The sequence below is a fragment of the Hypanus sabinus genome, chromosome 9 (genome assembly GCF_030144855.1).
Source record: "Hypanus sabinus isolate sHypSab1 chromosome 9, sHypSab1.hap1, whole genome shotgun sequence".
In the NCBI taxonomy this organism is placed as follows: Eukaryota; Metazoa; Chordata; class Chondrichthyes; order Myliobatiformes; family Dasyatidae; genus Hypanus; species Hypanus sabinus.
In genome coordinates this window covers 99,578,382-100,731,814 of record NC_082714.1, presented here as the reverse complement: position 1 = coordinate 100,731,814, position 1,153,433 = coordinate 99,578,382, and the positions used below count along the sequence as shown (strand labels likewise).

The window sequence follows — 1,153,433 nt, the reverse complement described above, 5'->3', positions numbered from 1 at the left end:
GAAAATTTTAAACACCAACTGAAGGCAACTAAAAAGCCATAAGAGGGGAAAAGGTGAAATATGAATGAAAATAGCCAACAATATCAAAGAGAATACCAAATGTGTTTTTTTTCTGGATATATAAAGGGTAAAAGAGAGGTGAGAGTAGAATTGGACCACTGGAAAATGGCGCTGGAGAAGTAGTCACGAAATGGCAGACGAAACAAATAAATATTTTGCATCAGTCTTCATTGTGGAAAACTTTAGCAGTATGCTGGAAGTTCAAGAGTGTTAGTAAACAGTAGTGAGTGCAGTTGCTATTTCTAGGAAGAAATTAAGAAATTGAGCAGTCTGAAGGTAGTTAAGTCACCTGGACCAGTTGGAATGCATACTAGGTTTCCGACAGCGGTAGCTGAAGAGATTGTGGAGGCATTAATAATGATCTTTCAAGAATCTCCGGACTCTAGAATGGTTCCAGAGGACAGTAAAATTAGAAATGCCACTCCACTCTTCAAGAATGGAGTAAGGCGGAAGAAGGGAAATTCTATGCTAGTTTAGCCTGACCTCAGTGTTGGAGTCAATTGCTAAGGATGTGGTTTCAGTGTACTTGGAAGCACTGACTAAAATAGGCCAACGTCTGCATGGTTTCCTCAAGAAAAAAGTCTTGTCTGAATAATCTGTTAAAATTCTTTGAGGACATTACATCAGAAAAAACACAGGAAAATCAGTTGATGTTGTTTACTTGGATTTCCAGAAGGCCTTTGACAAGGTGCCACACATGAGGCTGCTTAACAAGCTACAAGCCCATGGTATTACAGAAAAAATTCTAGTACGGATAGAACATTGGCTGGTTGGCAAGAGGCATAGACTGGGAATAAAGGGAACCTTTTCTGATTGGGTACTGATGACCAGTGGTGTTCCACAGAGGTCTATGTTGAGACCGATTCTTTTTACATTGTACGTCAATGGTGAGGATGACAGAATTGATGGCTTGGTGGCCAAGTTTTTGGACAATACAAAAGTAGGTGGAGATGCAGTTAGCGTTGAGGAGCAGGAGGCTGAAGAAGGACTTAGACAGATTAGGATAATGGGCAAAGAAGTGACACATGGAATACTGTGTCGGGAAGTGTATTGGTATGCACTTTGGTGGGAGGTCTATTCTGTAATGTCGGAATCCCGGGTGCCGCCATTCAGCTGATTATTTATGTGACAGTTTTCCCCCCAAGCCATCGGACTACCAACCTACTGACCTCTGCTGTGCCTATTGACTTGTTTATTGTTTATTATAACACCTGCACTGTTCTGTATGCTTTATGCAGTCCTGGGTAGGTCTGTAGTCTAGTGTAGTTTTTGTGTTGGTTTACGTAGTTCAGTGTAGTTTTTGTATTGCTCAAGTAGCACCATGGTCCAGAAAGATGTTGTCTCAGTTTGACTGTGTACTAGCAGGTATGGTCAAAATGACTATAAAAGCAACTTGACTTGATTTGTAATGGGGACGAAATTAGAAATTCTGATGTGCAAAGGGACTTGGGAGTCTTTGTGAAGAATACCCTGAAGGTTAATTTGCAGTTTGAGTCAGTGGTGAGGAAGGCAAATGCAATGTTAGCATTCACTTTCAGAGAACTAGAATATAAAGTCAAGGATGTAATGCTGAGGCTTTACAGGGTTCTGGGAAGGCCTCACTGAGTACTGTGCGCAATTTTGTGTTCCTTACTTAAGAAAGGATGAGCTGACTTTGGACGGGTTTCGAAGGAGGTTCATAAGAATGAATTTCAGAATGAAAGTCTCATCATATGAGGAGCAATTCAAGCCTCTTGTCCTTTACTCACCGGAATTTAGAGGAATGAGGGGATATTTCATTGAAACCTATTGAATGTTGAAGGACATAGGTAGAGTGGATATGGAGAGGATGTTTCCTATGGTGGGTGAGTCTAGGACCAGAGGGCACAGCCTCAGAATAGGGTGATGTCCATTTATCATGGAGATGAGGAGGAATTTCTTTAGTGAGAAGGTGGTGAATCTGTGGAATTCCTTGTCACAGGAAGCAGGGGAGGCTTGGTCTTTGGGTGTACTTAAGGTGGAAGCTGATAGATTTTTGATCAGTCAGAGCATGAAAGGCAGGGGAATCGAGTTGAAAGGGAAATATATCAGCCCTGATGAAACGGCGGAGCAGACTTGATGGGCTGAATGGCCTAATTCTGGTCCTATGTCTTATGACCTTAAGATTTTTTGGGATGCTACACAAGGACTCCCAAGTCCCTTTGTACATTTGTGCTTTGAATTTTTACCCCATTTAGAAAGTGTTCTACATCTTTATTCTTTCTGCCAAATGCATGACTGTCTACTTCCCTGTACTAGATTCTGTCTGCCACTTCATTTCCCATTCTTATAATCATTTGCAGGATCCTGCTTCCTCAACACTACCTAGCCACTTCCTGTCTTCCTACTGTCTGCAAATCTGGCCACAGAGCCATCAATTTCATCATGCAAATCATTGACAAGCATGTCCACTAGGAGTAGACATTTCAATCCTCAGAAAATGATACCAGCTGTTTACTTTATCTACTGTGTGCCTCTCATGACCTTATAAACTTTCCTCAACCTTCATTGTCCCAGAGGAAACCACTCAAGTTTGTTCAACCTCTCCTTAAAGCACATGAACGCTAATACAGGTAACATCCTGGTATACCCCTTCTACACTTTCCCCAAAGTTTCCATATCCTTCCTCTAATGGGACAATCAATACTGAATGCAATATTCCTGAAACAGACTAATCAGACTTTTATAAAGCTGCACCATAACCTCCTGACTTTTGAGCTCAGAGCTCAACTAATAAAGAATGCTTTCTTTACTGCTTTACCAACCAGTGCTTTTGACATGGACCCATGATCCCTCTGTTCATCAATGTGGTTAAAAGTCCTACCATCCAACCTTGATATTTTATCTTCCAAAATGCAACATCTCACACTTGGCAAGATTAAATGCTACTGTCATATTTTCAGCCCATATCTGGTTGCATCCTTCAATAATCTTTTACACTTTATCTTCTATCCGGCATTCAGACATTAATAATTTGTGGGTGAACCACTGTGGAGGGATGGGGGTGATTACACTAAAATCAGGCTTCCACAATGCAATTAGCACCCTACTATTGTTTAACAATCCTTAATCTGGTAGTCAAATTTTTGGACTTTGAGATAATATTATTCAGGGTCTTCAGAAGTCAAGAATGAGCTACAAGTCTCATTTATAACATAGAAACAGAAAACCTACAGCACAATACAGGCCCTTCAGCCCACAAAGTTGTGCTGAACATGTCCCTCCCTTAGAAATTACTAGGCTTACCCATAACCCCCTATTTTTCTAAGTTCCATGTACCTATCCAAAAAGTTTCTTAAAAGTCCCTATCGTATCCGCCTCCACTACCATTGCCAGCAGCCCACTCCACACACTCACCACTCTGCTAAAAAAGCTTACCCCTGACGTCTCCTCTGTACCTACTTCCCAGCACCTAAAACCTGTGTCCTCTTTCGGCAACCATTTCAGCCCTGGGAAAAAGCCTCTGACTATCCGCACGGTCAATGCCTCTCATCACCTTATACACCTCTATCAGGTCACCTCTCATCCTCCATCGCTCCAAGGGGAAAAGGCTGAGTTCACTCAATTTATGAGATTTATGAAGTGCTCATGACAACAAAAAAACAATAACCAACTTACGCAACTCTGTGTTAGAACCGAAGGAAAAAGACAAAGAAAAGTCAAAAAAGACAAAGAACAAAAAAATTAGATTGTCATACACTGAAAACTAGCTCAAACTAGACAAAGAAAGGAATTCTTTGTTAAGAGCAGTCCATGTGACAATTCGATTTATGGTGTGACGCGGGCTGTAAACTAAAAAACTACAAAAATAGAGAACCAGCTGTACTACAAATAACTGAAAATACACTGAATATTTATAAACAGTTGACTATACAAACATGTAAGCAAGCATAAAGAAAGTTCAACTACAAGAAAATTGACTGTTTATATCCTAATCCGACAGGGGCCTAGACATCACATCTTGACAAGAAGTTTCTGTACAGGTGGGAAGTGCCTCTGTGCACATATTTGTCATCAATGTGAGCAGCAATCTTCCTCTTGGCCCTGAGGAAGCACCATGATTTTGCCTGTTGGTAGTCATGGCCTGTCACTATAACCTGCTATATTTGCAACCACAACCACACACATCACCACCTTAAAGTGCAACTTTCCTCATCTACCTACATCCCCTGACACCAGCCACCCACAAGCCCTTTCTCGTCAGGGAACCCCGTTTGTCTTATGCCATGGATCACCTGGCTCCACAGGCTCAGATGTTGATGGGTTGCCCAGTGAAATACGGAAAAAGTACCAAAATTGCAGAATTTTTGATGGCTTCTCCATACCGCTGTTCATTACACAACCAACCCTAATCACCCTCCATACCCCACAATCAATTGTCATCAACCCTGTATGTCCCACAGTGAAACCTCATTACCCCACCATGCCATGCAACCAAATCTCATAGCCCTCCGCATCATGCAACCAAACTTCATAGCCCTATTATCACATAAATCTAAATCACCTGTCCATACTTCACAATCAAACCATGTACCCCTCCACATCCTTGAACTAAAGCTCATACACCTCCATATCTTACAATCAAATGTTATAACCCTCTGTACTTTGTAACCAAACCTCATGCCCCCGCATAACCCTCAACCAAGCAGGACACCATTCCATACTCCACAAACAAACTTCATCATGCTTCAACACCCTGCACCCAAACCTCATCACCCATCCACAATAACAACCAAACACTCCAATAAATACTGCTTCCAAACCTCAACCCTTTCCCACACCACACTCTGCTGGCTGGGGAGTTGATCAGCCTGCTGGTCACATGCTGGTGAGTATAATCAACAAGTTCTTTCCAATCTTTTTGACTCTAAAGGGCAAATAAGGCTCCAACCCAGGGATTACTGGGGCAAGCTAAACACGTACAGACCATTTCATGCTTTTGATGGTTGAACAGTTCTGGAGGTGTGTAACGTGGTGGACTTGTACACAGCCACACACTAGAGCGTGTTTATATGCCACATGAGTCTCTATTGCAAAGCAATGGCTCTCTGCTCCAACCTGCTACAGGTTGACATTTTGTCTTTCTAACAAGAAATGATTTTTAGTCTTGGTTTGGAGCTGATAATGGCCAGAATTAAAGTTCTGAGATACAGAGACAATGGCCTGGTCAGTTGGAAAACAGAATCAGTAGGTCACCCACCACCCTTAGTAGGAGCAGCATTAAGACAAAGATATGGAAATGAAAGGTCAAGAGGACACTGTTGTCAGGTCTCCAGTGTGATGCAATGTCCAAGCTAAGAATAAAAGGGAGAAACCAGGAGAATTGGGTTGAATAAAAACATCAACCAGTAGGAAATTATTTTCAATGCAATGGACAGCAGTACTGGTGTAGCAACTTGCGGTTCACATGCTGGCTTGTGAGGAGTTTACACACTTTCTGTGCATCTGTATGGGTTTCCTGGGGTGCTTCAGTTTCCTCTCATATCCAAAGCCATGTGGGTAAGTAGATTAGTTGGCAGCTGTAAATTGCCTCGTGTATATAAACACGGAAGGAGAACTGGTTGGAGTGGGGTGAAGGGAGAAAGTAAATGGAGATGTGAGAGGAAGGAAACATTGGAATAGTGCAGCTGCAAACTTGGTGGTCAGTTCAGAGGCCGTAGGCCAAATGGCCTGTTTCTATTCTGAATTACTCAGACTGTGGCAACCAGCAGTTTGCTGGAGGATCTCAGAGGGTAGAGGAGCATCTGTGGAAGAAAGCAATGAGCGACTCTTCAGGCTGAGTCCCTGCATCAGGACTGAGGAAGTCTGCAATATCCTGAGATACGGAAGCAGAAAATGAGTGAGAGCTCTCTCAACCACTAACAGACCAGTGCAAGTACATGAGGGAGACTGAGCTCACAGAGGTCTCTGTGTGATGGTATTGGGTTTGTCAACCACAAAGCTCTAAACTCAAATGAAGACCTTGAGCCCTATCTGATATAAATAGCTTCAAGTACTCTCACTAAAGGGAGATTATACTCTAACTACCCAATCTTCAATGACGTGTTTACTTCAGCAACACACACAAAATTCTGCAGGATCTCAGCAGGTCAGGTAGCAACAAAGGTAAAGAGTAAACAGTTGATGTTTCAGGCCAAGACCCTTCTTCAGGACAGTTTATATCTCTGTTTATTCTCCATGGTGAGTTTAGCTGCCAATATCCTATTTTCGAGTAGTGGGTCCCCTATCCCTAACAAAGAGAAGATGCTTCCAGCTAACAAACTACTTTGAAACACGGTTCATTTATTTTCAGTGATACACACAATGCCTAAAGTACATATAAAACTCAAAGAGGACTTGTATCTTAAATATTTCCCAATTCTCACAGAGGACTTATAAAACACAAACCATTTCCAAAGCACAAAGCATTTCTTAGATTCAAAGTATAAAGCATAAAGCATTTCTTAATAATAAACGCTGATGGATTTCCAAAATACGAGTACAATTCTTATGAACTAAAAAGAATGATGGAAAAAAATGAATGACATTGCAGAAACCAAAGAATACTCATTCAGCCTGTGTTTTTTTTTAAATGTTTCTTCTTGATATTCCTTATCCCATTCCTAACAAGTTCAAAGCTTATTATCAGAGTACATACATGTCACCACTTACAACCCTGAGATTCTTTATCTGTGGGCATACTTAGAAAATCTATAGAACAGTAACTGTTAACTATAAACTAACACTGCAAATGCAGATAATAACTAAAGAGCACTAAATAATGAGCATGAAATAACACAATTAAAAAGTCCTTAAATGGGAGTAGTTATCCCCTATTTTTTCAAGAGCCTGATGGTTGAGGGGTAGAAACTGTACTTGAACCTGGTGGTGCAAGTCCTGAGGCACCTGAACCTTCTACCTGATGGCAGCAGCGAGAAAAGAGCACGGCCTGGGTGGTGAGGATCTTTGATGAGGGATGTTGCTTTTCTATGGCAACTTTTCATGTAGATGTGTTTAGTAGTTGGGAGAGTTTTACTTGTGATATACTGGGCTGAATCCAATACTTATTGTAGGATTTTCCACCCAAGAGCATTGGTGTTCTCTTGCCAGGCTGTATTGCAGCCAACTGGCACACTTTTCACCACACATCTATGAAAGTTTGCCGAAGTTTTTGATGGCATGTCAAATCTCCGCAGACTGCTGAGGAAGTAGATGCACTGTTGTGCTTTCTTCGCTATCATTATTTTATGATTTGATCAGGACAGATCCTCTGAGATAGTGACAGCCAGGAATTTAAAGTTACTGTACCTCTCTCCACCTCATCCTCCAATGATTACTGACTCATGGACCTCTAGTTTTCCTCTCCTGAAGTCTACGCACAGTTCATTGGTTTTATAAGTTGAATTGCTCTCTACATTTGTACCCTCATTCTCCCACTTGGGTGACGTCAAGTCAAGTCAAGTCAAGTTTATTGTCATTTCGACCATAAACTGCTGGTACAGTACACAGTAAAAACGAAACAATGTTCCTCCAGGACCCTGGTGCTACATGAAACACAAAAGAGAGACCCCGATGATCTTCTCAGCTGACCTCACTATCCACTGCAGGGTCTTACAATCTGAGACGGTGCAATTCCCAAACCAGGCAGTGGTGCAGCTGCTCAGGATGCTCTTGATACATCCTCTGTAGAATGCGGTGAGGATGGGGGTGGGAGATGGATTTTTCTCAGCCTTCGCAGAAAGAAGAGACATCTGATTTCAAATACGTGTGATATTTCTTCAGATATTCTTTTAACACAATCAATCTAAAAACTATTTTCTGGAGACATAGACCTCAACTCAAGTCAAGTCACTTTTATTGTTATTTCGACCATAACTGCTGGTACAGTGCACAGTAAAAAAACGAGACAACGTTTTTCAGGACCATGGTGCTACATGAACAATACAAAAACTACACTGAACATCCAACTTAGTGTTCACAGTTTACAATTAATTTTGTAAAGCTAGCATGTAACTCACAACCATAAACACATCAGGTTATTGATATATTAAATTATATTATCCATCTGTTCTGCAAGCTTCCTTGAACTAAGCTTACTTGTTTGAAACAATCCAGATAAAACAAGATACTGTATAATACTCTACCTTGAGCAGTAATAAAGCAGGTGCAGTGACAAGCATCTGCTGCTACTCACAGACAGAATGTCTGTAAAATACAGAGCTTGTTTGCTCTGTTCTATTGAGAATGTTTCTTTTATAAATTTCAAACTGATTACGGCTTTTGATTTACATTTTCAGAACTGAAGACTGACTCCCACTTACAACCAGTAGTTAAACAAACTGTTAGTTTGAAGTTTACTTGCGTCTGTTTCTGATCCTCAGAATCAGAATCAAGTTTATTGTCACGGGGACGTAACATGAAATTTGTTACCTTAGCAGCAGCAGTTCAATGCAATACATAATCTAGCAGAGAGAAAAAATAATATAACAAATAAACTAAAACATAATAATAAATACACAATTATGTATATTGAATAAATTTTAAAAATGTGCCAAAATAGAAATACTGTATATTAAAGAAAAGTGAGGATGCAGGGACAGAAGCAGGAAGGCTATAAGTAGGGTAACAAGGGGCTGCATAAGCTGGAGTCTGATAAATAAGGAAACTGATAAGTAGAACCAGATGTGGGGGATGAAGGATAGATGGAACTAAATGGAAGAGTGGATAGGAGGCAGTGGGTTAAGTGTGTGAAAGATGTGCTGATATATCTGATGGTGGAAGGGTAAGGGACTGGGTACCCACCAGGGTGGGGGGGGTGGGAGTAGTGTTGGGGATTTGGTTTGGACAGAAGAGGTGCTGACCGATCCCATGTGTATCAGAGGGGGAGAGAAATGAACACATAAGGAGCAGGTTACCTAAAACTAGGCAAATCAATGCTTATACATACAGCTGAGCAGAAGACAACCTGGGCCGAATATGAGGTGCTGTTCTTCTGGTTTGAACTTGGCCTCACTCTGACAGTGGAGAAGGCCAAGGGAAATGTTGAAATGAGAAGGGAAAATGCCATGAAGCAAGAATCTCAAGATGGTTGTTGAGCGTAAAAATTCTTTCTAGATATTAATGAATTATTGTGTCCTACTGCAGACACAATTCCTCTGACCCAGTATGAGTACTATCAAGTTCCCATCTATACTAATCCTGTAAATCCTCACCAATTTTTATCAATGCACCATGCATCGGTACATCCTATTTGGATGTATTTATGGCCATGATGGCTGAGAGTTTTGGACACAGCAGAGCGCATCACAAGATCTTTGACGAGTGGCCAATCTGGTCATCTGAAGTTTGGAGAGGAGGGAGTTTCAATCAGTTCCACCGACCAAGGATAATGTCAGGAGCAGTTTGCCGCAGCATAACAGAGCTTCAGCCAGTGTTTGATTGCTGTCTGGAATTAACTAGTAAGAGCAAATTAAAGGAAGACAGGGACAAGTGCAGCAGCTATCATTGCAATGGCCATCACGCGAGTGGACACTTTCAGAGTGGTGGTTTTAGGCTTAATCTCTTGTAGGTTTCTGCAAAGAGAGGCTTCACCCAAAGAAAGCGAAGCTCAGTTCTTCTTTCCTCTCAATTTTATGTCTGTTCAGCAAGATAGAAATGACAGGCTCCTCTTGTGGGATGTGGGAAGGCAGGGAGACCTCCAGTATCCCTGACCACTACAACTGCAATAAATAGATCCAGCCGCAGCTTCTAGCAAACTGTGTTAAGGAGTTGGAGCTGGATTTGGGTGAACTCCAGATCATAGGGGAGGTTGGAGGGGTGATAAATAGGACTTATAGAGAGGTAGTTACACCCAAGGGGCAGGATACAGGAGACTGGGTGACGGTCAGGAAGGGAAAAGGGGTTAAGAATCCCAGTACCCCTGTGGCCATCTCCCTCAACAATGTGTATGTCACATTGGATACTGTCAGGGGGAATGACCTAACAGAGGAAAGTCACAGTGGTCGAGTCTCTAGGACTGAGTCTGTTTCTCTGACAGACAGTATAATGGGAAGGAGGCACACTGTGGTGATAGGGGATAGGGGTTGGGGAAATGAACAGGATTTCCTGTGGATGAGAACGAGATTTCTGGATGGTCAGTTACCTCCCGGGCGCCAGTGTTTGGGATATCTCTGTTTGAGTCCTTAGCGTTCTTAAGTGGGAGGTGAACAGTCAGAAATCATGGTCCAAGTAGGTACCGATGCCATGGGTAGGATAAGTGATGAGGTTCTCCATAGGAAGTTCAAGGAGTTAGGTGCTACGTTAAAGGGCAGGCCCTCCAGGGTTGTGATCTTAGGATTACTACCCATGCCACATGCAAGTGAGGCCAGAACTAGGAAGATATTACAGTTTAATACAGTTATGGACTTGGGATACAAGGGAGGGTATAAGATTTTTGGATTATTGATCTCTCTTCCAGTGAAGGTGGGACCTCTACAGAAGAGACAGTTTGCTCCTGAACTGGAGGGGGACTAATATCCTAGCAGAAAAGTTTGTGAATTCTGCATGGTGGGGTTTAAACTAGAGTTGCAGGGGAATGGAGACCAGAGTGCCAGAGCAGTTAGTGGAGAGGTTGTGAAGGCAGATGTTGCTAAGACCTCAGACTGGATGATGGGGTGGTGAATTGGATTAGTAAGTATGCAGATGATACTAAGATAGGTGGTGTTGTGGATAATGAAGTAGGTTTTCAAAGCTTGCAGAGAGATTTAGGCCAGTTAGAAGAGGGGGCTGAAAGATGGCAGGTGGAGTTTAATGCTAATAAGTGTGAGGTGCTACATTTTGGCAGGACTAATCAAAATAGGACATACATGGTAAATGGTAGGTAATTGAGGAATGCAGTAGAACAGAGTGATCTGAGAATAATGGTGCATAGTTCACTGAAGGTAGAATCTCATGTGGATAGGGTGGTGAAGAAAGCTTTTGTATGCTGGCCTTTATAAATCGGAGCATTGAGTATAGGAGTTGGGATTTAATGTTAAAATTGTACAAGGCATTGGTGAGGCCAAATTTGGAGTATTTTGTACACTTTAAGTCATGAATTATAGGAAAGATGTCAACAAAATAGAGAGAGTACAGAGGAGATTTACTAGACTGTTACCTGGATTTCAGCACCTAAGTTTCAGAGAAAGTTAGAACAAGGTAGGTCTTTATTCTTTGGAGCATAGAAGGTTGAGGGGGGACTTGATAGAGGTATTTAAAATTATGAGGGGGATAGATAGAGTTGACGCGGATAGGCTTTTTCCATTGAGAGTAGGGAAGATTTAAACAAGAGGACATGAGTTGAGAGTTCGGGGGCAAAAGTTTAGGGGTAACACGAGGGGGAACTTCTTTTCTCAGAGAGTGGTAGCTGTGTGGAATGAGCTTCCAGTAGAAGTGGTAGAGGCAGGTTCAGTATTGTCATTTTAAAAAAATTGGATAGGTATATGGACAGGAAGGGAATAGAGGGCTATGAGCTGAGTGCAGGTACGTGGGACTAGGTGAGAGTAAACATTCGGCACGGACTAGAAGGGCTGAGATGGCCTTTTTCCATGCTGTAATTGTTATATGGTTACATGGTTAAAATTAGGAATCAAAAGGATTAGCATAGTGCGACAAAATCAGAAAGGGTGAATACAGACTGAAGGTGTATCTGAATGCTCGCAGCATATGGAATAAAGTAGTTGAACTTGCAGCACAGTTGCAGGTTGGCAGGTATGATGGTGTACACATCACTGAATCACAGTTGAAAGATTATAGCTGGGAGCTTAATGTCACTGGATACACATTGTATCAAAAGGATAGGCAGGAAGACAGAGGGGACAGCCTTGCTCTGTTGGTAAAGAATTAAATCAAATCATTTGAAAAAGATGACATATAAGGTCAGAAACTGTTGAATCATTGTGGATTGAGCTAAGGAACTGCAAGTGTAAAAAGGCCCTGATGGAAGTTGTATACAGATCCCCCAAACAGTAGTAAGGGTGTTGCCTATAATGAGACATACAAAATGCATGCCATAAAGGTAATAGTAAAATAGCCATAGAGATTCAATATGCCAGTAGATCGGGAAAATCTGGCATATTAGTTGTTGCTGAATTAGAAGAGTGTGAATTTCTAGTGGGCATACAAGATGAGTTTTAGGATACAGGAGCAGGGATGTGAGGTTGAGGTTTTATAAGGCACTGGTGAGGCCTCACCTTGAGTAATGTGAACAGTTTTGGGCTCCTCATCTAAGAAAAGATGTGCTGCCATTGGAGAGGGTTCAGAGGAGATTCACAAGGATGATTCTGTGAATAAAAGGGTCTTCATACAAGGAATGTTTGATAGCTCTGGGTCTGTACTTGCTGGAATTTAGAAGGATGAGGAGAATCTCATTGAAACTTCTCACATGCTGAAAGGCCTAGACAGAGTAGATGTGGAAAAGATGTTTCCCATGGTGGGGAGTCTAGGAAAAGAAAATTATGCTGGAGAAGTAGCTATGGAGGACAATGAAATAGCAGATGAAGTGAATAAGTAATTTGCATTAGTCTTTACTGCGGAAGACAGTAGCAGTATGGTGGAAGTGCCAGGGGTCAGGGGTCATGAAGTGTATGACGTTGCCTTAACTAGCAAGAAGGTTCTTGGGAAACTGACAGATCTTAAGGTAGATAAGTCATCTGGACCAGATGGTGTACCCCAGAGTTCTGAAAGAGGTGACTGAAGAGATCATGGAGGCATTAGTAATGATCTTTCAAGAATTCCTAGATTCCAGAAGACTGGAAAATTGTAAATGTCACTCCACTCTTCAAGAAAAGAGAGAGACAGAAGAAAGGAAACTGTAGGCCAGAGAGTATGACCTCAGTGGTTTGGAAGATGTTGGAGTCAATTATGAGGATACTTGGAGGCACATGATAAAATAGGCCTAGTCAGTATAGTTTCCTCAAGGGAAAACTTGCCTGACAAATCTGTTGGAATTCTTTGAAGAAGTAACAAACAGGATAGACAAAGGATAATTAATTGATGCTGCGTACTTGGATTTTCAGAAGGCCCTTGACAAGGTGCTTCAGATGAGGCTGCTTAAAAAGCTACAAGCCCATGGTATTATTGGAAAGATTCTACCATGGATAAAGCAGTGGCTGATTGGCAGGAGGCAAAGAGTTGGAATAAAGGTAGTCTTTTCTAACTGGCAGCTGGTGTCTAGTGGTGTTCCACAGGAGTCTGTGTTGAGATGGATTCTTTTTACGTTATATGTCAATGGTTTTGATGCTGGAATGAATGGCTTTGTTGCAAAGTCTGCAGGCAATATAATGATAGGTGGAGAGGCAGGTACCTTTAAGGAAGTACAAATGTTACAGAAGGATTTTCACAGATTAGTAGAATGGGCAAAGAAATAGCAGATAGAATATAATGTCAGGAAGTATATGGTTACGCACTTTGATAGAAAATATGAAAGTGTTGACTATTTTCTCAATGGAGAAAAATACAAAAAAATGAGACACAACAGGACTTTGGAGTCCTTATGCAGGATTCCCTAGAAATTAATTTGTAGTTTGAGTCTGTGGTGAGGAAGGCAAATGCAATGCTAGCATTCAGTTCAAGAAGACTAGAATATAAATACAAGGATGTAATGTTGAAACTTTATAAAGTATTGGTGAGGCCTCACTTGGAGTATTGCGAGCATGTTTGGGCACCTTATCTAAGAAAGGATATGCTGAAAATGGAGAAGGTTCAAAGTAGTTTCACAATAATTATTCTAGGATTGAATGGCTTGTCATTTGAAAAGGATCTGATAGCTGTGGGCTTGTATTCACTCAGATTCAGAAATCTATTGAATGGTTAAAAGCCTTGATAGATTAGATGTAGAGAGGATGTTTCCTGTGGTGGGACAGTCTAAGACCAGAGGACACAGCCTCAGAATAGAGGGGCGTCCTTTTGGAATGGAGATGAGGAGCAAATTCACAAGCCAGAGAGTGGTGAATCTTTGGAACTCTTTGCCACAGGCAACTGTGGAGGTCAAGTACTTTTTATCACAGACATTGATAGATTCAGGGCATGAGGGATATGGGGAGAAGGCATTCCATTGTATTTTCAATTTTATTTAGAGATACCACACAGTAACTGGCCATTGCAGTCCAATGAGTTGCTAAGTCTCAGGGCCTAATGGCATATACCCCAGGTTATTAAAACCCCAGGGCCTGATGGCATATACTCCAGGTTATTGAGAGACGTAAGAGAAGAGATTGATGGGGCCTTTACCAATATCTCTGTGACTTCTGTAGCCACATGCAAGGGCCCAAAGGACTGGTGAGTACCTATATTGTTCCATTATTCAAGAAGGGAAGCAGGGATAATCCTGGAATCTACAAACCAGTGGTAGGGAAGTTACTGGAGAGAATTTTCATAGATAAGATTTATGAGCATTTGGAAAATGGGGAGAGCTAGCATGGCTTTGTGCAGGATAAGCCATGTCTTACTGACTTGATTAAATGTTTTGATGAGGAGACAAGGGTGATTCATGAAGGTAAAGCCATGGATGTTGTCTACATGTGTTTTAATAGGGCATTTGACAAGGTTCCTCATGGAAGAAGATTAAGATGAATGGGATCCATGGTGAATTGGCCTTTTGGATTCAGAACTGCCTTGCCCATAGGAGGCAGAGGGTAGTGGTGGAAGGGAATTACTATAGCTGGAGGTCTGTCATTAGTTGTGTTCCACAAGGATCTGTAATGGGATCTCTGCCATCTGTCATGTAAATAAATAACCTGGATGAAAATGTAGATGGGTGAGCTAGGATGTTTGCGGATCATACAAAGTTTGGTGGTGTTGTTGATAGGGAGATAACCGGCCAAGAATACAGTAGGATATAGATCAGTTGCAGATATAGGCGGAGTGATCGCAAATGGAGTGTAACCTGGTCAAATCTGAAGTGTTGCATGTGGTAGGTCAAATTTAAAGAGACAGTATACAGCTCAGGACAAGATCCTTAAGTGTTGCTGAGCAGAGGAATCTTAAGGTCCAGGTTCATAGCTCCTTGAAAGTGGCTACACAGGTTGATAGGATGGTTAAGGAGGCATATTGCATGCTTGCCTTTATTAGTCGAGGCATTGAGGTCAAAATTCAGTAAGTTATATTGCAGCTTTATAAAACACCAGTTAGGCTGCATCTAGGGTATTGCATAAAGTTCTGCTCGCCCCATTATAAGAAGGATGTTGAGGCTTTGAAGAGGTTGCAGAGAAAGTTTAACAGGATGTTGCTTGGATTAGAGGGCATATGCTATAATGAGAGAGGGTGGACAAACTTGTCAGGTTTTCTCTGGAGTCTGAGGAGAGATCTGATAGAGGTTTATGAGATTATGAGAAGCATTGCTAGAGCAGACAGGTAACATCTTTTGCCACGCTTTGAAATATTGAATAACAGAAGTCATGCATTTAAATTGAGAGAGGGTAATTTCAAAAGAGGTGGGAGGGGCAAGTATTTTACACAGAGAGTAGTGGATGCCTGGAATGTGCTGCCTGGAGTGGTGGTAGAGGAAGATAGATTAGAGACTTGAAAGGGATATTTATATAGGCACATGAAGGTGAGGAAATGGAAGAATATCGGCATTGTGTAAGCAGAAGAGATTTGTTTACTTAGCCATTTAATTTCTTTGCCACAACATTCCTGTACCGTACTGCTTTATGTTCTATGTTCTAATGAGCCTGCTCTGCCCAATTACACCCATGTGACCAATTAACCTACTAACACATATGTCTTTGAAATGGGGGAGGCAACTGACGCACCCAGAGGAAACCCAGCTCAATACCTTTTCACTTCTATTCATGCAAAGACAGTTGTTTGCCATGTTTTCTTTTGCTTGTTTGGCTTGTGAACTTTAGTTTTAATTCACATAATTTATACCGAAGTATTTTTCAACTGAAACTGTGGCATATACTTCTTCCAAATAAGAATTTCATATGCAGCATTGAAAATGCCATGTTTTTATCTGTAATTTGCATCAATTCTCAACTGCATTGCTCATCGAATAAAAATGCTGACTCAGACAAGATGACATTTTCATTGAAACGACAATTCTATTGTTTTTTTTGTAGATGCTTATGCTTTCAAGATTAGGATATAAATAACTGTTTTTGTATTTTGAACTATTGATTTTTCATGAGCTGTGAGTTATTCCTGTACAGTTAAGCATTTACTGCTCAGAATTAGAATCCCAGGAGTGGAGAGATTGAAAAAAAAGCAGGAAGAAAGTTTAATCTTGATATTACACTATGAAAGTATTTGATGCATTGTAGATCACAAATTCTCTCTGTATCTTTATCACTGGAAGGCACACCACTGCATTTACATTTTTTTAGAAGGTTAAGGAGTTTGGGCTTGGGGTTTGATTGAATATACATCTTGTTTGACATGGACTAGTATAGGCTGACAGGCATTTTTCTGTGCTGTGCAACTCTATGAATAGATGTCTCCATGCCACTGAACACTCCAACAATCTGATCTTGTTGTACTGTTAAAAGTATCCTCACTGATTTCATTGCTGTCTGGTATGGCACTTCAAAAGCACAGGAATGTAAGAAGTTGCAGAGGCTAGCCATCTCAGCCCTATAGAACACAGGCACATCCCTCTCCATCGTCAGTATTGTATATGTATGTGAGACACTGTCTCAAGAAGGCAAAAACGATCATCAAAGATCCCCAGCATCTGGGCCAGACCATTTTCTCACAGTTGCCGTCACAAGTACAAAAGCCTGGTCTCCACTACCAGGTTCAAAAACAGCTACTCTCTTCAACTATTTGGCTCTTAAACCAAAATGTCCAACCCTAATCATGATCAACTTTGTTCACTTTGCATTACAATGGATTTTGTTTTGTTTGATACAGATAGACAGAGCAACATAGCTCAGACACAAGCCCTTCTGCCCAACCATGGTGTCCACCCAGCTGATCCCAATTTTCTGTGTTCAGCCCAATTAACTTCAAGCCTCACCTTTCCATGTACCTATCCACAGGATACTATTGCACCTGCCTCAACTTCCTCTGGCAGCTCATTTCATATACTCTCCATCCTCTGGTCCCTTTTAAAATCATTCTCCTCTCACCCCTTGTTTTTGAATCTCTTACCCAGCAGAAAGGTCTTTTATTATCAACCTTATCAATGCCTCTCATAATTTTAAACCTTTCTCTAAGTTCATCCTGTATTCTCCAACATTCCAAGGAGTGAAGGCATAGTCTGATCAATCTCTCCCCATAACTTAGGCCCTTTAGTCCTGGTAACATACTGATAAATTGTTTCTGCACTCTTCCCAGTTTACTCACGTCTTTCTCAAAAGAGTGATCACAACTATACACATTTTTAAACTCCTTTAAATGAACTTGTACACCTGAGTTTCACTACACTCCCCTGTGCCCTGTTATTTGTATTATGTTCTATGTTGGTTTGACTTACCAAAATCATCACCTCACACTTACCTGTAGTGAAATCCACTTAGCACTCCTCAGCTCATTCCCCTAACTTATCAAGAATCTCCTATGGATTTATGGATTTTTCTCCACAGATGCTGCCTGGCCTGCTGAGTTCCTTCAGCATTTTGTGTGTGTTATGTGGATTTCCAGCATCTGCAGATTCTGTCTTGTTTTTCAAAATTCTCCTGCAATCTATGCTTACACACTTCACTAACAACAATACCTCTTACTTTTGTGTTATCTGTAAACGTCCTGATCAAGCCTTCTGCATCTGCATACCAAACATTTATATGAATAATGAATAACAAAGGTTCCAGCATCAACCCCTGCAACATACCACTCGTCACCAGCCTTCATTCCGAGAAGCAATTTTCAGTCACCACCTCTGTTTCCTCACTTCAAGCCAACTTTGAACCCTCTTAACGACATTTTGATTCAAAGGGACATATCCTTCCAGACAAGTCTGCTATTAGGGACCTTCTCAAAGCTGTTTGTTTGTTTCTATATTCTACCAATATGGCATCGATGATCATTTTCCAAGAATGTCTTCTCTAAGCACTGCTGTTATGTTCTCCCTTATCAAAAAGGCCACACCTGCTCTTCACTTATTTGTACTTCTGCCATGCCTGTGTCATCAGTATACAGGAAAACTGAGCTGCCAGTTCTGTTCTTCTCTCAGCCATGTTTCTGTTATGGCTACAACATTCCATTCCTCAAAGCCAATCCACATTTAGATTTCTTCTGCTTTACTTGTTCTAATTTTGTTTATTCTTGCAAAAACGTTGTAGAGTTTGTGTTTAATTTATGCTTCTTGTGAATGCTGTTTATCTGATGATATGTGCCCATGATGCTGCTGTAAGTGAGATTCTCTTTACAGCGTTGCATGTATTTGTGCATATGATAAGCTCAACTTTGATTTCAATTTTATTTGCATTAGGAATTTTATTTTTTCTTTCCTGCACTCGTTCCCCCATTGAAGGTACTTAAATTAAGTAGACTGCAGATTCCCATCCAACGACACCTTGGATAAATCAAAGAACTGTCCGGATCTAGTAACTGGGTGCCATCTGTAAACACATGAACAATTATGAGGGGAAGTATTGGAGATGGAAGAGCTCATTGGGAGATCACAGCATCACCATTGAGGCCACCAGGATGAGTAGGAGAGCAATCAGAAGATAAGATTTGCCTGCCTTCTAATTCAAGAAGCTTCTAGGTGCACAGGGAACAGAAAGAGCCAGTGTCCATGCCTCCCTTCACAATGTGCACTAGCCCTTTTCCTAGCCAACATGGATTGGTTCAATAAATGGTTCAAATGGTGTTTCAGCAGCATTGCATATTACACTGTTGCTTCTGTAATTATTTCAAACTGAAATAACAAAAAGGCAAATGAAGCAAAGGTCTTAAGAATTAGAGCATGAGCAGGCCATTCAGCCCATCAAGCCATGATCTTGTTTGATCTACCTCAATCCCACTTTCTCATATCATCCTCACATTCATTGATTCCTGTAATATTCTGTGATCCATTTGTCTTCGTTGTGAATAAAATCTAGAAATAGGATATCACAGCCTGCCACAGTAAGGAACTCCAAAAGTTCACCACAATCTCATTGAAGAAATGTCTTCTTGCCTCATCTGAAATTACTTCCCCTTGTTCTGAGACCGTGTCCCCGGTTTTAGATTTCTCATCCAGGAGAAAAACCTTCTCTGCATCCAGATCACTTAGTTTTGAGGTACCTTTGGTAAGTTTTAATGAGATCTCCTGTCATTATTTTAAATACAGACATAGTCCACCAAACTAACCATTTCTACTGACTGGATTATTAAGAAAAATCTAAATTAAAAGGTTGCAAGATCAAGCTCTCCCCACACTTTGGCATAAGCATGTAATTCAGGCTGCTGTTCTGTTGCAGTACTAGTTGAATGCTGAGCAGTCCTAACACTTCAGCAGAACTTTTGACAGTAGAGATGTCAAGGTCAAAATGTGATTTATTGTCATATGCACAGGTACATGAACATACAGATGCAATGAAACACATCTGCAGCGGAATCAGAGGCAGATAAGCAAGCATCACAAGAAAATATAAACTAAACTTAAATTATACTCAATTTTTACAAGAACACAATGAGAGCAAAAAGAAGAAGTTCTTTGTGGTATAAAGTAGTCAAAGTGGTCACTGCGCTGCTATAGTGATGTCATGATTAGACTTGGCAGGTTGGTTCAGGAAACCAGATGGTTCAAGGGAAATAGTTGATGTCCTCTAACTTGAAAAAGATATTATTTGCTGTTTGATGAAAGGCTGATACAATTATGCCTTTCTCACCTACTTTTAATTCAAGATCAATGTCATTTGTCATGTCGCATGAAATAGGTTATTATGGTCTGATGACCTTGATTGTTCTTGGCAAATTTTTCTACAGAAGTGGTTTGCCATTGTCTTCTTCTGGGCAGTGTCTTTACAAGACGGGTGACCCCAGCTATTTTCAATACTCTTCAGAGTTTGTCTGCCTTGTGTCAGAGGTCACATAACCAGGATGAGTGATATGCATCAGCTGCTCATATGACCATCCACCACCTGCTCCCATGGCTTCACATGTCCCTGATTGGGGGTGGGAGTTTGGGGTGCTAAGCAGGTGCTACACCTCCCTCAAGGGCGACCTGCAGGCTAACAAAGGGAAGGAGTGCGATACGCCTCCTTTGGTAGAGATGTATCTCCACCACTGCACCTGTTTTGTTTACTCACCATTACTAGATAAAGTTTTCACTCTAGTTGTGGTGGGGGTTAAGATAACCTGATGTACGGTTCTGACCTGTTTTTATCAGACAGTATTGTCCAACTCCAACACTTCAGTGCAGATCAACCAAGGAGAGGCAAGGGGGTTTGATGGGAATGTACCTAACATGGGGTGTCCCATTCCACATTTGATGCTTCCATTCAGCAGGAAACACAATAAAACACTGTCAATCAGTGGAAACTAATATGTACAGAAGACAGGGTATTATAGTTATGTTGTTTTAAGAGGAGTTTGTCTCTTCTGTTTACTAATCAATCAAAGAGCTGAAACTTGTTATTCACTGAATAAATCTAACTGCCATTCTGTCATTAAGAGGAGCAAATACATGGCATTTTACTTCTCCAATAAATCACAGTAGAGGCATTTAAATCTCATTTACATAAATTTTTAATAAAATAAATTACTGGGCCACAAAAACTGATGATGCAGTGCCAGGAAAACTTGTATTTATTTTAATTTGAAATGGATAATTAATCTAAAATTTATCCACTTGAAAACACGTTTGAACAGTGTAGGTTTTATGAAATCTGAGCAGCCTTATTGGGACGTCCTTGATCTTGATGAATATTTTTCAAGCGTTTTTGTGAAATTAGAATGCATATTGTTATTGACAATTTTGATGTCAGAAGGAGGAAATGAGTAACCAACATCGCTCTGTCCTGGTGGCCACCTTTGTGTGTGGCTGTATCAGGCTGTGCGTGGAAACACTGTGTGCAAACACCAAGTGTCACACCAGGCTGAGGTTCTAACCTCCCAATTTCAACTTCAAGTTTATTTCCATTCAACTACCCACATGTATACTGCCAAGTGAAATTATCAAACCCCAGACCAAGGTGTGTAACGCAGTACCTATAACTCATATACAATACATTAAGTTATATAACTATAAATAAATTGCCAATTAATAAGGGGCATTTACAACATATTAAAAAGTCAGCAGTATAACACTACTGGGGCTTCATACGAGATGAGACCTGGGTGGTGGCAGGGAGTAATCTCGCAGCCTAGGGGAAGAAGTGGTTTTCCCATCTGAACAGTCCTTGTCCTAATTCTATGGCACCTCCTGTTTGATGGTAGGGAAGTCAGAGAGATTGTTGGATGGATGGAAATGATGACTGACAATATTAAGGGCCAAGGTTATACAGGGCTCCTGATAAATATCTCTGATGGGTGGAAGAGAGACCCAATGATCTTTTCAGCAGTCCTCATAATCTTTTGTAGGGACTTGTGGTCATATGCCTTGCAATTCCCTAAGCAGCTGGTCAGGACACTCTCAATGATGCTCCTATAAACATTGGTTAGAATGGGGTGAAGAGGGGATGGGGGGAATCCTTGCTCTTTTCAATCTACTCCAGAAGTGAGGAAGGTTTTCAAAGCTTGCAGAAGGATTTGGACCAGCTGGAAAAATGGCAGATGGAGTTTAATGCAGACAAGTGTGAGGTATTGCACTTTGGAAGGACATACCAAGGTGGAACATGCAAGGTAAATGATAGGACAGTGAGGAGTGCAGTAGAACAGAGGAATCTGGTAATACAGATACAAAATTCCCTAAAAGTGGTGTCACAGGGTCGTAAAGAGAGCTTTTGGCACATTGGCCTTTATAAATCAAAGTACTGAGTATGAGTTGGAATGTTATGGTGAGATTGTATAAGACATTGGTGAGGCCAAATTTGGAGTATTATGTGCAGTTTTGGTCACCTAATTACAGAAAGGATATTAATAAGGTTGAAAGATTGCAGAGAAGGTTTACAAGGATGTTGCTGGGACTTGAGAAACTGACTTACAGAGAAAGGCTGAATAGGTTAGGACTTTATTCCCTGGAGCGCAGAAGAATGAGGGGAGATTTCATAGAGGTGTATAAAATTATGATGGGTATACACAGAGTGAATGCAAGCAGGCTTTTTCCACTGAGGCTAGGGGAGAAAAAAAAACAGAGGACATGGGTTAAGTGTGAAGAGGGAAAAGTTTAAAGGGAACATTAGGGGAGGCTTTTTCACACAGAGAGTGGTGGAATGAGCTGCCAGATGAAGTGGTAAATTCAGGCTCACTTTTAACACTTAAGAAAAACTTGGACAGGTACATGGATGAGAGGGATATGGACCGATGTGGTTCAGGTGCAGATCAGTGGGACTAGGCAGAAAAATGTTTCAGCACAGCCAAGAAGGGCCAAAAGATCTGTTTCTGTGCTGTAATGTTCTATGATTCTATGGTTCTAAGTGCAGACTCTCCTGTGCTTCCTTAACAATAGAGGTAGTGTTGAAGGATCAAGTGATATCCTCCATCATTTGTGCTCCCAGACACTTGGTGCTCCTAGCTTTCTCCACAGAAGGGACATTTATGTGCAGTGAGAAGTGGTCAGCCTGCACCTTCCTAAAGTCCACAATAACTCTTTGGTCTTGACTGCAATGAGGCTCAAGTTGTTGAACTCACACTATTCTACCAGCCGCCCTACCTCCTTTCTATACACTATCCTGTCATTGTTGATGATGCCAGTCGCTGTTATGTCATTGGTGAATGTGATGACTCAGACTGAAATGGAACTAGCAGTGCAGCCATGTGTCAGCAGTATGAACAGCAATGGGCTAAGCACGGAGTCCTGAGGGGACTGATGCTCGGCGTGATGGAGCTAGAGATGTGTTGCAAGTATGGACTGACTGTGGTCTCTTTGTCAACATCCAGGATCCATTTACAGAAATAGGTGTTCAGGGCCAATAAGGACAGCTTACCCCCCAGCTTCTGCTAGATAATCATTTTAAGTACCAGGTATGCTGAAGGATGGACTGAACTTGTTGCAATGCAACGTCTCTGTCCTTTGTGAAAATGTTATTTCAAGCAAACACATTTGATCACGAGTCCATCAGGCATCAGTCAGCCCGAGATGTTCCACAGGCAATGAATCAATGCGTGCTCTGAGTGTGTTTCTCTGGCAGACTGCCTTAAACAAGCAAAAGAACAACTGCAGATGCTGAAAATCCAAGCAACACACACAAAACGCTGGAGGAACTCAGAAGGTCAGGCAGCATCTATAGAAAAGAGTACAGTCGACCTTTCAGGCCAAGACCCCTCATCAGGGCTGGAGGAAAAAACCTGATGAGTCAGAATTAAGTGAGGGGAGGGGAGGAAGAAACACAAGCTGATCGGTGAAACGGGGAGGGAGAGGGGTTAAGTAAAGAGCTGGAAATTTGATTGGTGAAAGAGATGCAGGGATACAGGGCTGGAGAAGGGGGAATCTGATAGGAGAGGACAGAAGGCCATGGAAGAAAGGAAAGAGAGCGGAGCACCAATCAACTTCCCAGCTCTTTACTTCACCCCTGCCCCCTCCTGGTTTCACCTCTCACCTTGCGTTTCTTCTTCCCCTTCTCTCATCTTCTAATCTGACTCCTCATCTTTTTTTCTCTAGTCCTGATGAAGGGTCTTGACCCGAAATGTCAACAGTACTCTTTAATATAGATGCTGCCTGGCCTGTTGAGTTCCTCTAGCACTTGTGTGTGTTGCTTGGCATAATAGCATCAAGATGTCACTCTGGTTTCTTTGAGGAGGCTCCTTCTAGTCAGGTATGAAGTCTCCCTCCCAGTGCAGGCTGCCTTTGGGACGGCTGTGATGAGGAGCAGATAGGGCAGTATCTTTGTTAGTTATCAATTTGCAAAGACAATAGGAAGCAAGGGTCCTTGTTGTTAATAATTGAAAGCAAAAAGACAGGAGTCCAGGAAAACTTGTCGTAGTTTTGATTTTACTTTTGGTGAGTCTCATGCATATGATCGAAAGCAGGAGATAATCTGCAGATGTTGGAAATCCAAGTGACACACCTAAAATGATGGAGGAACTCAACGTCTGACATGCCAGTCCATGGCCTCCTTTATTGCTGTGATGAGACACACTCAGTTTGGAGGAGCAACACCTTACATTCCATGTGGGTAGCCTCCAACCCAATCAAGTTGATTTCTCGAACTTCCGGTAATTATTGTTCCTCCTGTCTTTTTCATTCCCCATTCCCATTTCCCTCTCTCACCATATTTTCTTACCAGCCTATCACATCCCTCTGGTGCTCCTCCCCCTTCCCTTTCTTCCATGTTATTTTGTCTTCTCCTGCTAGATACCCCCTTCTCCAGCCCTTTATCTTGTTCACCAGTCGAATTCCCAGCTCTTTACTTCACCCCTCCCCTTTTCTTGGTTTCACCTATCACCTGCCCCATTGTACGTTTTCCTCCCTCCCCTGCATTCTTATTCTGACTCCTCATCTTTTTTTTTCCTGTTCAAATGAAGGGTTTTGGCCCAAAATATCGACTGTACTCCTTTCTGTAAACGATGCCTGGCTTGCTGAGTTATTCCAGCATTTTGTGTGTGTTGCTCATACGTAAGATGTTGTGGCAAGATGAAGAACGCCATGCACATACATTTATATAAAACTTATAAAAAATTATTTAAACAACAAGGAATGCTAAATCAAACAATATGTTTACAATGTTACTCAAATATTACTGAATTATTAAATGCACAACACCTGTGCTTCATTCTGAGCAGATACAGAACACAGTATTCTTTGCTATTTGGGCTGTTCCTGGGGATGCATGCACAAGAATAGACATCACTTGCTGTTGGAAGATCATGGACTCAGATAAAGATGCACTTCGGTCTGCCTGAAACTTGCAAGTCTTCCAGTTTGAAGAGACCTCTGTAGGGAACGCTGCAAATGGGCATTTTCTAGGCTGCAGTACAATGTGCTGAAGGATGAACCAAAGCTTGTGCAGCGATTGTCAAGACGTTGTGGAGAACAACTGCAGTCTAAGGTGTGGGCTCCAGTGAAAGGCTGGGCCTGTGTTACAGCATCAGAAACACCTGAATGATCGATTGCCCAAGGAGACAAAAATGCCTAATCTGAGGGGGAATAATTTTAAAGCAATTGCAGGAAAGTATAGAGGGAAATCTATAAATATATCTATATTTTTTGTCATAGAGAGTATTGAGTGCATGGAACACCCTGACAGAGGTGTTGGTAAAGACAGATTAATCAGGGGCATTTCAGAAACTTAGATAGGAACATCAATAATAGAAAAAAGGAGGGCTATGTAGAAGGGAAGGGTTAAATTGTTCTTAGAGGAGATTAAATGGTTAGCACAACATCACTGGCTGAAGGGCCTGTACTATGCTGTAATGTTCTATGTGGCAACTGGAGTGACATTGGTGATCTGCAGAAAGAATGTCTTAATTTGAGGATACTACTAGTGTATTGACTTGACAATGTTGAATGTTTACACTGGATGGCATTATGAATGTTAAAAAAAAAGCCAAGTGCTGTTTTTTGCATATTTTTCTATGAATAAAGTTTAATTGTGAAATTTAAAAGAAGCCAACAATTTACCTTTCACATGCTGAAATGATTGGGGTTCATCATAGTAGTGCAATCTGGCAGAAGGTCCTAAAAATGAGTCAGTGACAGGATTGGTTGAGAAAGAAACATGGTTTTGCAGAGAGATGGGGCTTATGATTGTGGATGCTCAAAATTACAAAAATTTACAAAAGCAAAATTGTATAGGGCATTAGTGTGATCTCCATTGAAATACTGTGAGCTGTTTTGCTACGTGTTTGCCCACAGAAGGATATAGGTGCCCCAGAGTCAGGGCAGCTTGTTTCTGGATATAGGGCTACTATCCTCAAAGGGTGTTTGGATAAGATTACTTTCCTTCTCTGAAATTTAGAGGAATAAATACTAATCTCCACAAGCATATATATTTTGAGAGTAGTAGGCAGAGCAGATGCTCCAGGGTTAAGAGCTAAGCCTGAAAAAGGGTCAAATATATCCATCTGGGAGGAGGGGAAATACAGTTGTAAATCTTTGCAGTTCTATCGTGGGTTGCTCTATCGTTGTGTATGTACAAGGCTGGAATAATTTTGGGATTAAGGGAATCTAACATGATGAGTTTAGGTGGAAAGCTTCTCTGAATGCTTAATAACTGGGGAGTAGGCTCAAGCAAGGCAGAGGCACATACGGCCGACTCCTGTTTTAATGCATGTTCTTAAGACACAGTGCCATTAGGGGAAATAAAGGTCACAGTGGAGAGGAAGAGTGAAAGGCATGGTGCTTGTAAGTCCAGGATCAGAGAAGCAGACAACTTGCAGTAATGGTAGAAGAACAAGATTAAATTCAAATCCGAATGTCACATTGCAATTGATTAAAAGCTCAGAGTATTTTTCCTTGTTTTTGTGCTCATTGTCTTGGAGTGGGACTGAAAGGCACAAGTCTCCCAGTTCCCACAGATTCACAGTACGGATGTCAGCTTTTTAGCTGCTTAGAATGACCAGAAAAAGAAAAAAAAAAACACAAATTGAATTTGGCACAGCTTACATTAGGGGAAATTAAAAGAATTAGGAATGAAATAATAAATTAGGCTATGCAAGAAATCAGGAAAAACTTAATGTTTCTGAAACAGAGACATTATGAAAGTGGATCGAAATCTATGAAAATACTGACATGGAAACTGAAAAAAAAAGATAGCAGAAAATACAATTCATAGAATTAGGGACCCAAGACCAAAAATGATAAAAAATAAGCTAAGCAAAATTCAAGAAGCTTTTGAAGTGTTTTACAAAACATTATATTCCAAAGTTCCAGGGGGAAGCATAAACCAAATGACACCTTCTTGAATTCTCTAGAGTTATTCACACTAAGCAAAGAACAAAATAGAACGACGACTGCTGACATAACTGAAGTTGAATTAAAAGCTGCAATTAGTAGGCTTAAGTTAAGCAAGTCACCAGGGTCAGATGGGTATATGGCAGAGTGGTACAAAGAATTTAAAAATGAGTTAATTCCTGTTTTACTCCCCACACTGAACTGGGCTCTAAAAAAGACACAAATGCCACCCAATTGGAAGGAAGCGATAATCTCAGCGATACCGAAAGAAGGCAAGGATAAAATGGAATGCGGGTCATTTAGACCAATACCCATTCTTAATGTAGATTACAGGTTATTTACCTCCATCATGGCCAAACGATTAGAGGAGTTTCTACCCATACTGATACGTAACAATCAGACAGGTTTTATACAACAATGCCAGACACAAGACAATATACGAAGGACACTTCACATTATGGATCATATACAAAAAAATAAAATCGAAGCAATAGTGAGAAGCGTTGGTGCTGAAAAAGCATTTGATTCAGTTAATAGGAATTTTCTTTACAGAGTTTTACATAGATTTGGTTTCCAAGACACAATTATTAAAACTATACAGACTCTACATGACAATCTTACTGCTAGGATTAAAATCAATGGGTATTTGTCAAATAGTCTTACCCTAGAAAGGGGCACAAGACAGGGTTGTGCATGGTCACCACTATTCTTCACATTGCATCTGGAACCATTAGCTCAATACATCAGACAAAATGAAGATATCAGGGGAATTACTATTCAAGGGACAGAGCTTAAATTGGCTTGTTATGCCGATGACATTTTGATCTATCCAGGGCAACCAACATACTCTTTGCCTAAATTGATGCAATTCTTTGAACAATATGGTCAATTATCAGCATACAAGATCAACATAGATAAAACCCAATTATTTTCATATTACGATAGCCCACCAAGAGAAATTGAAAGTGGATACCCCTGGGCATGGCACACAGAGTCTTTCAAATATTTGGGCATCATTATGTCAAAAGATTTGGCAAAATTATCAGAACGTAATTATCAGCCTTTATATAAAAAAAATTAAGGAAGATGTGGCAAGATGGAACCTGATTCCTTTTTTCGGTCTCAGCTCAAGGATTGAGTCTATTAAAATGAATATACTGCCCAGACTGTTATATCTCTTTCAGACCCTACCAATAGAGATTAATCAAACTCAATTCAATGAATGGAACAAGATGTTCTCAAGGTATATTTGGCAGGGTAAAGGTTCTAGAGTTCATCTCAAAACTTTGCAATTAGCAAAGGAAAAGCGAGGATGGGGCCTACCTTCTCTTAGAGATTATTATTTTGCAGCACAGTTGAGAGCTGTGATATGTTGGTGTAACCCATCATATGACGCTCAATGGAAAAACATTGAGGAGCGGATACTTCCCATCCCCATACAAGCAATTTTGGCTGATAACAACCTGCAAAGGTACATAAATACTATTGATAACCCATGGGTGAAATTGACTCTTAAAATATGGAAAACTACTATAAAAGAATATAATCTAGAGGGAGATATTGCAATTCTTAAATGGTGTGCATATGTCTCAGATTTTACACCAAATGGATACTAGATTTAAGGACTGGACAGCTAAAGGAATAACAGTTCTTTGCGACATAATGAAAGAAGGAACACTGTTCAGTTTTGAAATGCTTAAAGAGAAACACTTATTAGAAAAACAAGATTTTTTTCGGTATTTACAGATGTAACAATATGTTAATAAGGCACTTAAAAACGTAACCAAGGCAAATAAACGCTTGATAGAGCTCTTTAGAAAAGCATATAATTCAGATAATGGTAGTAGAATCATTTCAAGCATGTATATGGGGTTGCCAAATCTTAAAACATATTTGACTTCATACATTAAAACAAAATGGGAGAAGGAAGGAGGGATAATTATATCTGAGGAAGAATGGACAACAATATGGAGATTTCAATGGAAGTGTACCAGTTCACAGAAACAGAGGGAGTTTGGATGGAAAAACTTGATAAGATATTTTATTACACCCTCTCAGAAATCCCATTATGATAGTAACCTCCCTGTTTGCTGGAGAAATTGTGGAAATCAAAATGCAAATCATTATCATATTTTTTGGGACTGCCCTGTTATCAAAAACTATTAGGGGGGATACACAATGCCCAACAAGACATCTTTAAATGTAAAATACCCTTAGAGAGTAAGACCATATATTTTGGATATATAACTCAAGAATGGTTGAAAAGAGATAAATATTTAATGAATATACTGCTGGTGGCTGGTAAAAAGACTCTTACTAGGAAATGGTTATCACAGGAGAGCCCAACTTTAAATATATGGATGGAAATTACAATGGACATTTACAAAATGGAGAATGTAACAGCATCTGTTAACCATAAGCTGGAACAATTTGATTCATACTGGGAAAAATGGTTTAACTACATAATGCCTCATAGGCCTGATTTTATTCTCACAAATCAATGAATCTGTTGTAAAAAAAAAAGATTACTCCCTACTTGTACATCATTCTTTCCTTTTGCTTGTTTTTTTTTCCACTCTTTTCTATAAGTGTATACCTCAGATAAATACTTTGTGGAGATTTGTAATATATATGATTATATGACATATATGTACAATGTCTGAAATACATCTTATGGAAATGTTTGTTTGATGATGAACTTCAATAAAAAAAATAAATTACAAAAAAAATGACCAGAAAATCTCTTGCTGAGCTCATAAATAAACAGACAGAAGAACAGACAGACAGACATACTTTATTGATCCCGAGGGAATTTGGGTTTCGTTACAGTCGCACCAACCAAGAACAGTGTAGAAATATAGTGATATAAAACCATAAATAATTAAATAATAATAAGTAAATTATGCCAAGTGGAAATAAGTTCAGGACCAGCCTATTGGCTCAGGGTGTCTGACACTCCGAGGGAGGAGTTGTAAAGTTTGATGGCCACAGACAGGAATGACTTCCTATGACGCTCAGTGTTGCATCTCAGTGGAATGAGTCTCTGGCTGAACGTAATCCTGTGCCTAACCAGTACATTATGGAGTGGATGGGAGACATTGTCCAAGATGGCATGCAACTTGGACAGCATCCTCTTTCCAGACACCACTGTCAGAGAGTCCAGTTCCACCCCCACAACATCATTGGCCTTAAGAATGAGTTTGTTGATTCTGTTGGTGTCTGTTACCCTCAGCCTGTTGCCCCAGCAGACAACAGCAAACATGTTGGCACTGGCCACCACAGACTCGTAGAACATCCTCAGCATCGTCCGGCAGATGTTAAAGGACCCTAGTCTCCTCAGGAAGTAGAGACGGCTCTGACCCTTCTTGTAGACAGCCTCAGTGTTCTTTGACCAGTCCAGTTTATTGTCAATTTGTATCCCCAGGTATTTGTAATCCTCCACCATGTCCACACTGACCCCCTTGGATGGAAACAGGTGTCACCAGTGCCTTAGCCCTCTTCAGGTCCACCACCAGCTCCTTAATCTTTTTCACGTTAATCTGCAGATGATTCTGCTCACACCATGTGACAAAGTTTCCCACCGTGGCCCTGTACTCCACCTCATCTCCCTTGCTGATGTATCCAACTATGGCAGAGTCATCAGAAAACTTCTGAAGATGGCAAGACTCTGTGCAGTAGTTGAACAATGAACAAAGTAGTTGAACAAACCGTACAATGCTGTTGAAAATTGACTTAAACTGGATGAGGCAGTAAAAGTCAATTGAGTTTATTGCCATATCCACAAATCGATGTCTGCACAGGTGCAATGAAAAACTCACTCGCATCAACATCACAAACACACAGCATAATATATGTAGCATTCAGAATATAAACAAATGTAAATTATGCACAATTTTTGCAAGACAGAATTCAATTAGATATCAAATTATGTCCATTTCAGGCAAAGTGATCAAAGCAGTCATAGTGTTACTGTGCTGTTGTGATTGGGGTTGTGCTGGTTGGTCCAAGAATCGACTAACTGAAGGAGAATAGCTGTTCTTGAACCTGGTGTGTGGGACTTCAGGTTCCTGTGCCTCCAGTCCAATAGTAGCTGCAAGAAGATTGCACAGCCTGGATGGTGGGTGTCTTGATGATAGATGTTGCTGTATTGAGGACGTGCCTCACATAATTACTACCAATTGTCGGGAGGAATACACCTGTGAAGTATTGACCTGAGTCTACTACTCTCTGTGGCTTGTTACACTCCTGAAATCTGAGCTGCTGCACCTGACCATGCTGCAACTGGGCAGGATGCTTTCAACAGTACACCAGTAGAAGATTGATAGGATCCTGGCCAAGATAGCCCCGCTAAATGTGTGAGATTGAGGCACGAGCCCACCCCAAACCCTTGGTTGTGTGAATGCTGAGTAATTCGTTATTCTGTAACAAGTGAGTGCTACGAAATAACAGACTCTACACTGCATACAACTAAAAGATTTAGCTTTATAATTCTGAATTTGACTAAAAGGTTAGTAAAGAAAAGAACAAAAAGAGAAAAGGGCCCAGTTTAATGCAACAGTCTAATGTGCACAAGTTGGAACATACGGATTCCCCAATTCACCGATCTTCAATCAATCTCACCCGGGCTTCACCAAATCATAGTTCTGCTACGGGTCAAATCCTACGATGTCATCACTTCAGCGTCTTCTCTCTTCATCTCCCTTGCATCACACAAAAAAACATCCCAATCCCAACCTTACTATCCCTCACCAGAGAAAACTCCCCATCAATTCGACCATTCTAATTGAACGGCAGACATGTCTCCTCATCTCTTATCTTCAACAATAACCCAAACATAAGTGGAAAACAAGCAGCCCACCCAGAACAGCACAAAATGAATTACGGACAGCCTCACAGTAAAGAAAATGGGCATTACCAAGTCTTTACACATATATACTACCATCTACAACCCTGAGACTCATCAAGATTTTGGCTCAGACTTAGATGGTTTTTAAGTTTGTAGTGATGGTTTTCAGAGCTAGGGGTTTAGGGAAAGCGAAGTAGGGGAGTTAAAGGTTAGTCCTCCACTCTGTGCTCTGCGTTCACCAGTCAGAGATGTGGTCAAGTGATGAATTACATCCAGAGTCGAGGCCTGTGCTCCACCCTCAAAGGCCAGCAATGTGAACATGGGATGCAGGACATTTTACTACATGCTCAAAGGCTAACAACGTGGACAGGAGATGAAGGACATCCATGGATGTCGGACTCTCCCATGTCAGGGTATTTCAGGATTGAATATGAGCAAGAGGCACCAGGGCCAGTCAGTCGGTAAGTCCAGAGTTTGAGCCAGGAGTTAGAGGTGCTGTCATCAGCTCACAGGGGCTCAGTACTGAAGGTTGATTAGAAGTTTGAAATTCGGAGCCCAATGGCTGAAGCATGGACACTGGACACTGGAGGCCTGTCCTGGGGTTGGAGGACTGTCCATGTGTGTGGGTGGGAGGGCGAGAGGAAAGGGGCTCATTTCACTGTTATTTAGTGGCTTGTTACATTCTGTGTTGTTCTGCCAAGCATTGTGAGCATGCTTTCCAGGCATCAGAATGCATGGAAACACTTCAGGACTACCCTAGCTGTCTTGGTTGTTAACACAAATAACTCCTTTCACTGTTTGTTACGATGTACATGTGATAAATAAATCGGAACCTGAGTGTTCAGTGACATGCCTTCTGGTGCCACTTTGGGATAGTGCTGGACCCAGGACATGTTATCTGATATGTTAACACCCAGGAGTTTATATCTGCTCTGACTCACTCTACTGCCAGTCACCAAATGTGGAACAAGACATGTTCACCCTTCTTCACCCTCCTGAACTCAACAATCAATCCTTCAGCTTTACTGGCACAGAGTGAGAGGTTGTTGTTGTGGTACCACTCAACTACATCGCTCCTGTACACTGATTCATCACTATTTGTGATTCGTCCAACAATAGTAATGTCATTGGCAAATTTATATATGTGCACATTTCTAATTTTGCATTTCCCACAGAAAATCTGACTCCTGACCCTTTAGTGGAATTTTCATTGGCACCAACCAGTCTGTTTCCATTATTAATAATATGATACTTAAATGTTTCTCTGCAACTAGATCATCAACTTCAGTTCTAGAAAGAGACACTTATTATTTACCAACAAAACAATTGGTTTTTACACGTCAAGGATTTTAGGTGAAAAGGGAGATGTTTGGGGCAAACTTTGTTTGAACGAGAGCAGTAGGTTCCTGGAATGAGCTGTATAGAAATCGACAGTATAGAACATAGAAATCCACAACACATTACAGGCCCTTCGGGCCACAATATTGTGCCAACCATGTAACCTACTCTACTACCTAGAATTATACAGCCTAGAATTTCCCTACTGCATAACCCTCTGTTTTTCTAAGCTCCATGTAACTATATAAGAAACTCTTAAAAGACCCTATTGTATCCACCTCTACCACTGAGACTGGCAGTACATTCCATCTATCTAACAATGCTTTTCAAAAGCTCCACCACATCCTTTCTTAATGTCTATATGTTGAGGCATTTCAGTCTGCTGTAAGTCATCCCCACAATTGCCAAGGTCCTTTTCCCTGGTGAATATTGAAGTAAAGTATTCATTAAGTATCTCCGCTACCCCCTCCGGCTCCATGCAAATGTTTCCACTCTCATGCCTGATTGGTCCTATTCTCACATGTCCTCTTGCTCTTCACATACTTGTAAAATACCTTGTGGCCTTCCTTAATTCTGCTCACCAAGGACTTCTCATGGCCCCTTCTAGGTCTCTTAATTTCATTCTTAAACTCCTTCCTGCAACCTTGTAATTTTCTAGAGCTCTAATAGTACTTAGCTTTTTGAACCTTTTGTAAGCTTTCCTTTTCTTCCTAACTAAATTTTTTACATACTTTGTACACTATGATTCTTTTACCCTACCATCATTTCTTTGCCTCAATGGAATAATCCTATGCAGAGCTACGTGCAAACATTCCCCGAACATTTGCCACATTTCTGCCATGCATTTCCTTGAGCACATCTGCTCCCAAATTATGCTCCCAAGTTTCTGCCCATTAGCATCATATTTCCCCCTACCCCAGTTAATGTCTTCCCAAATTGTCTGCTTCTATCCACCTCCAGCTCTGTGGTAAAGAGATAGAGTTGTGATAATTACTTCAAAAATGCTCTCCCATCAAGAGATTTGATGCCTGACCAGGTTCATTTCCAAATTCCAGGTTCCAGATCAAGTACAGCCTCTCCTATAGTTGGCTTATCTACATATTGCATCAGGAAACCTTCCTGAACACACCTAACAAATTCCACCCCATTTAAACCTTGATGAGATGAAATCCTTGATGAAATCTCTAATGAGATGCCAATCAACATTAGAAAAGTTAAAATCACCCATCACAACAACCCTATTGTTAGTTCAACCATTCTAGGATCTGCCTCCCTATCTCTTCCTCGGTATCCCAGTTACTATTGGGGGATCTATAAAAAAATACCCAGAAGAGTTATGGCCCCCTTTCTGTTTCTGACTTTCATCCACTATGACTCAGTGGACAATCTCTCCATGACTTCCTCCTTTCATGCAGCTGTGATACTATCCCTGATTAGCTATGCCACTCCCTCACTTCTTTTGCCTCCCTAATTGTCCTTTTTGAAACATCTAAAGCCTGGCACATTCAACAGCCTTTCCTGCCCCTGAGACATCCAAGTCTCTATAATGGCCACAATGTCATAGTTCCATGTATTGAGCCATGCTCTAAGTTCATCTGCCCTGTTTATGATACTCCTTGCATTAAAATAGACACATCTCAAACCATCTAGCTGAGTGCATCTTTGCTTTATCATCTGCCTGCCCTTCCTTATAAACTCCCTACAAGCTGTCTCTACTTGTACGTCAACCATCTCATCTTCTGCTTTTTCATTTTGGTTCCTACACCCCTGAAAATCTAACTTAAACACTCCCCAGTAGCACTAACAAACCTCCCTCCCAGAATATTGGTTCCATTCCAGTTCAGGTGCAACCTGTCCCACTTGTACAGGTCACCCCTTCCCCAGAAATGTTCCAATGATCTATAAACTTGAAACCCTTCCCACTGCACCATCTCCTCAGTCACATATTCATCTGTACTATCTTCCTGTTCTGACCTTCCCTAACTCATTGCACCAGGAGTAATCCAGAGATTACCACCTTTGAGGTCCTGCTCTTTAGCCTCCTTCCTAACTCCCTAAACTTACTACGCAGGACCTCGATCTCTCTTCTGCCTATATTACTGGTAACAATGTGTACCATGACTTCTGGATGCCTAGATTTGTTGGAAAGATACAATACTGGTGGTTAAGAGACTTTTAAGTAGACACATGAATTTGCAGGGAATGGAGGGAATGGATTGTGTGCAGGCAGAAGTGCTCTAGCTTGATTTGTTGCTGTGTTTGGCAGATGACGAACAGTAGACAGAAGTGCTTGTTAGTGTGATGTACTGTTCTGTGTGAACTGTTTATTACCACTCCCCCTTCCCCTGAAACTGTATGGTTGAAGGGGGTCAACACACAAGCTGCATTATCACTCATCAGCACAACCTCCTGCAATCTCAGATTCTTAGAATTAGAGTCCTCAACAGCACTCAGAGAGAATTCAGATGACTCTTTTCAACCCTTGACAGGTTCCCAATTACCATTAGCTAACAAATTGAAACATGTTCATCATGAAACCTAATTGAAATTAATATGCTAACCCTGTTTATTTCATAAAAGATGCTCCTGAACATGTTAAAAATCTGTAGCACTTTGTTGTCATTTCATGCTTTCAATATACTGAGTATTTTGCTTTCAATGGAAAGAAATGAGTTACTTTTCCTGATTACTTCTGTTAATGCTACAGACATTTTTCATTCACATCAGCAATAATTATGCAGGAACAATTGCACTGACAATAATTTTAATGCAATTTTTAAATCAGAAGCCTCAGGGAAGGATAAAAGATCAAAGTGCAAGACATCACCAGATGAATGAGATGGAGTGAAACTGAGATGCTGTTGGAATGAAAGGAAATTTGTAGAGATTTCATGGCTTGTTGGGCAAACAGATAAAAAGTACCATATATAACATAAACCATATAATAATTACAGTACGGAAACAGGCTATCTCGGTCCTTCTAGTCCGTGCTGACGCTTTCACCTAGTCCAAGTGGCCCGCACTCAGCCCATAACCCTTCATTCCTTTCCTGTCCATATACCTATCCAATTTTACTTTAAATGAAAATACCGAACCTGCCTCTACCATTTCTACTGGAAGCTCATTCCACACAGCTACCACTCTCTGAGTAATGAACTTCCCCTTCATGTTACCCTTAAACTTTTGCCCCCTAACTCTCAAATCATGTCCTGTTGATTGAATCTGCCCTACTCTCAATGAAAAAAGCCTATCCATGTCAACTCGATCTGTACCCCTCATTATTTTAAATATCTCTATCAAGTCCCCCCTCAACCTTCTACATTCTAAAGAATAAAGACCTAACTCGTTCAACCTTTCCCTGTAACTTAGGTGCTGAAACCCAGGTACCATTCTAGTAAATCTTCTCTGTACTCTTTCTATTTTGTTGATATCTTTCCTATAATTCGATGACCAGAACTGTACACAATACTCCAAATTCAACCTTACCAATGCCTTGTACAATTTCAACATTACATCCCAACTCCTATACTCAATGCACTGATTTATAAAGGCCAGCGTACCAAAAGCTTTCTTCACCAAGCTATCCACATGAGATTCCACCTTCAGGGAACTATGCACCATTATTCCTAGATCACTCTGTTCTACTGCATTCTTCAATGCCCTACCATTTACCATGTATGTCCTATTTTGATTAGTCCTACCAAAATGTAGCACCTCATACTTATCTGCATTAAAATCCATCTGCCATCATTCAGCCCACTCTTCTAACTGGCCGAATTCTCTCTCCAAGCTTTGAAAACCTACTTCATTATCCACAACACCGCCTACCTTAGTATCATCTGCATGCTTACTAATCCAGTGTACCACCCCATCATCCAGGTCATTAATGTATATGACAAACAACATTGGACCCAATACAGATCCTTGAGACATGCCACTAGTCACCGGGCTACCACTACTCTCTGGCATCTCCCATCTAGCCACTGTTGAATCCATTTTACTACTTCAATATTAATACCTAACGATTGAACGTTCCTAACTAACTTTCCATGTGGAACCTTGTCAAAGACCTTACTGAAGTCCATATAGACAATGTCGACTGCTTTACCCTTGTCAATTTTCCTCATAACCTCTTCAAAAAATTCAATAAGATTTGTCAAACATGACCTTCCACGTACAAATCCATGTTGACTGTTCCTAATCAGACCCTGTCTATCCCAATAATTATATATACCATCTCTAAGAATACTTTCCATTAATTAACCCACCACTGATGTCAAACTGACAGGCCTATAATGAGTAGGTTTACTCTTAGAACTCTTTTTAAACAATGGAACCACATGAGCAATACGCCAATCCTCCAGCACCATCTCCGTTTCAAATGACATTTGAAATATTTCTGTCAGAATCTCTGCTATTTCTACACCAACTTCCCTCAAGGTCCTAGGGAAATCCTGTCAGGATCCGGAGATTTATCCACTTTTATATTCCTTAAAAGTGCCCGTATTTCCTTCTCTTTAATTGTCATAGTTTCCATAACTTCCCTATTTGTTTCCCTTACCTGACACAATTCAATATCCTTCTCTTCAGTGAATACCAAAGAAAAGAAATGGTTCAAAATCTCCCCATCTCTTTTGGCTCCACACATAGCTGTCCATGCTGATTCTCTAAAGGACCAATTTTATCCCTCACTATCCTTTTTCTATTAATATTTCTGTAGAAACCCTTCGGATTTATTTTCACCTTACTTGCCAAAGCCACCTTGTATCTTTTTACCTTTTCTAATTTCTTTCTTAAGATTCTTTTTACATTCTTTATATTCCTCGAGCACCTCATTTACTCCATGCTGCCTATATTTATTGTAAATCTCCCTCTTTTTCTGAACTAAGTTCCCAATATCCCCTGAAAACCATGGCACTCTCAAACTTTTAACCTTTCCTTTCAACCTAACAGGAACATAAAGACTCTGTACCCTCAAGATTTCACCTTTAAATGACCTCCATTTCTCTATTACCTCCTTCCCATAAAACAAATTGTCCCAATCCACTCCTTCTAAGTCCTTTTGCATCTCCTCAAAGTTAACCTTTCTCCAATCAAAAATCTCAACCCTGGGTCCAGACCTATCCTTCTCCATAATTATATTGAAACTAATGGTATTGTGATCACTGGACCTGAAGTGCTCACCAACACATATGTCTGTCACCCGACCTATCTCTTTCTCTAACAGGAGACCCAACACTGCCCCTTCTCTAGTTGGTACCTCTATGTATTGCTGCAAAAAAAAACGATCCTGCACACAATTTACAGACTCCAAACCATCCAGCCCTTTTACAGAATGGGCTTCCCAGTCTATGTGTGGAAAATTATAATCTCTCACAATCACAACCTTGTGCTTACTACAAATATCTGCTATCTCCTTACAAATTTGCTCCTCCAATTCTTGCGCCCCACTAGGTGGTCTATAATACACCCCTATAAGTGTTACTACACTTTTCTTGTTCCTCAGTTCCACCCAAATAGTCTCCCTAGATCAGCCCTCTAATCTATCCTGCCAAAGCACCACTGTAACATTTTCTCGGACAAGCAATGCAACTCCTCCTCCTCTTGCCTCTCCAATTCTATCACACCTGAAGCAACAAAATCCAGGAATATTTAGTTGTCAATCACTCCCCTCCTGCAACCATGTTTCACTAATAGCTACAACATCATATTTCCAGGCATCAATCCATGCTCTAAGCTCATCCACCTTTCTTACAATGCTCCTAGCATTAAAATAGATGCATTTAAGAAACTTTCCACCTCTTCCTTTCTGTTTATCCCTAACAATGTGATCAACTCTATTATCTTTTTCTTCCTTCTCCCCTACATCTTCGGTCTGAGTGCTCCCCTTCTCTATCACCTGCCTATCCTCCCTCACACACTGTCTACTAGCTTTCTCTATTTGTGAACTAACCTCCCCTCCACTAGTCTCTTCAAATTGATTCCTACCCCCCAACCATTCTAGTTTAAAGTCTCCCCAGTAGCCTTAGCAAATCTCCCCGCCAGGATATTGGACCCTTAGGATTCAAGTGTAACCCGTCCTTTTTGTACAGGTCACACCTGCGCCAAAAGAGGTCCCAATGATCCGGAAACTTGAATCCCTGTCCTCTGCGCCAATCCCTCAGCCACGCATTTATCCTCCACCTCATTCCATTCCTACTCTCACTATCACGTGGCACAGGCAGTAATCCCAAGATTATTACCTTCGGGGTCCTACATCTCAACTGCCTTCCTAACTCCCTATATTCTCCTTTCAGGTGCTCTTCCCTTTTCCTACCTATGTCATTGGTACCTGTATGTACCACGATCTCTGACTCCTCACCCTCCCACTTCAGGATATCTTGGACTCGATCAGAAACATCCCGAACCCTGGCACCAGGGAGGCAACTTACCATCTGGGTCTCCAGATCGCGTCCACAGAATCACTTATCTGACCCCCTAACTATCGAGTCCCCTATTACTACTGCCTTCCTCTTCCTTTCTCTACCCTTCTGAGCTACAGGGCCGGACTCTGTGCCCGAGGCATGGCCACTGTTGCTTCCCCCAGGTAGGCTCTTTCCCCCCCACCCCAGTCTCAAACAGGAGAACTTATTGTCAAGAGGTACAGCCACTGGGGTACTCTCTAGTACCTGACTCCTCCCCTTCCCCTTCCTAACCGTGACCTACCTGTCTGCCTCCCATGGTCCCGGTGTGACCACCTGCCTGTAACTCCTCTCTATCAACTCCTCACTCTCCCTGACCAGACGAAGATCATTGAGCTGCAACACCAGTTCCCTAACACGGTCCCTTCCCTTAGGAGCTGCAGCTCGGCACACTGGTGCAAATGTGGGCTTCTGGGAGGCTCGGAGACTCCAGGACCTCCCACATCCGACACTGAGAACAACAAGCTGCCCTCACATTCATACTTCCACTTTCCTCAAATAACAGGAAAAACTGAAACCTAAACCTACCTTGCCTTGCCCGCTTCTGCCTAAGCCCACTGAGCCCAAGCCCTTTAAGCATTCACTATGCTCCAGATACTCAAAAATACTGGATGGCACAGAGGCACAATGGTGGAGCTGCTTCCTCAGTTCCAGTGATGTTAGTTCGATTCTGACCCCTGGTGCTGTCTGTGTGGAGTCTGTATGTTTCCTCTGTGCTATATGCTTCCTTCCAATCACTGATAGACACAGCTATTTCAATTCACGTTCTCCTTTCAATCAGAGAGTGTTGAAATCTTGGATCTGGACTCCATTTCTCCCGTTCTACCAATGTTCCTAACCCCATGAAGACAAACTGCTGCAGGAACTCATGTAATTCATATAACTCACTGCAGAACAAGAATCTAATTTGAAGATTTAAGAAGCGGCTGTAACTTACGACTTGTAATGTGACATGGAGCATAAATCCAATGGCTGCAGTTGTGTGACAAAGGCAAATAAATGGATGCAAAAAGAAATCAATTAACTTCAGCAGATGACGAAGCTGAGAAGCATTTTAAATCCCAATGGCCATTAAACCATTCAGATTATACAACCCATCACTTCCTAGAATGGTGAGGGTGTAATGAAAGCAAGCACTTGGAAATGGCAGTCTGCCTGGCGTAATGGATGGACGCAAATACTAATGTTCATCATTTCTTCACTAGCAGAATAGTATGTGAGTCACTTCAGAATCTCAGACCAAACCGTGGAGGAATTGTTTCACAGTTTTGGTTTCTTTTTTAGTTCTGAATTTTGAAATACCCATACTTTGATTTTTTGAATGGTGCGGATGAAGGGAATTGGAGCCCTGCTATGACAGCCTCCAGCCCATGAATAATCCAGTAGAAGTCATACGACTCCAGTTCCAAGGTTAAAATTATTTGCCATAATATTGAATTAAATAATTCAGTGATAAACAGAAAGTGCACAATTGGAATTGGAATGGGAATTGGGATTGGTTTATTACTATGGTGTGGACCAAGATACAGTGAAAAGCTTATTTTGTATATTGTCCATATTCCTCAAATCATTATAAAGTGCGTGGTGCTGGTACAAAGTAAAACAATAACAGAATGCAGAATGAAATGTAACAGCTACAGAGAAAGTGCAGTGCAGGCAGACAATAAAGTGGAAGATCTTCCTAAATCACATGCCAGTCCCAATCTTGGTCCTGGATATTCAATTCACAAGAGATAGGTCAGAATTGATGAATGGTACGTTGAACTGTGAATACACAGGGTGGGATATGGACTGATGATGCACTAGTTGGAGCCAGTCATTTTCCATGAGACTGAATGTTTTCAGTGAGAAGCAGTGGTCGTCTATTAGGGAAATACAAAGTTGTAGAGCCTTAGCACCTTTGAACAGAATCGGTGCCAAAGGGAGGTTTGTACATATAAGGAAAATCTTCATCTAACACAGTAAATATTTTAAAAAGTACTGGAGGGACTCAGCAGACCAGGCAGCATTTATGGTAAAAAGCATTGCTGAGATTTCCAGCATCTGCAGATTTTCTCTTGTTTGTATATTTTAGAGTGTTATCTTGGAAATAAATCCATTCCTAATTCCATTGGATATGCCATTGCATCTTCCTTTCCTCAATGGAAAAATCCCAAAGTGACTCAGAAACAGTGAAGTACTTGAGTGGTCTCTGCATGTTACACCATAGCCTCTAATTGAAGCATCATCATTCTCAGGGCTTTATGATTTGAGGCAGTCTGAGGGGTGATAGCAGGTAAATGCAGTGAAGTTATTACATCAGGACATGGTCCAGCCTATATTCTATTGTCTGCTTTGTTGATCTACAGTCAGATGAAAATGTTTGATGTAAAACTACCTTTCATGACATCTCATGATTTCTCAATGCCTTGAGAAAGCAGCCAATACAATCAGAGACCTCTCCCAACCCACACATTCTCTCTTCTTCCCTCTGCCTTCAGGCAGAAGATACAAAAACTTAAGAGCATAATCCACCAGGCTCAAAGGCGAAGGAGATGTATTCCTTTTTTAAACAAAGGGGCTTCCCTTCATCCACCATCAACTCTGCTCTCAAACACATCTCTCCCATTTCCCGCACATCTGTCCTCACCCCATCCACCCGCCATCCCACTTGGGATAGGGTTCCCCTTGTCCTTAACTACCACCCCACCAGCCTCCAGGTCCAACATATAATTCTCCATAACTTCCGCCACCTCCAACGGGATCCCACTATCAAACATATTTTTCCCTCGCCCCCTCTTTCTGCTTTTTGCAGGGATCGCTCCCTATGTGACTCCCTTGTCCATTTGCCCCCCCCCCCCATCCCTTCCCACTGATCTCCCTCCTGGCACTTATCCTTGTAAACTGAACAAGTGCTACACCTGCCCTTACACTTCCTCCCTCACCACCATTTTGGGCCCCAGACAGTCCTTCCAGGTGAGGCGACATTTCATCTGTGAGTTGGCTGATGTGGTATACTGTGTCCGGTGCTCCCGATGTGGCCTTTTATATATTGGTGAGACCCAACACAGACTGGGAGACTGTTTCGCTGAATACCTACGCTCGGTCTGCCAAAAAAAAGCAGGATCTCCCAGTGGCCACACATTTTAACTCCACGTCCCATTCTCATTTTGATAGTTCTATCCATGGCCTCCTCTATAGTCAAAATGAATCAAAGCTCAGGTTGACGGAACAACACCTTATATACTGGTTGGGTAGCCTCCAACCTGATGGCATGAACATTGACTTCTCTAACTTCCGTTAATGCCCCTCCTCCCCTTCTTACCCCATCCCTGACATATTTAGTTGTTTGCCTGTTCTCCATCTCCCTCTGGTGCTTCCCCCCCACCACCTCCTTTCTTTCTCCTGAGGCCTCCCGTCCCATGATCCTTTTCCTTCTCCAGCTCTGTATCACTTTCGCCAATCACCTTTCCAGCTCCTAGCTTCATCCCACCCCCTCCGATCTTCTCCTATCATTTCGCATTTCCCCCTCCCCCCCCACTACTTTCAAATCTCTTTCAAATCTCTTACTATCTTTTGGTTAGTCCTGACGAAGGGTCTTGGCCTGAAACGTCGACAGCGTTTCTCCCTATAGATGCTGCCTGACCTGCTGTGTTCCACCAGCATTTTGTGTGTGTTGTTTGAATTTCCAGCATCTGCAGATTTCCTCGTGTTCTGTCCCACTGTGATCAGATTCCTGAATGAATTTTGTGCACATTAAAAGATGAACACCTGATTTCCCAATCTACCTGTCATCGCTCTTGTACTTTATTTGTCTACCTGCACTGCATTTTTTCTGGAACTATATTCGCAATTCTGTTTTTCCATTTTACTGATGCACTTACACAAGGATGGCATGCAAGTGGGAAGCATTTCACTCTGTTGAAACATGTGACATACTATACCAGTTCTACACTTCCTTAAATAGTGATAAGACCTTTTCCATTCAGCCGGATGTAAAGGTACAACATGATTTCTATCTGAAAGACTGCAGGTTTTCACAGTACCTCATTATGTGTGTCAACTTGTGATCTGAACACGCTCTGAAGTGGGTCTCAAACTACAGCTCTCTAGAATCAAGGTGACTATAACCACAAGTCAATGAACATACAACATTACTGTACACAAACTGGTCCTTTGGCCCACGATAATCTTCTGAACTCATTAAATGAATTACTGAAGTCTAACTTAACTAATTCCTTTTGCCTCACACATCCATATCTCTCCATTCTTTACATATTCATGTGCCCTTCTAAAAAATTCTTAAATGCCTCCATCATATTTGCCTCCACAACCACCCCTGTAGTGCATTGCAGGCACTCAGAGCTCTGTAACAATCTTGCCTTGCACATCTCCTTTGAACTTACTGCCCTCACCTTAAATGCTTGCCTTCTAGTATTAGACATTTCAACTTTGGAAAACCACTCTATTGTCTGTCCTATCAATGTCTTTCTAATCCTATAACTTCCGTTAAGTCTCCCCTCACCCTTCATGACTCCAGAGAAAACAACCCAAGACTGACTATCTTCTCCTAGTATCTTATATCCTCTAAACCAGAAAACATATTGGTAGAACTTTTCTGCAATTTCTCCAAAGCTTTTAATCCCTACCTATAATGGAGTGACCAGCAATTAATGCAATACCCAAATGTAGATTATAGTCTTGTTTCATAAAGGCAAACATGCATATGCCTCCTTTCTTGTCCTTATAATCTTTGCAGCAACTTTCAGGGAGCTGTGGACTTGGACCCAAGATCCCTCTGTAAATCAATAGACAATAGACAACAGACAGTAGGTGCAGGAGTAGGCTATTCGGCCCTTCTAGCCAGCACCACCATTCACTGTGATCATGGCTGATCATACACAATCAGTACCCCATTCCTGTCCTCTCCCCATATCCCTTGACCCCGCTATCTATAAGAGATCAATTTAACTCTCTCTTGAATGCATCCAGAGACTTGGCCTCCACTGCCTTCTGGGGCAGAGCATTCCACATATCCACCACTCTCTGGGTGAAAAAATTTTAATGCATCTCTGTTCTAAATGGCCTACCCCTTATCTTTAAACTGTGGCCTCTAGTTCTGGACTCACCCATCAGCGGGAACATGCTTCCAGCCTCCAGCATGTCCAATCCCTTAATAATCTTATATGTTTCAATCAGATCCCCTCTCATCCTTCTAAATTCCAGTGTATACAAGCCCAGTCGCTCCAATCTTTCAACATATGACAGTCCCGCCATTCCGGGAATTAACCTTGTGAACCTACACTGCACTCCCTCAATAGCAAGAATGTCCTTCCTCAAATTTGGAGACCAAAACTGCACACAATACTCCAGGTGGGGTCTCACCGGGGCCTTGTACAGCTACAGAAGGGCCTCTTTACTCCTATACTCAATTCCTCTTGTTATAAAGGCCAGCATGCCATTAACTTTCTTCACTGCCTGCTGTACCTGCATGCTTGCTTTCATTGACTGATGTACAAGAAAACTTAGATCTCGTTGTTCTTCCCCTTTTCCTAACTTGACTCCATTTAGATAGTAATCTGCCTTCCTGTTCTTGCCACCAAAGTGGATAACCTCATATTTATCCACATTAAACTGCATCTGCCATACATTTGCCCACTCACCCAAACTTTCCAAGTCACTCTGCATTTTCATAACATCCTCCTGACATTTCACACTGCCACCCAACTTTGTGTCATCAACAAATTTGCTAATGTTACTTTTAATCCCTTCATCTAAATCATTAATGTATATTGTAAACAGCTGCGGTCCCAGCACCGAACCTTGCGGTACCCCACTGGTCACAGCCTGCCTTTCCGAAAGGGACCCATTAATCGCTACTCTTTGTTTCCTGTCAGCCAGCCAATTCTCAATCCATGTCAGTACTCTGCCCCCAATAACATGTGCCCTAATTTTGCCCACTAATCTCCTATGTGGGATTTTATCAAAAGCTTTCTGGAAGTCCAGGTACACTACATCCGTTGGTTCTCCCTTGTCCATTTTCATAGTTACATCTTCAAAAAACTCCAGAAGATTAGTCAAGCATGATTTTCCCTTCATAAATCCATGCTGACTCGGACTGATCCTTCTACTGCTATCCAAATGTGTCATAATTTCCTCTTTTATAATTGACTCCAGCATCTTTCCCACCACTGACATCAGGCTAACCAGTCTCTAATTCCCTGTTTTCGCTCTCACTCCTTTCTTGAAAAGTGGGACAACATTAGCCACCCCCTATAGTTCTATAGATCCCTGAATCTATAGAACATTGGAAAATGATTACCAATGCGTCCATGATTTCTAGAGCCACCTCTTTAAGTACCCTGGGATGCAGACCATCAGGTCCTGGGGACTTATCAGCCTTCAGACTCAACAGTCTATCCAACACCGTTTCTTGCCTAATATAAATTTCCTTCAGTTCATCCTTTACCCACTATTACATCTGGGAGATTGTTTGTGGCTTCCCTAGTGAAGACAGATTCAAATTACCTGTTCAACTCGTCAGTCATTTCCTTGTTCCCCATAATAAATTCACCTGTTTCTGTCTTCAATGGCCCAATTTTGATCTTAACTAATGTTTGCTATTCACATACCTAAAGAAGCTTTCACTATCCTCCATTATATTCTTGGCTAGCTTAACTTTGTACCTAATTTTCTTGGCGTATTGCCTTTTTTTGTTATCTTCTGTTGATCTTTAAAAGCTTCCCATTCCTCCGGTTTCCGGCTCATCTTTGCTATGTTATACTTCTCTTTTATTTTTATACTGCACTTTACTTCCCTCATCAGCCACGGCCTCCCCTTACTCCCCTTAGGATCTTTCTTCCTCTTTGGAATGAACCGATCCTGCACCTTCTGCATTATTCCCAGAAATACCTGCCATTTTTGTTCCACTGTCTTCCTTGCTAGGGTATTGGTCCATTGAACTTTGGCCAGCTCCTCCCTCACAGCTCCATTGTTCCCTTTGTTGAACTGTAATACTGACAAATCCAAATTTCCCTTCTCCTTCTCAAATTGTAGGTTAAAACATATCATATTATGGTCACTACCTCCTAATGGTTCCTTTACCTCGAGGTCCCTGATCAAATCCGGTTCATTGCACAACACTAAATCTAGAATTGCCTTCTCCCTGGTAGGTTCCAGTACAAGCTGTTCTAAGAATCCATCTCGGAGGCACTCCACAAACTCCCTTTCTTGGGGTCCAGTACCATTCTGATTCTCCCAGTCTACCTTCATGTTGAAATCCCCCATGACAACTGTATCATTACTTCTGCGACATGCCAATTTTAACTCTTCATTCAACTTACACCCTACATCCAGACTGCTGTTTTGGGGCCTGTAGATAACTCCCATTAGGGTCTTTCTACCCTTAGAATTTCTCAGTTCTATCCATACTGACTCTACATCCCCAGATTCTATGTTCCCCCTCGCAAGGGACTGAATATCATTCCTCACCAACAGAGCCACCCCACCCCCTCAGCCAGTCAGTCTGTCCTTTCGATAAGATGTATATCCTTGAATATTCATTTCCCAGGCCCTGTCTGCTTGAAGCCATGTCTCTGTAATTCCCACAACATCGTACTTGCCAATTTCCAAATGAGCCTCAAGCTCATCTAATATATTCCTTATACTTCATGCATTCATATATAATACTTTTAATTCGTTACTCCCCTCTCCTTTCATATCAATTCCTATTTCACCTGGCCATACTGTATGATCTCTTCTTGAGCTTTCTACTCCATTGATTCTGTTGTCCTTTTTAACTTTTCTTATTTTCACTTTCCCTTTAACTCCATCCTTGTATTTCCAGTTCATTCCCTTCCCCCCACTACTTAGTTTAAACACATCCGTGTTGCAGTGGCAAACCTGTCTGCCAGAATGCTGGTCCCCCACCTATTAAGGTGCAACCCGTCCCTTTTGTACAATTCATCCCTACCCCAAAACAGATCCCAGTGGTCCAAGAATGTAAATCCTTGCTTCCTGCACGTTCCTCAGCCATGCATTCAGATCCATTATCTCCCTGTTCCTGCTCTCTCCAGCATGAGGAACTGGAAGCAAACCAGAGATAACCACCCTGGAGGTCCTGCTTTTCAGTCATCTTCCGAGTTCTCTGAAGTCCCGCTGCAGAATGTCCTTCCTCTTCTTCCCGATGTCATTTGTGCCGACATGCACTACCACTTCCGGCTGTTCACCTTCACCCTTGAGGATTCCCTGCAATCGGTCCGTGATGTCCTGGATCCTAGCACCAGGGAGGCAACACACCATCCTTAAATCTCGCCTGTTGCTGCAGAAACCCCTTTCCGTGCCTCTTACTATGGAGTCTCCTATTACCACGGCTCTTCCTGATGTCTGACTCCTCGGCTCTGCTTCTGCACCAATTTTTAACTTGCAGACCTGTCCGCCTCTCAGACTGGCAGTATCTTCTGTCCTGACAGCTTTCAAGAGGGTGAACCTGTTTACGAGAGGTACATCCCCTGGGGTCTCCTGTACTTCAAGCATCCTTTCCTTGCTCATCGTCGCCCCCTTTCTCTCTTCCGGTATCCTCGGTGTAACGACCTCACTGTAGGTCCTGTCCAGAAAACCCTCGTTTTCGCTGATAAGCCTGAGGTCATCCAATTCTTTCTTCAGTGCTGCAACATGCTCCTTCAGAAGCTGAATCTGGACACACTTTCCACACTTTCAATGCTCTTGAGGGTCCTGCTATTAACTGTGCACTCTCATTTTACATTTCATCTCTGAAAGTACTGTATCTCACATGCACAGATTAAATACCATACGGCATTTCTTTATCTATCTGTATCTAATCTACTGAATATCGATTGTTGACACTTTAACAAAACTTATAGGATTGGCTAGAGTGAACAGTATGAGTTTTGAAAATCAAAAACACTGACAATTTTGGAAATTTGAAATAAAAACAGAACAGGCTGGAAACACTTGACAGGTCGGGCAGCATCCATGGAAGGCGAAACAATAAATGTTTCAGGTACATGATTCACCATCAGACAATATGGTCTTTGTTTAAAATCTCACAACAAAATATGGGCTTAGTTTCTCTTTTATGTGGTGCATTTTTGAGAAAGGATCAATCAATAATTGTAGATTGTTGCAATATTGTGTAAGGAAAGAGGTGAGATGGAGCAAGGAGGCAATATCATTGCATTTCACACACTTCTATAGAGGCACAGTGGAGTGTATTCGGACTGGTTGCACCACAGCGTGATATGGAAACACCAATTCCTAGGAATGGAAAAATCTACAGAAAGTGGTCGATACAGATCAGTTCATCACAGGCAAAGCTCTCTCCACAATTAAATACATTTAATGACGTACACATCCATCCTCAAAGATCCCCATCATCCAAGCCATGCCCCTTCTTATTACTACCAGTGGGCAGGAAGGATGGAAGCTTAGATTCCATACCACCAAGTTCAGGGACAGCTATTACCCTACAACAATCAGGCCCCTGAATCAACGTGGATAACTTGAATCACAACTACTCCAAACTGAACTTATTTTAAAGGAACCTTTACAACTCTTACTTTCAGTAGCATATTTTTATTTGCAGAGTTTGTCTTCTTTTGTATATTGGTGGTTGGTTAGTTTTTGTTTATATATTTTTTTAATGAAATTTTGAATTTAAAATTTAGAATTTATTGAAATCTTACATCCACCCTACAACATGAGGGAGGAAAAGTCATTGGGTTATGACTTCAATGCAATGTAAGACATGTGAATTTAAAAGACTAATGGCTTGTCTCATAGCCTGTTGGTCCTGCCTTTAATGCTGCGGTACTGTTAATGCTGATTGATAGATGGAAGCAGCTGAAACAGTTTATGGTTGGGGTGACTGGTGTTCCCAATGATCTTCTAGGCCTTCTTTCTGCACCTGCTGCTGTAAATGTCCTCACTAGAGGGAAGTTCACATCCACAGATGTGCTGGGCTGTCTGTACCACTCTTGGTAGCACCCAACGATCAAGGTTGGTGCAGGCAGTGATACACCCAGTCAGTATGCTCTCATTGGTGCCCCTGTAGAAAGTCTTGATTATTTGGGGGCCCATGCCAAACTTCTTCAACAGTCCGAGGTGAAGGAGATGGTGTTGTGCTTTTTTCACCACAAAGCCAGTAGTTACAGACCACATGAGATCCTCAGTGCTGTTTATGCTGTAGAACTTAAAGCTGTTCACCCTCTCAACCCCAGATCCATTGATGTCAATGGCCTGTCTCCGTTCCTCCTGTAGTTCACAACCAGTTCCTTTGTTTGTGTGGCATTGAGGGAGAGCTTGTTCTTTTGACACTGCTGTGTCAGGGTGATGAGTTCCTCTCCATAGGCTACCTTGTTATTTTTTGAGATAAGATCAATCAACATAGTATCGTCAGCAAATTTAATTTGCCCAGTGTACCAAGGAACTTGAAACTACTCACCCTCTCAACTGTAGACACATTGATGTTGATCGAGCCTGACTCTATTCCTCCTGTAATCCACAATTAGTTATTTGGTTTTTTTGGACATTGAGAGAGAGGCTGTTATTCTGGCACCACTGTTTCAGGGTGTCAGGTTCTCCTCTGTAGGCTGTCTCATTACCACTAGAAATATGACCAATCAAAGTCAACATACCTGATGTGACTTTCAGCTTCTTGTAAGTAAGAGAAGTGCAGAAAGAAGTAGAGAAATAAGCAGAAAATTACAATGCCAAGTCAGATTAAACAACACAGCTGCCGTACATGGTGCCATCTTGTACTATATTTCTTTTTCCCCGGTAAATGCCTTATAGAAAATGAATCTCAAGTTATTATATGGTAGCACACAGTATACATATGTATTTTGATAATAAATTTACTTTGAACTTTGCTACTTCTCAGAGAGGAGTGGCAGTCATTTTTGCACTGTTGGTGCACAGAGCTCATCTGGGAATCGCTGAAAGATTTTTTTTGTTGAATTGGTGCTGCTCACTTTTCTGCCCAAGTGTCACCAAGATTTATAACGCTTAGCTGTTGAGATAACCAAACTGTAGCTCTGTGTCTGATCATCCTGCGATTTGATCTGCAGTCACTGTGCTTGAGGCAGGAACACTTCAAAGTTCAAAGTATGTATACCATATACTGTACATATAAATGTCACCCCTGTCCCAGAAGTGGTTCCAATGATACAAGTACCTGAAACCCTGCCCCCTGCACCAGTTTTTCAAGCTTTCATTCTTCAGTGCATTGGGTGTATTTAAGACAGAGCGTGATAGGTTATTGATTGGACACGGCATCAAAGGTTACAGGGAGAAGGCCTGGGTATGGGGCTGAGGAGGGGAAGAAAGGATCAGCAATGACTGAATGGTCTAATTCTGCTCCTATGTCTTATTGTCTTATGGTCTTATATACAACCTTGAAATTCATCTTCTTGCTGGCATCCACAAAAGAAAGTAACACAATAGAATTCACAAAAAAGTTCATCCAACAAAGACTGTCAAATATCCAATCTGTGAACAAAGAACAACTGGTATTGCAAAGCTAGGAGTATTAAGAGTAAAGGCAATGAACTTAGAGCATGAATCAATACATGGAAATGTGATGTGGCCATCACAGAGACTTGATTGATTAACGGACAGGAATAGGTGCTTAATATCCCAGGGTTTTGATGTTTCTGATGAAATCCCTTTTTACCAGTCCTCTCCAGACATGCAACTCATTAGCTGTCGCAACAGCCACTGGACTCAGCAGTGAGTAAACCACCTTTCTCAGACTCCATACGCCTGGTGTCGGTATGACTTGGGTCCAACCAAAACCAGGAACCTGGGATGTGTCAGTCACCCGGACTGTGATCTATGCGAATATTGTGTAAATATTGTCCCCATGCAATTAGCCATCGTCAAGAAATAACAGATTGTATACTGCATACAATTTTAGAGAAAATAGAGAAAATTATATTTACAAGTCTCAACCTTATCGAATAGCTCATAGGAAAAAGAAAAGAAAAAAAATACAAAAAGAGGCCATTACAGTTATCCCAGACCAAATATGCACTTAAGTTGGACCTCATCTTGAAGTTGTCTTTAACTGATGCACTAGTGCCGCCGTCTTTGTGAATGCACACCACCTTTCAATTGTTGCTCGAAATCCACCTCGAACAAATTGTCTTCCCCACAGGAGTATTGGTTCTTCCTCTTTGAAGCCATTCATCTGCACAAAGCACTTTGTGCAACAGGATGGCAACCTCAGACATCTTCCCTCATGTTTCTCCCAACTCCCCCAAAGATACCTGGACCAACACTAGTGTCTGTCACAAAAATCTCTCCACCAAGCATTCTCTAGAACCTTCTCCCAATTCCACTATCTTGATTGGCTGACAGTACATTCCTACGCTCAACAACGTAGCCCCTTTTCTTTAGCTCAAACCCGAACTTGCTAAAAGCGGAGCAAACCGCTCTTACAGAACTGACAAAATGAAATACCTACAGCATAGCAATAAAAATCATAACCACGGTGTTACATAGAAAAGACATTGAAGGAAGTAAAGGAGCTGGGGGAGTTGCACTACTAATCAGGGAGAATATTACAGCTGCGCTCAGAGAGGATAAAATTGATGATTTGTTCATGGAGTCTCTATGGGTAGACCTCTAAAACAGGAAGGGTGCAAGCACCCTGATGGGTTTGTACTACAGGAACCCCTTCCATCCCCACCCCAATAGCCATCAGAACATTGAGCAACAGATATACAAACAGATTAGGAAAGTTGGAAAAACAATAGGGTTGTTGTCGCGGGGAAATTCAATCTCCCTATTTTAAATATATCTCTTCCAAGTACAAGAGGCTTAGATGGGGCAGAATGCATCCAGGAGTGTTTCCTTAATCAGTATGTAGATTCTCCAGCAAGAGGAGTGGCTGTATTGGACCTGGTGTTGGGTAATGAGCTTGGCCAGGTGACCAATGTTTTAGCGCAAGAACAGTTAGGGAACTCTGACCACAACTCCTTAATTTTTAAGACAGTTATTGAAAAAGTTAAGTATGGACCTTGTGGCAGAGTATTAAATTGGGGTAGGGTAAATTATGATAGGTTTTTAAAAAATTTTTTTTAGCGTGTCGTGGCACATGGTGTCAGGACTGGTCTCCTTTCAGATTAACCGGTTCACGATCTGAACGTTCCTGACTTGACCCGTTTTTTTTTATGAGGCCAAGTGGCTAGCTCGACACTCAACCCAGCACGGACGGAAAGCCTGCTCTGGGGTGGCCCGACTTGGATTCGAACTCGGGAGCCTTCGCTCCAGAGTCTGACGCTGATGCCACTGTGCCACCAGTTGGCCAGTTATGAAAGTTATAGGCAGGAACTAGGGAGACTTAAATGGGAATAGCTATTTTTGTTTAAATTCACATCTGAAACGTGTTGTGTTTTAAAAGACCAACTGCACAAAGAACAGGACGTTTATGTTCCAGTAAGAAGGAAAGACAAGGAAGGTAGGGTAAGAAAACCTTGGATGCTGGAAAACGTGATGAATTTAGTTAACGAGGAAAATGAAAGTATGTAAAACTTAGGAAGCTAGAATAAAGCAGAGCCCTCAAGGATTATAAAGAAGCCTGAAAAGAACTCAAGAAGGGAATTAGCAAAGTCAGGCGACACCATTAAAAGTCATACATTGCAGACATACAGCACATCAAGACCAAAAGTATAATTATGGAGAAGGTAGGACCACTCAAGGACAAAGGGGAGAACATATGCTTGGATGTGCAGGATTTGGATGAGGTCCTTAATGAGTACTTTACATCAGTATTTACCAAGGAGAAGGACGTGAAGGACATAGAGACCAGTGCTGAGTACATTGCTATGATAAAGCATCTTGAGGTTGACAGTTTAGATTTTAGACAAGTTAGATTGATATTTCCATTGCTGTTTTTTTGCTTTTAATTAATTTTATGTTTTTGAATAGGTTCAATCTGTTTCAACAGGTACATTTAATATCCGAGAAATGTATACAATCTACATCTTGAAATTCTTTTTCTTTGTAACTATCCACGAAAACAGAAGAATGCCCCAAAGCCCCCCCCAACTCCCCTCACCTACACACAAGCAGCAACAAGGCAATGCCCTCCCCCCTCCACCACCAGCAAAAAAAGCATCTGTGCTCCCTATCATCACTCAAGCGTCAATAAAGACACAGACTTGCAGTACCCCAAAGACTAGTCGTTCACCCAGTATTTGACATACCACAGACTTTCTCTCTCTCCCTAATAAGGAAAAAAGAGATGTCCCCATTTCACAGTTGGATGGAAGACATACCAAAACAACTTGCTGATTTATGGTGTTAAAGTTTGTTGCGCCATTTTTTTCCGAGCTCCGTGTCTCTGGGCACACTGCGAGTAGCAAGCCCACTGCTTCTGATCTTCCGTGTTCTCCCGTGATGCTTCAGTCAGGGGCATCAGCCTTGAATCTACCCACCTTCAAAGCTATGAAAATCCGGTACCCTGAAAGCATGCTAGTCTTCTAGGCGCTGTCCTTAGCATATCGCATTCCCGCGAAGAACTCCAGGTCCTGTGACTCCAGGTCAGAGACTTCAAAAGAACCTCGAATTGGGAAAAAAAGAGATGTCAAAGATAGAAATAAAACTGTTTCTGAAGATGCAAGCAAAGGAGTCGCTGTTTAACACTATCATCACTCATAACACCGTTACTTCCAAAAAAAATGTATCATCGGCAGCAAACGTATATTTGGTCCTCTTTGATAACCAAGCATAAATAGAACATATAACAATAGAACACAGAAACAAGCCCTGTGGCCCACCGTGCCTATACCCAACACACTGATGAATTAAAATAAATCTCTTCTGCCTACATGTCACCCATGGATCTCCATTCCTGTGTATTTATATGTCTACTTAAAAACATTTTAATGATATTGTCATATCTTCTTTTACCACGACACTTGGCAGCCAATTCCAGACCTCCACCACTCTATGTCTGAAAAGATGATGCTGTCCAAGTTGCATGCCACCTTGGTACTGGTTAGGCACGGGAGTACATTCAGCCAGAAACTCATTCCACCAAGATGCAACACTTGGTGTCATAGGAAGTCATTCCTATCTGTGGCCGTCAAACTTTACAACTCCTCCCTCAGAGTGTCAGACACCCTGAGCCAATAGGCTGGTCCTGGACTAATTTCCACTTGGCATAATGCACTTATTATTATTTAATTATTTATGGTTTTATATTGCTATATTTCTACACTATTCTTGGTGCGACCGTAACAAAACCCAATTTCCCTCGGGATCAATAAAGTACGTCTGTCTGTCTGTTTTAAAAAAATTCATGCCCTGCACATCTGCTTTAACCTTGCCTCTGTCTCACCCTAAATGCCCGTTTGCTAGTGTTGACATAAACAACCTTTATGATTAGAGAAATGTGAACTGTGGAAGAATTCACAACTTTAAAACTGAAGTTTAATATTTCTGGTCAAAATGTTTTTGATGTTGCATTCTATCTGTGCACATATGTAGTTGCGCATATAAACTCTACATTGCTGATTTTGTCATGATTTTGCTGCACACACATTTGCTACTGCTCTTCTACAACAGTGATTACACTTTTATAAGAACTTCCTTAGGCCATATGACCCTAAGACTCATTTGGCCCTTAGAGTTTGCTCTGTCATTCAAGCATGGTTGATTTATTATCGCTCTCAACTAAGAAGTCTACTGAACTGTCATGGGATCCTGACTGTAAACATTAGAGTAAGTATTCCTTAGGTGTTCTGGTGCATCAGGGGAGATTTCCATGAGTGCTCATCCATATTTATCACATTTAGTCAATCTCATTTCCCTGAGCAAGCATCAGTGTTCCCATCTGAGTTTCCACACTGAATGGTAGCAAGTAATCTATCAATTAAACTATCTCTTTTGGGCATATTAGACTAGGAGCAGCTACCAGGGACTGAATTAATGAATACTGTTCTATATAAGTTATCTTAAACAATAACAAAATTATTTTTAATCAATCTCCGATTACAGAAGAAAATTTAAATAAAAAAATTAATAATCCTCACTGTTCATCCATCATTCTCAAAGATTCAACATTTTTCTTAATTACTTCTGAAGGAAGACTATTACGTATACTCATTACACTGAAGTGGAGAAAAATGTTTTATTCATATATTACTGGAATTTCTAATCCATGGAAAGTTACCTCACCAATTACTTCTTTTTTTTTTGTGAGGACCTTAAGTCTGATGCACGTTTGTGTGATTTGTTAGTGTAAACACCAAGTATCACTATATGCATCAGATACTTCTGGAGAGAGAACCTGCCAATAGTTTTACTTCTGTAGAACAGATAAAAAAATAACAGGGCTCTGTTAGCAGTTGAGTTACTGGAGGAATACAATGGGTCAAGTAGCATCTACACAAGGAAATGGACAGTAGAGTTTTCAGGTCCAGATGAAAGGTCCCAACTGGAAACATTGACTACCCATTGCCTCTACAGGTGCTGCCTACTCTGCTGAGTTCCTCCAGTAGCTTGTGCATTGCTCCAGAATACAACATCTGCACCTACATTTTGCTACTCTGCTGAGAATTCTTTTCAAAGTATGTGACCTCTGAAGAGCTCTGCAAAGGACTTCCTATTGTTTTAAAATTCTAACTCTTATCTATTTACATACTTTTTGCTTGTCTCTGGGTCTCAAAGTTATCTTTTGCTGCCTTGTTATTATTGGCCACTGAAAGAGAAAAACAACTCACATTGACACACCAATCTTCAGTACAGCAGCACTTCCCAAAGTGCATTCCATCACCCGACTTTGCTGCTTTATCGAAGGAAAAAGGACAGCAGAATACTGCACAAACAGCAATCCAATGCGAGATCCATTAAAATTTAGACCAATAAATCAGAATGCATAGGAGAAGACTTAGGCTATTCCGCCCATCGAGTCTGTTCCATCATTCCAATGGCTATTTTATTATCCCTCTCAACCCCAATCTCCTGCCTTGACCAATCAAGAACTCAACAACCTCCACTTTAAATATACTCAGTGATATTGGCCAGAAAGAATGACAATCTTCAAATCAGAGAATTCAAATGAAGAAAGGACAGTGGAAGCGGTCTTTGTTCTTGCCGTGTGCTTGGGGGATGGAGACTGCCATTTTGTGAAGACACCCTATTCTCCATTTTGTGAGCTTGACATGCTGGACTTGATTAGTGTTTTAAAGAAGGCACAAAGACTCTTCAGGTAATCTGTTGGACTGGACATCATTTCCAAATAAGGAGTTATTAATGAGGTGTTCTTTGGTTGGCTATAACATGCAGGATTGTGAATGCCTGAGGCGATTCAAGCTCATTGCTGATTGAGAACAAAGAGCCATGAGTCAGCAACTGTCCCTTGATGGGAAGAGGACAATAGATGGATGCTGCTTTGGACCAGAGCCAATGACCAGGTGTTAAAGGCCAGACACATGACCTGCGGCCAATGACATGGGAATGCGATATTTGAATTAATAAGAAATGGATATAAAAGTGGATGCTTTGTGGGTGCTGGTGGCGGTAACTTTGAAGAATAACCATCGCAGATACAAGCGAGAAGAACCCTGCATGAAGGAGGTGGAGAGTGAATTGGGACCACGAGGAACAAGGAATGCCTGGCCAGCGTAAATTCCTCCGCCCGGGTAATATCTTTGTTATTCTTTGACTATCCAGGAGAGTCAGGGATACTTAGCAGGTGTGTGCACAGGGTATTTAGTGTATGAATTCACGTACTTGTTAGTTTGAACAATAAAGGTAATTGTCAGTAAATACAGATCTCTCTCTGCCTCTCTCAGAATCGTTGGAAGAGTTAGAAGCGGTAGCTCTCTCTCTCCTCTTTTTCCAACAGTGACTTGGCCTCCACAGCCATCTATCGCAAAGAATTCCTCAGATTCACCAACCTCTGACTAAAAAAAATCCTCTTATCTCTGTTCTAAATAGACACCCCTCAATTCTGGGCCTGTGTCCTCTGGTTCTAGGCTCCCCTACTTTAGGACACATCCTCTTCACATCCATTCTATCTAGGTTATCCAAGGTGTCAATAAGATACCCACCTCCAATTCTTCTAAATTCCAGCGAGTACAGATCCAGAGCCATCAAAAGCTCCTCAACTCTTTCTTCCCTGGAATCATTCTCATGAACCTCCTCTGGATCCTCTCCAATGTCAGTCCATCTTATTTTAAATAAGCAGCCCAAAACCGCTCACAATACTCCAAGTGCCTTATAAGAGCTCAGTAGTACACCCTTCCTATATATTCTAGTCTCTCAAAATGAATGCTAACATTCCATTTGCCTCCCTTACCACTGACTTGATCTGCAAGTTAATCTTAGGGAACCCTGCAAGAGAACTCCAAGTTTAATTCCATATTTGAATTTTCTCTCCATTTAGAAAATTGTCTATGCTTTTATTCATTTTTCTGAAGTGCATGATTATACACTTCCCAAAACCATTTTCTATTTGCCACTTCTTTCCCCTTTCTCCCACTCTGTCTAAGTTCCTCTGCAGACACCCTGCTTCCTCAACACTATATGCCCCACCACCTAATATTCGTATCATTTGCACTCTTAGCAATAAAGCCATCAGCTCCGCAACCAAAATCATTGACATATAACATGAAAAGAAACAGTCCCAACACCGACACCTGCAGAACTGCGGAACTCCATTAGTCATCAGCGGTCAAGCAGAAAAGGTATTCTTTGCTCCCATTCTTCGCTTCCTGCCAGCAAGCCAATCTTTTCTCCATGCTAATGGCTCCATAGTAATAACATGGCATTGTGGCAACCCACTTCCCAGCGCACACGAACTGGCTCACAAAGTGGCGCACGCTGGCATTGAAGCCGGTCCCAAAGAGGGTGCCAAGCCTGCTTCACCCGCAAGGAGAATAGCCCGCGCGCGGGACGGGACTGTGAATACATGCCCCCTACAGCATTCCCACCCAGGGAGGACGGGATCAGGAAGGCTTTAAAGCGAGGCCGCGAAGTTTGAATAAACCTCTTTTGTAACTGCAGCTCACCGACTCCGTGTCGTTATTGCAGCGCTGCATGTAGCACACCGCTACAATTGGTGACCCCGACGGCCCAAACGATATTTGGATCGGAGGTGGACAACGCCATGTCTGTTCATGCAGTTTTGTTAAAACTGCCAAGCTTCTGGACGCTGCGACCTTGCCAATGGTTCCAGCAAGCAGAAGCCCAATTCCACATTCGGCAGATAACTTCGGATGCCACATGTTACTACTATGTGGTGAGCTCGCTCGAACAGGAGACAGCCGTCCAGGTTGAGGAGTTCATAGAATCGCCCCCAGCGGACGGCAAACACACAGAATTCAAAGCCTTGCTCATAAGGACTTTCGGACTCTCACGGCGCGAGCGAGCTGCCCGCTTACTGCACCTGGATGGTTTGGGAGACAGGCCACTGTCGGCTTTGATGAACGAGATGCTTTCCCTGGCTGGAGGTCACAAGCCCTGCCTCATGTTTGAGTAGGCATTACTGGAGCAGCTGCCCGAGAACATACACCTGCTGCTGTCCGACGCGGATTTCAGCGGCCCCTGGAAGGCGGCGGCCCGGGCGGACTTGCTGTGGAATGCCAAGAAGGAGAGTGGGGCATCCATTGCACAGATCACCAGGCCATGCTCCCAGCAGCAAACCAGAACAGGCCCGGCCGCAGAGCCCGCTAACTCCAGAGGCAGGGGCGAGGAGACCAATGAAGAATGGTGTTTCTACCACCAGTGGTGGGGCACAGAAGCCCGCCGCTGTAGCCCGCCCTGCAAGTTCCCGGGAAATGCCGGGGCCAGCCGCCGCTGATGGCTACGGCGGCTGGCCATCGGGATAGCCTCCTGTATGTCTGAGACAAGCAGTCGGGACACCGCTTTTTGGTCGACACAGGAACCGAGATCAGCGTCTTACCTCTGACGATTTACAACACCCACAACAGAGAACCGGGTCCAACCCTGAGGGCCTCAAACAGCAGCACAGTAAGGACCTACGGGACCCGTACAGTGCGGCTACAGTTCGGCTCCAGCTGGTTCACGTGGGACTTCACATAGCCTAACAGCTCCTGGAAGCGGATTTTTTGCGAGCTCACAGCCTACTGGTCAACTTGCCCAGGAAGAGACTGGTCCACACCGAGACCTTTCAAACATTCTCCCTGGGTGAAGACCAGTTGCCGGCCCCACACCTAGACTCCATCACGCTGTCCGACAACGACTTCACCAGAGTCCTGGCAGATTTCCCATCTGTTCTGACACCGCAGTTCATGGCAGCCATGCCCAGACATGGCGTACAGCTCCACATCCCGACCCAGGGACCACCCCTCCACGCCTGTGCTCGAAGGCTTCCCCCAGACAAGCTCCGGCTGGCGAAGGATGAGTTGAAGACGATGGAGGAATTGGGGATCATCTGGCGGTCCGACAGCCTGCAGGCCTCCACCCTGCACATGGTGCCCAAAGCATCAGGGGGCTGGAGACCATGCAGTGACTACCGCAGGCTGAACGAGGCTACAACACCGGACTGCTACCCTGTGCTGCACATTCAGGACTTTGCAGCAAACCTGCATGGTGCACGGATCTTCTCCAAGGTAGACCTCGTCCGGGGATACCATCAAATCCCGATGCATCCTGACGACGTCCCCAAAACGGCACTCATCACCCCCTTTGGCCTTTTCGAGTTCCTCCGCATGCCGTTCGGCCTGAAGAATGCCGCACAAACGTTTCAGCGGTTAATGGACGCGGTGGGTCGCAACCTGGACTTCGCTTTCATCTATTTGGACGACATCCCCATAGCCAGCAGCAGTCGTCAGGAGCATCTGTCCCACCTCCATCAACTCTACGCCTGACTGAGTGAATATGGCCTGACAGTCAACCTGGCCAAATGCCAGTTCGGGCTCGACACCATCGACTTCCTGGGCCACAGGATTACTAAAGACGGGGCAACCCCTCTGCCCGCTAAGGTAGACGCGGTCCGCCATTTCCCCCGACCCAACACAATCAAAGGCCTTCAGGAATTTGTGGGTATGGTAAATTTCTACCACCACTTCCTCCCTTCAGCTGCCCGAATCATGCGCCCCCTGTTCACCCTGATGTCAGGTAAGGGCAAGGACATTACCTAGGACGAGGAGTCTGCCACTGCTTTCATTAAAACGAAAGAAGCCTTGGCAAACACCACGATGCTAGTGCTCTCCAGAACGGACGTCCCTACTGCCCTCACAGTGGACGCATCCAACACAGCAGTCGGTGGGGTACTGGAGCAACTCATCGAGGGTTGCTGGCAACCCCTGACATTTTTCAGCAAACACCTACAACCACCCGAGCTCAAATACAGTGCTTTCAACTGGGAACTGTTGGTGCTATACCTGGCAATCTGGCATTTCAGGTACTTCTTAGAAGGTAGGCCCTTCACCACGCATTCAAGGACCACAAACCGCTTACCTTTGCGTTCACGAAAGCATCCGACCCCTGGTCGTCCCACCAGCAGCAACATCTGTCCTACATCTCCGAATACACAACGGATGTCCGGCATGTCTCGAGAAAGGACAATGTCGTGGTGGACACCCTCTCCCTCCCTAACATCCAAGCCCTGTCCCGGGGGTAGACTATGAAGCACTGGCGGTGGCGCAGCAGGCAGATGAGGAGATCCCTAGTTACAGGACTGAAGTCTCCAGTTTGCAGCTCCAGGACCTCCCCGTAGGCCCAGGTGAGAGGACCGTACTCTGTGACGTCACCACCGGCCAACCCCGCTCCGTCGTTCCCGCAGCCTGGCGGCAGTGCGTTTACAACTCCATGCACAACGTAGCGCACCCCTCCATCAGGACAACGGTCCGGATGGTAGCCAACAGGATCGTTTGGCACCAACTCTGAAAGCAGGACAGTGAATGGTCCAGAACGTGCATGCACTGCCAAACAGCCAAGGTGCAGCAGCACACCGAAGCTATGCTGCAGCAGTTCCACCCCACCGGCCGGCGTTTCAACCACATTCATGTGGATATCGTGGGCCCCCTGCCAGAGTTGCGAGGAGCGCGGCACCTCCTGACTATCGTAGACCGGTTCACCAGATGGCCAGAGGCAGTCCTGCTCACCGACACCACCTCCGAATCTTGCGCCTGGGCACTGATTGCCACCTGGGTATCTCACTTTGGTGTACCGGCCCACATTACCTCCGACAGAGGCGTCCATTTCACCTCCAGTCTGTGGTCAGCTATGGCCAGCCTTTTGGGGACACAGCTGCACCACACAACTGCCTACCACCCACAGTCGAACGGACTAGTGGAGTGTTTCCACCGTCACCTGAAGTCGGCTCTCGTGGCCAGCCTCAAAGGGCCTAACTGGGTGGACGAGCTTCCCTGGGTCCTGCTTGGAATCTGCACGGTGCCCAAAGAGTATCTGCACACCTCGTCGGCCAAGTTGGTGTACGATGCACCGCTGGTCGTCCCAGGAGAGTTCATATCGGCCCCAAGGGAGGAAGAAGAAGAACCCGCAGCAGTCCTGGGCAGACTACGGGAGAGGCTCGGTAACCTGGCCCCCATACCCACTTTGCAGTATGGGCAGAACTTGACCTGCGTACCCAAAGACCTGCAAAACAGTAAGTTCATTTTTGTACGGTGGGGCGGACATCTGGCATCGCTACAGCGGCCCTACGAGGGACCGTTTACGGTGATCAGAAACAACGGGTCCACATTCATGCTGGACATTGGGGGGAAAGAGGAGGTTTTCATGGTGGACCGACTCAAACCGGCCCATGTGGACAGCGCAGCCGGTCGAGATTCAGGCACCGCGGTGCAGAGACAGACCTCCCAAACAGAGTCTGACCCAGACTGCAGACATTGGGGGGTGTATCGCCGGTTCTGGGGCGGTTATGTGGCGACCCACTTCCCAGCGCCCTCGAACCGGCTCACAAAGTGGCGCGCGCTGGCATTGAGGCCGGTCCCAAAAAGGGCGCCAAGCCTGCTTCACCAGCAAGGGGAAAAGCCCGCACGCGGGACGGAACTGTGAATACGTGCCACCTACAGCATTCCCGCCCGGGGAGGGCAGGATCAGGAAGGCTTTAAAGCGAGGCTGCGGTTTGAATAAACCTCTTTTGTAACTGCAGCTCACCGACTCTGTGTCGTTATTGCAGCGCTGCGTGTAGCACACCGCTACAGCGTCTTATTTTGTTAAGAAGCCTCATGTTTGGCTCCTTGCAAAGGCCTTCTGAAAATCCAAATAAACAACATCTACTGATTCTTCTTTGCCTATCCTGCCTGTTATTTCCTCAAAGAATTCCAACAGATTTGTCAGTAAAATTTCCCCTTAAGGAAAACCATGCTGACTTGGGCCTATTTTATCATGTGCCTCCAAGCATACTTAAGAAAGGATTCCAATATCTTCTCAACTATTGAAGGCAAGCTAACTAGTCTATAATTTCCTTTCTTCTGCCTCTCTCCCTTCTTAAGGAATGGAGTGATGTTTGCAATTCTCCAGTCCTACGAACCTTTATAGAATCTAGTGATTCTTGAAAGATCATTGCTAATACCTCCAAAATCTCTTCACCTACCTCTTTTAGAACCAAAGGGCATAGATCATCTGGTCCAGGTGACTTATCTATCTTCAGATTTTTCAGTATACCTAGCATCTTCTCCTTTGTAATAGCAACTACACTCACTCCTGCCCCCAGCACTCTCAAATGTCTGGCATACTGCCAGTGTCTTCCATAGTGAAGACTGACACAAAACACTTATTTAGTTCCTTCAGTATTCCTTGTTCTCTATTATTATCCTTTCAATATTATTTTCCAACTGTCTATATATATTTTGTATCCTCTTTTATATTATTCGCTAGTTGACCTTTTAAAAGCTTACCAATCCTCTAACTTCCCGTTAATTTTTGCTATACTTTATGTTCTTTCTTTTGCTTTTATGTTGTCTTTGACTTCCCTTGTTAACTACAGTTGCGGTATCTCCCCTTTGGAATTCTTCTTCAGCACGGGGATGTTTCTATCCTGTGCTTTCCAAATTCTACTTAGAAACACCAGCCATTGCTGTTCTTTTGCCATTCCTGTTAGTGTCCCTTTCCAATCAACTTTGGCTGGCTCCTCTCTCATGTTTATGTAATTCCCTTATGTTTCCTAATCAAATCTGGTTTATTCCATAACATCAAATCCAGAATTGCCTTTTCGCTATTGGGCTCAACCACAAGCAACTCTAAAAAGTATTCCCTTGGGCATTCTACAAATTCTATTCCTTGGGATCCAGCACCAACCTGATTTTTCCAATCTACCTGCCTATTGAAATCCCCAACTATCATAACATTGCTCTTTTTATATTTCTTTCCTATGTCCCAATGTAATTTGTACCCCTACATCTTGGATACTCTTCGCAGGCTCTTCACATCAGGATATTTTAACCCTTGCATTTTTTTTTAACTCTTCCCACAAGGATTCTACATATTCCGATCCTGTGTCACCTCTGTCTAAGCTAGGGATTTGATTTCAGTTTTTACCAACAGAGCCCCAACCCCCCCCCCCTCAACCTTCATCAAATGTTTATACTTTTGATACAATATGTAACCTGGATGTTAAGCTCCCAATTATGATCTTCATTCAGCCATGACTCAATGATACCCACAAAATTGTACCTGCCAATCTCTACATGCACTGCAAGTTCATCTACCTTATTCTATATACTACAAGCATTTATATAACACCTTCAGTCCTACATTCATCACCCTTTTCAATTTTGCTTGCATGTTACATTTCAGCTCATTCTATTGACTGTAATTTTGCCCTATCATCTGCCTATCCTTTCCCACAGTCTCACCACACTGCATCTACTTGTGTACAAACTACCCATCCTCAACTTTATCACTACGGTTCCCATCCCCGCCATGTTAATTTAAACCCTCCCCAACAACTCTATTAATCCTGCCCACAACGTCATCCTCGAGTTCAGGTGGAAGCGATCCTTTTTGCACAGGCCTTACCTACCCCAGATCCCAATGATTGAGAAATCTGAAACCCTGCCCCCACGCCAATTCATCAGCCATGAATTGATCTGCCACATCATCCTATTGTTATGTTCCCTGGCACATGACACAGACAGAAATCCAAAGATTACTTACCTGGAGCTCCAGCTTTTCAACTTTCTACCAAACTCCATCTATTCTCTCTTCAGGAACTTTTCCTTTTTCTTCCTTATGTTATTGGTATCAGTATGTACCATGACTTCCAGCTGCTCATTCCCCACAGAATGCTGTGCACCTGATTGAAGACATTCCTGAACCTGGCACTTGAGAGGCAGCATACCATCAGGATGTCCTTTCAGGTCCACAGAATCTCCTGTTTGTTTATCTATCTGATCAGAGGTGAAGAGTGTCAACAACTTCCTTAGTGTTATCACATCAGAGGACCTGTCCTGGGCCTGGCACGTGTGCAATTATGAAGAAAGCATGGCAGCGCCTCCATTCCTTAGAAGTTTGTGAAGATTTGGAACAGCATCCGAAATGATAACAAACTTCCATACTTGTGTGGCAGAGAATATGTTGACAGGCTGCATCAAACCCATGCCCTTGAATATAACATCCTACAAAATATAGTGGATATGGCCCAGCCCATCATGGATAAAGCCTTCCCTACCTTTGAAGACATCTACACCATCCAGGTTATGCTTTCTTCCCACTCCTGCCATCAGGAGGAAGATACAGGAACCTCAGGACTTACACCACCAGTTTCAGGAACAGTTATTACCTCTCAAGCAACAGGCCAGAGGGGATAACTTCACTCAACTTCACTCCCCCCATCACTGAATTGTTCCCACAAACCTATGGACTCCTCATCTTATGTTCTCAATATTTGTTGTTTATTTATTATTATCATTGTTATTTTTTTCCATTTTGTTTTCTTTCTTTTTGTATTTGCACTGGTTTTACACTCTGTAGATACAGTTTTTCATTAATTCTTTTAATTATTGGATTTTGTTGAGTATGCCTGCGAAAATTAATCTCATGATTGTATATGGTGACATAAATGTACTTCGATAATAAACGTTGATATGTGAACTTTGTACTATAAGTTCCTCTATCATGACAGCTCTTCTCTCCTTCCTCCTCCACTTCTGAGCCACAAAGCCAGACTCAGTGCCAGAGATTTGATTGCTGTGGCCTTTCTCCACTAGGTCACCACCCTAAACAGTATCCAAATTGTTGTTGAGGGTATGGGCACAGGGGTATTCCATACCAGCTGCCTATCCCCTTTCCTCTCCTGACAGTCACCCTGTTACTGATGTGCTGCACCTCTGTTATAATACTTCCCTGTACAATATGTCCTGTCGATCAACCTCTCAGCCTTCCCAGTGATCTGGAATCCATCCAGTTCCAATTCCAATTCCTGAAAGCAGTCTAAAAGAAGCTGCAACTGGATGCAATTCTCACAGGTGTGGTCAAAAGTGACACTGGAGAAATCCCTGCCTTCCCACATCTCACTAGCAGAGCATTCCACTATCCTGCCCAATATCCCCACTGCTCTATCTGTGCAATAAGAAAGAAAGAAAGAAAGAAAGAAAGAAAGAAAGAAAGAAAGAAAGAAAGAAAGAAAGAAAGAAAGAAAGAAAGAAAGAAAGAAAGAAAGAAAGAAAGAAAGAAAGAAAGAAAGAAGCATTAAATGAAAAAATCTACCTACAGCTTTTGCCTCTCCTTGTCGAACCCTCAATGAACCATAGACTGAACTCCCCACTCTGATACCACCCACTCATACAACGGCCATTCCTCTTAAAACTGACTTATTTTCTCTTTTTGATGTTTAATTTCAAGTTCAAATTTAAATGTCTTTCAACCATACATGAAGATCCATGAGTACAGACAAATGAAAAAGTATTACTCCATGGCCAAGGTGTGAAACACAGAACCAGTAGTCACACACAGCACAAGGAACATATAGCTGTAAAATACAGTCAAAAAATATATACTTTAAAACCCTGAGCCTATGAATGTTGCAGCAGTCTGCAGTCGAAAATAACATGATTTGTCTTCTGGCGAGCAGACACGGGAGCTCACCGACACCAGCATGCCCCTCACACCTCTCTTCTGGGTGGATATGAACAGACCACAGCTTGAGGCCTAGTCCTCACTACAAGAGAGGCTAGGTAGCTGCCCTGCATCCTCCAATAAATGAGTGGATCAGACAAGCAGCATTCCACATGAACAGTGCCCAATAGGGTCTTGCGATCCCAAGAAAAGCGACTAAGATATCTCTCTCTGTCAGACTGCAAACCACCTTCACACACTCACTCCTCCTCTGCCTCTCTATCGCAGGCTGCAGCATGATCCATACCGCTGACAGAGTAATAAACTTTAGCTAGAATGAGGCAAAGCTTACCCACTGATCAAATGCATCTGCATCCACTTTGACTTACAAAATCTCATTTCAGAAAGAATGCAGCTGAAGTTTCACTGGCACCTTGACCTAGAGTGGACACTGACGCTTGAACTCACAAACCTCTGAGACTCAGGGTGAACATTCAAATCCATAACTAGAGTTTGCATTTCTATTTGAACACTAATTCACATTGTAGAACAGGTCACCTCAGTCAAAAGATGGCTCTTTCTGCTGGTAACTGGCCATTTTCCCAGTGTGGATTTATGGACTCTCCCAACAGCAGTATTGGAGAAGCAGCATAAAGAGAAATGATCCTCAAAGGCTGTGCTGACCCATGCCAGCATGAGCTGCTGCTTCACCAGCTTTATTGGCTTCGGATAAAAGACTTCCCTCACAGCTCCTGCTGGGTGTCCAGGTTGCTCTCAAAATTATTTGGAAAAAAAACACTGAAGGCTGTTGTTTGTTACAATATAGATACACACTATAAATGAAATAGAATTGCCCAGGAAATGTAAAATCTAATATTGGAAACAGCTGTTGATTCTACCCACACATTTCTTTAAAGAAAACACTGCCGGGAGAAGTTTCAATGTCATGTTTACTATTGCAAGTACATGTCTGAACTGGTCTAATGGAAAATTTACTTGCAGCAGCATTGCAAGCACATAGAATCAGATAAGCAGCTTCCATAAGAGAAACGTAGCATAGACATAAATTATACACAAGTTTGGAAGAAATTAAAATTTGATCAGAAAAGTCCATTTCAGTACAAAGTGGTCAATGTGTTCATAGTGTACATTTCATCAATGAAGTCTCCTGCTTAAAGCTGGCATATGGCATTGTATATCAGAGTTCTGATGATAAAGGTATTTACCAACCTGCTCACAGCTCTACTTGGCTTAGATTCATGTGGCTGTTGTGCAGCGACAGGCATTGGTCAGTAGGGGTAGTGAGGTGGACAACTTACGTCTTCCAAATACGATCCTCCCACAGGCCTTGCCAATAGTGTAAAATCTTGCTTCTTTCTTCTCTGAGCAGTTAGACAAAGAATGAATGTTTCATTGGTTAATTGACAGAAAGTGAGGTGAGCTGTAACAAGATGAATGTGACAGCTTCAGCTGCTTTCTTTATGTCTGCCTCATGGGCCGATGGCCACCTCGCTCTTCATTTATCATCGGGAAAGAGACTGATCCCGTCTCCTGCAGACTATATCCCTTACAAAGTTTATTTACATATTTTACATCTTGTATTCTTGCAGATTAAGTTTCCTCTCTATGACCTTCTAGGTGTTAGCCTTATGATGCACAGATGGCTGTGTTGGTCTAAGATCATCTGCCAGAATTTACCCCTCTGGGTCAATCCAAGCACATAAACCCTAGCTCATAATCTCAGCTGATATGCAGTGTAGAATCAAAATGAGAATTTGATTTATTATCATTGACTTAAAATGACATGAATTTGTTGTTTGGCAGTGACAAAGCAATACAAAGTTATGAAAATATTTTAATTAGAAAAAATAAATAAACTGTGGGAAATGGAGCAATAATGTCATGTTCATGGATTCATGAGCTATTCAGAAATCTGGTGGCTGAGAGGAAGAAGCTGTTCCAGGATCATTGAGTGTGGGTCGTCAGTCTCCTGTAATTTTTCTCTGATGGCAGCAATGAGAATGCTGAGGGCCCTTAGTGATGGATGCTGCTTTTCTGAGTCACTGCCTCTTGAAGATGATGGGGACCGCTGTGCCAGTGATGGAACTGGCTGAGTTTTTCAAGCCTCCGCAGCCTGTCATGATCGTGTGCCTCAGAACCTCGACACCAGGCTATGAGGCCATCAGCTGGAATGCTCTTCGCTGCAGGTACGTATGACTTCGTAAGAGTCTTTATGACCTGCCAAATCTCCTCAAGCTCTCAACAAAGAATAGCTGTTTGTGTGCCTTCTTTGGGATTGTGTTGGACTCAAGATAGAACTTTCGAGATGTTTCTGCCTAGGAACATGCCACTGCTCTCCTTTTCCATCACTGAAACTTCAATGATCACCATAGTGTGCTCACCTGACTTCCCTTTCCTGAAGGGACATTCATTGCTCTTGCTGATCACGAGTGCAAGCTTGTTGTTATGACACTCCTCCACCCCCATTTGATCTACTTCACTTGTGTACTTAAGAAGTGCTGCATTCTCCAAACTTCTTATTTTTTCAAACTCATTATCTTTTCAGCATCCAGTCATCACTGGTGAGGTCAGCATCCATAACTTAACCCTAACGCTATTGTAAAGATTGTGGTGATGTTGAGAAGGAGGTTCCAAGGTATAGACACAGTTATCGCTATGTATTTCCCAGTCTGAGTGGTGTGCAGCTGGGAGGGTAACAAGTAGGCCATGGTGACTCCAAGCAACTAAAGTCCTTGCATTTCCTGACAAGGAAGTGCTGCTAGAATAGTAACTGCTGTATAGATTTTAGATTGTGGATACCACAGGTGCTCTGTGCTAGTGATGGATGGAGTGTATGTTTAGAGTGAAAAGTGGAGTACCAGTCAAGTGGGTTGCTAGCCCTTCACAACTGGTAGAGTTGCACACTTTCAGGCTAGTAGAAAATATCCTTGTACTCCTGATTATGCCTTGTAGATTGTTAAGTTTTGGAGTGTCCAAAGGTCATTTACTCATGGCAGAATACTTAGTCTCTGGTTTGCACCTGTATGTCTTTAAGTCATTTATTTATTTGAATCTGAATACAAGTCTGGCAGAGGAATCAGCTCTAGCTATTCTGTACAATATTAATGGAACATCCCTCATTTTAGATGGTGATTGCCTGTTGTTCCTATTGTACTAATCGTAGTGTCATTGGAAAATATTGCACAGAAATAGGTCCTTCGGCCCAGCTGGTCCATGCTGAACATACCGTCTTCCCCTCTAGTCACAGTTTCCCACATTCAGCCCATAACCCTCCAAGCTCTTTCCCTCCTTGTACCTACTTAAAGGCCTCATAAATGTCCCTGCCTTGACTGCTTCCTCCGGCAGCTCATTCCATGTGCTCGCCACCTTCTGAATAAAGAAGTTACTTTTCAAGTTTCTTTTATGTGGGTTAATGCAGTGCTATTACAGCTTGGGGCTTTGGAGTTTGAAGTTTAACTCCAGTGTGCTTTGTAAGAAAGTTTATATGTTCTTGTCATGTGCATGTGGGTTTCTTTAGGTGCTCTGGTTTCCTCCCACACTCCAAGGATGTACCATTTAGTAGAGTAATTGGTCATTGTAAATTGTCCCGTGATTAGGCTGGAGCTAAATCAGTGGGTTGCTGGGCCGCACGACTCGCAAGGTCAGGAGGGCCTATTCCAGGCTGTATCTGTAAAAGAAAAACCAATAAATCTCTCCCCATATCATGTTTCTGTGCCCTCATGATCTGCATACTGACTATTTATCAGCCCATTTCCAAATGTATTCTAGGTCTTGCTGCATACAAGCACTGGTTTCTTCACTTGCTGAGGAGCTGTGAATGGAACTCAACATGCCTGCTTCTGACCTTCTGATATAAATGAAGCCACTGATGAGGCAGTGGAATGAGGAACTCCTGCAGCAAGGGCAATTGATCTCCAGCGGCCACAACCACCTTCCTTTGTGTGTGCGAGATACAAATCAAATCACTGGATTGTCTTCCCCCGGATGGTCATTAACTTCGGGTGTATGAGAGCCACACTTAGTCAAAAGTTGTCTGGATGTCAAGGGCCATTACTCTCACCTCATCGCTGAAATTCATTTCTTTGGTTCATGCTAGGATCAAGACTGCGAAGAGCCCTGTTCTCACACATTGAGCCCCAAAGGCTGCAGCACAAGGCCACTGACTCTCAGTGGAATAGGAAATAGGCAGACTTTAAGGATATCTGTATTTTAAACTGCACCTCCTCACCTTGATGCAGTTGAATAACCAGGATGACAGGATGAGAATCTGAATTTAACCATCCTCAGAGAAGACAAGAGCTGTCTGTTCAGCAGAGTCACCACCATTCACTGTGAAGTTCAAAGTAAATTTATTATCAATGTACATATATGACACTGCATACAGCCCCAAGATTCATTTTCTTGTGGGCATACTCAAAAAATCTATAGAATAATAATCATGACAGAATCAATGAAAGACTGCCCAACATGGGTGTTCAACCAGAGTGAAGAAAACAACAAACGGTGTAAATACAAAAAAATAAAAAAGATAATAATAAAAACAGATAAGCAATAAATATCAATGACATGAGATGAAGTGTCCTTGAAAGTGAGTCCTTTGCTTGTGAGAACATTTCAATCATTGGGCAAGTGAAGTTATCCACTTTGTTTCAAGAGCCTGATGGTTGAGGGGTATTAACTGTTCCTGAACCTGGTGCTGTGAGTCCTGAGTCTCCTGTACCTTCTTCCTTGAAGGGAGGAATGGGAAGAGAGCATACCCTGGGTGGTGGAGTTCTCTGATAATGGATGCTGCTTTCCTGTGACAGTGTTTCATTGCAGGTTGAGGAGAGATATCCTAGAGCTGGGGCCGCGACTGGTATAGGGACACCAGCTAACTTTTCATGGCGGAAAGTGTGGTGCGTAGAATGCAGCTGGAGAAGTAGAGGGAGAAGCAGTCCATTGAAGGTGAGCACCTGGGGTCCACAGAGGGAACTTGAAAACGGATCTGGAAGCTATGTGGTACAAGATGGTGGTGAAGACAAGTTCCCAGGAAGGATATGTGGTTGTCATAGCAGGTCAGCATGAGCAGATGATCGAAGGGTCAGAGGACAACAGAGATCACAGAGGGGGAGCAGTGCAATTGTGTATCGCTGAACTCCTGTCGACGGAAAGATTTAAACCTTTTCAGAGTAAGCAGCCCTCAAAGAGACTTTGCAATGGCAGTAGTATCACAAACAAGAGAAAAGCTGCAGATGCTGTAAATCCAAACAACACACACAAAATGCTGGTGGAGCTCAGCAGGCCAGGCAACATCTATGGAAAAGGGTAAACTGTTGATGATTCATGCCAAAACACTTCATCAGTACTGGAAAAGGAGAGGAGAAGTCAGAGTAAGAAGGTGGGGGGAGGGAAGGGGGAGGTGGAGAAGAGGAGGAAGATGTGCAAGGCGGAGGGTGATAGGTGAAATCAGGAGAGAGGGAGGGGTGAAGCTGGGAATTAGTTTAGTGAAAGAGATAAAAGGCTGGAGATGGGAGGAATCTGATAGGAGAAGCCAGAAGACCATGGAAGAATGGGAAGAGGGAGGTAATGGGCAGGTAAAGAGCTATGGTGAGAGGGGGTGTAATATAAACATTGATTTCTTGAACTGTCATTAATTGCCCACTCTCAATCCATTGCCATGCCCCATTCCTGTTTCCCCCTCTCACCTTAACTCTTTACCTGTGAAAATGTCAACTGTTTACTCTTTTCCATAAATGCTGCCTGGCTTGCTGAGTTCCTCCAGCATTTTGTGTGTGCATTGCTTTGGATTTCCAGCATCTGCAAGTTTTTCCTTAGCATCGCATTGATGGGTCAGGACAGATTTGGTGCAGAGCAGGATGAGGCTCAGCAAAAAGACTGTGACCAATTGAGATAAATTAGCATTTAAAAGGCATGTTAACAATCTTCTGGGAGCGGTGGCTGAGGTCATGAATTTGTTCAAGATTTAGATGCTAGCTTCTTCATGGCTGCCAGGTATTGGTTGGGTTGTTCGGAGAGGGAGTCAGTAATTGGTGGGGCAATCAAGTTGGAGAATCAATGGTCAGATACTTAAATGATAGCAAGTGTTAAAGAGAGATGATTGTTGGTAGCTTGAGGGATTTGGGAGAAGGAGAAGACAATCTAATAGGAGTAGTAATTCTGTTACTTTATTATTGATTGGAATTTTCATGCCTGTTTTGGCTTCAACTCAAGATTATGTACACCAAGATAAAGAAGTAAAATGATTCTGTTTGGTGTATCAGTTATAGTTTCAAACCAAACAAGAGTCTGTTCTATGCCAGCAAATCCTTGAGATTAGTTAACAAATGCAAATGCTTTACAAAGGCAGTGGAAGAATTTTCAGTTCAAAGCTTAAAATTCAGGTAACCATATAAATATTGTATTGAAAGGCATATAAGTGACTGTACATATCCATTGGTTGGTCCACATGTTCCATTTTTGCATTATTTGCCTATTCTATACCACTTCTAGCTTGGCAGCCTACAGCTTCATGTAAAGTGACTTCTGCTGGTTTCTCAACATTACCATAGAATATGAATTTCCAACATGTGGAGACCTGAATTCTCAGGCTGCCTGGTTAGGTGCAGTGGGGAGTCAGGGTGGTATGGTTCACAGCAAGGTTTCTGGGCAGTAGACTGCTGATCATTTGAGTGAATGGATTGGTAGCCAATGCTGGGAGATGGAGAGGATAAGGGAAATTGGATGGGTAGATGAATTGGTAGCCAAGGATGTAGAACAGTGTGTGATGGCTGTATGGCAGTGTGGTGGGTGGACACTGAGGCAGAATAGGGCAGGTTTGGGATGGTGCTCATGCAGGTGTGCTTTGGAATTGCAATTGGGTGGGGTAGGTAGTTGGTTGTGGGGGCAAGAGTTGTTCTAGTAGCTTTGACCAATGCAAGTTTGGGGAGGGCAGAGTTCAGTAATGGAGATTAAAGTTGCACATAAGTACATCACTCTAAAGGTGACTTTGCAGAGGTGGATTGGAACCTTCTCAGACTGATCCTGTTTGAAACACAGTGTAGCAGCTTGTGGTACCCAAGGTCCAGCTTCCACAACAATGCAAGCCAGGCATGAAAAATATGGGGAAGGGGATTTAATTGTTAAATTAGCCCTTGTATGAGCAGCTGGTGGGAGAACCAGTTGCTGTTAATGAACTTGTGTGAAAGAACAGGTTACAGGGAAATATGTGGGCACTAGATGGATGAGAGTTCTCTGTGAGCTGAAGAGGCTTGATGGCCCAAGTAGCCTTCTTCTAATTCACAATGAAATGTTTTTTGGATTGAAAACTTCCAAACTAATCTATCTTTTCAATTTATTTTAGAAATGAACCATATGTTTCAGGTGAAGTCAAATTACTCAATCCCTGAGGGCAGACAGTTTCCATTGGAAGAGGATTTACCTGCAAAAGGAAAATGAGGTTTTATGTGAATAGTGAATCCTCATTTCACAAAGAACAGACATGCTCACTGTGAGTATAGAATTCAAAAAGAGACTGGAGTAATTTTGCAGTAAAGTCTAGTTCGCATTAGCACTCCTAATTAACCTTACAATGATAGCAAAGTCAATTGGATTAGTTGAGTGCATGTTTCCAGTTGGTTATCAATACTTGTTCACTACATACAACAGGCCATGAAGATTTTTGGAACAACCTTTTAGTTACTTTATTCTTAAATGTTTCTGTAATATTTTGGTACTGGAATTCCTCTGAAGTGTTTAAAGAAACATGTTTGTTCTGGGGGGAGGGATTGGAGTGTTTGTTCATGGTGAAACTCTGCCAAGGATATAATTTGACTCCATGGTCGGGGATAATAACAGATAAGAAATGGAAGCTTAAACAACAACAGAAAATTCTGAGAATACACGGTAGGCTCCATCTGTGGGAAGAGGAACAGATTTAACATCTTACATAGATAAAACTTTATCAATCTACAGGTTTTCTTCAGTTTGTTTTATATTTCCAGCATTTGTAGTTTTAATTTTGATTTTCACATAAAGGGAACCTCTCTGTTTGATCCTAAGCTTCAGTCACAAACTCACAAGAGACGCACATTGATTAGATCCTTAGCTTTATTTATCACATACATGTTGAAACGTACAGTGAAATGCATCATTTGCATCCAATAGAATCAGCAAGGATTATGCTGAACAGCCCAGAAATCTTTGACATGCCTTCTAAAGTGTAGAATTCAGAATTAACCAATTCTTCAGGGAAGTGTCACATGCCTGTTTAGTACAAGATAACTAATAATTGTTGCTGTGGTTTAGAAATGAAAATGCATTACACCAACAATTAAAACTACAATAAAAGGCAGGTTGTAGGCTAATCTGAAAGTCTTTATCAAGTGGTGATGTGTATAATCTTAACAATTATCAAATATGTTCTTTCATTTGAGGAGCTCTTTGTAACATTCCTGGTTTGAGGAAGGCAGAACTGAATTATATGAACTGTGTATCAAGGAAGTTTGTTTGTGAACAAATTTAAATTGATATGTTGGAAAGCAAGTATCATTTATGACATTTTCTCGAAGTTTTTCAATGCTGACCATTGTCGGTTTCTTTGGTGACTACATTGCCAAATTGTTCACAAAATTCACATCTGTATCATCTTTTCATATTTAAACAGACCTGCCCATTTCACTGCCACAATGAGTATGCTGTATTGAGGTAAAATATACTGCCTGTTCCAAAACGTTAGCAACCTACACACACAAATCACCACATCATCTCAATGCCATGTTCCTCAATTTCTAGCTGTATCTGATACATTGTGCAAAATTGGTAGAATGTAGTCAATCTCCATATCGACTTCATAATCAATCAGCTTTGACTATATTCCAGTTTACCTTTTGGCTAGTTTTACCAGCCAGCCACAGGTAATGTTTCTAGCCATTGTCAGCAATACATCACAATGAATGTTCATTCTCCCTCATATTCCCTGTGCACTGTATTAAGTAAATGTGTTTGGCTACATGAATCAATCCAAAGTTAATCTATTTGTCATAGAAACATAGAAAACCTATAGCTCAATACAGGCCCTTTAGCACACAAAGTTGTGCCAAACATGTCCCTACCTTACAAATTACTAGGCTTACCCATAGCCCTTTATTTTTCTAAGCTCTAAAAGTCTCTTAAAAGACCTTATTGTATCCTCCTCCACCACTGTTGCTGGCAGCCCATTCCATGCACTCACCACTCTCTACATAAAAAAAACTTACCCCTGACATATCCTCTGTACCTGCTCCCCAGCACCTTAAACCTGTGTCCTCTTGTGGCAACCATTTTAGCCCTGGAAAAAAGCCTCTGACTATCCACACGATTATTGCTTCTCATCATCTTATGTACCTCTATCAGGTCACCTCTTATCCTACGGCGCTCCAAAGAGAAAAGGCCAAGTTCACTGAATCTGTTTTCATAAGGCATGCTCCCCAATCCAGGCAGCATCCTTGTAAGTTTCCCCTGCACCCTTTCTATGGCTTCCACATCCTTCTTGTAGAGAGCCAACCAGAACTGAGCACAGTACTCCAAGTGGGGCCTGACCAGGGTACAATACAGCTGCAACATTACCATTAATTGAACAAATTCAATTCCACGATTAATGAAGGCCAATACACTGTATGCCTTCTTAACTGCAGAGTCAACCTGCACAGTTGCTTTGAGTGTCCTATGGACTCACACCCCAAGATCCCTCTCATCCTCCACAATGCCAAGAGTCTTACCATTAATACTATATTCTGCCATCACATTTGATGTACCAAAATGAAACACTTCACACTTATCTGCATTGAACTCCACTTCTCTATCACTTCTCAGCCCAGTTGTGTATTCTATCAATGTCCCACTGTAACCTCTGACAGCTCTCCATGCTGTCCACAACACCTCCAACCTCTGTGTCATCAGCAAACATATTAACCCATCCCTCCACTACCTCATCCAGGTCATTTATAAAAATCACGAAGAATAAGGTTCCCAGAACTAATCCTTGAGGCACACCACTGGTCACCGACTTCCATGCAGAATATGACCCATCTACAACCACTCTTTGCCTTCTGTGGGCAAGCCAGTTCTGGATCCACAAAGCAATGTCCCCTTGGATCCCATACCTCCTTACTTCCTCAATAAGCCTTACAGAAACTCACAGGTTTAATTTTCCATTTCAAACAATTTTGTTCAAATAACTCAGAATTATTTTGTGAAAATAAATTAGTATTATTTTTATGGCGCAACATGATACTGTGGGGGTTAGCCCAACAGTTTAACGTGCCTGCTGTAAGAATAGGATTTGATTTCTGCCTCTGTAAGAAGTTTGTACATTCTCTCTGGGTTTCTCCTGGGTGCTCTGATTTTCTTCCACATCCCAAAGATGTACAGATAGGATTAATGAATTGTGGGTATGTTATATTGGTGCTGGAAGTACCAACATAGAATGCTACTCAAACCAAGAATGTCATGAAATTTTCTTAAAATGAAAGATCAATGTGATAAGCATTGTAATTTTGTTTTCTAGATCAAAACAACAATTACAGTTATCTTGTACAAAACTTGCATGTGACACTGTCCTGGAGAATTGTTTAATTCTGAGTTCCACACTTCGAAAAGCATATTAAAAATTTGGATGGACTAAAGACAAGATTGATTGGGCTGGTGCCAGAGATGCAAGACTTCATTTATACTGAGATGCTAGGCAAACTGGTGTTGTTCTTTGAGAAGCAGAAACAATCAGAGAGGGTTTTAATAAATATTTTCAAAGAAATTCCTTACCACAATGGTGCACGTTTTCTTCTTCAACAAGAAAGAGACTGGAGAACTGGTAGAAGCTTTGAAGAGGGATTAAACAGCCTACAGCAATGCAAGATAAGGATCTGAAAAAAAATCATTGATAAAAAAATTCTTGGATGAAGCAAATTGTCAAGTAATTTCCTGGAGGTTCCAATGCTCAGGATCCCAAATGAAAACTGCTGAAGGTTCCCGACTCAGCCAACTCCAATATGAGCACAATTCTCCCCACTATTGGAATATTTTTATCAGAGCCTCAAGAAGGTGGCTTTGTCAGTGCCTCCAGCTAAACTCTGACTTTTTGTGTGTTTCCCCCTAGCTGTCAGTCTGTGGTTTTGTATTGCCATGTGCTCCTGCTCTACTCCGGCCCCTGTATCACTCCATCTCTCATCTGTTTCTCATTATTACCTGTATTGCTGCCACCTGTGTCTCATTGTGCTCCACCTATTATCTACCTCTCTGTTTATTGCTCAGTGTATTTCAGTCCTGTGTTTTCACCTATATGTTGCCAGCTTGTGCCAGTGAATTTTCCTGAGCCTTTCCAGCATTTGTATCTGTACTCTGTCTGTCTGAATATTGACTCTGCCTGTTTCCTGATTCTGGTTTTTGGATTTCTCTGGATGTTTTGATCTCTGTCTGAACTTTGACGCTGACTTTGCACCTCAGAATTTGTTACTCAATTAATATCACTGTGTGCACAGTACTGGGTCTGTGATTGCATCCCTGCTCCAATGCCTTGACAGGCTTCATCATTAAGGATCCTTATCATCCAGGATATGCCCTCTTCTCATTACTACCTTCATAGGTGAGGGACAGGAATGTGAAGATGCACACTCAACATTTTAGGAGAAGTCTCTCCCACCGCACCCCAGCCCCCACCATCAATTTTCTCAACAGTCCTTGAGCTATTTTACTCTCTTTTTACACTGCCTATCTATCTATGCATTTATATAACTATCTATTGTTTATTCACTTATTGTAACCACAAAATAACTAATTTATTTTTATATGTCATCAGTAGCTTCAGGCCAACAAAACTCTGGTGCCTCTAATGCCCCATGTGGAAACTCAAGGTGGCAAATGAAGCAAGTTTCAGAAGGAAAGATATTTTCTTCCACCTCTTATGGGTATGCCGCAGGAAAATGAGTAAAGGTTTGCTGATAAAATTGCATTTATTTACTTGCTCTGTGCGTACTCCCTTGAGAAGACCACCACATCAACAAGGTCAATAGCAGTTCTTGGTTCACTTATCTGGGGCCGGTTATCCATGAAGCTTCCACCTGAGGTTTTTATAAAAGAGGCTCATTGGAAAAACGCCCATCCTTAAAAGAACATTTTTGAGATGAATGGAATCTCACATATCAGGATGAAAATATCTCATATGGTTTCACTCTTATTCTGTCATAAAATGTGAATTCTAATCTTATTAATTCATGATCAGAATGTATCTGTTGATCAAAAGATCAAGTGGGTTGTTTCTAGTATGGGATTACCTTTGGGAGAGAAGTGTCTTGTTCATTTGTTCCAATTGTATATACATGCAGCCAAGCAGAGCAGTCTCATTACTGAGCTTTGCATTGTTTTTCATTGTGTCACTTCCTCTGGTGTCAGTTCTTCGCATCTGAAGCTTTTCACACAATAGCTGCCAAATGATATTGAAATAACCTTAACAATGTTCAGTCTGAAACTCAATGGAACAGAAGTTGCTGGCAAAATTAAGTGTGAATTCCATGCTCAGCCAGTAATTAGAGTATAATAAAACTATTTTTCCTCATGCAGCAAGGAAGCACAGTGATGTGAATTGTGAATCAGCACAATTTATGTACGGGAAAAATATCTCCACACAGCCTTTCAGGTGCTGAAGTTTATAGTCAGTATTGAAATGTGTGCTAAAAATTTTTGGCATTTGTGTATCAATGATCAGTTAGACTAGAGCCGCAAACTTTACGATTAAGGTATAATTTTCTTAAAAATGAGAGTTATTAGTTAAACTCAGTACAAAACAAAGGTCCTGTGTTTCATGATGTAAGGGCTTTTGGTAGTAAGCTTTCTGCTTTCATAATATCTTTGGCATGGAAAGACAGTAATTAACATTATGGGATTTAATTTTTACCAATAATAAATGATAAAATTTTAAAATTTTATAGATTTTTCTCTCTTCCCCTAAATTCACTTTTATTGAACTTAATGGGATGTTGTCACGTTCTCCAGGCAGGTTGGGAGGAGTTCACATCCCAGACTGCGACATGGTAATGATAATAGAAATACTTCCTCAGGGAAATCAATGTTGAAGGATCCCACACTGAAAACCACTGGCCAGAGGATGCCCAACCATTAGAGCTGCAGGGAGTCCACGATGCCTGGTCTGTCCTGATAGACCCCACAATTAGAACCTTTGAAGAGACTTCTGGCTTCAGTGCCAGAAATCACAGACCCTGGTTTGATGGGAATGAGATCCAGAAGCTTAATTAGAAATCCAAGGTGTTACTGGACTGTAAATACTGTCATATGTCAAGGGGAAGCAAGTGCAGATGTACATCTGGGAGATAGTCCAGCAAAAACATGTGACCTCATGAGCAGATGGCCAGAGGAAGGAATACAGGAGCTAGCTACACACAAGCCTGCATCAAGAGTACAGTCATCAACACTGGCATAGACATCTTTTCCCAAGCACTCTAGGGGCCATATGAAGGCACATCATCAATGATTGGCATTTGTTATTCATTCTCAGCTAAAACCGTGACATCTATTATATAGTGTTTCGATATGTTCAGAGGTGGCTAATTAGACAAATAGGAACTCAAAAATTCCTTTCACACAAATAACAAAGGAGTAGCAATGCTGTAACATTAGTAATTCTTGATTTTTGAGATTCACTTTGCCTCTGCTTCCTCCATTCTTGCTTTCCCTTTAGTGTGGCAACCATCATATTCACTTCACATGCGACTACAAGGGTTATCATATGAGGAACATTTGATGGCTTTGGGTCTGTACTCACTGGAGTTCAGAAGGATGAGATGTGGCGGGGTTGGGGGGATCTCATTGAAACCTTTTGAATGTTGAAAGGCCTAGACGGAGTAGATGAGGGAAGGATGTTTCCCATGGTGGGAGAGTCTAGGACAAGAGGGCACAGCCTCATGATAGAGGGGTGTCCTTTCACAACAAAGATGTGGAGAAGTTTCTATAGCCAGAAGTTGCTGAATTTTTGGAATTTGTTGCCACTTACAGCTAAGGAGGACATGTCATTGAGTGTATTTAAGGCAGAGATTGATAGATTCTTGATTGGACATGGCATCAAAGGTTACGGGGAGAAAGCCGGGAATTGGGGCTAAGGAGGAGGGAAAAAAGGATCAGCCATGATTGAATGGTGGAGCTGATTCAATGGGCCAGATGTCCTACTTCTGCTCCTATATCTTATGGTCTAGTTCCTGGTTCAATCCTGGGGCAGGCACACCCACCTCAGGTAGGGATAACCAGAAAACCACCCTAAATATCTTCTCAACTAAATTTTCTTTTTCTGTGAGTGTTCTTGATTTCATTTCACAACACATTATATGTGCAAATCTCAATGTTATTGCAGCCTCATAAGAGCATACAGCTCGGGTATAGGCTGTTTTGAATCCATGCTGACCATGGTGCCAGCCCAATTAGTTTCAATACCAGTGGTCAGTCAATATCCAAGTTCCTCTTAAATGATACTATTGTACCTGTCTTAACTATTTCCTCTAGCAGCTCATTCCATATACTTAAAATCTTCTGAGTGAAATAGTTGCCCCTCCGATTGCTTTTAAGTTTTTCCCCTCTCATCCTAAACTTATGACTGACCTTTAGCTTACATCTCCTCTCCCTGGGGGAAAGGACTGCTAAAATCCATCTTATTTTTCCTCAATATTTTCAACATTTCTATAAGGCCACCATTCATTCTCCTACATTCCAGGGGAAAAAAACCTAGCTGGGCCAACAGTTTCCTATACTTCGGCTCTCTGGTCCTGACAACCTCCTCATAAGTCTCTTTTGCACTTTGTCTAGTTTAACCAAGTCTTTCTTACAGCAGGGTCTCCAAAACTGTACACTGCACTCCAGGTGTACCCTCACCAATAGCTCATGCAATTGAAATTATATTGTTCCAATCTCTATTCATAGTGCCCTGACTTAAGAAGGCCAGTGTGTATTATTTTGTCATAACCCCATCTACCTGTGATGCTACTTTCAATGAACTACAGTATGCTTTTGTATTCCTTAGTGTCTCTGATTCATTACACTCCCAAGTGCCCTACCATTCATACTACATGTTCCATACTGGTTTGACTTCCCAAAATGCACTGAAGTACATTTGCCATTCCTCAGCCCACGTTCCTAACCAATTACAAACCATCTCTGTCATAATCTATGATAACTTACTTCATTATTAAAAGCACCTTCTAATTTCATGTCATCTGCAAATTTATTGATCAAGCCTTGTGAACATAGAACGTAGAAAGCTACAGCACATTACAGGCCCTTCAGTCCATAATATTGTGCCGATCATGTAACCTACTCTAGAGATTGCCTAGAAATATCCTACTGCATAGCCCTCTACTTTTCTAAGCTCCGTGTACCTATCTAACAGTCTCTTTAAAAGCCCTATTGTATCCAACCCTACCACTGTCACTGGCAGTGCATTCTGCGCCCGCACCACTCTCTGTGTGAAAAACTTTCTTCTGACATACCCCTTGTATCTACTTCCAAGCTCCTTAAAACTGTGCCTCATCATGTTAATCAGCCCTGGGAAAAAACCTCTGGCTATTCACTCGATCAATGCCTCTCATCATTTTATACACCTCTATCAGGTCATCTCTCATCCTCCATTACTCCAAGGATAAAAGGACAGGTTCACTCAACCTATTCTCATAAGGCATGCTCTCTAAGCCAGGAAATATCCTTGTAAATCTCCTTTGCACTCTCTCCATAGAATCCACATCCTTCTTGTGGTGAGGCGACCAGAAATGAACACAGTATTCCAAGGGGGGTCTAACTAAGGTCTTATATAGCTTTAACATTATCTCATGGCTTTTGAACTCAATTCACAAAATATTTATTCTGAGGATGTGGACATGACTATCAATTCTAGTATTCATTGCATGAAAATGTCAATGGCATTCTTAGCAAAATTACAGAAGACTCCAACAGTAATGGCACAGTAGACAGTAAAGAAGTTTATCTAAGATTACAGTAGGATCCAGAGCATCTGGGAAAGTGGGCAAAGGAAAGGCACATGGAATGTAAAGCAAATAAGTGCAAAATGGACAGGATTTACATGGTAAATCACAAGGCCCTGGAGAATGTTGTGGAACAGGGAGAACCGGAGATAGAGATACATAGATCATTGAAAGAGGTGACACAGGTAGACCGGGTGGTAGGTTCTTGTCTTCACCAGTCAAGATGTACAGTACAAGAGCAACAAAATAAATCTATATGATTCAGTTAACGTGTTTGCAGAACAAACAATCTACATGAAGAACACAGCGGGTCAAGCAGCATTTGTAGGAGGATAGGAATTGTCGCCATTTCAGGTTAAATCCTCTGCATCACTTCTCAGTATCAACATCTGCAATCCCTTCTCTTTCCATCGAGAACAGAAGCTGGGATGTCATATTGCAACTGCACACAGCCTTGTTGAAACCACACTTGGAGTACTGTTTGCAGTCCTGGTCACCTAACAGTAGGAAGGATAATATTAAACTGAAAAGATGTACACAGTTGTTATCAGGACCGGAGGGCTTGGGTTTATAAAAAGATACTGGATAAGCTGGGGCTAATTTCCCTGAAATGAAGGAGGCTGAGGGGTAACATCATAGGAAAATCATGAGGGGCTTAAATAAGGTGAATCGTCCAAGTCTTTCCCAGCGTATGCGGATCTTATGAGAACAATGGCGCCTAATGGCGACTCCTTTGCTTGCATCTTCAGAAACAGCTCTATTTCTATCTTTAATATCTCTATTTTTCCCTTTCAGGCTTCTTTTGAAGACCCTGATCTGGAGTTACACGCTGACTTTGGCTCTTTGAGGAAATGGGACCTGTTTGCAAGGTCTCACCACTGGCTGCTATTAGATATGCCAAGGACACGGCCTAGAAGACTAACGTGCTTTCAGGGTTCCAGGATTTTGCGGCTTTAGAGGCGGGCAGACTTGAGGTCAGGGACGCTGCACGAAATTGGTGTGTCGTGGGAGACGGAAGATCGAAAGCAGCGAGCTGACTGCTGGCTGTGTGCCCAGAGACCTGAGTTCTTTGGGTACAGAGCTCAGAAGAAGTGATGCAACAGACGTCTCACACCAAAAATCAGCAAGTGTTTTGTTATATCTCCCCTCTCATTGTGAAATGGGGTGGTATGTCAAATACTGGGTGAACGAGTAGTCTTTGGAGTGCTGCAAGTCTGTGTCTTTATTGATGCATTAATGCACGCTTGAGTGCACGGTGGGGGAGGTTGCTGCTTTGCTCATGCTTATGGGTGGGAAGGGGAGCTGTGGGGGTTCTAACATTTGACTGTCATTCATTCTTTGGGGCACTCCTCCATTTCATGGATGCTTGCAAAGAAAAGAATTTCAGGATGTGTATTGTATACATTTCTCTGACATTAAGTGTACCTATTGAAACTAGTGGGCATTGATGTTTTGGGTGAGAGAAACAAGAGTAAAAGGGGACATAACAGGGATCTTCTTTGCTCAGATAGTGTTAGATGTGTGAAGCAGGCTGCTAGAGGAAGTGTTAAAGTGAGTACAATTAGAGCATTTAAAAGACATTTAGACAGGTTCATGGATCGGAAGGGTTTAGAGGGGTATGGGCCAAATGCCATAAATGTGGGCATAATTGAGTAGGGTCAAAGTTCCGGTCTCCATGCTCAATACCCCTATGACTGTATGGCCCGTGGTTGTCCCTCCACAAAGGAGACAGATGAGAACTGGCGATATTGGTGGACCGAGAGAAATTTACTGGCTAAACTGGAGCTCTCTCCCTAAAAGATATTAATGAACCAGATGGGATTCTATGACAGTATAGTAGTTGCATTTTTAATATTACTGAGCAGTTTATTTTTCAAATTGTATATTTATTTGATTACTTGAACTTCAACTCCTCAGCTGTCATTTCAAACTCTTGCCTAAGGATATGTTGTCCAGAGTTCTAGTTACTGGCCCAGTAACTTAACCACAATCCTACCATTCTAGTTAATTACATTATGACAACCACTAAACAATTGCCATTGTTATTGTCCCACTAAGCATTCCGCTGCCTGGAAAATCATCCTCAGAGAGCTGTGCTAAACAGATTATATGATTATGTGTTGGCATGACCGTCTGCTACCAAGCAGGGATGAATTTTGGGCAAGTACTTCCAGCTTTCTAGTGACTAGCAAACCCACAGAAATTGCCAAGCAATGGTTACAGTGACATTATCCTTTCTTTCTTATTTAGAACAATTGGAAAAGAAACAGGCAGGTGTTGGAAGTAATTCAGGGAAACTAATTTCTCATCTGATTTGAGTTGTGAGGTCTGCTTTTCAAAGATCGTGATTTTGAAAAGGGCAAACTCCAAATGAGATTAGGTCAAATCACTAGGTGAAGATCAAGTTTGTAGTTTGTCACAATTCAGCTTGTTTAACTTCACTCCCAGCTTCAATCCTAATCGTGGGTGCCGTTTGTGTGGAATTTGCATCTTTTCTTTGTGGTTACATGCTCAAGCTTCCATCTAATCATACAAGGGAACCATTTAATAGTCTTATAACAGTGGGGTAGAAGCTGTTCTTGAGTCTGGTGGTATATGCTTTCAGGCTTTTGAATCTTTGGCCACACAGAAGAGGGGGTAAAGAGAATGTCCAGGGAGGATAGGATCTTTAATTTTGCTGATGCTTTACTGAGGCAGCAAGAAATATAGACCAAGTCCATGGAAGGAAGGTTAGTTTCTATGATGTGCTGACCTGTCACCATAATGTCTGTAGTTTCTCCAACATCCTAGAGGCAAACAGTTTTATGAGCTAACTGGCCACTGGAAGTTATTCCTGGTGTAGGTGGGTAGCAGGTGAAACAGGGTGAAGTTGCTGGTGAGGTGTGAAGAACAGGTTATAAGGAAAATAAATGGGACAGTGATAACTCTTGCACATTTCTGATTATCTAGCTACTAGATGTCTCTATCGTCATAAATTAGCAGATGTAGGATAAGGCTACGTGATGTTATCAGGAATCTTGATCAATTGTTGTCATTATTTGCATATCCTCATACCAAAGGTAGTAACAAGTGACCTGATCATTCTGAAGGTGTCTTTGAAACAATTTTGATTGGATTTTATCTTCCTGAAGAAGATGCCATTGCAGATATTGTTTTGGAGGGTTCTGTCTGGTAGCTGTTGACCAAACCTTGCACTGACTGCTCCAAATAACACTTGAGGGTTGTGAATTGACTACTTGAAATTCCCTCCATTTATAAGTGTGATAACCCAATTCAAAAGGTTTCTTCCGGCAGCTTGTGCATCCTGTCATGCACAGAAGTGTAATTTGTATTCTATACTCCCGCTGGCAAGGTCAGTGATTCGGGTCGCTGACTGCGATTCAACATGGCAGTCACAACAAGAAATCAAATGCTGTACTCCACAAGAAAAGTCAATGACCCTTGACTTCCCTGGAAACTTTTCATCCCTCTTTCACCTTGTTCCATCAAAGCAAACACTCTAACAAGGGTATTTAGCACTGTACTGTGAGTGGCAGCTAACACTGATGGACTGGAATATTTCACTGTTGACACTATTATATGCTGTGAGTTGGTACTGTCACTGTACAGCACATCCAGTTTCCCCAGGCTTCCTCAAGACACTAACCAGCTGATAGCGAAGAGCAACCAGGGTGATTCTAGGACTTCTTAAAGAAGGGGCCTTTCAGTACCAGAACAACAATTGCCTCTTTGAATAATTCCTAACAAAAGGGTACAGTTTGCTTTCCCTGGGGTTGCCATCAGTTATAAGGAAGTGTCAGACATGAGCAAGACCCAGAATCCACTGTAATTTGCCTATCACCCCAACAGGTCTACAGCAGACACAGTCCCACTGGCCCTCCACTCTGCTTTGGAGCTCTGAGACAACCACAAAACATCTGCACCAATCACACTCAGCACTCAACACTTATTCCAAGCAAGCTCTCTGTACATCCCTCTGCAACTCAGTCTTACTGGGAGACCACAATCAATGCAGATTGCTAATAGCATCTTCTTGCTGGCAATCAACACAGGCACACATCAGGAAAGCTTGCTTAGTCCACTGTTCTATTCCTTGTATATTTATGACTGTGTAGCTAAAGTCAGCTCAAACCCCACCTATAAATTTGCCAATGAGAGCACTGATGTTAATATCTCAGATAGAGAGGACAAAACTATGGCAGAGAGATATATTGTCTAAATGAAGGGTGTCACAACAATGTCCTTACACTAATATCGGCAAGAACAAGGAATTTTTTGTGGACCTCAGGAAGGGGAAATCTGGAGAACACACACCAGTCCTCATCGAGTGGTCCACAGTGGAAAGGGTGAGCAGCTTCAAGTTCCCGCTGTCAATCTTGCACAGGGTTGTTCTCCGATCAGTTTCATGTTCACAGGATTCACGCTGGAAAGGAACTCTCCAAAGATACAAAGTCCATGTTAAATGCTGGACATTTTGTTATCCATACCATTGGCTAAAACAAAATAAAGCATTATGTAGACAATTATGACATGTCCACAATTACCTCTGATCAAAGATGAAAAAGTTAAAAGCTGCTAGCTGCAATTCTTTTATTGTCATTAAGCGAGAATCTAAAGAAAACAGTGCACAACAGAGCGATTAGACAAATGATTGCATTTGCATTGTGTGCTGCTATTTCACATGCTGACTCTGGAAAAGCTAATTGATAGTGTGAAAATGCAACCTTTGTGTCAACAAAGCAGGTTTGAGGTATTGAGATGATTTCGTTTACATTTTGTAGCAATTCACAACCTTTAGTGATTTCATCAGCTTCAGACTTTGAACAAGTGTATTCGTCAAATCAGCTGAAATGGACAGAACAAACAAAAAGCATCCTAGTCCATTACAGGTGGAATAAGCAGACCATTTGTGGAAGCAAATGTCAGTCTGTGAAACATGATGTGTGTAATTACATGGGCTGAAAGAAAACCAAGAGAGTAAATGGGGATTTATGATGTGCAAGGAAAGCTTTTTCTGAAAGCCACCAGAATGACAATCAATGATTGCTGATTGATAGTTTTTCTCATTGTCAAAGAAATATTTTCTGGATAATTTTATACATGAAGGCTACTGTGTTTTTTTCTTTCAATGTAGTCCCTATTTACATTCAGTGGCCACTTTAATAGGTACACCTGTACACCCTGCTCGTAAATGCAAATATCTAACCAGCTCATCAATCATAAAAGCATACAGACATGTTTAAGAAGTTCAGCAGTTGTTCAGGTCAAATGAGAGAATGGGGAAGAAAGGTGATCTAAGTGTACTTAACCATGGAATGATTGTTGGTGCCAGATGGGGTGGTTTGAGTATCTCAGAAGCTGCTGATTCTCTGGGATTTTCACACACAGCTTTCTCTTGAGATTTCAAAGAATGGTGTGAAACACACAAAAAAATCCAGTGAAAGGCATTTCTGTGGGTGAAAACAATGTGTTAATTAGAAAGGTCAGAGGTGAATAGCCAGACTGGTTCAAATTGACAGGAAGGTGACAGTAACTCCAATAACCATTCATGACAACAAGGTGTACAGACAGCATTTCCAAACACACAACACATCAGATCATTAATTGCGGAGCTACAACTGCAGAAGACCATGAACATACACTCAGCGGCCACTTTATTGGGTACTTCATGAAGTGGTCATGGAGTGCATTATAACACAGCAAAAGAACATTCAGATCCATGTCAGCTCCAAATAGAGCAATCCCACCACCCCCATTTCCACTTCTTCTTTCACTGTAGCTCTTCAACTTAATTGCTCTCATGCCAGTCATTTCTACAATGAATAGTTGGCCAGTTACCTAGGCTTTGATAACTTGCAACAGCCCATCAGTCCACCACCACACCTCAGGGATGTGGGAGGAAACCAGAGTATACCCAGAGGAAATCCATGCAGTGACAGCCAGGATGTGTGAACTCGGCACACAAGCACCTAGGGTCAGGATTAAATCCAGATCCCTGGAGTTGTGTAGAAACAGCATTCACTGTTGTTCCAGATTGTCCAATTGAATACCTGCACATGACTCGCTAGGCCACTGACTGTCCCATTGACAAGCCTGACAGAGTCAGCAGATAAATTCCATAGTGCGCTCTGTGTTCACTGCCACGTTGGTGATCACATGGCCAACCCTTGGTTCACATGATTTCTAAACACAATAGTTTGGCTGGAAACTTTGATGTGGACTCTCAACTGTGTTCTTTGCTGGGCTAGCAAGTTGCCACATATCCATCCTCCACCCTAAAAAAGAACAAGGTAGTGGGACATCACTAAAGCTTCCATGTCAGTAACTTGGGCGGAATCGTGAATTTGAAAAATTCTGTATTAAATAAAATATAGGTGACATCTCCGTTTACTTGTTTGCAGCTTTGCGGATTGATATTTTGGACACACAACATACAGGCAATGAAAATCAAAAAAAAATCTGTAGTTCCTAGAAATCTAAAATGGAAATGGAAAAATGGTGTAAATGATCTGTGAGACTAATATCTGTGGTGAAGCAGAGTCCAAGACAGTTTGTAAATGGAAAGACAATGACTGATTAGAGGCAGTCAGTTTAGACTTATACGTAGGTAACCATGCTTTTTGAAGATGTGACCAAGAAGATTGATGAGGCTAGGGCTGTTAATGTTGTCTACAGGGACGTCATCAAGACTTTTGACTAGGTCCTGCATGGTCGACTGGTCCAGAAGTTGAAATAAAATTGGATCCAGTGTGAGCTAGTCAACTGGATACTGATTTGCTTCATTGGAAGGAGACAAAGGTATTAATAGAGGGCTGTTTTTCAGACTGATGTACCATGGGGACCAGTGTTGGGTTCCTTGTTGTTTATCAAAATGAAGAAAGATGCCTAAGGTCAGAGCAGTAACTAGATCAACTAGGAAAGAGGGCAAAGGAGTGGCAGATGGAATTTAACTCATTCAGCTGTGAAGTGATGCATTTTAAAGAGGTTAAAACAGGGAAGGACATACATAGTGAATTGTAGAGCCCTGGTGAGTGCTGTAAAAACAGAGAAAACTTGGGGTTCAAATCCATAGAGCAGTTCCTGAGAATGACAAAAAAGGTAGATGAGATGGTGATGATGGCAAAATGGCCTACCTAACATGTCAGATGGGGCATTGAATATAAGAGTTGGAACATCAATCTACAGCTCTACAAGACATTGGTGAGACTGAAGCTAGAATATTGTGTGCAGCTCTTGTCAGCTTAGTAAAATAGAGGGCTATGGACAACCCTACATAATTTCTAAGGTAAAAACATTTTTGGCAAAGCTTTGTAGGCCAAAGTGCCTGTATTGTGTGTAGGTTTCTATTATATTAAGGATGTGGTTAAGCTACTTCGGGTACAGAAAATATTCACACGGTATTGCTAGGATTGAAAGATATGTGTTAAGAAGAGGGACTTAGTCTACTGGAATTGATTTTCCCTGGAGTGAAGGAAGCTGTGGGGTGACCTGATAGAGGCTTATAAAATCATGAGGAACAGAGGAGTTGAATGGTCTTACTTTTTACCCAGGGTATGAGAGTCGAAAACCAGAGGGTGTAAGTCTAAAGTGGGTGTATATACGTAAAGGGAACCTGAGGGGTAATTTTTTTAAATGGACTGTGCTGGATATAAGGAACAAGCTGCAGCTGCCAGAGGAAGTGGTTGGGGCAGACACAATTATAATAGTTATCAAATATTTGGACAGTTTAATGAACACAAATTGTTTAAAGGGGCATGGGAAAGATGCAGGCAAATGGCTAGGGTCAGGAAGTTATTTTAGATCGTATGGATGAGTTGGATTGAAGGGCTTGTTTCTGTACTCCTCCATACCTCCATGGCCATTCAACAACTCAGCAGACCAGTCAGCATCTGGGAAGAGGAAAACAGTTAATGTTTCAGATTGATGTTCCTTCATCACAACCAAGTGGGCTGGAAACCAAAGCAGTTTTAAATTGCAGAGAGGATAGCGAAGGGAAGACCTGAGTTTATCTGGCAGAGAAAGTGGGAAGGGTAATGGATGAAACAGAGAGAATGGGAGTAGTAGGCTGAAAAGATGTAACTATTGAATGAATGAAGCTTGTTTGTAGTGTAACGGAATCTGAGTCATGGAATGAGATGAGAAGGCCAGAACATACAAATATAAGGGGAAAAGAAACCAGAGGAACATCTTGTGGAAATATCTACCTTTTAGCTCCTTGAGTCTCTTATATGTTATTGTTGGTGATTGGGATTTTTACACTCTTCCCTCCCTGTTGTTTGAAATTACCCCATTTGTTACCTTAGGGGTATTTACAGTGTCCTCCCTGGTGAAAACTGATGCAACAGATTAATCATACATATCTGCCATTGTAAATGTAATTCTATATTCTGCATTCTGTTTTTCTTTTGACTACAGCAGTGAATAATCTGTGTGGATGACATACAAACAAAAGCTTTTCACTGTGTCACTATTCATGTGACAGAAATGGCGTAATTCCAATTTGTCTGTTTTACTTCACTGTTCCATATTTCACCAGTGTGTTGTCTAAAGGTCCCACAACCACTGTTGCCATTTTCTTCCTACTTAAACCCTCAGTGGTCACTTTATAGAAACACCTGTACATCTTCTCATTAATACAAATATCTAACCAGACAATGCATAAGAGCATGCAGACATGGTCAAGATATAAGTAACTTTGACAGTGAAATGATTGGTGGTAACATACAGGGTGGTTTGAGTACCTCAGAAACTCCCCGGATTTTCAACTCAACAGCCTCTAGAGCTTATAGAGAAAGGTGCAAAATACAAAAGAAAATACCCAGTGAGTGGCAGTGCTGTAGCCGAAAATGCCTTCTTAATGAGAGAGGTCAGAGGAGGATGACGAGACCGGTTCAAGCTGACAAGAAAGCAACAGTAACAACATGTTACGTCAGTAGTATGCAGAGAGCATCCCTGAACATACAACACAAATATACACGCAGTGGCCACTTTATCAGGTGCAGGATGTACCCAATGAAGTGACCACAGAGTGGAGATTGTTAAAAACTCTCACTGTTTGTTTGATAGTGCACATGTTAATACACAAACAAGTTCACCACAGACACAGCTGGTAGATATGAAGTAGTCTTTTATTTGACAAAATGAGACACAGCAGGCATCATATTGAACAATACCCACAAAATACTGGAGGAGCTCAGCAGGCTGGGCAGCATCTATGCAAAAAAGCACAGTCAAAGATTCCGGTGGAAAACCTTCAGCAGGACTGGAGAAACATTGACTGTAGTCTTTTCCATAGATGCTGCCTGGCCTGCTGAGTTCCTCCAGCACTTTTTGTGTGTTGCTCAGATTTCCAACATCTGCAGATTTTCTCTTGTTTGAGGCAGCATATTGAGTTCCTTTCAGAGGAAGAGGCTTACTCGACCCAACATTACACAACATTTTATATGCTAAAGATCAAAGGTTACTTCTATATTTACAATGTATCTACAATATTTCCTTTGAATTATGTATAACTTCCACACATCTTTCTTCACACCCACAATATAGACTTCCAAATAACTCATGGAGCCATTGTTCAGAGTTACATTTTAAATTGAATTGACAATCCATATGCAGATCTAAAATCTAGTGGCACAAGTGAGTGTTCTGCTACACATCCTAAATCCAGAGTATGCACTAGCACACACAAGATTTTACTCAAAATCAATTTCACCTTTCTTTCTCCAGTGGATCCTTGCCTTACAATTGCCTCTGGAGAAACTATACTTGAAGTATTGCATGTACAGTAGTTTTGGTTTCCTACTCTGAATATGGATTTGAGTGTTATGAAGGGAGTGCACCAAAGACTGGTAGAGGGACTAATGGATAAACTTCTGCTGTTTTCTGGCCTAGCACTAGATCTTCTTTTCAATTAACATTATGCTTTATCTCCTTTGTTAAAAACAAATAGTGTTTTTTTTTCCCCTTATGGAATCCCTCTTTTTAAGTGGAATACTTTGCTCTTAAGCATTATTCAAACCAGCTGCTTGAATATTTTCTCTCCTCTCTTAAACTCGTCATCCTGAATTGGACATTGGCTGCTGACAGCAGTTCGCCAAAAACCTTTGTCCTGGGCCAGTCTTTCAAGATGTCCCTGGGTGTAGCCCATCTTATTTCTTTCAGGTGAAGATCCTTCCTCTCTTGGGAATGAGGTCTTCGGAGCTTCAGTTTGCAGAGCTGTGGCTCTGGGATTTTATAGGATGGGGTTGTTCGCCCTGTATCTAACACTCTTTTTTCAGCTGGGTTTGGGACTGTCCATGCTGGAGTTGTTTTGAATAATCTGCCATTATTCATCAACTGACCTATCTCTTAGCTTAATTTTGCAATCCATGTTGGACAATTCCACCTTCTGTCGTGGTCGGGTCTGTTGACTACTCATTTCAGTTAATTTCCTTTCCCTATGTTCCATCAGGCTCCTTGATTAGTGTACCTGATTTTTATCTGAACCGGCAGGATAAAAACTCTGGCATACAGCTACTTGGTGCTGGTTCATCACTGTAGCCAATGCAATTATGCTCGTCCTGGGGCAGCCGGGAATCGTGGACTCTAAGCTGCTTCAGTACCAGTGGCTGCTTAGAGAGTTCAGTCATTTTCATGTCCAGCTGAGATGCCACTATTTTGCCGCTACTCTTATGATGCAAATTCTGTCATTTTCATGCTCGGCTGAGATTTGATGGCCAATTGTCTCCCCTCTGAGCCACAAAGAATAAGGGACCGTCTTCTGAGCCACCAAGAGTAAGGGACTGTCTTCATGAGCTTCTCCGTGTCTAGATACAAATGGACTGTCATTGTTTGGTTTCTGCTGTGTCGTTTCCAGCTGAGTAGGTCTGGCCATTTGCCGCTACTCCGAGTTGGGAATTCCATCTCTTCATGTCTTGCTGGCCAGTTGCCACTCTGCCAAGCCAAGATATGAATCGTCTGTCTTTGTTTGGTGCAGTCGTCTCCGTTTTCCAGGTCCAGGCTACGAGTCCAAGTTCAGTTCAGGTCAAGGCTCCGAGTCCCAGTCTAAGCTTCATGACCGGTCCAGGCTTCATGACCAGTCCAGGCTTTGTGTCCAGGTCCAGGCTCCCGGTTCAAAATTATGTCCAAGTCCTAGTTCCGAGTTCCCAGTCAAGTCCAAGTCCTGGTTTCGAGTTCCAAGTTGTCCAATTCCTGGCTCCGAGTCCAAGACTAGTCCAAGCCCATCTCCATGCCTGTGTCCTGCACTTGGGTCTGCTCCCTACACTCCATTGCAAAACCTTCACACCATTATCATTGCACTTATTTAAGTGAAAGACTCTAGAAATAAACCAGGAAACCAGGTTGGTGAGTCTGATATCAGTATTGGGAAACCAGGAAACCAGGTTGGTGAGTCTGATATCAGTATTGGGAAACTAGGAAACCAGGTTGGTGAGTCTGATATCAGTATTGGGAAAGTTATTAGAAGGTACGACTGGACTGGACTGTATTCGGGGATTCATCTTTGAATATGAATATGTCACGGCTGTCACTGACTTCTTTAAAACCTGTTTGAAAGTGGGTGCCTATAAGAACTTACTGTACTTACCCAAATCAAAAGTCATGGATGAATCAATATGTTCGTAGTCTGCTGAGGGCTAGATCTGTGGCATTCAAGTCTGGTGACCCAGGTTTGTACAAGAAAACCAGATACATCTTATGCAGGACTATTTCAAGAGCTAAGGAACAATTCTGAGTAAGGTTGAAGGTGACATCGGATGCAGATCAACTCTGTCTGGGATTGTAGGCCATTACTTCCTACAAAGCAAAACCAATTACCATGATTAGCAGTGATACTACACTATCAGAGGAGCTCAAAGCTTTTTATGCTCATTTGAAAGGGGAAATAAAACTACAGCTACAAGAATCCTTGCTGCACCCGGTGACCCTGTGATCTCTGTCTCAGAGGTTGACATTCAAGAGGGTGAGCCCTCACAAGGTGACAGGTCCCAATGGTGTACCTGGTAAGGTTCTGAAAACCTATGCCAACCAACTTGCAGGAATGTTCAAAGACATTTTCAATCTTTCATGGCTATAGTCCATTATACCCACCTGATTCAAAAGGGCAACCTTTATACCAGTGCCCAAGAAGAACAAAGTGAGCTGCCTTAACGACTATCATCCATTAGCACTCATATCTACTGTGATGAACTGCTTTGAGAGGTTGGTTATGGCAAGAATCAACTCCTACTTTAGCAAGGAAATGGGCCCACTGCAATTTGACACAATAGGTCTATGGCAGATGTGATCTCATTAGTTCTCCATTCAGCCTTGGATCATGAACAATACAAATACCTATGTTAGGATGCTATTAGTTCACTACAACTCAGCATTTAGCACTATCATTCCTGCAGTTCTGATTGAAAAGTTCCAGAACCTGGGCCTCTGTACCTCCCTCTGCAACTGAATCCTTGACTTGCTAACCAGAAGACAACAATTTGTGTGGATTGGAAATAACATCTCCACCTCGCTGACAATCAACACTGGCGTTCCTCAGGAATGTGTGCCTAGCACAATGCTCTACTCTCTGTACACTCATGGCATTGCTCAAATGCCATCTATAGATTTGCTGACAATATAACCATTGCTGGCAGAATTTCAGATGGTGATGAGAGGAGTGAGATATAGCAGCTAGTTGAGTTGTGTCACAGCAACAACCCTGCACTCAACATCAGTAGTACCAAAGAACTGATTGTGGACTTCAAAAGTGTAAGATGAGGAAACAGACACCAGTCCTCATAGAGGGATCAGAAGTGGAAAGATGTCAATTTCTCTGAATCCCTAACCTGGATCTAATACATCGACACAGCTACAGTATAAAGAAGGCAAGACAGTGGCTCTATTTCATTAGGAGTTTGAGGAGATTTGGTTTGTCACCTAAAACACTCGCAAATTTTGACAGATGAAAATGGCTGCATCACCGTCTGGTATGGAGGATTTACTGTACAGGATCAAATTAAGCTGCGGAGTATTGCAAACCTAGTCAGCTCCATCATGGTCACTAGCCTCCATAGCATCCAGTTCACCTTCAAGGAGTGGTACTTCAGAAAGGTGGCGTCCATTATTAAGGACCACCATTACCTGGGGCATGCCCTCTTCTCATTGCTACCATCAGGAAGGAGGTACAGAAGCCTGAAGACACACACTCAGTGATTCAGGAACAGCTTCTTCCCGTCTGCCATCTGATTTTTGAATGGCCATAGAAACCATGAACAGTACGTCACTATATTTTTCTATTTTTTCACTACTTTTATAATTTAATGATTTTATATATATATTCATAGTGTAATTCACAGTTTTTCTCTATTATTATGTATTACTTTGCACTGCTGCTGCAGACTTAACAAATTGCATGACATGCCAGTGATATTAAATCAGATTCTGATTCTGATTGTGATCCACTATGATGAAGTGCTTTGAGAGGTGAGTGTTGAAACTTAATAACTCCTGCCTGGGAAGCAACTCCACTACAATTTGCCTGCAGCAGGACCACTGCAGATGCCATTTCCTTGGCTCTTCACTCAACCCTGTAACATGTGGACAACAAAGATGCACACATCGGGATGATGTTTATTATTTATAACTCAACAGTCAATATTATCATCCATTGAAAAATAATCAATAATTTTCAAGATTTTGACCTCAGTACCTCCTTGTGTAATTTGATCAATGATTTCCTCACTTTCAAACCTCAATTTCCTCACTTGGTATTATCATCTCCTCCACAATCTCCATCAACATAGTTGCACCACCAAGCTGTGTGCTTGGTCCCCTGCTCTACTTGCTTTACACTTACACTTATGACTGTGAAGCTGGAGCTGCAATGCCATATTTAAGTTTGCTGATGAGACCGCTGTCAATAGCCAAGTTAAAGATGAAGACAAAGCAATATCTAAGGGGGAGATCTGGCTGAGTGGTGCCATGAAAACAACCTCTCACTCCAGTTCAACAAGACCGAGGATCTGATTGTTGACTTCAGGGGGAGTAAACCAGAGCGACATGAACCTGTCCTCATCAGAGAATCAGAGATGGAGAAGGTCAGCAGCTGGAACCTGCTCAGTGTTATCCTGGGCCCAGCACGTAAGAGCAATTATGAAGAAAGCACAGCAGCATCTCTACTTCCTTAGAAGTTTGTGAAGATTCAAGTTTGTGGCAAAGTTAAGATGGACCTAAAGAGCAACTCCTTTGCTTGCATCTTCGGAAACAGCTCTATTTCCATCTTTAATATTTCTATTTTTCCCTTTCAGTGTTCTTTTGAAGATTCTGACCTGGAGGTACACGCTGACTCTGGTTCTTTGCTGGAATGGGACCCACTTTAGGGATTCCATAACTGGCCGTTGTTCAGCTTGCCAAGGGTTCGGCCTGAGATTCCAGCTTGAATTTGGTACCCTAAGATCTTGGTGCTCTAGAGACGGGCAGATCGAGGGTCGGTGTCACGGTAGGAGATGCATGTGTCATCGGGGGAGTCAGGATATCTGTTATCGGCCCGAAGACCCGAGATCTTTGCAACCCTTGGGCCCAGTGCTCGGAAAAAACGACATGACAGACTTGTTTGGTATGTCTCCCCGCTTGCTTGTGAAAAATGAAGACACCTTTTTCTCCTTTATTAGGGAGAGAGAGAGAGCCTGTGGTATGTCATATGCCAGATGAAAGGCAAAGTCTTTGGGGTAACTGCAAGTCTGTGTCTTTGCTATTGCTTTGCTCATACTGAGTGCTCGGTGGTGGTACCAATGCTTGCTTTTTTTGCCGGTGGGGGGAGGGGAGATTGTTGCTCGCTGCCACTTATGCATGGCAGGGAGGGAAGCGCGGGGGGTGGACTTTGGGGCTCTTATGTTTATTTGTCATTCATTCTTTGGGGCACTTCTCTGTTTTTGTGGATGTTTGCAAAGGAAAAGCATTTCAGGATATATATTGTATACATTTCTCAGACATTAAATTTGACTTGAAGATTTGGCATAACATTTAAAAGTTTGACAAACTTCTATTGATGTGTGGTGGAGAGAACATTGATTGGTTGCGTCAGAGCCTCATATGGAAACACCACTGCCCATGAATGGAAGATCCTTCAAAAGCAGTGGATACAATCCAGTGCATCATGAGTAAAATTCACCCCACCAGTGAGCACATCCACACAGAGTGCTGATGCAGGAAACCAGCATCCATCATCATGGACCCCCACCACCCATGACATTCCCTCTTCATGCTGCTGCCATCAGGAAGAAGCTACACCAGCAGGTTCAGAAACAGTTACTCCCCTCAAACATCAGGCTCTTGAACCAGTGGGGATAACTTCACTTGCCCCATCACTGAGCTGTTTCCATTATGGACTCACACTCAAGAACCCTTCACCTCATGTTCTTAATCAATTTTGCTTATTTATTATTATTGGGTTTTTTTTCAGTTTGTTGTCTTTTGTACGTTGTTTCTTGGACTGTCCTGTAGGGTGTGGTCTTTTGTTGATTCTATTGTATTTCTTGAATTTACTGAGTATACCTGCAAGAAAATAAATCTCAGGGTTGTATATGGTAACATATATGTACTTTGTTAATAATTTACTTTGAACCTCGGACTGTATCTGTCCAGCTTAAATCAGTTTTTGTTATAAAGCAAGACCATGTGTGAGTTAGAGTTAGTTACCTCCTGCTGTGCTTTACTTTTTTTTAATATAGACATATAATAAAACAGTTATAAGCACAAGGCTAGTGACTCTGAAGAAGCTTCTGGACAATATCTTCTCCAGATCCAACACCTTCTTTCCGTTTGGTGTGTTCTTTTGTAACATCACATAATCTGGAAGACTAAACACCTCATTATGATTATAAGACCATAGGCACAGGAGCAGAATTATGCCTTCAGCCTATAGAAACTGCTCTGCTTTTCCATCATGGCTGAATTTTTTTATCTCTTTAAACCCCATTCTCCTGTCTCCTCTTCGTAAACCTTGATGTCCTTACTTCCCTTACTAATCAAGGACATATCATTTCCCCCCCCCCCCTTAAATACTGTATACCCAATGACTTGGCCTGCACAGCCATCTATAGCAATAAATTCTTCAGACTCATTACCCTCCGGCTGAAGAAGTTTCTCCTCATCTCTGTACTGAATGGATGTCCTTCTATTCTCATACTGTGTCCTCTGGTCCAGGACTCCCTCATTACAGGAAACATCCCCTCCATGACTGCTCTATCTAGGTCTTTCAATATGCAATGGGTTTGTATGAGATCCCTCCCTTCATTCCTCTAAACTCCAGGCCCAGAGTCATCCAACACTCTTTATAGATTAATACTTTCATTCCAGGGATCATTCTTGTGAACCTCATTTAGAACCTCTCCTATTCCATCACATCTTTTTTTAGATAAGTGGCACAAAACTCTTCACAATTCTCCAAGTACAGACTGATCAATACCTTCTAAAGCCTCAGCATTACATCTTTAATCACCATGCAACCAAATGTCCATAATAGTTATTGGAACAGAATCACGTGTTATTATCTGTGCTGGCAGCTCATTTATCTTACTGGAAATGCTACATGTGTTCAAATGAAGATTAAACTTTTCTTTTATGCAGTTTACAAACTCTGGATTTTCTGCGCGCTTCTGTTTACATTTTCTACCCTGCCCTTACTAGAGTTATACAGGTCCCTGGTGGAACTATATCTGGTATAAGATGTATAATTTTTGTTTCCTTGTCTAAAACTACATCTATTTGTTCTGGAGGGCATGAAACAAAGACTGGCAGAGGATGGGTGGATAAGCTCCCTCTTCAGAATTTCCAGGAATCATTCAACGTTGCTCATTCTTAAAACACTTAGACGAATAGGCAGGGTGTATATGTGCAGGATGATTCCCATGGCCAAGGAGACCAGAACTAGGTGCTACAGACACAAAATTAGGAATAGCCATTTAAGTGTGAAATGAGGAGACAGTTACTTACAGAGGGTGGTGAACTTTTACAATGTTTTTCTCCAGGGAGGTGTGGCAGCTCAGACATTGATTGTATTCAAACAGAGTTTGATAGATTTCTGGATGTCCAAGAAATCAAGGGACATAAAAGTAATGCAAGAAAATAACCCAGAGGAGAACCAGACATAATCTTTTCCATCGGAGAGCAAGCTGCTCCTATTTTATACTTGCTGTTATTATGTAAATGATTGTTGCAGAAGATATAACTAGACACTGAAGTAATGAGATGTATGATAGTGAATCTATTCCTGAGGTAGATTCAATCAACGACCGAACGTTTGAGTTTGTAGTAACTCAAGTTAAGAGGATGCATGTTCCTCAGAACCGGGGAAGAAGACTGATGTCAGAGACAAGAGCATAGTTGACAATGTCAAACACTCTAATGAGGCAAGTTAGCAGAATGAGCATATTACAACTCTCTACATGTGTAAAATGTGTAATTGCAATGTAATGTATTCAATGGCTCAAGCAACTGAAAGTACTGGAATCTAGACCAAAAATGCACTGCTACTGCAGGGCTCGGCATCTTTGCAAGGAAATGGACAACTGAACTTTCAGTCTGCAGTCCAGGTAATGGGTCTCAGCCCAAGATGCTAACTGGACATTTTCCTCCGCTGTTGCAGCCTAATCTGCTGATTCTTCTTGCAGTTTGTTCTTGCTATATTTGTTTTCAGACCTGTAAATCAGTTGTGGTCAGATGATGTGGCGTATTTATAGGATGTTAACAGGATGTCTGGTGAATTCCTCGCTGTTTAGAGTTAGCATAAGCTTCCTTGCTTTAGGGATTGATGTCACAACAGTTATTGTAAGTTAAACTTACAAGGAGCTTGCAATGTCCAGGCTCTGTATTTGGATGCAGTGCAGATGTTGGTGGAGAGCATGGAGAGGAAGGGTAGTCAGTGAAATGAATGTCTCGGGGGTGGTGTGGGCAGAAGGTGAGGTATACTTCATTTGTATCCCACTTACTTGCCAGTCATTTCTGTTTGTTAGTCCAATAATGATGTGTGTACATGGTAACATGGATATTCCATTTGCCTTACTGTACAGATCACATCAGGGGGAAAAGTATGTTTCACGTCTAATTTCTAGAGTGAAACAATATGTTCCTAAATAGTCATGATCATGGTCTATACTGCAAAATCTCAAAAATTTCAATTGCACAATACAAAGCTAATGTAATCATATTCAGAAGCAAATGTCTTTGAAATTCAGTAGGTGAGCCATTTGTGCAACAGAATTTGCATCTTAAATTCTATTTTATGCTTTATAATTAAACAGAGTTAACTCTGCAAAAGCCACTAGTGATCTTTAATTGGAGCTATTGCATAATGAAATTGCTTTGTATCTCATGAACAAAGTTATTATTTGCTAAGAGACGGCTTCTAGGGAATTTTGGAATACAATTACCGATTTGGATTCACTGCAAAGCATTTGCAATGCTGAGGCATTATGGAAAATGGTTTTAGAAAATACAGCCATGGTAAAAAAAATAATGCCAATGACTGAGAATGTTTAAGGGGCAAGTCTAAAGACATTGTTCTTTAAAGTGCAAAATTTTAAAAATAGAATGGAGGAATTAACTGCGCAAATGGATGAAAATTGATATGGTACAGTGGTGATAACAAATATAAGGTGGCATGGGATGAGAACTGAACATCCAGGAGATAGGAGCAGCAGTATTGTTGTCAGTAAATGAACAAAAACTAAAAAAAGATCTCAGCCAAATTTAATCAACACATCACCTGCAGCACTGGAGGACCCAGCATACTCAGCCACTATTACAAAGTTTATACATTAACAACAAGGATGCCTATTATTCCAACTCATGTTTTAGGAAATCTGATCTTCTGGCTGTACTTCTCTGACCTGCATACAGGCTGGAGCTAAAGAGAAGGAACCAGAGGTAAGGACAACAAAGAGGTTGCCCAATGGCTGGCAGAAAAGTGACTACGGAACTGCTTTTAGTGTATGGGACTGGGCCATGTTCAAGGACTAATCAGAGGATCTGAAAGAATACTCCACAGTTGTTATACACTTCACAATGACTCTCATGGATGACTGCATCTGAATAAAATCACTCATTGTCTTTCCCAACTAGAAGCCCTGGATGAAAGTCCCAATAGCAGCTGCGACATTGAGGAACAGATCAGGAGGCTAATTTTCGAAAGGTGCAAAAATAAAAGGTTTGTTATCATTTCAAGGAATTTCAACTCCCCTAATATCGAATGCCACTGCCTTATTGCAAAAGGTTTGGATGGGGTAAAATTTGTTAGGTGTGTTCTGGAAGGATTTCTGGCGCATTATGTAGACAGACCAACTCAAGGAGTGGCCATATTGGATTTGGTGTGTGGCAATAAACCAAGCCAAGAAGCAGACCTCTCAATGTGAGAGCAATGTCAGTGTCCACAACTCCCAGACTTTACTATAGCCTGAGAGAGGGGTAAGAGCAAACATTACGTGAATATACGTAATTGAGGGTGGAGGAGTTATAACACTATTAAGCAGGATCTGGAAAACATAACTTGGGAACAGATGTACTCAGAGAAATGGGGAGGTTGTTTAGGGAGAATATGCTGGGGGTTCTGGATAGATTTGTCCCATTGACATAGGGAAAGGATGGTAGGGTGATGGAACCATAGCTGACAAAAGGACATCTACTCAAGGAGAAGAAAGAAGCTTACTTCGGTTTAGGAAGCAAGGATCAGACAGGGCTCTAGAGAGTTACAAGGCAGCCTGGAGGGACTTAGGACTAATCTTAGGATAGCTGGAAGGAGACATGAGAAGGCCTTGGTGAGTAGGATTAAAGAAAAACACAAGGCATTCTACATGTGCATTATATGAAGAACAGGAGCATGGCTGGAGTGTAAGACTGAGCAGGAATAGTGGAGGAAACATGTATCTTGAGTCAGAAGAGATAGGGGATGTTCGTTGCTTCTGTGCTCACTACTGAAAGGGTCATTGAGGATTGTAAAGCTGATAGCTTGAGAGGGAGTGCTAGAATTTTAGAAAAACATTAGGATACATAAGTTCCTGGGTCCTGATGAGATACCTCTAGATTATCATGGAAACTGAGAGAAGAGATTGCTGTGTCCTTGGTGATGACTTTTGCATCCTTACCCACCACAGTGTTCGTACCAGATTATTGGAGGGTGGTAAATGTTATTCTTTTGTTCAAGAAAGGGAGTAGAAACTATAGACTGTTGTGTTATTTCAGTCAGTAATGATGGTGATGGTTCTTAGAGACAGGATTTACAAGTATTTTGAAAAGTTTAGTCTGATTAAGGATAGTCAGCATGGCTTTGTGAAGGGCAGGTCATTCCTCACGAGCATGAATGAATTTTTTGAGGATATGGATATAGTCTATATGGATTTTAGTAAGGTATTTGATAAGGTCCTCATGATAGGCTCATTCCGAAAGTCAGGAAGCATGGGATCCAAGGAGTCATGTCTGTGTGAATACAGAATTGGTTTGCAAGTAGAAGGCAGAGAGGGTGATAATGGCCAGTGCTGTTTTGCGGGGATCAGTTCACAAAGAGAAATCTGCTGTTTGTGATTCTTATAAACGACTCAGATAAGGAAGTGGCTTGGTAAATTTGCAGATGACATGAAGATTGGTGGAGTGGAGGGTAGTGTGGAGGGTTGTTGTAGGTGGCAATGGAGAATTGATAGGATGTAGAACTGGGCAAGGAAGTGGCAGATGGAGTTCAAACAGGTAAAGTGTGAAGTGTTCATTTTGAAAAGTTGAATCTAAAGGCAGAATATGGGGTTAATGTTAGGATTCTTAGCAGTGTGGAGGAACAGAGATTTCTCAAAGTTGATGTGCATGTTGATAGGTTTGATAAAGAATGTAGTCTGTGCTATATGTATCTTTGATCCTGGACTTTCAGAAAGCCTTTGATAAAGTCCCACATAGGAGATTAGTGAGAAAATTAGAGCACATGGTATTGGGGGTAGGGTACTGACATGGACAGAAAATTGGTTGGCAAACAGGAAACAAAGAGTAGGGATTAACGGTCCTTTTCAGAATGGCAGGCAGTGACCAGTGGGGTACCGCAAGGCTCGGTGCTGGGACCACAGCTATTTACAATATACATTAATGATTTAGATGAAAGGATTAAAAGTAATGTTAGCAAATTTGCAGATGACACAAAGCCAGGTGGTAGTGTGAAATATGAGGAGGATGTTAGGAGAATGCAGGGTGACTTGGACAGGTTGGGTGCATGGCAGATGCAGTTTAATGTGGATAAACGTGAGGTTATCCACTTTGCTGGCACGAATAGGAAGGCAGATTACTATCTGAATGGTGTCAAGTTAGGAAAAGGGGAAGTACAATGAGATCTAAGTGTCCTTGTTCATCAGTCACCGAAAGTAAACATGTAGGTACAGCCAGCAGTGAAGAAAGCTAATGGCATGTTGGCCTTCATAACAAGGGGAGTTGAGTATAGGAGCAAAACGGTCCTTCTGTAGTTGTACAGGGCCCTGGTGTTCAATTTTGGTCTCCAAATTTGAGGAAGGACATTCTTGCTATTGAGGGAGTGCAGTGTAGGTTCATGAGGTTAATTCCTGGGATGGCGGGACTGTCCTATGCTGAAAGATTGGAGTGACTGTGCTTGGATACTCTAGAATTTAGAAGGATGAGAGGGGATCTAATTGAAACATATATGATTATTAAGGGATTGGACATGCTAGATGCAGGAAACTTGTTCCAGATGTTGGGGGAGTCCAGAACCAGAGGCTACAGTTTAAGAATAAGGTGTAGGCCATTTAGAACAGAGCTGCGGAGTTGAGGAAAAGGTTTTTCACCCAGAGAGTTGTGGATCTGTGGAATGCTCTGCCTCAGAAGGCAGTGGAGGCCAATTCTCTGGATGCTTTTGAGAAAGAATTAGATAGACCTCTTAAAGATAGCAGAGTTAAGGGATATGGGGAGAACACGAGGAAATTTGTAGATGCTGGAAATTCAAACAACACACACAAAATGCTGGTGGAACACAGAAGGCCAGGCAGCATCTATAGGGAGAAGCGCTGTCGACTTTTCGGGCCGAGACCCTTCGTCTGGACAGGGTCTCGGCCCGAAAAGTCGACAGCGCTTCTCCCTGTAGATGCTGCCTGGCCTGCTGTGTTCCACCAGCATTTTGTGTGTGTTATACGGGGAGAAGGCAGGAATGCGGTACTGATTGTGGATGATCAGCCATGATCACAGTGAATGATGGTGCTGACTTGAAGGGTCAAACGGCCTACTCCTGCACCTATTGTCTATTGATCCTGTGACTGATTGTGTAGAGTCCCTTGCAGAAGAATGACTATAACATGGTAAAAAGCTGGACACCGAGGGAGTTAATTTTAAGGCTGAGTTGCTCTGGCTCAGTAAGGGAAACCATAAAAGTTTAATGTTCAATATTTAGTTGCAATATCAGAATCAAAATCAGAATTAGATTTATTATCACTGAAATGTGTCATGAAGTTTGTTGCTTTGTGACAGCAGTACACTGCAAGATAAAGACATAAGTTCAATAGTTACAAGAATATTTTTAAAGGTTTATCAGCAGATGCCAATAGCATATGTTTAAAGACCACTAGGATGAATTACAACAACCTGTTCATTCCTTTCTGGCATCTTTTTCAAGCAGGAAAAGTGATTCTTCATGGATTCCAAACAAAGTAGATTGAAGGTGGTGAAATACTGTATAACATTGTAGAAAAATTCCAAAGCTCAGGATTTAGAGCAGTTAAGAATTAGGTAAATGGAGAATAAAGGAGTAATGCACAATGTACCAAAGGAACTCAGCAATTCAAGCAGCACCTATAGACAGAAATGGACTACCAATCTTTCGGGTTGAGATGAAGTGTTTCATACTTTGCTTTTGTTTCCACAAGGAAATAACCTCTCAGGAATGAAATTAAATCAGTAGTAGTAGGGAAATCATGTCAGAGAAATACAAAGTGATAAACGTGCCCAGGGCACAATGGTTTCCATTCCAGATGGCTTAAGGAAATAACCCTAGAAGCAGTGAATACCCATTAGTGGTCATTATCCAATATTCTTCAGAATCAGAAACCACTCCATTCGATTGGAGGGAAACTAATGTAACCTCAATATTAAAAAAAAGTTGCATGGAAAAAAAGAATTACAGATTATTTAGTCTCACAATGATGGTGAGGAAATGCTAAAAGATTATAGAGCAGAGCAGAGAGACAGGATCAGATAAAGTCAACATGGATTCACAAAAAAACAGTTACTTTTCATTCTTTTGAGGACATACTAGTTAAAGGTGAGCCAATGGATACGTTCTACTTGGATTATCAGAAAGCTTTCAACAAGTTCCCAGAATAAGAGATAATCACATAACATTTATTACCTACTAATTCTATCTATTAAAAGCCTTTTGTTTCCACACTACTCTTGGAAAATGATTGTATTGGTCCTCCCATAAGTCCTAAATTGGTGGGAAGGCTACTTCCACTTACAGACAGCGAGTGTGATGTCTTGAGGAGAAGCAGCGTTTCCAGGTTGAGGGAGTTGACAGATACACAGTAGATGCTAGGTGATGTAGGTAAATGGAGTTGATCCCTTTAGTGGTAATAACAGAAGCATAGATTAATATCTGAGTGGTGACACGCTGGGGAAAGAGGAGGTGCAAGTAGATCTGGGGGCACTTGTGTACTATGATGGTAAGCATGCAGGTGCAGTAAATGGATAAGAAAGCCCAGAGAGGGCCCTACTCTGGACCATCAGAAAACTGTCTTTAAGATCGTCACTGAACTCCTCAACTCTGGAAAACTCCCACCACTGCCACCAGACTTATAGTTTCCTTACCCAACACTGCTTGCTTCTATCTCCTATGCAAGATCCAAAAAGCTGACTGGGTAAGCCCATTGTCTCTGCCTGCTCCTGTCCCACTGAACTCATGTCCTCATAACTCAACTCCAACTCCATTTTATCACCCTTGATTCAGTCCCTTCCTACCTCATCTGCAACACTTCTCATGTTCTTCACCTCCTCACTAACTTTCAATTGCCGAGCCCTGACCATCTCATTTTCTCCTTGGATGACCGGTCCCCCATCAAGAAGGCCTTAAAAGTCTCTGCTTCTTTCTCAATATAAGACCCAACCCGTTCCCCTCCTCTACCACCCTTCCTTGTCTGGAAGAACTGGTCCTCCCCCTCAACAATTTATCTTTTGGTTTCTCCCACTTTCTTCAAACTTGAAGGGTAGCCATGAGCACCTGCATGAGCCCGGCTATGCCTGCCTTTTCATTGGCTACATAAAGCAGTCGATGTTTCAAGCCTTCCTTGGTAATGGTTCCCAGCTCTTCCTTCGCTACATTGACAACTATATTGCTGGGGCTTCATGCACCCATGCTGAGCCTGTCAGTTTCATCAACTTTGCCTCTAACTTCTACCCTGCTCTTAAATTCACCTAGACAACCTTCCTCCTCTTTATTGATCTCTCTGTCTCTATCTCAGGAGAGAACCTATTGACTGACATCTTTTGCAAGCCTAACAATTCCTTGGCTATGTTGAATATACCTCTTCCTGCCCTGTCTCCTATAAAAATACTACTCCCTTTTCTCAGTTCCTTTGTCTCTGCCACATCCATTTCCAGGATCAGGCTTTCATTTCTAGGACATCAGAGATTTCCCAGACATCCATCTGGCTTAACAGTGATAGAGCTTCTCTTGTCTTTACCTACCATGCCATGAGCCTCTGCATCTGGCACATCATTGTCCACAACCTACACCATCTCCAAAGGGATCCTACCACCAAACATATCTTTACCTCCCTCCTTCCCCCTACCCGACTTCATTTTCCACAGGGATTGCTCCATCTGTGATACTGTTGTCTATTTGCCCCTCCCCACTTATCTCTCTCCTGACACTTATCCCTGCAAGTGGCCAAAGTGCTACACCTGCCCAGTCAGCTCCTCCTTACCTCCCTTCAGGGCCCTAAAAAATCCTTCATGCTGCTCAAGATGGAGCCAACTAAATTTATGACCCTCAGAATGCTCTCCATAGTACATCTATAGAAGTTTTTTAGTGCTTTTGTTGACATACCCAATCCCTTCAAACTCCTAATGAAGTATAGTCTTCCTTATAGCTGAGTCAATATGTTGGGACCAGGTTAGGTTCTCAGAAGTCTTGACATTCAGGAACTTGAAACTGCTCACTCTCTCCATTTCTGATCACTCTAGGCGAATTGCCATGTGTTCCTTCGTCTTACCCTTCCTGAAATCCACAATCGCCTCCTTCATCTTACTGACACTGAGTGCAAAATTGTTGCTGCAACATCACTCCACTAATTGGCATCTCTCGCTTTGTATGCCTACTCCTCCCCAGCTGAGATTCTACCAACAATGGCTGTATCATCAGCAAATCTATAGATGGTATTTTATGCCTAACCACACAGTCATGGGTATAGAAGGAGTAGAGCAGTGGGCCAAACACATACCCTTGAGGATCGTCAGTGAGGAGGAGATGTTATCATCAATCCACACAGACTGTGGTCTTCTGGTTAGGAAGTCAAGGATCCAATTGCAGAGGGAGGTGCAGAGGCCCAGGGTCTGTAATTTCTCAATCAGGATTGTAAGAATAATGGTGTTAAATCTTGACCTAGGTGTTTGCACGGTCCAGGTGGTCTACAACTGTGTGAAGATTCATTCAGATTGTGTCTGCCTTTGACCTATTGTGGTAAACACAAAGCACACTGCAGATGCTGGTGTCAAATCAACACCTACAAACATGCTGGAGGAACTCAGCAGGTCGGGCAGCATCCGTGGAAATGAGCAGTCAACATTTTGGGCCGAGACCCTTCGTCAGGACTGAAGAAGGAGGGTCAGGGACCCTATAAAGAAGGTAGTGGGAGGGTGGGAAGGAGAAGGCTGGTGGATGCCTGGTGAAAAACCAATCAGAGGAAAGATCAAGGGGTGGGGGAGGGGAAGCAGGGAGGGGATAGGCAGGAAAACTGAAGGAGGAATGTAAGGGGAAAGCACTATGGGTAGTAGAAGAAGACAGAATTATGAGAGAGGTGATAGGCAGCTGGAAGAGGAAGCAGAGTGGAAGTGGGATGGTGGAAGGGAGAGGGAGGGAATTATCGGAAGCTGGAGAATTCGATGTTCACACCAAAGTGCTGGATATTACCCAGACAGTATATGAGGTGTTGCTCCTCCAACCTGAGTTTGGCCTCATCATACAGTAGAAGAGGCCAAACTCAGATTGGAGGAGCAACACCTCATATTCCATCTGGGTAGTCTCCAGCCCCTCGGTATGAACATCGAATTCTCCAGTTTCCTATAATTCCCCATCCTACTTTCATTCTGCCTCCTCTTCCAGCTGCCTATCACCACTCTCATGGTTCCGCCTTCTTCTACTACCCATAGTGCTTTCCCCTTACATTCCTTATTCACCTTTCCTGCCTATCCCCTCCCTGCTTCTCCTCCCCCACCCCTTGATCTTTCCTCTGATTGTTTTTTCACCAGGCATCCACCAGTCTTCTCCTTCCCACCCTCCCACCACCTTCTTTATAGGGTCCCTGCCCCCTCCTTCTTCAGTCCTGACGAAGGGTCTCGGCCCGAAACATTGACTGCTCATTTCCACAGATGCTGCTTGACCTGCTGAGTTCCTCCAGCTTGTTTGTACTTGTTGACCTATTATGGTGATAGGCAAATTGCAGTGGGTCCAGGTCCTTGCTAAGGCAGGAGCTCAGTCTAGTCATGACCAACAATTCAAAGCATTTCGTCTCTGCAGATGCAGTGCTACTAGGTGATAGTCATTAAGGCAGTTCACATTTTTCTTCTTAGGGACTGGTACAATTGTTGCCTTTTTGAAGCAAGTGGGAATTTCTGTCTTTAGCAATGAGATGTTGAAAATGTCCTTGAATACTCTTGCCAGTTGTTTGCCACAGGTTTTCAGACCTATATACACCCTATATGTCACCATATACTACCCTGAGATTCATTTTCTTGAGGGCATACTCAGCAAATCCAAGAACCATAATTGAACCAATGGAAGACCGTATCCAACAACCAATGTGCAAAATTCAACAAACTGCAAATACAAAGGAGAAAAATAACAGTAAATAAACAAATAAACAATAAATATTGAGAACATGAGATGAAGAGTCCTTGGAGGTGAGTACAATATATGGGTTGTGGGAATAGTTCAATGATGGAGCAAGTGAAGCTGAATGAAGTTAACCCCACTGGCTCAATAGCCTGATGCTTGAAGGGCAATCACTGTTCATGAACCTGGTCATATGAACCCTGAGGCTCCTGTACTACTTCTTAATGGCACTAGTGAGAAGAAAGCATTACCTGGATGCTGAGGGTTCCTGATGTTGGATGCTGCTTACCTGCGACAGTGCACCATGTGGATAAGCTGAATGGAGTGGTGATGGACTGGGTCATATCCACTACTTGTTGTAGCATTTTTCTGTAGGACTAACAGTGCAAACAATATTGTTGAAAAATCACTGTTGTTGTCGCGCTGCTGTCAGTCCCCTTTGCTGCCCAGTGTTCCTCAGTAAAACGGTAGTGGAAATAGAGCATTAGCAATCAAGCAAAGCTGTCCCTTTACACACATAATGCTCCATTCTTCAAGAAACAGGAAACAAAATACATCTTGTATTTGATTTTGTGTCCTTTTCTGTGAAATGGTGAGAGTTGATCCTGTTCAAAAGAGAACCAGAAATAGCTGCTAAGAGTTGAACAAAAGGCAAAGGCATTCAGAGGAAAGGAAATTTGGTGTGATTCTGCTGAATGTACTAACTGGGACCAAATAGATCATTCTATCATTTCTTTTTAAGGTGTTATTTCCATTTATGAATGTGGCATAAATATCATTTTTAAATGGCAGAAGTCAGTCATAAGAAAATAAAGCAACTAACATCTTGGGTGACTAATGAGCCACATAATTGGAATAAAAATCTGCATAATCCAATTAGAGTGAATGTAATTTATCTGTAAAATGATAGGGTGGCAAGTTTGAAAAGGCTATTTCTCTGCATTCAATTGCCTGCCCCACAAGATAATTCAATAAAGAAGACCTGGTTGTGGTAAGATCTATTACTTATTCCATATAATATTTATAAAGTCATTGATTATGTTGAACAATTTGTTTGTAATAGAGTGGTTTGTTCAATGTTGGTGTCATTACTGAGCTGAATTGGTAACATTTGTTGTTGATGAAGAGAATAATTTGATATCTTCTCCCCAAGTGCCTTGTTGAGATTGGACAGGAACACCTGATGCTTTTTCTAGTCCAGTTCATGCATGAGCAACTGAGTGTGAGGGACTGGTATCTCCCTGTTACATTGGAAAAATTCCAGCTGCAAAAAGGCATGGCTGAGAGCTGAACCACATGACGATATTCTGAATATGCTTCACCCAACTTCTGTCTGAGCATTAGTGATACTGCATTAATGGAACAGTTCATTATAATAAAAAAGAGAGCAAGTTATTGATGCACTATAGACAACATCCTCTTTTGTTGATTTGGGATCTCCATATTCTGGTGCAGTGTGACTAAGAATAAGAGGTAACTGTGTTTAGTGGTTGGGTCTTTAGATTGTTCAGATTCTGCATTCACAGCTGCGCCTTATTTTCTGCAGCACAGGTGCAACTTCATCTTGTTCAGATTTCCTCCATTTGTATCTATTGAGAACAATGTCTTTCCAGTTCTTAGTCACAAAGTTGAAACTCTTCAGGCAGACTTTGTGTCTTTTGCCTACCACGGGCTTGCTTACCTTCATTCTACTGGGAGTAAAGGATCTGTCTGGGGAGAAATGAGTGTGGCATCTGAATAACATTATCTATTCCTTGGAATTGGTGTTGCTTTATCATGGTGGAGATTCTGTTCACGTTAGCCTCCTCCAGTACATCGGTGTTAGTGCGCCTGTCCTTCCAATTAATGCTCAAAATCTTTCAGAGAGTAATTCTCCTTTAACCCAATCTTTGATGGGAACTCAGACTACACCAGCTGCTCTGTAGCCATCTGGTCCAAGTGATGTTGATAACTCAGACCAAACAATGGGCTGAATAGAGCTGAACCATGCCTGAAATCCCAAAGGGAAACAGGAGTATACATCCCACACAGACAATCCCCATGCTCACACCAACCCACAGTGGGCCAAAAATCAGATGATGCCACCTCAGTCAGTCCACATGCAAGCAAGCCTCTCCAACTGCTGTAATGATGGAGAAGCTTTTCATTTCTGTGGGAATTTTAGACCTGAAAAATTAGCAGGGTAAGAGTTTATTAAATTGTTCTCATTCAATTACTTTCTATGTTTTGTTACTGTTTTAATTAACTTTATTCTTAATCAATAGTTCAAATAACGTCAGAGACATTAAATATTCTAAAATTAAATCTCCTCTCTTGCAGACTATACTAACTTAGACCTCATTTTTGAGATTTCAGCCTCTTCCCATCCCGGCTCTCGAGTGCTGGCAAGGTGCACTGTGGGTTACGAGACTGATCCCAAGAATGAAAGGGTTGATGTATAAGAAACATTTGATAGCCCTGGGCCTGTACTGAAGTCGTCACTTTTTATTGTCATTTCAATCACAATTGCTGGTACAGTACACAGTAAAAACGAGACAATGTTTTTCAGGACCATGGTGCTACATGACACAATATAAAAACTACACTGAACTATGTAAAACAACACAGAAAAAAAACTACACTAGACTACAGACATACCCAGGACCGCATAAAGTGCACAAAACAGTACAGGCATTACAATAAATAATAAACAAAACAATAGGCACAGCAGAAGACAGTAAATTGGTGTCAGTTCAGACTCTGGGTATTGTGGAATCTGATGGCTTGGGGGAAGAAACTGTTACATAGTCTGGTTGTGAGAGCCCGAATGCTTCAGTGTCTTTTCCCAGATGGCAGGAGGGAGAAGAGATTGTATGAGGGGTGCATGGGGTCCTTCATAATGCTGTTTGCTTTGCGGATGCAGAGTGTAGTGTAAATATCTGTAATGGCGGGAAGAGAGACCCCGATGATCTTCTCAGCTGACCTCACTATCCTGCTGCAGGCTGTTGCGATCCGAGATGGTGCAATTCCCAAACCAGGCAGTAATGCATCTGCTCAGGATGCTCTCAATACAACCTCTGTAGATACCACTGGAATTTAGAAGAATGGGGGGCGGGGGGGAAGAGGAATTTAATTGAATCCTACCAAATATTAAATGGCCTGGATAGAACAGACTTCCAACATAGAACTGATGCTTCCAACAGTGGGTAAATCTGTATAGAAGGACCTTCCTTTAGAACAAAAATGAAGAGGCATTTCTTTAGCCAGGTGAATCTGTGGAATTCATTGCCACAGATAGCTGCAGAGGTCATATCATTGGGTATATTTAAAGTGGAGGTTGATATGTACTTAATTAGTAAGGGTGTCAAAGGTTATGGGGCAAAGGCAGGAGATTGGGGCTAAGAGGGAAAATAAATCAGTCATGATCAGATGTCAGAGCAGCCTCGATGGGCTGAATAGCCTAATTCTACTCCTAATGTCTTTTGTTCTTGTAGTCTTATAGTTCGTACAGACCAGAACATCCAACCTGGATGGTGACTGTGGGCACTGGGTACCGGTGATGTGCTCAGGTTGGTGGCATCTGTCTACTGGGCAGGCTGTGCACAATGAACTGGTTTCAGGTCACCCAAGCTTGTAACCTGCTAATGGCTGCAACACAGCAAAGACATCTCTTACATCACTGTTGTTTTGAGGATAATAGGGTTCTGATTACATAAATTTCCGCTACTAGAAGTCAAATATCTTTATCTTTCTTATTTATGATACTGAGTGAAAGTGCTTTTCTTTTGTTGTATTGAACAAAAGCAAAAGGATCATATGAACGATAATCCTCTGCAGCTTATAAAACTGCTATCGTAGCAGAGATTTACTGCTGGTAGAGCAAAATGTGGGAGGGAAGATTCTGCTTTGTAATACAAACCTGTGTTTCTATTGAGCTTGCAGGTAAAATGCAAGATTGTAAAAATACTGCTTAGATTGTCAATGGATTAACCATAAAATATTGTCAGAAAAATTCTGATACACTTTGAAAACTACTTCTCATTAACAACAACACAGAAATTGTGCCACCTCTTGTGTTTCAAATATGTTGTTTATTTCATGAATTTTACTGATGTACATAAGACAGCTTGTCTGGTTTTAGCTCATTAAGCTGAAAATAAATCATGGTCCAATGTTACATATTTATCTTTCACGTTCAACAATACTGTGCAGCATTTTTCAGAACTGCAATGTAATCCAAGGCTGATAGAATGACACTGTTTGAAATCTGGAATAAATGGTCCAGAAGTTGCTGACAACAGGCTTTACATACACTTAATACCGACGCATGTTGTACTTACCTCTTGTGAATCACCGAATAGCTCTAATCTGAAAAGCTAAAGGCCACTGCAGGTAAATTATGTTACATGAGCAGATCACAACAGTCACTGTGTATTAAACAGCTGAAAGAAACATTGAAAACTGGCAAAATCATTACTTCAGATCTGCCAACTGTTATAGCTGACAGACTTCAAATCTTCCTAATGTTCCTGACATTCAAAAGCTGAACTGTAATTAAAAATCAATAAATACAGAAATAGTGGATTTCAGTTAATTGGAACACCAGGACTAATATACTTTGGCCCAATTAAGCGGATGCCCTAATTAGCCAAGTTTCATGGAAATAATTAAAAAAATATATAAAAAAAGACAAACTGCCATTTAACCAAGCAACAAATTACATGTTTGGAAAGTGGGACTTGAAAAGGGTGAATACAGGACTGAGGTGTTGGATTTGAATTTGTGCAGTATACAGAATAAGGTAGATGAACTTGAAGCACAGTTATAGATTGACAGGTATGATGCTGTCGGCATCACTGAATCATAGCAGAAAGGAGATTACAGCTGGGAGCTTAATGTCCAAGGATACATATTGTATCAAAAGGACGGACAGTAAGACAATGGGGGTGGTGTTGCTCTGTTCGTTAAAAAATTAAATTCAAATCATTAAGGAAGAGGTGACATAGGGTCAGAAGGTGGATGCAAGGAACTACAGGGGTAAACTGCAGGAACTGAAGAGCCGAATGGTCTACTTCTGCACCTATTGTCTATTATCTATTACCTAAAATGACCCTGATGGAAGTTGTAGGTAGACCCCCAAGCAGTTGGAAAGGTGTGGCCAACAAATTGCTATGGGAGTTAGAAAATGCATGCCAAAATGACAATGCTATAATAGTCATGGGGCATTTTGATATGCAGATGGGTGGATTACAGGAGGGGAAATTTCTAGAGAGCCAATGAGGCTAGCTTGTGGTTGAGCCCACCAGAGAATCAACTATTCTGGTTTGGGTGTTGAGCAATGAGCCAGCTTAAGGTAAAAGAACCCTTAGGGAAAATTGATCATAATATGTTCTAATTCACCCTGAAATTTGAGAAGGAGAAGCTAAAGTTAGATGAACTGGTAATACAGTGAAGTAAATGGAATTACAGAGGCATGAGAGAGGATTTGGCCAAAATTGATTGGGGGAAAAAACAGTGACAAGGATGAAAAGGATGACAGCAGAGTAGCAATGGCTGGAAATTCTGGAAGCATTTCTGAAGGCACAGGAAATATACATCCCAAAGAGGAAGAAGTATTCAAACAGAAGTCAAAGCTACAAAAGGAGGGCAAATAATACAGCAAAAATTAGTCTGAAGTTAAGGGATTGGGAGGCTGTTAAAAACCAACAGAAGGCAACTAAAAAAATCATTAAGAAGCTAATGATGGAATATGAAAGTAAGCTAGCCAATAAGATTAAAGAGAGTAACAAAAGTTTCTTCAGATACATGAAGTATAAAAGAGAGGTGAAAGTGGGTATCAGACCATTGGAAACAATGCTGGAGAGATAGTAATAAGGGACAAGGAAATGGCAGATGAACTGAATGTGCATTTTATATCAGTCTTCACTGTGGAAGATAGACAATAGACAATAGGTGCAGAAGTAGACCATTTACCCCAACAAGCCTGCACCGCCATTTTGAGATCATGGCTGATCATCTACTATCAATACCTGGTTCCTGCCTTGTCCCCATATCCCTTGATTCCCCTATCCATAAGATACCTATCTAGCTCCTTCTTGAAAGCATCCAGAGAATTGGCCTCCACTACCTTCCGAGGCAGTGCATTCCAGACTCCCACAACTCTCTGGGAGAAGTTTTTCCTGAACTCTGTCCTAAATGACCTACCCCTTATTCTCAAACCATGCCCTCTGGTACTGGACTCTCCCAGCATCTGGAACATATTTCCTGCCTCTAACTTGTCCAATCCCTTAATAATCTTATATGTTTCAATCAGATCCCCTCTCAATCTCCTTAATTCCAGCATGTACAAGCCCAGTCTCTCTAACCTCTCTGCATAAGACAGCCCAGATAGCCCAGGAATTAACCTCGTGAATCTACGCTGCACTTCCTCTACAGCCAGGATGTCCTTCCTTAACCCTGGAGACCAGAACTGTACACAATACTCCAGGTGTGGTCTCACCAGGGCTCTGTACAAATGCAAGAGGATTTCCTTGCTCTGGTACTCAATTCCCTTTGTAATAAAGGCCAACATTCCATTAGCCTTCTTCACTGCCTGCTGCACTTGCTCATACACCTTCAGTGACTGATGAACAAGGACTCCTAGATCTCTTTGTATTTCTCCCTTACCTAACGCTACACAGTTCAGATAATAATCTGCCTTCCTGTTCTTACTCCCAAAGTGGATAACCTCACACTTATTCACATTAAACGTCATCTGCCAAGTATCTGCCCACTCACCCAGCCTATCCAAGTTACCCTGAATTCTCCTAACATCCTCATCACATGTCACACTACCACCCAGCTTAGTATCATCAGCAAATTTGCTGATGTTATTCTCAATGCCTTCATCTAAGTTGTTGACATAAATTGTAAACAGCTGTGGTCCCAATACCGAACCCTGTGGCACCCGACTGGTCACCACCTGCCATTCCGAGAAACACCCATACACCACTACACTTTGCTTTCTATCTGCCAACCAGTTTTCTATCCATGTCAATGTCTTCCCCCCAATGCCCTGAGATACTAGCTGTGTGGTGTGTTTTCCAGGTGTCAGGGGTCATGATGTGTGTGAAGTTTCCATGAATAGAGAGAAGGTTCATGGGAAGCTGAATGATCTGAAGGTAGATAAGTCACCTGGTCCAGATGATGTACACCACAGTGTTCTAAAAGAGGTGGCTGAAGAGATTGTGGAGGCATCATTAATGATCTTTGAAGAATAACTAGATTCTAGATTGGTTCCAGAGAATGGAAAATTGCAAATGTCGTTCCACTCTTTAAGAATGGAGATAGGCAGAAGAAAGGAAACTATAGGTCAGTTAGTCTACCTTCAGCGGTTGGAAAGATGGAATCAGTTGTTCAGGATAAGGTCTCGGGATACTTGAAGGCACATGATAAAACAGGCCATAGTCTGTATTCCTGAAGGGAAAATCTTGCCTAACAAATCTGTTGAGCCTATAAAGAAATAGCAAGCTGAATAGACCAAGGAGAATTGGTGGATGTTGTGTACCTGGATTTTCAGAAGGCATTTGACAAGGTGCCACACATGAAGCTGCTTAGCAAGCTATGATCCCATAGAATTACAGGAAAGATTCTACCATGGATAAAATGGCAGCTGATTGGTAGGAGGCAAAAAGTGGGAATAAAGGCAGCCTTTTCTGGTTAGCTGCTGGTGACAAGTGATGTTCCACAGGGGTTTGTGTCAGGATCGATTCTTTTTATTTTATATGTCAATGATTTGGATGATGGAATTGATGGCTTTGTTTCAAAGTTTGCAAATGATATGAAGATAGGTGGAGGGGCAGGTAATTTTGAGAAAGTACAGATGGAAATGAGTGGGATTAGAGGGGCATCCTTTTAAAATGGAAATGAGGGGGAACTTCTTTAGCCAAAGAGTGGTGGATCTGTGCAATTCTTTGCTGTGGAATCCAATTCTTTATGTATATTAAATGCAGGGATTGATAGATTCTTGATTGTTTTGAGGCACATGGGGAGAAGCAGGAGATTGTGGCTGAGAGGAAAATTGGATCAGCCATGATAAACATACACTTCCGTTTGAAGATGGCACGATGTTTGAAAGCAAAGGAATTCATTTAAAATCATTATTAATAACACTTTTTTTTGAAGTAATATTGCAGACTGTCTCCGCAAGCAATGAAGAAGCGAGCAAAAGCAAAGCAAGTTCATGGGATGTGCCCTGCTGGTGAGCTGCAAAGTCGATGCACTTGGAGTTGGAGCCGTTTTGGTTGGTGTGAACAATTCGGTGGGGAGGAGACAGGACGAGGTGTTCCAATGCCCATCCAACTAATTCAGGTATGAGGGTGGATCGCTGTAAGCAATGAGCTGAATTGGAGAGGTTGAGAACAGCTTCTTCATCAGTGAAATCCAGGCCCGAAGCAAGTCGATTGCTGATGTGTTTAAGGCCCAGAGCGACTCGTCATAGAAAAGGCTCAGGTCCTAATGTGAGGTACAATCCCCTGTTTGGACAATCTAAATGCAGGGTGTTGAGAGTCAGATGAGGTTGGATCGCTCAGTGCACTGAACCAATTTGGAGAGGTTGAGAATGGTTCCTTCGACAGCGAAATCTGGGTCTGGAGCGATTTGTTGCTTTCATGGCCTGAGTCATGGCGCTATGTTCAGACGATTTAAATGCTGTCCCAGATAGCCTGGGGCTTCACTCTGCGGGACCCTGAGGCTGTGAGACTGCTCCAGGCTGCTGTGCTTCATGTTTGCAAACTTTGCAGTGGTTTGCCCCACTAATATAATGAACTGAGTACTGTGGCTTTGGGCTACTCTGAGGATTTGGATATAAGGACTCAATTTGCTTCAGAATGCTATTGTTATTGCTGCTTCTATTGTTTATATGATTTGTTTTGCGCTTTTTTTTCTCTGTGGGCACTTGGAGTTGGTCTTATTTTCTTAATTGGTTTCTTTGGGGCCATGCTTTGTGGCTGCCTGTAAGTAAACAAATCTCAAGGTTGTATAACTTACTCATTCTTTGAAAATAAATGCACTTAGAAACTTGAAAAGGTGGAGCAAACTTGATGGACAAAATGGCCTTAATCTGCTCCTGTATCTTATGGTTTTATGGTATTGAAGTGAAATACAGAACAAATTAGAACACTAACATTACTACTATAGTATTGTAAAAATGTTGTTCCTGATAGTTATTGATGGAAGAATTCATTCAGTGTATGCTGCCATGTTCTTTTGATTGACTGTAATCAGCGTAGACACCTAGTGTAGATAATATACTGACTTCATACAACACTTTCAATGATTGCATCTTCCAAATCTTCATTTCAACTGTAACATCCAAGATGATTGTTGATACCTTCAAATTCTTTGTAGTTCCTAACTTGTTGAAATAGTGAAATTATTTCTTTTTCATGCCCTGCTGTTTCTGGCATCACTAATCATGAATGTTTGCAAAACAGTTCTGGATTGTCTTATGACGTATTTATCTTAAACTATCACACTCCAAGCACAGTGCTGCCTTTAATGGCATACACATGACTCTGGATAGACACCCTAGACAGACTCCTATCCCAGCCAAGAAACATAGTGTCTCAAATAATCAATGGGAATCCTGGCACATTTCTCAATTTGTTTTTGTTCAAATAGCAGCTGCCCTGATTAAACAATGCCCAATTAACCAGAATACACTGTATTTTAATAATTAAAACTATTGTGAGCAATTCCAAGTCTTATATCTCAAGAAAGGTGTGCCGGCACTGGAGAGGATCCAGAGAAGATTCATAAGAATGAGAAAACACGAGGAAATCTGCAGATGCTGGAAATTCAAACAACACACACAAAATGCTGGTGGAACACAGCAGGCCAGGCAGCATCTATAAGGAGAAGCACTGTCGACGTTTCGGGCTGAGACCCTTCAGCAGGAATAACTGAAAGGAAAGATAGTAAGAGATTTGAAAGCAGTGGCGGGAGGAGGAAATGCGAATTGATAGGAGAAGACCGGAGGGGGTGGGATGAAGCTAAGAGCTGGAAAGGTGATTGGCGAAAGTGATACAGAGCTGGAGAAGGGAAAGGATCATGGGATGGGAGGCCTCGGGAGGAAAAAAGGGGGGGGGGGGAAAGCACCAGAGGGAGATGGAGAACAGGCAGAGTGATGGGCAGAGAGAGAAAAAAACAGAAAAAAAACAAGCAACTAAATATTGTCAGGGATGGGGTAAGAAGGGGAGGTGGGGCACTTACGGAAGTTAGAGAAGTCAATGTTCATGCCATCAGGTTGGAGGCTACCCAGCTGGTATATAAGGTGTTGTTCCTCCAACCTGAGTGTGGCTTCATCTTGACAGTAGAGGAGGTCATGGATAGACATATCAGAATGGGAATGGGACATGGATTTAAAATGTGTGGCCACTGGGAGATCCTGCTTTCTCTGAGCGTAGGTGTTCAGTGAAACGGACTCCCAGTCTGCGTCGGGTCTCACCAATATACAAAAGGCCACACCGGGAGCACCGGACGCAGTATACCACACCAGCCGACTCACCTGGAAGGACTGTCTGGTGAAGTGTCGCCTCACCTGGAAGGACTGTCTGGGGCCCTGAATGGTGGTGAGGGAGGAAGTGTAAGGGCAGGTGCAGCACTTGATGTCTCTAGGTTGGTACTTGTTGGACTTCAGAAAGATGAGAGGGATCTCACTGAAACTTACTGGTACTAAAATACCTGTACAGGATGGATGTGGAAAGGATGTCTCCATTATTAGAAAAGGCCAAGGTTCCAGGATAGCGTGAAAAAAAAATAAAGAACCTACTTATAGAATTGAATTGAATTGACTTTATTTCTCACATCACTCACATACACCAGGAATAAAAATCTTCACATTAGACCTCCTGCTGAATGTGCAATGTGAAAATTAGAGTGATTTGTAATAAATAGTATGTACTACAGGACAGTCAATATAGGATAGAAATACAATTATGTCAGTGTGAATTAATCAGTCTGATGGCCTGGTGGATGAAGCTGTCCCAGAGCCTGTTGCTCCTGGTTTTACTGCTGCAGTATCATTTTCCAGATGGTAACAGCTGAAACAGTTTGTGGTTGGAGTGACTCAGGACCCCAGGCATCCTTCCAACCCTTTTTATGCACCTGAGGTTGTAAGTATCCTGAATTGTGCAAAGTTCTCATCTACAGATGTGCTGGACAAGTCCACACCACTCTCTGCAGAGTCCTGTGATTGAGGGCAGTACAGTACCCATACCAGGCAGTGATGCAGCCAGTCAGGATGCTCTCAATTGTACCCCTGTAGAAAGTCCTAAGGTTTTGAGGACTTATGCTCAACTTTTTCAACTATCTGAGGTGAAAGGGGCACTGTTATGCTTTTTTCACCACACAACAGGTCTGTACAGACCAAGTTAGTGATGTATATACCGAGGAACTTGAAGCTGTTCTCCCTCTCAACCCCAGATCCATTGATGTCAATCAGGGTTAGCCTGTCTCCATTCCTACTGTAGTCCACGACCAGCTATTTTGCTTTTGCGACATTGAGAGAGAGGTTATTTTCTTGACACCACTGTGTCAGGGTGATGACTTCTTCTCTGTAGGCGGCTGTGGGTGGCAACATAGTCATGTTGAGAATAAAGAAAGGTGGTTAGAACACAGAAGGGTGTCATGTTGAGAATAAAGAAGGGTGCTTAGGACACAGCTCTGGGGGTACCTGTACTGAGGGGCAGAGGGGCAGAGGAAAGGAAGCCCTGCCGGTGATCTGAAAGAAAGTCCAGGATCCAGCTACACAAAGCATGGTGAAAGTTGAGGTCTCCTAGCTTCTTGTCAAGCCTAAAGGGAATTATGGTATTTAATGCTGAACTGTAGTCCAAGAACAGCATTCTCACATAAGCAGCCCTTCTTTCCAGGTGTGTAAGGACGGTGTGTAGAGCTGTAGCTATTACACCATCTTTTTATCTGTTGTGTTGGTAGGCGAATTGTAGGGCGTCCAGTGTTGGTGGTAGCAGACTGCAGATATAGTCCTTGATCAGCCTCTCCAGGCAGATGCTTATTATTGAGGTAAGTGCGAGAGGATGCCAGTCATGTTACCTTGGTCTTTTTTGGTACAGGGACAATGGTGGATGTTTTGAAGTGGGAGAGCACTCTACACTGGGAGAGGGAGAGAGTAAAAATATCTGTTAACACACCTGCCAGTGGTGAAGCGCACACTCCGAATACCCACTCTCAGATGCTGTCCGGTACCTCAGCCTTTTGACTGTTCACTCATTGGAAACAGCTGCATACTTCAGCCTCAGAGATGACCAAAGTGCAGGTCACATCAGTGGCTCTCCTTGGAGGCTCAGTCTTGGTGACGTTGAACCGAGCATAAAAAAGACTTAGCTCATCTGGGAGAGAGGCAGTGATGTTGGCAGCACCACTGCGTTTAGCTTTGAAGTCTGTGGTGGTGTGCAGACCCTGCCATAAACTGTGTGTGTTGTTAGTGGAGAGTTGTGTCTGGATCTTGTCCCTGTATTGTTGTTGACTTTGTGTAGATTGTAGCTGCATTTCTTGTGTTCCTGGTGGTTACCAGTGATGAGAGCTTTGTTTTGAATGGTGAGTGCAGTGTGCACAGATCTATTGATCCAGGGTTTCTGGTTTGGATAGACCCTGACCAATTTCTGGGGGACAATATCCTTGATGCATTTCTGGATAAAGCTTGTGACCTCTTCTGTGAACTCGGAGATATCCTCATCACGGAAGACATTCCAGTTGACCTCATTAAAGCAGTCCTGTAGCATGGAGACTAATTGGTCAGATCAACAGTGGATGGTTTTAACTATGACCGCCTATTGTGTCAGTTTCTGCCTGGACACAGACAGAAACAGGAGAGGAGTGATCAAGCAGTGGATGAAGGAGTGCTTTGAGGAAGGGAAAGTAGCAGTGGTTGAATATGCTATCTCCCCATGTGCTCACCTGGATGTGTTGACAAAACTTCACAGAGACTTTAGGCAGCGATGCTCTAATAAAGTCTCTGGCGACAATGAAAGCAGCCTCCGGGTGTACAGCCTCCAGGGTCCTGATAGTTTTGTACTGTTCCTTGAGAGCCAGGTCAGCATCAGCCTGCAGTGGAATATATACGACTGTGATAATAACAGCCATGAACTCACTAGGCAGCCAGAAAGGTCTACACAGCAGCACAAGGTACTCCAGATCTGGGGAGCAAAAGAATCTGAGGGCATGCACATTCCAGGGGTCACACCAAGTATTATTGACCATGAAGCATACCCCACCTCCTTTTCTCTTCTCAAAAAGTTTCCTGACCTGTGTGCCTGGAACAGGGAGAACCCAGAGGAATTGATGATGTGATCCGGTATCTACTCCATCAAGTAGGTCTCTATGAAGCACATCACATTACATTTCTTTGTTTCCTGCTGATGGGAGATTCTGGCTCTCAGTTCACACAGGTTATTGTCCAGGGACTAAAGACTATCCAGGAGTATACTAGGGATTGGCAGCCGATTAACACTCTGTCTCAACCTCACCAGGACTCTGGCCCTTCTCCCTCACCTCTGGCGCCACTTCTGAGGTAGCAACGGTGTAATAAATGAGCCTCCACTGGATTGTGTAAGCAGCGGTTCCAAGTGAAGAAAAGGTGGCATGTTGTGGGTAAATGTCGTCTTCCTGATGTTCAGAAGAGTTAGTTGATTATATCTGATGTGACTATCAGCTTCTTGAAAAAGAAATGCCAAGAAAATTGCAGAAATTGGCAGTACACTGTAAAAATGGTGGGGACTTTGCAACATGGCTGCCATATCCACCTTGGCATTGGATTTGACAAGAGATTCTTTAGCCAGATGCTGGTGGATGTGTGGAATTTGTTGCCAGAGGGTGCATTGGAGGCCATTTCATTGGGTGTAGTTATAGTGGAGATTGGCCAGTTCTTGATTGGTAATTGGGTAAATGGTTATGGGGAAGAGGTGTTAGAATGGAATTTAAAGAAAAATCAACCATGATTGGCAGAGTTAACTCAATGGCCAAATATCCTAGTTCTTCTACATACTATTGTCTTTTCTACTCTGGTTGATGCTTCCACAAACAGTAAAACAAACATAATTTTCAAAAGATATCAATTACTGTTAGAGCTTTTTATCTCTATTTCTCTCTTCCTCTCTCTCTTTCTGTATTTGGTCTCTGTCTCTGTCTTTCTCACACTCTCCTCTCTCTTTCTCGCTCCCTCTATATCTCTTTACCCTCCTCTCTTTCTCACTGTCTCTCTCTTTCCCTTCTCTCTTTTTCTCTCTCATTCTTTCTCCCTCTACTTTTTCTCTCACTTTTTTCTCTCTCTCTTTCTCCTTCACTGTCTCTCACTCCTTCTTTCTCTTTCTGTCTTTCTCTTACTTTCTCACTTTTTCTCTCTCTTTCACTCTCTTTCTCTCTCTCTCTCTTTCTCTCCCTCTTTTTCTCTCACTCTCTGTCTATGTCACCCACCTACTCACTCAATACTTATCTATATTTAGATAAATGCAGTTGTTCTTCACTCTGGGGAAAACATTTCCAGCCTGTCCAGTCCCTCCTTATAACCAGTCTCCGTAACACTCCTACGAATCCTTTCTGCACACTCTCCAGCTTCATCACCTCCTTCCAAGAGCATGATGCACAGAATTGTACGCAATCTTCCAAGTGCAGCTTAACCAAAGATCTATGCAGCTTTAGCTATCTTATGGGAAACAAGTATAGGATATTTTGACATAGGCATGCAGATGACATTATTGCATCCATCACTATGATTGACCAAAAAGTTTTTTCTAATCTAATCTCCTACCGTTGGCATTCTGTGTGAAAAAGTTCGCAATTATACAAATCAACCCACCTCTTCTCCAAGAGTTTTGATGATTTTTTTTCAATATTCCACAAGGTATTATCACCAATTAAAATATTTTAATGTTTTGGGACAGCAGAAGCTGTGGCAAGAGCCATTCTCCTATGTGAAATGATGGGCAATATCTTGAGTATCCCTGCAGATGGACAGCCAAAAAGTTTGATGGTTCAGTTTACATCGAGACACCAGCAATGGGATATGACAGTTCCCCTTATCAGTGGTAAATAGCATTTGAAGGCAAATATTTATGGAAAGGGATAAGAGATTTAGAAGGGATGTGCAGGGGACTATCATTACCGAAAGAGTAGTGAGTACTTGGAATATCACTCTCCAAGAGAATGAGGGAAGCAGAGTAACTGGCAGCATGCAAGAAGTGTCTAGACAAGCACTTGAATCACCCTGGGTTAGAAGGCCATGGGACAAGCACTGGGAGATGGTATTCAAATGGATGAGTGCCCACTGCTCAGCATAGATGTAGGGAGCTGAATGCAGTACCACTCAATGACTCAATGTCTCAATGACACAATGCACTCCAGGATTACCTTCAGCTCTTGTTTGACTAAGGTGTAGGAAGGCAGCTGAGGACCATCTTCTCAACTGTGGTTAGGGATAGATGAGGGCAATTGAAGTCAGCAGCATCCCATATCTTAGGAGCGGCTAAATAGAAACTCATTTAGAATTCCGTGCTAAAATGTTAAAATGTATCCTACTATCTGCTGACAGCCAGATCAGAAGCATTCAAGTCTAGTGACCAAGAAGGTTACAAGAGGTCCACATACAATCTCTAGAAAGCCATCCTATGTGCAAAGTGGCAATTCCAGACTAAACTTGAATCATCAAGGATGCTTGACAGTTGTTGCAAAGCTTCAATACTATCACCTCTTAGAAAGTTAAATCAAGTGACATAGGCGACAACAAGGCTTCATTTCCAGATGAGCTCAATGCCTTCTATGCTTCCTTGCACTGTCAAACCATAAAGGGTCCATAAAGGTCCCTGATGATCCTGTGATTTCAGTCTCAGAGGCCGATGTACAAGCAGTCTTCAGGAGGGTGAAACCATGAAAAGCATCCGGCCTAGACGAGATACCTATCAAGTACTAAAGCCCTGAGCTGATCAACTGGTTGTACTGTTCACTGAGACCATTAACCTCTCACTTCAGCAGCCTGAGGAACCCATCAGCTTCCAGAAGGCTTCAATTATACCATTGCCAAAGAAGAACGTGGTGACCTGCCTTAATGACTATTGTCCGGGAGCACTTACATCCACAATGATGAAATGTTTTGAGAGGTTGGTGATGAAACATATCAACTCTTGCCTAAGAAGTGACTTAGATCCATTTTAATTTGACTATCGGAGCAACAGGTCCACAGCAGATGCCATCTCATTGCCTCTTCAGTCAACCATGGAACATCTGGACAACAAAGGTGAACACATCAGGATACCCTTTATCAATTACAGCTCAGCAGTCAATACCATCATCACCTAAAAACTAATCAATAACATCCCACCCCTTGGCCTTAATACCTCCTTGTAAATTTGGATCCTCAATTTATCACTATACAGGCCTCAGTCAGCTCATATTGGCAACAATGTCTCCATTGCAATCTCCACCTGCACAGGTGCACCACAAGGCTGGGTGCTTAGCCGCCTGTTCTACTTGCTTTCCACTTATAGCTGCGTGGCTAAGCATAGTTCTGATGCCATATTCAAGTTTGCAATTGACACCACTGTCAGAGGCTGAATCAAAGGTGGTGATGAATCAGCGTATAGGAGGGAGATTGACAACCTGGCTGAGTGGTGTCATAAAAACAACCGCTTACTCAATGTCAGGAAGACCAAGGGGTTGATTATTGAATTAAGGAGAAGGAAAACAGAGGTTCAACAGAGGAATAAAGGTGGCGAGGATCAACAACTTTAAATTCTGTGGTGTTATTATTTCAGAGAACCTGTCCTGGGCCCAGCACATAAATGTAATCAAGAAGAAGTCCCGGTAGGAGCTCTATTTCTTTCGGAGCTAGTGGAGCTCCATCGGGTTGAGTTTAGAAAGTGGTGCATTGGAGAGAACTGAAAGTCAGGTTTAAAGTATTGGAGATCATGATCAAACATCATTGTTTATTCTAGTCCATTCAGAAAATGAATTTCCTGGTCATGTATGCTGTAGAAGTGGTTTGATAATTATTTTTAAATGCCTGAATTTGTGACTAGACACTTAATATTTTCATTTACAATTGTATGTTATCTTTGAGTGATGCCCTGGGTTTCTGTAGCAGAGTATAGGTCAATATTATGCACTGAATCTTGTTCAGGATAATGGTAATTGGTTTATTGTCACATGTACTGAAGTACAAAGAAAAAAATAGTTCTGCATGCTATCCATGCAGAAGTCCATTCATAAGTACATCAAGACATTACAAAGGTAAAAGAATGGCAGACAAATATTGTGCCTGACACACAAACACACATTGTTCTACAGATGCTGGAAATCTTGAGTAACATATACAAAGTACTGTAACAACTTAGCAGGGCAGGCAGATTCCATGGAGAGAAATAAATAGGCAATCTTTCTGTCCAAGACTTATCATCAACCCAAAATGTTGACTGTTTACTTCTCTCCATAGATGGTGCCTGATGAGTTGAGTTCCTGTGCACTTAGTGTGTGTTATTGATGAAAATAGTGTTACTCTTACAGTTCCAGAGAAAATACAGTGTAGGTAGACAAAAAAGTTCTCAGGTCATGATAAAGTACTTTGAGATATAAAAGGTTCATCTTTATTGTAGAAGAGATCCATTCAAAAGTCTTATTACAACAGTGTTGAAGCTGTCCTTTTTGATGAAAGGAGAGAAAAGGAGAAGAAAAGGAGGGAAAAAAAATATAAGGCATAAAACATAGGAGCAGAATCAGGCTATTCAGTATGAAGATGCCTAATTTCGTGAAGCAATGCAAAGTTTAGACAAAGTCCATGGAGTGGAGTTTCGTTTTTATAATGGACTGGGCAGTGTCCACATTTCTCTGCAATATCTTGTGGTGTTGGGCAGAATAGTTGCCAAACCAAGCTGTGATGCATCTGAATGTGTAGTAGGCTTCCATTAGTCTCAATAGATCATGAAAGTTTCCAGGGCGCAAGCCTGGGCAAGGATTTTTTTTATGGAAGACTGGCAGTTGCCAAAGCTGCAAGTCTCCCCTCTCCACACCACTGTTGTTGTCCAGGGGAAGGGTATTAGGACCCATACAGCTTGGCACTGGTGTCATCACAGAGCAATGTGTGGTTAAGTGCCTTGCTCAAGGACACGCACGCAGTGTCAACCAAGGCTTGAAATAACGACCTTCAGATCACTAGATAAACACCTTAACCACTTGGCCACGTGCCAACACATCTATGCATCCTTAACAACTAGTGAAGGTCAACTCAACAGAGAGATAATCAATTTTCTTATACTTCTGAGGAATTAGAGGCACTGGCATGTTGTCTTGGTTGTCATATTTTTGTGACTGCGCCAAGACAAATTGCTGATTATATTTACACTTAAGAACTTGAAGATTTCAACCATCACCACTTCAGCACCATTGATAGAGACAGGGTTGGGTGCTCCACCCCGCTTCCTGAAATTGACTTTCAGATTTGCTGATGTTGAGGGAGCAGGTGTGGTCATTTTGCCATGCCACTGACCTCTCTATCTACTTACCATACTTCCTCTTGCCATTGTTTAAGATCTGACCCGGTACAACAGCATCATCTGCAAACTTCTAGATTGAGTTAGCGCAGTCTAGAGGATTGGGAGGCAAGGAGGTGGCCTGTCCTGAGGTTGGAGTCCTGTCTGTGTGTGCGAGTGGGAGAGAGTGCGGGAAAGGGGTGTCTTTTTGCTCTCTTAGTCTTGTTTTGCCAAACATTTTAGGCATGCTGTGTTACCGTCAGAATATGTGGTGACACTTGCAGGCTGCACAAAGCTTATCCTCAAGTGTATAGATTTTAAATGCAAATTACATATTTCACTGTATGCTTCAAATAAATAAATCTGAACACGAGATTCTGCAGATGCTGGAAATCCAAAGCAACACACGCAAAATGCTGGAGGAACTCAGTAGGTCAGGCAGCATCTATGGAAATTAATAAACAGTGTACATTTCAGGCCAAGACCTTTCTTCAGGAGTGGAAAGGATAGGGAACATACCGGAATAAAATGGTGGGAGGAGAAGAAGGGAGATAGCTAGAAGGTGAGAAATGAAGCTACGTGGGCAGGAATGTTAAAGGGCTGAAGATGAAGGAATCTGATAAGAGTGGAGTAAAGTAAATGTGACTCTGAATCAGAACCTGGCCACACATTTGTGAGTGCACAGAGAGTAAGGGCAGGTGAATTGATGGTAGCAGGTATAAGATCCAAAGTAAATTTATGATCAAAGTATATACAAAGTGTATGTGTATGTGTCTCTGTGTGTGTGTGTGTGTGTATGTGTCTGTGTGTGTGTGTGTGTGTGTGTGTGTGTGTGTGTGTGTATATCACCATATACAACCCTGATTTTGGATTCCTGTGGGCATACTTAGTACATACAACAAACATAATAGAATCAATGAAAGACCACACCCAACAGGATGGATAAACAACCAATCTGCAAAAGACGACAAGCTGCAAATACAAAATAAATAAATAAATAAACAACAATAAGTACATAGAACATTAGATGAAGAGTCCATGAAATTATGTCCACGAAGTTGCAACCACAAGATTATTCTCTGCAAGCTCAGCAATCTCTGAAGGGATGCTACCAACAAACACATCTTTACCTGCCCTCAAGTCTCCTCTTTCTGCAGGGATCGCTCCCTCTATGAATCTCTTATCAATTTGTTCCTTCATACTAACCTCCCTCCTGGCACTTATACTTGCAAGCACCCAAAGTGCTATGCCTGCCCATTCACTTCCTCCCTGACTTCCATTCATGGCCCCAAACATTCCTTCCAGATGAGGCAACACTGAACCTGTTGAAATTATTTATTCTATCCAATGACCCGTCATACACACTTTATATTCCATCAGTGTAGCCTCCAACCTGAGGGCATGAACATTGATCTCTTCTTCCAATAAAAAAAAATTCCCTTCCCCTTCTTTCTTCTTTTATTCACCCTCTGGCCTCTTACCTCTTCTTATCTGCCTATTACCTCCCCCTGTTGCACCAACCTTAGTCCCTGTCTCCCATGGTCCACTCTCCTCTCCTATCAGATTTAACCTCTCCAGCCATTTATCTTTACAACCCACCTTGCTTCACATATCACCTTCCAGCTATCCTCATTCTCCTTTCACCACCTTTTAATTTGGACATCTTCCCCCTTCCTTTCCAGTCTTCGAAAGGGGTTTTGATCCAAAACATTGGAATGTTTATTCATTTCATGATGATCTCTCCAGCACTGAGCATGTCCATGAGGAGCACTGTTGCAGGAAAGCAGAATCTATCATTAAGGACCCTGTCCATCCAGGCCATGCTTTCTTCTCTCTCTGCTACCATCAAGAAAGAGGTACAGGAACCTCAGGTCACACACCTTCTTGTTTAGGAAGAGCTACTTCCCTTCTATCAGCAGGCTTTTGAACCAGAGGGGATAACTTCACTCACCCAACACTGAACCGATTCCACAACCTATGGACTCACTTTCAAGAACTCTGTAACTCATGTTATTGTTATTTATTCCTTATTTACAGCATTTATTATTTTTACTTTATTTTTTCCCTTTTCTATTCGCACAGTTTGTTAACTTTTGCACATTGGTTATTTGTCTGTCTTTGTTGTGTGCAGCTTTTCATTGATTCTATGTGCATCCACAATAGAATTCTTAAAAGAAAATGAATCTCAGGATAGTATATGGTGACATATATGCACTTTGATAATAAATTTACTTTGAACTCTGAATCAGGGCTGAGAGTGGGGAGGGGATTTGCTCACTATCAAAAAGTGGGAGGGAGTTGGTAGGATCCGAGGTGAGCTGGAGATAAATAAATGGTTGAGTTCTTTTCTGGTCTTAGGGATTAAAATGGTGCAGTACTAGAAGGTAATAAAAGCTATAAAAAAAAGAGAGATAACTAATCACAAAACAATTAAGTAGTTAATTGATGCACATCAGGAATGTCAGGACTGATCTGTCATGACTACAGCCTGTAGGAGATCCTGACTGTCTCTGAGACCCAGGGCAAGCACACCTTCTTTCCCAGGAGCTGCAGCTCAGTGTCATTGAGATGGAGGGTACACGCAGCAACATGTGAGTGAGGGGGAGAGGAGCTGGATGCTTTGTAACAGGAGGCGATTGCACCACATCGGATGGGATCTGCCTCTGGTCCGTAGTCTGCAATCTGTGACTATACAGTAAGTGAGGCAAGTAAAGGGGCCCAGTGCATAACAATGCAGAAACCTCAGCTTCTACCCCTGTGCAAAGGATCCTTCAGAATGTTTGGATGAGTGTGGGCGCTGCATGTGAATGAAATAACTGTGGTACAGGAAACCATTCAATTGAGGAGAACACATACAACTGTAGTAGTTGCAGGGAGCAACACAGAGAGACGGATTGATATTTTTCTCTGAAGTGAAAAACAAGAGTCCAGGTTCTGTCTTGCCTACTCTGTTCCAGAATTCAGGATATCTGCTCTGTGCTGGAGAGAAACATAAAACAATAATTTACAGAACAAAACCAGTACCAGGCAAGAAAAAGAATAAATGCTTTGACCCACAGTGTCTGTGCCATTTATGATGCCAAACCAATCTAATTCCATCTCATTGAACATGGTCTAAGCATTTCCAATAAAGTTGAACTCTTGAGCTTTCAGTCCACCTTGTCACGGCCCTCTCAGTTTATTTGTCTAAATACACTGCACTTTCTCTGTCACTGGAACTCGGTACTTTGCTGTGTTTTTACCTTTTGTACTACCTCAGTGTAGAGATATATATATAAAGATCTGACTGGATAACCTGCAAACAAAAGCTTATCATGGTATCTTAGTATATGTGATACAAATAAATCTATTACCAATTCCCTGCCTGTATATATGGCTATTTAAATGCCTCTGAAATGCTGCTATCGTATCCAATTCCACTGCTTTCCCGTGAGCACATTCCCACTACATACCAATCTTTGCATAAAATAAAGACTTGTAAATTTTCTTTCAACTTTCCTCTTCTCCTGGTCTATTAACTGGGCCATGTCCAGCACTAGATAAATAAAGTTAGAGAAGTTAGACCATAAAACTATAAGAATTAAAAGCAGAATTAGGCCATTCAGTCCATCAAGTCTGTTCTACTATTCTCTCATGGCTGATCCCAGATCCCACTCAAACCCATACACCTGCTTTCTCACCATGTCCTTTGATGCCCTGATCGATCAGAAAACAATCAATTTCTGCCTTAAATATACCCATGAACTTGGTAGAGCATGGTCTCTGGTAGAGCATTCCACAAATTCACCACATTCTGGCTAAAGAAAATCCTCCTTGCCTCTATTCAAAAAGTTTCCCCTTCAATTTTGAGGCTGTTCCCTTTTGCTCTGGATGCCCCCACCATGGGAAACATCCTCTCCACATCCATTCTATCTAATCCTTTCAACAAGTTGTGAGTTTCAATGAGATCAACACACATTCTTCTAGATTCCAGTGAGTACAGGCCCAAAGCTGCCAAACACTCCTCAAATGTTAACCCCTTCATTCCCAGAGTCATCCTCGTGAACTTCCTCTGGACTCTCTCTAATGACAGCATATCCTGTCTGAGATATGATGCACAAAACTGATGACGGTACTCCAAGCAACACACAGAATTTGCTGGTGGAACTCAGCAGGCCAGGCAGCATCTATGAAAAAAAATACAGTCAATGTTTCAGGCCGAAACCCTTCAGCAGGACTGGAGAAAAAAAAAACCCTGCAGATTTTTGCTTGTTTGTGACAGTATTCCAAGTGCAGCCTGACTAGTGTCTTATGAAGGCTCAGCATTACCTTCTTGCTTTTATATTCTATTCCCCTTGAAATAAATGGCAACATTGCAATTGGCTTCTTTACCACAGACAGAACCTGTCAAGTAACCTTCTCGGAGTCTTGTACGAGACACTTTTATGCCTATTCTTCCAATTTGTCTAAATCCTGCTATAATCCCATTGTTTCCTCAGCACTACCTATCCCTCCACCTATCTTCGTATCATCTACAGATTTTGCTACAAAGCCATCAATTCCATTATCCAAATCATTGAAAATCAATGTGAAAAGTTGCGGTGCCAATACTGACCCCTGAGGAGCATCACGACATACTGACAGCTAAACAGAAAAGGCCCCTTTTCTTCCCACTCGCTACCTCCTGCCTGTCAGCCATTCCTCTATCCATGCCAGTATCTTTCCTGTAATGTCATAGGATTTTATCTTGTTAAAAGTCTTCAAATGTGGCACCTTGTCAAATATCAAAGGCCTACTGAAAATCCAAGTAAATGATATCCACTGCCTCTCCTTTGTCCCCCCTGCTTGTTACTTGCTTGAAGAACTCTGACAGATTTGGGAGGCAGGGTTTGAAGGTCGGCACAAGATTGTGGGCCGAAGGGCCTGTAATGTGCTGTACTGCTCTATTCTATTCAATAAGATTTGTCAGGCAAGATTTTCCTTGACAGAAACAATGCTGACTTTGAATTATTTTATCAGTACTCTCCAAGTACCCCCAAACCTAATTTTTAATACTAGACACCAACATTTTTGCAACCGTTTGGTTTAGGCTAACTGGCTAATAATTTATTTTCTTTTGACTTAATCCCTTCTTAAAGAATAGAGTGATATTTGCAATCTTCCAGTCTTCTAGGACCATGCCAGAATCAAGTGATTCTTGAAAGATCATGATCAAACTATCTGGTATCTTTTCAGCAACCCCTCAGCACTCTGGGATGTAGTCTACCTGGTTCACGTGACTTAAGATCTTTGGGTTTTCCTCAGATCTTTTTCCTTGTAATAGCAATGGCACTCACTCCTGCTCCCTGACACTCCCTGTTTGACATGTTGCTAGTGTCTTCCACACAGAAGAGGGATGCAAAGTACTCATTAAGTTCATGTGCTATTTCTTTGACCACATTGCTACCTCACCAGCATTATTTTCCAGCAGTTCAATGACAACTCTCACCTCCCTTTTACTCTTTCTATAATTGAAAAAACTTTTGGTATCCTGCCTTATACTACTGGTTAGTTTGTCCTCATATTTTCAGTTGGTTTTTGTTGGATTTTAAAAGCTTCCCAATCATCCAACTTCCCGCTCACTTTTGCTACCTTATATGCTCTTTCCTTGGTTTTTATGCAGTCCTTAACAACTCTTGTCAACGATGGTTGCCTACACCTCCCATCTGAGAACAACTTCTTTTGAACATACCTATCCTACATCTTGTCAACTATTCACAGAAACTTCAGCCACCACTGCTCTGCTGTAAACCCTTTTCCAATCCATCTAGGCAAGCTCCTCTCTCATGCCTCTGTAATTCCCTTTATTCCATTGTGATACTGATACATCTGACTTCTGCTTCTCCCTCTCAAAATGCAGTATGAATGATCACTGCCTCCTGAGGGTTCTTTTACATTAAGCTCCTGAATAAGATCTGGGTTATTACATAGCACCCATTAAGATAAAGTATCTCTGAGTAGACTCAAGCACAAGCTGTTCTGAAAAGCCATCTCAAAAGCATTCAACAAATCCCTCTTTTGCGATTCGACACCAACCTGACTTTCCCAATCCCCTTGCATATTGAAGTCCCCTATTACAGTTGTGACATTATTCTTATTACAAGCTTTTTCCAGCTTCCTTTGCAATCTCAACCTCACATCTTGGCTACTATTTGGAGGCCTATATATGATTCCCATAATTTTTTTTTTACCCTTGTAGTTTCTTAACTCCACCTACAAAGATTCAACATTCTCCGACCCTAAGTTACCTCTTTCTAAAGATGTAATTCCATATCTTACCAACAGAACCACACAACCACTTATACCTTCCTGTCTGCCCTTCCAATGAAAAGTATATCCTTTGATGTTAATCTCCCAACAATAGCCCTATTTCAGCCACGACTCAGTGATGCTCACAACGTCCTATCATCCAATCTCTACTTGCTCCATGAGACCATCCACATTATTCCAAATGTTATGTGCATTTAAATATAATACCTTTAGTCCTGCATTCTTTGCTCTTTTAAATTTTCCCTCTGTAGTACAATTTAACTCTTTGCTTTGTCTACATTTGTACCCAATCATTGGCTTGTCCTTTCTTACGTTCATGTTACATCCATCATCTACTTGCAAGCCTGCTGGCTCCTCCTCAGCCGTCTCATACTGGTTCCCATCATCCTGCTATACTAGTTTAAATCACCCCCAACAGTTCTAGTAAATCTGCCCACAAAAATATTGGTCCCCCTTGGATATGTGCAACCTGTTCCTTTTGTACATCCCAGTTGTCCAGAATTATCCAGAAATCTGAATCCTTGCCCTCTGCTCCTATTCTTCAGCCTCACATTTATCTGCCACCTCATTCTTTTCCAACCCTCACTGTCACATGGCACAAGCAGCAACCTTCAAGGTCCTGCTTCTCAGTTTCCTTCCTAACTCCCTCTTTTTTCAGGACCTCCTCCCTTTATCTACCTGTCGTCACTACCAATATGTACCGTGACTTCTAGCTGCTCACCCTCCTTTTTCATGATATTGTGGATGTGTTCAGAAACATCACAGACCCCGGCACAAACTACCACCACCTGTGTTTGCTTTTCACGTTGACAGCATCACGATCCCATGACTATAGAGTTCCCTATTACTGTTGCTATCCTCTTCAATTCCCTTTTCTTCTGACCTACAGGGTCTGATTCAATACCAGAAGTATGGCCACTGTTGCCCCCCTCAGGTAGGTCATCACCCCCAGCAATACTCATAATGGAATACTTAATTTTGAGGAGTGACCACAGGAGCTCTCCAATATCTGATATTCTCCCTTCTTTCTTCTGATAGTCACCCATTTATCTGTCTCCTGTAGTCTTGGGGTGACGACCTTCCTCTAGCTTCTATCTATCACTGCTTCACTTTCCCTAATAAGGCAAAAATCATCGAGCTGTGGCTCTGGTTCCTTAACATGGTCCCTAAGGTCCTGCACCTCAATGTACCTGGTGCTGATGTAGCCTGTGGGGAGGCTGGAAGTCTCCCAGAAATCCCACATCAGACACCCAGAACAGAACACTGGGTCTGTAGACATAATCCCTATTCTCTCTAGTGTTAATTCAGAATAAGAAATAAGGAATGAATTTACCTACTTACCTTGCCTCCACCTGTTCTCGCCGAAGCCCTGTTGAGCCAAAGCCTTACTACTCTGACTCAGGTTATTCCGACAACTGCTCGCATGGTGACTACACAGCTAGGCAGTACCTCTCTTTTATAGAGATTGGCTTTTTAAAGCTCTTCACTGGACCTGCACAGGAATGCAGAACTCCAATCTATGACTCCCGTCAAAAAACTTCTGTTTTTAAATCTCTACATGAGACCTTTGTGGGAAAGCTTCTGTTGCATCTGGATCACAGGTTATTGTTGGATCACAGACTAATGTGGTAGAAGAAATGGAGACCTGTCCATGGAAGACTTGCACCAGAACTGGCAAAATGGGAGCTGTACTATTATGATGGTGTATACCTGAGTAGTGCGTGGACTGGTGTGCTGCAGTGAGCACTGTAACTAGGAAAGCAGCCAGGATATTAACCAAGTGAGGCCCAGGGATCAAAGGTGGGAAAACAGACTGTTACAGCAAGGGATACAGAATGCAAACCTAAGAACAAATTAATAGGTAAGTAATGGCTGCAGAAACAATAAAAGAACAATGCCAAAGGATCTATATCTGAATATTCGTAGCATTTAAAATAAAACAGATGAACTGAGTTTCATGGTCCTGACTAAACAGCAGCATGTATCCAAGTTTCAGCACTCCAGTTCCCAAAGTATAATGAGCTGCCACTGTCTTGTTAAGACTCAAACTGTCAATTATTGCCTACCACATTCCTTCATGGAAACCTGTACTAAAGGCCTTATGCTGAGCACTCAGTGCTCAATCGTAGAAGTTTAATTTCTAGTACTATGGTTGGTGATTTCATCTGTGGATTTAGTTTATGACCACTTGTTTATTTTGAATCTGAATCTGATTAAATTCTAGGCATCACTCTGCACTTGGGATCGCCACATCCGTAGCCTCTCGTTACACCATGACTGAGCTATCATGAACCCAGCAGAGTATGAATGTCTGCAAAACACATTGGCCTACCAAGCAGCAACTGCAGACAGACATGACAACATACTTCAGGAGATCCTCATCACTCTCCAGAAACTGTCCGACTTTGAGATTTTCCACAGTGACTGCCAATTCCTGGCATGTTCAGGCTGGAGACTGTCAATTCTTGTGAGGGATCGCTGTACCAACTGGCTCTATATATGTTCTGAATATGTTCGCAGGGAAATGAATCGCAGGGTTGTACATGGTGATATATATGCACTTTGACAATAATATTTACTTTGAACTTTGAACCTCCTGATCAGTGTAATGGGAACCTAGAAGTATATTGGATATTCCTGGTACATTGCCCCAAGTTACAGCTATCCAACTTTCCATCGGAATGCACTAAGGTAGCCTCTATCATCTTGCTGCTTACTGGAAAAGCCTTTGCCTAGTCCGCCACTCTCTGAGAAAAGGATTCACCTGTCTTTTCAAAGATTTTGAGGAGGGTGTTTTATCAGGCTGCTGAAGGACATGGATCTATGGTAAAGCTCCTCAACTTGCACTGGGGGATGTCATGGTCCAGTCCGCTGACTCCTTGTTTCTGTTGCTTTCCTTTTCCTCGTATTTTGCCTGGCTCCTGAGCAGTGCAGCTATGCTGGTTCTAAGCCACCAAGAATAAGGGATCGTCTTCCGAGCTGCTGAGAATGAGTTGAGTTGAGAGCCTGCCATCCGCTGTTCCTGGGTTGAGTCAAGATCCTGTCATCCACAACTCCTGGGTCAAGTCAAGAGCCTGTTGTCCACAGTTCCTGGGTCGAGTCAAGAGCCTGTCATCTGCAACTCCTGGGTCAAGTCAAGAGCCTGTTGTCCACAGTTCCTGGGTCGAGTCAAGAGCCTGTCATCTGCAACTCCTGGGTCAAGTCAAGAGCCTGTTGTCCACTGTTCCGGGGTCGAGTTGAGAGTCTACATGTCCAGCTAAGTGATTGCCAGCCATTTGCTGCTTCATGAGCTACTCCGCGTCAAGCTTTGTTTTGTCTGTTGTTGGTTGGTTTAGTCGTCTCATTCCCAGCTGAGTAGGTCCAGCCATTTGCCACTACTCTGAGTTGGGAATTCTGTCTCTTTGTGTCTAGCTGAGGATTGCTGGCCATTTGTCTGTCTTTGGCTACGTCCACACTAGATCGGATAAATTCATAACCAAAGCTTTCTCTCCTCACTTTGACCCTCCATGCACATTGAAACGGTGTTTCCCTCCCCTGCAAATGGAGATTTTCTAAAATGCCCTTCAGAGTGTATAAATTTGGAAACGCCACTTGGGCAGGAGTACTGTGGACGGGGTAACTGGAGATTTTTAAAAACGCTGTCATAACATGCCAGAATAGATGGCAGCATTTCATTGTTTTCTCGAATGCATCCCCACACACAACCTAACAATTTCAGAACAGACAGCAACGAGACTGAAGCCATAAGAGTTAGAAATGTACTCACCAAATACTTTGACCCATAACTTACTGAATAAATAAGTATACTCACTTTGCCCTGTGTTCTGTCATTGATTGTATGAAGGTGGTTTACATATTTATGTAAGTACTTCTCTGACAATAGATGTGTAACAGCCTAATGTAACATTGTATGGAAATACAAGATAACACTGATGCAGACATGTTTTATATATTTAACAAGGTGCTTTATTAATGCAACAGAGTTAGTCAGTTTTTCAATGTTTGTCGTTTGCTGGGTCATACTGTCCATGAGCTCCCTGTCGGTTGCCTCCATACACTCTAGTATTTGTTTTTTTTTAGTTTTAATTCCTCCTGCACGAGTGCAAGCAGCTGTCCGTCAATTGGGAATTTCATTTTAAGTTTTTCTAGTCTGTAACTGCACAAACGCACACTTTCACGGTGAGATTTGACACCAAACATCTCGCATGTGTTCTGTAGATGTGTCCTGCACATGCCCAGTAGGAGGAGATTCACCCAAATACCTGTTTTAATGTGAACGGAGGTATGTTCAAAAACGTTCGGTGTGGACACCAACTGTTTTTATGTGAATCCGGCATTTTCAAAATTATCTGGTCTAGTGTGGACATAGTATTTGGTGTTCCTGTCTCCATGTTCCAGTTCCAGGCTCCAGGAGATACTACATCACTTTGTCATTGTCCACCTGGATGATATACTCACTTTCTCCAGATCCACTTAAGAACACATCCTTGGTCTGGCAGCTTCTACAATGGCATTTTGAGAATCAACTATTTATCAAGCTTGAGAAGAGTGAATTCCATGTATACACAGTCTCTATCCTTGCGTTTGTTATATCTAATAGCAACCAATAAGACCCAGGCCCTGCAGAACTGGGTGCAATCCTCCTTTGTGAAACAACTGCAGTCATTTCTAGACTGCCAATTTTTACAGGCCGGTCATCCACAGTTTGAGATCAGGTCACTAACTAACCTCTCCAAATATCCAATGGGCCCCTCTGCTGGAGCCTGGAGGCTGAGGCAGCTTTTGTGTAGTTAAAAGAAAGGTTCACATCTGCACCTATCCTAGACCTGGATTTAGCTTTTATCATGGAGGCTGACATATCAAACATGGATCAGACATAGGAGTAGAGGCTATTTTGTCCCAACAACCTGCCTTGGTCCACAAACTGCATTCTACTCAAGATTAGGTGCCTTCTACTCAAGATGTCTTCCTCCCGCAGAGGCAACCTATGACATCAGGAATCAGGAATTGTTACTGTTAAGCTTTCATTGGTTGGGGGGGTCCAAGTATCCACTTATGGTATGGACCATCCACAACAACCTAGCCTGCATCCAGGGTGTGAAGAGGTTGAATTCCAGGGGTCTCTCTTCTTTAATAGGTTCAACTTAATAGGTAATTATTACTTACCTGCCCAGGATCAAAAAAACAAAAACCGGACACCCTCTCTCGACAGTTCAAAGCACATAACGGGAAGAGAACCATTCAACTGTTATTCCCAGCTCTAGAGTGGAGGCACCCATCTGCTGGAACATTGATCTTGATAGTGCATTGTGCCCAACAGCAACATGGGGCAGACCCGGGTAGTGGTCCTCCAGGATGTATCTTTGTTCCAGAACCTGTTCGTTCAGAGATGCTTAACTGGGAACATGCTTCAAACCTGGCCTAGCATCTGGGGAGGGCTTTTGCCCTAGAGTTTGTCAAGAGACACTAAAGATGTCTCAGAATATGTCTTAGTTTATGATGTCTGCATGCAAAATACAGAACCTTAAGCACAGCTTTAAGGTTTGCTTCAGCCTCCCCCCATTCCTACTTGCCCTTGGTCCCACATTTCCATAGACTTTGACATTCATCCTCTGGCATCTCAGGGTAATGCAGTAATCATGGAGGTTGTAGACTGATTATTGAAGGCTTGCCCCTTCGTACTCCTGCCCAAGCTACCATCTGCTTCAGCAACTGCCAAGCTCATTATACTGCATGTCTTCAGGATTCAAGGTTTCTCACCAGGATGTCTCTGATCAAGGCCCCAGTTTGTTTCTCAGGTTTTGGCAGGCCTTTGGTGAGGTCATTGGAGCCTCTGTCAGCCTGTCATCAGGGTTCCATTACAGATCAATGGGCAAACAGAAAGTGTCAACCAGGACCAACAAAGAACACCCAGATGTCTAGCCTCAGGGAACCATACCATTTGGAGTCACAACCTGATCTGGGTGGTGCTTGCCAATTTGGTTAATGTCCTCCGCTGTTCCTGCAGCAAGAAGAAGAGGTGGAGGTTCCATCAGCAGACAAACTGGTCCAGAGATGTCAACAGAAATGGGTTAATGCAAGAGAGATGTTGTTGGCCCATTGGTGGCAATTACAAGACCAGACCAACCGCTAGAGAAGACAAGAACCATCACTTCTTCCCAGTCAGTGGATCTGGCTCTCAACTAGAGATCTCCCCATGCAGGTTGAATCCAGAAAATTGGCCCCTTGTCAGTCCATTCAAAATCCTGTGGCATGTCAACCTAGTTATCTATCATATCCAACTCCCGAGCATTATGTGGATTCACCCAATATTCCATGTATACTGCCTCAAGCCCTTGTGTGTTAGCCCCTTGGCTGCAGTTCCCAAGACTCGTTTTCCTCCTAGAATTGTTGAGGGACAACCCACTGACATAGTTCAGTGACTTTTGGACACTCATATTGTTCAAGGTAAAAGGCAGTATCTCATGGATGGAAGGGATTTGGCCTAGAAGGAAGAAGTTCAATTCATCCACGGGATATCCTGGACATTTCCTTGAAGAGAAATTTTCCTTTAGAGAAAGTAGGTACAGGATTCTGAGTTGGATGATCAGCCATGATCATACTGAATGGTGGTGCAGGCTCAAAGGGATGAATGGCTGACTCCTGCCCCTATTTTCTATGTTTCTAGGACTTTCACCAGCAGCATTGTGATTGCCCTGGGCCGTCAAGAGCCAGGTGTAGGGGTCAGGGGCGGGGGGTGGGGGTGATTGGTTGCGTCATGGTCTTGACTGAACAGTGACACACATCCAAGATTCAGTGTTCCAATACCTCTCAATCTGGTTACTTGGCACTGTCCACATAAGACTCAGGCTGACAATTATTGCCTACCACATTCTTTCATGGAAAGTCTCTACTTAAAGGTCTTGTGGCTGAGCACTCAGTGCTCAATCATAGGAGTTTAATTTCTAGTACTACTGTTTGTGATTTTGCCATTGGATTTTGTTTGTGTTGTCTCGTTGATTTTGAATCTGAGTTGATTCCAGACTTTACTCTGCACTTGGGGTCACAACAATCCATAGCTCTCTCATTACACTGAAAGCATAAATAGAAACGAGTAAGCCTAATAAGCAATTCTTCCTGATTTATTCAATCTCTGCATTAATTCCTGCATTACAATCTCTTCATCATTCTGCTGCTTTTGTGCTTGTCATTGGATTTATTGTTCCATTTGTTGTATTGTTTACTGTTTATTTTGTGAGCTTAATATGAATGAGGAATTTCATTGCCCCTCATATATATGACAACAATCTATATATGAATATATGAATACAGATCCATAATACTTTAAAGTGCCATCACAGGTAGATGGAATTGTGAAGACAGATTTTGGCACATTGGCCATCACAAATCAAAGTATTAAGTACAGGTGTTGGGATGTTATGTTGAAGAAGACATTGGTGCGGCCTAATTTTGAGTATTATGTGCAGATCTTGTCACCTGCCTAAAGGAAATATATCAATCAGATTGAAAGAGTACAGGGAAAATTTACAAATATGTTGCTGGGACTTAAGGACCTGAGTATAGTGTACTATAGAGTTAAAGTTAACTAGGTTAGGCTTTTTTTTCCCTGGAATGTAGGAGAATAAGAGGAGGTTTGATAGAGGTATACAAAATTGAGGAATATAGATAGGGCAAATGTAAGCCAGATTCTTCCCTTGATGTTTGCTGAGACTAGAAGTGGAGATCATACTTTAAGGGTGAAAGGTGAAATATTTCAGAGGAATCAGAAAATAATGAGAGTATGGAACAAACTGCCAGCAACATTGGTTAACATGTGTTCAATTTCAACATTTTAAGAAGTTTGAATAGGTAAATAGATAGGAGGGGTACAGAGAGTTATGGTCCAGGTACAAGCTGATGGGACAAAGCAAAATAATTGTTTGGCGTGGACCAGGTGAACCGAGTGGTGTGTTTTAGTGTTGTCATGTGCTATGATTCTATGATCCTAAGACTGGAAATTTAATGATCTGATAGACATTAATAATGGTGATAGAGATTGGGATATGGATTTTGAAAGTGTCATGACATTTATAATGAGCAGGAGATGGAGAAGGTGAGGAGTCACTCTATCAAGTTCAATGAAGGGATAACCAAAGATCAAGAAACTGGGATGTAGAAACAATTTGTGTGGACATCTCTAGCATCTGTGCCCCCAAATTACTCCCAGTCACCTAGGGTGAACTGCCATCAACCCTGTCAACAGTGCAATCGCTTTGGTGAGCATACAGTGTGATGCACCTGAATACAAGCTCGCAACACAAAATATCAGACAATACACCAAAGGTGAGTAAATAATTACATCTTTATAATGATTTCTTAGTGATGGGTTAGTAGAAACAGATAACCTAAAGGCACCAAATCAGTAAGTTTATCAGATTTGTGCACATAATATTTTAATATGTTGGAGCTCACACCTCCGGTTCCATCCACAACGATCTTCCGAGCCTTCAGCCACCGTCCAAACTGCCGACTTCCAGTAACTGCCACCTTGGAACCGCTGTCCTCTCTCCACATGTCCATCCCCTTCACTCACCTCCCAAAAAAGACTGCAAGCTCCAGCTCAGCTCACATGTACAAGATAGCATAACAACTCTCCATTGGTTAGCTGCCCCCTTATCTGCAGTTAGAACCCAAACATTCCAACTACAGAAACTCATTACAGCATTAAATAACATTAGAGAAAAAGCCATTTCATTATAACAATACAGAGAAGCCATTTTGTTAGCCTTAACAGTTAACATCACCGTTAATAGTATCGAGAACCCTACACGTCAATAAATGAGGTTAAAAAGGCACTCTTTGGGATTTTTGCTCTGTTCCCACACAGTTGGACAGAGTACAAAAGAAGAACTGGGAGTTTCCTGAGAAGGTACAGTGCTAATTGTTGTGAATTTAAATTTGCATGGAAAAATCAGAAAGGTCGAGAAGACTGGGTGATAAGTGGGGTGGCATGGTAGCATAGTGGTTAGCACAACACTTTACAGTACCAGTGACCCATGTACAGTACACAGCTGTCTTCATTTGTATGTTCTCCCTGTGACCGTGTGGGTTTCCTTTGGGTGCTCTGGTTCCCTCCCACAGTCCAAAGATGTACGGGTTGGCAGGTTAATTGATCATTGTAAATTGTCCCACAGGCAAGGATTAAATTGGGTAGTTGCTGAGTAGCGTGGCTCCGTGCTTTGTGGAGTTTTTTGGAATGTTAAATTGTTCCTTAGAACAATTTGTTCTGGTATCTACCAGAGAGTGGGCTGTGTGAATCCTGGAACTGTACAATGAGATGGCCTCATTGTGAGTGCACCTCCTAGGAAGCCGTGATCATAATATGATTGAATTTTACATTGTTTTTCAGAAGATAAAAGAATGGGTTCTATAGGATAATATCATACTTAAACAAGGTTAAAGACATGGAAGCATGAGAAATCAAATGGGATATTAAAGTAGATCGAGATGCAGCTACAAACATTTATAGGAGTCTTTCAGAATCTACAGAAAAGATTTACTCGAATACAAGGGAAGAAGACAGATTCATAGTGAGCTAAAAAGGTTAAAAAATAGTGTCAAGATTTAAGATAAACTATATAATTACAAAATGGGGGATGGGTCAGGAGAATGCACAGAAGATAAAGAACTGCAAAGAATAACTAAAAGATAAAAAGGAATAGAAAATTACAGTGTGAGATAAAGCTACCTAGAAATCTAAAACCAGATCATGTGCATTTCTATAGAGATCTTAAACAGAGTTATAAAGTGACAGTTGGATCTTCGGAAAATATCTTCTCATCACCCACACACTACTCTCGCTGTTTCCCCTCACTATACACTCTTTATCCTTATCACCACTCTCCTCTCACTTTTACCCTTACCACTACTCTCCTCTGCCCTCCCCACCTCCCTTTCTTGATTCAATGCTTCACCTTCCTCTCCTATCTGATTCTATCATCTTCAGCCTTTTGCATCTTTCACCTATCACCTACCAGCTATTCCTCCATCTTTCTATCATCTCTATCCTTCACCTGGATCCATTTACACCTGCCAAGTCTGTCTCTACCCCTTCCTTCCATTATTTTATACCTTCTAACTCGCCTCTAGCTTTCAGTCCAGATACAAGGTCTCAATCCAAAACTTCAAATGTACATTTCCCTCCATAGAAACTTAAAGGATTTCCTGCTGAGTTCCTCCAGTATTTTATCTGTTGCTCCAGATTCCAGCATCTACACTTTCTTGTGTCTCCTATAGAAACCAAGTCTTTGATTAATAATGGAAAAGATTTGTGTCAAATGCTATAAGCAATGAAACAAGGGAGATTTGAGGAAATACAGTGACAGATCTAGTGTATCTTCTGACTAATAACTCCAACTTCCCAGGCTTAGTCCTGACCTGTAGTGTTGTCTGTCTGTCCTCTGCATGTTCTCCCAGTGATTGTGTGGGTTTCCCACAAGTACTCCGGTTTCTCCCACCTCCAACAGCCATACTGGTCAGTTGGGCTGATTGGCTGCTGAAAAGTTGCCCCTAATGTGTAGGTCAGGTTTAGAACTGGGGAGGAAGCGGGAGGTTAATAGAAAGGTGAGGAGAACAAATAGGGATTTCTGCAGTATCGCGGAAAATGGGTGCATGGCCGTCAGTCCAGACACTATGGGTTAGTCAGCTTGTTTCAGTGTTGTAGAACTCAGTGACAGCATCCTAGAAATAACTGTAAAGCAGGAAATGGAAGAAAGCAAGGAAATCTGGAAAATGTCAATTACCAGGGCAGAGGTACGGAGAAAATTGATAGAGCTGCCTTAGGTCTTGATAGACCTCCAGTAGGTGTCTTAAGTGACTGGTGAGAAGGTTGATGGTTCATTTCTAAGTTCTAAAATTCCCATGATGTGGTTCCATGAAAATTGAAAATATCAAATGGATCTCCATTAATCAAAATAAGGAAATAAGGAGCAAGAAACAAGAGAGAAAATGTTAGAAATGAATATTAAAAACATCATAATGGAACACTTACAAAATTCAAGGTAAATCAGCCAAATTCAATTTTGTATAATAGGGAGGAAATCATGTTTGGCCAACTTATTGGAGCCCTTTTAAAGACTTAATATGTGCTGTTCATAAAGAGGAACTGTGGATGTCTCATATCAGGATTTTCATAAGATATTTGGTAAGATTCTGCATCAAAGGCTGTTGCAGAAAATAAAATTTTATGGTGTGGGAGGTGTTGAGATTATAAATTGCCACATAGAGATTAGACGAATAGGTGTAAAAAGAGGAAAATGTAAAGAAAAAGAAAAAATTGTAAAAAACGATTCAGCAAAATGAGCAGACACAGAAAGAAGACATCCCAGCGGAAACACTCTCTGTGTAAATCTCTGGAGAGTCATCCACATTCAAAGTACATCAAAGTTTTATAATATTAAGAACAAAGGTAACAGCAGGTGATTAAATCAATAGTTGCAGTTACATAATTACCTTCAACATTTGAGAGCAGGCAAGTGCCTCTGTTGAGTTACACATTTGTATTGGGAGTGCATCATAAATAACAAGATTGCTTCTCATCTGCATATTCAGACAGGTTTGTTAGGAACCAAACAACCAAATGAACCCTCTTTAACCACAACACTGAGAGATGGTTCTCACTGTAGGCATTGTGAGTATTCATGTAGCTATCCATGGCCCCTATTAGAGACATGTTTTTGCTTAAATTATTGGCTGCCATTCATGTTAGTTCTAAATAAATTCAAGGTCAAAGATGAATTATTGTTGTATGCAGAATTGTGCAAGCGCAACAGCATCACGGCCACAGGATCAAGTAAGCAACGTTCACTGCAAAAATAAACAATTTATAGACACTTTGTATGAGAAACATCAGAATTACAAGAGAAAAAACATTTTAGTGCAGTTATTGAATTGGTCAGTGTTGTGATTGGGTTTGATTCAAGAATCAAATGGGTGAAGGGAAGGAGCTGTTCTTGAACCTAGTGGTGTAGGACTTCAGGTTTCTGGACCATCCACTCGATGGTAGCTGTGAGAAAAGGCCTGGACCTTGAGTAGAGATTCTAAATTGGAGAAAGGCCAATTTTGATGGCATCAGAAAGGATCTAGTGGGTGCAGATTGCGATAGGTTTTATTCTGCAAAGGGATGTTTGATAAGAGGGAGGCATTCAGAAGTGAAATATTGGGAGTACAGAATTTTTATGGTCCTAGCAGAATTAAAGGCAGGGCTGACATGTTTAGGGAACCTTGGTTTCCAAGTGACATTGAGGCCCTGATTAAGAAGAAGAAGATTCAAAGCGGGATCTGCATACATAGCAAGGAACAAATGAGGAGATTGAGGAGTACAAAAATGCAAGTGAACACTTCTGAGAAAAATCAGGAGGGCTGAAAGAAGGCACATGTTTGCTCTGGCAGAAAAAGTTAAGGAACATCCTCAGGGCCTATGCAGATCTATTAAAAACAAAAGGATGGCAAGAGACAAAATTAGTCCAATTGAAGATCAATGTGGACGTCTATATATGGAGCCAAAAGAAATGACAGAGACCTTAAATGTACTTTTGCATCTGCATTTACTCAAGAGACGAACACAGTGTGTGCAGAACAAAGGCAAAACAGCAGCGAGGTCAAGGATACAAAACCGAAGTCATTGCTGTACTTCTTTCCATAGATGCTGCCTGGCCTGCTGAGTTCCTCCAGCATTTGTGTGTGTTGCTAGGATGTGCAGCATCTGCAGGTTTTCTCTTGCTTGCGATTGCTGCCTTGAGGCATATTAGGGTGGAAAAGTTCCCAGCGCCTGACAATGTGACAACCTCATGGAATGCTGGTGCATAAATTCCAGAGGTCCTGGAAGAGGTATTTAAAATATCCTTAGCTATGGGTGTGGTGCCAATGGACTAGAGGATAGATATTGGTGTACTGTTGTTTAAGAAAGGTTCAATGAATAAGATTAGAGTATATAGGCCAGCGAGCCTGACATGAGTGGTGGGAAAGTGATTGGGAGTTATGTTAAAGGAGAGTATATGTAAGTACTTTGATACAGACAGACTGATTAGAAATAGTCAATATGGCTTTGTGCATGGTAGATCATGACTAATCAGTATTAAAGAGTATTTCAAGGAGTTTACCAGAAAATCGATGAAGGAAAGGCAATGAACATAGTCTACATGGGATGGGAGGGAGACTTGTCCGGAATGTTCAGTCACTTGGCATTCAGCATGATGTAGTAAATTGGCTTCAACAATGGCTTAGCAGGGGAAGCCAGACTATGGTAGTAGATGTTTGCCTCTCTGACTGGAGACCTGTGATTAGTGGAGTACAGCAAGGATCATTGCTGTTCCTATTGTTGTCTGTAATTTATATTAATGATTTTGATCTAATGTTAATTTTATTTATTCAGCAATACAGCATAGTATAAGCCCATCTGACCCTTCAAGCCATGCCATCCTGCAACCCTCGGCAATGCAATATAACATTAACCCAGTCACAAGACTATTTATATAAAATGACCAATTAACCTACATGGTAATACTTTGGACAATGGGAGGAAACTGGAGCACTCAGGGGAAATCCCACATATTCCAAGGGGAGGAAGATGCCAATATTGAACTCCACACTGCAAATTCCTGAGCTGTAATGGCGTTGTGCTAAACTGGATCAGTGAATTTGCAGATGACTCCAAGATTTGGGGTTTAATGGACAGTGAGGAAGGCTATAAAAGGTTTCAGTGTGATCCAGATCAGCTGGAAGAATGGACCAAAATGGTAGATGGAGCCTAATGCAGACAAGTGTGCGATGTTCACTTTGGAAAGACAAACCAGGGTAGAACCTACACAGTGAATGGTAGGGCACTGAGGAGTGTGCTAAATCAAAGGGATCTGGGAATATAGATCCATAATTCTTTGAAAGTGGTATCACAGCTGGATAGGTCATAAAGAGAGCTATTGAGTACTGCAGTTGGGATGATATGCCGAAGTTGTATAAGACATTAGTGAGGCCAAATTTGGAAAATTGCGTGCAGTTCTTGTCACCTACGTACAGGAAATGTATCAATAATACTGAAGTATTATAGTGTGAATTTACAAGGATGTTGATGGGACTTGAGGATCTGAGTTACAGGGAAAGGTTAAATAAGTGAGGACTTAATTCCTGGAGAAAAGGAGAATGAGGGGAGATATGACAGAGGTATACAACATTAATACGGGTTTTAACAGACATTTTTCCGCTGAGATTGAGTGAGAATAGAACTAGAGGTCATAGTTTAAGCATGACGTGTGCAATATGTAAGGGGAATCTGAGGGCAAATTCCTGTACTCAGAGGTTTATGCAAGTCAAGTCAAGTTTATTGTAATTTCGACCATAAACCGCTGGTACAGTACACAGTATAAATGAAACAATGTTCCTCCATGACCCTGGTGCTACATGAAACAACTCAAAAAACTACACTAGACGATATGAGACAGCACAAGCCTTCACTTGTCACAAAGTGCAGATCAAGGGTGGACCCAAATGCAGGACACAAACACGTTTTGTACGGTTCACTAAATAAAGTTTAGTAATAATTACAAGGAAAGCCATAATGCAAGGATAGAACAGAGAGAAATCAAGGACAGAGCAAAGCAGAAGAGGGAATAAGCATAAAGAACTAGGAACAGGACTAGGTGTGTCAAGAAAGCATGGAAGAGGGGAAGAAATGATGCTGGACAAGACACAACTCCTTGGATGAGACAAGGATAGAGGGCCTGGGCTAGGACCAGACTAGAAAAGAGGGACCTGGATGAGGAACTAGGAACTTGGAACCTGGACGAGGACTGAGCCACAGACCGGACAGGGACCTGGAACTCGGGTCTTGGCTCAGCCTCGGACTCCGGATCTAGATGACGACAAGACGTGGCAAGACAACAGAACTGGATGAGGAACTCCTGCAGAGGATGAGAACACAAAGCATAGACTTGGACTTGGAACTCGGGACCCAGTCATGGACTGGATACTAGAACCTCGGAGCCTGGACTGGATACTTGAAGCTCGGAGCCTGGACAGGATACTTGAAGCTCGGAGCCTGGACTGGATACTTCAAACTCGGAGCCTGGACAGGATACTTGAAGCTCGGAGCCTGGACTGGATACTTCAAACTCGGAGCCTGGACTGGATACTTGAAGCTCGGAGCCTGGAATGGATACCTGAAGCTCGGAGCCTGGACTGGATACTTGAAGCTCGGAGCCTGGAATGGATACTTGAACCTCGGAGCCTGGACTGGATACTGGAACCTCGGAGCCTGGACTGGATACTGGAACCTCGGAGCCTGGACTGGATACTTGAAGTTCGGAGCCTGGACTGGATACTGGAACCTCGGAGCCTGGACTGGATACTTGAAGTTCGGAGCCTGGACTGGATACTGGAACCTCGGAGCCTGGACTGGATACTGGAAACTCGGAGCCTGGACTGGATACTTGAAGCTCGGAGCCTGGACAGGATACTTGAACCTCGGAGCCTGGACTGGATACTTGAAGCTCGGAGCCTGGACTGGATACTTCATGCTCGGAGACTGGACTGGATACTTGAAGCTCGGAGCCTGGACTGTATACTAGATGCTCGGAGCCTGGACTGGATACTTGAAACTTGGAGCCTGGACTGGATACTTGAAGCTCAGAGACTGGATTGGATAGTTGATGCTCGGAGACTGGACTGGATACTTGAGGCTCGGAGCCAGGACTGGATACTTGGAGCCTGGACTGGATACTTGATGCTCGGAGCCTGGACTGGATACTTGAAACTTGGAGCCTGGACTGGATACTTGAAGCTCAGAGACTGGACTGAATACTTGATGCTCGGAGACTGGACTGGATACTTGAAGCTCGGAGACTGGACTGGATACTTGATGCTCAGAGCCTGGACTGGATATTGGAACATAGCCTGGACTGGATACATGAAACTTGGAGCCTGGACTGGATACTGGAACCTCGGAGCCTGGACTGGATACTGGAAACTCGGAGCCTGGACTTGATACTGGAACCTCAGAGCCTGGACTGGATACTGGAACCTCGGAGCCTGGACTGGATACTTGAAACTTGGAGCCTGGACTGGATACTTGATGCTCGGAGCCTGGACTGGATACTGGAAGCTCGGAGCCTGGACTGGATAATTGACGCTCGGAGCCTGGACTGGAAACCGGATCCTCGGAGCCTGGACTGGATACTGGAACCTCGGAGCCTGGACTGGATAGTTGACGCTCAGAGCCTGGACTGGATACTTGAAGCTCGGAGCCTGGACTGGATACTTGAAACTCGGAGCCCGGACTGGATCTTTGAACCTCAGAGCCTGGACTGGATATTGGAACATAGCCTAGACTGGATACTTGTAGCTCGTAGCCTGGACTAGATACTTGAAGCTCGGAGCCTGGACTGGATACTGGAACCTCGGAGCCTGGACTGGATACTTCATGCTCTGAGACTGGACTGGATACTGGAACCTCGGAGCCTGGTCTGGATACGTGATGCTCGGAGATTGGACTGGATACTTGAAGCTCGGAGCCTGGACTGGATACTTCATGCTCAGAGACTGGACTGGATACTTGAAGCTCGGAGACTGGACTGGATACTTGAAGCTCGGAGCCTGGACTGGATACTTGAAACTTGGAGCCTGGACTGGATACTTGAAGCTCAGAGACTGGACTGAATACTTGATGCTCGGAGACTGGACTGGATACTTGAAACTTGGAGACTGGACTGGATACTTGAAGCTCAGAGCCTGGACTGGATATTGGAACATAGCCTGGACTGGATACTTGTAGCTCGTAGTCTGGACTGGATACATGAAACTTGGAGCCTGGACAGGATACTTGAAGCTCAGAGACTGGACTGGATACTTGAAGCTCGATGCCTGGACTAGATACTTGAAGCTCGGAGCCTGGACTGGATACTGGAACCTCGGATCCTGGACTGGATACTGGAACCTCGGAGCCTGAACTGGATACTGGAACCTCGGAGCCTGGACTGGATACATTAAGCTCGGAGCCTGTACTGGATACTGGAACCTCGGAGCCTGGACTGGATACTTGAAGCTCGGAGCCTGGACTGGATACTTGAAGCTCGGAGCCTGGACTGGATACTTGAACCTCGGAGCCTGGACTGGATACTGGAACCTCGGAGCCTGGACTGGATACTTGAACCTCGGAGCCTGGACTGGATACTGGAACCTCAGAGCCTGGACTGGATATTGGAACATAGCCTGGACTGGATACTTGTAGCTCGTAGCCTGGACTGGATACATGAAACTTGGAGCCTGGACTGGATACTGGAACCTCAGAGCCTGGAATGGATACTTGAAACTTGGAGCCTGGACTGGATACTTGAATGTCGGAGCCTGGACTGGATACTGGAATCTGGGAGCATGGAATGGATACTTGATGCTCGGAGCCTGGACTGGATACTTGAACCTCAGAGCCTGGACTGGATACTTGATGCTCGGAGCCTGGACTGGATACTGGAAACTCGGAGCCTGGACTGGATACTGGAACCTCGGAGCCTGGACTGGATACTTGAACCTCGGCGCCTGGACTGGATACCGGAACCTCGGAGCCTGGACTGGATACTGGAAACTCGGAGCCTGGACTGGATACTTGAAGCTCGGAGCCTGGACTGGATACTGGAACCTCGGAGCCTGGACTGGATACTGGAACCTTGGAGCCTGGACTGGATACTGGAACCTCAGAGCCTGGACTGGATACTTGAAGCTCGGAGCCTGGACTGGATACTGGAACCTCGGAGCCTGGACTGGATACTGGAACCTCGGAGCCTGGACTGGATACTGGAACCTCAGAGCCTGGACTGGATACTTGAAGCTCGGAGCCTGGACTGGATACTTGAACCTCGGAGCCTGGACTGGATACTGGAACCTCGGAGCCTGGACTGGATACTTGAACCTCGGAGCCTGGACTGGATATTGGAACCTCAGAGCCTGGACTGGATACTTGAAGCTCAGAGCCTGGATTGGATACTTGAACCTTGGAGCCTTGACTGGATACTTGAAGCTCGGAGCCTGGACTGGATACTTGAACCTCGGAGCCTGGACTGGATACTGGAACCTCGGAGCCTGGACTGGATACTTGAACCTCGGAGCCTGGACTGGATACTGGAACCTCGGAGCCTGGACTGGATACTTGAACCTCGGAGCCTGGACTGGATACTGGAACCTCGGAGCCTGGACTGGATACTTGAACCTCGGAGCCTGGACTGGATACTGGAACCTCGGAGCCTGGACTGGATACTTGAACCTCGGAGCCTGGACTGGATACTGGAACCTCGGAGCCTGGACTGAATACTTGAACCTCGGAGCCTGGACTGGATACTTGAACCTCGGAGCATGGACTGGATACTGGAACCTCGGAGCCTGGACTGGATACTTGAACCTCGGAGCATGGACTGGATACTGGAACCTCGGAGCCTGGACTGGATACTTGAACCTCGGAGCTTGGACCTGAACCACGAAACCTGGACTTATACTTGGATATGAAGAGACAGTTCTCAACTCAGTGTAGCGGCAGATAGCCGGACCTACCCTGTGTAGGAGAGGACAAGAAACACTGAGCCAGGGTTCCTCCTTGGACACAAGATGGAGTCAGGACTCTTTTTGACACAGGGTCAGGACCTTCTAAGGCACAGAGCCGGGACCCCTTTTTGACTCAGGACATGGAGGCGGAGTCCACACAATGATAGACAGTTCTTTATCTAGACTCAAACTTGCTCCAAGCAGCGGTGAGCTCTTGACTCACCCCGGCAGGTTCACTTTGACGGACCCACTCTGGCAAGGAAGGCGGCTTGCTGGCACTTGCTTTGGCACGAAACATAGTTGGTTCTGGCAAAATGACTTTGGCTCGCACTAGCTTCGGTGACTTAGTTAGCTTTCGCACTGAATGGCTGAAAGCCAGAGACATAAGCTGCCAGAGTAAATTGCCTTTAATCACAAAGCCCAAGGGACATGGGAAAATGGAATTAAAGGGAAACAAGGAGTCAATGGTCCCTATCATAAAACAAACAAAGGAAGTTAAAAGGGAACCCAATCCAGACCATTACTTCACTAGACTATGTAAAACAACATAAAGACTGCATTAGACTACAGATCTGCACAGAACTAAATAAAGTGCACAAAACAGTGCAGGGCAGTACAATAATTAACAAACAAAAGAATAGACACAGGAGAGGTCAAATTCCAATATAATAATAAATGATGTAGTTCTCAGTCTAGACTCTGAGTATTGAGGAGTCTGATGACTTGGAGAAAGAAACTGTTGCACAGTCTGGTTGTGAGAGCCCAAATGTTTTGGTACCTTTTGCCAGATGGCAGGAGGGAGCAGAGTTTGTATGATGGGTGTGTGGGGTCCTTCACAATACTGTTAGCTTTGTGGGTGCAGTGTGTGGTGTAAATGTCTGTAATAGCAGGAAGAGAGACCCCAATGATCTTCTCAGCTGATCTCATTATCCGCTGCAGGATCTTGCAATCTGAGACGGTGCAATTCCTGAATCAGGCAGTGATGCAGCTGCTCAGGATGCTCTCGATACATCCTCTCTAAAATGTGGTGAGGATGGGGGGTGGGAGATGGATTTTTCTCAGGCTTCACAGAAAGTAGAGACGCTGCTGGGCTTTCTTAGCTATGGAGCTGGTGTTGAGGGACCAGTTGAGATTCTCTGCCATGTGAACACCAAGAAATTTGGTGCAGTTTATGATCTCTGTCAATGTTCAGCGGAGAGTGGTTGCTCCATGCTCCCCTGAAGTCAACAACCATCTCTTTTGTTTCGCACACATTCAGAGACAGTTTGTTGGCTCTGCACCAGTCTGTTAGCCGGTGGACCTCCTGTCTGTATACTGACTCTTCGTTCTTGTTAATGAGACCCACTAAGGTTGTGTCATTGGCAAACTTGATGACGTGGTTTGAGCTGTGTGGCCCAGCCGTCGACTGAGCACACAGCCCTGGGGGGGCTCCCGTGCTCATTGTGATGGTGTTGGAGATGCTGCTCCCGATCTGGACTGACTGAGGTCTCCTAGTCAAGAATTCTAGGATCCAGTTGCAGAGGGAGGTGTTCAGGTCCAGTAGGCTCAGCTTTCCAGTCTGGTGCTCAGGAATGACTGTTTTGAATGCTGAACTGAAGTCTATGAACAGCAATCGAACATATGCGTCTTTTTTTTTGTCCAGGTGAGGTGAGGGCCAGGTGGTGGTGATGGTGTCATCTGTTGAACATAGAACATAGAACAATACAGCACAGTACAGGCCATTCAGCCCACAGTGTTGTGCCGACCCTTAAACCCTGCCTCCCTTATAACCCTCCACCTGAAATTCCTCCATATACCTGTCTAGTAGTCCCTTAAGTGATTGGGATGATACGCAAACTGCAGGGCATCCAGTGAGGAGGTAACAGGGTCTTGATGTTGCCTCATGTTGCGCCTCTTGAAACACTTCATGATGATAAATGTGAGAGCAACTGGACAGTAGTTGTTGAGGCAGGACACTGAAGGCTTCTTCAGCCCGGAGACGATGGTGGCAGCCTTGAAGCAGTTTGGAATGACGTGTGGATTGAGCTACCAGCGGAAATTGCATGGTTGATTACTGCAATTAAGAGAAATTTAGGTAAGTGCCTGAACTGAAGTGGTATGAAGGGCTTGGTGCTGGTCGATGGGTCACAGCACATTACGCCACAGATTAAGTGGCCTGAAAAGCCTGGTTCTGTGCTGAAGTGCTCCATGACTCTATGACTCTAGAAATGCAAGGAAACCTGAAGGCATTCAAATAGGTAGAAAAGTTGTTTAGTGTGTTATACAGTATATCTGCCTTCATTAGCTGTGGCATCATATATAAGAACTGTGAGATTATACTGTAGCTTCGTATATCATTGGTTAAGTCATAATTGGATTATGTGCAGTTTTGGTCATTACACTATAGCAAGGATAAAACTATGCTGGAAACAGTTAGCAGCGGACTGAGGGTCCTCTTTCTTTGACCCGCAACACCATGATACTGCAGTATGGAAGACGTTGCCTGGGATGCAGTGATTAATCTTTGCTGAGAGACTGTTTGGAGTCCTTGGTGCAGAGAAAGATGAGAGATGATCCGCGAAAGATTAGGAATTTAGTGCGGATTTGGGGAATAATACTTCCATCCAGAGAAGGTTTTAAATCTGTATGTACTGCCTGAGGGATTGGTGGAAACTTGTTATCCTATAATATTCAAGAGGTATTTAGATGCGTATATGAAATGCCATGGCTTAGAAGCTTACAGCCATGTGCAGGTAAATGGGATTAGTATAAATTGGTACTTGATGGCAGACCTCAATGCCTGCTTTTTATGCTCTCTGATTCCATGGAGCTTTGGGTAAGAAGCAATTTAATCTGTAGCAACATCCTGTGGAGGATATTGATAATAAAATGCCAATTCAATAATTTTACCTGGATTTTGGTAATGTAAGAGTGCAGGAGTCAATTGAATCTGTCCTTTCTTGAATATTTTAAACCTCTGGACAGGTCTAGATTGCAACCTGAAGTTGTAGAGGCCTCTGTGTGTTTTTTTTATGAGCTGTCAATGAGAAATCTTTAGCTCTTTTGTACATAGACTGCGATACAAATGTTTCATTTACAATGACCCTCTGTCAAGAAATAGTTCGACAAAGGACAATAAATGCTGATGTTATGTAGTATAAATCTTCAAAAGGGCACAATACCTTGTGAACCCTCTATTTTTCAATTTAAACTCTAAGAATGCCTTGCAATCAATTTATCAAAAACCTTCAGAGTTTTCGGTATTGACAAAATGTAATAACAGGTGGTTATGTATTTATGGTAACCTAGCAACGAGTTCCATGCAATGCTGCATTTTCCTATTTGTAAATGCAATTATGAATGCCTTCTTTTAAATCTACCACTCTTTCTGTATTGGGGAACATTTTGTAATTATATTCACACGTGAATTTTGAGAAAATTACCGCAGTCCATCTGGAATTAATTTCCAGTTATCTCAAAAGGCAATGGGTTAAATTCCAATCTGTTCACAGTTGTGAAGTGAGCAAAGATCTTAATGGAAAAGCAGAGTCAGAAAAATATCTTTAAAAACAAGGTCAGTCTTATGAGTGCTATCACTGTTAAATTTAGTCTGCATTATTCTACAAAGAGAAGAGGAGGAGTTTGGTTGGATTTGGTTAAATTTATTGTGGAACTCATCCTGGTATGGAAAAGTAGCAATGATAACTTAGGAAGATCAACACCAGATTCTAGAATTACCTAACAAGGCGCTGGAGACCAGAAAGCATAGCATAGAGCAGGTGAGATGTTTCCTATCTATTGAAGCTCTTAATTTAGTCATGATCTCTGAAGATAGCTAAAGAAGACAGTGCTAAAGATAGGATGCAAGATCTGGATGCAGAATGGGGAAAAGAGTTTGAGAATCTTGCACAGAAAACCATGATTAGTGAATGAACTTCCAACCTTCTGATCTCACTTGGTATTCCTTTACCCTTACAAGAGCTCAGAACATCACTTCCACATCATTAACTGTTTAATAGTCAGGGCTCTTCCCTTTGGGATTTAAATTACATCACTCCTGGATATTACTCCCTTTCCACACACCTGGCTATTTAATCATAAAAGGAGGAAGATATATCCATGTCCTTGTTATTCATGTCATCTTCTCACAGCTACTATTGGACAGGAGGTACAGAAACATGAAGTCCCAGACCACAAGGTTCAAGAACAATGACTTCAATTGTTCCATTCTTAAACTAACAGGCGCAAACGTAATTCTGGCAATTTGGCGATCCCATGCTGATTTTGTTGAGTTAGCACTAAAATGATTTGGTTTTTTTTGTACTAATTGTGTCCTTCCTTTTAAAAAATTTGTACTGGACCTTATACCTGATGGCAGCAGCAAGAAAAGAGCATGGTCTGGGTGGTAAATATATTTGGTGATTGGCGCTGCATTTCTACGGCAACATTTGATGTAGATGTGCTCAATGGTTGGGAGGGTTTTGCCCATGATGTACTGAGCTGAACACACTTCCATTTGTGGGAGTTTCTGCTCAGAAGCATTGATGTTCCCATACCAGGCCGTAATGTAGCCAGTCAGTACACTTTCCACCGCACCTTTATAGAAGTTTGCCAAGGGTTTCAACAACATTCTAAACCTCCACAGTCTCCTGAGGAAGTAGAGGCACTGTCATGCTTTCTTCACAATATTTATATGATGGATCCAGAATAGGTTCTCTGAGGTAGTGACACCCAGGAATTTAAAGTTACTGACCTTCTCCACTTCTCATCCTCTGGTGATTGCTAGCTCATGGACCTCTGGTTTCCCTCTCCTGAAGTCTACAATCAGTTCTTTGGACCTATGGACATTGAGTGAGAGGTTGTTGTTATTATACCACTCAGCCACGCCTAGAATCCTTTCTTCAGCTGTTTCAACAATTATGTTCCTTCCATAAAAAGATGAGACATTTCACCATAAGACTATAAGACCCTAAGACTTAGGAGCAGAATGAGGCCATTCGATCATCGCTGGTCTATTTTCCATCTCAACCCCATCTCCTGACTTCTCCCAATAACCTTTGATGCCCTTAGTAATCAACAACCTATCAAACTCTGCTTTAAATATACCCAATAACTTGGCCTCCATAGCCATCGGTGGCAATGAATTCTACAGATTCACCACAATCAGGCTAAAAGAATTCCTCTTTATCTCTGTTATAAAGGGACGTCCTTCTATTCTGAGGTTATGCCTTCTGAACCTAGATTCCCCTGCCATTTGAAACCTCCTTCCACATCAACTCTGTCTAAGTCTTTCAATATTGGAAAGGTTTCAATGGTTTGTGTGGGGCATGTGTAGACCCAGAGGCAGAAACCATGGTTTCCTTAGGTGCAGCTCCTGAAGCACCACAGACCTGTGCTCACTGGAAGTCCCAGATGAGAGATTTGTCCAGGATGTCATCTGCCATGATCCAAGACTGTTCCTCAGGACCATACCCTTCCCAATCCATGAGGTACCGAACCTTGCCCCATACCTGGTGAGTTACCAGGGGAAGAGTGGAAGGTGGAGTGCCTGGAGCCAGGAGGGAGGTAGTAACTGGTTTGCGGTGGCAAACATGGAACAATGGGTGGGTATTTATTGATGATGATAGGAGCAAACTATACGAGACCTTGGTTTTAGCCTTTTCCGCTACAAATGATCTTGCATAGTTTGGGACCAGCTTGTGGATATCAAGTTTCAGGGGAAGATCTTTTCATTCCATTCAAACATTCTCTGCTTGCTTGAGAGGCCTCACCATTTGGCGGAGCCAACCAGCCTACTAGGTGTGTTGTTTCTGAGTGTGCAGTGTGGCTCGTCTCCGTGTGTGTTGCTAACACTGCATCAGCTGCTCAGCAGCACAAACTCCCAAATGAAACTCCTGTTCAGGGTAGAGTGGAAGCTGGAATCCCTTCTGGCATTCATAGGGGGACATGTCAGTGGAGGAAGACTGGAGGCTATTGTGTGTAATCTCTGCCCAGACCAATTGGGAGTACCAGAGCATGGGGTTTGAAGAAACAAGGCAGTGCAGAGTTGTCTCCAGCTCCTGATTCATTCTCTCAGTCTAGCCATTAGCTTGTGGGTGGAAACCAAATGAGAGGCTGGCTCCTGCAAGAGAACGGAAAGCCTTCCAAAAATGGAATGTGATTCTCGATCAGACACTTCCTGAGCAAAGTCATGCAGCCTGAACACATGTTGAACTATGAGGGTGATATTCTCATGAGCTGACAGGAGCTTAGGGATAGCAATGAAATAGACAGCCTTGGGGAAGCGATCCATTACAACCATAGTAGTGTTGTTTCTATTAGACGGCGGCAGCCCAGTGACAAAATCCACCGTGAGGTGGGACAAGAGCCAGTGGGACACAAGAAGCAGACATAGCCGATCTGTTGGGCACAGGCATGACTTTTGTTCTGAGCATAAGAGGGTCAGGCAGAGACAAAGCCATGAACATCCTAGGTCATAGATGGCCACCAAAATAATCTCTTGATAAACTCCAGATGCATTGAATTCCTGGATGGCCAATCAGACAGGAGGACTGACCCCATTCTAACAATTTGCAATGCATTGTAGCTTGGACAAAGAGACAGTTGGGAGTTCCCCACCTGGGCCTGGCCTTCACCTCTGCCTCTATTCCCCCTATCACTGGAGCAGCAGTGCACAAGCAGGGAAGGGTGAGTTCTGGATTGGCATTGTCTGCCCCCTTCAGCCAATGTTGCCATTCCTTCAGGACCTCCTTGACAGCCTTTAGTTCTCAGTTCCTAACATCATAGTTACTCTCAGCTGGAGTCAAGTGATGGGAAAAAAAATCTCAAGGATGCAGCCAGCTGTCCGTAGAAGGAGTGCGGAGAGAGTACATCTCCAATGCCAAAATCTGATGCATCCACCTCAACGATGAATGGTTGAGATGGGCCTCGGAGTTGTAACACTGGGGCAGTAGTGAATCATTGCTTTAGCTCCAAGAATGCTTGGCCTGCTTCACTTGTCCAATGGAAGCCTGCAGAGGTCTACCTGGTAAATGCATTCATGGGCGCCATGATAGCACTGACATTTCAGATGAGTGCGTAAACCCCATGAAGCGCCCGGCCTGTTTGACTGTAGGTGGCCTGGGCCACTCAGTGACCACCTGAATTTTACTCCGGTCCATTTGAACACTGGAAAGGGTTAGTATATAGCTCAAAAATGACACCTGGTCTCGCACTTTTTTGGCTTGGCATACAGGTTATTCTTGATGAGCCATCTGAGAACCTCATAGCAGTTCATTTTTAGGGGCCGATAATCAATGCCAGGATGGAGCTTGCCATCCTTCTTGCTCACTTGAATAGAAGCCCATTCCTGCTAGTGAGGTTGACAGATGGATAAACGCCAAGGCCAATTCCTCCTTCGTGAACCCTGCCATGGCTATAGTTTCTGGATGAGTGAGAGAGAGAGAGACAGTGAGCGAAAGAGAGTGAGAGAGAGAAAAAGAAAGAAACAATAATAGAGCCAGCCCTGGGAAGTACTAGGACCTGGTAAGAATTCAATATTAGTTACAGGAGGAGGAAACTGGAGGTCCATGAGCCAGTCCTCATCAGGGGATCAGAGGTGGAAAATGTCAACTGTAAATTCCTTGGCACTATCATTTCACAGCTCCTGTCCTGGGTCTAGCATGTAACTGCCATTACAAAGAAGGCAGAGTAGCACCTCTACTTTCTGAGAAGTTTGTGAAGATTCAACATGTCATCTAACTTCGTCAAATCTCTGTAGGTGGATCGTGGTCAGTATACTGACTGGTTGCATCATGACCTTGAATGGAAACACCAATGCTCTTGAATGGAATCACCTGTGAAAAGGCATAGATACAGCCCAATCCATCACAGGTAAAGCCACCCCCACCACTGCACACATCTACGCAGAGCACTATCACGAGATGACATCATTCATCAATGACCTCCACCATCCATGCTATGCACTCTTCTCGCTGCTGCCATGAGGAAGGAGGTACAGAAGCCTTAGGTTCCACTGCAGCAGGCTCAAAAACAATTATTTCCTCTCAAGCATTAGGCTCTTGAAACAGAGGGGTAACTTCACTCATGTTCATTCACCCCAGCACTGAACGGATTTCACAACTCAATTACAAGGATGTTACAACTCATGTTTGTTGATACATGTTGCTGATTTTTTATTAATATTTAGTCTGTTTTTGTATTTGCTGTTGTCTTTTACACATTAGTTGTTTGGCTATCTTTGTTGTGTGTGTTTTTCATTGACTCTATTGTGTTTCTTTTTATTTACTGTGAATGCCCACAAGAAAATAGATCAGGGTAGTATATGGTGACATATACTGTATATACTTTTATAACAAATTTACCTAGAACTTTCCCCGGGTTCGAGAAGCAACTACAGAGCCACCATCTTATGGTCATGCTACAAAGTCAGTGTGATGTGGTCAGGAGTCAGGAGCTTCATTGATTGTAATCTCAATGCTAACGTAGCAGGTTCAAGTCCTACACCAGGCTGATATCTGAACACAGTGCTGACCTTTTGGATGAAGTCTAACCAAAGATTATCTAACACTGAAGATCACCCAAGGAGCCAAGAACTTCACTAGGTATGCTGGCCAACTCTGGGAATATAATCAGCATTCCCATTCTAACACGTCAGTCCATGGCCTCCTCTGCTTCCTCGATGAGGTGACACTCAGGGTGGAGAAGCAACACCTTATATTCTGTCTGGGTTGCCTCCAACCTGATAACGTGAACATCAAATCCTCGAACTTTTGGTAATTGCCTCCTCCCCATCCCCCTAACTTCACCATTCCACATTCCATTTCCCTCTCTCACCTTAACTCCTTACTGGCTCATCACCACCCTTTGGTGCTCCTCCTCCTTCCCTTTCTTCCATGGTCTTCTGTACTCTCCTATCAGATTCCCCTTTCTATTTCACAAATCACCCTCCCAGCTCTTTACCTCACCCCCTCCACTTCTCCGACTATCACCCCTCACCTAGTACTTCTTCCACACCTCTCCCCACCACCTTCTTATACAGACTCCTCATCTTTTTTTTCTCAGTCTTGTTGAAGGCTCTCAGCATGAAACAGCAACTGTTTACTCTTTTCCTTAGATGCTGCCTGGCCTGCTGAGTTCCTCCAGCATTTTGTGTGTTGCTTTGGATTTCCAGCATCTTCAGCTTTTCGCATGTTTATAATCCAACAAATGGATTACACTGGACAACAAATATTTTAAGGAGCTGTTGCATCCTCAGAAGTTGTTTTTCTTTATGATAGACCACTAGAAGCTGAACACACAGATTTTGTTTCAGGAATACTTGTATCACATCCCTCAGAAACTGATTGGAAAGCTGAGCCTACTGAGCCTGAACACCTCCCTCTGCAACTGGATCCTAGACTTCCTGACTGGGAGACCTCAGTCAGTCCGGATCGGGAACAGCAGCTCCAACACCATCACACTGAACACGGGGGCTCCCCAGGGTTGTGTGCTCAGTCCACTGCTATTCGCTCTGCTGACCCACGACTGTGCTGCAACACACAGCTCGAACCACATCATTAAGTTCGCCAATGTCACGACCGTGGTGGGTCTCAGCCGCAAGAACGCCGAGTCAGCTTACAGAGAGGAGGTGCAGCGGCTAACGGACTGGTGCAGAACCAACAACCTGTCTCTTAATGTGAACAAAACAAAAGAGATGGTTGATGACTTCAGGAGGGCACAGAGCGACCACTCTCCACTGAACATCGACAGCTCCTCAGTAGAGATCGTAAACAGCACCAAATTTCTTGGTGTTCACCTGACAGAGAATCTCATCTGGTCCCTCAACACCAACTCCATAGCAAAGAAAGCCCAGCAGCGTCTCTACTTTTTGCAAAGGCTGAGGAAAGTCTATCTCCCACCCCCCATCCTCATCACATTCTACAGGGGTTGTATTGAGAGCATCCTGAGCAACTGCATCACTGTCTGGTTCGAAAATTGCACAATCTCGGATCGCAAGACCCTGCAACGGATAGTGAGGTCAGCTGAGAAGATCATCGGGGTCTCTCTTCCCCCATCATGGACACTTACACTACACACTGCATCCGCAAAGGAAACAGCATCATGAATGACCCTATGCACCCCTCATACAATCTCTTCTCCCTCCGGCCGTCTGGGAAAAGGCTCCGAAGCATTCGGGCTCTCACAACCAGACTGTGTAACAGTTTCTTCCCCCAAGCTATCAGACTCCTCAATACCTGAAGCCTGGACTGACACCTTGCCCTACTGTCCTGTTTATTATTTATTGTAATGCCTGCACTGTTTTTTGTGCACTTTATGCAGTCCTGTGTAGGTCTGTAGTCTAGTGTAGCTTTCTCTGTGTTGTTTTTTATTACGTAGTTCAGTCTAGTTGTTTTGTACTGTGTCATGTAATACCATGGTCCTGAAAAACATTGTCTCATTTTTACTATGCACTGTACCAGCAGTCATGGTCGAAATGACAATAAAAGTTGACTTGACTTGACTTGACATAGGAGTTTGGAGAAACAAGAACTTAACTTTTATTGAATATAATACATTTAATTCCATAATGGTGCTGATGATTTGCAATAGTTCAACTAACCTAAAAGTATTTTGTTGACAAGATTCACTTGTATTCAGTGCCTGAGGCTACTTGCTTAAGTGTCCAACAATAAGCAGCTAACATTGATGGACTTCAGTCGCTGATACCACTTCTCAGGGAATAAGTCTAAATGGGAATGCAGAAAGTGATTCTTTAGTGACAAGTTGAACTTCATGGTTTTGAATGCTAGAAGCAGGTTGTCATCCAGCTGCATGTAGTTTGCTGCACTGTGGTTGCCAAGAAAATTTTCAACAGCATCCTTGAATGTCTCCCATACAGTTTTTTCTGGTCCTATTGGAAACTCCTCAATTGCCTGTCATTGATTACCTATTTGATTTGTGGACCAGCAAAAATGAATTCCTTAATCTTGGAATTAGTTATTCTGAGAATCATCCATCTCAAATATCAAAATCCCTCGGGGATTTTTTTTGTGCCTGGTGACAGCAGATTCTGTCAGTGCAGTCTCGAACCCAGCAATTCTGCTTCTGCATTTGACAAGCACATATCTCTGACCAGGTCACTTAACTCAGAATGAGTGATCAGATGAGTCTCATTCAACATAAAGGGTTCAAAATCCGTGTCAGTATTGGGGTAATTTTCCATTCCTGGTTTGGGCATCGTTGCACCTTTGTCTGCCTCCTCTAGACACCATGTTTCGATACTGGAAGACTATCATCATGTCTCATGGCTGAAAGGATATTCGAGTATTCAATGGATTTCTTGTTTCTTTTCCACAGAAAACAGACGCACTGGTCAGACAAAAGTCTGTCACATGATCCTTCTCTCGCCATATCACCGAGACAGCGAATGACAAAAAATTTCTGAGGAAACGACACTTTTGAAAAAGTTTGCTGTCCAGTGAAATACATCTTATCATTCAAGAAGTCTATTCAATGGACATAAGTGAGATAAAATCTGTCCTTAAGCCTTGTGGTAAGTGCTTTCAGGCTTTTATATCTTCTGCCCTCAGGAAGGTGACAGAAAAGAGAATATCTAGGTTGGCAGTAGTCTTTGATTATATTGGCTGCTTTATTGAGATAACAAGAAGTCTAGACAGAGTCTATGGAGGGGACAACATATTTTGTGATGTGTTGAACTGTGTCTACAACTCTCTGCAGTATCTTGAAGTCTCCAAAAGAGCAGATATCATACCAAGCCATGTTGCACCTATGGAAGTTGATGATCATCAATGTGGATATGTCCAATTTCTTTAATCTCCTTTACATTCCTTCATTTTTCACACACTCTGACTGCTCTCATCAACTTTGATTATATGCCTATACCCACTATTCATTCTCCATGACAAGCCCAGCCTTGTTTTATTGGAGGCATTTCATCCTCTCCGTCTCAGTGACCTGAGCTGTGCATTCTTCAATGTAAGAACTACTGTTGGAAAGGCTGATGATAGTGCTGAAGATGAGGTAACCGGTTTACAGTGTGTGTATAGTCAGGAGAGGTTGCTGATGGGGAAAAACTGTAGTCGACAGGATGAGTTACAATGTAAAAGGCAGACAACATCAAAAAGAGTGAATACAGGACTGAAGGTGTTACATTTGAAGGCATGAAGTAAACGGAATAAGGTAGATGAACTTGTAGCACAGTTACAGAGTGGTATGTATGATGTTGTAGGCATTGCCGACTCATGGCTGAAAGAAGATCATAGCTGGGAGCTTAGTGCCCAAGGATACACATTGTATTGAAAGGACAGGGAGGTAGGCAGAGGGGGTGAGGTGGTTCTGTTGGTAAAAAATGAAATCAAATCATTAAAAGAGGTGACATAGGGTTGGAAGCTGTTGAATCATTATGGATAGAGTTAAGGAACTGCAAGGGTAGAAAGACTTTTATAAAAGTTGTATACAGACCCCAAACAGAAATAAGGATATGGTCTACATATTACAACAGGAGTTGGAAAATTCATGCCAAAAGGTAAATGTTACAATAGTCATGGGGCATTTCAAGATACAGGTAGGTTTGGAAAATGAGGTTGGTGCTGGATTCCAAGAGGGGGAGTTTCTATACTGTCTAAGAGATGGCTTTTTAGAGCAGCTAGTAGTTGAGCCCAATATGAGATCAGCTATTTTTGATTGGGTGTTGTGCAATTATTTGGAATTGGTTAGAGAGCTTAAGGTAGAAGAATCCTCAGAGGAAAGTGATTAAATGATGGAATTCACCCTGAAGTTTGAGAAGGAGAAGATAAAGTCAGATGTATCAGTATTACAGAGGCAGGAGAGAGGAGTTGGCCAGAATTTATCAGAAAAGTAGAAAGCCTACATTACAATACAGGCACTTAGGCCCACAATGCTGTACTGAACATGTACTTACTTTAGAAATTACCTCAGGTTACCCATAGCCCTCTATTTTTCTAAGCTCCATGTACCCATCTAGGAGTCTCTTAAAAGACCCTATTGTATCTTCCTCCACTACTGTCAACGGCAGCACATTCCACACAATCACTACTCTCTGTGTAAAGAAACTTACCCCTGACATTTCTTCTCCCTTGGAAAAGTACACTGGCAGGATAACAGTGGATCAGCAATGACTGGAATTTCAGGAAGAAATTTGGAAGACAGAGAATAAATACATCCCAAAGAAGAAGTAGTATTCTAAAGGCAAGATGACATGACCCTGGCTAACAAGAGAAGTCAAAGCCAACATTAAAGGTAAAAAGGGGGCATATAATAGAGCCAAGATTAATGGGAAGTTAGAGGATTGGGAAGCTTTTTAAAACCAACAGAAGGCAACAAATAAAGCCATTGAGGATGTAAAGATGGAATACAAAAGTAAACTAGCCAATAATATGAAAGGTGATGCCAAAAGTTTCATTAAATACTTAAAGTGTAAAAGAGAGGCGAGAGTAGATATTGGATCACTGGAAAATGATGCTGAAGAGGTAGGAATAGTGGACAAGGAAATGGTGGACAAATTGAGTAAGTACTTTGCATCAGTCTTCACTGTGGAAGATACCAGCAGGATGGAGAAAGTTCTGTGTGTCATATGTGTATGAAGTTAGCATGAGTCAAGAGAAGCTACTTTTGCAACTAAAAGTTTTGATCTTGTTGTTATGTGTCATCCAAAGAATTACCTGTTGCTTTTACCATTATACCAAAATTGAACCTTTTTCTCTAGATACTCCCTCCAGCAGCCCCATGCCTCATTTAAACCAGGCAGAAGTCAAAATTAGATTATTTTTATTCATTTGAACTTGTTTAGTTTTGGATCGGAGTAGGAAGGAGCGTAGCTAGCAAGGCTAGTATTTATTCCCTATCCCTTAGGTGATGATAAGCCATTACTTTGAAATACTATAGTCCTTTTGGTGAAATAATTTCAAACAGGTCAGGTGAAGCTCTAGGATTCACACCCATGATATGAATGGGCTATGCAGTTCCCAGTCAGGATGTTGTTTGACTTGGAGGGAGAACTATAAGTATGGTATTCCCATGTGCCTACAACCCTGAGCTTTCTTGATGATAGAAATTAGATGTAAGAGATGAGCTGTTGGATTAGCCTTAGTCGAGTAACTCCAATGCATTTTGTAGATGGAACTGAATTCATCCAGGTAAATGGAGCTGGTGTATGTTTTGTAAGTGGTGCAAAGCAAAATTGTAGTGCTTGGACATATAGTAGTCTCCGGAGAATGCCCAATCTTTGACTTGTACTTGTAAATGAGGGGTTTAGAAGAGTGGAATTGATCAATATTTATGTAGTACACCAGAAGGTCCCTACATATAGATAATACTGGAATGCGGAAGATTAGCTTATTTGTCACATGTAGATCAAAATATATAGTACAGCAAAATATGTCATTTGTGTTAGTGACCAACAGAGTCCAAGAATGTGCTGAGGCATCCTGCATGTGTCACGATGCTTCTATAATTTTTTTTTAAATAAACAAAGAAAAAAAAACAACTAGAAGTTCTGAAGGTAGTTAAATCACCTGGACCATATGTTGTACACTCCAAGTCTGTAAAAGAGGTAGCTGAAGAGACTGTGGGGGCATCATTAACGATCTTTCAAGAAATCTAGATTCTAGAATGGTTCCAGTAGACTGGAAAATTGCAAATGTCACTCCAAGAAGACAGTCCTGATGAAGGGTCTCAGCCCGAAACGTTGACTGCTCATTCCCACGCATGCTGCCCGACCTGCTGAGTTCATCCAGCGTGTTATGTGGGGAGCCTTTTCTGGTTGGCTGCCTGTGAATAGTGGTGTTCTACAAGGGGCTATGTTGGGACTGATTCTTTTTATGTTATATATCAATGATTTGGATGATGGAATTGTTGGCTTTGTTACAATGTTTGCAGGCAATATGGTGGAGGGGCAGGTAGTTTTGCGGAAGTAGAGAGGCTACAGAAGGACAGATAGATTAGGAGACTGGGTAATGAAGTGGCAGATGGAATACCGTGTCAGGAAGTGTATGTTCATGCACTTCAGTAGAAAAAAATGGAAGGGTTAACTATTTTCTAAATGGTGAGAAAATATAAATTACTGAGATGCAAAAGGACTTGGGAGTCATTATGCAGGATTCCTTAAAGGTTAATTTGTAGATTGAGTCTGTGGTGAGGAAGACAAATGTAAAGTTAGCATTCATTTCAAGAGAACTAGCAAGGATGTACTGTTGAAACTTTATAAAGCACTGGTGAAGCCTCACTTGGAGTATTGTGAGCAGTTTTGTGCCCCTTATCTTAGAAAGGATGTGCTGAAACTGGAGAGGATTCAATGGAGGTTCACAGAATTGATTCTAGGTTTCAATGTCTTGTCATATGAAGAACATTTGATGGCTTTGGGCTTGTACTCTCTAAAATTCAGAAGAATGAGGGGTGTCCACATTGAAACCTATCGAATGGTGAAAGGCCTTGATCGAGTGGATGTAGAGAGGATGCTACCTATTGTGGGAGAGCCTAAGACCAGAGGACAGAGCCTCAGAATAGCGGAGCATCCTTTGAGAATGGAGATGAGTAGGAATTACTTTGGCAAAGGAGTGGTGAATCTGTGTAATTTTTGCCACCAGCAGCTGTGGCGGTCAAGTCTTTATATATATTTAAAGCAGAGGTTGATAAATTCTTGACTGGTCAGGACATGAAGGGTTATGGGGAGAAGGCGGGAGATTAGAGTTCAGAGGAAATTTGAATCAACCATGATGAAATTGGGGAGCAGACTCGATGGGCCAAATGACCTAACTCTGCTTGTATATCTTATGTTCTTATGGCCTTATCCAATATCTCTGCAACTTAAGATTAAATTTGTTTTCTCTCTCTCCCAGTTCTGTCAAAAGGTCTTCAATATGAACCTTATTCCAGAGATGGTGTATTGCTTGCCTCAGTACTGTTTGTGTGCTTTTATTTCAGTGTTCCAGCACCTATCCTTTTTTGACCGTCAGTCCCATCTACTGCCACTCACATTGCGATGGTTTGAAAACAGGCATTTTGGTCTTCTCTTGCTTGAGCAAGAAGTGGAAGTTGGAGTTCCGTCTGCTAAGAAGTTTGCCGACACTGTAGACAAACAAATTTTCCAGTGATGGAAAATTCAAGGTGATTTTGGAACTTGCTTTGGGACTGGTAGCATCTCTATGCCAACAGAAGGAGACACCTGTGTCCTTCTTTTTGTGTGGGTCAGCTGGTTTGCTCTCTCCCCAAGACATCCTCCTCAAAGGAGGACCCTGGAAGCTATCTCCTCACTTCATTGATCCCTTTAGGATTGTTAAGACCTGTAATTTATAGATTACACCTTCCCAGGTCTCTCCAAATTTATCTCACCTTTCACTTCTCTAAGCTTAAACCCTACTCTTGCATCCTTTAGCTCCTACTGCTACCCCTCCTCCTTCTCTGAGAATCATAGAAAGATTACCTGTTTATACTGTCTGCAGACACAAAGCACAAAATACTGTCTGCAGAATGTATGACTCCCAGCATGTTAAGGGGCAGTTCCAGTATTTAGTCAATTGGGATGTAAATGCACCAAAGGAAAAGGAGTTGAGTGCCAGTCGTGATATTTTGGATTCTAACCTGATTACTGATGTTCATCCCAATCACCCTCAGTCACCAAGGAATCAGCTTTAGGATGGGACGGGGGTGGGGTGGATTGTATCACAACCAGGGGTCGTTTTTAAAAGAAAAAAAGATTAATTTTTCAGTTAGTATGTGGATTGCATTTTCTCAGTGTCACCTCATGGGTTTGCAGTGTTCTTGGATTGTTTATTTATGTCTAATAGTTTGTCTTTGGACTAGCTCTGTTTTTTTCATTTTGTTAAAATCTCTTGGCATTTAGCACTTTTATTCATTTTGTTTTATTATGGTGTTTTCAATGTCCTCCATTAGAGTTGTTGTCTTTGGAGATTATCCTTGTCTGAACACCTATGTTGTCTGATTGATCCTGAATTCCTTTGTGCCCAGGGGTGTATTTCAGGGGGGCATGCCAACCCCGCTTTGCTCGGTCATTGCTGATCCTTGTCTGGTGAAACTCTGACCAAGTTCTGTGTATCGTGAGTGAGTTCAGTTCTTCAAGGTTCTGAACATTTTGTCTGATTTCTCATTGGTTTTGCTGGTTAATTCATGGAATAAATCGCTTGTTTTGTTTGACTTGCTGAAGTATCTGTGATTTCTGCACCTGAGTCTGCTGGAGACCCTTGCAACCGTCTCCGCTACTTCTTCCACTGAAAACCAGTGGCCTTTCTTAAGGAGCATTGTGTGAAAGCAGCGGAGCTGGCACCAGCACAAAGACATTTGTACACAGGTGTATAGCTGATGCTCTCTTGTTGAGCATAGACTTATAGTTGTAAGAGTTGATGCCTATCACTGTGGCCACCATTGGTCATGGTCGACCATGGGTACTGCGCCTCTGGTAGTCTCTGGGAGTTGCTTCTCCAGGACACAAGCCAGGGCAGAGTTGATATGGAGATCCATCTGTTGCCCATGGCCCAGTTTGATATCAGCAGCATCGCTGGAGTTGCCGTGCCAGTGCTGGGTACAGCAGTCAACTGCCTTTGGTACTCCAATTCTGGATTTTTCCTTGGGGTTTACTCCCAAAGCCTTTCCCATGAGCGGGTATAGCCGCAAGGCAGCGGAGGTTTGAAATCGGAGCTTTCTCTCTCCTAGATGAGCTACCATCCGTGGTTAACGAGCCCCATTTGCCTGGAGCAAATGGTTTTAAGGCACCAACAGTCTGCCTTTGCCCCTTCAGTGAGAACAGCTCCGCCGGGCATAAGAACTGTGCCACATGTGAAGGCCAGGTTTTGGACTCGGTTGTCAGAGGCTGTTTGAGACACACACCATGAAGAGCATTCATTTAGCAGTGGGAGCTCGTCTCCACCACCACCCTTCAGCTATGACTACCTTTGGAGCCTATAGGGCCTACCAGTAATCTGCTGTTGCTGTCTTCTGTCAGCACCATTGTTTTTACAGCATCTCTTCAGGTTATCACATCGTGACTCCACTTTGGTTCTTTATAATGATTCAGATTCAAGTGGAACAGCAGACATATTGCTCTGGCTGAACTTAAGAAAATGGAATTATTCCTTAACTTCAGTGTCTTTTGGAGCGGACATAGACCACTGGTACAGTGACGGGCTCTCTGTTAATGTCATGTTGCATCATGTATAAAATCATGAGGGGCATAGAGAGGACGAGTGCACACAGTCTGTTTCTCAGGGTTGAGAAATCAGGAACAATAGGCCTCGTTGAAGGTGAAAGGAAAGAGATTTCATAGGACACTCAGGGGCAACTTTTTCAGCAAGAGGGTGGTGAGTATGTGACATAAGTTGCAGGATGAAGTGTTTGAGGCAGGTTCATTAGCAACATTTATATGGTACTTAGCCAAGAACATGGAGAGGAGAGAACTCAAGGAATGTGGGCAAATGTGAGTACCTTGGACGGCAGTCTTGGTCAGTATAGACCAGTTGGCCTGAGGGGCCTGTTTCCATACTATTTGACCTGATAACTCTGTGCAAAACAGAGGTCTTGTTCTTTCCCCAGGCAAAAGGAAATGGGGAAGCTTTTTAAAAGGAAGCTGCAGTGAATTTCCTCCCTTTACAAGGATCATGGGGTGAGAGATGGTTCTAAGATATCACCACAATAATTAGTCAGGTAAATACTATTCCCCTTATTCTATCTCCATATCCTCCCAGTTACCCAACCCTCTGACAGCAATCACCTACCTTTGATAGCCAGAACTCCCCTGATCCTCATCTTTATCATTCTGCACTCTAATTCCGAGAGAGGCCCCAGTCTATGGCTTTGGGTCCTACTGAGGTCTGCAAAAGAATGGGATGTGACTGCACTGTCCAGTGGCTGCGCCATGTACAAGTCTTATGACTCACCTTCTGTGGTAGAACATCTGTTTTAGCAACAGTATTTGAGGGATAACAATGGTAGGAACCAAGGAGAATTGGAAGCCCTTCTTGGAAAAAATGCTTGAGGATTTTTCACATTTAGATCAGAGGATCAATATGTCCTGGTGTTGTGCCACCTCTCAAGACGAGCTGTTTCCCCAAAAGTGACTCCTCTGACTGTTTGAGTGCATCACCCGAGACTTTTGTGTCAAGATACTGATTCAGCCACAAGCACCAACCCTCTGGTGTGACCTTGGCTTGAGTATAGTGTCTTGAGATATGGTGACAAGATGCAACTTCCTTGGCTTCGAGCTAGATGTGGAATTAACACCACACTGAGCCAGTGTGCTGCATCAGGATAATTAAATCCTGTCAAACAATATATTTCAATTTTACAACCCACACAGTGAATACTTTTAAAAAAAAATTAGAAATTTAGACATACCAACTCTACGGGTTCCATTGTTAAATAATTAAACAGTTGATGAATAATGCAATTATAAAACAGAATTGCAATCCCTGAAAAAGTCTGCAACTGATTTTTGAAAAATGTTCTATTATCTACTCTGTTATCCCTCATTTTGATATGTCGAGTTATAAAGCCCAAATTGTATGCTAGCTGTTTCAAAAATGTAACAGTATTCCTTGTTTTAGACATTGCTTTGAATTGACAGAAATATTTGTCAAAATCTGATGGAAATATATATTAAAAATCCATGTAAGTTTTTATGTTGTGTCAATGTAATCTGTGAATTTAATTGAGTGGATAAAGAATGGGGACTATAAGACTGGTCTAGCTAGAATCCATATAATAGATTGATCTCAAGTTCATTTCAGAAATAGATGTTTTCATTATTATTACAGATGTGCGGATAGAGTTCTCATTTAGAAAGCACTGCTCTCTTCCCACCCAGAAGAAGTTTTCAGGCTCAGCTCAGCTACCTGAAGAAGAGTGGGCTGCTTGTCCTTGGAAATGGTGTTCAGGTGGGCTAACCAAAGCGCACAGCTTCCACCCCAGATTTACATCATTACACATTCAAAAACTGCTTTCCATCTCACTCTCGATAATCAGGATATGTGAATGGCCAGGAAAGAAGAGGCATTCGCCTTAGACAGCATTTCCACAGGAAAACTCTGAACTGCCACAAGCTTGGTGAAAAATAAGGGATATCAAGCAGAAATGTTTTGCTGAAAAAGGTTTATAAAAAAACTAGGGAATGCAGAATTGCTCTCCTTGGGAATAGCGAATGATGAGTTTTAATCATAACAGTCAAAATTATGATGAGACTAGACCGAAGAAATAAAGGAAAACTTTCCAAATGTGACAGCATGGACAAAATAAGTCATGGCAGAAATATCAGGGGTTTGTTCATGTAAAAAGTTGATACAATTGGATGTTTCTGCCTGTAAAGTTGAGGAAGATACAATGGTATCTTTGAACAGAAAATTGGGTGCATTGGTGCATTCAAAAAAGAAACATGTAAGGACCGAACAATTAATTGGAACTAACCGATAGGTCCTTTATGACTTGGCGTGGGCATAATGGGACCAAATTACTTATTTTTCTTTCTTGAGCAAATCTAAGTGATGGAAAAAGAGTCCATGTAATGCTTGTGGAGATACTCCTGTCCTAAATTTGTCCTAAACAGACCAATGCTGAGCATAGCAAGCAGTTAGCATAATGCTGTTAGAACTTGGCCATTCTGGAGATCAGAGTTAAACTCTGGTGCTGTTCTGTAAGTCATCTCTGTCTGTCCTTCCTGTGAAATGCATGGGTTTTCCCTGGGTGCTCCTGCTTCCTTCCACAGTCCAAAGGCATAGTGGACAGGTTAATTCTTCATTCTAAATTGCCCAGTAATTAGGTTAGGAATAATTGGGATTGAAAGGTTGCTGGGATGGCATGTCTCCAAGGGCTGAAAAGGCTCACTGCGTGCTGTATTGTTACGTAAAAATAAATAAATAAATATGGTTCCAGTTACTTATATGTAGACAATGATACTCACTTGAATTGGAAGGAACATTGAATGATACCAAGGATAATGGCACTGAACTCTCAACATGCAGGAACTAGATACTGCTGCAAGAAACTCAAGAAAAAATTCAGAGGGACATTTTGTCATATTGGAAAAGAGAATTCTGGAATTACTCAGTGCAAAACCTGTGAAGAGAGAAATGGGCCATTTGCCAATCTGATGACCATTTACTTTTGATGAAACCACATGAGGCTGGAGCCAAATGCAAGTTGATCACATCTCCAGGTGTTTGTCCAACCAGTACTCCCTCAATCTCATTCCCATTATCCGTTCTAAATGCTGAATGGCAGCACCCGTTGGGCAATATTGGCACTGTAAAAATACTTTGAAAAGGAGATATTCCTCACAGTCTCTTCCAATAAAATGACATTACTACTGTCAATTCACAAGTCTAGAGATGGGAGACTGGTGAAGCTAGAGGCAATTTCATTTAGAACTATTTTGAAAATAAACTCGAAGCATATATTTTGACCATGTTATCAAAAACATCAGCTGTGCTCGGGTGTGTAGTCTGTCTGTAATTAGCACCATAAGGTGCAGTTTCAACGGTTAACCTATGATAAAATGAGTGGCAAATTGAAGCACAGAGATCAGGAAGATTTCAATTTACTAAGGGGTAACTTTAGAGTCACGAAGCAGAGAACTCCATCAAGTCCATGCACACCATTGTAATTATCTATATTAGACCTACTGTCTTGCATTTTTTTGCTAAGTAAGTAAGTCCATGCCTATATGTTCCAATGAACATTTCTAGATTTTTTTTTGTTGCGTGCAATAAAGGTAAAGCCAACAAACTTTGTAACAAGGCAGCAGAGTGGCATTGTCATCATTAGGACACAGAGCAGTACAGGACAGTTCAGGCCCGTCAGCCCATGAGTTTGTGCTGACATTTCAATCTACCCAAAAGCAAATTTTAAAAATAAAGATTAGCTTTATTTGTTGCATGTACAGTACATTAAACTATCGAAATATATGGCGAATTCCATCACTTGCACCAACGATCAACTCAGTGCAAAGATATGCTGAGGACAGCTCACAAGTGTCACTGCAGGGTAACGTTAATGAGAGAAATGTACATTGAGTTGGGGTTTCATTTTTAGACATTATTACTTAAAGACTTTTAGCAGGCATTTGTGTTTAGGAGTTCAATAAAATGTGTTACAGGTTTCATTAAACATAAAACGCCTCACTTTGGTTCATTTGCAAAAACCTACATTGGTGTCTCCAATGCTCTAGCATGATTCCAGAGTTATTGAGCATGTCAACCAATGCAGTTGCTTTAAAACTGCTGGAGTGTTGGGAGCAAAATGCCATTGCTTGGTTTGTACAAGCTCAGACCCAGTGAGAAATCACTGTTGTCTGTGGCTGAGTTGGTATACCAGGTGATTTCATTTCTGATGCCATGTCTATCTGGTCTACCTCTCAACAGCATTCCACCCTCCTCAGTAAACTCAATTCCTTTGCACCTATTCCTACCTCCCATCATGGTGCACAACACACTTGAGTTCCTGTTAATCTAGGTCAGGGGTCAGCAACCTTTACCACTGAAAGAGCCACTTGGACCCGTTTTCCACAGAAAAGAAAACACTGGGAGCCGCAAAACCCGTTTGACATTTAAAATGAAATAACACTGCATACAACGTTTTTTTTGCCTTTATGCTATGTATAAACAAACTATAATGTGTTGCATTTATGAAATTGATGAACTCCTGCAGAGAAAACGAAATTACATTTCTGCATGCAACAAAAACATTTTGAACTCCGAAAAAAAGACGTTGGGTTGAAAGTTACTTTTAAGTAAAATATTCAATGTCTATTTGAGTCCTTCTTGTATTTATGAAAAACGCCGAACTTAAATTTTCCGCCAGCAGCAAACCAAAAATAACGTCAGCCAGCTGTCATCCTGAAAAATGAAAGGACTATTTCACTGAACAATGAAAAAATATGAATATAAGTAAAATAATAGGCAATTAAAATATTTATCATACTTGGTTAATGGGATTTCTGCTCCTGGACCTCAGCGCACAGCGTCTGCACATCAGGGCTGTATGATGTCACCTTCATCTTTACACAGGATCGCAAGCTGTCATCTGTGAGGTTTTCAATATCACTCCATTTGTGTTTCTGAGCAAGAACGGCCTTCTGACGGGCAACATCTTCAAGGTCTGCTGTCAAGCGTCTAAACTTGGACACCCATATGTCTTTGTCGGCTATGTCGGCCAGTTCCATCTCAAGATCAGGTTGACTCACACCTGCCAATGCAGTCGTATTCAGTAGGGAAGGATCGATGCTTAAGGGAGTGACCGGGAAGGATAATGTGTTTTTTTCCTCTCTGAACTCACAGAAGCGTTTCCCAAACGATGTTTGCATTGCGATGATTGCAGAATGTAAATACTCCGAAATTATCATGTCGTGACCTTGTTTGAACTCTCTCAAATTGGGGAAGTGAGACAAAGTGCCTTTCTGTAAATCTCTGGCAAGCACTGTCAACTTGCGCTCGAATGCCAAAACATCCTCCAACATGTGCAGGGCTGTACGTCCTTTCCCCTGAAGAGCTGTGTTCAGCGTGTTCAGGTGCGCTGTCATGTCTACCATGAAGTGTAGCTTTTCCAGCCACTCTGGCTGTTCCAGCTCAGGAAAGGTGAGCCCTTTGCTGCCCAGGAAAGTTTTCACTTCTTCCAGACACGCGACAAAGCGTTTCAGCACCTTCCGTCTGGACAGCCAGCGATAAAAACACGTTGTAGCGGTGTCAGTAAACTGCAGTCAAAGATAGCTTTATTCGAACTAAACAGCCTTGCTTTTAAGCCTCCCTCAACCCAGCCCCCATGGACGCAGATGCTGCAAAAGACACGTACTCACAAACCCCCGTAGGCTATCTCCCTTAGCCTGAACGCTGGCTAATTGTGAGCCGTTTCGGATGTGTCAGGAAATGTGTCGCTACACTTAGGTTGTACAAGATCACCATAATTACATTTCAAAAGCTAACAAACTAACATAAAATACATTTTAATTAAATACTGACCAATTATTTCCCAAAGCCACAGGGAGCCGCAGCACAGAGGTGAAAGAGCCACAAATGGCTCGGGAGCCGCAGGTTGCCGACCCCCGATCTAGGTTCTGACTCTTGTTTTTGTCTGCCATCCCCTTGCAATGGTCTGTTCCATATTTTGGAATGGGAAGAAAAGAATTTTATCATAGATAAGAGGGGTAGACCTGAACGTATTTCAATAGATCACCTTAAACTGTCCAACAAAGATTTGTAGTATTCCGCTGCCATGCCCCTGGCAACGCAAATGACCATAGGCACCTGCTGTTCCTCCACCCATGGAACACAGGACCCAAGCTGGGCAACTCCTCCAAGCTCCAGATGGGCTTACAATGCCTGTTTGGGGGGGGGGGGTGCAGTGTACCTTGTACAGGGTAACATTATTGGGAGAAATGTATGCAATTCACAGCCACCAACATTGTGTTGGAGTTTCGGCTTAAGAGGCTGGTCTGATGGGATGACGTAATTACGTAAAGATTTTTAGCATGCTTTTGAGTTTAGGTTTTAGAGTTGAATAAAATGTGTTATGGGTTTCATTAAACATAAAGCACCTCACTTTGTTTTTTTTTGGCTAATATCTACATCATCATGCCTCCAGCACCAACATAGTATGTCCACAACTTACTAAACCTAACTCATACATCTTTGGATGTGAGAGGAAGCCAGCACACCAGGAGGAAACACAAAGAGAATATACAAACTCCTTGCAGACAGTGATAGGAATTGAACCCATCAATAACAGCTGGCACTGTAAAGCATTGTGCTAAGTGCTATACAACACTGCCAGCATTCAATCGAAACCTTCCCTCCCACATAGCCCTCCATTTTTCTTTCATCCATCTGCCTGCCTTAGTCACTTAAATATTCCTAATATCTCTGCTTCTTTCACCACACCTGGCAGGGTGTTCCATGTACCTACCACTCTTTCGATAATAACACCTAGCTCTGACATCCTCCCTACAATTTGCCTTAAAATTATTAAAATCATCTTAAAATCATCCCCCCTCATATTCACCATTTCTACCTTGGAAAAAGACTCCGGCTACTCTCCCTGTACACCTCAAACACGTCACATCTCACTCTCCACTACAAAGAGAAAAGCCCCTGCTTGCCATAGTTAGGTATGCTCACTAATCCAGGCAGCATCCTGGTAGATTGCTCTGTGACCTGTTCCACATCCTTCCTACAACGAGGCACTCAGAACTGAACACAACACTCCAAGTGTCGTCTAACCAGGGTTTTCCAGAACTCCAATATTTACTTCACAGCTGATGACTAATCAGGGCCAACACAACATATGCCTTCTTAATCACCCTATCAAATTGCACGGCAATTTTGAGGCTTCCGTGGACCGACCCCAAGATCCTTCTGTTTCTTCATATTGCTAAGAATCCTATGATTAACCTCATACTCTGCCTTCAAGTTCAAACTTCCAAAGTGTATCACCGCACACTCCTCCAAAGTGAACTCCGACTGCCACTTATCAGCCCAGGTCTGCATCCTATCAATGTCTCATTACAACCTAAAGCAACCTTTTACTCTGTCATGTGGCAAAGGAATTGGTCTTGGGAGGGAGGGCAGAAGATTTTTGGATCACTGGGTTCTTTTCCGAGAAGATGGAGCCTGTACAGAAGGGACGACTTGCATGTGAACTGGAGGCGGACTAATAACATAGCAGGAAGATCATAAGACCATAGGATATAGGAGCAGAATTAGGTCATTTGGCCCATCGAGTCTGCTCCACCATTTCCTCATGGCTGATCCAATTTTCCTTTCAACACCAATCTCCTGCCTTCTCCCTGTTTCCCTTCATGCCCTGACCAATCAACAACATATCAACCTCTGCAGTAAGGATACACAAAGTTTTGGCCTCCACTGTTCCCTGTGCCTACAAAGTCCACAGATTCACCACTTCCCAGCTAAAGAAAATCCTCCTCATCTTCATTTAAAAGGACGCCTCTCTATTCTGAGACTGTCTTCTGCTCAGATTAGGCTGTACCAAACCCAGCCATGCTTACAGGTGCTGAGCCAACAGGAGAAGGCAGAAGGGTTTTCCTGAGCATGGAAAGGAACAACGCCAGTCTACAACTCATTGATTGGGTGGATTGTTTGTCCAGCTTTTGCTGATTCATTGTTTCCTTCACTTTGCTGTCCCACTGGTCAGTCTCCATATTAGAGTTCAGTTGGCATGGAAAGAGTGTCATGTGCCAGATTCCTTTGAGAGCGGAGGAATATGACAGACTTCAGACATTATCTTAGAGTTTCCAGCCTAGAGAGTGCACAACCCACATGGGAGCACTTCCAACCATGGTCAGTAGGAAGAAATGGTTCAGCACAGCTGAGCAAAGTCAGCTGAAGAAGAATGAACTGACCAGATTTATGCCTGCAATCCTTGCAAACTGAGCAATATATGATCAATCCCATAAGACCATAAAACATAGGAGCATTGTACTCTAGTCCTCTCAAAATGAATGCTGATGTTACGTTTGTCTTCCTTAACACCAACTCAACCTACAAATTAACCCTTTGTGAATCCTGCATGAGGACACCCATGTCCCCCTCACTACTGATATTTTAATTTTCTCCCCATTTATAAAATAATCCATGCCTTTATTCCTTCTGCAAAATTGTATGGCTCTGCACACCCCCACATTATATTCCATCAGCCACTTCTTTATCCTTTCTCTCAATCTGTCTAAATCCTCATGCAGACTCCCTGCTTCCTTAACAATACCTGCTCTTCCACCTGTCTTTGTATCATTTGAAATCATGGCCACAAAGCCATCAATTCTATCATCCAAATTATTGATATATTACAAGAGAGTGGAGAATATCTGCAATTTTCCAGTCCTCAGGAACCATTGCAGAATCCAGTGATTCTTGAAAGACCATTACTAATGCCTCCACAATCTGTTCAGCTACCTTTTATTTTGAACCCTGGAATTCATCTGATTCAGGTTACTTATCTACCTTCAGACTTTTCAACTTCCCAAGTATGCTCTCCTTATCAATAGCAATGACATCCACTTCTGCCCCAACACTTTCACATTTCTGGCATTCTGTTAAGATTTATGTAAGATTGAAGATTGATGCAAAATTCTTATTCAATTCCTGTGCAATTTCTTTGTCTCCCAACACTACCTCTACTATTTCATTTTCAAATGGTCCAATTTTCATTGTCTTTTACTCTCTAAGTGCATGTATCTGAAAAATCTTTTTGTTATTAGCTAGTTTATCTTCATATTTGATTTTTTCTCTCTTTATTGCTTTTCTTAGCTGCCTTCTGTTGGTGCTTAAAATTTCCCAATCCTTTCTTTTATTACCTACTTTTACTCTATTATTTGTTCCTGTTTTGCTTTTATGCTGTAGTTGACTTATCTTTGTCAGCCACAATTACCTAATCTTCCCTCCAGAATATTCCCCCAAAACACCAGCCATTGCTATTCTGTGTCATCCCTGCTAGTGTTGCATTCCAATCAATTCTTGCCAGCTCCTCTCTCTCTCATGCCTCTGTAATCCCTTTTACTTCACAATATTATTGATACATCCAATATTAGTTTCTCCATGTTAATCTGAAGGGTGAATTCTATTATGATCACTGCCTCTTATGTGTCCCTTTACCTCAAGCTTCCTAATTAAATCTGGATCATTGCAAAACACCCAATCCAGAACTGCTGTTCCCCTAGTGGGCTCAGCCATAAGCTGCTCTAAAAATTCTACAGATTCCCTCTCTTGGAATCCAGCACCAACCTAATTTCCCAATCTACCTGCATATTGAAGTCCCTATGATTATCACAACAGGTCTTTTCTACATGCCTTTTCTATCTCCCATTGTAATTTGTGCCCCACATCCTGGCCATTGTTCAAAGGCCTGTATATTCAGTAACTTCCATCATGGTTGTTTTACCCTTGCAGTTTCTTAATTCTACCCTCAAGAATGCTACATCTTCCTACCACTTCTGTCACCTCTTTCTAAGAATTTGATTTCATCTTTTGCCAATAGAGTCAACCATCCTCTCTGTCTACCTACCTGCCTGTCCTTTTGATACAATGTGTATCCTTGGATGTTAAGCTCCCAATTATGATCTTGCTTCAATCACAACTCAGAGATGCCCATACATCATATCTGCCAATGTTTAGGTGCGCTACAAGGTCATGCGCCTTATTTTGTATACTGCAAGTATTTAAATATAGCTCCTACAGCTGTGTATTCCTCAGCTTTTTGATTTTGGCCCCCTCTTACACATGAACTCATCCCACTGAATGTAGCTTTGCTCTATCAACAGCCTGTCCTTCCTCACTGTCTCATTATACGTTCCATCTACTTGTATACCAACAGCCCCATCCTCAGCCTTATCACTTTGGTTTCCACTCTCCTGCCAAATTAGTTTAAATCCCTCCCCCTCCCCCCCAACAGCTCCAGCAAACCTGCTCACAATGAAATTCGTCCCCCTCGGCTTTGTGTGTAACCCATCCTTTTTGAACAGGTCATTTCTTCCCCAGAAGAGATCTCAGTGATCCAGAAATTAGAAGACTGACCCCTGCACTAATTCTTCTGCCACGCATTCACCTGATGAATCATCCTATTCTTACCCTCACTGACACGTGGCACTGACAACAGTCCAGTGATTACTACACTGGAGGACCTGCTTTTCAGCTTTCTGCCTATCTCCCTATATTTTCTCTTCAGGACCTCCTCCCATTTCCTACCTATGTCTTTGGTACTGATACATACAGTACCATGTGCTAGGCCAGATGGTCTTCAAAACCATTTTAGGTTTCTGGAATATCCCTGTGCTGTCTTTACGACAGTTATTTAGTTTATAATATTTTCGCTTAGTAATTCATTCGATAGTATTTTCTAGTTAGAATTAGAAGTGTTTAAAGTATATTCATTGCATGTAAAATATATCGGCATGCGATGATGCCACATCCGGTTTCGCCGCGTCTTGTGGGAAAATACCGGTTTGAAATTAGCGCGAGGGTGGGGGCTTACCACGAGGCTCACCTGAGCAGAAGTTGTTTTGCAGGCATGAGAAATCACAGTGAGAGCAACGCTGTAAGTTAATAGATAATCGATATATTGAACTAAGATGTTAATGCCGATCCTGTTAGAAGTAACGACGGTAGATAATGTTTATGCTTTCGTTAGTTAAAGAGTCGCGGATAGTTTGCATGAAAGTGTATTTAAAGTAGCCAATGGAGCAGGTAAACTCTCCCTGTATACTGCACCTTAGTGTAATGTAGTTATAGTCACCTTTGCAAGTATTTACACTTGAAATGTGATATTAAGGAAGGAACAAATACTGTATCAATCTTGTATTGTTTTATCAACAGTTTTCACCATATGTTAATGTGAAGAGTGAACAGTAAATGGTTAATCTTACTGTGATCTGGTCTCATTGACTGGTTTATCTCGACGTTGAATTCGGCGTTATCAGTTACACGCGAAGGAGAACGTTACAATCCCTATACCTGCCTCAAAAGTATTTCTGCAGAATATCCCTTGCAAGCCTTGCAGAGTGTCTGGAAAACCAGTATCAACAACTTACCACTGAACACACGGAAACACAAGAGACTGCAGATGTTGAAATCCGGTGCAACACACAAAGTGCTAAAGGAACTCAATGGGTTAGGTAGAGGTCAGGTAATGGACAGTTGACAATTTTGGATGTGGGCTGCTTTCTGAATGGTCTCAACCAGAAGTAGCAACTATTCATTTCCCTCTGTGGATCCTGTCTAATCTGCTAAATTCTTCCAGCACTTTGTGTGTGATCTCCAGTCCTGATGCAGGGTCTTGGCCCAAAACGTCAACTGTTTACTCTTTTCTCATAGATGCTGCCTGGCCTGCTGAGTTCCTCCAGTATTTTATGTGTGTTGCTTGGTTTTCCAGCATCTGCAAATTTGCTCTTGTCTGCCACTAAATACTGTCATGTTTAAGTCCAGTAATATCCTCATCAGGCACCTGCTGTTATAGTCTGCTACAAGTGTGACAACAGTGTGAACCACTATTGGATTTGTACAGCTGCCATGTCAGAATGGATGCCTTGTTTTAAAATCAATTTCTGTGCTGAAACATCTGGCCAGAAACTTCTGAAATGGCACAAGCCAAAAAGTATGGCCAGAACTCATCTTCCAGTCTGTGCACAGTTTTCCTCTCAAGCGTTGAGGGTTTAGAAGATATCCCTAGTAGGTAATCATGGACAGATTCCAGTCTGTGGGTGATAATTATGGTACCACTTAGTAGACAGTTTCAGCTGGAAGTTGAATTGGTTTCATATGAGGTCAAGGAAAGCCTTCACTACTAAGCTTTGTGCAATGTTGTTTATCAGTTTTCTGATACGTTTCATCGAGGGCTCAGGATTCTCTCTTGGTCATAGCATGAAGTGACTCAGTATGATTGGCAGTCCTGTAACTCTTGAGAACCTCAGGAGGTGCTGGAACAAAATGTCCCCATAACTTTTTACCAGGCCTTCACCTGAGACTTGACTTATTTGTCACATGCCACTGCGACAGCCGGTCATACAGTGAAATGTGGCGTTTTACGTCAAATCCAATCTGCAAGGATTATGGGGGCACAGCCAGCAAGTGGCGTTCTGGTGCCAATATATCATGTCCGCAACTTACTAACCCTAACATTACATCTTTAGAACATGGGAGGAAACCAGATCACATGGAGGAAATGCATGTGATCTTGGGAAGAGCATTCAAACTCCTTACAGATAGCAGCGGGAATTGAATCCTGATCAGCGATTGCTGGCACTGTGAAGTTGTTGTCTGAACTGCTACATTACCATGGCACTATACTTGAATTTCATGATACTTCTAGACTCAGGTTTATCTATCCTGGAACCAACTCCAATAATTACTTTATAAATGGTTTGGTACTGTGTCCTTTCTGACAATCTCAACAATATCTATGCCTTCAGTTGTTCAACGCAGAGTAAATAAGTACAAGGGTGGCACTAATCCAGTGACCTCCAGTACTGCCAGCGAGGAGATGACACATTTTCCCTCTCACCACAAAGGTTTCCAGCGGGTGCTCTGATTTCCTCCAACACCCGGAGACATGGGTTGGTAGGTTAATTGTTTGCTGTAAATTGCCTCGAGTTTGCAGGTGAGTGGTAGAATCTGAGAGGAGGAGAGGAGTGAGGATTAAAGCGAATCTCAGTGGGAATGGCTGAGGATAGGATTGGACTAAATCATTGGTTAATCATCAGTGCAGACTAGGAAGATAAAAGGTCTGTTTTCATGCTGTATCTCCTTCTGACTCTGTAACTGTATAACTGTCAAGCTCACTTTCTCACCCACTGCCAGTCATCACTGATGGTCATCCAAGTGCGCCCTGTTCTCAACTAACCTTGAACTAAATCACTGCCCTTCTACTGCTATAAGTAACATTGTACCTTCCACCTCACCAATATGACCCCCTGCTGTTGCTCATTGTAGTTACCAAAAAGTATTCTTCATGGAAATAAGGGCAACAGTAATGTCTGATAAAACATTGTTACAAAAGTCAATCCTCATGATCTCTCAGTTCCACGAGGTATACTTGTATTTGCTTAGAGCGCAGATTAAAAGTTTTCACCTAAATTCTTTGAAACAGTATGTAACCTAAAGGACACACTGGCCTTTAGAACGAACAAAGTGGAGTTACTGGATTCTTTACTGGGATCTGTAAAGCAACCGAGTTGCATTGTCTTGCAGTCGCTGTGTGCTGGAAGAATCTACGGTGTTCTCATTGACAGTTAAAATGCTGGGACTGATTAGGAATGTGGAAATTCTCTGGAAGGAGGGTTCAAAACTAAGAGGTACAGCCTCATAGGAAGGGACAAAGTGGAACTGAGCTAGTGAGAAATCAGTGATTATTTGGAACTACTTCTGGATGTGCTGTATGCTCAGTTATTGGATATTATTGATACTGAAATAAATTATGTACAGAAATAAATTCATAGAAAAGTACAGCACAGAAAAGGCCCATCGTCTCATCTAGTCCATGCTGAACCATTTGAACTTCCTAGTCCCATTGACTTGCACTCAGGCTATAGCTGCATCTATATCCCTGCCATCCATGACCCTATGCAAACTTCTCTTAAGCATTGAAATCAAGCTCACATGTACCACTTCCAATGGTAGTTCATTCCACAGTCTCATGACCCTCTGAGAGAAGAAGTTCCCCTCATATTCCAGTTGTACTCCCATCCAACCTCAGTAGAAAAAGCCTGTTTGCATTTACTCTATCTATACCCCTCATAATTTTGTATAGACAATAGACAATAGGTGCAGAAGTAGACCATTCGGCCCTTCGAGCAAGCACCACCATTTTGAGATCATGGCTGATCATCTACTATCAATACCCGGCTCCTGCCTTGTCCCCATAATCCCTTGATTCCCCTATCCATAAAATACCTATCTAAATCCTTCTTGAAAGCATCCAGAGAATTGGCCTCCGCTACCTTCCGAGGCAGTGCATTCCAGACCCCAGAACTCTCTGGGAGAAGAAGTTTTTCCTTAACTCTGTCCTAAATGACCTATCCCTTATTCTCAAACCATGCCCTCTGGTACTGGACTCTCCCAGCATCTGGAACATATTTCCTGCCTCTATCTTGTCCAATCCCTTAATAATATTATATGTTTCAATCAGATCCCCTCTCAATCTCCTTAATTCCAGCGTGTACAAGCCCAGTCTCTCTAACCTCTCTGCGTAAGACAGTCCAGACATCCCAGGAATTAACCTCGTGAATCTACGCTGCACTTCCTCTACAGCCAGGATGTCCTTCCTTAACCCTGGAGACCAAAACTGTACACAATACTCCAGGTGTGGTCTCTCCAGGGCTCTGTACAAATGCAAGAAGATTTCCTTGCTCTTGTACTCAATTCCCTTTGTAATAAAGGCCAACATTCCATTAGCCTTCTTCACTGCCTGCTGTACTTGCTCATTCACCTTCAGTGACTGATGAACAAGGACTCCGCGATCTCTTTGTATTTCTCCCTTACCTAACTCTACACCATTCAGATAATAATCTGCCTTCCTATTCTTACTCCCAAAGTGGATAACCTCACACTTATTCACATTAAACGTCATCTGCCAAGTACCTGCCCACTCACCCAGCCTATCCAAGTCACCCTGAATTCTCCTAACATCCTCATCAGATGTCACACTGCCACCCAGCTGATTTTGCTGATGTTATTCTCAATGCCTTCAACTAAATTATTGAAGTAAATTGTAAACAGCTGTGGTCCCAATACCGAGCCCTGAGGCACCCCACTAGTCACCACCTGCCATTCCGAGAAACACCCATTCACCGTTACCCTTTGCTTTCTATCTGCCAACCAGTTTTCTATCCATGTCAATGTCTTCCCCCCAATGCGATGAGCTTTGATTTTACCCACCAATCTCCTATGTGGGACCTTATCAAATGCCTTCTGAAAATCGAGGTACACTACATCCACTGGATCTCCCCCTTCTAACTTCCTGGTTACATCCTCGAAAAACTCCAACAGATTAGTCAAGCATGATTTACTCTTTGTAAATCCATGCTGGCTCGGCCCAATCCTATCACTGCTATCTAGATATGCCACCATTTCATCCTTAATAATGGACTCTAACATCTTCCCCACCACCGATGTCAGGCTGACAGGTCGATAGTTCTCTGTTTTCTCCCTCCCTCCTTTCTTAAAAAGTGGGATAACATTAGCCATTCTCCAATTCTCAGGAACTGATCCTGAATCTAAGGAACATTGGAAAATGCATCCGCAATTTCCAAGGCCACCTCCTTTAGTACCCTAGGATGCAGACCATCTGGACCTGGGGATTTGTCAGCCTTCAGTCCCATCAGTCTACTCATCACTGTTTCCTTCCTAATGTCAATCTGTTTCATTTCCTCTGTTACCCTATGTCCTTGGCCCATCCATACATCTGGGAGACTGCTTGTGTCTTCCTTAGTGAAGACAGATCTAAAGTACTCGTTAAATTCTTCTGCTATTTCTATGTTTCCCATAACAATTTCACCCAATTCATTCTTCAGGGGCCCAACATTGTTCTTAACTATCTTCTTTCTCTTCACATACCTAAAAAAGCTTTTGCTATCCTCCTTTATATTCCTGGCTAGCTTGCATTCGTACCTCATTTTTTTCTCCCCGTATTGCCTTTTTAGTTAAGTTCTGTTGTTCCTTAAAAACTTCCCAATCATCTGTCCTCCTACTCACCTTAGCTCTGTCATACTTCCTTTTTTTTAATGCTATGCAATCTCTGACTTCCTTTGTCAACCACTGTGGCCCCTTTCCCCCCTTTGAATCCTTCCTTCTCTGGGGGCTGAACTGATTTTGCACCTCATGCATTATTCCCAAGAATACCTGCCATTGCTGTTCCACTGTCTTTTCTGCTAGGCTATCCATCCAGTCAACTTTGGCCAGCTCCTCCCTCATGGTTCCATAGTTTCCCCTGTTCAGCTGCAACACTGACACCTCCGAGCTGCCCTTATCCTTCTCAAATTGCAGATAAAAACTTATCATATTATGATCACTACCTCCTAATGGCTCCTTTACTGCAAGATCGCTTATCAAATCCTGTTCATTACATAACACTAAATCCAGAATAGTCTTGTCCCTGGTCGGCTCTCTTACAAGCCGTTCCAAGAATGCATCCCGTAGGCACTCTACAAACTCCCTATCCTGGGGTCCAGCACCAACCTGATTCTCCCAGTTCACCTGCATGTTGAAATCCCCCATAACTACTGCAACATTACCTTTGCCACATGCCACTGTTCAACTTGCACCCAATATCCATGCTACTGTTTGGTGGCCTGTAGACAATATCCATTTGGGTCCTTTTGCCCTTTCTGTTCCTCAGTTCTATCCACACAGACTCTACTTCTCCTAATCCTAGGTCCCCCCTTGCAAAGGACTGAATCTCATTCCTCATCAACAGGGCCACCCCACCCCCTCTGCCCACATTTCTGTCCCTACAATAGCACGTGTACCCTTGTACATTCATTTCCCAGGTCTGATCTCCCTGCAGCCATGTCTCTGTTATCCCAACAACATCATAGTTACCCATTCGCAACTGGGCTTCAAGCTCACCTGCCTTATTTCTGACACTGTGCATTCAGATATAGAATTTTTAGCCCATTTCTCCTCTCTCTGTTTGAATCGTTGCCTATTGTGCTTAACCCAGCTCCCTGAACTCCCATCGGGCTATACATCCCGAGAATTTTGTTGTCCTTCCTAAATTTACTCATTCTTTCAACACATTTAACTCCATTTTCCATCAGACCATCCCTCTGTACATGTGTCCTCCTTATCACTTGTTCTGCCCCACCTTTCTCTACTACACACTTAATATTCTGGAACCGTGTAGTCCCCACCTGTCCTTTCTTCTTCCTCTCGCTATCCTCCGTCACATTCTGGATCCCCACCCCTGCAAATTTAGTTTAAACCCCCCCCCCCAAGAAGCACTAGCAAACTTCCCTACAAGTATGTTAGTACTGCTCCAGTTCAGGTGTAAACTGTCCCTTCAGAACACCTTCCCTGGAACAAAACCCGATTATCTACAAACCCAAAGCCCTCCCTCCTGCACCATCCTCTCAGTCACGTATTAACCTGTATAATCTTTCTGTTCCTTGCCTCACTCGCACATGGCACAGGTAGCAATCCTGAGATTGTTACCCTCGAGGTCCTGCTCTTCAGCTTCGCACCTAACTCCCTGAAATCCCTACGCAGGACCCTCTCACTCATCCTACCCATCTATTAAATCTCCCCCTCGATCTTCTACATTCCAAAGAATGAAGTCCTAACTTATTCAATGTTTCCTTATTACTCAGGTCCTCCAGTCCTGGCAACAACCTTGTAAAATTTCCCTGCACTCTCTGAACTTAATTTACATCTTTCCTATAGTTAAGTGACCAAAAACTGGACACAATACTCCAAATCAATCCTCGTCAACATCATATAAAAATTGAACAAAACATCTGAAATCCTGTACTCAATACAAAGTACACTGCAGATGCTGTGGTCAAATCAACAGGTACAAACAAGCTGGATGTACTCAGGCAGGTCAAGCAGCCTCCTGTACTCAATACTTTGATTTATAAAGGCCAATGTGCCAAAAGCTTTCTTTATGACCCCACTACCTGTGATGAGTTTTGATGAGTTATGGACCTGTTTTCCCAGAACCCTTTGCTCTATCGCATGCCTCAGTGCCCTACCGTACAGTGGGTAAGACTTAGCCAAGCAGGTCCTACCAAAGTGCAACATCTCACACTTTTCTGCATTAAATTCCATCCATCATTTTTCAGCCCATTTTTCCAGCTGGTCCAGATCCCACTGCATGAGAGTCCCTAGTCAATATGTATTTTAGGGTAAGTAAACTTGAGGTAGACGTTAACATAGAACATAGAAACCTACAGCACATTACAGGCCCTTCGGCCCACAAAATTGTTGTGTCGACCATGTAACCGACTCTCGAAACTACCTATCATTTCCCTACCGCATAGCCCTTTATTTTTTCTAAGCTCATAATGCTCATAAACCCTGCCGCAGGATCTTCTCCAACAACTTGTCCACCACTAAAGTAAGATTCACTGGTGTATAAACTGCTGGGTTATCTCTACTCCCTTTCTTGAACAAGGGAACAGCATTTCCAATCCTCTAGTACTTCTCCCACCAGAGAATTATGCTTCCAATTTTCTAGAGGTCCAACAGCAGCTAGTTTGTTAACACTTTTGGAAGTTTTTCTTCTTAACTAGATTCTCTACATCCATTGTACACCATGGATCATTCACCCTGCCACCCTTTACCTCCCACAATGGAACATATGTATGCAACACGCCATGCACGTTTCTCATTTGCTACATTTCAGCCATGCATTTTCCTGAGAACATCAGCTCCCAATTTATGCTTCCAAGTTCCTGCTTAATAGCATACGAATGACACAAATTGTAGAAACTGTTGTGCAGAGGGTCTACAATTCACTTCTAACCTACACAATCCACTTTTTGCAACATTTACAACAACAGAAAAGCAGCAGGCCAGCAGCTGAGTCCCACAGTACGTAAAAACTTCTTTAGAATGAAAAATTTCCTCCAATTTTCTAGTACACCGATAGAGTTTGTCTGTTCCCGTAAGTCAGTTGGCAGCATGTAAATTAGGGGAGGTAATTCGGGAGGGAGAGGCTGACATCACATCCCAAGTTGAGTGAGTCCTATCAATACTTGGAAAACACACTTCATGCTCCTCATCAGCCTGCTGTCCTCCCCTCTGTGCAATATAGCACTCCTCATCAGCCTACCATCTTCTCCTCGGGGCAATACAATGCTCACTAATTATCAATGGGCTCCTCTATCTAATGTCAAGAACTGAGAATGGACTCATTCCTACTGCGCATTGCTATACTGGGCTGAGAGATCTTTAATGAGATTGCTGCTGAGTTTGCTCCGAAACTGGCCACCACTGCGAGCACTACCATCGTGCATTGCGTCAAGTTCAAAAAAGCTATGTTTATTTTTTTAAATCATGATCTCTTGCAGTACCCCTAGCAACTTCTTGCAGAAGGCCAGTTGAGATACCCTGCTCTGTACTATTTAACTGTTTACCTTGCCGGGCTAGACAGATAATATCTGTCACTGACCGCTCTGACATTGTTTAAAGGGTAATTACACTCTTAATTCATTTCTGTGGCCAAAATAAAAGACAATAAACAATGCAATAAGGGTGTGTGTGTGTGTGTGTGTGTGTGTGTGTGTGTGTGTGTGTAGGGGTAGAGGGATTGTTTAAAATCTTTGGCCTCTTTGACATTGAGGAAAAGTGTGTTTAATTAATTCATTTGAATAAAATAACCCACAGAGTGGAATGAGAAATCAGATTCCTCTGGCTTAAACCCAGGATACAGATAATTATATCTAGTTTGGGCACTACTCCTGAAAATAATTTCTGTTCCAGAGTAATTACTCAGAAGTAACACAAATATTTACTCTGCATCTAACTTCCCTCTGTAACTTCCACCATCTCCACAGGAATCCTACCACCAAACATATCTTTACCTCCCCCACTTACTCAGCTCTTTGCAGGAATTGCTCCCTCCAGGATTCCCTCTCCATTTATGCCTCCTCACTAATGTTCCTCCGGCACTTGCCCCTGTAACCAGCTAAAGTGCTGCATCTGCCCATTCACCTCCCCCCTGACCTCCAATCAGAGTATCAAGCAGTCCTTCCAGGTGATACAACACTTTACCTTTGAATCTGCTGGGGTCATCTATGGTGTTTGGTACTCCCGATAAGACCTCCTCTACATTACTGAGGCCCATCATAAATTTGGAGACTGCTTCATCAAGCAACCCCACACATCCACCAAAAGCAGAACTTCCCGGTGGAGAAGCTGGTCCACGGCCTTCTCTGGTGCCACGATGAGACTACCCTCAGGGTGGAGAGCCATCTGGGTAGCCGCCAACCTCATGGCATGGTTATCAGTTTCTTCTTCCCAGCCCCTTATCTCTTCTCACCTTCCATTCACCTCCCCTGAGTTCCCTCCTCCTTCCTTTTCTTGTATGGTCCTCACCTATCAGATTCCTTCCTATCCAGCTCTTTATCCTTCCTAGCCACCTGGTTTCACTTATCTCCTTCTAGCTATCCTCCTTCCCCAACTCCTCCTTTTTATTCTGTTGTCTTCCCCCTTCCAGGCCATGTAATATCCTTGTGGTGGGCAGGTGGTAGAAGAGCCTTGAGTCACACACTACCAGTTACAAGGCTGGCTATTTCACTTCAACCATTCAATGCTTGATCCAACCTGCACAACCCTAATTACTACTTCAGTACAGGAGTACTCTGATCACTTTAATGACTTTATTACAATGGACTTTTTGTTGTAATTGTGTTCTTTCTTATGAAATTTGTGTGCAATTTACATTAAACTTGTATTTCTCTTCTCAATATTGCTTAGCTGATGTCATATGTTTGTGATGCTGCTGCAAATAAGTTTTTATTTGCACCTGTGTATGCATTTGCTTGTGCATATGGCAATAAATTCAAATTTAACTTTAATTGCTTTCTCCCTGGCCCAAAAAGTCAGGAATCTCCATTTACCTTCCATCTGCAGGGAATATTTGCTTGGCACCTTTCCTCTTCAGTGAAGCTCAGTGATTTATCACATGGGGAGCAACGGTGGATTTTAGTCACTTCAGGATGGAGATAATGGATTCAGCTGCATGTCTTCTGGTTAAAATAAATTTGGATGAATGTGGAACAAAATGAATTATTGCGAAGTTCATCAGAGAGTTCTCAATCCCTCCTGGGCAATCCATTCTTGACAGCCACTGACTGAGTGGAGCTCTAGTACCGAGGCTGTGTACAAGAAGGGCCAATATCCTCTCTACTTCCTGAGGAGACTGTGGTCCTTAGGAGTATGCAGGCTTCTCCTTTATATGTTCTATCGGTCTGTTGTTGCCAGTACAATCTTCTACATGTGGTGTGATGGGGCAATGGCATCAACACTGGTGATGCCAACAGGCTCAATGAACTGATTAGAAAGACTGGCTCTGTTATAGGAGTCAAACTGGACACACTGGAGGCTGTGATAGGACAAAGGACCCTACGGAAAATCTTGGAAATTCTGGACAATGTTTATCACCCTCTGCATGCCACCCTGACTGAACAGAGGACCACTTCTAGAAATAGACTAAGACAATCGTGCTTCTCCAAAGAGAGCTATATGAGGTCATTCTTATCCTCAGTCATTAGACTCCATAATGAATCAATCTATAGCTGGGGAAGTGATGTCCCCCTCTTGTTAGACTTTGAGGCTATTTTTAACTTACTTTTTATTTTTTTTATTCTATTGTTCTTATTTTTTAACTTATTTTTATTCTTTCTATTTTTCTTCTAATATTTATTTATGTACGCTTGTAATGCTACTGTGACATTAATTTCCTTTGGGATCAATAAAGTGTCTATCTAATTTCTAAATGATAGATGAGGGTGAAAGCATATGGTCTCTAGCAAAATTCAGTTGATTATACTTTAAACAGAAGTAATTATTCCTAATTAACAGAAGTAATTGGATCCAACATTGGCTTGGCAGGAGAAGCCAGGGAGTGGAGGTAGGTGGTTGTTTCTTCAACTGGAGGCCTGTGACTAGTTCAATAGGTTCAATGGGTACATTTAATGTCAAAAAATATATACAATATACATCCTGAAATTCTTTTTCTTCGCAAACATCCATGAAAACAGAGGAGTGCCCCAAAGAATGACTGACATAGAACGTGTTGTGCAAAATCAGGCTTGCAGGTTTAGTGAATGGGGACAAAAGACATTCACTGCCATTAGTAAGTTAATAGTTTATTTATAGGACAAGACCAACACCAAACATTCATGAACAATAGTTTCATGTGAACCTATTTACAAACAGTTATCTGAACTGTGCTCTCGGGCCCTCTCTCACTGCAGCACACTTCCACTGTTCCCACTGCAACAGTCACGACACAGTCCATTAGTGAGTCGATGAAGCAAAAAACCAGGGGCTTCCTCCACGCTAGATTTATACGCTACCAGCGATATGATGTTATCAGCCAGTGTAAGTGCTGCAAAGCTCCTTAAGTGGGCTGGTCTCTAGCCAGCACAGAGGAGCGATTTTCGATGATCAGGTCAGATTGACACTTACGTCAACATGGCAACACTTCAAAGGCGATAACACCATGACATATAATAGCCGGCGGACCTAGACTCCCGGGGTCACCCCACTGTACTACATGCAAAATGCAACACTGCGACACCCAGCATTATCAGCCCACTAGTTGCTACACAGTAATCAACCAACCTGCCAATGTCCCAAAAAGCCCGCAGCTTCTCCTGGGGTATAGTAGGAATGGAGCTGTCCAACATTGCTGATCTTATTTATGGACCGTCGGATGTGATCAGTCAGGTGATTAATGTTCCCAGACTCATTGGAGATGTAGATGCAGCATTCCTGACCAAGCACAGCACAGATGCCACCTTTTCTACATGAGCAGGTAGTCCAAGGCCATCCAGTTTTGCAAGGCTGCCACCCAAATAGTATACATCACAGCTGACACTCTGTTCAATGCATGCTACGTTTGCCTGAGCACTGTGGCCATATCATTGTCTAGCATCTCCATCAGACAATGCATATTGGTTCCCTGGATAGTCTGGCCGCAACATACAGGGGCAAAGCTCTCATCCAGATCCTGTCTGCCTCTGTGATGTCCCTCTTTCTGCACTGACCTTCATGGGCAGGGTGCTCGACCAGGCTATTAAGATGGTATATGTGTGGTACCACGTACTCTGGATAACAGCAGCTGTACCATCCCATGGGGAGCTACAGGTAGTCCTGGGATCCAGATATGCAGTACGTAAAGTTCATTTTGTTTTAAAATCTTTTTTATTAATTATTATTGAAGATCAACAAAAAAAGGTACATTAAGTCAATATGTCGTTATGTACAATAAAGAATTAAATTAGCAAATAACTGATTACCAAAGCTAAGCAATATATCAATAATAATATGAAAAAATAAAGTGTTAAGAATATTTTTTGAAAGAAAAAAGAAGGGAAAAAAAACCCTACTAACTAAAAAAAGACCCCTACTAACTGAAAAAAAAACGGTGGGAGCACAAACCCGGAGCTATACATCATACAAGCTTCCATTTAAAAAAAAATCAGTCCACCAACAGTACATGAAGTTCAGTGTCCAGGAAGTGCCCACCCTTTACAGTGCTGTTCATTGTCAGCACAGTCATCCCAGGATACTGTTCCTGCTCATCCTCGCGGTGCCCCACTGACTGGTTGGATGGGTGCTCATACTACCACCTGCACCAACACTCCTTCCCTTTCCCTGTTGGGAGGGGGATTACTCTCAGGACCTTAGTATTAGAAAAATCTTAAGTAGGGAAGTACCAGCCCTTGAAACACTTACTCCACCAAGGGTTACTGAGACTCAAGTTCTTTAAGGGCATTCCCAAACTATGGGGTGAGGTTGGTTAGATTGGACTACTTTCTTGCCAGATTCCTCCAAAACAGAATGCCAAAGCCAGAGACAAGTTCCTCCAACAGCCCTTTTCTTTGTTAAAGAGGATTGGTATCAGTGGCACACCTTCTGCAGTGTTGGTTGGTGTCCTTGTGAAGATCCAACAGTCCCAAACACTGGTGTGGCACACATACCCATATGTCATTTGTAGGAACATGTTGTAGGATCTCATGATGACCACTGCTATCAACATCCACCAATCTGCCATTCTGTAACATAGGGAGACACAAACTCACTCCCTCCTGATTAGACACTGGTATGAGTCAAATCACACCCATTCTCCTGATTGCGCCACCTAACGCATATTCCGTTGTCCACGCACCACAATATCCCACTATTCTAATGGCCCTTGTTGGTGTTGCACCCTAGATTTCTCCTCAAATTCCACCCCCTCCACCTTTACAGAATCCAACACTGCCAAGTGCCAGGATGTCAAGGATGTCCATTGGCCAGTAGTGCAGGTTGTCCACTGCCTGCTGTAGCACACACAGCCACCCCTGCAATGTGTGATGGGGATCAATAACCTAACTTACTGTTTCAACAGCTCATTCATATGCTCAATCAGCTCTGCTACCTGTGAATAGTATGGGATATGGAACACCCACAGTATGCCCATCTCCACAGCCTGCTATTGGACTTTTGGCTCCTGCAATATGTGAGCCATTGTCCGATTAGATCACCCAGAGGATCCTGTGCATGGGTAACAATCGTAGTGCTGGTCAGCACAGCCGCACGCCACCACCACCAGGACCCTGAAATATGTGTCCACCATTGTGAGGATATATTGTTTCATGTGCCAGCAGAGCCCCACATATTCTTCTTGCCTACCAGGCCATCCTCATGCCCCTTCAGATGAGTCTTTCGTCACCCATTAGCCACCCCTGTGATTAGGCAGGGCAGTGCACTGCCACTGTCCTGGCATCATTAAACAATACCATCCCTGAGCCTCTGCCCATTTGTTGCTCCTTCCCTGCTCTTCAGAGTGCCCATAATGTCAGGCACCCCGTGGTCCTCGTCCTTGGAAAACACTGCGGCCATTCTAATCTGTGCCGCTTGATGGACAGCATAATATTTGGCCTCACAAGTGTCCCGACAGGTGTGGGCATCTGTGATTAGACACCAATGCGCCCCTCCAAGATGTGTTCTGAATAGGAGTGCTCCCAGAGGGGTCACCCATACAACTCAAGGTTCTGCACTTGCCAATGAGGGATCCACAGTGTCAAGTCATCAGCCACTGCCCATGAGTCAGGATAGATAGTCACAGGACCTGTTGCCTCCTGTCGGGACCCTTCTCTTCTCAGTCTGCATTGTACTATTTCCAGTTGACAATGGAAGATCGCTGGGCATGGCTCTCTCAGTGGGTTACTTTGGCCGACTTTACCCACTGCATCATAGGGAAGTGTGGTTGCATCATAAGTGACTCAGAGGTAGTCTGATGTTCTGTACCCAATGGAGCCCACTAATAGGCCAACAGCTACCTCTTGAAGGAGGTGGATTGGATCCACAATCTCAAAGGACTGTGATGCCCTATCATCCCCTGCCCCAGGCTCCACTCAGCCACGCTGGGAGTAGCTGAAACCCATAGCTTGAACAGCACCCTACTCTGCCTAGGGGGTCAAAGGGAGGGCCTGCTCTACCGCCCACTTAGGTGTTTCAAAGGCCACCTGCTGCCCTGGACCTCACTGAAAGGCTGTATTTTTCCAGGAAACCTGGAAAAGGGAGCACAGCATCATCACCAGAGCACGAAGCTTTCTCTTTGGAGGTGGGCACTGTAGCACACAAAACCTACATTTGACCTAATCTGGTATCTCCAGCAGCTGTTGTATGCCCAGGAGTATGACATAATGGCTGGGGCCCTGAATTCTACTTGGAGTATATTTCCCTCAGATTGCACTAATTTGGTTATATTTTTTTTTGCAAGTTATGTATCATTTATGTTAAGTTAGGTTTGTAAGACCATAAGAATTAGGCCATACTCAATGACTTGGTCTCCTCAGTCGTCCATGGCAATAATTTCCATAGATTCACTACCATCTGACTAACGAAATTTCTTCTTATCTCTGTTCTAAATTGGCTTCCCACTGTCCTGAGGCTGTGCCCTCTGCTCTGTGACTCACCGACTATAAGAAACATCCTCCCTATGAACACTTCATCCAGACTTTTCAATATTTGATAAGTTTCAGTGAGATCCCTCCTCATTCTTTTTCTTTTTTTTAATTTTTTAAAAAACATTTTATTAAATATTATACACAATGATTGATTACAAGAGTAAAAATCTCTTACAATAATCAAAAATTCTGGATTTCAACAATGCATTTGAGTGGATTTGCCCATGGCCCAGATGGAATAAGGAGACAAGGCAGGAAAGCAATATATATTGTATGCAACTTCTTTGCTTTGTTGGTCACCATGAAGTTGTGCCTGCAGATTCTTCTTCCAGGGAAAGCACTAATAAGTGACTTGTGGTCATAAAAAAAAAGATGAGGCAATGTCTCTATGCCTGTACATCAACAAGTTCTGCTGGCATTGGTGCTTTAGGATGCTTGTTCTCAAAGTGCTGCTTAAATATTTTGGGATCTGGCATCTGGGTCCTGCAGACAGAACAGGTGTAGACAAGAGCAGCTTTTGCAGCGGTCTTCTGATCATGTCCGGTTCGTTTTTTCTGTTCAGCTTGCTTCTTTGCATTCCGCTGCTGGGATTGAAACTTCTGATGCCCACGGGCCATACCAAACAAGACAGCTGGCTCCAGCGAGCTCACAAACACAAGAGCCCCGCTTGGCGGGGAGGGAAGCAGATATCCCAGGCTGCCGGCCGGAGCGGAGACAATGGCTAGCCACGCCCCCTCCCCCTCCCCTCCTCATTCTTATAAGCTCCAGTCATTACAGGCCATCAAACAGTCTTCATTCATTAATCCTTTCATTCCCAGAATTGATCTTGTAAATCTCCTCTGGATCCTCTCCAATACCAGCACATCTTTCCTTCGATAAAGGGCCCAAAACTGTGTACTGCATGCAGGTGGTGTCTAACCAATGCATTATAAAGCCTCAGCATTACGTCCTTGCTGTTGTATGTTAATGCTGTCAAAATAAGTGCTAACTTGGCATTTGCCTTCCTTACTACTGTCTCAATCTGCAAGTTAATCTTTATAGAATCCTGCACGTCCCTTTGCACCATTGATTTTTGAATTTTCTCCCTGTTTAGAAAATAGCTGCACCTTATTCCTCCTATAAAAATGTGTGTCCATGCACTTCCCAACACTATATTCCATCTGTCACTTCTTTGCCCATTCTCCCAATCCATCTATGTCCTTCTGAAGAATCTTGCTTCTTCAACACCATTTGCCACTCCATCTATCTTTGTATCATCTACAAACTTGGCCACAACATCGTCAATTCGGTCATCAACATCATTCACATAAAACATGAAAAGAAGAGGTCACAACACTAACCATTGTGGAAAACCATTAGTCACCAGCAGCCAATCAGAAAAGACCCCATTTATTCCCACCATTTTGCCTCCTGTCAATCAGCCAATCTTTTATCAATGCTAGCATCTTTCCTGTAATACCCTGGACTCTTATCTTGTCAAGCAGTCTCATGTGCAGTTTCAAAGGCCTTCTGAAAATCCAAATAAATAGCATTAACTGACTCTTCATCGTATATCTTGCCCATTATTTCCTCAAAGAATTCCAACAGATTTATCAGGTTGTTGCAAGGACATGGCAGTGGAACAAACACAAGTGCTGAACACGGGCACGTAGCGAGCGTGGAATGGGTGCCAAGGGAGTCTTTACCCGGAGTCTTGGTTTTAGTAGAGAATACAGGAATGATGCTAGACTTAGAACTGATAGTCCTAAGAACCATGGAATAAGGTTACTCGTACATGAGTCAACCAACGAACTGGCAACTCCTTACTGTGGTTACGGAGTTTTTATACTGCATCTGCTGATGGAAAGCAGGTGTTCGTAGTTGGTGGAACCTGAGAATGATTGGAAACTAAATGAGGTGATTGAGGCCTAATTCCTCAGGTAAATAGCAAGGTGCCAGAAGGGGCAATGACACAGGTAAGATTTGCCCTTAAGGAAACCATGTCAACTTTGACCTGCTTTATCATGTGCTTCCTGGTAGCACAAAACCTTGTCCTTAATAATGGACATCATAAACTTTCCAACCACTGAAGTCAAGGTAATTGGCTTATAATTTGCTGTCTTCTGCCTCCTTCCCTTCTTAAAGAGTAGAGTAACATTTGCAGTTTTCCAGTCACGAACCATTCTAGAATCTAGTGATTCTTGAAAGATCATTACTAATGCCTCCACAATCTCTTCAGCTACCTCTTAGAGAACCATCTGCTGTAGTCCATCTGGTCTTTGTGATTTTTCTACCTTCATATCCTTTATCTTCCCAAGCACCTTCTCCCTAGTAAGAACAACACTCACTTCAGTCCCATGACACTCTTGAATTTCTGGCCTACTGCTAGTGTCTTCCACAGTGAAGGCTGATGCAAAATTCCTGACCCTGGCACCTGAAAGGCAAAATACCATCCAGGTGTCCTTATCACTTCCACAGAATCTCCTGTCTGCTCCCCTAAATATGGAATCCCTTATCACTACTGCACTCCTCTTACCACTTCCCGTTCTGAGCCATAGCATCAAACAGATACCTGCTTTCTGAGCCTTCTCCCTGGTAGGACATCCCCCCCCCCCCTCACCTTCAATGTTATCTAAAGCAGTATATTTATTATTCAGGGGAATAGCCACAGGGTTACTCTGCACTGGCTGCCTACTCCCTTTCTCTCCCCTGACAGTCACCCAGCTGCCTGCCCCTTGCAACATAAGGGTGGCTACCTCCCAGTGGCTCCCAAATGAACTGAGGGTCATCGAGCTGCTGTCCCACTTCCTCTGCATCTAAGGAGCTGCAGCTCGGCGCACTTCGTGCAGATGCTGTTATCAAGAAGACTTCAGGTCTCCTGAAGTTCCCACACCCCAAACAAGGAGCATACCACTAAAGGCTGATTTATACTTGTGCGTAGGGGCTGTGCCGCAGCCTACGCCATACCCTGATTTTCACTTCTGAATTGCTCTATGCTGTAGCGAGAATACATTGGTGTGCACCAAAACGCTAGTTGGTAGTGGGGTTTCTATGTCACTGTGTTGAGTTTCTTCGTGAGAGACATGGATGAGAAAATGCATTTCAAACGTTTTCGCCTGTCAGCATGTAGATTTGACCATTTGGTTCATCTATTTAGCATTGGTGTACGCACAGCCTACAAACATGGCGGAGAAGAAGCAACCGGAAATGCATAGGAGGAAATACGATGCTAACAAGTGGACCAATCACAGTTGTTGTGCTCTGCATCGCCACGAAGCATGACTAACTTTTCTGGAGAGGTACATGCCACCCTATGGCATAGGGTATGTGGCACCTACGGCGTAGATGTGACGCACAAGTATAAATCAGCCTTAACGTTGGACCTATTCCCAGTGCACTGGCTATGTTCTAACAGAAAAAAGAAATTGCGACCTTGCCTCAAACTTCTGCCTGTGCTTGCCCAAGCCTGCTGAACCACTTTAACCACTTTTGACCACTTTAACACTGCCTCCCTCCTGATGAGACTTACAGTTTTCAGATAACTCCCACCCTGCAAGGCGTGGCTCTCTCACTAACTGCGTGAAACAAAGACCTACTCCTGGCTAGACTTGCTGTTACCAAATGGCCCCTGTACTGCAGGATGTCGCTCTCTCACTCACAAGTAGCATATAGGTATTACAAATATTACATCAAAACAAGTTTGTATAATTTATATTTGCCATATGTGTAACATACTAAATTTCATGGTATTTATGCCCATGGAAATAAATTTAAACTTGACATTTGTGGAATGAACTTTATTTGTGAGCTCTTAAAGGATCAAAGAGGCAAAATAGGCCTGTTGTGATAAAATATGGCAAAACTTCTGTGCTTTAGCTTAGTGCAGCTGCTCCGTGTTAGTATAACAATCAGTATTTATTTATTTTTTGAGATACAGTATGGAATAAGCCCTTCTGGCCCCTCTGGCCCTTCGTGTCATGCCACCCAACAATCCCCCAATTTAATCATAATCTAATCACGGAACAATTTGCAATAACGGATTAACCTACCCAACAGTACACCCTTCTGCCATGGGGGTAAAACCAGAGTACCCAGAGTAAACCTATATGGTCAAGGGGAGAACATGCAAACTCCTTACAGGCATGGTGTGACCAATGGCAAGAATTGGACTTCTTGCCCATTGCTGACTCTATGCAGGATGAAGAGCCCAGAGTTTGTTTCTTCATTCCACTGTTGGGCTCCTATGGAGAACAATGCTGAGACCCCAAGATGCCAGCCTCTCCACGTTGAAGATTGAAATTATCTCTCAGATTCTGTCCCAAGACAACCTAGGCAAGCAACAAAGATCCTACTGACTTCAATGCAGATTGGAGTGGAAGGAATTAGATGGCAAGCTCTTTCTTTTACAGTGCCTATAAAACGTATTCACCCACTCCCCTCTTGGAAGTTTGTATGTTTTATTGATCTACACCATTGAGACACAGGGGATTTAATTTGGCTTGTTTGACATTAATCAACAGAAAAGGTTCTTTCATGTCAAAGTATAAACAGATTTCTACAAATTGGTCTAAATTTTGTTACAATTATTTAACATAAAATGATTGAATGCATAATTACTCACCCCCATCAAGTCAGCATTTAGCAGATGCACCTTTGACAGCAACTACAGCCTTGAGTCTGTGTGGCTAGGTCTCTATCAGCTTTGCACATTTGGACACTGCAATTTTTTTCCCCATTCTTCTTTACAAATCTGCCAGATTGCATGGGGATTGTGAGTGAACAGCCCTTTTCAACTCCAGCCACAAATTCTCAATTGGATAGAGGTTGGGCCTCTGACCTAGCCACTCTAGGACATTAACTTTGTTGTTTTTAAGCCATTCCTGTGTAGCTTTGGCTTTATGCTTGGGGCCATTGTCTTGCTGGAAAACAAACCTTCTCCCAAGTCACAGTTCTCTTGCTGACTGCATCAGGTTTTCCTCCAGGATTTCACTGTATTTTAGTGCATTCATTTTACCCCTCTACCTGCACAGGGCCTGTTGCAGTGAAGCATCCCCACAGCACGATGCAGCCACCACCATGCTTCACGGTAGGGATGGTGTTTTTGATGGTGTGCAGTGTTTCGCTTACACCAAACATAGCATTTAGTTTGATGGCCAAAAAGCTCAATTTTGGTTTTATCAGAATATGGAACCTTCTTCTAGCCGACTTCAGAGTCTCCCACATGTCTTCTGTGTATTTTTTTCAACAGTGACTTTCTCTTTGCCATTCTCCCATAAAGCTGTGACTGGGGAAGTATCCAGGCAACAGTTGTAAGCACAGTCTCTCCCATCTCCACCACTGAAGCTTGTAACTCCTCCAGGGTTGTCATAGATCACTTGCTGGGCTCCCTCACTAGTCTCCTTCTTACATTGTCACTCAGTTTTTAAGGACAGCCTGCTCTAGGCATATTGACAACTGTGCAATATTCTTCCCATTTCTTGATTATGGACTTAACTGTATGCCAAGGGATATTCAGTGACTCGGACGTACTTTTGCATGCATCTCCTGACTGATGCTTTTTAATAACCTCTTTGTGGAGTAGCTTGGAGTGTTCTTTTGTCTTCATGGTGCAGTTTTTGCCAGAATACTGACTCACGCAGCAGCTTGACCTTCCAGATACAGGTGTATTTTTACTCCAAACAATTGAACCACCTTGACTGCGCACACATCTCGAAAAACAGATCTCCATTGAATTAATTATGTCACTTCTAAAACCAATTGGCTTCACCCGTGATGATTTGGTGTGTCATATTAAAGGGGGTGAATATGTATGCAATCAATTATTTTGTGTTCTATATTTGTAATTAATTTAGATCACTTTGTAGAGATCTGTTTTCACTTTGACATGAAAGACTATTCCTTTTTTGATCTGTATCAAAAAAGCCAACTTAAATCCACTGTGATTCAATGTCGTAAAATAATAAAACCTGAAAACTCAAGGAGAGTGAATACTTTTCCAAGGTACTGTGAATTATTCCTTTTCGATTACATATTAATTGTTTCTATTTTCCGGTACTTTTTAATTGTTTATTTAAATTTTAATAACTTTCTAAATAATACCATCACATAGGAGCAGAGTTAAGCCATTTGGTCCATCAAGTCATTTGCACCATTCCACCATGGCTAATGTATTCATCTCTCTCAACCTCATTTTCCTCCTTGCTGACCGTAACTGTTGGCATCTTGACTAATCACGAACTTATCAGCTTCCACTTTAACTATACTCATTGACTTGTCCTCCACAGCCATCTGAGATGATGAATTCCACAGATTTATCACCCTTTGGCTAAAGAAATTCCTCCTCATTGCTGTTCTAAATGGACCTCTCTCTCTGTTCTGAGTCTGTGCCTTCTGATCTTAGACACACTTCTATAGGAAATAGTCTTTGCACATCACTCTCTCTAGGCCAGGGGTCAGCAACCTTTACCACTGAAAGAGCCATTTGGACCCGTTTCCCACAGAAAAGAAAACACTGGGAGCCGCAAAACCCGTTTGACATTTAAAATGAAATAACACTGCATACAACGTTTTGTTTTGCCTTTATGCTATGTATAAACAAACTATAATGTGTTGCATTTATGAAATTGATGAACTCCTGCAGAGAAAACGAAATTACATTTCTGCATGCAACAAAAACATTTTGAACTCCGAAAAAAAGACGTTGGGTTGAAGGTTACTTTTAAGTAAAACACTCAACGGCTATTTGAGTCCTTCTTTTATTTATGAAAAACGCCAAACTTAAATTTGCCGCCAGCAGCAAACCAAAAATAACGTCAGCCAGCTGTCAACCTGAAAAATAAAAGGACTATTTCACTGAACAATGAAAACATATGAATATACGTAAAATAATAGGCAATTAAAATATTTATCATACTTGTTCAGGTTGACTCACACCTGACAATGCAGTCGTATTCAGTAGGGATGGATCGATGCTTAGGGGAGTGACCGGGAAGGATAATGTGTTTTTTTCCTCTCTGAACTCACAGAAGCGTTTCCCAAACGATGTTTGCATTGCGATGATTGCAGAATGTAAATACCCCAAATTTATCATGTCGTGACCTTGTTTGAACTCTCTCAAATTGGGGAAGTGAGACAATGTGCCTTTCTGTAAATCTCTGGCAAGCAAAGTCAACTTGCGCTCGAATGCCAAAACATCCTCCAACATGTGCAGGGCTGTACGTCCTTACCCCGTTGAAGAGCTGTGTTCAGCGTGTTCAGGTGCGCTGTCATGTCTACCATGAAGTGTAGCTTTTCCAGCCACTCTGGCTGTTCCAGCTCAGGAAAGGTAAGCCCTTTGCTGCCCAGGAAAGTTTTCACTTCTTCCAGACACGCGACAAAGCGTTTCAGCACCTCCCATCTGGACAGCCAGCGATAAAAACACGTTGTAGCGGTGTGCTACACGCAGTCAGTAAACTGCAGTCAAAGATAGCTTTATTCGAACTAAACAGCCTTGCTTTTAAGCCTCCCTCAACCCGCCCCCCATGGGCGCGGATGCTGCAAAAGACACGTACTCACAAACCCCCGTAGGCTATCTCCCTTAGCCTGAACGCTGGCTAATTGTGAGCCGGTTCGGATGTGTCAGGAAATGGGTCGCCACGACGTCTTATTTAGATTGTACAAGATCACCATAATCTTCAAATTTAGATTTACATTTCAAAAACTAACAAACTAACATAAAATACATTTTAATTAAATACTGACCATGTAGCGGTGTGCTACACGCAGCGCTAAAATTACGACACGGAGTCGGTAACTGCAGTCGAAGGAGAAAACTTTATTCGAAATCTTCAGCCTCACTTTTAAGCCTCCCTCAACCTGCCCCACCCCCCCCCCCCATGGCGCAGAGGCTCCAAAGCTCTGTGCTTGCAAAACCCCGTAGGCTATCTAATTGTGAGTCGGTTCGGATGTGCCAGGAAAAGGGTCGCCACAACCAATTATTTCCCAAAGCAACAGGGAGCCGTAGCACAGACGTAAAAGAGCCACATGAGGCTCCGACCCCCGCTCTAGGCCTTTCAATATTCGATAGGTTTTGATGAGAAGCTCCCTCATTCTTCTAAACTTTAGCAAGTACAGGCCCAAAGCCATCAAACACTGTTCATATGTTAATGCTGGAATGTTAATGCTCTTCATATGTTAAACCTGGAATCATTCTTGTGAACCTCCTGGAGACCCTCTCCAATGCCAATAAATCTTTTCATAGATAAAGGCCCCAAAAATGTCTCTAGGTATTTGAGATCTTTATGATCTATTATTGCCTTGCAAGTTTCCACACAGGCTTTGGTGGCATGCACACTAAAGGCTGAGGGAACTGGCTCCTTGCATCTGGACAATAACATTCAGCAGAGACACAGCAAGCCCACTAGACCTGGCCGATCATTTAATCCTTGATGCTCTTTGCAACTTACTCTGTACCAATTAGCAGCCAATATTCCCTGCATTATAAAGGTGAGTCAACTCAGAAGAGTTTCGTCTGTAGGGTGCTCATTGACACCTTAGGTTTAAAAAAGGTGCCAATCAGTGCAATCCTTAGGTTCATCACTTTAGTAGAAACCATTGAATGGCAGTATACATCAGCATACTCTTTGGGAACGCTTGCAATGAAACTGCTGAGATCACCAGATTATCAAGTTGCAAGGACTCATGAATTTTTTTTATGTGGTTTATTCCATCTAAAGAAAACCAGTTGCAAAGTGTAGACACATGCGATTCTGCGGACAATGAAGAGCCTTGGCCCAAAATTCTGTTTTCATCTCCCTCCATAGTTGCTGCCTGACCTACTGAGTTCCTCCAGCATTTTGTGTGCATTGAAAATGCAAGTTTCCAGTTCTTTGCTTAACCAGTGCATTCTTTTGGTTAAGTAATTTTCTGGTCAGATTTCATGAAGCCAACTGAGATATATATCCAGTCTGGTTACAGTTCCAGCCCTCCAGGTGTCTGTTATTTAAGCTAGCAGGTTAATCATCAAAGGCACCCTGGAGCACCATGGATAGATTAAAATTTGGCATTAGCACATGCATCCTGCTAATGAGGTTGAGGTTGTGGCTACATTCACACTACGCCAGATAAATCCATAACCAAAGCTTTTTCTCTTCGTTTTTACTCTCTGTCCACACTAAAACGATGTTCTCATCTCCTGAAACTGGAGAATTTCAGAATCACTGTCCAGAGTGTGTAATTTTGAAAACGCCACTTGGCCGGAGCAGTGTGGATGGGGCATCTGGAGAAATCTAAAAACGCTGTCATGCCTTGCCTGAACAGATGGTGGCAGCAGCCCGGAATTTCATTGTTTTCTTGAATGCGACCTAAAAATTTCAGAACAGACAGCAACAAGACTGAAGCCAGATGAGTTAGAAATATACTCACCAAATACTTTGACCCATAACTTACTGAATAAATAAGTATACTCACTTTGCCCAGTTTTCTGTCCTTGCTTGTATGAAGGTGGTTTACCTATTTATGCAAGTACTTCTCTGACAATAGATGTGTAACAGCCTAATTGTATGGAAATACAAGCTAACACGGATGCAGATATGTTTCACACATTTTACAAAATGTTTTATTAATGCAACAGAGTTTGTCAGTTTTTCAATGTTCGTCTTCAACCGGGTCGTACTGTCCATGGACTCCCTGTCAGCTGCCTCCTTATGCTCCAGTATTTGTGTTTTTTTATTACTTTTAAGTCCTCCTGTGCGAGAGCCAACAGCTGGCTGCCATTTAAGTTTTTTTAGCCTGTAACTGGACAAATGCGCAGTAAATCTTTCACAGTGAGATTTGACACCAAACATGTTGCTTGTCTTCAGTAAATGTGTCCTGCACATGTACAGTGGGCAGAGATTCGCTGACATATCTGTTTTGGTGTGGACAGAGATGTTTTTAAAAACACACAGTGTGGACATCTATCGTTTTTATGTGAAATTGGCGTTTTCAAAATTATCCAGTCTAGTGAGGACATAGCCTGAATTAACCTCCCATTAGCTGGTCATCTTGAGCAATTTGAACCACCCAAAATGCTACATCTGTGAATAATTCCCCCATCATTCTCTTCCTCACCTCATTCCCTCCAGGAAGAACTGCTTAAAAACTGGAAAAAGTCATGCATTGTATTTGTTGACTGCAAAATCTATTATGAAATGCCTGACATTTCTCTATTTTCCAATACCTACATTACTGATGCAGGGCTTATTACCTAACCCTGTTTGATTGATGGCCTCTTTTTGCTAACGGAATGGATACCCAACTGTAATGAGCATATTAAACCCTTTACTAAGCAGAAGGGCACTTAACATGTGATAGACATGGCAGCCAGCTCACTCAACTCAATTTGTGTTGTAATCTTCTGGAAGTTAAGACTACTAATATTTTGCACTGGGCTCTTTTTCCAACCACCTAAAAATGTTGATCATTTACCAGCATTAATTCCATTGACAGCAAGCTGCAGAAATCATGTGGTTTGAAGCTGAAAACAAAGAAATGTTTCATGGGAATGGACTAGTGCCACCATTATATTTACAAAGCTTTGGTCATTTCTGATACAAAGACATTCTCTGAAATGCAATTCCCTCATATCTTCAGAGACTATTTTGTGGTCTAATTAGTAAAATATAACAATATATTTTGTAAAAAATTTCCCACAGTCTGTTTTGTTGGTTCTTCATCTACATTTTAAATGTTAAAGAGACGCTCCATTTCTCAGAATTGTATTTTGTAAATGCATAGACAAGACACAGAGGGCTGCTGTTTCCTCACAACATGAGGCTTCACTGAATACAGGCAGCAGATAATTCAAGTCACGATCCTTAAGCATATTGGACCTGTAACCATTGGTTCACACATGACCGACTTGTAAACTGATTATATATACTCCTAAAATCTAATCTTTGCCACTAAAGAGAACATTATCTAGCAAGGAAGTTAACTGCCTAAAGATCAGTCTAATCATGTAACTTACCAGATTCTCAAGCCTTTGACTTGTCCACGAGAATAAAACCCAATATTTATCTCAATCCTGATGTTGCTTTATATTTTCTCGGATACTGCAATCGATATGACAAAGTATACTTACATAAATCCCCAAAACACTTTAGTATGGCTTCGCTGAGCAAAAGCCTTCGGATTTTTTATGAGGTTGAATTCATGTCTCCAAAGCACAAGCTGGTGAGGTACTGACTCATGAGCAAGAGATGTTGGAAATATAAAGTAAATCAGACAGTATCTCTGGGGAGAAGAACAGAATCAGAGTTTCAGATCGAGCATTTGCAGAGGAAAAGGGCGCTGAGGAGGGAACAGAGAGGGAGAACTGTAATGAGGCAAAATGCTTTAGAGGTTAAATAGTAAAAGGACTGCAATATGGATGACGGACAAGTGCAATTGTGCACCTCAAAATTCCACCAAAAAACACTACATTCTTCAACTTTATTTGAGGTGGCTTTTGTCTTTTCCAACACATTTTGGTTTTCCTTCCATTTTCTGAAATTCCTCATTTCCTGAGTTTCCCTCCTTTCTTTTCTGAAATGCAAGTGTTTTCTCATGTACCTATTCCTTCCATCGATTCCCCAACCTTGCTGGACTTTCTGCACCAAGATTTTCTTTGTATGAGATGCAATTTTCCATTGAGCTGATAACTACAAAAACATTCCAGAATGTCCTGACGAAGGGTCTTGGCCCGAAATGTCGACAGCACTTCTCCCTATAGATGCTGCCTGACCTGCTGTGTTCCACCAGCATTTTGTGTGTGTTGTTGTTTGAATTTCCAGCATCTGCAGATTTCCTTGTGTTTGCCCCAGAATGTCCTTGTTGTTCTAAATGTTTAGTTTCAAGGTTAAGAAACATTGCCAGTCACATAAAGATGAATATAGAAAGCTTTTTTTTTATTTTCTATTACCCCATTTTAAAATATTGAGCATAGCACCAGAAATATTTACCTTTCACCACTTTACTGGGGGAGTGTAAAAAAATTACCAATTCTGTCATAGTTTACAGCAAAAGAAAAGCTGACACTGATATTTGCATTTCAGATACTAGACCTTATGACAGCGACTTTCAACATAAAAAGTCATGCTTCATGAACTCTAACGTGGCCTGGGGCCAAAGCTGTCAGAAGTGCTCAGTTTATTTCTTTCTCTTAACATCAGATATTCATTTTGAAGGATGGTAGTCGTGTCTGCATCACCTCCTAACAGGGGAAGTCTGGCTGTGTTCAACACCGCTATGATTTCTTTTGTCTCAAAGGGACGGATGAAAATTTTATTTAGTTCAATGATCTCACAGAATGCAACATCATGAGCTATTGACAATAAGCTTTGGATATGCCAAGGTCCTGGAAGGAAGGGATTGATTTAGGATAACCGCCTTATCAAGAATTGATGGGATTGGTAGCACTGAAGAACCGGTTGGAATTGAAACCTTTAAGCTGCATTAAGATTGAGAATGAGGGAATCTAAAAATGTAGCAAGGGAAGGGTGGAACTCAGATCCAGCCTGTTGTCACCTCGTCCTTCTGTCCCTCTGTTGGTGTCCTGGAAGTGAAGGTGATTGTGCCAAATATACTATTTCCTTGCATCTATGAGTTTTCATGGTGGAACATAACAACAACAAATATATCTGAGAGTCCAAAATGATGAGGGTGTGTCATGGTAATCAGGAATTCCATCTATCCAAATGCCACAACTGCTAGACCTCACTGTGCGTGGAGCAATGTGAAAGAAACAGGTATCAAACAACCTGTACAAATTCAAAAGTAATTCACTATTTTTGTTTGAGATTTTTACCAAAACACGGGATTGCTGTTATCACAAGGGTACAGTGGTAGAATCACAGAACATGGTGCTCAAATCTCTAGTAACAATCTCCAAACCCCAGGCAATAAAAACATAAGCTGACTCATTCACTTGGCAATAAAAAAGAATGACCTCCACATCTTTTAGATACAGCTGCTGTTATTGCTGTATTTGTGGGAAAATAAACTGCGCAATGGTACAATCCTGGTTTAAAAACAAAATATCAGGAGTCTAAGTTATGGAGAAAATATGTTGTCTTGGATTACCTCTTTCGTAGCATTATGAGTTATATTTCTACTGACAATACCCTTCAGCCAGTATTGAGGATTGTTTACAGTGGGACAATGTATGCTCAATGCAAATTAAGAAAAAATTAATTCTTTCCAAACTCAAATCTCTGTTTCAGTTTGTAAACATCAGGGCAGGTCTTTTAATCTGATAATTGGGCGCCATGATAGCATAGGGGTTAATGCGACGTTATTACAGCTCCGGGCATTCCGGAGTTCAGAGTTCAATTCCAGCGTCATTCTGTAATGAGTCTCTCCATGAGGTGCATGAGTCTTCCCAGATGATCGGGTTTCCTCCCACAGTCCAAAGATGTACTGGATAGGCTAATTTGTCATTATACTTTGTCCCATGTTTAGATTCAGTTTAATTGGGGTTCTGGATTTGCTCAGGTGGCTTGGCCTGAAAGCTCTGAAGGACCTACTCCGTGCTATACACTAAATAATGTAAAATAACCAAGAAAGGTTATACAGTGGAAGTGTTTCCCTCATGGATAATCCTCAGTGTTTAATTTCTCCCACTTCAATGGCAATAAAACGCACAATCTTTTCTTTCTATACTGGTTTTAGTGAATACTTTTCCAGCATATTGCTGTGTAGCTGGAATTGCTTCCACTCTGTGTACTATGGTGCAAACAAGTCCACAAATTCCAAGACTCTGCCACTTTTTGATCACCACTTGTGATCTTCATGGGTGATTGTCATGAATTAGATTTGACACTGCCCATTTATTATGCAATGTTTTCGAGCTATTCAAGTGTCCATTTATGCTTTTCTAAGAGATACAAACCATTGTCATTGTGTAAGAATTTTTCCCAAAATTATTTTTTTCAATCATCCAATAAAAGAAACAAAATTTCCAAAACTGGAGATGCACCTCCCCACCACACACTGTTGATTTCCATGGCAAATCGTAAACAGCAATGTCACTTCTTGCCCAGATGTGTGTTGGTTTGTTACAAAAATTTGTACAATCACATAGTACTAAATTGATAACTTCACTGTGGCTGCTAACCTTGCTAATGTTTCAAAAGAGTGAGATTTGTCATGATACTTCACTGGGAGCACTGCCAGAGTATTGTGGGAGCAATCACTACCTTTTTGGCAATGCTTAACCATAGTAACTGAAAGGGATGGCTAATTCCCAGATATGGAACTTTGTTTTAAACAAGAACTTTTTTTATTTGACTTCCCTAATTGATCAAGTGCCAGCTTTTAAGATTTAAGCTGTGGTATTTTGTTGGGAATGATTGTACTATTTTTCCAGGAGAGCCAAAAGAACTGGGGTTAGGCTGCCAGATGCTAGGATCCATCATCTGCCTCATTTCCTGAGTAAAGTCCAGCAAGCTGTCGAAACCGAGGTCCCCAGTCACTGAGGTAGTTATAGTCCTGATCTGAGTCAGAAGACAGAGAGTTGATGGAGCTGAGAGACTGTGCCGCTGAACACGTGCCTTCATACGCATATGTTTGAAAAGAGTCATATGGAGGGACAGAGAGATCGGCATCAGCTTCTTCAAGCTTTTTACAGACAAAACTCCTGAAAATGGAGAAATCCACATCTGGATTTTGAAACCACTGGGGCAGCAAGTGAAGTTCGGGGGTCATACTTTCTGCTTTGACTTCTGTGAAATCATACAGGCTTCGCAGCGTTGTCATGTCATAAGCCTCAGTGTCTTCCTCCCCTCCTCCTTCATCATTGTACTTAATTACATTGTCCCGCATATCTTCCTCATCCTCAGAGACCATGTGTCCCTTTCGGTGTCTCTTCAGCGTCAAGATGAGGAGGACAAGTACTGAAAGAGACGAGGAGACATAACGTTAATAGCTCCTTTCTGGAACAATAAAGCTCAATCCAGTCAAACAGGGAGCATAAGCACAGTTCCTTGAAAGTGGCATCACAGGTAAAGAGGATGGTGATGGGGGTGCTTGGCATACTAGCTTTCATCAGTCAGAACTTGATACATTATACTGCAGTTCTACACAACATCAGTTAGGTAGTACTTGCATTATTGCTTATGGCATTGGTTACCCTATTATGGGAAAGATGTTATTAAGTTGGAAAGACTGCAAAGATTTGCCAGAATGTTTCCAGGACCAAAGGGAGAGGTTGAATAAGCTAGGACTTAACTCTTTGGAGGGTAGGAGACTAAAGAGTGACATTATAAATGCGTATAGAATTATAAGGCACTTAGGGTAAATGAATTGTCTTTTTCCAAGGGAAAGGGAATCAAAATATAAAGAGCACAGGTTTAAGGTGAGAGGAGAGAGATTTAAAAAGGTCCTGAGGGGTAACTTCTTCATGCAGATGGTGGTGGGTATATGGAATGAGCACCAGATGAAGTGTTAAAGGCAGGTATAGTACAACACTTTAAAGGCATTTGGACAAGTCTATAGATACAAAAGGATTACATGGAAATGAACCAGAACTAGACTAATAGGACAAGCTGAGATGGGTACCTTGGCGAATGTGGGTATGCTGGGCTGGGGAGCCTGTTTCTATACTGTGTTACTCTCTGATTCTATGACACTAATGTTGTTCAATGAGCAGGCAGGGCTGCTTAATTTATAATGTTCTGGGAGGAAATTTGCTTTCAGTTTGAAGGCACAACTTCAACTTGAATATATATTTCTGGTGAATTTCACAGGAAGACAAGACATGAATGAAGTTGTCTGATTCCAATAGACCATCCATCCTGCCCATCTGACGCCTCTTCCCTCAAACTCAGGTAATCCCAGTCCAGCTATCACCATAACAAAATAAAAGCATAACTCAGAAAAAGACAATTATAACAATCAGCTGTCACTTTTAGATCCTGGAATAGAATTTAACTAATCCAACCCTCCACCACTACTTTAACATTTCCTGTCAGAGTCACTTTATTTACAGATACTTCTGTACCTAGCATAGCTTTATATACATGCAATGGTCTATTCAAAAAAGCTGTTTTATGTACAGTCCGCCCTCCTTATCTGTGGATTCAACCAACCGCGGATTGGGAAAGCCGGGAAATTCTCTCTCCAGCACTCGTTGTTTGAGCACGTACAGACTTTTTTCTTGTTATTATTCCCTAAACAATAAAGTATAACAACTATTTACATAGCATTTACATTGTATTAGGTTTAATAAGTAATCTAGAAATGACTTAAAAGTACAAGCAGTCCCCAGGTTATGAATGAGTTCCATTCCTGAGTCTGTCTTTAAGTCGGATTTGAAGTTGGAACAGGTACATCCGGTATTATTTAGCATCAGTTAGTCAAACATTTTTCTTCATATATAGTACATATTTTACCTTTCTATGCATATAAAACACTTAAGAAACATACGTATTTCAATAATTAAACCACTGTGTTGCTTAGTGATAATTGTTGCTTCCAACGGGGCAGGGCCTTTCACATTATCCGTTAAAATTGTTCTGATCGTTGACCGATTATAGCCTTACACTTTTCCAATGACCGACGGTGTTTCACCTCTTTCAGATCGCTTTATTACTTCCACCTTATTTTCTATCGTGATTGTGATTATTTTTGTGAACAGAAACACTGTGGATTCAGCGCTGCACTGCCAGGTCCTAATGTCCACCACACTGAGGCATGTTAAATAAAATCCTGGGTTCCCCTGGGTCCTAAAGACTACCGCACTGAGACAGGATAAATAAGGGACTTGAGTATCCGCGTTTTTTGGTATCCGCAGGGGTCTCGGAACTATTCCCCCGCGGATAAGGAGGGCCGACTGTATTTATACTTATTATGACTTTTTATTAATGTATTCTTTAGCTTATTGCCTTTGTGCTGCATCAGATCTGGAGTAACAATTATTTTGTTCTCTTTTACATTTGTGTACAGGGAATGATATTGAACAATCTTGAATCTTATTTCACCTCTACAGCTTGGCTTTTACCATTGGCTAGCTTCTTTACAGAACTTAGCATTAGTTGTCATTTAATTTAGTTGCCAAACTTCAGGTTTTGGAATGATGATAAGTACGTCAGCAAGTGTGGCAATTTGCTAACCATTTTAGCATAGCTCCATCAAAGGGATTACTTTAAACTGAGACTGAACTGAATCAAGAATTTCATACAGGATGTCCATTGAACTCTGAGAGAAAAAATCGGACAAAATCTTTAATTCCGGGAGCAATCTTAAAATTTGACATCGTGGCATTAAATTTGGGATTGTGGGTAGTTTTATTAGAAAGGAATATTTGAAGGGTGTTTTTGGATCTTTAGAGGAGGTTTAGATATGCATGAGCCACTATTATAAATATATAAATAAAACTTCCATTCAAATGTTTTCACTAGACATTGCAGTCTATCTTTTGAAGTTCTTCTGTTGATGTCCTGGAAGACATTTTAATGTCAATTTCTAGAAAACGCATGCACTTTGTGCTTTGGTTTTGCAATTTTTAAGTGTTTTTATTAATGTAAACAGTATATGGATTGCCAAATCTTTGCATATTATGTATTTCCATAATCTTTGTACAGAGAATGTCGCTTCGATTGTGTCCCAGCAATATTATTTAGTCATGGTTTTTGTACCAACAAATAACGTATCTTCTCTGCTGTCAGACTGAAGCTCATCTATGAGTAATTACAAAGAACTGAAGTCCACCCTCTAAAAACTGAGCTGAGTGGAAAGTCCCTCAGCCTGGACTGGCATTAAGAAAGAACAAATTTTCTCAATCTCTATCAACAGATCAACATTGAAGATAGGATTTTAAAAATTTAACCAGTGCTGGGTTTGCATATCATCCTTAACTCAAGCCTGAAGCTAGTATGACAGTCAAAAGCACAAGTTCTTTGAGGTCATTGAATGGTCTTATCTGCTTACCTATGAGTATAAGGATGCAAACCAGCAGAGCTATAAGTGCCCCAGGACTCAGAACAGTAGACACAACATAAGCAGTAGCACTGCAAGACTGGATGGTCCCATCGCTGTCACACCCACACACCCGAACTGTGAGGGTTCCAGTACTGCTCAGGGCTGGTGGCCCACTGTCAACCACAAGGATTGGGAGAAAATAGATGTCTTGCTCTTGACGGTTAAACCCATTCCTGTGGGTTAGAATACCAGCTGTATTTTCTGAAAAAACAAAGTTGAAAGGTAGTTTTATTTTTTTCTGTTAGAAGCAATACTTCTTAAGCTGCAATTGTTCAACAATGTGGAAAATCTATTTTCTATTTCACTGGGCTATTGTGCTTGTTCCAGCTGGACTGTGATAAGGCTGTCAATATTAGCAAAACAGACCTGATAAATGTCCCACCTAGCCCAGTTACAATTTATGGTGATCCTCAGTCTGAATTTGGCATTGGCAAGCAACAAATAAAACTAATGTTCAATCCCATAAACATATCTCGAGAAGCTGTCAGTGCAGCTGCATTTCAGCCATGAAATATAGACTCATCTGTATGTGTTTGCAGATGATTGTAACTCAGCAAATGAAATGTATCTTTCAGCTCATTGGCAATGATAAATCGACTTAACTTGGCTTCTCACACACTGTGCTTTCAAGTATCATTTGAAATTATTATCATTATCTCTTCACTTCAAGTAAAATGGTGCAAAACATTGATAAATATATATTTAGCCTCCTCTTCAATAATATTGTGCACCCTTTTTTGGCAACGTTTTACTGCTTCTTACAGCAGCTCCATGAATGAGGTTAACATACGGTATATCAAGTGTAGCAAGCAGAATGGGAATATGGTCCCTGCTTGTGTTATAATGAGAATCTGCTTAAGCCAGCCATAAAGAGATTAAATTCATAACCATAAACATGCAGATTTTATCAAAGTTGAATAACGTAGAGGTCTGTGACTTTTTATTTGTTCTCGATATCTTGTGTTCTGTTGAAAGTAAAGCAATGAACACTCAGTAATCCATTGATCATGACAAGGCATGGTCATCATTATTTACAAAACAACTTTACACACGGAAACTCCAACACAGGACAAACTGACAAAATGATGTGAACTCAAGGAAACTTCGCGTTTGCATGAATTGGTTTTGTCTCCCTCCCAGATCTAATCTTAGTGTCATACAGTACATAGCAATGGAAGTTATGTTTGCAAATCGGATTTATCATGTTAGTTAAACAAACTCTCATGGAAGAACATTTAGGTTCTCCACTCCCACCCCACCCTCAAGATGATGAAAGTCTATGTTTAGAGACTGTTGAAACGTTTATAAGTACTGTAACATGAATTGAAGTATAAAGCATGGGTTGGGTAAGGATTCCAAATGCTTCATATTTTGGCTGGATTTCTACAGTTTAAAATATTACGTTGTGCAGTCTCTCATTTGCAGTTTGAGCCAGTGAATCACCAAACATGTAAAACATGGGAGATGAGTTGGTCCATCATAGAATACAATGTTGTGCCAACCTGAATAAACTAATGACTCCATTAATCTATCACCTTTTCCTGGCACATTGACCATAACACTCTCTTCCCTGCACATTTATGTGCCTATCTGAACAGTTATTAGATGCTCCTATGCCACCATCCCTGGCAATGCATTCCAGACACCTTCCAACATCTGTATATAAAAAAATTGTCTTGCACATCTTTGTACTTCTTCCTTCTTACCTGAAATAATGCCCTATACATGCCCCCCTCAGAAGACATCATTAGAGAGCACAAACTTGATTTCTGCAGTTATGTAGATGAAAAACAATTGAATATCTTGGTTGAGCCTGATAATGGTAACAGCCTATCTTCTCTGACTTCTGGTATGGCTGCAATCAACAAATGAAATAGCAATACTTCACTAAAAGTAAAGAAGGCAAAACCGAAATACTTTTGATTGGCCCCAAAAGCGAAAGAGATAAAAATCATTGACAGACTTCAGAATTTGGCTCCCCTTGTAAAATCAGAAGTAACAAGCCAGAGTGTAATCTATGATTCTGATTTGAGTGTTAAATCCGGCATAAAGAAATCGAGCAGAGCAGCACTGCTACACTTAAGCAATATTGCAAAGGTACATCCATTTCTGACATGTAATGATGCTGAAAGCTAATTCACACCTTTATATTGAATAGACTAGATTACTGTAATGTATCTTTTACCTTTTACTGGCCTTCCAAAGCAATCTATTGACAAACTTCAACTCATTCAGAACTGCGCTGCTGGACTTTTAACTAAAACTAGCATAAGGGAGCATATCATCCCCATCCTAACTACCCTGTATTGACTTCCTGTATCTTTTAGAATTGATTTTAATGTTCTCTTTTTTTGTGCTTAAATCTCTCAATGACTTGGGATTGGAGTACATAACAGAATTGCTTTCAATTTGCAATCCTGCAAAAGCTCTCAGGTCTTCTTCCACCTGTCTCTTAAATTTAGACCATCTTCCTCTTTGAATTATGATCCTAAACTGTGGAACTCAATACTTAAAACTATCAGGGATGCAGATTCAGTTGACACTTTTAAATGCCAGCTCAAAACCTTAACCTTTCTTTTGACTAAAGTATTTTTGTCTTTTATTTTTATCTTTGCACTTTATCCCATTGTAAGGCACTTTGAACTCCAATGTTTGTCTGAAAAGAGCTCCGTAGTATTATGATTACTATTATTTAGTACTCTGTATTTCAATGCTGGTTAAAAGGCACTGTTTATCTGCTCTGTCTATGACTCACATAATACGATAAACTTCCATCAAGTCTCCCCTCAGCATCCAATACTTTCAAGAAAACAAATCCAGCTTGCCAAACCTCTCTTACAGCATATGTCCTTCAAAACAGGCATCATCCTGGTAAACCTTCTCTGTGTCACATCCTATAATGAGGTGACCAGAAATTAATGCAATACTGTAGAATGAAGCCCTACCATAGTTTTATAAAGCTGGAACATACGGTAACTTGTCTTGACTTCTTTACCACCCTATCAGCCTGTGCAGCTACTTTTAGGGAGTCATGACCCAGGACCCAATATTCATCTGTTCATCAATGACGCTAAGGATCCTGCCATTAATTGCGTACTTTCCCTTTACATTGGATGTCCCAAAGTGAAGCAGCTCAAATTAGCCACATCTCTACCTATGCTTCAAATGATCTATACCCTGCTGTATCATTGGGAAACTGTCTGTGCATTTTGCAATGCCACCAACCTTTGAGTTGTCTGCAAACTTGCTCACCCACTGTACTGAATTTTCATCCAAATATATATTGTATATATGAAAAATCACAGAAGTACCAGCACAACAATGGTCCCTGAAGTTCCTGACTAATCACAGACCTCTATTCAGAATAAAACCTATCTACTACTGTCCAATGACTTCTATATGCAAGCCAAATTTGGATCCAATCAGCCAAGCAGGCTTTCTCCTACTGAGGCTGGGTGGGACTATAGCCAGAGGTCATGGGTTAAGGGTGAAAGGTGAGAAGTTTAAGGAGAACATGAAGGAAGATTTCTTCACTCAGATGGTTGTGAGAGTGTGGAATGAACTGCACACAAGCTTGATTTCAATGCTTAGGGGAAGTTTGTATAGGTACATAAACAAGAAATGTTTATAGGCTATAGTCCTGGTGCAAGTTGATGGGAGAAGGCAGTTTAAATAGTTTCAGCATGGACTGTATGACTGAGTAACCTGTTTTTATGCTGTATTTCACTATTTCTCTAAGTGAATAAGAACCCCATGCATTCTATCCCTTAATCACCCATTCAGGCAACTTCAAGGATAGGAAAGGTTGAGGTAGATTTGGGCCAGACGCAGGGATCTGGGACTAGACCTTGTAGACAAGAAGATGGCAGCACCTCTACTTTATTAGAAGTTTGTGCAGATTCAGCATGCCAAAGGTTAAAGTTCAAAGTTCAAAGTAAATTTATCATCAAAGTATATATATGCACCATATGCAACTCTGAAATTCATGTGGGCATACTCGGTAAACCTATACAATAATAATGATATCAAAATCAATGAAAGACTACCCAATTTCAACATTCAACCAGTGTGCAGAAGACATCAATTGTGCAAATACAAAAATAAAGAAATAGTACTATAATAAATAAATAAACAATAAATATTGAGAACATGAGATGTAAAGTCCTTGAAAGTGAGTCCTTTGGTTGTAGAAACATTTCAATGATGGGGCAAGTGAAGCTATCACCTTTGATTCAAGAGCCTGATGGTTGATGGGTAATAACTATTCATGAACCTGGTGGTATGAGTCCTGTGGCTCCTGTACCTTCTTCCTATCGACAACACTGAGAAGAGAACATGTCCTAGTTGGTGGGGAACCCCAATGATGGATGCTTCTTTCCTGTGTCAGACTTTCATGTAGATATGCTCAAAGATGTGAAGGAATTGCCAGTGATGAACTGGGCCATATTCACTAGTTTTTGTAGGATTTTCCATTCAAGGGCATTGGTGTTTCCATACCAGGTTGTGATGCAGCCAGTCAATGTTCATCTATAGAAGTTTGTCACAAAGTTTTAGATTTCATGCTGAATATCCACACACTCCTGAGGAAGTAGAGGCTCTGCCACGCATTCTTCATAATTGCACTTTTGCGCTCTCTGGGACAGATGCTCCAAAATAATAACATTGAGGAATTTAAATTTGCTGACCCTCTCCAGTTCTGATCCTCTGATGATGACTGACTCAGGAACCATTGGTATCCTTCTCTTGAAGTCAAAAATCAGCTCCTTGGACTTGCTGACATGCCAGATTTTCAGTCTCCATCCTATATGCTGATTCATCACCACATTTGATTCAGCCTACGACTGTGTCATCAGCAAACTTGGACATGGCATTGGAGCTGTGCTTAGCCACACAGTCATACACATAAAGCAAGTAGAGTGTTAAGCACTCAGCCTTGTGGTGCACCTGTGCTGATGGAGATGTTGTTGCCAATTGAAACTGACTGTGCTCTGCAAGTGAGGAAATCAAGGTCTTGGAGCTTATTAATCTAAAACTTATGGCATCTAAAGCATTGATTAGTGTCTATAGATGCACAGTGTAGACTGTACTGACTGGTTGCATCTGGTATGGAAACACAAATACCCTTGAACAAAAGAGCCTTCAAAACTTACTGGATGCAGCCCAGACCATCACAAGGAAAGCCATCCCCAATACTGAGTACATCGATAAGGAATGCTTCGGAGGAAAGCAGCATCCATCATTAAGGACCACACCAACCAAGCCATGGTCACTTCTCACTACTGCTATCAGGGAAGGAGGTAGAGGAGCCTTAGATCTCACACCATCAGGTTCAGGAACAATTAACCATAGGTTTACAAATCAGCATGGATAACTTCACTCACATCATCACTGAACACAACCTATGGTCTTACTTTCAAGGACTTTACATCTCATGTTCTCAGTATTATTTTTGAACTATGGACATTTTCATATTTACTCTGGTTATCTTCTTTTGCATATTGATTTATTGTCAGCTTTTATTTGTGTGCTATTTATCATTGATTCTATTGTATTTCTTTGTACTACTGTAAATGCCTGGAAGAAAATGAATCTCAGGGTCGTATAAAAAGTTTGATAATAAATTTACTTTGAATTTTGGACTTTGAAATTGGAAAGCAAGTATATTTGTGTTTTGTCTTTTACATATAAGTATGTCATTAACAGACAACAAAAAGAAATTACCATATACCCTGTATAACAGTCTTTGAATCAGAAAATGACCCATCGTCCCTGTCCTATTCTTCTGGACAGTCAGGTCAAATTTGATTTTTATTAGTCTCCTCAGCCTGCTGTGTTGGATCATTTCAGAAGTGTTGTTTAGATCCAAGGAGCACATTAAATACATTGATCTCAGCAACCTTCCATCTTACCCCAGTAGTGTTTACAATATTTCAGTAATATTTGAGTAATATTGTAAATATATTGTTTGATTAAGCATTCTTTGATTAATAATTCATTATGGGTTATATGTAAGAAGTACGAGAATGACGTATGTCATTACGGTACCACATGGTGTATGAGGGCCTCACTAAAAAAGCTAATCAATCAAGATTCTCATGATTTTCTATCGATTAGGTTCTGGAGTTACTAAAGATAACAATGGTGACAAGGAAGTTTGAAAACAAACTTGAGTCAAGTACCTACAGGTACCTGTTTAGTGCAGCACACTTTCTTCAGAAGGGGAGAGAGATACATTCGTTTTTAAAAAACGCAGCATATTTTTCTTCAGCGAGGAGAAATAAGTTTGAGTTTATATAAAGTGCAGTGTGCTTTTCTTTGGAAGGGGAGAGAGCTTTTTGAGTTTTAAAAATGGCAGAAAATCGACAAAATTATGTTTCCTAAGTGGAATCAAAAGGAAGGAGCATCCATTTCAGCTGACGAGTCTAAATCAAAGAAATTGCTCAAGCATTGTGCTAAATGATGATGAGATTGCTTACTCTGTGGAATCTTACAAGAAAGCATTCAAAAAAAGCTCCTAGCTGAAGCACAACACACATTTAAAAGATCAGTAGAAATCTCTATGTCAATAGAAACAGCAGCCACAGACATAATTGACTTGCAGTTAGGAATGAAAGCTAGTCTAAGCAGAAACCTGCCTGGACAAACAAATTGTACTACCATTGTGGCAGGGGCTCACGCAACACAATACCAATGCAGAAACCTGGAGAAAAGGCAACAGAATAGGATACATTCAACCAGCATGTCAAGTAGACAAAAAAAAGAATGGACTGCACAGGGAAGAGAAAAAAAATAAAAAGAACATTAATCTGCATGCTCTTCATGAGAAATCTGATAATGCTACGAATGACACAGGATTGGGTAGCCTAGAGATTTACACGGTGAAAACTAACAAGTGATAAGTAGAAGTGAACAGCAAATTAATTAATATGGAGTCGGGCACAGGCTCAGCTGTTTGAGTCATGCCTCAGAGTGAGTTTGAATGGCATTTTAATGATACTGAACTGAAGCCTGCAGCTATCCAATAAGGAACTTATACTGGAGGAAAGATCACTCCTGTGTGAATGACATTCATAACAGACAAATAAAACAACTGACAAGCTACACTAGCCTGTGGTGAAAACAGAAGGACCAGCATTTTGGGGCAATGATTGGATAAGACTGCTACAACTTGATTAGAGATCCATCCACCATTTGCATGTCACATCCTCTGCAAAAGAGTCAACTAAATGCAAATGAAGAATAGTACTGGATGATGCCACAACAGTATTCCAGGATGGTGTTGGAAAACTCAAACATATCAAGAGCAGAATAATGGTAAATGAAAATGCCATACCTCAGCTTTGCAAAGCCCATCTTGTTCCTTATACCAGCTGTGATAAATTAGGCAACGAGCTAGATCACATGAAGGCTGAAGGAACTCTTTCCAAGTTCGAATTGGCAATGCCAGTGGTCCCAATAGCCCCTCTGATTGACAGAGGGGTATTGAGTCTGATTTCTAGTGTAAAACATTTCAACCAGTACTTGTATGGGACCGAACTTGCTCTCATTACTGACCATCAACCACTAGTGTCCATTTTCAATCCACTAACTGGTGTTCTACTAACAGCAGCAACACAAATGCAGAGATGGGCTCAGTTACTTGAATGACACAATTATAAGATCAAGTTCAAGAGGATGCCTAATCATGCAATTGCTGATGAATTGCCCCGACTACCCTTGGAGAAGCAAGTACCTGAAAAATTTACAACTAAGGACACTCCTCTGGATGTATCCTCCTGAATGCAAATCCAAAGGCTCCATATTATGGCAGAAGTTACCCAAAAGCAAACCAGAAAAAAACCCCACAGTGTCTCAGGTCAACACAAAATGGCTGGAACTTACAACAGAAATTCCATCTCCCCCATTTTTACCAGCACCGAGATGAACTTGCCCTTTATGGGAGTTGCCTTACGTGAGAATTGAGAGTTGATTTACCATCCAAGCCGAGAGCTAAAATGTTGGAGGAGCTATATATTGGTCATCTAGGCATGGTCAAAATGAAAGTTTTGGCTTAAGGCTTCATCTGGCGGCCTGAGATAGATCAGCGGATTGAGTAGTTTGCCATGCACTATTGGGAATGCCATGATGTCCAGAAGATGCCAAGAGCAGCACTTCTCCATCCCTGGGAATGGCTAGCATTGCCTGTGGATATTGTCAGACCATTTATGGATACAAATTTATTTTAATAGTAGATGCAGCAACAAAGTGGCCAGAAGTACTCCCAATAGCCTCCACTACAGCCTCGCACACTGCTGATGTGTTGAGAAGCCTCTTCACAAGGGCTGGTGTTCCAGTGACAATAGATGACAGTTTGTTGCAGAACAGTTTCAGTCATTCCTGAAAATTAATGGAATGAGATATATTCCTTCGGCTCCAAGCCGGCTACAAGTGGCTTGGTGGAAAGCCATGTCCAGACACTGAAAAGCACACTGTAAGCAATGTTAGCAGAACCCAATACACTGAATTTGAAGCTCGCCAACTTCCTCTTTTCATATCACAATGCAGCGTATTTCACAACCAACAACTCACCAGTTTTGCTTTTCTTGGGTTGTCCCTTGAGCTCACACTTGGCTCTCCTCAAACCCAGTTGCAGGAGTATGCAGGGCAAACATTTGAGACAAATTGAGAGCTCCTCAAACAAGGGGGTTCAATGTTTCATTCCTGGACAAGCAGTCTTGGCAAGGGACTACAAAAATGATCAAAAGTGGATACTTGGAAAGATTAAGGACAGAACTGGACCACTCTCCTACACAGTGGAGATGGCGTCTGATGTCATCTGGAGAAGACACATTGATCAGTCGAGGAGAGCAGAGTCGATTGTTGGTGAAGAAAAGTGTCCAGAGCCTTCAGAACCACTTCCTACAGTCCCTGAGTCAACTCCTACAACCACCATGGGGGAGGGCCCAGAACATTAGGTTGTTTCATTGCCACAAGTCTCAGCTGCCAAGCAGAGAGACCCCCCCTCCACTTATCAGGAAAAACATTATCCCACAAGAGTAAGGAACACTGCGCAGTGATTAAATCTTTAAGCCTGAATGGTACAATTTAAAATTTACTATGCTGCAGATGTCTGTATAGTGTTTTTATTATATAGTATACAGAATAAGTTCCTTCTTCACTTGATCTAAGAGCCTGGGATGTATGTCCTCTGGGCCTACAGATTTATCTGCTTTTAACATTGCTAACCACTTTAATACATCCTCTTTATTGTAATTATTTCTTCCAATATTTCACACTTGACATCCATACTACTGGAAAAACATCATCTCCTCTTCTATGAATGAAATCTCACTGAAGGACTTTGTTTAAATCCACTCTCTTGCACTGGTTAAATTTTCTAGTCCCTAATATGCTCCTTTGATTCTTCTTCCCAATACTCTTTCATCTCCTATTTTTCCTTTCCTAAGTTCTCTTCCATTCCAGTCCTTCTCTTCCTGTAGTCTTTGCCCTGAAGATGTGCTAATGCTGAAGATGGTCCAGAGAAGGTACAAAGAATGATCCCATGGATGACAATGTTATAGGAGTGTTTGATGCCTCTGGACCTGTAATAATAAAATGGACTTTAGAAGAATAAAGGAGGAATCTCATTGAAACCTATGGAATATTATAAGGTCTGGATAGAGTGGAGATGATGTTTACATTAGTGGGAGAGTCTAGGATCAGAGGGCATAGCCTCAGTAAAGGGACGTCCATTTAAAACTGAAGCGAGAAGTTTCTTCAGCCCAATGATATTGAATTTACAGATGGCTGTAGAGACCAATACACTGGGTGCATTTACTCTAAAACAGAAACTTACAGGTTTTTTGATAGGTAAGGGAGTTAAAGGTTACAGAGAGAAGTTAGCAGGAGATGTTAAAGAACAGCCATTGGGCAGACTAGATTGGCCAAATAACCTAATTCTGCTTCTACAAACAAGAGAAAATCTGCAGATGCTGTCATTCCAACAAAACACACAAAGCGCTGGAGGAACTCAGCAAGTCAGGCAGCATCCAGGATGCTGCCTAATTCTGCTTCTATATAAGTTTATTTTGAACTACATTGTATGGTCTTATGGTCACTTCCTGCTTCTTCTCATAACCCTGTAATGCTTTTGAGTATTTGCTTCAGGTCAATGATCACAGCTTTTGAAAGCCAATGTTAACAGCTTTGCTGGGTATTGCTGGCATTTCTGCACCTAAACGCCAGGCTTTCTGGGTCCCCAGAGCATGCTGAGGAGGGCTGCTGGTGATTTCCCGGCACGGGTCCCGCTGCTGAGCTCCTGCATAGATCACAACAGTGGATCTGGAACTAACTGCAATTTCTGGGAATTTGGAAATCAGACATTGCTCTTCTTTGACAAGTTGGTCCTGATGTGGGACCTGTGAGCATCTTCCTAACAGTGGAAATTTTACAGTTCAATGATGAACTAGGAAGAACTACATGTTTTTAATTATTGTCCTTGCTGTAGTTTAGAAGAAATGCCAGGACTTTAATAATCAAACAGACAAACAAACAAGAAAATAAATAAATTCAGTTGATTAGATTTTACATGTTTCTGAATATCAATAACATTCTGAATCATTTAAAAAGCTTGACAGATATCAAATCTGGAGGTGTGGTTTTGCTGTCTGTCCAATCTTCAGTGGACGTTTGTGGGCAGGGCTTATAGCCTACATCTATAACCTGATTACATCATGACAGGTCCAAGCTCCATGGTAGACGACAACAATCCTACCTTATTGGGCACAGGCTAAGTAGAATATTGTGATGTTCTGGGAAGTGGGCATGGTTGACAGCCCACCCCTGCATTTCTAGTGACCAGTACTGTTTATTGTTCTTGTGTTAAAATGCTTTTGTGGGATTATGGTGGGAATTTACATTTTAGCTTGGGCTATACAGTTACTTGCTGGTGTATTTGGTCACCCTAACTGTAACCAGGGTGTGTGATGGTCACCTCCCCTGTCTGTATGAGACTGGCTATGGTGCTGGATCTGTTGCGTGTTTACCTCAGTAAAATGGTTGTTGAGTTCAACGAGCTTCCTCATCTGTCATTATGGACCAAAAGCTCGCCACAGTATCTTAAGAGGATGTAACTAGTAAAATATATAATAGTATTGTATTGTACGTATGTCGGACTCTTGAATTTAATATTATAGGAGTTTGTTTATGTGTTTAGGTGTCCATAAACAGAGTGTTATTGAATCAGGGCTAGCCTATAGGTATATTACTCAATCCTAAGGGAGAAGTGGGCAGGGCACTGAAGAGATCACCAACCATGATGGGGTTGAGTGTTGGACCAAACCTGTGGGGCTGATTGGCCTCCAATTGCTCTTATTCTTCTGGTTGCTCTGATATAAAGACACTTCTCAGCAGCAGGTACAAACCCTGAGACAACCAGACTTTCAGGTAGTGCATCCAAATCAATAATGCACTGCTAAAAAAAACCTCCTTATTTCCAACCCCAACCTGCCCTGTCATAGAGCTCAGAAGCAGGTCCTCAAACCATAAACCACCTATTTGCAGTAAGCCTACATTAAACCAGTCTGCTGACAACAACTCACTTAAAACAACCATGCACTAATCCATCTAACCAACTGTCCATTTACACCAACTGCTTACACATCCACTTTATTCTCCCAGTGTTCCTCACATTTTACTCTCCACCTACACACAACTGTCAGCAGTGAATCAACCTACCAACCCACAGCTTTGAAATGCAGAAGGAAACCAGAACACCCAGAGTAACCTATATGGTCACAGAGAGAACGTGCACATTTACATGGACAGCACCTGAGGTCAGAATTGAACCTGGTTTCTTGAAGCTATGCAGCAGCAGCACTAAACATGTCCTCTGATACCTGCCACCCTGCTGCAGAAGCAGTTTCTCCATATTTTCCCTGTGAGAATCTCTCTCAGTTTCAAAACACATCCCTAAGCCTAAGGTGACTGTAGCTTCTCCAACCACTACTCCCCATATCACTGCAGTCTCTGGTCTTTCTCATTTGAACATTTGAGATCCTTGGTCAGCAGGACATAGCAGGCAGTTGTTGCTGCTGTAACAACTGTGCACTCTCTGCTTCAACAGTGTGTTATTCCAATGGCTTCCTGTAACTTTATGGCACAGCAGTACTACTACATTGATTTCCACATTAATCCTCACAAATGTTTAGGTAGTTAATACACATTTTGAATATCAACTTCAGTGTTATGTCAAGTCCCAGGTTTATAAAATGACCACTGAGAATCACGCTCCACATTTCAGATTGTAAACTTCTCCTGCTCTCCTTCATATTCCATTCAGAATGTTTCTTTTTGAGCACACATAATCTTAGGAAAGAAAAATCACAGTAAAATTCCAATTATCCTTTTGCACCCTTCATTTTTTTAATTGAGTGAAAAAATAACAAAACATTTTAATATATCATAAATAAGCAATTTAGCTTTCAAGGTATTCCAATCTACAAGATGCTAAATTATTTTTTATTACATTTTCTGTGTATGAAACTGATTTTGCTTCCTGTTTTTTTAAATACCCTGTTCCATGAAAATAAGATTTACATCCACATAAAATATTCTGAGATTGTCTATATTCCCAGATCATTTCATGATTTTGCTCTGAGTTTAAAGGGTAAATTTCACCAAAACCATTGTTCCAATTGTAATTCTAAATGGGACCAATTATCAGATCAGTTCATGAGCAATTTACACCACAGTTGCATTTACACCATTGAGTCATTAAATGGCTTACTATTGTCACAGGCATGGAGATTCAGTGAAAGTCTTTGTTCCACTTGCCATCCCGAAAAAAATTATTAAACTATCAAGATAGTACAAAAGAAAAAAAATAATAACAGGATGCAGAATATAGTGCTATAGCTACGGTGGAAGTGTACAATAATGTTCAAGGCTATGATGAAGTGGCTCAAGTCTGTGAAATTGTGGATCCATTTTATTGTACAAGAGGTCTATTAAAGAGTTCTACAACAGGAGGATAAAAATTACCATTAAGCCTAATGGGTTTTTTTCTAGCTTTTGTATCTTCTGCCTGGTGGAAGAGGGACGAAGAGGGAATGGATGGCATGGGAGAATTCTTTGATTATATTGGCTGTGTTTTGGAGGCAGCCTGGTGTGTAGACAGAGTTGGACTAAGCTGTGTTTGCTGTTCGCAACTCTCTGCAACTTCTTGCAGATTTGGACAGAGCAATTCTTATATCAAGTCATGATGCTTCAAGGTAGAATGTTTTCTGTGATGCATCATTAAAATATGATGAGAGTCAACGGGGTATGTCAAATTTCCGTAGCTGTCTGAGGTGTGCTTTCTTAGTCAAGGTGCCTACATGGTTGGACAAGCATCTGCCAGAAAAAGTGGCAGAGGCTGGTAAAAAAATGAAAACAACTTCTGCAGACAGTTGGATAGATACATGGATAGGAAAGGTTTAGAATGCTGGGGAATGAGACTAGCTTGGATAGTCATCTTAGTTAGCTGAAGGCTCTTCATGCTGTATGACGCTTGACTCTTTGACTATGATTAGCTATGTGTGATATTTACACCCTGGTGGAATTGCTCTCCTCAATGACCAAGGAGCTCACAAGACCATGCCATTTCTGCACTGATGATGTCAGAATAAAGACACACGCTTCACTCTTCAACAAAAAAAATCTGACCATCTTCTTCAAGCTCATTATCTTCATAATGTCATCCTTGAAGAACAAAAGAAATACTTGTATCACTTGGTTTTAGAGGCATTTAACACAACTAATCAGATATAATGTAAGATTTGCCACTAAAAGCACAATGATTACCTGCATCTCAGAAGCTGAAATGTGGGAACTTGTTTGTTTTGTGTGGTCAGAGTATGTTTGCACAATGCCACCAATCAGCAGAATTTCTGGAGTATCTCACACATCAGCTGAACTGTCAACACGGGGAGTTTGAAAGAAAAATAACTTACAGCACGTGAAACAATTCATAACCCAATATGAGGATGCACAGCTTTTTTATTGTTTCAATGGTGTTCAGAGACACTGGGAGTACTTGATTGACAGGTACAACTTGCGGCTGCGAAGTGAGCTTTACAGAGGACCTGTAATGAGCTGGAACCCATTAGTCCTGCTTACTTCCTATTCACCACAGTTAACCTGCAGTGGACAGCTTTAACATGAACTGGCAGTGAATGGAGAGCTGCGGGTGGGGTGGACACTGTGCTGTTGGGAGGTGGAGGTGATGTGGACACTGTGTTGTTTGGGGTCAAGTAGGTGGGGTGGGCAAAGTGTGTTGAGTTAGAAGATGACACATGTTCCCAAATGGGAGAATCGAGAGCAAGGGGACATAGCTAGAGCCAGTCATTTTAAACTAACATGTGTAGAAATTTCTCCTCACAGAGGCTAATGATTTCTGGAACTCTCTTCCCTGAGAATGGTGGAACCAGATTAGCCAGATTATTAAATATAGTTAATGGAGAGATACATAAAAACTGAAAGATCTAGGAATACAGGGTTAAGGGGAACTAGCAGTGAACAGAGATGTGCGCACTGTTGTGTAGGAATATATATGTGGCGCAGAGGCATAAGAAAGGTGGTAAGGCCAGCATAGATCAGCCATGACCATATTGAATGATAGGATAGGTTTAAGGGTCCAAGTGCCTTACTCTTGTTCTTGTTTTCTTGTGATCCCATCATCTTGTACTCCAGCCACCACCTCCCATCTCACTTTCATTGATGTGAAGTTTCTGTGCTCCCCTGTCCTCCTTTCCATTCCCACAATCTAGGCTTTCCTTTATCTTGGAAAACTCACTGAGTCTGTTAATCAAAGACTTGATACTGGAACCTCTTCACTTAGCGCAGAAGTTGGTTAAGATGGTGCCGGCAAGTATGCAGCTCTGGTGGAAATCATCAAATATTCCCATTTAGGATGACCACAGTCACAGCCATGGGCAATTTAGTAAAGAACATTGCTTTAAAATGTTTTCAAAAAATCTATCGATACTCAAAATCAGCAGACTCAGGTCACAAATGCAGTTTCCCTTTAAGATAAAGGAAGCATGGAAGGTGAGCCAGTCCACAAGTACAACTGAAACTCAGAACGCTGAGACTCGCTCTCTCTACTATCCTGCTGGTGAATGTGTGGTCTCTAGAAAATAAAATTGAAGACCTCAGAGCAAGGTTGCAGTTCCAGAAGAACATCAGGGACTGCTGTGTCCTTTGCTTCATGGAAACATGGTTCACCCCCACCATTTTGGAAGCAGTACTGCAGACGGAGAGGTTCATCATACACTGCAAAGACAGGACAGCCATATCTTTAAAAGGCAGAGAGGTAGAGAATGCCTCATGTTTAAATCATCATGGTGCACAGATGTGGCAGTTCTATCTCAATCCTGCTCACCTGACCTAGAACATCGAATTGTCAAGTGTTGTCAATTTTATCTGCCGAGGGAGTTTTCTGCCATCATCCTGTTCGCGGTGTATATTCCAACCTGGCTAACATCAAGTAGGCACTGGAGAAGCTGAGAACCATGATCAGCAGTCATGAAGCAACACACTTTGATGCCTTCCTGATCATTGAGGGGGATTTAACCAGGCCAGCTTAAAGAAGTCTCTGAAGATATCACCTGTGGAGCCAGAGAAGCTAACACATTTTACCACAGTTACACTACAATCAAGAATACTTATTACGTCATTCCATACCCTCACTTTGGAAAGTCTGAACACCTTGGTGTACTTCATCTCCTGGCATTTAAGCAAAGACTAAATACTGTAGCACCAGTAGTAAAGACTAGGAGGATATTTTATGGTCAAGGGAGGTGAAGGAGCGCTTACTGGACTGTTCAGAGTCAGTGGACTTGACATAATTCAGAGATTCATCTTCGAATCTGAGTAAATATGCCAACAGTTGTCATAGACTTCATCAAGATCTGGTGAATGTGTGCCTTCCAGAACAGATCCAAACCAGAGATTTGTAGTCTGCTGTGCCATTCAAACCAGCAATACAGAATGATACAAGAATCCTGGTACAACATACAGAAGGTTATTTTAAGAACAAAAATACTGGCAGGATTTGCAGGCCATTGCTTCCTTCAAGGTGAAACATAACAACATGAATGGCTGTGATGCTTTACTGCTAGATGAGCTCAACATCCTTTATGCATGCTTTGAAAGGGAGAATAAAACTAAACCTGCGGCATTTGTTGACATTGTGATCTCTGTCTCAGAAACTGATGTCAGGACATCTTTCAAGAGAGTGAACTCTTACAAGTCATCAGGCCCTGATGGTGTACCTGGTTGGACATTGTAAACTTGTGCCAACCACAGCCGAGAGTGTTCAAAGACATCTTCAAAATCTCACTACTGCAGTCAGAGGTTCACACCTGCTTCAAAAGGACATCAATCATGCCGGTGTCCAAGAAGAGCGGGGTGAGTTGCCTCAATGACTATTGCCCTGTTGCACTCACATCTACTGTGATCAAGTACCTTGGGAGTTTGGTCATGGCCAGAATCAACTCCTACCTAGGCAAGGACCTGGGGACCCAATGCAATTTGCCTATCGCCACAGCAGATCTACAGCGGATGCAATCTCTTTGGATTGTGGACTTCATGAAAGGGAAGTCAAGGGAACACTCATCTGTGCTAATTGAGGGATCAGCAGAGGAAAGGGAGTGCAGTTTCATGTTGCTAGGTGGCGATATCTCTGAAGACCTATCCTGGACCAAGCATATTGATGCAATTACAAAGAAGGCGTGACAGCAGTTATGCTTCATTCAGAATTTGATGAAACTTGGCGTGTCTCCAATGACTTTCGCAAATTTCTACAGCTGTACCATGGAGAATATTTCTGCTGGTTGCATCACTGTCTGATGTAGATGGGCCACTGCACAGGATCGTAAAAAAGCTGCAGGAAGTTGCAAACTCATCTCGCTCCATTTTGGGCACTGTCCTTCCTAGCATTGAGGACATTTTAAAAAGTTGATGCCTCAAAAATGCAGCTCCATCATTAAGGATGATTACCTTAATGACTACCCATTACCCAGGACATGCTCTCTTCTCATTGCTACCATCAAGGAGGAGGTACAGGAGCTTAAAGACATGCTCTCAATGTTTTAGGAACAGTTTCTTTCCCTCTGCCATCAGATTTCTGCATGGACAATGAAGTCATATGTACAACCTCATTTCTTTTGGCTCTTTTTCTTCACTGCAGATTTATTTAAAAATATATATATTTCTTTTTGTAATGTATTGATTTTTTCTATTATTATGCATTGCAATGTACTGCTGCTGTAAAACCACAGATTTCCTGACATATGCCAGTGATATTAAACCTGATTCTGATTGAACTGAATTCCTAAAGCCCTTTCAAATCCAAATAGTGTGGACTTGCAACTGAATTTAGTCCAATTTTCTCATAGTTTATTCAAAACAGAAAAATAAAATTAACTGACAGGCTGCGGAAGTTTGCTATGTTTATTCCCAAACAAATTATTTACAGTTTATCATTGCTTTAAACTTAATTTAAATGAAGTTAAATTGATATTAAAATTGCAAATGCATCATCTTATTTATTGTTTAATTTGCAAACTACATCGTTTACTTTCTTGTGAAAGGTAATATTTTAGATTTTGCTGAGATAAACAATTGAAATTAATTATTAAATTTATTTTTTTATTATTTCATATTACCTGTGTGGTCTTGGAACATAGAGGTTTTTCAATACCAGACAACTGTACTGTTAGCAATGCAGTGGAATGGGCTGGTAACAGCTGTGCACCACCTGATCTTCACTCTGATCTTTGGATAATTCTTGTCCCTGTACTTAGCGACCATCTGGGTTTTGGTGCCATAACAGAAAGTGAAGTTAAATACAATGCTTTTCATTTAAAAAACATTCTGGTGATTCATCAGAAAGATTGTGGAAATGTCATCTCATAGAAATTATCATTTTTGATTTGCTTGCTTGCCTATATCTAATAATGAGACCCAAAGCCAGGAGATTGGACAATGCCAGAACTTGAAATACTCCTTTATTCAGTAAACCATGCAACTACAAAATCTCAAAACTCAAATCTCAACTGCACATCCCAAAGAACTTTCAAGATGTTGATTGGAACAATGATCAATTAGTGAAAGTCAGCTTGGGATTGGTTGTCAGCTGACTAATGGGTATTAGTTGTTTCAGCTCCCCATAACACTTCTCAGTGTTTGTCATTGTAGTTACCTTGGGATTGTCAGGTGTTTTCACAGATTTTTAAAACGTTTATACACATTCCAGTGAAGATTGGAAATGCTTATTTGTGTGAATACATGAATTGTGTTGGATTCCTCTGCACTAATGAAAAATGCACATTGAATAATGAATTACAATCATGTTGGTGTCAACAGAGTTTTCAACTTTCCTTCCACAATACACTGAAGATTATTGAAGATCTATAATACAATTTTTATATATTCAGTGTTTTCACTCTCTTTAAAAGATTACAGTTCTTTAACACAAGTCACCTTACAAAGGTTTGCCTGACTTTGCTCCAGGCTCTTTTAGCCTTGCTTAGCAATTCAAGTGCGGTACTTCAAAAGGGATGGGTTCTATATTTGTTTTCTTCATGAACAGCTGAGGATCCTCCTGAGGTAAATGTCAAGAAGTTTTATAAAGAGATATCTTCTTTTAACTGCCAGATAAAAGATATGACTCAGCTCAGCTGGAGCTTCCAAAGATGTCACCATGGAATGGTACATTGGATTTTCAAAGTAGCAATGCCTATTAAAGTGAGTAAAGGGCACTGACTCTTAAATAGATACCATTTATAGACCACAGGAGCAATTGGCTATTTATCAAGTACTATTCCACTGCATGATGTGTTTTTCTTTCAAAGTAAATTTGTTGGCATTCTTGGAAAAGGATATTAGTATTCAAATCCTACAAAAGTGCTTGGTCTACCAACAGATTATGGAGTCCTTGTAGGATAGGTTCTAACATGTCAAATCCTTTAAATTTTTTGATATAGCAGTGTTCAGTCAGGTGAGGAGCTTGAGTTATGGCTAAAGTAGTAGTGCACTTTCACCAGACCTTAATGCATGCAGACACAAAAACACTGCACAATGAATAGTTTGTTTCAATCACAAGAAAATCTCAGCGTTGTTATTTCTTTAACTTTAAGCTAAACTTGCCATTGAACTTAATTACAGTAAATTTATCAAAATTAAGGACATTTGTCATTTGGCCTCTGACCTTCAGAGAATTTAAAAGCATCCTAACTGGAAGCATCGTGGCTTGCTATATCATTTGCTTGTCCCGTGACAGCAAGAAATTGCAGAGTAGTGTGGATACAGTCAGTCGATCACAATAACCAGGCACCCTTCATGGACTCTGTCTAAAATTCCCACAGCCTTAGAAAAGCAGCCAACATAATCAAAGACCTCAGTCACTCCAGACATTCAATCTTCACGCATCACCCATTTCTCAATTCATTGGACAGAAGAAGCAAAAACTTGAAAACATGCATCACAATGTGAAGTGACAGATTCTACCCCACTGTTATAAAACCATTAAATGGGTGATAAAGAGGAAGCCTTAATCTCATGACTTTTCACCTTATTAGCAGGATGCTCTGTGTAATGAGATCCTAAGGTTTATTTATTATGGACTGTGCCTTTAAAAAGAGAGAGAGTGTGTGATTCAGAGAGAGAGCACTGAACAACTTGTAAGTCGCCATGGTGTCAGAAGGGTGGAGCTATATAATGGACAGGTGATGTTCAGCATGTTTGAGTTATATACAACATTAACTGGCTTTAAAGACGGACACAAAGAAGAAATAGACACTGGATGAGCTTTGAGTGCCCATGAAAGGGTGGGTTTTGCTCACGGTGTGGAAAAGGGGTGACCGGTGGAAAGCTATTGGTCTGTTTAACCCTTGCCTCGGTTGATAGCTTTACTGCGTGAAGACAGTATCCTTTTGTGTGGTCACAGTCGATGACTTTAACAGGACTTCAGAGGACAACGTGGGAGCATTGACGGCATCGGCTTACTGGGAAAACAAATCACCTCTCTCCTCAATTCTACTCAACTCAATATCACAAACTGAACTGACTTCATTCCTATACCATCACAAGACTGTATCATTTACCATCTAAGCCTGAAGAAGTTTGGGGTTTTATATTTACACATTTATATATGTATAAACTCTGCTAACCTGTTTGATTTATCTGGTTTTATTACTATATTACATAGATACTAATAAATAGTGTTTTGATTGTTTCAAGACCAGACTCCAGATGTGTTCCATTTCTGCTGGTTCTTTTAACCCGTTACGGGGTACGTAACATCTGTAACTGTAATACTTTGCATTGCCCCGCAAAGTAAAGTTTTTCATTGTATCTCATGACATGTGACAAGAATAATAGACCAAACTGAACTAACACAATAAGCTGGAAAAACTTTTGGATCACCCGCAGGCATTCAGTTCAGTAAAGTAATGTTGATTATTTCCAGCTGAGTCTGATTATGTCACAACAGAGAAGAATCAAGAATAATCCTTAGTAAATGATATGAGAGTGTGACCCTGTCTTGGATCAATATATTGCGGCTTGACCTTACTGGTGTTCCAGCGTGAGGCTGGCTCCTTATGGTTGTCTCGTCCAAGAAAATCACAAGGCATGGAAAGCTGGGAGAGTTGGTTTGGAACGGCTGGACCACCGAAGCAGAGGGTGGTAGTAGATGGAGTATATTCTGTTTAGAGTTTCATGACTAGTGGCTCTATATCATAGGAAAGATACGAGCTGACTAGCAAAAGGCAAAGAATAAAATAAAGGTTTACTGGTTGGCTGCTGGTGACATAGACTATAAGACCATAAGATGCTGGAGCAGAAGTAGGCCATTCAGCCCATCGCCTCTGCTCCACCATTCAACAATGGGCTGATCCAATTCTTCCAGTCATCCCCATTCCCCTGCCTTCTTCCGATATCCTTTGATGCCCCAGCAAATTAAGAACCTATCTATCTCTGCCTTAAGTACACCCAATATCTTGACCTCCACAGCCGCACGTGGCAGCAAATTCCACAGATTTACCACCGTCTGACTAAAATAATTTATCTGCATCACGGTTCTAAAAGGACATCCTTCAATCCTGAAGTTGTGCCCTCATGTCCTAGACTCCCCTACCATGGGAAATAACTTTGCCGTATCTAATCTGTTCAGGCCTTTCAACATTTGGAATGTTTCAATAGATCCCCTCCCCCACACCGCCCATTCTCCTGAAATCCAGGGAATACAGCCCAAGAACTGCCAGACATTCCTCATATGGTAATACTTTTATTCCCGGAATTGTGAATCTTTTTTGAACCCTCTCCAATGTCAGTATATTCTTTCTAAAATAAGGAGCCAAACACTGCACACAATACTCCAAGTGTGGTCTCACGAGTACCTTATAGAGCCTCAACATCACATCCCTGCTCTTATATTCTATACCTCTAGAAATGAATGCCAACATTGCATTTGCCTTCTTCACAATTGACACAACCTGGAGGTTAACCTTTAGGGTATCTTACACAAGGACTCCCAAGTCCCTTTGCATCTCTGCATTTTGAATTCTCTCCCCATCTAAATAATAGTCTGCTCATTTATTTCTTCCACCACAGTGCATGATCATACACTTTCCAACACTGTATTTCATTTGCCACTTCTTTGCCTGTTCTCTTAAACTATCTAAGTATCTCTGCAGGCTCTCTGTTTCCTCAACACTACCCACTCCTCCGCCTATCTTTGTATCATCAGCAAATTTAGACACAAATCCATTAATACCATTTTCAATATTGTTGACATACATCGTAAAAAGCAGTGGTCTGAACACTGACCCCTGTGGAACTCTTCTGGTAACTGGCAGCCAGCCAGAATGGGATCCCTTTATCCCCACACTCTGTTTTCTGCCAATCAGCCAATGCTCCTCCCATGTTATTAACTCCCCTGGAATTCCATGGGTTCTTATCTTGCTAAGCAGCCTCATGTGTGGCACCTTGTCAAAGGCCTTCTGAAAATCCAAGTACACCACATCTACTGCATATCCTTTGTCTGCCCTGCTTGTAACTTCCTTAAAGACTTAGCGGTATTCTGCAAAGGGTGGTGTTGTGTTTGCTACTTTTCAGGCTATATGTTAATTATCTGGATGATAGCACTAATGGCTTTGATGGCAAGTTTGCCAATGATGCAAAGATAGGTGGAGGGATAGTTGCCTTGTGAAAGCAGGGAGCCTGCACAAGAACTTGTACAGATTAGGAGAATGGGCAAAGATGTGGCAGCTAGAACGAAGTGTATCGCCATGCACGTGGGTAGAAGGAATAAATGTACCATCTATTTTCCCAACAGGAAGCAAATTCAGAAATTGGAGGTGCAAAGGAACTTGGGAATCCAAGTGCAGAATTCCCTGATGGTTAACTTGCAGTTTGTGCCGGTAATAAGGAAACAAAAGCAATGTTAACATTAATTACATCATTAGATCCAAGATGGCAGCATGACCCAGCTTGCAGTGGCCACTCCGGAACTGATTATCTGTTATTTGTTATTTGTGAAGTGGGGTGCCGTGCGCAATCATAATCGATTGAAAACGGATGTGGAAGCACAGAGAAACATTGGGAAATTCCAGGAAGACCTTCTTCGTTGCTGATACTGCTGTGAGGTCCGAAACTCTGTTGGGAAGAACAGGCCCCCAGTCCTCAGGGTCGCATTGCCGATGGCCATTGCCGGGGCCATCTTAATACGGTCGGCAGAGGATAGTGCTCAGAGAAACTGTGCCAGAGGGGATGGTCATTGGCTTGGAGGTTTGACAGACTCGGAATCCTTTCAACGGACTCAGGTTGCTTTCAGTGTGTGCTGCATCTGCGAGGCTGGTTTTGACGGAGCTTCCATTGTGTGCTGCATCTGCGAGGCTGAGTCAGGCGGCGCCTTGGAAGTCCATAGCGGGGATATTCCCTTCTGCCGCCGGCGTGGGATGGCGAGACTGTCGGGACCCTGGGGACTTGTGGAAACTGTGGTGATTTCTTTTGAACTTACAGTCCTTTAACATCTTGGACTATTTTTACTGTGCCCATAGTCTGTTTTTTTTTAATCAATTATGCTATTGTTTGCACTGTTGTAACTATATGTTGTAATTATATGGTTTTGTGCAGGTCTTGTAGCTTTAGTTTTTGGTCTTGTTTTTGTCTGGTGGATTTGGAGCTCCTTTCCAGGGAACGCACTGGAAGGTAGTGCGGTGTTAATACTCAGCAGCCTCTCCGGACACCGGATTGGGGATTGCCAAACGTTATGTGGATTTTCCGGTGTAGTCTGTTTTGTCATGTGTTTTTGTGATATCATTCTGGAGGAAAGTTGTCTCATTTTTTAACTGCATTGCATTTGTGGTTTCTAAATGACAATAAACTGAATCTGAATCTGAATTTGTGGAGGATTAAAATATAAAAGCAAGAATGTAATGCTGATGCTTTAAAGGTATTCAATCAGACCATATTTTGAGTATTGTCAGCATTCTGGGCCCCAGATATAAGAAACTGTTGGCATTGGAGTGGGATAAAGAGGAAGTTCAGAAGAATGATGCTGGGAATGAAAGAGTTAATCAATGAGGCACATTAGATAACTTTGCGCCTCATAATCTACCTTGTGCTATATTGTTCACCTGCACTGGACTTTTTACACCTTACTCTGCATTGTTACTGTTTTACCTTGTTCTAGTATGGTGGGGCAGCATGATAGCATAGCGATTATTGTAAAGCTAGTCCAGTGCCAGTGACCTGGGTTCAGTCTATGCCACCATTTGTAAGGGGCTTGTATGTTCTCCCTGTGAGTGCATGGGTTTCCTTCCACATCGCAATGTCATACGGGTTAGCAGATTAATTGGTCACATGAATGTACCAGGGCAACAGGGGCTCGTTGGGCCAGAAGGGCCTATGACTGTTCTGTATATCTAGAAAAATTAAATGAATAGCATTTGATCTGTATAAACGTTGTGCAAGACAAGCTTTTCACTGTATCTCAGTACATGTGACAATAATAAAGCAATACCAATTACAATACTTGCTGGAATTCAGAAGAATGAGGGTGATCTTATTGAAACCTAACAAGTATTGAAAGATCTAGATAGAGTGGACGTGGAGAGGATATTTCAATTAGTGGGAGTCTCTAGGACCAGGTGGCACAACATTAGAATACAAGGACTTTCCAAGAGACCAAAGATGAGGGGGAATATCTTTAGTCAAAGAGTAATGAATCTGTGGAATTCATTGCCATAGATGGCTATGGAGTCCACTGGCTATACTTAAAGCAATTTTTTTCTTGATTAGTAAGGGCAGCAAAGTTACGGGGAGGAGGAAGGAAAATGGTGTTGAGAAAGAAAATAAATCAGCCATGACCAAACCATGGAGCAGGCTTAACTGGCCAAGTGGCTTCATTCTATTCCTATGTCTTATGGTTTTATGGTGTTCTGCAGGGATTTGTTCTGGGACCTCTGCTCTTTAAGATTTTTATAAATGACTTGGATGAGGAAGTGCAAGGGCAGGTTAGAAAGTTTGCAGGAGACACGAATGTTGCTGTTGTAGTGGATAGTGTAGCAGCTGTCATACTTTACAATGGGACATAGGCTGGACACAGAGCTTTGTTGAAGTGAGGCAGGTAGAATTCAGTTTAGAAAAAAATGTAAAATTATACACTTTGGAAGATTGTACTTGACAGCAGAGTACTAAGTATTAACTGCATAATTGTATAAGGGCTAAGAGTGTTGTAAAAACAAGCCTGAAGGCTTTGTGTGTCAATGCGAGGAGCATTCGTAACAAGGTGGATGAATTGAATGTGCAGATAGTTATTAATGAATATGATATAGTTGGGATCACAGAGACATGGCTCCAGGGTGACCAAAGATGGGAGCTCAACATCCAAGCATATTCAATATTCAGGAGGGATAGACAGGAAAGTAAAGGAGGTGGGATAGCATTGCTGGTTAGAGAGGAGAATAACGCAATAGAAAGGAAGGACATTAGCCTGGAGGATGTGGAATTGATATGAGTAGAGCTGCATAACACTAAGGGGCAGAAAATGCTGGTGGGAGTTGTGTACAGGCCACCTAACAGTAGTAGTGAGGTTGGGGATGGCATTAAACAGGAAATTAGAAATGTGTGCAATAAAGGAACAGTAGTTATAATGGGTGACTTCAATCTACATATAGATTGGTCAACCAAATTGGTAAGGGTGCTGAGGAAGAGGATTTCTTGGAATGTATGCGGGATGGTTTTCTGAACCAACATGTCGAGGAACCGACTAGAGAGTAGGCCATTCTAGATTGGGTATTGAGCAATGAGGAAGGGTTAATTAGCAATCCTGTCGTGCGAGGCCCCTTGGGTAAGAGTGACCATAATATAGTGGAATTCTTCATTAAGATGGAGAGTGACACAGTTAATTCAGAAGCAAAGGTTCTGAACTTAAAGAAGGGTAACTTTGAAGGTATGAGATGTGAATTAGCTAAGATAAACTGGCAAATGCTACTTAAAGGGCTGATGGTGAATATGCAATGGCAAGCATTTAAAGATCGCATGGATGAACTACAACAATTGTTCATCCCAGTTGGGCAAAAGAATAAACCAGGGAAGTTAGTGCACCCGTTGCTGACAAGGGAAATTAGGGATACTATCAAGTCCAAAGAAGAAACATATAAATTAGCAACAAAAAAGTGGCACACCTGAGGACTGGGAGAAATTCAGAAATCAGCAGAGGACAAAGGGCTTAATTAGGAAAGGGAAAAAAGATTTTGAGAGAAAGCTGGCAGGGAACATAAAAACTGACTGTAAAAGCTTTTATAGATACTTGAAAAGAAAAAGATTGGTCAAGACAAATGTAGGTCCTTTACAGTCAGAAACAGGTGAATTGATCAACTACTTTGATTCTGTCTTCACTAAGGAGGACATAAACAATCTTCTGGAAATAGTAAGGGACCGATGGTCTAGTGAGATGGAGGAGCTGAGGGAAATACATGTTAGTAGGGAAGTGGTGTTAGGTAAATTGAAGGGATTAAAGGCAGATAAATCTCCAGGGCCAGATGGTCTGCATCCCAAAGTGCTTAAGGAAGTAGCCCAAGAAATAGCGGATGCATTAATGATAATTTTTCAATACTCCTTAGATTCTGGATTAGTTCCTGAGGATTGGAGGGTGGCTAATGTAACCCCACTTTTTAAAAAAGGAGGGAGAGAGAAACCGGGGAATTATAGACCGGTTAGTCTGACATCGGTGGTGGGGAAAATGCTGGAGTTGGTTATCAAAGATGTGATAACAGCACATTTGGAAAGAGGTGAAATCATCGGACAAAGTCAGCATGGATTTGTGAAAGGAAAATCATGTCTGATGAATCTTATCGAATTTTTTGAAGATGTAACTAGTAGAGTGGATAGGGGAGAGCCAGTGGATGTGGTATATTTAGATTTTCAAAAGGCTTTTGACAAGGTCCCACACAGGAGATTAGTGTGCAAACATAAAGCACATGGTATTGGGGGTATGGTATCGATGGGGATAGTGAATTGGTTGGCAGACAGGAAGCAAAGAGTGGGAGTAAACGGGACCTTTTCAGAATGGCAGGCAGTGACTAGTGGGGTACCGCAAGGCTCAGTGCTGGGACCCCAGTTGTTTACAATATATATTAATGATTTAGATGAGGGAATTAAATGCAGCATCTCCAAGTTTGCGGATGACATGAAGCTGGGCGGTGGTGTTAGCTGTGAGGAGGATGCTAAGAGGATGCAGGGTGACTTGGATAGTTTAGGTGAGTGGGCAAATTCATGGCAAATGCAATTTAGTGTGGATAAATGTGAGGTTATCCATTTGGTTGCAAGAACAGGAAAACAGATTATTATCTGAACGGTGGCCGAATAGGTAAAGGGCAGATCCAACGAGACCTGGGTGTCATTGTACACTAGTCATTGAAGGTGGGCATGCAGATACAGCAGGCGGTGAAAAAGGCGAATGGTATGTTGGTATTCATAGCAAGAGGATTTGAGTACAGGAGCAGGGAGGTTCTACTACAGTTGTACAAGGCCTTGGTGAGACCACATCTAGAATATTGTGTGCAGTTTTGGTCCCCTAATCTGAAGAAAGACATTCTTGCCATAGAGGGAGTACAGAGGAGGTTCACCAGATTGATTCCTGGGATGGCAGGACTTTCATATGAAGAAAGACTGGATCAACTAGGCTTATACTCACTGGAATTTAGAAGATTGAGGGGAGATCTTTTTGAAACGTATAAAATTCTAAAGGGATTGGACAGGCTAGATGCAGGAAGATTGTTTCTGATGTTGGGAAAGTCCAGAACGAGGGGTCACAGTTTAAAGATAAAGGGGAAGCCTTTTAGGACCGAGATGAGGAAAAACTTCTTCACACAGAGAGTGGTGAATCTGTGGAATTCTCTGCCACAGGAAACAGTTAAGGCCGGTTCATTGGCTATATTTAAGAGGAAGTTAGATATGACCCTTGTGGCTAAAGGGATCAGGGGGTGTGGAGAGAAAGCAGGTACAGGGTTCTGAGTTGGATGATCAGCCATGATCATACTGAATGGCGGTGCAGGCTCAAAGGGCTGAATGGCCTACTCCTGCACCTATTTTCTATGTTTCTAGAGAAACAGAAAGATCCTGTGGTCCAAACTCATAAATTTCTCAAAGCTGCCAGGCAAGTTGAATAGATGGTTAGGGGCTGACTGCTGTGTTAGCCTTCATTATTCATGGAATTTAATTTAAGTGCCTTGAGGTAATGTTGTAACTCTTTAAGACTCTGGTGGACCACGCTTGGAGTATTGTGTTCAATTCTTGTTGACTCATTACAGGAAGGATGTGAAAGCTTTAGAAAGAGTGCAGAGTGTGATGATATTACATTTCACGTGTAAGAATGTGATTGGACAGAGCTATGAGCATGCGCAGAACTGACAGAGTGATCTAGAACTGTATTTTAAAGACATGCTTGCTGTTTGCTGTTGTAAATAAACATTCTAGTTTTAATTCTTCCAAAATATGGTTTGTTCTTAGTAACCCATGGTACGCGTAAAGAATACAACATAGTGTCAGAAGTCAGTGTGGAAGAATAATTTGTTTCGCTAACATAGGAGGAGCGAAGATAATCGAAAAAAGAGTGCAAGCTTTTTCATTGTTTGCTAATAGCTTTAAGAATGGAAATTTTGCAACCCCCATCAACACTTCAGCTGACTGGAAATATAGCCGAGAACTGGAAAAGATTTAAACAGCGTTTTGAAATTTATTTATTGGCAATCGGAGCAAATAATATGGAGAAAATGGAAGCTGCAAGTCGGCCCCACGTGATTGTGGAAGGCGCAATTGAGATATATAACCATGGTGAGAATTTAAATTTCAAAGCGATAATGGACAAATTTGATGCATTTTGTATATCGAAGCGTAATGTGCCATATGAGCGCTATAGATTTTTCAAATGTTGGTAGAGACCTGGTCACACAATTGATCAATTTGCTATGGAATTGAGAAATCACAGTAAAACATGAGAGCTTACAGAGCTGACAGATTCTCTTGTTAAAGACAGAATTAATTGCAGCATTCTGGATAACGCTCTGAGAGGAAGACTCTTAAGAGAAAAAGACATAAATTTGGAAAAAGCTTTTATGCTCAGCAAAGTTTCAGGGATCGTGATGTCGCAGGCTCAAGAGCATTTTATTGAGAGCTGCGTAGACACTGTGGAAAAGTGTGAACATGTCAGAAAAAAATAATAAAACGGGAACGAAACCGACAGAGAGCAAGACATTATCTGAAAGAAAAAGCTTTGTGATCACAATGGGTGGCAACATCAGCCAAAAAACTGTCCAATGTATGGGAAAATGTGCAACAACTGCAGTAAGAGTAATAATTTTTCACACTGCTGCAGAAGTAGAAACAAAATAAAACAAGTAAATGCAGTGCTTGAAAATGAACGCGAGGAGTTTTATATCGATGTGCTTTGTGAAAATAAACAAAGTAAGAATGACTGGACTACGCCATTGCAAGTGAACCCAAACATAATTCTGTTTAAATTGGATACTGGAGCACAAGCAAATGTTCTTGCAGAATTTAAGTTCAATGCATTAAAGTCAAGACCAAAGTTACATTAGAAAAATATAAAAGTGACTGGGGATTCAGGTGCAGACCTTCCAATTAAAGGAACATGTGTGGCAAAAATACCACACAAAAGTATGGTGCACTTTCATTTGTGGCTGTGCCTAAGAATGTATAGTCAATATTGGGCTTATCTGCCCATGAGAGACTGAATTTGGTGAAAAATGTCTTGGTCCTGGACAGTGACACATAATCAGAATATAGTGACCTGATAAAAGAGTATGAGGACTTGTTCGAAGGACTTGGTTGTCTTCCAGAAGAGCACACGATTAAAATTGACAACACAGTGCCATTTGTAGAACATCCATGTAGAAAAGTACCTTTTGCATTACGTGAACAACTGAAAACGGAGCTTGACAGATGGAATGGTTATGAGTCATACAAAAAATTGATGGACCTTTTGTGTCAGGGCAATCTTTTGATGTTGAAACCAGTCAAAAGCCTTTGATTGCATAGTTTAACAAACCTTTAAGCAACTGTCCTTTGCAAATTCAGCGAATGATGATCAAATTGCAAAGATATGCATTGAATGTATCATACACGCCTAGAAAATTCATGTACATGGCTGACACACTTTCCAGAGCTGTGGATCCAATAACAAAAGACAGTCACAGGAATGTTATTGATGTTCAGGTATTTATTGATATGGTCATAGAAACTGTACCTGTTGCTCCCAAAATGTTGGAACTGCAGCGTCTTGAGGCAGAGAAGGACAAACTTTTCAGTCAGGTAATACAAGTAGTGATAGATGGATGGCCAGATAATAAGCATGACTGTACTTCAGAAGTACAAGAATATTGGAACCACAGATTAGAACTTTCTGTTGTGAATGGGATATTGTACAAAGCTAGCAGAATTGTAATTCCTAAAAAGTCTCATAGAAACATAGAAAACCGACAGCATAATGCAGGCCCTTTGGCCGACAAAGTTGGGCCAAACATGTCCCTACCTTAGAAATTACTAAGCTTACCTATAGCCCTCTATTTTTCTGAGCTCCATGTACATATCCACAAGTCTCTTAAAAGATCCTTTTGTATCCACCTCCACCAACTTTGCCGGCAGCCCATTCCAAGCACTCACCACTCTCTGAGTAAAAAACTTACCCCGTGACATCTCCTCTGTACCTAATCCCCAGCACCTTAAACCTGTGTATTCTTTTGGCAATCATTTCAGCCCTGGGAAAAAGCCTCTGACTATCTACACGAAAAGCGAAAGTTCATGAAGGCCACCTAGGTATTAAAAAGTGTAAGAAAAGGGCACGGGATGTGATGTTTTGGCTCAGGATGAATCAAGAAATTGCAGAATTGGTATCTTCTTGTCGAATATACTTTAAGTACCAATCTAGCAAACCTAGCAACCCTAAGGAGCCACTGCATCCACATCCTAGTCCTCAGAGACCTGATCAGAAGGTAGGTGTTAATCTGTTTGTAGCTGTTATCTATTAATAACAAATTACTACTCCTTGTATCCTTAAGTGTGTGGTTTGGGCAGAACAACAGCAGGGAATGTAATTACATGCATGAAATCAGTTTTTTTTCAGTTATGTTGTATTTGATGAAGTTTTCACAGACAACAGTCCACAATTCAATGGTGACTGTAGGAGACATTTTGCTCAGGATGGGGCTTTGTTCATACAACATCTAGTCCATTTTCCCCTCTGTCCAATGGATTAGTTGAGAAGACAGAAGGAATTATCAAGACGCTGATGCAGAAAGCAAAAGATAGTGGGGGTGATTTTTATAAAGCTTTGTTAGCCTATCATAGTACTTCACTTGAATGTGGATTTTCACCTGCTCAGCTTTTGATGGGATGCCATTTGAAATCCAATCTGCCAATAGATGAGAGCTCCTGAGAACAGAGGGAGGTGAACAAGTGAAAAGATGGAAAGATGAACACAAAGCAAAGCAGAAAACATACTTTGACAGATGCTCTCGCCCATTACCTGAACTGCACCAAGCAGATGAAGTGAGGATACAAGACAAAATTAACACATGGGCACAGAAAGCTACAGTACTTGAAGAAGTACAACCCAGATCTTACATGGTCCAAACAGAAGAAGGAGCAGTGTTAAAAAAAAATCGCAAAGACCTCAAGAAAGAGAGCCAAATTCAGAGTTTCCATTAACTGATGCAGACCAGTCAAAACATGAAAATTACAACGAAACACAAGCACTGTATGAGCCACTTAGAAGGTCTACTTTTGTTCATAAACCCCCAGAAAGACTGATAGAGACATGTTAAATTATACATTTGTTTTGACTAATGTTGCTAATTGTTTTTCTTTTTAAAGAATGGAAGATGTAGTGATATCACATGTCACGTGTAAGAATGTGATTGGAAGGAGCTATGAGCATGCACAGAACTGACAGAATAATCTAGAAACTGTATGTTAAAGATGTGCTTGCTGTTTGCTGTTGTAAGTAAATGTTCTAGTTTTAATTCTTCCAGAATATGGTTTATATTTAGTAACACATGGTATGTGTAAAGAACACAACACAGAGGAGATTTACCAAGATTCTGTGTGGATGTGGGAACATGTCTTAAGAGGAAAGGTTAAGTGAGCTAGGGACTTTCTCTTTGGAACAAAGTAGTATGAGAGATGACTTAATAGAGGTTTGTAAGATTGTGAGAGGCATAAATTGAGTGGACAGCCAGCACCTTCTCCCCATGCCAGCAATGACTAATACCAGAGAAATTCTTTTTGAACTGAGTTAAGGGAAGTTTAGAGGAGATGTCAGAGGTAGGCTTTGTACAGAGAGATGTAAGTATCTGGCAGGGGCATTAGGAGATGCTGATACATTTGGAATATTTTAAGGAGCTCACAGATGGATGCATGAAAAATGGAGGCTTATGGTTGTATAAGATGGGATTTTGTATATTTTTATTGAAATACAATCCGTGTGCCGCACCACCCAGCAATCTTCCAATTTAATCATGGGATAATTTACAATGACCAATTGATCTAATAACTGGTATGTGTTTGGACTGTGGGAGGAAAGCAGAAGAAACCCACAGAGTCATGGGGAGAATGCATAAACACCTTACAGGCAGTGATGGGAATTGAACCCAGGTCACTTGTACTGTAAAGTGTTATGCTAACCTCTACACTACCGTGTCACTCCATGGGGAGGTTGATCATTAAGTAGGTTAAAAGGTTGGCAATTTATTATGGGTCAAAAGATCTGTACAGTGTTGTACTGTTTCCTGTTTTATGTTTTATTTTTAAAATATTATTTCTCCAAAGATGCCAGCAATAAAAACCGTTCATGTTTAACTTACCTGGGATTGCACCAAGGAATGCATTGGAATTTCCATTTGTGAGCGATACAGTGTGGAAAAATTAATTACTTCAGAAACACATGGGAAATATATTTTTATGACTTAGCACATCCCAGGAACAGCAATGAGAGCAAAACAATGTAGATGCTGAAACAAATCTGAAGCAACAACAGAAAATGCTAGAAATACTCAACAGGTCCAGCAGAGATCATTAGGACAGAATGTCTCATTTCAAGAACCTATCATCATAATGGAGAGAATGAGTGAATTAGCATGTATTGAGCTGCAGTGACATTCCTTCGGTTCTCTCCACCATTTTCCTTTGCACTTCTCTAGTTCTGACATTGTCCTTGACTGAAATGTCCACATCCTACTCAGCCTACAGATTCTTCCCAACCCGCTGAGCAATTTGAAAATTTTATGCCCATATACCATCATGATAGTGCTGCACTCCATGTAAAGTCTATATTTAATGTCATAATGCTTGAAATCAGCATTATGCCATCAGGTTTCCAGGCCTACACCTATGATACGTAGCCTGAACACTTGCATAGTGCACAACAGTTGAGGTATGAGGAAGACTACTTAGTGATAAGAGTGTGAAAGTCCCTACGCCTGTTGGGAAATAGGTAGAGGAGCACAGTACTTGAGGATACACACCACACATGACTTGGTAATAAAGACAGTGAAACATCATTCCTAGAAGGCAGCTTCGAAAAGTATCACATCTTGGTGTGATGCTCCTTTCAAGGAAGAACTCATTTTACAAAATAAAATGAATGCACAGGAAATAACAAACAAAATGCTGGATAGGCTTGCAGGTCAGACTGTGATGGCAGAAATTATCTGAACTGTGATTATCTTTTGCCAGCAGGCACATTGCAAGATAGTTGACTTGTGGATCAACCAAACCTCCAGCTCAAACGGACCCTCAGGGTACTTGAAAGAAATTGCTTGCATAGCAATAGTGTAAGAAGGGTCAAACGCAGGAAGTTGAACTGATGTGCTTTCTTTATTCAATCTGCTCCTCTCTTCACAGATAATGCCTGCTTATCTATTGATCTAATCACAAATTTATTTGTCCCCATACATTCATTTAGCAATATCAAAATTTTTTGTCTTGTATTAGACTGCTGCTGCAGATTTCATATTATAAACAATCATGATTCTAACTACATTGGTGCTGCTTCCTGCACCCATGCTGAGCTCGTCAATTTCATCGACTTTGCCTCTAACTTCACCCAGCCTCAAATTCACTTGGTCCATCTCGGACACTTCTCTCCCCTTTCTCAATCCCTCAGTCTCCATCTCTGGAGATAGACTGTCCACTGACATCTTCTATAAACCCACGGACTCCCATAACTACCTTGATTATAGCTCTTCCCACCCTGCCAAATGCAAAAATTCTATTCTCTATTCTCAGTTCCTCCGTCTCCACCACATCTGCTCCAAGGATGAGGCTTTCCATTCCAGGACATTCCAAATGTCCTCTTTCTTTAAGAATCATGGTTTCCCTTCTGCCGTCATCAATTATGCCCTCACCCGCATCTCCTCCATTTCCCGCACATCAGCCCTCACCCCATCCTCCCGTCACCACAACAGGGTCCGTGTCCCGTCACCACAACAGGGACCTCCTTGTCCTCACCTAACACCCCACCAGCCTCCGGATCCAGCATATGATCCTCCGCAACTTCTGCCACCTTCAACAGGACCCCACCACTAAACACATCTTTCCCTCTCTACCCCTCTGCGATTTTTGCAGGGATCATTCCCTCCGCGACTGCCTGGTCCAGACATCCCTCCCCTCAGATCTCCCACCTGGCACTTATCCCTGCAAGCGTAAGTGCTACACCTGTCCCTACATCGCCTCTCTTACCACCATTCAGGGCCCCCAAACAGTTCTTCCAGGTGAGGCAACACTTCACTTGTGAGTCTGTTGGGGTAACCTATTGTATCCGGTGCTCCCTCTGTGGCCTCCTCTACATCAGCGAGACCCGACGCAGATTGCGGGATCACTTCATCAAGCACCTCTGCTCCGTCTGCCACAAGGGACAGGATCTCCCGGTAGCCACTCACTTCAACTCTCCTTCACATTCCCATTCAGATACGTTCATACGTCCATACATGGCCTCCTCTACTGCCATCACGAGGCCAAACTTCAGTTAGAGGAACAACATCTCATCTACCGTCTGGGTAGTCTCCAGCCCCTTGGTATGAACATCAAATTCTCCAACTTCCGGTAATTCCCTCCCTCTCCCTTCCCCCATCACACCTTCACTATGTCTCCTCTTCTAGCTGCCTATCACCTCTCATGACTCTGCCTTGTTCTACTACCCATAGTGCTTTCCCCTTAGATTCCTTCTTCACCTCTTCTGCCTATCCCCTCCCGCTTCCCCTCCCCCACCCCTTGATCTTTCCTCTGATTGGTTTTCCACCCTCCCCCCACCTTCTTTCTAGGGCCCCTGCCCCCTCCTTCTTTAGTCCTGGCTAAGGGTCTTGACCCGAATCTTCGACTTCTCCTTTCAACGGATGCTGCCCGATCTGCTGAGTTCATCCAGCTTTTTAGTACGTCATGATTCTAACCCTGATTCTTACCTGATAAGCATTTTCACCATTCTGCTTTTGCTTTTAATTCCTTTGTTTTGATATACACTATGTAACACTCACCCAACAGGCTGGTATATGTCGAGGGGAAAAGGAGATCCAGCCACACACCAATCCCACCTCCTGTACACGCAGGTGCTGTGAGAATCAAGTTTATGCCTCACGCACGCACACAGTATCAAATTCACACCAGATACCGTTATGAAATACACTTTAAAGAGTTTACTAAAACTAAAAGAGTACTAGATAATACAATATATATGAAAGAAAAGAAAAAGCAAAAGGCGCCAACTTATCAAAGTTCAGTCAGTTTAGTGCACATCGTTGGAGCTCAACCATCGAACCATTCGACCCCTCATCGCTTGCCTCCGCCCTCCACGTCTTCACACCCGGGACCAACACCCGTGGTCAACCAAGCAGTGCAGCGCACATCCACCTGCCTCAACGTCTTCTTCCCAACTCTCCTGAAAACCCACGAAAACCCCTCCAAGCTCCCAGCCTCACAAGACAAGATAACATTCCCCATTAGTTAACAAATGAATACAATCCCCATATCAGCAAGTCTAAAGCTAAACAACTGCGAGAGAAAACACTATCAGACAAAGAAGCATTCCTACTCTTAACAAACCAAAGAAGCCATTTTGAATAACATACACAGGACATTGTACATTCTCCCCCACCAGCAAATGTCATGCCCTCATGGCATTACCAGAGTTCCCCAAAGCTTCTTGGAACACGCAAAACCCAACCCAGGTGCAGAAAGCAGCGACATAACTACCCAGAGTAGTAGAAATCACACTCGGTTCTCCTGGCACCACATATGTCAACCGCTCCGGGAGGCACCTACTCCTCTGAGATCTCCATACCCCTTCTGCTGACCCTTCCACCTCACAGGGCTCCCTCTTCACCTGCGAACCCTCTGCCTCGGACACCCCAGGTCTACCTGTCAGATCCTCACTCCCTCCCTCACGGGGCTCCCTCTTCACCTGAGAACCCACTGCCTCGGACACCCCAAATCTACCTGACAGACCCTCACGGTGATCCCCCCTCACCTGAGAACTCTCCGGTTCACATTCGGGTTCCACCCTCTCTCCCCCCAACACTGGCTGCCTCTCCATCTGACCCTCAACACCTTTCCTCCTCTCACCCAACTCAGTATGGGAAGGGCCAGGAGCCTCCTCTTCTGGTACTGGAGTGCCAGCGAATGGGAGCAGAGGCCACTCATCTGAGTCGTCATCTTCCGAATTGGTATCCATTCCCGGGTTAAGGACACGTCTCGTCTCTTCTGCAGTGGCCTCTTCCCTCGCTCTGCACCCTTGCAGAGTCCTTGTACTAGGTGCAACCTCCCACTCTGGCTCCTTGTCCACCTGCACTGCTTGACCCAGGGGCAGCAGGTAATTCCGATGGAGTGCCTTGATAGGCCCATTCCCACTCGCAGGTTTCACCCGGTAAACTGGTAGATTCGGCATCTGGCTCTCTATTACATAGGGGCTGGCTGCCCATCGATCTGCTAACTTGTGCTTACCAGGGAGTCCCAAATTCCATAAAAGGACCTGGTTGCCCGGCAATAATTGGACAAACTTCACCTTTGTGACAGTGAACCAGTTGTCCAATATGACGACTCCACTTACTTTTCTGCCCAATCCCGTGTCCTGAGCATGTCCAACAGGGTCCTGTTGAACCTCTGTGGCTGAGGATCTCCCTGTGGGTGATAAGGGGTAGTCCTGGATTTCTCAACCCCAAGCATAGTCAGTAATTCATGGATAAGGCGGCTCTCAAAGTCCCGCCCCTGATCACTATGGATTCGCCTGGGAAGGCCATAATGAACAAAATACTTCTCCCATAACACCTTCGCCACTGTCGTTACCTTCTGATCCTTAGTGGGAAATGCCTGAGCATAGCGAGTGTAATGATCGGTGATGACTAAGACATTCGCGGTGTTGTTGGTGTCAGGCCCGATCGACAGGAAATCCATACATACCAGGTCCAGAGGTCCCACACTCTGCAAGTGCGACTGTGGAGCCGCCGACGTGGGCAGGGTCTTCCTCCAGATGCAACGACAGCATTTCCTATAGTATTCTTCGACCTCCCCCCCCCACCCCATCCAGAGCCAGTAGAACCGGTGTTTGAGTAATCCATATGTCTTTTTCACCCCCAAGTGTCCAGAATCATCATGTTAGGCTTGGAGTATAGCCTGCCGATACTTCTCCGGCAGGGCCAGTTGCCAACCTGGCAACTGACCAATCTGGTTGGTCCAGAGGCGCCGTGACCCGGTACAAGATTTGGTTCTTTAACTTTAACCGAGACCACTCCTTCAACAACAGAGGCACGGACGGGTGTTTCGCCTTCTCCGCCAACGCCAACTCCCCCTTCTCTACTGCTCTCCACACAGTGCCAAGACCTGGGTTATACTGCTGAGCAGCTGCCACTTCCCCTGTAATCAGTTCTGGCAACTGTTTAGTCCGCAGTGCGGTCAGGTCACAGTAAGTTAGGGGTATGGCATCGTCAAAAACCCCCAAATGGTCCACGGTTCGCTCCAGCCTTCCTCTTCCCTTGGCCTTCACGGTGATAGCAAACTGACACATTGCCTTCACTTCAGGGGCAGGGACACTCTCCCACTCCTCGTCCTTCTCCTGTTCCCCTGGCTCCCGACATGACAAAGCATCCGCATCAACATTCTTGCTTGTTGGGCGGTACCTCAGGCTGAACTCATATACCGACAAGGCCGCCAGCCACCGATGTCCTGTGGCATCCAGCTTAGCCGAAGTCAAAGTATAAGTGAGAGGATTGTTATCCATTCTCACCTCAAACTTGGCTCTGTACAGGTAATCACTCAGCTTGTCCACCACCGCCCACTTCAGCGCCAGGAACTCCAACTTGTGACTCCAACTAGTTTCTCTCAGAGGGTGACAAGCTTCGGCTGACAAATGCTACCGGTCTCAATGCTTTGCCATGTTCCTGGTACAGAACAGCCCCTAGAACCTCGGGACAGTATATTGATCAGGGACAGTTCGCCGATTCAAAGTCCTGTAGTCAACACACATGCGCACCCTCCCATTCTTCTTCCGTGCCACCACAATAGGGGACACATTAGGACTTAGAGACTCAGCTATGATTCCAGCTTCCTTCAACTTGCACAAGTGCTGCCGCATGTCCTCAACCTCCGCCGGAGCCAGCCGCCGGGATCTATCTCGGAACGGGGTGTCCTCCGTCACCCGGATGGTGTGGTGAGTGCTTTTGGAGCAGCCCACATCAAACTCGCCCCGAGAAAAAAACAGCTTCCATCTTCAGCATCTTCTCCACTAGCCTACATTTCCACTCCAGCGACACTGGGGAATCCTTGAAGTTAAAGGCTTCAGCAGTCAGCTCCCTTTGATGCTCCGACCCCTCCCCATTAGGGGTCCTCACTGGTGCGCTAGACATTACCGTCACCGGGAACAGATGTACCAGCGGCTTTCCCCTCTTAAAGGTGATTTCTTTTGCCGTAGTGTTCCTGCACTTATAACTATACGCCTCGCATGTACCACTCCTGGTCTGTGAATTTAGGGCCTCACCAGCACCCCCGCCGGAAATCGTGTCTCCCCTTCAAGATCGTCTGGGGAGTCTACTAACAGGGCTTCGCCCGTCGGCACTCCTGGGAATCTGGGGGTCCCCATCACGAGTGCTACTTCCCCTGGTGGGATCACCTTGGGCCTCGCCTGCGTACATCACACCGTCCCTCGTTTACACTCCGGGTCCGGCCCTTGGGAGGCAACCCCTTCTTCGAACACTGCTCGAAACACTGGATGCACCGATAGGTACCCATCGTACGGGTAATCACCCTCCCTCACACCCCAAATCTGCAGGGCGTCAAATGGTGTTACGGGCAAATGCTTTAGATATTGGTTGTAGAACGACCGGTACAATAAGGTCACCTGCGATCCTGTATCAAGAACGGCTTTCGCGTAAACTCCCTCTATCCATAGACACACACTGGCACGGGGTCCTACCAGCCCATCAGGAATAGAGGCGTGGGCACCCTGTAGTCCCCTGGCTGATCTCTGGGAACGTGTTCCTCCAGAGGCTCCAGTCCATTCCCTCACTGAGCCTCTCCTAAGTTTCCCAACACTTCTCCCTTCTTAGTCGCAGGGGGGCTTGTCCTCCGCGAGACTCCCTGTCTCTCACAATCCCACCTAAAGTGTCCCTCCTCTCCACAGCTATAGCACACCCTTCACCTTCCATAGTCCCGCCTGAAATGCCCCTCTTTCCCACAGTTAAAGCACACGCTGTCTGCTGCCCTTCCTCTCCCAGGACGGCTCCCGCTCCCAACCCACTGCACTGGTCGCCCCCCGTGAATGGGTACTTCCCCTCTCCTTCCCCTCCAGAGGGGGGTCCCTACTCTCCTGGGGGTTTTCAGTCCTCCACCCAGCCACCACTTCCTGTATCACTGAGGATTGCTCCTGTAGGCCCGAGCACCTTTTCCGCCCCAACACTTTCTCTTCCTCCCGCACCTCTCTATTCAGTTGCCCGAACGATGGAGGAGGGCCTTTCCTATAAGCCTGCCAGATAGTCCATGCCACCTTGCCGTCCTCCAGAGAGCCACTGAATATCTGACTCATCCTCACGCTAGCCACGTCAGGCGCCTTCATTACTCCCCGGCGCCGCAACCCTGTAAGCATCCCCTCCATCCGAAATATGTACTCGGAGAGCTTTTCCTCTCTCCATTGTTCCAGGCATTGAAACTCTGCTAAAAGCAGCCAGGGTTCCCATGACAACCCAATCCTGGATGAGCCCCCACAAATGTAACACTCACCCAACAGGTTGGTATATGTTTCGGGGAAAATGAAATCCAGCCACATACCACCCCCACCTCCCGTACACGCAGGTGCTGTGGGAATCAATTTTATGCCTCACGCACGCACACAGTATCAAATTCACACCAGATACCGTTATGAAATACACTTTAAAGAGTTTACTAAAACTAAAAGAGTACTATGCAATACAATATACATGGAAGAAAAGAAAAAGCAAAAGGTGCCAACTTATCAAAGTTCAGTCAGTTTAGTGCACATCGTTGGAGCTCAGCCATCGAACCATTCGACCCCTCGTCACTTTCCTCCGACCTCTATGTCTTTGCACCTGGGACCACCCCCCGTGGTCGACCGAGCAGTGCAGCACATGTCCACCTTCCTCGGCGTCTTCTTCCTGACTTCCCTGAAAAACAGCAAAAAACCCCCCAAACTCCCAGCCTCACAAGACAAAATAACATTCCCCATTGGTTACCAAATGAATACAATCCCTATATCAGCAAGTCTAAAGCGAAACAACTGCGAGTGAAACACTTATGAGACAAAGAAGCATTCCTACTCTTAACAAACCAAAGAAGCCATTTTGAGTAACATACACAGGACATTGTACAACTATATATATTTTTATTTTTGTCACTGTGTGTGCACATTCTGTTTGTTCATTTAGATAGCCCCAAGAGCCATCTGTTAATAAAGGTTCCATGAATGTCATCTGACCACACAGAACAGTACGTGTACTATAACACTATCTAGACTAAAGCAGTATTAATCTTCTATTGATTGTTCACTCTCACCTACCTAATCCTTCCTCGTGACCAATACCAGCATAATACCTGAGCCAATTTGACTCATTTCCTATACACTCTTCACAGAAATTCAATCTTTCTTTAATGCTTAAATTCCGGAAACAAACAAAAAACCCTGGTTTCTCAGCCCTTCTTGAAACCTGTGCAGCAGCCAACTTCAGTCCTTATCACTGTTACCTGAAAGGTGCTTCACTCAGTCTTGGTTCAATGGCATTATTTACATGGAAGGGTCGTTTGTTCAATTCACACTCTGGAAATTCGAGCATGTTATCTATTCTGAAACCTTATCTGGGCCACAGCTAGAAGCACTGACATTCCAACAGAAATTCCTAACGTTTGCGCCTATGAGGTCAAGCCTATGTGACTTAGGCTACATCCACACTACGCTGGATAAATCCGTAACCAAAGCTTTTTCTCTTTGTTTTTACCCTCCGTCCACACTAAAATGGCATTTTCGTCCCCCGAAACTGGAGCTTTTCAGAAATGCTTTCCAGGGTGGATATTTTTGAAAATGCTGCTCGGGCAGATCAGTGTGGACGGGGTAACTGGAGACTTTTGATAATGCTGTCAGATGGCTGCACGTTATTTCATTGTTTTCTTGAACGCAACCTAACAATTTCAGAACAGACGGCAATGCGTCTGAAGCCAAAAGTGGTAGAAATGTACTCACCAAATACTTTGACCCATAAATTACTGAATAAATAAATATACACACTTTGCCCTGTTTTCTGTCCTTGCTTGTATGAAGGTGGTTTACCTACTTATGCAAGTACTTCTCTGACAATAGATGTGTAACAGCCTTGTAATGCTCTCGCTCAGCGTGTTAAGATAACGCTGAGCTAAACACCGAGTTAAACCTTTGTCAATGATGACAGGATCACAGTAAGATTAACCATTTACTGTTCACTCTTCCACATTAACGTATGGTGAAAACTGTTGATAAAACAATACAAGATTTCTACAGCATTTGTTTCCTTCTTGGTATTACATTTACATCGTAAATACTTGCAAAAGTAAAACTACAACTACTACATTACATTAAAGTGCAGCATACAGTCAAAATCTACCTACGTCATTGACTGCTTTAAATACACTTCAACACAAACTATCCACAACTCTTTAACTAACAAAAACATAAACCTTATCGACCGTCGTTACTTTTAACAGGATCGGCGTTAACATTTTAATTCAACATATCGATTATCTCATAACTCACAGCGTTGTTTTCTGGTGCGTAGAGAGAAAATGTTGCTGCTGCTGCTCGCGCTCGCACATGTCTCGACCCCCACCTTCCCATTTCTCCAAGTTGGTATTTTCCCACAGGACGCGGTGAAACCGGATATGACGTCATCACATGCCGCGATATCTCACAGACAATGAGATACATTAAACAATCCTAACTTTAACTAGAATGCTAACAAGTAAATTACTAAGCGAAAATATTATAAACTAAATAACTGCCATAAAGGCAACACAAGCCTAATGTAGCATTGTAAGGAAATACAAGATAACACTGATGCAGACATGTTTTATACATTTAACAAAGTGTTTTATTAATGCAACAGGGTTCGTCAGTTTTTCAATGTTTGTCGTCAGCCGGGTCAATCTGTCTGTTAACTCCCTGTTGGGTGCCGCCATATGCTCCAGTATTTGTTTTTTTTTACTTTTAAGTTCTCCTGCATGAGAGCCAACAGCTGTCCATTGTTTTAAGTTTTTCTAGTCTGTAACTACACAAACGCGCACTTTTACAGCGAGATTCAACACCAAACATGTCGCTTGTTTTCGGTAGATATGTCCTGCGCATGCGCAAGAGGAGGAGATTCGCCGAAATCTCCATTTCAGTGTGGATAAAGATATTTTCAAAAACGCATAGTGCGGACGCCTATTGTTTTTATGCAAAACTGGCGCTTTCAAAATTATCCAGTCTAGTGTGGATGTAGCCTTAGGGTTTGTATGCCAATGCAGATTAATGCCGCAGTTCCATCACTACATAGATGGTGTAATGGGCAACAGTTAGCCACACTCTTCCATTCCGTACCTCAGAATACTGGAAATAGCCTTACAATGCTGACCACTCAAAACTCTTCAAATCCATTGGGTGTGTTAAAGCGATTTTTGCTCTAACAGATTTACTTTACAACTAGCTTTGGCTGCTAGTCTTCACATCTGAATGTCAGTTGTGGATTTAACTTGGAATGCAGCTCTGAACAATGGGTTCCCAAAAGCTGTGAATCTCAGCCCAGGCAATTCTGATTAAAATTCATTTGGATGTCTGTGAAATGGTTGCGACTCCGGAGGTGTGAAGTTTGTGTGTGGAATCAGAGAAAGCATTGTGGATACATTGTAAATATTGATGTTTAACACATAAAATTTTGAGCCAGCTAGATCTATCAACCCAAAGTGTCTCCATATGATGCCTGCTATATTTTGTGTTTTTCTTGAATAAAGAAACTTCTTCATATCTATCAGTAACTTTCTCCTGTGACTTCATTCACACAACAGGAGAAAATCAAACAAGTGTCATCTTGCACGACTGTATCACCAGCATTGTACCTCTACTTAGCTTCAGCCAGCTCCAATGAACAATTTATGTCATTCTTGATTCCTGAAGTGGGACCTTCATTCCTAGTGCTATCACATCATGTAATTATGACAAATCAGAGAGAGCACTTTAAGGATGATCTTGAATCCTCATTGAAATAATGCAACCTACTCGCAGGGTCTGGAAAATCCGTGGCCCATAACCACTCAAAATGCAAAGGAAGCGAATGGATCTGGGGGACTTTGAGAACACACAAAAGCGTAGTGTTAATCATGAAAGGAGTTCATATCTGCCAAAGCCACCCACTCTACTCATCTCATCAAGCACCTCCTGCCCCATTTGTGGCTGAAGCTCCAGGTCTCACGTTGGCCTTAAAAGCCACTCATAAGCCTATGAAAGAAGAATTATCCTCAATCACAAGGAACTATTTAAGAAGGAAGAAGATTAGGCTGGCAAGGCTAACTAATGTGTGAGAGACTGTGAAGCTCTATAAATGAGCTGCTAATCATACATAGAGTATATGTTTTCTAAAAATGTAAATGTTGAACATTCCCTACTATAAACCATTTAGAAATAGCAGGAGTCTTGCTCCTTCAAGTTTTTTTTCCCCATTCTTCACTCACAGCAGTCTTTGTGCTGCTAATTTCATGTTAATTCTGCTGTCAAAATGTATTCTATCAAATGCAAATTTTCACAGCTTTTCCCAGAAGTGGCTGTGGTCCAACCTACTCTATAACTTTACATAACGTTGCTCTTTAAGTCACATTGCTTCATGCATTCACACAGCTGGTTCCTGTGCTGGCAAACCATCCACAACAGACTGAATCTCATTGAGTTCCAACTGGTATTATTTTGGTTTACCCTCTTGTTCATTTTCTCTTTATCTGACAACTCACAATGATGGGGTTTAGCTCTTAGATTCTTATTTTCATATTTGACAAATATGCACAGGGAACCAGGAAATATGTTTGTCTTATTTCCTTGAAAGAGTACCCTTATTAATCACAATTAACAGCAATATGCTTCAGTTTAGCACTTTAGAGACATTAAAGTGCCCCAAGTGGTTCACAGAAATGCCATCAAGAAAAATGAAGTTCTTAATGTGTGGAAAGAGTGGAAGCTTAAGAAAAATCTTCTGTTCTAAGCACCCTTTTAGTACTGTCTGCCAACCTCTCACACCTCCAGACATTCTTAAATCTTCAGACTTTGCTCTCCTACCCTGGGTATGGATGTATGGAAGCAGGTACAGGGTTCTGAGTTGGATGATCAGCTATGATCATACTGAATGGTGGTGCAGGCTCGAAGGGCCTGTAGCTATTTTCTATATTTCTATGTTCTAATGTGCAGGCTGGAAAGAGTCTGCAGTGGGTTGTAGCCTCAACCAGTTCTAGGGCATAATCCTTCCTGCCACTGAGGATGGTAAGGATCATTCTGTAATTATGGCATCATGGGTTAACTAAAATGCAAAGCAATCTTCAGGAAATAAAACCCGTACACATTTAACTTCCAACTGATACTTGGCTGGCTAAACCAATCATTTGGTGTGTGATAATTCAGAGTTCAAAGTAAACATATTATCAGAGAATATGTATATCACCATATGCAAAAATAATATTTGTTCTTTTTGTGGGCATGCACTGTAAATCCAAGAAGCATAATAGAATCATAAGACCATAAGATACAGGAGCAGAATTAGGCCATTCAGCCCATCAAGTCCGCTCTGCCATTTAATCATGGGGTTATCCAGTTCTTCCACTCATTCCCACTCCCCTGCCTATCCCCATACCCATGATGCCCTAGCAAATCAAGAACCTATTTATCTCTGCCTTAAATGCACCCAATGACTTGGCCTCCATAGCCACTCGTGACAAAAAAAAATCCACAGAATTACCACCCTGTGACTAAAGTAATTTTTCCACATCTCTTTTTAAATGGATGCTCTTCAATCCTGAGGTTGTGCCCTCTTGTCCTAGACTCTCCTACCATGGGAAATAACTTTACAATATCTAATCAGTTCAGATCTTTTAACTTTCAGATGTTTTGATGAGTTGCCCCCTCATTTTCCTGAACTGCAGGGAATAAAGCCCAAGAGCTGCCGGACATTCCTCACACAGTAACTCTTTCATTCCTGGAATCATTCTTGTGAATCTTCTCTGAACCCTCTTAAATGCCAGTATAGTCTTTTTAAAATAAGGAGCCCAAAACTGCACACAATATTCCAAGTGTGGTCTCAAGAGTGCCTTACAGAGCCTCAACATCACATCCCTGCTCTTATGTTCTGTACCTCTAGAAATGAATGCCAACATTGCATTCACCTTCTTCACCACTGACTCAACCTGGAGGTTAACCTTTAGGGTAACTTGCACAAGGACTCCCAAGTTCCTTTGCATCTCTGCATTTTGAATTCTCTCCCCATCTAAATAATAGTCTGCTTGTTTATTTCTTCTACCACAGTGCATGACCATACACTTTCCAACATTGTATTTCACTTGCCCCTTTTTTTGCCCATTCCCCTGACCTATCTAAGTCTCTTTGCAGGCTCTCATTTTTCTTAACACTACCTGCTCCTCCAACTAACTTTGTATCATCAGCAAATTTAGCCACAAATCCATTAATCACATAGTCCAAATCATTGACATACATCATAAAAAGTAGTGGTTCCAACACCAACCCCTGTGGAACTCCAGTGGTAACTGGCAGCCAGCCAGAATAGGATCCTTTTATTCCTACTCTTTGTTTTCTGCCGATCAGCCAATGCTCTACCCATGCCAGTAACTTCCCTGTAATTCCACGGGCTCTTATCTTGCTAAGCAGCCTCATGTACGGCACCTTGTCAAAGGACTGCTGAAAATCCAAGTACACCACATCTACTACATCTCCTTTGTCTACCCTGCTTGTAATTTCCTTAAAAAATTGCAGTAGGTTAGTCACGCAGGATTTTCCTTTCAGGAAGCCATGCTGCCTTTTGCCTATCTTGTCATGTGCCTCTATTTATTCTGTAATCTCATCCCTAACAATCGATTCCAATAACTTTCCAACCGCTGATGTCAGGCTAACAGGTCCATAGTTTATTTTCTGCTGCCTCCCACCCTTCTTAAAAAGCAGAGTAACATATGCAATTTTCTAGTCATCCCGAATAATGTCAAAATCTATCGATTCTGGAAAAATCATTGTTAATTCCTCGCAACCTCTCCAGCTACGTCCTTCAGAACCTAAGGGCTCATTCCATCAGGTCCAGGAGATTTATCCACCCTCAGCCCATTAAGCTTCCTGATCACCTTCTCAGTCGTAATTTTCACTGCACAAACCTTACTTCCATGACACTCCTGAATGTCCGATATACAGCAGATGTCTTCCACCATGAAGACTGATGTAACATACACATTCAGTTCCTCTGCCATCTCTGCATCTATCATTACAGTACCTCCAGCGTGATTTTCTATCGGTCCTATTATCTACCCTCGACACTCTTTTACGCTTTATATCAATGAACGACTGCTTCCAACAGGATAGACAAACAACTAATGTGCCAAAGGCAACAAAAGAATAATAAAAGTAAATAATAAGCAATAAATATTAAGAACATGAGATGAAGAGTCCTTAAATGTGAATTTATAAATTGTGAATCAAATTCTGTCCTATTGAAAGTCCATAGGGGAAGACAGATGTTGGAAAAGATTCGAAGCTCGGGGTGATGATGTTGCTGAGTGGCTCATCTACCTGGTTTGTTAGCTTACAGATGTTTCATGATGCAGCCAGGCAACATCATCAGTGCAAATTCGAATGAAATGTAATGTTGGTGGTCTGGTGTGTGTGTGTGTGTGTGTGTGTGTGTGTGTGTGTGTGTGTGTGTGTGTGTGTGTGTGTGTGTGTGTGTGTGTGTGTGTGTGTGTGTGTGTGTGTGTAAACTGCTAAATTGGTAACTGCTTCTGTAATTGGTGATTGGTTAGATGATAATTGTTGTCCCGGCTGACGTTATGTAGGATTAACGTCGTCCTCATTGATTGACGCTTGTAAACAGGTATGAATTGCTCTTGACTCTGGACTGACGATTTGACGCTGAACTGCGATGTAAATAGGGTTCATTTTGAATTGCTTGTTGATAGAATTCTGTGTGGAGAACAAAGCCTTTAAGAATTCTCAAGCTTGGCCTAGGACAGTGACATTGGTCCAGTCGAATTGATGTGCTTCGCTGTCACAATGTATAGATATAAGGGAAAGTTGATCATACCAGTTGGTGTACATGTACCCTAGTTGATAGCAGTTGGCGTGTGGAACAAACAGGTCGAAATGAACCCAGATTACATCCCACTTCAATGTCAAGCGTCAGTCCAGAGCTGAGCCAATTCACATCTGATTATGTGCAGCAATTAATGAGGACAACATTAATCCTACATCACATACACACACACACACACACACACACACACACACACACACACACACACACACACGCACGCACACACACACACACACACACACAAAACAAACAATGTAGATCACCGACATTTCATTGGAAGTTGCACTAAATGTCTGCAAGCTAACTGGCCAGCTCGATGAGCCACTTAACAACAATGTGAATATTCCTGCTATTAACACATTGTTAATGGCGTATCCTGACACTTGATGCACAGTTCAGGATGGATCTGCTTTGGTGCTTAACCTTCTGGATAATCATGGAGCCAGACTTCAACATTGTAACAAAAATTGTTAACCTAGGGCCTCTTGAAATAGACACCAATGCTGAATATTCAAAAAGGCTCTGCTAGTTCGGATATGACTCAATTGTATATATGCAATTCTGTAAATTTACCAGACTCTATTCAAAATACTAAAGTTAAGTAGGTGATTATGACATTGGAAACTTTAGTTAATTGATTATTATCATCTTTGTGTTGAAGTATAAAATATCATGCAGGAGAGTGAGGCTACATTGACACTACACCAGATAAATCTGTAACTGAAGCTTTTTCTCTTCGTTTTTACCCTCTAAAACGGCGTTTTCGTCCCCCGAAACCAGAGCTTTTCAGAAACACTCTCCAATGTGGGTATTTTTGAAAATGCTGCTCAGGCAGATCAGTGTGGACGGGGTAACCGGAGAAATCTGAAAACGCTGTCAGGCGGCAGTGCGCCATTTCATTGTTTTCCTGAACGCAACTTAACAATTTCAGAACAGACGGCAATGAGACTGAAGCCAGAAGAGTTAGAAATGTACTCACCAAATACTTTGACCCATAACTTACTGAATAAATAAGTATACTAACTTTGCCCTGTTTTCTGTCCTTGCTCATATGAAGGAGGTTTACATATTTATGCAAGTACTTCTCTGACAATAGATGTGTATCAGTCTAATGTAACATTGTATGGAAATACAAGCTAACATTGATGCAGACATGTTATATACATTTAACAAGGTGCTTTATTAATGCAACAGAGTTAGTCAGTTTTTCAATGTTCGTTGTCAGCTGGGTCATACTGTCCGTGGACTCCCTGTCAGTTGCCTCCTTATGCTCCAGGATTTGCAGTATTTTTTTTTACTTTTTTTTACTTTTTTTACTTTTTACTTTTAAGTCCTCCTGTGCGAGAGCCAACAGCTGCCCATCATTTTTTTTCTAGTCTGTAACTGAACAAACGTGCAGCAAATCTTTCATGGTGAGACTCAACACCAAACATGTCATTTGTTTTTGGTAGATGTGTCCCGCGTATGCGCAGTAGGAGGAGATTCACCAAAATCTCCGTTTCATATTTTTAAAAATGGATAGTGTGGACGCTTATCGTTTTTACACGAAACCGCTGTTTTCAAAATTATCCGGTCTAGTGTGGATGTAGCTTGAAATTTTCTTAGACTGTCTCTCCTGAAGGCTTGCACTGTGAATGAGAACTTTTATATTTCCAATTTGCAACATCCACATGGCTTAGTTCTAGCCAGTCACAACAGGGTGCGTCTTCGAAAAGTGGCGTCTCAATGAGATGGCATCCATCGTTAACGGCCACTTCTCATCACAATCATACAGGTGCTGAAAGACCCAGACTCAATTTTTTAGGCACAGCTTCTTCCCTTTCACCACTAGATTACTGAATCCATGAATACTATCTCACTATGAAAGCAACTGTTAACATATATGAACAAGAGAAAATCTGCAGATGCTGGAAATTCAAGCAATTCACACAAAATGTTGGAGGAACTCAGCAGGCCAGACAGCATCTATGGAAAAAAGTAAGCAGTCAACGTTTCAGGCCAAGAACTTTTGTCAGGACTCATATATGCCTGTGATAATAAACATCAATTCAGCTCCATGATTTCAGTATCTCATTGAGCTCCTGCATTAACATTTGAAATCCAAGGGAATAAAAAAAGTTCATGCAACCTATACTTCAGGTTTGATCCATTAATCCCTAATACTATTCCAGTGAATTTAAGCTTTATTTAATGCAAAACTTTCTTTCTGCATCCTCCCTGTTCAATAGCCTTGATGGAGTCCTGCCACAGGGACTTGAGTACGTTCTGGATAGTGATGACCCTGTTATAAATTGAAACTGTAAATAGTGTGATTGTTGTCAAGTCATGTCAAGTCAAGTCAAGTCAAGTCAACTTTTATTGTCAGTTCAACCATAACTGCTGGTACAGTGCATAGTAAAAATGAGACAACGTTTTTCAGGACCATGATGTTACATGACACAGTACAAAAAACTAGACTGAACTACATAATTAAAAAAAAACACACAGAAAGCTACACTAGACTACAGACCTACGCTGGACTGCATAAAGTTCACAAAAACAGTACTGGCATTACAATAAATAATAAACAGGACAGTAGGGCAAGGTGTCAGTCCAGGCTTTGGGTATTGAGGAGTCTGATAGCTTGAGGGAAGAAACTGTTATATAGTCTGGTCATAAAAGCCCATATGCTTCAGAGACATTTCCCAGATGGCAGGAGGGAGAAGAGATTATATGAGGGATGCATGGGGTCCTTCATATTGCTGTTTCCTTTGCGGATGCAGCGTGTAGTGTAAGTGTCCGTGATGGCGGGAAGAGAGACCCCGATGATCTTCTCAGCTGACCTCACTATCCGCTGCAGGGTCTTGCGATCCGAGATGGTACAATTTCCGAACCAGGCAGTGATGCAGTTGCTCAGGATGCTCTCAATACAACCCCTGTAGAATGTGATGAGGATGGGGGGGGGGGGGGGGTGGGATATGGACTTTCCTCAGCCTTCGCACAAAGTAGAGACACTGCTGGGCTTTCTTTGCTATGGAGCTGGTGTTGAGGGATCGGGTGAGATTCTCTGTCAGGTGAACACCAAGAAATTTGGTGCTCTTTATGATCTCTACTGAGGAGCCGTCGATGTTCAGCGAGGAGTGGTCGCTCCATGCCCTCCTGAAGTCAACAACCATCTCTTTTGTTTTGTTCACGTTAAGAGACAGGTTGTTGGCTCTGCACTGGTCCATTAGCCGCTGCACCTCCTCTCTGTAAGCTGACTCATCATTCTTGCTGATGAGACCCACCACAGTTGTATCATTGGAAAACTTGATGATACGGTTCGAGCTGTATGTTGCAGCACAGTCGTGGGTCAGCAGAGTGAACAGCAGTGGACTGAGCACACAACCCTGGGGAGCCCCCGTTTTCAGTGTGATGGTGTTGGAGCTGCTGTTCCCGATCCGGACTGACTGAGGTCTCCCAGTCAGGAAGTCTAGGATCCAGTTGCAGAGGGAGCTGTTCAGGCCCAGTAGGCTCAGCTTTCCAATCAGTTTCTGGGGGATGATTGTGATGAATGCTGAACTGAAGTCTATGAACAGCATCTGAACGTACGTGTCTTTTTTGTCCAGGTTGGTTAGGGCCAGGTGGAGGGTTGTGGCAATGGCATCATCCGTTGAGCAGTTGGGATGGTATGCAAGCTGCAGGGGGTCCAGTGAGGGGGGCAGCAGGGTCTTGATATGCCTCATGACGAGCCTCTCGAAACACTTCATGATGATGGATGTAAGTGCAACAGGACAGTAGTCATTTAGGCAGGATACTGAAGACTTCTTCGGCAAGGGGACGAAGGTGGCGGCCTTGAAGCACGTTGAAACGGTGGCGCTGCTCAGGGAGATGTTGAAGATATCAGTGAGAACATCTGCTAGCTGGTCTGCACATCCTCTGAACGCTCTACCAGGGATGTTGTCTGGTCCAGCAGCCTTCCGTGGGTTGACCCTGCATGGGGTTCTTCTCACGTCAGCCACGGAGAGACACAGCACCTGGTCATTTGTAGGAGGGGTGGACTTCCTCGCCGCCACATCATTTTCCGCCTCAAACTGGGCATTGAAGTTATTCAGCACATCTGGGAGGGAGGTATCACCTGCACAGTCAGGTGATGTTGTCTTGTAATTGGCGATGTCCTGGATGCCCTTCCACATGTGCCGTGTGTTGCCGCTGTCCTGGAAGTGACTGTGGATTAGCTGGGCGTGTGAACGCTTTGCCCCTCTGATGGCCCGGGACAGTTTGGCCCTTGCTGTTGTTAGAGCTGCCTTGTCGCCTGCTCTGAAGGCGGAGTCACGGGACCTCAGCAGCGCGCGTACCTCTGCAGTCATCCATGGTTTCTGGTTGGCACATATAGTGATGGCCTTGGACAGAGTAACATCATCAATGCACTTGCTGATGTAGCTGGTCACTGATGCTGTGTACTCCTCTAAGTTGGTAGAGTCACCATCGGTTGCAGCCTCCCTGAACATGTGCCAGACAGTGTTCTCAAAGCAGTCTTGAAGAGCAGAGATGGCTCCTGCTGGCCAGGTTTTCACCTGCTTCTGAACTGGTCTGGAGCGCCTGACGAGCGGTCTGTATGCTGGGATTAGCACAACAGAGATGTGGTCTGTGTATTCAAGGTGGGGGCGGGGCTCTGCCCGGTACGTGTCGGGAATGTTTGTGTAAACCAGGTCCAATGCATTCTCCCCCCTTGTTGCAAAGTCCACAAACTGATGGAATTTGGGGAGCACTGACTCAAGGTTTGCGTGGTTAAAATCACTGGCAACAATAAACAGCCCATCAGGGTATGTGTTCTGCAGTTCGCTAATAGCCCCGTACAGTTCACAGAGCGCCTCCTTAGCATTAGCACTGGGGGGAATGTAGACACCGAATATAAGGACAGAGGTGAATTCTCGTGGCAAATAAAATGATCTGCATCGAACTGCTACAAACTCCACTAGCGATGAGCAGTGTCTGGAAACCAGCACAGAGTTCTTACACCATTCCGTGTTGATATAAACACAGACACTGCCACCATGAGCCTTACTGGAGACAGCTGCCTCTCTGACCGAGCGAAACAAAGCTAGCCTGTCTAGCTGGATGGCAGCGCCTGAAATCCCATCAGTGAGCCATGTCTCTGTGAAGACAAACGCGGAGCAAACTCTGAACTCCTGCCGAGTATTACATTGGGGACGGATGTAGTCCATTTTATTGTCCAGGGAGCGGACGTTGGAGAGCAGAATGTTGGAATACACAGTGTGATCTTGTAATCACTAAGTAAACAACCTCTAGAAAAAAATATGGTTGAATGCTGATAAAGGACCAGTCTGATCTGATTCATCACCCTGCTCAAGGATACCTTCTATCCTTCTGTTAGAAGTCAATTAAACTCTTTTGAGATAAGATGGACTCTTGATTTCACAATGTACCTTGTCATGGCCTTGCACCTTATTGTCTGCCGGCACTGCACTTTCCTTGCAAATGTAACACAACATTTCCCATTCTGCAATTGTTTTTCCTTTTTATTGCCTCAATGTATTGATATGATAAAATGATTTGTATAGATGCCGTGCAAGACAAAGTTTTTCACTGTAACTTGGTACAAGTAACAATAATAAAGTAATTACCATGTAACTACTCCTTTAACTATAATATAAGCAGAAAATGATGGAAAAACTCAGCAGGCCAGGCATTGTAGGAATAAAGAATAGGTTAAACACTGTTTGCAATTTTTGTTTTTTGGTGAGTTTTCCAACATTAGCATTACTTGATTGTAATTTCTTTAAGCATAAACATCTTCTTGACAAGTCAAAGTTAACACAAGATAGGATACAATGACCAGAAAAATTAAAGCTTGTTGAGCGATGTAAGATTGAGAAAATAATAAAAATCAATTATGGGTGAAACAAATTGGGAAGTAATTAGAAAACGAGAGTAAACTCACAAGAAATATAAAAGTGAACAGGTTGTAGGAACTTTCACATACAGCAAGCAGAAAGTGAGCAATGAATGTATTAGAAATTATGATGGGAATATTGATTATGGTACAAATATTTTGGACCAGTTCTCACAACAGCACGCTTATAAACCAGTTAGAAAACTGAGAGTAACTGAGTATCTGATGAGGATTTGGAACTTATAATTATATTAGTAAAAAAAAAGTTATATTGAGATGAGGGGGACTGAAATCTAACTAATCCTCAGTGCTGATTGCTATGGATGGCTTTTAAAAAAGATTGTCATAGAAGCAGAAAAAGCATAGATTTCATCTTTCTGAATTATCAAGATTCTGGAATGAATCTTATGGATTAAAGGTGCCAAATGTCATTATTCAACTGAAGATGATCAAGAGAAAGACAATTGGCGAACAGCAAACAACTAGCTTGAAATGAACCACAGGGAGCATGCTTAAATCTTTTATTGAACATGTGATGACAGGTCCCTGGATAATATAGTCTGATTAGGCAGAGTCAATCAATTTCACAGGCAGCAATTTATATTTGATAAATATAAGCTGAGGGTAGAACTAAATAAGGCAGATAGGAATTTGAAAAGGAATATCTGATTTAATTTTTTTCCAGGATCTTGGTATCATCTATTACCAATCTTGAATTGGCCTTGAATTTAATGACCTGGTCAGCCATTTCAGTTGGCATTTAAATACAAACCACATGGGATTGGTTTGCATTCGGATTTGGATGAGGTCAGACTGCATATTTCCTCTTCTGGGAGATGTTAATAAGCCATTCCAGTTCTAACAACAGCCTGATAGTTTATATGATCATCATTACTAACAGTAGATGCTATTTTTCATTTTTTAATTATAAATTTAAATTCCACAGCTAATCAGGTGAGATTTGTTTCAGGTCTTGTTGTGGGTATCCAAAGGAAACTTATTGTGATTTGGGAGGAATGTAGTTTTTGTATCCAATCATGAAGTTAATGTGAAGTTAACATTAAAGAAAAATCAAAGCAGGTTATGAAAACTAAATTTTTACAAGAGAATGCCTTTGAAGTGTTGGAGTATAAAGATTTGATTATCAATTTTTAAGGCTTTGTTTGACCAGATTTGTTTGAGCAGATTGCCCAGAAGAGAGCAGTATTGATAGGGGATTCTATAGTCAGTGGGATGGACAGGAGATTTTGTGGGGAAGATCGGGAGTCTCGGATGGTATGTTGCTTCCCTGGTGCCAGGGTCCGAGACATCTCAGATCGGGTGCAAGTTATTCTCGAGAGGGAGGGCAAGAATCCAGATGTTGTGGTCCATGTAGGGACCAATGATGTGGGTAGGATGAGTGAGGGGGTCCTGTGTAGGGAGTTCAGGGAATTAGGTGCAAAGCTGAAGAGCAGGACCTCCAGGGTAACAATCTCAGGATTGCTACCTGTGCCACGTGCGAGTGAGGCAAGGAACAGAAGGATTATAAAGATTAATACGTGGCTGAGAGGATGGTGTAGGAGGGAGGGCTTCAGGTTTGTAGATAATTGGGCTTTGTTCCAGGGAAGGTGGGATCTGTTCCGAAGGGATGGTTTACACCTGAACTGGAGCAGTACTAACATTCTTGCAGGGAAGTTTGCTAGTGCTTCTTGGGGGGGGGGGGGTTAAACTAAATTTGCAGGGGGCGGGGATCCAGAATGTGAGGGAGGATAGCGAGACGAAGAATAAAGGACAGGTGGGGACTACACGGTCCCGGAATATTAAGTGTGTAATAGAGGAAGGTGGGGCGGAACAAGTGATAAGGAGGACTCATGTACAGTGGGGTGGTCTGACGGAACATGGAGTTAAATGTGTTGAAAGAATAAGTAAATTTAGGAAGGACAACAAAATTCTAGGGGTGTATAGCCCGGTGGGAGTTCGGGGAGATGGGTTAAGCACAATAGGCAGCGATTCAAACAGAGAGAGGAGAAATGGGTTCAAAATTCTATATCTGAATGCACGAAGTGTCAGAAATAAGGTGGATGAGCTTGAAGCCCAGGTGCGAATGGGTAACTATGATGTTGTTGGGATAACGGAGACATGGCTGCAGGGAGATCAGACCTGGGAAATGAATGTACAAGGATATACGTGTTATCATAGGGACAGAAATGTGGCCAGAGGGGGTGGGTGGCCCTGTTGGTGAGGAATAAGATTCAGTCCTTTGCAAGGGGGGACATAGGGTCAGGAGAAGTAGAGTCTGTGTGGATAGAACTGAGGAACAGTAAGGGCAAAAGGACCCAAATGGGTGTTGTCTACAGGCCACCAAACAGTAGCATGGATATTGGGTGCAAGTTGAACAGTGGCATGTGGCAAAGGTAATGTTGCAGTAGTTATGGGGGATTTCAACATGCAGGTGAACTGGGAGAATCAGGTTGGTGCTGGACCCCAGGATAGGGAGTTTGTAGAGTGCCTACGGGATGCATTCTTGGAACGGCTTGTAAGAGAGCCGACCAGGGACAAGACTATTCTGGCTTTAGTGTTATGTAATGAACAGGATTTGATAAGCAATCTCGCAGTAAAGGAGCCATTAGTAAGTAGTGATCATAATATGATTAGTTTTTATCTGCAATTTGAGAAGGATAAGGGCAGCTCGGAGGTGTCAGTGTTGCAGATGAACAGGGGAAACTATGGACCCATGAGGGAGGAGCTGGCCAAAGTTGACTGGACGGATAGCCTAGCAGAAAAGACAGTGGAACAGCAATGGCAGGTATTCTTGGGAATAATGCACGAGGTGCAAATTCAGTTCATCCCCCAGAGAAGGAAGGATTGAAAGGGGGGAAAGGGGTCACAGTGGTTGACAAAGGAAGTCAGAGATTGCATGGCATTAAAAAAAAGGAAATATGATAAGAGCTAAGGTGAAGTTTTTAAGGAACAACAGAACTTAACTAAATAGACAATACAGGGAGAAAAAATGAAGTACGAACACAAGCTAGCCAGGAATATAAAGGAAGATAGCAAAAGCTTTTTTAGGTATGTGAAGAGAAAGAAGATAGTTAAGAACAATGTTGGGCCCTTGAAGAATGAATTGGGAGAAATTATTATGGGAAACAGAGAAGTGGCAGAAGAATTTAAAGAGTACTATAGATCTATTTTCACTAAGGAAGACACAAGCAATCTCCCAGATGTATGGATGGGCCAAGGACATAGGGTAACAGAGGAAATGAAAAAATTGACATTCGGAAGGAAACAGTGATGAGAAGACTGATGGGACTGAAGGCTGACAAATCCCCAGGTCTATATGGTCTGCACCCTAGGGTACTAAAGGAGGTGGCCCTGGAAACTGCGGATGCATTGGTAATCATTTTCCAATGTTCCTTAGATTCAGGATCAGTTCCTGAGGATTGGAGAATGGCTAATATTATCCCACTTTTTAAAAAAGGAGGGAGGGAGAAAACAGAGAACTATCGACCTGTCAGCCTGATATCGGTGGTGAGGATGATGCTAGAGTCCATTATTAAGGATGAAATAGTGGCATATTTAGATAGCAGTGATAGGATTGAGCCATGGATTTACCAAGGGTAAATCATGCTTGACTAATCTGTTGGAGTTTTTTGAGGAGGTAACCAGGAAGTTAGACGGGGGAGATCCAGTGGATGTAGTGTACCTCAATTTTCAGAATGCATTTGATAAGGTCCCACATAGGAGATTGGTGGGTAAAATCAAAGCTCAGGGCATTGGGAGGAAGGCATTGACATGGATAGAAAACTGGTTGGCAGATAGAAAGCAAAGGATAGCAGTGAATGGGTGTTTCTCGGACTGGCTGGAGGTGACTAGCGGGGCTCGGTATTGGGACCACAGCTGTTTACCATTTACGTTAACGATTTGGATGAGCGCATAAAAAATAACATCAGCAAATTTGCTGATGATACTAAGCTGGGTGGCAGTGTGACATGTGATCAGGATGTTCGGAGAATTCAGGGTGACTTGGATAGGCTGGGTGAGTGGGCAGATACTTGGCAGATGTCGTTTAATGTGAATAAGTGTGAGGTTATCCACTTTGGGAGTAAGAACAGGAAGGCAGATTATTATCTGAATGGTGTAGAGTTAGGTAATGGAGAAATACAAAGAGATCTAGGAGTCCTTGTTCATCAGTCACTGAAGGTGAATGAGCAAGTGCAGCAGGCAGTGAAGAAGGCGAATGCAATGTTGGCCTTTATTACAAAGGGAATTGAGTACAAGAGCAAGGAAATCCTCTTGCATTTGTACAGAGCCCTGGTGAGACCACACCTGGAGTATTGTTTACAGTTTTGGTCTCCAGGGTTAAGGAAGGACATCCTGGCTGTAAAGGAAGTGCAGCGTAGATTCACGAGGTTAATTCCTGGGATGTCTGGACTGTCTTACGCAGAGAGGTTAGAGAGACTGGGCTTGTACACGCTGGAATTAAGGAGATTGAGAGGGGATCTGATTGAAACATATAAGATTATTAAGGGATTGGAGAAGATAGAGGCAGGAAATATGTTCCAGATGCTGGGAGAGTCCAGTACCAGTGGTCATGGTTTGAGAATAAGGGGTAGGTCATTTAGGACAGAGTTAAGGAAAAACTTCTTCTCCCAGAGAGTTGTGGTGGTCTGGAATGCACTGCCTCAGAAGGTAGTGGAGGCCAATTCTCTGGATGCTTTCAAGAAGGGGCTAGATAGGTATCTTATGGATAGGGGAATCAAGGGATATGGGGACAAGGCAGGAACTGGGTATTGATAGTAGTTGATCAGCCATGATCTCAAAATGGCGGTGCAGGCTCAAAGGGCCGAATGGTCTACTTCTGCACCTATTGTCTATTGTCTATTTGAACTGAAGTGTACATATCTGGTTTTCTTACTCTGAAAAAATATTACTTGTGGACGAGGAAATGCTTAAAATAGTTCAGCAGGTCACTGAACACTCTATCAAATGTCTACCGATGTACTGTTGACTGTGTCTTGACTAGTTGCCTTATAGTGTGATACAACAATTTTCTATCAGTTACCATCAGTCAGGAGGTACAGGAGCCTTCATTTCCACACCAGCAGCTTCAAGAACAGCAACACTCCTTTAGCTGTTCGATTCAGCAACCAGCCAGCATAACCAGAATCACTACCACAGTATAGCAACACTAGATTACACTGATCAATTTGCACCAGTGGAATTTGCTATATTCTTTCATGTTTAATTTACATTTAATTTATAGCTTTACTTGTGGATGTTGTGCTTCTGGTGCCTGTGTTGCTGCTGCAAGTCAGTTTTTCATTGCGCCTGTGTATATGACGATAAACTCAGCTTTAACTTTGAGGAGAAGTTGCTAAAGATTTGTTATTTTCATTACTGGGATTGAAAGGCTTTCCAGCAAGAAGAGTGAAGAATGATCTAATTGAGAAGTAGAACACAACAATGTCCATAGGATGCTGGGTGAAGGTAGGGAAATATTTCTTCACACAAAATTGTGGATGTTTAATAGGTGATCATCTTCAAGACTGAGGATGCTGGATCTAAAGGCTCTAAGAGAGTTGAGGAATGGGGTAGGGCAAGAGGTGTTGATATAGGACCATGAGCAGGTTCACAGGAACCTTCAGACCATTGCCATTTTGCCTTCTGAATTAAGCCAACCTTCCATTAGGCTCTACATTTTTTTTTTTGAAACTAGATTTTTTTTAGTGATTGTGTATCACAGACATATCAAACAGCTTGAACAATTCCACAATCGCGCTCTGCGATCAATCATGCAAATCCACTGGCAAGACTGTATCTCCAACCTGACAGTCCTGGACCGAGCCAATTCCACAAGCATTGAAGCCAAGGTCTTGAAGGCTCATCTCAGATGGACCGGCCATGTGATCTGCATGGATGAGTCCAGAATGCCGCGTCAGTTGTTCTGCGGAGAACTGGAGCAGGGAAACCAAGGTCGCCCAAGGAAGAGGTACAAGAACAACTTCAAGTCAAACCTTAAGTGGGCCTAACTTCAGCCCCACAATCTCAAACACACTGCTGCTGATCGGTCCAAATGGTGCAATCTATGCTCCAAGGCAGCAAATAACTTCCAAGCCAACTGGTGCATGCAGCGCTCAAGGCGAGTCAAGAAAGACACAGGAAGGCGTCCGCTCCTGCCCCAACAGGTGGTGCTCCTTGCCCCATCTGCAACTGTATTTGTGCTTCGGACTTCGGCCTCAGAAATCATATGCGTGCCCACAGACGTTGACTGCGCAACACATTCATCGTCCTCAGACTTCGAGAGACTACTACTATATACGCAATTAAACGACACTGTTCATCTTAAATTACTGGTCTTTGATGAACTGCTAAAGTCAATCCAAAGGCCATGAAAGAATAAGTACTGCAAACAATAATTAGGGATGAGTGACTTGAAGTTCCCCATAACAATAAGTAAGCAATAGGGTATACGAACCAGTGCTTAGGTTCCTCAGGTGCAGAAGCCATTCTGAAAAAGTTGGATCTGTCAAGACAAAACCTTTTGTTCACCTTTGTGATCTTGTTACGCCCCAGTGCACTGCACAGCTGATGGAGTATCTTTGGAAGTGCATTCATCAGTATAGGAATACATCAAATGATATGCCAAATCCTCAAAAAATATTCTGAAATGAACTAGATATTGTTGAACTGTTCATGTCAGCTCTGCACAGTTGGAAATGAAAATTTACCGTGTAGAGCAAGTTATCTCATGGCTGAATGTCATTGAGGACTCCACAATAAAATAGGCCACTAAAACACCGTCCTATATTTGGATCCCACTGCCAAGTTCCAAATTTACCTTCATTTCCACTAACCTCTAGAGCCTTCTGATTTCACGTTGACTGTCCAATGATCCACAGCTGAGGATCAATGTTCTGATCTCCATTTTCCTATTGACCTTAGTTTCTGAAGGACAAAATGCATGCTGCCCTTTATATGACCTTTTATTATAGAACTATTGGCCAAGATGGTCTCTGATATGGTGTTGCCATTTGAACTTTCTAGAAGCTCTAGCCCAGTTTGTTTAGTGCCATTGTTTTTAGACTAAATATTAGCCAAAATTCCAATTATTTTTATGGTGTTACAATGGGATCTTCAATATTGACCAGAAGAAGAAGATAAGGTTTAGTTTGCATCGCACTAAAACCCAGGCAGTAAATGTTTTAATACTCAATAGAAGCTTAGATAGATAAATGGATAGTATAGGTATGGAGGGCTATGGCCCCAGTGAAGGTTGATGGGAGTAGGCTATTTAAAAGGATCAGTATGGACTAGATAGGATGAAGGGCCTGTTTCTGTGCTGTACTTTTCTATGACTCAATGATAGCCTAAAATCTATAAAATCTACCAGAAAAAAAAATATCTCTGTGCAACATGGGACATAGTTGATATCTAACCATTTATCAACATTTGTCTAAGTATTGGAAACTGTAATGAGACTGAATATTCAGAATGATCTGAAATAATATCTTTGAATATGTTGAAAAGATGCTGTGCAAAACAAATGTGTACTGCTTTCAGACTGAACTACATTGCCAGGATTAGAATTAAAATAAGGATTAGGAAGAAGAGATTATAAGAAAACAGCACAAATGATTGTGAATCATTTCAAAATGAAGTTCAGGTGCAAAGTGATGATATAGTTGGATAGCTGATCTTCTCAATTATCCTCGGCAAGAAAGAGGTGAGTGAAAGAATATTCCTTTACTCCACATTGTCCTCAGTTGATTTCTGTCACCCTTAGGTGAATCCTTCTGAAAAATGTTATGCTTGAAATGTATGAACAATTCCTCAAAACGGTAAGTTACCCAGCTTTAAATTAACCTTTCAAATTAATGGCTAAATTAGGTTGTACATGGCAAATTGAACATAATTTGCATTCATCAGGAAGACTGCTGTGTTGCCTCCTAGGGATCGGGGTCAAGGATTTCTCTGAGAAGCAGCAGAAAATTCTTATGAGGAAGAGCAAACAACCATAAGTCATTCTACTTATGGTTGAACAAGTGATGAGGTCCTGCAGAATGAGTATAGGGAAAGAGGTAAGAAATTAAAATAGAGAACCTCAAGGGAAATGGTCTCCAAATTACTCCTTGTGTGAAATGTCAGTGAATTCAGGAACAGAAAGACAGGGCAGATGAATTTATGGCTGAAGAGTTCAGTAGGCGGCAGGGATTCATGTTCATGGATCATTAGTGTCTATTTTAGGGTAGAAGAAATGCTTACAAAAGGGACAGTTTGCACTTAAACTGGAGGGGTATCAATATCCCAGCAGGAAAATTTGTCTTTGGTACCAGGAAGGGTATAAACTAGATTGACAGAGGTATGAGACTCAATAGAGTGAAGTTAGTCAGGAGGCGGGGAAGCATGCATCAAAGGGTATAAGTCAAGCAATCAGGATAGACACATTTACACTAAAAGGACAAGAAGGACCACTGTTTTAAACTGCATCTATTTTAATGCATGCAGCTTAACAGGTAATGTCGATGAACTGAAAATGTGGATTGCCACCAGGGTCTTGGATTTTGTGACCATAACAGAAACGAGTCTGAAAGAAGGGCAGGGTTGGCAGCACTATGTTCTGGGATGACAATGCTTTAGGAATGAGAGAGGAACAATGAAGAGTGGAGGTCATAACAACAATGCTTAGGTGGAGTATCCTTGAAAGATCAGCTGTCAGATCCATTTGGGTATAAGCCAGAAATAAGAAGGAGGTGATAACCTGTTAAGAGAACAAATACTGTGTAAAAGTATTTAGCCCTCAACCCAAGTGTCACAACAAAGGATTTTGACAAATAAAAATTCAGTGTTAAATTGATCAATCACGTGCTCCTATTTTTCACAGTAGAGGCCAAAACATGGTAAATTGTAAGCAAGAAAAACCGAAAATTAAAAAAAGCTGTAATGTCACAGTTCAAAAGTCTTTATCCCCCTTTGCTCAGTACTTAGTCGAATCACCTCTCACACTATTACAGCCAGTAATTTTTTTGGTAAGTCTCCTTTAGCTTTGCACAATGTGATAGAGCAAGAATTGACCATTCCTCCTTGCAAAATTGCTCAAGCTGTGTCATGTTATTTGGGCAGCAGCAGTGGACAGCAATCTTGAGATTTGTCAGAGATGTTTGATCTGGTTCAAAACTCTAATGGGGCCACTCAAAGACATCAGTTTTCTTTATTTGAAGCCACTCTATCGTTGCTCTGGCAGTGTACTTTGTACATTGTCCTGCTAAAAAAGAAACTTCCTCAGCCGTTTATTCTTTCTGGCAGAAGGGATCAGGTTTTTAATCCAGGATCTTTCTGCATTTAGCAGTATTTGTCTTCCCATTCATCCGGATCAGATTCTCAGTTCCTGCTGCTAAAAATCATCGCCATAGCATGATGCTACCTCCACATACTTTACAGTAGAGATGGTGCTACCTGGATGATGAGCAGTATTAGATTTATGCCATAGATACCGTTTAGTGTTGAGGTTAAAGATTTTCATTTTAGTCTCATCCAACCATAAGACCTACTTCTGCATCTTCACAGTATCTTCTAAGTGATGCTTTAGAGACTTTACCAGCAAGGATATGCACTTATTTTATCCAGGGCTTCTTCCTTGCAACTCTTTTATAAATACCCTTTTTATGCACGGCCTTAAGAGATTGTGGAGCCAGGAACTTCATCTCCAGTTGCAGCCACGGACATCTGTAGCTCACTCAGAGTGACTGTTGGCATCATAGTTAACTCTCTTACAAGAGTCATTCTCATCTAGTGAATAAGTTTAGAGGGACAACCAGACCTTTGCAGTATGGGTGTGGTTTCATATTTTTTTCCACTTTTTCATGATGGACTGCCAGAGTTCCAAGTCAAGTCAAGATAAGTCAAGTCACTTTTATTGTCATTTCGACCATAATTGCTGGTACAATACATAGTAAAAATGAGACGGTTTTCAGGACCATGGTGTTACATGACACAGTACAAAAACTAGACTGAACTACATAAAAAAAAAACAGAAAAAGCTACACTAGACTACAGACCTACATAGAACTGCATAAAGTGCACAAAAAACAGTGCAGGCATTACAATAAATAATAAACAGGACAATAGGGCCTGATAGCTTGAGGAGCCTGATAGTTTGGGGGAAGAAACTGTTGCATAGTCTGGCCGTGAGAGCCTGAATGCTTTGGAGCTTTTCCCAGACAGCAGGAGGGAGAAGGGATTGTATGAGGGGTGCATGGGGTCCTTCATAATGCTGTTTCCTTTGTGGATGCAGCATGTAGTGTAAATGTCCATGATGGCAGGAACAGAGACCCCCGATGATGGGGGGGGGGGGTGGAAGATGGACTTTCCTCAGCCTTCGTAGAAAGTAGGGACGCTGCTGGGCTTTCTTTGCTATGGAGCTGGTGTTGAGGGACCAGGTGAGATTCTTCGTCAGGTGAACACCAAGAAATTTGGTGCTCGTTATGATCTCTACCGAGGAGCCGTCGACGTTCACTGGGGAGTAGTCACTCCATGCATCTATGTATATCCGTGCAAGGTATGTTCAGTGCCTTTGAGATGGTCTTGTACCCTTTCCCTGATTTGTGCTTCTCTATTATAATTTCCCTGACTTGCCTTGAATTCTCTTTTAATCTACATTTTGGGGTGATATTGAAAATCTACCATTCTTTTGGACTTTACCGAGAGATGGGGTATTTATTTTTATGGATTGATTGAAAACAGATGATCCTCCAATTTTGCACATCAGCAAATTGGGCAAGTTGGTAAGGTAATAATGTATATTGCACCTGAAGAAAGTTAGTGTGATAATTACAAAGGGGATAAGTATTTTTTCAGCCTCACAATTTTGTGTTTTAAATTTTAGTAAACTGTTGATAGGGTTTGGAATTTTTCTTCTGATTTGACATGATGCACAGTTTTTGCAGATTAACTCAAAAATCCTGCTTCAATATATTTGGCATTAAAAAAAATGACACACTAATATGTGAAAATCATTGTGGGGGATGAAACTTTTTGAATGCACTCTGTTATAGACTTGTTATAGTCAGTGGGTGCTTGAGGAATGGATGTGTCAGGAAATTGCATGTAGTTGTGAGTGGGGTAGAGTAATGTGTATGGGAGATTTCAATTTTCCCAGTATCAGCTGAACCAAAGGGCCTTGATTGGGCAGAATTTGTACAATAAAACCAGGTATGATTTGCAGAGGGCTATTTCAAGAGCAAAGAAACAATTCCGAGCAAGGTTAGGGGTAACATCGGATGTGTATCGACTCTGTTAGGGATTGCAGGACATTACTTCTGACAAAGTGAAATCAAATAACATGTGTGACAGTGATGCTTCACCACCAGATGAGCTTAGCACCTCCAATGCCCTTTGAAAGGGAGAATATAACTGCAGCTGTAAAGATCCCTTGCTGCACCCGGTGACCCTGTGATCTGTCTCAGAGGCTAATGTTAGGCTGTCTTTCAGGAGGGTAAACCCTCACAAGGCAGCAAGCCCTGATGGAGTACCTGGTGAGGTTCTGAAAACTTGTGTAAATCAACTGGTAGGAGTATTCAAGGATATTTTCATACAGTCACTGCTATGGTCGGAAGTTCCCACCTGCTTCAACATTATACCAATCAATTATACCAGTGCCTTAATGCAATTTGCCTATCACCACAATAGGTTTATGACAGATGCACTCTCAATGACACTTCACATGACCTTGGATCACCTAGACACCTATGTCAGAATGATGTTCATTGACTATAGCTTAGCATTTAACACCATCACTCCCACAAATTCTGATTGATAAGCCACAAAACTTGGTCCTCTGTACTTCCCTCTGCAGTTAGATCATCAGCTTCCCAACTGGAAGACCACAATATGTGCAGATTGGTGATAATATTTCTTCCCACTGACGATCTACACTGGTGCACCTCAGGGGTGTGTGGTTAGCCAATGCTGTACTTCCTCTATACCCACGACTGTGTGGCTAAGTATAACTCAAATGCCATATAAAAATTTGTGGATAGTATAACCACTGTTTGTAAAATCTCACATGCAGATGAAAGGGTGTACAAGAATGAGATATGCCAACCAGTTGACAGCCTTGTCACAGTAAGATGAAAGAACTGATTGTCGACTTCAGGAAGGGTAAAATGAGGAAACGTGAACCAATTCTCATAGAGGAATCAGAAGTGGAGAGAGTATGCAATTTCAAGCTCTGGGTGTCAAGATCTCTGAGGATCTAACCTGGTCCCACCACATTGATGCAGATACAGAGAACGCAAGACAGCAGCTATATTTTATTAGGAGTTTGAAGAGATTTGGTTTGTCATTTAATACACTCATACTTCTATAGATGTACCGCAAAGAGCATTCTGACAGACTACATCACTGTCTGGTATGAAGGTAGGGTGGGGAAGGGATGGCTCTATTGCACAGGACTGAAAGAAGCTGCAAAAGGCTGTAAAATTAGTCAGCTCCATCTTGGTTACTAGCCTCCATAGTATCCAAGTCATCATCAAAGAGCAATGCCTCAGAAAGGCAGCTTCCATTATTAAGGACCCCCATCATCCAGGACTTGCCCTCTTCTCATTGTTACCATCTGAAAGGAGGTACAGAAGCCTGAAGGTACATGTTCAGCAATACAGGAACAGCTTCTTCCCCTCTGCCATATGATTCCTAAATGGATATTGAACACATGAATGCTACACCACTTTTTAAAAATATATTATTTCTATTTTCACTATTTTTAATCTATCTATCTATATATATATATCCAGTTTACTATAGAAAACGAAGGAAGAGATTGCTACACCTTTGGCAATGCTCTTTGCCTTGCATTGTCACTGGTCACATGAGGAGTACAAGATATTTGAAGGATGGCAAATGTTATTACTTTGTTTAAGAAAGGTAATAGATATAATCCTGGGAATTATAGACCAGTGGGTCAGTTGTGCACATCATTTAATAGGAACTCTTAGGAACATGATTTATGAGCATTGGGAGAAGCATAGTTTGATTGGAGATAGTCAGCATGACTTTGTGAGGGCCAGGTCTAATTGAATTCCTTGAGGAAGTGACAAAACAAATTGATGAAGATAGAGCAGAGAATATGGTGCATTGTAGCGGTGTGCTACATGCAGTGCTGCAATAAAGTCAGGGAGTCAGTGAGCTGCAGTTACGAAAGAGGTTTATTCAAACTTCACGGCCTCGCTTTAAAGCCTTCCTGATCCCGCCCTCCACGGGCGGGAATGCTGTAGGGGGCGCGTATTCACAGCCCCGTCCTGCGCACGGGCTTTTCCCCTTACTGGTGAAGCAGGCTTGGCACCCTCTTTGGGACCTGCCTCAATGCCAGCACACACTGCTTTGTGAGCCGGTTCGAGAGCGCTGGGAAGTGGGTCGCCACATAATCCCCCCAGAACCAGCGACACCCTCCCCCAATGTCCACAGTCTGGGTCGGACTCTGTTTGGGAGGTCTGTCTCTGCGCTGTGGTGCCTGAATCTCGACCGGCTGCGCCAAGTCCACACAGGCCAGTTTGAGTCGGTCCGCCGTGAAAACCTCCTCTTTCCCCCCAATGTCCAGAACGAATGTGGTCCCGTTGTTTCTGATCACCATAAATGGCCCCTAGTAGGGCCACTGTAGGGGTGCCCGATGTCCGCCCCATCATACAAAAACAATCTTACAGTTTTGCAGGTCTTTGGGTACGCAGGTCGGGTTCTGTCCATGCTGCAAAGTGGGTATGGGGGCTGGGTTGCCAAGCCTCTTGCGTAGTCTGCCCAGGAATGCTGCGGGTTCTTCCTCTTGCTCCCCTGGGGCTGATATAAACTCTCCTAGGATGACCAGGGGTGCGCCGTACACCAACTCAGCCGACGAGGTGTGCAGATACTCTTTGGGCACCGTGCGGATTCCGAGCAGGACCCAGGGAAGCTCGTCCACCCAGTTAGCCCCTTTGAGGCTGGCCACGAGAGCCGACTTCAGGTGACGGTGGAAACGCTCCACTAGCCCGTTCAACTGTGGGTGGTAGGCAGTTGTGTGGTGCAGCTGTGTCCCCAAAAGGCTGGCCATAGCTGACCACAGGCTGGAGGTGAACTGGGCGCCTCTGTTGGAGGGAATGTGGGCCGATACACCAAAGTGAGATACTCAGGTGGCAATCAGTGCCCAGGCGCAAGATTCGGGGGTGGTGTTGGTGAGCGGGATCGCCTCTGGCCATCTGGTGAACCGGTCCACGATAGTCAGGAGGAGCCGTGCTCCTCGCGACACTGGCAGGGGGCCCACGATATCCACATGAATGTGGTCAAAACGCTGGAGGGTGGGGTGTAACTGCTGCGGCAGAGCTTTGGTGTGCCGCTGCACCTTGGCAGTTTGGCAGTGCATGCACGTTCTGGACCATTCACTGTCCTGCTTGTGGAGTCCATGCCAGACGAACCTGTTGGCTACCATCCAGATGGTTGTCCGGATGGAGTGGTGTTGTGAATAGAGTTGAAAACGCGCAGCTGCCAGGCTGCAGGAATGACGGGGGGGCGGGGGGGGCGGGGGGGGGGGGGGGGTTGGACGGTGGCGACGTCACAGAGTAGGGTCCTCTCACCTGGGCCTACGGGGAGGTGTCCTGGAGCGGCAAACCAGAGACTGCGGTCCTGTAACTAGGGATCTCCTCGTCTGCCTGCTGCGCCCCCGCCAGTGCTTCATAGTCTACCCCCCGGGACAGGGCGTGGATATTAGGGCGGGAGAGGGCGTCCGCCACGACATTGTCCTTTCCCGAGACATGCCGGACATCTGTCGTGTATTCGGAGATGTAGGACAGATGTCGCTACTGGCGGGACGACCAGGGGTCGGACGCTTTCGTGAACGCAAAGCTAAGCGGTTTGTGGTCCAGGAACGCGGTGAAGGGCCTACCTTCTAAGAAGTACCTGAAATGCCGGATTGCCAGGTAGAGCGCCAACAGTTCCCGGTCGAAAGCACTGTATTTGAGCTCAGGTGGCTGCAGGTGTTTACTGAAAAACGCCAGGGGTTGCCAGCGACCCTCGATGAGTTGTTCCAGCACTCCACCGACTGCCGTGTTGGATGCATCCACTGTGAGGGCGGTAGTGACGTCCGTTCTGGGGTGCACTAGCATCGTGGCATTTGTCAAGGCTTCTTTGGTTTTAATGAAAGCAGCGGCGGACTCCTCGTCCCAGATAATGTCCTTGCCCTTACCCGACATCAGGGAGAACAGGGGGCGTATGATTCGGGCATCTGAAGGGAGGAAGCAGTGGAAGAAATTCAACATACCCACGAATTCCTGAAGGCCTTTGTGTTGAGTCGGGGGAAATGGCAGACCGCGTCTACCTTAGCGGGCAGAGGGGTTGCCCCGTCTTTAGTAATCCTGTGGCCCAGGAAGTCAATGGTGTTGAGTCTGAACTGGCATTTGGGCAGGTTGTTTGTCAGGCCGTATTCACTCAGTAGGGCGTAGAGTTGACGGAGGTGGGACAGATGCTCCTGACGACTGCTGCTGGCAATGAGGATGTTGTCCAAATAGATGAAAGCGAAGTCCAGGTCGCGTCCCACCGCGTCCATTAACTGCTGAAACGTTTGTGCGGCATTCTTTAGGCCGAATGGCATGCGGAGGAACTTGAAAAGGCCGAAAGGGGTGATGAGTGCCGTTTTGGGGATGTCGTCAGGATGCATCGGGATTTGATGGTATCCCCGGACGAGGTCTACCTTGGAGAAGATCCGTGCGCTGTGCAGGTTTGTTACAAAGTCCTGATTGTGCGGCACAGGGTAGTGGTCTGGTGTTATAGCCTCATCCAGCCTGCGGTAGTCGCCGCATGGTCTCCAGCCCCCTGTTGCTTTGGGCTCCATGTGCAGGGGGGAGGCCCAAGGGGTGTCGGACCGCCGTATGATCCCCAATTCCTCTATCCTCTTGAACTCCTCCTTCGCCAGCCGGAGCTTGTCCAGGGGAAGCCTTCGAGCACGGGCGTGGAGGGATGGCCCTTGTGTCGGGATGTGGTGCTGTACGCCGTGTCTGGGCATGGCTGCCATGAATTGCAGCACCAGAATGTTTGAAAGGTCTCGGCGTGGACCAGTCTCTTCCTGGGCAGGTCGACCAGTAGGCTGTGAGCTCTCAAAAAATCCGCTTCCAGGAGCAGTTGGGCTACGGCGGCCAGTGTGAAGTCCCACGTGAACCGGCTGGAGCCAAACTGTAACTGCACCGTATGGGTGCCGTAGGTCCTTACTGTGCTGCTGTTCGCGGCCCTCAGGGTGGGACCCAGTTCTCTGTTGCTGGTGTCATAACTCGTCGGAGGTAAAATGCTGATCTCTGTTCTGGTGTCGACCAAAAAGCGGTGTCTCGACTGCTTGTCCCAGACATACAGGAGGCTATCCCGATGGCCAGCTGCCATAGCCATCAACGGCGGCTGGCCCTGGCATTTCCCAGGCACTTGCAGGGCGGGCTACAGCAGCGGGCTTCTGCGCCCCACCGCTGGTGGTAGAAGCACCAGTGTTTGTTGGTCTCCTCGCCCCTGCCTCTGGAGTTAGCGGGCTCTGCAGCCGGGCCTGGTCTGGTTTGCTGCTGAGAGCGTGGCCTGATGATCTGTGCGATGGACGCCCCACTCTCCTTCTTGGCTTTCCACAGTATGTCCGCCTGGGCCGCCACCTTCCGGGGGTCGCTGAAATCCGCATCGTACAGCAGCAGGCGTGTGATCTCGGGCAGCTGCTCCAGAAATGCCTACTCAAACATGAGGCAGTGCTTGTGACCTCCGGCCAGGGAAAGCATCTCGTTCATCAAAGCCGACGGTGGCCTTTCCCCCAAACCATCCAGGTGCAGTAAACGGGCAGCTCGCTCACGCTGTGAGAGTCTGAAAGTCCTTATGAGCAAGGCTTTGAATTCTGTGTATTTGCCGTCCGCTGGGGGCGATTCTATGAACTCCTCAACCTGGACGGCTGTCTCCTGGTCGAGCGAGCTCACCACATAGTAGTAACATGTGGCATCCGAAGTTATCTGCCGAATGTGGAATTGGGCTGCTGCTTGCTGGAACCATAGGTGAGGTCGCAGCGTCCAGAAGCTTGGCAGTTTTAACAAAACTGCATGAACAGACGCGGTGTCGTTCATCTCCAGTCCAAATATCGTTTGGGCCATCGGGGTCACCAATTGTAGCGGTGTGCTACATGCAGCGCTGCAATAACTACACGGAGTCAGTGAGCTGCAGTTACAAAAGGGGTTTATTCAAACTTCACGGCCTCACTTTAAAACTTTCCTGATCCCGCCCTCCCCGGGCGGGAATGCTGTAGGGGGCACTTAATCACAGATCTGTCCTGCGTGCGGGCTTTTCCCCTTGCTGGTGAAGCAGTCTTGGCGCCCTCTTTGGGACCGGCCTCAATGCTGGCACGTGCCACTTTGTGAGCCGGTTCAAGTGCACTGGGAAGTGGGTCGCCACAGTATGTCAATAAAGTATGTCTATCTGTCTGTTCTAAATAAACACGAAGACTATTTATAAAAGTCAAAGGCATACTTGTATCTACTGTGATGTTTTCGGTGCAGCAGTTTCTATTATTTTGTTAAGCCATTCAACTTTAAATAAATTTGCAGTTCTTTTGCGCTTTCACGCCCTTTGCTTCTTTTGAATTCAACACAGTGAATCAATATTTTTTTCAATAAAAACTTAGTTAGCTATCTACAGGATTTGAAACAGATCTTTGTAAACTTTACTGTACGAACACTGTCTGCCAAAGATGGCTACTGCCGTGATGCAGCTGTACAAACTGGAACAGGAAAGATGAGGTGATGTAAATTAGTGACATGCATTGTGGTATTTGAAAAACCGACTAACTAGTTAACAGAAACATTTAGCTAAAAGATTATTTTCAATAAGTGCAATTATTAATTACTACGTTACTTTAGGTGACTAAACTTTTGTGTGCACATTAATTTCCTTTGTGCACTGGCTGAAAAACATGTTTGCACACTCACATGCACACAGGTCAGAGGGAACATATATCAGAATGATCTTTATCGATTACAACTCGGCATTTAAAGTCATCACCCCCTCAAAACTAATCAGTAAACTCCAAGACATGGGCCTCAATACCCCCTTGTGCAATTGGATCTTGGATTTCCTCACTTGTAGACTCCAGTGGTAGGATTGGCAAAAACATCTCCAAAATCTCCATCACCACAGGAGGACTTCAGGGGCAGTGACTTAGCCTGTTGCTATACTCGCTTTACATCTATGTCTATGTGATCAAGTACAGCTCTGACACCATATACAAGTTTGCTGATGACACCACTGTTGTGGGCTGGATCAAAAGGGGTGATGAATCAGCATACAGGAGGGAGACTGGAAACTTGACTGAGTGGTGTAATGATAACAACCTCTCACTCAATGTCAGCAAGACCGAGGAACTGAATGCAGACTTCAGGAGGAGGAAACCAGAGGTCCATGAGCCTATAGTCATCGGAGGACCAAAGGCGGAGAAGGTCTGTATCTTTAAATTCTTGGGTCTCACTATCTGAGAGGATCTGTCCTGGATCAGTCACATAAATATTATTGTAAAGAAAGCATAGCAGTGCCTCTACTCCCTCAGGAGTCTACAGAGGTTTAGCGAGTCACTGAAAACCATGATAAACTTTTTTAGATGTGTGGTGGAAAGCGTGCTGACTGGCTGCTTTTGGGTTTGGTATTGGAACAGCAATGCCTTTGAGTGGAAAATCCTACAAAACATAATGGATTCAGTCCAGTACATCACGGGTAACACCCTCCCAACCATTGAGCACATCTACATGAAACATTGCCATTGAAAATCAGCACCCATCATCAAAGATCCTCACCACTTAGGCATGCTCTTCTCTCATTGCTGCCATCAGGTAGAACGTGCAGGTGCCTCAGGACTCACACCGCCAGGTTCAAGAACAGTTAATACCCCTCAACTATCAGGCTCTTGAGCAAACGAGGCTCTTATTTAAGGATTCTGTTATATTGTTATTTCATGCTCATCACTTACTGCACCTCAGAGGCCAAAGATGGTTCAGTTCAGCACTCATGGATAATGAAGAATTTTGTATTGGCATAGTTTGAGTCATGGATGCAAGCATTGCACTTAAAAGTAATCTTTCTGCTTTTGTGCCTCTGAGTTCCTAATACTAATGTCAGACCAGACAAGCTTCAAACCTCTAGATCACTTCACTGCACAGACCCATCTGCCCTCTGGACCTTGCATCAAAGCTCATCGCCCAAGGCAACTGACCTACAATCATTTGCTTTGATCTATCTAGAATTGACTTCAAATGTGCTTTGACGGGGTTTAATATAGTTAGTTGGTTATCACTTGCTATTTTCACTTCTGGTGGAATAAAATGAGAAGCAGGCAAACTGACTTTCCTGAAACAAATTACACCATGAATTAATGTGAATTTAATTGAATTCAGTTATAACATAGTGTTTTACATCAGATTTACATAAATTACCCTCCAGGCTACAGGTTGCTCTCTTGTTCATGTTAAACTGAATAAATAATTATTCTTTCTGATTCGGGGGAAATCGGCTCCAGCATTTAGGAAGTCTGTTCCTTTGGGACACAGCTCCACTAAAAGTCATATCTAGTGTTCTGTGATATTGGGTAACTGAGCCCCATGGAGTAAAATAGATTTTAAATGAAAGTGTGTGGGATATGAGCTGGAAGGAGGGAAGAAAATTACAGGCACAAAAGAAAAGTCAAAGGCATGAAGTAAAGGGAGACATGATCCAAGCCCAGTACAAGAATTAGAATTCATGTGGAAATAAAAGGATGCTAGGTAGGAGCAGTTTATCTATCTAATATTCCCTGGCACTGCTGCAGAAAATGACAATCTTGAAATACAAAGATCTTGCAGTAAGGTTAATGCAGCACACAAAATAATTCAAGATGTTAAAAGTAGTTTGGAGTCAGCATGGAATCATTGGGCTGAAGGGCCTGTACCATTGTTGATTTGGTCTGTGACTCTAAGCAGGATCTGGTAAGGAACAGGATGGGATGGAGAGTTTAAGGACTAAATAGTGGCAAATTATGCAAATATGAAGTTCAAACCATTCAGTTCAATGGAAGATGCTTCTGAGAGATAGGTGAATTAATTGTACAAATAACAACTGGATTTGATTCATGAACTATACAGGAGATTTGCTTGCAAGGTTACCAGCATAGAAATTTAGATATTCCTGGAAATGTAACAAATAGAAAGGGATGGGAGTGCAAAAGGCTATGATTATAAAAGACAATGTATGCACAGAAGAGAGATGTGATCCAGGATCAGTAGAACAGGAATTAGAATTAGTATGGTGCAAACAAAAGGAAGTTAGATGAAAACAAACATGAGGATATCTGCAGATGCTGGAATTTCAAACAACAACACACACAAAATGCTGGTGGAACACAGCAGGCCAGGCACCATCTATAGGGAGAAGCGCTGTCGACATTTCGGGCCGAGACCCTTCGTCAGGACTAACCGAAAGGAAAGATAGTAAGAGATATGAAAGTAGTGCTTCTCCCTATAGATGCTGCCTGGCATGCTGTGTTCCACCAGCATTTTGTGTGTGTTGAAGTTAGATGAGAGCTGTTTATTGATTTAATATTTAATAGCATTGCTACAGAACAAAAAGTGATAATATAGAAATACAAAGAACTGGCAGCAAAGCTAATAAAACACATTAAGTAACTCAAGATGTTGAAAGTAGTTTGGAGGAAAATAATCACAAAATGTACTTGGGCATTTTTCTGGAGTATATATCTAACCACAATTATGGAACAAGAGTTAATCGGGCTAACAGTAAGCAATCTTTTTGGAGGAAGAAATCACAGTTTGATAGAATTTTATATTAGCTCCTGAGTAGTATGATTCAGCCAGAAACTAATGTATTTTTAAATAGGGATAGTTAGGAAATTAGATTGAAAGCTTTTCAGGAGACAAATAATGACAAATCTTATATATATAAATACATTTGACATTATTTCTCATTATTTCTCACTGAGAAGTAATGACTCTACAGGGGAAATGCATCTATCTGATCCAAAAAGATGTGAAAGGTATTACTAGTGAAAGGATAAAGAAAAATTCTTAGGAAGGTTCGAAGTCAGCCTGGAGAGTTTGGAACTGGGGACAGATGGATAAAGTTTGAAAGTAAGCAAAGTTAAAATCATCAACACAAAAAAAAGGAATGCTGTTCAACTTTTGATACCAATGTAAAACACAGATGCAAAGTGAAACTGTAACTGTGAAAATTCTAGAAAAAGAGACAAGAAAAATTATAAGAAGGGAATAAAAAATGGCTCAGGCATTCAGCACATATTTCACACTTGCATTCATGAGGAATTTATGGTCAATATACTTGAAATTGTGGTTACCCAGGAGCTTCTTAAGGCTGAGAAACTACATAATTAATTTCATAAAAGTTAAAGTGGAAAAATAGATTAAAAACCCTACAGAGTTCCTAAACCAGATAACCCATGTCATAGGATTCCTAGGACATGTGGGCGCAAGCACATGTGCTGTTCCTTTTGAAGCATCTTTATCCTTGAGTTTGTTAGAGCAAATTCTGGACTTGAGGTGATGGCAAAACAGGAACTTCAGCAATTAACTTTAGCCCCAACCTTCAGATCTGAATATGGATTGTAGATTAAATTTAAAATGCAGCTCTGGACAATGGGTTCCTAAGAACCATGAACCACATTTAATTGGAACACCAGGCAATGCTGATTTAAAATTCATTGGGGTGTCTGTAGTGTGGGTTCAAAGAAGGTTGAACTTATATGTAATTCTAAGGAAACATTGTAGATACATTGTAAATATAGAATTGACCTTTGATCTTTAGCATATAGAAGGTCATGTATTGTTGGGTCAAGAAGGCTTTGTCCTCCAAAAAGGTCTCAATATAATGCCTGCTGTACCTCATTGTGTTGAATAAAGACCATTCCATACCTACCAACTAGGCATCTCTAGTGACTTTGTTCGCATTTACATTTGGTACCTCATCCAGGGATAACTCCTTATGACCCATTGTGTGGCCAATGAACTCAATGTCCTTACTGGGTGAGTAGTTTTAAAATTAGCACTCACTCTTGGACCTGTTTGGGTCAATGGGTACAAGATTTTTAGGCTTCACAAGCACAGTAGAGAACTGGTAGATATAAAAGTAGCATGTTTGTGTACATGTGTGCTTTTGTAAGGGTCTAAATTTTGTGTATTAATCTGGTGAGACGAGGCCACCAGTTGTGAAGGATGGTCCTTGAAAGTCCAGGAAACCATTGTGTGCTTGTTCTAGGACTAGTATTTCTGAGTGTGTGCATGTTTTAAGAATATGTCTGTAACCTTGTGTAACAGTTAAATGCAAAGGAAATCGATGGGGATTATGAGTTCAGATGCACAGTTTTACCTGTGTACTGTTTAACCTGTGACCATCATTTATATTTTGCATAGTCTGGGAATTAGTGTGGAGATATTTCAGGGAGTCTAATGTAGCTTTTTCTGTTGTTTTTTTTAAGTAGTTCAGTCTAGTTTTTGTACTATGTCATGTAACACCATGGTCCTGAAAAACTTTGTCTCATTTTTACTGTGTACTGTACCAGCAGTTATGGTCGAAATGACAATAAAAGTGACTTGACTTGAGAGGTTTGACCCAGTTATATCCATCAGGATGGCACCTACTGAGGTCAGGCAACATCAGGTCGAGAACCCTGATGACCTGAGCCACCCCTTGAACTTGATTATGACCATTCATAAACCCTTCACTCCGGGGAGAGGCAGAACATTTTGTCAGAGTTGCCCTCACTTAAAGCTGCAAGAGGGAATTCAGAGTGTTGGTGCAAGCTGAAGGAAATGGTTGAAATTCACCAGATGAAGCCGATAGGTATCTATGGTAAAAGTGAAGTGATAGAGGAATACGTGGGACAGTGTAGCTCAGGAAGTGCAGGATGGCACTTGGACAACTACAGGGACACCAGCAATGAAGAGAGGTATCAGTTGCAGTTGAGTGGAGAGGAACTCAGTTAAGTTAGAGGGGAACCTAAATAAACCAATAAGCAGTTTCTTATAAAAGCTGATATCCTGGCAGTGGTTCAGGTATATTGAAAGAACTAAGACACCAGGGTTACAAAGACAGACTGTGTCAACCACTAACTTGCCTATATGGACAGCAAGGAAGCAGATAGATCATATCAGTTAACAATAGACTATTACCCTTAATATACCGCAGCTTTTCGCACCATGTTCTATGCCCCACACTTTCCACCATGAAGAGGTACCTGTCACTCCCACAACTCCAGGATTCTTTCTCTGCCACCTGAAATGGACCTGTCGGCTACTTTGTCCTCTGCTGGATCCAAACTTACAATCACCAGTTCTTTGACTTTCTCATGTCCTGCAAGGATTGGAAGATTGCCCGTCTACAGATCACAGAACCTGATGAATCCATTGCCAGCAGGCCAGACGTCTTGAGACTGTAATCCCTGCTATGAACCTCAATGGCTCGAATAATTCAGAGTAGATTCAAAACCCAGACTCCACCGCCATCAACGTGGGTTCCAATGACCCCAGACTCCTCCAAAGTCCAATTATGCAACCTCAAACTCTGACTCCAGCTTTGACCTCTAGGCTGGGTCTTTACATGCTACCGCTGGAACCACCATCTCCCCTTCCCCTACCACTACTCTGCAATCTTGAGTCTCTCAGGGTCCTACAGCTAGCTCTTGGGTCCTCAGAGACTCTATTTTCCTCTCACCCACCATCAACAAACCTCCTTTCTCCTCAAGCACCACCAACACCCTTCTCCTGCTCCAATCCCAGCTCTCATCCATACCGCGTTTTCACCATTGTCTTTGACCTTCCCCTCTCTGAGGCCAAAAGTTCTGTCTTCAGTAAGGATCTCACCTTTGTCCCCCTGCACCCACACCTCAGTGAGTTCTGTGCTCGTCATGATGCTGAGTTCTTCTTCGGCCACCTCCTTCCTGAGCCTGTTTCTTTGGCAAAGACTCACTATATTCCTATGATCCATGAACTTCTCTTAAACTTTGAGATCAAGCATTCATAAACCATTTGTGCTGGCAGCTCATTCCACCCTCTCATGATCCTCTGAGGGAAGAAGTTTCCCTTCATGTTCTCCTTAAACTTTTCACCTTTCATCTTTTACCCTTGTCCTCTCGTTGTAGTCCCTCCCTACCCCAATGAAGAAAAGCCTGTTTCTATTTACCCTGTCTATACCCCTCATAATTTTGTATACCTCCATCAAATCTCCTCTGTCTTCTACATTCTAAAGAATGCGGTCCTAACCTATGCAATTTCCCTTATAATTAGGTCCTTCAGTCTCAGCAACATCTTTGTAAATTTTCTCTGCCTTCTTTCAATCTTATTTACATCTTTCCTATAGGTAGTTTACCAAAACTGCACACAATACTCCAAATTAGGCCTCACCTATGTCATATATAACTTTTAGATTTTAGATCCTGTATCAGATTATCTGTCAAAAAAAAACTTTTTCTAAACACATTGAATAATGATATCTTAAAAATCATTGACTACAAGGGTAGTGGAGGGATGAACAAATAAAACCATCAAAAGAAATGGAAAGTCTGCAAGATCAGAGAGGTACTGCTGTACAGAGCTGACATGTAGTTGATGGACTGAATGGCCTGTCTCTCCTCCTTAATGGACGCCTATGTCAGGCAGACTGGATCAGACATCATCACAAATAATTTCTCTCTTCACACCAACAAATGGCATCCACAAGTAGCAAAGGAGGGAGAGTCTAATGATGTCCTTGAAACCATGTCCATGCTCAGTCACCATAGTTCAGTAATGACACAGAATGCTGGGCAACCAGACAGAATCACTGGTTTGACTCAACTCCTTGAGTGGTTCTTGTGATGGGTCTAAAGTCATTGTCCTGTCTTTATTACTACAGCTTATGAGAATTAATTTAAAGTGTGTCATAAACTGTAATGCAAGAATAGTTTTATAACTATCATTCAAACTCATTTATTAGATTGCTGTTGCAAACACCCCAGGGCATATTGTTCTCTTTAATAACACCTACTGTATACTTTATGAGGTGATTTTATGCCTTTGTTTTGTGCTGACTCGTGTTCTCAGTGGGCTTCTGCACTAGGAAGTATAGATGTTAGTGAGTCCGTTGTATAGAATGATCCTTGTCAGCACTTTGAGCCTGCTGTTTCTGAGTGCATGCGGCTGACTGGCTTGTCAAGTGGAATCAGAGAGATACGGATGCTGAGGCCCAGTGGAACGGGAAGTGAAGGATTAATATCCATGATGACTCCAGCACTCTCTGCCTGAGAGTTATTGGCTTATGTGGCAGGTATGTGCTGGAGGTTGGTCAACATACACAGCCACATTTCTGCTTTAAGGAAAGAAAACTACAGTTTGCATTCCCAACAGCATTTACAAGCGTCGCATAAGGAATGACAAATGCCATTCTTTCTGGAATGCGGCATTTGGGCTTTGTTTTGTGAGAAACAAGTCTTTCTTAATAAAAATAGATTCCATCTGTGCTGGCATATATCAGTGTCCTGGTTTCCTGGTAGACAAATTGAGAGCCATTCATTATATTTTGAGAACATACATTGCTTGTTTGTCTGGACAAGTAGCGGGACTCCTGCCAAAAGCTCATTCTATGTGACAGATGGATGACAGTAGAGAGAATGAGGGCAGAGATTCCCACTCCTACTTTCTCTGAACCAAACAGTTCTTTCTTTTCTGTACATCTCTGCAGCTGCTATTTGTATTTGAATGAAATTGTCAATGTCTTTGCTCCTTCCTCTACGATAATCATCATAATTCTTCCAAATAGAATATTAAAGGAAATGTCATTTATCCTTGGTTATGAGATATGGTGGAAGTACAACTCCATGTTCTTCGTTGATTTTCCCCTTGTACTTCAGGCACTGGTGATAATGTGCTCAAAATCCTTTCACCACAATTAGAAATAATTCTGTGTTTTACCATATGACTATAAGATATAGGAGCAGAATAAGGTCATTTGGCCCATCGAGTCTGCTCTACCAATTCATCATGCCTGATCCAATTTGCCTCTCAGCTCCAATCTCCTGCCTTCTCCCTGTATCCCATCATGTTCTGACCAACCAAGAATCTATCAACCACTGCTTTAAATTACATGACCCCCATAGCTGTCTGTGGCAAAGAATTCCACAGATTCACCACTCTCTGGGTAAAAAAGTTTGTCCTCATCTCCATTATAAAAGGACGCAGCTTTGTTCTGAGGCTGTATCCCCTGGTCTTAGACTCTCTGCATCCACTCTATTGAGGCTTTTTACCATTTGATAGTTTTCAATGAGGTCACCCCTCATTATTCTGAACTCCAGCAAATACAGGCTCAGAGCCACCAAATGTTCTTCATATGATGTCATTCAATCCTGGAATCATTTTTGAGAACCTCCTTTGAACTTTCTCCAGTTTCAGTACATCCTTGCTAAGATAAGGGGCTCAAAACTGCTCATAGTACTCCAAGTGACAACTCACCAGTGTTTTATAAAGTCTCAGCTTTCTGTCCTTGCTTTTATATTCTAGTCCTCTTGAAATGAATGCTAACATCACATTTGTCTTCCTCACCACACACTCAACCTACAAATTAACCCTTAGGGAATCCTGCATAAAGACTCTTAAGTCCCTGATTTTCTGTCCAGTTAGAAACTAGTCAACCCATTTATTTCTTCTACCAAAGTGCATGACTATATACTTCCCGACACTGTATTCCAGCTGCCATTTCTTTACCCACTCGCCTAATCTGTTCAAGTCCTTCTGTAGCCTCTCTACTTCTTCAACACTACTTGCCCCTCCACCTATCATCATATTGTCTGCAAACTTTGCAACAAAGCTATCAATTCCATGATTCAGATCATTGACATATAACATTAAAAAAATCGTCCCCAATACAGACCCCTGTGGAACACTACTAGTAACCAGCAGCTAGCCAAAAGAGGCTCCTTTTATTCCCACACTTTTCCTCCTGCCAATCAGCCACTGCTTTATCTATGTTTGAATCTTTCCTGTAATGCTATAAGCTCATAGCTTGTTAAGCACCTTTATGTGTGGTACCATGTCAAAGGCTTTCTGAAAATCCAAGTGTAACACGCTGTAAGGTTTCACTGCTAAGACTAATGTAATGGCTTCTATGTAATGTTTCACTGTTAATGTAATGGTTTCTCTGTAGCAGCAATGCAGGAGCTATCCAATGAGAGAAATGTTATTCTTTCTTGTGTGTCTGGGAGCCGGTTTTCATGGTATTTTGTTGGGGAGCGATGGAGAAAGAGGATGCGAATGGAGAGAGTCGGAGGACCACCGGACGGAGTGGACTGAGGAGTGAGGGTCCAAGGGCCGACTACGCTTGGAGATCAATGGGAACAAATGAATGAACAGTGAACTCCAACAATGCACAATAGACTTTTTCCTTAAAATGGGCTTTTTTACTTTTTATTTTCTTCACCAATCCTTTATCCAGATTAAGATTTATAAAGTTCAATAATTTAATGCCATATGGTGTACCGTCGGATATCTTGTGGCATGGATTTGTCACCGGGTAACACACTGCACCATTTCTCAGTTTGGCGGGGCTAGAAGTTGTTTTCCCCTAGACATGCTGTCTGAGTCTAAGGGTTACACAAATACATCACATCAACCAATTCTCCATTTTCTATCCTGCTTGCTACTTCTTTGAAGAATTCCAACAGATTTGTCAGGCAAGATTTTCCCTTGAGGAAACCATGCTGACTATGGCCTATTTTATCATGTGCCTCCAAGTACTCTGTGACCCCATTCTTAATGATTGACTCCAACATCTTCCCAACATCCGAGGTCACAATAGTAGGTCTGTAGTTTCCCTTCTTCTGCCTCTCTCCCTTCTTGATAAGTGGAGTGACATTGGCATTTTTACATTTTTCTGGATCCATTCCAGAATCTAGTGATGCTGAAAGATCATTACTAATGCCTTCACAGTCTCCTCAGCCACCTCTTTCACAATTCTGTAGTGTACTCCATCTGTTCCAGGTGACTTACCTACCTTCTGACCAATCAGTTTCCCCAAGAACCTTCTCTCTATTTATGGCAACTTCAGATGCTTCATGACCACTGTTACGGATTCAGGCAACAATAAATATAATGAGTCAGGCAGGAGTTTTTATAACAAATAAAACGTTTATTAAACACTAAAAACAAACCCCCCCCAAAAGTAAACGAATCACTAACGTAACCGGAAATCAGCTGCTGTGCGGCAGCTTAAACAGTTCTTAAAGCGATGTTGCAAAAACAGTTCTTTAGAGTAGTATTGCCAAAAGTTCAAAATGCTCACAGTCCATTTAAGGGAGAGACTTTTTAAGATGATTTAAATTCTCTTTCATGCCGTGTTGCTTCGGTTCCCAAGATCGAACTTTTTCCCACAAAGAATTTACAAAACGAAACGGCTTAAAGGCACTGACCTTTCCTTTACAGAACTATTCCCAATCCTTTCTGCTATTTCACAGGGATTAACACGAGAACAGTCAACAAATTCCTTCCGAGTAAGGATCAAACAAGCTTGAACCTGTTTCACCGTCAAAATTGATTCTCTTTGATCTTTAACTCCCGAACTCCGATCTTCACTCTCCACTGATTCTCATCTAGCAGTATTGTAAAGAAACTGCTGGCAATGACCTTTTAAACTTTAGGCATTTGATAAAACTTCATCTTTCAACTAAACTGCATCATCACATTAAATCACGCAGTGGCATGAAGTCAAAATGGCAAATCCAGCCACGAACTGCCCCTCCTCACAGGGAGGGGTCCTCCTTTTATACCCTGTAAAAAAAAACCTGTCATATGACCTCTACTGGCGGGAGAATGATGTCACTCCACCATCACAAGACCATTACCTCAAGTCCAGTATAGCTTCAACCCCAGTCACGTGACAAGGGTACCACTGTCATGTGTCACGAGTAGTTAACACCACCGACACCTGGAACTTCCATCATACAGCCATTGTCTTCTATCATGAAGACTGATGATGCAAAATATTTATTCAATGTTTCTGTCTTTTCATTATCCCCCATTACTACCTCTCCAGTATCATTTTCTGGCAGCCTTTCTTTTACACTTTGTGTATCTGAGGAAACTTTTGGTATCCTCTTTAATATTATTGGCTAGCTTAATTTCCTATTCCATCTTTAACTTCTTAATGACTTTTTCAGTTGCCTTCTTTTGGTTTATAAAAGCTTCCCAATCCTCTAACTTCCCATTAATTTTTGCTCTATTGTATGCCCTCTCTTTGGCTTTTTTGTTCACTTTGGCTTCTTACTTAGACATAGTTGTGTCATCTTACCTTTAGAATACATATTCCTCTTTGGGAGGATTATTTCCTATGCATTCCAAACTGCTTCCATAAATTCCAGCCATTGATGCTCTACAGTGATCCCCTCCAGTGTTCTTTTCCAATCAATTCTAGCCAACTCCTCTCGCTTGCCTGTGATTCCTCTTACTGCACTCTAATACCGCTACATCTGACCTTAACTTCTCCTTCTCAAACTTCAGGGTAAATCCAATAATATTATGATCACTTGCCCCTAAGGTTTCTTTTAATTTAAGCTCTCTAATCAATTGGTTCATTGCACAATACTCAATCCAGAGTAGCTGATCCCCTAATATGCTCTACCACGAGCTGATCTAAAAAGCCATTTCATAGGTACTCTAGAAACCCCCCCCCCTCCCCCACTCCTGAAATCCAGCATTAACCTGATTTTCCCAATCTACCTAGAAATTCAAATCCCCATAACTATTGTACCATTGCCCTTTTGGCATGCATTTTCTAACTCCCCTTGTAATTTGTTAGTCACATCCTTACTACTATTTGGGGGTCTATATATAATTCCCATCAGGGTCTTTTTACCTTGCAGTTCCTTAGCACTATCTTCAATGATTCCACACCTTCTGACCCTGTATCACCTCTTCCTAATGATTTGATTTCAATTTTCTTTTCCAATAGAGCAACACCGCCCAGTCTGCCTTCATGCCTGTCCATGCGATACAATGTGTATCCTTGAACATTAAGCTTCCAGCTGCAATCTTCTTTCAGCCATAATTCAGTGATGCCGACAATATCATACCTGCCAATCCATACCTCTTCCAGTCTATGTGGAATGAAGGAAAGGTCCCGCAACAGTTGAAAGATGCCAGCATAGTCCACATCTACAAGATGAAAGGCAACCGCCAGTCTTGTGACAATCACCGAGGCATCTCCCTCCTGTCCATAGCTGGGAAGATCTTTGCTCGCATCCTGCTTAGTAGCCTTCTCCAACACCTTGAGCAAGGACTTCTCCCAGAAAGCCAGTGTGGCTTCCATGCAGAGTGAGGAACTGTCAACGTGAGATTTTCTGCATGCCAACTCCAGGAAAAATGTCTAGAGCAGCACAGCGACCTCTATATGACCTTCGTCGATCTGACCAAGGCATTTGATACGGTCAGCAGAGATGGCTTATGGAAGATAATGGAGAAGTTTGGCTGCCCTAGCAGGTTCATCACGATTGTTCGGCAGTTCCACGATGGTGATGATGGTGATGAGTCAGAAGCCTTCCCAGTGACGAATGATGTGAAACAAGGATGTGTTCTCACCCCTACACTCTTTAGCATGGTCTCCTCTGCTATGCTGAATGATGCCTTCCGCGATTGTCAGGATGGTATACGCATCAGATACAGGACTGGCGGTGGGCTATTCAACCTCCGGCGTCTACAGGCTGTTATGAAGGTAAAGGACACCGTCATCAGAGACCTCTTATTTGCTGATGATTACGCCCTCAATACCAGCACAGAGCAGAAGATGCAGCGAGAAATGGACTGCCTCTCATGAGCCTGTGACAATTTTGGACTTACAATCAGCACCAAAAAGACCGAAGTTATCTACCAGCCCGCACCCGGAAAGCCCTACCAGGAACGACACATCACAGTAAAGGGGCAGAAGCTACTGGCAGTTGACAGCTTTACTTATCTGGGCAGTACTCTATCACGAGCGGTGAACATAGATGCAGAGATCAGCAAAAGAATTGCCAAAGTCAGTGCCGCTTTTGGGAGACTCCGTGCGAATGTATGGGAGCAGCGAAGACTCAGCCTTACCCCCAAGCTGAAGGTCTACCGAGCAGTGGTTCTCACCACCCTCCTCTATGCCAGCGAGACCTGGACTGTCTGCAGCAAACACGCTAAACAGCTCAACCACTTCCACTTGAGCTGCCTCCGCAGACTTCTCCACGTACGACGGCAGGACAAAGTTCCAGACACGGAGGTCCTAAAGCGGGCTAGCACCCACAGTGTCTACACCCTCCTACAGAAAGCCCAAGCCAGGTGAGCTGGCCATGTCGTCAGAATGTCTGACCATCGACTACCAAAACAGCTGCTGTATGGAGAGCTGAGCCAGGACAAGCGCTCAGTTGGAGGGCAGAAGAAACGTTTCAAAGACTGCCTCAAAGTGTCCCTCTAAGACCTCAACATCAATCCCAGTAGCTGGGAATCGCTTGCTCCGGACCGCCCAACCTGGTGGAGCAGGACCACTAAATGAGCGTATGCAGCAGAAATCAGAGGCTCAGAGGAAACGCACCGCGCTCAGGGCTCAAGCTACCTCCACTTCCACTGCAGCACCTACCCTCATGTGTCCCACATGTGGGCCAGCTTTCAGGGCCCGGACTGGCCCCACCAGTCAGCTCCGGACCCAGTCACAAACCCTCCACCTGACAGAAGTCATGGTCGTCTTCGACTACGAAGGAAGAACAACAACAACCTGCCAATCTGCAACAGTGCTGAAAGTTCATTTACCATTTTCCATCTACTGCACAAATTCAAATACAACATCTTCAGTTTTATTTTCACCCTTTTCAAATTTGTCTGCCTTTTATGTTGCAGCTCATCCTGTTGACTGCAATTTTGCCCTAACAACAGTCTCTCCTCTCTGCACATTACCTCTGTTTGTAAGCCAGCTACCTCATCTTCAGCACCATTATCACAATTTTGAAGGGGGGATTATTTTGGAGAGGAATCAAAAAGAGCCAAAGCAATAAAAAGGCCATTAGGCATGCAAACAAGTAGTTATTTATAGCGTATTGCACAACCGAACAACGGACAAAATTGCGTGAGAACCATCTGCACTGTGCAAACGAAGGTAACTGAAAGTGCTCAGAGGTAGCGGAGCTTCATGAATCATGAACAGTACTGTATGCCATAACATAGATCATTTAACTGGTCTTGTCTTAGTTTTGTCTCAGTTGTTAATCTTGTCTTGGTCTTCTTTGCTGCTCTCCGTTTGTGTTCTCAGAGCCGTATTATAGACAGGCAAACATAGATCAAGGATAAAGATTCAATGAGAAAAGCCTCCGCTCAGAATCATTTTCTTGTAATGTCATAACAAGGCTTAAAGCAAACCAGAAGAAATGAGGTTATATTTGTCAACAGGTTTCCTTACAGAGCAAAATAAAAGTTAACGTTAAGGCAGATTTTATATTGGTGTTGCTTGGGTTTAACATGAACAAGTTATTGACCAAAGAAGTCCGTTTAGCATTTCCAGCACTTCCTTCTCGTGTTTAAGATCCACCCTTGACATCAGACATGGTTTGAACTTCCCTAGTTAATTCCACCATCTCATTATTCACAAGTTCAAATTGTCATTAATCGCTGCAGAATAATTCATGCATATTATAATTTTCATTTATTGTTGCCAATTATCACCTATCCAACTGACCAAACATATCTTGTCGATTTTGTGTTTAACAGGTCAATCCTATTCAATAATGTTAATATTAAGATTTAATAATTTGTCTAGTTTATCAATTGATTTCCCAAATCTTTTTTGTATATATAATCACTTCACCTCAATTTTATACCACTTTTCCATTCATTTTGTTATGTGGTGACTTTGCTGTAGACATTGCTCTAAATTATTCAGGTTATATATAACATTATTTTCCTTTTCTTATTGTATCACCAGGTTTTCCCAGGGGAACAAATAGGCTGAGTGTCTGATTAAGGCTCTTTTCAAAGTCTTGCTGTGCTAAAGCTATCCCTTCATTGTTAATACTCATCTGTCTTACCGTGCATTTGTTGGATTTAAATTACATTTTCAGTTTGTATAAGTAACCAAATCTTATTTAAAAAGACACTTAACTGCTTCATCAATTTCCTCCACATTCTGTTTTTATATTCCATGAAACTTAACTAACTATTTTTGTATCCATACTATTTACGCAGAAAATAAAAATAATTGCATGAAACCATGATGAAGCTGCATTTGAAGTATTTTGTTCAGCTTTGATCATCCTGCTATATGAAGCTGGATGAGATATATGAAGATGCTTCTGGGACTCAAGCAACTGAGTTGTAGAGAGAGGTTAATTTGTTTTGTGTAGGAGAATGAGGAATGATTTTATAGAAATGAATTAAATCATGAATGACATAGGTAGATTAAATGCACACACAGTCTTTTATCCACAGTCTGAGTATCAAGAACTAGAGGGTGTAGACTTAAAATGAATGAGGGGAGACAATGTGATCTGTACCTCTCATCCACTTTGAAGACATGCAGCAAGCAACTCAGCTCACTGGAAAGATACTGCCAGCATTGATTCCACAGAATTTCCAAATTCTCTGGTAGTATACAATATGGGAATCAGTGTTAACACAGCAATGAAGCTCTAATTACATTCAACATGGTTCAATAGGCCAGCCCACTTTGTACCCATGCCCAACCTCCCAAAAGCAGTTACTCTTCTCTGAGCACTAACATTGTAAGAGATTCCCTAGAGACATGTAAAGCCCCTTGAGGATGTTTTCAAGGTCTGTGGTGAACTATGTGCCTGTCTGGACATGCCCCCTGCTGACTGCTCCTGTGGCTCCTCCCACAGGCCTCAGTTTCCAGGACATTGTATGATAGACACTCACTCCTGGTTCCTTCTTCCAGTCAATAAAAGCCGATATCTCGCCTTGCGTCTCAGTGTGAGTTATTGATGGTGCATCAATTTTATTGACTGGAAGTTTTAAAACATGGAAACCGTTTTGCGTCCGGACCGGTTGGATTTGGACCCTCAAGACCCTGACGCAGCTCTCGCTTTTGAACACTGGCTTGCATGCTTCCAATCGTACTTGGAGGAGGTTCGTGCAACTGAACCCGCCGTTATGCACAGAATTCTACTCTCGAGGGTCACCCCCAAAGTTTACTCCATTATCCGGGACCTGCCGACCTACGATGGGGCACTGGATGCCCTCAAAAGACAGTACCTGCGGCCGGTGAACACCGTCTACGCAAGACATCGTTTAGCTACCCGGCAACAGCGGCCTGGCGAATCGTGCGCTGAGTTTCTCCGAGCAGTACAGACGCTCGTCCGACCTTGCGACTGCAAGACGCTCACGGCAGAACAGCATGCGGAGCTGCTGGTGCGAGACGCCTTTGTGACGGGACTGAGGTCAGTGTACATGCGCCAGCGGCTGCTGGAAAACTCAGACCTTACCTTAAGCTCGGCGATAGAGACGGCCAATGCCCTAGAAGCTGCTTTGCATAATGCTGACGCTGTCCAGTCGCGCGATTCCCCGCCGGTTCTGTGGACGCCTCAGACCCCGCCACCGCCGGCTCCCGGGAGCGAATTCGCCAACGCCGCCGCCAGTCGCGATTCCACGAGCTCCCCGACCCTGACCACGGCTGTGGCCCGTCAGAAGCTCGTGCTTTGTTATTTCTGCAGCCATAAAAAACATCCTCGACAACGCTGTCCAGCGCGAGAAGCGTCCTGCTCCAGCTGCGGAAAGCAGGGCCACTTCGCCAAGGTCTGTAAGTCTCAACCTCGAGCGGAGTGCAGCGCTGCGGGTGAAACGTGGGGGCCGCCATCTTGCATGCCCGGATGTGGGCGGCCATCTTTGTCGACGTCAGCATGCCCTGCCCCCAGCCCTCCGATGCTGACCGGGTCTCTGGCCACTGTGACCCTCGACCAAAGTGCCCCACACCAGCTTGCAAGGTCCATGATGGACATCCGGGTGGAGGGGCACCGGACTAGATGCCTGTTTGACACGGGCAGCACTGGGAGTTTTATTCACCCGGACACAGTGCAACGCTGCGGACTTGCAACGCGGCCGGTAAGTCAGAGGTTCCATTTGGCTTCTGGGTCGCAGTCCACAGACGTCTGGGCGGGTTGTGTAGCGACTTTGGTGGTGCAAGGCACAGAATATCGGAACTTTGAGCTGCTGGTCATGCCTAATCTGTGCGCACCTGTGCTGTTGGGGCTGGACTTCCAGAGCCATCTCGAAAGTGTGACTATGGTATACGACGGGCCCCTCCCACCACTCACTGTCCGGAATCCTCAGTTTTGTGGGACTTCTTCACATACCCCGCTACTGACCACACACACACACGGGCACACACATCCCATCCAGCACCAGGCCGACAGCTGCGCTACCGACACCACTTGCAGCCTCTCCACCTTCAAGATCCCTCCCCCACCACTGTTCGCCAACCTGACCCCCGACTGTAAACCTGTGGCAACCAAAAGCAGGAGGTACAGCGCGGGGGACAGGGCCTTCATTCAGTCGGAGGTGCAGCGGTTACTCAGGGAGGGGATCATCGAGCCAAGCTCAAGCCCTTGGAGGGCCCAGGTGGTGGTTGTTCGGACTGGGCAGAAAAATAGGATGGTGGTGGACTATAGTCAAACCATCAATAGGTTTACGCAGCTTGACGCGTACCCCCTACCCCGCATCGCGGATATGGTCAACCAGATTGCTCAGTACAAGGTGTACTCGACAATAGATCTGAAATCCGCTTATCACCAGCTCCCCATCTGCCCAGAGGACCGCCCCTACACCGCCTTCGAGGCGGGCGGCAGGCTCTATCACTTCCTGCGCGTCCCTTTCGGTGTCACGAATGGTGTCTCTGTCTTCCAGAGGGAAATGGACCGGATAGTGGACCAGTACCAACTGCAGGCCACATTTCCCTATCTGGATAACATCACCATCTGTAGTCGCGACTGGCCGGATCACAACGCCAACCTCCGACGATTTCTCCAAGTGGCCGCAGCTCTGAACCTTACTTATAACAGGGACAAGTGTGTGTTTGGAACCACATGCCTTGCTATACTTGGGTATGTTGTGGAAAACGGGGTTATTGGCCCTGATCCCGAACGTATGTTAGAACTCCCTCTTCCCACCACTCTCAAGGCCCTCAGACGGTGCCTGGGTTTTTTTTCCTATTACGCCCAATGGGTCCCCCATTATGCAGACAAGGCACGCCCCCTGGTCAAGTCTACCTCGTTTCCCCTCTCTGCTGAGGCCCGCGCGGCCTTCAGCTGCATTAAAGCGGACATCGCCAAAGCTACGATGCATGCGGTGGACGAGACCGCTCCCTTCCAAGTGGAGTGTGATGCCTCCGATTTCACTCTGGCTGCTACCCTCAATCAGGAAGGCAGACCAGTAGCATTCTTTTCTCGCACCCTCCAAGGCTCCAAAATTCGGCACTCTGCGGTGGAGAAAGAAGCCCAGGCCATAGTGGAGGCTGTTAGGCACTGGAGGCACTATCTTGCTGGCAAAAGGTTCACCTTGCTGACCGACCAGCGCTCGGTTGCGTTCCTGTTCAGCAACCAATAGCGGGGCAAAATCAAAAATGATAAGATTTTGCGGTGGAGGATAGAACTCTCCACCTACACCTATGATATCCTGTACCGGCCTGGCAGACTCAATGAGCCCCCTGATGCCCTATCTCGGGGAACATGTGCTAGCACACAGCTCGACCAGCTGTACACCCTTCATGCACAACTTTGCCATTCGGGGGTCACCCGATTTTACCATTTTGTGAAAGCTCGGAACCTGCCATACTCCCTGGAGGACATCAGGACGATGACCAGGGACTGCCAAATTTGCGCTGAGTGCAAACCGCACTTCTACCGTCCTGACACGGCACAACTTGTCAAGGCCACCCGCCCTTTTGAACGACTGAGTGTTGACTTTAAGGGCCCCCTTCCCTCCACTGACCGCAATGTCTATTTTCTCAGTGTTATTGACGAGTACTCACGGTTCCCCTTTGCCATCCCCTGCCCCGACACCACTGCCACGTCCGTCATAAAAGCCCTGCGCCAGCTCTTCACTCTGTTCGGGTATCCCTGCTATATCCACAGTGATAGAGGGTCCTTCTTTATGAGTGAGGAGCTGCGCCAGTACTTGCTAGCTAGGGGCATTGCTACCAGTCGGACCACGAGTTATAATCCCCGGGGTAATGGCCAGGTGGAGCGGGAGAATGCCACAGTGTGGAAGGCCACACTTTTAGCCCTTAAGTCAAAAGGGTTGCCAGTCTCTCGATGGCAGGAGGTCCTCCCTGAGGCACTGCACTCTATCCGCTCTCTGTTATGTACGTCCACCAATGCCACCCCTCACGAACGCCTATTCTCTTTTCCCAGGAAGTCTGTCACTGGGACCACCCTACCAGTTTGGCTGACATCCCCAGGGCCAGTGCTGCTCCGGAAACATGTGAGGAGCAATAAATACTCCCCGCTGGTAGAGAGGGTTCACCTTCTACATGCGAACCCCCAGTATGCTTACGTGGTCTTACCTGATGGACGGGAGGACATGGTCTCCATCCGCGACCTGGCACCCGCAGGTGCAGCAGACCACTACCCTTAAGGCTCTCCGGTAACTATGAACCCTGCACCAGAGGTGACACCGTACTCACCAGGCCCTACACAGACTCCTCACGACACTTGTATACCGGGCGTTTCGTACGCATTTATACCAGGCGCCTCGCACATGCATGAGGGATCACCGGCGCCTAGTGGGCAAGAACAAGCGCAACCTCCGTCCCCTGTACAATCACCAATGTTGCCAGCATCTATGCAATCACAGCCGGTGCTACGTAGATCGCAGCGACAGATTCGACCACCTGATAGACTTGACTTGTAAGAAACTTCGCCACATGGGGACTCTTTCAAACAAAGGGGGGGTGAATGTGGTGAACTACGTGCCTGTCTGGACACCCCCCCTGCTGACTGCTCCTGTGGTTCCTCCCACAGGCCCCTGTATAAAGGCGATCTGAGGCCTGACGCTCGGCCTCAGTCTCCAGGACATTGTATGATAGACACTCACTCCTGGTTCCTTCTTCCAGTCAATAAAAGCCGATATCTCGCCTTACGTCTCAGTGTGAGTTATTGATGGTGCATCAAGGTCTTTGTGAGAAAATATAATATTCTAACCAACTTTTCTGAATCCCCAGATGTTTGACTAAAATAAAGAAGGATCACTGGGAAAGGCACTGCAAATTATGTGCTTCTTCATTGATAGGATGTGCAAATCTACTATGAAAATGGCAGGACAGCTGAACAACTCCATATACCAACCATCCTGATCTGCCTAAGAAAGAAGAATTCTTTCCACCCCAATTACAAAGGAAAGTCAAACTATCTGAAAGGAATTTGTATCATTGGGAAGCTAATTTTGGAGGGTACTAGAGCAGTGAAATGAATGAGAATCAAATTGAGAGCAAGAATAACTTTCTGCTGTCCAGACTGTGTTGTAAAAGCTCATATTTTATTGGGAACATACTGAGACTTAGCAAAGTGATTCGGCTCAGAAGTTTAATCAAGAAATTGTTTGCAAGATTGGAAAACTTAACATTCAGCAGAGGGAGGTACAGATCCAACTGACAAGTTTCCACCAGTGATACAAAATCACTGTCTGGTATGGGAGGGGCAGGCTACAGCACAGAACAGAAAGAAGTTGCAGAGGGTTGTAAATCCAGTCAGCTCCATCTTGGATACTAGCCTACAAGGTACCTAAGACATCAATAGACAATAGACAATAGACAATTGGTGCAGAAGTAGACCATTCGGCCCCGAGAGTCTGCACCGCCATTCTGAGATCATGGCTGATCATTCACTATCAATACCCAGTCCCTGCCTTGTCCCCATATCCCTTGATTCCCCTATCCATCAGATATCTATCCAGCTCCTTCTTGAAAGCATCCAGAGAATTGGCCTCCACTGTCTTCCGAGGCAGTGCATTCCACACCTCCACAACTCTCTGGGAGAAGAAGCTCTTCCTCAACTCTGTTTTAAATAACTGACCTCTTATTCTCAATCCATGCCCTCTGGTACTGGACTCTCCCAACATCTGGAACATATTTCCTGCCTCAATCCTATCAAATCCTTTAATTATCTTAAACGTTTCAATCAGATCCCCTCTCAATCTCCTCAATTCCAGCGTGTACAAGCCCAATCTCTCCAATCTCTCTGCGTAAGACAGCCCTGCCATCCCAGGAATCAACCTAGTGAATCTACGCTGCACTTCCTCAATTGCCAGAATGTCCTTCCTTAAACCTGGAGACCAAAAGTGTACACAATATTCCAGGTGTGGTCTCACCAGGGCCCTGTACAAATGCAAAAGGACATCCATGCTCTTGTACTCAATTCCCCTTGTAATAAAGGCCAACATTCCATTTTCCCTCTTCACTGCCTGTTGCACTTGCTCATTCACCTTCATTGACTGGTGAACTAGGACTCCTAGGTCTCTTTGCATTTCTCCCTTACCTAACTCTACACCATTCAGACAATACTCTGCCCTCTTGTTCCTGCTTCCAAAGTGGATAACTTCACATTTAGTCACATTGAATGACATCTGCCAAGTATCTGCCCACTCACCCAGCCTATCCAAGTCTCCCTGTATTCTCCTAACGTCCTCTTCACATGTCACACTGCCAGGCAGTTTAGTATCGTCAGCAAACTTGCTGATATAGTTTTCAATGCCCTCATCTAAATCGTTGACATAAATCGTAAAGAGCTGTGGTCCAAATACGGAGCCCTGTGGTACCCCACTAGTCACCTCCAGCCAGTTCGAGAAACACCCATTCACTGCTACCCTTTGCTTTCTATCTGCCAACCAGTTTTCTATCCATGTTCAAACCCTGCCCCCAATGCCGTGAGCTCTGATTTTACTCACCAATCTCCTATGTGGCACCTTATCGAATGCCTTCTGAAAACCTAGGTACACAACATCCACTGGCTTACCCTCGTCTAACATCCTTGTTACACCCTCAAAAAACTAAAACAGATTAGTCAAGCATGATTTGCCCTTGGTAAATCCATGCTGGCTCGGCCTAATCCTATTACTGCCGTCAAGATGTGCCACTATTTCGTCTTTAATAATGGACTCAAGCATCTTTTCCACGACTGACGTTAGGCCGTTAGGACGATAGTTCTCCGTTTTCTCCTTCCCTCCCTTCTTGAAAAGTGGGATAACATTAGCCACTCTTCAATCTTCAGGAACTGATCCTGAATCTAAGGAACATTGGAAAATGATTACCAATGCATCCGCAATTTCCTGAGTCACCTCTTTTAGAACCCTCGGATGCAGACCATCTGGACCCGGGGATTTATTAGCCTTCAGTCCTACCAGTCTACTCATCACAGTTTATTTCCTAATGTCAATCTGTCTCAATTCCTCTGATATCTTATGACCCTGGCCCATCCATACATCTGGGAGATTGCTTGTGTCCTCCCTGGTGAAGACAGATCTAAAGTATGCATTAAATTCTGTTGCCATTTCCCTGTTTCCCATAACAATTTCTCCCAATTCATTTTTCAAGGGGCCAACATTGTTCTTAACTATCTTCTTTCTCTTCACATAGCTAAAAATGCTTTTGCTATCCCCTTTTATATTCCTGGCTAGACTGAGCTCATACCTGATTTTTTCTCTCTGTATTGCTTTTTTAGTTAAGATCTGCTGTTCCTTAAAACTTTCCCAATCATCTGTATTCCCACTCATCTTAGCCCTGTCATACTTCTTTTTCTTTAATGCTATACAATCTCTGACTTCCTTTGTCAACCACTGTGGCCCCTTCCCCCTCTTTGAATCCTTCCTTCTCATTGGAATGAACTGCTTTTGCATCTTTTGTATTATCCCCAAGAATATCTGCCACTGCTGATCCACAGTCTTTCCTGGCAGGGCATCCGCCCATTTAACTTTGGCCAGCTCTTCCCTCATGGCTCCGTAGTCTCCTTTATTTAATTGCAACACTGACACCTCTGATCTGCCCTTATCCCTCTCAAATTGTAAATAAAAACTTATCATGTTATGATCACTACTTCCTAATGGCTCCTTTACTTCAAAATCACTTATCAATTCCTGTTCATTACACATCACCAAGTCCAAAATAGCCTCGTTCCTGGTTGGCTCAAGCACAAGCTGTTCCAAAAATACATCCCTTAGACACTCCACAAACTCCCTATCCTGGGCTCCAGCACCTACCTGATTCTCCCAGTTCACCTGCATGTTGAAATCTCCCATAACGACTGCATTACCTTTAGCACATGCCAATGTTAACTCCCTAAACAACTTGTACCCAATATCCACCCTACTGTTTGGGGGCCTGTACACAACACCCATTAGGGTCTTTTTACCCTTACTGTTCCTCAGCTCAATCCACACAGACTCTACTTCCCCTGTTCCCAAGACACCTCTTGCTAAGGACTGAATCTCATTCCCCACCAACAGGGCCACCCCACCCCCTCTTCCCATATTTCTGTCTCTACGATAGCACGTATACCCTGGTACACTCAATTCCCAGGCCTGATCCCCTTGCACTCATGTCTCCGTTATCCCAACGATATCGTAGTTCCCCATTTTCATCTGAGCTTCAAGCTCATCTGTCTTATTTCTGACACTACGCGCATTCAATCATAAAATTCTTAGCCCATTCCTCCTCTCTTTGCTTAAAACACTGTCTATTGTACCCAACCCAGCTCCTTGAACTTCCATCGGGCTAATTGCACCTTGAATTTTGATGACCTTCTCAAGATCACCCAAACCTTCTACACATTTAACCCCATGCTCCTTCTGACCAACCCTCTGGATCTGGATCCCTGCCCCCTGCACATCTAGTTTAAACCCCCCTGAGCAGCACTGGCAAACATTCCTGCAAGAATGTTAGTACCCCTCCGGTTCAGATGTAGACTGTCCCTTCGAAACAGATCCCAATGTCCCTGGAACAAAGACCAATTATCCAAAAACCTGAACCTTTCCTTCCTGCACCATGCTCTCAGCCTCGTATTAATGTGCATAATCATTCTATTCTTCGCCTCAATCGCACGTGGCATAGGTAGCAATCCCGAGATTGTCACCCTGGAGGTCCTGCCTTTCAGCTTCACTCCTAACTCCCTGAACTCTCTAAGCAGGACCCCCTCACTCACCTTACCTACATCGTTGGTCCCTACATGGACCACTACATCTGGGTTCATGCCCTCGTTCTCAAGAATAGCCTGCACCCGATCTGAGATGTCCCAGACCCTGGCACCAGGGAGGCAACATACCATCCGAGACTCCCAATCTGCCCCACAAAATCTCCTATCTGCCCCCCTGACTATAGAATCCCCTAAAACTATCACTCTCTTCTCTTCCCTCCTCCCCTTTCTAGTTGAGGGTTCAACCTCTGTGCCAGAGGCAGGACCACTACAACTCATTCCTGGTAGGTCATCCCCATCAACAGTATCCAGTACGGTATACTTATTGTTAATGGGAATGGCTGCAGGGGTGCTCTGCTCTCTCTGCCTGCTCCCCCTGCCTCTCTGGACCGTCACCCTTCTGCCTACTTCTTGGTTTTTTGGTGTGACTACCTCCTGATAACTCCTATCTATCTTTGCCTCTGCCTCCCGAATGATCCGTAGTTCATCCAGTTCCCGCTCCAACTCCCTAACTCGGGCTGATAGGAGCTGCAGCTGGACGCACCTTTTGCAGGTGTGGTCATCAGGGACAACTGTGTTGACCCTGACTTCACACATACTGCATACGGAGCACACCACTGCTCTGACTGTCTCCCCCATACCTGAACTGGATTAATAGAATAAGTCTAAATAGCACCTAGCAACCTTACCTTCTTCCCCTCAGCGAGCAATCACACAGACTTACCGAAGTCCCCTTACACCAAAGCCCACTTTGCCAAAGCCCAGGACTCTGCTTCCACGGACATCTTCAGGGAGCGGTGTCTCAGAAAGGCCGCATCCATTATTAAGGACCTTCAACAACTAGGGCATGCCCTTTTCTCACTGTTACCATCAAGTAGGAAATACAGAAGCCTGAAGGCACACACTCAATGATTCAGGAACAGCTTCTTCCCCTCTGCCATCAATTCCTAAATGGACATTGAACCCTTGGACACTACCTCATTTTTAAAAATATATAGTATTTCTGTTTTTTGCATAATTTTTAGTCTATTCAATATACGTATACTGTATAAAGTATACTGAATGAGATTTACTTATTTTTAATGATTATTATTATTATTTTCTTCTGGATTATGTATTGCATTGAACTGCTGCTGCTAAGTTAACAAATTTCATGTCACATGCCGGTGATAATAAACCTGATTCTGATTTTGAAATGTGCTGTTGTTACAAGAGGAGAAGGCAGCAAATTCAGAATCCTGTTCAGGTTACAAGTCGCTGGATTCTTTGGTGAACCCAAATGACACAACGAAGAGAAGGGAAAGAACATCATAGTTCTTTCTTGGTGTTTTTAAACTGTATCATAGACTCAATGTTTTCATTCAAACTGCAGTGACGTGGTCACTGTTGGCCAGAGAGTAGCAGAGGTGTGTGTGTGTGTGTGTGCGCGTGTGTGTGATGTCACAGCCAACTTCAGCAATTTCTTTGAATCCTGTATTGGCATAATGAGTCTGAGATGACAGGGATGAGTTACTCCCCTGGACTCTTTTCATTTTCACTTAAACTTCTATCAGATTATTGATATAAATTTTCATCCAAAGTTCAGCAGCTAAGAAGATGCTGCACATCCATAGCTCAGGTAACCCAACTCACACAATGTATTACAAACTGGGATGTAGGGAGATCATCTCACAGAAAGGAAGAACCTAATTTCCACACTGTATTTGAGGAGATGTCTCAAAGTCATTAACAGCAAATTAATTGCTCAAAGCCTAGTTATTATCATATTAGAATGGTGACCAATTTCCACATAAACATTCTACTAAACAACAGCTTAGTAGTAACTATCTGTTTTCAATTTGAATGGGATTGGCTCATGTCTGTGTGAACACCTGCTAAAATCAGAAAGCTATAACATATTGGACCAGGATTAGGTCACTCAGCCCATTGAGTCTGTCCTGCCATTCTTTTCAATTCTATTCTCCCACCTTCTCCTTGTCACCCTTAAGACTTCTATCAATCAAGAACCTATAAAGCTCTGCCTAAATACACTTAATGTCTTGGCCTCTGCAGCAATGTATTCCAATGATTCATCAATCTGCAGCTGAAGAAATCAGAATCAGATCTACTGTCTCTGACCTATACAACATGAAATGTGTTGTTTTGCAATAGAGCATGAGACATAAAAATTATGATAAGTTACAAAAATAAAGAAATCATACAAAAGATGATTAATAACATAGTCTTCATGGGTTCATTGAACATTTATAAATCTGGTGGAGTGAAGATGTTATTCCTAAAATGGTGAATATGATTATTCTATAGTATTAAGAAGAGGACATGTCCTGGATGCTGATGGTCCTCAGTGATGAATGATGCCTTCTTGAGGTATCACTTCTTGAAGATGCTCTTGATAGCATGGAGGGTTGCACCTGTGATAGAGCTGACAGTGTCTATTACCCTCTGCAGCCTTTTGTAAACATATGTACTCGAGCCTCCATACCAGTCTGCGATGGTACAACTACAGAAATGTGCAAAAGTCTTTGGTGACGTGCAGAATCTCTCAAATGCTTAATGATATCGAGCTGTTGGCATGCCTTCTTTGTGATAGCACCAATGTCTTGAGCCCAGAATAGATCTTTTGATATGCTGATACCCAGGCGTTGAAATTGTTCATCTGTTTTCATTGATGACCACTCACAGAGATGTTATTACACATCCACAGTGATTGCAGTCTGCTTATAAGAAAGACAGAAATCCATTTGCTGAGAGTATTACAGAGACCCAAGTTTTGAAGCTTGCTGATTAATACTTACAGAATGATAGTATTGAACACTGAGCTGTAATTGATAAACAGCAGCCCCTTTGAATCAGTTTTACAAGAACAAACTTTATTCTGAAGCTGTGCCCTTGTACCCTGGACTATTCTACTAAAGGAAGCATCAACTCCATGTCCATTCTATCCAGGCCCTTCAGAATCCAGTGAGATCCCCACTCATCTTCCTGAACTCCATCAAGTACAGGTCCAGAGCCATCAAACACTCCTCTTACATTAACCCTCTCATTCCCAAGATCATTGAAACATCCCAGGAGCTCTTTGAAATAAAGTCATGAGATCTTTTGATTCATCTGATGACAGCTCTGAGAGTGCAGCATTCCATTAGCACTGAACCTTAGAACATATCCTCAGATCACTGAATGGAGCTTCAATGATAACTCTAACTCAGTCTCAATGTTCCACAGACCCATCTGGGGCTGACTTCAAGTGCAGGCTTATTTCCCCAGCAAAACATGCAAGAGGGTTGAGAATGCAGACTCTCCTGAGTAAATAAGGAAAATTTGGAAGAAAGTTTGACCTTCATTGAGTGGAGCATAAAATAAGAGTTGGAAAAATGATGGAACTAACCTTATTTGGATACACTTCTGCTATGGATATTATACATGATTTCAAAGTCTTTGATTTTATTGCAAGCAAAATTCTTACTCCATTGCTAAGGTTAATTTTAGCAAGCAGACAAAAACGCACATCTGCCTACAAAAAAGAAGTTTTAATTGCTTAAAGAATATTGAACACTTAATGGAAATACATCTTTAAGAAAACAATAAAACCCCTAACATATATTTATTGCCTAAGTAAATCAACATTTATTTATATGGTTCAACCCTGCTCTGCAAAAATATTCATTTTTTTGATAAATCAGTATTGATTAGTGGACCATACCAGATTATTTATCTTAAAATTGCTAACTACTAAATGAGAAATGTAGCAATTGATGGTGGAAAACAAATAAAGTCTGTAATTGGGTTGGCAGAGTCCCTTGCTGACATTAGCGAGGAGATTAAATTTGAGATTTGATTGGTTGAGACAGCTGGTATTAATGCACCATAAAGCTTGTATCCTAAATTGGTCATTATCCAGTAATGACAACAATTAACATTGTGCCATGTTTTATTTTCGCACTGGGAGTGCTGAGCTGATTGGAGCACTGGGCTATGCCTCATGGATTAACTTAGCTTCAATTCACTATTTCTGCTGAAATCAACTCTGAATCCTCATTGTGTTTAGTTGAAGACCAACCACTGATTCTCACAGGACAGAACACCTTCTAATCCATTTAACTTTGCACACATGAACGGATAAAGCTTGGAACTTGCCACTTCCTGAATGTTTGGGGAGAAAATCACATTGTAAATTAACTATATTTGTCTAAGTGACTGTGTAATCCTAACTTTTAAAAGGAGAAGCTTGTAGTTATATTGACATGTTTAAATTATCCCTGCGTTACTGTGTGCTTTAAAACTGATTGATTGGAAGCTCTAAAGCAGCTGGTTTCAATGAGTCTTCTGGAACAGGATGGTTTTTGTCACTTGGCAATTGGAGCAGAGAGCATTGTAAACAACTCCCTGATCTCACTAGTAAATTCACTGATGTTGAACCCATGAGATTTCCCTGCAGGGGGGGAAATATGTTTAATAATATTCCCTCAAGCTAGCTCTGAATAAAGAATGTCAGTCTGGGTGAGGTGGGGCATTCTCAGTAGCAATCTATTTTTTTTTCAGAGAAATAGTGCAGAATTGGCCCCTCTAGCTCTCTGTGCTGTGGTGACCAGCAGCAACCCTTGATATATCCGATTTAATACTCACCTAATTACAGGAGAACTTACAATGACAAATTAACCTATCCAGTAAGTCTTTGGACTGTGGGAGGAATCTGGAACATTCAGAAAAAGTCCATGCATTCCACGGGGAGGATGTACAGAAGATGCCGGGATGGAACTCTGAACTCTGATAGGCCGAGCTGTAATAGCGTCACACTAATGGCTTCACTCCCATGGCACTGACTGTGTGTCAGGAAGTTATTGATTCAAATCTCACCCAGGAGGTTTGGGACATTAAATCTGATTGATAGTCTGTTGCAGTTCTGTCAGATTCCCATCCCTTTCAGATGTGACGTCAAGTACTGTTAGCTGGGCTTGAACCAACAACTTTGAAGAAAAGATGGGGGCGGGTGTTACCTCCACAGTGCTGAAAGTTCCGTCATGGGCACTAGCCTCACCAACATTAAGGACACCTTCAAGAAAGCAGCATCTGTCACTGAGGACCACTACCATTCAGGACTTGCCCTTTCTCATTGGTAACATTAAGGAGCAGGTACAGATGCAGGAGGATACACACTCACCATTTCAGGAACAGCTTCTTCCCCTGCACCTATGTACACTACCTCAGTACTTCTTTTGCTCTTTGTTGCAATAATTATTTAATTTAATGTATATACAGGTGCCCCCCCCACCCCTTTACAAAGGTAGAGCATTCCTATGAAACCCTTCTTAAGCTGAAATTACGTAAAGCGAAGAACCATTAACTTATATGGGAAAAATTTTTGTAAAAGTGAAAATCCTCTTTGTATTGCGAAAACAGGTTACTAATGTAGGTCCTTTGTAAAAACGAAGTGTCGTAAAGCAAACATTTGTAAAGTGGGGGACACCTGTATATATGTTTCTTATTGTAACTTACAGTTCTGTAAAATTATGTATTGCAACATACTGCTGCTGCAAACCAACAAATTTCATGATTCTGCATGTTTAATGTCAGCATTGTAACATAACAACAAAGACCTTTTCCATCACTGACATTTTAGGTCAGATGATGATTCAAATAAATAAACTTCTTCTTCAAAAATGGCCACTAACCACATGTGATTCACTGCAAATCCAGTAGTGCTTAATGAATCTGATCAGTGAATCAAAAAAAAATCAACAGATACTTCTTTTGATAACTGATCTAAATATCCAAGTGAAAACAAACCATTAAGTACTGAGAAAGAGTAAAATTTTGGGGAATGTGAAGTTTATATACATTCTTTGAGTCCTGCCGAAGGGTTTCGGCCTGGAATGTCAACTGTACTTTTTTCATAGATGCTGCCTGGCCTGCTGATTCCTCCGGCATTATTTTGTATGTTGCTCATATTTCCAGCATCTACAGATTTTCTTTTGTTTATACATTTATTTGTTCATATTTATTCAATATTTGGGATCTGGGAGGTCTGTGAGGTCTTCATTTATTGCCCATTCCAGTCTGGTGGTGGGCTGCCTTCATAAACCAGTAGTGCAGAAACAGTTAACACAGGCACACCTCAAGGATGTGTCTTAGCCCACTGCTCTACTCATTTTGCATTCATGACAGTGAGGCCAGACACAGCTCGATTGTCATCAATGAACTCCATGGTTGTCAGAATCTCAGATAGCGATGAGAAAGCATCTAAGACAAAGATAGACCAAATGGTTGAGTGGTGTCACACCAACAACCTTGCACACAATGGCAGCAAGAACAAGGAAATGACTGTAGTCCTCAGGAAGGGGAAATCAGGAGAACATCAACTAGTCCTTACTGATGACTCAGCGATGGAAGAGATAAGCAGCTTCAAGTTCCTGAAAGTCAACATGTCAGACCATCATTCCTGGGCCCAAAAAATTGATGTAATAATGAAGAAGGCACACCTGTAGCTATACTTCATTAGTAGTTTCAAGAGATTTAGTACTTTAACAAGATTCCAGCAGTTTTCTATAGATGTACAACAGAGAGCATTCTGACTGGTTACATCACAGTCTAGTATGGAGACTCCAATGTGCAAGGTTGAAAGAGGCTGCAGAAGGCTGTATACTCAGCGAGCTCCATCACTGTTGCAATCCTCACTAGCATCAAGGATGCCTTCAAAAGCTGGTGCTTCAAGAAGGTGGCATGCATCATTAGGAACGAGAATGCAATGGACCCAGACCACTTCACCCCTCACATTAAACCTATGCTCTCCAATTTTAATTCTCCTTTCTTGGGAACAAAAACTATTCTAATGGAAAGATCACTTATACTGCCAAAATCAACTAATAATATTACAAAGATGAGAAAATCTGCAGATGCTGGAAACTGAACAACACAAAAAAATGCTCGAGGAACTCAACAGGCCAGGCAAAATCTATGGAAAAGGGTAGACAGTCAACATTTTGGGCCGAGACCCTTCATCAGTACTTACCATATAAATATTATCAAAAAAAATCAAGAACATAAGAAAGTAACTGACTTGAAGACCATAGGACAGAAGCTTTCAGCCCATCAAATCTGCTCTGTCATTCCATCATGGGATATTTATTAACCCTGTCAACCCTATTCTCCGGCTTTCTCCCCATGACCTTTCACACACTTACTAGTTAAGAACCTCTCTACCTCTACTTTAAATACTGCATACCCAAAGACTTGTTTTTCACAACCATCTGTGGCAATGAATTTTACTGATTCACCACCCACAAGCTAATGAAATTCTTCATCTCTGTGTTAAAGAGACATCTTTCTGTTCCAAGGCTGTGTGCTCTGGTCCCAGACTCCCCCACTAGAGGAAACATCCTCATCACACCTACTCTATCTAGGTCTTTCAATATTCGATGATTTTTCAATGAGATCCTCCCACCCCCATTCTTCTAAACACAGGAAAAAGAATGGAAGCAAATATTGATGGGGGTTGAAAGTAAAGAGAAATTTAACATGGATGACAATTGCCAATATGACACAGCTGTCTGGGATGGCCTGTTCCTCTGCTGTAAATACCAGAAGCAAGAAATCATTATGTACAAAGCTCAAGGAGCTGTCCTTTTGAAGTAGTAACTAAATGGCAGCAATAAGTAAAGTACTTTAGAAGCCATTGTCACAGCTGGTAGAAATTGTGCGACCTTCAACAATCACCGTGTACGCTTTTCTAAAAAGGGAAAAATAATCTTGTACTAAAACAAAAAATTTCAAAAGAGATCGAAACATTTTGTAAGTGATTCATTTGCATAACAAAACCACCCTGATCATTGCTAAACTAACCATTCTCAGAGTAAACTGTAGGATTTGATAATTAACTTGGTAAAATATGACATATCCAGCTATTTGTAACAATAGATAATTTGAGCCAAATTATATTGGATTTCTACTAATTATATGCTATTTTTACACCCATTTGCACTGCTGATTCAAGGCAATGTTAAAGGTCGCTGAATGACTTGAGCAAAAAAAAATCAGATGACATCTTTTTAATTAAACAAATGTAACTATTTCATAGTCTTACTAACATGGAAAATATTCACTGCCTTCTCAAAGCATGTAGCTTTTGAATCCTTCTGGAAATTGACCTTGATGGAAAGAACTTCTCACTATGGGCTACTGACACTTCAAGGAAATGCTTTCATGACTTTTGAAATGGTGCAATGACTTTATAACTTTGCACTTGAATGAAACTTCAAAACCTCAGTTGTCTTTCATCAGCGATGACTTTTATCAGGTGGACAACAAAGTTCTTCCTGACACCAAACATCCAATTTCATCACCAAGAAGCACAGTTATTTAAAATCCTGGAGTCGATGGCAGAGAAATTCATCAGGTTGTTTCTGTAAACAGTCGATTTCTACTGCAAGCTATGGTTCATCTTTTTAAAGGGATTTTAAAGGTTTTTTTCAAAAATGCTAGCTATAGTATTTCTCACTAAGTAGAATATAAACTGCGTGAGTCAAACTGGTTACAAATAACAAGTCACGTAGTAAATAATTTTGGACAAGTCTCTTTGTCAGTCCAAGTGAGGGATCTCTACCTGAAATACTCACTACCCATTTCCCTCTACAGATGCTGACTGACCCATTGAGTGCCACCAGCTGTTTGTTTTTTCACTGAGGTTTCCTGCATCTGTAGTCACTTGCATCTTTATTTCTCATTAAGATGATTATCACATTGTGGCAAGTTTGCTAACTTCATGGCATTCCCTGATATCGTAATATAATTCCATAAATACAGCTTGTTTATAATATATATATCTAAAGAATTTAAACTTGGCTGCCTGAAGCTGTTCTGCCACTTAATGAGATCATGGCTCACCCAATTGTAACCTCTTACTTGAGAAGAATCTATAACCCATTGCCTTGGAAATATTCAAACATTCTGCTTATCCACATTTTGAAGAAAAGAACCCTGAAGATTCATGACCCTCCATGAGAGACAAAAAAAAATGTATTTCTGTCTAGTATGAACATCCCCTCTTTTTAAACAGTGACCTCTCATTCCAGACTCTCTAATGTAAGGAATGATCCTCCTCACGTTACCATGACAAGACCTCCAGGATCTTATTTATCTCAGTCAAGTCCCCTTTCAGTATTCTAAACACAAGCTGTTGTAAATAGGACAAAAGAGGAAAATAAACATAATTGCAGACAGGAACAATAGACTTCACTCCAGTGAAATATTAAGCCATTGCATAATAACAAAGTTACCAAATTTCTTATCAGAAGTTTTGAATTTTATCCCTGTTTAGAAAACAGTCTATGCCTTTATTCCTTCTACCAAAATACATGACAATATATTTCACTAAACCATATTCCATTTGCAGATTCTTTGCTCATTCTTCCAATCTGTCCAGTCCTTCTGCAGACTTCCTGCTTCCTCAACACTACCTGCCCATCCATCTGTTTTGGTACTTTTTGCAAACTTGGCCACAAAGCCATCAATTCCTTCATCCAAATCATTCATATATAATATGAAAAGAAGCAGTTCCAACACCAACCTCTGCGGAACACAACTAATCACTGGCAGCCAACTAGAAAAGTTCATCTTTATTCTCACTCTTTGCCTCCTGCCAATTGCCAATCTTTTAGCCATGCTAGTATTTTACCTTGTTAAGCAGCCTCATGTCGAAGGCCTTCTGTAAATCCAAGTAAATAACATCCATTGACTCATCTTCGTATATCCTACCTGCTATTTTGTCAAAGAATTCCAACAGATTTGTCAGGCAAGATTTCCCTTTAAGGAAATCATGCTGACATTAGCATATTTTATCATTTTATCATGTGCCACCAAGTACTGCAAAACCTCATCCTTAATAATGGACTCCAAAATCTTCCCAACCACTGAAGTCATGTTAACTGGCCCATACTTTCCTTTCTTCGGCCTCCCTCCCTTCTTGAAGAGTGGAGTGACATTGGCAATATTCCAGTCCTCTGGGACCATTCCAGAATCTAGTCATTCTTGAAAGATCATTGCCTATGCCTCCATAGACTGATGTGTAGTCCATCTGGACTAAGTGATTTATCTACTTTCAGACATTTCATCATACCAAGCAGCTTGTCCTTAGTATTAACAACAACACTGACTTCTACCCCTGACTGTCTAGAATTTCTGGTATACCACTAATGTCTTCCATAATGAAGACTGACAGAAAATATTCATAAGTTCCTCCACAATTTCTTTGTCTCCATTACCAGCTAAACAATGTCATTCTCCAGTGTTCCGGTATCCACTCTCTGCTCTCTTTTACTCTTTATATATTTGAGGAACTTCAGTTATCCTCTTTTATACTGTTGGCTAGATATAATTTTTTCATTTCTCTCCCTTCTTTCTTCAGTTGCCTTCTATTGGTTTTTAAAAGCTTCCCAATCCTGTAACTTCCCATGATCTTTTCCTATATTATATAACCTATTGTTTGTTTTTATATGAACTTTGACTTATCTTGCCAACCACATTTGCCTCATTGCCCCTTTAAAATACTTCTTCATCTTTGGGATGTATCTATACTGTGCCTTCCAAATTGACCCCAGAAACTTCAGCCATTATTGCTCTGCTTTAGTGTCCCCTTCCAATCAAGTTTGACCAGTTCCTCTCTCATGCCCCTGGAATTCTCTTTACTTCACTGTCATACTGATTCATCTTTATCTTCTCTCTCTCAAACTGCATGGTAAAGTCTATCATATGATCTCTGCTTCATAAAGGTTCCTCTACCTGAAGCTCCCTAATCAAATTTGGTTCATTATACAACACCCAATCCAGAATTGCCTCTCCCCTAGTGCGTTCAACCATAAGCTGCTCTAAAAAGCCATCTGGTAGGCATTCTACAATTTCCCTTTCTTGGGATCCAGTACCAAACTGTTTTTCCTGATTTACCTGCATATTATGTGGTGACTCTGCACATCACTTCACACCCATTCAAATCTACCTCACTCAGCTAGATTACAGAATGTAAAACAAGACACATCAGTCATTCTCCTCTAGTGTACATTCATATTTTCACCAAGTTGAGAACAACATCCTGTGTGCAGAAAATTTCTGACTGCCTGAACTACATTTCCAAAACACAATTAAAAAAAAGTGGGAAGCTTTCTCCATTTAGCAACATCCAATTCATGAACCAAGAACTTGGATTGTTTGTTGCTGGAATTGGAGGTCTTGAGCTAAAAGGACAAATGGTGTCTGTTTTCCAGGCATGAAGGATGCTGAGGGGTGACTCCAAGGAGCTCAGAGTAAGGGAATCAAATACTAGAGGCATCGGCTTAAAGAAAGAGGGAAATATTTTTAAAGGGGGTTTGGATTTGTGGAATGAGCTGCAAGAGGAGGTGACAGTGGTGAGTACAATTACAATGTGAAAACATTTGAAGCACTAATCTCGTAAGAATCAGTTTGATCTAATTAGTCTCTCTGCTGAATATATTCAGGTGAAATAACACTTCCAGTGAAATTCAACCAGACTTGAATCTGTGCATTCTAATCCAATAGTACTTTCACTGACTCTATTTTCACCATTCTTGCGTCATTCATTTTCATTTTTCAGGATTCATAGACAGAAACATAGAAATCTACAGCCTATTACAGGCCCTTCGGCCCACAATGTTGTGTCGACCATGTAACCTGCTCTAGAAACTGCCTAGAGTTCCCTTAATGCATAGCCCTCTATTTTTCTAAGCTCCGTGTACCTTATTGGATTCTTAACAGATATTCAAGGTGTAGGCATTGTAGTGCAATACGCAGCATAACAAAGAGTAAATTGCTCCGGTATTTTGCTTTTCTTTCCAACCAAAAGTAACCTGTATTGACATCCTGATTTGGCAATTTTAGATACCTTTGGAGGTTCACAGAGGGTGCTAAAACTCTTACAGGTGCATTGTTTTTATTTAGCTGCCAGGATACTCACATTAAATTTAATGGAGGTGTTGCTACTCTGGTTGACTCTTTTAAGGTTTACTAGTGAACTTGTTGATGAACAATATACTGTACTTGCAGTCTTGGGCATCCCTAAGGTTGTCACTTGGATCACCTCGACAATGGTAATACCTATGTCACCTACTTATTGATTACAACTCAGCATCCAACATCATCATAGCCTCAGTACTAATCAACATGCTCCAAAACCTGGGCCTCTGTACCTTCCTCAGCAACTGGATCCATGACTTCCTCAATTAAGGGAGACCACAGTCAGTGCAGGTAGGAAACAACATCACCTTCTCATTGATAATCAAGGATAGGTGCTCAAAGCACAACCCTACTCTCTCTACACCCATGGCAGCTCAAATGCCATCTATAAATTTGTCAATGACACAACTACTGTTGGCAGAATTTCAGAAGTTGTTGAGAATGCATACAGAAGTAAGATAGATCAGAAGTTGGTATAGTGTTGAAACATCAACCATGTACTTACCATCAGGAAGGCCAAGGAAATGATAGCGGACTTCAGGAAAGGGAGGTAGAGGAAACACATGCCAGCCCTTATTGAGGGGTCATTATTGGAAAACGGCTATATTTCATTAGACTTGGTATGTGACTCTCGCAAATTTCTACAGATGTACAGGAGAGAGCATTCTACCCGGTTGCATCACTGTCTAGTATGGGGGGTGGGGCACTGCACAGGATTGGAAAAAGCTGCTGAAAGTAGCAAACTCAGCCAGCTGCGTCATGAGCCCTAGCCTCCCAAGCATTGAGGACATCTTCAAAAGACGATGCGTTAAAACTTCCATTACCCAGGACATGCCCTCTTCTCAGTGCAACCAACAAGGAGGAGGTACAAGAGCTTGAAGACAGACTATCAACATTTTCACACTACCATCAAATTTCTAAATGGACTCATATACGCTATCTTACAATTTTGTTTTTTTTTTGCTCTCTTTTTCACTAATTATTTAATTGAATTATATATATATATATGTACAGTATATTCCTTAATGTACTTTTTATTTGTATTATATATGTAACGTACTGCTGCCACAGAACAGCATACAGTATTTCACTACATATGCCAGTGATGTTAAACCTTATTCTGCTTCTGATTCATCATTCATCATATTAAATACTGTGGAAAAGATTCAGGGTGAGCTCTCCTGTCTGGACTGCTATTCCTATAGAGATAAAGGCCACCTCTTCTCATCACGGTGCCTCACAATTTATCACTGCATCGAGCTCAAGTGAGCATTATATTCACCTGCATTGATCGACAGCTGGGTGGCTCCTTAAACAATGGGAATTCCCAGCATTGCTGACTTTCTCCTGACTGCACTCAGGTACCACAAGGATTCCATGAATAATCTGGATCTTTACCTCATCAGCAAAGTTTTACAGTCTTTCAGGGTTCATTTAATTATGGATCATGAGAAGATTTTTGTGATGAAGGATATTTCTGAGAAGCACCTCTGATCACTGATCCCCAGGAGGACCACACAGTGAAACATTTTCAGCCGGCTACACTATTCCATTCGTCAAATCTATGTTGAACTTCTTGCTTTCTAAAACAAGGAGAGCCATATGGCAGGTAGAATGAATGTGGGAGATACTACTGGTCTACACAAAGTGTAATTGTTGTACCTGCAGCACGGTGTGGGAGATTTCACTATGACTTATTGCATGCTATACAATGTATCCATTGCTGAAGGAACAATTACAGCGGGAAGCCAAAGGGACAACAGGAGCAAAAACAAGATAAGGAGGAGCAGGAGAGGACATAAGCCCCTTGCACCTGCTCAATCATTAGGCGGGATTTCGATTAATCTTTGATCACAACTCCAGTTTCATACTTGATTCTAAACGCTCCTTCGGCATCTGGAAATCTAAAAATCTCTGCAATGTTCAAGTTCAAATTTATTGTCATTCAGCCATGTATACAGCTAAACAAAATAAGATTTGCCAGGGACCAAGATGCAAAATAGAGTACATCCATCACATATTGCTCTGCTTTAACGTAATCGATGTCAGAATTCTGGGGTACAGAATTCCAACAACTTACTACCTCTGAGTGGAGACATTCTCTTCATCTCAGACCTATTTGCCCCCTATTTCATGACCCCAGGTTGAACTGAATCCTTCATATTGGGCCATATCTCAAACAAACATGATTCAGACCATAAGGCGGAGATTAAGAGATGAGTGACATGATGTCATGACAACAAAGTTTACTCCAATGTCCACAAACAAAAGCTGGTTATTGACATCTGCAGTGATAGGGTTAGTTAGTGCACATGCTCCTGACTGTATCAATGGTGTTGAGGATGAGATGGTCGAGAGCTTCACATTTCTTGGAGGAAACATCACAAATAGCCTGTTTGGTCTATCTACAAAAATACCACAACCAAGGAAATTCGCCAATGACTCAAGTTCCTCAGAGGGCAAAACCATTACCAAATTTATTGATGCACCATGAAAAGCATTCTCTCTGCATACGTAACAACTTGGAATGGCAACTGCTCTGCACTTGATAGCGAGAAACTGCAGAAAGTTGTGAACACAGCTTGGCACATCACATAATCTAGCCTCCTCTCCATGGACTCTGTCTACACTTTTTCCTGTCTCAGTAAAGCAGCCAATGTAATCAAAGATCCCACCCACCCTGGACATTCTCTCTTCTCCACTCTTCCATTGGGAGGAAGATACAAAGGCCAGAAAGAATAGACCATCAGGGTTGACAACACCCTGTAGCAAAATTATTGAATGATTCTCTAGAGTGAAGATGGACTCTTGACCTTACAATCTACCCCATTATGATCTTACACCTTGTTGTTTACCTGCACTGCAATTCCTCTGTAATGCTTACACTTTGTTTTGCATTCTGTTAATGTTTCATTTTATTTTATGTATCTATTCTTGTACAATGCACCATGTATACAGATCTGATCTGTATGAACATTTTGCAAGACAAGTCTTTCACTGTATTTTGGTACACATGAAATTACTATGTGACAGTTCAAAGTCCAACTCTAATTCATCCATCCTGCATCTGCCCTACTAAGTCCTGTAACAGGCAGCCAAATCAGTGGTGGGAACAGTGCAAAGAGGAGTAAATATAAGTATACAAGGGCAAGTGGAGTGGTCATTGTTGGGAGTGGACCAGGGGTGAGAGTGGCAGCATCAGGCTTTGGCTGAAAGGAGGCATATTTAAGGCAAAGATTGGTAGGTTTTCCTAGGCCACAGCAGCAAAGGTTATGGGGAGAAGTCTGGCATGTGGGGCTGAGGAGAGGAAAAAAGGATCACGATTAAATGGTGGAGTAGATTTGATGGGCCAGATGGCCTAATCCTGCTCCATGTCTTATGGTCTTATGTTAAGAATTCTATGTAGCTCATTGTTTTGAATTTTGAATAGTAGGCACCTAGTCTCCTCTGACGTGAAACCCATTAACCCAGGAACTAGACTGGTGAATTCTTACTGTAATCAATCTATGGTAAGTTTATCTTTTGTCAGGTAAGGACACACAGTGCTGATCAAACGTCTTAAATACATATAAATAGTTTGGGAGTGGGGTCAAATTCTTTCGCAGTTAACATTGAAAACATAGTACTGTAGTAGTTTTATGTATTGCACTGTACTGCTGCAAAAAATCAAATTTCCTGACATATGTGAGTGATGATAAACCTGATTCTGATATGGGTCTCTATTGTGGACTGAGAATGGGAAGGGGCAGGGAGAGGGGAATCATGGTTGGGAAAAGGGGAAGGGACAGAGGGGGAAGCGGGAAGCATCAGAGAGACATTCTGTAATAATCAATAAACCCATTGTGTGGAATCAAGTGATCTTGCCCGGTGAGTCTGCACCTGTGCCTCACGCCGTCTATGGCACTCCATCACTGCCACATATCCCACACCCTCCTATGGCACTCGACTCTCACCATATGTCTCCCGCCACATTTACAAATTCATTCTCTGCTCCACATTGACAAATGCAGTACTGCACAAATGTTTCAGGTCCCCTAGCTTTATGTACATATGTGCCCAAGACTTTTGCACGGTAGATGTGAGCAGTTCTCCAGATGTGGTCTCATGAAGGCTGTATGTAAGTGGCAGTAAGACGTCTTCGTTCTTATACCCATTCCTCATGCTGTAAGAGCAACCATACAACTAACCTTCCTAACTGTGTGCTTGTCCTTGAAGAAGCGCAGCTCCAGGAAACATACCATGCACCATCAATCTTTAGGCCACGCCATTCAGCAACTTGCGCTAATATTATTTTGTGACTGTTTCTGCTATTGTAACGGTATGTGTTGTGTGCTGTGTGTGACTCTATGTACGGAGTTTTGCATCTTGGTCACAGAGGAACACTGTTTTGATCAGCTGCATACATGTACACGCTTGAATCGCAATAAACTGTAACTTGAACTTATTTATATGAATATCGGCATATCCCAGTACCTCACAGTTCACAGACTGCTCAGCATTTCTCTTTCTTTCTCACGAAATATAAAACTTCACAATATCCACATATTGCCACATTCTCTCCCATTCACTCAGCTTGTCTATATCCTTTAGAATACTCCGAGCATCCCTGTCTATACTCACTTCTTCACGTAGCTGCAGAGACATGGGTCTGTTGATGCTGAGATCCGCAACAGCAAACAACCTACTGGAGGAAGTCAGAGGGTCAAGTGTGGGAGAAAAGTATTCATGGTGTTTTGGTCCCAGTGCATGGTCTTAATTGTTTTCCCCATGGCTGTTGCTCAAAAAGCTATGGTTCTCAGCAAGATTGTTTGATGGTCCATCTAGCTTCACATTATCACAATTGGAGATGTTACATTTGATCCACTCAGTCTAATTGTTCTTCTACATTGTGAACAGTTGGGACTCTTGTCCTGATCCACTGCAGTCCCAGACAGTTACCACTTATCAATCTGAGAAGGACCTGCTGATTCCTGTGCTTTGTTTTCCTTTAATCTTCCTCACCAACTCTCAGTTCATATATTAGCCTAATTCCATATGTTGGAACCTCATTGAGCTTCAAAAATCCAAACGCACTGCATTTCCTAGCAACGCACAGAAAATGCTGGAGGAGCTCAGCAGACCAGGCAGCATCTATGCAAAACGATGTTTGGGGCCGAGATCCTTTGGCCCGTCATTGTTGTACGCTTTTCCATAGATGCTGCCAGGCCTGCTGAGTTCTTCCAGCATTTTGAGTCTGTTGCTTGGATTTCCAGCATTTTCAGATTTCCTCATGTTTGTGATAGGAAAAGGGGAGGGTGTATACTTGCAGTCTTTTTCCTAGGGTGAAGGAATCAAAAATAGTCATATATTTAATATGAGAGGGGAAAGATTTAAAGTGTGTCATTCCTTATTCAGAGTGCTACTTCAATCTCTGTGTCTGCCTGTCCTTTGCATTGTTGAATATTTAGTTCCCAGCTGTGATCACCCTGCAGCCACGTTTCTGTTCAAGTAATTCGAATTTTACCATTTACAGCTCTATGTGTCATTAATTCACCCACCTTACGGTAGATGCAATGTGCATTTTGATATAGGATCGAAAAATTTAATCTTTTAAATGTGTGTTCTGACTTGTTTGTTTCTTGTCTTTTTATTTATCTCTCAAATATACTAGTTGTATTTTTATTTCTTATCAACCTGTCTCTCCTCTCATGTTTCTATGTCACTACTAAACTGATCAGTATTTGGAAATTGTTCCCTCGGTCCAGGCACCTCTACAACGGGAGCCATCTTGTCATATCAAACCTGTCAATCTTCATTGGAGTCTCATGCTTCAATGCTCACTTCTCATTTTTCTCTACTCCAAAGCATATAGATCCAGCCTGTTCATCCTGCCTTCATATATCAAGCCCTTCAACACAAAAATTCTGAAGTAAAACTGCTCCAAAATAAGGATGAAAATGCCCCTAGAAAATCTCTCCCCTCTCACCGTAAATCTTTGTCCACTGTTCTTTATTCCCCAACACTTTGGAAGAGACTGCATTCACCCTATCTATACCCCCCATAATGTGATGGAATTCGATAAGATCACCACTCAATCTCCTACACTCCAATTAATAAAGGTCCAAGACACTCAACCTCTCTCCATAATTCAATTCTGGCAACATATTGGTAAGTTTGCTCTGCACATTTTCTAGCTTAATGACATCATCCTTATAGCAGAGTGATCAAAACAGAACACAATTTTACAAATATGGCCTCAAGACCTGCAACTACAATATAATATACAACTTCAATATTTGTTGCCTTGCCTGACGAAGGAAAGCATTCCAAAAGTCTTCTTCGCCACCCTGTGTACCTGTGACACCACTTTCAGGGAATCGTACTTGTATTCCAAGGTTCTTCTGTTTTACAACACACTCATTGTGAAATCCCAACCCGAATTTGTCTTTCCAAAACATGCTGCCATCTTACTGATAATTCATTCATAGTTTCAACGTAGACAATGCAACTTTGTCCCTCATCACCTTCTACCAGCCAACCTGCTACCCCCCCCCCCCTTTAACCTGAACCTATCCATACCTTGTTGTTCCCTACTTACAACTTGGCAACCCACCAATTTTTGTACCTTCAGCAATCTGGTTGCAATACACTCAATCCCTGCATAAAAGACATCAAAACAGATTGTCAACCGTTGAAGCCCCACTATTGATCTCACTAGTCACTAATTGCCAATCTGGAAATCACCAGTTTATAGTGATTCTGTTGTCTGTTGGTTAGCCACTTCCAATCCATGATGCAGTTTTAAATTGAACCCCTGTGCACACTTTGAACATACAACAGAAACAGTACAACAGAGGAACTGTCACTTTGGACTATAATGACATGCCAAACTAATTAAAATAGTAATCAAATGCCTAACCACACTACTCAGAATAAGAATCAGGTTTAGTACCACTGGCATATGTTGTGAAATTTGTTAACATCGTGGCAGCAGTACAATGCAATACATGATAAATATAGGAAAAAAAATATGCCACCACTCAAATGGCTGATGTATTTCACTCTGGCATGCCCTCTTGTCTCCATCTGAGATTCTGTCAACAAAGGTTGTATCCTCAACATATTTACAGAAAGCATTGTGCAGCCACACAGTTATGAGTATAGAGAGAGTAGAACAGTGGGCTAAGCACGCATCCCTGTCTTCATCGTCAGTGAAGAGGAGATGTTATTACCAATCTGCGCCGATTGTAGTTTTCCGGTTAGGAAGCTAAGGATCCCATTGCAGAGGGTGATACAGAGGCCCAGTTTTCTAACTTTTCAATTAGGACTGTAGGAATAATGGTGTTACACACTGAGCTATAGTCAATGATCAGCATCTTGACATTGTTTGTATTGTCCAGGTGATCTGAGGCTGCGTGAATAGCCATTGAGATTGTGTCTGCCATAGACCTATTATGGCATTAGGCAAACTGGAGCAGGTCCTTGCTGAGGCAGGAGTTGATTCTAGCTATGATCAATGTCGTAAAGTATTTCATCACCACTCTTGCCTAAACAATAGCCAGATTCCTCTCTCTCTGCATATTTGAGTGCCTATCTAAGAGACTTTTAAATGTCTTGCCCTTTTCATCTGCTGTGAACTTACCCACTCTCAACTTAAGTGAATGGCCTTTGCTGATAGATGTATCATTACTTTGAAAATGATACTGGCTGTCTCCTTTAACTATGGCTCTCATAATCTTTTAAACCTCCATCAGATCTCCTCTCAGCCTTCATTGAGAGAAAACAACCCAATGTCGTCTCATCTCTTAGAGCACCTGCCCTTTAATCCAGGCAGCATCCTGGTAAGTCTTCTGGACCCTCTCAAAAAGTCACTACATCATTCCTCTAATTGTATGACTGGACATTTATTCTTTTTGGTAACCTTTTGTATGACACCTTATCAAAAGCCTTGTGGAAATCGAAATACAATTCATCTACTGGATCCTTTTGTCCTTCCTGTTTGTTACATCCTTAAAGAAATCCAGTATATTCCCTGTTCATCAATCGACAGTCACTCTGCTTGACTATTTTCTAAATGTCCTTCTATTACCTCCTTAATATTGGGCTCTGCGTTTTCACAATAGCAGATGTGGAGCTAATAGTTCCCTGCCTTTTCTCTCCCTCTCGAACAGGGGCAATACATTTGTATTTATCCACTCCTCAGTGTCCTCCTGCTATGCGTTTTCAGCTACCTGGCTTCCAGGAGAGTTTTTGTTTAAAGAGAAGAAGCCTATCTCTGCTTGGTGCAGAGTAAGTTGTCAGAGTCTGTGTCCAGCTGTGCTCGGAGGTGTCAGTAACCGTAAAGGTGCTGTTGTGAGACACACCACTTTAAACATCTTCTTAAACAATCTTTTTGTGCAATGCTACAAAATATATATTAGTGCTGTATACATTGACAGCTTAGTGCACCAAAAATAAGTTAAATCCATTTTCTAGGCAATCTACTTTACAATTATCTTTAGATGTTAACAGTTTTTTTTAATTCAAACACACCAAGGAATTCTTCATTCCCACTTCCTATCCAGTCTCTGGGACATGCTGTGAACTTCATGAAAGTGCCTGTGATACCATACTTATTCACTCCAGAAACCTTGCATAATTTGTTTGCAAATTCACATTTTCTATGCACAAGTTGCCATCATCAAATCCCTCTGGATATGGAAAGTAAAATTATTTCTGTTTGCAGGAGTTGGGGTTGGAGCTACTGCTTATGAGAAAGAATGAGATGTTTCCTCTGCTGAGGGTAGAGAGCAGGAATAGGGAAACTGTGCAAATGGCAAGAAGTATTGAACTGAACCTGCTTTAGCAAACAGTCCTCAGCGAGAAAACACTATTAATGGGTCATCTCACTGGGTCCTATTATCTGTGGTCTCCCATTGCCCTGACACAGGAATGTTTTCAGGACACAGAGAGCTGGATATTTATTTTTTTAATTATTTAGAGATGCAGCATGGGATAGATCCTTCTGCCCCTTTGAACTGTGCTGCCCAACAAACTGCAATTTAACCCTAGCCTAACCACAGGACAATTGAAAATGATCAATTAACCTGCAATCAGCTGTATCATTGGACTGTGGGAGAAGACCCTTACAGGTTACGTCAGAATTGAAGTCTAAACTCCCACTGCCCTGAGCTGGATTACTGTTGAACTAACTGCTACACTAGCAGAGATAATAGAACAGAGAACATAGAACAGTGCAATACCCTAACCCTACAGCACACGATCTTGTGCTGAACTTCTAACCTTCTCTAAAATCAATCTAACCCTACCCTCCCACATAGCCCCACTTTTCTTTCATCCATATGCCTATCTAAAAGTCTCTTAAATGTCCCTAATGTATCTGCCTCTAACATCACAATCAGCAGTGCATCCCATGTGCCTATCACTTTCTAGGGAAAAAATACTACTTATGATATTATTCCTATTCTTTCCTCCAATTATGCCCTCACATATTAACCATTTCCACCTTAGGAAAATGTCTCTGGCTGTCCACTCAGTCCATGCCTCTTTTCACCTTATTCAGTTCTATAAAGCCATCTCTCATCCTTCTTCACTCTGAAGATAAAAGCATGAGCATGTCCAACATGTCTTTATAAGAAATGCTTCTAATCCAGGCAGCGTCTTGTAAAATCTCATGTGCATCTTCTTGAAGGCTTCAAAATCCTTCCTATAATGAGGTGAGCAGAATTGAATACAATATTACAAGTGTGGTCTAACCAAGGTTTTTTTGAGTTACAACTCTACAGCATGGCTCTTAAACACAGTCCCCTGACTAATGAATGCCAAAACATCATTTGCCTTTTTAACAACCCCATCAACATGAGTCAACTTTGAGGGATCTATGGACGTTGTCTCCGAGACCCCTGTGTTCTTCCACATAGCTAAGAATCCTGATATTAACTCTGTACTCTGTCTTCAAATTCAACCTCCCAAAGTAAAGCACTTCACACTTTTCTGGGTTGAACTCCATCTGCCCTACAACAACCCTCCACACCATTCACAACTCCACCCATCTTCATGTTATCTGCAAACTTACTAACTCACCCCTCCACTTTCTTGTCCAAGTCATTTATAATAATCACAAATAGCATTGTTCCCATAACTGATCCCTGTGGAACAACAGGCAGAATATACTCCATCTATAAATTTATTTTCCAGCAACCAGTGTACTCTAGCTACAAATAAACCACATCACAATAGTTTCCCAAGCAAGCTATGAGAGAGACTGAAATTACAAACACAAGAGAGACTGAAATTACAAACACATTTTCTTTATGTGCAATGCTGAACACATCCCTAACAAAATATTCTGTTTTTCTCTCATTTATGGCTTGTGTTCAGTAAGATGTGTTTACAAATAAGTTTGTAGAAGGTTTAAGGAAGCACTAAATAAGTACAGGGCTTCTGCAATTCATAGTCATGAGCAGGAAGAGTACAGAGAAATGCCACCTGCTCCAGTGAGTTGTGCAAGCTTTAGAAAACCAGTAGTCTCATCAGTCCCATTGCCTAAACCACTGCAAATCATCTTGCTCCAATATTCATCCAGTCCCAGCTGTAAGCATTAATTGATTCTGTTCCCTCATCATCAGTAAGTTCAAAGTCGAAGCTACTCCTTGAGTAACGTGATCTTGTCTCCACATCTTCCTGCTTTTACTCAAAATGGTCAATCTGAGACATCTTATTTCTTAAACCATCCATGAATTGAAACAACTTTCCTCAAACTGCTCAACTCAGAATGGTCATGATGTTGTCCACCTCCATCAACTGTTCCCTCAATCCTCTTCAATCAAAGCTCTGAGGCCTTCAGCTCTTCCTCACCCTACAGAAGCTGCCTGACCTGTAGATTGATACCAGCATTATATATTTATAACCACAACATGTGGATAAAATCCCTTATCTCTTATATCCCTTGTATAACTGTATAATTTTTTTTCTGTATATGCTCCAGGGCTTTTGCATCCATCCTAATGTGTGATAACTACAACTGATGTTGACTCAAGTTATGTCCTACCTAGTGTTTTTGGAAATAAAGAGGGATCTCTCAGGGTGGAGAGTGTCCTCCTATCCACCTGCAGTAGAATCCTGATGTGAGGTTTCAATGATTATTTTGGCTCCATTGATTCTGCTTAACTCATTGTGTTCCACCAGCCAGTTGTTTGTGTCACCTTAACATTATGCCTTTTAGCATTGTCTCTCATCTTGGATATGATTCTGGAACTTTTGGGAGGCTATGTTTTGGTGTTTAGAGATCACTTTGGCACTTCAGTGCTCTGCAGTCTCTGAGATTCCTGGAAGCAGAGGCAGTGTAAGTGAACCTCAAGGCGAGAAGGCTGCACGATGGTGTGCGAGCCGATGTTAGACCCCGTTTTGCCAATTTTTGCTTCCGTTGTTGGCCAATTAAAGCGACAAGGGCAATTGAAACATCAAGGTAAGTATGGAAGTTTGGAGACGTGTGGTTGTTCCAACACTCTGCAGTCACTGAGAGGAATACAAGAGGCGGAGGCAGCATTGTTGCAGGACAGACTGCAGGCTGATGTTTGGCTTCCTTTCACCAATTAAAGCTTTCTTTGTTCACTGACTAAAGTGATGAGACTGATAGAAGCATCAAAGCGAGAGTGGAGGATGAGCACTTGCTATTTGTCTTTTGATTGCTCTACTACACAGCCAGAGAAGCGAGAGCCTGCTGCCCAGGTTTTTTCTGCATTTTGGATGTGGACTTTAACTAGATTTTTTTTCTGTTTTATAGATTTTATATTCTGGTTTTTTTTGCACCATCTTTCCAATTTTTTTTTAAGTGGGAAGGGGGATTTGGGGGTCGACGTGCCGGATCCGTCCTGTTCATTTCCTTAGTGCGGGAGGTTGGATTTAGGGGTTGGTATGCTTGATCTGTTTTGTTCACTTTTTTTGTGTGGGAGGAGGGATCGGGGGGGGGTGGGGGGTTGATGTGCCTGATTCATTTTGCTCGGCTTTTGTGCAAGAGGGGGGATTTGGCAGGTTGATGTGCCTGATGCATTTTTGTTCATTTTTTTAGAGGAGAGGTGGAGTGAGGGTGCTGATGATCTTTAGGATGTCTTTCTTTTCTTTTTTAGTTTCATGGTTGCACGGAGAATTGAAGAATTTCAGAGTTGTATACTTTGATAATAAAACGAACCTTTGAACATTTAAGATTTCCATCCTGGGAAAATGACACTGACTATCCACTCTATCTATATGATTCATGCTTTTATGCACTCCCATCAGTTAAGCTCTCTGCTTTCAACATTCTAGAGAACATAATCCAAGTTTCGTTCTAACCCTCGTATAGCTTATATTCTCAAATCCAGGCAATTTCCTGATGGACCTCTTGGAAAACTTGTTCAAGTCTACTCATCCTTCCTGTAATGAAGTTTCCAGAACAACACGATACTCTAAATGTGGCGAAATCGACATTTTATACAGCTGCATCATGACTTGATAACTTCTTTATTCAATACTCCACCTCATAAAGAGATATATGATTGATTATCACACCATCTCTGTGTGGTAATGATTGAAATTTATCATTTTTAGCTTCATAAGTCTGTTATGAGAGTTTCTAACTCTATCAAAAATATTTAAAGACAATTGATATTCTTTGACAGAGTGGAGCAAGGCAGAGTTTCGGGTTATGTTGCCCACACTCCCAGGCTAGATGCGTGGGCAAATTATTTATGAATTAATAAATGGTCATATTATTAATTGGATTTAAAAATCATGGTCTTAAAGGCCTGTACTGAGCTATAATCTTCTATGTCCTATGTTCCAAAGTAATAAGTACTTCCCAGGTTATTAGGATGTTGTTTGGGAACTTACCCAGATAGTTATGAATCTCCTCGGCATAAAACTTATAATGTTAAGGCACTGAGCTCGGGAGTCACGAAGTATGCTATTCCTCATGGTGGCATATTGGTTAGCATAATGCTTTAGAACGCCAGCTCACCAAGTTCAATTCCCAACACTGCCTGAAAGGAGTTTATATGTTCTCCTTGTAACTATGGGGGTTTCTTCCTGGTCCTCTGATTTCCTCCCATGTTCCAAAGACATGTACTTAGTAAGTTGTGGGCAAGCTATGTTGGTGCCAGAAACATGGTGATAATTGGGAGCTGGTCCCAGCACATTCTCAAAATGTTTTGGTCATTTACACGTACAACATGTTTCACTGTATGATTCAATGCCTTGATGTACATGTAACAAATAAAGATAATGTTTACCTTTAGTTCTGTCGCAGCTTTGTAAAACACTGGCTAAGCTGAACCTGGAGCATTGCATTCTATTCTGGTCATCTCATTGTAGGAAGCTTTGGAGGAGATGCAGAAGTTTACTAGGATACTGCCTGGATTTGAGGGCATGTGTTGTGAGGAGAGGTTGGACAAAATTGGGTTGCTTTCTCTGGAATGTGAAGTCTGAGGGGAGTCTGTGAGAAATCTATAAGATTATGAGAGGCATAGATAGAATAGACAGACAGTATATTTTTTCGTAGGGTCAAAATATCTAATACCATAGGAATGCATTTAAGGTGAAAGGGGGTAAATTCTGAAGAGATGGACAAGGCAAGTTCTTAACATGGAGGTCAATATGTTTGAGGTGATTAAGAGACTCTTAGATAGCCTCATTAATGTGCAGAGGATTGAGGCATATGAATGTTGTGCAGGGCAGAAACTAGTTTAGATAGACATTTAATTATTAGTTTAATTAATTTCGCTTAACATTCTGGGTCAAAGGTCCTGATCCTGTGCTGTAATGATCAATGTTATAAACTACAATCTGGTAAAAAAAAACACACTATTCTACATTTTATATAAAGTCATTTTTACTCTTTTTTTTTTTGCAAGTAGTGCTCTGAACAAAAACTAGATTGTAAATATATTCTAATAGCTTTTTTTTCAAATAACTGGCCTCAACATATCCATAATTTGTTTTATATGATTACAATAAAGCTTCCTTTACCTCAGTAAGCTCTCTGAAATGTTTTCGATTTTCAGTCTGGCATTCACCACAAAACGGCTGTGAGACAATGTGTTATCCAAACAACAGGATGCTTTTAGAATGGACTATTATGTACAGAGTGATTGAGTGTCTAGGGAAACGTGAGTGATTAGAGAGCCAACGTGAATGTATAAAGAATGGGTTATGTTTAAGAATACTAACTAATATTCAGGGAAGGTCTGTGGCAATGGATTATGTGGACAATCAATATGGTTTTGCTCAAAACACTTAACTAAAGCCAAAGTCAGTAGAATTATGGCAACTTGATGACATATTTAACAGTTCAGGTAATAGCGTTAAGATAATTAGCTTGCCTCAAAAGTGAACTGTGGAGTTGCATTGCATCAGACCTTTGCTATAACACAAAGTATGGACGAAGGGATGCTGAGACAATGGGAAGTGTACTTGGAAGACCAGAAGCATGAGGATGTGTTCATCACGAGAGGGTCATAGAATCATAGAGCCATACAGCTTGGAAACAGACCCTTCAGCCCAACTGGCCCATGCTTATCAAGCTAGTTTCATTTGCCCTTGTTTCATCCATATCCCGCAAAACCTTTCATAACCATAGACCTGTCCAAGTATCTTTTATGTTGTTAATGTACCAGCCCCAAGCACTTCTCCTGGCAGCTACTTCCATATACTGACCATCACTTGAAGGAAAAAGTTGTTCTTCAGTTTCCTATTAAATTTCTGTCTTTTCACCTTAAACCTATGTCCACTAATGATTAATTCCCTACCCCTGGGAGAAGACTGTGTGATTCACCTTAGCTAGACCTCTTATGGTTTTATAGATCTCTATAAGATCACCCCACGTTCTCCTACATTCCAATGGAAAAAAAGTTTCAGCCCCACAACTTCTCTCCATAACACAACCCTGTAAGTACAAGAAACATTCTTGTTAATCTCCTTTGCACTTTTTCCAGTTTAATGACATTTTTCTTATAGGGTGGCAGGGCGGCTAAAACTGAACACAATATTGTAAATGTGTTCTCGCCAACAACTTCTACAATTCCAAGATGAAAAAATACAATTTTTCCCCTTTGAGGCTGAGCAAGAGTTGAATAAAATGCAATAGATTTTGAAGTAGCCACAGTACAAGTGCTTCCCCTTGAGGTGAAGTGCGTGATGACATTATTACAAGAGAGCCAATAGGAAAACCAATGGGAACTCAGAAGAAGAAATTCCTTTCCTGAAAGAGCAGTGAGAAGTGGTTGAAGTGTACTCATTTCAGGGAGTGCTGAACATAAAGAACATGAGAAGCAAAAGCAGGAAAGAAGCTCCATGGACTTCTCAAGCCTGCTCTGAGATTCCATAAGATCACGATAGATTGTTAGCTTAACACTACTTCCACACACAAACTCCATATTCCAGATCTTCTTAAAAGCTAAAGATTTATCAGCCTCTGTCTTCAATGTACCAACTACTAAGCCACATGCTCTTGACCAGGAAATTCCAAAGAATCATTACTCTTTGAAGAAGCTTCGCTTTATCTCAACCCTGAATGGGTAACTCTTATTTTGAAACCCTGATATCAGGAGAAGGTATGGAAACACTTTTGTTCCACAAGGGAGATTGAAGATGGAACTTCCACATACTCATCCAAAGAAAAACGTGTGATCAATGCTTTAACGCTAATTTGGCAAGGCAGGTAGATACAGTTAGTGCATTGATCAGTTCTGATCCCTTTTAATGGTGCAATAGACTTGAAGAGCTGATTATTCTCTCCCATCTGCCCATCGGGACACAGCCAATCTCTTGATCCTTGTCTCTCTATTCCAATTGTCTTTCTGGAACTAAAGGCGTTAGGTTTTTGCATCACGTATAATCTGGAACAGAAGGTGATTTGGGCTGTTCACCTTTCAGTTTCATCATTTACTGCATCTATCCTACTTCCCTCAAAATCCCTGCCAAACCAAAACCTCCCAGTCCCCTTGAGCCCAAATCTTGCTGACCACTAAGGGAAAAAGAAGTCCAGATTTATTTTTGAATAAATACTGCTCCCTGACCAATCAAGTTAATGCTTAAATCACATCTGCACCACCAGTAATAGAATTACACTCAGTGGCCACTTTAGTAGGTACACCCAAACACATGCTCCTTAATGAAAATATTAACTTGAACCACTGAACTTTTGAAATATCTAATCAGCCAGTCATGAGGCAGCAACTCAATGAATAAAAGCATGCAGACAAGTCCAATTGTTGTTCAGACAGAGTATCAGAAAGGGGAAGCAATGTGATCTCAGTAACTCTATGCATGGAATGATTGTTGATGCGAGTGTAACACTTACCCAACAGGCTGGTATATGTCTAGGGGAAAAGGAGATCCAGCCACTCTCCAACCCACCTCCCATACACGCAGGTGCTGTGAGAATCAAGTTTATGCCTCGCGTCCGCCCACAGTATCAAACCCACAACAAATACCGTTATGAAATACACTTAGGAGTTTACTAAAATTAAAAGAGTATTAGGCAATACAATATATATGCAAGGTAAACAAACAAAAAGGCACCAACTAATCAAAGTTCAGTCAGTTTAGAGCACATCGTTGGAGCTCAAACATCGAACCATTCGACCCCTCGTCGCTTGCCTCCGACCTCCACGTCTTCGCACCTAGGACCACGCCCGGTCTTCTGAGCAGTGCAGCGCACATCCACCTTCCTCGATGTCTTCCTCCTGCTCTGTACCAAAAGCCCGCGAAAAACCCTTCCCCCAAGTTCCCAGCCTCACAAGACAAAATAACATTCCCCATTGGTTAACAAGTGAATACAATTACCATATCAACAAGTATAAAGCAAAACAACTGCGAGGGAAACACTTACCAAAGAAGCATTCCTACTCTTAACAAACCAAAAAACCCATTTTGAGTAACATACACAGGACATTGTACATTCTCTCCCCACCAGCCAATGTCATGCCCTCATGGCATTACCAGAGTTCCCCAACGCTTCTTGCAACACACAAAACCCAACCCAGGTGCAGAAAACAGTGACATAACTACCCAGAGCAGTAGAAATCACACTCGGTTCTCCTGGCACCACATATGTTAACTGCTCCGGGGGGCGCCTAATCGTCTGAGATCTCCATACCCCATCTGACCCACTGGGCTTCCTCTTCACCTGCGAACCCACTGTCTCGGACTCCCCAGGTCTACCTGACACCTCACCCCCTTCTTCACGGGTGTCTTCCCTCACCTGAGATCTCTCCGGCTCACGCTCGGGTTCCACCCTCTCTCCCACCAATGTAGGCTGCCTCTCCATCTGACCCTCAAGACCTTCCCTCCTCTCACCCAACTCAATATGGGAATGGCCAGGAGCCTCCTCTCCTGGTACTGGAGCACCAGTGAATGGGAACAGGACCCACTCATCTGAGTCGTCCTCTTCTGAATCGGTAGCCATTCCCGGGTGAGGGACCCGTCCCTGCTCCTCAGCAGCGGGCTCTTCCCTTTCTCCGTGCCCTCGCAGAGTCCTTGTACTAGGCGTAACCTCCCACTCAGGCTTCTTATCCACCTGCACCGCTTGACCCAGGGGCAGCAGGTGATTCCGATGGAGTACCTTGATAGGCCCTTTCCCATCCTCAGGTTTCACCCGGTAAACTGGCAGGTTCGGCATCTGGCTCTCTATTACACAGGAGCTGGCCACCCATCAATCGGCCAACTTGTGCTTACCAGGGAGTCCCAAATTCCATAAAAGGACCCAGTTGCTGCGGCAATAATTGGACAAACTTCATCTTTCAATCATACCGCATCTTATTTATCTGGTTTTGTTTGGTAGCCGCCGCCTCGGCCAACTTGTATGCCCGCTGTAACTCCCTGTTCGTGTCGGACGCATACTTTAGATAGGACTTCCCGGGTAATTCACCCACTTCACCCCCAAAACACAAGTCAATTGGCAACCTCGCTTCCCGCCCGAACACCAGATAATAAGGCGAGTACCCTGTAGCATCATTGCGAGTACAATTGTAACAGTGAACCAATTGTCCAATATAATGACCATCTACTTTTCTGCCCAATCCCCAGTGTCCCGAGCATATCCAACAGGGTCCTGTTGAACCTCTCTGGCTGACGATCTCCCTGTGGGTGATAAGGGGTAGTCCAGGATTTCTCAACCCCAAGCATAGTCAGTAATTCATGGATAAGGCGGCTCTCAAAGTCCCACCCCTGATTACTATGGATTCGCCTGGGAAGTCCGTAATGAACAAAATACTTCTCCCATAACACCTTCGCCACTGTCGTCGCCTTCTGATCCTTAGTGGGAAATGCCTGAGCATAGCGAGTGTAATGATCGGTGATGACTAAGACATTCGCGATGTTGCTGGTGTCAGGCTCAATCAACAGGAAATCCATACATACCAGGTCCAGAGGTCCTGCACTCTGCAAGTGCGACAGTGGAGCCGCCGACGCTGGCAGGGTCTTCCTCCGGATGCAACGACTGCATCCCCTACAGTATTCTTTGACTTCCCCCCTCATCCGGGGCCAGTAGAACCAGTCTTTGAGTAATCCATAGGTCTTTTCCATCCCCAAGTGTCCAGAATCATCATGTAAGGCCTGGAGTACAGCCTGTCGATACTCCTCCGGCAGGACCAGTTGCCGACAGTGGGGTTGGTCCGGAGACGCCGTTACCCGGTACAAGATTTGGTTCTTTAACTTTAACCGAGGCCACTCCTTCAATAACAGAGGCACGAATGGGTGTTTCGCCTTCTCAGCCAACGCCCCATCCCCCTTCTCGACCGCTCTCCATACTGTGCCAATGCCCGGGTCATTCTGCTGAGCAGCTGCCACTTCCCCCGGACTCAGTTCCGGCAACTGTATAGTCCGCAGTGCGGTCAGGTCACAGTGAGCTAAGGGTATGGCGTCGTCAAAAACCCCAAGTGGTCCACGACTCTTTCCATCCTTCCTCTTCCCTCGGCCTTCACGGTGATAGCAAACTGACACATCGCCTTCACTCCAGGGGCAGGGACACTCTCACACTCCTCGTCCTTCTCCTGTCCCCCCGGCTCCCGACGTGACAAAGCATCCGCATCGACATTCTTGCTTCCGGGGCGGTACCTCAGGCTGAAATCATACACCGACAAGGCCGCCAGCCACCGATGTCTGGTGGCATCCAGCTTCGCCGAAGTCAAAATATAAGTGAGAGGATTGTTATCCATTCTCACCTCAAACTTGGCTCTGTACAGGTAATCGCCCAACTTGTCCACCACCGCCCACTTCAGCGCCAGGAACTCCAACTTGTGAGTGGGATAGTTTCTCTCCGATGGTGACAAGCTTCGGCTGACAAAGGCTACCGGCCTCAATGCTTTGCCATGCTCCTGGTACAGAACAGCCCCGAGACCCTCTCGGCTGGCATCCGTGTGCAGCACATATGGCTTCTGGGGATCGGCAAAAGCCAACACCGGGGCCTGGGTCAGAGCCCTTTTCAAAGATCGGAATGCTCTTCACATCGATCATCCCATCTCGAGCCAAAAGTTTCCGCCGGGTTCCAGTATCCTCCAGTATCCTGTCTCTGGTCCCCTGTCCTCTTCTTCCCCATCGGGGGATAGCCACACAACAGCTGAGTCAACGGATGACACACTTTGGCGTAACCTTTCACAAACCAGCAGTAATACCCACAGAACCCCAAAAATGAGCACAAAGCGCCCACTTTCTGGGGTCTCGGCCAGGTGGTCACGGCCTCTATCTTGGTTGGATCAGTAGCCACTCCCTCTTGTGAAATGATATGGCCAATGTAGCTAACCGAAGACCTGCAGAACTGGCATTTGTCTAGGGAAAGCTTCAACTTTTCTTCATTAAGCTGGCCCAACACCTTCAACAGCCTCTCCTCATGTTCCTCCAAAGTCGATCCAAACACTATCAAATCGTCCAGGTACACCAGCAACTCTAACAGATTCATATCCCCCACAGTTCTCTCCATGAGCCTCTGGAAGGTGGCTGGGACTCCGGATATGCCTTGGGGCATTTGTTTGAACTGAAAGAACCCCAGCGGGCAGATAAAAGCGGTCTTCTCTTTATCGCCCGCACTCATCGGGATCTGGTAATACCCACTTCTTAAATCCAGCACACTGAACCACTTCGTACCGCTCAGGCAGGCCAACGCATCCTCGACTCTTGGGACAGTATATTGATCAGGGACAGTTTGCCGATTCAACATCCTGTAGTCAACACACATGCGCACCTTCCCTTTCTTCTTCCGTGCCACCACTATTGGGGACATATAAGGACTTCGAGACTCAGCTATGATTCCGGCCTCCTTCAACTTGCACAAGTGCTGCCGCACGTCCTCAACATCTGCCGGAGCCAGCCGCCGGGATCTCACTCTGAACGGGGTGTCTTCCGTCACCCGGATGGTGTGGCGAGTGCTTTTGGAGCAGCCAACATCAAACTCGCCCCGAGATAAAACAGCTTCCATGTTCAGCATCTTCTCCACTAGCCTGTGTTTCCACTCCGGCGACACTGGGGAATTCCCGAAGTTAAAAGCTTCAACGGTCAGCTCCCTTCGATGCTCCGATCCCTCCCCGTTAGGGGTCCTCACTGGTGCGCTAGACATTACCGTCACGGGGAACAGATGTGCCAGCGGCATTCCCCTCTTAAAGGTGATTTCACTTGCCGTAGTGTTCCTGACACTTATAGCTATACACCTCGCATGTACCACCTCTGGTCTCTGCACTTCGAGCCTCACCAGCGCCCCCACCGGAAATTGTGTCTCCCCTTCAAGATCGTCCAGGGCATCGACTAACAGGGCTTCGCCCGTCGGCACTCCTGGGAATCTCCATCACTAGTGCTACCTCCCCGGGTCAGATCACCATGGGCCTCGCCTGCGTACCCCACACCGTCCCTCGTTTACACTCCGGGTCCAGCCCTTGGGAGGCAAACCCTTCTTCGAACACTGCTTGAAACACTGGGTGCACTGAGAGGGTCTCCAGAAAGTCTTCCCCCCCTTTCTCCTTACAAGCTCCCAGGAGCCGTCGCACAACAGGGGAGTTAGTCCCCACCAGGAGGGCAGCACCACCAGTTTCCACCAGGTCAGGACACACCAACACCAACGTCTCAATAGCTTCAGACACTCCCACATCGCCCTCTGAGAACTCCAATCTCACCGATAGGTACCCATCGTACGGATAGTCACCCTCGCTCACACCCCAAATCTGCAGGGCGTCAATGGGGTTACCGGCAAATGGTTTAGATATTGATTGTAGAAAGACCGGTACAATAAGGTCACCTGCGATCCAGTATCAAGAACAGCTTTTGCGTAAACTTCCTCTATCCGTAGACCCACACTGGCATGGGGTCCTACCAGCCCATCTGAAATAGAGGCATGAGCACCCAGTGGTCTTCCGGCTGATCTCTGGGAACGTGTTCCTCCAGAGGCTCCAGTCCGTTCCCTCACTGAGCCTCTCCTAAGTGTCCCACACACCTCTCCCTACTTAGTCGTAGGGGGGCTTGTCCTCCGTGGGACTCCTTGTCTCTCACAATCCCACCTAAAGTGTCCCTCCTCTCCACAGCTATAGTACACCCTCGGCCACCCACAGTCTCGCCTGAAATGCCCCTCTTTCCCACAGTTAAAGCACACACGGCCTGCCGCCCCTTCTCTCCCAGGACGGCTCCCACACCAACCCACTGCACTGGTCGCCACCGGGAATGGGTACCTTCCCTGTCCCTCCATTCCAGAGGGGGTTCCCTACTCCCCGGGGGGTTGTCAATCCTCCACCTAACCACCACTTCCTGTATCGCTGAAGATCGCTCCCATAGGCCTGCGCCCCTTTTTCGCCCCAACGCTCTCTTTTCCTCCCGCACCTCTCTAATCAGTTGCCCAAACGATGGAGGGGGGCCTTTCCTATAAGCCTGCCGGATAGTCCACACCACCTTGTCCTCCTCCAGAGAGCCACTGAATATCTGACTCATCCTCACGCTAGCCACTTCAGGCGCCTTCACTAACCCCGGCGCCGCAACCCCGTAAGCATCCCCTCCATCCGAGATACGTACTCGGAGAGCTTTTCCCCTCTCCGTTGTTCCATGCATTGAAACTCTGCTAAAAGCAGCCAAGGTTCCCCTGACAACCCAAATGCTCCCTCCAAAACTTCTAGGCATTCCTCCACTGAGGCCCCAGGCTTCTCAGCTTTCAACTCCTGAACTATTTTGGCTGCTAAATCCCTCAAACTTCCCACCAATCGCCACCTCCGAGCCTGGCCACTCCTCTAACATCAAAGATGCATGATCGATCCAGGTCTCATAGTCCACCTCTCCATCCGGGGTACGCTTTGCTCCGGAGAACACCCCCAGCTTCAGCCGTGGCCTCTTGGCCACCCCCACCAGGGAATTAAATGCGGCTGCCAGCTCCGAGGCTTCCACCCTACCTGGGGAGCGGGGCTTAGTCACGACTCCCTCCTCCCACCTCCCTTTACTAGTGCCAGGCACCTCTCTGGGGTCCGGGTCCACCTCTATCTCTAGCTCCTCAGCCTCATCCTTGGAGAGGGTGCGGAGCCCCCACAGCCCCGCCTCCCCCGGAACACTGACCGTCGCCGGCAGTTCCAACGTTCTGGCGTCAGCACTCATATGAACCAACACCCAGCTAGACTCTACCTCTTTACCACACTGTCTAGCTACCAATTCTACCTGCCCAATACCCTTCACCGAACTTATGCCCCGCACTATCGCGTCTCCCGAAACTCAAAAATTCAATCCGCTCATTGCGCAGGCATACTGCACCGGTACACCTTCAAATTTGCACCAGCTAACAATCTTATCTGTGTCAATCTCCCCTCTGCTGCCTGCGCGATTCCACAGCCCCTGACAATCCAATCCCGGACGAGCCCCCACAAATGTAACACTTACCAACAGGCTGGTATATGTCTAAGGGAAAAGGAGATCCAGCCACACACCAATCCCACCTCCAGTACACGCAGGTGCTGTGAGAATCGAGTTTATGCCTCGCTCCCGCCCACAGTATCAAACCCACAACGAATATCGTTATGAAATACACTTTAAAGAGTTTACTAAAATTAAAAGAGTATTAGGCAATACAATATATATGCAAGGTAACCAAACAAAAAGGTGCCAACTTATCAAAGTTCAATCAGTTTAGTGCACATCGTAGGAGCTCAAACATCGAACAATTCGAACCCTCGTTGCTTGCCTCCAACCTTCACGTCTTCGCACCTAGGACCACGCCCGGTGGTCTTCTGAGCAGTGCAGCACACATCCACCTTCCTCGACGTCTTCCTCCCGCTCTCTACCAAAAGCCCGCGAAAAACCCCTCCCCCAAGTTCCCAGCCTCACAAGACAAATTAACATTCCCCATTGGTTAACAAGTGAATACAATTACCATATCAACAAGTATAAAGCAAAACAACTGTGAGAGAAACACTTACCAAAGAAGCATTCCTACTCTTAACAAACCAAAAAACCCATTTTGAGTAACATACACAGGACATTGTACATTAGCCAAGGTTGTTTATCTCAGATATTGCTGATCTGTTTGGATTTTTATGCACAACAAGATTCAAGAGAGTTTAATATCATTTCCTATACACACCTTTCATGGAGAATGAAATACTTGCTACTCCAGATCCAATGCAGCATAAAAAAAGCACAATTAAAACAACAAAGAAAGCAGAGCAGAGTGATGATGGCACTAAATGGCGACTCCTTTGCTTGCACCTTCAGAAACAACTCTTTTTCCATCTGTAATATCTTTATTTTTGCCTTTCGGGGTTCTTTTGAAGACCCTGACCTGGAGTTACATGCTGACTTTGGTTCTTTACAGGAATGGGACCCACTCTTGGTTTTCAGGACTGGTCATTGTTCGGCAGGCCAAGGGCTCAGCCTAAGTATTTGGCTCGCCTTCGCAAGCCTAAGATCTCGGGCCTCTGGTTGATCGAGGGTCGGTATCATGACAGAAGAACCATATGTAATTGGGGGAGTTGAAATACCTGTGGCTGTGTGCCCAGAGACGCATAATCTTTGGGCACAGAGCTGGAGAAAAGCAACATGGCAGAATTTTAACATCATAAACCAGCGAGTTGTTTGTTATGTCTCCGCACTTGCTGTGAAAACAGAGACACCTCCCTTTTTAGGGAGAGAGAGAACCTGTGGTATGTCGAATGTAGTCTTTGGGGTAACTGCAAGTCTGTGTCTTTACCAGCGCTTTGCTCACGCTTGAGTGCTCAGTGGCGGGTGCCGATACTTTGTCTTTTTTTGCAGGTGGTGGGATAGGGGATTGTTGCTTGCTGCCACTTATGCACAGGAGGGAGGAGCTTGGAGGGGGGTACTTTGGGGTTCTAACATTTGACTATCACTCATTCTCTGGGGCACTCCTCTGTTTTTGTGGATGGTTGCGAAAAAAAATCTTTTCAAGATGTATATTGTATACATTTCTGACATTGAATTATTCCTTTGAACCATTGAATAAAATAATAAATATAAATACATAAGAAAGATTACATACATTGATTGAATATACATAACGCGATGGTAGGCACAGGAGCATCTGTACATGAGATGACTGGCAGGAAATAATTATGGAGATAGGGCATGTGGTGGGGTGCATTTGTGGGTGGAGGTGTTAATCAGCATTACTGCTTGGAGAAAGTAACTGTTTTTGAATCTGGTGGTCCTGGCACAGACACTATGTACTTTCTCGCTGGTGGGACTGGGACATACAGTCCCTGTGCATGATGAGTGGGATCCTTTATGACATTGTTGACCTTTTTCCAACACCTTTCTGCATATATGGCCTTGATGGCGGGTAGGCTGGTGCTAGTAATGCACTGGGCAGTTTTGACTACCTGCTGTACAGCCTTCCAGTCCACTGCAGTGCGGTTTCTGTAGGTGTTGCAGCATGTTAGGATGCACTCTGTAGAAGGTCATATGTATTGATGTGAATAGTCCAGGTCTCCTCAGCCTCCTCAGAAAGCAGAAGCTTTCGCGATTGTGTAGGTTGTGTTCTGGGACATGAGAGGTTGTGTAAGATAAACACTCTCAGGAACTTGAAACTGCTATATCACTGAAGTAAAAAGGGATGCAAGCAGTATGAGTTCTCCTGAATTTAATAACTGTTTTCTTGGTCATGTTGACATTGAAGAAAGGGTTATTTTACTGGCAGCAGATCTCAAGTTCTTCCACCTCCTCTCTGTAGGCAGTCTCATTGTTGTTGGTAATGAGTCCCACAACTGTTGTGTCATCAGCAAGCTTGACAATGTGATTTCTTGGGTGTTTGGCCATGAAGTCAAGTGTAAGCAGTGTGTGCACAGCAATGGGCTCGGCACTGCCTTGGAGGGCACCCGTGTTGAGGATGATGGGGAGGGAGGAGAAGTTGGGCATCTGGCTGATCTGAGGTCTGTTGTTTAGGAAGTCCAACACAGTTGTAAGGTGGCACACTTAGGTCAAGGATTAAGAATTTGTTCACCAGTGTCTGTGGGACAAAGGCATTGAATGCCGAATTGAAATCCAGAAACATCATGCTGATGCAACTGTACTTTCTTTCTAAGTAAGTCAGAGCCAGGTGCATGACAGATGTTGTGGCATCTGTTGTAGAGTGGCTCTGTCAGTAAGCATATTGGTGAATATCCAGCGTGGCAAGAATGGAGTTTTTGGTGTGTTCCATTATCAGTTGTTCAAAGCACTTCATGATGATTGGCATCAGTGCCACTAGGCACCAGCTGTGGAACTGGTTCAGCAATGATGATGGCAGCTTGAAGCTTATGGGAACTGCAGCATGGATAAGTGAAGTGCTGAAGATGTCCATGAAGACGTCAGACTCTAGAGCTTACAGAGAATGGTGCAAAAAAAAACAAACAAACAAAAAGACATCCCGTGAACCATTCCTGTGGAGGAAAATGCTTTGTTAATTAGAGAGGTCAGAGGACAATGGCCACTGGCTTAAGCTGACAGGAAGGCAACAGTAACTCAAAAAACCATGCTTTACGACAGTAGTATGCAGAGGAGTATCCCTGAATGCTTTACACATCAAACCTTGAAGTGGTTGGGCACACATGCACTCTGACCACATTATTAAGTACAGGAGGTACATAATAAAATGCCACTGAGTATAATTTCCCTCTTTCAATACTATCACCTGCTTTAAATCACACTTTGTCAAAGATTATTAAATAAGTCATCCTTTAATAACCAATAGAAACAGTTGATGTTTCGGTCCCAGACACTTCATCAGACCCTAATGCAGGACCTTGGCTCAAAACGTTGACTCTTTACTCTTTTCCATAGATGCTGCCTGACCTGCTGAGTTTTTCCAGAACTTTTTGTGAGTTGCTTGGATTTCCAGCATCTGCAGTTTTTCTTGTGCTGTAATATCCAATGTTTGCCAGAAAATACAATGTTCTTGCTTCTAGTGTGTACAATACTGACCACCTCTGACCTTCAGCTAACTGTCCTCTAACCTTCACAATGACTAAAATACCTGCAGAGTTCGAAGGGGAAAGCAGACAATGGCACAGAGCTTACAGACCTGTTTTCCTTCCACACAGCATGGTGCTCATCTCAACTGACTGAAACAGAAGCTCAAATCTGCCAACTGCAGTATTGATCAACAACAACTCAGCTCTCACATCATGGTGCTGAATTTGCTTACCCATTAGTATTGTGTAGGCAGCAGGATATCGCTGACCGCTTGCTCAACTTTTAGCAAAATCAATAGTACTAATCTACACTTACCACTGCAAGAACATAAACAAAAAGCAAACTGGTGGTAGAGTATATACACCTCTCTACTGGGAGTTGCAAACAATCTTTAAATGAGGGAGGCAGGTATTAGACAGGTTAGAAATTACCTTCAGAATTTTTGATGTGTAGGCAAGGTGAAATGTCAGCTGCATTACTTTTCTTAAGCATACTATATATTCTGACAGGATTTTAATAGGGGGCTCAATGTCAGGTTCTATTTTGTTTCGAACTGACTGCCAGATAATTAATTGTTAATTCCTTTCTCAGAATGGATGGCACTGACAACACGTGTGCAGAATCATAAGCAAGATTGACATCTGTGGAAGGAAAAGCCCCCCCACACACACCCCTGCAGTAATACGAGATCTCAATTTTCTGGCAATAGTGAGAAAGGAATATTGCGCCTGCTTGGAAGTTCTTTGATCTGAATACTGAATAGATTTTGCAACACAGAACAGGAGTGTTGGGCCTAAGTGCCTGTCATAAGTCAGGTGTTAAATCAGGACCCAACTGCAGGACCCAGACACTGGAGTCCCAGAAACAGGACGAGCCAGAAACCCAAGGACAGGACAGGCTGCAGTCTAGGCAGGGGAAGCAGGACCAGGACGAGGGACTGGGAACAAGGAACCTGGGGTGGACTCTGAGCCCGAGACTGGACAAGGACCCAGAACCCCGGTCTTGCCTCAGGCTCAGACCCCAAACCCAGGCAAGGACATGACAACTCTTGACTAGGGACTTGGTGTTGGGGCTTGGGTCGAGGCTGCAGGCTTAGGTGAAGGCTGCAGGCTTGGAGCTTGGGGAACTCAGATGCTGGAGCTAGGGGCAGACTAGGAATTGTACATCAACATGGAGCCAGGACTTACCCATCGACAAGCAAGGACTCATCTATCACTCCACACCAGGGTGGGGCAGGACCATCCGTCAGGTAACAGCAGAACAGCCTGACCTACCAGACAGAGGCAAGAACAAGGCAAGACAGATCCCCCCCACAGGGCAACAGCAGAACAGCCTGACTTACCCCACAGGGGCAAGGACAGGAAGAGACAAACACCAAGGAACAACAGAGAGATCCACCTCTGCATCAGGGTAGCTCCGAGTAGCCATTAAAGCCAGCAGCCTTGGCTGGCTACAGAAGCAACTGGATCCCTACCTAGCTTGGAGTGGCAGACAGCCACCCAGCTGGCCCAGAAACAGCTGAATGCATACTACAATGACCACTCCGACTACTACCAGCAAGGCTCCCAGAAGCCATGGTTCTCCAACACAGCCCCAAGGAGGGCAAGTGTCCATTCTAGCCTTCCACCAGCCATCTGTGCCATGATCAACTTGACAAGACAACCCTCAACCACACACAATACCAGGCCCACTTATATTCCCAGTTCCAATATGAGCCTCAGATGTTTTTGGTTAAGTCCAACCGCAGTATCGGACCGCCAGAAAACCCAGAGTCCGGAGTACGCGGACCGGACCATGGACTTCAGACTGAATCACCGCAGTGCCCTTTGTGTGCGTGTGTGTTACTGTTCAATTTGTGCCTCCTCCCACGAGACTTTATTCAAGAATTTACACCCGCATGATGTGTGGACAGATTCTTCTTAAGTTTGCAGATGACACCATCAGGTTGAGAGCTTCCAGTTTCTAGGAGTGAAAATCACCAATAGACTGTCCTGGTTCTGTTACATAGATGCCACAGCCAAGGAAGCTCACCAACACTTCAGCATCCTCAGGAGTCTAATGAAATTCAGCATGTCCCCATTGATTCTTACCAGTTTTTAAAGGTGCACCACAGAGGGTATCCCATCCCAGTGTCTCATGGCATAGTATGGCAGCAGGTCAGCTTGACACCACAAGAACATGCATAAAGTTGCAAAAACAGCTCAACACATCGCAGAAGCAAGTTTCTCCAAAGACTTTGTCTACACTTCTCACTGACTCAGTATGCATAATGAAAAGCCCTTCTACCCCAGCCATGCTCTCTTCTTCCCCCCTCCAACTGGGCAGAAAACCAAATGTATTAAAGCATGTACCTTCAGGCAGGCTATAGATAACTCATACTATTCACACCCCTCTTTATATCAGTAGTACAGCAGTAGCAACTGCAAGCACCTCAAGCTTCTGTATAGGAATACCCAATAAAATGGCCATTGAGTGTATATCCTGCATTGTTACTGCTTTTGATGAAATGATATGTATGGATGGTATGCAGAATAAGGTTTTTCATTGTGTGTGTAACAATAATGTCCTAATAATCATTATTTCATGTACAGGGTTCTCAGATTATTAACTGTAATGTTAACTGTTAACTGAATATATAAAATGACTTCTCTGTAGCATTATAATGAAATGCCTTCTTTGTAGGTAACTGATGAGGTAATGCTCTGTTTAGTTGAAGTGCTTGAGTTATAATTATTGATAACAGGGGAACTGAACAATGGAAGCAATGTCATTCCAACTGTGTGCGTGGGAACCTGGAGTGAATATGCGGGATTTTCGAGAGGAGAACTGAAGAGGAAGGACATGCTGGACGCGCTCTGGTTGACCACCAAAGTTGGTCCCGGGTGGCGGGTCGAGGAGGTTGTAGAAGATCGAGTGATGAACTGAGGGCTTTGATAATTGAACTCTAACTGTTGTGCACAAATTGAATGAACTCTGATAAGTTTTGGCACCTTTTTCTTTTCTTTTTATATTGTATCGCTATTAATTACCTAGTTCCAGTAAGATTTATGAAGTGTACTCTGTAAAACGTACATTGTGTGCCGTCTGATATTGTATGTGCGAGTCTGTACCAGCGTGCATTACACAGCCTCTACGCAAACGGGAGACACGGTTTGGCGGGTGGACAGATTTTCCCCTAGACAAACACAAGCCAATAACCCTGGGTGTTACACATGCTATCATGAGATTCCCATCTCCCTTCTTTCCTTTACATGAAGCTTGTGATAATTCACTATAACCACTCCTTTAATCTTTCCCTTTCACCAGTGTGAATTCTATTTGCTCCTACAAAGATAACAGCAGAGGCTAAAGAGGAAGGGAGAAACCAAGGAATTGTTGGCTGCAGGATCACTTCACTCTACAGTGAACGACAAAATATGGGAGGGAAAACTTTAACCTTCCAAAAAAAAAGTTGGTCTCTATTTCTTTAAAAGTGCCAAATTATTCATGAGCATTGACGGAGAAACTCACTGGGCTGAGCAACATCTGTGGAGGGAAATGGAATTCGATTTTCTGGGTCAAGGTCCTTCATCTGGACTCCCCCAGCCAATCTTGCTTGCTACATGACCCATTGAGTTCCTTCAGCTCTTTGGCTTTTCATTCAGATGTCCAGCATCTGCAGTATCTTTTGTCTTAGTTATTCATGATATTTGAGTAACAACTGGTTTTGGTCTGACTAAGTTTTCCACCATAACACTGACACCTCCCTCTTTCCACAGATGCAATTTGACACACTCAGTACTTTCAACAATTGCAGATTTCCAGTATCTGCATGTTTTGAATTTCTTGTTATTTAGCTTCTTTTATCTGGCAGCACCTGTAACCTGGGTTCATTCCTGACCTCAGTTACTGTGGGTGTGGCATTTCCACATGTTCTCTGTGGGGGTTTTCTCTGCTTATTCCAGTTTCCCACATGTCCTAAAAATGCGCTGGTCAGTAAGTTAATTTTCCCCTGTACATTGCCTTAGGTGATAGAATCCGGAAAGAGTCAAAGAGAATAGAACAAGGTTTTAGGAAATGGTTGGTTGAGGAAGGTACAGACTAGATGGACAGAAGGGCCTGTTTCCATGTGAATGACTATGACTACATTGAGACTAGTTTACTCGAATGCAAACTAATAAATAAACTATCAATAACAAACCAATAAAGTACAATGCAAAGTTCTTGATAATTTTCTTGCACAATGCTGTAATGTATTCATATTCTAAATAGGTAGCTGCCTCCGGTCAAATGCTGCAGCAGAAACTTTAAACAAACATGCTAAAGATTTGTGAACATGACTCTTTCCATACATCAGTACATAAAAGTACAGGTGGAGATTTGGGTAGAGACATGGGCTGTTCTGCTCCTGGTGCCTTTTCTGCTGTTCAATCAGAATGGCTGATCTTTTACCTCAGAGCTGTGTTGTTGTTTCAGTCCCTGTGTTTCCTTACTGTTAACAAATCTACTGAGAAGAGTTTAGACTCAGTCTGACGGCTTTTTCCTCATAAGTTATATCCAAAGCTCAATCTAGTCAACATGCCCTGCACACCCTCCACTGTCAGTACATCCTCCTTTGGAGAGGAAGAGCAGGCGGTCACTGTAATACAAAGATATAAGAAACAAAGGTTGGTGTTGGCAATAACCGATGTCTCTATGATGAGGATGGACTAACCTGAATTTACAAACAAGGTTGACAAGTGAGATTATTCTCAAAAGACAGGCTTACTACATCATGGTTATATGCATTCAGATGTTGCAATAACCTTCTCAAGGAGTGAGTGTTGAATCAATCTTCATTTCCTTTCCAATGTTGTGAGACTGTAGATTTAATATTATGCTTTGCTGTGAATTACAATTTCAGGCAAGTTGCTTGTTCTGCAACCGAAACAGCAGAAGCAGTTTTGGCGCATTGTTACGTGTGACCGGAGGATCAAGCTGTACCTTTGATATCCCAGAGGGTGAAGTGGCGACTGTCGGCTGCCTCTGGAGCCAGCGTGAAGTAAAAGTGATGCCCGCCCTGTGGCTCGTCTTTATCCACCACACTGACTGTGTGCACCAGCTGCAAGGGAGAACACAACTGTCAACAGGAGAGCAGCAACTCTTCTGGAGTAACTCTGCATCTGTCTATAGACCATAAACCAAGTGCTGAATGAGAGTGCTGTCTGCATAGACAAGTGCTGGTTTTCCAGTGTATCAGCAACACTAATTATTGTTCTCCATTGGGCATGTGACATTAAACATCTATCAGAGTTGTAAGAAACAATTATCAAAACACCACCAAAGGAAGGGGTGGAGCGAAGTAACGATGGCACTAAACAGCGACTCCTTTGCTTGCATCTTCAGAAACAGCTCTATTTCTATCTTTGATATCTCTTTCTTACCTTTTCCTGATCTGGAGACACACTCTGACTTTGGTTCTTTGCGGGAGTGGGACCTGCTCTTATGGCCTCACGACTGGCCATTTTCTGACACCCCAAGGATACGGCCTGGAAGACTAGTGCACCAAGGTGCTGGATTTTCATGGCTCTGGGGATGTGCTGATTCTAGGCTGGTGGCTCTGATTGAAGTGTCGTGGGAGAACACAGAACTTCAGGAGCAGCGAGTTAGCTGCTGGGGGTTTACGTTGTGAAATGCGGTCTCCTCTTTTTCCCTTATTAGGGAGAGAGAGAGCCTGTGGTATGTCAGATTACCAGGTGAACGAGTAGTCTTTGGGGTACTACAAGTCTGCGTCTTTATTGGTGCTTGCTGCAGCTTGAGTACCCGGTGGAAGGCACTGATGTTTATTTGCTGGTGAGGATCGGGGCTGGGGGGCGATCATTGCCTTGCTGCCACTTATGCATGGGAGGGGGGAGCTGGGGGGCACTTTAGGTTCTAACGTTTAACTGTCATTCCTTCTTTGGGGCATTCCTCTGTTTTCGTGGATGTACGTGAAGAAAAAGAAATTCAAGATATATATTGTATACATTTCCCTTACATTAAATGTACCTACTGAACCTATTGAACCTCAATAAATCTGGCTACTATGGACCGATCTAAAAACTTTTCCTAACCTCATTATCAATAACAGCTTGAGCTTGAGTGTAGAATCTATAAGTTTGTCAGATGTTCCTTCATTGGGCAGCCTTGTGCCAGTTTGACACAAGGTTATAAGAAAGAGAACAGCATCTTGATATTTGGTCCTTCCAACGTGCTCTAGCATCCACCGTAGCTGAACCTCCATCTCAATACCATTCTGCTTTGATGTATTATGTGTCCAGAAATTTACCTCCTTCTTCAGTGATTTGGAATCCGCCCCACCTTCTGAGTAAAGATATTTCTTCTGGCCTCAGTCCTAAAGAGTCATAGGGTCATTGAAAGGTGCAGTTGGGAAACAGGTCCTTCAGCTAGCTGGGTCCACATCATCATTCACCATCCACTTACTCTCATCCTGCCTTCATCCCACCTTTCTAACTGTCTATATTCTCTAGAACCACTCCAGATTCTACCTGTCTCCAACTCAGAAGGGACAATTTACAGTGCCCAGTTAACTTACTAACCAACTTAACTGGGGATTGGAAGTAAGCTGACGCACCTGAAGAAAAGTCACAAGGAGAATGCGACCACCCTCAGACTCACACTCAGACCTGGATCCCTGGATCTGTGAGGCTGCAACACTGCATCACCCATCTTCTTGCCCTGTGAAGCTGAGATGGTAGCCCTTCACTCAACATGCTCACCCTCCGCACTCAGGCATGGGAAACATCCCCCTTCTCCCAGTCTGTCAATCCCTGTGAGACTATGTATAAATTTTACAGGAATCTCCTCTGAAATCTTGAGAAAAATTTACAGTCGACCCAATCTCTTTTCATGCTGCAATCCGGCTTGCCAAGAATCACTGGTAAACCTTCATTACAGCAAGTGTATCCTATAAACTATGAGTTATAGAAGCAGAAATAAGTAATTCAACTCTTCAAGGCTGCTCCACCATTCAATCATGGATAATCAATTTTTCAATCCCATTTCCCCACCTTCTCCCTGTAACCCTTCACTCCCTTCCAATCAAGAACCTATCAATTCATGCCTGGAGTACACCCAATGACACAGCCTCCACAGACCTCTGTGGACACAAGTTCTATCGACTCTCTGATTGAAATTCCTCTGCATCTCACTTTTCATGGGACATCCCTTTATTCTGAGGTTGTGTCTTGGGATCCCAGACTCTCCTAGAAATGGAAACATCCTCTTCATGTTCATTCTATGCAGGCCTCTCTGTAACCAAAGGTTTCAGTCAGATCCCACTTGTTCATCTGAACTCCATTGAGTAGAGGCCCAAAGTTGTCAAACACTCCTCATATGTTAAGCCTTTTATCCTTGAGTTCATTAGATATGAACTCAGGAACAAAACCTCTTCTGGATGTTATCCCAGGCCAGCAATCTTCATTAGATAGCAGGCCCAAAGTTGTTCACAGAATTCCAAATACGATCTGACAAATGCCTTATAAACCTTCATCAGTATATCCTGGCTTTTCTAATCTAGTCCACTTGCCCTTTCTTAAGCAAGGCATCTTAAAATGCACCCAGCACTGCATCTGTGGTCTCAGCAAAGCTTAGCATAATTGTAGCAAGATATCCTTGCAGTTTAATCAGATCCTTTACTTGTGAGCAGAGAACTGATAGTAGTTCATAAAATTGTGAGAGAGATTAAACAGATTGGGCAAGCTGTATCTTTTCCCCAGGGTCAAGTTGTCTAATACCAGAGAGGATGCTTTTAAGGTAAGAGGAGGTAGCTTCAAAGGAGATGTGCAGGGCAAGATTTTGTATGCAGAGGTGGGTTGGTGCCTGGAATGTACTGCCAGGGTTGCAGTGAAGACAAATATGATAGAAGATCTTAGGTTGTCACATGAATGTGCAGGAAAAGGAAGGATATGGACATTATGTAGGCAGAATTGTTAATTGGGTTGGATATTTGGCTGATAATGTAATTAGTTTGACACAAACTGTGGGCTGGAAGGCTTGCTCCTGTACTCTGTGTTCTATGTATGGTCTATGCTCTAATTTGAAAGCTGAAACTAAATCCTCATGAAGGAAGAGAACACAGAGGTGTTAGGAGTTAGGTCTACAGCAAGGTTTAGGCAAGATAAAGAAACAATTGAAACCGTTTCTACTATTTAGAGCAGATGGAATAGATGCCCACTTGCCTAATTATTCATCATAGTGTTTTTTTTCAGTTAGATCCAGTCGTCACTGGGATTGTGAACTTCCCTCATCTGTCAGCAGCTCCAGGAACAGGCAGTTTTCCCAGCACTGGAAGCGAGTCACCAATCAGTTCTGGGGAATGGGTCAAAAGCAAGGGATTGTGGACTGCTCCAACAAATGAGCATAGAGCAAAGCTTAGCATAGAGAGTGGGATTGCTGCCCACTCACAGTTCTCAATCTCCATTAGCAAGATCTTACTTGTAACCAATGATAAATATTTAGCAACCAAAGTGGTTAATTGCGTTAACAGCAACACTCTTCCAATGAGTACCAGATATCCAACCTATTCCATAGAAATGGAAATATGCAAAACATTTAAAGTTGTCCACACCTGTGAAAACACTAAGACCAAAAGCCTTGAGCAGAAATAGGCCATGTGGCCTATCAAGTCTTCACCGCCATTCCATCATGGCTGATTTATTAACCCTCTCAATCCTATTCTCTCCCCATAACCTTTGACACCCTTACAGATTAAGAAACTATCAGCCTCTGCTTTAAATATACCCAATGACTTAGCCTCCACAGCCATCTGTGGCAATGAATTCTACAGACTCACCAGCTCTGGCTGAAGAAATTCCTCCTCATCTCTGTTCTAAAGGGACATCCTTCTATTCTGCGGCTGTGCCCTCTAGTCCTAGACTCCCCCACTGTACAAAACATCCTCCTCAAATCCACTTTATCTAGGCTTTCCAATATTCTCCCCTCATTCTTCTAAGCTCCAGTGAGTACAGGTCCAGAGCCATCAAACGTTCCTCATACGTTAACGCTGTCATTCTCGGGATCATTGTTGGGACCAGCCTCTGGACCTTCTCCGATACCAACATATTCTTTCAGAGATAAGGGATCCAAAACTGTTCAAAATAGTCCAAGTGTGGTCTGACCATTGCCTTATAAAGCTTCAGCATTACATCCTTACTATTAGATTCTATTTCTCTCAAAATGAATGCTAAGATTGCATTTGCCTTTCTTTCCACTGATTCAACCTGTAAGTTATCCTTTAGAAAATCTTGCACTGGGACTCCCAGGTTCATTTGCACTTCCGATTTCAGAATTTTCTCTCCATTTAGATTAGAAAATAGTCCACGTATTTATTCCTTCCATCAAAGTGTTTGGTCCTGTATAGTCGCCCCTCGGTATCCACGGGGGATTGGTTCCAGGACCCCCTGCAGTTACTAAAATCCACAGATGCTCAAGTCCCTTATATAAAATGGTGTAGTATTTGTATATAACCTACGCACATCCTCTTGTATACTTTAAATCATTTCTAGATGACTTATTGTGGTGAACTATGTGCCTGTCGGGACACGCCCCCTGCTGACTGCTCCTGTAGCTCCTCCCACAGGCCCCTGTATAAAGGAGATCTGAGGCCTGACGCTCGGCCTCAGTCTCCAGGACATTGTATGATAGACACTCACTCCTGGTTCCTTCTTCCAGTCAATAAAAGCCGATATCTCGCCTTACGTCTCAGTGTGAGTTATTGATGGTGCATCACTTATAATACCTAATACAATGTAAATGCTATGTTATACTGTATTGTTTAGGGAATAATGACAAGAAAAAAGAGTTTGTGCATGTTTGGTACAGATGCAACCAATGTAGATCTTCTGGGATATGGAAGTATCACTACTAGTGCACCCACAATCTCTTCAGCTTCCTCTTTCAAGACCCTTGGAAGAAGTCCTCCACATTCAGGTGACGAATCAACCTTCAGATCTTTCAGCTTCCAAACAACTTCCCCTTAGAAATACAGCTATGTCACTTCTCCAGCATCATTTTTCAGTGTTCGATATCCACTCCTACCTCTCGTTTACTCTTCTCTTGGGATCCAGTATCAAACCAATCTACCTGCATATTGCTATTGCCATGATTATTGTAACATTGTCCTTTTTACAAGCCTTTGCTATCTCCTATTGTAATTTGTACCCAACGTCCTGTCTACTATTCAGAGGCCTGTATATAATGACCATCTGGGTCTTTTTAACCCTTGCTGTATCTTACCTCGACCCACAAGGATTGTCTGATCCTATGTCAATTTTTTCTAAGGGCTTAATTTCATTTTTTACCAATAGAGTCAACCAACCTCTCAACCTACTTTCCTGTCCTTTTGATATGATGTGTATCCTTAGATGCTAAGCTTCCAGCTGTGACTTAACTCAGCCACCGTATCATACCTACCAATCTCTAACAGTGCAACAATTCATCTTCCTTATTCTGTATATTGTGTGTATCATACTTGTAAGAGATCTCTCTCTTGTTAACAATTGTTACATTTTAAATAAAATGGCATCTCTTTCTCTTTCATACTCGGTCGTTTCACATGCAGTTTCATAGTCAGCTATCTCATAGAGATGTTGACAGAAGGCTTTGAATTTCCATAGTCAGAAATATAAACAGGCCAGCATTTGGTGGATATTTACCGTAGACACCAGGACAAACCATTCATTTTGTTTGAATTATTCTTCTACCTCATCATACACATGTGATAGTCAATCTGGCATTCCAGAAAACTTCAGTCGGCATAGCAACCTTGGAACTCAAAGCAAGTTGCAATATCATGACACAGTAAAAGGGGTATTACCTTTGGGACCTATTGACTTGCTATTTATTGAAATCAATATTGGTATCTTTGCCTAATGAGGGCAAGCTCTGACTTACATCAACAAATTGAATTTGCATGCTCCGGGAACAGATTTAGCAAATTACATTAACACAGAAATCCAATAAATATTGCATCTGTTACCTGACCCGGTTTGGCATCTTCACAGATAGCAGTTTCGAATGGCATAGAAAGTTCTGGAGCATTGTCATTGATGTCCAGGATCCTGACACTGAGGGAGGCCTTGCTCACTTGTGCATGGTTTTCTGCAGTAAACACATGATTTTGGAAACAGTGAATGACTAATTAGATGTTAACAAACAGGAGGAACAATCCAGAGAGAAGACAGCATGCCAAGCCCATACTCACAGCTCCAAGCATTTTATAAAAGATATTATGTTTGGATATGCATGAGAGACTTTTTTAGTGCCAACAGTGTCAGCACTGATTGTGTGCTAGGTTAATCACCTGTGTACAGTTTACTGGAGGTGTTCTCTGGCTGTGGAGGCAATGGTTATTTTACATGGCAAATTCACATTACAATTTACATTTATACCTCCTTGATTTCTTTGTCAATTAAACTGAATCCATTTTTTCTGATTCCCACAGATCATCTTATAATAACTAAATTAACTCAAGTAACATCGTACTGTAAAGATGCATAAAATGAAAAGAACAGAAAGCTCAGGTGCCGAGCTAGACCTCATACATTCCTGGCTATAATTTCATCACTGTATCAACACAGGATGGCACAGTCATATTGTAGTACAGCTAGCAGAGCCACTGCCTCACAGAGACATTGATCCAGGTTCAGTCCTGACCTCGGGTTCTGTCCATGTGGAGTTTGCATGTTCTCCCTCTGAGTGTGTGGGTTTACTCCACGTGCTCCGGATTCCTCCCACATTCCAAAAATGTGTGGGTTGGTGGCTTAATTGGCTGTTGTAAACTGTTGCTATTGTGCGGATGAGTGTTAGAATCTAGGAGGAGATAATGAAGAGGTGGGGAGAATTAATAAAAGGTGATTAGTCTAAATGGATAATCAATGCTTGGCATGGACTCAATGGGATGGAGGGCCTGTTTTTTTTTTTTTTGCTGCACCCCTCTATCCCCACAGATTGCTCCAGGAACAGGGATCTGGATTATAGCCGAAGTGGCTCACATCATGCTTTGGCAGTTGCAGAGGTACAGAGATGGCAGAAGCAATTCTTGTTATCAGGAGCATACGAGGCACTAAGTTGGTAAACATGGCTCCAATATCTGGGGACTATGAGAGAAAATAAGGAGATAGGTTCACCAATCCAGAGGTTGTTAGGGTGAGGCAAAAGAATTTATCTCTACAAGTGATGTTTCACACATAAATGTATAATTTTCTTGCTTTTTTAGCCAAACTGAGAAGGGAAATTTGGATTAGCAAATGTAAAAGGAACTCATTACTTATGCCTTAACACCTTCATTATACAAGGTCCTATAAGAGATCACACACACACACACACACACACACACACACACACACTTGTGGTAGAATTTATAGCTACGAGTTACTAATTTGCAAGGGGGTTGGGACCCGGAGCAATAGAGCAGTGAAAGAATTGCATGGAGTAAAGCCAGATCTAACATACAGAGAGGCATTGAGGAAAGAGAAGCAGAATAAAGGGTGTAAAGGTAGTAAGGCAGAAGGGCTAAAGTGTATGTGCTTCAATGCAAGAAGCATCAGGAACAAAGGTGATGAACTGAGAGCTTGGATACAGACATGGAATTATGATGTAGTGGCAATACAGAGACATGGCTGGAACCAGGGCAGGAATGGATTCTCAATATTCCTGGATTTCAGTGCTTTAAGAGGGATAGAGAGGGGGGGGAAGGGGAGGAGGGGTAGCATTACTGGTCAGGGATACTATTACAGCTACAGAAAGGGTGGGTAATGTAGCAGGATCCTCTTTTGTGTCAGTGTGGGTGGAGGTCAGGAACAGGAAGGGAGTATTGGGAGCAGATTGAGAGACAGATTTTGGAAAGATGCAAAAATAACAGGGTTGTTATCATGGGTGATTTTAACTTCCTTAATATTGATTGATTGAAAACTTGATTAGTTCCAAGAGTTTAGATTGTTAAGTGTGTCCAGGACGGATTCCTGTCACAGTATGTTGACAGGCCGACTAGGGGGAGTGCCATACTAGATCTAGTATTAGGTAACAAACCGGGTCAGGTCACAGATCTCTCAGTGGGTGAACATCTGGGAGACAGTGATCACTGCTGCCTGGCCTTTAGTTTTATCATGGAAAAGGGTAGAATCAGAGAGGATAGGAAAATTTTTAATTAGGGAAGGGCAAATTATGAGTCAAAAGGGCTAGAACTAGTGGGTGTGAATTGGGATGATGTTTTGGCAGGAAAATGTACTATGGACATATGGTCAATGTTTAAGGATCTCCTGCAAGATGTTAGGGATAGATTTGTCCCGGTGAGGAAGATAAAGAACAGTAGGGTGAAGGAACAAAGGGTGACAAGGTAAGTGGAAAATCTAGCCAGGTGGAAGAAGGCAGCATACATGAGGATTAGGAAGCAAGGATCAGATGGGTCTATTTGGGAATATAGGGTAGCAAGAAAGGAAGGGGCTGAGAAGGTGACAAGTGAAGTGAAAAATCTAGACAGGTGGAAGAAGTTAGCATACATGAGGTTTCGGAAGCAAGGATCAGATGGGTCTATTGAGGAATATAGGGTAGCAAGAAAGGACGGGGCTGAAAAGAGCAAGAAGGGGGCATGAGAAGGCCTTGGCAAGTAGGGTAAGGGAAAACCCCAAGGCATTCTTCAATTATGTGAAGAACAAAAGGATGATAGGAGTGAAGGTAGGACTGATTAGAGATAAAGGTGGGAAGATGTGCCTGGAGGCTGTGGAAGTGAGCGAGGTCCTCAATGAATACCTCTCTTCGGTATTCACTAATGAGAGGAAACTTGATGATAGTAAGGACAATATGAGTGAAGTTGATGTTCTGGAGCATGTTGATATTAAGGGAGAGGAGGTGTTGGAGTTGTTAAAATACATTAGGATGGTTAAATCCCCGGGACCTGACAGAATATTCCCCAGACTGCTCCACAAGGTGAGGGAAGAGATTGTTGAGCCTCTGGCTAGGATCTTTATGTCCTTGTTGTCCACGGGAATGGTACTGGAGGATTGGAGGGAAGCGAATGTTGTCCCCTTGTTCAAAAAAGGTTGTAGGGATAGTCCCGGTAATAATAGACCAGTGAGCCTTAGTCTGTGGTAGGAAAGCTGTTGGAAAAGATTCTTAGAGGTAGGATCTATGGGCATTTAGAGAATCATGGTCTGATCAGGGACAGTCAACACAGCTTTGTGAAGGGCAGATCGTGCCTAACAAGCCTGATAGAGTTTTTTGAGGAGGTGACCAGGCATATAGATGAGGGTAGTGCAGTGGATGTGATCTACATGGATATTAGTAAAGCATTTGCCAAGGTTCCAAATGGTAGGCTTATTCAGAAAGTCAGAAGGCATGGGATCCAGGGAAGTTTGGCCAGGTGGATTTAGAATTGGCTTGCCTGCAGAAGGCAGAAGGTCATAGTGGAGGGAATACATTCAGATTGGAGGGTTGTGATGAGTGGTGTCCCACAAGGATCTGTTCTGGGACCTCTACTTTTAGTGATTTTTATTAACAACCTGGATGTGGGGGTAGAAGGGTGGGTTGGCAAGTTTGCAGATGACACAAAGGTTGGTGGTGTTGTAGATAGTGTAGAAGATTGTTGAAGATTGCAGAGAGACATTGATAGGATGTGGAAGTGGGCTGAGAAGTGGCAGATGGAGTTCAACCTGGAGAAGTGTGAGGTGGTACACTTTGGAAGGACAAATTCCAAGGCAGAGTACAAAGTAGATGGCAGGATACTTGGAAATGTGGAGGAGCAGAGGGATCTGGGGGTACATGTCCACAGATCCCTGAAAGTTGCCTCACAGGTAGATAGAGTAGTTAAGAAAGCTTATGGGGTGTTAGCTTTCATAAGTTGAGGGATAGAGTTTAAGAGTCGCGATGTAATGATGCAGCTCTATAAAACTTTGTTTAGGCCACACTTGGAGTACTGTGTCCAGTTCTGGTCACCTCAGTATAGGAAGGATGTGGAAGCATTGGAAAGGGTACAGGGGAGATATATCAGGATGCTGCCTGGTTTAGAGAGTATGGATTATGATCAGAGATTAAGGGAGCTAGGGCTTTACTCTTTGGAGAGAAGGAGGATGAGAGGAGACATGATAGAGGTGTGCAAGATAGAGTGGATAACCAGCACATCTTCCCCAGGGCACCACTGCTCAGTATAAGAGGACATAGCTTTCAGGTAAGGGATGGGAAGTTCAAGAGGGATATTAGAGGAAGGTTTTTCACTCAGAGAGTGGTTGGTGTGTGGAATGCACTGCCTGAGTCAGTGGTGGAGGCAGATGCACTAGTGAAGTTTAAGAGGCTACTAGACAGGTATATGGAGGAATTTAAGGTGGGGGATTATATGGAAGGCAGGGTTTGAGGGTCAGCACAACATTGTGGGCTGAAGGGCCTGTAATGTGGTGTACGATTCTATGTTCTATGTCTCAAGATACAGGTTTGTCTGAGGTAAAACCTTGTTCAGAGGAGCATTCTTACTGGAAATCTTGCACAAACAGAAACTTCTCTGAGGCAGATTACTGACAACCAAGGGAATGAGAGGTTATTCTGTGGGAATGTGTGAAGGATATGATAAAATCAACCATAATCTTCAGGTCCACTGAGCCATGCTGTCCTGCACTTTTCAAAGTCATGCAGCATTTCATGTTGAAGTGGTAGCAGAGGAGGTGTGAGTTGTCCCTATTGATGCTGAGGAAATTGAATATGATGGAGATCAGCGGTTTAATAGTAAGGGTTCCTCTGACTGCTTCTGAGTGGCTGATGAATGAGGCTTAAAGAAGATGGACATTTAAAAAGATACAATGGACATTTGTACAGCTCCTCTTTAAATGATAAAATCCTTGCTGCAAAGCATGTCAATCCCCATCATTTAGTGCTGCTTTCCACTTTTGAAGGAGGCCATCACTTTCTAAATGTCTGGAAGTGTCTCTATGTTGTAAGCTGTTTTGCTGCAGGTGGTGTTGTTGATAGATTCTCATTGCTTCTCGCCACCATCATTGTTCCAATGCTAACAGATCCTCCTCCCTATTAGATTCCAGTCAAACATCCAGTTGCTCTTGCACTGCATCGTCAACCCTAGTCTCATACGCACACCTTTACACAAGCCGTGCAAACTTTATTATTAAGTGAAGGTTTGTTTGTTTTCGGCTGTTGACTGGATATTCATTGTGCACAGTCTGGCCACCATCCTCTCTCTATACCATTTATTTTTGAGTTGCCCAGGTATCATTAATGATAAATGTTCCTCCTTTGATTCCCTTAATAATAAAATTTGCATGGCCATGATGATACCACTGTAGTGGGCTGTATTTCAAAAATGATGAGTTGGAGTAAAGAAAATAGATAGAGAGCCCAGTGATGTGGTATCAGGTCAAAAATCTTTCCTTCAATGTCAACAAAACAAAGAGCTGCTTATGGACTTCAGAAAAGGGGGAGGGGAGTGTGGGTGGTGCAGATGGTCCTAGTTACATCAACAATGTTGAGGTTGAGTGGGTTGAGAGCTTCAAGTTCCCAGGAGTGAACATCACCTCTAGGCTTTCTGGTCCAACTACACTGATATCATGACAAAGAAAGCTCACCAATGCTTCTACTTCCTCAGGAGGCAAAAGAAATTTGGCATATCCCTGTTGACCCTTACCAATTTTCCATAGAAAACATTCTCTCTGGATGCATAAGTGCTTGGCTTGTGACCGTGAGATGCAGCAGAGAGTTGTGGACACAGCACAGGAACCAGCCTCCCCTCCATGCAGCTGGTCTACTTTTCTCGCTGCCTCAGTAAAGCAGCCAGTATAATAAAAGGACCCACTCACCATGAACATTCTCTTATAGTCCCTCTCCCACTGGGCCTGAAATCGCATATCACCAGGTTCAAAGACGGCCCCTATCCCTCCACTTTCAGGCTCTTTAATGTATCCCTTGGATGATAAAATGGACTCTTGGCTTCACAATCCACTGAGTTATGATCTTGCACTTTATCGGTTTCCATCACTGCAATTTTCTGGGAACTTTTACACTTTATCCTGCATCACTCTTGTTTTGCCTTAGTCTATCTCAATATACTGTGTGTAGTGTTTTGATCTGTACAGGCAGTATGTAAGACAAGCTTTTCACTGTAAATTGGTACACATGACACTACTAAACAAATTCCATTACCAATTTGGGCTTGGCAAGTCCCACATTTACAGGTGGGAGGCACAGTGCAATGGCAGAGGGGCTAGTGATAGACTTTAAAGAGATAAAGTTAAAAGAGACTGCAGATGCTGAGGACTAGAACAAAAAAGAGAGAATACTGGAATAGCTCCATAAGTGTTTGTCTCCACATATGATGCTCGATCCTCTGAACTCTTCCAGTGTTCTCTTTCTTTTTCAATGCGATAACAACATTCTGGTGAAATAGGTGGTTCAGTGGCTGGTAGACGTAAGGGCATGGAAAGGAAAAGTGTTAGATTTTGATGAGAAGAAATTAAAGGAGACAGACAGGAAGGTTTGGGGTATCAGAACACAGTTCATTGAGAGTATTAGATCAGTTGGAAACATTAAAAAAAGACAGACATAATTTATGACTTTAGCAAGACAGGCAACAACGAAGGAAATAGAAAATTACAAAGTTGTCATCTTTGGTTTTGTCAATAGAAGCTTAAAGGCATGCAAAATGTTTATAAACACAGATCGGTCTCGACTGGAGTATGCTGCCCAACTCGGAGCACCATACTTGAGGAAAGATGGAAAGGCTTGGGTGATGGTGCAGAACAGAAGTATCTAAATAATTCCATGTATAAGTGGCCTTGGATCTGTCAACTTGAGAAAGTTGAGAAGGAGATTGTGAAGAAATCTAAATGAGAAATTTAAAACTTGTTAAGTCCTAGTCAGAGTGGTCAAAGAAAAGACATTCCCATTCTTACAGTGCGTCAGCATCAGGGGCATAGAGTCATAGAAGCATCGACCACTACAGCACAGAAAATGGCCCTGTGGACCATTTTGTCCATCCTAAACCATTAATTTTTTCCTAGTCCCATTGACCTGCACCCAGACCATAGCCCTTGATATCCTTCCCATCCAAGTACCTATCTAAATGTTCCTTAAGTGTTGAGATTGAACTTGTGTCCACCATTTCTTTTGGCAGCTCATTCCACACAGTCACCCACCCTCTGAGTGTTTCTCTTAAATGTTTCCCCTTTCAAACATAACCAATGACTTCTAATTCTAGTTTCACCAAACCCACTTGTGTTTATCTTATCCATACCCCTCATAATTTCTATAGCTCTGTAAGATCTTCCCTTATTCTTCTATGCTCCAGGGAATAAAGTCCTAAACTATTCAACCTCTCCCTATAACTCAGAGCCTAAAGTCCAACAACATCCTTGTAAATTTTCTCTGCATGCTTTCAATCTTATTTACATCTTTCCTGAAGGTGGGTGACCTTAACTGCACACACAATACTCTAAATTATGACTCAACAATGTCTTATACAATTTCATCACAACATCCCAACTCTTGTACTTGATGTATTGATTTATGAAGGCCAATGTACCAAGAGCTTTCTTTACAACCCTATCTACCTATGACACAACTTTCAAGGGATTATGGATTTCTACGACACTCCTCACATACCCTGGTTGGTCTTCCCAAAGTGCAACAGCTCACACTTGTCTGTATTAAATTCTATCTGATACTTTTCCAACTAGTCCAGATCTCACTGTAAGCTTTGATAGTCCTCTTTGTTGTCCACGACAACCCCCAATTTTGGTGTCATCTGATTTTCCTTATTATCATCCAGATCATTGACATAGATAACAAACTACAATGGATCCAGAACAATCTCTGTGGTACTCCACTATTCACAGGCCTCCAATTGGAGAGGCACCCATGTGCTACCACTCTCAGGCTTTTCCCGCAAATAAATACATAATCCAATTTACTAGCTCATCATGAATGCCAAGTGACTGAACTTTCTTGATGAACCTGCCACATCAAAGGCCTTGCTAAAGTCATGTGGACAAGATCCACTGCCTTGTCTTCATCAACTTTCCCGATAAATTCCTCAAAAAGCTTTGTAAGGTTGGTTGGACATGAATGTAACATGCACAAATCTATGTTGACTATCCTTAATCAGTTCTGGTCTATTCAAATACTTATATATCTGTCCCTTAGAACACCTTCCAATAACTTTCCCACTACTGATAACAGGCTCACCGGCCTATAATTTCCTGGCTTATTCTCAGAGCCTTTTTGGTACAACAGGGCAACATTAGCTATCCTCCAATCCTCTGGCACATCATCTGTAGTTAAGGATGTTTTACAACTCTCTGCTAGGGCCCTTGCAATTTCTGCACTAGCCTCCCACAGAGCCTGAGGCAACACCTTGTTATGTACTGGTGTTTTATCCACCCTAATTTGCCTCAAAACAGCAAACTCAAATTAAAATCAAATCACATTTAATTATCATTCAAAACTATTCATGGATACCATTGAATGACACAGCATTCCTCTAGGGCCAAGGGGCATAACATGCATTCAGAAGAGTGAAAGAGAAATAAAAACACAATTCGTTATGAAAGGAAGCACATGTATAGTCCAAGTCCCTGAGCAAAATGCAGATTGGTGAACATGGACGCCATGCTACACCACCTCCAGAGTCTTCTCACCTGGACTGCAGGAGCAGGCAAGCCCATGACTTGAGGCCTAGTCGTCGCTACAACCGAGGCCATGTTGCTGCCTCATCTCCTGACTCACCACCAAAAAGGGAAACTGGCCTGCAGCAGAGACATTGTGATCACCAGAGAAACGTCCAGTCACTCATGGTTATTTTGTACGCTGCCTTCGTGCAACAACTCTGCTGCCTATGAGCAGGCAGCAGCACAGTCTGCACACAGGTCCGCACCTCCAAACTGGCTCCCGCCTGACCTCCAGCATCTCCTTCTTCAGCCTGTCCACCAGCTTCTCCTTCTCCGACCCAAGCGCTGAGTTCTCCTCTCTGACTCCTCCATCGACTCCTTCAAAATCCCGGCCGCATGCTCCAAACAGCAAATAGATCACTGACATAGTAGATCTGCTGTACCTGTTATCCTTGGGGTTCAGCATAGTTTTACGTTCATAAAAAAACAGATTTTGAAAAGAAAAGTGCACCTTTGGTTGGCCCCAGAGAGGTTGCTCCTCCTCTTCGTCCTCGTCGAAATTTGTGTGGGATCCATAACCTCTCTGCTACTTAACCTCACTTCAGTCCATCTCCCGAGTAAATACACTTGGAAAAAGCCATTTGAGATCTCCCCTATTTTGTTCAGTTCCATCCCTCTGATCTGCCAAGGGACCAGTTTTGTCCCTTGCTATCCTTTTGCTCTTCAATGGAATAAAACTGAATTACTAAGGAACCAAACTTGAGGGCAATATTTTTTTTATGTCGTGAGTGTTCAGAGTCTAAAGGGCATTGCCAGAAATTGTAAGATTGTAATTTCAGACTTCAAAGGAAGTTGGGAATCGAGCTGAAAGGGAAGAACCTGCAGGACTTTGGGGAGAGGTACATCCATAGAGCAAAAACAGGCCTGTTGGACCAAATGATGTAGCCATTCTGTGAATCTTGGCAGAATCTCTTACTCCACAGATCTGCTGAGTATTGCCGCAATTATCTGTTTCCGTTTTATTTTACAGAGCCAAATATATATAATCCATTGTAATTCTTGCAAGGCTGTGTTGTTTCGTGTCAATAAAAACTCGGTTACAAGAAGTAGCACAGATGAATCTACTGCCGAAGGAGTTACTGCACCATAAAAGACCAGAGTCTCCCTAGTTTGCCATCTACAATGATAATGAAGTCTTTTCACTCAAGCTCCAGCAATTAATCCCAACAGACCAGGTATGTGTTAAGGAACGCCCCCAACCATGTAGAATGTTGTGAACAATAAACCACAAATTGCCTTTCTCCTCCCAAGTATGCATGCTTATCACATGCCACTTTCCAAGCTGCTCACAAATTGTATCTCAAAATGGTTCTTATCCTGCACACAATCTAATTTACAATTGAATGAATCAATACTAACTGCTTCCAGCAGCCTCTCCCTGGGAACAGGAAGCTATTTCTTTACATTTAACTCTTATGAACAGAAATCCTGTTGTAGCTGCATTACAGTTGTATTTAAAGTAAAAACAAAAATGTTAGAAAAGCTCACAGCATCAAAAAAAATCTGTGGGAACAGAAACAGTTCGCATTTCCTGTGGAAGGTGCAAAAGTCCTTGACCTGAAATATTAACTGTTTCTTCTCCCACAGTTACTCCCTGAGGTGATAAGTGATTCCAGCATTTTTATTTCAGTTTTCTTTGATTTTCATTTTAGATTTTGTTTTTTACCTTCCTTCAAGCATAAGCTGAGTCCTCTGGGTCTCCTGTTCAGAGAAGGTGAAAGAAACTAACCAAATAACCATACTAGCTCTGAATTCTGAGCATTACAAAATGAAAATAATCCCAATACTAGAAATCCAAAATAATGTAAAGAGAATGCAGTAAAATCAGCAAGTCAGGTAATGGCTATGGAGATAGATGACAATGGATGCTGTCTGAATAGGCTTTAGCAAGGCCTTTGACCAGATCCCTTATGAAAGGCAAGTCTATATATTTAGATTACAAGGGATCCATTCGGAGAGAGCAGATGGGATTCATAATTATCTCCGTGATAGGAAGCAGAGGGTGATGGTTGATGCTGTTTTTTTGACTGAAGGACTGTGTCCAATCGTGTGCCACAGAAATTGGTGCTAGGACCTTTGTTGTTTGCAATTCACATAAGCAAGTTGGATGTGAATATATAAGGAATCGCCGTCAAATTTGTGGATGATACGAAAATAGGTGGTGGTGTAGATAGTGTAGATTAGAAGATTATGAAAAAGTATAAGGCAATCTTGATCAGCTAAGCATATGGAAAATGACTTCCGATCCAGTTAAGTGTGGGGTAATTGCATTTTGGCAGATCATGCTGGAATAGGACCCACATAATAAATGGTAGGTTTCTGTGGACTGTTATGGGACACTACGAGTGCAAGGTCGAGTGGATATTTGACATAGAAACAGAGAAAACCTACAGCACAATACAGGCTCTTCAGCCCACAAGGTTGAACCAAACATGTCCCTACCTTAAAATTTACTAGGCTTACCCATAGCCCTCTATTTTTCTAAGCTCCATGTACCTACCCAAAAGTCTCTTAAAAGACCCGATTGTACCCACCTTCACCACCGTTGCTGGCAGCCCATTCCACATGCTCACAACTCTCTGCATAAAAAACTTACCCCTGATATCTCCTCTGTATCTACTCCCCAGCACCTTGAACTTGTATCCTCTTGTGCCAACCACTTCAGCCCTTGGAAATAGCCTCTGACTATCCACATGATCAATGCCTCTCATAATCTTATGCTGGCTTTCATCAGACAGAGCATTGAGTATTGGAGTTGTGAAGCAAAGTTGCAGTTATGTAAGATATTGGTGAGGCTGTATTTGGAGTATTGTGCACCGGTTTGATAACACTGCTATAGGAAAGATGTTATTAAACTAGAAAGAGTGCAGACAAGATTTACCAGCATGTTGCATGGACTCAGAGGTCAGAGTACGAATAAGAGTTTGCATAGACTAATACTTTATTCCCTAGAATGTAGGAGATTGTGGAGTGACCTGATAAAAGTACAGTATATTAGATGATGAGGGGCATAGGCATATAGTTTTTTTCGTGGAGGGTATACTAAAAACAGGTGGGTGTAGGTTTAAGATCAGAGGTGACAAATTTCAAAGGACATCAGGGAATGCTTCTTCACACAAAGGGTGGTGTATGTTTACAGTAATCTGCAGAAATTGCATTTGAGGTGGGCTCATTAACAACTTTAAAATGGTAGCTTGATAAGTACATAGAATATAGAACACAGAAACCTACAGCACATTTCAGGCCGATTGGCCCACGTTGTTGTGTAGATCATGTAATCTACTCTAGAACCTGTCTTGAATTTTCCTACTGCATAGCCCTCTATTTTTCTAAGCTCCTTGCACCTACCTAAGAGGCTCTTAAAAAACCCTATTGTATCCGCCTCTACCATCATCGGTGGCAGTGCATTTCACGCACCTGTGCAAAAAATATACCTCTGACATTCCCCTTGTACCTACTTCTAAGCACCTTAAAACTCTACCCCCTCATATTAGCTATTTCAGCCCTGGGAAAAAGCCTCTGGCTATCCACATGATCAATGCCTCTCATCATCTTACACACCTCTATTAGGTCACCTCTCATCCTCCATCACTCCAAGGAGGAAAGGCCCAGTTCATGAAACCTGGATTGGAGGCATGCTTTTCAATTTTAGCAACATCCTTGTAAATCTTCTCTGCATTCTCTCTATAAAATCTACATCCTTCCTGTGGTGAGGTGACTAGAACTGAACACTTTACTCTAAGTGGAGTCTAACTAAGGTTTTATATAACTTTAACATCACCTCACAGCTCTCGAACTCAATCCCACAGTTGATGAAGGCAATTACACCATATGCCTTCTTAACAACACTGTCAATCTGCACAGCAGCTTTGAGGGTCCTACGAACATAGACTCCAAGAGGATTGTTAAATACCTCCGCTACATCATCTGACTCCATGCACATGTTCCCACTATCATTCCTGATTGGTCCTAGTCTCACAGGTTCATCCTCTTGCTCTTCACATAATTGTAGAATACTTTGGGCTTTTCCTTAATTTGTTAGAGCTCTAACAATACCTAGTTTCTTAAATCTTTTGTAAGTTTTTCTGTTCTTCTTCCCTAGATTTTCTACATCTTCTGTACACCATGGTCCTTTTACCCTCCCATCCTTTCCCTGCCTCACTGGAACATACCTATGCAGAATGCCATGCAAATATTCCCTGAGCATTTGCCACATTTCTGCCGTGCATTTCCCCGAGAACATCTGCTCCCAATTTATATTCCCAAGTTCTTGCCTAATAGGGTCATATTTCCCCCTACCCCAATTGAATGTTTTCCTAAATTGTCTCCAGTATTATGGTAAAGGAGATAGAGCTATGATCACTACCTCCAAAATGCTCTCCCACCAACAGATCTGACACCTGACCAGATTTATTTCCCAATACCAGATCAACTAAAGTTCAGCTTTATTTGCCTCATGTACATGGTGTGGTGGAAGCTTAAGTTTTAATCAATATGGACTGTGCCTTTAAGAACCATGTCTGTAAGACAGAGGGGGAGAGAGAGAGAGAGAGAGAGAGAGAGAGAGAGAGAGAGAGAGACGCTACATGATTGACAGCCGGTGTTTAGCTCAATGATATTTAAACACGTGTCACTGCTTGTTTCACAGGATACACAGATGCATGAAGGCTGGTGGTAGAAATTACCACCAAACTTTTAAGTACCCAGAAAGGGTGGCGACTGAGGATCAATTAAGAGGAATCGAATTGTGACAACTAGTGTGTGTAAAGGGCGACCCTGTGGAATCTACTGGTGTGTCTAACCCTTGCCTGGGTTGGTAGATTATCACTTGAAGACTGTGCTCTTAAATTGGTCACGTTTGGCTGACTTGGAAGATTTGGAGGACATCGAGGAGGATTGCAGAGGGTGATGGTTGATGCTGTTTTTTTGACTGAAGGACTGTGTCCAATCGTGTTCCACAGAAGTTTTTTTTCAGTATTGCGGTGGAGTAAAGGGAATTACAGAGGCATGAGAGAGGGGCTGGCCAAAGTTGGAAGGAACTACTAGCAGGGATGATGTCAAAACTGTAACTGCTGGAGCTAATGGGGGAAATTCAGAAGGTGCAGGAAAGATACATCCCAAAGATGAAGAAGTATTCTAATGAAAGAATGAGGCAACTGCGGCTGCGAGGAAAGAGACGCATAGAACAGCAAATACTGGTTGGAAGGTAGAAGATTGGGAAGCTTTTAAAAATGAACATAAAGCAACTAAAATAGCAATAAAGAGAGAAAAAGATGTAATATGAAGGTAAGAGAGCTAAAAACATAAAAAAAGGATACAAGAAGTATTTTTTATGAGAGTGGATATAAGACAGCTGGAAAATGACGTTGGAGGTAGTAGTGAGGGACAAAGAAATGGCAGAGGAACTTAATAAGTATTTTGTAACAGTCTTCACTGTGAAAAACCTAAAGCAATATGGTAGAAATGTGAGAGAGTCAGGGGGCAGAAGTGAGTGTCATTGCTATTAATAAGGAGAAGGTGCTTGGGAAACCGAAAGGTCTGAAGGTAGGTAAGTCACCTGGATGAGTTGGACTACACTCCAGGGTTCTGAAAGATATAGCTGAAGTGAAGAAATCTTCCCTGTTAGAATCCTTTCAGGAAATTGTGATGTATAGATCTATTTATATTAAGGCAATGACCCACCCCCCTCCTCAGCACTATGTATTAATCTGTTGTTTGCACATGCGCTGTTGTCTATGCATACGCATTGTTCCCTCTCCCTCTCGCTGCGATGTGAGTACACCAGTTAAAGCTACATCCTGGGTGTGCAACTCAGGTCATACATGAGCTTTGTAAACTACTACCACCATTTTCTCCCAAGCATTGCTACAGTGCTGCATCCATTGAATGCACTGTTGCAAACAGGGACTAAGTGGGAATGATCAGGAAGATGTGAAAGAGCATTCAAGGAAACAAAGAGACTCATAACAACCAATGGACTACTCACCTATTATGAGCCATCCCTGTCCATCAGACCAGCCTGCTTTGCATCCCCAATGGCACTGGAGCCGTTTTGTCACACATTATTAAAGATGGATCAGGACATCCAATTGTGTTTGCTTCAAGCTCACTGACAAGTGCAGAACGCAACTGCTACAGATCAACCGAGAGGCCTTTTGTCTAGTATGGGAAATAAAGAAGTTTCACCACTATCTCTACAGACAAAAGTTTATACTAGTAACAGATTGCCAGCTCCTTGTGTCCATTTTCAATCCCAGGAAGGGAATTCCAGTGATGATTGCTACCCAGTTGGAATGTTGGGCAATTTTCCTAGGACCTCACTGTTATGACATAGAGTTCAAGGGTACCAAACAACACAGCAATGCTGATGATGGTCACATCTTCCAGTATTGGCAACTGAAGAAGAAAAGTCTTCATACTGTGATGCAGCAGAATTGTTCCAAGTCACATTGATGGACCAGTTGCCAGTAACAAATTCTGAAATGCAAAGGGAAACAAGAAATGACCTGACATTTTCTAAAATCTATGAAATCACCTTGCAAGGATGGCCAGCTCGTGGTAACCCTATGTTTCCAGAGTACTCAGCAAGATGGGATCAACTGTCAGTATGTCAAGGAATCCTAATGTGTGGATCTCATGTTGTGGTTCCCTCTAAACTGCGCACCAGAGTGTTAAAAAATCTGCATGATGGACACCTGGGTACAGTCAAGATGAAAATTCTTGCTTGGAGCTATGTATGGTGGCCGGGAATAGATAAACAGATTGAAGACTTGGCCAAAGGCCATTCGGAATGCCAAAAAGGTAAAAGTGCACCCTTACAGGCACCATTAGACTTGCTGGACCATTCATTGACCCCACATTCCTGATTTCTGTGGATGCTCATTTGAAGTGGCCAGAGGTCATACCAATGAAATTAACTGCCTCAACAAAGACTGTCTCCACCATGAGGACTACCTTCACCAGAAACGGCTTACCAGAAAAAATTGTGAGTGACAACATACCACAATACACACCAGAAGAATTCAGACAGGTTACGAAGAAAAATGGCATCAGACATTTGCTGAGAGCAAAGCTGGTGACCAAGAAGGTTACAAGAGGACCACATATGATTTCCAATAAAACATCTCATGAGCAAAGTGGCAATTCTGGACTAATCTTGAATCAATGAAAGATGCTCAACAGTTGTGACAGGGCTTGAATATACTTTACTTGAATATACTTTACTTTTATAAAGTAAAATCAGCAGACGTAAGCAACAACAGGGTTTTGCTTCCAGAGTAGCTCAAAGCTTTCTATGGAGGAACCAACACTAACTCCCACAGCTGCAATAATCCTGTGACTTCAGTCTCTGATGCCAACGTGCAAGCATCCTTCAGGAGGGTGAAGTCATGGAAAGAATCTGGTGCAGACAGGGTACCCATCCAAGTGCTAAAGACCTGTGCTGATTAACTGACTGGTGTATTCACTGAGATCTCGGGCAGTCCGAGATACCCACCAGCTTCAAGAAGGCTTCAATTACACTGGTGTCCAGGAAGTATGTGGTAAGCTGCCTCAATGACTATCATCTAGTAGCACATGTATCCACAACTATGAAGTGGTTTGAGAGGTTGGTGATGAAACATATCAACACCTGCTTGAGAAGTGACTTGGATTCTCTCCAATTTGCAGATCCCACCTCATTGGCTCTTCACCTAACCCTGGAGCACAGGGACAGAAAAGATGCTTTCAGGATGCTCTTTATCAACTGCAGCTCAGTGTTCAATACCATCATCTCAAAACTAACATTTGGGCTTCATGACCTTGGCCTTAGTACCTCCTTGTGCAATTGGATCCTCAATTTCCTCATTTGGACTGACAACAACATTTCCTTCACAATCTCCATCATCACAGGTGCACCACAAGACTACATGCTTATCCTCTGCTCTACTCACATTACACTTATAAATGTAGTTTCAATGCCATATTCAAGTTTGTTGGCAACACCACTGTCATTGGCAATTTACGGTTGTGACAAATTAGCATTTAGGAGGGAGTTCGAAAATCTGACTGAGTGGTGCCACAACGGTAACATTTTACTCAATGTTGGCAAGACCAAATGGCTGATTATTGACTTCAGGAGGAGGAAATAAGAGCCAATCCTCATTGCAGGATCAGAAGTGGAGTCAGCAACTTTAAATTCCTCAGAAATATCATTTCAGAAGACCTTTTCAGGGCACAACTCGTAAATGTATTATGGAGAAAGCATGGCAGCACCTCTACTTCCTTAGGAGTTTGTGCAGATTCAGCATGACAGCTAAAACTTTAACAAACTTCTATAGATGTGTTGTGGAGAGTATATTGAACGGATGCATTGCAACCTCTTAAATGGAAACCACCATGGCCTTTTGTGGAAAACCCTACAAAAAGTAGAAGGTACAGCCTAGTCCTTAACAGGTAAAGACCCACTCACCATTGTGCATGTAGACACAGAGTGTTGTCGTCATGAGGGCAAAAGTCATACATATCATACTATCTGCTCACTGCTGCCATCAGGAAGGATGTACAAAAGCCTCAGGACTCACACCACCAGGTCCAGGAACAGTTACAACTCCTCAAGCATCAAGCTCTTGAACCAAAGGGGATAACTTCACTCAACTACACTTGCCCTATCACAACCTATGCACTCACTTTCAAAGACTCATGTTTTCTATATTTATTGTTTATTTATTTGCTTGTTATTATTTCTTTCTTTTTGTTGTTGCACAGCTTGCTGTACTTTGCTCAATGGTTGAACTCCTAGTTGGTGCAGTCTTACACTTATTCTATTATAGTTATTACACTATTATGGATTTATTGAGTATGCCAGGAAGAAAATGAATCTCGTGGATGTATATGGTGACGTATATGTACTTTGATAATAAATTTACTTTGAACTTTGAACAAAAGGCACATGATGAAGGGAGACAGGAAGCTACTGAAGAAATATGCAAAAAATCAATTATATTTGAGATCCTGAGAGAAGGAGACAGCATTAGGGCTTTAAAAGGGTGATAGAAGGAATTGGCCAATGTAAGCATAACTTTAATTATGTGGGAAAGTGGAGGTGAAAGGATACATTTTCCCTGAACCTCCTGTCATTCAGTGGGATATCACTGGAAAGTTAAGGTACAGTGGAGCTTGAGAAACATTCTTTGTTCCAGTTAATTTTAGGCTCATTTTGCTTTGAATATCTTGATGTGTTTGCTTCATATTCTGATATTATGCACTCCCTTCCTCAAATTCTTGAGGTGTTTTTCTGGAAAAATAAATCACTTCATTGACCTTTGTATTTTTATTTTTTTCTTTATTTTCTCTGTGTTCTTATATTTCTCTTTACCTTTTCCTAACTTTTCTAAACAGATTTTTTGTGCAGAACTTAGATTCATGTTTGTCTTTCTTCTGGGAAAATATAGACTTTTTACTTACAATTTCTCTGCTTTAATTGTCTAACTGGTTTCCTGCCAATATATCTTTCAAATTACTTTGGAACATGTTTCCTATCTCTGGTGCTAAATTTAATCTAATTTCATTTCAGTTAAATAAAATTGGTAGACTGCTGAATTTCATTTATTTAACTATATTTTATCTATGGCTTTTTCCTTGCTTTTGAAATGTTCATATCAAATCTAACAACATTACATAGGTGGTACCCCAACATTGTGTCAGCATCATCTCCGTTTTCATTTCTGAGAGCAAAACTGATTGCAATATTAACTTTTGACTTGTTTGATTAAAAGCATTGATCTCATAAACATCCCAGGTGTACTGCAGAAGCTGTACTGTTCTCTATTCTTAAATGGTATGGATTGTTTACAAAGATGTGAGAAGGAGAAGGTGAAATTATTTCCTCTTGTTGGCTGTCAAAGAGGAAGAGACATCATCACAAACTCAGAGAGAGATTGTTCAAGAGTGGTCATAAACAATTTTTTCAACCAAGTAGAAATCAGGAAATCATTCCCAAAAGGCACTGGTTGCTGAGTCAATTGCAGTGTCGGGTCAGACATCGATAGATTTTCATTAGGTTAAGGTCGCAAGGGATATAGAGTGAATAAAGCTAGATGAGGTTGAGGCAGAGATCAGCCATAATCTCATGATCTAAATCTGAAGCCAGATCCTATTGCTCTTCCTATATATATATTACATTTAACCCATTCAGCAGTACTTTTGAATAATTTAAGCTATGTTATTTTTGTATCTTCTTTAAACTGTCAGCATATTTCATTTCCACAGTTCAGCAGTCCATAATGAACACACTGAACAATTCCATTTCCATCCATATTCCCCAGGTCCGGGTATCCCCTGTAGTAAGCTCTGCAATGGTGGAATCTATGATTAATATGGCCATCTTTTCATCCTCTGACACTTCCCAATAAAATATTCTGTTAGCTGTGAAATCAGTTCCCTATACTAACTAGTTTCAGGCTAATCTTGGTATGTATGATAATCACTTCACACAATAATAGATGCCTCTTAGTTACCAACTGAATTTAAATTGTCACACATTTGTTCTTCTAGCACACCAACTACGTTAATATTTTTCATAAATTTCCCTCCTGATCTGATTTCTTATTTTCCAGCTTTCCTGAGAACAGAAGGACAATGTCTCAGGGTCACTTGAGCATCCTTACCCATGCTGCTGAATCATGCCCCATTTTTCTTCCCTAACTCTCACATTATTTGATTCCTGTGACAAACATATAATCGTCTCAGGGCAATTGAGCATCTTCAGAACTTTAGGCTTGAGAATTCCAACCATTTACAATCCTCATGTTTCTTCAGTTCCTTATAAAATGGAGATGTAATCTCAGAAACTTCTGTCAATCCCATTCCTCCAAATGGGTTACTTTAGTTTTGTTTTTTCCTCAATCTTTACCCTGTCTCACTATCTCCTTTTGATCCAGTTTCACTCCTCCCATTCTGGCTCCTTTCCTTCATACCTCACCAGGCCCCTTCAAATTTGTTCCCCTCCCTTTCCTGGTTCCAGCTACCCACTACACATATACAATTAACCCACAGTATTTCCTCCCCTATTTGGTTCTGGTCCCCGCTGCCATTCACCACTCCTCTCGTGATTCTGATCCTCAGTTCCTTTACTTATCAGAGACCAGGGGTGGTAACTCTTTGTGTTCCTGCATATCTCCCTGCAGCAGCTGTCTCCCATCTTCACATATCTCTCCACTAGCTGTCTGATTTGTTACTCTTTCTCCCATTTTCTCTTTTTTTGTCTGTGTCCATCTATCATTCACCTGCCACAAGCTCCCAACTCCACCCTTGCTCAGTTCCTCTACCTGGCATCACATGCTTGCCATCTTATACCCCTCCTTAATCCACCAATCACCTTGGATTCCTTTCTCACTATTTTCCTTCCTCACTTTATACTGGGCATCTTGCCTCTCCACTGTTAGTCCTGATGCAGGGATTTGGCCTAAAGCATCAACAATTCCTTTTCTCACACCAATGCCTGAACCACTGATTTCCTCCAGCAGACAGTTTATTGCTCCAGATTCCAGCATCTGCCACCTCTAGTGTCTCTACCCATTCCTCTCCCATGACTGTTAGCATACTCTGAAGCACCACTCCCCACAGCAGATAATTAACTGACCAATCTGCATGCCTTTTGGATGTGAGGGAAAAAAAAACATGAAGCAGCCAGAGGAAACCCACGTAGACACAGGGTGAGCATGCAAATTCCACATAGAAAGCAGAGCAGATTGGAATTGAACCTGTGCTACTGGACAGCTGCATCACTGTGCTGACTTCTGTAAAGTAAGTTTTTCCTCGCCTCAGTCCTAAATGGTCAATTGTTTCCTCATAGCTTAGCCTACTGTTTTTAGCTTTTCCAAACGGAGGAACCTACTTTTCAGCCACTCACATTCAGTCCCTCAGAAAGCTGTTTGTCACACTGTGATTGTTTCTAATTTCTCCCTCAACTCAAAACTGATGTACAGCACTATCATCAAACAGAGAGCATTCTTCAATTTATGAAGTGGATGCTTCCAATAGAAATTTTGCACAATATGCTGTTACAGTGTGTTCCACTGCATGGACAGTGGTGTGACATTTGTTATCACAAAGAATAGTTTCCTAAGTTGAATGTTTTTTCCAATGAGTGTTAGGAACTCAGGAAATTACTGTACAGCCTTTAAGCAAAAAATTAAAACTATAGTTTGTATTTCAGTGTCTGGCGCTTCACCAAAACCCTATACATTGTCAATCAAAGTTGCTTACCTCTGCATCCCAATTCTTCACAAGTGAGGCTCACAAACAATTTCCTTTGTTAATTACTTGCTACATAGATTTCATAATTGATTTTACTTTGGAGTAGACAGAGAGATCTGTATGAGAGTGGGAACCATTAAAATGAGCAAGTATCATTGCGAGTGAGTTTCACCTGAGCCAAAATAAAGAAACAAGGTTTAAGTGGAATGGCCATTGTTGGAGTGGGTCAGTGAGAAGTTAGAAAAGGGAATTAAGGCTTTAGCTCAAGAGGTTTTGGTAAGAAACAGAGGCCACTTTGGATCTGCTATTATGTGAGTGGGTCAGTGGAGGAGCCTACTATCTGAGGCTTGGACAAGGAGTCATAGGTGAGTAGCAGATAAAAACAGTAAAGGATTTATTTATTATATTTAGTATTACCATATACAACCAAAAGGATACTGAATTACAACAAACTAAGTAAAACAGAGATGCAGGAACAAATGATTTGTTGGAAGCATGTGGAACCCATTGAGATTCCAAGTGACCACATCTGCAATCACGGTTGTTTGAAGAACTGAAGCTCAAAGTTAATTACCTGGAATTAGAGCTTCAAACACTCTGATGCAGAAGGGAGGGTGAGAGTTACTTAGATATTGTGCTTCAGAAGGCAGACACACCCATTAGATTAACTAATTTGTATTTGGTCTGTGGCCAGGGACATGAGGGTGTGACTGCAAGTGAGGAAGTAGCGAAGCCAAGAGGTAGAGGTGGCGGAACTCAGCAGGCCAGGTGGCATCTATGGAAAAGAGTAAACAGTCGATGTTTTGGGCCGAGAGCCTTCTTTAGAACTGTGACAATTCTCTGTTGCAAGAATCAAGAGCCCAGAGGTTGGATTGTCTTTTTGGTGCCTGGGTTCAGGTCATCTCATCTGATCTGCAGAGGAATTTTGAGTAGGAAAGGAAAGATCCAGTTTTTGTGGTCCATGTGAGTACTGACAATGTAGAGAAAACAATGAAAGAGGCTCTGTTCAGGGAATTTAGCAGTTAGGGACTACATTAAAATGCAGAACCAAAAAGGTAACAATGTCTGAATTGCTACTTGAGCCATGTGCAAATTGGCACAGGGTTAATAAGATTAGAAAACTAATCTCTAAGTTTGGTGTAGGTAAAGAAGGTTGAACGTTGGGACCAGTATTGGGACGTTGTCACCAGTATTGGGGAAGGAGGGAGCTATTCCAATGGGATGGGCTCCACCTGAACTATAATGGGACCAGGATCCTGGTGAATCACATAACTAGGAGTATGGATAGGACTTTAAACTTAATAAATCGATGGGTTACTCCGCCGAAAACAGCAAATGGTCAAACACTTCTGAAGAATCAGAATACCATTCTGCTAAGGTGGGCTGAGCATTTTAACGCCCCGCTTAATCAGGATTCTGATGCAGGCCCCACCAACCCGGACGAACTGCCTGAACTTCCTCCTATCCACGACCTCAGTCTACCACCAACCTTCCAGGAGGTTCTATCAGCTGTCCATTCCCTTAAGAACAATAAGTCCCCTGGCACTGGCAATATCCTTGCTGAGTTACTGAAGAACGGAGGATATATGTGTATGCGCACCCTCTACTAGTACATCACCAAGGCCTGGACTGACGAGAACATCCCACAGCAATGGAGAAATGCAAACTTCATTGTAATTTATAAGAACAAGAGTGACAAGGCCATCTGTGTCAATAGTAGGGGCATATCACTCCTTTCTGTTGCTGGAAAGGTCCTGGCTAAGGCGATTCTTCAGAGGACCATCAGCAACAACACCGGATCAATGCTGCCTGAATCACAGTGCGGATTTAGGAAGAACAGGAGCATGATAGATATGATCTTCACAGCCCGGCAACTTCAGGAAAAGTGCCGGGAGCAACATCAAGACCTGTTTATGGCCTTTGTCGACCACTCCAAAGCATTCGACACTGTGCAAAGAGAGCTATTATGGGATGCCCTCCTCAGATTTGGCTGTACCAATAAATTTGTAAACATCGTCCACCGGTTCCACAATGGGATGTCTGCTCAGGAGGACAAGAGTCCGAGCCCTTCCTTGTACACACAGGGGTGAGGCAGGGGTGTCTGCTAGTGCCAGTGCTCTTTAACATCTTCCTTTTGTGTGTTACTAAGCTTCTCCACAATGAGATTGAGGATAGCAACGGTGCAGCAGCGGTGCGGCAGTGGAGGTCAGATTAAATGGCAACCTCTTTAACATCAGGAGGCTCCACGCAATCACCAAACTCCATAGAGAACGGGTCATGGAGCTGCAGTGTGCAGATGACTGTGCTCTTGTGGCCCATACAGCGGTGGGTCTTCAGACTGTCCTTGCTATGGTGGTGAGAGCATACAGCAGGATGGGGCTGACTGTCAAATAGATTAGATTGTGAGGACACTCAGTCCTTGTTTATTGTCATTTAGTAATGCATGCATTACGAATTGATACAATGTTCCTCCAGTATGATATCACAAAAACACAAGACAGACCAAGACTAACTTACAAAAACCGCATAATTATAACATATAGTTACAACAGCGCAAAGCAATACCATAATTTGATAAGAGCAGTTCATGGGCATGGTTAAAAAAACGTCTCAAAGTCCTCGACAGCCCATCATCTCGTATAGACGGTAGAAAGAGAAAAACTCTTCCTGCCATGAACCTCCAGCACCGCAAAGCTTCCTGATGCAGCCTCTGGAAGCATCCCACCACAGCCAACTCTGAGTCCATCCAAAAAACTTCGAGCCTCCGACCAGCCCTCCAATACCGAGCACCGAGCACCATCTCTGCCAAGCACTTCAACCTCGGTCCCGGCCGCCAGGCAACAGGCAAGACCGAGGATTCGGGGCCTTCCTCTCCGGAGATTTTTTGATCGCACAGTAACAGCGGCAGCGAAACAGGCATGTCAGAAGTTTCACCAGATGTTCCTCCGTGCTTCTCACGTCCGTCCCCAGCAAATCAGGATTGTACACGGCCCCTACTTACAGATAACAGATATTCATTCCTGGAGTGGCTGCCAATACCCCCAAGACAGGAGTGGTTTGCCAATGGAGTACCAATGTCCTACCCACTCTACCTGCCTTCACTGTTTATGATGAAAAGTTGTCAGTAGTGCCACCTTTCAAATATCTGGGGAACATTCTCTCTGAGGATAGCGGCATTGACAACGACATTAAACAGGCATCAGCTGCCTTTGGGAGACTTCGGCACAGACACTTTCAGAACAGGAGCCTTCATCCCTCCACAAAGGTCACTGTATACCAAGCGGTCTGTGTCACCACCCTCCTTTATGGCTGTGAAGCTTGGGTAACCTACAGACGTCACATTGAGTCCTTGGAGCGCTTCCACATAAGCTGCCTTCAGCGCATCCTGGGAATTACCTGGCGTGAGCGGGTGCCTCACTCTGAAATACTTGTAAAGACCAACTGCAGAAGTATTGAGACCATGATCACCCAGCGTCAGTTGCAGTGGCTGAGGCAAGTGATAAGGATGCCCCCATGTCGGCTACCCCGCAGAGTGTTATAAGGCCAGCTACATCATGGTCGATGCTCAGCTGAAGGGCTGAAGAAGCACTAGAAGACTCAGATGAAGAATGCTTTAAGGAAGTGCAAGATCAGACCTGAGGACCTGGAGGATGCTGCTGCTGACCGTAGCATTTGGTGACAGGGGTTTATATTCTGGAGATGGAAAGAACAACCAGAAGACAGCAGAAGTGAACCAGGAGAAATGCAGCCATGGTTGCCATCACGACCACCACCACTACCACATATACATGTCCCACCTACAGTAGAACATGTGGGTGCAGGATAGGACTGTTTCATCATCAAAGATGTCACTGTTAAAGGAGTGGACATTGTCATTGGATTCCAATGGATAACCAAAGAAGAAACTTAATAGTAGGGGGTAGGTTCAACAGCTTGGTAAAGTAAGGTTAAAGGAACCATAAGTCTCCAGAATAAAAAAAGAGAAAATGTTTAGAAAGGGATAAGAATTTAACATCCAGTAACATAGCAACAAAATAGAAAAGAGTGACAAATACAGGACTAATGATGCTATTTTTAAATGCACTTAGTATGTGAAATAAGTAGACAATCTTGTAGTATAGTTAGAAATAGGCTGGTCTGTTATGGACATCACTGAGTCTTGAATGAAAGAAGCTCACAGCAAGAGGCATAACATCTAAGGATACACATCATAATGAAAGAACAGGAAGATGGACAGAGGGGGAAGGGACTGGTGGTGCCTCTGTTGGTTAAAAAATGAAATCAAATGCTTAGAATGACGTGACATCGGATGAGATGATGTAGTATCCTTGTGAGTAGAGTTAAGAACCTGCAAGGGTAAAAAGACGGGATCTATGGCCTCCAAACTGTAGCCAGGACATGAGATGTAAACTTTAATGGGATGTAGAAAGGGCATGTAAAAACAGCTATGTTACAATAGCAATGGGAGATTTCAATATGAAGGTAGAATGGCTAAATCAGGCTAAATCTATGTACCTGTAGTGCTCCTGTGACACTGTAATTTCCTTTGAGATCAATAAAGTAACTGTCTATCTGCCTAGGGATGCATCACCGGCTGGTACAGAAAGTACACTGTGGTGGAGAGGAAAGCTCTCATGGGTAGACAAAACTGCCCAACGCATCACTGGCAACAGCCTACCCACCTTCATAAGGCTATAAGATGTAGGAGTAGAATTAGGCCATTTGGTCCATCAAGTCTGCTCCACCATTTCATCATGCCTAAGCTAATCAGGGACATAGATACAGAAAACTGCTGGAAAAGGTCTAGTAACTTCATGAAGGATCCCACATACCTTGCTCAAGGTCTGTTTGCCCCACTCCAATCAGGGAGGAGGCTACGTAGCATTCACACCAGGACCACCAAACTCAAAAAAAAAGTTACTTTCCTCCAGCAGGGAGGCTGAACAACACTTCCGCCACTAACTCCACCACTACTCCTAGCAGTCACCTTATGTACAATCTAGCGTTACTTTTTGGACATTCAGTCAATCTATACATATAAGTTCTTTCATGTATTTATATTTATGGTGCTTTTTTAATATTGTGTTCTTTATCTTCCAATTTTTTTCGTGTTTTGCATCAGATCCAGCACAACAATTATTTTGCTCCCCTTTACAGTTTGTGCACAGGAAATAACAATGAACAATGTTTAATCTTGAACCCTACAGTGGAGTAGAAGGAACAACAGAGGCATGAGAAAGTAACTAGCCGAAGTGACTAACAGGGGACACTAGCAGGGATGACGGCAGAGCAGTCAGCAATGGCTGGAAAATACTGGAAGTAATTCAGAAGTTGCAAGGGCAGTTTATCCCAAGTAAAAAGAAGCATGCTAAAAGGAGAATGTGGCTGATGAGGGAATGCAAAGAGACTATAAAAGCAAAAGAAAGAGCATACAATATAGCAAAAATTAGTGGGAGTGTTAAGAAATGGGAAGATTTTAAAAACCAAAAGTAGGCAGCTAAACATGAAGTAATGAAAGAGATGATGAAATATGAAGGTGAGCTGGCCAATAATACAAAAGAGGATACCATATGTTTTTTTTTCAGATATACGGAGAGCAGAAAGCAGATGAGTGTGGATACCATACCACTGAAAAATGATGTTGCTGAGGTATTATTGGGAGAGAAAGAAACGTTGAGTAAACTCAATAAATATTTTGCATCAGTTTTCACTGTGGAAGAGACCAGAAGTGTGCCAGGATTTCAGGAGCATCTGAGGACAGAAGTGAGTGTCATCACTATTATAAAGGAGATGGTGCATGTGAAACTGAAAGGTCTAAAGGTTGATAAGACACCTGAACCAGAGGGACTACACCCTGGTGTTCTAAAGGAGGTAGCTGAAAAGATTGTGGAGGCATTAGTAGTGATCTTTCAAGAATCACTAAATTCTAGAATGATTATGGACGACTGGAAAATTGCAAATGTCATTCCAGTCTTTAAGAAGGGAGGGAGGCAAATGACAGGAAATTATAGGCCAATTAGCGTGACCTCAATGGTGGGAAGATATTCAAGTCCATTATTAAGGATGTCATTTCAGCGAACTTAGATGTACATGATAAAATAGGCCAAAATTAGCATGGTTTTCTTGAGGGGAATTCTTGCCTGACAAATCTCTTTGAATTCTTTGAGGAAATAAAAGGCAGAGTAGACAAAAAGAGTCATTAGATGTTGTTTACATAGATTTTCAGAAGGCTTTTGACAGGGTGCCACACACGAAGCTGCTAAAAACGATATGAGCCCATCATATTACAGAAAAAAATATTAGCAAGGATAGAAGGTTGGCTAACTGGCAGGAGGAAAAGAGTGGGAAAATGGGGCCTTTTCCGGTTGGTTGCAATGACTGTTGGTGTTCCACAGGGGTTAGTATTGAGACTACTTCTTTTCACATTGCATGTCATTGATTTATATGACAGAATTGATAGTATTGTGGCCAAGTTTGAGGATGATATGAAGACAGGTGAAGAGGCAGTAAGGGTTGAGGATGCAAGGAGTCTGCAGAAGGACTTGGACAGATTAGGAGAATGGAAGAAGAAGCAGATGGAATACAGTGTAGGAACTGTATGATCATGCACTTTAGCAGAAAGTATAAATGCCGCGGCTACTTTATAAATGTGGAGCAAATTCAAATATCAGAGGTGCAAAGGGACTTGGGTCTTTGAGCAGGATTCTCTAATGGCTAACTTCAGTTTAAGTCAGTAGTAAGGAAGATAAATGCAATTTTAGCATTCATTTCGAGAGGTCTAGAATACTAAAGCGAGGATGGTATCCTGAGTCTTCATAAGGGATTGATCAAACTACACTTGGAGTATTGTGAGCAGTTTTGGGCCCCTTATCAAAGAAAGCTTGTCCTGGCATTAGAGAGGGTCCAGACAAAGTTCATGACAATGATCCCTGGAATGAAATAGTTAACATAAAAGGAGTGTTTGATGAATCTGGTCCCATACTCACTGGATTTTAGAAGAATAGATGGTTGTCTCATTAAAGCTTATCAGATATTGACAGGCCTAGATAGAGCAGATGTGGAGAGAATGTTTGCCTCTAGTGGGGAAATCTGGGACCTGTGGGCACCACTTCAGAATTCAAGGGCATTCCTTTTGAACAGAGATGACAAGGAATTTCTTCAGTCAGAGGACGGTGAATCTGTGGAATTCATTAGCTCAGCCAGCTGTGGAGGCCAAGTCATTGGGTATACTTAAAGTAGATTTTGATAGGTTCTTGATTAGTAAGGGCATCAATATTAGGGGAAGATGGCATCAGAATGCGGTGGGAGAGATAATAAATCAGCCATGATGGAATGACGGGCTAAATAGGCTAATTCTGTGGTCTAATTTAGGACTGAGTTTGTTAGGTTCTTGATTAGAAAGACTATCAATTGCTGTGAGGAGAAGGCAGGAGAATGAGGTTGAGAGAGATAATAAAGAAGCCATAATTGAATGGTGGAGCAGATGGGTTGCATGGCCTAATTGTGCTTCTAAGTCCGGGGGGGATGGAGGATGAACTAACTGAAACCTATCAAATATTAAAAGGCCTCGATAGAGTGGATGTGAACATGATGTTTCTGATGGTGCAGGAGTCTAAGACCAGATCACACAGCCTCAGAACAGAAAGACATCAATTTTGAATGGAGATGAGGTAGAATTTCCTAAGCCAAGAAAGTGGTGGATCTGTGGAATTTATTGCTGCAGGCGGCTCTAGAGGCCAAGTCATTGGGTGTATTTAAAGCAAAGGTTGATAGGTTCGTGATTAGTCAGTGCGTGAAGGATTGCAGGGAGAAGGCAGGAGGCTGGGACTGAGAAGGAAATGGATCAGCCATGATGAAATAGCAGAGCAGACTTGATGAGCCAAGTGGCCTAATTCTATTTCTATATCTTATAGTCTTATGGTTTTATTCAGGGATTTGTGATAATGCGTTGAAAATCTGAGCCCTTTATTCAAAACCGTTAAATTAGCTCTGTTGCCATACACTCCTGTGATGTTAAAAGGAGCAGCCCTGACACACAGCAGCTTTGCATTAACTCTACCCTGTTTTGAGTATTTACCTCATTTCTCGCCTATTGGTTCCTGGGTGAAGCTCAAATTCTGGCCCTTTCATGCAGGTGAGGATTCGGGTTGGTCACCCTGTCCCAGAGTTTGTTGGTGTGTAAGGTTTCACAATTAAAACAAAATGAGGCATTTTATGGTTAATTATGCCCATAACATATTTTACTGAACTCCAAAACCTAAACACAAATGGGTGCTAAGCATCTTTACTTAACAACGTTACAACGTCAGACTAGCCTCTTTAAGCGAAACCCCAACTCAGTATCGGTGGTTGTGAATTATGTACATTTCTCCCAACTACATTACCCTACAGGTGCAAGAAAACCACTTTGCCATTCCTTTCAGAACTTTGAATGCAATGCAATTTGCCCAATATCCTCCCTACACCAGATCATCAATCAATGTGTCTTGTGTAAAGTCTTATATGCAATTAAATTGAGGCTGGGCGTTGAAATGCAAGTATTGCTTTGATGATCAAGACTTAGTTATGTGACAACAGGTGAAGTAAATAGGTAAAAGGGTAAGCGACCAAGGTTGGGTCGAAGCGGTCCTTCAGTGAGCCAATGGAAAGAGGAGTGATGAGGAGGGACGGAATGCATTGGGGAGAGGTTCAATAGCTAGCTTGATTTAGAAAGTCATCGGGATGCACTAGGAATTGTTAATCTTACAATTTGTTCCTTTGACTCTTGGTAGAATTATAAAATTTTGGCCATAACAACAGATTGAGAGTAACCAACAAATCAAGAGTGATTAAACCTGAGGCCTTGCTAATCTGCATGACTCTGTGCAGCACCGCAGATAAAGCTATTACTGAACCATGATGTTTGGGCACCTGCACTATTGTGCAAAATTGCTCCCAGTGGCACTTTATAAATCACCTTGATCAATAGATATTACAGAACACCATCATCTTCAGTATGGACTTAACCAGATCTGGCAGATTCCAATTACAAGTGATGTTGGTGACTGCAAGGCTACCTCTCAATATCAATGCTCTAATCTTTACAATTCATTCTGAAATGCCCTCGCCCTGCAGCATTCACACGGGGATTAATACTAAGGATTGAAGGTAATCTTGTAACTGCTAAAACTGTAGATTAACAGAAAAGTTCTTATAAATTTAAAATAAATCAATTAATTATATTCTACAGCTGTTTCAGATGAAAGCATGAAATGAAATAAAAGTTCACTTTTGATTAAATATTTCATTAGTATTTAATACTATAGGAAATAATCTGTAGCTTGAAACCATTTTCTTTCCAATGCAGATAATGAATTTAATTTGTTTCATTTCCCTAATAGGAAATTCACGCACAGGTTCCTTGTTTATTAGGTTTACTGTATCCATGAAGTGGAAAATAAATTAATCATTGTTGGTTTGGAAGCCTTAGCAGATCTGTTAAAGATTCAAAGATGCAGCATGCTTTCTGACGTGAGTCAGAAAGACACAAGGAATAGTCTCCCTTCAGAGACTTGAAGGTGCAGGAGAGGTTGACACTGATGTGCAGCTCAGTAGTAGGAGTAAGCTGTACTGTCGGAAGATGCTTATCCAGAGCACTGACTCTTATTGGAATTATCTAAATAAAAATCACCTGAAGCAAACCAGGCTGTTGATCATTTCCAAATTAAAACACAAATCTGGGTGAAATGGAAAATCCCACTGGAATAATTTTTTACAAATCCGGAGTAATTGCTGTGGCAGAGACGATGAGGTGGCTGTCAGCTGTCCCCAGGACAGCTTGGATTAGTACTCCAAGGCAACATGGTCCTCATACCAGACCACAAAACAGGCAAATGGAGAACGCAGCTAATACCTTGTCTATCTTACCATATTTAAAATCTTGTTCTCCTAACTGCCTGTTGAGCACTCAACCTCGTAATTTCCTACTGTTGACATTTCCAACTTCGTCATCACGTGATAGCCTCTTCACACCATTATGTCAGCTTTCCCCAAACCCTACTAAGAATACTTCTTATATCTTTGTTTTTAACCTTATCCCCTTCCTCTGCTCCCTCTGCCAATGCCCACCATTTCAAGTGCCATGCTATCCTCTCTCATTCTTAATGACTACCACACGTCTGGAGAAAGGTGATACTTCCCTTTGGGTTTCTGTCACAAATAGATTTTGATGTAGTGGGAGTTCAACTGAAGTGGTTACCACTTCACTGTAGCAATCCAATTCCACACATTCTTCAGAAGCATTGCTATATGCAAGTAATTGTCTCTTCCTGGAAGTGTTAAACTCCTTTGCATGGCTGAGCGATCAAGTAATACCGTAGGATGGTAAACGGGGATTGACCCCACACTCTGGCAGATATTCTGTCGGTGCCTTGACCAAATAATTCAATTAAATAATCTCAAAGTTATTATATTGCAGAGGGTGTTGGCTGAACATTCTTACATCACGGCACTTACAGTTCTTTAAAACATGCTTGATTCGTTGTAAGGTGATTTAGGATATACTGAAATTATGAAAGGACTATTTTTTTCTTTTTTTGTGACCTTGTTTCTGAAGGACAATTAAGTTTGAGTAAAATTTTGAAATATATATATAAGACCATTAGGTATAGGAGCAGAATTAGGTAATTTGGCCCATTGAGTCTGCTCCACCAATTCATCATGGCTGATGTAATTTTCCATTCAGCCCCAATCTCCTGCCTTCTCTCTGTATCATAAGACCATAAGACAATAAGCCATGAGAGCAGAATTAAGCCATTCAGCCCATTGAGTCTGCTCCGCCATTCCACCATGGCCAATCCTGGAACCCACTCAACCCCATACACCTCACTCTATCCTTTGATGTCCTGACCAATTAGGAAATGATCAAATTCTGCCTTAAATATACTCACGGACTTGGCCTCCATTGCAGTCTGTGGCAGAGCATTCCACAGATTCACTTCAGTCTAGGCAAAAAAAAATTCCACTTTACCTCTGTTCTGAAAGGTCACCCCTCATCTCTGAGGCTGTGCTCTCTAGTTCTGCATACCCCAATCACAGGAAGCATCCTCTCCACATCCACCCTGTCTAGACCTTTCAATATTCGGTAGATATCAGTGAGATCCACACGTATTCTTCTGAATTCCAGCAAGTACATGCCTAAAACTGCCAAATGCTCCACATATGTTGACCCTTTCATTCCCAAAATCATCCTTTTGAATCTCCTCTGGACTCTCTCCAATGACAACACATCTTTTTTGAGATATGGGGCCCCAAAATTGTTGACAATAATTCAAGTGCGGCCTGATTAGTGACTTATAAAGGTTCAGCATTATCTCCTTGCTTTTATATTCTATTCCCCTTGAAATAAATGCCATCTTTTGTCTACTTTACCACAGACTCAACCTGTGAATTAACCTTCCGGGAGTCTTGCATGAGGACTCCTAAGTTCCCCTGCACCTTTGATGTTTGAACCTTCTCCCCATTTAGATAATAGTCTGCACTATTGACCCTTTTACCTAAAAGCATTATTAAACATTTCCCAACACTGTATTCCATCTGCCACTTTTTTGACCATTTTTCCAATTTGCCCAAGTCCAGTTGAAATCGCATTGCTTCCTCAGCACTACCTACCCCTCCACTTATCTTTGTATCATCTGCTAACTTTGCCACAAAGCCACCAATTCCCTTATCCAAACCATTGATAAACAATGTGAAAAATAGCAGTTCCAATACTGACCCCTGAGGAACACCACTAGTCACTGGCAGCCAACCAGAAAAGGCCCTATTATTTCTACTTGCTGCCTCCTGCCTGTCAGCCACTTCTCTATTCATGCCAGTATCCTTCCTGTAACACCATAGGATTTTATCTTGTTAAGCAGCGTCATATGTGGCACCTTATCAAATGTCTTCTAAAATTCCAAGTCAATGACATCCACTGCCTCTTCTTTGTCCACCCTGCTTGTTACTTCCTGAAGAACTCTAACAGATTTGTCAGACAAGATTTCTCTTTGCAGTAACCATGCTGACTTTGACTTATTTTATCAATAGTCTCCACGTACCGCAAAATATTATCCTTAATAATAGACTCCAAAATTTTCCCATTCATTGAGGTTAGTCTAATTGACCCATAATTTCCTTTATTTTCCCTTCCACCCTTCTTAAAGAATGGAGTGACATTTCCAGTCCTCTGAGACCATGCCAGAATCAAGTGATTCTTCAAAGATCATGACAAATGCATCTCTTATCTCTTCAGTAACCCCTCTTAGGACTCTGGGACGTAGTCCATCTGGTCCAGGTGACTTATCCACCTCAAGACCTTTGAGTTTTCCTAGCACCTTTTCCTTTGTAATAGTAATGGCACCCACTCCTGCTCAATGACACTCATGAAAGTCTGGCTCACTGCTAGTGTCTTCCACAGTGAAGAAAGAAGCAAAGTATCCATTCAATTCATCAGCCATTCATCTCTCATGCCTTTGCAATTTCTTTTATCTCCTTGTGATACTGATCCATGTGACTTATGCTTCTCCCTCTCAAATGGCAGTATGAATTCAATCATATTATGATCATTGCTGCCTAAGGGTTAATTTGCATTCATCATCTTCATGTGCCATACTCTGACAAAGTCTCGGAGACCACTTTCTTCCACTGTGATCTGTCGGCAGTCAAACCTCTTGCATCTCTGGCGGTGAGGCTGGTTCACTTCTTGATGTTGTCAATCCAGGTTGTCCTCTATCTACCTCGGGAGCGGCTTCCTTCTACTCTGCCTTCAAGCACAGTGCATTCCAGTGTGTCATCAGTTCTTGAGATGTGTCCAAAATAACGAAGTTTCCTTTGGATAATGGTTTCCAGAAGTATTGATTTCGTGCCAATCTTTTCTCAGGTGAAATTGTTGGATCTCCTTTTAATGTATGATACCCTGAGGATCCGTTTCTATGTCCACATCTCAAATGCTGTCAACTTCTTTTCATCAGCTGCTTTTAGGGTCTATGTTTCATATAGGGCTACTGGCCAGACGAGATTCTTGAGGAGGCGCATCTTGGTGTCAGTGCTCACAGGTCTATCTTTCCAGATGTTCCAGAGTTTGGTGGTGCTTGTGCGTGACATTGTTAGCCTTCGCCTTATTTCTTTGCTGCATTTGTTTGTGTCATTTAGTTCCGCACTAAGGTATATAAAGGAGGACACCAGTTCGATCTTGTCGTTTCCAATGTAGATGTCAGCTTGAATTGCAGTTTTGCTTATCACCATACTTTGGTCTTTTTGCCATTTATCAGCAACCCAAATTCAGCAGAGACTCTTGCAACATTATTGAGTAGCGTTTGTAGGTCTTCTTCTGTAGTGGCTAGCAGGGCTGTGTCATCGGCGTATCTCAGGTTACTGATGGTTCTTCCTCCTATTTTAATGCCGGTGTTGTCTGGAATTACCAGTCTCATGATCATCTCAGTGCAGATGTTAAAAAGGTGTGGAGAAAGGATGCAGCCCTGGTTCAGTCTGGTTAAGAATGATTCAGTCTCGCCAGATGTGGTCCAGAGGATTGCATAGCATACAGTGTTTCTAGAAGAGCCACGAGCTGTGGTGCCACACCCAGCTGAACCATTATCGTCCACAGTTTGGTGTATTGGACACAGTCAAATGCCTTTGAGTGGTCTATGATGCAGATACACTGGGGGGTATTGATCTCTCTCATTTTCTCCATTATTAGGTGCATGTTGAAGAGCTGATCCCTGGTGCCTTGGCCACTCCTGAAGCCAGCCCGTTCAAGTGCAATTCCTCCATCTGTGTAGTTCTTCAGTCTCAGAGATGATGATGAATAGAAACTTGCTGGCGTATGATACCAATGCAATTGTTCTGTAATTACTGCACTGCAGGAGGTCCTCTTTCTTGGAAATTGGAATGTAGACAGATTTGCGTCAGTCTGTTGGCCATTTGCCAGTCTTCCAGATGGTTCAGACAATGTGGTGCAAGATATGCATCATTGAGGTGCCTGTTGCTTTCAGTAGTTCTGCTGGTATGTTGACTGGACTAGGTGCTTTATTCTTTTTAATCTTCTCGATTGCTCTTTCTACCCCTGACAGTAGTGGCTCCGGTTTGTGTTCTAGTGATGTCCAGTCAACGGCTTTGTCACGGTTTTCATTCTTGAGATTTTCAGAGTTTCTTGGTGTACTCAAGCCACCTTTCCCTCACATCTGCATCTTGTGTCAGAATTTTTTCTTCATCATTTTTGTTTGCACCAATTCTTGGTGTGAAGGTGCCAGTAAGTTTTTTTACTGCAGCATAAACTATCTTGCTGCTGCCTTTGTTGGCCTCATTTTCCATGTTGGAGCAGATACATTGTAGGAATACCTCTCTGTCAAGCCTGTTATACTTCTGTCTGTCTGTTATACTTCATGCTTCAACTCCTTGTATTCCTTACTTGTTGTTCCTTTCTGACCTTTCACCCATCTCTTCTTTTCTACTGCATACAGCGTTTCATTTGTGATCCATTCTGTGCCGTTGTGCTTGCATCGCTTTGGAATGTGGTTCTCTGCTGCTGTTGTCAATGCATCTCTTGTTGCGTTCCAAAGTTCTTCCGGTTCGACTTCTTCTTGTAAGTTCAGCAGGGCTTCAAAACTGTTGCAAACCTTTATGCTGAAAAAGTTTGGTATGTCTGAGAGATCATATCTGACTGGTGGTTTTACTCGTTTTACGTTCTTATCCCTGAGCTTCATCTTGGCCAACAGCAGTTGATGATCAGTATCACAGTCAGCTCCCGGATATGTCCTGCATTTCAGAATATTTGATTTCCATCTTTTGTTGGTGAGGATATAATCAACTTGGTTCCTAGTTTTACCATCAGGAGCTGTCCATGTGTACTTGCGCCAAGGTGTTGAACAAACATTGTGTTTGTTATACAGAGGTGGTTTTCTTGACCCTTTCATTTGGTATCCCTGAACCGTTGTTTCCCACGACTTCCTTATTCAGAGATGTTTGACCGACTTTTGCATTGAAATCACCTAGAATGAGCACAACATCGGTTTTCGTAGTATCATCCATGAGGCCTTGCAGCTTGTTGTAGTGTCCCTCAAGCTCTTCCTCCTCTGCCTCGTTAGTTGGTGAGTAGTTGACAATGAGGGTGATTGGGAAAGGCTTGCATTGTATGCAGATTGACAAAAGTTGTTTGCTCAATGTGTTGTAGCCTAGTACTGCTTTAGCTATTTCTTGCTTCAAGATGAACGCAACACCTGCTCTTTCTCCTTTCTCAGATCTGGAGTAGTACATTGTATAGCTGTTCTTTGTTGTAAAATGACATCTGTCAGACCATCTGGTCTCTTGTTCCAATGACCTCGCAGCCAATTCTGCCGATTTCATCGATGAGAAGGTGAAGTTTCCCTGTGCTTCTTAGAGTGCGAATATTCCAAGTGCCAATATTGATATAATGTTTGTTAAGTCTGAGGGTCTTTGTTCCACCACTGGTTGTGTCAGATTCTGGGGATCCTGGAAGAGGATTTCCCCCAGAGTCATCATTACGACCAAAGATACTTGAAGTGCTGTCAGCCTCTTCCCCAGTAGCATTGTTACCGTGATACAGCCTGTGGGTCCCACTGCCCACAGAATGGCTTTTGTCATTCATTGGTCCTGTAATAGAGTGAAACTGATTGTCTTGGAGGAAAGAGGATTCTGTGAGTGGTCCCCACGTCCTTCTCACAGCGCAGCGGTCACTCACTGACCAAATTGCCCAGCCATCGATTCCATTATGGCATTTTTCTGCCTGCGCAGTTGACATTATTGCTGTTGACCTGTTGAGTTCCTCCGCCAATGCTGTCATCCAACACCCTGTTGCCAGTGTCTTCATCATAACCCTAGTGAAGGAGGCTGACTGGTGCTAGTCCTTGCCTGGGAGTACCAGCGACGATCAAGAGGAACTCCATCATCCTGGTAGTCCTTGTGAACCTCTTTGCCTGGATGCAGCTTTACGTCTTGCCCAGGACAGTCAGTTGCATTAAGTTCCCTAATAAGTTCTGGGTACTTATACAAAAACCTAATCTTAGAAAACCTTTTCTTAAGTAGACTCAAGCACTAAAAAGCCATCTCATAGGCATTCAACAAATTCTCTCTCTTGCAATCCAACACCAACCCAATTTTCCCAATCCCCTTGCATATTGAAGCCCCCATTAAAATTATGTCATTACCCTAATTTTATACCTTTTCCACTTCCCTTTGCAGTCTTAACCCCACATCTTGGATACTATTTGGAGGCCCGTATATGATCCAAATAATTTTTTTTTACCCTTGCAGTTTCTTAACTCCACCCACAAAGATTCACCATTCTCTGACCATATGTCACCTCTTTCTAAAGATGTAATTCCATCTCTTACCAACAGAGTCACATCACTGCCTATGCCTTCCTGCCTGTCCTTTCAATACAAAGCACATCTTTGGATGTTATGCTCCCAACTATGGCTTTCTTTCAGCCACAACTCAGTGATGCCCACAACAACATACCGACCAACCTCTGATTGTGCCACAAATTCATCCGCCTTATTCCTAATGCTGCATACATTTCAATATGGCACCTTCAGTCCTGAATACTTTGCCCTTTTGAATTTTGCCTCTGTGGTACAATTTAACTCTTTGCTGTGTCAGCATTTGTACCTAATCATTGGCTTGTCATTCCTTGCATTCACATTACACCCATCCTCTATTCGTAAACCTGCTGGCTCATCCTCGCTCTATCTTACTCATTCCCATCACCCCACCATACTAGTTTAAACAACTCCAAAAAGCTCTAGCATACTTGCCCACAAGACTGATTGCCCCACTTGAATTCAAGTGCAACCTATCACTCTTGTACAGGTCAAGCCCACCCCAGAAGATGTCCCAGTTATCTAGAAATCTGTATCCCTGTCCCTACTCCAATTTTTCTGCCATACATTTATCTTTCACCTCATTCTATTCCAATTCACCCCATTGCATGGCACAAGCAGAAATCCAGAGATTATTACCCTTGAAGTCCTGCTTTACAGCTTCCTTCCTAACTCTCTATATTATTTTTTCAGGACCTCTTCCCCTGTTGTACCTATGTTGTTGGTACCAATACGTACCATCACTTCTGGCTGCTTCATGCCCTGACCAATCAAGAATCTATCAATCCATGGCTTAAGTATTCATAAAGACTTGGCTTCCACAGCTGCCTGTGACAAAGAATTCCACAGATTCATCACTCTCTGTCTAAAGAAACTCTTCTTCATCTTTGTTCTAAAAGGACACCCCTCTATTCTGAGGCTGTGTCCTCTGGTTTTCAACTCCTCCACCACAGAAGACATCCTCTCCACATCCACCCTATCCAGACCTTTCACCCTCCGATAGATTTCAAAAAGGTCACTTGTCATCCCTCTGAATTCATCTGAATACTGGCCTAGAGCCATCACATACTCTTCATATCTGACATATTAAGCCATTGAAGCTGCTCTGTAGAGGAATAAACATACATAAATGTTTGCGGAGAATGTTAGTGAGTTTTTGATGGATCTGTGAAGAGTAAAAATCTCAGCTGCAACTATCTGTGCATCTACAATTTAATTTTGTCCAAATCATATTGAATAATTGTTTCCTTTATGTTGTGAAGATGGATGAAATATTTGACTAGCTCATCAGTCATTTAGGCTTTCCATTAACAATAACAGGTGAAATTCACCAAAAGTGGTTTCATTGATCATCCTGCTGGTGACCTTGCAGTCAGTGTAATGTCAGTCTTTTCTCAAAATCTGTGGAATGCAACCAGTTCAGCAATATAATAATCATGAATTTTACACCTAAGGTACCACGTTGTTGAGTTTAGCAAGGACAGGTAGTTTGCAAGAATTCACAAGGAGGTTAATAGAAAGATAAAAGAAGAGTGTGGTATGTGGATGTGATCTTCATCACAATCACTCATTCTCACAGGTGGTAGGAGTTCTGATACAGACAGAAGGCAAGAAGGAAACTAATGGGGGAGAAAACTTGGACGTGAACAAAGCTATTTCACATCTGTACCCCTCACTGTTGATGTACAACACTAGATTTAATTTAAAAACAGAAAATGATGGAAATATCAGCGGATTTACATTTTCAGTTTTTTTTACAAATTTCCAGCATTTTTGTTATTTTCATTTACTGGAAAAAATTTCTAGCCACTTCTACTTTCATAAGATTAGCTGCTAAATAACAAAAGAGGAGCAAATGAGGAACTTGTTAAACAGTAAATCACTCAACTCACTAACCCAGGAGAGTTAAAAAAAACATGAATAGGATATCTTCACAAGAGGTATTTGCAATTTTTTCCAGCTTCAGCTAATTAGAAAACTCAAAATTACTTTCAAGATTGTTTTGAACATTTAATCTGTTTACGCAGTCCCAGTAATGGAATCATAACATTTTTGAATATAAGGGTGAAACTGTTGGCTTGTATCTGTGCACACCAGTTTACTCAATACAGATTCACAAAGAAGCACTGACTACTTTAATTAGATACTGAGCCTGTTGAAGTGATGTTTACCCCACTGGGGCTGCTGCAAGTTCGGAATCAAACTGTGAACTCTTGTAGTTTATATTTGAGTTCTAATTGATGAAAAACTTCCACAGATATCCCTGCCCTGAGTCCAATGTGTTTCTGATGTTGGTTTTGGTCAGTGGGGGTGGTGGGGAAGTGGAGGGAGACATAACAATGGATGCTGATGGTTATCTGTTGAGATTATCAGTTGAATTTTTGTTACGGCTAAAATTGTTACAGACAACACATTTGTTATCAATATTGGAAGGATGCTGCAAGACCTGCTGAGTTCCTCCAGCGTGTTGTGTGTATTGCAATCCACCCTGTTATTTGGAAACATGCCCTCAGGGGACTGTTGAGGAGGACCCTGGGAGTGACTTTCCCTGTGGTAGACATTAGGTTGAACTCTCTTTACTTATTTATAACACAAGACAATCTGCAGATGCTGGAAATCCAAGCAACACTGGAGGAACTCAGCAGGTCAGGCAGTGTCCGTGAAACAGAGCAAACAGTCAATGTTTTGGGCTGAGGCCCTTCATCAGGACAGGAAAATAAGATGAGAAGTCAGAGTAAGAAGGTAGGGGAATGAAAGGAAGAAGTACAAGGTGGTAGGTGATAGGGTAAATGGGAGAGGGGGATGGTGAAGTGAGGAGCTGGGAAGTTGATTGGTGAAAGAGATAAAGGGCTGAAGAAGTGGGGAATCTGATAGGAGATGGCAGAAGACCATGGAAGAAATGGAAGGAGATGGAGTACTGGAGGGAGGTGATAGGCAGGAAAGTAGATAAGGTGAGAGAAAGAAACAGGAATAAGGAATGGTGAAGAAGGGGACAATTACCAGAAGTTAAAGAGTTTGATATCCAAGCCATCATGTTGGAGACAACTCAGGTGGAATACAGGGCAGTTGCTTCTCCATTGCCATGATGAGGCCACATTCAGGTTGGAGGTGCAACCTTATGGCATGAACATCAATTTCTCTAACTTCCAGTAATTGCCCTCTCCATTCTCTCCTTCACTGTTCTCCATTCCTACTTCCCTCTCTCACCTTATCTGCTTACATGCCCTCTGGTGCTCCTCCCCTTTCCCTTTCTTCCATGATCTTCTGTCCTCTACTATCAGACTCCCCAATCTCCAGCCCTTTTTCTCTTTCACCAATCAAATTCCCAGCTCTTTACTTCACTGTCCTCCTCCTCTCCCAGTTCCGCCACTTCCTGTACTTCATCCATCCTTTCCTCCCCCACCTTCTTACTCTGACTTCTTATCTTTTCTTCCAGTCATAACGAAGGGTCTCGGCCTGCAACTTTGTCTGTTTGCTCTTTTATTTTAATGCTACCTGGTCTGCTGACTTCCTCCAACATTTTGTGTTTGTTTACCTACCACAGTTGGTTTTGTCTCCTAATTTGATGATGGTCATGATCACAATTTCTCTGAATTTGCCAACATGCCTTCTTCCTTCCAGGTTGAAAGAAGAGTTTGCAGTTTTGTGACTGACTAAGCTTTGGAACTTTAGTGGGAATGCTGTCTGCTTGTTATTTTTTGTTGGGATATAGCCTTTTTAATCAGCTGCCAAATAGGAATAATGTATGAGTCTACTAATGTAAATAGTTTTGTTGATGGCTGGCATGGACTTGATGGACTGAAGGGCCTAATTCTCTACAATACCTCTCTATGACTTGATCCCAAGGGAGAGACAAGAAAGAAGCTACTCCCAATAACGTCATTCAAGAATGTGTTTGCGATTGACATCCTTTTTCTGTTCTATAAATTATAGTAAAGCAAAAGTCAGGCAAACTAAACAGAAACAAAAATTACTAGAAATAATCAACAGTGTGGGTGGCATCTTCAGAAGAAGGTATTGTTAATATTTCAAACTGATCACATTTTATCACATGAATATATTAATTTTGTTGAACTTCCCAGAGAGATTCTCCAACACAGACTACTTAAAGAAGATAATAGATTTATAACTTCAGCTGTAGTTTGCTTCTAAAATTTATGTTGTTGCACAGAAAACTTGAGGTGTAAATTATCACAGGATGGGCTCCCATGGATTCCTCAAGAAATGTGATGTTGAAATCTGCTTTAGCCGCTCATCTTGGCTGGTATTAAGCACTTAGTTTTTAATCAATGGACTTAGAGCAAGCCACCACAGCTGCAACACAGAGCAGGATAAATACTTAAATTGAATATTGATCGATGCAGTTGTTGAAAATTTTCAAGTTTGTGCCTGAAGAGCTGATAGAATTGCACCTCTATAAAATGTAAGCTCGACTACTGACTTCGCTGGTCCAGTCATTTACAATTAGGAAAAGAAATATTCTTCACCGTCACCCTTGGCTCAATAATAACCCTGTTGTTGAGAGACCAGTGTTTAAGGCAGATGAACATATTAGTTAGGAGCAGGAGAAGGACAAGCCTTATCCACCATTTAAACGGATCATCATGAATCTGATTGTGACTCCTCCTGCACATTCCCATTTACCTCTCAGAACCTTTCAAACATTTGGATGTCAAGAATTTACTGTAGGTCTTCTGGCTTAAATATTCAGAAACTGCTTTTATCACCCTTTGAGGACCAGAGCACCAAGGCTCAACCTGTAACCTCTGCCACCCATCTGAGACTTCCGTGTTCCTTTCTGATCACGCATCTGATCTTTAACATTCACATTCTCAGCTTTTGAAGCTTGCAATGTGAATTTCCCATCTCCACTCTTTCTCCCTTTGCTTCAAACCTTTGGCCAAGCTTTTGTTTATCAGTCCTTATCTCCTCTATGGGTCACAGTCGAGGCTTATCCCATTACACTGCAGGGAAATGGCATAAATCAATTTGCTATTATAAAACCCCAATGCAATTACAAGAGCAAGGCAGGGAGAACAATTGTTTCACAGGAACAAAATTGAGCAAAAGAGCAGTTTTATTTTGTTGTTCTTGTTTGTACTTTATTTATTTAGGCTTAATAGCAAGAATTATCAGAGCTGATTTTGTTGGTTATTGAGTTTCTTGCCTGAGAGATGTTCTAATTAGAAGGTTTCAATTCAAAGAAGGGACAACTCATTACAATATTTATTAAACTGCAGCTACTGAACACCGTTACAAAAATCTAGAGGTATTCACAGCTTAGTAACAGAGGCAATCTGCTGAAGAACACCATCTGCAGAACGATTGGATCACTAGGGATGAAAATGTAAGGATGGGAGACCATCCTTTCCAAACCGATGGAGACTACAGCAGTAGATTTTGGTGGTGAAGCCTCTCTGTATGTTGTCCTGTAGTTATTGAACAGCCAGCAGATTTTGACAATCATTCTGACCAAGTGCAAAGGATTTTTATCTGCACCTGGAGCTCTGTTTTTGTGTAGTTGGCAGATACAGCCCTTCAGAAGATAAGGGTGAGAATCCCTTGAGACCACTTCATCCTTTGTATGTTTCTGGATATGTAAGTTCATATAATCCCTGCAAGTGCATCCAATTGTAAGCTTCTATCATATCTGCTTCTGTCAGCACATTCTGCCAACCCACCACTCCGTCTAAAAGATCTCACTCTGCATATGTAATTTGAATTTACCCTCCCCCCCAACCTTAAATACAATCATTCTAGCATTAGACATTTCCACCCTGGAAAAAACAAGGTAGCAGCTGTCTATCCACACTTCTCATACATTCTATCAGGTCTGTCCTCAGCCTCTGACGCTTCTAAGAAAACTACTCAAGTTTTTCCAGCCTCTAACACAACCCTAGTTCGTCCAATCTCTCCTTATATCACATGCAGTCTAATCTGGGCAGCTTTCAGGTAACCTCCTTTGCAAGCTCTCCAAAGCCTCCAGAGGTTGAGAATTGACTGAGGTCATGTTGGAGGCAGAAATGATAGAAGCTTTCAAGGGCTCTGCTAATAAATGTGCAGAGAATGCAGTGATATTGACATTGCATAAATAGAAGGGACTAATTTAGATACTAATTCATATTAGTATTTATATTTATTTACAATTTTAAGTAATTTGCACAATATTTAAAGATGAAGGGCCTTTTCTCATGCTATATTGCCCTATGTTCCATTTTCAAAAGGGGTCAGATTTGGGACCACTTCTTTTCACATCATATGTCAATGATTTGGATGAAGGAAGTGAAGGCTTTGTGGCCAAGTTTGCAGATGATATGACAATAGGTGGAGAGGAATGTAGTGTTGAGGAAGCAAGGTGTCTGCAGAGGGTCTTAGAGACAGATTGAGAAAGTGAACAAGAAGCAGCATACTGAATATAGTATAAGAAAGTGCATGGTCATTTACTTTGATAGAAAGAATAAAGACATGGACTATTTTCTAAATGGGAAGAAAATTCAAAAATCAGAGTTGCAATGTGTTGTGTCTTTAATATTTCAATAATATTAAAATAATTGTTTGATGAAGCATTCTAGTTCCTCTAAATAATTCAATATAGGTTATACGTAAAAATACCATGAACGACATACGGCATCATGCCAGCACGTCATACTTGACCCCCTTGATTTAAGTAAAAATGAAACTAAGACATGTTCTCCTGGGCTCACATATTTTTCTCATAATTAGTTTTATGTTTTGGAGTTACAAAACATAACAGTGGCAACGAGGTATTTTTAAAATGAACATGACATGATTACCAACCCGTCTCTTTAGAATGGAGAAAGAGAGACGATGATTGAGTTAAAAAAAAGAAAGAAAACAGATAAATTCACAGGTTCATCAACAATGAGTACTAGGTGATAATGATCATAAATTAATTTAAAAAAAAAACAGCAATGTCTGGGTACACCAGAAGGATAGAGATGTTCGATTGCACAAGAGAAAACTGGATATTGTATACTGAGTGAATTAAGCAGTATTTTATTGTTATGATCCAGATTGGGTACCCTTTAAATTTACTTAGTTTGTGTTACGATCTGGACAGTTGACTCCTTGTTTCCCATTAATTCCCTGTTTTCCCGTGTCCCTCGGGCTTGGTGATTACAGGCAATTTACTTTCGACCAAACCGGTAGTTTATAAGTCCCCCGGCTTCAGCCGTTTGGTGCGAGAGCATTATGGAACGTTAACAAAGTCACCAAAATCAGAGCAAGCCCGAGTCATCTAGCACGAGCCAACTAAGCTTCTTGCCGGAGCATCCCAAGTCTTCTCCCGAAGCAAGTACCAGCAAGCCGCCTTCCCTTGCCAGAGCAGGTCCGGGCAAGGTTAACCTGCCAGGATGAGTCAAGAGCTAACGCTGCTTGGAGCAAACTTGGGCCTAGTTGTAGTACCGTCCGTTGTTTTGTCATCTCGTATCCAGCTCAGTAGGCAGGCTGTTTGCCGCTACTCGAATGGACTGTCATTGTGTGGTCTCCGTATCCATGTCCTGTGTCTAAAAGGCCAGCCCTGTACCCTAGAAGGGTCCTGACCCTGTGTCAAAAAGAGTCCAGAGTCCAGACTCCATTCTGTGTTTCAGGAGGATTCCCAGCTCAGTGTTTCATGTCCCATGTCTGAGTCTGTCCCATGAAGAAGAAGAGGCCCAGCTCCATGCCCTGTGTCTAAGGAGGAGACCTGTATCAGTGTTCTATGTTCTGGTGTCCCAAGTATCAAGTCCTGGTCCCCAGACACTGAGTCCCAGCCTAGTTCCAGGCCTGAGTCCTCATCCATTACGCCTATTCCCATTTCCTCTTTGCTCTCCTTGATTTTTCTCTGTTCTATCCTTGCATCACGGCTCTCCTTGTAAATAGTAATAAACTCTATTTAGTTAACCTTATGAAGCGTGTTTGTGTCCTGTCTTTGGGTCCTCCTCCAGCACCCTTGCCCCTCCACATTGTGACATTTATAGCGAATGGAATAGCCAATGAGAAGTGAGTGCCTGTTTGGCTGAGTGCATTGGATGGAGGAGCATACAGTTTGATTAGAAGTTTGACTGCTCCAACCAAACCATCTGAAATGAGTTTTGCTGTTATTGTGAAAGTAACGCAGGAACATTTAGAACCAAAACCATTGTTGATTGCTGAACAATTTAGGCTTCATAAGTGGAATCAAACAGAAGAGAGTCTATTTCAATGTATGTGGCTGAATTCAACAGATTGTCTGAACTTTGTCAGTTCAGTGAAAAATAATTTAGTTTGTGGAACCTTACAAGAAAACATTCAAAAGCAACTGAACTGAAGCACAACTGACATTTAAAAGTACCACAGACATGAGAAAATCTGCAGATGCTGGAAATCCAAAGCAACACACACACACTTAATGAACTCAGAAAGCTAGGCAGAACCTATGAAAAAGAGTAAACAGCTGATATTTCAGGCTGAGACCCTTCATCAGAACTGGAATGGAAGAGGAGAAGGGGGGAGTGAAGGAAGAAATATGAGGTTTTAGGTGATAGTTGAAACTGGGAGATGGGGAGGGGGGTAAAGAAAAGAGCTGGGAATTTGATTGGTGAAAGAGATAGAGGGCTGGAGAAGGGGATATCTGATAGGAGAGGACAGAAGACTATGAAGAAAGGAAAGACGGAGGGGAACCAGAGGTGATGGGGTGGTAAGAAGATAAGGTGAGAGAGGGAAACAAGAATAGGGAATGGAGAAGGAGAGGAAGGTATGGGACAATTCCCAGAAGTTCAAGAAATCTATGTTCATGCCATCAGGTTGAAGGTGATCTTGTGGTGGATAGAGCAAAGGTGTTTTGTGGCAGAAGGTATCCCACCACCAAGCAATTTTTCCCTCCCCAGACATTTCGCTTTCTGTAGGGATCGCTCCCTGCATGACTCCCTTGTGCCCCCTCCCCCACTGATCCCCTGGCATTTATCCTTGCAAGCGGAACTGCCAGGGTCCCAAGCAGTCCTTCAAGGTGAGGCAACACTTTACCTGCGAGTCTGTTGAGGTTATCTCCATCTACTTTATTTATGCTCCCTCTATCACCTCCTGGTGGGTGGGACTGATTGGGAAACCACTTCACTGAACACCCTCTCTCTATCCACCAGAAAAAGGGAGATCTCCCGATGGCCACCCATTTCAATTCAACTTCCCATTCTCATTCCAAGATGTTAGTTCATGACCTCCTCTACTGCCACGTTGAGGCCACACTTAGGTTGGAGGAACAACACTTTATATTCCTTTTGGTTATCCACCTATCTGATGGCATGAATGCCCTCCTTTACTTCACCAGTGAGGAAAGAAAGTGAGCGTGAACAAAATTGCATTGTCTAAACAGAAACCTGCCTGGCTGAACAAATTGTGTTACCATTGTGGCAGTGGATCACATAAAACAGACCAATGCAGGTTTAAAGATGAAACTTGCAGAAAATGCAGCAAAAGTAGGATACATACAAATACAATTTTGGACAGACAAAAATAAGTGGACTGCACAGGGAAGAGAAAATGCTAATAAACTCAGGTTGTAGTTTCAAAAAGAGCAAATATCTGCATGCGATTCATGAAAAATCTATCAGTGATGCGATTGAAACAGCACTAGGTAGCACAAAGATTTACAGTTTGTAAACTAACATGCGACAAGCGATATGGCTATACCAGAAGTGAATGGCAAGTTAATTAAAACGGAATTAGACACTGGTTTAGCTGTTTCAGTCATTTCATTAAATGAGTTTGAACTGTAATTTAAAGATACTAAACTGAAGCTTGCAGATATCCAGCTTAGAACTTATACTGGAGAAAAGATTACTTCTGTGGGAATGACATTCCTAACTGTAAAATATAAAACCAGCAAAGCATACTTGGTTTATATGTGTTAAAAAAAAAGCAGAGAACCAGCATTGTGAGGCTGTGATTGGCTGTGACAACTGCAACTTGATTAGAGATTCATCCACAATTTGGATGCCACATCCCCTGCAATAGAATCAATTGAAAGCAAATTAAGAAAGTTACTGTATGAGCCACAGCAGTGTTCAAGGATGGTTTTGGAATATGCAAACTTATCAAGGGTAAAATAGGATTAAATGAAAATGCCACACCCAAGATTTAAAAAGCCCATCCATCCTTATACCATCTATGACAAAGTAGCCAGTGAGCTAGATCACATGGAAGATGAAGGAGTTCTTTCCAAGGTTGAGTGGAGCTCATGTTCTCCAAGTAGTCAAGAAGACTGAGTCTGTCAGGATCCGTGGTGATTTTAAGGTCATCGTCAACCCACTAGATCAATACCCTCTGCCCAGGATAGAGGATACCTTTGCAAACCTTTCTGGAGGGAAACACTTCAGCAAAGTTACTGAGCTGAGACCCACCTACAGATGGAGATGAAAGAAGAGTCTAAAGTGTTTCTTACCATAAACACTCACAAAGGGCTTTATTACTAAGCTGGATTTATTTTTGGGGTAGCATCTCCACCTGCACTCTGGCAGAAAGCTGTGTGCCAGCTGCTGCAAGGCTGCCCAGGCACTCATTGTTTCTTGGATAACATAATTCTTACCAGTAAGGATGACAAGGACCACCTCCAAAATCTCAAGCAGTGCTAAAAGGATAAGAAGATTATGGGCTCAGCACACAATGCAACAAGTGTGAATCCTTTAGACCAAGCATCACTTTGGAGGTAAGAATGGCAAATTCGATGTTGGCATTCATTTTGAAAAGACTAGAATACAAAAACAACGATGCAATGCTGAAGCATTATAAGTCATTGGTCAGACCGTACTTGGTGTATGCTGAACAGTTTTGGGACCCTTATCTTAGAATTGGCTGATTGGTAGGAGGTAAGGAGTAGGAATAAAAGGATGCTTGTCTAGTTAGCTGCCAGCGACGAGTGGTGTTTTGCAGGTGTCGGTGTTGGGACCGTTTCTTTTTATGCTGTATATCAATGATTTAGATGATGGAATTAATGGCTTTGTTGCCAGATTTGCAGATGATATGAAGATTGGTGTAGTGGCAAGTAGTGTTGAGGAAACACATAGACTACAAAAGGACTTAGACAGATTAGGAGAATGGGCAAGAAATCATAAATGAAATACAATGTTGGAAAATGCATGGCCATGCACTTTGGTAGTAAAATAAATGTGTGGAATATTTTATGAATGGGGAGAAAATCTAGGAATCTGTGATGCAGAGCAACTTGGGAGTCCTTATGCAGAACACTGAAGGCTAACTTGCAGGATGAGTTGGGTGGTGAGGACAGCAAATGCCATGTATTTCAAGAGGTCTAGAATACAAGAGCAAGGATATGAAGTTGAGGCTTTATAAGGCACTGCTGAGGCCTCACCTTGAGTATTGTGAACAGTTTTGGGCCCCTCATCTTAGAAAAGATGTGCTGGCATTGGAGGGGGTTCAGAGGAGGTTCACAAGGATGATTCCAGAAGTGAAAGGGTTATCATACAAAGAACGTTTAATGACTCTGGGTCTGTACTTGCTGGAATTCAGAAGGTTGAGGGGGAGTCTCATTGAATTCTTTCAAATGTTCAAAGGCCTAGACAGAGTAGATGTGGAAAGGATGTTTCCTATGGTGGGAGCGCCTAGGACGGGAGGGCACAACCTCAGGATACAGGGATGCCCCTTCAAAACAGAGATGCAGAGAAATCTCTTTAGCCAAAGGGTGGTGAACTTGGGGAATTTGCTACCACAGGCAGCTGTGGAGGCTAGGTCATTGAGTGTATTTAAAGCAGAGATTTCTAGATTCCTGATTGCACACAGCATCAAATGTTGTGGAGATAGGTTCAGTGAATGGGGTTGAGGAGGAGGAAAAAGGATCAGACCTGATTGAATAGCAGAGCAGTCTCAATGAGCAAATAGCCTAATCTGCTCCTATAGCTTATGGTCTTATGGAAAAGATGTGCTGGCTTTGGAGAGAGTCCAGAGGAGATTCATGAGAATAATCCCAGAATGATCCCAGTAATGGAAATGAGGAAAGTCTGATCAAGCTCTCTCTCTCTCTCTCTCTCTCTCTCTCTCTCTCTCTCTCTCTCTCTCTCTCTCTCTCTCTCTCTCTCTATATATATATATATATATATATATATATAGCTTGATTTAGCATTCTTGTTCATTTAACTAATTATTTATATATACATATAGCACTTGATTTAGCATTGTTGTTCATTTAAATAATTAATTAAGGGTTATATGTAAGAATACTTTAATTGTATATGTCAATCCACTGCCACATGATACATGTGCGCCTCGCTTAAAGTGAAGACAAAGCTAGACATGCTTTCATGGACTCCTGTGTTTGTTTTTGAATCAGTTTGATGTTTTGAAGATAACAAAACATAACATTGGCTATGATGTATTTTTAAAAGAAACCTGACATGGCTACCAACCTGTTACAGTGCTGTGAGGTGTTTCAACTAAAAATAAAATAGAGCGAGTAAGAAGGAACAGCACAGACAGGTTGAGATTTTGAAAAAGCAGCATTCTTCAGAAGGGATGGCACGATTGAGCTTTTTTATAAAGAGGATTCAGAAATCAGAAGAATTTAGGGTTCATAAAGGGTGAGTGTGTTGGCGCAGTTGATAAGGTATCAGTCTAGTGATCTGAAGGTCACTGGTTCAAGCCTCAGCTGAGGCAGCGTGTTGTGTCCTTGATCAAGGCACTTAACAACACATTGCTCTGCGACGACACTGGTGCCAAGCTGCTTGGAACCTAATGCCCTTCCCTTGGACAACATCGGTGGCGTGGAGAGGGGAAGGCTTGCAGCTTGGGCAACTGACGGTCTCCCATACAACCCTGCCCAGGCTGCGCACTGGAAAACTTCCAAGGCGCAAATCCATGGTCTCATGAGACTATTTATATAGTACCAGGTGATAAAGATCAATAAAATAGAGCAGAAATGGCCAGCTACATAGAAAAGATTGACATATTTGATTACGCAACTGGTCACTGGCTAACGTATACTGAGCTATTGGAACAGTATTTTGAAGCAAATAGAATAGCCAATAAGAATTGAGTGCCAGTTTTGCTGAGTTCATTGGTTTTAAAGCCATACACTTCGGTTTGAAGTTTGTCTGCTCCAACTACACCATCATCATTGAGTTTTGCTGCTATAGTAAAAGTAATGCAGGAACATTTGGAACCAACACCATTTTTGATAACAGAAAGCCTTAGGTTTCACAAGTGAAATCAAAAAGTAGGCTGTCCATTTCAGCATACATGGCTGAATTGAAGAGATTATCTGAGCATTGTCAGTTCAATAATCTTAATATTACACTGAGGGATAATTTACTGTCTGGAATCTTACAAGAAAGCAGCAAAATGGCTCCTAAATGAGGCATGGCTTAAATTTAAAAGAGCAATGGAAATTGCTGTTTCAATGGAAACCACAGACAGATACACAATTGCATTGCAGTCAGGAATGAACTACCATAGACAAAATTACATTATCTAAACAGAAACTGGCCTGGCCAAACAAATTGTATTGCCATTGTGGCAGAAACTCACATATATCAAATAAATGCAGATTTAAAAGTGAAATACACAAAATGCAACAAAGTAGGGCACATGCAAAGAGAATGTTGGGCAGACGAAAATAAACAGACTGCACAAGGAAGAAAAATACTAAAAAGTTCAGTTACAGTTTCAAAAAGAGCACTAAATCTGCATGAGATTGATGAAAGTTCTGATAATGATGAGAGTGAAACAGGGCAGGGTAGCCTTTAGATTTACAAATTGGAAACTACAATATACAAGCATCATGGCTTACACCTGAAGTGAAAGGCAAGTTAATTAAAATGGAATTGAATGTTGGTTTGGCTGTTCCAGTCATTCCACAAAAGGAGTCTCCATGGCTCTTTAAAGATACTAAACTGAAGCCTGCAGATATCCAACTGAGAACTTATTCTGGATAAAATATAATTCCTGTTGGAATAGCATCTGTGACAGTGAAATACAACAACCAACGAGCCACATCGGGCTTGTATATGGTTAAAAAAACAGGAGGACCAGCAATGTGCAGATGTGAGTGGCTGAGAGAACTGCAACTTGATTGGAGATCCATCCACCATTTCCATGCCACATACCCTGCAATGAAGCCAACTGAAAATAAAGTAAGAAAGGCACTTGATGATGTCGCAACTGTTTTCATGACGAGCAATATGGACCATTGCCCAATGGAGGACAAATGGGCACTGGGCCAACCTCTGTGCCTTTGGATGGAAAGCATATTGGACGAAGAAAGGACCATGGTGCTCAGAGGAAGCATAAAAGTGACAAAAGCAGCAGTCTGACTACAATAATTTTCATAGACAACATATTAGAGAAACCTTCTGATATGTTACTTGTAAAATGTCACTTGGTTTTAAGCCAGAAGAGCTAAGGAACCAGGATCTATTCTGTGTGCATCAAAGTTATTACATGAACTTCAAGTGAGAGACAAAAAACTGCTTGTAGAAATAGATGCAAAAATAGATGCCCAGCTGGATGAATGGAAGGCAAAAATGAAATGAGTCAATGGAGATATGAAAATAGAGGATTCATCAGAGAATGTTGTGGATGAGGAAATCAAGAGGAGTGATTAGATTGTAAAGGGAGCAATAGGAGGTGTTCTGACAAAGGGGCCCTCCTGAATTATGGATATTGTTATGTTTCTTTTTTCCATTTTCAGCTTCTGAATCAGCTTCAGCTATAAAGAATAATAAGTGTAAATAAGTTTAGCATCCTTTCTAAGTGCTACCAAGTACGTTATAAAAAATTATCTTTATTAAATAAAAATTGCATTTCTAAGATTAAGACAAAGCTATAAGCCCAAGGAAGGTCACTCTCATTTAACAAAAGTAAATTCTTTATTCATTTGATTTCAGCTTTGGAGATGTGAAGACAGATAAAATAATCTACGTCAAATGTAAATACCTAAAGATGAATTGCATTATAAAGTCAAAATTATTTCAGTTTTAGAAACTTCAAAAGTAATCCCAAGGCTACAGATGTATATAAGCTTCTAAGCATTCAATACTTTCATCTTTTGAAAGATTCTAAAGGACATCAGAGCATTGTAATACTTGACGCAAATGTTTCTGAGAAAATTCAGCTTATTGATACATCTCAAAATAATATCCACCATTTAATGTGGATTAACTCTTTAGTATTCACAGTTCTTACATTGAAATGTTAATATTAAAGATGTTCATTTTCAGCCTAATGGGTTTTAATGACTTTTGATGATGCCATTTTATGTATACTTCACTTATAATTGCTACTCATTTATTCTATGCCTGCATTTTTTTTGCTGAAGAGCATATTATAGTATTTATAAATTGTGGAAAGCCCACATATCTCCAGAAATGTTGGCATTATTGGCATTCTTGTACGTCATTACATTTAACATTCTATCCAGTCGACATCAAAAATACAAATATGACATTTACATTTGATGACCCTATCATCAGGTCTGACAAATATTTCCTTTAGTCACTATTTCCTTCGGTACTGTTATTCCTACTCTTATACCAATCTCCCTCCATCTTTTCCAATCACATGGAACCCAATTTGCAAGAGTTTTAATTATTTAGTGGATATAAAAATGCAGATAATGTAACATCAAAATGATGCAGATGAAGGAATTGTTATTTTTTCTCCCATATAAAAACATTGGTGTAAGGAAGACACTGCTAAATGAGCAGAAATTACACCATGTCCATTACAGAAATAAAACAAAGTAAGCTATCAACCACCAGCCCTCCAACTACACTTTACATTTGATGATTTGCTGATGTTCAAAATAAATTAAAGGCAAGAAAAATGTCTCTGATGTCAAATAAATGAGTCGCGACAACTCTAATCATGGGTGCAAAACTGCCTGTTTTGTGAAGGAGACATTTACATTGAAATCAGTGTGTCATTTTACCATGGAACTAAACCTTCTCTATCACTGGGATTGCCATTGGTCAATATAAGACTACCACATCTGTTGGAACACACACCTGGAGGCTGTTAGAATTAGACACAGCAGATGTGAGGACAAGCAAAAAACCTGCGAGTTTGCCTGTGCAGAGATATTATAAAATGGATTGAGAGTGGAGAGACCAGCTGGGATTGCATAGAAGGTTAAGGGAGATTGTTAATTGAGCTGCTGAAAATGATCAGGGGTTTTACTAGACTAGTTAGAAGAATCCCTTCCACTGATGGAGGCTTGGTAACCAGAGTGCAGCTGAAAATAGGGTATGTATTTGAAATTGAAGCATTTACAGGGCTATCGGGCCAGTGGTGGGAACTGCCTAATGAGAGTACTCTTTCACAGGCAGCACAGATGCTTTGGAGCAGAAACTGACTTTTTGTGAAAAATGAATCAAGGAAATCCTGCAGAGATGGTATAAATCAATGTTTGTGCAAATGTTTATGATAACCACGACAACAGAAATTTAAGACACTCCTACACAGAGGATGATTCACTAAACTTCAGAGAACTACAATTGCTTGTATTAATTGTCTGAGTACTTACATTAGGTAAGAAGAAAAACAATATTTTAAAACATTTTTCTGAATTTAGAAAAAAAATTACAATTGATTAGCTTACAGCTTGGATAACATTCTCTCAGATCGTGTTTCAAGACACTTTCCAAGTACTTTAAATAGCTGGCTGTAATCAGAGACCATTCCAGCAGATGTATATTACTATCAAGAGCTATAAACTAGAAATTGGGAATAATAGGCTTTAAAAATCAATCAGTAGTCTGGAGAGATGCACTATGTAATTACAAAGAGAAGACCTTACTGACTGCACTGTAACGGCTGCAAGGCAGTTTATTGTGAATCCAACTAAACTTTTTAGATATCAACATCATTTCACAAAATGCACTTCCACCGAGACAGAATTGTCAAGGTGTGGTAAGGGTAAACTTCCATGAAAGTTCCTGCATCAAAAAATTGGAGTGAGTAGATTTGCAAAGTATCTGCGGGTAGTCTGTAAGAAAACCAGCAGACTACAAGAGTAGGAACAGGAGTAGGGCATTTACTCCATTAAATCCGCTCTGTCATTTAGGCTACGTCTAATCCAACTTCTTTCAAATCAACTTTGTGTTATTTGGCAACCGTACATTCACTTTCTTCCTCCATGTTACTAATACATATTCCACACACTTATAGCCCGTATTGATCCCTCAGGACACAAGTCATTGACCTGAAAATAACTCCCTTAAGCCTCTTTGCTTTTACTTGCCCTGATACCCGATCTTCTCTCAATGACAATATATTATGTTCAACACATGAGTTCATAGCTTGTGTCTTCAGTTTCTGTGAAGCCCTTTGGTAAATGCCTCATGGAAATCCAATTCCATCTAACTGGTTGATCCCTATCCATTGGTCAAAACCTCCTAATAATAATCTCAAATTAAACTGCAAGAAGTGAATTGTTCATGATGCCATGTTGACTCTGCATAATTACATTATAATTTTCTAAATGTAATGCTCTTACTTCTCAAATTAATATTTCTAATATTTTTCAGCTTAAGATGTTGAGCTATTTAGCGTATAGTTAGCCACTTTGTGCCTCTCTCCCTTTTTGAAGGAAGACTTCAAATACTCTCAGTTTTACAATACTCAGGCACTACTACAGAACAGCATTTTTGGATGATTACAACCAGTGCAATCACTACGATGATAGCCACTTATTTGAAGATCCAGAGATGCAAGCCATAAAAACTGGAAATCCTGAACAATGCACACAAAATGCTGAAGGAACTCAACAAACCAGACAGCAGCTATGGAGGGGAGTAAACAGTTGATGTTTTGGACTGAGACCTTTCATTAGGACTGGAGAAGAAGGGGCAGAAGAGAGAATAAGAAGAGTGGAGGGTGAGGAAGGAATACAAGTGATAGGTGAGACAAGGTGATGGAAAAGGCAGGAGGAGAAGGGGATGGAAGTAAGAAGCTGTGAGAGGATAATGTGACAAGTGCTACAGCTGCCTCTAAACCTCCTGTCTCACCACCATTCAGGGACCCAAACAGTCATCTGTTGCTCCTGGGCAAACTCCTCTACATTTGTGAGAGCTGACGCAGACTGAGTGCTACTTTGTCAAGCACCTTCACTCCATCCTCTGCAAAAAGCAGAATCTCCCAATGACTACGTATTTCAATTTGACCTCCCATTCCCATTCAGACCTGTCTTTAACATGGCCTCCTTCACTGCTAAGATGTGACCAAATTCAGGTTGGAGGAGCAACACCTCATATTCCACCTATGTACCCTCTAACTGGATGGTATGAGCAGCAATTTCTCCAACGTCTGGTAATTTCTTCCCCTTCCTTCCTTTTCTCATTTTTTGTTCCTCATTCTGTTTGTACTCTCAAGCCTTCTCTTCTTCTCCCAACACTTCCCTTTGCTTCCCTTCCCCCTTCCTTCCTTCCCATGGTCCACTGTCCAATCCTATTAGATTCAATCTCCTTCAGCTCCTTACCTTTTCTACCTATCACTTCCCAGCTTCTTACTTCATTTCCATTCCCCCTCACCCAGTTTCAATTTTCACCTTCTAACTTGTACTCTTTCACCTCATCTCATCTTATTCTTGTCTCTGCTCCTTTTTTTCCAGTCCTATAAAAGGTCTTAGCCCAAAATACTGACTGTTCATTCCCCTGCATAGAAGCTGCCTGACTTGCCAACTTCTTCCAGCGTTTTGTTTGCATTGCTGGGATTCAAGCCATCCGGGCCAGGGGAGTTATCAGCATTTAGCTCCTTTAGTTTGCTTTATACTAAATCTCTTGGGGTGATGATAGCAATCATTTTTCTCTCTGGCATAAATGGTTATCAGTATTATCTTCTCCCAAAAGTAATATTTTACTGGTGCAAAATATCTATTTAACTCCTGTGCTACTTCCTAGTTCCCCATTATTATTTCCTCTGCACATACTCTTGGGATGCAATATTCATTTGGACCTTCCTCCACCTTTATAGATGCTAAAAGAAACATGTTATGTTTGTTTTGTTTCAACTTCCTTGTTAGTTTTCCCATTTGGTTGTTTTTTCCCCTCTTTTTATTATCTTTGTTTTCCCTCTTGCTGGACTTTGAATTTAGCCCTGTTCTTGCATCTATTTTTACTTTTTGCCTTCTAATGTATTTTCTCTTTGACTGAAATCTTTTTAAACCTTCCTTGGTCAACATCAGTTGGTTGACCTCTCCCATAGGTTATTTCCTCCTCCTTGGCATACTTTTTTGTGAACTGTCATGAATTACCTTCTTAAACATTTGACATGTCTGCTGCCCTTCCTGCCATTCAATCTATCTGCATCCATTTTAGCCAACTTATCCTCATTCCATTGTAAGTAAACTGTATTTAAGTTTCTGGTAAATAGGATTAGAGAGAAAACTGTGTGATGCAATACTTGGCTGTGGGAGAAAACAGTTCTGATTCACAGAGCCAGTAAGCAGTACCACAGAAGGTGAGAGTTGCTTCCATGGAATGGGCTCCCAGTGAACTGTGCTGGAAGTAGTGAGTTGGTGAGTCACATAATCAGTGCTATAGACAGGGCTTTAAACTGGCTCCATGCTGGGGTTAAGGGCTACAAGAACAGTAGGATTAATAACTCAGCAGTGTTGGCCAGAGAAAAAAAAATTACAGACTTATGAGAAGAGCAATTTGCGAACAGAGATGACTTTAGCTTACCAATTGACATACACTTGCTGGAATTGGTTTGGATCAAACTAACTTTGAGAAACATGCAGAAGAGAAAGAAAGCACAAGTCCTTATTTAGGAAAAGAGCAATGAGGTAGTCTGCCTGTAACCTTGGGCTAGTTGCAAAGGAGAGAGATTACAGGTTAGACCAGATACAACAGAACCAACAGTATCAAAACACAATGAAACAGAACCAATTAGAAAGAGAATCAGAATGTAGTATTCTGGGTGTACAAGCAGATAAAAGTTCCAGAGATGAACTATCAGAAAAGTACCCACCCTACTTTGGAGCCATAGCAATTACATCAGAATCAAGAGGGACACCTGGCCAGTGTTAACTCATGATCCTTGGGTAATAGCCTTTCTATTTCATTGACTATATGATAAGTGTCAGAGAATCTTAAATACTGTTTACAATTTGTTTATCCAATACGTATAAACTAAATATCTGTTTTGAACTGACCCAATAAAAATAGTCAATAACCAATACAGATTCTCTTTTATCCCAACTAATTATTGTTGTCTTGGGTAGGAGCTGACAACAAGAAATGAAAAGTATTGGCACAGGACAATGAGGGGGAAACTGACAGTCATTGGGTGATTGGCAAGAGCAGAAAATATAAATGAAAATATTTAGAAAAGAACAAATCATAAGTTATAAGTAACCAAAACAAGTCAAGTCTTAAATATTTTTTCTATGAATGCATGTAGCATTTGTAATAAGATAGATGAGTTGCCAATAGTAAGGATACTGTGATTCTGCAATGGGATATTGACAGACAGAGTATGTGTGCAAAAACTTGAATTTAATGTGAAAAATTGTGAGTTCATAAACGTCAGTGAAAGTCATTAAAGGGCTGATGTTATTCAAATACAGAGAGACTGAAAGGAGGTGAAGTTTCATGGGATCTGTATTGTGGTGCATAAATCACATAAAGCTATCAGGTAGGCCCAACAGTAGTTATGAAGGCAGACCACTTTTTGCCTTTATTATAAAGGGGTTGGAGTTTAAAACTAGAGCGGTGTTGTTACACTGTATAGAGTGCTGGAGATGCCACACCTGAAACACTGTACGTTGTTGTTTTCCCCATATCTAAAAAGAGATAGAGTAACGTAGGAAGCAGTCCAAAGGAGATTTACCAGGCTGGTTCCTGAGACGACAGGATTGTCCTTACCAAGAGACACTTCATTTTTTGGACCTGCAGTTTAGAAGAATGAGAGGTGACCTTATTTTTACATAATAAGGGGACTTGATAGTATAAATGTTGAGAAGTTTCCACTAGTAGATGAGTCTCAAAGAAGGCAGCATTGTCCCAGATGAAGGACCAGTACTTAGAAATTTCTTCTGGTAGAGGGAGGTGAATCTCTGAAATTCTTTGTCCTGGTGGGTGGTAGAAATTGGATCATCACTTCAAATAGAGGTGGATAAGCATTTGATTGATGAAGGTTTATAAGACTCTGGAAAAAAGGAGCTGAGACCGACACAGATCGGGCACAATCTGTGGCAGACAGGTTTGAAGGGCGTAAGACCCATTCCTGCTCCTGTTTTATTATGTTCTTTTGTTTTCAAAAAGAATGCACAATTATACTATGATCACTATCTCCTTTGTGAATTTTACTCCAAGGTCATCGATCAAACCTGGCTCATTACCCATACTAGATCCAAGATAGTCTGTTTCCTTGTTGGATTCATGGTGTGTTGCTATATGTAACTATACAAAAAACACTTTATGAATTTTTTCTTGCAACTGCCCTTTCAGACTTCTCTAATCTAACCTTCATGAAGACTAAAATCAGAATTATTGCACTACACTCTTTACAGCCCTTCATACTTGTCGATTTATACATTTTCCTACAGCCTAACTATTAACTGGAGTTTATACACTGTACCTAACAGTTTCATTTTTCCTTTAATGTCTTCAAAGAAATAGTCTTCACTGAAATGGACCCAACACTTTCTAATACTTGATTATCTCTCACAATTCTGATCATTTTAGCTCTTCTTAGTAGTCCTGTCCCACCACAATCTTTCTTCTTGCCTATTCTTCTAAAAAGTCATATTTCCATGAGTATTAAGTTCCCAGACTTGATCTCTTTGCAACTATGTTTCAGTAACAACTATCAAATCATCCTCTTTATCTTCCAGCTATCCTGTTAATTCATCAACTTTATCATATATTCTTCATCTATCAACATGCAAAGTCTTTAAGCTTAATTTTTCTGTCATTTTTAATCATCTGACTTCCTGTTTTATCCTGTTCTCCTATTTGAACCTGGCCCTTGATTTCCCTGTCTTCTCATCTTGGATTTTCCTATTCTTTCTTTCAGTTACATCCTTGAGTTCCCTCCTCAGTCATCATCCTAAAGTTTCCACTTCATGCCCGTTCGAACCATATTGACTGACCATTATCCGTCCTGCCAAGGGTGCCGTCTAAGAGCTCAGCTCACCTTTGGAGGCAAAAGATCTCGGGGCTCTGGAGATGGGCAGATTGAAGGTTGGTGTCCGACAGACCGCTGTGTCATGGGAGCCGGAAGATCTTTGGCTGCCTGCCCAGAGACCTGAGATCTTAGGGCACAGAGCTCAGAAAAAGCAAAGCAATGGATTTTTCACATTGTAAACCAGTGAGTAGTTTTTTATGTCTCCCCTTTCACTGTGAAGGAGAGGAGAGAGAGAGCCTGTGGTATGTCGATACCGGGTGAACGAGTATTCTTTGGAGTACTGCAAGTCTGCGTCTTTGCCGTTGCTTTTGCTGCACGTTTGAGTGCTCAGTTGTGGGTACCAATGCTTTTGTTTGCTGGTGGGGCGAGGGGAGATCGTTGCTTGCTGCCGCTTACATGTGGGAGGAGAGCTGCGGGGGGACTTTGTGGTTCTAACATTTAACTGTCTTTCATTCTTTGAGGGCACTCTTCTGTTTTTTGTGGATGGTTGTGAAGCAAAAGCATTTCAGGATGTACATTGTATACATTTCTCTGACATTAAATGTGCCTTTGAAACCTTTGAAATACAGGAGGAACTTAGCAGATCAAGAGGCGTCTATGAAGCAGAACAGACAAACAGACAACATTTCTGACTAAGGGCGATTATTAGGACTGGAAAGAAAGGGGGAAGAAGCCAGAATAAGAAGATATGGGGAGGAAGGGGAGTACAAGTTAATGGCTGATCTGTTTGAACAAGGAGGGAGAAAGTAGGTGGGTGGGGGAGAGGGGGATAAAATGCTAAGGTAGGAGGTGATAGGTGGAAGAGGTAAAGGGCTAAAAAGAAAAAAAAATCTCAATAGAGAGGACAGTGGACCATGGAGTAAAGAGAAAGAGGATGGTAAACAGAGGAATCACAATTACCATTATTCTTTGCACAGACAGATCCCCAGGAAGGTAAGTGATCACTTACTCTGTTCCTATAAATTCAAGGAGCAAACCCTGATGTTATTGAATTAGATGATACCATTCACCTGATTCTCTAGCTTTAAGGTCTATATAATATGTGCACAGTCAGCAGAAATAGAAGTTCCCTGGAAAGTTTGTTTAGTGAACCGCGTTAGTGTAAGAATTTGGAAAGTCCTGTGCCTTTAGCATTTCTGTCTTAACCCTTGTGATCCAGGTGACAATTAAAGCACCTTCTTTCTTTGGGTGCGACTTTTTTGAGGAGGAATTCATTAAGGTAAGACTCACCTCATTATGAAGTGATTGATAGACCTACAGCCATGTCTGGAATCAACCCATCTAACCTACATACATATCCGGGTCTCCTCCCATTAGTTTTATGCCTTAGGATCCGGCATTAAATCCGACATAATATCATATTAGCATCAAAATTCAGCTGATGAAGTCTTGCTCATTTTCCAAGCCGTAAAATGCCAAAACAGTTCATGGTAATTCCTTTTAAGCAAAGATGAATGTAGATGTGCCTGGGGGAGACTAGAGTACTCACGTTTGGTTATTGATGTTGAAATATACCCAATGCTGATTCATAAATCTGGAAGGATTTTTCAAGAAGCATCAGGAATTGAGAACAGCTACCAAGGGAGTGTGAAAGTGGATCTGGAAATGCATAAACCTTTTTATTGACTGTATATATTTATTTGAATGTGGCAGTTTAATGCATGCCAAACATTGCCGTTTGAATCCAGTCTTATGCTGACACAGGTACAATTCTGCAAAGATCTTTCCCTAGAAGTGCTGAGTTTTATGCCTCTTATATCTACATTGCTGAAACCATTACAGTAAAAAAACATTCCAGCTGTTTTGTTACGAGTATTCTAAATGTTAATGATAAGCTTTTCAGAAAAAGAGGCTTCTTTTGGCAACTAAAGGGCCTTTTTATACAAAATCACAAACAAGAGAAAATCTGCAGATGCTGGAGATCCAAGCAACGCACACAAAATGCTGGAGGAATTCAGCAGGCCAGGCAGCATCTATGAAAAAGAGTAAATGGTTGACATTTCAGACCAAGACACTTCAGTATGTTCAGTATGTGTTGCTTCTATATTAAATATTTACTTTACTCATTGTTCTTCCTCAACTGTATTGAGAATGCTCTTTCTAAGTTCTGAGTACTTCTTGTGTATTGTTGCATTTGCTGATGTCATACTTGCATACGATTGAAGTAATCGAGCTATGGAGTAATACAGCACAGATACAGGCTCATTGGCCCAACTAGTCCCTGCTAACTATATTGCCCAACTAACTAGTCACAATTTCCTGGCCATAACCCTTCAGAGATCCACATACCTATCCAAATGCTTCTTAAAAGACACTAGAAAGTGAAGGAGAAGCCTACAGGTGGCTGGGAGAAGGGGAAGCTGGCAGCCAGCTGGGAGGAAGATGAGCCAGCAGACAGGCCGGGAGGAAGAGGAGCCAATGGACAGGCCAGGAGAAGGAGAAGCTAGCAGATAGACTGGGAGGAAGGAGGAGCTGGCTGCTGGCCAGGAGAAAGGGAAGCCAGCGGACAGAACGGGAGAAGGAGAAACCGGCAGCCAGCCAGAGAAGGAAACTGACCTCAGTGTAGACTGTGCTGCTGTTTACTACTCGAAGGCATCAGCAGAAGCAACATACAGTGTAACCATGAGTGACTGTCTTGGATATTTCTCTTGTGATTGCAAGACTCTGTTGTATATAAAATGCTGCAGGCTTATTTCCCTTGTTTGGTGGAAAGACAGGCTATGAGGCAGCAGTGTGGCCTCGGTGGAAGTGAGGACTGGGCCTCAAGTGGGCTTGCCTGCTACTGCAGTCCAGATGAGATGACACTGGAGGTGGTGAAGTGTGGAGTCTATGCTCGGTAGGGAGCTGGCCTCTCCCACTAGTACTGTCCTTCAGTGTTCAATTGGTGGACAGACAGGCTGGATTGCCAGAAACTGTACCACCAATTTGAATCTTGTTCAGGGACTAGGAGTATACATTTGTATTTTTCTCTCTCTCCCTCTCACTGTTTTGAATGTATGTTGTGCACCTGGGTCTGAGGGGAACACTATCTCATTTGACTGTATCCATGTATGGTCTGAATGATAACTAAATATGATTGTTATTTTGATTCAATCTGACTACTGTACCATCCTTAACCACTTGATCTGACAGCTCATTCCATACACTCACCACCCTCTCCATGAAAGTTTGCTCCTCAGCTCCTTTTTCAATCTCTCTCTTCTCACCCCAAATCTATACCACCTAGTTTTGGACTCCCACCACCCTGAGAAAAAACTATTAGCATCCACCTTATATACACCTCTCATAATTTTCAGTCAGTTCAGATCAGTTTCAGTTTTTTGTCATTTAGAAAATGCAAATGCAATGCAGTTAAAAAATGAGACAACGTTCCTCCAGAATGATATCACAAAAGCATACGACAAAACAGACTACACCAGCACATCCATATAATGTTTGGTAATCCCCAAATCCAGAGTCCGGAGAGGCTGCTGCGTATTAATATTGTGCTACCATCTTAGCACGTTCTCCGGAAAGGAGCTCCAAACCCACCAGACAAAACAAGACTACCCAGACACACCAAGTCAGGAGACCAACGCTACCATCCAACAAACCAAAAACTAAAGCTACAGGACTTACACAAAACCACATAGTTAATATAGTTAAAGTTAACATATAATTACAACAGTGCAGGCAATACCATAATAGATTTTAAAAAAAACAGAGCATGGGCACAGTAAAAATAGTCCAAAGATGTTAAAAGGCTATAAGTTTGAAAGAAACCACCACACAGTTCCCACAAGTCCTCAGGGTCCCGATAGACTCGTCATCCCACGCAGGTGGAAGAAGGGAATACCCCTACTATGGACTTCCAAGGCGCTGCCGGACTCAGCTTCACAGACGCAGCACATAATGAAAGCTCTGTCAGACCCAGCCTCGCAGACGCAGCACACAGTGAAAGTGCCCGAGCACAATGGACTCTGAGTCCGTCGAACCTCCGAGCCTCCGACCATTCCCTCCAGCACAGCCTCTCTGAGAACCATCCTCTGCCGAGCGCACTACAATGCCCCCACCAACGCAACCCCGAGGACTGGGGGCCTGTTCTCCTCAGCAGAGACCCGGACCTCACAACAGCAGCAGTAATGAAGAAAGCCTTCCTGGAGATTTCCAGATGTTCCTCCGTGCTCCCTCGTCCATTTTTCATCAGATTAGGATTGTGCACGGCACCCGCTTAACAAATAACAGATATCAACTTCGGAGAAGCCGCTGTAAACTGTGTCGTGCCACCATCTTGCTAGCATTTCTATAAGGTTGCCCTCATTCTCCTATCCTCTAAGGAATAAAGATGTAGCCTGGCCAACCTCATCCTCTCCCACTAGTCCTGCCAAAATGCATTGCAAGTCATTTCAGTTTAACCATGTCTCACCTATAACAGGCTGATCAAAATTGTATACAGTAGTCCAAGTACAGCCTTACCAAGCACTTGTATAAGTGACATAAGAACTCAACTCTTGTACTCAAGGGTCAAGAATTATCTTTATTCACCATATAAATTTACCTGTATCAGAAATTTGTAAAGGTGTGTTGATGTAACTTGCAACAAAAAACCCAACATAGAATAATTATAATGAGTAAAGAATTATATAAAACATAAAAAATAGAGGTTAAAGTGTGGCTAGGTTAGAACCACTTGCTATTGCTCTTAGGGATTCTAACTCTGTTCAGGGTATTAAGAGAGGGGATAAATTACATAAGGTTTTGTTACACGCAGATGATTTATTAGTTTATATTTCAAACCCTAGGAGATCTATTCCCTCTATGATATCCATATTTACTGAATTCAGTAGTTTCTCTGGATGTAAAATAAATTTACATAAAAGTGAATTATTTCCTATTAATAATTATTCTGATTATTATGATAAAATACCTTTTAATATTGATAAGATGATTTTACGTATCTTGGTATTAAAATTACTAAAAATTTTAAAGATTTATATAAGTATAATTTTCTTCTTCTTAGAAATGCTTTCTAAATGGTCACCTATGACGATGTCATTAATTGGTCAAATGAATGCTATAAAAATGGTAATTTTACCGAAATTTCGATATACATTTCAAGCTGTTTCATCCTTTGTCCCGAAAACGTTCTTTGATAGAATAGATTCTATGATCCTGTCATATATCTGGAATAATAAGAATTCTAGATTGAGTAAACTTTTATTGGAAAAATCAAAAACAGTTGGAGGATAGGCATTACCAAACTTTAGATTTTACTATTAGGCAATTAATATTTGTTATATTACTTTTTGGATTTACGGTATAGATAATCAGGATTGTCCTTCATGGTTGGACTTGGAGGAGAGCTCGGTAAGGGGGTTTTCTTTGGCTTCCTTACTGGGAACTCCTCTTCTGTTTTTTGTTTTCTAGGATTGGTAGACAAGATTTTAGTCCCATTGTTAGATATACATTAAAAATTTGTTTTCAGTTTCGCAGATTTTTTGATTTGAATAACTTTATTCTTTCTAGTAATATCCATCTTAACTAATTTTTTAAACAATCAATTCTGGATAAGGCCTTCGTAATATGGAAAACTAAGGGAATAAAAACTTTTTTAGATTTATTTTAGAGAACTGTTTAATGTCTTTTTTGCAGCTAGAGAATAAATATATCTAATGCACAAATGTTTAGATATTTACAAGTTAGGATTTTTTTACGAGATTTATTACCGAACTATCCATTTGCACATTTACCAAATATGATAAATGTTATTGTTCAGATTAAACCATCTCAAAAATAATTGATAGCCAATTATATATAAATGGCTTATGAATTTATGAATGATGTCTGATCATAAGGTTAGAAGTGCTTGGGAATTGGAACTTCGGGAGTCACTTTCAGATGATCAATGAAATAAAATTTATCATTTAGTCAACAATTCATCCATCTGCGCCCGTCACTCCTTGATTCAGTTCAAGGTAGTGCACAGGGTGCATATGTCAAAAGATAAACTGACGCATATTTTTTCTAATATAAATCCCACCTGTGATAGATGTAAGCTGAGGTGGCTACCTTAACTCATATGTTTTGGTCTTGTATAAAATTAAATAATTGTTGGAGAGATGTTTTTAGAACGTCATCCAAATTAATAGGTTTGGACCTACAACCTAATTCACTTACGGCAATTTTTGGGATAACATCGAAGGAAGCAGGAAATGTTTCTGCTTCCACTCAACATATTATAGCGTTTTCAACTTTATTGGCTAAGAGAACTATTTTGTTGTATTGGAAAGATCCTAATCCACCTACTGTTTTTTTTTTTGTCTCTGCTCCACTATGTCGTGTTTAAGTTTGGAGAAAATTAGAAGTTGGATGTTTGAAACATCTTCTGAATTTGAGCAAACCTGGTGACCTTTCATTCAATATTTTCATATGATTTATTTTTTTTTTACTTTTTTTCACTTTTTTAGGTAATCTTTTCTCTACTTCTCCGTGACTTTTCAGATTTGACTGGAAGGATTCCCCCCCCCCCTCCCTTTTTGTTGTAATTATATCCTCAAATGGAATGCACAGTCTTCTTTTTTTCTTTGTTTTAGGTTAATTTAGTGTTTTTTTTTCCTTTTTCTTAATAATGGCAATCTTTGATCTTTTTTTTGAATTGTTAAGAGGAGTTGTGGATATTGAAGAGCTCAATATTATACTATATATGACTTTGACCGTGTACATTCCTTTTTTGTTGTTTGTACTTCCATTGGAATATGTATTTGATATAACTTCTCTGATTTATATATGTCTTTCTATATTTTTTAATCAATAAAAAGACTAAAAATTAAATGAAAGTATGGCTAGGGAATAAAATGTGCATAGATACATAAACTGTTGCCACTGTCTATAAGCAGTTTGCAATTTCTGTCCACACCCACTTGGGTTTCCCCCACATGTTCTGGTTTCCTCCCACATTCCAAGGATGTGTGGGATAATTGGGTAATTGGTCACATGGATGCAATTGGGTGGTGCAGACTCGTTACCATGCTGTATCTCTACATTTTGAAAGAACAGTGTCTATTTACAATGTTAACAGCATTATAAAATGCGATTAGCAGCAACAGGGGTTAACAGATAGAAGGGGGTGGGGAAGTTGGAATGTTTGATCAGAATAACTGACTAGGGGAAGAAACATTTCGGATGTGTGATTATTTTTGTTTTAGTAGCCCTATAGCGCTTTCCAGAAGGGAGCTTTTGGAAAAGGCAATTTGCAGAGTAGGTCACATGCACAATGAATTTTTTCTGCCTGATTCTTTGTCCTGGACACATACAAGTCCATCCTGTAGTATTGGTAGACTGCAGTCAGTGAGCTTTTCCACTGACCAGACAGTTCTCTGTAGTTTTTCACTTTGTAGCACTCTCTTCAGTGACTGATGAAGGCCAGCATGTTAAATGCTTTTCCCTCTCCCCTGTCTACTTGTGATTTTGCTTTCAACAAGCTATACATCTGTACTTTCAGTCCCTCTGTTTCATTACACTCCCAGTGCCTTCCCATTTGTGGTATAGTGTAGCCAAACATTTGGCTGCCCCTTGTGTCCTTAAGAGGAGACTGCCAGGATACAGGCCAAGCCAGTGTCAGAGAACAGCTGACTACCACAGCCAGACATCCTTCTCCCCAATGGTCAAAAGGCCATTTAACGTTCTCTCCAGGTTAACTCTGTGGTAAAATATACAATACATCTGTAGCCTGAAATTCTTTGTTTTATTGCAATATGTTCTGTGTTGCACATTAACATTTTATCTCAAGCGTGACTGCTGAACTAACTTGGCAATGTTCACATCTTGTACTTGTGAGTAGCTCACAGGGAGTTTACCTTCGGTGTCCAGCAAGTCATGGTTCTCTGCTGTAAATATGCGGTTTATGGATGACTGGACATCAGTTCCTGACCCAAGCCACAGTGTTAGAGTCCAGTAGACGTGTATTCTTCCCTCAAAGTTGATTCTGAGGTCATCCTTATGGAAAGTAAGCCCTCAGTTTTCTGAAGGAACCCACTAGTGGCATAACAGCATCCAGCAACTGGAGATGCTTGACATCCTTCCCCATGAACCACTCATCATGCATGTCCAACCTGGCCAAATAAGCTTGCACCTCGTGTTCTTCTGATCTGGCATTCCAGTGGACTGAAGCATGTTGATGTCCAGTCAGTGGAGAACCATTGTAAAGCTGTCAATCAGCCTCAGCCCTCCAACGTGAAGGCATCAGGAATGGGTCTGAGCAGCCTACACAAAACGCTGGAGGAACCTAGAAAGTCAGGCAGCATCTATGGAGGGGTGCTGAGAACTTTCATCAGGATGTCGACTGGTTATTCCTGTCCTTAGATGCCTGACTTGCTGAGTTCCTCCTGCATTAGGTGTGTGTTGCTCAAGATTTCTATCATTTTATGAGTCCCTTGTTTTTAGGACTTGGACAAGTCTTTGAAGAAATAACAAGCAGGATAGGCTGTAATGATGAATCAGTTTCACGGGCTTGGTGAGTGGAACAGAAAGTACTAATTGGGAATAACTACATTAATCATTTATTTACAAACAGTAAACATTCGACCAAACATTCATGTTCCCCAGTTTACAGAAACTATAAAACTGAATATTGTATAAACATACTTAACTAAAAGCAGGTGCAGAGCACACCTTCCAGTTGGTTATGTACACTGCTTGCATTAAGCAAAGGAAGAGGGAGCAAGTTCCGTCCATATGCTATTTTATACCTGCGATATCTGGATATTTAAATCTGGACACCAGGCAGCTAACCAATGTATAAAGCAGTTGATGTTTCTAAGCTTACCAATCATAACGGAAATGACCTTTGACAGCCAGAATAAGCCACGCCCCCACAAGACACAGACAAGGGAGAATCACTGGCTGTGGTGTACTTGGATTTTCAGAAAGCCTTTGACAAGGTGCCATGCAGGACGCTGCTTAACAAGTTAAGAGCCCATGATATTGCAAGAAATTTACTAGCATGGATAGAGCATTGGCTGATTGGCAGAAGGCAAGAAGTGAGAATAAGGGGAGCCTTTTCTGGTTGGCTGCCAGTGATTCGTGGTGTTCCACAGAGGGTCTGTGTTGGAACCACTGCTTTTTACATTTTATGCCAATGATTTGGATGACAAAATTCTGGAGAAACTCAGCTGGCCAGGTAGCATCAATGGAAAAGAGGACACAGTCGAAGTTTCGGGCCAATACCCTTCATCAGGATAGCCTGAAAAATTGAAGTTTACTCTTTTCCATAGCACAGAGTTCTTCCAGCGTTTTGTGTGTGTTGCTTGGATTTCCAGCATCTGCAGATTTTCTAGTCTGGTTGACTAAATTGATGGCTTTTTGGCCAAGTTTGCAGATGATATGATGATAGGTGGAGGGGCAGGTAATGTTGAGGAAGCAGATAAGTTGCAGAAGGACTTAGACAGATTAGGAGAATGGGCAAAGAAGTGGCAGATGAAATATAGTGTTGCAAAGTGTATGGTCAGGCACTTTTGGTAGAAGAAATAAAAGTATAGACTGTGTTCTAAATGGGGAGAAAATAAATAATCCTGAGGTGCAAAGGGACTTAGGATTCCTCATGCAGGATTCCCTAAAGGTTAATTTGCAGGTTGAATCATTGGTAAGGAAGGCAAATGCAATTTTCCATTCATTTCAAGAGGACTAGAATATAAAAGCAAGAAAGTAATGTTGAGGCTTTATAAGACACCGGTGAGGCCTTACTCGGAGTAGTTTTAGGGCTCTTAACTATAAAAGGATGTGCTAACATTGGAGAGGGTCCAAAGGAGGTTCCTGAAAATGATTCTGGAATTGAAAAGCTTATCATATGAGGAACGTCTGATGGCTTTGGTTCTGTAAAACTGGAATTCAGACGAATGAGGGAGGATCTCATTGAAACCGTTCAAATTTTGGAAGACCTCAAGAGGAGAGGATGTTTCCTATGGTGGAGGACACAGCCTCAGAATGGAGGGATGTCCATTTAGATGAGGAGGAATTTATTTCAAAAAAACATTATGAATCTGTGGAATTCATTGTCACATGCAAGTGAAGTCTTTAGGTATACTTAAGGCATCTCTGTGGTCTATGTCAAACTGGGCACATGAACCTTGTGTAACTTCCACATGGCCAAAAGGCCTGTTTCTGTGCTGTAATGTTCTATGGTTCTATGCACCTTTCTTTCATTTGGAGATACTTGGGATATTTACGTTGGTGAAGAACCAACTTATCAAAATGCTGACTGAGACCAATACAAATATGACTACTCTCTGGGCTTCTTTTATTCTTGAATTGGCAAGTATCTGCAAAAATACATAATGCTGATTGAAAACTGAACAGTGCATTGCAAATTGTGGTTAACCACCAAATTGATTTCAACTGTATTCTCACAAAATCTGCTTAGTGACGATAATATAAATTTGTAGATCAATAAGGGCAGATGTGTTTCTATCTTCATTTTATGTTATAGGTATTCAAAAAATAGAAATGGCTCTAATGAATTTTAAAAAAATGCAGAAACTTCAGCAAGCAGTGTAAGTGTGTGTAAGTCTGTGACAGTGACTGTGACAGTGTAAGTCATTTAGGTTTATTTTAGACAAAGCGAGAATGAACTCCCTCTGTGCTGTAAAGTGCCTTTGTTTAATGTTTTGTAACTCATTCCGAATCAGGGAGATTACCTATATGTCCTTTGTGTAGTACCAGCTCCAGACTGTGCATTAAAGCTGCTGGCAAACAAAATGCTCTTGTCTGGAAACAAAACCTTCAGCTCCTTGATGTCATTAGTGTTGAACATATGACAGTGCTGAAGATGAATTGATGAGGTAACGTTTCAGGAAACTTAAGTTTTTATGGAGAATATTGGGAATAAAGCATGTACACTACATGGTGCCTCAGTAAGTAACAGCAGGATAATGGGTGGGAGAGATCACTAATCCTCAGCAGATGATTAATCATGCACAATGGTCTCTCACTTCACTCAGATAACATTGTCAACTTCAATGCTCTTAATAAAACAAATGACCTCCTGAATTCTGAGTGATGGGTCTCCTCAATCTGCAATTCAAACTCTGTCTCTCGACTGTTAAGCATTTCTAGATTCACATCTTCAGCACCTTTTTAGCTAATCACTTCCAGAACCCATTTCTGATTTCTGTTTGACTTTCTGCTCCAGAACATTGCATCATACTTTGCTAAACAACATAAACTAAAGGTGAATGTATTTCACCAATGAAATATATGAAGCAAAGTTGGGATAATGGAACAGATAAAATGTGATTAAATTAAATGGGAAAGTAGACTGAATAATTTATTTCTGTTTCGAAGTGGCCATAAATAAAAGGTTTTAAATATGAGTCATTAAGACTGAAACATGTAACAAGCAAGTGCTTAAAAATCATGTATTGAGCGGGTGTGAGGCTTGGAAACAATTGCTTAGAAGTTATTTTTAACTGTCAAATGTTACAGCACTTCCTTGGAATGAATGAGAGAAGGAGCCAACAAGGAGTATATATATATTGTGCCTAAACCTATAGCAATAAACTTGGATTAAAAAAAAATCTTCATCATAGCTGTGGCGAAAGGAATCAATGTAGTCTGAGCATGTGTGGACAACTGTTAAGTTTAGAAGACCGAGGTGGCAAAAGATGAAGTGCTGCATTGGAACAGCTAACCATTTGCTCATACAAGGAATCCAGAGAGTATTTATCATGTCTATGCCAATCATCTGCCCACAGTTGAATGTTGTCAGGTTACAAGTTTTTTAGTTCAAATATGTCTGTCCAGATTTACATACCTTTCCATGGTGTTTTTCTTGGCCTCCCTGGTATCCTCTGAGACCTCCTTTGTCATTCTGGCTCTGGTCTCTCAAGTGCTCCCTCAGCCCACTATTTGTGGTTGTGATATCAGCACCTTTGAGTCAAAGATGTGAAGCTTCCTTTCCCAGACTTATTTCACTTCCTCCCCAATGTAAAAATCGAAGGCTCTGTAAAACTCTATTTAGCCTGTGCCTGGAGTACTGCCTGCAGTTTTGGTTGTCCAAAAACAGTTATAGGAAACTTAAGTTAAGTTACTAAACTTAAGTTATAGGAAGGATTTGGGGGCTACAGAAAGGGTACAGAAGATATTTACTGTACGCTGCCTGGATTGCGGAGTTACGTGGAGAGTTTGGAAAAACTAAGTTGTTTCTCTGAGCAGCGGATGATGAGGGATGACCTGATAGAAGTTTATAAAATTCCAAGAGGCATAGATAGGTAGCCAATATCTTTACAACAGAGTCTGAATGTCTTATTATGAATAGCTTGCATTTAATATGAGAGAGGAAAAGTTCAAAGAAGTGTGGCACAAGTTTTTCTTGACAAACAGTGATGGATGCCTGGAATGCACAGTCTGGTGTGGTGATAGCAAGTATGGTGGCTTTCAAACAATGGAAGGATATGGGCATTGTCTTGAGGAAAGAGATTATTTTAAATGGGCATTTGATGACTAATTTAATTAATTTGGCTGAATATTGTGGGCCAAAGGTACTGTCCTTTTCTAGACATAAACTGCAGAAGCTGTAAATCCAAAAATAAAACCAAAAAATGCCAGAAGTTCTCAGCTGGTTAAGCTGAATCTGTGGGAAGAGAAATGGAGCTAATGAAACAGAGTATTTCCAACATTTTCTGGTTTATTTTAGATTCCTCTGATGTTGTCTCCTCTCTGTCACTGTCAACTCTGTCTGATTATGTTCCTATAAAAAGTCTTGGATGTTTCTTACAATGACAACACGTTATAAAGATGCAACTGTTTTGATATCACTGAAACATTTCCAACCCACACCCAGCACGACAAAAAGCATCATCACTTCAGTGACTGTACAGCCTTCTCACAGACTTTTTTCTTCTGACAATGACTGTACATGAGTTGCACTTCAGCTGTTGGTGCACCGCAGTCCAATTCTTTGGAACCTAAGACAAATGCTGTTGCAGCAAAATCCTCCTGTTCAACACTTGGGGCTAATCAGGATTGTCCAATACTTGGGTTGGTCATATGCCAAAATTGCTGATAGCCAATAAAACCTTGTTTAAAAATTAAAAATAAAGGGTCCTTGAAGATAAGAAGTAAGTTTTACACCACAGGTCATGCAAACTGAAGTCTAAAATGAGGATTTACAGATTGTACCTAGATACCCAGTTGATTGTGGTGCCATGAAAAAATACGAACTTGAAAGAGGAGCTAATTCCATTAATGCATTCTGCAAGCAAATAAAAAGATTTTGAAGGGTTTCTTTACCAATAATGTAAGATAGGGAACTATGGGTATGATATTCACATACAAGAAAGGAAGCAAGACTTGTACCAGAACGATACCGTTAAAAAGCATACAACATTCCAGAGCCCTTCCACAGTCAGTGAAGCACTTTGTAGTGTAGTCACTCTGCAATGTAATCAGTGCAAGAACCAATTTGTACAGAGCATATTCTCATTCTTCTCTGTGAGGTTGGTTCGGCTTGGCCTGTGTGGGCCAAATGGAGAAGGTGGGGCCTAAGCATGAAAGCAAATAATGAGCTAATGTTGGCCATTGCTGGAGTGGACTTGGAGTTGATTCAGGCTAGCAGAACTGAGGCGAGGTAGGGTCAAATGTCAATGCCTGGGTCCCGGGCCCAAGAGTGAGGAAAGACCCGAGGTTTGATTGATTTAATCACTGGGCCAAAATGGAAAGGTAGGGTACAGGCCGAATCGAGCTGGCAGGATCCAGGCCCGAGAGCTTATTGAAGCAGCAGGGCCCTGGTTCTGAGAGTAAGGAATGACCTGGAGTCTGGACGATTTATGCAGTGGGCCAGATTGAAAAGGTCAGGGTGATGTGGCTTGGGTCGAGAGACGGACAGGTGTTCAGCTTGCTGCACCACAAGATTTACTTGTCTCTGCTCTGAACTGAGGCTGTGGCCTACAACTAACCTGCCCCTGAATTGGCTGCAGTGATGACTGACTTGTGGTTATGGACTCACTTTTGTGAATTCCAGTTATTTGTTTACTTTTGTCGTTTGCGTGAGTTAGTGTTTTTCTCCCCTGCACTGTGGGTGTTTGACAGGCTTCTTTGTTTAATGGGTTCTATTGGGTTTCTTTGTTTTGTGGCTGTCTATAAAAAAATGTACTTTGACTTCGACCCTATGAGAGAGTGAAAAGATTTGTTTTTCTTGGAGCAGAGGATGCTGCAGGGGACATGATTAAAGTATACAAAATTAAGGAGGGCATTGATTGGATACTTTGGAAGAAAGTTGTCCGCATAACTCAAGTGTTTGAAATTGAGGATCTATGTTTGGGATAAGATATCTGGAGGAGATCTGTGGAAGAAATTTCCCATTCTGACTGTGATTCGAATCTAGAACATATTGTCTGAGCAGGTAGTAGAGACAGACACTCTCACTATATCTCAGAAGTATCTGGGCAAGCATTTGAATTATGAAGGGATAGAAAGCAGCAGAACAAGTTCTGGTAAATGGGATGAGTGCAGATGAGGACTTGATGTCAGCGTAGACACAAAGTTTGAGGGTCTGCTTCTGTGCTGTATGGTTCTGCATCTCTTATGATAGAAGGGCTGTTGTGGTTCTAGATGGGAAGCCTACCACCTCCTTTAAAGTGCGGTTATAGCTGGGAGATGAATGCTGATTTTGCTAGACTCATTAAAAAAGCAGAATGTTTTTACATCAATTAAACCCAGTCAGTAAATAGTAACTGGGATCAATTTATTTTATGACCACCCTTGCCTACGCCTCCTATCCAAACCAAACCCAGTATCACCCTGATGAAGGGTGTCAGCCCATTTCCTTCACAGGTGCTGCCTGACCTGCTGAGACCCCAAGTGTTTATGTGTGCTTGTGTGAGTGTGTCACCCCTTCCCTAATTGGATAGATTCTGAAAGGGCTTAATTTAAAAGTTGAATTGAAGTTGATGTAAAAAGCTGTTCTGAAGTTAATGATGAAGGCCTAATTGAATATTTATTACAGTTTATTTTCTGAAAAACAAGATTTCGTTATTTTTGATTATTTCGCAAACCTTAAAGAACTTCCCCAGCCTTTGTAGAAGGATCTGTGTTGGTTGAAAAGCTGGACAGATAATTTGTGGAACCTTACAAATTTTATTAGCATGTTTTTGTGATTCCACTGTCATAGAACAAATATGTCGAAATAATTTGTTCCTTGTAGATAAATTAATGTGCCCTGAGCTGTGTTAACGCTTGGATGTGCCTGAATTTCTCAAATTAAATCCCTCTCCAGTACTGACACAGGCATTACTATCATCTTCCACTGCCTGACCTCAATTCTAGAATTCTCTTCATGCAGTCCAGTGGGACAATGCAAACTCTATTATCTTCCCAAATCTTAGTTAATTTGGTGCAGGTAGAGCACTGCTAACAAAATGAATGAGAGAAAAAGGTAAATGGACAACTTTCTTTGATTTAAGTGACTGAAGATTAAATGCTTTAAAGGCTTGACTGTCATTGACTGACACTGCATTAAGTGTGAGTGCAGACACTGCTTGCTCTGAGACAGCAGCAGTGCTACACACCATCAAGATGATAGAATGGAAGCCAAGCTTACAGTGGGAGTCTGGGCTCTAAAGCAAGCTGGAGTGAACAGTATGGCCCAGAGCCAGGCAAGTCTTTTTGCAGCTCTGAGACTTGCTCCATTGCTACCCTTACCTCACTTGCTTTTTCATTGAGGTACATTTAAAAGCCTATCCATCAAAAATCAGCTTAGAATCATTACATTGTGTTGCCTTTGTGGGATACAGTACTGACTGTTGACGTAAAAGTGGCAGTGTTCTGCAGAGTAACAGACCAATGAAATAGAGAAGCTCCATAAAGTGGTCAGTTGAGACTGGGAAGAGTTTTCATGGGGAGAAGGGTTTGGTGAAAATGGTAGAGTGAAAATACACTGCTTTCGGGAATAAAGATTCTTCTTATTTGCTCCAGTGCATTTTTTCACTTCAAATCTTTTAACATTAAATAACCACAGTCCAAATTTTACTCCAGATGTTCACACCAGCTGCCACTAGAGAAGGAAGAGCCATGATATTTTTGAATCAGCATCCTACATCCAAGGGACAGAAGACTGAAATGTCTCCCATAATGCGCCTGTTTGACAATAACAGAATGTGCACTGATTTACTAGAGAGAAGTCAGGTGACAATTTGCCAGAACAGTGCAGGCAAAACAAGACTCTGGGGTGTGGAAGATTACATCTCCAGAAGTAGGTTTCATCCTCAGAAACAAAACATTTGTATGCAAAATGAAATTTCACAATGCACAGTATCTATATTTTAATTATTTCATTTCAGACATAGTTAATTTAAAAGAGCAGAACTGTTGCTTGATGAAAGCAACAACTGTGGAGACTAAATGCATATGTGTATGTTTGGGTCACTATTAAATTCAGCTTGGATTTAAAATGTGTGGGATAACGTTGCCTTTGAAATTGTATAATGAGCTCAAGCTCTGTTATTCATCTGAAAATCTTCTCAGCCCCTTGCCTAAAACCAGAAACCTTGTCTTGATATTTGGAGAATGTTCCCGGCTAATAACTTTAATGTAGTACTGAGAGGAGAGGGTATTGTACCATTGTACATCAGATCAGGGCTCCTCTCTTAGTTACAGCAGCTATGGTTTCTCCATTTTTGCATTGCCCCATTTACCCTCCATGACATTCTTTTTTCCCAGTGATGCAATTCCCTGATGTGTGTACACTGCAGCCCTAACTCCTTGATAACCAGCTGAAATTACCAACATATTGTCATATCTGAGTATCTATTATTAAAAGGAGCACAACAACAACATCAGCTCTGAACTTTACACAGACACACACTATTGTAGATGCACAAAAAACAATCAGAAATAATAGTTCATCTTAACTCACTTGCTGTGCGAATAATGTAATTCAGAATAGATTTATTGAGTCTGTATGCACTAATATGCAGACATGATGCCCCATTTCGGTTGATTCAAGCCAGCAGATTAATAGAGAATGAGATTTTGTAAAGCACAGGGGTCAGCATCAGGAAACAGCCTATGTAACTGCTAAATCATTTCTCAGTGTGCTTTATCACGATATACACCACTCAGTAATGTGAGTGAGTGCAGGAGAATGAGACAGCCTGAATCCTTTCAAACAGATGACACAAGCACAATGGCCTAAATGATCTCTCGTAAGGTCTGATTCTGTGATAAAGAAGCTGACGATTCACAAGAAAAATAAACACCTTATCTTATATTCTCTACTGTCCTGAGACTACTTGGATGTAATCCTTCCATTTGCCACTTTAGCAGTGTATTAAATCCATTTATTTTAAATAGACTGACCGGAGTTGAAAGTAGTATTACAGAAAAAATAATAGCATAGCATGAAGATTAGCTGATTGTAAGAAGGTGAAGAGTGGGAAAAGAGAGGGTCATGTTTGGTTGGCTGCCAGTGTCAGTGTTGGCTCTGCAACTCTTAACAGAATATATTAATGATCTGCATGATGGAACTGATGACTTTGTGGCCAAATATGTGTGAGCTAGGCGGAGGATCAGGCAGTGAGTCTGCAAAAGGACTTTGACAGATTTGGAGATTGAGCAAATGAGCAGAAGATAGGAAGTGTATGGTCATATACTTCAGTAGAAGGAATAAAAGAGTAGGTTAATTTCTAAATGGGGAGCACATTCAGAAACTGCAGATGCAAAGCTACTTGAGATTCCTAGTTATGGATGCCAACAGCCTCAATAAACAAATTAGAAAGGCTGGCTCTGCTATAGGAGTCAAACTGGACACACCAGAGACTGGTAGAACAGAGGACCCTCTGGAAAATCCTGGCAATTCTGAACAATGTTTCTCACCCTCTCCATGCCACCTTGGCTGCACAGAGGAGCACATTTAGTAATAGACTAAGACAACTGTGCTGCTCCAAATAGCGCTATATGAGGTCATTCTTACCCTCAGCCATTAGGCTCTAGAATGAGTCAATCTATAGCCGGGGAAGTGATGATGCCCTCCTGTTAGACTGTTTGAGGTAATATTTTTTATTTTTTACTTACTTCTCTTCAAATATTTGAATATCTATGCACTTGTAATGCTACTGTATCTCTGTAATTTCCTTTGGGATCAATAAAGTATCTATCTATCTACATTGAGCCGGTGATGAGGAAGGTAAATGTAATGTTGAGATTTCGTAAGGCATTGGTCATACCACATTTGGAGTATTGTGAGCAGTTTAGGGCCTCATATCTAAGGAAGATGGGCTTCCAGTGGAGATGGTTCAGAGAAGCTTCATGAGGATGAACCTGGGAATGAAAGCATTATTATATGGAGAGCGTTTGATAGCTCTGGGCCTGTACTCACTGGAGTTTAGAAGAATGAGGGGAGGATCTCACAGAAAACTACTAGGTATTGAGAGACCTAGACAGAGCTGATGTGAAGAGGCTCTAATAGTAGGTGAGCTAAGGCCCAGAGGGCACATCCTCAGAATAGAAAGATATCCATTTAGAACAAAGATGAGGAAGAATTTCTGTAGTGAAAGGGTGGCGAATTGTGCATTCATTGTCACAGATGGCTGTGGAGGCTAAGTCATTGGGTATACAAAGTGAAGGTCAATAGATACTTGATTTATAAAGGCGTCAAATGTTGCAGGGAGAAGGCAGGAGAATGGGGTTGAGAGGGAAAATAAATGATTGAATGGAAGAGCAGTTTCAATGCGCCCAATGGAATAATTCTTTTCCTATATCTTATGGTCTCCCAATGTGCAATGAGAACTCTTGATGTGAGTAATGCCTTCTGTTAAACACCAGTTAATGCATATAATACATCATGAAATCTGGAGAATACTTAGACGTTGAATTTTTTTGACGGGGGGGGGGTCAATTTGCAGTCTATCCTTGGATTAGTCAGCTGCTAGTATGTTGGGCAGGTCAATATTAGTTCACTGATGACACAACAATGGTTGGCCTCATCAGCAATAATGAGTCAGTGTACAGGGAGGAGGTAGAGCAGCTTACTGACTGGTGCAAACACAATAACTTGGGTCTCAATATGGATAAAGAAACAAAAGAGATGTTTGTGTACTTTAGAAAGGTGCAGGCTGACCGCTCCCTACAACACATCGATGGCTCCTCCATGGAGAGTGTCAGGAGTGCCAGGTTTTTTAGAGTGCACATCACAGTTGATGCCACCTGGTCTCTCAACACCATCTCTTCAGTCAATCAAGCACAGTAGTGGCTCTACTTTTCCAGAGGAGACTGAGGCGAGCAAAACTCTCCACCCCCTTTCTACTGGAGCACTATCGAGTGTCCTGGACAACTCTTCACTCTCTGGTATGGGAATTGGAAAGAATCTGACCACAAGTTGCTGAAGTGGTTTGTGAGGACTGCAGAGAGAAATATTGGGGTCTCGTGACACCCACTGTCCAGTACATATACCAGAAGAGTTGCATGTGCAGAGTGCTCAACATTGTCAAGGACCCCAGAATCTCCTTGGACTCCAATCATCAGGCAGAAGGTACCACAGTTAACTTCTTCCACCAGGCTATGAGTCTTTCAACACCCTACTTCCACCCAGAACTCATTATTTGTGACAGCCCTAGTGGCAGTAATACAGGTGTATATTTAAATATATATCATATATGCACTTCATGTCAATTTGTATTTCTACAGAATACTTTTTGATTTGTTAATACTATTTTATGTGTTGTAAGTGATAAATGTACTATGTTTTGTACCTTGATCCCTGAGAAACATTCCATTTAGCCGTATACCTGTGCATGGTTAAATGACAATAAACTTGAACACAGGGCTCTGATCTGGGATGCTATTCCAGACATGTAGCCCAGCCTGACACTCCATGCAACAGAGTCTGAGTGCTGCCTTCCATCACGGTGCAGAAAGTGTTGTCTTTTGGGTGTAGCATAGATCTGACTTGGGCTGAAGGGAATCAATCTCGAGGAATTATTTGAAGAAGAGTGAAGAAGTTATCGGTGGTGTCTTCAACCAATATCATCGAAAAAGGGAGCTGAAATTGGAATCAAAATTATTTGACTGTTGGTGTAACCTTGTTAAGTGAAACATTTGCATGGTAATGACTGCTTTTCAAAACTGACTACACGAATGAAGTGTTGAGTTATGAGAGTCGCTGAATAAGTGCACATCTTCAATGTAGTTATACTCACAAAAGGTTAATCAAATATAATTTTGTATAAAGTGTTCATTGAGTCATAAAACAGATCAAAGGCAGGTCAAAAATTCAAGTTTTTGTTTATCAGTATATAATTCAAATCTGCTGTTACAATTCTCTTGATGCCTTCAGTGTAAAGATATGTTGTTCAGCATAGGGAGCAGTAATGATATGAGATCTTAATACCTTGTTCATCTATTGTTGGAACTTTTGAAAACCTGCTTTCTTTTCAAATTGCCTGCATTCTTGTGAATATATTATCATTTTATGTAAATGTATTGTGTTGCACTGATTTTTTTTTATTGCAACACAGGACTGAGCAAAGGACAATTGAGATAATGAATTGGGTTCAATCTTTTAACTAGAGTTCGTTTGTTTAAGCATTTCATGAGCTGTTCACGTGTGGTACTGCCAGATGGAAAAATATTCAAAGGAATTAACTGTGGCTGAAAGATAAATGTGAAGAGAACTGCTGACAATGATCCTCACTTTGCTGAATCCATTGTGCTACTTTAGCCTTCCATTCCGATTCTTCAAAGTGCTGAGTTTCATTTCACAATTCCTCATTTCCTGAGGTTACACTACGTCACCAAATCCATGGCTCCTCAAAACTGAACAAAAATATTAGCAGGTTGGGTTTGCTTTTTAATTTCTTTTCTTGATAAAAAGCCACATTTATCATCTGTTTGAGAATCAGAGGAAGCACATGGAATAGGTAGTTTATTATTCAGCCATTCAGCCCAAATCGTATACTTCCATCCCTCTTCCATCGACTCCATTAACATATCTTGGTCAGACCTCAGCTGGAGTACTGCATGCAGCACTGGCCACAACAGTATAGAAAACGTACTGGGCTGGAAACAGTGTAGGGGATACATAGTGGGCTCAGCCTAAGACATTGCACACACACATCCATCCCCACTATTGGTAGTATCCACATGAGATGCAGCCACAAGAAGGCAACATCTATAATCAAGACCTCTACTATTTGGGCCAAGCCATGCTCTCACAGCTAGCATTGAGCAGAACTTCCACACTGCCTGGTTCAACAATAGCTACTTCTCTTTAACTATTCAGTTCTAGAACAGATTGACACAATTCTAATCACTACCTCGGTACCTCAGCTACCTCAGCTTCAAGTTTCTGGGTGTCAAGATCTCTGAGGATCTAACATGGTCCCAACATATCAACGTAGTTATGAAGAAGGCAAGACAGCAGCTATACTTTATTAGGAGTTTGAAGAGATTTGGCATGTCAACAAATACACTCAAAAACTTCTATTGTTATACCATGGAGAGCATTCTGACAGGTTGCATCACCATCTGGTATGGAGGGGTGGCTGCACAGGACCAAAAAAAGCTGCAGAAGGTTGTAAATCTAGTCAGCTCCATTTTGGGCACTAGCCTACAAAGTATCCAGGACATCTTCAGGGAGCAGTGTCTCAGAAAGGCAGCGTCCATTAATAAGGGCCTCCAGCACCCAGGGCATGCCCTTTTCTCACTGTTACCATCAGACAGGAGGTACAGAAGCCTGAAGGCACACACTCAGTGATTCAGGAACAGCTTCTTCCCCTCTGCCATCTGATACTTAAATGGACATTGAATCTTTGGTCACTACCTCACTTTTTTATATTTACAGTATTTCCATTTTTGCACGTTTTTAAAAATCAATTCAATATTCGTAATTCATTTACTTGTTTATTTATTATTATTATTGTAATTTTATTTATTACATATTTTTTCTCTGCTAGATTATGTATTGCATTGAACTGCTGCTGCTAAGTTAACGGATTTCATGTCACATGCTGGTGATAATAAACCTAATTCTGATTCTGACTACTTTGATCACATTGAATTTAAATGGGTTTTGTTTTTTTTTGCTCTAATTGTGTCCTATCTCTTATAAAAATATGTACAATTTATTTCTTGTAAATTCTGTGTATATGCTGCTATGTACCTGTGAAGCTGCTATAACTAAGTTTCTCATTGCACCTGTGTATTCATGTACTATTGCACAAGACAATAAGCTCAACTTCAAGAGCACATTCACCAGGTTATTGCCTGGAATGCAGTCTTACGTTTATGGGGAGAGTCTGGAGAGAGAAGGTCTATTCTCCCTGGAGCAGAAGTGGTTAAGAGATAAAAATATAAGGGGTATAGACAGAATAGACTACAGAAGACCTTTCACATATCAGGTGGAGATAAATCTAGAGGGCATCAGCTTAGGTTAAGGGGGAAGAGATTCAAAGGGGATGTGAGGGGGACATTCTACACCTGGAGAGTGATAAGTATTATCACCCTAACTTACCTGGATACACTTATCACCTGCCAGTCCTGGCTCTACACTTGCCCTCCACATTTTTGTATTGCTATATCCCCTGTATCTTTTAGCCTAGCTGAAGGGACTCGACCCAAAATTCCGCCTATCCATTTTCCTGTGCCTGTGTTGAGTTCCACAAGCATCTTGGTTTTTTTTTGCTTGTGATTTCAGCATCTACAGTCTCCTGAGTCTCCATCTTAAATGTATTAGTTGAGAGATGCCAGAAGCTGAGTTTCTGACAGTGTTTAGGAAACGCGGTGAATCACTTATGCATAGAGGGCTGTGGACCACGTGCTGTGTGATGAGGTTAATATACAGGGTGCCCATTGGCTGGCATGGATGAGTTGGGCCAAGTGGCCTGTTTCTCTGCTGTATGATTTGAAGAACATAATCTGACTTTTCTTCCTTCTATTTGCTTAATTCCTACATTCATATATCACCTTTATCACAGTGAGACACCCCTAAGATTTTCACTGTTAATCAATTACTTTCAAAAAGTTGTAACCAATTTACATAACAGTAATATACCACAGATTTGATTCAGCTTCAGAAACATTCCTGGCCATAAGATCCACAGAATTTCTCAACCATCTCTGAAAAGCTGCCAAGAAAGCACCTGCTTCCTGCTGACTGGGTGAATGGGTTTTCAGGGCATTGGTTCAAAGTGCTATTGAACAAAAATGAACTTAGATAAAGCAGCATTGACTAGCCTTGTCCTGAAATGTCGACACAGTTCTATTGAGTTGGTCTCAGTATCTTTTGATCTCAAAGCCTTTCCACTCATAATTATTACTGAGCTAGGGTGACACCAAAGAAAAGATTTAATCGATTGATAAAGGTGCACCTAGATAGCATCACAGCAGTCTGCATGTGCAGAATAGAGTGGGATCTCTCAGATTACAAATTAAACTAAGGTCCTCCCTTTACAGTCAGGTATTTTGAGGAAGATCAGAGGAGCTTTCCAAATCTCTCTCAGCCAAAACTGGATTATCACAGTGCAGTTTAAGGAACCTTGCTGGTTGTAACTTGACTATATTTCATTATTTTACATACCCGACGCTGGTCAATTATCAAGTGAAAAATTCTGTAATGGGAAAATCAAAGACATTGGGATGAATGGAGTTTTTTGCTTGCACTGTGGGCAGCATCAGAGCACCAACAGGAACTGAGACTATAATCCATAATTCAGAGAATCACAGAGCCAAATAACATGGAAACCAGCCTTTTGGCTCAACTCGTCCATGCCCACTTTAAAATAGTCCTACCTGTCCGCACTTGGCCCACAGCACTCTATATCTCCTCTATCCATGAACTTATCTAAATGGCTTTTAAATTTTGTAGATGAGCCCACTTCAACTATTCTAAATACACACCACTCATAGTGCTAAGAAGCTGCCGCTAACTTCTCTTTTAAATTTCTCACCGCTGATCTTAAACATATGCCCTCTGTTTTTAAGCCCCCAGTCCCTTTGTAAAGCACTTTCTACTTTCACCCTGTCTATGACCCTCATGATCATATGTACCTCTATCAGATCACAATCACTAAATTCCAAGGATAAACTCCTAGTCTACACAGCCTTTCTTTGTAACTCAGGCATCCAAGTACAGGCAAAGTCCTGGTAAATCTTGTCTGCATTTTTTTTTGTTTAAAAACGTCTTTCCTGCAACAGGATGACCAAACATGTACACAATACTACATGTGGACTCACCAATGTCTTGTCTAACTACAAAATACTTCCTATCTCCTTTACTCAATGCACTTTGGTCACTACCTTATCTATCTGTGACATCACTGTCAGCAAACTATACACTTACGCTCTTGAGACCCTCTGTTCTGTATCACTCCACTGAGAGCTACGATTCATTGTGTTTTTATTCCTACCCTGGCTTGATCTCCCAAAGTATGATACCACACATTTAGTGCATCTGGATTGAAGGCACATGCCAAAACCCAGCCTATGTATCAAGCTGATTAGGAACCTCCTGTAATTATTCATAACCTTCCATACTGTCTACAACATCACCTATTTTCATATCATTGGCAAATTTACTAACCCTGCCATGAAAATTCACATCCAAATTTTTTGTATAATTTGAAAAAAAAATGAAGGTCCCACTACCTACAACTACGGTACACCACTAGACAAAGGCCTCCAGTTCGAGAACCATCTTCAATGATTACCTTCTGCTTCCTACCACGGAGCCAATAATGAATCCAATCTAAGTATTTTTCTTTGGGAGATCCTAAGTTCAAGAAAGCAGGTTGTTTCATTTTTAAACAGTTGCCTTTTAATCAAGTTTGTTTTCATATTCTGTTGAACAAGGCAGACTTCCTAGCATTGTCTGATCCAGAGGGCAATATTCCTCTGGGCAAGGAAGATAGGAAGCAATGACCAGGATGTTAAATCCATGTGATGTTTGCTTCCCAACTCAATGAGATTGTCAGGTGGAGGGAACAGAAAGGGGGTGGGGCGGGTGGCCTTTTTTGTGGGTCGGGAGGTCGTGAGGCTGGGATGGGTGCAAAAATGGACCCATGAAGAGGTCTGCAATGGGAACAATGAAAAGAAGATAGGGTAAAAAAGTTTATCCATATTAAAATAGAGAATTGTACAAATGTAAAGATGGGAACAGCACTATTAGTTTACTGAAGGATCAACGAGGAAGCTGGGGAAAGCGTTGCTGTCCCTTTGGAATAGGATAGGCCAAATCTATTTTTCAAATCTGTCAGTAGATGTTCTAATTTATACAAGTGACTAATTTTAACTTTTTGTGTTCACTTGAAATTTCATCTTTGTCTTACATGCAAAGCAAATAACATCCCTGCCTAAGGACAAGTTAATTCCTCTGTAGCTGCTTTAATGCAGAGACTTCATGGCAGTGAATTATCACCTAATGATCCAATTGGAAAACATGTTACAAACGTGCAAATAAATCATTGAAGGTCTAAATAGAGTATGGTGTGACTCTTCAGCATTGCACATGCTCAGTCACTTGTACAAAGGTGCTCCATAATTCACCTTCACCTCTGCGTGCTCAAATTATGAGTCCTTTTTGCTCAAAGGAGCCACAAGTGTGTTGCTCCTGGAATGGTAAAGTATTCTTAATTTGTTAGATTTTGAATTGTCTAGCTGCACCACAGGAGGAATTCTTCTTTCTTTGAAGTGACAGAACAAAAGAGTGAAAGGCTGTAAGACTTAAAGGGTTGTGAGAGTGTCCATTGCTGCATTCCACAAAGGTTTAGGGAAAGGAAAGGTTCAGTGAGCTAGGGTATTTCTTACTGGAACAAAGAAGTATGACAGATGTCTTGACAGATGTTTTTAAGATTGTGAGAGACATAGATAGAGTGGACAGTCAGCCCTGGATGGCAATGGCCAATTCTAGAGGACATCTGTTTGAAGTGACTGGAGGAATATTTAAGGGACATGTTAGAAGAAGAGTTTTTACATAGAGCAGTGAGTGCCTGGAATGCCCTGCCAGGGTTGGTGCTAGAGTGTGATACAATTGGGACACTTAAGAGACTTGGATGTAAGAAAAATTAAGGGTTATGGGTTGTGTGGGAAAGAAGTGTTCGACTGATCGTGAAGTAGTTTTATGTTGGTCTGCACAATATTGCCGGCCAAAGGGTTTGTACTACGCTCCACTGTTCTACTAATTTTGTGGCCCCTCATGTTCCTATTCCACTCCCTTCCCACCCTCCCAATTAATCTACTTTTTCACACAGCGTACCTCAGGTCTTTCCGCTTCTTGGCAATTCTTTCCTCAGGAGCTTTCTTTACCTGCCCTCCACATTCTACCATCAATGCCTTAATTTCTGGGTTGTGCCATTATTTTAGTGCACATGAGACCTCATCTTTCTTGGCTACTTTCAGCTATTCTCCCTCTAATGCCAGAAATAAATAGGCCTGGAATCCCATTGTCCCATGTGGTTTCTGTAAACATGCAGAGACAGAGAGAATTATAGCAAGGAAATAGACTCTTTGATCCATATGGTCCAATTTGTTTGAACTTAGCTCATCTCCCTCAAAACCCTTCCTGCCCATGCACGTACCTAATTGTCTTTTAAATGTTGTTATTAAATGTCCCTCAACTACTACTTCTGGCAGCTTTTTCCACATTCTCACGAACCACTGCTTGAAGCACTTACTGTTCAGTTACACTTAGTATCTTTCCCCTCTTATCTTTAACCTATTATCTCCACTATTTGGTTCCCTTTCTTTCCGAAAAAGTTATGTGTATTTTGGGCCATGGTTGCGCTGATGTGGACAATGCATTCTTTTGCACCAGACTTGGAAACAATGATACTATGCTCCAAATCCTGCTCCTTTTAAATGAATTTGCAAGTGTTTGTCAGTCCAAACATAGCTAAGTGTTAAAGGAGCTGTTGCTCTTCAAGATGTTCCCAGTCCAGGCCAGGTCTGAAAACCTGACAGCCTTGCTCTCTCACCCATCTGTGGGCCTGTCTCCCCAACAGAGATAAGCCTAGTTCTATTGTGTCTATTCCTTGGGGGGCCTTGGTGGATCCACAATCATATCTGCTGTTGGTCTAGAGCACAGCAATATGTTATTCTATGCCTGGGTGCTGAAGAATTTCTGAGCCTGAATGCATTTTGCAGCAAATGTTCTGACATTTTATATGGCAAGGTGCAAATTGACTCTTCATGATCTTTGCTTCAATTTTCCCAGTAGTGCAGGTGGTCAGCAGAATGGGCTGCATATGTGACTATATCATTAACCACCCATAACCAGACAATGATGTTGTTTGTCACACATTTGAAGGCAAATGCCAGAACATAATGAAAATCTGATTTCTATTAAGATTGTTAATAAACAACATCAAGTTATTATTGATTTTTTAAAAAATTAAAATGCAGAGATTTATGGCTTGCAGCATTGTGTGTTTTGTGATGTTTCACTTGAAATTATTTTTAACTTTATTGTTTCCAGAGTTAAAATAGCAGTCTGGTTTAGTGTATGTGGTTGAATAGATGAGATTGTCTCAGCATTGTCAGTTCAATGATGGGTTTAATGATACACTCAGAAATTGTTTAGCTTGTAGAATCTTACAAGAAAGCATTCAAGGATGGCTCCTAACTGAAGCACAACTTACATTTTAAAGAGCAGTTGAAATAGCTGTATCAATGGAAACAGTAGGCAGAGATTTAATCGAGTTGCAGTCAGAAATGAAATTGAGTGTGAGCAAAATTGTAGCATCTAAATGGAGGCCTGCCTGGCAAGTAAGTATGTTAATGTTTGGCAGTAGCTCATATACACCAGACAAATGCAGGTTTAAAGGGGATATTTGTGTAAAATGCAGCAAAGTAGGACACATGCAAAGAGTATTTCCATCAGACAAAAATAAATGCATTGCACAGGGAAGAGAAAAAGATTTTTAAAGATCAAGATACCGTTTGTAAAAGTGTACAGATTTACATGTTGTTCGTGAAAAATATGATAACGATGAGAGTGACACAGCACCAGGTTGCCTTAAGTTTTATGAAGTAAAACTATCAAGAGACAAGCAATATGGCTTATACTAGAAGTGAATGGTAAAGTAATTAAAATGGAATTGAATACTGGTTTGGCTGTTTCACTTATCCCACAAAGTGCATTTAAAAGCATTTCAAGGATACTGAATTGAAGCCTACAGATTTTCAACTGAAGAAAAGATAGCTCTGGTAGGAATACCATTCATGATAGTAAAATCAACCACCAACAAGTTACATTGTGCTTATATGTGGTAGAAATGGAGGGCTAGCTTTGTACAGACATGATCAGTTGAGACAACTACAACCTTTTCGAACATCCATCTGTTATTAGCTTGCCACATCCCCTGCAATAGAGTCAACTGAAAGCAAATTAATGAAGATACTGTATGCTACAGAAGTTCTCAAGTATATTCAGATTTATCAGTGTATTTAGAATATTCAGATTTATCAAGTGTAAAATAGTGTTAAATGGAAGTGCCACACCCAAGTTTTACAAATCCCATCCAGTTCCTTACACCATTCATGATGAAGTAGCCAGTGAGCTAGACCACATGGAGCCAGAATAAATCCTCTCCAAAGCTGATTGGAGCCCATGAGTAATGCTAGTGGTGCCAGTAGCCAAGAAGAATGTGTCTGTTGGGATCTGTGGTGATATTAAGGTCACCATCAACCCAGTGCTGAAAGTAGATCAATACCCTCTCCCCAGGATAGAGGATATTTTTTTCAAACACTTCAGCAAAGTGGCCTTAGCTGAGGCCTACCTACAGATGGAGATGGAAAAAGAGTCCAAACAATTAACAAATATAAAGTGTTTCCCACCATAACCACTCACAAAGGGCTTTATCACTATAATAAGCTTATTTTGGAGTAGCGTCTACACCTGCACTCTGGCAGAAAGGTTTGGACCTGGTACTCAGTGTTACTTGGGCAACATCATTATTACCAGTAAGTATGACAAGGAACATCTCCAAAATCTCAAGATAGTGTTAAAAAGATTAGAAGATTATGGGCATAACATATGACATAACAAGTCTGAATTCTTTAAACCAACTATCACTTACTGTGGTTACACCATCGATGCACAAGGATTACACAAGGGTGCAGAGAAAATTCAAGTAGTGAATTAACTATGAGGTGGATGTCTTGGAAATGAGTTGAATTATATAGTATACTGTATATGTATGTAAGTTGAGATGCATTCTATATTGAGTTGGAGTTTATAGACAACCAGGGAAGAGTATTTTGTATATAATATTAGAGTAATATTGGAGTAATATTGTAAATATATTGTTTAATTTAGTATTCTTTGTTGTATACATAATGCATTACGAATTATATGTAAAGGTACGTAAATGACATCTATAGTAACACTGGCATGTCAATTACAGTGAAAACGAACTTATTCTTCCATTCTTGGCCCTCTCTTTTCTTTTAAGTTAGTTTTTATGTTTTGGAGTTACAAAACATAACATTTAACCTCATCCTCACTAACCTATCTGTGGCATATAAAGCTGTTCATGACAACATTGGTGGAAAAATATATAATTTTCAGGCTTCCAAGTCACACTGACAGCTTGACAAATACAAGCTGAATCTTCACTGGTTTAGTTAACTATAACAAAAAAAAAACACCACCACTACAGATTGCACCGAGGGCTTGAAATATTAAAGCTGGTAGGTTATGCTATGATAGTACAAGACTTTCCAGATACTCGGAGTTTTGTGTTCATTTTTGCTATCTTGTTATATAAAAAAGATGTGATTAAACTGGAGAGAGCGCAAGGAAGATTTATTATTTGTTTTCTTTATAAGGATATTATCAGGATTTGTGGGACTAAGCTATAGGGAGAGGTTGGACAGGCTAGACTCTTACACCTAGGAGCAAAGGAGGCTTAACAGTGATCTCATAGAGGTATATTATTGTCATTTCGACCATAACTGCTGGTACAGTACACAGTAAAAACAAGACAATGTTTTTCAGGACCATGGTGCTACATGAAACAACACAAAAACTACACAGAACTATGTAAAAACAAAACAGAAAAAAAACTATGCTAGACTACAGACCTACCCAGGACTGCATAAAGTGCACAAAACAGTGCAGGCATTACAATAAATAATAAGCAAGACAACAGGCACAGTAGAAGGCAGTAAGTTGGTGTCAGTCCAGGCTCTGGGTATTGAGGAGTCTGATAGCATGGGGGAAGAAACTGCTACATAGTCTGGTTGTGAGAGCCTGAAATGCTTCAGTGCCTTTTCCCAGATGGCAGGAGGCAGAAGAGTTTGTATGAGGGGTGCGTGGGGTCCTTCATGATGCTGTTTGCCTTGCAGATGCACCATGTAGTGTAAATGTCTGTAATGGCAGGAAGAGAGACCCCAATGATCTTCTCAGTTGACCTCAGTATCCACTGCAGGGTCTTGCAATCCCAGATGGTACAATTTCCAAACCAGACAGTGATGCAGCTGCTCAGGATGTTCTCAATACATCCTCTGTAGAATGTGATGAGGATGGTGGGTGGGAGATGGACTTTCCTCAGCCTTTGCAGAAAGTAGAGACACTGCTGGGCTTTCTTTGCTATGGAGCTGGTGTTGAGGGACCAGGTGAGATTCTCCGCCAGGTGTACTCCACAAAATTTGGTGCTCTTAACAATCCCTACTGAGGAGCCGTCAATGTTCAGCAGAGAGTGTTTGCTCCATACCCTCCTGAAGTCAACAACCATCTCTTTTGTTTTGTTCACATTCAGAGATAGGTTGTTGGCTCTGTACCAGTCCGTTAGCCACTGCACCTCCTCTCTGTAAGCTGGCTCATCGTTCTTGCTGATGAGACCCACCACGGTCGTGTCATCGCCAAACTTGATGATGTGGTTCGAGCTGTATGTTGCAGCACAGTCGTGGGTCAGCAGAGTGAACAGCAGTGGACTGAGCACACAGCCCTGGGGAGCCCCCATGCTCAGTATGATGTTGTTGGAGATGCTGCCTCTGATCCAGACTGACTGAGGTCTCCCAGTCAGGAAGTCTAGTATCCAGTTGCAGAAGGAGGTGTTCAGGCCCAGTAGGCTCAGCTTTCCAATCAGTTTCTGAGGGATGATTGTATTGAATGCTGAACTGAAGTCTATGAACAGCATCCGAATGTACGTGTCCAGGTGGAGGGTGATAGCAATGGTGTCGCCTGTTGAATGGTTGAGTCGGTATGCGAACTACAGGGGGTCCAGTGAGAGGGACAGCAGGGTCTTGTTGTGCCTCATTACGACCCTCTCGAAACACTTCATGATGATGGATGTGAGTGCAATGGGATGGTAGTCAGTGAGGCAGGACACTGAAGAGTTCTTCTGCACGGTGGTGGCCTTGAAGCACATTGGAATGATGGCGCTGCTCAAGGAGATGTTGAAGATGTCAGTGAGAACATCTGCTAGCTGGACTGCACATCCTCTAAGCACTCTACCAGGAATGTTGTCTGGTCCAGCAGCCTTCCATGGGTTGACCACGGAACTCAATGTATACTCAATAGCTATTTTATTAGGTGCCTCCTGTAGCTCATAAAATGGCCACTGAGTGTATGTTTGTTGTCTTCTGCTGCTGTAACCCATCCACTTCAAGGTTTGACGTGATGTACGTTCAGAGATGCTCTTGAGCACACAACTGTTGCCACCCTACCTTACCTCAGAACTTTACTTATTTACTAGTGCTGCACTTTCGATGTAGCAGTAGAATTATATTCTGCATTCTGTTACCTTGATGTGCTTACCCATGGCAAGATCCTTCAGGATGGTTTGCAAACAAAAGCTTTTCACTGTATCTTGGTTTGCACGACAATAACAAACCAATTCCAGTTCCGGGTCAGGTGATAACACTGAGCAACCTAAACACATATTAAGGTAGTTGACATATACCTCATCAATTTTACAAAGTATCTTAAAGCACGACAGAGTGGAGGAGACGGAAATAAACATAAGGAGAAAATTCCCAAGGGTTAGGCAATGCCACTGTTAGAGAATTAACATGAAAGGAAGAGTGGGAGCTCAAAAGTAAGACAGTACAGAGCTGTGGGTTTTCACAGAGTTTGGGATATGAGCAGCAAACCAATGAAGTGACTGTGACTGACATTTTCAAAGTAGCAATAGGGACAAGATCCAGGTTTAATCCCCAGATACCTGTTACTAATGGTAATCGGCTTGAAGCAGCAGTGAATGACATGTACTGTTGATCCCTCTGAAGAGCGAGTGCAGGTACGTATGATGAATATAAAGGGTCTCCATGAACACTGGAACCAGAAGACCACGAGACATAGAAACAGAAATAGGCCATTCAGCCCATCAAGTTTCCTTTGCCATTAGATCATGCTGATTTATTTTCCTTCTCAACCCATTCTCCTGCTTTCTTCCTGGAATGTTTGAAAGCTTTACTAATCAAGAATCTATTAATCTCTGCTTTAAATATGCCCAATGACTTGTCCTTGAATGCCATCTGTGGCAATGGATTCTACAAGTTCGCTACTCTCTGGCTAATAAAATTCCTGCTCATCCCTCTTCTAAAGGCACTTTTTTCTATTCTGAGGCTGTGTTGTCTGGTCCTAGACCCTTCCATTATTGGAAACATTATCTCCACATACATTCTATCTTGTCCTTTCAATATTTGATAGGTTTTCATGAGACTCCCCTCAATCTCCTGAACTCCAGAGGGTTCAGGTCCAAAGCCATCAAACCCTCCTCATACATTAACATTTTTATTCCTGAGATCATTCCTGTAAACCTCCTCTGGACCATCTCCAATGCCAGCACATCCTTTCTTAGATAAGAGCCCCAAAACTGCTCACAATATTCCTTACGTGATCTGACCAATGCATTATAAAACCTCAGCATTACTTCCTTGTCTTTATATTCTAGACCTCTGGAATGTTTATGACTTAGTGAAAAAAAAGCTGTGATAAGATCTTGAGGTCTGTGGGTGAGGAATGAAAAAATTTGTCCATTTCTCAAGAGTTCAATCCTTGACTAAAACCTTTGATTCTCTTAACTGCCTTGAATCCACAGTTTTTAATACAGTGATATTGACAAAGCTGTAGAGTAAACTAGGAATGAGGATGGATAGCTGGAGAGAAGGCAAATCTTACAGGTTCTTCAATCAAACTGTCATTCTCAATTACAAAGTGCCCTATGACCCGTGCTCAGCGGGCTTTGATTTTTATTTGTGCGGTTCTTCTGTTCTTGTCAAACTGAAAGATGTCATTGTCTGAGAATTTAATCATTTTCCTCAGTCAATCTTCAACAGAACCACAGCAGTAGAGCACTTTTTCAGCAGTTTTCACACTTACACACTTTCTACGTCAGCCGCAGCTCCTGCAGGCTTTCCATCTCACCGCCACTTCGTCTCACTCCCATTCTCTTTGACACTTTGGAGATTCAGTCAGTATAAAACAGGACGTTGCCAGACAGATTCTCTCACTAATGTTGCCAGTAGGAGATATCTGGGAGATGGCAGCCCATGGGTATACGGTTGTTATATATAATGTAACAGATCTCACAGCTGGGGTCAAAGGAATGTTGGTCCACTTTATTCATTCTCCAGTTAAAGTCCACTTCATCAGAAGAACCTAACTATTCTTGGGCTTGAAAAGTATAAACCTGTGCCATCTGTGTTCAGTAGCCAACAAAGCACAAGTGGATGTCTTCTGGAGTTGCTTCATATGTTCAGCAATGAACTGGACATATTCATTACCAAAGGTCATGCCTGTGATTTGTCTAGAGCACCCAAAATGAAAAAAGGAAGGAGTGTTTCACACAAAAGGATAGGTTGGATTTGGGCTCCACACAGATAAAACACAAGGAGTTGGGCTCCACAAAGTCTGAAGACATGGACTGGCATTCCTCATGGATGAAGAACACATTTAGTTCTTTTTAAAAACTTACTGCACAGTACAAAGTTCCTGAACCTTTCGTGAATGAACAGTACAGCCAGGAATCTGTCTTAGTAAGGCTGGAACAATTCCTGTATCTCAGCAGTGGGTTTCTGTTGCCCTTTGAAGTGAATCTACAATGTTGTTCTTTGTGTCTACCTGGGCTAATTGGAATGGATGGAATCCTGGGTGTGCTGTTCTGTCTTATTGTGTCTCTTGGGTGACAGGAAGGTCAGAAGACTGCGGAGAAGTGTAGTGCCCCTGAATAAACCTGGTTTCGTTCTCCAGCAGACAACATGGAATTATGATTTCTAGTCACCAACCACACTATTGAGTTTTATGCACTAATTTACTGAAATGCCCATCACCCTTATCCCTATTTATAGGAAGTAAGCCAGCAAAGTGACTCCCCCTCTTGCAGTTTCTGCCTATTATTTGCCCTCAGAAGGTGGGGTGAAGGCCCTGCTTTTGTGCCATATTGCTCATTGTCTCCATAGCTCTATGACAGGGCAGCATACAAAACCCGCAAGAACAGCTTTTGGGATTTAAACATCTTTGAATGCAAAAATTTCTCATCACTAACTTCGATCAGCTTGGTTTCCAACATTTTGCTGCTTGCTTAATTTGTTTCTCTCCCTTTTTTTTGAGACAGTGACCTTTAAAGTGCAAAATTGTGCATTTAGTTATGCCTGGCAAGGTGTGTTATTGAAATTGATTGATCAATTCTTTGATGGCAATGGTAGATCAATCTCTTGCTGTTTTAACACTTCAATGTTTTTAAAAATGCATAAATGCAAACTGAGAAAACAACTGTGGTAATTGTAATTGATTTGCTTCACAAAAAGATTGCTCTAAAACAGCTCATCTGCAGCAAAATCTATCACTTATTAATTTTAATACATTGACTGAAAAATAGTGTGTGCAATGACATAGTGAGGTGTGGGAGATGGAGTGAGTTAGAGTTCCCACTGAACATTTGTTTTAATCAATAAGAGCATTAAATGTATTTCAAATGTGCTGTCTCTATTGCTAGACAGAACAGACAGATTTCAGGAGCAGAAAAACTGATGACAATTCTTGAAAATACATGAATTTTTGTATTGTCATTCATCCTTTTAGGATGTCTTGAAATATTTTATAGAAAAATATTTTCTGATGGACAAACTAGGACTTACTATGAACATGAAGAGTAATATGTTTACACAAAGTGTGGTCTACACATGAAAATAAGTTGACGGAGGAGGAGTCTGAGGCAGGTACAATAACGACTTTTAAAAGAAATTTGGACAGGTACATGAAAAGATTTAGAACGCTATAGACTAAATGCAGGCAAATGGGATGAGCTATGATGGACATTTCTTTTAGCATGAAGCAGCTAGACTGAAGATGAGCACGAGATGCTGTAGATGATGGAAATCCAAGATAACACTCAAATGTACTGGGGGAACCCAGCAGGTCTGGTAGCATCTATGGAAGAGAATAAATTCCCATACATGCTGTCTGACCTTTGAGTTCCTCCAGCATTTTGAGTGCATTACAGATTTGGACTGAAGGGCCTGTTTCCAAATTATATGACTATTATCAATTCAGTTGTAATGTGGAAAATAAAGCAGCTGATTTTTTTAAATATCATTCATGAGAAGGCTAATATTTACTGTCCATTTTTATTGAGCTTCGGAATGTGGTGGTAATACACCTTCTTCAACTGCAGCAGTTCTGTCAAATAAGAAGCGAGGGATTCTCATCCATCAACTGTGAAAGAATGCCAATCTTATGTTAATATATTTACAAGTCAGCATGATTTAAGGGGAGTGTGGAGCAGGTGAAATTTCCATATAGTTGCCACTCTTATCAGTGGAAGAGTTTTGGGGGTTCTGGAGAAAGCACTGGAATTTAGCACTATATCTTGAAAATGGCTTAAGCCCAAGCATCAGCTCTGGACAGGCAGCTGGTTGGATGCCAGTCATATGGGATTCATCTTCCTGGAGAGTTTGCACATTCAAGGTCCCACAAGCTGATTTGGAGAAGCACCATGAAAAATCAATATTGGCCTGGACACCAGAAGGGAAACACCTTGCTTGTACTCTGAGACTCATCAGAGAATCTGAATGAATACACCATGAATTTTATATCCAAGTCATAACAAATGTTTCACCACAAATTCTTCAGTGTTTTCCCCAACTGGAAGCCCTGGATAAACCATGAGATCACAATCTGCTGAGGTCAGATCAGTGATGTTCAGCTCTGATGATCAAGTTAAATACAGGAGGTCCAGGTACATTCTCTGGAAAGCCAACTCAAGTGCAAAGCAGCAAATCTGGACCAATCTTGAATTACTGAAGGATGCTTAACAGCTGTGGCACATCTTGACCATTAAAATATGGAAGTACCTTCACAAACTCCCAAAGCCCCCTAAGGCTGTGTGACTTTTGTCTCTGAGGCCAATGTGTGAATACCCTTCAGGAGGGTGAACAAATGGAAAGCATCCAGCCCAGACAGGATATCTGTCCCAGTACCAAAGACCTGTGCTGATCAACTGGCTGGACTGTTCAACGCTAATCTTCTACCTCTCGCTTCAACAGTCTGAGGTACCCACCTGCTTCAAGCAGGCTTTAATTATATCCGTGTCTAAGAAAAACATGGTAATGTGCCATAGTGACTACCATCCGGTACTAGGTTGACAATCTGTCTGAATGGTGCCACAACAACAACCTCTCATTCAATGTCAGCAAGACCAAGGAGATGATTATTGACTTCAGGAGAGGGAAACCACGACCCAGGTCCCCATCAGAGTATCAGAGGTGGTGAAGGTCAGTAAATTTAAATTCCTTGGTGTTATCATTTCAGAGCCATTCAGTCCTGCGCCATTATGAAGAAAGCACAAAAATGCCTCTTCTTTCAGAGAAGTTTGTGTAGATTTGGCATGCCATTTAAAACAAACTTCTATAGATATGAGGTGGGGTGTATATTGATTGCTTGCATCACACCCTGTTTTGGAAACACCAATTCCCTTCTATGGAAAAGCCCACAGAAAGTAGTGGATACTACCCAGTCCATCATGGATAAAGCTCTCTCTACCACTGAGCACATATAAGCTGTTACAGGAAAGCAGCAACCATCATCAGGGGCCCCCATTACCCAAGTAATGCTCTCTTTTCAGGAAGAAGGCACAGGAGCCTCAGGACGCACATCAGTAGATTAGGGCACAGCTATTGCCCCTCAACCATCAGGCTCTTGAACCAGAGGGAATAACTTTCCTCAACTTCACTCACCTTATCACTAAACTTTTCCCAGTAAACTGGACTCACTTTCAAGGAATCTTCATCTCATGTTCTTGATTAATTGTTTATTTACTGATTTATTATTATGTTGTCTTTTTTCTTATTTTTGTTTTTGCACAGCTTTTTTTTGCACTTTGCTTGTTGTCCATCTCGTTGGGTGTGCTCTTTCATTGATTGTTTTGAGTTGTTTGTATTTACTGTGATCACCCACAGGAAAGGAAGGGTTGTGTATGGTGACATATATGTGACAAAGTAATACATTTACTTTGAACTTTGAAAGAATGTTGTGGACACACATACCATCCAGAATTTCAGCATAAAATCTTGGCTGATTCTACTTCAAATGAGAAATTAAAATTAATTCTACAATGGATATAGACAATCTAGTGGCAAAATTTGAAAACAAGAAAGTCTAGGGAAAATGAATTAAAAACAGATTATCAGATAAATTGTTTATTGCAAAACTTGCTGTGCACATTTTTGCTTCTGTCTTAACAAACAATATGATAAGCCAAAAGGCCTGAATAGCTCAGTATTCTTTGTCTTCCGTCCACCTTCCTGCCTTAACATTTGTTCTTTCACAGAATTTCTAACAGCTCAGTGTCCCATGGACACCAATTCCCAAGCATACCCTGCACCAGACTCCATCAGAGCTACACAGAGAATATAAATTGGCTATTGAATGTTATTACAGGGGCCTTGAATGTAAACATATTGAATGAAACTTGTGGTGCAGACAACATGAACTTCATTCACTGTGAATCACAGAAAATAAACAGAGACAGCTCAGCTCAGTTTATATCCTCTAAGTCACATCTTCTGGAGTTACTTCCCCTCATAAACAATCAAAAAAAGAAAATGGTTTCTCTATTGTTTTTCATCATAAATCTGGAAGGGTTTTGCCAATAAAAAATTGATAGTGAATTTCCAAATAACAACACATGTACAGTAATTCTCCTGGCTTGAGTGTGTCATTTAAATTTATTCACCTTCCAGGCCATGACATTATCTTGACTTCCTGATAGATTGCATTCTTGAAAATTAATAATGTCTGACCAAGTTTGTAAAGTATTTTTTTTCTAAGGCCTTACAAGGGTTTACAAAGTGACAGGTTCATACAAAAGAAAAGTTGTGTTTCTGTACCACCTTCCTCGACCTTCCAAAACTCTTCACAAGGAGCAAAATATCTTGACAGTGGAGTCAGAGTTACAATTCAGAATCAGGTTTATTATCACCAGCAAGTGTAGTGAAATGTGTTAACTTAGCAGCAGCAGTTCGATGCAATACATGATAATATAGAAAGAAAAAATAAATAAATCAATCAATACAGTACATCTCAACATCTCAACTCCTGTACTCAGTACATTGATTGATGAATGTTGATGTGCCAAAAGCATTCTACATGATCCTACCTAGCTGTGTTGCCACTTGCAAGGAATTATGGATTTGTCTTCTCAGATCCCTCTGTTCTACCACACTCCTCAGTGCCTTACTGCTCATCGTGTAAGACCTTCCCTGACTGGTCTGCCTGAAGTGCAACACCTCACAATTCTCCCATGAACTCAATGTCTGATATAATTTATTACTTCATCTTGAATGCCAAGTGACTGAATCTTCCTGACAAATCTCCCATCTTGGACCTCGTCTAAAGCTTTGCTAAAGTCCATGTAGACACCATCCATTGTCTTGCATTCATCAATTTTCTTTATAACTTCCTTGAAAAACTCTATAAGATTTGTTAGACACGAACTACCACATACAAAGCCATGTTAGCTTTCCCTAATCAGTCACTGTCTATCAAAGTAGTTATACAGCTAGTCTCTTGGAATACTTTCCCATAATTTTCCCTCTACTGATGTCAGGCTCACTGGCCTATAATTTCTTGGCTTATTCTTAGAGCCTTTCATAAACGATGGAGCAAAGTTAGCTCTCCTCCAGTCCTCCAGCATCTCATCCATAGATAAAACTGTTTTAAGTATCTCTCCGAGGGTCCTGTCAATAGCTCCCATCGTGTCTCAGAGAACACCTTGTCAGACCGTGCAGATTTATCCACCATAATTTCCCTCAAGACAGCAAACACCTCATCTACAGTAAGCTGCAAAGAAGCCATGACATTGCTGCTGCATTTCCTCACATCTATACATTGTGTCCATCTTCCGAGTAAGTAAAGTAATGTGACTGTGAGGAAGCAAAGGCAGATGATAGGGCAAAATTGCAGTCAATGGGATGAGTTAAAGCAAACAGGGGGCCAAAATCAAAAAGGGTGATGAATACAGGATTGTGAGTGTTATATTTGAATGCACACTGTACACAGAATAATGTAGATGATCTTGTTCTGCCTTTCAAGATTAGCAGGAATGACATTGTGGACATCTCTGAGTTATTGCTGAAAGAAGATCATAGTTAGGAGCTGAATATCCAAGGATACGTACTGTCTCAAGAGGACAGGTAGGTAGGCAAAGGGTTTGCAATAGCCCTATTGGTAAAATTGAAATCAAATCTTTAGAAAGAGGTTACATAGGATTGGAACAGATAGAATCTTTGAGGGTGGAGACAAGAAACTGCAAGGATAAAAATAACCTGATGGGAGTTATCTGCAGACATCCAATCAGTAGCCAGGATATGGGCTACAAATTAGAACAGGAGATAGAAAAGACATGTAAAAAGAACCAAGTTGCGATTATCATGGTGGACTTCAATATGCAGGTAAATCAAGAAAATTTGACTGGTCCTGCACACTTCAAGAGGGAACTTACAGAATACCTACAAGGTGGCTTTTTAGAGAAGATTGTGGTTGAGCCCACCAGGGAAAGGCAATTCTGTGTTAGGTGTTACGTAATGACCCAGATTTGATTAGGAAACTTAAGGTAAATAAGGCAGAATATAATATAAATGGTAAGACTCTTGGCATTATGGAGGATCTCAGAGATCTTGGGGTCTGAGTGTATAGGGAACTCAAAGCTGCTGTGCAGATTGACAGTGCTGTTAAGGCATATGGTGTGTTGGCATTCATCTACTGTGGAATTAATTTCAAGAGCCGTGAGGTCAGACCACACTTGGAGACTGTGCTCAGTTCTGGTCACCTCACTACAGGAAGGATATAGATACTATACAAAGAGTGCAGAGGATATTTACAAGGATGTTGCCTGGATTGAAGGGTGTATCTTATGAGAATAGGTTGAGTGTATGGGGGATGACAGGTGACCTGATACTGGTGTATAAGATGATGAGGGGCATCGATCATGTGGATAGCCGGAGGCTTCTTCCTAGGGCTGAAGTGGCTAACATGAGGGGGCATAATTTTTAAGGTGCTTGGAAATAGGTACTGAGGGGATGTCAGGGGTAAGTTTTTCACACAGAGAGTGGTGGGTGTGTTTTAAGAGCCTCTTAGATAGGTACATGGAGCTTAGAAAAATAGAGGGCTATGTGCTAGGGAAATTCCAGGCAGTCTCTAGAGTAGGTTACATGGTTGGCACAACATTGTGGGCCAAAGGGCCTGTAATGAGCAGTAAATTTCTATGTTCTATCTTCTATGTAAAAGAACTCTGAAGAAGTAATGATAATATGCTAGAATTCATCTTGCGTTTTGAGATGGCAAAGCTAAGGCTCTATATGTCAGTATTACAGTGGAGTAAAGGGAATCACAGAGGCTTGAGAGAGGAGATGTCCAAAGGTGATTGGAAGGGGACACTAGCGGGACTGATGGCAGAACAGCAATGGCTGGTGTTTCTGAGGGAAATTCAGAAGGCAGAGTAAAAATACAACATAAACATGAAGTTCTATGCTTAAGAGAGGATGAGGCCACCGTGGCTGACAAGGGACGTCAAAGACAACATGAAAGCAAAAGAGAGGGCACACAATATAGCAAAAATTAGGGGGAAGGTAAAATATTAAGAAGATTTTAAAAACCAACAGAAAGAAACTAAAAAAGCCATAAAGAGAGAAAAGATTAAATATGATGATAAGCTAGCTAGCAATATCAAAGAGTATAGCAAAAGTTTTTTTTCCGACATATAGAGTATAAGAGAGGTGGGGGTAAACATGGATGGTTGGTAAATGATGCTGGAGAGGTAGTAATGAAGGAACAAAGAAATGGCAGATGAACTGAATAAGTATTCTGCAACAGTCTTCACGGTGGAAAGTATTACTAGTATGTCGGAAGGTTGAGAGTGTCATGGGGCACAGGTGAAGAAGCTGTTATTACCACAGAGAAGGTCCTTGGGATGCTGAAAGGCTTGAAGGAGATAAATCACCTGGTCCAGATGGACTACACCCCAGTGTTCTGAAAGAGGCAGCTGAAGAGATTGAGGATGCATTAGTAATGATCTTTCAAGAATCACTAGATTCAAGAATGGTTCCCTAGGACTGGAAAATTTCAAGTATTACTCCACTGTTTAAGAAAGGAAGGAAGCAGAAGAAAGGAAATTATAGGCCAGTTAGCCTAACTTCAGTGGTTGGAAAGATGTTGGAGTCTATTATTAAAATTGAGATTTCAGGGTACTTGGAGGCATATGATAAAATCAGCCAAGGAGTGTCAGTGGATATTTGGATTTTCAGAAGGCTTTTCACAAGGTGCTGCACATAAGGCTGCTTAACAACATAAGAGCCCATGGTATTATAGGAAAGGTACTAGAATGTATTGAAGGAAGATTGGCTGACTGGCAGGAGGCAGAGTAGGAATAAAGGGAAACTTTTCTGTTTGGCTGCCAGTGATTCATGTTATGTCACAGGGATTGGTATTGGTACCATTTCTTTTCACGTTACAAGTCAATGATTTGGATGAAGGAATTAATGGCTTTGTCACCATATTTGCAGATGATATGAAGATTGGTGGAAGGGCAGGTAGTATTGAGGAAGTAGGATATCTGCGGAAGAACTTAGATGGATTGGGGCAATGGCCAGGAAGTGGCAGTGCATGGTTATGCATTTTGGCAGAAGGAGTGAATGCGTGGACTATTTTGTAAATGGGGTGAAAATACAAAACTCAGAGTCCTCGTGCAGGGTTCTGTAATGATTAGTTTTCAGGTTGAGTCAGTGGTAAGGAGAGCAAATGCAATGCTAGCATTCATTTCAAGAGGACAAGAATACAAAAGCAAGGATGTAATGCTCAGGCTTTATAAGGCTTCGGTCAAACTGCACTTAGAGTATTGCGAGCAGTTTTGGACCCATTATCTAAGAGAAGATTTGATGGCATTGGAGAGTATGCAGAGGAGGTGTATGAGAATAATCCCAGGAATGAAAGGGTTAACATGTGAGGAGCGTTTTATGGCTCTGGGTCTGTATATGTTGGAATTTAAAAGAATGAAGGGAATCTCATTGAAAGGTCTGGATAGAGTGGATGTGGAGGGGATGTCTCCTACACTCAGGGAATGTAAGACCAGAGGGTTTAGCCACAGAATTGAGGGACATCTAGTTAGAACAGAAAGGAGGAAAATTTTATTTAGTCAGAGGGTGGTGAATCTGTGGAATTCTTTGCCACAGATGGGTGTGCAGGTCAAGTCATTGCGTATATTTAAGGAAGAGGCTGATAGGTTCTTCATTAATCAGGACATCAAAGATTATGGGGAGAAGGCAAGAAAATGGGGTTAAGAAGGCTAATAAATCAGCCACAATGGAATGGTGGAACAGACTTGATGGGCTGAATAGCTGAATTCTGCTTCTAGGTCTTATGGTCTAAATAGAGATGCAAAAGATCCATTTAAAATCTCCCCCATCCCTTTTGGCTCCATGTATAGATTACTACTCTGATCTTACAGAGGACTAATTTTGTCCCTTGCTCTTAATATTTCTGTAGAAGCTCTTAGGATTCTCCTTCACATTATCTGCTACAGAACTTCATGTCTTCTTTTAACCCTCCTATATCTCTCAAGAAACAAGATTACCTAAATATGTTATCCTTGCCTTTTATTCTGACAGGATCTTACAAACTGTGTACTATTGAAATTTCACTTTTAAAGTCCTGCCACTTACCAAGAAAACTTTTTCCTGGAAACAACTTTTCCCAATCCACACACCTGACCCTTGCTGGTAACATCTAAATTGACCATTCTCTAACTTAGAATCTCAACCCGATGCACAGACCTGTCCTTTTGAACCATTACGGTACTTTGTAAGTAATGGTATTTTAATCACTGGTGTTCTCCTACATAAACTTCTGTCACTTGCCTTGTATCATTCCCTAAGAAAAGATCTAGTATCAGACTCTCTCTACTTGGGACTTCTATGTAGTGAGCAAGGAAAACTTTTTTAAACATATTGACAACTCCTTTCCCATCCAGCCCTTTTTACAGTATGGGTGTCACAAAGTTACAATCACTTTCTATCACAACCTTTTTTTTGCACCAGTCTGCGATCTCTCTACAAATTTTCTCCTCTAAATCCTGAGGACTGTTGGGTGGTCTATAATCAAATCATATTAATAGAGTCATATTTCACATATTCCTCAGTTCCACATATAAAGCCTCACTAAACCAACTCTCCAGTTTGTCCTGTCCGAGCACTGCTGTGACATCTTCGCTGACTCGTAATGCCATCTCTCCCCCTTTAATCCATTCTGCTCTATCACATCCAGAACAATGGAACCCCAGAACACTGAGCTGGCAGTCTTGCTACTCCTGCAACAAAGTCTCGCTAATGGATACAATGTCATGATTCCACATGCAGATCTATCCAGCTTTCCAGCAATACTTGCTGTGAAATATATGCAGCTCAGGACATTAGTCCCACCAGGCTCAACCTTTAGATGCCTGACTTTGTATGTAGGCTTAACAACATCTCTCTCCACAACCACTCCACTATCTGCTCTGCTGCTCTGGTTCCCATCTCCCTGCAACTCTAGGTTAAACCACACCTCCCCCACCCATGCAGAAATAGCACACCCACTCACTAGGATATTAATCCCCCTCCAATTCAGGTGCAAATTGTCTCTTCTCTACAGGTCCCATCTTCCATGGAAGAGAGCTCAAAGATCCACAAATTCAAGTCATCCCTCTTGCACTGTCTCCTTAGTCAGGTGCTAAACTGTATGCTCTTCCTATTTCTAGCATGTGGCATGGGTACCAATCTGGAGATCACAATCTTGGAGGGCCTGTCCTTTAACTTAGCACCTAAATCCCTGAACTCACTTTGCAAGACCTTGTCAGCCCTCCTTTCCATATTATTGATACCGACATGGACCCTCACTTTTGACTGCTCACAGAATGCTGTGGACTTGATCCAAGATATCTAAAATCCTGTCATCTGAGAGGCAATATACCATCCAGAAATCATGTTCTCATCCACTGAACCTTCATTCTGTTCCCATAACCAACAAATCCCTTATCACTACAGCTTGCCTCTTTTATCCCATTCCCTGCTGGGCCACAGACCTGGAGACCTGAGTGCTGTGGCTTGGCATTGCTAGGCCATTTCTCCCTTCCCCATCAGTATCAAAAGTGGTATACCTGCTGTTGATGGGAATGGTCCCAGGGGTACTATACACTGCCTGCCTATCTCCTTTCCCCCTCCTGATGGTCACCCTGTGTCCTGAACCTTGGGTGTAACCCTTCAGCTTCCTGAATGATCTGGTATTCATCTATTTCCAGCTCCAACACCTTAATATGGTCTGATGGAAGCAGCAGCCGGATGCAATTCTTTCATGTGTTGTTGTCAGGGGCACTAGGGGTCTCTCTGCCTTGCCTCATCCCACAAGAGGAGCATTCCACTATCCTTTCTGTCATCGTCATTGCTCTAAATGTGCAATGAAAAGAAAGAAAGAATAAATAACAAAAAATAAATCTACCTAAGGTCTACCTCTCTCCTCACTGAAGCCTTGATGAGCCAAAGCCTCAACTTCTCACTCTAACAGTGACCCAATCACAGAATGGGTGCTCAGTGTAATCAGCTCTTTTTTTATTGGACCTTGCCAAGTGCCTAATTATGCATGATCCAATGTCTCCTTGGAAACTGGGGTGCAAAATGTGCCGACTGCTCTCACTCACTTCTTTTAATCTCTCCCTCTCTCTCTCTCTCTCTCTCTCTCTCTCTCTACGCAATCCAATGTCTCCTCAGAAACTGTGACACACAAAATGGTCTGTTAAAAAATCTGTACTCTCAGGAGTCTCACACAGAATATTATGGGATGTAAAATCCCTCAGTTCAGAGTTTTTCTCCATTTAAAGTTCATAATTCTATTTCTTTTAATCTCCTGATCGTTTTCCAGTCCTATTAAGGAAAAATACCAGGAAATGACCAACTGACGATGCACCATTTGCATGGCTGTGACTGATATTTGTATCAGCAGCATCTAGCTGGACTGAGTACTTCACCTGCTCCTGTTGTAATGTGAAGAAAAGCAAGCCAAAGTGCCTTAGCAGCTGTTTCTGAACTTCATCAAACTGTACAAATGTGTATTAGGTCAAAAAAGTCCTCCATCATAAGAGAGGACACCAGGTTCTCAATTCTCAAGTATGGACAAATAAAGTGCCAATAACTAACACTGATTTTCTAGATTTTTCTCTCTACACTGCCCTGACTGACCTGGCTCCTGAATAAATGGAACAGAAAGGCATTAGACTGCTGAAAGGCCAAATTCTACTCCTATCAATTTTCTTAGTGCATCACAATGCGGAGATGCTTTGGTCTGACACTTTGCTCTGGAGTTTGTTACCTAAGATATTTTAAAGAAAGATTGAGATAATTAATGGTGGGTTGAATAGAAGAGTTAGCAATGTTGCCATAGTGCTGTGGTATGATTTTAGCAGATGGACACTGTATGACTGAAAACCTTTCCCACAGAACAGAGTGGAAAGTAAAACAAATCAGAATCTCTGCATTTCTAAACTCAAACACAAAACTAAGAGGAGGCAAAGATGTTCACACTGCTCAATCTGAATAAAATCTCTCTTCAATCAATCTTGGGATAGGAAAGAGTTCTCATCAAATAAGGATTTTGGTTGAGTTGCATGAGAACCCATTCTTATTTATCAATAAATCTAAGTCATTTGATCTCATTAGAGAGCAGATTTTCACGCATTTATTCTGAAGGGTGTATATTTCTCTGAAGGAGGCTTGTGCAGGGACATGGCACATGTTCCCCTCTCAGGCTCCTAATGAGACCTTCAGGTACTGCTGGGGATGATACTAAATCAGACAAACAATGCAATGAAGCTTCCCAATGGTGTAACATAAACTCTGTCTCTTCTTTATATTCTGAAGAGTGAGAATCACTCTACACTACCTCTTCAGTGTACAGCCTCTGATAAACACAGACATTTAAGAGTAGTGTTGTGCTTCTGGGGCTTACACCTTGTGAGGGCCAGCAAGCCTCCCATCCACCACAGCAAGGGGAGGAAAACAAGGATTTACAACTTACTGGCCCATTCCAGTATGCTGGCACAGATCAGCACTACCTGAATTGCTGGCATCTAGTCACGCAGATTCCACTGAGATCCCATTCCCTGAGGAAGACTCAGCCTGGGGTGGAGTCCTGTACTTGATTGGCAGGTGGTAGAATTGAAGATAGATGAACTTACAGAGGCACAAAAAATCAATATAAGTTGAATGCACATAGTCATTTGGCAGTGGAAAAGGGAACTGAAACTGGAGGGCATAGGTTTAAGGTGAAAGTGAAAGATTTAAAAAGGCACCTGAAGGAAATGTGGATGAGAGCTGGGTTTAAATAGGCTGCAGGTGATGAGTTAGAAATGAATGGCAGGTGACTGTTAGCAGGGTGGAGACTGGAAGGTGCTTGCCTGGCAAATCCTGACAGGATCCCCTCTCCTTTGGCTGACATCTGATGGACCAATAAGATCCAGATGGGTCCTGGAGGAGCGATGGATCCAAAATGAAACTGGGTGGTACCCAAGATCTCCTCAAGGCCATACTCTTCCCAGTCGATCAGGCATTACACAGCCTGTCCACGACGATGTGAATCCATCAACAGTTGAAGTGTGCACACTGGACCACCTTCCATCATCCTTGGTTCTGAAAGTGCATTCTCAGGTGGGTTGAGTGATCCACTTATAGTAGGCTTGAGGCAGGACACATGGAAGGTAGGTGTGAGCAGATGGAGATGCTAAGTGACTGGATTCATCTTAAAGAGGTTAATGAACCATGGCCAGAGCTTGCGAAAGTCAGTGAGCAGGGGCATATCCTGGTGGACTGCCAGACACAGTCCCCAGGCCCCAGTAGCTCAAATGGGCACTAACGGTTGTTGGCCTGGCAGTAGTAGATGCAATTGGCAGCTAGGGTAGCCCACCATGAGATCTTCCAAGCATCCCAGCAGCAATGAACCAGGGCCCTGACAGGTAGGACCTCTGCTGTTGGCTCCCCATGGGGAATGACAGGGGTTGGTAGCCATGAAGCACTTCAAAGGATGACATACTCATGGCAGAGGAGGTGTGCAGATTGCGAGAGAGCTTGGCCCAGAACAGATACTTCTTCCATGCAGCATCACGGAAACTTCTCCACTTGCTGAATGGCTCCTTCTGACTGTCCAATAGTCTGCGGCTGACAGCCAGAGGACAAAGAAAGTGATGTGCGGAGGAGGGAGCAGAAGGCTCACCAGAAGTGGTAGAATAGTGGGTGCCAGGCCAACTAAATGTCCCGGGGAAGCTGTGGAAGCAAACTACATATTCGAGAACCAGGTTTGGCAGCTCATGGAAATCTGGGGAGAGCAATGAAGTGGGCCACCTTGGAGAACTGGTTCCACCACTGTCCTGATCGGTAGGTGGCAAATCTGTGAGCAAATCCATAGCGATGTGGGACCATGGGCATTGAGGGACCGGAAGGGGCTGCAGGAGCTCAGAGAGAAACTGGTTAGAGGAATTGGACTGGGCCCATTGACAGCAGGCAGCATCAAACTGATATGCATCTGCCATCATGATGGGCCATCAGAATCTGGATCAAGAAAATCCAGAGTCTGGCGTGCACCTGGATAATAGACGTTAGACAATAATCAATAGGAGCAGAAGTAGACCATTCGGCCCTTTGATCCTGCACCGCCATTCTGAGATCATGGCTGATCATCTACTATCAATACCCGGTTCCTGCCTTGTCCCCATATCCCTTGATTCCCCTATCCATAAGATACCTATCTAGCTCCTTCTTGAAAACATCTAGAGAATTGGCCTCCACTGCCTTCTGAGGCAGTGCATTCCACACCCCCACAACTCTCTGGGAGAAGAAGTTTTTCCTTAACTCTGCCCTAAATGACCTATCTCTTATTCTTAAACCATGCCCTTTGGTACTGGACTCTCCCAGCATCTGGAACATATTTCCTGCCTCTATCTTGTCCAATCCCTTAATAATCTTACGTGTTGCAATCAGATCCCCTCTCAATCTCCTTAATTCCAGCATTTAAAAGCTCAGTCTCTCTAACCTCTCTGTGTAAGACAGCCAGACATCCCAGGAATTAACCTTGTGAATCTATGCTGCACTTCCTTTACAGCCAGGATGTCCTTCTTTAACCCTGGAGACCAAAACTGTACACAATACTCCAGGTGTGGTCTCACCAGGGCCCTGTACAAATGCAAAAGGATTTACTTGCTTTTGTACTCAATTCCCTTTGTAATAAAGGCCAACATTCTATTAGCCTTCTTCACTGCCTGCTGCACTTGCTCATTCACCTTCAGGACTCCTAGATCTCTTTGTATTACTCCCTTTCCTAACTCTACACCATTCAGATAATAATCTGCCTTCCTGTTCTTACTCCCAAAGTGGATAACCTCACACTTATTCACATTAAACGTCATCTGCCAAGTATCTGCCCACTCACCCAGCCTATCCAAGTTACCCTGAATTCTCCTAACATCCTCATCACATGTCACACTGCCACCCAGCTTAGTATCATCAGCAAACTTGCTGATGTTATTCTCAATGCCTTCATCTAAATCGTTGATGTAAATCGTAAACAGCTGTGGTCCAAATACCGAGCCCTGTGGCACCCCACTAGTCACCACCTGCCATTCCGAGAAACACCCATTCACCGCTACCTTTTGCTTTCTATCTGCCAATCAGTTTTCTATCCATGTCAGTATCTTCCCTCAATGCGATGAGATTTGATTTTACCCACTAATCTCCTATGTTGGACCTTATCAAATGCCTCCTGAAAATCGAGGTACACTACATCCATTGGATCTCCCTTGTCCAGATAAAGGTAAGAAATGGGTCTACTGGAGTAACATGGAGCACAGATACATGATTTTGTTGGATGAATTGGCTGGAGCAGGCTCGTGCTGAAGAGCCTGGCTGATTTGATTCTCAAGGTCCCCAGCGATCAGTGTGATGTTTTGGGAGAATAGTATTATGGCCTGACGGTCAACTTCCATTTCAGCTGCATAGAACTGTTGTGATAGGGTGGTCTTCGTTAATGTTCTTGGAGTTGGGTTGGTAGGAGATGGTGACGTTGAATTGCTAAAAAAAGAGGGCCCAGTAATCCTAATGAGGGTTGAGTTGGTGGGTCTGATGTATGGATTTGAGGTTCTGGAGGTCAGTCTAGATAAGAAAGGACTGACTGTCTCCCGTCAGCCAATGTCTCTGTTCCTCCAAGGCTGATTTGATAACAAGTATCTCTCTGTCCACTATTCCATAACAGCGCTGTGCTGAGTTGAATCTGCACACGAAGAAGGCTCAAGGGTGTATCTTCCTGTCTGGTCCTCACTGGGAGTCAATGGGCCCAGCACTGACATTAGATGCGTCTGTCTCTACCACATAAGGTCTGAGGGTTTCGGATGGCAAAGAATGGGAATGGTGGTAAGCGTCTCTTGAGCCCCTTGAAAGTGTGGTTAACATCAGACGACCAGTGAGGTTGGTAATTTGGTGACGGAGGTGAACGGAACGGAGATTTGGCTGTAGTTCCTGATGAAATGGTGGTAGAAGTTGTTGAAGCCCAGAAGTGCTGTAGTTGTTTGAAGGAGTGCAGTAAGGGCTATTCAACAACATACACACTTTCTCAGGGTCCATGGTTATGACTTAAGGTGAAAGGACATATCCCAGAAAGAAAATGACTGGGATATGAAACTGGCGTTTTTTAAACTTCCTCTACCGTTGGATTTTGAGGAGCTACTTGGGAATGATCGGACATGACAGGTGTGGTCTTGGGGGTCCTTGGAATAGATGAGAATGTCTTCAAGCAGGATGGACACATATCTGTGTACCACATCTCAGGGGATCTTGTCAATAAAAATCTAGGCTGTTGGAAAGTTAGAAAGGCATCACCAAGTATTCATAGTGGCCAGAGGCCATTATGAACTTTCTCTTCCACTCATCTCTCTGGCGAATGTGGATCAGGTTGTATGTGCTTTGTAGATCCAGTTTGGTGAAGATCTGGATCCTGTGGAATGTTTCCAATGTGCTATCCATCAAGTGGAAAGGGTAGTGGTAATTTTATTGAGTCCATGGTAGTCAATGGAGGGATGAAGACCCATCTTTCTTCTTGACAAAGAGGAATCCTGCACCAGTTCGGGAGTGGGATAGTTGTATGAAGCCATGCTGTAGTGTTTCTATGATGCTGTCTCTCCTGACTTGGATCTCAGGAATGGAGAGGGAGATTAGACAACCTCAGGGAGAGATAGGATCTGAGATGAGGTCAAATGTGCAATGTGGTCTGTGAGGTGGCAGGTGCTGGCCTCCCGTCTGCTGAAGGCGATGGCTAAGTCATGCTATTCCTGAAGGAGTTTGGTGAGATTGAGAGTTTCCTTCCTCTTCACATTTTTACGGAGTGAAATCAGCATTTGGGTCCCCAATTCAGCAGTGAAGCAGTGGACCGGGCAAAGTGAGCAACGTGAGCGGAGAACCAGAGGTAACCCAAGATAAGGGGAGCATAAGTCTATAAGGAGGAACTGGACGGACTCGGAGTGCTCTCCAATGCTTATGTGCCCAGGCTGTGTTTCCATTCTGACCACCCCACACCCCAAGGGACATCTGTCAATGGCCGTGATGCAGAAAGGGTGAGGTACAGGCTTAGTTGAACCTTAACACACACAGAGCCAGTCTAGAAAGTTACCTGCTGCACCTGAGTCAACTAGAGCTTCATGCACGTAGGGCTTTTGGGGTGTGGAGGAGGACAGGTAGAGTGAATCAAGCTATGGTGCTGAAATGAGAGGCTGGGAGGAGCTTACAAGTTAGAAGACCCCTTGGCTGTACTTGCTGGTGCTGTTTTCCCAGATGCAGTGGGTATCTGATGTGGGGATAATTGGCTGCTCCTCAGTCAACACACAACTTGTTTCTCTACTGGTTAAGGCGGCTCTCCCTAAGAGTATGGTTTATTCAGGCATTGCTAATGAGGGTCCTGCTGCCTGATATGGTTCTGGGAATGGTACTAGAGTTCCAACGGATAATCTGGAGGGTCTTTTTTAAGATGCTTGTCAATGCAGAGGGCCTGAGTGATGAGGATTTCAAGGTTGGTCGGCACCTCCTGGGTAGGCAGCTCATCTTTCCAGCAATCTGAGAGGCCACAATGGTAATGGTGGTAATGGGCCAGCAGCGCTACTACACTCCGCCACAAGGTGTAATCCAGCTCCAAGTAGGAGCCTTGATGCAGGTGAAGTATCTGATCGGCTGTTTCCCTTTTATTTCTGAGGTGGTCAGAAACCCAGACACCTCATAGAACATAGAAATCTACAGTATATTACAGGCCATTCGGCCCACAATGATGTGCTGATCATGTAACCTACTCCTAAAACTGCCTAGAGTTACCCTACCACATAGCCCTCTATTTTTCTAAGCTCCATGTATATATCTAAGAGTCTCTTAAAAGACCCTATTGTATCCACCTCTACCACTGTCACTGTATTCCACAGACCCACCACTCTCTGTGTGAAAAGCTTACCTCTGACATCCCCTTTGAATCTACTTCCAAGCACCTTAAAACAATGCTGCCCAAAGTTTGCCATTTCAGCCCTGGGAAAAAGCCTCTGGTTATCCACACATTCAATGCGCCTCATCATCTTATATGTGTACACCTCTATCAGGTCACCTTTCATCCTCCGTCACTCCAAGGAGAAAAGGCCGAGTTCACTCAACCTACTCAACTCATAAGGCATGCTCTCCAATCTAAGCCACATCCTTATAAATCTCCTCTGCACTCTCTCTATGGTATCTACATCCTTGTAAATCTCCTCTGCACCCTCTCTATGGTATCCACATCCTTGTAAATCTCCTCTGCACCCTCTCTATGGTATCCACATCCTTGTAAATCTCCTCTGCACCCTCTCTATGGTATCCACATCCTTGTAAATCTCCTCTGCACTCTCTCTATGGTATCCACATCCTTCCTGTAGTGAGGTGACCAGAACTGAGCACAATACTCTGAGTGGGCTCTAATTTCTTATACAGCTGTAACATTACCTGATAGCTCTTTAACACAATGTGATGTGTTGGAAAAGAGTTGGCAGGTGATTCCTGTTAGCAGGGTGGAGACTGGAAGATGCCTGCCCTGTGCAGTTCTGATGGTTTGCTCCTTTCTCTCTCCTTTGGATTGACCCATGTCCTCTGGGACAGCACTGTCTTTCCAAACCCCCTACCCAGCCCACTGCTTACAGTTTTTTTCTTCTCCTTAACCAGTTTCCAACTTCCAAGCACTCCCAGACTCAACTCAATCTCTCATCTGTACCCCCCCAGTAGATCCATCTGAAACCATCCCCCACTTATATGATTCCACAGAAAACTGATCATTTGCACCCCTTTTTACTTCCTTTCCCATCTCCAAGTGTCTGTCTCCATCACCAACCTTCCCTCACCCACCTGACTCCATTTGTCCCCTTCCTCCACTTCACTTCTTTATAAGCCCGTCGGTCAGAAAGAACTACAATCAGTGAATAAGAAAGGAGGTGGCCATTTTGTGGGACTGTCCTTGCAGCTGCCATTTTGTGAACAGCTTGATTACCTGATTCTTTCTCTAAGACAACCTAATCAGAGCAATTGAACATAAACAAAATGATTTGCTAAATTTGAGTGCATTCTCAGATAAGAAGTTTTTTTTGTGTTAAATGGCATGTTTTGAAAAGTAATCTCATTGTCTGGACCCCGTGACTGTGTGACTTGATGGAACCAGTTTGAATCAGTCCCAAATTAATAGAACAAAATAGGTCACCAAAGGCATAAAACTGAAGGCAAAGGTTATAAAACGATCCTGCTTGTCGCCCTGGGCTACATCCAATGGGAATCTGATGTGGATGACCTTGAGCCAATGAAATTGTAACATCATAGATCGAATTGATGAGGAAATGCATGAAAATAAACGATATTGAAAGCTCAGGAAGCAACATCTCTCAGGAGCCCAACCACCATGGATGTAGAGGACACGGAAACATCCAGCACTCATGGATTAACCCTTTTAGCCTCACAAATCTCTCCTAGACTCTCCCTAATGCTGGCACATCCTTTCTTAAATATGTGAGCTCAAAACTGCACACAGTATCCCAATGAAGTTTGACCAATGCTTAATAAAGCTTAATATTATATCTTGCTGTCATATTCTTATCTTCTGGAAATTACTGATAGCATTGCATTTGCCTTCTTTATTATCAACTGATCTGCACGTCAACTTTTATTGAATCGTACATGAGGACTCTCAAATCACTTTGCATCTCTGATTTTGAACGCTCCCCATTTAGAAAACAATCTACACATTTATTCCTTCTGCCAAAGTGCATGACCATACATTTCCCACAACTGTATTCTGAGCTGCATTGTACTCAGTCTGACACTCTGCCTATGTGCCAGCTTTCATGGCACCATGCATTTACAATGCAGAGGTGCCAACACCCTCATGTCCATCGCTCAGCCATTGTCAGCCTCAAGGATGGAAGCTTACTCATTTACTCTATCCATACTCATGACTGTGTGGCTAAGGACACCTCATATGATACGTGTAAATTTGCTGATGACACAACTGTTGACAGATTCTCGGATGGTGATAAGGAGGCATAGAGGAGTGAGATAGATTGGCTGATTGAGTGGTGTTGCAACAACCAGCTTGCACTCATCATAAAGAAGACCAAGAAACTGATTGCGGATTTCAGGGAGGGCATGCCGGAGAACACACAGATATTCCCATTGCTGTGAAAGGGGAGCAGTTTAAAGTTCCTTGGTGTACACATCTTTAGGTTCTATTTTCGATCCAACATATTAGTGCAATCACAGAAAAGGCATGGAATGACTTTGTCAGGACTCTGAGGAGGTTTGCTATGCCATGAAAGACTTGTAAATTTCTATAGATATATAATAGAGAGCATTTTTGATTGGTTATATTACAGTGTGGTATGGAGAACACATTCGACAGGATAACTAGTGGCAACAGCGGGTTATAGACTTATCCAGGTCCATCACAGGGACAAAGCTCAAGGAGGTGGCATTTGTCACACAGGGAAAACCCTCTTCTTACTATGTCCGTCAGGGATGAGGTAAAGGATCCTGAAGGATCCACACTAAGTGATTCAGAAATGTCTTCCCCTCCTCCATCAGGATTCCGAAAAGTTCATAAACATATGTTATTTCTTTTGTTTTACACTGTTTATTTATTTTAGTAACTGACAAAAATATATCTCATTGCACGGTATGCAACCACAAAATACAAACCTCACGTCATGATACTAAATCCAATCTAAAGCTGGCACGTAGGCAGAGCGTCAGACTGAGTACAATGCAGCTCAGAATACAGTTGTGGGAAATGTATGGTCATGCACTTTGGCAGAAGGAATAAATGTGTAGATTGTTTTCTAAATGGGGAGCAAGTTCAGAATCAGAGGTGCGAAGTGATTTGAGAGTCCTCATGTAGGATTCACTAAAAGCTACTTGCAGATCAGTTGATAATGATACAGTGATACTAAATCTGATTCTGTCCCTTCAAGCTCTGGAAGATTTATCCTGATGTCTCAATGCAGTTACTGCCTGAATAATTGGTGGAAATTGATTTAAACAATACAATCAATGTCTTTAAAACATATCACTAACTATATATTGATAGAAATAAAAAAAACAATAAATCAGCGGAACTTAAATTTTAATGCAGGTCAATTTCCCCATTCAAAATAATGTGATCACTCACAATACCCAAGTATTTGCTGGTTTAATATTGAGGGTGCAGAGTATGTCTTGGCTCATTGGTGAGTCCAGGGCAGTGCCAGTGATTAACTGTGTTCATTGCAACTGGCCATATCCACTCCAGAAATTATAATTGGCTCTCAGTGTGATCAGGCTATGACCACCTTTTCTTAAGGCTGGTGTCAAAGACTGATACTTCTGTGGGGCTATTCACATGAGATCCTGCAGGTGATGGAAATCTTGCACAACACATAGAAAATGCTGGAGCTCTCAGCAAGTCAGGCAGTATTGGTGGAGGAAAATAAAACATTTGATGTACTGGGCAGAGGCATGAGGAAAGGCCTTGGCCTGAAACATCGACTGTTTACTGCCCTCCATAGATGCTGTCTGACTTTCTGAGTTGCAATAGCATATTGTGTGTGTTGCAGGATTATTCTGTGACTTTGATGGTTGATTTGATGTAATGAAATATACTTACTGCCAAAGTCACTGAGATTGGTCATTAACTGAACAGGAAAAATTGTGCAGTGAATTGCTTTTACAGCAAGCTTTTGCTATGATTATAAGGAGCAGCAATAGATTACGTGACAGCCCCGTCTCCTTGTGCCTGTCCATGTTATTAATTAACGTGTCTTATTTCTGCTTACAGTGAGCAGGTGGCCTTCCAGCTGGTGCTCCAGCAATCCCTATTCCCTCACCAGCAGTTTAAGAGCAATCTGGTTCAGATTTTGAATCTTGACTGTGACTCAAGATGGATTAATAGAAGCGCATGCTGGTGGTAACAGTGGAAGGGTTATTATATCAACTGGTTTATTCTTAAATATATCGTGGTTCTGCACACACAAGATGTATTTGCACATTTAAATCAGGGAATTGCTACTCTCAGTGAAAATATTGTTCACAGCCTTGCAGGAAATGTTGGCCACATTGGTGTTTTGTCTTTAGTATTTTGGGAATAGTAGTTTAAAGTAAATTGATTTTTGTCATGAGTGGCAAACAACACAGTTCATCTGGGGTTTTGAAGACAGGCAATGCACAGCAAGATTCCACAAAATTTCCATTTCATTTTATGGGAAGTTGTCATCGCTGGTCAGGATGGCAATATCACCAACATTCAACTGCCTTTGAAGAGATGTAACAAGCCACCTGCTTAAACCGAAGGTGGAGGTTCTTCCACAGAGATGTTCGGTATGGAATTTTAGTACATTGAACCTCCAAGAGACAATGATGGAAGAGCAACATATTTCGAGGACAAGATAATGGGAAACACGGAGGGAACTTGCAGGTGCTGCCATCCCTAAGGACAGTAGGCCAGAGATAGGCAGATCGCAGATTCAAGAGATACCATGCTGAGATTCTGCAATAAGTGCATTGCATCCATAGTTTAGAGTGCATAATGCCGTATGCATAGTACCTGAAGTTGTACATGGCAGGGCACTGAAAACCTCTGCCAACTGTCTGGAGTGCTTAAGCACATCATCAACCCCTTACTGCTGCTGTTAAAGGCTTGCAACTGCTTCAGAAGGACATCAATCGTACTGGTGCCCAAAAAGAACAGGGTGAGCTGCCTTCATGAATATTGCCAATAGGTTGCTCATGGCTAGAATAAATTCCACCGGGGCACCAGACTCACTGTAATTTGCCTACTGTCATAACAGTTCTACAGTGGATGCAATCTCCCTGGCTCTCCATTCAGCCTTGGACAACCTGGACTACAGCAATACCTACATCAGGCTTCAGTTATCGATTATAGCTCCTTACCATAATCTCCTCAATATTAACCAACAAGTTTCAAACTCTGTGCCTCTGCAACTGGATCCTTAACTTGCTCATTGGGAGACCACAGTCAGTGCAGATTAGAATTGCCACCTTCTCCTTGGTGACAGTCAACACAGGCATAATTGAAGAATCTGAGCACTCCCTACACTTGCCACTGTGTAGCTAGGCAGAATTACCACCTATAAATTTGCCAATATCACCACTGTTGTCAGAAACTCAGATGGTGATGAAGAGGACTATAGGAATGAGGTGAATTAGCTGGTTGAGTGATATCACAAAAATATCTTGAATTCAACATCTCAACATAACACAACTCTCAACATATAGTGAGACCAAAGAATTGATCATGGAATCCAAGACAGCGAAGCTGGGAGAAGATACAGCAGTCCTCATAAAAAGATCAGCAGTGGAAATGATGAGCAAGTTTACTTCTTGGTCTTCAATGTCGAGGAGCTATCCTGACTCAATGCATTGATTCAATCACAATGAAGGCTTACCAGTGGTAAAACTTCAATAATAGCGTGAAAGGATTTGGTATGTCCTAAAACCCTCTAGTAAATTTCTACAGGTGTACAGTAGAAAGTAATTTGGCTGGTTGTATCACTGCCCAATATGGAGGCTCCAATGCACAGGTTCAAAAGAGGCTGCAGAGGGTTGTACCTCCATCATAGGCATAAGCCTCCCACCATCGAGGATATCTTTAAAAGCTGATGTCTCAAGAAAGCAGCATTCATCATTAAAGGTCCAAGATATGCCCTCCTCCTGTTACTATGATCAGGAAGAAAGTACAGGAGCCTGAAGGTGCACACTCAACATTTAAGAACAGCTTTTCCTTCAGCCATCATATATCTGAATGGTTCATCAATCTGTAAAACTTATATTACTATTCCTATTGTGCATTATATATTTATTTTATTTCCTTTTTAAAATTTATTTTTTTATTTCTCTTTTTGCTCAGCAAAACAAAACTTTGACTTTCCACATACATTTACATTTCTTCCCCTCACAGATATCAGCTATCAGAACACTTCCATCAAAATATAGACATCACCACCGCGTTCTATACAACAGTCATTATTAGTAAAGCGGACAGGTTTACATCTACATTTTGTAGAAAAGGTTGCCATGCTATATAAACAATATTTTTTTGAATATACCATATATGTTAAAAATCCAAATTTACACTAACCAAGAAGTCCAGGGGCCTTATCAGATATCCAATAAAGTAAAATTTTCTTCCTCGCACAATAAGTCAGGGTGTTAAAAAGTTTTTTCTGATGTGCATTAATAATATGACTGCTGGATAAGCCTAAGAGAAAAGACACTGGTCCAGTTCAAGCTCCATCTTCCAAATCTTTTCAATTTCACCAAAATATCACTCCAGTATGCCTGAAGTTTAGGACAAGAACAAGTTATTTCTTATTGTAACTTATAACAATGTTTTATGTCTTGCAGCTACCACAGATAAATAAATTTCATGACCTATCTCAGACTGATGGTTTGAGATGTGTCTATTTTAATACAAGGAGTATTATGAACAAAGCGGATGAGCTTAGAGAGTGGATCAGTAATTGGAGCTATGATGGCCATTATAGAGACTTGGATGGTTCAGGGGGGAGGAACGGTTACTTCGAGTGCCAGGCTTTAAATGTTTTGGAAAGGACAGGGAGGGAGGCAAAAGAGGTGGGGGCTTGTCAATGTTGATCACAGATAGTGTCAACTCTTCAGAAAAGGAGGAAGCCATGGAGGGGTTGTCTACAGAGTCTCTGGGGGTGGAAGTTAGGAATAGAAAGGGGTCAATAACTCTACTGGGTGATTTTTATAGACCACCCAATAGTAACAGGGTCATTGAGGGGTAGCTAGGAAGACAGATTCTGGAAAAGAGCAATAATAACAGGGTTGTTGTGGTGGGAAATTTTAATTTCCCAAATATTGATTGGTATCTCCCTAAAGTGAAGGGTTTAGATGGGGTGGAGTTTGTTAGGTGTGTTCAGAAAGGTTTCTTGACGTAATATATAGATAAGCCTTCAAGAGGGGAGACTGTACTTGATCTGGTATCGTGAAATGAACCTAGTCAGGTGTCAGGCCTCTCAGTGGGAGAGCATTTTGGAGATAGTGATCACAATTCTATCTCCTTTATCAAAGCATCGCAGAGGGATAGGAACAAACAAGTTAGGAAAGTGTTTAACTGGATTATGGGGAAATATGAGGCTACCAAGCAGAAACTTGGAAGCATAAATTGGGAACAGATGTTCGCAGGGAAACATATGGAAGAAAGGTGGCAAATGTTCAAGGGATATTTGTGTGGAGTTCTCTATAGGTACTTTGTAATGAGGCAGGGAAAGGATGGTGGGATACAGGAACCATGGTGTACAAAGGCTGTTGTTAATCTAGTCAAGAAGTAAAGAAGAACTTACGAAAGGTTCAGAAAACCAGGTAATAATAGAGATCTAGAAGATTGTAAGGCTAGCAGGAAGGAGCTTAAGAAAGAAATTAGGAGAGCCAGAAGGGGCCATGCGAAGGCCTTGACAGACAGGATTAAGGAAAACCACAAGGCATTCTACAAGTATGTGAAGGGCAAGAGGATAAGATGTGAGGCAATAGGACTAATCAAGTGTGACAGTGGAAAAGTGTGTATGGAACCAGAGGAGACAGCAGAGGTACTTAATGAATACTTTGCTTCAGTATTCACTATGGAAAAGGATCTTGGTGATTGTAAGGATGACTTACAGCAGACTGAAAAGTGTGAGCATGTACATATTAAGAAAGCAGATGCCCTGGAGCTTTTGGAAAGCGTCAAGTTGGATAAGAAACCGGGACTGGATGAATATACCCCAGGCTACTGTGGGAGGCGAAGGAGGAGGTTATTGAGCTTCTGGCAATGATCTATGCATCATCAATGGTGACTGGAGTGGTTCCAGAGGATAGGAGGGTTGCGGATGTTGTTCCATTATTCCAGAAAGGGAGTAGACATATCCCAGGAAATTACAGACCAGTGAGTCTTACTTCAGTGGTTGGTAAGTTGATGGAGTAGATTCTGAGAGGCAGGATTTATGAACATTTGGAGGCATAATGATTAGGAATAGTCAGCATGGCTTTGTCAAAGGGAGGTCTTGCCTTACGAGCCTGATTGAATTTTTTAAGGATGTGAATAAGCACATTGATGAAGGTAGAGCAATAGCTGTAGTGTATATGGATTTCAGCAAGGCATTTGATAAAGTACCCCATGCAAGGCTTATTGAGAAAGTAATGAGGCATGGGATCCAAGGGGCCATTGCTTTGTGGATCCAGAACTGGCTTGCCCACAGAAGGCAAAGACTAGTTGTAGATGGGTCATATTCTGCATGGAGGTTGGTCACCAGTGGTGTGACTCAGGGATCTGTTCTAGGATCCCTACTCTTAGTGATTTTTATAAAATGATCCGGATGAAGAAGTGGAGGGATGGGTTAGTAAATTTGCTGATGACACAAAGGTTGGAGGTGTTGTGGATTGTGTGGAGGGCTGTCAGAGTTTACAACGGCACATTGATAGGATGCAAAACTGGGCTGAGAAGTGGCAGATGGAATTCAACCCAGATAAGTGTGAGGTGGTTCATTTTGGTAGGTCAAATATGATGACAGAATGTAGTATTAATGGTAAGACTCTTGGCAGTGTGGAGGATCAGAGGGATCTTCTGGTCTGAGTCTATAGGACACTCGAAGTTGCTGCGCAGGTAGACTCTGTGGTCAAGAAAGTATATGGTGCATTGGCCTTCATCAACCAAGGGATTGAGTTTAGGAGCTGAAAGGTAATGTTGCAGCTATATAGGACCCTGGTCAGACCCCACTTAGAATACTGTGCTCAGTTCTGGTCGCCTCTCTATAGGAAGGGTATGGAAACCATAGAAAGGGTGCAGAGGAGATTTACAAGGTTGTTGCCTGGATTGGAGAGCATGCCTTAAGAGAATAGGTTGAGTGAACTCAGCCTTTTTTCCTGGAGTGACGGACGATGAGAGGTGACCTGATAAGTGTGTATATGATGATCAGAGGCATTGATCATGATGATATAGTCAGAGGCATGTTCCCAGGGCTGAAATGGCTAACATGAGAGGACACAGTTTTAAGGTGCTTGGAAGAAGGTACAGAGGAGATGTCATGAGTAAGGTTTTTATGCAGAGAGTGCTGAGTGCATGGAATAGGCTGCCAGCGACATTGTTGGAGGTGGCTACAATAGGGTCTTTTAAGAGAATCACGGACAGGTACATGGAGGTCAGATAAATAGAGGGCTATGGGTAACCCTTGGTCATTTCTAAGGTAAGGACATGCTTGGCACAGTTTTGTGGGCCAAAGGACCTGTATTGTGCTGTAAGTTTTTCTGTGTTTCTATCTCAGTATCAATAAACCTGTTTCTTATTCTGATGCTCAGTAATAGAGGGAGTGAACATAACCAGGGTGCTTTTCCTGGATGGTGCCAATCCTCATGACCATTATTGAAATTACTCTTATCTGTGCAAGTGTGTGGCATTTGGTTCTATTGCTGATTACTGCTTGTTGATAATGGAATGACTACAGGATATCTCACTCCTGACTTATTATTATACTTACAGATAGGTCCAATTAAAGTTATGACTCCATGAGGTCGACTGTGGTGGACTCATGTTGGTGAAGCCAAAGGAAGGATTCTCCCCTCTTGGAAAGCACCATTGCCTTGCGTTTGGGCTACAGGCATTCCTGCCAGATGTTACCTCCATTTGTGAAACTAAACATGGATGCTAAACATTCTTTCTATTGACTGCTTCAACTGAACACTCTGCAAGCATCAGTGAACATCCTCACTTCTGCAATTACGATACAATGAAGGCGAGTGTTGAAACAGCTGAGGATGGTTGGATCTGGGATACTCCCTTGAAGACCCTGGCATAATGCATTTTTCCGGGTAATATTGGACAAAAGGAACAATCCTGTCTCAGGCAATGAAAAGCTCCACGATCTTTACACATGCTGTTTATCTCCACAGGAAGGACACACTAAGATGCAGCTTAGCACTTCATTGACAGTGTAATGATTCCACATGACTGGTTTGTAATGTCAACCCATTTTATAATCTCCAAGCTTGCAGAAGAGCTGAAATTCTTAGTGCTTTCACATAGAAGTGGGAGTTTTACAAAGAAAAATCTATAACAGGGAATTTATTTTGAAATTACAGCTGCATCCAAAATTGCAGTAACAATCTATTTTTATATTTACTGTATGTTCTTTAGTGCTTGCCTTGAAATGCTGCAGTTAATTACGGAGCATTGTGTTCAGGATAAAATGTATCTCAGGCTGTTACTATAAGCAAGGGGGAAATAACATAGGCTTTAGCTATTAACTGTCCAACACTCTCTTTGGCTTGAGCCAATGTGAGACTATAGTTGTAAAAGACAGAAGAGGATGGATTAAGTCCACTTGACATGGGCAGTGGGTAGACAATATTGCCATTAAATTATTGGGAAAACAGCCAAAGAACAGAGCCACTGATTCAGAAGACAGTGTTCAAATCCCACCACTGTACTGAAAAATCAAATTACTAACATTGAAAAAAGTTTTTAAATTATGTGAACCATGGAAGTACAGCTGGTGTGAAAATGCATCTGCTTCACTAATGTGCTTCTGGGAAAGAGGTCACTGGTCCAGCCATGACTGGAATTATGTGACCAGACATGGACAGTGCACATTAGGAAAGATCTGAAGTTTTTGGGGAAGGCCTTATAGTCATCGAGTCACACAGCATAGAAACAGGTCCTTCAGCCCATCTGGTCCATATTGCCAAAGGCACCCATCTAAGCTAGTCCTATTGCCCACATTTTTTCCATATCCCACCGCAGTTTTCCAATCAATGAAGCTGTCCAACTGCAGAATAGATTTCCCAGCACAATTGTAGGAATGGGGGACATGTGGATAGACTGAACCTGCTGGCACTTTTCTCCTTGGAGCAGAGAGGGCTTTGAGAAGATGTGAGAGGTATTTTTCAAAATCAGGGTAGATAGATTGGTGGAAGGGTCAAGACCAGGCGACATAAAATGAAGATGATTTGGCGAAATAACCAAACCTGACCTGGGCAAAATATTTAGTTTGAATGCAGCAAGTTGCTAGAGTCTGGATTACACTGGCAGGCGAACTGTGCAGGCATATTCAGTAAAGTGCTCAAAAGAGAGCTGGATAAGGATCTCAAGAGGAGCAGATCTGCAGAGCCACTGTGTAAGGGCAGAGGAATGGGACTAGATGGATGTTTTTCTTGTATTCTGCAGGTATGGACTCATTAGGCTGAAGGGACCTATCCTTGTGATGACTAAATTGTGATCCTGTGAGTTCAAAGTTGAGGACAGTGTGGGACAGAGTGCTGGCTTCTCTAAGGCCATATTGTCAGATTAAAAGATGTTAGGTATTGCACTCAGGGTAATTTCTGTATTTTTTTCTGAATTGATTGTGATTGTCTTATGTTTCTAACAACTAGTTTTTGACCAACCTATAAATAGGAATATTCTTTCTACATCTGCTATCTCTTTTGTCTAATCTAAATGATACCTCTTTTTACTGGGCATCTCTAGAAACAAGGCTCATTATCCCCTTGATGAGTAAACCACCTTTCTTAAACCTATACGTCTAGGGTCAGTATGACTTGGGTCCTACCAGACCTGGAAGTTGGGATTTCTCAACCACCCGAACCCCGACATGAGTAAATACTATGTAAATACTACCCACATGCAATTGTCCGTGAGAAAGAAATAACAGAATGTAAACTGCTTACAATTATAAAGAAGGTGGCTTTATGAATGTCAGTGTAATCAGTTATTAAAGAAAAGAAATGAAAAAGAAAAAGGCCCATAATAATTAAAACAGTCAAATGTGCACAATGTTGGAGCTCAGAGCTACCAAAACATAGATGTGTCCTTTTACTCACAGTGCCAGCTCCTATTAACCGATCACTGACAGAACTTCCCATCTTGGACTCCATCAAATCGCATATTCCATTTGGATCGAATCTTATGGCTGATTCTCTCGATCTTCTTCCCTCTCTATCTCCCACTGAAAATGACCTCGACCCTCCCCCCCCAGTGTCTGTCACAAAACTTTTCCACACAGCTTTCTCTAGAATCTTCTCTCAATTCAACCATCCTGATTGACTGATCTGACATTACTGAGCTGAACATCACAACCCCTTATCTTCAATGGTGAACCCAAACACTAGCAGCAGAACACATTGCTTCTACTAGAAACCATTAAATAAACTACCCTACAACATTAGCAGTAAAATCTTAACCAGGATGTTACATAAAAGTAAAGGAAATAACTGCAGCACATTCAGTGTGCTGAGGCTTCACAGTTCAATTGCCCCCCTTCCAGCTCAGAAATATTTCAAGAATAGTGTCCCAAAGTGCATTGCAACAGTTGATATGTAATCAGTACTCAGCAACATGATGGGTATCAAGGCTCACCGGGGAGCAACTTCTTTAAATAGCTATCCATCTATCCCTCCAGGGATAAACTGGTCTCATCAGTCTTTGCCTAATCAGATGCCCTCATTCTCTAAGTACTTCCTTGCTGAAGTAGGCAGGAAGATTTGTAATATTGATTATCCAAAGCACAACAAAACCAGGTCTCCATCACTCTACTTCAACAGAAGAATCGATGGAGAATAGTGACTGCTATACTAAGGAACCTAAACAGAACCTTTCCCGGGCCAGAGTTATTTGCAAACCAATGCTCAGGGACAGATTCATTTAGGTCCAAAGAGAAGGCTTTAACAAACTACTGATCAGCTTTGTTACAAATAGGATCTATTGCACAGGGTAGCAGATAGCAACATTATTTGGAATGTTCATTCACAAAAGCATACCAGTTTTTTTGTTACATTCATTAATTGAAGAACTTAAAATAAAGGCACAGCTCTGAAATCAAGAAATGAAATTCTATTAAAAATCCCTTGGCACCTGAGGTGTTGTAATCAGTAGAAAATCAAAGCTCTATATTATTTAATGTTTTCTATAATGTATAATCATATGATGAAATTGTAAAGTGATGGATATCAAGAATAAACTGCAGCTTAGATCCTAAGTAAGTGAATCTAATTAAAAATAAAACAATTGACACTCCATATAATATACTGCAGATACACTGTCATATGCAACCTGATAATATTACATTTGTGTATGGCACCAAGTCTATTTCAAGTGCAACCACAGCTAACACAACCTTTCTCAACCAAGTTCAATATTATGAATGTTGATATTTCCCACATCAGCACAATAGCTACACTTTCAAACCTTCCATCACTCTAGTCCTGATGAAGGGTCTCGGCATGAAATATTAACTGTATTTTCCACTCTATAGGTGCTCCTGAGCTACTGAGCTCCTCCTGCACATTGTGTGCCTTGCTTTAGATTTCCAACATCTGCAGTACATCTTGTGTCCAAAACTTTCCCTCAACTGTAAAGCATTTATGGACATCCTGATGTTGTGAGCAGTACCGCAAATGCCATGGTGACTATACTGAAGAACAGAAGTATGTATGATCCTTTCAGTTTGCCACTGGGAATGTCATCAGCAAGATCTTCTTCAATCACCTCTTGACCCACTCTTTGATTCACAGTGTGGATTCCACAATCTAGAACAATGGATCTCATCATCACTGAATGGCCATAGCAAGAGAAATACAAGGAACCACTGTACGTGGTTATTTTCCATCCTGCAAAAATCTTTGATTCCACATACTGGGTATAACAGCGGAGCACTCTCTTCAAAGTCAACAGTCCATGTTTGTTTCATGATAGCTTACAACCCTTGATCCAAAACAACTAGTTCAAATCCTGTAAAACTCAGTCATGCGATATTATGACTTTGCAAAACATTCTACTCAATCTTTCTTACTACATTGATACACCTCTTCTTCAACTAACTCTCACCTTTAGAGCCAATGGGAAGTCATTCAACATGCAGTGACTGCTTTCTACACTTTTGAGCGAGCTCAGGTCAGCTACTGTGGTCAAATTACAGTAGACAGACAATAATTGTTTTAATGCATACTTGAAGGCTGAACTTGTAGCCATCAATGAGCCTTTCACTGAAACATACAAGAGGATGGGCCTTACACCCAAAACCTGCAAGACTGAAGGTTTCTACATCCTGATCGTTCTGTACCACACTCTCCACCTACACCAAAGGTTCATGCTGAGACAATGCCATGGTGAGACCATACTTCTGATCTTGACAGCCAGCTCTCAGCAAAGGTAGATGTTCATGGTGAAATTCACCACCATCCTCAATGTGTTAGCACATTCTTTTGTCAATTGAGGAAAGGGGTATATGAAATTCAGGACCTTAGACCTTGCTGAAAATTGTGATCTAACAACCAAGAGATACAGCTCAGAAACTGGTCCACAACCTCACAATGACTATTAGTCAATCAGACATACTCATCAAACTAATCCCAGTTTTTATTCTCACACACATCATCATTAGTAACCCCCTACACCCACAGGTTCAGGTTTTGGCACAGTTTACACTGGCTAACCAACATAGCAAACTGTAAGTATTTGTGATTTGTACAGAAACAGGAGTATACAGAGGAAACCTATGCAGTCACAAGGAGTTTGCTCATACTCCAAACTGATAGCACTGGAAGACAGTTAAAGATGGGACATCGATCGGGGCTATGCTGTTTAAAGCAAGAGGACAAAGAAGAACCAGTCTTCAGAGTAATACCTGTTCACATGTACCATCCACCATTGTCTTAGTGACTGAAACCAGTAATTGTGTGTGGTATAATCTAGTTTAGCATCTTTATAACTTGCACAGGGCAAAACAATGCATGAATGTTTATGTTAATTAGCCCACATTGAAACTACCATGAAGGGATTAAATGGATACACTGTCCTTTTAATGCAGAGTTAAAGACATATTTCTACCAACTACCATCTATCACACAGACAAGTCAAATTTATCCTCTCAGTATCCTGGGTGCTTGTATATCCAGGGAGTCATCTTTCAACACTGTAATAAATGAGTTATATTTTAAGTGTCTAGGGTTTTCTGGTCAGGTTACTTGTAGCTGCTTAAATTATCATTTGAGATATGCTCCCATCAGAAGTTCTGCATATAATTCTGCAGAGTTTCTCGTCTATATCTGTAAGTTTGAAGTTAATATTTTAACTGGTTTTAATCACCAGTTGTTATCCTTGTGTTCAAAGAGTATGTAATCTCATTATACCTTTGAGATTCTCCAAGAAAGAGCTTCTCCCAGACGCCCTGTATTTTTGTGCTGGAAAAAGAATTTTAACATCTACAGCTCCAGTCTGCATGTCTCTCACTCACAGTCACAACAGTCAGAATTGAATCTAGGCCTCTGGCATAGTTAGGCAACAGCTTTAGTACTTACAGGGGGCACCTTAAGGCACTGAAAATGACAAAAACGGTCCCTGGAAATTCTTCAGAATACACTGAAAGGATGAACAAACCAACTTTAATTTCCCCTCCCAAGACAACAACCCCTAGCTGAGGATATTATAAAATGCACACACACAACTCTGTTGCATCATCTGCCTGCCACACACCAGACACCCGAAGCAGTACTCTGCTCCAAGCTCTGTCACAGGAAGAGATTCCCAATTGGAGGGAGGAGAATTAAGATATAGTAGATGGCCCCAACACACTCACAGGTGAAGTGTTGCCTCACCTGGAAGGATAGGCCCTGAACAGCAGTGAGGCAGGAGGTGTAACACTTGTACTGCTTTCAAGGATAAGGGCCAAAAGGGAGATCAGTGGGAAGGGATCATTGGAAAAGGAAGTCACCTAGGTTGCAATTCCTGTTGAAAACTGAAAGCATGTGGTGGGAAAGATGTGCTTGGTGGTGGGATCCCATTGGAGATGGTGGAAATTATGGAGAACTATGCGCTGGACACGGAGGCTACAGGTGTGATAGGAAAGCACAAGATAAATAAGTTCAGTGAAGCAGGAACAAGCAGTGAAAATGGGTCTACCTGGACAGACAGGTTTGTGGATCTCGGGTGGGAGGTAGAAACGGGAAGTGCAAGGTGAGGGAACTATGAAGTTGGATAAATCCCATAAATCCAGGATTGAAGCTTGAATTCTTTCTCCCAGCTTTTTCTCTCTTTCTGTACTTCTTGATGTTATTTCTGACTGGAAATTTATCTAACCTCTTAAATATATTCAACCAGTTGGCCTCCACATCCTCTGTGCTGGAAAATTTCAGAGTTAGAACCTTATGGATTAAAAAAAAAACTTCTTCTTCTCTCCATCTTAATGTTTCAGTCTTTATCCTGAGGCTATGACCCCTTGTTCAAGATCTCAACAGCCAGGGAAATCTCCTCCCTTCGTCAAATCCATCCAACTTGTCAGAATATTGTACAAGAATTGCAAACTGTGTAAAGAGACCAATGGCATTCGTCACCAGTATATAACTAATGATTAGGCATTAAAAACTAATTTGTCAAAAATAAGACAGAATTCCTTCTGTCAAGCACAACACCTGAAAAGGGAAAAGTGAAGTGTATTTCACATTGAGTAAGAGATTCCAGCTGACTACATCAACTGTTTTCTTTCTGTCTAATGTGGTATTCAATATCTAGAGATTCTGATTTCATTACAATTTACAACATTTGCAGTTTCCTCTGCTTATCGATTTAAAAAATCAGCCACTAATAGATTTTCATTATCAAACTGAACAGCGTAGATTGAAAATGGCTGATGTTAATTATCAAACTCTAACAAACAGAGTGAGATTATCCTTGATTGCAGATACACCGAGATCAGAGACTAATTTTTATATTGATGATTTACACAGTTGTAATTGTTCCTCCAATTTTGATGCAAGACTCATTTCACAGAAAGGTGGGCTTTAATGAACTCACATTTCCCAGGATTGGCTCACTGATGACAGCCACCAGGGACTGTAATTAAGGTCTGAACACTCCTGAGGTCTATTATTAAAAGTAAGTATCAGTATCTGTGAATGTTCCCCGCTGAATTAGCTGCAGGGAAATGGATCCATGTCAGCTGAGGACACCACAAGAAGCAACAGCAACCAGGTTTAAGGTAGGATCAGCTGGATCTAATCAAATGGCAAAAGTGGCTTGAGAATCAGGACTCTTCTCTTGACTCTATGATGCCTGAACAGAGTTGAAATGAATTGACTTTATTTCTTACATCCTTCACATTTTCAAGGAGTAACAATCTTTACCTTACATCTCCGTCTAAATGTGCAATGTGCAATTTATGGTAATTTGTAATAAATACTATGTACAACAGGACAGTCAATATAGCATAGAAATACAATTGTATCAGCATGAATTAATCAGACTGATGGCCTTGTGGAAGAAGCTGTCCCAGAGCCTGTTTGTCCTGGCTTTTATGTTGTGGTACCATTTCTCAGATGGTAGCAGCTGGAAAATTTTGTGGTTGGGGTGACTTGGGTCCCCAGTGATCCTTTGGGCCCTTTTTATGCACCTGTCATTGTAAGTGTCCTGAATAGTGGGATGTTCACATCTACAGATGCACTGGGCTGTCTGCACCACTCTCTGCAGAGTCCTGCAATTGAGGAAAGTACAATTCCCATATCAAGCAGTGATACAGCCAATCTGGATGTTTTCAATTGTGCCCCTGTAGAAAGTCCTCATGCCAAACTTCTTCAAGCATTTGAGGTGAAAGAGGTGCTGTTATACTTTTTTCACCACATAGCCGGTATGTACAGACCATGTAAAATCTTTGTTGAAGTGTATGCTGAGGAACTTAAAGCTGTTCACTCTCTTAACCGAAGATCCATTGATGACAATAGGGGTTAGTCTGTCTCCATTCCTCCTGTAGTCCACAACCAGCTCCTTCACTTTTGTAACATTGAGAGAGAGGTTGTTCTCTTGACACCATCAAAAGAGACTCATCTCAGAGACTCGATGATAGTTGACTTCCATTAAAAAAGAATTATTGAGGTTTCTACAGTTTACTCTGACTTCAAACATGGCATGTGGAAGTGACATGGTGCACAAAGGTGACTGGGTAATTAATTGCATTCAAAATTTTGTCCAAAGTCAAAGTTGAGTGTATTATAACAAGTATATATATATTCACAGGTGCAATGATAAAACCTACTTGCTGCAGTGTCACAGGCGCATAGCATCAGAGACACAACATATGCAAGAAAAGCATAAATTAAACATAAATTATACAAAATTATACAGGAAAGAACAAGATTAAAACAAAAACACAGTCCACTGTATTACAAAGTGATCATAGTGTTGCTATGCTGCTGTAACATTTTGGGTTATGCAGGCTGGTTCAGGAACAGAATGTCTGAAAGGAAGTAGCTGTTCTTGAAATACGTGGTATGAGATTTCATTCTTCTACCTGATGGCAGCTGTGAGAAGATGGCATGGCCTGGAAACTTTGATAATACAGTAACAGCTTCCTTCAATGCACATGTACAGTACATGGAGCAAGTACTCAAGGAGGCAGGTTAGTACCAGTGGAGATAGCTTCACATGGCTGCTAAATGAAATAGATTGCCTAATGTAACAGAAACTAGAAAGCACAAGGTCACCTGACCACTGCAAAGCAGTCCTTTTCACATTAGTTGCTGCTTTTGAAGCTGGCCTTTATTCAGAAATTATAAATTTATGGAATGTAGGTGATGTAGCAAAAAGCTTAATGAGACCACAGGATAATAGCAACAGTATTAGTGTGATAGGTTAGATTTCATATACTCCCCAATGCGAGCTATATTCAATGGGAATGGTGTAGAAGGAATAAAAATGTTCACAAAAACTGATGGTGTATTGGTAGCATATGAGGGCAGCCTTAGGCTGCAGAACAATATTGATGATTTGGCCAGATTATGCTGATGATTGGAGATGGTAATGAGCAACTTGCAAAGAAAAGGGGATAGAGAGGAGATTCACCAGGTGTAGAGAGGGATGGACATTTTAGCTTTGAGGAGTCCTTGGATAGGATGGGTGGAGTGGAGAGGAGCTGAGAAGCATCTTACTGTCTGTTGCATTACATTTTCTCTTTGACTGTAATCCTATTGTCTGCATTCATTTATTGTTTTTCTCGTATACTACTTCAATATACAGATGTGATGAAATCATCTGATCTCTGTGGATAGCATGCAAAAGTAAGTTTTTCACTGTACCTCAGATCATGTGACAATAAGAAAGCAATTTACTGTTTTAAGAACATGAAAGGGGTATTCAAAATGATGAGGGGAACAGGTAAGAAAAAAATATACCCCATAGTCTAGCAACAAAGTGCATATAGTTAAGCTAAATGGTAGAAGGTTTAGAGGGGCCTTGAGGAAGACATTTTCACTAGAGTGTGGTTGTACTCTGAAACACACTGACTGAGTGGGAGATGGTAGATGGTACACTCATAGTATGTGAAAATATGTAGCTGAACTTTTGAATCACCAAGGCATTGAAGGCTATGGGCCAATCTTGGTAAATGGGAATTGTATGGATAGGAACTCAATGGTCAGCATGAACATGGTGAGTCAAAGGGACTGGTCTTATGCTGAAAGCCAATATTACAAAAGGAAATGGAAATAATGACAAACTATACATACTTGTATAACCACACAGAGAAAGAGGTCATTCAATCCATATGCTCCTTGCGTAGTCCTGGCATAGTGACCCCATCAGTTCCATGCCACTCTCCTGCAATTTTCATTCTCTTACATGGCAATTAATTTCCCCTTGATTCTTTCTTGTCATTAACATACACTGGGGTATTTCACAAGGTCAATTAATCTGTCAAGACATCTATCTTTGGGATTTTGGAGAAAATTGGAGCATCTCAAGGAAATTAATGCCATTATAAGGAGATCATGCAAACACCACAAAGAGAACTCTAAAGGTCAGGATTGAACCTGGGATGGCTGGAGCTGTGCAACTACCACAGCCCCTTGCTCCCTTCTGAGCCTGTCCTCCTTTCTTGTGTACATTCAACATCACTGACAAAAACAGAATTCAAAATTAATATAGTATATTAGATAATGGAAGCAGTAATAGGAGAGAAGGTTTGAGTGAAGTGACTATGGCCTCTGGCACTGATGCCCTGTTAACCTGATACATTGCCTGAAATAAGAAAAGACTCATTGCATCCCCACTTTAAAAGAAGCTCCCTGATTCACTGGACAACAATTTTTTTCAAAATTGTAGCTTGCTTAGAATTTGTTTTTGTTTATGATAGACTGCTTAAATATGAACACAAATATAATTTCAGGCTACTTGTATCACGTAGGAATTTGGAGAAACAACAAATTAACTTATTGAATATAATGTGTTTAATTACATAATGGTGCTGATGCTTTGCAATAGTTCAACTAAGTTAAAAAAAATTGTATTTTATTTTTATATTGAAGTTCATCAAACAAACATTTCCATAAGATGTATTTCAGACATTGTACATATATATCATATAATCATATATATCACAAAATCTCCACGAAGTATTTATCTGGGGTATACACTTATATTATTACTGATTTTTATTTGTACACAATGTCTGAGGCCTCTTGCTTAAGTCTCCAACAATAATTTGCCATCATTGATAGATTCCAGTTGCCCTGGTATCTTTTCTCCATGACCGCAATGTCCTGGTGAAACTTTTCACCATGCTCATCACTAACAGAACCAAGATTTGCAGGGAAGAGGTCTAAATGGGAATGCAGAAAATGAATCTTTAGTGACACATTGCATTTCATGGTTTTATATGCTTGAAGCATGCTTTCAACCAGCTGCATGTAGTTTGGTGCTCTGTACATACCGAGAAAAATTTCAACAACTTCCCTAAATGCTTTCCATGTGATTTTCTCCAGTCCCACTAGAAATTCTTCAAATTGTCTGTCATTGTTGACCTGTTTGATTTGTGGACCAACAAAAATGCTTTCCTTAATCTTGGCATCAGTTATTCTGGGAGCATCTGTCTCAAATATCAAAATCCATCATAGAAATTTTTGTGCCCGGTGATCGAAAATTCCATCCTTGCAGCCCTGAACCCAATAATTATTATTAAAACCTGTTCTGCCATGCAGCAGCCGCACTGCCTAAGCATGCCCAAACATTCCTGGTCAAGATAGGAAACGTTCCAGCTTACATTGTAGGCAACACTTTAATTGACTTGAATTATGAATTGAAATAATAAACATAAGTTTATTAAAAATGGTGAGTGATAGGGAACCATGACCAATAGCCCAAAATTCATAAGATACACCTAAAGGTATTCAGGAAGCAAACTCTTTGTCCAGTGTTAATGACCTCCTCTGGCCAGTTTGTTTGAAGGAATGGGCTTTCATCACTCTCACTTCTTGAAAAGTTAAAATACTGAATGCACTTAGTGGCCACTTCCTGAGTTTGAGAATAGGCTGTATTAGCGTCAACAGGTTTTGGGCCCTGTTTTTCAGGTACAAGGGTCAAGCATTAGCTGTGGTGGCACAGCTTTTAGATATGAAAGCGATAATAAGCAGTGCCTTCAAATTTACACTGATTACATTGGGCATAAAAGCAATCCTGAAAATAATACAAAAGAAAGCTAAACTTCAAAGTAGATTGTCTGCTGAGGGTATTGAATTAATTTTCCACTCAGGCAATCAAAGAACATCCTGCATCTTGAAGAATGTGAAATGCATGGCTGCAGGTCTATCGGACTTGCTGTCTATGCCTGGATGCTGAAGTGATCTGGCTAACAGCTGACGGACCCAATGGGAGCCAGCAACACTTTGCCTTTTAGAGCTCAGCCTCCGGCAAACCTGTGCATATACAGCCAAATCCCTGACTCTGGAATAATAGGAGGCTGAATGTCATTGGACTTGTCACTCTGAAAGGGATCTTGCAGAGACTGAAAATCAAAATGTAGAGGAGAGGGGCCAGAAGCACTTTGTGACCAACATCACAAACTTCTGGCTTCAACTTGAGTGCAGTTGCCAATACAAAGACAGAAAAAAGTTAGGACTAAATGGTTGAATTACTTTGATTTGATTCAGGTGCCTTGCCGTTCGGCATAGGTGATAATGTCTCTCCATCCATCATGGTCCCTGACCCTCCGAATTGTAGTTGTTGCCTCCCCTGTTTCTAACCCTGATGTTAATCCACCTATCACTTTCATTCTCTGTCTGCCTCTGCTTCTTTTTCCTTCCAGCTTTCCAGTTGTAACTAAATGTTCTAATGTCTCTCTTCACATGATGTGTCCAAAGAATTTTGATTGCTGTTTTCTGACTTTTTAAGTAATGTACATTTTGTTTTTGTTCTCTGTAGAACTTCTTCTTTGGTTATCCTGTCCATATATGATATGCACAACATTCTTCTGAGGAACCACATCTCTGCTGTGTTGATTCTTTTTTCCATTGCATTTGTGATGGTCCATGACTCGCAGCCATACATCAACATAGGAAGAATGTAGCAGTTGTGAGTTCTAAGGCGGATGTCAATTGATATTTTCTTGTTCATCAGGATGTTTCTCATTTCTGTAAATGCTGCTCTTGCCATTGCTATTCTTGCTTTTATGTCTGTTTCGCATTTGCCATCAGATGTTACCCATGATCCAAGGTACTTGAAGTTGTGAACTTGTTTCAGGATTTCATTTCATAATACGATCCTACAGTTTGGGATATAGGGTTTCTTTGATATTACCATTACTTCAGTTTTCTTTTTGTTTAAGGTTAGGTCAAGTCTCTCACTCTCTGCTTTGATGGTAGATACTAATTTACAATATTTTTATGCTTATTTAAGTAAATCTATTTAAATACCCCTGACTGTCAAAGGCATTTAGCACAGTCCAAAAGTCATCCCTAGCTCACAACATTTGCTGGGTGACTCAGACCCCATTAAGATCAGCCAGAGGTCTGTCAGCTTGGACAGTTCTGCTACCCATACCTGGAAAAAAAGTGGAATGCTGATCTAGCAAATGGGCACCATCAACACAATGTGCCAGGTCCAATATACTTCAATGTACACAATATCACTACCTTCACATTCTTCTTAGAGAGTCACTCAGGATTGGGCAAACGTGTTTCCATTTTTCCTCTCTGATGCTGAGATGACTGATGAGGCCCATGTAGTTACCTAGTTACCTCATACTGTTCTTCTTACCAGGCAGGAGGTGCCTACTGGGATAGGTGGGTACCAGTTTGTGAGGTGGTTCCTTCCTTTTGCCCTTAATTCTGGATCGTTGCATGCTCCCCATGCACTGACTTGAGGCTTTCAATCCTGAATGTCCCTTTTCCACATTAAGCGGCCATGGGCCACGTATTCCTAGGAGTCAATGGGAGTGTTGCATTTTGTCAAGTAGGCTTTGAACCTTTTTCTTCCCATATTTCTTCCCATATCAGATCTTTGAACACAGTGCATGTTTAGGATGACTGGATATTGTGCAACTAAATACCATTGTTTTCCCAGTGTCTCTGTCTGAGAGTGAACTGAGCTGGAATCAAACAATACAAAGGATAAATTGAATCCTTCATTACATTTATTTAGAACATATAAGTTAATTTTACAATGTGTGACTAAACTAAATCTGTTCTGTAGAAATCCTTTTGATACGTTATATTTTGTCCTGGTATGGGATCTCCAATGCACAGGAATGCAAGAGGCTACAGACCTGCCAGATCCATCATGAGTACAGCTTTCCCCACCGTCGAAGATATCTACAAGAGGCAATGTCTCTGGAAAGTGGCATCAATCGTCAGGTACTCCCACCATCCAGGCCTTGCCTCCTCTCCATGCTGCCATTACAAAGGAGGTACAAGAACCTGAAGACTCAGAATTCAAGGTTCAACAACAACTTCTTCCCCACTGTCATCAAAGTCTTGAACCCAACTGAAGAACCTGAACTTCCTTCAGACTTTAGTTCCCTGTAGTGTGAAGGGTTAACACTATCTGCTGGCTGAAAGCCACTGTGACCAAGATTTGATTAGCCCATTTGAAGAACACTACATCCCTTCAATTGGCTTCTGTTGGCATCAGGATATGGGCTTCTGGCATCAAAGTACCACAGTGTAAAAGCGTAATGCACATAGGGCTCTCTCTCAGGTTCATTGACGGACTGGGGATCATGCAGCTAGGGGTGCCAATAGAGAGCCCATGTGCACACTGAGATAAATATCTGTGTAACTTAAATGTTTTAGTGTTTCTGTTTGTTTTGTTAATAAATGGTTAAAATTTACCAGAAGTGGTTATTCCTGTCCCATTTACCAAATCCATAAACCTAATTCCCTGCAACATTCCCTCAATTTGCTCTAATGTTGTTATGCTTGTTTATTTTGTCATATAAGTCATGTATAATTTATGTTAATTTTATGTTTCTATAATAATTATCAAATTTGTAATGTGCTGTGCTGCTGCTGCTGCTGATAGAAAAACTAGTTTTCATGGCATTTGTACCCTGGGCAGGTATGCTCATAAAAATAAACTAGGAACTTGGACAGTGTCTATACACTTGAACTATTTCTGTTGCTCATGCTCTGGAAACTGCTCTTTAAAAATTGCATTGTTTTAGAATTACACATAAAATATGGGTGTAAAGTAACTTATTGGACCAAACTATGATAGAATTTATACTTGAAATTTGCCTTCCACTATCTTTCCCAACTAATCTAAGCCCTCATAACTTTGTCTATTGTGTATTTAATATTTCAGTAATACTTGAGTAATCTTGTAATATATTATTTGATTAAGCATTCTTGTTTGTTTAAATAATTCTTTATGGGTTATGTGTACAACTATGTGAATTGCTACCACGTGATATGAGCATGCCTCACTAAAAGCAAACTCAAAGTTAGTCCTGCATTTTGGACTCCTTTGAATTAGTTTACTGTTTTGAAGTCACAAAACATTATCCATCCTCTATTGAGGCATGACAGAGCAAGACATACCCAAAGCCAAAGTTGTTCTCAGATTGAAGCAAAAGTCTGCATGCCACAATTGGATCCAACAGACCAGACCTTCTTATATATGAGGGTCAAAAGGAAAGCAGTATTTTTTAAGTTACTTGACATTCAAAAATGCACAAGCAAATCTTAACTGGAATAATGTAGCATGTTTTGGCATAAGTTAAAAGAATTTTCAGGTTCGCCATTGGCCGAAAGTTTGAGGCACCCAACTTAATCCAGGTAGGTGCTTTTTATATTTGGGACCTTCACTTCCATGTCTCCTTGACCCACCAAATCATCTCCCCAAACATTATTGTTCAGTGTGATCATCTGCTCAAATCCAAGAATTATCTTCCTTAACCTTTCCACAATCATTAGCCTGCTCTGTAGCCTTTAATCCTACTCACCAAAGATCATCCAGCTTCACCACTCAGCTTCCCAGGCAGGTGGACAATAGAAGCTGAAGTGGACAATTTGTTCTTTATAACTTGCCAAACATTCAACTTGATTATGGCTGATTCATCCACTTCAGTAAACTGTTCTTGTCTTCTCACCATATCCCTTAATGCTCCCAGTAAAGATAAATATAGATACCTTCTTCTTGAATATATGTAGTGCCCAGTTCAAGTTCTACAGGATCATTATCATCTGAGCAAAGAACTTTCTCCTTTATCCTGGTGCTGTGACCACTGGTTTTGGATAACCCAACCATCTGGAACATTATCAATGCATCTACATTCTCATGGGTTTCTAAGAAATCCTGTGTCATTCTTCTGAACTGCAGTATAACAAAAAAACCTCATACATGAAATTTGCCCAGGAACCAAGTTAGTACATTTTTGTTGCTTCCCTCCATTGTAAGAACATCCTTTCTCAGATAAGGAAGCCAAAACTGCACACAGCACTCCAGATAAGGTCTCACCAAAGCCCTGACCATGTTTAGTCCTGATGAAGGATTTTGACCCAAAACGCTGGCTCTCCATTCCTCTCCATTGATGCTGTCAACTCTGTTGAGCTCCTGTAGCATTTTGTGCGAGTTCCTCTGGACTTCCAGTATCTTGTGTTTATGATGTTCAGTAAGATATCTTTTTTCCTGTACTCAAATCATCTTGCAGACAAGGCCAGCACACCATTTGTGTATCTACCTACTACTTGCTTCACATGCATGCTTGCTTTCAGGGACTGGTGTGCAAGGACACCCAGGTCTCATTGTACCCTCCATTACCATTCAGATAATAATATTTTCCTCTTTTTTTCATTCACATAATTTGCCTCAACTCTTCCACTGTTACCCTTTGTTCTTTCTCACACCCACTCCGCTCTAATTTTGTGTTATCTGCAAAATAGGATACGCTACATTGAATTTCCTCATTCAAATGCTGTGATATAACTGGGGTCTAAATGCTGTTTTTTGTGGAACTCAACATTCACTGCTGCACCTGGGAAAAGACCTATTTGTTCCTACTCTCTTTTTCCTGTTTGTCAACTAATTTGTAACCCATGCCAGTATTTTCCCCTCAATCCCTTGTGCTTTATCTATGCACACTAACCAATAATGCGAGACCTTTTCAATGCCTTTTGGAAATCCAGATACACCGTACCTCAGGTATTTTACTTAATACATCCTAAAAAATGCAGCAGTTTTACTTCTATTAAATTTGTCTGACTTTGTCTGATCCCAATCATGTTTTCTTTGCACATTTAAAGGAAGTGCTCTGACATCTCCACCATGGATGCTAGGCTTAATTAAACCCTAGGTTTAATAATCCCCTGTTTTTTATTTCTCCTTCATCCTTTTTAATAACATGGGGTTGTATTTGCCAGCTTCCAAGTTGGAGGAACTGCTTCAGACTCTAATAAATTTTGGAAGGTGATGTTCAATCATTATTTCCCATGGTTACTTCCTCTAGTACTCTGGGACGTAGATTAAACTCAAATCTGTGGAGACAAATTCCTTAGCTCCTCTGCTCTTCAGTTTGCACTCCTTATTATCAATTACTTTGCATCAATTATCTTCCCTCTCTTTCCAGCCAAGATGGCACAGATGTAGCTTAGACTTGGTTGATTTTTTGGTTCTTGGGGATAGAGTGTAGTTAGGGTAAAGCCATAGGTATGAGTGAGAGTTAGAGTGGGCAGGAGTTCCAGTGAAGATTGAAGTGCTGTGCTGTGGAACATCAGTGAATCTGTAGGTCATAGTGCATGTCCTGAGGAAGCCATTGACATAACCTCCTCATGTCGGAAGTTCATAAGGCAGCGAGTTCCAGATAAAGGCAGGAGTCACACTGGCCAGTGACCACCTCCCATACCATCCTAGGTCAACAGAGTTGGAGGTCCAAAGTCTGGAAGGCAAAGCCTGAAAGTAGAGACCTGGAGGAGTCACAAGGGTCTTAAGGAGTCATGGGGCCATGGGTCAAAAAATGAGTCCAGAAGCCAAGGTCCATTCAAAGTAGAGACCCATAGGTCAAACTCATGATGCTGGGGTGAAATCCAAAGCTTGAATTTGAAGGCTCAATGTCTGTGATGCACCATCAATAACTTTCAGAGGCATGAGGCAAGATATAGACTCTTATTGGCTGGAAGAAAGAACAAGCAGCAAGCAACCACCACATAACATCCTGGAGACTGAGGAAGGGGCTGTGCCTCCTCCTTTATACCGGGGTCTGTGGGAGGAGCCACAGGAGCAGTCAGCGGGGGGTGGGGGGAGCGTGTCCAGACAGGTATATGAAGCTCACCACAGTCTGTAAGTCTAGGAATCTAGTGACAAGTATTGCAGGCTAAAAGGCAGCCTGTACTTGGTATAGATGTCTGCTGGGTAGTTGATTTGGTGGAAGGGTTGCTCTTGTTGTCTTGTTTTGTTCGGTTATTGCTTACGTTGTTCTGTAGAACATTGTGAGAATGCTATGTTGGTGCCAGAAAGTGTGGCTGCCCCCCTGCGCATCCATAGGTGTGCTGTTTGTTCATAAAAATGTCACATTGCGCTGTGTGTTTCAATGTAAATGTGGTATATAAATCTGATTCTGAATCTGAATCTGAATCAAATGTAATAAATCACAACCGTACTGGAATAAATTCACCTTCACACTTTTAAGCTCACCATTGCTATCCTCTTCAGTTCAGTTTGGTAGCTGTCTCCTACTTTTTAAATTTCTGTTTGCACTACTTATTTAACTATTTTATATATATAGATAGATAGATATATATACATACACACACTGTATGTTCACAATATATGTCAGTGATATTAAACCTGATTCTGATTCTGATCTATTCAATATTGGTTATGCACCTGCCTTACAGGCAGCTCATTCCATATAGCGACCACACTTTGGGTTAAAAAGTTGCCTCTCAGGTTCCTATTAAATCTCTCCCTTTTCATACAAAATATATACCCTCTATTTCTTGATTTCCCAATCCTATGGAAAAGACTATGTGAATTCGCCCATCTAAGCCCCTTATGACACCTGTATGTCATCTGTAATGCTTTTAAAATCTTGTTTCCTATGTTTAATCTTAGATCACACCAGAATAAATTATGTGAAAAAACAGAGAATCAAACACTAAGCTCTGTGAAACTCATTTCAAACAGTGTAGCAGTCCCTCAGAATCCATTTCCCTCTCTGTCTTTCAGCTGATTTATACCCAAGTTGCCATTTTGCTCAAAGTATATTTTACCACAACAAGGAATTGTCAAAATTCTTGCTACAATCCTAACGATCTAAACCAGGCAATATCACTTCCGTTAAGTACATACTGCCTCTTCAAAATTTCCATGTTTAGACATACAAGTGTTTCTCTTAACAAATCCATGTAGATTATCCCTGTTAAATCCATGCCAGTCTGAATAATGCTTTGGACTACTACACAGAACTTATTCAACAATTTGCTCTTTTTTGACAATGTCTAGAAATATTGCTTCTCATTTTTATCACAAAAGTCTGCCACTCCTCTGGCTAGATAACTTCGGAAAACTGATCAGATCTTCCATAACACATTATGCTGAAAGATTATTAACTCTAAATATTTTTTTCTTCTCGCAGACACTGCTGGAATTGCTGAGTAGTTCCAGCACTTTGTTTTCATAATGGTTAGAAACCATCATTTTTTTCGCTTATTCCACTTACATTTAATCTTAGTTTGCTCAATTATCACATTCATAAGCAAGTAAATTGCTTTATACTTCCTCCCTCTGTGTTGTCTCAGCCTATATTCCCAGTCTTTTCATGTGCCCTGAGGTATTGAAAATGGCTTATTCCTAGTCCAGTTCTCTAGGTGCTGAGGTGACTGATGAGGCCAATATGAAAATGGCAGACTCCCATAGCTGCGGGAGTGAGGAGCACGGTTTGTAAGGTGTCTGGTTCTTCCAACTTTTATACTGCCTTCCAACTACAAGGACTTGAGAAATTCTCAGGGTCATCCTGGATACTGCCAAGGAGTCCATGAGGATGTTCTATTTCTTCCTGGTTTTGGAAACATCCATGGATCTTTTCCTCTGTTCTCCTGGTTATCTTTTCATGTGACAGAACTCAGAAGAGAGCATCGGTTAGGGGAATAGGTGGCGCGAATGTGAATGAGATGTCCTTCCCAATGTAACCAACTGAAACCACTGAATCTCAGTGCTGGTGACATTGGTTTGGGTGAGGATTGTCAGTGAAATTGGAAGATTTAGCAGAGGTAGCTTTGGTCAAACCTTTCAGAAGATGTATGGTGTAGTTTAGGGAAACAACCATGACATTCTTGATATTGCAACCCTCAAAAACACATAGGGGCAGAGATAATTTCTGCCTGATAGGTCAAAAGCATTTTTTTGCCCAGTGTGTGGAAACCTCATATCGCCAAAGATAACATTGGTGCTATGAAAGGGAAAGTGAATCTCATCATGAATCTCTGCCTTTGCCAAAAAGTGGCTCATGATTTGGCCCACATATTTTTCCTAAAAGAAATAGGAGAGAAAAGATGAAATATAAAGGTCCGGTGGCCAATAATGTCAATGAGGGTAACAAGAATTCTGTCAGATATATAAAGATTAAGAGGAAAGAATATATATTGAACTTCTGGAAAATGATACTGGCAAGGTAGTAATGGGTATCAAAGAAATGGCAGATGAACTTAAGTATTTGCATCAGTTTTCACTGTGGAAGACACCAGAAGTGTTCCAGAAATTGGAGAGTGTTGAGGACAGAAATGAGTGTAGTTGCTATTACTAAGGAGAAGGTGGCTAGTAAGGTGAAAGGTTTGAAGGTAGATAAGTCAATTGGACCAGATGGACTACACTCCAGGGTTCTTAAAGAGATTCTGAAGGCATTAATAATGATCATTCAAGAATCATTAGATTCTGGAATGGCTTTTCAGGACTGAAAAATTGCAAATGTCAATCCCCTCTTTAAGAAGGGAGGGAGAAAGAAGAAAGAATTTGATAGGCCAGTCGACCTGGCTTCAGTGGTTGAAAAGTTCTTGGGGTCCATAATTAAAGATGAGGCTTTGGGGTCCTTGGAGGTACATGATAAAACTGACCAAAATCAGCATTGTTTCCTTAATGAGATACCTTCTGTGACAAACCTATTGAAATTCGTTGAGGAAGTAACAGGTAGGTTAAACAAAGGAGAGTCAAGTGATGTTGTTTACTTGGATTTTCGGAAGGCCTTTGACAAGGTGCCTTCCTTGAGGTGGCCTAACAAGATAAGAGCTCATAGTATTATAGGAAAGATACTAGCATGGATAGAAGACTGGCTGACTGGCAGGAGGCAAAGTATGGGAATAAAATGAGCCTTTTCTGATTGGCTGATGGTGACGAGTGTTCCGGAGGGGTTAGTATTTGGAACCCTGCTTTTGATATTATATGTCAATGAGTTGGATGATGGTATTGATGGCTTTATGGCCAAGTATGCACACAATACAGACATTAGTGGAGGGTCAGATAGTATTGAAAAAGCAGGGAATCTGTAGAAAGACAGACAAATTGGGGAAAATTGGCAAAGAAGTGGCAGATGGAATATAGTGCAGGGATGTGCATGGTCAAGCACTTTGGTAGAAGGAATAAAGGCATAGACTATTGTCTAAGTGGAGAGAAAATACAGAAAGCACAGATACAAGGGACTTGGGAGTCCTCATCCAGGATGTCCTAAGGGTTAACTTGCAAGATGAGTCAGTGGTAAGGAAAGCAAATGCAATGTTAACATTCTTTTTTGAGAGGACTAGAATATAACAGCAATGATGCGATGCTGAGGCTTTATAAGGCATTGGTCAGACCGCACTTGGAGTGTTGTGAGTAGTTTCATGCTCTTTATCTAAGAAAAGATGTGCTGGCATTGCCGAGGGTCCAGAGGAAGTTCACAAGAATGATGTCAGGAATGAACGGGTTCATCTGTGAGGAGTGTTTGATGGTTTAGGGCCTGTACTCACTGGAGGTTAGAAGAATGAGGAGGGAATCCCATTGCAACCTATTGAATATTGAAAGGTCTATACAGATTCAGTGTGGTGAGTGTGGTTGGAATCTAGGACATCGGGGCACATCCACAGAATAGAGAGATGTCCATTAGAATAGAGATGAGAAGGAATTTCTTTCACCTGAGGGTGGTGAATCTGTGGAATTCATAGCCACGGACAGCTGTGGAGGCCATGTCATTGAGTATACATAAAGTAGATGGTTATAGATTCTTGGTTAGTCAGAGTGTCAAAGATTACTGGAAGAAGGAAGAATGGGGTTATGAGGGATAATAAATCAGCAACGATGGAATAGTGGAACAGACTCAAGGGGCAGAATTGTCTAATTCTGCTCCTATGTCATGATCTTGAATTATCTTTTATGAAGTTATAGAGTGTCTCACCACAGAAACAGATGTTATGGCTCATCTAGTCTATGTCAACCATCAGTAAAACAATCATGATGCAGGAGGAACTCGAGTTAAGCAGATATTTTGTTACACTCCAGATTCCAACATGTGCAGTCTCTTCTGCTTCTATCAGGTGAGGAAAAGTGAGCTTCCCTCCATTTCAGAAACTGATGTGCACCGTAAAAGCCCATGATGTATAGATGACAACTTCTGCTAAGTGTCAGCCATAGCTCCTCAGCCTTCAGTGTTTGTTGATCCTGAATCACCATTATACAGCTCTCATGATTTTCTGAGTGTGCAAAGGAAAATGGCACTGGGACAGGGAATAGGGAGTGATGAGGGTGAAATGATAAATAGCATAATACAGATCTGTGAAAAGCATTCTTTCTGGTAGAAAGGACACTTTTGAAGGGCATGCAGGAACAAAAGTAGTAGGGTGTCCAGGTGCATACATCTTCTGAGAAGAATGCACACAGGCAGACATAATATTAAAGCAGAGAGATTATGTTTAATCTTTCAAAAACACTGGTTGGGTCAATTCTAATCACAATACAATCACAAGAAAGGATGTGAAGTTCTTAAACTATATGTATGCAGAAATAGTTTACTGAATTGAAGGGATTTCAGCTGGCAGGTAAGACAGGAACACCTAGAGTTCTTCATGGTGGAACAGAAAAGATAGTGAGGACTTCGGATGGAGATGAACAAGGTCATAGTTTGTTGGCCAGGGTAAACACAAAGAAGCCAGCCTCATCCTCAATGGACATGGATTGAAAATGACAGGCAAAATCAGAATGGAGTCATGAAGAAGTGCTTAAGTATAAAGCACTTATGATATGGAATTCATTATCTGCAAAAGTAATTGAAGCAGAGTCATTCAGCACTTAATTGGACTGGTATAATGGAAAATAAGTTACAACACTTTGAATGAAGTATGTGCAAGAAGGACTGATACAATTATTCAATAAAGACCCAATGTGGACTCAATGTCACCTTAATGTGATTCAAATTTTTAACTTCACTTTGCCTAATCTTTAAATACTTAAATGTTGTAATTGTATGCTGCTGATTCACAATTCATAATCCTTTAACTCTATTAGCAAGCGTGACAAGTTCTATACATCTGTCCCTTCACCTCCTCCCTCACAACCATTCAGGGCCCCAACAATTCTTGCAAGTGAGGCATTTCTTCAGCTGAGAACCTGTCAGAGTTATCTAATCTATCTGGTGCTCTTGGTGTGGCCTCCTCTGCATTAGTGAGATCCTGTATAGATTGAAGGATCACTTCATCAAGCACCTTTGCTCTGTCTTCCATAATAGGCAGGATTTTTGAGTAACCACCCATTCTAAATCTATTTTTCATTCTGACATGTTGGTCCATGGATTCTTCTATTGCTATGATGAGTCCAAGCTCAGGTTGGAGGGAGTAAAACCTCATATTCTGTCAAGGTAGTCCCCAGCCTGACAGGATGAACATCGATTTCTCTAATTTCCAGCAATTCCACCCCACCTTCTCTCATTTCCTTACTCATTTCTGGCCTCCTACTTAGCCCTTGTCTTATTCTCATCTGCCCATCACCTCTCTCCGGAGCACCCCTAGCCCCCTTCCCATGGTCCACCCACCTCTTCGATCAGATTTATCACATCATCACCCCTCCCCCAGCCAGCCACCCACCCACTCACCTGGTCTCACCTATTGCCTGCCACCTCCCCCCTCTCCCCTTCTTATTCTGGCCTCTTTTCCCTTTTTTTCCAATCCTGATGAAGGGTCTCTTTCCAAAACTTTGACTGTTTATTCCTCTTCACAGATGCTGCCCAAATTGTTGATTTCTTCCAACATCTTGTATGTTATTCTAAACCTAAGGTCTGTTATGGCAAGCAATTTTCACAAGGATAAACAAGTTGCTTAGCAGATAATCTGAAAGCATCCTTGAAAAGGGGTAATGTTCTCCTGATTCATGGCATGCCTGGCCCATGACTGCTCATTCATAATCAAAGTTTTTCAACATGAACATTTAGAGACAGAGGAAAGAGGATAAGACATCACAAGTAATCTATCTCCATCAAGATCAGAGGGTGGAAGAACTGGGCATTGCAGTGTAGGGCAGCAGTGTGGGACAACCCTCCGTATAACCAGAGCATTTACACCTGGTGACTGCTGACAGCTGCTAAATGCATATAATGTTATTATTAGCCACCCTTGAGGTCTTGTTGGACAATATTAAAAGGGTTAAAAAACCAATAAAACATTTTAAGCTCTCTCTTTCTTCATTAAACTTGGGATAGTTAGGTATATATAGGATAAGACCAAGGAAATGGTTGTAGACTTTAGGAAGGTGCAAATGAGCCATCCCCCGCTGTGTATACAGTATATGGCTCCTTCATAGAGAAACTGAAGTGCAGCAAGTTCCTGGGAGGTCACATCATGGATGACGTCACCTGGTTCCTCAAAATCACCTCGCTGAATAAGAAGGCACAGCAGTGCCTCCATTTCTTGAGGCGATTGAGGCAAGTGAGGCTCTCCCACCCCCCAAATCTTAAATCATATTTACTGGGGCATTCATTGAGAGCCTCCTGATAAGCTGCATCTCCATCTGGCATGGGAGCAGTTGAGCATCAGACTGGAAGCCCCTACAGAAGGGCTTCCATCCATCAGGATCATTTATCAGAAGCACTGCTCAGTATCATCAAGGATTCCACCGATCCCTCCAGCATCCTCTTTACCTTTCTACCTCTGGGCAAAAGACTCCAATGTATAGAGACAAGAATGGTCAGAATGGAAAACAGCTTTTTATCTCAGGCCGTTGTACTTCTGAACTCCCTACCACATTGAATTCAAAGAGTCACCGGTTAATGTGTTGTATACACTACAATATTTAACTTGTGCACTTTAATGTGTTTATCTATGTGTAATCCATTTGTAGAATAAATTCTTACTTTTTTAAGTTATTGTATGTTATTTGTGTGTCATATGCTTTACGTCCTGATCCGAGATATTGTCTCCTTTGATGACATACATATATATTGTTAAATGATAATATACTTGACTTCATGACTTGACTTAATGGTTGCTTACATCACATAAGAAACCCTTCTTCTTCTTTCCTTCACATTATGTTTTTGAATGAAATTTATTGGGTTACAATGAATGAAGAAGTATTTGGTTGTTCCCAGTGCAATCCCACTTAAATAGGTCTCTTTCTGGGCTTCAGTGGTACACTGTTATATTGCTGTTGACAAGACTAGCATGAGCACTAACCACAAATATGGTTGGCTACCCTGTAAATTCACAGACTGGTAAGCAGGGAAATGTTGGTGGAAGAATGAGGAATGGCCAATATTTCCTGCAAAATTCAGATTCTCAGATTCTTCAGGTTGAGGTTTAGATAGAAAGTGCATGCATTATCTCTTCATTGTGATTTGCTAGCTACAAATAAGTGTCATCAATTAAAAATGAAATTGCAGTGATTGGAGTTTAAAAGAAGAATAAGAAATCATCTGAATTGCTGAGTATCTGGTTTAATGTGATGCAGCTATTAATAAATGAATACTTTTGATGCAAACTTTCCAAGTTGTTTTCAATCTATCATTTACAAGCACATATGGATTTAAATAAGATGATGTAATATTTAATTTTAAGAGTTGGAGAAAGGTCACTGTTAAATGTATTCAGATGCCATAATAGTTTAGCATTTAGATGAAATATTCAATGCTATTTTATTTAACACCTCATATTAAGTAATGGATTTTGTAATGGGGTAATTTGACCTTGTTAAGACTATATTTCTCAATTGGCAAGAGATGAAGGGTTTCAGAGACAAGCCACTAAGGTCAGTGTTGGTGCCCTTGCTTCCCCATTTATGCCTATGAAATGAGGCTAGAGCGACATGGAAATTGGTTTATCATTGTCATCTGTTCCGAGGTACAGTGAAAATCTTCTCTTGTGTACTCTCTATACAGATAAATTCACTGCAGGAAAATTGACAGGATGCCTGTCATAAAAGTATCTAACCACTCCAGCTCTGTTAATCAGGTTTAACACTTGCACAAAATAACAACTTGCTGGAGGAACTCTGCAGAACAAATTGTGAGAGAAAGAGTATCCCAATACAGGGTTTCAACTCAATTCATTTTCCCAAAAGATGCTGCTTTACCTACTGAATTCTTCCAGCAGATTTTTTGTTACACCATATTCCAGCATTCTGCCTCCATAGAGTCTAGGGAAAGAGGCCTCCATGAGGTAGCTGTGAAATCCTAGTCAATTTATATTTTGGAGTTGGACTGGCAAGTATGGGCGCTAGTAAAGGACAGAGGACCAGAGGACATGGTAAGCTTGATGGAGCCTCTTGGATTCATTCCTTCTCAGCTGATGAGCAGTTGGCAGACTTTTTCAGAGTTGAATAAAGAAGTTCTCAGCAACAGCCTGGGGAGATCAAGTGTAGGTGGCTCCAAGTTTTCTGCTTGTTCCTTGTGGGTTTTGAGACTTAAACAATTACTTTCAGAGACGCTGGAAATCCTCTCCGGAGAGATGCTGCATCCCTCCTTATTCAACTCCCACAGAGTCATAGAATGGAGACAGGTCCTTCAACCCCACTGGTTTAGGCCAACCAGATTGCCTACCCAAGCTCGTCCCATTTGCCAGCATTTGGCTGATATCCATTGAATTTATTTCTGGTCTGATTTGCACATGAAGCACATGATACTGAGGAAAAATCTCGAGTATTTTGTGAATGAGAACTCTTTTTTTACCATCTTTGTCCTACATTGGCCAGTATACCCCAGTTGTAGCAATAGATGCGATTCAAAATTTGAGGAGAACTTGCAGGATAACTGCCCTAAACTTGTACCTTCAATGGCTATTCCCTGCACTGAAATTCATTTTCAAGAAACCTGACCACCTCAAATACAATTATTTGGCTAATATTTTATCAATCACAAGGCAAACATCTCACAGATTTCTCTTTATTTGCTGTCACTGCAAACCCTCCAAGTTCAGTTAAGTCTACTCCACAATGTGCTTCCGACACTACAATGATGACCTGACTTCCCTAGCACTTCAGGCGCTATTTATCGTTGGTTGTAAAACATTTACAAGTGCACATTTGAGAGGGACTGTACAAGTGCAGAATCTCTCCTGTCCTTGAAAAAAAATCACAGAATTAGAATTAAATGCTGCAGAGGCAGTTTCAGCATTTTTCACAGAATGGCAGCCTCAGGGGCCTTTCCCCATTGACCATACCGTGAAAAATTGGGTAGGAAGGTTAGTTGTGGTGAAATGTATCGTCAGGGCAGATTCAATTGTAGCATTCAACAGGGACTATTACTTAACAGGATAGAATTTGAACAGGTACTGTATCTAGAGAGGGTGGGAATTAATTGGGTTGCTTTTCCAACCTCCTTTTACCTTTTGGCTATTCTGTGTCGCAGTGGAAAGCAGTTGGAGGTGCCTAATCACAGCAACTGAGCTGTGGTCACATTTAGGCCTGTTGCCTCATGGAAAATACCTTGGCCTTCAAGTATTGGCTACACAAGGCTTAGTTCTGAAACCCCTCACAATTTTGAAAGTCAAAAGCTGCAACGTGCATCAGAGAATTCAGATGCTTTGCTCTAAATGAGTTCATCAAAGCTCGGCTGCTCACAGCCTAACTCACATCTCGATTTGTTCTCCTAAACCCCATGGATACTCCATGTTCATTGGCTTTGATTTTCTCATCTTGATGTTTGATTTCCTCTATAAACCTACCACTCCATTTGTCTGCAATCTTCTTCAGCCCCACAGCCTCCTGACCTATCTGCCATCTTCCTGTTTGACTCTGCATGACGTCCTGAAATTTCTTAACTCCTTTATCGATAGACTTGCCTAGATGCCAATCCCCAGTCACTTCTCCCTTGACCTCTCCTTATTCCCCTGTCTGAAATATTTCTTAAAAGTCTTCTCCTAAGCTTTTGGCTGCATCTGTTAATGTGCTTAATACTGCATAGAATAATTCTCCAAAGACATGCGTCAGGATTGTTAACAATCTTAAAAGTTTTTTCTGAATCCAACTGCCATTACTATGGTAAAAAGGTGATTCCCTGAAACATTGCAATATTAGCCTATAGAAAAATATATTACCTTGCAATATATCTACTGGCAGGACAATATTCCAGTAAGAAATCAATCTGGAGCAATTGCCTTTGCTCTCTTTTCACCCTTTGTACTTCACTTTGCTTCCTAAAGTATACATTGGCTATGAACACTGAAGGGTACTCAGGGGACTCCAATACCAATGGCCGAATCAGCTGACAATTCCACCCTCAGCCTCTTTGTAAGGAGTCATGGCATTCCGTCAGACATATCAACTCTGACAGATTCAAAGCATCTCGGCCCGTGTTGCATTTAGTTACATCAAACATAGAGCTGTACATCACAGCCACGGGCCCTTTGACCCACAATATTGTGACAAGTACAATAGCAATTCAAACTAATCCCTACTGTTTACACCTGATCCACAACCCTCCATTCACTGCATTGGTTTTACACTTATTTGACTAGATTCATGCAAGTGGGGAAGCACAACCAAGCCCAGGAATAGGTTTGAGGTGCTAATGAGCCCCTACTGCTATTATGATATTTAGTGGGGCAACACCCCACATGCAAATCTGTCTATTTCCCATTCCCACTGTTCTTCCTGTTCCTATTTTGACATTTATTTAGCACAGAATGTGTCCTTCCATTTCTTTGAGCTGCACTGCTCAGCAGTCACCGACAACCCTGATTTAACCCTAACCTAATAACAGGACTATTTACAACTACCAGTTAACCTTCCTGGCACACCTTTGGACTGTGGGAGGAAACCTGATGACACGGGGAAAGCCCGTACACACTATGGGGAGAACGTACAGAGATTACTCACAGAGGTTGCTGGGATTGAACTCTGAACTCCAATGCCCTGAGCTGTAAGAGCACAACAATAACCACTACAGTACCATGGCAACTATGACATGACATGTCAATCCATGACCTCGTCTACTGCCACAATGAGGCGCCTCTCAGGTTCAAGAGTAATACTTCATATGCTACCTCAATAGCCTCCAACCTGATGGCATGAACATCAATTTCTTCAACTTTAATGCATTTCCCCCCTCTCCCCCTTCTCTCTTGTCTACTCTATACCCACAATTGTGTGGCTAGGCACAGTTCAAATGCCATCAATAAATTTGCCGATGACTCAATTATAAATGCCAAAATTTCAGATGGTGACAAAAAGGTGTACAAGAGTGAAATAGATCAGCTGGTTGAGTGGTGTCACAACAACCTTGCACACAATATAAGTAAGATCACCTCAGGAAGGGGAAGTCAAGGTAGCACACATCAGTCCTCTTCAAGGGATCAGCAAGAACATTTTCAGCTGGTCGGTGTTAACATCTCTGAAGATCTATTCTGAGTCCAACATGTTGATGCAATTACAAAGAAGGCATGGCAGCAGCTAAATTTTATTAAGAGCTTCAAGAGACTTGTTATGACACCACGGGCTCTCACGAATTTCTACAGGTGTACCATAGAGAACATTCTAACTGATGTATCACCATTTGGCAGTACAACCTTATGGAAGGGCTACTGAACAGGATTGGAAAAAGCTACAAAAAGTTGTAAACTTAGCCATCTCCTTCATGGGTACTAGGCTCTGCAGTATCAAGGACATCTTCAAAAGGTAATGTCTCAGGTGTTACGAATGTGGAGCAAATCTGATGGGCAGAAGGGTCCCGAATCACCAATGCCCACCCCCCTCCATTTTGAGAATCGCAAGATCACTATTATTTCGGGTCTGAGACCCAGGAAATGAGAGAGATACACATCATGTCAATAATGAAAGAGAGTCACACAGGACACAAGCGGAACGGAACCATTGACTACTGCTATTGACTCTTGGAGAAGGAATTCTGTATTGAGTACTGTACTATTCATTGAAACCCCTCAGGGGACAACCAGGGTGGTCTGGTTGAGGGATTGCATCATCCCAACCTGATTGATATCTGAGACCCTGTGAGTGAGGATAAAAGAGGGGTCTGGGTAAACACCCCTTTAGATGCACCAGAAGAAACGCTAGAAATCCAGTGACAGTGTTTTATAGCGAAAGCTGGTGGGAGCTCATGTGCGTCTTCCCTTGCCTGGGTGGCGGGCTCATCACGGAAGAACAGTTTAGCTAAAGGAGAGGCCACACTTGAACGACCTCGACAAGTAGACACCTGACGGATCAAAATCATAAAGGAAAGTCAGCAAGTTTATCTCCATCTCTCTCTCTCTCCAACAATTTCAACACAATGACAACCAAACCAGCTTGTGTGAACTGCAGCGAACTTTATATTTCCATTGGACAATTCATTATGTCCTAGACAATGATACAGCTTATTTCTTATTGATTATTCTTATACCTGCACTTTTAGGTTTAGTATTGATGACGTATATTATCTGTATATTTGCATTGATATTATTTTTACTAATAAGTACTGTTAAAAATTGTATCACCAGACTCCAAAGGACATCTCTATCTTTGCTGGTAAGTAGCCCAGATACGGGGTTCGTCACAACTTGGGGCCTCGTCTTGAGATTTGATACCAAATTGGAGGGCCAGTAAATCGGGCTTTTAAGTCCAAACTTGGATCTGGTTGCACTGGTAACCAGGCGGGAAACCAGCAAAGATGGACGTAGATGGATTTATAAAAAACCCGACTCCAGAGGCACTAGAAGCTGCCACAAAGTCAGACTTGATAAATATTGCGAAAGGACTAAATCTTTCAGAGGTGAGGTTGTCAATAAAAAAGCTGGAGGTGCGGAGGGTCATAACTCAGTATTATATTGTGAAGAATGTGTTTTCGGCTGAGGTATTGGAAAATATCCCTGAAAAGGTACCAGCTAGTGGGATGGCTCAGTTAGAGTTGGAGAAATTGAGGCTGGACGTGGAACAGAGGAAAAGGGTGTATGAGCTCCAGCTAAGGGAGTTAGAGGAGAAAAGGGAGAAGGAAAGAGCTGAAAAGCAAAGGGAGCATGAAATTAAGTTAAAACAGCTGGAAGCAGCTGAAAAGGAGAAGGAGAGAGATGAAAAGGAGAAGGAAAGAGCTGAAAAGGAGAAGGAAAGAGCTGAAAAGCAGAGGGAGTGTGAGGAGAAGGAGAAACAGAGGAAACATGAGCTGGACATGGAGAAGTTCAGGCAAGAGCGAAGAGCTCAAGGGCCAGACCGAGAGGAGAGATTTAATGTTAGTAGGGAGTTTAGGTTTACCTCCGTTCAAGGAGACAGATGTTGATAGTTTTTTCTTGCATTTTGAAAAGGTGGCAGTGAGTCAGAAGTGGCCCAGAGATCAGTGGGTGGCGTTGTTACAAAGCGTGTTAAAAGGGAAGGCACAACGAACATATGCGGCGTTGTCTGTGGAGGACAAGGAGTCTGAGAATTACGAGGAAGTAAAGCAGGCCATTCTTCGGGCCTACGAATTGGTACCTGAGGCCTATGGACAAAAGTTCAGAAATTTAAAGCAAGTGTGGAATCAGACGTATGCAGAGTTTGCCTATGAGAAGGGTGTGCTCTTGGATCATTGGTGTGTGGAAGAAATGGTGGAAGAGGATTTTCGGCATCTCAGGGAGTTAATTCTGATATCTGGATGTATTTGAACGAGAAGCTGAATAAGTCCATATCTGAATTTGCTAGGTTCGCAGATGAATATGCCCTAACCCACAAGACAAAGTTTTCCTTGAATAAGAGTTACCAGAAAGACCGTAGGAACAGTAGAGAAAGCCCACCGGCTGAGGCAGAGATTCAGCCGGGAGCTAGTGGTAAAAATAAGGAGGAAGAAAGGCAAGGCGGCAGGAGGGGTCCTGGCTTGTCCAGTTTTAATTGTGGAAAGGTGGGTCATATTGCATCTAAGTGCTTTGCTCCGAGGAAGGAGACAGGGAAAGGGAAAGCAGCAGTCCCTACAGGATGTATTGTGTTGATCAGTAAATCGACGAGAAAGCCCCAGGTAGATAGAATATGAGAGGGGCGTGAGAAATTTATTTCAGAAGGGACCGTTTTTGTGAAAGAGGGAGAAACACCAGTTCGAGTGTAGACCTGGAAAGACACTGGAGCTGAGCAGTCATTTATTCTCAGTAAGGTACTGGATTTTGGTCCCGAGGCTGGAGAGGTTGTTTTGAGAGGCATAGGAAAAGGGACAGAAGCTGTGCCTTTGCAAAGGATCATTATAAATTGTGAGCTGGTATCTGGACCAGTTGAAATAGGGGCGATCAGAATTCCCGAGAACTGACGTAGACCTCCTTCTGGGTAACGATTTAGCTGGTGGTGAAGTTTGGTCGGCCATGGAGCTGACGAGCCTGCCTGTAAGTGTTGATGACCCGCCCCTAGGTTCCAAGATCTATCACGCATGCGCGACCACTCACAGCATGTCAAGAAAGGCAGCTGAGAAAGAGACCAGTTTAATTCAGGCCAGTATCGATTTGGCTGAGACGTTTTTACCGACTCTATACCAAGAGGGGTCAGAGGGTGGTAAAACAGAGAATAGGGAGGTGAAAGATAGTAAGGGAGAGGAGGTAGACATACCCTTAGCCAGGAGGAAATTTATAGAGGCACAGAGTGAAAATGAGAAACAGATAAGGCTGTTAGAAGGTCCAGGGTTGGACATGGATGATCTGTCTGGCTTGCCAGAACTGTTTGAAGAAGTTGAAAATTTCAAAGGTGTTCCCGATAATGAAATGAGGGCAGTCCTAGATGAAAAGGATGCCATTACCTTGAAGGAGTCTGCTGGGTTGGCAGATGTGGTTGTTTCAGCCCGCAGGGTTGAGTTTACTCCGGAAGGGAGTTGCCCAGAGAGTAACTGGGAGGATCAGGGGAACTTAGAATTTGAAAAGGGGATGGGTATTGAAAGCCTGGAAGAGGCAGGTGTCCCGTTTGAGTGTGTTCAAGATGTGGATGCACATGGTACTGAACCTAGTAATGAAACCCAGGAAAAGTCTGAGGTATTTGATTCAGTTAAAAAGGAATGCAGTCCTTGTGGGTCAGATGGACTTAGTTCAGTGAAGAAAGGTTTAACCTTGGTACTAGTGGGAAGTGAGAATTTCCTGTTGTTTGTGTTCGAAGGTGTGTTAAAAGTTAGTGAGGAGATAAAAGGTGGTGATGTGGATATTATTATTGAAGGAAAAGGGAAAAGTGTAGTTCCTAAATTGAATGAAGAAAATTTAAAGTCTGGATTCGTGTCAGAAGCAGTAACCAGGCTGAAGGGACAATGGCTTGTTAACACGGTGCCTGCGAATCAATTACAGTTTGATTTGGAATGTAAAGGTGCCTCACGCGCCAATGCTATTCAAGGGTGTGCTGTGAAGAGGCAGAATTTGAAATGTCATTTGGACAAAGAGGGATCACTTGCAGATATTAAACAGAAAACTAATAGAATGAAGGGTCCTGAAGATAAAACTAACGACTTGCTTACAAATAAAGAATTGTGTGGACGTTCAGAAAATGGGCTACGTTTGGAAAACATTGTTGATAAAATAACTCCTATGAAAGGAGCATGCAAAAGCCTATTCCATACTGGTACACAAGTTAACCATGTGGGAGTTAACTGGAAAAGGGGCGAGGGTTGACGGGATGCCACTTTAATTAACAGGATCCGGTTTTAAGGGACTTCGACAAAACATGTAAATAATAAAGACAACACCATGGAAGATTGACTGTTAAGTTTGAAAATAAAATAAAGATTAGTATTTGCATGAACTTTTGTAATATACACATAAGCTAAGATCACAACTCTTTAGTTTTGTTTTGCTGAAGAAAAGGAATAAAAATAGGTGGTTATTAAATTGGAGTCTGATGCTACAGGATTTTTTTAAGGTACAAGATATTAAGATATTAAAGGAAGGGACAATGTAATCACTAACTGTTTAGATGCTGGATTGAATGTATAACTGTATTAAAAAAAACTGTGAAAAAAAAAACTCTTTTGTATTGTGTTAGATTCTGAAATCCTGTAAGACTCCATATTAATTAATTTTTACCTGTGGCAAAAATCCTTAGAAGGATGGGGGTGTTATGAATGTGGAGCAAATCTGATGGGCAGAAGGGTCCCGAATCGTCAATGCCCACCCCCCCTCCATTTTGAGAATCGCGAGATCGCTATTATTTCGGGTCTGAGACCCAGGAAATGAGAGAGATACACAGCATGCCAGGAAATGAGAGAGATACACATCATGTCAATAATGAGAGAGAGAGAGACACACAGAATACACAAGGTTTGGAATGTCTCCTGACATCAGCGGAACGGAACCACTGACTACTGCTATTGTCTCTTGGAGAAGGAATTGTGTATTAAGTACTGTACTATTCACTGAAACCCCTCAGGGGACAACCAGAGTGGTCTGGTTGAGGGATTGCATCATCCCAACCTGATTGACATCTGAGACCCCGTGAGTGAGGATAAAAGAGGGGTCTGGGGAAACACCCCTTTAGAGGCACCAGGAGAAACGCTAGAAATCCAGTGACAGCGTCTTGTAGGGAAAGCCGGTGGGAGCTCGTGTGCATCCTCCCTTGCCTGGGTGGTGGGCTCATTACGGAAGAACAGTTTAGCTAAAGGAGAGTTCACACTTGAATGGTAACGACAATGAGACACCTGACGGATCGAAATCAGAAAGTCGGCAAGTTTTCCTCTATCTCTCTCTCTCTCCAACAATTGCAACACAGCAACAACCAAATGACGGGAGCTTGTGTGAACTGCAGCGAACTTTATATTTCCATCGGAAAATTCATTATCCCCTGGACAACGATAGAGCTTATTTCTTATTGATTATTATTATACCTGCACTTTTAGGTTTAGTATTGACGACATATATTATCTGTATATTTGCATTGATATTATTTTTGGTGTATTTTTACTAATAAATACTGTTAAAAATAGTATCACCAGACTCCAACGAACGCCTCTATCTTTGCTGGTAAGTAACCCAGTTACGGGGTTCGTAACACAGGAGAGCGGTATCCATTATTAAGGACCTCCATCACCCAGGACATACCATCTTTGCATTGTTCCCACCAAGAAAGAGATATAGGAGCCTGAAGATACATATTCAGCATGTCAAAAATAGCTTCTTCCCCTCCACCATCAGATTTATGAATGGACAATGAATCCATGAACACTACCTTTTTATTGCTCTTTTTTGTACTACGTACTTTATTTAATTGTATATACAGTCTATATTTATTATTGTAATTTATAGTTTTTAGAATTATTATGCATTGCAATGTATTGCTGCCACAAAACAAGCTTCACAATATCTGCCCAATAATATTAAAACTAATTCTGATTCAGCTTCTGATTCCTCTTCCATTCTCTTTTCTGACTCCTCTCTTACCCCATCGCTCCCCCTCACCCACCTATTACCTACCTCTGGTGCTCCTCCTCTTTCTTTTTCTCCCATGGTCTCTCCTCTCCTATCAGATTCCATTTTTTTTCAGCTCTTTACCTTTGCCACCAATGATCTCTCATTTTCTCATTTGAACTTCCCTCCTGCACCCATTCCTCACCTGACTTCACCTACCTCCTTCCAGCTTGTACTCCTTCCTCTCACACCACCTTTTTACTCTGCAGTTTCTCCCTTCCTTTCCAATTACAATGAAGGGTCTTGCCCAAAATGTCGACTTTTTATTCCTTTCCACAGATGCTGCCTGGCCTATTGTGTTTGTGCAAAATACTCCAGCATTTTGTGTGTTTACTCTGGATTTTCAGCATCTGCAGAATCTCTTGTGTTTATGCCCTACTGCTGTTTCTAAGTTGCAAGGGAGCAATATTGAACCGTTTTCAATGATGAGTACTTTTCAATATTTTCTCACTATTTTAGAGGTTCATTACCATTAGCAACAAATGGAAGAAAAGCAATTTGATGCTGATGTGAAAAACATAACACGGGAATTACACTAATTGGGAAAAAAGCCAAATCCCCACACTTCATTGGTTCCGGGCTAGACCTCGACCAAAAGAAATTGAGTAAAATGCAGGAAGAAAACTAATTAAGAAACACAATAGGATGACTCAATAAGTAAGATGATTTTTCTTTTATGCCACTTGCAAATGATATATTAACAGAGAAGTGAAACACATCAAGCTGCCTTGGGAAAGCAGTCAACATATTCAAGGACCTCTTTCATCCCAGTCGTCCTCTCTTCTCCTCCCTTATATTGGGCAGAAAATACAAGAAAGAGCTTGAGAACATGAACTAGAAGCTCAAGGGCAGCTTCTATCCTATTGTTGATAGACTTTTGAAGTTCCTCTTATACACTAAGAGAAGAACTCGAGATCTCCTAATGTATCTTGTCACCGATTTTACAACTTCATTTGTCTACGTGTGTGACATCTCTATATTTTCTATTCAGTTTTAAAAAAAAATTTGTACTAGCTTGAAGTACTGATGTATGGAATGATTGGATTGGATGGCAAGCAAACAGATGGTTTTCATATTAGCTCATTGCTCAGTGTAACGATTATATTGTATTTTATTCTATATTGTGTACTTAATTGTTGGAGCTCATTGTTGCATAATCAGTCCAGTTTGCTTCACCTTGTTTATTCACCGTACTGAAACAGTTTTGCATTGAATCTGTCCCAGAGAAAAAAATATTCACAATGTGCAAGGATAAACATTTCAAACTGTAGGTTAACATAATTGGGAGAAATGTATATATTTGACAACCACCAACATTGAATTGGGGTTAACAGGCTGGTCTGATGTGATGACATTATTACGTAAATGTTTTTAGCGCACTTTATTGTGTAGGTTTTGGAGTTCAATGAAATGTGTTATAGGTTTTGTTAAACATAAAATGCCTCACTTCATTTTATTTGTAGAAACCTACAAAACTTTCTCCAATTCATGTGGTAACTAGCTAACCAGAAGTTCTTTGTGAGACCATTCTCTGCATGAGAATATTCCAATAGTGGTATCTGTCCTTCCAAATGAATTCTGTGAGTGTTCCACTATGTTCTTTTGCTGTGTTCATTGTCAGTTTCCATTCTCTTTGTTTCACCTTCTTTGATCCCGTAATCTCTTTGGAAAATGGCTCCCCGAACTTTTACTCACATTCTTGCTAGAGCGTTCTCAAGACAAATCCTGCTGGCTAATTCAACAAGCCTGACTATATCAATCAATAGAATTTTTATTTTAAACAGCAAAAGTGAAATGCTCCATTATACAATATGATTAAAGGAACACATTGCATTTTGAGAAAATCTGCAGAAAATAAAGTACCCATAAATTATAGCTTAACTGTATTAATAAAATAAAGCATGGTCACTTGCAAAAGAAGGAATTTATATAAATGAAGTAAATGGGCTCACCAAACTGGGCATAAGACAGGTAGGGACAACAATTGCAATTGAACGTGTAGGAGGGAAGAGTTTAGTTGATCTCAGGGTAGGTTAAAAAGTTAATAACAGTTTGATCAATGTCCCATAGCAGCTTGCAGTTAATTGAACATTGCTTGGGAGATTTAGCTTTAAGAATGCAGTAAGATTTAGCTTTAAGAATGCAGACTGAAAAACAAAAAGATAGAAGATGAAGGAATTTGTTTTCAAAACTTAGGAACTTGAAAGTTTAGACTTCTCTGCCATTAACACAATTGAATAGCACACCCTGAGGGAAAAGTAGTTGTATTCTTAATGACCAGAGTTAGTAAAAGATGTCTGCTTCTGTGATTACTGTAAATTTTTTATGTGTCCTTAGTGAATTTGAGAGGAATCATATAGGGTCAAATAATAAAACTCCAAAGCTGGAAAACACTCATGGAAACATTGTTAGTGCACACAGTTGAGAGCTTTTAAAAGTTAATAAATATCATCTAATCCTAGACTTTATAAAAAAAAACAGCACAGAACAAAAGAGTAAGGAACTCGTGCAGGAAATTTATAAATCATTGGTTCACCCCAACTAGAGTAGTATGTCCAATTCTGTGTGGTACACTTAGAGAAAGATACAAGTGCTTTGGTGAGAGTGCAAATTGATTACAGGGATGACAAGGCAGCTTTTATTGTGCCCCTTGCTTTGTTATGCCTCTGAATGTACCATCACAAGCTCTCAAAGCCCCTGCTGATCCTGTGATTTCAGTCTCTGAGTTTGATGTGAGAGCATCATTCAGCAGGGGGAACCCATGGAGAGCACCCAGCCCAGATGTGGTACCTGAGTAAATACTAAAAACCTGTGCTGATCGACTGTCTGGAGGGGTCTCTGAGATCTTAAACATCCTGCTTTGGCATTCTGAGGTACCCTCCTGCTTTAATTATACCTTTTCCGAAGAAGAATGTGGTAACCTGCCTGAATGACTATTGTCAAATAGCACTTACAGCCACAGTAATGAAGTGTTTTAATGGGTTTGTGATGAAGCATACCAACTCATGGCTGAGTAGTGGCTTGGAACTACTCCACTTTGCCTACCGGCAAAACAGGTCCAGGGAAGAAGGCATTTCACTCAACGCTGGAACAACTGGACAACAAAGATGCATACATCAGGATGCTTTTTATCCACTACACTCAACATTCAATAGCATCATCCCTTCAAAATTAATCAATAGGCTTCAAGACCTTGGTCTCAATACCCCCCTTGTGCAATTGGATCCTTGACTACCTCACTTGCCAACACCACTCAGTTCTGAGTGGCAACATCTCCTCCTCAGTCTCCATCAGCACAGGAGCATCACAAGGTTGTGTGCTTGCTCCCCTGTTTTACTCACTTCACATGTATTACTGTGTGGCGAAGCACAGCTCTAATGCCCTATTTAAGTTGACTGTCGGAGGTTGAATCAAAGGTGCTGATGGATCAGTGTATAGGAGGGAGATTGAACATCTGGCTGATCAGTGCCACAACAATAACCTCTTACTCAATGTCAGCAAAACTAAGCAGCTGATTATTGATTTCAGTAGGAGGAAACCAGAGGCCCATTTTCTAGCCCTGAACAGGGAATCAGAGGTGTAGAGGGTAAGCAACTTATGAAATAGGAACATCGAGGAGTGTGAAGTTGCTAACCTTCTCCTTGTATGAACATATCTACATGGGGAAAAGCAGCACCCATCATCAGGGACCCCCACTACCTAGGTCATGCTTTCTTCTCACTGCTGCCATCAGGAAGGTGGTACAGGAGCTTCAGGTTCAGTAACATTTCAGTAGCAGTCAACCATCAGGCTACTGAACCAGAGGAGATAACTTCACTCAACTTCACTTGACCCATCATTGAACTGTTTCCACAACCTATGGACTCACTTTCAAGGACTTTGCATCTCATGTTCGTGATATTTATTGCTTACTTATTATTATCATTATTTTTTCTCTCTTTTTATATTTGCACAGTTTGTTGTCTTTTGCATACTGGCCATCTGCTGTTTTTCATTTATTCTACTATGCTTATTAGATATATTGAGTAGGCCCATAAGTAAATGAATCTCAGGTTTGTTAATGGTGACTTTGATAATAAATTTACTTTGATCTTTGAGATTTGAGTGATATCATCTATTTCTCTGACAGAAACCCAGTACTGGATTCTTCTTTACATTCAGATTAACATCTTCCTCTCTAACCCACCACTGGTTCCTCTTTGCCTTTGTTATACAATTCATTCACTCTTGCCAAACAAGATACCCAATGGCCTATGAACAATAAACAAGATTAAGTGGTCCGATATTTTCCACTATGTTAATCATTATTACGATGGCACCACCTCTGGTCTCCCTGAGACCAATCTAAAACAAGGCAGTAATAGTTTTACCACCTCTTTATAAAACTAAAATGTCCTTCAAGAACTTCAAGTTTGACAAGTTACCCAAGAAAACCAATTTATTTGTTTATTTAAACCAAAATTGTTGGAAATGGAGCATTAACATAGAATAACATTCAACGTGCTTCACAGGAGCATAAACAAAAGTAAATAAATGCAAAAATTAAGCAGATGTTCCCTGGGCCTTTGTAGGAAGCTTGGACAGAACTTGTAGCAGCACAGGCAGAAAACTGAAAATCAACAAATGATGTAACCTTAATTAAATAAAAAAGGGAACAAATGTGTTTAACATAAATCATGAGAAAGTTCCCGGATTGGATTCTGAGGTACAGGTATAGCAGCATTTATAGAAACATAGAAAACCTACAGCACAATACAGGCCCTTTGGCCCACAAAGTTGTGCCGAAACATGTTGCTACCTTAGAAATTACTAGGCTTACCTATAGCCCTCTATTTTACTAAGCTCCATGTACCTATCTAAAGCCTCTTAAAAGACCCTATTGTATCCACCTCCACCACCATTGCCGGCAGCCCATTCTAATATACTCACCACTCTCTGAGTAAAAAAATTACCCCTGACATATCCTCTGTACCTGCTCCCCAGCACCTTGAACGTGTCCTCTTGAGGCAACCATTTCAGCCCTGGGAAAAAGCCTCTGACTATCCATGCAATCAATGCCTCTCATCATCTGGTATACCTCTATCAGGTCACCACTCATCACTCCAAGGAGATAAGGCCGAGTTCACTCAACCTATTATCATTTAGATAGGGAGGGACAGATAAGGGATATTCATCATTGCTTTGGCTTTGGGAAATCATGTCTCACTTTGAGGTTTTTGAAAAGGTGAGCAGGATCAAGGATGATCTCAAAGCATTTTATACTTACAATAAGGAGAAAGAGGATAACCTGAATTTTCTACTCAATGATCAGGGAAGGAATTTGTGCTTCTAGTAAGAGCAAGTGGCTGTGGTGTTAAGTAAGTTTTTTGCATCAGTATTTACCAAGGAGAAGGATTTGGAGGGTAGTGAAAAGCAACTAATGTGTTGGGAGATCATGAGATTGAGGAGGAAGTCATGTCCCCTAGGTCTTCTGAAAAGCATTAAGGTGAAAAATATCCCCAGTGTCAAATGACTATATCCCAGGATGTTGAAAGAAGCAAGTGAGGAGATTGTTGGGGATTTGACAAAGTTCAAAGTTCAACGTACGTTTATTATTGAAGTAGGTATATAGGGCCAGCTGGTGGTGTAGTGGAATCAGCACTGGACTTCAAGGCAGTGAGTTCTGAGTTCAAACCCAGCTGGGTTCCAACCCGGGGAGCAGCAATATCTGCAGGGAAGAAAGGCCTGGGCTATGCTGCACAAGGTCAAGACGAGTTGGACTCAAGTAAACGACTGAACAACAACAACACACCGTATACCAGCCTGAGATTTGTCTTTTTGCGGGAAGTCACAAAACAAAGAAGCACACAATAAAGACTGTCAAAGAACAAATGTGGAAAAAAAAGAACAAATTGTGCAAACAATGAAAATGTGAACAAAAATACCACACAGAATATGAACCACAGAGTGAGACCACAGCCACAGAGCCAGTTCATCATAGAGGCAATTAAAGCCTCTTGGAGTTGTGAGCTGAACACTGGCTCATCTTTTGCCCGTCGGCTTAAATGCCTTGATCTTTTACATCTGGTTTGGTCAGCTATACGTACGTTCATTTTCTGCTCTCGGCCCAGGTCCCACCACTTAGATCCAGCCCAAAGTTTCAATCTAGCCCCATGTCTGCTGCAGTAATGGCCACCATGACTGTACCTGCATTCTTAAGGGTCCAATCCTTCAGAATACTGCAAAAATGCCAGGTCATACAAACAGATCAAAAACATATCTCCCAAAGGGAAATTACAGACTGCACAATGCAGTAATCACAGTCCAAAAATATATATAATTAATAGACTAGGTAGTAGTTTTGTTTACTGCTCACAAAATGTCTCCATATCTTGTCTGCAGCATTGTTTTGTGTTCTTACTAGCAGTTGACAGGTGCGAGAGGACTGGAAAGTAGGTAATGCTGTGGCTTTGTTCAATTATGGAAAAACCAAGTTATTGTAGGCCAGTCAGCCTCACATCAGTGGTAGGAAGGCTACTGGAAAGGATACTGAGAGATAGAGCTTATGTGTATTTAGAAAGGCATGGCCTGCTTAGGGATGGTAACCATGGCTTTGTATGGAGCAGTCCATGCATTACAAATTTGTTTAAGTATGTTTGATGAAATGACAACATTATTTGATGAGAGTTCAGCAGTAGGCTGAACATGCACATTAGTAGGGTGTCTGATAAGGTTCTTCATGGTAGGTTGATTCAGAAGATAAAGGTGAATAGGATCCAGGGTGAATTATAAATTTGGATTCATAATTGGTTTGCCCATAGAAGATAAGAGTAGGGCTGCTTTTCTAGCTTGTGGTCTATGACCAGTAGTTTTCCAGAAGGATCAGTCCTGGGACCTCTGTTGTTTGTGAAATACAACAATGACTTTGATCGAGGTGTTGATGGGTAGATTAACATACCCATCTTGGATGGCACCAAGACTGATAGTGGTGTAAACGACCATCACGGAATACAGCACAATATATATCAGTTCAAGATATGGCCAGAGAAGTGGCAGATGGAGTTTAATCCAGGAAAGTTTGAGGTTTCACACTTTGGAAGGTCAAGTGAAGGGAAAAAAATATACAATTACATGTCAACCCATAAGTACTATTGAAGTACAGAGAGGAATCCTGGTGTCCAAGTCCTTAGTTCACTGAAAGTTGCTGCATAATGGATAAGGTGGTAAGGAATGTATATGACCTGTTTGCCATCCCTGGAATAAGCGTTGAGTATAAGAATAAGGAAGATACACTGCAGCCATATAAAACTTTAGTCAGACCACATTTAGATTATTGTATGGCATTCTGGTCATCCCATTATCGGAAGGATGTGAAAACTCCAGGGAGGGTGCAGGAAGGTAGAACAGGATGCTGCCTCGATCGGAAAGTATGAGCTATAGGAAAGGTTGGTCAAACTTCTATTGTTCTCTTTTGAGTGTTGGAGACTGAGTGGAGACCTTATGGAGATTTTTAATATTATGAAAGATATAGTTTATGTAGACAGTCAGAATGCTTTTAACAAATAGAAATATCAAACCTCAGACGTCATGTTTTTAAAGTTAATGGGTGGAGTGAGGGGACATGAGAAGCAAACTTTTACGCAGCTGGTTGAAAGTGCCTGGATTGGGTTACCAGAGGTAGTGATGGAAGCACGCAGTTTGGTGGATGGAAGTTTCTTTAGCTGGAAAGGGTGCAGAACTCTTTCAATATCTAGACGATTTGAGTTATAAGCAAAGCTAGATAGTCTGAGATTTTACCTGGTGCTTAGGAGGCTGATGGATGAACTAGATGAGCAATAAAGGTTTATAAAATCAAGAGAGGCTTAAATCAGAAAAATTGTCATACCTTCACTTGAGACCTTTGCAAGACTGCCATAGATATCCATGTTTCAGTTACAAGGGATTAGTCTGTCCTTTTCATACGCTCAACAACATAAAGTATTTTACAACTCTCCAAATGAGATGCATTCTTCTTTGATATCATGTAATCGGGCTGTTATAGAGTCATTGACCTCAATTAATGACTATGGAGGGTGTTTTACGATATACGTTTGTATTTATCTTATAATAAAGGACATAGATTTAACTTGAGAGGGGAAGATTTAAAAGGAACTTGAGGAGCAATATTTTCACACAGAGGTTCATGGGTATATGGAACAAACTGGCACAGGAGGTGTTAGAGGTGAGTACAGTTTCAATATTTAAAAGATATTTGCACCCATACATGATGGAAAAGGTTTAGAAGCATATGGGCCTAACACAAAGAAAGATCATGTAGGCAACTTGGTTGACATCAATTACTTGGGCTGTTTCCGTGCTGTATAACTCTGATTCTTTTGAGTCTATTTAATAGGCAATTCAGTCAATCCTAATGAGCTTACCAAAGCCAAGTCAGATAAATACAAATACATTAAATCCATATTAAGCCACTTTTCTTATTATGCAACACAATAACATCAAAAACAAAGTCACAACAAGCCATTTCCCTCTTAAGATATAGAAATATCAGAAACATAGAAATACCGAGCCTCACCTTTTCCTGTACTATGCAGTTTTAATTATGCTTACCCTGTCCACTGAACCGCATCATATGGAATCAAGCAAATGGTGGCAGTTTATTGCTACTGAAATAGTGAAACTTTGATTCAATGACTCCCTAGTTAATCTGACCATGTACTGTATTTTGCAGTAATCCCTGCTGTTGGGTTTCTTCAATCTGCTATGCGTGCTCTGAGTTAATTTTGTACAGGGAACAGAGTAGTACATTTTCAAGCAGCAGAATTAATTTGTTCAATCAGTTAAGCATATTATTATTCTGCATGTCTGGGGTTCAAGTTCCTGTACTTTCTTAGACAATGCATAGAGGACTGTGATTAAATACACTGTTCTAACTGAAACCCAACAAGGAGGAGTACTACTTATCTTCCTGCAAGCTGCATTTATTACAATTCTTATGCATTTTAATAGCACCTTTCACTGGCTTTTCCATAAAACTTCCCATCCAATTAATTACATTTAAAATGAAGTCACTCCTGTAAGTTAAGATATTCAGTGGTCATTTTTTCTCTCATGATTGAGGGATGAATAATAACCACAACATATTAACCACATCTTCTCCATTCATGCATCTGATCTTTATTCTCTTCTCAGATCCAAACTGTTTAACTACTTTATGACAGAATGGGAGGTTCCCCAGCTATATGACCATCCTAACTGCACAATGCCAGATATTGTCTCATACACAGCAGTATTCAGAGATTTGCATAAAACATTCAATACTAATTTATCTGTACATAGGCATTTTGAAACTCATAGCGCCGAATGTCAGAATCAGAATCAGGTTTAATATCACTGGCATGCAACGTGAAATTTGTTAGCAGCAGCAGTTCAATGCAATACATAATCTAGCAGAGAAAGAAAAAAATAATAAAATAATAATAACGATAATAAATAAGTCAGTAAATGAGCATATTGAATAGACTCAAAACATCTGCTAAAACAGAAATATGTTACATTAAAAAAAGTGAGGTAGTGTCCAAGGTTTCAATGTCCATTCAGGAATCGGATGGCAGAGGGGAAGAAGCTGTTCCTGAAATGCTGAATGTCTGCCTTCAGGCTTCTGTACCTCCTACCTGATGGTAATAGTGAGAAAAGGGCATGCCCTTGGTGCTGGAGGATGAAACAATATATGAAAATTGTTGCCTTCTCTTGGGCAGAAGCAAGTTCCTTGAAGGTACAAAGTGAAAACCTATCTAATTTGATTTGCCTTTACGTAAACAGATTTTAATTACAGCTGTTCAGCCTTAACATACTGATGTGCTACATTTTTCAAAGTCCCATAAACTGTATGTTTGCTTCCGGCATTTAAATCAAAAAACTGCAGAGAGATCACACCTGAACTAAAAATAATTAAAATAAGATCATTAGAAACACTCAACAGCACAGGGAACATCTGCTGAGAAAGAATCAGAGTTATTGCTTCATCAGAACCATGAAGCAGAGCAAAGAAGCTTATTTTAAGTGGAATAGGGGTAGCATTGGGATAGACAGGACAATGGGAAAGTCATCTGAAAGGGTGAAACTAGTGTGGCCTGGAGTATAAGTTGTTAGGTAGCTATTTGATAGCTCAATGAATGCTGCCAGAAAGGGAAGGCAAGCAAAAGCACATAAATGCAGAGTTGCAAAAATACCCTGTGATAGTGCAGCTATTAAGATTGAGCTATGGATGATCTATTGCAGAACTAACCTGTTCTGATACTGTTACGTACTTGTGATATGACAGTGGTACCCTTGTCACGTGACTGGGGTTGAAGCTATACTGGACTTGAGGTAATGGTCTTGTGATGGTGGAGTGATGTCATTTTCCAGCCAGTAGAGATCATGTGACAGGTTTTTTATACAGGTTATAAAAGGAAGACCCCACCCTGTGAGGAGGGGCAGTTCATGGCTGGATTTGCAATGTTGACTTCATGCCGCTGCGTGATTTAATGTGATGACGCAGTTTAGTTGAAGGATGAAATATTTTATCTAATGCCTTAAGTTTAAAAGGTCATTGCCAGCAGTTTATTTACAATACTGCTAGTTGAGAATCAGTGGAGAGTGAAGATCAGAGTTCGGGAGTTAAAGATCGAGGAGAATCGATTGTCGACGGTGAAACGGGTTTGACCTTGTTTAATCCTTATTCGGAAGGAATTCGTTGACTGTTCTCATGTTAATCTCTGTGGGATAGCAGAAGATTGAGGACAGTGTGATAAAGGAAAGTGCCTTTAAGCCGTTTTGTTTTGTTTCATAAATTCTTCGTGGGAAAAGTTCGACATCGAGGATCGAAGCAAAACGACGTGAAAGAGAATTTAAATCGTCTTATAAAGTCTCTCCTTTTAAATGGACTGTGAGCATTTCGAACTATTGGCAATACTACTTTAAAGAACTGTTTTTGCAACATCACTTTAAGAACTGTTTGAGCTGCATCGCTTTAAGAACTGTTTAAGCTGCCGCACAGCAGCTGATTTCTGGTTACGTTAGTGTTTGTTTACTTTTGGGGGGTTTGTTTTCAGTGTTTAATAAATGTGTTATTTGTTATATAAACCCTTGCCTAACTCATATTTATTGTTGCCTGAATACGTAACATAAATATGGGGGCTGCGTCCGGATTGGATCGTTTGAGTTTAAATACTTGCTAACTTTTGAATCGGTGTTTTGGAAAAGGGGAATACCCGATTTTTTTTGTTTGATTGGTGTGAGTGGTATTCGGCAACAATGAATATTGATGAGTTTCTGGTTTCACCGGATGTGGAGTTGTTAGCGAAGGCGAGAAAAACTGAGGTATCTGAGATAGCTTGTAGATTGCAACTTAAAGGTATTTTGACGACTACATCAAAGGCTGTAATACAGTGAAAAATCGCGTCACACTATGTGGATTTGGGTGTTTTTGATGATTCGATTTTAAGGTCATTTCCAATAAGTAATCTGGAGATGCAGTTGCAAATTGAACAAATGAAGTTGGAGCGTTGTAGATTGGAAGCTGATCAAAAGAAGAGGGAATTTGAATATGCAATGTCAGAATTGAGGTCTGGGAATCAGTCTTCTGGTTCTAGAAAGCTGTTTGTTGCTAGTCAAGAAATCAAATTGGTCCCTCCATTTAATGAAACAGAAGTGGAAAGATATTTTCAACATTTTGAAACTATTGCTCGGATGTCAGAGTGGCTGAGAGATAAATGGTCAGTGTTGTTACAGAGTGTAGTTAAAGGCAAAGCACAACAAGCTTACACAGCTTTAACTGCTGCGCAAGCACTTGATTATGATATTGTGAAAATGCATATTCTGAAAGCATACAAATTAGTCCCAGAAGCTTATAGGGAAAGATTCAGAAATTTGAAAAAGTCTGTGGAAAAAACTTATGTGGAATTTGCCTATGATAAAGCCGTGTGTTTTGAGAGATGGGTTTCTTCTAAAAATGTAAATAGGGACTATGATACCTTGAGAGAGCTGATTTTAATGGAGGAATTTAAAAGAAGCATTCCTGTTGAAGTAAGGACCTACTTAAATGAGAGGGATAGTGATAAATTGCAGGACTGTGCTAGATTAGCTGATGAGTACGTTTTAATCCACAAGAATAAATTTCCTCAGGGCAGAATTTTTAAGAGGAAAAATAACTCAAGGTAAATCAGAAATTAAATCAGATGTTAATGAGAAAGGTAAGGAGGAAGGAAAACCTGTGAAGGAAAGACAGTTTGGCCTTATTTGTAACTATTGTAAGAAGCCTGGCCATGTAATAGCTAACTGTTTCAGATTGAAAAAGAAAGAGAAGGAAGCAGTTCCAGATGCTTATGTGTAACATACTGAAGCACCTGTAAAGTTATAGGGTTTGATAAACACAAATGAGGCTTTGTTAGAGTCTGACCAAGTTAAAAAGGGATATATCATTTTATAATTGAAGGGTTTGTATCCTTGAAAGAAGGATCTACTCTGGTGCCAATAAAAATCCTTAGGGATACTGGAGCTTCTCAATCACTGATGTTAGACAGTGTGTTGAATTTTAATGGAGAGTCTGATATTGGTGAGGTAAATTACATAAGAGGTATTGGGAGTGATTTTATGCCTGTACATTTACATAAAGTAAATTTAAAGTCAGGGTTAGTTACAGGATTTGTTAAAGTAGGATTACAGCATAGCTTACCTGTGAAGGGTATTTCTTTAATGTTAGGTAATGACTTGGCAGGTGGACAACTTTTTCCTGAAGTACATTTGACAATGGAGTCAGAGGAACCAGAGTTGAATTCTAACACAGATTCTTCCTGTGTTGTGACTAGAGCTATGGCTAATAAGATTAATGCGCAGAATGAGGTTGTTACTCAGGACTGTTCAACTCAGGATTTGAGTTTTGAGGATGTGTCAGAGACTTTCTTATCTTCTTTGTTTGAACAAGATTCTTGGAATAAATCTGACTATGAAGATTTATCTCTGTCTCAGAAGGAGATGATAGAGACTCTGAGATTATAAAATTAAGAGAACAAGCTTTACTAGGTAGTGAAATTGAGAAGGTGCCAGTAGGATATTACTTGGAAAAAGGAGTGTTGATGAGGAAGTGGAGATCGCCTACAATTTCTGCAAGTGAGGATTGGAATGTTGTTTACCAGGTAGTTGTCCCTAAAGTTTATCGAAATGAGATTTTGACTTTAGCTCATAGTGTGCCTTTAAGTGGACATCAAGGGGTAAGGAAAACTGTGGACAAGATTTTAAAACATTTTTACTGGCCTGGTCTAAGAAAAGATGTAGCGATGTTTTGTAAAACGTGCCATACTTGTCAAATTGTGGGTAAACCAAATCAGGTTACACCAGTAGCTCCATTACAACCTATTCCAGCATTTGGTGAACCTTTTTCTAAAGTTATTGCAGATTGTGTTGGTCCATTACCAAAGACAAAAACTGGTTATCAGTATTTGTTGACTATCATGTGTACTTCGTCTAGGTTTCCAGAGGCAGTACCACTTAGGAATATAAAAGCTAAAACTGTGACAAAGGCTCTTATAAAACTCTTTACTTATTTTGGATTACCTAAGGAAATACAAACAGATCAAGGCAGTAATTTTATGTCTGGATTGTTTCAACAGATAGTTTATAAATTGGGAGCTAAGCAAATCACTTCGTCTGCATACCATCCAGAGTCACAAGGTGCCTTGGAGAGGTTTAATTCTACCCTCAAGAATATGATTAGGACATATTGTGTGGAAAATGAAAGTGACTGGGATGAGGGTATAAACTTACTTTTATTTGCAGTAAGGGAATCGGTAGAGGAATCTTTAGGTTTTAGTACATTTGAACGTGTTTGGGCATAGAGTTAGAGGACCTTTAGCTTTATTGAAAGAACAATGGATTAGTAAGGAAGTACACACTAATTTGTTGGACTATGTGTTGAAATTTAAGGACAGGTTACATAAAGCTTGTAGCTTAGCCAAGGAAAATTTAAAGTTGGCTCAGGAGAAAATGAAAACTTGGTATGATAAAGAAGCTAGGATGAGAATGTTTAAGCCTGGAGATAAGGTGTTGGTTCTTTTCCCAGTGCAGACAAATACTTTACAAGCTAGATTTCATGGTCCTTATGAAATTGTGTCTAAAATCAATGATGTGGATTACGTGATAATAACTCCAGATCGTAGAAGGTCAACACAACTTTGCCATATAAATATGATAAAACCATATTTTGAGAAACAATCTGATACTGTGACTGTTGTGGTTAGTGAGAATGAGTTTGATTTAACTAGGAACATGATAGATGATTCGTCTGACTTTCATTCTAAATCCAACTTTGTTTCTGTTAGGTTACCAAATTCAACCATTCTTAAAAATATTGATGAGAAATTAGCACATTTACAGCTAGAGCAGAAACAACAGATGAAGGAATAAATTTTTAGATATAAGGAGTTGTTTCCAGATGTTTCGAGAAGGACTCCTATAGCTTCACATGATGTAGATGTTGGAGATGCCAAACCTATTAAACAACATCCATATAGGATGAACATAGAAAAATGTGAACTTGCTGAAAAAGAAATTGAATATATGTTAGAGAATAATATTATTAGACATTCTAACTTGATTTGGAGTTCACCATGTGTTATGGTGCCAAAACCAGATGGTAGTATTAAGTTTTGTACGGACTATAGGAAGGTGAATGCTGTAACAAAAACAGATGCATATCCAATTCCTAGAGTAGATGATTGAGTAGATAAAGTTGGAAAAGCAAAGTTCCTTACAAAGATTGATTTATTGAAAGGGTATTGGGGTGTTCCATTAATGGACAGAGGTAGAGAGATTTCTGCATTTGTAACTCCATCTGGGTTATATGATTACAATGTTCTTCCATTTGGGATGAAGAATGCCCCAGAGGATTTTCAGAGGATGATTAACTCTGTGATTCAGGGATTGAAAGATACTGATGCTTATATTGATGATTTAGTGACAGGAAATGATACTTGGGAAGCACACATTTTTGCGGTGGAGAAATTGTTTGAAAGGCTTTCTAAAGCTAACTTAACTATTAATTTAGTTAAGAGTGAATTTGGACATGCCACTGTGACTTACCTTGGTTATGTTCTGGGTCAAGGTAAGGTAGCTCCTGTTCAGGCAAAAGTTCGGGCAATTTTAGAGATTCCCACTCCAACGGGGAAAAAACTCTCAGAAGATTTTTAGGAATGGTAGGATATTATCGAAAATTTTGTAAGAATTTTGCTAATGTTGCCCTTCCATTAACTAACCTTTTGCAGAAGAACGTGAAATTTGTGTGGATAGTGCCTTGTCAAGAAGCATTTGAAAAATTGAAAATAATGATGTCAACAACCTGTGCTTAAGGCACATGACTTTGAGAAACCTTTTTCATTGGCTGTGGATGCTAGTGATGAGGCTGCAGGAGCAGTATTAATGCAAAGGAATGAGGGTGATGTTGATCATCCAGTAGCTTACTTTTCTAAGAAATTTAATAAGCATCAAAGAAACTATTCGACAATAGAGAAAGAATTGTTATCTCTTGTTTTAGCTTTGGAATATTTTGAGGTATATGTTGGTACCATTCAAAAACCACTTATTGTTTACACTGATCATAATCCGTTAGTTTTTCTGAGTAAGATGAAAAACAAAAACAGAAGATTATTAAATTGGAGTTTGATGTTACAGGAGTACATTATCGTGATAACTCATATTAAAGGTAAATAAAGGTTGCTGATTGTCTATCTCGATGTTGAATGTACAATGCAATTTTTTTTATGGAGTGTTTTTTTTTCAATTGTAACACTCCTACTGTATTGTGAGTTATGGGCTGTTGTATGATGGTATTGTATATTATGTATATTATAAAATTTATACATTTGTTTTCTTGTAAGCAATTGTTAAAAATTTTTGTTCTTGTCAGACCAAAAATGTTTTTTTTGGAGGGAGGTGTTACGTACTCATGACATGATAATGGTACCCTTGTCACGTGACTGGGGTTGAAGCTATACTGAACTTGAGGTAATGGTCTTGTGATGGTGAAGTGATGTCATTTTCCCGCCAGTAGAGATCATGTGACAGGTTTTTTTTACAGGTTATAAAAGGAAGACCCCACCCTGTGAGGAGGGGCAGTTCATGGCTGGATTTGCAATGTTGACTTCATGCCGCTGCGTGATTTAATGTGATGACGCAGTTTAGTTGAAGGATGAAATTTTTTATCTAATGCCTTAAGTTTAAAAGGTCATTGCCAGCAGTTTCTTTACAATACTGCTAGTTGAGAATCAGTGGAGAGTGAAGATCAGAGTTTGGGAGTTAAAGATTGAGGAGAATCGATTTTCGACGGTGAAACAGGTTCGACCTTGTTTAATCCTTATTCCGAAGGAATTTGTTGACTGTTCTCGTGTTAATCTCTGCAGGATAGCAGAAGATTGAGGACAGTGTGATAAAGGAAAGGTCAGTGCCTTTAAGCCGTTTTGTTTCATTTCGTAAATTCTTCGTGGGAGAAGTTCGACATTGGGGATCGAAGCAAAAAGACGTGAAAGAGAATTTAAATCATCTTATAAAGTCTCTCCTTTTAAATGAACTGTGAGCATTTTGAACTCTTGGCAATACTACTTAAGAGAACTGTTTTTGCAACATCGCTTTAAGAACTGTTTAAGCTGCCATACAGCAGCTGATTTCCGGTTATGTTAGTGTTTGTTTACTTTTGGGGGGTTTGTTTTCAGTGCTTAATAAACGTGTTATTTGTTATATAAACCCTTGCCTAACTCATATATTTATTGTTGCCTGAAGACGTAACAATACAAAAACAGGAAATGAGTTATCAAATGTTATAGACTTTGATAGTGAGTTTGGAATCCTGTAAGGTGAGTGTGCCTTATTTACTGTAACAGTGCAGGAAGTCACAGATAAGTCAGAGTGAGAAAGGGATGATGAATTAAAGTAACTGACCATAAGAAGATTAGAGTCATCTCAGTAGATCGAGCATGTGTGTTTCACACAGTAATTCTCAATTTGCATTTAATTTCTCCATTGCAGGGGAGATCACACTATGAACACTGAATGCACTCAATCAGAAGAATACTGAATTATTTTACTTGGGAATATTATATGGGATAATGGATGTTTGGAAGGGAAGAGGTGAATGGACAGGTATTTCATCTCCTGCAGCTGCGTTGCAAAATATTGTGAGATATTGCTGAGAGGGAGAAGGAGAGGAATTTGAGGAGACTTGGTATGTCACCAAAGACTCTGCAAATTTCTACAGATGTACCATGGAGAGTATTCTAACTGTCTGATATGGAGGGTCCACTGCACAGGATTGGAAAATGGAGCTGAAAGCTGTAGTTTTTTTTATTATTATGTATTGCAATGTACTGCTGCCAAAGAACAACAAATTACATGACAGGTGCCAGTGATACTAAACCTGATTCTGATTTGGTTTCCTCAGAGAATTAGAGGCTTGATAGATTATAAGAGGCATAGGTGGTGTAGACAGGTGGTACCTTTTTTCTTTGCTGAGATATTTTAAACTAGGAAACATGTACTTACGGTGAGAAGGAGCAAGTTCGCCACTCTCTGGATAAAGAAATTCCTCCTCATCTCCATTCTAAATGGACGATCCTCAATTCTGAGGCTGTTCCTTCTGGTCCTAGATTCCCCACCATAGGAAACCTCCTCTCCATATCACCACTCTGTTGAGGGCTTTCAAAATTCAATAGGTTTCAATGAGACACCCCCTATTCTTCTGAATTCGAGTACAGAGTCAGAGCCATAGGCCTGTCCTCATATGATAACACTTTAATTCCTGAAATCATTCTTGTGAACCTCCTCTGAAGCCTCTGCAACACATCCTTCTTGGAAAAGGGGCCCAAAATTGCCCATAGACCTCCAAGTGAGGTCTTCCCAGGGCCTTATAATGCCCCAACATTACATTCTTGCTTTTATAGTCCAGTCCCCTTGAAATGAATGCAAACATTGCATTCGCCTTCCTCACTACTGACTCAACCTGCAAACTAAACTTTAGGGAATCCCACACAAGGACCCCCAAACCCCTTTGCTCCTTGGAGTTTTGAATTTGCTCTCCATTTAGAAAACAGTCTACTCTTTTATTTCTTCTACCCAAGTACATGACCATAGAATTCCTGACACTGTATTCCATCTGCCACTTCTTCGCTCATTCTCGTAATCTAAGTCCTTCTGCAGTTCCCTGCTTCCTCTCCACTACCTGCCCCTCCTGCTATCTCAGTATCATCTGAAAACTTGGCCAGAAAGCCACCAATTCTGTCATCTAAATCATTAACATATAATGTAAAAAGAATTGGTCCCAACATAGATCCCTGTGGAAGACCACCAGCCACAGGCAACCAACCAGAAAAGGCTCTCTTTATTCCCACTCCTTGGCTCCTGCCAAACAGCTAATGTTATATCCATGCTTATGTCTTTCTTGTAATACCATTGGCTCTTAACTAGTTGAGTAGCCTCATGTATGGCAATTTGTGAAAGGCCTTTTGAAAATCCAAGTCCACAGCATCCACCGATTCTCCTTTGTCTATTCTACTTGCTACTTCTTCAAATAATTCCAACAGAGTTGTCAGGCAAGGTTTTCCCTTAAGGAAACAATGCTAAATTTGGCTTATTTTATCATGTCTCTGCAAGTACCCTGAAACCACATCCTTAACAACCATATCCTCCAATATCTTCCCAACACCTGAGAGACTAACTGGCTGATAATATCCTTTCTTCTGCCTCTGTCCCTACTTGAAGAGTGGAGTGACATTTGCAATTTTCCAGTTAGTGCGGCTCTCCCCGGTATATCATTTGTCAATAGCATCCAAAACGGTATACCTATTATTGAGGGGAATGAACACAAGGGTATTTTGTACTGTTTGCCCATTCCCTTCCTTCCCCTGACAGTAACCTAGTTAACGATGTCCTGCAGCCAAGGGTGAGGAACCTTTACATAGCTTCTGATAATCACTTCCTCTGTCTGCCATATAAGCCAAAATGTCACTGAGTTACAGTTCCAGTTCCTTAACACATTTTCTGAGAGCTTAGTGCACCTGGTGCAGATGTGGTTGTCCGAGAGGGTGTAGGCCTCCCAGAATTCCCAGATCTTATACAAAGAACATAACACTGCCCCTGGAGCCATTCCCACTGCTCTAACTATGCCATAACAGGTGAGGAATGAAGAATAAAGAAGAAGAAATTTACCAAATACTTACCTCACTTAAGACTGTTGAGCCAAATCCAATGCCTCCTCACTCTAAAATTGGCCCACTCAAAAGACAGCTGCACTGTTTGCCACTGCCTCATTTTTATTTGCCCTTGCTAGTGAATCCCATTCACAGTTCAAACTCTGAAAATCTGCCGCCAAGTGCTGCAATTTAGATCTTTGATCATGGACCTGTGTGAAGTTGCCTCTTCTTCTGATGCTCCTGTTCACAGACTGGCCTCCGTTCAAACTCTGAAAAATTGCCACGAAGTGCTGTTTTTAAAATCTTCAACTATGGACCTGCACTCTTCTTCTTATGCTCCCTATTTCGATGCAACTCAACTCTCTTCCCATGCTCTCTATTTGGATGCATCACAGCTTAGTATGGAAATCTCCCTGCCTAAGAGAGCAAGAAACAGCAGCAAATTGTGAACCCATCTCAGCATTAAAATCAGTCTCTCCTCTGTGGACTCTTGTCAATACTTCCCACTGCCTTAGTACTGCAGCCAACATAAGCAAAGACCCCCTGGTCTCTGGACGTTCTATCTTTTCCTCCCTCCTATTAGGTAAAAGATACAAAAATCTGAAACCTTGATCTGAAGGATAGCTTCCATCCGGCTGTTATAAAAGCTTTGACTGAATTTTTTTTTACAATAAGGTTGACTCTTGACTTCACAGTCTGCCTTCTCAATGTCTTACACCTTACTGTCTACCTCCACTGTACTTTCTCAGTCACATTATATTCTGCATTTTGTTATTGCTCTACTCTAGTACCAACTAAATATTTTGATACAATGAAATATCTTTACAGATGGCATGCCAGAAAAGGTTTTCATTGGTACATATGACAATAATAAACCAATCACCAGTCATCATCCTTGTGGCCTATTCTACTCCGGTGCTTCCAAACCAAATATAATACAGCGTTAAATGACCAATGTTACAACTGCCATTTGCAACTAAACAAAAGCAACTCAATATCTAGATGCTTCTGCAGAACCTCAGAATGTTGCCATTGAACTGCAGTCAGTAGTGTAGCCAGACCTGAGGCAGGACTGTTTTTAATCCAAAGAGAAGCAACAATAAAGCCAGTGGAGATTGTAAGGAGGAGAAAATGAGTTCAAATTGCAAACTTAAAGAATTTCACCTCATCCTCTGACTGGGTATTCTACAAACCAATGGTATGAACATTGAATTTCCTATTTTTAGGTAACCTGTACCTCCTTGTTCAATTTTTCTTTCTCTTTCTTTGTCTCTCACCACAATCCACCCACCCTCATTATTGCCCTTCTGATCCACCTCTATTCCTCCCATTTTGTCATTCTCATAAACCCCTCCAAATCCCCATCACCCATTTTTATCTATGTCCATTCACCAAATATACATACAAATCATTCATAGCCTTCTCCACTTCCCTATTTGGTTCCACCTGCCTTTCACCTCTCCCCAAACCATTCATATTATCACCTTCCTTACTAATCAGTACTCAGTTGTGTTCCTGCTCATCACCCTCTATCCTCTATCTCCAGCTTCATCTTCCACTTCACCCATCTGGCTCCATCTGCCTCCTTTCCTTCCCCTTGTCTGTTTCCACCTATCACCCACCTGCCTCTGTCTCCCAACTCCACCCCTCCCCACCTTGCTCCCACTGCTCAGTCCACCTATCAGCTACTGACCCGTGAATCCGCCTCCCCTCCTCACCATCTCTTTATACTGTTCTCTTCTCTCTCCACTCTCAGTCCTCATATAGGCTCTTGACCCAAAATATCTACAGTTGTTTCCCACTCACAGATGTTGCTTGACTTCCTGAGTTCCTCAAGTGGTTTGTACTTTGCTGAAGGTTTGCAATCCAAAGGGTTGGTGGTGGAGGCAAATACGACTGATATTAAGGGACAGAAGGTGTTGGAGTTGTTAAAATACATTAGATTGGATAAGTCCCCAGGGCCTGATGGAATATTCCCCAGGTTGCTCCACGAGGCGAGGGAAGAGATTGCTGAGCTTCTGCCTAGGATTTTTATGTCCTCGTTGTCCATGGGAATGTACTGGAGGATTGGAGGGAGGCATATCAATCCTAATCTGATGAAAAATGGACATGGGAGCACGGAGGAACATCTGGAAATCTCCAGGAAGGCTTTCTTCATTGCTGCTGCTGCTTTGTGGTTCGGGTCTCTGCTGAGGAGAACAGGCTCCCAGTCCTTGGGGTCGCATTGCTGGTGGCTGGTGGCGGGGGCATCTTAATACGCTTGGCAGAGGATGGTGCTCGGAGAAGCTGTGCCGGAGCGGATGGTTGGAGGCTCGGAGTTTCGACGAACTCGGAGTCCGCTGCGGTCGGAGTGTTTTCAATGTCTGCGAGGCTGGGTTCACCAGAGCTTTCATTGTGTGCTGTGTCTGCGAGGCTGAGTCGGGCGGCGCCATGGAAGTCCATAGCGGGGGTATTCCCTTCTGCCGCCGGAATGGGATGATGAGTTTATTGGGACCCTGAGGACTTGTGGAAACTGTGCGGTAATTTCTTTCGAACTTACAGTCTTTTAACATCTTTGGACTATTTTTACAGTGCACATTTTCTGTTTTTTTTAATCAAATTATGGTATTGTTTGCACTGCTGTAACTATATGTTGTAACTGTGCAGGTCTTGTAGCTTTAGTTTTTGGTCTTGATTGTCTGGTGGGTTTGGAGCTCCTTTCTGGGGAATGTGCTAAGATGGTAGCGTGATATTAACACGCAGCAGCCTCTCCGGACTCTGGATTGGGGATTGCCAAACATTATGTGGATTTTCTGATGTAGTCTATTTTGTCATGTGCTTTGTTGATATCATTCTGGAGGAACGTTGTCTCATTTTTTAACTGCATTGCATTTGTAGTTTTTAAATGACAATAAAATGAATCTGAATCTGAAAGTTGTCCCCTTGTTCAAATAAGGTAGTAGGGATAGTCCAGGTAATTATAGACCAGTGAGCCTTAGTCTGTGGTAGGAAAGCTGTTGGAAAAGATTCTTAGAGATAGGATCTATGGGCATTTAGAGAATCATGGTCTGATCAGGGACAGTCAGCGTGACTTGTGAAGGGCAGCTCGTGTCTAACAAGCTTGATAGAGTTCTTTGAGGAGGTGACCAGGCATATAGATGAGGGTAGTGCAGCGGATGTAATTTACATGGGTTTTATTAAGGCACTTGACAAGGTTACATATGGTAAACTTATTCAGAAAGTCAGAAGGCATGGGATCCAGGGAAGTTTTGCAAGGTGGATTCAGAATTGGCTTGCCTGGAGAAAGCAAAGGGTCGTGGTGGAGGGAGTACATTCAGATTGGAGGGTTGTGACAAGTGGTGTCCCACAAAGATCGGTTCTGGGACTTCTACTTTTTGTGATTTTTATTAATGACCTGGATGAGGGGGTAGAAGGGTGTGCTGGCAAGTTTGCAGGTGGCACAAAGGTTGATGGTGTTGTAGATAGTGTAAAGGACGGTTGAAGATTGCAGAGAGACATTGATAGGATGCAGAAGTGGGCTGAGAAGTGGCAGATGGAGTTCAACCCGGGGAAATGTGAGATGATACATTTTGGAAGGACAAATTCCAAGGCAGAGTACAAAGTAAATGGCAGGATACTTGGTAGTGTGGAGGAGCAGAGGGATCTGGGGGTACATGTTCACAGATCCCTGAAGATTGCCTCACTGGTAGATAGGGTAGTTAAGAAAGCTTATGGGGTGTTAGCTTTCATAAGTCGAGGGATAGAGTTTAAGGGTCGCGACGTAATGATGCAGCTCTATAAAACGCTTGGTTATGCCACACTTGGAGTATTGTATCCAGTTCTGGTCACCTCATTATATGAAGGAGGTGGAAGCATTGGAAAGGATACAGCTGAGATTTACCAGGAGGCTGCCTGGTTGAGAGAGTATGCATTATGATCAGAGATTAAGGAATCTAGGGCTTTATTCTTTGGAGAGAAGACGGATGAGAGGAGACATGTTAGAGGTATACAAAATATTAAGAGGAATAGATAGAGTGGATAGCCAGCACCTCTTCCCCAGGGCAACACTGCTCAATACAAGAGGACATGGCTTTAAGGTAAGGGGTAGGAAGTTCAAGGGCAATATTAGAGGAAGGTTTTTTACTCAGAGAGTGGTTGGTGGGTGAAATGCACTGCTTGAGTCAGTGGTGGAGGCAGATACACTACTGAAATTTAAGAGACTACTAGACAGGTATATGGAGGAATTTAAGATGGGGGGGTTTATATAGGAAGCAGGGTTTAAGGGTTGGCACAACAATGTGGGCCGAAGGGCCTGTACTCTGCTGTACTATTCTATGTTCTATCAATTTAAGAGCTCAAAGATAGGCACATGAATGTGCAGAGAATGGAGGAATATGGAAATTGTGTAGGCATAATGTATTTGTTTAGTTATGTGTTTGAGCTAAAAGTTCTGTTCCTGTGTTGTACAACCATTTGATATCAGAGAATAAATGAGAACTGAGATTAAACTAAATGAGATCCTGACCCAGATCTGAGCCATACCTTCCAAATATCTGGACCTGACTTGCACTACCTTACTTTCTCTTTTCTGTTTTCTAATTATGATTTATAATATAATTTTTTATTATAGCTACTTCAATCTGTACTTCAGGGAGCGCAAAGCACAGAATCAAATATCACTGTGGTGATTGTATGCTGTAGTATCAATTGCTTGGTGACAATAGAAGTAAAGTAATGAACAATAGATACAGTAAAGACAATGAGACCAGTAAACATCCAGACTGTTGGGCTGGGACCTGTAGTGGAACAGACTATTCCAGCATGGTTTTATCTGCCTGACGACATTTCCCTGTCCACAATGTAGTGGAACATTGTTCTGTTCACAATCGGCAGGACAAATCCATTTTGACTAATGACCAACCAATGAACCACTGCTCAATCATCATCAAAATGCTGGTGGGTGTCACCAATGGAGCTGTTGAGACTCACAAATCCACAGTTCGGGTTTCACGAAGTCCACTCAGCTCCAGACCTCATCACAATCTTGGTCTAAACATGGCCAGGTTTCAAAGATAGGGTAAGACTGACTGCCATTGACATCGAGATAGCTTTTGAACAACTGTGGGATTAAGAAGCCAAGAATAAGAATGTGCACCAAGAGGAAAATGGCTTGAGTCATGTCGCACAAAGGAAGATGGTTGTGGTTGTCAGAGTTCAATCAATCCAAGCTCTGTACATCCTCAGGACAATGTCTTGGAGCCAATTACCTTCTGTTTCTATGTCAGTGATCTTCCTTCCATCAAAAGGACAGAATTAGGTACATTTACTGAAGGTTATGTCCTCAAAGTAAAATAGATCAAAACACAACTGACTTAGCCTCATAAAAAAACAAGAAACGATCAGAGATGGGGTAGCCTGTGGAAAGTAACTCATCAGTATACCCCAAGACCATTCCACCATCTGCAATGCACAAATCAGGAGATTTGCGGAATACTGTCATCTTATCACAACACCAATTCTCAAGAACTCAGCCCCATCTGGCAGCCTGCTTGACTGGCATTCTTTCAACAATCTGAATGATAAACTCTGTGCTATATGTCGATTAAAGCTTGGCATTCAGCACCATCATTCCTGCATTAGTAATCAACAAGATTTGAAACCTGGTCGGCTGTACAACCTTTGCAACTGGACTCTTGACTTCCTCATCTGGAAACCACTGTCAATATGGATTGGAGGCAATTTCCCCTCTTTACTGACAGTCAACACAAGCACACCTCAATAATGTGTGCTTAGCTACTGCTCTATTTCCTTTGTACTCATGACAGTGTGGCCAGGCACAGCTCAACATCAACTATAGATGGTAATGAGGCATAGAGGAGTGAAACAGATCAGCTGAGTGAGTATTGTTGCAATAACAACCTTACACTCGACATCAACAAGACCAAAGAATTGATGGTAGACTTAGAAGGGTGAAGTCATGAAAACACACAACAATCCTTATTGAAGGATCAGCAGCTTCAGGTTCCAGGACATCAGAATCTCAGAGGATCAATCCTGGGGCCATCATGAAGAAGGCACATGAATGGTTATACCTCATTATCAGTATGTGGAAATGTCATATGTCACCAAAGGCTCTAACAAATTTCTGCAAACGTAAGGTGGAGAACATGCTGACTGGTTGCTTCACCATCCGGTATGGAGGTGCCAATGGACAGGATCATAAGAGGCTCCAGAGAGGTGTAGACTCGACCAGCTCCACATAGGCACAAGCCTCCCCATCACTGAGGACATCAACAAAAGCTGGCACATCAAAAATTTGGCATCCATCTTTATGGACCGATACCATCTCGGACAGGGGTTCCCAAACTTTTTTATGCCATGGACCCTTACCATTAACCGGATTGGGAACCCCTGATCTGGGACATACCCTCTCCTCATTACTACCATTAGAGCAGATGTAAAGGAGAGGTCAGTAAACATACTCTTTTGCATTACTTATCTATCTACCTACTTATTTATTGTTGTAACAAATTAATATATTATGTGTACACTGTACTACTAATACAAAACAAATAATTCTACCACTTAAGTCAGTGGCAATGAATCTGCCAGTGTGTACTTATTACTGTCCCTCAACTTCTTATTCTGACTTCTGCCCCCTTCCTTTCCATTCCTAATAAAGGGTCTCAGCTCAAAATGTCAGCTGTTTATTCCCGTCCACAGACGCTGCTTGATTTGCTGAGTCCTTCCAGAATTCTGTGTGTGTTGCTCAAGATTTCCAGTGTCTGCAGAATCTCTTGTGTTTATTCTGATTCTGATTCTGAAATATTCATTCCTTCCACAACCAGCGCATAATAGGAGCAAAGTGTTTATCTACAACATCAACTGCAGTCACTTACTCTGCCTACTCAAATTTCAAAGATCAAAGTAAATTTATTATCAAGGTACCTATATATCATCATACACAACCTTCGAGATTAATATTCTTGCAGGCGTTCAGAGCATTTTATCTCTTAAACTTTCAACTTCTGTCCTCAAGGAGGGCAAGGACAACAGGAGCATCAGGTGCACACTAATTTTAGATCCCTCTCGAAGTCACACACCATCTGACTTGGAAATAAATAGATGGTCTTTCATCGCTGTTGTTTCTAAATCCTGGAACTCCCTCACCAACAGCACTGTGAGAGCTCCTTTGTCAGAAAGACAGCAGAGTCAAGTAAAGTCGATGTTATTGTCCTGTGCAGAAATACGCTCAAGTACTTTAGGCAGTCGTGGATCCCAGGGGATCAAGGGTTTGTGCCGCTGGTGGACTGGGTCCTCTCCAGGGAGCAAGCCTGGGCAGGAAAATTTGATGAACCGGCTGTTGCCCATGCAGCAGTTTCCCCCTCTCCATGTCACTGATGTAGTCCCAGGGAAAAGCAAGCACTGATACAGCCTGGCATCAGTGTCATCACAGAGGTTGCCAGAGAGAAGTTGTAAACAACATCAAACTTCCTTAAGGACCCCGGCTCTGGATCTTTTCCTCTGGGTTTACTCCCAAAGCCTTTCCCATAGGTGGGTATGGCTACAAGAGAGTAAGGTTCAAAAATTAATTTTCCTTCTCCTAGGCGGGCTGCTGTCCAAGACTGATGAGCCCCACCTGCCCGAAGCAACTGGTTTTGTGGCACCAGTGGTCCACCTTTGCCCCTTCTCTTGTCGGTAGAAACAGTTTTGCCAGGCCTAGTAACTGTACCACACGTGAAGGCCAAGAGTTGGACTTGGTTGTCAGAGGCTGTTAGAGATGCATGCCTTTTGGAGCACCTTATAATTAGTGGGAGCTTATCCCCACTAAAACCCCTGGCTATGACAACCTTAGGTACAATGAAAAACTTGGTTGCACCATCACCTAAGGCATGTTGGTTCAGAAGACACACAGAACAGAAATTACACATAAATTGTACTAGGCAGTAAAGAAAAATACTATGTTAAATAAATGAATATACAACCAGAGACAAGCGCATGTTGTGCAAGAGATGGTCCATAGTGTTCAGTGGCTGAGGTGGGTTTAGGGTTGTACAGGCTGGTTCAAGACCTTGATTGTTGTTGATGGAAGTATCTACTCCTGAACTTGGTGGTGTGGTACATAAGGAGGTTTAAGAGTTCAGCTCACCACTCCCTACTCATGGGCAACTCTTGACAGGAAATAAATACTGGCCATATAATCAATTCTCACATTCCAAAAATGAATAAGTGAAAATAGAATCTGAGAAATTTACAGGGGATGAAGTTTTTTGGCCATTGTACCCATGGCAGCTGTAAAAACAGTGGGAAGCCTGTTCTCAATTGCCAGCCTCTAATTTACATTTTACAGATTACAATATTTCATGACCATGTCCAAGCAAATTATTAATCTCCTTTCCAACTTTACAACCTCCCTCCTCAAGGATTGCCTATTTAAGTACAATCCTTCAACCTAATGTTTTAAACCCAGACACTTTCTTCCATAAATTTGATACAAAGCCCTTCAAAATAGGGAACCTATCACCCCTTTTAAAGCTGGAAAGCATCATGTGAGTTGGCTTTCAGCATTCTACCAAATCTCGTTAAGAGTTTAGTTTGTCTCAAATGTCTATATGCTGATTACAGTAATTGCTGTTCATTTCTTCAGGTTAGAATAGTCTTTTCTCATGGCTCAACATAAACAGCTTTACTGCTTCTCTTCTCGTTCCTTCAGGAATTAATTCATGAAGGAAAGACATTGGGCCTGTCAAGTCTAACACTTCTTCAGAAAAACGTTAGTTTGTGTCTGATTCATTGCATGCACATTTCAACATGATGTGTTTGCGGAAAGTTTCTTTTGTCTCATCACAAATTCTATTCAAAAGGAAACATCCAGAGAGAATAGTGTTACAGTTTAAACCTGCTGCATCTAAACCTTTTATATCTTTCAGTACATATCCCTTTCATTGTTCTGAACATTATTCTATTGATCTGAAAAATGGAACATGAGAAACATTGATTAACACAAGATATAGACAACAGACACAAAGAGTCTAAGAGGAATACTGATAGTACTTCGAGGTATGAGGAATCAAGAACAAGTAAACAAAATAGCTTAGACAGGAAAATAAATTTTACATAAAAGATCCAAGAAAGATGAAGCATCCTACCTCACTCATTGTCTCATTGAAAAATATACACAAACACTGTTAGACACCCAATGTGATCAAATGCAGCCAGTCTGTAGCTTTCAAAGAATGCCCTCAGTATATGAATATATTTCCGAATATGTTCCTTTTGTAAATATTCTCCCTTTGTCGCAATGCAAGAATGTAATAATAAAAGGCAGAAGTTGGTCACTGGGCTCCTCAAGCCTGCCTTGCCATTTAATATTATCATGGTCGATCTGCCTCAGGCTTCATCTCTTCATCTATACCAATCCCCCATTGAACTCAATTCCTTGATCTGATTCTAAACAAAAATCTGCCTCCTCTTTAAATATCTGCATAGATCTAGCCTTCTTAACCTTCTGAGGTAGAATATTTTTGAAAAAATCATCTCTCACTGAGAGAAGAAATTCCTGTCTACCTCGGTTTTAAGTGACCGTGTTCTATTTTCTAGCTCTAAACAGTAGCCAAAATATTGCTGTCTTCTTGTCCATTGCTCTGTGGCATTCTCCAGGACTGGAATCACTTCTTCAAGAATGGTTTGACTTATTGCATTTACAAAAGAAATCTGCACATACCTCTTGAGATCCCCAAAGTATCTGACACACCCATTGTCTGCTATCATCACTGCTCTACAAGGAAAACCCTGTTCATACAGTCAGTCCCGAGACTCCTTCAAACAGCAACTCAAATCCAATCCCAGTGTCTATAATGGTCCTTTTTTGCAATGTTTATGAAATCTAGAGACATGAATGAAGCATCTTTCATTGAAAGCCGTAAGCCGAGGTATAGCAACGCATCAAAATTATAATGCATACACCACATTGTTTTTAAGGATACTCACTGACAGTGCCTGGAAGTAGAATATAAGTAGCAAGGAAGAGCTGCAGTGACAATATCAAGAAGCTTTTTACAAAAAGGCTAAATGTCAGATGTGGCCAACTACAGAGAATGTAGTGACGTTCTTGAAGGGGAAATTTAACCCAGCATCATCAGAAACTGGCGAATGAGAGCAATTTCCAATCCTTTTAGAATTGGTTATTCTGGGAATGTTTAATGCAGAATGGCTGATGGGAGAGTCAGTACCAACAACAATGCAGCAAATCTGTTGTACCTGCTGAGCATATAGTTAAACAAATATATAGATAGTTATACATATATTTATACTGATGGGTATAGTTTTCAGATCCTTGTATTGGTCTGTTTTTTGAAGTTTTTTTGGACATTGCTGTGTTATATTTTGCATTTATATTGTACTTTAACTCCCTGACTATAGACAACTAATTCAAAAAGCATAACCCATTTCCATGGTACAGTACCATAATCAGATCTCATGTCCTATTTCCTTCTCTTAATTCCTTTGCCTTTGCCACATCAGTTCTCAAATGAGACTTTCCATTATAGAACATCTGATATGTCTTTTTGCAATAAGCAGTGTTTCCCTTTCACCACGATCAATAGCTGCATCTCCTCCATTTCCTACAAATCTGCTATTACCCTCTGTCTCAACTCATTATAAAAGGGCAGGGTTCCACTTCCACCTCTGGAGCCTTCATATCTAGCACATCATTCACGTAATCCCCACCAACTCCAATGGGATCCTATCATGGCATATCTTTCCCTCAACCACTGCCCCCCGCCCCCCTTCACACTTACATTCCACAGGGATTTCCCTCTATGTGACTCCTCATTCTGGTCATTCCCCTGTGCAGATCTCCATCTTCTTCAAACTTTTCCTCTTCCACCTATCATATCCCAACTTCTCACATTGTCCCGCGTTACCCCCAACATTGCACTTTCCCCCTTATCTGGTTTAACCTATCACTTGCCAGCTTCTACTACTCCTACTCCCCCACTACCCCCCCCCCCCCACTTTTTTATTCTGTCCACTCTCTTTCCAGTCCTGATGAGCGGTCTTGCCTAAAAATGCTAACTATTTATTTTTCTCCATTGATGTTGCCCAACCTGCTGAGTTCCTCCAGCATTGTTTTTTTTTGTATTGCTCATGCATTATCTACTCTGGATCACAGGTAAAAGCTCAAGGTTACTACAAAACCATATGATATAGGAACAGAATTAGGCAACTCGGTCCATTTCATCATGGCTCATCCATTTCCCTCTCAGCCCCAATCTCTTGCCTTTTCCGCAAAACCCTTCATGCCCTCACTGATCAAGAATCTATCAACCTCTGCTTTAAATATAACCAATGACTTGGCCGACACAGCCACCCGTGGCAACAGATTCCACAGATTCACTGCTCTCCTGCTGAAGAAATTCCTCCTCATCTCTGCTCTAAATGCACGTCCCTCTAGTCCTATACTCCCCCAAAAAAGGAAACATTCTCTCCACACCCATTGCATCGAGGCCTATTGACATTTGATAGGTTTCGATGAGTCCCCCATCATTCTTCAGAATTCAAGTGAGTACAGTCCCAAAGCCTCCTATAGTAACCCTTTCATTCCTGGATTCATTCTCATGAACCTCTTCTGAATCCTCTCCTGTTCTAGTACTCTAATCCTTGTTACTGTACACTAGATACTTCCATGGACTCAGATTCAGCTTTTCTTTCTTCATTTACATACCTACATATTACACTACAGAAAGATGCCATTCAGCCCATGCCAGATCAATCTGAAAATCCCTTTCCATTTCTCCTTTTTCCCTTATATTCCAGTGGATTATGCTTTCCCACACACGGCCACAAACTCCCCACTTGATCATTTTGCCAAAGTAAACCAAATAACCTACCCTTACTGATATGGGAGGAGACCAGAACCCTCAGGGAAACCTACATAGTTAACTGGAAGAATGTACGAACTCCACACAGACAGAGGTCAGGAACAAACTCAGCTCCCTGGAGTTGTGAAACGATTCTACCAGCTGACTGAAAACGGATCTCACAAACTGAATGTTTTCCTTTAAACCCTCTCTACATTCTTTCAATGAAATTCAATTTTCACTGATGACAGTTCATCAACCAATGGAATGAATGTTCCTTATTGAAAATAAGCCCATTAGTAGTGCCACTCATTATTATCAGAAGGGCAACCCTTCTTTTGTACTGACATCCAAGGGAAGAGCTTTTAATGATGGAGATATACTGAGATGTTTCTAGTTTTCATCATTCACTGGTGCTTTGCAAAACCTTTTCCAACTTTCCTTTCTCCATTCAGAAGAGAATAAATTTTTCTTTAAACACTCTTTAGTCTAAAAGTCTGCACAAGGGAATGGAATATGTACATCACTGGAAAAGAATTAAACTACTGAAGTGTTGTATCTCCTCTGATAAATCAGGCAATGTGTCCTAGATTCTTCATTGTTGATTAATTTTATAAAAATTAACATGGTAGGACATTTCATAAATCAGCATTTGGCAGCTTGAGGAACCGAATGGCCAATATCAGCTGTAATTAATAAATTACTTTAAATATTATTCTAAATTTGCCCAGACTGCTATTCTTCTCTCTTCAGTTTGAATAATCTGGATCCCACACCTATCATCTGATTCATGCTGAACCTCTAAGTGGTCAGGTAGCACACTGGGTTGAACTGAAAAGGATGAAGAGCAAATGCCTTCTCTATCAGCTGCAAGTGTCTATGGTGCTTGGGACACTGTAGACAACTGTTTATTAAGCAATAAAATTAGCATAGTTTGGATTTGATTCATAAATTGATGTAAAATACCTCACACAAGTTAATGAAGAAGCACACATCAAGGTTGAATTTGGGGACATAAATAGGCAAATTAGTTTATTACTGTCACATGTACTGAGGTCAAGTGAAATATTATTGTCTAGCAAGCCATCCATATAGGCAATTTCACCGTATCCACCATTGAGGTGGCACATGGAAAACAAGAATAGAATGCAGAATTGTGTGTCATGATTACAGAAAATGTGCAGTGCAGATAGACAGTGAGGTGCAATATCATAACGAGGTAGGCTGTGAGGTCAAGATATCATTTTTATTGATATTGCATTTTCTTGCACAGTACTGTATGTGCCATATCTGAACTAAGTGATCTTTACTGTGCTGTCAGTGCTTGCTTGCAGAGCAGACTACAGGAATATTTGGAAGTCCAGTTCCAAGACATCACTGACACATTCACTGAAGTATATAATAAGAGTGGCTCTTCACTAGAGATCCTCAAAACAAAGGACCTTTTCAAACCTATCCCATTGTACAATACCAGCCTCTGGCAATAAAGTTCCATGAGGAAACCTTGGAAAAAAAGGACTACATCAGCTGTTGCTAAGTATTTGTAATATACTTATGTAGGGTAAACAAATTTGATATGTCCGCATTGTCCCTTAACAATTTTTAACAATGTACCATAGAAAGCATTCTATCTGGACCCATACCAAGTTGGCTTAGCAACTTTTCTGCACGGGACTGCAAGAAACTGCAGAGAGTTGTGGACACAGCTCAGCACGTCACAGAAACCACTGTCCCTTCCATGGACATTGTTTATACTTCTCACTGCTTCAGTAAAGAAGCCAGCTTAGTGAAAAAATCCTACCCACCCCTGTCTTTCTCTGTTCAACCTTCTCCTATCTGACAGGCAGAAGATACTCGAAACTGAAGTCTGAAGGAACTTGCAAACAGATCAAGAACAGCTTCTACCCCATTTCTTTCTGACTCTTGAATAGATGTCTTGTGTGATAGGACTTCTCAATCTACCTTATTATTGTGTTTTATTGTTTCTCTGCACAGATTTTCTCTGTAGCTTTTCCACTTTATTTTGCACTGTTACTGTTTTACCTTGTTCTGTCTCAATTCACTGTGTAATGAATTGATTGATCGGTACAGAGTGCAAGAGAAACACTTAAGTGTATCTTGGTCCATGTGAAAATAATAAACATTATTTTACTAACATCAGCAATAACGTTACTAACATCTCTTCCGGTACCCCATTGTAGAATTAGATGAAGCCACGGAAAAATTGTCTCCTCCTATCCCTTTTGATAATTCTGCTCAGCTCTTTAAAAGCAAGTTCTCTGGTTAACACATCTGCTACCAATTGAAACAGTTACTCCCCGTTTCCCTGTTATATAACCTCAATAATAAGCACTTCCACAAATCTCCCCTCAAACTTTCCATTCTCAGAAGAATAATCCCAGCAACTCTGTTATCATCAGACCATTTCTGACACTATTCTGGTAGCTATCCTATCATACATTCCTAAGCAGTGTCATCATTTCTGAAAAATCTCACTGTCTTCTTGCAGGTATCCCTTGTCTTAAAGGCTTACCATTACCTTGTTCTTGGAGCAGATGCCATTATCCATGTAGCTGAAATTACTCTGCACCTACAAGGTTCAGTTACAATTTCATTAAAAACAAAGTTGGAAAGGAACATTATTTTGATGTTAATATCTAATGGATTTAGAAATTATTGCAACATTGAAAACTAATACTATTTTATGCTGCTTCAAAAATGCAATGAGCTAGTTATAAACATTTGTGAATTCAATTGAAGATACACCAAAACCTTGACAGATCCACAACTCATAATCCCCTTCAATACATTGGCTTCTGCATTTAGAGCTGAAAAAGTAAGATCAGGAGTAAACTACTCAGCCCTTGAGCTTGTGGTGCTATGCAATTAGATTATACTCTTCAGTCTAACCACTTTGATCCAATAAGCCTAAATATCATTATTTTTTCAAAAGTCTATCAACCTCAGTTTTGAAATATTCAATTGATCCCTTGACTTAAGCACATTTTGTTGGGAGAGGTGGCTTCAGATTTCCATTATGTCTTGTGTGATGCAGTATAATATTTCCTGACATCATATTTGATCTGCCTCTTTCTAACTTTGTTATATTACTTTACTGAGGACATCTTCCACAACAGGGGAGCATTTCTTAATTAATTAACTTTTACTCAATCATAGTCATACAGCAGGGAAAAAAAGCCCACTACCCCAACAAGTTCACAGTAATAATTTACATTATCTGTGCCCTAACTTATTTTATTCTCCCCACATTCGCATCATCAAAATTCTACTAGTCATTTGCATACAGAACAATATGCATCGGCCAATTAACTTTCAAGCATGATGCAAGCTTTTGGGATATTGGAGGAAAGAGGAGCACATGGGGCAAAACCATACCATCACAGGGAGAACGTGCAAATTCCACTCTGACAGCATCTGAGATCAGTCACAGGCGTAATGAGGCAGCATGTCTGCTGGTTGCTCCACTGAGCTCTCACCTTAAGTACTTCAATGCACATTCGAGAATGGTATAGTGGCACAGAGAGTAGGCTGCAGCTCCAGCCACCTGGGCTGAATCCTATCTTCTGCTAATGACTATGCGTTAAAGTGACAGGTCAATGGTCCACAGCCAGTTTGCCCCTCCTGTGTAAATGAGTAGTAGAGGTTTGGTAGAATTGAAGACCAGGAGTGAATTAGTGTAGAACTATAAGATTATTAAGGGATTGGACAAGATAGAGGCAGGAAACATGTTCCAGATGCTGGGAGAGTCCAGTACCAGAGGGCATGGTTTGAGAATAAGGGGTAGGTCATTTAGGACAGAGTTAAGGAAAAACTTCTCCCAGAGAGTTGTGGGGGTCTGGAATGCATTGCCTCAGAAGGCAGTGGAGGCCAATTCTCTGGATGCTTTCAAGAAGGAGCTAGATAAGTATCTTATGGATAGTGGAATCAAGGGATATGGGTACAAGGTAGGAACTGGGTATTGATAGTAGGTGATCAGCCATGATCTCAGAATGGCAGTGCAAGCTTGAAGGGCCGAATGGTCTACTTATGCACCTATTGTCTATTGTCTATTGACTAGCCTGGAATGGTGCTTGATGATGGTCTAGAGGACTTGATGTATGGCTATGTGATTCAGGCAAATCGTGCTCCAAGCTTGTGTATGGAAGTGTTTACAAGCCGGAAAATGCTTTTGGTCTCTGTATCAGTGAGGTAAGTTTTACTGCATTTCTTCAAAACTGGCAGTGTGGTGCGAAAGTTGAACTGATCACTAGGGACTCACTTTCAAGAACTCTACAAGTCATGTTCTCAATATTATTTATTTCTTTGTTGTTTGTTTGCTTATTTTGTATTTTTACACTCCTCTTTCACACATTGACTGCTTATCAGACTTTATTTGCGTGCGGTTTTTTTAATGATTCTGTTGACTTCCTTTATTCTACTGTGAATGCCTGCAAAAATTGAGTCTCAGGGTAGTGTATGGTGACATGTACTTACTTTGGTAATAAATTTACCTTGAACATAGAACTCTGAAAAATGAATGTGGTTACATATATTAATAGATGTAAAGCTCCTCTAATTTATTTTATGTCAGAATTTTCATTCAATCAGGAAAACATTTTGTTGTGATGCAAATCGTAGAGTTAAAAATATCTTTAAAAAGGTATTATTCTTTTCACTATAGTTAAGGCAATCGGGTGTAGAGCAGTGAAAAGTAATTTACCGGCTGAGGTGTTAGTGAAGCAACAGACATTAACTGCAAGGTAAATGGGTCAAGATGTAAATCAGGGAGAGGTATTGGACTTACAGTGATGTTGATCTGTTTTGTTAATCATAAATAAGCAAAATTGAAGTTGTGATTTTATACCTCGTACTTTACAGATTTTGGACTTCCCTTTCATCAATGCCCACTCAGTGAGTACAGGATCAGTTTGCTTCCTGTGACACTAGCCCAGATAGAGCAAAGGTGGCTCCTGCAAATGTTTGTTGTGGATGTTCTCTCTTGCTGAAAGTCATTTCACTCAGTGCACCTGAAGGCATTCTTTGCCCCTGTACATCACTGCCAAAAGCAATATGACTATATTTTGCAACTGTGCTCTCAGATCTCAGACTCTTCTCCTCATGGAAACATCCCCTTCATGTCTACTTTATCCAGGCTTTTCAGTATCCAGCAGGTTTTAAATGACATCCACCCTCATCCTTCTGAACTCCATCGAGTGCAGGCACAGAGACATCAAACACTCCTCATATGTTAAGCCTGTCAGTCCTGTGATCATTCTTGTGAAACTCATCAAAGCCCTCTCCAGGGCCAGCACATCCTCCTTCAGATACGAGACCCAAAATTGCTCACAATTTTCCAAACGCAGCCTGACCAATGCTTTCCTCTCGTAATGAATGCCAACATTGCATTTGTCTTTTCTACTGACTCAGCCTGCAGGTTAACATTGAAGGAATCCTGAACTAGGACTCCCAAGTCCCTTTGCAATTCAGATTCCTGAATTTTCTCCCCATTTAGAAAATAGCCTACAGTACATCTTTGTTTTTCCTACCAAAGCACATAACCCCATACTTTATTACACAGTATTCCATCTGCACCATCAGATGGCAGATAGCACATTGCAGTTGTCCATGGTCATTCATACTTAATGGCTAGGTTGCTGAGACAGCTTCGTAGACTGGTTAAGAGACAAGTGTGTTCATACAGGATTCAGGAAAAAGAAGCCAAAGGAGCAGGTTTCATAGAACAGCACTCCACTGGACGTTTCCATTCGGACACACACTTCAACTCTGTTTCACATTCCCATTCGGGTATGTCCACACATGGCCTCCTCTACTGCCATGATGAGGCCAAACTCAGGTTGGAGGAGCAACACCTCATATACCGTCTGGGTAATCTCCAGCCCCTTGGCATGAACATTAAATTCTCCAGCTTCTGGTAATTCCCTCCCTCTCCCTTCCCCCATTCCAGTTTCACTCTGCCTCATCCTCCAGCTACCTATCACCTCTCTCTTGATTCTGCTTTCTTCTACTACTATAGTGCTTTCAGCTTACATTCCTCCTTCACCTTTCCTGCCTATCCCCTCCCTGCTTCCCCCCCCCCCCCCCAACACCCCTTGATCTTTCCTCGTACTGGTTTTTCACCTGGCACCTACCAGCCTTCTCCTCCCACCCTCCTCTGACCTTCTCCCCAGTCCTGACGAAGGGTCTCGGACTGAAACATTGACTGCTCGTTTCCACGGATGCTGCCCGACCTGCTGAGTTCCTCCAGCGTGTTGTACGAGTTGCTTTGTCCACAGCATCTGCAGTGTACTTTGTGTCTCCACTGGACAGAACAGTTAAGTCAAGATTTTGCTTGCTTTTTTAAGTTACATACCCCTACTATGTTCTTCTGATTTTGTGATAGCTTCAGCACCTGCTCACCACTGCTTTTTATTTGCAGGGGTTTTAATTTGAATTCAAATTCTCAATCCATCACAGTGGGATTTGATGTTCTCTGTGTAATAGGTACTGTCTGAGGGCCTGAATTTACTACAGAGAAATCACAGCACCAGTGCAGGCAATGGCCACAATTGTCCTGTGCCTGTAAATCTGCTCCGCACATGCCTTTCTCAGCAGGAATCATCCTTTTTCTCATGCCTTTCTAGTGCATGCCCCCTCCTTGCACCGATTTTACAACACTGCTGTGCATCGTGTAATTACTGGCTAGATCATTAATCCCTCAGACACTGAGTTGAGCTGAGTTGCCCTGTGCCCCAGAGACACCGGACAGTTCAAGACTTGGACAGATGTGCATCCATGCCTAATAGATGTTGGAATGTCAACAACTAAACTCACCAGCCCGATAAAATGTGGGGCCTCAGCTGCTGTAGAACTTCTGAACCTATTCATCCCAGAAGAGGTTACAGGTGTCGCGTAGGTGAAAAGGAGCCATTACATTGGTGCCAAATAAAACCTGTCCGCCGGAAGACAAATCTGATGGATTCATCCACAGCGAGATATTGCTGCAAGGGCAGTCAGTGATGTTACAATTGGACTCAAAAACAATGTAATAGCCTCATGAAGCACACCATGAGTTTTGAAGTCAAGGAAACAGAGAGGAATGCAGTTGAGAAGCATGGCCTTCAGCCCATTGAATCCACACTAAACAAGATCCACCCTTTAGACTAATCAGAGCCAAATACATTTTAGTATTTCCACATTCCCATCAATTTCCTCAGATCCTACCATTCATTTATGCCCGGGGCAACTTACAGTGGTCGATTAGCCTCCCTACCCACATGGTTTTCAGGATGTGGGAGGAACAGGAGCACCCAGAGGAAACCCACAAAGTCACAGGGGAGAATGCACAATCCAAATGAAAAGGGCACTGGAGGGCAGATGGGATTGAACCTCCATCAATGGATCTGTGAGGCAGCATCTCTATCAGCTGTCTCTATGCAATTCAAATCAATGAGTCTGTCTTAGAGGCATAGAGAGCTACTGCACAGAAACAGGTCTTTTGGTCCATCTAGTCCATGCCAAAACCATTCAAACTGCCTACTCCCATTGACCAGCACTGGGACCATAGCCCTCCATATCACTATCATCCATGTACAGTACCTATTCAAACTTCTCTAAAACAATGAAATTGAGCTCGCATGCACCACTTGTGCTGGCAGCCAATTCCACACTCTCGTGACCCTGAGTGAGGAAGTTTCCACCCTTACGTTCACCTTAAACTACTCACCTTCCACCCTTAACTCATAACCTCTGGTTGGAATCTCACTCAACATCAGTGGAAAAAAACCTGTTGACATTTATCGTATCTCTCCCCCTCATAATTTTGTATATTTCTATCAAACCTCCCCTCAGTCTTCAAAGTTTTAAAGAATACTGTTCTAACCTATTCAATCTTTCCTCTAAACCCGGGAACATCCTTGTAATTTTTTCTCTGCACTATTCCAATCTTGTTTACATCTTTCCTGTACGATCCCTTTGTCACCACACTCCTCAGTGCACTACTATTCACTGTGTAAGACCCAGTTTGGTTGGTCCTAGTGAAGTACAGAACCCCACACTTGTCTGCATTAAATTCCATCAGCCATTTTTTCCAGCTGATGCAAAACCCTATGTAAACCATGATATCCTTCCTCACTGTCCTACACCACCTAATCTTGGTATCATCCACGGATATGTTAACCACATTCTCATTTAGATCATTGCTATAGGTGACAAATAACAAGGGATCAGGCACCGATCCCTGTGGCACACCACTGGTCACAGACATCCAGTCAGAAAGGCAATCCTCTACTACCACTCTCTGTCTTTTCCTACAAAGCCAATGTTTAATCTAATTTACTACCTCATCTTGAAAGCTGAGTGATTGAACCTTCTTGACAAGCATCCCATGCAGGATCTTGTGAAATGCCTTACTAAGCTCCATGTAGACAACATCTTCTACCTTGCCTTTATCCACCTTCCTGGTAAATTCCTTGAAAAACTCTATAAGATTGGCTAGACATGACCTACCATGTATGAAGCCATGTTGACTATCCTCAATCAGTCCATATCTATTCAAATACATACATATCCAGTCCCACAGAAAACCTTCCAGTAATTTTCCCACAACTGAAGTCAGACTGACCCGTCTATAATTTTCCAGTTTCTCTTTAGAGCTTTTTTTATTGGCTATCTTCCAATCCTCTAGTTCCTCACCTATCACTAAGGATGTTTTAAGTAGCTCTGCTAGGGCCCTGGCAACTTCTGCACTTGCCTCCTGTGGGGTCTGAGGGAGCACCTTGTCAGGCTCGGGGATTCATCTACCTCGATTTGCCCAAGGTAGCAAACACAACCTCCTCTGTAATCTGTTTAGGGTCCATGAAGTTGAAGCCGCTTTGCCTCACTTCCATAGACTCTGTACCTTTCTCCCGAGTAAATACAGAAGCAAAGAAAGCATTTCAGATCTTCCCCCATCTGGTTTGTCTCCACACATGGATTTCCATTCTGGTCTTCCAAAGGATCAATTTTGTCCCTTGCAATCCCTTTGTCGTGTTCTTGACATCTAACAAGATTACACTGAAGCCGTTTGGGAAATACTATCTAAGAACAGTAAACAAAAAGAAGCAAAGGGCACTGATATGTGTTCAATTAAAGTAGACCAGAGAACATGTGAATAATCCATCACAGATAGACGTATACAAGTTTATTATGATTGGATGATCATAGAGTCATAGAAAACCATAGAACAGAGACAGGCCTTTCAGCCCACCTAGCCCATACAAAACCATTTAAACTACCTGGATCATAGCCCTCCATACCCCTCCCATCTACGTACCTATCCAAACTTCTCTTAAGCATTCAAATCAAAATCGTATCCACCACTTTTGCTGGCATTTTGTTCTACGCTCTCACCACTCTCTGAGTGAAAAAGTTTCCCCTCATGTTTCCCCAGAAATATTGCTCCTTCACCCTTAACCCATGAGCTCTGATTGTAGTCTCACCCAATCTCAGTGGAAAAAGCATGCTTGCATTTATTGCATCTAAATGATGCATAATTTTGTATACCTCTATCAAAACTGCACCCCCGCCCCCCCCCCCAAGTCTTCTATGCTCTGGGACATAAAGTTCTAACCTATTCAATCTTTCCTTATACCTCAGATCATATCATCCTGACAATATCTTTGTATTATTTTCTCTGTAATCTTTCAATCTTATTTATACCTCTCCTGTAGTTAGGTGGCTACACTGCACACTATACCCCAAATCAGGCCCCACCAACATCTTATACAACTTCAACATAACATCTTAACTCAATACTGATCTACGGAGGCCAATGTGTCAAAAGCTTTCTTTATGACCCCATCTATCAGTATCACCACTTTCCATGAATTATGGAACTGTATTCCTCAAATCCTTTGTTCTACTGCAGTCCACAGCGTCCTAACACTCACTGTGTGAGACCTACCCTGGGTGGTCCTCCCAAAGTACAGCTCCTCACATATGCTTGCATTAAATTCCATCTGTCATTTTTCCAGCTGGTCCAGATTGCACTGCAAGCTTTGATAGTCTTCCTCAATGTCCACTAGGCTCCCAAGCTTGATGTCATCCGCAAATTTGCTGATCCAGTTAACCACATTATCATCCAATTGATAGACGACAAACAGCAATACCTGTTATCCTTGCAGCACTCCACTAATCGCAGGCCTCCAGTCAGAGAAGCAACCATCTACCACCACTCTGCCATCTCCCACAAAGCCAATGTCTAATCCAATTTACTATCTTATCTTGATGCCAAGTCACTGAACATTCTTGACCAACCTCCCAAGCAGGACCTTGTCAAATACCTTGCTAAAGTCCAAGTAGACAACATCCACTGCCTTGCCTTAATCAATTTTCATGGTAACTAACTCTGTTACATACCCCGTGGGTATCTTGTGACTGTCTTATGACCATGATGTAATTGACTATCTGGTGAGCATGATGTAATGGTCTTGTGATGGTGCGGTGATGTAATTTCCCGCAAGTGTGAGGTCACATGATGTAATTTTCCTGCCAGTGGGAGGTCATGTGATGGCCTGTCCCAACAGGTATAAAACGGGGAAGACTTGTTGTGACGCAGGTCAGTTTGTTGTTTAATTTGTCAGTTACTCTGTTATGCCGCGTATTCCTCTCATGACGCAGTTTTGTTTTAAAGTGGAGTTTTAATTTCTTTCATAAGTCTGAAAGGTTATTGCCGGAAATTTCACCACAATGCAGTTAGCTTTAGTCCAGTTGGAGAGTGAAGAATTTATCGATGTATGAAGACTCCAAGGATTGAGTAAAATTGGTGTTGTCAGCAGTAATACAGGATCGACCTTATTGAATCCTCATTCAGAAGGTAGTAACCTGCATCTGAGATTACCGATGCATTGTGAGAGCAGAAAGGGTTTGCAGTATTCATTTGCAGTAACATCACGTCGTCAAGGAATTCATTACTTCAGGAAAGTCTCTCCTAATTGACTGTGTAAATTATCTGGACTTTCGCATTTACCACTTTTAAGAACTGTGTTCGCATTTATTGCTTTAAGAACTGTTCGAGTTGCCATATAGCAGTTAACTTGCAGTTAAGTTAGTCATTTGTTTACTTTTCATTTGTTGTTGAGCTGAGTTTAAATAAATGTTTCGTTGTTTATAAAAAAACCTGTCTTATAGAGCTTTTTGAATATTCAATATTCATTGTTGCCGTATCATAACAACTCAAAAAACTCTATTAGATTTGTTGAACACAACCTACCTTGCCTGAAGCCATACCAACTATCCCTAACCAGTCCCTGTCTATCCAACCACTCATATATCCATTCTCTTAGAATACTTTCCAATAACTTTCCCACTTCATCATTTCAATGCAAGCAAGCACTTCAACTGAAATACTAATGAATGAACTTGAAGATGTTGTGGAGCCAAGAGTGTAGAAGACAGCTAGAAGGGTTTGTGCCAAAGTAGAGTAAGTTCAGACTGAACAGATATCTTCAAAGTTTTTTTCTTATACTTGTTTTTCACTATTAATGGAAGAATGTAACGCATTCCAGTAGTATTTGCACTTGCAACTAAATCAGATGTTAACAGTTGTAAATTACATTGCTAATTTATTAACATTAATGAATCATGGTTATAAACAGCAGACTGCAGGCATTTCAGACATAGAGAGAAAACAAAGTCAATACAAACATTTTCAAACTGAGGAAAAATTTAATCCTTGGTGTGTACAGTACACTCAGAGGCCATTTTATTAAGTACACCTGTATACCTGTTCGATAATGGAAATTACTAATCAGCCAATCATGTGGCAGCAACTTAATGCATAAAAGCATACACAAACGGTCAAGAAATTCAATTGTTATTGAAAGCAAACACCAGAATGGGGAAAAAAGTAATCTAAGTGATTATGGCTGTGGATTGATTGTTGGTGCCAGATAGACATGGTTTCAATATCTCAGAAACTGCTGATCTCCTGAGATTTTCATGCACAACAACATCTAGGGTTTACAGAGAATTGTGCAAAAAACAAAAAAAACAGCCCATGAGTGGCAGTTCTGTGGGTAAAAGCAGCTTGTTAATGAGAGAGGTCAGAAGAGAATAACCAGAATGGTTCAAGACAAGAGTAGCATAATAGCAGTGGTATGCAGAAGTGCATCTCTGAACACACAAGATGTCCATACTTGAAGAGGATGGGCTCCAGCAGCAGGTGACCACAAACATACTCACAGTGGCCACTAGTGGTGTGCTAACGTGCAATGTCCTCCTTCTAAATTTTGATTGCTGTGTGATTCAGTACAAATGCACTCTGCTATTACACATGTAAAACATGGGACTGAGGATAAATCTCTGAGTATCTTTTAATTGGAAACTTCTGCCTTGCATCTTCATCTTATATTGATCAGTATACCACTGCTGTAGCAATCATGATTCAGAAATACCGTGGGGAGCTCGCAGAATGCCTGTTCCAATCTATTACCTTCAATGGATATTCCTTGCATTGGAACTCACTTTCAAGAAATCTGACCATCAAATACAATTAATCAACTAACATTTACCAAACAGAAGGCAAACATAAATCTCCAGCATGAAAACAAAGGAGAGAAAACATCAGCAGTGTGAGACCATTACATAAGATTAAAAAGAATTTACAACTGTTCACTGGAGTAGTCCACGTGGGTGTTTATTGAACAGGGCACAACCTCACATTGCTTTCAATGTTTTTTTAAAATCACAGCCTAAAGTGCATTTAAGCTGTTAACTCAACAATCAAGTGGTGGTTCCATATTTCATATTTTCTAGATTAAGTATTTTGTTCTGAATTCCCAGTCAGATGTTATTTCTATGACCCTCAGATTAGTTTTCCTCTTAATTTTCTTCAACAATCCTAACAAACTCATGCAAAATATTAACAACCTCCTTGAAAGCCTTATCCCTGGCACCATGCCATGAGTCATCAATGCTATCGGTGACTGGGCATTTAAAGGGAAGGGGAAAAAATGGTTACAGAGAGAAATTCTACATGAACAAATAACAACACTCAGCTTTAGACTGATTATAAGTCTAAACATTTTTGGTATAAAATTGAAAAGTTCAACAGGCGCATCAGAAATGTACTTGTAGAGAAGTCCTGCTTTAAATATGAAATTCTCTTAAAGTTTTAAACTGAATGTTTAATGGTTAGTTGTCATTACTATGCAGTGCTAATTTCTAATGTATGTGGAACATGATCAATGATTTCCATAAACAAATTCAAATGAAAATGGTAAAATAAATTTGCATTTTCAATTACAAAATACTCCATAGCTTAGAGCTTTGCAACAATTCAGTTCAATCATATAATTAAAAATAAACAACTGGAGTTAAATGGCATTCCCCTATTCATTTCTGATTAATTACTTTTCTGTTGTTTCATGATGCATGCTAACCACATGATAGTTTGTTAACCAGTATGGATATCTAAACTCCCTGCTTTTCAGCTGCACTACTTTTCCTTTCATCAGTTTAAGCAATGCATTTTCTACCCATCAATACATCCTTATTTTTGGCTTATTGTCTTCTCTGTGCTTCAGATCTTCACCTTGTGTTACTGCTTCAACTTATCAAGAAACCGTTTTCACCTTTTCAACTGTAAGGAAGTAATTTTCACTTACAGTCTTTGCATTGGTCTGAAGGGATTGGATTTGAAGCAACATGTCTGAGAGTCACCTACCTGTCTCCATTGCTATCACGGTGATATTGTGCCATCCTGCAGTTTCCCGATCCAATCTTTTGACAATTGTGATCTGTCCAGTGTTTGCATCCACATTAAATATTCTCTCCAAGTCAGTGTTACGGTCGATAGAGTACCTGTCAAATCCCCATCAGACAACAGTGAGATAAGACCATTGCTAAAGTTCATAACTTAGAAAACTCAGAGCTGGCTTAACAATAAAAATACAGCAGAACTGTTATTCAGTCAGTGCTTGTGTCAGCTTAGGGAAACTAAACAGTAATGTTTCTAAAGGCCTGATATGTCATACAGTAATGTAGAAATACAGTGTAGCTCTTTAGCCAAATGGTCTATGCTGACCATGATGTCCCTTATGCTACTTCCATTTGTCTTTGATTCACCAATATCTCTCTAAAACCCTCCTATACATGTACTTAACGAACTATGTATGGGAGGTGGTGCTGGTGGAGATGCCCTGGGGCAGGTGACCTCTGGTGGAGAATTAAAATGAAGATGAGAAAGTTGGGTAGAGGGACAAAATCAAGACCAGGAGTACAAGTAATTAGGACGTGGTGGTTAGCGAGACTGACAACATCGGTACTGGGACAGTAAGTGGTGTTGAAAGAAAACTTCCAGGTGGTGAAGGGCAGGGATGGGAAAGGAACTTTGTAATCTGAGAGCAGGGCTGTGAGCAGGGTTTGAGATGGTTGAACTTGGTGAATCAGGCCAGCATGAAGTGCCCTTGCTTCTCCAGTCTCTAGCTGTGCAGGATGAATGTTTACCTGTTGAGCCCATCTCCTTTCAGCACTTGATTTCCTGAGCCCTGCCAAACCGACTTGTATTAATAAGCTAATATTTGAGGCAATCATCACGAAAACTTTCAAATGACCAGCACATCTCCTGGGGGCCGACTGGTCACCGATTTCATTGAAGTCTGGTTGGGTATGAGTCTGGTTTTGGGATTCCTCACATCTTAATCCATTAAATATTCCAGACCCTCCCCTGCCTCTCTCTCCTCATGACAGTTTGTGGAACAACCTTGCAACCTTTTAAGCTGAACATGTTTTAAAGTAGGCTCTTCTAATTCCTTCTATTAGTTTTGCACTAATTTTAACTTTTTACCTGTTGAATATCCCTGGGACCCATAAAGAATAGAACATAGAACATAAAAATCTACAGCACATTATAGACCCTTCGGCCCACAATGTTGTGCCAACCACATAACCTACTTTGGAATCGGCCTAGAATTTTCCTGGCACATAGCACTCTATTCTTCTAAGCTCCATGTACCTATCTAAGAGGATCTTAAACAAACCTATTGTAACTGATCTTGTCAGTCAGATGTCAGAGACAACCTGTTGACTCACAAAAAATAGCAGCCGCAGTATGCCCACATTGCTCTGACTTCATCATAGCTAGCTCCCATAAAATTGCTAGGTTTCTCTAGTAGAAAACACCACTGATCTGAGGTGGAGACTTAAGAAGTGTAGGTACTGAGTAAACACAAACTAAGAGAGGCTTTGATTGGCAAATCACCCACACGCCAAGGTACATCATTGTAGGGTATCTGAAGACTGAGGTCCAAAAATAAAAGACCCAAAATGTAGGTGGATGTCAATTGAAGATCCATCACTGAGTTGATAACCTTGGCAGGTTACCTAGTATTTATATGTTTATTTCATTGAGATCACCTATAGCACAAACAGTTAAGAATATACCTCATTGAGGGTAAATAATGAAGCAGAGAATACCATGGACACAGAAGAAGCCAGCATGCTCTGGAAGGAACACTATGATTCCTTGGTTGGGAATCTATCTTTAAATCATGTGTCCTTGACTCTACCCTCCCTGCACCCCTGCCACAATATCAGCTTCAGCTCCAGTCATGCTGCTTCCCCAGTCTAAAAAGAGTTTAAAAAGACCATATTAATCATTTAAAAATAATTTTCTAGAGCAGATGATACAGTATAGTTTTAAAACTTGGTAGAGAGGAATGCATAGCCTCTTCTCCCTCATCTGGAGGAACTGTCAGGGATCTGCAGAGATCTTTAATCATGACCATCTCTCAGGAAAGAGGAAAATCTGATTGCAGTAACTACAGAGGGATCTCTCTACTGCTCTCCTTAAGAAAAGTCACTGCCTGTGTCCACCTCAACCCTATCCTCACATTTGTAGAATAGCTGCTTCCTTCTGTGATTGATATTACTATCAGAGCCACATCAATCACTGCACCTGGCAGTGATTCTCTTTTAATTTTCAAAGAGAATCAATTGCAAGAGATGGTGAGGAATCCTACTAACATTTGACTGATATTACATAAGCATCTCCCTTTTTCTCTGCTATACAATGATGTGATGAAAACATGACATTTCTATCCAATGGATCCAAAGGGACCAATTAAAACTGCCTTTGCTTCAATTACTGTATCTTCTCAATCTTTTTCACCTCGGTTTTTCTCCTCAATCTCCCCAATGAAGTGTTAATCTATAGGTCAAGTGGAAAAGTAATGAACCATTGTTGCCTCCAAGCCAGAGCCAAGGTCACTCGAACCTTAGTCTTCACATGCAGTAAGAAAACTTACCCTACAAATGGGGCCACTCAGAGATCAATGTTGACCTGTTTGCTGATACGTGAAATAAAATTGACCTTACATCAAACATCCAAAAGACAAAGGTCATCCATTAATCTGCCCCATTTCAAAGTGATTGTTTAGTAGAACCCTCTGCTTCATTGACCAATCGAACTCAACATCATCAATTAAGAATAAACAAACTGCTGTTGAAATATAGAGCATATAGAGAAATATAGAACAGCATCTATAGATGGAAAGGATAGGTGGCATTTCAGGTTGAGACATAGCATCAGGACTTTGAGCATAAAGGGGAGATAGCCAGTATGAAGAGGTCTTTTCCATTTCTGCCTTTATTGGCCTTTGTCTATTCAATAAAAATACAAAGAGCTCTTTCTTCCATTGCTTTCTATCATTGATCACATTACTCATCTCAGTCCTATTGCTGACATCCTCATTTAATCCAGTGTATAGGGTTTTGGTGTACTGGCTCATGGAAACAAGAACAATCCTACTGTTCCTGCTCTCTATTTCTGTGAAGTTATTTATCTTTCTATTGTCCATTCCACATGTCCATCAGCTCCTCATTCTAGCAGAAACCTCTTCCTCCTTCAGTGATCTGTCTAGCATTTTTCAACAGTACTTACTATTCTAAGTGACTCCACACCCAAAGTCAAAATAAAATGTTTGAAATACCACATTGTATTTATATTGTCTGCAGCAGTTGTTCTTACCTGAAACTAAACAACCCTTCTCTTTTTCTATGGATCTTAGTCAAAGTTTGCAATACAATTTCTCCACTTAGACAGAAGCTCAATGCACTCAGTCTTTTCCTCTCAATGGAGAATCAAAAAATGGAGGGTATTGGTTTAAGGTGAGAGGGGAACAATTTCATGGAAACTTGAGGAGCAATGTTATCTTTCATACAAAGGACAGCATGTATGTGAAATGAGCTGACAGAAAGTGTTAAGGCAAGTATAACCATGACTTTTTAAAAACAGTTGGACAGGTCATGGACTGGAAGTACTTTCAACACTATGGACAAACACTAGACAATGGGTCTAGTTTGGGTGGGGCACCTTGGTTGCCATGGATCAGTTTGATTAAAGAACATGCTTCTATGCTGTTTAAGTCTATGAGTGTACCTTCACATCAGAAAGGCTTGGTGCTTTCAACTGCTGATTCATACAAGCAGAAGCATCTACATTTCTCTCATGACAGGACAGCAAGTTCATTAGTGGTCATCCTCAGTAAAAACAGGAACATAAGAAAGTATCAAAATCAGAATTCAAGTAAGGTTTATTGTCACTGACATAATTTGTGAAATTTGTTGATAGCAGTGCTGTGCAAGCATACCAAATTACTGTAAGTCACAGTAATAAGAAAGATAAATAAGGAATGGATAAATAAATAGGTGAGTAATAAATAAACATAAATGGCTAAATAGTTAAACAAACAAATATATAAATAAATAATGCAAAAGAAGTATAGTGAGGTACTGTTCATGAGTTTATGAATTGTTCAGGAATACAATGGGGAAGAAGCATTTCCTGAAATATTGAGTGTGGATCTTCCATCTCTTATATCACCTCCCTGATGGTAGCAATAAAAAAAGGATATGTCCCTGATGGTGAGGGATCTTAAAGATGGATGCCACCTTCGTGAGCCACTGCCTTTGGAAGAGTATCTTCAATGGTAGAGAATCTTATGCCTGTGATAGCGCTGATTGAACCTACAACCCTCTGAAGCCTTTTAGAATCCAGTGCATTGGTGTCTCCATACCAGATGGTGATGCAACCAATCAGATTGCTCTCCACAAAGTACACCTGTAAAAATTTGCTAGTCTTTCATGACATACCAAGTCTCCTCAGACTCCTACCGAAGGATATATATGATCCCATCATTATGTTGGGCCCAGGATACATTCTGAGATGTTGACATTCAAGAACTTGAAACTATTCATCCATTCCTCTGCTGACCCCACAAAGAGTATTGTTCCCTGTTTTGTTGACTTCTGCTTCCTTAAATCTACATTTGATTCCTTGGTCTTGTTGACATTGAGTACAAGGTTGTTATAGTGACACATGGTGTCATTGGAGTATCATGCACAATACTTCAGGTATGGCCTCACAAGAAAGTTGCACAATTACAACAATATTTTCCTATCTCTAAAGTCCAAAACACTTACAATAAAGGCTAATATGCCATTTCCTTTCTAACCAGTAACCACCTGCCTGCTAATGATTTTCAATTTGCGCTTGAGAACACATTGATCCCTTGGTACTTCACTCGTCTACAGTCTTTCTCCATTCAGATAACAACCTGCCTTTAGACTGCTCTTGCTGAATTACAGGAACTCGTATTTCCGCACATTAAACTCCATATTGTCCATTCATACAATTTACTGAAATACTTCTGCAAAATCTAAAATTCCTCATCATATCATGTCTCCCACCTGTTTTCATTTTCTTGGCAAAATAGGATAATTCACATGCTGCCCTCTCTTCCAAGTTAATACGATAAACAATAAATAAATCAGGGCAAAGAATTAATTGTTGAGGCACTCCATGAGTTATCTTCTTCCAGATTAAACAGTCTCCTTTATTCTAACTTCCTTCTGTGTACTAACTAGTTTTCAATCCCTGTTAACACCCTTCCCTGAATGCAGTCTGGTCATTTGCAATTGCCTTTTATCTGACCTCTTGTCAAATGGCTTCTGAAGATCTGAAGATACTCTATCCACAGGTGGCCCTGATGTCAACTTTCTAAATCCTCAAAGAACTCAAGCAAGATTACCTTTCAAACAAGATTACCTTTCACAATATCACGTCAACTTGGTTTGCTTGGGTTAAATTGCTCTAAATGCTTATTTCTTTCCTGATTGTTGACTTCAGCTTTTTTGCAACAACAGATATTAAGCTAACAAGCCTATAATTACCCACTTCTTGTCTCTCTCCTTTCCTGAACAAATGAATCACATCTGTAGTTTTCCAGTCCACTGTTACTTTCCTGGAATTCAGTAGGATGTGAAAATGGGATCAGCAATATCTGCAACCTCTTCCTTTAAATCTTCGAATGACAAACTTCAGGACCTGTCTACTATACCAGCTTATATCCCATTTAATTTTAACAATACCTTGTCCCCATTGACAGTGATTGTTGCAACTTCTGCATTGTTTAAAAATAGTCCACCAGATATTTTTGGAATACTTGCATTGTGATGATTGACACAATTTATTTATTTGACTTATTTGCCGCTGCCTTGTTTCTGATCTCAATTCTCAAGTCTTGCTCCCCAGGGTCCCACAATTATCCTGGTTAAACTCTTTATTAGTATCTGCATAGAAATTCTTACATTTGTTTGGTTATTATTTGTTAATTTATTCTCATCACCAACATCATCTTTCCTTAACAGTATTTTGGTTTATGTTTGCCCTGAAAGGAATTGGAGAGAAGTCATCAAGAAATAAATTGTGCCTGTAGGACAATAATTCTAAACCCATTGCAGATAAAACAGACATAATTATTATTCTCCTACTAATCCCAGACCTACTGACCAATAATTTCTTGATTATGAATTACTCTTCATAATTAAAAAAACATTGGCTCTGGACTGCACATTCACATGTACACGATTCCATGTATAAATCTGATGGGGTGACATACATAGCCTTATACGTCTGTTTACTTATTTCACTGAAGACTCTGAGCTGTGTTGTGCCCAATCTACATCCCTAGTGGTCACTTTATTTTGACTGGTTTCCCAGAATCAATAACTCATTCAAGCAATAAGCTTAAGTAGTTGTAAGATGTCAGAGCAAACTATGATCAAGAGCAAATTAAAAAAAAAAATGCCACAGAGTGTGGTCACAAGTCATGAGAGGCCATTGATCTTGCAGTTTAGTTATCCAAAAGGGTTTGGGTTGATAATATGAGGAGGAAGTGTTTCAGTGTCAGGATCCAGTATAAAAGAATTAGCACAGGCACTGGGGTGAGAACAGAACATGCTGGTGGAAGGGTCAGGAATAATTTTTGTTTTATTCAAGCACCACCAACCACCCTTACATCATATGCAAAAAGCAGAATTTAATTTCTATCCCCATTCCCATTTTTCAATCATGATGAGACCACTCTCAGATTGGAGGAGCAACACAACATATAATGTCTGGGTAGCCTCCAACATAATGGCATGAATCAATTTCTCCAATTTCTGATGTTTTTTTATTTCCCTCCTGCTTCCCTCTTCTTCTATTCCCCACTCTAGCCTCCTACATCTTCTCATTACCTGCCTATCACCTTCCCCTGATGCCCCTCTTCCTGCCTTTTCTCAACTGGTACACTCTTCTCTCCTATCAGATTCCTTCTTCTCCAGCCCTTTGTCTTTTCCATCTACTGACTCCCAGATTCTTACTTCATCCCACCTCCCCCACCCACCAAGTTTCATCTATCATCTTCTCGCTTCTTCTTCACCTTCTTACTTTGGCATCTCCCCCCTTCCTTTCCCATCCTGATGAAGGATCTCAGCATAGTCGTGCCCATCGATACTACCTGGCCCACTGAGTTCCTCCAGCATTTTCTGTGTACTTTGTACTTGCTGCTCTATTTTGTCATCAATGACTGGAAAGGAGCTAGAAGAACATTCATTAAGAACTTTAAAAAGGGAATTGGATAAGATCAGAAGTGAAACATCTAGTAGATAAGAATGATAGAGTGGGGCGGCAGAGCTCTATCAGAGAGAAATGTAGAGATGATGGGGAGCTTGGTGTCTTACATTCCCCAGGAACAGATTAACTCATCTTTAATCTGAAGGAACTTCAGCCTGCACCAGAGCTGTAAACTTATCACATTGAAACAGACATTTGAAAGTACTGCCTCATTTATCCATGTGGTTGAGAGCATGGTGATATAACAGATAACACAACAGTACAGAAATGGAACAGGTTCTTTGGCCCACAATGTAATGCTGAAATAACTGAACCAGGAAGTAAACTAATCCCTTCTGCCTACATAATGCCCATATTCTTCCTTTCTTGGCATATTCATGTGCCTATCTAAGAGCCTCTAATGTATTTGCCTCCACCATCACCCCAAGCAGCACATTCCAGGCACTCATTACTCTGTGTAAAAAACATGTCCAACACACTTCCTTTGAAGTTGTTACCTATCACAGTAAGCGTCCGTTCTCCTGTATTAGAAATTTTGACCTAGGAAAATATTACCAGCTGTCTACACAATCTATGCCTCACACAATTTGATAAAGCATCTATGAGGATCTCCACTCAGTCTCCACTGCCCTGGAGAAACCAAGTTTATGGTACAAACTCTCCTGACAGCACGTGCCCTCTAATCCAGGCAACATTTTAGTAAACCTCCATTTCCATAATATCAGAAGACCATAACATATAGATGCAGAATTAGGCTATTTGGCCTGTTGAGTCTGATCCACCATTTCTTCAAGGTTCATCCAATTTTCCTCACAGTCCTGATCTCCTGCCTTCTCTCGTATCACTTTATGCCCCTGATCAGTCAAGAATCTATCAGCTTCTGCCTTAAATATAGATAAATACTTGGTTTCCAAAATTGCCTGTGGCAAGTAATTCCACAGGTTCACCACTCTTTGGCTAATGAAATTCCTCCTTACCTCCGTTCTGAAAAGACACACCTCAATTCTTAGGTTGTGTCCTCTGGTGTCAGACTCTCCCAGCAACCTCTCCACATCCTCTCTATCAAGGCCTTTTACCATTCAATAGGTTTCGATGTGGTTACTCCTCATTCTTCTGAATTCTAGTGAATTCAGGCCCAGAGCCATCAAACACTCATCATATGACAAGACATTCAATCCTGGAATCTTTTTAGTGAACCTCCTTTGAACTCAATACAGTTCTAGCACATTTATTCAAAGATAAAGGGACAAAAATGGCTCACAATACTTCAAGTGAGGGCTCACCAGTCCTTTACAAAGTCTCAACATTACATCTTTGCTTTTAATATTCCACTTCTCTTGAAATGAATTCTGACATCACATTTGCCTTCCTCACCACCTGTAAATTAACCTTAAGGGAATCCTGCACAAGAACTCCCAAGTCCCTTTGCAACTCAGTTTTTTGTATTGTCTCTCCATTTAGAAAATGGTCAACACTTTAATTTTTTCACAAAAGTGCATGACCATACACTTCCCGACACTATTCCATCTGCTATTTCTTTGTCTATTCTCCTAATCTGTCTAAGTCCTTCTGCAGCCTCTCTACTTTCTCAAAGTTATCAGCCCTTCCACCTACATCGATATTGTCCACAAACTTTGCAACAAAGGCATCAATTCCATCATCTAAATCATTCACATATAATGTAAAAAGAATTGATCCCAACATAAACCCTGTGGAAACTATTAATCACTGGCAGCCATCCAGAAAAGTCTCCCTTTCTTCCCACTATTTGCCTCCTGCCAATAAGCCACTGCTTTATCTATGCTAGAATCTTTCCAACAATACCATGTGCTCATAGCTTGTTAAGCAACGTCATGTGTGGCATCTTGTCAAAGGCCTTCTGAAAGTCGAAGTTTTTCCTTGTGGAAACCATGCTGATTATGGCCTATTTTATCATGTGCCTCCAAACACCCTACAGCCTCATCCTTAATAATCAACTCCAATGTGTTTCCAACCACAGAGGTCAGACAAATTGATCTATAGCTTCCTTTCTTCTTCTTTCCCTTCTTGAGGTGCAGACTGACATTTGCAAATTTCCAGTCTTCCAGAACCATTCTAGAATCTTATGATTCTTGAAAGATCATTACCAATGTTACCATGACCTCTTCAGAGACCCCTTTCAGAGCCCTGCTGTGCATACCATCTAGTTCAGGTGACTTCTGATTTTTCTGTTTCCCAAGAACCTACACTGTAGTTATGGTCACTTTACACACTTCATCATTCCTGACACCTGGAGCTTCCACCATATTGCTAGTGTCTCACAGAGAAGACAGGCACAAAATACACATTCAGTTTGTCATCCATTTCATTGTCCCCCAATACTACCTCTCCAGTATTGTTTTCCAGTGGCCTGCTATCCACTCTGACCTCTCTTTTATACTTGGTGCATCTGAAAAGACTTTTGGGATTTTCTTTAATATCATTGGCTGGCTTACTTTTGTATTCCATCTTTACCTTCTCAATGACTTTTTTAGTTACCTTCTGTTAGCTTTTAAAAGCTTTCCAATCCTCTAACTTCCTACTAATTTTTGCTCAATTATATGCCCTCTCTTGGCTTTTATGTTGGCTTTGACTTCTTTTGTTAGCCACTGTTGTGTTATGTTGCCTTTAAAATACTTCTTTCTATTTGTGATGTATATATCCTGTGCCTTCTGAATTGCTTCCAGAAATTCCAGCCATTGCTGCTCTGCCATTATCCCTGCCAGTGTTCTTTTCCGATCAATTCTGACCAGCTCCTCTCTTATGCCTCTGTAATTCCTTTTACTCCACTGCAATACTGATACATATGACCTTAGCTTCTCCTTCTCAAATTGCAGGCTGAATTCGATCATATTATCATCACTTTCCCCAAAGGATTCTTTCACCTTAAACTGTCCAATCAATTCTGGTTCATTGCAAAACACCCAATCCAGAATAGCTAGTGGGCTCAACCATCAGTTGCTCTGAAAAGCTATCTTGTAGCCACTCCAGAAATCCCTTCTCCTGAAATCCAGCACCAACCTACATGCATATTGAAGTCCTCCATGACTATTGTAACATTGTCCTTTTGGCTTGCATTTTCTATCTCCTGGTGTAACTTGTAGGCCACATTCTTACTACCGTTTGGGGGTCTGTATATAACTCCCATCAGGATCTTTTTACTCCTATAGTGCCTTAGCTCTATCTGCAATAATTCAACTCTTTCCGACCCTTTGCCACCACTTTCGAGAGATTTGATTTCACTTTAGCAACTGAGCACTGCCGCCCCTCCACATTCCTGCATGTCCTTTCGATATAATGTGCATCCCTGGACATTAAGTCCCAGCTATAACCTTCTTTCAGCCATGGTTCAGTGATGCCTACATCATACCTTCCAATCTGCAACTGTGCTGCAAGTTCATTCACCTTACTCTGTATACTTCATGCATTGAAATATTACACCTTCTGTCCTGTATTCACCCTTTTTACGTTGCAACTCATCCTGTTGACTGTAGTTTTGCCCAATCAACAGCCTCTCCTCACTACATCTTGTTTCTGTTTGTAAACCAGCTACCTCAGCACTACTATTCTTCTTTCCTGCAATACTTCTTGCATTGAAACGTGTGCAGCTCATGACGTTAGTCCCACCAGACTCAATCTTTTGATTCCAGACTTTGAGGTCTTACCAACATCTGCCTCCACAACTTCTCCACAAAATATTCTGGCACTCTGGTTCCCATTCTCCTGTAACTCTAGTTTAAACCCATCGTGCAGCATTAAAAAAAACATTCCTGCTAGGATATTTGTCCCCCCGCAGTTCAGGTGCAAACCATCCCTTCTGAAAGAGAGCCCAATTATCCAAAAATATTATGCCCTCCCTCTTACACCAACTCCTTTGCCATGTCTTAAACTGTACAATCTTCCTAGTTATGACCTCACTGGCACATGGTATGGGTCACAATCCTGAGATCACAATCTTGGAGATCCTGCCCTTTAACTTAGCACCTAACTCCCTGAACTCCCTTTGCAGAACCTCATCACTCATCCTACCCATATGATTGGTACCTACATGGACCACAAATTCTGGATGTTCACCCTCCCACCTATGAATGCTGAAGTCTCAAACTGAGATATCTTGCACCTGGGAAGCAACATACCTTCTGGGAATCTCATTCTCACACAAAGGACCTCCCGCCTGTTCCCATAACTAATGAATCCCCTATCACCACAGCGTGCTGCTTCTTCCCCCGTCCCTTCTGAGTCACAGAGGCAGACTCAGTGCCAGAGACCTGAGCGCTGTGACTTTCCTGTTAGGTCATTCCACCGCCACCACCCCCAACAGTATCCAAAGTGATAAACCTGCTGTTGAGAGGGATGGCCACAGGGGTACTCAGCACTGGCTACTTAGCCCCTTTCCCCTCCTGCCCGTCACCCAGTCTCCTGCTTTCTGCACCTTGCGTGTGACTCCCTCTCTATATGTGTTAAGGATCTAGCCTGAACACTGGGTCAAAGGGCCTCTGCTGATAGCTCTGGACCAGGACAGCCCTTAATATCTGCCTTCTTTCACCTGGCCATGTGGGTTTTGACCCAGCCCATTTCCTTATTGGACTTTCGCCTATTACCCACTTATCTCCTCACTAGCATCCACCTGTTTCAGTTTTCACTCATTACCCGGTCCATTTAAACCCTGCCTTGACTCACATTCTCTGCCAGTTTGTCCCAGCTCTGACCTGAGTTCTTCTAGCCTGCCATTGTGATTGCTGCCAACTGAATTTGCTGAACTCTATGTTTCTGGATTTTGAATGTTTTGGAACCTGATTTTTGCCTGTGCCCTCTGGATCATCTGCCTGACTGCCTTTCCTTTGCCTGTCTCCTGTTTTTGAAAGACTGTTGCCCATGGGCTCCCTAATAAATCCTGGTAAAAGAGCATTCAATGTTCTGCACTTGAGTCCTACTCTAACCCGACCCAACCTGACAATATGTCCTTTCTATCACCCCTTCAGCCTCTTGAATGATCAGCTGTTCATCCATTTCCAGCTCCAACTCCTTATCGCAGTTTGTTGGAAGCTGCAGCTAGATGCATTTCTTGTAGTTGTAGTAGTCAGTAATACTGGAGGTCTCCCTGCCTTCTCACACCCCTCAAGATTTTTCACCTTTTCCAAGGACTCCATATTCTTTCTGGAATGCTGTGACCAAAATTAAATGCAATACTTCAAATGTGGTCTAACTAGAGTTTTATGCAGCTGCAACATAGCTTCCTAACTCTTGAACTCAATGTCTCAACTGATAAAAGCAATAATGTCATATACTGTCTTAACCACCTGTGTAGCTATTTTCAGGAATCAATGGAATGAGACCCCAAGATCATTCTATACATCAACACTTATAGGCCCCACCATTCACTGTACATTTGATTTCCCAAATTGCAACACCTCTCATATGGACAGATTAAACTCCATTTTCCACTTCACCTCTATTTTGCATCTGATATATGTCCTACTAAATCCTTTAATAATTTTCTTCTACTAATAATATTCTTTCTTTCTCAATTTTTTTATCATTATTAATAATGACAAATACAAATGATATATTAATAAAAAAGAAATTACAAACATACAAATTCCATTATAGATGAAAAAAGACATAAACAATAGTTACAGTATAAATGGGTTTACCAAGACATAAACCATACAGTATATGTATGAACGTGGTAATTCTAGATATTTCATAATATATGACATAAAAAAAGAAAAAAGAAAAAAAAATATATATAATGCAAATTAGCTAATCTACTAATCTAATGACTAATAAAGAAGAAAAAAGAAACAAAAACAGAAAAAAAAAAAGAAACATTGGGAGAAGAAAAAAAAGGGCTGTTTATAATATCTCACAAGAGTAAATAATCATCAATGCCGTCACTTCCGGTCCTCTCAACATACATAAGCTAAAAGCTGGAAAGTCAAATGAACTTGGAATGGGGTCATATTACATCATATGAAAATATTGAATAAATGGTCTCCATAACTTTTCAAATTTAATAGAAGTATCAAAAACACCACTTCTAATTTTTTCTAAATTTAAACATCATCGATATGTGCCAAACATTCAATAATACAATTTAAGGTCGTACATAGGGCCCATATGTCCAAGGATAAATTAGCTCATTTTCACTCTTATATAAATCCTATTTGTGATAGATGTCAATCTGAAATCGTGTCTTTAACTCATATGTTTTGGTCATGTTCGTTTTTGAAAAAATATTGGAAAGATATTTTTGATATTATTTCTGCGGTTTTGAATATTGATCTACAACCTCATCCTATTACCGCAATTTTTGGTTTACCAATGATGGACTCACTGCATTTATCTTCTTCCGCCCGTCGAATGATTGCATTTCTAACTCTGATGGCTAGAAGATCTATATTGTTGAATTGGAAGGAAATTAACCCTCCCACTGTATTTAATTGGTTCTCTACTAATAATATTCTACTCCTCTAATTTTCTACACCACTAATATTTTTATTGTCTGCAATATTTCACATAGCCCATACTAGAGGGTGCACATTTAAGATGAGGTGGGTAAGTGTAAGGGAGATGTGTAAGGCAAGATTTTTAAACAGTGAGTGTTTGGTACCTGGATTGTGTTTCCAGGCATTGTGGTGGAGGCAAAGAAGGTAGAGGTGTTTAAAAGACTCTTAGATGGCCAGACAAACATGCAGAGAATGGAGAGATATGTATCACGTGCGTACTTGGAGAGAGGCAAAAAAGTCACCTTAGGATATGGGAAAGGAAACTGCTGGAACCTCATCACTTAAAGATTGAAAATGCTTTCACTCCCTAACTCTGCAGTTAGGGAAGAAAACAGCTTGTGACTGTACAGAGTTCAGGTGAAATGCAGGGTCATACTGATAAATAGAGAAAGCAGAAGAGAACTGGGTGTTGTGTCCTCAGCAGGACAAATAATTTGGTGGGAAATGAAACAAAGTAGAAAGGCAACATAGGAGTTTTTTATTCAAGTGTGTGTCTGATGACAAATGTGGAAATGATGAAGATATTTTTCATTGCGAATAATATAAAAAGATGAAAATATGCAAACATTAGATATCACTATTATGGCACTTGGATGTCATTCTGATAAGTTATTTGTTAGGGAACACTTCTCAATGAGGTACCACTGTAGAAAATCAAATGTCTCATTCTCTGACACAGTACAGAAAGGTGAACATTACTTCAAGCTGCATTCATTTGAAGAAGCAGAGAGTTACAAGCTTGCCACAAAAATTCAAAGCACAGAAGCTAAAGTCGATGAATATATTACTTCATGAAAGTCTTTATTGAAACTGTGGATTAATATTAAACAATGTACAGTGAGACATGATTATATGTGGCTTAAAAGCTGAGCAGATCCAACCCAAATTTTAAAGCAAAAATAACTTTGCAGTTGAACTGGATTACAAACTTCTAATTCAATTGAAGAGGCATCAAAAATGCTAAGAAGTCTTGTCTATTTCCAGGCATAAGCATGTCAGGGATTAATCAAGGATAGTATTGTAGCGGTGAGCTACACGCAGTGCTGAAATAACAACACGTAGTCGGTAAACTGCAGTTGCGAAAGAGGTTTATTCAAACTTTGCGGCCTCGCTTTAAAGCCTTCCTGTTCCCACCCTCCCCAGGTAGGAGGGTGTAGGGGGCACATATTCACAGTCCCGTCCCGCGCGCGGGCTTTTCACCTTGCTGGTGAAGCAGACTTGGCGCCCTCTTTGGGACCGGCCTCAATGCCGGCGCAAGCCACTTTGTGAGCCGGTTCGAGTGTGCTGGGAAGTGGGTCACCAGATAACCCGCCCCCCCATCCCAAAACCAGCGATACACCCCCCAATGTCCACAGTCTGAATCAGACTCTGTTTGGGAGGTCTGCTTCTGCGCTGTGGTGCTTGAATCTTGACCGGCTGCGCCAAGTCCGCATGGGTCGGTTTGAGTCGGTCCACTGTGAAAATCTCCTCTTTTCCCCCCCAATGTCTAGCACGAATGTGGACCTGTCTCTGATCACCGTAAATGGCCCCTCGTAGGGCCACTGTAGCGGTGCCTGATTTCCGCCCCGTCGTACAAAAGCGAACTTACAGTTTTCTGGTCTTTGGGTACGCAGGTCGGGTTCTGTCCATGCTGCAAAAAGTGGGTATGGGGGCCAGGTTGCCGAGCCTCTCTTTGCCCAGGAATGCTGCGGGTTCTTCCTCTTGCCCCCCTGGGGCTGATATGAACTCTCCTAGGACGACCAGGGGTGCGCTGTACACCAACTCAGCCGACGAGGTGTGCAGATCCTCTTTGGGTGGCGTGCAGATTCCAAGCAGGACCCAGGGGAGCTCGTCCACCCAGTTAGCCCCTTTGAGGCTGGCCACGAGAGCTGACTTCAGGAGACCGTGGAAATGCTCCACTAGCCCGTTCGACTGTGGGTGGTAGGCAGTTGTGTGGTGCAGCTGAGTCCCCAAAAGGCTGGCCATAGCTGACCACAGGCTGGAGGTGAACTGGGCGCCTCTGTCGGAGGTAATGTGGGCTGGTACACCAAAGCGAGATATCCAGGTGGTGATCAGGGCTCGGGCGCAAGATTCGGAGGTGCTGTCGGTGAGCGGAACCACCTCTGGCCATCTTGTGAACCAGTCCACGATAGTCAGGAGGAGCCGCGCTCCTTGCAACACTGGCAGGGGGCCCACGATATCCACATGAATGTGGTTGAAATGCCGGCGGGTGGGGTGGAACTGCTGCGGCAGGGCTTTGGTGTGCCACTGCACCTCGGCTGTTTGGCAGTGCATGCACGTTTTGGCCCATTCACTGACTGGCTTGCGTATTCTGTGCCAAACGATCCTGTTGGCTACCATCCAGACAGTTGTCCTGATGGAGGTGTGTGCTAAGTAGTGAATGGAGTCAAAAACGCGCCGCCGCCAGGCAGCTGGGACGACAGGGCGGAGTGGGCTGATGGTGACATCACAGAGTAGGGTCCTCTCACTTGGGTCTACGGGGAGATCCTGGAGCGGCAAACCAGAGACTGCGGTCCTGTAACTCGGGATCTCCTCATCTGACTGCTGCGCCTCTGCCAGCGCTTCATAGTCTACCCCCGGGACAGGGCTTGGATGTTAGGGCGGGAGAGGGCGTCCGCCACAACATTGTCCTTTCCCGAGACATGCTGGATATCCGTCATGTATTCAGAGATGTAGGATGGATGTCGCTGCTGGTGGGACAACCAGGTTGTTTTCGTGAATGCAAAGGTAAGCGGTTTATGGTCTGTGAACGCGATGAAGGGCCTACCTTCTAAGAAGTACCTGAAATGCCGGATTGCCGGGTACAGCACCAACAGTTCCCAGTTCTGTATTTGAGGTTGAGTGGTCGTAGGTGTTTGCTGAAAAATGCCAGGGGTTGCCAGCGACCCTCGATGAGTTGTTCCAGCACTCTGCCAACTGCCGTGTTGGATGCGTACACTGTGAGGGCAGTAGGGACATCTGTTCTGGGGTGCACTAGTATCGTGGCATTTGTCAAGGCTTCTTTGGTTTTAATGAAAGCGGCGGCAGACTCCTCGTCCCAGGTAACGTCCTTGCCTGGATCTGACATCAGGACGAACAGGGGGCACATGATTCGGGCTACTGAAGGGAGGAAGCGGTGGTAGAAATTCACCATACCCACGAATTCCTGAAGGCCTTTGATAGTGTTGGGTCGGAGGAAATGGCAGACCGCATCTACCTTGGCAGGCAGAGGGGTTGCCCTGTCTTTACTAATCCTGTGGCCCAGGAAGTCGATGGTGTCAAGCCCGAACTGGCATTTAGTGGGGTTGATTGTTAGGCCATATTCACTCAGTCAGGCGTAGAGTTGACGGAGGTGGGACAGATGCTCCTGACGACTTCTGCTGGCTATGATGATGTAGTCCAAATGGATGAAAGCGAAGTCCAGGTTGCGTCCCACTGTGTCCATTAACTGCTGAAATGTCTTGCGGCATTCTCTAGGCTGAACGACATGCGGTGGAAATCGAAAAGGCCGAACGGGGTGATGAGTGTCATTTTGGGGACGTCATCTGGATGCATTGTGATTTGATGGTATCCCCTAACGAGGTCTACCTTGGAGAAGATCCGAGCACTGTGCAGGTTTGCTGCAAAGTCCTGAATGTGTGGCACAGGGTAGCGGTTTGGTGTTGTAGCCTCGTTCAGCCTGCGGTAGTCGCCGCATGGTCTCCAGCCCCCTGTTGCTTTGGGCACCATGTGCGGGGGGAGGCCCATGGGCTGTCGGACCGCCGGATGATCCCCAATTTCTCCATCCTCTTGAACTCCTCCTTTGCCAGTCGGAGCTTGTCCGGGGGAAGCCTTCGAGCATGGGCGTGGAGGGGTGGTCCCTGGGTTGGGATGTGGAGCTGTATGCCATGTCTGGGCATGGCTGCCGTGAACTGCGGCACCAGAACTGATGAGAAATCCACCAGGGCTCTGGTGAAGTCATTGTCGGACAGCATGATGGAGTCTAGGTGTGGGGCCAGCAACTGGGCTTCACCCAGGGAGAATGTTTGAAAGGTCTCAGCGTGGACCAGTCTCTGCCTCGGCAGGTCGACCAGTAGGCTGTGAGTTTGCAAAAAATCCACCCCCAGGAGCGGTTGGGCCTCGGCGGCCAGTGTGAAGTCCCACGTGAACCGGCTGGAGCCGAAATGTAGCCGCACCGTATGGGTACCATAGGTCCTTACCGTGCTGCCGTTCACAGCTGGCAGGGTGGGACCCGGTTCTCTGTTGCGGGTGTAGTAACTCGTCGGAGGTAAGACGCTGATCTCGGCTCCGGAGTCGACCAAAAAGCAGTGTCCTGACTGCTTGTCCCAGACATACAGGAGGCTATCCCGATGGCCAGCCGCTGTAACCATCAGCGGCGGCGGGCCCTGGCGTTTCCCGGGAACTTGCAGGGTGGGCTACAGCGGCGGGCTTCTGCGCCCCACCGCTGGTGATAGAAGCACCATTGTTCATTGGTCTCCTCACCCCTGCCTCTGGGGTTAGTGGACTCTGCGGCAGGGCCTGATCTGATGTGCTGCTGGGAGCGTGGCCTGGTGATCTGTGTGATGGCCGCCCCACTCTCCTTCTTGGCTTTCCACAGCACGTCTGCCTGGGCCGCCACCTTCTGGTGGTCGCTGAAATCCGTGTCAGACAGCAGCAGGTGTATGTCCTTGGGCAGCTGCTCCAGGAACACCTGCTCAAACATGAGGCAGGGCTTGTGTCTGTTAGTGAGGGCCAGCATCTCGTTCATCAAAGCCGACGGTGGCCTGTCCCCCAAACCATCCAGGCGCAGTAATCGGGCAGCTCACTCGCGCTGTGATTGTCCAGAAGTCCTTATGAGCAGGGCTTTGAATTCTGTTTATTTGCCATCCTCCGGGGGCGACTGTATGAACTCCTCAACCTGGGCGGCTGTCTCCTGGTCGAGGGAGCTCACCACGTAGTAGTAACATGTGGCATCCAAGGTTATCGGCCGAATGTGGAATTGGGCTTCTGCTTGCTGGAACCATAGGTGAGGTCGCAGCGTCCAGAAGCTTGGCAGTTTTAATGAAACTGCATGAACAGATGTGGCATCGTTCATCTCCGGTCCAAATAGCATTTGGGCTGTTGGAGTCACCAATTGTAGCGGTGCGCTACACACAGCGCTAAAATAATGACACGTAGTCGGTGAGCTGTAGTTGTGAAAGAAGTTTATTCAAACTTCGTGGCCTTGCTTTAAAGCCTTCCTGTTCCCGCCCTTCCCAGGCAGGAGTACTGTAGGGGGCGCGTATTCAGAGTCCTGTCCCGCGTGCGGGCTTTTCCCCTTACTGATGAAGCAGGCTTGGCGCCCTCTTTGGGACCTGCCTCAAAGCCGGCGCATGCCACTTTGTGAGTTGGTTTGAGTGCGCTGGGAAGTGGGTCGCCACAGTATTATAGTTGTAGAAAGGGAAGGCAACCTCGTGGGTTCACCTGCTGAGTCAGTGTGGGTGTAAGTCAGAAACAGGAAGGAAGCAATCACTCTATTGGGGCTATTCTTTGGACACCCCAAAAATAACATTTGACATGGTTGATTTCAACTTCTCCAGTAATGATTTGACCCTCCTTCATGCAAAAGGTATATATGGGGCAGAATCTGTTGGGTGTATCCAGACATGACAAAATACGTAGGCAGGCCGACCAGAGGAGTGTTCATACTGGATCTGGTACTAAGCAATGAACCTGGTCAGGTGTCAGAATGGTTGATGGGTGAGCATTTCCAAGACAGTGATCACAACTTAGTTGACTTTTATCATAGTCTTGGAGAGGGATAGTAACAGATGGTATGGGGAAGTATTTAATTGGGGGTGTGGGAATTAAGACACTATTAAGCAGGAACTTTGGAGTTTAAATTAGGAACAGATGTACTCAGAAATGAAAATAGAAGTGTGGAGGTTGTTTATGAAGTATTTGCATGGGGTTCTGAATAGGATTGTCCCATTGAGGCGGGGAAGGATGATAGAGTAAAGGAACTATGGTTGCAAGAGATGTGGAATATTTAGTCAAGAGGAAGAAAGAAATTTACTCAGACTTTAGGAGGCAAGAATCAGACAGGGCTTTGGAGAGTATGAGGTAGCCAGAAAGGTGCTGAAGAATAGACTTAGGAGAGCTGGAAAGGGGTATGGGAGACCTTAGCAAGTAGAAATAAGGAAAACCTCAAGGCATTCTACTCCTATGTGAAGAAAAAAAGAATGATGAATGAGGGTAGGACCAGTCAGGGATAGTACAAGAAGCCTGTGCCCGGAGTCGGAGAATGTAGGGGAAGTCCTTTATGACTAATTTGCTTTAGTATTCTCCTTGATGCTTGTAAGAACAGAATAAAACATGCTTAAGTGCAAGCACATGTCAATTATAAGAAAGAAGATGTACTAGGCCTTTTCAAAAACATAAGGATAAACAAGTTCCCAGAGCTATACGAGATACATCCTTGGTTACTACGGGAAGCAAGGGGAGAAACTGCTGCACATTTGGTATTGGATCTTTGTGCCCTTATTGACCACAAAAGTAGTACAAGATGATCGGAGAGTGGAAAATATTATTCCTTTGTTCAAGAACAGAAGTAGGAATAACCTTGTGAATTATATGCCAGCGAGTCTTAATTCAGTGGTGAGCAAATTGCTGGAGAGGATTCCTAGGGACAGGATTTATAAACATTTGGAGAAACATAGTCTCACGTGGGATAGTGAGCATAGCTTCACGTGCAGTGAATGTGATGTATATGGATTTTAGTAAGGTTTTGATAAGGTTCCCCATGGTAGGCTCAATCAAGAAGTCAGGATGCATGGAATCCAGGAAAACTTGGCAGTGTTGATGCAGAATTGATTTGTTTATAGAAGGCAGAGGGTTGTAATAAATGGAGAGTATTTTGCCTGGAGATTGGTGACCATTTGTGTTGCACAGGGATCCCTGCTATTTGTGATTTTTATAAATGACTTAGCTGAGGAAGTGGAAGAGTGGGTTACTAAGTTTGTAGATAACACAAAGGTTGGAGGTGTTGTAGATAGTGTGGAAAGTTGTACAGGTTTACAAAGGCACATTGCTGAACCCAATAGCAACACCACTCCACATATCTACCACTCTCTGCATGAAAATCTTCTCCCTTTCCTATGACTGTGGATGGTGGGGGATTGGAGTATGGAGGGCTATGGTCTGGGTGCAGGTCAATGAGAGTGGGCAGTTTAAATGACTTGGCACAGACTAGAAGGGTTGAAGGGCCTGTTTCTTCGCTGTACTTTCTATGACTCACATTGTTTTAAACGTCCACCCTCTAACTTTAAGAATACTCTCAGAGGCCACTTTATTAGGTACAAGAGGTATCTAATGAAAGGGCTACTGAGTGCATGTTCATGGTCTTCTGCTGCTGTAGCTCATCCACTTCACAGTTTGACGTATTGTGTATTCAGAGATACTCTTTTGTACACCACTGTTGTAAGGTGTGAATTTTTGAGTTGGTGATCTTCCTATCAGCTTGAACCAAATCTGGCCATTCTCTCCTGACTTCTCATTAACAAGGTGATCTTGCCCACAGAATTGCCACTCATGAGATGATAGATTGTTTATCGCACCATTCTCTGGAAACGCTGAGTCTGTTGACCATGAAAATGCCAGGAGATCCGCAGTTTCTGAGATACTCAAACCTGCCTGTCTGGTATCAAAGTTCAAAACTCAAAGTAAATTAATTATCAAATTATATTTGTGTCACTGTATACAAGCTTGAGATTTGTTTCTTTGCGGCATATGGAATAAATCTAATAACCATAACAGAGTCAATGAAAGACCACAAGGTGGACAACTAGTGTGCAAAAGACAACAAACTGTACAAATACTAAAGAGAAAAAAAGAAATAATAATAAATAAACAACAAATATTGAGAACATGAAATGAGGAGTCCTTGAAAGTAAGCCCAGAGGTTGTAGGAACAATTCAGTAATGGGGCAAGTTTTCCATTTTGATCACAATTATTTTGCATTCTGATGTTTGCATGCTACTAGGCATTGAGTTGCAGCCTCATGATAGGGAGATTAGATATTTTCAATAGCGAGCAGGTGTACAGGTTTATCTTATAAATGGTTGAAATAAGTGAATGTCCTCTGGTATTCGACATTTCTACATTGAGGAAGATATTCTAACTGTCTTATCCTACCTATGCCATTCATAATTTAAAAACCTCTACTATCTCCTTTCAGCCTTTGACTCTCTAAGGAGAACTACACTAGCTTATCCATCATTTCCTTGGAGTTCATACTATCTAATCTAGAAGCATCCTGGTTGACCTCTTCTACACCTGAAGTCTCCATCTTTCCTGTAACAGAGCAATCAGAGCTGCATGCAAAAGCCCAAATGTAGCCTAATTAAAGTTTTATATAGCTGCTGCATAACTTCCTTACTGTTATGCTCTATACCCCTACAAATGAAGTCAAGCATGCCGTACACCTTCTTTATCATCTTATCCACTTGCACAGGCACTTCTAATGAACTGTGGACCTGGACCTCAAGATCCCTCTGTACTTCAATGCTCCTAAAGGGGCTACCATTAACTGTATACTTCCTCCTTTCAGTTGACCTTCCAAAGTGCAACACGTCCATTTGTACAGATTCAATGCTCTCTACCTCTTGTCTGCCAATGTCGACTCTATAACTGACCTTTATCCCACTGTATTCTTTAACAGCCTTTACACTGTCCACAACTCCAAGAATGTTAGTATTATCTACAAAGTTGCTAATCCACACATCTACATTTTCATTCAAGTCATTAATGTCTATCACAAACATTAGAGGTTTCAGAACTGATCCTTGTAGAATTCCACTAATCACAGACATCCATCCAGAATAACAGCCCTCTACCCTAATTATCTTTTATGGGTAAGTCAGTTCTATATCCAAACTTGTCGTCTTCACGTTCTTATCTTCTGAATCACCCTACAATCGTCCTACTTATCAGATGTCTTATTAAAATCCATGTACATAGCATCTATTTTATTATCCTCAAAAAGCTCAAACAGGTTGTAGGGCATGACCTGTTTTGCACAAAGCCATGCTGACTGTTCGTAAATAGGTCATACTTGTCAGGAGTATACTAGTATTGTTGGAGCTCATGTAGGGAGAAAAGACAGACTCCTTTATGGAGATAGTAACCAGAGTTTATTCATAAGAATTCCAATGGAACATCCATGGTTCGTCTGAGTGACACCATGAGATGTAACATTCTCAAAACTAGGACCCCACGATTAACATTGATTAGGCATCTGCTTAAATAGTACAGATAACATGGAATCATCCAGCCTATCAAAATAAAATTAACAAGTTGAAACAGGAAGTGCCGGGAGACCATATTACAAAGAGCAATTCGCTCGAGAAAAATCTGAAGGAACTCTAAACAATTAACGAATCTGAAGCAGAATCGGAATCAGTTTTAATATCATTGGCATATGTCATGAAACTTGTCTTTGTGGCAGCAGTACAATGTAATACATAATAGAAAATGACCTGCAGTATTAAAAAAATATATACAGTATTTATAATAAATACTTAAATAAGTAGTGCAAAAATAGAAATAAAACAGTAGTTAGGTAGTTTTCATGGATTCAATGTCTATTCAGAATTCGGATGGCAGAGGGGAAGAAGCTGTTCCCAAATCACTGAGAGTGTGCTGTCAGGCTGCTGTACATCCTTCCTGATGGTAGCAATGAGAACAAGGAATGACCTGGGTGATGGGGGACCTTAATGATGGATGCCACCTTTTTGAGGCATTACTCCTCGAAGATGTCCTGGACACCACAGAGGCTAGTGACTATGATGCCTAGTGGTAGTGGAGCTGACAATGTTCACAACAACCTGCAGCTTATTTCGATCCTGTGCAGTAGCTCCCTCCCATGCCAGATGATGCGGCCAGTTAGAATGCTCTCAGAGTCAGCAGGAGACGCTCATGGAGTGTGTACAGTTTCAGATTCGCTCCATAACCTTACTTTAACCTATGATCACCCTTATTTAACTTATTTGTACCTACACCAAAAGATTCTTGCTATTTTCTTGGACTTATCTTTAAGAGTATATTGTGAATTTTTGAAGAAATGAGTACAGAAATGGCTCTTAGATCTAAAGGGTGAGAACCTGGGAAGAATTCTAACGGTAATGGAAAGAAAAATCAGACCGATCCTAAGCATACTGAATTGACATGAAATGCTATTGGAGGTTTTAAATCAAAAATTTGAAGAACAATGACAAATTTTTAAACAAGATATAAAGGCTTTTCAAGATTATATGGATAAGACAGATTCAGTAGTTAACCAGCAGCAAGTTCTAATCGCAACTCAGCAAGAAGATGCCCGAAAGCGAGACTTGATAATTGAAGAACTGCAGCAGAACTTACTTTCAACGACTAAACAGGTGGAAACACTTAAAGCCAAGAGTGTCGACTTTGAGAATCGGTCCAGAAGACAGAACCTACGCATACTTGGTCTCCCAGAAGGTATTGAACAAGCGGACCCCACGAAGTACTTTGCTCAACTTTTAAAGGATGCGTTCCCCTCTGTATTCCCAGACAGTCCTCCGATACTTGATCGTGCTCACAGAATTATGTGTCGAACACCAAGTGCTTCAGCTAAACCATCGGTTGTAATTGTCCGATTTCATTATGTGCATGTTAAAGAGCAACTTATTTGTGTGGCTTGGCGTGTAGGGATGGTCAAATTTCAAGATCACAATTTTCGATTATTAGAAGATTTTAGTCCAGAAGTAATGAAGGCAAGACTTCTTTTTAAACCTCTGATGTCTGAATGTTATGAGAAAAATCTAAAACCTGCGAAGCTTAGAATCTCGCCTCCAAATGCTCCACGTCGGGTTTTCCTTTCTACATCTGAAGCGAGAAGCTTTGTAAAGGAGAACTTTCCCTACTGCTACGGACACTCATCTCTAATAAATGAGTAATTTTGATCGTGCAAGATAGTTTTTATTTCCAAAACCAGGTTTTGTTTCTGGCTATTGGTGTAAGTTTACTCTATATTTTATACTCTAGTTAAAGTTTTTTTTTTGACGTACTGATCTTTTTATTTTACTTACTTCAACCACTGTACTCTATCTTTGGTTATTATTATTAATCCTTCGAAGGTGAAATTTTTTTTTATTAAGATGGCGTTTTTTTTCTCGAAAATATTTTTGGCTTTTTTTTAATGATTTTGCCATTGTTTTCTCTTGTCTTCTTCCTATAATGCATCTCTTATCACAGTTTGTTTTTATTTTTTGGTTTGTTTGGGTTTTAACCCGATTTATAGTTACTAGGGATTATATTCGTTTTGGTTTTTTTTTACTAGCAATTATATTAATAAGTTTGGTTTTAGTATAGTGAGGATAATTTTTTTAGAGTTTGGGTGAATTTTTTTTTATATCCTTTATATATGGCGTTGTCTTCTGCTGATATGAGGGTAGATTTAGTTTCATCTTTCCCTTTTCCCAGCCTATCCTTGGCTGAGGTGATCTTTTTTTTTTCCTCGTGGGTGGGGGTTGGGAGTTCTTTTTCTAAATTTTATGTTTCTTTTACCAGTTTTTTTTCAGTTTTCTCATTTGGGCTGATTTTGAACTACAAATATGTCCGCAATGTCGTCACTTCCGGGTCCGCTCCTTATTTTTTGTTCCTGTTCTGGGTGCATGAGTTTATAATTTGGTTAACCCTTTATATACCAAAAGGTTGAAATATGGCTCAGACCATTAATTTTGTCTCTTGGAATACTAATAGTTTAAACCATCCGAATAAACGGAAAAGGATTTTCAAAGTATTCCAAAGACTTAATGCTCATATTATTTTTGTACAAGAAACTCATGTGAGGAAAGATGATAATTATCACTTTTTTAGGTTTTGGAGGGATCAACAGTATCACTCGAATTTGAATGCCTAAGTAAAGGAAGTTTCAATTTTTATTGACTCCTCTATTGCATTTGTCCAACATGACATCTTTTCGGATCCAAATGGTAGATTTTTGTTAATTAGTGGCTTACTTTTTAACAAAAAGTTTGCTATGGTTAACGTTTATGCTAGAAATGTGGATTGTCCTGATTTTTTTAAGTCCTTATTTACTTCTCTACCTAATCTAAATGAATATAAGTTAATAATGGCTGGTGTCTTTAATTGTTGTTTAAACTCTTTGATGGACAAATCTATATCTACTCAGACTTTACTCAATAAGTCGGCTACTTGTATTAACTCTTTTTTGACTGATAATGGAATTTTTGATGTTTGGAGCTTTCGGCATTCTAAGGACAAAGAGTTTTCTTTTTTCTCACATGCTTATCATTCCTACTCGAGAATTGACTATTTTTTATTGACTTTTGTTTTATTCCATCAGTAATTGGTTGTAATTATGATACTATGGCCAACTCTGACCATGCTCCATTAAAAGTTTCTATTAAATTTACAGATACAGCTTCTAATGCTAGACAATGGCGATTTGATTCTACCTTACTGCAAGATCTGGACTTTATTAAATTTATGAATGAACAGATCGATTTCTTCTTTTCAATTAATTCTACGGATGATATTTCTTGTGGAACACTCTGGGACACTTTTAAAGCATATATACGTGGACAGATTATCTCTTACTCTGTTGGTCTGAGAAAACGCATTAAGAAGGAAACTCTTCTATTGGTTGATAAAATCAAAGAGATTGACAAGAAATATTTGATCACTCCTAGTAAGGAGCTTTACAAACAAACGGTTGAACTTCAAACGGAACATAGTTTATTACTTATATCTTCAATTGAAAATCAATTAATGAAAACCAGATCTGATTTTTATATACACAGTGATAAATTGGGTAAACTGTTGGCTAGTCAATTGAAGAATTATTTGGTTAAACGTCAAAATACTAATATCTGTCAGCAGAATGGGGATCTGACAGTTAACCATGATGAGATAAATAAATCATTTCAAGATTTTTATACCTCCTTGTATCATTCTGAATTCCCTCAAGATCGTAATACCATGTGTGATTTTCTTGGGAAATTGAATTTTCCAAAATTATCATCAGATGATTTCAATATTAGAAACTCCTATTATGGATGCAGAAATTAAAGGGGTTATTTCCTCCATGAATTCTGGGAAAGCACCAGGTCCAGATGGGTATACAGTGGAATTTTTTTTTAAATGTTTTCCCGCTACTCTTTTTCCTTGGTTATGCAGGGCTTTTGAAGAAGCAATTAGATTGGGCAATTTGCCACAATCTTTTTATAGAGCTTCCATTTCTTTAATATTGAAGAAAGACAAAGACCCTACTGACTGTGCATCCTATAGACCAATATCTTTATTGAATGTAGACTCCAAGATCTTTTCCAAGTTACTGGCATCCAGGCTGGAGAAGGTATTACCTCAAATTATTTTGGCAGATCAAACTGGTTTTATTAAAAATTGCTATTCTTTTTTCAATGTTAGGAGACTATTGAATATTGTTTATACTCCTTCACATACCACTTCAGAATGTGTTATTTCATTAGATGCGGAGAAAGCATTTGATAGAGTTGAATGGCCATACTTATTTAATGAGCTGGAGAAGTTTAATTTTAGTCCGACATTCATTTCCTGGATTAAACTGATATATCATACTCCAGTAGCCTCAGTGCTTACTAACAATCAAAGATCTCCCTTTTTTCATTTATTTCGGGGCACTATACAAGGCTGTCCTCTTAGTCCATTATTATTTGATATTGTCTTAGAACCCTTGGCAATTGCTATCAGAGAATCACAGAATATTCTTGGCATTAATCGTGCGACAGATATACATAAGTTATCATTATATACAGATGATTTGTTATTATTTATTTCTAATCCTGAGAAATCCATTCCTGCATTTTTCTCATTGCTGGCTCAATTTAGTGATTTTTCCGGGTATAAATTAAATCTTGATAAGAGTGAATTGTTTCCTTTAAATAGACAGGTTCCAATTTATGGAAATTTACCTTTTAATGACTCTTTTAATAAAGAGTTAATGACTTTTATTTACTTGGGGATTTAAAATCACAAAAAACTATAAAGACTTATTTAAGGTTAATTTTTTTACCCTTAATCGATCAGATTAAATGTTTGTTTACTAAGTGGTCACCACTATCTTTATCTTTGATAGGTCAGATTAATGCTATTAAGATGGTTATTTTACCCAAGATTTTATATATATTTCAAGCAGTACCAATTTTTATTCCGAAATCTTTTTTTGCTAATGTTGATTCAAAAATTTCCTCATATATATGGCAGAATAAAAATCCTAGATTAGGTAAAAAATATTTACTGAAGGCAAGGAAGGAAGGTGGATTGGCATTGCCTAATTTTAGATTTTATTATTGGGCAATTAATATCTGATATTGGATATGTTGGTTAAAGGATTGGGATTTATCTTTTAGCCCTCATCGGGTAAACCTGGAAGCTAAATCTGTACAGGGATTTTCATTGGGTTCTATTTTAGGGTCTTCTCTTCCCTTTGCTCTTTCTAAATTGTAGAAACGAATTGACAATCTGATAGTTGAACATACTTTACGTATATGGTTTCAATTTCAGAAATTTTTTGGGTTGACTCAGTTTGTTTTAAATATTCCTATTGTATCCAATTGTTTTTTTTTATCCTTCTATTATAGACCAAGCTTATTCAGCTTGGAAGACTAAAGGATTACTATGATTTTCTGACTTATTTTTGGATAATGGTTTTATGTCTTTTGAGCAATTATCTAATAAATATAATTTCCTTAGATTTCATTTTTTTTAGATATTTACAGATTAGGAATTTCTTAAATACTGTACTTCCTACTTTTCCAAATTTTCTGTCTTCAGGCATTTTGGAGAATTTGTTTGAACTAAGCCCTTTTCAGAAAGGGCTAATATCAAAACTTTACAATATAATTATGAAAATATGTTCAGAGTCCTTTTATACGACTAAAAATGATTGGGAAAGAGAACTTAACCTTACTATCCCTATTGAGAATTGGGATAAGATTCTTCAATTAGTTAATACATCATCTATATTTGCTAAACATTCATTAATACAGTTTAAGGTTGTGCACAGGGCTCATAGGTCAAAGGATAAATTGGCCCATTTTTATTCCTATATAAATCCTATTTGTAATAGATGTCAGTCTGAGATAGCATCTTTAACTCATATGTTCTGGTCGTGTCCACTTTTGGAAAAATATTGGAAAGATATTTTTGATATTATCTCTGTGGTATTGAACATTGATTTACAACCTCATCTTATTACTGCAATTTTTGGTTTACCAATGATGGACTCACTCCATTTATCCTCTTCCGCTTGTCGAATGATTGCATTTCTTACACTAATGGCTAGAAGATCTATTTTGTTGAATTGGAAAGAAATTAATCCTCCTACTGTATTTCTCAAACTGTTATGTCTAAATTTAGAAAAAATTAGAAGTGGTGTATTTGATACTTCTATTAAATTTGAAAAGATATGGAGACCATTTATTCAATATTTTCATATGATGTAATATGACCCTATTCCAGGCCTATTTGATTTTCCAGTTTTGTTTCTATATATGGTGAGAAGATCGGAGTTGACAACACTGATGACTTTGTATTTTTGTGAGATATTATAAACAGCCCTTTTTTTTCTTTTTCCATTTTTTCTTTTTTTCATATTAGTTACTAGATTATTAGATTAGTTTTTTTTCATATTGTTTTCTTTTTTTCTTTTTTCTGTTTTATTATATATTATGATATACATAGGTTTGCCTTGTTTATTTGTATATTGTATCATCTATGATTTGGGAATACCCATTTATACTGTAATCATTGCTTATATATTCTTTCATGTTCAGTTGAATTGTGTATGTTTGTAATCCCATTATCTATGTACCAATTTTATTTTGTTGATATAAATAACAATAATAAAAAGATTGAAAAAGAAAGAAAAAATGCTCTCCACTGTACATCTGTAGAAATTTGCAAGTGTATTTGGTAACATACCAAAATTCCTCAAACTCCTAATGAAGTATAGCTGCTGTCATGCCTTCTTTGTAGCTGCATTGAAATATTGGGTCTAAGATAGATCCTGAAAGATATTGACACCCAAGAATTTAAAATTGCTCACTCTTTCCTCTTCTGATCCCTCTATGTGGACTGGTGTGTGTTTCCTCATCTTATCCTTTCTGAAGTCCACAATCAGTACTTTAGTCTTACTGATGCTGAGTGCAAGGTTTTTGTTGTGACACACCTCAACTACTGACATATTTCACTCCTGTATGCCCTCTCATCACTATCTGAAATTCTGCCAACAGATGTTGGTTAAGTGATGTTTACATTCTCTTATTAAATGACAATTAACCAATTCAGTGCTCTAAAAACTTCAGAGCTTAACACCCTCTAGCTCCCTGCACAAGTGCAAAGAGCTCATTATGATCTCCTTCTCCTGATGGTTGACACCTGATGGCCATGGGAAACTTGAGAGAGAGAGAGAGAGAGAGAGAGAGAGAGATATGGGAACTTAAGAGAGACCTACAGAGCCTCACAAGAGACTTGGGAACCTTCAGACAATGAGAACATTGAATAAACCTTGGAGATATTGAATACACTGTGAAAACATTGAATAAACCTTGGAGATATTGAATACACTGTGAAAACATTGAATAAAACTTGAAAGCATTGACGGTCATGAGAAACACTGGAGAGCTTTGAGAAACCTGACAACCTGGAGAACTTTGAGAAGCTTGGTGAATTTAAGAATCTTGAGACAGAAAAATTTCTGAATGTAGACTAAAGCTTGGAATGTGGATTTGATAAACTCTAAATGTTGACAAAAAAAGATCAGAACGTGGATTGGAAAAACTTGGAACATAGATTAGAGACACTGGGAGCATAGACTGGGAACATGGACTTAAGAACTGCCGCAGTCTCACCTAAAGCCATCCAATGTCAAACACTGGTGTTCAACCTCCGCTTGTGGGGTTCTTGTGTTATGATGTGTGCTGGAAATGTCAGAACTCAAGTGCTGAGGAATGACAGACTCCAATGTAGAGATGGCAACCAAAGTTAATCGATAAGAATTCCAACAGAAGGTTGGTGGCTCAGCCATCCTGAATCAGAAGACATAACATTCCCAAAACAAGGACCCTGTGATTAGGCACTAATCAGGCAACTACTTAAATATTACTAGTAATGTGGAATCCCTGAGCCTTTCAAAATAAACATAACAAGTTTAAACAGAAGGCACCAGGGGACCACATTACAAAGTGTGAGCCACTCAAGAAAAAAAACACAAGGATCTCTATACAATGAACAACTCTTGTTAAGCAACCATTAACTAATTCAGGTGCTCTAAAGACCTCAGAGCTAAATGCTCTCCAGCTCCCCTGACAAGCCTGAAGAACACATTACAATGCTTTTCCAAATGTGCATGAATCCTATCCCTCAGGATCCTCTTCATTTCCCGACCTCTGACATGAAGCTTGCTGGTCTATAATTACCTGTAATATCCCTATTTCCCTTGAACAAAGGTACCACTGTTGTAACTCTCCATTATTCTGTGACCTCACCAGTTGCTCGTGAGGACACACAGATCTTCACTGAATCCTCAGCCATCTCCTCAATAGCTTCTTTCAATATTCTGGAATATATGTCATCGCACTCTGGGGACCTGTCTTCAATACTGTTTTTTTTTGAAGAGCCAGCATTAATCTCTTTAATCTTAAAATGTCCCAACACATAAATATGTCCCACATTACTTTCATTACTCTTGAAATCCTTCTCCTGGATAAGTACAGATTGGGCCTACTGCCTCTTAGTTATTTACTTTTTCTCAATGTACAGTACATATAAATACCTTGGGATTTTGCCTTCCCTTTCTCACCAAGGATATTTCATGGCTTCATTTGGCCTTCCTACACAACTGCTTGAGCAATTTCTTGCTTTCTTGATGTTCCATAAGAGCCCAATCAGATTTTAATTTCCTAACTATGTACTGTATGTTTCCTTTTTTGCTTACTGAGTAAATTTGCTACCTCTCTGGTCATCCAAGTTTCATTTATCTTACCATCCCTGTCCTTGCTTCATTCCAGAACATACTGATCCTGAACTCTGATCAACTTGTCTTTAAACAACTCCCACATGTCACACGTGGACTTGTCTGACAGCAGCTACTCTCAATCATGTCTCCTTAGCTCCTCTCTCATCCTGTTATAATTTACTCTCTCCCAGTGTAGTACTTTCCAAAAAGATCTATCTTGATCCTTATTCTTAACTATCTTTATTGCTTATTTATTATCATTATTATTTGTTGCTTTTTGTATCTGCAGTTTGTTGTCTTTTGCACACTGGTTGAGTGCCCAAATTGGTGTGGAATTTCATTGATTCTATTATTCTACTATAGATTTATTGAGCACACCCACAAGAAAATGAATCTCAGGCTTGTAGATGGTGGCGTATACAGTAGGTATTTTGATAATAAATTTACTTTGAATTTAAAACACAATGAGTTGCGATCACTATTCCAAAAGTGTTCATCCACTAACAGAGTTGTCACCTGGCCTGGTTTATTACCTAAAGCCAACTCCAGTATGTTCATCCCCAGCTGGACCCTCCACATGCTGTTTCAGAAACCCCTCTTGAATGCATTGAAGAAGTCCAGCCCCATCTCAGCCTTTGGTATTCATTTCCAATCAATACTGGGAATGTTAAAGTCCACCACTGTGATAATCCTATTGTTTCTTCACCTTTCGAAAATCTGTTTAGATATCTGTTCTTCTCCTACTTGGTGGTTATAGGGGAGCTTATAGTATAATCTTGTCAGAGTCACTGTGCCTTTTCTTATTTTGGAGCTCTATCCAGATTGCCTCTGTGGATGAATCTTCCAGTTCATCACCTCTGAATGCTGCTGTAACATTCTCTGCTATCAGTAATGCAACCCTTCTACTTATTTTACCCTCCTCTCCATGTCTAAAGCAGCAAAACCCTGAAACATTGAGTTGCCAGTCCTGTCTCTCACACAACCAGATCTCTGTAATGGAAACTACACCATAACTCCATGTACTGATCCAGGCTCTAACTTCATCCTCCTTTTCCATAATACATGCTGTGGTTCCCATTCCCAGTCACTCCAATTGAACCCCTACGGGATAGGATCAGCAAACCTCCCAACAAAGCTACTTGTTCCCCTCCAGCTCAGACACAAAATATCTTGTGTACTGGTCCTACCTGCCCTGACAAGGGTCCAATGATCAATAAATCTGAAGCACTCCATCCTGCACGAGATGCTTAGCCACATTATACTATTTATCTATTTCTCACCTCACTAGCACATGTCATGAATCATAATCCTGAGATTACAATCCTGGAGGTCCTGCTTTTTAACTTTCTACCTATGCATATCTCTAAAATGACTTTGAAGGACCACATATCTGCTCTTCCCTGTGTTTTTGGTACCAATATGGACCATGAACTCTGTCTGCTCAAAGTTCCTCCCCTTCAGGAGGTCAGGTAACATCCTGTACCCACAGAAAGACATCCTTGACCGTAACTCCAGGGAGGCAACACACCATTTTGGTATCTCAGTTGTGGCTGCAGAAATGTTTATCTGATCTCCTTAATATTGAGTCTCCTTTCATTGTCACTCCACCTCACCTCACCCTTCTTTGCCTTAGAGTTCAGCAAGGTACTACTGCTTTAGGCCTCTGCAAGATCATCTCACCCAATAGTACCCAAAGGGGTATATCTGTTACTGACTGGAATAGCCATAGGGGAACTCTGACATGTCAGGAGTATATGTGTCAGAAGACGAGATATTTATAATTTGCAATTTAGTGGAAAGAATGGTGAGACATTAGATGAAGCAAAGACAAAGTTGTGAGTTACATCCTGAAAATGCACTGGGAGGAATCAAAAGGAAGCTGTTCGAGCCACATGGGAAAGGGAGGAAACCAAGAATGAGACAATGTGTTACACATTCCCAAGTTGGACAAATGTGAGAGTGTGCAAGTCTACAGAATTAAATGAACATCACATGAAAAGCTATAGGTGTTGGAAATCTGAAATGGAACAATATGTTGCTGGAAACACTCAGCAGGTCAGGCAACATCTCTGGAAACAATATGTTGCTGGAAACACTCAGCAGGTCAGGTAACATCTCTGGAAAGAGAAACAGTTAATCTTCCAATTCTAGGACCTTTATCAGAATGCTGCAATGAACAGTCATCTGGACTCCCCATCAAAGTTGCTCCCCATGGCAGAGTCATTGTATATTAAAGGGCATGAATTGAAGGTGGGATTGACATATACAGAAGAGATACAAAGCATTTTATCACCTAGAGTGTGATTAAAGTTTAGAATACACTGCCTGAGAATGTAATGGAGACAAATTGGTTAATTGCTAAATAGGTTTGTTATTGTCACATGTACCAAGGTAGTTAAAAACTTTGTTTGGTAATCCATCCATACAGATCATTTCAAGAGTCTATTTTATCATATAAGGATGCCATGCAATGGTGTTATAACAGCAGGATGGAAGCTGTCCTCGAGACTAGTGGTATAATGTTCGAACATTCAAAGGTATCTTGGTAGGTTAATTGGCCAATATGATTTCCATATGGTTTAAAGTCTTGGCAAGAAAAATCAAAGGCAATTAGTTGGGTATAAGTGAGAAAGAATAAACTGGAAGGATAGACAGGCATCATGAAAGTGTCAATGGGAATGATGGGATTGTGACCCTAAGAGGTAAAAATGAGGTTGAATGTGAATCTGTAGAATTTATTTCATCATTCAAAGAGAGAATGAACTCAGATTTTTCTGTAGTTAAATACATAAATGTGTTTGGTCTGCATGTTGATGGCATGCACATGATGTAAGTACACCTGGTTGTTGTCACCCTTCGTGTCTAAGGCTCCCAGTGTCCCTCGGAGTTGATGTGAGCTAGCAGACAAGGCAAAGGAGAATCCCAAGAGCTTCTACAGATACAGGGAGGGGCACAATTGGTCCTCTGGAAGATCAGAGTGGTTATCTGTACATGGAGCTGAAAGAGATGGGGGAGATCATGGACCCTGTAAAGATTACAGAGGAGTAGGTGTTTGTGTCTTGAAGAAAATTAGAATGGATAAATTCCCAGGACCTGACATGGTGTTCCCTAGAATCCTATGAGGGGCTAGTGCAGGAATTGAAGGTGCCCGAGCAGAGATATTTAAAATGTACTTAGCTGGAGGATTGGAGGATAGCTAATTTTTTTCAGTTGTTTAAGAAATGCTCTAGGAATAAGACAAGAGATTGTAGACTGGTGAGCCTGTAATTCGGAAATTCATTTGTCTGCATGGACTTTAGCAAGCCCTTTGACAAGAACCTGCATGAGAAATTGGTCAAGAAGGCACGGTCATTTGGCATTCAAGATGAATTGGTAAACTGGGTTAGACTTCAGCTTAGAGGGTGAAGCCAGAGAGTGGTAGTAGATAGCTGCCTCTCTAACTGGAGGCCTATAACTAATGTTGCGGCACGAAGATCAGTGCTGGGTCTGTTGTTGTATGTTATCTATATCAATGATCTGGATGATAGTGTGATAAACTAAATCAGCAAATTTGCAGATGACACCATTTGGGGGTTTGGTGGACAGTGAGGAAGACTATCAAAGCTTGCAGCATGACCTGGACCAGATGGAAAAATGGACTGAAAAAATGACTGATGGAATTTAATGCAGAGAAGCGCGAGGTGTTGCATTTTGGGAGGATGAATGTGGGTAGGAATTACATGATGAATGGCAGGTCACTGAGGAGCGCAGGAGAACAGGAAGTGTGCTGTCTTTACGACAGTTATTTAGTTTATAATATTTTCGCTTAGTAATTCATTCAATAGTATTTTCTAGTTAGAATTAGAAGTGTTTAAAGTATATTCATTGCATGTAAAATATATCGGCATGCGATGACGTCACATCCGGTTTCGCCGCGTCTTGTGGGAAAACACCGGTTTGAAATTAGCGCGAGGGTGGGGGCTTTCCACGAGGCTCACCTGAGCAGAAGTTGTTTTGCAGGCATGAGAAATCACAGTGAGAGCAACGCTGTAAGTTAATAGATAATCGATATATTGAACTAAGATGTTAATGCCGATCCTGTTAGAAGTAACGACGGTAGATAATGTTTATGCTTTCGTTAGTTAAAGAGTCGCGGATAGTTTGCATGGAAGTGTATTTAAAGTAGTCAATGGAGCAGGTAAACTCTCCCTGTATACTGCACCTTAGTGTAATGTAGTTATAGTCACCTTTGCAAGTATTTACACTTGAAATGTGATATTAAGGAAGGAACAAATACTGTATTAATCTTGTATTGTTTTATCAACAGTTTTCACCATATGTTAATGTGAAGAGTGAACAGTAAATGGTTAATCTTACTGCGATCTGGTTCTCATTGGCTGTGGTTTATCTCGACGTTAAATTCGGCGTTCGTTACACGCGAAGGAGAACGTTACAGGAAGATCTGGGAATCTGAGTCTGAGGCTTTCATTGGTCAGAATTGACCATGGATATTGCTCCTAGCTGTCTAGATATGCAAGCCCAGGTGTGACAATAAGGAGAGCAAGTTGTTGCCCATGTAGCAAGCTTCCACTCTCCATGCATCTGATAAAGCCAAAGGAAGAGCAGAAACCGATTCAGTTTGGTAGCAGCAGCATCGCAGGCCATTACATGGAGCTCAATGTAGGACTACCTTAAGGACTCCAGCTGCAGAACTTTCCCTCAGAGTTTACTCTTGAAGCCTTCCCTATGAGTGGGTATAGCTGCAAGACAGTAGCGGTTTGAGATACGAGTTTTCTTTCTCCTAGATGAGCTACCAACCACAGCTGATGAGCCTCATCTGCCCAAAGCAACTGGTTTTACGGAGCCATTAACCCATCTTTTCCCCTTCTCCTGTCAGTAGTAATGGTTCCACCAAGCTTAGTTGCTAAGCCACATGTGAAGGCCAGTAGCCTCTGAATCTGGGAATGCAGATCCATAATTCCTTGAAAGTGTTTTATGGTTGATATGGTCGTAAAGAAATGTTTTAGCATATTGATATCATAAATCAAAGTACTCAGTATTAGATTGGATGCTATTTTGAAATTGTTTAGGATGTTGGTGAGGCCAGTTTTGGAAGTATTGTGTGTAGTTTTGCTCACCCACCTACAGGAAAGACATTAATAAGTTTGAGCAACTAAGAAGAGAAAATCTGCAGATGCTGGTAAATCTGAACAACACACACAAAATGGTGATGGAACTCAGCAGGCCAGGCAGCATCTATGGAAAAAAGTACCGAAAAAGTTTTGGGCAGAAACATCAACTGTACTTTTTAGTTATAGGAAGAAGTTTAATAGGTTAAGATTTGATTTCTTAGAGCATAGAAGAATGAGGGGAGATTTGATAAAGGTATACAAAATTACCAGGGTACAGGTAGGGTAAATGTAAGCAAGGTTTTTCCATTGAGGTTAGATGAGATTAGACCTAAAGGTCATGGGTTAAGGGTGAAAATTGAATTGTTTAAAGGGAACATGATAGGGACATCTTCACTCTGAGGGCAGTGAGAGTGTGGAACAGGTTGTAAGCAGAAGTGGTGGATGTGGGTATGATTTCAATATTTAAGAGAAATTTGGATTGGTACATGGATGGGAGGGGTATGGAGGACTATGATCTGAATGCAGGTTGATGGATCTAAGCAGATTAATAGTTCAGCATGGAATAGATGGGCCAAAAGGCTAGTTTCTCAGCTGTATAGTGTTCTGTGATTCTATGACTCTGCAATAGCTGCCCATATGTCAGCTCTTAATAGATTAGTGGTGATTTGCTAAGGGGCTCGGGAGTACTGCCCCAAGAAGTAGGAGGTGGTGAAGTAGCAGCTCAACTGCAAGCTACGTGGCATTTTACACTCAATGATCAAATCACCTTCTCAAGGGCATATAAATGCACTGAATTAGCTCACAACTCTTTCAAAATGGGCACTAGTCCCAATAATTGTAACATGCTGAATTTATTTCCTGGCAATTAAAAAGACAATGAGAAGAGAAAAGATTAAATAAAAATGTAAGCTAGCCAATAATATAAAAGAGGGTACCAAAAGTTTTTTCAAAGTCTATAAGTCAAAGAAAACTTTATTATTAGAGTACATACATGTCACTACAAAATAAACTCTGACAAATCTGCTGGAATTATTTGAGGAAATAACAGGCAGGATAGAAAAGGAGAGTCAGAGGATGTTGTTTACTTAGATTTTCAGAACGTCTTTGACAAGTTGCCACATAAGGCTGCTAAACAAGATAAGAGCCCATGATACAACCATCAAAAGCAAATTTCCCGACTGGTAGGAAGCAAAGAGTAGCAAAAAAGCTGCCTTTTCTGATTGGCTGGCAATGACCAGTGCAGTTTTGCAGGTGTTGGTGCTGGAACTGCTTCATTTCACTTTATACATCATTGATTTGGATGATGGAATTGAGGGCTTTGTGACCAAGTTCGCAGATGGTACAAATATAGGTGGAGGGACAAGCAGTGCTGAGAAAGCAGGGATTATGCAGAAGGATTTGACAGGTTAGGAGAATGGACAAAGTAGTGGCAGATGGAATATAGTATAGGGAAGTGTATGACCATTCATTTTGGTAGAAGTAAAAAGACATAGACTATTTTCTAAACAGAGAAAATACAAAAGTCAGATATGCAAAGGGACTTGGGAGTCCTCTTGCAGGATTCCCTAAAGGTTACCTTGCAGGTTGGGTCTATAGTGCAGAAGGAAAATGCAAATGTAAGCATTCATTTTTGGGAAGACTAGAATATAGAAGCAGAGATGAAATGTTTATAAAGCATTGTTCTGACTGCACTTGGAATATTGCTAGCACCATTGGGCCCCTTTTCTAAGAAAAGATGTGCTGGCCTTGGAATGGGTTTAGGGGAAGTTCCAGAAAATGATTCCAACAATGGAAGGTTTAACATTGGAGGAACATTTGATAGCTTTTTGCATGTACTTGCTGGAGTTTAGAAGAATGTGGTGGGTTCTCATTGAAACCTGTCAAATATTGGAAAGCCGAGATAGAATGAATGCTTGAGGGGTTGTTTCCTACAGTGGGGGAATATAGGACCAAAAGGTACAGCCTCAGAATAAAGGAACATCTTTTTAGAACAGATATGAGGAGGAATTACTTTAGGCAGATGGTGGTGAACCCGTGGAATTCATTGCCACAGATGATTGTGGAGGCCAAGTTACTGGGTTTATTTAAAACAGAGGTTGATAGGTACTTGATTAGTGAGAGCATGAAAGGCTGCAAGGAGATGGTAGGAGAATGGGGTTGAGAAGGATAATAAGTCAGCCACAATGGAATAGCAGAGCAAAATGGCCTAATTCTTCTCCTATGTCTTATGATTTTATTGTCTTATGGTCTAAACCTGTCTGTCAATTACAAAAGCTTGACAGGATTTCCAGCTGTCCAGATTGTTAATTGTCTCATTCAATTCACTGTTAAATATCTTGATGGTGGAATGATTATGTCTGAGGCACTTCTTGTAATTCAGTTCTTGACAGCACAAAAGATTATTTCATTAACTACTATTAAATGGTAATGATAATTAATTGGCAATTAGTTGTGACTGTTAGATTACCTCAGTTATTAATGTTGATATAAATCTGTTTCTGGCAGCTATTAGAAAATAAATAGCTGTAGTACTGTCCACTGGAGCACCATTTCGATCAGTTCTACACCAGGAAATGGCATTGATGCAATTTTTTCCCCTGTGATGAATTCTTTTATATTATCCCTCTTATTTCTATGATTACTTAGCTTATAACAGGGATGGGAAATCACCCAAAAAACCCAACCTTGATCAGACAGTTATTATTCCTGCTGGATCATCAACAGCTTCAGATGGTTGGTGAGAAGAATATTGCGTATGATTTTGATGTCTTCTGAAGTTAAATATCCTGGTCCCTAAAAAGAGCTTTCTTTCAGAAACAGGTTTAATGGAGCAAAAAGCACCGGACTATGGTGCAGAAGCTCTGTAGTTTAATGCATCAGATGATAATGGGGAGTTCATGCAGATTCGACTCAGACAGCACCCAACTTCAGAACTGAACCCAGGTCCCTCAGGCAGTGGTGTCAATATGGTGCCAGCCTGGATTTGGTGCTCAATTGAAAAAATGAGATTTGATCCTCTTGATTGACTATCTCTTGGTGTGGGGTGGAGGAGAGATTGACATTCATTGAGTTTATGTCAAACTAAGGCTGAGTTTGAAGATTGCAGGTTTAAATTCTTCTATTTTTGATTCTTGCCTATGAAATTCTAGCATGAAAGTACAGCAAAGTGCTAAGGGGTTGCAGCACAGCTCAAGATATTGTCTTTTAGATGAGATATTAAATTAAATTAAATCATTTGCTCTAGCATCTAATAGATCTGATGACCACACTTTGGGGCAAAGCTGGGGTATTATATCTGGTGGCTTGGCCTAAGGTCACAGCTCAATCAGCACCTCATAAGCAGACAACCTGGTCATTATCACAATCTTGTTTGTGGGACCTTGTTGTGCATATAATGTAATGTTTTTACTGTGACGCAAGAGACAATGTAATGTCCCCAGTGTTATAATATACTGCCAATTAAAAGTAATTCACCCGCTCAGATGTGTTTTTCACCCTAAGAACCTGAAAGTCATGAAAGTCCTTTCACTATGGCAATTACTGAGTATTTACACAGGTACACATGACCCTAGATTGTATAATAGTAATTAGGCCCTTTTTCAGGTGCAGCTGCCAGAAATTAAAGGCTATTACCTGATGGGGCTGTTGGTTAAGTCAGGATCACGTGCAGTGATGGAGCCAATGACACTTCCAACCGGGGTATCTTCTCGAACATCTATCACGTTTGTTTGCGAGGTGAATACAGGTGGCTCATCAATGTCTTTAACCGTCACCCTGACACTAGTCCAGTCCTTGAAGGATCTGAGGTTCTCAAACTGGGGGTCAATGTATTTATTCACTGCTTCCAGCAGCAGACTATGTGTTCTCTGGGTTTCAAAGTCCAATGGCTGAAATAAGTAAAGAAAGTGATTTAGTTTTTGAACAAATGCACCTTTTCATACCCTTTTATCATTTCACTTCTCTTCGCTTATCTTACTGGAGATTAATTACATTTAAGTAATAAATGTTTTGGATCTTGCATTTCATAACCAACCATTGAGTCTTATTGTGACGGCTAGTGGTTCCAGGAAATGGCCTGTGAGTCAATGTAAAACATTGGACCAAGTTTTACTGGCCTGTTCTACCTGCCTGTCCTCCTGTTGCAATCTAGTCTTCATGTGAAGGGTGAGTCTCCCTGACCATCCATATCCTTTGCCTGAAAAGGGTAACAGGATCTCCAGCAGTGGGGACCTCTTTAATGTCACTGGCACCTCCTAGGGCTGGGTCAGGGATTGATGGGCTTAAACACTTTGAAATGACTTTCAACATATATAAAACATCTTTGATAATCCAGGATAGTTAAAAGTCATTTAATTTGAAGATAATTAAAGAAAATATTTAAAGTATATAAACGTATAAAGAGAATTTAATTTTACTAAAATGACAAAAACAAGAATAATTGTAAATTAAAAATGTTAATCTGAAATAAAAACAATTAAACAAGCCTCTCTCCCCATTTGTCCCCTAATCATTTACCCTACCAGAAAGTCTGGCAGGGGTATTTCAACCAAACTGGGCACCAAAGGAATTCAGCGGCAGCAAAGTGAATGGACAGATTTGGCCTTCTAAATAAGTGCGGCAGCTAAATTCCCTTCATTCCAAAATAGCCAACAAGATTTGGTCCATTCTGTGAGATAACCTGATGATGTAATGATCACCTTCTCTGCCATAACTGATCTATGATCCATCTGTAAATCAACTTCCTTGATAGATTTGGCTTAGAATTACTGATCTCATTATGTAAGCAGGTTGATCCCAATTATCTGGATAATAAACCTGAGAACAAGTACTGCAGATGCCTAAAATCTGAAATCAAAACAGAATATGCTGCAAACTCATCAAGTCAGCTGGCATCTGTATGGAGAGTAACAAAGTTAATCTTTCAGTCTGATAAATCTTCATCAAAACTGGGGCAATGGATCTTCCTTGTTAAGCATCCATCAAACATAACGGTACTATTTCAAATTACTGCTGATTCAAGAGTAGACTCTGAGGAGATCATGACCAAGGAATCAAACAACACTAACATTAATAGCATCATTAACTAGAGTTGTGAAATCCAGAATTAGTACTTGGTATATGTGTAATGTTCATTCTGTCCAGGAATCAATGCTCTAAGACTAACAGCCTGTTACATGGCTGTCCTTGTACAAGATCCAATCTCAATTCTCTGTAGCAAAGTGTCCTTTGGACAAGATCTGCTTCTTTAACTTGGGTAATAAATTTAATTAATAGCTTCCTGTCAATGATGCACTATTAACTCCCAGCTGGTCTATTATAATGTTATAATCGTCCTAAATCTTGTGTGGGCTTTCAGCTCCAATGAAAATAGCCCCAACATATTGAGCACTTCCTCATAGCTATGACTTTCCTTCTGAGGCATCCACTAATGAACCTACTCTGTCTGCCACCAACAGTTATCACTTCCTTTGACTGGAGGTTTCTGAACAGCACTGAGAAATCTGATAGAACTCCAAGTAGTTCTATTCAAACTGATCATTACTAACTTGAATTTGCTTGGTGAAGGGGGGGGGGGAGGGCAGGGAAGAATAATCTTTGTATTTGCATTCCTTCATTGCTAGGATCAGTCTGATGATGAAATTACCTATGGAATCATCAAAATCTCAAATTCTCCTGTCAGTTCCGATTCATCCCATAGGTGCAGAGCATCAAGGTATTTCTCCCTAAGTTCTCCCAAGTACATGCAAACTAGCATAAGTTTTGTTGCTTCTGATCTTGCACTCCCTCATGCAAATTACCTCATCCTTATGGCCACCCTCACATGTTCTTCCAAGCTAAAAACTGCACCCGACTACTGATCCACTTCCTTCACTAAATTACTGATGTCTGAGTGCACTAAGCAGCATCCAAGTGAGGAAAGGAACTGTTGAATCCTTCCTCACCAATCCCTTTCTCACTGTCAGGACTGACAGTGGAAATGCAAGATAGCATGTATAAAAAGTAGGTGTGTTGTGAGGAAGAGGTCAAAGGTGATTGGTGGACTGAGGTGGAGCCCCTGACATAATTTGGTTGTAAAATTGGCAGGTATGACATTTTGGCCTTCACTGAATCATGCCTGTCAATAGATCATAGTTGGAGCTTAACTTTCAAAGATGCACATTGTAGTGAAAGGACAGGTAGTTAAGCAGAGAGGGTGGGATGGCTCTGTTGGTAAGAAATTAAATCAAATCCTTTGAAAGATGTCACATAGGATTGAAAGATGTAGAAACCTTGTGTACAATGGGAGATAGAAATGGTAATGTTACAATTGTCACGGAAAGTTTGAATGGTGGAGTGGAAAAATCAGGTTAATGCTGGATCCCAAGAGAATTAATTTGATGAACTTGTATGAGTTGTCATTTTAGAGCAGCTTGTGGTTGAGTCCACAAGGGAAAAGGAAATTCTGGATATGGTGATGTGTAATGAAACTGATTTGATTGGAGAGCTTAATGTAAAGGACCCCTTCGGAGGCAGTAATTATGATATGATAGAATTCACTCTGCAGTTTGAGAGGAAGAAGATAAGATCAGATGTATTGATATTACAGTGGAGTAAAGGGAACTACAGAGGCATGAGAGAGGAGCTAGTAAATGTTGATTGGAAGGGGACACTAACTGGGATACAGCAGATCACCAACGGCTGGAGTTTCTGACAACAATTTGGAAGGTGCTGGATTGATACGTCCCAAGGAAGAAGCAGTCTAAAAGGGGGATGCGGCACCCGGGGCTGGCGAGGGAAATAACTCGCTTTACATGCCATTGGGACGCAAGGGTTGGAAAGCTTTCATAAACCAACTGAAGGCAACTAAAAAAAGCAATAAAGAAAAATAGAGAAAAGATGACTTATGAGGGTAAGGTAGCCAATAATATAAAAGTGAATAATGTGTTTTCAGATATGTAAAGAATAAATTAAAGGTGAGAGTGACTATTATACCACTGTAATATGGCACTGGAGAAGTAGTAACGGGGAAGGAAGAAAGAAATGGCAGACAAACTCTGAACTATTTTCTGCTGGTTTTCAACTGTGGAGGGCACTAGTGATGTGCTAGAAATGTGATGTGCTTGGGAAGATGAGATGTCTGAAGGTAGATAAGGATGACAAGAGGCTGGAATTTGCTAACAGGGAGGGGGAGGGGGAGGGGCAGTACAGAGATTAGAGACAACTACTGAGGGGAGGAATATGAAGGGCTGCAAGTGTTGGGATTCTGATAAATGAAGGAGCTGGAATGGGAACCTTTAGGGGAGAGGAATATGGCAGTTGTAAATGGTGCATATAGGGGAGCAGGTGAAGTGTGAGTGTAAAATGTTTGCGCAGAAGGTGGGGGAATGAAGATGATTAAAGGGAGTTTGGGGTGGAGGGGTTGTGAGAAAGGGGACTTATTGGGAGGACATGAAACAGAAGCAGGGAGCAGTAAGGTACCCACTACAGGGGTAAGTTACCTAACTTTGGAAAACTCACTATCCTTGCCATTGTTGCAGTCTATCCAGGCAGCATGAGGTTTTCATTGAGATTCATCTTTGTGATGTCCAACACACAGTGGTCATCGAACATGGATATGGCCGAGCCACCTTCTAAACTGCTTTCAGTGTGGCCCCTTCGCACCGGGCATCACATCTCTCAGATGGAGGTGAAAAACTCGGCTTTTGAGACTAAAGGAGAATGGTTCCATTTTTTAAGAGAAAATCTGCAGAAGCTGGAAATCTAAGCAACACACACAAAATGCTGGAGGAACTCAGCAGGCCAGACAGATAGCCTGACCTGTAGGGTTCTTCGGGCATTTTATCGTGATGGCTTCACTTTTACTGACTTGAAATTGATTATCCACATTCTGACCATTTACTTAATAATATCTGTCTGTCCAATGCTGTCCATCTCTGTGCCATTGACAATCCTGTAAACTAGACTTCAAACCCCATCATCTTGCCATTTATAAATGTGCTGAATTTTGTTGCTTCAGCGCTTATCAACAATCCACTACAATAACATTAAAAGATACTTGGAAAGGTGTATTAACAGCAAATATTTAGAAAGATTTGAGCCAAATACGGGCAAATAGAATTAGCTTAGACCATAAAACCATAAGATATAGGAGCAAAAGTAGGCCATTCAGCCCATAGTCTGCTCCCCCATTCAATCATGGGCCTCTCTAAATCTTCTAGTCATCCCCACTCCCCTGCCTTCTCCCCATACCCTTTGATGTCCTGACAAATCAAGAACCTACCTATCTCTGCCTTAGATGCACCCAATGACTTGACCTGCACAGCCACTCGTGGCAACAAATTCCAGAGAATTACCATCCTCTGACTAAAGTAATTTCTCTGCCTCTCTGTTCTAAATGGACATCTTTCAATCCTGAAGTCGTGCCTTCTTGTCCTGGACTCTCCTACCATGGGAAGTAACTTTGCCATATCTAATCTGTTCAAGCCTTTTAACATTCAGAATGTTTCTATGAGATCCCCCCCACTCATTCTCCTGAACTCCAACAGACAGACTTACTTTATTGATCCTGAGGGAAATTAGGTTTTGTTACAGTCGCACCAACCAAAAGTAGTGTAGAAATACAGCAATATAAAACCATAAATAATTAAATAATAGGTAAATTATGCCGAGCGGAAATAAGTTCAGGATCAGCCTTTTTGGCTCAGGGTGTCTGACACTCCGAGGGAGGAGTTGTGAAGTTCAGGGAATACAGCCCAAGAGCTGCCAGACTTTCCTCATACAGTAATCCTTTCATTCCTGGAATCATTCTTGTGAATCTTCTCTGAACCCTCTTCAATTTCAGTATATCCTTTCTAAAATAAGGAGCATAAACCTGCACACAATACTCCAAGTGTGGTCTCACGAGTGCCTTATAGAGCCTCAACATCACATCCCTGCTCTTATGTTCTATACCTGTAGAAACGAACGCCAACATTGCATTCGCCTTTTTCACCACCGACTCAAACTGGAGGTTAACCTTTAGGGCACAAGGCCTCCCAAGTCCCTTTGTATCGCTGCATTTTGAATTCTCTCCCCATCTAAATAATAGTCTGCCCATTTATTTCTTCCACCAAAGTGCATGACCATACAATTTCCAACATTGTATTTCAAAGTTTAGATGAAAACTTTGGTCTGCCTGGCTGAATTGGGCTGAATGCCCTGTTGGGCTGTATGAACTTTTGATTCTATCAACATTCTATATAATTTCCTCCAAGATGAAAACTCAAGTACTTCCCAACATACTTTTCAGGCCTTAATTAGTGATACAAATCATTGCTGACAAACCCGTGGCTTTGAACAAAACAAGGGAAAGTAACACATTTAATAAAGTGTAATTCGCACATTGAAAATGTGTTACCACACAAAAGGTACATTAATCTCTGGGTAAATGTTTGCAAGGGCAGCAAGTAAGCAGATACAGTACTTTTGCCTGTGTTACCGAACACCTAGGGACAGCAGAGATGACAGTCAATGTTTCTTTTCAGTTTCTCAGTTAATTGGAATTATCTGTGCTTATTGACAAAAAGCAATGTAAAGCAATTTTTAAAGAAGGAAATTACTTCTCTGCTTGAGTTTATACATTTCAGACAAGAAGTGGATGTCATACAATATTTGTTTTGTTAACCATGTTCAGATTTTCACAGTGATGTGAATCGGTAGGTAATATTTCTCTTAAAATGCCTTCTGATCTTATAGATCTTATCTATAGCCATTGACATGACTGGCACAATCTGATTAATAAGCTTTCTGTATATCTGTGGTAGTGTAACATAGAATCAGATAAAACTCATGTTGGATTACATGGATTAGTTAAGATTTATCAGCTGGAACTGGTGATGAAAACGTCAGGGCATCTATCCAATCAGAAAATAGAAATGTGGACTTTTTTTTAATGGTAAGAGTTTGAAAACTGTTGCACTAAGAGGGGCTTTGGTATCTGTTAATACAAATCAGGCTAATATTTAGTTTTAACAAGCACTGAGAAAAGCAAATGGTATAGATAGATACTGTATCGATCTCAAAGTAAGTTGCAATGTCATGATAGCATTACAAGTACACAGACATAAATATTAGAAGAGAGTAGAAAGAATAAAAAACAAGTTACCGCAGACAGTCTAACAGGAGGGGTGATCACTTCCCTAGCTATAGATTGACTCGTTAGGTCCTAGTGGCCAAGGGTAAGAATGGGCTCTTTGCAGTAGCATTTTTGTCTTAGTCTATTTCTAAAAGTGGTCCTCTGGTCAGCCAAACTGGCATGGAGAGGGTGAGAAACACTGTCCAGAATTGGCAGGATTTTACATAGGGTCCTTTGTTTTAGCACAAAGTCCAGTGAGTCCAGTTTGACTCCTATAACAGAGTGAGCATTTCTAATTAGATTATTGAGCCTTTAGGCATCAGCCTTGTTGATTCCATTGCCCCCAAACATCACCACACAGAAGATTGTACTGGCAGCAACAGACTGGCAGAACACGTGAAGGAGAGGCCTGCATACTCCAAAGAACCTTAATCTCCTCAGGAATTAGAGATAACTCTGGCCCTTCTTGTACACAGCCTCTGTGTTGGTGCTCCACTCAAGTCTGTCATCCAGGTGCACCCCCAGGTACTTGTAGGTCCTCACCACATCCACGTCCTTACCATTAATAGCACCAGGGAGCAATGCAAGCTTAGTCTTAAAGTCCATCACCATCTCCTTTGTCTTACTAATGTTGATCTGCAGATGATTCAGCTTGCACCATCTGACAAAGTCCTCCACCAGGAGGACTTTGTTCACCCTCCCTTTGTAGACCCAACTATTGCTGAATCATCAGAGAATTTCTGCAGATGACATGACTGAGTATTGTATTTAAAATCCGAGGTATACAGACTAAACAGGAAGGCAGACCATTACAGTTCCCTGTGGGGTCCCAGTGCTGCTTATAGCCTGTTTTGACTCACAGATCTGAAGCAGCATGAACTGTGGTTTGCCAGTCAGGTAGTCCACATGTTAGTCTTGATTGTAAAATGATCTGAGTGCAAGAGTGAAAATATTTTGTTGCAGTTATATAAGAACCTACTGAAATCCAATTGGGTCACTTTGTACAGACTGGCCACCCTACTAAAGGAGGGGCATACATGATAAATGCAGTGCATTAATGGTTCACCAACCTGACCCTTGGGATGACAGCTTTATCCACGAGGAAAGATTAAGCAGATTAGGCTTGTACAGTTTGACAAGGCAGATGCTTCCCTGGCTGAAATGTGTGGAAGCAGGGCTCAGAGTCTCAATGGGTGAGTTAAATCATTTCAATCATCTAAAGGCATGAAAAATTGGAATTCTTACCTTTATGGAGGTGCAATCACTAAGGATGTTAAAGAAAGAAATTAATGCAAGTTTTATGCATGAAGGAAATCAGGTGATATGAAGTTAATGCAGGAAAATAGTGCTAAGGTAAAAGATTAGTTATGATCGTATTGAATGATATAATCAAGCAGGTATCTCTGGGGAACTTACACCTGCTTCCATTTCTTATGTTTTCATTATCATAGAAACATGAAGTTACACACAGCTTGGAAATGGTCCTTTGTCAAACGTCAAAGACCCATTAATGCTAATCTTCCACTAATCACATTTGATTCTGTTCGTACTCGCATCACTTCACTCCCCACCAAATTCTCTCACTCACCTAAATACTCCAAGTAACCTAAAGTGACCAAATAACCTGTCAACCTGCCCACCTGAGGAATGTGGGAGGAATCCAGAGCATGCAGAGGAAATGCCTCCAAGCTCACGTGGGCACAGGGAGAACATGCAAATGAGAAAGAGTGCTAAATGTTATGAATTCTAAAATCTGGACTCAAAACTTTGGTCTATGTATCTAGTTCGATCAATGTTATTCTAATAGAGGGTTGATGATTTAACTATCCAAATGCTTCCTTTGATCCCTCTAAACAAATTCTCCTAATCTTCTCAACTCAGCAAGGAGAATACAATGTTCTCACAGATCTTATTCATTGTCTAGTTTTCCAGCTTCCTTTGCTCCTCTGTGTCAAATTAAATATCTCTCTTATCTCTTTCTGACAGAGATTGAAAAACATTTCAATGTAATGGATAAAAGATGGCATTTGATTAACTGGGTAAGCCAATAAGTTGTTTTTCTCCAGAGAATCAATTTTGGATTAGCATATCTTTCTCCAGCTGCATTTAAAAATAAATATGAAAATATGCATTGTATTTTCCAATCTTTTCATGTAATTTTTTCACTAAATGCTTCCCCAAGAGAAATGGACAACACACACTCAGAACACACAACCAAAAGAATTTTAACATAGTGTACTCAAGAACTAACATCCACTCTATATTTACGTGTTATTCTCAGGACTTGGAATTCTCTTAAAGTCCCATGCCAACAGACATTGATTACTGACATCTTTACCCTCCCAACATCGAAGTCTGAAATCCTGTCAGAGGCCAGAGACTATCAAGGAAAATAATCCTTCCCTGTGAATCAATTATGCCAATTATGTTGCATGTATTCCATTAGCAATCAATCACCAGATTGGTTTGTCATTTTTCCACTAATATTTGTGACCAGATGGAAGTCATGAAACAGTGATGAAATTCAAATATTACGTGCTAAAAATCTGTAGCCAGCACATTTTGTTTTCATCGTAACAGGAAGTTTTGTAACATGTTATTGTGTTTAACTCCTGATAAACTAAACAATTTAAACACAAAAGCTTATTTACCTTGTTTGAACCATAGAAACCTGTGCAACAGTAATTGTTCTGGCCAAGTGCCAACAAAATCCTTTCAGATAGCATTGAATAATGACCTGAGTATTAGATAGTCCCTTTGTGTCTGGGTAACAGGATTGAGTCAAACCCAAGGTAGATCTGAACTACAACACACACAAAATGCTGGTAGAACACAGCAGGCTAGGCAGCATCCATAGTGAGAAGCGCTGTTGACGTTTCGGGCCGAGACCCTTCATCAGGACTAACCGAAAGGAAAGATAGTAAGAGATTTGAAAGTAGTGGAGGGAGAGGGAAATGTGAAATGATAGGGGGGGGGGGATCATGCCATCAGGTTGGAGGCTACCCAGCCAGTATATAAGATGTTGTTCCTCCAAACTGAGTTTGGAATATTGACTTCTCTAACTTCCATTAATGCCCCTCCTCCCCTTCTTACCCCATCCCTGACATATTTAGTTGTTTGCCTGTTCTCCATCTCCCTCTGGTGCTTCCCCCCCACCCCACCCTTCTTTCTCCTGAGGCCTCCAGTCCCATGATCCTTTCCCTTCTCCAGCTCTGTATCACTTTCGCCAATCACCTTTCCAGCTCTTAGCTTCATCCCACCCCCTGCAGTCTTCTCCTATCATTTCGCATTTCCCCCTCCTCCCACTACTTTCAAATCTCTTACTATCTTTCCTTTTGGTTAGTCCTGACGAAGGGTCTCAGCCCAAAACGTCGACAGCGCTTCTCATTATAGATGTTGCTTGGCCTGCTGCGTTCCACCAGCATTTTGTGTGTGTTGTTTGAATTTCCAGCATCTGCAGATTTCCTCGTGTAGATCTGAACTGCAGCTTTTCTGTAGTTAAGAATTTTAACTGCCATTGCCCCCTCCAAATGTGCTATCTGAGAGCAATCCACTGCAGTGTCATTTAGTTACATACAGTCCATCACAAAATCTCTGCATTCAATCGCTGTTCTGCATAGCGTAGATTAATGTCCTGAAGGAAGCCTCCAAAGATAATACATACTTTCAATATCAGATGACCCTCACTTTTGGCATGTCTTTTTTCTTACTCGACCCCTCCACCCAATCCTCCTTTAGTCCTTCCACTTCTGCATCCTTTCTCATTCTGACCCCTCCAGCCGCTGGTCACCCCTTTACAACCCCACCCTCTGTTTCCAACATCCTGACCTGCTACCTTTACATTTCACCCTCTGGGTCCCACCCCACCCATTTCCGTTTTTGGTTCTATCTGCCTTTCACTCTTCTCCAAATGGTTCTCATCAACACCTTCCTTACTTATTAGAAGGCTGGCACGTAGCATAGTAGTGAGCACCACACTTTACAGCACCAGCGATTGGGGTTTAACTCCTGCTGCTCTCTGTAAATACTTTACACATTCTCCCCATGACCACATGGGTTTCTTCAGATGGTCCCATTTTCTCTCATGTTCCAAAGATGCATGGTTAGGATTAATCGTTTTGGGCATGTTGTGTTGGCCATTGACGCCCAGCATATTCTTGGACTGTGTTGATCATTGGTACCAACAATAAATTTCACTGTAGGTTTCGATGTTTTGATGTACATATGACAAAGATAATCTTTAATCTTAGATTAGAACATTAATAGCTTTTTTGTTCCTGTTTTACTGCCTTTCTCTTTTTTTTCTTGTTTGCCTCCATCTATCATGTTCCTGCTGCTTTCATCAATACAGGCAGTCCACGGGTTACGTACGAGTTCCATTCCTGAGTCCATCTTTAAGTTGGATTTGTACATTTCGGAACAAGTAAATCCAGTATTATTTAGTGTCAGTTAGTCAAACGTTTGTCGTAGTATATAATACATATTTTACCTTTCTATGCATGTAAAACACTTAAGAAACGTATGTATTCCAATAATTAAACCATTGTGTTGCTTAGTAATAATTGTAGCTTTCACCGGGGCAGGGCCTTTCACTTGCTCCATTATTCTCACTTTATCCTTTATCCTTTAAAATGTTTCCAATCATTGAGCGACTGTAGCCTAACACTTTTCCAATGACTGATGATGTTTCACCTCTTTCCAAACACTATTATTTCCACTTTATTTTCAATCATGATCATTTCCCGTCAATGGTACAGAAACACTGCAGGCAGAGGGTCCCAAGCTCCAACGGGTACTAAGGACCACCACACTGAATTCCCCAGGTCCTAAAGTCCACTGCACTGAGACAAGTTAAATGGAACAAGTGGGGGCTGTGCTGGGTTTGGGTATTTGATCCTCCTAAATATTCTGCGTGGGAATTTAAACTGGAGGTGGCAGTGTTTTTTTTAACAAGGTCGAGTTGCGAGCTCGACATCAACCTGGTACGGATGGAGAGTGCACTTGGGAGTGGTCTGTCACTGGATCAAACTTGGGAACCTCCATTCTCGAGCCTAGCACTGATCTCACTGCGCCACCAGCCGACCGGAAAAAAGGGGAGGGGGTCAGGTTGAGTCTTGCTAAGAAAAAATTAAGCCAAATATAAAGTTACACACTCAACACAGTGTTAACGGCAATGACTTAAAATGGCGGATGACATCGCGATCCAACTTAAAATGGCAGGTGGCATTCTCATTCCTCAGTTCGTAAGTACGAGTTGTTCCTAAGTCGAACGTTCTTAAGTTGGGGACTACCTGTACTTTATATACATAAAATATTTAAGAAATATTTTCTATATTTTAGTCTGATTTGGAGAGAGATTTCTTTTGTTGGTTTTTCAAGACCAAAAACATAATTTTCTTGCTGTATTTAATGCAGCCTTAACTGTTACTAATTTTAAAAAAAATTTCTCTTTCCCATTCATTTCTGCTATGTTAGAAAATCTCACCTTCTTCCAAACCATGTCGTACCTGTTATGTCCTCACTCATTTATTGAACCTGCCTCCCAAACCTCTCTGCACCCTCCCCACAGCTATGTATCATCAGCAAACTTAATCCCCTCATCGAAAAAGCCAATGCCCTCGCACTGATCCCTGCAGCATCCCACTGGTCTCAGGCTTCCAACCTGAAAATACCGTAATCCATTTATTCCTTTTCTCTCTTTCCTATCAGTTAACTTATCTTCAACACATTACCCTCAATTCTATATGCTCTAAGTTTTAATGACCTCTTTTATGGCATTTATCAGGTCTTCCAAGACTGATAACACACAATGGTTTCCACCTTTTGCTAGTTACAGTTTTAGAAACTACTAACAAATTGATCAAACATGATTTCCCTTCATTAATCCTACTTTGTTCTGCCCAGTCCCATTATTATTTACCAAATACTTTGATACTACTTCTGATATAAAGGTTTGAGATCATGTACTCGGTGAAGGCTGATCTTGAAGACTTGAGTCTTGAATTGGCTCAATGTAGTCACATTGGCTAAATAGAAAACTAGTGATCTTTCAATCCACCATGTCATTGCCCTTGCACTTCAATTGTCTACTTGCACTGCACTCTCTCTGTCAATGCAACATTATATTCTGCGTTCTGTTTCCATTTGTACTACCTCAATATACTTATGTATTGAATTATCTGTCTGGCTGGAAGGCAAACAAAAGCTTTTCACTGTATCTCAGTACCTGTGATAATAGTAAACCAATACTGACAAAACCAATGTATCCAAGGTATTCCTCTAATAGTGATGTAATGTAGCTGGTTGTAGTTTTCTTTTTTTCTCTCGCTTACCTGTCTTAAGCTTGTTGCCTTTCAACACGTAGATCTATGGAATTTTATAAGACAATAAGCATGCTCTATCGCATAGAAGCTAACAGGTCCTGGCGGTTTATTCATTTTCAATCCCATTAATTGATCTATTTTTTAAACCAATGCTGATTGCTTTCCACTTCTCATTTATTTTGGAATTGGACTCCAGAATTTCTGGGAGCTTTTCAGTGTTTACTTCCAAGAAGGTGGACACAAAATATCTGCTTGCTTTCTTTGCCATTTCCTTATTCCACGATCAGATTCCTCCTTTCTCGACATGAAAGGGATCAACATCAAATTTTGTCTATCATTCTCTTTTTCAGATTTATCCAGGTTTTTGCTTTTTTAAATATGTTTCCTGCTGGCATAATCTCACTTTTCTGATCTGTGTTTGCTTAATAATGAAATTGTCCCACCCTCTGGTTTTCTGTTGTGTTTGCCAACATTAGAAGCAACTTCATTTGATCTAATTATATCTGCAAATTAACTTGATGGGTAAAATTGGGCCAGTTTTCCTGTCGGACTTTTGATGCCTTTCATTTTTTTACTAAAATTTCCATTTATTGTTTTTATGTTATGTGCTGCTTGTTTACTGTTAAACTTTTTAAGACAGCTTCTGAATTTATCAACCCAGTTTATGTCTCATATCATCAAATTTTTCATTGTTTATTTTGAAGCACTCAGTTGAATAAAAACACAGTGAATTAAACTACTTTCAAGCTTCATATAATATTCTGCCATGTTATTAACACTTTTCCCTAAAAACTTCCCAAATTATTTCTCAATCCTTCTACATTACAGTACTAGACCTTCAATAACTAAAAAAGATTGGGTAAATGGAATAGTGTCTGTGATGCAATATTGAAATGACTTTTTGATATATTTTTTAGAAACATCTTTGTAACACCAAATTCAACCGACTGCTATTTTAAGTTATTTCCATGAGACCTTAAGACAAAATTTGTCCTTTTGGCACATTGATTTTGCTCTGCCATTTGATTATTCTGGTTTATTTCTCCCCTCAACTTAATTCTCCTGCCTTCTTCATGCAACATTTGATGCTTTTACTAAACAGGAGCCCATTTAAATACACAAATGACATTACCTCTACAGCCATATGAGGCAATAAATTTGATCGATTCAGCAACCTCTGGCTACAGAAATTGCTCCTCATCTCTCTTCTGAAGGGATGCTCTGTTCTGAAACTCTTCCCTCTGGTCCTTGCCTCCCTCATGGTAGGAAACATTCTCTCCATGACACTCTATCTAAGCCTTTCAATATTTGGTAGGCTTCAATGAGATGTTATCTCATTCTTCTTAACTCTAGAATATACAGGCCCAGAGCCATCAAACAGAGTATGTTAATCCATTTACTCCCAGGATCATTCCTGGAAACCTCGTCTGGATGCTGTTCTATGCTAGCCCATCTCTTCTTAGATATGGGGCCCAAAATTGCTCAATATACTTCAAATATGGTCAAACAAGTGCCTTATAAAGTCTCAGCATTACAACCCTTCATTTATATTCTAGTTCTCTCAAAAAGAATGATCAAATTGCATTTGCTTTCCTTACTAATAACTCAATCTGCAAGTTAACCTTTAGAGAATCTTGCATTAAGACTCCTAACTCATTTTACTCATCCAGTTTCTGTATTTGCACCCCATTTAGAAAATAGTTTACACACTTATTAATTCTACCAAAGTGCATGACCACACACTTCCCTATACGGTATTTCATCTGTCAATTCTTTGTACATTCCCCTAAATTTTCCAAGTCCTTCTGCAGACTCCCTTCTTCCTCAATGTGACTTGGCCGTCCACTCATATTTGTATCATTCTCAAACTTGGCGCAAGGCCATCAACTCTATCTTCTGAATCACTGACATATAACGAGAAACATGGTGGACAAAATATCTAACCCTGTGGAGCACCACTAATCACCAGCAGCCATCCAGATAAGGCACGCTTTGTTTTCCCTCTTTGCCTTCTGCCAATGAACCAACCTTTTGTCTATACTAGTTTCTTATTTGGAATAACTCTGGCTCTAATCTTGTTTTGCAGCCTTATGTGTGTCAGCTCATCAAATGCCTTCTGAAAATCCATCATCTCTTCTTTGTCTATCCTGTCTGTCACTTCCACTAAGAATTCCAGCAGATTTGTCAGGCAAGATTTCCCCTTAAGGAAACCAAGCTGACTTTCCCCCATTTTACCATGTGCATCCGAGTAACCTGAAAACTCATCTTTAATAATGGACTCCAGTGGTGAGTTTATGACAATCAGTATATTTTTAAAAATTTTTGTTGGCAATGCTATCCTGTAGCAGGTCTATAGAATATAGTGCAATGTGTTCCTTCCTAGAGCAGGAGTAAATTTATAGTAGTATGTACAAGGTATGCATCTTTCTCTTTCATAAGTATTTATAACTTGAGAAGTTAGTCCCTTGGATGTTGAAAAGCAACACATCACTCATTCTTCCAGTGCAACATTTTTAATCTCTCTTTTAACACAGAAAGGAGGTGGAAGCGCTCGAGGCCAAGTGTCAGGTTAATAATGTCAACAAGAGACAGGAGACTTCATGGGAACTCACACCCACCCACCTTTTACATCAGCAGTGCAGTAGAACAAAATGCAAGCAGTTTCAAACTCCTGGGAGTGTACATCACACACAACCACTCACGGTCCCAGAACATATCCTACACAGTGAAGAACACCTCTACTTTCTGATGAGGCTGAAGAGAGCTAGACTTCACACATCCACACTCACATCATTCTACAGATACAGAGTAAAGAGCATCCTGGCAAATTGCATCACTGCTTGGTACCGGAACTGCACTGTTGCAGACAGAAAGGCTCTGCGGCAGGTAGTTAAAACTGCCCAACACATCATTAGCACCAGCCTACCGTCCATCAAGGACATGTATTCAGAAAATACCAGAAAAGAGCCAGTAACATCAAGAAGGATCCTACCTATCCTGCTCATGGATTGTTTGTCCCACTCACATCAGGGAGAAGGCTATGTAGCATTCACTAGGACCAGCAGACTCATAAAGTGCTACTTTACCAAGTAGCAAGGCTGATCACCACCTCCACTGACACATTATTATTTCTTCATTATTTCCTGCCAGTCACTTTATGGACATGCAGTTAATCTATGTTTATGAGCTATCATATGTATTTATATTAATGTTTTTTTTGTGCTGCATTGGATCCAGGGTAACAATTATTTCATTCTCCTTTACACTTGACAACACGGATGACAATAAGTGGTGGTGGTACTGATGCTTGCTTTTTTTTGCTGGTGGGGGGACAAGGGATTGTTGTTTGCTGCTGCTTGCTCGTGGGAGGGAGGGGGGAATTTGGGGTTCTTACGTTTATCTGTCATTCTTTCTTGGGGGAACCTCTCTGTTTTCATGGATGATTGCGAAGAAAGAGTATTACAGGATGTATGTCGTATGCACTTCTCTGACATTAAATTGAGCCTTTGAACCATTAAAGAAATCCTGAAGCAATTCTTTTCATTAAGTCCATGATAAAGAATGTTTGAAATGTCTTGCAGCGTAACGTTACTGCTGTTCATTTCTACAGAGGGGATGATCTAGATACCCATGGAAAGGTGAGTAGTCATAGCTGTGGACAACTGTAGCAGCCAAGGCTTTGTGGCAGTAGTCTTATCTCCAGTTTAGGAGATCGATTTCTCCCATACAGAACCCAAGCACATGATCTTGGTTGACCTTTTACTGTAAAGTTGAGAGGAAGTGCTGCACTGACAGAAATGAATGAGGACTTCAGTCAAGATATGTGGGTTGATGTAAAATATCCCATTCGAAATGCAGGAGTAAAGAGTTCTGCCCATGCACTGATTACTATTTATTCATATGCCATCACCGGTTTTTCTGTGAGGCAATGGAGAGAGTTTCCACTTTGCTCCTGACTGCATGTGACATTCTGATGAAAGAGGGTGATTTCCATCCCAAGACTGAAGATTGCAACAAAGGGAGCTAACAGTTTGTCTAAGACACTCATTACAAGAAAGGTAGAACATCATTGACTTTCACCCTTAAATGTATGTGTCCTTGAAAGTGAGTCCATTGGTTCTAGGAACATTTTAATGATGGGCAAATGAAGTTGAGTAAAGTTATGCCGTTCATTCAAAAGCAGATGATTGAGGGTAGTAACTGTTCCTAAACCTACTGGTGTGAGCCCCAAGGCTCATGTGCCTTCTTCCTGATGGCAACAGCAGAAAGTGAACATTTCCCTGATGATGGATGCTGTTTACCTGCCACAGCGTTTCATGTATACGCACTCAATGGTTGGGAAGGCTTTACTGGTGATGCACTGGGCTACATCTTCTACTTTTTGTAGAATTTTCCATTCAAGGGCATCAGTGTTTCCAAACCAGACTGCGATGCCACTAGTCAATATACTTTCCACTACACATCAAAAAACATTTGTTAAACTTTTTGATGTCATACCGAATGTCCACAAACTCCTAAGGATGTAAAAGTGCTGTCTTGCTTTCTTTGTAATTGCATACATGTTTTGGGCCCAGGAGGGGTCTTCTGAAATAATAACACCTATGAATTTAAAGATGCTGACCCTCTTCATCTCTGCTCCTCCAGTGAGTACTGGCTCATGGGCCTCTCTTCTCCTTCTCATGAAATCTTTCCCCATTTCCTTGGTCTTGCTGACATTGAGTAAGAGGTTTTCATTATGACATCACTCAGCCAGATTTTCAATCTCCCTCCTATATGCTGATTCATCACCACTTTTGATTCGACCTACGACAGTGATGTCATCAGCAAACGTGAATACGGCATTGGAGCTGTGCTTAGCCACACAGTCATAAGTGTAAAGTGACTAGAGCAGGGGGCTAAGCACACAGCCTTGTGGTGCACTTGTGCTTGTAGAGACCGTGAAGATGTTAATGCCCATCCAAACTGACTAGGGTATACAAGTCAGAAAGCCAAGGTAATAGGGCTTATTGATTAGTTTTGAGGGGATAATGGTATTGAATTCTGAGCTGTAGTTGATAAAGGGCATGCATTTTTGCTGTCCAGATGTTCCAGGGTTGAGTGGAAAGCCAATGAGATGGCATCTGCTGTGGACCTGTTGCTCCAGCAGGCAAATTGGAGTGGATCTAAGTTGCTTTTCTGGCAGGAGTTGGAAGAGTACAACTCAGCCAGACTCAATCCACCATCTAGACTCGGTTCAATGTGACACCCCTGAGAAAGGAGAATAAATGAGAGTGATGTGGGGAGGAAAGAACTTTCACTTGAAGCTGCTTTTGAATTTGACCTGTCTTTATAAACTTATAGTCAATACATTTATTATAAAAAAAAATTCCACGTAAGTGCTCCTTTGATAGTCTGAAATGGCCTCAGGAAAATGGAGATTCTGAGTCCAATCACTGAGTTGAAGTTAAGAACACACTATAAAGGTTGGGGAATGCAAGTCAACATAACTGAGCAACAACAAAAGTTTATAATAAAACACATACCTTCTCCTTTGGTGTTACCCGAATCAGCAGTTTAATCCATTCTGTAAATTGGGAAGAATTCAGGTTTGATCACTGTATCTGGTGTGCTCGGAGAAAGCCATGTTTCAATCAAGCATGCAATGGAACAGGCCCTCAATTCTCTCCGATACAGCAGTCTTGTTCTTCTGGTCCTCAGTTTTGTTCTCCAGTGACTGCCCATTTGTCAACAAGATGCTGGGTAGAGGAGGCCTCATCCCTCTACATTTCAGCCTGGCTGGGAGTCCCCTCTTCAGACATCGTTTTCAGCCATGGCGGCGAACCTTCAACTTTTTAAAGGTGCCATGGCTGTGTGGGTCGCTGAGTACTTCACTCGATCATGAGATCTGAAGATCATTCAGATGATTTAAAAGACCTTTGTTTAAGGAGAAGTCACATGCTGCTGGTGGCAGTGAAAGTAATTCATAAGAGGTATACTTAAAAGAATATTTGGAACAATTCTCTGCAGCCCACAGAACGTTGTCAATGATCACCGGCACCATCTTGATTCTAATATCCATTCCAACATGGCTGCACTTCAATATCCAAGACAAGAGATTTTGCAGATGCTGGAAATCTAGAGCAACAAGCACAAATTGCACGAGGAACACAGTAAGTCAGGCAGCATCTATGGAGGGAAATAAACAGTCAATGCTTTGGGCCTGAAATACTGACAGTTTATTCCCCTCCATAGATGCTGCCTGAGTTCCTCCAGGATTCTGTGTGTGGTGCTCCATTTCAATATCTATTTCTGCTGGACCCAGAATTAATCCAATTTTCTCTTCTGGGCTGTTGGTGTTTGATCTTCACTGTATAATATTCCAGCATATAATTCCTATCAACTAATAGTTTGCTAAAGGCTCCCACTGTCCAGATTCTTGTTAACATGATCTATTTAGATATATAAACTCTCTATCAGTTTCCGACTATTTCTCTTTCCATAGGAGCTATTCATTGCTGGGCATAGCTAGGCCTTTACAGCATTTCAGATGGTTATTCTGTAAACAGCTCACAGCAAATCACAAGCTGGGAAAGCAAAAACTTCCCAAGCACCTGATATATTTCTGAGTAGTTAATCCAATAACTCTGCAGGTAAAATGCATTGTGTTCTGGGCACAATCCTGCACTATTACAGCTGGAGAGCTCCAAAGATCTAGCCCTGGGACATGAAATTTCTAACTTCTCTGAACAAATTTGCCAGGTTAAGATGGTGTTGACAGTGGGGAGATGACATGATCCACTCTCCACTTTCAAAAGTTGCCCTGAATGCCGAAGTGAAGGTCATTTACAGATAAGAAGACAGTCCTGTTCCTAACATTACAGCTTCTTGCAGTTAAATGGTTGGCTAATGTCAAACAAGTGCAATGACTCCAAGCAGTGTCTCAAAGAGCAGTTCACGTCTCTGGATTGTTTTACAGTTACAGTTAGTGTTCTCAGCAAAAAAGCAGTGAGGGAATGAAACACAATGAAAGTAATTTCTCAACAGAAATGGCAGCAAGGCTCCCATAATGGCTGCTTTTTAATTTACCAACAATCCTACGCAATGAATGTTGCAGTGCATTGCTGTGAAAGACAAGGACAAATATTACAGAATATATCTAAAATATCTAAGCTCTTTTTTTTCCTCTGAAGGAGACTTTGGTGACCTTTGTTCCAATTAACTTTAGGAATGTTAGATCTACTGAGCTTACCAGTGTACTACTGACACAGAAAACTTTTGTGGCAAAATAACAATGAGTTCTGCCTTGGCTTTACATGTAACAATGTCTTTTCATATTTTTGGTGTGCTCATCAAGCAGAGGACACTATTTCTCAGGGTATGAAATGTGAGTACGATAGAACTTGGAGGGAAATAAAAATATAGGAAGAGGGAAAGATTTGAGGAGGCTTTGAAAATAAGGGAGAAATCAGGGAATAGAGAATTTAACCAGCAAGGTTTCCAAGACCAGAAGCTGATGACAAATCCATTACATCTACATTTCACAAACACATTCAGTGATTACTTTGAATAAATCCAGTCCAACCCCATGGAAACTGCTGTATGTTTATTTTGGACATGAACGTTTCAAACAACGAGCACGCACTAATCAAACAGAAACTTATTTGTCTCTCAGTTTCTCATCAGTTGAGTCATTGAACTATGAGGTAATATTTCAGAAGTAGAGTTTCAATGTTTACTCATATTAAATAAAACAGTTTTATATAAACACTGGAATATTGATTGTGTCACATCAAAAAATCCAATGATCTCCATTATTGTTGAAACAGTACCACTGCCAAACTCACTCCACCACTGGAGGCTCAATTCAGTGTGACAGCCCTGAGAAAGGAGAAGAAATGAGAACGACACGGGGAGGAAAGAATTTTCTCTTGAAGCTGCTTTTAGATTTGACCAGTCTTTATAAACTTATAGTCAGTCTCTATATAAACAGAAGTAATTACTACATCAATCTGTAGTAGAGTTTGCGCACTGCTTTCTTCATTTCTTAACAATTCCTGGTTTGCGATAGAAAAGAAAGTTGGTATTTTAAAGATGTTTTATTCTTGTAATCAGATGAAAATGTATAAAACATTCATTTTTTATAATGAATAAAACATTCCACAAAAGTACATCCCTAAGTCTGAAGTGGCCTCATAAAAACAAGGGATTCTGTGTCCCATCACAGAGGTGAAGTTAAGAAAACATTGCAAAGACAATTCAACATGCTTCAAAGGTTATGGTTATGGTATAAGTGATCGATTACAAGATGCACAAATCAACTTCTGTTTGGTTGCCACCTTAGTAAAGGATCTTGATATGTTTCATTAAGTAAATTACTTCCTGCGAGCGCAGGATTTTGTTTTACTCATTTATAGAGCAAGGGTACTGCTGGCAAGATCAGCATCTACAGCTATCCTTAACTGCCCATGAGAAGGTGGAGGTGATATTTTTCCTGTGTTGTTATGTAAGGAGCTTCAGGATCTAATGCCAGCTGCAATGGATAGTGTTATTCAGTGCTGAGGAACAAGAAATTACTTGAAAATACTGATTTTTAGCTTTGAATTGCATGGTTATTTTACTCACCTTCAAAAACATCAGTTTTAATGTCAGCAGTGATGGTCATCTGATTGCATCAAACACACCATTGCAAAAGTAAAATATTTTCAAAATATCCATTTTCTTTTCTGTTGCAAACCAAGAAATGTTAAGAAATGAAGAAAGCAGTGCACAAACTCTACCACAGATTGATGTAGTAATTACTTCTGTTTATGTAGATACTTAGCAATCCACAGGAGTCAAATCCATTAATTATTTGGCATTTCATATTGACTGTAAATATGGTGCGTACTGAAAGCACAATCACTCTGTGCTGTGAGGTTGGTGCTGTGCCATGTCAAGCAGAGCAGTTGTGGAACCATAAATTCATACAACATGAATACAGGCCACTCAGCCCACTTGGTCTGTGCAAACAACTGCATTTGCACTGATTATGCATTAATCAGATGCTTTAGTTTGATGAAGGAAGTTTGCTCAGTGTGGAAGCTACCTTGTCCTTCAATTGGTACACTGAAATAGAATTGAGCTCAATAACTTCACATCATACCCACAGTCACAAGTAGATAATAGCACAGCAGAGGGCTACTCAGCACTTTGAGTCTCTGCCAGAGTTGCAGATGCAGGTCATAACTTTCCCATTACCTCAACTCCTTACTTCATTTTCCCATTAGTGCTTTCTTTGGCCTGCATCATCACAACTCCTTTTGCCATTAATCACACTTCCCCTTCACTTTATTAGCATTCCCTCCCCAGGCTCCATCTTCTTCTCAGCTTCAACTTCTTTCCATTTTGTTGGAGTATTACTGGACTGAACTACCTCTCTTTCACTGATTCTGCCTGATAAATGTTGCTAGGATTACAAATATTGACACTTGTCGAAACCTTGCATCACTGATCATGCTATGGAAGGACAATGAAGATTGTGATATCAGCATTTGCAATGTTACTATTGTTGGGATAGCAATGTTACAACTTAGTCAGCCCCTGCTAAGTAGTGTTGATCCAGAGTGCAGTAAATTTTGGGAGCTTGATACCATTACTTGTCTCAAATGCAAGTTATAAGATCCTGAGTGGTTCTCAGCTTAATGTGCTGTATTAAGACAGGTCTTATATCATAGCCTCAAGTAATTTGTCTGCTGCATAGATTAATTCTTTAGTCCCATTAATGTGATAACATTGTCATTCTGTCTTTCTGGAGTGGACTGTGGTACTGGAATAAAATTATATTTGAAAGACTTCTCCATGTAGATTTTGATAAAGCTGCACTTGAGAAATATAGTAAGCTTGTGAGCTGTTCACTCCAGTGTCCAATGATATAAAAAATTAAAACTGCAGATGTTGAAATAAGATACAGAAAGCTACAATTTAGTCTCTCGTGTCTAGTCACCTTAATTCTCTGTTCCATTTGGCCCTCTATCTTTGTACTGAAATTGATAGAGTTTTGCTTGATGATGGGCTTAATGTATAAGAATGAAGGAGCAGGTGAAATGTACCAAGCAGACTACATTTCTCCCTATTTCTTCTGTTCTTTTGCTGTAAGAATAACAACCCATAGATGGTGAATGAAGTTAAGGATGGATCTCCCGTAGTGTAAATTAAAGGTACAAGAAGATTGATATTCCAGTGTTAATCGAGTTGGTGGGATTGTGGGAAGATGCAAAGGTTTCTGTTCCACAACTTAGTGGAGATTCATGAAAAAGAAAACATTTTTCTCTTTAGCAAATTCTGACAAAAGGTAAACTAACAACTCCGTTTCTTAAAAACAAAAGTGCAAGTATGCTTTCACAATAAAATAACACTTACTTTTGATATGGTTTTCTCATGCTTTTCTTCTTTTCACTCACCTCTGTAGTGCCTCTGACTCCATTCATCCCAGCTGCTTGGTGCAAGTGGGTGTGAATAGGGTAAAAAGAAGCTCATCAGAGGCAAATAAGAAAGGCAGAATTGCTGATTACTGAGCACAGATTCTAAAGAAAGTAATCAAATGTAGAGCAGTGGATTGCTTGATTATGTGATCCATTTCACAGAAGAACCACATTTATTTCCTTTTGAAGCTACTATCTAAACACTGGTTGGCAAGTATTTAATGGCATTAAAAGATGTTCCTCCAAACTCTGTTTCAATTTTGTGCTAATCTGATGAGTATAAAGGTATGGAATTCTGCCTTTAAAATAACAGGAAAATCATATAAATATTTTCTATTTATTCACTAACACACTAAACATTGGTTTTTGTGACTATAATCTCTCAATATTACATAAAATTCTCTTCTCTGATTTTCAGTCATGGCTATTTCTCCCCATGCATTGAGAGTAAGTCTTTACTTTCCAAAGGTTAGATGTTATACATCCTCACCAATGCCATACCAATGGTACAGTTCCAATGCCATATTTAAGACCATAAGATACAGGAGCAGAATTAGGCTATTTGGCCTATTGAGTCTGCTCTGCTATTTCATCATGGCTAGTTCAATTTTCCTCTCTGCCTCAATCAGCTGCCTTCTCTCCATATCTCTTCATGCCCCGACCAATAAAGAATACATCAATCTCTGCCTTAAATACGCAAAATGACTTGGCCTCTACAGCTGCCTGTGTCAAAAAATTTCACAGATTCACCACTCTCCGGCAAAAGAAATTCCTTCTCATCTTTGTTCTAGAGGGATGTCTCTCTATTCTGAGGCTGTGTCCTCTGGTCTAAGACTCTTTCACCACAGGAAACATCCACTTCATCAAGGCCTTTCAACATTCAATAGGCTTCAATTAAGTTACTCTGTTATTCTTCTGAACTCTAGTGAATGGGGACCCAGGGCCATCTAACAGTCTTCTCGTGATAAGCCTGGAATCATTTTTGTGGACCTCCTTCAAATGATCTCCAGTTTCAACAGATCCTTTTTAAGAAAAAGGACCCAAAATTGCTCACAATATTTCAAATGAGGCCTCACCGATGTTTTATAAAGTCTCAACATGACATCCTTGCTTTTATATTCTAGTCCACCTGAAATGAATGCTAACATTGCAATTGCCTTCCTCACCCCAGACTCAACCTACAAATTAACCTTTAGGGATTACTGTACAAGGTCTCCCAAATCCATTTGCCTCTTAGATTTTTCTGTTTTCTCTCCATTTAGAAAATAAGCATCCCTCTCATTTCATCTACCAAAATGCACGATCATACACTTCCCAACACTGTATTCCATCTGCCATTTCTTTGCCCATTCTCCTAATCTGTCTGAGTCCTTCTTTAGCCTACTTCCTCAAATCTACCTGCCCCTCCATCTATCTTCATATCGTATGCAAACTTTGTAACAAAATAATCAAGTCCGTATTCAAATTATTGACATATAATGTAAAAAGTATCAGTCTCAACACACACCCCAGTGGAACACCAATAGTCATCGGCAGCTAACTAGAAAAGGCTCCCTTTATTCCCACTCTTTGTCATCTGCTAATCAGCCACTGCTTTATCCATGCTAGAATATTTCCTGTAATACCATGGGCTCATAGCTTGTTAAGCAGCCTTACATGTGGCACCTTGTCAAAGGCTTTCTGAAAATCCAAGTACACAACATCAACTGATTCTCCATTGTCTATGCTGTTTGTTAATTCTTCAAGGAATTCCAACAAATTTGTCAGACAAGAGGAAACCATGCTGATTACAGCTTATTTTATCATGTACCTCCAAGTACCCTGAGACCTCATCCTTAATAATCGACTCCAATATCTTCCCAGCCATGGAGGTCAGACTAACTGGTCGGTAATTTCCTCCTTGAAGAGTGAAGTGAGATATACAATTTTCCAGTCTTCCGGAACTGTTCCAGAAGCTTGTGATTCTTGAAAGACCTTTACAAATGCCTCCACAATCCCTTTGGCCACCTTTTTCACAACCCTGGTGTGTACCACATGTGGTCCAGGTAACTTATCTACAGAAACATAGAAATCTACAGCACATTACAGGCCCTTCAGCCCACAATGTTGTGCTGACCATGTAACCTACTTTAGAAACTGCCTAGGATTTCCCTACTGTATAGCCCTCTAGTTTTCTAAGCTCCATGTACCTATCTAAGAGTCTTTTAAAAGACCCTACTGTATCCGCCTCTACCACTGGCACTAGCAGTGTATTCCATGCACCCACCACTACCTTCTGATTTTTCAGTTTCCCAAGAACCTACTCTTTTGTAATGGCAACTTCACACACTTCATGATTCCTGACACCTGCTGCTTCCACCATACTGCTACTGTCTTCCACAGTGAAGACTGGCACAAAATGCACAGTCAGTTTGTTAGCCATTTCATTGTCCAGCAGTCCAATATCTACTCTCACCTCTCTTTTACACTTTATGTATCTGAAGAAACTTTTGGTATTCTCTTTAATATTATAGGCCAACTTATTTTTGTATTCCATCTTTACCTTCTTAATGACTTCTTTGGTGCCATCTGTTGGTTTTTAAAAGCTTCCCAATTCTCTAACTTCCCACTAATTTTGCTCTGTAGTACGCCCTCTTTTTAGCTTTAATGTTGGCTTTGTCTTCTCTTGTCAGCCATGTTTGTATCATCTTGCCTTTAGAAAATGTCTTCTACTTTGGGATGTATATATCCTGTTCCTTCCAATTTGCTTCCAGAAATTCCAACCATAGCTGCTCTGCCATAATCCCTGCCAGTGTTCTTCTCCAATAAATTCTGGCAAGCTCCTATCTCATGCCTGTGTAATTCCTCTTACTCCCCTGTAATACTGATTCATCTGACTTAGGCTTCTCCTTCTCAAATTTTAGGGTGAATCCTATCAAATTATGATCACTTCCCCAAGGGTTCTTTTACCTTAAGCTCTCTGATTAATTTTGGTTCATTGCACAAAATCTAGAATAGCTGGTCCCCTAGTTGGCTCAATCATGAGCTGTTCTAAAAAGCTATTTTGTAGGCACTCCAGAAATCCTCCCTCCAGGAATCCAGCACCAACCTGTTTTACCAAATCTATTTCATACTGAAATCCTCATGATAATTGTAACATTGCCCTTTTGGCATGTATTTCCTATCTCCCTTTGTGATTTGAAGACCACATCCTTACTACCGTTCGGGGGTCTGTATATACGTCTCCTTGGACATTAACATCTCAGCTATAACTTTCTTTCAGCCATGATTCAGTGATGCCTACAACATCATCATACCTGCCAATCTGTAAATGTGCTGCAAGTTCATCTATCTTAATCAGTTTACTGTGTGCATTCAAATATAGCATCTTCAGTCCTGTATTCACCCTGTTCAATTTTGTCTGCCTTTTACTTTGCAAATCATCCTGTTGACTTCAATTTTGCCCTATCAAATGCCTCCCCTCCCTTCACACTGCCTCTGTGTGTAAACCAGCTGCTTCATCTTCAGCACTATCATCTGGCTTTCCTACAATACCCCAGGCTTTGAAATGTAGGCAGCTCAGGACACCAGTGGCACCATGCTCAACCTTTTGCTTCCTGACTTTGTCTGAGGTCTTACCAATACTTATCTGGCTCCACAGCCTCTCCACTAGCTATTCTGGTACTCTGGTTCTGATCCTGCTGCAATTCTAGTTTACACCCTGAAGTGCAGCATTAACAAACCTTCCTGCTAGGATATTAATCCCTCTCCAGTTCAGGTGCAAACCATCCCTTCTGTATAAGTCCCACCTGTCTAGGAAGAGATAATCCAAAAATCTTGAGCCCTCCTTGCTACACCAAACTCTTTAGCCATATATTAAACTGTATGATCTTCCTAGTTCTGGCCTCACTAGCACATGGCAATCCTGAGATCACAAACCTGAAGATCCTATCCTTTAACTTAGCACTTAACTCCCTGAACTCCCTATGCAGAACCTCATTACTTGTCTTTCCCATGTCATTGCTACATATATGGACCACGACTTGGGCTATTCACCCTCCCACTTAAGAATGTTGAGGACTCGATCCGAGATGTACTGGGCCCTGGCACGTGGGAGGCAATATACCATCTGTGAAACTCGTTTTCACCCACAGAACCTCCTGTCCATTCTGTAACGAACAAATCTCCTGTCACTGTAGTGAGCATCTTCACCCACTTTCCTTCTGAGTCACAACAGAGCCCCAAACACTGAGATTCCCCTCTGTTAGGGCAATACTCCCAATAGTATCCAAAATGATAAACCTATTGTTGATGGGAATGGCCAAAGGGGTACTTTGTACTGGCTCCTGTACCCTTCTCCCCTTCTTGACTTCATCCAGTCTTCTGTATCCTGCACCTTAGGTATAACTGACTCTCTATCACACCTTCAACCCCCTGAATGACTCAGAATTCATCCAGTTCCACCTCCAACTCTTTAACACAGTTTGTTAGAAGCTGCACCTGGCTGCACTTCTCATGGGTATAGACATCTATAGGTCTCCCTGCCTTCCCACATCCTCAAGAGGAGCAGTCCATTATCCTGCCTGTCATCTCTACAGACCACATATAAAGAAGGGAAGGAAAAAAAAACTTAAACTCGAGCTTTTCTATTCTTTGCTTTCTCTGACTGAAGCCCTCTCTTTTCTAAAGCTTTAAGATCACCAATCTGATTCTGTCCACTCAGATGACGGCCACAGTAACGATGGCCACTGCGCTTGCCCCTGCTTTCCTTTAACTTGCTCTTGTCAATCATTCACACATGTAGTTTGGGCATTACTTAAGCTCTCTTGTATTGTTGCCTGTTTCTCCTCAGGCAGTGGACCTGATTGAAATCCCTTCCTCTCAATCTTCCAATGTCCACAGTGGTCATTGGTCAATGTTCTATTACACTATATAAATTTATAATATAAATTTACACTATACAAATTTTATAAATTTGCCAACAACACTACTGCCACTGGCTGAATCAAAGGTGGTCATGAATTAGCACATAGGAGGGAGATGGAAACTTTGGCTGAGTGATGCCACAGCAACAAACACTCACTCAATGTCAGCAAGATCAAGGAGATGATTTTTGACATCAGGAGTAGGAGACTGGAGGTACCTGAGCTAGTCCTCTCGGGGGATCAGAGATGGAGAGAGCCGCAACCTTAAGTTGCTCAGTGTTATCATTTCAGAGGATCTTTCTTAAGTCCAACACTGAAGTGTCATTACGAAGAAAGCAGGGCAGTGCTATATTTTGCAACTCCAAAATATAAAACTAATTGAAGTACACGTCTTAGTTATACTTTTAGTGAGTTGCACACTTATGATGTGGTGTTGTAATGACAAGTGTCAGCCAAGTACTTTGTATATATAACTTGCAATGTGTTATGTAAGCAAACAAAGGAAGCTTAATCAAGCTTAATATTACTCAAATATTGCAAATATTAAAAACTTTCTTAGAAGTTTGCAAAGATTCGGCATGTCATTTAAAACTTTGACAAACTTCTATGGATGCGTGGTGGAGAGTACAGTGGATTGTCTGGTTGCATCAGAGCCTAGTATGGAAACACCAATGTCCTCATATGTAAAAGCCTACAAAAAATGGTGGACCATCACGGTAAAGCCCACTCCATTATTGAATGCATCTACATGGAGTGCTGTTGCAGGAAAGCAGCATTTATTATCAAGGGCTCCCACCATCTAGACCTTGCTTTCTTTTCAGTGCTTCCATAAGGAAAGACATAGAGGAGCCTCAGAATCCATTCCACTATGTTTAAGAACAATTATTACCCCTCAACCATCAGGCTCTTGAGGGATAACTTCACTTGCCCCATCACTGAACTTTTCACATAACCTATGAACTCACCTTCAAGGACTCTTTGTCTCATGTTCCCTATATTTGTTGCTTATTTATTATTAATGTTGGCTTTTTTCCTTTATTTTTTATTTGCACAATTTGTTGTTTTTTCATCCTACTGGGTGGTGGTCTTTCATTATCCTGTTTTGTTTCTTACTGTGATATTACTGTGATTGCCCACAAGGAAATGAATCTCAGGGTTGTATATGTACTTCGATACTAGTTTACTTTGAATTTTAAACTTTGGACTTCCCTCAGCTTTCCCTTCTTTTCAGTACCACAAACCGGCTTTCCTTTCTTCTCATCTTTTGAACATTTTTCCTGAACATTCATATTCTGCATATTAACCAATGGTATCCCTCAGTCTAGATTTTCAATAAAGTAAATATATTTTGTTGAATTTAATTTAAAAGTCACTTCATCTCACTTGATTTTTTTGGAGTCAAACTGTCAAGTATAACGTGGTTATAAACCCTGTTATAATCTATTTGTATTGTCATCATTAGATACTCCTGTTTTTATTATTTTGGTTGAGCGGTTAATCTGTTTACTTTAATATCTACTCTAGAATAGGTCACAGAAATTTGTCTGTGATAAATTATTTCTGAATTTCATTAATATTTAATTCAATGTGTGTTTTACAATTCATTCGAAACAAGAAAGATTTGCTAACCGTGAATGATTGGGAGCTCAATATTATCAAATCAATGTCCACAAAGAAAAGAAACATTAACTTTTCTTCAAGATTCAAGATTATGACAACTATTCAAGGCAGTACACAATTCAGCGCTGAAGTGTTTGTTTGTACTTGCTGTGGAGAAGGACATGAAACCTCATGAGATCAGGAAGATAAATGTGATACCCCCATATCATGGTATGATCACAACTCGACCCAGGAGCAGAAGAATGGCAGAATCTCCAGGAGAGACAGAAATAAAAGGCTAGACATCAGAATATAAACAGAGCCTCAGAGGAGCGACTGAGCGACATCACAACTTCATCCTCTCCAATACAATGACCGCACTGAGGCACTGACTGACAGTCCTCTTTAAATAATCATAGAATGTGGGAAACATGTGCCAGCCACAATTAACTTGACAAGATTAAACCAAAAACACAAGGGCTTAACAACTTTAGTTATGGTATTTTTTAGTAAATGCAGGGGCTCACAAACCCTAGAAACTCAATGCTCTATGGCAAGCCACAGGGCTCAAGGCATCCAAAGTTTATGAGCATTACAAGCAGGAGGAACTGGCAGGCATGAAGTGTATAAAAGTGGATAAGACCTTGAGCCCTCACCAGCTTTATCTTAGGACATTTCAGGTAGCAAGGAAGAAGATTCTTGGAGCATTAGTAGAGATTCTTGTACCATCCCAAGTCACTAAAGATTGGAATAAACATAGAAACATAGAAAATAGGTGCAGAAGTAGGCCATTCAGCCTTTCAAGCCTGCACCACCATTCAGTATGATCATGGCTGATCATCCAACTCAGAACCCTGTACCTGCTTTCTCTCCATACCCCAGATCCCCTTAGCCACAAGGGCCATATCTAACTCCCTCTTAAGTATAGCCAATGAACTGGCCTCAACTGTTTCCTGTGGCAGATAGTTCCACAGATTCACCACTCTCTGTGTGAAGACATTTTTCCTCCTCTCAGTCCTAAAAGGCTTCCTTTTATCCTTAAACTGTGACCCCTCGTTCTGGACTTCCCCAACATTGGAAACAATCTTCCTGCATCTAGCCTGTCCAATCCCTTTTGAATTTTATACATTTCAATAAGATCCCCCCTCAATCTTCTAAATTCCAGCGAGTATAAGCCTAGTTGATCCAGTCTTTCTTCATATGAAAGTCCTGCCAACCCGGGGATCAATCTGGTGATCCTTCTTTATACTCCCTCTATGAGAAGAATGTCCTTCCTCAAATTAGGGGATCAAAACTGCACACAATACTCACCAAGGGCTTGTACAACTGCAGTAGAACCTCCCTGCTCCTGTACCCGAATCCTCTTGCTATGAATGCCAACATACCATTCGCCTTTTTCACAGCCTGCTGTACCTGCATGCCCACTTTTAATGACTAGTGTACAATGACATCCAGGTCTCGTTGTAACTCCCCTTTTCCTAATCGGCCACTGTTCAGATAATCTGTTTTCCTGTTCTTGCAACCAAAGTGGATAACCTCACATTTATCCACATTAAATTGCATCTGCAAAGAAATTGCCCAATCACCTATCCCTAATTTCCCTTGTCAGCGACGGGTGCACAAACTTCCCTGGTTTTTTCTTTTGCCAAACTGGGATGAACAATTGTTGTAGTTCATCCATGCGATCTTTAAATGCTTGCCATTGTATATCCACTGTCAAACCTTTAAGTATCATTTGCCAGTCTATCCTAGCTAATTCACGTCTCATACCTTCAAAGTTATCCTTTTTTAAGTTCAATACCTTTTTTTTCTGAATTAACTATGTCACTCTCCATCTTAATGAAGAATTCCACCATATTATGGTTACTCTTACCCAAGGGGCCTCGCACGATAAGATTGTTAACTAACCCTTCCTCATTGCTCAATACCCAGTCTAGAATGGCCAATGACATTCCTTTCTTTAAGAAGGACTCAAAGGACAGGCCAATAAACCTTGAATTTGTGTGTAAAGGTTGCTGGAAAAAAGATTCTGAGGGATTGCTTCACTTGCATTTGGAAAGGCAAAACAAATGGCCTAAGGTTACAACAGAAACTATATCAACTGGGGAGATAGGCAAGGGAATTGCTGATAGAAATTAACTGAGATAAGAGCAACATGATGCAATTTGGGAAGTTACATCAGAGCAGAACATAATGGTACAGCACTGGGGCGGCTGAAGAAGGATGGAAAGGATTAATGAGAATGTTGCCTGGACTGGAGAGATTGAGAGATGACCTTAAAGTAGTTTATAAAATTAGGAAGGGCATAGACAGGTTAGATAGTCATAGTCATTTCCCTGGGGCAGAGGAATCTAAAAGCAAAGGCATAGGTCTAAGATGAAAGGGGAAAGAATCATTGGTGATCTTGGTGTAAGATTTTCACGTAGAGTGGTGGGTTCATATGGAACGAGCTTCCATATGAGGTGGTAGAGCCATACACAATTACAATATTTAGAAGATATCTGGACAGGTACATGGATGAACAATGCTTAGAAGGATATATGCTGAATGAAGAAATAAATTATTAGCAATAATAAATTATTGCTTGGCATTGATGAGCTGGGCAGAAGGGGCTTATTTTCACATGCACAATTCAATGACTCTGATGGATCTTCAGGTTCCATGTTTTGTGCTTAGGTATCTAGTCTCAACCGGTACAGCCAAGAAGAAGAAACTAAGTAGTAATATCTTCTGTGGACACAAATTGGAAGGGCGACATAGGTCTCAGTCCTTCAGCCCTCACTGACTGAATAAGAGAAACTATAGGGCAGTTACTTTAAGTTTAGTGCTTTGGAAATTATTGTAATCCATCATTAAGTGGGCAAAAACTATATTTTTATAAAGAGGTATTGTCCCATTGATCCACTATAGATCTGTTGTGGCAATTGACAAGTTGCAGTGGGTCCAGGTCCTTGCTTAGCATGGAGTTGATTCTGGCCATGACCAACCTCTCAAAGCACCTCATCACGGTAGATGTGAGTTCATCTGGGCAACGCAGGAAAAATTGTTTTTTTGCAAATAGCAAATATTGAGTGCATTCCTCCAAACTCTGATTCAGGTCTTGAAGTAAAATATCAACAACATTCCTATAAACTACTGATTGCCATCCTACAGAGATTTTGATATGATCCTAGGAAATCTTGATTGCAATCCTAAAAAAATACTTAAATTGTGATTGAATAATATTTACATACAATAATATTTCTAAGTGATAAGAAGTGCATACAAATGAAGTGTTACATGAGATGGAATAAAGTGTGAAAAAACAACATTATGAGTAAAATCAAATCCACGTGCATTGCACAGAGCTTCAAAACTCACTGAAACAGTATGGTTCCTATATTGTCTTCGCAGCAAATCAGGCATTTGAATCATGGAGTTAACAGCAACATGGGAGATGATAAACAAAATGTACAAGATGGCTAGAATGCTATTAAGAGATGTTTAGAACAAGCCCCATTACTGACTAATTGGAGGTAAGTGGCTGATTGCAAGCAAAGGATTTCTGAAGGTATTACTATATATAATGAGCACTACAGGACAGTGTGGTTAAGTTATTCAAGAGTTCCAGGATTAACTACATATGGTCCCTTGAAGTCAACTTCTACAGAAGGCTTGAAACCAGATATTGTGAAAATAATGAAGCTGAAAAAATTGAATTGGAGTGAAGTTGGTGTCCAATATACTGAGCTGGTGCAAGCCACTAAACAACTGGAATGAGATTTCGAAATCTGAATACGATCATTACAGGTGGGTCATATACCTGTTGATCAGCAGCCACTGGCCATGGGGTAACAGTCATTGCTTGCTAGTCAACAGCCACAGCTGCTGCGGGTGAATCAAGAGACAAAGCAACAGGAGAAGCTAGACGGGAATTAATCATGTGTATCACAACAATCTCAGTCTGAACCTCACTCCAAGGAAAATCTCCTAAAGCACCTTGTCACTTCTGTGGTAAGAAAGGGCATTGGGCTAGACGTTGCTGCTATCGTAAACACGGAGGACAACAGCAACAAGCTCAGCTGCAAGTTCAATCCCCTGCCTCACAAAAGTCAAGAGATTCAAATTTGCTGACATGGTTTCAACAAGCAAAGTTGGATGTAATGGACATATTGTCACATTCAAAAGAATGATTAGACCTTTCTCTACAGCCATTGTTTGCCTAGAAAGAACGAAAACTAAATGGCTTATGGTGCACGTTAACATACTGATTGGAAATGAATGTGCTGAATTCTTGTTAGACTACGGTGACCGTGACTCTGCAAGGATAATAATATGCCATGTAGATGCAATTTAGTGCAAAGAAACAACTTTATTGAACCCAAATCTGCTTCTGTACATCAATGACTTTGCAGTGATTGAAAGATGAGTTTGAATGTCTGAATGAGCCATTGATTTTGAAACTGAAATTCTGGCATTAGGAGGCAGGGCTCCTGGTACCTCAGTGCAATGGTCAGAACTGAAAGCTATGATTGAAACTGGTAAGTTATCAGCAGGAAGATCAGCCAATATCTACATTGATTCTCAATATGGTTTTGTTGTTCAGGATTTTTGAAAATTATAGAGACAAAGAGGCAGACACAAAATGCTGGAGGAACTCTGCAGACCAGGCAACATCTATGGAAAAGATTAGTCAACTTTTTGAACTGAGACCCTTCTTCAGGAGGGGTCATCTCAGGAGATGATGCTCCTCAGGAGCATCATCTGCTGCCTGGGCTGCTGAGTTCCTCCAGCACTTTGTGCGTATTGCATGGATTTCCAACATCTGCAGATTTCCTCTTATTTGTGATTGAGACAATGTGGATTTCTTATGGCTGTAGGAACCCCAATCAAGAATGGCCAACTAGTACTAAGGACCAATGAATGTCATACAACTGCCATCAGAAATGGCTGTATTAAAATGTAAAAGCCATTCCAAAATAACTACAATGGAAAGCTCTGGAAATGCATTCATAGATGAAATTGCAGAAAATGCAGCACAGGAGAGAGTAAAAGAAAAGAAAGAAGTAAATTAAGTAGAAAGGGTCAAATACTTAAAAGAAGTACAAAGAACATATGCAGTAAACCTGGCAACTGAAGTTATGAAAATGAAGTTTGACTTTGTATTACAAATGAACAAACAAGATATTTGAGAGATGCAATCTTGATACTCTAACCAAGAAAAATGGTTCTGGATGGAAAATATTGGGAGTTTAAACAATAATGGAGCATGGAGATATGGCTCCAGTCACAGTCTAGTAGCTCTAACTATATTGCTTCCTTCTCTGGCACAGCTGATATGTTCCCAGGGACACATTGGAATAGAAAAGATTATCAGTAGATTCTGCCAATGGTGGTGAAATCCAAAGTTCAGATCACAAGCTCATCAAGCATTTGAAAGATGCATGACATGCCAGAAAACCACTCCTGGAGTAGTGGAAAAGCTACCACAATTAAATTTGCTTGCCCCACTGGTTCATTGCTACACTTACAAGTGGACTAATTACTTTGCTAAAGTGTCAGGGATACTCAGAAGTACTGGTAATAGTGGAAAGACTTTCAGGATGGGTGGAAACTATTCTATTAAGAAAAGCCACTGTCACATACACAGCAAAAACTTGATCAAAGGACTATATTCCTAGATGGCGATGCCATGCCACATTGACTATGACCAAGGAACACATTTCATTGGAAGTGTTTGCCACAAATTATGTCAACTGATGAACATTGAACATTGTGAACGTAAACCAGATTCATCAGGATGAGTCAAATTAATGAATGAAAGATCAAGCAACTATGTAGTATAGGAAGGAGTACCCTGGCTTACGGATCTTCCTGTAGTCTTAATGTATGTAGCAAAAGAACAACCAAAAGAAAACTAAATTAGGGCTATTCAAGGTAGTCCTATGCCACTACCAGGAACCCTCAATCTCAGAGAAACTGAATATGGTAGAGCGTTTAGTTAATTATTGTGTGAAATTAACCCAAGTTGGCCATTCTGCTTCTCAACAGGTTTGTGCCACCTGGAATGATCCAACAAAAGGAGGTCACACCGTGATTCCTGGCGATTGAATCCTGATTAAGAAACCACTTAAGGAACCACTGGAAAATTGATGTGAAGGTCCTTATCAAGTGCTGTTATTTACTAACTCAGTGGTGAAAGTAGAAGATGAAAGTAAGTGGATACACTTCAGCCACTGCAAGAAAGCTAAAGTAGTACCTGATGAAAGCAATAAGCGATGTGATTAATGTGCTAGTAACCTCTGACTCAGTGTGTCATTGTTGGGCTACAGTGAACCAATCTATTCCAGTGCACTCTCACTGACAGAGTCTAAGTTTGAGACATTATGAAGTTTGCTCTAATATCATTTGTTGTTGTTATATTTTTGCCTACTCATAATGTGATCATTGAGATGACTCATAATTTACGTTTGCGAATATCATATGAATTTAATGTTGCTGTTAATGCCTTTAGTTGTTGGTTATCTCAATACTACACTTTCAAAATAGCCGCCATGCATAAGAAGTTTCTTTAAGATTGTATGGCATTAGATCTTCTCTTCTTCCCATCTCCATAAGGGGAGATCCTGTGCAATTCTAGGCAAGGAGTGAGCCTGAAGGCATAACTGATTTGGCTGACCATAATCATAAAGTAACAACTACAATGCATTAATTTTTGATTGGATTTATGTAAGTCTAGAAAACTGTGGTTACTCAAAATTATGAGTGATAATATTTGTCCTGATTTGCATTATCATAATTTACATCTTTTTTACTTGTATAAGGGCGATCATTAATAGAATAGTTCTAACTCATTTAACTGTACCTACTTACAAAGACAATCTACCTACCAATGTCATCATCCTTTGATAGCCTTTGATATTTCCAAAACTAAGGTAATTTTTTAATATTTTATACTTAACTAAGATACCACAATATTTACTGCCACTGAATTTTCAGATGTAATGATTCTAAATGTGTTATTTAGAATCAGAGTGGAGAACATTGAATTAGGCTGTTCAATTGTTATTTACTTTGCTTTTTTTAATCTTCTTTTGTTTGTTTGCATTTTATAAAATTACCTATGCATATGTAATTGTTTATTGTGTTTCCTAGTGGTTACATTTCTTCTGTATTATTCCAGAAGCTTCTTGGGTATCATATTATTTCAATAGAGGTTATTTGATTGGTTAACTCTTGTCTGTTATCTATGGAAATTTAATGGAATTAGCAAACTGGTATAAGAAGAGCTGAGCATGGACTGGAAGGGCTGAAGGGGCTGTATTCATGATGTATTGTCCTATGACACCATGACTTTAGACAATCTTTCTTCAAAACTAAATTTCCTTGTTCCTGGAAATATTCTCATGCATCTTCATTGACTTAATGTTTTAGTATCATCAGCAAAGCATTTAACAGCTAGAGAATGATTTAAGAAATTCAGTTTCAGATAGAGCTGAACCATCTGATTTTTCACAGTGGGATCCTCATCTAAAGTATCTGATAATTTGTTCAGTTTCATACCCAGAGTGTTTATTTCAAATTAAACTGCAAAATTGCACAAATTAGCAATAAACATAGTGACCTCTGCACATTTTTTGAATGAGCAATGACTTGTGTCTGATAGAGATGGTAATATATAGATCTGAGCTAATTATTCAGTGATTATTTATAGGCACAAACAAATAGGCTTACAGTATGTAAGACAGTCACAAAGCAAAACCAGAAAAAAGACTGCCAGGATAGGACTTTTCATAATTTCAACACAACCTACAATGTTTTACAACCAACCTATTCAGTGCACTTTTACTAAGCAGGCAACATACAGCTAAAGAGTACACAAGAAGCTTTCAATGACATATAGAGCAAATGGACAGAACTAATATTATATTTGTTAACTGAGGACTAATTTTTGAGGCAGCTAAGAGGACCTTTGAATGGTGCATAAGGACTTACAAAGTAAATGGAGCCACAGTTTCAAATCTCCCAAAAAAATCACATCAGGTTAGGTAGACTGTCTTGGTACCAGACTGAAACCAGTGCTTTAGATTGTGCATTTATTTCTGTAGTGCACGTTGAGCCCTATCCATCCGTGGGTTATCCATTTCTTTCCCCCAGTGGTTTGCAATATTTGTTAAACAAAAGCATTTCCGTAGATGCTGGAAATCCAGGGCAACACATACAAAATGCTGGACAAACTCCGCAAGTCATGCAGCACCTACGTAATTGAATAAACAGTTGATGTTTCAGGCTGAGATCATTCTTTAAGTCTGGGAAGGAAGAGGGGAGATGCTAGAGTAAAAAGGTGGGGCAGGGAAAAGAGGACGAAGTAGAACGTGAAGCCAAGTGGGTGGGAAAGGTGAAGGCCTGGAGAAGAAAGAAGCTAATAGGGGATGAGAGTGGACAATGGGAAAAAGAGAAGGAGGAGGAGCACCAGGGAATGTGATAGGTAGGTGAGGAGAAGAGGTAAGAGGCCAGAGTGGGGAATAGAAAAAGAGGGAATGGGGAGGGAAATAATACCAGAAGGAGAAATCGATGTTCATGCCATCAGGTTGGAGGTGACTATATTTGATTCTTTTTCAAATATTTATCCCAGCTTCATTTTGGAAGTTTTTATTCAATTTATAGAAACCTGTTACTCATATACCTCTGGTTCCTTAGCCAGTTACTATAGACATAGTCTGAGCCAGATGTATAAGGGATATCTTTCTAAGCGAATGCATTCCAGAATCCAGTGGCCAGAGACATAATGGAACAATACAGTGGTGAGAGTCTTCAATTCTCACTCACCAAATGTCTCAATCACTCCCTCACCAGATTCGGGGGGGGGGGGGGGCGGAATTTCTATTATGCTGCTATAACCAGTTCTTGAATGGAACTCTTATAATCTAGAGATAAACCTCTGATCTCAAAATCTACCTTGATGTGGCCCTTGCACGTTATTTGTTTACATGCACTGTATTTCCTCTGTAGCTGCTGCACCACATTCTGTATTCTGTTTTCTTTTACTATCTCACTGTACATATTTATATTTTTATTGCATTTTATTGAGATACTTTGTGGAATAGGCCATTCTGGCCCTTTGATCTGTGCCACCCAGCAACCACCCCTATTTAACTCTAGCCTAATCATGGGACAATTTACAAAAAACAATTAACCTGCTAACCAGCAAACATGAGGAAATCTGCAGATGCTGGAAATTCAAACAACAACACACACAAAATGCTGATGGAACACAGCAGGCCAGGCAACATCTATAGGGAGAAGTGCTGTCGATGTTTTGGGCCAAGACCCTTCGTCAGGACTAACCGAAAGGAAAGATAGTAAGAGAGTTGAAAGTAGTGGGGGGAGGGGGAAATGCAAAAAGATAGGAGAAGACCAGAGGGGGTGGGATGAAGCTATGAGTTGGAAAGGTGATTGGCGAAAGTGATACAGTGCTGGAGAAGGGAAAGGATCATGGGACGGGAGGCCTCAGGAGAAAGAAAGTGGAGGGGGGAGCACCAGATGGAGATGGAGAACAGACAAACAAGTAATTATGCCAGGGATGGGGTAAGAAGGGGAGGAGGGGCATTAATGGAAGTTAGAGAAGTCAATGTTCATGCCATCAGGTTGGAGGCTACCCAGCCAGTATATAAGGTGTTGTTCCTCCAACCTGAGTTTGGATTCATTTTGACAGTAGAGATGGCCATGGATAGACATATCAGAATGGGAATGGGACGTGGAATTAAAATGTGTGGCCATAGGCTTTCTCTGGCAGACTGAGCGTAGGTGTTCAGTGAAATGGTCTCCCAGTCTGCGTCGGGTCTCACCAATATATAAAAGACAACACCGGGAGTACCGGATGCAGTATACCACACCATCCGACTCACAGGTGAAGTGTCACCTCACCTGGAAAGACTGTCTGGGGCCCTGCATGGTGGTGAAGGAGGAAATGTAAGGGCAGGTGTAGCACTTGTTCCATTTACAAGGATAAGTGTCAGGAGGGAGATTGGTGGGAAGGGATGGGGGGGGGGGGAGACGAGTGGACAAGGGAGTAGCGGAGGGAGCGATCCCTGCAAAAAGCAGAAGGGGGGGGGGAGGGAAAAATGTGTTTGATAGTGGGATCCCGTTGGAGGTGGTGGAATTTACAGAGAATTATACGTTGGACCTGGAGGCTGGTGGGGTGGTAGGTGAGGACAAGGGGAACCCTATCCCGAGTGGGGTGGCAGGTGAATATGGTGAGGGTAGATGTGCGGGAAATGGGAGAGATGCATTTGAGAGCAGAGTTGATGGTGGATGAAGGGAAGCCCCTTTGTTTAAAAAAGGAAGACATCTCCTTCGTCCTGGAATGAAAAGCCTCATCCTGAGAGCAGATGTGGCGGAGACAGAGGAATTGTGAGAAGGGGATAGCCTTTTTGCAAGAGATAGGGTGGGAAGTGGAATAGTCCAGGTAGCTGTGAGAGTCTGTAGGCTTATAGTAGATATCAGTAGATAGGCCGTCTCCAGAGATGGAGACAGAAAGATGAAGAAAGGGGAGGGAGGTGTCAAAAATGGACCAGGTAAATTTGAGAGCAGGGTGAAAGTTGGAGACAAAGTTAATGAAGTCGACGAGCTCAGCATGCCAACAAAAAGGCAGTCATAACTGGGACCCATATGGGTGCACATGGCTACACCCTTGGTTTGGAGGAAGTGGGAGGAGCCAAGGGAGAAATTATTGAGAGTAAGAACTAATTCCGCTAGATGGAGGAGTGTGGTGGTAGAGGGAAATTTGTTAGGTCTGGAATCCAAAAAAAAGTGAAGAGCTTCAAGACCTCCTCGGTGGGGGATGGAAATATATAGGGACTGGACGTCCATGGTGAAAATAAGGCGGTGGGGGCCAGGGAACTTAAAATCAATGAAAAAATTCAAAGCATGAGCAGTGTCACGAACATAGGTGGGAAGAAATTGAACAAGGGGGAATAAGACAGTGTCAAGGTATGCAGAAATGAGTTCAATGGGGCAGGAGCAAGCTGAGACAATAGGTCTTCCAGTTTTGTGGATCTTGGGTAGGAGGTAGAAACGGGAAGTGCGGGGTGTGGGAACTATGAGGTTGGTGGCAGTGGATGGGAGATCCCCAGAGCTGATAAGGTTGGTGATAGTATAGGAGACAGTGGCCTGGTGCTCCTTAGTGGGCTCATGATCAAGGGGTAAGTAAGAGGAGGTATCAGAGAGTTGTCACTGTGCCTTGGCCAGGTAGAGGTCAGTATGACAGACAACAACAGCTCCCCCCTTATCAGCGGGTTTTATAGTGAGGTTGGGATTGGTGCGGAGAGCTGAGAGCAGAGTGTTCGGAAGGAGTGAGGTTGGAATTGGAACAGGGTGTGGTGAAGTCAAGATGGTTGATGTGCTGTCGGCAATTAGCAAAAAAGAGATCCAGAGCAGACAGAAGACCAGAGGGGGTGTCCATGAAGAGGAGAAGGGTTGAAGATGGGAGAAGGGGTCATCGGTGGGGGTAGGAGAGTCCTTGTCAAAGGAGTAAGCTTGGAGATGGAGATGGTGGAAGAAGAGTTCAGCGTCACGGCGTAGGCGTAACTCACTGAGGTGTGGGCGAAGCGGGACAAAGGTGAGGCCCTGACTGAGGACAGAGCGCTCTGCCTCAGAGAGTTGAAGGTCGGAGGGAATGGTAAAGACCCGGCACGGATGAGAGATGGGATCAGAGTGGGGAGGGAGGCTGGTAGTGTCAGTGGAGAGGGAAGGGTCGGGGTGAGAGGAAGATGGAGCCTCTGAGGGCCCAGGAGCTGACGATGGGATCTGAGGGAGATGGGATTACAGAGTGGTGGTGGGGGAAGGGGAGATGGGAGACACAATCGCAGCATGTGAAGACCCGGCCTGGAGTTCAAGGCTGGAGTCGCAGTCAGTGGTTGCGCTAACCAGTACGTCTTTGGATTGTGAGAGGAAACCGGAGCACCCAGAGGCAACCCACCCATTCCATGTACAGGAGGACATAGCGACTCCTTGCAGGTGATGTCAGAACTGCACTGTGAACTCCAAAGCTCGAGCTGCAATAGTGTTGCACTAACCGCTACACTACAATGGCAACCGTATGTACGGTATGATCTGCCCGGATGGCACAGCAGAGAAGCATGTTACTGTGACCGTACATGTGACAATAATAAACTAATCACTTTTCTTTTCCAGAAAAGTTAGATAAGCAAGAGATCCAGGCAGTATGACATTATCACTCTTAGTAGAACCCCTTCATAAGGGGAGAAGTGGAATATGCTGAGCTTGTTTTCCCTGGAGCGAAGGAGACCTGACTGAAGTTTATAAAGTTATAAGAAGCATATCTAGATGGTCAGAATCTTTTCTGATCATCACAGGCAGGTGAGGTGAAGGAGTTTCAAATGGGATCTAAGGGGAAACTTCTCTTTTCACAGAAAGTGGTTGATACCTAGAACGCGCTGCCACAGGAGGTGGTGGAATCAAATACATCACAATGTTGATGGAGCATTTATACAGGCACTTGGATAGGCAAGTATAAAATATACAGTCCTAACATGGACAAGTAGGATTAGTGCAGATGAGAAAAAAGGTTAGCATGGATGTTTTGGGCTGAAGGTCCTGCTTCTGAAGTGTACAGTTGTATTATTCTCTAATTTTATGACTCAGCTTTGCTGATTATCAAAGCAATCACGTATTTCCTTAATTTCTGGGTGCTATTGAGATTCAGAAACATTTAAAAACTGCTAAGATTTAAGAACTGAAATGAATTTATATTTAAATAAAATTATTGAGACATTTTATAAAATTTAATGAGTAAAAGCCATATACAGTCCATAACTAATGACATAAAATGGAGTCTACTTCTTTTCCTTTCATTCCCATGGCCTTGCAGTTGAAGTCAATGGTTTGTGGATTCTCTGCCTGATCTAACCAGAGGTGCAGCTAGAACTCATTGGCAGAATTTTGCCAGGAAGCTTAGGAATTAAGGTTTTGCTGAGGAATACTAAAACACATAGCATGGTGCTTAAAGTGAGCAACACCAGAGACTGATGAAGGACAGATAGTGACAGATGGCAGCATGTGGGGGAAGGTGTCACTATAGGACATGGGATGGATACCCAAATGGCATATCAAGGTACATTTTAATTGTATAAAAGTCTTTTTGCATCCAGTTTGTTTGAAATTCCTTTTTGTGTACCTACATTTATTGTGAAGTTATAAATTTCTTCTGATCTGTGTTTGTTTCTGCAGTTTGGTAAATTTGCAGAGAAACTGTAGCAACAGCCATTGTTGCCATAACTACAGTCTTGCTTTCCTAGGGGGAGCTAGCAAACTTCTATAGGTGTGTTGTGGAAAATATATTGACAAGCTGCATTACAACATGGTACAGAAGGACCAATGCCCTTGAATGGAACATCATACAAAAAGTAGTGGATACACCACAATCCATCATGGGTAAAGATGTAAATAAGGTTGAAAGAGTACAGAGAAAATTACAAGGATGTTACTGGGACTGGAGGACCTGACTTCTAAGGAAAGGTTGAAAAGGTTAGGATTTTATTCCTTGGAATATAGAACAGTAAGATGAGATTTGATAGAGGGATACAAAATTATGATAGGTAAATGAAAGCAGGCTTTTTCCACTGAGATTAGTTGGCACTACAACCAGAAGTCATGGTTTAAGGGTGAAGGATGAAATATTTAAGGGGAACATGAGATGAAACTTCCTCACTGAGATGGTTGTGAGAGTGGTACATGTGAAGTGGATTTCAGCGTTTCAGAGAAGTTTGGATAGCCACAGTACATCGATGGGAGGGGCATGGAGGATTATGATCCAGATACAGGTTGATGGGATGAGGCAGTTTAAATAGTGTGGCATGGAGTTGATGGGTCAAAATGACTGTTTCTGTGCTGTACTTTTCCATGATTCTGTGACTATGATTAAAGCCCTCCCCACCATAAAGCACACATCTACATGAAGTATTTTGCAGGAAAGCAGCATTCATTATCAGGGAACCCCACCACCTGGGACATGCTCTCCTCTCACTGCTGACATCAGGAAGAAGGTACAGGGGCCACAGGACTCACACCACTAGATTCAGGAATTGGCATTACCCCTCAACTATCAGGCTGTTGAAGCAATGCGGATAACAGCACTGAACTTCACCTGCTCTACAAATACTCCCACAAATATATACTTACTTTCAAGGATCCTTCACCTCATATAATTGAAATTTGTTGCTTATTTATTCGTCATCATTATTATTTATTTATTTCTGTATTTGCCCAGTTTGTCTTTTGCATACTGGCTAAATGCCCAGGGTGTGGTCTTTCATTGATTCTATTGTGGTTATTTTTTGATTATGGATTTATTGACTATGTCCACAAGAAAATGAATCTCAGTGTTGTATATGATGACATATGTATGTTGAACTTTGGAGCCAAATATATCAAATGGCTAAAACCTACCACAATCAATATTGGAATCTAGTTATGCATTATCTGCTGCAAGGCAAATTTTCAAACCAGATGTTTATGAAATAAGGAAGTTATAAAAATGTATTGACGTCACAGAGATGCAGAGAGACAGAGAGAGAGGAGCTTCAGAGCAAGGTTGACAAAGATTACCAAAAAAGCATTAAATGTTATTCAGATGGGCTCCCTGAATCTTCCATCATAGACACAAGGGACATACAGCTCGAAGGGGGCTGGTTTGTATGGATCATAACCTTCCTGCTTGTTGTGTTCTGAGAATGGTGCATGCTGTCCATGCCATTTCCATCCATTCTATTTAATGTCATTTTCTTCGGTGCATGACTCCAGAACAGGCTTGCAGTTCATTTGAAGGGGGTCATAGCAGGACAATGTTGTGGTCAGCTGTAACATTTTGATGTCCAAATGAAAAAAAAAGCAAAGTAAACCCTTCCCTCATTATAAAGCCAAGTATAGTTATCCAACTCAAGCAAGATAGCTTGCTGAACTTATTTTCATAATTCATGCTCTCTAATCCATGCAATATTCTGGTAAATCTCCTCCGCACCCTCTCAAAATTGTCCACATCCTTTCAATAATGAGGCAAACAGACCTGAACCCAGTATTCTACCTGTGATCTAACCAGGGTTTTATAGAGCTGTAACATTACCTCACAACTTTTGAACACCCAATTAATGAAAACCAACACACCATACACCTTCTTAATGACACAAACAACTTGCCTGGCTGCTTTGAGGGATCAATGGATGCAGGTACAAAGATCCCTCTGTTCTTCCAATATGCCATGAATCCTGCTATTAACTCCATAAGCTGCCTTTAAATTCGACCTCCCAAAATTAATCACCTCATACTTTTCCTGGTTGAACACTACCTAATACTTCTCAGCTAAACTCTGTATCCCTTTTCAAACTACAGTAAACCTACATACTATCCACAACTACCACAATTTTCATCTCATCTGCACAGTTATGAACCCACCCTTTCACTTCCTCATCTAAGTCATTTATAGAGTTCTCAGAGCTGGGATCCCAGAAGAAATCCCTGTGGAACACCACTGGTCACCAAGATCCAGGCAAGATTCACTCCATTTACTACGCCCTCTGCCTCCTACGGGCAAGCAAACTCACACAGCAGAGTTTCCCCACCTCCTGATTTTCTGAATGGTCCTACCTTGGGGAACCTTATCAAATGCCTTACTAAAATCCATATACACCACATCTACTACTCTACCTTCATTAATGTGCTTTGCCATATCCTCAAGGAATTCAATTAGGCTTGTGAGGCATCTGCCTGCCAGAACAAAGCCATGCTGACTATCACTAATCAGACCCTGCTTCTCCAAATACTCATACATTCTCTCTCTAAGAATCCTCTCCAATAATTTGCCCACCATGAAGTAAGATTTACAGGTCTGTAATTCCCAGGGCCCTGATAAGAATGAGTTAATGCATTTTTGAAGGGGTGGTAAGTTTAGGACGTACAGTATGTAATATCCCAGAGAGTATCAACGAACCTTGGGAACTCAGTGTAGAATTCTAAAGATTCCTAAAGGTGGCAGCACATGCAGATAGTGTGGTGAAGAATGCATATGGAATGTTTTATTTCATTAGATGGGACGAAGTGCATAACAGAAGGGAGGGTTTGGTACAATATTGTACAAGAGGTTTTGTGGCAGCTGAAATATAGCATGCAGTATTGCTCAACACATTATAGGAAGAACAAAGGGATCTAAGGAGATCTACCCAGAGGGTAGCTGCATTCTGAAACACAGTGCCTGAGATGAAGGGGTAAAAAATAATTCTTCAACATTTAAGAAGCATCCCATCAAGCAGAAAGGTTATGAAATAAAGGATGGTAAATAAAATTGGTATTGGTAGATATCTGATGGTCTGCATTCACAAGACAGACTGATGGGCCTGTTCCTCTGCTGTATGACACTATGACAACAGATAAGATAACTTAAACAAGGTTGGTTATCTACCTCCCACGGTTCTTGCTGTCAGTTGAAACAACATTTTATAATTCCATATTTTTTTAACAGTACTTTACATATTTTCTCCATATAGTCATTTTTCCAGGTTTGGGGAATTAAGAACTGGAGGACATAGGTTTAATGTGCAAGGGGGAAAACTGAATAACTACTTGAGTGGCAACTTTTTTTTAACCAAAGGGTTGTAAGTATGTGGAGTGAGCTGTCAGAGGAATCAGAATTTGAATCGGATTTATTATTATTGGTATATGGTATATCATGGAATTTTGCTGTTTGATTCAAAAAGAGAGCGAAACAGTGAGGTAGTTTTTAATGGTATAATGGAGCATTCAGAAATCTGATGGCAGAAGGGAAGCAGCTGTTCCTAAAATAGTTTGTCTGTGTCTTGAGGCTCCTTTTCCTCCTTATTGATGGCAGCACGTCCCGGATGATAAAGCTCCTTCATGATGGTTGTCAGCTGCTTGAGGTACTGCCTTTTACAGGTACCCTTATTGCGGGGAGTTTATTGCCCATGATGGAGCTGGCTGAGTCTACAACCTTCTGCAGCTTTTTACAAACCTGTGTACATTGCTGCCTCCATACCAGGCAGCGATCCAACCAGTCAGAATGCTCTCCATGGTATATCATTAGAAATTTGCTGGAGTCTTTGGCAACATACCAAATCTCCTCAAACTCCTAATGAAACAGAGACACCGGTGTGCTTTCTTCATAATTGCATCAGTTTGTTAGGTCCAGGATTGATCTTCAAAAATGTTAGCATCTTAAAGCTGTTTATACTTTTCACCACTGACCCCTCGATGAGGACTGTTGTATGTTCCCTGATTTCACCTTACTGTAGTCCATAGTAAATTCTTTGGCCTTACATAAATTGACTGCAAGGTCATTGTTGCAACACCACTCAACATACAATCTGTCTCACACCTGTACAGCTCCTTGTCGAAATCTGAGAATTTGCAAGCACCAGTTGTGTCAACAGCAGATTTACACAGGAGATAGTTGAGCTGTGCCTGGCCACACAGTCATGAGAGTAGAGAGAGTAGAGCATTCAGCTAAGCACACATCCTTGAGGTGTGCCTGTCTTGATTGTCAGCGAGGATGAGGTGTTATTTCTCATGGGCACTGTAAGTGTTCACCTGATAAGGAAGTCAAGGAACCAGTTGCCGAGACTTATACAGAAGCTGAAGTTTTAAAGTTTATAGGTTGGTGATGAATGCTGAGCAACAACAAACAGCTGCCTGACATAGGTGTTACTATAGGTATTATGTGGTGGTCCAAGACTAAGCAGGGGGTCAATGAGTTTGCATCTGCTGTAGTCCTGCTATACCAGTAGGGTAATGTCAGCAGGTCTAGATCCTTGCTCAGGCAGGAGATAATTGCAGCTATGACCGACCTCTCAAAGCACTATATCATAGAAGAAGTGAGTGCTACTGAGCGACAGTCATTGAGGCAGCTCAAACCCTGCTCTTCTTGAGCACCGGTATGATTGATGCCTTTTAGAAACAGATGGGAACCTGTCTATGTAACTTTTAAAAGTTTTTAGTGAACCTACCTCAATCACTTCCTTTGGCAGCTCATTCCAGATACTGACCACTCTCTGAGTTAAAAAGTTGCCCCTTGGTTTCCTATTCAATCTCTACCCTCTTAACCTAAAATTATGTCCTCTGATTTTTGATATCCAAATCCTTGGTAAAAAGACTGTACACAGTCACCCTATCTCTGCCCTTCATAACTGTATACACCTCTGTAAGATCACCACTTATTCTTTGATCGTTGTGCTAAATTCAGCACATTTCTGTGTACTTTATCAAGGTACATAATTTGTATAGTTCTGATAGTGCTCAATATAGTCAGATCAACAGCAACTTTCATTGTTGAAAGTGTTTCAATGCTAAAAATATTGGAGTTTGGTGCTAATGTTGGAGAATCGAACTTCAATTAAAATATTTTCCATGAATCAGAATCAGAATTAGGTTTAATATCTCTGACATTTATTTGTGAAATTTGTTAACTTTGTGGCAGCAGTACAATGTGATACATGATAAATATAGCAAAAATTGATTTACAGTAAGTGTATATCTGTATATTAAATAAATTAAGAAAAACAGAAATAACTTTCCTTGGTCAGGGGAAGACAAACAAGATGCAGACTGAAAAGCAAGTCTATCTTTGATGTTCAGAGTCATTGAACCAAGTGCAGCCACCTCCCGATGTATTGGTCTGGCGTGTTGACACAGTGAAATTACAAAGTCAACCGTCCTTTCTTTTAACAAGTACAATTTCCACTATCTGCAAGTTTGATTTTCATTTTCTATTCCTTGAAATATTGAGTAACTGCTATTTGGGAAGTATTAATGAAACTTGTAGAAGTGTTTCAAAATCAAAGAAAAATTAGAGTTGAAGTAAAGCAAAGTTAAAGTAATATATATGGTAAGTCAATTTTAATTTCTTATCATTAAATAACAGTTATTTTCCAGCTGAGGCTTGGAAATACTAAACTACCCATAAACTACCCCATTGTCTTCTTGCAAATTTGAGAAGTTGTTATTCTTGTCCTAAAAGATCCCCTGAATAGCCTGACATCTTAGCTTTTATCCCAGTTCAAAGGGCATTTTAAATTAATCATATCAACCAGATTGTATAAGGATATCAAATACCCTACTCTTTAATAATCAATAGTTACTTGATGAACTTTAATAAAATCTAGTAAGACTACCTTCTTTGTTCTATTTCTATTTTCACTTGACCTGAAAATCTTCTGTTATTATGGTTGGCTTTGAATGCACATTTCCAAACCAATTATCTCAGTATTTGGACAGAACTTTAATCACTCTACACCCACGGTAACTTTGTGCATTGAACTCGCCATTATCTGGATCAAATTCAAAGGTAAGTCTGACATTGTATCTTGATTTACATGCACTAGATGAAGCAAGCTCAGAATAGAACAGGGTCAGCCCCTAGGTTAGAGATCCTCGTTGCAAGCACTCACCTTTTTGAGAATGATAATCCCTTCCTGTGCTTCTGGGTCTGTAATGACACTGAACCTATCAGAGCTCTCCTCCTCTTTGACCACGTAGGTCATCTCAGAGTTTTGTCCCAGGTCAACGTCCTCAGCCTTCACCCTGCCCACTGTCGTTCCGATGGCAGCTGACTCCAGCATGCTTAGCTGGTACAACTCTGTAAAAAACAGCAGAATGTGGCTCACAATTCACTCAGAGCTCCTCACCCTTCCCTCACCCAGTCTTAATTAAATGGGCTGGCATACGGCACGTTCATCAGCATTTGACAAAGAGTATTAACAGTAACTTATATTAATGTTGCTACCTGGTTTATTATTGTCACATGTTCTGAGGTACAGTGACAAACTTTGATTTACATGCCACATATACAGCTCATTTCATCACAGTACATGGAAGTAGTACAAGGGGAAAGCAAGAACACAATGCAGAGTAGAGTGTACAGTTTATTGAAAATGTATAATACATGGAGACAATAATATACAAGGTCTTGAAGACGTAGGTTGTGATATCAATTGTGGTACAAGAGGTCTGATCAAGAGGCTTAGAGCTGTTTCTGAGCCTAGTGGTATGTGTTTTCTGGTATCTTCAGTCTGATAGGAGGAGTTAGAAGAGAGAATGTTCCTCGGGGTAGAGTCTCCAGATTATTTTGATTGCTTTTCCAAGACAGCAAGAAGTGTAGACAGAGTCCATGATTGGGAGGTTGCTTTTCATGGTGTGTTGAGCTGTGACATGAACACTCTGCAGCTTCTTGTGGTGTTGGACAAAACAGCTGCCAACACCAGTAATTTAATGTACTGCAACAAGACGGGTGCAGCACAAAAACATTGTCAGACTGAAATTGTCACTGAGACACCCAAGGAGATTTTGGAAAAGGTGAGCAAAAACTTAAGCACATTTGAGACAGCGCTGGAGACCCAGATTCAGTCCCAACCTCAGGTGCCATCTGTGTAGAACCTGTGCATTCTTCCTGCAATTGCAACGGTTTCCTTTGGGCTCTTCCCACATCCCAAAGTTGTGCAAATTGATAGGTTGATAGGCCACTATAAATTGCTCCTACTGTGTAGGTGAGTAGGAGAACCTGGGACAAATTGGTGGGAACGTGGGGAGAATAACATAGGATTAACACAAGATTAGTGTAAATTGGGCACAGGTTAGTTGTGCTACAGGTCCTCTTCCTGTGCTGTACATCTCTGTGACTCGATGATTAATTTAAAAGGTGTGGGTGAAGAAGTCAGAATAGTTTGGAGCAGCAGTTCTGCAGCTGTGGAACCAGGCAGATAAAAAATGCTCACTAATGTTGGGATAGTAAGTGGGAATGGGCAGGTTGTGGAGGGAGGGAGGGACGTTTGACCAAAATTAAGATACACAGACATTTTGGGGGTTGATAGGGCTTGAGAGATCAGTGGCAGAGGGAGAATCCTGATCACAGCTGTGGAAGAAATTTGAGTCATAGAGAATGGAAAAAGGTCATTCAAGCCCAATTGGTCCATGCCAACCAACATGTCCATCTAAGACAGCCCCATTTGTCTGCATTTGGCCCAAATCCCTTCAAACATTTTCTATCCATGTCGCTGTACAAGTACTGTCCAAATGTTGTTCATTTTTCTGCCTCAACCACTTCCTCTGGCAGCCTCATTTCGTAGACTGAGCACTCAATGGGTGAAAATGTTGGCCCTGAGGTATCAAATGAACCTCTGCCTTTTCATCTTAAACCTATGTCCTCTTGTTCTCAATTCTGCAACTCTGGGGAAAAATGTTGGGAAAATAAAATGGGATTAAAATGTAAAACATTCACATTATCTATGCCTCTCATAGCAACTTTAACAACAAAAGACCTGTGGGCCATTATCTTTATACAATGGGTGATCAACAACCAGAAGCATGGGTCAAAGCCAGGCCAATTCATTAGAGAAAACAGTTAGATGTTATAGGAAGTAGATATATTGAGGGGTGGCCAAAAAAAAAGGCTCAGATCATCTGAATGTAATAAATACATCATTTGTTATTTTATTATGACCTATTCAGAGTAAAATGCCACTGTTTGTCTCTAAATTTGTAATTAACTATACAGGCCGACTTCTGAGCAAAATGTTTGAAATGGCTGTATCTTTATTGCTTTGCATAACATACTGGGTATTCTCAAACATTTCCCACATTAAATTAAAGAGGAAATGTAGACATTACTGTGAAAAAGAATGGCATTACAATAAATAATAAAACAGGGATCACACAAAAAGCCTCATTCTTCAAGCTGCTAAATGCACCATTCATTGTTGTCGACTCAAAGATCGTATTCCTCACATGTTAGGTAAAATAAATAGCTGACTTTAGTAAATTGGTTGTGTTTTTCATGCCATCCTTAAAGATCACTTAATCATGTCAATCCAGCAAGGCAATATGAAAGAAAGGTAATGACAATGCAGAATATAGCGCTACTGTTACACAGAACATGTAGTGCAAATTAAATGCAAGACCATGATAAGTTCGATTGTAAAGTCAGAATCCATGTTAATGTGCAAGAGGTCCATTCAATAGTCTTATAACAGTGGGAAAGAAGCTACCTTCACACTTCCTGAAACCACTACATTTCCTTTCACTTTGTCAAGTTATCCTTCAGTCCTTAAGATTGTGAGAGAGGTTTCCGGCTGGCCAATTGGTAGAGCTTTCGTGACTTCCATAAGAGGCAGTGATAACTGTTATAGCAACTGAGTCACCTGTTTCATCTTCAGTTTCAACCTTGGGTGCTGGACTTTGTCTTTGTGATTTTTTTTGGAGGAAATTTTTAAGACTGATGCATTTTGTCTGGAACTTACAATACATGCAAGGGTGTGGTCATTGGGACTTTCATAACAAATTATTTCAAATGGTTGCATGTTGTGCATGGTTCCTGAGTTTCACTTGAAGTATATCTCAGGACTGTAATCGTATAATTCAAAAGTTCATTCCCTGCTTAAACTTTCACCTCCCTCTTCTTGGGTTTATCTTTTCCATTTATATGTTGGTCATCTAGAACGTACAGTTGACGTTTCAGGCTGAAACCCTTCGGCAGGACATTGTTGCCGAAGAGTCCTCCCAAAGGGTTTAGGCCAGAAATGACGACTGTACTTTTTTCCATGGATGCTGCCTGGCCTGCTGAGTTCCTTCAGTTATTGTGTCTGTTGCTTGGGTTTCCAGCATCTGCAGATTTTCTCTTGTTTGAGAGCTGTAATCAAGCTGCAGGTAGTAGCTTTTCTGGATGGAGAACTGAAAATTTCTATAACTAAATTTCCACCAAAACCATAGACAAATGCAGGCTCATGATCTCATGTGTAGATCTGAAAAAGCAACAGCAGTATTAACCCATGGTGTGCTGGGCAACTCAGACACATGGAGACATTTCTCCATCCCTGCTACTGCTTCAGAGTTCCAGCTCAATCCTGATCACCACTGTGGATTTTTCACATTCTCCTTGTGACTTCCCTTTCTGACACTTCAGCTTTTTTTTCCACAGTTATGTTGGCCAATTGGCCACTGTAAATTGCCCCTTGGGTAAGCCAATGGCAGGAGATTCAGGAAGGATTTCTGGCAACACGGCAGACTGCAAATGCTGGAATCTGGAGCAGCACACAAAATCTTGGAGGAACTGAGCAGGTCAGGTAACATTTGTGGAAGGAGACTGACATTTGATTTTTCATGCTGTGAACCTTCATCAAGACTGAGTATCTTGGCAATATGAAAGACAGCAGGTCAGAGGGAAGTACAAGGGGTGATTGATAAGTTCATGCCCTAAGGTAGAATGAATCAATTTTAGAAAACCTAGCACATTTATTTTTCAACATCGTCCCCTCCTACATTTACACATTTAGTCCAGCCGTCGTGGAGATTACGGATCTTGGACCTCCAGAAAGTGTCTCATTACTCGCACATGCAGGTCAACTCTTTGAGTGATTATGCTGAAAGTTTGAAGATAATAATTCATCTCCTTCTACCTTAGGCTACAAACATCAATCACCCCAATGAGTTATTAACTTCAAACTTTCTGCATAATCATTCAAAGAGTTGAACTGTATGTGCACGTAACGAGAGCTGTATAACTCATCTCTTTCTACCTTAGGCCACAAACTTATCAATCACCCCTACTGTGGAGACTTTCTGGAGGTCCAAGACCTGTATGCTCCATGACTGTTGGACTAAGTGTGTATTTGCTGGAGGGGACTACATTGAAAAATAAATATGCTAGGTTTTGAAAAATTGACTCCTTCTACCTTAGGTCACGAATTTATCAATCACCCCTCGAATGTGGAGGAATAGGACTGATGGGATTGCTTTAAGAGATGGCATGACCTCAGGGCTGAACACCATAAAAAAATTTAAAATTTTTAAATTTAAAATTTAAAATCCTCACGCAGGCGCGTGAGGAGGCCTGGGAAGGTGGGAAGATATAAAAAGAACGCAGCCTTAAGAAGCGGGCAGCTTCGTTTGCGGGCAGTGGAGTGAGCCGGGAGCAGAGTGTAGGGCTTGGGCTCAGGGGGCTTAGGCGGAAGAGGGCACAGTGGGCTTATCTTTTAGTTCTTATTATTTTCAATTATTTGGGAAGTATGAGTGTGAGGGCAGCTTGTTGTTCTCGGTGTCTGATGTGCGAGGTCCTGGAGTCTCCGAGCCTCCCGGACGTCCACATCTGCGCCAGGTGCGCCGAACTGCAGCTCCTGAGGGACCGAGTTAGGGAACTGGAGCTTCAGCTCGATGACCTTTGCCTGGTCAGGGAGAGTGAGGAGGTGATTGAGAGGAGTTACAGGCAGGTGGTCACTCCGGGACCACGGGAGGCAGATAGGTGGGTCATGGTCAGGAAGGGGAAGAGGCAGGTACTAGAGAGTACCCCAGCGGCTGTACCCCTTGACAATAAGTACTCATGTTTGAGTACTGTTGGGGGGGACAGCCTACCTGGTGGAAGTGACAGTGCCCGGGCCTCCGGCACAGAGGACGGCCCTGTAGCTCAGAAGGGTAGGGATAGAAGAAAGAGGACCATAGTAATAGCGGACTCGATAGTCAGGGGTTCAGACAGGTGGTTCTGTGGAGGTGATCGGGAGTCCCGGATGGTAATTTGCCTCCCTGGTGCCAGAGTTCGGGACATTTCTGATCGCGTCCAAGATAGCCTGAAGTGGGAGGGTGAGGAGCCAGAGGTCGTGGTACATGTAGGTACCAATGACATAGGTAGGAAAGGGGAAGAGGTCCTGAGACGTGAGTATAGGGAGTTAGGAAGGCAGTTAAGAAGAAGGACCGCAAAGGTAGTAATCTTGGGATTACTGCCTGTGCCACGCGACAGTGAGAGTAGGAATAGAATTAGGTGGAGGATGAATGCGTGGCTGTGGGATTGGTGCAGGGGGCAGGGATTCAAGTTTCTGGATCATTTGGACCTCTTCTGGGGCAGGCGTGACCTGTTCAAGAAGGACGGGTTACACTTGAATCCTGGGGGGACCAATATCCTAGCAGGGAGGTTTGCTAGGGCTACAGGGCAGACTTTAAACTAGTAAGATGGGGGGGCGGGAATCAATTTGAGGAAACTATGGGAGGGGAGGTTAGTTCACCAGTAGAGCAAGTAAATAGACAGTGTGTGAGGGAGGAAAGGCCGGTGATGGAGAAGGGATGCGCTCAGCCCAAAGATGTAGGGGAGAAGAAAGAAAAGGATAATAAATTTGAATGCATTGTTAGGGATGAAAAGAGAGGAGGAGGAGGTGGAGAGTATCTTAAATGTATCTATTTTAATGCTAGGAGCATTGTAAGAAAGGTGGATGAGCTTAAAGCATGGATTGATACCTGGAATTATGATGTTGTAGCTATTAGTGAAACAGGGTTGCAGGAAGGGTGTGACTGGCAACTAAATATTCCTGGATTTAGTTGCTTCAGGTGTGATAGAGTAGGAGGGGCCAGAGGAGGAGGTGTTGCATTGCTTGTCCGAGAAAATCTTATGGCGGTGCTTTGGAAGGATAGATTAGAGAGCTCCTCTAGGGAGGCTATTTGGGTGGAATTGAGGAATGGGAAAGGTGTAGTAACACTGATAGGAGTGTATTATAGGCCACCTAATGGGGAGCGTGAGTTGGAAGAGCAAATGTGTAAGGAGATAGCAGATATTTGTAGTAAACACAAGGTGGTGATTGTGGGAGATTTTAATTTTCCACATGTAGACTGGGAAGCTCATTCTGTAAAAGGGCTGGATGGTTTAGAGTTTGTGAAATGTGTGCAGGATAGTTTTTTGCAACAATACATAGAAGTACCGACTAGAGATGAGGCAGTGTTGGATCTCCTGTTAGGGAATGCGATAGGTCAGCTGACAGATGTATGTGTTGGGGAGCACTTCAGGTCCAGTGATCACAATAGCATTAGCTTCAATATAATTATGGAGAAGGACAGGACAGGACCTAGAGTTGAGATTTTTGATTGGAGAAAGGCTAGCTTTGAGGAGATGCGAAGGGATTTAGAGAGAGTGGATTGGGTCAAGTTGTTTTATGGGAAGGATGTAATAGAGAAATGGAGGTCATTTAAGGGTGAAATTATGAGGGTACAGAATCTTTATGTTCCTGTTAGGTTGAAAGGAAAGGTTAAAGGTTTGAAAGCACCATGGTTTTCAAGGGATATTAGAAATTTGGTTTGGAAAAAGAGGGATGTCTACAATAGATATAGGCAGCATGGAGTAAAGGAATTGCTGGAGGAATATAAAGAATGTAAAAGGAATCTTAAGAAAGAAATTAGAAAAGCTAAAAGAAGATACGAGGTTGGTTTGGCAAATAAGGTGAAAGTAAATCTGAAAGGTTTCTACAGTTATGTTAAAAGCAAGAGGATAGTGTGGGATAAAATTGGCCCCTTAGAGAATCAGAGTGGTCAGCTATGTGTGGAGCCGAGGGAGATGGGAGAGACTTTGAACAATTTCTTCTCTTCAGTATTCACTAAGGAGAAGGATATTGAATTGTGTAAGGTGTGGGAAACAAGTAAGGAAGTTATGGAACCTATGACAATTAAAGAGGTGGAAGTACTGGCGCTTTTAAGAAATTTAAAAGTGGATAAATCTCTGGGTCCTGACAGGATATTCCCCAGGACCTTGAGGGAAGTTTGTGTAGAGATAGCAGGAGCTCTGACGGAGATCTTTAAGATGTCATTAGAAACATTAGAGGATTGGCGTATTGCTCATGTGGTTCCATTGTTTAAAAAGGGTTCTAGAAGTAAGCCTAGCAATTATAGTCCTGTCAGTTTGACATCAGTGGTGGGTAAATTAATGGAAAGTATTCTTAGAGATAGTATTAATAATTATCTGGATAGACAGGATCTGATTAGGAGTAGCCAGAATGGATTTGTGCGTGGAAGGTCATGTTTGACAAACCTTATTGAATTTTTTGAAGAAGTTACGAGGAATGTTGACGAGGGTAAGGCAGTGGATGTAGTCTATATGGACTTTAGCAAAGCCTTTGACAAAGTTCCACATGGAAGGTTAGTTAAGAAGGTTCAGTCATTAGGTATTTATGCTGGAGTAATAAAATGGATTCAACAGTGGCTAGATGGGAGATGCCAGAGAGTAGTGGTGGATAATTGTTTATTGTGATGGAGGCCGGTGACTAGCAGGGTGCCTCAGGGATCTGTTTTAGGCCCAATGGTGTTTGTAATATACATAAATGATCTGGATGATGGGGTGGTAAATTGGATTAGTAAGTATGCCGATGATACTAATGATACTAAGGTAGGAGGTGTTGTGGATAATGAGGTGAGTTTACAAAGCTTGCAGGGAGATTTATGCCAGTTAGAAGAATGGGCTGAACATTGGCAGATGGAGTTTAATGCTGAGAAGTGCGAGGTTCTACATTTTGGCAGCAATAATCCAAATAGAACATATAGGGTAAATGGTAGGGCATTGAGGAATGCAGAGGAACAGAGAGATCTAGGAATAACAGTGCGTAGTTCCCTGAAGGTGGAGTCTCATGTAGATAGGGTGGTGAAGAAGGCTTTTGGAACGCTGGCCTTTATAAATCAAAGCATTGAGTACAGAAGTTGGGATGTAATTTTAAAATTGTACAAGGCATTGGTAAGGCCAAATTTAGAATATTGTCTGCAATTCTGGTCACCGAATTATAGGAAAGATATCAATAAATTAGAGAGAGTGCAGAGACGATTTACTAGGATGTTACCTGGGTTTCAGCACTTAAGTTACAGAGAAAGGTTGAACAAGTTAGGTCTCTATTCATTGGAGCGTAGAAGGTTGAGGGGGGATTTGATCGAGGTATTTAAAATTTTGAGAGGGATAGATAGAGTTGACGTGAATAGGCTGTTTCCATTGAGAGTAGGGGAGATTCAAACGAGAGGACATGATTTGAGAGTTAGGGGGCAGAAGTTTAGGGGAAACACGAGGGGGTATTTCTTTACTCAAAGAGTGATAGCTGTGTGGAATGAGCTTCCTGTAGAAGTAGTAGTGGCCAGTTCAGTTGTGTCATTTAAGGTAAAATTGGATAGGTATATGGACAGGAAAGGAGTGGAGGGTTATGGGCTGAGTGCGGGTAGGTGGGACTAGGTGAGATTAAGAGTTCGGCACGGACTAGGAGGGCCGAGATGGCCTGTTTCCATGTTGTGATTGTTATATGTTATGTTATATATGTGCTTATTTTCTAATTGCTAGCTCAGATTCAGAAACCCATCTATGGGTAAATAGCCCCATTGCCTTGTGGGCAGCGTAGGGAGAGATGGTAAAGTGGCTGAACATCACTAAACAACCTCCCAGCAGCTCCTGACGAAGGGTCTCAGCCTGAATCATCGACAGTGCTTCTCCTTATAGATGCTGCCTGTCCTGCTGTGTTCCACCAGCATTTTGTGTGTGTTATTTGAATTTCCAGCATCTGCAGATTTCCTTGTGTTTAGCTCCTGCTGCCAAGCTGGTATCAAATATATTGCTTTGCTTTCCTTTTGACTGCACTGGTGAGGCTGAATAAGGGATCTTGATAACTGGGCATCCCAGGATCTTCATACCTTACCCCTGCCCAGGCTTGCACTCTTGAAAAGTCACTCCAGTGCCGCTCTCCATTGTCTTTGAAGACAGACGGATGCCATCATCACCATCAATTTTGGAAGATTTTTCAGCTGAAACATAAACTCTGTTTTTCTCAGATGCTGCCTGACCTGTTGTGTATTTCTAGGTTACTTTTTTTTTTATTTTCACTTCATTAACTTGTATCAGTTCTTGTATATCTGAAATTAGATTTCAGGGAAACATGGACAATTGCTCATTTTGTGCTAAACATACTGCTGTATTGCTGCACACAATACCCTTTCCTTCAATGATTGCATAATAGTCATCATTAATAATATCTATGATATATTCTGTTAGTGGCTTTAAGATGAAGATGCAACTAGGTCTAAAGCAAATCCAACTATGCTTGTCACAAGTTTTGTGCAAACTTGCAGAGCAAGTGTTACATCACAAAACAGTGCATATTCCATATGTTTCCAGCTTTGTAATTGTGTTACTGTCATACATCATAACACCTCATTGCTTCATTGCAGCTTTGATCTCTTTATGACAAATGGAGTTGTATACATTATATTTGTGATCTCTATAATATGTTGTTGTTATTCCTTTTCAGGCTTTGTGGCACATCTGGCAGCATTTTTTGCCATTTCCTTAGCACTTGTCTGTTTCTCATGAGGACAATTTGCTAGCTCGACTCTCAACTCAGCACGGATGGATGGAAAGCCTGCAAGGAGCAGGCCAGTACCATTCACCTCAAAGTCCAGTGATGATGCCACAACAGCACTGCCCAGCCTTCTATGTTACGTAAAGCTGATGTTCTACCAAAGTTAGAAGAGTTCACAGTCATCTAATACTACAAAGAATATCAATTTAGCACTCTCAGATTTGAATGTATTGGATCGATTTATTTTTAATTCCCAGAATATGATGGAATGATATTGTAAGAAATATCTCAACATTTTCTTGCTGAATTACTGGAGCATGCCAATGAAGACATGAAATTTTGTTCATTCATTACAGTTACAGACATACCTGTATCAGCTTGTACATCAATTCACAAGCTGTAAATGATGAATTCTAACTGTGGCTGAGTGTTCTGATTAATTTAAGTTATAACAAATGGATTCCAAGAAACATCATAATTGTTGATCCCTGTATTGGTTTCAACATTCATTACACATCTTGATGAGGTTTGTCTTGATAGAATTGTTGAATGATTTTTTTTATCCTCACAGTTTTGCAATGTTTCCCCTTGGCATGATGTTCTACTTGGTGGAGCTGTTACCATCATAAAAGTACTGATTTGCCTTCTACTTAACTCACAGATCATGACTACCATTCTGTGCTGACACTCTTGTCCTTACTTTTATGTTCTCTGATGAACTTCACAACCATCTCTTGTGGTTTTCCTAGTGTTTATCCAGTTGTCAACAATTTTGACAAGTCAAGTTTTCTCCAGAGAATACGTACACAACGCTGGAAGAACTCAGCAGGTCAGGCAACATCCGTGAGAAAAGAGTAGCCAATGTTTTTGGCCGAGATCCTTCATTGAAACTTCACTTTGCAGTTTTAGCTAAAGATCAGGTGTACCTATCTCAGATATGTATGGATATAATCAATGTTTCTTGCCTTCTGAAACAAAGTGTAATAGTCCCATGAACTTCACCGTGCAGTCGTACAGTTCCTTGTCTCTATTAGTTGTAAGTGACAATGGTTGATAAATATCCTGCAATATCTTCACCACCAAAATGTAATAAGAATATTTCATTCTCTTCTACCATCCATGACTCCAAATCCTGTCATTGCCCACTTAAACCCGCTAAGCCTTTTTTTCTCCCACGGGACGTCTCCAAAAATGGAATGGAATGCCAAAAGTTTAGGCAGAACCATGATCATTAAGAATGTGTATGAACACACTGAATGTACCAGACATTATTTTTTATTTAAATGTATGTTTTGACATTAATTTGTTTGCAAGATTTGGTTTAGTTAGAGTAAGTGAGAAAATAAATATATTGCAGCTTCAAGAATTGTTATGTCAACTATAAAACTGACCTCATTCTATATGATCGAAACCCGACAGCTGATATTCATTCTGTGTAGGACAATTTTTAAACTGATTTCCAAGAAAGAAGCATAATCATTGGTTAAATATGAACTCGATCTATGATAGAAAAAAGAAAATCCTATAAACACATAGGTGGTCAAGCAGAGAGAAGGAAAGTTCTAAATGAAGAAGATTTGCATCCTACTGCATAGCAAATGCTGTGAGGCTGTTAATTTAAAGCATAAATTTTGCTTCTGTCTCCACAAAAGCCACCTGATCAGTAGAATATTTCCAACACTCTTTGTTTTATGCAGCTGTCAAGAAAAATTGCAGTGCTACTATGAACGCGCTAGTGAAAAGCTATGTCTTTTTAGTCCAAGAGCTCTATTTCAAAATTATACTTCCAGAGTTAGATCCAAGGCTTACATTGTGTTTTTCTTTTGTCAGTGACAGGCCAAGTACTGCAAAAGCTACAATGATTTCTGCATGGAGTCTATGATACACTATTGTGAGATACTCTGCCGTTTGTACAGAGACTATTATGTAAAAATGGTACCGTATCTCTCAATATATTGTAAATAGAATAACAGTTTGTCATAGCAATATACGGTCTTATAATGGTATGTTAGAAATAGATCCACTTGAAAGCACTCCAGCAGGACTGGTACAGACACTGTGACTGCATTCATTCAATATGAAAAGCTTTCTGACAGTCCAAGGTTACATTTTCTATTTGGGCTAGTTCTCAAAGAAAGGTGAGATGGAGTAAGCAAGGAGACAGTCTAGTAGCAAGGTGTCAAGTTAACAACTTTCCCTTCAATGTCAGCAATATGAAGGTTTTTGTCAGCGTCTTCATGAAAGGTGATAGCAGACACATCTCCCACTCTGTATCAATGGTGCTGAGGTGGAGATGCTGGGAGTTTCAGATTCCATGCTGTAAATATCACCATTTCATCTATGGGACTCATCAACTGTGGTTGGCAGCTTATCCAGGAAAGGGAAACTCCACTGTCTTGTGGCTAGGCCTACTCATGGGGAAGCTTCAGAAGTAAACCCTGAGGGAAAAGTCCGGAGCTGGAGTCCCTAAGGCAGTCCCTCTGAGTTCAATGCTGACTGGCAGCTCCTGCAACACTGCTGGTGCCAAACTGTATTAGTCTCTGCCATTCCTTTGTGTTCATCAGATGCGTGGAGAGGGGGAGCTTGCTACATGGGCAACAGCTTGGTCTCTCTGTATTTTACTGCCAATATAAGATAGACTTCTATACGTAGATAGCTAGGATGCAATTCCCATGGTCAACACAGATGGACGAAGGCCTCAGACTCAGAAATCACCAATTTGTTCTGGTCCAGTCAAGTGAACGCTATAACCAAGGCAGCAAACCAGCACCTCTACTTCCTCAGTAGTCTAAGGAAATTTGATCCTTATCAATTTTACAGATGCACCATAGAAAATGTTGCATTCCACTTAGTATTCCATCTGCTCTGGTGAAGACCATAAGGTACTGTAGGGAATTGTCTGGTCCACCACACAAATTAGCCCCCTCTCCATTGACTCCACCCACAACTCTTCCTCTCTCAGGAAAGCAGCCAAAATAATCAAGGACAGTCCCACCTGGACATTCTCTTTTTACCCCTCTCGGATTAGGAAAGAGATACTCAAGTTTGAGAAAATGTACTAACAGACTCAAGGACAACTTCTACCCTGTTGTTACCAGACTCTTGAATGGACCTTGTAAGCACCAATCTATCTCATCATGACCCTTGCACTTTATTTGTTTTCCTGCAGTGCCCTTTCTCTGTAGCTGCAACACTACATTCTACATTCTGTTTTATTTTTTATGACCTCTATGATGTGTCTGAATGATACACAAAGAAAGGATTTTTCTGTATCGTGGTACAGATGGCTATGATTAATCAATGTCTATCATACATACGGAGAGAAATTTACATGTGAGGGAAGAACAGAACCGAGAACAATTGTTGGTTTGGTGGAAGTAAGTTCTCTGTGCAGCCTTTCACCTCTCCGAAAAAAAAAAACAATGTCTTACTCTGGTTGAATCGCGGAGGGTTATCATTGATGTCTGTGATGGTGATGGTTACAGTAGTTGAGCCAGACAATCCACCCAGCTGCCCTGCCATGTCTTTCGCTTGGATTACCAAGACATAATGATCCTTCTTCTCACGGTCCAGGTTGGCGACGGCAGTTCGGATCACTCCTGAATAAAGCATACAGAAAGAGTGAAAAGTTAAGTTATCTGCTTGGAACCATCATCATTCTTCCATTAATAAGAATCATTTTGCACAATATAGCAGCAGTCAACATTCTGAGCAATGACATTACACCTTCATTATCACTTGGTTGTCATATTATTCTGGTAGAATCGCATAAGAACTTCTCATGTACAATACAAAGCAGCAGGAACGGGCAGAAAATCTGTCTAACACATTCAGATGAACATCTTTTAAAACTCATGGGTTCAAAATCAAGGCAACCTGAGAGCAGTGTGGAGCAAACCTTATGTTCCGGATATTCAAATCAGAAAAAAAATCTGCCTTGTTCATTTGCCAAACTTGAACCCAATTATTTTGCAAACACTGCCAATCTTCACATGGTTTGGTGATGTTCCACAAATGTCTGTGGAGTCAGTGTAATGATACCAGGGTGTTCCAGTGGTTTTTCCCTCAGGCAGACTGTGACAATAAACAGCATGCTATCTACACAGATTTGTTGAAGACTTTTTCTTGCCATGTTACAGAAATGGCCACATAAGATTTCTAGACCATTGAACTTTACACACTGCAAAGGCAGAACACATTAAACATAGCATAATGAAACCTGTGCTACAGCTTTCTTTCATACATTAAAGAACATAGATAAACAGGGGCAGGAGTAGTCACTTGGACCTTCAAGCCTGCCTCACCATTGATAGATTTAATTTAGAGTATCATTAGATAAAAGCTAATTAAAAACTATCAATTCTTTTAAATTATTCATTTCTTATTCTTTTAAATTACAGGGGATGTTGTTCCATTCTTATCAAGTTCTCCCCATGACATTTGAAACAACCAGCCAGGCAGCATCTGTCGAAAGAGAAATGGTTAATGTACAGTTTGAAGATCCTTGGTCACACTGAAGTGTTTCAAAACTTTTTGTAAATTAAACTGGGGACTGGTCACATATCTAGCTAAGTCTGTGAATTTTCTTTTCTGTCTTCCATGTAGCAAATGTGATAAAGCATGGAGCCAGCTGGTCATGCTCAGTGGGTCCTAATTCTGTGGCATTTTACTGTCATGGCAGATGACACAGAACACAATTGCAGTCAAGAGCTGTCACAACGAGCTTGGTTAAGAGTGCATATGGCATGCTAGCCTTTGTTGGATGAGGCAATGAGTTCAAGAGTCAGGAAGATATGTTGCAGCTTTATAAAATGTGGTTTAGGAATATTACATCTGGAGTATTGCATTCAGTTTTGGTCAGCACATTAAATGAATGATGTGAAGGCTTCAGCAAGTGTGCAGAAGAGGTTTATTCTGGTGCTGCCAGGAATAGAGGGCAGATGCTATAAGGAGAATTTGGACAGACCAGTGTTACTTTCTCTGGAGCAATGGAAATTGGGGGGAGAGTTAACAGAAGTTGATAAAGTTATAAGCTCACTGAAACATAAGAAGTGGGAAGAAGGGTCAGCCATTAGAGCCTGCTCTGTCATTCAGTAAGGTCATGGCTGATCTGGCTGCGAATTCAGTACCACTTACGGGCCTTTTCCCAACATCCGTAATTCCCCTGCTTTGAAAAAGTCTGTATAATTGCGTCTTAAATATATTTAGTATGGTACCCTCAATTACTTCCATGAAAAAAAAAATCCACAGATGCACTACTCTCTGGGCAAAACTGTTTTTTTTCTAACGTACATCCTAAATCTATTCCCCTGAATCTTTTGTACCCTAGTTGTTATCTCATCTGCCAATGCACATAATTTTCCTGCCTCTGTCTTATATATTCCTTTCCTAGTTTTATGTTTTTGTAAGATCTCTTCCTATAGAAATATCAGTAGATGGACATTATCCAGAGATTGAGAAAGGGGAGAGAAGTGACGGAAATGGACCGTAAATTTGAGGGAAGGGTGGGAGTTGATGGCAAAGTTGGTGAAATCAATGAGCACCGTATGGGTGCAGGAAGCAGCTCCAATGGAGTCATCAATGTGATGTTTGAAGGTCTGGTGAGTGATGCTGGTGCAGGCTTGGAACATGTACTCTTACACTAGCCAACCAAAAGGCACACATTGCTGGGACCCATGCGAGTTCCCATGGCTACACCTTTGGTTTGAAGGAAATGGGAGGAGCCGAAAGAGGAATTATTGAGGATGAGGACCAGTTCCTTCAGACAGAGAGTGGTGGTGGTTGGTTCTGGTGTCCAGAAAGAAGTGGAGAGCTTTCAGGTCCTCAAGATGGGGGATGGAAGCGTATAGGGACTGGACACGCTTAATGTAAATGAGATGCTCGGGGCCAGTGAGCATAAAGTCATTGAAAAGATCAAGAGCATGTGAGGTGTCATGGACATAGGTAGGAAGGGGCTAAATCAAGGGGATAAAACAGAGTCGAAGTCTGCAGACACAAGTTCATTGGGGCAGGAGCAGACAGAAACAATGGACAGTCAGGTTTATGGATCTTGGATAGGGGATAGAAATGGGAAGTGCGGAGAAACTGAACAATCAGGTTGTTGGCAGGTGCGAAACTCACTGAGGTGTGGGTGCAGGGGGCAAAGATGAAGCCCTTACTGAGAACAGAACGTTCGGCCTCAGAGAGGGGAAGGTCAGAGGGAATTGTGAAGACTACCCAGATGAGACCTGGGATCAGAGGGATGAAGTGTGTTGGTAATGTCTGAGGAGAGAGGAGGGTTGGGTGTTCAGGGAAGGTGGGGTGGGAGGAAGGTGGAGCCTTCATAGAAGCTGATGATAATTTAAATAATAATCTGTTTTTCGATTTTTCCTTCCAAAAGTCTGCCAGACCCTTGCATACTCACTTAACCTATCCATATCCCTCTGTACACTCTGTACAATTTACTTTTCCAATCATTTTAGTGTCATCAGCAAACTTAGATACAGTACATTTGGTTCACTCTTCCAAATTGTTAACACATATTGTGAACAGTTGCACCACTCTGCTCACCACTGACTGCTAACCAGAGAAACTCTCATTTACCTCTATTCTCTGTCTTTCATTAGTTAACTAAACCTCTATATTTTCTAATACATTACCCCTAACTTATTGCATCCTTATGGATGTGTTTATGCAGAAATCCAAGTATACAACATCCATCTGTTTCCTTCTATCCACTAAAGTCATTATATCCTCAAAGAACACCAGCAGGTTTGTCAAACAGGACCTGCCCTTCATAACTTCATGCTGTGTCTGTCAGATAGAACCACTTCTATCCAGATGGCTTACTAGTTCTTATGCAATGTTAGCTTCAGGCATTTCCCCAACTGCAGACATTGAGAAAAATGGCTTATAGTTTTGCCTACATTCTTTTTTAAACAGTGGCGTGACATTCACTGTCTTTCAATCCACTTGAACCTGTCCAGAGACCAGAGAATTTTGCTAAATTATCAGAACCACATCTGCTATAACTTTTACCATTCATTTCAAAACCCTGGGATGCATTCCAACAGGACCAGGGGATTTATCTACTTTGTAATTTTAGGGCCACTAGTTTGCTCAAAATGACCTCTTTAATGATGCGTTGAGTTCCTCACCTCTCATTATATCCATAACATCCATCTTTGGTATGTTTTCTGTGTCTTACACTGTGCAGACTGACACAAAATAGTTGTTCAAGGCCTCAGCCATTTCTACAGTACCCAATATTAATTCCCTTTTCTCCCCTTTCCCATCTTCCAAGGAACTTTAGCTTCCCTTTTCCATTCCATATTAGTAAAACAATTTTACAGTTTTTTTTTACATTTTGTGTATTTACTTTCATAATCTAGCTTCCCTTTTGCTATTGCTTGCTTACTGATTTTTTTGTTGCTTTTCAGATTCAGATTCAGGTTCAGTTTACTGTCATTTAGAAACCACAAACGCAATGCGGTTAAAAAATGAGACATTTCCCCAGAATGATATCACCAAAGCATATGACAAAACAGACTACACCAGAAAATCCACATAACGTTTGGCAATCCCCAATCCAGAGTCTGGAGAGGTTGCTGCGTATTAATATTGTGCTACCGTCTAGCGCGTTCCCCGGAAAGGAGCTCCAAATCCACCAGACAAACAAGACCAAAAACTAAAGCTACAAGACCTGCACAAAACCACATAGTTACAACAGTGCAAACAATAGCATAATTGATAAAAAAAAAACAGACTCTGGGCACAGTAAAAATAGTCCAAGATGTTAAAGGACTGTAAGTTCAAAAGAAAACACCACAGTTTCCACAAGTCCCCAGGGTCCCGACAGACTCGCCATCCCACGCCGGCGGCCAAAGGGAATACCCCCGCTATGGACTTCCAAGGCGCCACCCAACTCAGCCTCGCAGATGCAGCACACACTGAAAGCAACCTGAGCCCGTTGAAAGGACTCTGAGTCCGTCGAACCTCAGAGCCGACAACGACGACAATCATCCCCTCCAGCACAGCTTCTCCGAGCACCATCCTCTGCCGAGCATATTAAGACAGCCCTGCCAAAGGCCATCGGCAACGTGACCCCGAGGACTGGGGGCCTGGTCTTCCCAGCAGAGTCCCGGACCTCACAGCAGCATCAGCAACAAAGAAGGTCTTTCTGGAATTTCCCGATGTTTCTCCGTACTTCCACATCCGTTTTCAATTGATTATGATTGTGCACGGCACCCCACTTCACAAATAACAGATAATCAGTTCCAGAGTGGCCGCTGCAAGCTGCGTCTTGCCGCCATCTTGGATCAAGACGCTTTTTAAAGTTTTCCCACTCTTCCAGTTTCCCACCACTCTTGATCATTTTGTCTGTGAGCTTTTAGTTTGCTGTTTTCTTTTATTTCTACAGTTATCCAAGGCTGGTTCTCTCCTTCCTTACTGTCCCTGCTTATAACTGTAATATACTTTGGTTGAACACTGTGAAAGTTTTTCTTTGCAAGTCTTTTACTATTCAGAATGTTTTCCTGCTGCCAAACTATTTCTAGGCCCCTTACCTTTCTGCTTTAACTCCATAGCCCTAAAAATGACTAAACTAAAAAATGTGCTAAACTAAAATGTTAACTTCCTGTGATTCATGCAGATGGACATTTAAATCTCTTTCCTCTCCAACATTTAATTACCTCTCACCTTTAAAATTAAATCCTGATTTTATGTTTGTTTTATTACTGTGCGTAGATAGATACTTCCTCAGCAGCACCAGCTCCATCTGCCTCCATTGGCACCTGCTTTCAAGACCTGCAGTGCAGGTTATTTGGAACAGCACTGTCAGCTTTTGGTCCACTATTTCTTCAGGAAATTTTCTTTACCAGTTCCTAATTCTCATTGGACCACATTTTTGAAAATTTTCTTTTAGTTTTTGCTTTTGAAACTCAATGCAGGATTGTTCTTTATAGGTTAGCTATATCCTTCTTTCCCATTATAAATTATTTTGCCTGCTTCTTTGGGACACACTTGATTAGTCTCTTTCTACTTTGTTGTAGAAGTTCATACAACTTTTGTTATGTTTCTTTTCAGATTACTCTCATAGTTTATTATCTATTGATTATTTCTGGACCATATGTTAGTGTTTTTTTCAATGAGATTATCCACCCAAAACCAACTAAATCTCACTTTCTTGTAATAAATGTAAATTCCTTTTAATTTTATACTTGTTTTCACTTGTTTGCTAATTCTGGGATGTACTGTTCATGCAGTAAAGTTTTATTTTTTATTCAGCAAATGAAGGTAGATATGTTGAAAATAGTTATTTCTTTAAAATATATTTTCCATTGCTTAACTACCATCTTATCTTTTAATATAATTTCTCAATAAACTTCAAACAACTTGCACAGACTTCAGTAATTGGCTTTCTTTAATTCAGTTTTAATATTAATGAGATCAGTTTTGCATTTAAAATGAATTTTTATCATATTATCAACCTTTTTCAGGGATTTTTTTTACTAATTTTCTCTGCTATATTTTGTAGCTGATATACAACATACAATACCAATCATTAGTAGGCTTTTTGTTAGATTTTTCTTGAAACCTGTCATGGATACATTTCATGAGTTTTTTTTTCACAGTGACATTTTTAGTTACTTTGGTTTAGCCTATGAAGATTAAAGATCCCAAGTCAAACTGTGTTACCTGGTAAAATCACTCACGGTGTTGCACTCCATCTAATGTTATTGGTCTAGAGGCAATAAGCTATTTCTACCAACTCTTTTCTTCTCTTTCTTACTTCTTAGCTTCATTGTCCCTGATTCCATCATGGAATACAATCTGGACCAGTGTTTGCTCTCCTATTTTCCTATCTATTTTTAAGGATATATGCACCATGGAATATTTAATTACTAATACTGTAGCTAAAAGATTAAGCACAGCTCATGCCATATTCAAGTTTGCTGATGATACCACTGTAGGCGATGAATCAGCATATAGGAGGGAGATTGAAAATCTAGCAGATTGGTGCTATAACAACAACCACTGTTAGCAGAACTATGATACTGATTATAGACATCAGGTAGGAGGTACAGAAGCCTGAGGGTGCACACACACAGCGGTTCAGGAACAGTTTCTTTCCTTCTGCCAACTGATTCCTAAATGGACATTGAACCCATGAACACTACTTCATTTTTAAAATATGTACTATTTCTGTTTTTGCATGAATTTTAATCTATTTGTTCTATGTATAATTTATTTATTTATTTATTCATTCTTCTTCAATATTATGTATTTCATTGAACTGCTGCTGCTAAATTAACAAGTTTCATGACACGTGCCAGTGGTAATAAACCTGATTCTGATATCTCAGTTATAGTTACTGTTCAAACCTCACCTATTCCCAAGCTCTACAAGTGTCATTAAATCATCTCTCCTTTGCGCTTTTTGTGCATTCAGATATAGTACCAACAAGTTTAATTTCATTCTGTTTCCCTGGTGATCTTTGTTGTTAGTGCTCTCTTACTATTATTAAATTCTTTGTCCTTTCTGACACAAACTGTTATATTTAGCTAATCACTATTCTATTCTACAGCATGGAATTTTCCTTTCAGATTCAGAAACTCGGTATAAACTCTCCAGCATTCCCCTGGCCCCACCCCCACACCCATTATTAGTACACTGCAAAGCCTGTTAATGTTATTAACTCGAACCCCTGCCGTCTGTGAGTAAAGAGTGGTGAGTTGAAGTATTATGTCAATGTGATGCTACATTGGAAGCATTTTTTGTGAGGTATACACACAGTTAGTGTTGGCAGATCGCATGAAACCACGCTGATAAACAATTGGGAAGATATTTCCATTGCCTAGCTCAATAGTTCTCCCCCTAGACACCATCACTAAACTAATATGCAGTGACTGTCACATTGTGGTTTGTGGGAGCTTGTCATGTATAACTATTAGTTTCCACAAATTCAAACATTACAACACCATCCACACTCCTAACTGTACTTGACTGACTGGCCATTGTGCTTCTGGACATTGTGGAGGGGGCTTTGTTTATTAGGAATGTATGTGCTCATGCTCACTATTATCAAAATCAGAAACAAAATCAAATTTATTGTCTCTGACAATAGTCGTGAAATGGGTTCATTTGTGGCTGCAGTCCAGAGCAGGCACAATAAATCACAGTAAGGTACAATTAAAAAAAAATAAATAGTGCAAAAGGTGGTGTTCCTGGGTTCATGGATTCTTCCGGCTCCTGTACCTCCACTCTAATGGTAGTACTGAGAAGAGGGCATGATGAGGGTCCTTAATGATGGATTCTGCTTTCTTGATATATCGCCTTTGAAAGGTGTACTCAATGCCGTGATGGAGATGGCTGAGCCTTTAACGCTCCTGTGCATTTCCAGCTCCATACCAGGCTGAATGCTCACCACAGCCAATTGAAATTTGCTGGAATCTTTGCTGACATAAGAGATCTCCCCAAATTCCTAATGGATGACTATGTCTTTCTTGATCAGGGTATGGGTAATATAGATGTAAACCAGGTCAATTGCTTCACAACCTGATGAAGGGTCTCGGGCTGAAACATTGACTGTTTATTCATTTCCATTGTTGCTACCTGATCTGCGGAGTTTCACCAGCATTTTGTGAGTTGTTTATGTTTTGTTTGTAGTTGTTTAACATTCAATTTATTGCTGTAATCATTTGTTACAGAATTTAATACTGAAGTTGTAAATTAGGGTACCGCTTTGTTGAGAACTTCCACTCCTTCCACCACAAGTGAGACTTCCTGGTGTCCAAACATTTTAATTCCGATTCCCATTCCCACTCTGACAAGATGAGGCCACCCTCAGGGTGGAGAAGCAATGCCTTATATTCCATCTGTTTACCCTCCAACCTGATGGCATGAATATTGATTTCTCCTTCTAGTGAACAAATTACCATCCCCCTTGCTTTGTTTCTTCCCCATGACCATTTACTTCTTCTTACCTGCCTAATACTTCCCCTGGGTCTCCTCCTCCTTCCCTTTCTCCTATTGTCCACTCTCCCTTCCTATCAGATTCCTCCTTTGCACACCCTTGACTTGCCCACCCACCTGGCTTCACCTATCACCTTCCAGGTAACCTTCCCCCACCTTTCCATTCTGGCACCTTCCCCCTTCCTGCTCAGTCCTGAAGGAATGTCTTTGCCACAAAGTTGACCCTCTAATCATTTCCATAAATGCAGCCTGACCTGCTGAGCTTCTTCAGCATTTTGTGAGTGTTGCTTTGTGTTTCCAGCATCTGCAGACTTTCTTATGTTTGTGATTTGCTGCAGGATATCGGTCCCTGTCTAAACTGAATGAAGTATTTGTTTCTCCAGAGTAACATGAACTTAAACTCATCAAACTCACATCACATTTTCAGCTGTCCACTTAATGTTCTAGTTCCTACACTTGTAGCTTGCCATCCACTGATGCTGTTCTAATTGAAAAGGGCTGCTTTGGAATTTGAGCAAATGCACCTTTCAGCTTAGAGGCTCGTGAACTTGGTGACATTTAGACTTGATCAGTTTTGAAAGACAACTCAAATGTCAGATGATCTCTGTGGTTTTGTAATTGAAGACTGTGCTGACAATGATTGGATTTCTCAGTGAAATATTCCATCAACTTTGTTGGTTCCTGAAAGGAGTGTGAGATAGTGCCCTGTGTCTGTATATGTCTGATTAGTTCAAAAAAAAAGGCAGTTATGTTTAATTTGGGTCAATGATGATGCAGTTCAGTGGATAGTTAACCAGACTAACAACTTTACATTACCTCAATAGCATCCATTTGTTTCCATTCACACACACACGTGCCACACATAACTCATCACTACGCACACACACACACTGTGCAGAAGCACATACCCTCCATTTTTTAGATATTCTATCTCATTTTGAATTGACAATAATGTATACTAGTTTTGAAATCCTATGGTTTTATTGGAAGAATAATCGATGTCTGGATTTAGCTATTTATAGAGTGAGACTTTCATATGGAGATAACCAGCATCTTCTTGAGTTTAAAATAAAATGGGATCTCATTAAGTGCATATAATTCTTACAGGGCTTGACAGGCTGGACACAGATAGAATGTTTCTTCTAGCTTGGAGGAGGAAGTTGGGAATGCTGGGATCAGAAGTCATATATTGAGATGCAAGGTAAGACACTGAAAACTGAGATGAGGAGACGTATTTTCATTGACTGTGAACCCATGGAATTCTCTCCCACAGGAGACTGTAGAGGACCATAGCCTACCTCTTCTATCAGTTTTCCATTAAAGTATCATTATTATAGCTCACACTGTCCATAACAACCATCAGGAACCCATACACACTCACCCTATTGTCTAATACCTGGTCTGTAGTCTTGTGATAAAGCAATTAACATTTGTTATCAAAAACAGATTAACCAGCCGTTGCAATATCTCTAGTTGTAGGATCTTTCTTTGCTAAGATTGCAGCTCCCATACTTCCAGTGCATTGCAAAAGTAGTAGGGAGTTTAAGCATGTTTTTAATATTGCACAAGCCAAGTTGCTCTGTGAAAGCCTTCTTTCTTCTGTTCAAAAGTAATCGAATTGTGATCTGTAACAAAGCAGTTAAATTGCTCACATCAGAAGTCTGTGGTCATGGATTCCAGTTCTAACATTCTGTGATTGCTTGCCAATGCACTAATTGAATGTGCAAATGTGGATTTAACAAAGGGGCTTAGTTTGATTCGCTGGACGTGCTGCAAATGTGGTATTAAACACTGCCTCAGTGCATGCATTTTATATATAGTGAGTGCAGGTGTGAGCAGCTGGGAAGTTTTTTGGCATGACTTCTAACAGAATTGTAGAGCTGGTGTAGGATTTGTATGGAATTAGAAGAGATTAGAATCCTGTTGTGAATACAGAGAAAGCAGCAATAGTTGGCTTGTGAGCCCACCCTCTGTAACCCTGATGCGTATCTAACCATGTTCAGGCTGACACCTGACCAATGCATAGAGCTGACAGCAGAACAAAACGTAATATTTAGCCTGCTCTCTCACTGACATGTTAATTGGCCACTGGTTCAAGTTTCTCTCCAGGTGTTAGAATGAACAAACAAATGAATAAGTGGGACCTCTGTCAACATCCTTCAGCTATACCTGACAGTCCTCTCAGGTGTGACAAAAATATTCCAATGTTCCATGGCAGTGTTTTCCACAGGAGTGATTCAGCTCTACATGGATGATCTGGCCAAAAGGTACCCCTTTGCCAACCCCTTTAAGAAGTTCTTCAGGAGTCTTATTCTAACAATTCAGATAAGTTGTGAACAAGGGACCAAAAATGGCCCTTGATGCACCCACAAGTAAGAGTGTGACAAAATGAAAATGATTTCCTTAATACTGTTCTCTGTTTACTGCCCTTTAACTGTTTTCTACTTAAAGCAGTATCTAATCACAGGAGCCCTTTTTTTTATAGGGAAAGCCTCCAGTGTGATAAATTTCCAAATGCTTTAAAACAGGAAACACATATTAAAGCCTTAACCTATCATGCTGTTATATGCTTCAAATACTTTTGTTTGTCAAACATCCTTCCCTTTAATGAAATCATGTTGACTCAGCTTTATGGTTTAATGAATACTATGTATCACATGTTTGATGATAAATTCCAATGTGTTTCAAGAAGCAGATGTTGGACTGGCTTATCAATATTCCATGGAAAAGAGTACAGTTGACGTTTATGGCCGACCCCACATTGGGACTGGCCCAAAACGTCGACTGTACTCTTTTCCATAGACTTCCACTCCCCCTACTTTCTACTCTAAATCCTCATTTTTTTTCCCAGTGCTGAGGAAGTGGCTTGGCCCAAAACATCAACTGTACTCTTTTCCATAGATGCTGCCTGGCCTGCTGAGTTCCTTCAGCATTTTGTATGTGTTGCCTGGATTTCCAGTATCTGCAGATTTTCCCTTGTTTGTCTATATTCTATCATTTTTTTCTCCCTCTCCTTTTGTTAATCTGTATTACTACATTTTTTCTCTGATAATCTGCTTAGATGTTCCAAGGTCAATTGAATTTTTCATGACTATAGTACATTGACTATACCTCCAACCACTTCTTTCAGGATTTTTTGTTGCAGATTCCGAGGTAAGTTCCTTTAACTTCCCAGTTCTCTTGAGTGAAGTGAGTCACTTTAGATTTCCCATTCTTTTCAGACTCTCCATTTCTGTTGTATATGTTGTGTCTTCCCATGTCAAGTCTGCTAAAAGGAGCATGTACGCATAATTTGCAGACATTACACCCTACATGTGGTCTCCTAATCTGGAAAACATTTGGCTGTTAGTTACTGCTTCCTAATCACTCCTGATCTATCTATTCATTTAACACTTTTCCATTACAGCACTCTATTAAATGCATCATAATCTTGATTTAATTTAATGCAATTCTCAACATACTTAGCTACCCATGGATAGTTTTTGTTGTGAACTTTTATTTATCAATAGGGTGTGCATTTATTGAGGATTTTGCAATATTTTTCTAAATGCTTGTCATTACTTGGAAAGCGTTGAATGTAATTTCCCAATTTACCTTCCCCATAAACTGTACACCCATACCCATGCACTTAGCTTTATTTATTTTTGGCTTTATAGTTTGTCTATTCTGTGCCACCCTCATGTGCATCATATTGTGACTGGCTTTCATAAATGATTTTAAATTGTGTGATTACTGGTCAACTTTGTTATATTTTCCTTAAATTTGTTCCAGAAAATTGTCCAAAGTGACTTCATCCTCTGAAGTATTCTTTTATTTTCCCAATTACAATTCTGAACCAATGTGAAGATTCAAATCGTGATTGATGACACTGAATAGTAAATTTTTTGTAAGTGTTGCTTCCTCAGAAGACAAATATAATTACAGTCTATTTGTATCACGTAGGAATTTTCAGAAATGAGAAATTGACTTCGATTGAATATAATGTGCTTAATTACTTAAAACTGCTTACACTTTGCTAAAAAAGCTTTGTTGAGCATTTTCATTTGTACTCAGTGACTGAGGCGTTTTTGTTTAAGTGTCCAACGGTAAACAGCCAGCATTGATTGATACCATTTGCCCTGACACCATTTCTCCATGACCGCCATGTCCTTTCACCATGCTCATCACTGTCAGTGCCAGGATTTGCAGAGAAAATGTCTAAATGAGAATGCAGAAAATGAATCTTTAGTCACATGTTGCACTTATTGGTTTTCGATGTTCAAAGAATGTTGTCAACCAGCTGCGTGTAGTTTGGTAATTGACAAGATTTTTTCAGCAACATCCTTGAATGCCTTCCATGTGATTTTCCCCAGTCCCACTAGTCGTTCTTCAAGGTACCTGTCACTGATGTCCTGTTTGATTTGTGAACCTACAAGAATGCCTTCCTCAATCTTGGCATCTGTTATTTGGGAACCATCTCAAATATTGAAATTCTTCACCTTCCTTGTTCATCACTTGCACAAAATGTTTCTTAAGCCCCAGTTTTACGAGGCGTGATTGATACGTTCGTGGCCTAAATTAGAAGTAGTCAATTTTTGACTACCTAGCACATTTATTTTTCAACATAGTCCCACCTACATTTACACACATAGTCCGGCAGTCATGGAGCACACGGATCTTGGACCTCCAGAAAGTGTCCAAAGATGGGTAATTGATAAGTTGATGGCCTAAGGTAGAAGCAGATGAGTTATACAGCTCTCATTACATGTACACGCAGTTCAACTCTTTGAGTGATTATGCAGGAAGTTTGAAGTTAATAACTCATCTCCTTCTACCGTAGGCCACGAACCTATCAATCACCCCTGCTGTAGGCACTTTCTGGAGGTCCAAGTTCGGTATGCTCCACGACTGCTGCACTAAGTGTATAAACGTGGGAGGGGATTATGTTGAAAAATAAAATGTGCTAGGTTTTCTAAAATTGACTCCTTCTACCTTATGCCACAAACTTATGAATCACGTCTCATAAATGAAGACGAGGCAAAAATATCTTTTTGTTTGGTCTACAGGTGCTTAGTGTATGTAGCACACTTTTCTGTCCTGGAAGCAAGTGCTTACAGGTTGATCAATTCTTTTTAATGTAAAGATGTTCTATAGTACGGCTGTCCCATTCACAAATGAGACAGCAAAAGTAGCAGCACTACTATTTTCAGATCACCACAGATGTTCCCTTTGTAGTTGTTGCACTATGTGTTTCAGCAAGCCCTCCAAATTTCAGTAGTTTTCTCAGATGTGTACTGCAGAAGCGATTGGTATTGAAAGGTGGACATTGCCCTTGTGTAGCATCAAGGTTTTCAGGCTTGACACTGAAGAATCAATAAAAAGACACCATTGTTGTGTTTCATACTGGCAGCCCAAATCATGTCCTGGCTTGCCTGGACAAGTTAGAAAACTTTTCAGTTGACATTGTGGACAACAGTTTAATTTACTTGAATTATGAATTGAGTTAACAAATAAAGGTAATTCCAAAAACAAATGGTGTGGACTAGGCACTTTTCATGGTGATTTTCATGGTAAGTAGTCCAAAATCCATAAGATACATCCAAAAGTATTCAGGAAGCAAACTCTTTGTTGTCCAGTGTTATTGCATTGTCTTTGCTGCAAGCTTTTAACAATCCCCACCAAAATGCTAATAAGACTTTAGGTCAGTCTAACCTGTGTTTTTGTACCTTGTTATCTGACTCCAACAGTACTAATTCTACTTGTCACATTTCCATACCAAGAACATTCCTCACCATGGGTCTTGGGTTACCTTTGTTAATCAAACTCCCTACCACCTATCCACTTTTAAAATATTATTTCTACTCGATAAGTATCTAGTGCTCTTGAATAGTTAATTTCCAATAGAAGTCACATGCGATTATATCTTTAAAAATGTTTTAGTTAAAATTATTTAACTCTGTTTTAATAAGCACTATGTTTTGTAAAGAATGATCCATCTACCTTCTATAGTTCTTCACATTTTTGAATTAACTTTCTTTCTTCATGCACTGCTACCACAAAAATTCCCATACTTCTTGTCTTGCATATCTTTACTCAACTTCTACTCTGCTCTTTAACCTTGTCATAGTCCCTACTGGCACCTTGTTATTTACCTCAGGAATTGGGCCTCAATCACCTCATTTAGTTTCCATCATTCTCAGGTTCCACTAACTACAAACACCTGCTTTCCATCAACAAATGCAGTATAAAAACCCTGTGACCACAACAAGGAGCTGTCAGTTTGTAGGTTGACTTGTGTATGAATAACCTTGTTCCATGGTTGTTAGGACGATCAGTTCTAAGTCTGGCATCATTCCTGAATTGTCTACTAAAACCAAGACTCTGGGTAAAGACTCCCTTGGAACCCATTCCACACTTGCTATGACTGTAACGCCTCCCAACTTGGCCTCTGCGCACATGTTCAGCATTTGGGTTTGTTTCCACTGTCAAGTCCTTGCAACAAACCTTGATATTTCTCTTTAAGTACAAAACCTTACTCTTGTCTACCATGTTGCAAAGCTCTCATGATCAACTAAGAACTAATATCCCTTTGTCTCTGCCATTCTTTGAGTCAATCATTTAAATCTGACTTGTTCTAAAATGCACTAATGACTGTGCTATTATTACTGCTGAAGTCCAGCATTTCAATTCTGTTCCTTGTTCTTCATGCATTTTCAGCAGACCTAGTTCTATCTATACCATTGATTCCTGCCATGCTAACTGTAGCTCACATACTAATTGACTATGTTTACATGGAGAGCTGTCACTGAAAAAAACAGCATTCATCATCAAAGATCCCCACCATCCATCCAGGTCATGTGCTCTTCTCACTACTACCATCAGGCAGGAGGTATAGAAGCCTTAACAGGTTCAGGAAAAGATATTATGCTGCACCCATTGGGATACTGAATGAGTGTGGATAACTTCATAACTCTGTACAATTCTTGTTCTCATTATTGTGTACTTGTGTAGTTTGTCGTCTTCTGTACATTGGTTAGCTGTCTTTGTCTGCTTATGTATCATTCCTCATGAGATTCTATTGAATTTGTTTTTTGTCATGTAAATGCCTTCAGGAAAATTAATCCCAGGTTAACATATGCTAGCGTTATATATATTTTTTTATACTAAATTTATTTTGAATTTTGGATTACATTCCAGTCTGTTCACTTGCCGATCAGAGGAGATATCAACATTTGCAACCAGCAGAAATGCAACTTTTGGTTTTCTAACCATGGGAAAAACAATATTAACCTACCTGCCTATACCATCCCCTAGCACTGGTATATTTCCTTCACTATTATCAAATGAATGGTCTCTTGTTTGGTCAAAAACCCTTCCTGAAGTCGTTCTTTTTGTATCTGCAGGCAGCAATTATCTCATCCTTATCAGACAAGACAGAAGGCCATATCTCCTGTATCACAATGATGGATCTTCAATCATTAATTGCAGTCACTGACTACAACCCATCTCTTTAGTTAACTTAAGGCTCCTCAATTAAACTATCCAAAGTATATTTGCATTCCCCAATCAATAAATGACTGCAGCTCTAACTCTATCCCAACAACTCTGAGTCTAAGTTCATAGGGGCATAGATACGATGTCTGCAGGTTTACTTAGACCTGCAGACATCGTATCTATGCCCCTATGAACTTAGACTGCTTTTCATGTTGTCTGTCAATGATTTGCATAATGAAATTAATAGTTTTGTGGCCATGTTTTTGGATGACACGAAGATATGTGGAGGGGCAGATAGTGTTGAGGAAGCAGAAAGTCTGAAGAGGGCAGACAGATTAGGAGAAAGGGCAAAGAAGTAGCAGATGGAATATAATGTAGGGAAATATTTGGTTGTGCACTTTGGTGTATGGCAAAGTCTATTTTTTAAATAGGGAGAACATTCAGAAATCAGTGGTACAAAGGGACTTGGAGCCCTTGTTCAAAGCTCAAAGTAAATTTATTATCTAAGTACATCTATGATACCATATGCAACCTTGAGATTCATTTTCTGGTGGGATGATCAATAAATCCATTATCGAATAAAAATCATAAAATAATTACAAAAAGTGAAAGACTAAACCAAGATGGGCATTCAACCAGCATGCAAAAGACATCAATCTGCATAAATACAAAAAGAAAGAAATAACAATAGTAAAAATAAACAATAAATATTGAGAACATGAGAGGAAGAGGCCATGAAAATAAATCTATCAGTTGTGGGAACATTGCAATGATGTGGCAATTGAAGTTGAGTGATAGTATCCCCTTTAGTTCAAGAGCCTGATGGCTGAGGGGTAATATTTGATCCTGAACCTGGTGATGTGAGTCCTTCTTCATGATAGCAGCAGTGAGACAAGAGCATGACCTGGTTGGTAGGGGTGCCTGATGATGGATGCTGCTTTCTTGCAATTGTTAAATTAGTGATATCCATCTTGGGATACTATCCTCCATCATATTCAAGGCATCTTCAAAAAGCAGTGCCTCAGAAAGGCAGCATCCATTATTAAGGACCCCCATCACCCAGATCATGCCTTCTTCTCATTGTTACCACTGGGAAGAAGGTACAGACGCCTGAAGGCACAGACTTAGTGATTCAGGAACAGCTTTTTCCCCTCTGCCATCAGATTTCTATATGGACATCAAACCCATTACCACTACTTCACTTTTTATGATTTCTGTTTTTGCACTAGTTTTACTTTAACACTTTAATATGCAAATATGTATACTTACTGCAATTGATTCACTTATTTTTTCTATATTATCATGTATTGCACTGTACTGGTGCCATTAAGTTAACAAATTTCACAACATTTGCTGGTGATATTAAATCTGATTCTGATTAGGTGTTGGTCACACTGTACTTGGAGTATTGCGAGCAGTTTTTCCCTCTCTCACCTTATCTCCTTACCCATCCATCACCTTCCTCTGGTGCTCTTCCCCCTTTCTTCTTTCTTCCATCCCCTTCTGTCTCCTTCACCAATCAACTTCGCAACTTTTCACTTCATCCCTCCCCCTCCAGGTTTCACCTATCACCTGGTGCTTCTGTCTCCCCTCCCCCCACCTTTCAAATCTACTCCTCAGCTTTTTTTTTTCTCCAGTCCTGCCGAAGGGTTTCAGCCTAAAATGTTGACAGTGCTTTTTTCCATAGATTCTGCTTGGCCTGCCTGCTGAGTTTCTCCAGCATTTTGTGTGTGTTGTTTGGACTTCCAGAATCTGTAATTTTTCTCCTGTTAGGGATCTCTTTGAAACCTGTTGAATATACAAGGTCTAGATAGAGCGGATGTGGAGAGGATGTTTCTGATGGTGGAAACTCCAGGACCAGTGGACACAGCCTCAGAATTGAAGAATAAGCCTTCAAACCAGAGATAAGAAAGAATTTCTTTATCCAGAGGGATGAATCTGTAGAAGTAACATAACAACTCCGTATCATTTATTTATTATTGTTTATTTTTGTATTTACAGTTTGTCTTCTTTTGCACATTGTTTATCTGCCTTTGCTTGTGTGTAGTTTTTCATTGATTCGATTGTACTTCTTTTCACCTACTGTGAACACCCAGGTGAATCTCAAGGTAGTGTGTATGTATTTTGTTAAGAAATTTACTTTGACCATTGAACTTTGCTTCCCTGAAAAGGGTTTTAAAAATGTATGGGAGCATTTGATTAAACACGGATTTCCGCAGCGTTTTGTAACCTGGGAGCTCTGTATTTCTGCTTTTGCCTCATACCCCTTGATTCTATTTGCTCCTGGAAATCTACCCAGCTCCTCCTTAAACTTTAAATTACTTGACTCCCTTTTTATGACAGTGAATTGTAAAGGTTTGACATTATTTGCATAAAGAAATTTTTCCTCATCATTGAATTAAATATCTTATCCATAGCATGTCTGTGACCCTCATTCCCCCTACCCTCCCAACCAGGAGGAGCATCCTCCCTGCTTCCAGGCCATCCGGCCCCGCCAGCTTCTTACAAATTTCAGCTAGAGAAATCTTTCTTTCCTCTAAACTTTCATGAACTTAGATGTAGTTAACCTAATCTTGCTTTACATTGTAATCCTGACATTTGAAGGAATCTGCCAATGTACCCTTGCTACATCCTTTCCAAAGCATGTATATTCTCCTCTAGGTAAGGAGGCCAAAATTACACACAATCCTTTAGGTATGTTATCATCGAGCTCCTGTATCTTTGTTGTAGGGCATCCCTGCTACTGAACTCAAAATCTTCTTGCAATAAAAACACCAATGTACTACTTTCCTGCTTAACTGCTCACCATATCCACCAATTAGGTGATAAATTAGGTGCAAAGTCTTTGTGGACTCCTGTCCACCAGGAATGGATTAAGTTCATGCATTTGGTATACAAGTCTTTTTGTACAGCAGCATTCTTCATTCTATCACTAATCATGTTTCCTTCCTTTCTGCTTCCCTATCAAAATCCACATTATACTTTAGTTATCTTGCTTTTACTCACTCACTCAATCTGCCTAAATCAACATGAAGGTCTCTTTCCAACCTCCTCACACTTATCTCTGATTATATGCACCCCCTTTCATTTTTTGATTGTCCTAACTCAATCCATTTCTTGAGAACACAGACCACAAAGAGTTTGCTACTAATTTATCACTGCACTGGCTATCTTAATACAGAGTCTGAATTATCCTTAGCAAGCAGATGTGAAGCAGCCACAACTTTGCAAGCTGTCTGGAAGCTCAGTTTTGTTCAATTTAATGTGCAGCTGAGCAGATGAAAGCACCTGCTGTTAACAATATAAAAATGTCTCTCAACTGCTGTCCAGTGTACTTTGTCCCTGTGCAATTTCTAGATTTAAGGATGAAGGAGAGAAGTTAGGGTCTGTTCAGATGGTGTCAGCGAAATGCTCTGTGTGTTGGAGAGCGGCAGCCCAAAAGTAATCAAAATGTCAAGCTGGAATGGAAGCTGTCAAATTGGCCAAAGATCTGGAGAAGCAGGAGGCATCTTTGGGATGAAGGCAAAAAGATAAAAATCACATGAAAATAAAAAATAAAACATGCCAAGAAAATAATAGGCTCCTGCAGTGGCTTTGATTGGCTGAGGATATTTAAGTAGCCTGCTGACATTGCAGTACTAAGAAATTCTGAAAAGAAAGATGAGTATTTCAGAAATCAGTAAGTATGCCACTGAGCATCATGGAAAGGAGACCATTATCATTCTCACAACTTGAAGCTGCTTAAAGCACCTGGTTCTGCTGTTTTGAAACAGAAAGTGATTGATCTTTGCTAAATAGGTGTCTGAAGAGGATGTGTGGTGCCTGTACTGAATCTGTGATTGAATTTACCAATTGGTTGCACTCCCTAACCTTTCTCTGTTGGACCTAAAAAACATTCCATTCCTCTCTTTTAAGAGTACTACCGAATATGATGCCAACATCATTTCAGCGAGAACAAATTGATTTACTACATTTAAAAATGTTTTCTTAGCTTATTTTCAGTTACTCTAAATCCATTTCCCCTGGGGATATATCTTTTTCCATTAGCAAAGGTCTAACATTTTTCATCCAACTAAAGCCCTTCACCCTCTTTTGCTATTTCCTTCTAGCAATTTACAGTCATTGCTGAACTTGACCTCGCCTTGGGGCCATTGCACTTTGGAGTCGCCTGAGCCTTTTAGGCAAGATGTAATCTTCATACTTTCAGATCTTCAATGGGTTCGACCCCTATGTGCCAAGCCATTCTGCATCAAGTGTCCTTCCTTTATCTCTTTAACCTTCCTATTCCATTGCTCCTTATTCCCTCCAAGAGCTCCTCCGCTAAAGCATCTACAAAGTTTCCTGATTGCACTCGTTGGTGATTGCTGCTTATATCACTGCTGAATTCATGCAGTAGTCATTTCTCTTCATGGCTTAACCCTATTATATTAATAATATTAATATTATTTGTGGCTCTCATGTGTCTAGAGTGGATTGTCTACTGGACGTGGGCAAATACCACCTGCACCTTCAAATGGTGATTAGCAAGCTAGAAAAGGACATTAATAATATGTGCAAAGTAACCCAAATTTGTTTTCAGAAGAATTTTAGAAGGATGGACAACATTTCATATCAGGTTTACTAATGATGTTGAGATTTTCTGAACACTTAGTAACCACTATTACTAATTGCAGGCATCTGTGCAGTGAGGTGCAGGACACTGAGCACCGAGGTTAGGTGTAATTTTGCTTCAATTTAAATCATATAACCTTCCCTTAATTTTATTTAATAATGATACTACACAGTGGCCACTTTATTAGGTACACCTGCTTGTTAATACAACTATCTAATCAGCCAATTATGCGGCTGCAGCTCAATGAATAAAAGCATGCAGACATGGTCAGGAAGTTCAGTTGTTATTCAGACCAAAATCAGAAAAGGGAAAAATGTGATGTAATTGATTTTGACTATTCAATGATTGTTGGTGCCAGATGGAGTGGTTTGAGTATTTCAGAAACAGCTAATCTTTCATGCACAACAGTCAAGTCATGTCAAGTTTACTGTTATTTAACTATATGCATGTATATAGAAACAAGACAATGTTTCTCCAAACCAGGGGGTAAAGCACATGACAGATACAAAACACAATAATTCATGAAGTTTCGGATAAAATCTACAGATGAATCACACATAAATGACAACTTAAAGTACCATTAACCAGTGTCACTTCAAATACGATGTGGCAGAGAGTTCAGAAGCCTAATGGTCTTGGGAAAAGTCTGTTTCTCATCCTGACCATTCTTGTTTTAATGCATCGTAGTCTCCTGCTGATAGTAGGAAGTCAAAGAGGATGCTGGATAGATCGGTGGGATCTTTAATAATATGAAGGGCCCTGCATATGCAGCGTTCCTGGCAATTGTCCTCAATGGATGGCAGGGAAACCCCTACGATCCTCTCAGTTGTTCTCACAGTCCTTTCTGGTCCGCAGCTCGACTGCTCCCATACCAGATGGAGATGCAACTTGACAGGACACTTTCAATGGTGCTCCTGTAAAGCACAGTTGAGGTTCGAATGAGGGGAGCCTTGCTTGCCTCAATCTTCTTCAGAAGTGGAGGCATTGCTATGCCTTGTTCCAGAAGATGATATTAAGGGACCAGGTGAAGTCATCCGTGATGTGAATTCCTAGGAACTTGGTGCATTTAACTCTCTCTCTGAAGGAGCCATGTATTCTCAAGGGGGTTTGTAGAGCTTACAGAGAATGATGCAAATAAACAAAATAAAATCCAGTTTAGTGGGCAAAACACCTTATTAAGCAGAGATCAGAGGAGAATGGCCAAACTGTTTGAAGCTGACAGGAAGACAACAGTAACTCAAATAACTACATATTACAACACTGGTGTGAAGACAAGCAACTCTGAATGCACAACATATCAAAACTTGGGCCACTGCAGCAAAAGGCCACGGACATACACTCAGTAGCCACTGCATTAGGTACTGAAAGTATCTAACAAAATGGGCAATGAGTGTATTTCTTCTTCAGATAGAATGGCTCACAGTAACTTGGAAAATATAGTTGATAGAAACAGAACAATTACTTTGTTTATCTGTCAAAGGATGTGGGAGACTCAAAGTGGATATACTACAGCATCAATATTGATAGGAAGCTCTATTCGCAAGGATGAATATGCTGATTTCCAATAAACTCTGAGCATAGTAATTTATAATATAAAAAATGTTGAGTTAACATTTGTCATCAGTCATTGAACAAAGTCTAAATGGAGAAGTGAATTTCTAATTCATCAAGATAAATCATATGAGGTTTTTAAAATAGAATGTGTTCTATCTTCTAACATAATAGTCGCTGAGTGTGACATTTATAAGCCTATAATTTGTTGAGAATATAAGGCAGCTTTATTCAAGCCAAGTAGAAGTGTTTCAGGTGGTTTTATGTAGTTCACAAGAGTAACTTACTGCGTACAAAAAAATCTGAAGGGATTCTGGCGATGTTTCTCTCAGAATAATGGGTGGCCAGATACTGTTATTGTAGTAGAGTCATTGAGGCAGGCACATAGAATCAGGCCCTCCTGTACAGAGAATCTGCACTGTTCATCAAACGTCCATTTTGACATTTTTAACAACTGAAGGAAAACTTCAAATTTATGTAATTTCATTTATGGATAAGCTGTCAGGCTGCAGTACTTCTCCTTCAATAAGCCACTGTATATTCCTGGCACACTTGCATATTTTACAGCTTCATTTGGGAAAAGCCGCAGCTGACTGAAGGGCGGCATTAGAGCAACTCCAAGTGGTCTCTAACAATCTGATTAAATGTAATAAATTGCCACCAACAGTACTGTGCCCCTTTAGTGAGCCGAACCCTTGATGAACAAGGCAGCAGAGGTAAGAAGTGATCAGAGGAGACAGAGGAGTGGCTATGGTACTGCTCTCACTCAATGGACTGGGCCACATTCCAAGCTCTCATTAGAGAACCTGAATGATTCGTAGTCTGCTGCCTGATAGTCATGGACTTTATAAAGACACTGATGAAGGAGTGTTTGTGTGTAGTTTTTCATCTATTCTATTGTATTTCTTTCTTGTGCTGTAAATGCCTGCAAGGAAATGATTAAGGTTGTAATCGGCACATACTTCAATAATAAATTCACGATGAACTTTGATTTTCAGATTGAGGAGTGAGGGGTTAACACAGGGGACGAAAGAACTGAAAGAGGCAGGCCTTGGCAGGAAGCAACCCTGGAATCAAGCTACCAACTTGAAAGAAGGTAGAATAAAACTTCTAAATGCACGCATGCATATGTAACTGGTTACACACCTTAAATGCTTGTGTTGTTTCTGCATCAGTGCCACGGTACGCATGAACACACATGTGTGTCTGTATCTGTGTATGTGTGTGTGTATGTAGATGGGTATACCTGTATCAGTGAGTATGTCTGTGTGATTGTATTTGTTCAGTAAGTGTGTGTGTGCAAAAGTACCTCTGTATTTGTATGTGTGTGTGTGTACAAGTTAGAAACATAGTAAACCTACAGCACAATACAGGCCCTTCGGCCCACAAAGCTGTGCCGAATATGTTCTTACCTTAGAACTACCTAGGCTTACCCATAGCCCACTATGTTGGAGGACGGTGGGAGTGCCGAGGAATAAATGAAGGGAGGGCTACTACAGCTTGGGTGAGGTGAGGAACATTCTCTATCCATATTGATATCAGTGAAGATGGAGTCCAGAAATAGCAGCTGCAGCTGGAGAGGAAGAGATTGGCTTGCTGGCGGTTCCAAGTGTGGGCACTACCTGAATGAACTGAGTCCCAAGGACACATTCTCTGGATACTTGTAAGGAGAGGATATTTTAACACTCTTTCTAAAATTCCATCCTTTGTGGAATATTTGTATTAGAGGTTTCAATTAAAACAGAAATCCCTATTTTTCCTTCAATTACAGAATCTTCTGGCGCAAAGGAATTTGCTCAGCTCTTTCTGTCAGTCACTTTCAAGGAATTGTGTGCCAACTTGTTTGTTGGTGCCTTGAAACTGGCCTTAAATGGACTATTTTGTGTTGAAGCGAAATACATTTCACAGAACGGGATTAAAATATACCCACGGGTTTTGAGAAAAACAGATATTCCAATACAAGGTTCAAAGCTTACTATATATAAAAGTTGAAAGGAATTCAAGACCTGCCAATGTCAACCAGTCCAGGGTGCTCTGTGCCAAGATGAGAAGCAGAAAAGGTCTGACACACACAAGTCTGGGATCATCGGTTCTAGGTCTGAACAAACACAGTTGCTCATGGGTTCCAAGTGTCAATGGCAAAGCCAACAGTTGTTGTCCATCTCTAATTTGGGACCAGTGCAGCATTCACCAGGTTACACATAGACAAAACCAGGGAAGCATAGCGGATTTACTTCCTTGAAGATCAATGGTGAAACAGGTGTTTTTCTTTGGTACAATCTAGCAGTATTCTTAGTACCATCACTGAGAATACTGGAGCTTTAATGACAGAGTTATTGAATTAATCCCAAGCTGTTAAGGTGGGATCCAAATCTGCCTGTGGATCAATAATACTTGACTGATGATCCAGGGAATTAACAATGACTTTATCAAAGTGATGCCAAAATCATATGGTAATTGAAAATGTTGTGCATAATGTAATTACTAATCAAGTTCCTGAATGGCATTTAATTGACACTTAACCAAGAGCAGAAGATTTAATCATTATTTTGATAGGCTTATCTGCCAGATACCTATAGGGCTTCAAAAAGTATTCAGCCCCAAATCCTTTGTCACATCAGTGAGTATATGAAAAGCTGAAAAGCATCCCCATTGCATGATGCTACCTCCACCAATAGGGATGGGGTTAGCTGGCTGATGCGCAGTACTAGATTTACTCCGTAAGTACTGCTGAGTACAGAGGCCAAAAAGTCCCACTTTAGTCTTACCTGACCACAAGAACTTCCATATCTTTACAGTATCTTCTAAGTGATGCTTTGCAAAGCCTTTAAGGGCAAGAATGCACTTTTTTTGACCAGTACGAGTGGCTTACATCTCATATTGTGCATCAGGCTGGTACCATCATCCCTACTGTAAAGTATGGTTGATGCAGCATCATGCTACGGGGATGCTTTTCAGCAACAGAGACTGGAATTCTGGTCAGGATTGAGGGGAAAATGAATGCTGCAAAACACAGAGAGATCCTAGATAACAACCTGCACCTCTCTGTCAGAATTCTTAAACTGGGGAGGAAGTTTGTCTTTCAGCAGCACAGCAACACAAAAGCACACTGCAAGAGCAATCATGAAGTGGCCTCAAATGAAGAAAATTGATGTCCTTGAGTGGCCCAGTGAGAGTCCTGATCTTAACCCGATTAACTATCTCTGGCAAGACCTCAAGTTTGCGTCTGCTCCCCAACTAATCTGGCACAGCTTGAGCAAAAATGAGGAAGAATGGGCAAATCTTGCTCCATCACATTGTGCAAAGCTAACAGAGACTTATCCAACAAGACAACTGGCTGTAATAGCTGTGAGAGGTGCTTAAACTAAGTACTGAGCAAAGGGGGATGAATGCATTTGAACTGCTTATTTTTCAGTTTTTGGATTTTTATGTTTTCATACTTTGCAATTTTCTTTATTTTTTAGGCTCCACTGGGAAAAAAGGAGCATGTGATTCACAAATAAAAATTTTCAGTTAAATTGATCTATGGTCTCACCTCAGTCACAGCCTGAGAATATTTCAGAGCATGATAAACCAAAATATGAATGGGATCAAAGGACCTGATTGTTATTTGGATTATTTCATATCTCAGCAGGCTAACTCACAATGTCTGGCTGGAAAAAGGTCTCCACCATTTAGAAAAGCATGACATACATGTTAAAGTAAGCTATCTTGAGGTTACCTGCATTATTACAAATTATATCAAAAAATAAATCCAGATTTTGCTTTTTAACATGGCATGGTAGCTTAGAGGCTATGTTGCCAATGGAGCAGCAAGGGTTCCAGTCAGGAATGACTAGAGTTTGAATTCCATAGGCGAGGAAGCTAAATTCAAGCAAGTCAACAAATCTGATGTCAAAAAAGACACCTTCAATGACTACTTGAAATTTCTAGATTGTTACAGCCCTTTGGGTCAGTCATGCCTTTACTTATTTAGAGATACAGTACTGTGCAAAAGTCATAGGCACAAATACATATATAGCTCGAGTACCTAAGAATTTTGCACAGTACTCTAAGCCGTTTTTTGTATCACTTCCTGTGTGGGTTACTGTTGATTTGATTTGAAGCACAAGGTGGAAGGACAACCATCTCCATCCTTCCTTTATTTCCCCTTGAAAGGGCAATATTTCTGAGTGAAATTTTGTTAATTTGAAGATTTGTTAATTTTGTTAATTTGAAGATTTGTTAATCTTCGTAAACACAGTACTGTGCAAAGATCTTAGGAACCCTACCTGTATATATGCACCTAACACTAGTGCTCAGTGCTGTACATCATGGCCCTACAAGCTGCACTGCCCTAGATTCAACCCTGGCCTAATTAGGGGACAATATACAATGACCAATTAACCTACTAACCGGTGCGTATTTGGACTCTGGGGGGAAATCCATGCATGCCATGGAGAAGGTATACAGACTGCTTATAGATAACATTTGAATTAAACTCTGAACTCCGATGCCCTGAACTGTAATAGTGTCAAAGCTAACCACTGCATTACTGTGGTGTAAGGAAGGAAGCCTACGGTCCATACCCAGTCTGTTTGTATGGAACTCCTGACCTTTCAATATACTGCAATTGATCTTTAACTGCTTTCTAACTTGACAACTGAGGGATGCCAATTAGTTGAGGCATTTTCACAGTCATCCATATTATCTGAACAAATAGACAGACAAAAGATTGGATGAGTTGCCTGTCATTGCAGATGAGAGGACAACCAAGCAAGTTTACGTTTTAGTTTTAAGTAGATGATGGCATTTCCAGTGATTGGCCAGATCACACAAAAGATTCAGCAGAAGATATTCATGACACTTTGTTTGTGATAGTGTATTATTCATTAATAAAGAATGTGTTCCATGGGGACAGATAGTACAGTGATTCCAAAGAAATAAAGATTTCAGTAATTAAGGAATTTTCATGATCAATGTCTTGGGGACACTAAGTTTGCAACTTAGACAAGGCTAATGAGACCACTGTTCAGTTGTAATGAGTTTATCTAATTGACTATTGCAACAACTCCCCCTAGATTTTGCATAGTTAGAGGTGTGTATACAATTCATTATGGTGAGCAGAACTGATCAATTGAAGAATTACCAGTAAAACTGACGTTTTGTGGAACTTCACTCATGTGAGTTGCAGAAGAATATATTAGATAATGGACCCAAATTTTATGAAGGTACATGGCTAAAAATTATAAACATACCAGGTTTCCACTGTCCAACTTTGGTCCTAATGGCATACAAGGCAAATTACAAAATATATTTCCATGAAGCCAAGCTCAGGGAAACATCAAGCAACACTGGCAAGATTTCTAATAACCTATCAAAATATTTCTCTGACTACTGCTGTGAAATGCCAGCTAAGCTGTTCGTTAAAATGCAGCCACAAAGATTCTTGTTGCTGGAAGGAAATTCAGTACATTACTGGTGGAAAGAAACAACACATAAGAGGAAAGAAGATTGTAACAGGAAGCGAGAAAAAGCAAGAGCTCCAAGATAAACCAGAATTTAGAATGAAGAACCACACCACATGGCTAAGAAATGGTAGTCTGGAAGAGTTGTGAAAATATGGTTTAAGATCACCTGAAGCATCTTCCAAGCAGGTGGTAGGCCATTCCTGAATCCAATCCTTGGTCAGAATTCTACCAAAATTACAGCAGTAAATCTCCTGAGAGACTATGAAGAAATAATAAACAACCACAACAGCATGGTTGTAAGAGTGTCCTTGATAAAGGAGGATAAATATAAAGAAATATTACAGAGGCAGTATCAGACAAGCAGGGTCATGATCCAAGGAAAGAGCTGGAAGGAAATGGACCACGAGCTTGGTCAATGAAGTTTCCTTGGGAAGGCTGAAGTGGGAGCTCACCACTCTGACATTTGGGTCAACAAGTTAAAACGGTCACCATGCAATCAAAGAGTATTGATGAAAGGCAGTTAGAAAGGAAATAAACAGAGAATGGCAAATTGGGCTGGGGAAATTACACATGCAAGTTAAGCTTTCCCTCCTGTTTGGCCACAGGTTGAGCCTTCTACACAGTTCTGATCACTGAACCAAAGAAGAGAAGTTTGATGGAGAAATTGGAAGGACTGGAACATTATGGTGATGATGGAAGAGTGAATAGGCTTGGACTGCTTTCCTTAGGAAAACTCGGTAGAGAAAGTTATCTGGGACTTGGAGTAGGATGGAGTGAATACGAAGGGCCTATTTTCCTTCAGTTGATTGGTCAAAGGATTGGAGGGGAGGAGAGATGAGGAAAAGTAAATTCACCCATAAGATGTTATCACAATTCTGACCTCTGCCTTGCATTGCCATGGGTAGTCAGGAGATGACACACCTGCCCCAGGATTCTGAGCCTCAAAACTGTTTTATTAGGAGTTTTAGAGCTTTACAGCACAGAAATGGGCACTTCTACCAAGTTCAGCCAGAATGACTGGGGTGTCTATCTAAGCTTAACCCATTTTCCTTCAATAGGCTTGTAAATCCTGTGCCTTTCCTGAACAGTTTCTAATCTAAATGTCCTTTAAACTGTCATCTTCCTCCACTACCTCCTCTGGTAGCTCATTTCAGATATTTACCACTCTTTGAGAAAAACTTACCCCTCAGCTCTTCTTCTGATTTCACCACTCTCACATTATACCCATGACTTCTTCTAGTTTCAAACTCCTCTAACATAGGGAAAAGACTCTGACTATCTATCCTTGCTGCAAGGACATGGCTGGGGATGAACAGGACACAGGCACTGAGGCAGAGTCACTAGGCATTAGCATTAGCATCACTGCAAACAGAGAACCAGTATCCAGGCAAGGCTTTATACAGAAACAAGATTCATGTAGAGAATCCAGAAGATGATGCAGAACTTAGAGGTGACAGTCCTAAAGAACCATGAAACAAGGTGACTCATACAAGAGTTGACCAAAGAATTGTCAGCTCCTTGTTGTGAATCCAGGGTTTTTATCCTGCATTTACTGATGGGAAGCAGGAGTGTGTAATTTGCTGAATTGGGAATGATTGGAAATCAGGAAAGGGGATTTAAGGCTTAATTAAAGAGGTAATGGGGAATTGCCAGACGGGACCATGACAATCCTAATTATAATGTTATAACCCTTTATAATATCACCTCTCTGACTTCTACATCAGGAGATCACAATTTGTGCAGATCAGAAATAACATCTCTTCCTCACTGATAATCAGCATTGGCACCCTCCAAAGATGCACGCGTAGCCCACTGCTCTATTCTCTCTATACGCATGATTATGTAGCTAACAACACATACAAAATGCTGGTGGAACACAGTAGGCCAGGCAGCTTCCCTTCGTCAGGACTAACTGAAATAAAAGATAGTAAGAAATTTGAAAGTAGGAGGGGGAGGGGGAAATACGAAATGTTAGAAGACCGGAGGGGGTGGGGTGAAGCTGAGAGCTGGAAAGGTGATAGGCGAAAGTGATACAGAGCTGGAGAAGGGAAAGGATCATGGGACGGGAGGCCTAGGGAGAAATAACGGGGGAGGCGAGCACCAGAGGGAGATGGGGAACAGGCAAAGAGTGATGGGCAGAGAGAGAGGAAAAAAAGGGAGGGAATAAATAAATCAGGGATCGGGTAGGAAGGGAAGGAGGGGCATTAACAGAAGTTAGAGAAGTCAATGTTCATGCCATCAGGTTGGAGGCTACCCAAACGATATATAAGGTGTTGTTCCTCCAAACTGAGTGTGGCTTCATCTTGACTGTAGAGGAGGCCATGGACAGACATATCAGAATGGAAATGGGATGTGGAATTAAAATGTGTGGCCACTGGGAGATCCTGCTTTCTCTGGTGGACAGAGCATAGGTATTCAGCAAAACAGTCTCCCAGTCTGTGTCAGGTCTCACCAATATATAAAAGGCCACACCGGGAGCACCGGACGCAGTATACCACACCAGCCGACTCACCAGTGAAGTGTCGCCTCACCTACATTCTGTTCACCAGAGCAAGCAGGATGGTGCATAATGGGGCAGAAGGTGCATATCCATACTGAGTACACTGGTCTGTTAATGGCTCTCTGATGCTCAGCTTTATAAACTGAATAAGGGGCAGGAGTGTAACTGAAGATTTATAGCAAGAACTTTATCCAAACAAGATAAACTCTTTCCTGGTGTCCCATTAGCTCCATGCACTTCAGGTGAGATGGAGGGAAGACTGGATTAACATCTCACTGGCCATCCTCTACCCATTGATCTCCATCAAGACCAGCAGCTTTCCTGTCAACCAGCTGAGCCTTGTGGTCTCTCAGCAGCCAGTTCTACAGTGTACAGAGAATCTGTGACATTACGCCAAAACAACGCAATCCATACTCAGTGTTGGACAACATGAAAAGATAGAAATGATGACTTTGTTACTCAGCCTGGCTTGTAATATCCCTGATTGATAAAATCCATAGCCATCCAAGTGGCCTGTAGTTTTCTGAAATAGCATATTGAGCATGCAATAGATGATAATTTCCAAGTACCTACATTAGAATTTCAGATCATACTCTGCTACTTATGCTTCAAAAAGACTGTCTTCAAAAGTGTGTAGAGTCTGCTTTATTGTCAGTGGCATGGTAGCATCGTAATTAGCACTATCATTTTATAGTGCCAGTAGTCAACCATTGAAGTTCAATTCCCACCACTCTCTGTAAGGAGTTTGTACATTCTGCCCTTAACTGCAAAGGTTTCCTCAAGGTGTTCTGATTTCATCTCCTATCCGAATAATGTACAGTTAGGGTTGAGGTAGTGAGTTGACGGCATACTACTGAGGTGCCAGAAGTGTAGCTACCCTTGTGGGCTAAACATAAAATACTCTGCAGATGCTGGGGTCAAAGCAACACGCACAACACGCTGGAGGAACTCAGCAGGTCGGGCAGCATCCCCGGAAACAGTCAATGTTTCGGGCCGAGACCCTTCATCAGGACTGAATAGGGAGGGGGCAGGGGTCCTATATAGAAGGTGGGGGGAGGTTGGGAAGGAGAAGGCTGGTAGGTGCCAGGTGAAAAATCAGTAAGGGGAAAGATCAAGGGGTGGGGGAGGAGAAGCAGGGAGGGGATAGGCAGGAAAAGTGAAGAAAGAATGTAAGGGGAAAACACTATGGGTAGTAGGAGGAGGCGGAACCATGAGGGAGGTGATAGGCAGCTGGAGGAGGAGGTAGAGGGAAACTGGGATGGGGGAAGAGAAGGAGGGGAAGGGAATTACCAGAAGTTGGAGAATTCAATGTTCATGCCAAGGGGCTGGAGTCTACTCAGATGGTATATGAGGTGTTGCTCCTCCAGCCTGAGTTTGGCCTCATCATGGCAGTAGAGGAGGCCATGTATGGACATATCCGAATAGGAATGTGAAGCAGCGTTGAAGTGGGTGGTAACTGGGAGATCCTGTCCGTTGTGGTTGACGGAGTGGAGCTGCTGGATGAAGTGGTCCCCCAATCTGCATCAGGTCTCGCCGATGTAGAGGAGGCCACACCAGGAGCACCGGATGTAATAGATTACCCCAACAGACTCACAAGTGAAGTGTTGCCTCACCTGAAAGGACAGTTTGGGGCTCTGAATGGTGGTAAGAAGGGAGGTGAAGGGACAGGTGTAGCACTTATGCTTGCAGGGATAAGTGCCAGGTGGGTGATCTGTGGGGAGGGATGTCTGGACCAGGCAGTCACTGAGGGAATGATCTCTGCAGAAAGCGGACAAGGGTAGAGAGGAAAAGATGTGCTTAGTGTTGAAGGTGGTGAAAGTTGCAGAGGATAAAATGCTGGATCCGGAGGCTGGAGGTGAGGACAAGGGGAACTTGGTCCCTGTTGTAGTGACGGGAGGATGGGGTGAGGGCCGAAGTGCGGGAAATGGAGGAGATGCGGGTGAGGGCATCATTGATGATGGCAGAAGGGAAACCACGATCCTTAAAGAAAGAGGACATTTGAGATGTCCTGGAATGGAAAGCCTCATCCTGGGAGCATATGCAGCAGAGGCGGAGCAAATCGGAATCGGGAATAGCATTTTTGCATTTGGCAGGGTGGGAAGAGGTATAGTCGAGGTAGTTATGAGAGTCAGTGGGTTTATAGAAGTTGTCAGTGGACAGTCTGTCTCCAGAGATGGAGATCGACAGATCAAGAAAGGGGAGAGAAGTGTCTGAGATGGACCAAGTGAATGTGAGGGCTGTGTGGAAGTTAGAGACAATGTCAATGAAATTGACTTTGCTCAGCATGGGTGCAGGAAGCACATTTGTGTGCTGCTCCCAGCACAATCCTCTGACTGTTGATCATTGACACAGAACAACGTTCCACTGTATGTTTTGATGTTTTGAAGTGCACTTTGTTGGCCATGGTGGATTTAAAATAATGAAGAAAATATTGAATTCAAATGGGTCAAGAAGCAGATAGATCAATTGTCTTTGTTCCTGCTGTGTGCTTGGGGATGGAAGCTGACACCTTGTGGAACTGTTTTACATCCTCCATTTTGTAAGATAGAGTTGCTTTGTTTTCAGTGTTTTAAAGGAGACACAATGATGTTTCAGGTAATCTGCTGGACTGGAGATCATTTCCAAATAAGAAGTTATCTGTGAGGTGTTGTTTGATATAACATAACATGCATAACATTCACATGTGAATGTGGAGGTCGGTGCATGGCTGGAGTGTTTCGAGCTGGTTCCCGCAGAGAACAAAGAGCCATACATTACCGACTGTCAGTTGCTGGGAAGAAGGCAATAAATGGATGCAGGCCTGCAACAGAGCCAATAAAAAGGTGCTAAAGGTCAATCAGATGACCTACAGCCAATAACACTGGATTGCAATATTCGAATTGTAAGGAATGAGTATAAAAGTGGACACTTCAAGTGTGCTATCAGTGATAACTCTCTCAAGAGACCAATCACCGCAAAGGAAGAACCTTCATTTCAGGGGCTGTACAAAGAAAGGATCGATCATCTGGTCAATGGAGATCCCCTGTTTTGGTGTTATTAATCGGGCAAGTGGCCTGAATGAGTATTGGCAGAACAGTAGAATATACGCTTTAATTTGTTGGTCCAGAGTCAACATAATTACATTGTTGTTTCTGCAGTGACAATAAAGTGCAAGCTTCGATTAACTTAGAGTTGCATAGTGAGTTTCCTAACCTAGTTCCATTGATGAACAGTCAACAATGTGCCAAATAAAGCAAATTTTTATCTTAACCATCTTTTTTTTTAACTTTTTTATTAAGTTTTCAGATGATTACAGAAAGAAAAAAAATACCATTCCCCCCTCCCTTTAGGCCCTCCCCCCTTTCATCCCTATAGAAAAAAAGAAAAAAGAAGGAAAGAAAGAAAGAATGCCTGGATATTGGAAGATCCCCACATGCTCCACGGAGTTCATAATAACTTTAGTATACATATTTATTTCTTTCCCCACATAACCAATTATTTTATCTTCAGAGCACCTATATATTTATTTCTGTCTTTTGTAAATAAGGGCGCCAAATTTTCAAAAATGTTTCGTATTTATCTCTTAAATTATAAGTAATTTTTTCAAGTGGAATACAGCTGGAAATTTCATTCTTCCAACGATCTATACTTAAGAATGCATCCGATTTCCAAGTAACTGCAATAGCCTTTTTGGCTACTGCCAATGCAATTTTTATGAATTCTTTCTGATATTTATTCATTTTGGATTTCGGTTTTATCCCTTCAATATCACCTAGTAAAAATAATGTTGGATTATGTGGAAGTTGTGTTCCAATAATTTGTTCCAATAAAACTTAAATTTGTCGAAAAAGGTTGAATTTTAGAACAAGACCAAGTAGAATGTAAAAAAGTACCAATTTCTTGGTTACATCAGAAACACTGATCAGATAAATTTGGATTTAATTTATTTATTTTTTGTGGTGTAATATATAATTGATGTAAAAAATTATATTGCACTAATCTTAACCGGACATCTACTGTATTTGTCATACTATCAAGACATAGTCTTGACCAATTTGTTTCTTCAATTTTAATATTCAAGTCATTTTCCCTTTTTTCTTGATTTATGGACTCCTTGTTTAGTTGCCTGTTTTTCAATCAAGTTATACATACAAGAAATAAAATTTTTAGTTTTTCCTTTTTGAATTAAAGTTTCTGTTTCACTAGATTTCGGCAATAACATTGTTTGACCTAATTTTTCTCTTAAATAAGCCCTTAATTGGAAGTAACAAAAAAGTGTTGTTTGATACTTTATATTTATTCTTTAATTGATCAAATGACATTAATATACCTCCTTCAAAACAATCTCCTATATATCTAATCCCTTTTTGAAACCAGTTGTATAAAAGTTGGTTATCCATTGTAAAAGGAATAAGTTTATTTTGAAATAAAGATCTCTTTGCTAATAAAGGTTTCTTTATCTCATCATCAATATTTATCTTATTCCATAAATCAATCAAATGTTTTAATATTGGAGATTCTTTCTTTTCCCGTATCCATTTAGATTCCCACTTATATATAAAATCTTCTGGTATGTTTTCTCCTATTTTATCTAGTTCTATTCTAATCCATGCCCGTTTATCTTCATCAAAAAAAAGATGCAATAAATCTAAGTTGATTTGCTTTATAATAATTTTTAAAGTTTGGAAGTTGTAACCCTCCAAAGTCAAATTTCCATGTCAATTTTTCCAACGATATTCTTGACATCTTACCTTTCCAAAGAAACTTTGTCACATATTTATTTAACTCTTGAAAAAACTTCTGAGGTAATTGTATTGGTAATAATTGAAATAAGTATTGTAGTCTAGGGAATATATTCATTTTTACGGTATTTACTCTACCTACTAATGTTATTGGTAATATCATCCATTTATCAAGATCTTCTTGAATTTTTTTCAATAATGGTAAGTAATTTAATTTGTATAAGTTCTTTATATCATTATCGACTCTTATACATAAATATTTTATATAATTTGCCGGCAATCTAAATTGAGTTATTAATCGACATTGACTACGATCTCCTTTAGTAAGAGGTAAAATTTCACTTATGTCCCAATTTATTTTGTAACCTGATATTTTCCCGTATTCTTCTAATCTATAGAATAATTTATGCAACGAGTGCAATGGGTTTGTTAAATAAAGCAGAACATCATCAGCAAATAAGTTAATCTTGTATTCTTCCTGATTAACTCTGAAACCCTTAATATCTGGGTTCATTCTAATTAATTCAGCTAATGTTTCTATCGCAAACACAAATAAAGCAGGTGATAATGGACAACCTTGCCTAGTTGACCTTGTTAACTGAAATGATGTTGAAATTTGACCATTTGTCACTACTTTAGCTTTGGGATTAATATTTAAGGTTTTGATCCATTTTATAAAAGATACCCCTAATCCATATTTTTTCAATACCTTAAATAAAAAATCCCATTCAAATCTATCAAATGCTTTTTCTGCATCTAAAGCAACTACCACACTCATTTCCTCCCTTTTTTGAGCCAAATGAATTATACTAAATAACTGAGTTACATTATCTACCGATTGTCTATTTTTAATAAATCCTTTGATCCATATGTATTAATTTTGTTAAGTATTTAGATAGTCTGTTAGATAAGATTTTTGCTATTATTTTATAATCAGTATTTAACAAAGAAATAGGTCTATATGATGTTGGCTTTAAAAGATCTCTATCTTTTTTTGGCAATACTATTAAAATAGCTGTCGATAAAGATTCTGGAAGTTCATGCGTTCTTTCCGCTTGATGTATTAATTCCATAAAAGGAGGAATTAGTAAATCTTTAAACTTTTTATAAAATTCAGGCGGAAAGCCACTTAACCATCTTCTTGATGTCACATGTGTATGCTAAAGTAGCTGTATAAAATGCAAACATTAAAATTCTTATTGTGTCAGAAATAAATTGTACCTACATAATACATTACATTTGGAACATTACTGGATTCTGTGAAGCCAACTGTAACAATCATTTCCTATCCATGCTTCTACTTTCATATTAATTTTATCCAACTCTGACCACAGCACTTCCTTTCCGACTGTCCCACCTGATGCTTCAAAGCTGTTTCCTGACTATTCCTCTGTGAATTACCAACAAGTGTGGTTTGATTGCTTCTGCCTTGCCTCTTCATTTACTGTCACATTACAAATTCCATATCTGCTGTGACGTGTTTTAGGATTGACAGAGCTTTTGAACCACATCCTTAATACAAAGTAGTCCTTTTAAAACAGTAATTCAATCTGTGCTCGATTCATGTCCTATAGCAATGTTGTAAATGACATGAATCTTGTATTCACCGAGCTTTTCTATAGAACATCTACAGCCTCATTATCTACATCAGGATGGTTTTGCGCTATCCTTTCACCCACTGCAGCCTTTGTTGATCATTTGACTTTTCATTTTGTTTGTGGTCACATGTAAAAGCAATGGCTGTTAGGCTGAAACTCTAGTGATCTAGTTCCCTATTACCGATCAATTAGACTACGAACTCTTCCTCTGAACCAGTAGCCATCAGGGATGGTGAACAGTTACAATGGAGACACCTAAGTTGTTGTCTAAACACCATCTCCAACTTGAATTATTTACAATGAAGTGCAATGAAAGCAAAAACCTGCACATGTGAGAAATCTGAAATAAAAATAAACAGTGCTGGAAAATCTCAGCAAGTCAAGCACTATCTGGGGAGGGAGAAACAACTTCAGCATTTCAGGTTGATTTCCTTTCATCAGACCTGGAAAAGTTCTGACGAAGGGTTGTCATTCTGAACTATTAACCTTTTCTCTCTCCACAGATGACCCCAGCTGGGTGCCCCAGAATTTTCTCTTGATTTGTTGACCCAACTGGAGACTGCTTTAATCACCCTCACAAGGTCTAGCTTTTTGGACAGCACTTTCCTTTGATTTGCAGGTCTACTTCTCATGTAGCTTCTGCACTCCTTTGTAATCAATGCTTTTTGCTTCAATATTTCACTTCACATATTCACCCGTCTCTTACAGATCTACACCTCTCAAATAATATCGTCAATATTCTCTATGACCCTAATGATATATTCTTTAATATTATTGCCCACTCTCAGTATAAAACCATTTCTGAGAGATATAATTTTTCCACTCACTGGTGAGTAATTTCACACAATATGGTATTGATTTTGTTAGCAAGCAGCATCTACTTTGTATAAGCAGTTTACCGGAGGAATTGAGTGAGACTGAGCGGCACCCTGTTGGGGAGGGAAGAAACTGCCAAGGTTTCATTTTTAAATTCAGTGTCAGGACTATTCCTGCACTGTACCCTTCTATGCTCTAAGTTTTTTTTAAATTGCAGTCTCTTAATCCAAGTGATGATCCAAATGATGATCTAGTCTACTCATATGGTCACTAGCGTCTACTCATATTTCACCACTGTAATATCAAGTGGACTGACTAGTCTCTTTGGAGACAGAACACAATCTCTCCACCACTGAGAAAGTTTCTCCTGTGTTAGTGCTCAGCGTTGCCTCACTTCATTTCCGCAGTTGGCGACTGAGGTACCTCCTGACCTAAGACAGGCTGACTTGCAGTAATGCCAATGTACATATTAATAGGCAGTGTCCTATACAACGGTCTTCAGATGCTCTTTCCACAATAAAGCCAGAAGTGGAGATGTTTACTAACAAATGAACAGTAGGAAGGAAATCAAACCATTGCTAACCCGTTCATACTTGTCCTTATGTCACTCACTCCATGATAAACAGTCTTGTGAAGCACATTGAGTAGGTTTACAATCTTAAGGATTGCCTCCTGACTTTTTGCTAATATTGTGAAAAATGAAACTAATAGCACTTCATAAAATATTTATTTCCTTGTTTAAACTTTGACTGTGCACCATGTTGTCTGTTGCGATATCTTTATGTAAATCTAATCTTTCTCTCATTCACAATCTGTCCCACACAAATAAATGAAGTGAGACAGTTCTTCGGGCCTTTTGAAAGCATCTTTTGTGTTGCCAGAATAAAGGCTTTCTCACACTGTTACAGGTTACTGCTGATATTGAATGGTTGAGTAATACACTTCTTTGATATATTTAAGCTATGTAGAACAATTACAGTAGAAGACACAAGGGCTTGGGTTTATTGTTGTGGAACAAAACTTTTTGTCAGGAGAATTTGACTATTTGGGATTAAGGCACAGATTGAAACATGAATCTTGGGATATAGATAATTGTTTTATTGAACCTATCCTCACATCAAGCAAAGGGGATAATTAATCTTTTACTGACTCATATATTCCAATTTCTTTTTAAAAGGAACAAGACAAGAATCCAAATCAAAATCGGGTTTATTATCTCTGACACGTGTCATTAAATTTATCATTTTGTGGCAGCACTACAGAGCAAGACATAAAAGTACTATTTTGTAGTAAATAGATATTGCAAAGAGAAATAATGAGTTAGTATTTATGGTTTCATGAAACATTCAGAAATCTGAAAGCAGAGGAGAAAAAGCTGTTCCTAAAATGTCACACGTGAGTCTTCAGGCTCCTGTACCCCCTCCATGATGTTACTAATGAATAGAGAGAAAGACCCAGATGCTTAAGGTCCTTAGATTGGATGCTGCAATCCTAAGGCACTATTTTACGAAATGGAGAGTGGGTTTGTACCCATGATGAGTTTACATCCCTCTGCAGCATCTTTCTGTCTGTGCACTGGAGGTGACACAACCAATCAGAATGCTCTCTATGGTACATCTGTAGAAATTTGTTAGCATCTTTGGTGATGTACCAAATCTTCTCAAGCTCCTGATTAAGTTTATCCCACTCACAATGTAACACAATCATAAGATACTGGAGATATTCAGGACGAAGAAGTACCATATTATCTTTATTTATATCTCCACAGATACTGCCTAACCTGCCAAATGCTTCCAGCAATTTCTGCTTCCATTTCAGATTTGTAGCATCTGCAGTTGTCTTGTGCCAGTAAATTAAGTCTTCAGTTCCTTCTACCCACCCCCAGGGATCCATTTGTATAACATTTCCAAAATTATCTAAGTTTCTCCAGCTCTAATAATCCCTTTGTTCTTGTCATTCTGTTTGCAATAGTTTTAAGATATTGATGCGGTAAGCTATAGAACTGGCAGAAGTACTTAAGTAAATACATTGTAAAATCAAATCCAAGTATTGATCTTGCTGGTCTCTCCAGAACATAATTCTAATCAGAAGGCAAATTCAGCAAAGTTATGTTTAGGCAGATGGGAAAGTAGAATGCACAATTGGATGTCAAGATATTTCCATTGCTCCTGCAAAAGATACTAATTCCTGGAAAATCACAGAGGTGCTGACCTCTGAACTATTTATGTATTCAATCACTACACTCGATGCCTTGAATTTATCCTCATTTGGCAAGTAATCCCAATTAGGGAAAAAATGACAATATCATCGTTATGTTAATAAACAAGGTTATTAACTGCACAGCAGGACTTGGCGAGAAGGAAAATGAATGCAGATTACTAACAGACTAAAATAAAAAAAGAAAAATAGAAAGTAATGATGAAAATGAAATGAGCTCTAAAAGAATATTGTTTTAAATATTTTATTTATCTTATCTTGTTCATGCAGAGGCTGGCAAGCAACTGAGGAATAATGAATGAGTTGCATTGCTCAGTCTGTCAGAAAGAATGGCTGTAATCTGTAGACATATGCTCTGTTGTGGTCTGTCAGGATACCAAGCTGTTCAGTGTGTTGGTTGACAAGATATAAGTTTCTGAAGAAGGTCAAGCACTCAGTTCCTATCATATGGCCTTTTCTGCTTCACAACAGAGTTTTGTTCATCCACTGAAGAAATCCCACAGCCAAATTGCAGTAGAAAATAAAGACTTCCACACAGTAAATAGTTGATTGAATACTGATAGGAATGCATTTTGACCTAGAATGAAACTTATAACAGACACAAAATGCTGAAGGAACTCAGCAGGTCAAACAGCATCAATGGAAAGGTATAAACATCCAATGTTTAGGGACGAAAGGGTCCTAATGAATGGTCGTGATTCAAAACATTATTTTTTTATTCCTATCTATAGATGCTTCCTGTCCTGCTGAGTTCCTCCAGCATTTTGAATCTGTTACTCTGGATTTCCATCATGTGCAGAAGTTAAAAATATCATAACCTAACTCTGCTGGAGCAGACAGCACTAATTCACTGAAAATGCTTATTTTAATAAACATAAGAAAGTTGTAAACTTTGAGCAAGTTTTTAAGCCATTTGGTAGATGATAGTTCATTTTTCAGGAGGAACAATATTTAACGGGAAAGGGAAGATCATTGACAAAATGTTCCAGGGACAATAAGAACCTCTTGCTTTAAATAGTTTCCTGTTGACCTTTGTCTTTTTCAAAAACACTAGTAGCTATACCTTATCATTGTTCAGCATGTTATCAATTATGCAATTATCTTCCAAAAGTCTCCTGATTCGGGAATTTCCACTTGGATTATGCTGGATGGGTGCTTAGCAGTAAAGAGTGTACCAGAGAAATAGCATCACTAGCAGGGAAGTTATTCAAATTCCAATGAAGGATACAGTGACTGAGGAAGTTGTGTTCCCTGGAGGGAGCTAGCAAAGGCTAATAAAGGGTAGGTCATTCCTATGATGTTATAGACAACTTCAATGTATTTACCTTCTAAGAACAGATGTCATAAGTTGTTGCATCAGAAAGTTTTAGCTATAACTAAAGGTCATGAAGTAGAAAAAAAACATTACTGACCTGATTTCTAGACCTGGTTAGACAGTAAGCTACAGAGTAGAAAAGTAATGGGTGCAGATAAGAGGTGGTATTCTAAAAGGATCTTGTTGAGTGATCAACTATTACTATTGATGACATATAAAACACGATTGTCTAATGCCTGGAAAACACTGCATGTGGTGATGGAGGCAGATGTGATAAAAGTGTTTAAGGTAGATGAGGAAGTGCCCTTTTGTCATTTCTTTATATTCTGCACAAATAATCTGATGGGGCTTCAATCTGAGGATCCAACCCACTTTATGAATGCCAACATCATCCCAATATATTAATAACTATACTTGGTGGCTCCGACAGCCATCATCAGGTAGAGCTTCAAAAGGTTGATCATAACACACATTAGCTCCAACCTTGTGGAGAACATCAACCCACTGCAGTTCACCTACCATCAAAATGGGTCAGATGCCACTACCTGGAGATTCATAAACACCTCTATTATATTTGCTCTGCTCCAATTTACTACTTTCCCATAAGGTTTGTATTTATCCTTACCTATACCTATCTTTAAACTGAAGGAGTTGTGATCTCTGTTCCCAACTGTCTCACCATTGAAAGGTCAGTCATTTGCCAAACACATTATCCAGCACCAGGTTAAGTATGGCCCTTCCTCTTGATGGACTATTTTCATATTAATTTAAGAAACCCTCATGGATGCAGTTAACAAATCCTGCCCCATCTAAGCCTACTACACTAATGAGGTTCCGGTCTATATTAGGGAAATTGAAATCACCTATTACAACATCCCTATTGTTTTTATACCTTTCCCTGAGTTACCTGCATACTTGTTCCTCAATACCCCAGTCGATTTTGGGAGGTCTGTAGTATAATCCATTTGCAGTGATTGAGCCTTTCATAATTTTTTTTGATTTCTACCCATATAGATTCAATAGATGAACCCTCCATTATGCCCCTATGAGTGCAGTTGTAATATTGTTCCTGATACGACTCTGCTCCCACCACCTCTACTTGTATCTCTTTCTCTATCTTTTCTAAAGCATTGAATCACTGAGCATAACTACCCATTACTGTCTCTCCCACTAAAAAGATATGTCCACAATATTATAGTCCCATATATTGATCCACACTGTAAGTTCACCTCTCTTACCCGTAATACTCCTAGCATTAAAATACATCAATATGGACCTTGCTCTTTCGCTTGTCACTGTCTGGTTCACAATATGCATGGGAAATGGCTTAGAATCTCATTCAGTGAAACTGTCAATGATGCTTAATGGACCTACTTTGCCCTCCAGATTTCTTTACACCTTTTACACTTTCTGTACTCCTGAAGCATTAGTGCTATAAGTTCTTCTGTTCCTTCACTGAGTTTTCTTTATCTACGGCCTTTTTGGCATTCTGGACTTACCTGTATCCTTATGGCAACATATTGATTCCGAACTGTTCATTTATAAATAAAAACTCCCACATCCTGAATGCAAATTTACTAGCAAACAGCAACTCCCAGTCTATTTTTACTGAAATTGGCAAAGTGCCAATTCAGAAACTTAATTTCTGGACTCTCTATAACTAAATTCAAACTAACCAAGTTATGGGACTATTCCAAAGTGCATGATGACTCATCTTCATTCACTTGCCTGGATTTATTCCCTAGGATCTGGTCCAATCTTGCCCCATCCCTCATTAGACTGTCTATAGAGACACAGAAAAGCTCTTCTGGATGTACTTACACTAAAATGATCCGAGTTAATATCGGGAAGTTAAAATCTACTACGACTCATCCCGATTCCTCATACACCTCTCTGTGATTTGACCTGATATCTGCTCATCTAATTCCTGCTGGTTGCTAGGATAGTCCCAGGAAGGTGGTTGGACATTTTCATTTCCAAGCTCTCCCCATACACCCTCATCTGAAATTCAAGGTGCAACGTAAATGTTATTATCGAAGTACATATATGAGGGGTGATTGATATGTTCGTGGCCTAAGGTAGAAGGAGTCAATTTTAGAAAACGTAACACATATATTTTTCAAAATAGTCCCCTCCTACATTTCCACTCTTAGTCAGCGGTCATGGAGCATATAGATCTTGGACCTCCAGGAAGTGTCCATAGCAGGGGTGATTGATAAGTTTGTGGCCTAAGGAAAAAGGAGATGACTTATACACCTTTCTTTACATGCACATGCAGTTCAACTCTGAGTGATTATGCAGAAAGTTTGAAGTTAATAGCTCATCAGTTAATAACTCTTCAGGGGTGATAAGTTTGTGGCCTAAGGTAGAAGGAGATGAGTTATTAAGTTCAAATTTTCTGCATAATCGCTCAAAGAGTTGATCTGCAAGTGCACGTAACAAGAGCTGTATAACATCTCCGTCTACCTTAGGCCATGAACTTATCAATCAACCCTTGTATGTTACTATATACAACTCTGAAATTCATTTTCTTGAAGAGCCTGCAATGATATTTTCTATCATTTCTGCATTGATGGTCCCCTTCACCAATCATGCAATTGCCCCTACCTCTTTTATGTTCTCCATCCCCTCACATCGGAAACTTCAAAACTCTAAGATGTTGAATTGCCAGTTTTGTTCGTGATAGCAACAATATAATTCTTCTCATGTGCTGATCAACACTCCAGGTTCATCTGCCTTTCCAATCAGCTCCTTGCATTAAAATAGATTAAATTTAGCCTTCCAATCCTTTCACATGCAATGCTAGATTTTATATTTGGAGACAATGCAAGGAGGAAGTATTATGAAATTTCTCCAAAAATCCCATCAAATTTTAGCCACAGTGCTGGTTTTCACCTCATAAAAGGGATTGGAAGAAACAAAGCAACAGCATATCAGTATGTTACCATGTCTCTAAAGGTTAGATTCTTAGCAAAGTTCCTAAAGCAGACTTGTAGTTCCTGGAAACTGAGTGTTTAATTCAATGGTTTTTGATCAGAAGCAGGAAACATAAAGAAAACTCACAAAAACTCTGGCATGTTGCAGCTGATATTGAGAAATCCAGACAATGCTGTGACATTGAGCTCAGCAACCCCTCTGGCACGTCCAGCAACATGCTACGGAACAGCAGGGGCTTACATGTGGATAACAACACCCATTCTGAAGTTACGTTACATCGACTGCCATGGGGATAACTTTTTAAAGCAATGTACAATGCTACTATAACAATTCAGGGTATTTTCCTATCAGGCAAGAGATGAAAAAACAGATTTGAATGCTATCAATCTCAACACTTTAAGTGATATATTCTTCTATACCTGTTGAAATCATCTCTGTTACAAATATTTCAATTTGACATGAACAACGAAACCCAGAGATAAGCAACACCATTAGCATCAGAGTGGCATTCTGTGAATAAAACATAGGCTAACCAAATACTATTTAACTAGAAGATGGAATTTAAAAAGAAGATCATAAACTTATACCCATAATTAACAGAGGGTGGACAGATTTGGAGCCACTGTAATTATACTGTAATAAAGCTGTCTCTGTGTTGTGGAGCTGTCGCCTGCTATTGTAATTGGCTCACCCTGATGCAGGTTACAGCATACGGAACTGTGCTTAAAGCAAGGAGCTAGGACTATTAATGTAGAACATAGAACTGTATGGCAGAGGACGAGGTCCTTTGGATTACAATGTCACCGCTGAATATGTGTGGAATCCCTTGGTCAGGATTCTCAGAAAGTCAGTAATGTAGTGTCAGCGTACACAAATACAGGTTAGTACAGAAAAGTACCAATGGTTGGCATGGACTTGGTGGGCCAAAAGATCCTTACCCTTGTCTTAATAATGTCTGACACTATTGCTTTGTTAAATAAACTGCAATCACACAACCTCGCATCAAAGACATATTATATTTGCTTCCCTCCTTAAATCAGCTTATCGATCAATTGTTTTCTTGCTCTTTTCTATTTTCCATGAATTTAATAGTTTTCTCACTTCTGCTCTTTCTCTCATCCCTTCTCCCTCTTTCTTCATCTTTTGCATAATTTTTGCTTCTGATTTCATTTCACCTTCATGAATTTTCACTTACATTTGACACTATCAGTCTTCGTTAGCTCTGCATCAATAAAATAAACTATTACACCCACTGTGACCTTCATCTCTTTCAATGAATGAATGAATTTCCCATTAATACTTCAACAAAAGTTTCTTCCTGTCTCTCAACAGTTTAATGAAAGCCTCTCTAGGTTATCTTTTGTTCCACCTGCACTGAATCTTCCTCTGACAGCTTTCCAAATATAGATCTCCTGTATCTTTTACTGAACAAGCTCGAATCAAGAAGTGAAGAACTTGTTCTGATACAGTGTTGTTCACAAATGTTAATATTTCACAGGATTAAGGTATTTTGAAAAGTAGCTACTCATAAGAAAATTTAATTTACACATAAGTACCGTCTGCTGGCAAGATCTTGTTAAAGTGGTTAAAACAGAAGCCAGGCAGAATCTGAAAGAAGGGTCTTAAACTGAAATATTAATGCTGCTTTCATTTCTACAGATATTGCCAATCTTGCACTGTTAGTTAGTTAATGTGAAACTGTCAGTGCATACGCAAGGTTTAACAATTATAGATCAGTGAGGAACTGGTGTGATAGCAGCTAGAGTAAGTTTACAGGATCCCTTATTTTGTTATCCTCATGGAAAGAACCTGATGGAAGTCTGTGACTGCAGGAGCTGTAAATCTGAAATAAATGTATTTTATTTGTTTCTGAAACAAACAGTCTGTATCAACAATGCTGAAGTTGAGGTGGTTAAGAGCTTCAAGTTCCGAGGTGTGAAAATCACCAACAACATGTCCTGGTCAAGGTGATAGTCAAGAAAGCACACTAGTTCCTTTACATCCTCAGAGGCCTAAGGGAATTGGGCATGTCTCTCACCAACCTTTACAGATACATCGCATCTTATCCAGATACATCAGAGCTTGTTGTGACAACTGCTCTGCCCAAGATGGCAAGAAGCTGCAGAGCCATGAACACAGCACAGCCCATCACACAGAGTAGCTTCCCCTCGATGGGTTCTCTCTACTCTTCCCACTGTCACAGGAAAACAGCCCAAATTATCAAGGACCCCTCTCACCTCAATTTCTCTTCTCACCCCTCCCAGTGGGTAGAGGATACAAAAGTTTTAAAGCATGAATATCCAGAGTAAAGGACAGCTTCTATCCTGCTGTTACCAAACACTTGAGTGGACTTTTCTTAACACTAAAAGATAAAGTTTTGATTCTTCAGTATACCTCATCATGGTTCCAGCACTTTATTTGTCTTCCTGCACTGCATTTTCTTCATGTCTGTAACATTATAGTCTGCATTCTGTTTTCTTTTTTACTACCTCAGTGTACATATGTATGAAATCATTTGTCTGGATGGCACAGAAACAAAAGCTCTTCACTGTACCTCAGTACACATGACAATAGTAAACTAATACTAATATATTTTGATTAGTTGAGCAATAAATGCTGATCAGATAACACAGTGATAAATATTTGAGAGGGAATTAGTGTTTTTGGAGCAAAAGGTTCAGGAAGCAGAACTGGAACAAAAATCAGATCAAAAACAGCCTCAGCTCCACCTTCCACACATCCTATTTTTAATGCTCTTCTGTAAGTTTCCTTTTCTTCTGATAGTTCCATATGCTTCTTTAATTTGGAAGCATCTTTGTTAACACCGGAGATGTGGGTATTGCTTTTGAGGTGTAAAGGGGTAACCACAGCAGTGCCAAGGGAAGGTTTTAGTTCAATGAAGACAAGGAACTGTAGATGTTGGAAGCTGTGTCTATCTCCAAGTTCCCCCCATTCTCTCCTCCACCTGGATCCTTCTTCACATTACCACTTACCCCTCTGACCAGCTCCTGTCTCACCACTCCCTCTCCACTCAATGCTGAGAGTTCGGTCTTGACCCAAAATCTAGATCATTCCTTTCAACCCATTGATACTGCTTGACCCATTGACTTCCTCCGGCACATTGCACTTTGCTTTACATTCATGCTTTGTCCAAATCATCAGATTTCCCTAAAACTCATATCAGGAGTGACAACATGGGCTGTGTTCTCCAAAGGAAGTGAGTGAATCAGAAATTTATGATATAGCTGCAATTCCCACCAACAATCACTATTGATTTCTCTCTTCAATACTTCTTCATTGCAAAATCGACTTCAGATTTTCTTCCATATCCATTCTGGTCCCCATAATTTCTGAACAAAGTGGTAGAGTTGCTTCACAGCACAAATCCTGACCTCGGTTGCTGTTTGTGTGGAACTTGCATGCTCTCTCTGTATCTGTGTGGTTTACCCATGGATGTTCCAGTTCCCTGCCATATCCTAAAGATGTTGGTCAGTCGACTGGTAACTGTATGTTCAGACTAAACATCTGAATGGGGAAGAAATATGATCTAAATGACTTTGACCATGGGATGATTGTCGGTGCCTGACAGGGTGATTTCAGTATCTCAGAAACTGTTGATCCCCTGGGCTTTTCACACACAACAGTCTCGGCAGTTTATAGAGAATCATGTGGTAAACAAGAAAAATCCAGCAAACCTCAGTCCTGTGAGTGAAAATGCCTTGTTAATGACAGAGGTCAGAGGAGAATGGACAGATTGGTTCAAGCTGTTGGAGGGACAACAGTAACTCAAATAAGCATGTGTTACAAGAATGGTGTGCAGAAGAACAGCTCTGAATGCACAACTTATCAAAACTTGAAGTGGATGGCATACAACAGCAGAAGACCACATACGTTCACTCAGTGACTACTTTATAAGATACGGTGGGTATCTAATAAAGTGGCCACAAATGTATGTCACCATCTACTAGTCTGAGATTCATTTTCTTGCAGAGATTCACAGTAAATAAAAAGAAACACAATAGGAGCAATGAAAAACTGCTCACAAAGCAAAGATTGACAAACAACCAATGTGAAAAAGGCAACAAATTGTGAAAATGAAAAATTAAAAATAAAACTTAGTTAAGATATTGAGAACATGAGTCATAGAGTCCTTGAACATGAATCCGTAGGTTGTGGAATTAGTTCAGTGTTGGGGTGAGTCAGGTTATCCACTCTGGTTCAGGAGCTTGATGGTTGAGGGGTGATAACTGTTTCTGAAGTTGGTAATGTAGGACATAAGGGTCCTCTGCCTCCCTTCTGGTGGAAGCAGTGAGAGGAGAGCATGACCTGTATGGTGGGAGTCCTTGATAATGGATGCTGCTTTGCTGCGACAGCAGTCCTTGTAGATGTGCTCAGTAGTGGAGAGGGCTTTACCTGTTATGGACTAGGCAGTGTTCACTACTTTTTATCAGCTTTTCTGTTCAAGGTCATTGGTGTTTCTATACCAGGCTGTGATACTCTCCACCATACATCTATAGAAGTTTGTCAAATGTTTAGAATCTTCGTAAGCTTCTAAGAAAGTAGAGGTGCTGTCTTTGCTATCGCACTTGTGCTGGACCCCCAGGACAGATCCTCTGAAGTTATAACACTGAGGAATTTTAAGTTACTAACCCTCTCCATCTCTGATCCCTGAAAAGGACAAGTTCATTTACCTCTGGTTTCCTCCTCCTATCGTCAATAGTCAGCTCTTTGGTTTTGCTGATGTTGAGTGAGAGGTTGTTGCTGTGGCACCGCTCAGCCAGATTTTCAATCTCCCTCCTATATCTTGATACATCACCAACTTTGATTCAGCCAACAACGGTGGTGTCATCTGCAAACTTAAATATGGCATTGGACTTGTACTTAGTACAAGTACTTCATAAGTATAAAGCAAGTAGAGCAGGGGCCTAAGCACCGTGCTGATGTTGTTTGTGGAGAAGGTGTTGCCAATACAAACTGGCTGGAGTCTGCAAGTGAGGAAACTGAGGATATATTTGCATAAGGGGTTTTTTGCCCTAGGTCTTGGAGCTTATTGATCAGTTTTGTGTGGAAAGATAGTGCTGAATGTAGAGCTGTAGTCAATGAAGAGCATCAAAATATATACATCTTCACTGTACAGAATTCCTGAGTCAAGTGAAAAACCCGTGAAATTTCATCTGCTGTTAACCAGTTGTGACGGTAGGTAAATTGGAGTGGATCCAAGTCGCTCCCCAGTCAGGCGTTGATACGTTTCATCGCTACCCTCTCAAAGCTCTTCATCTCAGTGAATGTAAGTGCTACTTGGCAATTGTCATTGAGGCAGGTTACAATGTTGCTTATCCCACGAAAGTGGGGGAATAAAGTAGTGTTAGTGTAAATGGGAACGTGGTGGATGGCAGGTTTTAGAATCTGAAGCAAACCTCAGCTGCTGGAATGATAGGTCAGTGTAAATGAGTTCATGATGGTCAGCAGTGAGTCATCAATTATACTGCACAGGTATGGACCTTTACAGCCCACTTCATCCATGTCAGCCATAATGTGCATTTTCTCAAATCCCACCTGCCTGCATTTCTGCATCCCCCTAAACTGTCTATTGTACACCCCCATTCAAAAGCCTCTTAAAAATTTTAATTCTTTATGACTCTTGCTCCTCCTCTGGCAGCTCTGTCCTGATAACAACCATCCTCTGTGTGGAAAAACTTATCTCTCAGATCTCATTTACATTTCTCCCCTCTCTCCCTAAATTTGTGCCGTCTACTGCTGCCCTGCTAAATAGGCTAAGCACCTATCCAATCCATGCCTTTAGTAATTTTAGAAACCTCCATAAGGTCACTCTCCTGCCTCCTCTGTTCCAGTGAGAATAAACTCAGCCAATCCAACCTTTCCTTACGTTCATTTTGTGCAGCATCCTGCTGAAGTACTGTGTATAAAATACAGGACACTATCAGCAGGTTGAGCAGCATCTGCAGAGGCAAATAGATCATCAATGTTTTGGGTCGAGCCCCTGCACCAGTACTTACTAAAACACATTTAATGATCAATAATCCTTCAGTAAAACTGACACTTTTCCAATTTTGACTTGATTCTCAACTCTGTTTTTCCCTTCACAAATCTTTCCCAACCTGCTGAGTGCTTCCAGCATTCTGTTCTTATTTTAGATTACTAGGAACCGTAGTTTTTATATCACCATTGGCTAATAGCCTCTATATTTGCCTCCGTACACTCCATTACTTTTATCCTTCTTGGGCATTATCCTACAAGGTGTGCTTTGGATTTTCAATTTAAACATTTGCTGATAAAAGTTCAATAGTTTGAATTTTTTTCACTCCTTTTACATTTCACAAGTGTGTCCATTGATCAGGCTCTCAGCTGAAAGTCAGTCTCTGTGATCATTTGGTGCCGTGGGTAGACTCATAATGGTTTTCAGTTTAGAGCACTCCATGCTATGGAAACAATCAAATTTATTTTTAACCACCAATGAATTCAACTGGTATAAATAGTATTCAATTTGCCATTTGCAAAGATTTATCTTGGGACATGGATTTACACATAATGGGAACCAGGGTGATCCAAGGGAGCAATTGGATGCTTGAATCAGGCAGAAATAGATGTTCAGTTCTATACTGAGATCTGATCATTTCACAGTACGCATTGGTCGTTAGGTAGCTATTTCTCACAGACCATCTATTATCTATTTATCACACAGTAAGAGTGGGTCTGTGTCCACTGCACTGGTAATTAGTTTCTGTGAAATCTTTAGTGTATCCGCAAGATTTAACAATTATAGGTTAGTGACACTTTGAAGAATTGCTATGTTAGAAACTGAAATAAGTTTACAGAATCCCATATTTTCTATCCTCATAAAACAAACTGGTGGGAATATGTTCCAGGGATGTAGGTCAGATTATTTAAATATGACCTTTTCTTATTCAGATTATAAGTGACAGGAAAAGTCACTTTAAATAAAAGAAAGTGATAAGGACACACCACGTCCATATAACCTTTATCAGAGTCACATTTCATGAAAGAACTAACTATTGTGGTGTACTAATTTAATTTATGTATGAAGAGACATTAAAGGCCTATTTAAATACTGTTGATAATGATAGATATTCAGCTAGTGATGCTTTCATGGTTTCGGTGATATTTCAACAGGGGTAAGGGGGCCAAGTCAACTCTACTACATCAGAATCAGAATCAGGTTTATTATCACTAAAGTGTGTCATCAAATGTTGTTTTGCAGTAGCATTATAGTGCAAGAGATAAAAATTACTGTAAGTTACAAGAAAAAATTGTGCATGGACCATTCAGAAATCTGATTGAAGAAGGGAAGAGGCTATTCCTAAAATATTAGTTATGCATTTTCAAGCTCCTTTACCTACTCCCTGATAAAACCATAGAGCATAGGAGCACATAGGCCATTCAGCCCATTGAGTGGTTGTTTTACTTTCCCTCTCATCCCCATTCTCCCGCCTTCTCCCCATTAGCAATGATGTTCTTACTAATTATGAAACTATTAACCTACACTTTAAATATACCCAATGACTTGGTCTCTGCAGCTGTCAGTAGCAATGCATTCTGCAGATTCACCAATCGCTGGCTAACGAAATTCCTCAGCTCAGTTCTAAAGTGACATCCTTTTATTCTGAGGCTGTGTGCTCTCTGGTCCCACTGTCACAGCAGCGTAGTGGTTAGTACAATGACCTACAGTATCACTGACCCAGGTTCAATTCCCACAACTGTCTTTAAGCAGTCTGCACGATCTCTCCATAATTGCATGGCTTTCCTCCTAGAGTCCTCCTATGGTTGGTAGGTTAATTGGTCATTGTAAATTGCCCCATGTTTATGATAGGGTTATATTAGGGCTTGCTGGGCAGCATGGCTCAAAGGGCTGAAGGGCCTATTCTGTACTACATCTCAAATTAAAAAAAAAATAAATCCTGTCACGACTGGAAACATCTTCTCTGTGCCGAAATTATCTAGGTGTTTCAACATTCAGTAGGTTTCAATAAGATCCCTTTCATTCTTCTAATCTCAAGCAAATACAGACCCAAAGCCATCAAGTGCACTTCATATGTTAATCCTTTCATTCTCGGTTTCATTCTTGTAAACCTCCTCTGGACCCTCTCCAAATCCTTTCTTAGTAGGATTGCAGGGAAGATGTGCTCTGGGTAGTGAAGGTCACCAGTGGTGTTGCTGCCTTCCTACCCTGTCACCTCCTGAAGCTGCCTCAATGCGCGTGGCTATTATCTGACCACCATGTGAAGCCCTTGCAGAGCTGGTGGACCACAATCTCACATTAAAGGAGATCAGGAACACTGTGAAGTTCAGGACCTAAACATCAACATCCTCCTGAACAATTCCAATAGCAACAGAACTATTATCAATCTGCAGTTAAAGCTCACAAACTCAGACACTTTGACATTGTCATCACTAGGTGAGACACACTGGGCAGGAGATGGCTAGGTTAAGGAACCTGCCAGTGGGTAGATCATACATTCATACCGCATGGAAACGGAGTGTTTTGACCTAGCTTGACCATGCTGACTGAGTTGTTTCCCTGCATTTGGCTCACATCGCTCTAAACCAATGGTTCCCAACCTAGGGTCCACTTAACGGTATTGGACCATGCCATAAAAAAAGGTTGGGAACCCCTGCTTGAAACATCTTTGATCCATGTCCCTGCCCAAATGACTTCTAAAAGTCATAATTGTCCCCTTCTCTACCCCTTCCTCTGGCCGTCTGTTATATGAAAAACTTGCCCTTCAGATCTCTTCTAAATTGTTACCCTTTCACTTTCAACCTATGCCCTCCAGATTTAAATGCACTGGCCCTATGGAAAAGACTGTCACCACCTATGTTATCTATGCCCTCATGATTTTATAATTCTCTATATAGTCACCCTTTAGGCTTCTTCACTCCAGGTAAAACAATCCCAATCTATTCATCCTTGCAAATCTATTCTGCGCCTTCACTAGCTTAGTCACATTCTTCCTATATCACAACAAATATAGTTGCACACAATATTTCAATTGCAATCTCACCACTGTTGTTTAGCTGTTGCAGGTAATCTCAGCTCCAGTATTTAGTCACCCGACATCCAAAATACTTACAGAAACAGTGAACAATGAAGGTTCCAGCATCAAGAGCAGTGGGACACCACATGTCACAGGTCTGCAGTATGAGAACCAAACTTCCACCCTCACTCTCTGCTTCCTATCATTGAGCCAATCAGTGGAAAGAGAGACAAGTCAACATTGACTCTGAAATCCTGAATACAACTGGCTCTGTTCCACCCCTGTTGCCTGACCTGGTGAGTTTTCCATCCATTTTCTGTTCATGTTGCAGATTTTCACCCTTTGCTCTATACAAATTAGTGTATTTATATCTTGTTTACCTTTTCCTCTTCGACCTTTTTTCAGTGTCAGCAAAACAAGACTTGGTCAATGTTTTGGGAGGTGGTGGGGGGGGGGGGGGGGCGGTGTGCTGCGCACTTGCTCCTGTCTACATCCATGGTGTTGAGGTTGAAAGCTTCATCAATTGAGAAAATCACCAACAGCCTTTCCTGGTCCAACCACCAAGATATCTCAGTGAAGAAAGTTCACTGATGCATCTACTTCCTCAGGAGACTAAAGAAATTTGGCAAGTCTCCATTGACCTTGACCAATTTTTATCAATGCACCATAGAAAACATCCTGACTGAACGTATCACGGCTTGGTATGGCAAGAGCCCTGCCCTTGACTGCTGAGAGTTTTGGACACAGCTCGGCACAACATGGAAGCTAACCTTCCCTCCGTATGCTCTGTCTATACTCCCTGCTACCACAATGCAACCATAATCAAAGATTCCACCCTACCCTGAGTATCCTCTCTCTTCCCCCACCCCACTTGCATCATGCTGAAGATGTAAAAGCAAGAAAGCACAAGCTACCAGGCTCAAGGACAGCTTTTCCACCTCTGTTATAAGACTATTAAATTATTTGCTAGTATAATAAGATGGACTCTTGACCTCACATTCTACCTTATTATGATTTTGTACATTATTGTTAAGCTGCACTGTAGTTTCTCTGTAAATGTTACACTTTATTTTGCAATGCCAATGTTTCAACTTGTTCTGATGTATCTCAATGCACTATGCAATCTCTAATCTGCATGAACAGTGTGCAAGAAATGCTTTCCACAGTATCTCGGTCCATGTGACAATAATCTAGTTCAGACTCCAATTCTACAGTCTCAGCAGATTCTGTCAAAAGCCTCAGTAAGACTCCTTTCTTGCTTATCCCATATTGCTCGGCAGCTTGAGAGTAGAACGCCACAACAATTGCATGAATCAGCAATAAAACCATGATCATAGAACACTCAGCTATAAAAGTAATATTCAACTGTAAAGTGGTTAACAGTCCTTTTTTAAATTTGCATTCATTATATGACAATATTCTTATCCAAAGAAAGATTATACAATAAGCAGGGGGGTTCTTTATTCTAATTTCCAGAGCATGGATACTAAGTATTTATAAATTACATGAAAGGTCAAGTGGGCGAGAATTTGAGTCAAAGTTGTGATTGTGGAGTCACAAAGGTCATAGAGTCATACACCATGGAGACCGACACTTCAGTCAGCAATATGTGTTCACAATCAAACACCCAATTACACATCCCATTTTATTCCAATCACCCATCTCCTCCAGAAAATGCGACGCCTACACACTGGCGGGCAATTTACCAATGCCAATTAACCTTCCAGCCTGTATGTCCTTGGATAATGGAAGGAAAAACAGAGCACCCAGAGGTGAAGCCTGCAATTTCCACACAGACAGCACTGGAGGTCAGAATTGAACCCATAGCACTGGAACGGTGAGGCAGCAGCTCTGACAACTTCACCACTGTGGGTCATCTGTAAGACCAGGCAAGTAGTTGCAATCTACTGGTCTATGTGGAAAAATGTAAAGTATTGGTGTGGTAGCTAAATAGAAAATATGTAGTAGATGGAATTATTGTGACAGGATTTAATATAAACTGAACATTGATACTTCCAGCGGATTCATTCCACTGGAAAAGACAAGAAGATATATTAGCAGTGGGACAGAATGCAAACCAGAAGAGGAAATATTGTTATACAACTGTTCTGTTTAATCTATTTGTAATATTTTATGTGTCACTAGTAACCATAACAACAGGAAGGCTGTAATTACCTCGAAAGTGCATGTGTTGTTTAACAAAGATAATATCAGGGCTCAGGAGCTTTGTATAGTTAAGAAAAGCAAGGGAACTGGTGAAGTGATCAAATTTATTCAGCACACCATATCAAAATATACGTAAAGTTTGTAAAGATATTTATAGGCAATAATTTTATTCATGGTTATGCAGACAAATAAAGTGCAAAGGACAACCAGTGTGGAAAAATCAGGAAGTCTGTTTTGGTGGCTATAGAAGTGTCTGCCCTTGAGGAATTGTGGTTGCACGTTTTACATCTACCAAAGCAAACAGGCAAGGCAGCATGGAATTGCCAATCCCATTGTGAATTAATCCCTTCCACCATCATACAATGCCTGAGTATTCCACTCTGAATGACACTAACATTACACTGAAAGCACACCATCAGATGCAGGACCAAGGAACCAAATTAAATGGACACTTAGGGACAAGAGAAGTAGTACAAATAAATAAATAATGTAACACGCTCTTTTCCCAGTAAGATCTGAAATGAAACAGAACACAGTGATAACTTAGAAGCTATCAAATATCCTTCTTATTTCCCAGTTTTTATTAAAAGGAATTAGTGTACAAATGAGTCTGAAAACTATAACTAAAAGGAAAATACAAAGCTGTGATTGTTGGAAAACTGGCGCTCTTTGTTACACTCAGCAGGTCAGGCAGTGGAGAGAGAAAGTCAGAAAACTATTCAAGAAAATGACCAGGACTCTTGATAAGAGTTAATCTGAAATATTGACTGAATTTCTCTCTTCATGGGTGACCCTGGCCTGCTGAGTGTTCCTAATACTTTCTATTTCCCCATGAAAAGAAAATCTCTTTAAATTAGTGATTCATGTAAAATCCAAGTCATATGCACACCATTTAAGAATTGCAATATCTCCCTCTAGATTATATTATTTTATAGTAGTTTTCAATATTTTAAGAGTCAATTTCACCCATGGTTTATCAATAGTATTTATGTACCTTTGCAGGTTGTTATCAGCCAAAATTGCTTGTATGGGGATGGGAAGTATCTGCTCCTCAATGTTTTTCCATTGAGTGACATATGATGGGTTGCACCAACATATCACAGCTCTCAACTGTGCTGCAAAATAATAATCTCTAAGAGAAGGTAGGCCCCATCCCCCCTTTTCCTTCGCTAATTGCAAAGTTTTGAGATAACTCTAGGCCTTTTATCCTGCCAAATATACAACAATAGCACCTTGTTCCATTCATTGAATTGATTTTGATTCATCTTTATTGGTAGGGTCTGAAAGAGATATAACAGTCTGGGCAGTACATTCATTTTAATAGACTCAATCCTTGAGCTGAGACTGAGAAAAGGAATCAGGTTCCATCTTGCCACATCTTCCTTAATTTTTTAATATAAGGGCTGATAATTACATTCTGATAATATTTACAGATGTGACAATATGTTAATAAGATGCTTAAAAACGTAACCAAGGCAAATAAACACTTGATAGAGCTCTTTAGAAAAGCATTTAATTCAGATAATGATAGCAGAATCATTTCAAGCATGTATAAGGGGTTGCCAAATCTTGAAACACATTCGACTTCATACATTAAAACAAAATGGGAGAAGGAAGGAGGGATAATTATATCTGAGGAAGAAAGGACAACAATATGGAGATATCAATGAAAGTGTACCACTTCACAGAAATGGAGGGAATTTGGTTGGAAAAACTTGATAAGATATTTTATTACACCCTCTCAGAAATCCCATTATAATAGTAATCTCCCTGTTTGCTGGAGAAATTGTGGAAATTAAAATGCAAATCGTTATCATATTTTTTGGGATGGCCCTGTTATCAAAAACTATTGGATGGGGATACACAATGTCCTACAAGACATCTTTAAATGTGAAATACCCTTAGAGAGTAAGACCATTTATTTTGGATATATACCTCAAGAATGGTTGAAAAGAAATAAATATTTAATGGATATATTGTTGGTGGCTGGTAAAAAGACTCTTACCAGGAAATGGTTATCACAGGAGAGCCCAGCTTTAAGTATATGGACGGAAATTACAATGGACATTTACAAAATGGAGAAGATAACAGCATCTGTTAACCATAAGCTGAAACAATTTGATTCATACTGGGAAAAATGGTTTAACTGCATAATGCCTCAGGCCTGATTTTATTCTCACAAATCAATGAATCTGTTGTAAAAAAAAAGATCACTCCTTACTTGTACATAGTTCTTTCCATTTGCTTGTTTTTTCTTTCCACTCTTCTATAAGTGTATACTGCAGATAAATACTTTGTGGAGATTTGTGATATATATGATTATATGATATATATGTACAGTCTGAAATACATCTTATGGAAATGTTTGTTTGATGATGAACTTCAATAAAAAAATAAATCGCTGATTGAATTGTTTCCCAGGCGGGGTTTATTCTCACTGCAATGTAGGAGGGTTAGGTCTGACTCTATAGAGTTTCACAAAATGGCTGCTATGGTAGAATAGCAGTTAACATGACTCTATTACAGGTTGGAGTTCAGAGTTCAATTCCAGCGACATCTGTAGGAAGCCTGTACATCCTCCCATGGCATGCATGGGCTTTCTCCAGATGATCAGGTTTCCTCCCACAGTCCAAAGAGGTACCAGTCGGTTAATTGGTCATTGTAAAACTGTCCCATGATAAGGCGAGGGTTAAATCCTGGGTTCCTGGGTTACTGTACAGCATGGTTTGAAGGGCTGGAAATATCTTAACAAAATAAAAAAGTATGAGGTTTACAGATAGGAAAGTAAGTCAGAGTCTTTTTCACTAGTGGCAGAAAGCCTAAAGTTAGTGGGCATAGGCCTAAAAAGGGAGTGAATATATTTAAAGATAATCAGAAGGAGAAGTTTTTCAATTATCATTGTGGGACAATAGAGTGAGGTGCAAGTCGATGTTTTTAAGAAAGATTCAATTTTAATGCTAAAGAGGACAGGTACATTGAGAGGGAAGATTTTGAGATGTGGGGTAAGTATGGACAAATGGGACCAGCTTAGAGGGGCACCCTGGCTGGCATGGATGATTTAGGCTGAAGGATCAGTTTCTAAGTTGTGTTTCTCTGTGAATCTATGACACCTTGCCACTGACTTCACAATCTTATACTCCATGCTTTTTATAACAAGATGAAATTTCCTTCCCATTGTTTGCACAGTCCTTATGCCTCATTGGTTAGGGATACATTTGCTGGTGTGATAGTTCTGATTCTTAAAGGATTGTTGTCTTTACCAGCTCCACTTGCAGCAGTCGGTAGTTCAAACATGTTTGAGCTGAAAGATACAGGAAAGATCCAATGAACAAGTCCAATTATGAGCTGTTCTCCTCTACCAAACTCTAGGCAATTGTGCTGCTTGAATCCCTACGTTAGGTAAGCTTTTGATTTTCATGATGTGATAAACTTGCTAAATTGGTACATTGGTTTATTATTTTCATATGCACCAAGATTCAGATAAAACCTCGTCCAGCATACCAGCCACGCAGATCAGTCATTACATCAGTGCATTGAGGTTGTTCATGGTTAAACAATATCAGAGTGCACAATAAAATGTCACAGTACTGAGACAGCACAGTGCAGGTGGACAGTTAGATGCAAGATCAAGAGCCTAATTTATCATATCAGGTAACTTTAAGTGTTATGTACCCGTGGGTATCTTGTACCTGTCACATGACCATGATGTAATTGAGGCTATGCTGGACATGAGGCAATGGTCTTGTGATGGTGGAGTGACGTCATTTTCCCATCAGTAAGAGGTCATGTGATAGTTTTTCCAACAAGGTATAAAAAAGAGAACCCCATCCTGTGACGTGGGCAGTTTGTGGCTGAATTCGCCACTGACTCCATGTCGCTGCGTATTTTGATGTTATGACGCAGTTTCGTTTAAAAGTGGAGTTTTACTTTCTGTTTTAAGTCTCAAAGGTTATTGCTGGCAGTTTTGCTACAATACTGTCAGTTAAAATCTAGTCGGACAGTGAAAATTCGTGGAAGTTCGGGAAGCTGAAAGATTGAAGAAAGTTGATTTTGGCTGTGAAGCGGGTTTGACCTTTATTTAATCTTCGCATGAGGAATTAGTAACCTGTGTCCATGTTAACTCCTGTTTTGCCAAAAAAGAGCAGAGAGTTGGATGCAGAGTTTCCCCAAGGAAAGGTCAGTGCCTTTAAGCCATTTTATTTTCTTCGATCGCAAATCCCTCTGCAAAGCATACTTCGGCTGGGATCAGCAGTAACGTTGTGAAAGAGGATTTAATTCAAGGAAAGTCTCTCCTTTAACTGACTGTAAATCATTTTGGACTCTTTTGCAATACTATTTTAATGAGCTGAGTTTGTATTTCTCACTTTAAGGACTGTTCGAGCTGCTGTATCGTAGCTGACTTCCAGGTAAGTTAGTCGTTTTTTTTTCTTTTGGGTTTTTTTAGCAGTGTTTAATAAATGTTTTATTTGTTATAAAAAAAATCTGTCTCAATCATATATTCATTGTTGCTGGACTGTAACATAAGATAGTGGTTTACTGTAAGTTGATTACAATTCTGGAATCATTCACTAACAAGGCAAATAATTGTGCAAGAAATGGTTAAATGCATCATGTTAATAACATGCAATGCAAAATATTGACAGAATAATAGTAGAAATTCTGAAAATAAATTCCGGCAAATTTCCCCCAAGAGCTAACAGCAGCTGATTGGATTAAACAAAGGAGGCATTTGCAATTTCTGAATTCCACACATTAGTTATTTACTTAGATTACATTTAGGAAATATAAACAAATCTTGAAGTGTCCTAAAATAGAAAGCATCTGATTTCAAATTGATGCATCAGCTGTGTTTTAAAATAACATAAATTAATGGCAGGTTGTCCAAACTTACAGGTGTCTCCTAATGCCTAGCAGATAGCAATGCACAGGAGGTGCAAAGTGGACAACACATGTCGTTATTTTCCTACAGCATCTTTCTTATGAATGGGGTGAAAGGTTTAACATTTGAAAGGTAAAGTCAGATCTGTGTTAACCTACTTCTAATAGGAGCAGGTGGAGTGATTTTACAATGAGATCTTATAATGTCATTTGCACTAGAGTCCATGGTCACCCATACAGAAGCCACATTTCAGTGCCATGACCTTTGCCACGAGAGGTGGTAAAGGTGATTTTTGCCTCACGAGGTGCTGGCTATCCAGTTCAACATAGCACACAATAGCATAAAACCTAGTTCCCCTGTGGTCCGTATGTAAATAAACCACCCCTTATGAGCATATAAGAGCTTATTGTCTCACGATGACTCAAACCATTTCCTCCACCATGTTCACAGTAATTCACTGAAGATGCAGGACCTGCATATGCTGGAACCTGGAGCAACAAACAAATTATTGAACGAACTCATTGCATTGAGCAGCGTTTGCGGAAGATGCTCAAAGGAACGACCCCCGATGCAGAGTTTTGACCTGAAATGTTGGTAATTCTGTTCCTCCCACAGACGCTGCTCGCAGCACTGAGTTCCTCCACAGACTCTAACATCAGCTCACTGTTCTCACAACCACTTCTTGCAATGTTTGACCACCAATCACAGAATACCCTGACCACCCACCTCATCTTCCCTACTATTAAAATTATCCTTCTCACAAATATCTCTCAGCACTGACTTCTTCCATCTACCCCATACTGATGCAGGATTTTGACCCGAAATATCAACTTACACTTTTAGCAACTACAAGTGCTGTTTGACCTGTTGAGTTATACCAACATTTTGCATGTTGTTTCAGATACCAGCATCTGTACTCTTTTTTATCATCCCGTCCTGCATTGTTAGTCTAAGCCTTGGATACCAGTCCCTGATTACCAAATGATATACTGACTTCTTAACAAATCCAACTTCATTAATTTCTATCAGTTCCATTATGGCCCATAAACTCTCATAATTCCCTCAACAGTTTTTTAACCAGTTCAAAGTAAATCTGTTATCAAAGTTCATATATGTCACCATATACTAGTCTGAGATTCATTTTTTGTGGGAATTCATCATAAATACAAACAGTAAAATAGAATCAATGAAATACCACACACAACAAAGATGGACAACTAACCAATGTGTAAAAGCAAACAAACTGCAAATACAAAAAGATAATTAAAAAGAGAAATAAACATTAAATATTGAGAACATGAGTTGCAGAAAGTGAGTCCATAGGTTGTGGAATCAGTTCAGTGATAGAGTGAGTGAAGTTGAGTGGTTATCCCCTCTAGTTCAAGAACCTGATCGTTGAAAGGTAATAATTGTGAGCCTGGTGGTGTGAGTCCTGAGCCACCTCTACCTTTTTTCTGATGGCAGCAGTGAGAAGAGAGCATGGCCTAGATGGTGGGGGTCCTTGGTGATGGATGCTGCTTTCCTGGGATAGTGTTCCTTGTAGATGTGCTCATTGGTGGGTAGGGCTTTACCCATGATAGACTGGGCTGCATCCATTACTTTTCCCTTCAAGGGCATTGGTGCTTTTATACTAGGCCAGTGAAGTCTTCTATCACACATCTGTAGAAGTTTGTCAAAGTTTCAGATGACATGCTGAATGTGTCTAAACATCTAAGAGAGTACACGTCTTCTTTGTAATGGCTCTTACTTGCTGGAGCCAGGACAGATCCTTTGAAAAGAAATTTTGAGTTACTGACCTTTTGCACCACTCCTCCTTGATGAGGAATGGTTCATGCAACTCTGGTTTGCCCCTCTGAGAGTCAATCGTCAGTCCCTTTGTCTTGATGACATTGAATAAGAAGTTGCTGTTGTGATACTATTCAGCCAAATTTCGTACCCCCCCCCCACCCTTTTATCCTGATTCGTCACCATCTTTGGTTTGGCCAGCCACAACAGTGTCATCAGCAAACTTTTATATGGAAGTGTAGCTGCATTATACTTAAAGTCATAAGTACAAAGCAAGTAGGACAGGGGGTCTAAGCACACAGTATTGAGGTGCACCCATGCTGATGATTGTAGAGGAGATGTTCTTGCCAATCTGAACTGACTGGGGTCTGCAAATGAGAAAATCAGGGTTCCAGTTGAAGAAGCAGGTATTGATGCCTGGATCTTGGAGCTTATTGTTTAGTCTTGAGGGGATAATAGTGTTGAATGCAGAGCTGTAGTCAATGAAGAGCATTCTGATGTATGCACCTTCACTGTCCAGATGTTTCAGAGTTGAGTGAAGAGATAATGAAATGGCACCTGATGTTGACCAGTTGCGATGGTGGGCAAACTGGAGTGGATCCAATTTGTTCCTCAGACAGGAGTTAACATGCATCATCACCAACAGCAGAAGGGAGAGGTTAAAAATGTCAGTGAACATTCCAGCCACTTGATCAGTACAGGTCTTTGGTACTTGGCTAGGTACTCTGTCTGGGACAAATGTTTTTCGTAGGTTCACCCTCCTGAATGATGCCCTCATATTGCCTCAGAGAGTGAAAACACATGGTTGTCAGGGCTGCAAGATTTTCCTCCATGTTTTGTCAGTCAAAGCAAGCATCTGGGATCAAAACATATTTTGCTTGGTTTTACTTTGTAGAAAGTGATAGCGTCCACGCTTTAATACTGTTTCTGTGATTCAGATTTGACCCACAGTTGCCACTTTGCATGTGAGGTGACTTTCAGGAGGTCATACCTAGACCTCTTGTATATTATCTGGTCATTGGTCCTGAACCTCACTGATGTGATCCTCAGCAGACTGCAGATCTCTCAGTTCTCTGGCTGGGAAGGCACTGAATGCTTTTTTTGGGGTTACACTCATCCATGACATTATAAAGTCCATGATAACTGTGATGTAGTATTTCAGTCCTTCTGCTGAGTTCTTGAACATGCCCCAGTCCACCAGCTGAAAGCAATCCTCCAACTATTCCTTTTCCTCACATGATCACCTCTTTGTTGTCCTTACCCCTTGAGCCCTGTACTTAAGCTTCTGCAGTTAGGAGGAGGACAGTCTGATCATCAGATTTCCCAAAATGCATTCTAGAGGCGTAACAACAGACATTCCTGATGGTAGTGTAGCAATGGTTGAGTGTGTTTGGACCCTTGGTGTTGATATGATAATTGAGCAGAGATTTCATCAAAGGTTAAAGTTGCTGACAACGTTTTGAAGGGTGTCAGTTTAGGCTGTTTCTCGTTTGTTAATCAGAGCACTCAATGCATTGAGTTTTCTCTATATCCCCATGGACAGTGATGGATAATCTGGAAACCTGCATTGAAAGCAATAAGCCATGCCTCGCTATTTCAGCCTCACACCCACTTGGTGCATAATTACATGAAGATTCTTTGAGCTTTGACTGACACAGTGCTCCCAAAATGGCCTGAACCACCAACAATGGTGATGAGCTAGGTTTTCATGGTCTGGCTGGATTTATTCCTTAATTAAACCTACAGCTCCCATAGAGAGCACAGTATAATTATCAGCAAATTACAAACAGGAGGTTTGAATCCATTTGGTGTAGGAGGCACTCAGTTTAAGTAAGAGGTCCAGGCATTGTTATTATCTTCAACAGTTAGGCTTCTGAACCAGCATGGATAACTTGACTCATCTCAGCTCTGGGCCTTTGGACAACTTACTTTCAAGGACTCTGCAGCTCATGCTTACATATTCTTGGGGATGGAGTCACCTCTCTCTCATTCTCTGACTGACCAGAAAAGGGAAAGAAGTAAAAAAATATGGTCAACACTGCAAGCACATACATTCTTTTCTTTACCCTGATGACCAATGTGGATTTTATAGCAGGTGGTGGGAGTTGACAGGATAATTATCATGTTGGAGCCCTCAGCACGCCAAAAGAACTGATGGGGATCATAATAAGGCACAGCATCTTTAATCTCTGACATTTATAATCTTAATAGCAGAATTTAAATTGTCAGTCAGCTTCATAGCCAGAATAGCCAATGGTAATGAGCTGCTGTGGACAGTTATGTCAAACGAAAATAGTCCATTAGTCATTTGACTCCACCACGGAAGACACAAAAAGTAAATCTAAAGTGAAGAACAGAGGTTACTGAAGATATGCTCCAAAAAATAGAATGTGTTAGATTGTACAGTAATTGAAAAGTCGAAACTCAACTACAGTGAAATGCTTGGGGTCAGCAGCATCGTTAATGCTGTCACTTTCATCCCAGACTGGAGTATATCATTGGAAAAATGGGGTTAATCACTTGTCAATTACAAGGCATCCTTTAACGTAAATTGAGTACGTTGGCTGCTTTACACAATTCACCCTCTCTATCTTAGTCTCGACATTTCAATTGATGATTCCAGCTCCCTGCCTTTAGTTTGCCCTTGTGGATGCCATAATGATAAGTGTACAGTATAATGCCATTCTACAGTAAAGTTCCCAACTGGCAGTCAAACTTCACCACTATAACGCAGGAGGTGACTGAAGGAAGGAGTAAATGGAGAAAATAGTATTTTCTGTTGCTCCTTAGCATGATGCAAATAACAATTTAACACCTGGAATGCGTAGCACCACTGTTAGAGCTTGGTTTGTGCAGGGAGTAAAGTAATATTGACAATATTGAGGAAAACTATCAAATTATGGATTTTATAACAGGTGAGTGGAGATTTTCTGCAGGAGTGAATATATATGGGATCAAAATAAATTTGAAAACATTAGGAGGAAGTTGGAAATATTCCCTGAAGGACAGAAGAATTGTTAATCAATATCAAAAGGGTAAACCATTTATGGAGTTAAGAATTGTGTGCATATATGTTACAGGATAACAAACTGAGTAACAAGATGGGAAGATGAGTTTGTGAACTCAGTTACACAAAAGTGAACTTTAATTTTCCAAAACTTATTCAAATGATAACCCATTAGCCAGGATATGATGTATAGCAGTATTTACCTGCTTCTATAATGATATTTACCCACAGAGGATTAAGAAACAGAGACCTGATTTTACACAAAAATATGCCAAATTCTGGTCTTAATTGACAGCATATCCCCAGGGGGCACTGTTGGCTTCAGGATCAGCCAATCGGCATGTGGACACCAAGATGCATAACATATTAATTGAAATCCAGCACTGCTACCCTTGTGAAACTAACAGAACAACAGAAAATTCAGCAACTTTCCACCGTTTACAATGGAGAATGTACTTAAATACACTGTGTCAAGTGACTGGGATGTTCTATTATATTGATTTCAATGGAATAGAATGTCTGTAAAGAATTGAGGGACTGGCTTTAATAGTTTTTTTATGTGAGAGTTTAAAGTGCTTTGATAAGTGTTTTTGGATGTTTTAAGTATTTTGGTAATTTCTCAATGCTTATTCTTTGATTGAAAATTTGGCTGAGTGGTGTCACAGCAACAACCTCTTACACTATGTCAGCAGGACCAAAGAACTGATTATAGACTTCGGGAGAGGGAAACCAGAGGTCCATGAGCAAGAAATCATTGGACGATCAGAGGTAGAAAGGGTTAGCAACTTTAAATTCCAGGGTCTTACTATTTTTGAAGACCTGTATTGGACCCAGCACATATATGCAATTGAGAAGAAAGTATGGCAGTGTCTCTGTTTCCTTAGGAGTCTGTGGAGATCAGGCATGACATTTAAAACTTTGACAAACCTGTGTACTGGAGATTGTGTTGACTGGTTGCATCATGGCCTAATATAAAAACACCACTGGCTTTGAGTGGAAAATCCTATGAAAGGTAGTGGATTTGGCCCCGTACATCACGGATAAAGCCCTTCCAACCATTGAACACATTTATACAAAGTGCTGTTATAAAAAAGCAGCATCCATCAGCAGAGATCACCATCTCCCAGGCCATGCTCATTTCTCATTGCTGCCATCAGATAGAAGGTACAAGTGCCTCAGGAGTCACACCACCAGGTTCAAGAGCAGTTACTACCCCACAACCATCAGGCTCTTGAACAAATGGGATAATTACACTCACTTTCCCATCCATTGGAAGGTTCTACAACTAATGATCTCACTTTAAGGGCTCCTTATCTTATTATTTCATGTTCTTATTAATTATTGCTATTTACTTATATTTGTATTTGCATAATTTGCTGTCATTTGCACACTAGTTGATCTTTCATTGATCCTGTTAAAGTTCTTATTGTATAGTTTTGCTGAGATGCCTGCAGGAAAATGAACCTTAGGGTTGTATACAAGATATATATATATATATATATATATATGTGTGTGTGTGTATGTGTGTGTGTGTGTGTGTGTGTGTGTGTGTGTGTGTGTGTGTGTGTGTGTGTGTGTGTGTGTGTGTGTGTGTGTGTGTGTGTGTGTGTGTGTGTGTGTACTTTGATAATAAAAACATACTTTGAACTTAGATGTCAGTATCTCAGAATCCCTGGGCTGAGAGCAGAATATTGATGGCTCCAATTCCTGATTGATATCTTTTAATCTTTACAAAACATGTACCTGTACATATTGGATGAGATCAAGTCAAATATCACCTCTCTTTTCTTACTCCCCCAAGACCCGATCATTGTCACTGCAAATGCTCACACATAAAGAATGGAGACCTACCCGAGGGAGACTCTGGAGAAGTAGTTGGGCCTTTGTGCTTGGAATCCAGCCGCATTAGAAATAAAAATCAGAGAGGAGAAGCATTCACCCTCTAGGTTGCTAAATCTCGATATGTCTTCTTTCAAGACAAACGTTTACACCTTTCTACATACTGATTGAGTTGTGATCAGTATCACAATGTTGGCTGGTGTCTACGCTGAGCACGGACTGACTGTTGCCTTTCCTCTACTGCATGAGTGACTGTTCATCATTGAGCACCTCATTGTGTGTAGAGCACTTTGAGGTGTCTCAATATGAAGACTGCTAAATAAATGCAAGCCTTTATTGTTTTCTTTTTATTTACCTAGTACAAATAATTGGATGATTTGTGTGTTTTTTTGCTGTGTGACACAATTTGTAATTATCTGGAATAAACACTAGTTCATGCCGGTTAACACACTGTTGTGACATAACCATAAATTTCACACCTGAGAGAAGAACAGTCAATACACTGGGTGCCAATTTAGATAATTTATTTTATCATTTATTCATTCAAGTACTACCCATACATGTTCTCTCCACTTGTAACAAATTTTAATATATTTTGCTTGTCATCTATTATTGCATTTCTGTCAGATATTATTTCAAAGGTAATAGACTCAAAATCTTTCATTCTCCAAACACTATTGCTGATCATTTCAGTTTGACGGAACACAATGCTACTCAACATGGACCAAATATCTTCTTTAAAAGATGGTAATGGGCATTCTAATTTAATTGTCAGCCTGATCTTAAAGCACCTACATCATGATCAGTTCTTTTAATTTCAAAAACATCTTTTGAACATTCATGAATGTTAAGTTGAAGAAGAATGAATGAATTAGGAGGGGTACCTGAAGTTTATTGAAGGAGGATTGTCTTACACTACATTAGATATACTGTGTAAAAGTAGACGGTTGTTGACTGAGCAGATTTTAGAGAAGGAATTACTGAGCAACTTGAGTAAAAATATTTCTAGAGCATCTCGCCGCAAAATGTTGTCATCCAGATAAATACAATGCCACATGAAAGTAACTCACACAAAATGCTAGAAGAACTCAACAGTCAAGGCAGTCAATTTTTCGGGCTGAGACCCTTTGACAGGACTGGTGAAAAATAAATGAGGAGAGAGAAAAAAGGGAGGAGAGGGAGAACCACAAGTTTGATAGGTGAAATGGGGAGTGGGAGGGATGAAGTAAATAGCTGGGAAGTTAATTAGTGAAAGAGATACATGGCTAGAGAAGGGGAGTCTGAAAGGAGAGAACAGAAGGCCAAAAGTGGTGGGGGGGGGGGAAGATCACCAGAAGGAGGCAACAGGCAGGCATAGAGATAAGGTAAGAGAGGAAAAAGAGAATGGAGAATGGTGAAAGAGAGGGTGGGTGGGCATTACTGGAAGTTCAAGAAATTGATATTTATGCCATCAGGTTGGAAGCTACCCAGATGGAATATAAGGTGTTGTTCCTCCAACCTGAGTGTGGCCACATTGCAACAGTAGAGGAGGCCATAGATTGACATATCAGAATGGGAATGGGAAGTCGAATTAAAATGGGTGGCTACTGGAAGATCTCACCTCTTCTGGTGGACAGAGCATAGATGCTTGGTGAAACAGTCTCCCAATCTACACCGGGTCTCAATGATACACAGGAGGCCACACTGGGAGCACCGAGCACAGTATATGACCCCAACAAACTCACAAGTGAAGTGTAACCTCTTCTGTAAGGACTGTTTGGGGCCCTGAATGGCAGTGAGGGAGGGTGTGAAGGGGCAGGTGGGGCACTTGTTCTGCTTGCAAGGATAAATGCCAGGAGAGAGATCAGTAGGGAGGGATGAATAGACAAGGGAGTCGCATATGGAGCGATCCCTGCAGAAAGCAGAAAATGGGGCTGAGGGGAGAGGGAAAGATGTGTTTGATGATGGAATCCCATTGGAGGTGGTGGAAGTTACAGAGAATTATATGCTGGACGTGGAGGCTGGTGGGGTGGTAAGTGAGGACAAGAGGAACCCTTTCCCTGGTAGGATGGGGTAAGAACAGATATGCATGTATATCGGTGAGACCCAATGTAAATTGGGAGACCATTACATTGAGCACCTAACCTTTGTCTGCCAGAAGATGCAGGATCTTCCAGTGGCCACCCATTTTAATACCACTTCTCATTTCGTTCCAATATGTTAGTCCATGGCTTCCTCTACTGTCGCATTGAGGCCACACTCAGGTTGGAGGAACGACACATTATATTCCATCTGGGTAGCCTCCACCCTGATGGCAAGAACTTCAATTTCTCGATTTCCAATAATATCTACCCCTTCTCCTTTACCATTACCCATCCCCTTTTCCCTCTCTTATCCTATCTTCTTGCCTGCCTCTTGCCTCCCTTTGGTGCTCCTCCCCCCCTTTTCTTTCTTCCATGGCCTTCTGTCCTCTCCTATCAGACTTCCTCTTCTCCAGCCCTGTATCCCTTCCACCAATCAACTTTCCAGCTCTTTACTTTATCCCTTCCACCCCCAGTTTCACCCATCACCTTGTGTTTCACTCTCCACTCCCCCACTTTTTAAATCTACTCCTCATCTTTTTTTTTCTCTCCAGTCCTGCCAAAGGGTTTCAGCCCGAAAGTCAACTGTACTTTTTTCCATAAATGCTGCCTGGCCTGCTGAGTTCCTGCAGCATTTTGTCTGTGTTGCTTCGATTTCCGGCATCTGCAGATTTTCTCGTTGGTGACTTGAACACATTGATGTGTATTTTTATGAATAAACCATTAAATTACAACTGCTGCATTTAATTAATACTTGATTATTTGACCTCTGTGTGGACCTGCTGCCAATTCCATAGAGACAAGAGCCAATATTTGATTGCTTATGTGCCTCCTTCTCCCAAATGCTGGCTCACTAAGTTAACCTGACTGGAGTCATCTGGCAGAAATCTCAGACCAGCGTGTCCTGAAGCCAAGATAGATAATCGACCTCCTGATCTACAGCTGAACTTGGATGAGCTGTTCAGTGATAGTGCTTCACCAATGAAGCTGCCACATTAGGTCTCCCTGAGATCTGAAGCATTCCATACAAAAACCCCTCCAGCTCTCTGAACAACACCTAGCATGGATAGACAGAAACAAGACATTGGTTCAGGTTCTCTTTCTCCAACTGGACAGATAGACACAAAAGTATAATCAACACTAATTGCTTCATTAAACTTGGACACAGCCTATCACAGGTTTTCCCTTTGTCCAATCCCTTCTTCCCACTTATTCTGCAATTTAAAGTAATATTTTATTTGAATCTTCCTTTAACTAATTTCTAGGAGACCACCTGCAACATCTTCTGTACATCTACCCCTACAGCTACTGGTTGTCTTGCTGAGTATTTCCAACATTTTATTTTCAATGGAAAAAGTATTTTATGCATCTCAGGAATAACAAGAGTGAAACAGGAACTACTTATCAACTACTTAACAAAGTATGGTTAACATATGGAAACATGAGATAACACCCAGTGTTCCAGGGTAATAATCCTGCCTGGAGACAGAAGAGAGTGTGAAATGTGGATTCTGGAGTAGCACGCAAACTCTGGAAGAATTCAGCAAGTCAAGCAGTATCTATGCAGGAGAAATGGACTGATGACATTTTGCTCAAGATCCTTCATCTGGACTCAGAAATATTGACTTTTCATTTCCCTCCACTGGTGCTGTCTGATTTATTGAGCTCCTCCAACACTTTGTGTGTTGCTCATAATCCTGACTTCCTATCTTTAAAAAGTTGTGTTATGATTTCACCGCATGTTAGTGCAATGATACACTTTCCCAGAGCATTGATAAATAAGATGACTTCTCAGTTGAAATAGCAAATGGCATGTCAAATATCATTTAGGAGGAGCATTTAAAACTCATTGCCAAAAATCAATCAGTTTGAATAATTTCAATTGTTGATTATAGACTAATGAGGTCATGCTCTCCATTGATGGAAAGAAATGGGTTCATCAATATTTTTATAAAAGAGGATGATCCTTTTGCCTGTATTATTCCAATATTCCAGGTCCTAATAATGGACTGTTTGACATGAATGGAAGGTCACGGGAAATGAGTAACAAAAGGACAGCAAGAGAAGCGAGAGAAGAAATAAATGTGATGGAAAGAAAACCAAGGAAGCAAAAAAGAGGTAGAATGAAGGAGTGAAACACAAAAGGGGAATGGAAAGAGAAGAAATAATGTGTGAGACACAGAAGAGGAAAGGAAATTGACTGAAGGAAGAGAGATGTGGAGCCACAAAGAAAAACATTGGAGAACAAGGCAAAATGCACAGAGATCAAGAAACGAGAGCAGTTGTGAAAAAGGAAAGGTGAAGAATAAGGACATTTAAGAATCACAAAATTGAGAGAAGATGATAGGTGTAGACAATACATTTTAATGTAAGGATATTCTGTCATTATGGAAATATTCTGATAAATTTGAGACCCAGAGACAATTAATATCCGCAACTAAGAAATCAGGACAATGTGGAAAAGCCATTAGAGCCTGGTATTTCTTTCCTATAGCAAGAACTGTATTCAGGACAAGGTGCAGCTCCTACCTACCGGTCTTGAGATCCACTGTGAACTGGTCCTGGTCCTCCACCAGACTGTATAACAACCTTGCACTGCTTCCATATGTTGGATCGTCTGCATCTGAAGCAGTCACCTGCATCACCGATGTCCCTGCAGAAAACAGGGGCAACATTGGTCACTTTTTAAAATTTAATTACTCATGACATTAAATTATACACTAATTGTTATATTTGAGCACGAAACTTATAAGATCAGGTTGTTGGCTTCAAGTGAGGTTTTCTCAAGAGTTCTTTTTATACAGTCCGTGTATTTATAGTCCTGTTCTGTCATTGCATGGGCAATTAGTGGATACATCAGCTACCTGTCATATCCCAATCTTGATCGATACAAAATCCAAAGAACAGGATTGTTAGTAAATTTCCAGACATAGTGTAGCTGTTGTCATTCCCATATGGGGCAGATTGGGAGAGACTTCAGAATTCATTGTGTCTCACCTCTGCTTATTAACTGGATATTCAAAGCAAAACAATGAAACTGTTACAATGCAGGCCCGCTTTAAAATCTTTATTACAAATATGCATGTAGAGCTTCATAGGGAACACAGAAACACTGGTATTTCTGGGGAGGAAGGAATCCTATGAAGCCTCACTTCCAAATGTAGAGAGCTCGAGGAACTTATGGTAGAGAAGAGCTCATGCTCCTGTTATTCCTTTTTGGATGTAACAGTAATGGAAAATGCCACACATTATTTAGAAGTATTGTGAAATAATAATCAACAAATTTTCATTGATCACAGATGCAGAATGAAGGGGTATAAAATACAATCAATGCATCATTAAAAAGCAATCCACTATTATCAACTGGTCCTCAGTTCATCTGAGAAGCAGGTTCTTGAGAAACAGCTAAAGGATTAAGGAAGCAAAAAGAAATGCACTAGAGAGTACCCTACAAGTAATGGTTCAGAGTTCCCGACTTGAATTAAAATAATCTCCGTTCTGTGCTGCCCTCAGTCCCACAGCTGCAGTATATGTCATTCTCACATTATCATGTGGCAGGTGACATGTTATTTCCAGTATATCATACTCCAGCCAAAGAGTCCTTTTTTTTCCTGTGATGATTAATGTAAAAAGGAAGCACTGTCATGTGTCCCTTTCAATACTCAAAGTGATTTTTGAATATGAGTGTATAGTATGAGATAGTGTATGATTTTGTGATTCTATCGTATGATCCAAGCAGCGATTTAGTTTCTGAACCAACATGGATAACTGCACTCACCTCAACACTGAACTAATTCCATGACCTATAGACTCCCATTCAAAGACTCTTCAACTCATGTTTTCAATATTAATAATTATTTTATTGTTTTTTTGTATTTGCACAGGCTGACTTCTTTTGCATTGTTTGTCTGTCTCTGTCTAGGTTTTCAATGATTCTATTGTATTTTTTATATCTACTCTGAATGCCTGCAAGAGAAATGAATCTTAAGGTAGTATATAGTGACATATACAATATGTATTTGGTAATAAATTTACCTTAAACTTGAACTTGAAACTATGGAACTTTTGTTTCTTTGAGAATGTTGTGCTTGCAGGGTGCAGTGAGCTGCAGACATTGAGAGAGGTGTTCAACCGTAAAGAAATTTAATTTGAAACTAACAAGTGATTCTGGAACCTGCTCACCATGAGAGCACCAGACTGACATTGCCACGTAACAATTCTGTGTCAAGCGGAAAACTTAGATAATAGCAGTGAAGGTATCTTGAAGCAGGGGCAATGATGCATAAGAATTTAGTGAGTTGCACAGCAGCTCCTGGGGTTTCAAAGGTACGAATTAAAATCAGAAGAACCATCCAGGTATTTTTTGTGGTTTACAATTTCAATTCAATTAATCTAATTTAAATGTCTTACCTAGCAGATATTGGCCTTTGAGACTCATACCCACATACAATTGGCTCCCCACTGGTTAATCAGAAATTATGGTAAAAGATCATCCATAATCGAGAAAGGATAAACAAAGGGATATTTAAGGTATCTGAGCAATTCAGATTAAGGTCAGAAACTAAAAATTAGCCTTAGCTGAAAATCCCAAAAGTGGACCCACTTTCTTCTCTGGCAGAATCCTTGAATTCTTCCAGTGAATCAAATCCTGCATTCCCGCAGAATGTCCATTTGCCATAAAACCTCATGCTTAACCGTATCAGTATACAAAATCTACCTGTAATACAAAATGTACATAATATCTCCTTTTAAAATTAAGCCATATTGATGCAATGTTCTTTCTGAATAATTTATCTATGACAAGTTTGAAAAAGAAGAGGTATCCAGCAAATAGTCAGCTGTATCCTGAGGCCTGGAATGTGCTTTTCCAATCATATTTATTACCAGTTATATTTATATAGTTGTTTTGGGTTCATAGTTGAAATATTTTCAATTCTTCCTTCTCTGTCCCCAGGGCCATCCTGTCCTACGTTAGTTATTAATGGGATTATACAAATTTTTGTTTCCTTCACCATTATTTGCAGGAGCACTTTTGTCAGGCTTTCTGTTGACCCCATTGATAGAGCACTGAAATTGGGAACATATTTGACCCAGCTGACAATTATCACTTTAATCAAGAGGACTGCCATGGCTTGGCCTTGCTATTTGACTGTATATTAAGAATCATGTACAAATTCACCTCCACCCTCAGAATAAAGCTAAAAGCTGGTGCTGAGAAATCCACACTAATCACCAACTTGATACTGTGCAATAACTACTGTGACGCTGTAACCAACTACTGTAACCAAGTGGTTAGGGTGTTCGGCTAGCGACCTGAAGGTCATGAGTTTGAGTTTGAGGCAGCATATGTGTCCTTGAGGAAGACACTTAATCACACAATGCCCCAGTCTACCCAGCTGAAAAATGGGTACCGGCAAATGCTGGGAACTAACCTTGTGATAGACTGGTGTCTTATCCGGGGGAGGGAGTCTCATACCCTCAGTCACTTCATGCACCAGCCTGATGAACCACAATGGCTCAGGACTGGACTTTGAATAATTACCTTCACCAAGAACGACATGGGGGGAAAATAACTGCCTAATAAGCCAAGGTAATAACACTTAGAGGCAACACAAGTGATGCTGGAAGTGATGCATATGCTGGAAATAAATAAAAACACAAAATGTTGGCAGAACTCAGCAGGCCTGACAGCATTTTGTGTTTTTAATAACTTTTAGAACTGGCCAGAAGGACTGCAGATTATGTGCTTTTGAATCCACCTTTTAAATTTTAAAAGATTTACCAGATTTTAAATCCACCTATTTTTTTTTTTAGGTGGATTTAGTGAACATAATGTCATTACCTTCAAAGTAATTATGGAAATGGAGAGGTCTTGAATTTGGGTTGAGATTCTAAATTGGAGAAAGGCCAATTTTGATGGTATCGGAAAGGATCTGACAAGTGAGTTTTGGGATATTTTCTGGTAAAGGGCTGCTTGGTATGTGGAAGGCTTTTAAAAGTGAAACTTTGAGAGTAAAAAGTTTGTATGTTTCTGTCAGAATAAACGGCATGGTCAACAGGTTTAAGGAGCCTAGATTTTCAAAAGATATTGCGGCCCTGGTTAAGAAGGTGCATAGCAGGTAGAAACAAATAAGGTACTTGAGGAGTATAAGAAATGCAAGAGAACACTGAAGAAGGAAATCAGGAGGGCTAAAAGAAGCCATGACATTGCTCTAGTAGACAAGATGAAGGGGAATACTGAACGCTTCTACATATATATTAAAAGCAAAAGAATATCAAAGGACAAAATTAGTCCTCTGGAAGATCAGAGTGGTAATCTATGTGTGGAGCTGAAAGAGATGGGAGAAGATTTTAAATGGATTATTTTGCATCTGTGTTTACTCAGGATACAGATACAGAGTCTAAGGAAGTGAGGCGCGAGGTCACAGACCCTGTACAGATTACAGAAGGGAAGGTGTTTGCTCTCTTGAGGCAAACTAGAGTGGACAGATCCTCTGGCCCTCACAAGGTATTCCCTTGGATTCTGTGGGAGGCAAGTGCAGAAATTGCAGGGACTTTAGCAGAGATATTTAAAACATCCTTAGCCACATGCTAGAAACTGAAGGTTTGGAGGATAGCTAATGTTGTTCCATTGTTTAAGAAAGACTGTAAATATAAGCCAAGAAATTATTGGCTAGTGAGTCTGACATCGGTAAGTGGAAAGCTAATGAAAAATATTCTAAGGGACCAGATATCTAAGTACTTGGATAGCAGAAACCGGTTAGGGATGGTCATCATGGCTTTATGTGTGGTAGGTTGTGTCTAACAAATCTTATAGAACTTTTTGAGGAAGTTACTGTTAAAGTTGATTAGGGCAACACAAGGCCATTGACAAGTTCACACATGAAAGTTTGGTCAGGAAGGTTCAGCCACTTAGCATTCAAGATGAGGTAGGAAATTGGATTAGACATTGACATCACAGGAGAAACCAATGAGTGGTGGCAGATGGTTGCCTCTCTTACTGGAGGCCTGTAACTAGTGGAGTGCCACAGGGACTGGTGCAGGATCCATTATTGATTGTTATCTATATCAATAATCTGGATGATAATATGATAAACTGGATCAGTACTTTACGGATGTCACCAAGATTAGTGGAAAACGAGGAAGACTACCAAAGCTTGAAACAGGATCAGGACCAATTGGAATAATGGAATGGAATGGACTGAAAAATGGCAGATGGAATTTGATACAAACAAGTATGAGGTGTTGCACTTTGGGATGATCAACCAGGGTAGGTCTTACATGGTGAGCAGTAGAACACTGAGGAGTGTGATAGAGCAGATGGGTCTGGGAATACAGGTGAAAGTGGTGTCACAGATAAAGAGAAAGCTTTTGGCATGTTGGCCTTCATAAATCAATATTTTCAATACAAGAGTTGGGACTTTGTGTGCAGCTTTGGTCATCTACCTACAGGAAAACTACAAATAAGATTGAAAGAGTACAGAGAAAATTTACAAGGATTTTGCCAGGACTTGAGTGCCTGAGTTATCGAGAAAGGTTGAATAGGTTAGGACTTTACTTCCTAGAACATATAAGTCTGAGGGAGATTTGATAGAGGTATACAAAATTATGAGGAATATAGATATGGTAAACACAAGCAGATTTTTTTTTCCACTAAGGCTGGCTGAGACTCTCACTAGAGGTTAAGGATGAAATATGAAATGTTTAAGGGGAATATCAGGGAGAACTTCGTCACTCAGAGGGTGGTGAGAGTGTGGAACGAGTTGCCAGCACGAGTGGTGGATACGGGGTTGACTCAACGTTTAAGAGAAATTTGAATAGGTACATGTTGGAGGCGTATGGAGTGCTATGATTCATGTTCAAGTTGACAGAATGAGCCAGATGAATGGTTAAGTATAGACCAGGTGGGCTGAAGGTTCTATTTCTGTGCTGTAGTGTTCTTTGTGTGTATGACTCTATGCTTTATACAGATTGATGTGCTTTGATTGGTTTTCCTTGTTTTGCTATCAATAACTTTCCTTCTGGTCTATAATTAAGGGAATTAGCAGTGTTAAGGGAACACTAACTGTTGTCTAAATCAATGAGGTGCTGATTTGATGGTCTCTCTTTCCGTATTTTATACTCATGGATAAATTTCAAACACATTAGGTTTGTTTTTAATAGAAATTATTTAATTATACAGGTATTCAAACATAGTAATGTAGAAGTGCCTGCTTGCTGACACAGTGGGCTCCTTCAATGTCTTAATGTCTAATATTGCTAACATTTTGTAAGGTCTTATGCTCCCAAAGGCTGCAAGCTATTGGCATGAAATTGCTCATAACTCAACACTAACCACTGCACAGAGGAGCCATCAGCAATATGGGTGCTCAATAAAAAAATATTTTACAGAGGTTATGCAGAGAGATTCTTATATCACCATTAAGGCATAGAGGGAGATTCATGGTCTATGTGTAGAGAGTGTGTGATACTTAGCTCGGGACCACTTGGTTGATAAAATGGAAAAGCACATCATTGATATGCCAATGAGCATGAGAAATAGAACATAATTTTTGGAACTTGTCATTAAGCAACTGAAGATTGTTTTAAAAAAGCTGATAAGTCCACTGGAGCTAAACTATTCACTTAAATTAATATCTCTGGCATTCTGTAAAGTGAAATTTAGTTGACCCTTTGAATGCAATGAGCTAATTACAGTAGAGGCATGGGCTTTTTTTATGCAGAAGATGATTTTTTGGGCATTTTTCTTGACTTATATATTTTCAGACAGAATGTCCCAGAGATTTCTAGAAATGAAGGCAGATCATGTATTTCCTTCATTTTCTTTTGTCACTTTCTTATCAGACCTCATTAGCACCCTACTCTATTCCTTGTCTTCAGCATATTCAGCCTTCTTTCAAGTAATTCTCCATTGTTTCTCCCCCCCCCCCCCCTTAACTACTCCATGGAGTAGTGATTTCCACATTCTTCCAAGCTTCTGAGCGAAGACATTCCTCTGAGGTCAGCATTTGGATGTCTGTTAACTTATACTGATTGTCCTCATGATCCACAGGACAGACCAGCTCTATCCATTGACACTCCATAATAATTTTGCCCTTGTCAATGAGAACAACTCTTGTTCATCTAAACTCAAAAATATACAAGCGCAGTCTGTTTAAACTTCCCTCATATAATAAACCAACCATCTTTGGAATCAATCTGCTGAATCTTCTCTGCACTACTCTGATTGCAAGTCTATCTTTACTTATTTATTGAGGGATAATGTGGAGTAGACTCTTCCAGCTCTTTGAGATGTGCCGATCAGCAGCCCCTGATTTAACCCTACCCTAATCACAGGACAATTTATAATGACCAATGATCTTACTAACTGGTCCATCTTTGGACTGTGGGAGGAAACTGGAGCACCTGGAGAAAACACACACCTTTGGTAGGAAGATTAGAATTTACACTATCTTCCAAATGCAGTTTTGCCAGTGTCAAATATTAAAGGAACAAGCTTTCTTAACTCTTACATACAGGCTCGCCTGGGTCTCACTTATTGCATGCATTCAGTATTCATTGTACTGTATTAATTTATGCTAAATGAACTCAACTTCTAAAAGCTGATTCTATTGCAGGCATACTCAGTCCAGATAAATGTTATCCGGAGAAGAAGGATCATCTCCCATTTTCTTCTTCCCAATTCTGCACTTGTGTTTCCTGCATTATGCTTGTTCGGGTGTCAAAAGGATGACGTCTTTAAAAGCGCAATAGCTAATGGCAAATCATTAGGTTACTTTGCAAACTAATGCATTGTAGAAGAAGGAGCTGCATTTGCCAAATGTACATTGAAACATACGAGGGGTGATTGCTTAGTTCGTGGCCTAAGGTAGAAGCAGTCAATTTTAGAAAACCTAACGCATTTATTTTTCCTACATTTACACACTTAGTCCAGCAGTCGTGGAGTATACTGATCCCTTCTTTGTAGAAGTTGGCACCTTGGACCTCCAGAAGTGGTGCACAGCATGGGGTGATTGATAAATTTGTGGCTTATGGTCGAAGGAGATATTAACTTCAAACTTTCTACATTTTCACTCAAAGAGTTGAACTGCACGTGCAGGTAACAAGAGCTGTATAGCTCATCTCTTTGTACCTTAGGTCATGAACTTATCAATCACCCCTGCTGTGGACCACCTGGAGGTCCAAGACACTCTTGTTACATGCACATGCAGTTCAACTCTTTCAGTGATAATGCAGAAAATTTGAAGTTAATAACTCATCTCCTTCTACCTTAGGCCACAAACTTATCAATCACCCCTGCTGTGGACCACTTCTACAAAAATGGGATCCGTATGCTCCACAACTGCGGGACTAAGTGTGTAAATGTAGGAGGGGACAATGTTGAAAAATAAATGTGCTAGGTTTTCTAAAATTGATTCCTTCTACCTTAGGCCACAAACTTATCAATCACCCCTCGTTCTGTACAGTGAAATGAGTTATTTTGCACCAATAGCCAACCCCATCTGAGGATGTGTTGAGACAGCCTGCAAGTGTTGTCACGCTTCTGCTGTCAACATAGTATGCCCACAACTTACTAACCTGTACACCTTCACAATGTTGGAGGAACTCAGCAGGCCAACAGCATCTATGGAAAAGAGTAGAGTTAGTGTTTCCAGCCGATTCCCTTCATCAGGACCCGCCTGCTGAGTTCCTCCAGCATTTTGTGTGTGTTGCTTGGATTTCCAGCATCTGCAGATTTTCTCTTTTTATGATTGTACCAGTTAGTAGATTAACTGGTCATTGTAAGTCGTCCCATGATTAGACTAGGGTTAAGTCGGTGGTAGCTGTGGCCTGAAGAGCAAGAAGGGCCTATTCAAGCTTCATCTTCAAATTTTAAAAAAAATAAAAGACGGTCATTAAGCCTTGAGTCATGTCACAGAAAGTTAGTCCACCAAGTGAAAAGGAGATCACTTTGAAAGCATAAGGCTCACGGTCAATAGGAGGGTTTCTTTGAGGAGAAAGTGTGGGCTACAGTTTGGGTGGGAAGAATTCTACTGGAAGGGTAGAGGTCTGATGTGATTTTGGAAAGACCTGGGGTTACATATCACTTTTTGAAGTGTTAACCCGACTTTTGTCAGCCCTGCATTATGCATTAGCTCTTTCCCCGCCCAATCTATCAACTGGAACAACAAGCATGGCTTATGATAATATTTGTGGGCATGCACACTAACTCAGTGGCCACTTTATAAAGTGACATTGATAGTATGTTCATGATCTTCTGCGCCATAGCCCATCCACTTCAAAATTCAATGTATTCTGTGTTCTGCACAACACTGTTGTAACATGGAGTTATCCAAGTTACTGTCACCTTCCTGTCAGCTTGAACCAGTCTGGCCATTCTCCTCCGACCTCTCCCAAGGCATTTTCACCCATAGAACTGGGGCTCACCGGATGTATTTTTGTTTGTTGTGTCATTCTCTGTAAACTCTAGACACTGCTGTGCATGAAAATCCCAGGAGTTCAGCAGTTTTAGAGATAATCAAACTGCCCCATCTGGCACCAACAATCATTCCACAGTCAAAGCTTAGATCATATCTCCTCCCCATTCTGTTGTTTGGTCTGAACAACAACTGAACCTCTTGACCATATCTTCATGCTTTTATGCATTGAATTGCTAGCATATGATTAGCAGATTAGATAGTTACATTAATGAGCAGGCATACAGGTGTACCTAACAAAGTGGCAACTGAGTGTATTTGTCCAGATTAATGCTTTTAATATTTTGCATGTCACCTGGAAAGGAGGGAGAATGATTGGTGAATGTTGAAACATAGAATAACTTGCAGCAACGGAATTTTCAGATAAAGGATGTCAAATAAGCAAGACTTTACATTGATATAGACTTCTCCTCCTTTCTCCCTCAGTGTTTATCTAACTTCTCCTGAGACGCCTCTGTCCTTTTCGCCTCAGCTTCACATTGGCAGTTGAAATAACAGATCAGCCAACCTAAAATGCATTTTTACAAATCCCTATCAGCATTTTAGTTCCTGACCTTTGTAATCTGACTTTTTATTTCCATGGATTCTAATAAAAATTTGAAATGAATGACTGTGTGAAATCTTAAGCCAGTAACTTGAGAATGTACCATGTGAGGAGCAGCAGAGGCCGTGGGGAAACTGATAGAAATTTATAAAATTAGGAGTGGCATAGACAGTGTAGACAGCTGATATTTTCCCCCAGGGTCAGAATGTCTAATACTCGAAAGGCATGCAGTTACCGTGGGCAGCGTGGGGGCGGGGAGGAGTGAAAGTTTAAAGGAAATGTATGGGGTAGGCTTTTTTTTTATTTACACAGAGTCTTGACTTGAAAAGAGGATGGATTAAGGATGAATTTGTAATCAGCAAGAACAGCATTAAAAATGGCAGATTTTATCCTGACTTCAGCAAGCGTCTTCCTGAAGCGAAACGACTATTTTTTAGCAGGTCCCTGAAGGTAATTGAGATGCAGCTAATGAATAAACTTGCACTGAGCAAATCAATACAGAGTATTTGACTGTAGTGACATGTACATGCCAGCTCCAGCTACCCCTTGCATGATTGACAGATGGCTTGAGGCTCATTGATGGAGGTTCTACAATGCAAGGGTGTGCACAGGGCTTTGTGATGCTAAATATCCAATGGCATCACTTATTTCTGCTGAAAGTTAGCTTGCACAGTTGTCAAATTGCTTTATGTTTTGACATGGGAAGTCATTTTCTCTCTTTGAAACACAGAGCGTAAAAAGTTTAACCCATGACTATACAAGTGGATATGATGCTAAAGAAGGAATTCAGCATGCTTGCCTTCATCCGCTGAGTACAGAAGTTGGGGAATCATGTTGCAGTACATGAATTTTTATGTGGGCCAGATATGGAGTACTGTGTGCAGTTCTGGTCACCACTCTATAGGATGGACATGGGGTCTTTGAGAGGGCTGTGTGTTATGTTTTGTAACTCCAAAGCATAAAACTAATTGAAAGAGAAACAAGGGAGCTGAGGATAACCTGTGTACAGTATATTTAATTGTACTTAGTGAGCCGCACAAAGCTGATGTGGTGGTATAATGACGTATTATATTCATGCTTTCTTAATTATAACCCATAATGAATTAGTGTACAAACAAAGAATTCATAATCAAAATTATATTAACAATATTACTCAAAAATTACTGAAATATTAAATACAATGCATACCTCCCTGTTTAGCTATAAACTTTAACAATATAGAATGCTTCTCAACTCAAATATGTAATGCAATGTTCATAGTGATTAATCGCTGAGGAGCCTTTCTTATTCTTGTGGGATAACTTCTTTCCTGACAAGGAGGATCACACTGTTTAACAGGTGAGAGTTGTGGCTGTGAAACAATCTCTGCTCCTGAGGTCGCCTTCATGGTGGTTGTAGAGTTGACTCTGAGACTGCAGAAAGTGCTTCTGACAGCTCTCGCCACCTTCCTTCTCTAACAATTGACTCTGCTCTCCTGAAATGATTGTTGCCTCATCTCCAGAAGAAATCAGATGCAATCTTCACTGTGTAGAAGAGTCTTCCATTTCTGTCCTTAATCTTTCCAGGTACTCATTTTTGATTACCACTGTAGTCCCTCACCAGGACAGCTTGTCCAGGTGTGAAACGTTGAACTAACTTGTTTGAGCAGTCCTCAATTTGTCTCAGCTGTTTGTCCTCCATAATCCTGAGTTTGGGTTTGAGGAGATCCAAACATGAGCACAATGGACAACCCAGGAATAGCACAGCCAGTGAGATGTTGTTGCATTGCATTATGCAACAAGGAAATTGGCGAGCTTCAGATCTGGTGTCAGTGTAGTTTATTCTGTTGACCTTTCTCACAGTTCATTCTTTAGACTCTGGACAAACCCTTCCACAAAGACTTATTCCATTTCATTTCAGGAATGACTGAACCTGTTCCGCAACAAACTGTGGTCTATTGTCACTGACTAAGTATTCTGGAACTCCAGTCCTTGAGAAGAGTCTTTTCAAAACATCAGCACAGTGCAAAGCTATAATACAGGCTTTTGAGGTGGTAACACCACTTTGCAGATGCATCCACCACTACCAAGAAATTTGTGCATATCAAATCAAATCCACAAGGTTCCTCTGCCAGTGCAATGCAGGCCATTCCTAGGGATGGAGAGGTGCTATTCTTGGCATCTTCTGGACGTGTTGGCATCCCAAACAGCACATGACAAGCTGCTTGATCTGCTGATCTGTCCCAGGCCGCCAGACAAAGCATTGAACCATTTCTTTCATATTCATCACGCATAGAATAGATGACTGGCATGTAGCTGCTCTAATACTTCAGCTCTGTTTGACTGGTACAGCAACTCACAATCCCACGTAAAGCAACCTCTGTTATCCTGGGCAAGTTTATCCCAGCGCTGATAAAAACTGGAATTTCTGCTGCACATTCAGCTGTTTTGTGTTGCCAGGTAGACCTAATACAGTGTGGGGTCTTTTTTTTTTGTTTTCCTTTGGATTCTCTCTGCCATAATAGGAAAACTTTCAATTTGCATTATGGAGGATATGTCTAGAGGAGTGTCCTGTTTTATAAATTTTTCAGTTATTTCCTTTTCTAAGCGTAAACAAGGCAATCCATCAGAATTTCCACAATTAGTCGATCTCTTGAATTCGATCGTGCAATTGTGACTTCCCAGAAACAGAGCCTATCTCTGCATTCATGCTGCTGCTGTTAATGAAGTACCCTTCTGTGGACTGAAGTTGAACACTTCACCCCAAACCAGATACAATACTTCTCTGTCAATCTGTGTGTAATTTTTCTCTGCAGCTGCAAGAAAACATATTGCAAAGGTTTTGGGGCATTCACTTCCATCAATCGTCACATATGACATGACTGCACCTGTATCATAAAGCAAGGTGTCACAGGCAAGGTACACTGGACAATGCGGATCATAATGCGCATGTACAGTGTCTGATGTCATGATCTTCTTTGCCGTTTGAAAAGCCACTTCAGACTGCTTGTCCATTTCAGTTTCTTTATGATTTGTAGTAATAAGTTCAAGGAGTAGAGTATGGTAGCCAAGTTTCGCAAGAATCTGTTACAGTAATTGACAAATCCTAAAAAGGACAACAACTGTGACAGGTCTTTTGGCTTTGGGGCATCCAACACTGATTGTGCCTCATCAGCACACTTTTGTAATCCTTGTGCACCAATAGTGTGACCACACTATGTGAAGCTTGGTTTAAAGAATTCACACTTGTGTGTTGTGCTTTGACTCTATAGTCTTCTAATATTTTTAACTCTGTCATGAAATGTTAGAGATGTCCCTTGTCGTCCTCAGCAGAAACAATAATGTCATCCTGTTAACATTGCCTGGGGAGCCTTGCAGCACCTGGTCCTTAACTTTCTGCCAGAGTGCAGTGTGGATGCTACTCCAAAAATAAGCCTATTATAGTGATAAAGCCCCTTGTGAATGTTTATGGTGAGAAACATTTTGGACTATTTTTCCATCTTCCATCTTGCTAAAGTATTTCCCTCCAGAAAGGTTTGCATGGCCATCATCATGAACAGAGGGTACTGGGTTGACAGCGACCTTAAAATCATCAGAGACTCATCCTCCTTGGCTACAGGGACCACTGCCATTGCACATGAGCTCCAGTCCACCTCGGAAAGAATTCCTTCTGTCTCCATATGATCTAGCTCGGTGGCTACTTTATCACAAATTAAATAAGGAACAGGATAGGTTTTGTAAAACTCAGCTGTAGAATTCTCATTTAACACAGTTGTATCCTTGATATGTTTGAGTCCTTTAATACCATCCTTGAACACTACTGTAGCATCATGTATTACCTTCCTCAATTTGCTTTCAGTTGACTTTATTGCAGGGGATGTGACATGCAAATTTGGATTGATCTCCAATCAAGTTGTAGTTGTCTAAGCCAATCATGTCCCCACAATGCTGGCCTTCCTGCTTTTACCACATTCAAGGCCAACGTAGCATGTTGGTTCTTGTAGTTCACTGTTACAAATGTCTTTCCCACAGGAGACACCGTAAGTTAAGTTCTTAGTTAAGTTAAGTTAAGTTCTTGTATAAGTTCTTAGTTGGATATTTGTAGGCTTCAGTCCTGTATCTGCCATTCAGGCTCATTTTGTGGAATGACTGAAACAGTTGAACCAGTGTCCAATTCCATTTTACTTAATTTTCTGTTCACTTCTGGTGTAAGCTATTGTGCTTGTCTCCTGTTAGTTTTCACACTGTAAATATCAAGGCTACTCAGTCCTATATTACTTGCATCATTTTGAAACTGCAGCTTAACTTTTTATCTTTTTCTCTTCCCTGTACAGTCCATTTAATTTTCTCTGCCTGACATGAAGAGACATGTTTATGTATCCTTCTTTATTGCATTTTCTGCAAGTTTCACCTTTAAATCTACATTTATTTGATGTATGTGAGCCCCCTACTACAACAGTGACACAATTTATCCAGAAGAGGTGGGTTTCTGTTTGGACATTGCAATTTTGTTCACGTTCCTTTCATTCCTGACTGCAACTCAATGGCTTCTCTGTTTGTTGTTATCATTGATACAGTGATTTCAACTGCTCTTTAAACATGGGTTGTGCTTCATTTAGAAGTCATTTTTGAATGATTTCTTGTAAGATTCCACAAACTGAACAATGTCTCAGTGAATCATTGAGCCCATCACTAAACTGACAATGCTCGTTCAATCTCTTCAATTCAGCCATACATGCTGAAATGGTTTGCCCTATCTTTTAATTTTGCTTATAACACCTAAAGCATTCTATAATCAGCAATGATTTTGGTTTCAAATGTCCCTGCATTACATTCACACTCATACAAAGCTCATTTTGGCTGGTTTGATGGGAACAGTCTTAGTAAACTGTATGCTTTTCCACATACTGCACTCTGTAACACTAGCACTCTGTTTTCATTGGTTATTTCATTTGCTTCAAAATACAGCTCAATTTGTTCAGTATACATCATTCAGGTGTCTGTTGTACAATCAAATATGTTTATGTTGCTAGTCATTCCTGATTTTTTAGAATCTATTATTATTATCACCTGTTACTCATTGTTTATGAACCTGTGAATTTTGTCCATTCTCTGCCTTTTTTTAACTCAAACGTTAAATGCAAGGAAACACATGCGGCTCTTTTCTTTTATCTTAACCATCTCTTTCTTGCAAAGAAGAAATAAAAACATGCTGCGCTTTAACTGGTAGCTGGTCCTTTTGGGTTTGTTCTAAAACCTCCTCATTACCACTGTCATGTTTTGTAACTCCAAAACATAAAACTAATTGAAAGAAAAACACAGGAGCTGGGGCTAACTCATGTACATTTAGTTTTACATTACTGAGATGCTCAAATTCAAAGTACATTCATTATCATAGTCTATACCGGGGGTCGGCAACCCGCGGCTCCGGAGCCGCATGTGGCTCTTTTACGTCTGTACTGCGGCTCCCTGTTGCTTTGGGAAATACTTGGTTGTGGCGACCCTTTTCCTGGCACATCCGAACCGACTCACAATTAGATAGCCTACGGGGGTTTGCGAGCACAGAGCTTTGGAGCCTCTGCGCCATGGGGGGCAGGTTGAGGGAGGCTTAAAAGTGAGGCTGAAGATTTCGAATAAAGTTTTTTCCTTCGACTGCAGTTACCGACTCTGTGTCGTAATTTTAGCGCTGCGTGTAGCACACCGCTACATGGTCAGTATTTAATTAAAATGTATTTTATGTTAGTTTGTTAGTTTTTGAAATGTAAATCTAAATTTGAAGATAATGGTGATCTTGTACAATCTAAATAAGACTTTGTGGCGACCCATTTCCTGACACATCTGAACCGGCTCACAATTAGCCAGCGTTCAGGCTAAGGGAGATAGCCTACGGGGGTTTGTGAGTACGTGTCTTTTGCAGCATCCGCGCCCATGGGGGGCGGGTTGAGGGAGGCTTAAAAGCAAGGCTGTTTAGTTCGAATAAAGCTATCTTTGACTGCAGTTTACTGACTGCGTGTAGCAACCGCTACAACGTGTTTTTATCGCTGGCTGTCCAGAGGGGAGGTGCTGAAACGCTTTGTCGCGTGTCTGGAAGAAGTGAAAACTTTCCTGGGCAGCAAAGGGCTCACCTTTCCTGAGCTGGAACAGCCAGAGTGGCTGGAAAAGCTACACTTCATGGTAGACATAACAGCGCACCTGAACACGCTTCACACAGCTCTTCAACGGGGTAAGGACGTACAGCCCTGCACATGTTGGAGGATGTTTTGGCATTCGAGCGCAAGTTGACATTGCTTGCCAGAGATTTACAGAAAGGCACATTGTCTCACTTCCCCAATTTGAGAGAGTTCAAAAAAGGTCACGACATGATAAATTCGGAGTATTTACATTGGGCAATCATCGCAATGCAAACATCGTTTGGGAAACGCTTCTGTGAGTTCAGAGAGGAAAAAAACACATTATCCTTCCTGGTCACTCCCCTAAGCATCAATCCATCCCTACTGAATACGACTGCATTGTCAGGTGTGAGTCAACCTGAACAAGGATGATAAATATTTTAATTGCCTATTATTTTACGTATATTCATATGCTTTCATTGTTCAGTGAAATAGTCCTTTTATTTTTCAGGTTGACAGCTGGCTGACGTTATTTTTGGTTTGCTGCTGGCGGCAAATTTAAGTTTGGCGTTTTTCATAAATACAAGAAGGACTCAAATAGACGTTGAGTATTTTACTTAAAAGTAACCTTCAACCCAACGTCTTTTTTTCGGAGGTCAACATGTTTTTGTTGCATGCAGAAATGTAATTTTGTTTTCTCTGCAGGAGTTCATCAATTTCATAAATGCAACACATTATAGTTTGTTTATACATAGCATAAAGGCAAAACAAAACGTTGTATGCAGTGTTATTTCATTTTAAATGTCAAACGGGTTTTGCGGCTCCCAGTGTTTTCTTTTCTGTGGGAAACGGGTCCAAGTGGCTCTTTCAGTGGTAAAGGTTGCTGACCCCTGGTCTATACTATCTATAACCTTGAGATTTGTCTCCTTATAAGCAGCCACAAAACAATGAAGTCCAACAGAACCCACTGGAAAAAAAGACTGTCAAACACTAAATGTGCAGAAAAAAAAACAACTTGTGCGAACAATAAAAGTGAGCAGATAACTTTCAGAGCTGAAGTTCACAAAAGTGAGTTCACAGCCATGAAGCCAGTCATCACGGCAGCTAATCCAGGAGCCTGTTATTTGCAGGCCACAGCCACAGTTCAACGTGGAGATGAGTAAACTCCAGCCCCAATGCCTCGACTGGCCCAGCACTTAAATTGTCCAAATAGCAGGTCAATCCTCACTCTCAGACCCAGGCCCCGCCGCTTTGATATGCTCTCGGGCCTGGAACCTGCTGCCCTGATTCAGCCCATACCAAATCTACCCAATTCCATCTGGTATTTAAATTGATCAAACCTCTGCTCGTTCCCCACTCTCGGGCCTGGGCACCATTATCTCGATTTGGCAGATACACGCCATGCCACAATCATCCTACATCTTTGAGATTTCAGTTTATGCTACCAAAATGCCAGGTCGCACCGGCGGTTCAAAAGCTCGACTCCAAAAGGGAAGTAGCAGACTATTAATTACAATAATCTGGTGGCCTAATGATGTCTGCCATTCACTTACTTCTTACATACAACCCATATACAAACAAAGAATGCTTAATCAAACAATATATTTACAATATTCCTCAAATAATACTTAAATATTAAATACATTACAGTATTAAAGAGCTTTACTATGATGTTGCTCATATCAAAAATATTTAATATAAGAATTGTTTCCCCTGCAGTTTTGGAAGCTGGAGAGCAATGTGCTAGAATTATCTCTTTAGGTTAGCTGTAAAGAGTTGTGAACACAGCTCAGTACATCATTGAATCATCCTCCTCTCTGTGGACCCTTGTCTATACTTCTCAATATTTCAGTAAAACAACTGGATTCTCATTTACCTCAGTCATTCCCCTTCTACTCACACCCATCGGACAAAAGGGATGGAAACCTGAAAGCATATGCCAGTTTCTGTCTACTGTACTATCTCCTATTACAGGAAGAATGGACTTTTGACCTCATGATCTACCTCATTATGGCCTTGCATCTTATTGTCTGCACTGCACTAACTCTGTAATATTATATTCTTCACTCAGTTGTTGTTTTTCTTCTGTGCTGATGTGATTAAATAACCTGTGTGGATGGATTGCAAAACAAAGTAGTCCACTGTACCTCGGTACGTTACAATAATGAACCAAGTTGCCAATTTACCATTCAATATTAAATCCAATAATTTCAGAAAACCAGTAAGGCAGAGTTAACATGTCCGAAAGGACATAGTCAAAAAGGCCAATTCAATTTGTAATGCTGACTCTGTTTCTCCACCATTCCCTTTCTGTTCACTTATATGTCTAAATGTCTCTTTATCACATCCCTTGGCAGTTCTAAGTATCTACCACTCATTGTAAAACAAAACTTGACTATTAGTCAATAAAGGATAGAAATCATTTATTATCAACAAAACCACTCCATCAAAGGTACATATAATTTTTCCTTTCAAGACTTTCTTGACCCTTCCAGTGATGTATTAAAAATGACATTGTTTCTACTTTTCCAGAGAAAATTATGCAATAGCTACCCCAAATACTGTTGAACTAGTTCATTTGAAAAGGTATCAAAAGGAGCTGCATGAATTGCCATCACTACACATCAAAAGATATTTATTACCTCAGCAACACGCTGGAGAAACTCAGCAAGCTGGGCAGCATCTGTGGATTGAAATGGATAGTCGACATTTTGGGTCGAGATCCCTCATCGGGACTGGAAGATAGGGGGGACATAGCCGGGACAGAGAGGTGAGGGGAAGCAGTGGAGCAAGAGCTGACAGATGATGGGCAGATCCAAGTGAGGGGAATGACAGGCAAATGAAAAAGGTGGGGAGTGCTAATGATGTCAGAAACTGGGAGATGACAAAGGACTGAAGATGATGGGCTGTGACATTGGATAGCTCTGACAGTTCTGGTCATATCTTATTCTAAACATAGAAATATAGAAAACCTACAGCACAATACAGGCCCTTTGTCCCAAATGCTGTGCCGAACATGTACTTACTCAGAATTTACCTCTATTTTTCTAAGCTCCAGGTACCTATCCAGCAGTCTCTTAAAACAGTGGTCCCCAACCACCAGTCCGTGGACCGGTGGTTGGGGACCACTGTCTTAAAAGACCCTATCGCATCCACCTCCACCATTGTCACTGGCAGCCCATTCCATGCACTCACCATCTTTTGCATAAAAAAACTTACTCCTGACATCTCCTCTGTACCTATTTCCAAGCACCTTAAAACTGTGCCCTCTCATGTTATTCATTTCAGACCCGGGAAAAAAAACCCTGACTATCCACACGATCAATGCCTCTCATCATCTTGTACACCTCTATCAGGTCACCTCTCATCCTCCATTGCTCCAAGGAGAAAGGGCCAAGTTCACTCAATCTGTTCTCATATGCATGCTCCCCAATCCAGGCAACATCCTTATAAGTCTTCTCTGTATCTCTTCTGTAGTTTCCACATCCTTCCTGTAGTGAGATGACCAGAACTGAGCACAGTGCTACAAGTGGGGCCTGACCAGGGTCCTATATAGCTGTAACATTACCTCTGGGCTCTTAAACTCAATCCCACTTTTGATGGGTTGATGCACCATATGTCTTCTTAACCACAGAGTCAACCTGCACAGCAGCTTTGAGTGTCCTATGGACTTGGATCCCAAGATTCCTCTGATCCTCCACACTGCCAAGAGTCTTACCATTAATGCTATATTCAGCCATCATATTTGACCTACCAAAATGAACCACTTCATACTTACTTGGGTTGAACTCCATCTGCCACTTCTCAGCCCAGTTTTGCATCCTCTCAATATCCCGCTGCAACTTCTGACAGCCCTCCACACTATCCACAAAACCCCAACCTTTGCGTCATCAGCAAATTTACTAACACATCCCTCAACTTCCTCATCCATGTCATTTATAAAATTCGTGAAGAGAAGGGATGCCAAAACAGATCCCTGAGGCAGAACACTGGTGACCGACCTCTGTACAGAATATGACCCATCTACAACCTCTCTTTGCCTTCTGTGAGCAAGCCAATTCTGGATCCACAAAGCAAGGTCCCTTTGGATCCCATGCCTCGTTACTTTCTCAATAAGCCTTGCATGGGGTACCTTATCAAATTCCTTGCTAAAATCCATATACACTACATCTATTGCTTCATCAATGTGTTCAGTCACATCCTCAAAAAATTCAATTAGGCTCATAAAGCAAGACCTGCTTTTGACAAAGCCATGCTGACTATTCCTAATCATATTATGCCTCTCCAAATGTTCATAACTCCTGCCTCTCAGGTTCTTCTCCATCAACTTACCAACCACTGAAGTAAGACTCACTGGTCTATAATTTCCCAGGCTATCTCTACGCTCTTATGTTGAAGAAGGGAACAACATCTGCAACAGTCCAATCCTCTGGAACCTCTCCCAAACCCACTGATGATGTAAAGATCATTGCTAGAGGCTCAGCAATCTCCTCTTTCACCTCCCACAGTAGCCTGGGGTACATCTCATCTGGTCCTGGAGACTTATCCAACTTAATGCTTTCCAAAAACTCCAGCACATTCTCTTCTTTAATATCTACATGCTCAAGTTTTTCAGTCCACTGTACGTGATCCCTACAATTGCCAAGATCCTTTTCCATAGTGAATACTGAAGCAAAGTACTCATTAGGTATCTCTGCTATCTCCTCCAGTTCCATACAAACTTCTTCCACAGTCATACTTGATTAGTCCTATTCTCTCATGTCTTATCCTCTTGCACTTCACATACTTGTAAAATGCCTTCGAGTCTTCCTTAATTTTTTTGAACCTTTCGTAAGCTCTTCTTTTCTTTTCGACTAGATTTTCAACAGCCTTTGTTCACCATGGTTTCTTCCCTGTCTCATTGGATTGCACCTATGCAGAACAGAATGGAAAAATCCCCTGAACATTTGCCACATTTCTGCTGTACATTTGTTCCCAAGTTATGCTTCCAAGTTACTGCCTGATAGCTTCATATTTCACCTTTCTCCAATTAAACGCTTTCTTAACTAGTCTGTTCCTATCCCTCTTCAATGCTATGGTAAAGGAGATAGAACTGTGATCACCATCTCCAAAATGCTCTATCACTGAGACCTCACACCTGACCAGGTTCATTTTGCAATACCAGATCAAGTACAGCCTCTCCTCTTGTAGGCTTATCTACTTATTGTATCGGGAAACCTTCCTGAACACACCTGACAAACTCCACCTCATCTAAACACCTTGTTCTAAAGATTAGCCAAACAATGTCTGAGAAATTAAAATCTCCTACCACAACAACCTTGTTATTATTACACCTTTCCAGAATCTGTCTCCCAATTGGTTCCTCAATGTCCCTATTACTATTGGGTGGTCTATCAAAAACACCTGGTAAAGTTATTGACCCCTTCCTATTCCTAACTTTCACTCACTGAGACTTAGTAGACAATTCCTTCATGACTTCTTCTTTTTCTGCAGGCATGACACTATCGCTGATCACCAGTGCCACGCCCCCACCTCTTTTGCCTCCTTCACTGTCCTTTCTGAAACATCTAAAGCCTGGCACTCGAAGTAACCAGTCCTGCCCCTGAGCCATCCAAGTATCTGTAATGGTCATAGCATCATAGCTCTAAGTACCGATCCCTGCTCTAAGCTCATCCGCACTGTTCACGATGCTTCTTGCATTAAAATTTCAAACCATTGGTCTGAGCATATCCCTTCACTATCACCTGCCTATCCTCACTCTTGCGCTGTCCACAATAGTGGTCACCAACCTTTTTGAGCTCAAGATCCCCTATCTCAACCTTAGTGAAAGGCAAGATCGACCTAAATCGTGTAGTCACACGCATGCGCACCAGGCAGAAAAGATGGGAAGTAAAACCCTGCAACCCGGAAACAACCTCTCCTTACAACCAGCTTTCCGTAGCGGGAATATTGCTGTATTAATTATCTTAATTAGTATTACTTATTTTTACAATGCTCACATTACAACAGTATTTGTGTATATATTTTTCTTTTTTTTCGGGATCTAATGGGAAAGTCTCAAAGATCAACCGGCGACCACTAGTCTACAAGCCAACAGCCTCTTCCTCTGTCCCTTCAAATCTTCTTCCCACCCCCCCAGCAATTCTAGTTTAAACTCTCTCCAATAGCCTTAGCAAACCTCTCCGCCAGAATATTGGTCCCCCTGGAATTCAAGTGCAACCTGTCCTTTTTGTACAGGTCACTCCTGCCCCAAAAGAGCTCTCATTGATCAAGAAATCTGAATCCCTGCTCCCTGCTCCAATCCCTCAGCCACAGATTTATCCTCGACCTCACTCTATTCCTATACTCACTGTCATGTGTCACAGGCATTAATCCTGAGATTAGTACTTTTGGGGTCCTGCTTTTCAACTTCCTTCCTAACTTCCTGTAGTCTGTATTCAGGGCCTCTTCCCTTTTCTTACTTATGTTGTTGGTACCAATATGTACCACAACCTCTGGCTGTTCATCTTCCCACTCCAGGATATCCTGGACGTGATCAGAAACATCCCAAACCCTGGCACCTGGGAGGCAAACTACCATCCGCGTTTCTTTCCTGTGTCCACAGCATCACCTGTTTGACCCCCTCCCCCAATTGTAGAGTCCCCTATTACTGCTGCGTTCTTCCTTTCACTACCTTTCTGAGCCACAGGGCCACTGTGTTTCTCTCAGGTAGCCGTCTCCCCCAACAGCATTCAAACTGGAGTACTTTTTCTTAAAGGGTGGCAGCCACAGGGGTAGTCTCTCGTCCTTGTCTCTTGTCCTTCCATCTCCTGACTGTTACCCACTTACCTGTCTCCCGAGCCCCTAGTGTGACTACCTGCCTATAGCTCCTCTCTGTCTCTTCCTCACTTTCCCTGACCAAACAAAGGTCATCGAACTGCTGCTCAAGTTCCCTGACCCAGTCCCTAAGGAGCTGCAACTCGACACACCTGATGCACATGTGGCCATCGGGGAGGCTGGGGTCTCCTGGACTTCCTACATCTGACACCCAGTAGAGAGCACCAGTCTCACTGACATACATTTTGATTCTATTCTTCACAGATAACCTACCTGACCTCAACCCATTATCACCGAAGTCCCACTGAACCAAAGCCCTCCTATTCTTGTCATCCCTGCTCTATCACCCGCTTCTCCAATGCCTGCTGTGTAAAGTTGTCTCCTTTTAAAATCTTCGCGCTGGTCTAACTCACTGACATCCACGCGCTTGTGCGGTCGTCCCTCAATCAAGCCGCTGAAGAAAGATCTGTCTTCTTCTAAACTCTTTGCACCAGTCTAACTCGCTGATGTCTATGCGCTTCTGCAGTCGTCCCTCGATTCTCCATGCACTTATTTTATTATTGGAGTATTTTAAACTTGACTGTGTTAAAAAGTTCTCTTTCAAAATGTCCTACAGTCTGTTTTCAGTGAACCATACTCACTGACCTGTGCTTATTGCAGCAAATCTAATGCAATAATGCCTATCAGGTGAAATTTGCACTATCTTCTCTATGACTTTGAAAACAACATATAAGTTGAGGCATTGAGACATTATGTTGCTGTTTTACAAAACTCTGGTTAGCCACATTGGGAAAACTACATTTAGTTCTGGTTGTCCCATTACAGAAAGGACGTGGGGGCTTTGGGAATGGTACAGAACAAGTTTACCAGGAGGCTACTTTGTTTAGACAGCACATGTCATAAGGAGAGGCTAACAATCTGGGGCTGTTAACTCTGTAGAGTCAAAGGCTGAAGCGGGACATGATAGCACCTTCTCTGATGTCCGACTGAAGTCCTCTGCTATTAACTCATTTTCTAGAGGCTTCCCATTATTTTACTGGAAAAGGAAAACCAGGACCAGGAAAATATAACGGCAGCGCAGCCTGCACTGAGATCTGCAAACATCACAAGAGGATTGTTACTGAGGGATTTGCTGTGCAGCTCATTTCACTCAGAATTCAGCTGGTAGACACAGCAAAGGCAACATAAGCTTCTAAGTCATGAGATCTTAAGACTATAAGACGTAGAAGCAGAATTTAGGCCATTTGGGCTATCGAGTCTACTCCACCATTCCATCAAGTCTAATTTATTATCCCATTTTCTTGCATTTGCACCATAACCTTTGATATCCTGACTAATCAAGAACCTGTCAACCTCAGCTTTAAATAAACCCAGTGACTTAGCTACCACAGCCGTCTGCGGCAATGAATTGCACAGATTCACTGCCTTCTGGCTAAAGAAATTCATTCTCATCTTGGTTCTAATTAAATGTCTTTCTATTCTGAGGCTGTGCTCTCTGGTCCTAGATTCCACCGCTATAGGAAACATCTTCTCCACATTCACACTATTTAGACCTTTCAATATTCAATGGGTTTCATCAAATATTGATCCCTCCTCATTCTTATAAACTTCAGTGAGTATATTCAACATCTTTCTGGAACAATCCATTGACCCCCTCGGTTTTCAAGGTGGCAATCATCATTCCAGTGCCAATGAAAGTGACAGTAATGTACCTAAAAGACATTCATCCGGTAGCATTAATATCAACCATTGTGAAATGCTTTGAGCAGCTGGTCATCCAGCACGTTAAAGCTTTTCTCCCAGCTACTCTGGACCCTTTCCGGTTCAGTTATCACTCAAATCAATCCACTGATGAGGCAACAGTCTCTGCCCTACACTCTGGAAAATGGGACCTCATATGCCAGACTGCTGTTTTTGACTTCAGTACAGCATTCAACACTATTGTACCCCAGAAACTGGTGGGGAAACTGTCCTCAATGGGTCTCAACACCTCTCTCAGCAGTTAGATACTGGACTGCTTAACAGCAAAGCCACTGTCAGTCCATATAGGCAGCAACATCTCTCTTCCCATTACGCTGAGTACTGGCGCTCACCAGGCTGTGTGCTCAGTCAGCTGCTGTTCACACTGCTGATGCATGACTGTTGCAGGATCCAGCTCAAACTGTGTCATCACGTTTGTGGATGACCCAACAGTCGATGGCCTTTTCAAGCATGATGACGAGACAGAGTATAGAGAGGAGATTGAGTGGCTGGTGGATTGGTGTGAGAAGAATGACCTAAGCCTGAACATGGAGAGGACAAAAGGTATCATTGTGGGCTTCAGGAAGGTGCAGGCAAACCATCCCACTCTGCAAATACGTGACTCCTCCACAGACAGAGTTACGTGCACCAAGTTCACATCACAGATTACCTCACCCAGTCGCTTAATATCACCTCCCTGAAGAAGAAGGTACAGCAGCATCTCCACTTCCTAAGAAGATTGAGGCAAGCAAGGCTCCTCACCAACCATCTTAACTGTATTTTGCAGGAGCACCATTGAGAGCATTCTGACAAACTGCATCACCATCTGCTATGGGAACAGTCGAGCATCCCTACGAAGGACTGTGAGAATAGCTGAGAGGATCATAGGGATCTCCCCTCCATCCATCGGGGACATTTATCAGGAGGAAAACTGTTTATGCAGGGAGGGCTCTTCATATTAATAAGGATCCCACCAATCTATCCAGCATCCTCTTTAACTTTCTACCATCATGCCAGAGACCTCACTGCAGAAAAACAAGAACAGTTAGAATGCAACAGTTTCTTCCCCCAGGCCACTAGACTTCTAAACTCCCTGTATTTGATGTGTCACTGGTTAATCTGTTCATACCTTATAATATTCAATATTAATGCACTTCAGTTTGTTATTTGTGTGTGATTCATCTGTAGATTTTATCCTTACCTTCATAAGTTATTCTGTGTTATATGTGTTATGTGCCTTATACCCTGGTTTGGAGAAATGTTGACTTGTTTCTATATTCATAATATGGTTCTATACATTATATACATGTATCTAGTTAAATGACAAAAAACGACTTGAATTCTGGCCCATAGCCATTAAGCTCCGCTCACACATTAACCCTTTTGTTCCCGGAATCCTGACAATGCCAAACAAAAACTTGAGTTGCTTTCTCTGACGCAGCAGAAGCTGCGGGAAGACCTGATGTAAGTAATTAAAATTATGAGAGGCAGAGATAGAGTTGACTAGGTGAGAGGGGATAACTTCAAAGGAGATGTGTGGGGCAAGTTTTTCTTTACACAGAGTGGTGGGTGCCTGGAATGAGCTGCCGGGTATGGTGGTGGAGGTAGGTATGACAGAAACATTTTAGATGCTCTTAGATAGGCACAGAAAATGAAGGGATATGCACTTCTGTGATGGCAAAAGGGACTCATTTAGTTAGGCATTTAATTACTAGCTTAAGTAGTTTATTACATCATTGTGAGTTGAATGACCTGTCCCTGTGCTGTACTGTTCTATAATTGTGAAGAACAGATTTCAACTAGGTAAAAGAAGATGACCCCAGTAACCACTCATCTGAACTCTGTTAGTGACCTAAGGAAGAGAAGCGGGCCATTAATATTTGACATGTATAAACAATAGTTGACAAAGGAGCCTCATAGATCCAAGATCACTGAGAGAGACAGAGAAAGTAAAATCACTGGGAGGAAAAAAAGAAAGGAAGACAACAACTGAGGCAGAAATCACTGAAAACTTGGCTTTATGTGTATCAGAACTAGAAATTTAACTTCGGAGATGAGCCAAAAAGTACAGGCTTGTCAGTCTGTAATTGAGAACCAGAAGGGCTTTGTTCTTTGTTAAGCACACACGAGGAAATCTGCAGATGCAGGAAATTCAAGCAACATTTTCTTTGTTAGATCTCTTTGCCTTGCTATCCTCTTTGCCTTTTAAAACTCTTTAGCCATACTACAGCTGCCCCTTTCAACACTGCATTACATTTTATCACATCTGTTTTCTACTGAATAACTTGAGTGTTTTATTAGACAAAGGTTAAAGTTCACTGAGTATGTACCAACTTTTGCCAATCAGCTGTGATGCTGATGGGAATAGAAAGTTTAAATTCATTGAGTCTGAACAAACTCACTTTAAATATTCTTCCTAAAAGCTGAAACATGAGTAATAGCCAAGTTTTCAGGAGGTTGAAATCCCCAGAGAGAGAGATGGTGAGATGGTGAAAAGGACCAAAGAAGGTGCAGGGAGACCACAGCTCATATTAACTAGAAACAACATTGCATGAATTGTTTGTAGAAACATATGTCTCCTGTTAGCACGTTGTGCATCAATGCTCACCACCTGTACCTACTTTACACATTGGACAAATGAGTAATGACTCTTCTTCACACACAGTTTGTTTTGCTGTCATGAGAGTCCATCAATTATAGGTTAACATGCAACATAACCAATTTACTTCTTTTGTTTGTGTAAAATGGCTCTGCTGTGACTGGGCAGATGGCACCTGGTGTAGGAATACCTAGGCTTCCAATTTGTTTGTCTCATTCACTAAATTATTTCACACTGACTCAGCCCAGCCAGTTGGTGGAAGTGTCAAACGACTGGCAAGCTGCACGTGGTGCAAGAGCCTGTAGACATTAACTGTTGGCTTAGACAACTCTCCTCATTCACCACAAGAGTAAAGGAGTAAAGGAGGTACAGAAGCTTGAAGATACACACTCAGAGATTCCCATTTGCCACATGATTCATGAATGGACATTGAACCCACGAATACTACCTCACTTTTTTACTAAATATTATTTCTGTATTTGCACTATTTTAATCTATTCAATCTATACACACACACACACATATATATATATTTACTGTAATTGACTATTGATAGATTGATTTTTCTTCCTCTATTATCATATATTGCATTTAACTGCTGCTGCTAATTTAACTAACTTCATATCATGAGAAGGTGAAAACAAAAGATATTCAGTGACATCTTTTCCACACCCACAAGTGACAATTGATGGTAATCATAAGGCTAGGCTGTTGATTCAGAAAGAAGAAGAAGAATTGGTCACCTCACTACAGGAATGATGTGGATACTACAGAAAGTGTGCAGAGGAGATTTATAAGGATTTTGCCTAGATTGGAGAGCATGCCTTATGAGAACAGGTTGAGTGAAATTACCCTTTTCTCCTTGGAGCAACGGAGGTTGAGAGGTGACCTGATACAGGTGCATAAGATGCTGAGGGACAGTGATTGTGTGTAGCCAGAGGCTTTTTCCCAGACTGGAATGGATAACGAGAGGGGGCATAGTTTTAAGCTGTTTGGAAATAGGTACTGAAAGGATGTCAGGGGTAGGTCTTTCACACAGAGAGTAGTGGATACGTGGAATGCACTGCTGGCAGCGTGGTGGAATCGGATACAATAGGTTCTTTTAAGAGCCTCTTAGATAGGTACATGGAGCTTAGAAAAATAGAGGGCTATGGGTAACTCTAGTAATTTCTAAGGTAGGGAAATTCTAGGCAGTTTCTCGGGTAGGGTACATGGTCAGCACAACATTGTGGGCTGAAGGGCCTGTAAGGTGCTGTAAATTTCTATGTTCTGTGTTCAGAAAGTATATATATATATATATATATATATATATATATTACTGCTACATTATTGGTCTGTTGTAGACCTTGGTCAGTTTCTGACTCGTTTATTATCACGTGTATTGAGGTATAGTGGAAAGCTTGTTTTGCATAACGTTCATACAGACCAAATCATTAAACAGTGTAAGAAGATAGAGCAAGGCTAAACAATAACAATGCAGAATAAAGTGCAGGCTATATTAGACCTTCTGCCCAGTGGTCGGGGGAGAACATAGAATGTTCCGAGTGGACTCCTTGGTTATGCCAGCTGCTTTACTGAGGGAGGGAGAAGTCCATACAGAGTTTATGGAAGATAACCTGCTTTCTGTGATATTTTTGGTAATACCTCAGTAATCTTTCATTGTGGAAGAGCAGAATGGTGTTGGGCATCAATGCAGGAGATGCCCTCCGCTACAAGGGAAGAAACCTATTGGTTGCCTGTGGAGCTGGAGCTGGACAGGTCAATATGCCTTATTGTGGCAATGGGTCAGGAACCTGCATGAGCAGTCACAGGCATAGACTGGGACTTCATGTTTTAGGGAATCATAGAGCTGGGCAGTGGAGAAATCCAGGAATTGTTCAGGCTTTGAATTGCTCATGCATACACCCTGCTAAAATAGACCAGTAATGATCCGTTAGAATTTTGGTCAGCTCTAACAAGATTCACCAACAGAGACATACTCATCTCTACCCACTCAACACCCTCTTCTTCAACATCTCAAGAGATTACTCTTTTCACAACACTGTAGTCCACACCACCATCCACTCCCAGGAATGTGGTACTTCTCCATGCAAGAAAAACAAATGTGACCTGTGAGTTATCACCACTTCCCTTTTCACCAGTGTTCCAGCTGGAGCAACAATTCACTGGCACTTCTTCCAATCTATTGTATTGTACTCAATGCTTACAATGTGGTCTTCTCTAAAATGGAGAATCCAAAAGCAGGAGGAAATCTAAGTTACCCACTACCTGACACTCTAATTATCTCACTCCCACTTTGATCTCCACCATAAAAACTTTTGGAAGAACATCTCACCTTTCATCTGGGTATTCCTCAGTTTTCTGAGCTCAAAATTAAATTCTCCAACTTTATGTAGGTCTTTCAGTACCATTAACTGTTCAGGCTAACAAAATGGCTTCTCTGTAATGTTATATAATGCTGTAATGGGTTTCTGTGTCTGGAATGTTGGGAACTAACCAATGGAGAATTGTTATGCTATCTTGTACGTGTAAGCCAAGCGAGAGTTTGTGGTCTTTTTCAGGAGGCGAGCGAGGAGGACGGATGTGTGAGGAGAGGACAGCGGACACTAGATGTTGACGGTTCGGATGGTGGCCGTAGGCTCAGAGGTCGTTGTGGATGGAACCGGAGCTGTGAGCTCCAACGTATTAAAATATTATGCAAACAAACTGATAAACTTACTGATTTGGTGATTTTAGGTTATCTATTTCTACTAACCCATCACTATGACGTTGTAATTATTTACTCACCTTTGGTGTATTGTCTGATATTTGTGTTGCGAGCGTGTACTGGGGGGGGGGGCATTACAAAGTACCTACACCAAAGTATTGCACTATTGGTGGGGTGATGGTGGTTCACCTTAGGTGAATGGGGGTAAATTGGGGGCACGGATGCTACATTTGGGTATCTTTTCCTTCAATCAATATCAGTATTGACAATTTCTATCAGGCATCTATTTGTTAATTTGGCTCAATCTTTCTCTGTTGACGAGAACTGTATGCCCTGCAGAGCATGTCTCACTAGCAACATGCAACATAATCTGGCTGCAATTTCCCTATACTGTAATTCCACCTGCTTACATGGATATTCACCTTGTCTTCTTCATCACCTCCACAAAGTCTGAAAACAAAACTCTTTCCTCTATTCGCCAGATCTGATGGAGGATCTGAAACATGCGGTATTAACTCTGTTTCTTGTTGCACAGACGATGCCTGACCTATTATGTGTTTCCAGCATTTTCTATTTATATTTGGGGTATATTGGCCTATAAATGTTTTTTTAAATTTTCATGTTCTTGCCCGGTGTGCTTGAGAGGCACTAAGTCTGTAGCTTATAGAGACAGTCAGACCAGAGCCATGGGCTGTAGCTCCAAATAAGTTGCCATAGAAACTAGAAATCACTCTTCTCTATCTTTGACAGCCAGAGGGACATTGATCAGCATGAGAGCATAGTAAAGACAGCTCTTTCCACCAGTGGACCAGCTGAAAACACTTCAATATATATTTGAAAATATACAGTATATCTGTAATTAATTAGCTGGTTGCGGAATTTTATATCTACAAGTAGTTGACAGATGTTATAGTAATGTGAATATAAATAGTTAATGTTTGATTGTATAATTTCACACCCGTAGGTAGTCTACTGAGGATATAGGTTTACAGTTAATAGTCTTGTTGGTCACTGGGAAACCCGCTTTTTGTGGATGGAGTGGTGCTCGATAAAGCAGTATCCCAATCTATGTCAGATCTCACCAATGTATGTTTATGATATAATCAAACTGAGTGACACGCAGACAAGCATTTCACTCTATCTTGATGCATATGACAACAATGAAGCCAATATTACTAAAACCAATTTTACTTGCTTTCGTTTCAGAAGAGAGGGAAAGAAGTGTTGTATAAATAAGGGTTAGTGGACATTTAAGACTGGAGTATACGTCTTAGTACAGCATTGCTCTGTCAGAATTTGCTCTTGTTTGGGAGCTGCCTGCCTTCAATAAAGGATGTTTTGTTGATTGTTATACATGTGTTACTTGCCTTCATAAACAGCAAGACCAAGGCCCATAGTCAGTATAATTTCTGTGACACAATTTTGTTTTACGTTCAGAAAATTAGATCTTTCTTAAAACGCATAAGTTTGCCAAAGTTATTAAACTTTTATCGAACCTATCATGATTACTGTATCACTCAAAGTCTGCCTGTTGGCCGAGTTGAGGCCATTAGCGTGGAATACCATCAGATTCATGGAGGCTAAATTTGATGATGAACTGCATTAAGTAGCACTAAATAATGATCATATTGGTAAAGTTCTGAACCAATGTCTTGGAAAGTGAAATGAGGAAACAGTGAGAGAACGTGGGAATCTCATGTAAACTTACCAAATGTTGAAAGGACTAGGTAAGATGGATGTTGAGTTCTGGTGGATGTATCCAGCCTCAGAGCAGAAGTAAGGAGGAATTATTTTAGCCAAAGAGTGGTGAATGCTCTGCCACAGACTGCAGTAGAGGCCACGTCAGTTGGTATATTCAAAGCGGAAATGATAGATTCCTGATAGGTCTGGGCATCAAGGGATATGGTGAGAGGACAGGTGTATGGAGTTGAATGGGATCTGGGATCAGCCATGGTGAAATGGTGGAGCAGATTTGATGGGCTGAATGGCCTAATTCTGTTCCTGTGTCTTATGGCCTTATGGTCTTTTTCAGGGAGGAATAGGTGGGAAGGTGATTTTAGAGCTTAAAATAAGGCTATGGAAAAACATTTGAGAAGGAAGACTAGTTGACTCAGTCAATTAGCCTACAGCAGCTGCGCTGCCTTAAGACATTTGTTTCACACCACCACAAACATTGTACATGTCAAAACTGATAGAGACTACATCACATCACTTCTGTGAGGAATATCTTACAAAACCATGAAGGCAGTGACCTTAGGATACTCTATCTGCTGTTCATTCTCATCAGGTCTCTGGAGTTTAATCCAATGCACCATGCTACTCTTTTCATTTGCAGTAAACTTGGTCGGCAGACAGCCATTTGATTTTACCTGGGGAGATGAAAGTGGCATCTTGTAATGTGTTGCAGATTGCTGGTCAGACGGTGCCAACTCTGCCTGCTACAGTCATTTATCCTTGGATCATTCCCCCCTATTTTTCCCTCATTTTTACAGGTTTCAATTTCTTTCCCAATCTAACTTTACAGGTGACACAGTAGCATAGAGGTTAGCATGACACAATTACAGCGCATGGCATTGGAGTTCAGAATTCAGTCCCGGCATCCTCCATAAGAAAGATCATGGGTTCTTCTCATGTGCACCTGGCTTTTCCCCACATGTTTCAGTTTCCACCCACAGTCGAAAGACATAAATAGGCTAGCGTTTAAACAGGTGGGTTGCTGGGTGCTGCAGCTCATTGGATCAGAAAGGCCTGTTACAAGCTGTATCTCAAACTAAATAAATGCAGATAATCTGGCAAAGACTTGCCTTCTTGCTGTCAGTTCCTAAGGTAACATGTGCACATCTTACTTGGGAGCATTATCCAATTGTTCAAGGGTTGTGAAGAAGGCAGTCCTTATCTTACCCTTTCAGGGAAATATTTTGCTCAGTTGATCACTCAAAGATGGAGAATTAAAATGCAAAAATAAAGATTTTCATTTCTACTTTTTTTATTGGCCCCACTTGCAAGGGATAGCAAAAAAAAAAACAGACCAGGAAAGCTACTCTGAGAGAGTAGCTGTTCCATTTTTATATTTTTATCTGCCTATATCCTTCACAAAAAGTACCAAACATTGAACAAAGGGCAAAAATCCAATTAAAAAGGTTAATGGAATGTTGGCCTCTATCTCAAAGGGGCTGCAATGGCAGGTTATTCCTAATTATACAAACCGACCATCAGATGCCAGTCAGGGGTAAAATATTTAGCCCTGGACACTGCACCTCAGGAAAACTGTGCCAATGTTAGAGAGGAAGGATTTTAAGCAAAATGATACCCAGGTGAAAAAAGTTTGAATTATTCAGAGGCTGTGAGTTATTAAGACTATTTCTGGAACAAAAGTGGATTTATTTATTTATCTCTTGCTGTATTTTGCTGGAGTGATTGAGGAAAACTTATTTTTCAGGTTTTAAATTCAATAAGTATTCATCAATTTTCATGCTTAAACTGGGTATTAGAGGTAAATAGATGCATGTTTTGTTAACCTCAAGTGTTGAACTAAAATACAAAATCATTGTGCTTTTAAAGAGGAGAAACACTAGTACTTGAAACAGAAGAATCAGTACAATCAAAGAACGTGATTAGTACTCAGAACACTTGGCTTTTTTAGCAGGGTTATTGAAGATACAAGGGACTGAAAATTTTCAACTAGCAAATTGAATTGTACGAAATCTTTTCAGCACTATACAATGACAATTGATTTTTTTTCTGTGTGGTGAAGTGGCTATTTCTGGGATTTTTTTTTATTACCTGGAAAATTCACTGGTTATCTTCTGTTACAAGTCAACCTTACAACTCTGAGACAATTTACATTCAAGGGCTGAATAGACTGCACAATTGGTAGTATCTACATGGGGCACTTCCTCAACAAGGTAACATCTATCATCAAAAATCCTCCATGCCATTTTCTCACAGCTACCATTGGGAAGGAGGTACAAAAGCCCATCATCCCACACCACCATGTTACTTCTTTTCAACCATTTGATTCTTGACCCAACTGGCACAACCCTAATCATTACCTCATTACCTCAGTAACGAAACCCTACGAGCACTTCCACTACATTTTCATTTTGAACTACAATGGACTTTTTGTTTTGTTTTAATTGTGTTCCTTGTAGAAATCGAGTATATTTTAGGTTTAATTTATATATTTTTAGTGAATGCTGCTTATATGATGCTATGTCCCTCTGATGGTGTCCCAAGTAAGTTTTTTTCAGCTTTGACTTTGAATGAGCATAGCAAAAAAATTGGGACAACGTTGTCCTTTAACAGCCATTGTTTGTCACTTATAAACAAATCAATATAGGATCTCTTCAATGCAGGCATGTGTGAACCTACTTCCCATGGTATGGCCAACACGCACAATAAAATTAATCTGTCGCTCAACAGTCCATTGGCTTGGATGCCTGGAGTGACAGTTTCCTCAACACAAAATAGGTCCTCCTTCCTGAGTTGAACTCCTGATCCCTGAGCCTGCACATACAACAACAAACATCTGGTTACTCCCAAATACCAACACCTGCTCCACATGAGCAGGCAAAGTCCAATATTGGCTAAAAATTGCACTGTCCACCACCTCCATTATTAAATGCTGGATCAACTCCCCAGTTTAGTTCAACCCCCCATGCCCCCCCCCCAGCTAAGCCCACAGAGTTAATCCAGCCCATTCTATTGGTGAGGGGGGGATGGGAAATTCTAGGATCATTTCTGGCACTTAGTGATGGCTAAAATGACTTACAATTAGCAATGCATAAGACGCTGGTGGAACTCAGCGGGTTAGGCAGCAAGTATGGAGGGAAAAACAGTCATTATTTTGGATCAAGAAAGAGAGTTGATATAAGAAGGGTGGAGGAAAGGAGAGAGCTATTTGTTGATAGGTAGATCCAGAAGCGGATGGGTGGCAGGAGATCGGAACAGCAATGGTGACACTAAATGCTCGGAGGTGATAGATGGAAGTGACAAAGGACTGAGAGAGGTGGGGAGATACAGAGAAGGTTGGGACAAGGTCACAAGGTGGTAGTGTGTGTGGGTAATGAGAAGATGGAGGAGGTGGAGGATGGGAAAGAGATAGAGTGACAGGGCCAGGGAGATCAGGAGAAAAGAGAGAAGAGACACAGGGGTAGCAGTTACTATTGCTATTGCCAGCTTGGAGACTACCCATTATGAAACCACATTTGTTAAATTACTGACTAATGAGCCAGTAGAACACAAGTTCAAATCCCACAAAGCTGAAAGTGGAGTGTGAAAGTACCTACAGGAATGTATTAAAATACAACTGGATCACTATTGTTCTCAAGGATAGAAACCCTTTCATCCAGTACCACACCAACTTCATTGACTTTTGTCAAGTTGTAATAAATGCCCCTTCAGTAAGGGGAAGAAAATTCTTAAGATACTCATGGAAAAAAAAATAAATCCCATCTTCCCTGGAGGCACCCAAAGCTGTAAGCAAGCAGTGTCAAACTTGAGATTGGCAACTTGTTTCAGCTGTGGAAAAAAGTGGTCGGAAGGCTGTTTATTCAACTTCAGCTGGCCTTCAGTGTTTCTCAGAGCTGCTGAATGCACATTTCTCAGAGTTAACTATTTAAAAGGTATAGTTTCCTCCAGAGAGTTGTTCCAAGCACCATGAATAGAGCAACAGTTCCTTAATAGGCTGAAGAATGGTTCATGATCATCAAGCAACGAAATTCCAGACAGCAAATAATTTTCAATCCACTTGAGGCTATTGGTATTGAGATTGCAGTGACATTAAAAGTCTACTTGAACCAGAATGGAGAAGCACTCAGATCCTTTGGTTCTTTCAATGTACCTTGTGTTGCCTTTATGGTATTTGTTTAGTTTATAATATTTTCCCTTTAGTAATTCGTTTGTTAGCATTTTTCTAGTTAAAGTTAGGATTGTTTAAGTAAATTAAGCAGCATGCGATGACATCACATCCAGTTTCGCTGCGTCTTGTGGGAAGATACCGGTTTGGAGAAACGGGAAGGAGGGGGCTCACATGTGCAGGATCAGCGTGAGAAAAGTTGTCTTTCTACGCACTAGAAACATAGTGAAGCAATGCCGTAAGTTCATGAGATAATTGATATGTTGAATTAAAATGTTAATGTTGATTCTGTTAAAAGTAATGACGGTTGATAAGGTTTATGTTTTCGTCAGTTAAAGAGTTGCGGATAGTTTGTGTTGAAGTGTATTTAAAGCAGTCAATGGCGTAGGTAGATTCTGACAGTATGCTGCATTTTAATGTAATGTAGTTGTTGTAGTTTTACCTTTGCAAGTATTTACGATGTAAATATGACATCAAGAAGGAAACAAATACTGTAAAAATCTTGTATTGTTTTATCAACAGTTTTCACCATATGTTAATGAGGAAGAGTGAACAGTAAACGGTTAATGTTAGGTTAATGTTACTGCAATCTTGTTTTCATTGACCACGGTTTACCTCGATGTTTAGTTCGGCGTTCTCTTACACCTGAGCGAGAACACTATAGTGAAAAGGCATTGCTTCACTATGTTTCTAGTGCGTAGAAAGACAACTCGATCTAGCATCAGGTCATTGCCATCCAGTGACAGGGGCATCATCAAGTAAGGCTCCCATGCAAGAGCTAAGGCAGAAGCCGCCAAGGTGCGAGCGTTCTACGCCAAACAAGAAACAAAATTGAAGGTGGAAGCGGCTGCCAGAGAAGCTGAAAACCAGAAGGAAAAGGCTGCCAGAGAAGCCGAAAACCAGAAGGAAGAGGCTGCCAGAGAAGTCGAAAACCAGAAGGAAGAGGCTGCCAGAGAAACCGAAAACCAGTTGGAAAGCGCAAGGATAGCATCAGAGTTAGAAGTGTTGACGCTACACCGAGAAGCAGAAGCTGCCAGGGTGAAAGGCAGAGTTAATAGAAGATGCTGAAGAAATGCATGATCTGGTTGACGTAAAATCTACATCAGAAAAGATCAGATTGGAACGCACAAGCTACTATATCCAATCTCAAATAGACTGGAAGATTCGTTTTTCCTCTCCATACTTATTCGATAATGCCCCACTTTATGAGGAGTCTCAGAGGCCCAATTGCATCACATCCATCCGTGGAAGACAATTTACCCTTGCAACTCCGCGATGAGTTCAAGAACGAAAGGGCAGACGACAAATACTTCTCGACACCAAACTTACCAGATTTGGCGAGAAGAGAGGCAAAGGCTGAATTCAGAACAGCAAATTCCATAACAGATGTACGCCCTCAGTCATATACCCGCCGACATATTCCCACAGCCCGCATGCCACTTGCAGTTGAACCCCTGGCATAGTATTTAGCACAACAAGATCTCGTCACTTCAGGACTATACCAGTTTGACGATAAACCTGAAAATTACTGAGCATGGTACTCCACATTCACCAATGCTATTGATGGAGTCCAGCTCAGAGCAACCCAAGAGTTGGATCTTATGGCAAAATGGCTGGGAAAAGAATCATGCGAACAAGTGAGACGCATACGTTCAGTGTACATCAACAAACCCAAGCTAGCCTTAAGCAAAGCGTGGGAGAGACTTCGGGAGGGCTATGCAGCCCCCGAAATTATTGAAGCAACGCTATACCAACGTCTGGAAAATTTTCCTAAGCTGTCAGCCAAGGACCACATTAAGTTAAGAGAGCTCAGAGATTTACTCATGGAGATTCAAGACGCTAAAGAAGATGGCTACTCAACTGGTCTAGTATACCCAGATACCCCATACGGGATTAGACAAATTGTGGACAAACTTCCATTTGGGCTGCAGGAAAGGTGGGCGTCTGTTGCCTCAGAGTATAAGGAAGAGAACAATGGTTGATTTCCTCCCTTTGAGTATTTCACTAGGTCTGTGTGCAAGGAGGCGAAGAAGTGAAACGACCCTAGCATCATGGGTCCAGGAAGCAGTACAATTTACACCAAGCCAGATAAATCCTCTTCGAATTATTTCAACATTAATAAACCTGTCTCAGTGCTTAAGTCTGAAGCCTTTACAACTAACAACGACCCTAGCAAGAATTGTCCATTGCATAACAAACCCCACCCCCTCAAAAAATGCAGAACGTTTAGGGAAAAAACCCTTGAAGAGAGGTTCACCCTTTTAAAGGAGAAAAGAATATGTTTTAAATGCTGGTCCTCTAACTCTCACCTTGCTAGAGAGTGTACGATCGCCGTGAAGTGTCCGGAATGTAATAGCACTAATCACGATGGGGCCATGCATCCCAGCCCGTTACCGCAAACCGACAAAGCTCCTTCACCCCACAACAGGACGGTGGGGAGGGAGAGGCTCACTCCAGGACAACCGTTGTCAGCTCAAGCTGCACAGAAGTTTGCGGTCAAGCTCAGTCAAGCCGTTCTTGTTCAAAGATCTGCCTCACTAAGGTGTACCCTAAGGGAGCCAAAGTCAAGGCCATCAAAGCCTACGTAATTCTGGATGATCAGAGCAATTGCTCACTAGTCAGTCCAGAGTTCTTTGACTTGTTCAACATTGAGAGTAATCAGTTCCCAAACTACCTTAGAACTTGCTCAGACAGCGTGGAAACTTATGGAAGGAAGGCAGAAGGCTTCCAGCTCGAGTCCCTGGATGGTAAAGTCGTCATCTGTCTCCCTCCACTCTTAGAGTGCAATGAAATTTTGAAGAACCGCACTGAGATCCCGACGCCAAGTGCAGTGCTACACCAGCCACATCTCCACCACATTGCCAAACACATCCCAGAACTGGATCCAAAAGCAGAAATACTCTTGCTATTAGGAAGAGATGTTCTCCAGGTGCACAAGGTTAGGCAGCAGGTCAATGGACCATACGACGCCCCCTTTGCGCAACGCCTGGATCTGGGCTGGGTGGTGATAGAAGAGGTGTGCCCTGGCAATGTAAACAAACCGATGGTTAGCACACTCAAGACCAATGTGCTAGAGCCGCCATTCAATTTTTCAACCCTGCACAAGTTTCATGTGTATCAAGGAAGCATCACAAGGCTTTAACAAATGTAAAGTAACCGACAAGACGCTGGGTCAGTCAGTCTTCGCTCAAACTGAGCATGATAATAAACTTGCTCCATCAGCTCAAGACATCAGTTTGTTAAAAATAATGGACACCAAGGTCTTCAGAGATGAAGCAAATAATGGGGTCGCCCCACTACCTTTCAGAGAACCACGCCAGTGCTTGCCAAACAACAAAGAGCAGGCAGTCAAACGGTTCACGTCCTTGCAAAAAACCCTGAAAAGGATACCTGAGATGCAGCAACAATACGTAGCATTTATGGAGAGGATCTTCGCTAATGGACATGCTGAAGTAGCACCGCCACTGAGGGAAGGTGAGGAGTGCTGGTACCTCCCAACATTTGGGGTTTACCACCCACAAAAGCTCAATCAGGTCAGGGTGGTCTTTGACTCCAGTGCTCAGTGCGCTGGTGTCTCCCTTAACGTCGTGCTCCTTACAGGCCCTGACCTTAACAATACCCTTCTCGGGGTCCTGCTGCGCTTCCGGAAGGAGAAGGTTGCAATCTTAGCGTACATCCAGTGGTGTTCCATTGCTTCTTAGTACAGGAGGACCATCGCAATTTCCTCCGTTTCTTATGGTACAAGGACAATGACATTAACAAGGAAGTCATTGAGTACTGGATGAAAGTTCATGTTTTTGGCATAAGTCCATCACCGGCCGTGGTCATCTATGGGCTGCAAAGAGCCATCAGAGAGGGCGCACAGGAGCAAGGCGACGACACCGTTAAGTTTGTAGAAAGGCACTTCTATGTCGATGATGGCTTGATATCGCTACAGAAAGAAGACGAAGCAATCGATCTGCTCCGACGAACACAAGCCTCACTCGCTGAGTCAAACCTCCGCTTGCATAAGTTCACATCAAACTGTCAGGCAGTAATGGAGGCCTTTCCACACGATGACTGTGCTCCGGCAATCAAAGACCTAGATTTAGATGGAGAAACCATGCCCACACAAAGGAGTTTGGGTCTCCTCTGGGAGATTACGACCGACACGTTCACATTCTCCGTGCCGACCGTGATCAAGCCATTTACCCGCTGTGGAGCTCTCTCCACTGTCAACAGTGTTTTCAATCCTTTGGGTCTACTGGCACCAGTTACGATCCAGGGAAGAGTCCTTCTCAGAGAACTTACCTCTGAGCACTCTGACTGAGATACCACCCTACCAGAAGACAAGCTAAGCGAGTGGGAGGCTTGGAGAGATTCACTTCAAGATCTAAAACGGCTTCATATCCGATGTAGGTACACTGCAACCTCACCCACCGAGGCAGCGCACACAGAATTGTGTGTTTTTTCGGATGCATCTACCAAGGCCATCGGTGCTGTGGCTTACTTGAAAGTGGTCGGGAAGGATGGTTGAGTTGAAGTAGGATTCGTAACTAGTAAGGCGAAGCTCACTCCGCAGTCCGAGCTGACAATCCCAAGGCTTGAACTGTGCGCAGCTGTCCTGGCTGTGGAAATGGCAGATCTTATCCAGGATAGCTGGACGATATCAAGTTCTACACGGATAGCAAAGTAGTGCTTGGTTATATTTATAACGAATCAAAATGCTTCTATGTGTATGTTCATAATAGGGTTCAACATATCCTCCTGTCTTCAAAGCCCGAACAATGGCATTATGTACGTACCGAGGATAACCCTGCAGACTATGCATCGAGATCCTTACCTGCATCCTGCCTGGCTCAGACATTCTGGTTCATTGGACCCCCCTTTCTGTATCAGCCACCAACGGAAAAAACTCAAATGAGCGAGACATTTGAGCTGATTGAACCCGAAAGAGACTCGGAAATTCGTCTGCAAATACAAACAGGAGCCACCCACCTTGAAGAATCGATATGTATTAATGAACACCTTCAACGGTTCTCCACTTTGCATTCTTTAGTGAGAGGACTCGCGTTCCTCATTCACATGGAAAGATCACACAAACATTCATCCCGAAACAGTAAATGTAGGGGATGGCACAAATGTAACTTACCTCGCACTGCAGACGAATTGGCCCAGGCAGAGGACGTCATCTTTAAAGCAACTCAAAGAGCGGCTCTTGCAGGGGAGTTTTCGGCTCTCCAAGCTAATAAACCAATACCAAAGGACAGCCCTTTGAGGAAATTCAGCCCGATCCTGAAGAATGATATCATCTGCATCGGAGGCCTGTTAATACACTCCCAACTTCCAGCTGCAGAAAAGAATCCAGTAATCCTGCCCAAAGACAGCCATGTGTCCTTACTGCTCACTTGCCATCACCATGAACAGGTAAAGCATCAGGGCCGTCACCTGACGGAAGGAGCAATAAGGGCAGTGGGACTGTGGATCTTGGGAGGTAAAACACTGATCAGTTCAGTACTTCATAAATGTGTAACCTGCAGGAAACTGCGAGGCAAGTTGGAAGCTCAACGTATGGCGGACCTCCCACCAGAACGCCTCGAAGCCTGCCCTCCTTTTACATATGTGGGGCTTGATGTATTTGGTCCCTGGACTATCACTATGAGACGCACCAGAGGAGGACAAGCAGAGGGCCATCATGTTTAGCTGCATGAGTTCAAGAGCGGTACACATTGAGGTCATCGAATCTTTGGATACATCCAGCTGCATTAATGCTCTCAGGCGCTTCTTTGCGCTAAGAGGCCCTGCAAAACAGTTAAGGTCTGATTGCGGCACAAACTTTGTTGGAGCATCAAAGGAGCTGGGGATGGACAAAACGGTGCAAAAGTACCTCAGTCAGCAGGGATGCAACTGGGAGTTCAACACACCACACGCCTCTCACATGGGAGGCGCATGGGAGCGGATGATTGGTATCGCCAGAAGAATTCTTGATTCAATGTTTCTGCAGCAACGCACCCGATTGACCCATGAGGTACTGTGCACTCTAATGGCAGAGGTCACAGCCATTATAAATGCACGACCACTCCTACCCGTGTCTTCTGACCCAGAAAACCCCTTCATACTCTCGCCAACAATGCTCCTTACGCAGAAGGCAAGAGCCCTCCCTCCACTAGGGGACTTCACTGATAAGGATTTGTACACAAAGCAATGGAGACAGGTCCAGGCTCTGGCAAATCGGTTCTGGTCTCACTGGAGACAGGAATATCTACCTTTGTTGCAACACAGACAAAAGTGGACAGAACCCTGCAGAAATCTTCAAGTTGGAGATTTAGTCCTGCTCAGAGACAAGCAAATCGCCCGCAACAGCTGGCCAATGGCCAGAATCACTGCCACATTCCCTAGCAGGGACGGACATGTCAGGAAGGTTGAGTTGAAAACTACCGACCAAGGTGATGTGCAAATTTACCAAAGGCAAGTTACAGAAGTCATTCTACTTCTACCTAAGGACTGATTTAGAGACTGAAGTTTTGTATTATGTTCATTGTGACCCTACGAAGGTCAAGCGGGGAGTGTATTGCCTCTATGGCATTTGTTTAATTTATAATATTTTCCCTTTAGTAATTCATTTGTTAGCATTTTTCTAGTTAAAGTTAGGATTGTTTAAAGTAAATTTGTTGTCTGTGATATATCGCGGCATGTGACAATGTCACATCCGGTTTTGCCGCATCTTGTGGGAAGATACCGGTTTGGAGAAATGGGAAGGAGGGGGATCACATGTGCAGGATCAGCGTGAGTAAAGTTGTCTTTCTACGCACTAGAAACATAGTGAATCAACGTCATAAGTTCATGACATAATTGATATGTTGAATTAAAATGTTAACGCTGATTCTGTTAAAAGTAATGACTGTTGATAAGGTTTTTTTTTAAATAATTTTTTATTGCATTTTTAAATGATTACAAAGTATGAAAAAAACAATGTATATAACCCATACCCCCTCCCCTTAACCCCTCCCCCCTAACTACCCCTTAGAGAAAAAAAAAAGAAAGAAAGAAAGAAAGAAAGAAAGAAAGAAAGAATGCCTGGTGGTTGGAAGATCTCCACATGCTCCATGGAGTTCGTAATAATTTTAATATGTATATTTATTTCTTTCCCCTAGTAACCAATTGTTTCATCTTAAAAGCATCTATATATTTAATCCTGTCTTTTGTAAATAAGGGCTCCAAATTTTCAAAAATGTTTCATATTTATCTCTTAAATTATAAGTAATTTTTTCTAATGGAATACAACTATAGATTTCTTTCTTCCAAGAATCTATACTTAAATGTGAATCCGATTTCCAAGTAACTGCAATAGCTTTTTTGGCTACTGCCAGTGCAATTTTTATAAATTCTTTCTGATACTTATTTAGTTTGAGTTTCGGTTTTATCCCTTCAATATCACCTAGTAAAAATAATATTGGATTATGAGGAAATTGTGTTCCTGTAATTTATTCCAGTAAAAGTCTTAAATTTGTCCAAAAAGGTTGAATTTTAGAGCAAGACCATGTCGAATGTAAAAAAGTACCAGTTTCCTGGTTACATCGGAAACACTGATCCGATAAATTTGGATTAAATTTTTTTATTTTTTGTGGTGTAATATATAATTGATGTAGAAAATTATACTGCACTAATCTTAACCGAACATTTATTGTATTTGTCATACTGTCAAGGCATAGTCTTGACCAATTTGTTTCTTCAATTTTAATATTCAAATCACTTTCCCATTTTTGTCTTGACTTGTGGACTCCTTGCTTAATTACCTGTCTTTGAATCAAATTATACATGCAAGATACAAATTTTTTGATATTTCCTTTTTGAATTAAAATTTCTATTTCACTAGATTTCGGCAATAACATTGTTTGACCTAATTTTTCTCTTAAATAAGCCCTTAATTGAAAGTAACAAAATAAAGTGTTGTTTGATATTTTATATTTATTCTTTAATTGTTCAAATGACATTAATATACCTCCTTCAAAACAATTCCCTATATATCTAATCCCATTTTGAATCCAATTATATAAAAGTTGATTGTCCATTGTAAAAGGAATAAGTCTATTTTGAATTAAAGATCTCTTTGCTAATAAAGATTTTTTTATCTCATCATCAACATTTATCTTATTCCATAAATCAATCAAATGTTTTAATATAGGAGATTCTTTCTTTTCCCGTATCCATTTAGATTCCCATTTGTATATAAAATCTTCTGGTACATTTTCTCCTATTTTATCTAATTCTATTCTAATCCATGCCGGTTTATCTTTCTCGAAAAAAGATGCAATAAATCTAAGTTGATTTGCTTTATAATAATTCTTAAAATTTGGAAGTTGTAATCCTCCTAGATCAAATTTCCATGTCAATTTTTCCAACGATATTCTGGACATCTTACCTTTCCAGAGGAATTTCCTCAGATATTTATTTAACTCTTGAAAAAACTTCTGGGGTAATTGTATTAGTAATGATTGAAATAAATATTGTAATCTAGGGAATATATTCATTTTTATAGTATTTACTCTACCTACTAATGTTATTGGTAGTGCCATCCATTTTTCAAGATCTTCCTGAATTTTTTTCAAAAGTGGTAAGTAATTTAATTTGTATAAGTTTTTTATATCATTATCAACTCTTATACCTAAATATTTTATACCATTTGCTGGCCATCTAAATTGAGTTATTAATCGACATTGATTATAATCTCCTTTAGTAAGAGGCAAAATTTCACTTTTATCCCAATTTATTTTATAACCCAATATTTTCCCATATTCTTCTAGTCTATAAGATAATTTGCGTAGTGAATGTAATGGATCTGTTAAATAAATTAAAACATCATCAGCAAATAAGTTAATCTTGTATTCTTCCTGATTAACTCTGAAACCCTTAATATCTGGGTCCATTCTAATTAATTCAGCTAATGGTTCTATTGCCAACACAAACAAAGCAGGTGATAGTGGGCAACCTTGCCGAGTTGATCTTGTTAACTGAAATGATGTTGAAATTTGACCATTTGTCACTACTTTAGCTTTGGGATTAGTATTTAAGGTTTTAATCCATTTTATAAATGATGTTCCTAATCCATATTTTTCCAATACTTTAAATAAAAAATCCCATTCCAATCTATCAATGTCACATCCGGTTTTGCCGCATCTTGTGGGAAGATACCGGTTTGGAGAAATGGGAAGGAGGGGGATCACATGTGCAGGATCAGCGTGAGTAAAGTTGTCTTTCTACGCACTAGAAACATAGTGAATCAACGTCATAAGTTCATGACATAATTGATATGTTGAATTAAAATGTTAACGCTGATTCTGTTAAAAGTAATGACTGTTGATAAGGTTTATGTTTTCGTTAGTTAAAGAGTTGTGGATAGTCTGTGTTGAAGTGTATTTAAAGCAGTCAATGGCGTAGGTAGATTCTGACTGTATGCTGCATTTTAATGTAATGTAGTTGTTGTAGTTTTACCTTTGCAAGTATTTATGATGTAAATGTGATATCAAGAAGGAAACAAATACTATACAAATCTTGAATTGTTTTATCAACAGTTTTCACCATACATTAATGAGGAAGAGTGAACAGTAAACGGTTAATCTTATTGCGATCCTGTTTTCATTGACTACAGTTTACCTCGGTGTTTAGTTCAGCGTTCTCTTACACCTGAGCGAGAACACTATATACGTATTTCCAACAAATACAGGAACGCTACAATCTGCTATTACCTGCTGTTCTGGCACAGCCTTTGTGGTGTGTTCCATCTCATAGATAGTAGTTTCCTATCAGGATTGTATATACCGTTCAATTAAAATCAGTGATCCAATATTTTTCAGTCACAGAATCTGCCCCTGTGTGATAGAGTCATGGAGTCATACAGCAGAAAGGGTATACAGGAAACAGACTAATCAGCCCAGCAGATCCACACTGACCAGTGGGCACTCATCTGTATTAATGTCACCTCCTTCCACTTGGCCTGTAATTTACCAAGCCAAGTCTCCAGGTGGTGACCCTATGGCACGCATGTCCAAGATGGCATGTGAAAAATGTTTTGTTAGCATATGACAGCAATTCTTCAAACCCCATGCACAATAAAAAGATACTTAATGATCACCTTTACTGGCAAATGAAGCAGTCAATGAGTTTTTTAAACCCAAGAGGAGTGTACTGTTTCAAAAGATTAATATTAATAATTTTTGAACAGGTTTTCTAAAATGCTTCATTTACTTCTATCTGTCTGTTATACTTTTATTAAAAACAAAACAATGAATACATGTAAATAAGAAACAGGGCTCATCCCCTTTACTGTAAGAAGTCTATAATTATCGTTACTAATTCATTAATCTATGAATCTCCTGCAAAATCCTACCTTGGTGTCTCATCGTGGCATAGGAGTGACAGAGGCCAAACATCAGTGAAGTACGGGGGAGATTCATTCTCTGGCAGGTCTAACGTAGCCGTGAAGGTGATGTTCCGTCGGTATACTACTAGACTAGATCTAGTATTAGGATTGTGGCTAGCTAAGTCAAGGAGGTAAGCATGCCTTTGCTACTTTGTATGTTATGCCTCTTCAGACAAAGGCTGCACCCAATGAGACCGTTGGCAGCAGAGCGTCTGATGGGGTCTGTGGCAGATGAATCCAAAAGGGGCAATGGTACAGCCACCTTGGTGGCATGCGGAGGAACCGGAGTGCTGGTCAACGGATGGCATCACCAGACTAGTTAGTTGTCACTGCGGGGCAGCTTCCTTATCCTCTAAGTCTGTAACACTCCTGTGTACCACTTCGCATCAGATTCGGAAGCCCAGAGAGACTGTATGGTGGGGGCACAACACCGTCTGTCTTATTACTGTGCAAGGCGTGTTGGAGTAGAGTTTCTGGATGGTGTGTAAACGTGCCTGCAAAGACTAAGCTCTCAGCACAGTCAACATCAAAATTGATGTACAGCTGAAGAAGAAGAAGAATCTATGAATATTTCTGTTTAAAATTATTATGGCGTAAAAGAGATTTTTTTTGGAAGGTTATCACCAAATTGAGCACACCCTCTGAAAAAGGTTCTTCACCATGCTTGCTCTTGTCATTGACTCTGCTTCCAGTGCTTCATCAGGCCATGTGCTTCCCATGTGATTACCACTCTCTGGGTTAAAAAAGTCCTTGCTAAATTGGCAATATGGTAGCACAGTGGTTATTGTAATGCATCAGAGTGCCAGCTATCGGTTTCAATACCCGCTGCTGTCTGTAAGGAATTTGTACGTTATCCCTGTGACCATGTGGGCTCCCTCTGGGACTCTAGAGTCCTCGCCCATTCCAAAGATGCAGAGGTTAGTAAGTTGTGAGCATACTGTGTCGTCACTAGGAGCATGGCAACATGATCCCAGCACATCCTTGGTCCGTGCCGTTAGTTGATGCAAATGGGGCATTTCACTGTCTGTTTCAATGTATATGTGGCAAATACTTTTCAGTTCAAACTTAATTACCATTCAATCATACATGAACACAGCCGAGCAAATCCAGGGCAAGGTGCAAAACACAGTACCAACAGTCACACACAGCACAAGGCAGATATGAGATAGCTGGCACATGTAAGATACTAGCAAAATGCTAAGTTGCACAAAAAAAATATTGTGCTAGACCCTCAGTCCATGAATGTTGCAGCAGTCTACAGTTGAATATAATAGGTTTATCTTCTGCCGACTGAAGACTGGGGGCTGCACTGACTCCAGTTTATACATAGCGCCACACTGCAGCTGGTGGAGATGACCAACTCCGATGCCTCTCTCCTAGGTGGCTGTTAGCAGGCGTCACTGCAGCTTCAGGCCTAGACCCCACTACGACCAGGTCAATGCTGCTCCTCTGCCATCCACCAATACATTAGTGTGTCGGACTTGCAGATTACCAATGTTCAACAGGGTCTTGTCATAAGAAAAGCAACTAGGAAAATCACTCGCTGTTAGTCTGCACACCGCCAGCGTGCTCCAACCTCTATGATGCCTCTCTAACGCAGACATCGGCACAGTCTGCACCTGGACTGCACCTAAACTCCTTGAGTTTCTCCACCAATGAGCAACTCGCTGATGGGGTGGACTTGCAGTACCTTAAATTATTAATGGCCAGCAGGATATTGCAATCATAAAACATACATTTAAAAAGGACAATAACAATTCTGGTTGACCCCATAGAAGCTGCTGAGAATAAATGCACCATTGTCTTACCAGAAGATAGAGCAGAGATTGTGGTAAAGCTAATCTTTAAATCTCTTACTCTTTACCCTAAATCTATGTCCTTCTTTTTCTCTACCACTGATATGGGATAGGTTTCCTTCTGTCGACACTATCCATATCCCTCATAATGTAAAATACAGCTGTAATTAACCTATGCAACAGAGGCAAAATATCCTGGCTGGGCCCCTCATTAATTTCCTGATTAAATGTTTCATATACTTCAATTATGTCTCATTGTAACTTCCTCTGCTCCAGGAAAAACAAAGCTAGCCTCTCCAGTCTCTCCTCATAACTGAACTCTTCATTCCAGGCATCATCCTGGTGAATCTCCTCTGTACCTTCTCCAGATCGATTACGTCTTTCCTGACTGAGGTGACAGACAATTGAATAGCCATTTCTGCCATTTCTCAGACGTTTTCAGTAACACACCTATCACACTTTAGCCTAAGGATACCCTCCACACTCTCAACAACTCTGCCAAACACTGTGCCATCTCTGAACTTACTGATTGTGATCAACAATAATGAGACATTACGGGAAACAGACCATGTCAGAACACCAGTAAGACAAAAGAGCTGATTGCTGACCTAATGAAGTGGGTGGGAAGAGGATATCTTCACGTTCCTGGGCACCAAAATCACCAGCAACCTCACTTTACTGGATGCGAGCAGGGGTGGATGGAAGGGGCCTCATCCTCGGTCTTGGCCTGCAGCCACAGTGTTGCCGGTTTGCAGCTGCTTGGGAGTGAGGAGATGAAGCTGTTGCACTTCACTGGGGGCAGTGTAGCATTGCGTCCGGAAGGGAGTTGGAGCTGCCCTCCCAGCGCTTTGCTTAGCAGAAAGCAAGCTCTTCTTTTTCTGATTTTCTGGCAGCATTCAATGAACTCGGGCCTCAGGCTGTGGAATCACTTGCTTTTCAGCCACTACAGGAGAGGTGTTGGAACCATCGTGCTCTACAGAGGGCTGTATAGCACATTTAAAATGGACTGAGGGGTCTGGACTATATATATATTCTGTGGCGTTGTACTTTTACTGACATTCTATAAAGGTTTGTTGACTTCTATGCATCAAGTCATGAGGGGAGGTGGGCATCGGGACTCATGTTACGCGATTGTGATATTACATGTGTTTGCTTACTGTTGGTAATGTGTCTTTGTACCTTGACCCGAGGTAATGCTATCTTGTCTGGCTATATTCATAAGTATTCATATATGGTTAAATGATAATTAAAACTTGAATTGAATGAAATTGAATTATTCCTTCACAATGTTGCAGTGATCAAGAAGGTGCATCAGTATGTTTCCATCCTGTGGCAGCTGAGAAAATTTTGCTTGTCCACCAGGATTACCTTGACATCTTACAGATAACCTATAGGAAGTACTGTGATGGGTTGCATCTTAGCCTGGTATGGCAACAACTTGGCTCTTGATTGATGGAACCTGAAGAGCATGGCAAATGCTGGCCAGTCCTTCACAATCTCATCACCTCCTTCTATTGAGTCTATCTTCATGGTGTGTTGCTTCAGGAAGTCTGGCAGGGTCATCAAGGATGCGTGCCACACTGACCAATCCCTTCCTTTTCCTTTCTAGCTTCTGGGAGAAGATACAGCAGTTTGAAAGCCAGGATATCTAGATTCAAGAACAGATTCTTTCACACTGCTATCAGACCTCTTTCACATCCTCTTCCCAGTGGTGCTGTCAAGTTTTGAGAATCGTTCCTCCTGTTACTTCAGCATTTCTTTTTACCCTACAATTTTTGCACCATTCTGTTGTGTTGTGTTCATTGTTAAACTTAATGTGATGTTGTTACCATGGACTGTACACTGTTTATTCCATGAGCTTCATGCAAATCAGGAATTTCATTGCATCCTGGTGAATATGACAATAAACTAATCTAATCTAATTTACATCCACACCATTATTTATGTATTTTACAAACAGCAAGGATGCTCGCACCCATCCCTTTGGAACACCATTAGTCACAGGCATTCAATCACAAATAAGGCGCTACCATTTAGGATTCTCTGAAGGTTAATTTGTAGGTTGTGTTGATGGTGAGGAAGAGAAATGCAAAGTTAGCATTCATTTCAAGAGGACTGAAATATCAAAGGGAGGATGTAATGTTGAGGCTTTATAAAGCACTAGGGAGGCCTTACTTGAATTACCATGAGCCACTTATCTAAGAAAGGTTGTACTGACATTGAAAAGGTCTTAAATGAGGTTCACAAAAATGATTTCAGGATTGAAAGGTTTGTCATATGAGGATTGTTTGATGGCACTGGGTCTGTATTCACTGAAATTCATAAGAATGAGGGCTGACCTAATTGAAGCCTATCAAATGTTGAAAAACCTAGATACAATGGATGTGGTGAGGTTGTTTCCTATGGTGAGAGAATCTAAGACCAGCAGACATAGCCTCAAAATAGACAGGTGTCCTTCTAAAATGGAGATGAGGTGGAATTTCTTTAACCAGAGGGTGGTGAATCTTTGGAATTCATTGCCATAGTTAGCTGAGGAGACTAAATCCTCAGGTATATTTAAGACATAGGTTGATAGATGTTTAATTAGTCAGGGAATGAAGAACTATAGGGAGAAGGCTGGAGACTAGGGCTCAGAGGGAAAATGGAGCGGCCATAATGAAATGGCAGAGCAGACTCATTTGAGAGGTCAAATGGCCTAATTCTTTGCCCTCAACTTATGGTCCATCATTGCCAGGCCAAGTTTAGATCCAATTTCCCAATTTGTCCAGTAACTGATAGATACTAAACTTTTGGACCAGTTTCCAGTATGCAATTTTTACAAAGGGTTTATTGAAGTCCATGTAAACCACATTACTGCAAAGCCATCAGAACTCTATAAAACCTTCACTTGGATTGGTCAGATAAGATCTGCCCCTGGCAAATTCCCATACTGGCTTACATTCAGCAGTCGCTGCCTTCCTCTTTTACATTTTCCTGCTCACCATCCACGGACCCAACAGTCTGTGCAGGTAAAGCAGAGATTCACTTGTATGACTCCCAACATTACTGCATTGGTGCAGACACAATGGTTTCATCTACACTGGAGGACCCAAGCACAGATGGGATGACAGCTTTATAAAACACCTACATTTATTCCGTTCAGTCTGTACGAGGAAAGCTGAGCATTGTGGCATTGAAGTCATGTGTTATGTCTTTTTCTTTGTCTTGTACAAACAGTTAGTGAACATGAGAAATGAGGTGTAAGTCCATTCAGGGGTTATTAGATTGACTTCAGACTTAATGATGTTACTTTCCACAGATTTGCTCTAATCTGTAATACAGGACAGGGCCTACACAGTAAATGGTAGGGCTTGGGAGTGTTGTAGAAATGAGAGTCCTAGTGGTACACATATGATGTGAAAAAGATGGTTGATATTGTTAACTTCTTTGGAAAAGTCACTGAGTGAAGGAGTGTTGATATTATGTTACAGATGCACAATTTACAGCAAGACCGCATGTGGAGTATTGTGTACAGCCTGCTTAGAGGCAGGATGTGCAGAGCAAATTCATCAGGGTGTTGACTGGATTAACTTTAGTTATGGGGTGAGGCTAAACATATTCAGCTTGATTTCTTCAAAATGAAAGAGGCTGAGGGGTGACCTTATACAAGTTTATAGAATCATGAGGTTAGGTGAATGGTCCTAATAGTTTTCCAAGGTTAGAGTCAATCTAAAATCAGAGGTCATTGGTTTAATTTGAGAGGTGAATCATTTTAAAAGGGATCTATGGTATCCAGACTTCCAGACAATCTCAACCCATCGCAACTCGCATTCTGTTGAAACATGTCTATGGCTGATGCCATCTCCATGACTCTACATCCATCTCTGGAAAATCTGGACAGTAAAAAAAAATGATGTTTGACTGTTTTTAATGGAGAATAATTACACCTTCAATTCTATAATTCCAACTCATCTTAAAACTCTTAAACCTGTGACTCAACAGCTCCATTTGCAATTGGATCCTTAACATCCTGGACAACAGACCTCAGTCAGTAAGGACAGGCAACAATATCTCCACCACAATTATTCTCAACTCTGGTGCTCCATAAAACAATATCCTCACTCCCCTAATCTACTCCCTATGTACAGATGACTGCATGGCCAGATTCTGCACTAACTCCATCTACAAGTTGGCAGATGATGCCACTTTAGTGGGTCACATCTTAAATAAAAATTATTTGGAGTACAGGATGGAGATAAAGTGTCTAGTGACATGGTGTCTTGACAACAATCATTCCCTCACAGTCAGCAAAATAAAAAACTGAGCATTAACATGCTCTTGTCTACATTAATGGTGAAGAGGTCAAGTGTGTTGAGTGTTTCAAGCTCACCAATAGCATGTCCTAGTGCAACCACATTCATTCTATGGTCAAGAAGGATCAACAGCACCTCTAATTCCTCAGGAAGCTGAAGACGTTTAACATATACACCATTTTTTGATCAATGCACCATAGCAAGCATCAGGTTGAGATGCATCATGGCTTGGCATGGCTGCGAGCAACTGCAGAGAGTTGTGGATACAGCTCAGCACATCACTGAAACCAGCCTCCTGTCCGTGGACTCTGTGTTCAGTTGCTACTGCCAGTGAAGCAGCCAGTATAACTGAAGGTCACATCCACCTTGGTAATTCTCTCTTCGTCTCTCTCCCATCAGGCAGAAGTTAAAAAAAAGCTTCAAATCACGTACCACCAGACTCAAGGACAGCTGCTCCGCTACAGTCATAAAACTATCAAACTGCACTAACAAGATGAAATCTTGACCTTACAATCTTCCTTATTTTGACCTTGCAACTTATTGTCTACCTGCGCTGCATTTTCTCTGTACTGTAACAATTCATTCTGATACTGTTATCAATTTACCTTGTGTCATGTCATTGTCATGATCAATTGATTGTTATGGACAGTATACATGACAAACTTACCAATTTACCAACTTTACCGTATAAAGGTTTAGACAGATACAGACTAAATACCGGCAATAGAACTAGCTTCAATAAACATCTTAGACGGCATGGACAAGTTTGGCTCAGGGAGCTGTTTCCATGTTATATAATTTTTTAACAATCAGAGTATGGTGAAGACATTTTTTAATGTTTGATTCATTTATTGCTGACCACATGAAGAGTGAAGATGTCTTGCATTTCAACACCACATAATTCCACTTAACTTTTTTGTATTTGTGGTTAATTAATTTTGAAGAAAAGTAGACAGACATCACTGGCCAAACCACTTACATGGTCATTGAATAATGAAAACTCCGCTGAAAGATTAATGACTGCGATGTAATTGATGCAAATTTAATGAACAGTTAATTACCAGGAAATAAGAGTAACTATTTGTAGCCACTGAATGTTGGAACATTTGATTGCCTCTTTAATTGCTTCATTTTTTTTGCTATGACTGTTATTCATTGTTCTTTTGTCAGCTGTTTTAATTTCCTCTGCTTCTGTTTATATGTTATCTTTCATAGCAGATGAGCATCATCTCACACACTACCCACCCATCTGCACCACTCAGGAGAAAGGTCTGTGCTTCCTACACCAATCTAATCAGTTATGTTGGATGGAGCCTGTACACCTAGAGCCTGTACACTGAAGAGGACAAATGATATTTTCCTCTTCAGCCTTGAAGCTTTATCATTGGATAGATACTGTATGAGACAAAGAATCAGGGAGGACATCCCAAAATTGATCAAAATCAATTTCAAGCTGTTCTACTGCATGGAGTCATCAAATCGACTTCTCGCTGAAAATATCACATGCCAAAAAGTGGGTTTCAATACAGTAACAGTAACTGCTTTGGGAGCAAAGGGACCTTATATTTTTTGCTTTTTTCTCTCTGTCATCAGTTATAATTTATCTTCCTTCCTTGACTTATTGTTACCATACTTTTTTTTGTTTCCGTTTCTGTGTTGGTAAAATTGGGGCTTGTCTCGGACCAACTGAAGCTAACTATTAATCAAGCACAGGCTTGATAAATTAAAATAAAAGAAAAAAAACTTGATTCAAGGAACCTGAAATAAAAATAGAATATGCTGGAGATATTCATAAAGAGAGTCAATATCTATTGAAGGAGAAATGGAATTCAAGGGATCTTCATCAAAAGAGATCTCATTCCACAGATGAAGCTAATTGGCATTTAGGAGGGAGAATGGAAATCTGGTTGAATTGTGGCAAAACACGAATCTGTCACTCACTCAACATCAGCAAAACCAAAGAGATCAGAATTGATGCAAAAACAAGAAAATCTGCAGATTCTGGAAATCCAAGCAACACACACAAAAACTGAAGGAACTCAGCAGGCCAGGCAGCATCTATGGAAAACTGTAAACAGTCAATGTTTTGAGCTGAGACCTTTCATCAGGAAAAAAAAGATGAGAATCTAGAGCAAGAAGATGGGGGAAATGGAGGAAGAATAGGTGGTAAGTAATAGGTGAAACTGGGAGAGGGGGAGGGGTGAAGTAAAGAGCTGGGAAGAGGTGAAAGAGATAAAGGGCTGGCGAAGGGGGAATCTGATAGGAGAGAATAAAAGACCATGGATGAAAGGAAGCACCAAAGAGAGGTGATGGGCCGGTAGGGAGATAAGGTGATATAATATATGGATAGGACATATAGGTGATATATATATTAAATAGTTAACTTAAATATGTAGTGAAAAAGGATCCAAAGCTTTTCCGGTGTATATGACAAATAAACTCTTCTCGGACTTCCAGCCAGGTCCAGGTATCAATTTTAACTCTGCTGTTTTCATCAGGGACAATGTCTGGGCATGTCTATTTATACTCCCATTGTCCATCCCTCCTGATTGGTTACTCCTCATCCAATCAGGTTTCCACCATCCCACCTTACTTACAATTCTATTTCTTACTAGTTCTCTTTCTTACTCAGAGCAAGACTTTTTGTCTTTGCTAGAATTGTTTTCCTCTTGCTTTATTTCAATAGCTTCCTTTCCAGATGGGCCCAAAAGCCATTGGTCTGGCACAATAGTTTTATGCCGTCGAAGTCAATCTTATGGGCATTGAAAATACAGTGTTCTCCTACTGCCGATTCCTCCAAGTAACCTAAATGGAGATACCTCCTGAGCTCTTTGATGCGGGTTATTTAAGTAATGCAAAAACAGAAATAAAAAGTACTGAGGTCGAGTTCATGGTTTCAATGTCCATTTAGAAATCAGATGCAGAAGTGATTTTTGAATCACTGAGTGTCTGCCTTCAGGCTTCTGTACCTGTCTTCTGATGGTAACAATGAGAAGAAGGCATATCCTGGGTAATAGGGTACTTAATGATGGATGCCACCTTTCTGAGGCACGGCTCCTTGAAGCTGTCTTGGGTATTATGGAGTCTGGTATCCATGATAGAGCTGACTAATTTTACTTCAAGCCTCCTCTCCACCCTACCAGATGGTGAAGCAGACACCTTCCAAAAATTCATGTTACGGAGTTGGAGCTGGAACTGGATGAACTCCAGAACATTCGGCACACTGAAGACGGTGATGGATAGGATATATAGAGAGTTAGTAAGACAGGACACAGGAAACTGGGTGACAGTCGTTAAGGGAAAACGGATTAAGGAGCCAATGCACAGTACCCCTGTGGCCATCTCCCTGAACAACAGGTACCACTTTGGATTCCATCAGGGGGTGTGAGAGGAAAGTCACAGCAGTCGGGTCTCTGGCACTCAGTTTGCCTCTGTGAGTCAAAAAGAAGAGGGGAGAAGAGGTGTGCTGCAGTGAAAGGGGATTTGTTAGTTGGGGAATGGACAGGAGGTTCTGTGGGCAAGAACAAGATTCCTCGATGGTATGTTGCCTCCCGGGTTCCAGAGTCCGGGATATCGCAGATCGAGTCCTCAGCATTTTTAAGTTGGAGTGTGAACAGGTAGAACTTGTGGTCCATGTCAGTACCAATGATATGGGTAGGATGAGTGACAAGGTTCTGGATAGGGAGTACTGGGAGATAGGAGCTAAGATAAAGGGCAGGACCTTCAGGGTTGTGATCCAAGTGAGGTCAGAACTAGGAAGATTATATAGTTTAATACATGGCCAAGGAGTTGGTGTAGAAGAGAGGGCTTTTTGGATCATTGGGCCGTCTTCCACAGAAGGTGGTATCTGTACAAAAGGGACAGTTTGCACATGAACTAGAGGGGAACTAATATTCTAGCAGGAAGGTTTAAGCTAGAGCTGTGGGGGATGGGAACTAGAGTTCCAGACCAGTTAGTGGAGAGGTTGTGTAGGCAGATGCAAGACCTCAGAAGAAGTTAGGAATCAAAAGGTTGAGCAAGATGTGACTAGTACCTTGAGCTGCATATATCTCAATGCAAGATATATCATAGAAAAGGCAGATAACAGTGCTGAAGATGAGGTAGCTGGTTTCCAGACAGAGACAATGTGTAGTGAGGAGAGGCTGTTGATAGGGCAAAATTGCAGTCGACAGGATGAGTTGCAATGTAAAGGGTGGATAAAACTGAAATGGATGAATGCAGGTCTGAGGTGTTATATTCAAATACAAACAGTATAAGGAATAAGGTAGATGAACTTGCAGCACAGTTACAGATTGGCAGGTATGATGTAGGAAACACTGATTCATGGCTGGAAGAAGATTATAACTGGGAACTTAATGTCCAAGGATACACATTATATCAAAAGAACAGGCAGGAAGGCAAAGGGGTTGGTGTTGCTCTGTTGGTAAAAATTAAATCAGAATCAGAATCAAGTATATTATCACCAGCATGTGTCATGAAATTTGTTTACTTAGCAGCAGCAGTTCAAAGCAATACATAATATAGAAGAAAAAATAATAATAATAAATAAGTAAATCAATTTACAGTATTATGTATATTGAATAGGTTTAAATGGTCCAGAAAAAACAGAAATAATGTATATTAAAAAGTGAGGTAGTGTTCACAAATTCAATGTCCATTAAGAAAATGGATGGCAGAAGGGAAGAAGCTGTTCCTGAATCACTGAGTGTGTACCTTTGGGTTTCTGTATCTCCTACCTGATGGTAACAGTGAGAAAAGGCCATGCCCTGGGGGCTGGAGGTCCTTAATAATGGATGCTGCCTTTTTGAGGCACCGCTCCTTGAAGATGTCCTGGGTACTTTTTAGGCTAGTACCCAAGATGGAGCCGACTAAATCCAGAACTCTCTGCAGCTTCATTCGGTCCTGTGCAGCAGCCCACCCCCCATTCCAGACAGTGATGCAGCTTGTCAGAGTGCTCTCCATGGTATATCTATAAAAGTTTTTGCGTGTGTTTGTTGACATACCTAATCTCTTCAAACTTCTAATGAAGTATAGGTGTTGTCTTGTCTTCTTTAAAACTGCATCGATATATTGGGACCAGGTTAGGTCCACAGAGATCCTGAAACCGCTCACTGTCTCCACTTCTGATCCCTCTAGAGGGATTAGTGTGTGTTCCTTCGTCCTACCTTTCCTGAGGTCCACAATCGGCTCTTTCGTCTTACTGACGTTGAGTGCCAGGTTGTTGCTGTGGCACCACTCCACCAGTTGGCATATCTCACTCCTGTACGCCCTTTCGTCACCACCTGAGATTCTACCAACAATGGCTGTATCATCAACAAATTTATAGCTGGTGTCTGAGCTATGCCTAGCCACACAGTCATGAGTATATAGAGAGTAGAGCAGTAGGTTAAGCACACACCTCTGAGGTGCACCAGTGTTGATCATCAGTAAGGAGGAGATATTATCACCAATCCACACAGATTGTGGTCTTTTGGTTAAGAAGTCGAGGATCCAATTGCAGAAGGAGGTACAGAGGCCCAGATACTGTAACTTCTCAATCAGGACTGTGGGAATGATGGCATTAAATGCTGTGTTACAGTAGATGAACAGCATCCTGATAAAGGTGTTTTTATTGTCCAGGTGGTCTAAGGCCATGTGAAGAGCCTTTGAGATTGCATCAGCAATTGATCTATTATGGTGGAAGACAAATTGTAATGGGTCTAGATCCTTGCTGAGGCACGAGTTCAGTTCAGTGCTGAGCAACCTCTCAAAGTATAGGAATGAGGTGATGTAGAGTTAGAAGATGTTGAATCATTGTGGATAGATCAATGGAACTGCAAGGGTGAAAAAGACCCTGATCAGAGTTATATACAGACTCCCAGACAGTAGTAAGGATGTGGCTTACAAATTACAAAGGGAGATAGAAAACGCATGTCAAAAGGGCAATGTTACAATAGTCACTGGGGATTCCAATATGCAGGTAGATTGCGAAAATCAGGTTGGTGCTGGATTCCAGGAGGGTGAATTTCAACAGTGCTAATGAAATGTCTTTTAGAGCAGCTCAAGGTTGAGCTTACTGGGGGATCAGCTGTTCTGGATTGGGTGCTGTGCAATGAACCAGAATTGATTAGAAAGTTTAAGGTAAAAGAAACCTTTGGGGAAAGTAATCATAACAGCATTGAATTCACCCTTAAATTTGAGAAGGAGAAGCTAAAGTCAGATGTATCAGTTTTATCATGGAGTAAAGGGAATTACAGAGGCATGAGAGAGGGTCTGGCTAGAATTGATTGGAAAAGAACACTGCAGGGATGATGGGAGTGCAGCACTGGCTGGAATTTATGGAAGCAATTCAGAAGACACGGGACATCCCAAAGATGGTAGAAATGTAGCTAACAAGGGAAGTCAAAGCCACCATAAAAGCCAAAGAGAGGGCATAGAATAGAAGAAAAAATAGTTGGGAAACTTTCAAAAGCCAGTGGAAGGCAACTAAAAAAAGTCATTAAGAAGGTAAAGATGTAATACAAAAGTCAGCTTGCCAACAATATTAAGGTGGATAACAAAAGTTTCTTCAGATACATAAAGTGTAAAAGAGAAGCAAGAATGGAAAATTATGCTGAACTGGAAAATCATACCACTGGAAAATTATGCTGGAGGTGTAGTATTGGAGGACAATAAAATGGTGGATAAATTGAATAAGCATTTTGCATCCATCTTCACTGTGGAAGACACTAGTGGTACAATGGAAGTTCCAGGTGTCAGGTGTTAAGAAGTGTGTGTAGTTACTATTACAAGGGAGAAGGTTCTTGAGAAAATGTAAATCTGAAGATGGATAAGTCAGCTGGACCAAATGGTACACAACTCAGGGTTCTAAAAGAAGTGGCTGAAAAAATCATGGGGCATTAGTAATGATCTTTCAAGAATCACTATATTCTGGTATGATTCCTTAAAACTGGAAAATTACAAATGTCACTCCAGTGTTCAAGAAGGGAGAGAGGCAGAAGAAAGGAAACTGTAATCTAGTTAGTCTGATCTCAAGTGGTTGAGAAGGTGTTGATGTGCATTATTGATGATGAGATCTCAGGGTACTTGGAGGCACATGATAAAATAGGCCATAGCCAGCATGGTTTCCTTGAGAGAGAACCTTGCCTGACACACCTTTTAGAATTCTTTGAAGAAATAACAAGCCGGATAAACAAAGGATAATTGGTTGATGTTGGACTTGGATTTTCAGAAGGCTGTGTACAATCAGCACTGCCAGAAGAAAGTAGCATCCATCTTCAAGGATGTGCACCATCCAGGTCATGGCTCTCTAATCACTGCTGTTGTTGGGAAAGAGATACAGAAGCCTTATGTCCAACATCAGTAGGTCCAGGAGCAGTTATCACCCTTCAACCTACTGTGAATGCTCACAAGAGCACTGCATGGTGACTGTTAAGTCAGAGTTCTTGTTCTTCTCTGAACATGTGCAGCTTCCTCACTTGAAAGGGATTGAATACACCTACCCAAAGGTTTTTTAACCAGATTCCACTCAATGATCAATTTTTTTCTCCTTTTATTTTTGGTAAGTGCAGCAGTTTGATAGTTCCGTTAGTTCCATCAGTCAGTAGTCATTTGTCATAAGTCATTAGTAATCAGTCATAAGTCCTTAGTCAAAAGTCTTAAGTTATTAGCCATAAGTCTCGTCACAAGGTGAAAAAAACTGGCTGCCTCTCGGACTTTGTAGACGAATTCGGACATGCGCCTCTGTTTCTCTAATGGACCATTATGGCTTACGACCATTATGTTTTCAAACCAGGTGAACCCTCTCGAAGGTTCGTGAGCTCTTCTCAAGCCTCGAGCCATTTCCAAGAAGTGGTCCAGGTAGATGCAGCTAATGGAACAATCCAAGGTGAACAGGGTGTGGCTGCATTACACTATGGCTGTTTTCTGAAATGAATACAGTCACGCTAGAAATGCTCAGCAAGTCAGGCAGCCACAGTAGACAGGGATGTACAGTTAACGATTCCGGTCAATCACCTTTCATTAGATACAAATTGCAGAGAACGAAGTGAGGAGAATGAAAAGGACTCCCTGTGACAAGGTGTAAACAAAGAAGACAGAGTGACAGAGACGGTTGCTGTGAGAGATGGGCAAAACCTTGTAATCACAGAAGATGTGTTTGGGGAGATGAAAACAGATGGCATTGAATAAGGGAAGGTGGAGAACTGATAGATATTCATTGTCCAGGGCCAAGTTGGAAATTGTTAAACTCACATTTTAAGCACAGCAAAAGAAAAATCGTCGAAGTTCCAAAATGATTGCTGCTAAACTTAATACTTTCAACCGCAATGGAGAAAGAAGTTTCTAAATGGCAACATGGTGGCTTTGTTCATCCATTTGATTGAGATAGATTATGTCATCTAAGTGATGCCAGAACTCTGTAAGATATGGGAGCCAAATTAGGCCATTTAACCCATCCAGACCACTCCAGCAGTTTTGGATGGCTCTCAGCCCCAGTCTCTTGCTGTCTCCCCACATCGCTACATGCCCTAACTAATCAAGTATACACACAATGACTTGATCTCCGCAGCTGCCTGTGGCATTCCATTCACAGATTCACCACACTCTGGCTAAAGCAGTTCCTCCTCATCTCCATTCCAAATGCATATCCATCTTTTCTGCGGCTGTGCCGTCTTGTCCTAAGCTTTCCCTACATAAGAAATATCCTCTGCATATCGAGAAGTCTTCCAACATTTGATAGGTTTCAATGAGATTCACCCCACCCCATTCTTCTGGATTCCAGTAAGCATAAGTCCAGAGTCACCAAAAGCTTTTCATGGACCTTATGTGAACAATCTCCAATGTCAGCACATCCTTTCTGAGGTATGGAACCCAAAGCTGCTCACAATACAATTGAGGCCTCACCAGTGCCTTATAAAGACCTAGCAATACGTCTTTGCTTTTGTCCACCAGTCCTCTCAAAATGAATGCTAACATTGCATTACCTTCCCTGCCACCAAATCAATCTGGAAATTAACCTTTAGGGAGTTCTGCACAAGCGTTCTCAAGTCCTTTTGCACCTCAGATTTTCCAATTTTCTCTCCATTTAGAAAATAATCTATGTTTTTTATTTCTTCTACCAAAGTGCCTGACCATACACTTCCTGACTGTATTCCAACTGCCACTTCTTTGCACATTCTCCTAACCTGTCTAAGTCTTTCTGTAGCTTCTCCGCTTTCTCAAAACTACCTGCACCTATCTTCATTCCATCTGCTAACTTGGTCAGAAAGCCATGAATTCCATCATCCAATCATTGACATATAAAGTAAAAAAAAAGTAGTTCCGACACAGAGCCCTGTGGAATGCCACTGCTCACTGGCAGCTAACCAGAAAAGGCTCCCTTTATTCCTATTCTTTGCCTCCTGCCATTGAGCCAGTGCTCTATAAATGCTTGTAATTTTCCTGTAATACCATGGGTTCTTAGCTTATTATGTAGCCTTATGTGTGGCAATTGTCAAGAATACAACATCCACTGATTGTCTACCCTGCTTGATATTTTGTTAATGAATTCCAATAGATTTGTTAGACACGATTTTCCCTTAAAGAACTATACATACTTTGCCCTAATTTATCATGTGTCTCCAAGTACCCCAAAACCACATCCTTAACAAATGACTCCAACAAGTTCCGAACAACAGAGGTCAGGCTAACTTGTCTATAATTTCCTTTTTTTTTTGCCTCCCTCCCTTCTTAAAGAGTGGAGTGCCATTTGCAATTTTCCATTCTTCTGGAACCATCCATTGATTTCTGAATGATCGTTACTAAAGTTTCCACAATCTCTTCAGCCATCTCTTTCAGAACCCTGGGTTGTACACCATCTGGTCCTGGTGACTTATCTACTTTCAGACCTTTCAGTTTCCCAAGCAGCTTTTTCCTAGTAATGACAATTTCAGTCATTTCTGACCCCTGACACTCTCAAACTTCTGGAACACTGCTAGTGTTGTCCACAGTGAAGATTGATGCAAAATATTTGATCAGTTCATTCACCATATCCTTGTCCCCTATCATTACTCCTCCAGCATCATTTTCCTGCAGTCAGATATCTACTGTCATCGCTCTTTTACAGGAGTTGTCCTGTATAAGATTAACAACATCATAAGACCATAGAACAGAATTAAGCCATTTGTCCCATGAAGTCTGCTCTGCCATTTCATAGTGGCTAATTTACTATCCCTCTCAACCCTCATTCTTCATCCCTCTCACCATCGCCTTTAATGTCCTTACTAATCAAAAATCTATCAACTTCAACCTTCAAAACATCCAATGACTTGACCTCCACAGCTTCTATGGTAATGAATTCTATAGATTCATCATTCCTCCCCATCTCTGTCTGAAGAAGCATCTTTGCATTAAACCATAAGACACAAGAGCAAAATTAGGCCATTAGGTCCATTGAGTCTATTGCCCCATTCTATCATACTGATTTATTATTCCTCTCAACCCTATTCTTCCGCCAGCTCACCATAACCTTTGATGCCCTTACTAATCGAAAACCTATTAACCGTCACTTTAAATATATTCAATGTCTTGGCTTTCACAGCCATCTGTGGCAGTTAATTCCACAGATTCACCACCCTTTGGCTAAAGAAATTCTTCCTCATCTCTGTTCTAAAATGAATCCTTGTATTCTGAGGTTGTGTTGTGCCTTCTAGGCTGAGACTCCCCCACTAAAGGAAACATCCTTTATATATCCACTCTATCAAGGCCTTTTACTATTCAATTAGTTGCAATGAGATTCCCCATCATTCTTCTAAACTCCAGTGAGTACATGCCCAGAGTGATCTTACACTGTTCCTGTGGACTTTCGTTCCCAGGATCACTCTTGTGAACTTCCTCCGGACTCTCTCCAATGCCAGCACATCCTTTCTTAGATAAACTGCTCAAAACAGCCCACAATACTCCTTGCCGTCTGACTAATGCCTTATAATGCCTCAGCATTATATTCTTGCTTTTATATTCTAGTCGTCTCTAACAGAATACAAACATTGCATTTGCCTTCCTTGCCACTGACTCAACCTGCAAGTTAATCTTTACGGAATTCTACATGAAGACTCCCTGTTTAGGAACATGGAAGCACAACAGCTGTTTCAAAACATCACACACAGGTAACTGGGAAATACTCAAATATGAGTCCTCGGAGTCAGAATGAGCTGGTGGGAATTGAACAGAATTTACTACTCAGCCTCAGTCCTTGAAGGATCTTTTTTCAGATCTGTCTCTCCATAACGGCCAATTTGTTCAACTTCTACTTAATTGTATGATTTATAATAGTTTTTAAGTGTGGTGAACTACATATACCTGTCTGGACACCCACCCCTCCCCCCCCTGACTGCTCCTGTGGCTCCTCCCACAGACCCCGGTATAAAGGCGATTGGGGACTCCGCCCCGGCCTCAGTCTCCAGGATGCAGTGTGGTGGTCAATTGCTGCTTGTTCTTTCTTCCAGCCAATAAAAGCCTATATCTCGCCTCACGTCTCCAAGAGTTATTGAATGTGCATCAGTAAGTAAGAATTTTACTTGTGGTTTGTAAATACAAAATTATAATCTCTTTAAATCTACTCCAAAAAAAAACGTGCTTGATTTAGAATAGGTTAAATGTGCATAATCTGCTTTGTTGGAGGGAAATGTCTCCTCCTAGATTGGAAGCAGAGACCCACCCTTAAAAAAGGTGATTGCTGACAACTAATCCCTTTCAGCAAAGAGACAATGAAAGTAAACTGGACTCTGAAATATAAGTTGGTACCCTAAACTTACTGTACTAGTAGGACCTTATAACATATAACACTTAAGGTTCTGACTTAAGTTTAGGACTTTAAAAAAGTACCGGTACTGCAAGAGTTAAAACAATGGAGTTGTTTTTCATTTCACCTAAATCTCAAATTTCAAAGCAAGATCTGAAATATCCTGCAGGTTATAGATCATCTTTGAAGAGAAAACAGCTGAGTTGAAGTCTCATCCTGAAATGTTGACTGCTGGAAAGGTGCTGTCTGTCCTCCAGTTTTTTTTTGTATCTGCAGAAGCTTTTGTGCCCATAATAATATGAGTTACTGACATTATTTTATCAGAACTGATTATTTATTTATGTATGTATCTATCGAGCCACAGCATGGAACAAGCTTTTTTGGCCATTCGAGCTGCACCACCAAGCAAACCCCATTTTTAGTGGGGGGTGGGGGGATCTCATTGAAACTTACCGGATATTGAGAGGCTTGAATAGAATTGATGCAGCGAGGGTATTTTGATTACTAGGGGAGTATAGGAACCAAGGGCACAGCCTCAGAACAAATTCCTTTATAATTGAGATGAGGAAAAATTGCTTGAACCAGAGGGTAAAAAGTCTATGGAATTCTTTGTCACAGAGCGTGGTGGAGATGAAGTCATTGGATGCATTTAAGGCAGAGCTTGATAGACTCATTATTGGTAAAAGGTTTAAGTGTCATTGGGAGAAGTCAGAAAAATGGTATTGAAAAAAAATCAGCTATGATTGAACGAAAGAGCAGACTCAATTGGTCAAATGGCCTAATTCTGCTACTATATGTTATGGTTTAAATTGTAGTGAGATACAAACATGCCTTAACATGAGGAACAGATATACAACAATTCAACAAGCCAAGTGAAGCAGCTTTCTTTGATTTATTGTTATTCTTTGGATGTTAAAATTGAAATTGGCTAAGTATATTCATTTTATGTTTAATTAGCCTGCTTGGAAGGTTAAAGCAAAGCATGCACACAGTGAAAATTATCTTCATGCAGCAGCAATAGAAGCTATGGACATCCATGACACCAGTTGTCTGGGATGGAACCTTCATCCCAAACCTCCATGCTGAGCCTTTAAAACTGAGATGAGGAGGAATCTCCTTCAACCAGAGAGTGGTGAACCTATGCAACTTGCCGCTGCAATGGCTGGGCAGACCAAGTCATTGGGTGTGCTTAAGGCAGGGATTGACACTTCTTGATTGGTATAGGTGTTTGGGCTTAGGAGAGAAGGTGGGAAAATGGAGTTCAAAAACATCAGTGTGAAGTGAATACTCGAGCAGACTTGATGGGCAGTATGGTCTCATTCTGCTCCAATGTCTTGTGCCCTTTTGACACAGAAATTGGAGTGAGTCACAGCTGATGTCCTCATTTGATATCTTGATTTGAGGGTTACTTGTTGAAAAGAATGCAGAAAGAGAAAAATAACCCAGTGAAGGGAAAAAAATCATTTGCCTAAATATGCATTATTAAGCAGAGATGATGAGTCTTTCTCATTATTAGATTGTTTCACATCTGGTAAACACCTGAAGCATCCAGAAGGCTTTAGCAATTCACACCCAGCTCCTGCCACCGTTGCCCACTGCAGCACTTCCGCTCGTGTTGATGGATTGCACTGCAGCAGAAATCATCTCATGACAGATGCTCTCCAGCAACTCATGCTCCCCTGCTGGGGAACCAGCTTATTTTGCTTTATTGAATGACAAATTGGAAAGTACAACAGCTTTGACCGAGTTGCCACAGTAGCCTCCCCAGTGTGAATTCTTAACACTCTTATCTCTGACTAGAGGATTCCTGTGAATGTTTGGGGCCCACCTTAACTCACCAAGTAATCACTCTGCCTTGAAATCGAGTGCAGCATGTAGAATTGACAATCTTCACATTAATGTCTGGCTGTCAGTAAACTTGTGTAAATAACTTTTAAAAAATTCAAGCTTACTTGCATGACCACTATTTCAGTATAGCAACACTGACAACTTTGCGCTTTGTTTATCTTCTGTGTCTTTTTTAGTTTATGTTTTTCTTTTGAATTCTGTGTATCTGATGCTACATTATGTGCCTGTAATGTTGCTGTAAGTAATTTTTTCATTGCACCTATAAATAGCTATACTTGTGCATACCACAAAAAGATAGTTTCATTCAGGAAAGATGTTTATTTCTGTTTAACAATTTCAATTGTTGCATATTAATGATTGCAAAAAGGCACAACAGTGGCTATATTTCATTAAGAGTTTGAGGAGAATTCACGTCATTCCTCAGCATCCAGAAAACCATCAAAAGGTGATGCCTCAAAAAGGTGGCATCCATCATTAAGGACCCTCGTCATCCAGGACACACCCTCTTCTTATTGCTAACATCAAGAAGAAGTTACAGGAGCCTGAGGACACACACTCAACATTTCAGCAACAGCTTCTTCCGCTGCACCATCAGATTCCTGAATGGACAATGAACCCATAAACACTTTCTCAATTTTTTCCCTCTCATTATACATTACTTATTTATTTTATGTTGTTACATATATCTCTTATTGTAATTTATAGTTCTTAGTACAAAGCATTACAATGTACTGATCCCGCAAAACAACAAACTTCACAACATATACCGGTGATATTAAACCCTATTTCTGATCATATGCAAATAATTTTCACTGATGAATTTAGAGGAGACTTGTGCAACAATGAAAAGGGAATGTTTTATTGCTTGCTGGTTGTAATTCTATACCCAAAATCAATATTACATCCAATAAACTGCAGCCAAGCCTAGTAACTCCAAAGCCTGGACAGATCCATCTTTATAATGACTGGTTTCAACACAGATGATCCTCCTTGAAACATTTTTCTTGTAAATGTTTAATACATACATAATGTTATTATTTCTCAATGGTCTTAAGCGGCATTAAAACTATTAGTCAAAGGGAAAAAGACTAGCAGATGTTGGAAAAAGACAAAGGAGAATGCTGAAAGTACTCAGCAGGCCTTGCAGCATCTATGGAGGGAGAAATAATTACTGTTTCAAGCTATTGACCTTCCATCACAAGTGTTGAAGCTAATTGGCCCAAATTATGAATGGGGTTTGCTCTCTCTGCTTGTCCCACTATTGTCTTTTTCCATCTAGCAGGCTGCATCCCTCATGTTCTGCTTTGGAAGTTCAGGAGCATACTAACTAACTTTGCTGTCTAGCACAAACATCTATCTATAAATATTTGTGAGAGGGGAATCTGGTGTGCTTAAAAAGTGCTTAGGGGGTTCAGCTGACTCCAGCTATAAAGCTAGGTTTGCCGTGTGGCATTAACTGAGGTGAACATTCTCAAAGCACCGGGTGCTTTCAGTTCACATTTTGCTCTCTGCTGGTGGGCTGAGCCTCATCTGCTCTTGGCTGCACTACAATGGCAAGTGACTTTGAAAAGATGGCAAACTGTCCAGACCAGGAGGAGGATTCACTGCGTCCAGTCAGTGCCAAAGCAATCCTGGTGATTGAGCAAGATTTGTGCACAGGTTCATCATTAAATCACCATCTGCTTCTTGCTATTCTGCCCTTTATCACATTCAAACATGACTTAGGGAAGCGAACAGATTCCAAGAAGAACAAAAAATACAGAAACATGCCTCAACTCCACCTCTTCTCATAACTCTATAAATATGCCCTCTTCAAGTTTAGACAACTGGTATTGAATCAGCTTATGTCTCTCTTTTTTTTTGCATTCTAGAACAAAACACTCGATTGGGCGTATTTGTGCACAGGTTTCCTCCGCTGTGTTGATTATTTTACATTAAAGCTGTGTACACAGACATGCAGCACAGAATTAGGCCCTTGTACTCAGAACTCAGAACTTGTTCTCAGAAAGACTTTTCTGACCATTTCACAAATATTAAATCATATGCTAATATTCTCATCCAAAATCTTTTCAAGATTTTTATACCTCCCTGTATCATTCTGAATTCCCTGATGATCATAATACTATGCATGATTTTCTTGGGAAATTGAATTTTCCAAAATTATCATCAGATGATCTTTCAATATTAGAAACTCCTATTACGGATGCAGAAATTAAAGGGGTTATTTCCTCCATGAATTCTGGGAAAGCACCACGTCCAGATGGGTATACAGGGAATTTTTTATTTTTTTAAATTTAAATTTTTTTAATTTTTTAACAATTTTTTTCCTCTACTCTTTCTCCTTGGTTATGCAGGGTTTTTGAGGAAGCAATTAGATTGGGTAAACTGCCACAATCTTTTTATAGAGCTTCCATTTCTTTAATATTGAAAAAAGATAAAGACCCTACTGACTGTGCATCTTATAGACCAATATCCTTATTGAATGTAGATTCCAAGATCTTTTCCAAGTTACTGGCTTCCAGGCTGGAGAAGGTATTACCTCAAATTATCTCAGAAGTTCAAACTGGTTTTATTAAAAATCGCTATTCTTTTTTCAATATTAGATTATTGAATATTGTTTATACTCCTTCACGTAGCACCTCAGAATGTGTCATTTCCTTAGATGCGGAGAAAGCATTTGATAGAGTTGAATGGCCATACTTATTTACTGTGCTTGAGAAGTTTAATTTTAGTCCGACATTCATATCCTGGATTAAACTGATATATCATGCTCCAGTAGCCTCAGTGTTTACTAACAATCAAAGATCTCCCTTTTCTTTTTTATTTCGGGGTACTAGGCAAGGTTGTCCTCTTAGTGCATTATTATTTCATATTGCTTTAGAACCTTTGGCAATTGCTATTAGAGAATCACCGAACATTTCTGGCATTATTCGTGGGATGGATATACATAAGTTATCATTATATGCAGATGATTTATTATTAAATATTTCTGATCCTGAGAAATCCATTCCTGCAGTTATATCATTGTTGGCTCAATTTAGTAATTTTTCCAGGTATAAAGTAAATCTTAATAAGAGTGAATTGTTTCCTTTAAATAGACAGGTTCCAATTTATGGAAATTTACCTTTTAAATTAGTTAATGACTCTTTTATATACTTAGGGATAAAAATTACAAAAAATTATAAGGAGTTATTTAAGGTTAATTTTTTACCCTTAGTTGATCAGATTAAATGTTTGTTCACTAAATGGTCACCATTATCTCTGACAGGTCAGATTAATGCTATTAAGATGATTATTTTACCCAAGTTTTTATATATATTTCAAGCGGTACCAATTTTTATTCTGAAATCTTTTTTTGCTAATGTTGATTCAAAAATTTCCTCATATATATGGCAGAATAAAAATCCTAGATTAGGTAAAAAAATATTCACAGAAGGCAAGGAAGGAAGGTGGATTGGCATTGCCTAATTTTAGATTTTATTATTGGGCAATTAATATCCGATATTGGATATGTTGGTTAAATTATTGGGATTTATCTTTTAGCCCTCATTGGGTAAACCTGGAAACTAAATCTGTACAAGGACTTTCATTGGGTTCTATTTTAGGGTCTTCTCTTCCCTTTGCTCTTTCTAAATTGCAGAAACAAATTGACAATCCGATAGTTAAACATACTTTACATATATGGTTTCAATTTCGGAAAATGTTTTGGGTTGAATCAATTTGTTTGAACTATTCCTATTGTATCCAATTTCTTTTTTCATCCTTCTATTATAGACCAAGCTTATTCAGCTTGGAAGACTAAAGGATTACTACGATTTTCCGATTTATTTTTGGATAATTGTTTTATGTCTATTGAACAATTATCTAATAAATATAATTTGCCTAGATTTCATTTTTTTAGATATTTACAGATTAGGAATTTCTTAAATACTGTACTTCCTACCTTTCCAAATCTTGAGTCTTTGGGTATTTTGGAGAATTTGTTAGAACTAAATCCTTCTCAGAAAGGTGTAATATCAAAACTCTACAATATAATTATGAAAATATGTTCAGAGCCCTTCTATGAGATTAAAAATGATTGGGAATCAGAACTTACCCTTACTATCCCTATTGAGAATTGGGATAAAATTCTTCAATTCATCAATTTATCATCTATATGTGCTAAACATTCATTAATACAGTTTAAAGTTGTGCACAGGGCTCATATGTCCAAGGATAAATTGGCTCATTTTTATTCCTATATAAATCCTACATGTGACAGATGTCATTCTGAGATAGCGTCTTTAGCTCATATGTTTTGGTCATGCCTGCTTTTGAAAAAATATTGCAAAGACATTTTTGATATTATTTCCACGGTATTGAACATTGATTTACAACCTCATCCTATTACTGCAATTTTTGGTTTACCAATGATGGACTCAATCCATTTATCTTCTTCTGCTTGTTGAATGATTGCATTTCTTACGTTAATGGCAAGAAGATCTATTTTGTTGAATTGGAAAGAAATTGATCCCCCTACCGTATTTCATTGGCTTTCTCAAACTATTTTATGTCTAAATTTGGAGAAAATTAGAAGTGTTGTATTTGACCCTTCTATTAAATTTGAAAAGACATGGAGACCATTTATTCAATATTTTCATATGATGTAATTTGACCCTGTTCCACACCTATTCGTTTTTCCAGTTTTGATTATACATATGTTGAGAGGATTGGAGTTGGTGACACTGATAATTTTGTATTTTTTATAGATATTATAAACAGCCCATTATTCATTATTATTATTTTTTTCTTTTTTTTCTTCCTTTTTTTTCTTTATTAGTTATTAGGTTGTTAGATTAGTTTTCCTTAGGGTTATTTTTTTTTTCTTTTTCTCTTTTCTGTTTTTTTTACATATATTATGACCTAACTAGTTTTGCTTTGTTTACATGATATTTATATCATTCATGATTTGGAAAGACAACTATATTGTAACTATTGCTTGTGTATCCTTTCATGTTCAGTTTAAATTTATAAGTTTGTAATCCCACTATCTATGTATTAATCTTATCATGTTGATATTAATAATAAGAAGAAGAAGATTGAAAAAGAAAAGATATTCTCATCCAGACTGTTGCATTGTTTATTTTGAATGCACAGGAACATAAGGAGCTGCAGAGAGTAGAGGGCTCAGTCCTGTACATCACTGACACATCTCTTCCCATCATAGAAAGTACCTACATGAGGTGCTGCTGCAGGAAGACAACATCCATCAAGTATCCCTTGCAGGAAAATGAGTCCAGAAAACCACACCACCAGATTAAAGTGCAGCTACTTCCCTTCAAAAAAATCAAAATATTCCCTTCAAACTGTCCGTTCTTGAACCAAGCGGCAGAACCCTAATCACTACCACAGTGCAGCTGCACTAGGACTACATTGGGTTACATTTGGTAACTCCAAAGCATAAAACTGATCAAAATAAAAACACAGAACCAGGAGATAATTGGTGTATGTTACTCACAGGTGAGATTTGTGGCTATGAAACCATTTCAGATTCTGAGACCTCCTCCACGGAGGTTGTAGGTGTTGAATCTGGGACCGTAGGAAGTGATTCTGACAGCTCTGACCACCTTTCTTCTCTAACACTTGACTTTGCTCTCCTTGACTGATCGATGTGTCATCCAGATGATATCATAAGTTAGAGAGTGATCCACTCTTATAAATGATATCATAAGATATCATGTTAGAGAGTGATTCACTCTCATACTGTTCTCAATTTTTCTCAATACCTACTTTTGGTCACCATTGTAGTCTCTTAACAAAACGGCTTGCGCCTTTCAGGAGGTTCAATTTGTCTCAGCTGTTTATCCTGCATCGTCCTTCTGAGATCGGGTTTGAGGAGATCCAAGTCTGACCACAAGGAATGACCTAGGAACAGTGAGTTCTTGGTTGTGGAGTATGCCGCATTATGATATGCAAGGAGGAAATTGGCAAACTTCTGATTCAGTGTTAGTGCAGCGTGTTCCACTACCATTTCTCACAGAGCATTCTTCAGACTCTGGACAAACCTTTCCAACAAGCCCTTTGAAGCTGGATGGCACAGTACAGATTTAACGGTTTATTCCATTATTTTTCAGGAATGACTGAAACTGTTCCACCAAAGGCTGTGGTCCATTGATCTGTTGTCACTGGTCACCAGTCCTTGAAAAAAGGATTATCAACAGTGTGCACGGCTGCAGTGGACACTATTGAGAACGCTTCTGGCCATTTTCGTAGCTTCATCTACTACTATTGATATATTTGTACCCACAAATGGTCCAGCAAAATCTACATGAATCCTTCTCTAGGACAAAGCAGGCCATTTCACTCTCAGCTCTGATGTTACAACAACTCTCTGTGCCCACCTAAGGTAAACTCCGTCATTGGCAAGTTCATCCCAGCGATGGTAAATATGGGGGAACTGCAATTTTTGTTGCACATTCCAGCCATTTTGAGTTGCTATGTAGACCTCAGACAGTGAGTGTGTTTTTTTTTTATTTTCTGTGTTTACCATTGGACCTTCTCAGCCACAACAGGGAGACTTTCAATTTGCATTAGGGGTATTACATGAAGACTAATGTCCTCTTTTGTAAATTTTTCAGCTGTTTCCTTTTCCAAGGGTAAATGGGACAACCCATCAGTATTTCCTTGATTAGTTGTCCTCTCAAATTCAATCTTGTAATCGAGTCCTCCAAGAACAGAGCCCATCTCTGCATTTGTGCTGCTACTGCTAGTGAAACACCGTTCCGTGGATTGAAAATGGACACTGATGGTTGATGATCAGTAATGAGAGGAAACTTTCTCCTGTACAAGTACTGGTTGAAATATTTTACATCTCAAATCAGACTCAAGGCCTTTCTGTCAATCTGTGTTTAATTTTTCTCTGCAATAGTAAGAGAATCTGATGCAAACGGTCTGGGCATTTACTTCCATCACTAATAACATGTGTCATGACTGCACCTATACTATAAGGCTGGAGGTCACAAGCAAGATTCTCCGGATGATGTGGAACACAATGTGTGAGTACACTGTCTGACTTTACCATTTTATTTTACCTTTCGTAAGGCCATCTCACACTGCTTTGTCCATTGTCATTTCTTTTTGATCTGTAGTAATGAGCTCAAGGGGTGGAACACAGTAGCCAGATTTGGCTAGAATCTGTTATAATAATTGATAAATTCTACAAAGGACCACAACCATGACACATCTTTTCCCCCGGGCATCCATCACTGCTTGAAATTTCTCAGCACACCTGTGTAATATTTGTATGTCAATAGTGTGACCACAATAAGCGATGCTTGCTTTAACAATTTCATACTTGCTGCATCGTGCTCTGAGCCCATAATCTTCTAATCTTTTTGACACTTTTTTGACATTTTGGAGATGCACCTTGTCATCCTGACCAATAACAATTCTGTCAACCAGGTATCACTGATTGCCTGGGCAGCCTTGCTGCACCTGGTCCATAGCCTTTTTCTAGAGTTGTCATGGTCCTGTCCATGGATTCCTCATTCCAGTTGTTTCCTTTTCCCCATGTTCTGTTGGGGGCCTGTATCCAGAGATACCAGCCATGTGACAGATGCACTGCCACCTGGCTGGTCGGAGGACACACCTCATGCCAATCAACATTTGGTCCCTCCCAACTAATCAATGCACACCTAAATTATTGGTCACCTTAATTGGATTATCGCGCCCAGCCCCATGCTATAAAAGGTGAAACATGTGCCTGGCTTGCTCTCTCTTACAGACCACCTCATTGAAGGTAAGTGCATTGATTTATGTTTGGGAAGGTTTATCGTTGGTCCTGGTAAGGGAGCCATAGCTATCCAAGGTCAAGGGGGGATAGCTGTCGTAGTGCGTTTCCCTTGTTCTTTGTATGAGTAACTGTGCCCTGTCCCCACACCGCTTTCTGTGTATTGTACAGCCGACCCGACCTTCCCCACACGTGTTAACCCTAAGCGTTTTTTGTTAGAATATTGTGGTTGCTTGTGTTGACCCGACATCCCCTTGTAAATAAATTCCTTATTATTAAAACTGTGTGTGTCCAGGCCTCTACTGTTGAGACTCAAAGAACCAGTTATTTTCCATCACAACATTTAGTGCTGCGGAGCAGGGTCTCATAGGTTTTGGCTGGACACAAACACAGGGGATAATGTTCAAGAATAAGGGGAAGAAAGCCAGTGCAGGCTTCCAGGATAAGACCCCCGGGTGGGCTGATGAAAGGGAGGGATTTGAGAGTCCGGCCAGCATGCTGGCAGACCATGGAAAACCAGTGGACTGGTCTGAGCAGTTAGAGCCCTGTGGAGAGAAGCTGGGCCATCATGTGGTCTCCCTCCTGAAGGAATCAGGGTTCCCCAAAGCCAAGGGGAGTCAAAGTGATGCCTTCTGGCTGTTTGCGTCCTTGCTGAGACGCCAGGTTAGAATTACTGATCACCTGCAGCACTTGTGTGGTCAGAAGGACAGGGAAATTGAAGACCCCAGTCAGTGTTGTTGCACGCTGAAGGAAGCAGCACAGGCTGCCCAGGCCCGAGCCGATGACCTTGAAGTTAGGGGAACTGAACTTGCCTGTCGCCTCATAAAACTTCAGCAGGCCAGGGAAGCCCGACGGTCCGGACCCATTAAAGATTCGAGTCTTATCCAGTGTGGCGACAAGCTGGACGCATGGCTGGGGATGGAGAGATCTGGCTGGATAGTGACGACGAGGGGGTGCCCGAGGAGCCAAGGTCCCACAGCCACCCTTCCCCCTTCTCACCAGAGCTCTAACATGCCCGACCCGTCACCACGCAGTCCCAGGTTCACCGCAGGGAGGAATGGGACAAAGGGGAAATGCCCAGACCTTCCCCTAGTCACTCCGAGACCACGGAGACCCGGGACTTCTCCCCCAAGGAGCTGACCCAGTTGGCGGGTCGGTACGCCAGCGACCAGGTGAGCACCTCGCCGCCTGGCTGCTCCAGCTGTGGGACGAGGGTGGCCCCAACCTCAGCCTCTCCCATCAGGAGGCAAGTGCCCTGGGAAGCCTCTCTGACCGGCAGAGCATAAACAATGCGCTGTGGGCGCCACAAGCAGATATCCACAACGGCACAACCCTGTGGGATCGGGTAGTGACTGTGGTACGAGCTTGCTATCCTACATTTCTGGAGTGGGATCTACATGGATACCCGCAATGGGGTACAGTCAGTGAGGGCACCCGGGTTATCAGGGAATGGGCACTGGACAACGGCATCTATCAAGGTGCCTGTGACCGTAACTTCCTTGAAAACACACGAGTGACCGGTACCCTAGTGGGATACTTGGTCACTACCACACGCCCCCATCTGAAGTCGGTAATCCTGCCCCTCATGGCACCAGCTAGCTGTAGGACCGTACGGGATGACATCACCCTCCTGGAGGGATTAGAATATATGCAGAGGGGGGCACCTACGCAGGTCCACAAGACGGAGACAAGGGCCCTAGACACTATCCCTCTCAGATATACTCGCAGGCAGCTGTACATGGACCTGCTGCGTGCAGGGGTGGATCGTAACAATATAGATTGCATCCCCACCCCCAACCTATATGCCTTGTGGAAGGAGCATTGCAGGGGGAAGACTAGTTACAAAAAGAACGCAAGGCCAGACCATGCCCACACCAAGCTACCCTCCGCGCCTCCCTTACCCGAAACTGTCTCGAAGGCCTCAAAGCAGAACTCAGACAGTTTGTCAGGCAGGAAAGTGCCTCATCCCCGGCGTGGCAGCCTGCTTCCCCCCTCCCATAGGATGAGGGCCAGGGCCCCGGGTGCATTTGCTCTCTCGCCCTTTCCCGCCCGGGGGACCTGAGACCACATATACCCGTCACAGTACATTGGGGAAAGGGAAACACACAGAGGTGGATGGCGCTTGTTGACACAGGCGTCCAGCACACAATTATCCCAGGCAATCCTGCCTTATGGAGGGGTACAGACATGCAGATAGAGGGATTGTGGGGCTCCCGTTTATCCGCCAGGGAGGTCACACTTCGCCTAGCCAGAGGCAACCATTCCCCCAGACGTGTACAAGTCCTTATTGCCTCCTCCCCGGAATGTATTCTCGGAATCAATGTTTTAAAGGGACAATCGCTTGAAACAAACAGGGGCAAGTTCACCTTCGGCGTCGCGCGAGCCACTATTGTCGTCGGGGCGGCTAAGTGGGAGCCAATTGTTATCCCCCCCCCCCCCCCAAGATCATTTGTTACAGTCAGTACAGAGTGCCGGGGGGGGGGGGGGGGGAGGGCAAGTAATCACAGACTCCATTCAAGCCCTGTTACGGGAGGGAATTATTAGAACCGCTGCCTCGCCTTTCAACAGCCCCATTTGGCCCATCCTGGCGGATGACCGTTGATTATGGGCAATTGAACAAGACTGCACACCCCCTCGCCGCCACTGTCACTCTTATTGAAGACATCGCATGCCGTCCCCATAAACCTAGTATGCTGTTGTCGATTTAGCGAATGCATTTTTCTCGATTCCCCTGTACTCAGACAGAAAGACCAGTTTGCCTTTACTTGGGATAGCAGACAATACACATTTTGTCGCCTACCTAAGGCTACATTCACAGCCCCACTATCTTCCATGACCTTGTCTCCCGCGATTTACATAACATCCAATTCCCACTGGAGATTTCGATTGCACGTTATATGGACAATATTCTTCTCCAAGGAATTTCTGAGACCAGTGTGTCAAAGACCCTTGGCATGCTAAACGAATCCCTCAGGGGACGGAGCTGGGCCATTAATATGGAAAAGATACAGGGCCCCAGCCAGGGTGTTATTTTCCTTGGAGTACAATGGAATTCCGGGCACAGAAGCATACCCAATGCCGCTAAAAATAAAATTTTAAATTTTGCCGTCCCCTCGAATAAAACTGAAACACAGAGATTCGTGGGGCTCCTGGGCTATTGGTGGCAGCATTTACCCCACTTGACCATGCTTCTCCAGCCACTCTATAGGATCTCCAGGAAAAAAATCCACATTTCTCTGGGGGCCAGCGGAACAGGCTGCCTTTGATATGGCGAAACTAGCGGTGGAACAAGCCATGCCACTTTCTTCCCGCCAGGCGGGTCTGTCTTTTGGGTTACAGGTCTCAGCGAGCGAGACCGTTGCCGAGTGGAGCCTCTGGCAGAAGACCCCAGGTCGTAGAGTCCCCCTCGGTTTCTGGACTAAGTCCCTACCTGAAGCGGCAGTACGCTACAGCTCCTTCGAGCGCCAGCTACTAGCCTGCTACCTGGCACTCCTCGCCACAGAACACCAAACAGGCTCCGACCCTGTCGTCCTTCGCCCCCATCTCCCCATAATGTGATGGGTCAAGTCCCCCGATTCTATCCACAAGGAGGGCCGTGCCCAGAGGTCCTCCATTGTCAAGTGGAGGTGGTACATTGCGGACCGGGCTGAGCCCAGTCCTGAAGGGGTCAGCCGCCTCCATGAACAAGTCATGGCTTTCCCCCAGTCCCAGGACCCTGCGCTAGACATCCCCGAGGTACAACCCTCCCCAGCATATTGGGGTCAACCCTTCGATTCCATCCCTACAATTTGACCTCCACCCGAGTCCCCGCCCTCAGCCTTATTCCACAGCCACTGAGTAGATCTAACGAATGCTGGTGCAGACACTGCAATGCCCACACTTCTAACTTTTCAGTTGCTCACAGCAACTGTGAGCGAAACTGGTACCCGGGTGCCCCAGTGACCACTGCCGATGATGCCGCTAAGCTTGGAGCTCCCTGCACCCTAAATGGGACCCACCGGATCTGCGGCCACTGCGCCTACCCGTGGCTCCCCACGAGCTGGTACGGCTGCTGCTTTCAAGCATATGTGGTGCCCTTCATCCACCCCCTGAATGACCTTGGGGAACATCCGGCGTACAGCAGCCACCGGGACAAGAGGGCCATTACGGAGGCAGAGAGGTTCTGGATGATGGCCTTTCCCAGTTATGGTGTGGCCCGGCTGACCCGGGAGGTGATCCAGATGACCAGTGTGCTCGGGACTCTGGCCAACGAGATGGCAGTGGCACTGCAACACACGGAGGATGCCCTCACCCAAACGGCAGCAGAACTGGCAGCTGTCAGGATGGTCGCCCTGCAGAACCCTGGACTACCTACTCGCTGCTGATGGTGGAACGTGTGCAGTGGTTGGTAAGGAATGCTGTACCTGGTGAGTCCAGCAACATCACACACATGGCTGCTCACATTCGGGACTCGGTGGCTAAACTTCAAAAATCAAGGGACCAGCTCCTCCAGCACAACACCTCATGGGGCAATTGGTGGCCGTTTGGGTCCCTAGAGGGGTGGTGGGCAACTGTCATTCACTGGTCCATCGCACTCATTCTTGTAATCATAGCTATTTTTATACTATGTTGTGCTTGCCAGAAGATTAAGAGTCTCTGCATTTCCTTAGCTGCTTAAAAGTAGTTATTTCTGGTATATGTCATATTGTTTCACCCTCTTATGTGTGTTGGCTATGTGGTGCATCTTCCGAAGGGTGGAGTGTATCCAGGGATACCGGCCACATGACAGATGCACTGCCACCTGGCTGGTCGGAGGACACACCTCATGCCAATCAACATTTGGTCCCTCCCAACTAATCAATGCACACCTAAATTATTGGTCACCTTAATTGGATTATCGCGCCCAGCCCCATGCTATAAAAGGTGAAACATGTGCCTGGCTCGCTCTTACAGACCACCTCATTGAAGGTAAGTGCATTGATTTATGTTTGGGAAGGTTTATCGTTGGTCCTGGTAAGGGAGCCATAGCTATCCAAGGTCAAGGGGGGATAGCTGTCGTAGTGCGTTTCCCTTGTTCTTTGTATGAGTAACTGTGCCCTGTCCCCACACCGATTTCTGTGTATTGTACAGCCGACCCGACCTTCCCCACACGTGTTAACCCTAAGCGTTTTTTGTTAGAATATTGTGGTTGCTTGTGTTGACCCGACATCCCCTTGTAAATAAATTCCTTATTATTAAAACTGTGTGTGTTTCCAGGCCTCTACTGTTGAGACTCAAAGAACCAGTTATTTTCCATCACAACATTTAGTGCTGCGGAGCAGGGTCTCATAGGTTTTGGCTGGACACAAACACAGGGGATAATGTTCAAGAATAAGGGGAAGAAAGCCAGTGCAGGCTTCCAGGATAAGACCCCCGGGTGGGCTGATGAAAGGGAGGGATTTGAGAGTCCGGCCAGCATGCTGGCAGACCATGGAAAACCAGTGGACTGGTCTGAGCAGTTAGAGCCCTGTGGAGAGAAGCTGGGCCATCATGTGGTCTCCCTCCTGAAGGAATCAGGGTTCCCCAAAGCCAAGGGGAGTCAAAGCGGTGCCTTCTGGCTGTTTGCGTCCCTGCTGAGACGCCAGGTTAGAATTACTGATCACCTGCAGCACTTGTGTGGTCAGAAGGACAGGGAAATTGAAGACCCCAGTCAGTGTTGTTGCACGCTGAAGGAAGCAGCACAGGCTGCCCAGGTCCGAGCCGATGATCTTGAAGTTAGGGGAACTGAACTTGCCTGTCGCCTCATAAAACTTCAGCAGGCCAGGGAAGCCCGACGGTCCGGACCCATTAAAGATTCGAGCCTTATCCAGTGCGGCGACAAGCTGGACGCATGGCTGGGGATGGAGAGATCTGGCTGGATAGTGACGACGAGGGGGTGCCCGAGGAGCCAAGGTCCCACAGCCACCCTTCCCCCTTCTCACCTGAGCTCTAACATGCCCGACCCGTCACCACGCAGTCCCAGGTTCACCGCAGGGAGGAATGGGACAAAGGGGAAATGCCCAGACCTTCCCCTAGTCACTCCGAGACCACGGAGACCCGGGACTTCTCCCCCAAGGAGCTGACCCAGTTGGCGGGTCGGTACCGCCAGCGACCAGGTGAGCACCTCGCCGCCTGGCTGCTCCAGCTGTGGGACGAGGGTGGCCCCAACCTCAGCCTCTCCCATCAGGAGGCAAGTGCCCTGGGAAGCCTCTCTGACCGGCAGAGCATAAACAATGCGCTGTGGGCGCCACAAGCAGATATCCACAATGGCACAACCCTGTGGGATCGGGTAGTGACTGTGGTACGAGCTCGCTATCCTACATTTCAGGAGTGGGATCTACATGGATACCCGCAATGGGGTACAGTCAGTGAGGGCACCCGGGTTATCAGGGAATGGGCACTGGACAACGGCATCTATCAAGGTGCCTGCGACCATAACTTCCTTGAAAACACACGAGTGACCGGTACCCTAGTGGGATACTTGGACACTACCACACGCCCCCATCTGAAGTCGGTAATCCTGCCCCTCATGGCACCAGCTAGCTGTAGAACCGTATGGGATGACATCACCCTCCTGGAGGGATTAGAATATATGCAGAGGGGGGCACCTACGCAGGTCCACAAGACGGAGACAAGGGCCCTAGACACTATCCCTCTCAGATATACTCGCAGGCAGCTGTACATGGACCTGCTGCGTGCAGGGGTGGATCGTAACAATATAGATTGCATCCCCACCCCCAACCTATATGCCTTGTGGAAGGAGCATTGCAGGGGGAAGACTAGTTACAAAAAGAACGCAAGGCCAGACCATGCCCACACCAAGCTACCCTCCGCGCCTCCCTTACCCGAAACTGTCTCGAAGGCCTCAAAGCAGAACTCAGACAGTTTGTCAGGCAGGAAAGTGCCTCACCCCCGGCGTGGCAGCCTGCTTCCCCCCTCCCATAGGATGAGGGCCAGGGCCCCGGTGCATTTGCTCTCTCGCCCTTTCCCGCCCGGGGGACCTGAGGCCACATATACCCGTCACAGTACATTGGGGAAAGGGAAACACACAGAGGTGGATGGCGCTTGTTGACACAGGCGCCCAGCACACAATTATCCCAGGCAATCCTGCCTTATGGAGGGGTACAGACATGCAGATAGAGGGATTGTGGGGCTCCCGTTTATCCGCCAGGGAGGTCACACTTCGCCTAGCCAGAGGCAACCATTCCCCCAGACGTGTACAAGTCCTTATTGCCTCCTCCCCGGAATGTATTCTCGGAATCAATGTTTTAAAGGGACAATCGCTTGAAACAAACAGGGGCAAGTTCACCTTCGGCGTCGCGCGAGCCACTATTGTCGTCGGGGCGGCTAAGTGGGAGCCAATTGTTATCCCCCCCCCCCCCCCAAGATCATTTGTTACAGTCAGTACAGAGTGCTGGGGGGGGGGGAGGGCAAGTAATCACAGACTCCATTCAAGCCCTGTTACGGGAGGGAATTATTAGAACCGCTGCCTCGCCTTTCAACAGCCCCATTTGGCCCATCCTGGCGGATGACCGTTGATTATGGGCAATTGAACAAGACTGCACACCCCCTCGCCGCCACTGTACCTGACACTGTCACTCTTATTGAAGACATCGCATGCCGTCCCCATAAACCTAGTATGCTGTTGTCGATTTAGCGAATGCATTTTTCTCGATTCCCCTGTACTCAGACAGAAAGACCAGTTTGCCTTTACTTGGGATAGCAGACAATACACATTTTGTCGCCTACCTAAGGCTACATTCACAGCCCCACTATCTTCCATGACCTTGTCTCCCGCGATTTACATAACATCCAATTCCCACTGGAGATTTCGATTGCACGTTATATGGACAATATTCTTCTCCAAGGAATTTCTGAGACCAATGTGTCAAAGACCCTTGGCATGCTAAACGAATCCCTCAGGGGACGGAGCTGGGCCATTAATATGGAAAAGATACAGGGCCCCAGCCAGGGTGTTATTTTCCTTGGAGTACAATGGAACTCCGGGCACAGAAGCATACCCAATGCCGCTAAAAATAAAATTTTAAATTTTGCCGTCCCCTCGAATAAAACTGAAACACAGAGATTCGTGGGGCTCCTGGGCTATTGGTGGCAGCATTTACCCCACTTGACCATGCTTCTCCAGCCACTCTATAGGATCTCCAGGAAAAAAATCCACATTTCTCTGGGGGCCAGCGGAACAGGCTGCCTTTGATATGGCGAAACTAGCGGTGGAACAAGCCATGCCACTTTCTTCCCGCCAGGCGGGTCTGTCTTTTGGGTTACAGGTCTCAGCGAGCGAGACCGTTGCCGAGTGGAGCCTCTGGCAGAAGACCCCAGGTCATAGAGTCCCCCTCGGTTTCTGGACTAAGTCCCTACCTGAAGCGGCAGTACGCTACAGCTCCTTCGAGCGCCAGCTACTAGCCTGCTACCTGGCACTCCTCGCCACAGAACACCAAACAGGCTCCGACCCTGTCGTCCTTCGCCCCCATCTCCCCATAATGTGATGGGTCAAGTCCCCCGATTCTATCCACAAGGAGGGCCGTGCCCAGAGGTCCTCCATTGTCAAGTGGAGGTGGTACATTGCGGACAGGGCTGAGCCCAGTCCTGAAGGGGTCAGCCGCCTCCATGAACAAGTCATGGCTTTCCCCCAGTCCCAGGACCCTGCGCCAGACATCCCCGAGGTACAACCCTCCCCAGCATATTGGGGTCAACCCTTCGATTCCCTCCCTACAATTTGACCTCCACCCGAGTCCCCACCCTCAGCCTTATTCCACAGCCACTGAGTAGATCTAACGAATGCTGGTGCAGACACTGCAATGCCCACACTTCTAACTTTTCAGTTGCTCACAGCAACTGTGAGCGAAACTGGTACCCGGGTGCCCCAGTGACCACTGCCGATGATGCCGCTAAGCTTGGAGCTCCCTGCACCCTAAATGGGACCCACCGGATCTGCGGCCACTGCGCCTACCCGTGGCTCCCCACGAGCTGGTACGGCTGCTGCTTTCAAGCATATGTGGTGCCCTTCATCCACCCCCTGAATGACCTTGGGGAGCATCCGGCGTACAGCAGCCACCGGGACAAGAAGGCCATTACGGAGGCAGAGAGGTTCTGGATGATGGCCTTTCCCAGTTATGGTGTGGCCCGGCTGACCCGAGAGGTGATCCAGATGACCAGTGTGCTCGAGACTCTGGCCAACGAGATGGCAGTGGCACTGCAACACACGGAGGATGTCCTCACCCGAACGGCAGCAGAACTGGCAGCTGTCAGGATGGTCGCCCTGCAGAACCCTGGACTACCTACTTGCTGCTGATGGTGGAACGTGTGCAGTGGTTGGTAAGGAATGCTGTACCTGGTGAGTCCAGCAACATCACTCACATGGCTGCTCACATTCGGGACTCGATGGCTAAACTTCAAAAATCAAGGGACCAGCTCCTCCAGCACAACACCTCATGGGGCAATTGGTGGCCGTTTGGGTCCCTAGAGGGGTGGTGGGCAACTGTCATTCACTGGTCCATCGCACTCATTCTTGTAATCATAGCTATTTTTATACTATGTTGTGCTTGCCAGATGATTAAGAGTCTCTGCATTTCCTTAGCTGCTTAAAAATAGTTATTTCTGGTATATGTCATATTGTTTCACCCTCTTATGTGTGTTGGCTATGTGGTGCATCTTCCGAAGGGTGGAGTGTATCCAGGGATACCGGCCACATGACAGATGCACTGCCACCTGGCTGGTCGGAGGACACACCTCATGCCAATCAACATTTGGTCCCTCCCAACTAATCAATGCACACCTAAATTATTGGTCACCTTAATTGGATTATCGCGCCCAGCCCCATGCTATAAAAGGTGAAACATGTGCCTGGCTCGCTCTTACAGACCACCTCATTGAAGGTAAGTGCATTGATTCATGTTTGGGAAGGTTTATCGTTTGTCCTGGTAAGGGAGCAGCAGCTATCCAAGGTCAAGAGGGATAGCTGTTGTAGTGCTTTTTCCTTGTTCTTTGTATGTGTAACTGTACCCTGTCCCCACACCTCTTTCTGTGTATTGTACAGCCAACCCGACCTTCCCCACACGTGTCAACCCTAAGCGTTTTTTGTTAGAATATTGTAGTTGCTTGTGTTGACCTAATTTCTTCTTGTAAATAAATCCCTTATTTTTAAAACTGTGTGTGTCCAGGCCTCTATTGTTGAGTCTCAACGAACCAGTTATTTTCCATCACAACAGTGCCTTGATTTTGTGCCGGGAACATAAAGGCTGTGGGTTACAGCAGAGATTTGCCGGACCATCATCAGAAGCACATCACCAGAAACCAGTCACCAGAAGCCAGTCATCTCACTGTAGCCACTGTGGCTATGCTCATCCTGGGACTGCCATGTTGTCTCAGTGCCTGTGGCTGCTTAGTGAATTCAGTCATTTTTGAGTCCAGCTGAGTTGCCGGCTGTTTTTGCCGCTGCTCCGAGTAAGGTACGAATCCTGCCGTTTTCATGGCAGGCTGAGACTGCCGGCCGTTAGCTGCCACTCTGGGCAAAGATATGAATGGACTGTTGTGTGGTTTTATCTCCTCATTGTCCCAGTCCTTTCCAGCTGAGCGGGTCTGGTCGTTTGCCGCCACTCTGAGTTAAGTATTCTGTCTTTTCATGGTCCAGGTCAAGATCCAAGTTCTGAGTCCAAGTTGAGATCTAAGTCAAGTTCCGAGTTCGAGCTGAGGTCTGAGTTCCAAGTCCAAGCCGAGGTCCAAGTTCCTAGTCTCAGTTGTGTCCAAGGCAAGTTCAAGTCCAGGTTCCTTGTCCAAGTCCTAGTCCAGGTTTTACCAGTTTGTTATCCAACATTTACGTCCATTCTGACATTTAGTCCTCTCTCCCTGGCATCCCCAGTAACTATCTGTTTATAATACCTCTGTGTCTGTGTTCTGCACTTAGGTCTGCTCCCAACACCCCCTTGTAACAAAACTGCACATGCAGACACGACTCTAAAATAAGCCTACTGTAGTACTAAATCCCTATATCCCTTTGATTGTTTATGCTGTGAAACATTTTTGACTCTTCCATTTCCATCTGTAGGAAGACCTGAGCTAAGCTAATTTTGCTGAAATGTTTTCTTCCAGAAAGGTTTGCAAAAAAATCCTCTATCCTGAGCAAAGGTTTATTTTCAGTACTAGGTTTATGGTGACCTTAAAGTCCCCACAGATCCTGACAGGTCCATTCTTCTTGGCTATTGGGACCACATGGGCTCCACTTAACCTTGCAAAAAATTCCTTCAGCCTTCATGTGATCTAACTCACTGGCTACGTTAACACAGATGGTATAAGGAAGGGGATGGGCTTTGTAAAACTTGGGTATGGCATTTTCATTTAACACTATTTTACTCTTGATATGTGTGAGTTTTCCTTGAAAACTGTTGTGGCACCATCCAATAACTTTCTCAATGTACTGTCAGTTGACCACTTGCAGGGGATGTGGACAGATCTCCAATCAAGTTGTAGTTGCCTGAGCCAATCATGACCCCACATTGCTGACGCTCCTTTTTTTTTACCACAAACAATCCCAGTATGGGTTGTTGGTTGTTGTATTTCACTGTTACGATTGTCATTCCCACAGGAGTTATATTTCCTCCTGTGATCCTGACTTAAGATGTTAACAAACTTTGTAGTGTTAGAAGATGCAGTGCCTTGTAGAAGTATTCAGCCTCCAACCTTTTGTTCACATAAATGAGTATTACAACTGGGGATTCCCATCAATTTAACTGAATATTTCTTTGAATCACATACTCCTTTTTTCCACAGTAGAGCCAAATCAACAGGGAAAACTGTTAAGCATGAAAAACAAAAAATTCAAAAACTGAAATAACAGTTCAAAAGTGCTTTTTTGCTCAGTTCTTAGTTGAACCACCTCTTACATCTATTACAGTCAGTAGTCTTTTTGGATAAGTCTCTATTATGACAATTAAAACTTTAACAAGCTTCAATAGATGTGCAGTGGAAAGTATATTGACTGGCTGAATCATATCCTGGTATGGAAACACCAATGCCTTGAATGAAAAATCCTCCAAAAAGTAGTGGATAGGGCCCAGTCTATCACGAGTAAAGCCCTCCCAACCATTGAACACATCTACATGAAGTGCTACCATTCAGACACATTTTGTGCAGCCAAACTATTTTAATTAATTTGCCATTCACTTCTGGTGCAAGCCATATTGCTAGTCTATTGTTAGTTTTCACATTGTAAATCTAAAGGCCACTCAGTCCTGTGTCAATCTTATCATAATCACATTTTTTAGTATACAGATTAATGCTCTTTTTGGAGCTGCAACTTGACTTTTTATCTTTCTCTCTTCCATGTGCAGTCCATTTATTTTTGACTGTCCGACATGCTCTTTCTGTGCCCTATTCAGTTGCATTTTCTACAAGTTTGGCCTTTAAACTTGTATTAGTCTGGTGTATGTGAGCCCCTTCACAATGGTAATAAAATTAGTTTGGGCAAGCAGGTTTCTCTTTAGACATTGCAATTTTGTTTACATCACTTTCATTCCTGACCGCTACCCAATTGTGTCTCTATCTACAGTTTTCCATTGATATGATTTAACTAATACTTTTAAATGTAAGTTATGCTTCCGTAGGAGCCATTTTTTAATGTTTTCTCGTAAAATTTAAAAAAAAACTAAATGATCTTCCTGTGCATTATTATTCACATTACTAAACTGACAATGCTCAAACAACTTCGTTATTCCATCCATGTATACTAAAATCAACTCCATTCCACTTAAGAAACTTAAAAAGATTTTGTAATCAACAATGGTTCTGGTTCTACGTGTTCCTGCACCACTTTCACAATATCAGCAAAGCCTATTTTGGCTGGTTTGGTTGGAGCAGTCAAACTTCTAAGCAAACTGTATGCATTTAGACCTAATGCATTCAGCTAAGCTGGTGCTCATTTCTCATTGGCTATTTCATTTTTCTTTAAAATACTGGTTAATTCACTTTGCGTACAAAATTGAATTATTTCTTGTGCAATCAAACATGTTAATCTTTCCAAAGTAGTCAGCCATTTCCACTTTTTTATTGATGACCATCATCACCCAGTACTCACTGTTTATGAACCCATGAATTTTGTCTGTTTCCTGCCTTTTGTAAACTCAATATCTGCCCCATTGCGAAGAAGCATGTTCTGTGTTGTTAGTTTTTTAACTCAAATGTCTCGCTGTGCTTCAAATGGTAGGTAGTCATTTCGGTTTCAGTTAAAACTTCTTCAGTGCCACTCTTATACTTTGTAACTCCAAAACATTAAACTAATTAAAATAAAAACCGAGCTGGGAGGTAAATCATGTACATCTGTTTTTATGTTTAAGAGATGTGTGCTTGTATATGATGTGCAGCATGATGACAAATACCATCCATGTACTTCTACATATAACCTGCAATGCATTATGTAAACAACAAAGAATGCCTAACCAAACAATATATTTACAACTTTACTCAAATTAGTTTTCTTATTGTGAATCTTGCAGCTCTGATATCGTGTACCTGTGATGGTGTTGTTAGTAAGCTCTTCATTGCATTTGTGCCTGCATACACTTGTTCATGGGGCAATAGACTTGACATTGATATCTAACTAGACTATGTGCTTACAGATTAACAGCGGTTCCAGCACCAAACTCGATAATAGACCCAGTGACCAAATCACAAACACCATCCCTCACCATCACCCTGTCTCCTATCACAAATCAAATTTGTCAACTTGTCCCAAATCCTTTAAGCTCTAACCTTTTGGAGCATCCCTCTGTCAGATTTTTTGACATCCAATGAGATGCTTTCATTTATATGCTTTGCTACCTCTTCAGAAAGTTCAATTCAACTGCTCAGGCAGGGTGATCCCATCAACAGAACTGTGTTGAACACCTTTGACTAATCCCAACTTGGCATCCTGTTCATCAGGATATTTTTTCCAGTTATCTTCATACCATAGATGTTAGTTTTTCAGGTTTGTAATTATTTAATTTATTTCTGCCATTGTCCTTGAATGAAGAAGGTCAAATTTGTTGTCCTTCAAGTCGTCTGCCACCTTCATTGAGTTCACTGAAACTGTAAAACTGGTTATTAAAACTTTATTTGCATATTTTAACTTTTACTTCTCTTATAGCTAGGAGGGCGCTCTTGCATAAATGGAAGGATGCTGTTCTGCCTACCCATGCTCAATGGTTACGGGATGTCACATCATGCTTAAATTTAGAGAAGATCCGATGTTCAGTTTTTGAATCTAGACAAGACTTTTATACAATGTGGGGACCATTTTTGAGTTATTTTCAAAACCTTTGATTTGTTGTAAAAGTACAGATGCTAGCTAATATATTTTATTATATGATAAGGGTTTTTGCCCCTTTTTTCTTTCTGTTCCTAACAGCTCTGACTTTGGTAGTGGGTTTAGATAATTTTTCATGTATACCAAAATTATTATATTTCAATATTACTATTTAATTTTTATGAGTACAGGGTTTTGTGATTGTAGCTGTATTTTAATACAATGTATTTGGTACTATTTTATTTTTTCTTTTGACTTATAATATATATCTTCTTGTACTCCGTATGCCTTGATGCAGAAATTAATAAGAATATTGAAAGAGAAAACTTCACCATTTCCGTTCATGCCTCCATTACCAGCCAGGCATTTATTTCATTAGGCGGTAGGGATTTAGATATCTTAATGTCATCTAACACCTCTTTCTAAATGCCCTCCATTCTGCACTTTCCCCCAACTCTTCCTTAAACTCTCCTGAACATCCTTCCCCACAGAAAATCCAGAGAAGTTTCATGTACTGTGTATTGACCTTTCAGCCAATTGAAATTGTTTGCTATTTTTTCAAAGCCATTCAGGCCAATCTATTAGTTTCCTTTAACCTTTGTTTTAGTTAAAACTGGGAAATTGGGAGATAAGCAGTGAGGAATCAGTCAATGAAGGAAGCTCTTTCAGCACTGAGTGAGAAAACAGGTAAAATAATTTTTATTACATGCATAAATATACACATGTATTTATTGTTAAATGATACTGCTTTATTTTGTTTATCAGACATATGAAAGCTACAAATCAGCTATTAGGAACAGACTTTATATTGAACAAACAAGCTCCCTAAAGCTACTGTAAATAAGATATTGATTTTAGTCAATAGTTTCTCAATTAGGCTCATTGCATTCCTCCTTGGCACAATTAACTGAACTGTCATTTCAATTAATGTGCATTGGAGCCAATCAGAATTAAACCAGAAAGGCACAGAGGCAATCAGCTCCAACTTGTTGTCACTGTGGAGTTCTCATTCTATTTTACTTGGAGAAAGCTGACCAGGCAAAAGATCAAGAGTAAGTATTCAATAGAGTTCCCTTACTCCTCCTACCCATTGAAAGTTGATGACAGAAGTTGGTTGTATTATTTAACCAAAATTAGCAAAGCCTTGGTTCATTCTGACACTTCTTCTCAACTGATCTATTAGGCACAAAAATTTATGATGTCACTTAGACAATTTTCATTACACTGAGATTACCTGTAAAGTTGGTAATCTTTGGTGCTTCCACCACCCACCCCCAATAAAACAATGTCCCTCTTGTGGAAAACGGCTTTCTTTAACATAATATGTTTCACCTATTTCTGAAAATGTTAAGGCAATAATAGAAATAAGAGTCAGGTCTTGAAATATTATTTATACCTTTAGTACTGTTAGGGTTCATTATTTCACTGTTTGAAATGAAGTTTAACAAAACATAACCAGTCCATAAAATTCCAACATAAGGAAGTAATGCTTTGAAATACAGATGTCAAATTCTACCATGTTGTGAGAGGAACACACTGATGTATAAGATGTGCTGTTTTACAAGTTGTTCTCCTTTTCAAAAGCTGTCTGGGAGATAGATTGTACTCACATTTATAAAAGGAAGAGCAGAAATTTCTCTGCAATCTGGGCTGCAGACAAGTATAATTTTTATCTTCCCAAAGGGACTGTAAAAGCAACAATAACTGAAACCACCACAAAATAAAAAAATAATATGAATCCAAATCTATACATTTTAAATTACTTCAGCTGTGTACTCGGCTAGGGTTTCAAATAAGTATTTACCATGTCTTCGTAAAGGAAGGAATTCTGGCAAAGGACAATCTAGCTAAGATATTGAATGGGCAAAAAATTGATTAAAGCACACACTAGCAGGACTGACGCCACTTAAAATGGATTAAGTGACAGGCCCATGGAATGCTTCCTAGGTTGGTGTGAGGAGGAAAGCTCAGATCATTGGCCATAATCATCCAAACATCTTGATAATCAGGAATGCTGCTTGAGATCTGGATCATTTCAAAATTAATATGGGCTTCTACAATGGACAGTATTTTGATTATACAATGAAAAATATTGTAAAGGAAATTCCATTTGATATGGTGTATATATGGGCTGAGTCATACATCATGGAAACAGGCCCTTTGCCCCAAGTTGCCCATGCGAATCATAGCTTCCCCATATGTCCTTCCCCTTCCCCAAATGTGGCTATATCAGTAGATGATAAATGTATGTGTAGATAGACCATGGATTTGCACCTTGGAAAATTTCCAGGGCACAAGCCTGGGCAAGGTTTTTTTTATGGAAGACCGGCAGTTGCCCAAGCTGCAAGTCTCCCCTCTCCATGCCACCGATGTTGTTCAAGGGAAGGGCATTAGGACCCATACAGCTTGGCACTGGTGTCATCGCAGACCAATGTGTGGTTAAGTGCCTTGCTCAAGAACACACATGCAGCCTCAGCCAAGGCTTGAACTAGCAACCTTAGATCATTAGATGAATGTCTTAAACACTTGGCCACATGCAAATGCAGATGATAAATATCGATTGCTGAATACTCACCTTATACAAACCTTTGTACTATTGGAGTCTGAGCACGACAAACAGTTGCTCTCCTTGCCCAGCCTCAGCAATGCTAAGCTGTCTCTTCTGGAAAACTGCCATCTTTGTCATCCACTGCATTCTTTGAGCAGCTTGTTTTTGGCTCCAGATTTAAGCATTTGCTGTCTCTTGTGTACCTACTTACAAGAGTACAACCTGGACTAGAGCACTTGAGTTTTAGAAGAGATTGGATAGATTGGGATTGTTTTCCCTGGAGCAAAGGAGGCAAATAGGATTTATGTATATTCATTAGTACTAAAAAGTTTGTAAACCCTGTAGAGTTTTCTCCATTTCTGCATAAATATGACCTAAAATGTGATTGGATCTTCTTGTAAGTCCTAAATCTAGTTAAAGAGAAGCCAATTAAATCAAAAGTGCAAAAAACATCATACTTGTTCATTTATTTACTGAGAAAAATGATCCAATATTACATGTATTATTTGGAAAAAGTATGTGAACCTCTGGAGTAACGCCTTCTACAAATGTTATTTGGTGTTGGGTGTTCCAGTCAATGAGATGAGATTGGAGGTGCCCTGCCCTATAAAGATGTCACCCAAAGTCAGTTTGCTGACAAACCCTGCTCTTCTCAAGAAAGATCTTAAATGCACCATTCTTCAATCAAGATAATATTCAGAGAACCTTAGAAGAAGAATTGTAGATATGCATGAAGCTGGAAAAGGCTGCAAAAGCACTTCTAAAGACCCAAGTGTTCATCAAGTTACAGTAAGAAAAATTGTCAAGAAATGGAGGAAACTCAGTACTGATGTTACTTTCCCTAGGAATGGAATCCTGCAAAGATCACACCAACAGCGCAGTATGCAATGCTGAAAGAGGTGAAAAAGAACACAACGGTAATGGCAAAAGACCTGCAGAAGTCTCTAGAACTTGCTAAAGTCTCTGTTCATCTGTTCATTATGAGAACAACACTGAACAAGGATGGTGTACATGGAAGGACACCAAGGAGGAAACCACTGCTCTCCCATATATATAAAAAAAAATCATCGCTGCACTCAAGTTGGCAAAAAAACATCTGGATGTTCTACAATGCTTCTGGGACAATGTTTGGTGGACAGATGAGACAAAAGTTGGACTTTTTGGCAGAAATACTCACTGCTATGTTTGGAGAAAAAAATTGCTGTACACACCATCACCAAAACCTCATCCCAACTGTGAAGTATGTTGGACAGAGCTTCATGGTTTGAGGCTGTTTTGCTGCCTCATGGCCTGGACAGCTTGCAACCATTGAAGGAACAATGAATTCAAAACTGTATCAAGGGATTTTACAGGAGAATGTCAAGATAGCGGTCCATCAACTGAAGCTAAATAGAAGTTGGATATTGCAACAAGACAATGGCACGATATACGGAGCATTCATAAGAAAAATATAAACTAAAGAAAAAAAATATGCATGATTTTCCCAGGAAGAACACAAAATTAAAATAAAGTCCATTTTAGTGCAAGCAATTAAGAAGGTTAAACTCTACTGATCAGTCCTCACAAGCTGACACCAGATCAACACCAATAGAAAAAGAGTCCAAGGCTTAGAAAGATGTGAGGTTGGAACGTCTGCTGGAATGTGAAGTCCAGGAAACCAGGTGACTTTTTGATCACTCTAGCACCTCTGTATCCATCAATCAGAAGAGACACTGGAGCACCTTCCTCAGAAATTGCCTATTTACCCATCCCATCAGCTATCTCCTGCCCCATCTGTAGGTGAGGCGATGTTTTCCACATCAGTTGCCATAGAAACCAATTATGTTATATTGCATACAAAAGTATATTGGAACTTCTGGACTTAAAAGCCTTAAGAAAACTGGCCAATGTCAGTGACTTGACATTATTGCTAATCATATAGACTAATTGCAAGGGTTGGAAAGGTTCTAGTCATACAACAGACTAATTGTCCATAAAAAAAATCAATTTTCATTCATGAGTTAGAAGTTTAAAGTCTTTAACTCCTAGGTTTCCAAACAGTCTGACAAAAATCCTTACTGATTATTTTGGTAACAGCATTGATGTTATTCATGTGATAATATCAGGTAGTAAAATCCATCTAAAATAGAATTACAGGGAAATACTACTTGTAATACCCAACTCAAGTACATTAATTTCTATGGTAAAGAAATATTGAAAATAATAGGTATATTAAATGTTTTAATATCAATTTCACAAAGTATATGTTCAATATCCATCTTTCTCCTTTGTTCTTTCCAATATCTGATTTTTTTACTTAGGTAAATGGTTGCAGTTCTAAACTTTCCTCTTTAATAAATAATAAATGAATGTTTCAACTTTGCTCATTTGTTCTGGCTCCCACTATCTATTTTAGAATTGAAAGCAGCTCCACAATAAATTGGATTTTTATTGATTGCAAACCACTGTTAAAAGTCAGTTTTCTACCACACAGTGTCTTGAGGTTGTGTAGTTCAATTCTTAATGCATTTCCTCATTAAAATGGCTGGTAAATGAATGAATAAAACTTGTCACCATGCTCCGCAGAATAAATGGAACAAAACTGTATGGGTGGGGAATAATTTGAATCCATTGGGTACTGATGTCCAGCCAGCACTTTGATTAAGGGAAGAATTAAGCTCCAGTGAAAATGTCAGTACACTCTGGACTTTCAAGCTCCTGTAATAAGTGTGCTATGGGCAGATGTTGGTATGACTGTTTACTTCTCCGTGTAGATGCTATCTGACCAGCTGGGTTCCTACTGTATTCTGTTTCTAGTTCCAGATCAACGGGATCTGGACCAGCTGGAAAAAATGGCTGATGCAGAGACAGTGTTGCACTTTGTGTGAAAACTAGGATGTGACTCATACAGTGAATGGTCGGGCACTGAGGAGTGTAGTAGAATATAGACTGATTGCAAGGGTCGGAAAGGTTCTAGTCCTACAACAGGCTAATTGTCCATAAAAAATCAGTTACAATTTAGGAGTATAGAATCTTTAATTCCTGGATTTCTAAACAGTCTGACAAAACTCCTTAATGATTATTTGGATATCAACAATGATGTTATCCCCATGATAATACTCTGCTGGTATAATCTGAGTTTATACCTAATTCACTGAAAGTGGCATTGCAGGTAGATAGGTTCATAAAGTGAACTTTTGGCATATTAAACTTCATAAATCATACTACAGGCATTGGGATGTTATGTTCAAATTGTACAAGATGTTGGCGAGGCCTAAATTGGAGTATTATGTGCAGTTCTGGTCACCTACCTACAGAAAGGACAAGAAAGGATGAGATTGAAAGAATGCAGAGAAAATTGACAAGAATATTGCCAGGAATTGAGGACCTGAATTACAGGGAAAGGTTGAATAGATTAAGAATTTTTATTCTCTGGAGTGCAGGAGGAAAAGGGGAGGTTTAAAAGAGGTATACAGAATTATGAGGGGCGGTGACAGGGTAAATGCAAGGAGGCATTTTCTGCTGATATTGGGTGAGACCTGAACTAGAGCTCATAGGTTAAGGGTGAAAGATGAAATATTTAAGAAGAACCTCAGGGGGAACTTCTTCACTCAGAGGGTGGTGTGAATGTGCAAGAGCTGGATGTAGGTTCAATTACAACAATTAAGAAAATTTTGGAATATAAGTGATTGTCAGGAGTATGGAAGTCTGTGGACTGGCTGCAGTCCGAAGCAGAATAATTTTTCAGCATGGACAAGATGAGCGTAATGATCTGTTTCTGTGCTCTATGACTCTATGCCAGCATTTGCTATCTCTTTTGTCTACATTGACCTTTAACATTATATTGACCATAACTCTCTTCCTATTGTGGATAGTTATTTCACAGGATCTTAAATCTTGGCATGTGGCCAAGTGGTTAAGGCGTTCGTCTAGTTATCTGAAGGTTGCTAGTTTGAGCCTTGGCTGAGGCTACATGTGTGTCCTTGAGCAAGGCACTTAACCACACATTGCTCTGCAACAACATCGGTGCCAAGCTCTATGGGTCCGAATGCCCTTCCCTTGGACAACAGTGGTGGCGTGGAAAGGGGAGACTTGCAACTTGCCCAAAAAAACCCTGCCCAGGCTTGCGCCCTGGAAACTTTCCAAGGTGCAAACCCATGGTCTATTGAGACTAATGGAGGCCTACATACCATTAAACAACCAACAAAAAAGAAAATTCTCACAATCACCTCAAAATTCATCTCAAAATTCTTACCTCTCTTGGCCTTGTTCTTGAAACAAAAATTGCACCAAGAAATTAAAGTCTGCATACGTGTATTGCTTTAGTGAGCTTTATGATTACATATCTAAAATCAGTCTATTATTCATCTTTTATTTGTTAATTACCCAAAGTGCTCATGTGTTGAATGAACAACACCCACAAAATGCTGGTGGAACGCTGCAGGCCAGGCAACATTTATAGGAAGAAGTACAGTTGACGTTTCGGGTCGAGACTCTTCATCAGGACTAACGGAAAAAAAGAGATAGCAAGAGATTTGAAAGTGGGAGGGGGAGGGGGAGACTGAGACCTGAAGTAACAGAAGACAGAAAGGGGAGGGATGAAGCTAGGACCTGGGAAGTTCATTGGCAAAAGGGATACAAAGCTAGAGAAGGGAGAGTATCATAGAACAGAAGGCCTTGGAAGAAAGAAAACATGAGGGGAACACCAGAGGAAGATGGAGGACAGGCAAGGAGTTATTGTGAGAGGGAAAGAGAGAGAAAAAGGGGAGAGGGAGAGGGAGAGGGAGAGGGAGAGAGACATTAATGAAAGTTAAAGAAAATGACACTAATCTTCAGTGTATGATTACCTGTAATTGCTGTCTTGTAAAATGGTGGTACATGACTGGCCATACAGAAAGTCCAGATTAAATAGCATGAGACAGCCAAAAACTGAGAAAATAATGAGGCACTTGAGATTGCAATATGAGCTTACAACTGGTGAAAGCAAACAGCTATGTCAAGTGACATTGATTGACTGTCTTTGAACTGTCTGACTACCTCCCACTCATTTTGTAGTTTCTAGTCCATGGCTCAATACATCAATACATTATTCTCATTGTTGCTTACATTGTTCTGCTTAAGATACCCACCTCCGTCTTCCAGCTGTGGTCAACGTTTGACCTTCAGAAACTGCAGGTGCTCACATCCATGAGTGCAAGAACTCAGAGTAATTTGAACTGAGTCTTCAATGTGCACTAAGGCAAGTGAGAAAATATTTAGGATTACTATGTTGAAAGATCCTCTTCACCTTAGAATTCACCCTGAGACCCTTTTGGCAAAAGACCCTGTACCAACATTATAGCAACTACTTCTCTCATTGCCTTAGGACAAAGAAGGAGGTGATTTAGCCATTCAATTCAAATTCCTAACAGCTCTGTTCCCCTGCCTATGTCCTTGTAATCTATTCTCTCCCAAATGACCATCAATTCCCCACAGTTCTCATACCACTGAGCCACATGAGGACCAATAATTTCCAGTAGTTAGTTCACTTATAAGTTGGCGTATCTTGATGAAACCCTAACTAGCTGCGGGAGACACACACTGTCCCAGGGAGAGCATGCAAACTCCATGCAGACAGCATCCAATGTCAGGATGAAACCTGGGTCACTAGAACTGTGAAACCACTGCGCTGCCTGTGATGCTAGGCAACCCTATAGCCCCAGTAGTAACCTCTCATGCCCATAACTTTGTGCAGGAGAGGTTGCGTCTTGTTTTTATTGAGGAGGTAGTGAAGAGGATTGATAGGAGTAGGGAGGTGGTTGTGATTTGCTGAGGATGTGCTGTGCAATATCTGGTTGACTGGGAAGGTTATAGACCAGAGGAGAGGTCATGGGTGCTGTCCAATTACATCTTAGATCCATTGCTCATCAAGAATTCCACATGACCCATCTGAATTATACTAGCTTGTTGGGGGCGGCCCATTGGTAGGGAGTGTCTTGTCTGGTCTGCACATGCAGGCACGTCCCATTTCCCATCCAACTGAAAGTGAAGTAGTTCATACCCAAATACAGCAGGACCTGGACAATATTCAGGGCTGGGCTCACTTACTGACCCAACAAAGCCTGTCCAAATCTACAAGGCTCAGGTCAGGAGTGTGATGGAATACCCGCCACTCGTCGGGATGAGTGCAACTCCATCAACACTCAGGTAGCTTGACACCATCCAGCAGAAGGCAGCCCACTTGATTGGTACCCCTTCCAGAAGCATCCCTCCAGCAATGATAAATAGTTGAAGCAGTGTGTACTATCTACAAGAAACACTGCACCAACACACCAAAGTTCCTAAGGCAGCACCATCCAGACCTCTGCCATCTAGAAAGACAGGAACAGAAGATACCTGGGACACCACCACTTGGAAATCCCCCTCCAAGTCACTCACCATCCTGACTTAGAAACTTATTGCTATTCCTTCATTGTTGCTGGGTCAAAATCATGGAATTCCCACCATGCCTTCTTGAACAGCTGCAGCTCACCACCACCTTCTCAAAGGCAACTATGGGCAAAAAATGCTGGCTTAGCTGGCGATGCCTACATCCTGCAAATAAATAATTTTTTAAAAATTCAAAGCCGCTTATTCCAGATTCATCCCCTGCAGTTCCCATCTACAATCCTTGTTCGTTCATCAAACCAACTGGCCAGGACCAGTCGCTTCTAGTTGCCTGTTGTGTTTAGTTGTGTTCTCTTGGTTTGAGGTTCTTGTGGCTTGTTAATTCTATTGTCCAATATCAAAGTTATCAGTTACTGCTTAATCGTCTCTGCGTTTCTGGTTTTGGTTCAAGCCTTCTTTACATTTTTTGATACCTTCTTAGATATGGGGACTAAAACTGCTTATAATACTCTAAATTTAGTCCGATCAATGCTTCACAAAGCCTCAGCATTGTATCCATGCTTTCGTATTCTAGTCCTGTCAAAATTAATTCTAACATTGCTTTTAGTTTCCTTACCACTGACTCAATGTCCGACCTTTCACACTCTTTCATGCTCTCGGTAACAGGCCCTCTGCCTGGCCTTGCCTCACCTCACCTCGGTTCTGCCACATTGAATTACCTCCAAGTCCAAAAGAAAGATACAGACCATTACTTGTGATGATTGTTTGCTAGATAAAGTGTGGTTAACAAAGTATTTAGTTGCTATTCTTGGTTTGTTGCTGAGGTTCACCAGTGCCGTCTTAAACCAATCCAAATGATTAAAATATAATGTGCAAGGAAACAGTTCCATCACTACTCATCACCAGCAGCCAACCAGAAAAGACCCTGCTTATATTTACTTTTTGTCTCCTTCTAGTCAACCAAACTTCTTTTCCCCTGCTAGTATCTTTCCTGTAATACCATGGAAACTTATCTTGTTAAGCAGTCTCACGTGTGTCACCTTGCCAAATATCTTCTGAAAATCCAAGTACACAACATCCACTGATTCTCCCTTGTCTATCCTACCTGTTGTTTCATCAAAGAAATCCAACAGATTTGTCAGACAAGATTTCCCTTTATGGAAACAGTACTGACTTTGGCCTATTATATCATGTGCCTCCAAGTACCCCAACACCTCATCCTTAATAATTGACTCCAATGTCTTACCAAGTCAGGCTAACTGGCCTATCATTTCCTTTTTTCTATCTCCCTTTCTTCTTAAAGAGTGGTGAGACATTTGCAATTTTCCAGTCCTCAGGATCGATCCTAGAATCTAGTGATTCTTGAACGATTAATAGTCATACCTTCATAATCTCTTCAGATATCTCATTCAGAACCCTGGGGTGCAGTCTATCTGGTTCAGCTGACTTATCCATGTTCAGACCTTTCAGCTTCCCATGCACAATCTCCTTATTAATATTAACTACATTGATATCTGCACCCTGACACTTTCAAATTTCTAGCTTGCTGCTAGTGTCTTCCACAGTTAAGTCAGATGAAAAAACAATTATTCAGTACATCCCCCAATAGTATCTATACTTCTATATACTCTATACTTCGCTCATAACGATACGTACAATTTTAGCTATTTCCTCTCTGATGCAGGGTGTATTATGATCACTGCCTCCTAAGTTTTCCTTTACCCAAGTCAAATTTGGTTCAGCATACAACATCCAATCTAGAAATATCTATTCCCTCAGTGGCCCGATAACAAGCTGCTCTAAAGAGCCACTTCAGATGCATTCTACAAATTCCTGCACTTGGGATCCAGCACCAACTTTATTTTCCCAATTGAAGTGCATATTGACAATCAGAACATTGCCTTTTTCTTACATTGCCTCTTTCTGCGTCCAATTGAAATTTGTACCCCACATCCTGCTGCTGTTTAGAAGCCTGTATAGATTTTCCTTCAGGTTTATTTTACCCTTGCAGTTTCATAACTCTACCCACAAGGGTTCTTCATCTTCCGGTCATCTGTCATGTCTTTCAAATGATTTGATTGAATTTATTCCAACAGAGCCACCCCACACCTTCCGCCCACCTCCCTATCCTTAAGATACAATTGTAGCGGTGTGCTACACGCAGCGCTAAAATTACGACACGGAGTCGGTAACTGCAGTCGAAGGAAAAAATTTTATTCGAAAACTTCAGCCTCACTTTTAAGCCTCCCTCAACCGGCCCCCCATGGCGCAGAGGCTCCAAAGCTCTGTGCTCGCAAACCCCCGTAGGCTATCTAATTGTGAGTCGGTTCGGATGCGCCAGGAAATGGGTCGCCACACAATGTGTATTCTTGGATGCTAAACTCCCTGCTGTAATCTTCTTTCACCCATAACACAGTGATCCTCACAATATCATACCAACCAATTTCTAACTGTGCTACGTTCATCTATCTTATTCTGTGTACAGTGTGCATTCAATTATAACAACTTCTGTCCTGTAATCACCACCATTTTCAAATTTGTCTCCATGTTACTTCAAATTAAATTTGTCGTGGTTTCTCGTGCCCCACAAACGACCAGGAGACGCAGAAGATTCTTCAAGAAGTATTAAACTTTAATTTGCAAATAAAAGCTGAGACAGTCAGTGAGCTAGTCGCTGATTGCCCACCGATCCTTGGACATAGCATGTTTTATAGCAATTTCCTGGTTTAGTTGTATTAGCATATCCAATCGGTCTATAGTTGCGTATCACACGTACATCCGCCATTATTGTTTCTACCCATTGACTTAATCATGTTCTAATCTACATGTCTTAGCTATCTCTCATTAACACACCATTGTCTTCTACATTCTTAAGATTTCATTCTCCTACTAAATTGGGTACATGCATAGCAAAGAGCAAACTCAGACTACATAATCTACATCTCTTAGCTTCCTCTTATTAACACACCATTGCCTTCTCCATTCAATTGGATATATGCATAGCAAATAGCAAGTTTCAAAGCTGACTACATAGTTTTGGTTACACAGCAAATAATGCAACTTTTATACTCCAATAAATTCTTATCCCTTTCTAAATTTTGTCTTATTGTTTATACTGGAGTCTTCTCTTGCATTTTCCTTCTCATTTGCTTTAACCATACTTTTCCAAGATGTTGAATCCACCTACTATTTTAGCTTAATAAATCAAAACACTGCCCTAGTTGTATGATTTTGCCAGCACCCTAATCCTAGCATGGTTCAGATGGAGCCTGTCCCATCAAAACAACTCCCTCCTTCCTCAATACTATGGCAATGTACTATGAATTCAGACCCACTTCTTTAACACCAAACTCTAAGCCATGCATTCAGCTCTGCAATCTCACTAACTCCATGCCAGTTTACACTTGGCTCAGGTAACAACCCAAAGATTATAATCTTCCTGGTCAACACACACAAAATGTTGGAGGAACCCAGCAGGTCAGGCAGCAGCTATGGAAAGGAATAAACAGTCAATGTTTAGGGTGAAGACCTTTAGCAGGATTGGAAAGGAGGGGGGAAGAAGCCAGAATAAGAAAGAGAGGGGAGGGGAAGAAGTACAAGCTAGTAGGTGATAGTTGAAGCCAAGTGAGAAGGAAGGGGGTCAGTGGTGGAGGGAGTTGAAGTGGGACGCTCTGAGGTGATAGGTGGAAAAGATAAAGCGGTGAAGAAAAATAAGGAATCTGAGAGTGGGAAGGGAAAGGACCATAGTTGGAAGGAATGAAGGTGAAGCACCAAAAGGAGGTGATAGACAGGTGAAGAGAAGAGAATGGGTAAGAGGGATAAGGGAATGAATAAAATGAGAAGTGAAGTAATGAGTAATTATTGGATGTTGAATAATTCATTCTATGTTTGGAGGCTCCCAAGAAGGAATATGAGGTGTTGTTCCTCCAACCTAAGAGTGTCCTCATTGTGACAACAGAGAAAGGACATGGTTCTACTTGGTGTGGGAGTGGGAAGGATGCCTTTTGTGCCAGACAAATCAAAGACACTAGACAAAGCAGTTCCCCAAACTACATCAGCTGTCCCCAATGTTGAGCAGGGTACACCGGGGAGCACCGGATATCGTAGACGACCCTGGCGGACTCACTGTTCGGGGCCATGAATGGTGATGAGGGAGGAAGTGAAGGGGCCAGGATGGAGGGTAGGATGAATAGAGAAGGGAATTGTGTGAAGAGCAATGACAGTGGAAAACAGAGTGTAAGAGAGAAAAATGAGTTTTATGGTAGGATCCCATTGAAAATGGCAGAATTTATGGAGAATGCGGGTGCTCATAGGTTGGTAGTTAAAGACAAGGGGAACTCTGTCAGTGATATAATGGTGACAAGATGGGGTGATGGTGGATGTCTGGGAAACAGAGGAGATGCTGGTGACAGCAGCATTTCTCAACCTCTCTGACTCCATTTCTGGAGACAGACTGTCTACTGATACCTTTTATAATCCTACTGGCTCTCACAGCTATTTTGACTACACCTCTTCTCACCTGTCACTTGTAAAAATACTATTCTCTTTTCTCATTTCCTCTGTCTCTACTATATTTGTTCTCAACATGAATCTTTCTATTGCAGAACATCTGAGATGCCCTCCTTCTTTAAAGAATGCCTCTTCCCTTCCTCCCACAAGCAAGAGAAAATCTGCAGATGCTAGAAATCCAAACAACACACACAAGATACTGGAGGATCTCAGCAGGTCAGGCAGCATCCATGGAAATGAGTGAACGTCAACATTTCAGGCCGAAGCCAGTCCTGGTGAGCGGTCCCTGCCCAAAACATTGAGTGTTTACTCTCTTCATAGATGCTGTATGCCCTTCTAAGCTCCTCCCGCATTTTGAGTTTGTTGCTTTCCTTTCCTCTATCACTAATGCTGCCTTTATTCACATGTTGAGGTCTATGCATATATAGGCAGATGAGATTAACTTAATTTGGCATCATGGTCAGCAGATATATGGTAGGCAGCAGGATCTGTTCTTGTGCTGCAATTTCCTGTTTTCATATCAAATCCAGGGTACTCCCAGTCATATCCATTGTGATAAAAGCCCCATAGGCTATTCCTGACAGAAAATGGAAACAACACGCACAAAATGCTGGGGCAACTCAATGGGCCAGGCAGCATCTGTGGAAAAAGAGTAAACTTCTGACTTTTCGGGCTGAGGTCCTTCAGTGGATTTCTTCAAACTGCAGCTACCAATTCGCCCCACACTGTATAAGCTGCTCAACTCTGCATTGTACACTGTAGTTGTTACAGCCAGAAGATTAGAAGGGTGGGTTAGTAAGTTTGCTGATGACAGAAAAGTTGGGGGTGTTGTGGATAGCATGGAGGGCTGTCAGAGGTGGCAGCAGGACATTGATAGGATGCAGAACTGGGCTGAGAAGTGGCAGATGGAATTCAACCCAGATAATTGTGAGGTTTTTCATTTTGGTAGGTCAAATGTGAAGACAGAATATAATATTAATGGTAAGACTCTTGGCAGTGTGGAGAATCAGAGACATCTTGGGGACTGTGTCCATAGGACACTTAAAGCTGCTGCGCAGGTTGACAGTGTTGTTAAGAAAGCATATGGTATGTTGGCCTTCGTCAACTGCGGAACTGAGTTCATGAGCCATGAGGTAATGTTACAGCTATATAAGACCTTAGTTAGACCCCACTTGGAGTACTGTGTTCAGTTCTGGTTACCTCATTACAGGAAAGATGTGGATGCTATAGAGAAAGTGTAGAAGAGATTCACAAGGATGTTGCCTAGATCGGACAGTGTACCTTATGAGAATAGGTTGAGTGAAAGTGACCCTTTTTCCTTGGAGTGACGGAGGATGAGAGGTGACCTGATAGAGATGTATAAGTTGATGAGAAGTATTGATCGTGTAGATATCCAGAGGCGTTTTCCCTGGGCTGAAACAGCTAACACAAAGGGGCAGAGTTTTAACGTGCTTGGAAGTTGGTACAGAGGGGATGTCAGATGTAAGTTTTAAATAGAGAGTGGTGGGTGCGTGGAATGCACTGTCAGCAAAGATGGTAGTGGCAGATATAATAGCGTATTTTAAGAGATTCTTACATAGATACATGGAGCTGAGAAACATAGCCAGCTATTCAGTAGGGAAACTCCAGGCAGTTTCTAGATTAGGTTACATGGCTGGCACAACATTGTGGGTCGAAGGGCCTCTAATGCACTGTAGTTTCCTATTTTCTATGTTCTATAATGAGTAAGTTTGCCCTCTGTCCTCCAATAAAAACAGGAGAAAAGACCATCTATGGCACTCAAGTCTGTATGTTTGGATGCATTGAAAATGATCCATTTTTGATTGTAATTAAAATGTAATGCAATAATTACAATTTAAAAATAAGTATTGGAGAATAACTTGAATGTTCAGGAACATTCATATCTCTAACATCTATGCAAATAGTCTAGGTTGTGATGAACTATGCCTATTACAAACAACTGCACCCACTTAATTCACAACTGTATAAAAACAGAAAATTGAAACGGATCCTCTCATTGCCAGATCATAAGAATCAAATCCCATGTTAGAGTTCAGAAAGAACAAGTGGCTGGACAGCCAGGTGCAGTTGTGGCAGAAGTGCTGGACTGCCATCACACAAAAAAAAAATCTCCATGTTAGGCTTGCTTAATTGGAGATCAGAAAGCCATTTCTTTATTTTACAGTGCTTATAAAAGAATGCACCGTACAATATGCAGTAAGTCAATACATACATACTGTGCATGTAATCAAAAAAGAATGCATCATGCAGTAAGTCATTCTCTGAGTAATTCCTGGATTTGCTTTGACTTACTTTAAAAAATACATTCAAAAACAATTTTGAGATTACTATCACATACACAAATACAAGTCAGTGGAGTGAAGATTAAGCAGCTTCCAAGTTCCCAGGGATTAATATCTTAGAGAATTTATCCCATGTCTATTACCTTGATGCAATCCTGAAAAAGGGCATGCCAGATGTTTGAGGAGGTTGGGCATGTCTCCAAATATTTTGTAGCTGTATGAAGAAGAACGCTCTGACTAGTTGGCATCACTGTCTGGTGTGGAGGCTCCGAGGTGCAGGATTGAAAGAGGCTGCAGATGGTTGTGGACTCAGCCAGCTCCATCACAGGCACAAACCTCCCCAACATCAAGGACATCTTCAAAAAGGGGAGCATCCACCATTTGCAACCTTCGCCACCTGGGACATGCCCTTTTCTTATTACTACCATCAGTATAGGAGCTTGAAGGCCCACACTCAATGTTTTTGGAACAACTTCTCCACCTCTGCCATCATATTACCAAATGGCCAATACAGCCAGGAAACCTTATGCACAATTTGTTTATTTATTTTTGCAACTGTGCTGTTACATAATATTTGTTTATTGATCTGTACATTGTACTGCTGCCACAAAACAACAATTTTCATGATATATTGTATGTCAGTTTTTACTAAGGCAGATTCTGAACATGCTGTATGCTCTCACGCATTTGCAATGAAAATCTTACTTGCAGCAACATCACAGTCAAATAGCATCAGATAAACCAAATTCACAAGAAAATCATAAATTATACACAATATTTACAGGAACGAACGCAATTAGAAAAGACAATGTCGGCCATATTGCAAATTAATCAAAGTGGTCATAGTGTTGCTATATTGAGGGAGTGGTTACGGTTGTGAAGGGAGGCTCGAGAACCACATGTTTGAAGGGAAATAGCTCTTCTATAACCTGAAGGTATGGAACTTGAGGCTCCTGTATCTCCTGCTGAATGCTAGCTCTGAGAAGTTGGCATGGCTCTGATGATGATGATAAATTATCTCTCTTTGAGGCAGCACCTCATGTGTTGGTGCTTGGACCATTTGTCAGTACTTTTTTTTCTCTCTTTCAGCTTCCTCTGGCCAACCTTTAACCAGGCTGATCATACTCGACGGGGAGGTGTTCCTGAACATGTGAGACAGTTTCAGACAAGAGTAAGGGGAGTTGGTGCGAAGGCATTGAAACAAGACTGGAGACAAAAAATGCATCTGCATCACTTGAGCTTGCAGTGAACATGAATTACAGAAGAACAAGTAATTTAATTTGTCCATCACCTAATCATAAAATAATTAATTAAAACTGTAAAATAAAGCTGACTGAGCACATTAACTTTAATTAAAAGATTAATAGAAGACTAGAAAGGATGACTGTATTAGGCTACAGCAAATGAGGCTTATCTGTAGCAATAAATTGCATCTCACCAAATTCCTGTTCAGTTCATTCACATACCACTCTATATACTATACATTTAGTACTCTAATCTATCTGTTTATGTCTACAGAATTGTTGTGCTGGCCAAGGATATACCGTGGGAAGTGAACAGGTTCAACTGATTTGCTCTTTATGAGACCCAATGGCTGCGAGAGAAACGTGAACAAAGTACAGCTGTGAAATTTTGAGGAATCTTGATCAAAGAAATGCAGTATTTGACAGAGAATAATCTCATGGTTGTAAAATGGAAATCACTATCAGCATAAACAGATTACAGCTCTGGCTGCAATTCTATAAAGGGTAATGTGTGAACCTGGAGGTTAAAATCTTACCACAATAAAATCAGCTAACTGGAGTAATAGATGAGATTTTAAAATGATGGAATAAAACAAAAAAGTACTGAGGCAGCATCAGTAGAAAAAAAGCAAAGTTAACATTGCAGGTCAGTGATGCTTCATCGAAAATTTCTACTATTAGCTATATGATCTGAATCTTTAATTTCATTTCTTTCTCCTGATGTTTGACTATTTTCATAAACAACATCCAATTCTCTAAATTCTAGTGGCTACTCCCTTCTGTTTTCCTTGTTTCACCCTCCCATCATCCCAGTGGCCCTCTCATCCTTTTTCACCACCTTCCCCACCCTCACAACCTGCCAAGCTTCTTTCCTTTATTCCACAGTTCTCTCTAAGCAGTTTCTTTCTCCTTCAACCCTTTGTCTCTTCCACCCATCACCTTCTGGCTTCTTACCTCATTTCTTCTCATATCCTTCCCTCACCCTCCTCCCTTGCCCCTCTCACTTGGATTCTCCTTTGTTGAATTAGGGTTTAAAATTGTTATTCTTCTGATATTTTCCTTGTAGTTTAGCTGCCATAAACTTGCTTGTATTTTTATATAATTATCTTCCCCTAATATTCATTCTTTGATCATGTAACATTTAATAAAACAGCTGTAATTGCCAAGATTTCTGCTTTATTCTAGTCCTCTGAAGAACCTCAGCTCATCAACATCAGATCCTATACCTATTACCTACCAACTTGTGTTCCTCCCCCTCATCCTGGCTTTTTATTCTAGCTTCTGCTCCCTTCCTTTCCAGGTCCCGATGAAGGGTTTTGGCTCAAAATGTCATCTGTACATTTCTCTCCATAGATGTTGACTTCCTCCAGTATTTTGTGGGTGCTGATCAATATTTCCAGCATCTCCAGAATCTTTTGTGTCTTTCTTGTCATCTGTTTTTTTTTAACTCGGATTTACAGTACCTCTAATTCATTTCTTTCAGTTTTCAAGTAAGGAAGTTGGGAATGATCATGAAAGAAAAATTGAAAAGCCTTTAAGAGAGGGCTTAATTCAGATAAACAAATCGAAAGGTGATACAGATGAGGTACAGAGTGGGAACATTTTCATCTTACTACAGATGTCTGTATCAAGTGAACGTATGTATGTTTCAGTTTACAAAGAGCATAAAGAAGAATTTATTTACGTCTTGAGGGTGGTTGGAATCTGGAAGTCATTATCGAGGATGTGATTGAGACAAGTACCAACTGGAGAGCATGTTTCTGTGTTGTGTGAATCTAAGATCCAATGATATATGCAAAGCAGTGACTTGTGTAAGTGAGAGCAGAAACATACAGGAATGGACAGCAAACTTAACAAAGATAACAACACAGAGAGATCAAAGGATTTTGATCCAACGATAAGTTAAGAATTATGCCAGGTATTGGCCAAGTACTTTATAATCAATATTCTAGACTGCAACTTGCATTTCAGAAGACTTTGACAAAGTAAATAAAAGGGATGGTTACCCAACAAATAAAGGGAAAGACAAATATTGTAGGAGCAAAAAGATATATAGCTCAAAAATATCCAGAGGAGGGATAAGTACTAAATCCACAAGCACTGGTGGGAGTTAACTTCAACAACCCCATTATAATCACAGTATAAATCAAGAAATTAATTCTAAAAATATAGAAAGCACAGGGACGTTAATCTTCATATAGACTGGGAACACATATGGAACACTGGTTTATGAAATTCCTTCAATATAGTTTACTAGATCAGTGTGTTGTGAAACTAAGTATGTGGGCATTCAGCAATGAGGCATGGTTAACAATGATATGGTGAAAGAGGCTCTGTGTGAGAGACTAATCATCGTATGATAGAATTTTAAATTGAGTTTGATTTGGTTAAAATATGCAACAATGATCTTAATTCTTTTGAACAATAAATTATGTTAGTGTGAAGTACAGGATGACAGAGATAGATTAGGGAGCTAAGAAAGTAAAACAAAATGAAGTCACAATTTAAATAAAAACTCAATATTTTCAAGGAGTCTTAATTTCCTTAAAGAAGTACTACAGATCCTTATGGAAAATATGCCTGACAATAGCTAATAAGACAAATTAAAGAAAATGTCAGGTTAAATAAAGAGGGCACATAATATTTTCAAATGAACAATATACCTAAGGATTATAAAATTCTGCAAAACACCAGCATGAAATTGATGAGCAATGTAAACTACGTAAACCAGCAGGATATATAAAACAGATCATAAAACACAAAGGCTTCAGCAAAAATAAATACAGCTTCCTTTGTGACAAGGGAAATTATAATGAGAATAAGAAATTGGCAAATATAAAAGGTAAATGCTTTATATTTGTCTTCTCTACAGAACAGAATTGAGGCTCTGGTTAAAGTGAGGAACTTGTGAAATTACCTTGAGTAAAGTCGCACCAGGCAAGATAATGGAGTGAAACAAATGACAGATCTTGTGCAGCTGCAATCTAGGATATTCAGAGGTGGATGCATGAAGTTGATAGCTTTCAGAATTGGTCATGGGGTCATAGAGTAATTACACATGGAAACAGGCCTTTCAGCCCAGCTTCTCCATGCCAAACAGGCTTCCTACCAATCCAGTCCTATTTGCCCACATTTGGCCCATATCCCTCTTAATCTTTCCTATCATCATATTTTATGCAATTTTTTCCTAAATTTTGTTATTCTATTTGCTTTACCACTTTCTCTGGCAGCCCTGTCAATATATTCACCATTTTCTACTTGAATAAGTTGCCCCTTGGGTCCTTTTGAAAGTTTTCACCTTTCCCCTCAAACCTATAACCTCTAGTTTTTTAGTTTTCCACCCCAGAGGAATAGACTGTGTGCATCCATCCTATCTATAGCCCTTATGATTTTAAAGACCTCAAAGTGTTTCCACTCCGTCTTCTCCATTCCATGGAATAAAGTAATCAGCTGCACACACTGCATTATTTCTAGTTTAATGGTGTTTTTCTCTCCTAGTTAATGGTGCTTTTATCCAGATTTTAGAATGTTCCTGGCAGTCAGAACTGAACAAAGATAATTTTGCTATTCATGAAAAGAGGAAGAGAGAAAGGGCCAGAAATCAAGAGGAAAATGAAATTCATTATACGGACCGCGTAGCATTTTGGGAATAAGAATTGGGGAGTAAATTTGGACATGAAGGCAAAATTGTGACTGATAACTGTGTCAGAGATGTATGATGATGCAGCAAATGATACAAGCTAGAGGAGCTAATGAAAATAGTAGATATACAGTAGATTTTCAAAAGCTATGGGATTTATGCTGGAAAAATGGTTGGTGCAGAATATGAATATAACAGCGAATGTGTGAAATGACAAAAAGTAGGAAACAAGCAGGTCATGAGGTAGACTGTACTTAATGGCATATTAGAGGGATCAAAGTTAGGGCCATTTCCTTCTTACAGCCTCAAAAAAATTATTATCAGTTTGTCAATATGATGACTGGTTCATAAATCCACAATGGCAATGCACTAAACCTATATTATTTTCTGAGAGTCTGTTACCATTTTAATCCGTTCATACTAGGTTATGATCTACTGGGCCCTGCTTCCTCCCTCTCACTTCCTTAAATAATGGAGTTTGCTACCTCCTATTTCACTGTCTATATATTATTGGTAGAAGATTACCAATGTATCCACTATTTCCACAGCCATCTCTTTTAAATGTGAGGATGCAACATATATAATTTCTCAAACATTTATTTTTATTACTTTCTTTAAGTACCTTATTTACTTGTGTTGATGATTTCCATCATTGCTGGGAGATTTTCAATGATTTTCATGCCGAGGGAAGACAATATATTTGTCTGCTTTCTCTGCTATTTCCTTATTCCCCAATATGAAATATAGCATCAATAAGTGTATGGTCATACACTTTGGTAGAAGGAATAAGGTGTGGACTGTTTTTAAAATGGGGTATTCAGAAATCAGAGCTGCAGAAGGACTTGGGAGTCCTGGTGAAGGATTTCCTGAAAGTTAATTTGATATTGAATCGGTGGTAAGGTGGTCAAATGGAATGTTAGCATTCATTTCAAGAGGACTAGAATATAAAAGCAAAATTGTAATGCTGAGGCATCATAAGGGACCGGTGAGGCCTCACTTGGAGTATTGTGAGCAGATTTGGGCCCCTTATCTAAGAAAAGATGTGCTGACATTGGAGAAGATCCAGAAGAGGTTCATGGGAATGATCCCAGGAATGAAAGGGTTAACATTTGAAGAGCTTTTGATGGGCTTTGGGACTGTTCTCACTGGGGTTTAGAAGATGGTGGGGGGCTGATCTCATTGAAAACTATCGAGTATTGAACGGCCTAGATAGGGTGGATATGGAGAGGATGTTTCCTACAGTGGAAGAATATAGGACCAGAGGGCGCAGCTTCATTATAGAAGGACATATGGATTTATATCTAATTTTTGAATTTCCTCCCCATTTAGAAGATAGACTATGCCTTTATTCCTTCTACCAATGTGCATGACTATGTACTTTCCTATAGCATGAAGGAGCTGGAGTTCATGCTGGACGCACTGAGGATTGTCCAAGGTGTCGTCTATTAGTGACTGGGCCCAGGAACGTTAAGTAGAGTTTTAGTCAGTCAAGTGTGGGATGTTATACTTTGGAATGCTAAACCAAGGTAGTTCTTTCACTGTAAACCCATTTGAAGTGCTATAGAACATAGGGACTTTGGATTTCAAGTACATGGTCCCCTGAATGTGGTCAGATAGACAGGATGGTGAAACATAAACAGAAAGAATTCTGCAGATGCTGGAAGTTCAAAGCAACACGCACAAAATACTGGAGTAACTCAGCAGGTCAGGCAGCGTCTATGGAAATGAATAAACAGTCAATGTTTCCAGCTGACAACCTTCTTCTGGACTAGAAAGGAATGGGTCTGAAAAGTTGACTGTCTTTTTTTCAATTCCATAGATGCTGTCTGACCTATTGAGTTCCTCCAGTATTATATGTTTTGTTCAGGATGGTGAAGAATGCCTTTGCCACGTCTTCTGTTATCAGTCAGGGCACTAAATATTGAAAATAAGACGTTGTGGTGCAGCTCAGCAAGATATTGATCAGAATGCACTTATTGTGTTCAGGTTTGGTCACTTTGTTTTACAAGGGATGCTGTTAGAGTGGAAAAGGTAGAGAAAATACTGACAAAAATCTGATCAGGACTCAAGTGATAGAGTTATCAGGAGAAGTTGAACAAGTTAGGCCTTCTCTTCTTTTGTGCATAGGACATCAAGGAGATCTGAGAGTGGAATATAAAACCATGAAAGACATAGACAGGGTAACTACACTCAGTCTTTTACTTAGGGTTGAGTAATCAAGAACTAGAGGGCTAGGTTTAAGGTGAGAGTGAATAGATTTAATATAAATTTGAGGGAGAAATTTTTAAACAATAAAGTGTATGCATGTGGAATGAGGTGCTAGAGGAAGTTGTTGAAACAGTTACAGCAAAAGCCAGTTAGGGAAGTACATGGGTAGGAATGGTTTAGAAGGTTATAGGCCAAACGTCGGCAAATGGGATGGACTCGAATGGAACAGGTTGGTATGGGCCACTTGAGCTGGTTCTGCTTTCATGTTAAATTATTTGATGACTCCATGATTCTTGCCATGACCATGACCCATCAGTTAGTCTGAATCCAACCTTCCCCATCAGCATACCTACTGAGTCCTCCTATCTAGCCCCTCACCCACACACGTACAATCCTTCAACTGATCCCCACCACTCAGTCTGCTGCCTGCCCCAAGCCAGTGATTTCCACGCCTGCTGCTCTCCTTTTCACTTTCTCCTCTCTTGACTTCACCCACTAATCTATCACAACCCCATGAATCTCGCCTCTACCCCCAAAACCCTGAGATGAGCTGTCATCCAATCTATCCACCTGTTGGCACATCTACCGTAAGCCCACTTGAGTAATTACTTCACCACCATGGTATGTCACTCAGTCTAGCAAATCCTTACCACATAACACATTCACTTTCCCCGATCACAACCCAACAAGACTCCACTTCATTTCGTCTGTTTTCTTCTGTTGTGATGGAAAGAAAAGGCCTTTTAGTGTGTGTAGTCTACAGCAAACAGCATCTTGAGCTGAGACTGCTACTGAATGTTACAGCTACAGACCCTGGAACAAAATGTTCCTCAATTTAATGCATGTCAACATTTCAATCTGCTTTCCTTGGTGCAGTTAAAATTTTAGGCCTAAATACCATATCGTTCAGTTTATCAACAAATATAGTTAAAATGAGACTAAAACAGTGTTTCTGTCAGTGTGTTCTCCAGTTTAATGGTAATTAACTAATAATGAAAGATGTTACAAGCAGATGGTGGAAATTCATTTCCAAAATGATTTAGTTGGTTTCCACAACCAGCTCCTAGGCTGAAATAAGGGTTTGATTAACTTGATAACTGCAATGCCCTGCAGTCTTTGCCTCACTTTATAAGTGATTAAATGATATTTGCTCCAGATGCCCTTGCATTTTCTCATGCTACTGTCCTTGGAGATTTTATCTTATTTTGTTCACCATCTATTATAACCAAATGCTGTATTAATGCTACATTTAGACTAATTATTAACCAAGGCCTAGAGCAATTAATGATTATTCTTCCATTAAAATTGTTCCCTTAACAGAATTAACCACTTAGACTTCATATAGCAGCACCATTGTCCCATAGTCATTCATGGAGGCTTTGTCACTAATGTAAGGAAACAGTTCTTTTCCAAGAGCTTCCCCAGTTTTCTCCAATGAAGACACAAAAATTAGAACCTGGAAAAACTTAGTGAGAGGTGACTTGATAGAGGTGTATAAGATTCTGAGAGGCATAGATGGAGAGGTCAACAAGTGCCTTTTCCAAGAGCAGCAGGTCTGTTCTCAGGATGAAGCTCCCCTTTCCAGAAGATCTGAGATAACCTCCTTCTTTGAAGAACATAATCTCTTCATTACCACTGATGCTGCCCTCACCAATACTTCCTCCATTCTCCCCTCACCCCATGTTCTTATTGCCATGCCAGTCCTTACTTACCACCCTATGAGTTTTGCAACTGTCCAACTTCTGCCATCTTCAACGGGATCCAACCATTAAACGCACTTTCTGCACCTCCCTCACCCCCCACACCCCACACTCACCCTTTTTGCAAGGATTGCTATCTCTGTGACTCCTTTGTCCACTCATTTGTCCCCCATTGATATCCATCTTGGCACTTACAACTGCTAAGTACACTTGTTCCTTCCCCTCTGCCCTCCCCACTAGTTAGGGCCCTAAACAACTCTTTCAGGTAATGCAACACCTCACCAGTGATTCCGTTGGGGTCATCTGCTGTATCTGGTGCTACTAGTGTGGTCTCCACTACACTGGCGTGACCTGTTGTACATTGGGGGACCATTGCACAGAGTATTGTCTGCCTCAGCAGGCAGAATTTTCTGGTGGCTACCTATTTTAATTTGAATTCCCAATCCCATTCCGACATTTTAGTCCTCTGCTGCCATGATATGGCTACGTTCTGGTTGGAGAAGCAACACCTGGTGTTCTGTTCTGGTAGCATCCAACCTGACGGCATGAACATTAACTTCTCTAATTTGTGGTAATTTCTCCCTTCCCCATTCTCTCTTTTTCCATTCCCTATCCTGCCTTTCCTCTTACCAGTTCCTTTATCATCTGTCCATCAATTTCCTCTGGTGCCCCTCCTCCTTCCCTTTATCACCTAGTCCACTCTCCTCTCCTATCATATTCCTTCTCCTTCAGCCCTTTGTCTTTTCCACTTGTCATTTCCCAGATTCTCACTTCATCCCCCCTTCCTCATCCACCCACCTTCCCCTCACCTGGCTTCACCTATCACATACCAGTTTGCATTTTCCCTCCACCCATTTTATTGTTGTGACTTCTTCCTCCATCTTTACAGTCCTCATGAAGGGTCTCAGTCTGAAATGTCAACTGTTTATTCTTCTCCACAAATACTGTCTGACCTATTGAGTTCCTCCTGCATTTTGAGCATTGTTAAAGATTTCCAGCATCTATATAACAGCACTTTTTCCGCGACAATATGACTTTGATCATTTTGCACTGAAATGGACTCGGTTTATATTGTATTTTATTTGTGTTCTTTCCTGTAATCATGTGGGCATGATTCACTTATAATTTATATTTTACTTGTGAATGCTGCTGATACGAGGTTGTATGCCTGTGATGCTGCTCCAAGTAAGCTTTTCATTGCACTTACACATACATGTACTTTTGTAGGTACTTTGACCTTGACTTAGGAGGCAAAAGATGTAAGTCCTCATTTTGGGTTGAGATCTTGCATCAGGCTAGGGAATTCTTTTCAAGAAATCTCCCCTCTGGCTTTCCTTCTCCCTAGGGCAACATTTCTATGAATCTTTCTCTCCCCTCCTCAATCTCCCTCTGTGGAATCTGCTGCCTTCTGCTCCTGAATATTTGCTTTACTAAGAGTCGTTACCACATCCACACGTCCTTGTTCTGCACATGCCAACTGGCACATTCTCCCACACAGGTTTATCAATATTAACCTCAATCGCAAAACCAAAAACACCAAGAGTATTAAACATCCCCAAAATTAGCCTGACATTCAGAAACTTTTCAAGCAGTTCAAACACTTTGAGACATTTTAACCACATTTAAGAATCTATGTTATAACATATTGGAGAAATTTTACTCAGAGAAAAAACTTTACAATTGTGTTTTTAAATTATTAAGCCATTGCAAATATATAAAAGCACGTCCTTTTAAATTAACAAGCTATTTGATATCTGCCATCCTATTCTCCTCAAGTCATTCCATTCTATTAAAATTTTCCGGTCTGTGAAATCTCCTCAACCCTAGTGCTCAATCCTGGGGCAAGTTTGCTCTGCAATTATGGGGTAATTAGCATGGGCCTATGTTGTCTCATTGAGCTCTATATTCATTTAAACAGCAGAGTGCAGCCTGCAGAACTGTTTCAAACATGTGTCAGCAGTTTCTGGTCTTTAATGTTGGATCATGCATATGAGTATGTACATCCCAAAGCTGCCATCAGTCTCACTGAGTAATGACTGCAAGAACATGGTGTAGCCTTCATTACAACTGTAAGATTCAGGGCAATTTTTTTCTTTTGGCATAAGGCATTTAAAGAAGAATGAATATATTAGATTCCAATTTCATTAACATTGCCAAGCCCCTGTCGTTAACATTACAGGGATCATCACTGACCAGAGACTCAAGGGAACATGCAATATTGAAGACAAGCCTGCCAGAGCAGTTGGGGCATCCAATGGTGAGTAACTCACACTAATAACCAAAAATGAAGGGATAAGACTGGAGAAGAATGAATTCCATATGCTTGTTTAATGGAAAACTTAAAAACTTGGCAGAGTGGCACTTGGTAGAGCTGCTGACTCACACCTCCAGTGTCTGGGATCATTCTATTTTCTAGCCTTATTTCCAGCAGTATTGATGCAGCCTACAGAGGAGAGGTTGACACCCTGACCTAGTGGTGCCAGGATAACAACCTCTTCCCCAAATGTCCAAAAAAATAAAAGAGCTGATTATAGATTACAGGAGGAATAGAGTCAGGCTCGGACTGACCAACATCAGTGGGTCTGCGGTTGAGAGGGTGAGTTGTTTCTAGTTCCTCCGTATACACATCACCGATGATCTTACCTGGTCTGTACACTCCAGCTTTGTGGCGAGAAAAGCACATCATCTCTTCCACCTCAGGTGACTGAAGAATTTCGGCATGGGCCTCCAAATTTTCAACAGCTTCTACAGGGACACCAATGAGAGCACACCAACTTTCTGTATCATCACCTGGTATGGGAACTGTACTAACCTTGATCGTCAGGCACTGCAGAGAGTGGTACAGACAGCCCAGCACATCTGTGGATGTGAACTCCCCTCTCGTGAGGACATTTATAACAGCAGGTGCAGAAAGAACACCTGGAAGATCATCGGCAACACCAGTCACCCCAACCATAAACTGTTTCAGCTGCTTCTGTCTGGCAACTGGTACTGGAGCATTAAAGCCAAGACCAATAGGCTAAGGGACTATTCTTTCTACAAGCCATTAGACTTTTAAATCCACAAGTCTGTACATTGTAATGGAGTCATAATGCAAAGATTTTTTACTCCCTCACATTATGGTTTGGATGTAAGATTTAAATAAATTCTGTTACATACCCGTGACACGTGGCAGTGGTGTACTTGTCACGTGACAGGTGTTGAAGCTATACTGGACTTGAGGTAATGGTCTTGTGATGGTGGAGTGACGTCATCTTCCCGCCAGTAGAGGTCATGTGACAGGTTTTTTTTACAGGGTATAAAAGGAGGACCCCTCCCTGTGAGGAGGGGCAGTTCATGGCTGGATTTGCCACGTTGACTTCATGCCACTGTGTGATTTAATGTTATGACGCAGTTTAGTTAAAAGATGTGAGTTTTATTTAATGCCTAAAGTTTAAAAGGTCATTGCCAGCAGTTTCTTTATAATACTGCTAGTTGAGAATCAGTGGAGAGTGAAGATCGGAGTTTAGGAGTTAAAAGATCGAGGAAAGTCAATTTCGATGGTGAAACAGGTTCGACCTTGTTTGATCCTCATTCGGAAGGAATTCATTGATTGTGCTCATGTTAATCCCTGTGAAATAGCAGAAAGGATTGAGGACAGTTTTGTAAAGGAAAGGTCAGTGCCTTTAAGCTGTTTCATTTCCATCTTCGTAAATTGTTCATGGGAAAAGTAGTTCGACTGGGAATCGCAGCGACACGACGTGAAAGAGAATTTAAATCGTCTTAAAAAGTCTCTCCCTTAAATGGACTGTAAGCATTTTGAACTTTTGCAGTACTACTTTGAAGAACTGTTTTTGCAACATCGCTTTAAGAACTGTTTAAGCTTCATTGCCTTAAGAACTGTTTAAGCTGCCGCAGAACAGCTGATTTCCGGTTATGTTAGTGATTTGTTTACTTTTGGGGGTTTGTTTTTCAGTGTTTAATAAATGTTTTGTTTGTTATAAAAACCCCTGCCTCACTCGTATATTTATTGTTGCTGAATCCGTAACAATTCTAAATTCCTGAACTTGGACAGTGTCAGGATACAGTCTGTATGCTCTCCTTCTTGTTTGATATACAGTAAATAAAGTGAGATTTGTGTAGGAAAAGAGTAACTCAATGCTTCATGGTCAGAGTGGGCTATGTGGCTGAAGGGCCTGTTTCTATACTCTGTGACTGAATGGCTTGATGAAACAAGCACAGTAGTTCAGTTGGTAGACCTGTTATCTCACAGCTCCAGTGATTCACATTTATATATCTAGGGTGCCTAAGACATTTACACAGCTCTGTGTTAGCTAATGTGGAGTGGAGATCGAGTTTGTAGAATTTGGCAGGAGTAAGGAACATTGGGAACAGTGAGGTTGGGAGGGATGTGGGATAGATGGCAGAGAAGGAGTGCCGGGATGGAATATCTCTCTGGTGCTTCCTTCTCCCTCTCCTTTCCCCTTCCTTTTTCACTACCATGATTTCCCTTCCCCATCTCAGTCCATAATAGAGACCCATAACAAAATCAGGGTTATCACCATTCACATATGTCATGGATTTTTTTTTGTGGCAGCAGTACAGTGCAATACATAAAAATTACTACAGTACTGACCTTGTGCAGTCTGTGTGGAGTTTGCATGTTTTTCACTTGACAGCCAGTGTTCCCTCCAGATGCTTTTGTTTCCTTCCAATGACATGTGGAGTGGTTGGTTAAATGGCTGTTGTAATTTGTCCCTGGTGTACAAGTGAGTAACAGCATCCTGTGGTAGAAAGTGGGTGGGTGCTGATCGGAAAGTGGAGTGAATAAAGTGGTACTTGTGTAGGGGTTGGGGCAAATAGGTTCTCGATAGTCATCACAGTCATGGTGGATTGAAATGTCTGTTTCTACTTCGATTGGTATTGTAGCTTTGTGACAAAACAGTCTAATGACTGACACCCAACTACCCTATTCAATGTACTTCTTAGGTTCCATGGAATTCCTAGGGTTTCAAGCTTTGGTTGTTCCCAGTGAAAGTTATGCCCTGATTGGAGTTGGAGAGTAAAACCACACAGAACCCAGGCCATTCATTTATACTGATCACAATCAAGAGGAAAAGAATATAAAAGCAAGGATATAATGCTTTATAAGGCATTGGGCAGACCACATTTAGAATATTGTCAGCAGAATTGAGCCCCATTTCTAAGAAAGGCTGTGCTAGTATTGGAGACGGTCCAGAGGAGGTTTACGAGAATTATTCTGGGGATGAAAAGTTTAATATATGAGAAGATTTTAAAAGTCAGTTTGACAGGTACAAGGATAGGGAAAAAAGAATAAAAGTTTCTGGGCTAAATGCTAGCAAATGGGACTTGCATGGATGGATATCTTGGTTGGCATGGACCAATTGGGCTGAAGGGGCTGTCTCTGTATTCTATGTCTCTATACTTTCCTTACAGTTCTCCATCACAATTGTTATCCAGAAATATGGCCTCATCTCCACTGCATTCTTTCCCCTTGGTACCAAAGCAATCAAATATTAAGTTGATATCATGAATCATGTTGATTGAAATTTACATAGTTGATTTGTTATGTAAGACTCTCACTCTGGTATATCAGCACTTTTTACAAATGAGTCATTATCTATCCATACAATGATATATGTATCCATTACTCAGCTATTGGAAGATTGTTCTGAATATAAATAATTTGACATACTGTCTCCTTTTATAGTAGGAATGGAACATGATACAATTATGTTCTTGATGTGAAACCAAGGCGCGACTGGATTATACCTTATCTAATCGAACAAGGTACTTATGTAACAATCACATTTGACTGAAGAAAGATGCTTTGAGCTACCTGCATAAGAATTTCCACAAAGCTAATCAACATAAAATATACTTGACTTTACATTTCAAGAGTGAACAATATGTAGATAGATCTGAAGATACACCTTCCTCTCATTTAGCGGCTGCTTCAATATGAGATTGTTTTTTGAAAGGTTGCCCTAGGTAATGCTGGTGTACCATTGTGCTGTGTATCTGTTTTGTGTAAACAAAACTCAAAATTTAATTAATATAATTAGTGGAGGAACAAGTTCTTTCAGAAAAAGCATTTCTGATGAAATTAACAGCACCATGCACATCAGTGCAGTTAAAGAGCCTCAACCTGTATCTATCCAATATCCCTCCATAAATGCAGCCTGAGTTGTTGCTTCCTCCAGATTCCAGCATCTGCAGACTCTTGTGACTCCAGCATGCACATCAGTCCCAATGAAGGCTCATGACAAAACTGATTTCTACACCCACTTCTGATACAATGCATTGCTCTTTAATGAATGAAGAGCTTTAGCATTTACATACTTTTATCTGAGGATTATCGACCAGGCTACAGGAGCATCAGCTAGCAAGCTGAAGGCAGAACCCACTCTCACCAGTATCAGCTCATGAAGATGAAGAAGGATACCCTTTTAAATAAACAACAGCCAGAGTCTTGACTCAAGCAAGAACAAGAAAAGAAAGAGAATTTCTCAAAGTGTGGTTCTCTACAGGAGGATCCATCAATAAATACGTCGACATAGATCCGGTATATGAACCCTTATGGAGAAAAGAGAAATAACGCAGTCAACAATCAACGAATCACCAGTAATCCCGGGGTCTCGACAGTGAAGCCAACACTTCCAATGGGCCTCCCTCAAAGTGAGCCATTTAAAATCTTCTGCTAACTGTTCACAGTGTTTTTTTGAACAAGCCAACCAGATCACAGCATCTCATCAATATCTATTCAGACCCCAGAGCAGTATTTAAGCCAGCATTCAAAGTTCAAAGTTCAAATTACATTTTATTATCAAAGTAAGATTACATTATACAATCTTTAGATTTGTCTCTTAACAGGCAGACACGAAACAAAGAAACCCAAACACAAACCCCATATAGATGAACAAAGACTGTCTTAACACCCAATGTGCAGAGAATAAAATAACACATCATGTCCATAAGGAAATAAGAGAATAAAATAACCCATAAAAAAGACCAAACACCCAATGCTCAATGGGAAAAAAAAACATCATGCAAACAGTAACTACAAGCAAATAGTATTTCTGAACCAAAGTCCGCATGAGAGTCTCATAGTTCAGCGCAGAGCCCAGTAAACGTTATGGAGCAGCAATCTTAATCGACCTGAACCGTTCTTCAGGCCCTGACACCTTGACCTTTTTGATCTGGCCCAGTGCTTAAGTCCCCATCCAAACAATCGGTTCTACCGCTTGGATATGCCGGACTTCGTTACTTTGATTTGGCCTGTAGACCTCCGTCCACACAGGGTGCTCAGTCACTGGACCCCATGCTTTCGATTCGGCCTGTGCCCAATCTTTCATACTCTTCCATGCTTTTGGAGTTGGGGTTGCCTTAGCTCAGTTCTGCCACATCGAATTGCCTCCAAGTCCAAAGGGAAGTTACAGACTATTACTTGTGATGATCGTTTGCCAGAAGAAAGTATGGTTAACAAAGTTTTTAGTTGATATTTTTGTTTTGTTAGCTACCAGTCAGAAGTTGCTGAGGTTCACCAGCGCCATATTAATCGGAAAATTCTGAGGAGACAACACCCTCAACTGCACACTAATGATGGCTTTTCAATTGGAGCCAAAATGTCTGTAAACGCTTTGCCAAGCTCAGCAATCAGCCAAACTTCCAGATTGTTTCACATGGCTGTGGATGTCTATAGCTTTCTCACTAAACCCTGAATGTCAATGCCTGAAGTTTTACTCAGTTTCCAGTTCCATTCCAATCTCATTATTAAATGTACCTTGTTCTATAAATGTAAATTATTGTCACGATGAAATAGCAGAATAGCTAATTCAGGTTGGGCTGTTGATAAAATATCAATCTCCAGCAGGTAAGCTGTTTGCCAGCATCAAAGAAACACATTACAAGCAAAGCAGTAGGACAAATATTCCTAGGCAATTGTATAATTATTTACTAACTTGTTATCAAAAAAAAAGCTTGAGTTTATATTCATCTATGGATTGATCTCTGTGAGCTTGCCTGTCAAATCTAAAACGTTTTATTAAGTTATGATTGGCAGAGATCAATAAGAATAAAAATTGACTCATAGGGCAGAGTGCAGTTCCTCAAGTCTTGGAGATGTCAATTTCAGAAGGATGCAGTGGAACTGGTCAGTGTGAATGAAGGGCACTGGTGCAGGTTCCAGGATTTGGATCAGGGTTGTGAGTTTGCTCCTGGCCTTCTTGGCAAAAGAGGTTGTAGCTTTGCGAGGTGTCACAGTAGCTGCATGGCAAGGTGAGGATGGTACAGACTGTTATTGTGTATTTAATATTTCAGTAGTATTTGAATAGTATTACTAATATTTAATTAAGCATTTTTTATTCTTTATACAATGCTTTGAGTGCTATATGGAAAAGCAAGGGAATGGCATATGCCATCACGCCATTGCGTTATACATGTGTGTCTCATTTAAATTAAGGATTAAGTCAGACTTGCATTCCTGGCTCCCTTGTTTCCCCTTCCATCACTTTTATGTTTTGGAGTTACTTTTATGTTTTGGGAATCCATTCTTTTCAAAAAGAGTTGACATAAAGACCAAATATTGCCAGTTTAGTGATGAGCTTAATGATGCACTGACAGATCATTTAGTTTGTGGACTCTGACAAGAAAACATTCAAAAAGGGCTCCTAACTGAAGAAAAACTCACATTTAAAAGAACAGTTCAGAACTCTGTATCAATGGAAACAACAGCTAGAGATGCATTTGAGTAGCAGTCAAGAATGGAAGAGAGCATGAAGAAAATATAACGCATAACAAGTAGCCTGTCTGGCTGAACAAATTGTAATAGGGGCTCACATAGCATAAGACCATAATATATAGGAGCAGAATTGGGCCATTTGGCCCATAGAATTTGCTCTGCCATTTTATCATGTCTGTTCGATTTCCTTCTCTGCCCCAATCTCCTACATTCTCAAAGTATCCCTTCCTGCCCTAACCAATCAAGAATCGATCAACCGCTGCCTTAAATGTACCCAATGATTTGGCCTTCACCGCCATCATGGCAACAAATTCCACAGGTTCACCACTCCTTGGCTAAAGAAATTCCATTCTAAATGGATGTCCTCTATTGAGAGTTAGTACCCTCTGGTCTTAGACTCCCAAACTGAGGGAACCATTCTAACAAGAGCCTTCAACCTTCAATAAGTTTCAATGAAATTCCCGCCTCATTCTTCTGAATTCTAGTGGTGCAGGTCCAGAGCCATCAAACAATCTTCATAAGATAAATCTTTTGATCATGGAATTATTTTTGTGAGCCTCCTTTAAACCCTCTCCATTGTCAGCACATCCTTTCTTTGATAAGGGGCTCAAAGCTGATCAAAATACTTAAATGAGGCTTCACAAGTGCCTTATGATGCCTCAAAATTAAATCCTTGTTTTTATATTCTTATCCTCTCAAAATGAATACTAATATCGCATTTCCATTTCTCACCACTGACTCAACCTGCAAATTAACCTTAAGGGTATTTGGCATGAACACTCCCAGGTCCCTCTACACTTCACATCTTTAAATTTTCTCACTATTTAGAAAACAGTCCAGGCTTATATTTCTTCTACCAAAATGCATGACCATAAACTTCCCAACACTGTATTCCACCTGCTACTTCTTTGTTCTAACCTATAGAACAAATATAAGTCCCACTGTAGCCTTTTAGCTTCATCAACACTACCTGCTCATCCACCTGTCTTCATATCATCTGCAAACTTTGCAACAAAGCCATCAATTTCATTGTCCAAATCACTGCAAAGCATACAAAGAAACAGTCCCAACTCAGGCACCAATGGAATACCAGAAACCAGAAAAGGCTCCCTTTATTCCCACTATATGTCTTCCGCCAATGAGCCAATGCTCTGTCAATCCTAATATCTTTCCTGTAACGCCATGGGCACTTAACTTGTTAAGCAGCCTCATATGTAGCACATTTACAAAGGCCTTCTGAAAATACAAGTTCAGAACATCTACCAATTCTCATTTGTGTATCCTGCTCGTTATTTTTTCAAAGAGTTTTATCAGATTTGTCAGGCAAGATCTTCCCTTAAGGAAGCCATGCTGACTTTGGCCTATTTTAGCATTCACCTCCAAGTGCCATGAAACCATAGCCTTAAAAATTGACTCCAACATTTTCCCAACCACTGAGGTCAGACTAACTGGTCCATAATTTGCTTTCTTCTACCTCTCTCCCTTCTTGAAGAACCAAGTGACATTTTCAAATTTTCAGTCCTTCAGAACCTTGCCAGAATCCATTGATTCTTGAAAGGTCATTATTAGTGCCTCGATGGTATCTTCAATCACCTCTTTCAGAACCCTGGGGTGTAGACCATCTGCTTCAGGTGACTTATTTATCTTCAGAACTTTCAGTTTCCCAAGCACTTTCTCTTTATTAGTGGCAACTTTCCTCATTTCTAACTCCTGACACTCTTGTACTTCTGGCATACTGCTAGTGTTTTCCACAGTGAAGACTGATACAAAATACTTATTCCCCCATTTCCTTGTCTCCTGTTACTACCTTTCCAGTGTGATTTTGCTGCAGTCCAGTATCTATTCTTGCCTCTCTTTTACAGTTTATGTATCGAAAGAAACTTTTTGTATGCTCTTTAATATTATTGGCTAGTTTACCTCTGTATTCCATCTTTATCTTCCATACACCAAACCAATACAGGTTAATTAATTAATTGATTGATTGATTTGTCAATATACAGCGGGGAGTGGGCCCTTCTGGCTCTTCGAGCCATGCCATTTAACCCTAACCTAATCACAGGCCAATTTACAATGAACAATTAATCTACCAACCAGTTAAAGGTGAAACTTGCAAAAAATGCAACAAAGTAGGACACAAGCAGGATATCTCAGGTAGACAGAAATAAATGTACTGCACAAGAAGAGAACCAGTTAAAAAGCCAGCTGTAGTTTCAAAAAGAGCTCTAATTTGCATGCTGTTGATGAAAAATCTGATAAATTTGAGAGTGACACAGGATTGAGTTATCTGAGATTTACAATGTGAAAACCAGTAAGAAACTTATTTTGGCTTTTCAAACTCATGTTCCCCCAACTTGAAACACCTAACTGTCAAATCCTGTCTGTTCTACTTACGTAGGGAGTTTTCTTCTCATGTTCTGACTGCAGCTTACATACCACCAATGGCCGACTCTAACCAAGCACATATGACACTGGACATGCCATTTTCAAACAAGAAACAATTAATCCCAATGCATTTCAAATCTTAGTTGGAGACTTTAGCTAGACTTGTTTGATGAAAACCCTGTCTAATTACCATCAGTATATAACCTGTAACACTAGAGGTCCTCCACAATCAGAACCCTGGTTGAACCATGAGATCGGAAATCTGCTGAGGACCAAATTAGAGGGACTCAAGCTTGGAGAACAAGAAAGCTACAAGAGGTCTAAGTAGAATCTCTGGAAAACCATTTCACGGGCGAAGTGGAAATTATGGACCGAACTTGAATGGACGATGGATACTCAACAGATGTGGCAGGGCTTGAATGCTATCACCTCTTATGAAGTTAAATCAAGTGACATAAGAGACGGCAGGGCTTCGTTTCCAGATGAGCTCAATGTCTTCTATGCTCACTTTGGCTGTCCAAGCATGGAGGAACCATCACAAACTCCTATATCCCAATAATCCTATGAATTCAAACTCTGAAGCCAACATGTGGGCTGACTTCCGAAGAGTGAACATATGAACATCATCCAGACCAGAGAGGGTACCTAGTCACATACTAAAGACCTGTGCTGATCAATTGGCCAGGATGTTCACAGATATCTTTAACTTCTCATTTCAGCTGTGTTTCAAGCAGGATTCAATTATACCAGTGGCCAGGAAGAACATTGTGACTATCATCCAGTAGTATTTACGTCCACTGTGGTAAAGTGTTTTTAGAGGTTGGTAATGAAACATATTGGCTCCTGCCTGAGAAGCAACTTGGATCTGCTCCAATTTGCCTACTGGAGCAACAAGTCCACAGCAGATGCCATCTCATTGGCTCTTCACTCAAACCTGTAACATCTGCACAGCAAAGATGACTACATCAGGATGCTGTTTATCAGCTCAGCTCTGCATTCAATTTCCATCATTCCCTCAAAACTAATCAATAAGTTTCAATGCCTTGGCCTTAATACCTCCTTGTGCAATTAGATCCTGAATTTCCTCACTTGTAGACCGTAGTCAGTTTGGATTAGCGACATCTCCTCTATGACCTCCATCAGCACAGGTGCACTATAGGACTGTGTGCTTAGCTCTCAGCTCAACTTGCTCTACACTTATGACTATGTGGCTAAGCACAGCTCTAATGCCATAATAAAGGCTGCTGATGACACCACTGCTGTGGGATGATTCAAAGATGATGAAGAATCAGCATATAAGTGGGAGATCTAGAATCTGGCTGAGTTGTGTCATAACAACCTCTCACTTAATATCAGCAGAACCAAGGAACTTCAGGAGACTTCAGGAGAGGGAAACCAGAGATCCATCGGAGTCCTCATCAGAGGATTAAATGTAAAGAGAGTTAGCAACTTCAAATTCCTAGGTGTTACTATTTCAGTGGACCTGTCCTGGACCCAGCACGTCACTTCATTAGAAGTTTGCAGAGATTTGAAATAACATCTAAAACTTTGACAAACTTCAAAAGACGTGTAGTGAAGAGTATATTGACTGGCTGCATCACAGCATGGTATGGAAACACAAGTGCCCTTGAATGGAAAATCCTACAAAAAGTAATGGATTCTGTCCAGTCCATCACAGGTAATGCCCTCAAAATGATTGAGCACATCTACATGAAACACTGTCACAGGAAAACAGCATCTATCATCAGTAATCCCCACCTCCTAGGACATGCTTTCTTCTTGCTGCTTCCATCACGAAGAAGGTGCAGGAGCTTCAGGACACACACCACTAGATTCAGGAATAGTTATTACCCCTCAACCATCAGGATCTTGAACAAAAGGGGATAACTTCACTCAAATTCACTTGCCCCATTAGTAAAGGGTTCCCATAAGCAACAGGCTCACTTTTATGATCAGTTGTACTCTTGAATTGATCTTGTAATTGTATCCTCAAAGAAAAAAAGAGCACATCACTGCACTCATGCTGCTGCTGTTATTGGAACACTGTTCTGTTGATTGAAAATGAACACTAATGGTTGATGATCAATCAGTAATGAGGACTCTTTATCTCATGTCCTCGGTGTTTATTGCTATTTATATTTGTATTTGTACAGTTTATTGGCTTCTGCACTTTTGCTGAATGCCTTAGTTAGATATTCTTTCATTCATCCTGTTATAGTTATTATTCTATAGATTTGTCCAGTATGACCACAAGAAAATTAATCTCAGGTTTGTATATGGTGACATATATGCACTTTGATAATAAAATTTATGTTGAACTTTGAAACACGCAATATGGCTTACACAAGGAATAAATGACAAATTAACTGACATGGAATTGGATACTGGCTCTGCTGTTTAAGTCATTCCACAAAATGAGTTTGAATGATATTTCATCGATACTGCACTAAAGCCTGCAGATATCCAACTCAGAATTTATACTGGAGAAAAGATAACTCCTGTGGAAATGGCATTTGTAACAGTGAAATACAACAAAGAATGAGCCACATTGCGCTTTTAAGTGGTAAAAACAGGAGAGCCAGTTTTGCGGGGCTGTGATTGGCTGCGATAACTACAACTTGATTGGCGATCCGTCTACAATTTGCATGGCACATACCTTGTAATAGCCTCATCCAAAAGCAAATTAAGAAAACTATTGGATGATGCTACAGCAGTGTTCAAAAATGACAATGGAGAACTCAAACATATCTAGTGTAAAATAGTATTAAATGAAATTGCCACACTCTAGGGTGAGAGAAAAGCCTTGAATCCAGCTTAGGGTGTAAATCATTTCAACTTCTATTTGTACTGGAGAGAGTTTACCCTCATTACTGATTGATCATCAACCATTGGTGTCCATTTTCCATCAACAGAATGGTGTTCCACTAATAGCAGCAGCATGAATGCAGAGATGGGCTCTTTTTCTTTGAGGATACGATTACAAGATCGAATTCAAGAGGACAACTAATCATGGAAGTATTGATGAGATTTTCCTGTTTGTGGAAAAGGGAATACCTGAATAATTGACAAAAGTGGACACTCCTCTCTAAAGCAAATTGAAAGTCTCCTTACTATGGCAGAGATGATCCAAAGGTAATCCGGAAAAGACTCCACACTGTCTCAGGTCTGCATAGCAACCCAAAATGCCTGGAATGTACAGCAGAATGTCCAGTTCCCTGATTTTTACTAGCACCAGGATGAACATGCACCTGAGAGGGGTTGCCTTATGTGGGGGATTGATTGTTATTATGCCATCCAAGCTGACAGCTAAAGTGGTGGAGGAGCTACATGCCTGTCATCTAGATGTGGTCAAAATGAAAGCATTGGTTCAAAGTTTTGTCTGGTGCAGTGGGATAGTTCAGCAGATTGAGTAGATTGTCATGCTCTGTGCAGGAAGCCAATGCAACCAGAAGATGACAAGAGCAGTGCCTCTCCATGTCTGGGAACGTCCTGGCGGAAGATTCTAGATTTTCCTAGACCATTTATGGTCACAAAATACTTGTCTCTAGTGGAAGCAACTATAAAGTGGTCGGTTGTGTTCCCAATAGCCTCAACTACAGCCTCACACACTGTTGATGTGCTGAGAACCCTCTTCCAGCACAGGCAGTCAGAGACAATAGACCACAGTTTGTTGTGGAACAGTTTCAATCATCGCTGAAGATGAATGGAATAAGACATATTACATCTGCGCCATGCCACTCAGCTACAAGTATCTCAGCAGTAAGGTCCAATTCAGAAGAACGCACTGCGAGCAATGTCAGCTGAACACACGACACTAACACCAATCCAGAAGCTCACCAAGTTCACCATATTGCAATGCAGCACACTCCACAACCAACAATTTCCAGCTACGCTCTTCCTGAGTTATCCCTTGCTCTTGCACTTGGAACTCCTCAAACCCAATCTTAGAAGGAATATACAGGACAAATTAAAGGCTCCTCGAGCAGGGTTGTTCGATGTTTCAGTCCAAGACAAGCAGTCCTGCCGAGGATGACAAAGATGATCAAAAGTGGGTACTTGCAAAGCTTAAGGACAGAACTGGATCACCTTCCTACACAATGGTTTGCATTTAATGTCATTTAGAAAGGATGCATCGATCAGCTGAGGAGAGCAGAATCAAGTAATAGAGAAGAAGGGTGTCCTGAACTGTCAAAACCACTTCCCTGCAGCCCTGGAGTTAATTCCTGCAGCCATTACAAAACAGAAATTTAGAGCATTACCCCTATGGTACTTTTGTGGGTCAACTATCTCAAGCCAAGGAATTTTAGTCTGCTTCCTATTTATACACAGATCCCACCATGATCACATATCCAAATACCTAATTCATCCTGCAGGATGTTGGGTCCTGTATAGCTATCTAGGAGGACATTAAAATAATTTCTGGTCTTTGCTAAAGCCTCTAAGGGAGCTTCTTTTGGGCCTTAGAGACCCATTTTGGACCATAACCATTCAGGAGTATGTCAAACAGCTCAGTTGAAGATGATATATCCAACAATGTAGTGTTCTTATATTATTGTAATCAACTCTTGGTGTTCAAGTCAAGTCAAGTCAAGTCACTTTTATTGACATTTCGACCATAACTGCTATGTACAGTAGATAGTAAAAATGAAACAATGTTTTTCAGGACCATGGTGTTACATGACACAGTACAAAAACTAAACTGAACTACGTAAAAAAACAACACAGAGAGAGAAAAAAAACAACTACACTAGACTACAGACCTACCCAGGACTGCATAAAGTGCACAAAACAGTGCAGGCATTACAATAAATAACAAGCAGGACAATAGGCCAGTCAGGTGTCAGTCCAGGCTCTGGGTATTGAGGAGTCTGATAGCTTGAGGGAAGAAACTGTTACATAGTCTGGTCGTGAGAGTCTGAATGCTTCGGTGCCTTTTCCCAGACGGCAGGAGGGAAAAGAGATTGTATGAGGGGTGCTTGGCGTCCTTCATAATGTTGTTTGCTTTGCGGATGCAGTGTGTAGTGTAAATGTCCGTGATGGCGGGAAGAGAGACCCCGATGATGTTTTCAGCTGACTCATTATCCGCTGCAGGGTTTTGCGATCCGAGATGATGCAATTTCTGAACCAGGCAGTGATGCAGCTGCTCAGGATGCTCTCAATACATGCTCTGTAGAATGTGATGAGGATGGGGGGGGGGGGGGTGGGAGATGTACTTTCCTCAATTATGGATCTGCCATTTCTGATGTATTAGTAATTTTTCCAGGGTTGGGGAATTAGGAATGGGACAACCTAAGGTCTGGATGTGAAGTGAAAGGTTTAATAGGAACCTGAGGTGCAGCTTTTCTCCCAGACTGTGGTCAGGAGACAAAATGAGTTGCCAGAGAAGTGGCTTAGGCAGGTACATAAACAACATTAAGAAGAAACTTGGATGGGAAAGGTTTGGAATGGGACTAGCTTAGATGGGAATATTGGTCGACTTAGGCCAGCTGAGCCAAAGTACCTGCTTATATGGCGTATGACTCTAAGACATTGTGAAAGTTTTACCAGTAAGTCAAACTGACAAATGCAAAAGTAGGAATGAACAGTCAGCTATAACTTGGAATGTGGATATTTCCAAACCAGTGGGATTTCAAAAAGCAAATGTTGAAGTCCTTGTTGCTTTCACTTCTGAATGATTGAGCTCATGTTTGGTATATTTTTAGCTTCGTGCTTAAGAATAATTTTCCTTCTTAACTGAATATTTTTCAGAAATTGAAGAATGAATGGGAGTCCTAGAGTCATAGAATCATAGAAAAGTAGATTGAGTCCGTGCAAGATCATTTAATCTGCCTCATCCCATCAACCTGCATTGGGACCATAGCCCTCCGTACCCTACCACCCATGTACCTACCCAAACTTCTCTTAAACATTGAAATCGAGCTTGAATGCACTATTGCGCTGACAGCTGGGTCCACACTCTCACCACCCTCTAACTGAAGGGGTCAGAAGAATTGTCTTATTGTGAGCAGTGAGGTGAGATATAGGGAGGGTGGTGCTGTTGGAAGAGTCAAGAAAAACATAGCAGTTTTCAGAACCACGAGATGGCTATTCAAGATCAATTTATCTATTTTGAAGTACACTTACTGTTGTGATTTAGAGAGGATAAAAGTCAATATACAGTATGTTCATCAAGTTTTCACACGATCAATTCGATAATCACCAGGTAATTTGTGATACAGCTGTTGGTTGGAAAATAAAACGTGAACAGGAAACAAGCAAAAGCTCCAGCATTATTCTCAAAATAAAATTGACAACATAGATGGGCCTCAGTTTAGCTTCAATTGAATGATGACATCTCTGACATTACTCATACCTTCCACACTACAGTAAGGTAATACTAAACATTGATAATAAATATCTTTCACAATGAAGCAAAAAAAAACACAGATATTTATGTAGCAACAGAGCAACAGTCCAGAGAAAATATAAAGTTATTTTAATGAAAACTAATGGTAACAGCAGTGATGTTGGGACATTTGATGGTGCTTCTTATTCCTATGATCAGTTACGTTAGTATCTCGCGCAAAAAAAATAAACAAGTTTAATTGTTTAATAGCTCAGAATAATAGAAACTATCTTTATTTTGCCTTAAATACCCATTGCAGTTTGATCAGAACTGCCTTCCTTTTGGCACCAGCTGAAAATTAAATAGAACGTTGATGTTCTTTTGGAAAAGGATAAGACTCTTGGTAGTATAAGTGCTAAATTATAGTGTTCAGTATGTGCAGAACTGCAGTGGATATACCAGGCTAGTAGAAGATCAGATAAGAAGCTATGATAAAAAAATAAGGTCACAAACAAGAGAAAATCTGCAAATGCTGGAAATCCAAGCAACACACACATAATGCTGGAGGAACTCAGCAGTCCAGGCAGCATCGATGGAAAAAAGGATAGTCAATGTTTCGGGCCAAGACACTTCAGCAGGACTGGAGACAAACAAATGAGCAGTAGATTTAAAAGGTGAGTGGGAGGGTGAAACCGGGAGAGAGTGGGATGAAGTAAAGAACTGGGAAGTTGATTGGTGAAAGAGATACAGGTCTGGAGAAAGGGGCAGTCTGATAGGTGAGGACAGAAGGCCATGGAAGAAAGAAAAGCGAGGAGGAGCACCAGAGGGAGGCAATGGCAGGCAAGGGAAAAGTGGATGGGGAATGGTGAAGGAGAGGCAGAGGGAGCCATTACCGGAAGTTTGAGAAATCGATGTTCATGTCATCAGGTTGGAGGCTACCCATAATACCAGAAGGCCATAAGATATAGAAACATAAGGAGGCCATTCAGGGCTGCTCTGCCATTCAATCATGAGCTATTTTGATTCTTCCACTCATTCCCACTACCTGCCTTCTCCCCATACTCTTGATGCCCTGGTTAATCAAGAACCTATCTATCTCTGCCTTAAATACATCCGATGTCTTAGCCTCCACAGCTGGTCGTGGCAACAAAATTCCACAGATTTACCACACTCTAACTAAAATAATTTCTCTGCATCTCTGTTCTAAATGGACTTCCTTCAATCCTGAAGTCATGCCCTCTTGTCCTAGACTCCCCTACCATAGGATATAACTTTACCGCATCTAATCTGTTCGGGCCTTTTAACATTCGGAATGTTTCTAGGAGATCCCCCCTCATTCTCCTGAACTTCAGGGAATACAGCCCAAGAGATGCCAGACATTCCTCATATGGAATATCCAGACAGAATATAAGGATCATGACAGTACAGGAGACCATGGATGGACGTATCAGAATGGGAATGGAAAGTGAAATTAAAATGGATGTCACTGGGAGATCCCACTTCTTTCTGGCTGAAAGTTGGAGGGGGGGAGGATTCTCCAGAACTTCCCCCATCTCCAAAGGGATCCCACCACCTAGCAAGTCTTTCCCTCGCCCCAATTTTCTGCTGTCTGCAGGGACCGCTTCCTCTGTGAATCCCTTGTCCAGTCATCCCTCTCCACTGATCTTCCTCCTGGTACTTACCCTTGCAAGCAGAACTAGTGCTCCACCTGCCCCTGCATGTCTTCCTCACTGCCATTCAGGTCCAAAAACAGTCCTTCTAGGTGAAATGACACTTCACCTGTGAGTCTGTTCGGATCATATACTATGGGCGGTGCTCCCAATGCAGCCCCCTGTATATCGGTGAGACTCAACATAGATTGGGAGACCATTTTGCCGAGCACCTACACTCCATCCACCAGAAGAAGCAGGATCTCCCAGTGGCCACCCATTTTAATTCCACTTCCCATTCCCATTCTGATATGTCAATCCATGGCCTCCTCTACTGTCATGATGAGGCCACACTCAGGTTGGAGGAACAACACCTTATATTCCATCTGGGTAGCCTCCAATCTGTTGGCATGAACATCGACTCTTGAACCTCTGGTAATGCCCCTCCCCACTCCTTCACCATTCCCCTTCCCCTTTTCCCTCTCTCACCTTATCTCGTTGCCTGTCCATTGCCTTGTTCTGGTCCTCCTCTCCCCTTTTCTTTCTTGCAAGGGCTTCTGTTCTGTCCTATCAGACCCCACTTCCTCCAGCCCTGTATCTCTTTCACTATTCAACTTCTCAGCTCTTTACTGCAGCCCTCCCCCTCCTGGTTTCATAGTCACCTTGTGTTTCTCTCACCCCTCCTCCACCTTCTAAATTTACTCCCCATCTGTTTATCTTCAGTCCCAACGAAAGATCTCAGCCCAAAACATCAACTGTTTACCATAGATGCTGCCTGGCCTGTTGAGTTTCTCTAGCATTTTATGTGTGTTGCTGTGATAAAAAGGTAACTTTTTTAGTTGTCCAACAACTGTACTTGGTGTTTGCTCTTTATCATTTTGCATCTTTTCAAACATGAGATTCTTGCCTTGCAGTGTGAGGAAACTGCACAAACAATGGAATAAAAAATCTAAACCAGAATGCAAAATTATGCCTTTGGAATGCAAGATAAATTAGGCATTCCACTTAGAACAGATACTGTGATTTTAGCAGAGTATCTGGTTATCAGTAGTGCAAATTATTTGATAATATCTCATTAAAAGCAGCTTTGCAAGCCTTTCTCTGGATGAGAAATCCTGGGGCGGGGGGTGGAAATTGCTCAACATTGAATATGCTCAACGTTCTTCATGGGGAGCAGGGTAAAATCAATTTAGCTCCAACACAAACATTGTTATTTCACCTTAATTCCAAGAGACGGGGCTTGGGTTGAAGTTATTAAATACAGGACAGGATAGAATGAACCCTCTGGGTACAGGTGAAATTAGCACAGTGATTGCAGAAAGGATTTAAATCCACCAAAAGTTCAGAGTTCCACGGATTCTGTAGCTGCCCAGCTCGGCTGAAATCTGGCAAGCTAGGACCTCCTTGAGGTCTGTCCTATCCATGGAGTTACTTAACTCGAGTTTGAGAGCTCATGAATTAAAAGTCCGGCCCAGAGATGTTGAGCCTCGCTTACTATGATGTAAGTTTGTAAAATGTAAACTAGCAACAGCTTCTTATGATAAATTGTGATAATTAGTAAAGCACAAATTCAGCAATTTTGAAGAAGTTACATCACTTTTGATTGCTTCAAAAAGCACAGAATAATTTGATAGTTCTGTCTAACTTTTATTAACAATAAAAACAATGACAAGGAGACTAAATTACTATTCTAGCAATTCAGATTAACTAATTTAATTAACAAAATTCAGTGCAAATCACCAATTAAGTACAGTAGATAATTTGGAAAATCAAACACTTACTCACAAAATGATAACTAGGAAGACTACCAGTTCATTTTTATCGATGTGGTTAACCCTTAACACCGCAATGTGACAACAGTGGCAGGAATGGGCCATTCAAATCCTCAAGCCTGTTCTGCAGTTCCATAGGATTGCAGCTGATCCGATGCTCAGTTCCGCTTTCCTCCCCTTGATTCCCTTTCTGATTAGAATACAGGGATACTGCCCCCACCCTTGGCAGAGCAATACTCAGAGCAGCAAGGACACACCATGCATTCTGGGTGGGGTCTTCAGAGATCACCACCAAGGGAGGCAACAATAACACGACCACACATCTGCCAAAACTGTGGCAGATAGTGATTTAACCACCACTAGAGATAAGGAGGATGAGTGGTTACTTGATAGAGATATTTAAGTTTATAGAAGGCGTAGTTAGAGTGGAGAGCCAGTGCTTTTTTCCCAGGGTACAGTGCAGTAATGGAAGTAAGGGGAAAGGGGGGCTGGGTGGAGGGGAGGCGAACTAGAATGGTTGATCAGATTATATATCTGGGGAAAGAAACTTTTAAGATGGCATAACAATTTTGCTTTAATAGCCCTATCATGCTTCCCAGAAGGGAGTTTTTTTGGAAAAGGCAGTTTTCAGGATGGGTAGCATTCACAATGATTTACCTGCTCACTCATTTGTCCTGGACACATACGAATCCTGCAGTGGTGGTTGACTCAAAATGCTTGGCAAAATCTGTGATAAAGCGGCCACTTGAATGTCACCCCATCAACATACAGTATACTATATAATACAACTACTATATTGACATCCACAGAAAAGTAAAATCTAAATTGTTCCACTCATGTCTAAATGTTTAATCACTGTGGAGGTTTTCTTATTCTTGTGTGATAATGTCTTTCCTGACAAGGGAAATCATTCTGCTTGGCAGGTGAGACTTGTGGCTGTGGAGCAATCTCAGGTACAGGGGCCTCCTCCGCGGTGGCTATAGGAGTTGACTCTGAGACTGCTTGAAGTGATTCTGACAGCTGTGGCCACCTCTCTTCTCTAACAATTGACTCTGCTCTCCTCAAGAGATTGATGTGTTGACTCAGGCTGATATCAGATGCAAACTCCACTGTGTAGAAGACTGGTCCAGTTCTATCCTTGATCATTCCAAATACCCACTTTTGATTGTCGCTACTGTCTATAGACCCTCGCCAGGACTGCTTGTTCAGGAATGAAACATCAAACCCTCTTGTTTGAGGAGCCTTCGATTTGTCTCAGTTGTGCGTCCTGTACTTTTCTTCTGAGATTGAGTTTGAGCAGATCCAGTGCGAACAAAATGACAGCCCAGGAACAGAATTACTGGTGAGTTGTTGGTTATGGAGTGTGCTATATTACAATATGCAAGGAGGAAATTGGTGAGCTGGAGTTTCTGCTGCACACTCCAGCCATTTTGAGTGGCCATATAGACTTGAGATAATGTGGGGTAATTTCTGATTTTGCTTTGGATATCTCTGCCGCAATAGGGAGAATATGCTGATTATGAATAGGCTGATTTCAATTAGCCAGAATATGTCAAGAGGACAATCTTCTCTTGTAAATGTTTCTGGAATTTTCTTCTCCAAGGGTAAACAGGACAATCCATCAGCATTTCCATGATTGGTCATCCTCCTGAATTCAATCTTGTAATTATGTCCTGCAAGAAACAGAGTCCATCTCTGCAATTGTGCTGCTGCTGCAGATTGAAACTGGACACTAGTGGTTGATGGTTTCTAATGTGGATAAATTCTCTCCCATACAAGTACTACATGAAATGTTTTATAACCCAAGCTAGATTTATGGCCTCTCTGTCGATCTGTGCATAATTCTTCCCTACAGCAGAAAGGGAACAGGATGGAAATGTTATGGGGTGTTCACTTCCATCATCCACATGTGACATGACTGCACCTATAACATAAGGTGAGGCTTCACAGGACAATGCAGATCATTGTGTATGTGCACAGTGTCTGTTATCACCATTTCCTTCAACTTTTTTGAAAGCCACCTCACATTGCTTTAACCATTGCCATTTCTTCCCGATTTGGGGCAATGAGTTCAAGGGGTGGAGCATAGTAGCCTGGTTTGTCAGGAATCTGTTATAGTAATTGACAAATCCTGAAATCCTTTGGCTTGGGGCTTTTGCCACTGGTTGAATTTTATCAGCAAATTTGTGTAATCTGTTTGTGTGAATGGTGTGACCACAGTAAGTAATGCTTGGTTTAAGGAATTCAGTCAAGTTCTGAGCCCATAATTTTCTAATATTTTTAAGTGTCTTGAGATTCTGGAGAAGATACTTGCTGTACTTAGCAGTAAAAATGATGTCATGCAAGTAACAAAGAGTGCCTGGACAGCCCTGCAGTACCTGGTCCAAAGCTTTCTATCAGAGTGCAGGTGCAGATGCTACTCCAGAAATAAGCCTATTGTAGCAATAAAGCACTTTGTGGGTGCTTATGGTAAGAAACACTTAGGACTCCTTTTCCATCTCCATCAGAAAGGTTTGCAAAATTATCCTCAATCCTGAGCAGTAGGTATTGAACTATTTTCAGTACTGTGGTGATGGTGACCTTAAAAACACCACTTTAGATAGAGCAATCCTTCCTGGCTATTGGAATACAAGTGCTTCCCATGGGCTCCACTCAACTTTCAAAAGAGCTCCTTCAGTCTCAATGTAATTCAGTTCACTAGCTGCATTATCAGTGATGGTAAAAGGAACCAGATGGACTTTGTAAAGCTTTTATTGAACACTGTTTTACATTTCTTGGGCTACAGTTCAGCATTCAACTGCATAATTCCCTCCAGGCTTGACAAGAAGCTCAGAGACCTTGTCTTTCACCCTGCTTTGTGTAGCAGAACCTGGACTTCCTGTCAGATCACCAGGAAGTGGTAAGAGTGGATCCCTCACTGCCCCTGTGACTCTCAACACAGGTGCCCCTCAGGGCTGTGTACCTCCTTTACTCTCTGTATACCCATGGCTGTGCGTCACCCACAGCTCCAATCCACTAATTAAATTTGCTGATGACACTACATTGATTGGCCTAATCTCAAATAATAACGAGGCATCCTACAGAGAAGAAATCATCACCCTGACTTAGTGGTGTCTAGAAAACAACCTCTCCTTCAATGTTGCAAAAACAATGAAGCTGGTTGTGGACTACAGGAGGAATGGAGACAGGCTAACCCCTATTGACATCAATGGATCTGCGGTTGAGAGGGAGAACATCTTTAAGTTCCTTGGCATAAACATCACTGAGGATCTCACGTGGTCTGTACATACAGTACTGGCTGTGTGGTGAAAAAGACACAACAGCTCCTCTTTCACTTCAGACGGTTGAAGAAGTTCAGTGTGGGCCTCCAAGTCCAAAAAACTTTCTATAAGGGCATAATTGAGAGCATTTTGACTGGCTGCATCACTGCCTGGTATGGGAACTGTACTTCCCTCAATCGCAGGACTCTGCAGAGAGTGGTGTGGGCAGCCCAGTGCATCTCTAGATGTGAACTTCCCACTATTCAGGACATTTACAAAGATAGGTGTGTAAAAATGGCCCAAAGAATGATTGGGGACCGGAGTCACCCCAACCACAACAGCTGCTACTATCTGGGAAACGGTACCCCAACATAAAAGTCAGGACCAATAGGCTTTGGGACAGCTTCTTCCACCAGGCCATCAGACTGCTTAACTCATGCTGACACAACTGTATTTCTATGTTATATTGACAATCCTGTTGTACATACTATTTATTATAAATTACAATAAGTTGCACTTTGCACATTCAGACAGATACATAGTGTAAAGATATTTACTCCTCACGTATATGAAGGATGTAAGTAACAATCAATTCAATTCAATTCAATTCATATACCTGAGCTTTCCACCGCCATACTTGTACACTGTTGTGGCATCATCCAATAGTTGACTATTAGTTGACTCTATAGCTGGGGATGTGGCATGCTGATGATCGATCTCCAATCAAATTGTAGTAGTCTCAGCCAACCACAACCTCACAATGCTGGCTTTTCTGTTTTTAGCACCTTCAATCTCAATGTGGCTTGTTGGTTGTTGCATTTCACCATTACAAATATTATTCCCATGGGAGTTTCTTTTCTCTAGTATAGGTTTTCAGTTAGATATGTACAGGCCTTAGTTCAGTATCTTGGAAATGCCCTTCAAACTCATTTTGTGGCACCCAGAGTCCAAATCTATTTTAATTAATTTGCTGCTCACTTCTGCTGTGCCTTATTACTTTTTATTTTTCACATTGTAAATCTCAAGGCTACTCAGTCCAGTGTATCTCTCACATTATCAGGTTTTTCATCAACAGCATGCAGATTAGTGCTCTTATGAAACTGCACTCTATTTTTATCTTTTTCTCATCCCCGTGCAGTTCGTTTATTTTTGTCTGCCTGACATAATGTTTGAACATGCCCTGCTTTGTTGCATTTTTTTGCAAGTTCGTCTTTAAACACGCATTGATCAAATGTATCTGAGCCCCTGCCTCAAACATAACACAAATTGTTCGACCAAACCAGTTTCTGTTTAGATGTTACAAGATTGTTCATGCTCCCTTTTGTTCCTGACTCAATTGTGTCTCGGACTACTCTTTCCATTGATGCAGCAATTTCAGCTGCTCTTTTAAATGTGAGTTGTGCTTCAGTTAGGAGCCCTTTTTGAATGCTTTCTTATAATGCTCCACAAACTAAATTATCTCTCAGTACATCAAGTCCACCGCTGAACTGATGAGGCTCAGACAATTTACTCAATTTAGCTATGTAAACTAAAGTAGATTAATCTTCCTTTTAATCCTGCTCATGAAACTTAAAGCATTGTGCAAGCAACAGTGATTTATTTTCTAAATGCTCCTGCATTACTTTCATGATACCAGCAAAGCTTATTTTGACTGTTTTGGTTGAGCAGTCAAACTTCATGGTAAACTGTACGTTTTTGAACCCAATGCACTCAGCAAAACTGGCACCAACTTCTCATCTATTCTATTTTCTTTAAAGTATTGCTCAATTAACTCAGTGTACAAAATCCAGTTATCTGTTTATATCTGTTATATGTTTTCCCTCCGATTGCACTCAGCAACACAAATTCATTTTTATTGGCAATATCATTTGTTTCAAAATACTATTCAATTTGTTCAGTATACATCACCCAGTTATCTGTTGTGCAATCAAATGCATCTATCTTTCTTATATAGCAAGCCATTTCTGCATTTTAAATTCTTTGTTGTTATCACCTGGCATTCACTGTTTTTAGGTGGTGGAGATACGCCTCTACCAAAGAAGGTGTAAGGTGTTTCTTCCCATCTGCTAGCCTGCAGGTCACCTTAGGACTTGCTTGGGAACAGGTGGTGGATGGTCGCATGAACAACATATCACAAGTCCTGGTTATGTGACCATGTATGCCAGGCAGAGAGTCTCTGAAGAGTACTAATAATAGCTGGGGTTATCCATCTTGTACAAATGCTGCCCAAAAGAAGGCAATGGCAAACTACTTCTGTTAGAAAAAATTGCCAAGAACAATCATAGTCATGGGACATGGACATGCCAAATGACATGGGTCATGATGATGATGACCCATTGTTTATGAAACCATGGCTGCACTTGTTGTTTGTTAATTTTGTACATTTTCTGCTTTTTTAAACTCCCATAGAACCATAGAACATGGCAGCACAGTACAAACCCTTCAGCCCTCCATGTTATGCCGACCCATATAATCCTTAAAAAAAAGTACTAAACCCACACTACCCCATAACCCTCTATTTTTCTTTCATCCATGTGCCTGTCCAAGAGGCTCTTAAATACTCCTAATGTTTTAGCCTCCACCACCATCCCTGACAAGTCACTCCAGGCACTCACAACCCTCTGTGTAAAAAATCTTACCCCTGATTTCTCCCCTAAACTTCCCTCCCTTAATTCTGTACATATGCCCTCTGGTGTTTGCTGTTGGTGCCCTGGGAAACAGGTACTGACTATTCACCCTGTCTATGCCCCTCATAATCTTGTAGACCTTATCAAGTCCCCTCTCATTCTTCTACGCTCCAAAGAGCAAAGTCCCAGCTCTGCTGACCTTGCTTCATATGACTTCTTCTCCAAACCAGGCATCATTCTGGTAAATCTCCTCTGCACCCTCTCCATAGCTTCCATATCCCCTTCCAAAGAAAAACATGTTGAGCTTCAACAAGTTCTTGGGTACATTTTAACACTTCATCATAGTCCCTGTTATGTTTTGTAATTCCAGAAACGAATTGAAAGGAAAACACAGGAGCTGCTATACTTGTCTACTTATTTTTTCGCCCCCTTCTTTTTAATGAGGTGGTCACATAAGACATGGTGGCATAATGCCATATGTTATTCACATACACCTTACATATAACCCATAATGAATTAAGTATGTAAACAAAGAATGATTAATCAAACAATATATTTGCAATATTACTACTGAAATATTCCATTCACTACAGGTCCCAGTGTAACCATAGAGATTGTACTTGATCATCAGAGTCAGAATTTAAAACATGCAAAACATCACAACATTAAAACGCTAACAACATTTGAGAAATGAAAAGGGTCAGGAAGTTAAAATATTGTTATCCCACAATGAAGAGGAGGCTAAAATAATGTCAACTCTAAAGAGAAGCTCTACTTTCTGTTGTTTGTAGTTATTGGGTTTTACTGTAAATGTCAGACCTTCCAGCACATTAATGTGAACAAGGGAAAGAATCAGTTGCTCCCAAAAGGAAGTCAGCAGTCAGCACTGAGACAGGACCATTCTCATCAACACTGGATCAAAGGTTAGAACATAGTCTAACAGCAGGGAATTGGATACTCCTAGTATCAGGTAAAGGACTGTAGTACTGAGTTAGGATAGTCTGGTGTCTGGAATCAGGAGTTAGGACAGCTCTGGAATGAGGGGTCAGGAAATAGTGGAGTTAGGTGGCTGGAATCGAGAAAGACTCTTGGGGTCACTGAAGTGGCCATGGGACTAACAGAAGGTTCAGTTCCAACTGATAAAGTGGCATAGAATCAGTGCAAGAATTCCAGTTTAAACTCACAACCTCTCTAAAGGTATCTTATCATAGTATATGGAATTCTGGTCTATTTTCATTGACCCAAGAAACACTGTCAGCACCCTGTAGAAGTGAGGGCACAGTATGTTCATGCAGCTTATGAAAACTAATAAACCACATCATTAGTAGAAAATGATAATGACTGCAGGAAAGTGAAATTACATGCAATCTATTGTCAGCAAGGCATACACAGACTTACAAGCTGTCCTGGAATTTAGATGAACCTAAGTAATATGGTTTCCAATTCTTAAAGTGTCCACTGACAATCGACTGACCAGCTCAAAGTTCTGGAGAACTCAGACAGTATCTACAGATCAGACTGAGATCCTTCTTCAGGACTGAGAAGATGACAGTTTGAAAAGGTCAGGGGATGGGAAGGAGGCTATTTAGAAGGCAATAGTGAATCCAGGTGGATGGTAAAGATCAAGGGCTGTAGAAGAAAGAATTGTGTAGGAGATGAGACTGGACCATAGGAGAAAGGAAAGGTTGAGGGAACCCAGGAGGTAAGTAATTTGCTGGTGAAAATAGGTAAAAGGTCAGAATGAGGAATAGGAGAAGGAGGGGTGCAAAATTCATTTACCAGAAGAAGAGATCTATATTTATGCCATCAGGTTGGAGGTTACCCAGATAGGATATAACCCCAAACAGACTGTAACCCCAAATCTCCAATACCCAGAAGTTTCCTCATCTTGGCACAAGAGGTGGTCATAGACCAATACTTTGGAATGGGAATGAGAATTAAAACGTTTGGCCATTGGGAAGTCCAGCTTGTGGCGGTTGGTGCTGGTCAAAGTGGCACCCGAATTTACCATGGGACAAGAGTCACCAATGTAGAGGAGGCCATTTTTGGAGCACCAGATACAATAGATGACTCCGGCAGATTCACAGGTGAAGCATTTACTCACCTGGAAGGGCTGCCTGGGGTCCTAAATGGAGGTGAGGGAAAAGATGCATGGTCAGGTGTAGCACTTTGGCCATTTGCAGGGATAAGTGCCAGAATGAAGATTAATGGGGACTGTTCCTATAAGATGTGAGATTCCAGGGTACCTAAGATTCTCCCTGATGATTAGTTCTGCGGAAAGTGCACTTGACTACAGTTCCTCACCGACCAGGTTATGGAACCGGAACTGGAACCTGATGTACTCAATACCATCTGGGAGGCGGAAAACCTCATGGATGAGGTGGTCACACCAAGAGTGCAGGCTTCAGGTATTAGATGGGTGACCACCAGGAGATGGAAATGCAGTAAACAGCCAGTGCAGGGCTCCTCTACAGCCACTCCCCTCAGCAAAAAGTATCACTGCTTGGATTCTGTTGGAGGAGACCCAATCAGGGCATATCAGCAGTAGCCAAGACTGAGGCACTGTGGCCAGCTCTGAGTCTCGGCAGGGAAGGGTAAATTAAGACAGAGTTTTAGTGATATGGGACTCTATGGTTAGGAGACTAGACAGGAGAATATGTGGCCATAACAAAGAAGCCAGGATGGTGTGTTGGCTTCCAGCTTCTAATGTTGAGGTTGTCTCAGAGTAGCTGCAGAATATTCGCAAGGAGGACGCTGAGCAGCCAGAGGTTGTTGGGTGCATTGGCACCAATGACATTAGTACAAAGTGTTATGAGATTGTGTTATGGTGTATTAAATTCTGTAAAATATTAGAAGTAAGTCTGAATAATTCCAAGTGAGACTTTAACTCTTTGTGAACTCACAGTATGTACGGTGTCTATACAAGTTAAACACTAGAGGTTTGTTAAATGTTTGCTGATAGTGGCTGGATTCTTTGTGGCCTCAGGATGTCTGTCGAGGAATACTAGTTGTTTGAATGAAAGAAACCATGCTGAGTTGGTGGCATGAGAACAGAAGAGCAAAATGTGTGTCTGTCTCTGTGTGTCTCCCTATGCTTGTGGATTAAACCCTTAGTATTGAGGCACCTTTCCCTTGGTTCATGGGACATCGCCTAAGGGATCAAGATCAGTACCTAGGATGGACCTAGGCTTACTTCATGAGTCAGAATTTGAAGCTCCCCCAACAACAGCGACAATCATGTTCCCTGAGGAAAGCAACAATCAAGCGGAATTGTGAGCCCTAAAATCTTTGTAACTCACTATATTGTATTTTGCGTGGTTTATTTGTGTTTGTATGCTTATTACCACATCTCCTCGACATTCGACTTGTTTGGATCTTTGGGGACTGATCAATGCAGTCTATTACAGAGGCACTAAGCAGTAAGTTATAGGGACTTCAGGAGGCTGAACAGCAGGACCTCTAAGGTAGTAATCTCTGGATTATTCTCAATGCTATGTATTAGTCAGGAGGTAAAGATGATGGTACAAGTGTATGAGTGGCTGAGGAACTGACACAGCAGAGGGTTTCATTGGATCATTGGAAACTCCTCTGGGACAGCGGTGACCTGTATATGAGGGATGAATTGCAGCTGAATTGGAGCAGAATCAATATCCTGGTCAGGAGTTCAGCTACTGCTCGTTGGAAAGGTTTAAACTAGTTTGGCATGGGAGTGGAAACCAGAGCACCAAGTCCTTAAGAGACCCTCAAGATCCCTATGCTCATTGACAGTGTTAAATGTCAGTGGGCATGCAATTAAAGTAAGAATCAGAATCAGGTTTAATATTGCCAGCATATGTCGTGAAATTTGTTAATTTACAGCAGCAGTACAATGCAAAACATAATAAATATAGAAACAAAACTGAATGACAAGAAGTATATATTTATATTAAATAAATAAATTAAAATAAGTAGTGCAGAAACAGAAATTTAAAAAATAGTTGAGGTAGTGTTCATGGGTTCAATGTCCATTTAGAAATCAGATAGCAGTGGGGAAGAAGCTGTTCCTGAATCACTAAGTGTGAGCCTTCAGCATTTATACCTCCTTCCTGATGGTAGCAATGAGAATAGGGCATGTCCTGGGTGGTGGCAGTCAAAGGAGATATGAGGGGCAATTTTTTTTTACACAGAGAGTAATGGTTGTGTGGGATGGTGGTAGATGTAATACATGAGAGACCCTTAAGAGACGTTTAGATCTGCACAAGAATGTGTGGAGAATGGAAGTGGATAGGCATTATTGTTGGCCATTTGATTACTAATTTAATTGTTTGGCATAACACTGTGGACTGAAGGACCTGCTCCTGATCTGTACTATTCTATACTCTGTTTGATATTCTGACACAGTTTAGAATATGCACAACCACTCTGTGCATTCAAACTTCTATCTCCTTAGATTAGAGAGAACATACAAAAGCCTGAATGTACATATCACCAGGCTTAAGGAAAGCTTCTATGCAACTCTTATAAGACTATTGAACAAATAGCTTGTAGGCTAAGATGGATTTTTAACTTCATAGTCTGTCTTGTCAGGGCATTCTCCCTCATTATCTGCCTGTGCTACACTTTCTATGTAACTATAACACTATATTCTGTATTCTGTTATTGTTTCCCCCCTTCCGCTACCTCAATGTACTGATGTAATGAAATTATGTACATGGATGGGATGCAGTACATGGATCTTTTTAAATGTTCCTCTGGACATGTGATAACAATAAAGCAATGTAACAATTTACTAAAGTACCCAACTGAAGCAATGGTGCACCTAGTTCCAGCTCTCCTAGCCCCAAATAGATGATTTGGCTGTTGATCTTCTGCCAGGACTTTTATTAATATGGCCAATGTTTTGTCATTCTAAGGCCCTCCACAATAGCTCAACAATCAATACTTACCTCCAGCCTGAATTCCATCTATGCCCTCTAAAGAATTGACATTCATCCACCATTCTCACTGCCTATATACAACTTCAAGCTCAGCCTCACTTGCACCCATCAACTGGACTTTGGAAAACACATTTAGTGATTTCAGCTTGTTTTTTAATAGTTTAGTGAGAGTCTATGAATATATCTATTCAGTTAAAGGAGCTGAAATATCCATTGATTCAATTTAAGGTGCTACACTTCAACAAAAGTTTTCCCTCATCCCCCCCAGGTACTCCAAAGAAAACCAGTATAATAATTAGTCTTACACTCTGCATTATACTGCAATGACCAGTCTTTTTCCATTCATATTTTACAAGAATTCTCCTCTGTGTCTGTAGATTATAGTATATGACTGTGAGGACATTAATTGCTGCAACAGTAAGTAACTTTTCACAGAATTTCATTAATTTAGCCATTAGCTTGCTGGTGATGATGAGGCGTGTGTGGGTGGGGAAGCTTTGTGCTGGACAGGATGTGCTTAAATATTTATTATCCGTTCTGCACTTGTTTCTACAACCTTTAAGATCATTGAACATATGGAGATAATTAAGACAAAGAGTGAGAGAACAATGATTTTTCAGGCTGAGTACTGCTTGCTCAACTTTTTTGTCTTTGCTAAACTCTTCTAATGCTGACATGCCACCCTTCCCAATTAAATGGATCTTAACTCAACAAAAGAAGGTAATCTCTTTCACTTTACAAGCCTATATAGAAGTCTCACAAGCAGTTTAATTGCCTTGCTGGAAATTAATTCATCTGTCACTTGGATTTTGCTGAGTTTCCAAGCTGCCTCTCCCTGCTCTCTGTCATCAGCAAACTTCAGGCGGATCACATGTGAGCAGCTGAAAATTTAACAGCATCAAGATCATCTTAATCAAATCTGAACTGCATCCATCATAGATAAAAATGTTCCCTTTCTTCAATCTACAAGTCACAACCCACCACACTGTGTAATTATCATCGTCTGATATGTGTTAAAGAATCAGAAAGAGGCTGTGCAATGTGAGGTCTAATTATCATCTTCTGCTATCTGTTAAAAGATCAGAGAGAGGAGCCCAGAGGTTGAGAGTCAGTAATTTAACATCAGTTTCTGAAGGAGATGTGTGAAGCCTAGTAATTGCATGGTGTAGTCAATTTCAGACTGTGAAGAAAGGCAGTGCTCTAAATGAAGTATTAGGAGCTTTTATTCTGACCAGCCCAAATGGTGTCTTAGTTTTGAACATACAGTAAGTGGCACTGCAATTGGAGAAGGGGCTATTTGTAGTCTTGCAATAAGCCAGAGCTGAAATGAGGAAACAGCTCTAAAAGAATAAAGTCAAAATCAAATTTAAGTTCATTGTCATAGATAAAAGTACATGTAATGAAAAAACATGCTTGCAGCAGCACCACTGGCACATAACCCCAGATAGGTACAATTCACAAGAAAAACATGAAGTAGCCATAAGTATTTTTAACAAAAATAGCAAAATTATAACAGAAAAATAGCAATATCCATTTTAGTGCAAATTTATCAAAGCTGTTAGAGTTGCTAAACTCTCATGATTAGGGTATTGCCAGATGGTTCAAGAGCCAAATGGTGAACAATTGAAGGGAAGTAGCTGTTCTTGAACCTGGTGGTGCAGAGACAACAGATGTTCAGAAAAACTAGGCAATGCCCTTTCTTAGATTCTTGAGGTTGAAATACTTCAGAGTAGTTAGTCAGGATTAGTTGTATCGTAAATTTTTCTGGCTTTGATTTTAAATGTCATAATATTTGAGCAGAGTAAAGCAACATCTGATTCAGGTTGATATGTAAGCCTTTGCAACATTACTCCACATTAAACCGAATAAATATTAGGTTTGCAGCGGTAGCCTTGTATTTAGATAAGCACTTGGATTTTTGTAGCTTTATACCCAAACATTAGCTGATAGAGTGGGAGAACTGAATAAAGCAGAGTGACATCATCAATAGGAGCCTTTTTCAACTTTTACACTTCAGGACAAATTCAAAATCCTCTGTGTACTTTGAATTTGAGATAGTTAAGTAAAAGAGAATATATTAGGGATTTATTGTCTTTCAAAGTAAATAAATCATCGGATCTGAATGAAATACATTCAGTGATCATTTTATTATGTACATCCCTAGCCCTACCTGTTAATACAACTATCTAATCAGCCCATCATCTGGCAGCAACTCGATTCATAAAAGCATGCCGATGTCTCAAGAGGTTCAGTTATTATTCAGATCAAACATCAAAATGGAGAAGAAATCTGATGCAAGTAAAGACTATTGGCTCCAGACTGTGCTTTGAATATCTCAAAAAAACAGCTGACCTCTTGGAACTTTCATGCACAACAGTCTCTCAAGTTTACATGAGAACGGTGTGACAAAGAAAAGAAAATATCTAGTGAGTGGCAAATCTATAGGCAAAAATGCCTTGTTAAAGAAAAAGATCAGAGGGGAATAGCCAGACAGATTCAAGCTGACTGGAGGGCAATAGTAACTCAAATAACCATGTGTTACAACAGTGGTGAGCAGAAGATCATCTCCAAATGCATGGCAACAGAAGACCACAAACATATTCTCAGTGGCCTCCTTATTAAGTGCAGGAGATACCAAATAAAGTGGCAACTGAGTGTATATCCCAGGCTGTTAAAGGAAGGAAAGGACGGAATAGCTGGGGATTTGACTACAATGTTGTAATCCTCCTGGATGACAGCAGAAGCATTGGAGGATTAGATATGAAGGCCAGTTAGTTTAACTTCGGTAGCAAACAAATTATTAGAATCTATCCCAATGGGTTGTATTAATCTTCAAGGAAAAGCACACAAATTATTCACACACAGTCAGCAAGCGAAGGTCTCACCTGACTAATGAAAGAATTATGTGAGGAGGCGTTGAAGACTGTCAATAAGGGCAGTGTGTTTGATATATTTCAGCAAGGTGTTTGACAGAATTACAAAGGACAGGACAGTCACAAAAAAAAGGCAAGTTAATCCTCGGAAGAGAAAAAAAATGAATCCAAAATTGTCCCAGCAAGTTTGTCAGGCATTTCTCAGACTGGGATGAAGAATTCACCACTGCTGGGTAAGAACTGCAGCACCGATTACTGTACAGGCTCCCATAGACAGCAACGTTATCTGTTCTGGTGATGCTTAGTGAAGGGTCAGTATCCGTCAGTATACTAGGGAGAGCTCCCTTGGTAATACTGAGAAAGTGAAAGTGAAAAATAAAATCTCTTTCTGACAAGTCTTTGGTGTGAAACATTGCCTCTATTTCTCTCTCCACAGATGCTTTCTAACCTGATGAGTGCTTCCAGCATTTCCTGTTTTTGTTATTTATAACAAGTGTCAGGTTGTAAATTCTAGCGAGAATTAGGCTGATTACAAAAGAATCAGAGGGGAAATGAAAATTCTAATCGGAGAGGAAAAGAGATTGAATGAGAATAGATTAGCTGTCAGTCAATGGGAATCCAAAGTGTCCTCTATTCATATAATAAAAGGGTAGACATGAATGAATGGGGCCCATTAAGAATAAACACATGAATTGTATATGGATAATTAGAACAATATTAAAGAATAAAATAAGCATGCTGTATCAATTTTTTAAAGAAATAGTGAAGGGGAAGATAGTTGGGATACACAGTATGTTAAAATTGGTAGCACAAATATATTACAAAAGTTGGTTGATCTTAAGGGAGCTGGCTCATGAGGACAAAATTAGATGCAACGTAGGATTTTGAAGGAAATCGTAGTAGAAATTGTAGGGACACATATTAAACCTTTCAAGTGCACCTTGGGTATTGGAGTGGTACCAGAGGACAGAAGAGTAACACATGTTACTCGTGTTTAAAAGGCAAGAAGGATAAATCCAGCATCTACAGGTTAGTATGTTGAAGGTTTTAGGTCTATTCTGCCATTCAATCATAGCTGATATTTTTTAACCCCATTCTCCTCCCTTCTCCCCATAACCCTTAACCCCACTATAAGTTAAGAGCCAATCAATTTCTGCCTTAAGTACACACAATGCATTGGCCTGCTCCAGTACAATGAATTTCTCAGGTTCACCATTCACCAGCTGAGGAAATTTCTTCTCACCTCAGTTTTAAAGGGATGTCCCTTTATGCTGAGCCTATGCCTTCATATCCTAGAGTCTCTTTCCATCCAATATAGGAAGAATATGAAGGTATTAGAGATGGACCAGGAAAGGTTCAAGATGATGGCTCCTGGGATTAGGGGCTCCAGCTACAAGGATATATTAAAGAGTCTGAAGTTGTTCTTTTTTAGAGAAGAGAAAGTTAAATGAAAGTTGATACAAGTGTTCAAGATGATGGGGGATTTGAACAGTGGATAACAGGAGTATGTTCCAATTGGTACAGGGGTCAAAGTTTAGATGTCAAGGGCATAAGGATAAAGGAAGTGAAATAAGAGTGACTTTAGAAAACTCTTTATAACATATCAGGTAAGTAGAATCTAGATTGGACTTTCTGATGATACATAGGAGGCAAGTTCCAAGGAGGAACTGGATAAATCAATGACCATAGAACAATTTGCAAATATACAGGGAAAGGGGTTGTGGCTGACCAAGAAAGTAGCTCCAGCAGAGCCAGCTACTGATATGATGAGGAGTCCGTGCTATAACCATTCTCTGATTCCATGTCCAAATCTCTCCATTCTGCATTGAAGACCATGTCTCAGGTATCTGGAGTGAAAGGGTTTAACTCATAACTTGATGACTGAGATGAGAGTACTGCAGGTTAGATTAGCCCTTGCTACTTCAGTTAGGTAAACATTTATTATTAAAATTGATTTTGTTTACTTTCGTCACAAGACACAAATCCTTAAATAGCAAGCACTTCCTGCAGGGAGATAACTTTGGGATGGATGTGATCAACTAACTTTGGGATCCTCCTGTTCTAGAGTTTTTTCCCAAATGATCTTTCTTCGAAGAGAGGATGTATTCTATCATTGACTGACTCCTCTGCTTGAGGGCCTTTCCGAGACAGAGCTTTCATACAATACAATGTGTATTGTAATAAATGAAGGTTCCTCAGATTTTACCGTTCCAAGCCCGGACACTGAGTTCTTACTTGGGGAAGGTACAGAAAGAGGGAAGACATTGAGATGGAGGGTACGAAGATGCCTCTATTAATTCGGATCTTTGTAAGTAACTCAGGCCACAGAAATATTAAATATGGAAAAGTGCCCTTTTCAAAGATCATTATCAAAATGAAGTGACATTCACAAAAAGCTGGAGGGACTTAACAGGCCAGGCAGCACCTCTGGAAAACTGTGTAGTCGACGCTTCGGGCTGAGACACTTCATCAGGATTTCCAGCATTTGCAGATTTTCTCTTGTTTGGTATCAAAATGATGGTGCTAACTAGCTTCATCTCTGAACTTCATTTCAATCAGTCCATCATGGTAAAAACATTCAAAGATTAGCTTTATTTGTCACATGTGCTTTGAAACATGCAGTGCCATGAAATGTGTCATTTGTGTCAATGAGCAACATAGTCCAAGTATGTGTTGGGGGCAGGCCGCAGATGTCACCATGCTTCCAGCATCAACATAGCATGTCCACAACTCTGTAACCTTTATTAATCTGTGCATCTTTGGAATTTGGGAGGAAACTGGAGCACCTGGAGGAAACCCACACAGTTATGTACAAACTCCTTACAGACAGCAGTGGGAATAGAAGCCCGAACCTTATTCCTGACTACTGCTGCCTGTAAGGCGTTGTGTTACTTTCTATGCTACCACACTCCCCTTATTCCTCACGGTATTATGACATTCCTCACAGTATTTCAATTTGTTCCATTTCCCAGCAGGGAACATCCAACAGCGCCAATAACCATCCAGAAAGTTAATAGTGTGGTGCATTGAAGTACCACAGATGTGTATCCTGCTGGGAAAGAGTAAAGAGCTTCAATGAATCTCTGGGGGTGAGATACCTGGACATATTTCATGCTGATAATGGTGAATAAAAGACGACAAGTATTCTTTCCCACCAGACTTCACATGAATAAGTTACAAACTTGGACTAGGTTTAAATGTTGTAACAGGACATTGATGAGTCTAGCATTTGAAGCCTAGTGTTCAGGGTCCTCATCCAAGATCCTCATTCGTTGTCAACGATGAGCCCTGGGATCAGTACGGAAGACGGAAGCCTGAGCATTGATCAGAAGTTCAGAAGTTTGCAGATACCTGGGTCTGAAAGTCTTTGTGAATCTACTTGGAAAGTTGAAGCCCAATTTCTTTGAACTCATGAGTCTGTCAGAGGCCAAAGGCGGCCAATTTGGGGATTGGAGAACTGTGATTGTGCATGGGTGATAGGGAGGAAAGAGGGCTTGTTCTGCATTTTTTTTTCTTACTGGTTGTGTTCTGGTTCGTTATGTTCAGCGTAGTTCAGCTGAGCATTGTGGGCATGCTATGTTGGCATTGGAATGTGTGATGACACTTGTGAGTTGCCCCATCTCATCTCTGGGTTGTGTTGGTTGTACATGCAAATGACACATTTCACTGGATGCTTCAAAGGGACTGTGATAAATAAATTAACTGAAAATCTCATCAATTATTTCAGTTCCAGAGTATTTTTCATGGTTTCTCTGACACTGGTAAGCTAAGAAAACAAGACATCAGAGTGAACCTATTTTACTTTGCAAAGCACAAATGTGTGCAAAGTCATTGTTTTCATACACATGGACTGAATACATTCAGCCCATTCCATCCGTTGCGTGTTATCTGCAAATAAAGACAATTATAATATGAGAACCAGGAATGCCTCTATAAGTAATTAAATATTTTTGCAGACTGCATATTTTCTCTCTGCAAACATTGCTGCCTTTTGACGCAGTTCATTAGTCACACTTTCAGAACATTTATAAATTGCTATGTTATCCCATGCCATCTAATGTCAACTATTCAAAGTGAAGGCTTGGTGCTTAGAATCAGGGGTTCTGTAGAGTTACTGACATCTCTCTTTCAACTCCTTCATCATTTTGTATGTCAAAGGGACTTTGTCCTGGGTAGTAGTGGAGACCAATACTATAGAGGTGCTTAAGAAGTAATTACCTAGGCACATGAATGTTCAGTGAATGAAGGGATGTGGACATTGTATAAGCAGAGTGGGAGAATTTAGTTGAGTGCTTAATTAGTTAGCCACAACAGTGTAAGCTGAGTGGCCTATTTTTTGTTCCATGTTTTATCATAAACAGTATATAGCTAATTCAGTGAATAACGAAGAGCTTTGCAAAAGCATCATTTGCAACATATTTGTACTGACAAATAAACTCTTCTCAGACTCCTAGATGGGTATAGGTATCAATTATAACTGACATTTTGATGATAACCTCCGCCATCATTATCAGAAATGATGCCAGGGAACGTGTAGTCTGGTGGCATTTACACCCCCCTAGTCCATCTTTCCTGATTATGTTAGTCCTCATCCAATCATGTTTCTGCTGTCCCACCTTGCTTACAAATGAATTATAGTTCTTACTTAGAGTGAGGCATTCACCTTTGTTAAAATTCTTTTCCCCCAGTTTTATTTCAATGGCTTTCTTTACCGGGCGGTCCCAAAAGCTATTGGCACAGCACAGTAGTTTTGTGCCGGTGAAGTCAGTCTAAGTTATTCCAAATGCAATATTCTGCTACTGCCAGTTTTTCCAGGTAACGCAAACAGCTGCACCTCCTGTGCTCCTTGATGCAGGTTGATTCCATCTGGCTGATATACGCTGCTCTGCAATTATTTTAACAAAGCCAAAGATCTCGCTGTAAGTGAAAACTGGATTTTGTTTGTAAGCAAGGGGGAGAGCGGAAACTTGATTGGATGAGGACTAACCAAACAGGAGGGACAGACTACGGGGGTATAAATACCACTGGACTAGGCATGCTCAGGCATCAATCCTGATGATGATGACAAAGTTTGTCACCGAACCATCAGCCATAATTGATACCTGTGTCCAGATGGAAGTCTGAGAAGACTTTATAAGCCAAGAAAGCATGAGATCTTGTTTCATATTTGTACTGTTTTAGAAAAGTCTTTGATCGGGATCTGTCAGATCAAATATTTTCTCTCACATTTGTAACAACAAACGGTCAAAATGTTGAGCAGAGAGAAATAAAATAGTAAGTAAGAAATAAACTGTACCTTGCAGAATTTACCAAGTACAGCTAGTTTTAAAGTGTATTTATGGTGTAGTGCAGAAAATGCAGCAGCTGATCTGCAAATAACAAGGCCCCGGAAACATAAATGTGGGAATGGCCAGATGATTTATGTTGTTCAGAATGCTGAAGATGCAAGTACAGCAAAAGGCAGCTTCACAGCTCTTTAATCCCATGAGCCTTTTTACGTTCACCTGACAGCAGTGGGGACCTCTATTCCTCATCTCTTCTAACGAAGGGCACCCTTGATGGACAGTAGCCCTTCACCAGTCCACCACATCAGCTTTCACTTTTGAGAAAGACACTCACCTCCAGCCCTCTGACACAGACACAGTGGTATTCACGAGCAGATGAATGGCAAAAAAAACCATTTTGTTTGGTATCAATAATAATATAATGATGTAACAGAATACACCCGAAGCAATTTCATGTATCTTTAATTTATAGCAGACCTGTGTTTTCCCATTGTGATCCTTTGATTGTCATCTTACTTTGAAATTCACAGACGATGGCTTGTGATGAGTCTTGTTAAGATAGGATTTTTGTGCAGATATATCTTACACATCTAATTATGCAACATTACAAATGAAAGATTTTTACAAAGATTAATCATGCTAGGAAGTGTGCTGTCATCTGAGCTGAGAGTGAGTGAATGAGCTCTGATGAGTCAAATGATCAGGCATGATAAAATAGGGTGAAATCAGCACGGTTTCATCAAGGAGAGATCTTGCCTGACAAATCTGTTAGAATGTTTTGAGGAGGTAACAAGCCGTAAGATAAAGGGGAGTTGGGGATTATATTTACCTTGATCTTCAGAAGGCTTTTGATGAGGTGCCACTAACGAAGATGCAGAACAAGACGATTGTCTTAGCAGGAAGGTACCGCATGGATAGAAGATTGGCTGACTGGCAGAAGGCAAAGAGTGGGGATAAAGAGTTGCTTATCAGCATGGGTATCAGTGACTAGTGGATTTAAGTGGGAGTCTATGTTGGAACACAGTTATTCACATTAAACATTAATGGTCTGGATGAAGAAACTGGAGGCACTGTGGGTCAGTTTGTGTACAATACTAACACAGATGCATGGATAGGTAGTGTTGCAGAGGCAGGGCCATGGAGAATGTGGGAGAGTTGACGAAAGTACATGGAAAAGTGTGGAGTTAAGCATGTTGGAAGAAAAAAATAAAGACGTAATGTATTTTTTAAATGGGAGTGAAGTCAGAAATCAGAAGTCGGAGGTCTTGGGACTCCCTCAAGGCTAGCTTATGGGTTAAGTTGGTTGTAAAAAAGACAAATGCGATGTTAAGTTGGGAATTTAACATCTTATACACATTTTATCAAAAGGACAAGAAAGTGTGCAGAGGGGGTGGTTGACTGTCGGGGAAAAATAAAATTGAATCCTCAGAAAAAAGAATATATAGAATACATAGGTAGAGTTAAGAAACTTCAAGGATTAAAAAAAAATCTGTTGGGAGTTATATACTTGTCTCTGAATTGGAGGTAGAAAATTCATGTCAAAAGGGCAATGGGATGATAGTAATGGGGGAATTTTAATATGCAGGCACTTTGTGAAAATCAGGTTAGTGCTGGATACCAGGAGAGAGAATTTGTAGAATACCTCAAGATGGCTATTTAGAGTAGCTTGTGCTTGACCCAGCTAGTGGAAAGGATATTCTAGATTGAGTGTTGTGTAATGAACTGGATTTGATGAGGGATCTTAAGGTAAAGGGATCCTTAGGAGATAGCAATCATAATATGATCAAATTCACCCTGCAATCTGATGGAGAAGCTAAAGTCAGATGCATCAGTATTACAGTGGAGAAAAGGGAATTATAGGGGTATGAGAGTGGAGCTGGCCAAAGTTGATTGGAAGGGTACACCAGGAGGAATAACAGCAGAAAAGCAATGGCTGGAGTTTCTGAGAGATATTTGGAAAGTGCAGGATAGATACATCCTGAAAAAGAATAAGTATTCTAAAGACAGGATGACACAACTGTGGCAGACAAAGGAAGTCAAAAACAACATAAAATGAAGAAAAGGGGTCATAAGATAGAGCAAAAATAGTTGTAAGTAAGAGTATTGGAAAGCTTTTAAAAGCTCACAGAAGACAATTAAAATGCCATAAAGAGGAAAAAGATGAAATATGAAAGTAAGCTTGCCAGTAATATTAAAGGGGATTCCCAAAAGTTTGTTCAGATATGAAGGAAATAAAAGAGAGGCAAGAGTAGGTATCAGACCATTGGAAAATGACACTGGAGAAGATGAATGGTGGACAAGGAAATATTGAACAAACTAAAGAGTTATTTTGTATCAGTTTACATTTTGGAAGACCCCAGCAGTACGCTAGATATTCGTGAGTACTAGGGGGTAGAGTTGACTGCAGTTGTTATTACTAATTTGGGATTTGGGAAGCTAAAAGCTATGAAGGTGGTTAAGTCACCTAGACCAAATGAACTACATCCCAGAGTTCTTAAAGAGGTAGCTGAATTGAATCCAGTTTAGTACTTAAATGCTTCATATACATGAAGAGTAAAAATCTTTATGTTACATTTCCACCTAAATGCGTAATGTGCAATTTATAGAAATTTATAATAAATAGTATGTACAACAGGATAGTCAATATAACAATATAAGTGAGTATGGAGGCATTAGTAATGGTTTTTCTAGAATCACTAGATTCTGACATGGGTCCAGTGGACTGTAAATTTGCAAATATCATTCTACCCTTCAAGAAAGGAGGGAGGCAGAAGAAAGGAAATTATAGGCTGACAGTGGTTGGGAAGACGTTGGAGTTGATTGTTAAGGATGAGGTCTCAAAGTCCTTGAAAGCATATGAAAAAACAGGCCAAAGTCAGCATGATTTCCTTAAGGGATTATATTGCCTGACATATCTGTTTAACTTCTTTGCGAGAATTAACAAACAGGATAGACCAAGAAAATCAGTGTATGTTGTGTATTTGGATTTTCAGAAGGCCTTCGACAAAGTGCTACTCATGAGGCTGCTCAGCAAGATAAGAGTGCATGGTATTACAGGAAAGATACTAGTATGGATAGAAGACTGGCTGATTATCAGGAGGCAGAGTGGAAATAAATGACACCCTTTCTGACCAGCTGGCAGTGACCAGTGGGATTCTGCGGTGTTCAATGTTAGAACTACTTCTTTTCATGTTGTATGTCAATGATTTGGATGATGGAATTGATGGCTTTGTGACCAAGTTTTATAAATTTTGTTAGTAGCTTTTGGGGAAAAATAATGTGCCCCCTTGAACTCGCCAAAGCTGTGTAGTAAACCCAGTGGCTTTGAGCCAGAAAATAGAAAGATATTTTCTATGGCTCTGTTCACATACAGATAGTGAGCAGAATTAACCACCATCTTCAGGCTAATCTACTTCAGGTATTCTACTCTTTACATTACCATTTCACTACATAAATATGAAGACAACATTCAAACTTGTAATCTTTCCTTCCCTCCTTAGCAATAACCCCCTCCCCAACTCATCACCTCCTTCACTGTACCTGGATATTGTGGATAATGTTACTCATGTTCATGGCCCTGGAAATTAATGTTGGCACTTTCACACATCCTCCTAGCCCAAAGTGCTACTCCAGGTTCAATGACAAAACTCATCACCATTCTCCGTTTCGCCTATTCCTTTATCTTAGAGCTTTCAATTATTGATCATAGGGTTTTGTCCTTCCCTTATCTCTATTTCCTATTTCTTTTTTTTCCTCTCAGTTGTCCACTCCCTTACCTCCCTGTGCATTAACAATCCTCACTGCACACTGTCCTTGATTCCTCAGGTGACTCCTCCTATTGTATGTATGGTTCCAGGTTGGACAATTATTTATTGTACAGTGGTAGTTCAAAAACCTTCCAGATATTCAACCACCTTTATAGGGAGAAGGGAATCTCAGAGACTAGAAGCACATCTGAGCGGCTGAAATTACCTTAAATATGCTTCAGATGACGAAATTGAGAAAACATGGGACCAGGGAGATCCCCTTTGTACTGATGGAAACACAAGGGATTACTGATTCTAGAATCTGAAGCATGAAAACTGTGGTACTGACACATGTTGGCAGGTGTTGGCAAGCTCATGAAATGGTGACATCATTGTCTGAATGTGAGCCATTAAAATCAATAAAAAGGCTTGGGGAGTAGCCCAAGGGAATACTGATTCACTGTCAGAGTAACAGACTAAAATATCAACTGAGGTTCATTTTTTTAAATGCATTGTAGTAATTCCTATCAAGGGTCATACGGATCAGAAAATTCAATGTTAGACCCGCAAGTGGAGAGGTGAACATTGAAACTGGGTTCCAAGTCATATTCCCCAACCCTTCTGTTGATCCCATCTCTTCCTAAGAGTCAGCGCTGGAAGACTCCTGCTGCTATTCTGTGTCTGCTTTATTTTTTAGTTTAGTGATACAGCACAGTAACAGGCCCTTGCAGCCCACATCACCCAATTAACCTGCTAAGCCATATGTCCTTAGAATGTAGGAGGAAACCAGAGTATCTCGAGGACCCACGTAGTCATGGGGAAAATATGCAAACAGTGACAGAACTGAACAAGGGTTGCTGGTGCTATAACAGTGTTACTTTAACCACTGTTCTACCATGCCAATCCTTATGTTCTTTTGCTTCTGCGCACCTGCACACCTGTGTTTGTCTGTGTCTCTACAACCCTATAAAATCTTTTATAAATTATGGCATAAAGTGCCAACATAATTAAAAGAAGAGGACTTCACAGCTTTGCTCAGTCTTCTCCTCATCCTGCGTAAGGAAATCCCTGCGTCAACATCCCAATCTGCAATCCCAAGCAGATGTCTCATTGTATGATTTTGCTGTATCCAGACTGTCCTTGTCTGCCATAATGAGACGCCCTTAGGTTGAGAATAGAAACATACTGTAAGCACAAGTTCTTTCTTTTGCTGGTTTTAAAGATGCCATAGAAACAAGAAAAAGTCAAATATTTAAAGAATGACTTTCACAGTATTACAAATCTATTAACAAACTGTGAAGCATTTTAAACTTAGTGTGGGAAACAGAGAAGTCCACTTGCAACAGCAACCTGATGCCCAAATACTAGTCATAGTTACTGAAGAATAAATATTGTCTAAAGCCTCCACGGATACTGTACATTTTTGTTATTTGAAATGTCCATCTGGGAGAGCAGATAGCACTTGGTTTAATATCTAAACTGAAAGGCATTATCTCCTATAGAAGAGGAATCCCTCGGCTAAATATTTGTGCTCAGGTCTGTGGGTGAGACTGGTATCCTTAACCTTCTGCTACAGAGGTGAGAATGTGTCACTGAAATTGCAAAGTAAACCAATGTTAACCAATGCTTGCTGTTGTTATATTCTAATATTGCATAATTGGCAAATTCATATCATTCTTCTGTTTGAATCTTACACTTTAAATCTAAAATGATCATTTTAACAGATGTTGCAGTGCAAAAATACATGTTTTAGAAATTCAATACTGGGACAATTTATTTTCTTGAATCGTTAACAGTTTATAACAGCATAAGATATTGGAGAGCAATCAGGCCATTCAGCCCGTTGAATTGATCCGCCATTCAATCATGGCCAATCCATTTCCCCCTCAACCCCTTCTTCTGCCTTCTCTCTGTAGCCTTTCACACACTGACTGATCAGACTCTGCTTTAAATACACTCAGTGATCTTGCTTTCACAGCTGTATGTATGGCCATATGCTGTAAGGCTCTCCTGTCCGTTCTGCTCTCCAATGTCCGCTCCCTGGATAATAAAATGGACTACATCTGACTCCAACGTAATACTCGGCAGGAGTACAGAGTTTGCTCCGCGTTTGTCTTCACAGAGACATGGCTCACTAATGGGATTTCGGATGCTGATATCCAGCTAGAAGCGCTAGCTTTGTTTCGTTCAGACAGAGATGCAGCTGTCTCCAGTAAGGTCCGTGGTGGTGGTGTCAACATGGAATGGTGTAAGCACTCTGTGCTGGTTTCAAGACACTGCTCATGGCCAGTGGAGTTTGTGGCAGTTCGATGCAGATCATTTTATTTGCCACGGGAATTCACCTCTGTCCTTATATTCGGTGTCTACATTCCCCCCAGCGCTAATGCTAAGGAGGCGCTCTGTGAACTGTATGGGGCTATTTGCGAACTGCAGAATGCACACTCTGATGGGCTGTTTATTGTCGTCCGTGATTTTAACCACGCGAACCTTAAGTCAGTGCTCCCCAAATTCCATCAGTATGTGGACTTTGCAATGAGGCGGGAGAACGTGTTGGACCTGGTTTACACAAACATCCCCAACATGTACCGGGCAGAGCCCTGCCCCCACCTCGGATATTCAGACCACATCTTTGTTATGCTAATCCCAGCATACAAACCGCTCGTCAGGTGCTCCAGACCAGTTCAGAAGCAGGTGAAAACCTGACCAACAGGAGCCATCTCTGCTCTTCAAGACTGCTTTGAGAACACTGACTGGCACATGTTCAGGGAGGCTGCAACCGATGGCGACTCTACCAACTTAGAGGAGTACACAGCATCAGTGACCAGCCACATCAGCACGTGCATTGATGATGTTACTCTGTCCAAGACCATCACTATACGTGCCAACCAGAAGCCATGGATGACCACAGAGGTGCTTGCGCTGCTGAGGTCCCGCGACTCCGCCTTCAGAGCAGGTGACAAGGCAGCTCTAACAACAGCAAGGGCCAAACTGTCCCGAGCCATCAGACGGGCAAAGTGTTCACACACCCAGCTAATCCACAGTCATTTCCAGGATAGCGGCGACACGCGGCGCATGTGGAAGGGCATCCAGGACATCACCAATTACAGGACAACATCACCTGACTGTGCAGGTGATGCCTCCCTCCAAAATGCGCTGAATAACTTCTACGCCCAGTTTGAGGCAGAAAATGATGTGGTGGCAAGGAGGTCCACCCCTCCTACAAATGACCAGGTGCTGTGTCTCACCGTGGCCAACATGAGAAGAATCCTGTGCAGGGTCAACCCATGGAAGGCTGCTGGAGCAGACAACATCCCTGGTAGAGTGCTCAGAGGATGTGCAGACCAGCTGGCAGATGTTCTCACTGATATCTTCAATATCTCCCTGAGCAGCGCCACCGTTCCAACATGCTTCAAGGCTGCCACCATCGTCCCTGTGCTGAAGAAGTCTTCAGTGTCCTGCCTAAATGACTACCGTCCCGTTGCACTTACATCCATCATCATGACGTGTTTCGAGAGGCTCGTCATGAGGCATGTCAAGACCCTGCTGCCCCCCTCACTGGACCCCCTGCAGTGTGCCAACCGCTCAACAGGTGATGCCATTGCCACCACCCTCCACCTGGCCCTAACCCACCTGGACAAAAAAGACACATACGTTCGGATACTGTTCATAGACTTCAGTTCAGCATTCAACACAATCATCCCTCAGAAACTGATTGGAAAGCTGAGCCTACTGGACCTGAATTCCTCCCTCTGCAACTGGATCCTAGACTTCCTGACTGGGAGACCTCAGTCAGTCCGGATCGTGAGCAGCATCTCCAACACTGTCACACTGAGCATGGGGGCTCCCCAGGGTTGCATGCTCAGTCCACTGTTGTTCACTCTACTGACCCATGACTGTGCTGCAACAGACAGCTCAAACCACATCATCAAGTTCACCAATGACACAACTGTGGTGGGTCTCATCAGCAAGAACGACGAGTCAGTTTACAGAGCGGAGGTGCAACGGCTAATGGACTGGTGCAGAGCCAACAACCTGTCTCTGAATGTGAACAAAACTAAAGAGATGTTTGTTGACTTCAGGAGGGCACAGAGTGACCACTGCCCGCTGAACATCAACGGCTCTTTGGTAGAGATCATAAAGAGCACCAAATTTCTTGGTGTTCACCTGATGGAGAATCTCTCCTGGTCCCTCAACACCAGCTCCATAGCAAAGAAAGCCCAGCAGCGTCTCTAACTTTCTGTGAAGGATGAGGAAAGTCCATCTCCCACCCCCCCCCCATCCTCATCACATTCTATAGGGGTTGTATTGAGAGCATCCTGAGCAACTGCATCACTGCCTGGTTCGGAAATTGCACCATCTCGGATTGCAAGACCCTGCAGCGGATAGTGAGGTCAGCTGAGAAGATCATCAGGGTTTTTCTTCCCTCCATCATGTACATTTACACTACACGCTGCATCCACAAAGGAAACAGCATTATGAAGGACCCCATGCACCCCTCATACAATCTCTTCTCCCTCCTGCCATCTGGGAAAAGGCTCCGAAGCATTTGGGCTCTCATGACCAGACGATGTAACAGTTTCTTCCCCCAAGCTATCAGACTCCTCAATACCCGAAGCCTGGACTGACACCTTGCCCTACTGTCCTGTTTATTATTTATTGTAAATACCTGCACTGTTTTTGTGCACTTTATGCAGTCCTGTGTAGGTCTGTAGTCTAGTGTAGCTTTCTCTGTGTTGTTTTTTTATTACATAGTTCAGTCTAGTTTTTTGTACTGTGTCATATAACACCATGATCCTGAAAAACATTGTCTCATTTTTACTATGCACTGTACCAGCAGTTGTGGTTGAAATGACAATAAAAGTGACTTGACTTGACTTGTACGTGGCAGTGAATTCCACTGATAGAGCACCCTTTGTCTAATGAAATTCCTCCTCATCTCCATTCTAAATGGATGTATCTCTGTTCTGAGGTTGTGCTATCAGTCCTAGACTCCCCCATTATAGGAAACATCCTTTCTGCATCCTCTCTATTTAGGCTTTGCAACATTTAATAGGTTTCAATAAGTTCCCCCCAATTCTTCTAAGTTCCTGCGAGTATAGGCTCAGAGCCATCAAACATTCCTCTTATGATAAACCTTTCAATACTAGAATCATTTTCATGAACGTGCTTTGATCCTTCTCTAATGTTAGCAAATCCCTTCTTAGATAAGGGGCCCAAAACTGCTCACAATACTCCAAGCGAAGCCTCACCAGTTTCTTTTAAATTCTTAAAATTACATCCTTGCTTTTATATTGTATTCCACTCTTAATGAGTGCTAATGTTGCATTCGCCTTCCTCATCACTGACTCAGTTTGCAAGTTAACCTTTAGGGAATCCTTCACAAGTTTTTCCAAATCCCTTTGCACCTCAAATTTTTGAATCTTCTCCCCATTTAGAAAATAGTTTACCTTTTTATTTCTTCTACCAAACTGCATGACCATGCACTTCCTGACACTGTATTCCATCTGGCACTTTGCCCATTCTCTTTATCTGTCCAAGTCCTTCTGCAGTCTCCCTGCTTCCTCAACACTACCTGCCCCTCCTCCTGTCTTCATATCATTTGCAAACTTGACCACATGGCCATCAATTCCGTCATCCAAATCACTGACATACAACATAAAAAGACGTAGTCCAAACACCAACCCTTGCAGAACTTCACTAGACACCAACAGCTAGCAGAAATGGCTCCTCACTCTTTGCCTTCTGGCAATAAGTTAATGCTCTAGTATCTTCCCTGCAGTACTATATACTCTTATCTTGCAAAGCAGTCCTATGTGTGGCCCCTTGTCAAGACCTTTTGAAAATCCAAGTCCACAACATCCACTGATTCTCTTTTGCCTATTCTGCTTATTATTTCAGACGGTTGTTTTCAGACCAAACATCAGGGAAGAAATATGATCTATGTAACTTTGACTGGTCTATCTGAATGGTGTCAAGTTAGGAAAAGGGGAAGTACAATGAGATCTAGGTGTTCTTCTACATCAATCACAAAATAAGCATGCAGGTACAGCAGGCAGTGAAGAAAGCTAATGGCATGTTGGCCTTCATAAACAAAGGGAGTTGAGTATAGGAGTAAAGAGGTCCTTCTGCAGTTGTACAGGACCCTGGTGAGACCACACCTGGAGTACTGTGTTCAGTTTTGGTCTCCAAATTTGAGGAAGGACATCCTTCCTATTGAGGGAGTGCAGCGTAGGTTCACGAGGTTAATTCCCGGGATGGTGGGACTGTCATATGTTGAAAGATTGGAGCGACTGGGCTTGTATACACTGGAATTTAGAAGGATGAGAGGGGATCTGATTGAAACATACAAGATTATTAAGGGATTGGACATGCTAGAGGCAGAAAACATGTTCCCAATGTTGGGGGAGTCCAGAACCAGAGGCCACAGTTTAAGAATAAGGGATAGGCCATTTAGAACGGAGTTGAGAAAAAACTTTTTCACCCAGTGAGTTGTGGATCTATGGAATGCTCTGCCTCAGAAGGCAGTGGAGGCCAATTCTCTGGATGCTTTCAAGAAAGAGTTAGATAGAGCTCTTAAAGGTAGCAGAGTCAGGGGATATGGGAAGAAGGCAGGAGCCGGGTACTGATTGTGGATTATCAGCCAAGATCACATTGAATGACGGTGCTGGCTCGAGGGGCCAAAAGGCCTAGTCCTGCACCTGGTGTCTATTGTCTATTGACTGTGGAATGATTGTTGGTGCCAGACAGGGTGAATTGAGTATCCAAGAAACTGCTGATTTCCCGGGATTTTCAAGTTCATCAGTCTCTAGAGTTTACATAGAATGGTAAGAAAATGAAAAGCACCCAGTCAGCAGCAATTCTGTGGGTGAAAATGTATTTTTATTGAGAGAGTTTCGAGGAGAATAGCCAAGAAGTTTAAAACTGATAGGAAACATAGAAACATAGAAAATCTACACCAAAATACAGGCCCTTTGGCCCTCAAAGCTGTGCCAAGCATGTCCCTACCTTAGAGTGGTGACAGTACCTCAAATAAACATGCGTTACAACGGTGGTGTGCAGAAATGCATCTCCGAATACACAAATGTCAAACCTTGAAGTGGGCGATCTACAGAGTGGAAGACAGTGAACATACACCCAATGGCCATTTTATTAGGTATGGGAAAAAAGAAATAAAGTAGTTGCTAAGTTCAATTTCAGTATATCTATTATTAGTGACTGTGATACTGGAACTTAAGTGCATTGTGGTCACTTCCAATGTTGCATATAATATGAACCTAAAATGGAATGAGAGAGAAATTCTGCAAAAGCAAGCTTTTCAAAGAAACACAATGTATTTTTCATAACTTTCCTTGTGCAAAGAGGTTCTTGGCAGCATGGTCATATTTGATATGTATCTATCTTTTAAATTCACAGCAGAGCAAGAGCCATTAATTTTACTTTAACAGTTTGTATTATGTGAATTATTAGAGCTATTAAGTACGGTTACACAACATATTTCCTCTTGCTGTCTCCAAGATTGCACTTTCAGTTATTTTCCTTAAAGTGACCAACTTTTTCATTAGTATGAAGGTGAAAACTTCACTTTCAGGTGGGCAGTGGTCGTCCTGACCTGTAATTAGTTGTCCAGTTCTAATGGTACAAACTGGAAATTAAAATAATTGTAATAGTACTTCCTCAGAAGGCTGGCGTCATTCAATGTTTGTAGTGAGATGCTGAAGATGTTCTATCGGTCAGTTGTGGAGAGCGCCCTCTTCTTTGTGGTGGCGTGCTGGGGAGGCAGCATTAAGAAGAGGGACGCCTCACATCTTAATAAGCTGGTAAGGAAGGCGGGCTCTGTCGTGGGCACAGAACTGGAGAGTATGACATCGGTGGCAGAGAGGAGGGCGCTGAGTAGGCTACGGTCAATCATGGAAAACCCTGAACATCCTCTGCACAGCACCATCCAGAGACAGAGAAGCTGCTTCAGTGGCAGGTTGCTGTCAATGCAATGCTCCTCAGACAGGATGAAGAGATCATTACTCCCCAATGCCATTCGGCTCTACAATTCAACCACCAGGGGCAAGACATGTTAAAGTGCCAGGGTTAGGACTGAGCTTAAGTTACCACTCAATGCACTTTAGTAAACTATTTAAGAACTTTTTAAAAGCTATTTATTAATGCTTTCTGGGAGGGTGATTTTAGATGCATATCATATTTATACTGAGTTAAATACTGTATGTAATTAGTTTTAGTTTTGCTACAATAAGTGTATGGGACATTGGAAAAATGTTGAATTTCCCCTTGGGGATGAATAAAGTATCTATCTATCTATCTATCTATCTATCTAGTGATAACCTGCAAGAAGAGCATCCAGCTGCAGCTCTAACAGATTGTTTAAAGGAGTGGGATTTGGAACTGGCTGTACTCTAGGTTATTCGGAAAGCTGAGTGATGAAGCCACAACAGTCAGAACTCTGGTACTGAGTCTGTCCCTATGGCTCAGAAGGGAAGTGGGGAGAAGTGACGAGCGATAGTGATAGGGGATTCATTGGTTAAGGGAACAAACAGGAGGTTCGGTAGATGAGAACAAGATTCCCAGATGGTGTGTTGCTTCCCAGATGCAAGGATCAGGGATATCTCAGATTGAGTCCATAGCATTCCCAAGTGGGAAAATGAGCAGCCAGAAGTTGTGGTCCATGTTGATACCAATGATGTGGGCAGGAATGATGATGAGGTCCTGCAAAGTGAGTTCAAGTAGTTAGGACAGGACTCCAGGAATGTGATTTCAGGATTTCTACCCATACGATGTGCTAGTGAGGCCCAAAATAGTAAAATCATACAGTTTAACATATGGCTAAATAGATGGTGCAGGAGGGAGGGCTACATACATTAGCATCATTGGACTCTCTTTTCCAAGGAGGGCAAAACCAGTACAGAAGGAATGGTTTGCACTTGAAATGGAGGGAGCTAATATCCTAGAGGGAATATATGCTAGTGCTGTACGGTGGGGGGAGGCATTGTTTAACTTAGAGTTGCAGGGTATAGAAGCTAGGGCACCAAATAATGGAGTGGTTAAGAAGGAAGATGTTGTTAAGCCTACATACAAATAGGAATCAAAAAGTTGAGCATGTTGGGACTAATGTTCTGAGTTGCGTATATTTCAATGCAAGGAGTATTGTAGGAAAGGTGGATGAGTTTAGGGCATAAATCAGCACATGACATTATGACATTAGTGAGGCTTGGTTGCAGAAAGGACAGGACAGGCAGTTCAATATTTCAGGTTTCCATTGTTTACACATGAGAGTGGGAGGGATTAAAGGGTGAGGGGTGGCATTATTAGTCTGGGACAGCAGTGCTCTAACAGGTCAAAATGGAGAGTTTGTCCAGTGAGGATTTATGGGTAGAACTGATGAGTAAGAAATGTATGACTATGCTAATGTAATTATATTATAGACCACCCTACAGTCCCTGGGAAATAGAAGAACACATTTGTAAAGAGATCACAAACTGTTGCAAGAACCATAATGTTGTTATTGTTGGTGATTTTAACTTTCCACATATAGACTGGGGTTTACATTCTGTAAAAGGGCTCGATGGGGAAGTGCTTGTCAAATGTGTTCAGGAAAGTTTCCTTAACCAGTAGACAGAAGTCCCAACTAGAGAGAATACAACACTAGCTCTTCAATTAGGGTTGAGACAGGGCAGGTGACTTAAGTTTGTGTAAGGGAACACTTTGCATCTAGTGTTCATAATACCACTAGTTTCAAGGTAATTACGGAAAAGGATAGGTTTGGTCCTTGGGTTGAGATTCTAAGTTGGAGAAAGGCCAATTTTCAAAGGATCTGGTAAGTGTGGATCGGGACAGGTTGTTCTCTGAAAAGCAACACATACAAAATGCTGGAGGAACTCAGCAGGCCAGGAAGCATTGATGGAAAAGGGGAAACATTCGGTGTTTCAGGCCGAGTCCCTTCATCAGCCCTGAAGAAGGGTCTCTGCCCAAAACATCAACTGTTTGCTCTTATCCATAGATGCTGCCTGGCCTGCTGAGTTCCTCCAGCATTTTGTGTGAGTTGTTTTGATTTCCAGCATCTGCAGATTTTTTTTTGTGTTTGTTTTCTGAAAAGTGTGTATTTGGAAAGAGTGAGGCTTTTAAAGTGAAATCTTGAGAGTACAGTGTTTGTATGTTCCTATCAGAATAAAAGGCAAGGATAACAGGTGTAGGGAACCTTGGCTTTTGATAGATATTGAGGCCTTGGTTAAGAAAAAGAAGGAGGTGCATTGCTGGTGTAAGTAAGTTGGAACAAATGAAATACTTGAGGAGTATAAAAAATTGCAAGAGAACACTTAAGAATGAAACCAGCAGGGCAAAAAGAAGGCATGAGGTTGCTCTTGCAGATGAGATGAAGGAGAATCCTAAGGGCTTCTACAAATATACTAAGAGTAAAGGATAGCTAGGGACAAAACTGGTCATCTGGACGATCAGAGTGGTAGTCTATGAGCAGAGCTGAAGGAGATTGGTGGAGATCAATGGATTTTTACATCTGTATTTACTTAGGAGGTGGACACAGAGTCGATAGAAGTGAGGCACAGCAAAATTAACTTCATTGACCCTATACACATCACTGAGGAGGAGGTATTTGCTGTCTTGAGGCAAATTAGGGCAAATGAATTCCCAGGGCCTGACAAGATGTTTGTTTGGACCCTGTGGGAGGCTATTGCAGAAATTGCAAAATCTTAGCAGAAATAATTAAAACATCCACAAATGAAGTGCTGGAAGATTAGAGGATAGCTAATGTTGTTCTATTGTTTAAGAAAGGCTCTAAAAGTAAGTCAGGAAATTATAGGCCAGTGAGCCTGACATCAGTAGTGGGAAAGTTATTAGAAGGTATTCAAGGGGATTGGATATATGAGCATTTGGATAGACAGTGACTGATGAGGGAAGGTCAACATGGCTTTGTGTGTAGTAGGAAGTTATCAGGAAAGTTGGTGAAAGCAAGCAGTGGATGTTGTCTACATGGACTTCAGCAAGGCCTTTAACAACATCCAACATGGGAGGTTGGTCAAAAATGTTCTGTTGCTTGGCATTCAAGATGAGGTAATAAATTGGATTAGACATTGGCTTTGTGGAAGAAGCCAGAGATTAGTAGTAAATGGTTGTCTCTCTGACTGGAGGTCCGTGACTAATTGCATGCCTCAGGGATCGGTGCTGGGTCTGTTGCTAATCTATCTCAATGACTTGGATGATAATTTGATAACTGGATCTATAAATTTGTAAACAACACCAAGAATTTGGTGTAGTTGACAGCAAGGAAGTCTATCAAAGCTTAAACCCAGATCTGTACCAACTAGAAATATAGGCCGCAAAATGGCAGATAGAATTTAGTGTAGACAAATGTGAGGTGTTGAACAGTGGGATGACCAACCACGGTAAGCAGTTGGGCACTGAGGAGTGTGGCAGTGCAGAGGGATCTGGGAATATAGATCCTCAATTCTTCGAAAGTACAAGCACAAGTAGATAGGTTCATAAAGAAGGCTTTTGGCACATTGGCCTTCATAAATTTATGCATGGATTACAGGATTTTGGATGTTATACTTAAAGAGCATAAGACATTGGTGAAGCCAAATCTGGAGCCTTGTGTGAAGTTTTCATCACCTATCCACAGGAAAGATGTAAACAAGATTGAAAGTGTGAAGACAAAATTTACAATTTGTTGCTAAGACCTGAGGAGCTGAGTTATAGGGAAAGAATGAATAGGTTAGGACTTTATTCCCTGAAAGATTGTGGTTAGATTTGATATTGATAGAGATGTACAAAATTATGTGGGTAAATATTGGGTAAATGCAAGGAGGCTCTTTCTACTAAGGTTGGGTGAGACTACAACTGCAAGTCATGGGTCAATGGTGAAAGGTGAACATGAGGGGGAACTTCTTCACTCAGAGAGTCCACAATACACAGGAGCAGAATTAGGTCATCTGGCCCATCGAGTCTGCTCTGCCATTCAATCATGGCAGATCCTTTTTTTGTCTTCCTCAACCACATTTCCCAGCCTTCTCCACGTAACCATTGATGCCACATGCACTCGAGAACCTATCTACGTCTGTCTTAAATACACCCAATGACCTGGCCTCCATAACTGCATGTGGCAACAAATTCCACAAATCCACCACCCTTTGGCTAAAGAAATTTCTCTGCACCTCTGTTTTGAAAGGGTACCCCTCTATCCTGAGGCTGTGCCCTCTTGTCCTAGACTCTCCCACCATGGGAAAAATCCTTCCCACATCTACTTTGTCTTAGCCTTTTAACATTCAAAAGGTTTCATTGAGATCCCCCCTCATCCTTTTGAATTCCAGCAAGTACAGACCCAAAGCCATCAAACGTTCCTTGTAAGATAACCCTTTCATTCCTGGAATCATCCTATTAAACCTCCTCTGGATCCTCCTCTGGTTTGATTTTATCATTTAAGAGAAATTTGGATAGTACATGAATGGGAGGGGTATGGAGTGCTATGTCGATGGGACTAGGCAGTCTAATGGCTCGGCATGGACTTAGATTTTCTAAGACTCTATGATTCAAGTACAGAGTAATCATTATAAAAGTTGCAACACAGCTTGTAAGATAATGCAGCCCAGAGATTACTTTAACAATGTTACTGAGTCAATGTGTAATCAGTTAATAGGGATATTCCCTGATATTCAAATACTCATTCTTACAATGGCTGAAGTGATGCTTCACTTTATGCTTCAACTGTGAATAAGTGTGGGTGTTTGTACTGGGGTTTTTACACATAAAAATAGCAATGTAAAATATATGAACAAACAGGTTATGGCAGGTAAGTGAAATCGTGCTGTGACAGATTGAGTTTAGCTCAGAGATGTAGTTAAGAGCAAAGTTCAGTGATGGTGCATAACTGACCCCAGGAAAGGATGCTTGGTAACTGATTCTGAACACAGACCCTAACTCCTGCTCATACAACACTCTTGGTCAGAAGCTCTTGGCAAGAGGTAACAGGTGGTAAAATAGCCATGCAACTCACTCAGAGGAACTTTTGCAGCCTGGGCTCATCTACTGAGAACCAGCTGATCATACTAATGTGAATCCTTTCTCCCACAGCACTAAGGAAGCACTTACCCTTGACGAAGGACAAGAGCTCATCACCATCTTCTCCAGAACAACATGCAATGAGCAGTAAATGCTGATCTGGCCAGAAATGCCCTCAACCTGAGAACGAGTATCTCAAATTTGAATGGATCAACCAGTAAATACCACAGTGGTTGTGAGGGAGAAGTTTTGTAAAGCAGACTCTTTGTGCAATATTCCCTGTGACATTGTGTCTTACGATGTTATATGATCGGGCCAATATGATCCAGTTTCAGCAGGGGTTCCCTGAGTGACTATTGCATGATGCTTGATTTTGTCCAGCAAACCAGAGGTCCCAGAGGTAATTCTGTGGATGGGCGATTTGCTCAAGTGTATTGCATAACAAATATGCATAAAGTAAGGACGTAAATGGTACACCACAAAAGTTGTGGTAAACTTCTGGTGTGATAAATTTCTGATATCCCTTTGTCTTCTCAACCTGTTGGTGTATTAATAACCTGCTGGTCCGTAAGGTGCTGACCAAGCAGTTTGATGTTTGGTAAAGATTCTACAGTGCAAAGCTTCTAAATGGTGTCTATTTTTCTGGTGTGGAATGTAACTGCAAACATTTTCAAGACAGAAAACATTCCCTCAGAAGTACAAGTGTGACCTTGTGGTTCTGACATATCTCCACGTCATTTGTGCACAGAATGAGTCAGTCACCTGCAGCACGCTTTAGGACTGTGGCAGATCAAATTGCTCAAGAAGTGACCATTTGATATTTCCAAGACAAGTCTCTGTTTGCAGTAGTAGAGGGACACCAGCAAATCCAATTGTTACATTTTATCCTTCATGTCCACACTTCCATCCAGCAATACCACTATCCCTCTATAATCCTTCAGTGTTCTAGCCTGATCTCCCCCCCCCCCCACTGAGTTCCCAGATCCTCAAATAAACAATCACACTATAGAAGCCCTAATCCTCACATCTCTCTCTCTCTTCTTTCTTGGCTTTTGACAGCAAACATCAGCTCCACCCCAGTCAGCTATGTTACATGATAACATCACCATTCTACCACTAGAAGTCACATCCCTGAGCAGTAACCACCTTCTCATGCTACAATGAAGGTGCCAATCCTATAGAACAACAATCCCCAGCCACGGGGTCCATGATCCTTTCCAAATTGCTGATCTAATCATTGCATTATGTGTTTGTTTCAAATGTTTCTTTTTTTTTTTGATTTGGCTTCAATGTTTGAATCTTCCAAGAAATTGCAGAGAGTTGTGAGCACAGCTCAGTCTATCACACAAACCAGCCTCCTCCATGGACTGTATTTACACATCTCCCTATCCCAGGTAAATAGCTAACATTATGTAACTTCACTCTAAGTAAGGTACTTTTAAATTAACATAATAACCTTCAGTCTCACCATTGTCTGAAGGACTTGCAAACCAGTCAGGTACAGCACCTTTAAGAGGATGAAGGTTCACCATAGCCAGAAGCAAGACAGGAGGTGGGGGAAGTCTATAAACCAGGTTGAAATGCAGAGGGATGAGGCCTCCTCTATCCAGCAAATGTGCCGTCGCTAGGGAACAAAATTGAGGACCTATGGGAAACATTGCTGTATTGGAGAGAAATCAGAACCTGTTCTGTTCTATGATTGATTGAAACGTGACTTGCTCTGGGCATTCCAGATATAGTGATCAGACCTGAAAGCTTCTTGATTTGCAGGATAGACCTAGCTGCTTATCCAGAAAAGACAAAAGGAGATGGTGTTGCCCCAGTATGGCAGTTTTGTCAAATCCTATTGCCCTAACTTGGAACACCAAATGGTCAAATGCTCTATTAATCTAGGAAGCCATATTCCTGACCGCAGGTTACATGTCACCAGAGGCCAACTGTAATCAAGTGTTTGTGAGACTGCATGTTACCATCCCCAATCACAAAACAGTCCAATCCAAAGCATTTCAAATCATAGTCGATGACTTCCACTAGGCTTGTTTGAAGAAAGCTCTGCCCAGTTACCATCGGTATATAACCTGTAGAACCAGAGGTCCCAATATACCAGACAACTGCTCTACTAAGATAAGGAATGCCTACTGTTTCTTGCCCAGAACGCATTTCAGGAAGCCTGATCACTTGGTTGTCCTTCTTCTACCTGCATACAGGCAGATGCATCAGAGCAAAGCTCCAGAGATTGGGACAGCGAAGAGGAGGTCGCTAGAAGCAGAGAGTGGCAATGGGATTGCTTCGAGTCAGTGACTGGGCCAAGTATAGGGACTCATCTGAGGATCTGAATGAATACAACATGGTTGTTTTGTACTTTATTAAAACAGCTGTAGACAAGTCCCCACAATATCATTTAGAGACTTCCTCAATCAGAAGCCCTGGATATACCATAAGATCTAAAATCTGCTACGGGCCAGATCAGAGGCATTCAAGTCTGGTGACCAAGAAAGTTACAAGAGGTTCTGGTACAATCTCTAGAAAGCCATCTCACAGGCAAAATGGAAATTCCGGACCGAACATGAGTCAACAAAGGATGCTCATCAGTTGTATCAGGGCTTAAAGGATATCACATTATGAAGTTACATCTAGTGACAGAGGAGACAGCAGGGCTTCACTTCCAGATGAGTTCAATGCCTTCTATACTTATTTTGACCATCAAAACATGGAGGAACCATCACCAACTCCCACATCCCCTGATAACCCTATGACTTTAGACTCTGAAGTTTATGTGTGACAAGCTTGCAGGAGGATGAACCCACAGACAGCATCCAGCCCAAATCGGGTACCTAGCCAAGTACTACAGACCTGTGCTGATCATCAGGCTAGTGTGTTCACTGAGATCTAAAACCTCTCACTTTGATAGTGTGTGGTTCCCACCTGCTGCAAACAGTCTTCGATTATATCGGTGCCCAATAAGAGAATGGTGAATGGCCTCAATGACTGTAATCCAGCTGCACTTAAATCCAGAGTGTTGAAGTGTTTTGAGAGATTGGTGATGAAAAATATCAACTCCTGCCTGAGAAGCAGCTCAGATCAGCTCCAGTTTGCCTACTGGAGAACAGGTCCAAGCAGATGCCACCCTATTGGCTCTTCACTCAACTCTGAAGCATCTGCACAGCAAAGGTGCATACATCAGAATGCCCTTTATTGACTACAGCTTAGCATTCAATACCGTCATCCCCTCAAAACTAATCAATATGTTCCAAGCCCTTTGCCTCAATATCTCCTTGTGCAATTGGAGAGGAGGAGAGAGTTAGCAACTTTAACTTTCTGGGTGTTACTATTTCAGTGGCCCTGTCCTGGACACAGCACGTAAGTGCAATTATGAAGAAAGCATGGAAACGTCCCTGTTTCCTTGGGAGTTTGCAGATATTCAACATGACTTCTAAAACTTTGAAAAACTTCTATAGATGTGTAGTGGAGGATATGTTGACAGGCTGCATCACAGCCTGGTTTGGAAGAACCAGTGTCCGTGAATGGAAAATCCTACAAAAAATAGTGGATATGGCCCAGTCAAGTAAATCCCTCCCAACCACTGAGCACATCTACATGAAACAATATCACTGGAAAGCAGCGTCCACCATCAGATACTCCCACCACCCAGGTCATGCTCTCTTCTTGCTTCTCCCATCAGGAAGAATGTATACTGGCCTCAGGACTCAGACCATCAGTTTCAGGAGCAGTTATTACCCCTCAACCATCAGGCTCTTGAACTAAAGGTGGTAACTTCACTCAACTTCACTTTCCTCATCATTGAAATGTTCCCACAAACAAAGGACTCACTTTCAAGGTCTCTTTAAGTCATGTTCCCGATATTTATTGCTTGCTTATTTAATATTATTGCAGTTTCTTCTTTTTGTATATGCACAGTTTGTTGTTTTCTCCACTCTGATTGAATGCCCAAGTTGGGCAGTCTTTTATTGATTCCTTTATGGTTATTATTCTATAGCTTTATTGAGTATGCCTCAAGAAAATGAATCTCACGGTTGTATAGAGTGAGATATATGTACTTTGATAACAACATTTACTTTGAACTTTGTGCTTTAGCAGTATCACAGTGCATATAAAACACTTTGAATATCCTGAAGTCAAAAAATCTATCATTCATCTCTGTCTCTTTTATTTTATTCTCCTTTTGCTGTCTTTTTCTTTCTACCCAGGGACTTGTTGGCTTGGAATACTCAGATGTTGCTGCTATCCTGGTGATGTCTCTATTACCAATTGCAAATATTTAATCATATAATTTTATCAATCCTTATATAAAGCTGTTTACTCTAGTGACTCAATCAATCAATGTACTTCACCACGAATAGAATATAAATCAGGAGTTACACTGGTTCAGTCTTTAGGCTTTTCAGCATAAAGTTTATCACTGATACATCTGTGCCTGCTATAACTTTGACGGTTTCCAACTTTCCTCGTTCCAACCTGGACATCTTTATCATGGATGTCCTCTACACTTCCACCCCACCCCAGGATGATTGAGGCCCTTCCACTTCTTCTTTGAAAAGAGTCCCAACTAGTTGCTCTCCAGCACCCTCCTTCACTTGGTTAAGCTTGCTTCTTCTTTGAACAATTTCTCCTTTGAATCCATTCATTTTCTCTAATTCATCAGTGTAACTATGAGAACTAGGGGGCACAACACAAAAACTGCTTCCCCAGAATGGGCACTCAACTCTTCATTCTGGCTCAAAAATCGAAGACCCCTCAGGACCCTCTCTTCTCCTCTGCTCCCATCGGGTAGAAGGTACCAAAGCATATACTGTATGCCAGGCTCCAGGTCAACTTCTATCCTGCTTTTGTAAGACTATTGAATGGACCTCTTGGACAATAAGATGAGCTTTTGAGCTCACAGTCTACCTTGTCATAGCTTTGGATTTTATTATCTGCGTGAACCGTGCTTTCCTGGTAATTGAAACATTATATACTATATTGTTTTTGCTCTTACTTTGTAGTACATTTATGTACTGATGCAATCAAATGATCAGTGAAATGAAAGGAATGCAAAACAAAGTAGTTTCACTCTACCTCAGCACATACTGGATGGCATCCGTTAACCTTGCAAGACCACAGATCTGCACCTGGAAAGTCTTGCTTCAGCCTCACCAGGGCGCAGGCCTGGGCAAGTTTGTGTGGAAGACCAGCAGTTGCTCAAGCAGCAAGTCTCCCCTCTCCACGCCACTGATGTTGTCCAAGAGAAGGGCAAGGGCTGATACAGCTTGGTACCAGTGTCGTCGCAGGAGTTGCCACAGCAAGGTTGAAGGCAACGTTGGACTGCCTTAGGGACTCCAGCTCTGGATTTGTCCTCAGGGTTAATTCCCGAATTTTTTCCCATGAGTGGGTATGGCTGCAAGGCAGCATAGGTTTGAAATCAGAATTTTTCCTCTTTTAGATGGACTGCCTTCCCAAGCCGACGAGCTCCATCTACACAAAGCATTGGTTTTAAGGCACCAGGACCCGCCTTCGCCCCTTCTCCTGTCAGTAGAAACAGTTCAGCAGGGCTTATATGACAATAATACACCAATTTTACCATGTTTTTGAATGAGTCAAAACTACGCTTTTATCTTTTGTGTGATGTGTGGGGTAGTCGTTGTATCCATCTTATTTGTAATTATATTTTAAAAGTTGTTCTTCAGGTAAGAACTTGTGATTCTAGCATGGAGGAGCCAGCAGCACTTTACAAATTTCATTTAATTCTGGTGTATAAGGGAAACAGGCTCTTGCTTTTGGGAGTAGTTGTGTTTCAGCTGCGAGCTCTATGGTTGGGAATAACTGCTGAGGCTCTGATTTGAGAGGCTTCCGTAAGAGGAAGAGTGGCAGCAGAAAGAGGTGGGTGAAGACAAATCTTCTCCCTTTGAGAGTAGGTGGGATGGCAGTTAAATCAGTGGTATCTGCAATATTTTTGAGTTCTATTCACTACAGAAGGCTGTAGGAATAATCATTCAGAATTCTGTGGATAAAGGAATTGTTCTCATAAATTCAAGTTTGTGAAATATAACCTCACTATTTAAAACTAGAAGAGATAAAGGAAAACAAATGGATGTGGTAGATTTTTAAAACAAAAAGTCTTTTTTATAAAATATCGAATTAAAGGGTAGTATGTAAAATGAAACCCAAGATTCTATAGACACAGACTGATATTTAGTTAATAGAAAGGAAATAAGAAGTAGGAATAAATGGGTCAGTTTCAGGGTCACAGACAGTAAATAGTGGTGGACATGGTGATTGATCAGCTATTCATGATATTTATTAATGAGTTAGATAAGAAACCAAATGTAATACTTTAAAGTTTTCCAATGACATTAAACTGAATGGGACCGTGAATTCTGAAGAAGATGTAAAGAGACTTCAGCATGAATTGAATAGACTGAGTAAGCGAGTAAAACAGATTCAATTCATTATGGATTATTATCAAGTATTTATTTCCATAGTGATATAATGTAGCACATTGTTGGATTGGGTAATACTGATGTACAAAGAAACATGTACATTTGTCCTTATGCTCCAATCACAGAAAGCAAATGTTCAGTGCCGTAGATAAGGAGTCATGTTAGCTTTCACGGCAAGTGGATAAGAGTTCAATAGCAGGGATGTCCTGCTGCATTTTGTAGCCTGGCAAAAATACACTCTCAGGACAACTAATACTTTATCAGGTCTCTAATTCCATTATCTGTTTAAGATGTTTTAATGAAGAAAGAAAGTACCAAAATAAAATCAACAAAATGGATTTTAAAACAAACACAGTTCCTATTGTTACAATCTCAGCTTAATTTCAGTCCACACCCTTGTGTATCAGTTACGTATGCAGTATGAAAATCAATAAAAGTAAATATACAGAACCAATATGGTAGTGGCAATTCTAAAAACAAAATACTAACAACGTTAGAATCCCACCAAACCTGTACCTTATATACAACATTAAAAATATGAAAAATACATCTCATCTTAACTAAGATGTATACTCACTTTGGCATACATCTGCTTAACTTCCTTCCATATATAGACTAGACCTTGAAATGAGTTCTCACATATGCTACTAGGCCAACAAGTTACTTTCAACAACCCTGCTACCCAGTGCCGATAACTTACTTGCGAAAATCTTTCCTCACCATGTGACCAGCACTCGACTTCTTTCTAGAACATGGCAACTCCTCTTTCTACTCCACACATGCATAATGATGTCACCATTTTCTCTTAAAAGCTCAGGCAGCTTTTTTAGCATTACCAGGGTGAATACACAAGTATAACAATAAAAAATTATGTTCAATGGTCACCTGGTTACATACAACTTTACAGGTCCTTTATAGTCACTCTTAAAGTCCAGTGTGTGGGTTTGAGCTCCAAACTCAAAAAAGGATATTCTTCCCATAGTAGGACCGCAAATGAGTTTAATCAAATTGATTCAAGGAATATTGAAGCTGTCTTATAATGAGAGATGGAGTTCTCTGGATTTGCATTCACTGCTCTGCAGAAGAATGAAATAAAATCTAATGGGTCCTCACAACATTCTGACAAGGTTTGATAGATAGGATGTGAGAAGATGTTTTCCCAGTTGGAGAGTCCAGATCACAGTCTCAGATTGCAGGGCACAAGATTTATGACTGAAATGCTGAGAAATATCTTCACTCAGGGGGTGATGGATCTGTGGAATTCTTTACCAGGGGATGAGACGCGAAACATGTTTAAGGTCCTAGATGAGTTTCTAATTACAACAAGCATCAAGAAATATAGGGAGAGAGAAAGAATATTATAATAAGGGTCAGCCATGATTGTATTGAATGGCTGAGAAAGCTTGAAAGGCTGAATAGCTTGTTCATACTTATTCGGTTTCTTTGTAACTGCCCTAACTCAGCTATTAGCCAGATAGCACTGACAACAATTGAGTCACCTGACGACCTTGGTCTCCTCCCTCCATGTGATAAATATTTCAAGTCCTTCAGAATTCCCTTTCACATAAAATGAATTAGTTTACTTCCATGAAAACTTATGTTGGGTATGTAACAGGTAAATTCATTTGAATTAAACATTAAAATTGAACACTGAATACGGTTAAGGTAAGCTTTTTTTTCCTAATTCTTGGTGTTTCTCATTAAGAACTGTTGAACTGAATTGTTACGAGTGCATCAAAAGAATTAAAGTGGTTAGGAGCAGGAATAAGCCACTCAACCCCTCAAACTTTAACAATTCTTGATCTTTCAGAAATTTATCTACGTCCTCTTTCACTTATGGAATCGAATTTCAGAGATTTATTACCCTCTAAAATAATGAGGTACTACATACAGTACCTCAGTTTTAAACGACCACCCTTCAGTTTCATAAACATGCTTCTTTGTTGAGACTCTCCCTCTGGTGAAAACATCTGAATAGTTATCCTTTCCTGCACCGGAGGATCCAGTCTGTTTCACTGTTACCCTCTCATTCTTCAAAACCCCTTCTTCTCACCACAGATGCTGTTCGACCGGCTGTGTGTTCCCACCTCCTTCTGTTTTATGTCCAATTATTCAGCATCTACAGAGTTCAACTTTTCATTTACCTCTGTCACATGACTGACAGTATGTTGAAAATGAACACCAGCGAACTAGGGAGTCTGTTTCAAACTGACTGCAGCTATCTCATCTTTACACCTTTCTCTCAGAGTCACTTCTCATTCCGCTGTTCATCGTTCATGTGAGAGTGTCTTCACACTTGATCTTGCCACCTCAACATGCCTCCTACAAGTTTACCATAAATTGTACAGCATGGACCCAGACCCTTCAACTCACTAGCCCAATTTAACCATCAAGCACCCATTTACACCAACCACTCCCTTGTCCACCGATCTCCTTTCTGGCACTTAACCCTGTGGCTGCGGCAAGTGCTGCATCTGCCAATACACCTCCTTCCTCACCATCATTCAGGGTCCCAAACAGACAGCTGAGGCCATGCTTCAGCTGCAAGTCTGCCAGGGTTACTTATTGTAGCCAATGTTCCTGGTGTAGACTCCACTGCATTGGTGAGGCCAAATGCAGATTGGAAGGCCGCTTCTTCGAGCACATTCGCAACGTCCATTGCAAAAGGTAGGATTTCCTTGTGGCCATCAATTTCAATTCAACTTCCCATTCCCATACAGACATGTCTGTCCATGGCTTCCTCGAATACCTCAAAGAGATCAAACTCAGATTGAAGAACAGTACCTAACTTCCATCTGGGTAGCCTTCAATGTGACGGAATGAACATCAGTTCCTCTAACTTCTTGTATTACTCACCCTTTTTAATCTTCTCCTTCACCCATTCTTTCTTTTCCATTCCTCGTTCCGGCTACCCTCTCATCTCTTCTCTTTTCCATCCTCACACTCATGATCTGCCTACCATTTCCCTTTGGTACCCCAGCTACTTCTCTTTATTCTATTGTGCACTGTCCTCATCCTCACCTATTATATTCTTACTTCTTCAGCCCTTTACCTCTTCCACCTATCACCTTCTAGATCACTATATTGTCCTTCCTCCCTTACTCCTCATCTGATCTCACCTATCACATGCTAGTGTGTACTCCTTCCCCTCCCCCTACATTCCTATTCTGGCTTTGGTCCCCTTCCTTTCCCATCCCGATGAAGGATCTCACCCTGAAATATCTACGGATTATTCCTGTCCATAGATTCTGTCTTACCAGCTGAGCTCATGTAGACTACCTCACTATTTGTTTTCTCTTTTAGTGGTCTCTTTTTCGCACTACTTATATAATTTAATGTTTAATATATACTTCTTATTATAATTTATAGTTTTTTATTACTGTGTGTTAAAATATATTACTGCCACAAAACAACTTTCATGACATATGCCTGTAACATTAAACTTGATTCTGATCTACGTCCAACATTTTGTGCGTGTTGCTCATTATTCAGAGGATCTGCAGTATTAGTGCAAACACTAATCCAATCTGTTTCCTCTACATTCCCAACAATTCTCCTCAGATGCTATCACTTATCTAGACATTAGGAACTATGGAAAGTGTCCGACTAACCTACCAACCTGCACATCATTGGGATGTGGGAGGATCAAAGGAAACCCATGCAGTCACAGGGAGAACATGCAAACTCCACATAGAGAGCACAGGAGTTTGGGATTGAACCCAGTTTGTCAGAGCTGTGAGGCAAAAGTTGTCCAATCTGTGCTACTCTGCACCCTGTCCTCTATGATGGCTGAATTGTCACAACGTTCTGTTCAGGTTATGCTTGAGTAGCTTCTCATGAACACAGACAGAAAAATCTTGGGATCCAAATCAATTGTTCCTTGGAAGTGACCTCACAAGAAGACAGGGTGATAAGGAAGACATATGGAAAGCTTGTTTCTCATCAATTGGAGCACTGAGTACTGTACAACAGTAAGTAAGTCATGTCGCAGTAAGGTAAAACTTTGGTTAGTCTGTACTACAATTGCAGCTGTAGTCATTCCATTGCAGGCAGGATATAGAGGCTTTGGAGAAAGGGCAGAAGAGTCTATCAAGGTACTATCTGGATCAGAGGGTAATGGCTACAAGGAGTGGTTGAACAAACTTGGGCTGTCTCCTCTGGAGTGTTGGAGGCTAAAGGATGACCTGATAGAAGTTCATAAAAGTATAAGAGGTGTAGATAGGTAAGGGTGGAGAGACAAAATGATTTTCCCAGGATAGAAATCCCAAATATGCATACATTTAAGATGAGAACAGAAAATTCTAAAGGAGTTATGCAAGGCAAATCTTTTAAAAAGCAAATAAGGTACTTTGAATGGGCTGCTGGGGCAAGTGGTGGAGGTAGATATGTTGGTTCTGTTTGAGAGGCTGTTAGAAAGATGAATATGCAGGGAATGGAGGGACCATGCAACATGTGTGGACAGAAGTACTTTGGCATTGTGTTCAGCACAGATACTGTGGACTAAAAGGCCTGTTCCGTAGCTGTACTGTTTGAAAGTTCCAACCCAGAGTCAAGTTCAAGAAATTTATCTGCCTGGTGTGATCATAGATTCTGTTATCTGATTGGTGTCTGCTGAGTCACAAACAAACCAAGAACTTTTGCAATTAAATGTCAGGCAAAACCCAACAGTGCACAGAAGAGGGAAATGTTCAACAGATAAAGGCACGTGCAGAGATCACAAATTGAATAAATAATTTCTTAGATATCTTTTTTTCTCTAATTTCTTGCTTACTTCTCTTATCAACTCCATCGCACTGCCAGGACACTTGGTCTGCATGTGATGGCTTATGTTTAGCATCCCTTGCCCATTTCTCTCATGTTGGCTTCAAAATTTAACCTGCTCATCTCCTGACGACTATTCAGTATCCTCAATGCCCGTCTGTCTGATGCAGATGTCAGACATTCAGTTCTTTGCACATACTTTGGTGACATGATGATTATTGTTTTATTCCATGTGTTTCATTTGTGGATTCCAGCTGACAATTTTTTTATTATATCGAAAAGCCCACCCCACCCCAGACATTGTCTCTTCTCCACCTACTCCCCAGTCAGGCAAAAGATCAAAAAAATGATGGAATGGTTATACTGTGGCGACCCATTTCCTGGCGTATCCGAAGCGACTCACAATTAGATAGCCTACGGGGGTTTGCGAGCACAGAGCTTTGGAGCCTTTGCGCCATGGGGGGCCGGTTGACAGAGGCTTAAAAGTGAGGCTGAAGTTTTCGAATAAAGTTTTTTCCTTCGACTGCAGTTACCGACTCCGTGTCGTAATTTTAGCGCTGCGTGTAGCACACCGCTACAATATCACCGAGCTCAAGGGCAGCTTCTGTCTTGCTGTTATAAGATAGGCTCTTGACTTCATAATTCACCTTACCTTGGCCTTGCACCTTAATGATTACCTGCACTGCATTCTCCTTGTAACTGTAACAATTTATTCTGTAACAGCTTTTCCTGGTCCCACCTCAATGTAGTGAAATTTGTATGGATGGCCAGCAAGACAGTGGTTTCACTGTAGCTCAATACATTTGACAACAATAAACCAATTAATGGTTACTAATTTAAATAGTTCCTTTTTTAAAAGCACTTTATTTTGTAGTTAAAAATTTTTTGCCAAATATATTGAAATAGGGATATTTATAGAACATCATTAAGTTAGTTGAATTCTCCATGCCTATCCTTTCTTCCTCTTGCCTTGAACCTTGGATTGCTTCTAATCTGGTTTACTGAATTCTGTGATGTGATTACACTAAAATGAGAACCATAGACTTTCATACAGTTGGGGCAGGTGTGGCTGAGGGGACAAGCAGCTGGCTAGGTTTTTTGGGGGGGTTCTGATTTCTATCTGGAATTCCTTGATCAGTTTGACTGATCATAGGTGAGGAAATCCAAAGATTCACTAGAAGGGTTACACATTTTCCAGGAGCGTTTGAGCACACACTTAAATGCCTTCTTCTGCCCACCTGCTAATCTTTTCCCATGGCGGCAGACAGAGTAGAATGTCTGCTTTGGGTGTGGCGTGCTGGGAAAGGGAATGGCATATCCTGTAACAGACAGATACCAGAGCCTCAGCAGTAGACAAGGAGCTTGACTTTGCTTTGCTTCACTTGCTACTGGACTAGGAAGATTATGTGCAGATGGTTTTGGTAGTATTTTTCCAACGTCCTGAGGTACTTTCTGTTGGCACCTCAGAACCATATAGAAAAACAGGATCACTACAACTGTGAGTATTGTTCCATTTCTGACATCTTGACATCATCATCAGGGCACTGAGTATAAAATCTGGGGTGTGTTGTGAGACGGCAGTGTTCAGTTTTGGTCACCCTGCTGTAGGAGAGATGCCAGTAATCTGCAGTATAGAGAGGATGTTTGAGGATGCTAGGATTTGAGAAAGCAAGTTCTGAGAGAGTTTGAGCAGGTTAGGATTTTTTTCATCAGAGCATAAAAGAATCAGAGGTGTATAGAATCATGACAGGCATAGATCAAGTGAATGCACTCAGTGTTCTTGTTAATGTCGGGGAAATCAAAAACTGCAGGTATCAGATGAGAGGGAAGAGATTTAGTCACAACTTGAGGAACAACTTTTTAAAATCTAGACTATGGTATGGTCTGTATAGTATGTGGAGTAAGCAGCCTGAGGAAATGGTTGAGATTGGAATAATAACAACATTTAAAACATACTTGGACAAGTAAATGGATAGGAAAGGTTTAGATGGATGTGTGCCAAACATTGGCATAGCAGACAGATGACATTTGATGGGGCATCTTGGTTGGAACAGACCAGTGGAACCAAAGGGCCTGTTTCCATTGTATGTAACACTATGGCTTTATGACTGTAAGGTATACAGGTACTGTACACAAATGGTGGTGAACTCTATAATTGGTGTCTGCCTTTTCTGAAAGGCTGCCCCCCCAAGGTTGGGAAGTAATTCTGGGAAATGTCAAGCAGGCAAAGCTTATCCCTCTAGGTTATGAATATGGACTTTTATTGTTAGGGGGCAATGAACTAAAGTGAAGGCAGATGGATGAACTTCTCTTTCTTGACATTGTATGTAAGGCCAAAAAATTCATAAGCTCCATTGAACACGTCCATTATGGTGACACAATATCATGGCTATATTAACCATTGTCCTTTGCTAGAAAACCTAAAAGCAATGTTGGGAGGGAGGGTTCTGGGAAACTTCAGGAGAGAGTGCAGCAAATGAACTCCAGTAAGTCGAACTGAGGGAGAGGAATTGTCGATGTTTTAAGTTGAAACCTAGCTTCAGGAGTGAGAGTGGAAAGGCAAAATGACCAGTATAAAGTTAAGTTTGGATACAGTACATGGCTATAGTAGAGATTCTTGGTAGGAACATGGTCAAAAAGTGAGATACCACAAACATCTAGTGGCTAACCAGGAGTGGGGAGGGGTGTAGGAGGGGGGACTATTCTTCAAAGTTAGCAAAGTGTTGCCGTTAATGGATCCCCTTGACTTTAGGGTGAATGATTCCTTTGGATGAAGACATTCCTTGGTAAGATGTCCCAGCACCTACAGGATGAATCAATCTGAGACCCAGTGGGTGACCAGAGATTATCCAGAGCAGGAGAGCAGGTGAACATTGTCCTGAGGTTCCTGGAAGGGGGTCTGTGTGACTGGTAACTCTGGGTGATATGGTTGATGGGTAGGGTGGGAAAGAGGACAGGGGAAGGTAATTGGGGAATGACCCCTGAAGAGGAGAAGCCACAGTGATTGATGGGCAGCTTCAGTCTGAAAGAGAGCGGAAAGCTGGTATTTGGAGACTGGCAAACAGTAATGACAGAATGGAGGTGTTAGATGCTGGAGTCATAGAGCATGAAAGCAGGCTACTCAGCCCATCTCACTGGCCTGTAGACACACATTTCTTCTCAATGCTATCTTCCAACACTTGGTCCATAACCTTCTCTATCTAGGTGAATGTGGCGCTTGTCCAGACACTTCTTAAATGTTGTCAGTACCTCTGTTTTTACCAGTCCCTGAGGAAGAGTTTTCCAAGTAATCACTAATCTTTGGGTGAAAATGATTCCTCTCAGATTTCCTCTGGACCCTTTCCTCCTTACCCTTCACCTGTTTTCTCGAGTTTTAGTCATCTATGATAAGGGGAAACTTACCTGCCATCTACCTTATCCATAACCCTCCTTATTTTGTAAACCTCAACTATGTCCACTCCTCACTTCCTACTTGACCACATCCTGGTGAATGTCCCCTACGGCTGCTCCATCAAATGAAAAGAGAATGGGCTAACCAGGGAGAGAAAAGTGTCAGAGATAGTGAGACACAAGGAAGGCTGAGGGCATTGAAGTGAAAGATTTAATAGGAACTCTTAGGGCAATTTTTTGGGTTTAGGACATATATATTTAGCAATAGACTTTGGCTACCAGTCTTCACATCTGAAAATATATTGTGGATTTAACTTGGAATACAGCTCTCAACAATGGGTTCCTAAAAGCAGTGAATCCCAGTCTGGACACCGCTGATTAAAATTCACTTTGAAGTCCGAGGTGTTGATGCGAATCAGGAGGTGTGAAGGTTGTAAGCAGTTTTGAAGAAAGCATTGTTCATACATTGTAAATATGGAATTGCCCTTTGATATTTGGCACATAAAATATTGAGCCCCACTTTTAGGTAAACAGACCTTTTGACCAACAGCTTCTCCATACGATTCCTGCTGTGCCTTGTTTTGTCAGACAAAGAAGCGGCTTTGTATCTACCAGTAAGTTTCTCTGGTGACTTTATTCATGCAGGAACCTAAGGGACAACTTTTTCATCCTGAGGCTGCTCAGTTTATGGGATGAGCTGAGAAAGGAAATGGCTGAAGCAGCTACATTAATAACACATAAAAAGGCTCTTTGACAGGAACATGGATAGGAGGGATTTAGAGGGATGGTGAACAAATGCAGGCAAATGCATAATGTGGTGGGCAGTATGGTTAGCATGGACAAGTTGACTGAACAGGTTGTTTTCATGCTGTTTGACTCAAAAACTCAAAGATAAGTTGATCTATTGACTAGCTGATTTTTTTTTTATTATGGTACCTGACCCATGCTGACCTTATGCACCAGAGTAGAGCTACAGTGAAGATTGTAGATGGCCTGCAATTGAGATCAAAGTTACCTGACCACTGCAAGGACAGAGTTTTGGCTGCTTTGTGACCAAATGCAGATACAGTGATGAGATGTTTCCACAGCCTCTGTAATGTTGTGTGTTTTGTCTGAGTGTACAACTTCCTACAATAAAATCAGTGTGCTTTGTGCTCTGAACCCGAATTCCTGGCAGAGAAGCAGCACCACTGAACTGATTCTCTGGCATTATTAATCGAGACATGACAACCTCAGGTCCACTTTGCCTTATTTACTGCTACAGACCCTGATAATTGCAGACAATTTCAACAATCTTTTCTCCAATGCCCATAAATCCTCTGCTAATGCTGCAACCTGTGCACTAATACATTTCAGTTTACAATCTGTGTATTTTTTCTCCCTCTTCAGCCTCGTCAGGTCTGACTGGGTCTCACTGACACTGAGTTTAATTTGTTATTTATCAGCCAAACTGCCCCATTTAATTCAATCTCCCTGCTCTGACTGGCATGCTCCTCATTATCAACCCTTCTTCCTCTCACATATCTGTATCCTCAGGAGATGTGGAAAGGGATCTCTATCCATTCTCATTTCCAAAGCACTGATGCACAGCTTACTGAGTACTGATCCATGGGTCACCGAATGGTCACCTCGCAGATCCACTACACCGCTCCATGAATCTTTCCGCACTTCCTGTTAATATAATTAGTTATCAAACCTCATTAGTTACCATCTGTTTCCAAGGCTGCCCCTGAGCCACTTGGAAATATCAATCAAGCTCCATGCTAGCAGGGCATAAGTTAACCAGGGTCCTAACAAAGGGTCTCGGCCCGAAATGTCGACAGCACTTCTCCCTATAGATGCTGCCTGAACTGCTGCGTTTCACCAGCATTTTGTGTGTGTTGATTGAATTAATCCTTTGTGTTTGCTTTGTATTATTAAGTAGTTAACAGGCCCACAGGAAGTTAAGAAGAGAATCCCAAAGTGTGCAGGCTGCAGAAACATTGGCCAACAGTACAACAATTAGAACCAGACCAACAGGTTCCAGGACAACTTCTTCCACCAGGCCATCAGACTGATTAATTCACACTGACACAACTGTATTTCTATGCTATATTGACTGTCCTGTTGTACATACTATTTATTACTACTACTTATTACAAATTACTATAAATTGTTCTTGCACATTTAGACAGAGACATAATGTAAAGAATTTTATCCCTCATATCTGTGAAGGATGTAAGAAATAAAGTCAATTCAATTCAATTCAAAAGTAAAGCAGAGAAATCTCAAATACATTTAGAGAAGACTGCTTTGAATTTGTAAATAACCTATTGATTTGCTGTTGTCGTATCACCAAGGTACAACAAAAATAAAAATTTATTTTGCATGCATACAGATCATTTCAAGACATCATTAAATGCAGAATGCAGTGATACAGTTACAGGTGAAGTGCACTGCAGGCAGACAAACAGATGCAAAACTATGACATGTAGGTTACGAGGTCAAGTCCATCTTATCGCACAAGAGGTCCATTCAAATGTCTTTTTTACAGAAGTAGCTGTCCTTCAGACTGGATTGTACATGGATTTCTCCAGTAGGAGGAGGAGAAGAGAAAAGGTCCAGGGAGGGAGGACCTGGATGGAATGTTGCCTCCCTGGTGTCAAGATCAGGAATGTCTTGGATTGGGTCCATAGCATTCGCAACTTCAAGGGTGAGCAGCCAGAAGTCTTGGTACATATTGGCACCAATGTCAAAGGTACACAAGGCGAGGAGGTTCTGGACGGGGATTTCATTAGTTAGGAAGTTGAGAAACAGGATCTCCTTCCTGGACTTCTGGCTGTGCCATTTGCCAGTGAGGGTAAGAACAGGATGATTGGGATGATGAATGCGAGGCTCAGGAACTGGTACAGGGGCAGTGTTTCAGATTTGTGCACCATTAGGATCTGTTCTGGGGAAGGTGCAACCTGTAAAAAAAGGGACAGGTTACAGCTGAACCCTTGGGAGTTCCATATCCTCGCAGGCAAGTTGGCTAGAGTTGTTCGGGAGGGTTTAACCTAATTTGACACGGGGATGGGAACCAGACTGATAATGCTGAGGATGAGGTCATTGATTTGCAAACAGAGGCAAAGTGTAGTGAAACTCCTAGCAAGGAGAGGCTGATGATAGGGCAAAAGTACTGTCAACAGGATGTTGTAATGTAAAAGCTGGACAAAATCAAAAAGGGTGAATAAAGGACTGTAGTTGTTATATTTGAATGTGCACATAACACAGAATAAGGAAGATGAACTTGTAGCACATTTGCAGATTGGCATGTGTGATTGAATTGAATTAAATTGACTTTATTACTTACATCCTTCATATACGAGGAGTAAAAGTCTTTATGTTACCTCTCCATCTAAATGTGCAATGTGCAATTTATAGTCATTCTTAATAAATAATATGTACAACAATAAAACATAGAATTACAGTTGTGTCAGCATGAATTAATCAGTCCGATGACCTGATGAAAGAAGCTGTTCCGGAGCCTGTTGGTCCTGACTTCTATGCTGCGGTACCATTTCTCAGATGGTAGCAGCGGGAACAGTTTGTGGTTGGGGTGACTGGAGTCCCCAATGATCCTTCAGGCCCTTTTTTACACACCTGTCTTTGTAAATGTCCTGAAGAGTGGGAAGTTCACACCTACAGACTGTCCACATCCGTCCACACTACTCTCTGTAGAGTCCTGCGATTGGAGGAAGTACAGTTCTCATACCAGGCAGTGATGCCAGTCAGGATACTCTCATTATACCCCAATAGAAAGCTCTTAGGATTTGGGGACCCATACCAAACTTCTTCAACCGTCTGAGGTGGAAGAGGTGCTGTTGTGCTTTTACACCACACAACCAGTATGTACAGACCACGTTAGATTCTTGGTGATCTATATGCCGAGGAACTTAAAGCTGTTCACTCTCTCAACCCCAGATCCATTGATGTCAATAGAGGTTAGCCGGTCTCTGTTCCTCCTGTAGTCAACAACCAGCTCCTTTATTGTTGCAACATTGAGGGAGAGGTTGTTTTCTTGACACCACTGTGTCAGGATAATGATGTCTTCTCTGTAGGTGGCCTCATTATTATTTGAGATTAGGCCAATCAGTTTAGTGTCATCAGCAAGTGTAATTAAAAGATTGGAGCTGTGGGCGGCAACACAGTCATGGATATACAGAGTGTAAAGGAGCGAGCTTAAGACACAGCCCTGAGGGGCTCCTGTGTTGAGGGTCAGAGGAGAGGTGAGGGAGTCCTCTCTTAACATCTGCTGGCGATCTGACAGGAAGTCCAAGATCCACCTACACAAGGCAAGGTTTAGGCCAAGGTCCCTGAGCTTCTTGCTGAGCCTAGAGGGAATTATGGTGTTGAATGCTGAACTGTGTTCTCACATAAGTATCCTTCTTCTCCAGATGTGTAAGGACGGTGTGTTCTGTTGTAGCTATTGCATCATCAGTCAATTGGTTGTGTCAGTAGGCAAATTGTAGGGGGTCCAGTGTGGGTGGTAGCGAGCTGGAGATGTAATCCTTGACCAGCCTCTCAAAGCATTTGCTTATTATTGAGCTGATTGTGACAGGACATTGTAGGCATCATTAAATCTTAGCTGAAAAAAAAGTATAGCTAGGAGCTTAATGTCTAAAAATACATATTGTATCAAATGGATAGGCAGGAAAGCAGAAGTGTTGGTGTTGCTCTGTTAGTTACAAAATGAAATCCGATAATTAGAATGAGGTGACATAGGGTCAGAAGGTTTAGAATCATTGTGGATAGAGCTAAGGAACTGGACAGGTAAAAAGACCCTGATGGGAGTAACTGCACATACAGACCCCCAAACAGTAGCAGGAATGTGGTCTACAAATTACAATGGGAGATAGATAATGCATACCCAAAAGGCAATATTACAACAGTCATGGGGGATTTCAATATGCAGGCAGATTGGGAAAATCAGGGTGGTGTGGGATTCCAAGAGTGGGAATTTCTAGAATGCCTATGAGATGGCTTTTTGGAGCAGCTCATGGTTGAGCCCTTCAGGGGATCATATTTTCTGGACTGGGTGTTGTACAATGAAATAGAATTGATTAGAGCGATTGAAGCAAAGAACCCTTAGGGGCAAGTGATCATAATATGATCAAATTTATCCTGAAATTTGAGAAGGAAAAACTAAATCAGATTTATCCATATTACAGTAGAGTAAAGAGAATGACAAAGGCATGAGAGAGGAGTTTGCCAGAACTGATTGGAAAAGAACACTGGCAGGGTTGACAGAAGACCATAAATAGTTGGGATTTCTGATGCAAATCAGAAGGCACAGAATAGATACATCTCAAAGAGGAAGTAGCATTCTAAAGGCAGGAAGTCACAACTATAGCTAACAAGGGAAGTCAAAGCCAAAATAAAAGCCAAACAGAAAGCATATAATAGAGAAAACTTAGTGGGAAGTTAGAGGATTTGCAAGGCTTTAAAAGCCATCAGAAGGCAAGTAAAAAGTCATTAAGAAGGTAAAAATGCAATCTGAAAGTAAGCTAGACAATAATATTAAAGAGGATACCAAAAGTTGCTTCAGATACATAAAGTGTAAAAGAGAGGCAAGACTGGATATTGAACTGCTGGAAAACAATGCTGGAGGGGTAGAAATGAGGACAGGGAAATGGCAGATGAATTGAATATGTATTTTGTATCAGTCTTTACTGTAAAGACACTGGAAGATGATCTCATTTCTGAACTGCTGTGGAAAATCACACCCTTTGAGAAGGAGCTCATTATGTGTGTTATATCAGTAGGGAGGGAGCAATGAGTTGTTGGCAGGAGGACATTTGATAACTCTTTGCAGTAATCTGCCTATTCGATAAGCTTATTTTAATGGCCCACTTTTGCTGGTCCAGTGTCCTCAGCATTCCTCCACCTGCACAGTCTCACAGAACAATGCACTCTGACCTAGGTTCAAACCCAGCCACTGGGGTAATCTGTGTGGAGAGTATGCACATTAGCTCTGCGACTGTGTGGATTTCCTCCAGGGACCCCAGTTCCCCCCCACACTCAAAGATGTGCAGGTTAGTAGGTTAATTGCCAACAGTAAGTTGTCCCGATGTGTAGCTGAGTGGTAGAATCTGGGGAGTGAATTGAACTGTGGGGAGAATACACTAAGAATTGGTAGGATTAGTTTAAGAGGATGGTTGATGGTGGGTCAAAGGGCCTTTGACAGTGTGATGCTAATCCATGATGTGTTTGAACCACAGTGATGTTTTATGGATGGAATTTCAGTGACTGGGTATTGCTGTTTATGTTCAAAGTATTATTCATAAGAGAAGTAAAGAACTGATAGGTTTGCAGCTGTGTGCATTGTTCTATGTTCACTGGTGACAATCTCAGTAAGGAATGTAGATACAGTATTGAGGTTAGTACAAGCCTTTGCCATGGCATTACAGTTTGAACAACTGATATAATGTTGATTTCACATTAAACCCCCCCCCCACCCGCCTTCACCCTGAAGTTGGCACACAGCAAAATAACATTTACTGGTGTTACGAATGAGGAGCAACTCTGATGGGCCGAAGGGTGCAAAGTCACTTCCTCCTTTTGGAGAATCACAAATCGCTACTATTCCGATGCTGTTATCAAGGGAGATGAGAGAGACACAGGATAACAGCAAAGGCAGTTGTTATTGACAACGCTCATGAAAAATTAAAGAGAGAGAGGCCCACAGGTTGGAATGTCTCCTTTTGACAAAGAGAGAGATTACTGCTATTGTCTTTTGGAGAAGGAATTGTGTACTGAGTACTGTTCTATTCATTGAAACCCCTCAGGGGGCAACCAGGGTGGTCTGGTTGAGGGATTGCATCATCCCAACCTGATTGACACCTGAGACCCCGTGAGTGGGGATAAAAGTAGTGTCTGGGGAACACCTCTCAGCCGCACCAGGAGAGATGCTACGAGACCAGTGGGGGCTTGTGTGTGTGTCCACCCTTGCCTGGGTGACGAGTCCTCCACGGAACGGTCTAGCTAAAGGATGGAGGGGTCATATGTGAATGGCTACAACAACAACGCATTGATGGATCAAGATCGTAAAAGGAAAGTCGGCAAGTCAATAGCTGTTAGTCTCTCTCTCTCCCTCTCTAACAATTGCAACAAAGTGATCAGCAACTACCACAGCCTGCATGAACTGAACTGAACTTTATATTTCCATCGGACAATTCTTTATCCCCTAGACAATGACAGAGCTTATTTCTTATTGATTATTATTATACCCGCACTTTTAGGTTTAGTACTGATGTCGTATATTATCTGTATATTTGCATTGATATTATTTTTGTGTATTTTTACTAATAAATACTGTTAAAAATAGTATCATCAGACTTCAACAGATACTCCTATCTTTGCTGGTAACATACCCAGTTACGGGGTTCGTAACACTGGAGATCATAGAATCATAAAAAACCACCATGTCTATGCTGACCAAATACCCATCTATACTAATCCAACTGACTAGATGTTGGCTTTTAACCAGCCATGCATTGCGACTCAAATGCTTGTGTGGATGCTTATTAGAGTCCCTGCTTCCATCATCCCTTCAGACATTGCATTTCAGGTTCCATCCGTTTATTTGGCTAAAACATCATCACCAACTCAGATCTCCATTGAACCTCTTCTTCTTAACCTAAAGCCATGCACTCTAATTTTGAGTATAAAACTATAAAAACCCATAAGATATAGGAGCAGAATTAGGTCATCTGGTCCATTGAGTATGCTCTGCCATTTCATCATGGTTGATCCAATTTTCCTCTCAGACCCTGTCTCCTGCCTTCTCCCATATCCCGTCATGTCCTGGCCAATCAAGAATCTATCAACCCCCGCCTTAAACATACTTAAAGGCTTGGTCTTCTCAGCTCCCTGTGGCAAAGAATTCCACAGATACTCCACTCTGTGACTAAAGAAATTCCATTATTGGTAGAACTTCAGATGGAAAAGACAAAATATAGAGGAGCAGGATATTCCAACTAGTTGAGTGGTGTCATAGCATCTATCTTGTACTTAACATCAGTAAGACAATGGACTTCAGGAAGTGTAAGATGAGGGAACACAACCCAATCCTCAAAGTGTGATCTGAATTGGAGAGAGTGAACAATTTCAAATTCCTGTGTGTCAAGATCTCCGAGGGCCTAACCTGGTCTAAGCTTATCAATGCAGCTATAAGTGGCTCACAATACTCCAAGTGAGGCCTCACCAGTGCTTTATAAAGCCTCAACATTATATCCTTGCTTATATATTCTTGACCTCTTGAAATGAATACTAACATCACATTTGCCTATCTCACCACAGACTTAACCAGCAAAGTAACCTTTAGGGAATCCTGCACAAGGACTCCCAGGTCCCTTTGCACCTCACAGTTTTGTATTTTTCTGCATTTAGAAAATAGTCAACCTTTTCCTTTCTTCTACCAAAGTGCATGACCATATGCTTCCTGATATTGTGTTTCACCTGCCATTTTTTTGCCTCTTTTCCTAATCTGTCTAAGTCCTTCTGTAGCTTCTCTGCTTCATCAAAACTACTTGCTCCTCATCTATCTTCATATTGTATGCAAACATTGCATCAAAGCCATCAATTCCATCATTCAAATCTTTGATGTATAACTTTTAAAGAATTAGTCCCAACACAGACCCCTGTAGAACACCACTAGTCATCTGCAGCCAACCAGAAAAGGCTCCCATTACTCCCACTCTTTGTCTCCTGCCAACCAGCCACTGCTTTATCCATGCTAGAATCTTCCCTGTAATACCATGGGCACATAGCTTGTTAAGCAGCCTCATGTGTGGGACCTTGTCAAAGACCTTTTGAAAATACAAGTACACAACATCAACCAATTCTTCTTTGTCTATCCTACTTATTATTTCTACAAAAAACTCCAACCAATTTGGCAGGCAAGATTTTCCCTTGCAGAAATCATGCTGATTACGGCCTATTTTATTATGTGTCTCCAAGTACCCTGAGACATCATCCTTAATAATCAGCTCCAAAATCTTCCCAACCACGAGGTCAGACTAACTTGCCTATAGTTTCCTTTCCTCTGCTTCTCTCCCTTCTTGAAGCATGGAGTGACATTTGCAATTTTTCAGTCTTTCGGAACTGAAACGGAAGATATATCTGTAATGAGGAAACATTTCTCACCATGTACTATGTCTATGGCCCTTATAAATTTGTGTATCTCCCCTAAAGGAAAATAAGACTCCAGTCTTTTGATAGCATCCTAGAGAATGTGCTTTGCAGTCTTTCGAGTGAAATCATGTATTACTCCTTATGAAATGACTAGGACTGAACAGTGTTCCAGCAATGTTAGACAACTTCATCTTACCCTCCCTGCTCTTATATTGAATGCCTCAGCTAATGAAGCCAAGCATTCCACAAATCTTAAACACCATCTTGTCTACCAGTGTTATCATCTTCAATGGTAGTTGGACATGCCGATCTGAATCTTAGTATGTTTCTTAATCTCAGTGCAGAGAGTCAAAGGATGAGTGTCCTGGCACTATCTTTCTTGCATTATGTTCTATATTTACAGTGCCATAGAGCACAGGAACAGGCCCTTCAGCCCATCACTCCCATAATGTCTATCATTCACTTCTACACCACTCCCAATTACCAGACTTGGCCTATAGCCCAATGTGCTTGGGCAAGTTATGAGTGCCCATTCAGGCATTTTTTTTAAATGTCTCTTTCCGTCTCCCATTTCAGGCAATGTGTTCTAGATTCTAAACACAGTCTGAATTCCCCTACAGCTCAGCTTAAACTCACATTCTCTGGTTGAGAGTAAACATTGAGGAAAACATTTCTCACTGCCCACACTATTCATCCCCCTCTTAATTCTGTACACTTCTATCCCCAATCCCATTCACCAACCTCCCTTGCTCGAAAGTAATACCACTGACTTATGAGAGGCTGCACTGTCAAGAAGGGCCAAGAACATACTGATTGGAACACAAGATGTAAGCTTTAAAAGCAGGATTTTGGTGGACATCAGTGTGCCTTTATTAGAGTTGTAGAGCCATAGAGTTGTACAGCAGAGAAACAGGCTCTATTCCAACTTATCTATGTCAACCAAGTTGTCTGCCTGAGAAAATTCCACTTCCCCGTGATTGGCAACATCTTCCTCAATCTTTCTCATCTACCTACTTTTAGACTTTGCAATTATCCCCATCTCTACCACCACCTCTGTTAACTCATTCAATATATCCATCTCCCTTTGTGTGAAAATAATGCTTCTCGGTTCCCCTTTAAATTTTGTTCCCTTGCTTTTCACCTATACCCTCTAGTTATGGACTCCACTGCTCTGGGAGGAAGGCTGTGATCATTCGCCTTGTCTATGACTCTCTTGATTTTATTATGCTGCTCAAGTCACCTCTCAGCCTCTATGCTCAGCCTATCCAACCCACCCTGTCTTTCAAACTCAACCCATGCAGTTCTGGTAACTTCCTAGTGTTACCATAAAGACTGAGAGGAAAATTAACCACAATATTGCACTTTACTTCTTATCATTGAACAAATGTAGAGCATAAGTATCAGGAAATGTAGAAGGACAGGGAGTTGCAGCAGTGGGTTGGGGATCCAAAGATCTGGATTTGGAAAAGGCACTGGAATCTGGGGTTTAGGGGAGGAATGTTAACTGGCATGGGGTTGCTGTATTGAAATGGAGAGTTGGAAGAGAATGGCGAGCAGATGGTCAAAGGTTTTTTGCTGCTTCCAGATCGTGTGCTCTCGTCGATGGATGACTTCCTTTAGGCAAGTGTACTCTGGTGGGTCTATCGTTGCTTCACTCATCCTGTCAGGAAACGGAGAGGAGGCTTGACCCAAGAGCAGAGCAACAGAGATGACTTAGGTGAAAATGACATTTTGCAAAATAACAAGCCACAAGGGGCTAGAAAACGAGAGATCAGATAGTTAACATAAAAAGACAACAAGGTAACTGAAGGAACAACTTATTGAGGCTGGCTAGTTCAAATGTGTAAACAAGGATTGTGGATGAGAGCTGGGTTTAAAGGAGCTGCTGGTGATGATTTGCTAGTGAATGGCAGGTGTCTCCTAAGCTGCGTGGAGCTGGGAGATGCCCGACTGTGCAGGCCTGTCAATAAACAAAGGAGCAGAATTAGGGCATTTGGACTATTGAGTTTGCTCCACCATTCAATCATGGTTGAACTATTATCCCTCTCAGCTTCATTCTCCTGCCTTATCCCCTGAAACCTTTGATGTCTTTACTATTTGAAATCCTATCATCTTCTGCTTTAAATATACCCAATGACTTGCAATCCACAGCCATCTGTAGCAATAAATTCCACAGAGTCACCACCTGGCTAAATAAATTCCTCCTCATCTCTGTTCTGAAGGTATGTCCTTGAATTCTGATGCTATACCCATTGGTCCAAGATTTCCCCTTTAATAAAAACATCCTCTCCACATCCATATATCTAGACCTTTCAATATTCGACAGATTCCAATGAGATCTTCCCTCATTCTTCCAAACTCCAGTGAGTAAATGTCCAGAACCATCCAAAGCTCCTCATATTTTAACCCTTTGATTCTTGGGATAATTCTCGTGAATGGCCTGTGGACCACTCCCAACTCCAGGCACATGCTTCTTAGGTAAGGGGACCAAACCTGCTCATAATACTCTGACCAAGTGTGGTCCAACCGAGGACATATAAAGCCTTAAAATTACATCCTTGCTTTTATATTCTAGTCCACTCCAAATGAACACTAACGCTGGATTTACCTTCCTTACCTTCGACTCAGCCTGCGTTAAGTCGGTGGTGAAGAAGGCAAATGCAATGTTGGCATTCATTTCTAGAGGACTAGAGTATAGGAGCAGGGATGTGATGTTGAGGCTCTATAAGGCACTGGTAAGACCTCACTTGGAATACTATGTGCAGTTTTGGGCTCTCTATTTGAGAAAGGATGTGCTGACATTGGAGAGGGTTCAGAGAAGATTCACTAGAATGATTCTGGGAACGAGAGGGTTAACATGTGAGGAACATTTGACCACTCTTGGACTGGACACCTTGGAGTTTAGAAGACTGAGAGGACACCTCATAGAAACATTTCAAATGTTGAAAGGCATGGACAAAGTGGATGTGGCAAAGTTATTTCCCTTGGTGGGGAAGTCTAGTACAAGAGGACATGACTTGAGGATTGCAGGGTGCCCATTCAGAACAGAGATGTGAAGAAAAATTTTTTAGCTAGAGGGTGGTGAATCTATGGAATTTGTTGCCCCAGGTGGCAGTGGAGGCCAAGTCATTGTGTGTATTTAAGGCAGAGATTTATAGGTATCTGAGTAGTCAGGGCATCAAAGGTTATGGTGAGAAGGCGGGGGAATGGGACTAAAGGGGAGATTGGATCAGCTCATGATGAAATGGCGGAGCAGACTTGATGGACCGAGTGGTCAACTTCTTCTCCTTTGTCTTATGGTCTTGTGGTTAACCTCGAGGGAATCCTTTATTGGGACTCCCAAATCTATATTTGAATTTGCTCTCCGTTCAGAAAATAGTCTGCACCTTTATTCTTTCTAACCAAAAAGCATGAAAATACACTTCCCTACACTGTATTCCATCTGCCACTTCTTTGCAGATTCTCCAAATCTGTACAAGTTGTTCTGCAGGTTCATTGCCCTGTTACCTATCTTTGAATTGCTCACAAACCTGGCCACAACGCAATCAATTCCTTTATCCAGATTATTGACATATAACATGAAAAGAGGTAATCACAATACCACTAGTCACTGACAGCTAACAGAAAAAGGCCCAGTTTATTCCCACTGCCTCCTGCCAGTCAACCAATCTTCTGTCAATGCTAGTATCTTTCCTAAAATGCTATGTGCTCTTAACTTCTTTAGCATCCTCATGTGCTGCAACTTGTCAAAAAAACACACCAAAGCCCAAGAATGGAAATGCCAACAAAAATGTGGATGCAGCACACATCAGTCACTGACAAAGCCCACCCCACAATTTAGCACAACTACAAGTAACACTGCCACAAGAAAGCAGCTCCCATTAGCAAGCAGCCACACCATCCATGCCATTCACTCTTCTTGCTACTGACATCAGTAAGGAAGTACAGGATCCTTAGGTCCCATGCCACCTTTCAGGAGCTGTTAGCTTCCTTCAAACATCAGGATGCTGAACTAGCATGGATAACTTCACCTACCTGAACACAGAACTGATTCCAGAAACTTTAGGCTCACTTTCAAGGGCTTTATAACTCATGTTCTCAGTGTTATTAATTAATTAACAAACTCCACCCCACCTAAACCCCTCACTGTAGGGAGATGTCAAACAATATTGGGGAAATTAAAATCTCTCACCACAACGACCCTGTTATAATTACTTCTTTCCAAATCTGTCTCCGTATTTGCTCCTTGATGTCCCTATTACTATTGGATGGTCTATAAGAAACACCCAATAGAGTTATTGATCCCCTTCCTATTCCTAACTCCCACCTACAGAGGCTCCATAGACAGCCCCTCCATGACTTCTACCTTTTCTGCAGGTGTGACCCTATCTCTGATCAACAGTGCCACACCCTCACCTCTTTTGCCTCCCTCCCTATCCTTCCTGAAACATCTAAAGCCTGGCACTTGAAGTAGCAGTTCCTGCCCCTGCACCATCCTAGTCTCAGTAATGGCCACAACATCATAACTCCAAGTGCTGATCTATGCTCTAAGCTTATCTGCTTTATTCACGATACTCCTCGCATTAAAATAGACACATCTCAAACCATCGATCTGAATGTGTCTCTTCTCTATCACCTGCCTATCCTCCCTTTCACACTATCTCCAAGCTTTCTCTATTTGTGAGATAACCTCCCTTTCCTACATCACTTCAGTTTGGTTCCCAGCTACCAGCAATTCTAATTTAAACTCTCCTGTATAGCCTTAGCAAACCTTCCTGCCAAGATATTGGTCCCCCTCAGATTCAAGTACAACCCGTCCTTTTTGTACAGGTCACACCTGCCCTAGAAGAGGTCCCAATGATCCAGAAATCTGAATTCCTGCTCCCTACTAGTAAATGAAACCAGGGCCACATTTGGTGACATATAAATACCCAGATAAATTTACTTTGATACTTGAACTTTGAAAATGCAAGTAAGCAACATTCACTGATTATCTTTTTTCCATCATGCCTGTATTTCCTCAAAAAATCCACTGGATTTGTCAGGTAAGGTTTTTCCTTAAGAAAACCATGCAAACTTTGGCCTGTTTAATCATGTGCTTCCAAGTATCCCAAACTCATACTTAATAGTAGACTCTAAAATCTTGCCAACCACTGAAGTCAGGCTAACTGCCCTGTAATTCCTTTATTTTTGCCACTCTCCTTTCTTGAAATGTTGAATGACATTTGCAATTTATATTTGCAAATTTGTGATTCTAGAAAGATTACTACTAATGCCTCCTCAATCTCTTCAGCTGACTCGTTGAGAACCATGAAGTGTAGTCCATTTGTTGCAGGTGACTTATCTACCTTCAGACATTTCAGCTTCCAAATCACCACTCCTTAGAGATAGTGACTGCATTAATTTACGCCCTCTAGAAAAATAATAATTAAAATGTTGGCCATTAAGTTTCAAGAAATGAACTGCAACAGGGTCAAAAATAGAGGTGTTCATAGCTGAGATTAATCCACACTTAGAGTACGGTGAGCATTTCAGGGCAACAACCCCCTACCCCTTATGGATTACATTGGAAAACATTAAGTGTTGCTTCCTCAGAAACTTTTTTTTTGTTTATGTTAGACTGCTTGAAGCTGAACACTAATATAATTTCAGACTCCTTGTATCATGTGGGAATTTGGAGAAACAATAAATTAACTTTTACTGAATATAATGTGTTTAATTGCATAATGGTTCTGACACTTTGCAATAGTTCAACTTAGCTAAAAATGTTTTGTTGATGATTTTCATTTGCACTCAGTGTCTGAGGCTTCTCAGTTAAGTATCCAATAATAATCAGCCATCGTTGATGGATTCCAGTTCTCCTGATACTGCTTCCCCTTGACTGTGAAGTCCTGGTGAAACATTTCACCATGCTTGTCACTGATAGTGCCAGTATTTACAGGGAAGAATTCTAAATGGGAATGCGGAAAATGAATCTTTAGTGACACGTTGCACTGGTTTTGTATGCTTGAAGCATGTTCTCAACCAGCTACTCATAGTTTGGTGTTCTGCAGTTGTGGAGAAATTTTTCAACAACATCCTTAAACACCTTCCATTTGATTTTCTCCAGTCCCACTAGAAGTTCTTCAAACTATTTGTCATTAATGATTTGCTCGATTTGTGGACCAACAAAAATGTCTTCCTTAATCTTGGTATCAGTTATTCTGAATTGAATTATGAATAGAAATAAAAAAGATAAGCAATTTCAAAAACATGATGTGACCAAACATCAGCAACCAAAAATCTATAAAATGCACCCCAAAGTATTCAAGAAGCAAAATCTTTGTTGTCCAGTGCTATGTAAGAGACAATATTCTTTGATGCCAAGGGATAACAATGACATGGCCCTATAAGTGTTATATCCTGGGATACCGAAGGGCAAAAGGAATATAGTAAAGTTTTTAAGTACTGAATGGGAATAGAAAGTGTGGTTAATGAGAAACCACTTCTACTAACTGGAAACATTAGAGCCTTAAAATTACAAATAGATTTTTCAGGATTAGTTTGAAAACTGTCTGCAAACAAGTGATAGCCATTTGAAATTCCCTTTGATGATTGAGAATGACAATTGATCAGAAGTTAATTCTGAAATTTGATTTTGTAATTGACTGAAACATTTTGTTTACTAAAACTGCTTAGGGAGAAGTGAGTCTGTGGAAATAGGTTACAGTATAGCCATACACTATAATGTGGCCACTTTAAGAGGTACCCCCTGTACCTAATGAAGTGGCCACTGAGTGTATGTTCATGGTCTTTGTTATGTTTTGAAACTGCAAAACATAAAAGTAATTGAAAGAAAAAGGAGATGGGAACTGGGAGATAATGTGTCTTGATTCTTTTTTACATTACCAAGACACGAGCTTATGATGTGGTGACATGACAATGTATGCCATTCACATACCTCTATGTACTCATAATGAATTATTTACATGAAAAAGAATGAGTAATTAAACAATGTATTTAATATATTATCTCGTATTGTTCATTCGTCTATCTCTCTCAGGGTGGAGTAGGCTCTTCCGGCCCTTGAAGTCCAGCAAACCCACAGCCCCGATTAACCTTAACCTAATCACAGGACAATTTACAATGATCAATTAACCTATGTAGTACATCTTTGGACTGTGGGAGGAATCCATGCTTTTGAAGTGGAGGACGTTCACAGTTTCAACATGGTTATACAGATGAGTTCTCATGGTAATATTCAAATAGGGGAAATTTTAAAGCTGAGGAAATATAGCTATGTAGGCCATAGAGCTTTGAAAGGAAACTAGATAGAAGAGGGAATTGTTGACCAGAAGCAATAGACGTACAACCAAGGATTCCAGAAGAGGTCAACAATGTTACGGAAGTGAACTTGGCAGTTAGAGTGAAGGGACAGGTAGGGAATGCTGGTTCAGTTTCAGGAAAGTCTCTGTTTCTCAGGTGTAGGCATTGAAGACAATGGCATTAGTCTTCCCTTTATTTAGTTAGAGAAAATGACCACACCTACACTAAGATGTGGCTGCTCAAAGAACTCAGGCTCCAAGTTGATAATAAATTTGCTGGAGTTCTTTGAGGATTTAACAAGCGCAGTGGATAGAGAAGGACAGATGAATATTATTTACTTAGATTATCAGAAGGCTTTTGATAAGGTGCCACATAAAAAAAACTTATTCATAAAACAAGTACACATAGAGTTGGGGGTGATGTATTAGCATAGATAGAGGATTGGTTAACTGATGGAAAGCAGAGAGTTGGGATACATGGGTGTTATTCTTGTTGGCAATCACCAGTGTGCAGTGTGCTGCAGAAGTTGGTGTTGAGCTCACAATTGTTTACGATATACCTTAACGATCTGGAAGAGTGTAATGTATCTAAGGTTGCTGATGATAATAAATTGAGTGGAGAAGAAAATTGCTCAGAAGAATCGGAGAGTCTGTAGAGATATAGATAGGTTAAGAGGGTGGGTAATGGTCTGGCAGATGGAGTACAATGTTGGTAAATGTGAGGTCAACCACATTGCAAGGGTAAATGGAAGAGCAGATTATTATTTAAAGGGTAAAAAAATGCAGCACGCTGCTGTGCAGAGGGACTTGGGAGTGCTTGTGCATGAATCACAAGGGATTGGTTTGCAGGTGCAGCAGGCTATCAAGAAGGCAAATGGAATTTTGGCCTTCATTGCTAGAGAGATTGAAAGAGAGCAGGGAGGTTATGCTGCAACTGTACAGGGTACTGGTGAGGCTGTACCTGGAGAACTGCATGCCGTTCTGGTCTCCTTACTTGAGGAGGGATATTCTGGCTTTGGAGGCAGCTCAGAGGAAGTTCATCAGGCTGATTCCAAAGATGAGGGGTTTAGACTATGAGGAGAGACTGAGTTGCCTACTCCTGCTCCTATTTCTTATGTTCTTATGGCCTGGAATCTGATTTTTGAACACTGTGAGGCATCATGATGGTGAGAGTTACTTGTTTCAGGTGGCACTCATGCCATTTGGCAATACTTCAAATTCGGTCTGTAGCCAGGGACAGGAGGGCATGACTGAGAATGTGACAGCTATGGGAAATCCAAGCATTAGAGCCGGAGTTAACTCGTGTCTTGAGGCTGCCCAATGGGTCCAAGAATGTGGCATCCTGTGAGGAATGAGTGGAGGTAGGCATAGAGAGGATGAACAATCAAAGTCTGGTACCGTGGTTCAGGGAACGATTCAATAGGTGGGTGAGAAGAGAAATGTAATTGTAATTAGGGATAGAAGAGTCAGAGGAATAGATACAACTCTTTTTCACAAGGATTAAGAGCCCTGAAGATTGAGTTCTCTGCCTGGTGTCCTTTTTTAGGACATCTCATCAGACATGTACTGGAATTAGAAGTGGGAGGGGAAAAATCCAGTTCTTGTGGTCCATGTGGGTACTTATTTCACAGGAAGACAAGGGAAGGGGTTCTGCTGATGAAGTATGAGCAGTTAGGGACTAAATTAAAACACAGAATCAAAAAGGTGATAACTTTTAGATTGTTATCTGAGCCACATGCAAATTGGCACAGGATTGATAAGATAAGAGAGATAAATGCATGGTTCAAAATAGGTGTGGGAGAATTGGGTTTTGAAGTTCTGGGTAGTAGGACCAGTGTTGGTGAAGGAGGGAAATGTTCTGACAGGAAGGTCTCCTCTTGAACCATTCCGGGGACTAAGGTCCTGGGATATCACACACCTAGGGCTGTGCATATGTTTCAAACTAAATAATGGGGGCTGGATTCCACATCTTGGAAAAGTATGGATGAACTAAAATGGGAGAGTGCAGAAGAGTCCACTGGCATCACCAGAATAAAGAACAAAGCAAAAAGTTTAGAAAAGGATAAGACTTTAGATTCAGGGGACATAGAGACAAAATTGGCTGGTGAATCCATGACTGAAAGTGTTTTATTTGAATGTACACAGTGTACAGAATAAGACAGATGATCTTATAGTGCAGTTAGATATTGGCAGCTCTGATATTTTGGGCATCACTGAATCATAGCTGAAGGAAGTCACAGTTGGAAGCTTAACATCCAAGGATATATATCATATCTAAAGGAGGAAGATGAGCAGAGGAGAAGTGTGGATTTATTGGTAACAAATGAAATAAAATCTTCAAGAAGAATTTACATAGGATCAGAAAATGCAGAATCTTTGTAGGTAGTTTTGAGAAACTGCAAGGATAAAAGACTCTCCTGACAGATTTACACAAGCCAATAAACAGCAAGCAAGATGAGGGGTACAAATCGCAACTGAAGATCAATATGGTACGCAGAGAGAGTAATATAATAGTGATCACGGGGGGATTTCAATATGCAGGTAGATTGTGAAAATTAGGTTGGTGCTGGATCACAAGTGTAGGAACTTGTAAAATACCAACAAGATGGTTTTATAGAGTAGCTTGCGGTTGAGCCCACAAGGGAAAAGATAATTCCAATTGTGTGTTGTGTAATGAACCAGTTTTGTTTAGGGTGTTTATGATAAAGGAACCCTTACGATCATAACATTGCTGAGCAATTTTTTTCAGAAGTGTTGCTTCCTTAGAATGTTTTTTTGTTCATGATAGGCACAAACACAAACATAATTTCAGACTACTTGTATCATGTAGGAACTTGGAGAAATGAGAAATTAACTTTTATTGAATATAATGCGTACAAATGCATATTGGTGCTGACATTTCGCAATCGTTAAATCAAGCTGAAAATGCTTTGTTGATGATTTTCATTTGTACTCAATGTCTGAAGCTTCTTGCTTAGTAATCAGCCAGCCTTGATGGATTCTAGTTGCCCAGATACCATTTCTCAATGATGCAAGTCCTGGAGAAACCTTTCACCTTACTTATCACTGAAAGTACTACAATTTGCAAGGAAGAAGTCTAAATTAGAATACAGAAAATGAATCTTTAGTAACATGTTGCACTTTATGGTTTTGTATGCTTGAAGCATGTTGTTCTGTAGTTGCCAAGAAAATTTTCAATAACATCTTTGAATGCCTTTGACTTTCTTCAGACCCACTAGAAGTTCTTTGAATTGCCTGGCATTGAGGACCTGTTTGAATTGTGTACCAACAAAAATGCTTTCTTTAATCTAGGTGGCATTTATTCACAAATATCTCAAATATCAAAATACTTCAGGGAAATTTTTGTGCCTGGTACAGCAGATTCCATCCTTGCAATCTTTAGCCCAGTTATTCTGCTTTGGTCTTTGACAAAACCAAGTCTCTGACTGATCATTTAACTCATATTGAGGTATCAGATGAGGTTCATTCAACATCAAGGATTCAAAGTCTGTATCAGTATCAGGATCATTTTCCATTCTTGGCTTCTTCATCTGACTCCTCTAGACCCCATGCTTCTGGTGGCTTTGGTATTGGAAGACTATTGTCACGCAGCACAGGTCTCATGGCTGGAGAGGATGAAATGAAGGATGAAAAAATGACAGATGAACTGAGTAACTTGTGTCAGTCCTCACTGTTGGTATCACCATCAAGATGCCAAAAAATCATGGGTGTCAGTGGGTCGATAGGAATGTCGTCACTATTAATAATGAAAAGATAGGTACTTGGGAAGCTGAAATGTCTGAAGGTAGATCAGATATATTTCACCACATGGTTCTGAGAGAGATAGCTGAAGATATTGTGGAGGCATTCATAGTGATCTTCCATTAATTCTGAAATGGTTCCAGAGAAATAAAAAATCACAAATGTCATTCGACTCTTTACGAAGTGAGAGTAAGTGACAGGAAATGGCAGGCTAATTAGTCTGACATCAGTGGTTGGCAAGATGTTTGAGGCCATTATTATGGATGAGATTTCAGGGTACATGGAGGCACACAAAAATAAGGCTGAAGTCGGCATGGTTTCCTTAATGGGAAATTCATCGTTATTTATAAGAAAGTTATTCGTAAGGATAGAAGATTGGCTGACTGACAGGAGGCAAAGAATGGGAATAAAAAGGTCCTTTTTGAGTGCCAGATTTTATTAGTTTTCTGCAGAGGCCAGTGGCGGGTCCATTCTTGTTATGTTATCAGAATCAGCTTTAATATCATCGGCATACATTGTAAAAATTGTCAACCTAGCGGCAGCAGTGTAATGCAGTACATGATAAAAAAAGAAAAAAGAATGAATTACAGTAAGTATATACATATATTCAATAGTTAAATTGTGAATAGTACTACAAAAATAAAAAAATTACAAGAAGTGAAATAGCGTCTATGGGTTCAATAGACCCATACCAGACAGAATACTCTCCAGGGTACATTGGTAGAAGTTTTTGAGTGTTTAGATGATAAACTAAATCTCCTTGAACTCCTGATGAAATATAGCCACTGTCTTGTCTTCTTTATAGCTGCATCAATATGTTGGGACCAGGTTAGGTCTTCAGAGATATTGACACCCAGGATCTTAAAATTGCTCACTCTCTCGACTTCTGATCCCTCTATGAGAACTGGTTTGTGTTCAATCGTCTTACCCTTTCTGCAGTCAATAATCAGCTCTTGGTCTTACTGATGTTGAGTACAAGGTTGTTGCTACATCATGCCACAACTAGCTGGTATATCTCACTCCTGATGGTGGAATTAATGGTTTTATGTCCAAGTGTGCAAATAATCTATATTTTCATTTATATTTATCATTATTATTGTTATGAGCAGAGAGACAACATCTGCCGGAAGTAAATTCCTTGTATGTGCACACGGTACTTGGCGATTAAAGTCTGATTCTGATATATGAAGAGGAAGATAATGCTGAGCAAACAGTGAGTCTCAGAAGGACTTGGATGGGTTAAGAAAATGGGCAAAGTAGTGGCAATGGAATGCTGTGTATGGAAGTGAATGATCATGCACAACTGTAGAAGGGATAAAGATGTGGAATATTTTCTAAACTGGAGCAAATTCAGAAACGAGAGGGACAGAGGGGCATGGGAGTCCTAGTGCAGAATTTCCTAAAGGTTAACCTGCAAATTCAGTCTGTAAGGAAGACAAATGCAATGATGGCATTCATTATGAAATGGCTGGAACATAAAAATAAGGATGTAATGTTGGGACTCTATAAGCCATTGTGAGCAGTACTACTCTAAGAAAGGATGTACTGGCACTAGAGAGGGTCCAGAGAAGGTATGTGAGAATGATTCAGGGAATGAAAGAGTTAATATACTGTATAAGAAGTGTTTTAATGGCTCTGGGTTTGTTGGAGATCAGAAGAATGAGGAAGGATCTCATTGAAAGCTACCAAATATTGAAAGGCCTAGGTAGCTAGAAGGTGGTGAAATCCATTGTCACAGATTGTTGTATAAGCCAGTGGTTCCCATACTTTATTGGGTTAATGCCTTCTTGACTCCCAGACCACATCCCTAGTGCCCCCTTCTATCTTTCTGGCCATTACATAAAATCTACAATGCACTGTGAAAGAAAATAGGAACTGCAAATTTGAAGCAGTGACAAATAATTGCAAAAGCTTTTCAAGTTGACTTAAAGATACAATTAAAATTACTTCATTATTTGATTATAGTGTAACGAGTTTAGAGTGTACATTAGTAGTCCAGCTGTTCACTACTTTATTGCTTTTTGACCTTTCAGTGAGATGGTTCGGTTTGGTGCAGTGATATCATCTTCTTAACATCACGCTGAATGTCACTCAGAAGGAGTCTCAGATCCCCATGTTCGGTAATTTGCCGTCTGTTTCATTACTTTGAAAGAAGTTGGGTGACTGCACTGAAAACACACTCTACTAAATATGATGTTGGAAAGGCAATAAAGAACATCTTGACCTTTTTTCACAGTGCAGGACAGCATTCAGAGATTTCTTTCTGCAACCAAAAGTCTTGATATGAGTTTTTATGGCTTCAGTTCAACAACATTTTGTAGTGAAACAGTTCTTCCTCCATGCTCCTTGTTTAATTCCTCATTATAAGTGTTCAGGAATGGATTTATTACCCAATCTGGAATTTTGATCAAGAAAATATACTGAAATCTCTCTGACAGGTCTTGAAGCTCACCCAGGTGGACACAGTAAACTTCATGATCATCATCTGATACTCGATCTTTCTCTTCCAACTTGAAAATTGGAAAAAGCCATAGCAGCCATTGTTCCACATAAATCATGCTAACTTGGACCGAAGTATGGTGATGACTGATTTGACTGTGATAAGATTCACATAATTTCCTTGCAATTGAATATTGATTTCATTAAACTTTGTGTAGAATTCTGATAAATAACCAATACCATGCCTAATATTCTTTGGTTGATTACTGAATGGTATTTGAGTCTTCAAAGAATTTTACCACAGTTTCTAAAACTTCATAAAAGCATCTCAAGCAATTTCCTTTTGAGAGCCGTCTGACTTCTTGAGAGCCAACTGTTCATCATACTCAAAACAAAGTTCTGATCCCTTACATTTCTTGCAACAAGATGTTGTCTGTGAATTAGTGAGTGATAAATGTGTTAGGTATAGCTTTTTTCAAGAAAGTAATAACCCCAGGGTGGTGTCTGGTCATTAATGGTACCCCATCTGCTGCACAAGCAAGAATGTTGGTCAGCAGAATGTCCTTTTTAAAACAAATGTTCAACAATCCAAAATTTTGACTCCCCATTCATATCTGATTCCAGTCCCTGAAAAATAGCAACCCTTGAGCCATGCTTTCATCTTTCATGAAGCAAAGATGATGAAGAGGCAAAGGTTCATTGCCGGCAATGGTGACTCATTCAACTGTAGAGCAATTTATGCTGTCCAAAGTATGTTGCACAAGGTGCCTTCCACATTCTCAGACATTTCATCTATTCATTCTTGAACTGAGTTGTTGCTGAGTGGAATTGCTTTAATTAATTGCCCTGGTGGCGTATGCAAAACTGTACTCAGAACCTCCCTTACTACTGGCAGAATCAGTTCTTCTCTATTTGTATACCCAATTTCCCTTGGGATCAATAAAGTCTGTCTGTCTGCCTGTCTATTGGGCTTTCCAGACTTAGCAATGAACAATGAAAAATTGTATGAAGCATGCAGGCTATCACTGTTTTGTTATGAAGTGCTTGGAAACAGGTTTTGAAGTATTCTTCATTTCTGAAAGTATTCATGAAGTGACTGAAAATAAGCCAAGTTCTTGTTTGCATTATCAGAGTGTACTCTCTTCAAATGTTCAACGAACCTTGGTGGTTTAATTGTCTCATTTGAAATAACTTTTTCACACAAAGACAAATTGGCTGCAGTTGGTTTCCTGATGCTGGTATAAGTCCATACTTCAAATACTTCATACTATACTGTCTGCTGTTCATTTTGTCTAACCTCAAGCACTGCGATCAACAAAGGGGAAAGTTATGATGTTATATTAGCTCAGGCAAAACCTGATATCTCAGTTTTGGGCCATGGGCAGGAGAAATGCGGTCAAGACCATTCAAAAGGTCAGATTCTGAACTTTCGCCCATTGTATGTCATACCATAATTCACAGGAACTGCGCCATTCTACAGTACGAGAATCACATTATCTAATACTATACTACAGTAATAATGTTTCCCAGGTCAGGAGATATCACACAACTACACTGTATGTTTACATCAGCAGAAGTTACAATGATGTTTATGTTTGAGGGTTGCACTGTAGAGTAGTCATTATCACAGTGCTTTACAGCACCTGAGATCACTGACCGGGACTCAATGCCTGCCACTACCTATAATTTGTACATTCTCCCTTGACCACGTGTGTTTCCTTTGGGTTCTCCAGTGTTCTTCCTCATTCCAATGACCTAGGGGCTAGTAACCCTATGGGTTACTAATGGTAATTAATGCTATGGCAGAAATGTGGTCTGACCCCAGAACGTCCTCAGAGTGTGTTGGTCACTGGCACAGATGACACATTCTGCTGATGTTTTGATGTACAGGTGACAAATAAAGCTAAAGTAAAGCAAACAAATCAGATCTCAATATTGTTCTGAACCATCATTCATCTGCCACTGGAAGCCAACAAGTGATACTGTGGCATATTTCTGAGTACTGGGTGTCAGAATATTTGCTGGATCATGGCATCCAACTCTAACACTTGGTAATTCATTTGCTTTATTGCTCCAATATGAGCAGTGGCTGGTCGCTTGTATTTATGGCTTTTTCTTTCAAGGAAAGTCGATTCCAGTGTGCAATGTTGTTTCTGTTCCCCAAGCACCATGATAATTGTGCACATTGTATCCTTCTGCTGTTACATGAATCATGGAATCAGAGAATTATAAAGTGCAGGAAGAAGACATTCAGACCATCATGTGCTTGTGTAGCTCTTTGAATGGACAATTCAGTTGTATTTGTTCCTTCCCTACCCTATATCTCTACAAAATTTCTTTCAAGTATTTATTTATTCCTGTTTCGAAGGTATTGTAGATTCTACTTCTATCATCTGTTCTGACATTGTATTCCTGATCATTTGGTTGTTAAATAATAAGGTCCCTCATCTTGTTTCAGGATTTTTCTTTTTGTTTTTGGTTGCTTGAGTCTCTATCTTGCTGCTGATCACATTGTCACTGGGAACAGTTTCTTATTACTTATCTGTGAAATCCTATGTGAATTTGATGTCCATGTCTCATTCCCCTTATTGTTTTATCTGTTCTACAAAGAATAAAACCAGTTTATCCAGAAGGCTGAAGTCTAACATCTATAACACTGTCTCTATAACACCTTGACATCCTTTCTAATGTCCAGAATTGAGACTAACTAGTGTTTTATATAGCATAACTTTCAAAGTTTTTACAAGAAATTAATCACATAACACTTCACAGTATGAAATTTCATCTGCAGAGATCAGTCAATATCATCTTGCTCTGTTTCAAGCTTCATTACTTCTTATATTTTGCATTGTCTACAGATAGAACATACATAAAACAGTGCAGTGCATAAACAGGCCATTCAGCCCACAATGTTGTGCTGAACCAGCTGTAAAGTAAATCAAAAACACCAAAACACTAATCTCTCCTACCTACACAATGTCCATATCCCTCCATTTTCCTTACATCCACATGCATATCCAAACATCGCTTAAAGGCTTCTAATATGTTTGACTCTACCAGCAAACCAGGCTGTGCATTCCAGGCATCCACCACTCTGAGTAAAAAACCTTAACCCTCACATCCCCTTTGAAAATACCCCTTGTCACCTTCAATGCACACACTCTGGTTATAGAGACTTCAACTATGGGAAACAGGTACTCTCTGTCCACTCCTTCTACACATGCCTCTCATAATCTTGTAAACATCTATCAGATCACTCCTCAGCTTCTGGCATTCCAGAGAAAACAACCCAAAATTATCCAGCCTCTTGTACCCTCTAAACCAGGCAGAATCCTGGTAAACCTCTCCAATACCTCAACATCCTTCTCATAGTGAGGTGACCAGAACTGTATGCAGTAATTTAGATGTGGTCTAACCAGAGTTTTATAAAGTTACAACATAATCTCTTTACTTTTGAACTCAGTTCCTTGACTAACAAAAGCAAACATTTCATAGGCCGCCTTAACCAACTTATTGGCCTGTGTAGCCTCTTTCAACAAGCTATGAACTTGGATTCCAAGATCTCTCTGCTCAGTACTACTGTTAAGGATCTTATCCTTAACAAAGTACTTCCTCCTTGCATTTGCCCTACAAGGTGCAACACCTCACATTTATAAACATAGAAACATAGAAAACCTACAACATAATACAGGCCCTTTGGCCCACAAAGCTGTGCCAAACATGTCCTACCTTAGAACTGCCTAGGCTTTACCCATAGCCCTGTATTTTTCTAAGCTCCATGTACCCATCCAGGAGTCTCTTAAAAGACCCTTTTATTTCTGCCTCCACCATTGCCACCAGTAGCCCATTCACCACTCTCTGTGTAAAAAAACTTACCCCTGACATCTCCTCTGTACCTACTTCCAAGCACCTTAAAATGATGCCCTCTTGTGCTAGCTATTTCGGCCCGGGGAAAAAGTCTCTGACTACCCACATTATCAATGCCTCTCATTATCTTGTACACCTTCAAGTCACCTCTCATCCTCTGTTGCTCCAAGGAGAAAAGGCCAAGTTCACTCAACTCCAAGGAGAAAAGTCCAAGTTCACTCATTTTTCTGGGTTAAGCTCCATCTGCCATTTCTCAATCCTTATCTGCAACTGATCTATATTGCACTACATTCTTTGGCAATCTTCTACACTAACTAGAACTCTACCAATCTTGGTATCATCCACAAATTTACTAACCTATCCATCTGCATTTTCTTCCAGCTTAGTTATGTACATCACTAACAGTAGAGGTCTCAGCACGGATCCCTGTGAAACTCCACTAATTACAAACCTCAAATAAGTCCCTTTGATCACTACCCTCTGTCGTCGATGTGCAAGGAAGTTCTGAATCCAAACAGCCAATTTATCGAAGACTTCATGCATCTCAGTCTTCTGGATTACCCTCCCATGAGGGACTTTGTCAAACGTCTTTGTAAAATCCATGTAGACAACATCCATTGCCCTATCCTCATCAATCTCTCTCATCACCTTGTCAAAAAACTCAATCAATTTAATAAGGCATGACCTGCCATGCACAAAGCCATGCTGGCTCTCCCGACTTAGATCATGGGTTTCCAAATACTCATATATCCTATCCTGAAGAATCTTCTCCAGCACTTTCCCTACAACTGACATGGGACTCACTGGTCTATATTTCCCAGCGTTTTCTTTAGTTCAAAAATCTTGAACTTCATTCTGCGTATAACACAACTGGAATTCAGTAGCCACACTATACAGGAAGCACATGATTGCGTGACAGAGTGTACAGAGAGGGAAGCACCTGACTGAGGTGCACAAATTATGAGACGCTGGAAAAGTAATAAGAAACTTTGCCCATGAAGTATAGATCCCTGAGACACACCACTAGTCACCAGCCTCCAACCTGACAAACAGTTATCCACCACTACTCTCTGGCATCTCCCATCCAGCCACTGTTAAATCCATTTTACTACTTCAATATTAATACCTAATGATTGAACCTTCCTAACTAACCTTCCATGCAAAACCTTGTCAAAGGCCTTACTGAAGTCCATATAGACAACATCCACTGCTTTACCCTCGTCAACTTTCCTCGTCACCTCTTCAAAAAAATTCAGTAGGATTTGTCAAACATGACCTTCCATGCACAAATCCATGCTGACTGTTCCTAATCAGACCCTGTCTATCCAGATAATTATATATACCATCTCTAAGAATGCTTTCCATTAATTTACCTACCACTGACATCAAACTGAGAGGCCTATAATTGCTACATCTACTCTTAGATCCCTTTTAAACAATGGAATTGTTATTGCTATTTCTACACTAACCTCCCTCAAGGTCCTAGGGAATACCTTGTCAGGACCTGGAGATTTATCCACCTTTATATTCCTTAAAAACACCAGTACTTCCTCCTCTTCCTCCTCTCAATCATGAATTGCCAAGGTGCAGAGGATTAAAGTCCAGGTGCTCGAAACTGTAATTGGTAGAGGTAACAATGACATAGTGGGAGAAGGAATTGTTTCTGTGCTGTATGACTTTGTAATTCTATTACTTTAACACTTATTAAACAGTTCAAAGGACCAAATACTGATCTCTAGCATCAGGATCATAAATTTTGCTCTATGTTATTTAAGTACTGTTCTATGACCTAAATGTTTTCTCACCTTTCAGACAATCTAGGATCTCCCCAATCACTTAACAATTCATGCAACAGACTTGAATTTTGATAACAAACACATTATTTATTATTTCAGCAAATCCTCGTTGCAAGTTCATATCTATTAAAATATATATTACCTTCATCACACCTTTCTGCTGCTTCCTCAAAACATTCAGCACATTTATTCGCTCATATCTTTTTAACAATTCCATCTTGAGATTCACCTATTGATTCTCACTGCATTCACTTTTTTTAACTAAGCGTCAGCTCACTACATGCATTAGATGACAGGTCGGTACCTTTGGGTTTATACTGCACATTCCTTTAGAAATATAACTTTAAATATTTATTATGTAGTCTGTTGCCGCTCTCTGTTACTGGGGGAAGATTAAGCTACATCCTCCACAATTCCCAACTCCCTTCCCTCGATATTCGGGCACTTTGTCTTTCAAACTTTTATTGCTCACATTTATTTTAATATATGCCTGTTTCCTTTTACAATATTTTTTGTTACCAGGACTCTTGTTTTGGAAGTGTCCATTGAATATTTCAATAATGCCTTTTGTTTCCATAAGATATTCTTTTTATTTTCATTTCATATTCTAGTTGATTAACCCTTGAATATTTATTTGTTTGTATAAAACATTTGAATCATTTTGCTTATTCCATTCCCTACTACTCTCTCTCCCTATCACAATAATTTTCTTTTGTCATAGAGTTATACAGCAAGGGAACAGTCTCTTCATCTAACTCAGCCATGCCAAACAAGATGCCTTTCCTAGCTAGTCCTATATCACTCGGTACTTCGCCTATCCGTTTACCTACTTAAAATTCTTTTGAACATTGTAATTGCTTCCACCTCTAAATTTCCCCTATTGGGTAATTCCATTTACCCAGCACCGTCTGTATTGAGAGGCTTCTCCTCAAGACACTTCTATTTTTCTCGCTCTCATGGCATCTAGTTTTAGACTTTTCCTCCCATAGACAATGATTGTGACCATTCACCTTTCTTGGGTTGCTCATGATGTTGAAAAACATTTGTTTTATTCCCCACAGGGTGATGGGCCCAAATTTAGCAGAAAGCCCCTCCATTTTGTTTTCATCTGCAAACATTTAGTCACCCTAAAAGCTCAAGTTTCGGAAGTCTTCATGTGAAAATACTTGTTCTCTGCCTAGAGTATTACCACTGGAATGTTTATTGATTGTTTCAACTCAGTGCCTTTGATTTTATTCTGGCTGCTCCAAACCTAGCTTCAAAAGTCTGAAACAATTTTTACTCTGCCTGAGTATTCACACCTTCCTAATTATTCCAAAAACAGGTACTACTCTTTGTAGTATTCCCCAAATGCTTGTGCATTAGACTGTCAGTAGTTACTCTATATCAGTCTCCACAGCCTAATTCAGCTCTGCATATTTCATCACAGAGTTGTAAATACTATGATCAGACCTCTCCTCTTTACATTTAAATTAACGATGTGGAAGGGTTCCTTTTCTTTGCCCCTCTACACTGTTATTTTCCCATTCTGTATTAGAATAGTTGAAGTGTTTGACTCCAAAGTTTTGTTGTTAGTCAATGCAACTGTAGTCAGAGTGTAATGTTTAAGATATAGTCCTCAAACTTCTGATGAAGTATAGCTGCTGGTGTGCCTTATCAGTAATTATATCAATATGTTGCCCTCTCCTCTGAGATGCTGATGCCAAGGAACTTGACATGGCTCTCCTTCTCGACCATTGATCTTTCAATAAGGACTGATGTGTGTTCACCCAACTTCCCTTTCCTGAAGACCACAATCAATTCCTTGGTCTTAATGACATTGAGCGCAAGGCTGTTGTTGCAACATCACTCAACTAGGTGATCACTCTTGATTCCACATGCTCCTTGTCACCATTTGAGATTCTCCCATCAATGAATTTATACAGCGTATTTGAATTCTGCCAAGCCACACAATCATGATTATGGAGAGAGTAGAGTAATGCATCCTCAAGGTGCACCTGTGTTCATCATCTGTGTGGAAGAGATATTAATATCTATCTGCACTGACAGTGTTCTCCCACTGATGAAGTCGAGGATCCATTTGCAAAGGGAGGTACAGAGGCCTGTTGATTAATACCATGGGAATGATGCTGTTAAAGACTGAGCTCCAATTGACAAACCACATCCTGATATCTGATTTAGGTATTACTATTGTATTACCGTTGCAGGTCGAGTGAGATTTTGTCTGCTACTGACCTGTTGTGGTAGTAGGCAAATTGTAGTGGGTCCTGTTCCTTGCTCAGGCAGAAGATTAATTATAACCTTGACCAGCCTCTCAAAGCACCTTATCATAGTACATATGATTGCGACTGGGCAATATTCGTTCACACTGCTTTTCTTGGGCACCAGTATGATTGATGCCCTCTTGAAGCAGTTGAGAAACTCAGACTGTAGCAGTGTGAAGTTAAAGATATCTTTGAACACTCTACACACATGATCAGCACAGGTTTTCTGTACCCTACCAGTACTATCGAAGTATGGAATTGTACTTTGAGGAAAGACTTACACCTGCTGGAGTTTAGAAGAGACAGTGCGATTAAAGCATAACCTTCTGAGGTGTAGTGACAAGGTCAAGTCAAGTCACTTTTATTGTCATTTCAACCATAAGTGCTGGTACAGTACATAGTAAAAATAAGACAACATTTTTCAGGACCATGGTGTTACATGACACAGTACAAAAACTAGACCGAACTAAGTAAAAAAAACAACAGAGAATGTGGATGTGGAGAGGAGGTTTTGTCTTCCAGGAGAAATATTAATCTAGGGGATATTGTTAAAAATGTGGGTGATGGAATCAAGAACAACTCTTGAGAAGGTGGCGGTAGTAAGCTTCTTGACTGCTGTCATCCATGTGGAAAATGTACTTGGGTAGGCGGTTTGAGAATGTAGACGGAATAGTCCTTTGAACACCACTAATTAAAATGGTGTATGCATTAGAGGGGGTTCTTTTGTTCCTGTGCTCCTGACATTGTAGTGCTGCCAGCTAGTGAAGATTGCTGGCTTCATGAGTGCTATTTTAGAAGTGTGTCGTGTGGAGACTGCGCAGCAGTCATTGTGCACAGTCTGAGAGAAGATAGCCTGCTGATCAGGGACTATTTTTTCCATGTTGGTTGTAATAATTTCTAGAAGCTGATTATTAATTTTTGAAGTATAAATATTTAATGATTTGGAGTGATACAAGAGATCATCTTAATCAGTCTGAAAGCCTGTAAGAAGCAAGGATATACCATTAGGGCTAGAACAATCACTTTATTAATGCAGGGAAGTTACACATCTTGCTGGCAATCTCTATGGCAGTGATGTTCTTTACTGAACACAAATGAAGATCTCAATTTCATGATTCTTGACCTACAACTAGAACTTCATAGTGGAATTTTGAAACTTGTTTGTTTAATGATGTTCAATTCTGATGAAATAGTAATTGTCACTCATCACTGATGACATCAAATGGCCTCTTTAGAAAGGGGCAAATTTAGCTTCTCCAGCAATAGCAAAACATTAGTGAACTTGATGGCAGATCTGATCAATCTGCTGTTAAATCACCTCTGTAATGACTGCTGCTTGCATTAATTCAGACAATCTTACAACCATATAAAGAGTCAGATTTCAACTAAATGCACCTTTCCTGATGAAATATAACACATTTGTAAAATTATTGAGATTGGATAACAGACATTGAATTAATTAAAAGCCTCTTCAAATGTTTCAATTAGATTATTGATTTCAAGAAATATAAAATTAAGGTGAGACAGTAAATTAACATGACATTCCCTGTAATGTCTAACCTTGCACTGTTCAGACATTGGGTTTATGGATTAGGTTTTAAAAGGTTGGTATATTCACTGTCAGTGAATTTTGGGCATTGAATTTTATGCCATTTTCAGAGCTTCATTTTATCGTATTGAACTTTCTGTCAGTCTCTTTGCACTTCCAATCATGGCCATTAACCTCTGTGGATCATATTATCTTCAGGGGCTGGCTAATAGCCTTTGAATATGCTGACTTTGCAACCAATGTCACAGTTTCTCTGGCAACAGATGGTGCAAGTATAGAAGAAAAAGAGGATCGAAGCAGCACTAGTTAATGAACAATAAATGAAAATGGAACATCATTTGTTCCAGAAGTAATCCACTGTCTGATTCCTTAGGCTGAAGGGCAACTGGATAACTTGCTACAGCAGATCAGACTAGATTATTTCTCTATAGTCACTTCTCACCTGTAAAATGTTACAATGTGAGTGCGTACAGTGAAAGTATTTCACCCAGTCTGGCAGAACCAGTCTCCTTTCATCTCCCACACCTGTACTGAGGTGGCTGAAATGTGCCGGGCCAACCTTGTGGGATTGAGACACTCTAGACTCAGTAGTGAAATGTGTAAGTGCGGAGAGGATACCTGACCCTGAGCTACTCTGGAAGTTTAGACTGACTTCAAAGCCCTAGGCAGAATTATCAGCAATAAAAGCTCTGAGTCATGCTTTCTATCCTTCTGATGTTCAATTAAAATTGAAGTAACCTTTTCAAATAATTCAGAAATTATTTGCTAATTTTTTAAGTTTAAGTTTGTTAAATCATGGGGAGGTAATTCAACCTTCCAGAAATTCAGACTTTCCCAGGGAGCATGATGGGCACCTCAGTGTCTAAAGATATTTACCCTGCCACAGTTCAGCAACTGATAGGTCTTTATTCACACTGAGGCAAGAACAAGATGGGAAAAGCTTCATACCTCGGCATAATCTCAATCCTAACCACCTCCCCACTCCCACCCCCCAACCGCTCAATCAAAGTTATGGTTGTTCCCCAACAGCAAAGAAGCAGCATGATATGGAGAGACAAGAGATTGCAGATGCTGGAACCTGCAGCAACAAGCAATCTGCTGGACCAGCTCAGCAGGTTGAACTGAGCTGTGGGTGGAAAGGAATTTGACATTTTGGGTTATAAACACATCGGATTCTGGGTTTCAATCTGGACCATTGACAATTCATTTCCTTCCCCAGATGCTGCTGGACTCACTGAGTTCTTCAGCAGATTGTTACATGCCCCAATAATATTATCATTGGGGAGTTGGTCACCCAGAGGCAGTGATGACAACAACCCTCTCTGATTCATCATTTGAATATTTGATTTTGTGAGATTATCAGTGCTAAAGATCCTTTTCATTTTCAAGATAAGAGCATTGTTCTCTCTAGTACAAGTGTTCTTCCATTGATTTTGCATGTTGTCCACTTGCAGCTGCCCCATACTGAAGATTCAGCTGAATCCAGGAGGCACATTCAGGTCTGGAGCTGCTCATGACCATCTGACAAGGTCAGCTAATCACTGCCCCTGAAAGTTAACAGTCCTTCTACAGCCTGTCTGTTCTCAACATGGGTGGCAGCAAGAGGCAAACATGACATAATGGAAGGAGGTTGCTCAGCAAGTCATGTTCGGTATTATACCACTCAGACAAATCACAGGAGTGATAGTTCTGTGGGATTTAGACTTAATTCATTGCAATGCTCAAAGTTATATGGTAATTGCAATGTTTCAGAAATTTTATTCAGTTTCCTGATGGGTTCACTTGGAACACACTGATGAGATGGAGTATTGGGTGATAAGTGGGCACAGTGTGGTTGATCTTTAATCTATGTATAGTTGGTAAGACTGGAGTCATTGCAGAGGTGATTTTGTGTGCAGTGTGTGCTTTGTAGTAATGTCCTTGGAATTATACTTCCACAGTGAGAGATTGATCCAGTGCGGGGATCAAGTTGTATCTCTGACAGGTGTGACTTTGAAATTGCTGTGACCACATGTTGTACCAATGTGGTTGTTAATCATACAGAGCCAATGGTGTTGATCCCCTCTGAGGATGTCAATGCTTCAGAGGTTTCCCCTGTGTCCATGTGACGAGTGAAGCAATAAAGGGAAATCACACAAAGGTAACAATATCAAGGAGTGCTCAAAGTACATAAAAGTTTCCTGATGGCAGCACCATTAACTACTGTTGGTGTGGATCACTGAGGCAGCAGAGGCAGGACAGCTGCTCTTGTTCCAAACGATCGTTTTGCTAAATTGCTGTAAGTTGTAACAATGCAATTAAATTGTCAGGATTCTAAAGAGTCACTGTTGGTATTGTGATGCTTAATAGTGCAGAGGTAGCAATTCATCGAGATTATGCTGTACTTTGATGCAAGACAACAACGTTCCCTCAGGGTGGCTTTTGCAGTGTTCATGGTCTGTATTCCTTGCAATGATGAGGCTTTAGGCATTGACCTCCTGGCATCACAGTGTCCAAGTATTTGATGCAGAGACATTGATTTTTCTCATTTGGAACACAGTCTTATGTTTAGGGACTCTTCAGGAATCAGTCCTGCTCACATGTAGAAGGAAGATAGCACATCTTGCAGCTGCTGAGCCTGAATTAATGACTAATGTCACTTGCCAGTGCCGATGTTGCTACTCTGTTTATTGAAATTCACTCCAGGGAACTTTCTTCAAACCATTTGATTATGCTTAATGATCCATTAGGGATTACTGAGAAATTCCTTGGGTGCAGTTATTGCTGATAAAGATATCTTCCTATTACCATTCATAAACCCAAAACCCCTGGTACTGTTTGGAAGCTTAACAAAACAAATCTTCAGCAAAGTGAGGATGAAATGATGTTGAGCATTTTGATCTCTGTTCAAAAGGCATTTAAGAAAGGGTTAGTCCTTCACTGGGATATGTTCAACTGCTGTAGACAGCTTAGGTCAAGTTGGTCACACTTCTACCCTGGACATGTCTTCCAGGGAGCTGTGTTTGGAGCCTGCTGCAGATGAAAATTATACTCCAAGTTTATAGTAAACTTTTACCACAGGACCCCTGTGAGGCGGGGTCAAGATGGGGCATTTTCCTTCTGCCTGGGATTTTTGTGTCTTGCTCACCTAACCTGACATTGCTGTTTAGTGGCAAGTTCAGCCTCTCTTCCTTCCCAATGGAGGGCATCAGGTGAAAATGCAGTAGATGACAATAAAATACATAGTTCTCTCCAGAGAGTGGAGCCAGGAAACTTTCATAAAAGTGGGAATCTTAAGCACTGGATTCCTGAAGAGCTTTGACAATGCCGTACTGTTATCCTACTTTCGGCTGAAGATTAGTTTACCTCTAGCTTTGGTCGATGATGTGTTTTATTGATGATTGTGCATTTTTGGGCTCCTTGCTGCTGTTTTTCTTTCACTCTCTCACACAAGCATGATCCTAGCATCGTTCCCTTAACAAACAATAAGCACGTTTTCCGTTTGCAACACCAAATCTACAGCATACACAGAATGGTGGAGGAACTCAGCCAGTCAGGACTGCTTATATACAAAAGAGTAAACAATCAAACATTTCAGGCTGAGGTCCTTCTTCAGGATTGAGAAGGAATGTCTGAAAAAGGTCTTGAAGATGCCTGAATAAAAATTTAGGTGGGGAGAGGGAAGAGGCTAGCTAGAAGGTGATAGATGAAGCTAGGTGGGTGGAGAAGAAAGAATCTGATAGGAGGAGACTGGACAATAAGATAAAGGGAAAGAGGAGGGGACCCAAGGAAAAGTTATAGACAGTTGAGAAGAAATGAAAGATCAGAGTGGGGACTAGAGGAAGAGGGTGGATTTGTTCACTGAAAGGAAACATCAATCTTCATGAAGTTGGATGGAATATAAGGTGTTGCTCCTCCATCCTGAGGGTGTCCTCATTTTGTTGCAAGAGGAGGCCATGGATCAACATGTTAGAATGAGAATGACGTTTGGAATTAAAATGTTTGGCCTCCAGGAAGTCCTACCTGTGGCAAATGGTGTGGAGGTGCCCGATGAAGCAGTCCTTCAGTTTGCGATGGTTCTGATCAATGTAGAGGAGGCCACTGTCTGCATAGCCTCCAACCTAATGGCATCAATATCAATTTCCCCTTCTGATGAACAAGTTTCCACCACCCTTCTTCTATCAAATTTGTTCTTCACCAGTCCTCGATCTTTCCCATCCACCTGGGTTTCACCTATCACATTTCAACTAGTCTCTTTTCCCTCCAACAACCCTTTTAGACATTTCCCCCTTCCTTCTCAGTCTTGAAGATGGGTCTCAGCCCAAAACGTTGACTGTTTATATTTTTCCATCAATGCTGAGTTCCTCCAGTATTTTGTGTGTGTCGCTTTGGATTTCCAGCATCTGCACTTTTTTTGTGTAATGACATGTAAGATGTTTACTGCTGAAGCTGTAGGGTATTTCATTTAGTAGTTTTCTGTAGAAGCAGAGTGTCCTACTGATAGCATGTTTGGGTTTTGGATAAAGATAAGGCACTGTGATTTTCAACTTAGGAATGTTGTGCCAACCATTCAGGATGGTTGCATTGGGAGAAGGTTCTGGGGAAAGCTGAGCAGAGGGAAAGATTTTGTGATGGACGCTGGTGGGGTTAATGATCTTTTTGGAAGGAGCTGCAGAGAGTACAGGAGGGAAGATGAGGATCCCATTGCATAAGATACTTTGTGCAGATGAATTGGGCTACAAGAAGGAAGGGTCAGCACTCCAGAGAGAGTGCCCGATGTTTAAGATGGATTTCAAGTGATGTTCAGGATGTGGAATGTGCTTTCACGTAGACTGCGGATCCAACGCACGAGTTAAAGCTGACTCCAGTACTTCATGCGTACAATTGGACTGGATTAACCGAAATATGCTCTTTTATTGTTTTACTTTTCTTTTTCCTACTGTTTAATAAAGCTGAAATTTGTAAATATACTTTTTAAAATAATTTTACGGGTGTACAATCTGTAATTTTGTGCCAGCTGGCGATTGTAGATGGGCAGTATTTACATAGTCTTAGCTCAAGTCGAGGTATCTTTAATCGGAACATCACTATGTTCCTGTCTGGCTGAATCCCAAATTATATTGACACTAGATGTATATTGTCTATGAAATGTGGCCTTCTCACCACTGACTCTCATGGCCACTTGAGGGGCTGACAACAAGCCAAGTTTCCATATGAGTCTGGTGGGGGGGCTTCTCTTGTGTGTGAAATGCAAGTGTGCTCTGCACTTATGAATCCTTCCTTTTATGACGTTTATGATTTTGCTTGCTTATTTATAAGGTTAGGTATTCTACGTTGGATCTGACTTTAATCACAATACAGCTGACTGCAGGTTTAACTCGATCATTATTAAAAGCAGGTGACTGAGGGCAATTGCAAACAGATTAGAAATGTAATGCTAATGTGCACAAATGTTTGGACTGCCATTCGCAGATTGGCTGGCAATGACCTATGACTCCAATTTGCTGATGTAGGAAGTTGCTAAATAACACTCAGCCATCTGGATCGATTTCTGCTGTGTACATTGCTATAATTTCATATCTAGAGTGTCAATGTCTGAAATCTTTCTCCTATTACAATTCACAATCAGGCTTCTTTTCCATGTCCCAGAGCTGAATAAGTAGTATACTTTTCTACAGCATCACTTCAGACCCTCACGGAGTTGGACATGTGAGATCTAACCTAATGTGGTCATAGTTTTGTACTGATTGTAAAAGACAGACAGTTCCTATTAATCACAATGATAAGTGGAATTACAGAATGTACTATTCAGGATCAGTATCAGAATAAAAATCAGATTTATTATCATTGACATATGTTGTGAAATTTGTTGCTTTGTGGCAGCAATACAATGCAAAACATAAAATGACTATAGGTTACAATAAAAATAAATAAATAGTTGAAAAGAGGAATAGTGTGGTAGTGTTCATGGGTTCAACACTTCATAATTTGATAAGATTGTTCTCCAGGTGCCATCTCTCTGCCCACATCTGCAAGTGAACAATTTTCCACTATATAATTTGGCAAACTTCTGTAAAATCCCCAACCCCAAAAATCATTTTATCAACTGCAAAATTATTAACATTTTCATCCAGGTCATTTCATCGTGTCACCAGCAGCGGAGATTCCAGTATGGATCCCTGTGGAACCACCACTAGTTACAGACCTCCAGTCAGAATAACTCCATTGACCACTATCTTCTGTCTTTTATGGCAAGCCAATTTTGAATCCATAGATTTCCATGCATCTTAATATTCTAAATGAACCTCCCATAAGGGACATAGCCAAATATCTTACCAAAATCCAAGTAGAAAATATTCACAATCATCTCCAGGGCAACAGCTGTGGCTAGAGAGGGCATAATGATCTTGGTGAATGTTACAGAAATCTTATTTCTTGCTTATTTCAACAACCTGGGATATCTTCCATCAGGCCCTGGGTTTGAACCACATTAATGTTGCTTAATTGACCCAAAACTACCTCCTGTTTTATCTTATATAGCCCAGTGTATTTGCACACACCACACTGACATTACTGTCATGTCATCTTTCTTCTTGGTAAATACTATGTGAAGTTCTCATTTAGGACCTCACCAACATCCTCCACCTCTAAGCACATGCTCCCTCCTTTTTCATTGAGTTAGTTATCTTCTTGCTCATGATGCCTTGAGATTCTCAACTCTTAGTTGTCATCGACCTTTCAGTGACCCTCCTGGCTCCTCTAATTCCCTTCTTATGTTCTTTTCTGGCTTCTTTAAATTCCTCAAGGACACTGTTGATTTTAACTTCCCAAACCATTAAACCATAAGAACATAAGCTATAGGAGCAGAATTAGGCCATTTGGCCTATCGACTCTGCTCTGCAATTTCATCATGGCTGATCCAACTTTCCTCTCAACCCCAATCTCCTGCACTTTTCCCATATCCCTTAATGCCCTAATCGTCCAATAATCTATCAACCTCTGCCTTGAATATACATAAAGATTTTGCCTCCACAGCTCCCTGTGGCAAAGAATTCCACAGGCTCACCACTCTCTGATTAAAGAAATACCTCCTCTTCTCCATCTGAAAGGACACTCCTCTGCTCTGAGGCTGTGTCAATAGACAATAGACAATAGATGCAGAAGTAGACCATTCGGCCCCTCGAGTCTGCACTGCCATTCTGAGATCATGGCTGATCTTAGAATGTCCTCTGGTCTTAGACTCTCCCAGCATTAGGAAACATGCTCTCCACATCCACCCTATCAAGGCCTTTCACCATTCAATAAGTTTCAATTAGATCAGCACTCATTCTTTTGAATTCCTGTGAATACAGGACCAAAGCCAAAACGTTCTTCATATGCAAATCATTCAAACATTTTTGTGAACCTCCTTTGAACACTGTTCAGTTTCTGCATGTCATTTCTAAGATATGGGGCCCAAAACTGTTCAGAATACTCCAAATGAGGCCTCACCAGTGCTTTATAAAGTCTCAACATTACATCCTTGCTTTTATATTCTAGTCCCGTTGAAATGGATGCTAACATTGCATTTGCCTTCCTTATCACAGATTCAACTGCAAATTAACCTTTAGAGCATCCTGCACAAAGACTCCCAAGTCCAAATGCACCTCAGTGTGTTGCATTTTCTATCCATTTAGAAGATAGTTTAACCTTTTATTTCTTCTACCAAAGTGCATGATCATACACTTCCTGACTTTGTATTTCATCTGCCATTTCTTTGCCCATTTTCCTAATCTCCCTAAGTCCTTTTGCAGCCCCTCTACATCCTCAAGACTACCTGCCTTTCCATCTATCTTTGTATCACATGCAAGCTTTGCAACAGAGCCATTAATTCCATCATTCAAATTATTAACATATGACATAAAATGTTCGGTCCCAACACAGGCTCATGTGGAACACCACTAGTGACCGGCAGCCAACCAGAAAAGGCTTCCTTTATTTGCAGTCTTTACCTCCTGCCAATCAGCCACTGCTTTATCCATGCTAGAATCTTTACTGTAATCCATGGGCTCGGAGCTTGTTAAGCAGCCTCATGTGTGGCACCTTAACGAAGACCATTTGAAAATCCAAGTACACAACATCAACTGATTCTCGTTTGTCTATTCTGCTTGTTATTTCTTCAAAGAACTTCAGAAGATTTATCAGGAAAGATTTTCCCTTGAGGAATCTTTGCTGACTATAGCCTATTTTATCATGTGCCTCAAGTACCCTGAGGCCTCATCCTTAATAATCGGCTCCAACATCTTCAAAAACAACTGAGGTGAAACTGATAGTCTTATAGTTTCCTTTCTCTTGCCTCTGTCCTTTGTTGAAGAGTGGAGTGACATTTGAAATTTTCCAGTCTTCTAGAACCATTCCAGATACTAGTTATTCTTAGAAGATCATTACAAACACCTCCACAATCTCTTCAGCCACCTCTTTCAGAACACTGGGGTAAAGTCCATCTGATCAAAGTGACTTATCTACCTCTAAACCTTGCAGTTTCCCAAGAATCTTCTCTCTAGTTATGGTAACTTCATGCATTTCATGATGTTTGACATCTGGAACTTACACCATACTGCTTCTTCTTATGTATATATCCTATGCCTTCCAAATTGCTTCCAGTAATTCCAGCCATTGCTGCTCAGCTGTCATCCCTGCCAGTGTTCTTTTCCAATCAATTCTTATTAAATCCTCTCTCTTGCCTCTGTAATTTCCTTTATTCCACTGTGATACTGATACATCTGACTTTAGACTCTCCTCAAACATTAGGGAGAATTCAATAATATTATTAATATTATGATCGCTTTCCTCTAAGGGTTCTTTCACCTTGAGCTCTCTAATCAACTCCATTCATTGCTCAACACCCAATCCATAACAGTTGATCCCCTAGTGGGCTCCATCATGAGCTGCACTAAAAAGCTATCTCATTGGCATTCTAGAAATTCCCCTTCATGGACTCCAGCACCAACCTAATTCTCCCTATCTACCTGCATATTGAAGTCCTCCATATGACTATTGTAAAATTGCCCTTTTGGTATTTATTTTCTATCTCTTGTTGTAAATTGTAGGCCACATCTTTACCACTGTCTGTGGGTCTTGTAACCCCATCAGGATCCTTTTACCCTTGCAGTTCTTTAGCTCTATATACAATATTTCAACATCTTCCGACAAGATGTCATCTCTTTCTAATGATTTGATTCTACTTTTTACCAACAGAGCAATGCCACTCACTCTGCCTTCTTTGCTGTCCTTTTGATACAATGTGTATCCATGGATATTAAGCTCCCAGGTGTAATCTTCTTTCAGCCATGATTCAGTGATGTCCGCAACGTCATACATGCCAATCTGCAACTGTGCTGCAAATCCATCTTCCTTATTCCATATACTGTGTTCGTTCAAATATGACACCTTTAGTTCTGTATTCACTCTTTTCGATTTTGTCCACCTTTTATGTTGCAACTAATCCTGTCGAATGCAATTTTGCCCTATCAGCAGCCTCTCCACATTACAGATTACCTCTGTTAGTAAACCAGCTACTTCATCTTCAGCACTATAATCCGCCTTACTTACTTATTTCATTGCAATACAGACAGCTCAGGACACCAGTTGCAGCAGACTCAACCTTTTGATTTCTAACTCTGCCTGAGGTCTTACCAACATCTGCCTCCACAACTTCTCCACTGACTGTTCTGATACTCTGGTTCCCATTCTCCTGCAACTCTAGTTTAAACCCCATTAGCAAACCTTCCCTCTAGGATATCGGTCTCCATTCAGTTCAGGTGAAAGCCATCCCTTCTATACAGGTGCCACCTATCCTGGAAGGGAGCCCAATGATCTAAAAATCTTATGCTCTCCCTCCTACATGAACTCCAAAGCCACGTATTGAACTGTATAATCTTCCTAGTTTTGGCACGTGGTATGGGTAGAAATCCTGAGACCACAACCCCAGTGTTCCTGCCCTTTAACATAGCACCTAACTCCCCGAACTCCCTGTACAGAACTATGTCACTCATCCTACCCATATCATTGATACCTACGTGGACCACAACCTCTGGCTGCTCGCTCTTCCACTTAAGAATACTGAGGACTCGATTTACGATATCCCAGACCCTGGCACCTGGCAGGCAACATACCATACGGGAATTTCTTTCTCACCATAGAATCTCCTATCCATTCCCTTAACTAATAAATCCCCTATCACCACAGCATGTCTTTTCTCCCCTCCTTCTCTTCTGAGTCACAGAGGCAGACTCAGTACCAGAGACTCGAACACTGTGACTTTCCTCTGTTAGGTCATTCCCCTTGATTGTATCCAAAGTGATATATCTGTTGTTGAGGGGAATGGCCACAGGGGTACTCTGCACAGGCTCCTTAACCCCTTTAACCCCTTTTACCTTCCTGATGGTCACCCAGTTTCCTGTGATTGGGTGATAATTACCACTCTATAAGTCCTATCCATAACCCCTTCAGCCTTCTGAATAATCATCCATTTCCAGCTACAAATCCTTAACATAGTTTGTTAGAAGCTGCAGCTGGATGTATTTTTTGCAGTTGTAGTTGTGGTGAACTAGCATATACCTGTCTGGAAACACCCCCCCCCCCCCCCCCCCGCTGACTGCTCCTGTGACTCCTCCCACAGACCCCGGTATAAAGGCGATTGGAGACACAGTCCCTTCCTCAGTCTCCAGGATGTAGTGTGGTGGTCAGTTGCTGCTTGTTCTTTCTTCCAGCGAATAAAAGCCGATATCTCGCCTCACGTCTCCGAGAGTTATTGATGGTGCATCAGTAGTCATCACTGGAGGTCTCCCTGCCTTCCCACACCCCACAAGAGGAGCATTCAGCTATTCTGCCTGCCATTCTGCTGTCCTAGCTGAGCAGATATAAAGAAGGGAAGGGAAAAAAAAGACTTAACCTCGAATTTTTCTCCTTTTTGCCTTCTCTGACTGAAGCATCTCTTTGCTAAAACTTTGAAGAGCTGAAGCCTCAAGGTCACCACTCTGATTGTGTCTGCTGTGACAATGGCCACTACACTTGCCCCTGCCTTCCTTTAATTTGGTCTTACTTAACAACCGCAAACGCCGATTGGCCGCTGGTCAAAGATCTTTATCCCCGTACCAACCGCTGCAGCCTTTTCTACTTGGGTAGTGGACCTGGTTGAAGTACCCTCCTCTCAAAACGCTTTCTCCTACTCCCATTTGACACTCTTCTGCAAAATCCATACTTAACCTTAAAACTGTTCCCTAACTGTTCCTAAAAGGTCAAGTCCATTTGGCAGAGTTCATTTCCCAACATCAAGTTCAGCATACTGTATCTCCGCCTCTTTAGCCTGCCACATGGCCTTCTTTGCAATGTAGCCTCAGTGATCCTGATTCTTTAGAACAAGATGTTGTCAGCATCAACTGTGTTTCTCTCTCCATTGAATGTTGACTCAGATCACCTTTAAATCTTAATCTCCCACCTTAAACGCGGCTTCCTGTTTTCGAAACATGGTAGTGGGCAGCAGGATAGCCTAACAGTTGGTGCAATACTATTATAGTGCCTGTGATCTAGGTTCAATTCTGCTGCTGTTTGTAAGGATTTTGTATGTTCTCCTCCTGACCACGTGGGTTTCCTCTGCATGGTCTGATTTCCTCCCACATTCCAAAGTTGTATGAGTTAATAGGTTAATTGGTCATACGGGTATAGACCGTAGAACAATACAGCATCATACATGATGTTGTGCTGACCTTTTAACCTTTTCCTAGATCAATCTATTACTTCCCTTCTATCTAGCCTTCAGTCTCTTTGTTTTGACTCTCAGCAACAATGGGTTAGGAAAATGGATTATCATTATTTCTGTTCCCAGTTGCTGAGAGGTGATCCCTGCTGAAAATTGTCCGTGCGGGTCCTAGCTTGAAAATAGGGTTGCTATAGACATTCAATTAACAGCCTATGCTGTGACCAATGGCTGAGGGGTTGGGGGGGGGGGGGGGAGGGAAGATCTCTTGGCACAATTGCTAGATAATGGCACAAATCTATAATATGGTGGTTTGGAATGATCTGCCCTGTTGAGGAGAGAGAAGAGTTGGGGAGAAGATTCATTTAAACCTGCATTTAATATCAAGTGAAATGTCAATGGACCATAATTTCTACTCACAGCAAAGTTTGGTTCCTTTCTCTTGTGTACCAGATGCTTCATCCACTGTTCAGTTACTGTGCATCATGCATGGATGAAGGAGGCAGTCTGCTCTGAACATATTTTATTTCACTTTACTTATGGAAGTAACCATTAGGGGCACCTGGGCAGTGTGTGCTCATTAGGCCAGAAGGGCCTGTTACCATGATGTATCTCAAAACAAAATAAATAATAGATACTATGAGGTAAAGATTTGGCTGCCTACCAAACCTATGCAGCCTGTAGCCTTATATCAGATCATGTCTCAGCATTCTTCACTTCAGTGGAAACAAGTCCATTCAATCCAATCTTCCTCCACAACTGAAGATCTATGTTCTGAAAAACCACACTTTCCTCCCAGAATCCAGTTGCTATTCTACATCCTACTTTAAAGCAAGATTTACAATTTGATTCTGACTGGTTTTTACAACTCTTCACATGCTATAGAAAAGATGAAATTAAGGTAGAGAGTTTGCAGAGGAAATTTACAAGGGTGTTGCAATGACTTGAGGGATAGGTTTATGGAGAGAAGTTAAGCATGTTGGGACATTTTCTTTGGAGAAAAAGAGCTGAAGTTAGAGTGGTGTATGAAATTGGGAGCAGTTGTTTGCAGTTTAAACCTTTCCAATTGGATTTCCCTTGCATGGTGATGGGTCGGGCTTTCAGCCTTTGGTCTTCTGTGCTGTCAACGCACCCAAAACCCAAGTGGGATTTGAAGGAAGGTTTAGTTTAAAGAAGGTGATTCACTGCAGCTACATTTGGAATTGTCTACCCTGTGGCACAAATCTGTGTGGAGATGAAATAGAATATCCTTGGGTTGTGCTGATTGTTAACACAAGCAACACATTTCACATTTCCTTCCTCTCCAGGTTTAAACACATTCACTCATCGCTGCCGCTATTCAATCTCCAGATAACAGTTCTTCGCTTTCTCTCAGGACGAAGCTGACTGCCAATTGCCTGGTGAGCTTACTTGGCCACAACATCTATATAATTATGATGTCAATAATCCATCTCACTGTACATGAGATCATTTCAATAATCCTATAAAAGCAGGTTAGAAACTTTCCTAGAGCCTGGAGGTATACAGACCCCTGATAAGACTGCATCCAGACAATTGTCTGCTCTCTTTATCCAAATACAGCTGTCTTACAGGAAGAGTAACAAATATTAATACTTGGTGTCGCAGTCAGTGCAAAGAGAAAAAAACAGGCAGACCAACCTTCACTCTTTCATAGGCACAAAGACAAAAGGAAAAAGAAGGGCAAAGAGGGAGGGAAGGTGATTGACTTCAGCTATGTTTGGAATTGTTCACTCTATGTGGAGACGAAAGAGAATATTCTTGGGTCATGCTAGTTGTTAACCCAAGTGACACATTTCACTGTGTGTTTAAATGTACATATCTGAATCTGAGAGAATTTTAAATATTAAACCCACTTTGTGCCTTTATCCAATAACAGGAAGGAGAATTGGCATTAAACGTTCTCAACAGGTCTTTCCTCAGATGAAAAAAAATTACTCTTGTAAAGGCCTCACTGAGCAAATTCTGTACTGTGAGAACAGCTTGGGTATGTTGATCTTATGATGATATTATTGCCAGAAGGGTAAGGAATGCACCAATCGCGTAGGTGAAGAAGCAAACCGAGATAATCTTCTACAAGTGCCAGTGTATCTCGTATATTTCCCCAATCTCACTAAAAGAATAAATGATATTTACAAATGGATTTCACATTTTTCTGTATAATCATTACATTGATTTCTCCAACTTCCAATAATTTTTCCCCTCCACCTTTCTCTTTTCTTCATTTCCTTACTCTGGGCTCTTACCTCTCCTCATAAGCTGCCTATCACCTCTCCCTAGATCCCCTCTTCCCTTTCTCCTATGGTCCTCTCTCCCCTCCTATCAGGGTCCTTGCTCTCATGCTCTTTACCTTTCCAATCAACCTGGCTTCACCTATCGCCTTGTAAGACCATAAGACATAGGTGCAGAATTCGGCCATTTGGCCCGAGTCTGCTCTGCCCTTTCATCATGGCTGATCCATTTTTGATCTCAGCCCCAATCTCCTGACTTTTTCCCATAACCCTTTAGGCCTGACCAATCAAGAATCTAGCTATCATTCATCCCCTCCCCCATCTTTTCATTCTGGCATCTTCCCCTGTCCTTTCCAGTCCTGAAGAATGGTCTCGGCCTGACACGATGTCTGTTTTTTCATGTCTATGGATGCTGCCTGACGTGCTGAGTATCAGAATTCTGTGCAGGATGCTTCTGTTTTCCTGCATCTGCAGAATTTCTTGTGTTTATAACCTGAATTGTTTTCTCAGGAGCAGCAGAAGCTGAAGGGAAATTTATAAAATTATAAATAGACAGCAGGTATCTTTTTCCCAGTATCAAAATGCTTAATTCTGAAAAGAATGCATTTAAGCTGAGAAGGGGAAATATTCAAGAGAGATCTGAAGGGCAAGAATATTTGCTTAAGTAAGTGAGAGAAATGCACCAACATGAGGAGGCAAATATGATGGAGGCATTCAAGTGCACTTGGAGAGGCACATAAATGTGCCGGAAATGGAGGGACATGGGCATTGTTTAGGTAGAATGTGTTAATTTAGTGATGCATTTCACTACTAGTTTAAATAGTTTGGCACAGCATTGTGAGCCAAAAGGCTGGTCGCACTGCTGTATTAATAATTAGATTCTCCAAAATGTTGCTTGGAATGGTGCACTTTGGTTCTGAGCAGAGACCGGGTCTGTTTACCTTGGAACAGAGAAGGTTATGACAGGCCATTATTGAGCTTTATAAAATTAAGAACAGATTGGATTGATTGCAGTAATTTTTGCCCATTATTAGAAGTGAATAAAACTAGAGGTTGAGGATGAGGAGTACAGGATTTAGAGAGCATTTCAATTTCAGATTTTCACCATGAAATCGATGAGTACCAAAACACACTGCCTGAGAGAGTGGTGGAATCAGATTCACTGATCACACTTAAGAAGTGTCTGGATGGCCGTCAGTCATTCTTTATCATTGTTGGCCTATTTGTGCAGTGAGAGTGACTCCAGAGGCTGTGTTATGTGCTTTGTTTGAGATGTGGGAAGTCTGGGAGTCTTCCAGACTCCTTGATAACCACATCTGCACCAAATGCACCAAGCAGCAACTCCTCAGAGAACACGTGAAGGAACTGGAGCTGCAGCTTTGTCTCAAGAGGGAAAATAGGAGGGATGGACAGTCAGGAAAAGGAAAGGAAATGGGCAGCCAGTGCATAGTAATCTTGTGGTTGCTCCCCTCAATAATAAGTGTACCACTTTGGATACTGTTGAGGGGTGACCCACAGAGGGAATCTGCTGTGACTCGGTTGCTAACACTGACTCTGTGTGTGGCTCAGAAGGGTAGGAGGGAAGAAGAGGACTGTAGTAGTGATACAGGATTCCATAGCTAAAGGAGTAGACAAGGGATTCTGTGGACATGAAAAAGACACCCTAATGGCATGATGCCTCCCAGGTGCCAGGGTCAGGGACATCTCAGATCAGGTCTACGGCATTCCAAATGGGAGGGTGAGCAGCCAGAAATCCAGATACATATTGGCATCAATGACATAGGAAAGAAAAAGGAAAGAGAGAATTTAGGGAGTTGGATACAAAGCTGAAAAGTGGCTCCTCCAAGATAATCTTTTGATTGCAACTTGTGCCACACATCAATGAGGGTAAGGATAGGATGATTTGGCAGCTGGATGCATGGCAGAGGAACTAGTGCATGGGGCATGGTTTCAGATTTGTGGATCACTGGGATCTCTTTCAGGGAAGGTACACCTGTACAAAAGGGACAGGTTACACCTGAACACAATATCTTTGCAGAAAGGTTTGCTAGAGCTGTTGGGTAGGGTTTAAAATCATTTATCAAAGGAAGAGGAACCAGAGGGATTGGGCTGAGAGTGGGGAAGCTGGTATACAAGCAGAGGCAGTGTGTGGTGAGGATGGACAAGCAGATGATAGGGCAAACTTGCAGTCAGTTGAATGAGCTCCAGTGTGACATATGGACACAATTGAAAAGGGTGATGAATACAGCACGGAAGGTTTTCTATTTTAAGGCATCCAGAAAACCAAATAAGGCAGATGATCTTGTAGCCCAGTTTGAGACTGGCAGGTATGTTGTTGTGGGCATCACTGAGTTGTGGCTGATCATAGAAGATCATAGTTGGGAGCTTAACATTCAAGGATACACATTGTATCAAAAGGATAGACATGTAGGCAAAGGGGGTGGAATAGCTCTGTTGGTAAAAAGGAAATCAAATCATCAGGAAGAATTTTATACTGTAGTACTGGAAAATATAAAACCCTTGTGGGTAGAATTAATAAATGCAGGGAAAAAAAACCCTGATGGGAGTTATGTACAGTCCTTCAGGATGTGGGCTACCAATTACAACCGGGAATACAAAAAGCATGTCAAAAGGGCAATGTTATTATAGTCATGGGGGATTTCAATATGCAGATAGACTGGGGAAATCAGGTTGCTGCTGGATTCCAAGAGAGAGAAATTGTAGATGAAGATGAAGAACAAGATGAAGTTTTAGATTAGCTTGTGGTTGAGACCAGTAGGAAAACAACAATTCTTGAGTGTGCTGGATTTGATTAGGCAGCTTAAGGTAAAGGAACCCTTAGGAAGCAAAGATCATAATTTGATTGAATTCATGCTGCAATTTGACAGGGAGAAGTTGAAGTCAGATGCATCAGTACTTCAGTAGAATAAAGGGAATTACAGAGGCACAGGAGAGGACATGTTCAAAGTTGTTTTGAAGGAGCCACTAGCAGGGATGGTGGCAGAATAGCAATGGCTGGAGTTTCTGGGAGCAAATTTGAAGGTGCAAGATGGATCCGTCATAAGGAAGAAGTATTCTAATGGCAGGCTGTCACAGCGATGGCTGACAAAGGATGTCAAAGGCAGCGTAAAAGCAAAAGAGAGGACATATAATAGAACAAAAATTAATGGGAAGTCATAGGATTAGGAAGCTTTTAAAAATCAACAGAAGGTAACTAAAAAGTTATAAGTAGGATGAGTAATGTGAAATATGAAGGTAAATTAGCCAATAATATCAAAAAGATACCAAAATTGTTTCCATATATATAAAAAGAGAGGAGAGTAAAAATTGGACTTCTGGAAAATGACCCTGGAAATTGTAATAGTGGGGGACAAGGAAATGGCAGACAAACAGAATAAATATTTTGTATCAGTCTTCACTGTGGAAGACTCTAGTAGTATGCTGGAATTTCAAGAATGTCAGGGATCTGAAGTGACTGCAGTCGCTATTACTAAGGAGATGATGATTGAGAAGCTGAAATGTTTGATGTACATGGGTCACCTGGACAGATGGACTACACCTGAGGGTTATGAAAAAGGTAGCTGAAGAAACTGAAGAGATTGAGGAGTTGAAGAGGCAATAGTAATGATATTTCAAGAATCTAGTTTCTGGTATGGTTCCAAAGGACTGTAAAATTGTAAATGTCACTCTGCTGTTAGAGAAGGGAGGGAGGCAGAATAAAGAATATTATAGGCCAATCAGACTGACTCTAGTGGTTGTGAAGATGTTGGAGTCAATTGTTAAAGATGAGATCTCAGGGTACTTGGAGGCACATGATAAAATAGGCCAAAGTCAACATGGTTTCCTTATGTGAAAATCTTTCCTGGGAAATCTATTGGAAATTTTTGAGGAACTAACAAGCAGGATGGACCAACAAAAATCTATGTATTTCATGTACTTGGATTTTCAGAAGGCCTTTGACAAGGTTCCACACATGAGGCTGCTTAACAAAATAAGAGCCCATAGTTTTACAGGAAAGATACTAGAACGGATAGAGCATTGGCTGATTGGCAAGGGGCAAAGAATGGGAATAAAGGGAGATTTTTCTGGTTGGCTGCATGTGACCAGTGGTGTGCCGCAGGACTGCTGTTGGGACTGCTTCTTTTTACATAGGCATATTAGGACATAGGCAGATTAGGAGCATGAGCAAAGAAGTGGCAGATGGAACAGTGTTGGGAAGAGTATGGTCATGGTCTTTGGTAGAAGTAGTAAAAGTGTAGACTATTTTTTAAACAGGGAGAAAATTTAAAACTCCAAGGTACAAAGGGACTTCAGAGACCTTGTAGGGATTCCCTGAAGGTTAACTTGCAGATTAAGATGAAGGTGAGGAAAGCAAATGACATTTTGGCATTCATTTCCAAAGGACTAGAATGTAACATCAATGATGTAATACTGAGGCTTTATAAGGTACTGGTAAAGCCTCATTTAGGATATTGTGTGCAGTTTTGTGCTCCTTATCTAAGAAAGGATGCACTGACATTGGAGAGGGTTCAGAGGAAGTTCTCGGGAATGATTCTGGAATGAAATGGTTATCATATGAGGTGCATTTGATGGCTCTGGTCCTGGACTGACTGCAGTCTGGAAGAATGAAGAGGGGTCTCATTGAAACCTATTACTGCTGAAAGTCCTAGACAGAGCAGATATGGAATGGGTGCGAGGGATGACCATTTAGAATGGAGCAGTATCCTTGAATGCCCTTTTAGACAAAGGGCAGTGAATCCATTGAATTTGTTACTACAGGTGGCTGCAGATGCCAGGACATAGGATGTATTTAAACCAGAGGTTGATAGGTTCTAGGTAAGTCAGGGTTATGGGAGAAGGTACAAGAATGAGTTTGAGAGGGAGAACGGATCAGCCATGCTGAAATGGCAGAGCAGACTCTTTGGGCCAAAGTGGTCTAACACTGCTCTAAGTGTCTTGTGGTCTTATGCACATAGAAACCTCATGGTCAAATTTTGGCCAATGGGATTAATAAGAAAGGGAGCCACTGGTTAGCATGGACTTGGTGGGCAAATGGGCTACTTGCAAGCTCCATGATTCATTTAGCTCTTCATTCCAGTCACATTCTTGTCTATCCCCATCTGAGACCTGAGTCCACATGACCACTCTACTTGCTCCACAGTGACAGGGCTAGCAGGAGAATCATCTTGTGCACAATTGAGTTTCAGTACAAGGGTTGGGGGTGTGCGTAATGGAGCTGGTGAAGGCACTTCAGTCAGCACACCTCTCTCACTTGTTTCTGTCACAGATTCATTAACCCTGTTCAAAAGGTTACCGGTGCAGTTCTTAAGTAACAATGGAGAAAAATTATATAGAAGCCAAAGGAACTACTGTACGTCTAGTGAGGCCTTCAGATTTAGATGGGATTTGAAGATTATTTTAATGATTGCAAAGCTGCCTTTGGCCTATTCTCATTGGCCTGAGAGAGACGTCCTGTTTCAGCTGAATGTGCAACAAATGAAAGAAGCTAAGGCTTGGCAACGTGACCTGTGACAAGAAGCTACAAAGCCAACACATCCACAGTGTACCTGGGAGTACAAATCAGTTCATCTGCAAGCCATTGAGCTGATTAGCAAACCGTGGAGCATGAAGAGCAGGATAAAATGCCTCTGCAGTGTCTTGCCTCTCCTTGTTCATAATCAGAGAAATTTACTCACAATTGCATAGGACCATTCCCCATTTGTGTGGTGTTCCACATTTCCCATATGCCACCTCAAAGCCTTAGTCCATCTCCTGACAGGCAGACAGAAAAAGAACAACCATAGACAATGAAGCACCATCTCTTATTCCCCTCTTATTCCAGATGTGTAGACTGAAAGCTGACTGCTCTGAATTCTCCAGTTTAGTTAAAGAAATCTCCTTCGGTCCCTTTTATTTCTCCTCCTGATCTAACCAGTTCCTCCTCCACACACCCATTGTCCCAGTTCCCATCATCTTGTCTCTTTCGCAACCCCCCCCACCCTTTCATTCCACTGTGTCCATTCCACCTCAGCATACCTCCATTATTTAGTCCAATTTCCACCTTCTTTTCCTATCATAATCCATCACCAGCAGACCTTTGCCACCTCCACCTTTCACCATCCAACCCTTGTCACTACCTCTCTTCCTTTCACCATTTGCTTATCATTCCTCCTCATCTGGATCCACCTGTCACCTGCTAGATCTTGTAATACCACCCTCGCCTCCTTATACTAGCTATCACCACTCTATGCTGCAGTCCAGATGAAATTCACATCCAGAAAAGTCTTATCCCTCCCACCAGTGCTGCACAACCAACTCAGTTCCAAAAACAATTTGATTTTTTTTGTCCAAATTCCTGCATCTGCAGACTTTACAGATGATCTGTCCTGGCACCAGCATGTACATGCCATTACAAAGAAGGCATGGAAACACATATACCTTCTTAGAATTTTATGCATAATCACCAAAAATTTGACAAACTCCCATAGATGCACAGTGGAGAGATTCGTGACTAGCTGCATCACAGCCTGGAACGGAAACACCAATATCTATGAATGGGAAGCCTACAATATGCAGTAAATATAGCCCAATCCCTCGCAGGGAAAGCCTCCACATCACTGAGCACATCTACAGAGAACGCTGCCAAAGCAGCATCTATCATCAAGGACCCCCATTTTCCAGGCTATGCCTTTTTCTCACTACTATCATCAGGCAAGAAGCAAAGGAGACTTGAGTCTCACACCACCAGGTTCAGGAACAGTTTTTTTTTACCCTTCGGCAATCAGACTCCTGAACTAGCATGGATAACTACGCTCACCCCAAAATGAACTGTTCCACAATCTATCACAATCTATTAACAACACATGTACCTGGCACGTGGCCAAGAGGTTAAGGTGTTTGTCTAGTTATTTGAAGGTCGCTAGTTCGAGCCTTGGCTGAGGCTGCGTGTGTGTCCTTGAGCAAGGCACTTAACCACACATTGCTCTGTGATGACACAAGTGCCGAGTTGTATAGGTCCTGATGCCCTTCCCTCAGACAACATCGGTGGTGTGGAGAGGGGAGACTTGCAGCTTGGGCAACTGCCGGTCTTCCATTAAAAAAAAACCTTTCCAAGGCACAAATCTATAGTCTATCAAGACTAACGGAGGTGTACACACTCAGTATTATTTATATATTATTATGCACATTGATTGTTTGTTGTCTTTGTGTGTAGATTTTCATTGATTCTACTGTTTTTTTTTATATCCACAGTGAATGCCCACCAGAAAATTAATTTCTGGGTAGTATTTGGATATATATACATACTTTAATAATAAATACACTCTGATCTTTGCACTTGCTCCACAGTGACAGAGCTTGCTGCAGAAATGTCGTGTGCACAATAAGGTTTCAGTGCTGTGTGTGATGGCTGGGAGTGTGCTCACACAGAACTGGTGCAGCCCCTTCACTCAGCAAACCTGTGTCTCATTTCTGTCACAGGTTTATTACTGTAGAATAGTTCTCTGCTGCAGCTCTTAAGTAAAAAAAAACTGGATAAATTTATATGGAAGCCAAAGTAACTGCATCCAAGTGAGGCCTTTGGATTCAGGTGGGAACTGAAGTATATTTTAAAGATTGCAAAGCTGCCTTTGGTCTTTTCTCACAGATCTGAGAGAGACATCCCGCTTCAGGTGAATGTGCAACAAATGAAAGAGACTGAGGCTTAGCAACATGACTTATGCCAAGAAGCTGCAAACCGCAATGTACCTGGGAATACAAATCAGTTCATCTGCAAGCCACTGATTAGAAAACTGTGGAGCATGAAAAGCAGGATAAACTATATCTGCAGTGTCTTGTCTATCGTTGGTCATAATCACAGAACTTTACACACAATGGCACAGGAACCATCTCCCATTTGTGTGATGCTCCTCATTTTCCATATACCACTTCAAAGCCTTAGTCCTTCTCTTGGCAAGCAGACTGATAAAGAACAAACACAGCTCTTTTTATTCCATGTGTAGTCTACAGTCCAATAGCATGAATACTAAATTTACCAGTTTCAGATAAACCACACTCCTTCTGCCCCTTTTCTGTCTCCTCTTGATTAACCCAGTTCCTCCTCCATGCACCTACTGCCTCAATCCACATCACCCTCCTCCAACCTCTTCATCTGTCACTCACCCCCACACATTTTCTACTGGGTCAACTTCACCTTCTATTCCTACCTGCCCAAACCATGTCCCTTATTTGGTTCCAAGCTCCACCTTCTTTCCTATCATAATCCATCACCTGCAGACCTTTGTCACAGCCATCTATCATTATCCAATCCTTGTCACTATTCCCCTTTTTCCCACCATTTGCTTATCATCCCTCCTCACCTAGCTCCACCTATCACTTGCCAACTCTCGTGCCCACCCCACTTCTTTATACCAGCTCCATCATGAAGTCTAGATGAAGCGTCTCAACGAGAAATGTGAAATAGCTAATTCCCCCACTGAGGCTGCTCAACTTACAATGGATATTTACTATCTGGGCCAGAGGAGGTCTTCATTTTGGCCAAGTACAACTTCCTCAGCAGAGCAGATAACACTTTTAAAGTGTTGTTTTTCAGTAAATTAAAACTTGCTAACAATATTCTTTGTTCAGCTTCTTATTGTAAACGGGAGCCAGTCTTTGGATCTTTATGTAAGTAACAAGCAATAACATTTTGAAGTTGAAAGGATAGGTTTGCAAACAGATGCACTGTTTGAAGGACGCTTGTTCAGGGCACCTGAGCTGAGCTCTCAAGAGTTATAGTGTGAGAAAATTGGGCTACTTAATTGGGCTTGTTTCAAATAGAAACATAGAAACATAGGTGCAGGAGTAGTCCCCATTCGGCCCTTCAATCCTACACTGCCATTCAGTATGATCATGGCTGATCATCCAACTCAGAACTCTGTACCTGCTTTCTCTCCATACCCCCGATCCCTTTAGCCACAAGGGCCACATCTAACTCCCTCTTAAATATAACCAATGAACTGGCCTCAACTGTTTCCTGTGGCAGAGAATTCCACAGATTTACCACTCTCTGTGTGAAGAAGTTTTTCCTCATCTCAGTCATAAAAGGCTTCCCCTTTATCCTTAAACTGTGACCCATCATTCTGGACTCCCAGCAACATCGGAAACAATCTTCCTGCATCTAGCCTGTCCAATCCCTTTAGAATTTTATATGTTTCAATAAGATCCCCCCTCAATCTTCTAAATTCCAGCAAGTATAAGCCTAGTTGATCCAGTCTTTCTTCATATGAAAGTCCTGCCACCCCAGGAATCAATCTGGTGAACCTTCTTTGTACTCCCTCTATGGCAAGAATGTCTTTCCTCAGATTAAGGGACCAAAACTGCACACAATACTCCAGCTGTGATCTCACCAAGGCCTTATACAACTGCAGTAGAACCCCTCTGCTCCTGTACTCGAATCCGCTTGTTATGAATGTCAACATACCATTTACCTTTTTCAACGCCTGCTGTACCTGCATGCCCACCTTCAATGACTGGTGTACAATGACACCCAGGTCTTGTTGCACATCCCCTTTTCCTAATCGGCCACCATTCAGGTAATAATCTGTTTTCCTATTCTTGCAACCAAAGTGGATAACCTCACATTTATCCACATTAAATTGCATCTGCCATGAAATCAGGCAAACTGTTATTTAGTTCAAAGAAGCATACAGACCTAATTGATAATATTACTTAGCATTTTAACTAGCTGCTCTGTTAATAGTTGGAAACTTTGTATGCTCAAAGAGTTAGCTTCACAGCATTAATTGTGGGAATCTGGAAACTGTGTCTCAAAGAAGCTTTTCAATCATTTGTATAAAAAGTATGTCTTGAAAAATATCGTATACCATACATCTGAAGTAATCCAAGTGGCAGAAAAACTGTACACATGCAGAGAGCAGTTCAGACTTATTAGAAATGATTAAAGAACATCAAGCAGAAAAACAGAAAGAGAGGGTGAGTAGAATCTATTCCTCTGCCTTTGAATTCTGCAACAGACGATTCATCCATCTGCATTGATGGTATGTCTTCATATCTTAGGAATTGTATCTGTTTTTTGGCAGTCCTTTGTGTTTTAGAAACTGTAATTTGGAAAGGTTTCAAAGAGAAAATCCTTTAAGGTTTTATTGTGCTTTAAGAGTTTTGTCCAGATTTAAATGTGTATCACAAAAAAATGAACTGTGTTTAAACTACTTTGTTAGCTCGAAGTATCTCCTCTTTGGTAGGGAGGGGACACACACACCTCAAATAGAGGGTTTTGGTAGCTAAACTCACCATGGAGAATAAACAGGGAAGTGAATGGATTTTGAAGAATAGGCCATTACAGTATAATCTCCCTTTTGTGAGCATACCCATCGCTATATCAGGGAGGGCTTCATATCTTCACTTGAGTTTAGAACTTCACAGTCAGCAAACCCAACATCACCACAAACCCACTCAGTTCCATCAGCAGTTTTTTTTTTGCTCTAGTCTCCAGCACCACAGACTCTTGTGTCTCTGATGAAAGTGAACTGTTGATGAGTTTCAATCTGTACACAAGGTTGTGTGTAAGCCATAACACCTTCATTGTGATATTGTGAATGAAGTCACAGAAGAGACTGACTTAAATCTATGAATGCTATTATATTATCAAGGTGATTTCCTTTCATTCATTGTTCTGCATTTCAAACTAGATGATCAGCATTTGAAATCTGAAAATCTAGATTCATTTTCTGTTCAAATTCTTTGTATTAATCTTATGACCAAATCAGAATCAGGTTAGATATCGCTGACATACAGTACATTATATTGTGACACTTGTTGCTTTGTGTCAGTACTACAGTGCAATACAAAAATAAATTCTATAAATTACAAAAATAAATATGCATATAAATATCAAATTAAATAACTGGAGAAAAAAAGAGAGCAAAAATAGTGATGAAGTGTTCATGGGTTGGTTCATATAACACCAAAAGACAACAAGATATAGGAGCAGAATTAGACCAATTGGCCCATTGAGTCTGAGGATTCAATTTTCCTCTCAGCGCCAATATCCTGCTGCGCCCCCGTATCTCTTCATGCCCTGACCAATCGAGAATCTATCAACATCTGCATTAAATGTACATAAAGACATGGCCTCCACAGCTTCATGTGGCAATGAATTCCACAAATTCTCCACTCTCTGCCAAAAGAAATTCCTCCTCATCTCCATTTCAAAAGGACTTCCTTCTATCCTGAGGCTGTGGTCTTAGACTCCCCCACCATAGGAAACGTCCTTTCCACATCCACTTAAGGCCTTTCACCATTTGATAGATTTCAAAGAGGTCACCTCTTCATTCTTTTGAATTCCAGTGAATACAGGCTCAGAGTCAACAAATGCTCTTTGTATGACAAGCCATTCAATCCTGGAATCATTTTTGTGAACCTCCTTTGAACTCTCTCCAGTTTCAGCACATCTCTTCTAAGACAAAGGGCCAAAACCTCCTCACAATACTCCAAGTGAGGCCTCACCAGTGTTTTATTAACTCAATATTACATCCTTGCTTTTATATTCTAGTCCTCTTGAAATGAAAGGAAAAACTACATTTGCCTTCCTAACCACAGACTCAACATGCATACTAACCTTAAGGGAATCCTGCACAAGAACTCCCAAATCCCGTTGCACCTCAGTTTTTTTGTATTTGTTCTCCATTTAGAAAGCAGACAACCTTTTCATTTCTTCTACCAAGTGCATGACCATATACTTCCCAACACTGTATTCCATTTCTCTACCCATTCTCTGAATCTGTCTAAGTCTTTCTGTAGCCTCTCTAAGTCCTCAGAACTACCTACCCCTCTACCTATCTTCGTATCAGCTGCAAACTTTGCAACAAAGCCATCAATTCCATCATCCAAATCATTGATACATAACAAAAAGAATTGGTCCCAACACTGTACTAACACACTGCAGCCATTTATCCTCAGGCAGTGGACCTGACTGAAGAAACCTCCTCTCAAAGCTTCAGATGTCCAGAGTGGCTCCTGGGTCTTTTTCCTTTTTGTCTGCTCAGAAATCTGATGGTGGAGGAAAAGAATCTGTTCCTAGAACATTGAGTGTACCTCCTCTCTGATGGTAGCAATGAAACAGGGCATGTCCTGGGTGATGGGGGTCCTTAATGATGGATGCTGTCTTTTTGAGGCATCACCATATTGCAGATGAAGTACTGATGCCCAAAACTAATAACTTATAAAGCTAGGAAGCACATTTTATAAAAAAGATATTTAATGGTGTTTTGGCAAGCAACTTGATAATGCTCAGTTCTCACCTGTTACCATATACACAGTGAGCTTACATCATGGAGATTGCTAACAGTCACATATTACTCAGCAGACTGCGCAGCTGCATTTCCCTACAAGTGCACAAGGCCCAAGGGCTTTCATGAAAGGCAGCTGAGCTAGCAGCATGCACACTAATGTAGCAGCATTCAAGACAGAATATCACAAACCTCAATAAAATGTGTGGTGTAATGTGCTGTAATTTAGGGAAACACCACAGCCAATGAGATTGCAATAAATCCCTGTAAACAGCAATGTGGAAATGATGATATTGATGATGCTGTTTGAGGAGCAAAATACTTGTCAGTGTAAAATGAAAATAACTGAGTTCTGACCAAGGGGTCTTGGACTTTAAATGTTAACTCTATTCCTTCCTCCGTAGATGATATATGACCTGCCAAGTGTTTACGCATTTTGTTTAAATGTCAAAATTACAAAAATTGTTTTTTCTACACTTTCGTGAAAACTCATGGATCTTCTCTGAAAGTGGTGTTTGGCATTAATCTCAGGCCAACCATCTCCAAACGTGTTGTGACTGCTAATACAGAACTCTATCAGTTTCACATCAAGCCCTGGATGATGAGGAGGGTGGTTTTTAAACACTGATCCCAGAAAACACAGGTCTGAAACCAATAAATGCACCGTTTTCTCTCCTGAGCAGCTCTTCTTCATTCTTTTGCCCAGAATGCAGTCATGTTCAAATGCTGTTTTTCTGCATCAATGTAAACAGATTTTTCATACCTCATATCTCACCTCCATTACTTTCCTCTACCTCCCTGTAGCTGACTCTCTCCCACATGTCTATCAATCCTTTTCATTCCATTTGTCATTAACCCATGTTAAGGGCGAAATTAGAGTGATCACATAATATCCCAAGCCTGCATTTCTTTGGGTTGTGACAAGAAGCTGGATCATCCAAGGAGCCCACACAGTCATAGCAAATCTTCCCACGGGCAGCAACTCCGCAAAAAGTTTATCAAAGAGCAGAAATCAGGAGATGGATACAAGAAAATTTCCATGCCACTGGATGTACATTGGAGTACAGTTAAGTTAATCATCAAGAAATGGAAAGAATATGGCACAGCTGGAGATCTGCCTAGAGTAGGCAGTCCTCAAAAACTGAGTGGTAGTGCAAGAAGTGGACTGTTGAGGGAGGCCACCAAGAGACCTATGATAACTCTGGAAGAGTTACAAGTTGCAGTGGTTGAGAAGTGAGAGACTGTGCATACAACAACTGGTGGCCAGGTACTTCACCAGTTGCAGGTTTATGGGAGAGTGGTAAAGAGAAAGGCACTGTTGAAAAAAACATGAAAATCTCTGCTAGAGTTTGCCAGAAGGCATGTGGGGAACCCTGAAGTCAGATGGAAGTAGGTTCTATAGTCTGATAAAATTAAAATTGAGTTTTCTGGCCATCAGACTAAATATTATGTTTGGTGTAAGCCAAACACTGCACATCATCAAAAACACCATCCCAACCGTGAAGCATGGTGGCGGCTGCATCATGCTGAGGGGATGCTTCCCTGCAGCAGGCCTTGGAAGGCTTGTGAATGCAGAGGGTAAAATGAATACAACAAAATATAGGGAACTTCTGGAGAAAAACCTGATGCAGTCTGCAAGAGGACTGCAACTTGAGAGAAGATTTATTTTCCAGCAAGACTGTGACCCAACCATTAAGCCAAAGCTACACAGGAATGGCTTAAAAACAGCAAAGTTAATGCCCTGGAGTGGCTAAGTCAGAGTTCAGGCCTCAAACCAATTGAGAATTTGTGGCTGAACTTGAAAAGAGCTGTTCACTCACAATCCCCATGCAATCTGACATAGTTGAGCAGTTTTGCAAAGAAGAGTGGGAAAAATTACAGTGCCCAGATGGGCTAATGTTTCAGCCCTGTTATTTCAGTTTAGCCCTATCTTTTCATTGCCTCTAGCAACATACTGCAGGTCTCTTTCTCCAGCAAATAGATACATAACTCTTACATTTCTTTACAATTTTCCCCTTTAAATTCAAGGCTTCATTTATGCATTTTGTCATGTCAATAACACTGTGACTTGAAGTCCATGTTGGTTGTCCTGAACAGGTTCTAATGCAGCGTGGGAAAGGTTATTTTATTAATGCATATCTGTATTGTTCATTGTTTGCTGTTTATTGAGGGTGAGCAAAGCACACCTCTCTGTCCAAAGAAAAGATAATGCATAAATTCAAGAGATTCTGCAGATGCTGGAAATCCAGAGCAACACAGCAAAAATGCTGGAAGAATTCAGCAGTCAGACAGCATCAATGGAGGGGAATAAACAGTTGATGTTTCGAGTCGAGACCCTTCATCAAGATAATGCAGATGCTAGAAATCTGAATTAAAGTTTATAATAGACAGCATAATGAGTTAGGAGAGGGAAATAATTAACTGGCAGGACAAGGAAATTGGTTTGATTCAATCCTATTCAAAGCATTCAGAAAAAAATATTTTAATTGCACCAGCAATAATAGAAATACATTAAAAAGTTTTGGAGTTTTAGGGAGAAATTGACAGGTGGCAGACAGTATATTCTTCTCTGCTTGTTCATGCTCCTGTTGTGATTGCACAGGGGCAAAGTCAGTTGAGCTGCTGCCTTGTAGATCCAGCCACCCAAGTTCTATACTATCCTCCCGAGCAATCTGTGCGGAGATTGCAAGTTCTGTCTTTGAACAGTGAGTGTAACTTTCCTTGAGGTTGCTCCGATTTTCTTTTTGCTGCACCCTAAAGTCAGTTTATAGGTCATTGGCTTTTCAAGGTTGCCCCTAGATGACAAGAGGAATTAATGGTCATGAGAGGTAATACCTTACAGGGAATTAAGCGAGGATTGGTAGGATTACTCTGAGATTTAACATGGATTTAATAGGCCAACTGGCCTCCCACACCAGAAGAAAATGTAAATTTATGCTAATTGGTTTACAAAATATTTTTTCTTCTGTTGCTAACAATTTAGTTCCAGATTTCAGAGAGCCCACTGGGTAGAAATAATCTATTCCTATAATCACTGCAGTGCAATATTGGAATACTTTTTTCACAACCACGTTACTTTAGAATGCTTCATAGTTTAAGAAGGGTCTTTGAAGTCAAAGAGTCACACAGTATGGAACCAAACTCTTTGGCCTAACTGGTCCATACCAACCAGAATGACCCATTTGTCTGCATTTGGCCCTCAACCTTCTAAACCCATCCAATTCATGTAAAGTACCTGTCTGAAAGTCTTTTAAAGTTATTATTGCAGCTACCTCAGCTGCTCCTTCTCACAGCTCATTCAGCATAAATAACACCTTTTGTGTAGAAATGTTGCCTCTTGGGCTCCAATTAAATCTTTTTTGCTCTCACCTTAAACCTTTGCCCTAAACCTAGAGCATAACCCAGGGTTTTGGCCTGAAACATTGAGTGTACACTTTTCTTTGATGTTGGCAGACCTGCTGAGTTCCTCCAGCATTTTGTGTGTGTTGCTCAGTAGTTCTTGATCCTTAAACCCTGGGAGAAAAGGCTGAGTGCATTCACACTATTTATTCCCCTCAAGTATAATCACTGTTGTAAAGTTGAAAACAAATATAAACATGTACTAATGGAGGATTACCTTGCTTTACTAATGTTCAGGGATAGACCCCAGTAGGGACACATGGAGAACTATCATTCCTTCCTCAGTTACAACACTGATTATAATTTAAAGATCCTTAAATTAATGTCAAAGGAATTGCATTAAGCAAAAATTTCTTTTTAATAAATCTATGAGAGTCTTTAAGTTTACTTGTGCTTGAGGGTCCTCACTGAAGAACGGTGGTCATCTGAGAGTGCAGTACTCCTTCTATGCTGATCTAGAATGTACATATTGGGACACGAATGTACAAACTTTGAGCTCAGAGGCAAATATGGTCCATTGAGCTAAGGGTAGTATATGTGTTTACCATTTGATGGAAGGATATTGAACGTATTATAAAGCCCAGATCAGTCCCAGTGAAGCATTATAATCTGTCCTGGAACATGAAGAGCAATGGGTGAACCATAGTATTAAAGAATATTTTGACTTTTATATAACAAATATTGGGCCAGGATTTAGTGCAGGAATAGGACCTTCTGCCCACAATGTCTATGCCATGCACAATACCAAATTAAATTTCAGTGTCCAAAGATACACAATGTTTTGAAAGGGCAGGCAGGAAGGCAAAGTGGGTGGTGTGGCTCTGTTGGTAAAAAATGAAACCAAATCATTAGAAAGAGGTGACATAGTGTCGGAAGGTATTGAATCATTGTGGATTGAGCTAATGAACCACAAGGGCAAAAAGGGTCTGATGGGAGTTGAATACAAACCCCAAGCAGTAGAAAAGATGTGATCCACAAGTTACAATGGGAGATAGAAAATGTATGCTAAAAGGGCAATGTTACAATTATCAAGGGGAATTTCACTATGCAGGTAGATTGGGAAAATCAGGTTGGTGTGGGATTCCAAGAGGGGGAATTTCTTGAATGCCTATGAGCTGGTTTTTAGAGAAGCTCATGGTGGAGCCCACTGGGGCATCAGCTGTTCTGGATTGGGTGTTGAGCAATGAACCACAACTGATTAGCAAACTTAAGGTAAAATAACTCATAGGGGGAAATGATCATAATATAATCAAATACAGCTTAAAACTTGAGAAGGAAAGGCTAAAGTCAGATGAATCAGTATTACAGTGGATTAAAGGAATTTACAGAGGCATGAGAGAGGAGCTTGCCAGAATTTATTGGAAAAGAACAGTGGCAGGGATGATGACAGAGTAGTAATGGCTGGAATTTCTGGAAACAAGTTGGAAGGAACAGGATCTTTACATTCCAAAGTGGAAGAAGTATTCTAAAGGTAAGATATTACAATTATGGCTAACAAGAGAAATCAAAGCCAATGTAAAAGCCAAAGTGAGAGCATATAATAGTATAAAACATTAGTGGGAAGTTAGAGAATTAGGAAGCTTTCAAATACCAACAGAAAGTAACTAAAAAGACATTAAGAAGATAATGATGGAATATGAAAGTAAGCTAGCCAATAATATTAAAGAAGATACCAAAAGTTTCTTCAGATACTTAAAGTGTAAAAGAGAGGTGAGAGTGGATATTGATGCTGGAGAGGTAGTAAGGTGCCACACATGAGGTTGTTTAACAAGCTACGAGCCCATGGTATTACAGGAAAGATGCTAGCATGGATAAAGCAGTGGCTGGTTGACAAGAGGTAAAGAATGGGAATAAAGGGAGCTTTTTCTGGTTGGCTGCTAAGGATGAGGTGTCCTTAGCATGGAGGTCTGTGGGATACCTATTCTTTTTAGGTTGTATATCAATGACTTGAATGATGGGATTAATAGCTTTGTTGCAAAGCTTGTAGATGACATGAAGATAGATGGAGGGGCATGTAGTTTTGCAGATATAGAGAGGTTACAGAAGGACTTTAACAGATTAGGAGAATGGGCAAGGAAGTTGCAGATGGAATACAGTGGAAGTGTAATCTACGTGGAGAGAAAATACAAAGTTCTGAGGTGCAAGGTGACTTGAGAGTCCTTGTGCAGGATTCCCTAAAGGTTAATTTGCAGGATAAGTCTGTAGTGAGGAAGGCAAATGCAATATTAGCACTAATTTAAAGTGGACTCAGATATAAAAGCAAAGATGCAAGGTTGAGACTTTATAAAGCATTGATGAGGTGTTACGTGGAGCATTGTGAGCAGGTTTGGGCCCCTTATCTTCGAAAGGATGTGCAGAAATTGGAGAGGATTCAATGGAGGATCATGAGAATGATTCTACGATTAAATGACTTGTCATATGAAGGATGTTTGGTGGCTCAGGGCCTGACTTGAGTGGAGCATCAACACAGAGGCTGTGTACAAGAAGGGCCAGAGTTACCACTACTTCCTGAAGAGACTAAGGTCCTTTGGAGTATATAGGACTTTCCTTCATATGTTCTACCAGCCTCTTGTTGGCAGTACAATCTTCTATGTTGCGGTGTGCTGGGGCAATGGCATCAACATGGGTGATGCCAACAGGCTCAATAAACTGATTAGAAAGGCTGGCTCTGTTATAGGAGTCAAACTGGACACACTGGAAGCTGTGGTAGAACAACGGACCCTATAGAAAATCTTGGGTAATTCTGGACAATTTTTCTTACCCTCTGTATGCCTTGACTGAACGGAGCCACACTTTTAGTAATAGACTAGGACAACTGCGCTGGTCCAAAGAGACCCTCAGCCATTAGGCTCTATAATGAGTCAATGTATAGTTGGGGAACTGATTACCCCCCTCCTGTTAGACTGTTTAATGTAACTTATTTTTAAATTTATTTTTCTTACTTATCTTTTAATATTGTATATCTGTGAACTTATAATGCTACTGTGACACAGTCATTTCCTTTGAGATCAATAAAGTATCTATCTATAAACTGGAGTTCCGAAGAATGAGGGCTGACCTCACTGAAACTTAGCGAATGGTGAAAGGCCTGATAGAGTTGATGTGGAGCGGTTGTTTCCTATGGTGGGAGAGTCAAAGACCAGAGGGGCCGTCTCAAAATAGAACAGTGTCCTTTTAGAACAGAGATGAGGAGGAATTTCTTGAGCCAGGGAGGAGTGAAACTGTGAAATTCATTGCCAAGTCTTTATGTATATTTAAAGCAGAGGTTGATAGATTCTTGATTAGTCAGGACCTGAAAGGATACAGGTGGAGGGGGGGAAGCAGGAGATTGAGGCTGAGAGCGAAAATGGATCGACCATGATGAAATGGCAGAGCAGACTCGATGGGCCAAATGGCTCCTACATCTTATGGTTTATGATCTAAATCTCTTCTGACTATACATGATGTATATCCTCCCAACCCTGTATATTCATGTGTCTAACATCCTCTTAAACACCACTGCTGTATCCATTTCCTCAACTATGTGTAGCGTCCCATTCCAAACACTTGCTGAGAAATTGCCCCGCACTTCCTTCAAACTTTTCCCCTCTGTTCTCAAATGCATGTTCTCCGGTATTTGAAATCTCCACTTTGCACTGATATATGTTTCTGTACTTATGATATATCTGTTAGGCTGCAGTAAAAGAAAGAGACTAAGATAGGTCTGAAGTGTAAAAGAGGATAGAGAATGGATTTTATGATTAACTAAAGGTAGATTTGGAAGCGGTGAAGACAGAGAAACAGAAGAACAAGTAGAAATTACCAACAGTAAAAACAAAATCGTTAATTTTGTTGATTAAAAACAACATATTTTGATAATTCACAGTCGTTGAATCCAACTGCAGCTCCTCAGGCTTATGTTAAACGGATATAAGGAGAGGGAGGTTAAGTTACCTCTGTTTCAAACATTGATTCGTCCACCTTTGGAGAAGTGCATACAGATCTGATTATCACTCTGCAGAAAAGAAGAAGTTACATTGGATAGGGTGCAGAATGAGATTCAGCAGGATGTTGCCTGGGAAAAAATATTACTCCTATGACAAGAGATCGGATAGGATGTGTCTGTTTACTTTGGACAGAGGGTACTTTATAGAGGTATACAATAATATTAGGGGCAATGATAGAGTTGATGCAGATCTCTACCTCACTGACAATCAACACTGATGCACATCAGGGTTTTGTGCATAGCCCTCTTCTCTACTCTCTCTAGACCCATGACAGTGTGGCGAGGCACAGCTCAAGTGTCATCTATAAATTTGCTGATGATACAACTTTTGTTGGCAGAAATTCAGATGATGACGTAAGGGTGTACAGGAGTGAGATATATCAGCTAGTCGAATGGTGTCACAGGAACAAACCTGCACTCAGCGTCAGTAAGACCAAAGAGCTGATCGTGGACTTCAGAAAGGGTAAGGCAAGGGGACACCCACCAGTCCTCATAGAGAGATCAGAAATGGAAAGAGTGAGCAATTTCAAGTTCCTGGATGTAAATACTTAACCTGGAACCAACATATCGACGTAGCCACAAAGAAGGCATGACAGCAGCTATATTTCATTAGGAAATTGAGGAGATCTGGCATGTCACCAAAAACACTTGCAAATTTCTACAGATGTACTGTGGCGAGTATTCTAACTGGTTGCATCTCCATCTCTTATTGTGGTGGCGGGTGCGGGGGGGGGGCACTGCACAGGATCAAAGTAAGCTGTAGAGAATTATAAGCTTAGTCAGCTCCATCATGGGCACTAGCCTTCGCAGTATCCAGGACATCTTCAACAAAGGTGGCATACACCATTAAAGATGCCCATCACTCTGGTCATGCCTTGTTCTCATTGCTACCATCAAGAAGGAGAGACTGAAGTCTGAAAGCACACACTCAACAACTTCTTCTCCTCTGCCATCCAATTTCCCAATAGATTTTGAATCCATGGACACTACCTCACAACCTTTTAATTACTATTTTTGCACTACTTATTTAACAATTTAATATGTATACTTACTGTAATTCACTGTTTTTTTTTCCATTACAGGTATTATCAATTACATTGTACTGTTGCTGCAAAGACAAAAAAATTCATGAGATATGCTAGTGATATTGGGGCTCAGAGGAAAAATGGATCAGATATAATGAAATAGCACAGCAGATTAGATGGGGCAAATAGCCTAATTTTGCTCATATATCTTATGGACTTACGGATATTAAACCTGACTCTGAAATCTTGTCCTCGGGGTAAAATTCCTTACATAAGGAGTAGGAGGTTTTGAGGGAAGTTGAGGAAGAACGTTTTAAGCCAAAGTTGTTTGGAATTTGCTTAGGTATATGGTGACATCAGGTATTCTCACATTTAAGAAGTACTTGACTGAGCACTTGAAACATGATACACAATGCTGGCAATGAGATTGTGAATCAAAAGGTCTGTATCTATGCTGTAAGACTTCGAGATGAATTGGGAACAAATGGTTCAGAACAGGAGAGGGCTGGATAAAATTGCGATTATCCATAAACTGGGGTGATACTTGCGGACTGAGTGCTGGTGCTCTGCAAGCCAGTCACCCAATTTGCATCTGGCTTCTCCAATGTAGCATCAACCATATTGGGAACACCAAATGCAGCACGGAAACTTGGAAGTGAATCATTACCCTGCCTGGAAGGCATTTTGATCTCTGGAAAATGGAGGGTAGGTGGTCAAAGGGAAGAGGTTGCATCTCCTGTACTTCTGCAAGTATGTGCTGGAGGAAGGGGAATGAGTGTTAATGGAAAGTGTCCTGGAGGGAGCAATCACTTCAGAAAACCAGAAGGGGTAAGGAAAATATGACAAACACATGATGTGCTGCAATGCAGCAATTAGGAACAGTCAGAGATAAAGAAGACAAACTGGAACAAATAGAGGCTGTAACAAATGAATCCCCGTCTTTGAGGGAGTCAATGGAGCAGTGGTGGATGCAGAGATTATACGCATCTCCCACAATTAAAATAGAGAAAGAAAGAGACCAAAAGTCAAATGAGCAGAATTAGGCCATTTGCTTCATCAAGTCTGCTCCACAAGAGCGTAAGACCATGAGACAGGAGCAGAATTAGGCCATTCAGCCCATCGAGTCTGTTCCGCCATTCCATCATGGCTGATCCTGGATCCCAGTCAACCCGTGCACTTGCCTTCTCAGATGTGAACACAGAGAAGTGATAAAAAGCATGTGAAAATGAAAAATAGCAAGAAAGGTAATGAAACTCTCCATTCTCAGTGAGAGGAGAAAAGTCTGAAAGGTTATTTCATCTCTGACTTTTCTCTGTTCCAATGAAAGATCATTAACCTGAAACACTAACCCTATTGTTGCCTCCACAGATGCTGTTGTCTTTCAGTTTTCTGACAACTGCAGATTACTTTGTGGACAAACATTCTTTTACATTGCTAAGAGAGTATTTAAAACTTGGTGTTTTCAAAAATTATTGTTTTCAACTGACACAGCAATTACAGTGACCAAGGTTCAATCGTGACTTCAGATACTATCTGTATGGAGTTTGCACTTTCTCAATGTTGTAGTTTGAGTTTCCAGTATCTCTCATTTCTTCCCACATCACACTATTGTGTAGATATGTTAATCAGCCACTATAAATTACCCCTCAGGGCAAGCTAATGGCTGAAACTACCCAAAGAGAGTTAATGGGCATATGTGGGAGAGGGAACAAGTTGCAGGATTTCAGAGAAATAAGGGGAGGAGTGATTATGATGACTGAGGGGCCAACAGGGACTTGATAGGACAAATGACTGTCCTATAAGATATGATTGATCTGACAGCAGAATCTTATGGAAGAACCAGCTCGTTTGTGGAATTGGTGACTGTCTCCCTACTCATAACAGTGTGCACATCATCTCCACCATGACCTCAGTTCAAAGTTTGAATATGGCAAGCCCAAAAGAGATATAAAGCAATGAACAAGAACATAACTTAAAGGAGGCACAGAAGCCCGAAGTCCATACCACCAGCTTGTGTGTGAGAAGGGAGCTGGGGCTTTGGGGTTCTAATGTTTTAATGTCACTATTTATTTGGGTCCCTCTTGTTTTCATGGATGTCTGCAAAGAAGAATAAATATTTCTCTGACATTAAATTATTGTAATTATTGAACTATTGAAATAAAGACATTTTTGTTCTGTGTTCTTTCTTGCAAAAATTGCATTTAATTTATATTTTACTTGTGAATTATGTGTATCTGATGTTTTGTGCCTCTGGTGCTGCTATAAGTAAGCCTTTCACTAAGCCTGTAGATAATTCTCCTTGAACAACAAACACAACTTTAACTTGGATCTGCTGTGGGTGGTTCAAACCGTGAGATGTGGTCAGAAAATCTGAAAATTTGTATTCATTGTGAATGCTACTTCACCTGCATATGTGACTGAAATTAGAAGAAATGGTATCTAATATATGTGGTTTAGTGTAGGGCAACAAGGGCAGGTCCAACATTGGGGCATTAACATCGACAGGGAGATGCTACTAAAATGATGCTCTTCCAGTCACTGCTAGTCTCATTCAGAACGTCCATCACTATGTCACAGTCTCCCTGTGCCCAACCTCTGACCCCAACCCAAGCCAGTTATAGTGTCCACCTTCAATGCTCCATTTCAATCAACATTCCTTCTTTTCTTGTTTTCCATCTCTGCCAACACTCAGTGAGCCTCACAGGTCCCTCATCATTCAAATCTGTGATCAGAAGCTTACCTCAGCAAGTGCATCATGCACACAGAGGACCTCGAATCAGGTATCTAATCATGTGCAGCATTATTATTTCTGATAAAATTCTATTGCACGGGATGCATACTTGTTACATAACAGAATTACAATGCCTCTGTCTTTTCTTCCAAAGAAATTACAGCATATACAATTAAATTTTAAACAAGACTATTCTCTTAATTTGTTTCTAATTTTCAGCTCCAATAACTGCACACTATAGAATGAGCTTGGAGCTGAGATCTTGCAATTGTTTTCCATGTGCCAGATGTATTTGTTTATGGAAGACTTCATTACAGCTGTGTTAATTTGGGTTACGCTCTTTTAATTACTCCACAGAGGAAAAGAGCCCAGTGAAATCATCTCAATCAGCTTCGACGTGCCAACAAGAGTTCACCTTGAGAAGAAAGCAATGCTCCTGGGGACTGGAAACATCTGATTAATTTGCGAATATCAATTATGCTTACAGGATTTGACCTAACATTGTTGCTGTTTCTCTTTACATGCCTGATTTGAAAATCACAATGTTGAAGTTGTCGTCAGTGACATTTCAATCCTGCAAGCAGCCTAAAGACGTATGCAACATATGAAATAGGAAGCACAAACACCATCTGCCCCTCAAATCTGTTCTGTTCTTCTGCCTCTACCTTCGACCCTGAACCACCTCCATGTTCAAAAATCAGTTTCTAATCTGAATGAACTCAACGACTGAGCCTCCTCAATCCCACAAATGTTCACCAGCCTCTGAATGAAAAGATGTAATTTTGTGTCAGTCCATCACAGTGGTCTCGACCATGTATGATGCCAGATCCAGCAATCTGGCTAGCTGAATTGCACTGCGAGATGGTTCAGCAATCCACAGGATGCAAGGACAATAAATTCTGTTCTTGCCAGCAAGAAACACATGGTGCATATGAAGATAAATCATGCTAATTTACATCAGGCATCTCTAAAGGTGATTTTCTCAGCTGGTTCCCAAGATAAATAAATCTACTGAGCTTTGTTGCTTGCCTGCCCTGCACTAAGCTAGTGTCCATTATTAATCAGGCCACAAGGCCATAAGATATAAGTGCTGAATTAGACTATCTGGCTCACAGAGTCTGCTCCACCATTTAATCAAGGCTGTTTTTCTTTTCGAACCCATTCTCCTATCTTTTCTCTGTAACTCTTCACCCAAAACCAATCAAGAACCTATTGATATCTGCCTTAAGTACAGTCAATGGCTTGGCCTCTACCAGCGTCACCACTTTCTGACTGAAAAAATCCCTCCTTATTTCAGTTTTCTTCTGAAGCTGCCCTCAGATCCTAAACTCTCATACCAATGGAAACATCCTCTCCATGTCTACTCTATCCAAGCCTTTCAGTATTTGGTAAGTTTCAATGAGATGCCCCTTCATTTGTCTGAACAACATTGAGTCTATCAGTCTTGCACTCATTCATGTGAACCACCTCTGGGCATTTTCCAGGGCCTACGCATCCTTCCTGAGACAAAGGGTCTCAAATTGTTCACAATACTCGAAATGCAGTATGACCAATGTGTCATACAGCCTCATCAGTACATCCCTGCTTTTATATTCCAGCCCTCTTGAAATGAATGCTATCCTTGAAGATCTGGATGTATTTCAATTATCCTTTTATTTTACTATTATTTAGAGATACAGCATAGTAACAGTCCCTTCTGGCCCAATGACAGTGTCGGGAATTGAACCAGGTCACTGGCTCTGTAACCACTATGCTACTGAGTGCCCCATTCCCAATCTTCAGCAGAGTCTCTAAGAGGGCTTACCACAGCTGTCTATAGCTTCTTTCAGCTGTGATACTCCCACAGTTCCTTCAGATGCAAATGCCTTTGCAAAATGGAGCTTCAAGTCCGATTTAATAGGGTGAATGAATTGATCTCAATGGATACATTATTACTGCTTGGTGTAGTTGTGGATTCCACCTCCACCATCTGTCACATGCAATTACATTCTGTAATTTGAACAACAGGTTATGAATTCTCTTGCAGACTCATGGGACCACAATGCTCCATGAATAAGATGAGTGAATCGTGTTACCAGCAACTCTCCCATTCTACATGGTATGAACTGTAATTCATTTCATGAGATGTACTTTTGACCTTACAGTGTGACACTAAGCATCATCTAAAAATCAGGTTTATGCTTCTGAACATTGACATTGCAAAAAGTCCTTGAAAGAAGAAATGACCATTTTAGAAATAGCGAAGTATGACTGAGTCATTAAACGATGAGAACAAAGAACATTACCCAATTGTTTTTGTATGATTGAGTCTCAATGAGATGATAATGAGAAAATTGTTAACTTGCAGATTAGCCGTTTCCACTACCCATCTCCAAACACCTTGATTGCTCATTTATAAACCTCAACAAATTAAATGATTGGTGTAAAATAATTATTCTGCTATTGCATTGTGTTGTTGCCAACAGTGGATCATACAGATTACCTACAAGTGCAAAAGAAGTCTGGAGCACAGAGGAAAATGCGGAGATTTACAATGACATCTATAGTTGTCCAATTTGCATCCAAACATTCTGTGCCGTCCAACACACTAACTTGTTCTTTGAGCCTTCATAAAATATATGGTAACTACAGTTTTAAGAATAGTTCAATAGAACATTAAACAGTACAGCACAAGAACAGACCCTTTAGCCCTTGATGTTGTGCTGAACCGATTAAATTAATAACGGCAAATTAAACTAATCCTCCCTCCCTACACAATGTCCATATCTTTCCATTTTTCTCACATTCCAATGCTTATCTAAATATCTCTTAGAAGTCTCGAATGTATCTGCCTCTACCGCAACTTCAGGCAGTGCATGCTATGCATCCACCACTCTGTGTAAAAACCTTGCCCTCACATCTCATTTGAACTTAGCCTCTCTAAGATTTCAAAGTCATGCCCTCTGGTATTAGACATTTCGACCCTGGGAAAAAGATACTGCTGTCGACTTCATCTATACCTCTCATAATCTTATAAACCTCTATCAGCCTCCAACACTCTAGAGAAAACAACCCAAGTTTTTCCAATCTATTATTTAAGCACATGCCATCTAATTCAGACAGTATCCTGATAAACCTCTTCTGCACCGTTACCAACGCCTTGACATCCTTCCTGTGACCAAAGCTGTATGCAATCCTCAAGATGAAGCATAACTAAAGCTCTAATTTAACCTTCTGACTTTTAAACATAGTGCCTCAGCTAATTTAGGCAAGCATTCTATATGCCTTCTTAGCCATGCGATCAACCTACTTAACCACTTCCAGGTTCCCCTGCCTAGAGACTGTACTGCCTCTTTAAATTTGATCTACCAAGAAGCAACACTTCACATTTGGCCAGATTAAACTCCATCTGCTATTTCTTTACACATACTGCAATTGATCTCTATTCCATTGTTTTAGTTGGCAGTCATCTACGCTCAACCCAACACAACTAATCTTCATATCATCTGCAAGCTTACTAACCCATCCAGCTCCATTTTCATCCAGGTCATTTATATACATCACAAACAGGGATCAACACTAATCTCAGACCTCCAGCTAGAATAAGTCCCACCTCAGTTTTCGATGGACGAATCAGTTCTGAATCCAAATGGTCAATTCACATGCATCTTAATCTTCTAGATCAACCTCCCTTGAGAGACCTTGTCAAACACTTACTAAAATCCATTAGTCAACATCTGCAGCACTGGGTTCATCAATTGCCCTCGCCATCTCAATCAAAAACAGTAAGATACGACTTGCCCTACACAGAGTCATGTTGGCTCTCCCTAGTAACGCCATGGTTTTCTAAATCCTCATAAATCCTATCCCTGAGAATTCTCTTGAGTAACCTCCCTACTACTGACGTGAGATTATCCCTGGTTATATTCTTGAATAACAGGACAGCATTAGCTACTCACCAGTCCTTCAGGACCTCACCTGTGGCTAGAGAGGACACAAAGGTATTGATCATGGACCCAGCAATCTCTTCACTTGCCTCTCTCAATAACGGGGTATATACCATCAAGCACTGGGGAAGTATCCACCTTTGTGCTCTTTAAGGGACCCAACACCCCCTCCTCCTCTACTCACTTTATATTTATGACCATGAGGCTCAGCACAGCTCAAATGCCATATTTAAGTTATTTGATGACACCACTGTCATAGGCCGAACGAAAGGTGATGATGAAGCAGTCTAGAGGAGGGAGGCTGTAAATCTGGCTGAGTGGTTCCACAACAACAGCCACTCAATGTCAGCAGGACCAAGGAGCTGATTACTGAGTGCAGAAGGATGAAACTGGAGGTCCATGAGCCAGTCGTCATTAGGGTCAACAATTTAAAATTCTTTGGAATTATAATTCCAGAGGACCTGGCCTGGGCCTAGCAAAAAAGGGCAAATATGAAAAAAATATGGCAGCACCTACTTAGAATTTTGCAAAGATTTGGCATGACATCTACAACGTTGATAAACTTATATAGATGTGCGGTGGAAAATATATCGATGGGCTGCATTATATCCTTGTGTTGAAACATTAATGTACTTGAATGGGAAATCCTACAAAAAGTAATGGATCTGCCTCTGTCCATCATGGGTAAAGCCCTCCCCACCTTTGAGCACATCTACACGGAGCAGTGTCACAGAAAGCAGATCCATCACCAAGGACGCCCATCACCAAGGACATGCTCTCCTCTCACTGCTGCCATCGAGAAGAAGGTACAGGAGCCCCAGAGCTCACACCATCAGGTTCTGGAACAGTGTTTTCACCACAACCATCAGATTCTTGAGCCAGAGGGGATAGCTTTGCTCAGCTTTACTTGTCCCATCCCTATACTGTTCACACAACCTATAGACTCAGTTTCCTGGACTCTTCCTCTCATGTTCTCATATTTATTGCTTATGTACTTATTTTTTTTCTCAGCTCTAGCTGGTAACACCTGAGGTATGAGCATATAAAAGCACACTTATTCCTCAATTGCTAGGAATTTTTGGACTATTCTACTGGTGTTTAGTATTGTGGCTTTCTGAAGGTTTTCATCAATATTACTGCATAGCCCTAATTATTTAATGCTGTTGTGTAGTGCATTTGGGATGATACCAGTAGTAGATATTACTATTGGGACAATTTTCCTATCCATGTTCTTGTTCCAAAGTCTTTCAATTCCCTCCTTTAATTCAGCATATTTATGTTGTTTTTCATGTATTGATTTCTGAAAGTTATGTGTGTTTGGAATGGCTATATATATTAAATAAGTTGTTCTTGCTTGTATATCCAGTATTATTTATCTGGGTGGTTATTATGGATTGTCCTTCAGTAATAACTGATTAGTCATAATATAACTTGTGGCATTCTGACTCTAAAACTGGATCAGACTTGTATTCATAGTAAGGTGTGATTTCAATTATGAATTTCTATTTTGAAGCAAGATTTTGATGAATGACGTTTGCCACTTGATTGTGCCTGTGTAAGTAATCGGATTGAGTTAAACTGTTACAGGATCCTGTATTGTGTTGGATTTACTCAGCATTTTCTACATTTATCATCTTGAACCTATTGGTCTTTTATTATGTATTTTTGCTAATTTTTTGTGTTAACCATTTGGTCTTGTATTGCCATAAGAAACCCCTCTGTTTCTGGGAAGAGATCTCCAACTCCAAACCAGACGTTTGTTGCTTCCTTGTCGACTTCTAAATCTGCTCAGTGTGTGGAGATGTCTTCCATGGAGGATCATGCTCTTCCATTGGTTAACTTTTTCTTCAATAGGGTTAATGTCTTCACTTTTCTGGGTCATACTCTCATTTAAGTTTACTGGTGTGTACTTCTTTTTGTAATAGCATACAATTGCATGAGGTATTGATTTTGATTTTTGTTGATGAATGTATAACCATAGAAGTTTTATCTGACTGTTGTGTAGATTTTTAATGCCTGCTATTCCTTTACCCCTTTCTGTCCTAGGTATTGTTAATCTAAGCGCATTCAAATGTACATAACATTTTCTGAAATTTGTCAGTTCAGTTCTTATTTTTCTTTGTAAATTTTCCAGATTGGTTTCAGACCAAGATATTACACCAAAATAATACATGAATATTGGTATAGCCAAATGTATATTGCCTTTGTTTAATGTTTACAGTTAAGCTCTGTTTGTCAGATTATCTTAAACCTTGAAATAAATTCTGTCAAAAGTTTCTTTTTCATTTATCACACAATGAACTATTTCCTTCCCTTGTTGATATCCCAGGTATTTAGGTATGTATTTCATATTCGTCCATCGGTTGTATTGTATTCTGCTGTCACCTTGGAAAATGTCTGAGGTTATTTTGGGCTGTTCTTATTTGGTTGTTAATAGATGGGCTGATTTCAATATGCCAGTGTATTTATTATCTGTCTTTCTTTTTTATTTGCACAGACTGTTGCATTTTGCACACTGGTTGTCAACACTACTCGTGCCATTTTTCATTGATTCTCTTATGGTTATTGGAGTTTTTGAGTATGACCATGAGAAAATGAATCTCAGGATTGTATATGGTGTCATATGTATTTTGATAATAAATTTACTTTGAACTTTTCAACTTCATATTCAACAGCATATTAATACTCTCGATACAGATTTCCCAATCTTCTGCATCATTCTCCTTGGTAAATACTGATGTAAGGTACCCATTATGGACCTCACCCTCATCCTCTACATCTAGGTTAATGTTTCCACATTTATCCTTGAGTGGTCCTACTCTCTCTCTTGTTGTCTTCTTGCCCCTGATATAGAATACCTTGGGATTCTCTTTAATGCTATTTGGCAACGACTTTTCATGGCCCCTTCTGGCTTTTCTAATTCGCTTCTTGTGGTCTTTTTGGACTTCATTATAATCCTCAAGGGCTGTGTTGCATTCCGGCTTCCTATGATTTACATATTTATCCTTTTTTCTTCTTAACTAAATTTTTCACCTCCGTCAACATTTAAGGTTCTCTTACCTTGCCAGCCTTGTTTTTACTTCTGACTGGAACATTCCTGTCCTGTTTTCTGTGCAAATGGTCTTTAAACACCCTCCACATATCTGATGTAGACTTGCCCCAAAAACAGGTGTCCTCAAGTAACTCTCCCTGGTTCCTGCCTAATGGAGTCATAATTTGCCCTGCTCCAATCTAATACTCTCCATACTTATCCTTATCTATAGTTAACTGAAAACCTAAGGAGCTGCAGTCACTGTTTCCTAACTTTTCATTCACAGAAAGGTCAGTTACTTGTCCAGGCTCATGAGTCAACACCAGATCTAGTACAGTCCTTGCTCTTGATGAACTATCGAGATATTGATTTAAGAAACCCTCCTGCATACACTGAATAAATTCTGCCCCATCTAATCCTCTTGCACTAAGGAAGTCCCAGTTTATATTAGAGATGTTGAAGTCCTCAATGACAAAAACCCTCCTGTTTTCACACCTTTCCTTAATCAGCATGTGTATCTGTTTCTCAGTTATTTCAGTGGCTAGTGGGGGGGGGGGGGGTCGGCATCTGTAATTCCGTCAGAGTGATTGCACACCTCCTATTTTGGAGTTCAACCCATGTAGACTCAGTGAACAAACTTTCCATTGTGTTCCCTCTGAGTTCAGCTGTGATATTGTCCCTGATCAATAGTGCAACTCTGCCTCCCATCTTTTACCTTCCTCTCTATCTTTTCTAAAACATCAAAACCTTAGGATATTAAGCACCCATTCCTGTCTCTCTCTCAACCAAGCCTCTGTAATGGCCACAACATCACAGCTCCAGTACTGATCTAAGCACTGTTTATCATCTTTACTCTTAATACTCCTAGTATTAAAATATATATACCCCAAACTAATCATTTCCATTGTATCCATTGTACTCTTACCCATTTTTTACTGGTCTGACATCTACCTTCCTCTGCATAACTCCACTCTTTGACCTGATACTGTTTCCCATTCCCCTGCCAAACTTGCGAAAAACCCTCCCAAACAGCACTAGTGAACCTCTTGACCAGAATATTAGCCTCCCTCAAGTTTAGATGAAATCAGTCCCTCTTGTACTGGTCACCTCTGCCACAGGAGAGGTTCCAATAATATATTTATTAGTGTGTTTATTTAGTGAAGGCCATTCCTGCCCTTCGAGGCATGTTGCCAGCAACTCACTGATTCAGCTGTAGCCTAATTACAGAACTATTTACAATGACCAATTAACCTACTAATGGTACATCTTAGTGAGGAAACTAGGGCACCAGGAAGGACATGCAACTCCTTAGAGTGGATGCCAGGATTGAACTCTGGACTCGGACGCTCAAGCTGTAACAGCATCGTGCAAACTGCTATGGGCAGCATGACCTCTGACCACTCATCCTTACCCTTTCGAATATTCTGCAGCTGCTCGGAGACATCCAGGACCCTAGCACCTGGAAGGCAACATGTGTTCCTTTTTACATCTGGCGAACCTCCTGTCCATCCACCATCAAATCTCCTAACAGTATCACTCTGGCTGACTTTACCCTTCCATGCTGAGTCTCAAAGCCAGCCACAGTGCCCCAATATGTCATCCTTACCAGCAATATTCAAAGGGGTATACTTGTTGCTGAGGGGAATGGCCACAGTGGAACCGAGCACTGACTTCTTATTCACCTTACTGCTCCTGCGGGTCACCCACCAACTACCTGGAGCCTGCGCTCTGGGTGTGACCACCTCAGTAAAAAGATTTACAGCCTCTCAAGTGGTCCTGAGTAAATCCAGCTCCAGCTCCAGGTCATTTACCTTATCAGTCCGCAGCTAAAATTGGGTGCACTTCCTGCAGATAGAGTCATCAAGGAAACTGTCAGCTACCCTGAAATCCCACACTCTTTAGCCAGAGCGTGGTGAATCTGTGGAATTTGTTGTCATAGGTGGCTGTGGAGGTCAAGTCATTGGGCATATTTAAGACACAAGTTGATAGATTTTTAATTAGTCAGGGCTTGAAAGGATACAAAGAAAAGGCAGGAGGTGGGGGAAGAGAGGGAGAATGGATCAGCCATGATGAAATGGCTGAACAGACTCAATGGGCTAAATGGCCGAGTTCTGCTCCAATATCTTATGGTCTTATTTCACAGGAGATGCATTCCTCTACCTTAGCCATCCCTGCCTACTCTGCACTAAGGACTACAGATTTGCAGATAATAAAAACGCTTACCTGTTCTTACTTGTACCTTTGCTCTAAAACCTTTGAGTTTCACATTCACTTCGCCTGTTGAGCCAAAGTCTGACCACTCTAGCACTGGCTCACTCCTACAATGGCCACTCTGCCTACCTCTCCCTTCTTTATATTGGCTCAAATAAGATTCACTCCCTCTGTGGCTTTCTGTTTTCAAATGCCTCCTGCCCTGCAAGATTTTGCTCTTTTACTCGCTATTTCAAAGAATGACTCATTTCCGGCAAGACAAGACTTGCTCTTTTCAAATGGCTCCTATTCTGCAAGGAGTCACTCTCTCACTGTTCACATAATTCTTAAGGGGGCAAGCACATGGCCTGTGCAATAATAAAAAATAATTGTAGCAAATTCTCCTCTGCATGTCTACTTCTATTCCCCACCCTCTTTCATAGAGTTGCTATGTTTTATATATACTTCAAAATCTGAAGCTACCCTGAAACCAAGAATAGATTATTTATATTTTTATTTCTCTATTCCTCTAGAAGCCATTGCATCCCTAAAGGTTCACTTCCCATTCCTGTTCTCCTTTACCCCAGTTTCTATTGCTTTGAACACAGCATTGCCATCAAATGATCCAATGCAACTGGAGATCCTAAAATTCCAGATAACTACATAAACCTGGAGCTTTTTTTTAAAGCTAACCACAGAAACAGGAAGTACAATCTCCACCATCATTAGAATCACAACTATTACCTGTTGTGGAAGAGAATCTGCTGTTCTGACCTTCATGGGACTCTGGGCTCATCAATCTGAAAAGCTTCCTCGGCTCAAGGGCAATTAGTCACAGAGCTCGACAGCACAGAAACAGAGCCTTCAGCCCAATGAATCCATGCCAACCACCACCACCACACTAATCATGATCAGAGTTGGACAATTCAGTATAAATGTCAACATCGCTGGTAATGTCTATGTGTCATAAAAAAATGATTAAAAATAAACCCCTGTCAGTGTTACAGCCAGTAAAATAGACATTTCAGCACTTCGTTAATCAGCTTTTGTTTATTCATCAACCTAATTTCAGGCTCCTTCTGTTTAGTCCATTTGATCCATTGCTATTTGCTGCCAGTATCTTTCTATGCACATTGCTTCTCTCTGCTACTCTATACAGCTGCTTAGTCCCTTGTCAGTTGTGGTATCAAATTCTCCACAATTTTATCAGTAGCTCTGTTCAGTATGGAGACTGTTTTGTGCTTGGTTCCTTTAAGTTGGTTGGACTAGTTTTTTTCCAATTTTGGAAATTTTATCTGAAATTTATTGTATATGTTTCCAATTTACAACTCATACTGTCTTTAAAGGCACACTATTTTTTTCAAATAGACCATCAAGCCATAAGACGTAGGAGCAGAATTATGCCATTCGGCCCATCAAGTCTTCTGCTGTGGTATTGAAATCAGTCGATGCATTATTTTATAGCAACATTATTACTCAGGGTTTCAGTCAGTTGCTGAGAGGCAGAGAGTACCTGTAATGCCGCAATCTGATTACTTCCCACCAGGTTACAGATGAGGTCAAAAAGAATTTAGTTGAAGTTCAGCAAGAAAACTTCAGAGATTAGATTTGTTGTACCTTGAGTCTGCATGTCAGACTTTGATGAAATGACTGACTAACACCACGGTAGTGTAGTGGTTAGCATGACGCTTTTCCAGCACAGGGCATTTAGTGTTCAGAGTTCAATTCTGGGGCTAACTGTAAGGACTTTGTACATTCCCCCTGTGAGCTCTGTGGGTTTCCCCTGGGTGTTTTGGCTTCATCCCACTGTCCAAAGACCTACTGGTCAGCAGGTTAATTGGTCATTGTAAATTATTTTGTGATTAGACTAGTGTTAAATAAGTACAGTCTTAAGCACATATACAGTACTTAGCTAGGGTGCCAATGATTTTTGCACAGTACTGTAGTAACTTTATGTATTGCTCTGTACTGCTGCCACAAAACAAATTTCATAACATATGAGAGTAATGATCCTGATTCTGATATGGATCTGTATTGTGGACTGAGAGTGGGAAGGGGGCAGGGAGAGGGTGGGAAAAAGGGGAAGGGAGATGGGAGGCAGCGTGAAGCACCAGAGAGACATTCTGTCATGATCAATAAACCAGTTGGTTGGAATCAAATGACCTTGCCTGGTGTTTTAAGGCTGGATGTGTTGGCACCCTCCCTCCCACATCCCTCCCACAGCACTCCACCCTCACCATTCCCAATCCCTTCACTCCTGCCAGATTTACAAAATCACTCTCCACTCCACGTTGACAAACACAGTACTGCGCAAAAGCCTTAGGAACCCTTCTCCCACCTGCCATCTGGCAAAAGGTACCGAAGCATTCAGGCTCTCACAACCAGACTGTGAAACAGTTTCTTCCCCCAAGCCATCAGACTCCTCAATATTCAGTGTCTAGACTGACATTTACATCATTTATTATTATGTTGTAATTTGTCCTCTACTGTGCCTGTTGTCTTGTTGAATTGAATTGAATTGAATTTCCAGTTATTGTCATTTAGAAATCACAACTACAATGCAGTTAAAGAATGAAACAATGTTCCTCCAGAAAGATATCACAAAAGCACGTGACAAAACAGATCACACCAGAAAATCCACATAATGTTTAGTAATCCCCAAATCCAGAGTCCGGAAAGGCTGCTGTATATTAATATCGTGCTACCATCTTAGCACGTTTCCTGGAAAGGAGCTCCAAACCCACAAGACTAAACAAGAGTACCCAGACACACCAAGTCAGTAGACCAACTCTACCAATCAACAAACCAAAAACTAAAGCTACAAGAGCTACACAAAACCACATAGTTACAACAATACCACAATTGATTTAAAAAAAAAACAGACCATGGGCACAGTAAAAATAGTCCAAAGATGTTGAAAGACTATAAGTTCAAAAGAAACCACCACACAGTTTCCACAAGTCCTCAGGGTCCCGACAGACTCGTCATCCTACGCATGTGGAAGAAGGGAATACTCCCACTGTGGAAATACATGGCGCCGCTGGACTCAGCCTCACAGACGCAATGAAAGCACCGCTGGACCCAGCATTGTAGACGCAGCACACAGTGAATGTGCCCCAACTGTAGTGGAGCTCCGAGCCTCCGACCATCCCCTTCTGCACAGCCTCTCTGAGCACCATCCTCTGCCAAGTGCACTATGACACCACCGCCACCAGAAACGCAACCCAGAGGATTGGGGGCCTGTTCTTCCCAGCAGCGACCCGGATCTCAGAACAGCAGCAGCAACGAAGGCCTTCCTGGAGATTTTCAGATGTTCCTCTGTGCTGCCATGTTCATTTTTCATCAGATTAGGATTGTGCACAGCACCCTGCTTGACAAGTAGCAGATATCAGCGCTGGAGAGGCCACTGCAAACTGCATCGTGCTGCCATCTTGAAGAAGCTTATTAATTATTAATAAGCTTGTTTATTAACTATTGTACTCCCCTGATGATCTCATGGTCATCTCAGTGAGACATCTTTTCACCCTCTCGCCTAGAAAAAATGCTATTCCCTTTTTTCAGTTCCATAGGTCTCTGCTACAGCTGTTCCCAGGATGAGGCTTTCCTATCCAGGACATCAGAGATGTCCTCTTTCAAAGAACTGAACTTCCCTTCCCCGACCATTAATGCTTCCCTCACCCAAGTCTCCTCCATTTCCAGAATATCTGTTGTCACCCCATCTTCCTGCTGCCTTATCAGTGAGAGTTCCTTTTTTCCTTAACTAGCAACCCATCAGCTTCCACATACAACATTCTCTGCAACTTCCACCATCTCTGATGCGATCCTACCACCAAGTATATCTTTATCTCTCCCCCTACTTCCTGCAGGATTTGCTCCCTCCCTGATTACCTTGTTCACTCATCCCTTCCCACTAATCTCCTTCCTGGCACTGATGTCTGCAAGCGGCCAGAGTGTTACAACTGCCCTTTCAACTCCTCCCTCTCCTCCACTGTGGGCCCCACACAGCCATTCCAGGTGAGACAGCACATCACCTGTGAATCTGCGGGGATGCTTGTAGTATCTGGTGCTCCTGTGCCACCTCCTGTATATGAGGGAAACCCGCTGGAAATTGGGGGACCGCTTTGTCAAGGTACCTCTGCTCCATCTGCCAAAAGTGGAACTTCCCAGTGCCCAAACATTTTAATTCTGACTCCCAATCCCATTTTAACATGTCAGTCCATGCCCCCCCCCCCAACTTGTGCCACCAGATTGGAGGAGCAGCATATTATATTATGTGTGGGAAACTTCCAGCCTAATGGCATGAACATCAATTTCTCCTTCTGGCAAAAAAAAATCCCTCCCACCTCTCCTCGTCTTCTATTCCTCTTCTCACCCTGGTCCCTTCCTCCTTCCCGTTCTCTTCTCCTACCAGATTCTTTTCTCTCTAGCCTTTTACTTTTTCTACCACACCCCCACCCCCGGCTTCACCCATCACCTACTAGCTACCCTCCTTCCCCTCTCTCCACCATTTTGTTCTGATGTCTTCCTGCTTCCTTTCTAGTCCTGAAGAGGGGTCTCGGCCCGAAATGTCACTTCCATAGATGCTGCCTGACCTGCTGAGCTCCTCCAGCATTTTGTGTGTGTTGCAGTGGGCTACCATAGTTGAGTAATGTCATCAATCCTCATTGTCAAGAAAACATGTATCACTTGGCTCAAAGAGCATGTATCACTGGACTTAAGGATAGCTTCCATTCTGCTGTTAGAAGACTAGTCAATAGTCATCTTTTACAATAAGATGGAACTTTGTAATGTCAAGAGTGTATCTTATTGTACCAAGAGTTGAACAATGGTGTTATAACATTAGGACATAAAAAGCCCTTAAGCTTGCTGGTATGTGCTTTCAGGCTCTTGAATCCTCTACCCATTGGGTTAGGAGAGAAGAGGGAATATTCAGAGTGGCGTAGAGCTTTGATTATGCTAGCTGTTTTTCCAAGCCAGTGAGAAATGTAGAAAGGATGGGAGGTTGGTTTCCATGATCTGCTGATCTGAAGCTACAATGTCTTGGAAATATATTGCTGTTTCTTTAATACTACTGGGTCCAGATCCTGGAACTCCCTCCCTAACAGAGCCACAAACATTCCTGCACCAGCTGACTGCAGCAGTTGAGAAAGCCAACTCACTACAACATTATCAACATCAATTGGGCTTGGGCTTGTCAGCTTCCGAGATATGAGAATGAATATGAACCGATCTACTGGATGTTTCCTCCTCCTTTCTTTGGATTGTGGGAAGGAGAGGGAGAGCAACATCTGGCTCTGGGCTGAGTTTCATTCAGAGCTTGAGATGGGACTGGGAATCAGTGTCTGGATTCTGCGCTCTTGGGGTTGGTGGAACTCATGTCCTGCTTCTGGAAACTGGGAGGGGCTGGATGTAGTCAGTGGATGGACTGCATAGAGTGACGTCAGTGCAGGCGGGAGTGGCAAGAGACAACAATACAAAGTAAGATAGAAGAACTTCAGTGCATCCACCTAGGATGTGCTGGGACTCACTTCACAAAGTCTACTGATATTAGAAGCATGAAATGTGCTCTGTTGCAGGAGTAACCACAGCCTTTCTCTATCTTCTGGACCTTAACACAATGCTCCCCAGCTGATGGTCCATTCTGTCTGCATAATTCAAGGTAAGGCTCTGAGTTTGTTTAACCATTTATATAATGAAGATAAGCACTTGAACAATGATTATCAAATAGGAATGATTGGAAGAAAACTTCTGCTTACAAAATAACTTCATCTTGAAAACCAGCTAACCTAAATTGCTCTGGATGTTCAGTTTCTTCAGACACTAAGGCAAGGTATTTTCATAAATTAGACAGGCATAAATATTCCTTGGTACTGAGTAAGGGAACATCAGGGATTATATTGTGGCCTAGAAATTCAGTTAAGTTATGTCATGCATCTGAAAACATGAGAGACAGCAGATGCTGAAGTTTGGAAGAACATACAAGATGCTAGAGGGATGCAATGGGTCAGGCAGCATCTGATCCAGATGAAATCTTGCTTATAAGCTTCAAATATTCAGTTCCCTCCATAAATTCTGCATGACCTACTGAGTTCCTCCAGCATCTTATGTCTTGTTCCACATCTTTGAAAACTACTTTATTTCAGAATAGAATATACTTGCATTAATTGCCCAGTCTAAGCAGGCTACTCTGAAAGTATGATCATGCATTTACACTTGCAGATCCCCTCAATATAGATGACACATTTACTGCGAAGCTCAATAATGAGCAGGGGCTGCTCACTGCTTGAAGTAACTTCTGCCCAATAGTATCAAGGTTAAATCTGTCAATTCAGTCAGCAGCTGAACACAGAGTGGAGGACAGAATATTTTTTTGCCTATACAAGTGAACACATAGACACTACATTTATTATATTTCAGATTTTCAGTAAGTTGGTACTTTCACTGAATAAAAAAAAAACAAAGAAAGGAAATTCAGCTGAAAAGGTTAAGTTTGTATGTTACCTTTGAACAGACTGCTATCGGGGTGATTATATGCTGTAAACCAGAGATTTATTGTCTGTCTCCAAATGCGAGAGGAAGATTATAGGATATTTTACCTGGCATGCTCACTGAAAATAGATCCCTTAATATACAAGATGGAAGGATTAGGAGAGTGAACATTCAGCACTGTCTTCAATAAAGATATTTACACTATCCCAGGAGAGGTTACTCCCTCCCCCTGAAACCCTTTCTGCAGAGATCTACCTTTCACTGAGGCTGCCTGGTGTGTGCTGTACTCTGCACTGTGAGGAATTATAACAATCACAGAAGCATTGTGAAGATGTCATTTAATCCAACGTGTCTGTGCATTAGTCTTGTATTTTGCCCCATAGTTCAGTAAACTTCTAGCTGTTGTCCAATTTTCTTTTCTGGTTTGAAAGTCACTACTTATTCCATTTGTATTACTCTTCCAGGGTGCGCTACAAGCTCATAACAATATTTACATCACACAAAAAAAATCCTATCTCACCCTTGCTTTGGTCATTAATTTCTTCCTGGATAAAAGAAATTTATAAACCATGAAAGTGAATGTTCAGTGATATCAAACATCTCAGAGTGCAAAGACAAACACATTGCTAAAACATAGGCTCAGGTTCAGAGTAACCAAAAGCACTCTTAGCTACTGCGTAAATACCATTGTCCCATGGACTAATGCTTAACACAACTGATGAATGTGTTACAAATGCAAAACAACGAACATCCCCTTACCTACAGGTGACAACTCAGGGACACTGCCAACATACGGTCCATCGAGGAACTTGGGTTCACTGTCATTAATATCCTGGACCTTGATAATAAATTCCGATTCTGGTTCCAGGGGCCTGTCAGTCAGTTTGTCACGGGCCTGAGCACGGAGAGTGTAGTAGGTCTTCTTTTCACGATCCAGGCGCTCCGTGGCATGGATATCCCCAGTAATTTCATCAATAATGAAAACCGTTCCTGCACCTTCTCCTGATATGGTGTATTTTATGGAGCCATCACCTTTGTCTGAATCTGAGTGTATCTAAAAAAAAAGAAAATTATAAACATTCGTAGTCAGTTTGCCAAATTGAAAGATATTTCTGTCTTCATTTATACTCAAACCAAAGGCAAATTCTTAACTCTTGACTAATCATAGAGTCAAAGAACAATTCCACATGGATACAGACACCAGCCCGAACAATCCATACTAACCTCAGTGCCCACTCAGCTTCTCCCAATTTTCTTCATTCAGCCCTGGGGCCTTTAAGTTTCACCTCTCCAAGTTTTCCTTAAATAATACTGTAGTACATGCCTCAACCAATTCCCCCAGCAGATCATTCTATATATTTGCCATCCTCTGTATGAAAATGTTGCCTTTCAGGCCCCTTCTAAATTTATCCCCTCTCAACCTAAATCTATGCCTTTGTAGATTTGTGGAAAAGACTATTACCATCCAATTTATCTGTGCCTCTCAAAATATTAAAGATTTCAATAAGTTCACTCCTCATTCTCCTATGTTCCAAAAAATAAAGACCAAGCTTAGCCAACCTTTCCTTTTAACTGCACCTTCTAATCCTGGTAACACTCTTGTAAACCTTTTCTACACTCATTCTGGTTTAACCACATTTTTTGCTGTAACAATATTACCAATGTTGTACATAATAATCTAAATATGGTCTCACCAATGAGATATACAACTGTAACATGACATACAAACTACTAGTCATAAAGGTAAGATAAACATCTTTTTCACCAATGTTTCTACCAGTGGCATCATTTCCAGTAAACAATTCACTTGTACTTCTAGCTGTTTCTGTTCTAGTATACTCCCTCATGCCCTACCATATATTGAATGGGTTCTATGTTGGTTTGATTTACCAAAATGCATCACGTCACACTTTTCATAATTGAAATTCATTTCCCACTGCTTGGGCCACTTTCCAAACTGATCAACATCCTCCTGTAATCTATAACCCCCTTTACCAGAAGGTCAGAGAACCATAGAGCAATACCACACAAAAATGGGCCTTTCGGTCTATGTTGACCAAGATGCCCACCTAAGCAAGTCCAATTGCCCTCTAAACTTTCCAGTCCATGTACTGAACTGAATGTTTGTTCAGTGTTATCACTATATCTTCCTCACACACTTCCTCTGGTAGTTTGTTCCAATATCTTCTGTGTGATGAAGTTTCTCTTTAGGTCCAATTCAAATCATCCCCCTCTCACGCTAAACATATGCTCTGTAGCTTTTGGTTCTCTCTCCATGGGAGAAGGTGAAGATGTCGTTTCTCTAAGTTTCATGAAAGTAATAAGATTGCAAATGGCCTCTCATGATTATATATACCTCCGTAACATCATCCCTTCCTACTTACCAAGGGATTAATTTTGCCAAACCACTCCCTGTAAATCAGGCCCTCAGCTCCTGTAATTTAGGTTTCCAAGTGCCTTCCTGAACCACTAAGTCTTCTTGGTAAAGGAGTTCCAGAATTTAGATGCAACAATAATGAAAAAGAGTTGGTATACTCCCAAGTCAATATCACACATGGCTGCTAGCGCTCTTGAGCTAGCTGCCTTGGTGGGAGAGCCGGCAGATTTGGAAAGTGCTCCCCGAATGGCCTGGATGAGTAACTGCAGTTCAGTTCAAAGATGGGATGTACTGCAAACACTGTTCAACAGACAAGTGACAGTGAAGCAGACAGAGGATAAAGGAAGAGAAGAATATGCTGGTGGAATTTGATGAGGTTTGGCTAGAACAAGTGGAATTTGGATGTAAGAATGCCTTACTCCCTTTTCCTCACAATCCACATAGTACAAAGTAATCAAAGAATAGATAGGAACTTTGTACTACAGGATCATATTCAGGGTTCTTTTGCCTAGAGGTATATAACACGTTCTGAGCAGAGACTGCTTTCAATGGAAATGTTGCTGATTTTCATTAGTATGAGGCACTGTGTTAGGAGATATGGTGAACCTGTACATCAGGGTGACTTCTCAATATAATGTCATTCCTTGAGTTACATGGACTTGACTTAGTAATATTAGATCGCAAAACATTTTCTTTTCCCGTGAGCAATAAAGTGATCTGAACATTTGTTTCAGTGCAATCAGATTAACGAAGATTTTGTGTGTTTGCAAAATCTGCAGCTTGTTCTTTGGATGGGTGCAGAATGTAACCATGGAGAGCGCACATTTCCTCTTTATGGAGCGTGAGCTTAGAAGGTTCTTTCATCAATATGTTTACAAACACCTGGTGCATTTAGATGTTGTTTTCTCTAAGTTTTGTGAAAGGTATAATTCCAGAGGTACAAGTTCTGCCAAATAGAAAAGTGATTGGAATAATGCTTACTTTTTATGTTATGGTTTCCAGATTCATTGTAGTCAATGTATTCAATTAATTCCCTCCATACATATTGATGACTGCAAGTGATCACAGTGATGGTAAATGGTCAGATCAAGATGAGAGACTGTCCTGTGAGGATGTATCTTATTCTGATTGTCAAAAGTCACTTTCATTGTGATTGTTTTGATTAGAAGCTGCAGCTGCTTTTCCCATTGGGTAGATGCCTGGTGTCCAGTTTCAAATATCCTGGGTATTTAAAATAGCATGTGAAAAGGACTTCATCTTCAATAAAAACACAAAATGCTGGCAGAACTCAGCAGGCCAGACAGCATCCATGGGAGGAGGTAGTGACAATGTTCATCAAAAACCTTCATCAGGAGTGAAGTAACATGGGATAGTCGAGGGGGGGGGGATAAGAAGCAGGGGGAGGGATGAAGTAGAGAGCTGGGAAGTGATAGGCTGGAGGGAAATGGGCTAGGGGGAATGTGGAGAATTATGGGAAATAAAAGAGAAAGAAAGGTAGGGGTGGGGGGAGATTATAGTGAGGGGGGAAAAAGAGAGAGAACCAGATTAAAATAATAGATAGGGATGGAGGTAAGGGGGGGGGCAGGGGTATCAACAGACGTCTGTGAATTGGATGTTCATGCTGGCAGGTAGGAGGCTACCTAGGCGGGAGGTAAGGTATTGCTCCATCGACCTACGTGTGGCCTCATCTTGATGGTAGAAGAGACCATGGACAGACATGTCGGAGTGGGAGTGGTCTACGGAATTGAACTGTGTGGCCACAGGGAGATCCCGCCACTGCTGGAGGACTGAGCGTTGGTGTTTGGCAAAACAGTCTCCCAGTCTGCGGAGAGTCTCCCCAATGTATAAATGGCCACATCGGGAGCACCGGATACAGTATATCACCCCAGTTGACTCGCAGGTGAAGTGGTGCCTCACCTGAAAGGACTGTCTGGGGCCTGGGATGGTGGTGAGGGAAGAAGTGTGGGGGCAGGTGAAGCACTTCTTCCGTTTGCAGGGATGAGTGCCCAGAGGGAGGTCGGTGGGGAGGGATGGGGGGGATGAATGGACAAGGGAGTTGCGAAAGGAATAATCCCTGCGGAAAGCCGAGAGTGGGGGGGAGGGGAAGATGTGGCCAGTGGTGGGATCACGTAGGAGGTGGCGGAATTACGGAGGATTATACATTGGATCTGTAGGCTGGTAGGGTGATAGGTGAGGACCAGGGGGACTCTATCCCTGGTGGGCTGGCGGGGGGATGGGGTGAGGGCAGAGGTGCGTGAAATACAGGAGACGCAATGGAGGGCAGAGTTGATAGCGGACAAAGGGAAGCCCCTTTCTTTAAAAAAGGAAGACATCTCCTTTGTCCTAGAATGAAAGGACTCATCCTGAGAGCAGGAGGCAGAGGAATTGAGAGAAAGGGACAGATTTTTGCAGGAGACAGGATGGGAGGAGGAATACTCTAGGTAGCTGTGGGAGTTAGTAGGTTTGTAGTAGATGTCAGTGGATAGGCTGTCTCCAGAGATAGAACAGAGAGATCTAGAAAGGGGAGGGAGGTGTTGGAAATAGACCAGGTGAATATGAGGGTGGGGGGAAATTTGGAGGCGAAGTTAATGAAATCGACGAGCTCAGCATGCGTGCAGGAAGCCGCGCCGATACAGTCGTCGATATAACGCAAGGAAAGAGGAGGACGGATACCGGTGTACGGGAGACCCGCCGCAGACTGGGAGACTGTTTTGCCAAACACCAGCGCTCGGTCCTCCAGCAGTGGCGGGATCTCCCTGTGGCCACACATTTCAATTCCACAGACAACTCCCACTCCAACATGTCTGTCCACGGCCTCCTGTACCGTCAAGATGAGGCCACACGCAGGTCGATGGAGTTATCTCCCGCCTAGGTAGCCTCCTGCCTGCCGGCATGAACTTCCAACTCACAGACCTCCGTTGATACCCCTGCCCCCCATTACCCCCATCCCTATTTATTATTTTAGTCTGGTTCTCTTTCTCTTTTTCCCCCTTGACTATAATCTCCCCCCAGCCCTACCTTTTCTTCTCTTTTATTTCCCATAATTCTCCACCTTCCCGCTAGCCCATTTCCCTCCAGCCTATCACTTCCCAGCTTTCTACTTCATCCCCCCCCCCACTTCTTATTCCCCCTCGTTCATCCCATGTTACTTCACTCCTGATGAAGGGTTTCAGCCCGAAATGTTGTCACTACCTCCTCTCATAGATGCTGTCTGGCCTGCTGAGTTCTGCCAGCATTTTGTGTTTTTATTTATTTCCAGCATCTGCAGATTCACTCCTGTTCCTTCATCTTTTCTTCCTTGGTTTTAGGCAAAGATGATGATTGAGAAGGCATATTCTCTATGAACTTTTAATTAAGAATGTTTGTTGAATATACATATGTATGTTACAGTATCTGTAGCTTGTGGAATATAAATGCTTGGTCAACTTTTTACTATTGGTAGATAAATGATTAATATACCTCTTCAAAATCATTGCATTTCCTGCCTCACATGCCGGACCCACAAGTCTCATTCAACGTTAGGGACTACAACAGATGACATCAATAATCAGCAAGAGACAACAGCAGCGACAGCATGCTGGCATTAAGGAGGAGGAGGTGCTCAATTTCTCACAGTATATAATGGTGAATAGATACCAAAGCTCTGATGGGATCTATCCCATGTTATTATGGGAGGCAAGGGAAGAAATTGTCCCCTTCCTTTCCAGTCCTGACGAAGAGTCTTGCCCAAAAATACCAAATGATTATTTCTCACCATAGAATCTGCCTGATTTGTGGAGATTCTCAGACATTCTATGTGTGTCTGCAAGGGACTGATAGAGCCCTGATAGAAATTTTACCTGTAAAGTTGCCACATGTGAATTTCAAGAAGACTAGGGGACAGTTAATGTGATAGCTAAGAAGGAAAGCAAAGATAAAGCAATTAATTGAATTGAATGATCTTTATTGTCGTTATACATAGGTACAATGAAACTCTGTTTGGCTTCCTCTCACACAATGAAACAAAACAAGACAATAATACAAAAACAGTATTAAATAGATAAGTAGCAGAAAATAAGTCGCAGCAGCACCAGAATATCACAGTAATGCACAAAGTACCGTTAGTGCAAGTATTTGATTCCTTGTGTGTGCATGTGTGTGCTCACAGTTTCAGTCATTGTTCTGTGGGAGTGGTGTGATGGAGGCCACAGCTCTGGGGCAGAAGCTGTTCCTCAGTCTATTTGTTCTGGTTTTTAGTGTCCTGAACCTTTTGCTGGACGGCAGCGGGTCAGACAGGGAGTGGCCGGGGTGTGTGGAGTCTCTGGTTATGCTGATTGCGTTCCTCCTGAGTCTGCTGGAATAGATGGTGTCCAATCCTGGGAGCTCCATCCCGACAATTCGCTGGGCCGCCTTCACCACGCGATGCAGGTCTTGTCGCTCAGCAGCTGTGCAACTAGCATACCACACTGTGGCGCTGTTGGTCAGGATGGTTTCAATTGTGCCTCTGCAGAAGTTGAGCAACAGCTTTTGTGGGAGTTTGGCCTGTTTCAGCTTTCTGAGGACGAAGAGTCTTTGTTGTGTCTTTTTACAAGCAGCGAGGTGTTGGTGGTCCATGTCAGCGAGGTGTTGGTGGTTCATGTCAGTGAGGTGTTGGTCGTCCATGTCAGTGAGGTGTCGGTGGTCCATGTCAGCGAGGTGTCGGTGGTCCACGTAAGCGAGGTGTCGGTGGTCCACATCAGCGAGGTGTCGGTGGTCCACGTCAGCGAGGTGTCGGTGGTCCACGTCAGTGAGGTGTTGGTGGTCCATGCCAGCGAGGTGTTGGTGGTCCATGTCAGCGAGGTGTTGGTGGTCCATGTCAGTGAGGTGTTGGTGGTCCATGTCAGCGAGGTGTTGGTGGTCCATGTCAGCTGCTTTGACAACATAACTCCAAGGAACTTTAGGTTTTCCACATTTTTCACTACCTCTCCATGTATATGGAGGGGTGTGTGTACTCTGTCCTTTGATCTCCTGAAGTCAATGATCATCTCTTTTGCTTTAGAAGTGTTAAGGACCAGGTCGTTGTCCTTACACCACTCCGTCAGATGATCCACATGGAGCCTGTAGGCTGTTTCATCCTTGTCCGAGATCAGGCCAACCACTGTGTGTATGGTCCGCAAATTTAATTATGGAGTTGGAGGTGTAGATGGGGGTGCAGTTATGCGTGAAGAGTGTGTAGAGCATAGGGATCAGCACACAGCCCTGCGGGGTGCAGTCATGTGTGAAGAGTGTGTAGAACATAGGGCTCAGCAGACAGCCCTGCGGGGTGCAGTCATGTGTGAAGAGTGTGTAGAACATAGGGCTCAGCACACAGCCCTGCGGGGTGCAGTCATGTGTGAAGAGTGTGTAGAACATAGGGCTCAGCACACAGCCCTGCGGGGTGCCTGTTTTTAAGATGAGGGTGGTGGAGGAGTGCTTACCAACTCTGACTTGCTGTGAGAAAGTCCATGACCCACGAGCACAGGGAGGAACCAAGGCCAAGAGTGTTCAGTTTTCTGACCAGTTTATGGGTATGACTGTGTTAAATTGGTGTTTGTCCAGATCAGGTGGGATTGTAGCCTTAATGTGTGAGAGCACAAGTCTCTCAAAGCACTTCATTGCTATGGGTGTCAGTGCCTCAGGGCGATAGTCATTCAGGTACTTCACAGCTGATATTTGGGCACTGGGATGATGGTGGAGGTTTTAAAGCATGTTGGAACAGCAGCTTGTTGCAGTGAGAGGTTAAATATACTTGAAAACACCTCAGCAAGCTGGTCAGCACATGCTTTCAGTACCCGGCCGGGCACTCCGTCTGGGCCAGCTGCCTTACTGGCATTCACCTTCCTCAGGGTGGATCTCACCTGGTGTTGCTGAAGGACCAGTGTGGACTCATCGTCAGGTGGGTTGATGAGTGGAGCAGCCTCCTCCCTCTGAGTATCAAAGCGGGCAAAGAACTGGTTTAGAACATCAGGCAGTGTGGCATCATCATCTGGCAGCAGGTAATTGGTTTTGTAGTCTGTCGGTACCTTGACGCCTTTCCACATACTGTGGGGGCTGTTGTTATCGAACTGATTTTCAATGTGCAATTTGTATTTGTGCTTTGCATCCCTGATGCCCCTGCAGAGATTCCCCCGTACTTCACTGTAGGCTTGTTTGTACATTCCAATGAGCCTTATATTGCTGAGAAAAATAAAACTTTTAAGAGATAGTATTTACTGATACTTGAAACTGGGGATGGAAAATGAACAAAAATTACAGCTGCCTGAATCTGAAGCAGAAGTATAGAAAGAACTCAGTCAAGTTGTATCTGTGGAATAAAAAAAAGGTTAATATTTTGTTCAAGCACCTTTCCTCAAACTGGAGAAAAGTCAAAGATTCTAGTTTTCTGAAGTTAGTTTGAAGAAAGAGTGAGTTGTGACACTAAAGACATTAATGTAATGAGGAGCACTTGTTGTCTCTCGATCTGAACGACGGAGTTCAGAGAAATGGGGAGGGGGGAGTTTGAAATCTTAATGATACAGGTCCACAATCCCTTATCTAAAATCCTTGGGGCCAGTTGCATTTCAGAATTCAGAATTCTTCGGATTTCAGAATCTCTCCTTATTGGTTCCAGGACTGCCCCCATGGATACCAAAAAAACATGTATTCTCAAGTCTCTTATTTAACCTGTCTCAGTGCGGGTGGACTTTAGGACCTGGTGGAACTCCAGACCTACGCACATCCTCCTGTATACTGTAAATCATCTCTAGATTACTTATAATACCTAATATAATGTAAATGCTTTGTAAATGGTTGTTATACTGTATTGTTTAGGGTATAATGACAAGAAAAAAAAATTATTTCCAACAAAAACATTCAATAAAATGTAAAAATATACAGCTTCAGCATGTGTAACCAATACAAGTGCTGAGCCACAACTGATGACTGGCAGCCTCTGCTAGTGCTGCCGTCTCACACCTGAGTGACGTCAGCTGTTGGAGAAAAAAAATCTTCGGTTTTTGGAACTTCTTGGATTTCAGAATTTTGGATAAGGGGTTGTGGAACTGTACCTACCTAATACAGACAGATGTGGATAGAGTGGACAGGGAGAGGAGGTTTCCAATTATGAAAGAGTTTAGGATTTGAAGATACAATCTCAGAATAGAGGGACATCCCATTAAAACTGAACTGATTTCAAAGTTCAAAGTAAAAATTTTTATCAGAGTACGTACATGTCACCATATACAACCCTGAGATTTTTTTTCTGTGTGCATATTTTGCAAATCTATAGAACAGCCTTTCTCAAGCTTTATGCCCTGGAGGAACTTTTGAGATAATTTTCAGGTCTCTGAGAAACTGTGCATAAAAATTATTATATCTACAGCTCACGGAATGTTAATGTGATCAGTAAGTTGTAGATATAATGCACTTTTGAGTAGAGAATAAATTTTAAGCCAAGCTTTCTTGAAAAAAAAACAGGCAGTTAATCTTTGCTTACCTTCTTGAAATTAATCTCCTTCTTTCCGTTCCATAAATTTTAAAAAACTCCTAAGGCAAAATTAATAAATTTCTGTTAAAGAACTGGCTTAAGCCAAAATGGGATTTAACTTTTCTAAAGGTAGGTTCATTAGATTTAATCTAAATTAAGGTTGTAAATTGATTTTAATTAATGTTATTAACAACATGAAAAATTATTTGCAATGTTGAAGCAGTGTGTTGTGACAACATCAGGATTTTCTTTTTTAGAAGAGAAACAAAACCTCTCACAGAGCCAATGTTGATAGGACACTATCAGTACAGTTACCGACACAAATCCTCCAAGCAGACCTTTTGTTTCCAGATATGAAGACCAAACATGAAATATATCTCAGCCTTTGCTTGTTTTGGGCAGCACTTTGCAACAGAAAAAATGTGTTTTAAATTTCACCATTATTAACAAATCTTACAAATGTTACAACATGATGTTTATTGTTGAAATCTGTTGACTCATCAATCTGGATAAAGAAGCTGTTGTTTTTCAACTTATCACACAAAACCTCATCAGCATCATATGACATGTCATTAATATGTTGACTTATTTATTATTTAGAGTAAAACCTTTTCAATTTCTTGTACTGCATTTTGTCCCAGCATTTTGCCCACTATGTCTTTACATGCTGGCATTATTAGGTTCTCACCAACTGTGTGACTTTTCTTTTTCTGAGTAATAAGTTATGCTACTAAATAACTGACTTCCTGAATATTTTTACTGACTGTGACTTTATTAAAAAAAAGCTATTCTCTGTTTGTTTTGAGATTCCAATAGATGTTTAGAATAATCAGCACTTTTATGGCTGTGATTTGTAGTTAAGTGTCTTTTCAATTTTGCGGGAGCCGTTGCTGCATTAGTAAATTATTTGCCACAAACTAGGCACAATGGAATAGGACAACTTGGATCACTAGACCAGTAAAACCCACTGATAAGTAGCTTTCATTGGAAAGATGGAGTGCATAAGAAGAACGGCGTAATAAGTAACTAAATGAGAAAACCCACAAAAATTACGAAAACTTCACATTACAATTCACTTCTAACTTACACAGTCCACTTTTTGCGACATTTACAAAAGCCAAGCAGCAAGAAAGCATCTGAATTGAGGCAGGTAAAATTTCCTTCTTTAGAATTAAAATTCCCCTCCAGTTTTGTACTACACCAGTAGAGTTTGTTTGCTCCCACAAGTCGGTGACACATAAGGAGAAGCTGGGGGAGGTAATATGGGAGGGAGAGACTGATGTCACAATCTAAGTTGAGCCTGTCTATTCAATGCTCGGAAAACATACTTCACGCTCCTTATCAGCCTGCCATCCTCCCCTCCGTGCAATACACTGCTCAGTTATTGCCTACGGCCTCCCCATCTCACATCGAAACCTAAGAATGGATTCAACCAAATAAACACGGTCTTACTGCCCACTGCCATACTGGACAGAGAGAGAGAGAGAGAGAGAGAGAGAGAGAGAGAGAACGAGAGGCCTCTAACAAGATCACTAATGGAGCTGCTTGGTCACTACCCACCACTGCGAGAGCAGGCATCATGCACTGCACAAAGTTCAAAAAGCAATGTTTATTTTTATCACGATCTTTCACAGAACCCCTTGCAACCTCTCATGGAACCCTAGGAATCCACTGAACCTGAGTTGAGAATCCCTACTATGGAACAATAACTGTAAACTGTACCCATCAGGAACTGTAAACTGTAAACAAACTGTGCAAATGCAGATATAAATAAATAGTAATTAATAGTATTAATAATAGTATTTAGTAATTAATACTATTAATATTAATAGTAATTAATATGAACTAACTATATAACAGAGTCCTTAAATGAGTGTAGCTATCCTCTTTTGCTCAAGGGCCTGATGATTGAGGGGTAGTAACTGTTCTAGAATCTGGTGGTGTGAGTCCTGAGGCACCTGAACCTTCTATCTGATGGCAGCAGCAAGAAAAGAGCATGGCCTGGGTTGTGAGGATCTTTGACGATGGATGCTGCTTTTTCATGGCAATGTTTCATGGAGATGTGCTCAATGATTGGGAAGGTTTTACCCATGATGTACTGGGCTGAATTCACTATTTTTCATAGGATTTTTCACTCAAAGGCATTAGTGTTCCCATACCAGACTGTAATGCAGCCAGCCAGTACACTTTCCACCACACATCTATAGAAGTTAGTCGAGGCTTTCGATGACATGCTGAACCTCCGCAGACTCCTGAGGAAGTAGAAGCACTGTCAAGTTTTCTTTGTAATAAGTGTCTTGTAGCAATTCTTGATCTCCAGACTTGAATGCCTCTGATCTGGCTCTCAGCTGGTTCCAAATTTCATTATTCATTCAGGGTTTCTGACTGGGGAAAATCTCAAACGATTTTGTGGGGACACACTCATTCACACCTGTTTTAATAAAGTCTGTACTAATCCTGTTATAGGTATTCAGGTGTTCTTGAACATGGCCTAGTCCACTGACTCAAGGCAACACAGTAACCATTCCTCAACCTCCTGTGACCACCACTTAGTTGTCTTCATCTCTGGAGCCTTGCTCTATAGGGTCTATTCTTATGCAGGTAGCAGGACAACAGCCAAGTGATCTGACTTGCCAAAATGGGGTCTCGGATAGGAATGATAGGCATTCCTTATCATAGTGTAGCAGTGGTCTAGTGTGTTGGAGCTGCTGGTGTAACAGGTTACCTGCTGGTGATAATTGGGTGGGTTTTTCTTCAAACAGGGCTAGGTAAAGTCACTGACTATAACTTGAATTGTGTCAGAATGGGCCATTTCCTCTTTGTGCAGTTTTGCAAGTGCTTGCTTATAATAGGATGCTGGCAGAATATAAACTGCAGTCAGGATCACGGATGAGAACCCTCAAGCCAAACAGGATGCTCTACGTACATTTAATCATTAGTTGTTCTGAGTCAGTGGAACAAGAAGTCGACATCACCCCAATGTCCATGCCCCAATGAGAATTGACTAAAAAGCATATGTTGCCACTTCTTTTCTTATCGGAATTCGCAGTTTAATCCATTCTGAAAATAATAAAACCTTCTGGTCGAATAGCTGCACCTGGCATGTTCACTGTTAACAAAGTCTGAATGCAACAAACAATTGAGAACGCCCTCATTTGTGTCTGAAACTGCAGCCTTGCACTAAGGTCATCAGTGTCGGGGATTGACAATCCCAGGGCATTCAGAGGAATTTCTCCAGCCAGAGGTTGGTGGATCTGTGGAAGATGTTGCTATAGAGGGTGTGAAGGTCAAGTCAGCGGTTGAGGTTAATAGGTACTTGATTGGAACAGGGGTTAAGGATTATGTGAGAATGTGAGTGAATGAGATTTGAAAAATCGTCCATATTTGAATGGTGTAGCAGTCTCAATGGGCTAAATGGCCAATTCTGCTCTTATGTCTTCTGGTCTTTTGTTTTTCCGTGGGGATTGGACAAGATAGATAAAGTACTCTGCAAAACTGTGTTTGGTTTCTCTAATGTAGAGGAGGTCACTTAGTGAACGCTGAATGTAGTACACTAGATGAGAAGAAACACGAGTGAGTTGTTATTTCATCTGATATGATTGTTTAGGCTCCTAGATGGTGAGAAGAGATTGGATAAGCGTTGCATCTCCTCTATTCACACACAAGGGTGATCTTGAGCTTCCTGTTGTAAACCATGTTAATTCTCAATCCCAGTCCTGTTCCAACATGTCTGTCTGTCTCATACTCATGATCTGGACTTGTCTGAGGAGGCACAGACTTGCCGATAACACAGCATTTGGAGCCTTAGTGGACTGTGAGGATAGGGACAAATGTCAAGCAGTTGTTGGAATGCATGGATAGGTGAAATGTGGAATTTTAGGTTGAGAAATGTGATGTGTGTCATCTCAGAAAGAAGACTTATTGGGGTACTGAAATAAAAAGGGGCACAACAATGTCAGAAATGAAGAAAACAGGAGGCCAGAGAAAGCCATTTGACTGTATATGCCTGCTCCACTCTTCCTCCCAATCCTAGCTCATCATCTCAATTCTCTGTTTCCACTTTCTCCCCACATACCTTGACCCCTTTAACGTGAAGAACTCTACCTTTCAACTTCTTTAACATATTTAATGACTTGGCCTCCACTCTTCAGTAGGGAATTCCAGAGTATCTGCCTTTGTGATATGGAAATGATGTGCATTGTTCAATGGAAGAGGAAAAACTGAAATAGGCAAAGACATTATAGGGGATACTGGTAATTATGTGAAGAATCAGTAAATACAGACAGAGGAAGGAGGTCAGAATAAACCTTAATAAAACCATGGTTTGGACACAACTGGAATATTGTGTCCAGTTTGGGGCACTACTCTGCAAGAAAAATGCCCTTATTAATTGAGGCATTGAGTTCAAGGGTTAGAAAGGTACAGTACATTGCAGATTTGTAGAACTCTGGTGAAGCTACATCTGGATTAATGGAAAAATATGTAAGTTTTGGAGGAGGTGCAGAAGAATTTTGCCGGGATGTTGCTTGTCAGAGGGCATGTGCAATAAGGAGAGGTTGTATAAACTGGCCCAATTTCCTCTGGAGTAGTGGAGGCTGAGCACAGATCTTTAAGAAGTTTATAATATTTTCAGGGAAACATAGAGTAGACAATCAATTATTTGTTTTTAATCTCAGGATCAAAATATTTAATACAGAAGAGATGCATTTAAGGGTCTCTCAGAGTCCAACCCTACATCCCCATCTTGTGAGGTCGAAATGGTTAAGGCCGGCTAATAGAGCTCTGATGAACCTGTACAGGCCAATCCCCTGAACAGTGGATGCAATGGACTACAGAAGTGTCGATGAACTCCAGCCATATCATAGACTTCAGAGGAGGATGGAGACGGGAGGTCATTGATGGCCTACTCTCCACTGAGACCTAAGGGCCCAAGTAAGTAGATGCATTTAAGGACTGAGGAGAAAAGTTCAAATGAGATGTTTTCTTTTTGACACACAGCATGGTGGGTGCGAACATTAGTTGTGAAGGGGACATATATGATAGAGGAGCTTACAAGGCTACAAGTAATATATATGAATATGTTCAGAATTAAATGGAGAGACAAGAAGAATGTGCAGGCAGAAGTGATTAGTGCAATTAAGCACTATTAGCTTAATTCGTTCAGAACAAAACAACATTTTGGACCAAAGAGCCTGTTTCTGTGCTGTACTGTCCTATATTCCATGTTCTATAGTTAGGAATGCTCTGGAAAGAGTGCAGAAGATTTTTACAAAAATAATTCTAGGAATAAGGGATTGGACTGATGCATCATGGGGTTATGCAGCACATTAACAGGACTACATGAAATGCTGGAGGAACTCAGCAAGACAGCCAGCATCAATGGAGATGAATAAATAATCATTCCAATTTGACACTTCCTGTAAACGGTCCCGGGTCAAGTCATCGGCTGTTTATTTCTCTCTATAGATGCTGCCTGACCTGGAGAGTTTCTGCAGCATTTTGTGTGTGTTGCTCTGGATTTCCAGCATCTGAAGAATCTCTTGTGTTTACATAAATAGGTCCATTCGCCCACCAGTCTGTGAAGATCATCATATACCCAAACACACTTATCCCATGTTATTCTCCCCATTAATGCTCTCCAGATCCCACAACTCATTCACATATTAGAGGTGATTTACAGTGGACAATTAACCCACCCACCCATGTGTTGTCAGAGGGAAGCCAGCACATCTGATGGAAACAAAGGCATATGCAGGATATACAAACATCTTACAGGCAGGACTGGAGGTCAGGACTGAACGTGGGCTGTTCAAGTTGTAACTCCACATGCTACTCCTAAAGAAGATTGGGAGAAGATAAGGTTGTTCACCTTAGAACACAGGAGGATGTGAAGGCATCTGACAGGTATATAAAATCATGTATCCAAACTATGTACAGGGAAGGGTTATTTCTATTAGCAAAGGCTGCAAACAGCCATTGAATGGAGTTGGGATTGGCCAAAGAACTAAAGGAGCCATTAAGGAAATATGTTACATGCAGAATGGTCTGAGTGTGGACGTAGATGCAACTATGGAGTTCAAGGGGAAGTGGTTAAGTATCTGAAAAGGAAAGGATGTGCGGATCTCTGGAGAGAGGGTGAGGGAGTGTGACTGCCTGGTTTATTGCAATGAATTAGACTTGCTAAACATCCTTCTCTCATAGTGTAAGCACAATGAGCCTGATTCATCAGAATGAGAGGTCTTCAGTCTTAAACGTTAACTCTGTTCCTCTCGGCACTGAATATTGCCCGACTTGCTGAGTACTTTCAATATTTTCTGTTTTTATTTCAGGATTTCAGCATTTCTGATATTTTAATTTTGTAAAGAGGGTCATAATTTTCTTTTGTCACATTTTAGGAATTGGCAGTACCAGCAATATAAACTCAGCTGCTCCCAAATTATATCAGTGATTTCAGCTACTAATGACTGAGAAATGTGCCTTTAAATCATTACACATTTGGGTCATTAACTTTCACCTCATACAAAGAGACCTTGTTTCATAATATATGTGGTGTTTGAAATTTGCCTTAATATAACATAAATTATGGTGTATGTAATGATGGTACAGGAAAGCATGAAATCTATCTCTAAAGGTCATTCAGCCTTTTAGTGTGATTGGAGAAATATACCAGATACACAGGCACCTGTGGGAAATTATCTCTGCCTGCTTCTTCACCTCTGCTGGTGGTACATTCCTTCCACCTCTGTCAATGATGTCATTGTAAGATCAACATTTCCAAACTCTTCTCTTCACACTATGGAGGATGTTCATTAAGGCCTTTTCAGGAGAAAAATTTTCATCTGAGGAAGGACTTGTTAAGCATGTTTAATGGCCTTTCTCCATCCTGTTAATGTATAAAGGGGCAATGTGGATTTAATATTTAAAATTTTCTCGGATTCAAATTCAGATTCATCTATGTACATTGAAACGTACAGAGAGAGGTGATCTTTGTGTGAACAACCACTGCAACCTCAGGATATGCTCTTTCATCTACACACAGATTTCATGATAGTGGATGGGGATTCCAAATGTACCTGTGCAGGGAACCTCCTTTTAACCAAGACCAATTGTCAAACTCCAATCATTTTACGGATGTGATAGCAGTACAAAAGACCAAAAGCTGAAAAGCTGATCAGTCACCATCCAAGGGAAATCAACATAGAAATGGTTAAACTGCTTCCAATTTGATAATGGCTTCATATGTGTGAAATCCTTACAAGGAATTGACAACCATGTCCATGCTCACCATTAATAGCTTTTGACCTGTTGCTGTGCTGTGTGACCCTATCTGACTGCAAAACTCAAGTGAGAGGATGATTGAGACATAGAGATATAGAGCATGGAACTTGACTATCTGTACCATGCCACCCAAAGTGCCATCTAAAGTATTCTCATCTGCTCACATTTGGTCCACATCCCTCTAAAATTTTCTATCCATCTACCTGTTGAAGTGCATTTTAATTTTTTTATTCATTCATTTATGGGATGTTGACTTCACCAGTTAGGCCAGCATTTATTGCCCATTCCAAGCAGCCCTTCAGAAGGTGGTGATGAGCTGCTTTCTTGAACCACTACAGTCCCTGAAGGGTAGGTACACCCACAGTGTTTTTGGTAGGGAAGTCCATAATTTTGACCCAGTGAAAATGAAGGAATGGAAATATATTTCTAAGTCAGGATGGTGAGTGACTTGGAGGGGAATTTCCAAGTGGTGGCATTCCCAGGTATCTGCTGTTCTTGTCCTTCTAGATGGTAGTGGTCATGGGTCTGGACGGTGCAGCCTTAGGAACTTTGGTGTGTTGTTATAGTGCATCTTGGAGATAGTACGCACTACTGTAACTGTTCATCAAGAGATTGGATGCTTCTGAAAGTGGTACCAATCAAATGGGGGGCTTTGCATTGGATGGTGTCAAGCTTCTTGAGTGCTGATGGAGCTGCATTCATCTAGATGAATGGCGAGTATTCCAATACATTCCTGAGCTGAGCCTTGTAGATGGTGGACAGGCTTTGGGGACTCAGGAGGTGAGTTACACACTGCAGGATTTCTAGCCTTTGACCAGTTCTGGTAGACAGGGTATTTATATGGCTAGACCAGTTCAATTTCCTGTCAATTGTAATCCCTAGGATGTTGATAGTAAGGGATTCAGTGATGGTGATGCCACTGAATGTCAGTGGAGGATGGTTAGAGCCTCTCTTGTTGGAGATTGTCATTCCCTGGCACTTGCATGGCTTGAATATTACTTGCCACTTGTCAGCCTAAGCCTGGACATTGTTGAGGTCCTGCTGCATTTGGGTAAGAACTGCTTCACTATCTGAGGGGTCACAGATGGCGCAGAACATTGTGTCGTCATCTGAGAACATCCCCACGTCTGACCTTATGATGGAAGGAACGTCACTGATGAAGCAGCTGAAGCTAATTGGACCTAGGACACTTCCCTGAGGAACTCCTGCAGTGATGTCCTGAGGAAGTGATAATTGACCTCCAACCACCACAACCATCTTCCTTTGTGTCAGGTATGATTCCAACCAGGGGAGGGTTTTCCCCCTTATTCCCATTGACTCCATTTTAGCTAGGGCAGCTTGATGCGATACTCGGTCAAATGCTGCCTTGATATTGAGGGCTATCATTCTCACCTCACCTCTGGTATTTAGATCTTTGGTTCATGTTTGGACCAAGGAGGAAATGCAGTCAAGAGCTGAGTGGCGTTGATTAAAGCTAAACTGGGCATCGATAAGCAGATTATTGTCAAGTAGGTGCTGCTTGATAGCACCGTTGATGACCTCTTCCATTACTTTGCTGATGATTGACGGTAGGCTGATAGGGTGGTAATTGGCCGTGTTTGACTTGTCTTATTTCTTGTGTACAGGACATAGCTGGGAAAATTTCCACATTGTCGGGTAGATGCAGGTGTTATAGCTGTACTGGAACAGCTTGGCTAGTAGCACGACAAGCTCTGGAGCAAAGGTCTTCAGGAATTTTGCTGGGATTTTGTCAGGGTCCATAGCCTTTTCAGTATTCAGCTGTTACTTGATATCACATCAAGTGAATCGCATTGACTGCATACTGACATCTGGGATGTTGTGGACTTCTGGGGGGGCCGAGCCGGATCATCTACTCGGCACTTCTGATTGAAGATTGTTGCAGGTGTCTCAGCCTTATCTTTTGCACAGATGTGCTGGGCTCCTCTATCATTGAGGATGGGGATATTTGTGGAGCCTCCTCCTCCAGTGAGTTGTTTGATTGTCCACCACCATTCATAGCTGGATGTGGCAGGACTACAGTGTTTATCTAATCCGTTGGCTGTGGGACCACTTAGCTCTATCTATTACTTGCTGCTTATGGTGGTTGGCTTCACCAGGGTGATGCCTCTGCATTCTTCATTGAACCAGCATTGTTCCCCTGGTCTGGTGGTAATGTTAGAGTGGGGGATATTTCAGACCATGAGATTACAATTTGTAATTGAATACAATTCTGCTGCTAATGATGGCCCAGCACTCTTAGATGGCCAGTTTTGGGCTGCTAGACCTGTTTGAAGTAAATCCCTTTTAGCACAGTGGCAGTGCCACATAATGCGTCGGAGGATTTCTTCAATGTGGAGACAGGATTTAGCCTTTACAAATACTATAATTGTTGTTGATAAATCTTTCTCAACTCTTCTTTCTGACAGTTCATTACACATACTGACCATTCTTTGAGTTAAAATCTGTCCCTCAGGTTAATATTAAAGCTCTTCCCTCTCACTTTAAACCTGTGCCCTCTAGTTTTTAACTCCCTATTCCTGGGGGGAAAACTATAAGCAATGACCCTGTGTGTGCTCCTCATTATTTTATACAGATAAGCTCTATAAGATCAGCTCTCATTCTCTGACATTCGTTTCGTCATATGGGCAGTGTCATAAGCAATCATGGTCTTTGCATGACCATGATTGTTCTAGGCAATCTGGAAGTGTTGTCTTTTAGAACATTAGAAAGTTTTTGACAAGAACAGACCATTTGGCCCTACAAAGCTCACCAAATTCCTATTCACATAGTGTGTTGAAATAATTATTGAGATTAGATTTGGAAGTCTCTAAGGCACTATCCTCAACTCCACAACTAGGTAGTTTGTTCCATGTGTCCACAACTCACTGTGTAAAGAAGTGCTTCCCAATGTTAGTCTGAAATCTCTCTTCAACCAGTCTTCACCTATGGCCATGTGTACTTGGTGATGGATTAATTTTAAAAGTAGCAGCTGGCATCCACTTTAATAATACCCTTAATGATTTTGAACACTTCTATCATGTCTCCACTCATTCTACACCTACAGAGGGTAAAAAGATATAATTCCTTCAATCATTCCTCATAGTTCATACTCTGCAGACCAGGAATAAGTCTCGGAAGTGGTTCTTCTTCCCATTCCCAGATCCTTCTTCTGGGAATGGTAAACCACTTCAGTGTGTTTACAAGACAGGAGACCCCAGCCATTATCAATACACTTCAGAGACTGTCTGCCTGGTTTCAATGGCTGCATCACCAGGAATTGTGATATGCACCAGCTGCTCGTATGTCCATCCACCATCTGCTCCCATGGCTTCATTGACCCTAATAGGGGAGCTAAGCAGGGGCTATGTCTTGCCCAAGGGTAACCTGCAGTCTAGCGGAGGGAAGGATCGCTTTATAACTCCTTTCTAGAGACATATCTCCACCTCACCACTGACATTCTCCTACTTTACAGTAAAAAGTGCTCCAACCTGCTGAACCACTCCATAAGTCTGTCCCAGAAGCCGCAGCAATATCATTGTAAACTCAGCAATATGACATTTTTCAAAATACATTTATTATCAAAGTACATATATGTCTCTATATACAACCCTGAGATTTGTTTTCTTGCAGGATATTTAGTAAATCCAAGAAACACAATAGAATCAACGAAAGAGCACACCCAACAAGGTGGACAAACAGCCAATGTGCAAAAGACAACAAACTGCAAATACAAAAGAGTAAAATATAATAATAAATAAGTAAGAAATAAATATTGAGAACATGAGTTGAAGAATCCTTGCGGGTGAGTCCATAGGTCGTGGGAAAAGTTCAGCGATAGGGCCAGTGAAGTTGAATGAATTTATCCCGTCTGGTTCAAGAGCCTGATGGTTGAAAGGTAATAATTCTTCCTAAAATATCCTTATTGTAGATCTGGTGTTGCAGAAAGGTCAGTCAGAGTGATATTTTAAAATAGCTGGTAGAAAGGCAGATGGGTTCAGGGAGAAAAAACAAATCTGCTGTTTGGAACCATGGTCTTCAGTTCAAGAGAGAGACAGGATCGGCTAGACTTGTTTTTCTTTGTGAAGGATCCTGAGGCATGATCTGATATAATTATGTCAGGTTATGGGTGGGTTAGAGAGGGTAGGCTTAGCAGGTCCTCAAGTCTTTATCCCATAGTATTTATTTTTTTATTTTGTAGAGAAACAGCTCGACAAAAGGCCCTTCTGGCCCAATGAGCCACTCTGCCCATTTACACTCATCGGACCAATTAGTCTACTAAACTGCACAACTCTGAAATGTGAAAGGAAACTGTACACCCAAAGCAAACCCATGCTGGGACAGCGAGAATGTAGAAACTCAATATGGACAACAACAGAATTTAACCCAGGTTGCTGGTGCTGTAACAGCTGTCACGACTATGGATTCGGTAGTGCAGCAGTTACGGCAATTGTGCCCGTGAATATGTATGTGTCAGCTAATTATTATTTCATTGTGATGGTATTTAACTCCATTCTTTTTGTCATAGTGCTTGTTGAGACAAGCAAAGCACAGCAACATTTCACTGTCTGCTCGCATTCAGCCCTGCCTGAGAAATTGGACTGTCAAGTCAACTGACTCTGAAGACTAGAAGAATTCCTTTTATATTTAGCTATCCCTTTCAGCCGCAGTGTTGGCTTCATTTTCCATTTGAGAGTTTTAGTTAATGGCCCTACGTTAATGTTTTCTTTTCTGTTTGCATTAAAGTCTGTGAACTATTCGCCCATTTCAGTGTCTCTCACTCTGGGTCATATCCGAACATAGTGACCGCAGGAAATAGTGTAGCTGAGCAAAATAGTCTGCATAGACAGGGTAGGCTAAAGAACCTGTTTCTGTGCTGTCTCAGTTAGCTGTTGGCATTGCTCTTAATGATGACATACAAGGAAATGTCAGGGATAAGAGTTATGGAATGGGGAAGTGGGAATCATTTTGTAGACCAGTTGTGATAAGGTCAGCATGATTTATTCAAGACATGAACAATTTTAAATTTGAAATTTTAAATTCACTCTGGAACCATCCTGTGAAGATTAGGTGATAAATGAAAGAACAAGCCTGTAGATGGTGAAATGAAACAATCAGATGTGTATAAATCATTCTGAACAATCCTTACAACTTGTAGCTCATAAATAAAACAAGAAGTTATGGCATGGAAGTGAACATTGAGCTTATTGAATCAAACCCCTTCTGTGTTACATCTTCAAGGTGTTGTCATAATCATAAAATTGCCAAACAAGATTAATTGTTGAATGAAGTAAATCTTGCATAAAGGCAACATGATGAATAAAGTTAAGATATTATTCCATGTACTGAGTAACTTAAAACATAAATTATGATTTGTAAAGTACTCAGTCATCTTGGCCTATGTCTATCCTGCAGGATAGACTTTGAAAAGAACAAATATAATTGGGAGAAAGCCATAATTTGAAATGGAGAGAGAGAGAGATAGAGAGATAGATGGAGAGATGAAGAGATGGAGAGAGAGCGAAAGAAAGGGAGATGTCATTGCAACGTGGGTGCCATTTGAAAAGAACAAATCTTATCAGGAATGAGTTTTATTTGAGCCAATAAAAAAAGGAATTTGTAAGCAGAGAGGCCATTGCTGGAGCAGCATTTTTGGGGTGGCTGGTGTTAGAGTGGGAAGCTTTGGCTCAGCAGGCTTGGATAGCCAAGTAAGTTTCAGTAAGTATTTTTTTTTCTTTTTCTTTCTCTGTTTGTATTTAGCTAGAGAACTGTGAATGGGTTAAGCGTTAGTCATATGCTCTTTGTGTAATATATTGGAACTCAAGGAGACCTCAAGTCTCCCTGATAACTACAGATGCATGAAGTGCATCAAATTGCAGCTCCTTGGGGATTGTGTTAAAAACTGGAGCTGCAGTTCGATGACCTTTATCTCATGCGGGAGAATAATGAGGTGATAAATAGGAACTACAGGGAAATAGCCACCACTAAGTTGTAGGAGGTAGGTACCTTGGTGAGTATCAGGAGTAGGAAAGGGAATAGTAAGCCAGTGCAGAGTACACTGTAGCAGTTCCCTCAATAATACTACTGGGGATAGCCCACCAGGAGGAAGCTGCAGTGACTGGGTCTCTAGTATTGATTCTGGTTTGGTGGCTCCAAAAGTAACAGGGAGAAGTGAAGTGCAGTAATAAGAACAGATTTCATAGTTAGAGGAGCAGACAGGAGATTCTGTAGACATGAAAAAAAAAACCCAGATAGTGTTTTGTCTCTTAGGTGCCAAGGTCAGGAATGTCTCGGATCAGGTTCACATCATTCTAAAGGGAGAGGGTAAACAGCCAGAAGTCATGGTATATATTGGTACCAACAACATAGGTAGGAAGGAGAAAACGTCCTGAGGATGGAATATATGGAGTTAGGTAGAAAGCTGAAAAGCCAGACTGCCAGGGTCGTAATCTCTGGATTGCAACTTGTGCCACACACCAGTAAGGATAAGAATTGGATGACTTGGGAGATGAATGTGTAGATGAGGAATTGGTGTGGGTACAGTCTGTACAAAAACGTGGGTTACACATGAATCCAAGGGAGAGCAATATCCTTGCAGGTAGGTTTGCAAGAGTTCTTGTGGAGGCTTAATCTTATTTAGTAGGGGAATGGGAACCAGAATTCTGAAGATGGGGCAGTTGGTATACAAGCAGATGAAGTGTATGGTGAGCATTCATTTCAAGAGAATATAAAAGCAAAGATGTAATGTTAAGACTTTATAAAGCAATGGTATGGTTTCACTTGGAGTACTTTGAACAGTTTTGAGCCCCGTATCTTAGAAAGGATGTGCTGAAACTGGTGAGGGTTTAGAGGAGGTTCAGAAAAATTATTCCAGGATTAAATGGCTTGTTACATGAAGAGCATTTGATAGCTCTAGGACTGTATTGACTGGAATTCAGAAGAATGAGGAGTCATCTAACTGAAATCTATTGAATGGTGAAAGGCCTTGGTGGAGAGAATGTGGCGTTTGGTGGGAGTGTCTAAGACCAGAGGACACAGCCTCAGAATAGGGGGCATACTTTTAGAACAGAGATGAGGAGGAATTTCCTTAGCCAGACAGTGGTGAATCTCTGAATACAAGGGGGGAAGGCCAGAGGGCTAAGAGGAAAAGTAGATCAGCCATGATGAAATGGCGGAGAAGACTAGATTGGCCAAATTTGCCTAATTCTACTCCTAGATCTTATGGTCTTATGGTGAGATTGTGAGGAAGGACAGGCTGATAATAGGGCAAAATTACTGTCAGTAGGGTGAGGTAAAGCGTATCATGGGTGCTAAATCCAAAAGAGTGATGAATACAGGACTGAAGGTGTTATATTTGAATGCATACTGTAAATGGAATAAGGTAAATGATCCTGTAGCACAGTTAGAGATTGGCAGATATGATGTTGTAGACATCACTGCATCATGGCTGAAAAAAGACTACAATTGACTGCTTAACTTCCAAGGATACACACTTTTTTTCAAAAGGACAGGCTGGTAAGCAAAGGAATTGGCATGACTCCATTGGTAAAAAATGTAATCAAATCCTTAGAAAGTGGTGAAAGAAGATCAGAATAATCTTTTTGTTTAGAATTGTTTTATAATGTATTGATCAAACTGCACTTGGATTACTGAGAGTAGTTTTGGACCCCTTATCCAAGTAAAGATGCACTGACATTGGGGATGGTCCAGAAGATGCTCAAAAGAATGATCCCAGAAAGGGTTACAATATGTGAAGTGTTTGCTGGCTCTGGCTTGTACCCACTGGAGTTTAAAAGAATGAGGGGTGGGGGACCTCATTGAAAGCTATTAAATATTGAACAGCCCTGATTGAGTGGATGTAGGGGGGATAACTGCTATTGTAGGTGAGTCTATTAGAAGGTACAACATCAGAATAGAGTGAAGTCCACTTAGAATAGAGATGAAGAAAAACTTCTTTAGCCAGGGGATGGTGAATCTGTGGAATTCATTGCCACAGGAGGCAGTGCAGGCCAAATTACTGGGTATCTTGAAGGTGGAGGTTGGTAGGTTATTGATTAATCAGGGCATCAGATACAAGGCAACAGAATGGGGTTGAAAGGGATAATAAATCATGATGGAATGCTGGAGAGGATTCAGATGGACTGAATGGCCTTACTCTGCTCCTGTTTATGGTCTTATTATCTTATCCATGCATCCTACTCCCACACTTTAGTTAATGGTTTTTCTGTGTCGGGACAGGGTGAGTTTCTGTTTCAGAGGATGAAACCACATTTCCTACATTCATTGTTAGTCCTAAAATTGGCTTTCCTATGTTATTTCAGCTTCTCAAGAGGCATGACTCATTTGATTGTTATTTATAGTCTCATGGGTATTTAGCCTCATCACTTTGAGTCTGATGGACATATGTATAACTTGTGAATAGAATTCCTTATTTTGCTGTGTCTTCGTGAGTTTTATTTATTGGACTTGAATTCCAGCTGTTTTTTTTTGTAACTGAGTAGCTTACTGGCCTTTTGATTGACAGATATGAGTCAGGCACACTGCTGTGGACCTGGTGTCACATAGAGTTGGTAAATTTCTTCCCCTTTGCACTTTGCAATGGGTATGCATATTATTTATTCAATAACAATAGGACTGTCCCATTCATTTATTTGCCATGTGCCATGTCCATAGGTGATTATAGTCCCTCCATAAGCATGATTGTTCTTGGTAAATTTTTCTACAGGAGTGATTTGCCATTACTTTCTCCTGGGCAGTGTCTTTACAAGATGAGGGACCCCAGCCATTATCAATATTCTTCAGAGGTTGCCTGCCTGGAGTCAGTGGTTGCATAAACAGGACTTGCGCTATGCACCTTCTGCTCATACAACCATCCACCATCTGTTCCCAGGGCTTCATGTGACCCTGAATGGGGTGCTAAGCAGGTGCTACACCCCGCTCAAGGGTGAATTGTAGGTTAGTGAATGGAAGGAGCGCCTTAAACCAACTTTGGTAGAAACATGTACCGTTGCCATCCATAAATTAGATAAACAAAGGAGATGGGTAGAAAAGAGTCTCCTTCCCATTACACAACATTCTTCGGTGTTCTCTCAAACCAATTGCATCAGCTACAAGGAAATGATAATCAGTTAGCTTCTGTTAAAAAGGAACTCTATGAGGGTAGATTAGATTTCACTGAAAGCAGAACTATATAGCCAATCTATTAATCTATGGTCAGTCTAACCCTTCCTTCATAAACATCATTCCATTTTTCTATGATCCATGTGCTTATCTAAGAATTTCTTAAATGCCCCAAATATATCTGCTGCAAACACAATCTCTGGCAGGGGTTTCATGCACTTACCACTCTCTGTGAAGAACTTAACTCTGACATCCCTCCTACATTTTCCTCCAATCAGTTTAAAATTATGCCCCACACACAAAATGCTGGAGGAACTCAGCAGGACAGGCAGCATCTATGGAAAAGAATACAGCTGACGTTTCAGGCTGAGACCTTTTCGCAGAACCTCTGCAGACTTTTTCTTGTTTAAAACAATGCCCCATTGTATTTGCTATTACACCCTGGTAAGAAGTCTCTGGCTATCCACTCAATCTATATGTACCCCTTTATATTTCCTCTATAATTTATCACAAATTTAGGTGAGTGATGGAGAATTTTGAGGGGGGGTGGGGAATAAATGGGGAAGTGGGATTGATGGTGTGTGTGTAATATTCCAATAACATTTTGAGTAATATTGTAAATGTCATTTTAAGCACTCTTGTTCGCTTACATAATTCATTATGGTTTATATGTAAGAAGTATATGAATGGCATATGTCATTATGGCACCATGTTATATCTGAGCACCTCACTGAAGTAAAATGAAGTAGATAGTTTTTTTCCTGTGCTCCCATGTTTCTCTTTCCATTAATTTCAGGAGTTATGAAACATAAATGTGGTGAAGAGGTAGTTTTGAGACTAACCTGAGACAGACCAAACTGTTGAAATTCTAGCTGCCCTATTTTTTACCAGTGCAGGAATGAACTTGCATTGGATGGGGAATTGCGGTAGGTGGGGATTGAGAGCTGTAGTACTATCCAAGCTGAGAGCTAAAGTGTTGGAGGTGTGACATGCCGATCATCCAGGCATGGTCAAAATGAAAGCCTTTGACAGATTGCCAGGAATAGATCAGCAGATCAAGCAGCTTGCCAAGCAATGTTCAGGATGCGCACACATGTAGAGATGCAAAGAGCAGAGCCTTTCCATTCCTGGAAATGATGGGCATTGCTCTGGCAGAAGAGTTGTGTGGATTTTCCTGAACACAAGTTTCTTGGTAGTAGTGGATGCAGCTACAACGTGATCAGAAGTGTTCCCAATAACCACCACTACAAGCTCGCACACTGTTAATGTGTTGAGATGCTTCTTCTCAAGGACTGGTATTCCAGAGCATTTAGTCAGTGACAATGGACCACAGTTGGTTTCAGAGCAGTTTCAGTCATTCCTGAAAATGAATGGAATATGATATATTCCATCTGCACTGTACCAGCTAGTTACAAAAGGTTTGTCCAGAGTCAAAAGAAGGCACTGCGAATAACAGCAGAATACTTCACACTTTTGGAGTTTATTGCTAAGCAGGTAGGAGTGTAGCATATTTAATACTTCTGTAGTATTTGAGAAATATTGTACATATATTGTTTAAGCATTCTTTTTTTGTTTAGTCAATTCATTATGGGTTATATGTAAAAGGTACATGAATGGCATACATCATATGTCACCACATAAATTTTGAGTGCCACGCTGAAATAAAAACAAAGTAGAGATGTTTTCCTGAGCTCCCGTGTTTTACTTTCCATTTTTAAAACATAACAGATGGGATAATTCTGCATGCTGGTATGAGCTGAATGGTCTCTTTCTATTTCAGAAGAAAATAAAAGATATGGATTCAAACTTGTCAGTGTGTTTTGCTGATCCTCAAGAGATCTGACTGAAATCCTCTTTCAGGAAGGTGTAAAACATTTTCTTGCTGAAGTTCAAAATGCAAACCTCAGATTAAATTTACTATCAAAGCACATATATGTCACCATGTAATACCCAGAGATGCATTTTCTTGTGGGCACTCACAGTAAATACGAAGAAACACAATAGCATCAATGAAAATCCACACATAAGATAGACAACCAATGTGAAAAAGACAACAAACTGTTCAAATACAAAAAGGGAGAAAATTAATAACAATAAATAAATGACCAATAAATATCAAGAACACGAGTGAAGAGTCCTCGAACGTGAGTCCACAGGTTGTTGGAACAGTTTGATATTGGGGTAATTGAAGTTGAGTGAAGTTATTCCCTCTGGTTCAAGAGACTGATCATTGAGGGGTAATAACTGTTCCTAAATTTAGTGCTGTAGGTCCTGAGGTTCTGGTACCTCCTTCCTGATGGCAGCAGTGAGAAGAGAGCATGGCCTGGATGGTGCAGATCCTTGACCATTGATGCTGGTTTCCTGTGACAGTGCTCCTTGTAGAAATGCTCAGTGGTGGGGATGGCTTAGCTGTGATAGATTGGGCTGTATTCATTACTCTCAGTAGGCTTTTCTATTCAATAACATTGGTGCTTCCATCCTAGGCTGTGATGTAACCAGACTGTATACTCTTACAACACACATCTGTAGAAGTTTGTCAAAGATTTAGATGACATACCAAGTCTTCACAAACTTTTAATAAAGTAGAGGTGCTGCAGTATTGTCTTTGTAATGTGTGAGGAGATCCTAAGGTTTATTCATTATGGACTGTGCCTTTAAAAAGAGAGAGTGTGTGTGCCACTGGTTCAGAGAGAGAGAGAGCACCAAGCAGTTCGTGAGTCGCTATGGTGAGCAGCAATAGTTTATACAAGTGGTGGCTTGTTCTGAATCAGCAAGGTCAGATGACCCTCTTACAGACACACAGTTACAGTCAAGGTGGATTCAGTCAATGAAGGACACCAATGAGTCAGTCACTAGTTTAAACTTTCAGTAGCCCAAAGGGGTGAGTTGAGATCGATCCTGAGTACTGATAAATGACTCTCACTTGTTTTCTGCAACTAGAACAAGTTTTCAGGAAGAGAAGAGAGGAGAGGAAGGTTTGGAACAGAAGAAACCTAGTGACAAAGAGATCACTGTTTGGACTCTCTCACTAAGTAGCCCGTAAGGGGGAGTTTGTTTCCATTTGGCTACATAAGTGTGTCTGTCACTTAATTAATCCACAGGAGTGGGTTCTCTGGTGAGGAGAACAGCTTTGTGAGCACCACATGTGTGCTTACCCTTTGTCTGGGTGTGGTAGTTCACTGAAGAAAGGCACCCCTGTGGCAAATCACTGTTGGAGTTATTTCATATGTCGTGGAACTGGATAAGTGGCTATCACATTGTGTGCGATTAGGGTAACCTTGTGGAATCTATTGCTGGGCTGACCCTTGGTAGTTCCCTTGAAGATGGTCCCCTTTGTGATAAGCTACTGTGGTGATAATCCATATGTGGATTCTGTTTGAGTATTTTGTGGCCACCACTTTGAGATGTCCTGTAGCTGAATTTGGGTGTGGTACCATTTGTGTTGAAAGGATATTCATTGAAAATCACTGTTGTAGATACTTTGTGTGTGGAGTGGAACAACTTCGGAGATAAAACCTACTGCTATTCACACAAAATGCTGGTGGAACACAGCAGGCCAGGCAGCACCTATAGGAAGAAGCACTGTCGACGTCAGGATGGAGGGTCTCGGCCCAAAACGTCGACAGTGCTTCTCCCTATAGATGCTGCCTGGCCTACTGTGTCCACCAGCATTTTGTGTGTGTTGTTTGAATTTCCAGCATCTGCAGATTTCCTCGTGTTTGCACCTACTGCTATTGTTATTTTCTATTGCTGTCGTGGAATCTGTGGAATATCAATGTATTTGCCTTCTCACAACATATGCCTTTGGATTACAAATCTGTCTCTCTTACCAACAACAGAAACCTCATGCATTGAACTGAACTTTCTCACATGGCATCATAAGACTGTATGATTTACCACCTAAGCTTGAATGAGTTTTGGGAAACATATGCTCACACCTATATATACTTATATATGCCTAACACTGTTAATCCTTGGTTTATCTGGTTTTAAGTTTACTATCATTGGTAGATATTAATAAAATAGTGTTTTGTTAATAGCAAAACCAGACTTCAAGTGTGTTCCATTTCTGCTGGTTCTTTTAACCCATTGCGGGGTATGTAACAAAATTGGGGACTGATTCCGGGATATGAACAAATTATTGCGAGCCATTCTAAAATCGTTGGGTGCTTAATCGAGTGATTAATGGTTGATCTGATTTGGGAATATCCCTTTTGATTTGCTTGAGTGGAAATTCAGTAGCAATGGAGATGGTTAGTGGAACCATCCCCTGAAGCATTGGATGATGCCAAGAGCATTGTACAGTTGGGAATTGCTCTTAACTTAAAACTTAAGGTGACCACCAGAATGAAGAAGGCTCAGATGCAGATGTTAATAGCACAGTATTAAATATAATCAAGGGAATGTTAGAAGAGGATTTGTTGGAAATGTTTGCTGAAGGTAAACCTATTGAGGCTGACCTCTAGCTTCAGGTAGAAAAAAAAATGAAGTGTGAGCATGATTTGCAACTAAAACAGCTCGAGGCTAGAGAGGTAGAAATTTTGTTATGTACCCTGTAACGGGTTAAAAGAACCAGCAGAAATGGAACACATATGGAGTCTGGTTTTGCTATTAAGAAAAAACTATTTTATTAGTATGTACCAATAATAGTAAACTTAAAACCAGATAAACTATGGATTAACAGTGTTAGGCATATATGCATATATAGGTGCATGTATATGTTTCCCAAACTCATTCAAGCTTAGGTGGTAAATGATACAGTCTTATGATGTTATGTGAGAAAGTTCAGTTAAATGCACGAGGTTTCTGTTGTTGGTAAGAGAGGCAGATTTGTAATCCAAAAGCACATGTCGTGAGAAGACAATTACGTTGATATTCCACAGATTCCATGACAGCAATACAAAATAACAATGGCAGTAGGTTTAATCTCCAAAGTTGTTCCACTCCACACACAAAATATCACCGACAGTTATCTTCAATGAATATCCTTTCAACACAAGTGGTACCACACCCAAATTCAGCTATGGGACATCTCAAAGTAATGGCCACAAAATACTCAAACAGAATTCACATGTGGATTATTACCAACAGTAGTTTATCACAAGGGGGACCATCTTCAAGGGAACTACCACCCAGGCAAGGGTCGACCCACCAATAGATTCCACAAGGTTACCCCAATCACACATAATGTGATAGCCACTTATCCAGTTCCATGACATACGAAATAACTCCAACAGTGATTTGCCACAGGGGTGCCTTTCTTCAGTGAACTACCACCCCCAGACAAAGGGTAAACACAGATGTGGTACTCACAAAGGTTTTCCCCACACCAGAGAACCCATTCCTGTGGATTAATTAAGTGACAAACATACTTCTGTACCTGAATGGAAACAAACTCACTCTCACGGGCTACTTAGAGAGAGAGTCCAAACAGTGATCTCTTTGTCACCATTGGGCTACTGAAAGTTTAAACCAGCAACCAACTCATTGGTGTCTTCCATTGACTGAATCAATCTTGACTCTAACTATATGTCTGTAAGAGGATCATCTGACCTTGCTGATTCAAAACAAGCCACCACTTGTATAAAAAAATCACTGCTCACCATAGCGACTCACAAACTGCTCGGTGCTATCTCACTGAACCAGCAGCACACACTCTCTTTTTAAAGGCACAATCCATAATGAATAAACCTTAGGATCTAGTCACAAATGGCACTTAAATGCTGGACCCAAGACAGGTCTTCTGAAATGATAACACTGAGGAATTTAAAGTTGCTGAGTCTCTGCACCTCTGACCCCATGATGAGGATTAGTTCATAGCCCTCTTGTTTCCTGATTGTGTAGTCAATAATCAGCTCTTTGGTTTTGTTGACATTGAGTGGAGAGTGTTGCTCTGACACCATACAACCAGATTTTCAATCTCCCTCCAAAATTTCAGGATGTATATTGTATACATTTCTCTGATATTAAATGTACCTATTGAAACTTATAGAAATGCTGATCTGAGACGACCTTTGATTCGGCCAACAACAGTGATGCCATCACTGAAGTTAAATTTGGCATTGCAGCAAAATAATCACTAATCTCCTAGTCTTTAATGCCTTCTCGTGTAACTAGATCCACAATTTGCAAACAGCAGTCCATTCAGATTAGCAACAACATCTCCATAATCACCATCAGCACAGGTGCATCACATGGTTGTATACTTGGGCTATGTCCACACTAGATCGGATAAATCCATAACCAAAGCTTTTTCTCTTCGTTTTGACCTTCTGTCCATTCTGAAACAGCGCTCCCCCCCCCCCACCAAAAACAGAGATTTTCTAAAATGCTCTTCAGAGTGTTTAATTCTGAAAACACTGATTGGCCAGTGCAGCATGTACGAGGTAACCAAAGCTTTTTAAAAACGCTGTCATGACATGCCAGAACAGACAGTGGTGGCAGTGCAGCATTTCATAGATTTCTTGAACGCAACCTTCAACACCACGACAATGGCTGGTGGCTTCAGGAGACCATCCCTGAGCAGAATGTTACTGCAGCTTTGCAGTATGACAGAGAATTTCAACTCCCCCCCCCCCAACACAACCTAATGATTTCAGAACAGAAGGCAATGAGACTGAAGCCGAAAGAGTTAGAAATGTACTCACCAAATACTTTGACCCATAATTTACTGAATAAATAAGTATACTCACTTTGCCCTGTTTTCTGTCCTTGCTTGTATGAAGGTGGTTTACCTATTTATGCAAGTACTTCTCTGACAATAGATGTGTAACAGCCTAATATAACATTGTATGGAAATACAAGGTAACATTGATGCAGACATGTTTTATACAGTTAACAAGGGGCTTTATTAATGTATTGCTTCATTCAATAGATGCAATTGTCACTACTTCCAAAATGTCATTTTTAAGTAGCAGCTTATGTTTGGTATAGATGTGAAAAAGTTAAGACCAAAAAAGGAAAATTGTAAGTTTTACTTTTACTCAGTAACGCATTTTATTGCACATGTTAAATACAGCAAAATAATACACAAAGACATGGCAAAAGTAAACGCAAGCAAGTGAGGTAGCAACAAATTTCACCTTTACCCAGTAACAAGCCTTATTGCATTTAGTTGTAGCTGTCGTCCTTTCATCAGTGAAGACACTATGGCTGTAGGGAATGTTTACAATACTGTCCGTGAACTCCCTGTCAGTTGCCTCCATACGCTCCAGCATTTGTTTTTTTTAGCTTTAAGTCTTCCTGCACAAGAGCCAACAGCTGTCCGTCGTTCCGCAATTTCCTTTTAAGCTTTTCTAGTCTGTAACTAGACAACCGCACACCAAGTCTTTCACGGCGATATTTGACACCAAACATGTCACTTGTTTTCTGTAGATGTGTCCTGCTCATGTCCAGTAGGAGGAGATATGCCCAAATACTCGTTTTAATGTGGATGGAGGTATTTTCAAAAATGCCTGGTGTGGACGCCTATCATTTTCACAAGAAACCGATGTTTTCAAAATTATCCGGTCTAGTGTGGACATAGCCTTAGCCCCTTGCTCAACTCTCTTTATACTAAAAACTGTGAGGCTAAGCACAGCTCCAGTGCTCTGTGTAGAGTCTACAATAAATCCTCCGCTGTTAGTTCACTTCAGGCAAGTAGCAATCCTCTCTTTGAAGGTGAAAGGTCAATAGCAGCTACTCAAACCCACATTATCAGAAAAATCCCCCTTCCTCAGCAATTCTTCAGATGTGCAATGAATTGTTTCCACTCTGGTTCCGAGAGTTTGAAAAAGGCTGGAATGGGACCACATGTGAACCACAGGTTTATCAACATATGAAGCTGGAGGTGTCTGGCAATACAGGCCATCCATGCACTCCCAATGTATGGATTTGTGGTCCTCATCACCATTAAGAATAATCTTTCCCCACTTTGAGTGGTAAGAGCCATGGATTCCAAAGAGATGTTGGGGATATTGCATTCCTTTAAGAAAGTCCTTGAATCTTTTCCAGTCTGCCTGGTAACATTTGCCTGTGATACAGCTTAGAATAAACTGCCCATTTTTGGAATCTAATGCCAGGCATGCAAATGATATGCCTCGCACTATTGAGCCAACTGTATTTAATTACAGTCTCCATGCCTAGAATGTTGGCCTGGGAGATGACACTGTCTTTGCAGATTAAATTGGATATCCAATTCTCTAAAGATTTATTCTTGGGCCAACATACCAATGCAATTACGAGGAAGGCACACCTGTGTCTTTATTTTATCAGGAGTTTGAGGAGAATCAGTGTGTCACCAAGCAATCCAGCAAATTTACCGTGAAGAGCATTCTAAATGAATGCATCACTGTCTAGTATGGAGGGGCTAAAGCACATGATCAGAGAAAGGAGTGGAGGTTATTAACTCAGCCACCTCTGTCAAGGGTGTTAGCCTCCCCAGCATCAGGGATATCTTCAAAAGGTGATGCCTCAAATGCTGCATCCATCATTAAGGACACCCACTACCTCGGACATGTCACCTTCTCATTACTAACATCAGTAAGGAGGTACAGAGGCCAAAAGACACACACTCAATGTTTTAGGAACAGTTTCTTCTCCTCCACCATCGGATTTCTGAATAGTCTGTGAATCCATGAACTAACTTACTATCTTGCTCTCTCTTTACTCTAGATTTTTTTTAAATTGCGTATTGTACCTTATCGTATATTTTTATGTACCGCACTATACTGCTGCTATAAAACAACAAATTTCACACCATATCTGAGACAATAAACCTGATTCTGAATTCTGAATTCATATTACATAACTTCAGCCCACAATGCTGCGCCAAGCTAATTAAGCTATCGATGCCTAATCCCTTCAGCCTGCAAATGGTCCATATCCCTTCATTCTATGCATATTGATGTGGCTAACTAAGAGACTCTGAAGCACATCTATCATATCTGCCTCCATTAACACACCTGACAGCACACTCCAGGAACCACTCTCTGTAAAAAATCCCCTGTGATGGAAGCAGTGCACCAGAATGAATGACAGGAATGACAGGTTTGTTCCATAAAAAGAGATTCAGCAGATTGGACCTTGATTCGCTGAGATAATATCCAATTGAAATGTATAAAAATGCTTCTTCAAACACAGAAGAGACTGCATGCAGATGTTGGCTTATGAAGTAACAAACACAATGTTACTGGAATTCAGCAGGTCAGGCAGCAGCTATGGACTGAAATGTACTAATGAAGGATTTCAACCCAAAACATCCACTGTCCATTGCCCTCCACAGATGCTGCCTGACTCGCTGAGTTCCAGTAACATTGTGTTATAGAAGTGTAGTTGATGTTTTTTATTGGCTGGAATATCTAGAGCTAGGGATTACAGCCTCAGAATAGTAGATTCATCTTTCAGTACGGAAAAGAGAAAAACATTCTGTCAGCAGAAGGTGGTGGATCTGCTCTCGAGGAAGGGTCTCAGTCACTGTATTTATAGATTTTAGGAAATTTTAGGAAATTTAAAGGATAGTATAGGAAATAGCACTGAAGCATAAAACCAGCCATAATCTCACTGAATGGCAGAGCAGTTATGAGGTTACTCCTCCTTCTTGCATTGTTTATGTTGATTTATGTAATGCATTCCAAGATTCGAGCAGTATATACATAAACGTAGAACCTAAAAGCATCTCAAATCATTTCAATTTAATAATTGAAGTATTCTAATATACTATGAAGTTCTGAAAAGCAATCAAGTGCTTTCCCAGCATATATGATGAATAAACTTTTCTCAGGCTTCCAGCAAGGTACAGCTATTGATTTTAACTAATGTTTCAATGACAATCTCTGCCATCTTCATTGGGGATGATACCTAGGGATGTATATTCCGGTGGTCTATATAGCCCCATCGCCCAACCCCCTTGATTGATTGACTCATGCCATCAGGTTGCAGCCTATCCAAACAAAATAGAAGATGATGTGGCTCCACCATGAAGGTTGCCTCATCATGGCACAAGAGGAGGCCATGATCTCACATGATGGAAAAGGAATGGGAATCAGAATTAAAATATTTTGTCATTGGGAAGTTCTGCTTTTGGAGCCGAGGTGCTCAGTGAAGCAGTCTGTGACAAGAGCCCTTAACGAGGATGGTTTGGACCCGAATGCTGGAACATCCAAAGTGAGGACTAAGACATGGTATCAAACTGGATTGAGAACTGAGCACAAAATGAATGCTAGATGATATCACGAGCAGGGCTTACAATTCAGCATCAATCCTCAGATCATGTGCTCTTTATACACTCAATTCTTGGCACCCAAAACACAATTGCCAATTTGTGGGACTGTCCGGAACCATTAAAGGGGCTGCACAAGTTAACCATACTCTGGGGAAATTCAACGTCTAAATCCAAAAAGATAGAGTGGTAGGGAGTGGCTAATACCAGGATCCCCTCCCCTACAGCCGATTCCTGGCAGCCCTGGATTTTGGAAAGGGCGGTGATGGTAGGTGTGAATCTAAGATGGATTTAAGATATCTCTTTCAGCTCCTCTCCTCAGGTGCAAATCCTTCCCAGTCCATGAGGCATTGTCGGACACCCCAAAGAGTATCTGAGTCCAAAAGTCTTTTTTTTCCGTGAAGGCCTATTCCCCATCGATAAACCTGGATGGCAGTGGGGCTGGTGGTGGTGGGGCTAAAGGGCTAATGCAGACAGGTTTTAATTTAGAGATGAGGAAACTGGGATTGATCTTTAGGGTTTTGGGGAGATGCAAGGTGTAAGACACCGGGTTTAGTTTCCTCAGGACTTTGAAGGGCCCAAACCTGTTGCCTGGACTTCAAAGTGAGTCCTTGTCTTCTCCTTCGGTTTGCTTTGGTTACTGCCTTCTGGGTAGAGCTCTGCAAAATCTCTCTTGTCCTAATCAATTTCTGCTTGCAGCATTGAATGAGATGTTTGGCCACAGGGAGTCCAATCTCGGCCTCCTGTTCCAGAAAGAGAGGCAGAGGATAACCAAACTGGCACTCAAATGGTGACATCTCACATGCCAATTGCTTCAAGGTGATGTGGGCAGAGGCTGCCCATATCAAATGGTCACACCATTCATCAGCTCTTTCTGAGGCCAGGCTACTTAAGGTATGTTCAAAATCTTGGTTAGTCCATCTGGCTGTTGAACCAGGAGTGAAACCCAGAGGAAAGGCTTGCTGTTACCTCTATCAGGTTACAGAACACCCTCCAGAAATGTAATGCAAATTGTGGGGCATGATCTGAGACAATGTCCACAATTCCTCCTCCTGATAAGCTTGAGGGTCCTGGCCATCCCTGGGTGAGTAGTCATTCTCAACAAATGCTCCCATTGGAGTAACTGGGACTGGACGGAAGATGGGACAAACAGCTGACCCAGAGGACCACTCTTGGGAATCCTCACTTGCGTTTAGGCTCTACGAACAAGAGTATCGGTTCCCCAATGACTCAGTGCTACCATCCTGACTTGGGGTAAAATGGTAGTGGGCTGCTCCTCTTGTTTTAGTTCACCAAACTGAAGGGGCAAGGCAGCTGGCTTCTGGTTCTTTGAGCCTGGTTGATAGGTCAGGGTGAAATCAAAGCAGTTAAAGAACAAAGACCACCTGGCCTCCTGAATATAAGCCAGGTCCTTGTGGACAGTGCAAATGATAAAAGGGTTCTTCTCCCCCCTTTAGCCAATGACACTATTCCTCCAAAGCTAACTTACCAGAAGAAGCTTCCAATTTGCAGTGTCATAGTTCCTCTCTGCCGGGGATAGCTGCTTGGAGAAGAATGCACACAGATGTAGTTTACCATGCGAACGTGATCATTGTGAAAAGAAGGCACTCACTCTGATATCTGAGGCATCCACCTCCACAATGTCAGGAAGGCCCGGGTTAGGAGAAACCAAGCTGAGAGTTGCTCTGAACTGTTGTTAAAGGTCTGCAAAAGCAGCCTCCACTTCAGTAGTCCAGGCAAAGTGGCCCATGGATTTTTTAGTTAGCACTGTCAGCAGAGATGCCACAACTCTAAAGTTCCTGATGAATTTCAGGCAGAAGTTAACAAAACCAAGGAATCGTTGGATTTGTTTAATACTGCATGGTGATGAATGTTCTCCGACTGCCTGGATCTTGGTAGGGTCCATCTTGAGATTGCCATTGGAGATGATGAAACCTAAGAACAAAACAGTTTCATGAGAAATTTAGACTCTCCAACTTGACATGAAGTTCATGGCTAGAAGCCCCTTCAGAATATCCCTGATCTGAGCAATGTGCTGCTCCCTGGACTTCGAGAAGCCTAGGAGATTATCCAAGTGACAAAGACATACTTATAGAGAGTAACCTGGAGCACGTCATTTGTCAATGCCTGGAAAATGGCTGGAGAGTTCATATGGCTGAAGGTCATATCCAGGTACTTGTAGTGCCTTGTCGGTGTAGTGAATGTAGTCTTCCACTCATCACCTTCCCATAAACAAACCAGATTGTATGCACACCATAGGCCTAATTTTGTAAATTCTCCTGGTCCTTGGAACACCCTATGAGTGGAAGGGGTAGAGATCCTTAGCTGTTATGTAGTTTAATCCCCTATAATCATACACGGTCACAGGCTCCCATCTTTGCTTTGTACTAAGAAGAAGCCTATGCCAGCAGGTGATGTGGAGGGTCAAATGAAGCCCGTGGTAAGAACTTGTATACTCCTTCATTGCACTTCCCTCTGGGCCTAAGAGCACATAAAATCAACCTACGGGGGACAAGTACTGGGCAGCAGGTCTATAGCACAGCCATAGGTCAGTGCTTGTGTTCGAAGTCTTTCCTTGCTAAAGACCTCCTCCAACTCCTTGTAGATGGATGGGATTTTGACCGGTTTGTGTGTTGATATCTCCTTTGGACCTTCCCTTGAGGATAACTCCTGAGGCTTCTTAGATGGCAGGGGTGATTTGACAGAACTCAGAGTCTTCTCCCTAGGCTCACAGAGCTCATTTGTAGAAATAGTCGTCAAATCCCAGTCTATACCCTCATCCATATCCTCAGGTGACTTCAGTGAGGCATTACAAATGGTCCTTGCTCCGCCCACCCCAGAATAGGCTTTCAAAGATCAGTGTAAAGGTGTCTTACCTTTCCTTGAGACCTGGCAGCTGGATTCCTTAAGCTTAGCTGCAAGTTTTCCAGACTGCTTAAGCATCTCCTGAACTAGAGATTCCTTCTCCCTAGTTTCCAGGTAGTCCAGACTAGACAGTGCCAGCACTCACACAGTCCTGTTGGCCGGAATTAGCTTGCCCTTCCTTGAGGGCAGGACTAGGTCTCCAGAAGGTCTCAGGTTCCCTCGCACTGAAGGCTGTCCCCTTATTGGGTGTTGGTCACGGAATAGTCTGGGTGTTAGAACACCACACTGCAAACAAACCCTTTTACAATGAATGGACCAAACAATGCTTCTCCCCTACCTCGAGTCCACAGTTGAGTTATGCTGGGGCAGCCAAGAGTGCCCGAGGATCAGGGTGATGAGTAGAGAGTCAATAATGTCGAAACTGCTGTCTTCTACATGGTCCCCTTACCTCATCTGCAACAACACAGTCTGTTGTTGGAACTGACTGGAACCTAGCGGCCGGCTGTCCGAGACAGTTGCAGGCATGGACTGGTTCAATTCTCGCAGAGGTTTGTCAAACCAATGGACATTTCCTAAATCCAGAGAATTATCCACTGAACCAGAGTCCACAAAATCCTTCACCTGCTTCAGGTTCTTACTCCAGGTTAACTCTGCCTTCCGTACAAAACCAGGATCTATGGAATTGGGCATACTGGCTGCTACTGTGCCAGTCCTCCGGACACCATATAGTCTTATTAGTTGTCCAAGTGGCTGCAGCTTTGGACATTTGGCTTGCAGGTGACCTGCTTCCCTCAGTAAATGCAGCAACCTTGACTCCAATGCCAGATCCTTTCATTGGTGGAGAATCTAGTGCAACCAGCTTGCATGGGTTTCAGCATCAGAATCAGGTTTATTATCACTGGCATGTGATGTGAAATATGTTTGACTGGGTCTTGAGCAGGCAATGGGCTGGTCGTGGCTTGAAGTTGGGGAGTGGAACTGCAATGCACCGCGACCAGATTTAGACCGGCTCTCTTCGTCCTCCTGAAGTGGTCCTGCTTTTATTCAGCCAGACTATTATCACAATGGCTGGATTGGTTGAGTAGAACGTTTGTTCTCCACTGGCTCTCCCAAGGCGAGGGCGTCATTCAATTCATTTCAGAGTCCGTCGTGGTATAGCAAATTCAAGAGCTCCCTGTTCCAATGACTTTCCGAAGGCCAATGCAGAAACCATGGCAAGAGCCAGGTCACTGTCAAACCTCTCCGGGGTTGGAAGATGTACTGGGCTCTGTAGCAGGACTGACTGTTCTCCTGGTCAACTCTGGCTTCCTCCTTGCAAAAGGAGAGATTGATTTTCTAAATCCTGGAAGCTGGCATGTCTTGTTACACACTTCCCCAATTTATGATGAAGTTTACCAATGTAAGGGAGGCAGTATCAGAAGCGCCAGATACAATCGAATAGGCAAAGTGGAGTATGTGTTGGTGGAGGTGGAACTATTAGGGCGCTAAATAGTGACTCCTTCATGTTCATCTATGAAACAGTTTAATTTCTCCCTTTGATGTGTTTCCTTTTCCTTTTCAGGGCAGATGGGGTTCTGTTGAAAACCCTGACCTGGAGTTAGACTCAGACTTTGGTTCTTTGTGGTGGTGGGACCCACTCTTGGGGGCTCAGGAACGATCATTTCTCGATATACCTCTTTTTTCCTTTATTACGGACTGAGAGAGGCAGTGGCATGTTGAATAGTTGGGTGAACAATTAGTTTTTGTTGTATTGTGGATCATGGTCTTTCTTGGGGTCTTTGCTGTTGCTTGCTTGGTGGGTGAAGGGTGCTGATGCTTTTTGCAAAAGTGGGGAGAAGGGGAGGGTTGTTACTTTACTGCTGCTTGTGCGAGGGAGGGGGGAGTAGATGGGCCTTCGGGTTCTAACTTCTTAACTGTCACTCATTCTTTGGAGCACTTTTCAGTTTTCGTGGATGTCTGCAAAGAACAAGACTCTCAGGATGTATATTGTATACATTTCTCTGATATTAAATGGAAAATTTGAACTGTTGATTATGATGGCTGATTTACTGAAGTAGCAAGAAATATAAACAGAGGGGAACTTCTTGACATTTGTCCAGAGATGTACGCTGAGCCACACGGAATCCTATTGTGAAAGCCAGTGATAGCAGATCCACTCATGGTCTTGATTAACCTGGGCAGTCATTCAGCCCTCCAGGCAGCCTGCAATCGGCCTTCACTTGAAGAGAAAATTGACGTCCCGAGTCTAGGTCTCCGTCCATGCATGAAGGCCAGCAATGCAAACTTGTGACAAAGGACGTCGATAGACGATTGGCTGTCACAGGTCAGTAGTTCCTGGGATCTGGTGTTGGTGATTGGTGAGCCCATGTTTGAGCCTGGAGTTCGAGATCCCATCATCAGCTAGTTTGGGAGTTTATACCAAAGTTTGCATAATTTTATAAACTTCCATCAGGTTTCCACTCAGTGTTTGTTGCTCCAGCAAAACAACCCATGTTTGTCCAACCTCTCCTTATAGCTCATACCCTCAAATCTGTGCAATTTTCTGGCAGCTACAACCACACCTGTCGAATATTCTTAAAACTCAAAAACTATCCAATGTCTCCCTTGATGTTTGCTAACACTTTCAATTCTTACTCTGCATTCTGCTCTATCTTTAGTGTATATCCAGGACTAGAGCCATCAAAGGTACCCTTTCATTCTCAGAATCATTCCCATGAAACTCCTCCAGATCCTCTCCAATGCCAGCACATCTGTTTTTAGATATGGGGACCAAAACTGTTCACAATACTCCAAGTGCGGTCTGACTAATGCCTTGTAAAGCCTCAACATTACATTCTTGCTTTTATATTCAAATGAATGCTAACATTGCATTTTCCTTCCTTACCATCGACTCAGCCTGCAAGTTAACCTCTAGGGAATTCTGCACAAGGACACCCTTGTCCCTTTGCACCTGATTTTTAAATTTTCTCCCCATTTAGAAAGTAGCTTAGCTGCAAAGCCATCAATTCTGTCATCCAAATCATCGACATATGAATAACGTGAAAAGAAGCAGTCCTAACACTGATTCCTGTAGAACACCACTGGGAATCGACAGCCAACCAGAAAAGGCCCCACTCTTTGCTTCCTTCCAGTCAGCCATCCTATAATTCCATGAACTCTTATCTCGTTAAACAGCCAAATAAGACACATCAAAAGAGAACAGAGGAAAAAATTAAGCTGCTATAGGCAAGTTATTTCAACATCAGCTGTTGAGAATGTTAGAAACTCTTATTAAGAATGTGCAATCAGACACTGAGAAAATCATGACTAGACAGAGGCAATGTAATGTTGTAAGTGGGCAATCATGATTGACAATATTTATAGTGAGAAAAGTAGGCTCAGTAGGGGATTGATAGTTGTAGCACATACAGAATCTCAAAATATTTGATGACTCATAGTGCTGTAACAGTATTTAAACCAATGGGTGGAAGATTGATGAATGAATATATTAGGAATAAAATAATGTTTTCAGGGTGACAGATTTTCTCCTATGTTCTCCATTCTTCCTATCAAGTCTTGCTAACTCTCAAAGTAATCCAATTAATCCCAGTCTTCTAACAGCAACTCACTTTCACTTTCCCATCAATCCCTCAATTCTCCAATACATACCTACACTAGAGACAAAAAGCAGTTGATAATTAACCTACTAACTTGTACAATTTCAGGACATGAAAGGAAACCAGAGCGCACAGAGAAAACCAGGACAGTCATAGGGAGAACATGCAAACTCAACAGAGACAGCACCAGAGGTCAGAATCAAACCAGGGCTGTTGGAGCTGTATAAGGAGCTATGATGGGCGCCATGGTAGCATAATGGTTAGTGCAACTCTACTACAACTCAGGGTGTTCCAACATTTGGAGTTGAATTCTGGCACCATTCTGTAAAGAGTCACTGTCTGTCCTCCACCTGGAATGCTTGGTTATTCCTCAGATGCTCCAGGTTCCTCCCACAGTCCAAAGACATACCCAATAAGTCATTTAGTCATTGTAAATTGACCCATGATTAGGTTAAGGTTAATTGGGACTGTGGGGTTGCTGGGGCGGTGTGGCTTGAAGGGTCATAAGACTCTCCTCTGTGCTGTATCACTAAATAAATAAAATATAAAGCACAAGTGCTAACTAACTGCTGCCAGCCTTTCATTAATATATTAATGGTTCGCTACAAGGACTACTACCAGGTCCTCAGCTAATGGTTTTGGTGAATAAGCAACATGCAATGTTTCTATGTCTGCCAAACACACAATACCAGGAGAAAGAGTGAACCATGAGGTGCACAAAGAGTTTGCAAAGTAATGTAGGAATATCAAATGAGGGAACAGGATGGTAGCAGACTTAGTATTACTTGAGACTGTATGCAATTATTCACTTTGGTAGAAATGATGAACAATACTATAGCTATTTCAGTGATAAGGAATTCGAAGCACACACACAAAATGCTGGAGGAACTCAGCAGATCAGGCAGCATCTATGGAAAAAAGTACAATCGATGTTTCAGGCCGTCCTGCTGAAGGGTCTCGGCGCAAAATATCTACTGTTCTTTTTCCCATAGATGCTGCCTAGCCTGTTGAGCTCCCACAGCATCTTGTGCGTGTTGCTCACATTTCTAACATCTGCAGATTTTCTCTTGTTTGTGATAAGAAATTTGAAATTTGAGTGCTGATGTACAGAGAAATCCTTTTTTAAAGGAAGTTAAATGCCTTAAGCAAACGCTAAATTGGTCATTTGTTGCAAAGGATTTGAAGTACAAATACATGGACATTTTATTGCAAAGTAACTGTGCAGTGAAACCACATTTAAACTATTGCAAGGTTCAATCGAATTACTGAAGGAAGAATATGTTTGCTTTGAGTGGGCGTCCATGCTGTAATGGGAAACAAAACAATGTTAGGCAGTACAGCAGCAGCACAACCCTTCCTAATGAGCTTAACGCATTCTACGCATATTTTGAACATAATGTTACTGCCCATCCTGACAGTTTCCACAAGCTTTAATGGCTACTGCCCACTGGCTCAGACATTCACCAAAATGAAGTGCTTTGAGAGCCTAATCATGCTACGTATTAATTCTAGCCTCTCAGACAACCTCAGCCAACTGCAATGCACTTAACACTGAAACAGGTGCATGGCAGATGCCAACTCCCTGGCACTACACTCAATACTGATGCATCTGGACTTTAAGTATAGTACAACTACATTAAACTATGGTTTATTGACTCCAGCCCCATTTTCAGTACTAGAATATCAAGATAATTCATCACCAAACTCCTAAACTATGATTTGCAACGGGATCCTTGATTTCTTGAAAAGACAACTATCCCTCTGCCACGATTATTCTCAACACTGATGTCCCATAGCTTGGTATGGCAACTGCTCTGCCCAGGACAGCAGAAAATAACTTAGATAGTTGAGGAGACTGCTGAGAAAATAATAGAAACCACCCTCTCCTCCTTGGACTTTGTTCACACTTCTTGCTGACTTGGTAAAACAGCCTATATAATCAAATACTTTGTTTTTTCCCCCTCCTATGAAACAGAAGATATAAAAGCACATACCTGAGGCTTGTAAACAACTTCTATCCTGCGGTTATAAGACTATTGAATGGACTCTTGTAAGGTAAGATGGATTATTGACCTCTTAATCTGCCTCATTATGTTCAAAATGCCAAGGACAGTCAGATCCGGCTGGTCTGTTAGGTAGCACACACTGTTAACTTGGTTGCCATTCAGCTTCACCATGCAGTGTAGTACTCTCCACCATGTGTGGTGCTCAATATATTGACTGGCTGCATCACAACCTGGTATGGAAACACCAATGCCCTTGAATGGAAAATTCTACAAGAAGTAATGGATAGCACCCAGTCCATCACAGGTGAAGCTTTCCCCACCACTGAGTACATCTACCTGAAGCATTATCACAAGAAAGCAGCATCCATCATCAAGGACCCTTATCACCCAGTTCATGCTCTCTTCTTACTGCTGAAATTACAAGAGCCTCATGATTCACACCACTAAGTTTATAAGCAGCTCTTACTCTTCAACCTTGAACCAGAGGGGATAACTTTGCTCAATTTCACTTGCCCCATCACTGAATAGTTTCCACAACCATTGGACTTGCTTTCAAAGACTCTTTTTCTCATGTTCTTGATAATTATTGTTCATTTATTTATTATTATTTCTTTTTTTCGTATTTGCAGTTTTTTTTGTCTTTTGCACAGTGATTGAACACCCAGGTTGATGTGGTCTTTCGGTGATTCTATTACAGTTTTTATTCTATTATGGATTTATTGTGTATGCCTGCAACAAAATGAATCTCAGGTTTGTATACAGTGGCATGTATGTATTTGATAATAAATTTATTTTGAACTTTGAGTTTGCCTGTAAGCTGGAGGGTTCAACCCAATGCATAGCAAGTGAAGTGATGATCTGAGTTGACTGGTGGGGACCCAAGTGCCTATAATGTGCGCTTGGTGATAACAGTGATGATTTAGCTTGGCCAACTGGTTGTTGAAAAATATATCATCTCGTTGGGGTGAAGTCAACTTTGAATGTGACCTTTAAACTCCTACTAGATTTTAATGGCTTTGGAAACTACTTGCCCTTGAGTTCCACTGACCTGGATGATGGCAAAAATGGCAAAAGCCATCTTTGTGGCCATGGCATTGGCACTTGCTGTAAATGTGTCTCTTGTATTGCTAGATTCTTTGGTAATGCTGTGCACTACAGTTTCAACAAGCTGTGTTTGCCCACTAGGAGATCAGGAGAATAATAATGTCTGGGCCATTGGAAACTGCATTTGACATAGTGCTGTTTGGCCAGGTTGGAATTGTGTTTCGGGATGATCAGATGCTGGCAATCTTGAGTGTTAGCTTGTAGAGTCATAGCAAGGTCTTCCTCCATACTGGCCAGGATCTATTTGTGAATGTCTGCATCTCAAGGTGCCTGTATCCATAAATAAAAATCAGACATTTAAACAGTGTCATGTTACCCAGCTTGAACTTCTCATTTTCACAATTGATGACACCGGCATATGTAATGAAGTCAACAGTGTGGTGTTTAATGAGCTTTAGGTAATGGTAGTGACCACTGAAGAGAGATGACTGCTTTCCAACAACGCTTGTTAGCTGTCAGACAGCTTTGTCAAATGATAGGTCACATGGGTTCTTTGGCAGAATGAAGTTGGAATAACACATATATTCAGTAGTACCCAATATTTGGAGCGAAGTGCACATCTTCCACGAGTTGCTTTTTCTGGTGAACTTGACCTGGAATATATCTTTGTATCATTTGAACCAAGATTCAAACATATCTCCCAAAAAAAGCATCAAGCTTGAGATTGGTAATGGACTCAACAACTGACACACGAATTCTGTTCAGTGCTCAACATTAACGTTGTTGGACTCACTGATAACCTGCAGGTCAATGTTTTGATTCACTTCAGCTGAGACACTTCAGCTTGAGCTTTCTGCTGTTGTAGAATTCCACATCAGTCTTCTGCTGAAATATCATGCCAATATAGATTGTTGCCAATCTGTTGTGTTTGCTCACCAATAACTACTGATGAGACCTGAAGCCAGGAGTTAGAACAAATCTGGAACTCGAAATAAACCTTCAGTCAGTAAAACCACAAACAAAAGAGAACTTGCTGATGCTGTACATCCTAGCAACACACAAAATTCTGGAGGAGCTCAGCAGGCCAGGCAGCATCTGTGGAAAAAATGTTGAGTCAACATTTCCTGCTGAAGGGTTTCAACTCAAAACATCAACTGTACTCTTTTCCATAAATGCTGCCTGGCCTGCTGAGTTTCTACAGCATTTTGTGAGTGTTGCTTCAGTAAAACAACACAACTACAAAAATCTCAAAACCACTGTACTTCCCATTCAGGATTACATAAATGGATTACCCAAGAACATTCAAAACACTGATAGGAAAAGAGACCAACTACTGAAAGTCAGCCTGAGATTGGTTGTCAGCTATCCAATGGGTGTTGGTTGTTTTGGCACACCATAACACAAACAAAGCTGATCTTTATCTTTATCTAAATATAACATTCTTAAAGGTTTTAACGGGGTAAATGTTGAGAAGTTATTACGTCAGAATGGACTGTCAGAATTAGTGAATAAGGTCTCAGAATAAGAGATTGGTTATAATGCGCATTATAACCTTTATTTTATAAAGATAACATTTATTTTAATCAAGACATTGAGTTTTTTTGGATTCCTAGTCCCAGAAAAGTGGACTCCCAGTCATGAATATATCAAAGACTAAAATAGAGAGCCTCTTAAATACCGAGGTATATAGGATCAGACAGAAAAGTGAACTGTGATCATCCATGGTACCGATGTACTCTTCTGCTTCTATTCCTGCAGTCAACCCTGATGAAATTAAGGCAGGAAGGTACACAATTCAGAAATATTTGTTTGGTTAGATACTTGCAAATAATTGTTAACAAAAGAGGAAGGTTGAGAATTACAGGATTAAAACAAGAGTGGAAGAGTGAATAGTTTCAGAAACAATCAGGGTTTTCATGTGATTATTATGTCAGTTTCAATCACATATATTAATTAAAGATTGCACTATATGGTGTCTAATAATTTTATATATGTTATATATTATCAGATATAAACATGTTTCAGAACCTATAGGGTAAACTATTTATTTATTTCCAAACTTGTTCAGTTCACAGCAGAAAGTACCTATCTCATGAGCAAGATGGACCATTAATGAACTTGTTAATTAGTAAATCTACTGCATGAAAAACCACTGGAGACGAAAGTTAGACATGGCTGGCAGCAGAATAAATGGTTAGAATCAACACAGCAGCTTAAAAACTTAGAAGAGTGGTTACATTATCAGATATTCTCACATAAACCTCTCTAACTCCAGTATACACCTGGAGATCAAATCAACTACAAATCAAGCTTCAGCCAGTGAATGACGTGTTTTGCTGATAAGGTCGGAGTCTTCATAGAAGGTGAGGAGAAATGATACCTTGTGAATCTGGCAGCAATCAATACACTGAATAGAGGAATTGTGGAGCAGTAGAGATAGACACAATGGTTAGAAAGCCGTGAGGGAAGTAAAGATACAAAAATAAGAGAGTCAGATTTTTTCAAGTGTGTATTTTTTTAATTTTGTGTAATATTGGGAGGACCTGATATTGTTGAGAACAAATTAGAAATAAATTGGCTAAATTATTTACACATTGAAAATTATATTTTTACTTCACATGTAAAGCAGAATATGATACTCAGAGACATCTGTAATTGTCAACTTCCCATGATTCAGGACATTTATAAAGACAGGTGTGAAAAAAGGGCCCGAAGGATCACTGGGGACCCGAGTCATCCCAACCACAATCCGTTCCAGCTGCTACCATCCGAGAAATGGTACTGCAGCATAAAAGCCAGGACAAACAGGCTCAGGGGCAGCTTTTTCCACCAGGCCATCAGGCTGATTAACTCATGCTGATTTGAGTGTTTTTCTATGTTACAATAACTGTTCTATTTATTATAAATCACTATGGTTGCACTTTGCATATTTAGATGGAGATGTTATGTAAAGATTTTTACTCCTCATGTATGTGAAGGATGTAAGAAATAAAGTCAATTCAATTCAATTCAAATCAGCAGTAGTGTAATGTGTATTGCTGAGCAACAATTAACATCTTTGAAACCGACAAAAAGAAGCATGACTTTCCTCCCTTTCATCTCTTCTCTTCCCTCCACTGGGGCTCCATAATGGCCTCACATGTTCAGGTGTGTTATCAGAAATCACCCTTCTCATGTCTGGAACCAAATTTTTAAAAATTCAATACAGGATTCTAATTTTATTGAAAGGGAAGGATGTTTTAAAATGTAGGAATTTGATATAATCTTCAAATCATATTATGTTCAGGTTCTTTGAGCAATCCATTAATATTAGTGTGATGACATCACATGCAGTGATGTGCCAGTACATGACTGGACAGACCACTGAGCATGCGTGAGATTGCCAGAATGGTCCAGCACGTGGCTGGGTTAAGACGCGTTTGTCTATTACTGTAAATAAAATTTCTCCAGTTCTTCCAGAATATGATTCTTCATTGTTAACCCATGGTACGTTTAAACAGAAGTAACATAACAATCAGGACATATCAAATTCTGAATCAAGAGTTACTACTTAGTATCCAGAAAACTCTGATCAAAGTTGTCTATGGATGGGTTCAAACCTAGACTTCAGTAGTTCATTGACTACTAGCTGATTGAATGTCCTAAGATTGTTCCTGCTAGTCTATGTATTCCATTGTACTGAAACTTATTAGTGAGATTTAGAGCAAATTTAGATTTTCAATGGCAGCTCGTTAAAGTCATCCTAGTAACAACATGGTTCGAATATTATTTTAATTCGCAGCATAGAATATTGAACACATCCAATCACCTTAATTATTTACAGTTCCAGACTCCTCAGCTGCTAAGATCCTTCAGGAAAAGGTCAGGCTTAAAATCTAAAACCCTGTAAATGCCTTCCCTGCAAATGCGTGTGTTTCCTCATCCTGTTTGAGATGTGATTCAGAATATGAATGGGTGTTTTTTCAGGGCTTGTTATTCTTCAACATTCTTGATGATTTATTTACTCCCAGTCATCCTGTTAATTGAAATTGCTTCACTGTGAATTTTTTTTTACTTCAAGTTCTCCATTCCTATTTTTAAATCACTGTGACTTTCTGCACAGATTTTAGCTCAGTTGTTTTTGTCATTGATGAAGCACTTCTGACAATTAGTTGAAAGAGCAAAGGTGTTGAGATAAACATCTTCTATGTGAAGACTTTAAGTCAAGAATGTAGTTTCCACCTTCAGTAAATGCTCAATGTATAACTGTAAAACTGGGCAGTTATGGTAACGGGAGTCAGAAGAATGCTTACAGGACTGATTTCAGTTAGTGGACTGGACTAGATTCAGGAATTCATTTTTATATCTGAATGAATATGCAGCCGCCACCGCTAAATTGATCAAGACCTGCATTGACGAGTGTGTGCCTTCATGATGATACCAAACATAACTCAAATCAAATACCTTGGATGAACCAGGAGATTCACAGACTACTGCCATCTTTGCCATTCAAGAGCGGCAATCCAGAACCCTACAAGAAGTTCAGCTGTGACCTATAGATGTGCATTGTGAAAGTGGTGAGGCAATTCTATCTAAAGTTAGGTAATCAGATGCCTAACACAGTTTGCAAACCAATACTTCTAAAAGATGAAACCTAACAGCATAACAGTAGTGCTTTACTCCCTGAGGAGCTCAACAGTTTTTATGCACACTTTGATTGAAAAGAAGAATACAAATATGAATCGTCAAAGCATCTGGTAACCCTGTGATCACTGTTTTAGAGGGTGCTGTCAGAACATCCTACAAGAAGGTGAATCCTCACAAGGTGTTGGACTCAGATGCTGAACCTGACCAAGGTACTAACAATTTGTGCCATCCAACTGGCTGAAGTGTTAAAGGATATCTTCAACCTCTCACTGCTACTGTCAACAGGGCATCAATCATATTGTGCCCAAAAGGAGCAGGGTGAACTTTCTTAACAAATGTCACCAGAGCGCAGTCAAAACTACTGTGATGAAGTGTTTGAAGAGATTGGTCATGACTATAATTAACTCCTGCCTGAGTAAGGACCTGGGCCTGCCGCCACAGCAAGACTACAGTAGGTGTAATCCTATTGGCTATCCATTCCACATTGGAGTGCCTAGACAACAACAAAACTTACATCAGGCTGATGTTTATTGATTACATCTTGGCATCTACTCAGTAATCATCAACAAGCTTCAAATATAGAGCTTGAGTATCTCTTTTTGAAAATGGATCCTTGATTTTGACATCGGGAGACAAGTCAATGCCGATTGGTGATAGTATCACCTCACTGACAAACAGCATCGGTGCACCTCAAGAATGTGTGCTTATCCCACTGTTTTAGTCATGACCACAGTTCAAATACCATCTATAAGTTCACCAATGACACCTCTATTGTTGGTAGAATTTCAGATGACAATGAGAAGGCGTACACATCAGGTCCAACACATTGATGCAGTCACAACGAAGGCATACCCAAGGCTTCTACTTTGTTGGAAGTTTGAAGAGGTTCAGTATGTCACCAAAGTATCATACGAATTTCCATACATGTAGTGAGGGGAGCATTCTGACTGCATTACAGTCTGGTATGGAGCTCCAATGCACAGGATTTCAGTGAGTTGTAAACTCATCAGATTCATCATGGGTACAATCCTCCCCTCCATAGAGACAATCTTCAAGAGGTAGTGCCTCAAGAAGATGGCATCCATCACTAAGGACCACACAGTCCAGGACATCCCTTCTTCTCATTACTACCATCAGGGAGGAGGCACAGGAGGCTGAAGACCCACATCCAGGGACTTAAGAATGGCTTCGTCCCTGCCACAATTGACATTATGAATGGTCCACAAAACCATCAACACTACCTCATTATTCCTTACTCCACTATTAATTTATTTTGTAATTTTCAGTAATTTTATGCCTTTTAACTGTATTGCTGCTGTAAAACAGCAATTTTCATGATATATACAGGAAACCAATGATAATAAATGTGATTCTGACAGAATAGTATGATTACTTTATCCCTGTGGGTTTATTTGGGAACACAGCTTAGTCATCTGTTGATAGTGTGGATGGGGCTCATCCTAGATCACTCTGGAAGCTTCTTCCCAATGGTTCCCAGGAAGTTTCATTGGGATGGTTTCTACAAAATAAGCTTAAAATTGATTTTGAGATTCACCTGGGTGTAAACTGCCCTCTACAAAATCCTGGGTGAAATTATCAGCCTAGTAGCATTGATTAATTGAAGACTGAAAAGAGAGAGAGAAGGAGGATAGATCATAGAAAGGAGGAAGAGGGATACTGGGTGTGTCACAACACCTACAGGGAGAAGGTAGGAGAATGAGTTTGAGAATGAAAATAAATCAGCCAAGATCGAATGGTGGAACAGACTCAATGGAGCCAATTTGTCTAATTCTGCTCCTATATTTTAAGGTCTTATTACGTTATGGATGGATGGAAGATGGAAGAATGCAGAAAGTTGGAGTAACGGAGGAAGGAAAGACATAGCAGGAAGGGAAAAAGTAAGAAGGATTGGAAAGAGGTAGGAAGAATGGTAAGAGAGAGGGATTGAGATGGGAAGGAGAGAGTGAGAGGGATGAGTATCAACAATATTATCCATGAACAATATTTCTACCTGATCCTTACAAGGGGTGATTGATAAGTTTGTGGCCTAAGGTAGAAGGCGAGGAGTTACTAACTTCAAACTTTCTGCATAATCACTCAAAGAGTCGAACTGTGTGTGCATGTAACGAGAGCTGTATAACTCATTTCCTTCTTCCTTAAGCCACAAACTTATCAATCACCCCTGCTGTGGACCACTTCTACAAAGAAGGGATCCGTATGCTCCACGACTGCTGCACTAAGTGTGTAAATATAGGAGGGGACTATGTTGAAAAACAAATGTGCTTGGTTTTCTAAAATGGATTCCTTCTACCTTAGGCCATAAACCTATCAATCACCCCTCATAGATATCAGGAAATTCTTTAAAAATGGGATCAAAAGCAGCTCCAGGTGAAAAGACAGTTCCTCAGTCAGCTACTTCCCTGACCTAACTTTAACCTGGTGACGCTGGTTAAGATTATTGCATGAAGATTTGCAGAGCAGTTTGGGGCCCAATAACATGTATTGATCTTGGAGGGAGTGGGGTCTGGTTCTGTGTAAGCCCAGAGAGATGAGCTAGAAGACAACTGTTGTGGCCCTGCTCAAAATAAGAGTGAAAAAAAAGTCTAAACCAGCAATATTTCCCATTCTACCTGTTCCAGCCAGAGAGGTGATATTAAAACACACCATCAACCCACGTACTGACTCAAGCTCAGACCTTGTATTATCTCAGCAGCTTCAGAAGGCAAAAATGATTTTTTCTACATATGAAAGGCAGTAGCTGTTTGGAAAAATGATGCCCTTGGTAATTATTAGCAAACTAACAGTGTCATTCAGTTTACAGAGCATTTCACTATCACTAGATAATGCCTTGATTGTTTGGATACATGCAGTTATATAAGTTCATATAAACAGAGAAGATTGCAGAAAACTCAGCAGGGTGAGCATTAACCAGCCTGCTATCAGAAAAATGATTCCGTTGCCTGACAAAATTATCCCAATAGGTTAACCTCACCTTTCCAACATAGAGTGGCTCAGTTCCGGTGTACTCCTCCACAATAAAGAACTGATTCCAGACCCAGCCCCGCCTGACACGGCGGTGGGCTACCAAGCTTGCTTCAGAATGGTCTGTTTTCCAGTCTGGATGCTGCGATCTGTTCTGGGTCGAATTTGTCCCGCAGTGACCCAGCATGCACAAAGCCACTGACGTGAGCCACAGAGTGGTATGGTTGACCATTTTACCTGGCCACATTTTCGCACAGGTCAAGTTCAGGTAAGGAGAAGCCTGCTTACTGTGCCCTTCAATGCATCGATCCTCGATTGTCTCATCAATCCTTCACGCTGTCAGATGCTGAATCTGAGTGACGGTTTCATTTCTGAAGCTTTGGCTCCACAGACAAAACCCAAGTACCTACAAAGAAACAAGATATTAATAATGAGATGGCATTATTTGACCTATAACAGGGACGTCATTTCTAGAGTGCAAATTAATTGTTATGCATTCCAATGCATCCTTAACATTGTGGTAGGTGCTTTTAAAAACACCCTTGTTTTTCTTCTAAAGTAGACTATAATAGCTGTGTGCTACAATGGTTGAATGCATAAGATGAGGGAATGTTATGCCTGACCTTGTGGAGTGGTGTTGTACCTCCTGAAATTAGGTCTGGGCTCTCTGTGCATACGTCACCTGTACACAGAGAGCACAATGTACGGGCCTGCTTTCGACACAGCATGTGTAAAGGTCTGCATGCTCTTGGGGACAGACAAGCACTGAAGCAGGCCCTAATTAGAGAAGATAGGATGACAATGGCATTTCTTAAAAGACTCAACCTTATCAGAGCCAATGCAGCAAAACCTAAAATTGAACATGATATGCCTAATGTGGCCTATCATTATCTCATACAACTGCAATATAGCATCCTAACCTCTATACTTCGTGCCTTGATGGATGAAATCCAGCACTCAAAAGGCCTTCTTCAGCACCCTATCTACAGTTATTCATTTATACACATGCCACTTTCAGGGAACCATATATTTTACCACTAGTTTCCTTTGTACTCCAGTCCACACCACTCCAACAACACTTCCTATGTCAGCTGATACTTTTCATCTCTCTATCTACTAAATTTAAATACAGCATCCTTCCAAGCCCAAACATTTCCACAGTTAAATACCCATTGATGTTAAGGCTTTCATATCCTGACATGCCATAACCTCTCCTTCTGTTCATGCTCTCCTATCCTGATCATCTACTATCTCCAGCCCATTACCATTCTGATGTCCAATATCTATGAAGTCATGAGAAGCGATTTTCTGAAGAGATCAGTGCTAGGCCCATTGATATTTCTCATCTACCACAATGTCTTGAATGAGAAAATACAAGGCATGTTTAGTGAATTTGTAGATGACACTAAAATAAATAGTTTTGTTGCTAATGATTTAGGTAATTCAGATCTATAAAGGGATCTTGATCAGCTGGGTAACTGCACTGAGGAACGGTAAATGGAATTTACTGCTGGTAAGTGTGGTATTGTGAGACAATGAAGGTAGGAATTTCACTGCAAATGATAGGACCCTGAGAAGTGCTGCAGAACTGAAGGGCTGAGGTATACCAGTACATGGTTCCCTGAAAGTGGCACCACATGTAGATAGGCTGATGAAGAAGACCTTTTGCATGCTGGCTTTTTCAGTCAGGCCATTGAGTGCAGAACTTGGAATGCTTTGTTGCAGTTGTACAAGATAATGGTGAGGGCACATTTGGAATATTGTGTTCAGTTTTGGTTAGGCTACCAGACGAAAGATGTTGGAAAGAGTGCAGAGGAGATTCATGAGGATGTCACAGGAACTTGAGGGACTGAGTTATGGAGAGAGGCTGAGCGGGTTCGGACTATTTTGCATTGGAATATAGGAGCATGAGTGGTGATCATACAGGGGTGTATAACATGCATTCAATTTCTTTCCCAGCGTTGGGAAATCTCGAACCAAAGTGTACAGCTTAGAGGTGAGATGGGGGAGATTTAATCAGAGGAGGCAACTTTTTCACCCAAAGGCTGGATAGTATATGCAATGAGCTGTCAGAAGTAGTTGAGACAGGTAGATTAGCAACATGTAGAAGGTCATTAGACAGTTACATGGATAGGAATAGCTTAGAGGGGAAAGGATCAAATGCAAGCAAATGGGATAGGCTGAATTGGTAATCTTGGTCAGTTAAACTGAACAGCTTGTTTCTATGCTGTACGACAATGACTTTGTAACTCCATTATGACCATTATTCACAAAGGCTAGGAGCTTGTAGAGGGAAGACCTCTAGCTAATTAATAGCCTGCATGAGTTCAATCATGCATAATCACTATGCTTTGTGTGTGAAATGTAGCTCTGCTTCAATGCATGGCTTCAGCTACATTCAATGATTTGTTCATGACACTTTAGAAATAGAATAAATCAGTGGAATCCAACAAAATTGAGCCTTTTATATTTGGTTTCTGACCATGTCACTCAGACCTGTCAAATTTACATTCAGAATCATGATCTACAGACCTCTCCTATTAGATCCACCTTTCTTCAGCTCTTTATCTCTTCCACCTATCCCCTCCCAGTTTCCTAATTCATCAGCCCTCCCCACCCACCCACTTCCCCCACCATCTAGCCTCAAGTATTGTCTGCTAGCTTGTACTTCTTCTCCTCCTTCCAATTTCTTATTCTGGCTTCTGTCCCCTTCGTTTCCAGTTTTGATGAGGGGTTTTAGCCCGAATCATCAACAGTTTACTTCCCTCCATAGATGCTGGATTTCCTCTTGCCTTTTGTATGTGTTGCTCAAGATTTCTTGCATTGGTATGATCTCTTGTAACTTTAGTTCAGTGATTATATTCAGAAGTTCATCTTCCTTCATTTGCTAGCTAAAAAAATAATCTATTTGATTTCCTTTACAACTTCTTAATTACAAAATTGTGTCCTTACTCTTTGATCACATTTCCATGGCAACCACCTTTATCAATTCCATCTTCAACATCCAAATTGTTTGAATTTCTAATCATAGAGTAATTACATAATGTATTGTGACTTTGAGTATTTCAGATTATTTTCATTAAATAATATTGTTGGAACAAGAATGTTCTCTAACTAACGTTAGACCTCCACTTCATGTATTGTAAAAATCATCTGACTTCACCAATCTCTCCAATATTACAAGACAGTCCTGCATTATACTGGTAGTGATTTAAAACTGACGACACAGGCTGTCAATTTCCTTACATTTACATTGAAAATTAATTACACAGCCAGTAACTGAAAATTAATTACACAGCCAGTATTTAATTGTACTTAGTTCGTAAGAACTAGTTGTGATAAGTGATAGTAATCTTAGCAAAGTTTCAGTCATGTTCATGGACTCTGGTTCCTGAATTGGAACATTTATGTTATTGGCTCTCACAATGATTGTTTTCAGTTAGGATTCCTGAGCTGATTAACGAATGGCCACTGGTCAGTGCTGGCTGGTGTATCAAAACAAACTGGGTGGAGGAACTGAATTCAGCCAATGCTTACAAACAGGACCAGAGAAGAGATACTCAGTTGTTATACTACTTAAACTTCTAATGTCAAAAATGAAAGAAATCATGGCATAGTCTGTCCTTTAGAATTGTGTAGGAACTAGAAATGGGTTGTGGAGAAACTCAACTGGTCAAGCAGCACTCTTCAGGGAAGTGGACAGTTGATTTTTTGAGATGGCTTATCTGAAAGATAGTGGAGACACACCCAGTTTAAAGAGGTGCAGGGAAAGGGGTGGAGCAAGAAATGGCAAGCAATCTGTGAATTCAGATGAGTGTCTGGCAGAACAGGGAGTGGAGAGTGAGAATAGTGACAGAAGTAACAATGCTGAAGGTAAGGGAATCTAGTAGGAGAGGAAGGTGCAAAATGAAATCAACTGAGGGAGCTGGGGTGGGCAAATGGGAATAGTGAGGGAAGGGAACCAATGGGATGCTGGGCAATTGAATGGGTTGAGGAGAGGAAAGAAACAGGGTGATGGGGGCTGTGGTGTGCATAAAATAACCGGAGAAGAGAAGAAAAGTGAGAAGGAAGCAGTTTACAAAGACAGAGTTGAAAGTAAGTTTATTTTCAAAGCTCATACATTATATGTCACCATATACTGAGATGTATTTTCTTGCAAACATTCACAGTAAATGCAAAGAAACACAATAGAATCAATGGAAACACACACCGACAGAGAAGGACAAACCATCAATCTGCAAAAGACAAAAAACTGTCCAAATACAAAAGACGAATAAAATAATAATTGGAGATAAATAAGTAATAAATAATATTGAGACCATGAATTGGAGTGTTCTTGAAAGTGAGTCCATAGGTTGTGGAATCAATTCAGTGTTGGTGTGATGGAGTTATCTACTGTTGTTCAGTTGCCTGATGCTTGAAGGATAATAACTGGTGCAGTGGGGCCTAAAGCTCCTCTGCTTCCTTCCAAATAACAGTAGTGAGAAGAGGGCATGGCCTGGATGGCACAGTCCTTCATGATGGATGGTGATTTCCTGCAACAGTGTCCCTTATAGGAGTACTCAATGAAAAGCTTTACCTTCGATGGGCTGGGCTGTATCTAGTATCAAAGTGGGTGTTGTTGTAGTATGGTGCACTGACCTCTACCTTGCTGAGGCCAGGTAGCAACTCTCAGACACCTCCTCTTACCTACTCCTTGAAGGGGTCTCCACTCTAGACCATCAGAAAACTGTCTCCAACACCATCACCGCCCTCATCAGCTCTGGAGAACTCCCATCCATTGGTACAAAATTCCCTTACCCCTTTGTTCCCCTACCCCGCACCACTCACTTCTGCCTCCTACCCAAGATCCATAAACTGGACTGCACAGGTAGATTTATTGTCTCTACCTGCGCCTGCCTTACTGAACTTGGTTCCTCATACCTCGATTCCATTCTGTCTCCCTTGGTTCAGTCCCTTCCCATCTAATCCATGACACATTTTATGCCCTCAGCCTCCTCAGTAATACTTAATTACCTGGCCCTGACTGTCTCATTTCCACAATGTATGTTCAGTCCCTAGGCACTTGCATCTGCCTTCAACAAGGCCTCAAAGCTCTTCGCTTCTTTCTTGACTAAAGAACCAAGCAATTTCCCTCCATAGCCACCCTTACCCGTACGGCAGAACTGGTCCTCACCCTCAACAATTTTCCTTAAGCTCCTCCCAATTCTCCAAACTCGGGGGCTAGCCACGGGCACCCATATAGGCCCCAGCTATGCCTGCCTCTTTGCTGGCTATGTAGAACATACCATGTTCCAAGCCTTCCCCAGTAATACACCCCAACACTTCGTCTGCTATGTTGATGACAACCATGGTGTTGCTTCATGCACCCATGCTGAGATGCTCAATTTCATCAACTTTGCCTCTAACTTCCACCTTGCTCTTAAATTAATTTGATCTATCTCCAACATATCCCTCCTCTTTCCTGATCTCTGTCTCCATTTCTGGAAGCAAACTGTCTGTCACAACTTTGGATTTGACAGCACAACAGAAACAGCAATTACACTTGTGAATATGCACGTGTCAGCTAATTTTTATTTCATTGTGATGGTAGTTAACTCTATTCTTTTCATTGTAGTGTTTGTCAAGACTTGAGAACAGCACAGCAATGTTTTGCTGGCTGCTTGCATTCTGCCTTGCCTGAGAAATTGAACTGTTGAGTCAACTGACTCTGAAGACTAGCAGTTTTCATTTTATATTTAATTATTCCTTTCAGCTGCAGTATGGGATTCATTTTCCATTTATTTAATGGCCCTGTTTGGCTTAGCATTTATTGTTTTCTTTTCTCTCTAACTCTGTACACATTAACATCTGTGAACTATCAACCTGTTTCAATGTCTCTTGTTCTGCACACTTAGGCCATATCTGAATGTAGCGGCAGCAAGGCTCAACCACACAAAGATACATCCTGCAGAGAGAAAGCAGCTGACCTTCACCCTGAGATTCATTGGTCAGATATGGGTTGAGCTACAGGCAATTGAATCTGTCCTGAGTGGTTATGGAAGCAATGAGACAGAAAATCTCATACAAACAAGCCCAGTCTCATCTGGAGGAACAGGTATCATTCCTATCTGCAAAGGTTGAAAGCTCACCAGACAATCAGACTCGGGTGTCTGCAATTTCCACTTTCATGGCCACTGTCCACGAGCTCACTGAGCACAGCCAGCATCACCTGACAGCCATTAACCTTCTCATCAATGCAATTCAGCAGCTTCTGGCTGTGTCAGTCCCACTCCCAACATCTCACAGGTCCTCCTTTGCTGCTGCCCTGACAATCTCTGCTACTAACGTTCCCGCTCCTTCACCCGGACCAGAACTGACTCCCACCTTTGGACTCCCACAGACTCATAGGAACCAATTGTTCCACCACTAGACAAATATTCTGGTTATTTGGATGGCTACAGGAATTTTACTACCCAATGCAAACTGACATTCCATGCCCAGGTTGGTCGTTTTGGTGATGATGCGCAAAAACTGGCATACATGGTCAATCTTCCAGATGGATCTCAACTTAGCCTGTTCAACACATTATGGGAGCAAGGATACCCCTCGGCCCAGTCATTCCAAAATTTTGTGGCAGAATTAACAAGGATTTTTGAACAGCCCATACGGGGTCAGGAGGCTGCCGACCAACTCTTGGACCTGTGCCAAGGCAGAGGAACGGTGAGAGCCTATACAGTCAAATTCTGCACGCTCGCAGTAGAGACAGGTTGGAATGAGCGATCTCTCATAATTGCCTTCCAACGTTGTCTGAACGCAGATGTTTGGCATGCAATCACTGTCCAGGACAGGCAAGATAGTCTGGATGACCTGATTAATCTGGCTATTCAAGTTGATGACTGAGTAACTGAGTGGCGCAGGGAAAGAATGTTTCAAGCTTCCTATGCGCCATCTGATCACTGTCTTTCCTCGCCATCTCTCCTTCCATCACCACCCAGCACCCTGTCCAAGGAGGCGTCTAAGCAAGTAAAGCGCATGCACCAGTCTCATGAAGATTGAGATTGGCTCAGGAGGAATGAGATCAGTGCAAGAGACTAGGTTCCTGCCTCTATTGTGGTGACCCAGGACACTTCCGGGCAGCATGTTCCAAGCATCCAGTAAAAGAGGATATTCATCAGCAGGGAGGGGAGTTCTCATGGGTCAGTTCATTCTTCTGTTAGCCTCCCCTAATTGTGTAATGCTCACGGCTTCCTTGTTGTGGGGGTCTCAGACCCACAAACTTCAGACGTTTATCGACTCCGGTGCAGCCAGAAATCTCATGGACATCTCTCTAACTCAAAGATGGGGAGTTCAGACTCAGGAATTAAGAGAAAAGATCAATGGATGGTTGACCTCTGGGCACTGGTCAGATCCACCTTTCCACCCAACCACTCCAACTTGTGCTCAAAGACAACCATCATGAAGAAATCTCTTTCTATCTGGTTGATTCATCTGAAATGCCTCTGGTACTTGGTCTCCACTACTTATCCCTGCTTAACCCATGAATCAACTGGTCCCAAGAGTGGGACCCAACATGCCTGTCTACCTATTTGGCTGCAGCTCAAGCTCCATTCCATGAATCCCCTCCTGTGTTCACATCATCTAAGGATGTGGACCTGTCAGGGATTCTGCTGAATATGTGGATATCCTTGAGGTTTTCAGTAGAAGGAAGGCCACCACCCCACTCCCACACCAGCCATATGACTGTGACATCGATCTCCTACCTGGCATTAGTCTTACTCGGGGCCAGCCCTTTTCCATCTCGTCCTGAAACAGTGGCCATGGAGGCAATCATCAAGGAGGCATTGGCCATGGGTTTTACCCATTCGTCAACCTTGCCAGCTTCTGTTTTGTGAACAAGAGAGATGGCAAGCTCTGTTCCTGCATCAACTATTGGCCCCTGAACAACATCACTGTGAAGAATCGTTACCCTCTTCCCCCGCTGGAGTCTGCATTCGAAATCTCCAGCAAACAACCATGTTTTCCAAAATTGAACTGTGCTATGCTTACAATCTCCTTCGCAAAAGAGAAGGAGATGAGTGGAAGACAGATTGGCTGGCCCCATCTAAAGGAAACACCAGCATTTTGGTCATTGTGGATGAATTTTCCAAGGCTGTCCACGTCATTGCCATTCCCAAGCTCCTGTAGACTCTAGAGACTGCTGCACTCATAGTTCAAAATGTGCTCAGGCTCCATGGCTTTTCTGAAGACATAGTGTCTGACTGTGGACCACAGTTTACTTCCTGTTTTTGGAAAGCTTTCTACTGTCTTGTAGGAGCCACGGCCAGCCTCTCATCTGGTGTTCGCCCCCCAACCCCATGGCCAAACTGAGAGAGTAGACCAGTGAACCAGGGGCTGGAGACAACCCTGCGCTGCCTTGCCTCTTCCAGCTCCACATCCTGGAGCTCCCAGTTGGTTTGGGCAGGGATCACCCAAAATAAATGCCAGTCATCCTCCATGGGTATGTCTCCCTTTTGAACGTGAGGAGGGATTCCAGCCCCCACCCTTCCCTGATCAGGAGATGGACAAAGAAGGTCCTACAAGCGCACTGGAGACGAACCAGGGCTTCTCTGCTGTGCGCCCAGAACCAACATGCCTTGTCAGGCTGATCAGTTCCATCGACAGAGAAGGTCATTAAGGCCAGGAGAGAGGTCTAATTGGCATGAAGATATCTTCACCTGAGCCAGAAATTCTTTTCTTTCTCAATCCTTTTATTAATATCAACATGATAAGATTAATACAAAGTTATTGGGATTACGAAATTACAAAATTAAAATGAACATAAAAGGATGCACAAGCAATAAGTACAATATAGTTAAGTCTTCCCAAATCATGAATGACACAACTATCATATAAAAGAAACAACAACAAAAAACTAGATATATGATGTTGAGAAAAGAGAAAAAAATAAAAAAATTATTGCCCTAAGAAAAACTAATCTAACAAACTAACCACCAACTAATAAAAAGAAAAAAAGGGGGGGGGAATGGGCTGTTTATAGTATCTACAAAAAGACAAAGAATCATCAGTGTCCCCAACTCCGATCCTCTCAACATACATATAATCACAACCGGAAAACATGCATATAATCAAAATAGGATTGGAACAGGGTCGAACTACATCACGTGAAAATATTGAATAAATGGCCTCCAAGTCTTTTCAAATTCAACAGAAGGGTCATATATGACACTTCTAATTTTTTCCATATTTAGATATAACATAGTTAGAGAAAACCAATGAAATATGGTAGGGGGATTAATTTCTTTCCAATTCAACAAAATAGATCTTCTAGCCATTAATGTAAGGAACACAATCATCTGACAAGCAGAAGAAGATAAATGAATTGACTCTATCATTGGTAAACCAAAGATTACAGTAATAGGATGAGGTTGTAAATCAATGTTCAATACCGTGGAAATAATATCGAAAATGTCTTTCCAATATTTTTTCAAAAGCGGACATGATCAAAACATATGAGTTAAAGAAGCTATCTCAGAATGACATCTGTCACATATAGGATTTATATGGGAATAAAAATGAGCCAATTTATCCTTGGACATATGAGCCCTGTGCACAACTTTAAACTGTATCAATGAATGTTTAGCACATATAGAGGATAAGTTAACTAATTGAAGAATTTTATCCCAATTCTCAATAGGGATAGTAAGGTTAAGTTCTCTTTCCCAATCATTTTTAATCTTATAAAAGGCCTCTGAACATATTTTCATAATTATATTGTAAACATTTGATATTACACATTTCTGAAAAGGATATGGTTCTAACAATTTCTCCAAAATACCCAAAGAAACAAGATTTGGAAAGGTAGGAAGTACAGAGTTTAAAAAATTCCTAATCTGCAAATATCTAAAAAAATGAGATCTAGGCAAATTATATTTATTAGATAATTGTTCAAAAGACATAAAACAATTATCCAAAAATAAATCAGAAAATCATAGTATACCTTTAATCTTCCAAGCTGAATAAGCTTGGTCCAAAATAGAGGGATGAAAAAAGAAATTGAATACAACAGGAATTGATAAAACAAACTGATTCAACCCAAAGAAATTTCTGAAATTGAAATCATATACATAAAGTGTACTTAACTATCGGATTGTCGATTCATTTATGCAATTTAGAAAGAGCAAAGGGAAGAGAAGTCCCTAAGATAGAAGCCAAAGAAAATCCTTTTACAGATTTAGTTTCCAGATTTACTCAATGTGGGCTAGGGGATAAATCCAGATCCTTTAACCAACAATTTAAATATCGAATATTAATTGCGCAATAATAAAATTTAAAATTAGGCAAAGCCAATCCACCTTCCTTCTTTGACTTCTGTAAATATCTTTTACCCAATCTAGGATTGTTATTCTGCCATATATATGAGGAAATTTTTGAATAAACATTGTCAAAAAAGGATTTTGGAATAAAAATTGGTACCACTTGAAATATATATAAGAACTTGGGTAAAATAATCATCTTAATAGCATTAATCCGACCTATCAGAGATAAAGACAATGGTGACCAATTAGTAAACATTTAATCTGATCAATTAAGGGTAAAAAAAATAACCTTGAATATCTCCTTATGACTTTTTGTAATTTTAATCCCTAAGTATATAAAAAAGTCATTAACTAATTTAAAAGGTAAATTTCAATAAATTGGAATCTGTCTATTTAAGGGGAACAATTCACTCTTATTAAGATCCAATTTATACCCGGAAAAATTACTAAACTGAGCCAATAATGATATAACTGCAGGAATGGATTTTTCAGGATCAGAAATGTATAATAACAGATCATCTGCATGTAATGATAACTTATGTATATCTATCCCTCGAGTAATGCCAAAAATGTTAGGTTATTCTCTAATAGCAATTGCCAAAGGTTCCAGAGCAATATCAAATAATAGTGGTCTAAGAGGACAGCCTTGCCTGGTACCCCAAAATACATGAAAAAAGGGATATCTTTGATTATTAGTAAAAACTGAGGCTACTGGAGTATGATATATCAATTTAATCCAGGATATAAATGTCGGACTAAAATTAAGCTTCTCAAGCACAGTAAATAAATATGGCTATTCAACTCCATCAACTGCTTTCTCAGCATCTAATGAAATGACACATTCTGAGGTACTGCGTGAAGAAGTACGAACAATATTCAATAATCTCCTAATATTGAAAAAAGAATAAAAATTTTTAATAAAACCAGTTTAATCCTCCAAGATAATTTGAGGTAACACCTTTTCCAGCCTGGTCACCAATAACATGGAAAAGATCTTGGAATCTACATTCAATAGAGATATTGGTCTATAGGATGCACAGCCAGTAGGGTCTTTATCTTTTTTCAATATTAAAGAAATGGAAGCTCTATAAAAAGATTGGGATAGTTTACTTAGTCTAATTGCTTCTTCAAAAACTCTGTATAACCAAGGAGAAAGAGTAGAGGAAAAAAACTTTTAAAATTCTACTATATACCCATCTGGAACTGGTCCTTTCCCAGAATTCATACAGGAAATAACACCTTTAATTTCTGCATCCATAATAGGAGTTTCTAATATTAAATGTTCTTCAGACAATAATTTTGGAAAATTCAGTTTCCCTAAAAAAATCATGCATGGTATTATGATCATGAGGAAATTCAGAATGTACAAGGAGGTATAAAAATCTTGAAAAGATTTACTTATCTCATCATGATTAACTGTCAGTTCACCATTCTGTTGGCGAATCTTAATAATTTGACATTTAACCGAAGCATTCTTCAATTGGTTAGCTAACAGTTTATCTGATTTATCACTATGTATATAAAAATCACTTCTGGTTTTCATTAATTGATTTTCAATCGAAGATGTAAGTAACAAACTGTGTTCTATTTGAAGCTCAACCCTTTGTTTGTAAAGCTCCTTACTAAGAGCAATTGAATATTTCTTGTCAATTTCTTTAATCTTATCAACCAATAAAAGAGTTTTCTTCTTAATATGTTTTCTCAAACCAACAGAATAGGAGGTAATCTGTCCACGTATATATGCTTTAGAAGTGTCCCAAAGTGTTCTGCAGGAGATTTCATCTGTGGAATTAGTTGAAAAGAAGAAATCAATCTGTTCCTTTATAAATTTAATGAATTCCGGATCTTGTAGTAAGGTAGAATCAAATCACCATTGCTTAGTACTAGGAGGTGTGTCCATTAATTTAATAGAAAGTTTCATTTGAGCATGATCAGAGTTGGCTATAATGTCATAATTACAACCAATTACAGATGAAATAAAATGAGAGTCAATGAAAAGGTAGTCAATTCTCGAGTAAGAATGATAGACATGTGAGAAAAATGAAAACTCTTTGTCCTTAGGATGTAGAAATCTCCAAATATCGAAAATTCCAGTATCAGTCAAAAAAGAATTGATAGAAGTGCCTGACTTATTTGGTAAAGTCTGAATGGATATAGATCTATCCAGCAAAGGATTTAATCAACAATTGAAGTCACCACCCATTATTAACATATATTCATTTAGATTAGGTAGAGAAGTAAATAAATACTTAAAGAAATCAGGATAATCCATGTTTGGAGCATAAACATTAACCAAAGCAACCTTCTTATTAAAAAGTAACCCAGTAATTAACAAAAATCTACCATTCAGATCCGAAATAATATTGTGTTGAACGAATGTAATAGAGGAGTCAATAAAAATTGAAACTCCTTTTACTTTGGCATTCGAATTTGAATGGTACTGTTGACCCCTCCAAAACCTAAACATATGTTGATTGTCTTCTTTCCTCACATGAGTTTCTTGTGCAAAAATAATATGTGCTTTCAGTCTTCCGAATACTTTAAAAATCTTTTTCCATTTAATCGGATGGTTTAAGCCAATAACATTCCAAGAGACAAAATTAATAGTCTGAGTCATATTTCTAAAATCAACCCTATAAAGAATATAAAGAATTAACCAAAGTATGAACTCATGCACCCGGAAGAGGACCAAAAATAAGTGTAGGAACTGGAAATGACAACACATCGGACATTTTAGTAGTTATAAATCAGCCCAAATGATAAAACTAGAAAAACTAATAAAAAGACCAATAAAATTAGAAAGAAACCTCCCACCCACCACCCACAAAAAAGAGACCCTCCTGAGCCTAAAGGAGTCCAGGAAAAAAAGTGTGACACTAAATCTACCCCCATGTCTCTAGAAGGCGACTCCAAATACATAAAGGAGAAAAAAAATCCACCCAAAATCCTAAAAAGTAATTAACACTATACTAAAACAGACTTCTTAAGATAATTGCTAGTAAAAAGAAAGCAAAAAGAATCTGAACACTGGTAACTTATAAATCAGGTTAAAACCTGAACAAATAAAAGTTAGGATGTGATTTAAAAAGGCATTATAGGAAGAAGAAGACAAAAAAAATGGTGAAATCACAAAAAAGTAAGAAGTATTTTAAAAAAGAAACTGCCATCTTAGTTACACAATAAATGAATAAAAGATATATATCAAAACATTAAAAATATTCACCTTCAGAGAAATTAATAATAATGACCAAAAAATAAAATACAATGTTTAAAGTAAGTAAATTAAAAAGATTAGTACGTCGATAAAGAAAAGCTTTAATAGGAATATAAAATGTAAAATAAACCTACACCAATAACCAGAAAAAAAATCTGGTTTTAGAAACAAAAATTATCTTGTAACGATCAAAACCAAACATTTATTAGAGACGAGAAACCGAAGCAGTAGGATAATTCTCATCCAGAAACCTTCGAGCATCAGATGTGGAGAGAAAAACACATCGTGGTGCATTAGAAGGCGAGATTCTAAGTTTCGCAGGGTATAAAAGCGCTGGTTTTAGGTTTTTCTCATAACATTCAGACATCAAAGGTTTAAAAGTGAGCCACACCTTCATCACTTCTGGGCTAAAATCTCCAAAAGCCAGAATTGGAACTCTCGCAATTTAACCGTCCCTAAACGACGAGCCAAACGAATAAGGTGCTCTTTAACATGCACATAGTGAAATCGAACAATTACAACAGGTGGTTTAGATGAAGAACTTGGTGATTGGCACATAATTCTACGGGCACGATCAAGTAACGGAGGACTACCTGGGAAAACAGAAAGGAACGCATCCTTTAAAAGTTGAGCGAAATACTTCGAGGGGTCTCCTTGTTCGATACCTTCCGGGAGACCAACTATGAGTAAATTCTGTCTTCTAGATTGATTTTCAAAATTGACACTCTTGGCTTTAAGTATTTTCAACTGTTTAATCGCCAAAGATAACTTCTGCTCCAGATTCTCGATTTTCAAGTCTTGCTTCCGAGCATCCTCTTGCAGAGTTGCGATTAAAGTTTGATGCTGTTTAACTTCATGACCAATCTTATCCAGAGAATCCTGGAAAGCCTTTAAATCTTCTGAGTTTGTCGTTGTTCTTCAAATTTTTCATTTAAGAGCCCCAATAACGTATCATAAGTCAATTCAGTCCGTTTAGGATCAGTCTTTTTTTTTCTTTCCTTTGCCGTTAGAATCTTGCCCAGGGTCTCACCCTTTAGATCTTAAAGCCATTTCTGTATTTGGGATCAGTTGTAATAGAAAAGGCTGTCAAGAAGGTGTCGTATAGATTGCGTCTGTCAGCAACACTGAAGATCCACCCAGTATTCAATGTTTCCTAGCTTAGGCCGGTTACTACCTCTCCCCTGTCCCCAGTCACCTCACCTCCCCCTCCTCTCCGCTTGGCAGATGGTTCCCCTGTCTATATTGTGCAGCACCTGCTGGCATCTCGCTGGGTACATGGTAAGGTCCAGTACCTTGTGGACTAGGAAGGGTATGGCCCAGAAGAACACACTTGGATCCTGGCAAAGGACATTTTGCAAAAGTCGCTCATCCAGGACTTCCAGTGGACACAGATCTGTGGTGCCTCAGGGTTTGTGATCCCTGTCACAATCACAGATTCAGCAGTGCAGGAGATATGTGCATATTCACAAGCACAATTGCCATACCAGCTAATTATTATGATGGTATTTAACTCCATTCTTTTTGTCATAGTGCTTGTCGAGACATGAGCAAAGCATAGCAACACTTCGCTGCCTGCTTGCGTTTGGCCTTGCCTGAAAATTTGGACTGTCAAGTCAACTGACTCTGAAGACTAGCAGTATCCGTTTTATATTCAGTTATTCCTTTCAGCTACAGTGTTGGCTTTGTTTTCCATTTTGAGAGTTTTAGTTAACGGCTCTGTTTGACCTAGCGTTTATTGTTTACTTTTCCTCTAAATTCTGTTCACATTAAAGTCTGTGAACTATTGACCCACTTCAGTGTCTCTTGCTCTGCACTTGGGCCATATCTGAATGAAGCGACACTGTCAACTGACATCTTTTATAAACCTATGATTCCCACAGTTATCTTGACTATACTTCTTCTCACTCCGCCATTGTAAAAACGCTGTACACTTTCAAGTAACACACACAAAATGCTGGTGGAACACAGCAGGCCAGGCAGCATCTATAGGAAGAAGCACTGTTGACGTATCCCTCCCCTTTCTTGATCTTTCTGCCTCCATCTCTGGAGACGGCTTATCTACTGATATCTACTATAAGCCTACTGACTCTCACAGCTACCTGGACTATTCCTCTTCCCACCTGACTCTTGCAAAAATGCCATCCCCTTCTCACAATTCCTCCGTCTCCGCCGCATCTGCTCGCAGAATGAGGCTTTTCATTCCAGGACAAAGGAACTGTCTTCCTTTTTTAAACAAAGGGGCTTCCCTTCTTCCACCATCAACTCTGCTCTCAAATGCATCTCTCCCATTTCCCGCACATCTGCCCTCACCCCATCCACCCGCCATCCCACTTGGGATAGGGTTCCCCTTGTCCTCATCTACCACCCCACCAGCCTCCGGGTCCAACATGTAATTCTCCATAACTTCCGCCACCACCAACGGGATCCCACTACCAAGCACATCTTTCCCTCCCACCTTTCAGCTTTCTGCAGGGATCGCTCCCTACACGACTCCCTTGTCCATTTGTCTCCCCCATCCATTCCCACCGATCTCCCTCCTGGCACTTATCCTTGTAAGCGGAACAAGTGCTACACCTGCCCTTACACTTCCTCCCCCACCACCATTCAGGGCCCCAGACAGTCCTTCCAGGTGAGGCGACACTTCACCTGTGAGTCGGCTGGTCTGGTATACTGCGTCCAGTGTTCCCAGTTTGGCCTTTTATATATTGGTGAGACCCGACACAGACTGGGAGACCGTTTCGTTGAACACCTATGCTCGGTCCACCAGAGAAAGCAGGATCTCTCAGTGGCCACACATTTTTTAATCCATGTCCTATTCCCATTCTGATATGTCTATCCATGGCCTCCTCTACTGTCAAGTTGAAGCCACACTCAGGTTGGAGGAACAACACCTTATACATCGGCTGGGTAGCCTCCAATCTGATGGCATGAACATTGACTTTTCTAACTTCCATTAATGCCCCTCTTCACCTTCTTATCCCATCCTTGAAATATTTAGATCTTTCCCCCCACTTTTTTTTTCCTCTCTCTCTGCCCATCACTCTGCCTGTTCTCCATCTCCCTGTTGCCAATCAGCTTTCCGGCTCTCAGCTTCACCCCACCCCCTCTGGTCTTCTCCTATCAATTCGCATTTCCCCCTCCCCTACCTACTTTCATATCTCTTACTATCTTTCCTTTTAGTTAGTCCCAACGAAGGGTCTCGGCCCAAAACGTCGACAGTGCTTCTCCCTATAGATGCTACCTTGCCTCCTGTGTTTTACTAGCAGTTTGTGTGTGTTGCTTGAATTTCCAGCATCTGCAGATTTCCTCATGTATGCTGTACACTTTTCTCAGTTCTTTCACCTCTGCCGTATCTGTTCCCAGGATGCTGCTTTCTATTCCAGGACATCAGAACTATCCTCCTTCTGCAAACAGCGGGGTTTCCCTTCCTCTGCCATTGATGCTGCCCTCACCTGCATCTCTTACATCTCCTGAGCATCCACGCTCACCAATCTTCCCACCACATTAACAGTGATAAGAGTTCTTCTTGTTCTTATCTACAAACCCATCAGCTTCCACATCCAACTCGTCATCCTCCACAACTTCTGCCATCTCCAAAGAGATCCTATCACTAAACATATCTTTATCTTCCACTGTGCTGTATGTTGTTTACTGCAACTTAGGGAGTTCAATGCTCATGCCATCAGGTTGTAGACTACACGGGCAGAATATGAGGTGCTGCTACCAGCAAAGCTTAGGGACTATTTGTAATTTGATCAATATGCCACCACAAAGCCATTTCAGCATTGTCACCTCACTGACTGGCACAAACCATGAGCAGAATTTGGCCATTTGGCCCATCAAGTCTGCCACTCAATCATGAGTGATCTGGTTTTTCCCTCTTCAGCCCCACTTACTGGCCTTCCCAATACCTTTGATGCCATGTCCAACCAAGAATCTATCAAACTCTGCCTTAAATACACCAAATAAGCCGGCCTCCACAGCTACCTATGGTAATAAATTCCACAAATTCACCACCCTTTGGCTCAAAAAATGTCTCCACATTTCTGTTTTTAATGGACGCCCCTCTGTCCTGAAGCTGTTCCCTCTTTTCCCAGACTCCCCCCACCATGGAAAGCATCCTTTTCACATCTACTCTCTCTAGGCCTTTCAACATTCAAAAGGATCCAATGTGATCCTCAATCATCCTTCCAAATTCCAGCGAGTACAGATCCAGAGCCATCATACGTTCCTCATATCACAAACCTTTTATTCCCAGAATCATCCTTGTGAGCCTCCTCTGAATTCTCTTCAATGCTAGCACATCCTTTCTTCGATGAGGAGCCCAAAACTGTTCACAATATTCAAGGTGAAGCCTCATCATTGCCATTTTAACCCTCAACATTACATCCCTGCTTCTAGACCTCTTAAAATGAATGCTAACATTGCATTTGCCTCATCAGCATCTCTACCTGCAAGTTACCCTTTCTTGGACTCCCAAGGACTCCCAAGACCCTTTGCATCTCTGACATTTGAATTTTCTCCCCATTTAGAAAATAGTCTGCACATTTATTTCTACTACCAAAGTGTGTGACCATGACCATGCATTTTCCCATATTGTATTTCATTTGCCCATTCTTCTAATCTGTCTAAGTCTTTCTGCAGCCAACCTGTTTCCTCAACACTACCAGCCCCTCCACCATTGTTCATATCATCTGCAAACTTGCCAACAAAGCCACCTATTCTATCATCTAAATCACTTACATACAGCATAAAAAGAAGTGGTCCCAACACCAACCCCTGTGGAACACCACTAGTCACTGGCAGCCAACCAGAAAAGAATCCTTTTATTCCCACTTGCTGCCTCTTACCTATCAGCCAATGCTCTGAGCATGCCAGTAATTTTCCTGTAATACCATGGGCTCTTAACTTGGCAAACACCTTATCAAATGCCTTCTGAAAGTCCAAATATACAACATCCACTGTACACCTTTATCCATCCATGTGTAATTTTCTCAAAGAATTTCCACCAGGTTTGTTAAGCAAGATTTTCCCTTAAGAAAACCATGTTGACTTAGTCCTATCTTGTTCTGTGTCACCAAGTACTCCATAACCTCATCCTTAACGATTAACTCCAACATCTTCCTAATCACTGAGGTCAGGCTAACTGGTCTATAATTTCCTTTTTGTTGCCTTCCTCCTTTCTCAGAGAACAATCTTCCAGTTTTCTGCCATCACCCCCCTCCTCTGCCACACTGATTCAGTATGTGGTGCTTGGATTTTCAACATGTGCAGATCTGTTGTTCTGCAACTGATGTGTTGTGATTTTAAGAAAAATGCGGTTAGTAGAAGCAGTGAGGAAAGGGTGGGAGGGGAGGTGTAGATGTACTTACAATTTTGACACCTGGCTCAAGCTTAGAGAAAATGAATGATAGGGAGTTGAGCCTCTTTTGGCCTAAGGGTTATTTGACTGGAATTTTTCAGCACACTTGCCTGTATGTGTATAAAGTAAACATAATAATTTAGAAGAGAATGTGATAAATATTTGAAATAGATGAGTATAAAACAGTCTGGGGGGAATATGGCTGCAGCTGTGAGTACTTGCAAGAACATCAGCAGCAAACCGCTCTCCTCCAATGCTGTAATTTGTATTATATTTGACAACTCAACCTTATTAAGTTAGTTTTCACCCCAAGTGAATGAGAAATGCTCATGCTAAACTTGCCTTTTGCTTTACCAGGAGAGTGAACAGCACTGTGGGCAATCTCTTGGTCTAGTTCAAGTTGGTCTGAAGGTATGTTTGACAGGAAAAACATAAAGTTCCCAGTCAGAGTTGTCCGCACATAGAATTCGAAACTAAACCAGAATCCGAGTAGCCAGGGGGAAGAAATGGGGCCCATTAAAAATGACATGAGCTGGAGAAAGAATTGCACTCATGTTGAATGTAAAGTGATATTGATACAACAATGTTTGTGATTTAATTAATTATTAGTTACAAGACAGATATTAATTGGTACACCAATTAATCCAAGTTACAGACAGACCATAGTGAGTTAAGTTGCTCAGCAGGAGGGACTGAGTGTTACTAATGGTGGAATTTATTTTAATTCTGCTCTTCCCACTTCTATTTTCCTCTATGTGCATCTCTGCCATGAAAAGAGGAAATAATGTTACGTTATCTCACCCGAAACGTCGACATTGCTTCTCTCTATAGATGCTGCCTAGCCTGCTGTGTTCCACCAGCATTTTGTGTGTGTTGTTGTGCTATTATTCAGTGTTTTTGTCTTATTGTCATATTCAAAGCTCTCAGATTTTACTCACAATTTTGTTTCTTTTCCTTTGTGGTTTGCTTAAAAAACTGAAGGTCTAAACCAGAATGCTTTCCTGTCATTGACCATAAAAATAGTAGTTCAATAGCTCTCAGATCCTTTCATCCCATGAAATTTCTTATTGAGTGGAGGTTATTAAGCTATGGACAGAAATCCTATCCAATAGACTCTACCATAATGACAATATGTGCTTGCTTTAAAAATCATTGCATTTTTGATTAGAAGCTGCAAAATAATTATGAACCATTGATTTGCTTTTAGCATCATTCTCTCTCAGAGGTAAGCAAGTGACTCATTTACTTAATCACGTTGTACAGTAACATCAGCAGAGAGGTGGGCAAGACAATAATTAAATAAATCCCTCAAAGGGGCTTCTCAGCAGTGCCCATTGGCAAACTGGCCTGGAAGCAACTGAACCATGATAGGAAAGTGTATTGAGCTGCCTAATCTCCGATTACCCCACTCTACAGTCTGTATTAGCATATTCAATAGTCATTGTATTAACCAAGAAATGCATTGTTTGAGTAATCAGCTGAAACACAGGAAAAGGCTATTGAGTTTTGTTTGGAGTCACAGACAGGCTACAGCACTGAAGGAGGCTGGTTAGTCTATCGAGAATGTATATTTTAAAGCAGCTCAACTGGTCCACTCCTCTACCCTCTCCGGACGTACTGCAGTGTTTTGCCTTTCCGAACCAGCTGCCTTGGAATGCCACAGCTAAATCAGTCTCTGGCCACAATGGTGATTTCCAGACCTGAACCATTCATTGTGTAAAATTACTCCTCGTCACTTAATTCACAAATAATAGTATTAACAAGACCAAAATTCACTTTTTCACAGGAAATAAAATGTGATGTTAATAAAAGTTTGAATGTAATTGTGACATACATCTGCCTGAATGACAGAGGCCATTTAGAATGAACTTAGTCGGGTTTTGTCATAAGTATAATGTTAAGGGTTGGAATTTTTGTGATTCTCGATTAGTTTTACAGATGTCAAGCAAACAGCATAAAGTTTGTTACCAATGGCAAACTACACCTGTGCGTTCTGAGTCAAATTACTGAAGGCATCAGAAGCAAGATCCAGGCTGACAAATGAATGGAGATGAACATCAAGAAGTACCAAACTTCTACAGCGGTCTCCTTTAACAAACTGCGGCTAGCTGAGCTCATAAAATCTAGCTTGAAGATTCAAAAGAACATACATTCTAGAATCTGGAACAACACACAACATGCTGAAGGATCTCAATGGGTCAGACAGAATCTGTGGAGGGAAATGGACGTGGATGATTTGGCTCAAGACTACTCAACATTTGGATCAGTGTAGATGAAGGGCCTCAACCTGAAACATTGACTGTCCATTTTCCTCCACAAGTCCTGCCAAACACATTAAGTTCTTCCTGCATTTTGTTTGCAAAGACACCATGTACCCAGCTTAACCAATAGGTAGGGTTTTTTTTTCCCCAAGAAAATACTTGATTCACGAATACATGACATTTCTTTCCACTGCCTTCCAAAATTTGAGTTCTTTCAACAAGATATGAAGTCTTTTCCTGCATATTCCATGGTTGATGGGTCCAATAGGGTTTTGCAAGGGTTCTAGTCCCCCAGTGTGCAATAGTGAGAGAGCTTAAGATCGCAGCCATTTCATAGAAAACTTTCTCAATATCTCAAGTGGCCTGGACCTGGGAGAATCTCAATCTATATTGTTATCTGTGAAAATCTCCTTGAAATTTCTTTACAGATAAAAAAAATTCTTTTGCCAAGCTGATGATTTTCAATGGTAAGTGATATTTGTTTCACAGTGTGTCCCTGGAAACAGAGTGCAGACAACCACAATGGGTATATTTTTCCCTCTTTTTCTGAAGACCAGCAGATCATGTCACTGGAAACACTATCAGATTTGGATCTCCAAAGGAAGTAGAAGATAACTGGATGACTGTTGTACCACATGAGCAGACTATGGGTCAGAACTGCCATGTACAGCAGCTCTGAGAGAAACTTGCATGCATGCCCAGGTTCTTTACTTCCACTAGGAAGGTAGTGACATCCTCTTATTTCCCTTCTCTGCTGTGCCATGTTATTTGCTCAACTCACTTTCTGATCCACGTCTTCATTCTGATAATTAGACCAGGTGATAAAGGGAACATATACCAGTCAGATTTGTTGCCTTGCATTGGTTATGATTGACTCTGGTTCCCAACACTGGATTGGGCTGGTTGCAGACGTTCATCAGTCAGTGGATTATGACAGCAGGAGACAGGGCTACATTCACGTTCATAGAAGCTTTGGCGTAAGTCTGCTCGAGATTATTACCTTTCCTCCCACAGGTTTCTTCTTTGTGCTTTGCCTTTCCCCAGATTTTATGGGAAAACTTTCTGTTCCCCACCCATTATTTTGCACTGCAAACTAAAAAGAACAGTTGTGTTTTTGAGTCCTCCTTCTACAATCAGTTGATTCAGAACTGAGTGGACCAAAGAGGCTGAAGGATCCTGTTTCTTGTCCATATTGATACAAGAATTCAGACTCTCCAAGTTTCAGGAGAAATTAACTTGATGTGGTGCAGGTTTCTCTTGTTCTGTATCTCCTGTTTTACAACCATGTCATCTCCTTTTGTTCATCATTGAATTTTTATGATTTCAGCTGATAACGAGTCCTATATTATGATCAGTTTGAAGCTTGTGTTGGCCAACATCTGTACAATAAGGTGAATGCTTCGCCTCACAACTGGCCTTGTGATTGTGCACTTTATCAGTCACTTGTGCGGCACTTTTACTGAAGCCATTACTTTATTCTGTATTATCATTGATTTACCTCACTCTAGCTCCATACACTGTGTAATGATTTGATCTGTATAAACAGCATGCAAGGGAAGCTTTTCACTGCATTTTAGTACATGTGACAATAATAAACCAATACCAATGCCTTCTCAATTTCTTATCCGTTCATGGGAAGACATACATACATATTACAGCATATTCCCAAATTCCCTGTGGGTTGTCACCTTCTGGAGGTGTTGCTGAAGTTTGTTTAAAATACTCCCACAGTAATGTTAGGAAGGAGTTTGCCCTGGTGATGATGAAAGAGAGAAAAATGTACGCGGGGTGATTGATAAGTTCATGGCCTTTGGTAGAATGAGTCAATTTTTGAAAACCTAGCACATTTTTTTCAACATAGTCCCCTCCTACATTTACACACTTGGTCCAGCAGTTGTAGAGCATATGGATTTTGGACCACCAGAAAGTGTCCACAGCAGGGGTGATTGATAAGTTTGTGGCCTAAAGTAGAAGATGAGTTATACAGCTCTCGTTACGTGCACATGCAGTTCAACCCTGATTATGCTGAAAGTTTGAAGTTACTAACTCAGCTCCTTCTACCCTAGGCCATGAACTTAGCAATCACCCCGATGAGTTATTAACTTCAACCTTTCTGCATAATCACTCAAAGAGTTGATCTGTATATGCATGTAACAAGAGCTGTATAATACATCTTCTACCTTGGGCCGCAAACTTATCAATCATCCCTCGTATCTATGTCAGGGATGGTGTTTGACTTGGAAGGGAATCTAATTGTTTGTAACAGTCTCAAGGGGGTTATGTTTTTGGAGGTGCCTTTAAAACACGTCCCTGATGAATGACCGCAGGGTGACAAATCCTGCACATCCAGCCCACTTCGCCCCTCGATGGAGTGAATGGATGTAGACAGCAGTGTTTGAATGACAGTTTCACATGCAGATAACTGGAGAGTATTTTCTCATACTCCAGTGTTTTGATTTAGAAAGGTGAGGAGGTAAATAACCCTCTTTGATACCCCAGTCTCCAAACTTCTTTGTACAGAATGACTGAGCTTAACTTTCATTCACCAGAGATTCCTAGGATTCACGGGCTGCTTCATTACTTTGAGGAGCTGAAAATTGAAATGTATGTTGTCCAAGAATGAGTGATAATCACCACTTCTGATCTTGTGAAGGAGAACAGATCAATGACAGCACAGCTGAAGGTCACTGAGCCTGGAAGAAATCCTGTAGCCATTCTTTCATGCCAAGATACTTGAATTCCAAGATCTATTACCTTCTGTAAACTGTAAACTTATGCCAGTGAAAAGTCACCTCTAATTCCAACTGACTTCCACCTCAGCTCATTGACACCACATTCAGTCACATCAGAATTTAAATTTCACCATTTGGACCTACTTGAGCTCTCATGTTCTTTCTGGAATCCAGTTTTTAGTGTAATGAAGTTAGAAACAGGCCTTTCGGCCTAACTAGTCTAACCAAGTTGCCAAACTGAGCCAGTCCATTTTTCTTGCTTTTGCCCCTCATAGTCTTTCCTATCCATATGTGTATATAAATGCTCTTTAAATGTCATAATTGAACACTTCGCCAACACTTTATTTTTTTTATTGAGATACTGCATGGAATAGGCCCTTCTGGCCCTTTCAGCCACATCGCCTAGCAACCCTGATTTAACCTTAGCCTAATCACAGGACAATTTACAATGACCAATTAACCTAGTAACCAGTACATCTCTGGACTGTGGAGAAAACTGGAGCTCCCAGAGAAAACCTACACATTCCACAGGGAGGACACATGAACTCCTTACAGATGTTGTTGAAATTGAATTCCAAACTCTGACACCCTGAGCCATAGTAGTGTCGTGCTAACCACTATGTTACCACGCTGCCTTTCCTCTAGAACTTTATTCCTTATATGCACCACCCTCTTAAATCATTTTCCTCTCACATTAAACCTATCCCCTCTAGTTTTGGTTTTCCCTACATTTGGGAAAGGACTTTGGATATTCACCGTAACTATGGTTCTCAGGATCTTATAAACCTTCATAAGATCATCACTCAGCCCCAGGGAAAAAAGTATCAGTCCATCCAGCCTGTCCTTTCACTCAAGGTCCTGGTAGCATTGTCATAAATCTTTTCTGCACCCTCTCTGGTTTAGTGACATCCTTCCTATAGCTGGGTGCTCAGAACTGTGGCATTCCCAACAGCCTGTACAGCTGCTGTCCAGTTAACAAGGCCAGGAGTAACATGATTTGGAGCAAATACAAAGAATGTGTAGGTGAAACATTTTAGTGATATGTGATTGACACAAGAGATTCAGCAGATGCTGGAAATCCAGACTTAACGCATACAAAATGTGGTAACTTCTACTTTAGGACCCAGCAGAACCCAAGACCTTATTTAACCTGTCTCAGTGCGGTGGACATTAGGACCCAGCGGCAGAGATCTGAATCAGCAGTGTTTCTGTTCACGAAAATAGCCACCATAATGATTGAAAATAAAGTAGAAATAATAAAGTGATTGGAAAGAGGTGAAACACCATCGGTCATTGGAAAAGCGTGAGGCTACGTCAGTCAACGATCGGAACAATTTTAAAGGATAAAGTGAGAAAGGCTGTGCCCTGATCAAAGCTACAATTATTACTAAGCAACGCAGTGGTTTAATTATTGGGTTTTGGATTTTGAGTTTTTGATCCTCCACATCAACCCGGCATGGATGGAGAGTGCACTCCATAACGATCTGTCACTAGATCGAATTTCGGAACTTCCCGAGCTCGGTGCTGAAACATACGTTCTTAAGTGTTTCATATGCTTAGAAAGGTAAAATATATACTACATACAAATGCAAACTTTTGACTAACTGATGCTAAATAACACCGGATGTACCTGTTCTGAATTACTTAGTATGAGAACTTCTGATTTTTTTTCGATCCTGATCCACGATAACCCACGCACACACCCCCCTGTATACTTTAAATCATCTCTAGATTACTTATAATACCTAATACAATGTAAGTGCTATGTAAGATAGTTGTTATACTGCATTGTTGAGGGAATAACGACAAGAAAAAACGTCTGTACATGCTCGAACAACAAGTGCTGGAAGAGCACTTCCAGGTTTTCGCGATTCGTGGTTGATTGAATTCATGGATGCGGAATTTGCAGATAAGGAGGGCTGACTGTACAACACAAAATCCTGGAGGAATTCAGCACATATGGAAAGGAATAAATAGTCGCTGTTTCAGGCTGAGACCCTTCATCAGTCCTTGCTGCTTGATAGCGCTTCTGCATTCAAAGCCTCACAAGGGAGAAATCTGAAGCTCATTTTGAACTGTGGTACACTTCCCAACGTTATCCACGCACAGATGGATTTTTAGGCATTCTGTCTTAAGCCAATCGAACAAGTAGGCAGAGCAACAAATGGAATCATGGAGATGAATTCATTCATGTTTTTTGGTTGTTTATAGGCAGCTCAATGTGACAAGTCAGATATCTCCTTTAAGAAGATCAATATAACTGCTGTGCAAGCCTAACACGCAGTGAGTGGTGTGAAAGTAAATCAAGTCTGAACAGCAGGAATAAGGCCCACGCCTGCCCTATTGAAGGGATCATCACTTACTTGTGTATTTATTGGGGACTATTGCAGGAGTTTGCAGAGATCTTTTTTCAACTGAAATGTCAGTGTTGCAAAAAATTCAGGGATTGTTTTTTCATTACTGAAGTGAAATGAAAGAAGTTTGAGAGTGGAGTAAGGAGGAGGTGACGAAGGATGCTCACCAGGATGACTTATCAAAAACACATCTCGGATGTCAGAGGATTGTTGTATTTGTAGCCGAAGGTGGTCCAAGTGGGAAAGAGACCAGCCACCTTCTGCAGACAGATCACATGCCTGCATTGAATATCGTGATAGTCCCAGTTATCTGAGATCCAAGGGATTATTTCAGCCTGCAGAAGATGATATCTGCCAGGTGGGGCATTTTGAAACTTACAGACAGATTAACGGCATCATAAGAGTTTTTCAATTCAAGGCAAAGGCAAATTAATCCTCACTCTCAATGGACAGCAGTAGCTGAGATTTCAAATAGAAAGCGTGAAAGCCACTGGTTCAATGAACCACATGAATATTTTGGTCTTGGGCTCTAAAGGTAAACTCCTGCTGATCTTCAACAGACATGGTCATAATCCTCACAATATGCAAACAGTGTATCGCAGCGGGATGGGCTCCACCAGGTTTCAGATGCCCAAGAAACGCCATACGATGAGCAATCACCAAAAAGATCAGTGCAGAAGGCTTGTCATGACGATGCCCCGATGACTCCACCAGGAGATAAGAGCACGCATGCGCACACACACGTTATATATCATCCATACATATTATTTCACAGCATGGAATTAGTACAAGGGGAAAAAAAGCAACAGTATGCAGAATAATATGTTGTGGTTACACAGCAAGTGCCTTATAGGTAATAAGGTGCAAAGCCTCAATGACATGGGTTGTGAGTTCAAGAATTAATTTTATCATTCAAGAGGTTCTTTCGATGGTCAACAGTGGGATAGAAAATGTCCTTGAGCCTGATAACTGCTTGTGCATTCAAGCATTTGTATCTTCTACATAATGCGAAGGGAGAGAAGAGAGATTCCATGATGGGAGAAATCTTTGATTATGTTGGTTTCATTTCCAAGGTAGTAAGAAGTGCAGACAAAGGTGAGGGGTGGGGGAGGTTGGTTTCTGTGATGTGCTGAACTGTGTCCATAAATCTCTGCGGCTTCTTGTGATCTTAGGCACAGCAGTTGCCATAACAAGCTGTGATGCATCCAGGTAGGGTTATTTTCTACGATGCATCATTAAAAAATTGATCAGGATAAATGGAGATCTGCCAAATTTCTTTAGCTTTTTGAAGAAATTGAGGTGCTGGTGTGCTTTCTTGGCCATGGCATCAATATGGATGACCCAGAACGGATGCTGAACTTGAAGCTCTCAACCATCTCGACCTCAGTACCATTCACTTTCATGGGAATGGTGTAGTTGCCCCCTTTCCTGAAGTCAAAATCTAGCTCTTTTCTTTTACTGACATTGGGAGGGAGATTGCTCTTCTGGTTGTAACCTAGGTTAATTAAACCCAAAGGTGTAATGTTAGAAATCTCTACCTGCCGAAGGGTGAAAATAAGGGTTACCAATTAAAAAAAAAAGAGAATTTCGGGAAAAAAAAACACCATTCAAAGGTGGGGCATAGCTGGATGCAGGTTGGACAAGGAAGGAAATGAAGTAACAATTAGAAGCTGAAGACATGAACTGTTGAGAGTGGAATTAGTAGTGAATATCTTTACCCTACTAACTTGAAAACCTCAGGGTGAAACCCCTGGAGGAGGGACAATAGTGATAAAAGATTTATTAAAGTTACAGCTAAAACACATATCAGCTTTAATGAGACAAAATCGGCAGAGACCAGTATCCAAAATCCCCACTGTGTAGTCAGGAATTAGTTCTGTAAAATCAAACCAAGGGATTTAAAAGTTTTGGTATAAGTTTGTGAATTGACTTTCTGTGGATGATCAACTACTTCATTCCAATGAACCAAGAAACAAGATGACGAACCACCCAAGATGAAGAAACAGCACAAGAACGAAATTGGTAATGATGCAGAGGGTCTAATATAGTTGGATGTATAATTTTATTTTCATTCAAAGAATCTGAATTCGATTTTCTGCAAGAATTGATTATTTTTGAAAAGTCTTTGGTAACTTACTGAAAGAGATTTACTTTAAGAGTTGTGATGTTGGAGAATTGTTGTGAAAGGTGTTAAATTGCATATACATAATTTTGAATTTGAATTTAAACTTGTAGATATACTGCCTGGAAACAGACTGAAGTTACTTGAGAATAGGAATTATATTTAGTTTTCTAACTAACTAGAAATAAGTAAAAGGGAAAGTTTAGTATGTAAACTTCGAAATAGGGAATAACACTAGATCTAATTAGTTAGATTAGAGTAATAATTCTAATTAAAAAGGAATTTGTTGTGGTTTGATATCTGAGATTTGGAACCTAAACTGATTGTTTGAATTTTGAATTGTTCTTGCTCATGTAAATATTTTGTACAGTTTTTTTTTCTTATAAACAAAGCCTTCTCTCCAGAAGTGTGTGGTTTCTATTCCCTGCCTCTTCTGATATTTGGATTCTTTTGATGGGCTACTAGTGCTTAGTGTAATTTGATTTTCTCTAAGAGTGCAGCGACTAGTCACACACAATAAGACTGGTGCTACATGGGTGTTACATGATACCATATCTAACTCCTTCCTGTACTCTGACTCAACTCTATGTGAGATTCAGCCCATTGCCAGAAGATTCAAATGCTTTTGAATGAATTGTTTTCAAGAGGTTTGGAGACATGAAGGAGTTTGGAAGACAATGGTCAGTGAAGTTCTTCAGCACAGTGCAACAAGGGATTTCTGCTTCAGTAGCATCTGCTGGATCCTCCAAAGCTATGCTCCACTGAGATCTAAACTCCCAAAGGATCGGTTATTCACTGTAATGATGCCGACTAGTTCTCCTCAGACTTAACAGAATTAATGATGACATTGCTTATCTGCCTTTGCTCTGGACATTTTACTAGAAGGCTAATTCTTTCTTTTGAGTCCTCTCACATTCTACAGATCAAAGCTGTAGCCATGGGCAGTCACTTGGGTCCCAGCAATGCCCACCTTTTTGTCAACTATGTTGAACAGTCCATCCAAACCTCGCCAACACTTACCCTACTCAACAATGATTGCATCACTGTGTCTTCCTGCACTGGTGTGGATCTTATCAACCTCAATCAAGTTGCACCCTGCCCTCAAGTTCATCTGCACCATCTCTGATACTTCTTTTTCTCTCCTCATCTCCAGAGACAGAGGTACTGCTGAGATATTCAGGAGACCCAGCAACTCGCACAGCCGCTGCAGCTACCCTCCTTCCACCGTGCAAGCAATTGACAAGCATCCTTGCCCAAGACAACAAATTTGAATATCACGGGGACCAAAAGTGATAAAGTTCAATGCCAAAAGTCACTGGGTGCACAAGCACACCAGAGACTCAGCATTCTGCAGATTTATGGTTTCTCACAGATTTCTGATGAATGCCTGACAAAAGCTCCCTGTTTTCCTCAAGGACATTCTGAAACTTGTGATCATACAAGCCAGAGCAGCCACTTGAATGCCTATCTGCCACCAACTGCTTTCAATCCTCCCTGACCTACATCGTGCTGAAATAATGTGTAGTGTCCACAAAACAGATAGAAACATCTTCTTGAGACACTTAACAGGAAAAACTCCCCATCTACTCCTTGGACAGGGTATCAGTCACTCTGGTATCATCTGTACTGGCCCTTCCAATGAACTCTACATCCAGACTTACTAATAGAATCCTCTCTGCTCATCATTGATTAACTCGGCATCAGTAAAACAAAAGAGCTGATTATCAACTATAGGAGGAAGAAGCTGGAGGTCCATCAGTCAGTCCTCATTAGGGGAATAGAGGTGGAGAGGGTTAGTAGCTTTAAATTCCTTGGTCTTGACATATCAGAGGATCTGGCCTGGGCCCAGCACGTAAGTTCAATCGCAAAGATGACACAACAGTACCTCTACTTTATTAGGAGTCTGTGTAGATTCGGCATGTCACCAAAAACTTAAACCAACTTTGATAGATGTGCAGTGGTGAGTATCCTAACTGGCTGTACCACAGTCTGGTATGGAAACACCAAGGCCCAGGAAAGAAAAAAGCTCCAGAAGATGGTGAATACAGCATACCATATCACAGGTAAAGTCTGCCCGCCATTGAGTATGATTATATGGAGCGCTGACACAAGAAAGCTGCATCCATCATCAAAGAGCCCCACCACTCAGACCATGCCCTCTGATCACTACTACCATCAGATAGGAGGTACTGAAACATTATGTTCAGCACCAGCTTTAGGAACATCCATTGTCCTACATCTATCATGCTCCTGAGCTGGATAACTTCAGCTACAACTACACTAAACTGATTCTATAGACTACTTTCAAGGACTGTTTACAACATAAGGTCTCAATATTATTTTTTATTTACACAAATTTTCCTTTGCACTTTAGTTGTTTTTCAGTTTTTGTCTATGTAGTTTTTCATAAATTCTATTCTATTTCATTACTTCGGGTAAATGCCCACAAGAAAGTGAATCTCAGGGTAGTATATGGTAACTTTGACAATAAATTTACTTTGAGCTATATAAGTATTTGGGGAAGCTATTGAATATTATGTTAGGATGGAAGGAAATGTTTGTTGTTGAAGCAACATTTGAGTGTAGTTGTGAAGATGCTGGAAGATAAATTTGTTGTAGTTACTGACTTAGACAAGATAGCCTCACTTTAGAATTTGCAGTGCTGGGGCTACATCCTTAGAGCATCGACTTCCAATGCACACAACTGCTTCAAAATAAAAGTTTAGAGACCCAAAATATGTAATTTATAATTATTTTTGTTTCTTTGCACTATACTCCTGCCACAAGACGGCAAATTCCATGCCATATAAATCAGTGATAACAAAGCTGATTCTGATTCTGAATTTACAGGACTGGCTCCTCACCTTTGACTGTGAATCTGTGTCTGCCTTAGACTCTGACTTGTCACTGTGCTAGTGAACACACACTTCTAACATCAGCTGTGGCTTGGCTGAAACAGGCATGACTTCTGTTAGTGCCCCGAGATTCTGATGGCACATAGTACCTTTGAAATTTCAACTTTTTATTACAAAACTGACACACAGTGCTGCTATTTAAATGATTCTCTTGCTATACTGGAAACATGGATTAATGTCAAATGTAACAGACAAGGAGCAAACCACCATGGATTGGTTTGATTTTGCTGCTTTAGTGAAATTTTCCCACTGTAACTAAATTTCTAGACCATTTTTCCATGACACAAATAATTGATGCTTTAGCCATCTATTCTGCAGCAGCAATTATGTATAGACTGCCACTGATACTTGAATGTTCAAAAGTAAATGGGAATATTTAATTTCTTACAGTTTGGATAATTTAACAGTGTTCTTGTTACTCCTTGTGACTACACCTACAAAATTCAATTATCAAACCAAATGACCTTGCAAGTCCTACTTACTTATATAAACTGGATATTGCAGTATTAACGCATTTTATATATTAGGGTAGCATTGATGTTATTGTTGGAGAATATTCTTTACTTCATAGGGCCCATTTCTTCCTTTTTTCAAATTTTCATTGCTTTGCTCTACTACTACATATAGTTCCCAGAATAAGGATGAAACCTTATTCATCATTTTATGATTAGTTTGTATAAATATATTCTGCTATGTTCAGAAAGGCAGAGTAAGTTGCCACAAAGATCAAAGCAACCACCAAGTATGTTCTTTAGGGATTTACACTTAATCATTGGAGGTAACCTCTGTATTATTTTGAAAATAGTACTAAGACCTGACAAGATAGTTGCCTGATGAAGGGATTTTGGCCCAAAATGTCAACATTTATTCCCCTCCATAGATTCCAAGTTCTTGGTCTGTGCCTGGTGATTGGCTAACTGAGCTGCCATTCAGTTGAGTTCCTTTCCTCCTATAAACCAGGGTTTTCCTAATGGTAACTCCTTCTTCCAATAGGCTAAACTCACAGCAATGAAGCTCATACAGCATGTTAGAGTCAATTTCCTATCTAGTACAGTACCTATTAAGAAGTATTCCTCCCCTTGGAAGTTTTCATGTTTTATTGTTTTACAACATTAAGTATAAAACACAAAATAATTGCTGCATAAGTATTCAGCCCCTTGAAGAAAGTCTTTAGTAAATGCAGCTTTGGCGGCAATTACAGCCTTAAGTAGGTGTCGATAGGTCTCTATCAGCTTTATACATCTGGACACTACAATTTTTCGCCATTCTTTTTTGCAAAACTGCTCAAGCTCTGTCAGGTTGCATGGGATTCAGGACTAAGCAGCCCCTTTAAGTCCAGCCACAAATTCTCAATTGGATTATGATCTGGACTCTGGCTTGACCACTCCAGGACATTGACTTTGTTGTTTTTAAGTTATTGCTTTGTAGCTTTGGCTTTGTGCTTGGGGGTCATTGCCTTGCTGGAAAACAAATCTTCTCCCAAGTCATAGTTCTCTTGCAGACTGCATTAGGTTTTCCTCCAGGATTTCCCTATATTTTGCTGCATTCATTTTACCCTCTACTTTCAAACGTCTCCGGGGTTTGCTGCAGTGAAGCATACCCACAGCATGATGCGGCCATCACTATGCTTCATGGTAGGGATGGTGTGTTGTTGATGGTGTGCAGTGTTTGGCTTAGGCCAATCATAGCATTTAGACTGATGGCCAAAATGCTCAAGCTTGGTTTCATCAGACCATAGAACCTTCTTCCAACTGACTTCAGAGTTCTCCACATGCCTTCTGGCAAACCCTAGCTGAGATTTCATGAGAGTTTTTTCAGCAGTGGCTTTCTCTTTGTCACTCTCTCATAAAGCTGCGGCTGGTGAAACACCTGGGCAGTAGTTGTATGCGTAACCTCTCCTACATCAACCACTGAAGTTTTTAGCTCCTCCAGAGTTGTCATAGGTCCCTTGGTGGCTTTTCTCACTAGTCCCCTTCTTGCACAGACACTTAGTTTTTGAGGACAGCTTGTTCTAGGCAGATTTACGTGTTCTTTTGATTTCTTGATGATTGACATAACCATATTCCAAAGAATATTCAGTGATGGAAATTTTCTTGCATCCATCTCCTACTTTTTGCAGAGTTGCTTGGAGTGTTCTTTTGTCTTCTTGGTGTAGTTTTTTTCCACAATACTGACTCACCATTATTTGGACATTCCAGATACTCGTGAATTCTTTCTACATTCAATTGAAACATCTAGACTGCACATATGGTGATCTCCATTTAACTAATTATGTGACTTCTAAAATCAATTGGCTGCACCAGTGATGATTTGATGTGTCATATTAAAGGGTGGTGGGTGAATACTTATGCAATCAATTACTTTGTGTTTTACATTTATAATTAATTTAGATATCTGTTGTATAGAGATTTGTTTTCACTTTGACACAAAAGAGCCTTTTTTTTGTTAATCATTGCCAAATAAGCCTAATTAAATCCACTATGATTGTATGTTGTAAAACAATAAAACAGGAAAACTTCCAAGGGGTGTGAATATTTTTATAGGCACTGTGTATTGAACATGTCTTAATTTGGCTGCCAGGAAGTATCATACTGCACTGGTATTATTTTTAAAATCTATTTTGTCCTCCCATAAGCTCTGTTTCATTACATTAATTTCTTGTGTATTGAACTGAATTTAATTTATTCACATTAGCCTAAAATATATAGGCCCCAAACCTTTTCTAATAAATCTTGGTTTAATTCTGAGTGCAGAAAAGATTTTTAAAAAGTTTGCATTAAATTACATGGCAAAAGCAGACAATAATAATAATCAACAAACACGAGAAAATCTGCAGATGCTGGAAATTCAAGCAACACACATAAAATGCTTGTGAAACACAGCAGGCCAGGTACCATCTATAAGGAGAAGCACTGTCGAAGTTTCAGGCCGAGACCCTTCGTCAGGTCTAACCTATAATAATCATAATAATAATCGCCCTTTTGCAGATACCTGACTTCCATGACAACATTCATGCACCATCAATCTAAGGGACACGACTCAGGAATTTGAGCTACATTATTTATTTATATGATTTGTGCTATAACTGTATGTTTTTCTGCTATTAGCCATCAAGAGGACCATCACTATATGGCCTAATAAGGAAATGTCTAAACTTCAGGACTGTTTTGAATGGACCAACTGGTCCGTGATCAAGGAAGCCAGCACAAACAGAGTAGGCACAGACCTTGAGGAAAATGCCTCATCTGCCAGCAGTACATCACACTACACACTGCATCAGTACATGTGTAGATGACTGGTACATCAAGAATGGTCATCCAGAGGTGCACTCCTCACTAAAAGCCAAGGACATTGCCTTCAAGTCCAGTGACAGCACATCTCTCCGAGCAGCCAAGAGGACAAAGGCCACCTATGGACAAAAAAATTCATCTGTCTGATAACAATCCCCAGTGTATATGGTGGGGCATCAAAGGTATTACTGACTTTGCAATGAAAATCAGCATTGACTGTACCAGTGACACTGCCCTCTCCAATGCTCTGAACAAATGTTATGCCTGCTTCAAGGCACGGAACACAACGCTGGCTTCAACCAATTGAGCAGCTACTGTTCGTATAGCAACAGACATGAGAAGGACTCTGCAGAGAGTCAATCCCCATAAGGTGGCTGTGCCAGACAACATCACTGGTCCAGTACTCAGGGTGTGTGCACACTAGCTCGCTGACGTCTTCCTCACTTTACTCATCCAGGCTGCTGTACCAACAAGCTTCAAATCAGCCACCATCATCCCTGTACCAAAGAACTCTGCACCTCCAGAATTAAATTACTACTGCCCCGTGGCACAGAAAACAACCATCATGAGGTGCTTTGTACGGTGGATAATGGCACATATCACAAACTTCACTCCTTTTTTGGACAGTCACCAATATGCTTAAGGACAGAACTGCACTATACCAGATGTCATAGCACTGATAGCCATAGCCATGGCATCTGTCAGTCAACTAGCCCTGACAGATCTAGAAAAAAAGGACACTTATGATGTTTCTGGATTTCAGTTCGGCATTCGACACAATTGTCCCATAGACCTTGGTGTGCAAACTCCTACTCCTCAGTCTAAATATACCACTGTACAACTGGGTGCTGGAATTCCTAACCAATAGTCCTTATATCGTCAGGACACACAACTGCTCCTCCCTCCCCATCATCCTCAACACATGTTCCCTCCAGGGTTGTGTGCTGAACCCACTGCTGTATGCTCTGCTCACATATAACATATGGTCAAACTCCTGAGTAATCACATTGTCAAGTTTCTTGATGACACAACAGTGGCGGAGCTTATCACAAACAACACTGAGACTGCCTACAGAAAGGAGGTGGGAGAGTTTGAGGCCTGGTACCAGACAAAAAAACTTCTTCGTTAATGTCAATAAGACTAAGGAGGTGGTTATCAACTTCAGGAGGATTCGCACCACTCACACTCTCCTCTACATCAGTGCACAGCAGTGGAGAATGCAGAGCAGTTTGAAATTCCTGGGAGTGCACATCATACACAACCTCTCATTGTCCCACAACACATCCTACATAGACAGGAAAGCTCACCAGCTCCTCCACTTTCCGATGAAGCTGAAGAGAGCCGGACTTTGCACATCTGTACTCACATCATTCTACAGGTGCTCTGTAGGGAGCATTCTAACACACAGCATCATTGCTTGGTACAGAAACTACACTTCAGCAGACAGGAAGACTCTACAACAGGTAGTCAAAACTGCGCAATGTATCACAAATACAAATACTTTATTGTCACCAAACAATTGATACCAGAACGTACAATCATTCAAGTGATATTTGTTTCTGCGCTTCGCGCTCCCTGAAGTACAAATTGAAGTAAAGATAATAAAAATTTAAATTATAAATCATAAATAGAAAATAAAAAGTACGGTAGTGCAAGTCAGGTCCAGATATTTGGAAGGTACGGCCCAGATCCGGGTCAGGATCGGTTCAGCAGTCTTATCACAGTTGGAAAGAAGCTGTTCCCAAATCTGGCCGTATGTATCTTCATGCTCCTGAACCTTCTCCCGGAGGGAAGTGGGACAAAAAGTGTGTTGGCTGGGTGGGACTTATCCTTGATTATCCTGGCAGCACTACTCCAACAGCATGTGGTGTAAAGTGAGTCCAAGGATGGAAGATTGGTTTGTGTGATGTGCTGGGCTAGGTTCACGATCTTCTGCAGCTTCTTCCAGTCCTGGACAGGACAACTTCCACACCAGGTTGTGATGCACCCTAGAAGAATGCTTTCTACGGTGCACCTATAAAAATTAATGAGGGTTTTAGGGGACAGGCCAAATTTCTTCAGCTTTCTCAGGAAGTAAATGTGCTGGTGGGCCTTCTTGGTAGTGGTCTCTGCTTGGTTAGACCAAGTCAGGTCATTTGTGATATTCACCCTGAGGAACTTAAAACTTTTGACCTGTTCCACCTGCGCACCGCCAATGTAGATGGGGTTGTGCAGTCTGCTACTCCTTCTGAAGTCAACAACCAATTCCTTTGTCTTGCTGACGTTGAGGGATAGGTTATTGTCTTCGCACCATGCCACCAGGTTCTTAATTTCCTCTCTATACTCAGACACATCATTACCCAAGATGCGGCCTACAATTGCGGCGTCATCAGCAAACTTATATATTGAGTTCAATGGAAACTTGGCTACACAATCATGGGTGTACAGTGAGTACAGCAGGGGGGCTGAGTACACAGCCTTGTGGGGCACCAGTGCTCAGAGTGATTGTAGAGGTGAGCTTGTCCCCTATCTTTACAGCCTGGGTCCTGTCTGTGAGGAAGTTGAAGATCCAGCTGCAGATCTGAGTGCTAAGATCCAGGTTCCAGACCAGGCTACCCACCATCAAGGATTTAGAGATAAAAAGACACCAAAAAAGGGACAGTAACATCTAGTGGGATCCCACTGACCTTGTTCATGGACTGTTCATCCCACTATATAGCATCCACCAGACTCAAAAACAGTTACTTTCCACAAGCTGTAAGACTAATCAAAACCGCCACCGGTCTCCAAATTTTATCAGATCCTACATAACGGAGCTCGGGTGACTACTGAAGGTCTTAAACAGGCATGGGTGGATGAATTGGGTATAGAACTGACAGAGGAGGTCTGGGATAAATGTTTAAAGAGTATACATGTTCAGTCAATGTTAGACACAGACTCATATAGTTTAAAACATTACATAGACTCCATTATTCTGAAGTAAAGTTGTATAGATTTGTACTCAGATGTTTCTTCAGTTTGTAATAGATGTCCATCTGTGAACAGTAACTTGTCACATTCATCTTGGACATGCTGCATACTGGAAAAGTATTTTTCACTGTTTTTCTGAGGGTTTTGGGAAGCAGTGGGAACCAGACCCACTCATAGCCATCCTTGGAGCAACAAGCTCCTTATCTTCAGACAATATGTGTGAACATGTGGCTGTATGGTGATTGCTAAGAAGTTAATCATGCAAATGTGGAAAATGGACTCAGTGCTACATACGATCTGTGGCTGAGAGAACTGGCAAACACTCGACATTTGGAGAGATTGAGACTATGTAATGGGGACAGAGGGGACATCTTTGAAAGGATATGGAACCCTGTATTGGCCTTTCTTATGGGGTGAGGACTTAGGTTTTTTGGTGCAGTGCACCTCTGCTACGTACATATACTTTTTGCCTTTATATTTTTTTCTCTTTTGCTGCTCAATATTTAAATGGATTTTGCTATGGTTGTGTTTTTTGTGGTTGTGCTGCATTTTTACCAAGTCTGTTCACATAAAACAATAAAATATATTATTAAAAAAACCACCACCCATTAACTCCACCAGTCACCTTATGTACAACCTAACATCATTTTGCGAACATGTAATCAATATATGTATATAAGCTATCTTATGTATTTATATTTATTGTGTGTTTTATTATTATTGCACTCTTTATCTTTAGTGTTTGTTTTTTTGTTTTTGTGTTGCATCTGATTTGGAGAGACAATTATTTTGTTCTACTTGCAGTTGTGTATAGGAAATGACATTAAAAAATCTTGAATCTTGAGCTCTCTATGCTTTGTGCTATGTGGGACTGTTGGTACTGTGTTTTGCATCTTGGACCAAAAGGAAAGCAGTTTCTTTTGGCTGCATTCATGTGTACAGTTGAATGACAATTAAACTTGAACTAGAACTATTTATTAGAAGATTCCATAACAGTCAAAGTGACCATGACTTTTACACTATCAAGGAAAAAATAGATCATAAAAATAATACTTTTAGCAATTATTGTACATCTTAAGATCATAAAACACAAGTTGTTGAGGAAAGAGATCACCAAAGCTGAGCAGCTTTCTTTAGTATTTTTTTCACATTTCAGCATGTCGGAGTGTTATGGGGAAAGTGGAGAGGCTGGGATTGATTTGTTTGGAGCAGAGGAGACTGAGGGACAGCTGAAGGGGGATGTGAAATTATAAGGAACATAGTCAGGGTAGAGGAGTCTGCAACCAGGGTATATAAAATTAATGTGCTGTTAAATAGAAATAGTATACATAGGATTTTATAGTCAGCATGGGCAGCCTGTTTCTGTGCTGCGTGAGTCTGTGTTTTCCTTCCTTAATTACACACACTGACAACTGCTTACTTTAAGCGTCAGTAAATCTGCTCCAGCTCACCCAGGGTGACTGTAGTTAGGTGATGTGAATTAGTGGCTGATTCACTGGTGCAGGTGTGATTGATATTCACTCCTTGTTTTATTGCTAATCTTTCTTTCTAAACGCAGCACCTGCCACTTGTAAAATCAAACAGTCGTAAGTAAATTTCCAATTAATAATATTTTGTTTCTGGTTGTAAACAGAAGTTGTCTTCACTTCTTAAAGTACAAATGAAAAGAAGTAATCAGAATGAAGTTAAGAAATTATTGTCTATAGAGCAGCTTTGAAGATGCTCTGTCTGTAGTAAATAATCACCCCTGAATTATTACTGTTTGAGAGAGCAATATAAAATTATGGGTTCTTTAATTTGGCTTGTTTCAAAACAGACATCTGCCTAAGTCGTTTGGTTCAAGGAAACTTGTTGATCGGATGGACAATAATATTAAGCATATTAATAATTGATGTGTTTATAGCTGGAGGTTTGATGTACTTATGGAAGTTAGCTTTACAGCCGTTATTGTGAACAGTGAACATTAAGCTGAGAACAATGTTTTTAGTACTTTAGTGATAAAAGAAAAACTGAAGAAATATCATACATGTCTGAAGTTATACAAGAGCGGAGACCGGGTATAAATCTAGGGAACTTTATAAATGTAAGTTCCGGCAAAGGGGGAACAGCTAGAAAATATTCATCCTACTTCAGTTTCTGTGATCAGATGATTTGTTTGTCTACAACTCTTGGGTATGTTTTTTTTAGTTTATAGGAATTATAGGCATTTTTTGGCAATCATTTAAGTTTAAAAAGTCCTTTCTGTTTTATGCTTTCTGTTTTAGAAATGCTTTGCATTTTACAAATCATTTGTGATTTGGAAATGTTTAAAATAGAAATCCGTTGTGAGTTTTAAAAATGTATTTTAAGAATGTGTTGATTAAATGTGTATTAATGAATATAAATGAACTGTGTTTTAAACTACTTTGTTAGCTGGAAGTAGTCTCTCCTTGGTAGGCAGGAGGGACATACCACTCAAACTGGCAGCTAAACTTGCCATGGAGAATAACCAGAAAGTGAACTAGTCTTTGAAGATTGGGAAGATGCAGTATAGTCTCTCATAGTTGTTGGATGGAAGCGACCAACAACTCTGATAGAGGCAGATGCCACGTTGTTAAGCTCAACAGTGGGAGGTGGTGCTTTAGCACTGCTGGCCCACCACCTTGAGGGAGTCTTGAGCATAAGTGGGCTGAAACGTCTGAAGACAGGTGGCAGATCAACCGATGACCACACTGATGATTGCACAGGACAGTTAACATCTTAGTCCACGTGTATTTTCAATTCTGTTTAGTTAGAGTGCTCATGGCTATTTATATCAGATGGGGCTTAAGGTCTTCAATTGAGTTTAAAACTTTGTAGTCAGCAAACCCAATACCATCACACACGACTTCACGTTCAAACCTGCTCCTGTCTTTGCCCAAGGTCTGTACAGCTGACAGTGAGGAAAGACACAATCATTTTCTGGATTTTCCCACCCCAACTCAGGAGAACAATAACAGCACTCCTTTCAATTTCTGCCTCAGCTGGAATGGGCTCATCTGAGATTGCACTGGTCTATATTGTTCACTCTCAATGCCTTTACACTTCATCCCATTACATATCACACTGCAATTTAAGTGTGGATTGTATATTGTGTGTGCACAATAGGGAAAGTTTGGTTATGATAAAGGATAAAAATGCTGGAAGAACTCAGCAGGTCATGCAGCTTTTGTGGAGGCAAAATATGTAGGTGAAGGCTTCAGGTGGAGAGCCTGTGTCAGCAGTCAGGGGGAGGCACAAAGTTACCAGTATGGAGCTGCACATACAGGTTGGTAGGTGGTAGTTGGAACCAGATGGGTGGCAATAATGGGCAGATGAAACTAGGTGAAGGTGGGAGGAGAAAAGATAAGCAAGAGGAGAAAACTAGTGTGTGTGTGTGTGTGTGTGTGTGTGTGTGTGTAGAGCACTAAAGGTGTGGGCTATGACTACCAGCCCCTTTCCTGGTTCCTCTCAGTCTTGCCAAAATGTCAATCTACACCTTTTTTAAAGGTTCATTTTATTATCAAAGAATGTGTGCCGAATACAACCCTGAAATTTGTCTTTCCAGATAGTCATAAAATACAGAAAAGCATAGAAGTAGTTGAAATACTTCAATCCCTCCCCTGCACAAATGAAAAGGAAACAAAAACTCGAAAACCTCACCCCCTCCCCCGAAACCCTCCTTCACATGAAACTAAGAGCAAAATGAAAACCTCCACAAGTGGTGCTTGACCCGACGAGATTTCTCTAATGGTCAGTTTCTTGCTCCAAATTTCTGACATCTGCAGTCTCGTTCATCGTTAAGCTTTGGTTAAAGTATTCATTTTGTAATACTTCTAAAAGAGTGCATTTGTGGACATAAATCGTGCTCAGGCTGTGCTTGGGTATCCCTTAGCTCAGGATAACATCACTGTTGAACAATATGACACAGCTGATAACATGGATAACACCAGGCACTCAATGAAATTCTTTCTGTGTGAGGATACAACCCTTGCCTCAATGTACAGTGAGATGTCACAGCATCCCTTTACAGAATGAGCAAGATAGCATTGGTGGGATGTGGAGATGTTCTGCGGGCAGCAAACAAAATAGCTGACTATTCTATTACTTATGCTTTTACTGGACTGCAATCACTGCAATCTGCAGCCTGCAATTTCCTTTTGAACAGCTTGTATGATCTGGTATTTTGGGGTATCCTGAAGAACTTTGTGTGTTAGTTGTTTGATTTTTTTTTACTGTTTGCATGATTTGTTCTTTCTTTCTGCACATTGGTGTTTGATGGTCTTTGTTGTGTGGCTTTTTCTTAATGGATTTTATTGTGTTTCCTTGTTTTGTGGCTGCTTGCAAGGAGACGAATCTCAAGGTTGTATATAGCATACATTGATGATCAATGTACTTCGAACTTACACTTTCTGTCCTCAGTATACTTGTTGTTCTTTATCTCTGATATCCATCATCTACAGTATTTTGGTTTCACTTTCTTTACCATTTTACTGAGCTAGTCAATTGATATGCAAAGTGTTAACTTCTGGTTTAAGGGCCTGTATTGTGCTAACTACCACAACTTATCAACTGAGGCTATGTCCACACTACACTGGATAAATCCGTAACCGAAGATTTTTCTCTTCATTTTTACCTTCTGCCCACAGTAAAACGGCGTTTTCATACCCCAAAACTGGAGCGTTTCAGAAATGCTCTCCAAAGTCTGTATTTTTGAAAACGCTGGATTGGCCAGATCAGTGTGGACAGGGTAACCAGAGACTTCTGAAAGCGCTGTCAGATGGCAGAACGCTATTTCATTGTTTTCCTGAACGCAACCTAACAATTTCAGAACAGACGGCAACGAGACTGAAGCCAGATGAGTTAGAAATATACTCACCAAATACTTTGACACATAACTTACTGAATAAATAAGTATACTCACTTTGCCCTGTTTTTTAATCCTTGCTCATATGAAAGTGATTTACCTATTTATGCAAGTACTTCTCTGACAATAGATGTGTAACAGCCTAATGTAACATTGTATGGAAATACAAGATAACACTGATGCAGACATGTTTTATACATTTAACAAGGTGCTTTATTAATGCAACAGAGTTAGTCAATTTTTCAATGTTCGTCGTCAGCCGGGCCAATCTCTCTGTGAACTCCCTGTCGATTGCCTCTGTATGCTCCAGTATTTGTTTTTTTTTTACTTTTAAGTTCTCCTGCATGAGAGCCAACAGCTGTCCATTGTTTTAAGTATTTCTAGTGTATAACTACACAAACGCGCATTTTTACGGCGAGATCCGACACCAAACACATCACTTATTTTCGATAGATGTGTCCTGCGCATGCCCAGTAGGAAGAGATTCGCCAAAATCTCCATTTCAATGTGGACAGACATATTTTTTAAAATGCATAGTGTGGACGCTTATCATTTTTTTTTACACGAAACTGGCGTTTTCAAAATTATTCGGTCTAGTGGGGATGTAGCCTTAATCTGTTTGGACCATAAACGGGTTATAAAGCTGAGCCGTCAAAGGGTCAATTTCATGAACCTATTTATTTTCAGTGCTGTGTAATAGAAAAACAGCTTATTGATAGTGAAGTACAAGAACAGCCATTTTTGAGCTGTTTGGCAAGTCTCTAGTAATTTGACTGTTTGTTTAAGAATGTATTTATTTTGAGATCTTGACCACACAGGCATTTATTGCCCTGGAGAAGGTAGTGCAGTGCGGCCTCTTTTCTGGTCAAAGGCCGACTATATTCTTCTGAAGGAATAATTATTTCAACTGCAGCAAGGATGTTACCCTTTCCGAGGCAATGTTCCTTCCAGACTTATTATATATGGAGCAACCTGTTTTCCCCAGAGCAGTGATCCAGTTCCATCTCAGTTATCCCCTATTTACCTTGCATCCTGTGGAGACTCCCCACCAGCAGCACACTCGCTATCATCACTTTTTAGCCTAATCTCAAGATCCACTGAGATGTAGACTTTGATGCCTTAGTCTGTCCTCCCCTTCCGTCTATCCACAACCCCTAAAGGACTAGGTAAAAATGCTGCAATCTCCCATCTCACTCAGAGCCTATCCACTGCCCTAGACCCTGAGCATGAAGTGCTGGAGGCACTCAGCAGGTCAGGCAGCATTCGAATTTCAGGTTGAGGTTCTTCATCTGGATTCTTGACCTGAAACATCATTTGGTGATCCAGCCCCACCAAATCCTGCAGTGCCTACCCATTAATGTAATTCCACAGTTTCCTTGTTCCTAATCCTACTGCTGTGCCTATCTAAATGTGTCTGAGCTCTCTATTGATGGCCAGTGCACATTTGGTAAATTGAAAGACTCTTGCGCACACTCAGCTACAGGAACATTCAGAACAGTACATCAAAGTAAAAGGTCCTTTGGCTCAACATTCTAAGGCCTATTTCTGCACATCAATAATTTTTTTCTCAGTGTGAACTCAAGCCATGTCTTCCTGTAGTTTTCAAGTGTAGTTTCTATGTTCATCTTGCTTGTTATCTGGAGGTGGTGTTGGATTGGATCACCTTATACAGAAATCTATGGCACAAGGGGCATCTGTTCAGTGCGTCAAAAGGGGACACATTCAGTTTTGAAGTCAGGTAACTTTATTCTTAGGATTTGAACAGAGAACTGAGACTGACCCTACTGAGGAAGATTGTTTCGTTTAGTCACAAAGGCAATCTGCTGTCTTAAAAGAAACAAAGATCTTATCATTGTCTCTTGGAATATGGGATTTGTTTGTGGGACATCAGTGTAAACTGACTACTGAGCTTATTGTACTATGATAGCTAAGCGGTGAAGACAGATTGTAAGGTATTTGATGAGTTGGCTGCACTTCTCACAGCCTAACCGACACCAGACATTCTCTCCTCCTCCCCGTCCCATCGGGCAGGAGGTACAGAAGTATGAAAGCAGGTGCCATCATGCTCAGGGACAGCTTCCATACTGCTTTTATTGAATAGATCTCTTGGCTTTTAAGAGGGCCTTGACCTCACTGACCTTGTCATGTCTCTTGACCTTGTCTTGTCTCTTGACCTTGCACCTTATTATTTACCTGCACTGTACTTCCTCCACAGCTATAGCAATATATTCTTCATTCTATTATTACTTTTCCCTGTGCTACCTCAATATCGATGTACTGATGTGGCAAAATGGTTTCTATAATTGGCATGTAAATCAAAGTTCTTCATTGTACCGCGGAACATGTGACAAAAAATACAATTGCAGTTATACAAAGGTATCTACCTCTGAGATATCAGGACTTGGATTTGTGTAATAGAGAGATAAATTACTAATGTTCAGTTCACTAACAACAAATGTGGAGCTATTTGCAGTGCAAATCCTTTGTTGTCAAACAACCTCTTGCTGTTACCCATGAGCAGCATCATCATTAAGGGCCAGCTCTGGTCTATTAAGGTTGTACCATGCAGAGTAAGTAACAAGTGATCAACAAGTGATAAGTATTCATGCCACAAGAGCAATCACTAATTGCTTATTGGTAATTATTTACACCATCATTTTGTTGGCAAAGTGCTGACCATTGAGAGACAGCTTTAATAGCTCCAGTAGCAAATGAAGCTTTTCTTCAGCGATAGAGTGAAACCTCTTGAAAGACAGCTCAATTCGCACTAAGCGATTTGTGCTCCATTTGTCTGCATCAATGTATGAGTTCCTTGGATTCTGTTCACACCCATGTCTTTATTTTGATCTTCCCCTCCCAATAATACTACAGTGGATTAATTCATCTCCTTTCTTTCCTAAATATTCCAGTTAATTTCTCCCAGTATTTATGTACCATACAGTACACTACCTCTTTTATTTATGTCTTTGCCATCTTATTTATTCCACTTTTTCCACCTCACCCATTTTATCTTAATCCTAGGGTCACCATACCACTAAAACATATATTTTTCAGTTAGTGATTATAATCTTGAGATACTAACCAACTGTTTCATCTCCCCATCACCACAGATATAGAGTCTGTTCTGATCAAACCTTGAAGCAATGCCAGCGGTATAATTGCTTTACAATGCACAGCACACTGAACTCTACCTCAGCAGACCCATGTTACAGGAGGTGCTCTCATAAATAAGGTTAAATGACAAAATGTGCTCAAAAAGCAGCGTATTGGAAAAAAAAAATAACATCTATGAAATGCCAATGTGATTTAATTCCCAACCTTTCACATCTAAGGTGATTGGGAATTTTTTCTGAAACTTGACCAGTTTGTGTAAATGCAATCAAACTACTTATCCTCTCCTTGATGTGAAGCCACAGTGCTTTGAGTGTATTTTGGTAAAGGCAGAGTACAAATTCTGTCAGCAATGGCACTTCCTGATAGAATTAATTCCTCTGAAATGGTATTCCATTATGTTAACTGATGTTTCTAGTAGTGAAGAAAATTGAGATAAATGCTGCATTTTCGACAACCCTGAGCAAAATGATGGAATTATGTAAATTTTCATCCATCGCAATGGATGTTTGCTGTGCTCTTGTCTGAGAATGAACACAATGGGGATTTTTTGTGTGATAAACAAAGCACATCCAACTGGAGTACCAAGTATTGTCAGAGGTGCTGTTCCTCAGCAAAACTTTGGATGCATTGGAAAGGGTCCAGAGGAGATTTACCAGGATGCTGCCTGGTTTAGAGAGTATGGATTATAATCAGAGATTAAGGCCGCTAGGGCTTTACTCTCTGGAGAGAAGGAGGATGAGAGGAGGCATGATAGAGGTGTACAAGATATTAAGAGGAATAGACAGAGTGGACAGCCAGCGCCTCTCCCCCAGGGCACCACTGTTCAGTACAAGAGGACATGGCTTTAAGGTAAGGGGAGGGAAGTTCAAGGGGGATATTAGAGGAAGGTTTTTCACTCAGAGAGTGGTTGGTGCATGGAATGCACTGCCTGAGTCAGTGGTGGAGGCAGACACACTAGTGAAGTTTAAGAGACTACTAGACAGGTATATGGATGAATTTAAGGTGGGGGGTTATATGTGAGGCAGGGTTTGAGGGTCGGCACAACATTGTGGGCTGAAGGACCTACAATGTGCTGTACTATTCTACTCTCTATGTTCTAACTTGGACCAAGGCTTAAATGCCCCTGTAAGTAGGGCTATTGTGGGAAGCTCAGAGCCCTCCTTAGGGGCAGGTGGGTTTGTGAGGTGGTGCACTCCTCTGCCATAAAGAGAGGTCCTCCCTCTCTCCAGCTGCATGGTCTTGTAGCTCTACGAACAATTAACATAATTTGAAATAGTTTAGTATGTCTGGAGTCAGCTACATAAAAAAAATGTGATTTTCCCAATGCAGACTGCATGTAATAAGTCCTCAGTGCCGGGGGTACAGGCTGGGAGAGGGCCCTGTTATTAGGTTGCTTATCCTTCTAGTGAACTGGAGAGATTTTGTGGAGGTGGTGGGATTTTGAATGTAGGTTGACTAGACCTCAGAAACACAGTAGAGGGCAGCATTCATACTAGTAGAATGCCTTCTGAATGCTGGGTGCAAGTCCATTCCTCTCACATGATAGAGTGAGAGGGTTGACAATGGCTTCAAAGGAAGAATGGTACATATTTTTATTTTCAAAAAGCCTTTGACAAGTTGCCACACATGAGGCTGCTTACCAAGCTACAAGCCTGTGGTAATACAAGAAAGATTCTAGCACGGACAAAGTAGTGGCTGATGGCAAGGATATGGTAATGAAGGTGCCTTTTTCTGGCTAGCTGCTGGTGACTAGTGGTGTTCTACCCAGGTCTCTGTTGCAACTGATTCTTTTACATGACATGTCAATGATTTGGATGATGGAATTTATGGCTTTGTTCCAAAGTTTGCAGATGATGTGAAGGTAGGTCGACCTGCAGGTAGTTTTGAGGAAACGGGGAGGCCATAGAAGGTCTTGTACAGATTAGACGAATGGGCAAAGGAGCAGCAGTGTCAGGAAGTACATGGCCATGCACTTTGGTAGAAGAAATGAAAGAGTTCAGTAAATGGAAAGAAAATACAAAAAATCTGGTGTGCAAAGGGATTTGGGAGTCCTTGCGCAGAGTTCCCTAAAGGTTAATTTGAAGCTTGAGTCTGTGGTGACGAAGACAAATGCAATGTTAGCATTCAATTCAAGATAACTGGAATATAAAAGCAAGGATGTAATGTTGAGACTTTATAAAGCACTGGTGAGGCCTGACTTGGAGTATTGTGACTTTGGATCCCTTATCTCAGAAAGAATATGCTGAAACTGAAGAGGTTCAAAGATGGTTCACGAAAAATATTCCAGGATTAAACAGCTTGTTATATGAAGAGTGTTTGATGGCTCTGGGTCTGTAATCACGGAAATTCAGAAGCTTCAGGGGTGACCTAAATGAAATCTATTGAATGGTGAAAGCCTTGATAGCGTGAATGCGGAGAGGATGTTTCCTTTGATGGGAGCATCTAAGACCAGAGGACACAGCCTCAAAATAGTGGGGTGCCCTTTTAGAGAAGAGATGAGGAGGAACTTCTTTACAGAGTGGAGAATCAATGGAATTCTTTGCCGCAGGCAGCTGTGGAGGTCAAGTCCTTAGATATGTATATCTAAGGCAGAGGTTGATAGATTCTTGATTGGTCAGGGGATGAAGGGATAGTGAGGGAAATGCAGTAGATTGGGACTGAGAGGAAAATTGGATTAGCCATGATGAAATGGCAGAGCAGACCTGATAGGCCAAATGGCCTATTTCTGCTCCTATATTTCAAGTTATTATGGTCGATCTCCAATCATGAACAAATACAAGTAACATTTGTGGACTGCTCTTAGATTCCCAAGGTACGTTGATACTGGTACTGGAGCATAAATTCTGGAATCAGCAAAATAAAAGAACTGACTCCAGGAAGTGGGACAGTGCATGAGCTCGTGTCATTTGTGCTGAGCTGGAGATAGTTGAGAGCTTCAATTTCCTTGATCAAAGTATCACCAGTATCTTGCCCTGTTCCAGCCATGTAGATGCCATGACTAAGAATGCACACTAGCACCCCTTCTTCCTGAGGCCAAGGAAATTGGACATCAGCAATATTTATCAAGGCACCATGGAAATCTTACCTGGATACATCACAGCTGGGTGTGGCAAAAGCCCTGCCTCGGACCATGAGAATGACAGAGAGAATCCAGGTCAAGCACCTCACAAAAGCCAGCCTCCACCCTGGGGCCTCTGGCACATCTCTTGTTGCCTCAGTAATTAAATTCCACTCCCACCCAAGAGTAGACTTGCTTTGATTCGGCCAGTAGATAAAAAAGCCCAAAAGCACGTGCCACCAGGCTCAAGGACAGCTTCTAAGCCATTTTCATAAGGCTAATGAATAAACTGGTTATATGATAAAATAGAGTCTTGCCCTCCCATTCCACCTTTTCATGCCCTTGCATCCTATTGTCTGCAACTACTGCACTTTCTCAGTAATGATAACACTGTGCTCTGCATTCTGTTGCTGCTTTCTCCCCTGAACGATCTTGATGTGATGAAATAATCTGTATGGACAGCATACAACTGCAGCTCAGTACAGGTGACACCAATAAATCAATTGATTAATTAAATACCAGAGACTGGACCATAGTTCTAAAGATTAGCTCTTCCAGGATATTTGCTAGATATAAGAGGTATTCTCGCAGTAAGAAGGATTGAGAAAATTGCTGGAGCAATGCCAAGGTCTTGCTTCTCTGAGAATGATCTGTTGTAGACTTGCTAATTAATATCACAACCTGCATGCAATCCTGGAGCCAGCAAAAGATGGATTGACTGATGGGCAGCTGAGTGTGAGGACTAATTGTTGGAGTGAAAGGCTCAGTGTGAATGTGAAATGCCAGGCATTGTGAATCTGCTGCTCCTTATATTTTACTGGGAATTGTCACACAGTGATGAATATGACTACTGCGCCTCTAATTGGGAAGAATTCACACTGTAATCTGGGGAACTTATACTCATCACTGGAATTGGGGGGTGGGGTGGTAAAGAGGATACCAGTAATCAGTCTCTGTCTATAATTCTGATTGAATTTAAATGAAACAAATCAAAATTAATATTAATGAAATTCATGTTTATCTTATGATTGTACAAATCTTCACGACAATCTCTGCCCCATGATCTGCACACCACATTTGAGCAGAGTAACAGTAATGGCTCTCCCTCTTAGATATGCTGCCATAAATAATGAGCAGGTTCTGGGTCACTAATTTTAGGCATCAGCTATTTTAACATAAACAAGAAAGCAATATTCTAAATAGACCCGAATTAAAATTACTTGCTAAAAAGAAAACATGTCCTACATGCATTGATCAAGCAAATCAAATTTGCAGTGATGTCTGATAAAAATATTGCCAAGCATTTGGTTATGGCCAATTCATCTGGTGATTGGTCAAGGACTTTATATCCATCACAAATAAAACAAATATGGGATGGTGCTTCAAAATATGAAAACAAGTGGTGAAAATCGGTTGCATTTGGTGAAACCGTTGTAAGTATCACTTACTGGATGCAGTTCAATGAATGCTAAAGATCCCATTAATCTCCAGCAGAGGTGAAGTGATTATAAACATGTTATCATCTCATTAAGTCTAAGAGGTAAACTAGGAGATTGTTGTTGTTAACTAATGTATTCCAGTAACATTTGTCTGCTTTGAATACAAATGTTGCATTCACCAGCCATCAGGAACCCATTATTACAGAATCCTGAGGAAGGTCAAAAACAAATTCAAATATTTTTGTGTTTTTCATTTTAGATATTTCTTTTATAGAGGATTAATTTTCAACTGCAAAACCAAAAGCATTTCTTGCGTTAGCCAGTCAAAGGTGACTCCATCGTTAAGGAAATGTTCATGCTATCAGAAGTTCCCGGAAGATACGAAATCTTCATCTTTCCTGATCTACCGCCCAACTGTATATTGATATGCCTCCTTTCAAAATTAAGGTTGAAGGTTTCAAAAAGTTACTGCTCAACATCAATACGACAAAAGCTATCAGGCCAGACCAAATTCAGAATCAAGCCCTCAAGATTGCAGCTAGCTCCTGTTCTGCAGTTACTCGACTCTGGTGATCTTCCTCTGGATTGGAGAAAGGCAAACACCACCACTCTCTTTAAAAAGGGTTCAACCAGCAACCCAATAAATTATCGTCCTGTTTCATTGACAAGCACTTGCTGCAAACTCTTGGAGCATATAATTGACAGCAATCTGATGAGGCACCTTAGCAGACATAATATTCTTGCTGACAACTGGCATGCTTTTAGAAAGCATAGATCATGCGAGTCTCAGCTTATCCTGACAACAAATGACCTGGTCAAAAACTTTGATCACAATGTCACCACTGATTTAGTAGTGCTCGACTTCTCTAAAGCATTCGATGTCATTCCCCACCAAAGATTGCTTAGGAAGCTTGATTTAATACTAAAAGGTGGATTTCCAGTTTCTTGAAAAAACGTCTTCAGCGTGTGTGCATGAATGGAAAAAGCTCTGAATGGCATCCATTATTAAGTGGTACACCCCAGGGTACAGTGCTGGACCCACATTTGTTTTTACTTAACGTTAATCACATCCATGAAAAATTCACAAGCACCATTAGACTTTTTGCTGATGACTGTTTGATATACCATCCAATTAAGTCAGCTGATGATGAATATGCTCTCCAAAAATGAACATAAAAGGATGCACAAGCAATAAGTACATTATAGTTGTCTTCCCAAATCATGAATGATACAAATATCATATAAACGAGACAAAAAAACTATTCATGTTGAAAAAAAAACAGAAAAGAGAAAAAGAAAATATTAATACCTAAGAAAAACTAAACTACCTATTAAGAAAAAAAAGGAAGGAGAGATAAATAAATAGATAGATAGATAGATAGATAGATAGATAGATAGATAGATAAATAAATGGGCTGCTTATAGTATCTATATAAAAAAATTACAAAATGATCAGTGTTCCCAACCCCAGTCCTCTCAATATATACATAAAATCAATACCAGGAAAACAAATAGGATTGGAACAGGGTCAAATTACATCCTGTGAAAATTTTGAATAAATTGCCTCCAAATCTTTTAAAATTTAATAGAAGGGTCATATACGACACTTCTAATTTTCTCCAAATTTAGACATAACATTGTTTGAGAAAACCAATGAAATACGGTAGGGGGATTAATTTCTTTCCAATTCAACAAAATAGTTCTTCCAGCCATTAATGTAAGAAATGCAATCATCCGACAAGCAGAAGAAGATAAATGGATTGACCCCATCATTGTTAAACCAAAGATTGCAGTTATAAGATATGGTTGTAAATCACTGTTCAATACCATAGAAATAATATCAAAAATGTATTTCCAATATTTTTTTCAAAAGCGGACATGACCAAAACATATGAGTTAAAGAAGCTATCTCAGAATGACATCTGTCACATATAGGATTTATATGGGAATAAAAATGAGCTGTACTTCCAAACTTTCCAAATCTTGATTCTTTGGGCATTTTGGAGAAATTGTTAGAACTAAATCCTTTTCAGAAAGGTGTAATTACAAATGTTTACAATATAATTATGAAAATACGTTCAGAGGTCTTTTATAAGATTAAAAATTATTGGGAAAGAGAACTTGACTTTATTATCCCTACTGAGAATTGGGATAAAATTCTTCAATTAGTTAATTTATCCTCTATATGTGCTAAACATTCTTTGGTACAGTTTAAAGTTATGCACAGGGCTCATATGTCCAAGGATAAATTGGCTCATTTTTATTCCTATATAAATCGAATACCTTCCAATAACTTGCCCAATACTGACATCAGGCTCACCAGCCTATAAGCTCTTGACATATTCTTGAGTCTTTCTAAAGCAATGGTTTTAGAAGTCACATAATTAGTTAAATTGAGATCAGCCGTGTGTAGTCAGTGTTTCAATTGATTTTAGTAGAAATATGCCTATATTTGGAAGGTCCACCTGCTGATGAATCAGTATCCTGGCAAAAAACTAGACCATGAAGACAAAGAACTCTCCAAGCAATACCGCAAAAAGATTATTGAAAAACACAAGTCAGGAGATGGATACAAGAAAATTTCCAAGCCACCGGTGAAGAAAATCTCTCATGAAATCTCGGCTAGAGTTTGCCAAAGGCATGTGGGAAGCTCTGAAGTCTGGAAGAAGTTCTGTGGTTTGATGAAACCTAAAATGAGCTTTTTGGTCATAAGACTAAATGCTATGATAGACCTAAGTTGTACCCCACACATCATGAAAAACACACCATCCCTACCGTGAAGCGTGGTGGTGGCTGCATCATGCTGAGGGGATGCTTCACTGCAGCAGGACCTGGAAAGCTCGTGAAGGTAGAGAATAAAATGAATGTAGCAAAATACAGGGAAATCCTGGAGGAAAACCTGATGCAGTCTGCAAAACAACAACAACTTAGGAGAAAATTTGTTTTCAAGCATAAAGCCAAACAGGAATGTCTTAAACATAACAAAGTTAATGTCCTGCTGTGGCCAAGTTAGAGTACAGATCTCAATCCAATTGAGAATTTGTGACTGGACTTGAAAAGGGCTGGTCACTCATGATCTCCATGCAATCTGACAGAGCTTGAGCAGTTTTGTAAAGAAGAATGGGAGAAAATTGTAGTGTCCAGATATGCAAAGCTGATAAACCTACCCACACTGACTCAAAGGCTGTAATTGCTGCCAAAGTTGCATCTACTAAATACTGAATTGAAGGGGGTGAGTAATTATGTAATCAATTATTTTGTGTTCAATAATTGAAATAAATTTAGATCGATTTGTAGAAATTTGTTTTTACTTTGACACAAAGGAGTCTTTTCCATTGATCAGTGTCAAAAAAAGTCTAATTAAATCTATTGTGATTCAGGGTTGTAAAACAATAAAACATGAAAACTTCCAAGGGGGTTAAATAATTTTTATAGATACTGTACATGGATGGGAGGGTTATGGAGGGGTATAGTCTAACTGCAGATCAATGGAACTAGGGAGAATAGGGGGCCACGAGGTGGACAAGGAGGAGCAGAGATCAAGGGCAGGAGTCCTTCAGATCCATCTTGTTCATTGGGATGATTGTTTGCAATATTTCCTCTGGTCCATGAATGTGGCACTGTGAATGTGGCTCAGCTGCATAGGAAGGGAGGAAGTGGTGAAAATGAGAAGAAATGAGAAGGCTTTCACTAGTTGATTGTAATTTTGAATCTAGTATGGAACATTGCTTCCCTTGTACAAGTCACTGGAATCACTGTGCAGTTGCAGGATATCCTACACGTGATGAACTGGAAGCTCCAATCCACATTAGTACTGACAAGTTGTAGAAATAAGAGTTAAGTTCCTGAAGAGTTTCATGAGCCAAGAAAGAAGTTAAGCATCAAGGACTTGCAAGGTTGTAATCTGAGGATTAGTTCATATGTCATGTTCCAGGAAATACAGGAGTAAGACAGGTGTAAATGAATATTAGAATATTATATGCCCAGTCAAAGAATAATTTTGCTTTTAAGATTTTGTTGAATGTCATTGAAAAAGTGCAGGAAAATGCCAGAACAGGAGTAAAATGGTAAACTGAAGTGGCAGCGATTTGGAATTTAATTTCCTGGCATTCCGCCGGACAATCACCTTACATATTGGTAGTGAATTGAATTGATGTCCCTTTAAAATAAGCAATTATTATTTTTTTTTAATTTTTCACCCTTAGCCTTCAGGTACCTATTTCAAATTTCCAGCCATACGATAAGCAACTAGAACTTGACGCCTCTTCTTAACTTCTGATTATCCAAACACCTGCAGTAGGTATTACATTCTTTTCACGTTCAGGAAATCCCGTGTCGGATTTTTCAATTCACTTTGCTGCATCCATTGAGGCCAAAATGAGACTTCTAATTATATTAATTAAGTACATACGAGTTCCTCATTTGTGTCACTGACTTTACATTGTGTTAAAATAATAGGCCTCAGAGCAGAGGGACAGCAGAACTAGCACAAAAATTCAATAATGCTTAATGAAATTAGGGTCAAATATGAGGGATACTTTTTCTCACCAGATTATGTACAGGCAAAGCACTGGTAGATTGAAAATTAGATAATATTCAACATTTATAAAAAGGGCAGAAATAACTTTCTGGAAATTATAAAGGTTTCTTTGTTTGAAATCCTTCAGGGAAGAATTGAAGACCAATATGTAACTCTGAAAGACAATTCGTGTTGAACAATTTCATATTTTCTATAATTACATAAAAGATTGGCAGGTGAGAGTAACCTGTCACTGAATCTGTAATGTGTTGAAGGACTGTTGTACAAGCAGTGTAAATGAAGTAACTTCTGTGCCAAGCAAATCAGCCCACACCCCTAGTCTGCTAGATGCTTTCAATTCTTTCAAAGACACTGGAGTGTTGGGTATTATAATTACTAAAGGGCAGCACCAATGAATCTCCTAAGGGGATAGATATTGTACTATCCATCCAACTTGTGTTAAGGGAGTTCTTTGGAGGAAGAAGAAATAAAGAAATGAATAAAATGAAAAATAGTATTCAGCAATAAGTCACATTTGTCTTTTATGACCTTGGGACATCTCAAAGCAATCTACATCCAGTTAAGTAATTTCAATGTTTAGAACATAGAACATAGAATAGTGCAGCACAGCACAGTACAGGCCCTTCGGCCCACAATGTTGTGCTGAACTTTAAACCCTGCCTCCCATATAACCCCACCCCCCACCTTAAATTCCTCCATATACCTGTCCAGTAGCCTCTTAAATTTCACTCGTGTTTCTGCCTCCACCATTGACTCAGGCAGTGCATTCCATGCACCAACCACTCTCTGAGTAAAAAACCTTCCCCTAATATCCCCCTTGAACTTCCCTCCCCTTACCTTAAAGCCATGTCCTCTTGTATTGAGCAGTGGTGCCCTGGGGAAGAGGCGCTGGCTATCCACTCTATCTATTCCTCTTAATATCTTGTATAACTCTATTATGTCTCCTCTCATCCTCCTTCTCTCCAGAGAGTAAAGCCCTAGCTCCTTTAATCTCTGATCATAATGCATGCTCTCTAGACCAGGCAGCATCCTGGTGAATCTCCTCTGTACCCTTTCCAATGCTTCCACATCCTTCCTATAGTGAGGCAACCAGAACTGAACACAGTACTCCAAGTGTGGCCTAACCAGAGTTTTATAGATCTGCATCATTACCTTGCGACTCTTAAACTCTGTCCCTTGACTTATGAAAGCTAACACCCCATAAGCTTTCTTAACTACCCTATCTACCAGTGAGACAAATTTCACGGATCTGTGGACATGTACCCCCAGATCCCTCTGCTCCTCTACACTACTAAGTATCCTGCCATTTGTACTCTGCCTTGGAGTTTGTCCTTCCAAAGTGTACCACCTCACACTTCTCTGGGTTGAACTCCATCTGCCACTTCTCAGCCCACTTCTGCATCCTATCAATGTCTCTCTGCAATCTTCGACAATCCTTTACACAACACAACACCACCAATTAATTATTTTCTTTTGACAAGAGCTTCAAAAACGATTTACATTCAATAACATTTCTGGTACAGAAACGTGAAGATTGGTTGAGTGGGTTAATAGAGTCATGTAACACTGAAGCATGCCCTTTCGGCCTACCATCCCCATGCCAACCATTGGACTTCCGAGTTTAAACCCGGCATCCTCCATAAGGAGATTGTATGTCATCCCATGTGGAATGCATGGATTTTCTTCAGGTGTTCCGGTTTCCTCCCACAGTACAAAAGCATACCGGTTAGTAGGTTAATAGGTAATTCTAACTTGTCCTGTGATTAGGCTAGGATTAAATTGGAGGTTGTCAGGGATAGCTGGGTGGTGCAGCTCAAAGGGATGCTGTATCTTTAAAATAAATAAAATAATTGTCTATACTAGATCCATTTACCAGCAGTTGATCTATAGCCTTCTTTACCTTGGTAATTCAAGAGCTCATTCAAACAATGTTTAAATGCTATGAAGTTCCCTGGACCCATCACCTTTTCAGGTTGTATGCACTAGACTACAACCAGCCTCGGGATGCAAGTATTCTTCTTCAGATCTCCTGTCACCCTCTTACTCCTCACCTTAAATGTTTATCCACTGATTCTAGATGTCTCCATTCTAGGAAAAAAATGTTTTCTCCCGATATTGTCTCTTTCCTATGATACAGCAACCAGAACAGCACAAAATACTCCAAATGTGAGCTAATCAAAGTTTTATAAATTTGTATTATGACCTCCAAACACTTATGCTCTTTGCCCCAGTTAATGAAATAAAACATTCTGTCTGCTTCTCCATCACCTTCAGGGATTTATAGACTTGTACAGCAAGTTATTTTTCTTTTATAATATCCCCTATGCCCTGAAATTAGGGTGAATGTCTCACCCTTATTACAACTTGCAAAGTGCATGCCCTCTCACGTAGCAGAATTTTCCATCCAGCATTGCTCTGCCCAGCTTCCCAGCTAATCAACATTGTTCTGTCATCTCAGTATTGGTCAGTTAAGTGTTGGCCAAGACACTGGGAAGTGCTCCACAATTCTCTTTCAGAATTGTGTTATTTAACTGTTTATGCTCACTTCATTCAACATAATCTCTAGATTGTACACAAAATGTTGTAGACTGTAGGAGGAGCTGACGAGGATTAATGGCGACCACTGCTTGTACCTTCAGAAACAGTTCAATTTCCATCTTTAATATCTCTATTTTTCCCTTTCAGGGTTCTTTTGAAGACCCTGGCCTGGAGTTACATGCTGACTACGGTTCATTGTGGGAATGGGACCCACTCTCGGGGTTTCATGAATGGCCATTGTTCAGCACGTCCAGGGCTCAGCTCGCCTTCAAACAATCCAGATCTTGTGGCTCTGAGGGCAGATGGATCAAAGGTCGGTGTCACGGTGGGAGATCGGTGTGTTGAAAGGGGAGTTGGAAGATCTACGGCTGGGTACCCAGAGACCCGAGATCTTTGGGAACAGGGCTTGGAAAAAGTGATGCAACGGACTTTTAACATCATAAACAAACGAGTTTTTTCTATGCCTTCCCTCTAACTGTGAAATGGAGACACCCCTTTCTCTCTTAACAGGGGGAGAGAGAGAGCCTGTGGTATGTCAAATACTGGGTGAACAAGTAGCTTTGGGGTAACTGCAAGTCTGTGTCTTTTCTGTTTAATGCTTGATGCTCAGTGGTGGGTGGTGGGTTCCGATGCTTTTTGTGCCGGTGGTGGTAGGGGGATTATTGTTCGCTGCAGCTTACGTGCAGGGGAAGAGGAGAGTGGGGGGGGTGACTTTTGGGCTCTAACATTTAACTGTCATTCATTCTTTGAGGGCACTTCTCTGTTTTCATGGATGGTTGTGAAGAAAAAAAGCATTTCAGGATGTATATTGTATACATTTCTCTAACATTAACTTGTACCTTTGAAGCCGAAACACTGGCAGCATTGGTTCTGAGAGGACACAATGAGCACAGAACAGTCTGATGGTCCGTTATGAGCACACTCATATGTAAAAAGACTGGCCACCCCCAAAAGGGTGTGGCATTCTTCAAGACCTTCAGGAAGATTGGTCTTGAAAGGTTGCATTCTTAGCTGAGGGTCATTTACAGACCTGTGCTCAATTTTCACAGATAGACCCAAGTTTTACAGAGGTAATGAATTCCCATTTCTGAAGAAAGGCTATGGGTAAGAGGCAGAACCATTCAAACAACAGTTAAACAATGGTTATTTGATGGTACAGAATATATTATCCTGAGGGCAGCTTTCTGATGAGAGGAACAGTGTTTATGTTTTTGGTTGGTGACCCTGTGCTAAAGCTCTGATAAAAGGTAATTGACCAGAAACATTTGTCTCTCAAGACACTGTCTGGACAATTGAGCATTTCTAGCATTTCCTAATTTCATGTCACAGCTTTACCACCTGGAGTATTTTACATCTAGATAATTGCTGGACCTTTGTTTGTGTCCATCAAGACATTCCTGTAAGGGAGCAACAAAAAAGGATTTGTAATAAGTGTTTACTTTTTGCTGAGGGTTAACATGAACCAAGAGCAGGAGTAACAGCTACAATCATTGAGACTAAGATTTTAAATGTCTCAAATGGCTGGCCACTTTATTTTTAAACAATGATCTATAGTTCTAAATTCTCCCTCAAGGAGACTATCTCTCTCCACATTTTCTGTCACTACCCCTCAGGATCTTCTGTGCTTTAATCAAGGCCTGCCATCTAGAACTACAATTTGCAAGCCATTTTAATTCCCACACTGACCTGTTTGTCCTCTATCTTCTCCACTGCCAAACACAAGCTAGAAGAACACCTTATTCTGCCTGGCTAGTCTACAACCCAATAACATGAAAACTGAAATCTCTAATTTCAGGCAACAAGTTCCCCTCCTAATCTATTCAGTGTCTTTTACACACACCCAACTTCCATACCAGCCCCTACTCAACTTGTTTTTCCCTTCCTCCACCTACTCTGTCCGCCCATCACTCACACACTCCTCCCATTGGATCTCTTATCCCCACTGTTCCTATCCGTCCTCCTGTCTACCTTATTTGATCCCATGTTCCATCTTTCCTTTCTATCAGATTCCATCATCTGCAAACTTTTGATGCTTCCACTTTTACTCTTCTCATGTCAACATATAAAAGCCTAGAGTCCTAAGACTGCAGATGCTGGAACTTGGAGCCAAAAGCAAACTGCAGGAGGAACTCACAGACACAAGAGATTCTGCAGATGGTGGAAGTCCACACAAAATAACACACAAATTGCTGGATGAACTCAACAGGTCTGACAGCATCTATGGAACAGTAAGCTCTGTGGATCAGAGAGCATCTGTGGAGGCAGAGGGATGGCTGACTTTTTGGTGGCGAGACCTGCATCAGGACCATTGAAGTATTAGTCTAGGGAACCTATGAACTCCAAGACCATGACACTTTCAAAATGTAAACAGACCACCAATGAGGTGCATGCATTTTTATTTTAGAATCAGGCTAAAGATAAAGTTCCCTCTGATAGATCTGACAGAGTTAGGCATAGATTCTTGATGACGAATGTAGGAACCCACATTCTCTATAACATCACATGGAGAATTATGTGGAATCTTTCCTGGGAAAGGGATGTAAGCAGAATAAAGGAAGCAAGGAGTGAACCAGGAATGGAGAGATCTTGAAGTGATGAAGTATAATCGCCATTACACAGTTCAATAACATCAGCTGCTTGGCTGCGTTCCAGAGTGTGCTAAGGCATGGTTTTCACAGTGAGCTCGAAAATAAGTCTGCAATTATTTCTTGACTCTTGATGCTAAATTTTTTTTAAAGTTAATGTTGCTTTGTAAGAACACAGGCAATTCAAAAGAGGAATCATGACATGGTGGCCACAAATGGAAACAAACGGTTAAAGCAGCTATTGCTTTATTTTGTTGGCCTTCTCAGACCTTGCTGAACCGTTATTACAAGGTAGCTGGTCTTCACCAACAGCTGTAATACCAAGTCTCAAACCAACATCTTCGACAGCTGATCAAATAGAAAATGTCTGAGATGCTGTAAATCAGAGCCTGGGGAGAAAAGTCCCCTCTCACTGGCAGGTTAGAAAAGTTTTTCAGAGCTGCAGTATTCATGATGGAATCCCAATCCTTGGGTATAGTCTAAAGTGTTAAAAATTGACTTTTATACTGAATTTGAGTCACTGAGAGAATTAAACAAGAATGAACAAAATAAACTTTACCATTGAGTGGTCATATAATGGAAAGTTCATAACAGTACTGCAATGGGGATTATTTTGGATTATATTCAAAATACTAAACCTCAGCAAAATCAGTGATCACATACCATAAATCTAATCCCATTGTTCCTTTTCACATAATCTTCTTTTCCTTCTTGGGACAGGCAGCTTTGAACAGAGCTCCAAGAACAGCTAGCGTTCTAAAGGCTGGTTTCCCACATCTTTTCTACTTTCTGTTTGTATCTGTGTGTGACAATGGTTGTGGCATTGAGTAATTGTCTCAGGACCCAGCTGCATTCATTGTTTCCTGTTTGATTGCTGTGCCTGACACAACAGATTCATTATTGGCTTTGCAGCTACCACTGACAGGAGCAACTAATTAATCTTGATTGGAGCTAACAAGCCAGTCTATGAGGAGGGAGTAAGGTATGACATGAAGAACATGGCCCAGCTTTTCAGTTTGCAAGTGACAATAAAAAAACTCATTTGGGAGAGTGAGTTCCTAACAATGACCCAAATGGTCATTTCTTTAGATGATAAATTGATCATCATGTGATCTCCTAATGATGGAACTCCAGTCTCCAATGTTCTCTGACCGAATGCAGAACTATTTTATATACACCGAGAAGAATTTCAATCTGACCGTTGTGATACATTTTGTTTCAGGGAAGGTAAAACTAGACTGTCGGGTGAGCTCAGTGTGTTTAGCACCAGCTGTGGGGGTGGGCAGGGTTTGGATGAAGGAAGGAATTGCAGAAATTTCAAGTCACACTGTATGAGCTCTCTAGTGACTTCAATACATTTTGCTCTTTTCTCAGCAACAAATGCATACAGTATGGAGCACACTCACATTAATCATTAGTTCCTGGGAGACTGAGGTATCATCTGCTGGGATTCTATCTGTGGATTTGCCTTTCCAACTGGGTGAATTTTCGAGATGCAAATCAAAGTAGAGAATCTAATTCTGTCCCTCTATGAAAAATGAGTCAGCAGCAGTATTACTGATGTACATCCAATAAAGACATTAATATCTGACGCTGAGCCTCCAATTATCCTCTCAATTTTGCAGCAACCACATTCTAGGACCCTTGGTACTCTGCTTGAAGTGATACTGCAGTGCTGAGGAAGTCATTTTGGGTTTGGCTCGATCTTTGAGACGAGTTTACTTAAAAGACTGGTCACAGGCTAAGAACTTATGCAAGATCTTTGCTGAGGCTGACAATGGACTAAAGGCCAGGATTTGTATAACCACATGGAAGACATAAAATTCGGGCCTTTGCCTTGATTGTCTTCATCCATCACAGAGTATGCGTTTGGAATGTAATTGGATCTTACAGAGCATACAATAAGATTACACAGCAAGATAGGGGGTGTTTGAGGGGCTGAATTCCTGCCACAGTTTCAAGTCTTCAAGTAGATTGGCAAATAACTTTCAATCTTGATAAATGTGAAGTAGTGACTTTTGTGAGAGCAAACCAGAGACTTGTACAGAGAATGGTAGGAGTGTTAGGATCTGTTTTGGAACCCCTGCTCTTTGTAATTTCTATAAATGCTCTGGATGAAGTAGTAGAATGGTGGGTTAGTAAGTTTACTGGTGACACAAAGTTTGGGGTGTTATGGATAGTCTGGATGGTTGTCAGAGGTTACAGCGGAACATCAATAGGATACAAAACAGAACTGAGTTCAACCCAGATAAGTTCATTTTGGTGGGTAAAATTTGAAGACAGAATATAGTATTAATTGTAAGATTCTTGCCAGTGTGGGTGATCAGCAAGATCTTGGGGTCTGTGTCCATAGGACACTCAAACCTGTTGTGCAGGTTGACAGTGTTGTTAAAAAGGTGTATGATGTGTTGGCCTTTATCAGACATGAGATTGTGTTCAAGCGTAATGAGGTAATGTTACAGCTATATAATACCTTAGTTAGACCCCACTTGGAGAACTCTGTTCAGTTCTGATCACCTCACTACAGGAAGGATGTGGATACCATAGAGAGAGTGCAGATATTTACAAGGATATTGCCTGGATTGGACAGCGTGTGTGTCGGCCTCTGTTAGTTTTGATAGACCATGGATTTGCACCTTGGAAAGTTTCCAGGTACAAGCCTGGGCAAGGTTTTTTTTTTATGGAAGACCGGCAGTTGCCCAAGCTACATCTCCCCTCTCCATGCCACCAGTGTTGTTCAAGGGAAAGGCATTAGATTGGACAGCATACCTTATGAGAATAGGTGGAGTGAACTTAGTCTTTTCTCCTTGGAGTGACAGAAGATGAGAAGTGACCTGATAGAGATGTATAAGTTGATAGGCAATGATCACGTGGATAGCTAGAGGCTTTTTCCCCAAGGCTGAAATGGCTAACATGAGGGGGCAGAGTTTTAAGATGCTTGGAAGTAGGTATAGAGGGGATGTCAAGGGTAAGTTTTTCACACAGAGAGTGGTGGGTGTATGGAATCCTTTGCCAGCAATGGTGGTGGAGGCGGATACAATAGGTTCTTTTAAGAGCCTCTTAGATAGGTATATGGAGCTTAGAAAAATAGAGGGCTATTCACTAGGGAAATTCCAGGCAGATTCTAGAGTAGGTTACATGGTCGGCACAACATTCTGTGCTAAAGGACCTGTAATGCGCTGTAGACTTCTGCGTTCTACATTCTATTGTATAGAGGGAGCTTGGAGTACTAGTGCATACACAAAGTACACTGCAGATGCTGTGGTCAAATCAAGACGTACAAAAAAGCTGGATGAACTCAGCAGGTCGGGCAACATCCGTTGAAAGAAGCAGTCAACGTTTCGGGCCAAGACCCTTCATCAATACTAGTGCATTGTTTGCTGAAAGATGCTTCATATGTAGATAGGGTGGTAAAGATAGCGCTGGACATAGAAGTTGGGCTGTTGTAGTCATATAAGATGTTGGTGTGATGGATATCTGCTTTCCAGTGCCTGACAGACTTATTACTAATCTCAGATTTCTAGGACCACAGCATGATCTTCCCAAAGTGTCAGAGTTGTTTGTGACAAAGTTAAACTTGTAACAAATATTCCTTTGCTCAGTTTCTTTTTGTAAACAACAATTAGCCTTCAGTTCTTATCCTAGGGGAAGGAACAGTGCCTCTGGCACTGAGTCTGGCCCTATGGCTCAGAAGGGTAGGGAATGGAAGAGGAGGGTTGCAGTAATAGGGACTCTATAGTGTGACAGAAAGGCGATTCAGTGGTTGTGAGAAGAAAACAGGATGGTAGTTTGCCTCCCAAGTGCCAGGGTTTGTGATGATCCTGAGCGCGTCCACAATGTCCCAAGATGGGAGGGTGAACAGGCAAAGGTCGTGGTACAAACAGGTAGAAAAATGGTGATGGCCCTGAAAGCAGACTACAGGTAGTTAGGAAGGGAGCTAAGAAGCAGGACCTCAAAGGTAGTAATCTTGGGATTGCTGCCTGTGTCATGCGACAGTGACTGTAGGAATAGAATGAGATAGAGGTTAAATGGGTTGCTGAAGGATCGGAGCAGGGGGCAGGGATTCAGATTTTTGGATCATTGGGACCTCTTCTGAGGCAGGTGTGACCTGTATAAAAAGGATGGGTTGCACTTGAATCTGAGGGGGATCAATATCCTGGCAGGGAGGTTTGCTAATGCTATTGAGAAGGGTTTAAACTAGATTTGTGGGGGGGTGGGGAGGTGGGAACTGTAGTGAAGAGGCTGAGGATGGGAAGGTTTGAGAACAAGTAGAGACATCTTGTAGGGAGTTTGTGAGGAAGGATAGGCAGATGTTAGAGCAAAGATGCACTCAGTCTGTTGGTTTGTGATGCATCTATTTTAATGCAAGGAGTATCACAAACAAGGCAGATGAATGTAGGGTGTGAATCAATATGTGGAACTATGACAGTATGGCCATTACAGACACCTGGAAGTCTCAGGAGCAGGACTGGCTGCTGAGTGTGCCAGTCTTTAGATGTTCTAAAAAGAACAGAGAGGGAGGTAAAAGAGGTGGGGGTGTGGCATTACTCATTCGGTATAGTGTCACAGCTGCAGAAGAGGAGGAAGTCATGGAGGAAAGGTCTACTGAGTCAGCATGGCTGGAAGTCAAAAACAGCAAAGGGACGATAACTCTACTGGGTGCTTTTTATAGACACCCCAACAGTAACAGGGGTATTGAGGAGCAGCCAATGAGGTAGATTCTGGAATGGTGCAATAATAATAGGGTTATTGTAAAGGGAGATTTTAACTTTCCTAATATTGACTGTCGTCTACTTAGCATAAGGGTTTAGACGGGTTGGAGTTTGTTAGGTGTGTTCAGGAAAGTTTCCTGATGCAATATATAGATAAGTCAACTGGAGGAGAGGCTGTAGTTGATCTGGTACTGGGAAATAAACCTGGTCAAGTGTCAGATATCTTGGTGGGAGAGCATTTTGGATGTAGTGACCACAACTCTATCTCTTTCACCATAGTGCTGGAGAGGGATAAGAGCAGACAATTTAGGAAAACATTTAATTAGGGTAGGGGGAAATATGATGCTATTAGGCAAGAACTTGGCAGCATAAATTGGGAGCAGATGTTCTCAGGGAAATGCACGGCAGAAATGTGGCAAATGTTCAGGGACCATTTGCAGGAGTTCTGCATAGGTATGTTCCATTGTGGCAGGGGAAGGATGGTAGAGACAAAGTATGTAGAAAATTTAGATAAGAAGAAAAGAAAAGCTTATGAAAGGTTCAAGAAACTGGGTACTGCTAGAGCTGGAGAAAATTACAAGGTTGCTAGGAAGAAGCTAAAAAATGGTATTAGGAGAGCCAGAAGGGGCCATGAGAAGGCCTTGGTGAACAAGATTAAGGAAAACCCCAAGGCATTCTACAAGTATGTGAAGAGCAACAGGATGAGCTGTGTGAGAATAAGACCAATCAGGTGCGATAGTAGAAATGTGTACATAGAGTCAGAGGAGGCAACGGAGATACTTAATGAATACTTTGTTTTGCTATTTACCAGGGAAAAAGACCTTGGCAATTGTGGGGATGACTTACAGCGGACTGAAAAGCTTGTGCATATAAACATTCAGAAAGAGAATGTGCTGGAGCTTTTGAAAAGCATTAAGTTAAGAAAGTCATCGAGACCGGATGAGATATACCCTTGTCTACTGTGGGAAGCGATGGAGGAAATTGCTGAGACTCTTGCGATGATCTTTGCATCATCAATGGGGATGGGAGAAGTACCGGAGGGTTTGAGGATTTCAAATGTTGTTCCCTTGTTTAACTAAGGGAGTAGAGATCCCCCGGGAAATTATAGACCAGTGAGTCTGACTTTAGTGGTGGACAAGTTTTTGGAGAAGATCCTGAGAGGTAGGATTTATGAGCATTTGGTGAGATGTAATCTGATTATGGATAGTCAGCATGGCTTTGTCAATGGCAGGTAGTGCCTTATGAGCTTGATTGAATTCTTTGAGGGTGTAACAAAACACATCGATGACAGTAGAGCAGTGGATGTAATGTATATGGATTTCAGGAAGGCATTTGATAAGGTTTCCCATGCAAGGCTCCTTCAGAAAGTAAGGAGGCATGGGATCTTTGCTTTGTGGATTCAGAATTGGCTTATCCACAGAAGGCAAAGCATGATTGTAGATGGTTCATGTTCTGTGTGGAAGTTGAGCATCTGAGGTGTTCTGTAGGGATCGGTACTGGGACCCCTCTTCTTTGTGATTTTTCAAATGACCTGGATGAAGAAGTAGAACGGTAGGTTAGTAAGTTTGCTGATGACACAAAGGTTGGGGTTGTTGAGGATAGTCTGGAGGGTTGTCAGAGGTTACAGTGGGACATTGATAGGATGCAGAACTGGGCTGAGAAGTGCCAGATGGAGTTCAACCCAGATGGGTGTGAAGTGGTTAATTTTGGTAGGTCCAATTTGAAGACATAAAATGGTAAGACTTCTGGTGGTGTGGAGGATCTGAGAGACCTTGGGATCCGTGTCCATAGGACACTCAAAGATGCTGCGCAGCTTGACAGTGTTGCTAAAAAGGTGTATGGTGTGAAGACATTCATCAATCATGAGACTGAGTTCAAGAACCCTGAGGAAATGTTACAGCTATACAAGATTTTGGTCAGACCCCACTTGGAGTAGTGTGTTCAGTTCTGGTCACCTCACTACTGGAAGGATGTTGATGCTATAGAGAGAGTGCAGAAGATATTTACAAGGATGTTACCTAGACTGGAGGGCGTACCTTATGAGACTAGGTTGAATGTACTTGGCCTTTTATCCCTGGAGTGATGGAGGATGAGAGGTGACCTGATAGAGGTGTATAAGATGATGAGGGTCATTGATCCTGTGGATAGCCAGAAGCTTTTTCCCAGGGCTGAAATGGCTAACACAAGGGTGCATAGTTTTAAGGTGCTTAGAAATAGGTACTGAGGGAATGTCTGGGGTAAGTTTTTCATATAGAGAGTGGTGGGTGTGCAGAATGCACTGCTGGTGATGGTGGTGGAATCGGATACAATAGGGTCTTTAAAGAGCCTCTAGATAGGTACATAGAGCTTAGAGGAATAGAGGGCTATGCGGGAGGGACATTCTAGGCAGTCTCTAGAGTGGGCTACATGGTTGATACAGCATTGTGGCCGATGTGCTGTAAATTTCTATGTTCTATGTAGGTTGCAAGCAGCATTCAGTTTGAAGTTAAAAGCAGATCTTTGCAAACAGCATTGGTACAGAGGACAGGTTGAGGGCTGGGGTTGATGCTGGCTGCTAAGAGATATGGTTTGGAAAGTGAAATGACCATGTGACTTGTTTTTAATCGCAAAATACAAGAGAATGGGGTATGTCACTTGGCACCTCAAACAAGGTCACAGCTATGATTAATCAATAGTTGAGATATTTGTGTACTCAGAGTCATTGTCACATCATTATGGGTGTAAGGGATTTCTGTCTTCAGAAGCCATCTGGGTGAACTTAGTTTGTCCCAAGAAAGGCATCTGGAAAATATTACATGCAGATGATGTCACCAAGGATCAAGGCAGTATAAATGTTAGACTGCATTTGGGATTGTTAGGACTAACAAGGCAAATGGTGGAAAAGTGAGGTGACGGAAAGAAGAACTGGAATTACATCCTCAACTTTTGATTTCTGCAACTCATTATTTGGTGTGTTCTTTTAGTTTGTAAGTATTGCACCTGTGTTTGGAAATCTTTTGTAGTTAATACACCTTTTGTTATTTGAAAATCTTTTATAAATCAGAAATCCTCTGAGAGTGTTAAATGTGTGTTGAGAACAATTTATCTAAATTTAAACATATCATTAAAATAATTTGTTTTTAAGCTACATTGTTAGCTGCAAGTATCTTCCACTTGGTAAGGAAAGGGGATTTACCACTCAAGCAGGGCATTGCCAGCTAGATCGCAGTGCAGAGACCAAACAGGAAGTAAGCTAGTCCTTGAAATATAGGTGGATACTTGTAGATACCTATATCAAATAAGTTAAAATCTTCTTTTGAATTTAGGCTTTGTTTACAGGGAACCCGATACCATCACATTGGTGAAGCCACACTTGGAATATTGTGCACAGTTTTGGTCACCCTTTTAAAGGAAATATGTTACTAAATTAGATACAGTGTGGAAAGATTTACTAGGATGTTGCCTGGACTTGGGAACCTGAGTTACAAAGAGAGGTCATGTAGACCAGGAACTTTATTCCTTGAACGTAGGAGGCTGAAGGATGACAGGTCAGAGGTACAGCATATAAGATCATGATGGGCATAGACAGGGTGAAAGTGCATCATCTTATTCTAAGGGAGAGGTGCTAGCAACAAGAGGGCATGGTTTTAAGATCAGAGGCAAGAGATTTAAATGGGACATCAAGGAGAACTTCTTCACCCAAAGAGTTGTTGCATATTTGCAATGAGCTTCTGGGAATAGTAGTTGAGACAGGCACATTAACAACATTCAAAAGCCATCTAAAAGAAGTACCTGGATATGAGAGATTTAGAGGGCTAAGGGGCCATTGTGAGCAGACAAGATTCTTTCGATGGCTATCACAGTCAGTATGGGCAAGTTGGGCTCTCAAATACCGGGGATGAATTACAGTTCAGCAAAAGAGACTCACTTCTGTTTGATACGCCTTAATTCAAACATAAATGCATATGGACAAAGAGCCCAGAAAATTGAAGAGTGCAGCACAGGAGCAGGCCATTCGGCCTACAATGGTGCACTGAACCAGCTAAAACACTAAACACTAATCCCATCTATCTGCATTATATCCATATCCCTCCATCTTCCTTACATCCATGTGCCTATCCAAACGTCTCTTAAAAGCTTCTAATGTATTTGCCACACTAGGCAGTGCATTCCAGGCATCCACCACTCTCTGAGTAATAAACTTACCCGTCACATCCTCCTTGAATCTTCAGTTTGGAAGTTGTAGGGTTCAGAAGCAATTATATCAGTCTGGTTTCATTGACAATGGCTATAATCTTTGCAAGACTGATAGACTAAGTTTTTACATGATGCAAAGGGAGCAACATTTAGTCGACTCTGGGAACTGCAGTGTACTTCCACAGTGACTCTGCTTGGAAAGATCAGAAATTGGTGATTATCGTCACCTGTATTGAGGCACAGTGAAAATTTTGCTTTGCATGCCACCCATGCAGAATGTTTCACCACCCTCAGTACATTGAGGTAATGCAAGGGAAAAAAACAATAACAGAATGAAGAATATAGTGTTTCAGTCACTGAGAAAGGACAGTGAAGGCAGTCAAAAAGATGAAAGGCCATGGTAATTATGAGATCGAGATATTTTCAGTATGTCCTGTAAGCAGTGGGATAGAAGCTCTACATGAAGCTTGTAGCTTGTGCTTTCTGGTATTATATTATATCTTTGATGGAATGGGGAGAAGAGATAATGCCCATTGTGGAAGGGGTCTATGATTTTGTTGGTGAGAAGTACAGAGTTCATGGAAGACAGGCTGACTTTCATGATGCATTGAGATGTGTGCACAACTCTGTAGATTCTTGTGGTCAAGAGCAAAGCCATTGCCATACCAAGCTGTAATGCTGAATAGAATGCTTTCTATGGTACATCAATAAATATTGACGAGAGTCAACAGGGACATGCCAGCTTTCATTAACCTCCTGAGGAAGTAGTGGTGCTGGTGTGCTTTCTCCCAATGATACATGCACATTATCCCTCACACAGTGAGGCCAAATTCATCAACCTCCAACTGTACTCTACTAACACCATAAGGGCACTGAAATGTACTCTTATGTAGAAGGCTAAACTCTTTGGGAATAAAAGTGTCTTAATCCTAAAAATTCATTTCTAAGGCTAAAAGATTCTGCCTGAAAGATGTGGAATCCAAAAGGTAGGAAATTGTTTGCCTTCCTTGTTTTGTATGAATACTTTCTGGGCTACCTAAAAAATATGAAATAAAAAATACAATAAAAGTATTCCCCATGTTTAAGGAAGGTGAAGAAATCAGTTCTTTTAATGTTAAGCACCATGGTGAGGCTGATAAGATTTTTTATCTACTCCGTGAATATACTTAATACAGAAATGCAGAGTTTTTAAAGGTTTTGGTCATTGAGTTCACTATTTCCACAATATTGGGGAAGTCCCCAACTTGCTTCTAGATGAGGAGAGACCCGACGCAGACTGGGAGACCGTTTCACTGAACACCTACGCTCAGTCCGCCAGAGAAAGCAGGGTCTGCCTGTGGCCACACATTTTAATTCCACGTCCCATTCCCATTCTGATATGTCTATCCATGGCCTCCTCTACTGTCAAGATGAAGCCACACTCAGGTTGGAGGAACAGCACCTTATATACCGGCTGGGTAGCCTTCAACCTGATGGCATGAACATTGACTTCTCTAACTTCCATTAATGCCCCTCCTCCCCTTCTTACCCCATCCCTGATGTATTTAGTTTATCCCCCCTCCTTTTTTTCTCTCTCTTTTTGCCCACCACTCTGCCTGTTCATCTCCCTCTGGTGCTCCCCTCCCCCTTTCTTTCTCCCGAGGCCTCCCGTCCTATGATCCTTTCCCTTCTCCAGCTCTGTTCCCTTTTGCCAATCACCTTTCCGGCTCTCAGCTTCACCCCACCCCCTCCGGTCTTCTGCTATAATTTCGCATTTTCCCCTCCCTCTCCTACTTCCAAATCCCTTACTATCATTCCCTTCAGTTAGTCTTGACGAAGGGTCTCGGCCCGAAACGTCGACAGTGCTTCTCCCTATGGATGCTGCCTGGCCTGCTGCGTTCCACCAGCATTTTGTGTGTGTTGCTTGCTTCTAGATGAGTTATTTTGAATTGAGTTAGTTGTTTCCACATGTTTTTAATTTATTAAATTTTAAATATTTTAAAATTTGTTTCATTTTACATGATTCTTGTCTGTCGAGTTTTCTGCCTCTGTGGGTGGAGCTTGTCCTGGTCCTGCAATACAATGTGATTGGCACAGGAGCATCTGGGCTGCACAAGACTTCACCAACAAGGATTGCACTGACCTCTGCAAAGTTCCCGCTGGAGATACTACTGAAGCAAGATAGGGACTTACCAGTGAATAAGAGCAGCTAAGCACATTGCTTTCTGTGGCGTATTGATAAAAATTGAAAAGGGTCATTGGAGTCATGTGAAATTTATTTTGCCTCTTGAAGAAGCAGAGGCATTGTTAAGTTTTCTTGTCTCTGCCATCGATGTGCTTCGAGCAGGACAGGCTATTGGTGATTTTTACTCCTGAGAACTTGAAGCTCTCAACTGTCCGTGTAGAGAAGAGAATAGGTTCCATTCCCTTTCCTGAAGTCCTTGACCAGCTCTTTAGTTTTGTTGACATTGAGGCAAAGGTTGTTGTCATGACACCATGTCACAAAGCTCTATCTCCATCCCATACTCCAACACTTTGTTATTTGAGTGATAACCCACTATAGTGGTGTCAGAAACAGCTCAGAACATCAAGGAAATCTGCCTCACATCTATGGACTTTGCCTATACTGCTTGCTGCCTCAGGAAAGCAGTCAGTATTATAAAAGATCCTACACTCCCCAGACATTTTCTCTTCTTCCCCTCCCTTCAGGCAGAAGATGCAAACACAGGCTTATTACCAGGCTCAAGGTCAGCTTCTATCCTGTTGTTAACAAACTTCTACAATAAGATGGACTCACCCTCACCACGTACCTCATTATGATCTTGCACTTGTTGATACATGCACTGTACTTCCTCTGTAGTTGTTCCACTTTATTCACTAGCATGTCACTCGAAAAGTAAACCTGAAATCACAACCTTGGATGTCCTGTGCTTTAACTTAACGCCTAACTCCCTAAACTCACTTTGCAGGACCTCGTCCCCCTTTGTACCTATAATACTTGCACCAAATTTGACCACATCTTCCGGCTGATCACCCTCCCACTTAGGTCCCTGACCCTGGCACCTGGGAGGTAACATACTATTTGGGAATCTCATTTTTGACCACAAAACCACATGCCTGCAAATTTAGCTTAGTTCTGAGTAAGTGGCAGAATCTGAGGAGAATCCTAGGATTATGGAGAAAACGAACATGGTTAGTGTAGACCTAGTGCTTGAACCATTGCCATGGATTCAATGGGTTTAAAGGTTAATATTCTTTTGCATGATGCTGAGCTGGTCATATCTGGATAAATCGTTTGTTCTGTATGACTTTTGTTCTGCCTGATTCTTTTTAAATTTTCAGAAAGCCTTTGAAGAGTTGCTGCACCTGAGGCTTCGGGAAAGATACTAGCATAGATATGAGATTGGCTGACAGGCAGAAGGCAAAGAGTTGGAATTATGAGGTCATTTTGTGTTTGGCTAACTACTCAAGAATCTAGCAACCTCCACTTTCAATATACCAAATATCTTGGCCTCCACAGCTGTCTGTGGCAGTGAATTCCACAGATTCACCGCCCTTTAGCTGAATTGATTCTTCCTGATCTCCATAATAAAGGGACTCCTTTCCAATCTGACGCTGTGCCTCTGGTTCTAGACTCCTCCACTATTGGGAACATCCTCTCCACATCCACACTATCAAGGTCTTTCAATATTCAATAGGTTTAATTGAGATATCCACCCCTCCCCTCCCTCCACTACTCATTTGTCTAAACTCCAGCGAGTACAGGCCCAGAATCAAACCCTCCTCCTACATTAACCCTTTCATTTGTGAAATCATTCTCATGAGTCTCCTTTGGACTATCTCCAATGCCAAAACATCCTTCCTTAAAATAGGGGCCTAAAACTGCTCACAGTACTCCAAGTGTGGTCTGCCCAATGCCTTATAAAATCTCAGCATTACATCCTTACTTTTATATTAGAGTCCTCTTGGAATGAATGATAACATTGCATTTGCCTTCCTCACCACTGACTCAGCCTGCAAGTTAACCTTTAGGGAATCCCGTGTGAGGACTCCCAAAGTTCCTTTGCACCACTGATTTCTGAATTTTCTCCCCATTTAGAAAATAGCACACACCTTTTTTTTCCTTTGACCAAAGTGCATGACCATACACTTCCCTATTCTGTATTACATCTGCCAATTCTTTGTCCATTCTCCTAATCCATCCAAATCCTTTTGCAGAATCCCTTTTTCCCCAACAGTAACTGCTCTTCCACTTGTCTTTGTATTGTCCGCAAACTTGGCAACAAAGCCATCAATTCCATCATCTAAATCATTGGCAAATAATATGAAAAGAAGCAATACCAACTTTGCAGAACAACAAAGATTATGGGAAGAAGGCAGTAAATGAGAGGGATAATAAATCAGCCATGATGGAATGGTGGGGCAGACTCGAATGGCTTAATTCTGCTCCTATGTCTTATGGTTTTATGGTGAAATCAGTGTCAGTGACCTGCAGTGACAGGTATTTGGGAAGCTATAAGAACCAACTTGCACATTACATGATACCAAAGCCAGCAAATCAAATGAACAAACAATTAAACCAGTCAGTTGAAGTTAAATGTTGACTCTAGGTAAAGATTTGACTCAAGTATAAGGAAGCTACCAGATTTTAAGAATATTGCATTACCTATTGAATTGACTGCTCTTTATTGACAACAATTCCTCCTTCGATACTACAATTGGAAGGAAACTCATTCTTGGATTAAGCACCTGCCTTTGCAAATGGATCCTTGAATTCCTGACCAACAGAATCAGTGACCTGAAAATATAGACAGTAACACCTTTGCCATGATCATACTCAACTCTGATGTCCTACTTTAGTCCCTATACACTCACGAACTGTGTGGCCAGATACTACTCTAACTCTATCCACAAGTTTGCAGCACAGAGGGGCAATTCTCAGATGAAATCAAATCTATAGAAAGAAGGTCAAAAAGTGTTGAGTCATTGTGGATGGAGCTAAAGAACTGCAAGGGTAAAAAGATTCAGATGGGAGTTATATTAAGACCTCCAAACAGTAGTAAGGATGTGGATTACAAATTACAGATGGATTTTACAAATAGAAAACACATGCCAAAAAGGCAATGTTACAATAGTCATTGGGGATTTCAATATGTAGGTAGATTGGGAAAATCAGATTGCTGCTGAATTCCAAGAGGGGAATTTTTAGAATGCCTACACAATGACTTTTAAGAGCAGCTCGTGGTTGACCCTACTAGAGGATCAGCTATTCTGGATTGGGTGTTGTATGATGAACCAGAATGGATTAGACAGCATAAGGTAAAAGAACCCTTAGGGGATAGTGATCATAATTCACCTTGAAATTTGAGAAAGAGAAGCTAAAATCAGACAAATCAGTATTACAATGGATTAGAGAGAATCACAGAGGCATGTGGAGGAGTTGGCCAGAATTGATTGGAAAAGAACACTGGCAGGGATGATAGCAAAGCAGCAATGGCTGGAATTTTTGGAAGGCACGAGATATATTCATCTTAAAGAGGAAGAAGTATTCTAAAGGCAAAATGACACAATGGTGGCTAACATGAGAAGTCAAAGCCTGCATAAAAGCCAAAGAGAGAGCATACGATATAGTAAAAACTGGTGGGAAGTTAAGAGAATTGGGAAGATTTTAAAAACAAAACAGTTCACAACTAAGAAAGTCAGTAAGAAAGTAAAGATGGAATATGAAAATAAGCTAGCCAATACTATTAAGGAGGATACCAAAAGTTTCTTCAGATACGTAAATTGTACAAACGTAAAAGAGAGGCAAGAATGGATATCAGACCACTGGAAAATGATGTTGGAGAGGTAGTAATGGGGGACAATGAAATGGTTGCAATACCAGCAAAACAAATGAGCTGGTCATTGACATCAGGAAGGAAAGCGGTGCATGGTGTACACACTTCTGTTTACATCAATACTCCTGAGCTTGAGATGGGTGAAAGCTGTAAATTACTGGGTGTAAACATCACCCATTGTTTGTTCTCATCCAACCACATAAATGCCATGTGTGGGAAAATGTACCAGCTCTTCTACAGGATGCTAAGGAAATTGGCAGGTCTCCAATGTCCCTTACCTAATGTATCACAGAAAGCGTCCTATCCATGTGCACCATGGCTTGGTAGGATAGCTTCTCTCCCACGACTGCGAGAACCTACAGAGTCATGGACATGGCTCAGCACATCACAGAAACCAGCCTTTTCTCCTTGGACTTTTTATTTTATGGAGATACAGCGTGGAACAGGCCCTTCTGGCCTTTTGAGTTGCACCACCCCAGCAATCCCCTATTTTATCCTAACCTAATCACAGGACAATTCACAATAACCCATCAACCTACCTAGGACTGACTCTACCTGTACTTCACACTGCCTCAGTAGAACAGCCAGCATATGCCACCAGATTTAAGGACAGCTTTTATCCTGCAGGATTGAATGGACTGCTTGTACAATGAGGATTCTTAGCCTTAGAATTTGCTTCAGTATGGCTTGTACCTTATTGTCTACGTGAGTTTCTCTTTCTCTGTGACTGTAACACTAACGAACCCCATCTGTTACCTCAATGAACTCATGAGGCAAAATGAGCTGTATGGTTGGTCATGCAAAGTTTATCATGTACTTTACTCACTTGGCAATAACATGTCAATGAGCAATTACTAATTATCTGAGCTGGAGGAGATGTCTTTCATTCAATATGCACCTCTAACAGCTAAACAGTACGCAGCTACTGCAAAGTTCTCAGTGTCTAGGCTTTTACCCGTGAACTTCTGACTCAGAGGTAAGGGCAGTTAAGCAGTTACTTGACCTAATAATACAGTACTGTATCAGTGTCAAGATCTAAATTAATTCATGACTATAAAAGTCATCTCACAGAAAATATAAGTATCTCCAAAAGATTCAGTAAAAGAAAAATGATGAATGAATGATTTCTTCAGTTATCGAGTTACACTATATTTGCATGCAGCCGACATTTTCAAAGTAGTAAACACAAGAGATCCTGCAGAAGCTGAAAATCCAGAGCAACATGCACGGAAAGCTGGAGGAACTCAGCACGTCGGGCAGCACCTATAGAAATGAATAAACAGTTGAACTTTGAGCCGAGATCTGCAACAGGTTTGCCAATTTTCTGTGAAGCATTATTTTCCTCTCAGTATTATTTCAGATTTAAAGACAGTACGTTTCTCACATCCTGTAAAATGCTTTCAGTTTCACAAATCTATTTGGTCATAGTTGCAGTGATTATTTTATCTTAGTTAGCAATACAGTGTGCCCTTTCTGGCCCTATAAGCCATATACCCCAGCAACCCCTGACAAACCCAATTGTTGAGAGATGTTACAATGCCCCTCAGTACATCTTTGGACTGTGGGAGGTGTTAGAGCAAATATTGGGTTTAACACATTTACATTTAGCAACTGACTTTGGCTACCAGCCTTCACATCTGAATATTTATTGTGGATATAATTTGGAGTGCAGCTCTAAACAATGGGTTCCTAAAAGTCATGAATCCCTGGCCGGACAAATAACGCTGATTAAAATTCATTTGGATATCTGTGTTGTGGGTGGGAATTGGGAGGTGTGAAATTTGTGTATAGTTTCAAATAAAGCATTGTCCCGACATTGTGAATATGGAATTGTCCTTTGACGTTTAGCACACAAAATATCGACTCCATGTTGGGCCAGGGTTTAGGGTTAATGCATGGACCCCACATGATGCCAGCTGTACTTTGTTTTGTCAAATAAAGAAGCTGCTTCATATCTACCAGCACTTTTCTCCAGTGACTTCATTCATGCAACATTTGGTGTCAGGAGTGGGATACATTGGTGCGATCCATTGCCAGGCCAGTTGTCTTAGCAGTCTAAGTGGGTGAGTAGTTTTAAAATTAGCATGCACACTTCAATCTGTTCAGGTTGGTGGTACAAAAGAACATGAGCTATCACAAACACAGAGAGCTGAACTGGTAGATATGTGTCAGCTTGTGTACTTATGTAAGAGGCAAAACTTTGTGTGTTAATTACCTGGTGAGATGGAGCCGCCAGTTGCGAAGGGATGCCAGTTGGGGTGGAGTGGGGGGGGGGGGGGGTAACGTGTATACTTGTTCCGGGGGCTGCATTTCAGCATTGTGTGTGTGTGTGTGTGCTCGCGTGTAACAGTCAGATGCAAGGGGATACAGAAGGCAGCAGGCATTCAGGTGCTCAAAAGTGGCAGATTGCAGAGCACATACTCTATGGTTTTAAGTATGTGCTGTTTAACTGGTACCCATCACTTATATCTTGCGTAATATGGGAATTAGAGTGGATATATTTCAGGTAGTACTTTTACCTAGATATATCTGTCAGGATGGCAGCTACTGAGGTCAGGCAACATCAGGTTGAGAACCCTGATGACCCGAGCTGGAGCTTGACTTTCATTACGAACAAGCCTTTCACCCCCGGGGAGAAACAGAGCATTTTGTCAAAGCTGCCCTGTCTTAAAGTCACATGTGGGAATTTTTAATTCTGGTGCAAGCTCAAAGAAGTGGTTAAAATTCACCAGGTGTGGACTAAAGATACACATGTGTTGGTAAAGTGCCCGAGGAATATGTATGGCCCGGGGTTGTGGGATGATACATGGCCAACTACTGGAAACGTCAACAATGAAGAAAGATTTCAGTCTTTTAAGGGAAGCGAGGCAGAGACTGGGGGGAGGAGAGGGTAACTGGGGAACGATAATGGCAGTGATTCAAAGCGCTGATTGGACAGCCATGGATTATGCAGAACATAAATATCAAGCATGTGAGGAGTATTCAGGGTTGGATAATTCAGGGAGGGACAACCCAGTCTTCCTGAAAATTATGAATGAAGACCTGAGCTCAGCCCACTGGGAAGTTTTAGGGTTAGAGACAGCAGCGGGGTCTGCCTACTCTGTGATCATTTTATGGGCCAGTGCGATGGATCAAAGAAAGTGCAAGAGAAATCGTAAAGTGACTAGAGAGGAAGCAGTTGCTGTGCCATCACAGAAGGTTTGTTTTGTTTTGTTAGCATCCAGTGCACGTAGCCAGGATCTGCTGGAATAGACACAGGAGGGTAAAGGAGTTGACGTGCTACAGCAATGTGCAAAAAGGAGGAAAGAAAAACAGGTGAACATGACAGCAGGCATGCAATTTCTCACCCCATCAGCACTCAGTCTGTCCATTCTGACTGTCAATCAAAACATTGAACTGGTGAAAATGGCTTCTAGTACAGAAAAAGATGTGGTGGCAGCCCTCACTGCTGGCGCTGGCGACCCGCGGATGTACACAACAGCCTTGTCAGGGATCCAGCAATGCGATATGCTAGTGGATGCAGGGTCATCGGCATTGATAACTGACCTGCCCTTGCCAACAACCAAGCAGGCTATATATATATTACGGGTGTTGGGAGGAAAAATGGTGAAAGCAGAAAGAAGCGAGTCGCAGATACTCGAAATTGGCAGAGTATATTGGCAGAGTATATTTCTGGGTCTGTCCAAATAATGGGGATGCTATCCTTGGAATAGATATCCTTAAAGGAAGCAGGGGCTATTTTATATTCGGAGTTTGAAATCAGTAACCCCAAAACTTAGATAGGAAACCAGACAGTACCTAGTTTACACCATTTCCCAGTGGAGGAAAGACACAGTAGGGGAATTAAGGGTAATGGGAAAAGGCAGGTAGATGGAGCTGAGCTTATGGACAGATTAGCCATGATCTTATTGAATGGTGGGGCAGGCTTGATGGGCCAGATGGCCTACTCCTATTTCTTATGACATGTTGGATGACAGATAATCTCTAATCAGCTTTATGCCCCGCCCTGTAAATGTAAGGGAGATGAGGAAGTAATGGATCTACTTAATTACTACCGTAATTTCATATCAAGGTTCTGAGTACTAGTAGCCCTGTTACAAGTTTTGATTAAAGGAGAGAAGCCCCTCTGGAGGAAATAGAATGGGGGGGTCAAATGAGGAAAAGGCCTTTACAGGTATCAGGAATGCCCTGGTCTCAGCACTGCCACTGCAGTTACCAGGTGCATCTCGCCCTTTCACCCATACTGCTGCAAAGAGGGCGCATACCGCAACGCAGTAGCGGAGCAGGACCATGGGGACACAAGGAGGCCAGAGGGATATTATTCAACGAAACAGGCACCCGCTGCATAGCAGCTTTAGACTGCACCACTTGGGCAGTGCAAGTAAGTGAACTGGCAATGATGGGACAACTCATAATACACACACCCCATGCCATTGCAGGGCTCCTGAACACGGGGAGGCTGAGAGCAGAAGGGCAGGAATTCAGCACAGACACCTAACGCAACAACTGCTGGAAGCAGTGAGTCTACCAGCAGAGGTGGCAGCCATTAAAGTAAAGGCTAACCAGAAAGGGGAGAGTAGGGAGCAGAAAGGAAATGATTGGGAGAGATCACTGTGAAGAGGGCAGCAGAGGAACGATGGCGATCGAAATTGCAGGTGTGCAGCAAGAAGCAACGGAGTCAGTTCAGTAAGATTATTTGAGGAGGCAGAGGCAGAAAAGGAGAAATGGAGGAGAAAAGGAGCAAAGGAGAGACTAGATGGAAGCTGGACACGGGAGGAAGGACTCGTGGTGGCACCACCATGCATTAGGCAGATATTACTGAACTGATATCATGGCTGATGTGTCAGGAAAGGACCAAGCAAACAGCAGCAGCAAATTGCTGATCAGAGAGAGCCGGAGGGAAAGGAGATAGTCCTCCCACAGCTGGGTGACCTAGTCATGGTGAGGGTCTGCCTGAAAGGGCAAATAGATAGGACCATAGATGATACTTCTAACAAGTGACACTTGTGTCTGTGTGCAGACTGGGCAAGGCAGCCAGTGGAAGCACTGGACTTAGGTTAAACCATACAACTCACCTTCTTGTTGCTCGTATGGACAGTGCAGGGGATCAAATGTACAGAGTAATCTTGTAGTTACATAGGACCTAGGAGATGAACACCAGCTCGCCACACCAGACCTGACCACAGTTGTCAAAAACACACCCACAGGAAACGTGAAGGTATGAGTCTGGGAGCACGACAGAAACCCTGAATAGTATACTATTCAGTGACGGTACACCGAAATGAAGGCTGGTTGCTGAAGGTAGGTGATTAGTCCAATGGCATAGAATAGAAAAGATATTGGGGAAAACAGAGAGGGAGAGATTTAAGTTAAAATGGAGACAGATTGTGCTACAGCTTTGACAGAATGGCAGACTGAGGGAGATCACATACGGCATCTGAAGGTCGTCACCAGCAGTGGGGAATGGAGAGTGAATAGAATGAGTTGGCCCCTTTCAGCAGTTTCACTTTGTTCATCGGAACTTTGTTCCAATGTTTCAGGCATGATAGAGGCAGAGGGATGAAGGGCGGGGGGTGGGGGGGTGACTTTGCTAGTCAGGGAAAATATTACAGCAGTGCTTCAGCAGGACAGATTAGAGGGCTTGTCTACAGAGGCCATATGGGTGGAGCTGAGAAACAGGAAAGGTATGACCACATTAATAGGGTTGTGTTATAGACCACCCAATAGTCGGCGAGAATTGGAGGAACAAATCTACAGAGAGCTAACAGACAACTGCAGGAGACAGAAAGTTGTGATTGTAGGGGATTTTAATTTTCCACACATTGATTGGGACTCCCATACTGTTAAAGGTCTAGATGGGTTGGAGTTTGTGAAATGTGTTCAGGAAAGTTTTCTAAATCAATATATAGATGTACCAACTAGGGAGGATGCAATATTAGATCTCCTATTAGAAAATGAGTTAGGGCAGGTGATGGAAATGTGTGCAGGGAAACACTTTGGTTCTAGTGATCATAAAGTCATTAGTTTCAACTTGATCATGGATAAAGATAGATCTGGTCCTCAGGTTGAAGTTCTAAACTGAAAAAAGGTCAAATTTGAAGAAATGAGAAAGGATCTAAAAAGCATAGATTGAGACAGGTTGCTCTCTGGCAAGGATGTGATTGGTAAGTGGGAGGCCTTCAAAGGAGAAATTTTGAGAGTGCACAGTTTGAATGTTCCTGTCAGGGTTAAAGGCAAAATGAATAAGAACAAGGAACCTTGGTTCTCGAGGGATATTGGAACTCTGATAAAGAAGAAGAGAGAGATGTATAACATGTATAAGCAACAGGGAGGAAATAAGATGCTTGAGGAGTATAAAAAGAGTAAGAAAATGCTTAAGAAAGAATTCAGGAGGGCTAAAAGAAGACATGAGGTTGCTTTGGCAGTCAAGGTGAAGGATAATCCAAAGAGCTTCTACAGGTATATTAAGAGCAGAAGGATAGTAAGGGATAAAATTGGTCCTCTTGAAGATCAGAGTGGTCGGCTATGTATGGAACCAAAAGAAATGGGAGAGATATTAAATGGTTTTTTTTGCATCTGTATTTACTAAGAAAACTGGAATGGAGTCTTTGGAAACAAGATAAACAAGTAGAGAGGTCATGGAACTTATACAGATTGAAGAGGAGGAGGGGCTTGCTGCCTTGAGGCAAATCAGAGTAGGTAAATCCCCAGACCTGACAGGGTACTCCCTCGGACGAAGGAGACAAGTGTTGAAATTGCAGGCAGAAATATTTAAAATGTCGATATCCATGGGTCAGGTGCCAAAGAATTGAAGGATAGCTCCTATAGTTCCGTTGCTGAAAAAAAGCTCAAAAAATAATCCGGAAAATTTTAGTCCGGTAAGTTTGACATCGGTAGTAGGTAAATTATTGGAAGGAATACTAAGAGATAGGATCTACAAGTATTTGGATAGACAGTGACTTATTAGAAAAAGTCAGCATGGCTTTGTGCATGGTAGGTCATGCTTAACCAATCTATTAGAGTTTTTCGAGGAAGTTACCAGGAAAGTGGATGAAGGGAAGGCAGTGGATGTTGTATACATGGACTTCAGTAAGGCCTTTGACAAGGTCCCACATGGGAGGTTAGTTAGGAAGATTCAGTTGCTAGGTATACATGGTGAGGTAATAAATTGGATTAGGCATTGGCTCGATGGGAGAAGCCAGAGAATGGTAGTGGAGGATGCTACTCTGAGTGGAGGCCTGTGACTAGTGGTGTGCCACAGGGATCAGTGCTGGGTCCATTCTTATTTGTCATCTATATCAATGATCTGGATGATAATGTGGCAAATTGGATCAGTAAATTTTACTGATGATACAAAGATTGGAGGCGTAGTGAACAGTGAGGAAGGTTTTCAAAGCTTGCAGAGGGATTTGGACCAGCTGGAGGAATGGGTTGAAAAATGGCAAATGGAGTTTAATGCGGACAAGTGTGAGGTATTGCACTTCGGAAGGTCAAACCAAGGTAGAACATACAAGGTAAATGGTAGGTCACTGAGGAGTGCAGTAGAACAGAGGGATCTGGAAGTACAGGTACATAATTCCCTAAAAGTGACGTCACAAGTAGATAGGGTTGTAAAGAGAGCTTTTGGTATATTGGGCTTTATAAATCAAAGTATTGAGTATAAGAGTTGGAATGTAATGGTGAGGTTGTATAAGACATTGGTGAGACTGAATTTGGAGAATTGTGTGCAGTTTTGGTCACCTAATCACAGGAAGGATATTAATAAGGTTGAAAGAGTGCAGAGAAGGTTTACAAGGATGTTGCTGGGACTAGAGAAACTGAGTTATAGAGAAAGATTGAATAGGTTAGGACTTTATTCCCTGGAGCGTAGAAGAATGAGGGGTGATTTGATAGAGGTGTATAAAATTATTATGGGTATAGATAGAGTGAATGCAAGCAGGTTTTTTCCACTGAGGAGAAAAAAACAGAGGTCATAGGTTAAGGGTAAGGGAAAAGTTTAAAGGGAACATTGGGGGGTGGGCTTCTTCATGCAGACAGTGGTGGGAGTGTGGAATGAGCCGCCAGATGAAGGGGTGAATGCACTTTTGACATTTAAGAAAAACTTGGACAGGTATATGGATGAGAGGGGTTTGGAGGGATGTGGCCCAGGTGCGGGTCAGTGGGACTAGGCAGAAAAATGGTTCAGCACAGCCAAGGAGCATCAAAAGGCCTGTTTCTGTGCTGTAATGTTCTATGGTTCTTCTATTACCTTTCTGGTGTCCCTGGAAAGAGAGGGTCTTAGCGACCAGAGAATGAAGGATTGAAGACAAGGAATGTGATTAAGCTGTAATCGGCCAGCAAGGAAAGAACCAACAGGCATAGAAAGAAGCCTCATTTCTAAAGACTGTTGTTCAAGTTTCTGGAACAATCTCTCTGCTCAGCATTTTGTACATAGTGATTAGGGGTAATTTTTTTAATTAAAAAAATTATACTTTATTAGTGATTACGGGTAATAGGGTAGATGTAGATGCGCAGAAAATAATTGGAGGGGGAATTCTGAGGCAGGGCATTTCTGCTACCCTGTTTGTGTAGCTCCTCCTTTAGGTTGTCCTTTCTTGGTACTAATTTATACTTGTTCAGAAGGGCCAAGAGGAGGCACATGTCCCAAGAGCCCCTGACAAACCTGAATAACGGGACAACTTAGAATGATGAATTATGCTACTCAGTACATATTTGGACTGTGGGAGAAACCAAAGCACCTGAGGAACCCACACGCATTCAACCGGGAGTACGTACTGACACCCTGTAGACAGCACCACAATTGAACTCTGAACTCCAGAATCCCCAGAACTGAGATATCTCCATGACACCCAAATGGGAATTATGGGAATATAGATGACTTGGCATCCCGTTGTGTGTTGTACTTAATGACAGCTTTGCCATATCTTTCTTGAACTGAATCATCTCCTAGCATAATGTTCTTATTTCAGACCCTTCCTAGTCTGAATGAAAAACAGTAACTGATGAGTTGAAATATCTATAATGGTTTTATCTTTACATTACATTACTAAATGCTTCCATTTCTGAATGGTCCATGAACACCACCTCACTACTTTGCTACCTATTTGCAATATTTTAAAAATATTATTTTTTTTAATGTATTGTACCTTATTGTTGTTGTAAATCAACAAATTTAACCTGTGCAAGTGATAATAAACCTGGTTCTGATGCATCTGGATAGGACACTTTTCTATAATGTATCAATTCTAATGGCCAATGAGGACATGCCCAATTTTCTGAGCCTTAGGAAGTAGAGAGGAAATGGTATAATCTCTTATCCATGGCATCTATATGGTTTGAGCAGGACAAGCTACTGTTGTTGCTTTGGCCGAGGGATTTAAAGTTCTCGTTCATCTCCACCTGAGTATTATCAATATAACCAAAAGTGTGTGCCCCATCCCACTTCCTGAAGTCAATGGCCAGCTCTTTTGTTTGCTGCCAATGAGTTAATGTGACAAGTAGTACACTTTTTATTTAAAAATTTAAGAACAAGGTTGCTGGAAATTATTTGAGGGTGAAATGTGGACAGGACAGAAGGTATACAGATAGAAGATATGATTGGGAGAGCTGTGGCCTGCTAGTGAACTAGGTTTTCTATTTAATTAGCTATGGATAAATTCACAGGACTGAACTGCAACAATTGTGTCAAATTTCCACAAAACCTGATCTTGGCCAAAAGCTTCCTGTTCACTGGACTGACCATGGTTTGCTTACTGCATGGCAGAGTGACAGATAGAGCTTCTGATGTGTTGTTGAGAGCATGGATGCATCTGCCCAGGTCCTAACGTTGAAAGTGGATTCCCAATTGTAGCAGACAGCACTGAAGCTGCCAGATGGCACAGCAGACTAGAATTGCCGATACAGCATGAACTCCACAGAACTTGTAAGAGCACACTGGAGATTTACAGGGATGTTCTGGGACTCAGGGGACAGAGTTATGAAGAGAGGATGAGCAGGTTGGGACTTCCCTCAGTGAAGTTTAAGAGAATGAGGGATGATCGGATAGAGGTGCCTTCGTGCACACTAGCCTCCCCAGCATTAAGAAGATCTTTAAAAGGCGATGCCTCAGACGGGTGCCATCCATCATTAAGGCCCCCCAACACCCAGGCCATGCTCTCTTCTCATTACTACTATCAGACAGAAAGTACAGGAGCTTAAAGACACACATTCAATATTTTAGCAACAGCTTCATCCCCACCCCCCCCCGCCATAAGATTACTGAAGGGACAATAAACCAAATCAGGAAAACTACCTTACTATTTTTGTTCTCTTTTTGCACTGCTTGCATAATACATTTTTAATTTATTTCTTATAGTAATTTATTGTATTTTTATGTATTACACTGTACTGTTGCCATGAAAACAATTTCATGACATGTCAGTGATAATAAATCTGATTCTGAGAGGTGTATGCAACCTTGAGGGGTATAGACAGGATTGACGTACACAGTCTTTAACCATGGGTTGAGGAATCAAGAACTGGAGGGCACAGGTTTAAGGTGAGGCGGAGAGATTTAATAGGAACTTGGGAGGTAACTTTTTCACCTAGAGAGCGGTCAGCGTATGGAACGAGCTGACCGAAGCAGGTATAACAATAGCACTTAGACATCTACATTAGTTAGGAAAGGCCAAATGGGGGATATGGAACTAATTTCAATGAGAATCTTGGATCAAAGACCCTGTTTCTTTACTGTATGACTCTATGGCATGGTGAGAGAATAGAATCCCAGCATAAGTAAGCAACAAGTCGAGAAACTGTAACATGTGTACAAATTTCACATGGTTCATTGCTTTCATCTTTTTCTATCTGGTAATAGCCCTGTTATCTTGTTAACCCAAATTGCCTCTTTGCAGTACTGCAAGAGGGCCAGTAATGAAGAAAACAGAACAGTTCATGCCAGATTGCAGCTGTTGCCAAGTTGCTCTTCAGTTGATTGTGATTGTTGATGAAGCATTCAGTCAGAAAGGAGATGAAATCTTGCTTTAACCCTTGCTGGGTTAACTGATTAATAAGATGACACTTGTCTAAATCTGAATTGGAAATTAAACCAATTTCAAGACTCAAGACTCCAAAACAAGTCATATACAGCATGGAAACAGGCTTTTTAGCACACCGATGTACACCAATTATCGGTGGAGCATCTAAACAAAACACACACAGTCATAGAGACAATGGGTAAATTTTATACAAACAGCAGCAGAGGTCAGGATTGAATCTAAATCACTGGAGCTGTGTGGCAGTGGATCTACCAGCTGTGCTGGTGTTGCCCTCATGTTTAGTGAAGAAAGAATTCTCATCAGCAATATCTAACTCAATAATCAACTGCGAGTTTGGAAGAAGGATCTTGTGCTTTTCTGACATATGTGACGAGAAAGCTCTTCCTGGGCTTGCAGCCGGGTAAAGGTATCGATTATAACTGACGTTTCGATGACAAACTCTGATGAAGATGGCAGAGTTTGTCATCAAAACGTCGGTTATAATCGATAACTGTACCTGGCTGAAAGCCAGAGAGTTTATTTGAGATACAGGATTATTTGAAATGGACATTATACTTACGTAAGTCTAACTTTTAACTGAAGATGGCATTGAGTATAACTCCTTGATTATTACCTTCACAGATCCTAAAACTTTGGAGAGTCCAAACCAGAAATGACCCCCAAACAAGGGGCCATAGTCCTGTAACGGTTAGTGCAACGCTATTACAGCTCAGGGAATTGCTGTTCAGAATTCAGGGTTCTCTGTAAGCAAGTTTCTACATTCCTTTCAGTGTGCATGCGCAGTGTCCCCCAACAAAGTCCAAAGACATATCGGTTAGTAGGTTAATTGATCATTCTAATTTGTCCTGTGATTCGGCTAGGGTTAAATTGATGGGTCTCTGGGCATCATAGCTTGCAGGGCCCTAAGGACTTATATCTCTGTAGCTCTAAATAAGAAATAAACAGCATGGTAATCAAAGATCAACATCATTTCATGCAGTAATCTGACAAAGCAGATCTTTGAAGAAGTTCAAAGAATAATTTCCTCTGACCTGTTTCTTAACCTGCACCATCTTAACATTATTAACTGAACTCATCTTAAGCTTTGTTTCACCATCAAAATCATGAACCACTTTGTTCCATCGGGCTTCTAGTGCTTGCTATCTGGCAGACTTTTAAAAGCCAGGCATTTTATCCTCTCTCCTATTTCAAATATAATATTAGCCTACATAGTGACCCCTGACAATCTCTCCAGGATTCTCTGTTAGAAGGGTTATACACTTTGTCTCAGTTGCTGCAAGAGAAGCTGCAGTAGCTTTCAGTGCTCATTATGAGTTTAATTTCACGAACTTGCTGCTTGAACTGGTGGATGGTTCTGTAACCTTACAGGTGTGTACCTCAGAGCTCCTTTGAGGCAGTTTGAGAAATCCAAAGTCTTGAACATCTTGCAGTCAGATACATAAAACAGGAATTTATTTTTCCCCAAAACTACTAAAGTTTATTCACACAAAAAGCAAGCATCAATTATTTACAAGGCAGTGAACAAATTCAAATTAGAGTATGATAACTAAAATCAAGTTTAATATCACTGGCATATATCGTGAAATTTTTTACTGTCTGTAAAAACGGTCAATTCCCTGGAAGACCCACTGTTTCCAGAAAGCCTCCACTGTATCCATGGTGATCACATGCATACTGTCCAAGGACAGCCGGGCACAGAAGTATCCCCAGAATAGGAGCAGGCAGTCGGCCCGGGCATAGCTATTGACTGCCTACTGCCTGGATCTATGAATGGCCATCTTGGCCAGGCCCAGGAGCAAGCCCACTGATAGATCCTCAAATATTCCACTTCCTTCTGTACTGGGTGCCCACACATCAGGAGAATGGAACTGAAATGTAACCAAGCCCTGAGCAGCAGCCCCTTAATATATTCAAACAGGGGCTACAGCCTCCCTCATTCCATATAAACTCCTCTCAGCCACAGAATGGACAGGTGGATTAACTCACTGTGAGTCAAAACTGTCCCAAAATGGTTACAGAATAGGGGGATATAGAGTTTGTATGGGTATGATGGATTAGTTATGTTAGGCATTTAATTATGTTTAATTTGTTTGGCGCAGTATCGTGACACAGGACCTATTCTGATGCTGTACTGTTCTGTATCACGTATCTGATGTTTAAACAGTCCATTCCAGCATAGCAGGTACATAATCAAAGATCACTACCACCCCTGACATTCTCTCTCCTCCCTCCTTCCATTGGCCAATAGAAACAATGGCCTGAAAGTTAGTGCCGCCAGACTGAAGGACAACTTCTATATTGTTGTTCTAAGACTATTGAATGGACCTCTTGATCTCTCAGTCTACCTTCTCACAACCTTGCACTTCATTGTCTATCTGCACTGTACTTTCTCTGAACTGTAACACTATATTCCAAATTCTCTTCTGACTTTTCCCTTGTACTACGTTGTGGCACTGATGTGATGAAGTGATCTGTACAGATGGCATGCAAAGTCAAGTTTTTGACTGGACTAATTTGATAATAATAAACCTATTGTCAATGTTTATACATCTATTATTTGTGGCATTTGCTCGATGTTAATAACAAGATCCAGACACAACTCTCCACCAACAACACGGGCAATTTATGGCAAGGTCTGCACACTTTAAAGCTGAACGCATGTGTTTCCAACATCACTGCCTCTCTCCCAGATGAGCTAAATCTTTTTTAAAGTCAGTTCGATGTCACCAACACTGAGCCCCTAAGGAGAGCTGCCAAAGAGACCTGCAGCTTGGTCATCGCTGAGGCTGAAGTAAGCAGGTGTTTCCAAAGAGTGGGTAGCCACAAGGCTGTAGGACCAGACAGCATCCCAGGGTGGGTACTCAGGATGTGCGAAGCACAACTGCCAGGTGTGTATACAGATATTTTCAATCTCTCCCTCTCCCAGTGTAGAGTACCCTCCTACTTCTAAACATCCACCATTGTCCCTGTGCCTAAAAAGACATAGGTAACATTTCTGAATGACTGGCGTTCTGTCGCACTCACCTCAGTAGTAAACAAATGCTTTGAGATGCTGGTCAAGAACTACATCTGCAGCTTGCTACCACCTACACTGGACACCCTACAATTCACTTACTGTCACAATTGATCGACAGATGATACAATAGCTACAGCTCTAAACACCATCCTTACACATCTGGAAAAGAAGGATGCTTATGTGAGAATGCCGTTCTTGGACTACAGTTCAGCATTCAACACCATCATTCCCTCCAGGCTCGACAAGATGCTCAGAGACCTCGGCCTTCACCGTGCCTATGTAGCTGGATCCTGGATTTCCTGTCAGATTGTCGGCAGGTGGTAAGAGTGGGGCTCCCTCACCTCTGCCCCTCTGACCCTCAGCACAGGTGCTCTTCAGGGCTGGGTACTTAGCCCCCTCCTTCATGTTCTGTATACCCATGACTGTGTCACCACCCACAGCTCCAATCTGCTAATTAAGTTTGCAGATGATACAACACTGGTTGACCTAATCTCAAATAATAACAAGGCAGCCTTAAGAGAAGTCATCACCCTGACACAGTGGTGTCAAGAAAACAACCTCTCCTTCAATGTCGCAAAAACAGAGGAGCTGGTTGTGGACTACAGGAGGAATGGAGACAGGTTAATGCTGATTGAAATCTGGGGTTGAGAGGGTGAACAGCTTTAAGTACCTTGGAATACACATCACCAAGGATATCACGTGGTCTGGAAAAACCGGCTGTGTGGTGAAAAAGGCATAACCGTGCCTCTTTCAACACCGATAGTTGAAACAATTTGCTATGGCAGTGATGCAGCCAGTCAGGATGCTATGGATTCCCAAACCCTAAGGACTTTCTACAGGGGAACAATTGACAGCATCCTGACTGGCTGCATCACTGCCTGGTGTGGGAACTTCCCTCAATTGCAGGACTCTGCAGAGAGTGGTGCAGGCAGCCCAGTGCATCTGCAGATGTAAACTTCCCACTATTCAGGACATTTACAAAGACAGGTGTGTAAAAAGGGCCTGAGAGATCATGGGAACCCAAGACACCCCAACCACAAACTGTTCCAGCTGCTACCATCCGGGAAATGGTACAACAGCATAAAACCCAGGACCAACATCCACCAGGACAGCTTCTTCCACCAGGCCATCAGACTGATTAATTCATGCTGATGCAATTGTATTTTGATGTTATAATGACTGTCCTGTTGTACATTCTATTTATTATAAATTACTATAGATTGCACATTGCACATTTGGATGGAGATGTAACGTAAAGATTTTTACTCCTCATGTAGATTAAGGATGTAAGTAATAAAGTCAATTCAATTCAGTTCATTGAAGACTTCAGTGTTTTGCTCACCAAGCTTTACCCCATCCAGACAGGGTCAGGCTGACAGCATGGGCGAGGTGTAAGGGACAACTACCTCCTTGTGGGAAAATGGCCACAAAAATTCTTGGAAAGATACCATTCGCAAACACTACTCTGATCTGAACAAGCCTGCTTGCAGCTCCAGTACTGCACCACATGCTAGTTGGAAGTATGCTCAGGGCAATACATAACTACCTTCAAAGATAGTGTTCATTCCTCAAGAACTCCTGCAATTTATAGGCTGCTAATTGAGGTCTCTGTTGGTCAGGGTCATTCATGGATATTGCGTCCCATCTGTCTATGTGATTTGGAAGCCAGGGCAGTACAATGTGGAGAACAAGGTGATGTCCATGTCGCAAGCTCCTCTTCTCTGTGATGCATCCAAAGGAACAACAGAGACTGATACAGTTTGGCACCAACAGTATCACAGAAGTTGTCAGTCAGCGTTGAATTCACCATAGATCTCAAATCAAGTCAAGCCAAGTTTATTGTCATTTTGACCATAAACTGCTGGTACAGTACACAGTAAAAATGAAACAACGTTCCTCCAGGGCCCTGGTGCTACATGAAACAACACAAAACTACACTAGACTGTGTAAGACAGCACAAGGCTACACTAGACTACGTAAAACAACATAAAAACTGCACTAGACTACAGACCTGCACAGGACTACATAAAGTGCACAAAGCAGTGCAGGGCAGTACAATAATTAATAAATGAAGCAATAGGCACAGTTGAGGACAAATTACAATATAATAATGAATGATGTAGATGTCAGTCTAGACTCTGAGTATTGAGGAGTCTGATGGCTTGGGGGAAGAAACTGTTTCACAGTCTGGTCGTGAGAGCCCGAATGCTTCGGTACCTTTTGCCAGATGGCAGGAGGGAGAAGAGTTTGTGTGAGGGGTTCATGGGGTCCTCCATTGGGACTTCAGCTCTGGATTTTTCCTCTGGGTTTACTCCCAAAGTTTTACCCGTGAGTGGGTATAGATGTGAGGCAGTGTGAGTTTGAGATCAGTGTTCCTTTTCCTACATGAGTTGTCAGCCCTGTCTGCCTGAAGCAATTGGTTTTAAGGCAGCACTAAACTGCTTTTGCCCTTTCTCCTGTCAGTATAGACATTCTGCTGGGCTAGTAGCTAAGCCACACATGAAGGCCAGGAGATGGATTCAGTCATCAGAGGCTATTTGAGATGCACACCATTGGGGGCATTCAATAGGCAGTGGGTGCTTATCACCACTACTACCCTCAGCAATAACAACCTGAAGGAGCTGCCACTAAATGATTATCTGACAGTTTGAACTACAAACGGGCTCAGTAGAGAATTAGCAAACTTGTGGCTGGAACAAAGATACTCTCAGGTGAAGTACATTAGCCAGAGAGCAGAAGAATCAGTCATGCATTATTCTGGTTAGCTGCTGCACGATAGGTCCTGTCTCTAAAACCCCTCATCTCCTGAAGGCAAATATAATGGACTGATTTTCTTCCCTTCTCAAGGCAGCATTTTGGGATTGAAAGCAAATACTAGATTTGGGAATCTACTGCAGAAATAATAAAGTCTAAGTACAGAGTGCCTCAAACATCGCACGAAACAGGATAATCATCAATCTGTTGGCACCAGGCTTGAGAGTATCTGTACCTAGGAATGGAACTAATCAGAAGTGAAGAATAAGCAGTTATATAAGCCAGCTAGATGATGCTTTTGGGTAAGCAAAATCTTTTTAGTAACTTTCCTGAAAATTGAAATTAATTGGATGGAATCACTACAAAGTAGATTGCCATGGCTCCATGGAAAGAATGAAAAACACTATTAGCATGAAGCAAAAGCAAGAACAGTAAATACTAGAGACAAAAATCAAAAACCTGCAACACCCTGAAGCCACCCAGAATGTCAGGCAGCATCTGTGGGGAGAGAGAAAGAGTCAACATCTTAGAACCAGGGCCTTTTGTATGGGAAAGGTGTGTGAAACAGGTGTGTTTCAAAACAGAGAGGGAAGGGGGAAGAGAATAGAAGAATTTTCTGTGCTGGAGTGCAGACTAAAGTTGTCAATGTAACCATTATTTTAAAACACTTACCATTTAATCTTAATAAACCATTATTTTAGGGAAAGTAGGAATGCTTGGAAGAGAAAAATAAGCTATTTATTTGACAAGAGGGAGAAACAAATGACTGGTTATCTGAAATTGTTAGGTTGATCGATGACTACTCAGATGTTAACATCAAAGACAAAGATTAGTTTGAAAAAGGACCTAGTGTTTTCCCAGCATATTTGACAAATAAACTCTTCTCCGGCTTTCATCCGAGCGAAGATGGCAGCGTTTGTCATCAAAATAATCAATAACCAGGTAGAAGCCCGAGAAGAGTTTAAAAATCAGTTTATTGTCATTCCTCTTCTCCCTCCTCCCATAATTAGAAGATAGGGCAGAAGAACAGCCTCTATCCCATTGTTGTAAGTCAATGCAATAGACCTCCTGTATGATAAGACAGACTTTTGACCTCACAGTCTACCTCTTTATGGCCTTGAAACTTAGTGTCGGTCTATACTGCATTTTCTCTATAACCATAACACTATATTCAGCATTCTGTAATTGCTTTTCCCTTGTACTTCCCTAACATTCCTCAGTAAATGTGACAATAATAAACAAATTTATCAATTTTGCTCTATACCTGCGCTGGTGGCAATTCAATGATCTTAATTCATGAGAATGACCACAGCCTGGGTGAGAGATGCTACCAGTTGCAATAATATACAAAGTACAGTGAAAATTAGCCATTCATTCGAGAGACAACTTCATTGTCAACTGGAAGGCTGGCTCAGCAGATGTATTTATAAAACATAATATTCAGAAGAATGGATTAAAACAGAGTGGTCAGGGAGGAGCTAATTGACCACTAAAGAGCTTACTGGGGAACCTTGGGCCCTTCTCAAAGGATGTCAGCTAATACAGCGGATTTCTTAGATAAAAGGCAGCCAGAGAAATCCACAGTACATGCAAGTAGGAGGCTGGTTTTTGTAATGGTGTGACAGTGTGCAGAGGCTTTTTTAAAATCTGCTTATTTATTTCATGAGATATTCTATTTATTGTAAAAAATCATCTTGTAAGTTATTATTGATGGTAGAATGATGATATAACTGTGTAACCACAGCACTTTCTAAGTGCGCAGAGCCTTGTATTGGGAATAGTTATTAACTCTACCAGTAAAAGCATCCTGGGCATTTGAGCATCGAGGGCTCTGGTATAATGTTAAAACTATTCTTCTTAGTACATGGAAGTCTGAACCGCCTGTGACGTGACCTGCTTTAATGCAGAAACCATTTTTATAATGCAGCAGGTCAGCCAGGATGTAAATTAGACCTGGGAGTGAGATGAGGATTCAATGCTCATGAATTTATGAGGAATGTCACACAACCAGAAGTGCAACTAGAGGTACAACAAAGGTGATTCCATGTCAGCTCTCTTAAGTTCTATGCTGACACTCAATGAGCTGGAGATATTGACAGACACCGCCGACATTTCTGGTCGACCTCTAAGATCCCAAGGCAAAACTTCAATGTGACAATTCTCTCTGGTTTATATTCGTCTCTCAACTTATCCCCAAAAGCAAGGTGCTGTTATCTCATTGATGGGAAACTTATGTGAGCCAGCTGCATGCAAAACAGTTGCTACATTTACCACATGAACAGGCTTCCAAATCTCCAGCACTTCAGAATTGGCCATGAAGACTTTTGAGAGATCTTGAATCACAAACTACTTGATGTAAGTGCAAGTTCTTTCTTTGTTTCAATTATATTACTCAGAAACAGATATTTATCTGTGATGATTTCCAGCATCTGCAGATTTTCTCTTATTTAGAGACTTCAGAGTGTCCAGCTTTGGATGGGTCTGGAGTCACAAGTAGGCTCAGCCAGGTAAGATCAGCACATTTCCCTCCTGAGGCTGATTAAGGTGAGAGGGGAAAGATTTAAAAGGGACCTGTGGGGCTATTTCTTCATACAAAGGCTATGTAAAAAGCCTTTGTGGAGCTGCTGGGTTACAGTTACAACATTTCAGTGACATTTGGTGACATGTAGATAGGAAAAGTTGGAAGGATATGGTCCAAATGTGGGCAAATAGGATGAGCTTATATGGATATCTTTCTTTTAATTTTAGAGAGCCTCTTCCACCTATTGAGCTGCATCACCCAGAAACCCATCTATTTAACACTAGCCTAATCAGGGGACAATTTAGACTGACCAATTAACTTACTAACAAGTGCACCTTTGAACTGTGTGAGGAAACCTGAGCACCCAAAGGAAACCCAGGTGGGAGAACCCAGGTTTTGCGAATCATTATGTTTTTGTGGAATGCAATGATGGGAAGGGATGGTTCTGCCTGCAGTATGGACAAGTGGTTTCTATGCTGTATGACAGTATGGTAGCATTGAACCATGTGCTTTTTAATTAACGGTCACCACAACTACCATGATCATTACATTCCAGACTTATTTTAGTTCTTGAAATAAAGTTCCAAAACTGCCTTGGATAGACTTGAACTTGTGTTTATGAATTACAGTCCAATAAATAAAGCCCTACACAGTTCAGTGATTTTCAACTAGTTTCCAATTTCTGGCAACAATAGTGAAGTATTATAATTATTATTGTGAAAAACATTTTAAAATACACGTACAGGAAATACACTGAACAGGTCAGTGAACATCTGTGGGAAGAGCAAGGATGAACATTTCAGGTTGAGCATCGAACAAAGGTTCAGCAACCCTGAAGTGTATGCTGGCTAACCTGCTGCATATTTTTAGCACGATTTGTATCAACACTTTTTCTTTCACATAAACGCAATCATAAGGAAGGCACAGCAGAGCTGCCACATTCTTAGAAGTTTAAAGAGGTTTGGCATATCACCAAACACTGATGCATTTCTACAGATTGTACTGTTCAAGGCACCCTCATGGTCTGGGACAGCAGTTTGTGTGTATAGGAAAATTAAAAGCTGCAATGTGTTGTGGACTCAGGTCAATACATCACAGGTATATCACTCCGTGCCATCAGCAGCATCCCCTGAGGTACTGCCCCAAGAAGCAATATCTATCAGCAAAGATCCCCACCATCTGGGCCATGTCATCTTCTTTCAACAAACATAGGGCAGGAGGTACAGAAGCCTGAAGTCCCCAGACCACCAGTATCAAGAACAACTACTTCCTTTCAACCAATCGGTTCTTGAACCAACCTGTACAACCCTAGTCACTACCTCAGTACAGCAACACTATAATCATTTTGCACTACAAAATGCAAAAGTGTTGCTGATAGGGAAAAGCTATTACAGTAGCAGCAACCTGGGTTCAAATCTGTCCGTTGTTTAAGTTAATCTGTGAATCCTGCTTATCTGATGTTGAGCTCCTCAATGCTATTGCAAGCAAGTTTTTCATTGACCCTGGCCACACATGTACTTGAGCATCTGACAATAAATTACCTTTGACTTCATTTGTGCTCGCTTTACATAATCATACAGAACTGTAGTATGATAGGCACAGGAAAGGCAGACTTCCATCTTAAATTCATCCTCAGAGCTGTTCCCAATCTGAAATGCTTTTATCACCTCCCTCCCCAATCCTTGTTCCCAGTTCCAGAAATTAACCTTAATTTCTTCCTTCTCTGCGCATTGCAAAGGTCTTTTATTCCTCTTCTATTCCAGAAAATTGTGTTTGCCTCTTCTGTTATGCTATGACAAACTCTTCAAAGTATGATGCAGAGTTTAGTCAAAAATAACAACTGAAGCCCAAACAATGTGATTTTTCTAGTTTATATAACTACCTCTGTATTTATCTCTGTACAAATTTAGAGATTCTGCTTGTTTTTCAACATTCAAAACCTTTCCCACTGGAGACAAAGCCTCATGTATAAACCCCATCCACCATCATTAAAGCTGTACCATGTGTTTAATATTGCTTCTCCACACTCTTCCGACTAAGTATCAGACTTCATTATATTACAGTTTTTCTGCTGAATGAGCTGCATGACTGTCAACATTGACTTCTTTCTAGTTGTGGACCAATAGTAATTCTGAAATTGCTCCCACCACTCTAATTCATGAATATACTGAAGAAAGGGCAATGCTACATTCACTACACACTTCCCTCCAATAAAAAAAATACTTGCCAGAATTCTCCCCGTGTCATCCTTTAACAGTTAATTATGGAGAAATATTGACTCTCTTTCTTCCTCAAACCCACCCACCAGACTCCATCTACTGTAGTGAATTCAGTTTTGGCCACCAACACATAGATGAGATATTAAACCTTTTGAAGCAACACAGATGGATCGTTTCCAATATCAGGTGATGGAAACACTTGAAGAGGTTGGACCATTCTTGGAATTGGTTTATTATTGTCACATGTTGTAAGATACAGTGAAAGCTTCCCTTGCATACTGTTCATACAGATTAGATCATTGCAAAGCGTGATGAGGCAGAACAATTAAAAACAATCTTGTGGCTCCATCAGTTTACTCGTATTTGATCTGAGGTTTTCACACATACAGATCAACAAAGGTCTCTTCACTCTGAAACCATTCACTTCTCAGAACTGACATTAATTATCATAAGGTAGATCAGAAAAAAAAATCCTTCTCTTGCACTCATATTTTCACCAGCAACAGTGACAGTGTGGGGTTGGGGACATCTGCAGGTCCTCACTACCTGGAGCTGACCTTGCAGAGTCAATACAAACTTCTCTGTCACAATAAGGTTGCAGAACATTGTGACTTGCCCTGAATGTTATTCTCATTCAACCGCCCCTCAAACATACACGTCCAGAATTGAAAGACTGTGAGCCCCTGCACCCTCCACTCACAACCCCATGCTTTTTTTCCATCACTTGCACTGTAAATGGTGGAGCCACAGAGAGATCTAGAGGTGGAAGTAGTTACCCGAAAGTGGAGACAGGATGGAAGTGGATGTGTTTGGAACACTTGCCTTTATGGAGAGGGCACTGAATACTGGAGCTGAAACATCATGTTACAGTCAGCAGGACCAAGTTGGGCTGAAGGGCTGTTTCCATGCTGTGTCACTCTAGAACTATTATTAACTCACTATACAATTTGTTGCT

The 1,153,433-nt window shown here is 41.4% G+C and overlaps 2 protein-coding genes across 2 annotated transcripts; both read right to left on the bottom strand.

Moving 5' to 3' along the window:
- Positions 1 to 197,237: 197,237 nt before the first annotated feature.
- On the bottom strand, positions 197,238 to 197,825 carry LOC132398886 (zinc finger protein 706-like). The gene has a single exon (XM_059978719.1). It carries the CDS (start codon positions 197,707 to 197,709, stop codon positions 197,479 to 197,481), a length of 231 nt encoding a protein of 76 aa, XP_059834702.1. The 5' UTR covers positions 197,710 to 197,825; the 3' UTR covers positions 197,238 to 197,478.
- A 13,594-nt stretch (positions 197,826 to 211,419) lies between these two features.
- On the bottom strand, positions 211,420 to 1,056,840 carry LOC132400103 (cadherin-22-like). Its single transcript, XM_059981179.1, has 12 exons — positions 1,056,604 to 1,056,840; positions 1,003,802 to 1,004,096; positions 734,752 to 734,871; positions 663,758 to 663,925; positions 650,649 to 650,836; positions 601,473 to 601,726; positions 560,991 to 561,127; positions 451,311 to 451,316; positions 359,797 to 359,918; positions 353,763 to 353,880; positions 214,997 to 215,248; positions 211,420 to 211,962 (listed from the first exon to the last, which is right to left on the bottom strand). Exons 1-12 carry the CDS (start codon positions 1,056,838 to 1,056,840, stop codon positions 211,472 to 211,474), a joined length of 2,388 nt encoding a protein of 795 aa, XP_059837162.1. The 3' UTR covers positions 211,420 to 211,471.
- Between the last annotated feature and the right edge of the window lie 96,593 nt (positions 1,056,841 to 1,153,433).

Excerpts from the sequence above, each read along its gene's own strand:
- LOC132398886 (XM_059978719.1), bottom strand. The coding sequence starts at position 197,709 with ATGGCCCGTGGGCATCAGAAGTTTCAATCCCAGCAGCGGAATGCAAAG.
- LOC132400103 (XM_059981179.1), bottom strand. The coding sequence starts at position 1,056,840 with ATGTGGCCAGGTAAAATGGTCAACCATACCACTCTGTGGCTCACGTCA. Across the intron at positions 353,881-359,796 it reads AAGATGCCAAACCGGGTCAG|CTGGTGCACACAGTCAGTGT; the intron begins GTAACAGATGCA and ends TCTCCCTTGCAG. Across the intron at positions 211,963-214,996 it reads TTGCATCCTTATACTCATAG|TACTTGTCCTCCTCATCTTG; the intron begins GTAAGCAGATAA and ends CGTCTCTTTCAG.